Source organism: Drosophila biarmipes, chromosome 3L (genome assembly GCF_025231255.1).
Source record: "Drosophila biarmipes strain raj3 chromosome 3L, RU_DBia_V1.1, whole genome shotgun sequence".
Taxonomy (NCBI): Eukaryota; Metazoa; Arthropoda; class Insecta; order Diptera; family Drosophilidae; genus Drosophila; species Drosophila biarmipes.
The window spans coordinates 12,687,183-13,798,576 of NC_066613.1; the positions used below are offsets into that span (position 1 = coordinate 12,687,183).

The 1,111,394-nt window shown below is 42.9% G+C and overlaps 129 protein-coding genes, 5 long non-coding RNA genes and 1 other non-coding gene across 222 annotated transcripts in view; 64 read left to right on the forward strand and 71 right to left on the reverse strand.

The window, feature by feature from the left end:
- The window catches only part of LOC108028545 (uncharacterized), a 14,799-nt gene extending 8,836 nt beyond the window's left edge, over positions 1-5,963 (reverse strand). Inside the window, exon 1 of one of the 2 annotated variants that reach the window (XM_017100443.3) lies at positions 5,776-5,963. The gene's annotated coding sequence lies outside the window, so the exon portion shown is untranslated. Of the gene's footprint in view, positions 1-5,426; positions 5,655-5,775 lie in introns of those variants that run through there. The other variant, XM_017100445.3, reaches the window with a different exon arrangement.
- A 1,555-nt stretch (positions 5,964-7,518) lies between these two features.
- On the forward strand, positions 7,519-11,989 carry LOC108028775 (ras-related and estrogen-regulated growth inhibitor). Of its 2 annotated transcripts, none has more exons than XM_017100753.3 (3): positions 7,519-8,242; positions 11,303-11,433; positions 11,511-11,989. In XM_017100753.3, exons 1-3 carry the CDS (start codon positions 8,155-8,157, stop codon positions 11,913-11,915), a joined length of 624 nt encoding a protein of 207 aa, XP_016956242.1. In that variant the 5' UTR covers positions 7,519-8,154; the 3' UTR covers positions 11,916-11,989. The 2 variants fall into 2 exon arrangements, with proteins under 2 accessions (XP_016956242.1, XP_050741966.1); XM_050886009.1 differs by lacking the exon at positions 7,519-8,242 and adding an exon at positions 10,405-10,510.
- Positions 11,990-17,244: 5,255 nt separating this feature from the next.
- On the reverse strand, positions 17,245-22,789 carry LOC108028622 (tyrosine 3-monooxygenase). Its single transcript, XM_017100542.3, has 7 exons — positions 22,258-22,789; positions 21,179-21,290; positions 20,784-20,906; positions 20,582-20,674; positions 19,400-20,219; positions 18,986-19,112; positions 17,245-18,521 (listed from the first exon to the last, which is right to left on the reverse strand). The coding sequence occupies exons 1-7, from the start codon at positions 22,324-22,326 to the stop codon at positions 18,123-18,125; spliced, it is 1,743 nt and encodes a 580-aa protein (XP_016956031.1). The 5' UTR covers positions 22,327-22,789; the 3' UTR covers positions 17,245-18,122.
- An 11,313-nt stretch (positions 22,790-34,102) lies between these two features.
- On the reverse strand, positions 34,103-48,879 carry LOC108028319 (mediator of RNA polymerase II transcription subunit 12). Of its 4 annotated transcripts, none has more exons than XM_017100050.3 (10): positions 48,754-48,879; positions 47,656-47,785; positions 46,936-47,024; positions 46,178-46,869; positions 45,857-46,084; positions 43,928-45,136; positions 42,667-42,804; positions 42,481-42,605; positions 38,261-42,418; positions 34,103-38,204 (listed from the first exon to the last, which is right to left on the reverse strand). In XM_017100050.3, the coding sequence occupies exons 2-10, from the start codon at positions 47,681-47,683 to the stop codon at positions 35,536-35,538; spliced, it is 9,336 nt and encodes a 3,111-aa protein (XP_016955539.1). In that variant the 5' UTR covers positions 47,684-47,785; positions 48,754-48,879; the 3' UTR covers positions 34,103-35,535. The 4 variants fall into 4 exon arrangements, 2 of the variants coding, with proteins under 2 accessions (XP_016955539.1, XP_016955537.1); XM_017100048.3 differs by having other exon boundaries at positions 42,667-43,251; XR_001768379.3 differs by lacking the exons at positions 34,103-38,204; positions 38,261-42,418; positions 42,481-42,605; positions 42,667-42,804 and having other exon boundaries at positions 44,957-45,040; positions 45,111-45,136; positions 45,523-46,084.
- Positions 48,880-50,142: 1,263 nt separating this feature from the next.
- On the reverse strand, positions 50,143-58,756 carry LOC108028326 (sentrin-specific protease 6). 4 transcript variants are annotated; one of them, XM_050886833.1, is made up of 9 exons: positions 58,176-58,756; positions 57,284-57,374; positions 56,523-57,227; positions 53,985-56,447; positions 53,809-53,920; positions 52,758-52,876; positions 52,453-52,669; positions 50,754-52,216; positions 50,143-50,695 (listed from the first exon to the last, which is right to left on the reverse strand). In XM_050886833.1, the coding sequence occupies exons 2-9, from the start codon at positions 57,362-57,364 to the stop codon at positions 50,369-50,371; spliced, it is 5,487 nt and encodes a 1,828-aa protein (XP_050742790.1). In that variant the 5' UTR covers positions 57,365-57,374; positions 58,176-58,756; the 3' UTR covers positions 50,143-50,368. The 4 variants fall into 4 exon arrangements, with proteins under 4 accessions (XP_050742790.1, XP_016955548.1, XP_016955547.1 ...); XM_017100059.3 differs by having other exon boundaries at positions 50,754-52,219; XM_017100058.3 differs by having other exon boundaries at positions 50,754-52,219; positions 57,879-58,756.
- A 370-nt stretch (positions 58,757-59,126) lies between these two features.
- On the forward strand, positions 59,127-60,142 carry LOC108028329 (ribosome maturation protein SBDS). Its single transcript, XM_017100069.3, has 2 exons — positions 59,127-59,307; positions 59,390-60,142. The coding sequence occupies exons 1-2, from the start codon at positions 59,177-59,179 to the stop codon at positions 60,015-60,017; spliced, it is 759 nt and encodes a 252-aa protein (XP_016955558.1). The 5' UTR covers positions 59,127-59,176; the 3' UTR covers positions 60,018-60,142.
- A 193-nt stretch (positions 60,143-60,335) lies between these two features.
- On the reverse strand, positions 60,336-62,799 carry LOC108028327 (IST1 homolog). Of its 7 annotated transcripts, XR_007763856.1 has the most exons (6): positions 62,518-62,798; positions 61,715-62,447; positions 61,289-61,339; positions 61,055-61,123; positions 60,929-60,991; positions 60,592-60,665 (listed from the first exon to the last, which is right to left on the reverse strand). XR_007763856.1 is itself a non-coding variant. In XM_017100064.3 (5 exons), the coding sequence occupies exons 1-5, from the start codon at positions 62,697-62,699 to the stop codon at positions 60,447-60,449; spliced, it is 1,248 nt and encodes a 415-aa protein (XP_016955553.1). In that variant the 5' UTR covers positions 62,700-62,798; the 3' UTR covers positions 60,336-60,446. The 7 variants fall into 7 exon arrangements, 5 of the variants coding, with proteins under 5 accessions (XP_016955553.1, XP_016955556.1, XP_016955555.1 ...); XM_017100064.3 differs by lacking the exon at positions 61,055-61,123 and having other exon boundaries at positions 60,336-60,665; XR_007763855.1 differs by having other exon boundaries at positions 60,587-60,665; positions 60,929-61,123.
- A 2,233-nt stretch (positions 62,800-65,032) lies between these two features.
- Positions 65,033-72,236, reverse strand: LOC108028814 (radial spoke head protein 3 homolog B). Of its 3 annotated transcripts, XM_050886274.1 has the most exons (5): positions 71,881-72,236; positions 66,418-66,508; positions 65,933-66,348; positions 65,301-65,825; positions 65,033-65,246 (listed from the first exon to the last, which is right to left on the reverse strand). In XM_050886274.1, the coding sequence occupies exons 1-4, from the start codon at positions 72,084-72,086 to the stop codon at positions 65,309-65,311; spliced, it is 1,230 nt and encodes a 409-aa protein (XP_050742231.1). In that variant the 5' UTR covers positions 72,087-72,236; the 3' UTR covers positions 65,033-65,246; positions 65,301-65,308. The 3 variants fall into 3 exon arrangements, with proteins under 3 accessions (XP_050742231.1, XP_016956289.1, XP_016956288.1); XM_017100800.3 differs by having other exon boundaries at positions 65,033-65,825; XM_017100799.3 differs by lacking the exon at positions 71,881-72,236 and adding an exon at positions 68,731-69,839 and having other exon boundaries at positions 65,033-65,825.
- A 401-nt stretch (positions 72,237-72,637) lies between these two features.
- LOC127010850 (uncharacterized) lies at positions 72,638-74,020 on the reverse strand. Its single transcript, XR_007763673.1, has 3 exons — positions 73,778-74,020; positions 73,137-73,717; positions 72,638-73,073 (listed from the first exon to the last, which is right to left on the reverse strand). It is a non-coding gene; the product is annotated as an uncharacterized LOC127010850 (long non-coding RNA).
- A 27,332-nt stretch (positions 74,021-101,352) lies between these two features.
- LOC108028549 (POU domain protein CF1A) lies at positions 101,353-106,184 on the forward strand. Its single transcript, XM_050886057.1, has one exon. The coding sequence runs from the start codon at positions 102,054-102,056 to the stop codon at positions 103,338-103,340; it is 1,287 nt and encodes a 428-aa protein (XP_050742014.1). The 5' UTR covers positions 101,353-102,053; the 3' UTR covers positions 103,341-106,184.
- Positions 106,185-221,648: 115,464 nt separating this feature from the next.
- LOC108028625 (amidophosphoribosyltransferase) lies at positions 221,649-225,092 on the reverse strand. The gene is made up of 3 exons (XM_017100546.3): positions 224,812-225,092; positions 224,579-224,748; positions 221,649-223,178 (listed from the first exon to the last, which is right to left on the reverse strand). Exons 1-3 carry the CDS (start codon positions 224,855-224,857, stop codon positions 221,751-221,753), a joined length of 1,644 nt encoding a protein of 547 aa, XP_016956035.1. The 5' UTR covers positions 224,858-225,092; the 3' UTR covers positions 221,649-221,750.
- Positions 225,093-242,665: 17,573 nt separating this feature from the next.
- Positions 242,666-243,368, reverse strand: LOC108028217 (uncharacterized). The gene has a single exon (XM_017099881.3). It carries the CDS (start codon positions 243,287-243,289, stop codon positions 242,843-242,845), a length of 447 nt encoding a protein of 148 aa, XP_016955370.1. The 5' UTR covers positions 243,290-243,368; the 3' UTR covers positions 242,666-242,842.
- Positions 243,369-244,462: 1,094 nt separating this feature from the next.
- Positions 244,463-246,191, forward strand: LOC108028053 (zinc carboxypeptidase). Its single transcript, XM_017099692.2, has 5 exons — positions 244,463-244,621; positions 244,679-245,194; positions 245,399-245,492; positions 245,584-245,880; positions 245,939-246,191. The coding sequence occupies exons 1-5, from the start codon at positions 244,472-244,474 to the stop codon at positions 246,130-246,132; spliced, it is 1,251 nt and encodes a 416-aa protein (XP_016955181.1). The 5' UTR covers positions 244,463-244,471; the 3' UTR covers positions 246,133-246,191.
- An 8,472-nt stretch (positions 246,192-254,663) lies between these two features.
- On the forward strand, positions 254,664-262,020 carry LOC108028331 (putative uncharacterized protein DDB_G0271606). 7 transcript variants are annotated; one of them, XM_017100074.3, is made up of 6 exons: positions 254,664-254,783; positions 256,490-256,804; positions 258,444-258,627; positions 258,680-258,737; positions 259,583-260,479; positions 260,966-262,020. In XM_017100074.3, exons 2-6 carry the CDS (start codon positions 256,726-256,728, stop codon positions 261,191-261,193), a joined length of 1,446 nt encoding a protein of 481 aa, XP_016955563.1. In that variant the 5' UTR covers positions 254,664-254,783; positions 256,490-256,725; the 3' UTR covers positions 261,194-262,020. The 7 variants fall into 7 exon arrangements, with proteins under 7 accessions (XP_016955563.1, XP_016955565.1, XP_016955561.1 ...); XM_017100076.3 differs by having other exon boundaries at positions 254,676-254,874; positions 258,695-258,737; XM_017100072.3 differs by having other exon boundaries at positions 254,677-254,937.
- A 39-nt stretch (positions 262,021-262,059) lies between these two features.
- Positions 262,060-268,533, reverse strand: LOC108028330 (uncharacterized). Its single transcript, XM_017100070.3, has 4 exons — positions 268,374-268,533; positions 266,755-268,151; positions 264,271-264,449; positions 262,060-263,745 (listed from the first exon to the last, which is right to left on the reverse strand). The coding sequence occupies exons 1-4, from the start codon at positions 268,379-268,381 to the stop codon at positions 262,879-262,881; spliced, it is 2,451 nt and encodes an 816-aa protein (XP_016955559.1). The 5' UTR covers positions 268,382-268,533; the 3' UTR covers positions 262,060-262,878.
- A 501-nt stretch (positions 268,534-269,034) lies between these two features.
- Positions 269,035-270,061, forward strand: LOC108028806 (uncharacterized). The gene is made up of 2 exons (XM_017100791.3): positions 269,035-269,442; positions 269,494-270,061. The coding sequence occupies exons 1-2, from the start codon at positions 269,280-269,282 to the stop codon at positions 269,997-269,999; spliced, it is 669 nt and encodes a 222-aa protein (XP_016956280.1). The 5' UTR covers positions 269,035-269,279; the 3' UTR covers positions 270,000-270,061.
- LOC108028805 (ubiquinol-cytochrome-c reductase complex assembly factor 1) lies at positions 270,001-271,204 on the reverse strand. The gene is made up of 4 exons (XM_017100790.3): positions 271,049-271,204; positions 270,748-270,936; positions 270,438-270,689; positions 270,001-270,331 (listed from the first exon to the last, which is right to left on the reverse strand). Exons 1-4 carry the CDS (start codon positions 271,103-271,105, stop codon positions 270,050-270,052), a joined length of 780 nt encoding a protein of 259 aa, XP_016956279.1. The 5' UTR covers positions 271,106-271,204; the 3' UTR covers positions 270,001-270,049.
- Positions 271,205-271,434: 230 nt separating this feature from the next.
- LOC108028541 (SURF1-like protein) lies at positions 271,435-272,684 on the forward strand. The gene is made up of 4 exons (XM_017100440.3): positions 271,435-271,742; positions 271,809-271,930; positions 271,989-272,183; positions 272,242-272,684. The coding sequence occupies exons 1-4, from the start codon at positions 271,539-271,541 to the stop codon at positions 272,621-272,623; spliced, it is 903 nt and encodes a 300-aa protein (XP_016955929.1). The 5' UTR covers positions 271,435-271,538; the 3' UTR covers positions 272,624-272,684.
- On the reverse strand, positions 272,648-278,060 carry LOC108028540 (UDP-glucose 6-dehydrogenase). The gene is made up of 3 exons (XM_017100439.3): positions 277,708-278,060; positions 275,081-275,219; positions 272,648-274,451 (listed from the first exon to the last, which is right to left on the reverse strand). Exons 1-3 carry the CDS (start codon positions 277,855-277,857, stop codon positions 273,310-273,312), a joined length of 1,431 nt encoding a protein of 476 aa, XP_016955928.1. The 5' UTR covers positions 277,858-278,060; the 3' UTR covers positions 272,648-273,309.
- A 467-nt stretch (positions 278,061-278,527) lies between these two features.
- On the reverse strand, positions 278,528-281,173 carry LOC108028838 (cilia- and flagella-associated protein 52). Its single transcript, XM_017100829.3, has 5 exons — positions 280,642-281,173; positions 279,878-280,582; positions 279,585-279,814; positions 279,306-279,522; positions 278,528-279,243 (listed from the first exon to the last, which is right to left on the reverse strand). Exons 1-5 carry the CDS (start codon positions 281,064-281,066, stop codon positions 278,592-278,594), a joined length of 2,229 nt encoding a protein of 742 aa, XP_016956318.1. The 5' UTR covers positions 281,067-281,173; the 3' UTR covers positions 278,528-278,591.
- A 73-nt stretch (positions 281,174-281,246) lies between these two features.
- On the reverse strand, positions 281,247-282,288 carry LOC108028160 (uncharacterized). The gene is made up of 3 exons (XM_017099819.3): positions 282,117-282,288; positions 281,768-282,060; positions 281,247-281,629 (listed from the first exon to the last, which is right to left on the reverse strand). The coding sequence occupies exons 1-3, from the start codon at positions 282,184-282,186 to the stop codon at positions 281,447-281,449; spliced, it is 546 nt and encodes a 181-aa protein (XP_016955308.1). The 5' UTR covers positions 282,187-282,288; the 3' UTR covers positions 281,247-281,446.
- A 368-nt stretch (positions 282,289-282,656) lies between these two features.
- Positions 282,657-284,717, forward strand: LOC108028518 (putative serine protease K12H4.7). Its single transcript, XM_017100401.3, has 4 exons — positions 282,657-283,634; positions 283,710-283,848; positions 283,908-284,379; positions 284,465-284,717. Exons 1-4 carry the CDS (start codon positions 282,847-282,849, stop codon positions 284,590-284,592), a joined length of 1,527 nt encoding a protein of 508 aa, XP_016955890.1. The 5' UTR covers positions 282,657-282,846; the 3' UTR covers positions 284,593-284,717.
- Positions 284,621-285,599, reverse strand: LOC108028520 (uncharacterized). Its single transcript, XM_017100403.3, has 2 exons — positions 285,391-285,599; positions 284,621-285,328 (listed from the first exon to the last, which is right to left on the reverse strand). The coding sequence occupies exons 1-2, from the start codon at positions 285,455-285,457 to the stop codon at positions 284,709-284,711; spliced, it is 687 nt and encodes a 228-aa protein (XP_016955892.1). The 5' UTR covers positions 285,458-285,599; the 3' UTR covers positions 284,621-284,708.
- A 67-nt stretch (positions 285,600-285,666) lies between these two features.
- On the reverse strand, positions 285,667-294,843 carry LOC108028519 (G protein alpha i subunit). The gene is made up of 5 exons (XM_017100402.3): positions 294,330-294,843; positions 287,272-287,743; positions 287,112-287,206; positions 286,524-286,712; positions 285,667-286,463 (listed from the first exon to the last, which is right to left on the reverse strand). Exons 1-5 carry the CDS (start codon positions 294,448-294,450, stop codon positions 286,273-286,275), a joined length of 1,068 nt encoding a protein of 355 aa, XP_016955891.1. The 5' UTR covers positions 294,451-294,843; the 3' UTR covers positions 285,667-286,272.
- A 4,013-nt stretch (positions 294,844-298,856) lies between these two features.
- On the reverse strand, positions 298,857-300,005 carry LOC108028158 (uncharacterized). 2 transcript variants are annotated; one of them, XM_050886422.1, is made up of 4 exons: positions 299,783-300,005; positions 299,561-299,723; positions 299,310-299,486; positions 298,857-299,237 (listed from the first exon to the last, which is right to left on the reverse strand). In XM_050886422.1, exon 3 carries the CDS (start codon positions 299,472-299,474, stop codon positions 299,310-299,312), a length of 165 nt encoding a protein of 54 aa, XP_050742379.1. In that variant the 5' UTR covers positions 299,475-299,486; positions 299,561-299,723; positions 299,783-300,005; the 3' UTR covers positions 298,857-299,237. The 2 variants fall into 2 exon arrangements, with proteins under 2 accessions (XP_050742379.1, XP_016955306.1); XM_017099817.3 differs by having other exon boundaries at positions 299,310-299,481; positions 299,783-300,003.
- A 7,574-nt stretch (positions 300,006-307,579) lies between these two features.
- On the forward strand, positions 307,580-311,966 carry LOC108028035 (forkhead box protein biniou). Its single transcript, XM_017099672.3, has 4 exons — positions 307,580-308,741; positions 309,872-310,157; positions 310,308-310,689; positions 311,494-311,966. Exons 1-4 carry the CDS (start codon positions 307,729-307,731, stop codon positions 311,802-311,804), a joined length of 1,992 nt encoding a protein of 663 aa, XP_016955161.1. The 5' UTR covers positions 307,580-307,728; the 3' UTR covers positions 311,805-311,966.
- Positions 311,967-319,962: 7,996 nt separating this feature from the next.
- LOC108028050 (fork head domain-containing protein crocodile) lies at positions 319,963-322,312 on the forward strand. The gene has a single exon (XM_017099689.3). It carries the CDS (start codon positions 320,204-320,206, stop codon positions 321,710-321,712), a length of 1,509 nt encoding a protein of 502 aa, XP_016955178.1. The 5' UTR covers positions 319,963-320,203; the 3' UTR covers positions 321,713-322,312.
- Positions 322,313-330,224: 7,912 nt separating this feature from the next.
- LOC108028233 (barrier-to-autointegration factor-like) lies at positions 330,225-330,632 on the reverse strand. Its single transcript, XM_017099897.3, has 2 exons — positions 330,598-330,632; positions 330,225-330,533 (listed from the first exon to the last, which is right to left on the reverse strand). Exons 1-2 carry the CDS (start codon positions 330,613-330,615, stop codon positions 330,270-330,272), a joined length of 282 nt encoding a protein of 93 aa, XP_016955386.1. The 5' UTR covers positions 330,616-330,632; the 3' UTR covers positions 330,225-330,269.
- A 20,221-nt stretch (positions 330,633-350,853) lies between these two features.
- LOC108028786 (syntaxin-7) lies at positions 350,854-353,367 on the reverse strand. The gene is made up of 6 exons (XM_017100766.3): positions 353,182-353,367; positions 352,803-353,010; positions 352,664-352,733; positions 351,953-352,097; positions 351,453-351,875; positions 350,854-351,394 (listed from the first exon to the last, which is right to left on the reverse strand). The coding sequence occupies exons 2-6, from the start codon at positions 352,951-352,953 to the stop codon at positions 351,299-351,301; spliced, it is 885 nt and encodes a 294-aa protein (XP_016956255.1). The 5' UTR covers positions 352,954-353,010; positions 353,182-353,367; the 3' UTR covers positions 350,854-351,298.
- Positions 353,368-354,486: 1,119 nt separating this feature from the next.
- Positions 354,487-357,433, forward strand: LOC108028075 (alkaline phosphatase). Its single transcript, XM_017099715.3, has 4 exons — positions 354,487-354,614; positions 355,246-355,505; positions 355,975-357,079; positions 357,145-357,433. The coding sequence occupies exons 1-4, from the start codon at positions 354,539-354,541 to the stop codon at positions 357,273-357,275; spliced, it is 1,572 nt and encodes a 523-aa protein (XP_016955204.1). The 5' UTR covers positions 354,487-354,538; the 3' UTR covers positions 357,276-357,433.
- A 635-nt stretch (positions 357,434-358,068) lies between these two features.
- Positions 358,069-366,452, forward strand: LOC108028001 (uncharacterized). Of its 2 annotated transcripts, none has more exons than XM_050886309.1 (3): positions 358,069-358,237; positions 363,794-364,546; positions 364,606-366,452. In XM_050886309.1, exons 2-3 carry the CDS (start codon positions 363,941-363,943, stop codon positions 366,106-366,108), a joined length of 2,109 nt encoding a protein of 702 aa, XP_050742266.1. In that variant the 5' UTR covers positions 358,069-358,237; positions 363,794-363,940; the 3' UTR covers positions 366,109-366,452. The 2 variants fall into 2 exon arrangements, with proteins under 2 accessions (XP_050742266.1, XP_050742267.1); XM_050886310.1 differs by having other exon boundaries at positions 358,088-358,111.
- Positions 366,453-367,129: 677 nt separating this feature from the next.
- LOC108028582 (adult enhancer factor 1) lies at positions 367,130-371,351 on the reverse strand. The gene is given in 3 exon segments (XM_050886311.1): positions 367,130-368,979; positions 369,044-370,098; positions 371,230-371,351. Coding segments are annotated over 2 exon segments (1,461 nt in total). The 5' UTR covers positions 369,918-370,098; positions 371,230-371,351; the 3' UTR covers positions 367,130-368,392.
- A 1,190-nt stretch (positions 371,352-372,541) lies between these two features.
- LOC108028377 (uncharacterized) lies at positions 372,542-377,750 on the reverse strand. The gene is made up of 5 exons (XM_017100170.3): positions 377,375-377,750; positions 376,074-376,286; positions 375,438-375,653; positions 372,751-375,375; positions 372,542-372,672 (listed from the first exon to the last, which is right to left on the reverse strand). The coding sequence occupies exons 1-5, from the start codon at positions 377,511-377,513 to the stop codon at positions 372,542-372,544; spliced, it is 3,324 nt and encodes a 1,107-aa protein (XP_016955659.1). The 5' UTR covers positions 377,514-377,750.
- Positions 372,554-385,275, forward strand: LOC108028379 (HIV Tat-specific factor 1). The gene is made up of 7 exons (XM_017100175.3): positions 372,554-372,700; positions 380,212-381,011; positions 381,075-381,277; positions 384,119-384,285; positions 384,353-384,539; positions 384,594-384,730; positions 384,790-385,275. Exons 2-7 carry the CDS (start codon positions 380,222-380,224, stop codon positions 384,953-384,955), a joined length of 1,650 nt encoding a protein of 549 aa, XP_016955664.1. The 5' UTR covers positions 372,554-372,700; positions 380,212-380,221; the 3' UTR covers positions 384,956-385,275.
- Positions 381,311-427,284, reverse strand: LOC108028378 (trichohyalin). 2 transcript variants are annotated; one of them, XM_017100172.3, is made up of 7 exons: positions 426,665-427,284; positions 395,442-395,489; positions 385,901-386,083; positions 385,528-385,839; positions 385,293-385,404; positions 384,966-385,190; positions 381,311-384,073 (listed from the first exon to the last, which is right to left on the reverse strand). In XM_017100172.3, exons 3-7 carry the CDS (start codon positions 385,950-385,952, stop codon positions 382,435-382,437), a joined length of 2,340 nt encoding a protein of 779 aa, XP_016955661.1. In that variant the 5' UTR covers positions 385,953-386,083; positions 395,442-395,489; positions 426,665-427,284; the 3' UTR covers positions 381,311-382,434. The 2 variants fall into 2 exon arrangements, with proteins under 2 accessions (XP_016955661.1, XP_016955660.1); XM_017100171.3 differs by having other exon boundaries at positions 384,966-385,214.
- On the forward strand, positions 400,227-401,680 carry LOC108028161 (transcription initiation factor TFIID subunit 8). The gene is made up of 3 exons (XM_017099820.2): positions 400,227-400,341; positions 400,404-400,982; positions 401,279-401,680. The coding sequence occupies exons 1-3, from the start codon at positions 400,227-400,229 to the stop codon at positions 401,482-401,484; spliced, it is 900 nt and encodes a 299-aa protein (XP_016955309.1). The 3' UTR covers positions 401,485-401,680.
- Positions 427,285-436,051: 8,767 nt separating the features above from the next.
- On the reverse strand, positions 436,052-437,570 carry LOC108028813 (uncharacterized). Its single transcript, XM_017100798.3, has 2 exons — positions 437,195-437,570; positions 436,052-436,722 (listed from the first exon to the last, which is right to left on the reverse strand). Exons 1-2 carry the CDS (start codon positions 437,359-437,361, stop codon positions 436,632-436,634), a joined length of 258 nt encoding a protein of 85 aa, XP_016956287.1. The 5' UTR covers positions 437,362-437,570; the 3' UTR covers positions 436,052-436,631.
- A 307-nt stretch (positions 437,571-437,877) lies between these two features.
- LOC108028812 (uncharacterized) lies at positions 437,878-440,479 on the reverse strand. Its single transcript, XM_017100797.3, has one exon. It carries the CDS (start codon positions 440,322-440,324, stop codon positions 437,970-437,972), a length of 2,355 nt encoding a protein of 784 aa, XP_016956286.1. The 5' UTR covers positions 440,325-440,479; the 3' UTR covers positions 437,878-437,969.
- Positions 440,480-441,026: 547 nt separating this feature from the next.
- On the forward strand, positions 441,027-442,889 carry LOC108028002 (putative uncharacterized protein DDB_G0294196). Its single transcript, XM_017099630.2, has 3 exons — positions 441,027-441,103; positions 441,787-441,874; positions 442,173-442,889. The coding sequence occupies exons 1-3, from the start codon at positions 441,027-441,029 to the stop codon at positions 442,887-442,889; spliced, it is 882 nt and encodes a 293-aa protein (XP_016955119.1).
- A 679-nt stretch (positions 442,890-443,568) lies between these two features.
- On the reverse strand, positions 443,569-455,839 carry LOC108028675 (uncharacterized). Of its 2 annotated transcripts, XM_017100609.3 has the most exons (5): positions 455,184-455,839; positions 448,625-448,871; positions 448,426-448,549; positions 445,861-448,325; positions 443,569-445,498 (listed from the first exon to the last, which is right to left on the reverse strand). In XM_017100609.3, the coding sequence occupies exons 1-5, from the start codon at positions 455,736-455,738 to the stop codon at positions 443,664-443,666; spliced, it is 5,226 nt and encodes a 1,741-aa protein (XP_016956098.1). In that variant the 5' UTR covers positions 455,739-455,839; the 3' UTR covers positions 443,569-443,663. The 2 variants fall into 2 exon arrangements, with proteins under 2 accessions (XP_016956098.1, XP_050742018.1); XM_050886061.1 differs by lacking the exon at positions 455,184-455,839 and having other exon boundaries at positions 448,426-448,568; positions 448,625-448,824.
- Positions 449,767-455,119, forward strand: LOC108028676 (uncharacterized). 4 transcript variants are annotated; one of them, XM_017100611.3, is made up of 3 exons: positions 449,767-450,011; positions 452,699-452,960; positions 453,894-455,119. In XM_017100611.3, exons 2-3 carry the CDS (start codon positions 452,901-452,903, stop codon positions 454,935-454,937), a joined length of 1,104 nt encoding a protein of 367 aa, XP_016956100.1. In that variant the 5' UTR covers positions 449,767-450,011; positions 452,699-452,900; the 3' UTR covers positions 454,938-455,119. The 4 variants fall into 4 exon arrangements, with proteins under 4 accessions (XP_016956100.1, XP_016956101.1, XP_050742019.1 ...); XM_017100612.3 differs by having other exon boundaries at positions 449,767-450,002; XM_050886062.1 differs by lacking the exon at positions 449,767-450,011 and adding an exon at positions 452,475-452,521.
- A 680-nt stretch (positions 455,840-456,519) lies between the features above and the next one.
- Positions 456,520-462,187, forward strand: LOC108028455 (TBC1 domain family member 9). Of its 2 annotated transcripts, XM_017100303.3 has the most exons (11): positions 456,520-456,660; positions 457,120-457,286; positions 457,882-458,140; positions 458,200-458,761; positions 458,818-458,966; positions 459,019-460,414; positions 460,477-460,694; positions 460,755-460,984; positions 461,090-461,434; positions 461,491-461,579; positions 461,641-462,187. In XM_017100303.3, exons 1-11 carry the CDS (start codon positions 456,617-456,619, stop codon positions 461,950-461,952), a joined length of 3,771 nt encoding a protein of 1,256 aa, XP_016955792.1. In that variant the 5' UTR covers positions 456,520-456,616; the 3' UTR covers positions 461,953-462,187. The 2 variants fall into 2 exon arrangements, with proteins under 2 accessions (XP_016955792.1, XP_016955790.1); XM_017100301.3 differs by having other exon boundaries at positions 460,755-461,434.
- Positions 462,076-465,014, reverse strand: LOC108028456 (pre-rRNA-processing protein TSR1 homolog). Its single transcript, XM_017100304.3, has 4 exons — positions 464,821-465,014; positions 463,188-464,749; positions 462,859-463,125; positions 462,076-462,800 (listed from the first exon to the last, which is right to left on the reverse strand). The coding sequence occupies exons 1-4, from the start codon at positions 464,924-464,926 to the stop codon at positions 462,291-462,293; spliced, it is 2,445 nt and encodes an 814-aa protein (XP_016955793.1). The 5' UTR covers positions 464,927-465,014; the 3' UTR covers positions 462,076-462,290.
- A 290-nt stretch (positions 465,015-465,304) lies between these two features.
- LOC108028314 (ras-related protein Rab-26) lies at positions 465,305-494,334 on the reverse strand. Of its 4 annotated transcripts, XM_017100037.3 has the most exons (7): positions 489,683-489,764; positions 483,596-484,335; positions 481,245-481,355; positions 468,098-468,206; positions 467,166-467,276; positions 466,937-467,081; positions 465,305-466,440 (listed from the first exon to the last, which is right to left on the reverse strand). In XM_017100037.3, the coding sequence occupies exons 2-7, from the start codon at positions 484,286-484,288 to the stop codon at positions 466,326-466,328; spliced, it is 1,284 nt and encodes a 427-aa protein (XP_016955526.1). In that variant the 5' UTR covers positions 484,289-484,335; positions 489,683-489,764; the 3' UTR covers positions 465,305-466,325. The 4 variants fall into 4 exon arrangements, with proteins under 4 accessions (XP_016955526.1, XP_016955527.2, XP_016955532.1 ...); XM_017100038.3 differs by lacking the exon at positions 489,683-489,764 and having other exon boundaries at positions 483,596-484,480; XM_017100043.3 differs by lacking the exons at positions 481,245-481,355; positions 483,596-484,335; positions 489,683-489,764 and adding an exon at positions 492,425-494,334.
- A 953-nt stretch (positions 494,335-495,287) lies between these two features.
- On the forward strand, positions 495,288-498,123 carry LOC108028315 (polycomb group protein Pc). The gene is made up of 2 exons (XM_017100044.3): positions 495,288-495,500; positions 495,829-498,123. The coding sequence occupies exons 1-2, from the start codon at positions 495,384-495,386 to the stop codon at positions 496,897-496,899; spliced, it is 1,188 nt and encodes a 395-aa protein (XP_016955533.1). The 5' UTR covers positions 495,288-495,383; the 3' UTR covers positions 496,900-498,123.
- LOC108028317 (probable serine hydrolase) lies at positions 498,037-499,835 on the reverse strand. Its single transcript, XM_017100046.3, has 2 exons — positions 499,237-499,835; positions 498,037-499,178 (listed from the first exon to the last, which is right to left on the reverse strand). Exons 1-2 carry the CDS (start codon positions 499,333-499,335, stop codon positions 498,285-498,287), a joined length of 993 nt encoding a protein of 330 aa, XP_016955535.1. The 5' UTR covers positions 499,336-499,835; the 3' UTR covers positions 498,037-498,284.
- A 360-nt stretch (positions 499,836-500,195) lies between these two features.
- Positions 500,196-501,803, forward strand: LOC108028316 (probable serine hydrolase). Its single transcript, XM_017100045.3, has 2 exons — positions 500,196-500,335; positions 500,727-501,803. Exons 1-2 carry the CDS (start codon positions 500,237-500,239, stop codon positions 501,669-501,671), a joined length of 1,044 nt encoding a protein of 347 aa, XP_016955534.1. The 5' UTR covers positions 500,196-500,236; the 3' UTR covers positions 501,672-501,803.
- A 1,102-nt stretch (positions 501,804-502,905) lies between these two features.
- Positions 502,906-503,549, reverse strand: LOC108028318 (pupal cuticle protein Edg-78E). The gene is made up of 2 exons (XM_017100047.2): positions 503,474-503,549; positions 502,906-503,416 (listed from the first exon to the last, which is right to left on the reverse strand). Exons 1-2 carry the CDS (start codon positions 503,483-503,485, stop codon positions 503,069-503,071), a joined length of 360 nt encoding a protein of 119 aa, XP_016955536.1. The 5' UTR covers positions 503,486-503,549; the 3' UTR covers positions 502,906-503,068.
- A 1,403-nt stretch (positions 503,550-504,952) lies between these two features.
- On the reverse strand, positions 504,953-505,805 carry LOC108028225 (uncharacterized). Its single transcript, XM_017099891.3, has 2 exons — positions 505,385-505,805; positions 504,953-505,332 (listed from the first exon to the last, which is right to left on the reverse strand). Exons 1-2 carry the CDS (start codon positions 505,405-505,407, stop codon positions 505,107-505,109), a joined length of 249 nt encoding a protein of 82 aa, XP_016955380.1. The 5' UTR covers positions 505,408-505,805; the 3' UTR covers positions 504,953-505,106.
- Positions 505,806-506,243: 438 nt separating this feature from the next.
- LOC108028186 (pupal cuticle protein Edg-78E) lies at positions 506,244-506,833 on the forward strand. The gene is made up of 2 exons (XM_017099848.3): positions 506,244-506,335; positions 506,403-506,833. Exons 1-2 carry the CDS (start codon positions 506,324-506,326, stop codon positions 506,757-506,759), a joined length of 369 nt encoding a protein of 122 aa, XP_016955337.1. The 5' UTR covers positions 506,244-506,323; the 3' UTR covers positions 506,760-506,833.
- Positions 506,834-506,998: 165 nt separating this feature from the next.
- Positions 506,999-508,582, reverse strand: LOC108028221 (uncharacterized). The gene is made up of 3 exons (XM_017099887.2): positions 508,368-508,582; positions 507,415-508,031; positions 506,999-507,353 (listed from the first exon to the last, which is right to left on the reverse strand). The coding sequence occupies exons 1-3, from the start codon at positions 508,543-508,545 to the stop codon at positions 507,225-507,227; spliced, it is 924 nt and encodes a 307-aa protein (XP_016955376.1). The 5' UTR covers positions 508,546-508,582; the 3' UTR covers positions 506,999-507,224.
- A 530-nt stretch (positions 508,583-509,112) lies between these two features.
- LOC127010870 (uncharacterized) lies at positions 509,113-510,268 on the reverse strand. The gene is made up of 3 exons (XM_050886241.1): positions 510,070-510,268; positions 509,323-509,894; positions 509,113-509,256 (listed from the first exon to the last, which is right to left on the reverse strand). The coding sequence occupies exons 1-3, from the start codon at positions 510,233-510,235 to the stop codon at positions 509,125-509,127; spliced, it is 870 nt and encodes a 289-aa protein (XP_050742198.1). The 5' UTR covers positions 510,236-510,268; the 3' UTR covers positions 509,113-509,124.
- Positions 510,269-510,663: 395 nt separating this feature from the next.
- Positions 510,664-511,950, reverse strand: LOC108028065 (pupal cuticle protein Edg-78E). The gene is made up of 2 exons (XM_017099705.2): positions 511,804-511,950; positions 510,664-511,715 (listed from the first exon to the last, which is right to left on the reverse strand). Exons 1-2 carry the CDS (start codon positions 511,813-511,815, stop codon positions 511,305-511,307), a joined length of 423 nt encoding a protein of 140 aa, XP_016955194.1. The 5' UTR covers positions 511,816-511,950; the 3' UTR covers positions 510,664-511,304.
- Positions 511,951-514,433: 2,483 nt separating this feature from the next.
- On the forward strand, positions 514,434-515,819 carry LOC108028171 (pupal cuticle protein Edg-78E). Its single transcript, XM_017099832.3, has 2 exons — positions 514,434-514,601; positions 514,667-515,819. Exons 1-2 carry the CDS (start codon positions 514,587-514,589, stop codon positions 515,024-515,026), a joined length of 375 nt encoding a protein of 124 aa, XP_016955321.1. The 5' UTR covers positions 514,434-514,586; the 3' UTR covers positions 515,027-515,819.
- Positions 515,820-517,257: 1,438 nt separating this feature from the next.
- LOC108028568 (zinc finger protein 628) lies at positions 517,258-521,316 on the reverse strand. Its single transcript, XM_017100475.3, has 3 exons — positions 520,289-521,316; positions 517,803-520,227; positions 517,258-517,742 (listed from the first exon to the last, which is right to left on the reverse strand). The coding sequence occupies exons 1-2, from the start codon at positions 520,929-520,931 to the stop codon at positions 517,862-517,864; spliced, it is 3,009 nt and encodes a 1,002-aa protein (XP_016955964.1). The 5' UTR covers positions 520,932-521,316; the 3' UTR covers positions 517,258-517,742; positions 517,803-517,861.
- Positions 521,317-521,977: 661 nt separating this feature from the next.
- On the forward strand, positions 521,978-525,472 carry LOC108028816 (uncharacterized). The gene is made up of 5 exons (XM_017100803.3): positions 521,978-522,353; positions 522,797-523,085; positions 523,865-524,196; positions 524,809-524,888; positions 524,945-525,472. The coding sequence occupies exons 1-5, from the start codon at positions 522,273-522,275 to the stop codon at positions 525,261-525,263; spliced, it is 1,101 nt and encodes a 366-aa protein (XP_016956292.1). The 5' UTR covers positions 521,978-522,272; the 3' UTR covers positions 525,264-525,472.
- A 394-nt stretch (positions 525,473-525,866) lies between these two features.
- On the forward strand, positions 525,867-526,889 carry LOC108028522 (glycine cleavage system H protein, mitochondrial). Its single transcript, XM_017100405.3, has 3 exons — positions 525,867-526,196; positions 526,251-526,529; positions 526,589-526,889. Exons 1-3 carry the CDS (start codon positions 526,079-526,081, stop codon positions 526,687-526,689), a joined length of 498 nt encoding a protein of 165 aa, XP_016955894.1. The 5' UTR covers positions 525,867-526,078; the 3' UTR covers positions 526,690-526,889.
- A 503-nt stretch (positions 526,890-527,392) lies between these two features.
- Positions 527,393-536,414, forward strand: LOC108028521 (acetyl-coenzyme A synthetase). Its single transcript, XM_017100404.3, has 6 exons — positions 527,393-527,915; positions 533,792-534,530; positions 534,597-534,751; positions 534,956-535,124; positions 535,186-535,375; positions 535,466-536,414. Exons 1-6 carry the CDS (start codon positions 527,605-527,607, stop codon positions 535,912-535,914), a joined length of 2,013 nt encoding a protein of 670 aa, XP_016955893.1. The 5' UTR covers positions 527,393-527,604; the 3' UTR covers positions 535,915-536,414.
- Positions 536,415-537,243: 829 nt separating this feature from the next.
- LOC108028754 (uncharacterized) lies at positions 537,244-539,366 on the forward strand. Its single transcript, XM_017100725.3, has 3 exons — positions 537,244-538,385; positions 538,468-538,839; positions 538,889-539,366. The coding sequence occupies exons 1-3, from the start codon at positions 537,358-537,360 to the stop codon at positions 539,295-539,297; spliced, it is 1,809 nt and encodes a 602-aa protein (XP_016956214.1). The 5' UTR covers positions 537,244-537,357; the 3' UTR covers positions 539,298-539,366.
- Positions 539,367-539,417: 51 nt separating this feature from the next.
- LOC108028755 (inositol monophosphatase 1) lies at positions 539,418-541,311 on the forward strand. Of its 2 annotated transcripts, XM_017100726.3 has the most exons (5): positions 539,418-539,565; positions 539,934-540,048; positions 540,127-540,260; positions 540,312-540,680; positions 540,859-541,311. In XM_017100726.3, exons 1-5 carry the CDS (start codon positions 539,432-539,434, stop codon positions 541,121-541,123), a joined length of 1,017 nt encoding a protein of 338 aa, XP_016956215.2. In that variant the 5' UTR covers positions 539,418-539,431; the 3' UTR covers positions 541,124-541,311. The 2 variants fall into 2 exon arrangements, with proteins under 2 accessions (XP_016956215.2, XP_016956216.1); XM_017100727.3 differs by lacking the exon at positions 539,418-539,565 and having other exon boundaries at positions 539,877-540,048.
- A 1,542-nt stretch (positions 541,312-542,853) lies between these two features.
- On the reverse strand, positions 542,854-584,733 carry LOC108028554 (ecdysone-induced protein 78C). Of its 4 annotated transcripts, none has more exons than XM_050886072.1 (7): positions 584,281-584,733; positions 582,027-582,229; positions 572,824-573,092; positions 572,626-572,767; positions 544,501-545,123; positions 544,107-544,382; positions 542,854-543,973 (listed from the first exon to the last, which is right to left on the reverse strand). In XM_050886072.1, the coding sequence occupies exons 1-7, from the start codon at positions 584,355-584,357 to the stop codon at positions 543,596-543,598; spliced, it is 1,968 nt and encodes a 655-aa protein (XP_050742029.1). In that variant the 5' UTR covers positions 584,358-584,733; the 3' UTR covers positions 542,854-543,595. The 4 variants fall into 4 exon arrangements, with proteins under 4 accessions (XP_050742029.1, XP_050742027.1, XP_050742028.1 ...); XM_050886070.1 differs by lacking the exons at positions 582,027-582,229; positions 584,281-584,733 and adding exons at positions 576,089-577,303; positions 577,891-578,074; XM_050886071.1 differs by lacking the exons at positions 582,027-582,229; positions 584,281-584,733 and adding exons at positions 576,089-577,303; positions 577,386-577,498.
- Positions 550,916-552,275, reverse strand: LOC108028555 (chitin-binding domain protein cbd-1). The gene has a single exon (XM_050886073.1). The coding sequence runs from the start codon at positions 551,507-551,509 to the stop codon at positions 550,916-550,918; it is 594 nt and encodes a 197-aa protein (XP_050742030.1). The 5' UTR covers positions 551,510-552,275.
- Positions 584,734-585,771: 1,038 nt separating the features above from the next.
- Positions 585,772-588,374, reverse strand: LOC108028738 (integrin-linked protein kinase). The gene is made up of 4 exons (XM_017100704.3): positions 588,124-588,374; positions 587,301-587,466; positions 586,696-587,241; positions 585,772-586,629 (listed from the first exon to the last, which is right to left on the reverse strand). The coding sequence occupies exons 1-4, from the start codon at positions 588,210-588,212 to the stop codon at positions 586,084-586,086; spliced, it is 1,347 nt and encodes a 448-aa protein (XP_016956193.1). The 5' UTR covers positions 588,213-588,374; the 3' UTR covers positions 585,772-586,083.
- A 62-nt stretch (positions 588,375-588,436) lies between these two features.
- On the forward strand, positions 588,437-589,367 carry LOC108028704 (multifunctional methyltransferase subunit TRM112-like protein). Its single transcript, XM_017100653.3, has 3 exons — positions 588,437-588,632; positions 588,699-588,800; positions 589,051-589,367. Exons 1-3 carry the CDS (start codon positions 588,555-588,557, stop codon positions 589,243-589,245), a joined length of 375 nt encoding a protein of 124 aa, XP_016956142.1. The 5' UTR covers positions 588,437-588,554; the 3' UTR covers positions 589,246-589,367.
- On the reverse strand, positions 589,307-595,193 carry LOC108028701 (uncharacterized). 5 transcript variants are annotated; one of them, XM_017100649.3, is made up of 10 exons: positions 594,666-595,193; positions 593,173-593,281; positions 592,917-593,075; positions 592,442-592,617; positions 591,887-592,258; positions 591,287-591,540; positions 591,005-591,230; positions 590,263-590,760; positions 589,890-590,024; positions 589,307-589,774 (listed from the first exon to the last, which is right to left on the reverse strand). In XM_017100649.3, exons 1-10 carry the CDS (start codon positions 594,737-594,739, stop codon positions 589,567-589,569), a joined length of 2,211 nt encoding a protein of 736 aa, XP_016956138.1. In that variant the 5' UTR covers positions 594,740-595,193; the 3' UTR covers positions 589,307-589,566. The 5 variants fall into 5 exon arrangements, with proteins under 5 accessions (XP_016956138.1, XP_016956137.1, XP_050742538.1 ...); XM_017100648.3 differs by having other exon boundaries at positions 592,917-593,078; XM_050886581.1 differs by lacking the exon at positions 591,887-592,258 and having other exon boundaries at positions 592,917-593,078.
- A 146-nt stretch (positions 595,194-595,339) lies between these two features.
- On the forward strand, positions 595,340-600,974 carry LOC108028250 (myosin-9). 2 transcript variants are annotated; one of them, XM_050886582.1, is made up of 3 exons: positions 595,340-595,610; positions 599,422-600,297; positions 600,370-600,974. In XM_050886582.1, exons 1-3 carry the CDS (start codon positions 595,443-595,445, stop codon positions 600,892-600,894), a joined length of 1,569 nt encoding a protein of 522 aa, XP_050742539.1. In that variant the 5' UTR covers positions 595,340-595,442; the 3' UTR covers positions 600,895-600,974. The 2 variants fall into 2 exon arrangements, with proteins under 2 accessions (XP_050742539.1, XP_016955421.1); XM_017099932.3 differs by lacking the exon at positions 595,340-595,610 and adding an exon at positions 598,608-598,890.
- LOC108028003 (uncharacterized oxidoreductase YjmC-like) lies at positions 596,129-598,172 on the reverse strand. The gene is made up of 2 exons (XM_044094909.2): positions 597,096-598,172; positions 596,129-596,751 (listed from the first exon to the last, which is right to left on the reverse strand). Exons 1-2 carry the CDS (start codon positions 598,053-598,055, stop codon positions 596,593-596,595), a joined length of 1,119 nt encoding a protein of 372 aa, XP_043950844.1. The 5' UTR covers positions 598,056-598,172; the 3' UTR covers positions 596,129-596,592.
- An 86-nt stretch (positions 600,975-601,060) lies between the features above and the next one.
- Positions 601,061-606,027, reverse strand: LOC108028252 (uncharacterized oxidoreductase YjmC). Its single transcript, XM_017099935.3, has 3 exons — positions 605,624-606,027; positions 602,016-602,965; positions 601,061-601,680 (listed from the first exon to the last, which is right to left on the reverse strand). Exons 1-3 carry the CDS (start codon positions 605,853-605,855, stop codon positions 601,522-601,524), a joined length of 1,341 nt encoding a protein of 446 aa, XP_016955424.2. The 5' UTR covers positions 605,856-606,027; the 3' UTR covers positions 601,061-601,521.
- Positions 606,028-606,082: 55 nt separating this feature from the next.
- LOC108028253 (uncharacterized) lies at positions 606,083-611,141 on the forward strand. Of its 2 annotated transcripts, none has more exons than XM_017099937.2 (6): positions 606,083-606,212; positions 608,783-608,885; positions 608,970-609,289; positions 610,077-610,235; positions 610,292-610,594; positions 610,661-611,141. In XM_017099937.2, exons 3-6 carry the CDS (start codon positions 608,990-608,992, stop codon positions 610,928-610,930), a joined length of 1,032 nt encoding a protein of 343 aa, XP_016955426.1. In that variant the 5' UTR covers positions 606,083-606,212; positions 608,783-608,885; positions 608,970-608,989; the 3' UTR covers positions 610,931-611,141. The 2 variants fall into 2 exon arrangements, with proteins under 2 accessions (XP_016955426.1, XP_043950845.1); XM_044094910.2 differs by having other exon boundaries at positions 606,113-606,217.
- A 115-nt stretch (positions 611,142-611,256) lies between these two features.
- On the forward strand, positions 611,257-612,074 carry LOC108028254 (ADP-ribose glycohydrolase OARD1). Its single transcript, XM_017099939.2, has 2 exons — positions 611,257-611,622; positions 611,837-612,074. The coding sequence occupies exons 1-2, from the start codon at positions 611,257-611,259 to the stop codon at positions 611,990-611,992; spliced, it is 522 nt and encodes a 173-aa protein (XP_016955428.1). The 3' UTR covers positions 611,993-612,074.
- LOC108028255 (ADP-ribose glycohydrolase OARD1) lies at positions 612,016-612,611 on the reverse strand. Of its 2 annotated transcripts, none has more exons than XM_050886583.1 (3): positions 612,462-612,610; positions 612,225-612,399; positions 612,016-612,157 (listed from the first exon to the last, which is right to left on the reverse strand). In XM_050886583.1, exons 1-3 carry the CDS (start codon positions 612,581-612,583, stop codon positions 612,086-612,088), a joined length of 369 nt encoding a protein of 122 aa, XP_050742540.1. In that variant the 5' UTR covers positions 612,584-612,610; the 3' UTR covers positions 612,016-612,085. The 2 variants fall into 2 exon arrangements, with proteins under 2 accessions (XP_050742540.1, XP_016955430.1); XM_017099941.3 differs by having other exon boundaries at positions 612,021-612,170; positions 612,462-612,611.
- On the forward strand, positions 612,577-614,831 carry LOC108028251 (E3 ubiquitin-protein ligase parkin). The gene is made up of 7 exons (XM_017099933.3): positions 612,577-612,705; positions 612,761-613,028; positions 613,088-613,280; positions 613,341-613,686; positions 613,950-614,394; positions 614,456-614,552; positions 614,626-614,831. The coding sequence occupies exons 2-7, from the start codon at positions 612,771-612,773 to the stop codon at positions 614,733-614,735; spliced, it is 1,449 nt and encodes a 482-aa protein (XP_016955422.1). The 5' UTR covers positions 612,577-612,705; positions 612,761-612,770; the 3' UTR covers positions 614,736-614,831.
- Positions 614,832-616,178: 1,347 nt separating this feature from the next.
- Positions 616,179-627,600, forward strand: LOC108028248 (uncharacterized). Of its 2 annotated transcripts, XR_001768375.3 has the most exons (6): positions 616,180-616,779; positions 620,069-621,255; positions 624,050-624,276; positions 625,019-625,375; positions 625,838-626,246; positions 627,206-627,600. XR_001768375.3 is itself a non-coding variant. In XM_017099931.3 (5 exons), the coding sequence occupies exons 2-5, from the start codon at positions 620,325-620,327 to the stop codon at positions 626,192-626,194; spliced, it is 1,872 nt and encodes a 623-aa protein (XP_016955420.1). In that variant the 5' UTR covers positions 616,179-616,779; positions 620,069-620,324; the 3' UTR covers positions 626,195-627,600. The 2 variants fall into 2 exon arrangements, 1 of the variants encoding a protein (XP_016955420.1); XM_017099931.3 differs by having other exon boundaries at positions 616,179-616,779; positions 625,838-627,600.
- A 21-nt stretch (positions 627,601-627,621) lies between these two features.
- LOC108028247 (CLIP-associating protein) lies at positions 627,622-635,267 on the reverse strand. 2 transcript variants are annotated; one of them, XM_017099930.3, is made up of 2 exons: positions 634,595-635,267; positions 627,622-632,733 (listed from the first exon to the last, which is right to left on the reverse strand). In XM_017099930.3, the coding sequence occupies exon 2, from the start codon at positions 632,694-632,696 to the stop codon at positions 628,221-628,223; it is 4,476 nt and encodes a 1,491-aa protein (XP_016955419.1). In that variant the 5' UTR covers positions 632,697-632,733; positions 634,595-635,267; the 3' UTR covers positions 627,622-628,220. The 2 variants fall into 2 exon arrangements, with proteins under 2 accessions (XP_016955419.1, XP_050741703.1); XM_050885746.1 differs by lacking the exon at positions 634,595-635,267 and adding an exon at positions 632,837-632,952.
- A 1,129-nt stretch (positions 635,268-636,396) lies between these two features.
- Positions 636,397-638,408, reverse strand: LOC108028764 (probable asparagine synthetase [glutamine-hydrolyzing]). Its single transcript, XM_017100739.3, has one exon. The coding sequence runs from the start codon at positions 638,319-638,321 to the stop codon at positions 636,645-636,647; it is 1,677 nt and encodes a 558-aa protein (XP_016956228.1). The 5' UTR covers positions 638,322-638,408; the 3' UTR covers positions 636,397-636,644.
- A 1,594-nt stretch (positions 638,409-640,002) lies between these two features.
- On the forward strand, positions 640,003-672,942 carry LOC108028492 (adenylyl cyclase 78C). 6 transcript variants are annotated; one of them, XM_050885965.1, is made up of 24 exons: positions 640,003-640,192; positions 652,415-652,758; positions 660,653-661,145; positions 661,210-661,516; positions 661,917-662,221; positions 662,680-662,821; positions 662,955-663,136; positions 663,208-663,409; positions 664,036-664,169; positions 664,249-664,338; positions 664,757-664,918; positions 666,356-666,492; positions 667,660-667,800; positions 668,065-668,611; positions 668,763-668,858; positions 668,917-669,056; positions 669,180-669,334; positions 669,614-670,260; positions 670,337-670,432; positions 670,814-670,994; positions 671,071-671,474; positions 671,538-671,766; positions 671,824-671,969; positions 672,149-672,942. In XM_050885965.1, the coding sequence occupies exons 2-24, from the start codon at positions 652,715-652,717 to the stop codon at positions 672,260-672,262; spliced, it is 5,094 nt and encodes a 1,697-aa protein (XP_050741922.1). In that variant the 5' UTR covers positions 640,003-640,192; positions 652,415-652,714; the 3' UTR covers positions 672,263-672,942. The 6 variants fall into 6 exon arrangements, with proteins under 6 accessions (XP_050741922.1, XP_050741924.1, XP_050741923.1 ...); XM_050885967.1 differs by having other exon boundaries at positions 661,213-661,516; XM_050885966.1 differs by having other exon boundaries at positions 640,007-640,066.
- Positions 672,943-673,415: 473 nt separating this feature from the next.
- LOC108028493 (dnaJ homolog subfamily C member 2) lies at positions 673,416-676,271 on the forward strand. The gene is made up of 3 exons (XM_017100369.3): positions 673,416-673,847; positions 673,953-674,098; positions 674,604-676,271. The coding sequence occupies exons 1-3, from the start codon at positions 673,588-673,590 to the stop codon at positions 676,145-676,147; spliced, it is 1,950 nt and encodes a 649-aa protein (XP_016955858.1). The 5' UTR covers positions 673,416-673,587; the 3' UTR covers positions 676,148-676,271.
- On the reverse strand, positions 676,203-678,042 carry LOC108028494 (islet cell autoantigen 1). Its single transcript, XM_017100370.3, has 4 exons — positions 677,632-678,042; positions 677,176-677,566; positions 676,840-677,079; positions 676,203-676,777 (listed from the first exon to the last, which is right to left on the reverse strand). The coding sequence occupies exons 1-4, from the start codon at positions 677,820-677,822 to the stop codon at positions 676,361-676,363; spliced, it is 1,239 nt and encodes a 412-aa protein (XP_016955859.1). The 5' UTR covers positions 677,823-678,042; the 3' UTR covers positions 676,203-676,360.
- A 490-nt stretch (positions 678,043-678,532) lies between these two features.
- Positions 678,533-740,496, forward strand: LOC108028268 (uncharacterized). The gene is made up of 9 exons (XM_017099965.3): positions 678,533-678,885; positions 699,555-699,616; positions 712,944-713,694; positions 725,037-725,232; positions 736,360-736,618; positions 736,886-737,130; positions 737,196-737,423; positions 737,490-737,641; positions 737,941-740,496. Exons 3-9 carry the CDS (start codon positions 713,560-713,562, stop codon positions 739,867-739,869), a joined length of 3,144 nt encoding a protein of 1,047 aa, XP_016955454.1. The 5' UTR covers positions 678,533-678,885; positions 699,555-699,616; positions 712,944-713,559; the 3' UTR covers positions 739,870-740,496.
- LOC108028004 (uncharacterized) lies at positions 686,019-687,016 on the reverse strand. Its single transcript, XM_044094748.1, is given in 5 exon segments — positions 686,019-686,261; positions 686,263-686,330; positions 686,333-686,395; positions 686,398-686,519; positions 686,929-687,016. Coding segments are annotated over 5 exon segments (432 nt in total). The 3' UTR covers positions 686,019-686,170.
- Positions 688,285-688,524, reverse strand: LOC108028239 (uncharacterized). The gene is given in 3 exon segments (XM_017099903.1): positions 688,285-688,313; positions 688,316-688,419; positions 688,421-688,524. Coding segments are annotated over 3 exon segments (237 nt in total).
- LOC127010903 (uncharacterized) lies at positions 692,709-694,883 on the reverse strand. 2 transcript variants are annotated; one of them, XR_007763775.1, is made up of 4 exons: positions 694,806-694,883; positions 694,581-694,741; positions 693,411-693,614; positions 692,709-693,357 (listed from the first exon to the last, which is right to left on the reverse strand). It is a non-coding gene; the product is annotated as an uncharacterized LOC127010903 (long non-coding RNA). The 2 variants fall into 2 exon arrangements; XR_007763774.1 differs by having other exon boundaries at positions 692,709-693,614.
- LOC108028269 (uncharacterized) lies at positions 725,252-726,288 on the forward strand. Its single transcript, XM_017099966.3, has one exon. The coding sequence runs from the start codon at positions 725,333-725,335 to the stop codon at positions 726,083-726,085; it is 753 nt and encodes a 250-aa protein (XP_016955455.1). The 5' UTR covers positions 725,252-725,332; the 3' UTR covers positions 726,086-726,288.
- Positions 740,497-740,623: 127 nt separating the features above from the next.
- On the reverse strand, positions 740,624-783,032 carry LOC108028266 (IQ motif and SEC7 domain-containing protein 1). 8 transcript variants are annotated; one of them, XM_050886517.1, is made up of 7 exons: positions 756,879-756,992; positions 751,222-751,908; positions 746,865-747,440; positions 744,973-745,430; positions 742,870-744,167; positions 741,972-742,809; positions 740,624-741,847 (listed from the first exon to the last, which is right to left on the reverse strand). In XM_050886517.1, the coding sequence occupies exons 2-7, from the start codon at positions 751,551-751,553 to the stop codon at positions 741,387-741,389; spliced, it is 3,963 nt and encodes a 1,320-aa protein (XP_050742474.1). In that variant the 5' UTR covers positions 751,554-751,908; positions 756,879-756,992; the 3' UTR covers positions 740,624-741,386. The 8 variants fall into 8 exon arrangements, with proteins under 8 accessions (XP_050742474.1, XP_016955451.1, XP_016955450.1 ...); XM_017099962.3 differs by having other exon boundaries at positions 756,762-756,992; XM_017099961.3 differs by having other exon boundaries at positions 756,758-756,992.
- On the reverse strand, positions 749,953-750,340 carry LOC108028270 (uncharacterized). Its single transcript, XM_017099967.3, has one exon. The coding sequence runs from the start codon at positions 750,252-750,254 to the stop codon at positions 750,009-750,011; it is 246 nt and encodes an 81-aa protein (XP_016955456.1). The 5' UTR covers positions 750,255-750,340; the 3' UTR covers positions 749,953-750,008.
- Positions 783,033-783,324: 292 nt separating the features above from the next.
- LOC108028768 (cancer-related nucleoside-triphosphatase) lies at positions 783,325-784,060 on the forward strand. Its single transcript, XM_017100743.3, has 2 exons — positions 783,325-783,437; positions 783,501-784,060. Exons 1-2 carry the CDS (start codon positions 783,392-783,394, stop codon positions 784,031-784,033), a joined length of 579 nt encoding a protein of 192 aa, XP_016956232.1. The 5' UTR covers positions 783,325-783,391; the 3' UTR covers positions 784,034-784,060.
- LOC108028767 (DNA-directed RNA polymerase III subunit RPC5) lies at positions 784,020-785,778 on the reverse strand. The gene is made up of 3 exons (XM_017100742.3): positions 785,659-785,778; positions 784,526-785,599; positions 784,020-784,463 (listed from the first exon to the last, which is right to left on the reverse strand). The coding sequence occupies exons 1-3, from the start codon at positions 785,689-785,691 to the stop codon at positions 784,113-784,115; spliced, it is 1,458 nt and encodes a 485-aa protein (XP_016956231.1). The 5' UTR covers positions 785,692-785,778; the 3' UTR covers positions 784,020-784,112.
- A 510-nt stretch (positions 785,779-786,288) lies between these two features.
- On the forward strand, positions 786,289-787,387 carry LOC108028669 (methyltransferase-like protein 22). Its single transcript, XM_017100602.3, has one exon. It carries the CDS (start codon positions 786,416-786,418, stop codon positions 787,238-787,240), a length of 825 nt encoding a protein of 274 aa, XP_016956091.1. The 5' UTR covers positions 786,289-786,415; the 3' UTR covers positions 787,241-787,387.
- An 11-nt stretch (positions 787,388-787,398) lies between these two features.
- Positions 787,399-789,726, reverse strand: LOC108028668 (all trans-polyprenyl-diphosphate synthase PDSS2). Its single transcript, XM_017100601.3, has 3 exons — positions 788,999-789,726; positions 788,727-788,916; positions 787,399-788,429 (listed from the first exon to the last, which is right to left on the reverse strand). The coding sequence occupies exons 1-3, from the start codon at positions 789,370-789,372 to the stop codon at positions 787,623-787,625; spliced, it is 1,371 nt and encodes a 456-aa protein (XP_016956090.1). The 5' UTR covers positions 789,373-789,726; the 3' UTR covers positions 787,399-787,622.
- Positions 789,727-790,431: 705 nt separating this feature from the next.
- LOC108028273 (mediator of RNA polymerase II transcription subunit 13) lies at positions 790,432-817,843 on the forward strand. Of its 7 annotated transcripts, none has more exons than XR_006368503.1 (15): positions 790,432-790,580; positions 792,388-793,008; positions 797,070-797,385; positions 803,440-803,533; positions 803,598-803,681; positions 804,306-804,754; positions 804,825-805,494; positions 806,364-806,825; positions 808,441-808,621; positions 808,711-809,294; positions 809,365-814,177; positions 814,243-814,357; positions 814,420-814,535; positions 814,603-815,373; positions 817,760-817,843. XR_006368503.1 is itself a non-coding variant. In XM_017099973.3 (14 exons), the coding sequence occupies exons 2-14, from the start codon at positions 792,940-792,942 to the stop codon at positions 814,984-814,986; spliced, it is 8,337 nt and encodes a 2,778-aa protein (XP_016955462.1). In that variant the 5' UTR covers positions 790,432-790,580; positions 792,388-792,939; the 3' UTR covers positions 814,987-816,975. The 7 variants fall into 7 exon arrangements, 5 of the variants coding, with proteins under 5 accessions (XP_016955462.1, XP_016955464.1, XP_016955467.1 ...); XR_007763689.1 differs by lacking the exon at positions 817,760-817,843 and adding an exon at positions 815,433-816,975; XM_017099973.3 differs by lacking the exon at positions 817,760-817,843 and having other exon boundaries at positions 814,603-816,975.
- On the forward strand, positions 803,721-803,862 carry LOC122819093 (small Cajal body-specific RNA PsiU6-40). Its single transcript, XR_006368544.1, has one exon. It is a non-coding gene; the product is annotated as a small Cajal body-specific RNA PsiU6-40 (non-coding RNA).
- LOC108028275 (uncharacterized) lies at positions 817,751-818,720 on the reverse strand. The gene is made up of 2 exons (XM_017099979.3): positions 818,199-818,720; positions 817,751-818,063 (listed from the first exon to the last, which is right to left on the reverse strand). Exons 1-2 carry the CDS (start codon positions 818,641-818,643, stop codon positions 817,930-817,932), a joined length of 579 nt encoding a protein of 192 aa, XP_016955468.1. The 5' UTR covers positions 818,644-818,720; the 3' UTR covers positions 817,751-817,929.
- Positions 818,721-832,753: 14,033 nt separating this feature from the next.
- LOC108028005 (carboxypeptidase B) lies at positions 832,754-833,981 on the reverse strand. The gene is made up of 2 exons (XM_017099633.2): positions 833,236-833,981; positions 832,754-833,167 (listed from the first exon to the last, which is right to left on the reverse strand). Exons 1-2 carry the CDS (start codon positions 833,979-833,981, stop codon positions 832,813-832,815), a joined length of 1,101 nt encoding a protein of 366 aa, XP_016955122.1. The 3' UTR covers positions 832,754-832,812.
- Positions 833,982-838,379: 4,398 nt separating this feature from the next.
- On the forward strand, positions 838,380-842,351 carry LOC108028047 (uncharacterized). 2 transcript variants are annotated; one of them, XM_017099685.3, is made up of 9 exons: positions 838,380-838,618; positions 838,672-839,060; positions 839,115-839,200; positions 839,264-839,365; positions 839,424-839,940; positions 840,185-841,479; positions 841,533-841,704; positions 841,753-842,097; positions 842,154-842,351. In XM_017099685.3, exons 1-9 carry the CDS (start codon positions 838,468-838,470, stop codon positions 842,283-842,285), a joined length of 3,189 nt encoding a protein of 1,062 aa, XP_016955174.1. In that variant the 5' UTR covers positions 838,380-838,467; the 3' UTR covers positions 842,286-842,351. The 2 variants fall into 2 exon arrangements, with proteins under 2 accessions (XP_016955174.1, XP_050742153.1); XM_050886196.1 differs by lacking the exons at positions 838,380-838,618; positions 838,672-839,060; positions 839,115-839,200; positions 839,264-839,365 and having other exon boundaries at positions 839,772-839,940; positions 840,196-841,479.
- A 229-nt stretch (positions 842,352-842,580) lies between these two features.
- LOC108028683 (uncharacterized) lies at positions 842,581-846,502 on the forward strand. Of its 2 annotated transcripts, XM_017100623.3 has the most exons (10): positions 842,581-842,820; positions 842,880-843,271; positions 843,321-843,406; positions 843,469-843,570; positions 843,629-844,154; positions 844,238-845,324; positions 845,378-845,672; positions 845,730-845,901; positions 845,956-846,300; positions 846,359-846,502. In XM_017100623.3, the coding sequence occupies exons 1-10, from the start codon at positions 842,685-842,687 to the stop codon at positions 846,488-846,490; spliced, it is 3,273 nt and encodes a 1,090-aa protein (XP_016956112.1). In that variant the 5' UTR covers positions 842,581-842,684; the 3' UTR covers positions 846,491-846,502. The 2 variants fall into 2 exon arrangements, with proteins under 2 accessions (XP_016956112.1, XP_050742152.1); XM_050886195.1 differs by lacking the exon at positions 846,359-846,502 and having other exon boundaries at positions 845,730-845,896; positions 845,956-846,189.
- Positions 846,503-846,637: 135 nt separating this feature from the next.
- LOC108028685 (uncharacterized) lies at positions 846,638-850,594 on the forward strand. 5 transcript variants are annotated; one of them, XM_017100625.3, is made up of 10 exons: positions 846,638-846,783; positions 846,847-847,235; positions 847,282-847,367; positions 847,426-847,527; positions 847,580-847,867; positions 847,931-848,147; positions 848,210-849,678; positions 849,733-849,904; positions 849,959-850,303; positions 850,362-850,594. In XM_017100625.3, exons 1-10 carry the CDS (start codon positions 846,645-846,647, stop codon positions 850,491-850,493), a joined length of 3,339 nt encoding a protein of 1,112 aa, XP_016956114.2. In that variant the 5' UTR covers positions 846,638-846,644; the 3' UTR covers positions 850,494-850,594. The 5 variants fall into 5 exon arrangements, with proteins under 5 accessions (XP_016956114.2, XP_050742150.1, XP_050742151.1 ...); XM_050886191.1 differs by lacking the exon at positions 846,638-846,783 and having other exon boundaries at positions 847,188-847,235; positions 847,292-847,367; XM_050886193.1 differs by lacking the exons at positions 848,210-849,678; positions 849,733-849,904; positions 849,959-850,303; positions 850,362-850,594 and having other exon boundaries at positions 847,942-848,087.
- A 25-nt stretch (positions 850,595-850,619) lies between these two features.
- LOC108028684 (seminase) lies at positions 850,620-851,930 on the forward strand. Its single transcript, XM_017100624.3, has 2 exons — positions 850,620-851,318; positions 851,693-851,930. The coding sequence occupies exons 1-2, from the start codon at positions 850,703-850,705 to the stop codon at positions 851,905-851,907; spliced, it is 831 nt and encodes a 276-aa protein (XP_016956113.1). The 5' UTR covers positions 850,620-850,702; the 3' UTR covers positions 851,908-851,930.
- A 104-nt stretch (positions 851,931-852,034) lies between these two features.
- Positions 852,035-853,001, forward strand: LOC108028809 (seminase-like). The gene is made up of 2 exons (XM_017100795.3): positions 852,035-852,676; positions 852,745-853,001. Exons 1-2 carry the CDS (start codon positions 852,064-852,066, stop codon positions 852,963-852,965), a joined length of 834 nt encoding a protein of 277 aa, XP_016956284.1. The 5' UTR covers positions 852,035-852,063; the 3' UTR covers positions 852,966-853,001.
- Positions 853,002-853,074: 73 nt separating this feature from the next.
- On the reverse strand, positions 853,075-856,564 carry LOC108028808 (nardilysin). 2 transcript variants are annotated; one of them, XM_050886197.1, is made up of 2 exons: positions 853,892-856,564; positions 853,075-853,837 (listed from the first exon to the last, which is right to left on the reverse strand). In XM_050886197.1, the coding sequence occupies exons 1-2, from the start codon at positions 856,456-856,458 to the stop codon at positions 853,273-853,275; spliced, it is 3,132 nt and encodes a 1,043-aa protein (XP_050742154.1). In that variant the 5' UTR covers positions 856,459-856,564; the 3' UTR covers positions 853,075-853,272. The 2 variants fall into 2 exon arrangements, with proteins under 2 accessions (XP_050742154.1, XP_016956282.1); XM_017100793.3 differs by having other exon boundaries at positions 853,075-856,564.
- A 165-nt stretch (positions 856,565-856,729) lies between these two features.
- LOC108028163 (seminase) lies at positions 856,730-857,809 on the forward strand. The gene is made up of 2 exons (XM_017099823.2): positions 856,730-857,381; positions 857,556-857,809. The coding sequence occupies exons 1-2, from the start codon at positions 856,769-856,771 to the stop codon at positions 857,804-857,806; spliced, it is 864 nt and encodes a 287-aa protein (XP_016955312.1). The 5' UTR covers positions 856,730-856,768; the 3' UTR covers positions 857,807-857,809.
- A 2,138-nt stretch (positions 857,810-859,947) lies between these two features.
- On the reverse strand, positions 859,948-860,543 carry LOC127010858 (uncharacterized). Its single transcript, XR_007763690.1, has 2 exons — positions 860,404-860,543; positions 859,948-860,340 (listed from the first exon to the last, which is right to left on the reverse strand). It is a non-coding gene; the product is annotated as an uncharacterized LOC127010858 (long non-coding RNA).
- A 4,724-nt stretch (positions 860,544-865,267) lies between these two features.
- Positions 865,268-890,227, forward strand: LOC108028658 (fringe glycosyltransferase). The gene is made up of 7 exons (XM_017100585.3): positions 865,268-865,590; positions 871,404-871,808; positions 879,481-879,529; positions 880,607-880,709; positions 888,260-888,398; positions 889,226-889,400; positions 889,465-890,227. The coding sequence occupies exons 1-7, from the start codon at positions 865,459-865,461 to the stop codon at positions 889,698-889,700; spliced, it is 1,239 nt and encodes a 412-aa protein (XP_016956074.1). The 5' UTR covers positions 865,268-865,458; the 3' UTR covers positions 889,701-890,227.
- Positions 886,905-888,269, reverse strand: LOC108028659 (uncharacterized). The gene has a single exon (XM_017100587.3). It carries the CDS (start codon positions 888,159-888,161, stop codon positions 887,019-887,021), a length of 1,143 nt encoding a protein of 380 aa, XP_016956076.1. The 5' UTR covers positions 888,162-888,269; the 3' UTR covers positions 886,905-887,018.
- A 26,036-nt stretch (positions 890,228-916,263) lies between the features above and the next one.
- On the reverse strand, positions 916,264-917,269 carry LOC108028212 (uncharacterized). The gene has a single exon (XM_017099875.2). The coding sequence runs from the start codon at positions 916,892-916,894 to the stop codon at positions 916,574-916,576; it is 321 nt and encodes a 106-aa protein (XP_016955364.1). The 5' UTR covers positions 916,895-917,269; the 3' UTR covers positions 916,264-916,573.
- A 6,955-nt stretch (positions 917,270-924,224) lies between these two features.
- On the reverse strand, positions 924,225-924,964 carry LOC108028006 (uncharacterized; the record flags this gene model as incomplete). The annotated part of the gene is given in 2 exon segments (XM_050886749.1): positions 924,225-924,824; positions 924,827-924,964. Coding segments are annotated over 2 exon segments (237 nt in total), but the record flags the coding sequence as incomplete, so codon positions are not given.
- A 377-nt stretch (positions 924,965-925,341) lies between these two features.
- Positions 925,342-925,748, forward strand: LOC108028226 (uncharacterized). Its single transcript, XM_017099892.2, has 2 exons — positions 925,342-925,429; positions 925,487-925,748. Exons 1-2 carry the CDS (start codon positions 925,351-925,353, stop codon positions 925,675-925,677), a joined length of 270 nt encoding a protein of 89 aa, XP_016955381.1. The 5' UTR covers positions 925,342-925,350; the 3' UTR covers positions 925,678-925,748.
- A 1,421-nt stretch (positions 925,749-927,169) lies between these two features.
- On the forward strand, positions 927,170-927,731 carry LOC122819057 (probable G-protein coupled receptor Mth-like 7). Its single transcript, XM_044095256.2, has 3 exons — positions 927,170-927,301; positions 927,362-927,556; positions 927,612-927,731. The coding sequence occupies exons 1-3, from the start codon at positions 927,270-927,272 to the stop codon at positions 927,640-927,642; spliced, it is 258 nt and encodes an 85-aa protein (XP_043951191.1). The 5' UTR covers positions 927,170-927,269; the 3' UTR covers positions 927,643-927,731.
- An 11,882-nt stretch (positions 927,732-939,613) lies between these two features.
- On the forward strand, positions 939,614-984,851 carry LOC108028465 (uncharacterized). 4 transcript variants are annotated; one of them, XR_001768393.2, is made up of 20 exons: positions 939,614-939,821; positions 943,370-943,554; positions 968,228-969,010; positions 972,263-972,399; positions 973,651-973,838; positions 973,924-974,027; positions 974,101-974,340; positions 974,809-974,939; positions 976,155-976,337; positions 977,433-977,462; positions 980,546-980,737; positions 980,802-981,211; positions 981,271-981,486; positions 981,544-981,877; positions 981,937-982,203; positions 982,263-982,446; positions 982,502-982,708; positions 982,765-982,966; positions 983,099-984,093; positions 984,629-984,851. XR_001768393.2 is itself a non-coding variant. In XM_017100323.3 (20 exons), exons 2-20 carry the CDS (start codon positions 943,551-943,553, stop codon positions 984,656-984,658), a joined length of 3,936 nt encoding a protein of 1,311 aa, XP_016955812.1. In that variant the 5' UTR covers positions 939,614-939,821; positions 943,370-943,550; the 3' UTR covers positions 984,659-984,851. The 4 variants fall into 4 exon arrangements, 3 of the variants coding, with proteins under 3 accessions (XP_016955812.1, XP_016955814.1, XP_016955813.1); XM_017100323.3 differs by having other exon boundaries at positions 983,099-983,192; XM_017100325.3 differs by lacking the exon at positions 977,433-977,462 and having other exon boundaries at positions 983,099-983,192.
- Positions 983,775-987,240, reverse strand: LOC108028467 (zinc finger protein 425). Of its 2 annotated transcripts, none has more exons than XM_044094698.2 (5): positions 986,850-987,240; positions 986,271-986,793; positions 985,833-986,210; positions 985,592-985,777; positions 983,775-984,807 (listed from the first exon to the last, which is right to left on the reverse strand). In XM_044094698.2, the coding sequence occupies exons 1-4, from the start codon at positions 987,146-987,148 to the stop codon at positions 985,643-985,645; spliced, it is 1,335 nt and encodes a 444-aa protein (XP_043950633.1). In that variant the 5' UTR covers positions 987,149-987,240; the 3' UTR covers positions 983,775-984,807; positions 985,592-985,642. The 2 variants fall into 2 exon arrangements, with proteins under 2 accessions (XP_043950633.1, XP_043950635.1); XM_044094700.2 differs by lacking the exon at positions 983,775-984,807 and adding an exon at positions 985,471-985,531.
- Positions 987,241-987,557: 317 nt separating this feature from the next.
- On the forward strand, positions 987,558-990,083 carry LOC108028285 (COP9 signalosome complex subunit 3). The gene is made up of 9 exons (XM_050885764.1): positions 987,558-987,706; positions 987,810-988,058; positions 988,120-988,382; positions 988,439-988,633; positions 988,702-988,882; positions 989,276-989,403; positions 989,466-989,648; positions 989,711-989,778; positions 989,844-990,083. Exons 1-9 carry the CDS (start codon positions 987,652-987,654, stop codon positions 989,857-989,859), a joined length of 1,338 nt encoding a protein of 445 aa, XP_050741721.1. The 5' UTR covers positions 987,558-987,651; the 3' UTR covers positions 989,860-990,083.
- Positions 990,084-990,258: 175 nt separating this feature from the next.
- Positions 990,259-991,435, reverse strand: LOC108028291 (uncharacterized). Its single transcript, XM_044095363.2, has one exon. The coding sequence runs from the start codon at positions 990,852-990,854 to the stop codon at positions 990,618-990,620; it is 237 nt and encodes a 78-aa protein (XP_043951298.1). The 5' UTR covers positions 990,855-991,435; the 3' UTR covers positions 990,259-990,617.
- A 556-nt stretch (positions 991,436-991,991) lies between these two features.
- On the reverse strand, positions 991,992-994,257 carry LOC108028287 (uncharacterized). Its single transcript, XM_017099998.3, has 2 exons — positions 992,896-994,257; positions 991,992-992,828 (listed from the first exon to the last, which is right to left on the reverse strand). Exons 1-2 carry the CDS (start codon positions 993,266-993,268, stop codon positions 992,458-992,460), a joined length of 744 nt encoding a protein of 247 aa, XP_016955487.2. The 5' UTR covers positions 993,269-994,257; the 3' UTR covers positions 991,992-992,457.
- A 148-nt stretch (positions 994,258-994,405) lies between these two features.
- LOC108028286 (cAMP-dependent protein kinase type I regulatory subunit) lies at positions 994,406-1,011,598 on the reverse strand. 3 transcript variants are annotated; one of them, XM_017099995.3, is made up of 6 exons: positions 1,001,691-1,001,827; positions 1,000,531-1,000,681; positions 996,496-996,855; positions 996,053-996,427; positions 995,848-995,987; positions 994,406-995,432 (listed from the first exon to the last, which is right to left on the reverse strand). In XM_017099995.3, exons 2-6 carry the CDS (start codon positions 1,000,537-1,000,539, stop codon positions 995,348-995,350), a joined length of 969 nt encoding a protein of 322 aa, XP_016955484.1. In that variant the 5' UTR covers positions 1,000,540-1,000,681; positions 1,001,691-1,001,827; the 3' UTR covers positions 994,406-995,347. The 3 variants fall into 3 exon arrangements, with proteins under 3 accessions (XP_016955484.1, XP_016955486.1, XP_016955485.1); XM_017099997.3 differs by lacking the exons at positions 1,000,531-1,000,681; positions 1,001,691-1,001,827 and adding an exon at positions 1,010,876-1,011,598; XM_017099996.2 differs by lacking the exon at positions 1,000,531-1,000,681 and having other exon boundaries at positions 1,001,691-1,001,826.
- Positions 1,009,476-1,010,743, forward strand: LOC108028289 (histone-like protein 18C). Its single transcript, XM_017099999.3, has 2 exons — positions 1,009,476-1,009,939; positions 1,010,064-1,010,743. Exons 1-2 carry the CDS (start codon positions 1,009,649-1,009,651, stop codon positions 1,010,442-1,010,444), a joined length of 672 nt encoding a protein of 223 aa, XP_016955488.1. The 5' UTR covers positions 1,009,476-1,009,648; the 3' UTR covers positions 1,010,445-1,010,743.
- An 86-nt stretch (positions 1,011,599-1,011,684) lies between the features above and the next one.
- Positions 1,011,685-1,014,404, forward strand: LOC108028484 (uncharacterized). The gene is made up of 2 exons (XM_017100347.3): positions 1,011,685-1,011,841; positions 1,011,944-1,014,404. Exon 2 carries the CDS (start codon positions 1,011,949-1,011,951, stop codon positions 1,014,220-1,014,222), a length of 2,274 nt encoding a protein of 757 aa, XP_016955836.1. The 5' UTR covers positions 1,011,685-1,011,841; positions 1,011,944-1,011,948; the 3' UTR covers positions 1,014,223-1,014,404.
- Positions 1,014,405-1,014,448: 44 nt separating this feature from the next.
- Positions 1,014,449-1,018,246, reverse strand: LOC108028482 (nucleolar protein dao-5). 2 transcript variants are annotated; one of them, XM_017100346.3, is made up of 6 exons: positions 1,016,975-1,018,246; positions 1,016,442-1,016,923; positions 1,015,695-1,016,374; positions 1,015,420-1,015,630; positions 1,015,211-1,015,357; positions 1,014,449-1,015,154 (listed from the first exon to the last, which is right to left on the reverse strand). In XM_017100346.3, exons 1-6 carry the CDS (start codon positions 1,018,122-1,018,124, stop codon positions 1,015,002-1,015,004), a joined length of 2,823 nt encoding a protein of 940 aa, XP_016955835.1. In that variant the 5' UTR covers positions 1,018,125-1,018,246; the 3' UTR covers positions 1,014,449-1,015,001. The 2 variants fall into 2 exon arrangements, with proteins under 2 accessions (XP_016955835.1, XP_016955834.1); XM_017100345.3 differs by having other exon boundaries at positions 1,015,695-1,016,377.
- Positions 1,018,247-1,018,807: 561 nt separating this feature from the next.
- Positions 1,018,808-1,021,211, forward strand: LOC108028501 (protein ST7 homolog). Its single transcript, XM_017100377.3, has 2 exons — positions 1,018,808-1,019,233; positions 1,019,297-1,021,211. Exons 1-2 carry the CDS (start codon positions 1,019,095-1,019,097, stop codon positions 1,020,769-1,020,771), a joined length of 1,614 nt encoding a protein of 537 aa, XP_016955866.1. The 5' UTR covers positions 1,018,808-1,019,094; the 3' UTR covers positions 1,020,772-1,021,211.
- A 144-nt stretch (positions 1,021,212-1,021,355) lies between these two features.
- LOC108028500 (uncharacterized) lies at positions 1,021,356-1,028,014 on the reverse strand. Its single transcript, XM_017100376.3, has 6 exons — positions 1,027,936-1,028,014; positions 1,027,769-1,027,872; positions 1,026,916-1,027,712; positions 1,022,315-1,026,764; positions 1,021,798-1,022,253; positions 1,021,356-1,021,670 (listed from the first exon to the last, which is right to left on the reverse strand). The coding sequence occupies exons 1-6, from the start codon at positions 1,027,996-1,027,998 to the stop codon at positions 1,021,433-1,021,435; spliced, it is 6,108 nt and encodes a 2,035-aa protein (XP_016955865.1). The 5' UTR covers positions 1,027,999-1,028,014; the 3' UTR covers positions 1,021,356-1,021,432.
- Positions 1,028,015-1,028,361: 347 nt separating this feature from the next.
- LOC108028833 (hydroxyacylglutathione hydrolase, mitochondrial) lies at positions 1,028,362-1,029,758 on the reverse strand. Of its 4 annotated transcripts, none has more exons than XM_017100823.1 (2): positions 1,029,695-1,029,758; positions 1,028,362-1,029,302 (listed from the first exon to the last, which is right to left on the reverse strand). In XM_017100823.1, the coding sequence occupies exon 2, from the start codon at positions 1,029,268-1,029,270 to the stop codon at positions 1,028,452-1,028,454; it is 819 nt and encodes a 272-aa protein (XP_016956312.1). In that variant the 5' UTR covers positions 1,029,271-1,029,302; positions 1,029,695-1,029,758; the 3' UTR covers positions 1,028,362-1,028,451. The 4 variants fall into 4 exon arrangements, with proteins under 4 accessions (XP_016956312.1, XP_016956310.1, XP_016956311.1 ...); XM_017100821.2 differs by having other exon boundaries at positions 1,029,445-1,029,744; XM_017100822.2 differs by having other exon boundaries at positions 1,029,556-1,029,741.
- Positions 1,029,759-1,030,198: 440 nt separating this feature from the next.
- LOC108028176 (uncharacterized) lies at positions 1,030,199-1,031,383 on the forward strand. The gene has a single exon (XM_017099838.3). It carries the CDS (start codon positions 1,030,279-1,030,281, stop codon positions 1,031,290-1,031,292), a length of 1,014 nt encoding a protein of 337 aa, XP_016955327.1. The 5' UTR covers positions 1,030,199-1,030,278; the 3' UTR covers positions 1,031,293-1,031,383.
- A 4,706-nt stretch (positions 1,031,384-1,036,089) lies between these two features.
- On the forward strand, positions 1,036,090-1,040,591 carry LOC108028771 (homeobox protein SIX6). The gene is made up of 4 exons (XM_017100748.2): positions 1,036,090-1,036,775; positions 1,038,077-1,038,474; positions 1,038,588-1,039,105; positions 1,040,293-1,040,591. The coding sequence occupies exons 1-4, from the start codon at positions 1,036,616-1,036,618 to the stop codon at positions 1,040,396-1,040,398; spliced, it is 1,182 nt and encodes a 393-aa protein (XP_016956237.1). The 5' UTR covers positions 1,036,090-1,036,615; the 3' UTR covers positions 1,040,399-1,040,591.
- On the reverse strand, positions 1,040,592-1,042,154 carry LOC108028772 (uncharacterized). 2 transcript variants are annotated; one of them, XM_050885766.1, is made up of 5 exons: positions 1,042,063-1,042,154; positions 1,041,909-1,042,000; positions 1,041,668-1,041,836; positions 1,040,984-1,041,396; positions 1,040,592-1,040,774 (listed from the first exon to the last, which is right to left on the reverse strand). In XM_050885766.1, the coding sequence occupies exons 1-5, from the start codon at positions 1,042,076-1,042,078 to the stop codon at positions 1,040,769-1,040,771; spliced, it is 696 nt and encodes a 231-aa protein (XP_050741723.1). In that variant the 5' UTR covers positions 1,042,079-1,042,154; the 3' UTR covers positions 1,040,592-1,040,768. The 2 variants fall into 2 exon arrangements, with proteins under 2 accessions (XP_050741723.1, XP_050741724.1); XM_050885767.1 differs by having other exon boundaries at positions 1,041,909-1,042,136.
- A 481-nt stretch (positions 1,042,155-1,042,635) lies between these two features.
- LOC108028836 (trafficking protein particle complex subunit 12) lies at positions 1,042,636-1,044,380 on the forward strand. The gene is made up of 4 exons (XM_017100827.3): positions 1,042,636-1,043,027; positions 1,043,091-1,043,675; positions 1,043,733-1,043,908; positions 1,043,967-1,044,380. Exons 1-4 carry the CDS (start codon positions 1,042,716-1,042,718, stop codon positions 1,044,346-1,044,348), a joined length of 1,455 nt encoding a protein of 484 aa, XP_016956316.1. The 5' UTR covers positions 1,042,636-1,042,715; the 3' UTR covers positions 1,044,349-1,044,380.
- Positions 1,044,381-1,044,614: 234 nt separating this feature from the next.
- LOC108028527 (mRNA (2'-O-methyladenosine-N(6)-)-methyltransferase) lies at positions 1,044,615-1,050,461 on the forward strand. The gene is made up of 5 exons (XM_017100418.3): positions 1,044,615-1,044,776; positions 1,046,225-1,048,080; positions 1,048,143-1,048,268; positions 1,048,329-1,048,457; positions 1,048,517-1,050,461. The coding sequence occupies exons 2-5, from the start codon at positions 1,046,240-1,046,242 to the stop codon at positions 1,049,187-1,049,189; spliced, it is 2,769 nt and encodes a 922-aa protein (XP_016955907.1). The 5' UTR covers positions 1,044,615-1,044,776; positions 1,046,225-1,046,239; the 3' UTR covers positions 1,049,190-1,050,461.
- LOC108028528 (peroxisomal membrane protein PEX14) lies at positions 1,050,402-1,052,288 on the reverse strand. Its single transcript, XM_017100419.3, has 3 exons — positions 1,052,075-1,052,288; positions 1,051,715-1,052,017; positions 1,050,402-1,051,081 (listed from the first exon to the last, which is right to left on the reverse strand). The coding sequence occupies exons 1-3, from the start codon at positions 1,052,168-1,052,170 to the stop codon at positions 1,050,653-1,050,655; spliced, it is 828 nt and encodes a 275-aa protein (XP_016955908.1). The 5' UTR covers positions 1,052,171-1,052,288; the 3' UTR covers positions 1,050,402-1,050,652.
- A 589-nt stretch (positions 1,052,289-1,052,877) lies between these two features.
- On the forward strand, positions 1,052,878-1,054,507 carry LOC108028321 (peroxisomal membrane protein PEX16). Its single transcript, XM_017100054.3, has 2 exons — positions 1,052,878-1,053,088; positions 1,053,148-1,054,507. The coding sequence occupies exons 1-2, from the start codon at positions 1,052,977-1,052,979 to the stop codon at positions 1,054,071-1,054,073; spliced, it is 1,038 nt and encodes a 345-aa protein (XP_016955543.1). The 5' UTR covers positions 1,052,878-1,052,976; the 3' UTR covers positions 1,054,074-1,054,507.
- On the reverse strand, positions 1,054,298-1,059,934 carry LOC108028320 (serine/threonine-protein kinase PITSLRE). Of its 4 annotated transcripts, none has more exons than XM_017100052.3 (4): positions 1,059,835-1,059,934; positions 1,059,575-1,059,774; positions 1,055,172-1,057,440; positions 1,054,298-1,055,110 (listed from the first exon to the last, which is right to left on the reverse strand). In XM_017100052.3, the coding sequence occupies exons 2-4, from the start codon at positions 1,059,637-1,059,639 to the stop codon at positions 1,054,577-1,054,579; spliced, it is 2,868 nt and encodes a 955-aa protein (XP_016955541.1). In that variant the 5' UTR covers positions 1,059,640-1,059,774; positions 1,059,835-1,059,934; the 3' UTR covers positions 1,054,298-1,054,576. The 4 variants fall into 4 exon arrangements, 3 of the variants coding, with proteins under 3 accessions (XP_016955541.1, XP_016955542.1, XP_050741720.1); XM_017100053.3 differs by adding an exon at positions 1,058,295-1,058,685 and having other exon boundaries at positions 1,059,575-1,059,925; XM_050885763.1 differs by having other exon boundaries at positions 1,059,575-1,059,925.
- A 413-nt stretch (positions 1,059,935-1,060,347) lies between these two features.
- LOC108028324 (distal membrane-arm assembly complex protein 2) lies at positions 1,060,348-1,061,305 on the forward strand. Its single transcript, XM_017100056.3, has one exon. It carries the CDS (start codon positions 1,060,384-1,060,386, stop codon positions 1,061,239-1,061,241), a length of 858 nt encoding a protein of 285 aa, XP_016955545.1. The 5' UTR covers positions 1,060,348-1,060,383; the 3' UTR covers positions 1,061,242-1,061,305.
- Positions 1,061,306-1,061,398: 93 nt separating this feature from the next.
- LOC108028325 (coiled-coil-helix-coiled-coil-helix domain-containing protein 7) lies at positions 1,061,399-1,061,955 on the reverse strand. Its single transcript, XM_017100057.3, has 3 exons — positions 1,061,797-1,061,955; positions 1,061,637-1,061,735; positions 1,061,399-1,061,581 (listed from the first exon to the last, which is right to left on the reverse strand). The coding sequence occupies exons 1-3, from the start codon at positions 1,061,839-1,061,841 to the stop codon at positions 1,061,468-1,061,470; spliced, it is 258 nt and encodes an 85-aa protein (XP_016955546.1). The 5' UTR covers positions 1,061,842-1,061,955; the 3' UTR covers positions 1,061,399-1,061,467.
- LOC108028322 (vacuolar protein sorting-associated protein 26C) lies at positions 1,061,944-1,063,368 on the forward strand. Its single transcript, XM_017100055.3, has 3 exons — positions 1,061,944-1,062,061; positions 1,062,116-1,062,884; positions 1,063,054-1,063,368. The coding sequence occupies exons 1-3, from the start codon at positions 1,062,002-1,062,004 to the stop codon at positions 1,063,173-1,063,175; spliced, it is 951 nt and encodes a 316-aa protein (XP_016955544.1). The 5' UTR covers positions 1,061,944-1,062,001; the 3' UTR covers positions 1,063,176-1,063,368.
- Positions 1,063,369-1,072,005: 8,637 nt separating this feature from the next.
- Positions 1,072,006-1,077,325, forward strand: LOC127010788 (uncharacterized). 2 transcript variants are annotated; one of them, XR_007763588.1, is made up of 4 exons: positions 1,072,006-1,072,197; positions 1,072,257-1,072,383; positions 1,076,806-1,076,954; positions 1,077,005-1,077,325. It is a non-coding gene; the product is annotated as an uncharacterized LOC127010788 (long non-coding RNA). The 2 variants fall into 2 exon arrangements; XR_007763587.1 differs by having other exon boundaries at positions 1,072,006-1,072,383.
- A 6,301-nt stretch (positions 1,077,326-1,083,626) lies between these two features.
- LOC108028641 (kielin/chordin-like protein) lies at positions 1,083,627-1,098,677 on the reverse strand. Its single transcript, XM_017100566.3, has 3 exons — positions 1,098,424-1,098,677; positions 1,091,199-1,091,516; positions 1,083,627-1,085,524 (listed from the first exon to the last, which is right to left on the reverse strand). The coding sequence occupies exons 2-3, from the start codon at positions 1,091,281-1,091,283 to the stop codon at positions 1,084,476-1,084,478; spliced, it is 1,134 nt and encodes a 377-aa protein (XP_016956055.1). The 5' UTR covers positions 1,091,284-1,091,516; positions 1,098,424-1,098,677; the 3' UTR covers positions 1,083,627-1,084,475.
- LOC108028643 (putative gustatory receptor 77a) lies at positions 1,089,215-1,091,169 on the forward strand. Its single transcript, XM_017100567.3, is given in 3 exon segments — positions 1,089,215-1,089,254; positions 1,089,257-1,090,392; positions 1,090,923-1,091,169. Coding segments are annotated over 3 exon segments (1,338 nt in total). The 3' UTR covers positions 1,091,085-1,091,169.
- An 11,140-nt stretch (positions 1,098,678-1,109,817) lies between the features above and the next one.
- On the reverse strand, positions 1,109,818-1,110,373 carry LOC127010787 (uncharacterized). Its single transcript, XR_007763586.1, has 2 exons — positions 1,110,227-1,110,373; positions 1,109,818-1,110,060 (listed from the first exon to the last, which is right to left on the reverse strand). It is a non-coding gene; the product is annotated as an uncharacterized LOC127010787 (long non-coding RNA).
- A 629-nt stretch (positions 1,110,374-1,111,002) lies between these two features.
- LOC108028787 (cysteine-rich motor neuron 1 protein) overlaps positions 1,111,003-1,111,394 on the forward strand; it is a 7,180-nt gene continuing 6,788 nt past the window's right edge. The window contains exon 1 of the mRNA XM_017100767.2: positions 1,111,003-1,111,166. The gene's annotated coding sequence lies outside the window, so the exon portion shown is untranslated. The remainder of the gene's footprint in view (positions 1,111,167-1,111,394) is intronic.

A 1,111,394-nucleotide genomic window follows, 5' to 3' on the forward strand; every position in this document is an offset into this window, starting at 1 on the left:
CAGTGCCCCGGGCGGAGGGGGGAAACTAGACGAGTTCCTGAGGTTAAGTTATGCAGATGAACAAATCCAGTGGAGAAATAATTTCCAAATAGTTTATGGCGAAAATTCTCTCAATTAGTGGGAGACACAAAAATAGAAAATCTGTCTTCGCCGCCGGGCAGAAAAATAAATTCATAAATATTTCGGCCTAGCATGAATTTATTGTTGTTTGTATATGAATAGAGCATCTAGTTTCAATATGGACCACAAGCCCCAATTTAATGGCAAAAATGTCTAAACAAGAGCAGATTGCGCAAATAAAAATGTTTCATATTCGAATTAAATTCTGGTCAAATTTCGTCAATATCAAATATCTTTAAGGATTTCCCACAATTGTTTGCCTCTAATTTGGGCTTTTTATACACAGCATATAAATACACCGAAAAAGGGAGACTTGCTATTTTTGGGCCACACAACAAGGGGAATCCGGGGCATGTGTACATTTTCAGGTAAGCCAATGGAGGAATTAAATTCTTGTTTGGATTTTCGTGGTGAGTGCTGGAGGCCAGCCAGGCACTTGAATGCAAATGGGCCGGCCGGCAGCACTTGCAACTTGTTGCCTGCTCATGCACTTTTGTTTACATCACTCGCTTCTTGTCAGTCTGCCCCGTCTGCGCAGTCAGCTGTCTGCCAAACTGGTCATCGAGGTGGGTGGATAAATTGCAAAAAATATTCTCGTTTCATTCCGGTGGCTTTTCATTGCCCTCGGCGCTGTAGCAAGACCCATTAAGCTGTCCAAAACTTATTTCAGCTTCAATTTGCTGGTGTCATGACCCCGCGACAACGAAAACAGCGATCTCGCGTCTGCGTTTGTCTAGAGATATTTGGAGCAAGCCTCGATGACATCATCTGGCTGTTTTGACGCAATATTTTTCGGGCGATCTATATTTAAAAGACTTTTTCGCACTCGGATTGTGGAATCACAGGGGGGGAGAGAAAATAATGTCAAAGCTTTATATCACTTTCGAAGCGTTCTAATGAATACATTTACTTATCAAAGAGAACGTGACAGATTAGTTTGCACTAATATAAAGATATATTTGTTTACCTACAAAAGTCCTATTGTAAAAGCGATAAGTTTCATTATTGAGTTCCTTTTTGTGAGCAAATGTTCCACTTGACGAGAACTTAATGAAACCGCAAGTGATGATATCATACCAAAATATTTTGATAAGCTTATTTACAAAGTCACGAAGGACGCCCATGGCTTTCAGATTTTCTAAATCAATTTTCCGCCGTTAGACAAATTATGATATCATGCCCCATAGATTGCTGACTCAATCTATGAGATATTTGCATTTAACCTCGTATTTTCCCATGCATTCGGAACGCGCCAGTGCGGCGTGAAAATATGTGAGGCAGGCCTCCCCTCACCCACTTTCCAACAGTTTTGGAATAGTTTAGCAAGTATTTATTGCGACATGGAATCGGAATTTAATTGAATTGTAATTGCAATGCTTTCGGCTTGGCTCTCAATTAATTATTTAGTGCGCTAATTGCCGTTATCCGAAAAGAGAATTAAAGTGACGGCGCCGGCAATTGAGACATCAGTTGCGCAGGCGCAGTGTGGGGTCGCCATAAACGTATGGTAACCTGCGACTTGCCCAATTTGGAGTTGGGAATCAAAGTCCGGGGGAGCCCAGTGGCACTGACACGACCTGGAGTCGAGGATCTTTGGCCAACCAAGTCACGCATTGCAGACATTTCCTCAAAACTCGATTTCCAATTCAATGGCAGCAGCAATGCGATTCTGCAAACCGGCCCCCAAGAGAGCCAGTCAGCGGGCCACAAAAGGAGATACATAGATACATTTGTAGCTACAAGTTGGCTTTGACGTTGGCCTGTCATTCAAGCGCCAGATACTCGTAAACAGGAAAACATTTCCTCGAATGCAGCATTAAGTCGAACATGTTCTCGATTGGTTCGCAACATTTCCTTTGTCTGTTGTCGTCGTCCGAAAAATAAAAGCCACAGCAAATCCCTTTTTATTCGGCGTGGGCTGTTCTCAAGTTGCTCGACAATGGCGCCGTCTGACATTGAAATTTCCTGGCATTTAACTGCCTCACTTAGTGGTAATGTTCGCAGGACCCAAGCTCGCAGTCTTGGTCGCCAAAAACCAAAACAGAACCCACAAATGTTTGCCCTAGTTTCGTCGGGTCCGCCAAAATAGTGGTGCGTCATAAATAAAAACAAACAGAACGGCTACTGTGAGTGCTTGGGGGTCCATGACAGTTGCCGAAATAGCCTGAAAGTATCTTGCGCTGTGTGAATATATATACTTATATATTTTTAGGTATGTATCTTCGAGGCAGCCTAAAGGAGGCGACGACGTCGCTGAGTCATCCGAATGTTGCAAAAGCTTTGACACACATAAAGGAAAAGTGTTTGGGGCAAGTAGAAAGATATAACACAAAGTACATACGGAGCACGCTTAATAAAAGGAAAAAACAATAAGTAATAATATTCAAAACAATTTGTAAGGATCTTATGAATACGAATAAAATTCGATGTTCAACTAGAATCGGAAGTTGAAGGCCAGTGAACCAATTTCAAATATTTATTTGTGTCCCGTTGTGCGACATAGTCTCTGTACATAAACCAACTTCTCCAACGAAAACATTTACTGATCCCAGGAAAAACAATTCAAATTTTAATTCCCATTCGCCCCCTATTATTTGCATTACTTTTTATTTATGCTTGGGGATTTATTTTGGTCACCAGGGATTCGTTTATTTGCCCACATGCCATGTCGCTTATATAAAACACAACACATTGGAAAGATCCTCACCAGATGTGCGAATGGATGAGCTCAAAATGTCGACAATATAACCCACAACATAGACACATAAATTCCGGAAAAATCAGCACAGAATTTGAGTTTCGCTAAGATAATTTCGATACGAGGGCAAATAAACTGACAGACCGGCACAGAGATCAGTGAAAGATCGTGATGAGGTTATCGCTGATGACGCCAAAATGATGTCATATGCGGCGGACACACTCGAATGCCTTATATCTAAAGCTTGTTTTGGGTTTTGTGTTTCAAATTAAACCCATACCACCAAACGTAGGTACCGCCTATATATATATATTTTATGTGCCTTTGGCCCGCCCCCTCTGGCCCATTAATGGGCTTTTTGTGTTGGTATAGCTCCATTGTTTGCCATTAGAATGTCTTGTCTGCCGGTTTCAAGCTCCGAAGTTGTTTGTCGGGTTTTTGTCCGCCAAGATCGGCACACTACCTCGTCGACTGCTTTGCTTTCTGCAAAATTCAAGTTCAAGACACTGCCGATGCGGGTGTTTTTTTGTGTTATTTATTGTATATTCGAAAACAGCCAGAACTCGCATGGAAAGTAAGGCAAAAACACAATGGCAAGGTGGAGATATCTTGAAGTTTCTACGCTTTCTTAGGGTGGTTCTCATTGTCTAACATTTTCTAAGGGTGGTTCCCGACACTTTCCACCTTTCGGGGTGGTTTCCTGCCTCTTCTAACAGCGCTTCTTGGCCTTCTCCGGCGTAGATTTCATTTTTGGCTTGATTGACGGCAACGCCTGGCGTGTTTTAATGCCTTTTTCCTACTTTTATTGAAAAGGGGTGGTTGTTATTATTTACGTTTTAGCGTACCGGCATTTGTTCCACCCTATCGGCATTTTTTCCAAATCCCACTCGCATAACTTCGTTACTTTTTGGCTACTTTATGGTAGCTTAGGGTGATGATAAATTGCTTAATTTATTGATAGATAATGAAAAACGTGAATGTATAAGGGTTAATGGTGCAGGGAAGGGTGCAAACCAAAGGAAATGCCTTCCTACTCTCATTTTTCATTCTTAGGAAATTTGTTCAAGCTACTTAAAAATTCGGCAGAAAGGGCAAGGGCATGATTTTGAAATTGGATATGTCACCTTTGTCTATAATAGAAAATATAATATATCGATGGTTTTGTTTATAAGGGGGATATTTTAAATTCTTTGCAACTTTTCAATGTTGTTTTTGTATAACTATTATTGACGAAATAAGGCACATAATTCTAATATAATACACCCGTTAAACTAATTTAATTTAAGAATCAATTAGATAATTGCCTTTTTAAGACCATTTTGGGAGATACCTTCCCACTTTTATTTTGTCGCTGAACTCATAAACCTATTTAGCCACTATTAGGTCATTCCCGTAAAAAGAGAACTCAAAAGGGGCCCGTCTGCCACTGGCAAACTTCATAAATGGGCTGAAAAAGTGCAATTGAGCTTCGCTTAAAAGGAAACGCAACAGTTGCAACATGGTAAGTGGAAACGATGTCGACGTCATGGGTGGAAAATAAAAATGTCAATAAAAATTACAGCAAATTGCTGCCTGCCCCGCCCACAGCCCAACAGTTTGGCATGAGGGGGCGGCAAATGGTCACACGCAGGGTCCTTTGTGGGCCCTTTAATTGCAGTTGCCAAGGTTACTATCCTATCCCCGGTGTCCTGGCGTCGATTGAGCGCTCGGCTGATTAAATTACCCGAGTGCATAGTGTGGGTAACGAGCAGGGGATCGGGATTGGGATTGCATATTGGGATGGCCATGTCGCCAGGCAGTCTCAGCGTCAGCGAGTCGCCGCGAAAATTGCACTTTTCAGTGCGTTAACACAAGAACACTGTCCCTACAATTTCATTGATTTTCTCCTCTCCTAGCTGATGACTTCATGTTCAGACCCTAACACACAGGAGAGGCGAGAATCCCGCGAGGCAAGTGCAACACGTGACCGAAGGCGAACGAGGTCCTTGATGGAAACGAAGTCTCCTTCAGTATGTCACATCATTTTCGCTTTTAATTTCGCCTTTTGGCTGCCACCGATGACCGCAGAAGCGACCAAACCAGATGACATCACAGCTTGTGAGTGGGTTTGATTGCGTGTCAGTGTGTTTTGCGTTCGAAATGATTGATGAGTAAGCTTTAAGAATGGTTTTTTGGAGAATACGGGAAGGATATCTGCAGAAAATATTATTCACAACTTGGGTTATAATTAAATTCTGTTTTTTTAAGGGATAAGAAGTTGAAATGCTAAAAAAGAATATAGGGCTCTCCAAACTCACTAAAATGGTTTAGATTTATTAATATACATACTCGAGAGTTTTTTAAATATTTGATATAGCTCTTAAGTTTTTTAAAAGAATGATTATATGATTTGAATTATTTAAATAATTTCTCAATAAACCCTTTCCACTTCCAACTGTTATTTACATATAAATTCCTATTTAATTGCCAACAGTTCCTTTACGAAATGCAAATAAAATGTATAATATTTGTATTTGATTTGCCCGGTTGCCCATAAACGTTTCCGAAATCGCTCAATAATGTTTCCGTTCTTATGGCACTTGCTTAGGCTAATTATTCAGTTAATCACCGATTCGTAGCTTCTTGTTTGTTGTGGGTTCATTATTTTGCCTACTTATACGTTCTCCATTAACCAAAAGCACACACGGCCACTCGCATATCTATAAATTAACAACACAAGCACTTGTTCGTCTGTGGCCAACTGTCACCAGGGAATTCGAAATCGTATTTAATTGTATTTTTATTTCTCTCGGCTTTTTTCAAATTAAGTGAAAATATTTTAAATTCAACACTGGCTGGGACACAAGAATAACGCGCAGCGATTTCTAAAAGCGAAGAGTGACTACGAAAATAAGTTTTTCAAAAACAGAAGCCAAAGGAAACACCATTATATATAAGTAGCTGAAGGAGAAACACACCGAAAAACGCGCGTCGCGCGGCTGCTTCAAATAAAAACGACTTTGTTTTTATTGTATATAGTATCTTTTTGGCGGCAGCTGGCAGAAGTCAAAGAAGCCCCGGCGTGGGTGACTCGATACACGATTTCGATTTTTTTTTGCTTCTGGTCTGGCAATCCGCGTGCCGTCCAAACGCCTCGCCGTTCGAAAGAAAACTGAACCAGCGACCACTACCAGAGAGTACTCAGCCAGCTGTTCCGCGCCGCCAGTCCTCCTATTTGCGGGGACGCGACTGTGACTTAGGCCGGTTGAGAAATAGCATTGCATACTTTTGTGTGCCGGCGCTAGTGCTTAGCCCTTGTATATGCCACGATTTTTGTTAGCGCCTGTCTTTTGCCAAGATTTTTCCGGCTAACGAATTTTTTCGGCTGTCTGGAGTTTTCAACCCTTAGCTGCACACATTCGCACGGAAACAACCCCACGGAGGAAAAACCTCGGGGACCCGGCACGGAGTGCGGATAGACACACGTGCATTGTAGCCGAGGGTGTTTTGTCTGGCCGACATGCATATGGGACATGCTAGACCATTTCCTTAATGAACTAGAAAATATTGACCTAATATGCATAACTAAAAGGACTTTAATAAGTTGTCAACGTGGGGTGGAACGCTAAATAAATACTAATATTATGTTCATGATTGCTTTGGTGGATTTTAATTGACTTTTACTGCCTGCTAAGCAAACAGTATTTGATATTACATTTTATTTATTGGGTACACAATATCCTCTCTGCTTAAAACATAATTTATTCATAGTGCTAGTCGAATCGGAATTGCTTTTTTAGAATTAATTTCCTTTAACTCCAGAGATTTGAGATTCACATTGTATTATGTTATGTTATGTTGCGTTATTCATTATAATAAATTTATTTAGGACATTATTTTTTTGAATTAGTTTTGGACTATTATATTAAGGGGTTAAGTCGTAATATCATGATTAAATAATTGTATTTTCTTTTCGAACAACTTTAAAATTTTGATAACGGTTACATCTTACAAGAGCTCATGTCTTAATTTGCAACTTTAAATGCTCTACTTTTATTTTAAACAATTTAAATAGTAAGTACAAGTTTATTTGTAATGCTCACTGAATTGTTCGATTACAGTTGAATGTTATTAATAGACTATTTAATCTTTAATGTCCTGCACTAACCTCCCCCATATGCTAATTACCTAATGCCCAGGCCAGGTGCAACTGCCTTGAGTAACCAGACAAACTCTCCCTAACTGTCTTCCGAAACAGCTGCAATGGTTTCAGCGAGTCAGTGGGCATTCAACTATGGGAAGGAGGATTTAGCCATACAGTGCAGCCCCACAGCTGCTTTCGCCAGGCCCCAGCAAGCCAATTAAATTTAATTTAAGGCGACATTTGCCGCCGAGGAATAATGATGATGGTGCTTCACCCTCGAAACGATCCCCAAGTCGCCGCAGATACAGCGATCGGATGTGGCACATCGACGGGGCTATTTTCGATGGCAGCGATTAGCCTATTGGCCAAGTGAGAAACATTTAACTTTAACCCTTTGCAGGGCGCGTGTCTGGGAATTGGAACTGAAATTGGAATTGGAATTGCTCTGGCTCTGCTCTCGCCACTGTCTATTTTCGGTTGGTGCCCGCTCGCACACTCGCGAAAAGCTAAAGACATCGGGTCGATGGGACGATCCCCGATCTACACTCCGGCGTAGCACAGATCCGCCGCTCTTGCTTTTTTCAGTTGAAAACCGTGGGCCGCGCAAATCGCACGGATGCGGGCGTGCTGAGATCCAAGAGATACCAAGCAAACAGATCAGTCGGAGAACAAGAGAAAAGGTGGAAAAGACATACTCCAATCAGATCGGATCGGATCGGATCGGCGGACTGAGAAAAATACGCAAAATTGATGGTTTAAATAAATAAATAAATGAGTTTTCGGTGCGCGTCGAAAGTGCAGTGCGCGTCTCACAGCCGGATTGCGATTCATGTATCCATAATAAAAATGCCCAAAAGCATAAGACACAAATCGGCAAAAATATTTCGAAAATAACCTGCAGCAACAGCAGAAAACTCATTAATTTTCCAAATACCCCGTGAAAAACAAAAATCTGAAAAAGAAACCAACAAATGAACGTATCTCACGGATGCGAAATTCGGTGTGCGGCTGTAATTTTAAACGCATTTCTTGCGCTTGTTTTGACATTGAAATGAAACAACAATAACAATCGGATAATTAAAGCGGAGAAAACACACGCCAGCAACAGATATACAGGTATACACCTGCCGTCTGCCCAACCTAAAAACAAGAATCGATCTCTGCGAACAGCAAGGAATTCAGGGAACTTGGAGAACTCAGGGAGCACGAGAAGATGACCACGCGCGGCATACGGCGTAAGAAGTCCACGCTGACGGAGTTGAAGATAGCCGTGATCGGGGCGCCCAGTGTTGGAAAGAGCGGTAAGAGTCGAAATACCGCGATGCCAAGTGTTTCCACAACAACAACAACAGCAGCAGCAGCAGCACAAAACAATCCGAGCAATAGCAGACGTATCCGATAGATACTTCTGTAGCATGGATGCCGAGCAACAACAGCAAATTAGTTGAGCAATCGCCGATTCGTGTATATTTAGACATTTGTTTGTTTTGTTTATAAAGTGGCAGCATCAGCATACATATACGAATGCAGATATCCCCAATACACACCAGCACACTCTCGCCGCCGGGAGTATCTGTGTGCGGCGGCTGCTGGCACTTTGGCATTGCCTGCCGCTTTAATCGCTTTCCACCGTTTGATTTGACAAGCGGCTCTGGCCAAAAGACCAGGCCATGCTCTAATTTATGACGACCTATGAGCACATCGCACGGTACACTGAAAAAATGGGTTACGGTTTGGGAAATTCATGTAAAAGATTTACTAATATTTAGTTTATTAAAGCTTTAGTTAAAGCTTGACTAAATTGTAAGAATTTAATGAAAAACATTACAGAAAAAATGTAGATTTTTTTTTATATCATCATAAGATAGATTTTTTTTTATATAGTTAAAAATGTGCAGTTTTTAAACAGCAGATGTTTTAAAAAAAAATAATGCTTATTTTTGTTTTTCTATGTAGGCTTTTCACAATTCAGTTCAAGGTTTGTTTTGTCCAAATGTAAATACAAATTTTCTGGAATAAACAGGTTTCTATTAATTTTTCTAGTGTATGGGTTCAGGTCGTATGTATATATATGCCCAAGAGATCACAGATCATTGGCAGCAGGGACGTTGCATATTTCTTCGATGCAAGCGACTTAGCATAAATTGATGTTCCCTGTCAGGCATCACGTATGCCAGGAAGCCCTGAAATATATTTAATTTGTAACACTTTGCTGGGTCCCATGCCTGGGATAATACTAATGATGATGATGGCTTTAGTGGGAAAATTTATTTTCCCGGCTGTCAACTTTGGGTTAGCCCTTCGAGGTTTATGTTCGAATTATGTGTCGAATAGATTTTCTGTGTATTTAAAAATACAATTTGACCTAAACACTACATTTTAGTAAGAGAAAAATACATGCCAAAAAGCCTCATAAAAGTCATCCCGAATTCGAGTTTCCTCTGCAAAAACTTTGGTTTTCACTCTGTGAAAGTCCGAAGCAGTTTAAATTTGTTTAATTTTGTTAGGCGCCAGCCATGGGGCGATGATGGCTTTGGCCGGGAAATTTATTCCGGCTGTCAACTTCGGGTTACACCTGCGTGCTATATGTCCCCGGTCACAAATAATTTTGAGTGCAAATAGCAAGGAAAAACCGGCGGGGCCGGCCGAAGATCGTGAGCAGTGGAGCCGCATGAAATATGACTAGAAAATATGCTCCACTAATAAATATAATGTGGATGAAAAACAAAGAAAGAGGAAAACGTGTCAGGCAGTCTGCAACTGGGCTTGGCTTTTGTGACAAACGAATGAGTTACGTCTGCCTTTGTTATTGATGGTAACAAAATAATGGAGTGTTTGGATTTTGAAAGTTTTAATTGAAACAATTTTAAGACCTTTTAACTTTACCTTATTTTCCCTTATTTTAAAATTTGTTTTATTGCATTATCGTACTATATTTTTATTGTTTTAAATTATTATTTATCGTGTCTTATCACGTGCCATAAATATTTGATTTAAAAGGTGTCACCTAACTTCGATACACTATAGTTAACGTAACCCTCAAAATATACAGCCAATTCATATCAAACTGCAATTGCCCAAAGCAATTCAAAATCTCTTATTTTTCTGGGCCATAAAAACAAAACAGCCCAAAGCAAATGGAATTCCGCCTCCTATATCAACCAACATATAATGGCAAATGCATATATGTTTAATAAATTTATTGCCACATATTTTAATGTCACTCCGCCACATTCTCTGGCCAAAGACCGGGGAAATATTTAATTCAACTGTGTGTCTATGTCTGTGGATGCGGTGGGGCAATTAAATCGCCCACAACCACCTCCGCGCCCACCACCCACCGCCCGCCGAAAAATTCACCGTGCACCCGCACATACGCACTTGTCTATATGGATGAGATGAGATATACGTATAGACGCAGACGCGATCGGTGCCCAGCAGGCGGAGAAGACGCCATCACCATTGCCATTCCGGCGTCGTGCGTCGAAGAATTTAAACGTTGACCTCGCGGAAAATAAAAAAGAAAATTCGGAAAACATAAATTTTGAGGAAAAAAGCACGGGCCGAATGTATGCGGTGTTGGGAAAATAAATGATGAAAATGTCATTAAAAAGTCGCGAGGCAACCAAGGCAACCACTAGCCACACAAAAAACGCACACGCGAGCGCAAAAAGCCATAAACACAGTCAGGCTTCAATAACTCAATTTATGAAATTCGAAATTAGCTAGTAATCATTTAATGGGTTCTTAAATGTAAGGTATTGTTAGGAATGGCCTTTATTAATAGGATTTTCGAATACCTTACTCTTTTAAATCTGATTGGAGTTCTCCTCGCGTGAGCTCCACTGTATATTCTAAACATTGTCATCCTCGCTTGAAGTGGCACCTGAGGTTCTAGTTCCCAGCGCTACTGCGTTGTTTTTGCCCAGCCGCGAGTTCAAAGGACTTGCATAGGAAATGACCAAAGACCAGGCCGGGCCCGGATGAACTTCACCCTCTTCGAGGGGACACGAGGCCTACGAAGGACGAGGTTTGTTGGCCCGAGACACGCAACTTTAGGGCTCAGCGTTTTGTTGCCGGGCAGCCGAATCGGGTTTATTAACCCCACAAGGCGCACTTTTCACCTGCCCCGGTCGCTCCCGGTAGTCCTGCCTTTGTCCCTGCAAGCCGTTTTGGCAGGACTCACAGGACTACTCGCACTTCACGCTCGCTTAAGTGCTGACCCACATATCCTGGATTAGGGGTTGCTCGGCTTGTGGAGGGCGTTACCCTGGTTTACACCTGATCCCGCTGATAGCGGGCCTGACAATAAATTAAATTCACGTTACGTAAATGGTTTTGGTTATTTAATTTGATTGCAGCTCTAATTGTGCGTTTCTTGACAAAGCGCTACATCGGGGAGTACGATCATCAGACTGAGAATCGCTACAAGCACGAGGCGATGGTGGATGGCGAGCCGGTGCTGTTCGAAATACTCGACACATGCCCCAAGGTGGGTGAATCAATATTATATAAAAATATAAAATATGAAAAATTATTCTGTAATATTGAAAATATACTTCTTTCCAGGCCGAGGACGAATACCCCAATGCAGCCGAGCTCGTCCAGTGGGCCGATGGCCTGCTGCTGGTCTACTCCATCACAGATCGCAAGAGCTTCAACTACATACGCCGCGCCAAATCCGATCTGCAGTCCGACACTCCCGTCCAACTGTGCGCCAACAAGGTGGACATGGTGCACTTGCGCCAGGTGAGCCGCGACGAGGGCGAAATCCTGGCCAAGGACTTCGAGTGCAAGTTCAGCGAGGTCTCCGCCGCCGACCATGTGGACCAGGTGGCCGAGGTCTTCAACGAGCTGTGCAAGGAGGTGCTGGCCTCCAAGCGCAAGTCCAAGCAGAGTCTGCTCGAGAGGATGCTCGGCGGAGCACGGCCCTACAGCCGAGGGAAGAGCGACAGCAATTTGCCAAAAGACTGACAGCGGTGATGGTTGACGATCTTAATGTAAATAAATGTAAATTTTTATTAAACCAAAGTAAATTTTTAAATTTATTAATGGTCTTTTTCTTATGTATGAAGAAAGCTTCTTGAGCTTTGATCGTTTTCTCTCAAACATCAATGAACTGACTTTTTAAAAAATAACAATATTTTTTAATGCGCTTTTTAGTTATTTTTCGAATAAAAGGAAATGCATTTAACAACACTTAGCTTTTGACAGTGATCAAGTAACTGTACAAGCTTTGAAAATCATTAGTTCAATGAGTGGCGCCCCCAATGTATATGTAAAATATGTGTAAATTGTATGTCAAAATAAAATATGAGTCTATATTATAAGTAAAATAAAGAGAGATTGTAAGTAAAAAAAAAAAGAGGGAATTGAAAGTCGGAAGTACAGTTCCGCGTCTTTTCCGGTGACTTTCCGGAAAAGCACTGCACAACACTTGGGAATACAAGGGCAAGGTTGAAGGACAGCCCCATATGTTTAAGATACTACAAAAGATAAGTGTCCCCAAAAACATTTGAAACACATTTTTCTGGCAAAACAAAAAATGTTTTATTAAAATTAAGGCAATAAAATATAACATCTTTATAAGTATATATATCAGCTAATGTTTTCATTCATAAACAGATATATTTGTAAATTTTAACATTTAATGACTCGATAAAAATTTGATAAAAATTTATAAGTGATTATAAACTAAAATAAATAAATGAAACAAGAATAAACTTTAAATCCCTTGCAAATAAAGCTACTTTTTGAAGTTCATGCTTTAGAAGGGGAACTGTACTTCAAGAGACACAAGTTTGAAATAACTTGAACTGCAATTTAACTAGATAAAACCCACTATTAACTAAGAATGTGCCACATCACTACTTACTAGATGATCCCTATCCCAGTAGCGACCTTTGGTGCCTCCACCAACTTTGGGCAAACTTCCGCTTTCATGGCGCGTGTTTTTAATTAGCCAAAGTCAACAAGTGGTCCAGTGGAGCGTGTAAACCTACTTAAGACTTTCGGCTCCAGACTCCATATGCAGCTCCAGATGAGGCTGGCAAACAGATCACTTTGTATTCACTTGTTGACATTGCGTCAGCTCTCTATCTGCGTGCCCCACTGTCACCCGCTTTGTTTGCCCAGCTAAAATCACAATATTGACACCACTCGTCAATGGGAGCCGTGGTGACGATGATGCGCAGAATCAGGCCCAAATCAAGTCGATTCCAATCGCGTGCCGCTGGCTGGTGTGCAATCATTATCGCTCATACGCCCCGTCGACCAGCTGGCTGAATGCCTTTAGAGCCAGACAGGGCGGCTGCTTGGCAACCTGCTAATGGGAAATTATATGCACGATTTTCTTGCAATTGTTTAACAACATTGACGGCTTCGGGCATGAAATCTCACAGGTTTTCTCCACTTACTTTTAGTACTCATGTATCTCCGCTGCCTGGTTTTTTCTCCCTGCAGTTTGGCTTAACAAGCTTCGCATTTAAAATTCTAATTTTAATTTATGATCGAAAGTGGTCTTGGTATCTGGCCCTTAGCTACCGATTCAGCACTTATCTGGGCCGCCAGGTGTCGTAATTCATATTCCGAGTGGCCTGAACTATTTAGCAGTCGCGCAGCTGGCCAACGTGGTCGTAATTGTCTGGCCAATTGGTGCTGTAACCGTTTTTAATTATGGACCCCGTGACATTACTAGCTCTGGAGGAAGGCTTTGCATGCCCCGGGGAAACGAGATGGATTATATATTAGTGGGCCTTAGAGCTTTTTATAAGAGCAATTTGTTCGAACAGGTTCATAAAACATTTAAACATATTGATTAAGATTCCAGATCAATGAACAGCATCTTGGGATATTTTATATAAATAAAGCTTGGAAGTAAGAGATACTTCTTGAAGATCACTCCCTTATGAGTAGAAACTGTGCCAATTCCTAGGGAACCCCCCATATAAACCCACAAATCTAATATTTCCCACCGGGGAAAATCTATCTAGTACCACGAATACCTCATCTATAAGTATCGCAGTTATTTATGGATGCATCTCTCACGCCCCTAAATATTCATAAGACCAGCTGTTCCAGCATGGATATGCAAATGCGGGCTTGGAGGAGGAAAAAACACCCTCCCAACCCCTGGAGATCGACGGGGTGGAAACCTGTTCGCACTCTAATTAGCCCGAGAGCTATTGCGATCATAAATGCTCGATCATTTAAATTAAAACCGGCCAACAGGTGCGCCTCTGGCCAAAGACCCGCGTAGTTGGCAGTGGGCTGGCTAACGGTTTGGCTGCAGATATTCACACCTCCAGCAAAGAGCCGGGGCTCCAGCTAAGTATGAGAAAGACCAGATTTAGTATCTCTGAAAAGTTCAAGACTCGCGTTTCGGTTGCAATTAATTGGCACGAAATGGCGGCCAGAATGCCAAAGCCAAATGCAGAATTTGGCCATGCCAGCTGTAAGTCATTGACTTTGATACTCGATTAGCCAAAGCCAAATATCAAATACCAAATACTGGTGCCAGCAATAATGGCCGTAGACATGTTCTAGTTAATTCCTTTGGCTACTGTCAAAGCCAAGCTCCAGCTAACCTTGGCTTTTGTATTTTGGGTTTTGGTTTTTAGTTTTCTCGGTGTGTGTGCTTTTTTTATGCGGCTTTAATTAGCCAAATTTGAAATGTTGGCGGCGGCGGCGGCGGCTGTAAATGAAACGTGTTTCGCTCTGCCACTGGCTTTAGTCTTGGTTTTTATCGTCTTATTTTCTTCTCGGCAGTGTAAAAAACTTAAACAATTAATGAAAAGTGTTTAATTGCAAAGTGCATTGGGCTTCCGGCAATTATCGCGCCGTTGCCGGTTCAACAAACCCGTGCCAGCCCCGCGTTTCCTGCAACCCTAACCCATTTGCTCAGTGGCCTTGACAGAAGACCATAAGAACCTTATGTGCCGACCGGGCCCAAACTGACCAGCGGCACGTAGTCCGCCGCGTCCGAGTCGGAGTCCGAGTCGCTCTTGGCAATCGAATCAAGTGCAAATGTTTGCCCACGCCAAACTCAACGCTAAGCATTTAGCCAGCCTTTAAACCTGACCCAAATCAGTCGGACAATTACCCGATTACAGCTCCAACAAAAGCCGACTAAAGTTGATAAATGCCCAGCCTTAGCTCCAGCTGAGCTCCGCCGCCAATTCATATTTTTTAGTATCAAGTAATGGCCATAATGGAGATATATCAGCAATTGTCATTAACTATGGAATACCAAGTGCCTAATGGGTATATCGAAGCAGGCCGTTTGTTAGGCATATTAATACATTTTTTTCGATATTAAATTTTTCCTCAAATACATTAATTCAATTCAATTTATAAAGGATTCATTATGAACATGGTTGTTATATATAGGTGTTATGCATATTGTTATATCTAGGTTAATTAGCCAGTTAAAAATTAAATTAAATTAAAACCTATAACAAGCCTAGTGGTTACATTTACTCACTAAGCTTAAGTGCAAGTTTAGAACGAAACTATTATACAATTTTTAATTTCCTATGAGATTCTAGTAATTACAATTTTAATTATAAATTAGCTACATATCCCACATAAGTTCTATGACATTAACCCGTGGGAATTCCCAAGACTTGGCTAAAATATTAGCTCAAACCAAGTGTAGAATGGCTTACATTGGCACCATTGAACCGGGAATAAGTAATTCAAATCAGTTGCATATCAATGCATTAATTTTTTAATACCAATAGGTCTTCAATAATAATATACCATGAGACTAGTAAATAAACTTCTTTTCAGCGCACCTGCAAAAGATTGTAGGTATTACACTGCCAGACAATGATTAGCTAATATATATCACTCGAGGGAAATCCCGAGCCCTAATTCGCATGAGAGATCGCCCCATTTCGATGATCGACACACCTGCGAGGGCATTTTAGCTTCGATACATCTGTCCCTCATCGTTCTGACTTCTGATTTCATATTAATATCATTATAATTGGACGACAACGTGGGCGTTCCCACGAGTCCACTCCATATCGCCTACATCCGATCGCTGTTGCTGTGCCGCCGCAATCCGAAACTATTAGCACATTCAATTTAAATTCACACAGCCAATTATTATATCACAATAAACCCATACTCGCAGTCGCAAACGTATTGTAATTGGCATATGATAAATCCGCTCAGGTGTTATTTATTTATCAGATTTTTTCCTTTCCACAATTAATATGCTGAGGTAGGTCATGTTTTTAAAACAGCTGTCGCTTTTGATAGTCGGCAAAATATTAATTTAAATACTCTGCAAGCCAGCGAGATGTCAATCACAGTCGCAAGCACCGAAAGTTGGACAGATTAAAAATAGTTAGGAAAGAAAAGTTCTACTGTAGTAATTATAGCATGCTCGTGTGCAATTAAAGACTAATTACTGGAGCCCGCTAATTAAAATAAATTGGCATAGGTTGAGAATAGAATAAAATATTTCCATCAGAGGCCCCTTTCCAATTGCCAATCATGACTCCAGGATCTTTGGCAAGTCAAGGTGTGCAATAAAGCCAGTGTCAATAGCTAGGGGCGTTTTCTAAGTGCCACAGCCCCTCCCAGAAATTCAGTTCCTTTTCGAGTTAAACGGTTTCAACTTTATTCATGTTATAGCGAATATACACACATATAAGAGAGAAAGACATATTTACTTCTGATATCAGCACGATTTTTTCACTAGTAATAATTTGTTCGTTTATTGTTATTTTTCAGAACCAACGAAGCCTGGCTTGGGGACCAACTGCGCTTTAAGTTGTTTATATGTATATTTGTATGCGAATATAATTAGTTATTAGTTTGGCTAATTGCTTGCAGAAATGTTAACACTTGGTTGGCTTTCGATCCAATTGCAACTACATCGAACAATAACAATAAAACTCCACGCTACGTTAACTTCAAATATGTAATATTCTTGATCCCAATGTCGAATTCACTTGCAAATGTTTTAATTACTTTATAATGGTACATATTGTGGTCCAAGGGTTTTTGATTATTGATGCACATCAATCATATTTCTTAGGTATTTTGTATATAGATCGACTTTGCGATTTCTTAAATATTTTTACTCTATTTCTTATTCATTCACTTTTTCTCACCCGTAAATACATTTTTCTAAACTCACAATGTCCTTCCCTCAATTTAACTTTTTCAACGATACAAGTTTTTCAATAAATATTCCCTTTCGCGGTCATAAATTGTTCCCTAAACAGAATCAGACTTTAGAGTTGCTAGTTGCCAAAGAAGATAATCAAATGAGGAAACCAAAGAGTAATTATTTTTCAATTGCATTTTAATTTTATTAATACACAAAACTTAAATAAAATAATAATGTTTAAACTCTACATACCTACAATACAATACGTAATAGTCATAAGCATAATAATAGATAATAATAATAATAGTACACAATAGTAATATTGTCGTTTACAGTTATTGTACATTGTAAGAAAATTCTGGTTTGTTTTCCATTTCATTTCGATCTTTTCCGTTTCTTTTTGCGTTTGCTTGATTGTTGTATTTTTTCGCCATTTTTGTTTAGAAATACTATCTCCGATTGAAGCTTAAGTACCGGGAATACTATATCGCGTGTCTATATAGTCTAGGTAAATATTGTGAGAGACAAAGAGAAGATAATAATAATACAAAAACATTTTGTGTCTGAGTATACAATCGGTTTTGTGTGGTACTTTGCCTACTAAGTGCGGATGTATCTGAACTTTGCTTTCCCAGCTCTCTTCACTTCACTTAATTCGCTTGGCTTGGCTTTGTTTTCACATCACTTAAACGTCTAACGATTTTTTGGTCCAATAATAGTTGCGGTGATAAATATGCGGGTCGGGTGTGTAAATCTGAGGTGATCAACAAATAAATATGCTGGATTTTTACCATGTGCGCGATTCGACAAAATTAGAGCTTTCGATGAAAATAAAACAAAAATTAAAAAAACAATAAACAAAAAATAAAAGTAATGCGCGATAATGCCTTAATTTTGGTTCAAGGATTACGTGTACGAGGGATTGTGCGGTATGTCAATTTAAAATTAATTTGTAAAAATGAGACCGTTGCACCTATATGTGAATGTGTGGTGGGGGTGGGGCTGTGGTGTTGGGGCGGTGTTCGGGTGCTTCTACATATTCTCCCCGCATCCACTTAGAAGGGGCGTCGCAGCTTGGCGATGGCGTTGGTCAGGTGCAAGATCTCCGTGTTCATCTGGTGCACCAGGGTCTCCAACTTGTCGACGGAGTCCAGGACCTCGACGCGCTCGGTGTGCGGGTTGAAGCGCACCTCGAAGGGACGCGACATGGTGCTGACCCAGCGGCGGAACTTGTCCTTGGCGTCCTCGAAGCTCTCGGCCACGTAGTAGATGGGCTGGTACTCCTGGTCCTGGTAGGGCTGCACGGCCGTGGAGGCGGGCTCGAAGGCGCGGTGCTCGCACTTGTCGCTGATGGCGTGCAGCAGCTCGCCGTAGGAGCTCAGGAGTCCGGCGCCGTAGGCCTTGATCTGGCCGTGTTCCTTGCAGAGACCGAACTCAACAGTGAACCAGTAGACCTGGAAATGGCAAGAATAGGAATACTCATTAGTTTAGGAAGTACTTAAAAATAATAATAAAAAATAAAGTATAAAATCATCACGGTATCAATTACAAAGAGTTTTCATGATCAAGAATTGAGAGTCTTACAAAAGTTGGTGGATCGAAAAATTAGAATCATGTATATAGATTTTAAAAAATTTTAGGACTTTTTAAGACTTGAGAAATTTAGCTACATTTATAAAATATTTTTGGGGCTAAAATGCATTTTAAAAAAATTTAGAAAAGTCATCTACTATTAAAAGAAAATATCTGATTGCACTTTTCAAAGCCCAGTTTTTTCGGTTTGAAAAATCATTGAATCTCACTTTTTCTGTGCGACTTTGACAGTGACTAAACAATGATCTTGGCTGCGAGCAAAACGAGCCGCGTCATAGCTGCACTTGAGGCTAAGGTCGTTGGTTGCAACTCAATTAAAACTCACCGTGGACAGCTTCTCGATTTCTTCGTCGGAGGCACCCAGCGAGGCCAGTCCAATCTCCTGCGAGAACTGGGCGAAGCTGGGATCGGCCAGCAGGGGCATGTGACCCAGCAGCTCGTGAATGGAGTCGCTGTAATGGTAATGACGGGGAAAAACGCTTGTTAAAAGTGTGGAAAATGTGCTGGCATAAAGCAATTAGCCTGGTTAAATGAGCTGGGCAGCCTGTTCCAGCGCAGTTCCTGTAGCCAATTTGCCTGTGTTCCGAGGCACAGAAAGTTGGCTCGGCAGGCGGAAAAGGAAGCCCCGGCACACGCAGGCAGCAAATGCAATTAGGCTAGGACAAAGAGCCTTTTCTCCCCTTTTGAAGTGATTTTAACCCCCTGGCAAAATGTATATATATAGATAATAGATACTTACGGCTCGGGGGTGTGGTAGGGCGAGTTGACGTGGCGCACGTACTGGGTGCTCTGGAAGATGCGGAAGGCCAAGGAGGCGAGGAAGTCCCTGGCGGTCAGGAGACCGGCGGCAGGACGCAGCGAGAATCCGGTGTTCTTGCGCAGGAAGTCGGACATCTCCTGCAGCTGGGGCAGACGGTTGTCCACGAAGATCTGCTCGTCCTGGAGCTTCTGGAAGGCGGCCCGGTACTCGGCACATGCGTGCTTGGGGGCCAGATCCTGGACGGTCTTGAAGACCGAGCGCCAGGTCTTGACCTCCACGTCGGAGTATTCGATGTATGGGATCGGGTCTCCGTACTTGTAGGCGAAGGCAATCTCGGCGATCTCCTTGCGGCGCTGCCTGTACACCTTGTCGGCGAATCCGGGATGGTTCATGTCCAAGTCGGGCTCGTACTTGGTCATCAGATGGTTGCAGTTGTCCAGCTCGGAGGCGTGCTTGGGGAACCAGGGGGCCTTCACATTGATGTTGTTGTCGGCCATCAGATTCATGCTGCTGAAGGAGCCCGACTGCCTGAGGGAGCGGATCAGCTGCAGCAGGTTGCCGCGGGTCATGTCCAGCTTGATCAGGACATCGTGATCCACGCCCTCGACACGCGACTGGCGGGACTCCACGTGCTGCACGGCGCCGTGGAAGGTCTCGATGGCCTTGAGGATGCGGCCCAGGGAGGAGATTCCCTCCTTGAGGCGCACCACCAGGGCGGCACTCTGCATGGCGGCCTCGGCTTCCGGGGACTCGGATGCGGCATTGGCCAAGAGGATCTCGTCCTCGGTGAGACCGTAATCTGCAAAAAGGCCGGGAAGGCGAACGAAAAAAATATTATATTATGGTAAGGATGCAATCATCTGGGGCTTAGGGTCACGTAAACGATAAGCGGGCTACGTGGGCGGTGGCTGTGGCTGTGGCTGTGGCGGTGGTGCGTTGCCAGGCAAACGCATTTCATACTTTTACTAAGTCGAGCGTAACAAATGAAAAAGGGAAATGCGACATTTCAACGTCGCACCCACTCAATTGTCCGTGTGTTGAGTGCTTTTCCTCCTCTGCCGCCGCCACTTTATCATATTAAGCACTTAAATCAATGTCGCACGCTTTTCAAAAGCCCCTCAGAAGTTAAGTACTACTTATGGCAGAGAACCCCCGGCTCACCGTTCTTGGTCGGCTGGCGCTCGCCCTCTGGCTCCTGCGACTGGGACTGGGACTGCTCCTGCTCAGCGCTCTCGAACTCAACATCCTCCTCAACTAAAGGGGAGTCAAATAAAAAGAAATAATAGGAACCATGAAAATCATAATCCAAATCAAATCAAATGATAATAGGGATGAATAAGGGGGAAAAAAAGTGGATATTAACCTGCAACATATTCTTCGTCCAGCGGCAGGTTCTCCAGATTGGCGTGCTCGTCCTGGAGCTCCACATTCTGCTCGGCAGGAATGTGCTCCTGAGCCTGCAAAATGCAATCCTCCAGAGAATCGTCTTTAAAATTAAAAAATAAAAGAAGGGATAACAATAAATAAGGGAAGAATAAATAATAAACTAAGGTAAAAACAAGTTAAATACAAAAAAAATATAAAAATCAAACAAAAGTTATAAGATCAAGCATAAGTACGCGATTTAAGCCCCCTTTAAAGGTTTTTCTACAATTTCTAAGCACCCACTTGTTGAGTTTTCAAAGCCCAATTTATTCCCCCTCTACAGATACTTTGCTGGAGTTTTTAGCACCGACTTGTTGGACCCGGGACACCTACCATTTGCCTTGCTGCGGGCCTCCTCGAGGACGGTTTGTTTGGTCTGCTTGACCACCAGGGTCTCGAAACGGGCGTCGTCCACCAGGCTGCGACGGCGGGATGGATAGCCATTCTGGAAGAGATAGAGACGAAACCCTGTTAGTGACATCTTCAGGATGTGCAGCGGAAATTGCACGGTCGCCTTGACCTTCAGGCCCGGGTGGTTTCTTCGCCACGCCCGGGTGGTGATTTTGAGCAGACTATTGCGCAATTTTCAAGCTTATGTAAAATGCCCGTGAAAGCGACGTCTTCAGATCTTTTCTTTGGGTTTCTTGAATAGACCCGGGCTATTCATGGCGCTGTATTGATTGTGATTCAAAGCCCCGAATGGTAATTTAATGCGATGTCACCGATTCACAGCAGGCAGGTGCGAAGATGAATGTTATATGGCCGAAAGCCATCAAAAGTCTCCATGCGATTCTGGGGGGAAAAATGCAACTGGCAACTGGCAACCGTTAAAGGTTTTTTCTGAGGGGGAAAAAGGTTTCCCTCAGTTGCAGTTTTCACTGTCAGCTTGTTTTTGTTTTTTTGTTTTTCGGAGGGCCTTTTTCTGAGATTTTTTTTGGGCCACCGCTTTGGCTGATGAAAGATGCCCAACTCATTGAATCATTTTTATTGATTTCATATTTTGTTTTGGTCGGCCGCAGCATAAACATAAACAGAAACAGAGACGAGTCAACAATGAGGCGCGACTGTTTCGGCCAGGCTAAGTGCAGGGGCAGAAAGGCAGCCACTTTCACTTATTTGTTAAATAATAACTTAACACACGACTCGTTGGGTCCGCGCTGGCGATTTGGGCCTTTCGATTCGGGCCGCCTGTTCTTAGAGGTGTGACTTATTGGCCAACTGCAGGTTGGATTTGGTTTTTCAGCTGCGTTTGCGAAAAGAAAGAAATGCGGGATCACATAAATGGCCGGGACTGCCGGGCCAACTGGTTTTCGAAACACACAAAACCTTTGGATAGTCACGTATACCAAATCTAGTCACTCTGTTTTTCTCTTTCGATGCGAATTGGAAAATGTTTCGGTTTTGGGACTCACCTCAATACTGTAGGATTTCTTGATGGCGAACATCTCGCGGTTCTTTTGGGCTGCTGCAACGGCCATCATTTTGTTTTGTGTGTGGTTTGGTTTTTGTTTAGGGTAATTAACAAAAATTTACGCAAAGTGTTGGCAAAAACACTTAGAATACTATTTGCTTAGGTGCTTGGTTACGCTTTTCTTGTTTGATTTGCAATAAGCACTCGAAATGTGTTGACACTTTCACTGCTTATTGGCGGTCTGGCTGGGTTATTGGAAAATTCGCTCCTGGTACTGAACTGTTTGCGTCTAGAATTGAGCTGGACAAGAACTCTCGACTCTCGACTCTCGGATTCACGACGGGATATCTGGCTACTGTGGTGGCTATAACTTCACTGGATCCTTTCGCGAACTCGAATCGGATGATCTCTCGATGGCGATGTTATCCTTGTCAGCTAATTGTATTACAACAAACAGAGTCAGCAAACTACTTGAGGCTGGGCGCACAAGTCTTTAGGGCGGATGATAGCGAATCAATGCATGCTCCAGGTCGAGTTGCCGCCGCTTAAATACCCCCAGATTCCGACGGCCAAGTTAACGAACGTTTCCCCCGACTCGGCCGTCGCCGGTTCGGTTGGCTCGAACGAGCGGCCAACGACGACGATGACTGGTTTTCGCATGACGCGGCTGTGACGTAGTTGCCCAGCTGGAGCTGGGTTAAAGCCGCGGTATGCCCATGCCGTGGGGTTTCCTCTCACCAGCAGCGCGCAGCCAGCAGCCAGCAGCCGGAGTGGGTCGAGAATCGACCAAGTTCAAGTGCGGCAACAGGCTAGAACGTCGCATTGGCCATGTTGTTGCTGCTTTCGTTGCTCTGCCGCTCTTGTCTCTTGGCTAAAAGCGGGGTTAACCATTAGCGCGTGCGCGTCAGCCGGGCTGGTAGAATACCCAAAAGCATTTGGAATTGGCGTTGGCCAGCTGGAGCGTCATTTGAAAAGCCTCAGCAGGTCATGTATGTAGAAAAAAACCAAAACAAAACAAAACAAAGCTAGCCCAAGCCAAAAGTTAAGTACACGCCGTGTGCACGGAGGAAAATAATAAAATATGACATTGTCCAAGCCGTTTGCTTGGTGTGAGAACTGTTTTCATTTGACAGAATAATGTTTGCTTGTGAGATTTGCAAAATATTCCTCTTTAAAATCTTTATTAACTGGTAAATAATTCAATAATCCGTTGGTTGATGAGAGTTTTTGCTTGTGTGAAATTAAAAATATTTCTCTCATGAAGTCAACAACATTTAGAAAGTAGATTTTGTAACATCTTTATACTTGTTTATTTATTTAATTAAACTTGTGCTTGGTAGTTCCCTTAATTCTCAAGAATAAGAAAAATTATATAAGGACAACAAGTTAAGAAAGAAAATTTGTAAAACGTCAATATGAAAGTATATTTTATTATTCATTTCTGGTATTATGGTATTTTATCTTACAAAACTAAAAATACTATAATTTTCAACATGAAAGAACATTATGTTTTCGATGATTGAGATCATACAGAACCATTTTTCTGGGTGTAATTACAGTCAAAGATCTATGGCTGTCAAAGACCGGAGACACTCTAGATCCTGAATGACTCAACCAAAACTCCGGCGAACTAGGGCGGATGCAGAAGCGGATCATATAGGGACAAAGTGAAAGTTAGCTGGAAACCGAACTAATGATAAACAGGAAGTGCCGATCACACGGTTACGTGCGTGCCCGAGCGGCCAGTGGGCGGCACCCGGCCGTATCGATTAAATTTAAAAGCACATTTAACAACTAATTTGCATGCGTAAATGTAGCACATTAAACTAAGCCGTGGCGTTAAGTACAGTCGCATTATAATATCTATGGCATAATTGAAAGCCCCGTCAAAACATCTGGCGATCGGAATTTGCATATGGCAGCTGACGGATTACGAGCGCGCATATTGAAAACATCTAGATAGATAGATACATATATTCCTGTCCTGTAAGCTGATAACGCTGGCAAGGCTGCGGCCGCTTCTCAAATTGGTTGCGGGCCGCCAGTTCGAATGACATTTTCAGTGGCAGTGGCAGCTTTATTTTTTAACCAAATTCAGTTAGCGCCGCTCGAGATCGACGCGATTTGCCATTGATCTACATATGTGCACTTGTACTTGCCAGCAATCCGGTCATCCTTGCAGCCTGCCTCTAGCGACTAACTATCTAAGCATATAGCGCCGATGCTAATGCGGACCGATCAAATTAGTAGATCGAATCGAGTGATTGAGCTAACGAGCCCGATAATGAGCTAACACATCGTATACACGTCTATCTAATCCGATCCGCATTAAGTTATTAAGTCCCCGGGCTGTACAACATCTGGAGTAGCAAAAACATAATTATGGCACTGATAGATCCATTATACAAATTGGATCGATCGAGTGGGCTTTATGATTCAGGTTGCCGGCGGTTGTGGGAGCTAGGAAATACATTTAACTGCATTTATAAGGCATTAGGGGTAATATGGGTTTTAAATCATATTTAAGAACTAAGAGCTTGAATATTTGATTGCAAACTTGGAGCTAAGAGTTTTAAATATTATATTATAATATTATAAATTCGGCTACTTGAATTCAGGAATTTGTAAATATAGAAATTTATATATTCTTTGTAAAGATTTTATATAACATTTAATATGTATAAGTCATATGTTAGTCAGAAATTATAAGTAATATGCAAATTCGTATATTCTTTGTAAATATTTTTTATAACATTAAATATATATACACAATATATTATACAAAAGATTTGCGGTTTTGCTGAAGTACCTCAACATCGAATTTTTATTCCTTGTTTATAATGAGGGAGGTGACTAAAGCAATTAAACAAATTTACAAAAAACCCAAAAATATTCCAAATAGCATTTGCCCTATAAAATAAACTGCGCACTTATCACCTATTAGTCACTTGCTAAAAGTACCCACATTAGCCACCAAACCATTCACATTCGGCTCAACATTTACTTCCGATTTTCGTGCTCTATTTTAGGAAGCCAATCAAACTATAATTTCAGTTTAAGGTTTTTGTGGTTTTAAGTGCTTACAGATTCGAGCCAGTATATATCTTAATCTTATACACATTCGAATGCCTTGAGGGGCCAACTTTCCTTCCGACATTAGTTTTCTACTATTGTTCTTTGCGCGGGACTGCATAATTAAGGCACAGCCTCTATTTTCGCAGTTTAATTCTCTCTCTTATTTTTTTGTTTAATATTTAAATTTAATTGTGCACGGCGCATACGCTTCGCTCATTCTAAAGGTATTAGATTTAAGACGGCGAACAATATGCAAACGAATATACGAGCACAGGCCCAAGGTTTCAGAAGTCACAAAATTGTTTCAGATACACGGAGTCTGAGCTTCAGTCGTGATTCATGGAGGCGGTGGCCGTTCACTGGGATTTCCTTGTCCTTGGCCGTGAACCTTTTAACGGTTGACTAGCTCCTAAGCGGTCTCCCCATCGAAAACTCTTTCCCCTCGCACTCGGCCAACCAGTTTGTTTGTTTTATTGAAGTCTCATGATCAAACCATAATCAGAGAAACAGTCTAAATAGGCGATGCCCGCCTCCCTTGATGTTTGTATCTCCAGCTCCCGCCCGTTAAATAATGTTTAATTGTTTGCCACAAAAAATTTGAAATGGCTCCTTTGAGAACTGAATTTGGCTCGCGCTGAAGGTCGATGATTTGGCTTTTGCAATTTTTTAGTTTTGTTACATAAGACGGATTTACTTTTTTCGTTTCGTTTATTTTATGCTTGGTTTTTTCATAGACCTAATGATCAATCATCAAGATAAAAGAGTGTTCAAACAAATTAGATTCTATAATTAAAATTTCACAGGCGGCAAGCGCTGGAAACGACCTTTTCGGACTGTAGTCAGTTTTTACTGTGCCACACACATTCATTGTTCTATCAAAATAATGTGTTTATGTTTGCCTCGGTCACGTAGTCCACTTTTTGCCTTAAATGGGAATAGCGAAGTACAGTTTCCTTTTGTGCCCATTCCATCAATCATAATTGTCAGCATGAAATGCCAAAAACTTTTCGAAAAATCCGGGGAAAGCAGTTCCTGTTGGGCATTTGCGTGAAACTAAGAACAAGAGTGGAAACATTCGAAAATAAGAATTAGTTGATATGTTAATAGTATGGTTTTGGCTAAAATGCTTTGAATTATGCATGACTGCGGTAAAAACTTGGGTAAACAGGGGGATTCATTTTGAAGTGGAAAGATACATTTATGACTTTCAAAAAAAAAAGATAATGAGAAAAATAAAAAAAAGTTACTGACCACAAATGAATTAAAAAAATACATTAATCAGAACAAAGGTATAAAAAACCGATGTCAATACATTTTAAATGGAAAAATTTGACTAAAGAAGTATTATAATTTTATAATCATATTTGAAATAAAATTAATATAAATTACATTTTACTAAAAAATAAACTAATGTTCTAAAGTTGGAACGTTAGTAAGCCTTTCATGTTCAATTTTAATGAAAAATATAAGCTGATACTCAATAAATGTCCAAGTTAGTCCTAAGAAATCTTCATAACAGTATTATATAATCAGCATGTTGAATAAATTTAACAAAGTTTGAAGCGAAAAAAGTGGGTTAACAAAGATTGAAAGCATGATTTTAGATTCAGGTAAAAAAAATATTTAAATATTGAGGACAGCAATTAAGGACTATAAAATTTTCATAAAAGTATTATATAATCAAAACTTAACAAAGTTAGAATAGATAATGAAGTAATACAGCAAAGAAAAAAAGCCAGAAACCGCATCTATATTTTTTCTTAACTTTCCGCTTTGGATCACTTTATTTCCCCGTCTCCAAATCGCACTATCTTACAGCCTTGGCGCCATTCATTTGGAAGTGAATATCCCATTCCTCGCTGGACATTTGTAAGAATTTGAGAACAAGAATGGAGATACGAATATAAAAACAAATTTATATGGTAATTGTAAATTGAATTATGCACCCAGGCGATATAAACTCGGGTACACCAGGGGGATTCTCTTAAAAGTGAAAAGATCCAAGCAAAGCATAATTGATTGATTAGAAGTATTATTGAATAAAGGTAAGATCAAATTTCTAAATAATGTTTGATAACCTTTTAGAAAATATATTCAAAATAAAAACAAGGCTTCCCATAAAGTAAAATAACATTTCACTAAGTAAGAATGTTGGTAAGCCTTTCAGTTTAAATTTTGATTAAAAAATAAATATAAAAATTCACAAGAAAGTAAATTTAGTTGATTTTTGCTTTAGAGTTAAAATGACAATTTAGATTAATTTTTACTATAGAAAAGGCGTTAGAAAATATAAAAGTATATTACTACAGAATAAACGACTTAAATAGCCTTACTAAATCTTCGCCATCATATAATACAAGTTTCGATCAACTTTAATAAAGTTTCTAGAGAACGAAGTAGTGAAAAGAATAAAAACCAGAAACCGCATCTAGAGTTTTCCCAACCTTCCGCTCTGGATCGCTTTATTTCCCGACTCCGAATCGCACGATCTTGCAGCCTTGCCGCGATCCACTTGGAAGTGAATTTCCCAGCCCTCGCCGGGTGCCCTTGCCGGGGACTTCCGAGAATGCGAATCTGTGCGAGGACTGTACCAGCGCACTTCCTACGGGCAAGTAAATATTATTCATAATTCAATTAAGCGCAATTAATAATACAATTACGAGTCCATTTCAAAAATGCTTAAATTTTTTTCCATTTTTATTCCATTCCACTGAGCCACATTCTACGGCACCAATCTGGCCCAGCAATTATGTGCATTAATTACGAATGGCAATCATTTTTGTAGCTAATTATTGTATAATATTGAGGTTTTGCTTTCCCAAATCGATCGTATGGCTGCGTGTCGTATTAGCCAAGTCGATGAGCTGTCGGAAAGGGGGAGTCCACCGCGCTGGCGATGATATGTCAATCACGTGCTGGCGACCGAAGTTCGGAGGCGGGGGATCTCTCCGCTTTCTAAGATCAACTCGTTTGCGGCTCTGATTCACCTGGGGGCCAAAGATGACGCCGGCTGGTGCGGCTGTGCTGATGCTGGTGCTGTGTTTTTATCGCCCGCATTTGGCAGTAAAATTGTTCATTTGAATATGCAAAATAGCCGCGCGCCTCGTTCGCATTTCGTTTTTGTGTTTGTTTTGGTTTGTTTTAAGCCACTTTTGTTGTTGCCTGTTTTTCTGTTCGCTTTGCGTCACGTGCGGCAAACAAAAAACATGTTCAGAAAAATCCCAGACGCACTGCAGCGCAGCATAAGGCCGAATCAGGGGATTTTCCTGGCCAGGACGCCTTACTCTCCACTAATAAAGTGGCTAAAAAATTGAGCCACCTTTATAATCAAGATTATAAGGGGTTTTCGAGGGAATCGAAACTATCTGGGGGCTTGGGGCTTTCCTTCGATCAATTATGGAAGATTGAGTGCGCTTTTAAAATAATTTTCCAGATGAGTGAGGCATACTAAGCTACTCATTAAATTAAGTCACTTAGCACGGCCTGCAATTTGATGATGAATGCTTTTACTGGACAGTTTGAGAATGGTATTTTCTGTTTTTCCACGTCAGAGGCGGGGATGCACGAATTCTGGCCAGGACCACGGCTCGTGTTCCCTGCTGCCAATCACAGGTTTATATTTAGCTTACCGCCGTTGATTTTAACGACTTTGCCTTACTTAACCGTGAATGTGTTCCAAAACATTCCCAAGGCGTGTTCCGCGCAGTCCGGCAAAAATAAACACCAACTTAATCACCAGACGTATCGAACGAGCCCCCAAAATAATCGGTAAAAAGTAGCTTTTCTCAGGTACGTATATTTTCATTATTATCAGTGTCGTAAAAATTCGGCTAAAGTTGAACAAAGCGGCGCGTTGAACTAAACCAGTTTGTGGCACCTTGTCAACTATACTGTACCACACAAAGAAAGTTAAAATTAAAGTGGCCAAGAAGCGCGGAAGATTTTGGCACTTCGATACACAAGGTATTTAAATTAATATATACCTACACAGTATACGCATGTGATTGTTTAATGCAGCGATTAAGTGGTGCCATTGACAATGACGGGCCCTTTTGGCCACTCGAAAATGTTTTTCTCCGGCCAAGCACTTGACCCGCTTAGCAGGGGGATGGCCAGCTCAAAAATCAATAGGCACCTGCCGCTGACAGGTAGGCTGCGAACAAAAACCGAAAACGGAAGCCCACCACCACCACCACCTTTGGCTTTTCAGCACTTCACAAGTGCCTGTCTCTGGCTGTGATTCGCTTTCCAAAATGTAAATCACAATCACACAAAATTCTGCCTAAAGAGAGGTGGATTCCCTCGGCCTCGGCCAGGTGCTGCCATTAAAGCCAGAAGGAGTGACCTGCTAATTGATGGCTTGTCTGTGCCACAAAAGCCAGTCTGCTGACTCGACTTGGTCTTCCCCAAACGCACTTGCGTCAAGATCGGGTGTTCATACTGCACGGCTGCTATCTGAGTCACGGCCGATCAGATACTTTCAAAAAGTGGATAATTTTCCCAGTTACAAGGGGTTTTTTGCGCGAGAGATCAACATTCTGTTTTGGTTCTCGCACTTTTTTATTTCGTGCTAATTTCCAAATCGGAAATGCTGCGGTTGAGCTAGCGCAGAAGATCTGGACTTTCTGGGGGATTTGCATAAGATCTTCTTCGCGGGTTATTTCCTAGGAAATGTTCTATTGACGGCTGTTTTCACAATGGTAGGCAGTCGGCGATCGCATGATTTGACAGTTTTTACGGCCTGGGCTTCTCGCCACCAAACTGGTTTTCCCCAAACGCTAGTTAGCATAATTCGCTTAATATGCTCCACTTAACGCCCAGTTTTGTTTGGCTACCGTTTGTGTTTTCGTTGAGAATGTCATGCTATGGAAATCCAAGCCGAAAAATTCTCGCCCCAAGCTGTCAAGGCGAGCTATACGAAATTCTTGGCCAATTACTTGGGAGACCCAGCACGAAGGTCAGGCACTTTCTAAGGCCTTTTTGTGCTCGAATCGGAGGTGTTTGCCAGTGGGCTCCTGTATATTAACATAAATTACGATGCAGTCGAGCAGCTGGCCAGTAAACAACTAGTAACAATTTCATTGGACCAGCTGCGATGATGTTTAGCAGGCGGTTAGGCCAAGATACTAAGATACTAAGATACTTTCAATGCTTAAACGAGGGTGAAAAGCGGCGACTAATTAGCGTCAAGTGTCATGAGTCGCCGGCGGGGTGAGCTCATTTGTTAGCTTTGCATTTTATGTAATGCAATATTTAATCAGCTGCCATTGCATTCTAAATTTAAATTTAAATTCCCCGCTTCGCTGTGCGGCGCGTGCACGAAAATTCCATTGAACTTGAATGCTGGGCAGGTTGGCTTGCTTTGGGTTTGGGTTTCGGATTTGGTTTTGCGTACGGTCGCCACCTGAGTGTGCAGGAAGTCGCGTTCGGCGCTTAAGTCTTTTGATTATGTCGGAAACGCTCAAATATGAGTTAATGTGCGACGCTGGCATTATCTTGTAAGCGGCAATGTAAATTCCAGCGACTACGTGATCGCGACCCCAGCAGCCACATAATCCTCTTCTAATGATCCATTAATCATCAAAGTATGGCCCAACAAAGTTGCGATCGGCGATTATCCAATACGTGTCTCAGAGATGACAGGCGAGATCTGTATTACATTAACTAAGTAACTAACTACCGGCCATCTAGCATGGGCAAATACACAGGCCATTTGGATAATCGCTCATTCAAAGGCCAAGTTCAAACCGCACCCTCTACAAGGCATTGTCTTAATGGCAAACCACAAACATATATTGACAACTAAGGCCGGCAGCTCCGAAAAAAGAGAAAAAATCCAGAGGCACAGGTTCAACGAACGGCGGCCAAGGGAACGCTATTTTTAAGTTCGATTTAATTTGATTTGTTCGCATTAATTGCGCGGATATCTCTCCCCCAGTTGATTCACAAACGGAAGTCCAAGCAGCCCACTGACTAACCGACTAAGGAGATTCTTGCAACCTGAATGGTGACCGGGGATCGCTGCAAGGCTTGCCATTTAAATTTAGAAAGTAAAAGGCGCATTATGTGTGACAAACAAATGCCGAGCACTGGGCGCTGAATGCTGGCTTGCTGACTAAGCCAATCGCCAATCTGATTGCATGTTGTTTGCACATTTTCCTTGATTTGCACCGAAGCCAACTGCACACGAAATCAATAAAAGTCAATTTTAACGTGCCCATTACACAAATGTAATGTAATAATTACACTAGCCAAGAACCATTTGTGACGGTGATTACACAATGCCCTAAAGAGGCGATCGTGAAAAGATATTTAATTGTCTTTTGATTGCCAGTGCTTCCATAGGAATTGTCAAGAGGAGAAAATTAATTGGACACAATAATATAGGGGGCCAGGGATATTCCTGAGTAATGGGTTTTATAAGTTTTCTAATCATATTTTATAAGTCTATATATCAAAATGTGTTATAAATTTTTTTAATTCGGTTTTAGGAACCATTAGAAGACATCGAAAGTGCCAAAAATAAGGAGAATTTGGGTTTTCAATATCAAATAGTTGTGTTTTTATCCAAAAATTGTTAAATAAAATAAATAAAATATCTGCCGAGGATTTTGTAAAAAATTGCATAATTATATATAATTAGACTATAAATCAATGAAAATTATATGGCAATGTTCCCTCATTACGGGTAACATTTTAGGATCTATTAGAAATCATCAGAGGGGTATAAAATAATGACGAATTTTATAGTTACAAGATTAAATCTTTTTTATCTAAAAATATTTGTATTCAATTATGATTCGTTTATATGAATTATAGCCTTATAAAATACCTATCTTCCGATCTAAAATACCTTCCTAACAACATGGAATACCTCGACCACCTTCGCCCAGCTGATACACCCAATTAAATAGCACGTTCTATTCGATCGCAGTGCAACAAAATTGCGGCGAGAACTGAAAATATCTATATAGTGTGCACCTTGCTTATAGAGTGGAATATCAAGCCTCAACGCCATAGCAACAATTACGGCTGCGACTGCATAAATTGAGTGACCTTTTTGGTCACCAACGTAACGACGACGCACAATATTGTTTCAGTTTTTCCTTTTTTTCTGCTACTCTTCCAACATGATTATTATGTATTATTTGCTTAGTTTCAGCTCCAGCGGCGAGCTCGTAAATTATGCAATAATGCGGCACATAAATCTCGAGCCGGAGGCTGTTTTAGAATGCCCCCGCCTGCCGGCAGGTGAATTCGCAGCGTGACTACACACAATGAGGGACCATGTACGGATGCCACGCCTTCTTCGGCCAATTAGAATACCTCAATAACTGAATCCGAATCTGAATATCTGAAATTCTCAGGTTAATCGACAAAGGCAGAGCCGCCGAATGATTGCGTGTCAATAACATCGCAAGAATTTCGCGCACAGAACGTTAACAATCGTTACGCAACTGCCGGCATTTAATTAACAAATTGCAATTTAAATATTCTCGAATTTATTATGCACGCTTGCAGTTCGTTATAATTTTAAATGTTTGCCCGCCGGTTTGACTTGATTTTTTCCATTTTTTGGTGCTGTGTTTGCTTTAATTTCCATACATTTTCAAACCGTTTCGACCGCTGGTGCCTGGTGAATAAACCAATTAGCATGCGCAGTAATTGTTATAAATATAAAGATCAATTCAACAGGCTCCAACCGGATGGAAATTTCGCTTACCGCCGGCCAGCAAAGTGGCTCAGAGATCATTAATCACAAGAACTTTGCGTGGTTCATAAATAGACTCAATGACTCAAAGCCATATCTTTGATATAGATTACGACGTATTAATGGGTGTTGAAAACCCGGCTAATTGCCGGAAAACCCCAAGGAAGAGGGCATTGGATCCGAACTGGGGCTGCGGGCTGCGTTAGTCACGCATTTTATATTTCATTAGCGGCATGTTCGGGGTAATTGGGTGTTTTTCCTTAACCTGCTTCGCAACACGTCATCGCCGGAGTTTTGACCTCTCACCCCGGCGCTGATTTGCCCTCTCGAAAAGTCAAGACTCCCGGGTTAACCCCGCCGCCGCATGTCATTCCACTGCACTCCGGCTCAAGAAAATGCTGTAATCGCCGGTGCGCCGACAATTAAATCCGATCAATTGCTCTCAGCAATGCGCGATTCGAAAGCCTGCTTCCCGACTTCGTGCCGTTCTAGAAGACCTGCGCACAGATGATCGATGGAGGTGTTCCATAAGCCGTGTGGCGTACCTAGTATAGCCTTAATCAAGCACAGCTGTCTGCAATTGCAGTCTGGGAATTGGGAACTGGCAACTGGGAACAGCAGCTGGTGAAGGGCAGTAATTGTATGCAAATGAACGCGTGCCGCGAGTCGAGAGTCGAGAGCCTCAAATTGCATAATAATTGTTGGGCGAAATTATCGCCTTGGACTTCTGTTTTTTTCGTACAATATGCAATAGAATTCTTTATTGTAATTTACTCTTGTTGCTGCTGCCGTGGCCTATACATACAGATTTATGTATAATGTGCTCTCGCTGCATTTACTGCATATAATATATATGTTTGTGTATATATATATATAATTTATTCATTATTAATATAATATTTAGCTTGTGGTTCTTTAAATATGTTTGTTGCTGCTCTGTTATGCTCTAGGTACCGTCTCTTCGCAACCTCGTATCGCTGCTCGTCCACTTGTGGTTTATCAACTATGTTATCGTAATTAAATTTAAAATTTACGTTTGCAAAACGAAAGCTTTAACAACTTAACTGAATACGGGTTCTCTTGTTTATTGTTTTCACTATATAGTATATATATTAAATATTATTACGGGCGCTCGGTTAATGCCTTTCCATCTCGTTTCATCTGCTCTGTTCGCCTTTGATGGCGACTAAGACACTTTTTTATTCATATTTCATAATGTTTAATTGTTTGCTTTTCGTCAAATCTATATCGATTTTTACATCGTTTAAAGCTACAATTTGAGATGTGTAAAAACGAGAAAAGTCTTTACATGTCTGTTTTAGTTCTTCCTGTATGTACAGCAAATGTTTTATTGGGATTTGGGCGGGGATGAGGGACTAGGCGGAATGTTGCACATATGTGAGCTCTGTGGGTGGACATGGGTCTACTTTACTTGATGGGTGGAGCTTAATGATTAAACCGTACTGTTTCCTTAGCATATTTAACAAAAATTTATACATCTGCTTGGCGTTCTACAAACTAAAAGTGCTTCGTTTTTAGCTTTAGTTGTGTTGCGAATCTCTTTGTTTAGCTGGATTAATAAATATTTCAACAAATCGCCCGCATCACGAATCGATAATAGTCATAATAGTCATAGTTATAAAATTAATAATCGTAGTTAATTTACACGAGTTCTATAGTTACGAGTTAAATTCTGGAAAAAACTAAAATCTAATTATAGTCAGGAGGGGGCTTTAGAGTAATTCTTTGAATTTTTGCATTATTTCTCTTTCGCTTTTCTGCTTAGTTTCTTTGTTAAGCATTTAAAACAAATTAAGTTCAATTAAAATAGATTACAGGCCTAATTAGCTACACCGATTAAAATTAATTGTCATTAACAAAAGACTTAAAACCTAAAAACTACCAAGAGTTACAAACTACAGACCAACAAACTTGCTAATTAGGCGTGGCCAAAGTCCAGGGCGCAACTGCAGTCAAAAGGAAACATTGCACAAAAAAAGATGTTCATAGAATACAAAAAATAAAATCGCGGCAAAGCCAGAGGGTGCGGGCAGTGGAATTCGAGTCTCGCAAATGAATATCAAACAGCAGTAAAAAACAATCATGCCTCCAGAAGATTACCTCACTTGTACATACAAATTCAGCTTCTTGCTAGAATACAAGTTGGTTCTCCAACTTTTGGTTTCTCTAATGAAATATTTTAAAAACTGCCAATTAAGAATTTCTTTAAGCGTGAAATCGAGATAAACTTTTAAACTTAAAAAAATAGAATAGTTCCTAAAATTCCGCCGAATAAACTCTGGTGCTTGTTAACCTCTTTGGAACCAATTTGTGTGTGAGTTTGAAACCTTTCTAAGCCTGTGTGCTCCTTTGATCTCATCGCTGAGTGGCTGCTGAGGAAGCTGAAGCTGCCGCTGATCCCGACGCTGTTCCAGTTGCCGCCCCCGTCAGGTCGTCTCCTTGGAGATCCACGTTGGCGGCACTGGCGTACTGCTAAAACCATGACTGCCGGTTAATGTCGTACGGCTTGGGCATGCCCAGTGCGGCGCGCTGATAGGCGGATGGCGGCGGTGGCGGTTGCCCGTATCCGGCTGCCGCCGCCGCCGCTGCCGGCCCACCCAGCAGACTTTGGTTGAAGATCATTCGAGTGTGGAAGTCATCACGCCGCAGGTACTGCTGATACAGCTGCGAGTTGGGATCCGCAAACGGATAGGTAGCCGCTGCCCGCGAGGAAGGATGTGCCGCCGCCAGGAAGGGATACGATCCGGCTGCCGAGTTCAGTGGATTTTGACTCTTGTCCGCCGCATTCCCACTTGGATTCGCGGACGCTCCACTGTGTGCCGGCGCTGGTGGCATATAGTATGGATTGGGGGCGTCTCTGAACTGATCCAAATAGCTGCTAGCTGCCGCTGCTTGATCGCCGTACAAGCCCAGAGCTCCTGGTGTAGGCGCAAAGTTGAAGGCACTCCCTGGAACCATGCCACCTGTAGATGTCTTCAATGAAATGGCTGCCGCATCGGCCGCCGTCTGATTGCTGGTGGTTCCACTGGTGGCCGGCGTTGCTGCTGAGCTGCCCACTGGCGAGGAGACTCCTCCGGACTTTAGACCGGCATACAATTGGAAGCCTTGGTGCAGCGCCTGCGCATGCGCCTGCAGCTGGTTATTGGTGGCAACGGCGGCGGAAACGGAGGCCACCGACTGAGGCATATTGTATTGCGGCATGGCTTGGTGCTGCTGCTGTTGGGCGGCCACTTGTTGCTGTTGCTGCTGCTGCTGCTGGGCCGCCACTTGTTGCTGCTGTTGATGCTGCTGCTGGGCGGCAGCCTGTTGCTGGTGTTGCGCCTGTTGCTGCTGTTGTTGCTGCTGCTTGGCCGCTGCAGCTGCTGCTTCTGCTGCAATTGTGGCTGCCTTCTTCTTCCTTCCCCTTTTCGCTGGAGCCTTGACTTCTGCAGGGGCAACTGCAGGAGCTTGCTGCTGTTGTGGCGGCTGCTGCTGCTGCTGTTGGTGAGCGGGATTGTTGTTGCCGGGAACATAATTACCCGGCAGTTGCTGCGCAGGATTCCCATAGGCGGTGGCTGCTGAACTTGAAGCACTGTACATGTGAGCTGCCGGCGGCATGGTCTTGTCGAAATAGTTTCCCGCATAGCCCAGCATGGATTGCATTAAGGGATTGCTGTAGGTTTGGGGAGGAGGCGGCGTGGGTTTGTTGTAGGCAGCCAGGTGGTGCGTCTGGCTGAGATGATGCTGGTGGGCAGTCGAGGGCAGGTTGATCATATTGCTGGTCATGTCGCCGGTCACAGCAGCAGAAACAGTTGACTGCGATGCGGTTGGTTTGTCCGGCACTGCAGCTTGCTGTTGCTGAGCTGTATAGTTGTGGTTTAGCTGTGTCTGCTGCTGCTGGTAGTTTAGTTGTTGCGACTGTTGCTGTTGTTGCTGCTGCTGCGGTAACTTCTGAGCCTGCGCTTGCTGCTGCTGCTGCTGTGGCTGTTGGTAGTTTTGAGTAAGCGCCGCCTGCAGCTGCGTTAGATGTGGCTGCGTCTGCTGGGATTGCTGCTGAGCCTGAGGCTGCGACTGTTGACTTGTCTGCTGCTTGCTTGCGGTCACTTGTGGCGACTGCTGCTGTTGCTGTTGCAGCTGACAACTGTTGTCCTTGGCAAAGTCCTTGGGAAAACCCATGGCCGCCGCTCGGTTGTACATCTCGAATGCCTTATCAGGTGCAATGTTTCCTAGTGGTTTTCCAAAAGCCATGGAACCCAGGAAACTATTAAACATTTGCTGTTGTTTGTTAAGCAGCGATTGCGTTTGGTTCTGGGTTTGTTGCTGCTGCTGCTGTTGTTGTTGCTGCAACTGCGGCTGCTGAGCAGGAGTTTCGTCTATTTTTGCCATTTTATTCGCCGCATTACCACTGTAATCCATACCAAGTTCCTCTCCAGGACGTTTTAGTGGATTTATCAGGGTATCTGTTTTGGGAGGCTGTTGCATTTGATGCTGCATAAATGTGGCCATATCACTGCCGTACGTGGGCGGCACAATTTTTTGCTGTTGCTGCTGCTGCTGTTGTTGTTGTTGTTGCAAAGTATCCACTGCATCTGCTGCGGCTGCTGCATTAGCTGCGGCATTTGTCGACTGGTATTGCGCATAGGTTGGATATTTCGGCTTATGCTGCTGCTGATGGGCCAGCACCTGTTGCTGTTGTTGTTGCTGTTGCTGTGTCTGCTGTTGCTGAGGAGTCTGCAACTGTTGCTGCTGTTGTTGCGGTGCCTGTAACTGTTGCTGTTGTTGCTGAGGTGTTTGCAATTGTTGCTGTGGTGCTTGCAACTGTTGCTGCTGTTGAGGCGAGTTTGCTTGTAATTGCTGCTGCTGTTGATTTGTTGCTTGCAATTGCTGCTGTGTTGCTTGTTGCATTTGTGGCTGCTGCTGTAATTGCCCTGCTTGTTGCTGCTGCTGTTGCTGTGTGGCCTGGTTTACAGTATTGGTTATACTCGGCGGCAACAGGCTGCGGTTCAGACTCCAGTCATTATTGGGCTTGGTTATTGAGGCGGTTGAGGAAGCAGAAGTCGGCAGAGGATTAATCAGAGTAGCTGGATTATACAAGGATCGCTGTTGCTGTTGAAGTTGCTGGTAGCTATCGTGAGTGGGCGCATAACCATTATTGCTCAGAGCTGGAATAAAGATGCCTTTAATATGGGTATGAACTGCAAAAGATATAAGCACTTACGCGTTGAAGACACGGCACCTGTTGCAGGTTGCACTGGTGGAACCACGGGCGGCTGCACCTGTTGCTGCGGTTGCTGGTATGGTGACAGCACGGGCTGCTGGTACGGCGAGTGCTGCTGCTCCGCCGGTGACTGAGCCAGCGGAGTGGGTGGTTGCGTGGCCGCCGAGGATGCAGGCGATTCCACACTATGCATGGGACTGAGACCCTGCTGATGGGCCGCCGGACTGTGAGAGGGCTGCGAGGTTTGCTGTTGCTGCTGCTGCTGAGTGGCGGGTGGATGATATGGTGAGTGCTGCTGCTGGTGGTACGGCGACTGGCCATGATATGGCGACGGGTGCGTCGATTGCGATTGCTGCGGGGTGGTGTACGGAGAACTCTGCGGCTGTTGGTAGGGCGAATGTGGGTTCGGGGTGCTCGGACTCATCGATGAGTTGTAATCCGATTCCTGGGAGCGTGGCTGCTTGTATTGATCGTATATAGGAAGCGGGGATGTGGAAGAGTAGGCCGGAGTCTTGGACGCCTCAGAGCCCGAAGGATTGTAGCTGTTCCCACCTCCATAGGGTGACGTTCCACTCATATCCGGAGTGGAGACATTAGGCGACGAGGCGGAGGAGTAGATGTGCTGGGAGTACTGGGGATACGGAGAATTCATCTCCCTGGGACTGCAGCTCTTGTCCGGACTGCTTTTGGTCGTGGTGTCCTGGTAGAAACCCACTTTGATGGCTCCATTGAGGGGATAGGGCGAGGCTGGCTTCCCCATATCATCATTGGGCTTGGGAGAAACCATGATGGGAGATGCTCCAATGGGTGAGGCACCAATTGGGGAAGTATAAGAGCCAGCCGCATAGGATCCGTAGCGCTCATCGATGGCTATTCTTGGGGAATCAGGATCCTGGCTAAAGGAACTTCTCTCTGAATTCGTGCTGCCAGTGCTAGGCTTCCTTTGGCGCATCACCGTTGGCAGCGAGAAGTTATCCCCGGCAGGCGAATGCGCTGGTGGAGCCACCTTTGCGTCACCTTGAAGATCCTGCGAGGGCGCCTGTTGCTTGTCCTCCTCCTCGGACTTTTTGCTAACCTTTGGACCACCGAAAGCCTTTAGCCAGGCGCTGAGATTGGGCTTCTCCTTCTGGCTTGCTTCGGTTTTTGACGTTTCGGAGGATTTTCCAATTTTGCTGAGTTCAAGAAGAGCTTCAAATGGCTTCGGAGGCTCTTTGTTTGGGGTCGTGGGTGTCGAGGTGTTCTCCGACTTGGTTTCCTCGTTCGGACTATCACCTTCATCTGTGGCCTTCTTCCCAGACATTTCCTCAAGACTTTTACCCAATGAAAAATCTTGCGTCTTCAGAACCGTACCCAAACTTAGTTTGGGCGCTCCTTCGCATGTTTCGGTGATGAGAGCATTCTTCAGCTCCTTGACCTTCGTGGCAACTGGATTAGCGCCTGAGTGCGAGTCTGCACTCTCCTCCGTAGATTTGCCGGCTACATTCTGTAAGAGATTTCCCTTTGCCTTGCCTGGTTGGAGCCGTTCGATTGTCCTCATCACATTCGTCTTGGCTTTCACCTGCTGAGCTTGGGCAGCTTGAGCCGCCTGTTTTTCTTTCAGCGACTTGCGCTTGGCCTCCTTGGCCAGCTGCTGTTTGATGTGAGGCGGCGGTGGTGGATTGAGGATGAGCTGGGTGGTGCTCGGCTCCTTTGGTTTGGGAAGCGGGAGCAGTGGCGGAGGAGCAGGCGTCGGCGTCGGAGCAGCTGCCACAGGTAAGGGAGTAGCCATCGAATTATTAGAGCAATTCGAACTGGAGGCCGCAGTGGCGGACGTGCTGCCAATGGAGTTCCCAGAGTGCATCGAATGCGGTGGAGTTCCACAACTGCTGCTCACACTGCTCGGCGTGGGAGCCACGGATTCCAATTCCGACTTGCTAGCTGGCTCCTTTGGTTCGCTCACCAGATCATTGAGTGCCTCTGCCAATTTGGTTGGCACCAGCTCCGCTTTTGGAGCAGCCAATGGCACTGGTCGTCGAAAATCTGCCGCGTCTAGTTTACTACCTATTCCCGAGTCAAAATCATCCAAGAGATTATACCGGGATGGTGAATTGCTAGCCGAACTGAACTCTGTAAACCGGGGAGTGTGCTCCAGCCAGCGATTTATGTCTTTGAGAGTCTGTTCGGTTTCCACGTCCAATGCTTCGAGGTTTGTGTTATTGTTGGTCTGCGGTTGGCCCGCTGCCTTTTGGGCTGCCTTTTTGCTGGAAGCCTTCTTGCCAGACCCCTTTTCACTTGGCTTGTCGGCTGGTTTTGGAGGCGGCGGCATTTGTTTGTCGGGTCTTTTCTTGGCTGCCGCTTTTCCTGGCGCTTCCTTGGTCTTACTGGGCGCTGGTGTGGGAGTGGCGGGAGTTGGAACAGGAGGTTCTTTTATGGTTTCCGAAGGAGCTACCGGTGCAGGCGATTTTTCTCTTGGAGGTTTTTCCGCTACTTTCGGTTGCTCCTCCTTTTTCTTAGACTTTTCGGTCTGTTTCTCGGAGTCGACTTTCGAGGATTTTTCATGTTTTTCCGGCTTATCTGACTCCTTTGATCGCTTTTGGTCTTTGCTCTTGCGCCCGCGCTTGTGTTCCACAGGTTCGGGGGACTTTTCTCGCTTTGGTGCGGGCTTTTTGCTTTCCCTACTGCTCTTGGTGCTTACTGGCTTGGAGTCCTCGGAGGGAGCTATCGAGTTGGAGGCGCTGGAACCACTCAGGGCAGCACGACTGCGTCGGTACTTAATCACATCGTACTTGTCCATGAAAGGCAGCAGCATCTCCAGTTCAGCCTGCTCAGCTGCGGCTGCAGCGGCGGCTGCCGAGATTGGGGAATCCTCCTTGCCCTTTTTGTGCTTGTTGCGGGATTTGTCTTTGTCCTTCTCCTTATCTTTCTCCTTGTCTCTACTCTTCTTTTCCTTTTTCGAGTTCTCCGCCTTTTTTCCTTTCTTTGCTACCGGCGGACGCTCCTCGGAGCTGGCCCGGCTGCTGCTCAGAGATTTAAAGTCGCCGTCAGAGTCTCGGGAGGATTTCGCCCCATCCGCTTCATCCTGGTGCCGGGCACTTAGTTTAGTGGTTTCCGCTGTGGAAACCTTTTTTACGGTGGTCAGCAGCTCGGAGAGATCATCGTTAAGGGCACTTTTTGAGTATTTCTTGTGGAGATCAACCTTGAAGGGGGACATGCTGCGAGACCGCGAGCTGTCCTCATCATCGTCTTCTCCCGCAGGCTGATCATCCGCATCTTCCTCCAGGTCGGCGGCGGATTCGGCTAGCGCAGCAGCTGCCGTCGGAGGCAGCTGTTTCTTGACATCCATATCAGACAGCTCGCTGTCCATCGAGTCGTCCTTTGCCTTGCGTCCACCCTTGCCCTTGCCTTTCACCTGACGTTTGACTGGCGTGGGCATCTTTACTTTGGACTCAGCGGGCACTGATTTCTTCTTCTGTGCCGCTATCGTTCGCGCTGTGGGCTTAATTAGGGACTTGGCTTTGGCCAACGATAAGTGGTCATCATCGCTGTAGTTCTCGCTCTCGCGGCTGTCGCTTGGATCCGATTCCAGGTCCGACTCGGGGGCCAACTTCTTGGCACCCTTTTTGGTCTTTTGCTGCTGTTTGCTGGGTTTCGAAGCGGACTTCTCTCCCTTGGTCTTACGTCCCCGCTTGGATGAAGTTGACTCCTTGTCCTTCTCCTTATCTTTCTCTCGTTCCTTATCTTTCTCCTTTTCCTTGGCCACCTTGCCCGTTTTGCTTTTCTTGCTCGCTGGCGGCGGAGGAGGTGGAGGTGGTGGCGTTGGTTCCCGCTCGGTCTCCAAGTCCTCATCATCCGTTTCCAGATCCGCCTTACTCTTGGTCTTCTTTTTGCGCCTTTTGTCTTTTTCCTTACGCTTGCGTTTTAGGGCTTTTTGCGGGGCCTCCGCTTCGATCTCGCTGAGATCCTCGTCGGCGCTGCTCTCCACACGACCTGGCGCATCCTTCTCCGTTTCCTCCTTGGCCTTCTTGCTGAAGTACTTCTCGCGAAACACGTTCATTTTGGAGTCGGCGGCGGGATAGCTCAGATTGGGATCGTCGTCCTCGTCGTCGGAGAGATTATCAAAGTATTTTTTGGTGGCCTTCTCGAAAGCATCCTGCAGATTGTTAACCATCTCAGTATATTCTGTGGAAGAAGGTGATTATATTATATTTTAATACGATTGTTGTTGAAAAAGTTAATTATACCATTATTGTGCCCATTGTATAATCTGCAGTTGTTGACAATCAAGCGAAAGTCGTTTCGGAATTCACTGAACTTGTGATATTCGCCGCTGTCCAGCTTGTCCTCCATCTTCAAAAGGTCCATGGGTCTGCAAAATAATTTTTTTTCAATTAAAGACATTTTCTTTGTAAGGGATTAATACCACCCACCTCCTGATGATCGAGTAGTAGCGCGGTGCTATATCCTCCTCGACGGGATCCACAAATGGCCAGGCATCCCGATGGTTCTTCACGTAGACGAGCACCTTGTGCATTCCGATCTGCAGGACCTCCTCCGTTTCGGTGAAGCTAAGAATATTCGCATGATTGGAGGAGTTGTACGTTGAATTGTTGTTTGTGGTTGTTACTGGGTGGTGTTGTTGTGGTGTGCTTGTTGCATTTGTTGTGTGAGGATGATTATTATTATTGTTGTTGTTGTTGTTGATATGGGTTAGGGAGTGGTGCGATTTGGATTTGTGTTTGCTGTTGTTACTGTAAATATTAGTGGTATGGTGATAGTGGTGGGTGTGGTGTGAGTGGGAGTTTTGGTTGCTGTGGTTATTCTGATTATGATTGTAATTCGAATTGTTTTGATATCCCTGCGACGTTGTCGTTGTTGCTGTTGTTGTAGCCGATGCCGTCGTTGTTGAGTGGCTGTTGTTGTTGTTGTGACTGTGGTGCGGCGCGTGCTTATGGTTGTTGTTGTTAAGGCTGCTGTTGTTGTTGGTGGTGCTACGGTTGCTACTATTTACATGGCTACATTTTATCGGGGTTTTTTGGGTTTTTGATGAACAACAGTCGGAATGTTTTTTCGTTTGTTTTGCGGGTGGGTACAAAAGTTTACAATAACAATGATAAATATGTTAATCAATTGATCATATTATATACAATTTGATGGGTGAATGAATGAAAAGAGCCGACAACATGCAAAGCCTTATAGATAAACTCAATAGTTGTTACGAATTTCGTGTGATAACTTAGGAAAGAGAAAATGTTATAGAAATAAAACCGAGACCACAGCAAAGGGCCCAAACTCAATAATCAAAATCAACAACAATACAGAGTTGAGCATCATGAACACTTATGCATGAGAGATACAATTATACCTTGATTAAGTTTTTTCCAAATTGTGTTTAGTGTCTTGTTAATGTTTTATTGGCCAATTTTGCAATTTAGATTTTTAGAATTAAAATAATCTGATTTGTAAGACCTGTAGTATGTTGTTAGTATGTATTTTCAGGGAAATTTTTTGCTTAAAAAGGAAAATGATTTGTGATGTATGCTTAATCAAGATGTACGTATATCTATGACATGATGCCCACACCTCCAACAGCAAGCAGAAGCATAAGGAATGGTCAAAGAATATGCAGACAGTAAACGGATAGTACGAATGTGTTGTGTCTGGGGATCGAAACTCTCCACCCTCACTTACTCATCGCCACTCTTGTCCGAGTAGGCACCGCTGTTCCGCTCCGCCTTGCTGGACGACGAGGAAGCCGATGAGCCCGCCGCCGACTTCTTGGACTTGCCCGCCTCCGCCTTGCTCAGGTTCCGGTCCGCCTTGTCCGCCACTTTGCTGGCGCTGCTGCTCCCGCTGCTGTTCAGCACAGCCTTCTGTTTTTTGGAGCGCACCGTGCTGGCGGTGGTGGTGGTGCCGCTGTGGCTGCTGCTACCGCTGCTCTGCGGCTCCTGCGATGGCTGCTGCGGCGACGTTTGCTGCTGTGTTTGTTGGGAGCTTCCTCCCGGTATGAATATGTTCCCAGTCAGCGAACTCAGCGAATTGTTTGTCTGCCTGCCGGGCAACTTCACATTTGCCGCTGGCGCCATTGAAGAAGCTATTATTGGTGGCTCTGGGACCACTGCTGCCGGCTGCTCGTCCTGCTCCGATTCGCTGTCATGTGCCACCGGCGAGGGCAGACTGAGATCGGCAATGCTCGTGGCCACCGCAATGGCCGCCGAATTGGTGTCCAGGAGCTGCAGCTGTCGGCAGAAGTTCTCCTTGTCCTCGGGACTTAGAGAAGTAGTTTGCTGGGCACTTTCTGGCTGCTGCTGCTGATGGTGCTGCTGGCCACTTCGTCGTCGCTTGGGCTGGGCACTATTGTTGCTGCTGGTGCTATTGGTGTTGCTGTTGCTATTGCTGTTGCTGTTGTGGTTATTGTTGTCGTCCTCGCCCTCCTCTGCCTCTGAAGCATGCTTGTGTCGCCGCCGATGATGATGATGGTGCTCGCGATCCCGCTCACGATCTCTATCTCGATGGTGTCGCTTCTTCTGCTTCTTTCCCGACTTTTTCTTCTTGTGGTGATGATGATGGTGGTGGTGGTGACTGCTCTTGCTCTTCAATTCCGCCGGCGTTTGCGAATTCGGCGCTTCTGGGGAGCGAAAATCGTCGCCACTTGCTGAGACAGCTAATAATTCCTCCGGTTCCTGCCGCTGCTCCTCCTCCGGCTGCTGCTGTATTGGTTGCTGCTCCGCGTCGACGGCCGCCTGGTCGTCGTCGTTGTCGTCGTCGTCTTCGTCGATTTCTGGCGAGAGGCAGAAGGTTTCCCTGTGGCACAGAAATTCGCTCGAATTAGTTGTGGTTGTTCGTCTGAGGGAGCTTGCGTAGGTTGAAATACCACTAGCCGTCGAAGTTGATTGGGATCTAAAAGATAGTGGGCACAAGAGAAACAAAAACAATGTGATAAATAAGCAAGTAGCAATATTTTTCTATCAACTAAATTCTGAATTATTGTCTGAAGATGTGATGATAATGCACTGAAATCGTATATAAATGTGATTCAATAATATTATTTATTTATTTTAATAAATAGCCAAACAAAATGCGACGCTAACAAATTGTCGGGCTAAGCTGATTTAAAGGCAATTTAATGAGAATTCTATTGAATCATTTTTTTCGCGCTATAATAATCTGATAATAAATGGATATTTGACTTGATTCTGTCAATGTCTGTGGCTCGTGAATGGGATGAAACTGAGAACTCGACTTTAAATAAACTTAGGTACAAATATATCAAAAAGCATGCTTACAGAGTTTTTTTGAAAACGAAATCCAACCAATTCTTCCATATACAAAATTAAATGATGGTCAAAACTCAAATTAAGTGCTGATCCTCGTTCCGCTTATCCTGGTCCTGGGTTAATCGTAGATGTTGACGGTGATTTGATTTGATTTGGCAACACAAATTCACTCAGCAAATCATAAAGTTACGGCAACTCAAAAGATCAATTGAAAACATAAATCAAAGATGCTTTTGGTATGCAAATGTGTTGGATGTTTCTGTTTCGGTGTTGGTTCCTGTTTGTGGATGTGGGATGTGGCCGTCGCTTCTGTCGACCCTCTTAGGAGCATTGGCGTGCTAACCGTCTGCGTGTTCGCTGCTGAGATTGCTGCTGCTGCTGTTGTTGTTGCTGTTGCTGCTGCTGCTGTTGGTGCGGCGGTGCCAGCCAGTGAGCGTTTTGCCGCTCCTGGTAGAGATTCTCCCGCTCCCGACGCTGGCGCTCCTCCTCACGACGCTGGCGTTCCTCCTCCTGCCGCGCCTTCAGCTCCGCGATGTTACGAATGCGACTGGAGTTGCGCACTTGCAGAAGTCTGAGAAGGAAATGAACGAAAACCATTAGTAATGTGATTTTGTAAAACCATTACCTGTATAAAATCCCAATTAATTTTAACTACTGCACTCACTTTCTCCGCCTCAAACGCTCACGCTCGCGGAAAAGCTGCGGCAACTTGGGCAGAAAGTTGTCATCGAGTATGTGAAAGAGTTCGCGCTCCTTGGCGTTCGTCGAGGTCTTGAACTTGGCGGCCAAGTTCTGCCAGTCCTCCTCGGTGAAGCAGATGACCTGCCAGACGGTGCCGTTGCTGCCGATTCCCTTGCTGCCCGACGCTCCGCCAGATGAGGCTCCGTCGCCTCCCGAACCCGAGCCGGACGAACCCGAACTGGAGGCTGCCGCTCCGCCGGTGGCCTTGTCCTCGCGATAGAGCCGCGTGCCGTAGAAGTACCAGTAGCCGGAGTTCTTGGCGTCGTAGCCCAGGGGCTCCACGCGCAGACTGTCCGCCTCTAGATTGCTGAGGATGACCTGCACATCGGCCGAGTCCAGGCGGAAGTGGCACAGATCGTGCAGGATGTGCAGGCGCTTGCGCACGGGCAGCGACTGGAAGTCAATGTCCGTGTCGAAGTGGTTCTCGGTCTGGTGCAGGCGACACTGTTGGCGCAGGAAGCGACGCAAGAACATCTGATAGTTGCTGTGTGTGATTTCCTTGGCTACCGACTGTAGCGCATCGCAGCCCTTGAGAAGGCGCACAATTAACTCGGGCACTAGGGCGACCTGATCCTCATCGCTGGTACCATCGGAGAGCAGCGCCGATTCGAGGTCCTGCGGGAGGGATTTCAGGGGCTTATCAGTTGGATTCTCTGTGGTTTGGTTTAGGCATTTACTTACCTCGATGTCTATGTCGGGCAGATCAAAGGCGGAACTAAACAATGAACAGAAATGCGAAATACACGGTATCTCCCACCATGATTGAATGTCTGTGGAGTAAAGAAGGATTTTATTATAGATTTCGTGTGCTTAATTAAGAGAAGATTTTATATCGAAAGTGTCCATATGTCTAGTATGATTAAAGCCTTTTATAAATCCTGTTAAAATAAGGGTACAGGTTAAAGTTCAGATCCCAATATATATAATTCGAAAATGAAATGAATTGTTTAAAATTAAGATGAGAAATAGTCTTATTTGAAGTTAATGTGCGCTTAGATGAACTTTAATCAATATTATCTATATTTATTCAAGTCGGCAAATCAACTTTAATTTCCCTTGAGGTGTAATATTATATAATATAAATATATATAAATAAATACATATAAATAAATATATATAAATAAATATATATATAAATAAATATATATAAATAAATATATATAAATAAATATATATAAATAAATATATATAAATAAATATATATAAATAAATATATATAAATAAATATGTATAAATAAATATATATAAATAAATATATTAATAAATAAATAAACAAAATAAAGTTGTGGTTTTTATAACTATTATTGATAATATCTAAAAGTGAGCAACTTGAGCAGTAATTTGGATTTATTGGTTACCATCTTAGAAGTTGGTGTACCACTACCCCCGCTTCGAACTCACCTAATAGACCAATAAAAGTAGAAACCATTTATGTATGCTTGCTTATTGGAAACGTTGCTCCTCTGCGGGATGTGAGATGTGACCGAACAATTCCTGGGCCTCTTTGGTGGCTCTCGGTGTGCAAGTCGGGCTGTGTATTATGTACAAAGAAGGTTGTCGGGCGTTAACAAATTAGGCTCAAGTTACGCGGCCCGCGGCCGAAAGTCAAAAGGCGGCAAAAGGGCGAGCGACGAGCAAGCGAAATGTGTGCAACATGTATGTGCGTGTGATGCGGGGACATTTGGCGGCGAGATATACACAAACATCTGGCTTTATCGCTTATCACGCGAGGTGGCGCCCCCGGGGCACGGGGGCCGAGTGGGTGGGCGGTGGGTCAAAGAAAGTACACGAGCACCCCTTTCGCGCGCTTATTTTCACGAAGAGAAAACCAAAACAGACGGCCGACAAGCGGCGGAGGCGTGCGCCAGAGCGGGACGGCAGCAGTGCGGCGGGCCAATAGCCGAACCGCTCACTTTTTCACGTTTGCCTGCCGTCTCGCTCGCGCACGCGGCCACTACTATTTTGACTGCACTGCACTCGCTTATTTTGCAATTATAATGTGCAATTTACACGGCTGCTGGCCAGTTGGCGGATCCCCGCTTTTGGCCACAAACGCACGCGATCTTGGGGACTAGCATCTGGACTCGGCTGGGGAGTGCGGGAACTAAAGGCTGCGACTCAACTCCCAGTTTTTGGGGCATGCGCGCGGCGGCCGACGACCGACGACTTTTCTCCGCCTCTGGTTTTTGCCTGCTGGCCAGTGTGTATTTATTTTTATTAATACACGTATATATACATTTCAGTTACGTGCGAAAATGTCATTTAACTTTCGGGACGCCCATTTCCCAGCGTTTCTTCCTTTCTTTCTGCTTTCCCCCCGTCAATTTCTTTTTTCACACACACACACACACACACACACGCGCGCGCGAGTGCGAAGGCACGCACACAGTCGCAGGCGGAGGGGCTCCATCTGCCCGAAAATATTATTAATTATTTCACAACAACAGCGGTGGGCAGTGGACAAACCACTGCCGCCAGTTTATTGGTCACTCTGCTAACCCTTTTCGATGCCGTGGGCCTGGCTAGCTGCGCGGATAACTAAGATTCGCGTTTTTTGCGCTCCTGGTTAATTTTATTTTCTTCAGCGAGCGAGCAGCAAACGCGGTAGAGGTGGGAGGTGGAGAGTGGAGATGGGCACATCGGTTATCTGGGGAGCTATCGACTATCGATGTTTGCCGCAGCACTAAAATTTCACGCGACACCTATCGGTAATCATGTTTAAATTTAAATTAAAAATAATATGTTAGAAACGTTAATCATAAAATACTTATTTTAAATTAGGTAAAGCACAGTATATTTTACCGACGTCTGCCATTAAAAACAATGGCTTGAAATTTGTAGAGACGGAGGTGGTCTTAGCGATAGTTGTCAGTAAGTTTTTTATTTAGGCAACTATAAATTAGATAAAAATATTTTAAGAAAGTTTACCACAAAAGTTTGGTGCAAATTAACAAAAGTTCAACTGGTTAAGCTTAGATTTGCTTATCTCATCCACTTAATTTTTCCAGTGGGCATTAATATATATATATTCATATATATATATGTATATAATATATTCAAAATAATTGTATTAATGTTTAATATTTAAACTTCATTCGAGTTCCCGCCCATTTGTGAATTTTCTTCTATCCTTCATTCGATACATCGATTACTTTCTGCCGTCTGCTTTCCGCTCGCCATTCGCCTCTACCCCACACTCCACCCCTTACTCAATGCTCTTTTTTTCTTCCCCTTCCCCCACCCCTGCGCGACCAGCTGTGAGCCTAACCTAACTTTTTGGCCCGTTAACTACATGGCGGCGTGCTAGTGTGTGTTGTTGTCTCGCATGCACGTGTGCGTGTGTGTGCGTCAAGTCGCCATGTAGCTCGCCATGTATGTTCTAGAGTAGCTACATGGCATAAATCGCGGGTGGAGGGGCTATCAATTAAAGATTAACCAAAATAATGCAAAACTATCAGCGGCAGCACACCAAACTTTGGCTTGGTTGGATACTCGCGACTTTCTACAGAATATTCATTGGTTATTGTAGCCGAAATTAATTGCATCCATCCGTCTGCCCCGAGGAGTCCCACCATGTAGGCCGCATCTACATGGCGATTCTAGCCTACATGGCGAGACATGCGAAACTGGTTTGGGCAAGGGCGGACTCTCGAAATCGGTTGTGTTACGAAATGGTACCGAAAAGCCTCCCCAAGAACAACAAATAACCCATTTTGACCCCATAAAACCTATTACGAGCCATTAATTTTTCAAAGATGAGAAAAAATAAAAACAACAATGCTTTTAGTTCTCCAATTGACTTGACAATTTTAGAGCACAAACGTGACATCGCTTAATATAAGCAAACCCTCTCCCCACATCAGTACCTCAAGAACCCTCGACAGTGGCTTGTATTTCATACATAGTATTGTAGTCTTTATTTTAAATCGTAGTTTAGCGTAATAGTTTCATTAGGTTTTAGGGGCAAATGTTTAGATACACAGAATTAATAACCGATGTAAATGTAATGACGTATTTACAGGTGGTGCCGCAGCTGTGGCAGCTGGAGCAGCGCAGGCAGGTGGGGCGTATGCGCATCTGGGTCGCGGGCTCGCAGGGCGAGGATCTGCTGGTGCTACGGCTCGATCTTGCGAATCTTCAGGCCTCCGCTGGGGCCACGCGGCGCCAGGTGGGCGACTCCGGGCGAAACGCCTGCCGATCCGGCCGCCGTGCTCACCAGCTGGGGCATCAGGATGCCCCCATTGCTGCTGGCCTCGCCGTTGCCATTGCTGGGACTCGACACGGATCCATTTTGCAGGCGTCGTTTCAGCACGAACCTCTTGCCAGTCGTGGCCGTCGCCGTCGTGGTCACAGTGGCCACAGCGGCGGGTTTGCCTCCCTGCGCTGGCTCCTCGTTGACGGGATCCACCTCCATGTCGGTGCCGGTGTTGTTATCATCATGCTGGAATGGATAATACAATTAGTGGCCACTACATAACCATTGTTCGTCTGAAACCCACCAATTCGCTGTTGGGGTCATCGTCGTCGTGGCCCTCCTCCTCCTCAAACTCCGCACTCTCCGTGTCTTCCGGATACTCCACCAACTGCCCGTTCAGCGTGGGGAATTCAATCACTGGCAGAATATGCCTTTGCTGCTGGTTGCCCTCGTCCATTAGCTGCTGGATCAGATTGGCGATATCCTCGCGCTTTTTCGTCACGGTGAGGAAGTCGAACCAGTTGGTCAGCTGCTTGATGGGCAGCCTGTAGTCTCTGATGGGCTCGCTGAAGAACTGCTCCACATACTGGAGCAAATACAGGCCGCAGTCGGTGAAGTTGTTCTGCTGCGGCACCTTGACGCAGTGGCCCGGCATGTTGTCCTTGTTGAAGACGTGCGCCTGCGCATCCGGCTTCTTCACCCGGTACTCGCAGGTGAGATAGTCTCGCAATGTGGCCACCACGCGACTGCGCGAAGCGCCTGCCAGGGAATCAAAGATGAGGATCAGGGGCTGCTTGACGGCTGGAACATCATCGGAGGCAATGTTCCGCGCTGGGCCGCTGGGCGTGGACTGCGAATTGGAGTTTGACTGACTGGGGTTGCTGGGAGTGGTGGTGGATGTTGGCGTGGCGGCTGGTTCCTTGGCCGAGTTCGAGTTTTCGCTGTCCTCCGAGGCCATGTCGCTGTCATCGCCCTCCGCCTCATCCCTTTCGCTCTCATCGTCTGCTATCCGGCAAACGTTATCCGCCGTCAGAGCGGCTGGGAGTTGTCCGCCCTCCCCCCGCTTTGTGAGCGGGGTGATGGTAGTGTTGCCAATCTGCAGCGACACCTTCTTGCCCCTGGCCCGCTTCAAGTGCTGCGGCTCCACCGGCTGATTCGTGTCGAACGTCACGGGACCCTTCAGGTTGGGGAAGCAGATGATGGCCAGGAACCAATGCGACTGCTCGTTGATGGGCACTATGATAAAGTCCTTATCGAATATGTCCACCACCTTGGTCCATTTCTGCACCCTGGCGTGGCGCTTCTGTGCTGCCGTCTGCTTCATGTCCGCCGGGCGCGTTAGTGTAGTCAGCCTCTTGTAGAAAAAGGTGCTGAATATGTGCGTGCGTTCGCGTTGCGGCTCCGGAATCAGCGTGTTCCTCAGCCAGAGCAGGTAGAAGTCGATGATGATGTCGTTGAGGTAGGACTCCTTGGTGAGGCACACGTAGTCCTCCATGCGGATGCACAGGCTGCCGGTTCCCTTGGGCGGGTACATCAGCAGGCTGACCTGCTCGTCTGCTCTCAGCTGGCGGGGCGGCGGCTGCGAGCTCTTGTCCTGCGTCTTGCGGTCGGAGTCCGCGATCCTCTCTAGAATCTCGGCGGCATCTGTGGAGGATATCTCGTCCACGCAGCTGAACATTGACTTGATAATGCCGCGGGCTGACATGGTGACGCTGTCGAAGAGCAGGATCAGGCGGCGCGTGTGGAAGCTGTGCGTCTTGAAGCCCACTTCTGGAAATAAAGTAATCGTATGGAATGTTGTTTTATTAAGACAAAAAAGGCTACATTAAGGAATCTATCTGTATCTATTTCCATTTGGCAAACAATTCCATAACAAAGGGAAATTATTCTTTGGATATAATCCCCTGTCTGGAACCCATATTGGTCATATTTTCATGAAAAATGAAACCAGGGATGGCCTAGGGATGCCCCACAGCTGGGGATCAAAGGTTGCGATTACTCACGATCGTGGGGCTGATCGTCGGGCAGCTTCAGCTGGGTCTTGACGTATTCGGCGCAGGTCTTGAGGAGGTAAAGCGTGACCAGCGGCTGGGCGGGCTCCACGTTGCCGAAGTGGGCTATGACCTTGATCACCTCCTGCTTGTGGATGTGCAGCTCGAACTTCTCGTCCTTGTCCTGCAGCACGCCCGAGATGCGGACGCCCTTCGAGGTGAAGCACACCTGGGGAGGAGGTGAGTTTGCGATTAGGTAAACGTATTATACACATTCCGAGGGGCGGGGGAGGGGGCACGGGGCGACGCCTTCTTACCGGCTCCGTAATCTCGAATCTGTAGGGCACCAGGCGCACGCAGCTGCACCGCAGGGACACGGAGAACTGCTCCGTTTCGGCGACGTCCGTCAGATCCGTAACATCGCCGCGGGTAAAATCTGCAAGAGTAGAAAATCCGTGGATGTAATTGCACCATTATACCATTTTCCTCGTGGCTGCCAGTCACATTTTTCATTCACTCGCTGGTACACGATCTCCCCGCCGCTTACCTTCATCGTTCATGGTCGCTAGTATATTGCAGCTAGTCTCTGTCGCTTAAGTTGCTTATTAAAAACTATTAAAACCCTGCGAGTCCGAGGAAAATTGCAAAGAATGGGGAAAACTGTGTGTTTTCACGCATTCGCTTTGCGCTTCTTCTTCTCTTTGGACGGACCGTAAAAATGGCGTGCTCTGGCTGGCGGTGGCGCCCTCTGGCGGTCCACCGCCGCGGCGCTTGGCCAAGGGCATTGCCAACACGAAATTCTTGCACACACAACATTGCTATACAGCAGTGTTGCTGCCAGCTAGTAAGTAGCCAAATCTGGCGAAAACAAACAGGTAACGAAAATAGCTAAATGCAAATTAAATACTTGTAATTTGGAATTAAATCAAATTGTGTGTTAATAAAAGTGTTTCAAAGGGATATATATACCATATATTCCCACAATATTCTACAAAAACAAATAGCTGATAATATTAGTCTTCAGACACCTTAAACAAATATAATCGCTGATTCGCTGACAATAAAAAAAAACCTGTTACCATTTTTTAGAAAACAAAAAAAATGTTTCCAAAATTGTTTTTAAATACCTTCAATTTAAGCTCCTTTTGCAATGAAAACGTATAATAAACTGCCTTTACAGAAAAAAAGTGATTTCTATAAATAAAGTATCTTAAGAATTTACTAAAAATGTATATTATAAATAGCTCGACTACCTATAGAACTGCAATATTTCGTAAACAAAAACTAACTTATGGTTCGGGATACATATATAAATGAAGAAATCAAATAAAACCCAAAATGTATCTCAACTCTATAATTAGATCTTACCTTTATATAAAGGTTCCTCATCGATCTCCGGTAGATTGGGTTCGCAGGCAAAAGCGGCGGGCAGTTCATGGAGATTGCCGTTGGAGTTCAATTTCGAATTGTTTGAGGGTTGCTGGAGATATAATAGAAATTTTAGCATGGCAAGAGAACACTAACAAGGAGTGCATGGAACCTACATTTCCAGTGTCCGCGTTGCCCTCGCCCTCATCGGCTTCATCTTCACTGCTCAGCAGCACGACGGGATCCACTTCGGCCACCCGCCTGCCACCTCGGGCTCTTCCGCCCCTCATGGCCATGGGTCCGCGACCCCGTGCTCCCACTCCGACTCCCGTGGCCGAGTAGGCCACTCCGGCCAGCTGTTTGCTGAAGCGAGCTGCTGCCAATTCTCGTTTCTTCTCCGCCGCCGACGTAGCTGCAGTCACAGCCTCGCTGGAGGATGACGAAGCTGGCGAGGAGGCAGCGCTGTTCTTGGGCATGTAGGATTTGCGCTTGGGCGGCTCCGGAAAGACTCGTTTGCACCGCTCGCAGCGGGCGTGATCCATGCCAGTGAAGCCGCACAGCTGGCAGACGGCCAGAAAGCCATCGATCAGCTTCCTGCCCTCCGAGGGAGCAGATCCAGCAGAGCCGGCCGATGAGACTGCCCCAGCGGAAGTGTTTCCACTGGCCGAACTGGCCGCTTCGCGTTTCGCCTGCTCGGCAGCGGCACTCGCTTGGGCGTAGGCCGGCGAGGCACTCGGGGTGGCAGGATTGGTGTTGGCAGCTGCTCCAGCCACCGGCGCCTGATTCTCCTGCGAGCGGTTCATCTGCAAACTCTCCTCCGCCCGGGAAATCAACTCGCTGGCCGATTCGTGCACAGTGAAGCCCACGGTGACCACAAAGTCCACATTGGCACCGCGATGCTCGACGCACTGGATGGTGGTGTTGTGGTCAAATGGGACGCCGACCTGTTCGAGCAGATCCTGCACCGTGCAGGACTCACGTGGAAGCGTAAATGTAATCAGACGTTGCTCGCCGCTGGCCAGAATCACCAGCATCTTGGCACTATTCTTGTCGCGTTCGGCTATCTCCTGGCCGGCTCGGTTGTTCAGTACGTGTTGCGAGTGAATCTCGTAGTTGTTGTGCGATGTCTTCATCACGGATGACCCCTGGGTAACGGCGGCCGGCGCAGGAAGCGGAGCCACCACAGCCGCTGGAATTGGTCTTTGCGGTTGCGTGATCCTCGTGCCAGTGGGCAAGGGTCCAGTAGGTTGAGAGGGTGTTATCTTGGCCGTCGGACGAACCAGTGTTCCAGGAGTTGTGGCTCTTATGGGTGCCAGGCCGGGATTTGGTGGCGGAACAGGAGCTGGCGAGGCCGACAGCGTTTGCCTCTTCTTGTACTCCGCCAAAGTCATGCTGGCTCCACTGGCCGGACGGATGCCTTGTGCCTGGCTCTGCACCACTTGCTGCTGCTGCTGCTGCTGTTGGTTCTCCTCCTCTTGCGAGGCAGTGCCCCCGGGATAGTAGGTGGTCAGCGTGGTGCCCGCTCCTATCTGCATGGGTTGCATTTGGTTCTGGGCCACCGGCTGTGCAGCTGGCGGCGGTTTCTGCGGATCTTTCTTCACCACCGCTGCCTGAATCCTCTCTTCCAAGTCCATGCCTATGTTACTTGACTGAACCACTGCACCGGCGGGAGCAGGAGCAGGGGCCGGAACCGGCGCCGAAACTGCAGAAGTCAGGGTCACAGGAGCTCTGTAGCGAATAGGACCATGCCGCATCATTAGCATGTGCTGGTGCTGCTGCGGTTGCTGTGGTTGTTGCTGCTGCTGCTGCTGAGGGCTTCCGTCGGTGACCATGTGTGTGCGATAGATGTGTCGCGGCTGCTGCTGCAGCTGCTGCTGTTGTTGTGGCTGCTGCTGCGGCTGGCCGAGATTCGTGCTAATGGTGATGTGCTTCATTTGGGCTGGTGTCACTATTTGCATGGTCTGACCGTCGCCGCCGGCACTGGTCTGGACCACCAATTGAGCTCGAGTGGGTCGTACGCCAGCAGGGCGCATGTTCCTAACCAGTCCGCCGGGCACTGCAGCTCCCACAGCTCCTCCTCGCGGCCGAACTTGCCGCACAATGGTCGTAGGCGCGAGTGTGGGCCTGGTGGTGATAAGCGTTCCTGGTCGGGTCAAGACAGCACCTCCTCGAGCGGATTTTCTGAAGGAAGTCCTCACAAGCTGCGTGCCTCCAGGCGAAGAGGTGGTCACCAGCTGTGGCTGCTGTTGAGCCACCAACTGTGGCTGCTGCTGCTGCTGAGGCGCCTGTGGCTGCTGCTGTTGCTGCTGCGGTTGTACCTTTTGCACCTGCAGCTGCTGGTAGACAACGTTCTGCGTTTGCTGGGGAACCACACGGGCCTGGACCAAATGGGCTGTCTGGGCCGTGGCCTGCAGTTGCATCTGCTGTTGCTGCTGGACTTGTTGCTGCTGCACTTGCTGCTGCTGTACGTGTTGCTGGATGACGTGCTGTTGCTGCTGCTGCTGTTGCGGCGAGGTGGCATAGACGACGCGATTGTTGTACGGATGGATGGCTGCCTGGCGCATAATTAGCTCCTGGTGCTGCGGCGCTTGGATCAATACTGGTTGTTGCTGAACGATCACGTGGGTATTGTTGAGCATCTAAGCGGAAGGGAAATATTTGATTATGTTAGTCTGTGATGGGAAAAAACATGTCTACAGTGATCTGTAACTTACCCCCAAGGGTCTTTGTTGCTGCGGCGTGGTGGTCATGCGGTAGACGATCTGCTGGTGCTGCTGTGGCTGCTGCTGGGGTGCCGATGTCTGCAGCTGCAGCGTTTGCGGCTGCTGCGCTTGCTGCTGATGCTGCTGCTGGGGGCTCTGAAGCAACTGGGGCTGCCCCTGGGGTGAAGCCTGCACTTGGTAGGTGGGGGCATGTTGCTGGTACTGCTGCTGCTGCTGTTGTTGTTGCTGCTGCAGCACTTGCTGCTGCTTTTTCTGCTGCTGCATGTGCTGTACGATGGCATTTGGTTGCAGCACCTGCTCGGAGGTGTAGTAAATCTGCTGTGTGTGCTGGATGGCGGGTTGCTGCTGCTGGTGCTGGACATACTGCTGCTGCTGCTGTTGCTCCAGGTGCAATTGCTGCTGCTGTTGCTGCTGGGCATCCTGTTGCTGCTGCTGGTAGTGAACCTGCTGCACTTGGTGCTGCTGGTGATGCATCACAACTTGCTGTTGCTGCTGCTGTTGTTGCTGCTGCTGTTGTTGCTGCTGCTGTTGCTGGTGTTGCTGCTGGTGCTGGGCGAGCTCGTCGCCTCCGATTATGTGGTAAGTGGGTGCAGCCGACTGCTGGGGCTGCTGATACTGCGCAGGAGCTGCCGTCTGGTAGACCACTTGCTGCTGCTCGTTGAACACCAACTGCTGGTCATCCTGAAGCACCAGGGACTGCAAGGAATGGCGGATTAGCTGGGCGTTTACCGGGCCTTCTTGAGACTACTCACCCCCACCTCATCTTGGGGCACTTGCACTACCTGCAAATCCGAGTAGACGGGCTCTTCCAGGGGCACTATGTACTGCTCCATTTTTGGGCACCTAAAAGGGGTCAAAAATGATTAGAGATCTTGAATATACATTTTTTAATGCATTTTATGGTGCAAAAATGTAGCTAACCACTTTTAAAATCCTAAAAAAAATTCTGATTTAAATACAACTAATAAAATAAACGAATATTTTAAAGGTGAACAGAAAATCTGATACATTTTTAACCATATTTAAATGTTTTAAGAACACTTTAAACTTATTTTGAATGCAAATTCCTCTCTATTTTCTAGCTATAAATGAAATTAAGCTTGTGAATTCATTTGTATAATACAAAAAGGTATTTTCTTTAAAAATATAATACAAAACCTGTTTGTTTAAAAACCATATTTAGCATTATAAGAACACTTTAAACATATTTGGGGTGCGAATTACAGGTTATATTCTGCGCCTCAGTTGGCGACGCCTGCCGAATTCCTCAACTTGCACCAGGTCAAGCAAAGAACAATCACATAGTTATTTAGGGCTTAAAACAAAAAACAAGTGTATAAACAATACCTGACACGTATTTATGCCATCTAAAACACATTAAACAATACCGATTTTTTGCCCCTTTGCAGGCGTCTCACTTCCGAGACATTTTCGCAGACCCCAAACACACACACAAGAACGCACTTGGGCAGCCAAAGATGCAGCCAATCCTGGGTAGAAAACTAAAGTTTATGCAGTTGGCCCACGAATAAACAAAGTGCTGGGGAATTTCGCTGCATTTTTAACCTTTTTGGGCAAATTTATTATACAATTAGGGGGCATTTCTGGTGCCTCATTTTCTCGGTCGTTTCCACACACACACACCTCCTTCGACTTTCCAAAAAGGGCAACTTTGAGCGCCGCTCGCTGTGCTCGCACACGGAAACTATTGGTCGCCGATTAAATCATATTCGCGCTGGCTTTTCGCAGGATTTACACGCTAATTACTCGCGTTTTTGCTTGAAAATTCGGGCTTTCTTTCTTGCAATAAAAATGGCGTTCACAATGCAGGGCAGCATTTGGTGGATTTCTTGCGTCTGGCAATGCCTGCTCCGGCAGCGCCACCTGGCGGCGCGGTCAGCTGTTTACAAACATTTTGCAGCGTTGCTTTGGGCCGCTCGTTTATCGATGTCCGCTTGTGCCGTCCTCTTCGCCTAATATTTAGAGGTCCCTCTGTTTGGCATGTAGCCCGTTTAAGGGGACCACTAAACAATCGGGCCACTGGAGTTGGCTTAAAATCCTCGGATTTTCGCGTTGAACGCGGCTTTCGACCGTCTGCCTTTATTTCGGGCCACATGACGGAGTTACTTGGCGAAAGTCGAGGGATAACGTTTTTTACGACACTCTGTACCGCGGTTTTGAGCACCGTGTGTTTTGTTGTTTGCTGCGCGCTCTGGCGAATTGGGCGAAGAAGAAGCAGCGGGGCAACAACAACAGCGGGAGGAGGAGATGGCAGAACGCCGATAGGCGGGAAAGCGATAGGTTTGGCAATGTCGGGTGGAAATTTGTGAAATCCCCTACAGTATTTATAAATTATTAATTATAATGCAATATTTCCGAAAATATCGTAGTTGAAAAATATATTAAAATAATTTTTGTTTTTAATCACAAAATACATATTTTAAGACTAATTTTGTGATGCAGTACGAAGTAACAAATGTATTATAAAATCACTTTTACTATTGAACTAGATTAAAACATCCTGTTTTCAAAATATTTATATTTGAAAATAAACAAATTAGTTTTTTAAAGCCACCTATCGGTTTTTTCTATCGAAAGAGTTCTGTTATTCGACCATCCCTAATTCCGCAGCTTTTTTAACAACAATGTCCAAAATATTTACGCCTACAAACCAAATACGCCTCACAAACGTCGCCATTGTGAGGCTAAAAAAGGGAGGCAAGCGTTTCGAGATCGCCTGCTATAAGAACAAGGTCCTGTCCTGGAGGAGCAACAGGTAGAACCCGCTGGGGGCAACACGTGCCAATGGTGAAATATGTTTTCCCTACATCTAATAAATTATACTCTGTATTTTATAGCGAAAAGGACATTGATGAAGTGCTGCAAACCCACACGGTGTTCACCAATGTCTCCAAAGGACAGGCGGCCAAGAAGGACGAGTTGCAAAAGGCCTTCAACAAAACGGACGAGACGGAGATTTGCAAGGAGATCCTCAGCAAGGGAGAGCTCCAGGTGTCGGAGAAGGAGCGCCAAAGCTGCCTGGACACCCAGCTGAACAGCATAGTCAACTCAGTGGCCGCTTTGTGTGTAAATCCCGAGACCCGTCGCCCCTATCCCGCCTCCATCATTGAGAAATCCCTGAAGGATGCCCACTTCTCGGTGAAGATGAACAGGAACACCAAGCAGAACACACTGGAGGCCATCAAGATGCTCAAGGAGCACATGCCCATCGAGAGGTCGCGCATGAAGCTGCGGGTTAGCTTCGCGGGCAAGGAGGGCGGTGGCAAGCTCAAGGAATCGGTGGTCAAGCTGGCCAACGCCGTGGAGCACGAGGAATGGGACGAGGCCACCCTGCACCTCACGCTGCTGATAGATCCTGGCCAGTATCGCGTCATTGATGAGCTGGTGCGGAATGAGACGAAGGGCAAGGGACTGCTGGAGCTGCTCGAACTCAAGGAAGTGGTCGAGAACGAGGAGGTTTTCTAGAAAACGCAGTCCCCTTAGTAATCATCTGTTTTCCTTGTACCTTTGTTGATATTTATGTGAAACATAAAAGAGGAAGATGTGGAAATTATAAAAACCCATATTTCTCGAAAAACGTTTTATTTCTATTGCTTAGACTTATCATTTCTTGTATTTTTTGCTTTGTTTAAACAAAGTGCTATTTTTGTGAGGGCCTTCATTAGGGTGATAAAAAAGGATTGGGTGGACTGCTATAGACAAGACTTCAAAGCTTTTCTTGGATTATTAGAAAGATTAGTGATGGGGATATAAAAACTTAAACTACCCATCTACTTAATGTAAATAAGAGAAATGAACAAAGTTTTTTAAATACATATATGATTATTATTATAGAACTGGACCGAGATTATAACAAATATACTGTAGTATTAAAAGGTGATCTGCTGCCCAGCTTTATTTCCGCTTCTTGAGGTTCTCAAACCGCCGTGACAGGTCGTCAAAGTCAATCTCCTCCTCGTCGTCCTTCTTTTCGGCACCTGCGCCCGGAACATCTGGCAGATCGTTGGGCACGTTGGGCAGCGATGGGAAATCCAACGCCGGCGGGGCACTTGGCAACGTCGGATTGCCTGGCGGCAGCTTGGATCGGGGTTGGGGTTTGGGTTTGTTGGCATTCTGAGAAGGGAAAACAAAATGCACAAATTAATTTAACAATTTCTTGAAACCAACAGCCAGTAAATGTAAGAAACCTTCTTTTTCTGATGTTTAAAAATATTTCAAATAAGAAGAAACCAATATAAATAGTTATCAGCCAAACATAGTTAAAAAATTAATTTGTTAAATTGAATAATAATAATCATTTTCAGAAAAGACAGGCTTGGTACCATAGAACTTTTAAGAAAATAAGTGCTTTATTGGGTCAAATCCAATGTCCTGACCTGGAGATTTACGGGATTAATGGAGGTGTAACGCGGCGGCGGATCATTTTCGGGTTTGGGGCGCTGTCAAGCAAAATCAAAGAAAACATAAGGCAAATAATAACAAATAAAAATAAGTAAAGGTACATCGAGACAAGCGAAATGATAGCAATTGGGCAGACAGAGTGGGCAGCAAGCTATGAATCATTTGGATGACTGGACTTACACGCACAGTGGGCATAGACAGGCCAAAGACGTCACACACAGATAAGGATTGGAGATCACAACCCATGGAAGCGTTTTCATTTGTTTAGTAATGTGGCAGAGAGATAAGCAAGTTAGTTGTTTGTTTTACTGGCAATCTACACAGGGTTCACCTACCAAAATATTCTCATCCGGGCTGCCCGAGCCATCCGTATTGTTTGATTCACGCTGCAATGGCCCAAATTTCATGCAAAACATGCCAAAATCTTAACTATGAACTATTTCTTTGTAGAGACGTTTGCATTCGTTGCAGTTGCAATCAGAAGTTTAAGTTACTTTGGAGGTAATAGCTATAAAACCTTAAGTCCGATGAAGAATAATATTTTTAATTTTAAACATACCTTTATATATAAGTATTAGGATCAAAAATCAATACTACGATCTTGGGGTAGATGGTATAACTACAAGCTCTACAGCATTCTATCTTTATGAAGAATGCCATACTTTAAAACTGCTGGTAAATTATTCTGATTGCAACTGTATGAAACGAGGAAATCTCTTGTTTCTATGATAATAGAAGAAGGCTCAAAGCACTATATTTACATTGATGAAGTTGGTGTTCAGATCCTTCTCCTCTGCGCATTTGGCAGGCAGAACTGCGGGCGGTGCCGGCTGATTGGGCGGTATGTTGTAGGCGAACGGCGGCGGAGGCTGCACGGGATGTGGAGCAGCGTATGCACCGGCTGGAGCACCACCTCCTCCTCCGCCACCAGGTCCACCGAAGGGTGGGTAGTTGAAGGGCTTGACGGTTGGTGGCTCCGGCATATTGGGCAGTGGGGGCACTGCTGGATAGCCAATGAAGCCCATTTGCGGCGGAGCCGGGCCACCAGCACCTCCGCTTCCGCTCAGGTTGTTCCTATCGGACAGGTCAATCAGATGCGGCTGCTGTGGCTGCTCCTCCTGCATGACCTGCGGATCAGGCTCGTACTCGATGTTGTAGTTCTTGGCAATGGCAATGAGGTACTTCTCCACCAGCAGCTTTGGAGGCGCCTGCAGCGTGAGCTTGTGCATCAGCTTCTCGGACACATAGTGCTCTCCCGTGGCCGTTCGCGACTGCTCGGCGAACTGGGGTCCGTACTTGGTCACAAAAATGTCCGAGATGACCTTTAGTTCGGCTATGTCGCTCTGCAGGCGGGGACACACCCACACCAGACTGGCCACGGGCTCGGCGATCCCGGTGTCCAGTTCCTTCATCTGGGTGATGAGGCCAAACCTGGCGAGCAACAGGTCACAGTACATCTCCACCATTTCCATGGCCTCCACCAGGTAGTCCTCCCTGTTTGAGAAATACAAATGTGTATGCATATATGATATGGTTCTTATCGGTGATATAAACCTGCACCCACCTTATTATGTGCTCCACACGAATCCGTGCCCGCTCCGTTTTTCCCGTGGCCAAGTAGTCGGCTATCTCCTTCCTGGACTTCTGCGTCAGCTCCGCCTTCTTCTTCTCCAGCAACTTCAGCCGGTTCAGAGCCAATCGAAGATTGGTCTTCAGCTTGTTGTAGTTGGGGCCGCTGGAAAACATCCTAACCTCGCCCTGTGCAGTCGGTTAATTGATGAAAACAAGGAACTTGGTTCGGAGGTGATTCACTAAATTAGTAGGGAAAAACAATGTGACGTCACAAGGAGTGTGGCCGTGCAGCGTTGTGGAGGAAATATGTATTCATTGCACGACGGCCACACAAAATATTGAAAGCGTTAAAATTTGAAATAAAGTTGAGACTAGATTTCCGCTTATGAATATTATTTGCGATTACGAATTGTTTTCAACAGTGGATCAGAAAGATCAAAATTGTTTAAAAATGTAGAAATATTAAAAACACAAAATTGTTTCCCACTTTGAAATTCATTGAAAATACAAAAAAATTGAACATGAAAATGGGCTTAGATTTCCGCCCTCTTTAAAAAAACACTCTATTTGAATGTATTTGGGCATTCAACTACGAACTCATAAAGGTATCCCACGTCAAAATCGGATATGAATAACTCCAGTTATGGGATCTACAAGTGCTGTTTTTACTGAAACCCATTGAAAAGCCGGAAAAATCCAACATGAAAATGGGCTAAAATTTCGAACCTCTTAAAAACAAAATATTTGAATGTATAATATTTGCAAATTCAACCACAAACTCAAAAAGGTATCCCACATCAAAATCGGATTAGAATTACTCAAGTTATGGGATCTAGAAGAGCTGTTTTGGGTCCCCATACTGAAACCCATTGTAAAGACGGAAAATTTCAACATAAAAACTTGCTAAAATTTCGACCCTCTTAAAAACGAAATATTTAAATGTAAATTAATTGGGAATGCAACCACAAACTCATAGAGGTATCCCACTTTAAAATCGGAATATAATTACTCAAGTTATGGGATCTTGGAGTCTTGGAGTTTTGGGTCCTCATATTGAAACCCATTAAAAGACGGAAAAATCCAACATAACATTGGGCTAAATTTTTGACCCTCTTAAAATTTTTATATTTGCCTGTAGAATATTAGGAAATGTAACTACGAACTCATAGAGGTATCCCACGTCAAAATCGGATATGAATAACTCAAGTTATGGGATCTAGAAGTGCTGTTCTGGGCCTCTATACTGAAACCCATGGAAAACACCTAAAAATCCAACATAAAAATGGGCTAAAATTTCGACCCTCTTAAAAACGAAATATTTAAATGTAGATTAATTGGAAATTCAACCACAAACTCATAGAGGTATCCCACATTAAAATCGGAATATAATTACTCAAGTTATGGGATCTTGGAGTCTTGGAGTTTTGGGTCCTCATATTGAAACCCATTAAAAGACGGAAAAATCCAACATAACATTGAGCTAAATTTTTGACCCTCTTAAAATTTTTATATTTGCCTGTAGAATATTAGGAAATGTAACTACGAACTCATAGAGGTATCCCACGTCAAAATCGGATATGAATAACTCAAGTTATGGGATCTAGAAGTGCTGTTCTGGGCCTCTATACTGAAACCCATGGAAAACACCTAAAAATAAAAATAAAAATGGGCTAAAATTTCGACCCTCTTAAAAACGAAATATTTAAATGTAGATTAATTGGGAATTCAACCACAAACTCATAGAGGTCGGAATATAATTACTCAAGTTATGGGATCTTGGAGTCTTGGAGTTTTGGGTCCTCATATTGAAACCTATTAAAAGACGGAAAAATCCAACATAACATTGGGCTAAATTTTTGACCCTCTTAAAATTTTTATATTTGCCTGTAGAATATTAGGAAATGTAACTACGAACTCATAAAGGTATCCCACATCAAAATCGGATTAGAATTACTCAAGTTATGGGATCTAGAAGAGCTGTTTTGGGTCCCCATACTGAAACCCATTGTAAAGACGGAAAATTTCAACATAAAAACTTGCTAAAATTTCGACCCTCTTAAAAACGAAATATTTAAATGTAAATTAATTGGGATTAATTGGGCTAAATTTTTGACCCTCTTAAAATTTTTATATTTGCCTGTAGAATATTAGGAAATGTAACTACGAACTCATAGAGGTATCCCACGTCAAAATCGGATTCGAATCACTCAGGTTATGGAAACATAAAATCCAGATTATGGTTCCCATACTGAAACTTATTGGACAGAGGGAAAAGTCCAACATGAAAATGGGGTAAATTTTCGACCCTCTAAATATTTTAAATTAGAACTTTGAGAACCAGAAACTCACAGAGGTACCCACGACAATATCGGTCTACAATAACTGATGCTCTGACACCCTTAATATGTGTAGTTTTAGGTAGATAGGAATATTATTCATACAAATATTGTCGTAGGTATCCCTTGTAACCCCTACATTTGTTATTTATAAGAAATATATTGTTGTTCGGTTTTTTTTTGTCGAGCTTTATTCGTAGAATTTTAGGTAACACAAAAACCTTTAACAATTATCCAGTTTACCTATGCCATTCGATTCCGTTTCCCGCCGCCGCTGTGCAGTTGTGTTTGGCGCCCGATTGCGAGTCCTGCGGCGAATCGAGTCCTTCGCCAGACACAACAACAAAGTTGCAGCCATTCAGGTGTGAGAGGTGTGAGTGTGTGTCTGTGTGGAGTCTAGAATCACCATCAAAGGACTCGAAATATTAACTAAACTAACGAAATCATTTAGAGATGCGGTGGCGGGGGCGGCGGTTCGGGGCACTCCTCCGTTTCCGTTTCGCAGGGACACGCCTCCATCTCGTCAATGGCGCAGCCCTCCTCCTCGCAAATGCCCGCATCCGGAGCGGATGGTTCCGATTCGGGGTCCCTGTAGCCGGCATAGACCTCCGCGCGCTGCTTGATGATCTCCTGAATGATGGCCGTGAGGATCTCGCGCGAGTCCACAATGTGGCCCACTTCCTCGGCCACCTCGGCGGACAGCCACGGGCAGATGCTCTTCATCAGCTGCTCCTTCTTCACGGCATCGCTGGCCGGCTCAATGTTCTCCAGGACCTCGGGCACCAGACTGGCGATGTGCCCTTGGAGCAGCTTGGCCGCCGTCACGCTCTTCTGCATCTCAGCGTCCAGCTCCTTGGCAATCGCATCCTGGCGCAGGCGGCGCTCCTTCTCCGCCTGCAAGCGCATCTCCTCCGCCTCCAAGCGACGCAGCTCGGCCAGCTCAGCCTCCCTCTGGGCAAGGAATCTGTGGGTGGCCACAGAACATTATTGGGTGTCATAAACAGAAAATATCGTTATATGTTGTATATATATATATTGTATGTAGGAATGCTGGTTCCCTGGACCACTTACTCTTCCTGCTTGCGGCGCAAATTGGCCAGCTCCATCTCGTGAGCCACCTCCAGCATGCTCTGCTCGATGCACGCGTCCACCAGGACATCGATGATGGGCTGGGCCTCGGCATCGAAGTGGAAGAGTTCGCCCTCGCCGATTTCGGTGCCCACATCCACGCCCACCTTGGCCGGGACAAAGGGAGGCGTTGGCGGCTTCTCCAGGAACAGATCCGTCTGCGTGTCGATGGAGAACTCCGGCGGGCGCTGCACCAACTTCTCCAGGTACTTCTCCGTCTGAATGGTCTCGTGCTTTCGCCCCTTGACCGGGGGCGGAGTTCCCAGGACGTTCCTCTGGTTGCGGCACTGCACCGTCCGTTTGCGCAACATATTGCGGCGCCTCAATTCGGCGGCCTTGTCGAAGGGATCCACATCCGTCTGGAGCGGAAAACAAAGTGGATTAGTCGCGGGTCAGGGCTGGCAGAGAACTGAGCTACTGGGACCTACCACCAGCGAGGAGTTGCCGAAGTTGCTGCCCTTTATGACGCGACGGTCGTACATGACGTTCTTGTAGGGCTCCGGCGGCGGGACGATGGGTCTGCAAGAGGAGCAAGTGGAAGGCAAGGAGGCGTGGCAGGTGGGAGCCATCAATTAGTAAACCTCGACCCAGTTCAACAAACTCCACATTTAGAAAAATAAGTGCATCCCTTTAAGGGTCTCTTAAAAATGTGCTTTTAAAAGAAGCTCCAACATCTACTTAAAATACTTATCTATTGAATTTCTATAAATTCAGAATTTCTGCTCCTATAATATAACCATTAATATGATATATCGAAATATTTTATTTGAAGTGCTTCCTTAGAGTTTTTTCTTTAGGATTAAAAGACCCTTATAAGGAAAAATGTTGTGTAAAGTTAAAGTAAAACATTAAATATAAAGGTTAATAAATAAGATAATAATACCTAAATAGGTAATGATTGATACACTCCCATTAACTTTATAGGCCCTTATTTATAAACCTATTAAATTCTTAATTAGGCCTTATGCTCAGTGCACTTGTGTTCCTTTCCTAGGGCCCAAATCTGTTGCACTATCAAGGCGATAAACATCAAATTTGTGCATTTCCCAACGCCCTCGCAGGCCGCTTGTCAAGTCATCTCCGATTCGAATCAATTTCCCCAAAGTTCAGTACACTTTTGGGTCAGATGGGAGGGCACCGATTCGGATTTAAAGCCTTAAAGTTACGCGAGTCCAGTCCGCAGTTGGTGAGTAATTTATGACTTGCTAATTTATATGTAAAGCCCCTGGCAAGTAAATGGGGAAACAAACATTTTTTACCGCATATGCACATACGCGCGGGGTTCTCTTGGTACATAACACTGCCAGACATTGCACTAGGAGAACTTGGCACCTGAACTCGTGACCTATGCAAATTTTCTACTACTTTTGGCCCACAAACAGGAAGTCACATTGAAGTTGCTGGCGAATGTCTAACAACATTTCTCTGGGTCTGGGTCTGAAGACCAAAGGAATCGTCTAATGGTACGGGGGCCTCTGTCCGGCTTTCTTATGACTATTACTTGGGAGATACCCTGCAGAGAAAGCCACGTTGACAAAATTGAATGATATTATCATTTTCGATAGGATTTTTGATATTTTGGGAAATGCCAACAAATTTGAATTTACGGGTTTCTGATTATATATTTATATTGCTTAGTAAAATATATATTCGTTCTAAAAAAAATAGCATGCATTCAGTCAGTTTTTCTTCGACCCCCTTACATCCACGTTGAATGATATTTCATAATAATCCGTAACCCAAAAACGAGGGCCCATTTACCAGAATAACATCCATTTAGGGAGGACACCCGTTAGAACCCATTTTGGCTTTTTGTCATCCCATAGGTGTCCTTCCGGCCCTTTGGTGTGGTAATTGAACTTAATTTCCCTCCATTTGTGGCACTATTTTTTCGCTGTTTTGTACCCATTGTTGTTGTTTACGAAATCTTGATTTAAATTATTTAAGCCCCGCGCTGGGAATATGGGATATTCTCCGCTGGCACGACACATTCGAGGTCCTTTGCCATGGGTTCGCATGTTCCTTTATGCAAGGCAAACGAATTTACCATTCGAGAATGCGCTAAATAAATTAATCAAACCGTTCAGGGAATTTACAATGTCCAAATGCTATTGGAAAAGCATTTCTAATTGAATTGTTCGAAGTCAATACGGGGTTAGGAGTGGGGGTATGTATGTGAAGACCATTTCAAATAGCCCGGCTATTGAGGAACACTCTCATTTTTGACCGCCTCACTTTAGGGAGTAGTTTTGGATGATATAAGCCTGTTTAGGGTTATCCCTAGGATGCCCTAGTTATATGACAATTTTTTTTAGTAAGTCAAAGTTAAGAACCACCATTTCTTTATCCTCAATACCGTATATCGAATACCCTCACTTTGATTCAAAATAATATACGTTGTTTCGGATTGATACCCCCAAGTTCTTCAACGATTCTAAAGGATATTTCTTATTATTATCCAATTAAATACCAACTCTTTCCGGTTCTTTAAACGCCATATTTGTAATTGAATTGTTTAGGTGTCAATCGATAAAGGCAGTAAGCAAGTTGGGGCCCAGAAGGGGAGTTCGGTTCCGTTTCCATTCCCATTTCATCGCAGCTGTATATTACTCATTTGAATTTATGGTAATATATTTTGGCCCACTTTGCCTTGGTCAGTGGTCGGACCTTCCCACCTCTTTCAGTTCGAAGTTCGCCCCCCCATACCATTTTGGGGGTTGGTCAGCTTGTTCTTTTATTACCTCTTGTCGCCGTTGTTGCTGCGACGCTGCTGCAATTGCTGTTGGAACTGGGCCTTGGTGATGTGGAGACCGCCGGCGAGGGATTGCGAATCGTTATGGGAGGCTTTGGAGGCCGCGGCGGTGGCAGCGGCCACTGCCGCCGTGGCACGCACTCCGTTCAACCGGGTGGCGGTCACCTTCTGCTCCTTGTGCTCACCCGCCGGCTCCTTGCTGTAGTAGCCCTGCAGGATCATGGGGTACGAGGAGTAGGCGTAGACATGCCGCCGCAGCATGGTGGCCGGTATCATCTGGACCTCATGCGGCGGCGGCAGGAAGATGCCCTGCGGCACCGTGGTCTCGAAACGAGGTCGCTGGGCCATCGCTGGATCCATCCAGGCGCCGGAACTGGCACTCTGGCGACCGCCGTAGTTCTGCTCCTCCGGCGCCAGGAAGCGCAGCTTCTGGCTCAGCTCATCGGCGAAGCTGCGCACCTCCTGGGTGCTGCGGGAGAAGAAGGATCTCGGAGGTGGATTCCCCGCGGGCTCCACTACATGGCGATCCTGGTGATCCGCGGTGCCTTCCTCACGTCTTATGGGACGCACGATGGCCTGTTGCGGTCGCGAAGGATAAGAATCGAGCTCCTGCTCCTCGGAGGGCTGATGACGTAGCACCGAAAATGCGTTGGTCACCACGTGCTGGAAATTATAGGGACTCTGATACCGCTGGACGTTGAAACTGGACGAGTTGTAGTTATAGTTTTGGTTGTAGTTGGAGTTCAAGATGGAGTTCGAGTTCGCATTCGAGCTGGAGGATAGTCGTCCTGGTGCGTAGGGATAGCTGCTGGCGAAGGAGAAGTTCTGCACGCGATCCGGTCTATTGTCGGGGAAGTGTTCTGGATCTGGATCTGCCTTGGGTTCAGTAGGGTGTGTGAGTGCTGGGTGCTGCTGCTGCCTCGTCTCTGGCATGGTCTCCGCTTCCTCCTCGGTTATCCCTGCTCCCGGCCACCGGTCACTTCGTTCATTATAAATAGCCACCACACGGTTCTCTCACCCGCCGCACCGAAAAAGTTAATCAATATTTCTCCTATACTTTTTGTGGTTCAGGTGTTGCTTTTGCTTGATTTGCTTGCTTGATTTCACCGCGGAACACGGACCGCACGGCTCGAATGGCAAACGCCAAATGACCAAAGGACTCGCAGGACTCGCGCTCGGACCCGGTTTCGACTGTCCATTCGGCCCGTGGTCAGCAGTCGGTCGTGCAGGTGGAAAAATCTACGAAACTACGGAACTACTTCTAGGAAATTCAGCTTTTATTGCCCTTGAATTTACTTTGTAAAAGCTTTTCTCAAAACAATGGTTTCTTAAAAAAGTCGTTCTCAAAAATATGATTTGAAGTTTAGAAAATTAAAATGTTATAAAGTATGCGGCAATTCATGATATGAAAATACCGCAGCATTTTGAAATCCTCTAAAAAGGCGTCTAAAAGTATGCTTCAAAAAACAATTCAAATTTTTAGTGCACACATTTTCCGGAAATTTCGATTTTGAAGGAATGCTTTCAAGGGATTTTGGAACATCTAAAATTGTCTAATATAATAATTATTTCTAAGTGAATTTAAGCCCCATTTCTCTCAGTCCTAGGGTTCGCGTTGTAGTTTAAGGCACCTGATGGGCAGGTGTTGCAATAATAATGCGAACTGTTAACAGTCGTTCGCGTTGGCATAGCCAAATCCGCGTTCCCAGGAATTCTACTTTGCATAAGAGCTTTTTCCACCCAAGTCGTTGGGTCTCCAATTAAAGGTCTTGCCCGGTAGAGGACCTTGAATTTCACTCGATGGTGTCCACATTTCCTGTCACATTGTTGGAGATGACTTCACGCATTTGGTTGGCTGACATTGAAATTGGAGGTGGGTGGTTCTATTACTTGGAACACCTCCCGGCTAATGTCAATGGCCAAGGTCAATTGTTTGGTCTGCCTGATAAGCGGAATTCAACAGCATAATTAAGTGGATTTCTTGGCACTCGAAGGAGGTGCCCAGGTAGGAGCGGTTATAAGGAAAGGTCAGTGAGTAGATGGTAGATTACAGTTACTAGGATTAGGAGGCACAAATAAAAAAAACCAATAGCTCCTCTATATGATGGAAGTAGGAATTGGCTAGTTATTCCTAAGGTTTACTCATTCGTTTCTTGATATGATTGGAATATTTTCTTGAGCTTAGACTTTAAACATAAATAATACTACCATGTATACTTAGACGTAAGTACTTCTGATAAACAATATCCCTAATTAAGGTAACTCATAATTAACTTCCTCAAATTCTTGCCTAGTCAACTTCAATTCGATTTGTGGTTTAACTGATTGCCGATACAGTAAGGTGTACTGGCCTTTTTTCATATTTTGGGATCATCCTTTTCCCTGTTTGACCTTAATCCGACCCAAGTCCAGCCCCTGTCATTATCTGTAGTCGGATATATGTATATTTGTGTTTTATGATAGTGCGTCAGTTTCTAGTTTTAAGCACCCAACGACTTGCACACTCCTCATAATTTCCCCCCGTTCGCCCATCCATTGTTCCCTCTCGGGACACGAAGGTTTCCATTCAGAATGGTAGCCGAGCTTGCGTGTCCTTTAGTTGGGCCTTTGTATTGACCATCACCCGAACACGGCCAGAGTTTAATAATTTATTTACGCAAGTTATGACTTTCGTTTTTGGACTCGGATTTCATTGACCCCAGTGGGGAGACATAAAGGAAATCCCTACCACAAGGCGTTGAGTAAGACACTTTGATTGGGGCCACATTTTGCAAGTTTAAGATGCCCATTGATGTCAACTATTCATTATGTAAGTTATTATTACATCATAGTTAAATACTATTCAAGTGATCCTAACGTTAATCTCTTTGTGTGCGACCTTGGACAACAGATTTGTTATACCTTAGGATTATAAAAGGATTTTAGTGAAATATAGATCATATTTAAAAGTAAGAAATTGTCGTGTAATGATAATGTATTAGAAAAATCACCAACCTAAAAATTTCAAATACATGCATCTCTTCATACATTGATTTAATACATATCTAATAAATGTGGTGCTCAGTATACCCCAATTCCCTGACCCAAACTCCAGGGTATGTATAGTAAATCCCTTGGGAGTTTTCTGTTTGCTACTCACTTGGGACAGCCTTTGATTTTGATCGGCTTGGGTTGGCTGGCCCACCAGAAGGCCTGTTTGCACGGTGGCGCTGGGCAAGGATTCTCGTGCCACTTGAGCTGCATCTCAGTGACCTCGGTTCCCTTGACGCCGGAACTGAGGAAGTCCATTCCCGAGCCTTTGCCCCCGCCATTCGGCTTGTACTCCCTCTTCGGGATCGTCGGCATTGTTCACTGTGGCTATGTTACGTTTTCAAGGTTTTGAAGAAGTTACAATATTTATCGGGTGAAATTCTACCGCTTGCCGAAATTATGTGTAAAAAAGTGATTTACTAGAGTGACACATTATCACAGGGCCTCTTTGCTTTCCACTTCTTTGCTGGCTTGCTTTGTAAACACTTTTTAAAATTATATTTCGGGTTTTGTTGTGTTTTGCCATTGGTTTGAATTTGTATCCAAAATAAACAACAACGGCGGAATTTCCTCAGTTGCCATGGGAATTCAATGTCGGCATTGTTAAACTGTTGCTGTGTGGGGATGGGTTTCTGGCATGGGTACAGGATGGGGTTCTATAGCAATGCTGCTAACTGGTATTAGCACTCGATAAATTTGGTAAATACTCATATGAAAATCTATAGAAATATTGGGAATAAGGAACTCTCCCTACGCCGTTCAGACCGCCTAATTTATGGTCACTGAACCAAACCATATATTATTCACTACTGACTGTCTTTCAGTATGAGTAATCTATTCTTATATCTCCTAATCAAAAGGAGCTCAACTGTCCACAAGTTTTTGAAAAGAGCTTTTTTAGCTTAAAGCTGGGAGTCCGTCGGTTGTATTTCATCGTCTGCAAAATATTTATTGTCCACATAAGGCAGTTAAATTTTAATTTTAAAATAATACATAGTTTGTTTCTTAACTCATCCCTCTGATCTTGGAGTGTCATAGTTAATGCCCTTTCACGCAGTTGCATGTCAAATTCATAAAATATTTTTGTAATTCTCTCCTTTTTTGTTCCATTTAAATGTAATTTCCTAGCGATAATAGGTTTGTGTAATATCTTCAAGACAAATTTTCATATTATTGGAAGTTAAGCAGTTCCTTCAGCTCTGACGTCTCCACCGAGTCCGATTGCTTAAATTGCAATAACTTTTTGAAAACAGATTTCAATGGTTGTGGATTTTGTAACTTTAGAATTACTTTTGGTAAAACCTGGAAAGTATTTAATGTTTAGCAATGACAATAAGAATTTTCCTCGTAACGAAATAAATTTACCTTTAACAAAGTTTCGCCAGCGTTTGGTGCTGCTACAAAGTCAACTGAATCCAAAATCTCACCTAAAACTGGGATTGACAAAGATGAATACAAATTCAGTTGTATCATTACAGTGTGTATGGTCGCGTGAATGCTTCTAACTTGTTTCTGTTTGTCAGTCTTCTTGTTTTCCATAAATAAAGTATCCATCGATATGAATGGCGTAGGAATGTTGGGAAAATACAATTCTAGAAGAAATCTATACTCAAATTCCACATTTTCCATTGCGGAATCCCAAGCTGCAATCTCGAAAGTGTAATACGTGTTTATACAACAGGTAAGGCGGAAGGATTTTCCACTTTTGCTTTGCACCTGCGCATTTTGGTTGATAACTTTCATTAAATCCGAATAAAACAAAGTGATCAGTAGTTCGCCGTTTAAATATCCATTTTTCACTGCTGGATGACTAGCCGTCGTTTTCAGATTGACAACCCATAGGCCGCCATCATCAATGAAAACTCGCTGAGATGTTATATCAAATGGCATTTTAAGATGAAGGAGGAAACTCGCAGGTTTAGGGTAAGAATTATTGTAAAATAAAGCTGTAAAAAGATTGAGTAAGTGCCGCGGATTGCTACATACATACATTAAATTTGATATACCTGTCTCGCCCCAGTTACTAATGAAGCCCTTGAAAATAGAATTGATTTTGGTGAATCCCCCGCTTATGTGCTCAGCTACTTCGGTTGCATCCAGCATTTGTTTTTGTTGCTAAGGCGTTGGATTCTTGGATAGGTTTTCCATGAGCAATTTAAGTGCCTCGTTGAAATTGAGCGACATGGCGGAAGTACGTAATTTTATTCGGATTTAAGGGGCAAATCAAAATTAGTATAAGTTCCGCGCCAGCACAGATTTCCTAAATTAGTGATGAACGAAAATACGTAGTTATGGTGGTAAACTATCGACACTAGAAATAGAAAAGCCCACAGTTATCGAATTCAAGTTTCAATTTTGAAAGGAATATACTGAAAGGAATATAAGGAACATCGCAAAGTAGTATGCTCTTTATGTGGATCAATATACATTTTAAGAAAGCCTTTTCACTTTTTTTACGTTTCGTTTGTATTTAAAACTTTGAATTTTGACTGTCATATTTATTTTTCAAACAATCTGGCAACAATTTCATTATGCATCTTTACATCTTACATGTAAATAGGATTGTTCTACATAAACGTAAAAGAGGCTGGTGCTACCAGATCGCGCAACGGATGGCGCTTTTTTCAAAAACTTGAGAACTTATGAATTTGATTTTAGCTTTATATTAGAAGAAGAACAGTACGAGACGGAACAAAAGAAGAATTTGGAGAAAAGAAGGGAGAGAAGGTATATTATTAATTTAAATAATAAGGTTCGCCTAGTGTTAACTCATTTCAGGTTTTTAATATTTAAATTAAGTAATTAGGTTTGCAGATAATCAAACTGCTTAACAATCACAATAGTAATCCATCTTAAAAAATATCTAAAATTCCTTGAAATTAGGAGTTTTATTGATTTTTCTGAATAAATCAGTTAAGCCATTTTGACGAACATAGCCCCGTCTGAATCGAGTTACCCTGAAACGTGTCGTTTAATTAGGTTTCCGTATCTCGGACTTTCGAATGGTTGTCATTTGTATTAACCCCCTTTCTGCTGTTCGAATTATGTACATCCTTTGTATTGCCTTCGGGAGGTTTTTGAACGCACTACAATGACTTGGCTGTCAGCGATGACGTTTCGCTTTATGCGGGGGTGATAATTGTGTCCGAGCCCCTTGAATATCCCGAAAATGCCTAATAAGATCACTGGGGGAATGGGACATTGAATCAACATTCGATAAGTGGCCATGACGCTTGACACTCGCAGGGCCCGCCGACCATTTAGTAAGGTTAGAGGTTAATGATGGCCACACAGGCGTCAACTGGCGACTGAGATCTTGTCCAGCAATTCCCCGATCATTTGCACAGATACCATATTCGAGTGCCCGGATTCTGCGAAGTCCCCGGAAAAAGTGTCCCACTGAGTGTGTTGGCTTGTTGTCAAACAAATCATTTACTACGCAACCTCGTACCCCTGCCAGAGATCCAGAAATCCCTTCCTGCGTAGGTGTGAGCTGCAGTTTTCCCAGAAAAAAGTACGACCAGCTCGGGATTTGATTAATTTATTACCCCTTGTCGAAGGGAAAGTGATATTCGGGTACCTAACGGTAGGGTATCGTAAAAACATTCGGTACACACAATTGTTGAACTATCTGCGGGCTGCTGTTGTGGGCACTTTTTTATGAGTTATTTATGTGCTGCCCTGGCGCCAACAGGAAAATAAAATAAGTGTGGGTAACTCTGGGAAAATAGATGTCAGCATAATCTAAAAATATTGGGTAGCCTAGCTTTGAAAACTTTAAAAATGTGCTGCATGTATTCAAGTCAAATATATATTTATTATTATTTATATAATACATGTATACATAAATCAATGGCTTTGAAAAAAGTGTTTATAATACTGAAATTTATCATTATTTTATTTTAAGATTGCTTTACATTAAAAAGATTTATGTAGGCTTTCAAAATATTGGTGACAAATCTGGATTTTGAATAACTGAACTTTTGAATAAATAATTTCGAATAAGCAATCCGATTGAATTTATAAATAAGTATAATAAATAATGGGGTAAACACTTTTTATGTGTATATATATTCTTTTTTAAGAAAGTATTTATGAAAATAATTACTGTAATTACTGTTCAAAATTGCAATACTATTGCCGAATATTACCGGCATCAAAATGATATTTAATAAGAACCCTGTAATCCGAGTTAATTTAAACTATTATTTATTGGCATGCCAATTTTTATTGATTAATTGCTGGCTATACTGGCAGGGCATAAATAAATACATTTCGCTACAAAACGGATAATATATTTACAAAGAAGCTTCGCTTAGGCGCCCGTCCAAACTTTGGCCGATAAACAAACTCGCCCAAATTAAAATAAATATAACAATTTTTCTCCTAATGACAAGCCCCATGTATAAAGAATGCAAAACACGCGAGCATTTTGTGGCTTTTCGGGGGTACAAGTTTGCATGACTGAAATATTTCCAAGTATTATTGATTGCCGACATTTGGAGCATAAATGGCTCTTTAACTCCTCCTCGGCTCGCCTGACAAATGTGCGAGGTAAGTGAAAATGTCGCTTTATGTGGCTTCAGTCAGACATTAGACATGGCCGCCCCTCCCATTGCACCACTCGGTTGACTTTTGTGCGTCTAATTTGCATTTGGTTCGGGACTTGATAACAGCAAAATCCGTTTGTCGATCGCTTCCAAACTACACGGCGGAATATTTTAAAAATCCAGCGAGTTTTTGTTACTTTACTTACAGATACACGGCACACACACACACTTGGGGGAAATAGAAAATGAAATAAAAATAAAAACGCGATCGTCTGATCGTCAACAACAATGAGAATGAACAATATAAATGGTCGCATCGGAATTGCTAATTTGCTTTTCAGTTGGCCCGGGGTTTTGGCTTGGGCTTGCCATTGGGTTTTTGTTTTTATTTCTTATCCAGGGTTCCTGGTACGTCTGACCCTCCCTTTTGGACCCCCAGTGGACCCCGGAGTCGCCGGCCGATTGATTTTTGTGCGACATTTTTGACATGCGGATGTGCCATGTTAACGAGAAGACAACTGTTCCCCTTTTTCGCCCCGAGTACAGCTGCATTTTGGGGCTCGCACACTCGGCTCTGTGCCCCGCAACAAATCCTTTTGCACATTTACAATAAATTGAATTTGACCAATGCTGTTGCGGTCGAGGAGGATTTCCCCCCACTCCACACCCTTTCGGGGCAAGTGAAACGCTTGAAAACCGCAGGAAATTCGTCGAATTTGCCATGCGGTGAGCTGGGCTGTTGGGCCGAGCCAAGTTTCGGTTCCAGCTAGCAAGGATTTCAGGAGCTGCTGGCCGAGTCCTTTGTGTGCGTCGGCGTATGCATAATTGATGCGAATGTTTGCGGCAGTGCTCGGGCTTAGGAGCCCAAAACCAAAAACCATCCTCATAATTGAGTCGCCCTCTCGAACGAAGGAATAGTTTCCTTTCCGAAAAAACCGTAGACTTCATTGGCTGCAGCTGAGATTTTTTGTCTGCCAGTTGCAAAATGAAATGCAGTTGCAGAAGCCGCAATTTTTCAATTACATGCTGAGAAGTTGCCCTGCCGGGGGTGTGAGTCCCCTGGGGCGAGTAGATATGCAGATGACGGGAGTTTCCACTCTGTAAAATCCTACAAATCAAGATATTAGTGTTCTAAGTAATTAGAATATAAAATATCTTGGTAAAAGTTTTTTTATACACATTTTACATATCCGATTTGAACATCACAATTTTTTCTTGTAGTCCCGAATATAATTTAATATTTTTGTTTAAATTCCGCTACGATTTTTCAATTGCTTCAGACCTTAGCAATTATACAAAATATACAAAATACTTTGTATATATTTTTCAATGTAATATAATATTTCAGTAAATTGCCAAATTGAAATGGTTTTGATTTTCATCAAAGTATTGCTTAAATCACAGATCTAATAATCCAAATATTTTTTTAAACCTTTGATATATTGTACAAGGGTTTCGGAACTCTACTTTTCCTCGCTATTGTAGCCGTGATGATTGCAACATTCTTTATCCTTTTGTACGGCCCCAAAAGTAAATCCCACCAAAGGCTCACCTGTCCTTCGAGAATTTCACACATCCATAAAAAAAAACAAGAGATATTATGACTCGCAACACCGTTAGGCGCCACCTGTGGCAGCCTTATCCCGTTTCAAGGATAACGAGATGCCCAGGATAACAACCTTCCTGCTGGGCACACTTTCACTCTCCTTGCTTTCCAGACAGATTTCCCCAGAACTTACCTGTTACCCACGTGCAAAACTCTCCGTGTTTACCTAGAAAATTGTAAATAATATTGTTTGGGCATCGATCGTAATCGATCTCCGGGGTGCTGCCTTGTTTTGGCTCATAACTCAATTAGCCAGAAAACGTCCAAGGACTACGTGTGCTGTTAAAATAGTGAAGATGTTTATTGGCCAAGGGCTGTCTGTTGTGGCCACACTACAAGACAATTGGGAGATGACTTCCGTTTTCCCTGGAAGCGATCCAAAAGGTGTGGAAAATGATCTTCCTGTTGGGACTCGTTTGGAAACAAGTGTTAAGGATGCGCGTGACCGGGACCCGGAAATTGAGTCACGTAGCGGGTTAAGAATTATATGGATTTTAGAAACGTGATAGGGTGTTTTTACAGTTAGAGGTTAAAAAGGTGTTGGAATTTCTTTTAATTTGAGGGCGGGTAAAATATATCTGATATGCGTTTGTAAAATCATAAATATTTAGGTTTTTGTATAGATATAAATAAATATCTGTTAAATTTGTATAGACATAAATATAAAAGCTATTGAGTAAAATTGGCAAGACAAAACATCTACTACGTTTCCCAAACACATTTTATAGGTTGTTAAATTTGATGTAAAAATTAATGGAATTTTATTTATTTATTTTTTCCAATCTATGAATGCCTATGAAATATTTTGATAAAAGATAGTGGAATTCTGTTTTAGTCAATACTTTTGAAATCCTTTCCAAACTACTACAAATCTAGAAAGATATTCGATTGTTTTACTTTCTCTGCAATCCCTTAAACCATGACTGCCATAAACGTAATTTTCTAAACAAACCACCATCAAATCACATATTCATAGAACTGTCTCAGGCGATTCGCCAGTGATGCCAACCCTCCGTCTCATTTATCCTCTTACGGCTTTACGATTGCCTACAAATTGGTGTTTAATGGTGCCTAACCCCCTCGTCCTACGGGCAATACTTCTCCGATATCGGGCGATACGATCTCACTTCATCAAACTTTCAACAGTCATCCACTTCACTCGCAATCTTTTGTTTATTGTCAACATATTCGGCCCGCCGTTGAAGGAGCATATGCCACAAAAGACATTTTGTGGGCCCATAAAAACCGAGGAAACTATGAAGGAAATTAACCAATCAATGGAATTTTACGGACTTTGTTCTCCATTTCATGGGTGGCGCTGCGTGGGGCTCTCAACGAATCAGACCTGGTTAATAATATTTTACAACTTTTGGCTTTCCTTGTAGGGCTTTATTGCTCTTATTTATTATTTGTTATGGGGGCTACAAATCGATAAAAACAACTCGTTTTTAATTATTGAAAATACTTCTTATACACTTTTTATGGCTGGTAGCTGGGTGCGCTCGAAAATGGTTAGACAAGTTCATAAAACGAACCCCCTATCGCCGGAACAAAATTCGAGAATATTTATTACACTTTTTCGGTGGCCGTTTGCTGGCAAACAAAAGACCCGCACACAGGAAGTTGGGATGGGTCTAAAAAAGGAGGAAAAACAAACCATATATCAATGAAGTTGTCCTCGAACGTGTGTCCAGGATGCGTTTAAAAAAGAAATCCCTTCCGCTCGCGCCGCATTTTTCGACCTCTTTCGCTGGCCAAATGAGCTGGACTTCCGTTGCAACGCGTGCGACGGTGCCACGCCCCCCGGGCCGCCCCAATTGCAGTTGATATATCTATCGCAAGATACGCTGAGTGTACATGTGTATATATATCTGGCAACTAGGCAGCAACTATGCTAATCGACGGTATGCCAAATCGAGTCAAGAACTCGTCTAACCAAGGCGACGCCATTTGCAGTTTCACACTTTTTTATCCGAACCAATTTTTATGGCCAGGCGTGCCAAATTTGTAAAAATGCGCCAAAGAGACAAGTGTAAAGCTATACCAACGGCTGGCTCCTCTCATCGTGGTTATACATAGTTATAGTTGTCGCTTGCCACCGCTTCAGGTGGCTCCGTCCGTCCGCCTTGCATAATGGCCAATGGACCTGGCTGAAACGACAGCCAGTCGCTGTCTCCATAATTTGTGCAATAAATCAAATGAATTTCACTCAGAAAAACAATCGAGAGACTGAGAAACTATCGGGGAGGATGGGTGAGGTGGCGGTGGAGTGACTTCAAGGCAAGTTAGCCAATAATTATTTACCAAAATGCCTTGGCAACAATCAAAAGACCAAAAGCATATCAATAAAAGTCGCGCACGCAAACAAGCGATTGACACGCAAAAACACATTTAAAATTGATTAGCCCGGTCAAGCCGAAACCGAAATCGAAAGATACAAAATCCGAAATCCCAAATTCCTAATACAAAGGCCGAGCTCTAATCCCGGGCTCTAGAAGACGTCTAGACGAGTTGAGCCCCCTGCTTATCGCGTGGTGTGACATTTGCCCGCGGCCCCATCTTCTCCCATATCCAAAGTTCCAACTTTATAATTTTATCTGCGTGTGTGACGCGTGCTGTATAAGCCAGCAATCACAGAATTATATTTTGGCCAATCATTTGGAACATTAGTTAAAGGGAAAATATTAGCCGCTGTTTGGTTTCGGAAGTAAAATATGTAATACCCTACAAATACTACTTTGTACATGAGAAAAGAAAGCGAAGCACATAATTTGTTCGTTAATCATAACCTTTATGAAGAATTTTAAGAATTCTTTTTATTAATTTGGCTGTGGTTGTAAAAATAGAACAAAGAACAAAAAGGGAACTAAATTTATTGAATATGGAAACAAATATTATATGTTGGATGCCTTAAAGGATTTTTTTAAATATTAAACTTCTTTTAATTGCATTTTTTCGGGCAGGTAATTTTTTGGCTGAATTAAGCAGACATCTTTATAAAAAACATAAATTAAGCATTTTTAAAAAAATATTTTATAAATTTCGTTTATAACGGCAAAGTTTTTTAGGTCTTGAAATACTATATCTTTCAATGGCTCAATATGTACATTTCTTTTGACAGGATAATTTACATTTTTGAATATACCAAAAGTGTTACCAATTTTATTTTTTATTGTATCAAATTTTAAAGTTGCCCATGCCATTTGTAGAGTATCCGTGACATGGAAAACCTGAGGCAACCTCTCACTGATAAGCCAAATTGTTCAACCCGCCGCGGGCTCCCCGAAAACAACGAAATAAATGTATCGGATAGAATGTCTGCGCCTGCGTTTCACTCTCAATTTCTCGAGAGGATGGACGGATGCTGCAGTGGACCGATGGATGGATGGATGGCTAGGTGTGGATTGGGGAGGGGGCATAATTATTGGGTCAGCGTGCGTCGTCATAACGGACGCGTCAGGCAAGCGAAGAAGGCAAGGGCAAAACTAATTTCGGCCTGCCAGGCCTTCTTGCGGGCAATTTCCAGTAAAAGCGAGTCAAACTCCTATACATAATACTCGCCGTGGCATCCGCATTTGATTTATGAGCATTGATCACTTTGATGGATATTTTTGGCAAAAGCCCGGCGATCGATCGGATCGATGTACCACCTTAAGGGCTTTCCAAAAAATGCTTAAACCAATTTTTACTAAAAACAAAGGGAAAAATAACGAAAAGAATCAGCGAGCTTAATTAAACGGAATCTCTTCCTGGGCCCCAGCTCTTCCGATCTTCGAGGCTGCCTGCCCGCAGACACTGCCCTCCACTGCCTCTTCTGCTCCACTCTGCGGCACTCCGAGGCTCCTCCGACGAGTCTTCAATGGTGGTCGTCGCCCCAGAGACACGATAAACGCGTACAATTGTTTGCACTTAAGATTTTTACACATGATTCAGTAGCCGAGAAGACCCGTGAGTCCCGAGATCCTGGCAGTCATGTCTGCATATGTTGCACTGCCACTCGAAATCGAAATCAGGGAGACCCGGGCTCGGGTTCGGGCTCGGGTTCAGGCCCAGGAAGACCCACTAAGACCCAGCCTCGAGGTCCCTTCTATCAGATGCAATATTTGCTAACGAATAAATTGGCATTTCACAAGTTGCCCCTGACAGACAGACGGTCGGTCTGTGCCACCAAACTGGTTGCCCCACACATCTCGTCTCGCATCGCCTCCCGTCCCCACAATGCCCAATCCATCCAGGACGGAATCCGGGCCCAACATGCATTGCAATCATTTTTGTTGAATCTAAAATTGACGCATCTCGGCTATGACTTCGTCATTCTTCCCCAGATTCAGCCACAGCTTCGGCTTCAGCTGCATGCCACTGGAATCGGAATCAGAAACAGAATCAGGGACTGAAACCGAAACAGAGACAGGGGGCAGCCGAAGAGCCCTAAGTCGGCCCAACTACCGTGTTACGCGATGCTGGCTAAAATGGCCAGCGCGTCGCGCATTTTTCGACGACATCTGAATCTGATTAGAGGCAGAAGGCAGCTCGTCTTCGTCCTCGTCCTCGTCCGTCCATCGCTTCAACTTGACGTCGGCTGACGGGCGGCCTCCACACAACCACTGCACCAAGGCACCACCACTGCAGCCAGTGAGCCACCGAGCCACCGGAGGCTCCGCTGCAAACGCAATTCGCAGGAACAGACAACCAGGGATCCTCCACTACGAACAGTGGGGCTCGATATCCTTAATCATCTGAACTCCGTTAATAATAGAAGAAATGTTCGATTTTTGTTTAATTTTTATTTTATTTGCTTAAGAAACTAAAGCTAGTATTTACTATAACACTAACAAGAGGTATCAGTACCAGAAATGTATTTTATTTATTATTTTTTTGAGACATTTAAAAACTATTTACAATTTTTGAGTCATTCTTATATATATATCTTGACATTTATTTCTTATAATTAACTTTTAATATAATCTTCAGTCATAGAGATGTTTTTTAATTTATTTGTATTAGCTTTATACTAAAATCATCTTAAATAGATTTATTAAGCCTTTGTAATGAATGTAAGTCGGTAAAAAAAAAACCAAAAAGTAAAAATTTATTTCAATAAAGTTAAAAATTTAAACCGATTCTTTTAATACCACAATAATTACCTTTCGTAATCGGCTCCACTGTGCCGTTTGCTCAAATTTTGTGTGGGGGTTGTTGGCTTCTTTTACCGAGAACTCAAAATCTTCTGTCCCCTGCAAAAGTACACTTCCTTCGCTGGTTATGCTTTAAACAATATTTTTTGAGCCATAAATTGAATTTCATTGTCATCTCTATGTTTCGGCGTTGCCTTGAATCGGTCAGTGATTTTTTGCGCGCTTTTTGGCCAAAAAATTATTTATAAAGAGAGGAAAACACAAGGCGAAAGACAAAAGAAAAATGCAGAAATCTACTTGTGGCTGCTACGTTTTGCACTTTGCATAAATTGTGTGAAGTCGAAGCTTTTGAGAGTCCAAAGCCGAAACCAAAGCCCAGCTGAATTCGTATCCTGGCCGGCCCATAATCGTGTCCTTGTACAACAAAAGCAATTGCTACTGTTCGCCGCATCGTGGGCCACATCATGTGGCATATATCATGTCGTCGTAGACATGGCGATTGCCACGCCCCAACGCCCGCTCGAAAAGTGCCTCGAATCTGCGCCTGCGCACCGCCGATCGTCGCGCAGCGTAAATTTGCATAAAATTATGCAAAATCATGCAATGCGCTTAGTGTTTGTTGTCTGTCTGCGGACCTGAGTGCGCTTCGTTTTATGAATGGAATCGCCTGCAGATTTCAGTCGAGGACGGGATGGGGACGCGCATTCGGATGAGGATCGGATCATCGAGCGATTCTGCCTGCCTGCAACTCTGCAACTTGTTGCCGCTGTTGAACATTAATGAAATTTGTTAGTATCACGACTTTTTGTGCCTGTTGCCTGCCAAGTCCGCTTTTGTTTCTCGGCTTGATTTTGATTTTCCCCGCTGCGAGTTTTCGGCTTGCGTCATTTGCATTACAATTCAAATATCTGCACATGTTTATGAAGCGTTTATGATGCGATTATTCCATTTTGAGCAGTGCTTAGATTTGGTTGAAAAACGGTTGCAATGGTCAAGGCAAACGTAGGCTTTGGGGATTTTTATCTGTGTTACAAAGATACATTTTACCAAGAAAGGTAAGATTTTATTTTTTAGAAATATATCGATGCTTTTTTGTATTTTCAATTTTCTTAAGTTACAATTAGTAAGTAAGCCACAGTACATTTTTGACTACTAAATTATTTCAACATACTACTAATCAAGTTATATTTTATTATTTTTATACACTTCTACGAGTAATCAGATCCAATAAAGTTACCTAGCATATACAATTTTGTCGACATATTTATTTTGTTAATTGTATAAATACAAATTCTAGTTTTTAGGCTCAGCACTTAAAGATTATTAAATGTACGTAAATATTTCTTGTAGATGAATTAAAACATTGCTATATTTTCCTAGAGCCCCAAACTGATACCAATCGTCCGTTCGTTAACCCTGGAAGACCCTCTGTCCTGGCATTCCTTCATCCTTAAGGATCGTTCACAATAGCCATTTGAGAACTCCCACCAGTCCTTTTATCACTCCCTGTCTTTCCCCACAATCCAATTCCTGAACAAAGACCGTGTCAATCAAAGTTTTTGTCACAATGTCTTGGCTCGACGCATTTAATCGCGATTTTTAACATATCGATCTACGTTTCGAGGGGCACATCGAGGGGGTAGGATAAGGCCAAACTGGGTAAGCATTTAGCCAAACGATGATGCGTATCTGGTTAGCGCTCTGGGATGTGCCCGATGTGTTGGATCTGTCTTTGGGGTGTTCCATCAGCCGGAGTGGCGAAAAAGACTCTTTTTGGTTTAAATGCTGACTTTTTCGGGCCTTATCGCATTACAAAACAGCAGAGCGCCTATCTCTGTTACGATCATACCCACACAATGCGTGGAGTTTCGGGCCTGGGATTTGGGATTGCGATGGGGATGGGGATTGGGTCTGAGATTGGGCCTGGGATTGGGACTGGGATTGGGCCTGGGTTTCGGTTTCTATCTCAACTCGCAGTCGGTTCGATGTAATTTATGACAATTTATGCAGCGTTAATGTCGCTGGTCGCCTCGTTGATCGATGTCTGTCACTTCGATCGCGTTCTACGGATGCTGGCTGCTTATATAAACTGGCGGGGCCAGAGCCGAGATTCTTATCGACCGGCTGCCTGGGTATAGCCTATGCCCCGCAGTCTGTCTTTGGGGATCTCCACTGTATTTGGCACCGCCGGGTCCGAGTTATGTTTATCAACGGCGGCTGTTGCATTTATAATTGATCTCGACCCAAGCGATTTGCATGATCTGCGAGCTACCCGCCTAAAGAGGCCAATCGATCGCATGTTTTATGGATGTCAAATACAATTGCTACAATATTCTAAGTGGTTCGCCCCAAGTTGCGCAAGTCCTTCCACGTTTCCCCCTTCTTGGGGCACTGGTATATATAAAATATGTAGAATCAAAAGTGTTGTTGTACCCCGCGCTTACATGCGAAAGAAAACTGAAAAAACTGTCAGTCAGTCAGGCCCAAATCAAAAAACAGCCAATGCCAAAATGAAAATCAAGTTGCTTCGTCGTTGGGAGAAGGCTTTCATCAAGGTATCGAATCGAAGCGGGGATGCCCTTGTCGTCGATTTCGATTTTGCATCCACTGAAACAGATTCGCTGAATAAAGATCCCATTTAATAAACATGAAACACTCTGCAGGTAGTCTGGGAATTTGTTTCAGCTTTGGAGGGCAAATAGAGAATTGGATTCAACCGCTTCCGCAAAAATATATTTTCCAACAAATGTTCGGAGGTTGGGCTATGGGAACAAATCATTTGAATTTATAAAGCTCAGCTGGAACTTAATTTAAATCTAAAACATTTTAGCCATTAAAAAATTTGAAATATCAATTAACAGGCTTTGGCTTAATGCTAAATAAATCAAAAATTTCGTTGAGTAAAGTAGAAAAGTTTAATTTAAAAAATAGGTCTGTAGAGCCAAAGGGAAATTTAGTAAATTTAAAATTATTTATATTATTATATATTTTACCAATACCTCATGGTCTCTTACGAACACTATTTATTAATTAAATACTGGAAATCGATTTTGAAAAGTGATTATTTTTCTTAAAACCCCTCAAAATGTGGTCGTAACCAAATACCAAGGGTATTTAGTGAAAAATTTGTGCTGCTGGCATATATAATTTATGCACTGGACGTTTTGGCCGGCAGCGCAAATAAGGGCATGTCTGGCCAGCGGCCATCAGCTGCAAGGCGGCGACAACTGCAGTAGCAGCAGCAGCAGCAGCAGCAGCAGCAACAGCGGCAACGGCAGCAGCAACAACAGCAACCAGGACATGTTTGCCATGCATGCAGCAATGCGGCAGCTCTTGGCCTTCAATTAAACAGCAACAACAGCAAGCGCATAAAATACAATAAATAACTGGCCGGTCCGCTCAAATGAAGAGATATAAACCAAGTGCAGCCCCCGCGGCCGCCCCACTGCATACGCAAAACTTACAAAAAGGCCGAAAGGAAAATAAAAGATGGCCAAGAAAAGAATGAAAACCGTGGCCAGAAAACGCCCTAAAACGTACAATCAGTGGACTGTTTTCTTCTTTTTTAAATATATTTTTTTTTGCTGCGTTTTCGCACGCACTGGCAAAAATGGGGGCTGCGGTGAAAGAGGGTCGGTGGGCGTGGCAGCAAGGGCGAGGAACAGGCGTTCGAAACGATCCGATTGCTGGTGAAAAATTCCGTTTGTGACAATGATAAAATAGTTTAACCTCGGCAAAAATCGCGTTTTGAATTTGAAATGCGATTTTTGTGGTTGCGTTTAGGTTTGGTTTTGTATTTTGTTTTTTTTTGGTTTTATTTTTGGTGTTTCGCTTCAAAAATTTATTTGTTGCTGACAATTGACGGACTGCCGTGTGCTGGGGGCTACTGTTGGTCCCAGGAATCGAGGCTGCTGAAAGAGGAAGCGGTGGTGGGTTGGCAATATTTGGCGTCGCCTTGACTTTGCTGACGTCTCTGGGCTTCTGTTGCATACGTTCTGTTGAGGTGGCAGGGAAAGGGTATAGCTTAAGGTACATATTTAGCATAAAAAATACAATAATTCCCTAATAATAAATGTAAGTATATTATTTTTTGAGATTTATTAATAATTCTTTGTTATCCCTATTTTATATTTTAAAATCCGTAGTCATATTTACACTTACTAATATTATTATTTATAGAATTTATTGTTATTGTAGGTAAAAAAATGTATTATTAAATTCATATTTTTAACAACTATGTACGAATAATAAAAAATATTTTTAAATTAATTATATTTTGAATAACTTTTAATTTTTATACCCACATTTTGCAGGTTTATATGATTACAATATGTTTTTTCAAGAAAGATGTTGAATAATTAGTAAAATACCAAAAACTTTATGGGAGTTTAGATATTTTGTGTAAATTTTATTAGGAAGTATATACCGTCTTCATAGTTCCGCCAAAAGCAATCATTCTATTAAGCAAGCCTCCCTCGCTTTTTCCACGTGATATACGTGCCTTGATCGTGTTTTTCTGCATCTGTACAACGGCCCTCCGTCCGCGATTGTCACCAGAAAACCAGTAGCCCCGAAGGCAACCGCAGCAGAAGCGGTCGAAACGCTGAAAACGGGTAGCAAATCATAAGCTGCAAACATATTTTGACTACGAAATCAGAATGGCGAGGCGGACAATGCAAAGAGACAGTGTGTGCTTGTGTGCAATGACAATATAAATAAAATAATTGCCGACATAAATAAATTCAAAACTCTTGTAGACAGTTTTTATGCGATTTCGTTTTTGTTTTTTTGGGCTTTTGAGTGGTGCGTGGAACAGATTTTTTGTGTGTGTTGTGTGGGGCTGCCTTGGCATTATGTGCGCAAATTGTTAATGGCATTTTGCATGCTCGTGGCGAGACAGCGGCGGAACCGAAAATGCAGGCGGCTATCCTAGGCTTTCATTGTCGCCGTGGCCAAAACGAAAGACTTAAGGCACGAACTTGCCAGTCAGCCAGGGTGAGCTGCATTTTTCGGCTGCGGTGTGCGCGAGTGTGACGCGTGTTTTGGGACATATTCTATTTTTATAAACAATTTAAATTCAGCCAATTGTCAGGGTGTGTTCGAGGCTCAACGACAGCAACGACAGCAACAACAGAATTATGTCTGCATTTTTCGCGCCTGCTTTTGTGGCAAATTGACAACAATTGCTGTTATTAGGCAGCTCGGATCGCGGAGCTCTGATTTATGCAGCTGGAATGTCTGTCAAGGGCGTGGACATTCGCTATCTCGAGTGAGACGCGAAAAACTTCCGCTTTTTAATTGACTTCTAAGCGAGTGACGCCCTTTACCAACGCCACAGAAGGTAAAAAAAGGAGATGATCATAAGAATTCCAACAATCACGAATTTCGCCCAAGACCCTGCCACCCTTGAGTTCATGAATATTAATCGGAGGAGGGCAATCATTAAAAATTAAGCGATAGCTGCGGCAAAATTGAAAATAAAACAGAGATAATTTCAACCTACAATGTTTGCACACTTTTCGCACATTAGGCAGGAGATTAACACTCGGGAAGAGCGGAAAATGGGGCTGGCAGTAAAGTCTTATCTAGTTGAAATCTTCTGGGATAAGACTGCGACTGCCAACTTACTTCTTTATCAGCCCGCTTAATTTCTTGATCTTTGCCTAATCAGCAAATCAGCGTCAAATGTTGTGAGCTTGATGGCGGTCGTTAAAATTTGTTGCTGTTGGAATAGCGCTGGAGTACAGCACCTTATAGAGGAAGCCTCCTTCATTTTAATGGCGATCGTAAAATGGCAACAAGCTCTGTCCAAATTAATTGCCGTGTGTGGGTTATTGTCATGGGATCAAGGGAGCTGAGGGCTTGCCAAAGGAAGTAATGAATCAATTAGGTAGCTAGCAGTCACAGAATCAGGGAAAGATATTAAAGTAAAGGAAGAAAGACTCACAGATGTCTTAATCTTTGATTGAAAGTTCCTTCAACCTGCTCCATATATAGTTTCTTTAAATGTCTGTCCAAAAGTAATTCCCCCGTGCCCATTGAGCATTCGAAATTGCCTTCGTTATATGCGCCAATTAGACAATAACTAATGAATTTATTGTGTGAGCCCCGCATTGTTTTGGCTTAATCCGCACACAAACGTACATATAAATATATAGATTATAATTGCATGTCAGCTAGCCAAGTTGATGGGTTTTCTCACCACAATGGGTTTCCTCCCCCACCTCCTACACTTGCATGTGCCTTGGCAATTAAACAGCAATGGAAGCTTCTCTCCTTTTCCAGCTTTAGTTTTTCCTCTAGTTGATTACTATATTTAAAGGTAGCGGACATTACAAGAAGTTGAACAAATTAAAAGGAATGCAAAATATTTATTGTTCACAAAACCCGATATAAAAAGAGCCGACCATAAATATTTGCTGATATGATTGAGTGTTGACAGCCGACAAATTGCCGAAAAAAATGAAGAAAAAACACATATTGTTATTATTGACCTGACCAATTAGCAGGCCCGAAGCTTGGAAATTTTTACTATAATTCTCCGGTTCGCCCTGCTGTGGTCTGTAGCTTGTTGTTTGTTGTGTTCTTGTAGCTGGCTTTGATCGTGAGCGGGTTTTCTAATTTGCCCCCGAAAAAGCCAACGCAATTTTTCAGTGTTTTTGTTTGTGGTTTTCCTCCTCCGATTCGATTCAATCACGTGCAGTACTCGACAATAGATTCTCTGTCGTTAAACTGGTGAGCAGTTAACGATACTTTGCCTCTCCGTCCGCCCCTCCTTAGCTGCAGGTGCAAACTGTACTCTAAGCCATGTTAATATGGCCGCCATGGTGAGGAGCCCACTGTGATTGTAGCCGTTGTTATTTGTTATAGCCACGAATGCGGCGAAGAGCAATAAAAACAAAGCGAACGGCAAATGGCCAACAACATTGTACAATGTGTTTTTGTACAGTCAGGCGAATGGAAAGGAATTTGTTATATATTTGTTGGGGTACTGGGGTGTTATGTCAAAAAATAAAAAACAAAATAGAGTAATAAATATTTACAAAACATTATGGTATACTATCTAGAAAGCCGAAAGAAGAGCAGATTTATATTGTTTTACAATTTATGGTAATTTTTAAAGATCCTAGGTAAATAAAATTAAACAAAATGTTTTTAGTTAATTAAATTCCGAATCTCATATTTAACTAAAATAAACTATATTTTAAATAGACTTAAAGGGTAGTTCCTATTTTATTAAAATCTAAATTTCTACAAGAGATGCTGCTTTCTAAAACCATTATTTTTTAAATTTCCGACTCAAACATTTTTGTAATTTTTTCTTTGTTTATTTCTGGTATCCTTTTGTTACTCCCCGTAACTCCTGTTGCTTGGCCACCTTCTCGAGGCCTTACTGTATGTGAAAAGCACCAAAAGCTACTCACACTCGCGCAGTGCGGGGAGGCAGTGAACCCGCATGGCCGCCGCACGAATAACGTTTCGTGACAACCGCCAACAACAATTGAAGGTTGAAGTTACATTGCCAGTGCGTGTGTATCCATCTATCCATGTGTGCGTGCAACGCCATTCGGGCGTACCAACAAACAAAATTATATACCCACGAGTGTGTATATGGATAAAAATGAAACGGAGGCCACGCAGCAATCGCAATTGGCCCCATCCACCCATCCGTTCACCCACCCCAAAACCACCTGCATCACGATGGCCCTCTTTGTTGTTGGTTTCTGTGGCTGGTGCAACTCTCTGACTTCGTCTATATATGCCTGATTATAAGCATTATTAAGGGCGGGGGACTTCATTTTCAATGCCTTCGTTTTGATTGAGGAAATCGGTTGTCGCATTGAAAATTCAGTGAAATTTTCGTTTTGGTTAAGGCCAAATGGGCGTCATTTGTATGCAGGGAGGGCATTTTCTGAGCGGTGGTCGCTCTCATATACTTAGGCTTTAATTGAAGTGGGAAAAGGTGGAGACTTGATCTACAAACTTTTGACAGGTAGCCATAGAGGTAAGTCTTTAAACTTTAATTTTCAGTTTTTAGTCCAAAATTCCAAGGAAGTCAATAAAAACAAAAATATTTATGTTTTTTGTACCATTTTTTAACTAAAATATTGATAAAATTAACCTATCCTACTACTAAGAAAGATCTTCACACAATAGCTAAAATATTCTTAAATATTCAGGCACATTTTCAGTAATTAATTTAAATTGAAACAAAAGACTTAGGCAACGAACTTGTTATTGAAAAAGGTTTTCGATGTTTGCGCTCCACCTAGATGAATATTTAGAGCAATGGCGTTGGGCAACGAACTTGTTTGTCAGCAGGCTGAAATTGTTGATCAACTGCGTTTGGGGCCTGATTAGCCAGGTGGTAAACCGGAGGGGATCCGATCCCGCCGAGATGTCTGTCAACGCAGACGCAAAATGCGGGGGCCATAAAATTAGTTGATGCTGTTGGGCTGCCGTTTTTTATGGGGTTTCTTCTACGATTTTATAACGCAGCCTCTTTTGTCTGATTTCGAGAGCCTCGTTTTGTGCGAGTGTGTTGGTATGTCAGGTCGTTTCCTTCGACAATATTTTCAAATTAACAGCATTAACAGAGACCTTTTAATTAAGTTTCTTCTGTGTCTCCCTGGCATTGGGAAACTTTATCGATTTCTGTCGTTGATTGGTCACCGGGGCTTGGTTCGCTTTGGTTTGGTTTCTTGTATTTTCGTTTTTGGTTTCCTAGTTTTTTTTTAGTTTTTGGAGACACATGTGAAAGCTTTCTGTTACAAATCGGCTAAAACGACCATCAGGTGCCAGACCGTCTTAACTGCCTTTTTAGCTTTCGCTCGTTATCGGCCTGACCTCTTCTTTGGGTTTGGTCATTTTAATGGTCCCATCCAGCGACGCACACAAATCCAAAAACGCGTTCCCATGATTGTCGCCAAAGTGTTTTCGTATCATACATCGAATACGTGATAGTTGTTGTACTCCTAGCTCTTTTTTGTGCTCTGAAAGTCGCCAGCAGAAAGAGAAAAACTCTTCTGATACCCATCGAGTTATCCATCAAGTATTGCCTCCACTGTTTGTCTCTGCTACCCTCGCCGTACAGGTGAATAGTTGCCAGTGTGTGTGTGTCTTAGGCGCTTAAAGCTTTTTAAGGGTTTTTAAGATTTTTATCTAACAAACTCACTGTGCATACTTAATTATGTATTTTGAAATGTGAGACAGGTTGGCAAGGCATCGCGGCCGGTATCTGAACGTATGTATATTTAGGCTTGGAACGGCCACAGCTATTTCTGAAGACTGGGTCCCGAGCTACTGGCGTTGACAACTGGGGGATAGCAGGTGCAGTACTGTTCCGAGATGAAGATACAGATGGGCTCTGGCTGTTTTCTGAAAGGTTGGAGAATGTCAGAAGGTGGAGGGTAAAGGGCGACATATATTGCCTGATTTCTCTGAGTTAACTGATTAGTTTACAATACTTAATCAATTCGTATACTTTCTATATTTTAAAAAATATTTTAACTTTAAAACATTAAAGTCTTAGAAATTCCTCAACAAATTTTTTCATATTTTAAAACTTTTATTTTAAAATTGTTAATTTAATTTATAATAATTTAATTTAAAATGTTTTCTTTTACCTGACTCGCACATACATTGCAGTTGTACACATCAAAGTGGCACAATACCAATATAAATGGGATTAAAACCTTCGGTAATTCCGCTTACTTATCGCACTCATCGCTGCAGCCCGTTTTTCTGGGCTCCACTTATAAGTTAATTTGCAAAACGTAAGCCACTGCAGTTGGGGCAGGAGCACTTCCCTGCTGCGTATGCGTAATGCATATAATTTGCAACCTTACCGCAGTATAAAAAGAAGAAAAACCCAACAAACCGAGGGCTCAGAGAGCAAACCTTGGGGCATTCAAATAAAGTTGTGAAGTAGCGCTGGCGTATAAACAACGGGCGATTCTATGGATTAAAATCAAACCAGAAATTTATACATCTCCATGTAACATATGAATGCTAGCCAGAAGCGAGGGAGATGCCGGGCCGATATCGGGGCATAACTATGTGCCAGGCCATTTCATTTTTCAACAATTGGCCAAAACTACGCCTCAATAACCAAAACGGGGCGTGTGCTGCCACAAAAGTAATGAGCAGTTGGCCACGCGCGCTCCCAGAAAAAAGAAACGGGGGAAAAAACATTACCCGCAGGCAAAAAATGGCAGAAGGATGCAGCGCGAAGCGGAGTCTCTGCCTCGGCCTGCACTCGAGCCTATAATTATAATTGAAATAAATTGATTTATTTGCTCAATATCGAACTCTCCTTCGACTCCGGCTCGAACTCTATGCCAAAACGCATAAAACCATAAAGAAAAATGGCAACAATACAATTCATGGCAACTCTGCGCACTTTGTTGTTGTGCATGGTCGTGTATATGTGCTTAATTGTTGTTATTGGTTTTTCGTTTAGGTCTGGCCAAAACACAAAACTAAAAAAATATGTGTGCCGCTGGCCAAAGTTGTGGCCAAAGTCCGGGCCCAACTGCAATGACGATGACGACGTCGATAAGGTCATGAGCAAGTGTCATTGCAGCGCATAAATTATTCCAGGGGGTAAGGACTGGAAAATAAATAAGCGTTTTACAGGTTGCCCACAACCGAGTCAGAAATTTGAAAAAGAGGATAATAGATGGTTTTTGTAAGGGGAGGCTAGGAGTAAGCAATGACTTACATAAATCTCAAGCTATTTTTCGTAACCAAAATCCATAGAAACTATATGGCCTAACATATTCATTAACTTGGTAAACTAATATAATATTTTAGTATATTCTTTGACTCCCTCTTCATATTATAAAGTGGATTTAACAGAAACTAATATAATAAATATTTCGAAATACAATTACATTTATTATTGATAATGAGTAGGTAAGTTGAGCATTTCCTGCTTGAATATATTATAATTTTATTTTCCCTAATTTCTCGCACCTTGAAGTATGCTAGATATTTGAATAGGAGGAACCATGGCATGTAAATGTCATATCATATTGCAAAGTTTCAGTAGTTATTTTCTCCTTATTATGCTATTACCCAAAGCCGGAGTTAAAATTCCTAGCCCGCGCCAGTCTTCAGTTTTAAAAGCCCTGGCAAACGGTTTGTTTGACTTGGGCCGAGGCGAAGCGCCTCCGCCAGCTGAGCGGCTATTATATCTTATCATTAAAATATTTTTACGCCGCTTTAAATTATTATACAAAGAGGTACAAACAACAGGGAAATGTGGACGTTTGCCGGCTACTGTTAAATGAGCACGTTGGGCCTGGTCAGCCGTGTCCGGGGCACTCCTCTTTGGGGCTGCCTTCTAACAACACTTACAAGTGCTGGAACTACATAATCTAAACGCAGCCCAGCAAAGGCAGAAGCAGAAGCGACCGCAGCAGCTATAGCAGCAATAATAAAATTGAAACTGATCGCATTTCAGAATGCGCGGCACGTCGCGCAGTTTATTAAAATAACTTGGCTAGAGGGACGCGGAGGAATGGCGGGATCCCGGGAGAGCTCGGGGACCATCACCTGCTATGGGGAAAGAAAAATTAGTTTAATCATAAAAATGCTCGACATCGAAGGCAGCGCAGAAGACAACTCTTTGGGGGCAGCTACCTGTTTTGAGCAAGAAGATGACTTCAATTAAAAGCTTTTAACAATATCACGTACGGCAAATCGCAGGGGCAGGGGGCTCAGAGTCTGATTACATCACAGTCCTGTGGCGGCCTCAATGGAGGCTTCTCGAGTTTTTTGCTTATTCCATTTTTTTTTGGCCAGTTATCAGGTGTAAAGCATCGCGCTCAAAGCGGTTTCACTGAAAACGCGTTTGTGTCCGAAGTCTTTTGATTTTCGCCACATCTCTGGAGGATAGTGGGTCTGTAGATAGCATCGCCGGCCGAGATTTTCTGCACGTGCTATTTACACCCCCTTCGGCCGCCCGCAGATCAAAGATCCTCTGACCAGCGCTCCTGACCGAAAAATAAAGGTAAAAAATAAATAAAAGTTGACCATGTCACGTCAGGGCGTCAGGTCTTTGTCGGCACAAAGTTGTATTTTTTCTTTTTCGCTCCTGTCACTGTCAGCAAAAGTTAATAACAATAACAGTAACAGTATAAGCAATTTCGACGGCGGCAGCAAAACCCAGTATGCGGCACATGCGCAACTTTCGGGCGTTTTTCGGCAATCGTTTCGATTATAAAAATTTCATTTATGCCTTATGGGCGATTTGCAATTTCTGCGCAATTTGCGCCGTAAACTTTTTGCACTCGGTAAGTAAGTGCCCCACTCGCTTGGCGCGTGCGACTTACGCAATAAAAATGGCGTTTATGCTTCAATTAAAATTCATTTAACCAAGCTTATAAGTAAATACAAAATTATATAATAAGGAAGGAGGGTTTTCAGGGTTTTATTTGTAAATATATTACTTACCTGGACGAAAAAGCAAGGAATAATATGCTTTTTATTTTTAAATACATTTATGTAAACATTTTATTGTATAATTTAAAAAAACATTTAACAAATATTATAAATATAAGTTAAAAAAACTGGTTCATTATTCTATACTATTGTAGAATACTCTTGAAATGATGGTATATGTCTAAAGTTGAAATCAGATTTGAAAAATAAATATATTTGGCTATATATTAATTAAAAAAAATAATTTTATACTTAATCTGTTTAAAAACTTTCCAATTCGCAATTTTTATGGCAAGGTCAAAGGAAACTCACCACGCTCTGCCCGGAAACCCACCCCTGGGGCAGATGGTTCGTGGAAAGGCTAAGTAGGGGGTTAGAAGGGTTCACTTCCGCTTCCTATAAGACTCGAGAACACTCAGAACTCGGGGCACAAAAACAATTGGAAGAGTTGATTGGCCTTTGATGTGCCAGGAGGCATTTGGTAGCGGGGAAAAGAGTGTCAGTCGGAAAATGTGTGCCACTGTTTTTGTCGCTAATGATATGCACCCCTGGGCCCGAAAGGCCACGACCCCTCGAATGCGATGGATATCGCTTGACGCAATCGTCGTATTTTTTCTGTTTTTCTGCTTTTCGAAGGAAACCAACATGCGTGCCGTAGTTGTGCCATAGTTTGCAAGTTTGGGTTCTGTTTGAAGTCCCAGTCACCTGGGCACAGGAAGAGCCAGGGCCGGAGAACGCGTTGCCCTTTTGACTGCATTATGCAAATGTGGCATGAAAAGAGATTTTTATTGACATATGTTTTTCCCTTTGCCCGGGCCTGTATGTGTTTCGTTTGGTTTCCTGTCGCCACTTCGGTGGGTGTGAACAGAGTTTTAATTTTCATACATTTTCCATTTTCCGAACTTCTTGGGTTGGGTTTCTCAGTGACAGAGTGCTTTGGATTGCATTTCGAACCGATTGAAAGTGAGAGGACAGCACACAAAAGTGAAGTTTATGGAGATTTTACGCCTTAATGAATTATTTATTTTTCTAGTTTTCCTCTTGGTGGGATTTTTCCCGAAATTGAAATCAAAACCGGAGCCATTAAGCGCGGATCATGAAAGTGAGTTAAGCAAATGCAAGTTTTGTAACTTTAAATGAAGCCAAAGTTTGATTTTATGATATATTTATGATGGGTAATATTGTTTATAACTGATATTTTTTGTGAACAAGTTTTGGATTATAAAACCACGGCTTTGGGATTATGAAAGCTTTACTTTGAAACTCGTAGGATAGTAAAAAATTTAAGAAAATGTAAGAATATATTTTAATGATCCCTAATTTTGTTGATTGCTAGAACAAATATAAAAAACTTTTTCGATTTTAAGTTTATAAATTTGTATCTAAAACTTCCCCTTTCTGACGATCTCAGGTTTATTAAAACCTAATATTTACAATTGTTTTTGGAATATAACTTGTAATGCCTTAACTAAACAGGAATAAGTTGTGACTGTTTTTCCCCTCTGATAATCCGCTTTACCATAACCTACTTAACTACTTAACGAGCGTCGAAAGCGACGCTTACCCCACGAAAGAAGTGAGAAAAAAATTGTGTCCAGGTGTTGCAACGCTTTTTTCGAACCTCCTCTATGGCGTTCGCCAATAATTCACGGCCCTGGCGGGTTCGCTCTGCCTATGGGACGTGTCACAGCGCCGCAGAGATAAATTAGTTAATAAATAAAAGGGAAAAATGCTAACTAATTTGCATATTTGCCCTTTGCGCGGTCTCATTGACAGTTGGGCGTCGGGCTTCAATGCCAAAAGCCAATGAGGCGCACCGAAAATGCATTTAAACCGAAAACGGGGCGATGGGTCGTCGGTCCTCTACCCTTTTGGACTACAATTGCCATTTTGTGCTCCGCTCGCATTTCTGTTTTCCTTTTTTTCCACTCCGCTCTGTATTTTTTGGCGGGACGCAGAAATTTTCTATTTTTGGCTGGCCTAATTTGCATATGACAGCAAGGATGTGTGTCTGTGCGTCGTGTGTGTGCCGGAATTTTGGCAAACTCACTTCTGGGCCGCCCTGCCAGCTTGTCTCGGCTCGTAGGTAGCGAAAGTGAAAGGATTCGGGCCGCAGGACCCAGAGGATAAGCGCCCTGATTGCATACCAGAGACTTTTTTAACGGCCGCTGCATGCAAAATCGCAAAAATTGAAATTGCAGGGGGTCTACAACAGCAAAAAAATGATAAATGGCTGGGTTGCATCCGTGGGGAAGATTCGCATTTGCCTATGTGCAATTTGCCTACACGGATAGTTGACCTTGCCGAAAGAAGCGTAATAAAGGGTTGCTCAAGGGTTGTCTTCTGCGGCGGCCTCGTCTTCAGGACTTCCTCCCATCCTGTTGTTTTCTTAAGTGTTTGTGTTTTTTTGGCGCGCAAAAAATAACCTAGAGTCGGGCATATGGTAACGAGTTGTCCGAGGCTTCTTTTTCACGCAAATGGATTGCAGCTGAGGAGGACGATGATGATGATGCCTTCGATGTGTCTCTCTAATGAAACGTTTGTTTGCAAATGAGCAAATATATAGATAGGAAAAGGGCTGGGGCAGAGGGTAGGGCTGAAAGGGGTTGGGAGGAAGACGATGCAAGGATTATTTGCATGAAATTTACTTAGAAGATGATGTAGGTAGGACAGACAGGAGGGATTAATTGTTTGCGAGATTTTTAATCGATTCTCCTTGGGTTGCCTTCAGAAGCAGCTAGGGTTCTCTAGGCCTTATTTATAAAGCAGATCATGAAATATCATCTCAGCATAACTGAAATTGCGAAAGTAAAGAAGTTGTATTAAATTATATATATTTATACCAAATATTTTATTTAATTTTTTTTAAATCATTGCACTTTAAGTAAGACCTCCTTTAAAATACGTGTTCCTTTTATAGAGTTGTTATTGCTGCGAAGATAATTCAAATCGGTTTGGCTAATGATGAGTTACGATGGGCTGACACTTAAATAAAACTACTCCCACTGGCCGACTTAATTCCGCTTCTGGCCAGCCCCATAAAATACAGATTTTCGTGCTTAAAATCCTGTTCAAATGCATTAAACACAGCTTAAACAAATAAAATTGCTTTGCCACAAATTAGTTGCCCCTACAAATATAGAGATATTCGCATATTGAGCGAGTGTGTGTGCATTAATTGTATTGCGCGATAAACAAAGCGATCAAAAGCAGACCAGTTTATATGTCTTGATTCGGAAATTATGGCACTTTAATTACCAAAGCAGACGCTGAGGTTTTCGGGGTCTCTGGCTCGCTCGCTCTCGCTGGTCAGACGGCCCATTAATGCAAAATAAGAGGGGAAATTATGCTAATAATTATAAACAAGTGCGCCCGAAAACGGGCTCTCGAAACGAGGTGTGAGATAGAGACGAATCGGAGTCGCAGCGGGTAGATGGCCATATAAAAATGCAGCCAAAATGCTAATCGAGCTCATTATCATCCAAATCAACGGCGCCGTGGTCGCGGCCGCCACGAGAGATCTTCCATTCATAAACGCAGCGCTTAGTGATTTTTTCCTTTTCATTTTTTACCATCTTTTTTTATTTACTCGCATGCGGCGCATAATTATGCAACAAGTCCTTTCCTGGCCACAAAAACCAAAAACGCGGCGCGTGCGCATTTAGCTTATGGAAAACGGAAAAAACAGACAGCGTAACCGAGGGAGGATGGCCGGCAGAAACAGGATTTTTTCCTTCGACATTTGAAATTTAAATACCTCATTTTTTACTCACTCGCTCGCTGTTGTTATTTAGCGCCGCCACCTAATTATCATGTAAATTTTTGTCTAAGGACGAACAATGGGTGGACGAGAGTGACTGTGACTTTATTTTGTCACTGGGTTTTTGGGATGGAAACGGTTGGCTTATTAATTATGCCCAAGTGCGTGGCCAAAGGATGTGGTCATGGAAAAAACGTAAACAAATTCATGCAAATACGGCTGAACTTGTCTGGCTTGCGTCTGCTCGGTTGGATGACCTTAGTTTGCATAATTTTTGATTGAGCTCTTGACCTGCCCCAAAAGAGGTCTAGCACTATGTTAAGAATCTTATGGTGAGCGGGGGTGCGGTGGTGTTTTATGTGGGAAAAAGGCTTAGGAAGGAATTTTTTGGGGCAGGAAATCATTTTAGTTAAATTAAATCCAAAAACATTCTCTACAAAATGATTATTAAACATATAGTATTAGAAAGGGCATTTCTATCAACAAACTTAATAGTTAATTATACAAATTGTATAGAATAGCGCGAAAAATTTGCCTGACAATAAACATAATACCGAAATATCCATAGATTGTCTTGAGCTCCATTCACTCATTGTTTCAGAGAATATAAACTTTTTGAGATGTTTGCCGTTCGATTCTTCCCATTGTCATCCATTGCTCCACTAAATTAAAAAACCTAAAAAACTGCACACTGATAACTATAAAGGTGGCATTTCCTTTAGCTATGCAAATTGGTGGCGAGTTTTGCGGCAATTTCGCAAACTGCCCATAGAATCAGGGAAGCTGACAGATAAAGTAAATCAGAGCCTTTTGTCAGGGGACCATAATTTAACTGTAAAATAGTCAAAACACAGCCACTCTCACAAAGGAAAAAAGAAAGAAGCCAGAGTGCAAAGAAAGGCTTTTTTAGGGAAAACAAATGAAACTGATATGCATAACAAATACCAAAAACGATAAGAGTTTTACGGCAATATTGCTTCTTTTTTCTGTGATCATTTAAAGGTTCAGGGAGGAGATATTACAATCTAGATTAAATAAGTTTTGAATGTCGACTAACCATTTTTAGTTTTGTAAGATACAACGTTTTTAAAAATAGGAATATTATATATAACTTTATTATAACACAATTTATGGTTTATTAACTTAAGACACAGTATAAAATTGCATGAAAATATTTAATAGAATTAAGTTTAATCCTTGAACAATGCAAATTTTGATTAAGGCACAGAGCAGCATACCAAGATTTATTAAGTAAATAATATCACTGACTTAAATGTATTGTTATTTTGAAAATGGTTAGCTTATGTACACATTTTAGGGGTCTTGTCAAGAAGCTGGGGCTCCAATTGGTCAGCTTGAAGGCACAGTGATAGAAAGTTAAATATTTGTACGGCTTATTTGGGCAACTCTTTATAAACGATGTGTTGCTAATATGTTCTTAGAATCGCAACGGCAACCTCTCCGGATTTTCCCTCCCCCACGGAAAACACTCACTCACACCCACAAAAACGAAAGGAAAAGTTGTCTGGCCAAGGAGCTGCAAGGAACTGAAGCAAAGCTCCCGCAGGGAGAGAGAAGTCCTGGCCGGAAAAGCTCCGGCCGGGAGACGGTGCTGGGTACCACTGGGTATCATTCCCGATAGCTGGAGTCCACGGCAATCGGGCGATGCGCAGGCGCTCGCCCTCTCTCGCTCGCACTGGGGGCAATTAAAAATGTCACTCTGCATGGGAATGCAGGGGACCGAAGACACTCCGCGGAGCCGGCTCTACGTGTGTCTCTTTTCCCGACTCTTTTTCCTTTTTGGGGGCGTAACGCTGGAACGAACCGAACCCAATAGAGCGCAAGTCTGCCTTCCAGTTGCTCGTGGGACAGAGGCCGTCTCGCTCGCCGCACCGCTGGCCGTGCTGCTCGCACCCGCAGGCCGCTGGAAGGCCAGGCGGCCAAACTGGTTCCGCTCGCCGGGGTGTGTGTGCGCCACCCGGCGACGGGTGTGTGCGTGCGCGTATCTGTGTGAGGCAGCGACGAGCGTCGAGAGCGCTCTACGTAGCGCTGCCGTGCGAGACATGACGTTAGTTCACTTCGATAGCTCTACGAGTCTGCACGTGAATTTTCCCTGGGCTCTCGGCTGTCTTGACTTCTCACATCTCAAAACACACAGTCTCAAGCTCAAGCCTGAAGCTCAATCTGTATCTCAATCTCAATCACAATCTCAATCCCAATCGGCATCGCAGCGAATCGCCTCGAAACGGTCAACCCAGTAAAACACACACTCGACACCGAAGTCGCAATCTCTTTCGCGTTTTGACCACTGCGTTGTATTTATGATCTAAGCCGAAGTTTCGCTCGAATGGTGGAATTTCCCTCACACAACAAGAGAATAAAAAGTGCCAAGTGTTCAAGAGTGCTAAACAGAAAATTCTAAAGAAAAATCAAACAACCAAATAAAACGAAGTTAGCCAAACGCTAGTCAAGCTAATAAGCAAACCGTGAAATACCAAGCGAATTGCCGTCGGACTTTCGGATCAGGCTGACGCAAAAAACTTGTTGAGCGCGCCGAGGGCCACGCCCCCTCCAGAGAATCCGAAAGATATATAGAATATTTTTGCGCCTGCCACGTTGCCCGTAAAAGACGTCAAGACGGTTGCCTCACGGTTCGAGTGGAATGAGCATAGGGACCCTGGTCTTCCTTTCGATCGATCGGTGTACAAAGTCGTTAAACTGAGCCCCAACTTGGAGCCCTACCCCGCCAGCGTGGAGGGCCTGAACAGCCCCAGAGCGGTGGGGATGGCCGCGACCTCGTACATGACCCCGCCGAGCGGTGACCTGGACATGGCCCTCGGAGGCGGCGGCTATCACACCTCGTCGCCGCGATCGGCGGCCGATGCCGGTGAGATGAAGTACATGCAGCACCATCATCACCACCACGCCGCCGCCGCGGCAGCCGCCCATCATCAGTTGCCCTCGTCGCCCTCGCCCAATGGCCAGGGCAATGGCACCGGACTCGGCCTGGGTCCCGGCTCGGGGCTGGGCTCGTGGAGTGCCCTGCATCCGGATCCGTGGTCCCTGCCCACCCATCACACGCACCATCATCCCGCCGCCGCTGCCGTTGCCCAGGCGGCGGACACCGTCAAGCAGGAGATGTCGCATATCTCGCAGCAGACGCGCATCCAGCAGGGCATGGCCTCGCCCCACGCCGCCTGGCACGCCCCCCACGCGGGCCACTATGCGCCCACGGGCGGCTCGCCGCTGCAGTACCACCATGCCATGAACGGGATGCTCCATCATCCCGCACATGCGGCCGCGGCGGCCCATCACCAGAGCGTGGCGCCACTGCATCATGCGTTGCGCGGCGAGTCGCCGCAGTTGCACATACACCATCACATGGGCGGCGGCGACCGGGATGCCATAAGCGGCGGCGAGGAGGACACCCCCACGTCCGACGATCTGGAGGCCTTTGCCAAGCAGTTCAAGCAGCGCCGGATCAAGCTGGGCTTCACCCAGGCCGATGTGGGTCTCGCCCTGGGCACCCTCTACGGGAACGTGTTCTCCCAGACGACCATATGCCGCTTCGAGGCCCTGCAGCTGAGCTTCAAGAACATGTGCAAGCTGAAGCCGCTGCTGCAGAAATGGCTGGAGGAAGCGGACTCGACGACGGGCTCACCCACGTCCATTGACAAGATCGCCGCCCAGGGGAGGAAGCGCAAGAAACGCACCAGCATCGAGGTGAGCGTGAAGGGGGCGTTGGAGCAGCACTTCCACAAGCAGCCGAAGCCCTCGGCGCAGGAGATCACCTCGCTGGCCGACTCCTTGCAGCTGGAGAAGGAGGTGGTGCGCGTGTGGTTCTGCAATCGGCGGCAGAAGGAGAAGCGCATGACGCCGCCGAACACGCTCGGCGGTGATATGATGGACGGCATGCCGCCGGGTCACATGCATCACGGTGGCTACCATCCGCACCACGAAATGCACGGCAGTCCCATGGGCACCCATTCCCACTCCCACAGTCCGCCCATGCTGAGTCCACAGAACATGCAATCCTCGGCGGTAGCGGCGCACCAGTTGGCGGCCCACTAGCAATCAGAAATCCAGGAGTCGAACTCAGCTGCAGCTGCGTCCACTCCTGCATCCCTCAATAGTCTAAGCCAGCAGCAACAGCAGCAGCAGCAGCAGCAACAACAACAGCAGCAGCAGCAGCAGCAACACCAGCAGCAACAGCAGCAGCAACATCAGCAGCAGCAGCAGCAGCACACACCGAACACACCATCCTCCAGCGCGGGATCATCGGCCACGATGACCAGCCAGGTGATGTCGCCGCAGAGTCCGCTGGGCAGCTCCTCCGCTGGCAACCAGGCTAACAACAACAACAACAATAGCAGCACCAACAACAATAACAATAATAACAACAACAATAACAACGAGGAGCAAGTGAAGCACCACCAGCAACAACAGCAACAACAGCAGGCCTCCAGCATTGCAGCCGCTGCAGCAGCCGCCATGTACATGGATCCCATGCGCTACCAGCACCCGCACCACCCGCACCCGCATCCGCACCAGCATCCGCACCTGAATCCCGCCCACCATCCGCACCTGTTCCACACAAGCGACCAACTGTCGCAGCACTCGCAGCAGCAGCCCGTCGGCGGTGCCAGCAGCAACTCGCAGTTGTCACCCGGAGCCGGTAGCAACAGTGGCCTGCCGCTCCAGCCGCCCAGCTCCGCCTCGCCGGCGGGCTCGGCCTCCTCGGTGCTCGGCGGCCACCTCAATCTGAATCCGCTGCACCAGCACCACCACTACCAGCACCACCATCACCAGCAGCACCACCACCACCAGCAGCAGCAGCAGCAGCTGCACGCCCGCCGCCTCTTCGAGCTGAGCCTGCAGTTTGGCGCTGCGGCGGCCCCGGGAGCGGTACGGCACTTCAACACCTTCGGCGGGGCGGGCGGAGCGGGCGGGGAATAGCATTCGTCGGCCGCCTGGTTCGGCTATGAGTCCTCCTAGGACTCGGCGTCGAACGGGTGGCCGCAGTTCAAGCGGGAGCAGCCCTAGAGCCGCACAGTCGAACTTCTCTAACGCGAACTCAGTGGGCTCGAGTTATGTGTCCCTAGAAACAGCTACCCAAAGTTAAGGTAACTCAGAGAATTTAATTTTAAACGGTTCGTAAGGCTAGAGATCATTTTTGGACTTCCTATAATCACTGACTTCCAATATTTCTGTCGTGAGAGATATTTCTTTAATATAAAAAAATATTCTAAAGTTCTTAGACTCCTTATTCCAAATGTAATATTACGAACCACCTGCCAGTTTCCGTTAGGCAAGTTCGACTGTACGCAGATCTAAAGAAATAGAAGTAAGATGAGGTCCGTTGATGAGGTTGAGAGATCGATCTTTTTTACCAGTGCATTAATCTGTGTTAAACTTCAGCTTAAAATAGGAGCAGGGAGTGGAGTGGAGGAGATGGAGATGGACATGGGGAGGCTGCCATCCACCAGTTTAGTTTGTTTTAAAGTTTGAAAAACTTGCTTAAATTAAATCAAATTAACTAAATTAAATGTAAACGATAAATTTCCTTTGTATAAAGCGAAAGAAACACGCAATTCAAATCAAACGTGAAACCAAGTGATGTTGTTTTAACCTAAAAACTAAATGCTAAAAATTAAACTAAATGAATGAGAAGAAAACTAGTTAAAAGTGCGACCCAAGTGTTAAAGAAACCAAAAAAGACAAGCAAAGAAAACACATTCCTCAGCTGCTCTCCACAAGCAAGGTAAATGTTTCCATGCCCAAAAGTCCACAGAATATTTTTTCGTTCAACACTTTGTCGCCGTCTAGATCAAGTTAAAAAAAAGGCTCAATGAAAATGGCAGCAGTAAGACAACTCGGTCGGTTCTAGCTAGGGTTTAGGTTCTTAAGCAAGCCGTGTTTATATATATTATATATATATAGCCAGTAGATTGTACTCTAAAAAATTCATAAACAAAAAAACGTAAGACAAGATGGAAAAACGAAAATCGAAAACGTAGAATTTAACGCGCGGCGAAGTAAACAAGAATGCGAGTTGAGAAGAGGATTAAGTAAAATATGAAAGACACTCCAAAACATCTGTAAATAAAAACTTACAGTTAAGTCATATTTTTTAGCTTTAAATGCAATTGTAGATTTTTTAATAAACCCCTAAGAAAAAAACAGAAAAATACAACCACAGCCGAAAAAAAAGATAAACAACATTTACAAAATATAAATTGTAATTTCTAGGCGGTAATTTTTAACGAATAGGCACGTGAAGTTTAGTTACTTAGTACTGTACTTTCTATGTAAGCAAGGAAATCGAATGGAAAACAAACAAGAATATAGCTAAATCTTAAAATTTAAACAAACCAATAATAATCAAATACCACAAATGCTAAATTGTAATATATTAATTGATGTACATTAAAAACAAAAGGCAACTAAATGCTAAAAACAAACTTGAAATTATTTCAACAACAAGAATAAACGAAAATTGTGTAAAAAAATCCTCTTTGTGTTTTTTGATATACGTTTACATATTAGTGTACCTACTTTTCTACTTTCTTATTTACGACAAGCAAACAAAAAACGAAAAGTTAATCAAACTTTATCTTTTGGGTGTATCTTTATGATGTAGAATTAAACGAAATTTTTGTTTAGTGTACTTTGTTTTGGTATGTTGAAAACTATGCTATAAGAGCGAGAGAAGTGAAGCCGAATATTTAAGATTAAGCCATGCCCTCAACTGTATAATAAATTATATAGCCGTACATATATATGCAACAGCAAAGTCAACAAAGCGGTGCATTTCCACCCACACACACATCCACACAGAGGAAAACCAAGAAGAAAAAATTGAAAAGAAAAAAAAAACTCTTAAAAAACAAATAAAAAAGAATATTATTCGAAAAACACCGTCCTTTTATTATTATTTAATTAGCGGCTCAATTTGTTTGCCTTTATTTTCGCCTGTTTTGGTTCGGCAGTTTATGAGTCGTTGGTTTTGACAGTTTTACAGGAATTTAACGGCCACCTTTTGCAGATGCTGGTTACGATAGGGCGTTTATATCGATGGAACCGCGATAATTGCGCGTATTATTAATTTCGTTTGTTTGCTTAAAGTGTTCGGGAAGCCATTAAACAATTAAGTGGGCATATTATAATGCGATTGCCTACGTCAGAGAGCGGCCAGTTGGCAATTAACTAACAACACCCCTCGCCGATCGAGTTATTGGGCTCGTTAATGAAAGTTGCCATTAAAAAGCGTGGCATTTCGTGAAATTACCCTTTTATAAGGCCTTAAGTGCTGCTGGAAGCACTTGATGGATCTCTGTTTGTCCTGGTCAATGCACAATCGTCAAAAAAAACCGATGTCAATCGACCGGCGATAAAAGTGGCAATTCACCAGATTTACGCGGTCAGCAGCGATTTATTTAATTCGAGAAAACGAGGAAAGCTTTGCATGAGTTCGATTTTTAATTTTCTGCGATTGAGTTAAAGACTGGATTTCTTAAATTTATTTTCTTTTATTATATTTACTTTTCACTACATTTTTAGTGCACTGCTCTCTGGTAGCTTGAAATTTTCTCCCCCAACTTATTCCACGAGCCCCGAAAATTTAAAACAAATTCATAAAACATCATTAAATCGGTCTGCACATTGCCCCCTGCCACCTCATTGCCTCCTAATGTACCGCACGCTTTTAGCATTTAATTCATAATTTAAATGCATATTTCATTGGATGTTGATTAAGAATTTCGTACCGAAATGATATTGGTTAGTAATTCTGCATAAAAATTGCATCAGCCTGTAAATATATCCCGAGCCCTCACCCGCTGTTGTGTGCGAAATAAATTGGCATAATTGAAAGCCAGTTTTAGGCTTAAATATACAAACAACAGCCGCGAAAACAATAACAAACAACAAATAATAACAATAATATATATAATACAGAAGCGCAAGTGCAATGATTTTTATTTATGCGACGGCATTAATGCCTAAACAAAACAAAAATGTCTGTTGTTATTTTCGTTGGAATTGAACTTTTGGCGCGTGGTTTATAATGTTTCAATAAAGCGTACAGAAAATGGGAAATAAAAATGAAAATTATATTTTCTACGTCAATCGGAAAATCCACCCACGCGATGCGCTCCATGCACTTGAACAATTCATAGACAGTATTATATATCCACCCATATAATTATTCTCTATGCTCTCTTAATTATTTTCTAACAACGAAAAAAAGTTGACGGCGAAACGAAATGAAATTTAATGGGGAAACAACATGGCTGCCCACAAGCCTATTTATACGTTTATCTATTGCCACCTGCCATTTTTGGGGTAGCTGAGGCACACACACAAAAACGCACACCCACTCGGGTAGACGAAACCTGCCCCTCGGGCTATATAAACTTTTATATGGAAAACGGAAAGGAAAGGTTTTTAATGGTCATGTGCTAGTTGAAATACGCTTTAAGAATTTATGGGATTTTCGGGGGATTGTCCAAAAGAAATTGGGGAAATTCCTGGCTGATTACGCACAGCTAATGGATTTGATTGGATATGAAGTGTGTTACTGTGCTATAGCTTAAGATTTTATTTTATTGGATTAAAATATTGGTTTTTGATTATAAATGTTATATATTATATATATATTATTAATGTAAAATACAATTTATCTAAGGGCTAGTTATTATAATCTTTTATTTTACCTTTCCATATATTATAAACTTTTTATAGTTCACAGAAAATACTGATTAATCCACTTTAATGGTTCGCCTTTAATACGCTTGTTATGGTTCCATATCTTTATTGGTTCCTCTGCCTAATGAAAGTTATACTACCCTTTTATAGAGCCACAGCTAAAACACATTCCACATTATTTGATGATAAAAGAAACCAGTAATATACGAGGGCAAATTGTAGTTTTCATTGGTTTTAATGTTACCGTGCGTGCCAAGTGCGACAGCGGCAACACCCCCTACAGGCCAGCACACCCTCCCCTGTTCGCGTATAATGTATCCCCGACTATACCATATAGATGTATAGTGAAACAGAAACGCAGACCCCCTGCTCGAGGCAAATACCGACATTTTCATTATTATTTCGAGTGGAGTTGGTTTTTTATTATTTCGCGTGGCAAAGCAACACGCCGCCTGCCTTTGTACATTTCACTGTGTGTGCTTTTTGGGCTGCGTGCATACAACCGTGTCAATAATTACCCGTGGGACTGACACGACCAACGAGAATCATTCAAATGTTGCAAAGGCAGCAGAGGCCGCGGCAGCAGCAGAGCCACCAGCACCACCAGCGATCCACTAACAATGGCTAAAACAAAAGCTACGTCGGCGGCCGAGAGACACAGAGGCTGGCGAGCTGGCACTCCGGCAGCAGAAGTTGGTAACGGAGAGCCGGGCCACAATGGCCGGGCATATTGCCATTGTGGCAATAGTGGCACTCCAGCCAAAGCCCCGGCAAAATGGCTGACACTAGTCAACGTCACCGAAAGCGGGCTGACGGACTGGCCGGCTGACCACCTTCCAGGAGCGGACTATAGGAAGATTAAGAGTTGATTTTAAAATATTAAAAAAAACATTGCATAGCATAAGCATACTTTTTAACGTACATTTTAATAATACAAACCTGTGCATCCTTCAAAAAAGGGCTAACAGTAATTTTGCTCTATGAAAAAAAGTACAATATTTTAGGAACTAACCTAAGACAGAAAATGTATGTTATAATGATCTAGGATACGAAAAATTAAGCTATCCTTTAATAAACATTTAAGATTGTATTCCCTTTTGTCTTAATTTACGAATACTTGAATTGCAAATTATTTTTTCTACATTATTTTATTTATTTTACACTTAATATTTATATCTGGATATTAAACTAATATAAAGATATTTTCTCTTAGGCCTGGACAATCCGCCCCTGAGATTGGGCCGCACATTTGGCCTGTGTGACTTGGCTTTTGGCTTCGCCTGGGCGACTTTTCACTGCCATTCGGAGTGCCGGGGACTCTGTGCTCATTATCTATGCTTCCTTTGGGAATTTTCATTTTCTTTTTCCGCGCTGCTCTTTATTTTTTTCAGTTCTGGCCGTGTGCGTTCGTGTGCGACAGTTCTGCAAGCAAAACAAAAGAAAAGACAGATGAACAACACTTTCGAGATGGGAAATACGTATATAAGGCTGTACAGGTAGGTTCCGGGGTAAATCAGTGCGTTTGCTATTGTACATCTGGGCGCTAATTACAAAATTTATTGCCTCTTAACAGAGCCCTCGCGTACGTAAGTCGAATGCAGTCAAAAGCGTTGGAAATTCTTTTTAACTACCCACAAAAAAGATATATAGATATATAGAAAGAGATATACTCCCACCAGCGAATTAAGCTGTGACTGTGTGTAAAGTGCAAGCGAAACAAGTCACAAATTGGGATGGGGCAGGTGGAGGTGGTGCTGGTTGTGCTGAAGGTGGTTCGGCGGTGCGGGGGCTGCCATCCGACACCTTCGACAGTGGAGGCACTTACAGATCAGCAGACACCTAGACAAATAATGCGGGCAGCTATATATGGATGATCATTGTGATATATACATGCGAGCTTTAGGGAACATCAAGGGGACGTTTGAAATGTTCGGAAAAAGCTTGAGGAAATTTATTAAGCAGTCTATTAGCACCTATCCTTATCGTTGCTTGCAGTAATGATGGGGCAACTGTTTTAAGGATTCAATGAGTAATGATATTGATGCTAAGTATATATTTTTCAGAAGAAAGGACTCCTTTATCGACTTGCAAAGCAGGCTTAAATCTATATTAACAAAAAATAGCAAATAAAATTATAATTTTCCTCGTTGGTTAGCATCTGAAGTGCTAAGTGGAAAATGGAAGTATCTAAAATCAAGTCTACGAATGGATGTACAGTACGTTTGATGTATGTTTGTCCCTTTGGCGTACTGCTAAATACTACAAACAAATTATTTATTTATTCATTAATTTCATTTTTCGAAGCGGTTACTTATGTACAATGAATTTAATAATTTAAATTTATTTCTAGAAAAAAACATAGCTTCAAATGCTAGATAAATAAAATTAAATGTAAGAAGAGTTATCAACTAATACGTATAATGTTTTTATAGACTTAAAAAAAATGGTAATGTTAAAAATTGATAAATTCCCACTGAGCCTTGATCCGGAATCACTATTATTTTTCCTAAATCATGTAAAATATATTTATTAATTCCAATCTAGGTCTTCCCTGCAGTAGGTTGCAACTTCATATGCCACTCTCGCAGCCATCTACAACTGCAATCGGCTTCGCAGCAAACATCTCTCTAATAAGCAAACGCAATTGATGGCTGAACCATGACATTGTCGCCGATCTCCGGTCGCCGCGAGTCGCCATTTACGTCTCGTGTGCAGTCCCGGCCAAAAGCGAGACTGTTGAAAATGCGCGGGTTATTAATGGCTTTATAAGCTGCTGCCGTTGCTACACCTCGATCCGCACCTCCGGGGAGGCTTTGGCAAGCAAATTGGCAGCAGTGGCCGGTGGTTCACTTGTTGGCCAAGAGAGAAGTCCAATCCGGAGTCCGAGCTCGAGTCCGCGATCGAGCGGCGCAGTGTCAAAGCCAACCACTTTGCGATGTGTTTTTTTCTGCCGCTTTTATTGGCAATGTGCTGCTGCTCTTTTCGCTGCTGTTTGCACACATTTTTAACGTATAAATAAAAAGGCTAATGGGTGGGGTGGCGCGCAGATAGAGTCAGGCTGTGGGCCACCCTGGCCCTGGTTTCGAATCCACTTCGAACTACAAAAATGATATGGGAAAAAAACTATGTTCTCACACACAATTTGCAGACAGTCGCAGACGTTGCTTGACATTTGGCCAAACGTCTGTCGGCCAAAAGCGGCAACAAGGTCGCCCAGCGTTCAAGATAGCTATCTAAACGCAAATAGGAGGCAGGTGCACTGGGAGAAACGTTGGTGTTATCAATGCACATTACTTACAATGAAATATTTTGCATATTTTAAAAAGAATTTTTAAATTTGAGTTAATGTTGATATTACACACATTCCTTTATATTTCATTTTAAATTAGAAAAACAACAAAATTAAATTTTTTTAATACAATAAACTAAAAAGTACTTAAGCCTTCTCCAAAAAAAGTTTGACTTTATTAAATTATTTTGTAGTTTCCGATACTATACTAATTTTTAGACTTTTTACTTTGCGACACAAAAATTATGTTTGTAAGCGAAATTTTCAAGCTTTGTGATTTTTATGCATAATCCGTTCCGGTTTTTAATGTGCAAATTTTTCCAGTGCATCTCAGGTGCAGCATAGAATTTGAAAATTTAAATTTGAAACCGGCAAAAGGCCGTGAACGAATGCCATCGGCATCCAGCGGCGGTCAAGTGCATGGGGAGCAGCTGATTCCGACGCCGATGCCGCAAAACGATGCGATGCAGTCTGCTCGCTGGCTGCCATAAATCTCTTAATGAAAACCGGCAATAATCTTTTTGCCGGCGGCCAAACCGAACCGAACCGTTCCGGGCCGAACTGAAGCGAACCGAACAGCATCCCGGAGTCAAGCGCGAAAAAATGCGCAAAAGAATTAATAAACAAAGTAGCCGGGCATGTTGGCATGCCCCCAACTCAATGGGGGATGAACAATCCAACTTGCAACTTGCCAGCGCCGAGTTGCAGTAGGAGTTTCAGTTTGAGGAGGAATAAAAGTGGAAGATGGGCGAGTTATTTGCTGCGCATGCGCGCACGTGCTGGCTGCCTTCTTAATGCGCTTTTCAGGAGGAGATGTCGATGCCACGCAGTCGTCGACGTTTTCCGTGGCCGCACGTTTTTGCACTCGGCCAACGCTGCGCATGCGCATCATCAAAAGGCAAACAACAGCGACTGCGACCGGCGACCGCCGGACGACGAGCGACTCATCAAAGCGCCAGCATCGACTGCATTTGCATTTCTAATTTTTCCAGCATTTTTTGCATTTGCAATGCATCGCGAATGACGCCGCTGTGGCTGCTCGGGGCGGCGTGGAAATGGCAGAGGTGGAAAATGTCGAGGCGCCGCTTCACAGTCTCCTCCTGCTCTCACTGCGAGCCCGATAGGCACTGGTTCTAACCTCTCAAGAAACGCCATTACGGAACTGTATGCATTGTAATGCATTTTAAAGTTATTGTATGAAAATATAAAAAATAAAACATTTCTGGTCAGATTTGTACCCCAAACACAATATACATAATTAAATTCGTTGAATTTCTGCGATATTACCTGGCTTTCAGTAAGATTTCTATAATTCTCATATTTTTTGAAAAAATTAAATAATTTCAAAACAATGCTCAAAAATTTTTAAATCTATTTATTTAGTGTCAAGTAAAAAAAATGTTAAAAGTTTGTTTACACTTCAATTTTAAAACAGTGTTTTCAGAAACTTTTCATGAGTAAATAAAATAAATAGAACAAGTAATATACTAATTTTTCTAGTATGTAAAAAGTTTAAAAATATTTTATTCTTTGATATTAACTAATAATTATTTCGTGGTGATAAAAGTGGAAAAATTTTATAACTTTTCCATTCCATTTCGTTTTTAGATTAGCGACCTCTCTCTGCGCTTCTCAATAGCCGCACCTTAGCCATACCTATACTTTGATCAGATGCAAATCTTCGGTAACGAAAATAAACAGTAGAGACCGAATAGACCTCCCAGCTGTGAGTATTGTCGTCGGGTTGTCTAGACTTTCAAAATCTGACAGATCATCATCCGAAAATTCAAAAATATGAGTTGATTCAGCTGTAACCGAGAAATCCGTAGCAGCAGCGACAACAACGGCAAAAGGCAGAAAAAAACAAAAGTTAAGTTTCGTAAACGCATTGGGTTTTTGTTGGTGTTGCCCTTATTGTTGTTGGTTCAACGTTGTTAGTGTCGGGGGCAATTTGACTACCGAAAAGTATTAAACAAAAAGCCCTCTCAGCGTGGCTGAAAATCAATACAAACAGCCCGGCAAACGGTGGCCAGAAAAAGATTGGAAAAAATAAATGCTTAAATATTTGCAAAAGAAATCGCTGGAACTGGTAAAAAGGAGGGAAAAATATATAGGTATACAAAAATAAAACAAAAACAACCTTTGGCAACGCGGTAGCCATAAATCAAAGTCGCGTTAATGAAAGCGCAATTAAAACGGGCTTCCAGAGTTTCGGGAGGCTTTCGAGGGGCGGGCGGGCAGCATATTTGGGCCAACTTAAAGCGCAGGAAATTAAATTTTATGATGCCGAGTCGCATTGGCAGCTAAGTTGGCCATTTGGCCAGACCCAGACCCCAAACGCAGGCCAATGCAATTGTTGTAGTTGTCGCGCCACCGCCGCCGCCGTCGTCGTCGACTGCAGTTAAATTTTTGCAGTATTCAGTTTTCAATTTTGCCGTTTGCAGTTTGCAGTCGTCGAGCTTGTAGTTTCTTTTGCTGTCTGAAAAGTTGCACAAGGTTGGCCACCGCCGCCGTTGACGGCTGCGAAAAGTTTTATGCAGCGCCACTGACACCTACACCCACACTCGTCGAGCCCGCGTCTAAAGTCAGGCGAGAGCGGCAGTAAGCCATAAGCCATAAGCCGGCCAGACTTGACCTACAAAACGCCGCGACGTCTGTGATTATGGCGCCCAGGGCGTACCGCAGACTTCTTGGTTCTTGGGCTCTTTACTGACCGTCCTGATTATTGTGACAATTTGCAGGCAATTGGCCATGGCGTCATAGCCCGGATCTAGACGGATTACTCGGTCTTGCCGAAAATACAAAGCCAATTTGGTAGTCTTGATAAGGGCAATAGAAAAAATTAGCAATAGTGGTATCCAAGTGTGCACCTAGTTTTCATTAACAACCTTATTTACTTCCATTCAATTTGAGGGCAATTTAGGCCCTCTCTCTGCGCTTCTCAATAGTCGCAGCTTAGCAACTGTTATACTTCAATAAGATGTACTTGCAAGAATTATAATTGTACCTATGAAGCGCGAGTACACAATTTTTGGTTATGCTGCATTAAATTGAGGTAAATATTAAAAAAAAAAATAAAATTTAATCAATGAAATTTACAAAAAGGAAACTAGGCCCCATAAATGATGGAAAACATTCTCTATGTGCTAAGTAGTTAGTTATTTCCCTTAAAAGCTGGGCGCCTTCAAGTTTCCCGATGAGAATTCATGGGAAACCAAGCTGATATCGATTCGGGCCACTCATACCCCAGCCAAGGCTATAAACATTTCAGCAATTCACACAAAGCTGCTTAATTGAAATCAAAAAGTAAAAAAAATCAAGGGGAAAAAAGGCAAAGTCCGAACGCTGGCCGCTTGGTAGGCCGGTCGTCGCCTGTTTGGCTTACTGACCATCAGCTTCATTACCATTAACCAACTGTGGCCACAAATCATGCATTTAACGCCTTCTTAACAGGCCAGCAGGCAGTGCAGTGGAGTTGGGAACTGAGTTGGGAACTGGGCACTGGGCACTGGGAATCTGGGATGTGGTTGTGGATGTGGCTGTGTAGCGCCTGCAATCAAAACTGGCAATAAGCATGCAAAACAGCCGCAGCAAACGAAACGAAATGAAATCAAACAGGCTTGCGAGGATTGAGGGGCACCGGCGGAGGAGGGAAGTGACCCTGGCAATGGTGTTTTTTTTTGTTTTTTTGCTTTTTCTGGTCAGGTGTAAGTCCCAAGCCTCGTTTATTGAGTTGTCCGAGGAGCTGAAGCTCGAGCCCGAGGAGCAGCCTGATGAGCTGTTGATGCTGCTGATCGTGCCAGTTGACAATTACACAACGAATAAAAGGCGGAGAGGGGGATGGGCACTTCATTCTGGCCTAATGGAGCGATCGCTGGCCAATTTTATGGGTCTTCGGCAGCAGGCAATTGGCTACCGCTACCAGTTTGCATGAATGAATGAATGGAGCCCAGTTGGAAACCGAAGTTGGGGCTTCATCTCTGGCCGCAGACGACTCATTCGGACAACTGAGAGCCATAAAGATAAAAAAGGATTTGCTAAGTGACTGTCCTCGGGTGCCGGTGTGTTTGCTGCCTTATGTCTGGGTTCTGTCAGCTTGTAAATCAATAGGAAGTCACATCATCATCAGCTCTCTGACCACAAAACGAGTTAATTCGTAGTGAAGACAAATCAATCCATCAGATTATTTGGCATTAGCAATTTGACTGAAATACGAGAGGGAGTGTCGGGTTTGTCCCTGTTTTTAGAGGGAGTTGGGGTGTTTTGACTTGAGTAAAAAGGTTGGGATAAAAATGGAGCATTGCAGAAAAGATGGTTTTTTAAAAAAACATGTTCCGTAATGATACTTAGAGAATATTTTGGTTAATGTTAAATAAATCTTCTTACATGGGCTTTAAAGACATTTTATAATTTATTAGTTCTATTGAATTTAAAGATTTTTCGCTACACAGAATATACTAGAGTTTAATTAATATTTTATTTAAGAAACCGAAACTTCCAGAGAATCCAATCTTCGTCTTCGCTTAGCCACCTAGTTTCCCTTCTTGTCAATGGCAAAACGACTCAATCACAGCTTCGGCAGATCAATCCATCAGATATTTTAGCATTAACAATTCAAACTAGACTCCACAAAAAACTTTATAGAGTCGCTGTTGTATTTTTTATGGATTTGGCTTTGACCAAGCTTATCGATTCCGCCATATGCTTATATCCCAATAGTCGTAGTCACTTAATTTCTACAAAGGAAACTAAGTCCCAGATCAGCGGAGTGTCTCTTTGGCCAAGAGCTAAAGACCAAAACCGACCGGGCCACAAAATTAGCCGCTCGTAAAAAACCTGACACAGGCGCACGTGCCGTTTTCGAAATACCCGTACTCCGAAAAAACGCTGAAAAAACTACAAAAATCTGAAACGCCTCACTACACAAACAACAGGCTAAACGGCTGAGGCCAAAAACAACTTGGCGGAGACAACAATAATTTCACTACAACAACAGCGGCCACATCGTCATAAATACCTTGTCTTCTGGCCGTTGACAATTTTGCGCAAAATTTATTAACCAGAAATTGATTGGCCAAACGGCAATCATCTATGGACGAATTTTTTGTCTCGTTTTCGCCCCAGCGACTTCATAACTTACTATTAGCCAAAACACAAAAAAATATTGAAAAAACAAACTCAACTTTTATCTGTTTGATTTTTTTTTGGGGCTTTGATAACGTTTTGGTCCGTCGAAATTTCGCATAATTATGATGCCTATAAATTTGTTTTCTTTCATTAGTTAAAGTTTAAGTTTTCTTGTTTTGCTCCGGCTTTTGTTGTTGCTGCTCCTCTTATTAGACGAAGGTCAACGACGACATAAAAAGTCAAATTTTATTTCAGTTGCCAACAATCCGAACGGCAAGACAATATGGGCCTCATGTGTGAGTGCCGAGTTTTATTTTACGGACATTTTAAAATCGATTAAAATATATGATTGCCATCTTATGGGGGCTAATGCTGAGTTTGTTTTGATTTAAAGTTGTCTTTAAGCAAAGGTTGAAACTGGGATAGATTGAGTAACACTAAGTGGATATTTTAAAAGCAGGCAAACCATTTTAAGACTAATATTTTTGGGAGTATGCGTCAGAAATCAGGATTTAAAATACATTTTGCTCTGGTTTATCGTTATACAAATAGTTAAGTTAGAATACTATTCCATTTTGAGGTGCAATTAGCACAATAGGTCGTTATAAATAAAAGAAGTTATCAGTTTTTTACTTAGGTTTTAATGAACTATTTAAACAGCTTTGTAACTCATTTGTTTTATGGCTGAAAAATTTAATTATAATCTATGGCTTAACACTTTGCGTTTTTTTCCTCATCACACATCTGAGATAAATTTTCTCAGGAATGAAAGAAAATTTGAATAACTAGTCACAATTTGCATTTACTCTTTTCAGTGCTCTGCTTTTTATAGCTACTTAAGGCGGTTTTTATTAGTTTCCATTTTACCATTGTTTCGACTCGATTTAGGTTTTATAACTGCTATTTGTGCAATTGCACGGAATTGTTTTTGGTGCTTTTTATGGATCCATTAGTCGATACTAATTTCGGAGCGGCACACGCTCTAAGTAGATCTCGGCCCACTCCTCGAGCTGATAAGTAAATGAGCTCAGCTGGGGGCTCTTAAACCCAAATCGATGACAATTTTGGGTGAAAGTTTCCGTATCGTTCGGAATAAGAAACCGCTTAGAGATAGAAAGTAGGGCGTGGCACTGGGCCCCCACCAATATCCCTTTGCCAAGACCACCGACTCTCCATTTGATTGCAATTTATATGCCACGGAGAGACGATCTTCTGCCGCGAATCCCCCCTGTTTTCGGCGAGGTGTTGGTGTTGTGTTGGCTACATCAAATGTGCAAACAAGCCACATAAATCTCATATAAGGCGAAATTATTTTTTACTACTCAATTGCAACAGCAGCCCCGGCAGCAGCGCCTTGAGTCGCTGGAGTTTCCGCGACCGGACAAAAGGGTCCTGGCCAAGTACATAAATCTCGCACTGCTCCTCCGACTTTTTGGCCCGGCCCAATTCAACTAAACTGAACCGAACCGAACTGAACTCAACTCATCTCAAGTGCCCAGTCTCGATAGTTTGTTACGGGTCCGGGTCCGGTAAATAATTGCGTACATTTGAACAAATCGTGTTTGATGTTTGCTGTTTGCTCTTGTTGTGTCGACCTGTGTTGTGTTGTCTTGTGTTGTTTTTCCCCCTCGCAGTGTTGCCTTTTATTGGCCTGGCTGTATATTTCGGTTTTGGTTTTGTAGAATTTTTTGGCTTGGTCAATGCTTTTATTGCTACACATGTTGTGCGGGAACAACAAAATATAAAGCAAGTGAGAGGTGGGCTTCAAGAACACAGCTCGACGGATGTGCTGCCCTACAGGAAGTTAAGAAGAAGGTAGAAAACTATCTATACATTCAGTACTTTCCTTCTTAATGTACAATATTTTATAACAATGATCTGTAGTTTTAAAATTTAATTAAATTTATATAAAGTGATATCCCAAAACCATCATTTGACTTGATAGCCCTGGGTATCAAACAAGCAATCTATTTCTCTCCCGCCTTACATTGATTTGTTTTTAGTACGTTTTCATTGAAATTTATTGCGCTTAACAAAATTAGCTAAGCAAATTTATTAAGCACTCTGCCCGAGCATTTTGTTTATGAACCCTTCTATCCAAAAAATAAGTTTCCTCGCATCTTGACCATTGATGTATCTCTCCACTCCACTTGGCTTGGCTTTTGCCCACGTGTAAAGCATTTCGAATCAAGCCAATCAATGAACCCATTAAAGTTTAATCACAATCACGTAAATAAAATGTAGAACTTGTCGCATAAATTAGGTGATTGCCAGCAGAAAAAACAAAACCAAAATCGCTGGAAAAAATTAGGCAAAAATTTAAGTTTTAATGAATTGCAAATTTATGCAAAATTTGGAGGAGCGCCGAAAAAGAACTTGACTTCTAGTTCATTTAAGCATATACATTTATATATATATGTTTCTCATTTGACCACAGTCGTAAAACCAAAAATGTATTAAATTAAAAAATGGGCCCGGGAGAAGACCACAAGAGTTTAATGAGAAAGAAACCTGATGGCCGCTCTACCAATTTCCAAAAATGTAACTTTCGAATTTAGCGGTACGCCTTTTTATTGAAATCCAACAACGCATAGATTTCTGGGTCTGTTGTTGGTGCCGACGTTGTTGTAGGTAGCCCATTCTTTAGGTTGTCAACTCGATGAGACATAAATTTACAGAAAGGCCAAAACGAAAAGCTGAAACTGAGCTCAGTCTCAGCCAAATGGCGGCAAATGGTTTTTGGACACAAAGGCCCCACCGGCCCCCAACCACCTAGTCATTCCGGGTTCCATCTCCATCTCCATCGCCCAGCGATTGCGACTGCGCCATGCTGTGTCACTTGTGCCCCCGACTAACTTGCTTTTTCCTTTCCGTTTATTTATTTGTATTTGTTCCCCAGCATTTTTTTATTCATTTTCATTTTTGGACTAATCAACGCCATGACCAACCGACTCTGAAACTTCGGGGTAGCCGTCTGCCATAAATTTCCGTCTTAGCCCACATGTAAAAAATCTATGCTGCTAGAGAGTTCGATCTGAAAATGTTTGAACCCGCTTCGAAGCTTCGCCTTAATTACGGAGTCTCGATAAGGCGTCGATGGCTCGGAACAAATATCGCTCTCCCCCGGTAACAAGTGTCTTGGCGGCTCTTTGATTAGCCACGATCGCTTATCGGTGGGATTGATCGGCCTGGCCGCGGCCTCCTCTTCCTCCATGCATTTGTAGGTTTTAATTTGGCGCTTGTTTTAGTTTTTATTATCGATCATGAGGATGGGAAGGTTAGTATGGCCAATCAGGGGACTTGGGTAGGTTTTTATTAAATTTTTAAAAATATAAAAAAAATGGAAAACGTTTTATGACATTTAAAATAAATATTTCTCCAAGAAAATAGTATTAAAAATGTGCAAAACTGTTTGCTGAACCTTACACTTGTTATAAAAATGATATCATAAATATTATAGTAATTTAAGGTAAGCTAAGATAATGTTTGTTTATTTTTGTTTTAATTTACTATACAGTAATCGAGCTTAAATATTTTTTATAGGTGTGCAATACAATATATTTTAATTGTTTGCTGTACCTCATTAAAATCGGTATATTTATAAATATATAATTTTTATTTCAGCAAAAATACTATATTATACCATTGCATTTTCTTTATTATATATTTTGGAGTGTTCCTTCTATAGAGTATTCTCTGTTCTTCCAAACGCTCAACCAGAAACTTTTCCATTTTGATTATTGCTCGCCTCATTTTTTATTGCTGATCAAATTTGTTGTGGGAAAAACTCAAGCAGATTGAGCCGAGGCATCGAGGTTGACGCGCTGGCCAGCCAGACGACGAGGCTGACTCAGAGGCGGGCCCACGCCCATTTTCAGCCAGAGATACGGCTACAGATCTCGCAATCAGAGACCCTACAGGTTGCCATTTGGCGGCAAATGCAACTGTGAGCTTAAAACTGTGTGCATTACTCAGCGGCCGGGCGGCTGAGCAGCATTTTTAATTGAAATAATTGCGGGTTGAGTTAATTAAACGATAAATAATGTAATTGTGTATAAGAAGGCGATTCACAGAGACGCTGCGGCGAGTCACGGCAAACAATGGTAGCCACGAAAAACGAAAATATTGCACATAGGCTGGGTTGCATAATGCACATAATGCACACGATGTCTTGGCATTCTTAACCGCAATCGCTGACTGGCACTGTAATTAGTGGCATATTTGTTTCAGCCCAGTCACAACAACAACGGCCAGGCTGTTGTTTGGCTTTGATTGATTATGGCCAACTTCGATTTGCCTGGCTTAATGATGCCGCGACACCCCCTCGTGAGTCAAAAGAGGGAGCGTGGGTATTTTCAATTTGAAAGAGGAAAAAATGAATTGCCCCGTAATCGAAGGCGCGTGCGCAGCGCACCCGATCCTCCGGTATCCATAATCGATTCGAAACAGTTTAATGATATCGAATCTTGTAGCTGTCACATAAAATGTATAAAACGCTTGAAATTATCTTCTCGCCCGATTTTCGATGCTGCTGAACCGCAGTTCAGACATGTCGTATACTTAACATTTGCACGCGGTAATATTCTGCGGTTCGCCAGGCATTATATGCATATCTTTTTTATAGATATAGGTACTAACTTGTTATAGGGCTGCAATAAGTGCTAAATGTTGTGCTAATTAATCAAGCAACTAATTGACTGGAAAAACCCGACGATAGATCGGCTTAGCATCCATTTTCCCCAGATCAGTTTGTATCGCATACAACGATCTACAAAAGCCGTACATCTAGAAATATCTGATCATAAATGGGAATTACCTTGGCCTACGATATCTGTACATTTTTGAGGAGCGCCTGATGTACTTAGATTTATAGTGTGGTTTTTGTAGTTCCCATTTAAAAATAGCACTGTTTCAATTAAATTATTAAATTAATTGTGACCGACCTTTCTAAAAGCTGGGCCACTTTTTCCTCGGTTCTCATTCATTGTTAGCTTATTTTCCTTTTTAATTTTTTATATCATATTAATTGGCTCCATTAGAAGTGCTGAAGTCATTTCGTTGACCTTGATTTTCCTACATAATTTAAAGTCGTTCCCGTCATTTATCACTGTGATTTTCACTTTGTAAGCTCGGATTCACTTACTACATCTACCCACACATGACGGCCTCCTACACTCCGAACCCGGCGAATGCCAAACCCAAAACAGCAGACCGAGATATGGAAACAGAAATAATTATTTCTGCGGCGTTTCTGCCCAGTCTCTGGGGGCGCCCGCGACCGCCCTGCCGAGGTCCTTTCGTCCAGTTTTTGCCCTTCAGGACCCGAGTCAAAGTGCAGACAGAAGGCGAACGAGCAAGGAAACGGGAAGGGATACAACACCAAAAAAATATAAGTACACAGGGAAACATTATGCCACGAAATCAATATATATGGATATAGTTTTCAATTTTATCCAGATCTTACTGGAAGATCTTGCATGAATATCCACAAATATTTAAGGTAGAAAATTCAATGGATTATATTATATTACTTTAAAAATTCTTCTGTCATTCTGTGAAATCCCATATACTTTTTTATTTTTCCCCTTATCAAAGGAGCTTTGAAATTATGGAATGAATTCCTGTTTTGGTATCCAATTTTGTTCCCAGTGCAGACCGCGGCACAACATATTTGCGCTGTGGTCCCGTGGTCAACCAGGGCACTTACGCAGTGCCGGCCTCAACCATGCCCCAGAGCCATGATGCGGATGCTGTTGCGGATGATGGAGCTGCTCCTCCAGCCTCGATGACGATGACGAGCTGTCCCGGCTCCTTTGCCAACTGATTTCGATTTCAATTTGCAATGGCTGCGCTTCATCGTTCATGGAATGCAAAAAGCCAAAGTCAACCGACCGACCGACGGGCAGACAGACCAACCAACCGACTGGCTGGCTGGCTGAGGAACAAACAAACAAATGTCTTTTAATGGCCACATAGAGAAGTGGCTTGTGGTTGCTGTTGTTGTGGGCGCAACAAGGCTTGCAACGCTTCCTGTCAAGTGATTTATGCCACAGGCAAGGCAGGGCTCGAGCTCAAAGCCCAACTGAGATCCCAGCTGAAACTGGGCTCCAGACTCAGACTCAGACCCAGACTCAGACCCCGACTCAGGCTCAGACTTATACTCAGCGGACCTAGCAACTAATTTTCCTGTGTGCGTTTGGTGCAGAAAAATTGACTGTCTTTTGTCTGTGCCGGATTCTTTTTCGCATTCGTCTTGCTCTTGTCTCTGCCGTGCACTTACAGATTTTTATTTTACTAATAAAGTATATTTCATATTTTAAAATAATTCAGAAAACAAAAAAAAGGTGTACCCTAAGCCCTGAATTTCTTTTACGTTTTTAAAAATATATATTTTAATCCCTTCAATAAGAAAAGTTTGTTTCTTAGTTTGCTTATTTTTATTACATTTAAATAGATTTTATAGAGCTTTAATAGATTTTAAAATAAAGTGTTAATAGAAATGGACCAAATAATAAATATAGAAAAATGAATAAATATAATTACTTTCTAAAAATGATATAAAAAAATACGTTTCATTTAAGAAGAACCTAATTTTGTTCATTAGTTTGTAAAGCAAAAATAAAGATCTAGCTCATACTATTAACATGTTACTACCCTTTAGAGTGTAATAAAGTTGTTAGAATAATAACAATTCGAATTCAGTGTTTAGATAAGAGTTAATGATTATTTAATTGCATAATTTGAGACACCTAAATATTTTACGTATCAATTTCATTTGCGAAACATTAAAATGCCTTTTTTTTATTAGATACTTAAAATTTAAATTTTCACAACGCAAGCAGTATTTCGTTCGTGCCTTAAGTATAGGTTTAATATTGATGATTATCAAATTTTCTATTCATTCAAATTGTCGTACCTTTTCTCCGTGTGCACTTCTTGCCTCGCGATCTGTGATGAATGTTGGCAAGTACCACGCACTTTTTGCCGCTTGTGTAGGTGCAATTTGCACAATCATCGGATGTCTGCGATCCTCGCTTTGGGCTCGGCGCGTGCTCGGCTTAATGGAGGAATGCTTCCCCCAATTGCACTTAAAAAACAATTCAATTTGCCATTGCCGGGTCGGCTCGGGGGCCGGGCGATTTATGAATGAACCGCAAATCAGTTTAGGCTTGGCCAAAACACGCACTCACACTCTCGCGCCCAGTCACTCGGATGGCAGGCGGCTTATACAGAAAATTAATTAATGACAATCAGTCAAAAAAAGTGGGGAAAAAATACGCAAACGAAATAATTAAACGGCAAACAGGTATTCAATTTCCATTTCAACCAGCCCATTCTACACACATTAGTCAGTCAGTCAAAGTCCGTCATCTCTTGGGGTCTTGGACGGACGGCAGCCGCAGCTTCTCGGGGCTCTCTGTTTGTTTTGGTAATGAAGCTCATTTCCGTTGGGCATACGAAAATATGCATACACGCCTTGGATAGTTGAAAATATACTTAGTAGACGGCGAGTGATTTCAAATTATGGTTAGATCTCTGCCAATACAAGCTAAGTTCATGACCATCTCTAAAACATTATTGGACTTCCTCGCCCGTAAGTCCATGTACTCGTTCGAAGAACCTCTCTGGCACAATATTTTGATGTGTGGATTATCTTTCTGGCCGCTAATTTCCATTCGGACAACAACTCGTCCGACAGTTTAGCATTTCAATCAATTTGGGACCGCGTAGCATCGACAAGCGCGACAACATCTCCCTGCCTAATCCAATTCAAAGCAATTATGCCTTATTCGCCTTAATTTATTATAATAAATGTAAAATACAATGCAGGCGTTCGTTTGCCTGTGCTTTTTTCCCCTGGTTTTTCGGCGTTTTGTGAAAAATTAAAATTTTTGCCAAGTGTTAAAATATTAATTATTTAAGCGATACACGCAGCAATTTTGGCGCGCGACTCTTGTATATTTTATTTTTTATTTGTTATTTTTTCGAGTTCCGTTCCATGCGGCGTCTACACATGTTTGCTGCTTGTTTGTTTGTTTTAAAAATTGTATTTTGTGTTGTTTAATGAATGATTTCTCGGTTCAAGAGCTGCGAGGGCCGGCGAGAGCAAGTGAATAATTATCATGGATTTTTGGGGTGTTGTTTTACTGTTTTATCTCGCTTTTTGATTGACAAATTAACTGTCACGATTCTGCGATGATTTTTGTTTTTAATATTTGCATATGTATTGAATACATTTTTTCCAGTAACTTATTGTATTTAATGTTTAATTGTTCTCACTTGTTTGGTGGTTAATTAATGGTTGACTTAGTGTGCGGATAAGGTAGCCATTTGTTCAGTTTTGTAAATGATAAAAAGATTAATGGGTGTTTGGGTTTTTGACTCGTGCTGCAGTAATTGAAATTTTATAAAAAAATAAAAAGAAAATTAAATATTTCAGAGATACTTCGGGATTATTGGGAAGTTAAATAATAATATATTTTATATAAGCCTCTCCATCTTTGGGCGCAGTTTAGAAGATAGCTGGCCAGCCCCTTGGCGACCATAAACACTTAAAATTCCATCTACTGAAAGCCCAGTAAACAGTCTCTCTAATAGATCCAATTACAGTTTATGTCACGTACTTAATTCCACTTAGACGGTGTCCAAACGCTTGACGTTTCGCTGCTGCCGTTGTTGTTTTACCTGCCGGTGTTTTGCACCTGCAATTAGCCAGTCCAGCCTCATAACAACTCATTTTTTATGAGCTTGGTATTGTTGATGTTTTATTTTTCTATTTCAGTTTTTTGTTGTGCGCCCGGGTGTGTGTGTTTGTTCGGCTGGTGGCACAACTGATTACGATTTAAACGCTTTTGTCTAATTGCATCTAATCATGAAATTTGTGCGACCAGCTCTGGCCGGCCCGCAGTCAATTAAACGATGCCCCGATCGATGGGGTAATCGATTCCTCGACTTTGTCACACGATCCACATTCGTGTCTCCCCCACTTTTCCTCAGCTCCGGCTGATTGGGCAACCTGTAAGCAGGCGATATATCAGCCAGATATCGTCTTAAGATGCCACAGCTTTCACTCCAGCCCTAAGAAGGTAACCCAAGCACAAACACTCTGCGATATCAGTGAGCTAGTCCCAATCCAATAACTTAAAACAAGTTTTTCTCTCTTGTTTTTTCTGAGTTTGGATTTTGGAGGCAAAGAAAAGACCCAAAAACTAAAAACGAATCTAAGCACGATGGTGTCCCACAAATAAATTATTACCCAAAGGGCATTCAATGCCTTTTAACAACAGGTCAACCTTATCATTATTTTTATTATTATTATTATTATTTCCACTCGCAAAGGGCCCCAAACCCAAATCGATACCCAAGCCAAAACTAAAGGAAAAAAAATCAAAAATGATCTTGGCTACCCCCTTCTCTTACCAACAATTTTCAACTGGGTCTTAGACTTTTGTGCGTGCGTTTTAAATTTTGGTTCGTCTTCGATTTCGTCTCGCCCTCTGCAGTGAAAATCAGGCAAAAGTGGCTCAGACTCTTCGAGTTCGACTTTGCCTTCGGCTTGGCCGGGGTTTTTTCTTAGCCGTTGTTGCTGTAAATTTAATACAAGCGCGACACAAAAGACGCACAAAAATGTCATAAATTACAAAGCGACCATGATATCAGGGATGGGCAGGGCAGTCGAAAAAGAGCTCTCTATGGTTCGATTTAAGCGTATATCTCTAACCGGGTAACATTCGATACAAGTCCGCGGCTCGGGCTCGGGGAATAGAGCTTGATTAGTGGAATGTGCGTCACAAGATTGGGCAAAAAGCAAAGCCATTTAGGGAATGAGGTAATCCAGTAGGGCCCTGGAGGTCGAACAAATTACAAAAAATTCCGGTCCTTAGTGGGAATAAATTTAAAAAATAATATTTTATATATATTTTTTTTAGTGGGGAATATTAATTTTTATGTGAGCCGAAGAGAGCTGGAATTTTACTTCGAATTGTCTTATCGAATATAAATTCATGAAACGGTTGGGGACAAAGTAGCTAGCGAGCATAACACCTCATAATACATTTATGTTTTTTCGAGAGATCCAACATTTTCCCACAGATCCCTTTCCTGCTCAATCAGCAACAGTTATAGGGAAATGGTGATTTATCAGCTTCACATGGGTATCACTCACAGGTTTTCCGCACCTCAAAGGGCACAACTAACTGTTTTCCCACTTATCAATGCAATCCGCTAACGGTAAAGGACTCATTGTTGCCTACTTTTCTTGCAATTATGCAAAGGTATTGCAAAACATTCCCACTTGACTGCGTGAGAATTTCAATTTCAAGTCGAGACGACACTTCAGCCGCTCGAGCTCTTTGTGGCCCGCTGTGCCCTTTGACCTGTCGTTCGAAACCCTCGAGATTCGTATCTCTATGGGCGCAACACGACGCAGGTGTCTCTCTCACGGCCTGCATCATTAGGATCTGTGGCAAGTGTCGTTAACCCCTTTTTTCTGTTCTTCTTGTCTCCTGGGCGTCGGGGAGCAGGGGAAACCCCTGACTGAAATGTAGTTTAATCATATGCTCAGATGCACAAACACGCAACACCTACACAGGATAACAAACAAGGACGAGACAGTGCAGTGGCAAGCAAAAAAAGTGAGGGGGGGACAAATAAAACAGGACTCGCTCTCTGTTGAACCCCACAAAACCCTCTCCTTCGTCCTGAATTTCGCTCTCTTTTATCCTTTTTTCTGCCTCGCTCGCTCCAGTTTTGTAACGAGGTCGTTGGCTGCTCTGTCTCCGCGTGTCTGTGTGTGGGGAACGCATCCTGCATACCAAACAGCTACCGGAAATTCCTGCCCGGGAAACTCCCCCCTCCCCCGTTTCAACCAGCTCAATCCTCTCTACCTTTATCAATAAAGTTGCGCAACTATTTCAAAGTCGAGACAAAATGCAGTGCACTGTTTTCTTTTTTTTAATTGCCCACAAATGCGTCTCGATTTGACAACTGAGCAACATGTGGAAGGACATCCCCAGGATACGAAATCTGGGATTTCCCCTGCCAAAAGCTGCCACACACACACCCACCTTCGCCTTGGCTTGTTTGGCATTCAGATTGCATCGCATCGCGTGTGTGTTTTGAATGTCCTGCCAGCGAGTGGCGATATGAATTATTCAAAAAAGCAGCAACAAAAATGCAGGAAGGGGTGGCATTTCGTGACAAGGGGGCGGGTAAGTGGGCAAGGGGTAAACAATTTTTCGCCGCCGCCAAGGACGAATATTTTGAAACGCTGCGCGGCATACAAAAGAGGCCAGCGGAGCTTTCGATTTAGCCAGTTAGAGCGAGAGCTAGAGCCACATGTGGTTGTAAGTGTGTAAGGGCCCCCTTCTACGCCCCTGTTTCTGCCCCCTTCTGAATGTGTCGCATACAAATGTCCCGAGTCTGAGTTTCAGTCTGAGTCTGGGTCTGGTTCTGGTCTGGTTACATTTGCGGTTACATTTGTATTGCGAGCTGTCGCGCCACTCAAAGTTATATCCTTTGACAGGACGCAGTGCACCAGCCCCAGCCACAGCAGCTTTCCTCCGGCGAAAGTGAAAGTCAAGGTTAATCCGTCTGCAAAAATTCAATATTTTATGCATTAAACTTTATGGTCGCCGCTCACACTCTCTTCCTTTTTTTATTTGGGGCGAACGGAGGTTGGGAGGCTGCCGGAATGCATAAAATATTTCTTGTTGTGTGCTTTTGGGCGCCATTTTGAAGCTGCCGGGAAAATGAGGTTGGGCGGAAAAAGGTGGGTGGTGCATGGCATGGCGGGTTTCCCGTTGCGTGATGCACTTTCGGTGAAGTTGGCTGATTAATGAGGCCAAGCCAAGGCTGCCCAAGGGTCCATAAATCATGTACACCCGACGCAGTAATTCTTATAAAAAAGAGTTATAAAACATTAGTTTTTCAGGGCCAACTGAAGTGCTTAATTTGCATGGGCTATCAAAAAATCTACAGCTTTTTAGTTTAGAACAAACAAAATGTTGGAGTTTCTCACAGAATAAAATATAGGACCTATAGTTGATATTCCTTACTATTTTATATAGTCGAGATGTGATTTTTCTCCCTGTGACCGTAGAAAACTCTGTGATCATGCAAATTTCGGCTCATTTTCCATCAATTCCCCAGATTACTCAGGCGTCATCTAAGCGCAGTGAGAATCGAGCCGGAGCACTGAGCTCATTGACCCACACGTTTCGTCTTCACAGTTGTCACATCGAATTGAAAGCCGCGACCAGGGCCAATGAAATTGAACTTTAAATTGAGGCAAACAAAGGCAAGCGTAGCAGAGGCAGTGCAGTATCAACGGCAGGGAAACGGGGCTGGGTAACTGGGTTAATGGGTCTGTTTTGGCTGAGGACAGGTTACATGACATGACGCACTGGTGGCCGACACACGCCGCGGATACGCAACGGCCTTTCACTGCAATCGGCACTCGAACGCACACATTCTGTGCCGCTGCCTCCGTTTAATTGAATAATAAGCCCGCTGCAAATCTCAGCCAGAAAATGCAGGTCAACCTGCAGCGATCTGCGGCATGTGAGTGAATTAAATGCCGGACAGCTGCACGTGCACAGTTCGCTGATTGTTGCGCAAATTTCGCTGAAATTTGATACTACTACTCGCCTCGATTCGATGCCACTCGACTCGACTCGCTCCCCTCCATCTCTGTTGCCCCGGCTTTGTTTTCGTTTCTTGGCTGATCTGTTACAATATTTGTAGCCCCTGGGAGCCGCGAGGTCAATTGATTGAAACAACTTTGAACTTGTTGATCTTGTCACAAATTAAAAGAAGATTTATAAACACACACAGGCAGTGGACATTAGGCGATACAGGGGACAGTGGGCAGTAGATAGGAGGGAAATCAGACTAGATTTTGGTGTTTATAAATGAAAATCTTTAACTTTAATGCATTGAAAAAATTTGTTCACATTTATAATTTGATTAAAATCAAAGAACTTCCCTATTATACGGTAAAAAAAAGTATTCTTAACATATTTTAAAATTTTTAGGTATTTTTTCATATTTATTTGAATTTATAAAAAAAATTGCCAAACAGTCCACATATTTGAAACTTTTATCGAGTACTTTGTTGAATGTATATATAGTACAAAAACATTAACAAATATTTTTATTTTTGTTAAAAAATGTTTTCTAAATAAATTTCTTGAAAATCCTATTGAAAAAACTATTTATCGATGGATTACTGTGATTTTTGTATACATTTTGGTCAGCTTTTAGTACCCTTTGCTCGGGGCGTTAAAAGCGATCAGAGCTCCGTCTTTCGCAGCTTCTTCCTCATTCAACCCATCGACGTCGACTGGCGGTCTTTGTCTCCATGAAATCTTCTCTTCTTCAGCAGACTTTGGATCTCAGTTTTTTCCCTTTTTTTGTTTAAACATGATTTATAGTGCTCCGAACCCTAGGTTTTTCTTCACTTTTCAGCTGTAAAGCTCTTGGTTTTCAGTTAGTGGCGCCAGTTGGGTCAAGTGGCTGTGGGCCATGCCACAGAACGTGCTAACACTTGGTTGAGAGAAGCTAGTGGCTCGTACAAAACTGTTTTCTGTCCGCTTCACACGCAAATGTCTCGCAGTCAATTTTGTTGATGTTTTTATACCGCATTTTATTTGGCATCTAATGAGCAGCGGATCGATCGATGGCGCGACCTTCGCGTTGTAATCGATCGCTGGCCATAAACCCACCACGAAGTGGAATGTCTTTGGCCGGATTTTAATGATCATGATCCGATGTTCGAGCGGTTGCAGCTGAAATCGGTGTTTGTTTTTCAAACTAGATGCACGGAAAGAAATTTTAGGAAGATCTATGGTGCTTGTATGAGCCATAAATTGTTTACTAATACGATTTATTATTGAGAATTTTTTAATATATTTTATATAGAGAGAAAAAAGTGTTAATGGCTTATAGAATTTTTGTTTAACAGTATTGTAATAATGATTGGTGTGCTACAGTTCTTATAATTTTATCAGACTTTAATTTTCACGCACCAATATTTGTTTCTCTGCATCCAATCAAATTGAGTTCGGTCTCCCAGAGGAGTGAAAAGAATTTCATCTGCCTTTTTTGACGAGCGAACAATAGAAATCCTTCAAGCCCTGAAATGTAACTTCTCCTTTTTCCGTTTTTTGAGGAATTTCGCTTTTTATTTTAGAAACAATAAGGAGGCAGACGACAAGTTTAGCCTTTGGCCACGCCACATAAAGGGCTGTTTTTTCGGGTTCGTGGAAGTCTCGTGTTTAGCACACGCGTAAATTTTAGTAGCCCCCTGGCAGCCCCTTCTGGCCCCCTTCTCAGCCAACTTCGGTGGAAGGTTCTTCGGCGGCATTCGCTTTGAGCCGCGTCCGCCATTCGCAACGCATGCGCACAAAACGGTACCGCTAGCGGGTATGATATAGGGGTATGCTATATGTCCAGGGCCCGGGCGAGTTGGGGGCAGGTCTCTTCTGGCTTTTTGTCGCCGCATTTCATTGTTGCATTTTGGCTGGTTTCCTCTCTGTTTTTTTCTTTTTGTTAACTTTGGTTGCTTGTCGCTAAGCGCACGTTTAAGAATGAATCTTCGTCGGAAACGATGATAAAATGCTTCAAGACACATCCAAGCTGCGGCTTCAAGGTCAGAAAGAGTTTGGTCTCTGTCTGCGATTTAGTTGCGTTTGGTTTGTCCTCAGCTTTACTTTTTTTTGACCAGCTTTATAAACACGTCAGTATGTCAAATTGCCAGTGAGTTACGTTCAACTGGCTTAAGAAGTTTCAATAAAACAAAGGAAGTGGTCAAAGGTAATGCTTTGTGTGTTGAATGCTCTTTATTTAAAGTCCACATTAAATTATATTTATTTATCATAACCCTGTCCTTCTTTGTATCTTGACACTATAAATATTTTGATCTGTATCTTCTTGTTTTATATTGATAATTTAAAGAGGTCAATTATTTTAAGAACTAGAATAACCATTTCTTTACTTTAAGGGTATTTAGGGCTTCGATTTCCCCAAGAGGGGTCTTCTTAATTTTTCGGTAGTTCCAATCAAAGTGCCAAACTACCTTCTCGACCTGACTCCTTTTCCGCCTCTCTCATCCTCCAGATACAAAAAATAAACGCAGCCCCGCACTCAGGCCTGGTTATTTCCATTGTTTGCTCTTTTGGCCCTTTTCTTCGGATGTGTGGTTGTTTGGATTTGTTGTATTTGTATTTGCTTATGAAGTGCGCACAACTTGACTAAAAAGGGGCAAACAATTGCATTGATCTGGTCAACCCGCGGGCTCTCGAGCATTTTGGGCATAAAGTATGAGTAAAGTATTTTGTTGGTTCTCCAGAGGCTGCTGACTTTGCTTCTGGGATGGGATCGGATGGGATCTCTTTGGGCTGCGCTGTGTGCATTGTTTTGGGTCATGTCGCTGGTCTTCGGGCCATCGTTTGCATTGGCGTTGGCGTCGTTGTTGGCAACGGTAGCATCCTCCTCCTCTCTCGGCCCAATCCCATCCCAATCCAAAAACCCAAATCCCCAGCCTAAGCCTCATCCTGTGCCCCCACACTTTTTGTTTTTGGGTCTTTGGTTTTTGTTCTTGATCGTGTCGAACGGCGAGCGCCCCTTTTAACAGCGCATAACAGCGAAATCATGACTTGCCATTTACATTGTTCGCTCGTTTTGGACTTTATTGTTTTTGACGGCCCAGGAGAAGAAGGCCAGGCTTCTGCTCTCCGTTCTCCGGTCTTCCAGGCCGTCGATGGCCAGGCTCTGTCTGCGGATTCGGCCGCTGCTACTGCTGCCTCTCAATTCAAATGAAAAATAATGAAAAATTATTCAATAAAAATTATTTCGGGGGAAAGAACAGGACAGCGAGGAAGAAAGAGTGCAGGTGCACTGAGGAAAAAGGCTGGTTATACATTTAAAATACAAGGAAACTTTAAATTTCACTTTTGTGATCTTAATAAGTCCATCCTATGCACGTCTTTTTAATGATATTCCTAAAAAATGATATAGTTAAACCTTTAATAAATGGATTAAATCTATCCATATTTTTACACCTTAATAAATGTTTTAATGCCTGCCACTTGGCCTAAGCTTGGCTCACTAAATTCATTGAAATTCTACTACCAGTCGTCAAAAGTTACATTACAATGTCTTTTTAATAAGTGGCCAAGATATTTAAAATTTAAGTGGCTGCTTGTGTTTCAAATTTTAAAACATTTACATGCGATATGCTATTAAATTTTATTAATAATTTATAAGAAAATAGTTTTATTATTTTTTTAAAACTTTGTTCTATGTTCAGCAACCTGTTCCATATTTTTCACTGTGTGACTTCGTGCGTTTCCATGGTCCGAGGCAACTTCCGTTGCCAGTAGCTGGATAATCTCAATGCCCCCAACTGATCGCGATCGTGAGTTAAGTGATCGCGCTATAATTTTCCCTTTGGCCCTGGATGGCAGTGGAGATGGAGCCCTGGCTGCAGCAGGCCCATGAAAATGATTGTTAAACGATTTTGTGATTTGTTGTTGGCTACTGTGCGCTGGTTCTGACCGGCTCTATTATTATTAGCCCTGGATCGGATCAGATCAGATCGGATGGGATGGCATGGGCTGGCATGGGTTGGCATAGAATGGGATCGAAGGGTGGTGGGATCTGGGCTTGGGGACTAAACAAGCACCAAGTGGCTGGCAATGCCAAAGATCTGGCGGACGCACGACTCGCTTAAGTGCGGCCTGACCCAGTTTGCGATTTTCCAGCGCTCCCTTGATCTCTGACTATGACTATGACTGTGACTACGAGCAGCGACTTGATAAAGTGCAGTGTGTCTCAGATTTGTGCGCTTTGCACGCCAAATGACAAATAGCTGGAGATGCAACAACTGCTGCAACAACATGGGCAACAATTGACACAACAATGAGACTCGGAATCAAACCGGCAACGGATGCGCCCAATGAGCAAACAAAGCTCAGCGGGAAATTGCCTGAAAAGCCTAGGGAAACCTCCAGAGAACCCTGGGTGGCGGGGGCCTGGATTTATGCGATTGCCGCTCGCCAAGTGGCATAGTGACTGCCACTTGAGGAAACACGCGAGCCAAATTAGCGTGCCGCCTTTCTGCTAGATACTTTATGCACATATCTTGCGGATACACTTGCACTGATTCGCTTTTCTTTCGTTTTCATTTTTCTATTCTCTTTCTTTGTGCTCCCTCCGATTAAATGGCACTTCCCCTTGGCACGGGTCAAACGTGGAGATCCAACTCTTTCTTTGCCCAACTATGGACAATCAATTTCAATTGGGAGCAAACAAAACAAAAGCCCCGAAATAGACGGCCGAGCATCGAAGATGTCTCGACCTGAAAGTGAATCATGAGAAAATTTGGTTCTGGGAAATTATAGATGAATTTTGGGAAGTCCAAGAAACCTGTTCCACTTCTATAATGCCCCCACTTAATGGCTAAGAAAATGTTAGGTAAATTCAAGATCTCGAGAGCTTGATATGGGCTACACAGAGAAAAGGGTTAGGGAAAAGGTTTGGAAAAGGTTGAAAATTATAGCAATGCTTAAAAAAATGTTCGTATAATTATAAAATTATGAAATATAAGTGTTGCTACAAAGGAAGTTTACAAGCCAAAGTAAAGTTTTTTATTTATATATAATTTGCTGATATTATTAAAAGTATATAAGTATCTTGAAGACCAATATTACAGTTTAAAATCCTACAGCTTGCGTTATGTGATCTCAAATTAATTCAAGGTTAAAGAACGCTCTATCCGTAACCGTAAATTTTCCCATATTATCAACCCATTTGTCACACTCGCCAGCCGAATGACTGACTGACTGATTGGCTGAATGAGCGGCCGATGCCTCAGCTACTGCGAAAGTGAACCCAGGCCCAAGTAAACCGCATAATTGACACATTAGCTCGTTTGTGGCTTCGGTCTTCGGTCATGCCCGCTTAATTGGCACCGAGAGTCTGACTCAGAGCCTCTTCTTGGGCATTTTCTTCACGGCCGGGTAATGCGTTTAAGAGGCGTGATCTTGTCTTTTGGACGCCCTCCTGCGGTGACTGAGGAGTCCGGTGTCCTTCCGTTCTGTCCCGTACGATGCCACACCATCCCGTCCCGGCTGATTGATCATTGTGAGTGGTCCTACCTAGGAGTCGCTTCGAGGTGTCCAAGTGCTAATGTTAATTCCCGGTGTTTTGGTAGCAAAACTGTCGGGATTATGGCTTGCGACAACAAAAGTGTTGAGCCAGAAAATTAGCCAGTCTCATGCTGGGAAGTAGGCTGCCTGCGGAGGAAGATGGGTTATAGCCAAAGATCGGTTAATTGCTAATCTGGGTCTTGAGATGGTTAAGAAAGGGTTAGTCCTGGGTTCAGCAGGGGTTTTATGGGAAATTTTTGGCTTAGTCCTATAATTAGTACTTCTTTGTTTGGTGATTTTGGAATGGTTTTACAGGAATTAAATCATTGATTTATTGGAAAAATGTTAAGCAAATATACTGATTAATTTTTCGATAATTTTTTATAGCTCAACCACCCTATAAATATTTAAAATTAGTTTTTTAGTTTTGTAATGGGGCTAATGGAAGAATTTTTCAAATGGAGATTTTCTACCACATTTTAAATGAACTGTCTTCTGCTTCCAATTTAGTTATTTTATAAAATACCGCCCATACCTTAGCGTGCCTTCTAAACCCCCGAAAACAGTAGCAATCTGAGCCTGTTATTTGCCCTCGAATCGTTTTATCTTTCGCCATGCGATACCAAATTTTATTTTATTTATTTTGGCTATCTGTCCGACTGTCCGTCCATTTCCACCGCTGTCTGTTGCTGCTGCTGCAACTGTTGATTTTATTTCATGCCGTTTATGCAAATGAAGTTCAAAAGGATAAGGCCAAAACAGCAGCGGCATCGGCATCGGCAGCAGCAGCAGCAGCAGCAGCAGCAGCATCCGACTCCCAGCATTTGGACATAAAAATTATTTCTGAATGAAATTCGTATGTCCCGAAATTCGTATCGATGTCTGGCCGGAGTCCAGGGTGTCCCTGTGCTGCCTGTCCAAATGCAAATGGCATGCCGCAAAAAAATCAAGACCGGTAGCCGGCAAAAAAATTGTTGTGATATCGAATTAATTAAAAAGGAGCCGAGCCGAGTCGAGTCGAGTTGAGTTGAGCCGGGCCGAAGGGAATTCGATGCGGGAACAGACTCTGGCGCCAAATGTAAATGAGGCAACAGTTTCGGAAATTAGACCTGGGCGAGGATGTTGGCCAGCACCTTGTGAGGCCCGCTTCAATTTGGCGCTGATTTGGCGGTCGTGTTAGCCTTTTTCTGTGTTTTTCTTCTTTTTTTGGGGGAAGCTGAGTGCGCATGCGTGTTGTCGTTGTTCCAGCCTCTCGCCGGGGAGACGTGCAACAAGTTAATTAAGCCGCATTTGCATGATATTGTCAATGGAGTGGGGGCAGACCATGGTATAGGAGATCCCCTGACAACCCACACTTCCTGTGGAGGCGCAAAGCGAAAATCGAAGGAAAAAATACGTGTCGCAGGCGGCGTCTAGAGCTGTGCCATTACCCCACCCACTTTTCCCACTCGTTTGGCTGGGCCAAAAACTAGCAACGATCGATCACATGCTGCGAGCTGCGGTAATCCGCACTTCCACGCCTTAGTCGCATTTTCATTTCCATTTTCATTTTCATGCGCGCCCCTTTTGTCCAGACCCAAAATACAGGACACAGACAGGCAGTTTATTTTATGATTGATTGCAAATAAAAATCGCAAATATGAGACACTCACACTCACACATGAGGATGGTATGTTTACTTTTTGGTTTTTTCCCCCGTCGCGATGGCATGGGATATGGGACATAGGACCCATGTGGTTGGCTTTGGGTGTGGGTTCGGTGGTGGTTTCATGCCCAGATTGGACATATGTCGTTGACGTGACTGCTACTGTAAGCGAGAACGATTTGGGCTAAGTAGCCAGGGCGTTACTTTCCTATTTTCCTCGCCGTTCATTCAATATTTTTGCTTCTTTTTGGCAAGACTAATTATTGTCAGCGCGGGCAGCGCATATGTTCAGAAAATCTGGGGGTGCTGTCCGGAGGATGCGAATATGTGAGTTGGGAAGGGAGGTAGAAGGGTTAAAATTCTGAGGGATATTGTCAACATTTTTTTCTAAAGTTAATGGTCTGCTTTGGCAACCTATCATTAGCTAAGAAGTAAGTAAAAACAGAAACAAATCAGAAATAAATGGGACCCATCTTAACCCATCTTTTCTGATATGTACAAGAAAATAATATAATCTTAAGTATCTTTAAAATTACAAATCAATTTAAATTTTACTTTTTTATTTACATTTGTTGTCATATTTTTCCAAATTTAAAACGCAAACTAATATGCTAAAGCCTACAACTCTTAAATTAAAATATTCCTCCACATAAGCCATGCTCATACGTTTACTTTGAGCTTAAAGCCGCCTAAACCAACAAACAACGTCAGCGATGGGTCATAAATTAATATTTACAACCAATCCGTATAATTCATCCTGCCCCAAAGCGATGCGAATATATCTTTAATCATTCATCATGCGGCTCAAGTTCCCTGCTGCACTTATCGCTCATCCTTGATCATTGATTGACCGCCTCACTTTGAGCCAAACCAGTAACTTGGCCACAATCGCCGGGCCATCACGGAAGCCAATTCAAATTGACTTTAATCAGCGGCTATTGTAAATGTGGAAAAAACTGCAGGCGAGCGGGCTAAAAGCTGTTGACGATGAGCAATCGGCACCGCCGCAGCCACCTGAACCACTCAGCCACTTGGCCCGGCAGCGGCGCCTGTCAAAAAGTTGTCATTCGCCGTTTTCCTATCAAGAATTTATTTCAGACATAGCATTGAAATTGTTTAGACAACAGCGCAAGCACAAATACAAAATGAAAAAAAAAACCAAAAACTTTTATTTCATTTCAAAAGTTTCAAATGCGTTGCACATGCGCAGCGGGCACAGCAGCAACAACAAAGCTGATGTCGATCGCGGCGTGCACTTAAATAAAATGGTATAATAAATAATAAAAATATATTTATTAGAACAAAATACAAACAAGTTTTAGTTTCTTAAAACAAAGTTGTAAATTCTAAATTAATAAATTTTTCTTTTTTAGGAATAAAGTTAATTCTCTTAACTAAGATGCAACCCTCAGAGGAATCTACTTCATGAAGTCTTGTAAATAGTAATAAAAGTCAAAAAATAAAATTATAAACTTTTAAAAACCGCTCAAAATGACAATGTTACTCAAATTTATTGTTACATTAAAAATGTATCAGTGGGATATTTGATTTTTCATTTTTCCCGTTAAGTTTAATCACAATTGAAGTATTTTTGAGGTGTTAAATATTATTTTCATAAGTAGCTAAAAAGGCAGTACAATTTTTTCCTCTGTGGTTTCAGTTGCCATCGACGCTGGCTTGTTTTATGCCGCTCCATAGATAAAAAATACACCTGTCGCATTACAGCTAAATTTATGTCCACCGGTAGACCTTTACTTCGCTGCGGCTAGAAACGCGCCCCGCACTGCGTTTGTGTTTAGTATCTGTGTGCGAGTCGATTGCACGCTTCGATCGGGGCGATCGGTGGATCGGCGGATCGGTGGTTAGGTGGTTAGGTGGTTAGGTGGTTAGTCGGTTAGGTGTATAGGTGGATCGGTGGCCGTCTCGATTGCCTGAGATGTTCGGTGGGGGTCCGAGTGTTGAGGCATTTCAGGTTTCCAGTCGGCCAGCCAGCCAGCCAGCCAGCTAGCCAGCTCGTTGTTGATGCGTTGCCGCTGGCCGCTGTCTGGGCCGCTTGGTTTTTTGTGTTTTTTTCTTATTTTGCGTCGTTTGCCCGCTTTTTTCTTTGGCTTTTCGAAATAAATACATAAAATTCGATCGAAAGTTTTGTGCTTGACAACGACGGGTCCGGCATTTGATTTCGCACAGATAGCCCGGCTGGAGATGACGTCAAGAGAGAAACAAGCCAGTCTTGTAGCCGCGGAACTTGGACAAATACTTTACGGTACTCGGACCGCCGAAACGAACCCAACTGCTAACTGTTCGGAGCCCAGCTATGTGATCTCCGATTAGCAAACAAGCTGCCGGTAGAATCTCCCCTCGATCACGGCTCGCCGTGCTGTGCCCTATCATTAGCTACAAGATCCGAAACAGACACTGCGCACTTTTGATCTAGCCAACTAAAATAAACACTTTGGTGGGGTTAGGGTATGCACCAAAACATCTAGGGTATCCACCTAAAACACCATTTACCTATACGGTAAATGCTCACAGGACAATCCTAAACATATTAACAAAATGTTCCTTTTCTATGATAGCGAAATATATATATATTTTTGTATGATGAGTTGTGATGTTAAAAGTTCCTGTTTTTTTTTAGAAAACGGTCCTTATTTTATCTTTATTTTTATTTAAACACGTGCTTTACTTCCTTATTAACTTTAGAGAGCATTGGAGTGGAGAAAACATCCTTATTTTTCGTTTATAATTATTTTAATGCCAGTTGTACTTCCTTATTAACTTTAGACATATTAAAAGGTTTTGAGGCATCTACCTTTTCCTAAAATATATTGCAGGCATTAACTAAATGTAATTAATTTATTGCTTTCCCCAATTAAAACATGCAAATAAATAATTATTGCTTTCAAAGGGTTTTACATATCCGTAAGAATATAATTACATGTAATTTATCACTCTAATTAAATATGTTTAAAAATATATTCCTGAGATTATAACATTCCGGTTTCTGATCCAACAATTATTTAACGTGATATATAAATTTAAGAAATAGAGAAAATGGTAATTTATTGTTGTGTAAGACAATATGGTTTACCAATTTACCTGAAAATGTTTAAGCTAAGGGGTCAAAGAATATTTTTAAAATTTGTTAAAATAAAATTTAGCAATACTTAATTGCTTTTTTTGCAGAGCATCTGAGCCTCGCATTAGGCCAAGTCAGCTTTTGGTTTTAGCTTAAGTCTTGTATTTGCTTGGCCCATAGCTGGCGGCGTATTTAAGTCGACACTCGGGGAATTTTCAGTATGTTGTTGGTCCCTGTTTATTTTTTTGCTTCTAAGACAACGCATCGCCAGCAAAAGCTCATTTATCAAAACGTCGATTGATAGCCCAAGCTAAGCGCTTAAGTTTTTGCACTCACTGTGGCGAATGGCCCTGCGATGATTCACAGGTGAGTCAACTAATTGCAAGTGCGACGACTCACTCGTAGTTACAACAGAATGTCAGCATCACCTGTCCCCAAAGAGCCAAATGCCGAGGGATTCGGTACACCGAAATGGAAACCGAAAACCCGACTTCCCAAATGAACCAAATACATAATTAACCCGAGTCGGCAGCATCCCTTAGATGTTACACGCCGAGATCGGGAAAGGTCATTGCTATCTGGGGCTGGTCTAAACGCTATTATTAAGGGTCACAAATCAATGAAGACTTTATCGAAGGGACAAGCAAATGGGCTGGAGAGCCTCTAACTGCGACAGCGACAGCGACTCATTACTACAAATCTGGGATCTGGTGATTACAATAAAAAAAGCCGCGCTGGGAAGCTGTGACCCCAAAGAATAGGAGAAAAACAACACGGCTCGGAAAATACATACAAAACCGAAACTAAAATTTATTGACAATTCGGCTGGAGAACATATAATGGGTCCGAGCGATACAAAAAGTGTCCAGCTGGGGAGAAAGGTCCCATGAAAGGTGGAAGAAAGTCGGCCAGCAAGTGCGGCCGGGAGATTCGTTAGGGCAACAAGACTAACGAAAAAGGGCAGACCATAAATTTCCGGAGATCTCTTGGGGTCTCTACAGACAAAATCGAACACCAAATCCCATCCCCAGTTCAGGACTGCCGATCAAACGGATCGTTAGACGCCGCCGTCGCCAGCGATACTTTGGACCCGATATTTTGCCTTGGGTGCCAGACAGGCTTAGACCACTGAAATTGAGGCCCAATAATTATGCAAATTTGCCAGTTTAACGCAGCCCAGGATTATCCAGCCGTCGATCGCATAGAAGCTGTGCCGGAACTAACCCGATTTGCATATTTCGCCGGCACTCGAGGAACACGCGTCGTCGATTCGGCCGGGACAAGGACCTTCATAATTTAAATAATTGTGCCACTTGCCGGCTTCCCTTCTGCTTAGAGATTTTTTGTTCGACGCCCGGTATTTTGTATACACATATATATATTTTTTTTACTTCGCAGCACGGCATTTGGCATAATTATGTAGGTCAAAAATTGTTTATTGACACGCAAGGCAGCCGAAAACAACAAAGAAATTTGCATAATTTTACGCTGCTGCAGCCCCCGCCCCCGCCCCCTCTTTGACTGCCCTGCCCAACAGCTGTTAATTATAGTGGGGCAGTGGGTGTGGGGCGGAGAGGTCAAGTGGCAAGGGGCAAATTGTTCGAAGGGTTTTCGCCTCACAGCAAGGGTTAAGGCTTCGCCGCATTTTTTTGCACCTGCTGTTCGGGAATTGAGACATAAAAAAGTAAATTGTCGACAAAAATTCAGGAATTTGGGGAAAAAATGGAAAAGTATTATGGAAGAAAATGTCAGCCTAACATGTTCGCCTCTTAATTTATGTTTTTAATTAAGTTTCGAAATGGATTTCGCTGATCTTACCCTGCTTAGAAATTGCCCAAGCGGAGTTTTCCACGTTTAAGTTTTTTCCCTTTCTGTGTTTCAGTATTTTGCGCACAATTTGAATCGAGTGGCGAGTGCTGGCGGAACGGGTCAAACTCGTTTCGAAAACAGAAACAGAATTTTCCATTTGCCATGTGCGGGTCCAAGATTTAGTTGAGGAATGCCCAGGCAGTGGGAAAAAGTTGTACCGGGTGTAAATTAGATTAATTTATAAGTCGACTTGCCACGCTGACAGACAGAGGCACCGGCACCTGTCCCCGGGAAAGAAGAGGCCCACAAAAGGATATCGACTTCCGTTCTGGAGTCACCATAACCCTTGGACTGGCGGTCGGTCGGGGAATCGTGATAAACATCTAAGCCGTGGCGCATTCGTATATCCTCACGCCGTCTTTTGTTTTGTGACAGTGTCGATTCCGAAGCGGATTACACTGGGAATAAATATTGCGTATTAGGAAGAATATATATTGGGACCTACCAGTAACCGATTTTCAACGTTAAGGTACATTAATAAAAAAGTTTCCTTCAACTAAATTTGTTAAAAAGGAGTAATTTTGAATTTTGAAATTTAAGTATTAACTAAAAAATATTTGAAACATTTAAATAAGAATTGGTTTTTCAGCTTGTGACCTTCTGGTGTATTCTATTTCATAAAATAGTAATGTTCTAATTATAAATTTGGTCATAAAGTTTAATTAAAATTTCGAAGGCCTTCGAGAATAACAAACTTTGAATTCAGAATTCCAGAATTTAAGGTTTTTTTACCAGTTTTTTTTATAATACACTTATAAACGGAAAATATAGTTCTTTAGCCCAAATTTCAATATTTCAATAACCTTTATCTTCTATGTTTTTCAAGTGTAAAGCCTAAACTATCCAGACTGGAATGGCAATGTCGAACTCCTGACAACAGCGGTCACCATGGAACAGCAGCCGTCTGTCAGATGTGCGTTGTCTGCCGTTGTTGGTGTCATAAATCGTTATCGACCACGAACATCAGGTGGCACTCGGGCGCACTCATTTCACACGGGCGGGGAAAAACCCCCGGCAGGGAAACCTCCACCTCCACTGCCACCGCCACTGCTGCTGCATTTTCCTGGCCATAATCCGTGGGACAGGGGATTGTCGTAAATTAACGCTGCTCCGGCCAACCAGCAAAAACAAAGGCGGGTTGTTGGTGGGCTCGGCGGTTGCAAGTTGCAACATTAGCGTCAGCCTGTGCCACTCGAAGCAAACATGCAAAACAGACCAAAACAAAGGTTCTGCAGTTTATGGCTCTGGATTAGATTAAAGCGCTGCATGAAGAGGTTTAAGTCCCCATAATTAGCCATGGTCTAGCGGGAAACTCTTTTTCTGAAAGTGCCAGCACACGGAAAGAAATTACAGAACAATTTGGTAACTTTCGGGGCTACATATTAGGAAGGAATCCTAATTTCCTGGGAAGAAGCTACCCAGCTCAGTCAAGATTCTTATGTATCTTAAAAAGGCTCATTTGATATTATGCTCAAAACGTTCGTAATCATTTTTATGAAGCCTTCTTATGTGCATTTAAATTAAATGTTAAAAATGTTTATAGATGGAAATTAAAATTTATTTCCTGATCAACTAATTCATTTTCATCTCTTCAATTTACCCCCAAAAATTCAATCTAATAGAAAGGCAAGATTGGCACAGTTCAGTTACCCTTTGGATTGTTTAGAAAATCCCAGTCCAACCAGCATCCATTAACTAGCGAAACTCGTGTCGGAGCGTGGTTAACTGACTTTCCCCGCAGAACAGCAGCAGCGAAACAGCTGTAAATGACATTCGGACAAAATCAAACATTTTAACACGCTTCAAAGTTGAGAAAAAAGTATGCGAACAGGGGAAAATGTCAAAAAAGTACGGCGCGGCGTGCAAAAGCTGCCAGAGGAAAACTCAATCAAAGGCAACACGGGCCGGCGTCGCATAATGCGGAAAATTCTACAACGACGGTGGCAGCAACATCAGCAGCAGCAGCGGCAGCAACATCGACGCGTGTGTCCTGCCACATCGTCTGGGGGTCAGAAACGAGGACTCCGGCCCGTCAGCCTGTCCGCTCGTCCTTCTGTTTTCCTGTCTGGAAACATTGAATACGCATTACAAGACCGCGGACCGAAAAGCAAAACCAAAACCGCGTTACCACATGTCAGCGGCCCCGGCTCGGGGCATATGGGAATTACCAACAACACGCTGAATGTGCAACACATGTTGTTGCTGTTGCTGTTGCCGCTGTGGATGTTGGCCGTGTTGCTGTCTGATTTTGGCCCGCTTGATTGGTTGAAAATGTTGGGAGTCGGTGGCCCGGCCTGTCAGAACTTTTGTTTTGCCATAATTTTTGCTCCTGTCATTGGAGAGCTTTGATTTGTGGGTTAGTAATGGGGGAAAAAGGAAGCTTTTCTATGATTAAGGGACAGGACATGTCACCCTTGTATAAAATATGAAACCTATTTTGTTACACGTCAAACAAATTCAAAAACTTAAAGGATATTGAGATGTTTTTTTTTTAAAGAAAATATTCAAGAAAAATGAACGAGTTTTGGGTTAAAAGATGGCTGTCTCTTGTAAAATAAATATATTATTTAAAGGCTAAATGCTTGTCATCTTTTTTAAAATAATAGATTAATAAGAAAGCAGCAAGTATCTTAAAATAATGTAAGATTTAATATGTATTTATTAAGTTCTCAATTCACTGATTCGTCATGTTAGCCTTCAACATACAACTTTTTCTAAATATCAAACGATATCACTAAAAGGAAAAATACTTAGCTGATTAAGGCTCACTTTTCATGGTTAAAATTGTCTTTTAAACAAAAAGTATGATCAACCAAATGAGCATCGCTTAAGTTGACACAAGTGAAAGGTGAAAGGAGCTGTTAGCACTCCCCAGTTAGCCCCCAAAAATCCCGCCAGCTTGTCTACACATGTCCCAGCATTTCTTTGCCGAAGCTTTTCTCAGCCCCTTGACATTCTGCGCTGGCCCACAGAATTCCGTGAATTCTTGAGCACACAAGCTCCGGCCTTTCGGGCGAGTGGGCCAGGTCCATTAGCAGGCCAACGAGGGTTTTTTCGAGCGCACTAATCTTCACACCTTTCGATACAAAAGGAACCCAGGAACGATGACCACTGGGATGGGGGGGCTTCCTCGAATTGTCGGACAAACGCGAGCCGAACAGCTTCCGAAGAAATGCACACCGGCCTCAGTTGGCCAATGGCGCTGGCAATAATGCTATTGGCCCAAGCAATTAGTGGTGCAGTCGAAGAGTTGGCCAGAATTTCGGGCCCTGGCAAGTGCAATGTGTGCCAAGCGGTTAATGAACAATTTCATGGAAATATTGTCACACTTTTGTTGGCGTTGGATTCCTCAGCTGTCAGTTGGCCAGTTGACCAGTTGACCAGTTGGGCTCCTCCAGGTCCAGTCCATTCACTTGGCCAGTGCTTGCCTAATTGATTTATTGATGTTTACATGTGCGTGCCTGGCCAGGCTGCTGCAACTCTTCGAGCCCGGACCTGGTCGAACTTACAACATTGCCCACAATTTGCTCTAAACGCTCGTCGAGAGCATTGACAATTGTTTGGGCCATGTTTGTCATCATCATCGAAGTGGTCGTCTGTGCACTGGAAGAAATGCCACATCTCACGACCTAAAAATTTAATTTTATTGAAAATTGAAGTATATGTGTTTATAGTTTAGGAAATGTGGTATTAAATGAAACATTTTTACAGGACAGGTTTACGGCCAATTTTTCTATGTCATGTTAAGGTTCTAGTTTATTTCCTGTCAGAAAAAATAAGGTTTTGTACTCCTTTAAAACTCAGTATAACATTAAAGAACTAGGTTTTACCAGCCCATCATGTTAGCTCAACTACAAAAGCTAAGACGATGCATTGTATCTAAAATTTGGAAAATCGAAAACACATTTTTCAGTGTACTCCTGGTGCTGCTGTTGTGCTGTCCCGGACAAAACATCTTCGAGTCTGGCCGAGCTAGACTCTTTGGTAGCCAAAGTTTAGACAGACCAAACAATTCGTCAAACCCAAAGACGGACGGACCAAGTAATTGTTGACCTTTTACGTCGTCGCAGCCGTACTGTTGGCCACGTTTGAGTTTGGCTTTCGGCCTCCTCTCCCTGGCCCGCTGCTTGTTGGCCGTTGTCGTCATGTTTTTATTACTGTTTGCCCGCCCTGGCCGGAGGCCTCTGGTCTGCTGCTCTGCCGGACTGCCAGTCCATGTTGGCCGGTGCCTCCTATTTGCTCTTCATAAATAGCATGAAATCTTTGGCGCTGCACGTCGAGATGCCTGAAAGTCTAACACGACAATTTCCAGTCTCCCGTAACCAAAACCCATAGATATATTGCCCCCATCTGCCCGACGCGTTTTCGATTTTCATTGGAATTTTAAGACGGCGCGGGAGTGGGCTTGGTATGGGGATTGGTATTGGTACTGCGTTTGGGATGGGGAGTGAGAGGCCCCACTGGAGATTTCACAGCTTTTGGCTTTGTTTGATTTGTCAAAATGTTAAATGGATCCCCGAGGAAGGTCCATGTGCTGAGCATAGCTGGAAATTGGTCAGCGTGTTTGCAAGTGGCAAACGAAAGTGGTTCCAGCCTGTTTGTGGCGACTGGAGATTACTGGGTGAGTTGCAAAGGTGCAGTGATTTTTTAATAATAAATAAACCATATTTAAATTGTTTTCAGAATTTTAATTGATGGGGAAGAGTTGAGTAATTGAACCACATTGTTTATATCAAAATATTCTCAACACCATTACTACCGTAACATAGTTCTTGAGCCAAGAATTTCTTCACCCAGTCCCAGCTCATTTGTATTCCCACACAAGCATTCTAAACACTTGTGCTTTTCCAATATATATTCCCAATATCTCTCAATAATTTCTGTGCTGTTATGATTTGTTGCTATCGCTGCCGTGTGCGTTGTTTGTTGTGCGGCTGCATTTTGAAAAACCACTTTGATCGCCAGGTGCGCGCCGAAGTTGTTCTGGTTCTCCTTGTTGTTAAACTCTGGCGGCTGGTGTTTATTACTTTTGCTGCCGCCACTGCTGGCGATTAGGCCAACAGCGAAATATGTTTAGAACCTTGTTAAATGTCACCATTTCGGTATGCGACCTGAAATTGATAAATCGCCCAAGTGCGTGTTGGCTAATTTCATTGCGATATCTTTTCGGTTGCCAACTGCCGTCCTTGGGCAATGACAAACTGGAGCGAATCGAACTGGTGCGCTTTTTTTGTAATCAGATTAATGCCTTCGAAACCGGTTCACTAAATCCAAGCCCACCGCAGGTCTAGGTGCAATTTCTCTGATTTGACAAAATGTTATTAATTGAACGGCCGCAGACAATCCTCACTCAATTTGGCGAGATTTCTCGTACCTCAAGTGCTAATAATTGGCAACAGAAGCCGGAGACAATGGCCTGGCCCCGAAGATGCCTATCAGCCGCAACGAGGGCCGCCAGAAAACTCTGGGCCAAGACCAGAGGAAGCCACTGCAACCGAAACAGAAACTGATAGCCGAAAGAGCCCAGGAGCGACGCACCTTGACTTCGCCTCGTTTTGGTAACAAAATAATTTGTGTACCTGTGCAGCGCACAAAAGGTGTCTGTGTCCGAGTTCGGTAAAAAAAATATATAAAAAGGGCTCACAGAAAAACGAAGAAGCAACGATCGCGCTCAACTGAGCGCATAAATGCCATAAAAATTGTTCCAGGCACGGTAATTAGTTGTTGTCCTGGGCGAAGCGATCGACAAGGACCCCGTCGCTCCGGCAAGGTGTTCCACTGTAGCCCTCGGGCCCGGGTCCTCGGTGGACCATTGTCTTTCGCCTTTTGCCTCGTCATGGTAGTCAGCGGCTCGCATTCGCGGCTATAATTCATTAACGCTTCGCTGGATGGTCGCGACGTCTGGCAAACGGCAGCGAGAAAGTATGCGACTTTTTCCCGTCCCGTCCTCCATTCCAGGCCACCTTTTCCTTATCGCCGAGTGGGAATGGAGGGGCGAGCAGCTGCCAAGTGGTGCAGTTGGTGGTGCATTCTGGCAAAGGTGAACAAGGTGGCCGGGGCAAGTGGTCGGGGCAAGTGTCGCCGCTCTGACCGCAGGTTCAAGGCTCAACTAGGCCACTTATCTCACAGGGTCTAAATGGCGCTTCGGTCTTTGAACCTTTACTCTAAACTCATTAGCTTAAGGAAATATTTTTAAATTACCTTAGTCATAGTGCGAGTAAGGGAATAAGATAATTTTTATCATTTTTTTTAATCCTAATACTGTTAAATTTTATTCAAATAAAAAAATGAAATGAATAAATGAATATATTCTTAGGTTGGTCCTAATTTGTAAAACCGAAATAGGAAAAAGTAAATATAAGAAACTTAAAAATTGATTTGTTAGTTGTTATTTTAAATTAATTACAAGTAAATATGACTTAATAATATACTACCCTTTCACCTTTCAGAATATCAAAACTTTTAGATGTATTTATTTAATAAAATCATTGACCTCTTTCTTTCCTTGTAATAAACCCTTTTTATAGAATGAACTGGTTGCTTTTCAAGCCTTGGCTATCCGAATTCCTGCCCCCTTGGATATCCCACCTGCCAGTCCCCGGCTATTTTTGGCCGAAATAGTGCCACTTCGAATGTGGCTTAATGGGCCAGCGAACTATGCAAAACTGTGGCAGCAACTTTGGCTGCGGACTCGGGCCTCCGCGAAAGACAAACTCCCCGAGCTGGTTGCACAAATGGCCAACTCCCCGCCCCCGCGTCGCTCCTTGCAGCGTCGCCAGTTGGCCAAATGCTAATGTATGCAGCACCCGCCGACGACTGACGACGACCTTGAAAAATTATGCAAAATCGATGTAAAGTAAAGTGAAAATGAAAAAAACCAGCCAGCACACACTCGCACAAACAAACAAAATGCGAAAATAAGTTCAGCAGCGGCGGCAAAAAAAAAGAAATGTAAAATGTAAATGTGGCACGGGGCGATGGGTGGCGCAAATGGGGGTGGCGCAAGGGGGTCTCTTTTTTCGCCGCTACTGTTATTGTATTTTTATGTAAAAAATTGGCGCAAATGAGCCAGACAATGTCGGTGCTCATGCGCGCTGGCGAGGGCGGCAGCGGCTCTTCCCCGAAAAGGGGGCGTGGCCGGTGGAAAGTTAAGCGTACGCTGAACTTTTGCCTGCCAGCTGATTTGCATACGATTTTGTCTGGGAGAGAACTTCATTTTCGGCCGAGAGCGGAAGTTGCCGCCGCTGTCGTCACATTATGGTTTGTTTGCCATTTCCGTTTGGCATTTGCATGCGCTTTGCTTGCCAAAAAAAAAATAAAAAAAAACGAATGAAAAGTGAAAAAAACGAGAGCAGTCTCCTGTTGAGTTTTTGGCCGCCTCTCGGCTCCTTCAGCAATTTAAATAATTTTGCATAATTTCTGGAAATTGACTTATGGATTTCTCAACGTTGTCTGCTCTTCATTTTTATGGTGCTGCCACTTGTTGAGCTGCCGCTTTTTCGGCAGCCAAAACTTGCTGTAGGTCATGTCTGCCTCTGCCTTTTTCCGAAACGAGAAAAATTATGCAAAAATTATTTTCACCAAAGTGTTTTTTATTTATTTTCCCCCGCGCCCGACCGCCTGCTCGCTTGTGCATAAATTTTCCCTTAAAGTTTTCGCACAACATGATAAATGAGACTTTAAGTTGTTTGACACGCCGCCCAGGCATTTGCACTGATTTCTTTTGTCTAAGTTGTTAAATGTTGTTGACTCTGTGCTCTGTTATTTTTTCTTGGTTTGTGGGAGTTTTCTGGTTGTCTTATCAGGCTTTGAAGTTTGAATTTGAGTTTGTGGGTTTGTTTTTTTGCATTTTTTGTTTGGTTTGTGGACTGGCCGATAAGAGTGGATAGCCGAAACCCTGTTTTTGGTAGGAAGGCGTGCAGTTGCAGGCCCATAAAAGACCGAAAACGCAACGGTGGGCAATTGAAGCCTTACATAATTTATGACTTCCCCCTGCGTGCTCGTTTCCCCCTGGCAACACGGGGCAGCCGGAGAGAGAAATAGGCAGAAGAATACAATAAATAAATTGAGGATCGCTGTGACAACGTTCGCCGGCTTGCCAAACACGTAGCTCCGATCCGGCTTGGTCCGGTCCCGTCCCACCAGCCCATCCCCATCCCCATACCCATCCCATCTCGGCCAAACAAAGTCCAAGTTGGGAACGTTTTAATTTCTTACACTTGGCAGCAGTGGCAACAGCAACAGCAACAGCAATGGCAACAGCAACACACAACGTCAGCAGGAGAGACGCGCGTGCGTTGCGATCCATCAACGTGCGCGGGCGTCGCCGTCGTATGACCATAGTGATAAGGTCCGCGCTCCGTAACAGAGACAGAACGGCTATATGGGTATGTATGAGTGCAGAGAAAGAAATTATAATTTAAAGTAGAATAAAGAATATTCAGCATCTTGAATATTAGCTTTCAAATATTTGTTTTGGCAAGGCTATCAATGGTATCCAGGATTATACATTAAAATATTTATTTATTTTAGTACCATCCATACTTTTATTATAGCAATACCATGGTGTCCCACCTTTTACAAGCTAATACTTAAATAATTTGTTTGAACAAGGATAATCAAAGTCAACGTCCTTTGATGACTAAAAATTTAACACTTTTCACTTTCAATATAATTAAAAAAAAAACCCCTCAGCTCCAAAAATATTAGTACGAATTTTAAACCTAATTAAATTCTTAATTTCTTAACAATATATATGTTCTCATTTAAAAAATAAATATTACATCGTGGTAATTTCTTAAATTATTTTGTAAAATTTTATAAAATGTGATGCTTAACGCCTTTAGGTAGACATTTGACATAATTTGTACACTTCCTTAGCCATCTTTAGACCTCATTTCTTTCAGTGCACCTGTAGCTCCTATGGCTAGCTCGTCTCTGGCATTAACCGGAAGCCTGCGCCAAACGTGATCAACGGTTCGCTTTGCGGCTGTACAGCGAGTCAGACGCTCCACCCCCGCCACTGGCAGCACCTCCTCCCCTCCCGCTCCTCATCCCCCACGACAGTGGAACCAGCCCCTCCCCCTACGCCACTGCGGCCATTCATTCGTGCGTCGCCGCTTCTGCCGCTTCTGCCGCTTCTGCCGCTGGTGCCGCTCTTTCTGCTATCTGGCGTTGTCAACGATGAGCGCTGATACGTAAAATGAAAGACGGAAAAAATCCAGAAAAAATCCAGAGACTGCGACTGAGTCCATCCATGTCATACGTTTGAATGAAAAACGTGCGTGCTGCCACAGAAGGAACTCTGACTTTGGAACGTTGGCGTTGAAGGTACGAGGGTTCCAAATGCGGGGCGAAAAGGGAGTTATGGTCATGGCATTATTCCCCGCTCATTTCTCAACATATTTAGTGCCACTCAATACAATTCGTCTCGTCTTCAGCCCCTGTCTGTTCCCCCACAAAAAGTTAAAAGAATGGAAAAAAATGGGCAGCAGCAGCAGATTATAAGCAAAATGCAATACACAATGCTGACTGCTGAATTGTTGGATGGATGGTTGGGATTCATACAGAGAAATACGAAAGACGCGTTGGTGTTTTAATTTTACGTGTTGCCCGAGAAGATTTCTTTCCGTTTGCTAAAAAAAATGGGAAAAAACGAGGGGACAGAACAAAAAAAAGATAGTAGAAAACTTGTAAAGATGAGTGAGCTGCGTACGTGCGTAAGTCAGAGTTATAGCAGGAACAGTTGGGGCTCAGATAAAGAATTCTGATCCACCGGTCGGCCGGGGCTTTGATGTGGCTGAAAAAAGCCTAATGCTCCATTACATTTGTAAATTGAATTGGCCATGATAAATTCAGCAGATTTCTGCAGGAATTACTGTCTACATGCTAATTTCCTTGACTGGCGTCTGGACGAATGCAATCAGTATTTTTCGCAGTCTATTGTGCACTTTGTCTAGATATAACATTTGTACACTGAAAGCTGTGGAAATGTACCATTATTAAATAGTGAAAATGTTTTTTAATTTCTTAAAAAGATAATTACTACAAGATTACAAAGACACAAATGCAAAGTATTTTTAAAATAACATAATAGCCTTAAAAATAGCTCAAATTGCCATGTAGTACTTATCTCTGGAACCCATTGGAACCCATTGTATTCCAAGTAAATTTTCCAGAATCAGCCCCAATTGCTCTGTAATACTTAGTTTTCAGTGAAAACTACCGCCTATGTCTTTAATGTTGGAACCCATTATATTTCAAGCTCCTTTTCCAGCGCCTGTGCGTAGGCAACATTAATTTTTCGCAGTCGATTGTCCACCACATTCACACTCCCTCACACACACTCTGCTAAATGTTTTATGCCCTGTTGATGGCTGTCGAGTATTTAAACTTAACCGCACTGAAAACCTCAAGAATCACAGCCCTGAAACCCCCACAAAATAAAGAGTAACCCACCGCACACCCACTCACACACACATGTCCACAGTCAATTAAATTTATATAAGTGTGTGTCCGTGTGGCGGCCATATAATCAGTGCGTTGTGTGCGGTGTATGGATGGATGTGCGTACCATATACACCCAGTCGTATATGCAAAAATGGCAAACGGTCTGTTAAGCACACATGTGAGTGCCACGCCCCCGTCCACCACCCAGAAAACCGCCCCCAGTCAACAATCAGCCGCCCAGCAACTGGCAACAATTTGAAAGATACGAAGCGGAACGAAGCGGAGGTCTGGGCGCGGGGTCCTGAAGAGCTGGGGATCCTGGCAAGCCAGAAGAGCCAGGAGGCAGGAGGCAGGAACCGGGAACCAGAACCAAAACCAGAAACCTGCTCATGTTTGAGTTGCGTCTGCAGTTTTATCAACGCAACGACATCAACTTAAAAGCACTCAGGGGGCTCTTTCCACCCCCCACCGCCGGATCTTGGGCCCGAAAAGGGTTAAGGGTGGCACGACATGAAAAGAGTAAAGAGACCGAGCCCAGACGACAATCAACGCAGTTTATTTATGGAAAAATAAAATGAAATAAAATGACGATGATGAGCAACAACAGCAATCGACGCTGCTATCTGGCGAATGCCGGCAGTCAAGGTTTAAGGGTTGCCTCTGCCCCATGCACAAATTAATTTCTGGCAACACTTGAAATTCAAATTCAAAACTCTCCCCCACCCACCGCCAGTCATTAAGCCCAATTCAGATGTTGTTGCCGATAAAAACATACCGATAAGAGTGTGGCAAATTATTAATTTTAATGGCTCTCGAGAAAATAAGATATCGACTGGAATGCGCTGGGAGCGTCGCTGCAGCAATTAGCGGAGCTTTGTCTATCGTCGCTTGGGCCTGACTAATGGCGAGTGATGGTTCCTAACTATCCAGAACTGGGAACAAAGTTGGCCCTGTGGCTCGGCGGGCGCCCCAGAAAGCCACAAATGTAATAACAATAAAGGCGGCCACATAAATTACCCAGTCAAGTGCCGCAGTCGCATTCGAAGTTAGCCAAGCGAGACCAGCCGCTGATGGTGGCCAAGTCTTATCAAACTGAGGTAACTTTCGACTTCCTAGCCATGACATCTCCCGTGTGTGCGAGTGCCGGTGCGTGCTCCTGCCGCCTTTTGCGGTCCAATAAACCATAAAAGGCTCATTAATTATGCGCATATCGCGCCTGCAGGGGCGGAAAATGTGTCACTATCCGCTCCGCTGTAGAAATGGAACTCTTCGAGCCGCTTCTGCCTTGTTACAACGTGGCTAAGATCACTTGCAGGGGTATAACACCCTTTTTGGATTTTTAAACTGAACGAAAAATAGTTTAAATACATTTTCTAATGGTAAAACCATAAATAATAATTTACAACGTAAAAATAGGAATAATAGAAGTAAATTAGATTTGAAGGTAATTTCAAATTCGTAATATTTGCAACATTTGAAACATTATTACCATTAAATACATTTATAAATAAAATGTAATCTTTAATGTGAAATGTTACTTACCATTAAATACGTTTATAAATAAAATGTAATCCTTAATGTGAAAAAATTTCGCACCTACAATATTATTTTATAATTTATAGTTTTATAGTTTATTCAACTAATTTAAGTATCCTTTTTAAGTAATTTAGTTTTAGATTTTTAAAACTGCCAGTTTTATGTAAATCTGATGATCTAGAAGACATTTTTAAAACTGCCTTTTTAATACTTTTTTTTTCTGAATATTTTTCTTCTACATTTCTATATTTTCCATTTTTTCAGGGCATTATACCTTCGCCTATTGTTAGACCGCGCACTTTTCCTCCAGCTTGTTATCAACCTCTCGATTTCTGTGCTCTAGTGGAACCATCCACATGTCAGCGGTTGGCAATTAATTAAAACCGAAAAAAGAACACAAAAAGCCAACGAATTAAGCGGGCCTGAAATGCTTGACATACTTTTGACATACCCAGCCGAAATAAATTTGATACGTGAAAAAAAGGCGAAAACTGGGCCTAGGTGTTGGCCTAACCAGCTGAGAGCGACCTTTGCCGCTGGTTGCATTTGGCATGCAACAGTTTTGCATTAAACGCAGAAATAATAATTAATTTAATTGACAGCATTTGGGGCTGGGCTCCAGCGGAGACGCAGACTTCGACAGCCCCAGACTTTTGCTGACTGACTGACTGACTGCCACGCAGGAAAAGCTATGGCTATATGGCATGGCCATACAACAGCGACAACAACGACGACGACAGCGAGAGACGACGAGATCATGGCAACACACCTCGAAAGCTGTCAAAAAGCAAAACTTCAAAGCAGCAACACAGCCGCACAGCCAACACAATACAAAGGCCCCAAAACAAGCCAATAAAAAGAATCAAGCCGGGCTGACAAACATTTTTTTATTGCGTGGACTGATTACAGCCACACACAGGCACCGAACTGGGACCCAAAGCCAAAACCAGGGCGAGCTTCATGAATGGATCTCGCAGTCATGATCATTACAACTTCTTCGCCGTCTGGCATTCATTCACAAAAAAAGATACAAGAAACCAACAGGCAGGAGAGTCCCTACACAGAAAGAAAAAGGTTGATTATGATAAGGACCTTCCAGGAGAATTGTTATCATCTTATTTGAAAAACTCACAAATATTATTATCAATTTATTTTAGTATTTTTGGTACCTGAAGGGAAAATACGAATATAAGTAATTTTAACTTTTTTCAAATATTAACAAAATATATTTTTTTTTGGTCCGAAAACATCTTTCAACTTCTTAGTCTATTTTAAGTAACATTTTCCAAGATAACTCGTTAACATAAAAAAAATACAAATCATTCTTTAATCTAAAATCTTTTTTTCTGTGTACCAGCCCACGAGCCTTTGGCTCGACGGATATCATTAAGCCAGGCTTTGTTTTCTTTTTGGCTCAAAACGATCGCATTTCGTGGCCGTCTGGTTTCATCTTCGTCTTCAAGTAGGCGCGACAATTGCAACAGTTTTTTCTCCTTTTACTTGCCTGTTTCTGGGTACCCTTTAAATGATGAATGAAAAGTGAATTTCTGTGCGGATCGAGGTGTGCGCTATAAGGATTGGCCGATCCGCTGATTGACATGATCATGATTTACACCTTTCTGGGTGCGTACGGGAGACACCCACTTGTGGCGGCCAGACAGAGAAGGATGATGTGCTGGCTGGTTCCTGCCGAAGGCAATGCCCTCCAACTACCCAACACTGAGCAGCAGAAAATTGGCCATAAATATGTTATTATTGCCGTGCAGAAAGTACTATATACTAAAAAGTATAGGATTTGCTTGTGATTATTTAACCTATGTGATGATGGGGAAATAAAAGCAAAGTATCCTTAAATATCTGTTTAAAAATAGTGTTTAATATTATTTTTGTAATTAAAATGCGCATAAAATTTTGGTTAAATGCTTTAAGATTAAAAAATTATTTAAATTACCTCAATATGATGATTCTTTAAAATATATCTCAGGAGAATGTCTTATTGACGTTTCTGAGTTTTTAAATCAATACGGCTCAGTTACTTTTTTGAACCAGATGGCTGGGCAAAGCAGATATAGTTACCGAGGCTTATGGGAATCTATTCATATTTCTCATAAATATAGGCAGAACCTTACAATAATTCTAGCAAATGTTTAGAGAATATTATTAATCATAGCCTTTAAAGGATGTAATATGATACACATTATTTAAAACTTCCAATATGATAAATCATAGTGGGTTTAGCTTCAAGTAGACCATTAGACCCTTAGTTTGCTATTTTAAGCCTGCTGGCTAGTGTAGGCCTGCTAATTGTCGCAGGGGCCATCAAAGCAACACCCGCACATCGCGGATCCGTTTGTGGCACTCCGTATCTGAACCTCGCAGATAGCCATCTGCGTGTGCCAACAACACGTCGTCGTCGTTAAATTACTACGCGACTCTTAACGCGCTAAGCACTCGGTACTGCCGGGGATCTGGTGCTGCGGATCTGGATCTGAGTCTGAGTCTCAGTCCGATTCCGAATCTCACTGGGGATGTGGATGCGGATGAGTCTGCTGGTCAGGCCGCGAGATCTGTGAGTCACTTGCCAGCAGCGGGGTTCATGACCCCACGAAGACACTAAGCTGTGTCGCTGTTTATTTGGCTAAATAAATCAAATGAAAGGTTAATCAACAAAGGGCTTTGGCACAAAACTTTTCGCCTAATTTTAATCCTTTCCGCATCCAATAAGAGCGCCGCAAAATTTCACCGCAAATAATCATAATGAATGGAGTGGAGTGGAGTGGAGTGGAGTGGAGTGCACACTTGCTGCCGTTTGTTTGCCCTTTTTGGTGGTGGCCTCCGACCTGCGACCCGAGCCGCCACCTCCAGCTTCCTGCTCTCATCCTCGGAAAATCAGCCTCAACCACTTGCAGTTTGAGTTTTGTCTGCTGTTTGATTTCTGAGTTGAGTTGAGTTCTGTTGCTGTTTTGTTCGCGCGCGGCAAAAGTCAACAACGGTTCGAAACGTCAACAAAACCTTTTAAATTATTATTTGCCTTTGTGTTGCTCTGTTTGACTTGGCAGGCGGGGGCGTCTACAAGTTGCAGGGGTTGCTAGCAAACCCTTTCCTCGGAACTGGAACTTCAGATCTGAGCGTGAGAATCAGCCGACGAAAAGTACGTTACAGAATATTACCCATCGTTCTCCAAAAATCCGCAACTGATCATTGAGTTTGCGAAAGTATCTATCAGCATCCCTATGCCTCCTCGATCATCTCAACTGTCTCCTCGGAATTTGCACATTCAAATTTCACATTAATTTGAATTTTTTATGGCATGCAAAAAGGGTTTCGCATCGCCTTTTTACATAGTTGATTGCATCTTCAATAGACGATCAATATTGTCTTTTGTGCTTAGGAGACGAGCATTTCCATGGGAAAGAAAAATCCTCCTCGGCTCGGACTTAACCCCTTGGCGGGCCTGGGAAAATTAAATAGTATGCAAAAAGCGAACGCACCCTTTGGCGAGCACACAGCACACAGATGTCATCCCATTAGATGCCGACTTGCCCTATCTTCTTGCGCTGCCACATAGGCAAATTACCTCCGAGGAACCGGGGAATCAACCCCTCGGCACCCGGGAAGACGCCTCAGCCCATTTGAATACTCATCTTCTTCCGCTTGCGCAAAAAGGTTCCCTCATCTGCATAATTTTCACAATGTGCCAGATCGCGATCGCAGAAGGAGCAACCCTTACAGATCCGCACCCCTTTTTCCCCCTTTTTTTCTGGTCGGGACAACACGTGCGTCCTGTTCTCGGGTTGGAAAAATGAAGAAGACGCTGGCTAGACAACCGGAGGAGACCAAATATCAATTTTCTTCATTCTCATGCAAATCAAATGCCGCCTCAAATAAATAACACAGAATGTGACATCAAAGACGAGCTCGACCCCAGATCGAGGTTGAGATCGAGGGTCGTGATCTCGGGTTCGTCGCTAATCTGTGGACTGGGCGTCTTAGGGGTTGCTCCCTCTGGTTTCTCCGGTTGCTCTGTTTTGCCAGGCAACGTCAACAGCCGAGACTCCGGAACTTGCTCCTTTCGCCCCTAATGGATGACCTATTATTATGTATAGCCGAGCCGAAGAAAACTCGCGTCTTTTTCGCCAACCTTTTCGTTTTCTTGCTATTTTCCTATTTTGGCAAAGGTCCCGGCGCCTTTTGTAATGCAAATTTTCCCTGCAAAAGGAGTAGGCTCGCGGTATTGATCCCTAATTTATGCATAAATGCGTCACCTTTGACTGCCCGAGGTAGCGAAAAGAGGGTGCACTCGGGGTGCTCCTTACTCCCCGTTCCTTGCTAATTTTTAATTTATGCAAAACGCATTTCCCTACCTTCGGACCAATCCTTTATCGCGATTATTGCGTAATTCGAGACACAGTGCAGGCAAGTATGAAAGCAGAAAAATGGGAAAGTGAAAAGAAAGTTTCCTTTTCCCTGCATGTGTCGGTCTGTCGCGTATTTCGCGTATGCAAATCCCAATCCCATTGTGAACCTGCCAGGACATCGAACTCGGATGAATGTGTTGTTATTTCGGGTTCTGCCTTGGGTGCTCCGCAACACAATCGTTTAGAAAATTTAATTTACTTCCCTCGCCCCATACCATTGTAGCGAATTTTCTATTTTTCCCAAATTCTATTTTCGTCTTGCTTTTTTCAATTTTTCATTATTTAACCGGGGGCAGTTCGAACATTTTTTGGCTTGGCTGCTACTGTGTCGCGATGCGAAGGGTATGCAAAATAGGTTTCTGAAAGAGTTTTCTCCAGGGAAGAATGTAAGTTATAATTTAGGTGTTTTGTTACAGGCTGTACTTAAAGTAGAAAGAGTATTTGAGGTTATGAAAACAGTATTTTGAAGGTTAAAAGTGTTTCAATTATTTACTCACTATAAAATTGTAAAAAGGACATGTAATTTACTTTGGGGTACATTTAAAAATTCCTTAATAAGTTAAGCATGATAAAAAATATGAAAAACAACTTTTAGATCTTTTAAATTTCCCTCTGAAAACTTTACTCACAGTTTTCTACCTTTTATTGTGGACTAATTCCGTTTTAACCATCGCCAGTTATTGTTTTTCCTATTCTCTTATCGAATTCAATTTCAAACATTTTTCTACCGCACGCTTTGGTTCAATATTTTTGCTTCCCTCTTTTTCCCCGATATGGAGTGGAGTTTTCCACCTGAAACTCACCCAATTGGAGGCTCATTCCCTTTTACGATTGTGCTGGCTGTGCGGCAATTTTCCTTCACTGTTTTATCAATTTGTGTGGAGCTCGTTACTTATTTTTATTTATGCCGGCACAGCCCCACTCCATTCACCCTTTTGCAAATTTTTGCATAGCCCGCGAGCAAAGTTCCTAACAGAAATAAATTCTTTTTATTTTGCAGTTGATAAGCTCGGGCCAAGAGAAGGCGAGCGTTTTTCCCGGGGACCCAAACAAGGTCTCCAGCTCGCCGTAGCTCATGCATTTTCGGGACTGCTGTCATATATCGCATCTCGATAGCGAGAGGTCCTGTCCCCCGAGTGTGAGTGTGTGTGTGCGGAGTATCTGTGTCTTTGTGGCTGTGCTTTAAGTGTTATGTTGTCTCGTTATTTATGACTTTACACATGCAAATGCCGCCGTGTGCGACAAGCGCTCGAGCTTAGTTCCATTTCAATGGAGAAGCGGAACGCCCGAGTGGATCGGGGATGGGTTTGGGGTCTGGCCCCCTTTTACCTGGCGGCATAGTTTATGGATGACATTTCCCGCACTTTCATTCAAAAATTGCATAGAAATCGAATCAGTGGCGCGGCAGCAGCAGCAGCCCCCGCCAATGAATGTTGATTCGATTTTCTGGTTTAGCCGGAGGGGGAACTCGGGGTCTTGGAATTTGATGGGGAGATACTTAAATCATTTCGTTGGATCTTATCTGGCTTGGGGAGGATGAAACACTTTAATGTAGGCAATGCCTTTCAATATACCTTGAATTCATTTTAAATTATATGTATGAATCAAATTAGTTATTATATTAATACTTACCTAAACTAATAAAGGTGCCTTTAAAGGAATATTAAGAAGCATTTATTTTCCATATAAAAAAGTTACGAAACCTCTAACAAAAAATTATGAAATTTATTCAATATTTGAAGAAGTGTTAAAATAAATTTAAAAATAAATTAATTTTAATACATTTATTTAGATAAATTTAAATGCAGAAGATTTTAAAAATAATTTTAAATATATTTCCAAATGAAATGTTTAGTTACATTTAGAAACAAAGTGACTTAAATACATGTTATAATTATAAACTAAATAAATATTTAAGCACGTAAACCATAAAAAATGTTATATAAAAAAATCAGCTCAAAAAGCTTAAAAATATAAATTTATGAGAATAAATAAAAAAATCATGCTGATCCAAATCCTTTTTGGAATTCTCCCTTTTCCCTTGGAATCTCGCGGGATACTCAAGATCTTTATGGTTTTAATTATCATCCGTGCGGGGCAACCTGCTCGCGATGACTCTCCTCACAAATTGCCATGACTTAATTATTGTCCCTCGGTCTCATCCTCACGCCTGTCATAACAGAGGGCTTACATAAAAAAACAGAACGCAGAGCGCAGCTCTGGCCCAAAAATTATGCGCATAATCAAAAAGTCAACACGCCAAAAAGGCTGTGCGCAGTGCCATTTGAATAATTCAAAAGCTGGGCGCGTTGTCCTTTTGCGCAGGCGCTTCCTTGTTTGCCACATGGAACTCACGGACTGTCTAGCCGAGGTTGCATTTTAATTAAGCGGCGCATGCCACAGGGGCAGGGAGTCTCGTGGAATCTCCGGCAGGGAATCTCCGGCACCGGGCTCGGCATCCCCGAACCTCCCATTTCCAGCCTGTTGCGCCGCCGCAATTACAAATTCTAATTTTATGCTAATGCTCCCGTTTTTTCCGACTGTTTGTATAATTTTCATTTTGATCCTTGGTCCGACGGGCGGCATATTAGCGCCAGTCGAGCGGTGTGTCGGCTAATTATTATGCACCATAAACGCAGAGACGTCATTTGTATGTATTAATTTGAATGTTAATAAACTGGATTTCTTGACCCACTAAACTAGAGAGACCACCGATATCGATGCCGATGCTGGGGCGCATTTGGTCAAGCTCTTTTTTATACACATATGTAGACCTACTCGCAGCACACCGGCTGTGTGTTTCTTTTTTTAATGTGCAAATCTCGTACAAAATAATGAATAATTAGTTGGTGTTTTTGCCGCTGGTCGCCCGTGTTTCTTATAATTTATTTCGGTTTTTATTTGTTAGGTGTATGAATTATTCAGTTGGGTTGCGCCTTTGTTGGCCGCACTGTTGGTGGGTGAAAAGCCGTAAAATTCATATCGATATAAATATTAATATCAAATGGCTGGAAAAAAGACATTGTCTTCAATGGAAAACAGTATCATGGATATTTGCAATTACATGCGGACGAGAAAATCAACTGTTGACATGCGAGCTTGTCCGTTGATTTACTCCGCAATTGTTTGTTCAATTAGCAAAAGAAACTTCAGTTTTGTTAGCCTAGCGAATTAATGAAGCATGGGGAAACGTTATAAAGTTTTAACAAAAAAAGGTAGAAAAACTGTTAAAACTTTTTTGGCGCCCCCGGGGGGATTTCAATAAATTCTTCTAATTTCAGGGAATTTTTTATCTCACAGATAATGATTATATTGCTCTGGTTCTATTTCTTTTATAACATTCTTGTTATCTTTACCATTAACCCATTTGAGCCTTTCCTATTTGACCCTGCGGAAATCACTTTAATTTCACTCAATGCACGATTCTTATCAAGCGCTTGTCCTTTAACCCATTCACCCACCCAGCAATCAAGCCAAGCCCTGCCTTTATTTTTTGCCTTAACCCTCTCCCTTAACCCACGCAATCAGCATAGACAACAACAATAATAGGGGGCGGGGAGAAGCTGTAAAAAATCCGTTGAGCATAGCAAAACCATAAAAATCACACCTACGAGTACGTTGTAATAAAATGTTATCAAAAGTGTTGCTTGCCGGCTGTCCTTGCTGTCGCCCTTAACCCTCTACGTCCACCAATTCCACCCACTCTACTTTCCATTTCCCGATTCCCGTGCTTTTTTTTTTGCATATGACAGCACAAGAGGCAGCCGCATCAGCAGCAAATGGCTGTGGAAGAGCTGGACGGAGGAGCGCCATTGTTAACCCTTCGATTCGATCCATTCGCCCAGGGCCACCCACTCATAAAATATCCACAGTGCCTCGTAATGTGGGTGCGTCCTTTGCCTCCTGCTTGTGGCTGTGTGATTTTTATACCTGATACTTATGGATGGCAGGGGTATACCAGTTTTAGCATGATTTAAGATTTAAGAAAAGAAACAAATTTTTATATTTTATAATTTTTAATAATAAGTGATTTTGAAAAACGCGTTTCATACCTTTTAAATGTTTATTAAAAACAATAACATTTTACCAATTGTTTAAAATTACCCAACATAAGCCCTAGAAATATGAAAACCTTATATCATACCTTAAATGCTTTATAAATAGTAATGAAAAATTACAACTTGGTTTATATTAAACAACACAACGCCTAGATGTAGGCAACATATTTTGAGAGAAGAGACAAACACCGGGTATCTACAATTTTATACCCTTTTTACCATTTTTGTGTTATATTTTTTTACTTTTTATGCCGCCGCTGACTCTTTCTTTCTGCCCTCCGCTATATTGACAATTTTTGTGGCGTTCGCCGCTTTTGCCTCGTCAGCGAAATAAACAAAAATCGAGCAATGTAAAGCCCGGGAAAAAAATGCAAAGACAAATACAGTTGAGAACACAACAAAACAAACATTTCGGTCTGACAAGACGCTGGGGTGCTGTAAAAAAGGAGCGTCAACCAGGAGTATCCCAGGGAGCAGCCCAAGTGAAGAGGTGAAAATTTTCTGCTGACTACAAGCAACTTGCTTTAAAAAACCCCGACTTTGGAAGTACATTTTTATTGGTTCAGCGTTCAGCGTTCAGCGCGCAGAGTTCTCGAGATGAGAGAGGATATGTGGCACAGCCCCCGGGGTTGCACTTAAGACGGTTTCCGAGAGGCAGAAGAGGATCCTGCTTAAGTGCAACTGCCAAAGGAGTGCACAAGTATTTGTAAATCTTTTGAATTCCAACCGAAATCAGACACAGATACGCCAGACCCGCACACACACGCACACCCAGCGCACGGGGGTGCATTTTGCAACCCCTCGCAGTGTTGCACACACATAGGATGCCACATGCACGGTAGCTGCAATCACAGCCCGGCGACATCTATTGTTCAGCTGGCGAACTACGATAGAGCCGGGGCTGCGAGAATGCATAGATATTTATGTTGGGATTTTCTAATTTGAATTTGTTAGCCCTCGCCGGCAGCCCAGGGCAAAGCGGAAATTGTTGCAGGAAGAGCATTCGATGCACCCTTGTGTTCCGTGTTCTGTGTTTCGTGTACGGGTATTCTTGTTGGCAGCGGAAGTGCCGAGATTTTATGGGAAATGCCAGCAAAGGGTTAGGTCTCGAGTGCGGCGAACGTGTGGTGAGGTTGTGTGATTAGGAAATGCATTTAAATGGCCTGTGATGTCTTTGCGGAACGAAGGGGAAGGGCTTCAAGGTTGAGGAGGTGCCATAAATGTCTTGCCGAACAGGCAGCTGAGAAACGGTTTGCAAGTCGGAAATTAAGGAAATTCTGGGAGACTCCGATTTACCAAGGGAAAATCTTCTTTTGAAAAAGCATTTTTAAAGGTGTTAAGAAAAAATAGGTAATATTATAACATCTAATTTAATAAAAGTCATAAAAATAACGTATTTACTACTCAATTAAAAGTTTTTTTAAAGAGAGAAAAATATAAAATAAAAAATCATAAAATTTACAGGGTCATAGCAACGTATAAAAATACCTAAAGAAAAAAGAGGCGAATTCTTCAATTTAAAATCTGTTGGTTTGTAATAAAATAAGGTTAATTCTTTAATTTAAAAATTGTAAATTTATTTAACATTTGCTTATACACTTTTAACAGATGCCCAAATAGTTTTTCTTAACGTCCTACCTTTTCCTCAATGCGATCTGTCACCCCAGAACCTACCAGAGCACCGTTCTTCATTACCTATTCCACATTCTAAGCAGAAATCACCACACCTACCCGTATTCTTCTGGCCGCAAAATCAAAGCGCCACAGAGCTTGGCTCGAGAACTCGTAAAAAATCGCGCTACAAAGGAATTCACTTAACAAATTGCGCAAATTTATTCATTACCCGCAAAACACAGCAGCATCTCGGGCCGCGAAGGAGAGAAACACCAGCAGGCGGCTACAAAACGTAGCAAAATGAAATAATCCACACTTTTCGGGGGGCTTTATCATGCCGGGAGCGGCAGCCCCTCCGACTGGGGGCTCCGACCATAAGGACCACGGTCCGCTGGTCCGCTTATCAGTGCGCACATCAGCCAACTTGTGCGCAGGCCGGGCCAAAAGGCAGCCACCAACTTCATCTCATCACCTTGGCTTACCTGCGCAGCAGCAACTGCATCCTACAAATTAAAACCTCAGCACAAGGTAGGAGCCCCTGGTGCCCCAAAACCCCTCGGAATCTGCGGATGCAGATTGGCACTGGCCGATATCATCGGGCTGCAGGAGCGCCCCTGCATTCTGGACTCGCCAGTCTCCATTCTTCCCATTCTGAAGTCCGGATTCTGGGCTCTGAATTCTGCACTCAGGGGCCGTGTGTGCCCAGTAGCAGTTGCGTTGTCGATACACCTCGCCAAATCGACAATAAATTCCCCTCGGCCCCTTCGATTCTGCGCCCTGCTCTTCTGACCAAGTTGTTGGCGTCGTGTCTTTCGGAAGACCGAAGACCAGGCTTCGGAAGAGAGTCTGCGGAGACGGGGCTGTGGAGTACGAGCACTCGTATCGCTGCGTGGTTATCACATTTGTCTCAGAGTCGTTCGCTGAGCAGGCCTCTCACAAGAATACTCTAAAAAAAATGTTCAAGGCATTTGTCATCGCTAATGAGTTCTTAATTATTAGAAATAATCCTTAATGGGATGCGTTGGTTTCATTTACATTACATTAAATCAAAAAAATGTTTCGATTTTTAAAGGAATTAAATAATTCATTCATGTTTCATTTATATATTATATTATATAATTTCTTAAGGTACTTACATTATTTAAAAGATTTTTTTACATTAATAACATTTAATTTTTAATAGCTGATAATATCGGCTAATACTTTATTATAATTTATTTTTATAACTTCTTACATTTAATTTTTATAGTAATATGTTCTAATTACACAAAAGGTAATTTTCACTCCCTGATCTTTCTGAATAAAGTTAAAATCATATAAGCAAAAGAGAACGGTTCTTAAACTAACTTTAAGGAGGAAAATTTCTATTTCGGTTTTTGTTAACCTTAGATGTACCACTTTGATCAACTGAATTTAACAGAGATGTATGTTACAATCGAGTTTGTGTATAACTATAGAACATTTTCATATTTAAGATCTCGACGAATTAGACTAAGAATTGATTTATGAATGATGTTCCCTCAAATAAGGGCATTTATGTTTTGGCAAATTTAGCAGACTCCCCGGGGCAGCCGGCACATCCAATTGCTTGGTTCGACTCTCCAGCTCCATCTGCAGCCAACTGAAAGCCAAAAGCGAGACCAAAACCGAAGCCCGGTGCCGTCGCGCTTTTTCGTCGCGGTGCACCGTTCGGCGTCCTCCAGGTTCCAGCTCATCACCTCCGGTTGTTGATCGTTGCTTCGATTTGCTACATTTTTATCTCCTACCGTGAATTTCGTTACCGCTCGTAGCTACTTCAGCAGCAGGAGTAGCAGGCGCAGCGAAGCCCCGCCAGCCAAAGGGCAACCCGGGCAGTTGGGAGTTTGTTTTTCGGGATTTTTACCACAACCTACTAAAAAATGAATGAAACACACAACATTTTTGGAATGGTGGCTGACCGGCTGGCTGGCTGGGGGCGGCGCCATGGAATCGTCTCAGTTGCGCAATGACATCATAAAAATCATTTAAATTAATTCGCAGTTGTCCCAACTTCGAGTCCATATGCTTTTATTTGTTTCTTTTTTATTTTTATGTGGCCTCGTCGATGCCTGTTTCCTTTTTCGCCCCGGCATTCGGCTGGCGAATGACAAACGCGGCTGTTAATTTAACAAACGTAGCGCAAAGGACACGCGGCTGGCCATTACAAGGACTAAGTCCGCGTCATTAAATTAAAATTGTCGCGGCAGCTAAGCACCGTACTCCCCCATTTTCCATGCTCGTTCCTCGCTTTTTTACGTTTTTCCTATGCAAAGTTTTTTATTTTTCTGTTGCTTTTTTACGCTTTATTAAAAATGCGCTTCAATTTAATGAAAGCCATTGTACAAATCGCCTTATGACAATTTAGCCCGGGAGCAGGGGCTACAATTTTTATGGCCGTATAATGTCGCTGGAATGGATTTCTTTTTATTGTGCCTCTGCCCGTGGGGGGCTCATGCAAATCTCGGCGGCCACATCAGCCAATTGACTGGGCCAAGATCCTGCTGGGTGTTCCCGAAGATCGCCTGTTAGCCGGCTCCGCCGATGAACGATTTCCAGCTGAGTAATTAAGCCTTGTTGCAGCGAGCTTCGAGTTTCAGTTGGAGTTCGAGTCTGGCCGGCTACCGTTCGTTGTCTAGTGTCACGCCATTAAAAAGAAATCACAGTTAAGGCTCTCGGCCTGGTCAGCTGGCATATGGCCAAGACCGCTCGCTCGGGGACTTTGATTTCCACGTAAGACGGGCTCTCCGCTTATCAGCGATGCTGGCCAGAACGGCGGCAGGGAAAAAATGGTATGAAAAAAAGTGTACAACGAAAACTTTTGCTTAACGCCCAAACGAACAAAATTCATTCGTAGAATTTGAACGGTTCGCTGAAATCGATTTTGGTCTCTGGTGGGCCATAACCATCCAAATTGCGCCTAAGTAGTGGGGATTTCGGGCGATGCCACGCACACACACGCTATCGATTAGGAATACGTTTTCTTATTTTTTCAAAATTCGTTATTCGGTACGCTTTAAAATGCTTCCGCCTGGCACTTTTGCCGCTTTTGTTTTGGTTTCGCCGGCAAAAGTCCATTTGCCAACCCCCTGGAGAAGCCGAAGCCTCGTCCTCATCCGCAGGATCTCTGGCAAACTCGACAACCCCGATGCGGTCGGTCACGTACAAGATTTTCTCGTTTATTACATTTCCCTTTAGGTTTATTGCTTCTTAGTGTCGTGGCAGAAGCTCTACGAGCGAGTGGAGAAATGACTTGGCCAAGTTGACTTGCCACTGACAGGCATCGACCTGGGTTTTCGTCATGCCCCCGCCGACATGTGCAGTTTTCCCTATATTATTTTCCAGCATTTTTTTTCGCTCCCGGCTGCCCAGAATTTTTCACGCTTTTCAAACTCGGAAACGTTTAACATTTCATTTGCCTATGCCCTCGTCTCGGGGTTTATGGTCAGGCAAGTGGCTGGCTAAGTCTAAGTCTGGGGGGTGGGGAACCCGAAACCCATAGAAAAGAGTGCTCTATGATATATGGACTGCGGAGGGATCTCGAACAAAGCCCGGCACGACGTCTCCAGCTCGTCTCGTAAAATTGAAATTACCGGAAGTTATTATATCTTCCATATATTAAGTTCCATTGTCTCGCAATGGCCGCCCATCCTGGCCATTGTCCAGTGTGTCCTGAGTCCCGTGTCCGTTTCGGTCTCCAGTCGTGCATCCTTGGAGCGTTTAACTTTAATTTCGAGCTTTTTCCGCTTCGCCTCGCTCTTATTGTGTGGCCATGTCCTGTTTTGCCCGGTTTGTGGCTTTGTTTCCATATTTCTGGGCAATTCAGATTTGTGTACTCACAGCGACAAATTGACCCAGCATCATGTCCAGCGCCGTGGTTTTGCGGCTGCTTCAAAGACAACTTCCCAGCCATCTGCATAACTCATTATTTAAAGTATTTTAGCAGATTTGAGGGGGTACATTTGGGCGGGTGGGATTAGATAAGCTGGTGAAATGCTTACAGAATTAAGGTTACATTTTAAATTGCGTTTATTTCCCTTTCCTGTGAAGTGTGTATTACAATTTGACCAGTAGCTTTTCTAGAAATACCTAAATTTTTATAAACATAAACGTATTTTTTCTTTTATAAACAACATATTAAAAACCCTTTAAAAATAACCTTTGAATTATGTTAATTCCAAAACTATACCAGTATAAGATTTATAGCTAACTCTCCCGGAGTATTTATTAAGTGCCCATAAACTGTGTCTTATCCCACTTAAGACTTTCCCGAGGTAATGTAGCACAAGAACCCAATTTAATGTTGCCCCCGGCGAGCGAGTCAATGCCTCAGACAATTTTCTATGCATGCCTCAACTTTGTGCCAATGCAAAGTGGGCTAAACATGGCCGGGCTCCATCGCATATCTATATTCATGGTCATTGCCAGACAAAATCAAGGTGACGTGGAAAAAAGTGAAACAAAAAGCGGGGAGGGGCGGCACAGAAAGGATAACAGGCGGCTGCAGACTGCCAACTACCGGCTGCCGACTGCCGACTCCGACTATACCAACTACCGACTGGGAAAGTCCGTGTACCGGGAGCGGCCAGCGACCTTTCCACACATGCAGAATATTAAAATCCATCTTTGAAATGCAAGCGGCGTTCAACCGTCGACGTCATCATCGCAGCCCAGCTGCCGTCTCGCTCGTGCACGCCATTTGGAATTTCGGTCAGGTTGGCAGCCTGCCCCCCAGGGGTCGGTGGGCGGCGGTAGGCGTGGCCAGGGGGTGGCCGGGTGGCTTAGGTCAGGGGGCGGGACCAAAGAGTTGAATGGAGGACAATGTGTCGTGCGGCTGTTTCCGTATGCAAAGGATGTTGCGCCAGCCAACAAAGTTTCGCCTTTAGCCTGCAAAACTGACGGCCCAAGTGAAAGTGAAAATTTGTGCTGAGCCACCCGAAAGGGGGTGGTGGCTAGCCCCGTTTTCGAGGCGGATCCGGACTCGGATTCGGATGCGGACTCGGATCCGGGGACCGGGACAGTGACCAAATGGCAAACAAATGCCAGACAGACGCGGACTTGAACTCATTTTAGCTGCAATTGCATTTCTGCAGTTTAAGCGCCCGAGGGCGGGCCACCCCAGTGAGAAAACACTGGGAGAAAGTCTTTACACTTCCTAAATATTTCATCAAGCATCTTAGTTTTTCTTAATTAACTCTAAAGTGGGTTAAAGAAATAATAAATAGGAAGAACTTATATTATAGTTCCAAATTGCAAGCATTTTTCGATTTAGTTGTTTTTATTTTGACGAATTTAATACTCTTTATTTATTATTTATTTTTTTTAGGGAAATGAATAGCTATATTTTTGAAAATTATTTAAATAAGATATTAAAATGCAAAACTGCTTAAGAAGTAAAGTTGAAAGGACATCCCATTTACTGAGATTTAAAATAAATTGTTCCTTATTTGTTCTTAGATCGCAGAATTTTTTATTTAAAAAACCTTTCTCTTAGTGCAGAAGAAAAGCAAAGTCTCGGCTCTCCTCGCCGGGCAAATTTGTTATGCAAATGGATCCAAGCGATTTAATTATCGCGCTAGACAACTGAAATATCGCCACATGAAACATAAACTGAAGCGCATTTAATTAGCGTTAATTGCTGCAATCTCTTCTCCATCGTCTGTGGCGACGACGACAACGACGACATCGACAAGGTTCTAGTGATTCTATCTGGATGTTTAGTGCTGTTGTGGGCCCATCCTAGAGATGCTGCAGCCGATGCAGCGGCAGCAGGAGCAGCAGCAGCGACAAAATTGCTGCCCGCCGGCCAAAACTTGTTTGCCATAATTTACTTTGGCTTTTCTAGGCCTTCCCCCACCCTTCCCGCACTCACTCATTGGTCATACCGACTTTGTCTTCTTGTATTCCTTTGGCGAATTTCGATCAATTTCGTTTGCGTTTGGCCATTTGTTAATCAAATGGCCTACAACGTTGCAGGTTGCCGATGTTGCTGCTGTCGCCGCTGCAGTTGCTGTTGCAGTTGCTGCTTCAGTTGCTGCTGTTGTGTTGCTGTTGTCGTCGTCATTTCGCTTTTCGAATTGCCTGACAAAAGCCTGAGGGACTTTGCTGGTAACAGTCTTGCTCTTGTCTGGAGCTCCTGGCAGGTTCTACAAGGCCGGGTAATCGGGGCTTCCAGTGGCAGGAAGTCGAGAATTTAAGAAAAACATTGGGAACTTCCTGAGATCGAATGTGGGAAGTTTTAGAAGTTATAAGATAATGAAGACATGGTAATAAATCTTTTATTTTGTGACCATTTACTTAAGTAAGAGATGTGAAATTATTATTTTCACTTAATAATAATAATAAATAAAATATATTTTTAAAAAGATCTCTAAAGTTTGTTTTTTTTTTTAAGCAAAATTAAGCGTTTTTAAAGGAAAAGGTCTTGAGATTCAATTATATAAAAAATGTTATTCAAGCTTTCGGAGTTTAAATTAGAGTACATAAAATCTATAACAACACTAAAGTTTTGGCAAAACCGCTGAGGGCTTTTTGAGGCAACAAAGGATATTAAAGTACATGAAAAATTCACCAGCTTAAGTGACGATTCACTCTCACTTTCGTCAACAAAAATCGCTTGGTACTTAAGCTTATTTCGCTGATTAAAGGCAGTGATAAATACATCACAAAACCGATCATCTCGAAATCCATTGACAAATGCTTAGCCAGAAATCTCCACAAAGGCCCGGCGTACATATATCAAAAGCTTCCTGCTTTCCCGCAGCAACACCAACAGCACTCCCAGCAGCAACATCGGCAGCCCAGCAGCAACAGCAACGGAAGGCAAACAAATTGCAAGTCAGGGGCTCTGAAGGCAACTGACTACATTCGACTGGCAACTGGCAACAGGCAACTGCCGACCGGCGGCAACAACCGCCGCCGACCGAGTGGCGAAGGCCCGGCAGCGGAAAGCGCCTAAAAATCTGCATAAAAATCAAACGAAAAGGAATAATAATTTATTATAATTTTGCGGGGCTGCCCCGCTTGCCACGTCCCCGGAATCGACAGTCCGAAGACCGAGTGCAACAGTCTGCCCCGAGTGTGTGTGTGGCATTATTATGTTACGTTGAACTTGAACTTGAACAATTAACTTTAAGTGAAATTTCGTACGCGAGCAGAAATTGTAAAGGGAACTGGGACTGTGACTTGGGGACCAGAGAATACACTGGGAATTAAAAGGTGCCTTAGGGTTCAGGAAGACTCTCTCTCACTCTGTAAATACTGTAGAGTATCAGCAAAAAAGTGGTAATTCTGAAGAGTGTTTTGAGACTTTAAGTGTCTTGTGTAAATAACAAATACTTTTTTAGGAACTAAAAATTAAACAATTTTGTAATTTTTTATTATTTAAGGAAGTATAAGATAGGATCTCATGGAAATAACTTATAGATTTTCCAACTTATAGGTAAATAAATTAGTATTTCTTTTAACCAAAATGAAAGAATAATTTTTATCTAATAAAAGCAACTTAATGAAAAATAAGTTCTGGATTTTTTACACTTATAGGAAACTGAGTTGTTTTAAAACTAATACAACAGGCGGGTCCCTTAATCAACCAGAATTAAGTGCACCTATTTTTTCCTTGTGTATAGACCGTAGACTAGAGACTGGTCGATGGTAAGAGCGAGATGCCGGCGACTGCGCTTTACAAACGCGTACGTAATACGCATAATTGAATTAATTTGTATAAATGAATAGTTTAAGTGGCCAGTTGTCGTTGCCGTCGCTCTGTGCGAGCGGGACGGCACTACGCGGTACGAAATGGCCGAGTGGCAAGTCGCGAAAAATGTTTTCATCTCTGCATGTTTCTGGGTGTGTGTGTGGGGCGCATTTAAATTTTTCCATTTTCCACGCGGAGCTCTTTTTTCCGTGCCGGCAACTGAGCAACTGCTGCTCGCAGCCGAGCAGCTGAAATTTGAATTTCAATTCCATTTTCCCGCTTTCAGCGACGTCGTGCATCAAAATTAAATTATGCTGAGCGGTAGCTGCTGTGCCAGCCGTTTTCTGCTGACCCAGACAGCGCGCAGACACAAAATTAATAATTTGCAATGCGAGCGAGCGAGAGGGCCGCGTACTACATGGCGTATAATTAACGTGCATGTGCCTTTGGTTATTATGCTAGTGACGTCACACGACGCCGGCCTCTGAATATGTATCTCCATCTGAATATGCAAAGTGTGAGCGCAGATACACACACACACACACACGGCGACATTTAAAATTCTAATTTCAAGACAAATTAAAAGCAAAGCTTAAGCTGCAGGCGCTGATTAAATGGCGCTTAAAATCAGTTTTACTTTGGTCAATTTGAATGTCGTGGGTGTTGCGCGGTGTGACTTGCTGTTTTAAATATATTCGTGTATTGTTATTGCTAATGCTAGTGCCACTGCTACCGGCGGTTCGTTGACCCGGCAATTGTCTCTGACAAATGATTTTCGAGGCGAGTCAAGTTGACGGAGTCAGAGGGTAAATAATTTGAATGCGATCTTGGCGATTGCGGTAGGTTGTTGACTAAAATCAATTAAGCGGGGGAATTTGAAGTAGTTAAATTTAAATTAAATAAGGACTTGTATGACCAAGAGAATAAGAATTCGATTTTAATTGAACGACTTACTATTTACTACAAAAATATGAACTTTAAAACCTCCTTAACTTTATTGGGAAGCAGTTTTTTTAACTTTTGTATTTTGTAGTTTAAGTGGTTTGAACAATAATTTTTTAGCAATAGAAATTTGTGGAATTTTTAATTATTTTTAATTTATTTATAGTTTTAGTTTTTTTTCCAGCACTTAGTGCATTTCCTCTGCCTTCTCAAGCACTTTGCCTTCCCATTCGTGATACCAATCGCAAAGGCAAAACAGAATTTATGTGCATTCTCGCCTTCAACCGTCTCATTCAATTTCCTTTTAACTCCTGGCTCCTTCCTCAGCGGTAATGCTAAAAAGAATTTATTACTAAAAATATTTTGACAGCGCGCTAAGCTTAAAAAGCAGTCCGGGCAACTAATCAAGTGTGCCAGAGTCCTGGGCAGCCGTTCATCAAATCCATCGGCCACACGTCGCCGCAGGACTCTTGCGCTAAGCTAATCAAATAAAAATGCTGCCCCAACCCAGCCGAAAAAACGAGGGAAGGAGGCAGCTAAAAAGGAGAATCTCCCGCCTGGCAGACACAATGCGGCAATTTAATGCTGCATCATGTGCCCGGAGGGCACTCCGTCCTCTAATCCCAGAGCCACCTCGGAAAAGGGCCCGGAATTAGTGGGAAGCGCTCGCTGCAAATCAAAACACACGTGGCCGCAATTGTGGCGCGTAACACGTGCAACAGCAGCAGTGGCAACAATTTCAGCAGCCACTGCCTTTAAATGCCACTCGCCAAAGTTGCAAGTCAAAAGCGCACTTCAGATGTGCGAGTCAACTTTAAAATATTGCGACCCATATAGCAATCGTCTGTGCGAGGACAGTGGAGGCCCAAGGGATAAACATCATAAATCTTATGTTTATTTTTCTCAATATATCTAATATAAATACATTTCTTATGTTTAAACAAGATTTGAAGAACTTACTTCCCTTTTTTGTATTTGTTTTGTGATTAAGTTTGTATTATTTCTTTAAAAAAATGTTTTAAATTATTAAAAATTCTTAAAGATATAAAATTTATACTTGAATTTTTTATAAAATAGTTATTGTAAAAATAAGTATATCGTACAAGTTATATTACAGACAATCGGATTCAGTCGTCGTCCTTATCCCCTAAGAAGCTTCACTGTAGGCAATATAAATTACGGAAACCTTCGCGGGCGGTGGAGGAGGACTTTCCTCATCACTTCCTCAATAAGGGGTGTCGCGTAAATTGAATGAATGAATTGCCCGAAACGAGAAAGTACCCCGAGGCCCATTGGAGTTTCCAATGGTTCGGGTTTTTTTTAACGTTCGAGGGTGGGCACCCCGACGGAGGCACGACTGTGGTCGTTTATTTACACAAAAGCTTAAGCTAAACCTTAAAAAAATAACTGTTACTGTTATTCTAAAAAAAAGGAGACGAACGAGCGGGCGAGCGATTCGTATCCTTGTGGGGTTGTGCCTCGAAACTCGAGGGTGAAAGACTTTGGGGGACGTTCTAGACCGAACTTAAGTCAAGTTCTGGCAGTAAATTGCGTCACGTTTCGGCACGCTATGGTATGAGTGTGAGTTTGAGTGTGTGCGTGTGTTTGTGGCAGTGCGTGTGTAGTGGTGGCTCCGCGTACGTGTGCGTTTTGCACGCATTGATTTATCATGATCAACTGAGCTGAGCCGGCAACCCCTTGGCCATCACCTCCTCGGATGGCCATAAAACTTAAACTTTAAACTGCTTTTCCAATCTCGAGACCCATTTTACTCCGCTCCACTCCCACTCTGGCATCTCGTTTGCCTAAATTCGAAAAGAAAAAGGGAAATCAATACAACTGCAGTGCCCTGGCCTTGTGCTCCTGCACCCGCCCCGCAATTTCCCTCAGTTTTCCTCACGGGCCACGACGCCTGCTCATCAGCTAAAGCAATAGCCCGCGGTCAAAGTTGACTTACACCACACTCTGGCACTGGAAAAAATATCATTCCACGTTCTTGGCAAATTTTACAAAATACTCCTAGTACTTAAGGTTACTTAAAATCTCTAATTATAGAATAATATATTAAACCATCTTAATTATATTTAAGCACTCTAAGGACTGTTAAAAATTATTACTATCAGCCACAATCGCCCTTAAGCTATCTGTATCATCTTTGTAGTTCCATCAGGAATTAATGATACTTAATCAATTCTTAACCAAAATACATGTATAATTTTTTAAAGGCAGTTTTGACCAAAATAAATGTAATAGGGTTAAGGGATAACAATTTTTCCCAGTGTAGTCCAGGCTGACGTCTCGTTACAGCCGCCTCCGGGCAGAGTCTCTCAGCCAACTCCACATGGCAGCATCCGAACATCCGAGCATCCCAGTTCGGCTGGATGGTCCACGCTCCACTTGCTCCGTTCTCTGGGCCTACGTCTCTTCTTCGGGGCCTTTTGACTCTGGGGCTTTTGACTCTGGTGGCAGCTACGTGATCTTATTTTGCGCTACGTTTTCCCTCTTGCCAGCCAGAGGTACTGCCGTTTCATGCCCAATTTTTTCTCCTTTTCTCCTTCGATATCCATTCATTCATTTGCCGCATCTTTTTGTTGGCCCGCCTTATTTATCCTTACGCCTGTCGTGAATTAAAAGGATTCCCAGTCGTTATACGCGTTCTGGCCAAAAAGATAGTAGAATGTTTTTTCAACTTGCGGTTTACCCTTTGCGACACCCTCATCACAGCGATCCAGTTAGGGTGAGTAAGTGAATGTCTGCGTGTTGTTCCTGTGGGTTATTACTTTTCAATATTGTCCTTGCGGATTAGAGTGACATGTGCCCGAGGTCGAAAAAGGGCAGGCGGCTGTTTTTTCTTTTCGCTGATAACAGGAATTCTTTCTGGAGTTCCAAAGTCCGCTTCTTTATCTCGCCCAAAAAACTCCCAACTATCGATTTCCGCTTAAAACCTTCCTATGCGCTTCTCACACTCCTTACTTGATGGCCACTTAAAGCGCCTGTAACCCCTTTCAGATCTCATTTGCAAGTGTGAATATGAATAAATTCGTAAGTAAATTGCAGCTTTAAGTTTCCCTTTTCCAGGCCAGGCTCAATCAGGCCACGCAGTTGAAAGTTTCACATACAAGGCGGCGAATATTATCCTTTCAAGTTGATTTGATCACGTACGCAAAGGGGAATTCCGGGACGCACAGCCGTACAAAATATGAGCTTGCCAGTGTCTCGCTTTCTCGAGGCTTTCAGGCAAATCAAAAACAGCAACAATGGGAGTTGCTCATGGCGTTACGAGCCGAAGAAAAAAAGCGAGGAAAATAAGCAGAAAAGCAGGCACGAGCGCGGGTTTTGTCGAGTTGCCAGCCTAAAGGGACGCACTGCCACTTAAACATTAATAGAGAACTGGGATATGTGAAGCGGGCGGCGGCAACGCACGATATGCGTAATAAATGTCGGAGGAAAAACGAAAAAAAAACCGACACAAACTGCTCGCCAAATCCTAAAATATTAAAGTCGGCAAGGCGCAATAAGCGAAATTAAAACAATTGTGCGCTAGTCTGAGGCCCGAACTTGAGCCCCGTTTAACTGCCAAAAGAAATATGGCACTTGAGGGGTCTCGCAGCCAAATGAGCCTTAGCCTTGCGACTTACCACGGCCTTTACCCCCTTTTGGGGGCAATTTATGGCTCGTCGAAGACATGCCCGCTAAGCCCGAAAGAAACGCGGCCAATTCATTTGCCCAAAGCCGCGTTCGACTTCATTTAACCCCGAGTGAAAGGGCGGGCCGCAACCCTTTTTCCCTGGCTGCCCCCAGAAATGTCTTCATTACAAAACGAAAGTCCCGCCATTGGTCACGCAACTGTTGGCTGGCTGGCTGACTCGGTAAAATTAACAGGGCTAGGGCCCATAAAAATCGCGTTTATTGATGCTGCCAAATGGTCGCGAAATGAAAACTCCCTTTGTCTCAAGTACACGTAATACACAATGAAAGTGAAAATCCTGCGAGGACTTAGCGACAGCATCTGAGATTTTTAATGGCAAATGAAGTCGACAAAGCCCCGTGCTTAAGGAGGAGTTACTCTGCACTGCTGGAAATGTATCTGCCAGATACTTTCTTCCTCCGGCCACCTTGCATTCCACTCCAGCCACCGGAGCATGGGGCATAGAAATTCTACAACTTTTAATTACGAATGCGCACGTGTTCCATCATCGTGGCCAACCAGACATTCTACCAACTATCTCCAGCAACAATCTACGGATCTTTGCAGCCATCATTTATCTCCGGCCAGTGCTATCTATCTATCGCATAATTAGACTCACTTTGGATCACTGAAAATTGCCATTGACAGGTAAATGACAAACGCTTTTGATTGCTCGATTAAATCGCGGCAATTGTTAATTGCAATCTGCGGCTTCCAAAGTGAAAGAGCGAGAGCGCAGCCAGCTTTGATATGTGGCCATAATGCGTGCCTTTTGTTGTGTGGTTGTGTGGAAAACATTCTAAACTTTAAACGAGCGCCGAGAGGGAGACTAACCCCCCTCATTTTGAGCCAGGTGCCACCTTGGTTTTATTGATTTCTGCGGCTGGCTTTTATGAGTTTCGTTCGGTTTACGTTTGCTAACCAACCCGCTACCCCAAGGCTTATGCAATTAAGCGCACATGTGTGTGCTCCACGGCTAAGGGGCGGCGAAGAGGGGCGCTGGGAAGGGGCGTGGGCACCTGTGTTTCTTCGGGGGCCATGTAAAATTTTACAACTTTCGTGGCGCGTAGCAAGTTTGACGCCTCATTGACTCGTGCGGAGGATTCGCGCTGCCTGGGTCCTTGTTCCTTGTATTTTACTCTTCGAAATAAGGGGTATTTTAGGGGTATATTTACGACAAGAAAATAGTTCGAAAATGTTCATCATTTCTATTAGTAAAGTGTCGTGACAGTAATACAAAAACACACAACATTTTATATTTTTGGATTTTCATATTAATTTTTAAAATATTGACTATTGACTTGATCATGCGTTTCCAATATAGCTACTTTTAAATTAAGTTAGTTAAGAAAAATCAAATTTTATTGAATATAATAGTTGAATTTAAAATATTATTTTTAAAAGTCTGTTTAGTTTCAAGCGGAAATTTTTCAAAGGGTAAATTGGTATGACTTTTTTATAAATTTTTAATATGCCTTAGGAAAACAAAATACTAATTTTTTCTTAAACTATTCTTACCCTAAAATAAAAAGAAATATTTATAAATCATATTGTAAAACTTTATTAATAGAACTTCAAATTTCACACAGGACCTTAAAGAGATTTACTTAAAGTAGGCAATGCAATTTTTAAAAAATAATTCAATCTTTTAGCTTGCATTTCAGGTTTTAGAAAGTATCTTATAGTCGACTCTCCCGATTACATCCTTCCTACTTGTGGGTATTTTTTCTGTGGCTTTGTTTTGGCGTGTCACATGCATTTGGGTCGACTTGAGCGTTACTTTATGTGTCCTACCGCTGTTGTTGTTTGTGTTTTCGAAAATGACGCCCTATATGTGCACATTGTACACGCTTTTCTGTCGTTTTGTCGAGTGGCTGTTGTTGTTGTTCTTGTGCCCTAGCTGCTTTTTGTTGGCGGTCTTATTTTTGGCAATTAAATGCATGCGGCGATGGCGAGGACGACGATGATGGCTCGTGCCTGGTCGGATGTTACGTTGCATGCCGCATACTAAGTGTCATTATTAGCCCGCGTTCCTCCGACTCCTCTCGGGATTTTTTTCTTACCTCACCCTACTCCTTAAAGTGCTGAAAAAAGAATCTGAAACTCTGGAGGGGCTGTCATTATTGAGCGACATCCACCCACACACAAATGTCGCAATTACGCTGGTCAAAAGGAGAGAACGACGAATGAACGGAAGAAAATTTGCCTACAGGATAATCCAATTTAAAGTGTTTAAATCAAATTTTTAAACATCAGAATGATGTGGCATTGTTGTCTCCCCTGAATGGGTCGTGTTGGTGTCGGTGGTTGCTTGCTCGGTGCTGTCGAAATTTTGAATTATGTTTTAATAAATGTGGTGGTGGTTGTTGTACCTACGCGCCACTAAACCATGAAATGCAATCAAATTTGCGGTCGTCAAATGGCAAATATTGCGTATACCCCCAGACCAGACTCGTCCTCGGCACTCCTCCTCCACCCCCGCAGGACACTTTAAAGCGGGCGACAGGATCGGGGGTGGAGCTGTCAGTGGGCATCAGTTCGCCAGCTCGAGCTGACAGCTCTCGACGACTCGTCCTCAGAACAACTGGCTAAAACTCGCCCTGTTACAACTCAATTTTAGATGTTTCGGTCTTGGGATTTTTACAAACGAGTGGGAGTCAACTGAAGGGTATGCTGGGTGGCATGACATTCTTGCACATTTGTAAACAATTTTATTTTATTCTAGATTTAATATTTAAGAAGCTTTGGAGACAACTTTATATAACAACATTATAAATAATTAAATCAATAAATAATATTTCTTAAACTAATTTTGAGTGTAACTAGCCTAGAGATTTCCAAACAAAGTACAATTTTTCAAACATTTTTATAATATTCCCTTACATCTTTTTTAAGTTTAATATATATATAAAACACATTTAACATTTACTTAAATATCGCAGCTGTTTTAAAATTAAAGTGAAAATCCTTTGAACTTTAGAAAACTTGCACTCCTTAGAGGGTAATAAAAAGTTGTAACTGCCTTAAACCCCCTCAGACTTGTTGAAAGTTGCCTTTTTAGAAGGCATTTGGACGGGATAGGCCGCAGGACCACACAGCCTGTCGGCGATGGCGTCGCGAGTTAATGAAAAGGATACACATGTCAACTCCAATTTCTGTTTCAGCCTTGGCTTTGTTCGATCTGCTGCGCTGAGGTGTTTGCCCGGCCACAAGGGTTGCTCAAATTAGTCGCTTCCTGCCACCGGAGCCATAGCCATTGGAGTTCTGCCCCGGGGGTTGACTCGGCGGAACAGCCTCCTTCGCTTTCGATTTTATATTTTTCCCGTAGGTGTGGCCCAGTGCAATCTGTTACATTTTTGATTCGGCTTGGGCTTCAAGCTCATTTCGGGCCCATACAAATATTTGCACTTGTGCCCCGAGCGCAGAACCCAAACCCAAGCTGAGACGCTAATTCACCCACAATTTGTCCGCAATTGTTGGCGAGCGGGCTTTGTTTGGGCCGAATATTTGCTTGTTTGGCCAGCAGTTTAATGCACAATCAATGTTTGATCAGAGGAAGCTTTCGTTTAATTAGCCAACTGTTTTGATTGTGGGAGTGGGGGTGCGAGTACCATCACCAGCTGGGTCCCAGGGTCAACTAGTGGCTAGCGAATGCATTACGCGAAACGGGAAACTCACTGGAGAAACTATCTGGCGGCAATCAATTAATTATGGCATCGAGAAATTGCGATGCAGAATGGGTTTTACTAGGCGTTCGCCGTAGGTGTGCTAATAACTAAATGTATAAAGCTCTCAAGTCTAGGCTGGTAATATTGTATTATATATATTTCCATTAGTATCGCCATTATGACATCTGAAAGTATCATATGTCAGATTAGCACTTGGCTCTCACGTAAACCGTTTGAGAAGCGCCGAGAAGAGCTCTAAGCCGCACAATTTAATTTCCATTGAATTTAGAACTCGTTTTCACACAGATCACAAGCTAATACAATAAAAAGCCGTAACATGCAACGATGATTTATAGTATGATTAAACAGGAAGATACTTTGCGATTTTCGCAGCGTGACTGGCGAACATGTTTTGGATCCCGCCAATACACACAATACCTGTTAATTGTTTGCAGGGCTTTTATTTATATCGCGAAATGCGCTTTCTATTCTAAATTATAGAATTGCATTATAAGTATTATTAAATAGCTATAAATAACACGAGAAATACCAGCAACAACGGAGGCTTGTAACTGGTTTTGATTTTTTTTATTTTAGTTTTCCTTTTTTTGCCCCGCACAGTGAGAGCCAAATGTAAGCGCCCCGGCGATTACATGCCGCAGATATAGTTAAATAATATATAACGTGCTATAAATCAATGGCTACCCTGGGCCGTGGGGCGGTGGCATTGATAAGTTTTATCGCACGGGCGCGTTCGGTAATTAAGACCCCGACCAGCCCCCCAAACTAACATTAATCTAGTCGGACTACTCGGAATCCATATCCTAATCAGTGGGTTATGCCCCTGCGTATCCGTATCTCATGCTCATTAGGCACAGCCTGTACTCGATGCCACTGGACGCCTTCACCGCCAACGCAAAGTTCAAAATAATTAATGACCTTTTGCCTGGCCAAAACTTAATGAAAGACGTAATTTTTCCTTGGCCCAGGCAGTGGGGCGAATTCCTGTGGCAGGGGGTCGGAAATATTATGAATGCAGTAGGGGTGAGCCTTGATTTATTTATGGGTCAGGCGAGGGCAGCTGGCTGATTAGCCACAGATTTGACCTCTCACTGTCCACCGAGGTGATTGAGAGGCACTCTAAGGGCAAATGTCTTGTCTAATTCACACAGCAGGAAAAGCGACAGCCACAAGTGGTTGGGGAGGAGTCAAATGTTGGTAATAAACTGGGAAGTTATCACCTGAATGGGTAATTGGATTCTTCTAGCATGAACATTTTTATCTTGCCCAAAAATGTATGCAGTTTTATAGTTAGTACTTACATTTCATTTAGAAGAGTGGAGAAAATAATATATCTACAGAGTTATAATTGAAACATTCGGAAATTTATTAAAAATGTAAAGGGTTCGAAAATGTTTTTGGTTTACAGATTTTATTTTTGTATTTACTATTTGAACAGAATGAAAATATTTATTATGATTATAAATATCGTAATTAGGCAATAATTTACTTGAATGTTTTTTTTTTTAACAATTTTATTGGTTCTTTTAAAAAATAATGAAGGTTATAAAATCCCTTTAGATTTATTATCCAATTAAATTATTTAAAATACCATAATGCTACCCATAAATTCATCTATTATCCTTCCACTAATTGAGAGTCCTTTGGCCCAAAAACTGCGATATTTTGAGCCAGCAATTTGTGGTCCTTGACTTTGGGCCCGCCTAATGGATGGAAACCAGCTCAAACCGAGTCGTGGAATGCTTAACGATATAAATCTCGTAATTGTTGCAGCTGAGCAGCAACTTCCATAACCGCTGGCAGCAACAATGTCACGTTCAAAGTCAAATGTTTAGCTTGGATAAATTTGCAAAGGAAGCGTGTAAAAACGTTTAAAATATTTTCTCATTAGACAACTATCAGTGGGTCTCTGATTTTTCTACATTTTTGTACTTTTGTTTTTGTTTGCACAAGTTTATAATATGAAATGTCAAACGGCGACGACAATTTGACCTTCATTTCTCGCGGCAGCAGCAGCAGCAACAACTGCACTGCAGTTACAGCAACAACTGGAGAATCAACCCACGGCTGGATGTTTTATCTCAATGGCTGATGTCTGAGACTAGACCTGTGGGTCCAGGGGGGCCTCGGTCTCAGGAGGTGATTTTGGAGAACAAGGCTTGACAGCAACATTGAATTGCTGCTGTTGCAGTTGCTGTTGCTGTTGTTGCTGTTTTCAGATACTGCTGCTGCTTTAGCCGGCTGTCCGCTTACGTAAGCTGCTTTAGCCCTGCTGCCCGGCGACTTCCACGCTTGTTGAGCAACATTCGCACACACTCGCTCCCCCCTGCCAACTATCGACAGTTATCGCCATAAATTTGGACACCCATCGCATTGGCAAATGCAAAAAAGTGTCGTCAGCCCGGGACGTCAGCGAAATGGACAAATTGTCTGTCTATTGAAATAGTAGCGGACAGCGAGGCCCCTCACTTATTCCACTTGGAGATGAACAAGAAACGTGAAAACGATTTGAAGCCCTCTCTTCATTATTAAATAAAAAAATTTTATTACAAATAAAAAAAGTTTAAAAACTGTAACCATACGAATGTTATTTAAATTAAATTATTGAGATTTTAAAAATAGTTTTATTCGAATTTAAGTCATGACCCACACATTAAACAGCATTTATTCTTCAAGTTCTTGGTCGTTAAATGGAACATATAGAAGTATAGTAAATTGCTATAAACAAGATAAGCACAATAATCGCATTGGAATATCACATATATATATATACACTACCCACTTTAAATATTGAACAAATCTGGCAAAAGAAAGAACTTATATTCCTTATAAATTACTTTTAATGCATTCCATTCTGAATTATTTTTCAATGATTTTTTTAAACATCAAAAAATTTTTTCTCATTTAATTTATTAAAGTAATGTCCTAAATCTCGCCTTGCTTGACCCATCACTAGCCCCTCTCTTATTGCCATTCCATTGTTGCCATTTTTTCGGCTAATTTTTTTGTTTTTGGCAAATCCTTTCAATGTTTGCGCTGTCACGCAGCAAATATATTCACAACCCTCCATCCAAACACCACTTTCCACCCCAACCCCAGCCCCAATCCAAACGCCCCGCTGTCTTTGTCCAGTGGAGTGGCCAAACTTAAGCTAAGTAAATATTTTTAAGGCATATTAAAAATAAATCACCAAATATTTGAAGGCAGGCGTCCCTTTGATTTGCCAGGGCACTAAATATCCCCCGAAAATCGGGCCAACCGTCGCAAAACACAGTCGCGTGCTCTGAGCAAACAGAATGCCGGAGAAGCGGAACTTTTGACGTTGGGAAATTAGAAAACAGTGCAACAATTATTTCCATCCAAACTTGAAAACACGAGGCAAACTAGGAGCGATGGAATCACCCCACTCTATCTGCCAATCAGCCAAAGTTAAGGGGAAAGTGGCAAGAAAAGATGGTGGGGGCTGTGGCTGAGGAGGGGGCAATGTGGGGGACTGTGCCCGCGAGCCTCAATTTTGAGGCAGCCCCTCGTCACTTCTCCGCCTCCTCCATCAACAACTAACGCAATCATCGACTGCCAGAGTCTGAAAGCAACCACCAACGAAACGACAGGCGACAAATGCCTCATCAACTCGCTCCTCTGCCGCCAGAAAACAACGACGCCATTGCTTTGAGCCAGCGCCACGGCTGTATGGCTATAGCAACAGACCCAGAACCAGAGCCAGACCCGACCCGACCCGCAGACCAGACCCATCCTCAGCCCCGCATACCGTCCACATCCACGTCACAAAACCCAAAAGTGTCAATCCAATTACCTGTTCGAGCGCTGGAATCTTTTGCGACATGTTTCATAACTGTGGCAGCGTAGAAAGACTTTCATTTTCCGGGGCGGACAGCGCCGGGAAGGGAGGCCAGGGATGCAGAGCTACCGAACTCTAAATAGGATAACTTAGTTTGGGTTACTCTTAAAAAGTCGGAAAATGTTAAGGGATTACCTTATGCGGCCTAGCCTGGATATTAAAAAACATTCACTCTTGAACAGTCACTTTAACATTTATAAAACCTTTGTTCCGTTAAAGAATAATTTAACTTTATTACTAATTTTACTATAATGCATATATACAGAAGTTATTACCAAGAGCAAAATACATTTTCCAAAACTTACATAATTAATTTATTGGGTTTTTTAATCAACTAAAGCCAGCGATGACCATAAAACACTTTCTGAATAACAGACTACATTTAATTTTAAAATGAATGTTTTGAATTCTTGTTTACAAATAAAATTCTTTATACACTTTTTTGGAGCTGTACCAATGATAGTGAGTTTGACAAATTTGAGCAAGTGTCATAAGGCCATAAGAAGAAATCTATCTTTGGTTTTGCATACCTTCTTTAATTTTTCAATAAAACTTAAAAACAAAATACTATGCAAACAGTTTTTTGATTATTTAATATACTATTCATGCTTTCCAAAAGTTGTTCTTTCCCTCCCAGTCCCCAATAAAGACTTATCCGTCTCTGCATCCCTGGCTCGCCGACCTCCTCCTAAACTCATTCCATTTGCCATTCCCATTGTGAGAGCACCGAGCATGCTTCGTTGGCCAGGCGGGCCATTGGATGGGGAATACTGGGGGATACTGTTGCCAATGGCGTTTATCAATTTGCCGGTCCTAGACTTCCGCTGCGCAAGGGAGATGGACAGAGGCCGCCGTCGGAGGACGGAGCACGGCCCACCCACAAAGAAGGCCACCGAGGAAACACACACACCATTTCCATTGAGAGTCGCCGTGGCCCACTCATTAACACGTGTTTACGTAGCCAGTCCTTTCGATCTCGACGCGACGCCAATAACAACCGATAACTGCCCGATCATGGAGCGAAGAGTACGGGAGTGATCTACCCGAATACCGCCGTATATGTGGAGTCCCTAGCCAGGTTCATTCACCAACGATTCGAGTATTATTATTTTCATTGTTAATATTTGTTACACGCCTTTTGTTCAGCTGGCATCCCTGCCATCCCATCTGAAACTGCACTCGAGAACGGGCTCGTTGATTGCCGATGATGAGGATGATGATGACTCAATGTGCGGCTCCCGATCTCCAGGCGGCGGCCGAGTGCTTATTTAGTGACTGGACGGGATCGGAGCTCGAAACTCGAATCTCCAAACTCAAAACTCGAGACATGAGACACTTCTGGCTGCCGTTTTGGTTGTTTGGGCTGTTTGCTCAGCCACTACAGAACCGAAACCTGGAGCCAGCGTCCCGAGATTGGGACCGCGAAATGGGCCCTGAAGTGGCGCAGACAATTCCCGGCTCCACCGCACTCGAGTGCAGCAAGATGACCAAGTTAATTTCGAGACGGTAGGCCCGCGGAGAGGTTATCAATGGGGTCTAGGGCGCAGCCCTTCTCGGCCGCAGAGCCCAACTGGTAGCCCTCTAATTGATATGGCTAAATGGCCGTCTATGTTGCAGGTTGCAAGCTGCTGCTTGTGCCCACATCCCAGAGCGGGAGGATGAGGATGAGAAGGAGGCCTAGAGACATGTTTCATGTCGCCAGCGTGTACGTGGCAATGCGTAGAATTCCATATAAAATAATTAATGAATGTCACAGCCAAATGTTTCGAGCGAGTCCTCGGCGCAGTACCTGCTCCTGGCCTCAGCCTCGACTGGTGCCGTTCTTGCTGACGACGAAGATGAGGCCTCCACCTCCATCTCCATCTCCTCCTGGTGGACCAGGCTCCTCCTCCCTCCACTCTCGTATCGTTTTGCCAGCATTGCGCGCATATTTGGCGTCAATATTAAGTGAAACTGATGGATGCTTGAAGGCCCTACAGGCCTCCTAGATACACAACAAGAAAACGGGGGTGGATATTGGTGAAATGTAATACATATTATGGAAATATGTTAAGTATATTTTCCAAAAGGTATATTTTAGAAAGCAAATAATCATTTGTCCCAACTTTCTTCAGAGTAAAATCCTAACAAAAGCCAAAAGCCCTTCAAAATCCCTAACATAGCGTAAAAAATTGTAATTCACTTAAAAATATTGTAACCAAAGAATTCTACTATTTTTTTCAATTATTATAAAATTAAAATTACCATTACAATTTTAAGTTAGGTATTTGACCACAAAAATTGTTGTGTCATTCATATGATTTGTGGATTTCCCATCAAAAATAACCGCTGATATTACAATGATATATGACATGATGATATGTGTAATGATAAGATCTCTATCTAGATTCGATCAGTTTACTGTCCTTTGTGCGCACTGTATCCGTATCGCGTCTGGCAGTCGTCCAGGTAGGGCCCATCCACGTCTGCTGGCCCCTGGTAAAATGCGAAAAAATAATTTTGAAGCACACTGTGGCATGCAGCAAATGACAGAGAATGAAATCGTGAAAATATTTGCGTGTGTGTCGTATGGTTACTGTGACACTTGCACACACAAAACCCGGACACGGAGCCAGTCTACGTGGATGAGGTGGCCTGGCTCCTTGGCTCTTCGGGCCGTTCGATTGGAGTCCCAGTCTGAGTCAGTCAGGTAACCCGGCCCATTCAACATGCCCTAAATGGATGCAAAGGAGGATGGGGCAGGCTGCACCGAGAGAGGGGGAGCTGGAAAAAATGCTTTACACTGCTTGTTGTCTGTTGTCTGCGTAGCAAATTTGTAAAATTAAACAGTCAACAGAATGATGGAGGGGATGGGGGCCACAATCAAGTGAGGGCGAAAGACCGAGCCATACTTCAATTAAACCAACTTCATTAAATTTCAGCTAACAAAGGCGTTGGCCAAAGGGGGTTGGAGCCCGGCATCGGGAACCTGGAGCCCGGCAACCTGGCAGAACTCGTCATCATCAAGGCTGTTGTTGCACGTATATATGGCGTAGACTGAATTCGCTTAGATTGGAGCCAAGAGCCGAGAGTGCTTGGAAATTGTCAGTAAATTGGCTCAGACAACAGCAATAACAACAACTACAATGGCAACAAAGATGCCATCAGCAACAACAACCAGGGCCAGAACAAAAGGGAAATTCTCGTAGCAACATTTTACTTCGATTTCTGCATGTTTTGTGTTTTGTCAGCAGAAATTTGCTTACGCCAGGGATGGGGCAAGATGTGAGTGTTGGCTGAGGTGAACCAACAATAAGAACAACACAAGTTCAGCTAGGTGAAAGCCAAATTAAGGGAGGAGAATGGACCACCAGGCAAGATGAAAGGAGGAAATCCCCCAAGCAAAAGTGGACTTTTAGGGTAATACACATATGAGCTTATGTTGCGGAATATAATAATGAAATTCTCTTACAAATGGCACACAAACATTCTTAGTAAGTCAAGAAGCTGATTATATTTTCTACTTCTTTATATAATATCATTAGAATTTGTGTTCGTTAAATTAAATTAAATTAATTAATCTTGTTTAATCATCTTTGACTTTATTTTATGAACTACAAATCATACTTACATTGTACTTGATGATTTCTTTTTATGACCCTTAGACTTCCCTCGAGGTCATCTGTTTCTGGCCACCATTATCAATTGCCCGGGAGTTCCCCTCGAGGACAAGCAAGCCCCACAAATTATCCCAGTTACTGCCCCATATCACTCACTTAACACCTAACAGCTTCCAGCTATCAAATGCCGACCAATCGAAGAGACAAATCACATAAACGGGAAGCCACCCAAAAGAACCAATTTTCCCTGAACTCTGATTTGCCCGAGAAAAGGAAACTTTTCCGTCCAAATTATGCTGTTATCTTCATTAGGCCGACATAAGTGCAGCACAAATGCTCTACCCAAAGGAATTGGCCCCCAGGACCCCCGAAAACCATCGATAGGACAGTGAAAATTGTTTATAGAGAACGGCAGGCGGACAATGGTCAAGATGGGGTCACTTTGGTGTTGTTTTTTCCGGCCTTGTTTTTTGTCTCGCTGCCATTCTTAACGCCTAAAATATCAAGAGTGTCAACTACTTTATGTGGGGGGCGTTTGTCCTTCGGTTCAGAGAAAGGAAATCCTTGAGTGGGGGATAGAATTTTCCTGCTACTTACATATGTGCAGTGTCAGCGATTTCGGGCTTTTGGTGGGTGTAAGAGTGTGGTTGCTTTGTTGACTCAAAGAGGAAATCACAGCAATGTTTTATTGGCTCCCACTGTTGTTGCCGCCTTTGCTGGTGCTTTTAGCTGTAATGCGTATTTGACAAATAAACAGTTGATTTGCCCGGGCCACGATAGCAATCGATAGAGTATGGAGCAGGAGCCGAGCCACCGAGTAGTTAAGTTGTTTGGTGCTGGTAAACAAGTAATCGCCAGGAGCGGCGAACAAATCGCAGTCCGAGATCCGATATCTGCTTAACTCCGGTTAAGCTCTCCCCGATGTGCAAACAGGTCAAAGTTGAGTTGTCCATGCATAGTTTTCCCCCATTTCGGGGCGGGCGGGGGTGCCAGCTGGCATCTCGGGCATTTTAAATTTACAAATTCCAGGCGTGCACATAAAATCAACAGACAACACTCAGGAATGGCCAGGGGGGAGTGGATCCCAGTGGATGCGTAGGGAATCTGGGCACGGCAAGAAAAGGGGTTAAGTCTGGTAGTTGGAAATACCTAAACTGGGGTCTAAATGTTACTAATTCGACAAAACACCAATCATCATGTCTTATGCATACAAACCATCACTTTAAATAGGGCAAAAAACTAAATAATATTGTAAAAATTAATTTATTTATTACATCCTTACTATATATCTTTAACAACATATTTTTTGGCATCAGAAAGGTTCAGTAATTGAGAAACCCATGTTTCATAATATAATCTACAGATATTGATAATAAAATTCATGTAATTAGGGGAGATTTAAGATTTCTTAAAGTACGTTATATTTATATAAAAAAGTTTTTAAATCAAGCTTTTACCCCTTTATTGAAATGTTTATATAATCTGAAATTATGTACGTATAATAAATTACATATTTCACTTTAAAGGCTTATATATTAATTTGGGAAATATTTGTACATGCCTTACAAGAAAATAGTTATTAAACTATTATAATTATATTGTTATACTTTTAATTTTATAATTCTTAAGCTTATATTAGAACTACATATTATTTTTTTCAGTGCATCAGCGGAACAGGGACACCCCTACACATGCTTGTCTGACCTAACCTACAACACGGGCACCAGGGATTCCCGCAAGATCCGCACTCGAGGACTTTCCATTTTGTCCTGGTCCAGTATCGATTGGCTGCTAGATGCCGGGAGCCCGAAGCCGAGCCCTCGACTTGGCCATTAGCATGCAGGTCGCATCCCGGGGAACGCAGCAACTTATTGATTGACACAACTTCCAGTGCGCTGGCATTTCATTTCGGGGTCTTCACATTTTTTCGCCGAACGCCGGAAGCGCTGCTTAAGTTTTTTCCTCCTTTCTTGACTTTTTGTTATTTCCTCTTATTTCTACGTATATTTGTTGTGTTTTTGAGGGGTTTCGTCTTTCGTTTTTTGCTTTTTGGGGGTCCAGTGACCGAAAATCTTTCTTCAACTCTGGTCTGTTTCGGTTCTCTGATTGCGGGGCCAAAAACAATGAAGCTGCTTTGTTGCAAATTTAATGAGCATAACGGTAAAGGCTTTTGATGAAACAATACCAACTGAAGGCTGGAAGGCTGAAAGGCTGCATTTAACAAGCAGTCGTAGATCTTATCGTCCCGTCGTCATATTTGCGGCGACAGTTGAGCCTCAGAGCCCGAGAAGCTCTCAACTTTTTGGCGACGCAGCCAGAAGATGTCAGCGAAAAAGGTGCAGACAAGGCTCGTCTATAAGACCGAGGACTGGGGACTTCGGATCGCGGAGGACCCCGCCGATATACCTCGGGCACTCACATCCCCGGCAGGCACATAAATCGTCAGCTGTCAAATGGCGAAAAATGTCTGATCGGGCAATTCGAATGGCGTGCTGGTCAAGATCGGAAGTGCGTAACATCAGCAATTCCAAGGAGGTGAATGGTGGGGGTATCGCAGTGCTGGGTCTCGAGCGGGAGGTACGCGGTGGGCTGGGAAGGCCAAGACACTTATCTTGGTCATATAATGCTTACACTTAGTCCTCGCTTCTCGCTTTTGGTGTGAGGACTAGGGATGGCAGTGTGACTGTCATTAACTGTGATATAGTCATCTATAGTTTCTAGAAGAAGAGTATTTTTTTGTTTTATAAAAAGAGTTTATACACATTTAATCCTCTTAGATTTTCAGAATTTTAACTGATGTTATGTCCATACATGTTATATGTTTTCAATATTTGTAATCATTTCTATGAAAACCACATGAGACTTTTTTGACTTTGATATTTACAATTTATTTATTTATTAAATTTAATGGATTTGTTCTTTAATTTGTTGTTTATCTTTTAGAGTCTAACCCAATTTTAAGTCCGTCTAAAATCTGTTTTTCTAATGCAGTTGAACTTCTATAGTTTGAAAAACCACTAAAAGACAGATTTATGGAAAAACTAGGTTATAGAAAACTTTTAAAAGTATGGGATTCTAGTTCGATAATAGGGAAAATAATAGAAACTTTTAGTCATGGAAGTTCAAAAGTTTTCTGGTGTACACATTGAATAGTCTTACCAAATGCGTTTAAAAGTTGTTTTGATATTCCTGTACAATATGTGCACTTAAAGATCGTGATCGCCGTGAGTCATTTGCATCACGACCCCATCCCCAGCTGCGATTTAGTGCGACTCGCCGGCTTGGTGTCAAGACATGCGCCGCCGCTGGGAGTACTGCGCGTGATTTAGTCGAATTCACGAACTTAATGAAGCCCTTTAAATCACGCAAACTTTTGCGCTACTTAGAAGGCAGGCCGAGCGGTGGACCGGGTGACCCGATTGAGCCACAACAACTAGTCAGAGAGCAGGAGGGATTGGCGGCTCTGGAGGAGGAGGAGCAGGAGGAGGCCAAGATCTCATTAACACCACGCGGGCATAATTAAAGCCGACGGGGTCCCACAAAAGCCCAATCGCGATTGCAGTGCCAGCAGCAGGCGGCATGCAAAAGCCCAAAACCAAAGCGTGCACAAGGCCCAGAGAATCCCCCGAAAAAAATAAGAAAAAGGCTGGAAAAAAGGCCAAGGAGATGCAATCGAGCCAACGACCAAGTTTCCAGCAGGCCAACTGGCGCTAAGTGTTGGCCGGGCTTATAATGAGCAGGATATGCTCGCCTCCAAATAGTCGTTGTCCCTTGTTTCGCTGCAATCTTAATAGCTTATAACCATGTTTGCCAGGGCCTCTGCTGTTTCTTTTCGGCCGATGATGATCTCCCTCGGCCAGGAGGAGAACAATGAGCCCCAGAACCTCAAAAATATCCGCTGCTAACTTTTCAAACTGGCCAAACAACTGCGATTTCAAGTCGAATCGAAACAATACGAATCGAATCGTTCGATCCGCATTTGTGGTTGACGTTTCTTGCCAGTTGACGTACGCATTGATTGATCGATGAGTGGAAGGATGCCCGAGTTGGGGGAATTGGGTAGAGAGATTCTGGCCTTTCCTCAGAAAAACCAAGGACAACATTCGTGTGCAGAGTCAAGAACTTTTTATTAAAGATAAAGCGTTGGTATATACTTATTCATAAAAAAATATCTATTATTTGAACATTAAAAAAATGGTGGTAATTAAGACCCTTTTTCCCCTTCAAAATCGGGGAATTATAACGTTTAAAATGGGAAAATATAATCAAGATATCAAAGTATATAAAGGTTCCATTGAATCTTTCTATATTATCGATACATTCACAATATCTTATCGATAATATCGATGTTTTCTAGGAAACTTAAAATTAAAAATATTATTTTTATCACTCGTATTTGTTTATCGTTATTCGTATGGTACTAATAATAATACTACAATTGTTAGTATTCAAATTGTATGTTTTATTTTTAAATACATTTATTTTTTGTATTATTAATAATTATTGCTAATTTAAGTCTAAATCTTTAAGGCCTAGCCATTTCTTTCAATTTCATAAGATGCTGAATAAATGGTATTCTTTGTGCCAAACTAGAATCCCTTTGAGAAATCTCCTCGATAAGACAGTCACATAAACAAGAAATCCGTATCTCCCAGGCAGGGCAAACTCCCTCCGCACTCCCCAATTACCCCCGTTAACCTGGTTACCCCGAACCCTCTAAGATTGCTTAACCAAAGCCAACTACTCGTTGTATCAGTTGGCCATTAATTTCGATTACCGCGTGGCAAGACACACGACCTGGCGGAAGTGCTGCTCATCGCCCGGCAAACACCGAAGCCAGGATCCAGGAATCGCTAGGACCAGCCAGGACCTACTAATAAACGGACATTTGTAGCGCAATCAATTGTTTCGAAATTGTTGTACACCATTATGCTCATTGTGCCCGGGCTGCTAAATGGTTATGGCCTGTCATAAGTTGGCCAGGGGTGTGTGCTCCTTACTCCCCGCATTTTAGGACTTCAGGGTACAGGCCTCAGGACTCAGGACAACGGGCTCTGAACTCCACCCCCTCGTCCAGGGCAATTCCCAAATGAATATGCAAAAGCCGAGCAGGATATCTCATGGCCGTTTCCGTTTGCACAATTATGTTTATTAAGAGAAAAGCAAGCGGAGGCAACGGAAGGCCACGCCAATGGAAACGGAGGGCACCGGCAGTGCCGGCAATCGTCAAAGATGATTTAGTTACTTCCGTTGGACCCAGGAGCGTGGGCAGGAGCAATAAAAATATATTAGTGCAATTACAGCCAGCCAACTGGGATGTGCCCGGATCCCATATAGACAGCGGTTATTTAGGCGCCTTTTCTGACTCCTGGACCAGATAAGACCATTATGATATAGAATACAATCTATTTGCTTATGCATAGAAAAATATATTACGAGAAAATATTAATTACAGTAAGTGCTGTATTCGCTGCTTCACCTTTGCGAGGCAAAATTATATTAGCCTTATACCTAAGAAAAATAACATTGTCAAAAGATTAAATGCTTAAGTTAAATGTTTTCTCTTTCCTTAAAATATAAAAAATTATTACATTTATTTGTTGTGTTCTTTTATAATAATATCTTTTAACTTTCATATACTTCTTTACTTTCCTCCGCCGAACAGTGTTCAAGGACTACGCACATTACCATTTCTTTGTAAGTATGTTTCATTTGTTTTTAAGCATTTCAATTTCCCTATAGGGATTTGCGAGCTCTGCGAGCCGCCTTTTGGCCTACAAATGTCTATTTATGCCGGCTAGGCCTGATTAGGCCAGAAATTTGGCTGTCGATTTACGAGACGTGCTACGTATTACACTACTTACTTAGTTTAGTTTACAAGTTTCGCCCATCGCGAAGACAAAACAAACAAAAGGGGCTTAAGTCGGAGCTGGAGATGCCCGATGCCTGCCAAAGATAGACAGAGGCAGCCGTTCAATTTGCCTAAATTGGCTCGTGTTAATCAGAGTCTGGGAAAAGGACTCACTGGCGGGCAGGACCTTAAAGCGCTGGGTTTAAATTGGCCGGAGCCGGAGGCTGTGACGGGGCACGCAATAACCCCGCCGAACTCCAGACAATCAATCTTACTTTGCGCTTTAATTCAATTTCGATTGTGACATCTGCCTTTGGTCCTTACGCAGGAGCGCCGGAGAATCGGGCGAATCAGCAGCGGCAAGGACACTGCAGCCTTGTGTGCTCTGCCCTGCACTTTCGGCAATGCGCTCCGCTCAGGCGTGCCACTTGCAGGATTAACGACTGCGGCTGCAATCCGTTTGCCATGTCCTTTGCCTTCGCCCCCGCCCTCGGAAAGTCCCTTCTTTTCGGAGAACACTGTAAGAAAAACTATTTAAGAAATGGGAATATATAAAATATTTTGCAATATGTTAAGTATTGACGTACAAAACTAGGTATGTTTTTTTCTTCTTTGATAGTTATCAAAATATATAGTCTAAAAGAATGTTAAGTTTGCACATAAAACTTTGTAGGCCATTTCAAAAATTATGAACTATTTTTTTAAATTTTAAAAGGTGGAAAATTGATACGAATGATAATATTAAAAATTTTGATATTTCCAGGTTCCCAACTATACCATAATATTTTCTCGCAGTGCCCTCAACTCCTCCTTTCGGTGGCATTTTTTGCGTTGTTTTGTCCTGGATGTCCTCGGAGTCCTCGGTGTCATGCGTGAGGGCAGCGACTGCTACTCAATTTCGGCGTAGTAGCGGAGGCAGCAAAAAATTGACAGTCGCCCAAAGGATATTGTGACAGGCGTGCTCGGCATTGCTCCGGTGACAGGCGCAGGACAAAAGGCGGAAAGGCGGACAAGACCTCCGAAAAAGGGGTGGCCGGCGAAAGGATTTCAGCTGCGGGGGAGCCGAACCCCGAGTATGTGTGTGTCAGTTATTAGAAAGTCCACTAAACGATTTTGCCAATCGAATTTCGCCAATCTCACAAGCTGCCAACGGGGCGAAGGATATATGTAGGGCTACGTATGCGTTCCAGTCGAGTCGAGTAGAGCCGAGTCCCAAAAGGGGTTCACTTGACCGGAGCCAAAGTTAATCGGAAGTTAATACGCCCTGACTTGCCAGATTTGTTTGTGCCGACTCACAATCGAAACTATTCCAGCTGGAATTTTCATTAAAATCAGCTCATGACCGGGACACTTTTGGGGGATTCGCGTAGGTGGTTGGGCGGAAATATTTCTCGAACTAATGAGAAATTCATAAGTTGTCCGCCAGCCACCCCGGGCGGAATGTCCCTCCCCCGCCCACGAAACACAGAGCGCGCTTTGTGATCGATCACAATTTCTGTGTACTTAATAAATAATTGCAAAATAATTATGCGTGTTGAAGGCGACAGAGAATAGCCCAAAAAATGTATTCTAGTCCAAGGCGAACGGGCGCAAACATCTGTCGCAAAAAAGTTGGACGAAAAAGGAGGAGAGTTGAGGCTAGCTGGGCAGTGACCGAAGTTTTGGTACTCTCGGGGAGGAGATTTGGTGTGAAGGGATTTAATTCAAGAAGAAATATGGATGATTTTTGGGGAAGCCTTGAATATGTTTAAAACACATTTAGGAGTTTGAAGTTTTATTCAGTTAAAAGGAATACTAGCTTTAAAGATAGGATATAATTTTAGAAATTGCCTTGTTTTTACTTTAGAACCAATAACTAAGTGTAATTTTCCTATGTGATCCTAAAAGTGTGTCCGACAAGATAAATGATTCTTAAGCCTATAAAAATGTATCATAAATGTATTTATTTTCTGCTTCAAGTTGTATACAAAACTTGTCAATTTTATTGCAAGTGTAATGTCTTTTAGCAGACAATATTTTGGTTTCCTATTAAATCATCATTATCATATATAATAAAAATCGAATCCCTCAAACCATTCTTGTTAATTCATTCCCTGTCGACTCCCAGCTGTATCCAAACAGACTAATCAGCTTCCCGGATGATCTCATCTCATCTGGCCCGTCATGTAATTAGGATTCCGTATCGACTGGGCCATCTATGCGACCGGTCGGTCCATTGTCGTAGTTATCATACCCTCTGGGTAGGGCATAATGAGCCGGCTCCCGATGCTGCTCTCCACTCGAGCACACACGGTAAGTTGCGCAAAATTTATTTGATAGCCCCGGGCAGGGTAGAGTAGAGCCCAGGACCTCTGGAGAGGCCGGGATCTGAGCTGCGCTGGGCACTCCTGGTAATTGCCACACACACAGCTCCCGGGGAGTGTGGAGTGGTGGCAATTGTGAGAGGATTGCCTGCATCTTGCGACGATTGCCGCAGCACTAGTTTGACAAAATTACCAACACTTGTGGGTCGATGTCGATGTGGATGCGATTGCCGAATTTCAATTCTCGTCAAGAGAGAGCATCTGTGCGGGATTCTTGGCCCGCGGCTAAGTACGGCCAATGAGCCGTGTGTCTCTCCTGTTGACAAAAGCCCTTGATGGATTCCATATCCACGGCTAGTGGCCGGCATTCTCGCAATTATGGTCGCAGAAGTTTGAGTACGCCTCTGATTTCGATTCTGATTATGAGCCCCGGACTGGGGACCCGCAATTGAATATTTATGAATGGCCATGGCACCGGGACACGGACTGGTTTTGGGGATACAGCTGTCGCTGGTTCTGTTCCTGATCAAACGGCAAGTGTAATCAGTCGGTTTTTTCTTCTCCGGGTTGGCAGTGGAACGTCGACTAGGCCCTCCACCGTCGAACATTTTATTTGCTGCGAAATTCGATTGTCGCTGATCAAAGGCGAACGCACTTAAAAATGCTAAATTGAATTTGCCGCTACGACGCCTCCCACAGCAGGTCCTGTCCAGCAAACAGCATGTCCTGTTTTTGGGTCGCTCCGGCGAGCCTTGCTATGAAATTTGCTGAAAATTTTCAAATTGGCCGATGGTTTCGCTGGTTTTTTGTTTCCGCCTTTTTGTCGGTGTGAAAAACACATTAAGACTCATTTGGGCGTCAAAATGTGTGAGGATATCAGGGGAAATCCCGCAGGATTTTCAATTTCGAAGTGCATAAAAAATGTGTGAAGAGGAACGGAGACTGCACTGTTACTAAAAATATTTTAAAGTCATATTTAATGCGCTCAAAAGAATTAGTTTTAAATCAGTACACTTTTTGAAAATCCAACAGTACCTGAATTTTAGTAATAATCATTACTCATGTTATAATCATATGTATACATACATATAAAGAAAATGCAAATTTCTTGTAGAATTCATTGAAAAATTGTTTTGTAAACTTATCTAAGGATTCTACAAAATGGTAAATCATTTATGTTCGTGTCGGAGTGTTAAATATTTTAGATAAACTTGTTTAGAATTTATTCAAGAATGATTAAGTATGTAAGGATCCAAAACATTTATTTTAAATATTATAATTATTAATGTTTGTGTCGAAGTTTTAAATATTTTAAACAATTTATTTATGTCTTTTTAGTTATCAATTACCTAACTAATTCCCTTTTCTCCCAGTGCAAACAGTCTCGTCTTTTTCGACATACCGCTGACAATGGTTGATTTTTCAGTGCACTCGCTGTTGTGCAATTTGTGCTTTTTTGAAGTGCCGCACACAAAACTGCGTAACTTATAGCCCCGGGTCAAATTACACACTCTCACTTGCTTCGAGTGCCCATTAACAGGTACTTCAGAGTCCTGCCGCACAATGCAACCCTCTGCCTACAATATATGTACACACAAACTCGGGCAGTGGAAACCCTTTGGCTGGTCCATGAATGGCAAATACCAGCATTTGGCATGGAACATCTACAAGATTTAACGCCGCCGTTTTCATTATTAATGATTAATGATAAGCACACCCAGAGTCACCGGGCTTATGGAGCGGGGAAGGGAAAAGCAACCCTTCTGCACGCGCTGAAGCTTTTGGCAAACACTAAGCGCCGCTTTTCGCGCCTTTCCACGTGATTAAAGGCAAACGAGGTACAAGGATGCCGGGATCAGGATACACACGGGACGCGGGATGTTGGCGACATCGGCGGAAAGGAACCCACTGCAGCAAATATCGGCACTTTCACACGCAAATGTACTTCGGGCACCAAGGGGTTAGCGTTAACCCGCTCGCAAAAGGCGTTGCCCAAAATATTTTCGCCCTGGTGGGTGGCTGTGGGTGGGCTCTATGTTCCTACATTCGGATGAGTTCCGGGTGGTTGGTCGGTTGGTTGTGGCGCGGAGCGTGCGTTTGGTCCGGTTTGGTTCATTAGAGCGCGATGATTGCCCTCATTTGGGTTAATCAAGTGTTGATATTAGTTTTATTGTATTACTGCAATTGAAAATGAAAACGAAAATGGAAGAACGCGGAAGTGTTGGTTGGCAACAGCAGCCAGTTGCGATTATCAAGAGCTTTGCAATGAAAACATTTTTGATTGCATTGGAACATCCAAGCTTTTGGTAAATTTGTTTGGATCCTAAGTTGCATTAGAATGCATTATTTTTTCTGTATTTTTGAGGTCCTCATGGATAAAATACAACGTTATTTATAGGTACATTACTATAGTTTATATATTTGTTTATGTGATGGTAGGTTTGTAATTTAAACTTTGGAGAAAAGGTATACGGGAGTGCATCAATACAATAAGGCAGGTTTATTGTATTGATGCACTCCCGTATACCTTTTCTCCAGAAATCCTTTCCACTCAGCCGCCCACATCAGAGACGCTTGCCATTTGTAGCGCTTTTTGCCACTTACGCAGTTTCCATGCCATTAAGACCACCTTGGGCTCCCTTACCCCGAATACCTATCTACCCCTACGACCACGAACCCCCCTCACAGCCGGCATGTGCTCCCCTGGCAATGCCAACTGATAAAAATTGATGCAAAATACGCAAAAAGTCGCGAAAATCCTCGTGGAAAAATTTCAAAATTTTCACAGCTGATTTCGCTATAGTGACAGATAGGTAGCGAGTGTGGGAATGGAAAGAGGATTCGGGCTGGTGGCTGCCTCACGCTTTTGCATATGCCTTAAACCCCCTTTTCGGAATCCCCTGCCACGCCCCCAAATGGCACTCAATGCGCACGGCATTATGTCCTCTCCGCTTTGTTCCACCCCACTCCTTGCCGCCTCCTTGTTTGTTTGCATTTGCGTATCATCGACGCATGTCGCGACGCCATCCTTGGACCTGCGATGTCCTGGTGCTCATTTTTGGTGCCCGGGCGGCCCGGGCTCGAGCTCAGGAACTGGCCAACCCAGCCCGATGCCATGGCCCCTGGTTTGTTGCCCGTTTCTGGTTGCTGGTTGTTGGGCTTCTGACAACAATAATTCAGGCGAATTGCGTGCTGGATGGGAAATGCCTTTAATCTGTTGGAGTTGCCAACTGTCACGAAGCGAAATGAAATGGAAATCACACGCACTAATGGCAGAGATGCTCTCGCCCGGAGGAAGGGGGTCCTGTGGGTCCACCGCACCACTCCACGCCACTCCCCTCCCATTCCGCCCAGTGGCCCCTTGGACCCGCTGTTTTACCCTTGTTAATGGCGGATTTTTTCGACTTTTTTGGCAGCTACAGCCAGAGATGGTTGAAAACAAGAAAAGCCGATTCGAAATATGAATTAAAGTATGTGACCGACATATTACATATTCAAGTATTCACTGGAATTTTCTTGTATCATCCAGGCCACTTTCCTGTTCCTCACTTAAAATTTAAATCAAACAAAACAGAAAAATTACTAACAGAATTGAAACATTGTTAAAGCACATAGATACGAATACTTAATGTGTTTTTAAAACCCCTAAAATCCAATATAAAATTCTTTTTACAATGTAGATTCAAAGCACAAAAAAACTTTATTAAACTACATACAAACAAATATTTTATGGTATTTCATAAATAATACTTTTTTCACTTCCAGTTCGTAACTTTAACCAGTAAAACACAACTTAACAAACAAAGCCGAAGAAGATTTAAAATCTTTATTCTTCTCTAAGAAATGCTGGCAACAATCTCGATTTTTTAAAGCTGATAAACAAACTAGTAAAAATAAATTTATTTTTTTACTCAACTAACAAAAGTATTTATAATTTCTTAAAAAGCTGCAAATATGCCAACAGCACTTTGTATCATTTCCGATCAAAAGACCCGCAACCCGAGTCCTGGAAACCATCCCTAGCTGGGCATGACATCAACTTTCACGCGATGTCTAATTCGATTTGTTCTACGCCAACACTTTCATAATTCTGCTGTCTATTACGGATACTAGCTTTGCAGCTCGACCTCATCCCGTCCTTATCCCGGACCCCATCCCGCCCTGCTCTCTGTCTTATCTGCCATCTTTTTACGCTGTTGGTAACCTCAAGCGCTGGGCTCACCCTCTTTCCAGCGGCGGAGTGTTCCTCTTTTTTCATACACTTGCCTGTCCGGGCTTTTGGCCCTTATCAGTCGCAATCAATCTGGCCCGGGCCGTTCGTATCTCAACTTTTGCGTTTTTCAATCTGAGCATTTTTACGGGGGCTAAGTAAGTTCCAGCGCTGGTCGCCGCCCTCAACTCTCAGTTTTCTGCTGGATGTCTTTTCGAAGTCGCTGTCACTTTCGCTGGCAACGGGCTTTAAAGGTGATACATTGTCAAAAAAGGATTCAACTTTTTTAAAACCCTATCCATAATATTATTTTCAGTAAAATAAGTTTTGTAAAAATTCTTATTGGTTAAATAAAAATAGCTTAGTGAATGTAAAATAAAAACCTTTAATTTGTTTCATAATACATTAAAATAGCTACGTACATTAAAGTCATAATTTAAAATTGAAACCTTCTTCATCTAATTTTTAGCCTATTTGTTGACAGGCAGATTTTTAAAGATGTTGCCAAAATTCCTACAATTATATTTCTGTTAATTATTTAATTATATCATCATTACTCTTTTATATATTTAATTGTTTTATTTTCGATTTTTTTATCCGTAATATTTTAAGTTTCTTAGAGCTTTAACTAAGAATAAGGTCCGGGGTATACTACAGCTAGTAGAGAGTACTCCAACATCATAGATTGGTTCTAAGAACCCTTTATTCTTCTCCGTGTACTGCCTCCAGAACCCAGAGCTACAGAAAAAGGAGCGAGAGGACTGACCCCAGAGCTGGCCCAGCGGGAGGCCTTTTTTCCCGATGTCACAAAAGGATTCACTTGATATTCATCAACATCAGTGTCTGTCAAACAGTCAGTCAGAGAGCAGTCATTCAATACCCACCGAACCCAGTCGAAACCCATGCCAAAACTCGAATCCGCAGCCCAAACTACAACGTCCGTTACATACCGAAGTGTGCATGTCAAGTTTGACTGTGGGCTGTGGCTTTTCTGCCAGCTTTTCCTTTTTCCCCAGCCCCGCCGCACCGCCCACCGCCTTTTCTGAGTGTAGCCGTGTAGCCGTGTGGGTGGCTTGCAATTTGATGCAACAAGAATGGAGGTACGGAACACAAGAATTATACGAGTACGTATGCATAATGCCATTGGCGTTGGCGATACTAATCTGATTAGTGTCAGAACGGAAAAAAGAGAAAACTTGCAGACGGAACAGGCATTGACAGGCTTAGGCCAGTCGGATATATATTTATGAGCGATAGAGTTGCTCTGCTGGCTGTCACTGGAGTGCCGCATAAATTTGCAGAACTAGTTCGCAGGGATTGCGATTGCGAGGGCGAATCAAAACGTGGACAATGGAACTTAAGCACTAGTGGGTATTGAAATAGATCAGGAAGTTTCAATGATTTTTTACAAGTTGTTTATAGAAAAGAGGGACCTTTTACGACTCACTTTTAAATGTTTAATTTTATTTTTAATATCTTCATATATTGATAAAACTATCAGAAATCTTATAGCTTAAAACCGGTTTCGTCGTAATTTTTAAGCTAAGACCAAGTTAATGGCCAACCTGTATTTGCGAATGATAAAAAGCCCCATGCTGGGTTCAATTAAAAGGCATTTAAATCGGGCATTGGTTCCACCTTGGCCGAGCCGCACCTCCCCCGCCTCCCCCAAAGACGATTCCCGCTGGGCCGGGCCACCCCTGCGACAATCGTCTGGCCAACTCCCACAACTCATTTCGCTTTGAGCGTCGTTTTAATTTAAAGGTATTTAAGGCGATCCATCATACGTATCAGTGAGAGGCGAGCAGGGAGTGCGACCTCAGCACGGTTGCAACCTGATATGAGTGCGGCAATCTGTTGTGCAATCGCCGGGCCTCGCAGCACCCCGCCCCCACCCACGGCCACCCCCTTTTTGGACAACCCATCACCCCGTGGCGCATTATATTGGTCTGTCACAAGGGAGCAATTCGACGTCTCTGATGGTAAGGAGGCCGCTCCTTCCACCGCCGCCGCCGATCCTGGCACTGCACTGCGATTTGCAGGATGCCAAAGTAGCAAAGACGCCGAGGCGGACGCATTAGTGGCGGGTCGGTTGCGTTTGACTTCCAACACTTTTGGGCAATTGTCTCGCCCCGACGGGAACGGGAAGTGAAACAGGAACAGAAGGCGGAACAAACGCCGGAACATAAAAATGACAGAAGAGGAAAAAGGGATGTTCAAAAACGCCGGCACAGGCGGAGGGGTGGGAGTGTAGTGCACGGAGAAAAAATAGGGGTGAGTTCGAAAGTAGAGAAGAAGTGAAAAAATATCACCACTAAATTTATCACAGAAATAAATTTATATTGTCTTGATAATAATAAATTATTTAAAAGGTAAAATGTTATAAGTAGAACATTCATAATCATAAGCTAAGGTACTTCGTAATAGTTTTAGTACTGAAATAAGGTAAAACTTCAAGAAATATTATGAGACATATAAGAGATATTTGTACAGTACACACTCTTTTTAATAAATTTAGTGCGTCTCAAAAATAAAATATATTATTTAAGGTAACATAAAAGATAAGGTATTAAACTTAGGTACTTTAAGCTAGTAATAAGTCGGTTTTATAATAGTTTGCAAAAAGTTAAATAATTTTAAGAATTTAAAAATGTACAATAATTGTAAGTCTTTTTTATGTGGATCACTCTTTATCATTCATACCCTTAACCCTAGTTTCCCTCAGTGCAGCGTTGACAAAAAGGCCTTTGCGTTTCATTTAGCAGCGCTGCAGTGCAGCCACCCAAAAGCGCGGCGGTCCAGGATGAGCCACCCTTGTGCTCGGATTCTCGTGTCGCCTTTTTCTCGCGGTCTTAAAACGATGATTAGGTTGTTATTTTAATTTGCCCATTGATATAGCCTGCCCGCCTGACTTCGCCCTTTGTGGGGTGGCTGGTGGCTGGGCTTGTTGTTGCCTTTGTCTTCTCGAGGGTGAGGGTACGGCATTGTCAGCGTATTTAGCAGTCACGCCAAACCCAAACTCAGGCCCGTACCCGGGGATCCGCAACGAGCTCAACTCGTCTTGGGCTCAACTACGCGTAACGTGTCCGCAATTTGTCATCGATTTTGTATTGCCGCATTTTAGGCGTTTTACTTTTATTTTCCGCCACGGGGGTTGTTGCTGTTGGCATTGCCGTTTGAAGAGGATGGGTGAGTTTTAAATTATACTAATTAATTAATTGACTTGCCAGTCAAATCATTGGGCACAAATGGTTAAATTATTTGCAACAACTTTTTAAAATGGGTCCTTAAAAAAGTTGTGGGTTTCATTTATTTTAAGCTCAATATTCTTTTACAAATGTCTCATTAATTTTTCTGCTGATTGATAGGTTTAAATAGATTTAAAAATGTATTTTATTTTGTATTTTTTATATTTTGTTTTAAAGGTTATATTGTTGTATAAAACTTACTGAAAAGACTTCTCCAAAAGAGTCCATAATTTGTTTTAAATTGTTGAGCAAGAAACAATTTCAAATTATACTAATTACCAATTTGGGTAGCCAGTCTTATCGTTTAGACAAATGCCGAAATGGTTTCACCAACTTTTCCGCCAGCGACCTTGAAGAAGTCCTTTCGTGCTGTGCTGCTTAAGCAAAAGTTTCCCGGTTTATGCCACTCTCATAATCAGCGTAGTTTATTTAAATTTATTTTAATGAAGCAACAACGGACGAAGGGAGTCAGGGAAGGGCTCCTTTTTGTGGGGGCTACGCACGCGGAAATTTCATGCCCGAGCGAATTAAACACGGCAAAGACACGAAAGGGTTGCAAGGACACGTGAATGGGATTCACCGGGAAGTGAAAGGAGCGGGAGCAAAAGCCGTGGAAGGACAGCGGTGTTAATGCTCTCGCCGACAAGTGCCCCCGGGAGCGGAAAGTCCTGCGGCCGTGCAATGTCTGCGCCGTGAAAAGGAGTAAATTAAATGATTAATACGCTTCGACTGTTGCCGGGACTGTTTAATTACCCCGGCTCCGGATTTTCTGGCCGAGCATTCGTTACGGTTTTACGCTTATCAAGCACAACTGTCAGCGCTCACCGCTCATTAGAAGAAGAAGGGACCCTAACTGGCCGCAACCAGGACTATTCAAAAATCAGCCTGGATCATCTTTTCCCCGTAGGATATAAGCAAACAAAGGGAAATTCTCCACAACTGCAAATCAAGAGGCATTCTGGGTGGCCTGCTAAAAAAAGGAAAAGGACAGCTGCACACACATAGACATACAAACAGGAAACGGAAGCCGACCAAGCTGGCCATCGAGTGGGAGCTTTTTGCGGACGACCAGCGCAAACGTTGGGCCTGACCAGCCGAAAAGAGGACTGTGTGTGTAATTTAGTGGAACAAGTTGTTGCCATTGAAATGGCATAGAAGGTGGTAGAGCTAGCGAGCTAGATAATAGGGAGCTTTATTTTAAAATAAAAATATATTTAAAATATATAAATATTTAGTGATACAAATTTTAATATTTTAATTATAATAAGTAAAAATTTGTACCCCTAGACTTTCAGAATGCATAAATATCGTTGCATACTTTTCGACACAGCATTAAGAGGTTTGAAATCTCTTGCTTATAATATTCTGTTTGTATTTATATGATTTAGTAAACTACTTTACACTTTAAATTCATGAATTTCAGTTTGATCTCTTATATAACTATAGATCCCCTACGGTTCTGGCCAGGCAAAACCAGACACAGAAATCAGGCAGCACAAAAAGCCGAAACACGAGCCAGGCACGAGCAAAAACAAATACTAAAAATAAGCGAACCTTGTGTCCTGCCCGCCAGCCAATCCTTGTAGGTGTGTGTGTGTGTAGTTTTTTGTTGGGAGTGTAGTTGTGTGTGTTTTTACGAGTGTGTGTGTATTACAACACTGGCTGTCAATGGCGGATGCTGCGGACTGACGACTGCCGGCTACCAAATACCGCTGATGATGACGAGAAACGAGAAACAGGACGAAAACGAGAATGAGCACGGCAACGAGGACGAAAGCGATCCTCATTTGTATTCCAGACGCGTGTTGCAATGCGAGCACAGCACGGAATACTAACGAATCCCGACCGACCAGCCACCCCACCAAGCCCCCTCGTTGATGATGAAAGTGGGTGTTCCTGCGAGTGGGTGTGCGTGTGTAGGTCGGATATATGGAGGACGAAGCTCGACAAAGTTTTGTTTTTGTATACAAAATTAAAGTCCCAGATAGAAGCAGCTTTAAGTGGCAGCCGGGGGAAAAGGTGGAGAGACACAAGAAAAAAGTTAAATAAACAGTAACTAAACTTATAAACATTTTAAAATATAAAGAATAAATGTAAAAAATTACCTAATTTTAATTTATTTAACATTTTATTCCAAATTTATAGATTTAATATTAATATAAATGATTTTAATTTATTTTCGAATATTTTTTATTCATTTCTTATTTTTAAAATTATTTTTTTTTAATGAAAGTAGTCCTTAAATTAGTTGTTTTTCTTTGGCAAAAAATATTCCCCAGTATTTTTCTCTGTAAAATTTGGTTAGCGCAAGGGTCCCAGCTCAGAAAAACAGAGAGTCCTGGCCCCGAAGGACCTCCAGCTAATTGAAAACAGTTATGTGCGTCATATTTCTTGAGAACCAAAGAGCTCGTTGCCTGCTTTTGACAGCCAAAAGACTTTCGCCAAGCTCCAGAGGTCTTTTTTTGTAGAACCCATTCTCCTATCAGCCTTTTCTTTTGTTTTGCTACTTTATGGCCAAGACGGCCATTTTGTGCGGCTCTTTCTTTTTTCCGGTTTCCCCTTAAAGACTTTCGCGCGGAGTCTGCGCAGACTGACGGGATTTTTACGAGCCTTATCGGGGCGAATGGATCTCCTGAAGCCCGCGCCAAAACAAAAGTCAGCTGTTCCGCACACTCACCCACAACATTCTCAGCTCGTAACTCACATTCAAATGCAAAACTCGTGCGAAAATTGTGTGCCACTCGCTCTCGCGTTGTCCTTGCTGCACATCCTTGCTGGGGTGACGTCATGCCGATGTCGATTTGTAATTCAAAATTTGTTTTCGAATAGATTTGCAATGGGCGCCTGACGTTGCCCGGAATTTCAAATTTGCCTTCGAACCCCTCTCGGTGGCGCACGCGGCGGATACTTGATATGTTTATCTCGCTTTGCCATTTTTATGCAGCAGCGGCAGTAAAAATTCAACAGTGTGCTGGCAAATAAAAAAGAGAGACAAGAAATGTACCTAAAAAATAAAAAACTTTCTTTCGGAAGGGCAAGGTTACGCGACACGCGATGACGCTGCTCCGCCGGCTCATAAACTAATTTATGATTATTACACGAGAGCTGATTTTTATGCCCCCGAAGTACAGTGAGTCCTCCGTAAAAGGGGAGCAAACGAGTTGCCTCCACTTTCCATTTTTCACGTCTGCAAAGGGACTTTTATCCTGCGTTGAGGTAGATCACGAAAAAGTTTTTATTACACCAAATTCCCAGCTTTTCTTTCTTTTTTGCCCCAGCTCATTTGTTACTTTTTCTTTTCACACTCGCATACACATACGCTTCTGGGCTTTTGTTTATTGTGCAATTTTATGAGCTGGATGCCATAATTTGTTGTTAATATCGGAACATCGGCGGAGGCTCGTCTGCCGGCGCCGTCGCCCCAGTCGAGCTCATCAGTGATGCAGACGAGCATGTGACCCAGTGATACTGAAAGTTTTTATGCATTTTGCTCAACGAGGATGCCGATGGGGTGGAGTGGCGGAGCGGCGGAGAGGTGGAGCGCCGGAGCGGAGGATGTGCAGCCTTGCTCTTGACCTTAGACATTTGCATGAGGCGGGAGTGGGGAAAGCAGGCTTGATTTTGATGGTGGCAAAATTCAGGGGAATTTGAATTTATGAAAATAGGTAGAAAGCAGAGGAACAGGAATATTTTGTGGTCCAAATCAACATTTTGCCATTACTTTAATTTTGTTTGTTGCAGAATTGTGAATTAACATACAAATTAAAACTATTTGTAAGATTGATATGAGAAAATTCTAGGAATCAAATGACAAATAATGTATCTTATGTACTATAAAAAGTTGCGCATGCATTATTAGCATAATATCATTTTTCTCCAAAATATTTTAGAACAATGTTTAAGGAAATTGTATTTTTTTATTTTTTTATGTAGCTCTTTCAGTAAACACATTCAACACACCCCTTCTCATTTGTTCTTTTAAAAGAAAAAACCAACCAAAGCAAAGCAATCAGCAAACTTAACAAATTTTCCAACAAACCAGCGCATAACTTTTCGCCAACCATGAAGCGACTGCTGCTCGCAGGACCTCATCGATCATAATTTCCAACTGGCTGTGATTTGTACCAAGTCCTTGAAGCAAGATGGAGAGACTGGAGCGAAGGAATCGCAGCTGAAGAGAGAGAAAGCGTGAAAAAGGCGACAGCCGCGGCAGCAGCAAAGCGGAAAATGTTAAAATAACGCGCTAACTTGGTTACCAAGTTTGCGCATTTTTCACTCGGTTCGCTTTTCCTGCGCTTTCCCCGCCGCTTTCCCTGCGCTTTCCCCGCTCTTACACTTCAGTTTCAGTGCCAGCGATTCGACTCGCATCTCACAAACTGGGAACTAGAGGGAAATCCAGGGGGCTGCTTGGTTTTTCCTTACCCGCCTTTCCATTTTTTTTGCGTTTTTTGTGCAATGTGAGCTAAAGTTTGCCGCTGCTGGCAGAGCGTTTATGCAAATTAGGTGCAAACGCATGCACAGACAGCGGGAGCGAAGGAGATGGCCATAGACAAACGGGCAGACATTATCCTGGCACAACTTTCACTGCAGACAAGGTCTGCCAGGAGTTCTGTTCGGTTCGGTGTGATTTGTACCACTAACTGCGGAGAGATCAGAAGGCGGCGGCTTGATTCACTTGGCCCTGCGAATATGGAATCAACTGCTGTCAAATCGCTGGGTATATCAAAGGAATCTATTACCCACTCCCCATTGCTTTGAGCTATTTCAATCAAAGCCAACCACAAATCAGACACCAATTGGAGTTGAAATAATAGTCAAGGAAATATGCATATTCATATATTTAAAGCAGTTGCAGGAAAAGTAATTGTGCCAAAAAAAAATGTTACAAAATGATCAAATATTTCTTTAAACCTAACGTTATACGCTGAAGTACTCGTATTTTTAAATAAGTACCACAATAAAGAACTTATGACTCTTTTCATGTTAGCACAAAGAGCATTAAAGTTTGCTCATTAAGTATACTTTAAAACTTAAATATTTTATGAGACTTTTCTAAAGCTATGTTTTTACCAATCTGTCAATAGTACAAGAATTTTGTTAGTACAACCGTTTTTATATAAATATTATGAGTAGCATTTTTGCTATTGACTCTTTAAATATTCCCTATTGCTTTGCTTACAATTGTAAATATTTGCGCTGTTTTTGTGTGGGTGGCTCGATTGCATTTCGCTCACTTTATGTCGCATATCAATTCATCATAAAATGAGATTTATGGCAAAAACAAAGGCCTTATCGCAGACAGTATTTATGTAGACAGGTTGCAGTGACCCCTCGCGCCCCGTGCCACGCCGAAGGAGACATCCTGATAGACAGGCACGCCATTCACCCAAAATGACAAAACCCCAGGACACACTCACACACAGCCGCATTCGATGGCTTTAAAACAGGCGCAAATCGATGTGGGTTTAAATTCTGCAGCTATTTTGCCTAGCCGGGGAATATGAAGCATACGCCCCCTTGTCGTGCAAAAGCTTTAATTAACTAATAGAAGAAGAGGCAAATTATCAAAAGAAAGGTAATGGTAGGGGGTGGGGGACTGTATGGTAAAAGGGGGTGGCTTTACATGCCTCTGGAGCTCAATGCCAACTAGCAATTATTTATTATTTCGGCGTTGCTTTTGTTTCCACCAAAAACGAACGTGCCACAGAGATGTTGGACAAGGGGGGTTGAAGGTGGAAAGGGGGCTAGCACAAACAAGAAAGAAAGGAAAAACTGTGAAAGGGGGGCGAAACGGGCAATACGCATGCGTCCGACTTCCTGTTGCTGTGGCAACCCCCACATGGACACACTTTTATCTGCACACACATCCACACACATATATTTATATGTGGAGAGCACCCAACGCAATATTTGAATATTCACGCATACCATAAACTAAACAGAAAACGGGGGATGGGGCTCAAATACGCGATGGGAGCTCCCTTTTCTGCCGGGACTCCGGTTTGTATTTGTTTGTTATTTGTCCCTGCCTGCCGCAGTGTGCGTGTATCTCTGCCCGAGTGTGCGTCTGTGTGATGTCCTTTCAACCCCAAAGCAGCCAACGCACGTTCGTCTGGGCTCCACTTTCTCCCCCAGTCCCCATCTCCCCCAGAAGGTATATTTAGAGTCCGGGCAAGGTGGCTCTGATGTTGCCATTTTGTGCCGGATTCCTTGGACATTGTCGCCAAATAGAAAAAGCCTGTGCGTGTGAAGGATACACAAATGCCGAGGCTCTGATTATAAGCACACGGAGATTGAATATTTAGTGCATTGCACATTGAACTGTACAACAAAATATTAAATATTTTATAGCCTTGAATAGTTAATAATAATATTTATAACACTTTTTTAAAATGGGTTCTTATTATTATTAATAATTTAAAATAATAATATCAAGTATAAAAATCTGCATTGCTTTTTTGTTTTTCTCTCAGTGGTTAAACGTGTATATGAGAAAACATATGCAAATAAAGTTTTAGAATTTATTTTAGTTTCAAAAAAATACTAAATAACTGGTATATAAAAATTGCGTATTAGGGCTTCAACGAAACGGAAGGAACTCAAAACGAAGTGGAGAACATGGCAGCATCTTTGTAAAGACCAAATATATTTTAATCGTCCCTTTCAATCTCCATTTCCATATGCCATTTCTATTAATCGCTGCTACATTGATTAGAGTACTTGATTTCTTGTTGTTGTCGCCCATCAATCTGGCAATTGTAAATCATTTCTTTTTTGTTCGCCGCTCGCCACGCATTTTTATCGATTTGTGCAAAAAATGAATCAGAAAACATGCAAATAAGTCGATAGATAGGCCACCGGGGAGATGGGCGCTGTGCGACCCCTTGCCTGCGAAAGGGTTAGGACTGACGGTGCTGCCACACGGACGCACAGACACACGCACACACTGACAGCGGGCGACACATGCAAACACAGACGGACACGGATAGGCCGAAATGTGTGCAGATTTCTATCTGCATATGTATATTCATATGCAGTGTCTGCCCGTCCGTGTGGGTGAGGAATGTGTGTTGGTGGGCAGGACGCAGAGGCACAGAGGCTGCCGGGCGGGGGGATTTTTAGCATTTGATAAGGACGTGAAATAGGAGAATTTATTCGAAAGTAGCTTTAATGATAAGCCATTTAAACAAGTGCTATGTTTTAGATACTAAAGAGTGTGAAAGACTCCCTGACTTTAGTAGAAATAAGATAATTTAGAGGTAGAAAATTTGATAATATAGGACCACATTAACCGTCAAAAATAATCCAAAAACTTAAATAACCAAGTAAATTGAATATGATTTGATTATACCATTAAAATTAATGATAATAATAATATCACTTGGTACTAAAAAAAGTCTAAAGAAAAAGAAAAATAAATATAAAACACTTTTAGATCACTTTCCAAACATTGATAAAGCAATGTGATAGTATAACTAAAATAGAGTGGAAAAGAAGCATTACTTTGTAATGCATACGGAACACATTCCCCAATATAAGCTAATTCCTTAATAACTAATGATAAAATCCAAGCTCGTTAGTCTGAAACCTCAAGGCATTCCGTTCTTATCGAGCCCCTATCCTAACCCCATTCCTCGCTAATTTCCCCGCCTTTGCCTTCAACCAATCGCTTATAAACTCGCATATTTCAAGTGCCGGGCATGCATAACCACATCAGCACACACGCAATCCATAACCGTTTGCCGCCACACCCCCTTCGAGAGCCCCTGGAAATCCGAGGACCTAGCAGGACCTGGACCCCCACCCCCCTCAGCCCTGCGCCCTTCGTGCTACCTTGTATTTCGTTATCAATAAAGCGAAATTTAGTTTTGATTTCGTGTTTGTTGTTGTTATTGAAATTCATTGAACCAATTTTAATATTTTATTTGTTGCAGCACGCACACAGGACGCAGGGCCCAGAAGAGGGCGTTCGGCAGGGGCGGGGTGGAAGGACACCAGCCAACGGCATGTGCAACCCTTTGTGTGTGGGCAGGCAAGTATTTGCATGCGTATGTTCATTTATTCGTGTGCGAGGATGTGTGTGTGTGACTATTTCCGGTGGACGCCATTGTCGTTGCTCTTCTTCTTTTTCGGAGCCTCCGTTTCCCTCCTTTTCCCCTATCTGGGTGCAAGTTTGTGCGTGTGTGTGTTGTTTCTTGTGGCTTTTGTTTTTGCCCACTGTTCGTTGTTGTTTTTGCGCATCGTAACCAAATTTGAATATCTTTTTTTGCACCCTGCAAATGGATTTTTTTCCACAGATTTTCGATGCCTTTTTTTCGCCTCTCCCCCGGCGTTCTTTATCTTTTTGTGTGTATCGCTTTGTTCGCCTCGCTTATGATACCGTTATGATGTATTTTATTGCCACAACAAAACCAAAGCAACGCCACCCCCCGCCCGCTTTTCCACGCCTCCCCCCGCCGCGCCGCTCCACCCCATCGAAACGGAAACCGGCGACATTGTAAATTTTCTGTTGCCTTTTTTCCCATTTCCCTGGCCGCACTCTTTTTTTGCAGCGGGCCATTATAGAAATTCTGTTATTCCTATTCGGTTTTTGTATTTTTTCGGGTCCGAGGTAGAGCCTGTTGGTAATTGTTGTTGTCTTTGTGATTTGATTTAATGTTGATAACAATAACAGCAACAGCAAACAAATACGTGTATAAATAACCCCAAAACTTTGGAAAAAAAAGGAAGAAAACGCGGGGAAACAAAAAATGGGAAAAGGAAAATGGAAATGGAAAGGAGGAAACGCAAAACTTTCTTTCCAGTTCATTGGCGAAAGTTGCGGGCAAGGGTTGACTTTTATAGTTCTGTCCTGATTCACTTTGATGGCCCTAATAACCGAAGCTTAATGAGCATAACAAGTGGCTTGTCGGCAAGGATTAGGCCACGCAGGACATGTTCCCACTGGCGTTGAGTGGGTTTTCTTTTATATTTCATCGTTTTCTTTCCTACTTGGTGGTGCGTGTTGTACATTTTTATTATTTATTATTTGACATTCAGAGTTTTTTGTGAGCCCAGCTAAGGCTTCCCCGCTTTCTCGCCAACACGCAAATAGCTTGGTTTACAAAAGTAAACAAAACCATTGTTATGGGAAATCTGACTTAATGTCTAACACAATAATTAGAGTACTTAATCAATGCCACAAAACTTCACTTGATTTATTTCAAACTTATGGGAAATGATTGTTTACTGGAGTGTGTACACATTAGTTCTTGGCCCAGAACATAGACTTCCTTTTGGGCTAGCAACAAAGTTGTAATCACTGTTTAAGATCTATAGAACCATATTTTTGTTTTTTAATTTCGTACTCTTTAATCATATTATATATTTTCTTATACAAATAATCCGCTAACCTAAAGGATTAAAGTCGCCTTAAAGCAGCCATATCCTGCTGCATTTCGCCCACTGAAAGAGCCTCATTTATTTGCCTGTGTATGTGTTTATGAGTGTGTTCGTGTTTCTGTGTGTGCAACATAGCAGTAGACAATGCGTAAGGATGCCCGAAAAGGATATGCGAGACTTGCACAGACAGCCGAGAGACAGACACCAACAACAACAGCAAGCACAACAACAGCACGCGCACACATACATTTAAAATTATGCAAATTTTATTACGCAAACTGCTGCGTCCGTTGCCGCCCCCTCAGCCCCCGACCCAAAGCGCCCTTCGTCCTTGCAACAGGAAGCTTGTCTTACACTCGCAGTTGGACGGCGCACAAAAAAGGACCTTACACCCCGAGTCAGAATGCAATAAGCAATTGCAGGACACTACAGCTCGGAGCCCCAAAAGGACGTATTTGCAGGATCAAGGCTGGGTGTTGGTGGGGGTGGAGGGGCGCAGGAGTGGAGGAGCGGGAGGACAACAAAGCCTGGTCCCGTTTTTTCTTGCCTTTAAATGAAGAGCAAAGCTTTCATTACGGGCAACAATGTTAAAATTATTGAGCACAAGCCAGAGAGAAGAAGTGGAACAAAACGATTTTACACACAGTACAGTGAGAAAAATAAACTTAAGCCTTTGCCAAATCAAGGATCCTATCTTACAGAATATGTAAAAACGAAACAAATAAACTGTAGATATCATATTTTAAAAACTTTAAATTCTTTTCAAATACTTTTGCATTTGTTTTTAGTACCCTTTACATTTTTTTAGATTTTTTAATAATGCGCTTGAAAAAACCTCTTTAATCAGTTTTTCTAACAATTATCTATGCAAACATGTACAAATTTCACCGAGCACTTTTGAAAGATGACTAATCAAACTAAATAGACGGTTCATCTACAGTTTTAAGGGTTACATTGGTTACTTTTATAAAAAGCTAGCCAGTTTGAACTTGTAAAATTTGTATTCCTATTGAATGATTGATTGCATGTTGATTGATACATGTATCATTACTTCTTTGCAAACAAGCTAATCTTTAAGAAATAAAAACTGATATTTTGATGTATAGGCTCAGTTATTTTATCAGCTTTTTCTTTCTGTGTACCAAACAAATGCACTTATTGGCCAAAAGCGACGCAGTCAGCGTGAAAATCGTCAAGGCGGCCTTTCCTTTCCTTTCGCTTCTTTCGTTTCGTTTAGTTGCTCCTCTCCACCCGTTGTTGTTGTTGTTTATTGTGTGTTCGTTGTTGTTTTTGCCGTGCTCTCGCAGTGAAAAATTACCAAACGGAAATGCGCCTACAAGGCCGGAGTGCCCAAGGAGGTTTTTCCGATTTTCCGACTGTTTTTGGGAAGAGCGAGTCCTGCGGAGCGGAGCTTCCGACAAACCGACTAACCCAAAAATCAAATCGTTTTGCAAAGCGCGCCAAACACTTTGTGGAAATCGAGAGAGCAGCTGGGCGAAGGAGAGCGTCTCGGAGAGCGGCCCCAAGAGCCGTGGAGCATGAGTGGCGCCACCTATCGGCCAACGGTGCATGATAGCAGCCATTTTGTTTAGTGTCGTCTCGCTCTGCCCAACGGCGACTGTATAGCGCCGTTCTGCTCCTTCCAGGCACCTGCTTGCTGCGACTGCGTTGCACTCTGGCAACGCCCACTCTCTGAGAGGCGAGCGTGCGCACTGGAAGCGGCTGAGCGAAGGCGCCGGGCTACGCCCACTGGACGGACGGCGGTGCGAGGGAGAAATTTCCACTGGAAGCGCGGACTCTCACTCTCTCTTTCGCTCTCTCGCTGGCCCCAAGATTTTCAACATTTTCGAAGCTTTTGCGAATGTGTTGGGGTTTTGCGTTTGAATGAAGCGCCAAAGAAATTTGGAACAGGCGTTCTATCCAAAAATGTAGATCTATAAAAAAGGGGCTACGAAATACCAGAACTCTTTCTGGAAATATGTATATTGAAACTAAAAGAAGAAGTCCCATGAAATAAACAATGGAAATGCCCTAAGAAATGTAATAGACAGGAAAAATGTTTATACTTAGATTTACTTTTAAAGTTGTAGCGGTTTATCATATAACAGTAAACAAGCTGTATTTCCACTTAAAATAACAAATTGTATCCATTAGGTAAACACTTTTAAAATCTTTTAACAGCATTTTTGGAATTTATTTTCTACCAACAAAAGTCCCACGCAAATGGGTTAATCCGCTGGCTTAACCACCGCGATCTAATTAGCATGTGTCTGCCTTAATGAGCACTTTGCATGCCATTGAAAAGTTATCTAAGCATAACTCGGGACACAAATACTCGTAAGGTAGTCAGCTGGTAACGCTCCGCACCTTATAACGCTCGGCTGTCGATCGCAGGTATTCTCTTTCTTCGCCGGGAGAGTGTTTCTTATGCAAATTACGAGTGTTTCACTCTCGACCACCGCTTATTATTCATTATTTGTTTGTTTTAATTTAATACATTTTTGCGCGCAATGTTTATGGCGGAGTTAAGGAAAGAGGCCCGAAGAATTACCATAAAAATGCATCGAGCAACTTTTACTTTCAAGGTGATCAGCTCCGCCGAAGACGGAGAATAAAACCGCGCAGTCATTCCTTAATTACCAGAAACAGGAGCTGCAACGCGGGGCAGAACGAGGGTCAAGGATCCTAGGCAGGTGCGTTTTTTGTGGCCGTGTCCTTTGGCCGTGGCATATCAATAAACCACTTAGCGGGAAAGAGCGATGGGAGAGACTAGTTTAAGGGCGATCCTTATCGCGGATCCTGCCCCTGCGATCCGTTACATTTTCAATTTCGCCGACGTTACACGCTAATGAAACGCTGTGAACTTGACCGTGGCTATCTGGGCCCGAAGATCTTAGAGTCATTTCGGTATCTCCCGCTCTAAGCGTGGACTCGTCCATTAATAAAAGGCCCCCTGCGCGGCCCTGCGTCCCTTAAAACGCTCCAGTAAGCCTGCACACTGCACTCGGGGGTTCACGATCTCCGCTCCAAAGCGATCCGGTTATGATACGCTCCTCTGCATATCCAATTCCCGACTTTCCGACTTCCCAACTCCAACTCCAACTCCGACTCCAATCCCAGGCCGACTCTTCAGCCGGTGCTCAGTGCAGCGTGCATCCATGGATGGCACTCGAAGTGGCCCAGAATACAGAGACAGGGCCCGGCTAATGGATAGAGTTGTAGGCGACGGCCAGACCCCGCAGATAAGGAAAGTTATCCAATTAAGGCCGGGAGGGATTTGTGCCAATCTCCAGACATGCAAGGTGTTTGACCCGAAATTCCGAAATATATAACAATGGGGCTGTTAAGCTAGTAGAGGTTTCCCATTTAATTTCCGATGTGTTTCGGAAATGTCTTATATACATATGTAGTATGAAATGGAACTATTCATTTTGATAACTAATAAAATAATACAAGAAATAATACTTCTTGTTATTTGATTCATTTGTATTAACAGAGTTTTAAGTTAATGATGTGTTAAACTTATGTACAGAAGCCGAAATATTATACACACTTTTGTAAAAATAGAACTGACATAGTATTTTTCCTGCTATTTTTCTGGCACACCTCTGGGAGAACGAAAGCCCATTTTCAGAGGCCTAAAATCCATTCTATTCCCAATTTCACTTCCCAGGCAAACAGCTAAAAACAAAAACTAAGGGCACGGAAAAAATAATAATGAATTCAGCAGACAAAATCTCATTTTCTAAGAATTATTCACTCGAATCCATTACTCATTTCCCATCCGCAATCTGTCGCTCGAGTGCAGCCAGCTGCAAGACGTGACGGCGGCTGCCAAAAAGCGGCAAACACACAAATCTCGAGACCCCAAACAGAAGACGACTCCTCCGAGCTTAAAAACGCACCCACGACGAGCGAATAATGCAGGGAAACCCGCAAAGGCCCGGCCGAACGATACCAGTTCACATTATAATCCGCAAGACATGTGTGAATTTGCCGCCCTATCAGGCGGTTGAGATCTCTAGGCCGGGCTCCCATCTCGCCCCCGGAGCCCCAAGGTCCCCCGATCACCCACGGCACGGCCGATTCAAAGCTCTCTCGCCGAGTTTTCCCACAGTCGATCAACATGAAATGAGATATGATGAGATATTTGACAGTTACGTGATTTCTTTCTCGGCTCACATTTTGGCATGTTCGCCGGATGGTGCTACTTCACCTGGGTTTCTGATTTTAAAATTCATCATTTGGGGCGGTGCGGACCTCAAACAGGCCGCCAGAGGGCGCCACCCGGGGCTAGTGAGGTCACAAACCCAAAAACAAGGCCGAGCGGGCTCCACTCGCCAAGGACATGCGTGAATTGGAGTCCCTTTTCGAGCTGAACAAAATCATCGAAGCACTTGTGGAGTTCGCCGGAGTTTTCGGAACTTAGTCAGCTTCGATTGCTTTCCGGGGGCGGACACAGCGAAGCGGTTGAAACGAGGGTTGAAGGGGATGTTGCACCCGTATCTTTTATTTTTTGAAAATCCAATTTTTAAAAACTCTTCTTTTGAATTTTCAATAATGAATAAACGTTATAAGATTAGAATTTAAAACACAAACTCTTCTCCTTTAATATTAAAACTTGCAAAACAATACTTAAACTTAAACAGTTCTCAGTTTTTGAATATTTTTTAAAGTAGCTTAAGTTTGAATTTTAAAAAAATGATTGTGTAATAACAGAATTATATTACAATTTTTTAGACATTAATCGACCAAAATACAATTTTGTACCTAAGTACCAATTTATTGACACTCTGCAAATCTAAAATTATCCAAAAATAACACTATCATGAAGACATTGCATATTTTAAATCAATAATTAAATTTTTATTTATTAAAATGTATTTTATATAACTGTAGTGTAAACTTTTCCTTTTGTTTTTACAAAATTGTTCAAAAAATGATTACCTGCGACGAGCGCAGTCGTTCAACCAGCTTATCGCAACATTTATTACCACTTCAATAAGTTTACATTAATTAATGAGCTGTAATTAAATTAACCACTTCACTTGATAAGCCTCGGGTGATGGATTAAAATAAATTAATTAAAATAATAAATAATCTGGCAGCAGGCAGCAGCGACAGAAACAACAACAATAAAAGGCAACGGGAAATTGCAATTTACAACAGGCAACCGAAAACAACAACACCATCCACGTGAATAAAAACGAGTATAAAAAATAAAACTGCACAAACAATTTTCAGTTGAGCGGCCATGTAGAAATTTGCAATGGTGGCCAGACAACTGCGACTGCGGATGTTGTTGCTGCCGTTGTTGTTTGCCATAGTTGTTGCCTTTGTTGTTTTCGCTGTTGTTGTTGGGCGTATCAGGCACACAACGAACAAGAGCAACAACAACTGTTGGCAACATAATGAACTTACACGCAATGGGAAGCACAACAGATGCAAGTCGCCCAGGTGCTCAATTGCTGCCCCACCGCATCAGCAAGAGAAAAATCATAAAAAAAGGTTTAAAAAAAGAATAACCTGCCTACACCCCAACAATCATCAGAAAAATCAGCCCAGCCAATTGAACATTCCATGCAGAGAGGGAAAACAGGTGTAATGCATCAATTAGGGACTTCGTAATGATGGAGTTAAACGTGCAATGAGGCATTGATTTGATCATAAGTTAATAGGTAAAAATATGTATTTTTAAAGGACCCCATTTGCTACAGTACAGATTGTTATATATAAAATATAGCTACTATTTCTAGGCCTTTTCATGACAGACCAGTTATATTGTATATAGCTTATACAACTTATATTTTCCACCATTTTTTAGTTAAATTTTATTGCACTCTTATAAAGTAGCTTACTTCTAATAATATTTTAATAAATTTTAATTAAAGGAAGATAGTGGGACTTCCTGCCCAATTTAATTATATAAATATTTGTATTTATAATATTTTATCCAGAACTATTATAACCATATTTCCCCTGCCCGACCATATAATCCCCAACTTAAAATTACATCCCCCCATCTCTCCACCCAATTTCTCGAAGTGCATCCAAATCTCAGCCAGCTTTCATCATGCATTGTCGCACACTGTGACAATGATGGCCGGAAGTGTAGCACCCCCAAAATGGCGGCTCCATTCTGGCTCACACACACTTCGACGCACTGGCTGTGAATTATTTTGTTGTTGCATGTCACTCAAATCAGAGATTTGGTTTGCAGCTTGCCTTAATTATCGTTATTATCTTAGCTGGCTCTTCAGAATTGGCCAATGCAGCGGGAAAATCGCCGCGAAGCACGCGATGTCAAGTGAAGGCCCCTCCGCCCCCTTTTTTGATCCGAGGGAAATTGCATTCTTTGGTGCACAAACACAGGCTTCATACATATTTATTACCTCGACGCGCTTTTGTTGTATTTGCTGTTGTGCACAATAACCAGCATTATACATATATATAAAGGTATAATGCACTTAATTTCCTGCCCGTGTCCGAACAGAAAATCCCCACCCCTACACCCTCTTGGCTTTCCATCATCGCTGGAGCTCTGCGTGCAAGCCACTAAAATTAAATTATATTAGTTCATAATTTTGAATTATAAAACTCAACTTGTTCGCTTGATGTTGTGGGTGCTGGGGATGGGTAGTGGGTTTTCAGATAAAATGAGCCGCAGCACGGCAACCTGGCTTCTTGGGATTGCCCTGCGGCATCTCCATTTCCATTTCCAGCGTGGCTGCTCCAAATGCAATTTGGAAATTTTAGAAAATATTTAGAAAATTAACGCAAAGTTGTGGAAATGTTGTTCAGTCGTCTGGTTCGTCCGCTCGCAAAACTTTGTTGCGTTGCGTCTAAAAATATTATGCAAATTCTTTTTGAAGCTAACCTGGGGACGGACATTTGATTAGATTCCATTTTGGGAATGGAAAATTAGCTGGGAAATGCTTTAAGAGGACATTAAATCAGCTTTGCTTTGGTTTTAAAAAGGAATTGAAAGGGTCCTTGCTGTGTTACTGTAGAGATTTTGTCTTGGTAAAATATTGTATTATTTATTCAGTAGATTATATTTTTACGATATGGAGAAATAGGTTGAAGCTATTGCTTTTTAGATTTTATTTCATCCATTAAGAGGAATGAATAGCGAACTTTGTCATGACTAAAACCATAAAAAGATAAATAAATATAATTTATTCTCAAATGCATTAAAAAATACCAGCACTTCCAACAATGTAAAGGTTGTAAAAGTAAATAAAACAAATTTATTAAATAAGCCATTTATGAAATAAACTCAATGTTTATCAAAACATTAATAGGAATTATAACTACATTTTTCCCTGCTGACCACTTACCCCTTTCTGTTTATCTGGTCAAGCCAAAGACCTTAAATCAAATTACCAGCTGACAAGAAGTTTTCTAGTCCCCCGGATCAAGAGTTCAAGGAATGCAAATTTCGATGGACAGGAATTTCGAGCCTCTTTGTGTCGGACACATGCCAGAAATGTCTTGAGGCCGGAAAAAGACGGAAGTTTGATTTGCTAATGAACTGGAGAAAGGATGTGCAGGCCGACCTGGGAATCCACAAAGTGTTCTATTGGCCAGAAAATTACATTTGATACGATGTCGTTTTGGCCATCGCATGTCTTGCATGCCGGGCACGTTTTGCGTGCCTATCGGTTGAGGGAAAAGTGGGAAATGGAAAAGCCAAGGACCCAGGAGCCCTTTGTTTGCCTTCTGACGATTCGTGTGGCTTTCTCCCCGCCTTTTCCACCCACTTGTTGCATGTGTCAAGTGGCAGAAAGGATATGCCTTCGATGCCTCCGGCGCTGATGTTTAAATTAAATTTCTGCGGCGAAAATTTCCATCAAGTGTTTGGATAATGGCTTCATAATCTCCATCTCCGGCCGTTTCATTTGCATGCCATTGCCATAATTTTGGCTCATATATTTACTCAGCCATTTGACTCAATAATAAGCTTGATTGTTTATACTACAGCGGACTCTTCCCCGCTTTCAAAAAGCTTTTATTAAATTGCAGAAACGGCTGCCAAATTTATTGCAATTTTTTATTTTTCCCTGCCAACCTTCAATCCCCTCAGCACTTTTAGAACCGCTGTCTGCCTTTGATTTTGAAGTAGGAAACATTGTGAAAGTGCAAGGCGAAAAAAAAGAATGCGAGGAAGAAATAACATGGGGAACTTAAGTAAACATTAATTTACATAACTTCTGTGCAAATGACGACGGTGGGCGGAGGGCGGGGCCGGCTGTCGTCATCGGGCACGAAAGCCAAGCCGGATCCGGATCCCAGGTCCGGACGTGGGCGTCAGCGCTCTTGTAGCCCGGCGTTATTAAAAAATTTAAAGCATGTTTTGCGGCGCAGAGTTGGGGGTTTTCACTGGGTGTTTCTCGGGGTTTCTGGGGTTCTCAGTGGCGTTCAGGGGGTGTGTATCTGGGTCCTGGCATTATGGCTCTGCTTAGTTGTCACTGTCTGCGGCAGTGGGCCCAGGATGTTTGTGTTTGTGATCGACGGCGCACATAAGCGAGCGCTTCTCTCCCTATATATTTTTTTTCCACGGATATCTTGGTCCTTCCTTCGAATCCTTGTAGCAGCAAACGGTGCTGGTGTGTTGGAGAAAAGTGCCAGCGTCTGTTTTCAATGTTGCCGGGAGTCGTTTCTTTTATGTAGCCACTTGGTGCTCAGATGGAGTGGCAAAGGAGAACCGCTGTGAAAAGGAAGCTGCCAGGACAACGAGGATGCTCTATAAGTTAGGCAAAATTTTGAAATTTATTGTGTTAGTCGTAATAAAAAAAATGTTTAAAGTTTAAACAAATTTTTAAAAAATTGGTATCAAGACAGTTTGTATTATATTTTTTAGCATACTTTTATACACTTTTAGAATATTAATATTACATTCATTATATTCAAAAATAAATATAAAATGGTCTAAAATAAAAAAAAAATAATTGTAGAAAATTGTTTCCCTTTCTAAAAAACCCGCCAAACCCAACTTCATACCCTACACAAGAATTAATCAAGCGAGTTACAATGACAGTGCATATTATTTTCTTCTCTTATGTCCTCGCCACACTTCAGCCAAAGGACACTCGCTCCCACCCCCTAGGCTGCCACCCCCTTTTCCGGCTTTGCCAATGCCGCGCAGCTTAGCGAAATTGTTTGCGAAAATACAACACAATATTCAAGAATAATGATGACATTGTTGACTCCAGTACCCGGCGCGAGTCATAAAAAGAAGAAAAAAAAGTTATATACCATGAGAGAGGCTACGGATGGCCCCCCTCTGCATAACCGCAAGGACATCTTCCGCAGGATTAAACGCCCTAAACGCCCCGCTTTAGACATTGCAACGCCCCAAATGGGGAGTCCCCCGCGAGAGAAAGGGACGGAAGCGCCAGGATATGGGGGCAGGACACAGCCGGAAAGAGACAGGGCGAAAAAAGCAAACACGATTACCATATTGTATGATATGAGGCTATATCTGAGCTCGGCTATAACCGGAAGCGGGCGACTTTACTTCCCCCCTCGGCAAACAAAGCTTGGAAATATAAATTGAAATGAATTGAAGTTATGGCATTAGACAGTTTTGGAAATAATCAGACGTTGATGTGGCCCATTAGCATTTAGAGTATGTGTTTCTTACCCGCGAGAAAGGCAAATAAAGTCAAGAATTAAATGCTTACAGTGAAGGGAAGGGAAGGTAATATAAAAAGTAAAAAAAATGTTTTTGGTATCATCGAAGCACTTATACTGTACGAGAAATGACTCAAAGTTTATAATGTTTCTGAATAAGATCATATTTAAACACCTTCTAAAAAATCTGCCTTTTCATGTCTTGTTTTTTTTAACCTACTTATTTGCTTATTCTTCAAACATCAGCTTTAAATAATAAAGATAATTACGTATTATTCCTTATCTCTGCAAAAATTCCCCCCATGATCGTTAAAAAACAATGCTTTTGTGCTGGGTCAAAGACCCGAAGTTAAAATATGTATTCGTATATATACACTCAAGCTAGGAACTACCTTAATCCTAAGAGAGAATTGAAAGCTGCGAGTCTACCAGCTGAGCTCCTCGGGCAACCCGCCAGGATACTCGCCCGTTAGACAGGCGGTGCAGTAGCCAGCTTTCAGGGGATTCACATGGGCCTTGTTCATCTGGACGGCCTTCACCAGACCCTCCACACTCAGGTAGGCCAGACTATCCGCACCCACGTGATCGGCCAGCTGATCCGCGTTCAGTTTGTTGGCTATGAGCTCCTCCCGAGTGGGAATATTGATGCCCATGTAGCAGGGATACTGCAGCGGTGGGCTGGCAATGCGAATGTGCACCTCGGTGGCTCCGGCATCTCGCAGGAGCTTGATAATGGGTCCAATGGTGTTACCTCTTACTATGGAGTCATCTATCAGGACGATCCGCTTGCCTTCCACGTTTTGAGCCAGGGCACCGAACTTCTTGGCGACGCCCAGTTGGCGCAATCTTGTCGAGGGTTGGATGAAGGTGCGGCCCACATAGCGATTCTTGCACAGGACCTCTCCGAAGGGCAGTCCCGACTCCCTGGCATAACCGTGGGCAGCTGCAGTGCCCGATTCCGGAACCGAGCTGACCAAGTCCGCATCCAGGGGGAACTCCCTGGCCAACTGGCGGCCACACTGCAGCCTGGCTGAGTAGACCATCTGGCCCTCGAACATGGAATCGCTGCGGGCAAAGTAGACGTACTCAAAGATGCAGAATGCCATGCGTTTGTAGTCCGGTCGCTCGACGATATCCACGGTTCTATAGCCATTCCTGGACAGCTCGATGATCTCGCCCGGCTCCACTTCGCGGACATATCGTGCGCCAATGGAGAGGAAGCCACAACTCTCGCTGCTGACCACCCAACCTTCGGCCAGTTGGTCATTGATATTCGCATGTCCTGCGTCCACAGGGACTATTTTGCCCAGGCAAAGAGGTCGATTTCCGTAGGAATCTCGCACGGCGTAGATCTTGTCCTTGTGCATCACCACCAGGGAGTATGAGAGGGGAGCGAGGGTCATGAAGTGGCGAATCCTGGCCGGCCAGTTGGGTCCATCGTGCTCGGACACATCCTCGGGAGCACAGCACAGGGACTGGGCAATCAGCTCGCTGTCGCTGTGCGTGGACAGGCCCACTCCTCGCTCCAGGACCTCCCGCCGCAAGGACTCGCAGTTCACCAGCTCTCCATTGTGGGCGATCGCCAGGGCTCCATGGGCCGTGTGGACCACAAAGGGCTGGCAGTTTACCACCTCCGAGGCTGCTGCCGTGGAGTATCGAGTGTGTCCTATGCCCAGGTTGCCCTTCAACTTCCGGATGGCCTCGTCGTTGAACAGATTGTTGATCATGCCCATGCCCTTGTGCACGCTGAAGTTCTTGGAGCTCTTCCCCAGGCTGGTCACTATTCCCGCCGACTCCTGGCCCCGATGCTGCAGGGCCACCAGACCCAGGCAGATCATTTGTGCTATGTCCAGCTGGAAGCAGAAAAATCCCATTTAGCTAAGGCTTTTCTGTGAGTTGATTTTATTTAATATATTAAGTTGAGTACTGATTAAGTCTGAATGTAAACAGCGAAAATAACCAAAAAGAACAAAAAAAAAATTTGTATTCATGGTAAATTAAAAAAATGTATATTTTTAAGTACAAATTTAAAAATCAACATTCAAATTAGTAAAAAAATACAATACCAAGATGGTAAAATATTTTTTTAAAAAATTTACATAATTCAAAATACAAAAAAATATTTTACCAATTTGCAAGTTAAATTATTAGAGTCTGTTTTAAGGAGTCTTATTTCTAGGTTGGTCCACCCTAAAACAATGTTTGTCAAAACACCCAAAAATAAACAAGATTTTAAATAATTTCTTTAGGTAGGCTTGTTTTGGCTACATTTACTTGGAGTCACATGACGAGAACCGATAACGGAATGTGGGTTTCCGATCGCGAATACGCTAGTACTGTCTGTTATTTTCCATTTCATTACAGTCGGCAATAAAGACACGAACAACAGAGATTACAACCGCAAACCAAACCGCCTGATAGATTCGATTCGATTCGATCTCATTGACGTCACCACAGCCTCTGGGCAATGGCCACAGACACAGAAGAAGAATCGTTAGAGGATCGGCAGGGGGTATTCTTGATGGATCTAGTGGATCTGTGGGACGAGGCTTACCATTGACCCACTTGCCAGCGATTTGCATACGTCTGACGTACGAGCGTGCATCGCAGCATGGAATTTGGTTAGGCGAGTGATCTGCCTGTGACAGGCTCAATGATCGTTTTCAGATTTTGATCCCCCGTGATCGGAATTTCATGGGGTAAGCCAATGCATAGGTGGGGATCGCAGGCGGTTGACTGGGTTATCTACTTTTGCCTGGTAATGTTATTATTATGTTATTATTTATTAGCTGGCAACTGATTCTGATTTTTTGAAATTGGATTATTTAACAGGAACTCACATTTTATTGTTTTGAAAAACATTTGAAAATATGAAATTATGAGGTAAGTAATTTTTTTTTGTGTAATAATATAAAGATTGACTAATAAAAACTATGCTCTTCCAACGTTCCATTTACTTTCAAACAAATTATTTATTTCTTATTTATCAGTCTATTATTTTATCCATTAATTCCTTAAAAAAATCAAAATTTTTTCTTTTTCACTTGTAATTACGTTAATGAATGTTTTAACTTATACAATTAGGAATTATAGATCATCAAAGGATTTTAAGCTCTGATTTTAATTTAATTTTTTTTATATTTGGCACTCTAAGTCTTTGGAATTTGTAGATAAACTATTATTTATTTATTTTTTTTAATATAATATTTCTTATTGCAATTTTAAGCTTCTCCCGCATTAACTTAGTGCTCACCTGGGTTGGATAATCCCCGCATGCGATGGCTCCAAAAACTCCGCACTCGCAGGTCATGCCCGTGGCATCCTCTCCTTTTGGCTGAACGGACTTGTAGATTTTGTCGGGAAATACTTTTGGCGATATGTCCTTCGAAGACACATCCTTTGCCTTCTGACAGCAACCCCCATCTATGGCAGAGATCCCATAATTTATTAACTCAATCACTGGTTATTACTATAATTTATTCTTACCATTATTGAGCTTGGCACAGCAGCTTCCGGAATCACTTTGCGCCATGGTTTTCCTGGACTTTAATTACTTATACGCTCTGAGTATCTATTTTCTTGTGTGGCACCTTTTGTGGGAATCGGTGTTGAGTGGGATTGAGACACTGTTCACTTTGCACGAGATCGCCGCCTAAGTCGATCACTTGATCACTGGAATCGTTCACGTCTGCATTGATTGAATGCCAGCGGAATTATGAATGTTCATGTTACAGCCTCGCCTAATTAAACCTCCGATCATCATCATCGCGATCGGCGATACATATATGGGCGGGCAGCTGATATACTCGTACTTATCAGTTGAGCCGGGAATGCAATCAGCTTGGCGACGGGGCGGGAAGGTTCTGGGGGCTCCGCAACCGCATCGAGAAGCGCATGTCGCGCGAAATTCGATACCCCTTCGATTTGTGCCAAATGTGCCAAATAAACATTGGACTCGGCTCTCACGTTTGGCTTTGGTCGTCACGCAGATTCAGTGACCGCATTATGTCCGTCTAGTCCTCAAATCACGCATCTCACTGCGGCATTGATCTCGTCTCATGTTCGCCTTTAATCGGGCCCGACATTACTCTCTTATCGCCTAATAATGCGCTGGCACATGCATTTCAAGATCAAAGTTTAATTATTTATTTAGGGCCCCCCTTGGAGACAGAGTCAGCGAAAATTTCCGCCTCACGGTTTGCTCTCCGGGATTTTACATAGCCCCCTGGGCTATGCTGACACTTTGTTGCTTATCTGGGGCGACTCGAAGGAAAATGCGTTCATTGACGCATTTTAGAAGTGTTTTCCATCCACTTTTGGCGTAAACAATAACAGATTAAAACATGTTTTTCTTTTGCAATTTTAATGGGCTGTGCTATCGCGAGAATACCGCTTTTTGCAGGCCCCCAGTGGAGCGCTATCGGCGAGGGTTGATCGATCCGCTCTCGATCGCACGACTGCCGATCGTAAACAATAAACAAATTCCACCCCAGTCGCCAACTAATCACTTGTGCTAATTATAGCCGCTTGTCCATCTAGTACTTGCCAGCAACTTGTTTATAGGTTCGGAAAAACTTTTGCCATGTGATCAACGGATTTTCAATTTGTTTTTATTTTTTTAGCACTGATCTTGTTTCCGATTGTGATTTCGATTGCGATTTCGCACCTCATCTGATGCAATCGAAGCGACCGCAGGCATAAGCGTCTGCTGCGGTTGTCTACCTGATAAGTTGGGGCTCTCTTGGGTCCCTCCCCTACAAAACCGATTCGAATAAGTGCTGAGCCAAACTGAGGGATCCAGACAAAACACCGCCGTATTTATAAACGTATTGTATAAGGTCGACGAGACCTGGAAATTTTTAATTACCACTCGTCGCACTGGTGGAATAAATATTTTAGTAACGGAAAAATTGCAGAATACAGAGGTGAAAAATTAGAAAATATTATATTCTCAACTTTCAACTTTAATGTTTAACGTCCGAAAAGATATTGTAGTTGAATTTTAGAACAGTGTCAATGCATCTAAAACAGTTTTAAAAAATTCTAAAAAGATCCTTTAATTTAACTATAAAATTTCCAAGTTCCTGAGGAAACATTTTTTTAAGTGTACAATTGACAAAAATAAATTCAATACTTTCCTAATCTTTGAGAAATCACAATTAGCATCCCCATGACAATTGCTTTATCAAAACTTAAAGTTTCCATTTACAATTCCGACGAGTCATAGCTGCCCTTTAACAAAGAGATAACCCATATAGGTAGCCCCCCATCATTACCTTTTATTATCAGTATATTTTTCGGCAAAAAAAACAAACAATCGAGCAAACAAACGAAATATACAAAAGAAGCTGAGCAAACAAACAACAAACCGGAGATAATCAGATGCGGCATATAATGTGGAAATGACCACGACTTGGGAGGAAGTTTCTAGAACGGATTGGGGTGAGATGCCATATAGGGGGTGTCCAAGAAAAATGACCAAACCGAAAATCGCCGCTATGGGATGGTGGCTGGGAGACATGTGTAACCACTTGAATTTCATTTGGTGAAAAGCTTTATCGGAAATTATGCGAATGTTGGTTGACTTTTGGCCAAGCGCCACCGAGCAGGCCGAACTGCTCCGCGGGACACTCCTAGCGCCACCTCCTCTCAAGCGCTATCTCCACCGAAAAAATAGAAGTGGAACCCGGCTTGTGCACTGAAAAAAATGTTGTCTCAAAAATATAAATAAATATTTTTCAGAATTTTAAAAAAATTTTTCTTCAACTCAATAATAATGGTACCAAAAGGTTGTTTGTTACGTCCTTGACACTCAAATTTGTAGACTGCACAGAAATATTTCGTATAAAATTATCATGATTTAAATAGATTTCCCAAGTATATTGTATATTTTATTTTTCCAAAAGATTAGATTAATTTTAGATAAGAATATTTTAAAATACGTATATAATAAGTTACTTTTTGTAAATGTAAAAAATATGATTTAAAATTAAATTCAATTAAGAAATAAACTATGAAGTACTTCTACTCATTTTTTGATTTAAAAATATACTACATTTGAAAACTATCAATCCATTTATTTTATTTAAGGCCCCATTTTCTCTCAGTGCCCAGCTAACTGCTTAGAAGGCTGATAAAAATCCAGCACACACTCGAAGCTAAACAAACAGATAATAAAGAGGAAAATGATGCTTCAGCGAGTGGGTTGGGGAGTGGGTGGGGGTTTCCAGGAGGGGCTTTTCGCATATGTGAGTGCCAGCGCCACACCCCCTGCTGCTCCTTGGACTGCCCCCGCCTCTCGAGTGGCGTCCAGTTTGCTGCTCCTGGACGATGGACCGTGGAGCAATGGACCAATGGACCACGGACCGTCTGCCTCATGCATAATTCAGCAGAATTCTGAATGATTATTCTTTATGGGACTGTTTATTTCTTTTGACCATTTATTTCAAGTTGCTTTCGTTGCCACGCTGCGTTCCTCTCGCTCCCTTTTTCATTATTTTTATACAGTTTCCAGTTGCTTGCGCTCGAAATGATTTTGACCAACGGTGACGCAAAAATCATCAAATGGCCCCAGAACCCATGGCCATGTATCTATTGAGCCAAAAACGTTATACCCAACTCACCCAACCCAACCCCGAGGACCTGGCATACGAATCATCCTCTGGCAACCACACATGGATTGGCGCCGCCCCCTTTTTAGAGGAAAGTAGCCAAGGGCTCCCTGTTTGCTTTCAACGCATCATTTCATTTTATTTTATTCCCTCTCCCAAAAGTGACCACCAAAAGGGGAAAATAAATTTTATTTGTTTTTCTCCGCTAGCCGCAATTGAATAAAATGTTCTCCTTAAGCCAACCGAAGGGGGCAATTACTCAGGCTAGATATCGCCCAAAAGTAACTTATTGGGAATCCATTTCCACCATTTCACAAAGAGTCATTTAATAAAGATTTAAATTAAAATATATAATATACCTGTTTCTAATATGACCATTTTTATTAAATTTGTATATTAAATTGTTGACAGCCACAAACAGCCAAAGTACTTATTTATTAAAATTAATCAAACATTAAACATTTTCAAATTGTTTAATTATTTTATCTTTTTTAATCTTTCTTTTCTTATCTTAACTCTTGCCAAGTCAATCGCAATCAGCATTGCTTGGAAAAACTTTAATTAAACGCAAAAGTGCGATTGCTTCTTCTTGGCCAATGGGAATTTCAATTAAAACTAATTGAAAGCCGCATAAACTTGGTTCAGTAAACAAAAACCAAAGCCAAGTCAGAGGAGAACTTTGATGGTTTCTCCCTGCCACAGCGAAAATATCGAAAGGACAGCTTCGAGGACCTTCCTCTCGTTTTTCGGCCAGCGTTTTTAATTCGTTTACGTTTATTATTTATTCCAAGGAAGCGGGGGCAAAAAACAAAGAGGGCTGCCAAAGAAATCCGTCGTTTAAATTTGCTGTCGTCCGACCATGTTATTTGTCTTTTCCGGCATTTCTTTATATACAATTTGCATTTGCTTTATATAAATGTGTTTGCTATATAGCTCAAAATTTTCATTTCTGTCTTTTGTTTTCACGATGGCATTTTTTCCTCTTCAGCTCCGTGGGAAATTTGCATAACGAAGCAGTCACAACAACAAGTAGTCCCCCTGAAAAAGTGGGCGTGTAGACCTGACTGGCTGGACCTGCTCCGTCAGCTTTCAAGTTTACTTAGTTGCCAATTTGAGGAGCGCTCGAAATTGTCCAGCCAAGTGAACCAGCTCCACGCCCGCCCAATATTTCTCTAATTAGTTTTGCCTATTCCGAGCACCGAATACCTCATCTTTAAGAACTAGACCAAACGCGCTGTTGGCGCTTTCTTAAAGCCAACTTGCGCATTTGTAATGAGCCGCTGATGGATGGCTGTCGAAGGGGGCAGGAACGTGTCTACAGTTGGGGGCCTCGTAAAATCTTAATGCCTTTCAATTTGTGGCACATTAGGCTGAGATCCCCAAACAACAGCCGCAGAACATGTGTAACACCCAGAAATAACCCCCTTCTTGGCCGGGTTAATTAGCATTTCGGGAACGTTAATTGAATTGCCAAACGCAAAGTGTAACCGAGAGCACACAGAGCCACCGAAAAGAAGAACTGATCCAGTTACGCGTGAGAATTTCAGGCCACTTCTGGACTGGTTTTCGAAAGGGACCTGTGTGGCACTTGTGCGCATAAAATTTCAATTTTCACAATCGAAATGGGTGGAGTGCTGGCCGGCGACACCGCATTCCCAGGGCAAGCTGCTCAATTGCCGGCCAATAATCATAAAATTTAATAAACACATTTTCGAGTCGCCGTTGGTCAACTGCTGACCGTTACGTGGCGGACTATTCTCCAGTCACCCCGCGGACACAGTGGGCAACAGTGGGTTAATGTATGCAAAACGCATTCAAATTTTATGTATCGCCCCGCAACGATCTCTGGGATAGTCGGCTCCTCAACCCCTTTGAAAGGCCCCAGTACAACATAATTCGCCCGGGACTGGCTTTTTGGTTGGTGGCTATAGTCTGTCTCCAGTTTGAGTTCCAGTTCCGCTGTTATCTTCCACGGTCTATTGGCCCTCGTGGGTTCTATCTCCGAGGGGCTTCTGTGCATGTAAATTGCATAGTTTCGGACACTTTGGGTCACCTAATGAGGCCGACTCGTCGACGTCTGGGTTTTGTATCTGTATCTGCCGCTTGGCATGGGAAATGAGCAGATCTCCCGCGGAAGACAAACAACAGACCAGCGTTTCGCAGTGACACAGTTCGGGTTGGAGAAGGGCGATCCGAAAGGTGATCTGATCTAGTTTCAGCTGGGTTTGACTAAATACATACATTTCCAACTTTTCTACAGAGTTAATAAAATATTTTACGAGTCTATAAAATGGGTGAAATTAGCTTTATTTCAAGTGTGAGTATATGTTCTACTCTGCCGAAGAACGCAATTTTTTAGTAAGTGATGAAGATATGATCTTTGTGTATTGTGAAGAAAATATAAGAATGCCCAAATGACTTTAACAAAAAGGCATTATTGGGCATGTTTCGAGGATTGAAAAAATCTTTGGCATACCTGTGTTTTTTGAAGAGGCGATTACTTTAAAAGAGATACATTTTTGCACAAAATCTTATACTTACTTAAATATTATACTTAATTATCTTTAAACTTGAATATAAAAAATATGTTGTTGTAAGTAACAGTTGTTTAGTGAATGCTAATAAAGGATAGACATATCTACCAAGTGAAAACCATTCTTGTGAGGCCACAAAAATATCCTCCCATGTGTGCTAGAGCATTTGTCTTGCGTGGCTTTTGTCACTTTACAGGCAATTGCACTTTATGAACCGCAAATCGCATCAATTATATGATGAACTCTCCTCCAAAAAAAACTTTGCACAACTTTAGCTCAAGTTCTGTCAATAAATCAAATTTGCTGCAAGCCATAAAAACGCCAAACATTAGCACAACAAAAAGGACACCCAGCCAAAGGACGAACCATCCCCAAAAAGTCGTAAATCTCGGAATCACTTGTCGCGATTGGAGTAGAGTGAAGCGCTTGTTTGCCTAGCGAGACCTCAGAATGGTGCATTAAATTTTACGCATTATTAGGAGACCTCCACTCCGAAGGACAGGCGAATCGAGGACAGTGGCCACAAAGGATAACAACGAAAAATTAGGCACATTTGCGGTTAAGGGTTGGGGTAAATGAGGGAGGGTGACCCGTCGGACCGAGGGAGGGTGTCGGGGTGGAGTTTAACGCTCTACGCATCATTCCACTTCATTGGCGACTTTTGTAACATTTGTTTGTGACGTTAATTTATACAATAATTGTGACAAGGACCAAGCCGACTTCAAAAAGGGACAACGAGTGCGACTGACAACGGTTAAAATAACCAGATCCTGACAAGGATCGGAAAAGTGCACAAATTTGTTTTGCTTACTATGTTCTTGAGAAAGAAATGCACTGACGATCGATTAGCGTTTTAATAATTTTAAATAATATTAATATTGAAAAATACATAAATCGGACATTGTTTCCTAAGCATTTTTTTAAAAACTTTTATTACTGCACCACCTTAAAACGAAATGTTTTTATCTGGTCAAGATGATCTTTACTAGCTAAAATATTTTTATATTTTATTTTTTACTTGAGTTCCTTTTTGTTAATCTATATTTCCTTGTGTATTCTCTCCTTGTCACAAACCATAAATCTGTGAACATTTTTCGTATGCTCGCCTTTTTAATGGAATTTTAATATGTTTGTGTTGCCTTTTTCTGGACACACTGCTGGCAAATATGTTTTTTGTATTTATTCTAAATTATATTCATACAAATGTTAAAAGTTTCACAGCCACATTTACATCCCACACTCGCACAGTGGCGCATGAATATTGAAAATGCTCCCCCGACTTTTCCCGCAGCCCAACTTTCATTACGAAACGCATCCTCGTGTGGAAAAAGTTTTCCCCACCCACCGCCTCTTTGGAATATGAGTGTTAAAAGCCAGGCCCTGCATATATTAATATCCGAAAAGTGTGTGAGTCTGTGAGTGGGGCCAGGTTCCGTACCTGTCCTAAGCGACAGCAAAAAAATAAAAGTAAAACACATTAAAATTTTCATGAAAAATGTCATCAACAAAAGTTGGAAATGCAAATAATTCGCAAGTTGCTGCCTTGCTGTACCGTATCTGAGTGCTCTCCAGGACCAGACAAAGACTTTGGCAGGACATACAGGACACATGACACATCATTTGATATGCTCAGCAGACCCAGCCCAAACCCGAATCCATAGCTCACTTTTTTGGGCCGTCCCGCATTAGAATGCATTTAAAAAGGCATCCATCAGGACGACGGAAGGATTCCGGACAATCATCATCAGGCAAATCCCAGCTGATCGATTATGATTGATGTTCGTGGACGGCTGCATGGGAAAAAGCTATTTTGTGGGCAATTAAAATTCAAATAGATTTGAAATATCAAAGGCAATGTGTGGAATATTTATTCAGGGCGTGGCCGAAATGGAATCTGGACGTGATTTCATTAGCGGGATGAAATCAAAGCAATGGCAGGATATCCTTCCAGATATCCTTCAACTTGGCCTGCACTCGAGTGTCGCGACGTTCGCCATTAAAACATTTGCCACGCTCACTTGGCAGCATGGACAGAGCCACAAAGGCGGCAGCAGATTCGGAATCAGGAGTGGAATAAGAGTCCTTCGAGTGGCAGCAGAAACCAGAGGACAATTGCGATAAAAATGGCGTCTTAAGTCGAACCCCCAGCAGCGCCTGGAAGTCATTAACTCAGCTCGAGGGCTTTTATCTCGCCACTTGAGCGCATCTCGGCTCTCAACATGCAAGATTTCTTCCCTTTTCCTTCTCGATTTGTCTCCTTTTTCCCATTGGCAGCGCCATTTTCCTCCGGCTCTTGTTAATTTCTCTGCGACAATTACACACGCAGCTGATAAGCAGCGAAATCCACTCGCTCGCAGCTGGAGAAGATTAAAAAGCCGGGCGGAAAAAGTTTTATGGCTCCGACCGAGCGGAGCCAACATAAAACTGAAGCTCTTAGTGAACCAGCAAAAATTTGTGAAATTTATCCAACTAGAAATGGCAAGATGGACTGTCTTGAAAAAGTCTTTGAATCTGCATAAGATCTTTGGAAAACGCAATCGCATTTAGTGCTAGAACAAGTAATTTACAAATAATAACAAAGTTAAAAATAATTTTCCATTATCTTTGGATTTTTTTTTATTTTTGGACAACAACTCCGCTTACAAGTTACACAAAATGCTTACAGTACAAAAATTAAAATGAATTTTTAGCATATATTTTATTTGTTATATTACCTTTTACATTTTTTTACCAGGCACTTTAAACTATGTTCTTATGGAACAACCTCTTTTGTGCCTATAAAGTCGATGTCAAAAAAAAATAGTTCTAAGCTGTTTCCCACTTATAAATCGTCACATAACAAATGGTCTGTTTAAACCTATTTCAGTTAGATAAGGAACAGATTATAAATATGATATTATAAAAAAACAAATTGAATTTTTGTTAATTTTTTATTTAGTAAATCCTTTTAGCAATGCTAATTTTTCCATGGATTTTTTCGATTTCACTTATTTCATCATGAGATTCCCCACTTTCAAGTGCATCTATAAGTCGGCACTTGTTCACTCTCGTCATCCATGCGCATCAATGTATTTTCTTCAGCTCCCCCGACCACACCTCTACTCCCTGTCATTTATCTCGAAATTAATTGCTGACTTGTCAACAAATTTGGCAAGCATTTTACGAGCGCCCATAAACTACAATAACTACCCCTGTACACATTTTAGAGAAGCCCCCGCCTCGCCACCGGCGAAAATAAAGAAAATCGAATCTTTTAACTAATTAAGAGGGACAAACGGGGGAGCAATAAAATTAAATCACGCACACACTTTTCTCCCAGGAACAGCTATCAATTAAATTGGTGTAAAGGCGTTGTTCGAACAAGCGTATCAATTATTTTAATGACACGCATTTTGGGGTTCGGGGGTGATGGCTGATGAGATGGTCACTGGCCAGTGGTCACATTAGAATGCACCCTTCTCTGAAGGCAGGGCTCGATTCTCGATCGGGGTGTGCGATGAGGCGTGGAGGTGGCGATGCAATTTTAAACAATTTGAACCATTTGTTCGGCAATTTGCGGTTGATTTCGGACACACGACAAATGAAAACAATAAATTTGGCTGACCAAGGGCAATTAAATGGTGTTGGCCTCTAATGACAGCCACATATGTGGCCGACTCAAAGGGGGGAGGCTACACTCCATCAGCTATCAAGTTTTAATTGCTTATTAAAAGTGCACAGCGAGTTGGGCGAACATTCTGCATTTTGCTTAGCATATAAATGGAAAATTTCAGCAACAATGCAAATTTTCGCTTAGTTTTTGGCCAAAGGAGAACTTTAAGTTCGAGGCGGTGAGAGCAGCTTAAGACCTGGACAAAGCCTTTCAGGAATTAATGCAGCTCTATCTCGCCCGCTCAGCCGATTTGCATAATCGCTGTCAACTCGACAACACAGGACCAGGAGTGAGTTGTAGTAGTTTGGGAGTCGGGAGTCGGCTGGAAAGGATGTGGAAAATGCCGTGGCATTCATGCAATTGACACACATCATTTCACGCACTGACGCCTTTCAATAAACCAAATTCATCACCCCGCCACAAAGGAGCAAGGGAGTCAACGACAATTTAAAATCCTTCATATCCCTCAGCATATTGAGCCCTGTACACAAAACAGATACAAGTGTAATCAGTCAAGCGTTTTGTCAGCCACCGAATGACATCATCATCGGTCCCCTTTCTTTTTTTCGGAATTTCCAAATCTGCATATCAAAAAAAAAGATGGAGATGGAAATAAAATAAAACCAACCCAATTTCGGGGCGAGTGCTGGCACAAAAGGGTTGCTGATTAGAGCCCGGTTCACGGTTTCGTGAACCATGAATGAATCTGCGGTCGTCGTCGTTTATCAAGCCATCAGCACAAAGGTGTGACTGGGGGTTTGCCACCCACAGACCCGCCGTATAAGCCCACAAGCCCACTCGAAAACCGAAATACCCGAGCCCAGGCCCCGTTTTCCAGCCAGGAAACCATCATCTGAACTAATTCCAGCAGCCCAAGGAGACATTTGTAAATCTCGACGCGTTCTGTTGATGTTTTTAATTAATTTTTGTTTTCCAGGGGTTTGTGGCCCGCAACTCCGAGAGGGTTCACTTTCAGGGTCTTCTCTTAACCCCACCCTGCTTCGCTGATATGATTAACATGTTGAGGTGTTGATTTGTGATCCGCATTAATTTGTCAATCACAAGTCGTGCGTTGCGGATAAAAAAGTTGCGTGATTTGTGGTTTTTCGAAGGCGGATTCAATTCCAGAGATAAAGAGCTAAAGAAAATTATGAATATATTACGGAAGCACTTTTTGTGTGATAGTTAAAGACTGTTTTTAACAGAATAAATATTTTCAATTATTTTATTATCGCCTCCATTATCATTATTTTTCTAAAATCCCATTAAAATTAATTACTTTTAGAATAATTTAAACACAAATAAACAATTTGAATAAAATTGAAAAATATGAATACAATAAATGAAGAAAAATATTTTTAAAAACAAGTTTTATCTCTCTTCTTGGATAGAACAGTACTAAAAACATTTAGATTTAAAAAAAATTACGCTGTTCTGAATTTTTGAAAGTGTAAACTATTAAAAAAACACACGTTAATTTGTCACTTAAAAGGTAGGAAAATCTAGGTTTCTTTAAATAAATGTTTCGATATTAGAATAGGTTCTGAAAGGTTCTGACTGGCAGACTGTCAGAGCCTTGCGGCAATATGGCTAATAAGGCAAACACATTGGCAGCTGCCCTGGGCCTGGGGCCGCAGAACCAGACCGACTCAATCAACATTGCATTGATTCATAAGTCTCATTACAACACCCAACTGGAGATATTCATGCCCCAAGTCGTACTCACAACTATGTATGTTCGCCGTCCGTCCTTCGCTTCCTGGGATGTTTCCATCGTGCGCTGGCATTGTTTTTGCCATTCTGCACATTCACAAAATTGATTTCATTCACAACATGCCACGTTTGCCTCATTAAATCATCACTCAGTAACTATCAATGTTCGATTGCCGGCGAGCTCATGTAAAAATCAGTCGGAGTGCTCAGAAAAATGCGGTCTGCTCGAGTAGAGAACAGATCAAATTAATTATGAATCAGAAAACAATGTAATTACATGAAATCCGATCGATGGCCAGAGCAACAGAGGACGGAGAGCTGAAAAAAAGGGGCAGAAAATGCAATTGACATTTTTACAACGTTTTGCAGGCCAGAACAGCAGGGAAAGTTTGGCCAGAGAAACATGACAAATATCTGTGAAAATCGACTGATTGTTGTTGGGTGCTCCCAGCTTGCATTCATCCTGCTTGGTCGTTCCCCCGCCTCAGATCGTGTTTATATATATATTACTATATAAGTAGAGCCCCCTATAACCCGTTTGCGCACGCGTGAATGCCGCTGAGCCAGCGGGAATTGTCTGCTGGCGCTAAACGGCCTGTTGGGCATCGATGCCATCGATACCTTTGAGTTCACTCACTGGGCCTCCAGACCTGACTTTTGTACTAATAGCCAGAGGGATCTAACGCAGCAGGAGACCTGGCCACATTTTCTGGGACTTTGCTGCCGTGGGCTTAACCCCAAAGGGGCGGCGAAAACCAAATGACAGGCAATGAGCTCCGCCTTTTCCGCATTAGTTTGAAAAGCCAAAAAAAAAGGTTTCTAAATGGGGGAAGGGGATAAACATGGTAAAAGGCTTTAAAAAGGTTGGGTATTAAATTTTAAGTGAATTGTATGTAAGGAAAAGGAAAAGGTTCTTAAAAAAGATACATTTAATGATACGATCTCAATTAAATAATACCCAACTTGAACTTTAACAGAAAACTTATCTTTATAAACCTAACACAATTTAAAACAACACAAACCAACACAATTAACACAAACAAAATAATAACTTGAACCCTTACTTTTTATTTTATGTAGTAGATATTATCTACTCTAATTATTAAAAAGTATATTTTAATTAAAATTGGAATTTTGAGTATTAGTATGTAATGTTTTGTAAATATAATAATTTTCCCCTTTTAAAAGCAAAAAAGTAGACTTAAAATGCATGCCGTTCGAATGCGTAATTTATATTTCGCGTAAAATGCAAATGTTCCGCTTTCAGCAATTGAAAAGTTCTTTAAATAAGCTGCGTAAATTTCATAGAGTTTTGCCCAAGTAGTTTTTCGGTTATTTTCCAATATTTAAGCGCATTTTTCCCAGCCATATTTGGTAGCTGGCACTTTGAACTGCGCATGGAAAGTTTTTCTCAGCTCCTCCTATTTTCAACGCGCGAATGGCGAATGGCACACCACACAGATACACACACACACACACACAAAGCACAGGCACAGCACACACACAGGCGTAGGGGCCTCTCACATACGGCAGCCGGGGAAGAAGAAGCAGCAGCAGCTTCGTCTGTTTTCGTAGCATACTTTTAGGTGGTGGCTGCATCTTCGTACCCAAAATACATGGCCGAGTGTCGCCTCGCCTTTTCCCTATATACCCCTACTATATATATGTTAGGATATACATATTTATTTACCCAACTGTCACTGCAGCACCACGCCCAGCCCCCACCACCCACCGCCCCCTTGAGCAGCACCTGCTCCTTGCGTACATTTCAATTTGTCTGCAGCTCGAAATTGCTTTTTTGTGCATTTTGTCAAATGAATTTTCCACGTCGCTCACGGGAATTATTTGGAATTTGTTTGCAGCTGCTTCCCCTATTTCGTTGATTTATACGCATTACTCCCTATGACACCCCCTATATCCCTCCCCATTTATATATGTATAATATTTTTATGTCGCAGAGCACTAAAATTCTTATCTCGTCGTCAACTAATTTTGTGATTGCATGCTGCGTCTGCCGAGAAGAGGGAAAATGCTCTGAATTTAAATTGGATTTTTGCGCACATTAAAATGCATTTTCCATCGGGTTAGTTATGAATGCATATGAGGTGACTTGGCCAGTTCGGCGGGGGTGGGCTAGGAAAACTGCACAATGGGGGGAATGGGTTTTCTCCGGCAGAGTGGGCGAACCTACACCGACTACACTAAATGTTTACGTTTCCTGAGCGTCAGGCAAACATGGCAAACATTTAGCAATGTTTTTCCAGCATTTCGGAAATAATTGCTGACATTCCGGGCCGAATGGAGCCATAAAAAGCCTGCCTGCCTGACGTGACGGTTAGCCACAAAACCAGCGAAATCAGAAAAAATATTGAAGTAGGGGTGAAACGGGTTAAAATAAATACAAAATGTAACGAAATACTCGCGACGTGGCCAGAACATAGAACATGGCTAATTCTTGCATGACAATTTCACATTCATAACCCTTTTTGTCCGCGCTGTCCGTTGGTCGGCACGGTTTGCAGTCTTCCGCCTCATAATTATGCTCTTTATAAGAATGAGCTTGATATGGGGTACATGAACAATGCAAGATGTTGGAATAAGGCCAAATATAATTTTAATTTTTATGTGTTTCATTGTCTAAAGGTATAATTTTTGTCGGAATAGTCCTAAGACAATTACTATTTTAAAATCATAAGTTTGGTAGAATAAATTTAAATGAAATAACGTTTAATTTTAATTTAAATTGAAAACATGGATAAGTTTAAATATTTCTAATGCTATGATATCATATCATAACATTTATGCGAGTAAAAAATTTTATTATTAAATTATAGAGCATTTCCAAATTCACAACCTCCAATTTTCACATGTTCCTCTGCCCCATTTTCCCCCTCTGCGACACGCCATTTTTTCAATTTTATAGCATGGCATTTCCACGGCTATTTTGTAAGCCGCGATTTGAGATTGTTCATTCCGAGCGCTCTGTTAATTGTTAATTTTTATGGTCTGGCAATTGCGGCAACAACAAGAGCAGCGAGATAGCAACCGACAGAACGGAAAAAACCAGGAAAAAATACAGTGGAAATAAAGAAATTAAAGTGGCCCGGAAGAAGAGCTTCTGGCTGGTTGCGGAGGGCCTATAAAAACAATTTAGCAAGCAATAAAAATGCCGAAAACGGCCTAAAATTGAATTTCACCAACGCACACAACGTTTCTTATTGATGGGCTAAGATAGAGCCTCAAATCTATTGATGTGTGGACTTGGGGGAGTTGGCCAATTGCCTGCCAACACCCAGGGCTCAGGAAACATCAAAAAGCGAGGCCATTAAAGGATTCTTTTCCCACATTTATTTTTTTAAGCCTGCCAACCCTTTCACGCACTTACGCAGCTCGAGCAAGCAGGGAAAAATGCGAGTGGGTTGAGGGGTTTCAATTTTAAAGTAAATATTTGCCTCCAGGGTGCTTTTGATATTTATTACCTTTCGAAAGGGGGGAGATCTTTGGTCAGTAAATAGTGAGGACATTAGCCTCGAGTGCTGACCAGTCGAAAGCAATTTGCTACTTTTGTTAATGGTCCAGGGACTGGCCATAAATTTGGGCATTTTTAAGTGGCGAGGCCTGGCTGTCAATGACTAGATCTGCCATTGGTTAATTCAAACAAATTACAATTATGCCCACCATGGAAAGGAAAATACCTCACCCAAAACCCCCTGAAAAGTCACAACAGACAGCTGACAAATGACTCAAAAGGCTGGGGAGGAGCGACATTAAGCGATTAACTCGTTGAGGCCGAGGAAATGTATCTGCAGTTTGCGAGGCTGTCTTAGGCCAACTTAACATATTGTTAACGTGGGCAAACGAATGTCTTCGGGGGATTTCAGTGTCCTTGCCCGATGGGGCGATCCACCAGTGTCCAATGACATGCAAATGTATGCAGATCTGCGCCTTTTGTCATGTCAACGCAGGCAAATCGACAAGCGAACCGAAAAATGTGTCTAACCAACTCAACTCCACTCTCAACTCGTTGCCCTTTGCTTTTCAGCCTGCGATTTTTGCTTAAATCTGCGCGCATGTTTGCTGCGGTAAATAAAAAATGCAAAATAAATGCGTAAATCTCTAACGGACAGGGGGAATGGGACTCGGAATGGGGCATCAGAATGGGGCAAATGGCAACGGCAAAGGGTCCAAATGTGTCTGCAAAGTTTTTTGCAGGTGCCATGTCTTTTGTGTGTGCGTCTGCCCGATTTTCAACCGAGGACAGCTCCGCAGCGACAGTTCATCAACTTGACTTGTGATTTCCGGTTTGCGTTTTATTTTCTCTACTTTGTTACTTACTTTAAAAGCGGATTAGGCGGAGACAAACGCCCACGGTGGCATCAGCATATCCACATTTACATCCACATCCATAGCCGCAGATACATCCACATCGAGGTGAAGGGCTTAGTTAGCATGTCTGAGATCGCTGATGTGGGTTCTCAGCTGCAAGTCGAAAGAATGTCAAGGTGGACTTAAGTCAATGATGTGAGCAGGAAGGAGTTGGGGTGCGTGGTGCCCATGATAAATGGTCCCTGGAGGAAACCTATTCAAAAAATTGTCCAAAAGGGTGCGATTTTAAAGAAATTACGCATTTTGACCTTTCCTTTATAATGTGTTTTATATAAATACTACTTTAACAAGATTTCTAATTTTTGTCAAGCAGTTAAACTTAGTGAGAAGCGCAGAGAAGGGCTACAAAAACGCCTTTCCCTAAATCTAGAGGAATCCCTAACCATGTTTTATTCAGCTTCAAAAAAAGCTGTAGAAAAATGGTAACAATTTTTTTTTATTTCTCCAACTCTGCCTTGATGTTTAACAGCTGCCGCAGCTTGTTTGGAATTCACACATCGACAACGGCGCTTAGAATTCGCTCCAACCACTTACCGCTTAACCCTCATCCCAGCCACGCACAACCACCTGAGCCACCGACGATGTGCCAAAAAATCCCAACCACTTCAACCCGGGGCTATTGCTACCATATTCCACTGTTCTATCGCCTCACACCCACTCCCAAATTTCTCGCTTTGCGGCAGTGCAAAAACAATTTTTCGAGAGTAGAAAAAATAAAGCGAAAATGTTTTAACGCTTCGACGCATAATGACAACAAACAAATCGCTTCATTTAACAATAAATAGCTGCGAGCGACGACGTTCCCAATAAAAACACACGAAATAAAAACAATTCGCGCCGAAGAAATGCTCAACTGAAAAAATAATCGCTTACTGAACACGGCACATCGTCATCATCATCACATCGCATTGGCATGTGCCACGCCCCCAGCGAAAAGTCAAGGTGGCACTTGTTGCAGAGGCTGTCACGTCTCTGGAATGGGGGTTATTTGGGATATGGGCTTGGGATGACTACCATGTATCGGGATCGGACAACGAGATGATCACACAAGCGTGCCCGTCCGGCAATTAGATAGCGATGCCTCAGCGTTAATTATTCCCGGGTAATTGCCGCTCCAGTTGGGCGTGTCAACGCATGGAACCACTTAGCCGCAATTGTTCCTGGTATTTTCCACCTGGAAATGGAGTCAAATTAACAATAGAGCGGCCTGCTCAAGGCAGAAAATTATAATTGCCATGATAACGATCGGCAGTTCGTACTCACAGATGTAGCGTTTAATGGGCGAGCAACATGCAGAATAGATTTAGGTGAGAATGGTCTGTTTTAATTTTAATAAAGTAGGTATTCGCCTGCTTGACTGGTTTACAGCATTTTCAGGAACTCATTTTGGTTTAAGACTTGGTTATGATGTTACACAAACATTCGTGCTTTTTAATGCAAATTTAATGCAATTTTTCTATTCCCCTAAAAGTCAGTAATTAAAGTTATTAAATTATATATTTATGTATGCATTTTTAATATAAGCTTAAAGAATAATTTTTGTTTTTAGAAAAATAAAATCTCTTTCTTGGTAGCAATTTAAAAAACCTACTGGACATTTTTTTAACTGACATTCCTATGAATTAAGAAACTTAAAAAGGTGAGGTATGATATTTCAATTTTCTTGGATTACAAAATGATAAAACTGCTTTTATATCAACCAGGTTCTTGTCTAGAAAACTTCCACTATGAATCAGGTTCCCATCTCTCATCTAAATTTTTTCCTCTCCCAGCTTTTTCCCACCCAAAACCTTCGCTGGCTGTCCAAAAATGTGGCTGAAACCAGCAAATTGAACTTGAGGCCGAACATGCAACTTCCTTCCTTGGCCGGGGCCACTTCCTTGGCTTATCCTGACTGACCCTCCGGCTGAAAAGCGAGGACACTTGCCATGTGGCATGCCAGGCTGCCATTTTCCGGGGACGTTTTGAGGCTAATTAAATCCACGGCGAACAGAGAAAAAAGTGAATGCTAAACGCTTTCCGGCATTGACATTTTTTCGCGAGTGAGTGAAAAATATTAAGCATACGACATGTGCGCCCGGCCAGGCACTGAGATTTATGTTATGGTCGCCTTACACTTTTTGTCACCCCAGCCAACCGCGAGACAATTAAAAGTGCTGCAGGAAATGTTAGCACCGCGATATTTATGACACTTTAAAGGTTGCTTTAAGCGAGTCCCTTGGGCCGCCACAAGTTCCAAGGACTTTGGCAATTAAAAATGCGAGGCGGGCTTATCGCACGCGCCACGACAAGTGTTGTGTTCGCCTTTGGTTAAAAAGTTTTCCGCAATTTCCACGCCGCCAAGAGGTGTCGAAAGTTTCGGCGCAAGTTTTCGCCGCAGGACTTGTAATCCTGCGCCACCCAGTCGGCTTTAATCCCGCTTGGCTCGCCTTTATGGCCGCTGATAAGAGGTAAGTGTTCACAAAATTTATTTGGTGCGGTGTTGAGGACAAGGCAATTAGCGAGCTAATCAAATAATCCGCTGCTAATTGCTGAAAGGAGTTGGCTAGGCAGCAGAAGCTTTAATTCCATCTTATAGCTACTGTTGGATCTCCTTCTTCTTCATTCTGCTTTTTCTTCATTCATTTCGCCACCGGCTGGAGTTCCTTTTTCAGGCTGTAGAATAGAACGAAACCAATTTCTATCATTCCCAGTAGCTGCAATCCCAGAATCGCGATCATTTTCAGGTGAGCTGGTAGATAATCCTTGACGGTCAGCAACTCCGGCTCGGTCAGCATATCCTTGATATTTTGTGCCGTGCTCCACAAACAAGTGAAGTACTGCAACATGTAGGGCAGTACGAAGAGGAACTTGAAGTTGCGTCCTTTATGGGTTGTAAACATGGGCGAGGGCATCTGTAGTATCAGTATCGTGAAGGCAGTATATAGATTGGCCTCCAGAAAGGACCGGGTAATGTTGCAGATCTGCAGACGCAGAACCGAATACCCCGAAGGTACATAGAGTCGTGGACGAAGGCGCACTCCCCAGGAAGCCAGCATCAGTGCAATATAAGTAGCGAAGTGTCCCATTATTCTTTAGTTATTCACAGATTAGGAGAAATATATGGATTGCCTAGGTTTTTGTCTGATTCTATGACAGGAAACTCCTTTCAAGTTTGTTAAACTTAAATTTCGTACAACATATTTTATGGGTGAAACCTATTGGGCTCATCCTTAAGAGCTCAGAAAGTTTTAATACACAATTTATGTAATATCAAAGAATATTTTAATGAAATAAAAATTCTATAAAGGTGTACGAGTTTTGGGAGCAAGACTTCTCCATGCTAAACATAAAAAACATCCTAAAATTAATATGAAAATTTGGCACACCCTTCAGATACTTTATGGCTGCCTTTAGAGACTTGTAAATGCTTGTTAAATCCCTGATTTAATGAAGAGGCAGTAATTCTTCACCCTTCTGTGGTGGGCAGTCGAAAGTTAAACAGATTGAATCCTGCTGAAAGTTTAGCATTTTCCACCGATATTTCACACAGCCATTAACATTTTTGCGAAATATTTTGTGCCACCCCTGTAGTTGCAGGCTCGCCGCTTTCCCGGTTGGAAATCCACTTTGATGCGCCTTTCATGTCCAGGTCACTTAAGGAGTCCTCACACCTCTCCCTGCCACACAGGACACACGTTGACGCACCTCATGCGGTGACAACGACCAGGTCGTGTTCCTCTAATACCCGCGCAAAATATGACCAAAGCCCAGGACGAAGTCCTTTAAGCACTCGCCACAGGACATAAAAAAAGCAACTGAAACTGGGAATGTGACTGAAGGCGAAACCCCGGCCGAAACAGGCCTAAACAAAATGTTCGCACTAAGCGCCGCAAGTCAAACAGAAGACAGCGAACAGAAAGCGGGCTGAAATCTCCTCGAGCTCGGGGGAAATTTATGTGCCTCGGGGCGGTAACTTCATTATGCAATGACCTACAATGAAATGGGCTGCCGTTGCACAAAATTTATGTGCAAAGTTGAGAGACAGCCTAAGTACCAAGTGCTCGCTCGCCTGCCCAGACAACTCGAACTGCTTCAAGTCTTCGCCCTTTATTTGGGTTTTTTGCCCGGCCCAAAATAGTTCTTTTATAGCTGATAAAAGAGTAAAAAAATACGTTTCTCAATGGGCAGTCGTTGCGATAATGCCAGCCTAATCAGACTGCAATTCTTCGGGCTTCGACAGTTCACCCGTGGCTTTTCAATAAAGCGGTATGTTGCTTAAAGTTCTCCTATTTGTTGGACTTTTCAGTCTGGCTTGGGGCGTGGAGCAGGTGCGGTATGATAATTACAAGGTCTACAATGTGAGGATTGACGATCTGGAGCAGTTCAAGCTGCTGAATGCCCAGGAGAAGGCTCTCAAGGTGGGTTTAACCTACTTAAACTAAGGTTATCCTTATTAAAAGTCTCCTTTCCTACAGCTCAGCAGTTGGCGTGAGGCTCGACACTTAGGTGAATCCTCGGACCTAATGCTGCCTCCTCAATATCAGGAGACCTTTGAAAGCCTTTTGAGCACCCACAATTTTACATACAACCTCAAGATCGACAATGTCCAGACCCACATTGATGCTCAGAGACCCAAACAGCGAATAACTTCCATGGAGTGGACTCAGTTTCACACTCTTGAAGAAATCTACGCCTGGTTGGATGTGATCGAGTCTCGTTATCCGCATATAGTCACTCCTTTCAGCATCGGAAACTCCTATGAGGGCAGACCTATTAGGGGTGTTAAGATTTCCTATAAAGAGGGAAATCCCGCTGTTTTTATAGAGTCTAACATTCATGCCCGCGAGTGGATTACCTCATCGACGATCACCTACTTCATCGATGAGCTGCTGGTCCCCCGCAATCCAGCAGTTAGGGATATTGCTCAGAATGTCGACTGGTATATTATCCCAGTGCTGAATGTAGACGGTTTTACTTATTCGCACGAAGTGGTGAGTGTAAATTGTTTAACTATTTACGTAATTAAATAATGAATGGAATTGAAGGAGCCGCCAACGCCAAGCGATTAGATTTCTGATGGGATCAAAAGCGTGCCGATATCATTATAGCGCCGGCTATCTTATCGCCTACTACTTACCAAGTAGTAATCAATTAGCTCTATTAATCAGCGATAATCTATTTTCCATGACTTGTAGGAACGTCTGTGGCGAAAGTCCCGACTGCCCTCGGATCCCACGGGCGAGTGCATCGGAACCGATTTGAATCGTAACTTTGATTACCTCTGGATGTGTAAGTTGGCTATAAAGATAAAGATATTTGATAATTATTATTTAAGCATATTATTTTATAACTGCTTACATTTAATAAATTCCACACTCAGTGACTGGAGCTGATTCGGATCCTTGTTCGCAGCTGTATGGAGGACCTTCGGCGGAATCGGACCCCGAGATCAGTCAGCTAACTTCCTATATAAACAACTCAATACCCGATGGCAGCATTAAGATCTACATATCGCTGCATTCCTATGGCCAGTACGTTCTCTCGCCCTGGGGACATACCGCTCTCGAGTTCCCCGAACACTATCCCCAAATGATGCACGTGGCCAAGGGCTTTTCGGACGCCCTTTACAGGAGATACGGAACTGTGTTCACCTATGGTTCCAGTGCTACAACATTATGTGGGTTTTATAGTATTTAAGTTTAAATTTTCTAAATTGAATGTTTGAAATCTTTTAGATGAGGTCTCTGGATCGGGCAAGGAATGGGCCTATGCGGTGAAGAACATCAAAATACCCTATACCATCGAGCTACGTGATAAAGGCGCTCTAGGTTTTTTACTTCCCCCTGAGGATATAATCCCGGTGGCCCGCGAGGTGACCGAAGGGTTTGTTGGCATGATAGCCGCTGCCCGGGAAATTGATATTTTGTAAGCCACCAATAAAAGTAAAGTATATTAAAATCTAATAAAAAATTACTACATTTTACTGAATACCAACTATAAAATATATTAACAAAAAATCCCTCATAAAATTTTGATTTAATAATTTCTAATTTGTATAAAGTCAAACCCCCTTTTGAATGGAAAACGTACCCCCATTTGGCGGCGCCACTGCGACGAGAGCTTTTGCTCCGCCCCAAAAACGAGCCGGTTGCCGAAGCTTCCAATCAGCGACGTCGCATCGTTTTTGGGGGAAAGCGGAAAAGTCGGAAAAGTGGGGAAAGTGGGGAAAGTGCGGATAGGCGAGGGCTGCCGAACCGAGTGCGTTGACAAGGAAGAGGTCCCCGGGCTGCATTCAGTGCTTTCTTTGGCTTTTTCTCTGTGTTTCCGCCGTGCTCCTCGCAGCTCCAAAGTGTTGTTTTATTTTTTCCGTTTGGGCAGCGAGTCTCCGCCTCTTTTCAACGCGCGCGCAGCATCCTGTTGGAAAAGGACGAGGATGCTCCACGTCTCTGTATATACACTCCACTCCGCTCCTACATGTATGTGCGGGGGAAAAACAATCGTAACGAATGGCAAACGACCAGCGAAAAACTTCAGATTGTCCGCAATATGGCGTCAGTCTTCTGGATACATAGGTTAGCCTAGGTACATGAAAGGATATATATGCTATATAGGATGTACATGGGAAGCTGGCACATAGCCTTTGGCTCTTGTTGTTGTGTACGCTTGCACTTATTTTTTTCAATTTGTCTAATGAAATTGCGTTTTCCACTTGCGTCGCTGGCATCCAAAAATAAAAAGAAAATGACAGCAAGGAAGGGAAATAAAATGGCACGAAAAATCTTGGAAAATTCGAGAAAATATAACGTTGACACTTTTTGCGCTGGCTCCTTGACTGTGCGTTCTGTGTGTGCCTGTCCTGTCCCGGTCCTCATCCTCGTCCTCATCCTCTAGAATCCCATGTCCTGTGTCCTGTGTCTGCCTTTTCACTCACTGTTCTCTCTGCATATAAATTGAAATTTACTAACCTCGCTGTCTCCTCTTCTGCTGTTGTCAGTTGCACCTTTATGACAATTTTCCTGCCACTGCCACAGCCACTTCTTTTTTCCCCAGTTTTCTTCATTTTTTAGCAGTGTGTGTTGCGCATATTGCGGTGATGAATTTTTCTCTTTGAGTTATATGAAAAGAAAGCTGCAGAGTGGAGGGAAATGGAAGCCTCGGGCGAAGCCAAACCGGTAGCAATAAAAACTTACTTAGCCAAATTGCAGTAAGCCAGGAGTTAGGGACTTCGAGAGAGCACTTCTTATTTGTATAATTGAATTGTTCAAAGGATTTACTGCTATGTAAAATATGTTCAGGGATTTTCTACAATACCTTTGACAAGCATAACTATTTTAACAAGAGTATTAAAGCACCTAGACTTGTGCAGATTTAATGTAATAATCCTAATTGCATTAAAAGGCAATAAATTGAACCCACAAACACCCAGTGACTCATTCAAACTTCCCGCTGAATAACAATTATTTATCCAAACACCAACTCTAATTTGATAATTCAATTATGCATTTCAATTCCCCCGACAGCCAATCAAGAAATCAAATCAAAGTGGATTGATTTTGGTCGCATGGAGCCGAGCCCAAAACTAAGCAAAAAATGGCTTTAATTGCTGCCAAGGCAATAAACTTCAACGGCAATTGACGCTTGACACTTAGAGCGCTTGAGAACCAGCTGGCGAGCTGGGGCTCTCGGAAAAGAAAGGAAATATATATGGTCTGGGGAGACCGGGTCTTTGGGCAGGGAAAGTATGACCACGGTGCTTGGATATTCCCAACGCGCGTCATGAAGCTGCGGCGTCTGCGCCTTTTTTGGACGTTTGGCAATGCGATGATGGTATGGAATCGCATTGGAACCGCTGGTTCCGAGATCATCGCATAGTGCTGCGATGGCGCTCGAATGGAGATCCCCGGCATGGTACGCCTACCAGGAGTTATGACAGTCCGCAGAGCCGCGATCCTTAAATGGTGGCTGGTCAAACTCCGTTTATGGACCGACGACACAGAGACGATGACGCTGGCGTGTTGACAATGATGTTGGATGATTGGTGTTTTGTGCCCGTTTCGCAGGAAAGCCAAGGGTTCCCGTTTTCCCGAGAATCAAACCGAGGAGACAAGAAGGCTCTCTGCATTGCATAGCGTCTTGTGGCTCGGTTCTCCGGTCTTCAGTCTTCAGTCTTCCGTCTCCAGTCTTCGGTCTCCAGTCGCCGCTGCCTTATATGCAGCGTCTAGACAGGCTGGAAAAAATCACAGCCCAGCACAGCAGAGACGAGCTCAGCAGAATCAGAATCGGAATCATTCAGGTAATGCCAAGTTTGGCGCTGGGGCCTTCCTTCAATGATTGCCCCCATGAATGAATGAATCCCAGAGCCCGCAGTCGCCGGGCCGAGCAATTAGTATGCGCAGATTGCGATCACTCGGAAGTAATGCTAATTTCTGTTGTCTACCCGGCTACCCAAATGGGTACGAGGGTACGAGTCGGAGGAGTGGGTATATCGGTTGCCAGAGGAGCGTACCATCTGGTACTATCTTTGTACTATCTTCATCCAAAAATATTCCTCAAATTATGGAAAAACAAGTTGAATAAAAATATGACAAAGAAATACCATCATCACGATCATAAAGGAATTTTAGAAACTTCATTGAGGTGTTGAGGATAGAATAAAATAATATAGTTTTAAAATAAATGGAAATTAAAATTATATAATGTTATAAAAATAAAAGTATGTAAGAACAAGTCATTTTAAAACATTTTTAAATGGTTATTTTCGCGGTTTTTTAAGTATTATAGTAAATAATATTTGATAATCCGCTAATAAAGACGTTTTATTGATTTTATACATCATAAAAAAGTTGAATGCCAACCTATATACTGTCCTATATACTGTCTCAATAATTTCATAATTAACAAATTCTTCAGAAGGGAATACATTCCTAGCTCGTTATCCCCAAAGTGTAGAGTCTGGCTTACCTCTCCCATTTCTAGTTCGGCTTCCTTCTCGAATCCTTTGTCATCGACTGGCCGCTGAGCTAGTTTTTCTAAGGTCCCCGGCACTCACTCAAAAAGGCCTGATGCATTGGCCCAGGAGATGCCATTAACATTAGACGGGAGCAGGTGAATGAATGCAGCTGACAGATGAAGACAGTTGTGGGTTGGCAAAAAAACGGAGGAGGATGCCAAGTCCAAGGAGGATCTGGAGGGGGGGCGGTGCAGGGGGAGGACTCCATTATGCAGGCAGCTTGTCTGTGCCATTAAGAGCGTTAACAGGGGGACATTAGTATCCTGTAGGCAACACCTGACGCAGCGGCAACTTCAACAGGACGAGGTCAACTTCAGACAAAGACATGCAAATGCGATTTAGCCTGGAAGAATGGGGGGCAAGGAAATCGCGGGGCTGGAGCCACTTGGGTCGCCTTGGAAAATAAGAAAACAACTTTTTGCGCTAAGCAGATGAAGGCCATTTGCATACACGCCTTGGATGGGACGGCGGACCTCACGCAGGCAGGCGAAATCAAAAGCTTTTTAAAGGATATTCTCTATAATTTCACGCTTAAAAGGCGCAGGCCAAGTCCGAATATCCCGGAACCAGGATGTTTGCTTAGCGGCCCAGGGAAATGGAAAATGGGGGAGAAAAGTGAAGAAGGTACACCCCATTGCGAAAGCAGCCGCTGTTTTACCCACGTGCCAAGCGGCTTAAACCGTGGAAGACGCGAGTCTCGTCCTTCGGGACATTTGCATGCGACTTTTAAATCAATTATTGTTAAATATTTATTTCTTGGCAGTCCATTTCGGCGGCAGGCTGGATCAGGAATTGTCTGTTGGCGGGCATATTATGCTAACATAAATTACATGATTGATTTCATTCGAAGGGCAACATTGCTCACACACTTTTGGCCTGGCCAAACAATGGGGAAAAATGTAAACAAAATGCAAATTCTCAGCGGGTTTTGGCTTGATTAAAAAGCTTAGAAATTAGCATATCATTTGTGCAGCTATTTGTTGGCATTTATAAAAATATTGATTGGCTGCAAAGGGGATGTTTCGTATTCGGAATTTATGGCATTAAATTTAAGAGATAAAAAGGGGACTAGATCTTTTTTTTAGAATATTTATTAAATTAAGGAAATAATACATAAAATATAAGCAAAAATTTAGCTAATTTTTCAATTATTATTTATATGAAAACAAATTTCCAATGATTGGCTTTGAGTACAATCTTTTACAAATTTGATTTGGCCTTAAAGGGGAGATATAGAATTATTTGTCACTGTTTTTGTTAATTTGTTCTTGTTTCATAACTCCTATCTATTTTATTAAAAAGTTTTCTATGTTCTTATTTGGAACCTTCACCTTTAGTAGAGCCTCTTACCCAACTAAATGTTTAGCTACCTTGGGGTCTTTATTTGTTTTATTTTCTCTTATTTTATTTTTTACGCTCCTCGAAGAACGCTCCTCTGCGAGGCATCGTCGTGTGTTTTGCTCACTGGCGCGTTGACATCGCCATCAAAATGCTTTGACGTGATTTTTGATTGACAGGAAACTCATAAATAATTCATGTCATTAAATCATGTTACATTTTTTCTTCTCTCTGGGACGAGCTCCTCTGCTTTCGGTCCTCTTATGCTGCGGCAGCGGTTCCAGCATCTTCAGGACAGGCCATTGAAACGAGTTTCTCCAAGTGGAGTGGTGGGCATTTGGGCGCAGCTCTTCGCCGATTCTCCGTTTCTCAGTTTCTCCACCGCCGCTCGGCGACCCTTCCCCGCTGCAGTTCTCTAGCAATTAAATGTCAAAAACTGTTTCTCTTCTCGCCATCTTCTGCGATGTAACTCAATTCAGTTCTCGGATTTTCCTCCTTTTTTTTTAATATTTTCCCTGCTGCGGAAAACTTGAAGAAAATAAGTTTTCAATGAATATAATTATGCAAAGCAGCCGGCAAGTCGCACTCCACTTGGCCGGACCTTAAGAGGCTCTGGAAAAAAGGACATTAAAATTATATAAAAGCAGCTTGGCGAAATTTAAATATTTCAGCGACTTCTCCCTCATTTCCGCACTGCCATAATATTTATTATTGCTTGTTTTAATTCCTTGTTTCATCATTTCACAATTTCTGATGTTTTATTTTCGTTTCTTTTCTCTCATCTTTTTTTCCGCCTTGTCAATTGTCCTTCAGCGCAAAGTTTTTAATTCTTATCAAAAGATTTCTTGCGCTGCTGCTGCTGTTTTAATGAAATTTTGTCGCTGTCCTGTAAAGGATTGGCCCTGAAATTTGCATAATTTTTTGTCAGCCATTTTTAATTTGTGAATTGCGGCAGTCGAGTGAGTGTCCTTAAAACTCTTCTTGGATTTTTTTAGGTTTCCCTATAATTAAAGACTTCTAGGAGGGTCTGGGTCTTTTAAGGATGATATAGAAATAATAACCCTTGTAATTTATTGTGATATTTTCACAGACATTTTAACTAATTCTTTTTACTCACTTTAATTACACTGATTTATGACTTTATGGTTGCAAAATAAAAATGTATACAGGTAAAATTCTCAATTAAAATATACCATTTATCTAAAAGTGTACTATAATTAAAGACTAATAGGAAGATCTAGGTTTAAGATAGATGAAATAGAAAAATGTAGCCTTGTAATTTATTTAGTATAAATATGTCTGGCTATAGATTACCCTCATTTTAATTAAAGTGATTTATGACTTTAGGACTTTAGGTATCTTTTAAGCAGAAAATACATATATAAAACTCGTTTAGTCATTCTCATTTATACTAAGTGCTTCTATAATATATCATTTTCTAAGTCTAGAACCAGCTTCTTTCAGGCTAGATTCCCATCCCCGCCTCATTGGTCCTTTACCAGCTGAGATTGGTAGGATCTTCTGGCTGGTTTCAATCTGGCAAATCATTTTAATTGCTTTGCCAAGGGCCCCGGAATCGAGGGCTTAGCCTTTGTGGCTGGCGATTGTGTGCGGCGATAATAATTACACGTCACGCTGCCACGCAATCAAAACATTATTTGTGCAAAATCACGGAACTGAACTGAAGCGGAAGTGATGAAGGACTTATTGGCTGCACGCGTCCGTCGTCGCTGTCCTCCGCCGGGGCATAAAGTTTAAAAAATATATTTCGGCCGGGACCGCACCCCATTTGCATTGCACCCAAGTCTCGGGATCGCAAGGACTGCGTCCCGTGTTAAATTCAACACAGCGCGTGCGGTCACGTGGCTGGCGGACACGCCCACTTTCATGATAGTCACAATCGACAGCCGAGATTTAAACAAAACGTTGCCACCGCACATCAAACGTCATTCGGGGAGCTCTTCTGCCTTGCCCTTCATCGGAAATCATCAGCACCACCACCACCAGTCCGCCGAAAGACTGGGAAATCAGGAAAGAGCTGCGGAAAATCGCTGGAAATTATGTAAATTGTTTTTTTGGGGGGGCGCGAGATCGAAAGGAGTGCGAAAATTTGCCTAAATGCTGGCAGGACTCCCCAGCAGGTTCAAACTGTTGCAGACAGCGGCAAAAATGCCAAACAATGTGACAGAAACATATGTCGCCATTATCAGCAGTTAACCAAAGGACAATCCTTTCACGGGGATTCCCATAATGCGGGGCAGTCTTTGTGGAGTTGCTTTTCGATAGTGAGGTTCAGTTTGAGGGAAAATACATATTTGGATAAGGAAATATTTCAAATATTCTAATTTGGAATTACATTTTATTTTTATATAAAGAAAATTGTACCCTATACCACATTTTTTCTGACAATTATAAAATTTCTGACAATAATTTAAGGACACCTACTTAGCTTTTATTTTCAACTTTTAATTTTTAATATTGTAAAAAAGATAGTTATTTAAATTCTTTTCCAAGTATAATATTTACAAGCTATTTGTGTTATTGGAATTATATTGATATTTTCGAAGGAGAAACACAGATCGGGCCTCTTTAATAATGTTTTATGAAACAATTAGCACACATTCTATTTATTTCCATCGGGATATATATATTATTGTGAGCAAATATAAATATAAAAACCCAGCATTTATCACCATTTTAATAAGCTTACCCATTTCCAGTCAATTCAGATCTTTAGCGAAAACGATTCCCTGAGTTCCACCTAAAACCATTAATAAAAGCCGGCAAGTCCAACCCCGTTTTGGCCCAATCGAAAGATCAATGGGAAGATATCATTTCGCATTTGTTGTATATTACTTCCTGTCCGCCATGGCCATATACATTTCATATTTTCCCACCAGTCCGAGATGTCCTAGATGTCCACCCCTTGAGAACGACATAGTCGCAATTTCTGCCCCCCGACGACACACGTCCATGGCAATAAAAGCGCAAACGTTTCAATTCCGATGCGGCTGACAAATGCACGGAAAAAATGCCAACGTTTCTGCCCCAAAAATATATTATAATGATAAAAAAAATCGAGGGAATGGAAACGGACCTAAGTTTATCTCGATGCTGTCGAGTGTTTTGATTTGTAACGTTTCTCACTTCATTATTATGCAATAAATAATGCCATCTACATGTCCCATCTAATGCTGTGCAGAAGGGCGGGTTCGCAGGGGGTAGTTGACTGGTCCTGGTCCTGGTTTTCTGGCCAGCGGAAGTGGAGCGGAGCGGTGGTCAGAAAATCACTGCTGTGGAAATTAATGAGGCCTAACATGACGGGGCGCAACTTTTTTGCGAATATCTTTTTGCAAAATGTGAAAAAAATGTAGCTTGAACTCAAACAAAATTGCCGAGAAGCGATCAATCAAATTATCCTTTTTTTGTGTTGTTCAAAATGTAAAAAAACCCTCAGTTAATTAAAAAAAAAGTATTAATCAATAATACCTATCCTTTTTTTGTGGTGTCAAAAATTCGAAAACCTTTAAAAAAACCTTTAGTAAGCTTAAAATAATATTAATCAATAGGCACAGGTACAATAAAATTAGGATATAAAATAAAATTAATAGTTTCAACTTAAGCTACGTAAAAATTAAAAAAAAATAACAAGTTTAAAAAATTGAAAATAAAAGTAAATATAAGTTATTTTTCTTTTCTTCTAACATGTTGTTTCTGTAAAAAAATATAATAAATATTTTTTACACCAAAAATGTTTAAGGAGTTAATGTAATTCATTTTTTCTTGTCTAGTTCCAATAACAGCCTTCGGGTTCACGAGTTCAACTGTATAATACAAAAATATTCAAATAGGGGTTAGTGTATAACACTCCGAAAATAGGGGCTGACCTCTGCAGGAGCTTTTTGGAGATGCTGGAGCAGCTTTTGCGTTGCCAACCGTGTGGAAAAGCTTGCAGCGCCAATCTTGCCCTTTCGAAAGCTCCAGCTCCGCGCGTTGAACCCCTGTGCGAAAGCTCCGCCGGAAAACCCACCCCATTGCGCTGAGCGCTCGCCTCCGTCATGGTGTGTGTTGGCATGCCGCTCTCCCCAAGGCAGACTCGCTCCGCTCCGCTCTTCTTTTTTGTGACACAAAGAGGAGTGTCAGGCAGCATAAATTTCAGCATACAAAATTCCACACGCTCGCAGCGCGTCGCAGATACTTTTCGGCAAAGTTTTCCGCAGGAGAAAGCCAGTGTAAATAATTGGAAAACCCCCGAGTCGAATGGCCAACAGTTCCTCTTAGTTTTTAGCGGATCGGTGTAAATAAACTGGCGTTCGTCTAGCGGTAAATGATAGTGTATCTGTGTCTGTGCCTTTCCGCGACGGCCAAATGCGCCCAAGTGGTCAAGTGAGATAAATCAAACAAGTTTCTTTTGGGGCGAAAGAAAACGGCGGCCACCCGAAAGTCGCCACGGGAATGGAAATAAAACGAGAATCCGGCAATCATAAATAAAACATAAATTATGTTTCGCTGCCAGTTGGCGGCAACTAAAATAAAATGATCAAAAAAGAGGAAAATGTGAAAGAAGAGGATATATTTTGATTTTTTTTTTATAAATAGAAAAATCAATTTCGCACGCGAGGAGAGAGCCGAAACTCTCACCCACACACACACACGCTGGCGCTCTCTCTCTAGCGCCCGCTCTCTCTGCCACTCTCTCTTTTTTGGCGCGCGCCTGTCTGTGTCCGCCTTCCCCCAAAAGTGGAGCCTGTGTGTGTGCGTGAGCTTCGCGTCGGTGTCTATTAGAATATCCAGTGAGCGAAAGAGCGAGCCAGCGAGTGGCCGAGTGCTCGGGGCTCTCACTCTTTCTGCGAATAATTGAATATAATTCAAGTGTTTTTGCTGCACACTATTTGTTGTGCTTATTATTGTTATTATTTGTTTAAATTACCAGCGACAACATAAACAACAACACGCGCGCGATTATAGCGCACGGGCCCACCTTCAGAGGCAAGGGAACCCCATCATCAACACACAACATAGTGAAGTTCTCCTGGTTCTCCTTGAGAGCGAGTCGCGGCGTGCGGTGCAGCCCTGGTCAGAGGAACCCTTTTATGGGTTTGTCCTGTTTACAAATTGACGCTGCAAATTGAATTTATAGCACGGCTGAAACAAGTGGTTGAGTGCCAGCCAGGGACCCACTTAATTTCCGATTCGGTCCCCAAAAATACTGAGGACAAATAAATACGGGAAATGACACTACAGTGCAGCGTCTATAAGTGAAAAACCGAACTCACGATAAACTGTGGTGGTTAAAATCAATCCCCTTTGCCTGAGAAAGAAATGCCCCAAAACTCCTTAATAAAATAGTACTTATTTATGATTGCGATCTTTAAAAACAGTGTCCCATATATTTTATATAATAAAAAATCTTTTTTAAGAAGTCATTTACAATTAAGCTATTTTGTTGCCTACGTCTAGGCTCCTTTTCAAAAGTTTTAAAATCATATATAAAATTTTGTGGCATGTTTTGTTTAAATAAAACCTTAAATATCCTAATATATATTTTTTACCCATACTAAAAATATATTTATAGAAAATTTATCTTCGAATAGGTTTGCAAAATTCAATTTTTTATAAATGCCATTTACATTGATTTTATAAATTAGTTACCATTTAAACAGGTGTTTCGAACACCTTGCTCTCTCATCGAAGCATTTCACTCGACTTAGCCAAGTTGGCCTGTAATTGGTTTCAACTGGAAATAGGTGGCTGGTTGAGTGGGTGGCTTGGGTGGTATTTTTTATTTTGCCTGAGGAAAACTCACGCACAAATGTGTTTCCCCCGAGGAGCATTTGTTGCTGCCGCCCGAATCTTTCGAAATTGACAACGGAATAGACGCAGCAGCAGCAGCAAGAGCAACAACATCAAATCAAATAAATTAAATTTACACACATAGTTAAATTAGTGAAAATTGAATAAAACAGAAGAAAGAATAGACGGCAAACGTAAATAAAAGACAGCCAGAACGAGAGGTGCAGAGTGACGAGCGGCAGACAGAGCGCGAGAGCAACGTGTCGAGCAACAAATTAATAATAAAAAACACACAAAAAACGAAACACAAATTGAAAACAACAACAACAGGCAGAAGCAGCAGCGATTCTGGATTTCTAGAGGCAGCGGCACATTCAAAAGATGGGCTGTGGACAGAGCAAGATACACTTGTATCCCAGGAAATCGAAGAGTAAAGCGAACGGCAAGAAAGGAGGACATGGTGAGTACACAAAAAGAGAGTGTATCCTGTGGGGCCTGACTTCATAAGATCCATTCATGGTGCACAGAAAGAAAAATGACCTAGGAAACCATAGGTTACCAATCAATAGATTCAATTATAGTGAAAAAAAACTTTGTTTTAGTTAATATGCTTAAAAATAATATATTATAAAATTAGTTATTAAATATTCCAACGCTATCCTAATATTATTTGATTGGCAAACGAATAATAAATCAATCATCAACCCATCTATATTATTTTTGTTCGATTTCTCTACCCATGTATAGATATTTGGTTCCTCTTTTTGCGTGTTAAATATTGATATTGTTTTGATACTGTTTTACCGATCATTTGGATGATAAATATGGATGCGATCGGTGGAAACATCAACATTTTCTTCACTGTAGGAAAAGGGAAATGGGGGAAATGGCGAGGAAACAGTATTGCCTCGCACAACAAAAGCTTACACGCATGACGACATCAATTTGCCTCCGGCTGTGTGCAAGTGTCTGTGTGTGCGTGTTCCTGTGTGTGTGAGCCACCTGTTTCCACACAATGAGGACATCATTGATTAATATGTCACCAGCAGTGAAAAAACAGGGGCTAGAGGAGGTGCGGAGAGGAGAGGCCCAGTTTAAGGCCATGCATTCACCAAAGTAATAATAAAGGCCTACATTTTAAAGCCCAGAGAATTGTCTATATATAAACCAAAAACATACACACGTGCTCGAACTCACCAACACCAGCGTGTGCTTGCTCCTAAGTTTATAAAAATGTAAAAACCTAGCCTACATGGCGAACTTTTGACTATGCCCCATGGCCCAACCCTCTCTTTGTGTCTGTCGGTGTGTGCGTGTTTCTTGTTTTTTTCTCCGTTATTTTTGTGTGTGTATAATTAACTGCTAAAAAGGCAACTTGTTGTTGCAGTGGGCGCCGCTTCAAGGGGTGTGGCCAGCCCCCGGAGCCCCCAATTGTGTGCTTGTGTGCGCAAAAGGGTTAAAGCTAAAAAGTATAGCATACACAAAGGCGCCATTGTGCCATAAACGACCCAAATTTTTCGGAGGCGCCTAGGCTTTAGTCTCGGTCCCAGATTACTTATTCATAATACACGGCTCGCTTTGAATTTGCATTAAAATGCATAACAGTTTTTAATTAAATTTATGGGTAGCAGGGCCACTTCAAAGAAGGCCCAAGGAAATATTAAGTATACGCAGGTCAAGCCGAACGTTGCGGATGATGGATTAGCAGAGGAAGGGCGAAGAAGTAAATAAAGGGTGTTGAGTGTTAGGAGCTATGATAAGGAACTTTTAGAAAAATAGTCACCTCTTGTTTTGAAAAAATATTTATTTTGAGATTTAAAATTTCCACATTTGGGTTGAAAAAATATTTAAATTAAATATTTATTGCTCAACTAATATTTTAGGACCCTTTTTTGTTGCTACATATGTTTTTACATATGTCCTCCTATGATTTCTACAAGTGTTTTCTAAGCATTTTTCTCGAACACCCCACGCCCCTAAGAAGTTGCCCCACTTGGCTTATTGCAAAACTTTTGCCACTCAGTGGCACTCGCGAAATTGCCCACTCATCTTGACTAATGCTCGAAACTCTTCTTTGGCATTATCCATTTGCTTGGCAGCCGACTCGGATGCCGAAACGGACGAGGACGAAGGCCACATCGAGGATGCCGAGAAGGCACAGCAGCGCGACCGCGAGAAGCACGACGAGAGCGAGGAGCTAAGCAATAAGGACATCCAGGACAGCGACGAGGACGTGGCCGTCTCCCTGCTGCGCGCCAAGAACCTGTCGCTGCTCCAAAGCCAGTAAGTCATCCCCCCGCCCGCCCAAACGAAAATAAACACCTCACTTTTCCAGGGAAATATCATCTAGCCAACAGAACTTCTTCCGCATGCTGGACAAGAAGATCGACGAGGTGAGAGCCCACTTAGAAATAAGAAAACACCTGGGATTAAGCGGTCTATAAATATAGGGTATTTCCGATATTTATGGGCGATGAACGTTTAAACTATTAAGTGTTTCCATGCTTTATGGGACAGAAGAAATATTTGTTTGCCTGTTTCCCTAAACAGAAAAACATTTTAAACAAGAAATTCATTGACGCAAAGAAGCGAGTCTGCTCTTAAGTCCCACAAATTAGTGTTTTAAACATGAAAATATATTTATAAAACCTATTCAATTGAGTAGCAACTGAAAATACCCCCTATTAAAAGCATTTGTTGATTTTTCAAAAAGAAAACCACTCCATTAATCTCATTTGGAGCAAATAAAATGGTTTAAATAGTCATAATATTTATATGTAATACGCTGTTCCACGATAATAAACAAATGGCTCGCTGCCCAATGTTCAAAATTTAAATGTACTAAGTATTTGGTTGCGCTCAATCGGAACAACCAAACAATTGGTTTTATGGCCGCTAATTTGTTTTTTTTTTTTTTCGAACAACATGCGAGAAACCTTTAAAATTCGCTTCTTACCTGAAAATTAGAGATCAAAGAGATGAGAAAAATACACACAAGAAAACGAAAAAAAATAATGAAATATTTTGTTTTGTTTAAATATTTAATTTTTGTGTCGAGAATTTGTCACATGTTTTTATATGAAAAAGTCTCAAATATAAAGTTTTTAAAATTAAATTAATATTTTTTTTTGATCAGAGAATTATAATTTTTTTCCTGTGTATTCGAAAATTGTTTTGTTAGCAACACCTTTTTATGCTATTGCTTTGTGAACCTGTCTAACCTCAACTTTACTTTCAGGGTCCCGACTACGACTCGGCCAGCGAGACGGAGATCGCTCTGGAGGAGGCCCGACTGAACGCCCTGCGTCAACACTGGGAGTCCGCCAGCATCACGGCCTCCATATGCTCCTCGGCCAGTCGCTCGCTGCAGACGACGCCCATCCGCCAGGTGCAGGTGCCGCTCAAGCAGCCTCCACGCGGAGCTGGCCTGCTGCTACAGCCTTCCAGTGCGGCGACGGTCACCGCCTCCTCCTCTACGATAGTCACGCTGCCCACGACGGAGTATCTACCTCAACATGTGTTGGCAGGGCGGCAGCAACAGCAGCAGCAGCAACAGGCGGCGGTGCTCTACCAGCAACAGCAGCAGCAACTAATACTGTTGCCCCAGTTGGATCCTAATGTTGTCAACACGTCCACGGCGGCAGCAGCGGCACAGCTCGTCCAGTTGCAGCAGCAACATCAGCAGCAGCAGCAACAGCAACTCAGTCAGCAGCAGCAGCAGCTCTACCAGCAGCAACAGCAATATATGTTGTCCCTTCCCGCCGGAACCAAGCCGCAGAGCGTGAGTCCAAAACGCCTCATCTATGGCAGCACCGCTACAGCCGGTCCACCGGGCAGTACCGCTTGTCCACCGCCGGCACCGCCTCCTTCCGTTCAGTATATTGCCACCGGGTCCAGCGGTGGCTTCCTCAATGGCGCCGGCGCCATTTCCGGAATTGCAGCGGGTCGAGGGCCCCTGCAGCTGGCCTACTACGGTGCAGCCCCCACGAGCACTGCCCCCCCGACGGCGACAGCCCTTTCCAACGCCCCCGAAACGTACGAACCGCCAACCGCTCCACACAGCCAAATGCAGCAGCAACAGCCACCGCCTCCTCCGCCGGGAGCCTACTACGGCGAGATGATGCACGGCGTACAGGTGAGCTATCATGAGAAAGTAATGGCAATGTAACCGATGACAGTGAAACACATGACAATGTCACCCATTACAATGTCAAAATTTGTTGCCATCGTTTGAATAGGGTCAATAGTTGGACTGCTTTTATCCTAAAGATAAATCATAAAGTGTTTAAACAATAAATATTGGACCTATTGGTCTTCCCCCAGAGAATGTCACCAATAACTCCAATGGCATTGTCATTGACATATTTCAAAATTCATGATCGTTTCATTAATTAGATTTTTTTGTCTCTCTAAACTAAATATCAAACTATAAAAAATTCACATTTTTGTGCTACCTTACAAAATTTTGTCCCTGACATTGTCACCCTTGACATTATCACCCCTGACATTGTCACCCCTGAAAACATTACCCGGAAATTGACACCTTATCGGTTGATTTTTACGTTATTAATAACTACAGCTAAAATCAAAACTTAATTTACCTAACCCGTTTACATTTCAGCCCGCTCCGGCGGCGGAATACAAGTTCCCGCCCGCCATCAGCGTGCAGCGACTGGCTCCGCAGGTGCAGCGGCAACTGCGTGAGACGCAGGAACTCATAAAAGACTCGTGCCCGCAGCTGTATGCGGCAGGATATGGCAGCCCTGGACCACCGATACGCAATCCCAGCAGGAACCCCACTAGAACTAGACCCACCCTGGAGACTCAGTTCTCGCAGGAACTCTCGTGATATCTATATATGTAAACAGCCAGCAGACGGAGGATGCACCCACGTTCAGAGACACAGTTGGAGAGAACTGCAGCCAAAGATGAAATTAACCAAAAGTATATAAAACGAACCCATGACAAAAATCCAAGAAAAGCCAAAAACAAAAAAATTCGAAGAACATCAATTAAGAAATTGTAAAACTGCACTCAATGTTTCAGAACCTCAGAACCCCCGGCGGGCAGATCGAGCCCCCTATATGCGTACTACTTACAACAAACACGATGAGCAACTACTAAACCTATGCGGAGCAACAAATAAGCATTAAACTACAAAAATATTCAAGAGGCAGCCAAAGAACCGGTGAGATGAGAGTACGAGTAGGACAGGGATTGTAGCGAGTTGGATCAGAAAGCGCAAGGTACATAGATTTAGGAGTCGAGCAAACGTTATAAAGCGATATATATGCAAATGCCACAAGGAGGATGCGGAGGAGGAGTTTGGATCCCGAACAAAGCAAACACAAATCATACAAAGTAAATAATATAAAGTGTAACAAACAAATGACTTCTACATTCTCACGCAATTTTGTTAGTCATAAATCTCATGGTGTAATTTTTTAACAAATATTTTCCGTCAAATTCTCGAAATGGTGTAACGTTGAGTATGGAGACGATAGTGTTCGTTGGATATGCAATTAACGGATGAAGCTGTCTAGTAATATTTGTATAATTTAGTTCTATTTATTATTATGATAATTTTGGATGTATGATAGTTTTTCTTATATGGAAATATATATATATATATTTAAAATGGAAAATAAAAGCAAATCAATTAAGTTTAAAGACTCACCGCCTTGTTTTACAGAGGGAGTATTGAAATACACACAGTTGAACTTCTAATTAATTCCTTTATTTATATCTTGTTATCAATTCATACTTATGGGCTCACATAAAATGGAATTACATTTTATTTTTGAAAGTATTTAGACGTTTTGTTTTATTTGTATGTTTAATTTTGTTACTGTGTGAAAGTATCCAGCTAAGCAATTCATTAGACTAGTCACATAATATGGTTTAAGATGACATAATAATACGCATTTGATTCTAAGAAATTGACATTGTTTCTTATGTGTACGTGTGTGTCCGATAGTGTGAAAGGTGTGCGCGGGAGTGTTTTCCCCTTCTAGTGTTTCCTAGTAAACCGATTGAATCCAATCTCTTTTGGCTTGGGTTTGTTTGGAGCATTGCAAACATTTCTTTTGCAGTGTATGAATGATAGGTACAATATTCGAGAATTGTATAAAGAAATCAAATACGCCCAGGGCTGTGGAAATATAAATGCCAACAACATCGATGATCGGCACTCGAATGCCCTAACAATTTGACTAAACCAAAAGCTTATCAACTAAATTGGGGTTTTGTTTTGGGGGAAACGAAGAGATTTATCAAATTAAAAGCGTATTTGATTCCAGATTAAACCATATTATATAGCTACGACGTGGGCGGAGGAGATCTACACGAAACGTACATCAACGACGCTCATCTAACATCTTCCCCATGAAGTCCCTGGACTTGTAATCGTAATCGTGACTTGTGTACATTGATACGGGTGGGTGTATGGATGTGCGTGTAATGTTCGTGTGGGGAAAGGAAATTACAGTAGAGCAGGATCTACAATTTGGTAGCCTCTTTTGAACTATAGAGCCTCTAGTTCTGCACGGGCAGCGGGGGCGGCGGGTAGGCAAAGATGTCGCCGCCGTTCGCCATCATATAGGGAGCCGCCTGCGTGGGCACTGCATACTGGGCGCGGTAAGAGTTGGCCACCGCCGTTGCTCCTCCGTTCAGCGACACGGTTGCCATGCTGGAGGACATCGACGAGTACTGGCCGTAAGCCTGTGGTTGCTGCTGCTGCTGGGGTGTCTGCAACTGTTGCTGCTGGGCCGCCGCCGCAGCTGCCTGCTGCTGGTTCATCGGTGGCGGGGGCATGTTGGCGAAGTTCATGTTGTACGGCGAGAAACGGGAGCGCTTCTGATCGACTCCGTAGTTGGCCGCTGCCATCGCCGCCTGAACGGAGGCATCGGGCAGCAGGTGTTGCTGCTGGGCAGCCTGTGCCTGCTGCTGCTGCTGTTGCTGCTGCTGCTGCTGATGTTGCGCCTGTGGCGGCACAGATCCCGGAGCGTTCTGTGCCTTGTTGGGCTCGAAGCAAGCGGCATTGGGATTGAAGCGGGAGAAGGGCACTCCGCCGTTCTGCTGCTGCTGCTGCTGCTGGCCCTGGTAGCCACTGCCTCCCTGGCCGCGGTATCCGCCCTGACCGCCCTGGTTTGGCGGCGAGGTGCGTGGCTTCTGGTCGAAACGAGGTGGTCCACCAGCTCCGCCTCCGTTGAAGGCATTGCGATTCATGTTGCCTCCGGGACCGTTGTTGTTACGATAGTTGTTGCCGCCGTTGTAGCCACCACCCATTTGCTGGTTGCGACCCTGGTAGCCGTTGCCGCCACGGTAGCCACCACCCATGCCGCCGCCGCGCTTGTTGTAGCCCCCGCTCATGGCCATGTTCATCAGTTTGGGGTTGATGGTCTGTTGGGGGAGGGAAAACATAGAGTAAGTACATGGAAGTATTTAGTAAGTTGAGAAGGGATGCGGTTCAATGGACTGGACTACTTTTGATGTTCTTTATTCTGAACAAAACAACTTGCCTGCGGGAAATTTGTTAGTTAAGCTTCTATAATTGTTCTTTTGGTGTTCTATCTAGAAGTTTCCTTATATTTAATTGATTTATATCAGACACAAATTTAAGAAACGGTTGGTATTTAAAAGAAATCTCACATTGTTTTAACTTGATCTTTTAAAATGCATTATAAAAATGTAAATAATTTAGATTTTACTAGGATACAACCATATTAAGTAGTTAAGGTAGTTTAAAATTCGGATCCCTGGGGTATAAAATATTAAAATCGGATATTAAGGAGAATTCTTATGTTACATAATTTTTTCCTTCTAAAATTCATACAATTTTACATTTTATTGTGTGCTATTATTTTAAGTAGCTGAGGTAGTTCAGAACCCCGCTTCCTAGATCACACAGCTCCTCAGATAACTCACCTGGTTGGCCTCGCGCAGCACCTGGATCAGGTCATTGGCCTTGTTGGCGTTGGAGTGCGTGAACAAGGTGTAGGCGGTGCCGGTGTTGTTGGAGCGTCCGGTGCGTCCAATGCGGTGCACGTAGTCCTCCGAGTTCGAAGGATAATCATAGTTGATCACAAACTTGACATCGTCAACGTCTGTTTGATTTCATTTATATTTTTCATTTCGAGTTTGAAATTGAAGAATGGTGAAAAGAAGCGTTAAAAATATCGAATCGAAGCAGTACGTCGAAAATAGGAATCTTTCTCAATACTCAAGAAACTATTCAACAAAAACGAAAACTTATTTGTGTGTGTGGGGGTTATGTTAGTGTGTGTCCGTGTCTGTCGTGGTGTGGGTGTTCGTGTGGTGGTGTGCGTGTCGGTGCGATCATTTGGTTTGGGTACGTTTGTTAATAGAACTTAAAATATACTTGATCGAATCGTTGAATGGATTTGTCGGTTGGTAATTCAGTTTAGATTTCTTTTGGTATGTTTGTACTTTGAACAAAAATTTCGCCATCAATACTATTTAGCGTATATTAATAACTATACATCTTTGGCAAACAGATATATGTTCTTTCTATACTGCAGAAATGTGGACCTCGACCTTTTCTTCTCATCATACTTTCATATCTTATACTTTTTTTCTCAATACACAAATCGTAATATAAATGTTTAAGCTTAATGCATACAAGAGACGGCTTGATTAAATTAATATTATAAATAGGTAGTATAAAAGTAAATGAATGAGCAAAGCTTATGATAGGGGTGCTGGTCTTTCAAAGGTAAATATGGTTAGATACTTCGGTGGGAGGGAGGGAGGAGGGGGGTGCGGACATATCGCTATGATTAGGAAGAAGTAAATTAGCCTAGTACTTACCCCGACGACCTAGGGTTAGAATGGATTAGAGTTAGTCTTACGCGCAAGAGTCCCTGGAGATCCTGTCCTCGCAAGTGGGTCGTGATGAGGGAGATCCCACGGATCTCGGCAATGCTAGAAACTTATAACTCAACCCTCAACTTGTATATATAGCTTTTCTCTTTAACTGCTTTGTGTATATAACTTTTAAACATTAAACTTTAAACTTTTTTTGTTCTGTTTTGCCATTTGAAAAATCGAAGTCCATTTCATATAAGGTGCTGATGATATTTTTGTTCACACACAAATTTAGGTTTATACATAGAGTAAGGAGCGACGTAATATAGTATAAGATACTTTATGATACATAAATAAGCTACAGAAAGTTATCATCAGTCAAAAAATTCTTGGTCCGCAAAATCTTGCAATTACTCAACACATTAGTTACTTCGCATTATTCTATAAACTAAAAAAAAAAATTAAAAAATACATATGGTTTTTAGGCGCTGTTTAATCGGTTCGCCTTGGATTAAAGGGTTATATTTTTAGGGAGCACTGAGATTATTTACTTTTGATTTATACTTTTAGATTATTTTGCTGGGCCATTGACTCCTTGACTGACAGTAAGTTGCTTTATACGGTAAGGTTACTCAAAATGTGATTGACGAGACACAACTAAAAACTATGAGCAAGAGAGCAACAAACAAACTAAAGGTAAACAACATCGTATAACCAGCAATGCATGGAGAACAAACACATTCCCCTCATTATTTGAGACCACACCATTTCCTCGTACTCGGAGAATAGTTGAGCAGAAACTAAAGGGATCGAGAGGAGCTTGGCGGTCCACCAGGAATCGAACCACTCGAAAATCATTGAACTAAGGCCCAAACGTTCCCGAAAAATTATAAGTAGCAGATCTTCGGCTGGATGAGTTCGAACATGCAAAAGTATTAACAATCGGTCCTTTTCCGGTTTTCACTTTCACGAAATTACACAGTTTGATAGACGATTAACCAGTGAAGAGCCCAGTAAATTTCGCTCAGCTGCCCACCAAGAAATTTCCTAATTTTCAACTCAATATCCTGGAATTGAAAAAAGTTTAAACACAGGCAAGCCGAAATACAGCCTGGCGAAACGTACTGGCAGAGCTTTTTTACAAAACATATTTAGATTAATGCAATATAAACAAAAATTTCGTTCTACGATGATTATTTACAGACTAGAAAAGAATAATAAACCGCAGAACGGTTCCATATATGAAACCCAAGAATCTTTCCGCTACCAGGGAAAAGTTCGATTTCGCATTGAGCTCAAATCGAAAATGAAATGTGAAATCCGGAACTGACCCGAACCAAAAAACCTCCAAAGTTCTGGAAACAGAGCGGAAGAAAGAGCGAAGAGGCTGGGCGGTGTTGGCCGATTCATCGCTGACGGATCGCTGAGACCAGACGAACCAGGAAGGCGTCGACGACGAATCACAAAATAATGATTGAAAACCCCACGGGATGCTGATTGATCCACAGGCAACAATTGCTTGGTTACGGAGAGAAAAACGGAAGGCGGCCCCGTTGGAGGCCCACAAAGGCTACGTTTACTCACCGAGTCCGCGGGCAGCCACATCGGTGGCCACCAGGATCGAGTGCCGGCCATTGCGGAAGCTCGAGAGCACAAAGTCGCGCTCCTGCTGCGACTTATCGCCGTGAATGGCGCAAGCGCGCCAGCCCTGACGGGAGATATTGCGCGTGATCTCGTCCACACGCTTCTTGGTCTCGACGAAGATGATCGTCTTGGTCTCGTTCTCCGCCGAGATGTCCGTCAGCAACTTGATCAGCTTCATCAGCTTCTCGTTCTCATCGCACACGTCCACGATCTGAAGGATGTTGTGGTTGGCGCTCAGCGACAGCGACCCAATGTTCACCTGAATATAGTTATTAAGGAACTCTTCGGCCAGCTGGCGCACCTCCTTGGGCCAGGTGGCGGACCACATCAGAACCTGACGGTCCGGGCGAATCTGTTGCATGATCTTCCTGATCTGGGGCTCGAAGCCCATGTCCAGCATACGATCGGCCTCGTCCAGCACCAGATAGGTGCATCTCTTCAGCGAGGTGGTGCCCCGCTCGAGGAAATCGATCAGTCGTCCCGGTGTGGCAATCACAATCTCCACGCCGCGCTCCAGATCGCGCGCCTGCTGACCCTTGGGGGCCCCTCCAAAGATGCAGGTGTTGCGCACATGCGTGTTGCTGCCAAACTCGATGGCCACCTGCTGAATCTGCTGGGCCAGCTCCCGAGTGGGAGCCAGCACCAGGGCGATGGGTCCATCGCCACGCTCCAGGCGTGGCTGGTTGTTGATATGCACCACCGCTGGCAATACGTAGGCCAGGGTCTTGCCCGATCCGGTCTGGGCCACGCCCACCAGATCGCGTCCGCTCAAAGCGATGGGCCAACCCTGTGCCTGAATGGCCGTTGGCTTGGCGAAGCCCTGCTTGCGGATCTCGTTCATCACGTAGTCGGGGAAGCCGCCCTCCTCGAACTCAATACTGGGTGTGGGCACCTGGTCCCCCTTAATGGTGATCTCATTGCTGGTGAGGAAGGTCTCGGTCTCGCCGGGAGTGCGGGCTAGCACCGATTCGCAGGGCTTGTAGAAGTTCTTGCGGAATGGCGTGAGGTTGACCTCGGACCAAACGATCTTGGGCAAGTGGGCGCCGTGGTTGGAAGAGCGCTGGCCACCGTTCTGGCCGCCGAAGCCCTCTTGGCCGCGGGGTCCTCCGGGTCCCATGCCAGGACCGCCGCCGTTCATGCGGCGCTGTCCTCCGTTGGCGGGTCCGTGCCCATTGAATCCCGGATAGGGAGCCGAGCGGTTGCGCTGGAACATGCCCGCTCCGCCGGGTCCGCCCCCGGGAGCTCCTCCGCCCATGCGATTTGGCACCATGCCACCGGGAAGGCCGCCGCCCGCTCCTCCACCACCACCGCCGTAGGCGTTCACCTGTCCGTTGTACCTGCAACGAGCGTTTTGTGCCATGAAATTAGAATTTTGAGCCTTTCGATGCGGAGCCAAAATGTTGAAAGTTACACCAAGCGATCTTTTTTTATGTAATTTTCATTTTTTACTGCCATTTTGAATTTATTGATTTTCGACACTCGGCCCCTGGCCGCATGGTCAACTGGATTTCAGCCCCAAGGGGGGCCTCTCCCGTGTGTGTGAGTGTGTTTAGACTTACATGTTCATTGCTGGTGTGCTGAAAGTGGTAAGATTGCTGGCCAAATTATAGTTTTTCGGGCACTTTTTCAATTTTTCACTCCACAATTTTTTCAGCTCCTACGTCGTCAAATAAAAGTAGCAGTGTGACCGCGCAGTGAGCCAGCAAATAATACCGTCCGGCGTTGGGTTGGAGATGGCTGCTCCACTATCGCGTAAAATATCGGCCTCTAGTCGCGAGGGAAATTCAAATTTCCAAGTTTCTGAACTGCTTCCACAGATGATTTCCATTTTCCAATAGAGAGTATACAATCTTTCCCAGCTTCCAATTAATGGATTGCGCCCTTCTTCGTGGCCATCAACAAAGTCCACGTCAGCGACTTCAGGAGCCTCATTTTCCTGCCCACCAAGGGGCCCCTCCGCGGTCAACATGGACCCGCTGGAGGCCATGAAGGAGAAGTGGTGGGAAGTGTTCCGCAACCTGCCGGAAAGTGCTTATCCGGCGGACAAGAGGAAGCTGGGGCTGATCCTGAACTTGATGGCTTTTCTACACAACTAACGACGAACCATGGCGTGTCGGATCCACCAATTCGCGCACTGGCCTAGGAACAGCCTACGTGCTACCTAGTCTCCATTCGCGCACCGGGGATCCACAATATTGAGATGTGCTAGGGCTGGCGAAACCATCGCTACGTGAAATGTGGCCGTACGCCGTACAGCGGAACGCGGAGCATGGTCACCCAAGACCACCCACCATGGAGGCCCACGCATCTCTAACGTCTACATTGTCTCCAACAAAAGGAAGGATTTTTAAACCTAATTTAAAAAACGCAAAACGCAATGAATAAGATTTTGTCAAGTGGAACTCTTGGCCGATCTCAGTACCAAGCTATAAAATAAAATAAAAATAATTTTTAAACTATTGACAATGCGCACCAGCTACAAGAAGAACAGACCCTTCGACTTCAAGTTGATCGACCTGGTGGAACCGAATCCCGTGCTCTACAAAAGGTCCGGGCTCTCGAACTACGATGCCATGAAGGCGAAAACGGACGTTTGGGCCAGGATAGCCGAGCGGATGGGTTGCGATGGTAAGTTATTGCGAATCCCTTTGAATCCCTCTAAAGAAGTACCGCCCTCAGTGGACTTCTGCCTGATGCGCTGGAACAACCTGCACTACCAGTTCCGCAAGGAGTTCCGCCGGGCGGACACCAGCGGCTCCACCTGGCCGTACTTGGAGCGCCTTCGGTTTCTGGCCGAGAACCAGCCGCCATCGAGAAGCAAAAGCAAATCCAAGGCCAGGGACTCCCCCGGCAAACAGGAGGAGGCCATCCAGGAGGGGATTCCCGTGCAGTTCCTCTGGGAGACCTACGAAAATGGGGAGGTCCCTCAACAGCCCAGCACCTTCATCATTGAGGAGGTCATCGAGGAGCCCGGCGAGCAGATCATTCACGAGGAAATCATCTACGAGGAACAGGAGCCGGCGGAGATACTCTCCCCCAGGAGCAGCTTCCTGCAGATGGACCAGGTGCTGGCACAACTCAAAGATCCCCAGCGAAAACGCGCGGAGCGCAGGATCACAGCCTTCCTGCTCAAGTGCCAGCTGCGTGCCTTGAGTAATCAGTCCGTTGAGGACCTCACGATTTAGCTTTTACTTTACATACTCTCAACTTTATTAAAAAACAGAATAAACTTAGATTACACCTTGCACTTGTCCAGATCCAGCCAGGCCACCTTGGGCTTGATGATGAACTGTTCGCGCGGCAAACTGTCCAGCATGGCGGCCTGCTGGCGGACGTACTTGACCAGCCGCTCAATCTGCGCGTAGTCATCGCAGTTCATCTCGAAGAAGCGACGCCACAGGGCGCAGGCCAGGACCCGGTCGTCGGACATGATGCCCTCGTCGTAGGCGATGAGCGCTGCTTGGAACTGCTCGGACAACGTCTCGATCTGCTGACGGGTACGCGAGGGATTGTGCGCCTGTGCGGGGATGACAGAGGGTTGGCACATGAGTATCAGATTAGGAGGGTAGAGATCATATCTTCTCAGAAAAAGAAGAAGAAAGGTTTACTAGATCGAAACCTACTCCCAGCTTCTTGGCGCGTGTGTTGACGTCCCCCCACATGGCCTCCACGATGCAGTTGCGCAGGAAGCGGCCATCCTCGCCCGTTTCGGAACCCTCGGCCATGGAGCGCATCAGCAGCAGCCAGACGTGCAGTTCGGTGACCAGGAACCAGGAGTTGAACGTATTTGGCAGATTGAAGTCGCGGAAGAAGGCCACATAGTTGATCTTATCGGCCACGCTCTCGTACAACAGGTGACTGGTGACCTTGAGGCGCTGATATGGGATAACTCTGATAAATTTGAGACATATTTAATTCAAAAATAGAACCCACCGCCTTTGTGTTCGGTGTGAAGCCCACTTTGGTGAGCACTCTCTTCAGGATTCCGCCTTCAGTGGGTGCTGCCGTGCCGGGTTTGGTTTTATTCGGGCTATCCACCACGCCGGCGGATGAGCACAGGCGGCAGGATTGCTCCAATACACCCAACACCGCTGGAGTCTGTCTATAGGGCTGTTGTGTCACCTAAATAATGGTAAATTTAAAAATTGTACACCGTTTATATAAGAGTTGCAGGCGGTGCATTGAAGCGGCTGATTTGCCAACAAATGGCGCCTTTTAATGGGATCAATCCTACCCATGGTGTCCTCGCAATGCCACTGGCCAGCCTGGCAACTGCACGAGTGCACTGCATTTTTAAAGTGGTCTAAATTCAGTAAAACAAAATCGTTAAAATAAAAAACCAATTGCACGCGACAACAGTCCAAAACAGCTGATCCCAACCGGGCTGCCAACTCGGGTGTTAGCTATCACTGTTAACTGGTTAACATTGGAATTTACATAGGTTCGTAAAATGCACGGTTAGGGTATTATAAAGAGAACAAATTATATTTCCTTGTGATAAATTTAAAATAAAATGATGGAAAACCTGTACCGCCTATATTTTATTTGTTTTTCATTCAGAAATTTTGAAAAATTCTTAAGTGGAGACCTAGTGTGACCGCATCTTAAGCCGGGCCCTTCGTAACAGTTGGCAAACGGTCCTACCAACACCCACTACTTCCAGTCCAATTGGAAATGTAAATAAATAACAAAAATTAGCAAATAAGGATAAAATCACACGAAACATGCTGCGTTTTGGATCTCAAGTGAGCCGGCAAGTGTGTCTCCACCTGCAGACGCTATCTCGCATCCCATGCAGCAGGAACACCAAGCAAATGATCACCAGGGAGATGACACAACAGCGATCGCCGGTGGACTGGAACACAAGTATTCCCACTAAGGCGGCGAAGGACAAGGAGAAGATCTCCCCATTGGGATGGTTCCTCTTGGTGGGTAAAAACTCGAACCTTAATCTACCTAAAAACCAAATCTTTATGGTAAATCCCATTCCCCAGCTCATTCCCGCCACCACTTTTGGTCTGGGCTGCTGGCAGGTGAAGCGGAAGATTTGGAAGGAGCAGTTGATCAAGGATCTTAACAAGCAGCTGAGCACGGCTCCGGTGGCCTTACCAGAAGAGTAGGATTCTTAATCCATTTCATAATCTTTCCCCCTACTAAAACTACACTTCCTGCAGTCTCAATGAGCTGTCCCAAATGGAGTACCGCCTGGTGAAAATTCGAGGACGTTTCCTCCACGAAAAGGAGATGAGAATGGGACCAAGATCACTCATCCGCCCGGATGGTGTGGAAACCCAAGGAGGACTCTTCTCGCAGAGGGACTCGGGCAATGGCTACTTGATAGTGACCCCTTTTCAGCTGGCAGACAGGGAGTAAGTTCATGTCAAGCAAAACCATTAGGATTTCTTATTAAACTACCACTTCCTCCAGCGACATAGTGCTCGTTAATCGGGGATGGGTGTCCCGCAAGCAAGTGGATCCGGAAACGCGTCCTTTGGGTCAGCAGCCTGCGGAGGTGGAGCTCACCGCCGTGGTGAGGAAAGGAGAAGCCCGTCCCCAGTTCACACCTGACCACAAAGGCAACATCTACCTCTACCGCGATCTGCCACGCATGTGTGCCTCCACAGGAGCTGCCCCAGTGTTCCTCGATGCCGTCTACGATGCCCAGGCAGCCAAAAGTGGTCCCATTGGTGGCCAGACTCGCGTCACCCTGCGCAACGATCATCTCTCGTACCTGGTCACCTGGTTCAGCTTATCGGCGGCCACCTCCTTCCTCTGGTACAGGCAAATAGTCAGGAGGATACCCTTCTAGGAGGTCGTTCAATCAAACGCACTGTTGTTATTTATATAAAATTTACATGCTCTCGTGTAAATGCTTTATTTTTATTGACTCGCCGCAGGAGAAGATTGGCCTGCTGGAGCTTATATTGCAACCGCCGATCCTCGAGTGGCGGATCGGCAGGGGAATAGGAATATGAATACAAATACGGTTCGGGGTTTCCGCTTCGGGAGTGTCTAGCTGAATACTTTTGCTATTTAAAAACACGTTTGCCAGACTGGGTCGATGTTAGGAAATCTTTAAAAGAGCCAGATTAATTAATCTTAATGTGCTAAATTCATTGATTGATTGAATTTTCATTGTGATTTCTAATTATTTACAAGAAATGTAGTTAAAAATGTCCGGTTAAGTATCTTGTAAGCTTGTTTTCTTAGAAATGCATATAAAGGATGTATTATTATTCTACTTTATAGGAAATGACCAAGTCAATTGATAGTTAATTTCTTAAAAATAATAAGCTTTTACTATTTATACTTTAATCTATGCAGGGCCATACTGATAGTCAAAGATTTGATGTTCTAGCCGCTCTTTATCCCGTGAATCGACCCACTCTAACTCAGATACAGAAACAGACAGGATATTTACAATTTAGTCTCGCAAATACTGGAAATTTCGCCAACTTTAAGTGTAAATGCCACCACCTCCGCCGCCCGCCGCACCTAAAGCTGGGGCACAATGCCCCAGGAGCGGAGCAGACCAGCTCGCTGGTACTTCTTGCCGATGGTCTGGACGTGGAAGCCGATCTGCTGCAGACGCTCGTGGTCGAGGATCTTGCGGCCGTCGAAGATGTAGGCCGGCTTCATCATTGATTGGTATATGCGCTTGAAGTCCAGGTCCACAAACTCATCCCATTCCGTGCAGATGACCAAGGCATGGGTGGCTCGAACAGCACTGTAGGGATCACTGTGGATCTGCACCGCCTTCTTCACCTTCTCCGGCGATTCCGTGACACTAGGATGCGTGAGGTCGTCGATGATTTGCTCGGGCTCCACTTTCGGATCGTAGATGTCCAGCGCGGCGCCCTCCTCCAGAAGAGTTTGGCACACGGTTATGGCAGCCGTTTCGCGGGTATCGCCCGTGTTCTTCTTGAAGGCGAAGCCCAAGATGGCTATCCTCTTTTCCGACACCGTGTTGAACAAGCTCTCGATGATCTTCTGCGAGAATCGCCTCTTCTGGTACTCGTTCATGTCGATCACCTGCTGCCAGTAGGCGGCCACCTCCGGCAGATTGAGGTTCTCACAGATGTAGATCAGGTTGAGGATGTCCTTCTGGAAGCAGCTGCCACCGAAGCCCACGGAGGCCTGCAGGAACTTGGAACCGATGCGGGAGTCCAGACCGACGGCTCTCGCCACCTCGGAGACATCGGCTCCGGTGGCTTCGCACACAGCCGACAGCGAATTGATGCTCGAGATGCGCTGGGCCAGAAAGGCGTTGGCCGCCAGCTTGGACAGTTCACTGCTCCATGTGTTGGTGGTGAGGATGTTCTGCTTGGGTATCCAGTGCTCGTAAATCCACGACAGCTTCTCTACCGCCTGGTGACCCTCGGGCGTCTCCTCGCCACCGATCAGCACGCGATCCGCGTTCAGGAGGTCGTTGATGGCAGTGCCCTCGGCCAGGAACTCCGGGTTGGACAGAATGTCGTAGTGGATGCCGGGCTTCTGGTTGGCCCGCAGTATGTGCATGATGCTTTCCGCCGCCCGCACGGGCACAGTGCTCTTCTCCACCACGATCTTGTTGGACTGTGCGATCTCGGCGATCATTCGGGCTGCGCTCTCCACGTACTTGAGATCCGCCGCGCGACCTGGAGATGGAAAAGGGGATTAGTAAGTGATATAAGGTATTACAACGTATCTCCGAAAGAGGAAGTCCTTTAATGTGAGCCTTAAACGACTTAGATTATTTATTTAGATTTATTTTTAAGTAATCTACCTCTTGAAAGGTATTTTTTTACTAAGCCTCTACACTTTTACTTTTTATTAGAGGGAGGAACTAATTAAAGGTAGATCGAAATGGCTTTTTAATTATTTGAAATCAAATCTATGATTGGCAAACGATTTCTGATTAAACTGGCACTTTACTTTACATTTCCCAGAAATAAAAAGGACGCTTTGCATTATTTTGACCTTTTTTCTGGGTAATAACAAACAAAATTCTATAATCTTCTAATAAGTATGAAAGCAAAAGCTATTATTTCAATGCTAACAACAATAACCAGGTGCTAACTCTGGTTTATTAGTTGGCAGACTTCTACTTAGTGTCACGCCCAACATTTTTATGGGACACTTTGTATAGCCAGCTTTTACGATCAACATGTTTTGTCCACTCTACGCAAACAGTTCTAGGCACTGAAATATTCCCACATAAAGCCAGGCTTCCATTACCGAGGTTCCCTCCTTCGGACTGGTTGATATTTGCATAAGAGGCACTTACCCTTGCCGTTGCCGCAGGTTTTTGTGGGCGTGTTCACCGAGATGAAGATGAGGTCGGCCTCCTTGATGGCCGTCTCGATGTCCGTGGAGAAGAAGAGGTTCACGTTGCGGCACTTCTTCACCACCTCGTCCAGGCCGGGCTGAAGAGCAGCAGACATGGCTCATTAAAATACTTACAAATTATTCCACAAGTTGTTGGCCTAGTTCTCTGCTCTTCTATTGCAATGCCAATCACGACCCACTCCCAAAGCAGCTGGTGACGTTCCTACCTCGTCGGTCGATAAGATTAAAGCCTTCCCCACACATGCTTGTACGTGGCCTTATCCGATTCCGTTTCCTACGAAAGCTATCTCCCAATTAACCCCGCTGCGGCTCTGTTTACGTGCTGAAATAGCACTTTGAGTGGTCCGCTCTTAAACGTTTAGTGATTAATTTATAAATTATAGGACAGGGGTCTTCCCATGACCACCCACGCTTATGCAACACTCACACGAACCCTCCGTGTTCCCCCATTCAACGCTTTCGGCCAGACTTATTTCCGCTTCTGATTCGATTTGAATGTTCATTGAACTCGTTTCGAGAGCTCCCCGAATTTGCATACGTATTTATATGGACTTCTCGGAGGCAGGTGTTAATAACTGTCTTTCCCCTGGGGCTTTTTGTGTGAGATAAGAGTTCGCTATAAAAACAAAGGCTGATCTATGTAACTTTGAATTTGATTAGTCAGCGGAGGGGGAGAAGAACAAAAGAGATGTTGGACACATTTTCTAAAAATACACGACTCGTGCCACTATCATATGTCTGCGACTGATAGGTCCCCGAGTTGTACTGAAAAGTGGAGAAAACGTTAATGAGCGGAGCGAGTAGGAAATGTTGGAAAGAGCGTCAATAGCCAATTGTGCAAATGCCAAACAAGAGGATGTTGTCTACAAGGCCGCCTTGATACTGCCAGCAAATTGCAAGTTATGACCATGGTGTTTGCTGGTGGTGATGCAATCTAGGTAAGTGAATATCAATAGTAAGAATGGAATGCCCGCCGCTCAGCCTCTGTGGGTACAAGTGCACTTAGGGCCGTGTTTTTGTCCATTATTTGTTAATAGCCGCTATTACTGGGGAGCTTAAGTAAGGGAAACCTATCTTGGCTTACTTCTAACTCTCTGGTCTAAACATCAGGGAAATGTTAATGTGTTCTTCTACAATATATATAATTTTACATATGATAACGAGTTTCTCTTGACAAACTCAGATTACCAATGGAAAACTCCATTTAATGGGTATACAACAAAGCATAGTAACCAAAATTCCGACTGATAGCGTTGGCTTCTAATGTGTTTGGGTGATTGCATACATTTTTCGCGTTCCTTCCCCTCAGACACTGTTTGTTTGCCCAGAACGTGGGTAATTGGACAATTTCCAACTAATGTGCTCCCACTAAAACCCAAAGCACTCTGCCCAGCGGGCTTATCTCGCGCCGAGACTGTGCTGCGGCGCAGACCCGATAAGAGCTACTTAGTGGGGAATGGGGGCAGGCGGAAGCCGGGACGGAAATGCGCCAGTAACAATGGACGAGGAGACATACTTTGTGACGTGTGGATGTGAGATCTGCCTGGGCCGGCAATCCGCTTACACCTCATGGCTTCGTGGCGCATTTGGTGTCTGGATTCGAGGCCTGCTGGGCACTATGGTCACGCAGTCTGGAAAGTAAAATCGATTCCCACGCTTGTTTTCCGTCCCGAATCATATTTCAGCAATCATTTGGCTCTGCGAGCTTTTATGGTTTGTTTTGAATGACTAATGGCCGTAACACGAGGACTGACCATTGACCTTGTTGTGGGCCAAGTGCGTTAAACACCTGAGTGTCTAGTAGAATGCCGAACACGCACCGATGGCTCAAGTGAGGACTGGCTGCAGAGAGAGAAAATACTGGGTTGTAAGCCAAAAATCTTAAGATTCAGTGATTAAAACCTTATCTGAAATATTTTCGCTAATTTCAAAATATACATTCCAATTTTTCGGGATATTCTAGACTGGCCTACTGATTAAATTGTAATGGTTCTCCATAAAGTGTTTCAGAAGTGAGGTTTTTAACCAACTGAAAGAGAACTGAAAAAGAACCAAGCAATACTATAATTATTCTTAAAGTTTACAACTAAGCTCATTAAAAAAGACTAACAGAACCTTATATTACACTTTGGCATCTATAAGATATATGAAAATAACCCATTTCTCTATATATTTCTGACTTTAAAATAGAGTTCCGCTGTACTAACAACTCCTTTAGATGGTAATCGAATCCCCTGGAATTCAGACTACAAATCTCTGAATAGATCTCGCACTTTCTGTGTGCACGGGAACTGGTTTCTCTGCGAGAGGGCGGAGGGGTGCCCACCGCCCCGGGCCTGAGCGGTCATCGACGTTTTGGTCTCCTCTCGATGGATCTCGGGACTGATTGATGTTTTGTTTGCTTGGGATTAGAGGAAGCCCCGAAAATAAAAGAACTGCAAGGCCGAGGCGTGAGCACGCAGAAGCCGCCGTCTCCCTCTTGCCCACTGGCACGGCGCACACACAGGGCACATACCGAGGGAGGCACTTCCTATGTACATACAAACGCGCGAGTCGAAAACCCACCTCGTAAATGGGCAGTTTATCCGAGTTCCACTGGGCAATCCGCTCGGAGCTCTTGTCCACCAGGGTTATCACGATGTCGGAGCACTTGAGCGCCATCACCGCGCAGGTCGGACCCCCGACGTAGCCAGCGCCAATGCAGCAGACCTTCATGATTGCAGCGCTTTTCCCCGCTTCTCCTGGTTTGTTTTGCTGTCGCCGTCCGGCTTTCCCTTCCGATTTTCCCTTTTCCGGCGAGTGTCGAGTCGCGTGCTTTCCAGTCGAGCGGTCCGCGGAATCTGACTTTGCGCGGCAGCGGAGCGAACAACAATAACTACTTCTGCCGCCCAGATTAAACAAAAAACCAGCCAATGGAAGTGCCGTGTGACCGCCGCGCGACTCGCGCCAATATACCACTTCCCGAAACGGTCTTACTTTTCCAGTCACCGTTCGTAATTCAAAAAAGTTTTAAAAATCACTTAAAGTTTTCCGAACTTATAATTTTTTATAATTCTCCTCAGTTTTAAAAGTATTTCAAAATTAAAGAATGTTATGAATGTATGATATAAAAATTGAGAAGTTTTGTAAATATTATTTTTGAATAATTAGACATTTAGCTTGGACTTGGTGCCAGAGAAATGTAAAAGCTTTTTCAACAGAGTGTTTTGAGGAGTAATCCTCATAAAATAATGCAATCTAGGCGACGAAAATACTACAATTGTTTAATGACTAAAAGTAAAAGTGACTAATGACAAAAGTATGTTCTTTCTATGGTTAAAGAATCTGGACTTTAAATTGTAGTCTTAGTTTATAAATTCCTTGAAATATTTCTGAAAGGTTCTCCTAATTTTTCGGGAGCAGAAAGCAACTAGATTTATTTCACGACTTAAAACTCAAACGAACAAGACTCAGCACTTCCTCACGTCCGGAACGATTCCACACTCGGCGTAGGGATCGGGGACCTTGACCTCCTTTTTGGCGCAAGGCGGACACTCCACGCAGCAGAGATCGTCCTTGGGCGTGGCCTTCAGCAGCCCGTCAATATTCTCGCCCCTTGGAGTCTTCAGATTTGTGCCGGAATTGACCCTGGCCGGCACTTCACTCATTCTGGCTTTCGACGACGTCTTGGGCAGCGAGTACTTGGTGGCATCCGGCGGATTGGGCCTGCCCCAGAAGTCTCGCGGAACGTCCCAAATGATGAGCGATCCGTCGGTGCTGCCAGTCACAAACATGGTCATGCAGGGACTGTAGGCGCAACTGATCACTGAGGAGGCGTGCTCGGACCCCAAGCCCACCACAGCACCACTGTTGTAGTCCCAGAGCTTCACCTGCAGATCGCTGCCCACGGTGATGAAGTAGTCGCCAGTTTCGTTGATGGCCAGGCAGTTGACCGAGGACTTCTTGGAGGCAGTCAGCTCCCTGATCAAGGCTCCGTTGTACACCATCCAGTAGATGATCCTGCCGTCCGAGCCGCAGGTGATCACTTGGACTCCAGTTGGGAAATAGGAAGCGGACATGAACTGCGTGTTGGCAGTCACCACTTGCTTCCGGGTCATGCGTCTGTCAAGGATGTGTTATAATGAAATAAGTGGCTGAAATAATGGCGGGCTTTCTTGACTCACTTTATATCCCAGATCACACAGGAGCCATCCGTGCACGCCGATATCACTTCAGTATCCAGATAGTTGATGTCCAACGAGGTTATGGGACCTGAGTGATCCTTCAGAACGCCCAGCAGGTCCTGGCGATAAGGATCGATCTTCCACACCCTCACCTGTCCCTCAATGCCGCCAGTGACAATTAGCCGGCCAGTGGAGGCCACAGCTAAAGCACTGCATCCTAGTAATAAATAATAGGATTTGAATAAGGATAACACACATAATTCCCTTCTAGATATTCACCCTTGTTGTGTGCATTGGGAATAGCATAGATGAGTCTTCCTGTGATGGGAGTGAAGGCCCTGATGATGCCATCGTTCCACACGGAGACAATACTGGTGCCGTCATGGGTAAAGCGAACACAGGCGCAGTTAAAGTTATAAACCATGATGCGGAGCAGCTCCTGTTTGCGCGCAGAGGACCAAATGCGGATGCACTCCTTGCCGGAGGTGGCAAATACACCGGAGTAGTTTCTTAAAAATAAATAATTAAAATATACTTAAAAATGTTAAAATCAGACTATCCTATAAACTCACTTGGGGAACGTGATGCAGTAGACCGACTTGGTGTGACATGTTCGCAGCAATTTCAGCACCCAGGTCTTGATATTAAGCCCATAAATCTCGTTGGTGTCTGTGCAGATGTAGAACAATTCCGGTTTCGAGCGAACAAAAGATGAGATCCTCCCCGAAACATGCGTTTTCTTCAGGGTGCGCAGATACGGCCACGTGGGACCGGGGTAGTCCCTGAAGTTAATAAGCGGCACATCGGTTCGCTCCTCCACCAGCTCTATGTCGCCATTTCCAGCTCCAATTAGTAAACGTCCTCCCTCCAGGACGTACAAAGCGCGCACTCCATTCACATAGCGATTACAGTCTCTGCCTGATGGCTTCCTGGGGTTGTGGGTGCCAAAGGCTCCCAGGATGCAGCTGGTGGATCCCTGCTTGCTCACGTGATCGCGATCGCAGCAGTTCAGAACGATCTTCACGATATCACCAGTTCCAGTGCCCAGATAGGCGAACTCATCAGTCTTATCGATGCGGGCACAGTAGAAAACCCGAGTCTTGCTGGCCATTAGGACATCCTGGACGTACAGTTTCTTCTCCTCGCGCAGAATGCTCCAAAGACGCAGGTGGCGATCCCCGGCGGTCACAAAGAAGTAAGGATTGTTGTGCATCGGTCGCACTGTCAGGGCATTTCCGGATATGGCCCTCGAAGCGGGCGTCTGGCAGATGGGGGAGCTAGAACAGCGAAATTGAGTTGATCTAGTATATTATTAATTTTAGATGTAGACACTCACAATGCCTCCATATCGAAGACGATTACGGAACCGTCATCCACGCCGCCAATGGACACCACGCAGCGATCTTGAGCAGTGAAGCAGATGGCCTGAACCGAAACCTTGTGGAGATCGTGTCGCGAGATCTCCTTGCGCTGGTCGTAGTCCCAGATGATGACATATCCCCGGAACCCCATGTGGTTGATCTGACCCGACGCCATGTACTTGCCGCTCTTGCTGAGATCCAGGCATGATATGGTGTTCGTATGTCCGGCTACGAACTCCTGGGTGTTCTTCTTGTAGTCAGCGATGCCTATTTTGTTGCCGAGCGCGAATATAATGGATCCGGTCACCGGATGCTGACGCACTCCGTTCTCCACTTTTCCGTTGATCCCGAAGATCGCGCGCGGAAGCAGCTGCCTGCAGGTGTCCTGGGAGTCTCCCATTTTATACAGGATTATAGCAAAATATACTTTTGAATATGTAACATATAAGGGGGTTTGTGTTGCCTTTTACGCCTAGTACTTTGAAGGTTTTAAGACGGCTTTGTTTTCTGTTTGAAAACAAGGCAGGTGAGACGTCAAACAGCGACCGTTGCTGGGTTTCCGTTGCTAGCGAAGATCGAATTTTAGGTATAGGCTGATATAATTTTTATTTTTTTATTTTTATGTCAGATTTAATTAGAAACTAATTTAACAAAAATTAAGAAAACGTTTTTTAACTTCGAATGTATAAAGATCGAACATTAATCGTTTTCTATTCGAAAGTAGATTTTAAATGTTGTTTAAACGTCAACTATTTCTAAAAATTGGGGTAACATATTCGTTTAATTATCCAAGTCTTCTATTTTAATGTTGACTTGGCTGCAATATTGCTTCAGCTTGCCCACATTGAGGGAGGAGCAGTCCTTTTGGACGCGATTCTGCATTTCAACCTCTTTCTGGCAGAGATCATCTATGGCGGCGTATTTTTCCTCTTCGACTTTTAGGTGGGCCAGCATCGCCATGTTCTAGAATTAAGATTGTCCAAGAAAATGGGAATTTAGGCTTACAAATCATTAAAAATTCCTATAGAAATGTAATATTTTCATGAAATCTATATAGTTTACAGTTCTGTAACCACTTAGGACTAAATCTCCCATAGTTACCTCTCGGTATTTGGCCTTCAGCTCCTCCAGCTCGGCCGTCTTCTGCTCCTCCTCCTCGCTGGTGAACTGATTCTCGAAGAACATGTGTTCCGGGAGAAGTACGTGCGGTGGCACATGGAACACCTTGCTGTCCAGTTCTCGCAGGGCTTTCAGACCCTTGGAGGCGGAGGCCAGGAAACGACGTTCCACGGCTTCCTTCTGGGCCTCCAATAAGTCCGCTGTTGCGGGGGTCTTTATCTTATCAATGATCCTTCCAGCGCCTTTCTTGATGATATCCTGTATAATGTGTTCGCCTATTTTAAGGAATAAGTTGGGACGCTATCCATGAAGCTGAGGAAACAACACTTACGCTCTGCCGAAAGCTGTGCTGGTGTGAAGTTGAAGTACTTCTGGTCGTAGGTACTACTATTGAAGTCCATATCGAGGGGTTGTAGCAATGTTATTTGGGAAAAACTAAATTAAAGTCGAACAAAATATAAACAAAAATCGCGCAATTTCAAGTTAGTAATACCGTTCGTGGTTTTGCACAATATGCCACCTCATTACAATGCAGCTAAATCTAGCTAGGAAATATAGCTAGAAAATAAACATTTAAAAATCAGCAAAAGAGTTTTATAATAAAAGTTAACAAAAAAAATTTGATATTACATTTTTTAAAACATAAAAAACATGTTAACATGACTGATTCCGTCATAATTACCAAACATGAAAATATTATTTCTTAAAGTTACACGCTATTTTTTATGAAATATATTTTATATTAGTGCAAACTTAACTTAATTAAACATAATAATAATTATATATTGTAAATATGTATTCTATTTGTGATTGAATTTTATTGTAATAGAAGACTACCCCTAATATTTGTTGTTTTGCTTTAGCCGGCTTTGCGAATATAATGTAGCGAGAACTGAATAATCAGGAAAGTGCGACACACATAACGGTGTCTATATAAATAGCTGGCACCACTCTTCAGTCGCTATTTACAGTTGCACGGCGTTGGAAGCATTCGATCTAATTCACAGTGCACTGCAATTACTGGAACTTCCACTTGACCCGAGCAAACAAAGGAGACAAATATGCTTTTCATTGGGGGCGTTTCGCGGCCCCTGGGACTGGGGCTCGTGCTCCTGGGACTGATAGCGCCCATCTGCGGGCTTGGTTTTCGTCGCGGCAGGCTGAGTAACGGGTTCCTTGGGGAGCCCAGCAAGATTCCAACGCTCCAGAGATCGCTGCAGTCCGAGGACCTGTGGTTCCAACAGAAATTGGACCACTTCAAGGGCAGCGATACGCGCACTTGGCAGCAGCGATACTTCGTCAATGCCGACTACTACCGCAATGACAGCTCCGCGCCCGTTTTCCTGATGATTGGCGGCGAGGGCGAGGCCTCGGCCAAGTGGATGCGGGAAGGAGCCTGGGTCCATTACGCCGAACACTTTGGTGCCCTCTGCCTGCAGCTGGAGCACCGTTTCTACGGCAAGAGTCATCCCACCGCGGATCTGTCAACCGAAAACCTGTACTATCTGAGTTCCGAGCAGGCTCTCGAGGATTTGGCCAGCTTTGTGACCGCCATGAAGGCGAAGTTCAACCTGGCCGATGGTCAGAAGTGGATCGCTTTCGGCGGCTCCTATCCGGGATCACTGGCAGCCTGGGCCAGGGAGAAGTATCCTGAACTCATCTACGGATCCATCAGCTCTAGTGGGCCTCTGTTGGCCAAAGTGGACTTCAAGGAGTACTTCGAGGTGGTCAAAGCCTCGCTGGCTGCCTACAAACCCGAATGCGTGGAGGCAGTGACTCGCAGCTTTGCCCAGGTGGAGATCCTTCTGAGGCATATGATTGGTCAGCGCAGTCTGGATGAAAAATTTAAGTTAGTATACTGATGGGACCTTCGTTTATGACCCTTCAGAGATTCATATTAATTGTTATTTCTGGTTCCCTTTAGGACCTGCACTCCAATCAAGGATTCCATTGAAAACGAGTTGGACATAGCCAGTTTCTTTGAGAATCTGGCGGGAAACTTTGCAGGAGTGGTGCAGTACAACAAGGATAACAGCCCCCACGCCACCGTTACCATTGATGATGTGCGTCAATCCCCCTTTATAACTCCTTAACAATATAATAACATATGAAATATCCGCAGATCTGCGATGTAATGCTGAATACCACCGCCGGGCCACCTGTGACCCGTTTGGGCCTGGTAAATGACATGCTATTAAAGGAGTCGAACACCACCTGCCTGGACTACAAGTACGAGAAGATGGTAGCCGATATGAAGCAGGTATCCTGGGACTCCGAAACTGCGAAGGGATCGAGACAGTGGACCTACCAGACCTGCCACGAATTTGGCTTCTATCAGACCTCCGAGAACAAGGAAGACATCTTTGGAGATCGTTTTGGAGTCGACTTCTTCATTCGCCAGTGCATGGATGTGTTCTCCAAAAACATGGACGCAAAGTTCTTGGATCTGGTGGTGTCCGGTACCAATGATAACTATGGGGCACTGAAGCCAAATACCACAAATGTCTTGTACGTTCACGGTTCCATTGATCCCTGGCATGCTTTGGGATTGGTGAAGTCTCCCAACTCCGCACTTCCAACAATTTTCATAGAAGGTACATTGGGTGGATATGAATGAAATCCAACCCATTGAGTTATTTTTTACCGAGTTGAATAATATAAATATCTTTTTCCCCCTAGGAACTGCCCACTGCGCCAATATGTACGAGCCGGTGAAAACCGATCCGCCCCAACTGGTGGCCGCTCGAAATAAGATCACCAAGTTCTTGGCCAAGCTTCTGGAAGGCTACACCTCAACCCTAATCTGAAACCAAAAGCAAAGTGAAATTAGCGAAGTCAAGTGTAATTTTGGATTCGTCAGCGATCTGTTTTATTTTTTTAATTCGCATGAGTTGTATAATATATATTTTTGCTCCGCTGGGAGTTAATCCTTCTTGGCCTGTTCCATTTTCTCGTGGAATCGCTTCCAGTAGTGCTGCACCGTGGCATTTCGGACGACATTGTGCTCGACAAAGTTCAGTAGCCAGGTGCCGGTGAGGTAGCTCAGGTCATAGATGAAGGCCACCACGCGAAAGAAGTATTTCTCTGTCTGCTGCTTGCTGGGCATGTTGGCCATGATGTCCTGCAGCTGCTTGGCAGCCGCCTCCTTGGCCTCTGCTGCCTTCTTCTGGGCCTCGGTCTTCTTGTCCTCGTTTGAGCACCCCTTTTCGGTGCCCTTGGTGCGGACAATGGAGTTGGAGTTGGTGTCCAGGGGATCGGCTCGGCCCAGCTTTCCGCCGGAGGTGACTATGGAAACGGGAGGCGTATGTACCTCAGAAATGGTCACGCCCTTCCCAGTGGTATTCTCGGGGTCACTTCCCAACGAGCTGCTTCCTAGAATGCCAGCGTTGATGGAGGAGGGGGACCCAGGAGCCACGAAGCCAGGCGGCATGTTCTTGGGCTTGTCCTCATTGCCACCATCAACAGAGAAGCAGCGAATTGGGTTCAGGATCTGAGCACGTGGGTGCACTGCACTGCCATTCATCAGCTTCAAAGTCGAGTAGTCTGCACGGTAAAAATGGGATTTTTGTGTTGCCTCTAGAAATATCCACGTGATCCGAACTTACCCCAGGTTGCGACCAATGATCCTGCCACCGATCTATTCCATTTCGACAATAAGGTTGTGCGAATCATGTTCCAAGTCTTTGCGGCGGACGCAGATTTAAAATTCCTCACTGAAGCAGGTGAAAATTTCAACAAACGAATCAATTCCAAAATGCCTGACGGCGTTGAGCAGAAAATGGGAAGGCCAACTTTTTTCTACCGACAGCCAGAGTTGCATTGAAAAAGTTGTCATTGAATGAGTTGGCAGTCCGGAAAATGTTTTAGAATGGAGAAAATACTTGCTTTTTTATAAATTGTCTTTTATTTAGGCTATTACTAAACATATTAGTAAGTTTACTAGTTACATTTTAGGGCTTACAACTCCAGGCCTAGTTTCACCTTAAATAACGCTGTCAAGCTCTTGGCAAAAAATAAACGTCCGGCCAATGGCGAGGCCCAAAAGGGCATTCCTACACGACACGATCTCGAGAGGTTTCCCTTTGGGATTCGCCATTAGCCCGCGAAACTTAAAGATACATCCCAAAGAGGGCCGATCGGATTCAGAGGGTAGGATGTACAAAACCCATCGGCTGTCCTTTGGCGAACTTCACATTGTGTTAGGCTAATCTTTAAATTAGTTAACTTACAGGTGCAATTTAATGGACACGGGTAACTAAATTGCAGTTGGTTATTTGTTCCGCGACTACTGGCAACCAAATCGGTTATTAAAATTACGTGTGTCAAGCATGTAACGCATTTAAAACATATATGGAGCATACGATTACGTATATGCAGAGCGTAAATGTATCGAGTTCTTAGCGTTTAATGGAAATGTTGATGCGCGCGCGTTTTCCTTTAATACTGCGCGCAAGCTAAATAATGATGATCTTGTGATCCGCCGTCCCTTAGAATAAGCCAATTTGTTTCAGATTGTTCTTGATGATCACATCGGTGACGGCATCGAAGACGAACTTGACGTTGTTCGTGTCCGTGGCGCAGGTGAGATGCGTGTAGATCTCCTTTTGGTCTTTCCGCTTGTTCAGATTTTCAAACTTCATGCGAATGTAGTTGGCCGCCTCCTCGAAGGTGTTGGTTCCTGAAAAGGATTTGTGTTTAGCAAATCATATAATTCCAAATTATAATTTTATCATTTTACCTGTGTACTCCGGGAAGCATATCGTCAGGGGAGATCGCTTAATCTTCTCCTCGAACAGATCCTTCTTGTTGAGGAAAAGTATGATGGAGGTTTCCACGAACCACTTGGAGTTGCAGATGGAGTCAAACAGCTTCAGGGATTCGATCATGCGATTCATCTCTTCGTCCTCGGCCAAGACTAAATCGTAACCTTTAAAAATGAATAATTTTTATATAATCGTTTTCGAATATTGGATTAATAACAAAAATGCTATATTATATGAAAAATTGGAATTAAAAAGTTTTAAAAATGGTGTAATGATTTTTTTTTTATTTTAATGTTTTGGTCGGGACGGAATTTTTTAATACATAAATTTATTTGTCATAAAGATAGTTTCTTATCAATCCGTCATACAATACAATGACCTTTGAAACTCTTGGTGAGGGTATATTTTCATTATTTAGTATAAGAGATTGTGAGGGACACAATTCTGAATAATAATTGAAGCAAAATTTCCTAAATGTTATTTATGACAATCAAAAACTTTAAACCATGCTGTGCCTTAAGTCCCTTCTAAAATGTTGTACTAAGGTCTGTTCTAAGTCTTACCTGACAATGCTACGCAGAAGATAATGGCCGTGACGCCCTCAAAGCAATGGATCCACTTCTTGCGCTCCGATCGCTGGCCGCCCACGTCAAAAAGCCTGCAACATTGAAAATTAATAGGCAATCAGTAAGTATAATTTATGGGAAAGCCATCCCAACTCACTTGAAGTGCAGCTGCTTGCAGGAGAAGTGTGTCTCGATGATGCCGGTGGTCTTGACTCGGGTGCGGAGCACATCCTGCTGGGTGGGTATATAGTTCGGTTGCGCGATGCGATCCAGCGAGTTGAGGTAGTAGCCCGCCGAGTCGTTCAGCTGATATTCGCGGGATCGGGCGAAACTCTGCTGCACGCCGCCGTCCGCCCAGAGCTTCTTCATCAGCAGGACAATCTCCGGCAGCAGGATTCCCTCGTCCGCGGCGGAGGCATGTGTGAAGAACTGGCGGGCTATGTCCGTCCTGCCCGGGTCGGCGAACTCTATCTTCAGGCGACCCATAGCCCGGATGATCACCATCAGGCTCTGCACCGTGTTGCTGAACACCACACGGCGGTACTCCTCGCACTCCTCCTGCGAGTAGCCCGTGTCGTGGATGATCTTCATCTGCTTCACTATCGTGGACTTGCCCGACTCTCCAGCTCCTGGAAAATGAAATACCAAATATTTATTAGTAAAGTAAGCATACGAAAAGAGTACATATCTAGCGGTTGTGGGATTTCCCCACCTTATAAAAAAAGCACCTATCTTTTAAATTATTCATTTTGTTCTGCATAAACTGAGTAAGCTTGTGCACAATTTTGCCAGTGGGCGTGGGTTGAACTTTTAAATAACAAGTTCAGGGCGTAGATCTGAATGAATCAATGAGTTTACGACACCCGGAATAAAGAGGCGGGGTAGAACCATAAATGGAGAGCGGAAGAGGAATTTGTGAATGAATTATCAAGAAAAGTTGCTCAATTGCGGGTTCAAAAGGCCAAAAAGCTGCCGGTTTACGCTTAATTGCGCTGGTCATGTAAGAAAATGAATGAATGTGCTATATTGGATCTCAACAGATGAACAAAAACACATTAAATAGGGGTTAAAAATGTGTTATAGCACTTAAATTAAAAGACAATAAATTTCTATAATTATTTTTCCAGTCCCATTAAAATATTTACTAATACTAATCTGTCTACGAAGCTAATTTTTGGTATAATTTTCTTTGCCTTCCCAGTTCCCAAGCCCCTTCAAATCAAATAGCCAAGCCCTCAAGTTCATTGAACCACCCAGCGGTTCTCAAAAGTTATCAAAAGCCGGGGAACTGGCAGGGAGAAAATTAACTCGACATAATTTTATTTGCCGAGAGCTCTCAATTGTAAAATGAGACCTGACCCGCGAGCGTTAATAAACAAACAGAGGCGTCTGGGCTGACCACACGGGTTTATTATCTGCTTCGAATGATAAAAATAAAAATATAATCACATTACGTGCTCGCCGGTTTCCCTTTTCGATGAAGGCAGCACTGAAATAATAGAGAAATGGGCAAATAAAAAATTGCCAACTCTGCCGTCGAGCTACCGGTCTAAGCTTTATTTTCATTTCGGTTATCATGCGCCATACGAAAGATGTCGGGGTATTGCAACAATGGCGCATTAAGCCGACTTTTTGCTGCAGTCGGGTTTGGGTCCATTCCCAGCCCACCGGATGATTAGGTAATTGCCGAACCGAAGCCACCCGTCTGGAGGTATAACTGCGACTATACTTTCACTTCTCCTCCTTTCAGGGCTTGGTACTTGCACTGCAACTATGATTGTTTTTAACTCTTCGTACATTAATCACCTACGGTTAAAACTCCTCTGGGCAGACAGTCCCCTAAAGTGGGAACCTCGAGCATTTCATGTTTTTCAAGAAAAGTGATTTGGTAAAACCTCTTCCTTACACCAAAATGTTTATAATAATATTTTTTGGATCATAAAATTTGGTATGTGGAGAGATATTAGGGTAATAAAAAGTTGTGTATAGGTCAAATCCCAAACTGTGACCCAGTATGCATTTTTTTAATAATTATAAATATTATTGTCCGACAGTTTAATTTTAGTAAAATAAATCTCCAATTATTAATGGTATTTCTTGGATCATTATAAAAATTTGTATGTAGACAGATATGAAATAATAGGAAGTGACCTGTGGCTGCCATATTACATCTTTATAAGTTTAACTCTTAAAAATACTATAGTTTTAAATCGCTACACAGCCAATCTTCAGTGTACTTGCACTTATTTACCATTGTTAAATAATTATATATTTTATAATGCATCCAATTCCAGCCAATTCCAACAATGCGTACTAATTTTGCCATAAAAAATGTCGTTATAGGGGCCCGCGGGAAGGAGCGACAGAGACGCACAGAGATAATGGCCAAACAACGGTCGCCACATAATGATGAAATTGACGGATCTGAATACGAATATGGACATTAGGCGATGTTCCAACCTGCCACCGTGTGGAAACAAAAAAATTCACGAATAAACGGCGGAAAAAGGTCAATTTAATAATAGTATTAATAACAAAATGAGCAAGTGAGTGTGTGTGAGTGTCTGGGCATTCATTTATCAATGCACCGTTAGCTGTGCCATAACAAGGGAGAAAGACCGCGAGTGCGAGCGAGAGGCGCACAATAGGGATAAAGCGAGACGGGCTCAGAACAACGGCGGTACGCACAAAGCGATCCAAAGCCGCGCTTACAAGCTCATTATCATCGCCATCGTCATGACCACCATCGCGCTGGCAACGGTATTATAATTAACATCATTAGACAGTGGATATCGGCGAGAAGAGAATCTTCGGAGAATCTATGCAGACAGTGAGCTTTATCAAGAAGTCCATTCCAAATGCAAAAGAAAAACATAGTTTTGATTGATAGAGATTCAGTGTCAGTATCAGATGATCTTTAATTAATTTAAGTAGAACTCATCTTGAAATCAAGAAGTAGTTGTTCTTGAAATTAATTGCTGTGATGAAGTGATTTTAAAATAGAGATGAAAGCTACTCTTATGCAGAAGTCAATTCCAAATACAAAAGTAATCAGCATTTTGATTAATAATTTCTTAATTAATTTAAGAAGAACCCATCTTGAAATCAAGAAGTTGTTCTTGAAATTATTTGCTGTGATATAGTGATTTTAGAATAGAGATGAAAGCTACTCTTACGCAAAAGTCAATTCCGAATACAAAAGAAAATCAATATTTTGACTGATAAAGAAGAACCCATCCTGAAATCAAGAAGAAAGTGTTCTTGAAATAAATTGCTGTGATAAAGTGATTTTAAAATAGAGATAAAAGTAACCGGAAAGACAAAAATTGTCGTTCAATCAAAGAACACTTCATCTCGATTTTTAGAATTTAAACAAATTTTTCAGACATTTTTTTTTTACTTATAGAAGGTGGTTTCAGGTTTTAGCTTTTATTCCACTTGAACTTTAGTAACTGCTTCCTGATTGTTATGGGCGTTAAATTAAAAAAAAATGTATATATATTTACACATTATTTTTAAGTTTCTTGATTCAAAAGTAACAATAAATATAGAAACAGATTTCCACTGTATTGCCCTCTGGGTGGGGGCACTTTCCTCGGCGTGTGCAACGTAGTGCACCAACTAATTGCCTGTATGATTACTGGGCGCCAGTGGAATCATCATTAGAAGTGGTGACTAAAGCCTCTCCAGGCAAATACAACCATGCGATGAGTTAAAAAATATACAATAGCTAAGACAGCGAGAGGAGAAGCGTAAGAAAGTGCTTGCGCCATGAGTAATCAAGTTAAATGGCGCCTGAGCCCGGTTATCGAAGTGGGAAATGTGTTAATCAGCGGGGAGTGTGAAATTGTGCGGACCCACTAAAAAGTAAACAATTAAATCAGATGAAATGAAGCCCTGAAACGGAAACCCCCACCCAACCACCGATCGAACCCCCAATGACTTTCACGCAAATGTGGATTATCACTCCATTTCCATGCATTTCTTATATAAATTACGATTCCGTCCATTATTTAACCGCATATATGGAGCGGAGAGCTGTTCGAAATTGACGTATAAGGTCACCTAGCGATAATTTTGATAAGCCCAATGATACTTTCAGCGTGCTCTAGAGTGTGTTTGTATGAGAATTCTTAAAAATTCTAGATTAGGTCGCTGTGTTGACAGTCTGGGGTGTCGATTTTGATATTGGTGCGGCAGAAGCATGACATTACTTTGTTTATATACTACTTTTTATACAGATATGCGAGTTGCTTACTCATGCCCCAAATGCGAGTCTTTCTCTCCCTGGTTCTCCCGATGCAAATATCGCAAAACAATACTACAACTCGCATTTCTTTCCCTTAAACACGAAGCGTTTGGGCTTGTAGATGGGCGAAAAAAGAAATTCAGCTGAAAGTTGTACTTTTCAATTGAAAGGCGTGCCGAGAAGGGAATAGGAGGGCGGCAGAGTGTAATATAAATTGAGTGTCAGCGGAGGAGCTTTATTAAATCTACACAATAAGCCCAGCGTTGGGGGCTGACAATTCCGAGTCCAATTTGAGCGAGCAGTCGCGGTGCACATGGAAAAATTATAAGCTAAAAGAAAGTAACAATTATTTGTAGGTATTTTTAATGACCGTCATAGTCTGTTTGTGGAATAAGTAAGCCCGTAATGTAAGGATACATTATTTGTGGCTTTTAGAATTATCCAAAAAGTAGTTTTATACACAAAAATTATTAATCACGTGATGTAAAGATACATTATTTGGCGGAAATATCAATACAAAAAAAAATTTGTAGGAGACTGCTCTGGACACGAACTCTTTGGAGACTTCAGGGTCTACAACCATTGATAAAAATCTTCAAACTCTTGTAAATTGTAAAATTTGCCTTATATATCTTATATCTTTGAGTATTAGGGAGTATGGATTTGACAGTAATATATTTTAAAGGTTTAAAGATTTTTTCGTAAACGCTTTTTCCCGTGTAGCAACAGCAGCTGCATTTGGTGGCGGGGCCATTTATTTGCGCTAATATCGTTCACCCCACTTGAAATGTCAGCGAACAAATAACAAAGCAGCAGCAAAACACGGCCAATTACTCAGCCTGGAGATTGAAGAGGCTGGCTGGGATCCGGAGAGATCTGAGAGCAGAGCGCAGGCGCAACAAACGAGATCAGAGATCGCTTTTCACTGCGGTCCAGAAATGACAGAAATTACGGCACACAAAGTGCAAACACAGCCCACAACAACAATGGCCACAATTAAATCAAACGCGGCAGCGGCGGGAAAGTTAGCCTGAGATTCTGAAATGCAACTGGTGCAAGGTGTTTTCTTGTCTAGGTACACCTGAAGCATTTACACTGGTCAACCAGGGTTTTTGCTCAAATACAGCTGGGAAACTAAGAGCAAATAGGGGTTCGGAGGGTGTACAATGGGGATGAAATTTCCAGATACTCGCTTTCTTTTGATACTTTTCAAACCGGTTTCACATGTTTTTTAGGCCGGGAAAACAGTTTTCCTTAATTTTTTGAGCCAAATATACTGTAGGTATTTAAAAAACTGGAAGGTGCGCTGGATTTTGAATTTACTGAAATAGGTTTTAGGTTTTTTCTAAGGATTGTCTTCTATTTGAAGTTACATTTTATAATTATATATATATTTTATTTTACAATTTAAATAAAAAATGAGTTACTTTTTTCTGCTAAAAGCGTTAAGAATTTATATAAAATCATTATAAAAATTGTTTTTTTTTTTAGAAAATTAATAATTATCGCAGTATGGCACATAGCCAGGCCTTACTGCACCTCTTCAGCCTGCCACTTGTTGCCTTAGTCATCTTGGCTCGCTTCATTAGCAAATCAGCAGTGCTGCCAGCGAAAAGCCGGAGAAAAACCTCAACCTGCATTGTTTTCGAAAATGAATGGCAATGAAAACGAAAAGCACACGCAGACAGCGAAATACGATCGCTCCCATGCCGCACAAGACACATCGGTGTGTGGAAATTTAATTGCAGAAGGTTGCAACTGGCAGCGCGGCGCCCTGCCGCAGAGGTCGGGTCACCATAAATGCGATACGATGGCGCCTCGCCGCTCGAATGGTTTTTCCAGCCAAGTGAAAACCGCTGCACTATCAGAACCACCAGGCAACTACACATCAAGCATGTTTCCATTGCGGCGATCCACTTGTTGGGGCCGCGAGCGATCTAGAAGATCTCCAAAGTGCGTGCCACAAGACGAGAACCGAGAACGGAGCACTCGGAGTCGAGAACCGACATTCGGTTTCAATTTACGTTCAATTCCCTTATCGCCAACGGATTATTGGACGCAGACATTGCATAATGCAAACAGACGAACTTGCTTGGCTTGCACCAACCATATCGAGAATTTATTTTGGGATTGCACTACATATATGTAGAGATAAACCTACTTCCAGTAAAATGGTTTTCAATTGCTCATGGAAACGACCATAAAAAATTGGTTTTTATGAAAACAGTTTTTAATCCAACATATAACGCTGAGTATAACAATATAAAGGAAGCAATTAAAGTGCATTATTAACATATTGGTGATTAAACATTTTTTTAACAACTGAACAAGAACAATAATTTTAAAAAATGCTTATTAACTACTAGTCAAACACGTGTTAATTCTGGTGATCTAAGAGTTAGCTAATTTAAATTTCAGAATATATAGATTATTATATAAGTCCTTTTTAATCTTTTTCAAACTTCTAAAGCATGGATCTGTAAACTTTATAAACAATATTCTTAAAAAAAAAAGTTACCTGAAAACCCCAACCTAAAATAATTAAAAAGGTTTTTTTTTTAAAGCAAGACGATTTGAAAAAGCCAAACAAGAATATTTGTGTCATAAGACTTTGCATATTTTGAGCTCAAGTTATTGAAAAAAGATAAGCATTCATTATTCAAATAAAAAAAGGACCCTCTAGTCAAGTTTCAGTGTATCTTGCAAGATCGTCGCCGTAGGGATTTCCTAGGGAAAAGCCGGCAAAAATCATGCGCGAAACTCACCACAGTCGAAAAACGGAACCGAAATCCCACCCCGCCCAAGCAAAATAAATGAGGTCAGAGCGCTGAAGTGCTCGCAAATTTATATCTCTCTCGAAAAGGAAGGGAAATTCGCAATGGGGGAATACCGGAATTCTGGACGGCGGATGGCGGATGTGAGACATGGAGGTAAATGGGAAAAGTAAAATGTGCAGGGAGACGCACCCAGTAGCAGCAGCTTCACCTCCGAGGCGGCGCGCTCGCCCTCCGCCCTCAAGGCGCGATCGATGTTCTTGGACCGTTCGATGGCCTCTTTATCGCGTGCTGTACTCACGGCACAACCCATATTCGCTGTATGTCTTTATCGCGCTTCGGTACCGGGGTCTTGGCAACAGGGCTTTTCCGCTTTTCCGCCGATTTCCGCACTTTTCACTCGCGATTTTCGACGCTTTTCGGTTTTCGAGATGCGTCTGCGCGTCGTCGGCTGTACACTCTCTTTTGTGTGTTTCCACCTCTCCTTCTTTCACACAAACACACCACACATGCGCGGGGGCACGCACACACGCACTCTCTTGGCGGTCGGCAGGCGAGACGGGGTTTTGCAAAGGAAGCCCAAAGCACCGCTATTTTGGGTATGTTTTCCAGCGGCAAAGCCGATTTAACTCGTTTTATCGTTTTATTTCGCTTTCCGCCGATTTTGCTGTGCGCAATATGAATCACTGATCACTTTTGATCTAGGGATGTGAGAACTATAAAAATATCGAAGTAGCGATATTTTGGCATAAGAATAAATATCGTGATCGTGAATATCGCTTGTTGGCGAACGTAAGCGCCAAAAACGTAATGTCACACAACGTAGGAACAGGTAAAAGTCAATGAAAGTGGAATGTGGATTAATATCAAATATTAAATATTTTTCAAAAAAGATAAATATAATTCTCTGCTTTGGAAAATTATTCTATTGTGCTTTTAACTGTGGGTTATATCTGTGATATAACCATCGGGGAGTTTAGAGTGACCGTCTTCGAACATTTAAAATACTTCCCGGGCATTTGATTTCAAAAAATATTTAAATTATGCAATGCTTAAAATGTTTTAAAGTAGCTTGAAAGCCCTATAAGGTTATCCTATTCATTTTGTTTTATATAAGCACTTATATAGCCATAGAAGACTATAAATTAACACGGTAGCTTTGATCGAAAACTACATCATATTTCAAATTAACTGAACTTTTTTCAACACTGGCTAGGTGCGAAACTCCACTAAGCGCCTGGTCGGAAACCAGGCTAGCCATGTAACCTCGCTAAATATGTGTGGTGTAAAACTTCGCTAATTCCTCCATAGGCAACTGTGACGTCATCAACGGTGACTTAGAGCTGCCAACTCTTTTATTCTCCCCTTCTTGGGCGGCAAATTTAAAATCCATTTCATTAAGCGACAAACATTTTAATTGCCTTTACTTTGTATGCCTTCAATAACGAAGCCACTCAAACGATCTTGTTCGCCTGGTCAGCCATCTGCCATAATTTCATTATGCCCAACTTGCCCTTTGCCTTTTGGCTCTTGTTTGTTGTTATAGCGCTTTAAGTGTAAATAAACATAGCCGAAAATATGATGTTGTTCGGAAATGCAGGCGATCGTTATCCCCAGTCGTTCGCTTTCCTTTCTCCCCCGCAATGTGCACGCAGGCCGGGCTGAAAAAGTTCTCAGGGCACTGGCATAAATAATATTTGCCTTCGGGACAATACTAATTCGATTTGGATTCCAAATGCTTGCAGTTGCATTTGGTGCGGCTACAGTCGAACTTCTCTAAGGTGAACTATATCTATCCTTTAATATTATAATTGAGATATGATTTGTTAGACGTATATTTTGGGTTTTAAAAATATGAAATGCCTGTTCTTTATAGAAACAACAAAGAATACCAAATCTTAAAACAAAAACGTATTAAATCATTTTACTATGATTATTATATTATATTTAGTTAGTTAAGTAAAGTTAAATATTTTTAATTCTATCTAAAAATTGCAATAACATGAAAATGTGACTTATGGAAGTTCTCCTGCCTTCCCGAATCGAGGATATTGAAAGAAATTTGTGAACCGAGTGGGGCTTTCCTTTCCGCAGCTAATGTATCTAAACAAAAAGATGCAAAGGAGAGGCAGGAAGAAGGGGTCGCAGTGCAAAAGTTTTGCCGCCGCCGGAGGACGTCACATGTGGCCCCAACCCCCTTCGAAAACCTGCCCCTCCCGCGTGCGCCCCTGCACATAAAGGCCATCAACGGGTCATGATTTACACATGTTTACACGAAACGTGCGGCATTTGTGGAGGGGCGTAGAAGGGGGGGGGGGGGATGGGAGCAAGGGGGATCCCGGGATTGATATCGTGATCCCGCTGCCTTATGAATGAATGATTGTGCTCCCCCCTGCAATTTATCGTAAAAAGCGCAGGCTAGAGAAATATGGATTTCTGCGGTTCTCCATGGGTGTGCGAGAAGGGGGCGATGCTGCACTTTGGGTGGTCCCTCTCCCATCTCCGTCGCACTCATTGTCTTTAGGCGAGGCGCAGCGCATGCCGTCCGCATTGTTATACCTCGTAAAGTCAAGGGGTATGCTGTTTTCGTTGCAAGTATGCAACAGGTAGAAGGAAGTGTTTCAGATTATATGAAGTATATAAATTCTGACCAGGATCAGCAGCCGAGTCTTGTAAAACGGTTCTTTGGAACATGAAATGCAATAGATCTTACATTTTCATTAAATTTTAAAAATTTATGTTGAATTTAAACAAAAATCAATACCCATTATAATCTTTAAACATAAGAAATGGTTTTACATCATGTACGGTGAAATTTTTATTGATACGCATCGAAATTTTTAACAGAGTAAAGAGTATCAGGTAGTTGAGAGACTCTAGTATAACGATTCTTCTTGTTATTGTAGTTGTTGGTGCATTCGGAATCGGAATCCCAAACTGTTTGCTGATGCCAACAGATTTGACGAATGTCGGCACATTTCATCCAAAACTTCAATCGCCATCGGGCAGAAGGAGAAGCCTAGGCATCGGAAACCAAAAACAACAAGCTGCCAAGAAAACAGCAGCCAGAGGAAGATGAAGGAGCAATTACAAGGATGGGCAAGGCCTTGAAATAGATACGCCGTTAGCAAACCCACACATACGGTACACAGAGAGAAAAATCTGAAAAAAATCTCATTATACATAAGAATTGTGGCCCGATCGATATGAAATTTGGGAAGCGGGTGGGAACTTTAATTATCTATGGATCTAAATTTTTAAATTTGATAAAGAGGCTCAACAAAAAATATATTTATGATCATAACATATTAATTATCATCCTAAACATGGGAAAGAGTTCGGAACCACACATTTAGATCTTAAAAAATGTTGCATGTATTCAATATTTCTTTCAGTGTCCGACAAAGAGTTTGGCACATGTGTTGTGGCACTGGGCAAACTCATGATTGGGAAGATTAATTTCCCCGATAATTCGGGAAGCTGGAAAATGTAGTTTCGGCTGAAATCTTTTGCTGGCCGTTGAAAGGTGCAACAGACAGGCGGGAATACCCCTCATTTCCCGCCCATAATCACCCGTATAAGACTCCCCTTTCGATCCCCAGACGCAGTCAAGTGAAGTTGCAGTCTGCAGACGCGAAGCGTTAAATGAGTACTGATGGATTTTCCAGGCGTCGATCGTCGGAAAGTCCAATTGATTTTCGGCACTTTTTCAAAAGGGCGCAAGAGGCCGACAAGTAGAGAAAATAAATCGATTGAGAAAGTGGCAAAGAGTAACAGATGATTTAATTTCAATTCAATCCTTGTTAAGTGGGAAATAACATATTTAAGTTTTTCTTTGATTTTCCTTTTGTCTTTCAAAGCGGTGTGGAAATTTCCAACAGTTTGCAACGCCTGCAAATCTATTGTCCGGTGTCTTTCCTCCAAAAGTTCCCATCCATAAATTGTCCTGTGAAAAACAGAGCAATAAAATTGATTTATGTGTTATAGATGTTTCCTTTGCCAGGCCAACATAAAAGACAGCCCAGACCCCGAGTAACCCCATCAATGCAATAAATTCCAACGATTTGCCAACGAAATCAGGCCGCAGAATCGTAAAAGCAGAGCGAATAATCTCTTCAACTAAAATTAGCCGCCTCCAAATGTTTACAGTGCGCTAAAGTAATAATTACCCCAAAAAAACAGCGGAAAATCGAACATATATTACACCGATCCATGCGATCAATCGCAGCCCAAGGCAACAAAAAATATAAAAATAAAAGAATCGGATGGGAAAAAGTATTCCAACTATTGGGTCGTCTTGGGCCGACAAGTGTGACGATGGTCGGGGGCCTTCCGTATTTATATTCTGTTTACATCTCGCAAAGGAAAACCCGAAAATATAGATCTAACACGGCCATACGGTTGCAACCTGCATGCGGAGGAAAAGCGGAAAATCGCTTCGCGGCAGGAAGCGAAAGTCGCTGGCACTGCAATTGAATTGCCATAAAAATGTAAGGAACCGAAGAAGGGGCCGGCGATCGAAGCATTTAGTACCATCCACCCACTCTCGGAAGTGGGATTTAGTAGCTCCCAGGGGATCTGGATTCGGGGCATCTTGTCATGCATCTGGGATCCGAAAACTGCAGTTCAAAGACTGCAACTGGTGGGCCTTGCGTGGGAGCTTTTAAGCACCTGCCAGCTGATGCTTTGCAGTTTTCCCCCGAGTAATAACGCCCGTAATTCATCCAAGACGATCGCTTTTATCTATCAATATTATTCGCTGAAAATTTTAATACTTTTGCCTGGTCAGTCTCGCCTTTCCTCACTTCTATTCGCCGCCTGTTTTGGCGTCTGGGATTTTAGACATCGATTTCAGACATCGTAAACGGCCCATGGAAACCATGTTATATCACTTGTCTGAGTCTGTGCATTGCCTGTGGGCCTGAAGCTATTTCTGCCAGATTTTAGTTGATGCTTTATGGCTTTATAATGTCTGTGCACGTTCCGTTTTATGATCTGCCCGTAAAATGGACCCGATTCATGTTGGGCCCCCGGCAACAATGTGGCAATTGGCTGTCCATTATATGAGCTCGACGGGGAGGGGCCGACTTCTGGGGCAGCCTGAAAGGGTTTTGAAGGAAGATGTTAAATATGTTCGAAGTTAGAGTACTGAAATTGGCTCGCATGCCGCACCTAAGACCTCTTCGATTCCTGTTCCTCGGCCACATCCTTTTCTTGCTTGCGGAGGGACTGGCACTTCTCCAGGAGCTTGCTGAAGAGTCCTTTCTCGTTTTGCACGGCTGCCTGGTGGCGAAGGATCAGCAGAGTGCTGCGGCACTGTAACAAAAGTCGGGACATTTCTGCTCTGCCCTCAGATTGACGAGTGAAAATGGAAAATTTAGTATGAGGTCTGTAAGAAGTTTAAAATTTTCCTCAGGGCTCACTATGATTTCTCAAACGCTGTTGTTAAGTTTGTGGAAAACGAGATAAATACTGGTAGTTTGAAGAACCTCTCCTACTTTTTCTTGCAGTCCTCTCCGGACTTACCGGATTTACCATCCGCACCACCTGGTTTATTTTTGCAGCGAGGAGCGGTCGGAACTACAGCTTTATAAGGAAATAAGGCTTTGCAATGGTAATGTATAATATAAAGATGGTTAACCTACGTCTTCCACACATATCGGTCTTCTTATTTTCTCCCTTTTTAGAGTCCTTGCAAGAGTCCTTGCTTGAATCGCCCTTATTTGCCAGTAGTCGCGGGCTCATTAGCCCTTTGCTAAATTTTATAAGGGCTTTATTCCGGATTTTAAACATGTTTTAGCTGATTTGCCGAAAGATTTGCCTAATAGTTTTGGTAAATATTAAAAGAGAAGTGGAATAAGGAAAGTATTCTGTATGTTTAATTCAAAAGTTGCTGTGATCGCTAAGGTCATTTCTATAAGAAATGTGAAAAAAGTGCTATGAAATAGGTTGATTTATTTTTCCTTTAGATATTAAATTTATCCGGAATTCATCCTGAATTCATCCTTAATCAAAACGTTTTGCTAGCCAGATTTTTGTTCTATGCTGAAGGACTTCCTCGAGTAGAGTGACACATGGGTGATCCGCTTCTCAAGTCCCAACTGCTTGGCTTGCGTTTTCTGGCATCGGTTTTCGGTTTCAGTTGCAGTTACAAGCCGGGTTTTCAGTTCCCCGTGGCTACCGCTTCCAAAATCGATCTCAAGTGGCGACCACACATTAACCACGGTCCGTGGCCTAGGGAAAGGGAGCTGGAAAAGCGGGGAAATCGTCGTGGCGGCGCCACGTCAAAATATTTGTCGTCAGCGCCTCAATTGGCCCGATTTATGGTGCGGATAATTAGTTGACGGCTGCGTCTGGATGTCGCCGTCGATTAAACAAGTTTACATTTATTTTTGGGCTCGGCTGAAACCACTTGAACTCGACACTGGTCCACGGTTCTGGTGTTTGATTTTTACTAATGATCTGGTGATGATAGCTTGTCAAAAAATTGAGCCGGTTAAAGGTACTAAGGGGTAGACAATTCGAAGGAAAGAATAGGATATGTGAAGAATAGATCTCGAAGAATTTAAAACCATTAGTTAACATAAAGTTAAAATGTGATACGTTTTTATGAAAATACATTTTATGGAATTCTTGCAGGAACCGGAAAGATATACATTTCTTAAAGTCAAAAAATATTATTCATATGTTTAATAAAAAATAAAAATGAAACGAAAAAACTTGAACTCTTTGAACCGGTCCCTCAAGACCCATGCAAAATGGTTAGTTAGGAGACCTAACCTTCAGACCTCGGAAACCATTTAAGCTAATAGCTCCAGCATTCGACTGTCAGGCTGTGGAACACCACCCATGACATTTCAATGTTGGGCAAGCGGTTTTTTCCCCGGATCCGGGTATTTTTAGGCCGCACAGGTGCGCTGCCCTCGAAGGCCACGGACTGGGGCCCGTAAAAAACGCGTCTACAAAAGCCCTGGAAGAACAAAGCGAACGACACGGAAGAATCGCTGGGCGGAGAAGACTCGCGAAGAGCGGAGGACCAATGACGACAATGAGCGTCAGATGAAACGAAACAGATGCCATCCCGCCCCACGAAATGGAGGCTATGCGATCGGAGATATAGAACCAGATCGAGATCTTCGATTGCGGACTGCAGGAGAAAGAGCCGAGGACTGGGGACTGGGGATGGTGGATCGTAGGTCGTTGTGTGTGATCAGCCGTTTTGGCAAGGGTGCTTAAGCGCGAAGATTAATTACTGCCAGCGTTGCGGAATCGATCGGGCGATGAAAAGCGAGTAAATCGCCGGCGAGCGGATGGTCAATTTCAGTTTCCTGTTCCCCAGTTGGCTGTGAGTCAACGCATTTAAGTACCGGCCATTAAACTAAAAGCTAAACAACAAGAGCCCAAGTGGAGGATCGGATGCGATCGGGTTTTTCGGGCATCCGAAGTGATTCTGCTTTCTGGCTCTTTCTTCCAAGTAATTCGTAGAGCGCTCTTGCCGAAGCGTCGGCCTGTCTTCTGGCCCGTTTCTTTTTTCTTAATTCCTGTATATTTGGCGCAATTATTGCGCACCAAATGGATCGCAAGTCTATAAATTGTTCGATTTTATTGCGCCAGCTTCGACAGTTGAATGGCGCAGAGCGCCAAAGGGGCGGGGGCCCGCCCTCCGAAGGCGTCTCTGAGCTCTTACTGCGCCTGCCCCGCCGTTTGCATAGTTTGGCAATGGCATCGACAGGCCGGCGGCCGCCTCTCTTGGCCATCTTGCGCAAGGCGCCCATCTTGGATTCACGTTCGCACACCCGTGCGTCCCACAGCGGCCAAGGTGTTTACGGCCGAGCGAAGTGCCAAAGTGTGGCAATCGTTGGTCACAACAGGAGGCGGGATTCGAAGGTGCCATTACCCGAATTGCACAGCATAAATTTCAGCCAAAAGAACAAAGGAGTTTTTATTTTTATCCACGCCAAAGCTAATTTATTTCGCCATGCGCGTTTTTTAATTCTTCTTAAATAAATACATACATTTTCGCACTGGTCAGCCAAGTATCTAAAAGATACATTCTAAACTTACTAAGTAGACTCGCTAAATAAATTTTTTAATTTCACAAATTTATTTTAAATGGGGTTTGGTCAATAATGATTTAATTACAAAACATACATTTTTAATTTAATTCTTCTTAAATAAATACATTTATTTTCGCATTCTTCATCCAAGTATCTAATAGATACTTTCTTTGTTAACTATGAAGAATCTTTAAATAAATTCTAAACATTTTCTACAATATTCCTATATTTATTTTAAAAAGATATTTGTGAATAATAATTTAATTTCGCATTCTTTAATAAAGTATCTAATAGATACTTTCTAGAATCTTTTAATAAATTCTAAAAATTTTCTATAAGTTCCTTAATATATTTTGAATAGGTTTTGGTCAATAATCATTTTATTAAAAAACTTACATTTTAAATTGTATTCTTCTTAAATAAATAAAGTTATTTGCGAAATCTTCAACGAAGTATCTAATAGTGTCTATTAGATCAATCAATACTAACTACGTAAAATCTTTGAATAAATTCTAAACATTTTCTACCACATCCGAAATATATTTTTATAATGTGCTTTGTTCAATAAATATTTTATTAAATAAAATTAAATTTGATTAACTAATTTTGTCGTCCATTTCATTTAAAAAAAAAAATACCAAGAATAGGTGATATCTTTATCTTAATGATTTTCAGGAGAAAAAACCTTGAGTATATATTTTCCTTGTTAGTATTAAGTTCCGAATACCATGTTTGTTAAACGCGAATAGCTTAACTTAATTTAATATGATATTTATTAATAAATTCCCCTTCTTTCATCTTGCCTTTCCTGAGCTCATTAACCATTTTTCCGCAATTATTTTAGCCGATTCTGTTCAAATTCAGGTGCCATTATTTATAAGGCGTGGCCAATATTTCCCCTTCCCCTGAATTTAACTTTTGAACTTTCGGCAACCATGCCAGTGTTTATGCCACTCAAGTTTGTCAACCGCATTAGCCCAAACAAGATCGAATCCACTTGGCCAGAAATGCTCGCATTTAATGGGAAATAAAACGTGGAAATTCATAAATATTTACAAACACATAATTACAGTCGTGGGAAAGAACAATAACAACTTAAACGGGCTGGCTGGCTAAAAAGAGCAAACAGAGCGCTGTTTGTGTACTTCATGTTGGCTTTTTGGCCACAACAACGCAACACGTGATCCTAATCAGGACTGCGATAAACAAAAATGGGATCAGATCGGAGTGGGAATCGAAATCGAATCGTTCGGAGTGAGATCTAAGCAGCAAATTGCACACGGCAGAGTGTAAATATTTAAACGAAGTCTTGGCCAACCGGGCTGGGCGAGGGGCAGTGAAGTTTAACTAGACGGCACAATTTTCGGGTTGAAAGCTCGATGTAAATATTTTGGAATTTGGTTCGGCTTCTTCCACCGTCTGCCCGGGATCTATTTGGTTATTTATTGGAAGACCGTTTAATATGGCGGCTGAGGGATGGATCGGAGATCGGTTTAGGTGCAACTGTTTGCTTTCGCCCGTTGTTGTAGGTCAGTGTGCAAAAACAAATCCGAATGCGGCTTCTTCTTGTATACAACAGTCGCCGGTGGTTGCTGCGATCGCGATCGCGTTGTGTTTAGAGTACAGCGTTTAATTGTTAAATGTTTATTAAAACTACAGTTTAAACAATGCCTGAGATGCGGTGCCCATCCAGGAGCAGCGGACCGGGCATCAATGGGATCGCCCGGGATAGAATCGAGCAAGATCAGCCGGCTCAACGCGTCGTATACATAATTTTGTTTACAAACAGCCATGATAGTAAACAATTTTCGGCCATTTAATAACATTAACATTAAAATTAAAAGCAAAACAAGAAGCACGCCCGCCTCTCGTCTATGCCAACTTATCTTTATTATGATTATCTGAACTTGAAAGCGGAACAACAATGTGAAACGATGACGACTTTTGTTTGGGAATTCCCTTGCCACTGTGTTTATGGATCTGTGTTGTGGCCCCAAGAGGAGCTCACTCACTATGGTGGCTAGATAGGTGGATAGTCCGTTGGCCAAGTCTATCTACTTAGATGCAGGATGGCTGGATCATCCTCTGGGGGAGCTGCTGACCCGGTTAAGATCACTCCTTAGCCAGCTGGGTGGCCCGTACTGGCTATAAATATTCGGCCGTAAAGACAAGATGTCGTACCGGGAAATGTAAAAATAAAATCGACGGAGGGAAACCATATTGGAAATTTCTTGGCAAACATTTTCCTGAAACGGAAACTGTCAAAATATGGCCTAGGAATCTTTGATCACTTTTGCAGTAAATATTCAGTGGGCAGTAAATGTAATCCCTCCTCCATAAATCAATTTGTGGAGGAAAAATGTGTACGGCTTTTACTATTTAAGGAAGGAGGAGATATTCTAAATGAAAACAGCTACAAAAGATACAATTCTGACGATGATACCCACATTACTTGAACTAAATAAACCTGATGCGAAGACAGTAAATCATTACTGATTTCTTAAACTTTTTGTAAATCCCTGCCTGGTCTAAACGAACATAATTTTCCCGATTCTGGGAATCCATCGGCGGGCAGGGCAATTAATTAATTTGCCGCCATTTCAGGGTCTGTGAGCTATTGGTGGGGCCTGCTTAATTTATTCCTCACTCGCAGAAAAATTCCTCAATGTGCACAAACCAAAAACAGCGGGCAAAACGGCAAAAAAGTAGGAAAAATCGAATAAGGAGAAGTAATAATAATCAAAAGTAAAATTAATTTATGGCCTCCAAACCGCAGAAGCCGCAAGAAAAATGGGCAAAAGTGAAAAAAATATCTGAATGCCCGATGGAAATTACTAAAGACGGAGGAATTCTGAAATTCGGAAAACCCGAATGGGGTTCTGGGAAATTCGCAGAAAATGGCGAGTGGCTTGATATACGGGCGGAAAAAGTGGCGGATGGAATTAAAATATCTTTCAGGCCGCCGCGTCCGCAAGACAGCCAGAAAGACAGAAAGTAGCGTAGCGAACGGAATTTTCTCTCCTTCGATTTTCTCAATCAGTGCCCGACGCCGTCGACAAATAGAATTTCGTGAAATGTAAACAAAACTCCGCCCCCGTGTGCTCCCCCCACAGAATGTATCTGTATCTTTGTGCGCGCCCCTGTGTATCTCTGCCAGCCGCTTTTGGGGAACCGAATTGAATCGTTGCCCCGGCGACAGCGAAGGCGAGAGCGGGCCAGCGATATCGCCAGCGGGAGAGGGAGCAGTGGAGAGCGTCGTCGCCATAGTCTCCGCTCAGGGGCGCAGCAAATGGGGGCCCTTTGGGCAGGGTCTTAAAAATATTTTATAGTTGGATAATAACAAACATTTTCGAATACTTACTTTAATAGACTGAAATTTTATTTATTTACGAATTTACAGTTTAAATATTTGATTTTAAATCTTTAAAAAATAACAAAGAATAAAAAATAGTCAGTTCACTCAACTTAAAAAGTTCCTCTCCCCAATTAAAAATGTTTGTTTGAAAATCATTTGTATATTAATTACAAATATTATGCACTACTTTTTCGAGTTGAAATCGCTTCTATTTCTTTCACTTCAGTAAATTATTTGAAAATAAATATTGGAAATATTAAAATCCTTAGAATTATTTTGAATATGCTTAGATATTTCCTTTAACTCTGTAAATTATTTAAAATAAATATTGGTAGATTCTTAACTCCCCGAAAAAGGTTGAGATAGTTAATATAGTTCGTATGTTTAAATCGGTTTGTTTTAACTAAAGACAAATTTAGATTAATTTTACAATAGTACATATATTAAAATTAATCATATATTAAAGTATTCTATATTGATACCCCCTTTCCACACCCATGTCTCCGTCTCCGTCACGGTCGCCCTGCTGCCAACGAGTCGGCGTAGTGCTGACAGCAATGGCGGCACTCAGGGGCTGCTGTACGGGTCGCTCTCCTCTCCGGCGGTGTACGGCTACCACTCCCCCGGGCACCCAGTACCATTTCCATCCCCATCCCCATCCCCAGTGCCGATCTCCGTACGGATCCGTGCCAGGCAACGACTAAATCAATTAACAGCTCGTTTCGAAATTCGAATGCCGCCTCCAGCGCGCGGCAGTTTCCTTTTTCCACCGAATCCGCTGGCACCGCTAAACGTTATTCATTCGGGCTAATTGCGGGGTTCGATCTTCGAGTCTCGAGGATCTCCTTCTGCCCCACGACTATTTATTAACTGTTGACTGGCCAAGCGGCAGAGGGGCCTCCTGGCGGGGCAATGGATGCACAAAGGTTGCCAATGGTTTGACTCAACCCCAATCCGAATTCGCGTCGGAAATAATAACCATAATGAGTCAGTAATGAGTGGGTTCCGATCGCAGTCTCTGGGGTCACGGGGGTCTGCCTGCAGGATAGATTTAAAAACTCTTTGAACCAATTATTGCAGTCAAACACAAACGTCGTGTTTACAAAATAAGCAGTTCAGGGTGCAAATGTTGTGTAAACACTGGGTTAGGTTATTTATTCCAAATATCTTGTTAATAATCGCGAATTTTGATTAAAAGGCTAGCATCAGATGAAGAAAGACCCAACTATATTAGAAAAAATTGTTGTTCATAGGATATCTTCTTAGTTCTGAAGATTTAGAATTAAACACTGTCTATAACCTTAAATGTAACGTTTTACCTTTATTTTTAAATACCATTTCAAAGCGTTAAAGTTAGCAGCCACCAAGAAGGCAACTACTATATACCAACTCTTAACGTGGAAAGTACAAAGATTCTGTTACCCACTTTTGTGACGACAAATGCTTCTACATTCTACTAAATAAAAAAACTTGTTTTCAAAACTTTTGTTTGTTGAAGGTGGATTGTTACAAGATTTTTACCACGTCAAGAGGTGTTTTTGTTTTATTTTTGCTACTTAAGATTTGATTTATTGGAGTCTTGTAAAATACTAGATGGTATTTCCTTTGATACTGATATTACTAAGCCGAGGTAATAGTAACCCCCAGAGAATCGACTTTCTCTCGATTCCCATTTAAGTTTTCCGAGATACCTGGCATACCGAAGTTCCCTGTCTACACGTACTCCAATAACCGCAGTCCCCAAGTCAGGGACCTACAATGGGAGAGAACAATATGTATCTTTGGCATTTTCTCGGAGCGAAAAACCCTGGACGACGAGCCAATTGGCGGCGTCAGAAAAGAGAGCTACTCGAACATATACACTGCTGGAAAGCCGTGGAAGAGAGAATATCGAGCGATTTGCGTAAGGCGTGGGCGTACTAAAAAAAGATTTCCGACCGATGGCAACTCAAGTGGATCGCATCGGATGGGATCGTGGTATCGCCTGCGCTCCAGGACCGATGGGCCATCAGTCGAGTGAGAATAGCCAAGCGGAGCGGTCTTCCAGCGGTTAGAAAAATAGAATTCCGCCGGAGAATTGCGCGTGTAAAAAGAAGAGATTGTTGAAAAATAGAATTTTGGAAAACAAATATTTGGCAAATATTTTCGAACGTCGTGTTGTCAAACAACTGAAGTGAAAATGATCAAGAGTGAGGAGGTGTCGGATCGTTCGGTCTCGATGATGGATCAGCTGGGCTACTACCACGATCCGCGCGCACACCCGCATTTTAGCCACCATACGCCACTGACCCACACCCACACCCACTCCCATCCGCACAGTCACACCCATAACGGGCATTTATACCGCTCGGGGAATCTGCTGCCCGGCGGCAATTACCAGACCATGGGTGGCGGAGAATCACCCACGGAGATGGTGGACGAGAAGCCGAATATCAGCTATATGGAGGTCACGCCCACGGGCACGCCCGTTTCGGCAGCCCAGTACTACAGTCTGAGTGCCCTGCACAGCATGGGCACGCCGCCGGCCTCCTCGAGCCCCATACCACCCTATGGCGTCCTGATGTCGACCCACTCCGCGGGATCCGCCTCCCCGCAGTCGAACTCTAAGACGCCCACGGATCTGCGGCAGGACCTGCAGTACGTGAGCTCCACCTCGAAGGAACAGCCACTGCAGGTGCAGCTGCAGCCGATGAACCACCAGTACGCGTCCACCATCAAGTACTGCTCGAACAACACCATCCTCAGTGCGGCAGACTACCCGCTGCTGACCAGTCACGGGGTGGAGCAGCAGCAGGCTCCGCAGCAGGTGCAACAGCCTGCCCAGCAGCTCCAGCACTCACCAGGCGGCGCTTACCTGCCGCAGATCTCCACCTCACCCTCGCAGGTGATCAGCAATGCCCATGGCATGCATGCCTTGAACTACTCCGGCTCGAGCTCCTCGCCTGCCAAGTCCTTGAACGGCTCCGACTCCTCGCCGCCCAGTCAGAGTGCCCAGGGAAGCAAGGGATCGGGTGGTGGCGGTGGGTCCAGCAACCAGGATGCGCCCAGCACTCCGGACACCACCAAGAAGTCCGGCACCAGGCGGCCCGAGAAACCCGCCCTCAGCTATATCAATATGATCGGCCATGCGATCAAGGAGTCGCCCACGGGAAAGCTGACTCTCGCCGAGATCTATGCTTATCTGCAGAAGAGGTAATTAAAAAATAGAGGATGGGAGGATCAGTGTGGCAAGGGTTCTTCATACCACTTCCCAATAAGATCCTGAAACAAGGTAGATAAGCGTTCTTAAAATAATTATTGTCAGGGATATTTTGTATAGTAATTAGCTTTATAGGGTTCAGAAACATGTGTACCAAATGACATCTAAAAAAGACATAAATTAATATATTTAAAAAAATATATTTATACATATATATTTAACAATTAAATTATTTATATACTTTTAACAACTAAAAAAGTTGTCTGAAAGGTTATGTTATTCATTTTGTAGTCCACTTCTCATTGGTAGACCTCAGAGTTTTGTTATTTTTCGGAAGAGTAGCCTACATTTTCAGTTGAGACCATTTTTAATCACAGTCATAAAACATCATCAACAAAACCTTAAATTCCCAACCATTCTCCCCTTCTACAAACCCAATTTAAACTATGGTGGCCGCATCTCAGACGGAGCCAATTGGCGATATCGACACTCCGGCAGATACGGATATTAATACCCATATACCGACCCGTGTAGGGCCACAACAAAAATGTGTCGCTTGGGTTTATTTACTTGCGTCCGATTTTATTTGGCCAACTCGACTTGCCACATGCGCATCCTTCAGATAGCTCGTATTTCGCGTCGCTTGTTTGGATTTCGATTTCGGCGACGAGACGGAGATCCACTTGAGCTTTAAAAGGGCAGAGCCGGCGAAAGGGGGCTCCTCCACATGCGTGAGAGGCTTTTCAGCTGACATCGTTTGTTTTTTTACGCCGAGCTCCCATGGTCCCAAAAAAGTTTTAATTGGGTTTCGCCAGCGAAGTAAAATAAATAACTCCTCGATTATCAATTTTCTCCTTATGTCGCTTGTCTTTAAGCACAAAGAGAAAGAACAACATCATTTTAGGCCCTAATGGTCCCTCAAATTCTTCAAAGGGATATATATCATTTTCAATATTAAAATTCAGATTTTATACTAAATTCGAACTGGATGTTCATAAATTTAAAACATGCTGTCAAATAGATCCTGTAAAAGTTATTTGGTAATCATGTGCTATATCCATTAAAATGGTTTTTAAAATTAAATAGAGTCGAATCATAATTTTTATATATTTTCCTTCTGCAGCTACGAATTCTTCCGAGGACCTTATGTGGGCTGGAAAAACTCGGTGCGCCACAATCTCAGCCTGAACGAGTGCTTCAAGAAACTGCCCAAAGGCATGGGCGTGGGCAAGCCGGGAAAGGGGAACTACTGGACCATCGACGAGAACTCCGCGCATCTGTTCGAGGATGAGGGCAGCCTGCGGCGTCGTCCAAGGGGCTACCGCTCCAAGATCAAGGTCAAGGGCATCCCAGGCTATCCCAATCATGCAAATGGATACTATATTGGCAGTTATGCCGATGCGGGAATGGTAAGGCCGAAATATTTCTTTAAACATACTCTAAATAAATTATTAAGCATAAAGAATAATCAATTATTAAAATTGTTTGTTCCTTAAGTGTTTTCGATCTCTTACAAATTTTACTTTCCCTTTAATAATAAAATTTTCTTCTTCCACCAGGACAATGCCAATTGTTACGCATCGCCCGCCTTCGCCAGCTACGAGTACGGTTCAGCAGGAGCTAATGGTGTCTCTCCGGCTGGTGGTCAAGGATTCGGGGATCCCTGGAACGCCCACGCCGCCCACAGCGGCGCCTCCTCGGTGGGCATGGGCGTGGGTCCGCTGCCCCAGTACTCCTGCCTGGCGTCTGGGGCAAATCTGAATGGATCCTCCTCCACGCCCCCGCTGGCCCACTCCGCCCTGGGATCTTTGGCCCCCTCGGCTCCGACCTCCAGTTCGCCCCTGGGATCGGCGGCGGCGCTTCAAAGCGATTATGCGCCAACCGCGAGTATCGTGGCCGCTGGCTATTCCTATGCAACAAGTGCCGGCAGCATGGAAAACGGTAAGTGAGCAGCCCCAGGGGGCGATGAGGGTCCAGCTACACTGCGAGAAACAGTCGGTCGAGGACTGGAGTACATTGAAATTTGATCTAGATTAAAGGAACTAGTTTTCAAAGAATATCAGTCAGAGATGTTGATTGGTTTGAGTATTTAACTGGCCTATACTTATTGTATCTTTCATTCATAAAGTATTTAGCCTGAGATAATGTAATTTACTTTTTAATTTAAGAAAGAAACACTTCTTTTATTTGAGCGATTGGGAGTAGATAACTTGTTAAGTAGTTGATTAAACAAAAATAGGTGAATAACATTGAGTACTCCGAATACAAATATTATTTATAAAAGCATCCGTGTTCTTTGAGTAAAGTAGTACTTTTTACTATCTAACCAAAAAAATATATTTCAAAGATGCCCTTTGTAAACGTTATAACGTTATTTTGCCATTATAAAAAGTGAAATTTAAGCACTAAAACTTAGACTGAAAGGCATATAGTTCCTATCATTTTTCCCAGTGCAGCCACTTGAAGGGCGCAGGGCAGCTCTGTGAAGGGGGTTCGGAATGTTCCTGGGTGTTCGCGTCAATCAGGGTAATTTAATTGCTGACGGTTCGCATCTCGAGTTACGCAGCCCGGGGCGGGGGAGAGCGGAGGGCCAACAACATATGGTAATCTATGCCGCCTCGATCGACTCCCTTTCTTTTTTTATAGTTTGCCGCCGACGCAGCGGCGCAGTGTGACTTTTAGCGCTTGTCCATAAAAAGAGAACTGCAAGTTTAATCGCTTCCCCCTCTGTGTACTTTTCATCAGGTATGCGCTCGATGTCCCTGGAGCAGTTGCCCGGACTATCCAGCATCCAGCAGGCCCAGGCCCAGGCCCAAGCTCAGGCGCACCACCACCACCACCACCACCAGCATCACCACCCCAGCCACGGATCATCCATGCACCAAAATCACGCGTCCATGACACCGCCGCCATCGCAGTCCGGAGGCAACCATGTGATCGACCATTCGCCCATCGATCGCAAACCGGTTTACCTGCCGCCCATCACTCCGCCCCCCACCTCGGTCGCTCTGAATGGCGGCGGGGGCTATTACGAGAGCCTCAAGTACTCCAATTAGCCCCTCCCGCTGGCCCAGCATTCATCATTATTACCTCAAAGGATACGATAATCAATAGTAATTAGGCCTAAAGTAGTTGCATAGTGCTTAGATGGGAAACTATAAATAAATAATGTATTGTACGCGTAGCAATGAAAACAAACTATTTATAAACAAGACATGCATCGCAGCGAAATTAACACAAAATAAATAATACATTTTTAAAATTACTGGCCTTTTTGTGTAATTGATTTCCAAATGCTACTATCAGTGCTTATATACAAGCATTCTACACTCCTGATCAGGAATATATATGGTTTATAGGATTGGGTTAAAGAATTATATATTTATACGGACATGGATCGAGTTTGATTTTCATGTTGATCAAGAGTACATATAGTACATATTGGATTGGATGCTCATAATACATGGTTTAAGTTGAGAAGTAAATGCAAAATAGTCATAGTAGTTAATCAATTAATTAATTTTTTGCCTTACATGTGACATTTATGGGCAGCATTGGATGAGCAGTGTCACATTTTGGCATCATTTCTTTACTTTCATGTAAACTTTTTGTAATTCTGTGGCGCCATCTGGTGCAGGCACGCCGTCGGCCGTTGTAGGGCGCCACCTTTCATTACAAACATAAACCATTTTTTGACTCGCGTTCCAAAAAAATACACGTTCCACACAAGGTTTTTCCTTGTCCATATGTGGACAGTGATTTCGTTCTGTCGGGAGTGTGTATCGGCTTTCTTGTTGGAGACTGTTAGCAAGGACTTTCACTGAGGACTGAAAATTTCCCTTGCAGAGTGTTCAAAAAGTATGCTATGAAAAATTCGTTTCAGAATTTTTACTTGGCTGGGATTTTATATTAATTAATAACCTTTAGTATATTTTATTTTGTTGATAATGAAGTTATAGCTCAATTATTTTATTTTCATGGGGATAGTAAACTGCTTAGAGTAAATCACGTTGATATTGAAGCCCAATCCGAGGACGAATAACTCCCTTCATGTCAGTATGGTATTATAAACCTTTAAATAAAAGTGTTTGTTAAATAACATAAAAAGTCCCAAGCCAACCTAAAAAATAACGCACGTAGCTGAAATATTTCTTAAAAACATAAACAAAATTGGTACAACTAAAAGATTTTATTACATTCAGGAGTCTATACCTCAATTTTGCTTGTATCTGATAGAGTATGGAGTAATGGAAGTTTGAATTCATTTTTAATATTTTTATCCTAATACCTATTAATTTGGATTTCTGTTTAATAATCTTATAGAATGTTCAAAAAAATCCCAGGTAAGCATCAGATAACGACAAGTTAATTGGGCCACAGCCATGGATAAGAGTGCAGCACCATTGACGAACTAATCAGCTTATCGGATGACCAAAGCGCCTCAGATTTCGGGCACAAGCCGCACCGACCGCATTGTCCTGCAGATGAACAATCCAATTATTCTGTTAATTGTCTCACCTTTATGAGCAAATTAAAATCCAGCCCAGAGTCAAATGGACCTGGGCCCAAGTCGCTGGGCAGGCCGAGGTGGCCGTTGGCCATTGTCCTGCGAGGCGAAAAGGCAGCGGCAATCGCATCAAGAAGTCGTCGCCGCTGATCATTATCTCGCAGGACGAGACGCAGGACCATCCCGAGGGATATGCAGAGACAAAGCTGGCTGTCCGGGCGACTGGCAAGGGGAAAAATGGGAAAATGGGATTGCAGATTGCGGATTGCGGCTGAGACTCAGCCGAAAAGCCAAAGACAAACACAAGGCTGGAAACGCAGAGAAGTTTTGAGTGAAAAATTTCACAGTCAAAGGATAATCGGGATTAAATCTTCTTGAAAAGTTAATGTTTACACACGCACCTACCGTTGGCGATGAGCGAAAAAAAGATGCAAAAATTATGAAAATATTGTCACAAGTGCACAGCAGCCAGCCAGCGACCGGCGAACCGGCAATCCAGAAAACCGGCGTGCAGGACCGCAAGGATCGCCGGGACGAGGAGGCCGGGCCGGAGCGAACGGGACAATTGCAGGCGGCAATCAAAACATGCAATTGTCCGTTTCGTTCCGCCTCGAATCGAACTGCAAACGAACCCAAAAACCACACAAAAAGGACGAAGGACCCTGAACACTGGACGCAGGACTCTGAGGCCGAGCCGTCGTAAGAGGATTTGCGCGTCAAGTAAACACACGATTGGTAGGAGCCCGATTGCCAGTGCAGTCCCGGCCAAAAAGGATACATCTATCTGTATGCGATTGAGCACAGCCTGCAGGACGAACGAAAAACCAAATCGAAGATGCACAGCCTGCATAAATAAATAAATAAATAAAATGATTTGAACATTTTTATTTTCGCATCCACGCACACACACAGAGCGTTTCTCACTCACAGAGAGCCGAAACATTTTTCTTTGCGTTAAAACAAACAATTTTTTAAAAACCGTTTGTTGCACTCGTATTTACTTTAAATTTATGCGAAAATTAAAAACGTTTTTCGCAAGGATTTCCAGCTGCCCGAATGTTTTCATAGACGAGCCATACCAAATTGTCCGGACACCGGAGCGAAGCGAACAAAAATATAGGTTTCCCCATAAACAGGGGCCATTCACAGCGTTTTCCCACTGCGAATCTACCGATTCCACTCTAAAATCAAACCGCCTTTCCCCCCTTAGAATCCCACAAACGTCTCGAGTATGTCGCGTATTTCTCTTACAAATAAACAAAAGTCTTGTTGCAATAACATGGCATGGAATATTTATTAAATAAACATTAGACCAGCAGCCCGAGCAACAGATACGCCAGGCAGTTACAACTTTGAATGGGAAAGACGATGGAGGCTAGGTGTTTTATGAATGAATTCAACGGCGGCCTGCGGAGGAAGTGCTGCATGCTAAGTGGCAAAGGGCTTTGGCCAAATCAGGTAGAACACGAATGTGGGCTGCGATCCAGCATGAGGTCCGCAATGATGGGTGTATTGAGTCCTTCGAGCATAAATTTCTGTTAACTGGTTGAGCCTGCCAAGTTTACAAAATCTCAGCAAGTTTACTTTTTTATATGGGAAAATGATAACTTTTACGCTCAATATAACATTTTTAGTATGGTATTTAAATTAGAAAATATAAATAATATAAAAAATTGAAGTTCATTTTGTTGAAACTCAATGTCATGATTAATTACGGTATAGTATTTATATGAAAGATTTTAAGCATTTTATGAGGTTGGCACATCTGAAGATTTGCAAGCTGTGACTGTTTCTTATCAGCTAAGCTTATAGCTTATTCAAGCTTATATTAAATATAAAAAATTACCTAAAATATAAAGCCTAAAAATAAAAGATTTTTATTGGATCTTAGAGAATTTAAAACTTACCTAATTGCTGTGCATATTTTTAAAAATCTATAAACTACTTAGAAGTTCTTCACGCCAATATTCCCAGAAATGTCGAAAAACATAATGGATTCAACCAAAACATAATTATTTGAAGAAAATAATAAAATCTTTATTTGAATGTTTATAAAAGTGGTAAAAACCTTTACTTATGTTTATTCGCTGTTACACAGATGTCGTTGACAAATATTATCAATATATTAAGAGGCAAATATGAAAGCAATCCACTATTAACACTAAGCCTCCACCACCCTCATTAGCATTCCCAGCAAGCCACTTCCTGGAAGCCCAGCGAGCATCCCATTACTTAGGCAAAAGATCCACACCTCGGCCACGCTCCCAACTCATCGCGGACCAGCCCAGTCCCATCCAGAGCCCAGCAGCATTTGGTAGCCAGAAACACCCACTTCGCAGCGGGTTGCGGCTTGTGAGCCGTAAAAATGGAAACCACAAATAAGCCACAAGAACCGCAGGACACGCGTGGAATCATCATCATCATCATAATCATCATTACGGGAACGAGGGGGAAAACCGGACACATTGAGCGGCAGCGGTCAGGTAGTCTTCCCTGCGAGGTCTGTAAATCTTAAGCATCTGGGGGAAAACCGGGCGAAAACTCGAGATTTCATTAAGAATTCCCGCGGCGCGCATTAAAGTCTAAACATGCCTAAAAAGTTTCCCCTCTTTTGGGCCGATCAACGCCTAAGCGTCGATGATTAGCCCCTGGCATCCGGTGTTGGCCAGGTAGCAATAGCGATTTTAGATACTAGACTGCAGATTCCAGATACCAGATACCAGATTGCGTATTCCGGACTTAGCGCCGTCTGCTGAATTTCCGCTGCTTATGACCGGAAGATTTTCGCCATGATTACGCTTATGATTAAGCTAATGGCGGATATTTCCCAACCCCTTACGGGGAACGCGTGCGTTTGTTTGTCTGCAGCTAATCTGCTAAATTGTCTGGGCAAAAAGAGCAGCGAAATCGGAAAAAGTTGCTGAATGTATGCATAATAAGCCCGCAATCGTGTACAAATCATAAATTTTAATGAGTGGCCAATATAGACTCCCCTATGCGAGCCATAACTCCGGAACCACCCCGAAGAACTCTCTGTTGAGAGCCCAAAAAAGAGAAAATACGAGGGGGTGGGGGAAAGTATCTACGTCTTTTGAGGGTATGGGAAACTGCAGTGTGCGAGGGAGAGAGGCTAGTGGCCACCGCCATCGCTGCATCTCTCTCTGGGGCTCGGCCACGCCCCCTTCTCAGTGCTGCGCAGTCGTTTCTGCGAGTGTGTGTGTGGGTGCCCCCTTTCATATTGGCAGAGAAAATGTTGCATATTCATGAGAGAGCATTCAGGCGTGCGTTTGTGTGCGTGTATCTGTGTGCTCCGAGCGTATCTGTGTGAGTGGCTCTGGCGCGGTGTGGGTGCGAGTGCGCATATTTCAAAGATTGAAACCGCTTTATCAGCATTTCCTTTCGTTTCCCTTTTCCAAAAACCCAGAAAGAATCGTATTTTTTTTGTCTGCTTAAGTCCTTCGCTCAAGTGTCTGATTAGGTGCACTCCCCTGCACTTTAAAATCAATATTATTCTTGGATTACTCGGCCGAGAGAAAAAAGTATTCTGCCCAAAAAGGGCATTGCTAAAATTTAATAATGGGCCATGCCAAAGAGCGGCCACATGTTCGAACTCATCATTTTTCCTACATGTGCTGGATGAGCTCCTCACTTCTCGAAGCCCCTCCGTCATCAACGAGGCGATGTCAACGTTCCGTTGACTGCATCAAATTGAGCGTGGCGAATGGGCGAGACAGCTATCCCCAACTGGGTTTGCCACCTCCCAAAATTATTGCGGGGGATGTCATTTGAATATGGCGAATACGGTTGCCAAATTGACAAGTTCTGTGCGGCGGCAATGTGTCCACAAGAGGCGCCTCCATCAAGGCCTAAAGTTCAAGGAACTCTGATTAAAGTGATGATATTTTAATGGGCAATTTTTATAACAACCAAATAACCAATTATAAAGGGTTGTTTTTGGCTTGAAGAGGACTTAAATTAATTTTGTAGTAAACTTTATCATGACTTTATAAGGTTTTTAATGTTTCAATAATTGTTTATTATTAAAATGTTGAAAAAAAATATTTCTGAATTAAATATGAATTACAAGCAGAAAGAAAATAGCCCAAATGTATATTGGTTTTTAAAATGTCAAACGAATAGGAGAAAATCAAAGGTAATAAAATAAGGGTAATAATCCCGGGAAATTGGAGTCAAGATATATTTTAAATAGAAGGTAATGGTTGCACACATCGGTGATCATTTTCCATCAAAACTGTATCACTACCGGAACATGGTAAACCTTCCTGATTCCGCGCCCGATCCAAGCAGCTTCGACTTTCACTGCATTTGTGGAGAAAATGTTAAGTTGCAGTTTTGGGAAACTAAAACAATATTTGGATAGGTCAAATGCAGTGGGATGGCTGCAGATATAGATACAGATACGAATGCGAATGGCCGGATCCGCTGGAGTGGTCGAGTAGTAGGGCACTACGGATAGGGACAGCTGCGTGGGATGGGGGAATCGGACAGACAGGCAATGGCAACTACGTAAAAACAACATGAACTGTGCAGAAATGCACAATCGTACCCAGACAGTTACTCACAAAAAACCGCTCACACCCACCGGAGTAGCCCATGCAGTCGCAATCTCGGCGCCGATGTCGAAGACGAAAATTTGTTAAATCAGCAGCAGCAATCCTGAAACTCCACAAAAGAAATGAAAAGAAAATGGAGAGGGGCCAGAAGGAAGCCAAATAAAATGCGCAAAATGGAGCACATGGAACCGGAGTCGCCTCATTCGAATTTCAAATACAGGACTCTCCTTTTCGCATCCTGCTGGAGGACATGGAGCGACTGGACACACACATGTCGATGATTCATCATCCGACAGATCGCATGCGAAAAATTATGTTAAAACAATACAAATATTTGTCAAAATAATGCGATTGCGTTAATAGAGCCAAATATTATTCTTGTATCAATTACCCAGACGAGTGGGGTTTTAAAGTGCGAACGGGATGGGTCGGCGCTCTCATGCAAAGCGCTCGGTTTTTGCAGACCGCCAAGCCAAGGGAAAATAATAATAAAAAATAGTGAGCACACTTTTAAATTATCCAAATATAAAACATACATTTGTTTGTTTTCCCTGTGTCTAATAACCAGCCAAACACGCAGACCAACTCATTCTGCCGCTCACGCACGGCCCCTACACACGCACACTTGCCCTTGCCCAAATAAACATATAAAATTTACTTTAAAGCTGACAAAGTCAATAAAAAATATTGTTTCAATAAGCAGAAAAAAGAAATAAAGTCGGCGAAAAAACGGCAGTGCAAGAACAACAGGGGAAGGACCAGGGGAAGGACTTTTTTATGTAGTATGTGCGGCCGTATCTTTATTTGTCTTGTATATGGGTTAGCAAGCCCATCGAATGTTTGGGAAAGAAGTGTGAATGGGTGTCAAGTCAATAAGCAGCCGCTATGTTTTTATTGATACAAATTTTAAATTAAATATTTATATTAAACTTGCAATTCCAAGCTGTCATATGTATTTAAAAATACATTTTATTAGTCTCAATATTGGCTATAATACAACAATAACTGTGTATTTTCTAAGTTTAGGGAACCAAAGAAAATTCTATTAAATTCAAGACCAATAATATTATGGAGGAAGTCTAAATCGTTTTACATTTAAATCATATTCAGTTCTTAAAAGTTTATTAAACCTATCAATCTAAGAAGATATGTATTTTCATTGAAAGTATTTAAACATTTAGATTATAAAGATACAATTTTTAGTTTATCCATAAAATCTCCGAAATTTATAAGACTCAATATTAGGTATGATAAAATGACAGCGTCCTAAGATTTATATAAGCTCCTAAAATTTAAAGAGCAGTTGCTAGTTTCTCTCTCTTCCTATCCCAAAAAAGGTTCCCCAGTTTAAGCGCCCGAAGAGGGCACCTCTTAAAATACTTAACGCCCGGTCCTTAATGAAAACAACCTTCAAACGTGGCCCCAAACTTGGGCGTCTTGGCGCAAAACCCATCAAACTGCAAATTAGCAGACAACTTTTTGGTCTCTGCCCCCCACAAGCTGAACTTTAAGCTGGAATCGAAAAAACTTGCCCACTAATTTATGCGAAAGTCGGCAGGGGGAGTTAAGTGGGTTGTTTGGGGGGTGTCAGCCCTGCTTTCACCCCCACCACCACCGCCACCGCCACCCACTTGTTCGGTTGGCTTTCCCAGGTGTCTCATCTATGTGTGGCCCTCTCGCTCTTACTCCTATGGTAACCTGCAGGCGAGAGTGAGAGGGAGCGAGAGAGAGGCCTAGGCGGTATTTTAAGCATTAGTTTGAACAACAAAAACAAGGGGTTGGAAGAGGGAGGGGGCTCGAAAGGACACACACCGCAGAGCTAACTAACTATTTTCCCCTGGGAAAAAAAACCATGAATGGCGTCCGCTCTCTCTCTCTCTCTCCCTCTTTCTCCCGCGCGCTACCTCTCAGATACTTTCCGAGTATCTGTATCTGTATTCACTTACTGACTGCGAGTGGCAGCCATCGTTGGTTGGCTACAGACACACCGAAGCGGATACATTGTGCGGACGCACACAGATACTGGCCGCCGCTCGCCTTCAGATACTTTTCTGCCGACGCAAACGCTTCTGCTCGATGCGAGCTGTGTGTTATTTCAGTTACACAGATTCAGTATCAGACGTGTTACTATACCGAACGGTTCTGTTCTGTTCTGCGCTCGCTCTGCGCTCCCATTTCCCCCATTAACCAGATATATATGTCTAGATATATATCTGCAGCGCCGTACTTATGTGCCCGACTTGTTTAAGCAAATATTATCGCTAGAAATAATAAGAAGCAGCCAGTGGTGAAGTGATTAAAAAACGAGAAAGAGAAATAAAACAAAGAAAGTAGCGTAGCTCGAAAATCCGCCGGAATCGGAAGCGGCACCGCCATGCATACGTTATTCAGCGACCAGAACTCCTTTACGCGGCACTACGCCCAGACCGCCGCCGGTTACGGATCGGCATCGGCGGTGGCGGCGGCCAGCAGCGCCTCGGCGGCAGCGGCGGCCCATTACGCATACGACCAGTACTCCCGCTACCCGTACTCGGCCAGTGCCTACGGCCTGGGCGCCCCGCACCAGAACAAGGAGATCGTGAAGCCCCCGTACTCCTACATCGCCCTCATAGCCATGGCCATCCAGAACGCGGCCGACAAGAAGGTCACCCTGAACGGCATCTATCAGTACATCATGGAGCGGTTTCCCTACTACCGGGACAACAAGCAGGGCTGGCAGAACTCCATCCGGCACAATCTCAGCCTGAACGAGTGCTTCGTCAAGGTGGCCCGCGACGACAAGAAGCCGGGCAAGGGCTCGTACTGGACGTTGGATCCCGATTCCTACAACATGTTCGACAACGGCTCCTTCTTGCGGCGGCGACGTCGCTTCAAGAAGAAGGATGTGATGCGGGAGAAGGAGGAGGCCATCAAGCGGCAGGCCATGATGAACGAGAAGCTGGCCGAGATGAAGCCCCTCAAGCTGATGACCAACGGCATTCTGGAGGCCAAGCACATGGCCGCCCATGCGGCCCACTTCAAGAAGGAGCCGCTGATGGACCTGGGCTGTCTGAGCGGCAAGGATGTGTCCCACGCCGCCATGCTGAACTCCTGCCACGACAGCCTGGCCCAGATGAACCATCTGGCCGGCGGCGGGGTGGAGCATCCCGGCTTCACCGTGGACTCGCTGATGAATGTGTACAACCCGCGGATCCATCACAGCGCCTATCCGTACCATCTGAACGAGGATAACCTGGCCTCGGTGGCCAGCAGTCAGATGCACCACGTCCACCATGCGGCGGCCGCACATCATGCCCAGCAACTGCAGCGCCATGTGGCGCATGTGGCCCATCCCCTGACGCCCGGCGGCCAGGGAGCTGGGGTTCAGTCCTCGGGTCACTCGCCCACCACGATCTCAACGCCCCATGGACCTGCGCACGGGGGTTGGTACACCCCGGAGACCCCGCCATCCGAGCCCATTCCCCACAATGGCCAGCAGGGAACACCCACCCATCCGGGCAACAATAACAACAACAACAGCAGCAGCGTACTCAGCCACAACGGAGTGGGCAATGGTGGAGGAGCAACTGGAGGAGGAGGAGGATCCTCCAGTGTGCTCACCAGCAGTCCCACCTCGGCCCTGGGTTTCCGCGACATGATCTTCGAGCAGAACCAATCCTGCCAACTGGACACGGGCAGTCCCACCGGCAGCCTGCAGTCCGCCAGTCCACCCGCCTCCGCATCCGTGGCAGCGGCCTCGGCGGCAGCGGCGGCGGCGGTGATCAGTAGCCACCACCACCATCACCACCATCATGCGGCCCTCAGCGGGAACCTGGGCCAGCTGGGCCACTACCGGCCACACGTGGGTCACTACCAGGAGTACGGCATCAAGTACGGGGTCTAAGAGCACCGGACTCCAACAGCTGGGCTCTCTTGTATATTCCTGTAAATATACCACCTATAGCCAAGAACGAGCCACAGCTCCAGGATCCTGCGAGACCCGGACTCTTGTATCTCAGATCTTGTATTGTTTTCCATCTTGTTTTTGATTGCACTGTATACTGTATACGAAGAAAGGGGGGTCTAGTTGTTAAGCCACCGCATTATTGTATTATCTGTAATTTGTAACTGTAGCCCGTAATTGTTATCGAGTTTAGGCTTAGTCCCAATTGTCTGCTATGCAATTTGTGATGAGATGAGGTTTTGCTACACACACCCACACGCATTATAAACATAACTTAGCGCATTTTGTCAATAACTAAACTATCGCCTAGTACAGTAGCCTAGCCCACGTAAGCAATAATAAATTATACAACTAAATCGTAGCTATAACATAATTATCACAACTAGCGTACAACCAATATGAGCCGAACAAAAGTGTATTGAAAATATGTTAAAATATCTCAACAAATCGTGTGTTTTACTTTCTATGCACCTCGGAGGCTTTTTACGATTTTGCGAATGGAAATGGCCATTCCATCTGGCCATTGGGCGCTGGCAAAACAGACTTTTTGCCCCGAAACTGGATAGCACACACACGCAGAATTCCCAGATAAACAATTATTCAAGCCGTGTCCGTTTCGAGGTCTCAATGGGTGAGTCAGCCGGCTAATGGCTACCGGAAGATGGCTTTCTCGGTAGCAGTATCACATTGGATATGATATGATATTCAGCCGATCAAGTGGCCGCGATTCTGGTGGATTTGCCAGAGGAGTAGGAGTGTCTGATTGAGGGATCCTCTTCGACAATTCATGGGAAGTATTTATGAATTCGATCTTTTCAAGTAACTAGTAATTATTTCACCCCCTACACTTACCAGAACTCAATTATTTACCTTAAAGTGTTTATTCTGCTAATCTTTACCAGTCAAAAAAAGATTAAGAAAAGATTCTCTCAAGACCAGTTTAAAAGTGAAATTGGTAATATGAAATATATTTCTTTTATCACAATCACAAACTAAAACTACAATTAAAGAGTAATCTATAACCAATCATATTTTGTACCCCATTCACATACTCAAAAATGAACTGTCCTAATTTAGTAATCCAGAATGTGGTACATTTTCAAATACCCAAAATATTTATTTTCAGAACATATGACCTAAAGACGCAAAATGTTACCAACTTCTTCGTTTTAAATGAAGGATACTTTAAACTAAATTTTAGTACTTAAAGGCTCACACAGAAATACAAATATATTCGATTTCATTATTAGAAAGAGAACAGATTTTTTATTGTTTCTTTCTTTAAGTGGTGTTTATAAAAGAAACTGATAGCTTTCACTAAAGCTGTCTCCCAATAATAATGGCCAGCAAATTAACAATCTTTAGTTAAGAAAACTGTGTCCTCAGTTTTTCCTTAAGCCTGCTCCTAATTGCCAAACAATCGCAGCAAATTGGTAGAAAGTAAAGAGCAACCTGGGCAACATTAACGATGCGTGCAAAGCGAAATATTTTCAGCTTATTAGCCAAAAACCAGTTACCCAACCAGAGATCGATTGATCGAACAGGCCCGAAGATCGATAGATGGAGCGCCACTGATTGATGGCCAAAACGCTGCTGATTTGGGCGATGACTTACGATCACAACGATGGTGATGATGGGAAGCTTGTCATGGTCTCGTCTTGAGTTTCGGCTTTAATAAAGGTTGTACGACGCCATTGTCACTTGAGCAAGCTCCGCTTGGCGCCACCGCGGCATTGAGATCGCACTCGGGGAACATTCGTAGCCCTCGATTTGTGGGCTAAACTGCGCTCAGGTGTTTCGCAGCTTGACCCACGGAGCCATGGGCGGCGGGAATGGGGGCCCTCAGCTGTCGTTTTCAATGGCGGACACGGCTTGAAAGCCAGTCGATTGCTAGGCTTTCTGGCCGAAGCCACAACAATAAGTTACCTGGCTGGGTGGCATGTGAATGGCGCTCGAGAGCCAGCCAAAAGTGTGCCAAAGACTGTAGGCCTGAAAGTGAGCTTCAAATGGGGCTACACTGAGCACAGATTTATGTTGGCTTTCAAGACATTTGCTAAGTCTAAAATAAGAAAAATGGTCTGCACCGTGGAGCATAAAAAGGGGTTGTTACCACAACTTTAAAGATTTGTAATCAAATTTAATGAATAAGGTAAAGAAAAGGTAGAAGATGGTAGTTTCCTTACTAGGTATAACGTTGAAAATAATGAATACTTGTAGAAATACTTCAATTGTTTATAGGTTTTAAACTATTTTTGATGTTATTCTCCAAGAGGAATTCTTTATATATAAAAAAGACTAGAAATCATTAAAAAGTTATACCCGAATTTTCTTTTTTATATTTTTAACATTTTTTGACTTTGTAGAACTAGAATTTAATTTAACTATTAATGAAAATCATATAAAATAAGATAAATAGTCATTAAAAAATTATATCAGAATTTTCTTTTTAATATTTGTAACTCGTTTTAACTTGGTAGAATTAAAAATTAATTTTGAAGTGGTTAAGTTTATTATTAATTTTGATTCACTATTAATGAAAATCATATAAAATAAGATCATTAATCATTAGAAAATAATTTCAGAATATACATTTTTAGATTTTAACATTTATTTAACTTTGCAGAAAAATTGGTATTTGGTTTTAAAGTGGTTAAGTTGAGTTGATTAAAAGCTACTTGAATATAAACTACTGATATTAAGTTTATCTTTACATTCTGTAGTCTGCCAAAAAAAAATATTTAGCTGGCCAGTATCAGAGCGAGTTTGGTATGCAAATTCAGCAGTTTCGGCACCAAATTGTCGGCTGCCTGGTTGACAACGAAAATGCGAAGCCATCCGGACCCCATTCGGTGTCAAAAGCAACAAAATTAAATGCGAAAACAACAAGAGTGGTTCGGGAAAATAGAGGACATGGCGGGATGGTATGGGATATGTGTTTGCTTGGAGTGCAGCTCGGCCGCCGCTGATTGCGCGGGTGGTCCAGAATTTACAATCCCGAATCCGGGAATCCTCTGGTTCGCAGGCGGAGGACAAGAAAAACAAATGCGATGGCGACAAAATGTTGCAGTGTTTGCTTAGCGATAAGGACGCGCCCACACACAGGGAAACTGGCAGGACAACAACGCCAACTGCCCAGCAATCAAGGGGGTTTCGATATGTACGCCGTACGTACCGCTCACAAATATTGACAGCTGTCTCTGTGGCTCATCGCGCAACCAGCCCGATTTACATAAATATTATTGCAAGCCTAATTAAATGCAAGTATTAGCCCGGCCAGCTGCCAAATGTGTTGTGCACAAGGATTTCGCTGTCCACCGGATGCATTGTATCTATTCTCTGACTATGACTTGGCCCCCGGGAGATCCTTTGTAATTAACGCTGCTTATTTTTCGCGCTTTTCATGGCAAGCCCAACCCCCTGCCCCAAAAGCACCCCATCACCCCCACCCCTTGATATTTATTTACCTGGCCAGTTGTGTTGATGACCTGTTATCATTGCCCCGTTATAACAATAAATTCAGCGGTCGCCGCTCAACGGCGGTGACAACAACACGCTTTTTCCTCGATGATGATGTTGTTGTTCTTGCACGGTTTGGCGTTGTTTTGGCAGCTGTCGTTGCAATTAACCAGGCCATAATAGACAATGGCTCTAAAGTAAATTCATATCGCTGGTTTAATAACCACACTCACTTGCGCCCAGGTCGCCGGGATGACATTTGTAATTGGGTGTGGGAAAAAATTCTCACAAATTAACGAACACAAATTTGAAAAAGCTGAAATCACAATGGGAAAAATATGACCAAAATAAATGTAACTTAAAGGAGGGAAAAGGTAAATAAATTAGGGAGAAAATTAGAACATTTAAAGTAGGAGAAAGATTTAATTTTATTTTATGATATATAAAAAATAGTACATTTTAAGGAATAATTACTAAAGAAACTAATGATTCAAATAAAACTCTTATCCCAAAAACCAATGAAAAGTTTAGGACTTTATGGTTTCGGGGAAATTGAACTTCATATTTCACGATCAACTTCAGATTGATTGTTTTCCCTCCGCCGAATCAATTGAACTTTCTTTGGTGGCAGCTCCTTTTACGCCACGGACCCATGGAGTAAACTTCCGCTTCCCTTTGCGGCCCTTTGGCTCTGTAAAGGCCATAAAGCCATGGCCGGGTTTTAGTGCCCGGCCGATGTCTGCTAATACACAATAAGAACGACAAAAGCAACAATAAAGGCAACTGCATTTTTATGGCATTAAACAAACTTTGAGAGCGTATGTTTTCGAACACTTTTGAAGTTTTATTGAGTTATAAATACGCAGAAATGGCTTTGGAGTTGGCCAGCGTCGGCCTAAGGCAGCAATTTTCAAATTAAATTTATGATCGATTTATGCAAAAACGCGAGGCCCAACACAAAAATCGCGAAAATCAGCGCCAGGCGTCGACATTTGAGTAAATTATCCATCTAGGGAAAAGTAGGAAAATCGAAGGGGGAAAATGTTCGGCGAGGAGTGCAGAATTTATAGGCCGTCTAGGTTGCTCCACGGTTTCCCAGGGGGAAACTTTGATTGACTGTTGGGCCTGAAATGCTTTGATCTGCGATGTCTGATGGGTGGATCGATGGGTCACGATGGTGACGCCAGGAAAAGCCGCTCAGCGAACCATAAAATGGGATCCACTAAATGGGAACTAAATTCAGGGATCATCTTCTAAATTGCTTTTAATTTTAAACATGAAATCTTTTGGATTTAAATGACATATGTTTTAGCTCCATTATAAAACTTGCAAGTTATTTATTTCCAGGCTAAACATTTTCCAATAATAGTATAATTAATTAAGACTGAACCTAAATAAAATGTATTAGTAGTTTCATCAACATTTGAATGCAGAAGACATTTGCGCAAATATGAAGACCAATATCGAAATAGTTTTCCTTCGTATTTTCCCTAGCAAAAATAAAAATAGAATTAAGGTTAATTGCATTCTTCGAAATTTTGTGTTATTTTCGCACTAAAATTGTCTGGAACCGGCCATAAAAAGGCTGAGCAGGCAGCTCTGATCCTTCCCCCTAGTGAATAAAGTCATCGCCGGGATGATTATCTATGCTGATGCGTGGTTTATTTGGCTTATCAGGCTTTTTTGGCTTTGATGTCACTCGGGGTTCATCATCGTCGTCACTCGGATTCGGATTCGTATTCAGATCGATCGATGCGACTGTGAGCGATGTTTATGCGTCAGTCGGGCTTGAATGTTCTTTTTATTTGTGCCTTGTTTTTGGGCCATTTGATGCTGCCGCCGAAGTTGCCAACCAGTTGACGCGACATAGGAAAATAAATAAAATGGGAAATAACGAGAATTGCGAATAGTTTATTAGGAGCCCCCTCCGCCGATTTTTCGCGCACATTCAGCACTATCAAAGTGCCCGGGCCGACATCGTCTTAGGCCGAAAGTCAAATAATCAAATTCAGCCTGAAATCCGCATCATGCGTCCCGGCCAGAAATACTAAAATCCATTGTTTATTTTCTAATTTCGTTGGCGTGTAAATCACGGAAACGACTTCTTCCCAACAACTCCTCGTTTCGGCTGGCATTCCTTGAGAAAAATCCGAGGAATACAGCACCCACCCCTCGTTAACCGATTCGATCTGCTGCCCGGCCAGACATTTTGTCGACAATTTCCAGGGAAGTGGCCGTAAATCAATTGCAAAAGCTTTCCAATGGTTTTCTTTCCGGAATTTCGTGTAATTATGCTGAGTGAAAACATTGGGGGAAAATGTGCCGTAAGTGATCGCAATGAGGTTATATAATTGGGCCGGGGCATATTTTATACCGGCCCGTGTAGGTCTATTGACTATTTTCCGTGAATCGAATCATTCACACCCACGCCCTTCTCCAAATCCATGAATGAACAGAGACCATTCAACGAACTCGATCGTGGGGTTGTGTTTTCCAATTCCGATGCCATTTCGAAACCCAAAACCCCCACCCCGAGCAGACACACGTTAAACAATCGGGCTGCAAGAGGTGTATTGTTTAAACAATTAACAATAACATAAATGCATGCATAATTACCGCCCGATATCGTGTGTAATTTCAAGAGCTTTCGACGGAAGCCCGCTCCACACGACAGCCGCCAGAGCGTCGTCACAAAACCCCATCGCTTTATGGTCCGCAGTCAGTGCTGATCAGGTTAGAAAATATAAAAAGTATTTCCAATAAATCGGGATTTTAGAAACCCATATGTACCCAGAAAAAAATCTTATAAAACATTAAATATTTATAACCTAAGGTGTCCGTTTTTCATGAATCTAGTGAGAAGTATTTATAATAAATATGTAATTTTCCATATAGATTTACTAAATTCTATAAAAAAATATTACATTTAAATATTATTTATTTTTTTGATTGTCTGGCACCACTGATCCGCATAAAATTATAATAATGCAATGGCATTTTAATTGGGCAACAGGTGCACTTGGTTCGAAATGAGGAGGAAGCTGGTCCACTTGACCAGCTGAAAGGCTTAATGAGTCGATCTCAAGTGGACCTCGAGCATTGTCAAAGGGTCGCCATGGAAAGGACCCAAACGGGGGTGATATCACCGCTCTTTCCACTGGCGCCAAGGTGTTTATGGTCGCAGGCGAGCTAAACAAACCGCAGCGACTGAAATTGAAGGGAGGAGGAGTGGGTGGATTCCACTGGAGTGGCGGAGTGGAGGAGTTGCCGAGGAGGCGAGTTCATTGCGCCACGGGCGCACTGCAGATTTATCGCCCACGGAGGTGGTAAATGCGCCGAACAACGGAGATCGTGGGCTATAAAACAGACACCCGAACTGGACTGCCTAGCGCCAGCTCGTGCTGCGACTGCAGCCGGCTCCGGGTCCATTCCGGGCCACATCTAATCCGTAATCCCTCACACATGGCAGGCCCTGATTGCCGCTGAAATCTCCCTCCTCCAGAAGCGAGGGCGTGGCCGCCCGCTACTGGCCAAATAACTTTGCCCACAACCAGCTGGTGGTAGTGGCGTTCGAGAAAAACCACAGCACGATCTAAAGATACAACTTAACATTTTTTTTATATATATATCAGTAGTGTTATTTTATATCTTATCTTAAAATATATACATAGAATCAGTTAAGAGATAAACAAAATAGTATATTAAACCCTTTAATTTTATGCTCCTATAATTGCATATCTGTAAAATGCCAAATGGTTTTTTAAGACCTTCGAATGTGGAAAACGGAAGTCTGGAATCGCTTATACTCCGATTCCCAATCGATCATCGTCAAGGGCATGATTCGGGACTCGGGACTCTTGTTTACGGAAGCCAGCCCCATCCATTGTAAATATATCGTAATAATAATCGCAAGTGGGAGAGAGCCGGCGATAAACTTGGGCAAAGCAACTCATTTAGAAATGGATTGGCAGATAAATCTTTCGGGCGCAGAATGCAGTTTACATGGAAACCATATGGTGGAGTCCCAAGGAGGTGCTAATTTATGGTTACGACAGCTTTTTGGCGTTCGAATGTCTGGCCAGGCCGGTGCAATGGTAAACAAAGTGGGATGGGATTGGTATTGGGATTGGGAGTGAGAGTGGGGCTGCAGCGGTCGGAGAGGCCCTCGCAAAAATGCCAAAACCACCTAGAGATCGGTAAAATATTAGCCACTCATGGCCAATTCTGCACCACTCATTCGGCATATATATTTACGGGCCTGTTTGTGTAACCCAGATTATAAAAACAGAAGCCTAATCGTTCATCATTTGGCCGAGCGATCTGGCATCTTGGGCAGTTTCAGATCGATTGTTATTAATTTGTTTGCAAACATATTTCATGCGCTTTGCCCAATTTCATTCAGCGGGGTCTCTGCCCACTGCTCCCCGAGCCCCACAGATACGCCACATCCAGCAGATGTATCTCTATCTGAATTTTCTGTTGCACTCATGCTGCGCGTCGAAAAGTCTACGATTTCCGTTCCTCGTATAAATCAACTGGGTGGGGAGGAAAGAATTGGAAACTCAGAAAAACGCCGGAGCAACTACGAATTTTTCTTCATTTTTATCTATTTGGGGAAAATTGTGGCTGGCCCCAGTATTTATTTGTGCATAATAAGATTTTTTAAGGCCGCCAGAGGGGTGCAAAAATGTGCTGAAAAGGGCTTGGCAACCAATACTTGAATGCTGGGACCGTAATGTTCTAGGGGGATTTTCTGGGACACAATGATTGAGGTGGGGGTCCCAAGATGACCCCCATTGAGCACGCCTCTGCCTGCTTAGGGTTTGGTGTTGTGGCTGTCTGTGGATATCAAAATACCATACAAATCGTCAGCTCGTCATTTTTCAGACAGTTTTCTCTTCGATTTATTATTGTGCCTGCGTGTGTGTGAGGAAGTAAAAGTCAGACAGTGCTTGAAGATAGTATGCAGACTAGTGTCTAAATATATGAAAATATATAGAAGGGTTCTCATACATTTTATTAATAAATAGGGCACAAGAGGTTACAGAAAGATGTTGCACCATTTGCGGAGACATTCCCAGCAATCCTCGCACTGCTTGCTATTCGCCTCACAGGTCAAGAACATCCAATCGCAGAACAACTCCTTGTCCATCTTAAAGAGGAGGAACTGACCCAGGATGGTGCTAGCCTTTTCGAATCCCGCAGCGGTCAGTTTTGACCCCGCTGTGTCGCCTATTCCTGGCAGCTCGGTCGCAGGCTTGTCACGAATCGGCTCGGAGATAAAGATCTTATGTTTCATATATTTCTGAAAATCGCAAAGTATCTTCTACAGCAATTCCAATTCGCTTTATATTAAAAATGCTTCTTACTTCGTAAAAACGCGGCATGTCTTTTTTAGAAAATATATTCCTTGGAGTTTTGTGAGCAAGTGATGTGCAGACCAAGTAACTTGTGATGTCATTGGAGCTTCAAACTATCGATGAACTTTTAGGGTCATCGCCTCTCCCGAGAGAGGGCTTAAAGGTTAATCAACACTTACACAAGTATACCTTTATTGACCTCACCTAAATTTGTTAATGTTTCTTTAGCTTGTTTCTTAAAATCGCAATACCTTATGTAGTTTATTATTATTATTGAAATCTTTACTTTAAGCTTTTAACAAATAAAATTAAACAGATAGCTTTTCTTTAGGGGACTTCATATTTTTATGGATAACAAAATACTCTAACTTAATTCTTAAAATCAAAAGGTATATTTCGATAGTGAGAAATATTTACAGTTAACTTTTTTAAGCCACACCATTTTTAGGACACCGACATATGGCAGGCACTGTGCCTTTTTGGCCAACCTGCTCCCCCGATCCCACACTTTCAGAGACCTGGGGGCGCGCATGAGGGGATTGCTTATTTATGTACATAGTTCTTGGTGCGTGGTGTACGTGTGTTTGAGAAGCCATTCATTAATGAATTTTAAAATGTTGCTAATCGATCGTTTGCGCCACAATTAATGTCAGCCGGTGGCAATTGGTATGTGTTATGTGAAATTCCAGCCGCTGCGTCGTGATTCATTCGACCGGGGAAATAAAATAGGAGAGTGGACCGCCTGTCGGGTCTTTTTCTTCTCCCTCTTCTTGACCTTTTGACGGCTCACTTGAATGGCGGATAAAAAATGGGATAAGCCCGGGAGGACAGGGATGAAGATGAAGTTCTCAGCATTTTGACCACAATGCAAATTGGGCCAAAGTAGAGCACCACAGAAAATCTATTTTCTTTGTTCCATATTTGATTCTATTCTCTTCGCTTGGGGTTCGTATTTTTCATTTTTTTTGCCTTTGGGATGTGAAACACTTGGTGCCGCGCTGTCTGCACAAGCGGCTCTGGCAATTATAACAACAACAGAATTACAGCAACAACAATGGGCAACGGCCACAATAATTGTGGCAACAACAAACACGGACATCCAGTGCATATTTGTGCACCGCCAGATGCAAATTGGATATAATTCACCAAAAAAAGAAATCAAAAATCAATCCACTAAGAAAAATTATAGAAAACTTAATGAAAATGTTGTACAAAAAACCAAAACTAGAGATTAGGCAGTTGAATAATATAATAAATACAAAATAAAATGAATATTTAAACGACTAGTTATAAAATGCAAAAAGCAAACAAATTAGAAAAATCTATAAATTATTATCTTAGGCCAAATTATTTTTGTAAGCGATGCTTGTAATGGCTTAAAACATCTTCATGTTTTTATAATTACCCAAAAACTTACTGCTGTAAGACGATTTAATTAATATGCAGTTAAAATGAATTTATTTTTGAAGTGCATGCAGACTTTGGTCTGAGCTTGTGGCCTGTTTGCTGTTTTTCTACGCCTAGAGGGAAAGTGTTGAGAAAATTAATAAAACAAATGCCAAAGTCAGCGGCAGACACGGCGACGGCGAAGGGGAATTGTTGTAATTTTTAACCAGTTTGCTGAGCAAATATTTTATCAACATATTTTCAGAGACAACACGCAAATGTTTGTCTTGAAAATATTTAAATATTTACATTGGGAAAACAACTGCAGCGAGGCGAGCGAGCAGAATGAGTCTACCACGACGAAGACGTTGACAAATATGTAAGACACTGGTCTCCGGGGCTTCTGGGTGGTGCAGGGGGTGGTTCCTCCAAGGACTGGTAATCCCCCAGCATGGGCGTGGCTTTGACAGTATATCAAAAGCTATCATTAAGTTGGGTTTAAGGTATTTAAATTATTTGTAGATACTTTTCTTACTTCTGACTTAAATAAGTGTAAGTATCTTAACTTGTACGTTTATTTATTATTTTAATTATTCACCAGATTTAGTCTTATTTAACAAATGTAAATTTTAATGTGTTACTAGAAATAAATAAAAAAAAAAAACTAAGACTTAAACTTATATTTTTTTAGTCTTATTTAAATTGATCTTTTAACATATTTATATTATTAGACACCTTTAATTAAGTGCAGCAATACATATTTTTAAGCACAATCATTTATTCTATCATTCATCAAATTATGTAGGTACTTATGAAACTATAGTTTCAGCATTAATTGACAAATCTTCGACAAATGGCAGCCACTCGAGCGCGATACTTATCTGCATCCACAAGTAGCCATCAGCGAGATTATTAAAAACGTATCTGACAGATACTTGCGATGCCATGGCAGCACGGCCATTAATTATGCCGCTGATAAGCAATGAAAACACATCCGAAAATCAACAAGAGTGGATGTATCGGTAGCCGACGCCGAATTTGAATTTGTATCTGTAGATGTATCTGCAACCGCAGATTAACGAAATTAGTTGAGCGATGCACGGGCAGCTGGGAAGCTGGGAAGTTGAATGGGCAAACGTGTCGTCAATGGCGCGCGGCTAAGCAAACAAGGCCCAAAAAGAGGCAGTTGGTAAAAAGCCGAGCGGAAAGATGCAGTCAAGGTTGATCTACGGGGGAGTGCTGCTACAGGGGATCCGGGGATGGAGGGCACTCCCCACCAAGGCAAGCACATGTCGACAACTCGGAAGATTTCGCAGTCAATTTGACGAGTAACGCCCATGAAAGTGATTATACTCTGTTCCCCAACCGAGGCATATTAATTGGTAAGCCATTTTGAGGCTGGGCTAGGGTTTTAACAAGGTACGCAGACGTATAACCCTCGGCCGCCCTGCAATGAGCAATTTCCTGCTGCCTACACTCACCGCCGAGCCAAGACAATTTGTCCTAAATAAACATTTCATCTCTCTTGAACAGCCACAGCACCACAGCAACCACAGCACGGCAGCAACATCGCAGCGACAGCAGCAACATTTTATGAAAGTGGCGGCCAACGAGGCGGCTGCACTGGGAAAAACCAACCAGAACAGCAGTCAATTACGGCTCCTTTCCCTTGGCACTTCTCAGATTCAATGAGCTTTCTTTTTAATATTTTGTCGTCATCGAATTCTTTAATGATAAGTACTCACCGTTTATGAGAATAAAGTATACATTAAGTTAAATCTGTAAAAAATATTAAAGAAATGAATTTAATTGGTAAAATATTTACAAAACTATAACATAACAATACTTTTGGAAACAATTATCTGCCCAGGGTTCCATAAAATATCTTTTACTTAATTAGTATGGATTGCATATGTTTGGAAGGTTTTTCAAGAACCCTTGAAAGGCTCATTAATTCCAGGGGCCTCTAGACTTTCTTATTTGTTATCTGTTTCGACTATTGAAGTATATGTTAGCTCTTGTCTTTATAGTTTCTGTATTACATGGATGTTTGGAATGAACTAATGATTGGCTGATTTTTGAATTAAATAACATTTTATAGTACAATTTTTCCAGCGTGTACCGCTGCTGATGGCACTGGTGATGGGTCGAGCAAATTGTCTGCCTGAAATATACCACCGTTTAAAGGCAGACGCGGAGCACTCTCCCTGCAGCGCAGACCGAGTCCCTTCGCGCACTTCCGCAGCAGCTATATGGCTATGTCTCTTCCCCTACACATCCACACCCTTACCCAACCTATGGCTATAGCCACTTCCCTTGGAAGTCCCCTTGCCGCCGACTTCCCCGATCCAGTCGAGCGTCGCTCATTCGCCCGTCGCTATATGCTAAATAAACATTTGGGCACGTCATGGCTTATTGAATTGTCACTTATGCCCGAATTCGAAATTCGAGTTTCAGTTTTTGTTGCCATTGCCACAGCCAGAGTCTTCCTCTGGCAGGGAGTCCCCTGAACCATCCACTCTTGGCTGCGTTTTGTCGCCTTTTCAATTGGCATTCGTAATGGCGACTATCTGCCTCGTTTGTAGCCATCCCATTCCATCCTCCTGCGACTCCTTCGGCGGCTGTGGCCACTAAAGTGCTTCCATTTAATTAGTTTTGCTCCCTGGAAATTCAATTTCAGCAGAATGCCGCTTTAAATGCATTCGGAAAGAGCGGAGAGCCGCTTCAAGTAATCAATAATCGATTTATGGTGTTTACTCTTCGGCAGAGCCAGTGGGAAATGGAAAAAAGGATAATAAATGGGTTTGATATAAGTGAATAAGGAAGGTCTCGAATTCCTTACTTGATTCTTATACCAGAAAAGTTTTAAGAAAAGTAAAAACATTTTAGCTATAATTACTTATAAGGTATGAAATTAAATTGTAAGTTAAAGTGTTATTCGAAAATAACGATCAAATATCTAATTGATATTATTTCAAATAAATTTTGTCTTAAAAATATCTAAAAACATAAAATATCTATCTATAAAACATGGTTAAATGGCTTTAAAGTTTCTACAAAATACTTACTTGGTACATTAAAAGTGCGTCTCAATTACTTGCTAACTTTACCAATTAAACAAGTCGCACAAGTTGGCAAGACACCTGCATCTTAGCTTGAAGTCCATATTTTCGTATCAAATTAGCAGCCAAACAAAGCCACTAAAAAAGTTAAATCCATCTATGCAAACATTTTCATTTCATAAAAGTTAATTAACCTGAGAGCAGCACACACACACTTTCGGCCCACGTATTTATCCAAATGATTCCATTGACTATTTAATTGAAATATTACACAAATCTATGCATCATAAAATTTTAGAACAAATCATTCAATAACAAACAAAAATCGGCAATCAGAGCCGTTTCGGAATGGAGATGGAAATTGAAATGTTTCAGGCTTCATTAAAAAATATGCCAGTGCATGTGCGCGCTGTGTGCACAATTTATCCGCCGGATACATTTCAAATAAATAACAACAATAGACGCACAGACGGACGGTCCGACGAAAACAATAATACAAAATTGGTAAATTACAATCGAAATTACAATTTTCAATTTCATTTTCATGACTTCCGTTTAATAACAAATAAATCGCATAATCCCTGGCATAATATTTTCACAATTAAAATTTCAAATAAATTTTTAGCCAAAGCAGACAAAAATCAAAGCAATTACAAAGCTCGCCCGCTCACAGACACCCACATTTGCACAATGCAATAAAATAAATTAGCACAATCGTTGTAAAAAAAATAAATAGAAAAAGGCGAGGCAAAAACGATTATTGACACAAACACAAAGCCAATAAATGCGGGGCTAAAAACCAGAGGGAGAAGGCAAATCGAATGCGAAAATAAACAATGAAAATTAGCAAAATTATGCAAAATAGATGAATGCGAGGAAGACAACCTGACCAGGTTGTGGTGGCTTGTAAAAAATCAGAAATCGCTAACCAAATAAATAGAAGGCGGGCCTCGCGCGGATCCGTTGCAGAAATTTCCACGTTTCGGCCATTTTAGATATATGTACCTACGTTCTTTTCCTGCTCATTGGCTTCCGTCGTTTAGCGAAACTTTTTCATAATCGGTGTGTTTTTGGTCGTCGGAGGTTCTTCTCTCTGGCTGAGTCCCGAGTTCACACCTTGGCAGAAAACCCTAGCGAAAAGTATCTAAAGTTTATAAATATTTATGTATCTAACTGGGGCGTGCCGTTCGCAGCAGCAGGGGCAAAAATTCAAATTGAGCGACGAGACACACAGAAAGTATTTTGGCAAAATGTTGTGCTGGCCAGGCCACGCCCACAGCGTTGACTGCGCAGCACAGATACAAAAGTATCTCACCGATGCAAAAGTATCTCACCAACACATTCGCAGCGCGGCTGCGGCAGAGAGCACGAGCGTCGACGTCTCTGCCAGCGAGGGGGTGGGCTGCCGGGGGAGGGGGTGCCAGGGGCTAAGGGGTGAGAGGGGTGAGAGGGGGATAGAGCAACTACAACAATTGGCAATTGAACAGTACAACTCGTTCGGGCCTCGCAGTCTGCCTCTCGATGCCCAGATCTCCAGGTCTCCTACCGCCGTCAACAACTATATTCCGTATCCCATCCACATCGGAGGTAAACCCCCCTTCACCCCCACGCCCCTGGTGGACTTGTTTTGACCAGTCGGTCAACGGTGTGGCCATTTGCCTCACCTCCACAGCCAAAAACCTGAACCATCGATGGCCGCACATAAATTACTGGCAACAAGACCCCCGAGACCCCTGCCCCTTCCTTCTGCGGCTCCAACCTGTCCATCTTGGTTGCTTTTACCTGTCGGCCCACATAGATACAAGTTTGTGAGGCGGTGTGTGTGAGTCGACCCCGCTGTGCTGGTGTGAGTGAACTGTGCATCTTTCAGGTTTTGCCGTCGCTGTATGCATATTTTGCGGTGAGTTCGGTTTAAAAGACATTGCAACTTTACTTAACAACCTTTAGGCCAATAAAAAATATATCAAATTAATTTATTTAAATTGTTTGTTAAATTAATATATTTATTAAATTGAATATTTGACAAGTACATTTTTATAAGACTAATATTAAATTCAAATTAATTTAAAAAACTTAAAAGCATAAATATTTAAGTAGTCACCAAGCTTTTGAATTTTAAATATTATTTTAATAAATGAAAACCTAACTTTAATTATAAATAATAATTAAATACTAAATTCGCATTCTCTTCAATGTTATTTACATGAACTTTCATTCTAGAAATGAAAATATTAATAAACTTTCTTATATTTTATTTTTTCATAAGGTTATATCAATAGCCAAATAAATTCACTTTGCAGGATATAGTTCAGTTATAGGAAACACTCGAATCAATAGGTATTATTCTTGACATTTATTAAAAAGATTTTAACTAAATTTGTATGATAGTAGATAGCTTTAACAATTTTGTAGTACTTAAAATGTAAGTCCTTAATTCGTATAAACGGAATACAATGCCATTTTATTATTTATTTATTTATATTATAAATTAATTTTTGATAAACCAAACTGCTTTATCAATTCTATAATACACTTTACGTAAATACTTAGTTGTTATAAGCGGAATGCAATTTAAACTAGTTAATATAACTAGTATCTTAATAAAACCCCTGTTCGATATGTCTAGCAAACCCAAGTAAATCCCTCCAACGTTATCCAACATACTTCGGCTTACAGGGCAACATTATTTCAGAGATTCCAATTAGCAGCCCAAAATAATAAATTTACCCAATCAATTTAGAGGATTTGTGAATCCATCTTCGAAATACAAGCTATTTGCTTTCGCAACGACTTGTCCAGCACTAAGCCTGCACTTGGGCAAGCAAAACATTTGCTAAAATCCAATAAAACTAATTGATGGCCACTTGAGCCGTCTCACATCAATACACAGAGTGCAGCCATTAGCCCTGCAGAAGACATGACCTCCCACTGCAAGTGGCCAACTCGAAATGCAAATCGGAAGCCGAGCCACTGTGGCCCATTAAACCTCAGACCACTGCGGGCCAAATTGGCGTTGGCGGCCCAATTGAAGTGCATTGGAAATTTTAAACCAATTAAAACAGCTGCTGTCAACGCTGCGGATGCGTAATGAAAAGAAAATATTAATAAATCATACGTGACCAATCAATTTCATGCTGTTCTGGCGCTTGGCAAAAATTCAAGACTGCAATGGGGAATTGGAAAATGGGGGAAAATGGGGTACTGGGAAAACCGAGAGAGCCCGTCGCACGCACAGAATCAATATTTAATTTATAATTAACTTTACAACATGAAAAACAAGCTGGGGCAAACACCAAAGGAGGACTCGACTCCGGGATCGGCTTGCTTTATCTTTTGCGCACACAAAATAAAAAAGACGAGGGGAGGAGGAGGAGTTCCAGTTCCAGTTCCCGAGGTAATACAACACGTGGCGAGGGGCGACATGACATTTCGTCGGTGGGGATTTGTGGCGGCTTTAAACGCTCGCCACTATGGGCAATTAACGCGGCCGTACGCAAACAAAAGCCTGATCCTTTAGACAAACACTACCGCTCCGCTCCCGAGCCCGTGCCCAAAAACGGAAAGGTGAAAGAGACGGCACGATGGCGGCCGAATGAGACGGGACGAACAGCCAAGTAAGGGTAAGTTTGCCTTTTTTGGCAGACCAGACCAGACAAAAAGGGGCGGCTAAAGGCCGAGCGGAGAGACAACTTTTCGGGGTGCTAATTGAAAAACTCAATATTTGTCTAGTCTGTGCTCTCGGGGTGGCTCCGAACTTGCACTCCACGTCCCCATCCACATCCACATCCATCCTCTCCATGGCGGTTACCACTGTGGCGGCCATTTTGGCCGGCGATCGCTGGGAAAACTTGTTGGGAAAGGTGGCCGAAAGACATGGCCCCTCGGAAAAAGAGGAACGAAATCAGTTAAGCAAACAGGAAGTGCTCAGAGTACTGGGGTCTGGAGAAAGGTAAAAGGCAAATGTCAAGGGCACTTTCCACCGCAGAAATGACAGGCAAGTAGATTGTATTTACAGAGTGTTGAGCTTGGCTGAAATCGTTTCACATATCAGAGTTCGGTTGTCGAGTTTTCATTCATTTTTAAAAAAGTAGATGGGTTTAAAGGGTGGATAATTTGAGCAGGTGGTACTGCTTATTTAAGCTACATTTTTGAGAAAATATCGATTATTATTCGAATTTTAAAGTCGATGATGATTTTACAAAATAGTGTGGTAAATAAGTGTATTGCTTGACTAATAAGGAAGAAGTAGCTGTTTCCACACTGGTGGTAAAAGGTTACCATCCTGATTTAAATATTAAAAAAAAAACATTCTTAAGAAATTATTTCTAAACATTGTGATTTATGATATTTTGAATTTTGATTGTACGTAAAAATATGGTTTTAGTTTTTGTCACTTTACAATGGAATGTGTTTTAGGAGCAACCAAAAAACCAATTAATTATCATTTTTAGATATTTTTTAAGATGTTTAAACAAAATATTCCTAAATTTTGGTATGGTTGCTCCTAAACATTTTCCAAGCTTTTCAATGTCGGGTTTCCCTACCATTGCGATATTTAGTTTAACCCTAAAACCCCGCAAATGTCTCGATTGCCCACACCTAGCTGGCATCGTTCCGAATGTATCTGGGCTATATATCTGAACGATGTGGCCATAAACATCAACAGCGTTCTGCACCTTTTTTAATGGGCATTGCCATTATGCGCTCGCCTGCTTTTTATGGACTTGCTGCAGCACCGTAGACGTTGCGTCGACAGTTTTTCCCAGAAAAAAACACAATCGGTCCGCTTCCCAAACGAGGCATGTGCCCAACCGGATTCCCGACTCCCAGTTCCCGATCCCCCACCTCCCCACCCCTCTGCACTCAGCACTTATTACAGATTTGATATACAGCCCAGGACGGAGGATTTGGTGTGGGGGAAGCCCTACGACAACGGGGTTTCGGAATCGCAGGGCATTAAATGTTTGTATTATTGTTGGAAATAAACTCTGATTTTATATTGTCGAGGATTAATGATATTGCTTCCCCTAAATTTGTTAATTACTAGCAAACAAATTTGTGTATACAAACCATGCTTGAGTTTTTATGCATTTTCTATAGAATTCTTGAGTGATTGCAGCGGATGAAGGAGTCTGGGGAATGTGGAAGCTGGGAGTTTCGCCGGATAAACTGGGAAAATGTGTAAAAATGTCAAGTCCGAAAGGGAAAAATACTTAATAAAAAAGTTCGTATGTACCTTTTTAAAATATTTGAAATATTAATTTGCATCGTAATTTACAATCTACATATGCAAGTATATTACTCATATGTATATCATCCTAAGTAATCATTTTTTTGCTAAACATTTCGCAAAATAAAGTTTCTTATTTAAATAAAAGTCATCTTCGTTAGCAGCACAATACAAAAAATTAAGATATATTTACTTTACCCATCATCAGACTCAAAACACGTCCTATACAACACCTTTCACGACTCTTAATTGCTTTCCAATATCCAACCAATTAAGAATTTCCCCTCCTAGCATATGGAAACCGCCGCGGATCGGCTCAGATGCAAACTCCGACAATCCCAGACCGAAGCATCAGCATTAGTTTAAAAACAATACTAAGTAAACAAACATTAGCATGCAAAACATCTGTTTAGTGGGGGGAAATGGGGATACCGAGCTGGAGAGTGGGTGGATCGCTGGCGGAGCGCCTGCATCCAATATATCAATTACATGTCGATGTCGAACATAATGCAACGAGGCGAACGAATACCGGAAAACCCCAGTCCACAGCCCAGGCAAAGAGCCTGAAACTGGAACTGCAACTGGCAGTCAGCCCGTCTGTCAGCCCAAGTCAATCAAAGTCGAATCACGTCCCTCTCAGCGCTGAAAAGCTACAAATGCCTTATTGTCAAAACAACAATAACAGCGGCAGGAGCTACAATTAGTTTACCAAATTACATGAAAATATTTCTTAAATGCTCCACAAACATTTAACGCGCTGATTTGACACATGTCCGGGTCGCGGGACTTTCTGCCGGGAGTTTTGGGGTCTTCTGCTGTCACTATCTATCGGGAGGAACACGAATTGGATGGACGGATCGGTTGGACTGGGGAGGTGAGATCCCCGGGGAGGGAGTCCACAGTCCATTTGTGGCATGTCGCTGGCATCTGTGGATGCCACAGGGCTGGGGATCTCGGGATCTTACATGGCCTCGTCAGATGCCACAGGGACGTGGCACTTAAATGGTGATAAGGGGACTATGGAGGCTTATAAAAGAGGAGTCTTACATAAATTAAAAAAAATATTATAGTTTAATAAAATAAGCAAATTGATTGGTTTCAAAGCTTAAATTCATAAATTTAGGTATATCAATCTATAGTGGTTGAAAGTGCGATTCCTTACAAAAATTTAGTATTATATCCATTTCTTAAGATCGAGAATAGTATAATGAAAGTACTTATTCTAAAAATGGTCGGATTCATGTTTGCTGTTAAGATAAAAGAGGTAATAGTTAAAAAATTACTGTTTTTAAATGTAAATTTAAGATTACTCTTGATGATATACCTGTATATTCTAAAACGTAGTAAACTGCATCTTAAAATCGTTCAAATGTAACTGTTGGTGTAGTATCTAGAGGATATCCCCCAAGTAATTAGCAATTAAGGAATTCGGGCCATCAAGCTCAAGAAGTTATGGGAATGGCCAACCTCCCTACCCGCCCCTGGGCACTTGGCCGCCTTCCCCTTTCCGCCGATGACTTCCACTAGGTGCAGTGTGTTTTATTTCAAATTCACACGAATGGAAGTCCCGGATCCGTTGCTGCGATCTCTGCACTCGCCGGATTTGTATACACAAAATGGACCGAATAGAACCGAAAAACCATGGGGAGTACATCTCGTAAATTAACGGCGTTCCATTCCGCTGGTAGTTTCTCTACTCTACTCTATTTTTCCCTCTGACTGCTCGTTTTCGTTTTGGCCATTGTTGGCACAGCCATAAAATAAAGTTTCAAGAAGCGTATAAAATTTATAGCGATTCGTTTTGGAGAAAATCTGACAGCGAACACCTTACACTCACTCCCCCACCCCGAGCTCGATCCCTAAGCGATCTGCTGTGATTGACAGGACTGCCGGGGCGTCGATCTGTTGTTGCTGTTTCCACAGTCGACGTTGCTACTGTGCCGTGTTGGCCCTAATGCATAATGCAATTCGCATTTCAAAGCAATTTCACAGGCAATTGCAGGCAACACTGCACAATAACCTAAGCAGCTCAGCCGGAGAACGATCATATCCCCGCCCTTACTCACGCACGATTAGGCCCCTGGGATAATGGCAGAATAGTTACAGTTGCCCGATATCTGTACACCGAGAGAAAAAAGGGCATTTCGGGCGCTTTCCTAATTTTTTGACAAGTAGATACTTTATAAAATTTATTAAAATAACAATTAAAATACTGGAAATATAATAGGTTTACAAATTTTATTTAAGCAAGTCTCATTCAAGAAGTACTTAGAGGTGATGTAAATATATCTAAAATACTTTTTAAATAATATAATAAAATTAAATACGTAAGAAGCTCTTAAACATGAAAAAAGTAAATCTTTAATATAAATTATTCTAATCTAAAATACTACAGATAGGTCAAAATAAATTGTATTTCAAATCAGTCGGATTTACAAAAATTTAGCTTAGTAAAATAATTTAATCGATTACTAAAAACTATACTGCATCGGAATGTCATAAAATGATTTATTTCTTTTAACTTCTTTTAATTTTCAAATTTATTCCTCAAGCCAAAACTATTTTCCCCAGTGTTTATCTATAAAAAGAGCGCAGGTCTCAGGGCGCTACGGCCTCTATATTTAAGGTGCTTACACGGGTTGCTCCTTTTTCCATTATCCGCCTCCTGCTTGGCCGGGATTCCACGAAAGACATTTGTGCAACAATTTGGTTTGGTGGTGAGCTTATCCTCTCTGGGCCTCTGGCTAGCAAAAATTGTTAGCGGATTCCCACTCGAGCCCGGTGGTCTGTTTTTCCCAGCCCCTGGACCCCCGATATTTGAGGCCAAAACTTGCAACCCCTTTCGCAATTCGCAGAGCGAACTTTAGCATAACAATGGCGTTGCGACTTCTTCGTCTCTGCGGAAAAGAAGGGGGGTTTATGGAAATTAGCCCGGTACACAATGCCTGCAGCCCGGAGGGGATGGGTTGCCAGTCTGCTGATACGGAGGACAGGACAAAGACCGGAGTCAGAGCCACAGGAGCTGCGAGGATGCGTCGGCAGAAAATTAATTCATTTATATGCAGAAAATTCAATGTTACAATGTTATCAATTTTGGCCCAGCGGCAATTCAGTTTGCCGAGCTGGCCGAAAGGGGGTGGGCTTAAAGGTGTGGCAAGACGTCTTGAGGGTGGGTCGACATTCTAATTGATTGTGGGAAGGATTGACTCCCAGCATACGCTTGGCGATGCCAGATTAGAGTCCTCAAAAGGAACTTGTTTATTTGCCCGCCCATTGAGGATTAGGCTGGAAGCCCTAATGCGATGCATCTATAATTAGGTTACGCACCGAATTAAATCCGTAATAGACGGAAACCGATCCTATGTTCTGCCACACCCACTTCCCATTCTCGAGGAGCGCAGCCAAAGAAAGAGCCAAAACAAATACAGGCCCGAATGACCCATTCAGGATCGATGGCACCCAAGTACGGTCATTTCCGACCGGAATAAGTGTTGAGTCCAAGGCGACAAATAATTTCCATGCAATTTCAAGTGCATATTCAAATTACACTCGATATGTTTTACGAACTCTTGCCTTCGATTGGAAATCGCCGAGCGCAGGGAGCCCGTTAATGAAATGCGACACGTATTTCCCCTGACCCAAAACGGGACACTGCATGTGTGGATGCAGGGATGGACGTGGATGTGGATGGGGATGTGGACGTGGATGACTTTGCCCGTGCCGTCCGTCCGTCTGGCCGCTGTGTAATAAATATGAGACTCATTAAGAAAACCATAAATAAATGCAGCGTCAGTGCATGACCAACAATTAAGTGCGAGGAGCAGGCCCAAGATCATCCAATCTGGTCTGGACTCGAGCTCGAGCGATAAAAGAAGCGACCAGGGACTGTTAAGTACAGTGGATTGGGATCAAGGAAGTCAGGAAATGGCACTTTTTAAATTTTTTTAAAGTATAAATGCTAAGTCTTCATTAATTTAAGATATATAAATACCTTAACCATACTATTTTGGTAATGAATACATAACAAAATATAGGTCAAATATAAAAAATACAACATTTTTTATTTTCTTTAAAAAAAAAGAATGGTTTATAAATAGCAACATTAAGTTTACAATACTCTTTGCCATTTGCCGATATTTAATATTATTACATAAGCATTTTTACACAAATATACTAAATTATTTAGAAATATATTTGGTGTAATTTATTTGCAAATATAAGGATTATTATAATGCCTTTGGAAGTACTTTATATATATATTTCCAGTGAGTTTGACAATGTTACTTACCAGATATTTATAATATTTTGTAATATCCCACTCTTTTATAGCCCGAACCACTGTTCGCCATCCCCAGACAATGTTAGGGCCTTGGTCCCGACTCGATCGGGCTGCAGAAGATGTAACATGAGCAAATAGTTTGATGAGGGCTAGGGCATGACGTCCACAAAAGTGTCGCCCGGCAGTCTGGCCCGACTTGGGCTGGGTTTTCGATTCGAAATTGAAATGGGAATTGGGTCTTTGGTCTTGGGCATGGGTCTTGGTCTGGTGGCCACTTGAGGCAACTGGGCGACAAATTTGTGTGTGTGTGTTTGCCCGAAAATAGCATGACACTTGAATTCGAATCGGTCTCTAAGTCCGGACTGGGACAGGTTTTATTGTATAATTTACTGGATGCAGATGGGGCAGTAGCCGTAGAGCAGCCCCGCACCGTTTTGGGAATGCCCGTTCCGTTTCGGAATTCCATTGAATTTCCAGAGAAATACCAAAGACCGTTGTTGGCCTGTGAACTCCGGCACCTGTGTGCCATAGATACTCAGATACGATACCAAAACACACACTCCTGCGCACATGTCGGAGTCTATTATGAATTGTGGCCCCTGGCTTGTTATGGATAAAAAACAATCAGGATGTATATACACAGAGTGGGAGAAATCCCCTCCTGATTTCGTTTTTGATTTAACATTTGCCCGGCACATCCAGATCCAATCTTTTTGGTCTTGGCCCTCGCCTGGCTCCCTCCAATCGATTGCACAATTTTTCGCATTGTCGCCCTTTTTGGCCAAGCAACCGCCGGCTACTTGGCCGCGCCCATTCCGTGTCCGAGCTGCGCCCACGGCTTGCATGCGAAATGCGAAGTACGAAATTGCGAAATGATGTGCGACACAGACCAGGCCCGCACACAGGCCCCACGTCCCCCACCTCGCCCACATCCGCTGGAAATCCCTCCGGATCCCGCCCCGGCAATATTTACTCTGAAAATATTATTCGCGCATATGGACTTGAGGACGTAATCCATAATTGGTTTGACCGTTTGCCATTTCACTCGATAAGTGAAAAATATTCCAAGGATTGTGCCGCGCACAAATTCGATTAATCAGAAAGAGAGAGGGATGGATTTTATTGGGTGATGGAAAGTCGATTGAGATTGGTGGACGCATATTTAAATTCATCGGTGACTTCATACAAATAATCAAGGAATACACATTTTAAGAGAGGAAGATGTGTATAAAATGTATACAGACAGAGTTCTGAAGTTCTCATTTGAGTGGAAAAGGTTCTTAAAAATTTAATTTAATTTAATACTTTTTTTAAAAATGTTATCTCAAAATGTTCTTGAATTAAGGCCAACATCAACTTAAAAATGGCACAAAATCAACTCAATCAACTATTAATTTTTCTATCATTTCGTTCTTGAATTAAGAACATGCAGCTGAAAATAAGAACGTTCTTACTTTTAGTTTTTTAAGAACCAATTTTCTTAATTCAAGAACAAAGTACCTGGAATAATCCTATTATTGGTCTTGGTCTAATGTTATAGCTTATTTCATATACATCCATAAAACACTATCTCAAGATATTGTAAAGTTAAAATTTTAATATGATCCCTAATTCAATACAAGTATTTTAAACCAATTGCTGAGACATTAATCAAAGGCGGTTCATAAATTATCTTAATCAACTTACAACATGCCAGCCTAATTCCCACCCATCCATATTATTGATGAAGCCCAACTAACCGCAAGTCGAAGCCCTAAATCACTTGGTCTAATGCTCTTCAAATTAGCCTGCCATTTGTCAGATCACTTCCACTTCCATGATCTTGCCACCCCCCTTCGAATATGAATCACTCGGCCTAATGAATGTGTCTGTCACTTGCTGTCAACACGTTGCTAAGGCGAAGGCCCCCCGATCCTCCGATCCCGTATAGATATAGATGTGGATGGGGTCCCCTCAGTCGCGGCCCTTACTCCCAAATATGAAATGGAGCGGGCGAAAGGAGGCCTCCAAATCGGCGCTGGGCTATATTTAATACAGAGTGACATTAATGTCAGGCACAATTAGTCGGGGTGGAAGACGGCCGGCGGAAAAGCGAAAAGGAAGAAAAACAAGGCGTTTTGGAAAAAGAAACAATCAAAAAACGATAAACGAGGCAACCAGAAATAATTTGACAGCCATGGGGTCCCGAAAAAAATTGAGATATATGCTGTGGATGAGGCTGATCATCCGATGATCATCATTTTGTTATTGCAGCTTTCGATCCATTCGATTTGATTCATTTTCTCCCGGTGCTCTCTCTTTTTTTTTGGTACGTGTGTGAACCCAATGAACTACGAAATTCGCCCTGGCCGTGGCCTTTTGTCTGGCTTTTGTTGCCAACTCGTAAACAAACAATTACACAACAAAGAATCGGCAAATGGGCCACCAAAAAATAGATACTCCATCCACGTCGCATTAGACACCTTCCCGGAGAATACTCGGACTGCACACAATGGGATGTCAGAACTCGAGCACGGTGGCATCGGCCTCCACACATAGCCCTATACCGACTATATCTCGTGCAGCCCCTCCTCAATTGTCCGACCGACTTTAATCCCGGCCTGCGGCTTCGGCAGACATCTCAATACTCCGTTACAGTTGCGATTGCGATTTGGGATGCGCTCGAATTGAGCGCCGATCTCTTTGTAGTCGTAATCCCACTGCAGCCTGGGGGACCGGCCCTCCGAGATCCCTGCCAATTTATAAAAAACAGCCTCAGCGCCCCTGGCTCGGAAAATTGTTCTTTTCGCTATCTTTTTGCTGCGTTGACGCTTTTTTCACACAGTTCGACGGGCGCGTGGTATATGTGTATAAGGAGAATCAGATAAAAGATATAGCCGAGCGTGTTTATATTGAGCGAAGAGCAGAGTAGCTAGGATGTTACAGTGGGTGTGGGTGGCACAGTAACCGAGGTCCTTAGTAAGGGATTATGTTTTTATAAATGGTGAAAAGCAAGCCTTCACTAGATTTTCATTTTGTTTAAATGGATCATATAATGAACTTTTTAATAACAAGTTTTGACAGATTTTTAGAGAGGCTTCGATATACACATCATATTTTAAAAGGATTAGATACAGATAAAACAACCTGTATCATTACAATGATGAAATATTTATTTATATTAATAGAAATTGAACTATCTTTTCAATTTATGATATCGAAATATAATCTCTTAAGATGCCATAAACTTCAAAACCTATATTTCTTATAGACATCGTTCGTAAACACTACTTTAATCTGACTATTAACCAATAAAAGTGTCTAGTACTTGGAGTGCTTTGGGTTCTTTCCCATTTCTATTTGCCATAAACTGCTTTTGGGCCCACACCCACTGTGCCTTCGGTGGGGCACTTGCCACTGAGCGGCAGCAGCAGGCTCCACTGTGCTGCCACAGTGGCAACCACATAAACGGGCACTGGCGGCGTCTGCCGTTGGGGCGGCAAAGATCAAAGACCAGCGAGCGGTGCCTGCAAAACGGTTAAATCTTTTGAAATGTGCGCACTTTTTGACACCCAATTTGTTTAGAAGTGTGCGCACCAGCTGGGCAGAAGGGGGGTAACGGGGTCCCAGAGGGTTAAGGGGAGCTATCAAGGGGAAGGCCTTGCCAAGCAGTCCATAAAATCGCAGCTACACAGAGAACATATACAATATTGTGTTTAGCTAACTAATATTTATTTATTTTGAATATAAAAATTATGTAGTAAACTAAGTTTATCATTATAAAAAAATAGTAATAGATCATAATAAAAATACTTACCAACCTTTGTTGATTATAAAAAAGTTGTTATAATAAATGTTGTAATATGAGCCTTTTTTTTCAAAAATTAAAATATATTTTTTTTAATTTGGTTAGGATCTCTTGATAGTTTTTTGTTCCCTGTATGGCTTTCTACTTTGTGGAGAAAAAAGTGAGTGAACGAGTGGGCAACTTTTTCTGCGAATTTCATTAATAAAACTGTCGAAAGTGTTGGGCATCAAGTGCTCTGCGATGCCACCCCCTCAACAGGTGAAAACGGAACAATCAAACGAAACTTTTGATTTGGCATTTTTGTTTTTAACAAAAATTCAAAAGATTTACAGCACTTCCAGGCAAGTAATTCCACTTAAATGCTGTAAGAGCAGCAGAATCGAGGGAGGGAGGGCACTACGCGTGGGCACTACGTCTTCCATTCATAAAAACGCTTAATTAAGAATTTTTCCGAATAAAAATGAAAGACTTGGGGAAAATGGGATAATAATAAGTTTATTGGTTTGGGAAAGGCCACAAGCCGGATGTTTATCCACTGCACTACGCACAACGCGATCATGATGATCATCAGAGTTATGGAAGGGAACCAACCGATCGTAAAGCAACGTGTGAAATGCGAAGGGATTATCGGGGTCTAGAAACCGGAAGATAGCCGATTGCCATTTCGCAGTTTTCCCCCGCTTTCCACGGCAATTTTCCCAGGACCGAAAATTCCGAAATCCTGGCCAGCAAGTTGGTAAGTCAATCCACCGCTTAGCAAGTTACGGAATTTCCCATTGGCCATCCTGCGCCAAAGTCAAAACATGCGGTTTATGTTCGCGCATTAAGTTGGGAAAATCACAAATCACCAGAGACACGGAGGTTGGATTTATTTGGACAAAATGACTTTGCAAATGAGATTCCGGTGGCTGCAGCCCGACCACCGAAGATGTCAATATTATCATGGGCCGGGATGGAAACCCTGGCCTATGCAAACAGCAGCCTTTTGGCCAAGATCAAGACCAAGACTACCTGCTGTGCCGAGGGCCTTGTAGGTGTGCATAGTTTCTGTTAATTTCCAACACCTCCGGCACTCGAGTTCTGGCCAGCGCACAACGTGACCCATGGCCCCGGGTCGGGATTTGGGCACGGATTTGTCCACCGGGCCGAGCTGCCAAGTGCCGCATGTAGTGATAATCGATGTGATTAGGCCGTGATGTCTGCGAAACGATCGGTGCCTAACCCCTGGCCCCCACGGACGATTAATCAATAATGCCCAACTCGGTGACGTATTTGGACAGCCACTGACAGCCAAGCAGGCCCAAAGGAAACAACCAGAAAAGGGGCAGGAAAGGTCCAAGGTAACGCACAGATACTCTGCTCACTCAAATTTATATATCTTGAATTTACTTACTCAAGGCTCATTCATAACACAATCATATATCTTTTACTATTAAAAACTTATCTGCCTTTTTTAGTTTTTTCATCAATCTACAAAACGCAAACTATAATAAAAAAAAGAGCAGCGCAAAGGTAAACATTTTTTAAAACCTTTTCATTTTAATTATAAAAATGGTTAATAAAAGGTTTTTTCAAATAAGTTTATTTTTAATATTTTTAAAACCTATTTAATACGACAAAAAATTCAAGAAAAAGTAATTGTAATGATTGTCTTAAAGAATCATAATAAAGGTGATGCTAACTCAAAGATGTCATAAATTTCTTAAATAAAAACAAATACCATTGTTTCTATATGTTAGCGATTACAATGAACAATATCCTTTCCTACCACCCTAAATATCCATATCATTTGTTAATAACACATTTTGTATTTCAATAAAATTCCACTTCTTTAGATTACTCAATATACCCCGTCTATCAAAGGGCAGAGAACCGAATCGTCTTGGGCCAGAAATAACTGGATGACTCGGCGGGAAATGATTGTTGGCGAGCCCCGGGGCGAGTTAGAGAAGGAAATGAGCTGCACTTAAATGCATGCGAGAAAACCACTCGATGCCAACAAGTGGATAAGAAGCCACCACACAAATGATGCCCAAACGAACTATCAATGTCAGTGAATTGGCAAAAAATTTAAACTCAATTTGTATGCAGGCCAGCGGAGCTGGAATCCGAAGTGTGGAAGATGGAGTCCGGCCACGAGGAAACCCTTTTGGCCGCGGCTGTGCTGACACACCTCAACGATGCAGCGCGCTGAAGTGGGTCCAGGTCTGCTGCGGCATTAATGTGCCCGAGTGTGCGCTGAACACCCAGTCGGATTGGTTTTGGAATTGGGATCTCGAGATCGGGACCAAAGTCGGAGTCAGGGTCGGGGGTCCAGCTCCTAAGCCGCTAAAGCATGCGTAACAATGGCCAACACGAAATCTTAATGATCGCCAAGCCAAGGAGGAGTCGATGACCAGGCACATTTGCCCGTGCCCAAAAGAGCTGGCGAGTTCCATTCATTGATTCATTCAGGTCGGGCCCTAAATGAAGTGCTCCAAGTGTTTTCAACGCACGCAGGATCGCTGCGATGATACACATATCGATTTTCATGTTTATTATTTCGTTTTTCGTACATGTGTGTATGCCATCGTATATGCCTTCCACTGCCTCTTAAGTCTACAATACAATACAAAGCGCTGGCAAATGAGTTTCGGAACATAATTAGAATTTGCAGCCAACAGTTGTTAATCATAATCAATATACAGGGTGCGTAATAATAAAAGTAGTACATATAAAATAGAAGATAATTTTTAAAGCGAATATAACATATGCGCGTGCTGGTGAATACTCCTGGAAACACCCAATCTTTGCCTTCGAGTTCCTCGATTTCAAGCCAGTATGGGAAGTTGGTTTAAGGATTGAAGCCACAATCTCGCCTAAGGTCCAAAGGAGTGGGTGGGGAACGGGGGTTAGGGGCCTGCATGCGGCAACTCTTGTCTTTTCACAACAATTTACTAGTTTGGTTTGAATGATTCGAAATCGGCTTAGTTATTGAACTGAAAGACGAGTATCAAGATGATGGCCAACAGCACGGCGCTCAGGATGCCCACCAGGATCAACTTCTTCTTGCGCACTTTGTTCTGAAATATGTTGTCAATTATTTAATGAACTCCTTGAAGGTAGTACTGAAGTACCCACCCTGTATGAGCTGGCCTTGCGCAGATTATCCGTTCCCTGTGATACGAAAATGCTTGTCTGCTCCACCTGCGACTCTATGGAGTCCACCGTCAGTCCCTGCTCGTAGACCAGGGCGCCCAGCTTCTTGTAGATCTCGTTCACGCCCACAATATTGCTCTCCAGCTCCCGGATGACCTGCTCCTGCTCCTCCAGTGCCTGCAGGTCCACCTGCTCCTGCATCTGAGCCTGCTGCTGTTGTTGCTGTTGGTTTGATTTGCGGTTGAAGAAGTTGTCCTCGAAGAAGGAGTTGTTATCCTGCTGACTGGCGCTGCTGTTGGAGCTGCCGGTGCGCGAGGAGCCGGGTGGACGGGCGATGTTGTAGCTATCTCCGCGCGCCTGCCGCAACGCCGTCTTCTCTATGTCCGCCGTCTTGCGCTGGACAGCCTAAAAATACCAATCGATAAACATTCGAGAGCGTGAGTCACAAAGGCTTTTGCTTATCTGCGAAAAGAAAAACAAACCTGGAAGGCGGTCAGTGCCGCCGTGAACTCGTCGACCAGCCTGTCCCGCTGGATCTTCAGGTGGCGCTCCTTGCACTTGTCCACCTCGTTGATTTGATTGTTTGTGTCGGTCACCAGCTGGTTGGTGTAGGTCATTATTTGGTGGCTGATGGGGGAAGGGATTGTTTTGTTAAGCATACTCTATGAATAGATTTGATGGGTGAATCATAGTAGGGTGTTCGAGCTTTGATTGAATTTGATTTGCGATAAATTTAATTAATTATGCTTTCGCAAAAACGCAATAGGTCGACTTTTCTTGGCCTTTCTTTAATTGACGAAGACTTCTTTATGACTTTTGCATGGATTTATATTACCTATTATCTTGCCATCAAAAGAAATATTATGAATTGAACAAATATGACAAAAATCCGAAGCTTGTTATCTTCTACATATTTTCTTTCTGCATTTAATAAATAGGAAATGATCAAAGAATGCTCATTTTCTTTCAATAGAGAAGATATACGGAATAATTAATAATCTGTTTGATCTTTAAGGTGATATTCGTGGAAATATAACCTTGGTAATCAGTGAAACGTGATTGTTTTAAAGGTATTAAGTTGAAGATTATAAAAGAAATTATTTCCCCGACTGATGTTATTATGAACCATGTATGGGAATTTGAAAGAATGCCAAGGCAAAAGATCAAAAGCAGATCGGTATGCCATATCTTACAGCTGCTTCTTGAGTTCCGGGGAATCCTGGGGCGTGTTCAGTTGATTGACCATGCGCTGCATTGTTGACACTGCGGAGCAGCAAAGGCACAGATAAGATTAGTCATAGGCGAAAGTTGGCAAGTGTGGGGAGCACTCACCGTTCTGCTGGACCTTCTGGATGCTGGTGGCTATGATCTGGGCCAGTCTTTGGAAATCTATTTCGCTGAGGCCACCTCCTCCTCCGCCTCCGCCGCCCCCTCCTCCGCCACCATGGCCATTCAGGCCATTCTCCATATGCTGCAAGTCCATGCTTTCGTAGGCAGACACTTTGCTGACCTTCAAGTTATAGCTGACGACAAGTTATTCCTGGAAAGGGGCAGACAATCGAATTAGCTGGCCCACTTATATCACATTCGCTTTTTATGCGTCTCAGCCAGGTTCTGTTTGCCCGTTTGTTTGTTAGCCCGTCTGTCTGTTTGTCGAGATGTTTGTGATCCAGTTTGCGATGATTCCCTTTGTTTGCTGCCCACCACCCACCTTTGTGCTTGCCCTTGCTGCCCCTTCGGTGACCTTCGCTATTGGCCTTGACCCAATAGCATCTCCTTTGCACTTTTATACGCGTTGCACTGCTCTTAATTTGTGGAATTTAGGCCGTTGAAAGTTCGCCAAACTGCAATTTTATTTAGTTTTTTACAACAATTGGAAAGGAACTGCCAACTCGGGGGAAAGCCACTGGGGATTAGCACCTAAAACTGCCAAAACGCGTTTGTGGTGAGTGGTGACTTTGCAATACTTCCTTGGTGCACCTAACAGCACTGAAAAACATATCGATATATGGCGCGGGATTTGAAAAACTAACGTTTAATTATCTGTGTAGAATCCAAAAAATATGAATATTTTTAAGTTATATCTAAACCTAAATATTTATTCTAGGCCTTAATATTCCAAACCAGTTTTTTCTAAAAAGACTTTCTGACAGTACTCTTAAAGTCTATTTTACATATGAATTTACAAGTTAATTAAGAAGGAAATTTACGAGTTCAATAAAAAACCGTTTCGAATTCATAAAAACCAAAATATGATTATTTGTTGAACTGGCTTCTATATTTAAACCTTCCACGGACACACATATATTTATTTATGCGTATATATACATTAAAAGTAGCACCAATTATTTAAAATTCACAATAAAAACTTTTTTTAAAATGACTATGCACATTTTGTTATGTCTACTCTATATTGATTAAAACCGGGATAAGATCTTTTTGGCCCAACCTGTTTTGCTAAATAAAAAGTTAATGTGGTTTTTTTTCTATAAGAAAGTCAAAACATCCATTAAACAACTTCGACTCAAAATTGTACTAACTTTTCTCACTTACAAACCAGTCGATACCAAAACTGGTAGACCAATTAGGTGCAACCTGTTTATAATAACAAAAGAAGGAGACATTTGCCATAAATGTTTGTATTCAGCTAAATAAAATATTAATTGTTCAAAGTCAGAATAAGTATCCGGTGTTAGAGGGGGTTAATGAACCTTCGAAATATTTAAATGAATTCGGGAGCCCCTGCATTCACTAATTACATCACCTCCAACAGCGATGGACGAAATTATGCAAATGACATGTGCAGCAAACCTGATTTTAAAGAGAGAAAATTAAGAAAAGGGCATTTAGCTCTTTAAGCCCGAAATTCCAGCTGATAAGTTCATAAGAAGCTTTCTAATACAGGGGCGGGTTTTAATTTATTGTCCCAGCGCTTCGGTAATTTGTCTCGCCTTTTTGGAGCCCCGTTTTTCGGGGACCGTATAAATACGACTTCAGTTCCGAAATGCGGCTTAGTCGATCCGTAGACCTCCGATCGGTCGAAAGTTAGTTCATCAAAATTCCGTGCGATGCCTGCTCTCCGGTTCTTTCTGGTTCTCGCCCTCCAGCTCACGGCGTGTAGCAGTCAGTACAAATATGGGCCAGGTGCGTGACGACAAGATCGAGATCAAGATCGGGCCCAAAATATACAAAAAAAGAGTGAGAGTGCGCCGAGCAAACTCAAAACATATGCAGAATTGATTAATCAAGTGCTAAACGGCATATAAAGGCGTCAGCGAAATAAATTAAGTGCAATATTTGACACACTCCGACAGAGATATCAAATACCAATTTTGGGAACACCACGGAATATTTAGAATAAGCTCAAAGTATAATATTTAAAACATTATTTGAATTGGTTTTTATTCACGTAGATGCATGTTTTAATCAATTCCCAATTAAAAGAAAGTGATTTCCCTTTTTAATGATCCATTCGAAAGTGGAGTTCAAAACAATGGCTATTGTGCTCAGGTCTTTTTTGTAAAACAACAGATGTGCTCGGAATTGATAAATTCTTGGGGTTGTACTTGAAAGTACTTGGATATCAGCTTAATCTCGTAACAAAAAATGTTTCAGCCGGTATACCAGTTTTATGTTTCATTAATATTTAATTTAAATATTTTTATATAAATTCAAATATGTCTTAATAAAAATGGAAAGATAAAAGTTGAATTTATAAAGGGGGGTCCCAAAACGGAAGCTTTATGGTATCAATCCTAATGTTTTCCCATTTCAGAGCAAACTTGGGACCTAGACTCCATCTCCGAGTTGAAAAGCAAGGAGTTCTGGTTCCACGATGCCCAACGCACGCTCTACGAGAAGCTGTCCACGCCTCCAAATCAGTACCGGGCCAAGAATGTGATCTTCTTCCTGGGCGACGGAATGTCCGTGCCCACCGTAACCGCCGGAAGGATCTTCGATGGACAGCTGCGTGGCGTGGTGGGCGAAAGGAATCGTCTGGAATTCGAGAAGTTCAACTACGTGGGTCTCTCAAAGGTGGGTGTTCCTAGTTTGCAAATAATAGAAAGCCGCTTGCAATTAAAAGTGGCACACACCTCCTCGTAAATTATAGGCAAAAACCGAAAGAAGAGCGCTAATTATTTTGTTTTGCTTAGCTATATATTTTTAGAAATATATTGTCAAAAAATGATAATGATAAAGCCACATACCACACCGTTAAATACATATTAATACGTAATACTTGTTTGGATACAATTTATTATTATTTTCGACCCTTAACTTTTTCGATTCTGGCAACTTTTTTTAAGTTTATTTAAGTTATTAAGAAAGTTAAGTTATTATAAAAGTAATTAGAAAATAAAAAAGTTGACGTAGGATAAAAAGTGTCTTATCAACAGTCAGAAAATCATGTGTTAAACTAACAAATTGCTAATTAATTTAGTATATCTGTGAATGAACGTGCCAAAACTATTAGTGACTGATTAATCTCCTACCTCCATTCCAGACCTATTGCGTCAATAAACAGGTGGCCGACTCTGCCTGCACAGCCTCGGCTTATCTATCCGGGATTAAGGCGAACTACCTGACCATCGGAGTGACCGCCGATGTGGAGTTGAACGACTGCAGGGCATCCAGATTGCCGCAGAACCGCCTGTCCTCCATTGCCGCCTGGGCGATCAAGGGGAGAAAGTCCGCGGGGTTGGTGACCACCACGCGGGTGACCCATGCCAGTCCCGCCGGAGTTTATGCACACACCTCAAACCGGGACTTCGAGAGCGACTTGGATGTCACCAAGTTTGGCCAGAACCCCGGAAATTGTCCGGACATAGCCCAGCAGTTGATAGACGGAGAGGTGGGCAAGCGACTGCGGGTGGTGATGGGTGGCGGAACCATCAAGTTCCTGCCCAACACAACGGCGGATGTGTACGGCAACAGGGGTCAGCGGTTGGATGGCAGGAACCTCATCGAGGAGTGGCAGCAGACCAAGCCCGGCAATGCCCGGGTGGTATTCAATAGAACTGAGCTCCTACAGAATGATCCCGAGAGTACGGACTTCCTTCTGGGACTTTTCAATGCCTCCCACTTGGCCTATCACATGGACGACAGTGTGGACACGCCCACTCTGCCGGAGATGACAGCGGCGGCCATCAAAGTGCTCTCACGGGATCCCAATGGATATTTCCTGTTCGTGGAAGGCGGCCGGATCGATCATGCCCACCACGAGACCAAGGCCAAGAAGGCTCTGGACGAAACGGTCCAGTTTGCGGATGCTGTGCGGGAGGCGCGGCAGCTGACGAATCCTTGGGACACCCTGATCGTGGTGAGTGCGGATCACGGACACACGGTGACCATCAGTGGCTATCCGGATGTGAACAACAGCATTGTGGGTCTGAACTCGGAGCTGAGCAATGTGGACCAGTTGCCCTACACGACCATATCCTACGCGAATGGTCCGGCCTACGAGAGGTTCTACAAGTCGACGGATGGAAAGGTGGAGCGCGTAGACCTCAGGACCCTGGACTTCTCCAATGCGAATGCTGTGTATCCGCATGGAGCGCCCATGACCGAGGAGACCCATGGCGGTGGCGATGTGGCAGTCTATGCCCATGGTAGGTTAAAGGTTTAGTTTTGGAAATAAATTTAATCTGTATATTTTATGTAATATCCTTCACAGGACCATGGTCTCACCTCTTTACTGGAGTTTACGAGCAGAACACCTTGCCGCATTTAATGGGCTTCGCCTCTTGTCTCGGTCCTGGAATTACTTATTGCGACTTACAGCCCAAGGCGAGATACAATCCTTAGGCAATTATTTAAGGACACAAAACATTAACTAACATTAGTTTAAATTGAAAAACTGTTTAGCAAAAATACAAACCTAAAAGTTAGAATGTAGTTGTATTCGGTTATATTGTATTTTCTTTCTAGAATAAATTATATTTTAAATTTATAGAGTCAAGCAATTTTCAACAAGCAACATTTGTATTATTAGCATTTTATATATTAGCTGGAGGGGTTTTTTTTAGTACAACATATAACTATTTATTAACGTTGATCAACCAACTTAATGGTTATAAAACGTTGAGTATAACAATATGGAGCGAACAATTAACATGCATACATAATTGATTGGTGTGTAACAATTTTTGTAACAATTTACCAAAAATAATTTTATAACTTTAGGACTCGAGTGACTCTTATAGCTGGTGGGTAGATGGTGGCTGGTAAATTTAAAATGTCATCAGTGTCATGTCACGTAACGAGTTTTGAGGAAGAATACAAATTTCATAAAATAATTTAAATAACACCTGTTGGAAATTTTAAATCGAGTGCTTTGATCGACTTCATTTCTTTTTTACTTGGTTTTAGCACGTTTTTAAGTTAACTTGTTGCATTCTAAAAATATTCTATATTTTTTTATTTAAAAAAACGTATTTTGAATCGAAATCGAATCGTCACTCGAGGAGGGTGTCTCCGCTTGTCTGGTGGGTGTATCCGCTATTTCTGCAATTCCGCGGTGAGGTCAATTTAGGCGGTCCTCGTACGGTAATACTAATATCCGCACCGGTAAAACAAACTGAAACAAAGTGCGTATTGCTTTTCGCGTGCTGACTGTTGCATGCAACGGAGGTGTTTGAGCAGTGTGTGATACCGATTTTTACTTATTCTGTTTTTTTTCAAAACAAAAATATAACGTAATATATACGTTTAATACCTTTTATAAATATTTGTCTGTTGTTATTGGTTAAATAAACAATCAATTACGGGTAAAGTTACTCCAAGAAAAATGGCCTCCTCCGAGGCCAAGGGTAAAAACCCTTATTCGGAGCTGAGCAACGTTAAAAGGCCGAAATTATCGCCCTTAAATAAAAAGAAAAAACCTACGGATAACAATTTAGTAGAATCGGAAAGCGAAGAAGTTGTGATGAAAGAAGTCATTGACCCTGTAAGTCATCCGAGTCCAACCAGCCAAGTAAGTGGTAAAGCTATAACGGATCCTGCTAGCAAAGAAGAGAAGAGAGAAAGTGGAAATTTGGAAAACAACGGATACTCGTACAGCAGCGCTCACAAGGGACCCTTTGTGGTCTACATAGACAAAATTGGTGAAACCAATGGCGAAAACCGACCTAGAAGAGTTCCTATAAATCCTCTTGAACTAAATGCTGTCCTGCTAAAATTAAATATTAAAGATATAATTTCAGTAAATAAGATTGGTTATGGGCGCTGCAAGGCTGAGTGCAAGTCAGCAACGGCAGCTAATAGCATCCTGTCCTCAAATCTTAAAAGTAATGGTTACGAACCTAAAATTCTTAAGCATTTCATTTTTAAAATGGGTATTATTTTTAATATTCCGACAAAATTTTCCGACTCTGAACTTAAGGAGTACATTTCTTCTCCAGTACCTATTCAAGAAATAATTCGTGTGAAGACTAAGGACCGAGACAATAAAGATATTTTTATTAACACTCCTAGGGTTAAGATTCTTTTTAAAGGTACTCAAATTCCCAACGAGATTGTCTTCCTGTACACCAAAATTAATGTTAGTCCATATGTTCCTTTTAGTCAATGTTTTCGTTGTTTTAGATTTAATCACTTTGCTCAGCATTGTAAACAAACTGAACAAAAATGCAGTAAATGTTCTCTTTCGCATTCAAGAGAACAACAATGTAATCAACTCGTTTGTGCCAACTGCAAACAAAATCACCCAGCCACCTCTCTTGAGTGCCCTGCTCGTAAGAGAGCGTACGCTATCCAGAAATGTATGACTATTGAGAATTTATCACGAAATGAAACGAAGATTAGGTACCCCTCTCTCTTCCAAATTTTAGATGAAGTCGACACCAACGACTTAACCCACTTCCCCCAGCCAACATGGCAAAGAAAATCTGCCAATCCAGTGTTACAAAATAATACCAAAATAGCTACCCAACAAATATTTGCACAAAACCCTTTTAATAAGGTTGTTAAGAACTCTCTTAACAAGAAAAACGAAGATAAAAATTCACGCGACACTATGATCAGCTGGAAAGCTGCTCTTTATGAACATGAGTACACTCCAAACGAAAAGTTTTCTCTCATTCATTCTAATCCACCTAGTTCCTCACCCTCTAGTCAACCTTTTTTAGACAATCCAGCTCTTGAAGCTGCGGAGAATAGCTTAAATCAATTAGCTTCTGAAATATCCTCATTTCTAGTCAACGAAACAACCAATTTAGTACCTGAATCAAGAAACTTTTTAGAGAATTTAAGAAACAGAATAGCACTTACAAACTCAAAAATTGATTTGTTCAAAATTAATCAACTTGTTTAATTTTGAATAATAACTTTTTTATTTATTTATTTATCTATTTACTTATTTTTCTGATTTTTTTTTTTTTTTTTTTTTTTTTTTTTTTCTGTTAAATTAATTGTTTTTTATTTATTCGTTTTTCTTTTCTCTTTCATTTGTCTATCTGTTTTCATTTGAAAATAAAACATAAAGTTATATTATTTAAATGACAATAAAAATCCTACAGTATAATATTCAGAGCTTAACTGCTAATAATAACAAACAATTACTAGAATTATTCTTAGTAAACAATAACATAGACATAGCAATTTTATCAGAGATATGGATTTCCAATAATTCCATGTGTAGCTTGGCAAATTATAATTTTGTATGTAAGCCGCGTAACGATGGTTATGGAGGCGTTGGAATTTACTTAAAAAAACACATACGCTTTAAACAAATCAACTGTGATATTAGCTTAGAAGTCATTGGTATCCGTACAATTAACCTAAGAAATAATATTAATATTTTCAGTGTCTATGCTGCTCCCAGCACAGACATTAATTCTTTTCAACAAGGCTGCGATGATCTATTTACTATTGCTGCTCAATCGAGTGGTCTAACTGTCATAGGTGGTGACTTCAATGCCAAATCCAGCATTTGGGGTAATAATACTCAAGATGTCAGAGGCGGTATTTTAGAAAATTCCCTCTTACACTCCGGTTTCTTTTGCCTTAACAACGGCTCTCCAACTTACTCCCATAACCCATCCTATACTTCAACACTCGATCTCACTTTCATTAATAGTAGCAATCTTTGTTCTAACTGGTCCTCAATAAATTCTAAAATATCAAATAGCAATCATTTCCCAATCTTAATTGAAATAGACCAAATTTCTGCTTCGACTAATATTATTAAATTTAACCATAATAAAATAATCAAAGACTTTTCCAAAATTCAAATTACAACGTTAGATAGCATTTCCAACTTATCCCAAACAATACACTGTAATAATTCAATTAAAATAAATACAAACAATAGATATGTTCCAAAAAAGTATTGGGACGAGGTATGTGAAAAATTGTTTAGATTAAGAAACGCGTGCAGACAAAAATATTTTAAATCCAAACTACAATCTGATGCTATTGCCTATATTAACAGTAATAAAAAACTTAACAACTATTATTATAAAATGAGAAAAGAAAACCTCAATAAGCTAGCAGAAGACATTTCTAACCCCTCTTCTCTGAAAGATATGTGGAACAAAATCAAAAATCTTAAACTTTTTAAACAAATTAAACCGTCAAACAGTGCAATATCTGACTCAGAACATAGAGATTTTCTCAATCAAATAGCCACAGCTCCCAACACTGCGATGTGTCCTGACGTATCTTTTTCTCCTGATCTGCTTTATAGATATACCAACTCTAATTTCTCAGCGCGTGAACTTCTTGACTTCCTTAACTCTCGTAACCCAGACTCGGCTAAGGGTCTTGACAACATTTCATACAGAATGCTTCTATCTCTACCCTTAAGTCAAATAGAAAAACTGGTATCCCTGCTAAACATTACTTTAGACAATGGGTTTATTCCAGATCAGTGGCGGAAAATAAGGGTTATACCTGTTCCCAAAAAAAATCTAGACTCTTCAATTATTACCAACAACAGACCTATCTGCCTTCTAAGTGTGACTTTTAAGTGCTTAGAAGGTTTGATTAAATTGCGGATGGAAGAGTACATTAATAAAAATAAAATTCTGCCACCAAGATCCTATGCGTTCAGAAAAAACCATTCTACTGCCCAATGCATCAACGATGTAATAAATAACATAGCCAACCTAAAAGCTCGTGGTTTCCACGTTACCGCAGCGGTTTTAGACTTAAGTAAAGCCTTTGATGCCGTCAATATCCCTATTCTGGGTAGCAAATTAGTTAGTTTGGGTTTCGACCACAATCATATTTATTTCATTATAAACTTCCTTAGTAAAAGAGTTCTCACTATGGGTACTGCAGAGATAACTGTAAACAAAGGAGTTAGTCAAGGTAGTTGTCTGAGTCCAATCCTCTTTAATTTATATACAGCTGAGCTTCACAGCTTAAGTAATGACCATGACAGTATTCTGTTCCAGTACGCTGACGACTTCTTTCTAGTCTGTTATGACAAAGTCTTTTCGATGGCTGAAGAGAAATTAGAACAAAAAGTAAATAGGTTTATGGAACTGTGCAATATTAATAATCTTACTTTTAATCCAGACAAATCAGCCACCATTCATTTTAATCTAAGAAAAAAACCTTTAAGTATCTTGTGCAATAATATTATTTTAAAAAATGTAAATAGTATAAATTATTTAGGTAGAGTCATAAGTTCAAACAACTCGTCTGTTCAGCATGTAAATAAAACGATCTCTAAATCGAATCAAACGAATATGTTTATTCAAATGCTCAGTGGTTGCCGCTTCGGAGTACATCCAAGCAAGTCACTACTCTTTTATAAAGCATTTATTAGAACTAGATATGAATACGCCTGCTCCTCTTTTTCAAACATATCAAAATCAGTACAAAACAATATAAATAAGCATGCTAATTTCCACCTTAGAAAGGCCTTAGGACTTATTAAATCGACTCCAATTAATATTATTTATAATCTTGCAGCTGAACTTCCTCCAGCTTATAGGATTAAATTCGCTACAGCGAAGGAGTTGGCCAAAACGTTCGCTCATGGACTACCATCTGCGTCGCTTCTGTCAAACTCCTTTGTAGCCAAAAATACTAGTTACAGTAGAATTTATGCTGAATTTAAAAATATCCTGGATAGTATTGCTCCTATTTGTCCTTACTCTCTGTCCACACGCAAGATTTCAGTTGACACAAATTTCTTTAAAGGTACTTGTACAAATAAAAAAATGGCAAACGAGACTATAATTCTCTCTTTATTTAAAGAAAAAATAAGAAGTTTAACCTCAAAAAATATGGAAATCATCTTCACGGATGGTTCTGTGTCGGAAAATTTTACAGGAGGTGCCTTTGTCCACTTAAATTCCAATTCGATAAAAAGTTTCTACACCGACAAAAAACTATCGTCGCTGACTGCTGAACTCACAGCCCTAGAAAAAGCCATTGACTTCGGTATTTCAAAAAAGTTCTCCAAAATAGCAATTTTAACTGACAGTCTTGGTGCCATCCAGACAATAAAGAACACGAACTCCAAAAACTGCATCTCTCAATGCATTCTGAAAAAAGTCATAAACAACCCAACCCTGCTATCCATAGAATTTCACCACATTCCAAGCCATTCCAATATTTGGGAAAACGATCTCGCAGATACAGCGGCTAAAAATGCTAAAATTAACGGCTCTTTCGCACCCGTCAGATGGACCCTTAAGGACGCAATCAATCATATGTTCGCGCAAATAAAACAAGACTGGGAGCGTGAATACAGTCTGTTCTCATTAGAGCGTAACAAGGGTTACTCTCTCCTCTCACCATATACCACTTCCAAGCCTTGGTTTAAAAACAAAGAACACCTATTCAACCGTATAGAAACGAAGACTCTAAACAGAATCTTAAGCGGACATGCTTTTGACAAATACACACTTTCCAAAATGAAAGTCTACGATAACGCCCTATGCGATTCGTGTAACGTTAATGAAGACATTTCGCATATTTTGTTAAATTGCTCAAAATATACACCAACAAGACAAAATTATCCAACACTACTTAAATATAACGATATCTATCGTTTACTTGGAAATGAACCAATTGAAAATTGGACATCGATTACCAGTTTCATTCGAGCTGCTAATATTAATATCTAATACAACACACTCCACACTGCTCATTTAACACACTATAACACCATCCACGCTTATACCAACTCACAAAATCTCAAAATTAAAATTTCTCACACATATTGATAACATTTTCATCGCTTATCGTTCATCGTCATCGCTCATCGTTCATTGTCATCATAACATCACCAGAAACTACTGCACGATATTTACATAGCTGTCCATTAAATTTTGTTTTTCTTGAAATTTAATTTCATACATTGGCAGTGGCGTTAACCCGTTCCAACGGGGCGGCCAAATAATTCTTCCCTCTTCACGGAAGGAAGTAACTTAATATTTAAAAAAAAAAAAAAAAAAAGTGCGTATTGAATAATTGCGAAATCGTAGCGTAATTTCATAAGTTTACGCGATTGGATGTCAACCACGAGAGCCGAGAGTTTCCCGCCAAAAGCCGAACCGTCTTCTGGAGTACCTGTTCCAACAGTATCGGACATTGAAATGGAAGATCCGGATTCGAATGAAGGAAACAAAGCACTACCGGAAATGGCAATAAATACGAATACGGATGCTAAGCCAGCCTCCAAATCTGATGCTAGGTCAGTTGCCAAATCGGCTAGCAAGGCGTCGTCAAGATCCTCCCCAGAGCCGGAGCAACATGTTCCGGAGAGGAGGGAGCGCCGCAGAAAGTCCAAGGAACGGCCCGCTCCGCCGACAGCGCCTCCCCAGAAACTGAACTGGAAGTTTAACCTGCGCATCCTGATCTCAAACCTGTACATGAAGAGCGAGGATCGTCTGCCGGGAGCCTGTGTGCCCAAGTGTCTGCACAATGCCACACAGTGTACGGAAAGGCACCGCTGCTCCATGCTCCCGGATGCCCCTAATTTTACGGCAGTGCAGGCCCTGCGGACCACATTGCATGGCCAGCACTACGATACCTTCCTTGACATCCTGGAGATGATGGTGCTGCAGTGCGTCTACCCGGGCGAAGGTGTCCTTGACAGACTTATAGACATGGCCATGGTTGGATATTCATATTCCTGTTTTTTATATTCAATAATCAACTAATGCTCCCTTTGCAGATCCTAATTGCCAAGGAGATGAGCGTCAAGGAGCTGGGCGACACCTACAACAAGCTGATACGCACCTTCTTCCTGCTGGTCGACGCCTTTCCTCCCTGCTGGACGGCCCTACGTCCCTACTACCTGAATTTCCTGGGCGTCAGGAATCCCGCCCTGCGTGATGTGCGTTCCAAAGATTCCCCGCAGAAGCTGCAGTTCTACTTGAATCTCCTAGAGGAGACCCTTGCCCAATGCACCGATGAGGAGATACAAGAAAACACCAAGTTCTACGAGAAGTTCGTGTTCAATTTTTCGGAGGAGGAGGATGCCAATATGTCGCAGGAGACCGTCTTTTTGCGGCATGTCCAGGAGTACGACTGGCTTAGTGGCAAGCTCTGCCTGGACGACTTTAACAGAATGTCACCTGCAGTCCGTCTGGCTCGGGTGTGTGATGTGCTGAACATGCTGACCTGGGTGCTGGAAATGGAGTTTCTCTCCTGGCTAGATCACAATAGGCTGCGGCAGTCGGAGTCCGAGATGTTCCAGGAAGACTCCCAGCCATTTGCAGCGATTGTGTTTGGGATGTCTGCTAGTACGCGGCTCACGGACATCGTCAAGCAAGTCATGAAGCTGTATGGGCAGGCTGCGGCCAAATCCATGTACCCAGAACGCCAGAGGATTCTCCAGCGCCTTATTTCCCTCGTCATAGAAGTTAGCAACACAGCAGAGCTGAAGTACGTGGACAATGCTGTGATTTATCCGAATCTGGGCGTCCAGACCCGCCAGCTCATTGCAGACTTCTTCAACATCTTCAAGTCTCAGAATGCTAAGCACATTGACACCTACTTGAAGACCATTCCGCAGCTGGATCTCACATACCTTCGCTACGAGTTTACCGACCACTTTCTGCAGCTCTTCCACTTTCCCAAAAAGCTACCCTTTGGCCCGGAGAAGGTGGTCAAAGAGTTCACCGACTGTCATTGGCTAAATTATAAACCAAAAAGCGAGATTGGGAATAACAGCGACACTCAATTGTGCCGCGAGGATTACTTGGGATTACTACTCAACGCCCTTAAGGACTTTGACAAGTGGCTAAACCTCGGTGGATTCTGGAAATTCCTGAAGAGAAAGGAGCATGTGCAGCCGTTGACCACGAGGACCAGTAGTCCACTAGCCACCCCAGTGGGGGTGAGAACAGGTGACACAGGCGTGGTCTTTATGCTGGACGAGATGGACGAGGAGAAGCTTACCTGGAAAAAGCGAATGAATGAGAAGGTGGTCAAAGGTCGGCCCAAGGTGAATCTGCCAGTGGCCAGGATCAATGTGGCCAAGATGTGCGTTCGCTATGGGGAGGATGTGCGACAGCTGAGATTCCTGCGACGACTGCTGCAGAGCCAGGACCAAAAGGAGGTCGACGTATCCGATTGGCTGATCTATCTGAACAGTTTCCTGGGCGATGACGAGCCCATATCGCAACCGGACTGTGCATCTGCCTCTGCATCCACAGCATCAAGTGATGACTAGGTTCCCCAGTATTATAAGCCTATATCCTAAGCTCAACGATGATTTAAGTCCTACTAATCCGAAAGTTTAATTTATTTTTGATTTTCCTAAGCTCATCGAGAACGCGCTCAGCGTTTGGAATGAATTCCATTTGAGATTATGTTATCTAATATTTAATGAGGTTTCAAATAAGAATGCATTTGATTCATTGCCATTTGTCATAGTTTTCGTTTCTGTATTTCTCCATTGCAAATATATATTTATGCTGTAACTAAATACACAATTACGTACACATTTACATATAAATACAGCTACTGCGCATGTACATACATAATTAATAAATATATATGTGTATAATTATACAATATTATCGCGATTTGTTTTTAAGCCTTTTGCTTGCTTGTTTTTTATGCAGTTCCTCATCCATCTGCCACCTCGATTTGCCTAACGTTTCTGTCTTTGTTCATTGTATGTCTAAATTCTTTGCAGTTTTACATTTTACACACTCAACTATCATTAATTTAGGCTCTTAAATGCTAATCTCACTACGTCACTTATGTGTAAAGTGTATGCATACGCGCGGGAGGATTGGGGAAGCTGGGGCGCAGAGCTTGGAGTCGGATCTGTTATGTTCCAATGCTTTCAATCCACTTTTCAAGGGATCTCAGATCCTATGGAACCACCGCTCAAATCATCACTCTGCTAGGTTGGGGTTGGGTTTTCGTTTCTGCTGCCGGCTTTCAATTCGTTAACACTACACATTTATCAACATTTATTTATTATTTATTCCATAGAGGCTAGGTTTCGTCTAATGTATCGCCACTTCCCGGCTTGCCGTTGATTCGTATACATTTTGGGGATCTGGTTTTTGTTGCGCTTGAAATCTATAGGAACTTGACGCCCGAGTCTCTGAAGCTTGACCCTTGCTGCAGTTTTTAAAGGTATTTAAAGGCGACCGTGGGGGACTGGAAACAAAGGTCAGTCGGGCTGTGAGGAAACCAGGGGTAACATAGAATAAGGGGATAACAGAAAAAGTCGCATGTTGTATTTTTAGAAAATATTATTTTCTCTTTTAAAAAGGGGTTTTGTTTTACAATTAGGTAAACTCTCTCCTTAACGCCGCTGCTTTCGCTTTATACATACAAATTGGAGTTGGGCTTTGTACAGAACTTGTTGCTTTCCTACCGCATAATCGTAATTAACTTCATTAACTAATATTTAAACGAAGGCCAGCATAACAGCTTTTGTGTTTCCAAATTGCGCCAATGCAGAAATTAAAACTACTAAGACTAATCAATTAAAATTAACAAAACGCTGCATTTAAAACTATGGCTCTCTAGGGACTACGAAGTTAGATAGTTTCGACCACTTAACGCTATTAGAATTTTTTTGTTTGCCGTTTTCTGTAGGGTATTGTTTATGGTTTGTTGATAGGTTCAGGAAATTAAATAATTAAGCTAGGAATTTTTAAAACAAATTGTATTTGTGTTAACCCAGACCAAAACACGCCCTCACAAGATGGCGCGCAAAAACGTCGGCAACCTGACTAAGTCAGGGTGCGTACAATTTATAGTAAACGTTAAATGCTAAGTTAAACAATTTGAAAGTGAGTGGGGTCAACAAATTTACATCTTGAAATGGGTTCGCACTTTGAGAAGCACTTTAGTTCTGTTTCCTTACACGCAATGACTTTTTGCTTATTACGGGTTTAGTTATCTTTTTTCTATCAGCAATTTAGCTTTCTTCTAGTTATGGTTAGGATTATTTAAGTGAGTAGAGAGTGGTTTAATCTATTTCCGGGAGCTGAGAATGTGAGTTGGGGTGCGTTGTTATGTGGACAACTCTCCGCTAAGGTCTTTCTTCTTCTGGTTTTTAAGTATTACTTTTAGCTTTTCTATTTGTGTTAGAATTTCTGTTTCTGGTTTCGGATTTATGTTTACGGTTTTGCGGTTTTTTCGGGGAGCTCTGGGTGCTGGTGTTGGCGCCTTTCGGTTAGCTACTTTTGAAGCGTTTGCTATACATTCATCTTGGTAAGTTCTTAGTCACACATTTAAACCTTAACAACAACAACAATGTTCGCTACAATTAAACAACTAACAACAACGTAAGCGTACACACCAAACATGGCTCACTTCTGGCTCGATCGCTGCTCCTCCTCCTGCTCCTGATCCTGCTGCTGCTCCTGGTTCTCCACTACATCCGTTTCCGCTTCAATTTCCATTTCCGGCTCCTGCTCCTGTTCATCCTCCTCAGCCTCATCCACATTCTCCTCCTTGAGCATGTACTCGAGGAGCAGCTCATCGACTCATCCCTCGCGCTGCGTTGCCGCCGCCGCTGACGTCGTGGCTGAGCCACCATTCGATGGTGACTCCACCTTGATTACTCCCAGCTGCTGCAGCTCCTCGCGCGTATGCTGTATGCGGCCCACCACCACGCCGCCCATGGTCACAAAGCTGCCGTCCGCCGTGACGGCGCCCAGTTGCATGGCGCTGGACAGGTCGCCCAGAGCGGCCACATTGAAGTGGTGGTGCGGCGAGCCGTCCTGAATGTGCTGCTGCTGCTGCTGATGCTGGGCCACTGTCGTGGCGGAGGGAAGCGTGGTAATGGTGACTCCTCGCTGCTCGATGTGCTGCTGCTGCTGGGACGGAGGCGGAGGATGGTGCTGATGCTGCTGCTGTTGGTGATGGTGCTGCTGGTGTTGCTGCTGCTGCTGCTGGTGCTGATGGTGGTGTGCCGCCAACGCCATGCGTCCTAGTCACCCCTCCTCCTCCTCCGTTTTGATCTTAACAGGAACGTAGACCTTGTCCATGACGTGGATCTTTATGTGGTTGTTGAGTGTGCTGGACTGCCGGAACTGCTTCTTGCAGATGACGCACTCAAACGGCTTTTCACCTGCAAAAGAGATGAGGCTTACGTTTCGGAAAATCTTCGGGATAACACAGTGACTTTCACTCACCCGTGTGGATCTTCACATGGTTGGCCAGAGTGCTCAGCTGACGGAAATGCTTGGGACAGTAGTTGCAGTTGTAGGGCTTCTCGCCCGTATGGATCTTCAGATGGTTCGTCAGCGTCGACGATTGACGGAAGGTCTTATCACAAACGTTGCATTTGTAGGGCTTCTCGCCAGTGTGGATCTTTACGTGGTTGGTCAGTGTGCTCAGCTGCCGGAAGCGACGATCGCAGACGGTGCAGTGGAAGGGTTTCTCCGGCTCGCGGACTCCTCCACCTCCTGCGCCACCGCCTCCCGCGTTGGCACTGGCCTCGCCGGGATGTTCGCCATGTCCGTTGGCCAGGTAATGATCGCTGGGGATCGTCGTCGGACTGTGCGTGGTCAGGTGCGTCAGGTGTGGCGGCGGTGGAGGCGGCACTGCCGGCTGTTGTTGCTCCGCCGCTGCGGCCTGAGCTGCTGCAGCCTGGGCAGCTGCCATGGCCGCTGCTTGGGCGGCACTGTGCGCCTCCGCCGAGATCCCGCTCAAGTGCATCTGCAGGGGAAAGGGGATTTCCGTGGGCGGGGGCGGCACGGAGGGAGGTCCGCTCGGCTGCTGCTGCTGTTGTTGCTGCTGCTGATGATGTTGTTGCTGCTGCTGTTGTGCCTGCTGCTGCTGCTGTTGTGCCTGCTGCTGCTGCTGTTGTTGTTGCTGCTGTTGCTGCTGCTGCTGGACCGCCGCCATGTGAGCGGGATGGGGATGGGTGGCCTGGGTGACCGTCTCGTTGTTGTTATTATTCGCTATGGTGGTTTGGGGCTGGGCGGCCACTATGACGATGTCGCAGTTGCTGCTCATCGCCGTGGCAGCGGCATGGGCATGGGGCAGGCTCTTGATATGCATCATGGACTGCTCGCTGGGATCTCGGGGGACTCGGGTGCGGACTTGGAGCTGCTGGAACTTGGGGGGAGACTCTGGTACCTCGGTGACTTGAACAGAAAGCTGGCTAACAAACTAAGATCGATGCTTCAAAAATGCCACGACATGCTCATCTTGGTCGCTTCTCTGGTGTTGTTGTTGCTAGTGCCTGGTTGGGAGAAGGGAGAATGGAGATTGGGATTAGTCGAGGCGGCGGCTTGGCTTTTTGGTATGCAAAAATATGTGAGGAATTCCCAAAAACACACGAAATACCTAACTGCGAAATTATAAATCTAAATTATTCAATGGCTGACACACTTCGCTGACTGACTGAGCTGCCCTTTCCACACCTTCCCGGCGTTCTTTTTGCACCACTATAATGAAAATGCATTGAAACGCACAACGGAGCCCCTGGGGAGGGGGTTTATAAAGATTGTAAATATATGTTTACCTGCCTTCGTGAAGCATAATGTAGATTTAACACTGCCGATCTTTGAACCTTTTAAATAACATTTACACTTTTCGAAGTGCAGAATAATAATATAATAATGTAAGAATGAAGAATTGCAATGAAATCTATTATCAATTTTAAAAGGGACTGGAGATGTTATAAAAATGGTACGATTGTAACCTAAAGCTGTCTTGAAAACGATCATCACAAAAAGGGTTTATATTATTAAAATAGGAGCAACTTGAGGTATATTATAAAGGCCACAATAGATCTTACTTGCCCTACATTCTTGGCTCCTAAAGATGGGGTTCGTAACACTACACTTGAAATGGAAATCCAGAAACCCATTTTGATGTTTTGAAACTTAAAATACATCAAAGGAGCTGGGTCTACATAGATCGTAGCGAAAATAGGCATCATGGGTAGCTCGAAGAGGTTGTCTATCCTAGAAGGGCATGACGACTTCGACTGGCTCGCGATAGAGGGCATAAACTATAAAACATACGATTATGCATTTTAAAACAAAGTAAATACGCGCGCTGCCTGCATGCATGTAACTCTTTTCGATCGCTGGTTTTTACGTCCGCCGGACAGGTTACCTGGCACGCCCCCCGCCCGCCACCCCAGCTCCCCACCACCCCGCCACTCACACACGCACACTCAGGCCCGCACAACACAGCACACACACATGGAGCACTCAGGTATCTCTCGCTTCTTGTGTTGAACTGACAGCGTGTTACTTTCTCGCAAATTACATGTGTTTTCCAGGCGGCCGAAGAAGTGGCCGATAGGTCTGCCAATTGGAAATCAATCGAGTCCCGGCGGAGATCGCCTGGCCGACGAACTGACCTTTTTTGGGCGGGCTTTTCGGGGGAGATTTTCCCTTTTTCAAAAGCAGTTTTTCCACTAACACGTTGCCTTCGGATCGCCCCCCGCGCTGCCCCCCTTCGCCCAGAAGTCACAACCACTTTCGGTCGCACACACACACTGGCACACTCACACACACGCACACCCGTGCACCCGTACTGTGTAAAAGCTCTTTTGAGGTTAGGAGACTTTTAATTTTGGAGCCCTCCTCTGGAAAGTGTCCATTGTTTTGCCACACTCCTGTGCATGCCAGGACCACCAGGTGATTACGCTTCGCATGGGGCTGCTGCGGGGCACACACTCCAGCCCTTTTGGGGCGCCCACACATTGACCTACCTTTCCATTTTGTGGCTGTGCTGTGTGGGGCCTTTCAGGTTTAGATTTCCCCCCGTTTTACATCATTTTCCGCACTCGACTCGGTTTTCTGGGGGACACAGGCCGTCGGCAGGGGGTTCGCGCTTTGCTATCGCCAATCGAAATCGGGGCCTCACAGCATTATCTGCGGCTGGGTCTTCATTTATAAAAAGCGTATAAACGTTAGAAAAATAGTACAAATATTTCTTTTCTTTTTTTACTGTTTCGCGTACAAAATAGACGCGAATGAACTAGTGGGGATGGGCGATAGTTTTGGGGGACCTGTTACTGGTCACGAGTGCCACGGAGGAGTCACGATCGGTGGTCGTGACTTGGAGGGAAAGGTGTGTTTTTAAAATTACAAAAATGTTGGAGTTTAACTCATTGTAGGTTTAAATTATGATTAAAAATTGTTAACAAAATATAATTATAAGAGCAACAACTATGAGTATACATGAACTTTAAGTAATGTTTCTAAAATTAAATAATTAAAATTGTGTACAACAGAGTCTGGCCAATAAGCAAAGCTTTCAAAATAGAGTTAAGCAAGTGCAGCAAATCGCAGACACCAATAAAAAAAACAATATTCTATTTCCCTTTTTTATTTTCCGAAATATGAAGATATAAAAACAACTTTAAATTTGACCTTAATTTAGAAGTCGGACTTTGATTTAAAATCACTTTTCAACTGTAACCGGTCGTGACTATCGAATGCGGCATCACCAAGGGAAATGAACTAGTTCCCGTAGTGACATTCACCCGTTAACGTGCAAAGTTTTCTCTTGTTTTATTTTGGTTTTTTTCTCCCGCCACAGTACGGTCACACTGCCCGGTGCAGAACTTTTTTATGGTCATTTCGTTTGCTTTATTTTATTTTTATTAAATTGTACTTCAAGACCAAATGCAATTGCTTAGAAAAGTGCTGGCGCTGGTGCGAGTTTTATAAAATCGTGCAGACCCGCGACGCCTGCGCTTGATCGCCATGCGCCTGACCATTGGTTAAACTCAGCTCGCTGTTCACCTTGTTTGTGTTCTTGCCGTGAATTCCTGCAGCCGGCGGACGCACTTCATCTGTTTGCGGGAGGAAAATAGTATTCAGGTGAGTCTGGAGAATGGAGTTAATTGCTTCGCACAATCATTAATAAGTACCTTCAATCCTGACCGCCTTTTCGTTGCGGCACGAGAGCCTGTCTATCACCTGCTGCATGAATCCCTTGGCGTCCTCCTCCTTCTGCTGGGCCACCGCCTGGACATGGGAATTGGCACGCAGTTGCATGGCCCGGATGTCCTCCTGCATGGCCTTCTTGCTGCGCTCCACCACCGCGTCCAGCGGATCTTCAAAGGGATTGCTGCTGGGCTCGAAAATATTCCCATTGCCATTGCCATGTCCCGCAGAATTGTGGTTGGAGTTCACCGAGGCCGTTGTTCGCTCATCCTCTTCGTTGGAACCCAAAGTGGTGGTCGTTTTGGGTGCCCCCTCCTTGGAGGACAAGTCGTCCTCCCCGTTAGGTGTCGACACTGGCGTGGTTTGCGGATCCGCTTCCCTGGCCGCTTTTATTTGAAACAACGACGAGATATTCTCCTTGGCGCCCTGCACTTCACTGGAGATCTTGCTGGTCACAGAGTCCATGGCCCTGCCCATTGAATCCTTTGTTTCGGAGGCTGCTTTCACCGCATTGCTGCCCGCCTGCTCCACTGCGTGCATGGCATCGCTAGCCATACGCTGGGCACCTTTTCCCGCCGCCCCTACTGCACCGCCAACGGCATCCACTGCTCCTCGAGCTCCGGTGGCCATTCGCTCGCCGGCTGCTTCCATGGCATCACGTGCTCCATTTGCTGCATTTCTCACCGCCGTTTGTATGGAGTTTCGTGTTGAGTCCATGGACTCGATCGCTTCTCCTCCGGCTTTGGCCACCGCCTCTTCGGTATTCGTCACGATTTTGTCCACCTGCTCCTCCACATGCTGTAGCATTTGCTCTCCATCCGATTCCAGCTCCTCCACAGAGCTCTCCAGCGGGGTGTCCGGCATTTGTTCCTCCACCTTGGCCGTCACATCCACGCCATTGTTAATAAAGCGTATTTCGTTGATCACTTTGCTGCTGTCCTTCGAGTCGTTTGTCGTGGTTATCTCCACGGCCAACTGCTCGTCCTCCTCCGTGGGGGGCGTGGGCGTGCTCACCTGGATTGTGGCAGGAGGCACCTCCGCAACCGTCTCCAGACTAGACACCAATTCGGGGGAGGTCCTTTCGAGGTGATCATGATCCATAGCCGCCTCGTAGGAAAAGTTCCGTATGGGAGTCTTCTTTATCGTTTGCGGTGTGCCGGAGTCACTGCTCTCAGGGTAAGGAGTACGGGGACGCAAGAGCTTCTCCTGGCTGCCTGGCATTTTCTGCTGCGGATTAAATGATTGCAAAGAGTGAATCGATTTTTCGGATCTTAGTGATTCTGTGGGGGATTTGGGCGGTGTGGGTGTGTGAGAAGGAGGTGTGGGTAGGTTCTGCATTGACTCCATGGGTTTGATTGGGGACTCCATAGATTTCTTTGGAGATTCCTTGGTTTCTTCTGGTAGATCTGGTGGTTTCACATTGGACTCCATGGGTTTTACTGGTGATTCCTTGGATTCCGCTGGTTTTATGGGGGATTCGACAGGTGCCGTGGGTTCCATCTCTTTGTACTCATCCGTTGTTTTCATAACATCACTTGGGGGTGATGTGTTTGGGTGATTCTCAATTTCCCGCTGATCTTTCGTGCTTTGATCTACATCTTTAGGCGTTTTTGCAACTTGATCGGCCATTTGATTTGGTTCCTTCTTTGAGACACTGCTTGGAGGTGGATCATTTTCTTCGTTGCCATTTACCTCTTTATGTTCTTCAGGCCTAGACTCGGCGCTTTCTGTATTTGCATTCACATCCTTGGGTTCATCTGTCTCGTCTGGTTTCTCCCCACTGGTTAAATGCTTCACTGCCTCCATGGCCGCGACTGTTCCAGCACCTGCCGCAGCTGCCAATCCTCCCACAGTGGCCGCCATTGATCGTTCCTCAGTCTCCTCCACGCCTTCTTGCTTGGTGAGACTTCTGCCGCTGTGACTCCTGACTCCTTGCTCTCCGTTTCCATTTGCATCCGTCGGCTGCAGCACGAAACTGCGGCTCATATAGCGATGCGGCTCAGCTGAGCCACTTACAGAAGCCGACGACATCGAGGAGCGCGGGATGCCCTGCACCAGGACGTGCTGATCCCCCACCGCGATGTCCAGCAGCCGGAGGTTCTTGAACTTGGAGATCTCGCGAAAGGTCTTCAGATGATGGCCGCTCTCCGAGAAGGTAGTGAAGAACTTGTTGGCCTTGCTGAGGACCGCGTAGAAGGAGAAACCCTTGAGGAGCTTCCAGATGGGTCCGTTCTCCTCGCTGTCGTAGTCGTAGAAGCGCTGGAAGACCAGGCTCTTGTTCCGCACCGACTCGAAACTGCGATAGATGCTGCCCGCATTGGTCACGATATACACCTCGCTGGTCTTTGATATGTGCATGAAGATGATGGCCTCGGTGGGCGGCAGGTTCTTCTGCAGCTCGGTGAAGCGCGGAAAGACGAACTCGTTGAGGTGGCCGGTGAGAAAGAGGTTCCCGCTTGCGGTCAGCACCAGCGTGGACTCTGGTCCGCAGGCAAACTGCTGCACTGGAGCATCCAGGCGAATCTCCACCGGATGACCGTCGTAGTCCGCCTCCAGTTCGCCCAGCTGCTGCTGGGCATTCGAACCGCATCCTATCAACCGACCAGTACCTTTTCAAGACAAATCACTGAATTAACCATAAGTCTGTTTGCGATTTCCTGCGATAACTTACTAGTCAGCACGGCAAAGTGTTCATTTCCCGCCTGGATTGCCATGAAGTTGTCCGTCTCTTCGCTCTTCGAGAGGTAGTCGTCGAACTCCTCCAGGCGAAATGGTTTCCGGATAATGGCGCATGGCTGCTGATCCACTTGGGCGCTGGTAAAGTGCTGGGCCACATGGGTGTCCTCGGGAAAGATGTTGCGACCCGTGAAAAATATTTCGTTGGAATCTGTGGGTGTTATTTTTTGCAGGGCCTTTCATACATTTCTTACAAATTTTAATTATAACCAATCTGCTACTTATAGGAATGGCATTTTGAAAATTCTGATAGCTTCCGACCGATTAATTTCAATGTATTTCGGACGCTGCACCTTTCATAGTGACATTTTATTAAAAAATACTTGTTGAACCTAAAGTTACATCCTTTTCCATTGGCTAGTTATTTAATAGCATATTTTTTATGGATAAGGTTCTTGAAACTAATAAATAATAAACACAAAACCAGCAGAGCTGAGGCTGCGACACAATTGCCAAATTGCTACCATTCACTAAACTTTCTTCCGTAACTAAAACTTTCTGCCGGAGCAGTTTCCTCGGTGACACATTGTCCGAGTTAGCCAACTGGCAGCGTATTTGTTGATTCACTCACGTGTCAGCATCACGGCCCAGTGATTGCCGAAGGCGGCGTCGCAAATCTTTAATCCCAGCGTTTTCAAGGCCTTCACGCAGGTGGGCTTGGTGACGATGTCTCCGTTGTGGCCGCCGCCGCCCTTCTTGCCGGTGGCTCCTCCGCCTCCTCCATGACCGCCAATCCCGAGCTGCCCGTAGTGGTTCTCGCCCCAAACAAATAGTCGACCAGATTCTGTAATTGATAAGCACGGTTTGACATTTGCTTTGGCTTTCACCTGCCGCCGCTGGCTTTTGTTTTTGTTTTTTGTTTTGTTTTATTATGTTTGGCGGTGGGGTTGTTCCCTTTTCTTGACTTTTATTGATTGAGAAAGCGAGTGGGAGTGCGGTGGGTGGGCCAATCCCTCGCTTCCTCAATCCCTTTCACGTTTCAGCTGCTTAACTGCTCCCCCGCAAAAGTTAACGCCTCAATTACGTGGGCTTCGGCTTTAGTTTCAGTTTCAGTTTAGGATTCGTGAGTTTGCTCCATATTTCAGGTATTTTAACGCCGCGTCTGACCCCATTAGTTGTCGAAGTTGCCGTGATTCGGAGTGCTTGGTCAGCTCTACTCGCTCTATCGGGGATTTAAAGCTTATGCAATGCGGGTTAAATGTGGGACAAAAATAGTACATTGGAAAAGTATCATTAGGAATTAATGATTGGCTCTTAATTGATTAAAAAATGATTTATACATTTGTATTGAAAGGCTTGCAATAGGCCATGAAAGTCAGAGTCCTTTGACTTTAACAAAAAGGTCTATATGTACATTTCTGATAAAGACAGTGTTTAAGCTAAGGTTGCCCCTTCAATGAAATAAGTTCGATTATTGATACATTTCGCTATTAAAGTATATTAAAAATGTGGTATTCCAACTTTTCCAATAGTTTAAATTTATAATTTTTCTCTTCATGTATGATTCTCACGGGGAAGGAGGAGCGTTATTCAATTTCGGTGTGGATTGACTGCATGAAAAATTAAAATCACCCCTGTAATGTGTGCACCTAATCCCGGCTACAAATTTGTCGGGCTGCAAAAGCCGGTTGTAATTTAGTAATTCAATAGACCCCGCAGAAGACACGGATAGCTTGGCCGGGCACCACGCGGAGCGGAGCACCGGACTGGGCCAACAAGAAAGTGAAAGTAAGCCGAACCCGGGCCCAGCTTATTATTTTTTCAAGAAAATTGCACTCAACATGCAACGAAAAGCGGCGACCAATGGATTTTCACTTGACCACTTGACTTGGCAGGTTGACCCATCGAAAGGATTTGGGGTCATGTAGTTACCACAAATGACAGCGCTCTGGTTGGGACCGGAAATCAGGCGCTTGACGGGATCGTTCTTGATGTAGAAATAGCTCTGGGTGTTCTCCGCCAGGTGCGATTTGCCCAGCGTGAATATGGCTCCACTGGCTGGTATATCCATTTCGAGTTTGCTGTCTATGTGGTATGTCTCTCTTTTGCGTTCTAAACTTTATGGTTTATATTTATTGATTTTGGTATCAGTGAGTAGTGAGTCTTGCATATTTTTTGCCGGCTGCATTTATATATATGTTTGTACACAACAAAGCCATTTGGAGTTGCGTGCTCCCGACTCCCGATTCCCCGAGGAGTCTATTTCCGTGGCCAGAGTGGTTCTGGCCGGCACTTGCGGTCAGTCGGACGATTCAGCGCGTACTGGTCAGCGAGGACTGGCAGGGCTAGCCTCTAGCAGGCTTATTGGCTAGCCACTAGCCACTAGCTCACTCTCACCACCCACAAAGTGGGCCATCAATATTGGGCCATTTTGGCCGGGCCCTTATAAGTGTGCTACGGAAAAGTGACCGAGTGAGTTTTCCCCTGGCAGCAGAGTGAGTCACCCTACTCCGTCCGTTTTTCCGAGTTAAGTTATTCCGTGCGCCAAAGAGCGAGTATGGGAATTCGGGTTTTTCGGCCCGCAGTTTCGTTTCAACCAACCAACCCGCCCCCATCGTATTTATGGCATTTGTGAGTAATGTTTGCAAATCTCTCGGAATACGAGCCACGTTAAAAATAACATTATTATATATGTGAGTGGGGCGTTTTTCGAGCTTTTTCCTTTCATTGCGCATATGTAATCCAGGTTTCTTGGACTCCAGAACCCCCTTTTCCTCCCCTGACCTGTTGACATTTGTGGCAAGCAGGACGAGAGTCCTGCGAATTCGCGACATTTCTGAAAAGTTAATTAATTCGTTTTCGGCCGTTTTTATCCGGTTTTTGGTAATGGTGCTAGAACGGCGCCTAGACGAAATTGGCCAACTATTTTATGACCTCCAAGGCGCCGCCATAAAACAGAGTCAACTGGCCAGCGGCCCGTCCCACATTTGCTGACTTTCGCAGACAATTTGCGTCAATTAATTGATTTCTGGCGGCATCCGAAGAGGGTTTCTTTGATTCCCGTACTAAGTTATGCAATAAGTGCGTTGCCAGTCGTCTGGGAAAGGCCAAAGGTGTCCAGAGACAGGGAGAATAATTACCTGGCAGTGCAGTTCCCGTCCAGAATGGAGTATCCTTAACTTATGTGTTTATATACAGTATTAAATATAACGAAAAAACCAAATAAAAAATAAAAAAGAGTAGCATTTTTCACTTTAAAATAAAAGGTAGAAAAGGTAAAAAAATTTAAAAATAAAATACATATAATTCTTAAAGTAGCTTGATGATTCATGTGGAATTTGTGTGAGATCTATGGTGTCCAAGAGAGAATTAACAGATCTATAATCATGGTCTTAAAAATATCAGTACACAAGTAATGTTCTATTTAATTATATTTCTAACAACGTCTATTAGAACTAGCCTATATATTTAATGCCAAAATTGTTATCCGTTTTCTGAAATTACATATGGATAAATAACCCCGAATTCGGCTTAGACAATCCCGACTGTTAGCACTCGTTCCCCTATTTTTCCATTGGCTTCTGAATTCTATTCTGCATTGCAAAGTATAGCCCTAGTTTGCAGTCTAAACTTTCCATATTATATGCCAGCACTTTGCCCTATTCATGCGGAAGCCGTGAGCCTTTCGAGTATGTGCTCGAATGTCTATGTAATTTATGAATCCCCTAACAAAGTTGTTTGGCCTGCAAACTGCAACGGCCCTCCGCCTCCTTTCAGCTTTTCCTGGTCGAGCTGAGTGGGCATGGTCTGTTGCATGTGCCAGTTTGCCAGGAGGGCAGGGCGGACTCCCCTGGTGGCTACGCCTTCATCCGCCGACGTGGCCAAGGGAGAATCTTGTGCGAGTGCATGCAAATGCTGCCCACTCGCTGAGCGTTGAACTCGGGACCTCTGTGGTTTTTGCGCCTATTTTTAGTGGCCTTAAGTTGTGACAATTAGCCGGCCGAGTCCATTGAACCCACTTCGATTGGGTTAAGTTAAGATGTTACCGGATGACGTAAGGGGAGTCGGTCAAAAACCCGCCGCGGGTCAGCTGCCGGAACTCTCAAGCGATGTGTCAATAGGTTGACAAATCTATTTGGCTTCCGTATTGTACTTGGCCGGGTGAAAGGTTGATTGAACCTGCCGTTTGGCCAGTTCAAAGGAATCGATTCGAAGGGTTCCCTACTCCGAAAATAACACGAAATTAGTTGACCTTCAGAGCGTTTGGTGGCAGTAGGTGGTCTCCAAGTCCAAGTCCTGTTTTCGCCCCCTTTTTTATTTGTGTTCTTTCTGGGGATTTGTGTTGGTCTTTTCTTGGACCGCCCAGAAAGTGGCGTGCGCTTTTCATTTCATTTTATTACCTGCCTCAAAGCTTGACCCACACACACCTATAGGTATGTATGTGCGGGGAAAAATGGCAATCATTGTGTAAATTGTTTACCCCGCCTGGCCAAAGGTGCAAAAAGGAAAACTTGTTATTTTGCCAGGGGCTGCTTCTCGGAATGCTCTCCCATTCCTCACCCCTGATTTTCCGATCCTTTTGCCTCAATGTCAAGCGCTATGGGCACGTTCCTGCAATTTAGTTTTGTTGTTTCACGCGGTGATTATTTGTTGGCCAGGGGGAAAAAATATGAAATTAGCTGGGAATTAGACGAGTGTCACGCCCACACGGCAGTAAAGGAAAGGAAGGAACTAAATGTAGTCTACTTCTCGACTTACTTTAATTACAGAAACCCAGAAATGAGCGACGAAGGTGAAAGCAAATCGGAGCAGGCGGCGAAACCTGAAGCAGAGGAGGAAAGTGAGGAGAAGGTAAAAGAGCAAAGCGTTTCGGCCCCAGAAGTTGATGACAAACCGGTGGAAAGTGAAACCCAACCGGACAATCGGGCAGCCAAAACGGAGGAGGACACGCCATCGCAGGACTTTGCCGCCTACGAGGAGCACATGACCTACGCAGCAGATGGTGGAGCCATCTACACGGATCCCAGCACCAAGCAGAAATACAAGTGGTGTACCACGCAAAACAATTGGCAACCCCTGAGCGCCGACGAGGCAGCCAGTGCAGGAGATCTCTACGAGAACGAGCACTACAAATGGTGCTCCAAGACGCAGCAGTGGCTGCCCAAGAAGCAGGAAACCGAAACGGAGCACTACAAGTGGGATGATGAGCAGAAAAAGTGGATACCCAAGCAACCGAATCCCGGTCAGGAGGGGGTCTACGGAGTGGATGAGCAGGGCGAGCGTACTTACACGGACAAGGATGGAGCCGAGTTCTTCTGGGATGCCGCCAAGAGCGCCTGGTTCCCCAAGATCGATGATGATTTCATGGCCCGCTACCAAATGAACTACGGATTCATCGACAACACCTCGGCGGGGGAGAAGGAGAAGGCTGAAAAGGAGGCGGCCGAGGCCAAGAGGAAGGAGGAGGAGCTGAAGAGGATGACGGCCGAGGCGGAGGCAGCCATGTCCAGGGATAGCACGACAGCCACAGCAGCCCCCACCGGCAAGCGAAAGGTCCAGGAGCCACCAAGTGAGTAGATAAGATAAAGATATTGATAACATAATCCGTTATTAACACCTTTTACTGTTTCAGAATGGTTCGAAATGGATCCCTCGCAGAACACCAAGGTGTACGTCTCCAACTTGCCCCTGGACATCACCATGGATGAGTTCGCCGAGCTGATGGGCAAGTGTGGCATGGTCATGCGGGATCCCCAGACCCAGAAGTTCAAGCTGAAGCTCTATGCCGAAAAGGATGGCCAAATCAAGGGCGACGGCCTCTGCGATTATATCAAGGTGGGTAGACTTAAAAAACAATTTCTTTCTTCCTTTGTTTTGTGTTTTTTCAAACTTTATTCATTAATTTACTTTGCCTCTCAACTAGAAATTATCTTGCATAAATATTATATGGTAATTTTATCATATGTTTTCGTATTTCATTTGTGTTCTGCTTTCTCATGATCTCTTTGCTTACGTTTCTCGCTGACTATTTAGTTTTATTCGCTTTTCATTTCTCCGTGTGTAGATTAATAATATTTAAAATTGGTTAGTTTACTATTAAAATGCATTTACTTGGCTATAAAATTGCTTTCCCTTTCGATTTCATGCCCGTCCTTGCCGGCTTTCAATTTCCATTTTAAACGAAACGAAAAGTACTGAAAGTTGCCTTCGGGGTTTCCCATTTTCATTTTCTCCTTTCATTTTTTTTGCTTTTCGCCTTTGAGGTATTAAAAAATACATAAAAATTTACATTTAAACATACTTTAGTTATTACATACATATCTTCGTAAAGTATAGTTGTGTAACCTAGGAAGTTAGGAGATGGTCCGCGACCATCGGATGATGTTATCAAAAGATTATTAGTAAATTATTGCTTCGCTGACCGAGTGTGGGGAGGCATGGGATTCGGATTAGGACTCTGACCCAAAGGAGTTCTCCGTTCAATCTTACGTTTTCTTCACTATAATTATGCCGTGGTTCTGTGCTGAGTTTAAAAATTCCCGTGATTTGCGTGTTGGGGGCTTATGGGCTTTAAAATTGGTGGCTACTTCTAGTTCGGTTATTAAGGAAACATGCGTGACTGGTTGCCGTGTGCGTGGTGTGTGCAGTGTGTGTGGTGTGTCTAAATCCTAGACCTATATATAGTATATCTTTACTGTACAGTACTAAAAGAGCTAGCGAAGTGCGTGGAGATTGGGTTCCTGCTCGATCGAAATGCAATTGAAATTTGATTCCCCCCAAATCGCATCCTTATATCGTCTCTTCTCTGGTAAATAATACTTTTGCGTGTGTTCATCTTGTGTTTTGTTTTTAGTTAAAGCACAAAGAAAACAATCGAAAAGGGATCGACTGGGCGACGGTGCGTATGTGGAACCAATTTGATCGATATGTCTCGGTTAGTATTGGTTAGTTGGGTTGGTTGGTGATCCTGCCCACTGGACTTCTTAGGACTCCTACTCGTCATCGTCCAACCGCATGGCCTGCTGTATCCGCTTGAGCTCCTTCGCCCGCTGTTCACGCTCCTTCTTCTCCTTGAGCTGCTTGCGCCGCTTGCGCATCTCGATGAACTTCTTCTGGTCCTCGGGACTCAGAGCGGAGATTCGACTGGCATACTCGCGCCGCTTCTCCTCCAGCTTGGCCTTGACCTCCTCGTCGGCCAGCTTCTTGGCAACCTCCAGGCGTCGCTTCTGTTCGGCGGCCTTGGCCTCCTCGGCAGCCCGCTCTTCCGCCTCCTTAGCCTTGCGCGCCTCCTCTTCCTGGCGCATCTCGTCCTCCAGGCGCTGCTTTACCGCCCGCTCCTCCTCGCTCAATTCCTTGCGCAGAAGCTCCTCTTCCTCGGCCAGCTTCTGTTCGACGGCCTTGCGCTGTGCTATCTCCCGCTCGCGCTGGAGCTTCTGCTGCTCGCGCCGCAGGTTGTCCTCGTGCAAGCGCTTCAGCTCCTTCTCTTCAAAGCGTCGCGCTTCCTCGAGCCTCTGCAGTTCCTGACGCTTCTCTTCCTCCTCCTGTTCGCGGCGAATCTGCTCCTGGCGTTCGGCCTCCTGCTGCTTCAGCTGCTCCTGCAGCCTTAGTTCTTCCAGACGCTTGGCTTCGTGGGCCTGTGCCAGTTGCTTCTCCCGCTCCGTGTTGGCCTCCTTTAGTCGCTGCTCGTACAGCTCCTGCATGCGCTTCTCCTCGGCCAACCGCTTGGCATGATTCTGACGATCCAGTTCCTCCTGCTCCTCGCGCTGCTTGCGGCGCTGCTCCTCGCGTTCCCTTCGCTGTTCCGCCTCCAGTTCGCGCTGTTTCTGGATGCGCTCCTGGCGCTGTTTCTCAGCCTCCTCATCGGCGGCGTGCTGGCGATCGGCTTCCAACTGGCGTTGCTTCAGGATCTCCAGTTCGCGGTTGCGCTTCTGCTGCTGGTACTCCTGCTCCTGCTGCTGGCGCTGCTGCTTGGCCTTCAGTTCGCGGAGCTGCTGCTGCTGGTTCTCCTGGAGCTGTTGCTGGTGGTTCCTGGCCTGCTGCTCCTCCTCAGCCTGTTTGATCTTTTCCTGCTCATCCTTCTGGCTCTTTTCTTGGTCCTCCCTTATTTTCTTTTCCTGCTCAGCCTTTTGCTTCTTTTCCTGCTCCTCTCCGGAACGCTGACGCAACTCATCGATCTCCTGAGGCTTGGGCTCGTCCTGCTGCTGACGCTGCCGGCGCTGCTGCTCCTCCCGCTGCAATCGCTGTCGCTCCTCCTTTTGGAGGCGTTGCTTTTCCTGTTTTTGCTTCCTAGCCAACTTCCGGCGCTCCTCGCGGCGCAACTGACGGCGACGTTCCCTCTCCCGCTGACGTTGCAACTTGCGATCATACTGTGTCATCTGCTGAGGCGTGGGTGAGGCAGACAGGACATCATTGGATGGGTTTACCGAATGCGTAGTGGGTGGTGCCACGGTGGAGGCACGAGGACGACTCCTCTGACGCTGCTCAGTCGGCTGGTAGTTCACATCGTTGGGATGCTGATTCTGGTTTGGGATGGGACGGTTCCTCTGGTTGTTGCGGCGAATATTATTGCGACGGCGGTTGGGGATGATCATCTCCTCGTTACTGCCCTCGGCCTTAACACGACGGTGGAATCTGGCGAAAAGGCAGAAAATAATTAGTTTATTTTGTATGTTTTAGGTGGAGAGTGTCAATCTGGCGCTGAAAATCCTGGACGAGTATAACCTGCGGGGACACAAAATTCGCGTCCAAAGAGCTCAATTCCAAATGCGTGGAGAATACAATCCCGCTTTGAAACCCAAGCGAAAGAAGAAGGACAAGGAGAAGTTGCAGAAAATGAAGGAAAAGTAAGTCATCCCAGATTTTAAATGAAATTTAAGAACATTTTATAACATGTTTTACTTCTGTCCTCAGATTATTCGACTGGCGTCCTGATAAAATGCGTGGCGAGCGCTCAAAGAATGAGAAAACAGTCATTATCAAAAACCTTTTTACCCCAGAGCTGTTTGAAAAGGAGGTGGAGCTCATCTTGGAGTACCAGAATAATCTGCGCGAGGAGTGCAGCAAGTGCGGGATGGTTCGCAAAGTGGTCATCTATGATGTAAGTAGCATAAAGATTTGAAAAACCTGTATCTAAAATGAACCCCATTTTTAGCGCCATCCTGAGGGCGTAGCCCAGATCAACATGTCCTCGCCGGAGGAGGCTGACCAGGTCATTCAAATGATGCAGGGACGATATTTTGGCCAGCGGCAACTAAGTGCCGAGTCCTGGGATGGCAAGACCAAATATAAGTAAGTTGTGAAGCAGGATATCAACCAATTTAGTTGCTAATTTTTTTTTAATTTTCTAGAATTGATGAATCAGCCGTGGAGGCTAGCGAGCGCCTCTCGAAATGGGATGAGTTCTTGGCCGAAGAGGAGGCCGATAAGAAGGAAGCCGAGGAGGTGGAGAAGAAGGAGGAGCAAGATGACAACTCACCGGAAAGCCAGCTGTTGCCAGGAGATGCCACCCCTTAGCTTAACTTACCTGCGATCGTTCTCACGCGGTTCCAGAATCTCCAGCACCACCTCGTTGGCCAGCTGGTTCGGATAGGTGGCGTTCCAGCGGGTGTAGATCTTGTGGCGATTCGGCCCGCTCACCTTGGGCATCTTGTGCTGGCAGATGAAGCGCAACTTATCCGAGCAGGGACGCGCCGACCAGCGGTACTTGAGATTCGGATCGTAGATGGCGCAGTTATTATCCATAGGTTGGCTGTTGGAGATAAGTTGCACATAGCTAGAATTGTTGCTTAAGCGTTAAATCAATCTACGGAAATAAAGAAGGAAAGGAAAGAGCATCGAAGGGATCACTTACGTGGGATCAGTGCGGCTGAAGGAGTCGGTGGTCAGGCTGCGTCCGCTCATGCTCCACTGCCATTGTTTGTTGTGGTGATCATAGGTGGCTCCCAGCCAAATGGGAACTTTTTCTGCAGGTCGGAAGTGGGATTAAGCTTGGTTCTTAATAATAAGGATATACAATAGAACTCCCAGTAAGATGTAAATAATTTTGGGTCAATTGGGAGAGTTCATTAAAGAAAGGTTTTACTCACCGCCTGAGAGGGCATCCTGTTTTTGAAGGAACTGCCTCAGCTTGCGGTCGGCGTGCTTGCCCGGCTCCGTGAGATTGGCGTTCTTGTCCTTGCAGAAGAAGTGCGCCTCCAGCCAGCTGCTGCGCTGCTCCACCAGCGAGTAGCAATCGGTGCCCACGCGATGGAACTGCGGCGGACACAAGGCGTACACGCGACGCCTTGGCCTGGAAGTGGGAGTCACTGCCTCCGGACTCTGGGCCGGCGATGGCCCATCGAAACTGACTCCGGCCTGAGCTACGCTGGTATGGAACTCCGCCGAAATTGTGTGGGCAACTGTGGGCAAACAAATCATATTCAATAAATCATCGCGGTAGCTGCATGTGCAAGCACTCACATAAAGCTAAGATAAATACTTGACAGCACCACATTTTATGGCTGCCACTCATCCTGATGCCTGCTTCTTGACGCTTGATGATGCGGGACTTTGTTCCTGTTTTTCCTGGCCAAGATGGATCTTTGGTTGCTCAGTATTTTATTCGTTCTGGCCACTGCTTACATCGCTCAACCGGAGGACGGGCTGGAAAAAGGGGAAATGAAACGAAAACAAACGATGAACATTCGTTAATCTCTCAACTCGACTGCTTATCATAATTTCATTTCAGCAAATGTTTGTTTTATGCAAATACATGCCGGAGGAGCAGCCTCTAACAAGTGTTTCCGTTGATGGATGGACACACAAACGCCTCCACACCAGCCAAGACAAATTGAGCCGGCGGGAATGTATTCGAACAGATTTATTTTATTTATTGGCCCCCATTCATAAACAGCTTTTGGCCACGAAACTGGTCATCATCTCTTCGGTTTGGCTGGCCAGTGTCCACTCAGCGAGTGGCTCATTTGGCCGGTCATTGTGTGGCGTTTCAATTAGCACTTTCATAACTTTAGCCACCTCGTCAAGTGGCAGTCAGCCTGGTCAAAAGCCGTCACTGTGGCTGCCACTGCCACTGGGGCTTGTTATTGCATTCTATTTTCAATTTGTTGACACACCGAGTGCCTCCTAGTGTGTGAACTCCGTGTGTGTGCCGTACCGGCTGCAGTGACCCACTTTTGCCATATAAATGACACGAAATGCCGCGGGTTAATCCGCTAACTGTTTCACAGTGATGGGTTATTCTGGGAACAACTGCCACTTAAGGGTCATAGTTTTGGCTTAAATAAATTGTGTGGCGTTATATAAGTGACTATTCTATAAAACAATATACCTTTCCTAGGATATAACGCATGCATTGACTTAAATATTATTTTTAAAATAATTCTAAATTACATTTTATTTTCTAACGTCAAATGTAGACCATGGCAAACTCCTATAGTAAATGCTATTTTGTTTTAAACAGTACTGAAAAAAAGAAAATAGTATTTTATAATTTCATGATACATTTTTCTAACTAAATATAAATTCCTTTAAAATCAGTTATTAATCCATATTTCCAAGGCAAGTATTTGCAAAGCCGAGTCCTAAATTAGGCCCAGTTTGTTTATATCCAATAAAATATTAAATTAAAAACTAAATAAACCTTTTGGACTGCTAAATAAGAAACACACAATTTTTTTTATTTTTAGACAGCTGCTAAAAACCTTAATTCCCAAGACAATATCAGATTTCGCTTTGAAACTAAGCCAAAAGTGAAAGTAAAGAAGATCTAATGATAAACCGAAATGTAATTAAAAGTTAGGCCTTCTCTGCAAGCTCGACCGCAACACGTCTTTCACCTTTGACATTCCAGCAGACTTAATTAAATGATCTATCATTTAAAGCTCTTAGCGGCGGAATACCTGTTTCAATTGCACTCTGTGAGCAAATTATGGGCTAGATTGTGTCATTTTAATTGAGCCATTGAGCGTGCGGCTAATTCGTCGCCGCCCCTTTCATTTCCCCAAAGACCGACGCACACGTATGCGCACGGCTAATCATATATAATTCCTGTAAAATAATTCATGCCCACGAAAGCAAACAAATTAAGGGGGGAAGAAAGGAAAAGAGTTAAAGAAGTAAACACACGCCGGCCAACTGGATTGACAGCTTCGCCAGACAGGCCGGAGTTGTTGGGTTTCGCCGTCTTGGCCCAGAGCCACTGGTGGCTTGTGCCTCTTGGCTTTTCTTGGCCAACGGCAATCGACAACAAATTCCTCAACGGTGACGACTTGACATTCATTATCAGCCGCGTACACGGAAAAATCATTTTCATAATATAAAAAAAGCAATAAACTTCAATTCAATGATATGGCATGGGTGTGTCTTGAATAGTACGTTTTATAAACTAAAATTCGTAATTAAGAATGTTCTCATCTTAATGCATTCAATAGTTAAATTTTTCTTTGAGATATTAAAAAATATTTTTATCTTTAAACATTTTTTTTATGTGCTAGTAATATTTATATATGATCTCAGTACATATTAAGATCTTTATCTGTTTTTTTTGTAAAATTTTCATTTTTCTTAACTTAAAAGAAAATATTATTTAATACAACTTATCATAAAAAATGTTTTCTATATGGCAATTGTTTCTAGATATATATATTTTTTTAATTTATTGTTAAGAAAGTAATTATATTGAAAGTATAAATTATTTGTGACCTTAACAAAAAATGGTATATGAGAAACTAATGGGAACAATATACTTTATAATCTGAAGGACCTGTATGCACAATATTAATGCATAATAATTAATACTGCATAAGAGAGACAACTATTAATATGATAAAAAATACAATTTCTTCAAGATTAACCAAAGATTGCATTATTTTTCCGTGCACCGATCTTGGTAAAGGTTCAGTGGCTGACTCTGCTGCCTGTGCAGTTTGTTTACCTGCTTTCTGGTTTGTTTGCTCGACCCGATGACGCGATGACGCGAGAGTTCCCTGTAGATACAGGCCTTCAAGACACCGCCAATCCACGATTCTGTCAACATTATTACAACTCGACATTCGTTTAAGTGGCTAATAAAAAGAGAGACGGCACCCACACACAAGTAGGCGCAGGGAAGCTGTCTGCGAGTGGGCGGAATTTGACTGATTTATGACCCACTTCCAATGCAGTTGACTGTGGGAGCCCAGACGACATTCAAATGCCGCGGAAAACGATGGAGGGGAAATCGTAAGACCTTGATCTTGAACTTGGGCGCGTCGGCAATAATTTAGGTTCGGGCATTACGACATCAAAATGTGCTTTTAATTGGATCGTATCAACAAGTTTCGGGGAAACGAAGTCATAAAAAAGGTGAAATAACATGAAAAGACAGGGGAATCAATCAGGCAGCTGCTGAAACCCAAAAAGTATAAAAATGTGTGTTTTATCATTTTTATAAGCTGAAACCCCTCTCTAGAACTAATCCGACCCTTTCCCGTGGCCTTGTCCAGGCACTCGAGGTTGCAGATAAGCTCATCAGCACTTTGGGTCTAAGCCTCAGATTTGAAATACGCAATGAGAATGGGTATCGAATTTTTGAAAAACACACGTGTGGCCCCCATCCCAGAGATGCTGATAAATGAGCAAGGGGCGTGCGATTGCTGTTCAAGGGGGTTACCTCTGTTTGGGAACCCAATTTACATATACGAGGTGCTATTTCGGTTCTATTGCGGTGCCTCGCTGGGAATTAGCATAAATTATGCTCTTCCACTAAGTGTTTATGCCTATGCGATGATATATGATATGTAATTTAGTGGTAATTAGAATCGCATCAAAAGCAGCGCTGAAAATTTAAGAACTGCGAACCGGGGAATTGGAATTGGAAATAATTGAGATCTCTTGAGCCGATCATCAGCACCCACTCGCAGAGCTCGTCAGCCATCAATCAAATCCCCAAAACCGAATTCCAGTTAAAAGCAAAAGTTGAACGTCTGCTTCAATGGCAAAAATATTTATGAAAAACACATTTGGACTTAACCTCTTCACGTCGGGTTCAATGCAAACGGCTGCCAAATAAATTTGAGAAGAACATAAACAGCGGCTTAGAGACCGGCATGCGGCTTGGGAAGTGGACAAATTGGTAACATTAATCTTGACCATGTCATATCTGTGTTGCGGGAGTTCCTGGCCAGCCGGCAGATGCCGTAATCAATTACGGCGGAATCAACCCGTTCTTGGCATAATTAAGTTGCCAAACGAATTTGCATAGATTTCGTTCGGCCGGCCAAGTAAACAAACACTGAAAATCGATAGCAAATTGCTGGCCAAAATACCAGTTTGCGGCTTAATTAAAGGAAAATGTTTTTGTGCGGTTAATTTGTAGCCATAGGAAGTTAAACATTTATAAATACAACAAATGGGGTTTCTTTTCGTTCGCTTTCGATTCGCTCTGCCTTAATTAATTTATGCGCATTTCATTGATTTAAATGCAATCACACTGCGCGTCACACGAAATAGTTCGGATCCAGTAGTGAAAACCGGGTGTAAGTGGTGGCTATAAATTGCAGAGCAGAGCTTTTCATTGCCGTGCCACGGGGATAAAGGTGGAAAATCGTGGACGAGCAATATAATTTATACGCATCTCTGCCAGATTCCAACCAATCACTTGCTGCGCTCCTCCGTCTGCCCCTCGATTGCATCGCAAAGTAGCCGAGAAACGTTTTCACAGCTGCCATTTCAACCATTTTAGCCACTTGCCTCCCCTTCCTGGAAGTTTCTACCTGTGTGCAATTGCCAGCATTTTCATGCTTCACCTGTGCGGAATCTGTCGGTGAGGAGCCAACACGTACTGGCTGTGGCTGGAGCTGCTATCTCCGCATCTGTCATGCCTTTTGACTGGAGTTCTCCTTCTTTATTCCGGCCCGGCCGAGGGTCTTTGCCGTCTTCGCCATCGTCAGCTGGCAACTTTGTCCTCTTGGAATTTCCGAGCTGTCCACTGATACACATCTCAACACCCAGCTAAGCGTGCACGTAGAAAAATGTATGTCCCTCAAGTAAGAACTTACAGAAATTGATAGAAAACTAATAGTCACACTGCAGATTATAAGTATTTCATCCATTCGTCTTAGAAAAATGTATTTCTATAATTCAATAGCTTTAATTTATTTTTATATTAGGGATCAAAAATAGTTTGATTTGTTTTTAATATAATAACATATATATCCTTTCCTATATTCTTATCCTTTCCAGTGTTGACTACGGAAAGAATATTTGGTAAAAATTTGTAAGCCGTATTTTGAACTTTATTATAAACAATATATAGGAGATGATAAGTCTCTATAGACCTTTTTTAAATATTTACTAATCTAAAATATAAAATACCATTTTAATAATTATTATAATAATAATTCTCTTTATTGTTACATACTTTAGTAACAAAATAAATTTGCTTTCCTGTGCACAACTAACTCTACCCTTCACTGGCGAGCGGGCAAAGTGAAAGTCATTTAGTTGCTGACAAGTCATCGAGTCTGTTGTGTGTTTGCTGCCTTGACAGGACGATGGCATTGCAGAGCAACTCAGCACCACAGGTCCCATGCGGCGTATGCGCGATATCAAGTATACGCAGAGCCAGACTGAGGCCATGAGGCCGCACTTTTCAATTGAATTTGAGTGCATTTAAAGTTTCGTCTCTGTTTTTCTGCTGCTGCGGTCCAAGTTGAAATTAATTTATAGTTTCGCCGCCGAAAAAAAGGAAACTTTTTTAATGAGTTTAGATGAATTTTAAATGGATTCCTTCCGGTTGGATTTCTGCCACTCAATGGAGCAAAAGGAGAACACTTTTGCCAATTGTGATGGAGTTCCAGGGGAGTTGGCATTATAAATTAAAGCCAAAAATCTCCCTTCCGCTGCGCACGAAGTCATAAATTTAATTTCCAGATTCAGGCGAGAGCCAAAGGCAATTCATCAGAACTCATCACAAATCAACTCGGCTGCAATTTGGAGCCCACAGAGCAACCTTTCAATCATTTCTACCTGCTTGGCGTGCGCACCTCTTGGGTCCTACCCCAAAAGAAATGACATAACTCAGCCGAGAGCTCTTGGGTCCCCCAATAAATATCAGCCAGCGCAATCGCCTTTGACTCGCCGCACGTAGCCGCAATTCCGATATTTTCCAACCACTCTGCGCTCGAATGTATGTGCACACGCGATAGGTGCACTTCGATGTGGAAGACGACGTCATCGACGGAATAAACTCCGAGATTTGCATTGGGCGCAGGCGCCAGCGGCTACGTCAGCATCCAAAGCACGTACTCGCAGCCGGCAATTGGAACTCAGTCAGTAGACTGAAGTGATGTCATGCCCCTCGAATTTATTTCACTTCAGCCGACGGCGGGGTGTCCCAGCCTATCTGACACTATCAGTTGGTACACGCGGAGAAAATACGATGGCCGCTATTTTTAAATCATGAATGGTTAGACGATAACACATGTTCACAAAAAGTAATACAATTATTGTTTCCATTTTTTTCTTATCAATCATTTCAGTTGTATTCTTATATAAAAAACAATGACGAGATGATTATAATTCTAGTATGACAAATTTGACTCTAAATCTTAGAATACAAAAAAAACATTAACAGAAAGAGTTTATTTCTAATTCCTAAATAAATGTCGCTTGCCAAAGCGATTTCAATTATCCTTTTTTTTTAATCGTAGAATTAATTTTATGATCGTTATGATGCTTATAAAAACCAGTCAAAAACAATGTAATTTTTCCAGTGCACGAATGGATGTGATCAACCGATGATGTAAATTCTGCTAAGTCGATTCTCACTTATAGGATAGTTTTTTTCCACGATATGCTTGTTGTCTTGTGTGCCTTTTTCATTGACATAAAAATGTCACTCGTAGTATTTTTGTTGTGGCGCTCAAATATTTTGTATTAATTTTTTTTCAAGTTCAGGCCATTCCCCAAAAGTGAGCAAGCGCTAAGAATGCGAGTGTCTAAATATTTGTGGAAATGAAGGCTGGCAGAGCAAACACATTTTGCGGAACTTTGCGTTCAGAGTTTTGTTTTCGGTTTCTGGTTTGGGGCAAATTGTTTTGGCGATGTTATCCGAGAGTCCGGCCAGCAAGTTGACCATTTGGCTGCCCATTGTTGTCTGTGCCTCTTGTTTCCTTGTACTCCACCCCAGCCCCCAAAACCGCCTCATTTGCCTGGTGTAGCAGAAGCTGCAGAGTTTATGCTTGTTTGCCGCTTTCGGGCGGGGGAGCCCACAAATTTGTCGGCGCGTGTCGTGACACACACTTGACACTGCCTCCCACGTACAGCACCCTTAGTACTCCTCATTCATACCGGGTAATTGCCTTCAATGCAGGCACACTTCGCGAAAGAATCCAAACGTGTTCAAAGATTGTATTTATTATATTATAATTATAAAAATGTTTCATTCTAACTAATAGGGTTTCAGTATCCTGTGTAACTTCCTTCAAGGTAGACAACCCCAGAGATAATAAAAAAATGTGTTATTTTCCTAAACCAAAACAATTGACATTATAGATACATTTTAGAAATTGTATTGTATTACAAAGTTTACTTTTTTCCTGAAGCTAATAATGTTTTTTAATAGAAGTCAATTTTTTTTGTGACTATTAAGTTCTTCCATAATTTCATGAAATATATCAGTCTTAAGCAGTCAATAAATAATAATTAATAATTCTTTTAAATTGCCTTTGCTAAACAATTTTTTAATATTATATCATTTAAATGATAATAATTATTAACTGGTACATTTTTTGATATAAAAATTGTTTATTTGAACACAGAGGCTTATTTATTTTAAAGATGGTTTAAAATTCAATTGATTTTAAAAATAAGGAAAAACCTTTTTCTGAGTGAGCAGGATCTGTCTTTCGTTATCGACGCACGCAATTGTGAGCCAAGTTAGTTTCCAGTTGCCGCCCACTGGCCAAAAAATTCAGCAGGACCTGGGACTTGGGTCCTGGAGCTGGTTTTGGTTATGCTTCTGGTTCTGGTTCCCTTGTCCTGCCTGCTCCTTCTATTCTTGGCGTTCGTGTCAACGATAAATCAAAAGTTTTATCTTGTTTGCTAGCCACCCCCAGCCCCAAGCCCAGCCACCCACACATGAGTTGCTTTGAAATCATTTTCAGGCTGGAAATTTGTTGCTTCTCCTCTGGTTTTTGTGCGTGTGCTGCAGAAATTCTTTGGTTTCTTGCAGACGGCTGGTAAGGGGATGAAACTGCATTGTGCCGGGGTTAATCGCATTACGAAATGTTAGTTTATGACCCGGCTAATGCCGGACCCATCACGTATACGCAGTGTTGACAACGGCAGGCCAAGTGGAAATTTTGCCGCCTGTTTACTGAAATGTTGAAATTGCGCTGGCACAAGCAGAGCCAGGGGGGTTTATTCTTTTTGCACCAGTCGGGGGCCAGGACATGCATGCAAAATGATTTCCGTTTGAATGTAATTTATAGGCAACCGGACTGCTGCACTCGTTTTTCCCACCGCCTGGCACCACCCACAAAACCCCCTTAAAATACCCCATTTAACCATCATCCTGACATCCCTCCGCCAGCTGCTGCATCATCATATCCCCGACCATTTTGCGGATGCCTTTTGTTGACTTTACGGCTATGCAAAGTCTGGCATATTTATAGATTGAGTGGCACCGGCTAGTGGGCGTGTGGGCGAGTGGGCGTGGCATTAGCTTTTTCCACTAATGGCCCGCCAGATGATGCTCCGCCGTTCGACACTCTTGCCAGCCGCATTTGGCGTTTTTTAATCTATATTTAAATTTTTTCCAGCACGAAATGTCAAGGCGAGTCATTTAGAATCGCCACAAAAATCACAAATCAAACTCGATATCTAAAAATCAAATTACGTTCACATAGGCAGCGCTACGTATTTGGTCAAAAGTGAAAAAATACAGAAAACTTTGACATAGCAAATGGCATGCAAATTGATTCTGGTCATGTATACGAAAAAAATAAGTTATGAGCTAAAATCTTAGCTGACTAAGCCGAAAGCTGCAGGGGGAAAACTGAATCATCTGCAATTTGAGTCACTCAGGTTTCTCTACCAACCCGCTTCATGGAAAATGTGTGTCAGTGACTTTGAAACAAATTGTACAAATATTGGCCAAGTATCAATATTGATCGGGGGGTATTAAGTAAATTGTGGCCGTGAGGCCAGGGAAATACCATTGGCAACTATTACGTATGCGCCACGTGCGACGACATAAACTTTGCCGTTTGTATGCGCACTCTTATTAATTTATATGCCACTCCAATGCCTTATCGCTAACTTATTGTAGTAAACGCCGCAATTCCCTTTTTCCATAAAAAGTGCACATGGCGATAGTGCTCAAAGGAATCAGCATAAATAAATACTGGAAAAGCGGGAATCGAATCGCCATGGAGACCATGCGGGGAAATAAATATAAATAGGTAAGTGTAAATAGAAACCGAGTACTGAGAGCGACAAAAAACCGAATCCAAAAGATGAAAACCAAAGTCGCCGCTTGGCGTTGCGCAAAATGTGCGGTAAATATTGACGAGAGGGTCCGGAGGTGTAACCACATTCGAGTGGGCGGTTTTTGGTGGCTCAAATTGCATTAGCCAAATGAACTGCAGCAATGGCATCCGTAGCGAACAGGCAGTTGAAATATATGCTTGTGCTCGCCGAGTGAAATTTATAACACAATTTCATTGCATATTTGTAAGGGGAAATTTATTGAACACGCAAAGGGCATTTGTGATGGTGAAAATTGAAACATTTATTGTATGAAATGTAACTTTATGACAAGGCTTAAAGGTTTATTTCTTACACAATATTAGTATAGTATTATTAACTTGTTTAAAATGATGACCCCCTTTTTTGAGAGGTATTTTATATTAAATGTTCAGAAAATCACAATTATCTATTTCTATTTATTTTTAAGGAAAGGTATACGACTTCAAGATAATTATCCCACCAATCAATAAAAAACTTGCAATTTAATTACCTTTTGGTTAGGCTTCTTCGAGGGTCCTTCAGCTCAGAATTGGCGAATCTGCAATACAAAGACACAGCCATAATCAATAAAAACTCCAGAGGCAAAGGAAAATATGCAGATTAAGTTCTAGACAGATCCGCTGCCATAAATACAGTCGCAATCGAGGCCAAAAAGCATTTTGACATATCGAGGGGCGTGGAAAAATGCGAACCCCTCGATTCCAGCCACTCGGCGTCAGCGAAATGCGGTCGAAAATAATAATAATTGCAGCGGGATTCGCGGCGAATCACAGGCACTTGAAAATGTCAGGATTTCCCCACATTTCCCCCACCCAAGTAGTTGCCCATCCCTTTGATCTGGCGTTTCTTTCATAATTTAAGCAACTGCATTCTGTTGCCTCGTTTGTTTATCTTGTTGGCTTCGACGTCTGTCAGCTGGAAATGTTTATTTTGCCCATATATTTGTAGGAAACAGCAGCAAGTTGGAAGAAACTTCCCCATCCCCGCCAGAATTCCTCCGGCTTACCCAAATTTTTGACGATGCCGGGCTCTTTCCTAATGTTGTTTCTGCTTATGCACGCTGAACTGCGTAATTATGCTTAGAAGGTTTCTAGTTTTTAGCACAAATTTTGCATTTCTGTGTTGCTGGAACAAAGGGAGTTCGCTGGGAACCTGATATTGCATAAATTTGCTGCCAGCTTTTAAAAGTTGATTTGAATTTAAATCGAATCGAAATCGGGGCAGACTTCGCATGCCTCTGCCTCCGGGGAGAGAGAATTGAATTATTAAATGTGCCCGAGCTTGGCAGTCCCCTTTTAATACCCAATTTGGCACACGAAGCCTCACTTGAATTGATAATTTATTAAATTCCGCTCGACATAATTCTCGCTCTGTTTCGGCAATAAATTTCAATTTGGTCAAACCTCAAAATTGTGTCAATTGGAAGTAATAAAGTCATTTAGATTGCTATCTTCGTTTTCCCTTTCAGATACTGTGAAAACGCCACCTGGCCTGTGATTAGATAGGCGTTTCCAAGCACGCCGTTCAGTTTGAAAAGGCAAATGCAAATAGAAAGTAAGTCTCGGTGCAGAATTACTTTGTCAACTTCATAAAAGGCTAAATTGCAACATTGTCTGTTTGCCTATCTCAATCTTTTCTATTCGATTTGCATAACCGAAGTACAAAGAAGCTGGGCGAAAAATGCAAACAACTTCCATGGGGGAAAACTTTTCAGAGCAGACAAATGTCGAAGTGCAAAGAAGTCAACAACAGAACTTGCAAAGTGCAAGTGCCCTAATAATATCTGAAAAACAAACAAAACACGAGGAAGAGTTCTTTGTGAAGTGGTTTCAAGATACATTTGAATGTGAATATAAAGCTCCAGTCTTGAAAAATGTCTGTCTATATAGATTTGAAGTAAGATTTATCTGGGAAAACATAAAATAAATAGAACCTAAGCCCGCCCGAACGAAAACCAATTATTTTCCCGTACGCAATCAGTACTTGAAGAATTCCTGAAACCCAGCCATGTGTAAAAACTTTTATGGTTTTCACAAAACGAAATAAAAATCTGTGAGTGGCTCGTGTAAATAAGTGCATAACCCATTTCAACCGTTTTTTTTGAGCTGATAAGATAAGAGGTCGACATATCAAATTTTGCTCACCGATTCCGTCACTATTTGCACATGGCCCATTGGTAGGAACTCGAAGATTGGAGGCACATGATTTCCCCACTCCCATGAGGTGCTCCGAATATTGAAAATTCACCTGCTGTTCGCCGGCCAAGCAAACCCGTTTCCCCCGCCACACAATAACTTACAATAATTGTTATTGTTACTGTTAGTGCTGTTGTCATTTTACAATTTAACACAATCTGACGGGTTGACGAACGCGCTTGGAGCCTCTCGGTAAATTGGCTTCCGTGGGTTGACGGGCCATTGATCAAACGTGGCCCAAACCGTTGGCCATCTGGCTTTAATTACGCAATTTTGCATTGATTGTGTCATTAGCGATTTGTTTAAGCGGCAAAAAGTCGTGCAATCGCTTGTTTTCGATTGTCTGGAATTCTGGAGTTTGAAATGAGGCCTTAACTAAGTGATCAAAAGTGATTGCCAACCTGCGATTATTCGAATTTTTGGCCATGGGACTGAAAATTTTACTGCAAATGGGGAAATTTACCTAACAAACATATCATAACAAACTGTTTAAATTTTTCTAAAAGCTTTTTTTTACAAATCATTAACTCTTTTCTTTTTCTTTCTTTTCATACCTATTCATAAATTTAATATTTTGCTCTTAATAAAACAACAGAATTTTTTAAGAATTTATTAATACTGGTTTGACTACTTAAAAAATGTTATAAAAAATCTTCATAAAAATATCAATGAATTCCAAAGCTGTAGAGTCTTTTTTAAGGATACTCTCTAAGAGAGGGGCAAATTTAATGATCTATTTCCAGCAAAGGTCACTAGTTCAACTGGCTCCGTTGGGCAATCCCCACCTTCAACCTGTCGGCGTGTTCCGGCAGAGGTCTGTCATAAAGATTATGCCGCCCTCGGTCGAGTGATTGCTTCCAGGGACCAGGAACCGATCTGCCAGAACAGCGCCCCGAAGATCGTGCCACAGACTCTGGCCAAAATGCATGCGGCCTGCGTGGGCTTAACGGTCCAGCGGGAAAAGACAGCTGCGCTGAGGACGGGGAGAAAGTCGGGGGATATCTCAATGGACTTATCTGCGCCTCTCGGAAACTGGAACAATTTGTGGTGCCTTGTGCCCCGACCAAGCCGACTTGGGCAATTTGCACCGGCAACGGGCTCTCGGCTTCCAAGACTTCCCCGGTAATCGCAATCGGCTGCTCAATCAATTGGCTGCCAGTTTGTCCAACTGTCGTCCGTCTTGCAGTTGCCGATTGGAGCTGCAAGCTTATCGAATTAATCGTTCGAATTAGCCGGGACAGCTCAATTTGCACTGCACTGCACTTCCCCCGACAGGCGAGCATTGGACACACATAGATACTCGTTTGTTCGGCGCTTTGCTGGTGGCTAAATTGCAGCAATTATTTTGTTTGTCGTCTGGGCAAACAACTCGCGAATCGCTCATCGGGATGTCGGGATGTGCTCTGCATTCTGGTTAATTATGAATGAATTTATGCGACAATGGGCGCAACCGCAAATGCGAGTGCATAAATTTGCATGACAAGAGAGCGAATTCCATTTCATTACTGAGGGCACTGGGGAAAATTAGCAGAACGGAGAAAAAATTTAAAAACAAAATTTAAAAGTGCAATTGAACACATTATTAGAGATGCCTTTTTGACTGGGAAAATTAAAAACTTATCTTTAAAAAATTGTAAAGTATAAACAACTGAGTTCAAACATATCACAAAGAAAAGCAAAACTAGTTCCCTAGCTAGATTTATAAAGCACAGATTTTATTACCTATTAGTATACAAAAAACACATAACAAAATGTTTATCAGGAGTTATATTCCGTGTCGAGTTAAAAGGAATTATATAAACAATGAATGCATTATTATAATTAACGTATGCAGTGCATAAACTTGATCTCTGTTTAAAAATCAGACAGCATCAATAACATATTAATGTGCTTCTTAAGAATATGACTTCGCATTTCATTATTCTCTGTGCTTTGATAGACAAATAGGTGGCCGGCATTAAAAGTCTTTGATGAATTATTCAGCAGCTGAGATTTTTTACTCTGTACGCCTTAAACGGTAGCGCTTAGGGGCAAAAACATGAGATCTTAGATACGGGCGAGTTCTTTGTACAAATGTCAGCCATGCAACGCCCACAATGCACGACCGCCAACATAATCCCCATCATCTACATCATCATCGTGGAGGTCGTAAAAAATAAAGAGTGGCGGGGTATATGGGGACCGTGGGGACTGTGGGGGGCGGTACAATTTGTTCAATTGCAGCAGCCTCTTGGGCGTCACACAAGCGAATCTGTCTGCATCTAAAGTACTTTTTCCACTCTGACACAGTGACCTCGTGAGTCGCCTGGGTTTTCCCATTTTCCCCCTTTTTTCCACTCATTTTCCGTTCTCCATTCTCTTTTCGCGCCGCTTGCTGGCTTATGACTGATTATGCCCCACGTTTCGGCTAATCTATGACGGAGTCTGGAGAATTTGTCATCGGGCAAACAATGGCTCCCACTTTGGTTTTCTTGGAACCCATTCGTCTGCAAATATTTGCATATCTCATTAGGAGAGATGTTCAAGATACGCGCCTATGCTAAGTGGTTTGCAGTTGGTCGCGATCGCAAAAGGCGAAAATATTGTAATTACTTTTCGGGGAGTGGAGGTGGCAGTTCCCAATCGGTAGTTAGCTAGCTGCTGGTCTTTAGTGCTCAGCCTTTGGAAAGATTGTGTAAATTTGTTAAGACCGTGGGGGTTTGTTATGAACTACAAAATGTTGTTAAATAGCTGGATGACTAGTCAACATTTTAAATAAATTCTATACTGAATAAAAAGTATAAATGTTTTAAAATAAAATTTAAACTTAAAATAACAAACTATTATTTTAACAAATTAATGCTAGTATATAATACTAAAGAAATAACAAACTAGTCAACTTAAGTGTTAATAAATTTCAAATTCAATAATGCGCTGGTTCACCTAAATTAAGAGCTGCAATCTTTCTATATCGGTAGCAAGTGTTTGCAACACTGTACTTATAAAGCGTTATACAACAATTTTTTCCTGTCAATTTAATTTATTTTGAGACTTAGGTCAGGTCTTGTCAATTTAATATTTTTCAGTAATTTTTCCCAAAAATGAATGCCTACGACGAGGCCCTGTCCAAAGTGCTAGACCATTTGCTGGCCATGAAAAACTGCGAGGTGGTGGACGAAGTTCTGCGTCAGTCCATGCTGGCACTTTTGCGGGACAGTAAGTACACAATGAAAAGCGATTCCAGGCCAGGAAAAATGTTAATCATTGGTTCCCTGGAGGATTCCGTGAGATTGCCAATCGGACCACCAACTGGTCCAATCACGCGGGCCGCACCGAGCCCTGCTACTTTGATGTGGAGGCAACCTTTGACCGGATGGACATCAAGGTGAGCGACCTCAAGGCCATTTGCCAGGCTGACTCGGAGGCGGAGGACGTGGTCGAATGTCCAGAGCCGGAGACCTGCGACCAGGACTTCCACAGGGGGCCACAGCCCATGCTGTGCGCCACGAAGCCCCGGGAAATGGCCTGCACCTCGCACATTCCCGACTATTTGCCACCATTTCCCGCGCCGCACACCTACAGGAACACGGTCATGGAGCAGGTTACCAAGAGAAGCTATTTGACAGCCAGGGAACGGCATGCCGAGAACCAGTTGAACACCCAAAGGGCCCTCAACGGATTCTACTTGAGGTGCAATCCCAAGCTGTCGCTGTTCGAAAGTAACCAAAACAACGAAGTCGGCAATGTTTTGGCAGTGCTTCCGCCCAAGAAGCCTTCCTTTTTGGATGCCCTGATGCCACGCAGCCAGGTCTTTGAGACGGACATCTACGAGAACAAGGAGGAGATCACCCACGCAGGTATTTTTAACTGCTTATAAATATGTTAAATCCCCCAAATACTTATCGGAAACCAGAAACCCCTTATTATTATTTCATACTTAAGTAATTCCCATTTCATAACAAAAGAACGCATAAAATCCCTGAACTAAATCGCGGGTCATTTTGTGAAATAACCTCGAAATTAAAAATCCGCAAAGGCACTGAAGCGAGGCACTCAACGCTTTTGATCGTTTTCGGCAGACCGAGTTTATTTCACAGCCACCATCCTCATCATCATCATCTGCTCAACGTCATAACAACTTTGACCCCGACAGTCCTGCGCTGCCGCTTTTTGAAGGAGCCCAAGGAGCCCAGGGAGCAGAGCTCACACCGGCCGGTCGAACATTGCCAAGCCGAAGACGTGGAGATGCAGGAGCTGGACTCGGATTCCGATGAGGAGGACTTCGTCTCCGTGGACGAGGGAGAGGCGATGGAGGAGTCGGACGGTCTGCAGGAGATTAACTGGTCGCAGCCGGACTGAATGCTGAAATACCGAAAACCGAATTAAACTGCAGCTCAGGAAAAGAGCTGAAAAGCACACGAAATGTTTCCATTACCGACCGGGTCCATCGTAAAGTGTGAGAAAAATTAATTTATTTCAATTACATTTCATTAAGGACTGCCACACGTTGCCCTGATGCTCCGATGCCCTGATGTTCGCAGGAGCAGAGGTCCTGGCCTGCCCGGCATCCCCAGGGCCAGCACAGATGCTCCTGCTGGCCGGGTTCTGCTGCGCCATTCGAAAGTATTAAATAACTTTGTAATTTAATTAACTTTGACGTCGGCATCGTCTGCTCGGCGCCGCTTAACTTTGATTAACGTTTTGCGATTTTTCAACAAGTTTCGACCGAACTTCAGCACCGGGCGGCGACACTCCTGAGTGGCAGACCGGATCCAAAGGATTGTGACTGTGATTTCTTCGCCGAGCTCGGATTACAGGGGATTAGGACCAGGGCAGGGTGGATGCCCTCCCCTCTCATCTTCCACTCGAGTATCCCCAGCTATTTGAAATTTTATCTGGCGAATGAAGGGGGTTTTTAAGGTGGGAATATTGAATGCAATTAGAGACTGGGGAGGTGGAGCAGAATCCCCCTGGATGACAAGCTAATAATGCCGGGGAACGAGCATAATCACTTGGAAAACTAATTACTCCGGAAGAGTCGTGGCAGTAATCAATAGAGCCATTGCCAAAGCCATTTGTCTTCTGCCAGTTTTACTTATCCTCTGAATAGTACACATTTATCTCGCAAGTTTAATGCACCAATTCACTTTAACTACTGGTCTTTAAACCTCGTTTATGGCTCACAAATAACCATCGTTGGCAGCTATTGTTCCATCGTTTTTTTTTAATTTTTTGTTATTATTTAAATGGCTAGTAAAACGATGTGTTTTTTTCAATTATTTTAATAAATAGTTGCACTAAAAAAGCAATTAGTAATGACATACATTTTATTCCAATCCTTTTTCGACAATGTTTTTTTTCAGCATTATTTATTCCTATTCACATTATTTTAGTTTAGTTTTATTTTCTCGTGTGAGTAAATGCTTTTGCACAATCGAAAATTCTTGAGAAATACTTGCGACAGCTGTGAGACCTGCATAATTCAGAGCTCTCAAGTATTTGCCTGTTGAATTTTGCTGGCAAAGTTGATTCAATAAATAAGTCTAATGACCTGGAAACAAGACGCATTCGCTCCACATTCCCGAGATGCTGGCCCTTTTGCGCCCATCACTTGGCTCATCATTTAGTCATCAGCTTTGAATTGGTTTCAACATTTTCCGCCGATGATGATTTTATTTGGCACAGGCAACATCAGAATTTTACGCACAATTTGACTTTGATATTGTGCCAGGGTCGGGGCGGGTCGGCTTTTTCAGGGGGTCCAAAGGGGATTTGGGGGCCGGGGGCCAAAGATCAGACAGCTGGCAAGCGCCGGCTGCTTGCAGGCCGCTTCAGTTGCCAAATTTTCCGACTTTCCTTGGCTGCCGTTGTTACTGTGCCATTAAAATGCATAAACATCGAAATAAACACAAACAACAACGGTACACAAATTTGTGAAAGACCTATAAAAATGAAATTACATTTAGGCCTGTACATATGTGGGAAAACATGGCTAAAACGAGCCAGAGAGAAAAAGAAGCCACGTGAAGAAAGGCCAGCGAATGTTTAACAAAAATGTGTTGTTTTTATTGTTGCTGTGCCCAATTGCGTTTGTCATTTTAACCCAGTTAACCCATGTTAGCCAATGTGCATCTATCTTTGCATAAAAACCAACACTAAGCTTGTTGTTGTTTCCGTTGGCCACAAAATTGCTTTGGCGTCTTTGTTTATTTTGCGGTCGACAGATAAAATTCAATTGAACATGAAAACGAGGATGAAAATTATGGCTGCTTTGATTAGTATCTGGGTTTTTTATGCTTACCAACTTTTTCCCCCCGTTTGCGATTGCAAAAAACTTACTTTTATTAGTATAATTGCAGAAAGTGAAAGAAAAACATTGTCATAGAAAAATAAATAAATATTACATTTCAAATATGGAAAATACTTATCGATAGTCAAACGAATTTATTATATTTTGATGATCATTTTCAGTATATATAGGGGGACAGTATATATATTTTTCTGACATTTTTATGTGTTTTTTTATTTATGGGAAAATGTAAACTATGTTTTCATATTTATTTTCTTTTTTTAATAACCTTGGCTTTTTGCTGACAAACCTTGTTGACCTCAGGGTATATAGTTTGTGATTTATTTATTCTAGTTGATAAAAATGCGGCCGGGTAAAAAAGCGGATATCCTAGCGAACAGCGGGGGGAGTAGGTCGTGTGTGGCAGTGGTAAAAAAGGCGAGTTCTGTCATAAAGTTCACATTTTTATTTCCGTTCACGGAATTTCCCCGTGTGTGAGTGTAAGTTTCGCTACGGGCTGCGATTGTGTGTGTTTCGACCATGTTATCTTGTTTACTTGCGAAGCCCCTCGACGCACAGGAACCACAACAACAACGGCCCAACAGCCATAACAACAAAAGCCAATTTTTCATAAATCTTTTTTCCCCAGCCCTACCACCCGTCGCTGAATTTTTACAGCTGCATTTAACCTTTTTCTCTTGACATTCACTTTAAATTTGATGCCCGTGAGTGCCATAAAAAAGTTCCTTGCTTCCACGCATTGCGCATACGCCTCGTTGTCTGCGTGGAGCCATACAAATTGCTACCTCGTTATAATTACGATGTTTTTGCGCCCAACAAGTGGGGGAGTTCCGCTGGGCTCTCCTTAGCAAATCAATTCAAGTTCACGCTTCTCATTTATTTACGTGTTTTTCCTGGCTTTTTGCAATTGCTTCTCCTGGGCGGCGCGTGTGTGAAATTTACTTTCCATTGCCTTTTCACAGCCTCACTTTCTTTCCAGTTGCGGTTTCAGTCATTTCTTCGTTTTGGCCCGGCTTTATTTGATTTTTATTATCAAGCAGCTGCCTTGAAGAAAAAGAAAACACAAAGCCAGCCTCTTTTTTGCTCATGTTTTATTTTTCGCCCTTGCTGGGCATCTTTTCTTCTTTTTGACACACATACTCGGGAATATGGAGTTGAGACGGGAAAAAGTAAGGAAAAAGTGCCAGTAAATCGCTCTTGGTTCGTGTTTAGCATGAGAATGCGCCGCTGCCTCGTTTGGGAATTACAAATTTCTGTGGCCCACAGCAACTGCAGAGCATCATCCACCGTCAGGGACCTTCCCGAGAACTTCAACTTGGCATATATGTTGGTGGGCACAAGAAGTACTCATATTTCGTACTAGGTAAGTCAAGATAAGTTGCTTCTTTGCGAAAAAATTGTATGGGTTTTGGGTCAGGAGAGGCTTTTACACATTTTATTTGAGTGAAATAGGGGTTCCAGTTAAGAATTTTTAGAATTGAGCTGTGAAAACAAATTATGGTGCCATTTAAAAATAACACTTATATATTAGGAACTATTTAGTTAAACCTTTGACATTTAGGGTAAGTTTCCTGGGCTTGTGTCATAACAAAGAACTAACCAATTTGGCAAAAAGTAGTATAAATAATAAATTTTGAAACCTACATACTGCCTCAACTTTACCCATTTCCCTTATCTTTTTGCCCAATTTTTCCCGTATGACTTTTCCGAGAAATAGTTTGGCCAAGAGCAGCAGAAACAGAAAAACCGGGCGGACTGGGGCCACATCCCTTTTGGCCCATTTGTACGTGTTGTTAGCACGTTCTGTTGCTTTATGGCCGCTTTATTATGTAGCCGAGGGACCGGGGAAACTGCCGTTCCGTTTCCTCCCGGCCTTTTCCAGCTTTTCCAGCGTGTGTGTGCCGCCGCGCTTGTTACTCGATATTATGGCTGCTATATAAAGACAAGTGTATACGCGATTATATTTTTAGCATCGCTCTACGTGCGTAACGTGTTAAAAATAAAGCAAATTGCGTATACGCCGGGTTGGCTCTTCTACTGCGAGGTGCTGCCGACACGCCCTTCCCAGTTTTCGGCCTAATTAAATTGATTGAATTTGATTGCCGGCAGTGCCAACTTGCCGAAGAGGATGCAATTACAGCTTCCCTCGGCTCACCTGTCGATTTTGCCTCTGACAACACCCAATTATGCAAATTTTTGCAGCCTCACTCACTCGGTGCACCAGCAAAAGGCAGCAATTTCCCCGAAAATGCATTTCGAATTGAATTATTAAACCTGGCAGAGCAGCACCAGGAGATGGGGGAAAACTCCTTTGCATCTCTTTCTCAATCATTTGGCAAATGAAAATGTTTTGCGAATACCTGATGTGTTTATAATGCCAGAAACGTGCCAGCGTGCAGAAATTTTAGCATGTCAAAGTAACAGCGGCGAATGCAAGCCAGTCTCGCACAGATACAGCTGGGCTCGACTTCCGTCAGAAGGCCTGTCTCATTAGCTTGTCTTGCCAATCTATGCATTCTAAGCAGTTCCCCCATCTCGACAATGAAAGCCCACCTCGTTTGCCAGGCAAAAGGGGAATTTCATCTCATAATCACAACAAATGCGGCTGAAAAGCGCGCGGCAAGATGTCTGGCACAATGTGGGGACTGCCGAACAATGCTGCCATGCCAAAGGCACATGTATAATGGATACCCAAAACAGCCGTGAATGAGGCATGCACCAAGGGCAGGCGGCGCATGCGCAGCATCTCGAGTTTCCCGCTGCAAGGCGACTCGACTGCTCCACTTGCAAGGTGGCAAGCCGAATTTCCGCAATCTTTCAAATCGGTTTTTATTGTGTCAGGAGGATTTGGCAGAGTTGGCCTTTGCCAGCCACAAATCATTGGCTAAGATCTATGGGGGAAAAAAGTAGGAGCAGATATCAGGGGCGTAGAAAATATATTTTAAAAGGGTTTTAAAGGTCTTTTCTTCACTTTTTGTAAATACCATTTATTTATAATTTAAAATCTGATTTATTATTTTCTCAATAGCCTAGAAACTTCAGCCATTAATTCATTTCCGCATTTTTTTTTATATTAAATATTACTGTTAATAAATAAAAAAATATTTGGATTATTATCCACAAGGGTAACATAAAGTTACTTAAATGTGAAAGAAATTGAAGCCAAAGATTGTTTAAGATTAAAGCAAAAGAAGTACAACATCGTATAGTGTTTCTTAGAATAATACAAACAATTTAAATTCTTAAGGACAAAATATTTTTTTATGTCCCTAGGGGCTTTAAATATAATTAAAATTGGCTTAGAGCGACACCAGTCGAATTTGATAATGCCTTTCGCCATAAAAGATAATTTCTTTGGGGAATTGGGTGATTTGCGAGCCCCCTCTGAGTTGGCCTCTGCGATCTGTGTCTCTAATGGGCTCGATGCTATCTAAAATGTTTATCGCCGACGATGCTCCGCCGGCTCCGTCTCCCTCTGCCGCTCTCCGCCGCCATCGCCCCCTCCTGCTCTAATCAATTTCAAATGGTTTTCGGGGAGTTCGTGCCGGTCGCATTCAGGCCTGCTTATCAGCACTTGGCAATCTTTCTTTGAAATATTTTTCCATATGGCTGCCGCTTCATCTTGTCGAGATTAGGCCACCAGCGTTGTTGTTGCTGGTGGCCTAAAACAATAATAATAATGGCAACAACAATAACCAGAATCTAAAACAACAACGAAGTCGCTGCCTGTCAGCGGCAGCTAAATGTTGCCAGCAGCATGTTGCTAAGCTGTCACAGCAGCATGTTGCTGGCCACATTTCTCGGTTTATTGCTGCAGGTCATGAAGCAGCCCATAAATTTAAAATATTGCAAAATATCCGCAGACACACACAGCCATCCATCGAACGGACCGTTTCCAAGTGGAAAATGCATTCGGCTCTAGCACAAATTTTCATTTCTATAATGGGGAGAAATGGGAAAACAGATGGGGACGCGGACAAGTCGTTGCAGTTCATTGACGAAGCGATCGAATGATTGTAGAGTGCCCCGGGGCACTCTGACGTTCTGTTTTATATATTTCTCATATGATACTTTACTTTTCGTGTTAAACTTGGGGATGGAAATTAAAAAATATGATTTTTTAGGCTAACATAATATTTAAGTTCGTTAAAGAACAAGAAATTTACCTTCTTATGATATTCTTGATATATAGGAAATCAAAATAGAATATAAAAACAAAAAGAATTATATTTTTAAAAGTACTGAATTTATATTAAAAGTATACAATTATATTTCACTATATTTATTTTTATATAAATATTATAAATATGTAATCAACGTTTTGTTATATTCATTTCTCAAATGACATTTTTCTGTTCCATTAAACTTGGTGTTAAAAATTGGAGTATAAAATTTCTTAAAAAATTCATTTAATATTTAAAGCCGTTAAGGAATGTGAAATAGGAATTTAGTTTTGTAAAAATTTTGATATTCTTATTCTACGACATATTAAAATTAAATATTTTCACAAAAATGCATTTCCACAAATATAAAATAATAAAAATCTATTTAAAAGGTTTATTTTGTACACAACCTATTTTTAAAAGACAGAATATAAAGCAATACATACTTTTATCTCAATATTTAATACACTTTAATACACAAAATGGGATATGGCTATTATTTTTATCTGTGTCAGAAGCATCTTTTTTGGCTTTCAACTGCCGCTGCATCGGGACACTTTTGTGCGGCGCTCAGAACAATTCCCCAAGTCCCCCAGACAGTTGACTAGCTGCACAGCCACTCCCACGTCCACCCACCACCCAGCACCGCCCATTTGTTGCGCCCCGAAAAACCACCGCTCAGCTGCTTGCCACACATGAGATGGCACGTTTACGAATTTGAATTCAATTTGCGGTGCACTCCAAGGGGACTTCTGTCGGGGGGCCAGCGATGAACAGCTGAACACGACCTCCCAATCCACCCACTCCGTGGCCAACCCCCCATCGGGCTGCCCCATGACCTTTGGCCATTTCTATTTTCGAGACGATTTCGTTGGCCTGAACTTGAAAATGTATTTCAGGCACTTTGCCCGCCCTTACCAGCCCCACTTACCGGGAATGGATTTTATTCTCGAATATTATTTATTTATACGCCCTGTGGCACATCTCTGGCGGATATGTCACGGCATCTGTCCCTGAATTGGATATACGTGTTTGTTTATAGCCTGGCTAATTGCACTTTTGACCTTTGTTGCGGTCGGATTGTGGTGCATATTTCAGGGATTTCCCATTTGCGCCGAGTGTATAAATGAATCATGAATGCATTTTTCATGCAGATTAATTGAATCATTTTCGAGCCGGCTTATTTAATTCGGTTAATGCATTAAAATTGCACCGAGCCTGGTAATGGCACAAAGTAAACGTCGGATAGCATCAATATTGCATATTAAACGCGGCCAAATCCAATTGTTCTACAATGTATGAAAATCCCGCTCACGGCGGGTCATAAAATCCATGAATGTGCTCTTAAAATGGGAAATGTTCTTCTCCCTGTGTCTATGTCGTCCGGCAAAAAACATCAATCACCCTGGCCAATTCATAGGCACCAACATTCAGACCGCCCCGCACATTCAGTTGACATATTTTCCAACTTATTTGACAGCTGCTGGAATGCCAGTGACAATTTATCCGCTTTAATCTCAGGTGTCGCATGATTTTGAAACAAATATGAAAAGCAAAAACAGTACAGGGAAATATTGGCCATGATTTACACAACAGAGAAATGCTATTCGGGCTTCTCATTTCGTTGTAGTTCATGTTTCAGCAACCGCTCAATCATCAATCATTCAGTCCATATAATGTATCAATGCTGCCCAATAAAATCGAAAATAAAATTCTGCGGAAAAAGTACAACAGGGGCATAAAATAGAGGCACAACATTGTTTAACCCAAATTCGACAAACAGCAAACAAGCTGCAAATAAATCAAAAAACTTGTGATATATAAAATATATATACCTTTGAAAAGAGAAAGAGAAACTGTGTGACATAAACGAAGGCCTAATGATGGCCAGTTGGCATAAATTTTGAATAATCCCCAGCATTCTTGGAAACGTCATCTAAATAACCTCGAGAGCACCCCGAGTGGCCGAGGAAACAATTAATTGTCAATTAGGTTCGAGGGAAGCCTGTCGCAACAAGTGTTTGCTTTGCCCTTCTGTCTCTTTTAAATATTTTCAAATGGAAAGCCTGAGTCTCGAATTGCGTTGGGTATGACTAATTTCCGTCTAAAAATAAGGAGGAAAATTGCTGAGAAAATTGGCACGCTTCTCGTTTCGTACAAAGAGCCGAAAAACGAATACAAATGTTTACCCCAAAATTGAGGCAAACTACGGCGAAAAAAAGTGTGAGCCAATTAGCCCACTAAGTTATGGTGAAAAGCCTTAAGGCTTATCTGAGATATATATAATAAATAGTGGCTAAGATGTTTGCGGTTTGTAGTGGCAGTAGTATAAATACACATACTGTAAGTATGCGGTTATTTGGTGCTTTTTGCAAAATCAGCGGGGGAATTATCAGGCAGAAAATTATAATGGCAGCTGATGAAATAGGAAAACAAATAATAAAAATATTATAAATTGCATCTCTGGTCACTTGAAATATTATTATTAAATAATATAAATATAGCATAACTAGTTGGTAAGAGGTTTGGTAGTGCCAAAAAAGAAAGAATGTTTGTTCTGAAAGTATGTCATTGTTATATAGAGGAAAATCATTAAATAGAAACTGAAAATTTTAACTGGCGAAAAAGGAAAATACAACATTTTAATAATACATATTATAATAAATTCTTTCCCTAAAAAATTAATGTAAATACTGAAAATATGGGATTATATAGAGTTTTTGTTTAATATCATCATGGAAATCATTAAGCAGAAACTTAAAATAGAAACTGACAAAGTGGGAAAAGAAATAATTTAAATAATATGTAGTATATCTTTGGACGATTTAAATGTTACTCATCTGAAAACAGGCAAAACGTATAAACAGATTTATTGGCCGTGTCTTTGTGTCAGCAGAGGCATTAATGAACATCAGTTTGCTTTCCGTCTTTAAGTGTTTTTCGCCTTTCAGTTTTTAATGCCTGCCAAGAAGTGTCAGCGAAATCATCTCCACCACACGAACCGTTTTTAATGCCCCCGCCATGAGCTTTAATCATAAATGCTAGAAATTATTCACGGCCAGCTGGGGCGAGTATATCCTGCCCATTTGCCTAAGTGAAGCCCCGGGCCTTGGGTTTTTCGGGGTTCGCGGTTGCGAAGCCCCATGTATACACCCGTAAATAAGAGAAGTTTGCGGCTGGCCTTTGGCTGATTTTATGATCATCCAGCTATCCGGCGACTGACATGCGAACTTCCGTTTCTCGGGGCAGGAAATGCAAATAAACAAAGGGAACGGCAGAGCGGCCAGAATGGCCCCCTCGATGTTGTAGGGGAATTGATTTTTATGGGCTCTAAGTTTGGGTTATTTATGCAGCAGCCTTGCAAGGAACACTCTGGATTTGTTTATGGAACTGGCAAATGGCAAGCCCCACACTCGCCGACCATGCGAAGTTTTGCGGCATCTTTAATGGAACATTAGCATTGCAGACGGGGGCAGGCACAAAAAAGAGAAAAGGGAAAAATTATAACTTAAGCAGCAAGTTGATTATGCCCGATGGCCAAAGGCAGCCCGTGGGCGTGGCACGTCACTTCAACGGCCTCCCCTTCGCTTTTTGTGCGATTTATTCCACTTGCCTCCGGTGGCTGGATTCTGGATTCTGGACGCTGGAATCCCTCTTTTTATTTCGCCTTTTCGGGGTTTTTATTTTAATGCGCCCGCATTAACAGCCCAAGAGTTTTGGCTTTTATTATTGCTCATTTGCACAGTCGTCCGTTGTCCTTGTGCAGAAAAAAGGAGGAGGGAAAAGTGTGGAAAAGCGGGACGATTGGGGTAACGACATTATGTTTATTTCACTCACAATGAGCGATGGCACTTTGGCCAAGCGGAAATTCCCGGGGTGGAGCAACGATGTGAAACTTCTTTTCTGGGATTAAATAGCTGGGACAAGTTGGCATTTCTGGGACTCACTTTAAAAGTTCACGAAATTAAAATATTTTCCAAACGAAAGCGCAAGTTACCGTTTAATTAATACCGCAAACTCTTTAAATTCACCATTAATGGTTTAACCTTCCTTTATAAGCTTTAATCTTGAAAAATGTTTGAAATTATTATAATTTGTGTAGTTCCTTTTAACAATTATAATTGCTTAATTTTTATTTTTATTTTATAAATAACCGCTTTTATCTCTTCAAATCGGATATACCCTCTATGTGATTATTACTAGATCCAAAAATTTTTCCATTTGCCTGCCGAATGAAGAAGCTCTTCCGCTCTCATGGGCCTAAAAGTTCATGAAAATTCAATAAGTTTTTCTTCAAATAAAGTTGGTTTTCTCATTTTTTACTTTCCCTTTTTTCCTTGGCACTTTTCCAGCGGATTTCTGCGTTAACCGTTTTCCGTTTTTTTTCGGCCTCCTCATAAGTTTTAATTAGCCGCATTTTATGCAAACGCATTTAAGTCAACAAAAGAGTGTGGCGAACGAGGCCCACGCGATATGGCGAGGCAGAACTTAAAAGGGTCGGTGTGGCCGCGAAAATATGGAACATTTTGTTTAAGTGATGCAACTTCGAGAGGGCGAGAAAATCAATTAGCCTTCGGCTGAGTGGCCTGAACTCTTTCCTAATCGACATGTGGGCGCTGATGGAGGGCGTGGCACACTGCAGGTGGCAGGTGACACAGGAGCAGGAGTAGCAAGTGGCTCTCACATCTGCAGAGCACTGCGCTGTTTCCGTTGTTCTTCGCCACTCGTTTCCGTTTCCTGCCTGCTGCAATGCAGGTTCCACTTCCTCCCTTGCCGCTCCCCACTTCATCCATTGCTGATGACTTTTGTCCTTGTTCGCCTTCGGGCAAATATTGAAACAACTGATTAGTTTGAGTGAGCTCAACTTGTTCTGCATGCATGTGCGGGGGGATTACCAAGTGCACGGCAATAAATACTCAAGTAACTTTGCACTTTAAATGGAAAGAACTAATAAGATATTGGAACTTCAATTTTTAAAAATAAAACACTAATTGTAAATCCCTTTAAAAATATTTAACTAAAGAATTGTTTTTTTTTTAAATTAAAAAAATAGATTTTCCTAATATAATGAAAAGTTAATTATGTAAAGTCTTTAAGTTATATTTTACTATTAAGTTTTCTAACATTTTTTAAGATACGCGGCTTCGAAAACGTCAGAAAAGTTATCCGTCCCTTGGATGCACATTTCATGAATTGTTTCTCTCAGTGCACGCATACAAATGTGCGTTTGGGTGCCAGCCTGTGGCAAATCCGTTCTGAAAGGATCAATTTGCTTATAATTATATGGCTTTATATTGGGACGAAATCGAAATTGTGAAATATTTATTTGCCACTCTAATTGATGTAAACGAGCTGCCAGCTGCCCCAAAATCGATGACTAAATTATTCATATCTGCTCCCTAAAACTTGAAAACGAAATTCGTACGAGTATGTGGGCTTCCTGCTAGATGGCCCAGAAGTATGCAGTGGAAAATTGCATTTTCTGATTCTTTGCAATTATATTTGCCATGCAAATGCTGTGTGTCTCGGTTTCCTCGGCTCCGGAACTCTTCCGCATCCAATCCCAAGCCCAGATCCCGGGGGTTCGGCCGCATCCACCCTCCACCATCGCCAAAACAGCCCTTTTAGACAAACTTAAATGACATTTGAGTTGCAGACTTTTCCTAATGGAATCACAATTTCCCAGCCGCCCACACACACACGAATGGAAAGTTGGGCAAATACATTTTTGTTGTCTTATTTAGCTGCAAAGTTGAGCGCAAATAAACCGATCTGCTCGCAGGGGGGCGGTGGGTAGGTTGGTGGGTGGGCGTGGCAGCCAAAAACGTCGCACAAATTGGACTTAATCAAATTGCCAAAATGTTGACAACCGAAGGAACGAGAAGAATAAGAAATATTTTGCACGCTTCGCTGTTGTTTTCGCCAACAACTTTTCACAAAAGTACGGAAAAAGAAAAGTTGTAGGCTCGGAAAATTGAAAAGTCTGCTTCCAGTTGGGCTTACTTTTTGGCGGGTGCCTAAGAAAGAAAGGGAATTCAAATTTCCTAAATTGTATGAGGGTTTTTGTTGTAGAATTCTATTCCTGAAATGTGTTAATACATATACATTTGTTTAAAGAATTTTCTTAGTGTAGCTTGTTTTTCCCTTAAAGAAGCCTCGCATTATTCTTATTTCCATTCAAGGGCTAAATTAATTAAATGCTTAGCGTTTAGCTGACCAATAAGTGGGCCATCTTGGTCTGGAGTAGGCCACACAAATGCGAGGGAAAACTCCAAACTACTTGGCCGAACAAAATCCTTTGGCAATTCCATTTAACTGCAATTTATTGTTCGAGAGGCTTTTGTGCCAAAGCCAGCCAGCTGACCTACAAATTATGCAGACTGCGAAAGTTGTGCAAGAACTTTGCCACTCGGCTAATTGAGTTGTGCTGCAGGTGGAACACTGCGAACAACAATGAAAGTCAATTAAGTGGCTAAGCCTGGGAAAACATCTTCATTATGCCCGGCGATTTGAATAAGCGCTAAAAATTCACTTCGAGTGACCCACTTAACAGAGCGGCAGTTGGGAAAACAGCAGCAAGTGAAATCGCATTAAGCGTTTAATTACAGTGTCCCTGGCAACAATGGTGTCCCTGTGCTCGCCTATCTCTTTCTGATTGCGTGCGGCTGTCTCTGTCTTATCCCGGGTGCCACTTCCGCTCCTAACAAGCGTATCCTTTCCGGCCAGTGGCGCCGCTCGGTCTGAAAAGGACTTAGGCAATTTGCCTTTGCTTCCTTCTCACAGGCTTCTGTTCTTTCCTAAAAAGCCTTTCTTAGCCACCCCCACATTTTGCAGATTGTTGGCTGTGCAAGTCTTTGTTGCCACTGTTGTTTGCATTCATCGGCGGATGGCGGTGTTTTTGTATATTGAGTGGCACTCCATTGTTGACCTGCTTGGGCACAAGCTGGGCAGCACCACCGACATATATATGGGAACGCACGGCACCACTCAACTGGGTCAGCCCAGCGAATTAGGGTGGCTCCACTTAAGGCGTCTGCGAGATATGACATCGCCAGGGTGAAGCTTATCTGTCGATAATTCCCAAGGCTCTTAAAGTACTTTTTTTTAACCCAGATAATAATAATCCTTATTTGTATGATTTTTGATAATTCATATACTTTGCTTTGATTAAACAATACTGACCCAAAAAATAGTTATCATACAAATTTCTTATTTACTTCAGTTTAAGTTATACTGCATTTCGAATGTCTTTTGTTTTATTTCTCTCAACATAAGTAAAATTATAAACGAAAAAACAAAACATTATAAATTAACAGTATTTTAAGATACTAATTTATTGACTTATTTATTAAAAACATCATCCTAACTTTGCTAATTTAATAAAAAATATTTTAAAATTGTGTGGAAACAAGGCACATTTTAAAAATGCAGAAAACATTTATCCGCATTCTTTAAGAAATTTTATTTTTTCTCTTTGACGACACATTGACCCACCCTACCCTCATGGATATATGAATGAAAACAAGTGCAAATGAAAGGGGTTTCGCAGTGAAAACTCGAATCGCGATGGTTACTCAGAACTGAAAGTGCGTAGTTGTTCCGACTGCGATAAGCGAATGGAAGGGGGACCTGGGACCCCATAGGGGATAGATTTAATTGAGAATTGAGCAATTGCGGAACTGGTCACCCCCAGGGAGACACAAGAGGCAACTCCGGCGCAACTCCGCCCCAAAATCTGCATTGGAAATGACCCCAAAGTGTCTGATTAGCCATTTGACATGTGGCTCGTGTCGGCCGCTTTTCACTTCAATAAACAAGCAAAGCGGGCCAAATTGATGCGCCTAATTGGCCTGCATCGACACCATTGCCAGCGGCAATTGCAGTCATGTCAGCCGCTGTGTCTCTGTGTCGCTATATCAGCATAAAGGCATATATCGCCATATAGCGCTGAATGTGTCCATAGATTCGCACATATTTATATGCGTGGGCTGGCGCAGGCAAACACAACAACTTCATTAATGGGTGAAACAACAACGTCCCCGTTTTGCCGGCTGATTGACTGATTATGGTCAAGTGGTTGACGGCGCAGTGCTGTTGGCCAGCACCAGAAGCCCCCCTCGCTGCCCGGCTAAATGTTTATTAATTACAGTGCACATTTCAAATATATTTATCATGCACACGCCGTCGTTAAATTGGGAATACTTTATGCTCGGTGTTAATTTTTATTTCGCGTTTTTCGCATCTCGCTTTTTGCACCCTTTTTGTTGCTATTTTTCTGATATTGGATTTTATTTTATTTTTATGAACGCTTCACGATCGCATTTTGTTTGGCTTAATTGCGCGTGGCGTGCATACGCGGCGTATGCGTTATGCGCCTCGTGCCCGCCGCCATGCATTACACATACGCACTGGTGTACGGCCCGCCGTTCGCTCGTTTGCGCGAAAATCAACATGCCAAAAGCTGAAATATTTCTGCCAACTGAACACAATTTGTTGTGTGTTTGCATATCGAATGTTGCATTCCATTCTTATGTCTTATTTTTGGTTTCAAGGAAAAGTTGCATGAAACTGGAGGAGCATTCAGGGCGTTTGGTCAGTGGAAATAGTTACCAAGACTGTTCGGATGCGATGAGGGCTTACCTGGAAAGAGAAAAAAAGGGTTTAAAATAAATTACAATATTATGATATGGAGAAAAGGGGCTTAAGCATATGGAAGAGTTTCAATGTCAAAGGAATGTACTATATTTATACGGCTAAATTACGAAATTGAGAAAACTCGAAGCTAAAATGTAATAAGTCATTAAAAAAAGGAAAGTAATTGTTTATAATTATGTACTTTCTATAAGACTCATACTATATAGCTTTTCTTCAAGATTAATTTAATTTCAATAATGAAAAACAATAGATATTAAATGAAATATTTTCAAACACACATCTTTAACTCTAATATCAACAGTATTAGTTTTTTGTGCATCCAAAAATATATTTCCATCGAAGTTGTTTGCTGGTTTTTCCCCACCATCAGCTCCTTGTTTGCCCAACTATTTTTCCCGTCACATTTCAGCTAAACAAACTCAAATTAAGCGCATCATAAGATGCCGTCTTCGCGCTAAAGATCTATTCTTCTCCCAGCTCGCCAGTTGGCAAGTGCAACAAATGACTTTTTGTCAGCCGAACAATGCTCGAGAAAAATCTATGGCAGCAGCGGGAAAATATCTCGCACTGGATTAGCGATGCGAAGCAGCTAGGCAAGCCGGCAACAGGGGGTTAAGGGGTTTCCCAGGGGCGGCGGAGTTAAATTGCAAAGCAGCTGCACAAAGCAAATGCAACTAACAAAAATAAATGCACAACAAAAAGGGGTTGGGGGTGTGAGCAAGTAACTGAGTGTGTGCGAGGAAAACACATTTTTTGCTTAGCGCACATATTTCAATATTTTTTTTTTCTTTTTCCTCCGCATTTTCGCGTTTCCTTCTGCTACAGAATTTTCCGCCAACTTTTTCTACATGCATGGAGCTTGCTTGGGGAAATTACATTTTAAGCGGAAGTGCAAACCCCGTTTAGCAGTCGACTGTCCCTCTTTAATATCTAATTGACAAAAATAAAATAAATACATTTCAGAGGGGAGGACAAGGTAAATTTATTTATAATGTGCCCTGAGCCGAAATCAATTTTCCATTAAATTGTCTAACAAATCATTGACCTAACTCTAATTGAAAAAAGAACAAACAGGCCACAAATATGAATTCCATTTGCCACAATCATTTGGGGAAGCTGGATTGTTTGCAATTTGCATAAATAGCGGACAGCCCTCGGGGTCGATTGTGAGTTTTGAAAGTCGAGGGACGCGGAGGAGCAGCATCCTGTCCTGGCTGGAAAAGATTTATGGGCCCCATCCAAAGCGGCGCCAATTTATGCCGGAAAATTTTCGGCGCATTTTGGTATTTTCATTGAAATTGAAAACATATTAAATGCACATTATTTTCATATGTCATAAGTCTGAGGGCGACGAAGAGGAAGTCGGCAGCAGGCCGGAAATATGATGGATGGAGTGGTGACGGAAGTGTTTTCAATATTAAAAGAGTTTTATTTCAGTGGCGTTGGGTGTGTACAATTCTGATCAAAAATCATAATAATATAATACGAAAAAAAATATAGGACAAGCTCTTAGAAGTTCTAATATAGATTTCCATTTTAATAACAAAGATTATCATACTTATAGTATATTTAAGGGACTATTCATACTCCAACTTTCAAACGCGCTTTTCTTGAAACCACTTTTTTTATCTGGCTTTCAAGATATCTATAAAACAACTTTACCGATCTCCATGAAATTTATAGGGCCGATAGTAAAATAGTTGAAAATGTCATGTTGTTTTAGAATAACAAATTCAACATCCTGTAAAAACTTTAGTTTCAATACTTTTCAACAGGCACAGCCACTGACTCACAAATTAAAATGCTTTTTGATTTCCTTAAATCGGATAACCCGTTCAGAGGACATATTGATAGCCCGCGGAAAATTTTCTTTTTACAACCCCTACTTCACCGTGTTTTACCTTCTAAAGTTTTTATTGTTTGTACGCATAAAAATTCATGAATATATGCACATAAACATATCCCAAATATATGTTAAAAAATTTTAAAATCTTCTAACCGCTCGTTGAAAGAAATTTACGCCGCTTTCCACACCTTCGTGGTAATTAAATATTTTACGTATTATTGGATATTTTTCTTAAGTCTCGCACTTTACGCAAGATAAGATTTTTAGATAAGCCAGAGACCGAGCTATCTTATCTGACTCTAATGGGCACACAACTACCTTAAACCCTTCTTCCTATCTTTTCTAGTTTAGCGGGTTAAGATCCCACCTAACCATCCCAGGTTTCGCGCACAGGTTCACCTTATCAGCTGGCTCCTCATCGACTGTGTCAACACCATCTTGGCCATCATTTCGCATATTTATGGTGTTTTCATTTGCCGGCGCAATAGAATTCGTAATGAGGCGCAGGCTGGCTTGAGAAACTGGCCTAATGTATTACATCATTAATTCCGCGCAGCCAAATTCATCAGGGGAGCAGCAATAAATAAGCCAAGTTGATTAATTTCGCTGAACTTTAGGACTGACTTTACGACTACTCCCACCCGATTGGTTTAATTAGAAATATAGTTTAACACCTTGTAGACCCGAAAAAAACGTGTCTGTGTTTTTTTATTAGTTTATTCGCCCAAAGCGAAATCAAAGCAAATTCCGCCATAAAAAATATCTACAGCCATCAATTGTTTCGCCCCGACGACAACATTGTCTCCGAGTTCTGGCGTCAGAAATTAATCCACCACGAAAGCCTATATTTTTTTGGGATTTGTTTTCTTCGCCGCTGACCAAATAATTTATTTGATTTCCTGAGCACGATCGTTTATGATAAGGGGTCTCGAGAAAGGCCGGTTCTGGGTCCCTTGTTATAGTTCTGTTGTGTTTGCTTGATTTTTTCCCCGCCAGCATGATCTTGTTTATTTCGCATTCCAGACGCACAATAAACTTGAGAGTTTTTTATGAAGTTTGGGACATTTTTTGCTGTAGTTCTTATGTGGCTTTCGAGAGGTTGGCTTCAGCCTAATTGGCATTTTCAGCGCGTCTCCATCTCTGCTCGCCTGATGAACTGCCCCAACGCACCCAAAACATATTTTATATGGCTTCGCCTTATTGTTCTTGACAATTTTGCATGTCGAAGCCGAAACTTTTTCACCGCTTTCTTTTGGCATAAAAAAAGAGAGAAAAAACGATGAGTGCCTGGGCCTGTGCAATCATAATGGTGCCATATCTCACCAATTTGAGTCGGGTATATTCCGTAGTCGGCGCTGGGTGAAGCCATAACAACTGATTTTACGAGTATGTTCGCAATTTGAAAGTTTTTCAATTTGTTATGGGCAAAGCGACGCGTTTAATGCTCTTAAAGGTGTGCGAACGAGCAGATTATGATGTAATTCATGCAAAGTCGAAACTTGGGTGTTGGCAATTCCGATGAGTGCGAATTGGGAATGTTCGGAAAGGAATATTATAAATTCAGCGGGATAAAGTCATCGGGGACCTTTTAAAGCACACACTTTATGCGCTCAAAAGTTGGGCTTTTTGTAGCAGCCATTTGAATTCTGTGGAAACACAAAAATCCCTAAAAGTGGTATTAAATAAAATGCAAGGGCTGGGTTTTATGATTTCTATGGATTTTCTTAGAAGACAAAAATAAAATGTTTAAGGTAATACAATTTTTTAGCAAATTTTAAACCCACAAATCACTTATTTTTATTTATTTCCTACCCGATTATTGCCCCTCAATTTGCTAGGGTCGGCTGGAAAAGAGTTCTCGAAATTCGTTAAATCATGCCTTTCATTGCCATTACAACACATTCTTACAACTCTGTACTTTGCTCCGTTACCGTGAAAGACATAAAAGAAAGGCAGGGAAACGTTCGCAGAATGACACTTCAGTTTAATGAACTGGCGATTCGCGACAGTCTGGGCAGCAAAAAAACGAAAAGTAAAGTAAAGAGAGCCAAGCTGAACTCAAATGTCAAAGTCAGCGAATCCCAACAAGCGAAGAACCCGGGGTCCCATTACCAGTACCCAAATCGTGGTAATTCCCGAGTCAACTCCACCTAACTGCGCATAATTAAGAGTAAAAACCGCAGAAAAGAAAACAATTTGTTGCCCGATGGAAGCCGTCGAGCGGTGGACCTGTGGTCGGGTTTGCTGGGGATTTCGGTGGCCTTTGGCCGCCAGTTTGCCAAATTATCGGGATGTGCGTGCCCTTTTGGCCATTACCAACATCATCGTCACACAGCCACTGCAGTGCCAGTTCCCTGTTCTTAGTTCCCCATGGCCAGGATTTCGCTTTGAATTCGGGAACATGGCAGACCCAAATCTAGGGGCTCGAGCTGGCCATCAAAAGCGCAGCTGGAAAGCCAAACATCGACTTAATTAGGACCCGGCCTCTGTTGCAGCTTCAAAAGGAAAATATTTAATGAAAAGAGGAAAACTCCCGCTGCTGCTTCTATCGAGCTTAACCCTGCTAGGGGAAAATTTCAAGCGCTTGTGTTTTGTCTATGTAAGTTTGTGCATTAGATAAAAACAATATAAATATATTGTTACCATCTTTTTTATAAGAGATTATATATTTAAACTACAAAAGTGTTAAGTAATTGCGTTTACTTTATAAATATTATATTTACTTTACTTGAGCTTGAGTCTTCAAATATTTAAACATGAAATATACTAGTAATATACTTTAAAATGTGTAAATACTGTTTTGTATTATTTTGTAGGTTATCTATTTAAAGGATGCATAATTACTTTTATTTAATAAATCAAATATAAAATTGTTTTTAATTGAGTTTGGTTTTACAAAAATGTAAATTAAATATATATATTTCTTATACAGAATATAACAATTAAGCAAACTAAATACAATTATTTATTATTTACTACTTAGTATGTTTTTTGCCTAACAAATTCTTTTCTTTCTAAGAGCTTCAAGGCCCTGCGAAGGGTTAAAAGGAGTCTGGCAACGGGGCGTATGCGCAATGGCGCAGCACCAGGCACAAAGGCTAAGAGTGAAACTTTTGGGTGGGCGAGCCTTATAATAGGCCGCCTTTCTGAATGGCGCCCGGGTCAAGGCCGAGCCACCGAATCACCACCCGCCAGCGGATTTTTTTCGCCCCTGGCAGACAGGAAGTCGAACTACAGCACTTAGCCGCTAACCCCACGGGCATCAAAATGCCAAGCCATCCGATCGATTAGATTGCCGGCGACTTATACACGAAATGCGAAATGCTAGAATGCGCCCATAAAACACTCGTAGTCGATGGAGGAGCTGCTTGGTGCTCCGATTCGATTCGATGCTGCTCAATCAACGAAATTAAACCCATCGCCCGACGCCGTCTGGTCGTCGATTTGCCAGCTAATGTCAACAATTTATAATGCATCGACATGACAGCCGCCGGTTCTCAAGCGCCATCGCCTCATCGCCAAGATCATCATCACAGAGCCAAGAAAAGCAGTGACGAGCCGAGCCGGGCTGAACTGAGCCCACTTGGGGCATGTTTCCTTCCTAATGGCGGCCGTTTGCTCACAAATTGATTTTTATTACAAAATATATGGCCTATAATTTGCCTCAAAATAAATATTCAAATTTGTGAATTCGCCATGTAATGGTTTGGCATTAAAAATTCCTAATGAATGAGTGCCGTCATCAAGTGAGATAAATGAAGTGGAAGCAGGGTAAATAAATGTTGTGGGTTGAACTGGGATTAAAGGAAATGTAAGCTGGAAAATACTCCAGCCTTAGGTTCTTCTGAAATTTCGATTAATTATTTGGAGCTATACTATGCGTTTTTATATTGATTTATTTTTCCCCCGCCCAGTAATATATTTTAATAATCATTAATCATTTAATTGATTTGAATAAGGCAAGATGCCTCCAAAAACCCCAACTAATTGCTACAGCAATGAGATTAATTCCACCAGTTCGAGGCATTTTGTACACTTTCGCTTGGCTCAGCAACTCAAAGTCAAGTGGCCAGCCTTAAAATTCCAAACTATTCGCGGATCCCATTAGGCAATTAGAATTCCCCACAAAGCACGCATCGGTGGGGGACTCAAAGGGAAAGCATAATATGTTTTCCATGTGCTCCAGTGACCGCTAATCTAATCTGGGCTTATCTATTTGCACAGCAGTAGCGTGGTGGAATGCGCCTCGGTTAGCTAGACATGAAAATAAGTTTTTAAGCGATCGCTTAGTTGGCTTAAGAAACACCTGGGGGCCAAGAGCAGGCGAGTGGGCGGTGGCTGGGTGGTGGTGGGTGGCTGAAGCTCATGCAATTAGCAGGAATTGCAAATTAATAATCATGTCTCGTGTGGATAACAAGGACAAAAGCTAACACACGGCACTCACTTAGTACGAGGTGGATACACACACACCCACATGGGGGGGTTTTCCGGGTGGTTGTGCAGTGGGAGGTCCAAAAGCCATAACAATTTGCAAGCGTATGAAAAATGTATGCGGAGCAAACTTTAAATTCATTACACACACGCAAAGTCAGCAGCAGTTGAAAGGAGGTGGTGCACACACAAAAAATGGAGTCCACAATGTATTCTTAGCTAAAGATGTTCGTTGAAAGCATCATTATATTATTATAACCATATGTTTTTAGCGTTTTTTTTATTTAAAAATTATGCTGCTTATATTTCTTGGAGGTCGAACTTTATAAGAGGAAGAATCGTAAATAAATACATTAGGGACAACAAATATATACATTCTTCTTTATTTCTAATAACCATGGTAAAAACTCTTTTTAAATAAATATTAGTTTAAGTTGTTTTTCTCAAGTTATTAATTAAAATATTTTTATTAACAGCACTAAAAACAAACTTTATAATTTCTAATAGAAAAAGGTTACTATTTTTTTCGGTGCAGAGGGGGAGGGGATAAAGATGAGTAAATGGGGCAGGAGAAAGGTGACAACTTTCCCGCATGGTTGTGCTAGTGGTGGTATATGGAACATGGACACGGCCAGGCCAAGCAGTTTGTTTAAACTGCGGTCGCTTGCCAGGATGTGGAGGCACCACACCCACACGGCTGCATAAGCAGTTTCACTTGCGTGTGTGTTGGCACTTTCAATAAGTTCTCACACACAAGCACACTCGCTTTCCTCCCAAAATAGGGGGCGGTGGGTGGCCCTGCCTCAACCTCTTTGCTGGTAATTTGAAAAAATTTTCGTGCCTCGGTTCTATCTACGCTTTTATCTCTGTGCCACATTTACGGAAACCCCCTCCTGCTTTTTTATACAATTTGTATTTCTTCATTTCTATTTGCTAGCATTATCCGCCTTTTCTTCATTATGTGAGAGTGTCTGTATTTCTTTTTGTGTAAGTGCACTGTAAAAAAAATTCATTAAGAAGGGGTTTGTTTTAGGGCTTTACCAAACATACAAAAACGTAAAAGATATGTGAACAGGTCAATCTCCAACTGATTAAACTAATATAATAAATACGAGATAAATAAATACCTATCTTTTATTCTGAGGTCAAAGATTTAAAAAAAAATTAATGATGGTATAAGTACTTTTCTCATGATTGTTGTAATTAAAAATTGACTTCTTTATATTATTTTATAGAATATTTTTTCCAAATCTGAAATAAAACTTTATTAAGATTTTAAAATGATTTTTTAGTCAAAGGTAAGGTTTTTTGAAGAGGGTACTTGTCTTTTTGTTGCTGTCTGGATTTAGTTGAATACTTTCTTTTAAATCTCCACCTTTGTTTCTTTCAGTGTGTTCGTGCTAACCTTGGGCAGGGCATTAAAACCGTGCCAAGTGTCGAAGGCAGGCCCCGGAGTTGGCCGAAAGCTGAGGAGCCGGACAACTGGACATTTATTGAAGGATCCACCTCCCTCGAGGGGTCCCTCTTCCGCCCCGTCACGCCCCCATTTGGCCACCTGAATCGCCGGCTGACTCATTTAAAATTCGGCAAGGTGTGTCCATGTGTGAGTGGGCTTGAAATCCAAGCTACTGGCCCATTTGGTGTCCCTTCATTCTTTCTTTCGGTCAAATGCTCCAGCTTCCTCTTCTTTCTTAGCCGCTTCCCTACGCTTTCGGCCAACTTCCCCCGTTTCATATCTCTTTCTACCTTGGCTTTTTCGTGTTTATCTCACTGAACTGTTGCATTTTTTATGCCATTTTATTTCATTTTTATTTTTATGCTCTGCCAAATGTTTTTTCTGTCCTTTTTTCGGTCTTCTGGCTTTTTTGTTATGTTTTTTTTGTCCCGTCTCACATTCTCACATCCCCATGCACACACTAACACACAAAAGTATATCATTTTTGTCTCAGTGGAGAAAAAATGATGTTCTATGGAACTTTGATAGATCCGATGGGAGTTGTACTGTAGAACGAAATAACATATTTTTTGAAACAACAAAATGAGAAATATTTAGAAAGAAAAACTCCTTAAATTTAAATGTTATATTACGAAGTCTGTTTATCAACTAATTTGTATTTAGTATAGTTAACTATCCATTTACAAGATACCTAAAAAGCTGTCAATAAATCTATGCTAATAAGTTTTGGGTGTCAGTTTGGCTGCATAAATTATTACTACCAAAAACCAATTACTGAATAGTAGTATTGTATATTCAATACTTCGGTTCCCCAGGGTAATCCCTCATCGACTAATCCCAACTAAGAACTCCTCAATCCTCTGCCTCAGACTCGCCTTTTGTGCTGGCTAATGTCTATTTTCTCGTATTTTGGTTTCTTTTTCTGCATTTCGGCATTTTATGATATCCCAGCGCGCATTCTGTCGGTTCTGAGTGCAGGGCTTTGTTTTCCCTTTGCTGCGGGATATCTCCTTTTTATTTTTGCTGAAGAAAGCAATGTATTTTTAGTGGGTTCTGCTAAACGTCTAAAAATATGCGCCATGTCGAGCACCTGAGTGGCACAGAGAGGGGATCCATTTCGCTTTTTTATTTATGACCCTCGAAAAGCGATTCGTGCATTTGGCTCAAATCTCCCAGGAGCAAGCTGCTCCGCTGAAGGTCATCGTTGGTCACGTACCCAGCTCCTCCTCCTACTCCACCAAAAAAAAAAAATGAAAACCAAATCGATTTTAACGATTTTATTATTTCTTGGCTTGTGGAAGTTGTCGGCTTAGTCACACTCACTACCTCGAGCCGACAGCTTATGAATATGAAATGCACTCGCACGGCTGGCGAAAAATAAAACAAATTGCGAAAAATACTTGTGATTGACAAAAGTGTGGCAAGGACACTTGGCGAGTGAGCAGCGCTGACGACACTGCCACATTAATGTTAATTGATGGCCAAGACTTGACCACCGCCCCCCATCCAGTGGCCAAGTTCCATTGCCCGTTGCCCATTGCCCTGTGACAGCTCATTAATAAGCGGATTTGGACCTTCCCGTCGCGGATGTCCTTTGGCCTTCGCTTTGTGTTGATGAGCTAATCTACTGCATAAATCTACAGTTTTGTTAACAATTCCAACAAGAGCTCAGATACCAAAAAAAGCAATAAAAACAGAGCTCGAGTAGAAGCCGAAATGCACGCCGCAAAAAAAATACAGAAAATATTTGGTAATCAAACAAATTAGCACTATCTCCGTCTTATCACTGTGCTGTGTCATAATGCCGGTAAAAGTATTTTTAGCCTATCAAAACTTTAACTGTTACTACACAAGTTTATTAGGAAGTTAGCTTTGGCTCTTAACATTTTTAATTACGTTATCTTGTTATGGCCTTCTTGACCGTATACAAAGTTATTTCTAAATTTGCACTCCTGAGAAAACAGTAAAATTATCTAATTTGTAAATAGTAAACATTTTAAATATCAAAACACAAAATAATAATTTTATTTTTAGGAACATTTAACTATAGTACATTCAGTGTTCTTTAGGAACAACAGTGCGTATGAGTATTGTAAATTATTAAAGAACATAATTATGTTATGTTACTTTAAATTGGTTATTTGATTTCTGTGAAAATAAAATCTTAGTCAAATCAAGATATATTATGCTGTCCCATTAATATTTAGCAATTAAAATCTGATTTAAAATCACCGAATATTATTCATGTTGCCAAGCGATAAAGAAATCGTATTACTTTTTTACGATTGATGACATGGGTTGGCACTGATAAGCCCGAATTTGGCAAAAGACAGTGATAAGAAAGCCACATATCTTGCGACACTGACATGCTTTCTTTCCGTGTAGCAATCAAGGGGTCAGGGGGGGCCAAAGGTCGTGGGAGTGGCAACATCATTGGGGCAGGTCCCGGCACTTAATTAGAACTGCGACCGAATAGAATAGAAGAGCCCGCGCGTGAGGGTGGGATAATTTATGCAGCCGAGAGGAAGTGGACAAGCACAAGAATGTATATTTTCCCATCGGGTTATGCAAATGCCCCCCGAATATCCAGAAATCGAATCGAAAATCGTTCGAGTTAATTGCACCACTTCTTGTTTGATTTTCACTTAGCCAGTCCTCTGCGCCGGCGAGCCACTTACCTTTCTTAGATCTTCGCAAACGATTTGAAATGCAAATGGGCTGAACTCCCTGCTTTCCAAGCTCACTCGCTGACGATGGCCGGGTGCCAAAAATAATATATCACATATATGTATGTGGGGTAGAGAGACTTCTTTCGGTTTCCGCAAGTGACAGACTGTCCGATTTCGCGGGCACACGGTAAATATTGAAACTGATATTTGGTTTTGGGCCGAATATCAAGCCAATTAGCGCGGGAACTAACACACGGAGTCGGTTTCGGTTTGGGTATCGGTTTCGGAGTGGCAATAGGAATCGGTGTGGGAATCGGATTCGTCGAAGGTGTCAGGCTAATCTAACCGGCACGACCGAAATTTCACCTGCAGCAACACCTGCCAAATAAGCCAAGAAGCCAAGAAGCCAAGTGGCCAAGTTGCACTTGCAGCTAATTGTAAGTGGCACTGGCCAATCGCACTTGTTGGGTTGTTCTCGATCGGAAGTTTCTGGCCCGATGAGAGATGCTTTTCGCTTTTAGCCAACTACTTCTAACGGCCAAGAGATTCGAAATGCCGGCAGTTCCAAACGCTGCTTTCGCTGGGAAACGCGTGTGTTCGCCACGAGCGGAAAATTGCGACTGGCAGTCGCGAAAGCGGCCGAGAAGGCAAAGCTCGCACTCTGCTGCCGGCTTGCCAGAAACCAAAGCGAAACATTAACTCACCGAGTCTTGCCGCTCAGTGTTGTGACGTCGCTGCCGTGATGCTGTTGTTGCCAAAAGAGCGGCAGCGAGAGAGCGGTACACTGAGAAGTAATTTGGCTTAAAGGTGAAACTTAAAAGTATAGTATATATATACCACTATAGGTAGTACAAAATTAAAAAAAAAAATGAACTTTGATGCTAAGTTCATGTTCACTTATAAAAATCAAATTACAAGTTTTTTTGTTTTATAGCTTCTTATTTTTTTTTACATTAAAAGTAGATATTTAGATTTTTAAAATCATTTTTTTTAAATCTTTTATAAATATATTTTTTTCAGAAAACTAAAATCCATGAACTTTAAATAAAGAACTATTTCATTAGTTGCAGTTTTAAAATTATATATATTCCTATAAACTTCTTATATACTATTTCATATATTATAAATTGTAAATTAATTTAGTTTACAAAATAAATTTATTATAAATTAAATCAAATACATGTAACCAGCTTTAAAATGATGGGTGCTTAGCCTGTAATGTCACGATTTGTAACCAAATTTATGGTTCTTTTAAATTCTTTATTTAATGTCTTTTTTATGGGTTACTTTAAAATAAGAAAGTGAATTAAACAATTTTTTTGTCTACATACTTTAACTAACTTTAATCCCATTAAAGTTCCCATACATCTGTGCCTGTCACAATTAATTTTAAAACTTTCAACGTTTTTATGTTTCACCTAAAGTTTTAATGGATTTCCTGTATAAAAGTAATCATTAAGCCCTGTTTTCAATTAGTTTCCCAATGATTTTCGTTGAGTGAAGAGAGCTTCAGCCGTAGGGCCTACTCTTCTCGGAGCCTCCAAAAGTTGAAAGAGCAAGCAATTCGCTCTTTTGCGAAATTGCCGGCTCCAGTGTTTATGTTGCTCCCCCGCACTCAAGCAACATGTTGCCGAGCGAAGTTTGGCGCGCTTTTATTCATTTGAAGTCTGCTCCCTAATTTGAGTTGTTTTCGCCCGATGCCTGGGCCCCTTTTAATTGCTGATGCCTGATTTTTAATTTACACAGTTGATTTTGTTTTAGTTTCGCCTTAGATTTCCATTTCGCGACGGCTGCCGCTCGCCTTTGCTTATTTATAAAGACATTTAGATTTATGGGCGCCGGCTTTTTGCATGAGATCAGAGTGCTGTGCTTGGCCCAGTTAAATTTATGGGCGCAGCGGGTGCGTCTTGTCTCCTCGGCAAAACTAAAAATGTATGTTTCTGTTTCAAATAACGAAGCGATTAACCGAATTCTTTGCGTTACCCAACACAGACAGTGTTGCCAGCGCATTTTGTGTTTACCTTCTGCGGCTTAGTCGAAATATACGGAAAAAAAGAATTCTAGTACTAAAATTCCTGACCACATTCAATGCAAACAAATGACGCCATCTGTCTGCCGGTGCCGCCCATATTTATAAACAATTACGTAGGGGCAGAGCTAATGAATCATACAAGATCTTGCGAAATTTGCATACTGACTCAGAAATATGTTGTTTCTTTAATTTCCGAAAATTGTAATACTGTAATCCCATTAATTAGTGCTTGCAGAGGCTGCCAAAGTTTCAGGAACTTTTCGTAGGACTTTAACAATGTGAAAGCAAAAAGCTCTCAAGCTTCAGCAACTTGTTGCTCGTGAGTTGAATTAAGTGGGGCAAATAAAAAAGTGTTGCAAAACAACAGAAACTGCAAAAACATTTAAGTATTAAGTATCCGAATATTTTATTTCATATTTAATGGCGGTCCCAAAGCATAACTCCATCGCTTGAAAATGTACAATGAACACAATAGCATCCAGAGCAACATCAACACCAACTATGTATTCAAGGAGCAACATTAACATTTTGATTGCTTGTGCGAGCCTGACCCATTTAAGAAAAATGCTGTTACGTTGAATATGAAATACCCTCGCTAGTAAGATGAAGAATGATATACTGCAACAGCTGCAAGATAAAACTTTATCACATGTAATCCGTAAATAAAGACAGTAAATATCACGTTCTTAATAGTGAATATCACGTTATTAAAACTTATCTGTAAATAACTTTAGAGTAAATCACAGCCTCATTTAAATACTATATAAAAATGGTCGTGAAAAGTTCTTACCCTTATGTGTCTTGGACATGTAAAAATATATGAATGTTCCTTTCCTGGACTTATTACACCCCTTTCAAGTGTATAAAGCAGTGAAACTCCGGGGTATGTTGGATGGAGGAGGGTCACCCAATCACCCAATAAAGTGGTCAAATTGACGGGCCAGTTTATTATTAATCTGTTGCACTTTGTGAGCTGATAAACAAAATGGAATGTTTACAGAACGAGCAAAAAATTGAGCGCACTTGAGGAAAAAATATTCGAAAAGGCGAGCAAGCAAAATGTAAACAAAAAAGTGATTCAAAAAATTATGAGAGCCCCACACGAAGACAAATGGATCATAATTCTGCGATGGGGAATAGTTTCCCGGACGGAAAATGGGTAATCGCGAATCGAAATAGATTAATTTATGGTACGTGAAAGAGTTACCATGCTTGGCCACACAGGATGATCCATGCTGGCTAAAAATAGGGATGACTTCCAAAATCGAAATAGAATCGCCAGTCGGGTGGGGGCAGGGGTGGTGAGTGTGGGTGGGGCCGGTCTGGGTGTGGATGTGGGCAGTGGGTGGGGTTGGGTCGGGTGAGCGCGCGCCATCTGCTCTGGACATTGGCATTGAGTGGGTGGCGTGGCGTGGCGCCTCGCTGCCAACATGTGCGGCGGCTGCCCCCAAAAAATCCGTGCATAAACATCAGCACTCGTGTAATGTTACGAGCGTACACCCGCAAAAAAAATTGATTGCAATCTATTATATTATAAGATCAAACTTTCATTGCTGGAACTTTCCAAACTACATGAGTTCCATAAGCCGAATCTCGACCGAAAAATCTATTTATTACTTTTGTCGCAGAAGTAGAAATAAATTGTGGGTATACTCAATTATAGTAATCGATTTTTAATAAATAATTTATGGGGCAAAAATGTAAGCAATGAAAATAAATTCTAAAAAATTAATAATTTCTTATTAAATTTTAAAATGTAATTTTAAAATAAAAGTTATCTTTATTTAGAACACAAAATATGTATTTTAAATTATGTTTTAAGTTGTATTTAACATTTATCTACAAAGAACAATAAATAACAAATTTATCAATCACATATATCAACTGAAATTCCTTCTGGTGAATAAAACTAGATAATTTTATTTATGGTGCATGTCTAATAAAATCAGGCTTTTTTAATGGCCAAATAGTTACGATATTAAATTCCCAAGAGAAACCGTGTGTCTAAATTTTTGTTTTGCCGGCCATTAACACCCGGAAAATTGGAATAAAAACTACATTGACGATCTTCAATGGGGAAGGTCGCCCATGATTTATGCGAGAGCTCAACTCTTTTGGGGCCATCAAAGGCCAGACCCATTAATTCCGTCTCATTTGGACCCGCATACGCCTCCGTTTCGATCTCGATCTATTTCGTCCATCGACACTCTGCACTTGACTCCGGCAAATGTTTGCGTTCTGCCCCGTATTCCTGTAATTTATGGCAATTTAAAGATTTTCCCAGCTGCTTTCAGGGGAGAGCCTAAACAAACACATGAAACGATGATTCTGTCGAAGAGGTCGTGGACAATAGCGCGTTTATGTCATAGAAAACGTACAATTAAAGTTACTGAAACATACAAACGCCAACCATTAATAAAGTAACGAAATATTTAAAAAATGGGACTCTATCAAACAATATCTGACTAGCTTGAAAAAAAAGAAACTTGGCTAAAAAGGGTTAAGTAATGAACTCCTGATAAAAAAAGAAATAAATTAATGTCTCCAGGGAAACATATTTTTTGCATACCATTCTTGTTTAAGAATTGATTACAAATTCCGAACTTGGGTTTTTTGGACACTAGGGTTATACATTTCTCAGATTGTTTATTTCCTATTTATATACGGAACCGGAAGCAGTGTTCTTAAAATTTTTATTATGTTTACGGGATAACTTTGCTTGTGTTTTCGGCACTGGTGTTTAAATCTCACCGAAACTAATCCAACCTATTAATACGAAGAATACAATTATTTTTGAAGAGTGCGAAATATATTCCTTTGGTAGACGAATCGTTTGAAGTCTTCAAGCTCGAAGGAAACTATAATAAAAGTAATCTCACTAAAACTTTCGACAAGTTTTAAACAAATTAACCCAGACAAATAATCCCCGAATCAACCCCACAGTTTCCTGCCCATTACAATCGCCAGATGTAGCAAATGTCTAAAAATTTTCGCACATTTCGACTGTATTCAAATATAAATGTTCGGAAAAAGACCGGCAGGCGCAACATGTGTCGGTGCTCGAGGCTCTGCGTCTGGGTATGCTCCACTAATAAGAGCAAAAATTTGGTCCAGAATGATCGCCACATTTCTGAACCGCACCACCGAGACCGCAAATCAGCAAAATCGAAATCGAGAAAACACAGCGATCATAAAATGCGAATAAACATGCTGAAACTTAAATTCGAAAATATGCAAACTTGCACTTGCTCGAAGACAATTACTCAATAAAGGCAGCGGACTCCAACCATATTTTCCGATATATAGTTAGGGTCTATATGATGGTTCCATAAGCAATAAGCAATTGAAGGTTACAACTCTGAGTCAGCTGCTGAGTAATGCTCTATGCAAATCTGAAATCCAGGTGGAGATATGCACTGATGAATACCTTAAAACCAGCCGGCTAACGTGTTTCCAATTATGCAAATCTCTCCATAACATAACTTAACTTACTCGGCTGATAACCAAGTTTGGGATAGTTGCAGTAATAAGTTTTCAATTAAAAAATATATTTGATAAGGGGCGCAGAACACCCAAGTTGGTGAGCGCTGCGTGACTTAATTGCTTTTCGTTGTTGTGCTGCGATTGGCGCTAATTGAAGACAACTTGTTGGGCAGGCGGCGATGGAGATGGAGATGGTGGTCACTGGGTTGCTGGTGGCTGGTAAATGGTGCCCGGTGGTCAGCGAGTGGAGCCAACTGCAACCTGTCCCCAGGCATCGGGCTTACTTTGTCATTGATGATTACTGTGCACGGGGAAAAACAATACCAAGAAAAGTTCCTCTTAACTGATGTTTCCTTAAAAATATCAGATTATATTTTGTATAATTTTTTAATATTTTTATTATTATTGGACTCTTAGGACCATTACCTTATGTCCATTTTACGTTATTCAAATGATACCTTAATATTAACCGAATATGTCCTTTAACAAGTTAATCCTGTCTCTTTACTTTCTGTGTAAAATAAACGCAAATAAATAGTTTTAAAAATGTTTATTTTACACCAAAACTACGTTAGTGAAACTAGCATATGTTATTATATTTGTTTTGAATATTACCATGCTATCAGTATATTAAATATGTTATGAAATAAACAACAACAATTTACTTCATTGAAAGCCTAAACCTATTTAATTTTTTTAAACCTTTTTCCCTGTGCATCCTCAAAGCCAGCAGCTCAAGAATTATGCGTGGCCAACATTTCCCAGAGCCACGTTGTCTGGCGATGTCATTTCCATTTTGTTGATTTTCCTGTTCACTTTGCACTAATCGATTTTCAATATATTTACGCTTAGACGGCATTCACATGCCATAGAGCACAACATTGTTTTTGCCACTGGGGCAGAGCTTTTGTTTCTGGTTTTATGAATATTCAAAATTATTCAAAAAGTTGCGCAACTTTTGATAAATTGTTTTCTGCACAATTTTTGGCCTAGGTCTTTACAGTATTAAGCGAGTAATTAATAGTAAAGGAATTATTCACTTGCTTGCATTCCAAGAATTTCGGCTGAATTGACCCAAATTTCGGGTACAAAATTAAGACATTTCAATTGCTGTCACTTAACATCAAGTTCAAGTTCAATTAGGGAGCGTCATTTGAGAAGTTTGATTAAAACAAGTACAAGAGATCAATGACACGTTCCATGTTTTATTTTATTCTTCGGCAACTTGTGAATCATCTTCACAAAATAAGCCACAGATCTCTGAATCACCTTAGAATTTCTTATCGATGTGAATAATCCCGATCCGCCACCTGAATCACCTGTATATTTCCTCCAGCCATGAGTAATGGTTTTCCCATGTGCGTTTAGAATATTGTTTTGGTTTTCGTGGAGAACATAACTCGTAAATAATTGACAGAGCTAACGACAGATATGGACCATAAACCTTTTCCCCGGCATCATCAGTAATTGATTAAGCATATTTTATGCGCACTTGCTAAGGCTAATTAATCAATTTCCCTCTAATTGGCAGAAAGTAATTGCATAGAAATTGATCAAAATTGTTCGCGCTCTTCGAATTTGCAAATAACACGTATGCGACGCATGGGAAATGGAAAATCTCTTTCCACCCCATCGATGTTCAACGAAGAGTGAAATTCAATTTGTTCCAAAAACCGAACCGAAAAAAAGGAAGGGAAATACGCCAAATAGTTTCGGTCACAAAATCGCAACCCGTAATTGCATTTGGCTTTAAAGAGGCTTTAAAATTATGCAAAACGCATTCGAGCTGCAGGCACGAACCACGACGACCATCCATGCCAATGACAGATACCAATCCTCTGCCAGCCACCCACCGTCCACCTCCCACCGCCCCTTCTGGCCCCTCGAAAACGGCAGCAATTACAGCCACAACAAGTGAAGCGACATTTTGGCCAGAGCAAGGAAAACCCCTGCAATATACCCTCCTTAACCAATAGAGCTGCACTGGAAAAAAAGGGCTGTGAAACCGAATAAGGGTTTTATGGTGTTAAAATAAAATAAAAAATAACCAAAAAAAGTTATGTTGGCGTATTTTCGAACTGCTCTTTACATATGAATAAAATATTTATCGTTAATCTTACACAAAAAATATTAAGAAATTATTATTTTTATTTGAAAAACTGATTAACAATACTGAAATTGTCTTAAACTGAATATAGAAATTTATTTTAATATAATCAAATAGATTACTCTGAAAATGTAAATTTTGAATTTTTAAATAAATAAATAAATTAAGTAATCCAAGATTTTTGTAAATATATATACATATTCAGATAAATTCTAAAAGCAAGTAGATTTATACCTAGGTTCTAGCTGCAAGATACTATGCCCTTTTCTTTAAGTGCACTGCTCAGATTGTGGCAACTTGCAAGTGCAGTTGTCGTTGCTTCGATGGCTCTGCCAATTCTTGTGCATATATAATTTTATGCTTATGCTCATGTTTGCCTTATGGAAATGTGAGATTTTACCACATACGAAAAAAACCCGAGCCGTACAAAAAAGGGGGAAATGAAAACACAGGCTACTTTGGCACTTTGGACTTTGAGCTTGCCCATATTTTTTATGCAAATTATGCAAAATGTATGGAAAGAATTTTGTGGGGACACACGACAAAGTTCAATTGTATCAATTTGGTGAAGAGAGCGAAAGACAAGCAACTTTAAGGCGGCCAGAAAAATAAACGAAAATCGAGTGCGACTCCATCAATCATAAGCATCAATCAGAAGCGGCGAGAGCTGGACGAAACTTTGAAGTTTGCGGCATGCCGCATTTAGTATAGAACAATTTTGTGGTCCATTTCAATTAGAACATGGCAGCAAAGAGGCCACAAAATGTGGCGAGCAAATAGCCGAGGGTATATATTATTTACAAAGGGAGCTCTTGGTGTGAACGCAACTAACTGTTTTCCCGGGACTTTTGGCCAAATAAATTCTGCTAAGTTCAGCACTTTCACATGCCAAATCAGACCAATAAACTCGCTCTTTTTATAGACCAGGTCTGATCTCACTTCGCACTCGAATGGTATTAATTGTATTTCTTGTTATAGCTGGGTGCCAGCTGATGTCACTTCCACTTTCAGCTCATTTATAAACTGCAGTTGCAATCGCGAAAATATGCAGCGAACAAACACAGAAATGCACAGCGGAAATGAGACATTTCTTTGGTCTATTGTAAACTTTTTGACTGACGGCCAAGGTTTGGGGAAACTTTAGTATTGCAAGATCGGTAGCTATAAATAAAAATTACACATGTGTCTCATCGCACCTGATAAGATAAATCTCCTAATGCAGTGGTAAGCCCTAACCCAATTAACCCCCCTTTCCAAAACTAAATATATAAATAAATAAATTATAATAAAGTATACAAAATATAAGATCTAGGTCAGGCACTGTGCATGGATTTAAAGCTGACATGTGGCTAAGAACCTTTGAACTCACCCATCTGCAGCTAGTGCCAAGTCTTCAGTATGCAGATTTGCTAACGAGCAGACAAACAGATTTTGGCATGCTTGGAAGAAAGCTATTTTCGGAGCTAAAAGCAGACAGACCATAAATTTATGGAGGGGGAATCACAAAAGGTCGGCTAAGCATGGTGCCGAAACTCAAACTTAGGTTTAAAAATTCTACCACATATTATTTATTACTAATAACAAAAACAAAAGAATTGTCATGCAAAATATTTCGAATTTTCTCAACTTTCATGTGTGCCTCTTTATCTAAGAGCTTTTTAAATAAATTTTTTTCCAATCAAGCAATTTTTGTGTTGTTGTGGGACTCCCCTACATAATGTATTAGCACTTTCTAAAATTGGCCCTAGATCATCCTTTAAAAGATTAGCATTTCGCGCAAAGAATTTAATTCGCAAATTAATCACATCTGACACGACGATGGCAAAAATTGGGCATCAATTCCATGGAATTCACACGTCTCTGGATACTGTCAGAAGTGTCAGAGTCGCGTCATTTGTCTCATTAAGCCATTATTTCCGCTTTTGATAGAAACGCTCGCTTGACACTTCTCAAGAGCAATGGCAATCTTGGCGCAATGTGTCGGCTGGCCTGGGTATGATGTCATATCATGGGTCTGATCGTTATAGTACTATAGTCTGAGGCGCCGCAGATCGCGCTCAATGGCGCTGTCTCCATTAATCACAATCTTTCGTATCAGAATCGTCGGAGACAACATCATCAATTGCAGCCACACCGAAACCCACACAAAAAGATCAAATATGCACTGGCACGCGTGCGAATTTCAATTTTATATAACATTTCGCGACATCTGATGGATGACTGGTGGCTGGATGTGGTGGCGAAGGAGTCAATCAGTGGGCCAGGCGGTTGCAGACACTCGGTTTAAATTGGTGCTAGTACGGCATGCTGTGATGGGGGACGGGTCATCTGTCTGGTCTGCGGCTTCGAAGCCTCTACTTAAAAGCCCTGTCCTTCCCGGCGCTGAAGTACAGCACGGACCAGGACTTGTCCGGCATATCGAACACTCCATCCCGCTGGTAAACACTGGAGGAAAAAAAAAGTTAATACAATTACTTCTTTAAGAGATAGGGTATTATATTCTATTCTGCGAAATGACAAAATGATTAATAATTTTTTTATAAAAAGGGTTTTCTTCGATTAGGTGCTAGGATGATCCTTACTAAGCTAAGCAAAATTAATTTAAGTTTATTTTTTAAATTACATATAAATGTTTCCTGGATTAATATTCTTTGTTTTTTGGTGATCGTTCAGCAAATCAAAAACAGAATAAATTAATAGAATTAAAATTTCTTCATTAAAGTTTCTTAAATTGCCATTACTTATTAATCAAAACATTTGGTCTATAAATTCTGATTTTGTACCACTTATTTCCATTATTATCATCAAATTTAAATGGTTGGCAATGGCTAGTATTATCTAAATAGTTTCATTCGAACACTAAGTTATTCTTAACATTCTAACTGAAGACAATCATAATAAGCCAATCAAACCTCACCTGGTGTCCGAGCTGACCAGTCGCTGGCGTTGGTGCTCCGGAATGCAGGTCTGCTTGGGGGTGGGCTTGAGCTCCAGGGCGAAGTCGCTCTCGGTGGGATCCATGGTGGCCAGTTCCTCGTTGCCACTGCCGACCGCACCGCGCTTTTTATCCACCTGAGACGACATGATCTTCACTAATCTTGGATGTGGGCCGAAATAGAGGCAATCGGTTAATTTAACGGCTAACTTAAAATAATTTTGTTTTTGAAAAGCTAAAATTTACGTCGCCTAATATCGAAAAAAAAATTAAAAAACAAACGAGAAAATAGCTTTTGCGTATTATTTGTGACTTTCAACCGAGTTGGTGCTATCTTTTAAATAAGTTGTACGAGACAGAAAAGTCAAGGAGTAAAAAATGTAACAAAAAATTTTAAAGGTATGTATATTCTGCTCTTTACATTAATTTATTGGTAAACTAGCTGAACCAATTTTCATAAGAATATTCCTATAGGAAGTCAGTAAATGCTTTTAAAGTTTAAAGATCGATCGGGTTCCCAAAAAAGTAGGCAATCTAATTCAGGGACTATTTTGAGGAGACCCATCATAAAGCCTATAAGTATGCAACGCGTTTGTATAGATGCCCATTCATAAAGTTAAATTAGAAGATATTTCTCACTCCCGAATATTAACAATTCAAACAAATTGTTATAAAACAGAGATCCTTAGAATGTTTTATTTGATAAAAATCTATCCAATCAGTACTGTAAAATTTAGCTTTCGTTCTTGATCGGTCTTCAGTAGACCTGCACCTGAACGGCCAGGAATCTGCGTGCATTGTTGGTCATCTGGGCGATCATCCTCATGGGCAGCACCATGGAGCACCGACTCCGACAGATTTGGCCCACATCGTTGGGAGCCCGGATGTCGTAGATATAGCCAGTATTAACACCGACGCAGCCGGCCATCTTGGGACCCAGGGTGGACCACAGGGAAATGGTGGCCAAGGGCCTCATGTTGCGCGGCACCAGCCCGGTCAGCCATAGGACGAAGAGCTCCACATCGGAGCTACGTCTTGCCTTGCTGATGATCCTTGCAGCCCGTGATCCCGGGAGACTCAAGGCCTTGGTCAGATAAGTGCGGCTACTCATCACCAGAACTGGCAGTAGATCGTGCAGCTCCTCAGCCTGGCTGTCGATGACCTTATCCCGCACCATATAAACCATATGGCACCTGGGCCTATCAATCATAGTCATGTTGGTGTCCAGAAAAAAGGTCTTGGTCTCCCTGGCCTTTATGCGCTCCATGGTCAGGCATCGATGATCCAGCAGGAGGTGGTTATTCAAGTCGGAGACGAAGCACAGCCGCCGGCAATCGGAATCGGGACAACGGACCGGCGATCGGGAGACATCCAGTTCTTTGGCCTTTTGCATCTTGGTCACCTGCGGTTTCTTCTCGGTCAGACGGATTACTTCCTTCTCCGCACAGGCTATTGTGGAGAACTGGGCTCTGGGCGCATTCAAGGTCACCTCCGTTGATTCATCGAGACTCCGGATCAGCTTTACTATGTCCAGGGGATCGTTGACGATCCGCTGGAATAAGGCACGCTGCGCCGACGACAACAGGATACAGATCCTGCGGGATTCTCCCAAGGGCTGGGTTCGCTGAAAGAGGTCTTTGGGACGAAAGGCGCTGGGCATGTAAAATCCCACCCTACCCGGTTTTGCAAAGGGATTTCTCAGCTGATCGGCCAGGGGTACATAGACCCCCTTCTTCTTTTTCACAACTATACTTTCAGTTTGGGTGGATGATGGGGCACTTTCTATGCTGGTTCCCACCGTGGACATACAATCCCCTCCAGTCACGGTTTCCGTGTCCGTTTCGGTTTCAGTTCCTGGAGGTGCAACCGATGGCTCATAGCTTTTCAGGCTTGATTGGTCCGAGTCCATTTCCTTTATTTTTATATTTGATTTATTCTGTTCGCTTAGGGCATTCATCATGGCCTCTAGACTACTCTCTGTCTGGAGCGACTTCTTGCCTTCCCGTATCTGCTTCTCAATTTGCATTCTATTGAACAGGTGTTGTAATGTCATGTGGGCTCCTCCACTCTGCCTCTTACTCCACCTTGATGACGAGCGAAGATTACTCCTCTCCAGGACATCCAGTTCCGTTTGGGCTGTCTCACACTCCACGTCTAGTCGGTTTCGAATGGAGGCCAACTTCCTCATTTGCCGCCGCTTCTCTAGCAGCTTCCGCTGAAGCTCAATGTTGCTGGAACTTTTCACTTGACTCCCGGAGGCCATCATCCTTCGATCTCTTGCCTGCTTGGAGGTCCCCGCTTCTGAGGATTCTTCGGCAGCGAAGCGGCGCTGCATCTTCTTTATATCCTTGAGAGTAAAACCAGGGAGAACAGAATTGACATCGGAACTCTTTATACGCTTGGTAGAGGTATGGGACTTTTGATTCTGCTCATCGCGATGCTTGTAGGACTTTGCATAAGGATTAACAGGGGACAAGCGACGATCTGACTCAAGCGGTAATCCTGGATTTAGGTGCTTGGGAGGCGTGGCTCTCAACAGTTCGATGCCCGTGTCTTTTTCATGTCTTGTACTTCGTCCAGACGATGGAGCCATTTTCGACAGTCTCTCAGGACCTGATTTACGTACAGTTTTTTCACCGCTCTGCGAAGGAGCACTCGTAGTTGAAGTAACGTTAAGAGGAGTCACTGGTGGTGTGACAGCCTCATCTTCGCTATGACGATTCCGAATCAAGTAGCCATGCCTATTGGGCAGTACACTGAAGGATCCACCGGTTTTGGGCGGATCCACGGCCTCGACGGCCCAGTTGCTCAGATGGTTAGCCAGACTGGCGGCCTGCTGGTTCTGGATATCCGTGCGCGAATGGAGGGCACCTCCGAGCAAGCCGGTCGATACTTTGCTGGGAACCGAATCGATGGAATCCAAGCTGTTGCTGAAGAGTTCCTGCACCGAATCACCGCCGGTGGAGCACTTCATAAAGAAGGTCAGTTCGCTGCACAGGTTGCACCAACTGGAAGCACCCTCTATGCAATCCTCCCTTGCGCTATCGAACTTGTCGGCGGCGCGAGGACTCAGTTTGCTCCTTCGATTACCACAGCGACTGCACTCGTACATGCTCTATCCGAAGTGGTGGTCCAATCCAATAAAGACACGTATAAGACAATTTAAAAAAGCGTTACCGAAAAATATACAAGTAACAGGTTACAGTTTTTGGTTCGGTTCCCATGAAATGGGAATGTAAATAATGTGAGTGGAATTGCAAAAGTGTGTTTGAGTTTTTGCAACCTGATAACTGGGTGGAAAAATGTGTAGAACAAAACTTGTTAAACACGATACAATTAAGATTTTATAAACCAAACAAAAATTTAATATTTTCTTTACAAATATTTTACTAAGTAATTGTTAAAAAACATAAAATATTAATGAATTTCTTTGATTAAATAAAATACAAATTTACTAAAATATATAATATCTTTTTAGGCAGCACAAAAAAATGTGTATTGTATATACATTTCTAGTTTATACACAAAAAGACTTGAACATTTATTTTTGGAATCTTTGACCTTCTTTTATGCAAATTCTGGAAATGCAAACATCGCAAATAAAACATATTTTTCTCAAGAGGCTTATATGGGATTTTTTGCTCGATTGGTTATTTGCTTTTCCGGTCCGGCCCCTTGGAGATACGGAGACATCTGCGGTCAGGTGCTGGACCCATCCATTGACCGTGAAATCCGACGACGAAGGTCAGGAGGGGACGTGCAAAATCACAGAGTGAAAAGCGAATTCGGGGAACCTTGGATTCCCAGACCAGCCATGCTCCAGTTTATACGCCTCGAGCCGGAGCTCTCGAGCGCAATTGAGATTGTCAAACGCCCCGTCAAGTGGCACCTGTCAGCAGGTGAAGACCGAAATAAAGAGAGGAGAAGCGCTGAAAATGGATAAACGTGCGTTTTTTAATGCTGAAGATTAAATACACTGATTCTGGAAATATTGAAATGTTTACTTTAACAACATATATTAAGTAAGGTGAAATTTAAATGTTAAGATTTTAAACATACTTTGATTTGAAATCAAATAAGAAACTTTATGGTAAAACGAATATAAACAATATTGCGGAATAAATATTATTAGTAAATAAATTTAAATTAATAATGAAGGAAATGAAGGAAAAAAACTTATGATAGCTATTTATGCATTGTTTATTAAAATGTCTAGCTAAGTCTTGTTTATTTATTTATATAGGTTGTCTTCCTAGTGACCATTAAAAATCGTATTGGCCTTCTGCAAGGGTACGAAAGTGGCCAAAAGCGGCTTACACTGCGTCCAATTGAAGCTTTACTCGGATCGGATGGGATCGAATTGCTTCGGTTTGCTTGGCGGCCAGTGGCGATGATTCAGCTTGAATATTTGGGCATTCGAATGTTTGTCCGACGATTGTTTGCCGAGATGCGCCAAAATCAAAACCAAAAGCAAAGTACAAATCCGAAAACCGACGACAAATCGATGGTCTGGGCAAATAACGGAACCCGCCCCGAAGACCACTGCTTGAACTTTTTGACTGGGCCAACTGAAGGTCCGCCATGGAGCTGAACTCGTATAAATATCTTTACCTCCAGCTGTTCGGACATCAGATGCCTCACAGCCAAACATCCAACAAGATGGTAAGTATTCACGAAGAGAACTATTAGCTCCAACAAGGATAACAAAGGATATAAGGATAACTGACAAATACATATTAAAATAATACATTTAACTAAACACAATATAACAACTAATTTATAAAATAACCCAAAAAATACTATCAAAAACTTCCTTATGTTTTATAAAAAAGAGGGATGATACAGTTATAAGTTATGCATTTTTTTATTTTCCTTTTTATATTATTCCGAAATAGATATTAACTATTATAATTAATTGTATTAAAATTAATTTTAACTAAATATATTGTATCCCGCTTAGAAAACCTTCTGCCTGACCCTCGCTTTGTGCGCCTGCCTGGCCGCCGCGGATGTGTCCCACCTGCAGCCCGGCAGCAGCTACCTTCCCCCTCCTCGTCCGGAGCACGCGGTGTCCATGAGCATCGAGCCGCAGGAGCTGCGAGAGCTGCCCGAACAGGTGGAGTACATGCGTCCGAATGAGCAGGGTCAGATGGAGGCCATGCCCAGCAGCCTGCTTACTCCCCCAGCTCCAGTGGATCAGGAAGAAGTCCTGCCATCCACTCGTTACCTGCCACCTGCACCTGCACCTGCTCCAGTTCCACTTCCAGTCCAGATGGATGCTGAGCCCATGATGATGCCCCAGATGGAGATGATGGCTCCCGAGGAGGCCGTTATGGAGAAGCTCCAGCAGCATCCAGATCCCGCCAATCGTTACCTGCCCCCCGCACCCGTTCCCGAGCAGCAGTTGACCTACCAGCAGTACCAGGAGCAGATGCAGCAGTTCCAGATGCAGGAGCAGCAGCAGCAGGATCAGCCCCAGGAGCAGCAGCCCCAGCAGTTCCAGGATCAGCCAGCGGAGCAGGAGCAGCAGATGCCCTACGTTCTGGATGTCCAGCAGCCCATGGCTCCATCCGATGTGGAGACCCAGGAGCAACTGGAACCAGAGCCCGCCCACGAGCTCCGTGCCGATGGCTATCACTACAAACAGGCCGAGGAACAGCGTCGTCTGCGTCATTAAATCGCCAGATTTGAGTCACCGAATGACGACATCGAGTCATCTGAACATGCGTCATCCGATTGTTGTTAAATGTTTAGCTTAGTTCTTAGAGAACCGATTAAATTTCGACTTTGAAGAGTATCTGCTTTTGATGTATTCTGGTTGGATTTTATTAGTCACGAAGTGGTCAAAACGTGAAAAAATGTAAATTCCTTATAAAGAAAACTTTGAGAAAGAATGATCAATCAGCTTTCAGAGATTGGAAACTTCATTGCGAGGTTTGAAACTATACAAAATACAATACAATCTCTGGCACAACTTTTATCAAAAAATGTAAATTCCTTATAAAGAAAACTTTAAGAAAGAATGATCAATCAGCTTTTAGAGATTGCAAACTTCATTGCAAGGTTTGAAACGATAAAAAATACAATACAATCTCTGGCATTTTTATCAAATATCAGAATATTAATATTTTTTAACTTTAAACAATGAATTCCCATGATTTCGGTTTGAGTTCAATCCAGTTTTGAAAACTGGAAAATTTGGATAACATCTTAATTAAGTGTCAAGGGACTTCTCTTTGATTTAATTTTAAGTAATAATTTATAGAAATCCTGAAATTAAATGAAATTGATTTATGATTAGAATTAGAATTTATTACCCTTAGGACCACATGTTAGCAATCCTGAAAACGATCCAATTAAAAAGTGATTTAAAGCTTTATTTATGTTCCTAAATCCATACATAATATCCAAACAATTAGTGACCAACCCTACGAATACCAAAGAAATCTCCTCAATCGCCGCCCTCCTCGGCGTCCCCCTCCTCCTCCTCGTTCTCGACGGTGGCTCCTTCGCGCAGCATCTCCACCTTGTGGATGCTGAAGTCGATGTTGTAGAAGGGCACGTTCAGGGTGACCACCACGCAGTAGAGGAGCACCTGGAGGTGGCGGGTGCGCAGCATGTAGGAGGCGCCCTGCTGCTTGGGGAACAGCGGATGGTCCTTCTCCTGGCAATCGTACATGAAGTATCCGCCATCGTGGCCAGGACAGAACCCGATGGCCAGGGAACGCTTTCGCACACTCACTATGCCAAACTGGTAGTGACTGAAGAAGTAGATCAGAGCCTCGGAGAGATTCATCCGGTTGAAGGTGGGCACTCGATAGAGTTTGCCATAGCACACATGCTCGATGTGGACCACAAAGTTGATGGTGTCCATGGAGCAGTCAATGTTGAGGTTCTCCAGCGAGAACTCGTAGTCCTCCTTGCTGATCTGATCGATGCTCTCCTTGAAGTAGGTGGTGCCGCTGACCACAATGGTGTCCAGCAGATGGGGACTCCAATCCATCAGCCGGTAGACACTGGCGGCACAGCAAGCCATCACATAGCAGCCCAGATACTGACGACCCCTCACATCGTCCTCGAAGACCGGGGCCTCCGGGTGGAGGTTGCCCCACAAGGACCACAGCCGTCCCTCGATCTCGATGTCGAACTTCTTGATCTTGCTGATGGGCAGGTTGCGGTACTTGCCCGCCGTATTGCGGCGATTCAACCTGCTCCACACGGGCAGACAGTTCTCCAGTTCCAGCCAACCAAGGGATTCGTTGGTGGCACAGATCTCGTACTCGGGTCTGCCGTACTGCTTGTTGGTGCAGGTCATGGGTATCGAGAGATCCGTAAGCAGTTGCAGGATTCGGGCGTTCGGAGCCGCCTTCTTGTGCGACAGGACATCCACCAGGAAGAACTTGTACAGGTTCTTCTCCTTCCAGTTCTTCACTGCACTGCGATCGTCTATGTACTTAATCACCGAATCCACGTCGTAGAGCAGAACCCACGAGGCGGTGTTCCTTTCGGGCCAACGCTTGGGTCCTTTAGGACAACGTTTCTTTTTCTTCCCACCTCCACCCTCCTCGTCGCCCTCGTCCGTCTGCTCCTCATCCCCGCCAGGTTTCTCCATACTGCCATAAGGATCGAACACGTGGAAGAACTCGTCGTGGTAGATGGCATAGCTTCCGTTGGGCGTGAAGATAATCATGTATTTACGCAGGTTTAGCAGCTTGCCGAACTTCTTCTTGAAAAGCATGAGACCCACTTCCGGAGAACCCGGTTTCTTCACCGGGGTTGGGGTCCACATGCCCGCCGGCTCGAAGCAGCGAATCCAGATGTCAAACTCGTAGTCATCGATGGTAACGTGGCGAACCACCCTCTCGAAGACCGATTCCAATTCACAAACTCCCGTGGCTATGGCCTTGGCATTGTTGATGACCCTGTCGATGCGGTAGGAGTTCCATTGGTTCAGGGGGCGCAGGGAGCAACTGATAATGGCCAGGGCGGAGGCGAAGTAGCACGGCTTGATCGTCTTGAAGGAGCCCTCCTCACGGCCCTCGAGCGCCAGGCTGCCTTGGATCTTGAAGTTGCAGTCCTTCTCGCGCATCCTGTAGCCGAACATGATGGGACGCGGCTTGTAGGCACGGCGCAGTTCCTTGGGCAGCTTCTTGCCCGGTCGGTGCTTCAGCTCCACCTCCTCCTCGCCCTCGCCTTCCTCCTCGCCCTCCTCCTCGCCGACCATGTCCTCCTCCTCGTCGCCCTCCTCGCCCTCGCCCTCGTCGATGCCAATGTCCCTGTACTCGGCTGCAAAATGGAAGAAAAGCATTTTAAACAAATAACTAGTAATTGATTCTGATGAGATAATAATTGAAAAAACATTTTTAACTCCATAAAAAATAGTTAAACATACCAGATAATCACAAATATAGGTTTCAAAATATATTGACAAGTGTTCAAAGTTATATTGTTAAAGGTTAAAAGTTGTATTAGACTCTGAAAACTCTGAAATATTTATATTTAACTTTGTACTAGCTTTTGCGTCAATCCTGTTAAATTATAAATATTTAATATATATTTATATTATATTACTAAATACTTTTCTGTTAGAAATACTTAGTCGGAATTCTTTGGACGAATACTATTACCACGTAATCAATCCTACTTACGTTTCTTTCCCGCCTTGCGGTCCAAGTGTTCCTGCTTTGCCTTCAAGAACATCTGGATGCGCTCGTTCTCCTTGCGGAGCTCCTCGTCGATGTAGCGCATCTTCTCCAGCCGCTGATCGCGCAGCTTCTTCTGCCTCGCAGTCTCCTGCTTGACCTCCTTATCATCATCCTCCTTGCGCCAGGGTCGGAAGCGCCCATGGATATTATTGTCCACCATTTGGACACAGGCCACGATGAAGTTCATCACCGAACAGCCCTGGGGATTGCAGCCGAACTCAATGCGCTTGATCAGGGCATCCAGTTCCACAAATCGGAGGAGACAAGCTGGTCCGGAGCCACCTTTTCTATACCCAATGGCATTACACGGGAATCCAATGAACATGTACACAAAGTTATAGCGCTTGAAGATCACGCAGGAGAAGCGTTGGCAAACGAGGAGCAACCTATTGTTATCAACCAGCAGATCCACCAGGACCTGGCGGAGAGGCACCATGATCGAGGACTTCACCACCTTCTTCACCTCCAGACTGAAGTTACTCTCTCCGATGGCAATATCCGGCAGTTTCTTGGCCAAAAGGCAGGCCAAAATGTACTCGTAGTTCTGGTAATCATCTCCAAAGCTATTGGCTGATTCAAGGGAGAATTCAATGAGGTCTGCATTCCAGGTGGAAAGCTTGTACTTGGAGGAAACAGCCATGGCAACCAAACCAGCCAGGAGACCTCCCAGCTTAGCCATCTCCTCATCCAACTGAGGAAGCTGCGTGGTGCCCATGATGATCCAGGAACCATCTGGTAACGCTTTAAAGTTGCTCTTGAGAGCCACTTCCTCCTCCACCGTGAGAACCCTCTTCAGATCCTCCTCTTCCTCCTGGCCTAGCTCATAGCCTCGCTTGATCTTCAGCCGCAGGGCCTTAAGATTCTCCTGGTCAGTGCGCAAAAGAACCTTCTGCGCTGGCTTATAGAGATAAGGTCTCTTAGGCTGCGGTTCTGGCAGTTCCTTGATGATGCTATTTATGATCATGTTAATCAGTTCCTCCACCATCTCCTTCTCATCGACCGTGGGGAAGCGATCCTCCTCCGGAATACTCTCGATGCTCTTCTTCTGCTTCAACTCCGGCATAGGTGGCTCATCCGTGAAGGTGGGCAGCCCCATTTGCAGACCTGGAAACTTGTTCGTCTGCGGTGTCATCACCTGCAAGGGGCGAATGCAACCCGTCCTGATCCCATGGATAAAGAACTTGCCACCACGTCGCATCTTCAAGGCATTCATGTAGATCACCCGGACGAAGGAGTCAAAGGTGGCGTGCATTTGCAGTACGGCTAGACCCTTAATGGTATAGTCGTCGGGATCTACCACAAGACCAGTTCGATTTCGCCGGAAGGGATCGAAGACATAGAAGAACTCCCTGTCCCGCCACACAGCCATCACCGAATTATCGATCTGGAGCAGCGCCGAAGGCCACTGGGGCATGTTGAACAACTGATGCAGAGCCATCGTTAGCTGGGATTCCAAGTAGCTCTTGCAGTCCGCCACATGACCGTTGATCATAAAGGGATGCTTGCGAACCGTGGCCTTAAAAGCACCCATAAGAAACATCTCCGGCAGATCCACCACATTCAAATGGGGCTTCTTGTTCTTCCAGCGTTTGCCATCCAGGCGGAACTTCTTGCGCAGGGTCTTATAGTACGCAACGCCGTACCTTATGATATCATCCACAGTGCCAGGTTTCCAGAGTTTAGCAAGCTCGAATTCCGAGTAAATAAGAGCTATCAAGGATACAACCAGCGAGGCATTCTTCTCATTGCCGGAGATGGGCTGGTGAATGCCACCAGTGGCCGCTGTTTTCACCGCGAAGTTCTCGTTGACCACGGCCCAGAGCTTGTGGTACTCCTCATTCTCCGCCGCCTTAATGGGCGGCTCCTTCAGTTTTCCGTACTGGGTCAAGGATATCTCGAAGATATTGAACTCATCCTGCGGCTGCAGATCACTGAACTTGGTGATCAGGTGCACCAAATGCTCCGTATAGCGAGTGGCCATGAGTGAGCACTTGCCTTCCTCGAAATCCCGCTCACAGTCCTCGTTGCGTCCATTGGGATCGAAGATATAGTACGAGTTCAGGCAACGCTTCCAGATGAGCAGGAAGAGATCGCGGGATGTGAAGATACACGCATTGTATTTGGAAAAGAATAGTGAAAGGGCCTTGAACATATTCGGTTCGTTCTTAAGAAGTCCTGAGAAGTGGATCTTTATCTCCACGGCAGCATCTCGTTCCACCACTTGTTGAATTATGTCAAAGTCATTCGTCTCCGACTTGTAGTTCAGATCGGCGCTCTTTTTGGTCAACTTCACGCCGCGCTTCAGGATACCATCCATGGTAGCTGCTGTCCAGAAATCTGGGTTCAAGCGAAAGCTCTCCACGAAGGCTACTATAATGGCGCCGATCTCACTGGGTCGATTATAGTATCTGGATAAGATGTTATTTTCGAAAAGGAAAAATATAATGTAAGCAATATTTTAATAGGAAATCATTCATAAAAGTAAAATAACTATCTTTAAACACTTACTGCAATCGGTAAGACTCCTGCTTTGGCTCCGGATAGATATTTCTATTGCCGAACACAATCTCAGCGGTGAAAGTCTTCTCCAGCTGCTGGGGTATATTATAGAGCGTAAGTTCGCCGTCGTTTTCTGCAAAGTTTCGATGAAGCTAGATAAAAATAGGAAAGTTCTGAGGGATGGGGTAGCCCCTTGCCAAGTACTTACCATATTTGGGCAGAGAGGCTGCGATGAACTCCTGGTCCAAGTTCTCCTCGCGCTTCTGATAGCCAACATTCCAGGTCCACAGATCCTGGGGACTGCAGCCCTCGATGATGTCGTATGTCTTAAGGTTCTCTCCCTCTAAGCCCTCTTGCAGGACACGCGGATTGTAGGAGGGGAAAGGCAACTCCTCCAGGGGGCCAACTTCAGTCTCGTTCAAGTAGATACGGCTCTTGGGACGCTTTAGCTCCAACTGCGCGAGGAAATTATATCATTACTTATTTAAGGTAAAATACATTTTAAATAAGCAATTACAGAGAAAAAAGCTTTCGAAGCGAAGTATATATTTAAGGATATTTATAATCTGGCAATCTTAAATATAAACTATGAATATTATATTAGCATATTATTTTCAAAAATTAGAATGAACTGAATGAATACTTTTTTATTCCTTTCCTTCATGATCAACCTATTCATAAATTATTACAACCTTATTGTGTGTTCAAAGGCTTGTAAATGATAGTTTATTAATAAACAATGCTTTTCCTTGTACAAAAGGTGTAGCTTAACCCTAATAAAGCTAGGACATGACCGGGCCAATTGAATTATTCAGAGACCCAGTAGTCTTGGCGATTGGATAGCATATGGCCAGTTATCGGCGCTTGGCTCTGCGAAGCTCTGTGCTTTCACTCGGCGACTCTGTTTTCCTGGCCATGGCCATAAGCTTTTAATGCGGCTGAAAATAGCACGCATACGCCACCGATGCCCGATGCCCGACGCCCCGTATATAGGAGGCGTTTGTGCTTCTCTGGGTCTTGGTCTTGGTACAATATGGTTTTGTGTTGTATGGCATGGAATGGCGTGTTATGGTATTTACGGGAGGCCTGTTTTTTCTTCCTCCTCTGCGTTATGTCTCGGCGCTCGTCAAGAAGCTAGTAAGCGGCATAAGGTAAGCACGAAATGCCAACTAGACTGACTATAACGACCTGATGTCGCCGCGCTATGTGCGGTATATGGCATTACGGGGCTCGTGTGTATGGGTTCGGGGTGCGTCCGTATAAGTGAGTGTGCCTCTATGGCTGGCTGGCCACGATGACGGCCACCAAACAACAGAGGCGTCCCATGCACAGAGCAGTAAACAACGAACAGCGCTTAGTGCCACATCACGGAATCTTATCGCTCTCGTTCGCTTCGACCAAAGCCAAAAACCCAGCCAAACCGAAACCGACTAGCCCGAGACCTGAAAACCCGGACCCCACGACCAAATACGAAGCTGCCTCGGCTGTAGAACAAACAAGTCATCTGCTGGCGTGCTGTTGCTGCAGCAACAATAACAAGAGCAACAGCAACAGAAACCGAGACATATAGCACAGCGACGGACCAGGTGAGCCAGGTGAGCGGCGCAGTATCGCGCAGTTATAGCATACGACCACCACGTCAATACCAACACCAAGGCGCACTCGCCAGCAGTACAAGTTGGTTCCAATTCCGACTACGCAACCCTCTTGAATAGGCGCGCTGGCAAAATGTCAAACTAGGTAGGGTTACGATGGGGCCGGAGACGGGGAGCTGGGGCACTGGCGGGGCCTGCAGACGGCGAGATCTTGCCCAAGACAGGTGTGCTGATGGGATGTCCACTTAATTATTGCGTTGGCTCGGCAGAGCATGTGCTTTTTGCCATATATCTCTTATTATAAACGATACTTTGGGATGGTATGTTTATTTTAATTGCATTTTTATTGACTTCTTTATAAGTAAAGAAATAAAAATAAATATGCAGCCAAGATTACACTAAAGAACACTCTCTTATATAGCATAAAATGTAAAATAAATTTGTAAACGGTATCCTTAATTATCCTTAATTCCAAGGTCATGAGGCTAACTAGTGAATAAGCGATAAAGATAACCCTTAGAGAAGAACCCCCTGCTTATAAGACCACTTGGCCTTGGAAAAACACTAAAAGGAACCGATGAACTAATCAACTTAAGGCAGCTGTTTCCATCAAATATGCTGAGGCTGCAACAGCAATCCCGGTGATGGCTTTGAATTCGAATTAAAATTGGTATTTGCCAGGTGCAGCTGCCCAACGAAAACTCAGGTACACATATACGGATGCCAAGCCAAAGTGTACAGCAAACAAGCGACTGCAGGCGGCGCCCCTGAGAAAAGGGAAAGGCTGCACAAAAGAGGCGTTTCCAAAGGGGGGTCTCTGAACTAATAAAAATAAGTTAGGTTATTACTAAAACGATATTTCTGGGATACAGAACAAGGATACGTTGTTTGCTTATTACTAATACTATAAAATTAATAACACTAGAAAGCCGGATAGATTATCTTGTTGGTATTAAAACTATTTTTTGGTTATTCCATTTATAACCAGATTTAAACCAAAAGATCATGTGTAAATCAGTATTGCTTCGTGTCTATTGATAAGACCCCAGCTATGAACAGCCATAAAACATACGAGAGCGATTATATCACTTCGGGTAGCAAACGAATCGTTCAAAGAGCAGAAAGGCTCTTATCTCCGCCGCAAAGTTAATTAGCCAAGATAGGGAGAGGTTTCTGCAGCGAGCCAAGCGAATAGGAATCGGATTTTAGTCGGTAACCCAGCATGTAGCCTTGCCACCCCCTCCGGCGTCGCCCACGCCCCCTCACTGCCACAATTGAGACATAGCGAACAGCATACGCGGAAAACGCAACGCAAATGAAACAAAAGCGAGGCGACTGCAACCGCACTGCCTTTGCATATGGCCACTGCACAATGCACTAGACCAACAACGCTCACAGCCGCGGTTAAGAGCGTAGTGGTTTGGATAAGAGAGATAAAAAGATAGTAGAGGCAGTCTAACAGTACTTCATAATAATTTTATTACTAACAACAATTGGATGGTAAACAAGATATTTTTTAAATTTATTATATGATTTAGAGTTTAAAAAAATTGTTTTCAACACTTAAATATAAATTTAATATTATTAAAACATATACGATATTGTTTCCCTAAGTCTTTTAATTGTTTTTAAAATTATAAAAAAAATATATATTCTTGTAACGCTAAATATTTAAAAAGAACTTGCAAAATTCCATCGTTTAAAAGATCCTTAAAAAGTATGCAACGTTTTATTTGTTCTTTATTTTTTTATTCCACAACAGCTTTTAAAAATTCGAAACTTCTTTAGACTTGATAACAATCATTGAAAAATATATATAGTTTTTTGTTAACAGATTTTGTTCAACATGCGATACTGTTTTCGTGCAAGTTATAGTCACTTAAGGTACTCCAAATATTCTATTGCATGCTTTTGTGTACCCAAGACTTACTTCTTATCTGCCTCAAGCCAAACCCGGAATCAGGTGAACTAAGACCTTTAACAAGTATCTTATTTAATTACTGCCGTTGTTTTTTTTTTGGTGAGTACTATAAGTAAAAGTATATTAACTTTGCAATAGGAAAAAAGGAGAACTAAAGGCAAGTTAAAATATACTAAGTACCATACAAATGATGTGTTCATAATATGAAACTTCTATTATTATGACCGGCAATGTCCAATAGGACAAAAAGGAAGCAGTTTCACCTTGTTTTTAGGGAAACCTACTAACATTTTGGCCTTCACTGTGCAATATAGTACAGACAAATAGAGCAAATATGTATGTACGGCATCATGACTGGCACCGTCCAATAGGATAAAGAGAAAGTCATTTCTTCCTCTATAAGCCACTAATATTTTGTCGCGCATTGTGCACAGTAACAGCTGCAAGTGTCGTTTGTGTTGCTACAACAACAAACACCACGCAAAAGGGACTGAGCATAGTGAACCGTTTTTATTTCATACGGAGCGCGCAAAGAACCCACACACACATTGGCAGGGGCGAAGAGCGGAGCCGAGAAACAGGCACACAAGTGTGTTATTACTCAGTAATTGTAAAAATGTCAGAGCCGCAACAACAAAAGCTAACGTAGAGGCGAAGCGAATTCGAGAACGTGCCGTGCCAACACTCACAAAAAGTGACTAATAAACGTTTTTCCATTTGCATGAACGGTATTATAAATGCTTTTATTTCTATTTTATTGTGCCAGCTTCAAAGGAGTCACTCTCTCACACACACACACTTACTCGTCCTCTGACGCATGATCTTTGCGCCGAGAGAGCGGAGCAACAACAACAGCGCAAGAAGCTGCTGCGCACTTAGCGGCGAAGAGGAGGAGAGACAAAGGAGGACAGGAGGAGAGAGAGAAGGAGCGGATAACTAGTTGGAATTTAGTTAAAACTACTACCGAAATGGCAGCTATTGCGGCATTGCCAACAGCCCCGTTGCGGCGCAACAACACCAGCAAAGGGGTAAGTAGACCCGGGGGAAGCCAGATAGGTTGGTTAACTTGGCCTTTAAGCGGCCCGCCGAGGGTGGATTTCACAACATGCCTCGAGTGGACACGCGGCCGTCAGACAAGCACGCGCCTAAACTGCATGTACTACATACATACGCAGATACTTATGTATCTATATACAGCACTTTTATTTACCCTTAAGCATTGTGCTTTGGAACTAAGGACGTAGATATGCGTGGAACAGAAGTCCTTGGTTCTAGTGTCTTACGATATTACATACATATATGCAGGACCTTTTTCAGGACCTGATCATTCAAGTTGGTGTTCTTCTCCAAAAGGGAATTTTCTTAATCTTCAAGGACTAATAATAGTTTAACCTCTTTCCTAGCATTTTATATCTGAAAACAGGGCGCTGAAAGCCATTAACTGCCATGGGGAAGCTTTTATAAAAAGTAGACTTATCCTTTTCAAGGATTTAAACATCACAGTAATATTTATAATAATAATAACACTAATTTAAACACAAAAAATAAGAAAAATATTAATTTCTTAGATTTATATTCTTTTAAAGTTGAAAAATTAAAACCCTAATACAAATTCTAAGATGTATATGATCTTTGTTTTATTTACTAAATTAAGTAACTGGAAAATATTACTATTTTCGATATCTTAAAATAAAAAATTTAAAATATTTTTAATTGGATGTTAAGAAAAGAGAAAGACTAAAAATCATAATTATACAAAATTTAAAAAATTTATCTTGAATTCAACATTTATTTTATTCAAAAAGGATTTTTTTTTTAAGGATCTTTTAAGGGATATATAAATCCTCTTTTTACGCACTTCCACCACTTAAGTGTGCTACTTTAAGTGCTAATTAAATTCGACTGAACAGGATATGACAATTATTAATAAAGCTCAATTGGCTTTCTCTCCCCCTCCGTAGATCAAATCCCGGCGAAATGAGCGTAATATCCTCACTTTCTACGAAAAGATCGCCGTGATCCGGTACTATGAGGAGACCAATATTTCGAGAAACAGTCTGGCCAAGATGTTCCACTGCTGCGCCACCCAAATTCGCCGAATCCTGGACAAGAAAAAGGAGCTGCTCCAACAATTGGCCACCTTGAGCGAAGCCGATGCCTCTATCATAATCGAGGAGATGACGCGCAAGCGCCGTAAGTTCGAGATGAGTGCCATCAGTTTCCTCCTACACGAATGGGTGGAAAGATGCACCCAACTCCACCTGAACATAAGCATTCGGAACCAAAAGCTCAAGGAAACAGCTATCAGAATGGCAGCAGTTTTGAACTTGCCATCCTTTAGACCCTCCTATCGGTGGCTGAACCGATTCCGCGGAAAGTACAAGTACGAGGCCGATGAGTTGGGCTACCAGGGAGAGAATCCCGTGAGCCAGGATCTGCCTGTCGAGGACATTATTGTGGAGTTCAAACATGCTCTGCCCAACTTTATGCAACGCGAGTTGGCTGAGCCCTCTGGGGCTGTGTCTACAGTACCTCTTGCCCCAGATTTCGTAAATCTCTCTAGTGAGAACAGCCTGATGTCAGATCACCTCGAGGAGGATGATGGAGTGGAGATGGTTACCTGTGAGCCCACCATGATGGCGTCGCCAGCCAGCCCGCCTGAAGAGGAGGAGCAGGAGGAAGTAATCCCTCCCCCGGAAGGCCTGGAAAACGCCGATGATCAAATGAACGCCGGCACCAGCACTCTTCTAAATGGCGTTTTCCCGCACCTGGCCATCATCCACCAGTTCGCTCTGATGAACTCGGATGTCCAGGCGTTGGAGCTCATCTCCCAGCTGGGCGTGCATATGCAGCAGCAGGCTGTTTCTGGAGCATATCGCGGCCTGTCGCTGGCGACGACCGGTGGAGCTGGCGATGGACAAACGGATTTGGGAACCAACTCCCTGCCGGAACTGCCCCCGGGCAGCATATACGCAGATATCGATGACATTGAGTTGATCGAGTAGGAACGCCAAAAGGAAACCAATGCCATTATATAGTCATCTAGTATTTATGATCTACACACTTAAAGGTGTTTGATTTATTTCATTACGAAGTATTAGTGAAGTAATATCGCTTTAAAATAGAGCATACTTTTAATTAGTTTTAAATCAAATGGGATTTGATTTATCAAGAAATCAATAAACAAGCACTGCTTATGATGTAAACGTTTATATGGGGTGATTCCAAGATCTTACTGTTTCGAGGCTTACCATGCGCTTATCCGGAATTATGATCATATCCGAGCTGCACTCTGGAGTGGCTAGTTGTGGCCTTACCTCCCCCTCCTCCTCCTCCTCACCTTCCTCCGCTTGCTGCTCTTCCTCGCCCATGACCATGGGACTGTTGAGCACCACAAGGTCCTTCGGACACGTCCTTTCCACTCTGGCATCGTGCTCTACTAGGCCAAAATCCTTGCGGGCTGCTAGCAGGCGCTCTCGCATCTCTGCGTGCGTTTTCAGCTCCGCCGGCGTCCTTTGTGGAATGATGCACATGGTGTACTCGTCGTATAGGGCACATTGCTTTTTGTAGGGCCTAATGAAGCGGGACTCCTCCGCCTTCTGGTGGATGCGACGCAGCTCATCCTCGATGGTCAGCACTTGGGAGATCGTGGAGTTGGGCGGCTTCTTCTGACAAACACGATCGCGGGGCGGACAGTTCTCCGCCTTCCATTCCGGCGATGTCTCGTTGCCCAGAAACGTACGCACTTCATACGGATTTGCGGATGGACTGCACTCCGCGTTCACCTCCACGAATTTTTTCAACATTTTTGCAAAACACTAACGATTTTGCAGGAGTTGGGAATAAAACTAGTAATTTTGTAGCACAACACGTTCGTTATGTTTCGAATAAGTCATACAAATAAATAATTTGTGTTTGGTTGGGTGTCAAAGAAAGGCATGGTTTACTATAAACTTTTTTGAGGATTTTATATAAAAATCTTGAAAACCAAACCTTAAGATTGGCTTTAAAACTTTTATCCGTTCAAAAATGTAGTATGGTATAAATTATGGATTGAAGATAAAAGTTCCAGCTTTTCAGAAAATAAAGATTAAGGTAAAGTTTTTCTAAGTTTCCTTTTTTAAACACACTATTAAGACAAAAGTTAATTTTGTGGTGCTAAAAATTGAAAATGCTGCTAAAATTCTGTTGCTATAGTATCGTTTAAAATATTTTACTTTACCACGAAACTCATAGATAAACCCCTTTATAGAAATTGCTAAAATAACGTAATCCTAACTTTTAAAACAGCGGTCGGCTCGTAATATTTTAAACATATTTCACATGAGTGGGTAATATACAATGTTTGTGTGGTGGCAGAGAACAAGTAGACCCATTCCCTATGTCTGCTTAATATAAAGCAAGCACCTCTGGTTTGAAATAAACCTTAAACTGTGCAACTGAATATTTTATATATTGTTTTCTAAATAGTTTAACCTTATCACTAAATAAAGGTGCTTCAAATAGACATTCAAAAATCCCGCCCTCAGCATCCGTTCACAATAGACCGCTTCGTTCTTATTGGATTGCACCGCTAACCAACAAACGGCCACACTAGCAGCAAAAAAACAATCAGCGCTCGATGCAGTATTAAACAAAGAATATTCTTCGATTTTCTGCCTCGCACGGGCCGAAACCTACCAAGATGTGGATTCAGCCCAAGGAGCTGCTCCTGCCCTCGGCATTCTGGTGAGTGGTGCCCCCGCTCCGGGGTCAAATCGAAGCAAAGCCAAAAACACAAATTAAACATGCCCGCTTGCGTGTGTGGGTGGGACAAATGTGGATGGCATGTGTGTATGCATATGCAGTGTTGTTGTTGTGTCCATGGAAGGTGTCTCATGGAATGCGTTTATCACGCAGTGCAGGCCGCCAGGAGAGCCCCCGGTCTGGAACGGCGAGCACGCATAAGCCCCTCACTTGCCTCTGTTGATAACTAATTGAGCCAAAAGTTCAAGACCTCCTTGGACCGACGGTTCTGATTTCGCAACGTAAAAGAGGCAGCTGTGCAAAGTCAGCAGCCGCAGCCGCAGCTTGAAAATTGATTTCCAACTGTTCCCTGCTGCGTAGTAAAAGAAAAACCCCCACTCCGCCCCCTAGAAAACGCAACCTCCCTGCTAAACCGATTGTAAAAACCCTTTCCGCCCACAGGATTGCCGAGATGCACTCGCGATACTTTGTCCTGCAGAAGCGACGTGGTCACGGGGAATCCCGCGGCTTCGGATCCATGCTGGTGGGCACCTACGACAGCGTGATGAACACCAAGCCGGCTCCCTATCGCATCCTCCACCAGACGCCCTCGTCGGAGGTGTCTTACGGTAGGTTCAGGCACTCGTACTCATCCGCTTTATCAGTTCCAGTTCCTCGAGTCTAGGCCCAGCTATATGTGACCGTGAATCATCGGGCTTCGCCTCGCTTTTATGGGAGTATGCCAATATTTCTTTCATCTACGGTTCCCTCGCAGCGCTTACGTAAACGGAGAACGAGGCTGATTACAAAAGCTGCGGAGGCTGGCTCGTTTCTTTTGTTACTTAATTTGCTTTATATTAAGAAAGGAAGCTTGAAGTAGGAGACTGGGAATATCAGAAACCTCGGGGTACTCTTACAAAGCATATAGAACTTTTAAGTTTCGGTTCCTTTTCCATGTTAAAAATCCCCGCAGGCTTAAAAATATTTCCACTGTCCTACAATCTTACTTTGATTTCATAATGTGTAAAACTACAAAGCTTTACTGATATGGGGTTTTGAGCAGTGAGGGTATATAGTGTAATATCAAGCGATAAGACGAAAATAAGAAACATTTTGGACATTTAATTACCACACACGGTTTTGATTTAATGTGTACATATAACCCTTTATCTTATCTACTTTATTTGATAAAATAATTGATCATTTACCGCCCGTTCCCCGCAGAAATCGCCATTGGCATCACCCAGGATGAGATAGTCAAAGACTGGGAATGGCTGCAGGCCAATCTCTTCAAAGTGCTGGACGAGATGGAGAACGAGGACGAGGTGACCAACTTCACCATATGCAAGATCCAATCTCTGTACACGCAAAACAATCAAGATGACTCCGGCGAATCAGCCGACTTCAAGGTGATGAAATCGAAGTTCAGGCAGATTTTCAAAATGCCCGAGGAAGAGCGACTAGTTAACTCCTACTCGGCCACGTAAGTTTCGAAATTCTTTTAACAGTCGTAAAGAAAGCTCACTCGATATTTGATTTTAGATATGTGAAGAACAAGATCCCGAGACAGGGTCAGCTGTACATTTCTCTGAACCACGTCTGCTTCTACTCGTACATGCTGGGTCAGGAGATAAAGCGCATTATACGCTTTGCGGAGCTGGAGGACATCAGCCGAAATGCGAATACCATCTATCTGAAGACCACCAACAACATGACTTACAACTTTACAATGCTCTTCAACGCCAGCGAGGCGCACCAGTTGATCGAGCAGCTCAACAAAATGGCCATTCAGCAACTGATCCATGATCCCGACAGCCCAGTGGTGGACCACGACACTTCGAATTTTGCACGATTGGGTGCCAAGACATCCAAGAAGCCCGTGCTGCTGAGGGATCTAACAGCTCGACAGAAATCCGAGGAGTTTCGCATCTATTTTCGACTGCCACAGTCGGAGATAATCGATGGCAAGATTAAGGCAAACATCTGGACGCCATACTCAAAGCGGTTCAATTCCGGCTTTATCTATCTATCGCCGAATTTCTTTTGCTTTCGTAGCGATGTCAAGGATTTGGTCAGCGTGGTCATACCCATGAAGACCATTAAGGTGAGCAGTGGGCCTCTTTTTCATTAGGAAATTTCATTTTAATATCTTTATTGTAGAGTGTGGAGAAGAAGGATGATGGACAACAGCGGTTCGAAAACCAAATTGTCATCATTACATCAGAGAATGTGCCTTTCATGTTTGCTCATATCGTAGACAGAGATGTGCTGATCTCCAAGATCACAGATCTTCTCGCACGGATTCATGTGTATGTATAGTGGTTTAAACATAAGATCAGTAATTACAATTATTTCCCTTAGTCCTGTGAGTCGCGAACGGGCCAAGTATGATATTTCGTGGAGCAAGCAGACCGCTCTGATGAACACATTTAAGACCCAGTTCAGCTCGGAGATCATTCAGAAACAGGAGGAAAAGATGGTGCGCTGGGAGGCGCATTTCCGGGACTTTGGACGCGGCATCGGGATGTTCCGCACCACGGACGTGATAAATCTAATAGTGGAGGGCATTCCCGACAAGCTGCGTCAGGAGATCTGGCTGATCTTCTCCGGGGCGATTCACGACAAGGAGATGAATCCCGGACTGTACGAGGATTTGGTAGAGAAGGCGGCATGCATTAAGAATTGCTTTGCCCATGACGAAATCGACCGGGATTTGCCAAGATCACTTCCCGAGCATCCGGCATTCCAAAGCACCGATGGCATTGGAGCCCTGAGAAGAGTCCTGCAGGCCTATGCGCTGCGCAACCCGCAGGTGGGCTACTGCCAGGCCATGAACATTGTGTCGTCCGTGTTCCTGCTGTTCTGCGACGAGGAGAATGCCTTCTGGATGCTGGCCAGCCTGTGCGAGAACCTACTGCCGGACTACTACAAGGACAAGGTGGTGGGTGCCCAGATCGACCAGGGCGTGCTCAACGAGTTGGTGGAGACGCATCTAGCCGACTTGCATGGCCACCTGGAGCAGCTCGGTGTGATCAAGATGATCTCCATCTCCTGGTTCCTTACCATCTTCATGAGCGTGATCAGCTACGAGAGCTCTCTGCACATCCTGGACTGCTTCTTCTACGAGGGCGCCAAGATCATCTTCATGATCTCGCTGCAGATCATCGAGTGGAACAGGGATAAGCTGTTGCAGTGCCAGGATGATGGCGAAGCCATGCTAGTACTACAGAACTACCTGGAGGGGATCTACAACCCAGAGTACCAGGTTCCGCCCACGACGGACAAGCGGAAGCAGGAGCGTAAAGTCCAAACTCAAACGGTACAGACTCTGATTCACGAGGCGTACACCAAGTTCGGCGAGGAGATAACCCAGCAACGCATCGAGGAACTGCGCAATAAGCATCGTCGGTTGACTATGCGGCAATTCGATATTGACAACGAGAAGACCATTGTAAAGGCCTACGTCCAGAATCCCTATTTCAGTCGCAGTGAGCTGCACATGCTGCTTACCATTATCCGGGAAGAAAAGCATGCCCTGAAATCCCTGCAGCAACAGCAGCAGAAAGTGCAATGTCCCCTGTCGGAGATGCCACAGCTGGTGCCGCAGTCGCCCAACAGAGCTATCCACGATGCGGGCACCTCTGGCAGCAGGTACGAGGCGTACAGTGTTAACTACGAGGTGTTCCACACACTTTTTACGGAGCTAACACCATGGCGGAAGTGCGTCAGCGTAGACATTGGCGAGAAGTTGTTCAGGGTGAGTTATTGGTCGGAGTTTGATTTGGAATGGCTCAATAAGTTTTTATGTTCTTCCTCCAGCTCACAGATAAGAGAGGCACTGGTTTTCTTGACTTTGGCCAGCTCATCAATGCCTTGGGCCTGGTCTGCTCCAACAAGAACATGGAGAAGCTGAAGCTGCTGTTTGTGCTGCACCTGCCGCCTCTCTTGTCCAAGGCGGAGATTGAACGATCTCGTCGCCCGCGTCCTCGCACCAAAGACGATGCCGAGGAGGCCTTTGAGGCGGAGGATTTCTTTGAGTGAGTGCTTTACTCGATGGAAAACCAATCAACAGCAAGTTGAGCCTCGTGTATTTGCAGCAACGATGCCTCAGAGTCGATGGAGGCGCTGCCCTCGCCCTCGGATCACAACTTTGATGCCGACGACTTTGCCCTGATCAGTGCCACCCAGCACCTACACAACCTGGCCGGAATCTCGGGCAACACGTTCATGGACCTGTCGCGCACGCCCAATCTATCGCTGAACTCCAACACCTCATCGTTGGCGCAGCCCAGCTCAACCTTCTACGTGGACCTGCCGGCTCTCCAGGGTACTGCACCATCCACAGATGCTGGGCGGGACGAAGACGGGCTCCAGAGAGAGCTTCGCCAGCAGGGCCGTTACGAATCGATTGACACCTTTTCGGATATTTCAGATCTGGGAGCGGCTCGCATGACGCCGCCCGGAGCGGGAGCGGATGCGGCAGCTGGAGCAGCCTCGGCTGCGGCCGCCGATCACATGCTTCTGAATGTCGAGACTATATCGAATTTCTCACAGATCAGCGACCTGGTTGCGGCCACGCGGCTAGAGCGCGCCGACTCGAATGCCACGGACTCGCGGAGCCTTGGCAGTCTTGGCTATCTGCTGGACCAGCCGGACGAGGGTGCGTCCAGCTCGCAGCACAGCATTCCGCACATGCGCAAGGAGAATTTCCAGCTGTTGTGGCGCAGCATCATAGAGATAATGGGTCTAGTCCAGGATGAAGAGATGCAGAGGGCTTGTAAGTAAACGTTAAGATAGTGAGGGTTCCTAATTAAAGCTTTCTTTGCTTTGCAGATGAGAATCTCTTGGAGCTGGGTAACAGCAACATTAAGAAGGAGCCCAGCCTGGAAAGTTTTACCCAGCTGAATATGGGAGGCGATGAGGTAAGTCGTGCTTTTTTTTTTAAAAGGCTATAAATGACCCTGAAAAACTTACGTCCCCCAGCAACCGGATAGCAATGGCAATCCCACCACACCCGCAGCAGAACCCATTGGCACCACCCGCCTCTTTGTGGCCCTGGAGGAGGAGCTGCGCCAGGCGAGCGGCAAGGCCAGGACCACAACGACCAGCAGCGGCGACAGCAGCAGCAGTAGCACAAACATTTCCGAGTCCTGGCACATATCCATCAGCCAGTTTATCGCCACGGTCCTGACCGTAAACAGCATTGTCAGAGGTTTCCAAACACCCATCCAAATAAGCGAACAGATCGAGCAGCTGCAAAAGAAGCGGCGCAAGTGTCTGTCCACCAACTACTGAATACCCTTAGTCCCTATGGTGTACCCCACCCTAACCCCGCTCCCAACCCTAGCCACAAAACTGTATTAGCCATATATGAGAGCCCGACCCATCCTCGTGCAATGCGGCAAGCTTTCAAACGTATCCATGTTTTATGTATGTATATTGTATTGCCTCTACCTTTAAGTTAAGACAATTGTTTGTGAATATAATTCTATTATTCCTATTATACAACGCAGTCATATATAAATAACGATGGATGCCGGTTTTTTGTACATACGTGATGTACTTTTCGGATGGGTCATCAAGAATATAAAATATTTTCAAAGGGATTGCGATCCACCTATTTACATGAAACCCTACTCTTCCATGGCTACCTGCTGCGAGGCCCTTCTGTTCGCCGACGCGTGTTGTCGCTCGTGCTCTGCCGTTCGCACCAGACACTCCTCGTACGTCCACTTGGGGAAAACGCGCTTGTACAGGTACATGAAAGCAGTGTCATAGGACCGCAGCTGGCCATCAAAGTAGCACTTCATGTGGCCGTGCGTGCCCAGCGACTCCTTGATGTGTCCCAGCCGACCGCACTTGGTCCTTAGTTTCACCGGCTTGAAGTACTCTACATCCTCCTTGTAGAAGAACATGTATCGGATTGTGGCCGACTTGCGGTTAATCCGCATGGGGTGACCGCTGAGGACAACGCGCTTCAGCACAATGCGATCCGGATTGCAGGAAAGCAGGCGGCCACGGGCCACCAGCGCCAGTGTAGAGTCGGGATTCACCTTGAAGGCCAGCACGGCTGCCGGCGGGAACTGGATGGGGGCGTAGAACGTGGCGCAGACGGTCTCGTACGGACGGAAGTAGCGTTCAAACTGGATAAAGATACTTTATTAATATTGACTTAGTTGAGAATCAAGGTAAATATCATACCTTGTGCTTGTCTCCATTAGTGTGCTGGCTGTAAATTGGATTCACCACAAAGCGGCGGTAGCCGCACTGGATAATCAGCTGCTCCTTGGACTTGAGCGGCACCTCTGAGTCGGGCATCCGCTGCAGGACGACGTTCATGATGCACATTTGGTGCTCATGGGGCAGCATTCCGTAGACAATAATGTTGTCCGTGAGCTGGCCGGACTTGAAGGCGTTCCAACGGCTTTCGGGCACATTGATCACATGGAGAGTGATGTAAAGGCCAGGCTAGAAATATTTAAGAACTGGATAGTATGACTTCTCAAACCAAAGTTGTGAAGAACCCTTACCAGTACACCCTCAAACTCCTTGGCTTCGTTCAGAATCCTCCGCTTGGTGCGGTCAAAGTTCTGGAACTGATAGATGCGCGCATAGTCAGCGGGCAGATTCTCCTTCGCATCCCAGGGCGAAGTCCTGAAGGACTCCAAGCCACGATACTTCTGGAACCTCTCGTGGGCAGGCACATCCAAGGGAGTGTCAATCTCATCAGGCCAGAGCTGATCCGTGCGAGCCTGCTGCAGCTTCTTAAGGGTCTCCCGCTCCTCCTGGAAGTCCATCTGCTGATCGTACTTCTCGTCGTTGACGGCAGCTTCCGAAGTCACGGAAACACTGTCCTGAAACTCCTCTGTGTCCGAGTCTCGCTTCTCGTACTCATCCTCGAAGGATTTGTTGTCGCACGACATGAAGTCCTCATCATCCTCCTCATCGTCATCATCATCATCGTCGCTCATGTCTTCGTCTTCCTTGCTGTCCGGGTCTTCCACTTCCTCGACATCGGGTATCCAGGCGGCCTGGTACTCGCTGTAGCCCTTGGGCACACGCTTCACCAGCTTCATCTTTTTGGTCTCCTGCTGCGCGGCGGCGATCTCCTCCTCGGTGGGCCACGTCTGCTCCGCGTCCATGGGATCGGGTATGTTCTCGCTTTGCAGGGAAGTGCGCTTCGCGGGATCACTGCGGTCCAGAAGACGCACCTCGGCATTCTCGCCATCACGCGACTTGTCCAGTTTGTACGGATCTGGCGGAGCCACCACCTGACTCAACTGGAAGTCACCCAGGCCGGGAATGTGCACCAAGCCATTAACATTGAGAGATTGACCACGAAGGAAGCCAGTGACTTCTAAGGTGCCCATGTCGTCACTGGGATCGGAACTTGGTTTGAACTCCACCACATCGCCGAAGAGATGCGGACGATTGGCCACGTTGTGCAGAATGCGCTTCTTCTGGCCGCCAATGCGCCGCATCACATTCAAGCCCTCGCTGGCAGTGTCCAATTGCATGATCTTCTCCTCGGGCAGCAGCTTGGAGATGATCTTCTGGGCAGCCTGCTTGGCAGCGGGTCGTCGCTTGGGATTGATCGACTCCAGATCCATGAGGGCCACCACGGGAGTGGGTATTCCCTGGGCGGACATCATGTTAAAGATCCTCTGGCCCCAGCGATCGAAGATCTCGTCATCTCCAAATGCGGCGGAGGTCAGGAGCAGGGTGGTATCGCACACCTTGAGGTAATCCAGGGCGATCAGCTCATTTCCACGACCCACAGGCGGGGTGACAAAGGCGAAGCGCTGCTTGAATCGCGGGAGATTCATGTAAACAATGCCACTGGGCGAGTTCTCCACCACTAGTTCGCTGTCGCAGCTCTGGAGGATGGCCAGCGCGGACTTGGGGTCGATCTGCTCGTGCATGGGCAGCAGGCAGACGAGGAAGGGAGCGGTGTTCTGACCACCCAGTTTCCTCTTCTGCTCCAGCACCTCCTCCCTTTTGTTCTTCCGCAGCTGGTTCATCTGGTTGCGACGCTGCTCCTTGCGCTGCTGCTGCTTGTGCTTGTGGGAGATGGCCTTGAGACCAATCTTTCCTGCGGGAAAGAACCACCAGGTGGATTAGATGACTTCAGGAGACCAAAATCTTGAAGAGATTTGCACTTACCCTTCTGGGCATTGTCGATGGCTCCCTTGGAGCGATGACGGCCCGTTTTGTGGGCCTTGTTCGTTTGCTTCAGCGGCCCGGGCCGATGAAACGCATGATCCGCCATGATTGCAGGTGATTTATTGAAGAAATTCCAACCAATTTACGCTGTTTTGTTTCTTCGACAACCAAGAGCACATGTTCTAGCGACAGAGATGTTCGATTATTTCTTAGCTATAATTATCGATTACATACCACAGACACACTCCCGCAATATCGTGTGCAGCCACCCAGAACTAGCGAATACACCAACCTAACAATATAGGCGCCAAATTTTGAAATGAATTGTACAATGTACTTCAGGGACCCCTTAAAGATAGTTTCATCATTATATAAAACAGAAAGATGGTTTAAAAAACATTCCTACCAGAGGTAGGACCTTCACATAATATTCTATCATCTATTCGACCTCCTCTGCAATGCGCCCAAAATAAAACACTGCTGGTTCGTTTTTTTAAACCACATTCACTGTAAATATGTATTTGCTGTTTATGGTATAGACTTGACGTCTGCTTGAATATAACGCTGTTTAGTAGCTAGTTTACATGATATATGCATGCGTCGGATTCTTTTTCCTCAGCTGTAGTAGCCCAGTATAGTAATAGGTTCAACTGCCTCCGATTATTCGCCACCTTCGCCTGGGCGCGCTCCTCAAAATAGATTCGAATGGGTTTTTTGTCTAGGGCTTACAATAGGTAGACGTAAGTAGTAGTAATTAACTTAGTTGCGTAGGGTATTCATAAGTGGGGTGTGTAAATAATTTTCCAGGGGCCTCGAGTGACTAAAACTCGACTAAAACTTAACGATAGGCCATAACACTTAACAATTAGGAGTAAAACAATAGAACTAATCGTAGGTAAATTGAGTGATTGTTTCTCATTATTTGGGCTTTGTACTTCTCGAGATCTCCTCTGGGCTGTAGTTGTGGGTTTGTCGGTAGGTACAATTGAAGACGATCCTCAGCGAAGTCCAACGGCGTGCTGGATAAATCTCAATGTTGCATGATTTTGCTGCGTTTCCTCTCTCACGTCCCCTCGTTAAAGTAATTTATGCAGTTGTATATGGATATTTGTATATATATAATTCAATATTTATGCATTGGATTGGCCTACTTATGCCTTACGCATTGCCAATGGCCTGCCCTAAAAAAATTATGCGTATCGCGTCCCGTTCCGCCCCGAAAATCCCATTTACATACAAAACATACCGAGTACTCTACCCTCTCGCTAGGTTCTTACAAAATTGGTGCCATCTTGTCGAGTGTCTTTGTGTTTAATTTGTTGTTCAATAAATGCAGAAGTTCGACTCTGCCCTACGTACATCCTTCAGTAATCCGTATCTATACGCCCACCTCTCACTTCACTTCCCCTTCCCTTCGATCTGACTGCCGGTTTATTGTTGTCTTTGTGCGCGGGATCGGGAGCATTTGGCTTTGTTAGTCGCGACCTGGCCAATGGCAAGTGCAATTACATATTTCTGCATTGGGCGCAAACCGAGCGCGCCTTTGTATTGTCACGCACAAAATCATGCACATTGAACTTTCCATCATCGCCGTGCTCGTAGCCGCGACTCTTCAGCTGCCTGAAAAGCAAGAGATTGGGGAGATTGGTTGGGGCAAGTCAAGTAAGGAGCTGCATATTCGGCAAGAAATCAAAAGTGATGTAAAACAGAAGGTTATTTTAATGTTCTAGAAATCAAGATGAAAATACTCTTAAATGTCGATCCAAGATCTTGATATCAAGTTTAGGAAACCAACTGTGATGTAATATAGCGATTCATTTATCCGTTCTTAATATCAAGAGATATCAAGACTCTCGAATTTGTTGCTCAAGATAAAGAGTTCTTGAAATTAAGATCAACAAACAAGTGAGATGAAGATGTTCAGATGTTCAAGAATAATTTTAATAATTAGGCTTATTAAAAATAAATTTCTAAAAAAAAGACTAAAAACTTTATAAATTTCCAAAAATTAAGTTGCTAGAACTTCGCAGAGACACTGTTGTTGCCCTTTTGAATAACCACCTCTGAAGGCCATTGTTTTGGCCAATTATGGATGCATTTCAAGAGGAGCACCTACCTGGCCACCGCTGTGAAGGACAGCTCCACGTTGAGTCCCGTCTTGGCCGAGGTCTCCATGAAGGGCACGTTGTGCTCCCGGCCCAAGCGCTCCCCATCCTCCCGCTTCACCTGCCGCTCGCTGCCGCTGCAGTCGGCCTTGTTTCCTGCGAAACGAAAAGTGGATTCGATTTTTCCGAAGCTCGTAAGTTGATGAAGCTTAATCAAAGCCTTTTAACTGCATCTCCCACCTATTAAAACGATGACCACGTCCTCCTGCGCGTACTCCCGGATCTCGCCCAGCCAGGCGCGGATGTTGTCGTAGGTGGTCTTGTTGGTCACGTCGTACAGCAGCAGCAGAGCTTCGGTTCAAAAATTAAATTAGGATCAAAGGACAGGCGGTCGAAAGGAGCCGCAGTGAAGGGCACCCGGAAAAAGAGTGAAATTGAAATTGTATTATAAAATTAAAAGAAATATTTTAAGCTTTACATGTGCAAGGGATTTAAAGCTATCATTTAAAACTATTTTTATTTTTAAAATGTCTAGGAAGTAAATTCCCTAAGATATATATAAGCGATCAAGAAGATTATTAGAAAATGCTGCGCGCAAGGATTTTTTCATTTCGAAGAAATTATTTGTCTTTTTATTTTCTGCAGCAGAAATCCTCTAAAAAGTATTATGTACAGCGTTGCAATGAAAATGCTTGCTGTACTTCCTAGAAGTGACACAGAACTTGTTTTCCTTTGCCCCTTAAATTGATAGGGCTCTGGAAAAATTCCACGAAAGGCAAACTTCAAGACCCTTGGAGAAAAAAAATACTTTGCAACTAAAGAGGAGTTAAGTCGAATTCTAGGAAGTATACATTTATCTATTGAGAATTGCGAATAAATATTATTAACACACAAATAAATAAACTGTTTGAGAATTTAGTCCTTTAAGTTGGCTAAAAGTTAGGATACCTGACAAGTTTAAAGGGATAACCGTAATACTTTATGGGTATATCAAAAAATAATTTTTAATCACCAGCTACAGGTTAACAGAGTTATTTTCTTAATTTATTGGCTATAATAAAAGGGTTTTAATATTTATTATTCTTATTTAAAAAATCTTAAAAATCCTTAAAATCAATAAAATGTATATATTTTATGTCTATATATAAATGAGGGCTAGGGGGCTATCTCACCATGGGCGTCGCGGTAGTAGGCGTGGGTGACGCTCCGGAATCGCTCCTGACCGGCCGTGTCCCAGATCTGCAGCTTGACGCGTGTCCCGTCGACGACCACCACTTTGTTCTGTTGATATTTTTGTAATTGAACGAAATGTAATTTATTATTTTATAAATGCCCGACACAAAACTGGAACGTGGAAATGCAATTGTTATGTAAAATGCAATTAATACACGAAACAGTCATGCACAAAGGCCGTGCCACCGAATTACACATACAGAGAGGGAGAAGAGGGGGAAAAAGAGTTCAAGTGGGATAACGTTGCGAATGCGTAATGCATATCACTTATACGCAGCGTGCCCCCAAAACACATGCAGACTTGTTGAAAGCAAGAGAATCGGGGCGGGGGAATATTCATAAGTACAGGCAGACGGCCATTTCCATGATGAAAGCCCTGGGTCGAGGGATCCGGCATAATGATGAGCCGCCTCCTCTTCCGTCTTCCTCCTTGCCCGGATAATGAGCAGCAGACGTTGCAAGTTCGTCCGGTCATTGGCATTACGATGGCCCCATGTCGTGCCCCTCCAACTACTCAGACAGTCAGTCAATAGCATAAAAATGTACGGGGGCAGGAGAACACAGAAAAATAAAGAAAATACAGAACATACAGCGAAAGGTACAAGTACGGGGTTAGGTTCTAATGTGTTTGTGCGGCAATGTGCCTTGATTTGATTTCCATTTCGGGGAAAGTAACATGACTAAACAGATAAACCAAGAATTTCGGGCTCAGCACACACTAGGCTGAAGCACTGTCGCACTTTTCAGGGTCAAAATAAAAATTAAAAGGATAAAATAGGGATTTACAACTATACACCTTGTTTTTTATTTAATATATTTTTGGGTTAACTTAAATAACTTTAACAAGTATTTAGTCTTATGGAAATATTATAAGGAGTATCTATGCATGTGATGTAAAGATCATAATAAAACATGTAAAAGGCCGTTTTTATTGTATTTATTTAAGTTTGTTCGATTAATTATTAATTTGTAACTCCTTAACAATTATTATTAAAAAATGCTGAAATGTAGAATGTTTTAGTTCCAAGCCTTCTGTTTAATATTAGTCCAGCTTCGTTTGAATAAATACGTAGGGGAGTAAATAAGTGGGTGCATATCTTACAACATTCAAATGGAAAACTTTTCCTACATCTAGGGAGTTCAAACATTTAATTATCCATAAATTGGCAGGCACTCGTACACAGTATTCGCTTACTTTATACTTTGGCCAAGAATCAGCCAAGCTGAAAAATCAACATGAACAACTCCCCAGCGAATTACATTTCAGGTCATTCCCCGGAGGCCCCCTGAAGTAAGCAGCGGGCTCAGGGGGAGGTGGTGCATCCCCGAGGCACCACCAAAGTTAGACAATGCCACAGTCGACATATTTAATACGGCTAACATGGCAACAATTTAAAGTCAAGGAAACGCCAAACGAAACGGCACAGAGACAGATAGTAATAGAAAGAGATAGATAGTGATAGCGAGATAGAGACGGGGATACGTAACACGGGTAGTTTAATAAATTTATGAGCCATGAACCACAGAGGCAAAGAGGATAGGGATGCGCCTTCGGCCAGGACAACTAAGTCCCTAAATGTTCAACCGCACAATAATAAGCACAATAAAAGCAACAACAACAGCGAGGGAGGGTAAACAGCACACACACATAGATACACACACAGACACGGGCAGGAACATCAACAAGTCCTTTTCAAGTTCACATGCTTTTTAATAAATAGTCCCCCAAGGATCCTTATCTCCATCAACAGAGTGGGAGCTTGGGAGGCTTTCGCTGGGTTTTGAACAAGAACTAAACGTAAAGAGGCAACCGCAGGCAACTACGAAATCATGCACCACAACCCATAGACGGGTCGCAGAGGGGGTGAGAGAGACAGAGACAGGCGGGGAGAAAGAGACGCACACAGAAGGTTGGAAAGAGACAGAAACAGAGAGAAAGTGAGTGAACGGTGGAGTTGAGAGGGCAGTAGGTGAAAATCGCATTCAAAACCTTGACAACTGTTGACAGGACACACAGATTGGCGAAGTAGATAGCAGGAGTGGTGGCGGTACACAGAGAGAAATATGTATAAACATGTATATAAAGATGTATTTAATTTCTAACTCCTTATCAATGAAAGTCATCTAAGAAGATCCCAAACAAATTTGTATTTGAAATTAGGTATTTTCCTTTGTAAGCAACATTTTGTGGAATAAAAAGTAACTTAAAAATTAAGCTTAAAGCATAAAAATTGCTCAAACAGTATTGGGACTGTAGTGTTTTTTTTTAATAGAAAATACTGACATACATTTCTCTCCCTATGTACCCCCATGATGGACAGTTCAAATAGATAGATAAATGATGTAGATTTAGTAGACAGACAGAGTCAAAGATGTAGTGGCGACTGAATCGGCCGTTTTAGTTCATCCTAGAAGTATGCTTCTCTTCAGTATATGTAAGCCGAGCTTCGTTGCATATCCGAAATTTTGGTGCAATGCTATCGGGGTAATACCAATGAGAATGGTAATTCATCGAAGGTCAGCCGGCGCAGGGAGTCTTTGGAAAGCTCGACTCAGCTGTGAAACATTTCCGCCGATGGCCCCAATTACCCCACGCTAATTTTGATTCGGTCTTTTCAAATCAAGTCGTCATTGAGTGCAGATGCACTCACTCTCTATTCCGGTAAAATTGGTAACATCCCACGTGTATCTCAGGCAGGAGATGTAAGAAAGCCCCTGAGATAGGGCCCCAAGTCCGATCACGAATTTATTTTTTTTAAATCTGTGGAACATTTTTTTTTTGGGGCATAAGAACCCCAAAACCACCAGGTGGGTAAACCTTGTGCTCGATTTTCCCGCACTTAAAAATTTACAGTAGCCACACAAATTTCGCAGAGCTGCAGAAAGGCAGCCAAATCGCACCGCGCACGCCAGAGGAGCACCCTGCCGCACCGCGCACGCCAGAGGAGCACCCCGTCGCAAAGCATCCGCCAGAGGAGCACCTTGCCGCACCGCGCACGCCAGAGGAGCACCCCGCCGCACCGCGCACGCCAGAGGAGCACCCCGCCGCAAAGCATCCGCCAGAGGAGCACCCTGCCGCACCGCGCACGCCAGAGGAGCACCCCGCCGCAAAGCATCCGCCAGAGGAGCACCCTGCCGCACCGCGCACGCCAGAGGAGCACCCCGCCGCAAAGCATCCGCCAGAGGAGCACCCTGCCGCACCGCGCACGCCAGAGGAGCACCCCGCCGCAAAGCATCCGCCAGAGGAGCACCCTGCCGCACCGCGCACGCCAGAGGAGCACCCCGCCGCAGAGCATACGCCAGAGGAGCACCCTGCCGCATCGGAGAAGCATCCGCCAGAGGAGCGCCCTGTCGAGGAGCGCACCGGAGTAGCCCCGCCGTAAGAGGAAGCCCTACCGGAGGACCAGCCACATCGGAGAAGCACAAGCCGGAGAAGTGGCCAAGAGACCGCTGACTGAGGCGCGCGCATCGCTAGTTCGCTTAGCCGTCAGAGGAGCCGATTAGATTCCCCGGTTGGCGTTGTCATTGCGTGAGCCACAGGGGCTTGGCCCATTGGTGCCAGCGACGTTCGACTAGCCCCAGACAACTAGTGTAGAAGAGGAGCGACCTCCGACATTTAACCAAGGGCACAAGACAGAAAGATCTAGGCCATAAATTTTTTTTTATTTGAGAGAGATATTCGCGATGTAAAATGCCGGGTTTATGATCAGAAAAGTTTCCTTCCAATCGTTTGCACTCGCCAAGAAAAGTGAAAGTATTTTAACCCATAGGGCGGTATGAATCGCCTGATTTTTTTCCAGCCTGTACGTTGAACGGAAGATCGATCTTTCGCCGATGGAAATCTGAGTGAGTTGTCTTTGTTTAATTTATATTCACATTCGAATGGTATCGGAATCTATGGGTGAAACTTTTGTTTATTCTTGGGCGAGAATTAATAGACACCAATTACAAGAAAACAAATAAATAAGGAAAAGGAAAAAATATTAATTATAATATATTTTACTAGATATTTCAATATTAAATTAATACTAGTAGTTCATCAATTCTATGCCTTGAAAACAAATTAACTCGGGTCAGTTAAACCAATCTAATTAACTTATAAAAAAAATTGTTGTGGAAATTGTGGTAAAGATTATACGTGGAAAAGGAAAAAAAAAAAAAACCCCCGATAATGAAGTTGATACCTAAACATATTCTTAGGTTTTAAATACGCTCACCAAAATTATATAAATACGAAATTTATGCCTATACCTGAACATATTTTTTTTTCTGAAAAATATTATAATGAATTATTCTTTGGTTTATATTATTTACTATATCTTCTTTGATAATATTAAGATCTTTTGAATTTTGTCATTAAAAAATGGAAACTTAAAAGAAACGTATTGCTGAACTGAGCTGATGATTCCACGGTCGTAGGGAAAAAGGGGTCACCAGAGCCATGCTCTAGCGGAAGGCGACCTAGGTAGGGTGGGCGATAAGCGGGCGCAATTACACCAGCAGCCACGCAAATAGTTACATTCTTCTTTCTTTGATCTTTACTTTATATGCTGTTTTTCCCTTCCTTTCTTTTTTTTTTCTTTTTGAATTTGGTTTATCGTTCTTCCGATTTATATGACTAGCTCCTTTCAATGTCGCAAGCACGCTCAATTTCTTGAGATGTTAATAATAATGTGTGCATCGTAACTGAATCTGTGAGAGCAAGACCTCCACCCCAAAGCCACGAGCTAGCGCCGGACCTACAGCGTGCCACGCCATCACAGATTCTTTCGAAAATTAGTCCCTCAGTCGAACGTTACACGTTACAGTTATAATTAATTATTATTAATAGCAAAGGTGGCGCCCAACGTTAGGGCCTTAGTGAGTTTACTCATTAAGACTCATGGATAAACCAATTCGACTCTTTTTCATTTTTTTTTATTTCCTTCCTCTCATCTCAAGGATTTTTTGTAAATTTTAAATTTTTCTCGGAAATCAAAACTGTATAATTATTAACATTATTTTTTTTTGACCGAAAATCAAGAATTATCAAAGAAACCTTCCTAAATTTGGCACTTAACAAGCTGAGGAAAACGGGAAGAAAACAAACGCACTTAGGTCGATTTCTGTCCCGGTTTGAAATGCCATTACTTACTTACTTAAATAAAATCACAAACTAATCTAAACGGAAAATGCTGGCGTTGCTTGAGAGAAGCGTCACATCCAGAAGTAGTTTATGACAATTATTATTATTTCACAGGGGCACTATAATTTATTCGGGATCTGGAATACATGTGAGATGTTTTCCGAAAAATCACTGTCCGATACCGGAGTAAAGTAAATTAGCGTCTCCCTCCTTTAGTCCAGGTCATTGCGCCTTTCTATATCTTTTCTCATTTCTAAGGATGGTAACAAGAAAATACCCTTCGATTCGTGTGACATCAAGCAATCAGTTCAGTAAACAATTTTTTTATTTTTTTTTATCTTATCGCAAAGTTACGATCGTTGTAAATTTTTTTTTCGTTTTAATTTTATTACTGCGGTTAGTTAACTGTGGTCGGATTATTTTTGGGATACATTTGTTCGGATAAGGAGATAGTCTCGCTAGAAAATGGGGTTAGATCGATCTCCGGAAAAGGACGCTGAGAACAGCTCAAATTCACTCTGTCCTATATGCAAAGGCGAGATTAGCGGTGTCGATGTTTATAGAACATCGTGTCAACATGAATTTCATAAGAGATGCATAGAGGGTCACTGGAAGAAAAGTATACAGTGTCCGGTGTGCAAAAGTTCCTGTAGGCCCAAAGTTCCAAAGGTCTCCGATAATGCGGAGCGGGAAACGCGTAGTCAATCAAGGAACCGTCCACTCGTCGAGAATATTGAAAGAGAAGTTGCGGACAACACAGCCTCTACGTCAGGACTTAATGCAAGTACCAACAGCAGCGGCAACATCAATACAAGTGTTATTAATGCTAATGCCATCACCTTATTGGCAATGGAACGCAGATTACTAGCGACTCTATCGGAAAGGATGGCAGAATTAATCCAAAGTTCTGTATCTGATATCATAACCAGGGTGAGAGCAACTCAAAGTCCGGAGGCTAATAATAGCCAGGGTGAGCAGTCTTCTCAACAGACTATTAGAGACGTTAGTAATAGGACCAACGCGAGTAGGGGAACTGATGATAATCTACAGGACGTAAGAATGACTTCGGTTTCAACTGCTTCGCATCAAAGTTCCACATCCGATTTATTGAGCCGTCCTGATAAAGTGGTACATATTCTGAACGGATGGAAGATTAAATATTCCGGAGGAGGAGTACCAGTGGACAATTTTATTTACCGAGTTGAAGCACTGACTAGGGAAACGTTAGGAAATAATTTTTCCGTGCTCTGTAAGAACGCATCTGTTCTGTTTGAAGGAAAAGCCAACGAGTTCTATTGGCGATATCATAAAGCACATGGTGAAGTCCGTTGGGATAATTTCTGTTCAGCTCTACGTCTGCAGTTTAGACAAAATAGAGATGATGGGGATATCGAGGAGTTAATCAGGAATACAAAACAAAAGCCGAATGAAACTTTCGATTGCTTTTACGACAAAATATCTGATTTAATCGATCAGCTAGAGCAGCCGTGGGCGCCGAACAAACTGGTAAGAGTCCTTAAGAACAACTTACGAACGGAAATTAGGCATGAGCTTCTGAATCTGGATATTAAAACAGTTTCAGACTTGAGAGAAATTTGTCTAAGGCGCGAAGATTTTTTGGCTGATGCTAAGCGATACCAGGGGTACATAAGAAACACGCCATTTAAGCGCGACGTTTCAGAGTTTGCTGAAACCTCAGAAAGTCTTCAGGAAACGGAATCTGAAAATGAAGGGGATATCTCTGCGCTTGCACTGGCATGCTGGAATTGCCGCAAAGAAGGGCACCGGTATCAGGACTGCGTGACCGAGAGAAGAATATTTTGTTACGGCTGTGGAGCCGCCAATACATATAAACCTAGTTGCAGCAAGTGCTCAAAAAACTCAAAACCCGGCACTTCGAGGTCGCTTGTCAAACAGAAATCCTCGAGTGCCGTTCGAAGCCAAGCAACGATGACCGACTAATAGAGGAGGCTGCTATGGTAGCAGCACTCCCAAACCCAGACGAACAAAGACCGGCTATTAATTCGTTACTTCATAGTAAAATACCTGACTTAAAGAAGCTAGATATCTCGGAATGCAACTTTCAATCAGACTCAAAGATACGTCTATCCCGAAGCTCTCGTCGGATAAAGGCGTATTGGGAGAACATAAAGATATGCAACGTTGGGGTCCAGTACATTAATTCAATTCCGTCTGGGCAGAAGGATCCTCGCCCATTTTTACCAGTTCAAGTGTTCAATCGTACTGTCTATGGCTTATTGGACTCGGGAGCTTCGATTAGTTGTGTTGGTGGGAGGCTAGCGGAGGAGATAAAAACTAGCGGTAACTATAAAAAGATAAAAGGTCATGCTACCACGGCAGATGGAAGATCGCAGCAGATACTGGGCCATGTGAAAGTCGAAGTAGAATACATCGATAAGAAAAGTACCATAAAGCTTTATGTGGTACCATCGCTGAAGCAAGATTTATATCTGGGTATAGATTTCTGGAGGCTGTATGACTTGCTTCCTAAAAATATAAGCATATCTGAATTAGAATCGTCGCAAAGTAACGCTAAACCGGAGGTTGATCAGCATAAATTGTCTGATAGCGATCGAGCCAAGCTAGCGAATGTAATAAATTGTTTCCCGTCATTTAAACAAGAAGGGCTCGGTAAGACCAACCTGATATCGCATTCGATTGATGTGGGAACGGCAAAACCAATTAAACAACGCCATTTCCCCGTCTCCCCAGCGGTCGAAAAGGCCATGTACACCGAAATCGACCGAATGATAGCATTGGGAGTAATAGAAGAATCCGAAAGTTCATGGTCATCCCCTATCGTAATGGTAACCAAACCTGGCAAAGTAAGAATTTGTTTGGACTGTAGGAAGGTGAACAGTTTCACCGAGAAAGATGCTTACCCACTTCCTCAAATCAGTGGAATCTTAAGTCGGTTACCAAGAGCTGAGTATATTTCAAGCCTGGATCTAAAGGACGCTTATTGGCAGGTGCCTCTAGAGGAATCATCCCGCGACAAAACAGCATTCACAGTCCCAGGCAGACCTCTCTACCAATTTAAGGTAATGCCGTTCGGGCTTTGTAACGCCACAAGCACAATGTCCCGACTAATGGATAAGGTGGTACCAGCCCATCTCCGCAATGAGGTGTTTATTTATCTTGACGATTTATTAGTAGTTTCTTCCACATTTGAACGGCACCTCGAAGTACTGAGAGAATTGGCCTTGCAAATTAAACGGGCAGGTTTGACTCTAAATATTGGTAAAAGTCATTTCTGTATGCTACGCGTTCGATATTTAGGGCACATCATAGGCGACGGTGGAATCCGAACGGATCCCGAAAAGGTGGCAGCAATAAAAAATTTTCCTGTCCCTAAAAGTCTGCGAAGCTTGAGAAGTTTCATGGGCCTGTGTGGATGGTATCGAAAGTTTGTGCCAAATTTTGCTTCACTCGCTACTCCTTTGACCGACCTAATGACCACAAAACGAAAGTTTAGTCTAACTGACGAAGCTATAAAAGCCTTCGAGGAGCTGAAGCAACGTCTAAGCGAAGCTCCAGTTTTGTGTAGCCCCGATTTCTCGAAACCGTTCGCAATACACTGCGATGCGAGTAAAACAGGGGTAGGCGCTGTGCTTGTACAAATATCCGAAGAAGGAGATGAACGTCCGATTGCCTTCATCTCCAAGAAGCTTAACAAGGCCCAACGCAACTATACTGTAACCGAGCAAGAATGTTTAGCGGCCATCGTAGCTCTCAAAAGTTTCAGGGCATATGTTGAAGGAATGGAATTCACAATCATAACGGATCACGCCTCATTGAAGTGGTTAATGTCCAACCATGACCTGAATTCCCGGTTGGCACGATGGGCGTTGGCTTTGCAAAGGTACAACTTTAAGATTGAGCATCGCAAAGGCTCCCTTAACGTTGTTCCCGATTCGTTGTCTCGCGTCAACGAAGACGTGATAGCCGCTGTAGATTTACGGGAAGGACTTCTAGTGGACTTGGATTCTGAAGAGTTTAAGAAAGCAGAATATGTGGATCTAGTAGAAAAAGTAAAAGCAAATCAAGCTAACTTTCCTGACCTCAAAGCTGATAATGGCTATGTGTATCGGAAATCAGAGCATTCTACAGGGGAACAAGTCCACGATGATTACGCATGGAAACTCTGGATACCGAAGGAACTAGTGCCAGAAATCCTTAAGAGAGCACACGATGGTTCTATGTCTTGCCACGGTGGCATACATAAGACCATAGAGAGAGTGAGGCGTTATTATTTTTGGCCTGGCCTGGTGCCAGATGTAAAGGCATACATTAACGCGTGCGAAGTGTGCAAAACGACAAAAGCGCCGAATTATACACTGCGACCGCCATTAGGAAAAGCACCGGAAAGTCAACGGTTTTTCCAAAGATTGTTCGTAGACTTTCTTGGGCCATACCCTAGATCAAGAAGCGGGAACGTGGGAATTTTTATCGTTCTAGACCATTTTTCCAAATATGTATTCCTTAAACCAGTTAGGAAGATTGACACCAGTGCGGTCACAAAATACTTGGAAGGAGAACTGATCATGGCATATGGAGCTCCGGAAACCGTGGTATCAGACAACGGATCACAATTTCGTTCTCACGCTTTTCGGAAATTGATGCAGCAGTATGGCATCACACATACATTAACGGCGGTGCATTCACCGCAAGCTAACGCTTCCGAACGCGTTAATCGCTCCGTGATTGCTGCGATCCGAGCATATGTGCGACCAGACCAGAAGGACTGGGACGAACACCTAAACAGAATATGTTGTGCATTGAGGTCCTCCGTTCATGCTAGTTTGGGAACTTCTCCATATTACATGGTTTTTGGACAGCATATGATAACATCCGGTTCTACCTACTCACTGTTAAGGAAATTAAATTTACTTGATGATCGTTCACTAAAATTCAATCGCCAGGACTCATTTGAGATTGTTCGAGATAAAGCATGTAAGCGTATGTTGGAACAACACGCCGAAAACGAGAAGCGCTATAACCTTCGGTCTCGAAACGTCTCATTCGTGGAAGGACAAGAGGTGTATCGCCGGAACTTCAAACAAAGCTGCTTCCAGACGGGATACACTGCCAAATTCGGACCTTCCTTTGTAAAGGCAAGAGTTCGCAAGAAGCTGGGAAGCGCGTATTATGAACTGGAAGACTTACAAGGCACACTTGTAGGTACCTATCACGCCAAGGATATTCGGCATTAATGCCTCTTCCGTCGGTATCAGTCTAGGGTACCAGGGATAGTATACCCTAGCCTGATTGTTTGGGGGGGCTTTGTAGTGGCGACTGAATCGGCCGTTTTAGTTCATCCTAGAAGTATGCTTCTCTTCAGTATATGTAAGCCGAGCTTCGTTGCATATCCGAAATTTTGGTGCAATGCTATCGGGGTAATACCAATGAGAATGGTAATTCATCGAAGGTCAGCCGGCGCAGGGAGTCTTTGGAAAGCTCGACTCAGCTGTGAAACATTTCCGCCGATGGCCCCAATTACCCCACGCTAATTTTGATTCGGTCTTTTCAAATCAAGTCGTCATTGAGTGCAGATGCACTCACTCTCTATTCCGGTAAAATTGGTAACATCCCACGTGTATCTCAGGCAGGAGATGTAAGAAAGCCCCTGAGATAGGGCCCCAAGTCCGATCACGAATTTATTTTTTTTAAATCTGTGGAACATTTTTTTTTTGGGGCATAAGAACCCCAAAACCACCAGGTGGGTAAACCTTGTGCTCGATTTTCCCGCACTTAAAAATTTACAGTAGCCACACAAATTTCGCAGAGCTGCAGAAAGGCAGCCAAATCGCACCGCGCACGCCAGAGGAGCACCCTGCCGCACCGCGCACGCCAGAGGAGCACCCCGTCGCAAAGCATCCGCCAGAGGAGCACCTTGCCGCACCGCGCACGCCAGAGGAGCACCCCGCCGCACCGCGCACGCCAGAGGAGCACCCCGCCGCAAAGCATCCGCCAGAGGAGCACCCTGCCGCACCGCGCACGCCAGAGGAGCACCCCGCCGCAAAGCATCCGCCAGAGGAGCACCCTGCCGCACCGCGCACGCCAGAGGAGCACCCCGCCGCAAAGCATCCGCCAGAGGAGCACCCTGCCGCACCGCGCACGCCAGAGGAGCACCCCGCCGCAAAGCATCCGCCAGAGGAGCACCCTGCCGCACCGCGCACGCCAGAGGAGCACCCCGCCGCAGAGCATACGCCAGAGGAGCACCCTGCCGCATCGGAGAAGCATCCGCCAGAGGAGCGCCCTGTCGAGGAGCGCACCGGAGTAGCCCCGCCGTAAGAGGAAGCCCTACCGGAGGACCAGCCACATCGGAGAAGCACAAGCCGGAGAAGTGGCCAAGAGACCGCTGACTGAGGCGCGCGCATCGCTAGTTCGCTTAGCCGTCAGAGGAGCCGATTAGATTCCCCGGTTGGCGTTGTCATTGCGTGAGCCACAGGGGCTTGGCCCATTGGTGCCAGCGACGTTCGACTAGCCCCAGACAACTAGTGTAGAAGAGGAGCGACCTCCGACATTTAACCAAGGGCACAAGACAGAAAGATCTAGGCCATAAATTTTTTTTTATTTGAGAGAGATATTCGCGATGTAAAATGCCGGGTTTATGATCAGAAAAGTTTCCTTCCAATCGTTTGCACTCGCCAAGAAAAGTGAAAGTATTTTAACCCATAGGGCGGTATGAATCGCCTGATTTTTTTCCAGCCTGTACGTTGAACGGAAGATCGATCTTTCGCCGATGGAAATCTGAGTGAGTTGTCTTTGTTTAATTTATATTCACATTCGAATGGTATCGGAATCTATGGGTGAAACTTTTGTTTATTCTTGGGCGAGAATTAATAGACACCAATTACAAGAAAACAAATAAATAAGGAAAAGGAAAAAATATTAATTATAATATATTTTACTAGATATTTCAATATTAAATTAATACTAGTAGTTCATCAATTCTATGCCTTGAAAACAAATTAACTCGGGTCAGTTAAACCAATCTAATTAACTTATAAAAAAAATTGTTGTGGAAATTGTGGTAAAGATTATACGTGGAAAAGGAAAAAAAAAAAAAAACCCCCGATAATGAAGTTGATACCTAAACATATTCTTAGGTTTTAAATACGCTCACCAAAATTATATAAATACGAAATTTATGCCTATACCTGAACATATTTTTTTTTCTGAAAAATATTATAATGAATTATTCTTTGGTTTATATTATTTACTATATCTTCTTTGATAATATTAAGATCTTTTGAATTTTGTCATTAAAAAATGGAAACTTAAAAGAAACGTATTGCTGAACTGAGCTGATGATTCCACGGTCGTAGGGAAAAAGGGGTCACCAGAGCCATGCTCTAGCGGAAGGCGACCTAGGTAGGGTGGGCGATAAGCGGGCGCAATTACACCAGCAGCCACGCAAATAGTTACATTCTTCTTTCTTTGATCTTTACTTTATATGCTGTTTTTCCCTTCCTTTCTTTTTTTTTTCTTTTTGAATTTGGTTTATCGTTCTTCCGATTTATATGACTAGCTCCTTTCAATGTCGCAAGCACGCTCAATTTCTTGAGATGTTAATAATAATGTGTGCATCGTAACTGAATCTGTGAGAGCAAGACCTCCACCCCAAAGCCACGAGCTAGCGCCGGACCTACAGCGTGCCACGCCATCACAGATTCTTTCGAAAATTAGTCCCTCAGTCGAACGTTACACGTTACAAAGATGCGAGTTAAGCCATGAGAGACGGAAGAACACTTAGGCGGAAAGAACAACAATGATAGGAGCAGTAGCCACAACAACAAGAACAACAACATCAACAACACAATAAGGATACTGACAATGACAATGACAACAATATACAGAAAGAGGGAACTGAACACACACAGATTTGAACGGAGTAGCATGGAACAGAACAAACTTGGCGGGAATAAAGCGCTTACCCTAAAATCAATGCCGACCGTGCTGAGGAAGTAGCTCGGCACATAGCGACCATCGCGGAATCGGATCAAAAGTGAGGTCTTGCCCACTCCCGAGTCGCCCAGCATTATGACCTATATTCGGGATGTGGGGCGGGCCGTCGGGAAAGCCAAGAAAAGCCAGAGAAAACCAGGTGATACGTAAGTGGGGTAATTGGTTATGTACATTCTTTTTTTCGGGTGCGAAGGCATTGTCATGGTTAGATTTTTCTGCATAATAATTTATGCCGTTCCCTAATGTCCCAGCTAAATATTTAATGAGCTGCCTATGAATTTTACATGCCATCTCGTTTTCAGCCTCCAGCAAGGCGGAATACTCCCCCCTTATACCCTTTATATACAGTTTACAGCTGAATCCTTTCGAAAAGGTCCTGCTGCTGGCTGCTATTGACTCTGCTGGGATACGCAAAGTTGGCTGGGTTATGCAAACATTGCAATTTCTGATTTTCCAGGGAACACCTTGTTTGCCATCTGCTAACTAGGCGAAAATTTAACATGAAAAGCATTCGGAAACCCTATTCAAACACAGAACATAAAAACTCGCAGAAAGTTGGATATTAAATTATGTTTGTCCATATTCAATGTAGTATTTCGAACTGATAGATAGGTTGTATTCGTTTATAAAATGCTTTGGAACTGAAGATTGGTATATATTAATTATCAAAAAACTTGTTTAAATTTTTAAAGTTACAAGAAGATCATTTATTAAATAACTTTATAAGTATTAGATACTTATTCAGTATTTATTAGACTTAATTTGTAATTGAAATAAATATATTTGGAAAAACAATTAAAGGAGACTAAAATAGCATGGAGCTGTTTCCCTTTAGCAACGAAAGCGAATTTTTCCCTGCTCTGAAAAGTTATACCTGCTCTATGCAGCGCCAAAATGAAAATGTAGATTGCTTAAACAATTGCTGTCATCGGAGCCAACTAATTTTCACATTTAAAATGGCTTAAAGCTTCCTCGGGGGATTTATGCAAATGCCTGGGGGCCCCTGCTTCTTCAGCATTTAACGAGCGCGACAAATAAATGAAATTTTTATGCAGCTCCTGTTTTATATATTTTTCATTTTTACTTCTTGGCCTGGCAGCTGGCTGACAGGAAGTCGCCGCCAGGAGTCCTGTCATAATTCACCAGAATTATTCTAATCAACAGCAGCTGCAGCAGCCGTGGAATATCACAAAACCTTGCTCTCCAACTTTCTGATTTTCCCTTTGTGTCTGCCCATTTAATTCCCTTTGTCGCCCTGCACTTTATTGAATTTTATGACTGTGTTTTCGACTGCTTATGTAAATCGCATTGTAAATCAGGCCAAAAGCCGATCAGGGACGCAGCGAATAAAAGCCGGCTCGTAAAAGTCGCAGGCTGTCAAACGAAAAGGTATAATACATAAATCAAATTGCGGCCTCACGAACAACTGGCTGGGAGAAGCACACCTCCCAGACTCCCCAACTTGCAAATAAATATACCCATAAGAGTGTGTATACAATATATATTTTACTTTGGCACTCCCTTTTTGTCGCCCTTTGAAAATGCAAATTGGCAGTTGACAAGTTCAATCGAAAAAGGGAGCTTTTTTCCTTATTTTTGGAGCAAGTGCAGTGATGTGGGAGGTATTCTTTATAACTGGCTGGAGCTCAAGGTCGATGACAATAGGTTTTTTGGTGTTTTATCTGACACACCTGTGAACCTGATAATTTATCTTTGATACAACAAATTCTAAATAAAAAAAAATACTTCAACACCCATTTGAACAAAACTTATTATTAAAGTTTGTTAGCACTATACACCCATTGAAAAACAACTCTATGCGTTTCATTTTTAAAATACTTTAAGAAAGCAATGTTTAAAATGCTTACTTATATTTTAGGTGGAATTTGATTTCCTTTGCTATTTAATTATTAAAGAGTCCACTTACTAGTTTTTAAATTGCCATACTTTATATAGATTTAAGCCAAGCTAACTTATAATGATTTTCCTATTTTACTGTAAAAAAATATTTTTGAAATAAGAATTTCTAGATTACGTTTTCTCAGCTACCATTACTTGCATCTATTTCATTTTCTTAATTACCCACTTGACAAAAGGACACTGACTAGTTTATATGTTTTTTCCCTGCCCAACTTTGACTGCCCTGCTGAAAAATGTTTCTAATGCTCACTTCTAGTTCAAGGTAAAAGGTACTAACAACTTTTTAAAGCTCTTCAGCCACTTCTCTCTACTGGCTTTATTTTGTTTTCTAATTTATCTAATTGACAAGAAGGACACTGAGTAGTTTTTTAATCTTTTCCCAACCCCCCGTTCTATTCACCTTGCCCATAATATCAAAGTCGTCCTCCTCCTCCGGCGCATTGTTGGATGAAATCATGCGGATGAGTGCTCGTCCGGCGTTCTTGCAGAGCGTGGCGCTGGCTCCCTCGTTGCCCGGGCCTGGAGCAGGTGCAGCAGGTGCAACAGATGGCCTGGCCACAGCAGTTCCGCCTCCAGCTCCTCCGCCACCACCTCCTCCGCCTGCTCCTCCGGTTCCCTTGGAATCCAAGAGTGGCTGCTGTTCTGCTCCAGCGGCCAATCGCACGCTATTCAAACGGGCCATGAAACCATTGCCAGATGGCAGATGATGCGATTGAGACTGCGACTGCGACTGGGATGCGTGTGGAGCCTGATCCCGGAAAATGGAGGCCGAGGTCATGTATTCGGGCAGCAGGGGCTGCTGGGAGATGGACTGCTGGCGCTGGTGGACAATCACGCTGGGTCGCCTCTTCGGATAGCCGTCGTCGTCCGAATCATCGGAGGCAATGCCGTTGATCTTGTCCAGCGTTTTGGGTGGCAACTGACCCGGCGTAATGTGCTGCCAGGTGGGCTTCACCAGGGACTCGCGACGAGTGGGCGATCCGGTGGATCCACTGGCCAGCGGCGACGGGCTGGCCACCGAGATGGAGGGCTTCCGGCTGCCCGATGGACTGGCAATGGAGTCGCTCCGGTATCTTGTCTGCTGACGACGCATCTTTGAAACCTTACTCTTTTCCTCACTTCCTGCTGATTGGCCTGATTCTATATTTAACACACACAGGCACATAAATCAATAATCTCGACTCGGATGTCGGTGGTGTCTTCATTATTGATGGGCGAAAAAACCCACCCCCTCGGGGAAAAGTAAGTACCCCAAAAATAAAGTTTGCTCGGATCTCAGATACACACGCACTCAGCATTCTTCCTCCCACAGAAAGTCATTAAAACTCATTAAAAAGCATAAACAAGATGGCAACTTTCATATTATCCTGTTTTAATAAATACCCACAGTACTGTGCAGGAGAAAGTCGGGAAAGTAATGGAATGTGGACGTAAAACAATGAACGACCAGGTGCAAATTGAATGTAATTTCGTCGCTTTCCCTTTTTGGCGAAATGAAATGAAAACCGAAACCCACAAATGCTCCGGGGCCACAAAACAACAACTGTCGTTGACAACAGGGTGAAAGTGTGGGGGGAGGGGTGAAATGGGAGGTGGTGAAAGGAGAGAGGCGTGTTTTGGTGGGCGGCTGCGGTTGCTGTCGCTAAATCAACAGTTGGCAAGCAAACCGCAAGGCCACCAAAAGCGAAAGCAAAATCAGCGGACCGAAGCTGTGGCTAACTAAATTTTTGGCTAATTATGCACTGGCTCGCCCCGCAGGAGAAAGTTGGCCAAGAAATGGGGGGAGGGGGAGGTTATGGGTGGGGGTGTAGTATGGATACAGCCCTGTGATTAACTAGCACTCATTAGCAACCTCGAAAAGCCCTAACGGCTGTTTCCTAAGTGATTACAAATCGCCCGTACATACCTATCTTTGGCCATTTTCTTAGCCTATTTTTTGGGGCCAAAAAGAGTACAAGTGAAAGAGTGGCGTTCCCAGTTTCATTTTCTCTATTTACTTCTTATATCGTGTATGTATTTTGTCGAAAAATAAGGAAATGTTTTTTTTATATTTTAAAACATTTTAAGCCATTCCAAAATTAATTTTTAAAATAAACGAGCTCATAAAACAAAAAGATAAATATTATATTATATTTAAATAAAAACGTTGAGTTGCTTATCAAGTGCAATCAAAGGCAACCAAATATTTCAATAAATTTAAATCAAATGCCAACCTAGCAAAAACGCTAAAAATTATCCAAGCATACAGCAAAATCGATTTTCAAGCTTTAGATAATAGGGGAAAAATAAATTTCCCAAATTGACTGCACAACTTAAAAAAACGCATGAAATAGTGGAGTATCTAGCAACCTCAATAAACCCGCGATTAAAATTGAATTTGAATCGATAAGTGGAATAAAAAACAGTGAATAAATTTTCAACCATCGGAAATCCACCAACTACAAATCACGTTTCATGCACGAAAAGTTGCTGAACTCTTATTTACTTTGACGTTTTTGGGGTTGCCAGCAGCGAGCCAAAATTCACCCCAACTTTAATTTAATTTGCAGCTCAACAAATTGCCAAATGCCAATACATATATCAATATGGCTGTACGGCTTTCAATTTCCAGACAAAACCCCATTGACGTGGGTGGCTTTGGGTTTATTTCGGGTGGGGATGTGGGACTAAAGGGTTGGGGAATTGGGACTATTGAAGCTGCGGGCCCGCAGAACCGTGCGAACTCAGCCGTCCATCCTGCACAGCTGTCTGCAACCTGTCGTTTCACCTTTACGTCTTCTTTCTCCTTTTGCGAAAGGAACCCGCCTTAAAGCGTTCTTTTATGGCGGCTTTCGGCGTGGGTCCTTAAATGCAGGTCAACAGCAGCGGGCACGTGCGAATTGTTAACTACTTTCTGAAGGCGGCTAAGACGGGGGCCAAGTGCCCGAGCTGGAATGGCAATGAAATCGGATAACCCTTGAGCCCGGACAAATTGTTTGTGTATTGTATACACGACTTTGAGGCTTGATGGAGAGAAACCAGTCACCAAAAGGCATTTAGCTTGATAATGGTCTCTTAATTTAAATCTAGCAAAATACTTTAAATGTTAGGCTTTAGAAAATAACATAGAAAACCATCAACAACCTTTTAACATCTAACATTAAGCTCACTAACAAATCTATCAGCTGAACATCTATACCAAAAGCTCAAATGGATTCCAGGAAATCACTCGAAATTAAAAAACAATGAATAGGTAAAATTTCGTATGAAACGAAAAGGTCGTTGAAATCGGATATCCTTTGGGCCAAGGACAATTCGTTAAAGCCGGCAAATGTATAATTTTACCAATTACCCGACCATTCGTAGCAACGCTCTCAAGGGTAGACCTTCAATTATGCCCCAATTTCAATGTAACCCTGTACAAAAATGTATAAGGCCTGTGGACAATTCGTTTCCTTTATGCAAATATGGCAAATGATATTCCAAAAGGTCTACCCTTTTTCTCTGGCTTGGGGGCCAATGAGGTGTCAATCCATGAAACAACCTTTCGAGCGGCCATCGAGCAATTTGCTTTAATCAACTTAAAACGCAATGCCTGATAACAAAAGTTTTTAATTGGGTTGTCGCTGTTTTCTGCCCAGCTGATGCCCCCGCTTTCCGTCTTTTATCCCACACAGAAAGTATTCGGTAGCTATATTACGTAAAATAGTTAAATATAAAAATGAAAAAGGTATAAATAAAGAAGGAACATTAATAGAACATTACATGCAATTTTTTATCTCATAATAAAAAATTTAGGTTTTTAAATAAACAACAAAAAAGGCAATTGGCTTTCCATATATATAATATAAAAACTTAAATTTTACATAAAGATATATTTTGTATAAAAGGAGATCGTTTTTCGCAGTGCATCCTTCCGTACTGTTTGTGACAACAACCAAGAGGCGAGGAGACAAAAAGGAAAAGAGAAATTTCCTTTCTCTGAGTATACGAAATTTGTTCAAAGTTAAAAGTTAAGCAGCATTTTTCAGTTCCTTTCATAAATTGGGCGGAATGGAGGGGGATTCACCAACCCCCTTGGCAGCACTCCCCGTGTAATTATACAAAGCGAAAGGAGAAAGTGGGCGACCCTGGGGCGAGGGGCTGGAGAAAGGCCAGTCGGTGTGGCTGGTTCACTGCACAGCCAACGGAACACCCACGCAGGACACAATGCTCATGTAAGCGTACAAGTGTGTCCTGCCCACGCACACACACAACCGCAAGGCAAGCAGAAGATGCTGCTCACACAGATACTGGGGACACACTGACTTACATTCAATTTAGCGCTCAATCACGCCGCTTAAACGACAGCAACAAGGAGCAGACAGGAGCGCCAGACAATAGTTTCCTGATTGCACGGACATGGACAGCTTTAAGGAAATGACGAGCCAGATGGATGGACCGCCGTCCACGCAAAGGATATTCACTGGGGCTCGGATTAACAGCACTTTTGTGGGTCTTTTCTAAAGTAAAGTTTGATTAGAGTTTTGGCAACATAGTTAAAGTTTTTTATCGAGAATTTGTTGGTACTATAATATTTAAATATATTATATTCGTTTGAAGTCAGGTCTTTAAGATTGTTACACTATATATTATTTTTCGTTAGCTTTAAGGCTCTCTTAATTTGGAGCTGTTCAATTATTCTTTTTATATTTTTCTGTATTTTTAAAAACAAAAATATTCTAACTAGTACTGTTAAAAGCAGATGGATAGAGGCTTTTTGATTTACTTATTTTATTTCAAGTTTGGAATCCCAAAAATGAAACAACATTTTATTTTACCAGTCTCATTTGATCTAAAAATGGTTCCATCACTATTATTATTTCGAGCAGTTCTGTGGATACACCCTCTAAAAATGGCATGTGGTCGTCGGAGATTTTGAAGGGAAGCTTCAAATTGACGAGAGAGCCAATTGACAGGACAAAAGGCAAAGCGATTTCATAAAACTTTCAAGGCAGCCAGACAACAATTTAGTGCTGGTGCATCTGGGGGTCTTACAGAGAGGGGCGCCCGAAGAGGGGGCTCTGTCGGAGGGGGAAACGACCCCCCAGGAGATTTGTGCCAGTAATCGGCTTAAATGACGATTCAAGTGACTTCCAACCCAAGGGGATGCTCCGGGAAATTTCGGGACGACAAGAAACAGGACACCTGTGGCAGTGAAAGAAAAGTTTTGGGGGTTTCGTAGGCCTATTTTCCTCGGCAAACCCACCTTTGGGGTTTTTGCAAATCGCAGGGTGAGACAAAACCAATTTTAATTGCGAAAATCGATGGCTCGTTTATCGCTCTCTTGAAGACCTCGAAAACCACAAGCTGCTTAAAAAATTTCTCAAGTTCCAGCTCAGTGGAAAATAAAATAAGTTGGCCGTTAGATAAGAGGATTTAGTGGGGAAAATCGGGAGGCGGAGATACCACTAACCATGACCTTCGGCACTTTGCATTCATGCGCAATTATTGGCTCTCGCATAATTAATGCGCATTTGAAAGAAACCCGAGTCCAAGTAAACAACAATAGAACCTGGCCAAGACATGGCAGACACGTCCGGCTCGAGAATAAATGGGATTATATTCAATTGCATTGATCGAGTTCCAATTAGAGGCAGACAATTAAGTTCGGGGAAGCGGAGGAGAACATTTCTGAAAATAACCGACGGTCCATTTCGCACTTAATCAGAATTCCAGGAATCGTTAAAGGCCAGCACTGATATCTTTTGCTGCTTTGCGTGATTAGACATAGAATATTTATATTAACTCAAATCAATTACATACGTTAAACCTATAAACTAAATTTAACGTACTACGATGTTGTTGGTTGATAGAATGGTTTCTACCTGTCTAGCATTTAGAATCTTTAACTTAATATCATATTGCCGAACACAGAGCAAATACAAATAATATCATTTTTAAGCTAACATAAAGTTAATATAAGCCCAAAAAAACATAATACAAAATTACCAAAATAAACTATATACAAAAAATCAAAGAAAGTTAGAGATTAATATTAGTGATACGCAATGCTTAGGTTGGTTAAAAAGCCCTTACTGCGCCTGGTGAAAATGTTAGATAATTTATATTTATTTGTACAGATTAAAATGCAACCCACTTCCCTGAAAATGTGGCTTTTGTGCGAACTCCACGTCATTTCGCATGCCGTTTCAAGGAATGTTTCAAACAGATTATCCAATTAGAAGGCAACCGAAATTCCCAAATCCTCTCAGCGCCACAAAAACCAACGAACGTTGGCCCACAGCATTTTCCGCTACACTTAAATTATTTAATGCCCAACGAGACTCAGTCTGGCCTAATTGTTTTCATTTATTTTTAAACTCGCGCAGGACCTTGTCAGGTTACCCAGACAGCACAAAACAGGAGCCCTCACAAGCACACTCACAGTCGCGCAGGATGGGCAAAGGATTTAAAGCGCCAAAAATAGAAAACGAAAGGGGCTGCATTTTCGAATGCAAGTGCTTACAGAGTGTTTACATATGTCTACCAAATGCACCAAATGTTTAATGAGCGCACAGAAAGTCAAACATAAATTCAAAAGCACTTCACTTAATCCTTGGCTCGGAGTTTCGCGACGAATCTTTTATTTTTCGGCTGAGGCTGAAGCTGAAGCTGAAGCAGCTGGCGCAGCTTTCCACCTGGCTGGGAAATTCGGAAAAGCTGCGAGGAGTGCGCGTGCGATGCTTATCGAGGCGTCAGTGTTCAGGCCCACAGCTAGACTGACTGGCGGACCCAGGAGAACTCGCATCACTCCCATATCACTCGCAGCAGCCGAGTCCTTCGGCTCCGCTCCGATGTAAGTTCGAGTTGCAGCTCGTGCGGCTTCGGGCTTTTCCGCTTTGGCTTTGGCTTTGAAATCAGCAGGAGCAGCAGCCCTGGCCTAGAAACGTGGAAGGTGGCGCAGGGGCTGGGTTAGAGGCTGCAGGTTCGGGGTCCCAGGACTCAGGTGTCTGTCCCATAGGGTGCACCGATTTGCTGCCAGAGTGTTTCCCCATCTGCATCCCAAGTTTCATGTCCCTATTTTTCTTGGTTCTTGGGTTACAAAGTGTTGTTCAATAAAGTAAAGTATTTCAGTTATTTGAAAGGTGTTTTTTTCATATCTCAATAATTAGCGTAAGAATTCAGGAGATTCAGGAGACATAGGCATGGTATAGTATCAAAACTAAGTGTTAGAATTATACACTCAGGAATCCTATAAAAATAGTACAGAACATTTGAAGGATCAAATGGGTATTATTAAATAAAAAGATCCGAATCAACAGTTTTTCTTTAATTGTAAAATTGTAACATCTGTTAATTTTAGGATACCTGTTAACTTTATAATTATTTTTATAACATACTTCATATTATAAACAGTTTTTACCCTAAGGATTTGAAATATTTTCTTGTTGTATTACATATATTTATACAAAATAGGCATCGATCTCTAGCTTATTGAAAAAACGTATTGATAAACTTAAATGTTTGAAATAAAGATGGTCCCTAAAACATAGATTCGTTTTGCATTTCAACAGCTTTCTCTACCCTTGACCCACCCTAGTGACATGCCTATGCCCCGGAGTCGAGCACGCGCCAGTTGTGCAACGTGGAAAATGGGGAAAGCGGGCTGGCCAGAGGAAGAGCGGCAGCATTCAAGGCAACTGAAAACCGTTGCACTTGAACTTCACTGGCGGCCATTGCGGTGGCTGTCTGTCTGTCTGTGTGGCGGTGCTGGTGTGCTGGTGCGCTGGCGTCTTGGTGTCTGTGTCTCTGGCTCTGCCACAACGCGTGTGTGTGCGGTGAGTGAAAGTGAAAGGCAACAGCAACAGGTCGCGTGTGTGGGTGAGTGAGTGAGTGCTGCACACGCTCGCACCCGCCCTTCCACTCCCAGCCCGCCATCAATGTCAACATCAACAACGTGTAAAAGGTCGAACGCAGCGGCTTATATTTATCCTGCGGGAAAAAATCAATTTGGGGGATTTCAGCATGCCCGCCAAAAATAGAAAATCTCCGGCGATTACCCAACAATATGTTGCCTATTTAGCGGGGCAACAACGGTGCACGGTGAGAAAGGGTTTGAAGAGGTGTTTTTTTATACTATTATATTTATATTTCAATCATTTTTGTGTTAGGATTAAAAGGGGAAATACATAGTTATAATAATTAAATGGAGATCCTCGCAGTAATATATTTTAAGATTGGTAATGGCTGTACTTTATAATGTTAAGTAAAATATAGAAGTTTCAATTACCATGTAGTTAATATATTAAATTTAAAAATCTTTTGTTGGGTAATTTATTACGAGCTTCAATTGTTAAACACTCGCAGTTATTAACTCCGCATACACTAAATTAAATTCTAGTCTAAATACCTCTACTTTTCTCTCAGTGTCAAGCCGAAGACTTGTATTACCAAAAGGCACTGGGCAGCTGTTCCCCAATTACACACTCAGCAAGCTAATGCACACAGACATACTCCTACTACATAAGCGAACCCATTCGATTGTGCGTCAGTACATGGGCGGGGGTCGCAGGGGGTCGGCCAAGGGGCAGGCGGGGCGGGTCGGGGTCGGGTCGGGCTACTGTGCGGGTTTCATGCAGCAGGCAGCGCTACGGATTCGCCCGCAATCGCAAGACTTAGGCTATGCGAGTTCCGGGAATTAGGGTAACACGCTCGAACTTCTGTAACTCGAACCAGCATATGTCAGCTTTCAAAATTTATTACGTTCTATATTTAAATAAAAGTTTTTTATATTAATGGGCCCAACCGCAAATTAAAAGGACTTGAATTATATTATTATATGTATAAGAATGTGCATTATACTTTATAATATAATGTGTAAAAAGCACTCTGTAAATATTTTTTAAATAATGTTATACATATCTACTTTAATGTTAAACACTTATTATGAGAATAACACAATATTTTAATATTATAATCAAAGTTTTAGATCGTTAAATAACCTTAAAGTTTTAAATTGAAAACTTCTATATTTAAAGTTGATTTAATTTAAATTTATTTCATTAGAAAGAGCACAATAAACATACATATATGTTCAAACGTGTGTTACTTTCACGATCTGGTTGTTGATTTACATTTATTTTATTAGAAAGAACGTAACAAACATATATGTTTAATTGGCTTACTTTCACGACCTGGTTCGAGCTACAGAAGGAGGCTTGGGGTCTTTTCCTTAACTTATGGGTGCTGTAAGGTCTGAGGAACTCACCGTCAGCGCGATGCCCACTGTGGCGGAGAAGGAGCCCAGCCGGAACTCGCCCGTGTTGTATTTGACCAGGAAGGATGTCTTGCCCACTCCCGAGTCGCCCAGCAGGATCGTCTTGTGGTTGACCGTATCGTCGAAGGGCTGCTGATGGGCGGTGGGCGGTGCTGGGTGCATGTCCACCTCGTCGTAGCGATACGATCGCCAGCCGTCGTTGTAGTCGTCCTCGTAGTCCTCGGCTCCGTACGCGTACATCTGCATGGCCTCGCGGGAGGGTCGGTAGCCCGGATATCCGGTGGCCGAGCGCTGAACGGGGGCCATGATGGCATCGTCGTGGTAGTGATGGCTTCCGGTCAGGCTCAGCTGGCTGTGATGGTGGTGCTGGTGGTGCTGGTAGTGTGGATTGTGGTCGTGGTGTTGCTGCTGCGTCGTTGTGGTCGTTATCGAGGCGGAAACGGAGGCGGGTGCTGCGGGGGGATTGTAGCAGCCGTCGCCGAAGGGCCGACGACGCAGCTCCTCGATCCTGGCCTGGGTGGTCTCCGCGTCCTCAAAGACGTCGTCGCTCATGCTGCTTGCGTCGTCGGGATGCGCTGATCCCGCTGGCGCTCCTGGGCCTCCTCCTCCTCCCGCTCCCACCGCTGTGCTGGCCATTGGTCTGGAAATATATTGGCTTGTGTCCTGGCCAAAAGCTGTGCTTGAGCTTTTATCCTGTGCATCCACTTAAGGCTTTCGCATTGGTCTAGTTTTAGGAAGATTCACTGAGCTTTTACTCTTCCTTTCTTTGGGCTTTTCTTCCTTTATCCCCAGCTTTTCTCTTGAGTTTTGACAGAAACTATGTCAAGTTAACATGGGCTTCTCTTGAGTAAAGCTATTCTAAGGATTTTGTGTGACCTATTAAATCTCTTTGATGTTAACCAATAAATTTTAACCGACAGATAACAGAGACATTATCCATTTAAGCATGCTATCCTTTCTAGTTAAGATTTTGGCAAAATATTATTTGTTGATGCATAAATTTTGTATTTCTTGCTCTTGGAGTTTTACAGTTATGGCTTTATTACTCAAAAGCTCCGGTTAACTGTTTAACCGAGGGTTATCCCCTTGGTATTGAGCTTCTCTTTCCGGCACTTTTGCCTGCTCTGTCTTTAGGCTTTTGACACTTGACGTTGCTTCTTCCAAAAGCTCCTTATGATTTTGACATTTGGGTCGAGCTTTCTCTCATCGGCGTTTCTCCGCTTTCTCTTTATGACTTTGACATTTACCGTTGTCCGTTGTCCGTCGCTGCCGCGGTCGACGTCGCTGCCGTCCGGTTGTGTGGCACGTTTTCTGAATGAACTCGCTTTTCGGGGCTTTCGGCGCGGATGGGGGGGTAGTTGCTATTATTATTTCCTATTCGCAATAAGCTTAATATTTTCGCCAGCCTTATCAGTTGGCCAGTTTTCCTAATCGCTATTCGTTTGTTTTGCGTTCCGTACAATTGAACTAGGTATTGGTTTTTCCCCTTTTGCTGGTTGTGTTGTTGGTTTTCCTTTGGTGTTTTGTTTGAAGCCACTAATTAAATGTTATCTACGTAAATTGGAACTAGCTAAACATATTGACTAATATTTTATAGGTTATGCGCTAATTGGTGCTGTTTTCACTATGCATTAAGTAGTTATTTACTTATTTATACGGTTTGCAACGACTTGCTTGGTGTTTTTTTATTTATGGTTAAAGCTTTTGGTTAATTTCCCGTTTTTAACGCCTAATGTAATGACTATCCATTGGTTCTGCGGTTCTTGTCGAAAATATTGCGATTGATTTTCGGGGGCTGAGTGTTGTGGTTCTTGGTGTTGTTGTTGTTGTTGTGGTTGTTATTTCACTATCACAGCATAAATAAAATAATGTCATCGTCGTTGCCGCCCCCGCCACGCGAACCCTCGGCCGACATACAACTGGTAAAAAATATCTGCAGTCGCCACTTCCTTTCGACATCCTTTTCGAGCTTTTGTGGCTCTCGTGCTTTCACTCTCTCGCTTTCTCTCTTTGTGAAAGTGACATGTGATGAGTCCTAAGCGAGGGAACTAGCTCAATACTAATTGAATTCATTAAACGTATAACTTAATCGAAATATGGAGCACGGAATCTGTGTCAATTAGGCTTTTGGTATACGACAGAAGCCTATTTTATTTATCGAGCCTTAAAACTTGATTGTGCAGTCAAAAGATTTAATTAAATGAACACAATTTGATTATATTTGTTATATATTTTATTAATCTTAATATTTAATCTACTATATTTGATATATTTGATTATATTTGTTATATATTTTATTAATCTTAATATTTAATTTACTATAATATATAGGATTTAAATTTTCTTTCTTTTCTTTTGTTAAACATTCAACAAATAAACTTTTGTTTCTGACTTTCTGCTGGCATTGGATCTTTGAATGTATCCGAATATATTTCACACCGCCTCGCATATACTTTTCAGAGCCAAAATGTAAATATTATTTACCCATAATTGTTCAAATTTTAATTCAAATAAAAATTCACATGGTTTGATTCTTAACTAAGTCCATTAGGCATACGGTTCATGTCTACGCTGTATGTCAAGATAACAGCTCTGATGACCACAGGTCACCCTATAGATCGATATCATAAACTTTTTATGAAAACCATCAAATCTGATAAATAAAGACGTTTGCTCGACTTAAATAAACTAAATTGTAAACAATTAAAATTCAATACAGTTTATTTCATTTTTAATACAACTTAATTAGACTTTAAAATAATCGGTATTATCCCGAGTGAAAATATCGATAGAATTGAACTATTTTTGAAAAAGTATTTTTTAGGGTATAGTGTAATACGCAGTTCCACGGTCACACTGAACAGAACAGAATTTGTAAAGTAAACCAAACCCGAAGTTAATTGCAAATAACGCGAATAATCAAACGATCCGCGCAGATAATTAATTAAAAATGACTGGTCGTGGCAAGGGGGGCAAGGGGAAGGTGGTGCGCGAGAATGCGACCGACGATCGGGACGATTTTCTCGTGTACGCGGCCGAGAAAATCATCCAAAAGCGCGTTAGAAAGGTGAGCGAGCGTAAACAAATGCGAAAAAAGCGATGAAAACGCGTCGGAAGACGGGAAATGCAGAACGCAATATGCGCAGCACACGCAGGATATATGTATATTCCACAAGGTCACATGTCCTTCGACATTTTTTGGCCAGAGGACATCTGCTGCAGCAACCACCATTTGCACGCTGCATGAGTGTGTGTGTGCGTGGTGCGTGCGCTTGTGTGTGGTGTGCGTGTACGTGTGGCGTGTGTTTTTGTTGTTATTGCGCTTGATGGAAAATCAATTAGTTGTCTAAGAAAATGCAATCACCAACCCCCTGATCATTTCCTTAATTTTCCAGGGCACCGTCGAGTACCGCGTCAAGTGGAAGGGCTGGAACCAGCGCTACAACACCTGGGAACCGGAGGTAAACATCCTCGATCGGCGCCTGATCGACATCTACGAACAGAGCATCAAGTCCTCGGGCACGCCCTCCAAGCGAGGCCTCAAGAAGAAGGAGAAGGAGCCCGATCCGGAGCCGGAATCCGAGGAGGATGAGTACACCTTCACCGGCGACGATGTGGACACCAATCAGGCCACCACCTCCGCGGCCGGGCAGGATCAGGAGGCCAAGAAGGAGAAGAAACACCATCAGCATCATCACCACCACCATCATCATCACATCAAGTCCGAGCGCAGCATGGGACGGCGCTCGGAGTCCCCGCTGACGCACCATCATCATCATCACCACCACGATTCCAAGCGGCAGCGCATGGATCACAGCTCCTCCTCGAACAGCAGCTCCACGCACAACTCCTTTGTCCCCGAGGCGGACACCAACTCGTCCAGCTCCGAGGACCAGCCACTGATTGGCACCAAGCGCAAGGCCGAAGTGCTCAAGGAGTCGGGCAAGATAGGAGTGACGATCAAAACCTCGCCAGACGGTCCCACACTAAAGCCCCAGCCGGCACAGCAGTTAACGCCCATCCAGCAGCAGCAACAGCCCTCCCAAGATCAACAGCAGGCGGAGAAGGTCGCCAACGAAGCGGCCACGCCACTGAAGTCCGAGTTGCAGGTCACCCCGCTAGCCATTGAAGCCACAACGGCCACGCCCGCTGAATCCGGAGCCGAGGAGGAGGAGGTAGCCAGCGAGGAGGGCAACCAGCAGCCGCCACAGGTTTCGGCCGAGAACAACAACATACCAAAGCCGTGCAACAACCTGGCCCTCAACCAGAAACAGCCGCTTACTCCTCTTTCTCCGCGCGCCCTGCCTCCGCGCTTCTGGCTGCCGGCCAAGTGCAACATATCGAACCGAGTGGTCATCACCGATGTCACCGTGAACCTGGAAACCGTCACTATTCGCGAGTGCAAAACGGAGCGGGGATTTTTTCGCGAGCGCGACATGAAGGGCGACTCGTCGCCAGTAGCTTGAGCTGCGGCCCACACGAAACCCGGCAAAACGAAACGGAAACCTGAAACAATTGTAAATAGACAAACCAAAATGGAGGAAAGTTGAGTGGAGCACTAACAAATCGACACTAGATGTTGCTAAGCATTTTCTCTTTAGAACGTAACTTATTTATTGTATTTATTTATAGCGTAGTTATTAGTTTGTTGTTTTATTACAATGTTTAAAGTGCAAGAGTAGCTTTGGCAATCGCAAATCGCTCATTTACTAAAACTTTTAATTATTTTGCTTAATATTTTACACACAAATTTAATTAATTTATTTTATCATCTGCAATACTTTTCAAATAATTTTATTTTTATATTTGAACTTCTCTGCAATATTTTTCCATCTAAATTAAGAATTTTTTGTTTACTGTCCCTTCAGCAATATCGCTTTTTTGAGCTCTAACTTCTTTTAGTAAGTGAACGAAATGCTGCGACTGCTTAACTTGCCACTGCTTTAGATTGTAAAACCTGCAGCATAGATATGTATGTAGTACATATATTTATTTACCACATATTGTATATTTTTCTACAACTCTTTGAATCTGATTGAGAACAACACAAGACACTCATATGCTACATAACTCCATGCGAAACCGAAGCAATTGTTGATTACGCTTGATATACAATTATATACAACTGAAGAAGCATATATTCGAGTATATCACCAAGTTGGCTATCCCAATGTTGTAATTGTTTAATATTATATTTCCTCGCGCCGACTGATTTTACAAAAGAAACCCCCAAAAAGATATATATGTAGTTTGAGAAATATTTTTAGTACTTAGCTAACCACAATCTCCACTTAATATTTATTTTAAAATGTTCTACTTTTAGCAGTCATACAAGGCTCAAGTGCTGACTTTATGGGCTCGGATCGGTGCAGTGCACAGAATATTCCAAATCGAGCCCATAGACTCAATACTTAACTCCTATGATTATTACACTATTTTTTAACGCTTTACAAAAGGAATATTTGTGGGAGCTGTGGGGAGTCCTCAAACTATTGTTTATTTCTCATGGTTCCTGTGAGGTGAGTTCCATTTGTGTTAGCTTTTTATTGGCTAATTTTAGTTACGGCGCTAATTCCACACAAAAAACAAATCAACTCAAAATGTATGTTTTGAAGTCTGTATTGTAGTGTTTAACTTTAATGTTATTGCCGGTATCGATTGTACATAATAAATTAAATAGAAGCAACCAATTGTTCCTTGTTTGGGTATTTTCTACTTCTGAGATTGGTTTGCGTCTAATATCCAGTCAATATCATCAATCCGCGTCAGGGGGAAATTTATCACTAGGAGTAGTCTTCCAATCAACTAGTTTGTACACTTCCTATACGTCCAGGCCGATGGTAGGCCGATCTCATAAAGGCCTGTACTTGTTGATAAATGAGTTGATGATGGGCGCCACCTTCTCCGGCTCATTAAGATGCACATGGTGGGTTCCTTCAACCTCGTGGAACTCGAACAGGGGATTCTTTTGCAGCTCCGCCAAAGTTTCGTCGAAGTACTCCTTGCGTTCGTAGTAGGGAGCCTGCAGGGCCTTGATGAACAAATGCGGGCACTTGATCCTGCGCGCCATCTCCATGGGAACCTCCTGGTGCAGCGTGTAGAACAGCGAAGACTTGAGTCGGTTGTCGCGTGAGAAGTAATACTTGTGCGGCTCGTGCGTCGAAGGTCGGCAGTTCCGCTGCAGCAGATACTTGCAGGCGTCCAGAGATACGGATTTATTTGACCCCTCGTGCAGCCGCATCACCAACTGATCCCATTCGTAGGAGGGTGGCTCAGAGCCACTCTTAAGGCGTCGTTCCAGCTTCAAGGTGGACTCAATTCGTTCGGCCAGGGCATCCACAATACTGCGGGAGCTCCGAACTGGCGGTTTAAGTACATCTAGGCCCACAAACAGATCCACTTTATCGGGAAACAGGGCACTGAACACGAAGCCATTGATGGAGCTCATCGAGTGCGCCAGTATGGAGATCTTGTCCCAGTTGTACTCGTCCATTAAGCGGCGGGTGATCAGCACCAGGTCGATGGAGTGGTAGGAAGTGCCAGCTGGCAGCCACGAGGAGAGTCCATGTCCGGGGGCATCGATTGAGAGGAAGGAGAGATGCGAAGGCAGGAGCGGAGCCAAGGTGTCGAAGGTGCCGGCATTGTCCTGCCAACCGTGCATGCCCACAATGGGTCGCACATGCTTAGGTCCATACCATTTCCCGGCTATGTGTCCCCATGGAACGGGTATGGTGATTTCGTCGAACTGCCAGGCGAGAGTCAAGGTCATAATGGGCAAAATGCAGAAGGAGAGTGGAACCTACATGCTTGGTGACAATCTTCAGCGGTCTGGTGGGTCCACTGCTGGCATTCCGGACATTTGGGAGCAGCTTCAGCATGCGGAGACTCCTGGACACCTTCATTTTGACGTAAGATTGAGTTTTTTGTTGGATAATATCAAGTACTTCTACCGCGACTTATGCGCGACTAATGTTCTGGCCGTGATTTCACCACACATGGATGGCGATGAGGCAGCTCTGCCAGATGAACTTTGATCTATGTACGTAATATCTGAGAAAACTATGTTTCAGCAAGGTTTTAATCTGGTCGTCATCCGCTGGCGGCTGCTGGCAACCAACAACACTGGTCGAAAACTTGTAGCGCGCGTTTTCCAGCACTAAGCTATCGTTTATGCGGAGGAAGTTTAGGAAGTTTTAGATACCAAAGAAGAAGTCGATTAAATGTATCTATTCTGAATGCAAAATTGTATAATCTGTATGTTATACAGCCTAGGTATGAAGTAGTGCCTATACATACCATAAAACTTTATCAATTAGTTTGAAAAAACCGTAATCTTCGCTATATTATCGCCGCATAAACGTTGCCGCCCATTCTCAAGTTTTATGAACAGCTGTAGATAAGTGTTTATTTCTCATTAGCTCGCTGTTTTCGCCTGTTTTGTTGCGCGATTCATAAACAATTAATACTTTTTTATCTAAATGCGGTAAAAGAAATTTGGCAAAACACAAATATAAGTAAAAACCACTGCTTTAAGCCTCGACCAGAAGGAAACGTGAGGTATAATTCGCCAAGAAGATCACCTTGACCTTTGACTCCTTTATTGAGACGCCGGCATCGATTCGGATATTATAATACACTTATATACTTATTTTTAACGATTTCTCTTCAATGTTTACTTTCGGATTTTCTGTCTTTCTGCGCCTTTGTTAACTAATCGCCCTGCTAATCTCCACAGGTCGCTACTGATAAGCGCCGAAATTGGCTAAACTTTGGAATTGGAGCTCATTCGGTTTTCAGGCAGAAATGGACTCGGACGACAACTCAAGTGGCACAACCGGTAGTGATCTCGGCCAGCGCTATCGACATGCAGGGGACTTAACTGGCGAAGCCCCAACCAGACCCGTGAGTGTACTTTGAACCACTCCGCTGCAACTTGTATTGCGAGGGGTTAAATATCATAGTTCCAGGGAACTTGCAAAATAATGTAACAGATGCCATTCCAAAAATAGATACCTTTTTTAGCAGCATTGATAAAGTTGTATATGCATCTGACAGATTTCATTGTAATTACATACCTTATATGCAGGTGCTCTCAGAGTCTTGAAAGATTTTTGGAGCACTACCTGTAAGAAACAAGGGTACAGAATGTTTTGATTTTAATAACGATTCCCTAAGGTTTATATGGAACAATCTTAGGGAATCTGTTTTTGGGATCATACAATAAATGATAAAGTTAGATTTCACAGCAACCATTCATAAATTTCTCGTCTCACATGTTCTTCTACCTTCTCAGTTCTCAGAGATCAGCATTACGGTTCCGTGGGGACACATATCTGGCAAATGGTACGGCCCGCAGAATGTTCAACCGATTCTGGGACTTCACGGCTGGCAGGACAACGCGGGCACCTTTGATCGACTAATGCCGCTGCTGTCGCCGGACGTGGCCTTCCTCGCAATCGATCTGCCTGGCCACGGGCTTTCCTCCCGGCTGCCCGATGGCTGCTACTACAACTCAGTGGACAATCTATATGTTATCCGGCTGATCATGAAGCAGTACAAGTGGGAGAAGGTGTCCCTGGTTGGACACTCCATGTCGTCCATTATATGCTTTGTGTTCGCCGCTGTCTTTCCCGACAAGGTGGACATGATTATTGGCATCGACGCCCTGAAGCCACATCAGCGACCATATCCCTCGGTTATAAGGACCATGGAGACCCGACTGGATGAGTTCCTGCGCGAGGACGAGAGGAATAGGAGCAAGAACGAGCCGCCCAGCTACACCTACGATGAACTTATCGAAAGGGTCTATATGGGCACCTTCCATTCGGTGAACAAGGAGCACTGCAAGCATTTGATGGCCCGCAACATTGGCAAGTCGGAGAAGTACCCGGACAAGTACTTCTTCTGCCGCGATCGGCGCCTCAAGTTCTACAACTATGCCATTGGCTCGCAGGAGCTGTGCGTGGAGATGGCCAATCGGATCACATGCCCTTACTTGTTCATCAAGGCCGCCCAGTCTTCTTACTTCGAGGACAAGAAGTACTACGACGAGGTGCTGGATGTGCTGCTGAAGAAGTCCAACTTCGAGTACCTGGAGGTTAATGGCTCGCACCATGTGCACATAAACGACCCGGAGGCCATTATCGGACCGGTCAACCACTTCATCCAGCGCTTCGGACCGGCGGCCGTGGCTGCATCCCGGCAGAAAGCCAAGGAAGCGAAGGAGAGCAAGCTCTAGTCGGCGCATACAATGGCAAATGGAGCTTATTTATTGTGCACATATTGCACAGGTTTTTATACTTAATTGTTGATTATGTGATCGTGGCAGAGGACTCGGCTCTGCTATAAATACACAATGTACAAATGCCGAGAGGTTGTTCGACTCCGATTAATGGGGAAGTCGTGAAGGATACCGGGAAACTGGTTTTGCGTACAGCTTAACCCTTTTGGAAGCACGCTTAGTATGGATTTCAAAACATCAATGTAATTTTAAAAGCAAAGCTTAATTTGTTCTTAAATATTTAACAAGAAGGTACAAGAAAGTGCAGAGGAAAACAATTTCAAAGGTTACAAGATGTTAGATAATTGTTTGAAAAACCTTTTTGTAAATTGTATTATAACGATTTCGTTATGATTGCCTGTAATTAGGCTCACTCTTTCCAGTTCCCATCAACAAAAGGAACTTGTCTTGTAGTTGACCTACATCCTCTCCAAGTAGAATACACGCAGCGAAAGTGTTAATAACCCGCAAACCAGTTTTCCGAATCGCAGCCGGCTGTTGCATCATTTTCTAGACTCTTTCTTGGCAACATCGTGGTTTTCTGCGGCCAGTCCGCTCTGGAGGTCAGCCCCCGTCGGATTTACATGGAAATGGGTTTTTAAAATATATATTTTTAAAAATAAATGAACTGAGGCAACGGGTAAAAGAAGACAAGTAAGTTGATGGCCCTGCGGCTTCCACATTTGTCTGCACTCGTGTTGCTTCTGCCGAGTTTTTTCCTTGCCTTGGTCAATTCCTGGGTCTGGTTCGCGGTGTGATAAATGATCTTGGACAGCCGCTTAATTTGTCTTTAAATGGTAACACATTCAATATGCAAGAGGTATTGATTTAACTTAGAAAAACACCAAATAACAAGATGAATTTATGTTCCTGAATCAGAGGTTGTTTTAATGAATGAACTGATGTGGCGAACATAGTTTATAAGACTTTGAAGAATGTCTTTGAAAAAAAGACATTCTGACACAATCTGACAGCGGTTTTTAATTCATTCATTAGCGCCTTTGAATATAAACCCTACTTTTAAATTAATTATAGCTCAAATGTGTGACGCTCCAAAAACATATGAGATAATATAAATTTTATGCAAGTTGAGGGTAAATATTATGAACTCGGATGGAGGCGGCGGGACTTTCAAGTTTGCAATCTAGTACACCGCATTTTTGCCGATTTCCATAATTAAAACCAACTTGGCTCTGTTCCAATGATCAGCATGGCTGTGACTATATTTGATGGAATTTTTCAAAGTATTGTTTGTTTTTTGTTTTATGGGTTTATGTACAGACTTGTAAGAACTAGGTATAACTCATTTTAGCGAAAGCACTGACTAGGCTTTAAATGGGGTATCCAACTGGGAATTAAGATTGTTGCGGGTGGGAGGCAATGTATTCCAGGGCGCGGAGGATGGCCTCTGGAATTGGGGGAGGGGTGGGCAGGTGAGCGCCCTGGGGCTGGAAGCCATTCTCGTCGGCGGTGTAGGTCAGCGAGATGGGAATGCCTTCGGGGCTGATGTAGCTGTGGCTTCCTGAGGCTCCATTGGCGTTACCGGCCTCCTGGGTCTGGATGCCATTGCTGGTCTCATAGGCGTAACTATAGTTGCCCTCGGGATCGGCAGGGTCGACGTCCTGGCGGGTGATCACGGCATCCTTGTTGATGTTGTCCGCCTGGACATTGGCCAGCATCAAGGCGGCGAGCAGGCAGAGCGTCTGAAATGGTTACACTATCACGATCTGGATCCTTCCGGGCCGACGAAGTCTACTCACAAGCTTGAACATCTTGCTGGTTTCTGGGCTGGTATATGGTATAATCCACACTGGTTGGGTGATCTTCGCAGGCGGGGGCTTTTATAGCCAGCCAACGCCAGCGACGACTTTGGCGTTGGCGTCGCCACTGCTGACGTCTCTAATCTGGCTCTGAGCCCCAAACAGCCGCTCCAAACTAAATATCAAACTTAATACGTTTGTGTGTTTTCGGCAAAGAGCAGCATACCGATCGAATTTAATAAAATTCAGCGCAGACGCCGAAAAAAAAACTAGAAAGGAGGTCTGGCTTTGGTCACCGGAACGCGAAATACCCTCGCCGGATGATGCAATATGGAAGGATTTACCAAGAAGCATCTTCATTTTGCCAAGCTCGATTTAATTGTCTTCTTGGTTGTCTTGATTCATTTCAGTCGGTACTTCCCGCGACTTATGAATAACGCCGGAAATTATTTTCTTTATGATTGATCGATTTTACGATGCGATTCGCGCCAAACTTCACTTGACATTGTGGTTTTATCTGTGTACTAGAATATTTGGGTAATAAATATTTTTGAGTAAGTTTGAACAACATGTTAAGGTACATTGTATCGTTATATTAAAACCTACGAGTTTTCTACGAGCTATAATGAATAATAATATAATACCTTAAGGAAGGAACCTAGAGTAATTCCCCAAAAAGATATGAATCGTATAGCCTTTATAGTTACTTAAAAGCGATCTCATCGATCTATCGAGTGGTAATACCATGATCAAACCTCTGATCGAAATAATGAAACCCTTTGCAAGGGTATCGTGAAGCATCTGAACCCATTCCGAGTGGTTGTTGCTGATGGATCAACATCTGCCTCGGCTGCGGTAATCACCAATCTGACTTTGCACTTAATGGCTAATAGTTTCAGTTGGCTTTTGGGGGCTTGGGGTTTTCGCGATGCCAATGGCACATGTGACTGTGACATTCGCCCATCGAGGGTTACCTCAGAGACGGACCTGGACCTGGAATTGGAAGGGGGCAGCCGCCACTCGTGCCCGAGTTAATTTAATGCAATCCAATTTATCATTCGTTTCAATTTCGATTTCATTGGCCATTTGGCCGGGGTGAGCGCAGGCGGAGAACCTGTTTGCTCATCAAGGAATTCTTAAGTTCCCCAAAAATCTCAGCGAGCCCGGCGCATTAGCATACAAATTTGCTGGCCACTAATAAATTGCCTAGGCCTAAACGCACTTAGCACTCTGGCTAATAAAATGCCCATCAATCGTCGCTCCACCTGATCTGGCAAACTAGTTCAGCCAGCCCATCCGTACCCAGCCCTAGCCATGTTGTGTCTTATTCAGCAGCGGTCAACATTCACTAACATTTGAATGGATAAGTAGACAAAAATTTAAATATTCAAATTCACATACAAATTAGGAGTTGATGAGCTAAAAATGCTTTCGCAAAGTCACTGGACTTTAGAAGCAGTTCTATAACGGTCTCGAGGCAACTTTTGAACCAAGACTCGCGTATGGTTCCATTTATTTTTCAAATCTAAAATACAAATTGGACTCGTTGAAGTACGATACAACTGGTTTCCATTTATAGGTGCAGTTGGGACTGCATCTCAGTAACACTCTCAAGAAGGCATTTCAAATTTCATCACAGGGTTTCCGTATAGAATCCGTACCTATCCACGTGGTATATCACCCGTATTTGACCTCCACCGGGCAGGCTGAAAACAATGTCTCCAGGTCTCGTTTCCTCGATCAGAGTTTGCTCTTCAGCGATGGCAACATTCTGGATATTGGTCTCAGTTCGGAAATAGTTTTGCGGAATCGGCAGAGGCTCAACATGCAGAAAAATCACAACAAGAAGGAAAATCCACCTAAGGATTATCCCGAAAGATTAATATGCTACCACAACGCTGGTTATTCTACCTGAGTTGTGAAAAATATATCATTTTCTGACGTCTATTTCCTGGAGGCCTACGGATGGGCGGTGAGAACTATATCTAAGAAACCAGTGCACACAGATTTTTGCTAACTTCCCTGTCGACCAAAATCATTCTGAACAATTAACACAAATTTCCTAAGATGTTTGCTACGCGTGCGGTTCTGAGGTATAAATAAATTTGTTCGAACTTATCGCTTCGTCCACGGGCAATTAATCAATTCGCCGAACATCAAAGTGAACAATTAATTATAGTCATAAATGTAGGGTATCAGGAGATCACACATTGGATTCGTTTAGCTGGACGATCTTCGGCGGCGCTCCGGGTGACATGCTGCCAGGTGACCTTGTCCACACACATCTCCGAGCCGATTTCAACAGCTCTCCAGGGGCACGGGGCAGTCCGCACCTGCCACTCCACTTGGAAGCCACTCCGAGCCCAGGGCGCATCTCCAATTGAAAGGTGTAACAAGCCAGCTTCAGCTCGTGGGGGGAATTTCCAACGGTTTGTGAATGGGCCGAGACCGCATTAAGCAGCAATTTTTATTTGTTTGTAATTTAACATTTAGTGGTATCTCGTGCGAAACCAAAACCGAGACTGAAACTGAAACCGAATTAAAGCATACAATATAAATTGTTGGCAAATGACTCATGTATTTTAACTATAGTTCGGCCGAGCATTGGTTGTTATTGTTACTGTTCCCATTATTGGATATGGCGGTATGATAAGACAAGTTTTTGGCAATTATAGCCAGCTCTCGGGTCCTCGGGTGCCGAAAAACCCGTTTGATGGCCTGCAACTAAAGACAAGGGTCTCATCTCATCCATATAAAAGACGCACTTGAGCTGATCGAATTAAACAGTTGCACTGCAAGCAGCATCACCACAGCATCAGCATCAAGAGACCCAACAAAGTGCCCAGCAAGATGTACAAATATGTAAGTGCAGGGACTCGCTCCTCATCCTCCGGATGATCCCTACTGAATGGCAATTATTTTCCCGAAGCTGTTCTGCCTCGCTCTCATCGGCTGCGCCTGCGCCGACAACATCAACAAGGATGCCCAGATCCGCAGCTTCCAGAACGATGCCACCGACGCCGAGGGCAACTATCAGTTCGCCTACGAGACCAGCAATGGCATCCAGGTCCAGGAGGCGGGCAATCCCAACGGCGCCCGCGGTGCCGTGGCCTATGTGTCGCCGGAGGGCGAGCACATCTCGCTGACCTACACGGCCGACGAGGAGGGCTACCATCCGGTGGGCGACCACCTGCCCACTCCGCCCCCCGTCCCAGCCTACATCCTGCGCGCCCTGGAGTACATTCGCACCCATCCCCCGGCGCCCGCCCTGAAGGATCAGCAGTAATCCGGAGCAGCAACAGCTCTCCAGTGCCAGCAGCACGAGATCAAGAACGGCAGCCAGTCATTGTTATAAAGGGACGTTATTCCAATAGTTATCGTTAATAAAGAACGTCCGTACAGATAAGTTGCATTATTACTCTACTGCTGGGCAAGGAAAAGGTTTATGAAGACATTTTAAATATTTTATTAATGTTTATTAAGAACAAAAATGCAAAATTATTTTAAAAAAAGAGAGTGGTTGGGTTGTTAATTAATTAACACTCAAAATTTAAACGGTTTCCGATTTCAAAAGCACTTTTCGTGATGCCAAAGTGATTATTTATTTGTAAATACATAATAGGTTTCTCTCTGTTGCTACTAAATTGCATTTCTGTTACGATATTTTCAATAGTAAGGCAAGGGAATACATCTCTTCACCTTGTCCTTATTTAACCACTTCTGAACATGTTATGGAAATTGTTGGAGGTCATTACAGACCAAAAAGGGCCATGATCTCTGACATTTGAACCGAGCCCGATTGTTTGAACTGCAGTAGTTTCCCAAAGACACAAAGCAGGGATCCGGAATTTTCGCTCAGCGGTATAAAACCTGCAATGGCCTGATAATAAGGAGGGATTTCTAGTAAGTTACTGATCGTTTTCAAAGCTCTTTGCACTCACCGAAAGCAAAACATCGGCAGTATTTGAAGCTACGCGCAAATCAACACAATTATCAAGAAGATACTTTATAGCTGGAACCGTCAGCGATATATCTGCAACTTGTAATTGGAGCAGCAATTTTTGTGCATCTGTCAGCAATTTGATGCTCTTCCTTCCACTCTCCTCAACCTTGGATTTTTCGACTTGGTGGAAGAAGTCATTCGTGTATGAATACAGGACAGAGTCATTGGAGAAGTTGAAGTCGAGCCAAAACTCATAACTTATTATGGGATCTTCCTCCAAGCCATTTTGGCCATATTCCTTGACAACAATCCGGAATTTTGAAGCTCGTGATTTCAAGTAGTAAGCGCATATGTTATACATTTTTCCGCTCTTGCAAATGGAAATGTGCATTCTGTCCACTGCTCTTTTCAAATCCAAATAGAACAGACCCAGCAGTCTATCTCCGCTCACATATCCATTCTCAACGACTGGATGGTTTACAACCGTCTTTAGATTAAACAATCTGCATTCTGGATCGTCGTGAACGTAAACTTTCTGAGGTTCTATCGCAAATGGCATATCAATCCACAAAATTGGCACACTCGTTTTGGGATAAGGCTTATAGTTGAATACATCTAAGTTGTCGAAATTTTTACATTACTAATCGTGTTAGCTTAAAATTCTTAAAATCTATTTTAAAAAGGATGCCTAGAGAATGTAACAACAAAAAAATTTTTTTCTGAAGTTAAAGATTATTATTTCAACTTGATTCTAGTACTAAATAGAAGTACACAAGAAAATATCAAACAAATTTGCATGTCGTGTTACGTTTTTGTTATGTGCAGAGAATATTTCTTTTGATCGGAGATCGAATGGATCAAAGGCTTTTGCTGATTACTTAGAGTACAAAAAATGAGTAAAGCGCCGAAAAACAAAGCTGATTTCTTTTTTTCCTAGGAAATATGACTTACATGTTTGATCCCACTTATAAACTGAACCCTTGAAAACTGAGTTAATATTGACGAGCTCATCATTTATTTTCTGGGATATTTCGGCTGCATCTTGCATATACGATTGCTGTTCAGGTTTCATGGATTTTGAAAGATTTTCCACCAGCACTTCAAGTGCCTCGTTGAGTTCCATAGACATTTTTCACTTCTAATCCGCCTTCGTCTTGATTGCGGGGAACTACACAATTAAATGGAAGTTTTGTTCAGCTATCGCACTTCTCTGTCGAATTAGGGATGTGACTTTCTATGCAGATCGTCCCTATCGAAATCACTGTCTATGCTCTTTATTCAATTGTAATGTATTATGAATTTAGCTTTCTAGAAATTTGCATTTACATAAAACAATAAACAACAAAACAAATGCTTTTCTACGTATTATATATATCAGGATCGCTAGCCGCTGAGTTGGAGTTAGGATTAGGCTTATTTTTTAGAGAAGCACCAGTCTATTTGGCGCGCATAAATATTTTCTTTCACTGATTGATTGAAATTGATTGTATTATTTAAGTAAGCAGAGTTTCATATATTTTTATTTAAACTTAAAACTAAAGTAAAATGTAAAAGAAAACCGCTTGAATGCATGTAGTTCTTCTTTATTTGCAGTTTTTTGCTTGCATCATTAATAAAGGTAAGTAAAATTGATGAGAAGAACAGTACTCTTGGTCATCCGTTGCCAATTGTTTTCTTTAGTAACGTAAAATACATTGTGCCATTTATGTTAATGCAATCCAAAAATGTCCTTTAGCTCTGACACTTCAACCGAGTCTGATTGTTTGAACTGCAAAAGTTTTCCAAAAGCACGTCTCAAGGGTCCAGGACATGTTGTTAGTGGAATCAGCAACTTTATAGCCTGAAAACAATTTAGGTGTGTTATAAAAAGTAACAATTTTTGTACTCTGAAATAGAAAAACGTTACCATAAACAAAAAATCACTGATATTATTAAATCGAAGATCCGCAAGCGAATTAATTATTTCATAAACTGGGAACCCAAGGGATATATCAGGTATTTTCATCAACAATAAAGTCGCTATCTTGGCCTTGCGACTTATTTCTTCTTCTTCCTCAGAGTCATTTCTACGAAAGAACAAATTGTCTTTGGAGGCATAAAAGACAGAATCGTCGGAGAAACTGAATTCTAGAGCGAAGGAATACCAAATTCCATTTATATGGTTATCTTCATTGACTTGAATTGTAAACATCTCTTTGTCCATGTCGTAACAAAGCTTGTACGATTTTCCACTTTTACAAGCTATTTTAGATAGCCGGTCCATAACTCTGTTCATATCCGAGTGGAATAGGTTGACTAGAACGTCGCCCATCACAAATCCATTACGAACTGCAGGATGATTTACAGAAGTCATTAGATAGAAAGCATTGCCTTCTTCACAGTCGGGAAGGTGGACTTGCTGTGGCTCGGTCTTAAATGGCACCTTAAGCCACAAAAATGGGTGACATTTTTTCGATAAAGGATTATCGGTAGAGAGCCCTGTTCGAACGTATAAAATATTTAAAAGGTTTATCAATCTGTGGGCACTTTTATACGAAAAATAAAATTACATAATAAATATATATTAATATACATATATTGTATATATCGGATAATTTGGATTCTATCTCGTTCCTCCACATATATATGTCGAGGTAGGGCATGCTAAACTCACAAGTCTTGTCCAAGTTGATGATTGTACCCTTGAAAATGGAATTAATCTCGGTGAACTCCTGATTTATTTTCGCGGATATTTCGGCTGCATCGTTTGCGTAAGGTTGCTCTGCAGGAGGCGAATCCTCGAGAAGGAATTCAAGTGCCTCGTTGAATTTTAGTGGCATTGCTAAAGTAAAGATCTTGATTCGGGGAAGAACAAACTTAGATTGAAATTAGGGATGCTCCGTTGGGACTTCCTTGTGATGTGTAAAGTCTTATCGAATATACTCACGACATTTGACGACATTTCAGTGTGATTTGAAGCGTTATTTATATATACTTGGGTTATTCCATTAATGTTCCTTCAAATTGGGCTCATCCGCTGAACAAATTCCATTTCAAAATTGTCAGCACTTCTGAAATTTCGTCTGCTAAGCAGATTAAAATAGTCTAATAAAATATAGTGTTTACTTTTTCCTGAGCCCATCCAATTGTGGGGGTCAACACATTTCCCAAAACTTAGTTAACCCAAACACACGTTAGGAACTATACTTTTAGGCTACCAGCTGATAGACAAACACACGGTTTTAACAAATGTTTTCGCAATTCGCTTGGTTTAATTCGCTTAAGAAAGATGTTAGGTCGTATTAAATTCGTGCGCGCCGAACTTGTTTCGAAACTTGGCAAATGCTCCCCGGCGCCTTTTCGGAGTTGGGTGGCTACCCGGAAAGAAAATGGCGTTTTTATCAAGTCATCGAAAGGTCGCCCAACAGAGCCGCGACTCATTTCCATCCAGTTTTCAAATTTCCATATCTGAGAATAGACGTAAATATTAATCAGACGCGCAGACAAATAAAGCTGTTAGCAGTTAATGGGATAACGAGCTATGTAGAATTCGCTGGGGTCACCCGATACTTTGTGCTTGGGCGTGCCTTTCTTTGCTCTTTATGGGCGCAGAGGCCATAAATTAGCACCGCGGAGGAACCGATGGATCGATTGATTTATAGCCCAAGCAGAACGCTGCCAGGGCTTGGCGGTGGTCGGAGAACATTTGCGCGTTTCCTGAACTTAAAACAACTAGCAACAACTTAGTCTAGGTCTCTGGTCTTAGGATACTAAAGTTAGTTGGTTGGTTGGCGATTAGTACATGCTACGGGTGTGTTCAGCCTTCTTCTTGGACACTTGCATCCAAATCGATGTGGATGGTGGACTTGATGGACAGGTGGATAGGTGGATAGGATCCGCTCCGGAACTTCAGAAGAACTGCGGCTTCTTCAGCCTGCCGTCCTCGGTGTGGGTGCGAATGTACTCCAGGGACCGCAGGATGTAGTCGGGTGTGGGCGGTGGCTGCGGCAGATGTCGGCCCACCACATGGAAGCCCAGCTCGTCGGCTATGTAGCGCGTCTCGATGGCCACGCCCTCGGGCGAGGTGTAGCTATAGATCCCGATGGTTTCCAGGGGAGATCCGGCCGCCTGGACATCGATGCCGTTGCTGGTCTTGAAGGCGTACTTGAACACGCCCTCGTCGTCCGAGGGCGAAACCCGGAAGTCCGTTATCTGGGCATCCCGCTCGCCGCCACCCACCAACCTCCGGATGCGGCGAACCCGCACCAGGCGGGCATCCACCTCCAGCCAAACGAGGGCCAGCCACACCAGGCCAATGAGCTGAAACCGAAAGAGGTCTTATCAGCCATCGAGATCACGGATCGGACGGGTCACACATATGTCTACGGGCTCAGGGCCGAATGCTTACAAAATATCGCATATTTCTCGGTTAAACCTGAGTTTATATTTTCGCACAGGCACTGAAAGCACGACGGGCACGCGGGGATTTATGATCGATTTTGTAATATCCGCCGATCCGGTGTAATCCGCTGCGGAATTTCGACGTCTGCGAGGTTCAAAGTTAGCCAGCGTACTGCCAATCCGGCCAGCTGGTCTCCTCAAATTTATATGAGGTAAACAGCGGGGCAAAACGCAGGCCACGACAATCTAATAAGCATAACCAAACGCCAATAATCGCTGGCTCCGTCTTCTGAAGCGCCTCTCAGACAGACGCTGCCCACCAATTCTAGCTCTCGATAGCGGGTCACATCGGATCGACTATATAATTCATTTCCGTTTATCATGTTTGCTTATTCATATTTTACGATTTCATATAGTGGACGCTAATAAAAGTGCTAAGTAGCCCGAGTTCTTGAAGATTGCTGCCAGTTTTATTTGGAAATTTATGATGGCAGAGTTTCCGAATTTGGTTTCACCATTGTTATTCGACTCAATGACTCCTAAAATACTAGTTTCGATTTGGCTTCACTGCATCTCTCCAACTGTTTTGCCAAAGAAATTGTTGCCCTGCCTAAAGAATTGGTTATATCTATTAATACAAATGATTTCACTTGAAGCTTTGTCTAAAACCGTTTGGTAAAAGCGTGTTCCTTTTGATCTTATCCATAATAGATGTGGTAACCTGGGGAGCCAAACACGGAAGCATTTTGGCGCCCAGCATGAGCACATAAAAAAATATTAAATTAATTTAGAGCCTTTTCTTGTTCGGATGCAAATTATGGTCGTAAAATCACAGCAAACGCGATAAAATCGTAGAAAATAGGCCATCAAATTATAAGAAGTCGGTGGTGGGCATGGAGTTTGGATTAACAGAAGTCTTTTCAACTATTTCGGATTTGTTAATCAGGCGAAGAAACCTAATTAAGCAACTCAGTTCCGTGTGGAGAATAATGGCAAGCGGGGTTGTATAGCTTTACAGGTTCACCGGCAGACTGATTCTCGGTCTTCAGTTGAGTCGCAGCAAGTTCGTTGCCTGAGTCTTTTGATTCTGGGCCCACGGCGAGAGCGAGGCATAAATTATGATAATTTCGGAAGAACATCCAGCACAAACAGCCGTTGTTTATGCTCCTATTTTTATTCTCAAAAGTGTCAGCTGTGCGCTGGGGTCACCCGCAGCGTCATCGCAGCAACTATCTAATAGTTCGCACACGGTGAGCAGATGATTTCTGGCCAGCAGGAGAACTGGAAAGGGCAGTTCGTTTGTAGTTTTCGACTGCGGCTTTCTTGTTTTTCGTGTTTGCGCTTCGCAATCGGTTCTAAGGCTAAACTATTTGGCGTCGATTTGTGTTACTTAATTAATGTTGTCCGCGAAAAAGGCTTCGACTTGTTTGACTCGAAGATTTATGTCCGAGAATTAGCCGAAGATTATTTTCGCATCATGCCTTCAGCTCCCTCGACTGCCCCCTTTGCTATGTAAATGCTCGGCGGCACAGGCGTTGTTGCTTAATTGGCAAACAGTGTGTTTAAGACGAACAAACACCATGCGTGTATCATTAGGCTAACACACTGGGGTTCTGATTGATGGGCTGATTGATTCCCCGCTCCGACACCTTGACGGGCGGCGAGTTGTAAGGCCTGGGCTATGCAAATCAGCGGGGCGCGGGCCTAAGTCATACAAGTCGTGCAAGGTCTAGGTCTGCATAGCTCCATATTCAGCACAGTGGGGCGAAGCAGTGTCCGTACTGTATAGGAAAGAAAACAAGCCTTGAGTACAGTTCTCTAGTTAAATAATACATTTTAATTTAAGAATTCTTTACAAAGTATATTTATTTTCGGCTCTCTGAGCAACCGGCTTCGAGCACTCGGCAAACAGAAGTTATCCGCTTGAGTTAATAACTCAATCAAGCCGAAAAAGACCCCAGCCATGATCAATGGTTGTGCAGTAGAAACCTTTAGCATTTCCAGTTTCGCTTAAAATCGCAAAACAGTTAAGCGAATAATTAAGGCTGACATATTGTATGCATGTTTAGCACGGCTCATTAACTCAAATTAATATATTTGGTATTGGCTTTTTAGTTGGAGCTCCACTTCAACCATGACCTTTTACAGCCGAAAGTAGAATTCAATTATCATAAATGAATAAATAGATGGCACACTTTGTCAGAGCCGGGATGTCCGCAAGTCGCAGCTGTGAATCATATCATCGCAGTCGAACCACTGTGCATAACTTTCGATTTCTGACCGGCCCGATGTGCAGACACACCTACAAATGGACCCCGAAAAATCCAAAACAACTTCATTGTCAGGCGTTAATGGCGGGGCATTAGCACAAAATCAATATAAATCAATTCCCGGGCCTCAAACTCGTATTTTCTTTGGGTGACAATGCGTATGGGTCTGCTTTTCGGTTGCACCGACTCCCGGTTTATGCTGCTTAGCTTCCTCGTCTGACGATCCGAGAACAGTTCCCAGCGAGCTGAATTGATTAGGCGAAGCTTCCTCCATGCAAATCGAAAGCTTCCTTTTCGGCCTCGTCAAACGTTTTTTGGCCAGTTTCAGTTTAACTTTCGAGCGCAGCAGACCGCGCCGCCCCAACTCTGCTGCCTCCCCACGGCTTCAACTCGCATACTGACTTTGCTTCAGGTTCGGAATCGGATTCGGATTCGGACTCGGACTCGCCATCAGAAGTCTATCAGGTTCAAGATCCACAACGTAAAAACAAACGTTTGGAATAATTTTAATTAGGCGACAATGTCGTTTGGCAAGGTTGGTGCTGTGATTTGTGACTGGTATATAGGCTCCGCTAAACCCTCCCCCAAACACCCGACCAGATTGTGGTGCTCCTGGTCCTAGTCCACCTCAGCCAGTGTCTCGGAGACGCGGCCCCGTTTTTGGCCAGAGCCATTTACTACCGGAGTACCCCGCCCGACGCCTTCGGCCACTACAACTTCGAGTTCCAGACCACCAATGGCATAACCACCAAGGGGGCTGGAAACGAAAACGGGGCCGTCGGAGTGGTGCAGTTCGTGTCCCTTGAGGGCATTCCCGTGACCTTCTCGTACGTGGCCGACGCCAACGGCTATCAGCCCACCGGGGACCAGATTCCGGCCATCCCGCTGCACGTAGTCCGCCAGCTGGAGTACATCCGCACGCATCCGCCGGTGGATGAGCGTCGCTCGAGACGCTGGTAGTGCGCTCCGATTCAAAAACAATTCTATATTGACGCTTAAAAAGCCGTCGATTGTCTGGCCGAACACCGTTACAGTTGCAGAATATTATTATTTCGTATTTATGTTTATTGTTTTCCCATGCAAATGGGACGTACGAAGGCACAACAACAGGGCCAGCAACAGAGTCATGCCAAAATACAAAGCAAGCCAATAAATATTCTAGAAATATAAATAAAGTACTAGAGCTAATTGAACTGAGTTCTGGAAGCCCGGAAAGCCTGCCTTCAGGAAGGAAGTTTATCCAATCAACAACAATTTAAATTCGAAAAATACGTGGACGGTACTTTTAGGGAGTGCATTTATAAACATACGTATTTATATTTACTTGAACTTATTAAAAAATGCGGGCGATTGCAACATGTATATATTCAAATCATCATTTCATGGCATACAAAATGTATATATTAAAATTACCTAAATTAACATAATAATTTAGTAGTTTTTATTTGACCCATTTCTCACAGTGTAGTAATCGGCATGAAATATGTGAAGAATCCTATATTAAAACCAAAAGATTTATGGACTGCATGACTAACTAATCGGAATCATGTTTTCTATGCTAATCAAGCGCACTGAAATGTCAGCTTTCATCAGTTCAACTTTGCTTTGGGTTTTTTGGGGTGCAAAAATGTTAAGCCTGTGGTTACCATGTGGTTCTATCGGTGTTTCATATTTCGTATACCATTTTTCGCAGTGTAGAAACCGGCAACTATTATTATGAAATAGAATGGAAATAACAATGCTCATTCCAAAATTCCAGAATTTATGCACTGCATAACTCCTGGGAATCATGTTTTCTATGCAAATGACTTGTGAAATAAGCGCACTAAAGTGTCAGCTTTCCTCGGCTCACTCTTGCTCTGCCTTCTTTGTTATAGAAATCCCATGCCATTCCGATGCGATCCGATCTCCGACCTTGTCTTCAAGAACGACTTTCACTTTTGCGGCAATCAGCGAGAAGATTGCGCCTGTCGCCGCTCATTTGCATGTGGGCGCCTAATTAAGGCCGCTGCATACTATTGACCGAGTCTCCGCGAGCGACCTAATGTAACCAGCCTAGTAAACCAATTTGAGCTGACACCGTTTAATGTCACCGAAACAAGTTGCTGATTGATGCTCGCCTCAGACTAATCCCCAATTTAGTTCCGGCCTTGGGACACACGAATATCTCTTGGAGATTACCGCGGGCCCCTCCAAAAGTTCACCGTGTAAATAACTGAGTGGATGCAGCTGCAGCAACTGGTTGGTTCTACCAATTCCGTCCGAAACATATTCGAAAATGAATTATTCACACCGGGTTTCCCATCTGATCATCCTCTCAACAGATCCATTAGTTTGCTAAATATACATGAGTATTCGGATTAATGACAAACAACCCGCAGGCGAAGATCGGCAATTTGTGCACGTCCTATTTTTGGATCCGAAACTATCAAACAATCATTAGTTCGTTCCATCCCAGCATCTTCGCAGTACGATTTATCTGAAACTCTATCCACGTGCCAATCCGCTTTCAGAACACCAACAGTCGCTGATTTATGAATCGGAACGGGGCATTCATAAGGCTTTAATTACCGTCTGAATGGCTTTAATGCCACCGCCTGGCTGTTTAGTATCCAACTTAGTATTAAATCTTATTAATCAACTACTGAAAATTTAAATACACGAACATCAAGAGGCAGGTGTTCGCCAATACAGAACGAGTCGAAAGTTTCGGCATTAAATATGAATTTCTCGGGTGTTTATTATTCATAACTGAATGGTCCAGTTTATAAGGTCAACGCCCCTGCGGACTTGAGAAACGAATGCTTGAATCGATGTTGACAATGTGTAAGCGCTGGGGTTAGTGCCTGACTTATGGACCCATCCGTGTTCACTGGAACAAAGTTGCCATCGGCTTGTTTAATTATCTTATCTGAATCGATTTACATGCATACCAAACTCCACAGATCGCACACAATGTAAACAGAAACGTGGAATCGATGTTCGCTTCTTTACAATAATATATTTCAAGTTGCTTGATATATACGTGTGTTTATTTCTGGTCGTGTTCGTGGCTGGTGTTTGGGGTTATTCGAAGTGGGTTACGGGTACCATATGCCTAAAATTATCATTTTACGGGGATCACTGGTTTTTGGGAAGCGGCGTCAATTCTGAACTAGGTTGGACCGGTCCCAGACCTCCATTTCTATCCGTTTTGTGTTTAAATCGATTTTATTTAGTGTAATTGTTGTGTTGGCGTGTAAATACATATTTTTAACATATTCCAAGTACTTCACATAAACTTTTTGCTTACACAGTTTTTGTTTGTTGTCGCATTAATCTTGCAGTTTTGTCTATACTATTACTAAACCTAGACACGATTTTTTTGGGGCGGCCAGAGCGATCTGGGTTGAGATCCCTGGCAGCCGAGTGCGAAACGGACCGCATGAACAATTTGATTGATTGATTTTATGTTATCTTCTGGCTCGTGAATAAGAAATCGTTAGTTTAGTTTACTGGAGTGTTTAATACATATGCTAAATGTAAATATATATTGAATAGTTTCGTGTGTATCTCTGTCTTCGTGTTCAGTTGTCTGTAGGTTGGGTATCGGTTTTGGGTGTGTCCGGGTGGTTGGTTGCAATTCGGGGTGTGCAAAAGTCCTCCAGAGATCTTGAGCGCGCCCCACAGCTAAAACCTGCAAGAGCCGTTCCAGTTTTAGTATTGCTCCTCAGGGGAAGGTTTCTTAACAACTCACCAGTCCTCTTCGCATGCCAGTATGGTATAGTGGTCACGGCCCCGCCCCTAGGGCCAATCCTAGTCGGCCTTCGTCTCCGTAAACTCCTCTAGGGCAAAGAAGCTGCCGCCCGAGGCGCCGCCACTGCTGCTGGCTGTGCTGGTGGCCACCACAGTGGTGGATGCCGTGGCACTGGTTGCTTCCGACACTTGCACTTCCTCGCCGGCCGAGGCGGCAGCCGCCTCCTTGTCATCGGCACTGCCGGAGGCGCTGGCTGCCGCCTGCTGAGCGGCCTCCAAGACCTGTTGTTGAACCTGGACGATGGGCTGGCCATCTTCCGTGTACGATACGGAAACTGGGATGCGGGTGCCATCCTCGCTGATAACATGGGCGCCTTCCTCACCATCTTGTCCTTGCTGGATAATTAACTGCCCCTCGGAGTTCAATAGGGAAGCATCGATCAGCTGCTGCTCATTGTTGTCGCCGTGGACAAGTACCATTTGGCCACTGCCGTCGGTCATCATCTGGAGGGTTTCGCCCTCGAGTCCCTCGCCAGATTGCAGCACTCCCACACTTTGCAGCAGCTGCTGGATCTGCTCGGGATCTTGCACAATAATCTGGTTGCCTTCGGCGTCGGTCAGGATGTGGTTATCCAGCTGGAGGAGATGGCCGTTCTCGTTGACAATAAACTTTATCTGTCCGCCGTCCACCTGCGCCTGCATGGCTTCGTCCAGTTCCATGGCCACATGCTCACCAGCGGCAGCCTCTCCAGCCTCACCCTCAGCCCCGGTGCCGGCGGTCACCTCGCCCTCTCCCGATTCAGCTCCTTCTGCGGTCGCGGCAGCTGCCTCCGACTCGGTTGTGGGCGTATCCGTGGCCTCACGCTTTGACCCAGCATCCGCTTCGTCCGAGGGTTGGGGTTCCTCTGCAGCAACGGCCTCCTTCGCCTTGGCACTGTCTCCTGCTTTGGCCTTGGGTTTCTCTTGACCCGCTTTACTGGTCGTCTTGGGTTCCTCTGTAGCCTCAGTTTCTGCAGCTGCAGCCTCATTGTCATCATCTAAACTGGGCATGGACACGGGAGCGGCAGTGGACTTGCTGTCGGCGGAAGAGGCGTCGCCGCTTTCGCCCTTGGCGTCGATGCTGCCCTGAGACTGGGATTCGTCTTCGGCTTGATCCAGATTTGGCATGTCAATGCTAACGGAGACGGGAGCTGTGGCATTGGGCGAATCCTTCTGCGACTGGTCACCGTCCGGCTGTGGGATGGTTATGTTGAAGGTGATACCTCCGCTGCCCTCCTGCGAGGTGATGACCATCTCGCCGCCTTTGCTGCCCGCCTTGGGCGCCTCGCCGCTCTCATTCTTGTCGGAGTGGAGCTTCTCGAACAGGCTCTCAATGTCGGCCTCGGCATTCTGCTCGCCGCCCTCGTCTCCAGCCTTTCCAGATGCCTCTCCAGGCTCGTCGCTCAGCAGGGCCGTGGCTGCCGAATTTAGGGCAGTGGCTCCGGCCGAGGCGCCCTTCTTGTCACGCCTGTGGGTCTCCATGTGGTGGTTGTAGTACGTCTCCTGGATGAACGTCAGCGAGCAAATGCTGCACGAGAAGAAACGGATGTTGTTCTCCGCTTCGGTGGTGGCCACAGTAGCTGTCGAGGCTGAAGTAGGCACACTGTCACTGAGTGCCTCGTCAATGGTCTCCTGGAGCAGCTTCTGGGTATTCAGATTCTGAGTGACCGGCTGTTTGGGCGACACAGCTGATGCCGCCGGATTCTGGTGCACTTCGAAGTGCTTGACAAGCAGCTCCCGCTTGGGGAAGGTCATCGAGCAAGTGCCACACTTGAAGAAATTGGTCTGATGCTGCTTGGCGTGCACTGTGGCAGCTTCGCGCGTCTCGAAGCGCTGCGAGCACAGGCGGCACTTGAATGGCTTGGGTTTGCCAGCAGAATGCTTGCGCATATGCTCATCGAAGACGCCCTTGTCCGTGGACTTGAACTGGCAATGGTTGCATGTGTACAGCGAGGCTCCGACCACGTTAAGATTCTCAGTGGCGGCGGCAGCAGCGGCGGCCGCAGCGGCAGCCACCGGAGCAGCCGCTGCCGGGATGGTGGTGGTGCTGGTCACCAGCACATTGGTGGCGTGGTTGGACTCCATGTGCTTGCGCAGGCTCGCCTCGTTCACGAAGTTAATGTGGCACATGGCACAAGTGTTGTCCATGGCGGTGCTGTGGTCACGCACCATGTGCTGCTTCATGGCCCCGAAGTGCGGGAAGATCTTGCGGCAGGTCTTGCACTGGAAGGTCTGCTGCTTGCAGGTCTCATAATGCGTGTTGAAGAGCCGCATGTCGGAGGTCTTGTAGTCGCACGAGGTGCACTTGTAGATCTTGGTGGCCTTGCGCTGCACCGTCTGTGTTCCCTGAACGCCGGCGGCTCCCGCGGCGATCTTGGCCTGACCCACTGTTTAAGAGAAGAAATAGCCTTAAGATATGCTTGGATATGTTTGAAACTAAGTGCTCACCTGGTGTACCCTGCAGGACCTTGCGGGGACGCAGCAATTCCCCACTAGGACTTTCCTCCAACGAGCGATTGGCCGCTCCGGTGACCATCTTCTGCATCTTGAGCGGCGGACTGCCCTCCAGGCCGGCGTCCTCGTTAATGGCATACTTCTTGTTCAGCAAACTGATGAGGTTTGTCTTCACCCGCTCCACATCGTTCTCCAGGCGGTCGTAGTAGTTGACCAGGTTGGTGCAGCGCGTGCACACGTAATCCTCGCCGCAGACGATGACCAGGAAGCCCTCGCCCACGAGCTGCGCCAGTTTGTTGGGGAACTTGGTGGACGTGTGGGTGGTGCACATCTCGGTGAGCGAGGTCTGAGGCTCGCAGCGATCATCGCAGATGTAGCATCGCGTGGCCAGGCCGCCGACACCTAGGTTTCCCGCCTCCGCATCGCTGACCGCCTGCTGTTGGGCGATGCTAACGGCGGAAGAGGCACCGCCGGCAGAGGCGCCACCGGACGAGGCGCCTCCTCCGCCGCCACCGGGAACCACTAGGCGCGTCGTCTTGAGGATGCGCGGCTGACTGGGACCGGTCACGGTGACCGCTCCGCTACTGAGCAGATTGTTGAACTTGCGGTAGGTTGCCGGGTTCAGTTGGTTGTTCATCGCGTGGCCGTTCGGATCCGGATGGGCACGCCGTGATGGTGAATGGCGGTGTTGTGTTGTCGCTCGGTTTTTGCGGGCGCCACACGCGCAACTGCAAGCCGCTTCTTTTCAATATTAATCGGCCGATTACGACAAATTGCACTTTTGCACTGCGGCTGTGGGCACTGACTGTGGCGCTTTTCTTCTATCGGGATCGAGTCGGCTTCGCCACGCACACGGAACGCTCTCTTTTTCGTGGACACTGCACACTGGACACCAGGAACAACAATCGTCCTCCGCTTTTAATTATCCGTTTTGTTCTGGGTTGTCGCGGCGTCACTTTGACTGTACTAAACACTCGGTGCTGTATTTTTTAGGGTTAAAAATGCGTATGTTGCTGCAGCGGTGCTCGTCGCCCGCCTATGGTCGTCTCGCTCTGCAGCACGCTCGCTGCCCTGGCACGGCGTGAGGGCACAGGCTGGTCGTCTCGCTCGCACGCCACGGAAATGGCGGCTGCTGGGCGGCCTAGGCACGGTCAGACGGAGAAAAAATAGACAGCGTTGCCGTTTTGCATGATGGATGGTGCATTAAATGCGGAAAATAACACAGTTAATCAATCCTTACAGTGAAATTAGTGTTTTATTGATGGTACATATTTTTTTGCTGCCTTTTTCGCCCTAAAAACTTTGTTTACGACTGTTTTATTGAAATAAACGGTGACGTGTCTTGCGTGTCATGCAACGTCATGCAGTTTCAGTTGCCTACTCCACCGCCAGAGGGCGCCTTTGCCCGCGCAATTTGAATACTCGAAAATGCTTACCAAGAAATTATTTAAATGCTTTAGCCATGAGGTCAGCAGTAAATACTAGCGTTTTGGCCGCGATAAGGGCCGACATCACTAATGTGTTAATACAGAAGGCCGATAAGATCCCGGAGTTCCACTCTTAGCCATTCGATTCCAGGCAGGTAAAATAAAAAGTGAGGCTTTCTTATCAGCAGCGATAATATAATATTTACCATCACCAAAGCAGAACATAACTTCACCCCGATAATGGTTTCGACCAAAACACAGTGTTCAGTTAACGAACGAAACGAATACCGAGCGGATATAAACTCGGAATCGAAGCGAAATAAATAAAAAGTAAAAATAAAAGCCCCTGGCCATTATCGCTGGGTTATCGTACAATAAACGAATTGAAGCCCCGTCGAAATTTCAATTGTCCGGCCCGATCGTTCAGTTGGCCAACGGACATCGCGAACGCCGAAAGCGCACTCAACCCGAAAATTAGACCGATTTAACTGCCGCATACAGGGGGTGTGAGAATCTAGCAATTCACCTGTGCATCCAACAGTCACTGCAAAATGTATCCACCGCCGGCTGCGAAGATCAAGCACTTTGGCTCCCTCAGAACGGCCGCCGTCTGGGCCGGAATTCTCGGAGTGGTAAGTCAGCAGTGGGAGTCACTGCCACAGTCACTACCACTCGACCGCGACCCCATTCCACACCCATTGATAAGAGACGAGGAGAGATACTGGAGCTGACATTGCGGGCACTCACTCAAATTGGATGCCCTCTCTCTCAATACTCCACCTGATCGTCTGCTAATCGTGGTATAGTGGGAACTGACTCACGTGGGACGGTTCCCAAACTGAAGAGCAATTGATAACCAACGCTTGACGTGTGTAAACAACTGAAAGAATCTAGATACGAGCAGTTCCCTTTAAGAAAATTATAATAGGGAAATGTATTCTGAATGCCCTTGGATATTAGCTATAAAAATGATTGACGTTAAACAGGAGTTTTAGAGAATTCACAAAATCAAAATAGTATCCTATTATTATATTTTTGGTAAACTCCCACGCTAATACAAATGTTCTTGCCACAGGCCCAGTCTATCATCTGGATGGGGCTGACCATCACAGCGATCTGTGCCTTCAACTGTGTGCTGTACATCACGAACGACCTGTCCTATGGCACCATGATCAAGACGGTCTTCTTCGACCTGTACTTCAAGGGCGGCTGCAAGATGAGCCCCGCCGATTACCAGAACTACGATCAAACTATCCTAAACGGAGTGAAGACAGTCTTCGATCCCAGTCAGATTTTGATCTGGGATTCCGTGTACTTGGGCGTTTCTGTCTGCTGGCTCATCGTCTCCGTTGTGCTGCTACTGTGTGAGTAACTTAAGAGCCGGAAATTAGTTGCATACTCAGTTAAGATACCGCCAACTTTTATGACTCACGCGGAGAATCTATGAATTTATTTTATCGGGCAACCGACGATGATAAAATCAAAAGACCCTCGCATGCCAAAAAGCCATAAAGCCCAAATAAACAATACTTTATGATAGGTTTGCTGAAAACTTATATGAGGGTTGTATAATGGGTTCATTGATGGGTATTCCCCACAATATCACTTTCTTTATATTTGAAAAAGGGTTAGATTGATGCTTGATATTTGGTATTATTAGAACTCAAAACAAGGACTAAGCAGACATTTTAAAGGAATTTCCATTTATAAGCCAGTTCTTTTGTTTGAATTTCAAGGGTTTTCGGACAACGGATTGGTACATGACTCAATTTATTACCCAGTAGAAACACAATTTAATATCTTATCGTATCAAATAAATATTTCACAATGTAAAATGTAGATAACTGCTCACTTTTTATTGTACCTGATAAATAAGATCTTATCCGCCCTTGTGATACGCTTTAAAAATGCAGTTATGCTAACTTTGTGTAATAAACTTTTAAAAATCTGCAAAACTAGTAGGTAAGGTTTTTAAAATGTGTTATTTAATGACTTGATTATAGGTTCTATTGATGTATCGCCAATAAGTAGACCCATTTAAGTATCACATGTTTAGGGCGATACTATTTTGGTGACAGGCATTTAACCCTCCCATGATGGATTACACTTTTATTAATAATAGGTTTTATTTTCGCCTTTTCAGGGGTGCGCAAGGACAACCCCAAGCAGACACTGACTGCCATATACAGCTGGGCCTTCTTCGTGGCCGCCATCTGCTGCATGGATGTAGCCTCCGGAGTGATCTTTGGGGTCGATTACGGACGCTTCAACGATGCGGCTCTGAAGTACAATGCCAATAGCATCAATGCTGGCGAAATCGACCCCATGGCCGCCACTTTGATGGCCGGCGGCGTGGCTGCCATTTCCATGATGATCATCTCCTTCAAGGGATTCGTGCTGTGGTTCATCAACTTCGGACTGCTGGTGTACCTTCTCATGAGAGCCACTCGCATTGCCACCGATAAGGATGGTCTGGTAAGTGGTGGTGGGGGTCAGTGGGTGAGCTCATCGCCCCCTTATGCTGCCTGGCGTTGTCTTGTCCGATTCCATAAATTTCCGCCACTGTCTGTGAAAATATTCGAGCAACGCAGAAACGACTACGACATGGCTAAACTTAGCATTTTGCCGCAATTAACTCAATGTGGTGGTGGTAACTGATGATAAGCTGGCTCGTGAAGGCGGCCGCTAATTGGCCTCAGGTTTCCCTGATAGGAGGTTCCCCGGTTTTCGTGCTTTTTTCGCCGAACACCGTCGAAGAAGTATTACTAAATGGGCGCTGGGTGCAAGAGTTCTCAAATCAATGGCGAATTGGAACTTTTCAGCATTTGCAGGGGGAAAATTTTACATTACCTCAGATTAATACACATGTGTAAATCACTAGAAGTAATGCCATTGATGAGTTTGCCAATCAGTTAAAAATCAGTAAAAATCTAAAGGCTTTTATGTAAGTCCTTTTGTTAATAAAATAGTTAAATACAAGTACAAGCAATTTAAAAAATGTATCTAGGTTTTAAAATTCCTTGTTGATAACCACCTTTTTAATTTACATGTTTTTTTCTTTAATTTTGTATTGATTTATTTTCACAGGATACTTTGTTCAATCCTCGCAAGGATTCCAATGATATTCTGACCACCAGGGCGCCCATTCGCGCCTACGAGGAAGAGAAGTGAGTAGCATCGATTAGCCTACAATAACCACCTAATTCCTGATCCGTATTGATAGGGTGGAGATCCAGGCATACAACAACAACGCCTACCTTCCGGACACCCGCTCCGTGGCGGAGACCATCGAGGTGAACGAGGGCGCCATTGTCCGGGCGGCGCACATGTCGATGGATGCGAATCTGATGGATCGCCGCTTCCGGGACATCAACGCCTTCCAGCAGTACCCGGCGCCCAATCCGCAGAACAGTCGCCCGTTGCGCCAGCAGTCGCAGGTTCCGGTGCAGGAGACCATTGTGGTGGCCACCGCGGGATTCCCCCAACCCGACTACTCGCCACAGCCCAGTCCCAATGGCATTCTGCGCCCCCACCAGTACTAGGCCCTAGTAAGCCCACTGGCGCCCCTCCGAAAGCCCTCTTCCATAAATTAATTCTCAAATAATCCCCCAAGTGACAGCTAAAGTTTAGTTCAAATTTTATCAGAATGAGCAATTGCTCGGCCTGGTTATTCTTATTTATTTGCATGTTTATAACAAAATAGGTGTACAGTTGTAAATAAATGGAAACGTTATAGTTATTTGCACCACCAGTGGATGGTATTTGTTTATATGGTAATTTGATTATCTCGCAGAGCTGATAAGGCGTGGGTCGCCGATTAAGACGGAAAGCGGCCCCCAGCAACGAATTAATTGGAAGGAGATAAGGAATACAGGAGGAGCATCGTGTTCTTTTATTGAGCTGGGTACTATAAGCTTTAAGGGAAATTAAAAATTAAAAAATATATTTGAATTCTTTAAAGACATTTAATCTAAATAGAAGCAAATATTTGTTTTAAATTAAGTTCATTTTTATTTTTATATAAAATAGCTTGAACACAATTTGAATTCACCAAATGACCCGCCAACAGCAGGGTAGTGCGATAGTCCGATAGGCTGTTATCGTTATCGAAAAGAACGCGCTTTGGCATTTTCTAGCCCCTTCTACAAGTTGCCGCTGTTTCCTCGGGTCAACAAAAGTTCACAAAATATTCTCTGATTTCTGATAAGCCGGGGCAATATTCGACTTTCATCTCGAAAGCCGGGCATTAAACGTAGCGTGTGTGTTTTGAATCCGATCATTTGTCACCGAAACACCCCCGGGAGCGGTTGGAAAATTCACTTCGCCGGCAGTTGCCTTTGTATTAGACTGTGGAAATATGGTTTTCATCACGAAGTTCGCGAGGATTGGGCTGCAGGCCGCCCGCCAGCTGAGTGCGGCTCCCCTGGGGGTCGTTCAGGGGCGCGCCTTTCACCTGACAAGCCTCCTCGCCAAAGGTAATCCATTGTTTATGCAATACCCACTGCATCTCAAACTGTAATCCCCGCCAGAACGTCGCTACACAAACAAACACGAGTGGGTGGAACTGGTCTCCGGGAACAACGCCATCGTGGGCATCTCCAGCTACGCCCAGGAGGCTCTCGGGGATGTCGTCTTCGCCCAGCTACCGGACCCGGGCACGGAACTCAAGCAGGATGACGAATGTGGGGCCCTGGAGAGCGTGAAGGCGGCCAGCGAGGTGTACTCTCCAGTTACTGGCAAGGTGACGGAGAAGAATGCCCAGGTGGAGGACACACCAGCCCTAGTCAACAGCAGCTGCTATGAGAAGGGTAAGATCTAATATATCCCCCTATGGAGAACATTATTGTCACTTATTTCCCTTTCCCAGGCTGGCTCTTCAAGGTGGACCTCAAGAATCCCCAGGAACTCGATGCCCTCATGACAGAGGAGCAGTACAAAACCTTCGTGAGCAGCAGTGACGATCACTAGAACAACCGCCAGCAGCAGCTAAACCCAGCATCTTGACTGTAGCCTTTAAACAATACGATCTAGCATTTGTTATCAGCTCGAAAACTCCACACGCTTACCCGAAAATCACCAACCAAACTCATCGCCATACACACGTTGTTTTAGCTCTTGAAATTTGTTACGAATAAGAATCAACAGTAAAGCCAAATATTATATTTAAATTGGGCATCTTGACCTACGGGTGGCAGACGCCGTCTGCTCCCCCATGGAATTCTCCTAGACGATAAGAAGCACCACGTTTGAGTTAAGAGAAAACGTGCTGAGAGTTGATCAAAGATAACAACTCACTCGACAAAAGATTAAGAGAGACGCCGAGCGCGGAAAACACTCAATTTCATAATACTGCGGATCAGCTTGGACCGGCGTGCTTGGGCGGATTTGGAAAACAACATTCAACACTGTTGCCGGGACACGCGATGGCGCACGCCGCGGCATCCAGCCATCACCTGATTGATGATGGACCGATGACACACCTACCTCTCTGGAAAGTTACGCCGTGCTTGGGCGATAAGGATGTACCAAGTCGCGCCTTGAAAGTATGCCCGATCAAGACGATAAGCCCTCCAGAAAGCGCCGCCCATGTCCCATTGAACTTGAAGAGCGTGTTCGTCTGAGCTTTTCCACCCGAAAGCTATGGCGACGGAGGCGAAAAGCTTGGCCATGGCTCACTCGAATGGTCAGTGCTCAAAAAGAACTCATTCCGTGCGGTGCGAGAAGCGCGTGCTGCTCGAAAACAACCCCAAAAATAATAAAAACAATCACACACCATTACACTAAGCTAAGGATATTTGCAAAACAGGATAATTGCAGACCTCGAACAAGGGAAAGTAATTCAAGGAGCTATACAGATACCTAAGACCACAAATCAAAAACAAAATGCCAGCGGAAAAATCAATATACGATCCTAATCCGGCCATCAGCCAAAATGCCTACATATCCAGCTTCGAGGAGTACCAGAAGTTCTACCAGGAGTCGCTGGACAACCCGGCCGAGTTCTGGTCCCGTGTGGCCAAGCAGTTCCACTGGGAGACGCCCGCCGATCCGGAGAAGTTCCTACAGTACAACTTCAACATCTCGAAGGGACCCATTTCGATCAAATGGATGGAGGGTGCCTCCACCAATCTGTGCTACAATCTCCTGGATCGCAATGTTAGGAATGGTCTGGGTGACCAAATCGCCTACTACTGGTGAGTCTGGCTGGCAGTCCTCGCCCACTTTCCCTGTGGGTGGCGTAGGTCGCATGAAAACAAAAGTTTTGGGTGGCAGGATTATTGATTTTTCGTGTGGTTACGAAACTCTCGCCTTGTGACGTACCAAGGTGGCTCTTCTTGGACAGGATTCACTGCGCAGGCACCGCATTCGAAACAGATGATAGCACTCCTTTTGAATATTATATACGAGTATAAGGATGCCACTCAAGGGCACAATCCTACCTCTTGGCATCGATTTTGGGAAGGGGCTAATGCTTTCCTTTCACTGCGCCCAGCTAATTGAAGCTATTATTTTTGTTTTGATTGCTTACAATTGCTTTAATCGTCTGCATGGTAAATGTGACAGTGAGTCTAACGACTCGCGATTAATTCCATTTCGGGCGCTTTTTGGATTTCTTACTACGTATTGGCTAAACACTCTGGGTCAATGTCAGGGTCAGTCTTCGGTCCTCGAGACGACCCTCATAACAGGGTGACCCGGCCAAGTTTACGCTGGCTATTTCTTTGTTTATTTATTCAGTTGAAATCGATTAACATTAACCGGTTAGAGGAAAAGTTTGTTCAAAGCCTGGGATTTTCGTTGAATGTGGACAAAAACACTATTTTAACGATGTGCTATTCAATTTTATACAATTTGGAGTACTTTTTTTTAATAAAATCTTAAATTCCTTTTTGTCAACATTTCTTAATGTCGTTTTAATTTTTCTTAAACCTCCTTTGTTCTTAATTATAAAACGAAGTAATTTCAGAAAGTCACTTTATTTTCTTAAGGCTGCTTGTTTGTTTTGCATTTTGTAAGGTACAGATTTTCAACTGCCTCGAAAGTTCAATATAACCTTTTCCAGCTGCCTTATCTAAAGTCTGTTCCTAACTCATCTCCTCAGCACTTGTTTGTTTCTCCACACGAGACACTTTTACCCAGCAAAAAGTTAACAATCAAAGCAAATATTAAATAATGACTTCACCCACTATGTAGGTTCTTCCCACTATAAAACTACGGACTTCGTTGGTTACGATTAATCAACAGACACTCCTTTCCACTGATTAGCTACCGCGAAAAGCAGTACTATATATCACCTTATGGGACTCTCAAGTGCCCACTCGGAACGCAATTCAATTGAGTTCCCTAGATGAAATAAGTATTTTGTTTTGGTTGCGCTAAAAGATTCGCTTTATTTTGAGACCCAAAGTTCACCGAGCCATGCGTCAGGGCGAAAAAGCACAATGTTAAACAAATGTTAATGCTAATGAGCTTATCTCGGGGTTATCACTTAAAGGGCGGGTTAGAGGGCGGGACGCGTTTTGCGGAGGAAATGCAAATGAAAGTCAGGTAATTGAAAGGCGATTACAAGGTCATCACAAGTTGGTTCCCACTCGGCCTGAGAGTTACGAGGGCCCATAGCCAGTCTGGGCTATTTTCCGTTTTTGTGAGAATTATTTAATCCCAGCGCACAATCTGTCCTCACTTTCCTTAGATAAGATATAGAGCGGGACACAAACCAAAAAGACAGACAAAACCGTGCACGTAATGAGTAATAATTAACGCTTTTCGAACGGCCGTTTCAGATAATTTTATTGCAAGCCAAAGCAAAACAAAATCTTAAAAATTATACGCCCCAGTTTTATGGCATAGATAGGGTTGCGAAACGGCAAAGTTGTTGAAAAAATCATTAATTTGTTTTTAGATTTTCAAACATCTGGCTAATACCTTGCAATTCAAAGGAAAGCTTTCAAATCGTATTGTTCTTTTGAATTTAATGGTTTGCCACTAGCATTTTGTTAAATCCTCGAAACGGTTAAGAAAACTTTTAACAATTTTTTAAAATTCAATATCAAACCTATACAAACTTAGGTGATTTGTACCTTGATACCAAAATAACCGTTTCGAACTCATTTTTTTTTTAAATTGTATCTCAAACCGATTCGAACAATTTTTTTAAATTCAATATCAAACCTATACAAACTTAGGTGATTTGTACCTTGATACCAAAATAACCGTTTCGAACTCATTTTTTTTAAATTGTATCTCAAACCGATTCGAACTACAGGGTCTCGTACCTTGCTACCGAAATAACCGTTTCGAGCCCAACCGATTTACGCAAACGGTTTTTAATTTCGAGACTCGTTAGCAACAAAATTAAAGCGAATTAAGCGCACGAAAGCCGGAGCGAAAGCCGAGCAATATTATGTAAGCGAATTGACAATGCGCGCAAATTGTTTATTCAAATTGATGGAAGCGCGTCTTTGCGTTAAGCATTTTGCTATTTTTTCGACCGTTTCTTTTTTCGGTTTCTGTGTCAGCGTGACGGCGTCTGGGCAAAAGGTGGAGGAGAAGGTAGAAAAGAATAGGCGGATATAGAGAATTTAAGTAAAAGTGCCTGAAACATAATATTGCTTAAATCCCAGTAACAGGCAACAGTTTTGGCTGCACTGGGCCTCTAGAAAATCACGCGATCACATCGTCTGATTCACTCACAACCAATTAGAGAGCCACTCCGCTCCACTCACGCACCCGCAGACAGACAGGGACAGAGATAATAGAGAGAGGTGCAAACAAAAAGAACGGTCTTACCTGCGAAAGAAAGAGCGGAAAGAACCAACATATCATAATGCTGCCTGGGCATTTCTTCAGTTTTTTCGCCCCTCTTATCAGTTTTTCCACTGGAACAGGTTGCCAAGCCCTTCTCTATAAATTATGCAAACAGCTGCCTTTACAAAAATCAAAGATCCACCAAACGGTTAAAAACAAATAAACGATCTTAAGATAAACATTGGAGATCAGCACATCGTACGATAATGTCTCTCAAACTGTAGGGCCCGGCTAGACACAGAGACGCGAAGGAAAGGGAGGGAAGAAGCACTGTAAAAAATGTGGATTTGTTTTTTAAATATTTAAAGTTAAGTTAGTCTACAATCATAAAAAATGTATATGCATCCGTTCTTTTTATCACAAATTTAAAGTTCAAATAAAGTACAATGGAATTTTTTCATACCCAAAAATTCCAAATCTTTTTGGAGATCTTTTGGGTAGATAGAACTTACACTATTATAAAAGTCTTAATTTGGTTCTTGAAAGGTCAAACTATTTATAAAGGGACCAATATTTTTGTTCAGTGCTGGGAGGAACCAAAAACATTCGATGCGATTTACACGACACGCGAGTCAACAGCTGATGTTATTGTTATTAAGATAAGTTGCTTGGTGCTGATTGTTTTTGCTGTAGTTTTTAGTGCCATAGCTCATAATTTTTTTCGGCACACTCGTGCGCTGTTTTGTGGCTGTTTTTAGCATATTTTCTGATTTCTGATAAGCCGGAGACGGCCACGCGTCTTCCCGTGGTCAAGAGGTGAATGGTGAATGGCCCGGCGGGACGGACGGTGCATGAGGTGTTTCCAAGGCGGCATGGAAAATTTCTTGTCTGGCGATCCGGCGGCGAGATTAGGCGGCAAGTGGCCCGATTACGTCTCCAAATTGGAAATTAATACACCCGGCCGGACTCGTCGCGCCACATTTTTCCCACCAATTTCGATTAGTCATGCGGAGGCGGAGGAGCAACTAGTGCTCACAATGTTGATAAGTGGAGAGGACGTCCGCAAACACAAGCACTTGGCCTTGACTGTGAGCTGTCGCCGGCTGATTAGGATTCCGGCACAGTTTGGCATTCACCTTTCTTTAGCAAAGATTCCATGCCCAAAACGGAACCTCCCTATCTCAGATTTTTTATTTTAGAAATCGAAACTACTCCTAATAAGGCAGAGAGAGAATTGTGACGTTCTCACCTAAGTGGAAAATGTTCATAAAACAGAGCGACAGTAATGTAATGTATAATTATCAAAAAGTTGTTAAATAAACTCAATTGAATTTTTCTCTTACCATTTCGTTCTTATATTGGACACTTTGATACCAAAATGTACCTACAAGGTTTTTAAGAAAAAATGTTCTCAATTCAAGAACAACAAAGATACATATCTTCGTGTAGCAGACTACAAAGTTAATCAAATTCATTTACAAATTTGTCTATAAAATTAAAATTTGTTAATAGTAATAATAATATTATAAAGCATTTTAATTAAGCAAATCAGAAAAAGTTTGGACTTGCTTTAGACATTTATTTAGAATTCCACTAGTTGTGAGCCACAATTATTTAAGAAAGATTTTGGGCATTTTTGAATTGAGGAGGGCACCAGTTTTAGTATGGGATCAACAATAATGATGAGTAAGCCCAGTGGGTAGAATGAATGTTGCATAAAACAGCTCGAGTCACAAACGGTTTATTTCCAATGCGTATTTATTTATTTTTACCATCTTACTAATTGACAAGTACGAGTACAAACAGGTATTTCGCTCAAGTGGAATAACATTTCACGAGTGTTGATGGCCCCGTCGAATCACCCCAATTGGCCCAAAACAACCCCACTCGACACCGTCACCCCTTCCGGCGTGAACTTTGAACACTGCGGCCTAGTCAGCGGTACCAAAATACACCCGAAAACGTCACGATGAGAGCTTTGTTCTGGCGGCTTCCTGCATTTCTGTTCGGGAATATTTTGGCGGGCACCGATATAAAAGCCGCTTTATTGCCGGCTAATTCAAGTTCTTATCGCAGGCGACGGACAATAGCCCATGATTTACACCCCATTTTTCCCCACTGATTGCATTGTCTATCTAGCCAGCCCACCTGTCTCTTTTTTTGCTGTTTTGTCGTCCAGTTAGTTTATTATTAATTTTTCCGTTGCTAATCTGCCTTGACCTCCAAAAGTGCCATGGAAAATTGCTTTCCCCATTACTTTTCCAGGTTTCGTGTCTGCCCATCGACGATCGCGAGTGTTTATATCCGTTTTGGGTGCTGAAATCATTCACGATTTGGCTCAGTCACGATTTTGTTTACCCATTCAAAGCTTTCAAAGCTCTGACAAGATTTACATACTGTTTCGTGTTAAATTCTAAATTCATTCACTTAATGGCAACAATTAGGGAAGCGTTGACAGTGCCTTAGAACTGTATACCTTTTGGAAATAGTTCCTAAATTCTTTATTAATTTTTCCGTATTTTCTAATCATGAAATTGTTGGATTGATTTCCTCTAGTATTAATTTTGGTACTTACCTTTTGGTAATTTATTTTCCCAAAGTTCCCATATTGTTAGTGGCTAGTGTAGTCAGTCCAAGTCTTTTTGCAGCTGTTGTATGTAGAATTATGTCGGTTATTGGCTTTGGCTTCTGTTGCCAAGTTCAGAACAAAAAGGGAAAGGCATACCAAGTATCCACACAAGCATACACTTCTACAATGCGAAAATATATAGCATTAAGTAAAAACAACAGCGGTTAAAGTAATAGCACTGGTATTACATTAAATATCTATGATGTAGGGCCATGTATTTATGATATTTAAAAAGTAAATGCCTTTAAAAGATACAATCAAAGCCTAGTATTCTCCTGTTACACCTTTTTATTTGAATGAAACATTACACGCGGAAAAATTTCCTATGAAAATCCTTAAAAAATTGTTGTGCTATCAAATTACCACATTTAAAATGTGACATATTTTACAATTTCAAAGTTGCTACTATTTTTACCGCAGCTATGAGAGATAAGTTCGAAATTAGGTGACCATTTGAATGCAGAGAATCGAATTAAGTCTCCTCGGGCAATTAGGAAGCCTCGCATTACTGTAAGTGATCCAATTGTGGTCGGGGTAATTAGCCCAATTGTGGGACACCCGGTACGTGGCCACCCATTTGAGAACGCCACCGGCGCGTGCTCGATGTAAATACTATAGAAATAATACTAAGTACATACATAATGCAATGTGTTTCCTCATGGTCGTTTTCTGTTTTTTTTGTCATTGTTCCAGGGAGGGCAACCACCCCGACGATTATTCCCGTGGCCTCACCTATCGCAAGTTGCTGGAGGAGGTGTGCCGCTTCGCCAACGTGCTGAAGGACCATGGAATCCGCAAGGGCGACCGTGTGTCCATCTACATGCCGATGATTCTGGAGCTGCCCATCGCCATGTTGGCCTGTGCCCGCATTGGAGCCGTGCACTCGATCGTCTTCGCAGGATTCTCGCCGGATTCGCTGTCGGAGCGGATGTTCGACTGCAAGGCTAAGCTGCTGATCACGGCCGACGGAGCCTGGCGTGGTGAGAAGCCTTTGTACCTGAAGGCACTGTGCGACACGGCACTGGAGAAGGTCGAGGAGATGGGCCACTCGGTGGAGAAGTGCATAGTGGTGTCGCACTTGAAGCGGGTGACTCCCTGCCAGCCGGACCATGTCGAGGAGGAGATCCCGTGGACCGATGACCGCGACTACTGGTGGCACGAGGAGATGGAGGACAAGGAGCCGGCCTGCTATCCCGAGTGGATGGACGCCGAGGATCCGCTGTTCATGCTCTACACCAGTGGTTCCACTGGCAAGCCCAAGGGCGTGCTCCACACCACCGCCGGATATCTGCTGTATGCGGCCACCACCTTCAAGATCGTCTTTGACTACAAGCCAGGAGACATCTACTGGTGCACCGCCGATGTGGGCTGGATCACGGGACACACCTACGTGGTGTACGGACCACTGGCCAATGGTGCTACTTCAGTGATTGTGAGTGTCTGATTAGAACAAACAAAGAATGCATTTATGACTAATTGTCTTTAATACCTCTTCCAGTTTGAGGGCACCCCATTCTTCCCTGGAAACGATCGGTACTGGAGCGTCATTGACAAATACAAGGTCACCCAGTTCTACACAGCCCCCACGGCCATCCGTGCCCTCATGAAGTACGGCGAGGGACCAGTGCTCAAGCACAACCTGAGTGGACTCAAGTAAGTTTCTAAAAATAATGAGTAACAGTTAGTCATACCCAGTAACTTGTTATCAGTAGACCGCGTTGTGAAAGTTGTGAAAGTGTTGACCATCAAAATATTTCCATAAATATTATTAGAAAAATTTATTTCTAATATTTAAAAAACAAACATTCCTTTTTACTATATTATTTTTCTTATAATATGACACATATTTTCTTGCAGGGTTTTGGGCAGCGTAGGTGAGCCCATCAACCCCGAGGCCTGGCTGTGGTTCTACCGCTTAATTGGAAAGGAGCAGTGCTCCATTGTGGACACCTTCTGGCAGACGGAAACCGGTGGTCATGTCATCACACCCCTGCCCGGAGCCACTCCCATGAAGCCCGGATCTGCTGTGAGTATAAATATCAAGTCTTAAAACTAAACCAAAATTATAATTTGTCATGTTTTTTCAGTCATTCCCCTTCTTTGGCGTCAAGCCCACTTTGCTGGATGAGTGTGGCATCGAAGTTAAGGGAGAAGGCGAGGGATACTTGGTCTTCTCGCAACCCTGGCCCGGAATGATGCGCACCTTGTACAACAACCATGAGCGCTTTGAGGACACTTACTTCTCAAAGTTCCCTGGTTTCTACTGCACTGGCGATGGTGAGTTCAAGAATTTTTAACCTTTTATTATCGAACTTTAAATTGGGAAGACCTTATAACTAACTCTTTTATTTATTATTTTTCTAACAGGTGCCCGTCGCGATGCTGATGGCTATCTGTGGATCACTGGCCGTGTGGACGACATGTTGAACGTGTCCGGACATCTGATGTCCACCGCCGAGGTGGAGTCGGTCCTAACTGAGCATCCCCGTGTGGCTGAGTCCGCCGTGGTCTCCCGTCCGCATCCCGTGAAGGGCGAGTGCCTCTACTGCTTCATCACGCCCAACGAGAACGAGGTGTTTGACCAGAAGTTGATTTCCGACCTGAAGAAGATGGTGCGCGAGCGTATCGGACCTTTTGCCATGCCGGATGTCATCCAGAACGCTCCCGGATTGCCCAAAACGCGCTCCGGCAAAATCATGCGCCGTGTGCTGCGCAAGATCGCGGTCAACGACCGCAATGTGGGCGACACCTCAACCCTGGCCGACGAGCAGATTGTGGAGCAGCTCTTCGCCAACCGGCCAGTGGAGGCAAAGTAGACGGTAGCAGATGGTCCAACTGGCGGCGGCTAGGATCCCTTTCCCAAGGCTTTCTCCGGCTTGCACTGACCACTCCACTCTGCCACCGCATTTCTACCACTTACGTATCCCGATTACGTATCCTGTAAATCTCCCCCTACACATATGAAATACCTATTGCTTAATGTTGGTCCCGTTCCGGGCTGCGGCGTGGCTAGCACCTTCTGAATTCTACCTAGTTCGTAAGCCTAAGCGTGTGCGTAAGTAAGTCGGCTGGATGGTGTACGATCCCAGTTACTATCCATCGTCTGTATCTTCTTGTGTATTTGCCTGTTCACCGTAGTTAACATGCTCAGCACGCACACATTTTCCAGTTCTTTTGTTTCTTCGTTGTAGTCGTAGTTTAAGTTCTCGCTAATTCGTTGTGATAAAAATTTAATTATATCTTACTTATGTATGTATTTTTAGTAGAATTGATATGAGACAAAATATATACACGATTCCAGTTGTAGCCACAATTACACAGCTCACACTTTTCAGTTGTATCCTTATGTTTTGTAGTCTCTCCTCACGCACCTTTTCAGATCTGAGGGGTCACGCACGTAAGTCCGGAACCGATCGGGGAAATCGGTTTCCTTCCCCTCCCATTAGTCCGTAAGCTTGAGAACGATACATATCAGTGTGGCATAATGCTCGACACATTCCTACATTCGATCTACATGTTAAAGAGAACCGCTCGGATATACTATATACTATATACACCATATATATGTGTTATACGGTCAGAAGACTTACTGCAACGAAACATATCATTGAAGTTACTGCTGCAAACCTATGAATATTATAGAGGATTTTATTGTTAGAGCTCGTTATTTTGGGGGATCGAAATAGACTATTCGGTATCATGGATTGGCTGATAAGGGGCACGGCGCCCAGTCTGATTGTAAAAAGATTGTTAGATTTACAGCGATGGCGGACGGAAGAATGCAATTTACATATCAATATATATATTTCTGTATATGAACGTATGTGTATAATAAAGTTTATTGTTTTAATGTGTTTGAACCTGCAAATCCCAAAAAGTTCGTCTTGGTTTTGATTAATGCCTCAATTTTACTGAAAAACAAGAAAGGAAGGAAGCGAGGTTTGGCAAGCCTATGGGTGCAATTTATATGTGAAACATTCAGAGTTTCACAAAATTATTGGATAATCACGGAATTAGTATTGCAGCTATATGATAATAGATTTTAAAATATTAAATCTCTTCAATATTCTCTTTTCTGCAATGGAAAAGTTGACCAGCTTTAAGATTCAGAGTATACCCTATAATCACACTGGCCATGCTGTAGACTTCCGGCTGGGGCAGTCCATTCTAAACCTTTAACAAACCCGCTTAGTTGATTTTCGGCTAGGCCTTTCAACACCTTGGTGGCAGTGGAAGAGCTAAGGACGATCTCCGTCAGAATGGCCGACGAACAGCATCCGCCCAGCAAGGGGACAGGGCAGGATCCCGCCGAGGACAGAAACGCTGCCACGCGATTCGGGTTGGAGGACCACGAGGCCACTCAGCAGGATGCCAGGGTGACCACTCTGCGGCACGCCGAGGAGCGACGTGGCTCCATGGCGCCACCCCACGATAAGCGTTCGCTTACCGTCAAAGTATCGCAATCGCGAATGGCGACCGAAAGTGAATCTAAGCGAACTAGTGTCTCCAAGCCCGCTCCGGCACCGGCTAGGCCTTTGGATGACATTTCGTCCCGGAACTCCTTGGTGCCAGGAGCCGCTGTGGCTCCTGATCTTCCACCAAAACCGCAACGCAGCTCTGCCGACGCCGATGGCGAATCCTCTGAAGTGGACAAAAAACCGGCAGCAAGGAAGTCGGAAAAAAGATTATCGGACTCATCATCATCCTCATCGGAGGAGCAGCCGAAAAAGGAGGAAGCCAAACCAGCGCCACCTGCTGAGGAACCATCACCACCACCACCTCCACCACAACCTGAACCTCAGCCGCAGCGAAAATCCATCGATTTCGCGGAGACAGAAGCTGCACCCATTCCCCCGCCGGCGGAGAGGCAGGAGGATGTACCAATGCCGCCGCCGATGATGTCATCCCTGCCGACGGACGATAGCAAGGATGATGTGCAGAGCCTGAACAGCAAGTTGACCAACACGGACATCACCTTCCATCCATCGAAGAAGTTCGCCTCCAAGGGAACCAACACCTCCGGCATGATATACTCAGACGACGAGGAGGAGCAGGTGGAGGAGGATCTTCCCAAGCTGCCTGCAGAGTTCCCCGACAGCGATCTGGACACTCTGTTCCTGCTGGCCTGTCGCGAGGTGAAGAAGGCCGGCACCATTGCCCTGGCGGAGAACGAAAAGCAGCAGGAGTACACCACCAAGAAGCACACCAACGACCTCGTCACTCCCACTGACAACATAGTGGAGGAGACCTTCATCAAGGCCATCAGTTTGCGGTATCCCGACCACAAGTAAGTTGCGGTTACCCAAACGTTATAAGGTCGGATTAAATGGGGCAGTTTCCTTATTGTATATTTTCCCTTTCCTCTAAAGTTTCATCGCCGAGGAGCGAGTTTCAAAGTCGGAGACGGGAATGGTGACCCTGACAGATGACCCAACCTGGATCATCGACCCCATCGATGGCACCATGAACTATGTCCACCACTTTCCGTACTATTGCATCTCGGTGGCCTATTTGGTTAATCAGGAGACTCAGTTTGGCATCATCTACAATCCGCCGATGAAGAACATGTACACGGCTCAGAAGGGAAAGGGGGCTCAGCTGAATGGCGAGATGATTAGGACGACTGGCCAGATCAACCTCTCCTCGGCCATGGTCCTGCAGGATTACAGCTCGGGCGCCAATGAGACGCGCAACCAGATTGCCCAGGAGAATGCCCACAGGCTGTTGAAAAAGGCCCATGCGTGAGTACATGGTATCACCTGACGACCGAGCCAACTTATCCCATTCCAGAATGCGTTCTATTGGATCTTCCGCCATGGGACTGGCCATGGTGGCCTCCGGAGTGGCGGATGCCTATTACAACTTCGGGCTGCACGTTTGGGACATGGCAGCTGGTGCCATTATAGTCACCGAGGCCGGCGGAGTGGTGATGGATCCGGCTGGAGAAGAGCTGGATATAATGTCGCGACGATGCCTGGCTGCCTCCACCGAGCACCTTGCCTTGGAGTTGGGCAGCAACCTGGAGCAGAACTATCCCTCGCCCCGCGACGACGAACCGCGGTCCGTGAATCCCAATGAGTACGGACCCGCTGCTGAGACCAGGGACTTCACGGGCCAGACGGACTTCCCCGATTCGGATACCCCGGACACCACGGACACAGAACAGTCCAACGAGAAGCCTGCGGCGGTGGCCAACTGACCAGCAGAAAGGCCAGCTGAAATTCATTTTAGTTTAATAAAATGACCATGCAAGGGTATTGTAATTTTATATCAATATAGTTTTTTTCGGATTACAAAAATCGTATTTTAAGTAACCTATTTCTTTTAATTCATATGCCTGTTGTAACATATTTAAATATAGTACATACATATATCAGTATGATTTCGAATTCCTATTTGGTCTTTTCAAAAATGGTTACTTCCTTTTTTTCGATATATGGAAGTCATGTAGTGCAAGCTCCGCAAAGGTAAGGTTTTGAAATCCAACGAATTCCTTATATTTAAATTTACAATTCATTTGGCGCCCAAATGTGTAAGGGTTTGAGTCTCCGATAAGCAAAGTTCTTTACCTTATACAGAATTATTTCTTGGTTGATTTTAATAAACATTTTTATATTAAGAAACTCTAAAATTGTTAAAAAATTATTCCAGCTTTTTTTTTTAATTTCTTTAGAGGAAACCCTTTTCCTCTAGCCAAACCCAATCAGAGAATTATTCTGGTATTTTATTTGCGTTTTCCCCGAGCTTATTGGAACAATTTAACAGTAGTGGGCGTCGGTCACTTTGTTGATTGTAGTATAATTAAATTAAAACTTTACATATTCGGTTTTGTTAGCGGTTCATTGCAGAACCAGAAAACGCGAAGATCACACCACTGCAAAATGGGCGACAATGTGGACCTGGAGAAGTGCTTCGAGGTGGTCAGCAATCTGGTCTCCGAGGCTGGTCGGGTAATTAGATGAGGTGGAAAAACACTTGAGTGCTGCAGAGGCTAATGGAATTTTCCTTTTCCCCGGTAACTTTCCCAGCTGATCGCTCGCAACAATGAGACGCGACAGGAATTTGTGACCAAGAGCAACGACATTGACCTGGTGACCCAGACGGACAAGGATGTGGAGCTGCTGCTGATGGACGGCATTCGCCGGCACTTTCCGGATCACAAGTAGGATTCATAGAGATGTTCCAGGAAGTTTTTTAAACTCATGGATTTCAGGTTCATAGGAGAGGAAGAAAGCAGCGGGGAGGAGGGCGTCAAGAACCTGACCGATGATCCCACCTGGATCATCGATCCTGTAGATGGAACCATGAACTTTGTCCACGCCTTTCCCCACTCCTGCATATCCGTGGGTCTGAAGGTGAACAAGGTCACCGAGTTGGGTCTGGTCTACAATCCCATCTTGGAGCAGCGCTTCACGGCGAGGCGCGGACATGGAGCCTTCTACAATGGGCGTAGGATCCATGTGAGTGGCCAGAAGGAACTGGGCAAGTCTCTGATAACCAGTGAGTTCGGAACCACCCGGGACGAGGCCAAGATGAAGGTCGTCAACGAGAACTTCGAGAAGATGGCCAAAAGGGCGCATGGGTGAGTCATAGACTTTTGCAGGAAGAACATATGTATATAAAGTAATTCAAAATGTACTATTTTACCCTATCCCCATAATTTCTTAACTTATGTTATCTATTCCCATTTTTGACCTACTATACCTAAGCATTTATGTTATGTTTACAAATCAATATTTAAATATCACTATATATTTCAGTTTACGCGTCCTGGGCTCGGCGGCCCTGAATATGTCGATGGTTGCTCTGGGAGCGGCCGATGCCAACTATGAGTTCGGTATCCATGCCTGGGATGTCTGTGCCGGGGACTTGATTGTTCGCGAGGCCGGAGGAGTGGTCATCGATCCCGCTGGCGGGGAGTTCGACATTATGTCGCGAAGGGTCCTGGCAGCAGCCACTCCCGAGCTGGCGCAGGAAATCACCAAGGTGCTGACTCAGTTCTATCCCCTACCTCGCGATGATTAAGCTTAAAAAATCCTAAGTAATGGCATTTGATGTACCTTGAGCGACCTATAAAATGGAACTATCTAACTCCATTCCGACTTAACCAAATAAAAGCATTTCTAGCAACCGACCATGTACCTAACAAATAAGCAGAATACGCCTAGTCATGGATATTCCAAATAAAGCGTTTTGCGTAAACAAATAATGGATTTTATCTGTTTAAATTCATAAATCGTCTTACCATCATCTTGCTTATTGCATTACTGGCGAAATAGTTTCTCGGCCCTGATAAACCCCCATGTTTTTCCAGTTATCAAATCATTCAAAGACGTTTGTTTGTTTTTCTGTAATTTTATTACAATCTGCGTATGTATGTCGCTTTCTAATTAGTTTTCGCAGTGTTCTTATCGTCTTTTGTTTATTTGTTGTATTTTGTTTTCCGGCTTAGTGTTATGTATACGGCTTTTGTGTCTATTTCATAGTAAGTTGGTAAAGCGAGCTGGCCTCATATCTGATACTTGTGAGTGCCCGGCACTGTGGAGCGGAGTGAAAGGGGTTGGATTCACCACAGACCACAGGTCATCTATCGGGGGATCTACTCAAAAGTAGACCTTCCGATAGATAGTACGGGGCATTCCAAGGTCGAAACTACCGACTCATCTGCGAGTTCTGTTATGGGTATGGATCAGTAAACAGCTAAGCAATGTCTTGCATATTGATAGACGATTATTCTATATATCTGGTTGGATCTTTGCGCTGCATTCGAGTAGAGCGATTAGTGGACATGTGCGAAGCCATGATCGTAGGAAGTCGGCCTCCTCAATGCGCTGCAACTTGTTCTGCTGTAGTTGTTGAGTATTTTGGACTATCGGTAATACCATTTAAAATTTGACACATCATTGAAAAATGTAATCAAAGCTACAGTAGGTAAAAAATTGTATCTATATATTTATTACATATCTGTATGTATAATAGTTAGGTATAAGTTAATAATGTAATTAAAAATCTGTTGATCATTTCGTCGTTTTAATGCTACATTCACAAGGTTCCATTATGCGCACTGGTTTACAAAATTAACACAGAGATTTGTTGGGTTTGTGCTTGGATCGAAAAAATATAGTGGTGAGGGGGCGCTTTGAGGATCGGATCGGGAGAAAGAATTGCTAGCATTGTAAGTTGCGTGTCTGCTAAGATATTGCGAATCGTAGTCTATAAATTTGTGTATATAGATCTATGCTGATTTCGATATTCTAGTTCAATAAGCGAAAGGTACACATGGAGCATAAAACGGCAGCCGCGGCTACCTCTACATTTAATATTTTCCTTTGTCACACTAATAAAATTTACAAAATTTTCTATATAAATTCAACAATCAATGAAGAGCTTTAGAGAAGAGTCCTTTTGATTTTTACATGCACGTATTTGATATATAGATAGGTTTAAATATATAGGTATATATATATTTTGTTCGTCTGTCGCTTGTTTCCATGTAAACTTAACACACAAATTTAGCACCAATCTATTCAAAAATTGATCAAACAATTTGATTGTTCCGAGTTATACAAATGAAGCCTTAAAGCACTTAAAATAGCTGGTCTCTAACCCAAGGATCTTAGTCGTAAGATGTCAAGTGTCTGGTCTTAAGTGAGAAACTGAACACTTTCAATGGAGGTGGTGGTCGCCGAGGATCTGGACAGGATCATCGGGTAACTCAGTGGGTGGGGGGCTTTAAAATAATCAAGTCGCAGCGATTTAATGGTAAGAATTAATTTAAATTTATTTACACGCAGATACAATAAACGCATCGGTCTTCAATTCGAAACGATTTAAACTAGGCATAGATTTATCATTTATCATTTTGAATATGTATATGGTTTTATATCGTATGGGACGTCCAACTTTTGCAAGCAAACGATGTGGGTCTCTCTTTTTTGCTTCTCGACTACGCTAGGTCCGTATCTCTAGGTGTAACGTACACATATATCCGATATCGTTTAAAGTAGTTAATATTATATAAAAAAACCAGTATTTATCGAACTTTAACGCTCGCTCTTCAGTCGAGTTCTGGATAGATGCCTTGGATAGCTGGCCAATGGTGAATTTTCTTTTGAAATTTCGATTGGGTGTGCGGGATGAAGTGATGTGGTGGTCGGAGTGGAGCTGATGAGTCAACAATGAAATAAATAATTTATGTTTGCGCATGGATATGTTCAGCGGGTAGTCGGGATAGTCGGGATAGTCGCTCTAACACTGCTAGTAATATGCATATAGGCTTAGTGAACTATCTCCAGTAATGCTGAGTAGACGTGTAACTGATCTCCGGCCCTCCCAATTCTCTCTATAGCTACGTATAGCTACTTTGCTTAAGCCTACAAGTGGTAGAATATTTTTGTTGCGGTTTGCTTTGCACGGCCCTGGAATCTCGCGGGGATCCATCCGCCGATCCATCCGCCGACCCATCCGCCGACCCATCCGCCGATCCATCCGTCCATCCTACAGCTCGTCGTCGGCCTTGGGGATGTCGAAGATCTCGGCGAAGAGGGGCGGCAGGCGCAGCTTGGTCCAGTTCATCCGCAGCCAGTCTAGGTGTGAGAAGTGCTTGGCCCCCAGGGACCGCAGCTCGGGTATCTTGGCCTCCAGCGCCGGCATCAGCTGCAGGGCCTGCGGGGATCCTGCCCGGGAGCGCAGGATCTGGACGCGCAGTGCCTCGGCCACCAGTTCCCGGGCCCGGCCGATCACCTTGGGCTCGCTGAGGCCGGCCCGGTCGGAGGCCAGCAGCACCATGGCCGAGAAGAGTCCGATCTCGGTGTCACTCAGCCCGTAGGCGTTCAGTGTGTTGGCAAAGTTCAGCAAGGCGTTGACAAAGTCAGACTGCAACAAAGGATATACATGTAAAATGGTGTAGGGAATCATATCTATATATATATATATATATATATCAAATCTCCATCTATATTATCATTACGTATACGTAATTTCCTGATGAACCCCTTGAACTACTCACATCGTAGAGTATCTCGAGCTGCTGGCGCGTCAGGTAGGCTCCGTCGTCCAGGGTCAGGGTCGCCTCGTTGATCAGGCGGGCCACGTGCGTCAACCAGACCTCGAAGAAGCCCAGCTTGATGAGTATGAGCTGGTCGTCTTGGGTGAAATCACAGAAGCCAGGTACGCGTTTCGCAAACTCCACAATCCGCTGCACGCCGGGCGTCACCTTGGCGGAGAACTGCTGCCATAGCCAGATCTTCTGGAACTCCAGGCTCTCCGCCACTGTGCTGGCAATCTGCGTAAGGGATAATATTAATTAGAGGTTTTCAAGTGGGAATTAAGGCCCTATTATACAGGTTTTTTTTTTTAACGATCTTGTTATTATTTTCTTTATTTTCTATTTAAAAGCTTACCCCATTTTGTGGCACCGTCACGGGGCGGCGCATGAGCTCCCTGGTCAGCTCCTCCGTGTAGGAGCAGTTGAGGCGGTGCGCCTGCGACACGCACATGATGACATCGTAGACGGTCAGCTCGTTGGCCGTGCCGGCCAGCCCGTCGTGGCACATGCCCACCTGGTGGTGGGTCCCGCCCAGGTCCGTGCCCATGCCCACGCCCACCAGCTGCTGGTGACCGCCCACAACAACGACGCCGACGCTTACGCCGCTGCCGCCGCTGGCATTGCCGCTGCTGCTGTTGTTGTTGTTGTTATTGTTATTGGCACTATTGCAACCGCCCAGCTCCGATGGCGAGGAGGCGATCGAACACATTTGTGGCGTTTGTGGAGTACTCGGGGTCTTCACTCGGACGCCGCTGACATGCGGTTGCTGTTGGAGTTGTTGGTGCTGTTGCTGCTGTTGGTGTTGCTGCTGTTGCAGGAGATGTTGCTGCTGTTGCTGCTGCTGCTGTAGATTCGGGTGCAGAGAGCTGCTGGTTGACTCATCCACATTAAGGGAGGAGGGAGCGCCTGCGGCGGCGGAGGCGGCGGCTGCTCCGTTCAGCTCACGGGAACGCTTGGGAACGCGACCATAACGTACAGCTGAAAGGGTGGCAAAGTGGGTGGAAAAGGGCTAGTTAGTTACTTAGTTAATTGCAGTCCAACCAGCCAATCACCCCTGCAGTAAGTTGCATGTTTAACTGGACAAGCGAGGTATTTGAATGTAGTTTTCATTACTTTCCTATTGATACTTCCTATTGATGATTCAAGTACTTGTAAATTAAGGGGGAAATGGGTATTTAAAATGTATTGTTTTAAAACCTCATATCTAATGGGAGTCTTACTGATATAAATTAGAGTATACAAGTAGATTTTCCCCAGCATAATAATTTCAATAATTCTTGGCAGACTTTCCTCAATTTAATTGTATGTAATATTCCTCAAAGCCAATCATTTTATATAATAATCCAAAAAAACGTTTATCTGAATTTGAAAGATAACTTTCATTAAAATGATAATTGTTTAATAAGTTATATATATTTGTACATCATTTTTTATGATTAAGAAACATTTTGAAGAGAAATTGAAAGCTCTGCACTTTTTAATGCTCCACCCCAAAAGTATGCTACGGAAAATCTCATTGAAATTTTACATTACCTCTTGATTTTCCCAAAGAAAACTGATGCGCACTGTTCGGCCAATAAAATAGTGCGTATTTTCCTTATAGTTCGTATCTATTAGTCACCTGACTTTTTAAATTCGAAAATTCGCTCCCTACAAAACACACAATTAACGTATTCTAGCAGCCGCTGATGATGATATATACTTTGTATTTAGTTGGTGGAAAGGAAAACTGGCACACGCATAAATCTTACAAGTGCGTCACACACTTGTGGATACTTTCGAGCAGCCGAATTTCTATCTAGCAAATTGCCAACATTTCTGTGCTATCAACTAGAAAATTTGCGTGTCCTACAAGTTGTCGGTCTGTCGAAATGCGATACATTCTGTCGGGGGAAAATAATTAATTTCAATTCTGGTACTCGCTTAGCGTTTGAAGTGTTCATTAGCCGGGCAGTCAGGCAGTTTTCGGCATTTCTCTGTTTTGTTTGTCTGCAAAAATTGCACAATGTGAAATGGGCTCGCTTTGTGCAACCGAAGACAGCACATATTTTATTAATTAAAATCGCATTTGGCTGCCCGAAAACCAGCAGACAGACGGGTTAAAAACAGAAGAAACAGACGCAGCTGCTCCAGTTGCCGGCTTTCGGCTTTCGGTTTTCAGTCTGCAGTGCTCACTTTATCAGTGGGACATTGACCCACTGCGCTCAATATGAAAACGGAGGCAAGTGATTTCGTTGCCGCTGTTTTTGTTTTCCTCTCGCCTTATATGAGTTTATGTGCGGCTATTTCTTCGGCTCTGCCGGCGACTGGTGTGCCGTGTTTTCTTGTTAATGTGTTGTTATTGTGGTCTGGCGGTGGCAGCCGCCGGCGGTTTCCAAACAAACGGTCGCAGCCTAACAACACTAATGACGAAAGCCCCCATGCTCCTATGCGTCAGCATTTAGGCCCGGCCACAACGTGTAATCCCATCGAATAAAATCACACAAAATACGGCTAAGGCAAAGGCAAAGGCAGGGGCAGGGGCAGGGGCAACGGCGGCGGTGAAAGAAACCTCGCATGCATTGCGCATACGCAGCGTGGACGGCAGAATCCGGAAAAACGCTGCGGCACGCAAGGCAGCGCCGCCGAAGGAAGGTCTGAAAGCAATCTGGCCGAGTGAAAGATGGCCAACACACTGACCCATTTATGGCACACCGAAACATGGCAGCTGTGCGGTGTTGTCGAGGGTCGAAAAGGTCGTTTGCACTGCACAAGGAGAAATAAATGGGCTTGAATAGCCAAGTGGTAAATGGTATCAATAAATATAATTTAGGAAAGGGTCTGAGAAAATAGGTTGTAAGCTTAGCAAAAGCATGACAATAATTGATTATCAAATATTCAGAGGTAAACACACACTTCAAATCTATCTTTAGATGTTTGTAAGTTTTTCTTATCAAAGCCATTGAACATTCTTAAACACTTCTAGTTTACTTTTTAAAGGATAATTTTTTAGACTCTTTTATTATTTGTTTTATTTTCAACAATTGGGCCTTTTCACCTTTAGTTAATGGTTATTAAGATAATAAAACTAACGATCAATAATATGCTAGAACATTTAGGATTGGGCTTTAAATTGAGTGCTTGTTCAAAATAACATAGATACTATTTTTCATATATTGGGTTACTATTTATAATAATGATATATTGGAGTATTTATTAAATGTATAATTAGATTTAAAATTCTAAAAAAAATGTTTTTTCGACTTGCCACATTCTAATAATTTTAGGATACTTTTTAATGGACGGTTTTAATCATATATTGGGATATCATTTATAGCACTATCAGAATATTTATTATCAGTATGATTCTATTTAATTAATGCTAAATTCATATTCCATGAATTTTGGAAGTCATGCTGCTTTGCCAGCCATAAGAGCTAACTTGATAAGGTAAACACCCAAATGAGTGACCTATTTAGCGATAGTTTTAGCACCTTGGCTGACCTTAGTTTGGCGGCAACATGATCCCATTACGACCGCAGCCAGACGAGGTTTCGGCTCCAGCCTTGTCACGCTCGTAACTCTGGGTTCTCTAGGTTCTCGTTGTGCTCGAGTCACGCTTTTCACCGCCCACCGAAGAGCGCCGATCATAAATCGTCTCGTTGGCGTTAAATGTCACAGCTCGTAAATTAATTATGGCATAATTCGCCACACAGAGCAGCACCCCCGTACACATGGTCTTGAATAACACTTGGACACTGGGCTTTTGAGGCTGCTCCGTGCATGTGCCGCCTTCGATGCGCCGCTAATTGCTCGTGGCGGGCACTTGGCGTTCTTGCTCTGTTTGTTCTAAGGTGTTTTCAATTAGCGACCGAGGGCCCCGGCCTATTGATTTTGCAGATTTCACCGCAAGTGGAGCAGTGGATCGATGGCTGCTTCAGCCGCCGAGTGCCCGTAATGGAATCGGAGTATCTATCATTGCGGAATCGGGAGCACACAGGTCCCCCACCCCACGTACATAATCCCCATCATTACTTATTCAATCGACCTGGCACCGGACCCTCTCACTTCCCGCCTGTCACCTGTCACCACCCACGGAGCGGTTCCCATTCGGACCAGGTCAACACCAGCCAGCCATCCATTACACATGCTCCGGGCCACGTTGGGGAGCCCGAGCCCGGGCCCACATAAATAAGCGGAGCGTTGCTGGCCTAAGCTCAAACTTTTTCCCAGCTAAAAGCATCTTAAGTGATTTAGTGCAGTCGAATGAAGAGCAGGAGGAAAGGGGGCAGTGTGGAGCAGAGGGGCGAGAGGCGGCGGAAAAACTCGTTTAGGCCAGATTCACAGGCAGAAGTGCACAGGGAAAAATATTCGATTGAAAAATATTTTCAAGACCCCAATAGCTAAAAATTATTATTAATTTATTTATTTATTTGAAAACATAAAACATAAAATCATATACTTTTAAAAACTTAGAGAAGTTAAAAAAAAATTAGGGTTTAGAACCCATTTTTTGAGTGGGTTTTTATAAAGCCAAAAAAAAGAATTATATAATTTTTTTACAACTTTAAATATTTTATTAAACAAAAAAAATGATTATTAAAATGTTAAATAATTAATATTTAATGGGTCGAGAGCTCCCAATTTTTTAGAGTGCACAAAGCGGGGGAGGGGTTGCTCGCTAGGCTGAGCTCCCACTTCTGGCAGGGAAAAAAGGATTTAGGTCACCGAAATCTGAGGCAGCAGAAGTGCGAGCGGCAGTAGCATCGCCCCGTAAAGTGGCCAAATGTTGCCCACATTTAGCCGGATTTTTTGCCCCAACTTTGGGTCGCAGCGCAGTCTTTCGTCGCATTTCGGAGCGAACCGGGCCATTAGCATGCGAAGAGGGCCAAAATGCCAAAATGCCAAAATGCCAACTGCCAGCAGGCAGAGGCAGGGGCAGGGGCAAAGGCAACATCCAACTGCCACAGCTCCGTGCCGTAGTAACACATGCACAGACACGGATGTATGCATTATATATAGTTGATATTTTTTCGGCTTTATCGTGCGCATGAATGGCCGCCCCCTGCCCCCTTTTAGCCATAGCCCCGGGCCCCCGCCCCGCCCAGCCGGTGACCTCGTTTGAGGTCGTTCGTTCACCTGTCGCTGCTGGCTGCACTTTATGCACTCTACATTTGCATGACTGCCCGATATGTGTGTGTTTACCCAGTTACGAAATTGTCCAAAAAGCTGCGGCTTACTGCCGGGTGAAAGTTGCTTGTTTGTTTGCAGAGCCGCAGAGGAAAGTTGGCTAAGATTGATATTTAAATACCCTAACAGCTCTTTAAAAAAACATATATTACTTTTCATAAAAATGTTAAATTGACAAGTAGGTAATTTTTTTATACAATGTAGAAAATGCAGTTCGGAAATATATTTCAACTTCCTATATTACATAGTTTTAAATGATTTTATATGCAAAAATAAATTTATATTATCCATAATTATTATGATTAAATTTTTAAAAATAAAAAAAACTTTGTAAAAGTGTAAATCATGCAAAAAATAATATGGAAATATATCAAAATAACTTATTGTGTTATAAAATGGAGTTGGTAAAGAGTCTTTTAATAAGCTGTTATAGCGTGTTAAAATATTTTCTTATGAAATTATTATACCATTTCATCTAACACCTTTTCCCTTTTTGGAAAATTCTTAAAGAACTTAAAGTCGGCAACTCCCTTTGACTTACCCAAGCCAATGGACCCCACTGGAGCTATCAGAATTAAACTCCAATTTCCCGGAATTGAGGTGGAAAAGTGTGTGCCTTTTTCGTGGCGTGTAGAAAACTAAACATTACTTTGGAAGCTTCTTTTGTTTGTTTTCATATGCACCTGGGTGTGCCAGTCAGCGAGTGTCGCTCTATCTGGAACAGCTAAAATTGTTAGTTGCGTGCTAAATATGTAGCTTTTTCTTCTTTTTTTCAGCCGGCGGTGGCAGCAGCAACAACAGTTCGCACGCAGCCACCGCCCACACGCCCCGGGCAGCAACAACAACTTAAGCGGTAGCAACAACAACAAAACTGGAAAATTGTGTCAAGCAATTTGCGTAAATTATCGCCATGTTGCTGGGCGCGCTCGTTGGATTTTGCCTATTCGGATCCGCTGCCTATTCATGAGGACAATTGCACTTTAATGACCGTTCGAATTAACTTTGCCTCACTTCGATTTGCCATGACACATATTTATTTGATTTGATTTTGCCCCGATTGCAGTTGGTCCTCGAGTAATTTGCTTTTCATCGAGCAAAGTATCTTGGGGAAGCATCGAAAGCAGTGATGGGTATGGTATAAGTACTTTTGCGCCGAACTCTGATTTCAAATTGATTGCTTTCTAAGCTGCTTATAGAGTAAAATGCCAATAAATATTTAAATGTATTACGGTTCGATTTTTAATAAAATAATTAAAATCACTAAATGTTGTTTATGCATATAATAAATGTGTGTTAAACAAAACAAAAAACATAAAAAAGCTGATGCATATAATAATAAAGTTTATTTAAATCAGAAAGTAATCTGTTTTAAACGTCATATATCTTTGAAGGTATTCCGTTCTTATAGCTTGAAATACAGATTTTAATTTTGAGTACTAGAACTAAATTCTGGAAATTGTGTTCTTTTATAACTAAGATAAGTAGTAATGGCAAATGATATTGGTAAATTAGGATTCATTAAAATCCAGAAAGAATAAAGTTAATGTGGGTCTTATTAAGCCCCTTGAAAACAGTTTACAATAAAGTATTTCGTCCACGTCCTACTCCTTATTGGAGGGACAGTTGTGGACATTGAAGGGGTAGTCACACACAAATTTCTCGCGATCGAACCACTTGCCCAGCTCACAGAATCCCAAGGAAGGACACTTCCCCACGCAGGTGTAGAATAGCCGACAGTGCTCAGGGTGGGCGATGATCTGTCCGTGGAAGCTGCATACCACATCACTGGCACACTGTCCTGGTCCTGGAGGGGTTTGAGTTCCTGGAGATGTGGGCGGAGTGACGGTAGTGAGAGTCGCACAAGTGCCATCCAATCTGGGACACTGACCGGGCACACAGGCCTTCAAGTCGACGTTAAAGATCAGACCAGGAGGGCACTTTACCTTCTGGTAAGAGCCAGTGCCACAAAGGATGTAACCTGAGCAGTCATCGCAATCCGGAACCAACTCCCCAGCCTGGTGACCCGAGCACACGCAAACAGCATCCGTAGGACTGCAGGGATAGTACTGTCCATAAGTAGGATAGTGTCCCAGGGCGAGCAGTCCTCCAAGGATTACCAGAACTGCAAGGGACGAGTGTGTCCTCAGGAACAGGTTGTATAAACCGTATCGAGGCCGGTGCTTACCCAACTTCATGCTTTCAGCGATATGCTAGAATCCTAACTAATTCTTTGTGGAAAGTGGAAGCCATTTTATAGGCATTTCAATGTTTAATCAATAGCTAGACAAACTGTTGCAATCTATTGACTCTGCAATTGACCCAACTATCCCGGGGGGACACCCCATGGCACTTAGATAGATACAGATAGTGCACAGCCCATGTTTATTTTATAGCCCATCATCGCTAATCACATTAGGCCGAGTAGAAGTCAGCCAAGGAGATGGGAAATCATCATATGTATAGCACGTGTTCGCACATTTACGCTTTTGGGGCAGGGCAAACAGTCAGAATATGAATAAAAAATCGAGCGCGAAATCAAAGGCAGCCATATATGCAAATTTTGAACTGACCTACTCCCATAAGAAAATCAAATAAAGCCAAGCGAATCGAAACGAAACGAGACGAGGCGAAAAGAAACCAAACGAAACTAAACCAAAGCCGCAACGAGCCGGATAGAGAACGGCAATAATATCAAAATTCCAAAGAGCTGGAAAATATTTATGCAAATCCCCCAGCGGAGGGCGTCGATCTCGGGACCGGGGCAATCAATCAGATTTCAGATACTGTGATTTCTCGAGCAGCGGGAGGGTGACAGATTCCAATGGCAAATTGCGGGCAATTAGCGGGCACTTGGAGAAAGGCTTTCCGTGAAGTGTAAATGGAAGCCCCCTTCTGCAAGAGAGGGGATACAGCGGCCAAAGGTAAAGGTTCTCCGACTGCCTCCATCCACATGCTCATCTAAGCTGCTGACCCGCCTTCAAACACAAATACTCCAGACCCCCGGCTCACCATTCCCCAGCCCAGATCCCCCGGTTCCGGCCACTCACATATCTCTACGTATACATAATTCACTTAAGCGCGCTCAACGAAGCGAGATGAATGACCTCAATTTGAATAGTTGTCCGTATGGCCAAAGTTGGCCCCCTCTTTCGGACTTTCGGGTGCCATTTAAATCAACAAAAGCCGCCGCCCACTTTTTGACAATCTCTCGCTCTTGCTTCCCAACGTTCTCGTTCTGTTTTCATGTTGATTGCATTCTTGTAAACCCATTCAAATGCTCCACAATTTCGGGGCCAGTCCCCTCCCAGAGAGCTGGCAATCGGGGTTATAATTATGGTGCTGAAAAGGAGTGGCTGCCCCGACGCCTTCTTCCATCTCCATCCATCTCTGCAGCCATCGTTATAACGATATAACCATCATCAGCACCACCGTCATCATCGTCGCTGTCGCAGTCGTTGCCGCTGGCATCGTTTTTCTTTTTTATCTATTTGACACAATTCCCTGGGCAAAGTTGAGCTCTCCTCGCCTTCGCCCCCTGCCATCCCGGATTTTTGTTTAGTGACACAGTTTATGTGGCGTTCTCTTTTTCCCCACGTTTTTTTGTTGTTTTTAGACTACCTAATTAGATAAAAAACGAAAAATCTTGGGTGGTTGGACGCTCGCGCTGATAGAGGGGCTAGATCGAAGCCAGAAAATAACCGGGTAATGGGTAGAAATTTAGATAAATGGCCCGCGACAAGGCTTCATCAGAAATCTGTAATAACTGGCGCGCTTCACGTCCGGCCATAAACATTTCAATTAGCCAGCAGCTTAGCGCAGATTATCGTCAGCGAACTGCCAGCCACCAAAAGTATATGGATACACTGAAAAAATGCAGCTACCTATGAGATAAATATTTTTTCTTTAATTTTAAATTCGAAGTTATGAGGTTTTTCAATAATATAAATCATCATATCAATAAAATGCGATATTTAAGGTTTGCTTAGCATGAAAATTGCACATCAATAACCTGACAAGAAAGAGCTGTAGTTGAGTGCAAAAACTTAACTAAATTTTTTCAGTGTGTAATTGGTGTATTTATATATCATTAAAAGTATTTTGAACCTGGTCGAAAAATAATTTGGACAAACCGCAGTTAAAAAGCGTACTATAGAATCGAGAGTACGACCACGAAAATTAAAAAAGTTGAAAAAAGAAAAGCGCCAAACTGCAGTAATAACAATATATATTTTTTCCTCTGTGGATTCAGTGGAATTACCACATCGTTAAACGTATTTTGAACCTGCTCGAAAAGGCATTTTCCTGAGCCGCATTATGGGCTGCTGCGTCAGAATCGAAAATTAATTCCAGACTCGCATTAGGCATGCGAAATTAAAATTTAAGGCGGCCAGAATTAAAAGCGTTTAACTGCCGGAAGCAGTGCTAACTGTAAACCGCGAGCGGGCAAACAAGTCGAGGGCAACGCGGCGGATGAGTAATGCCGACGAGTTATCGCCGCGAGACGTGCGACTTCGAGTGGCCTTATCAAATATTTGTACTAAAATGTGCGGCTAAATTAAAAACAGGGCAAAACAACAAACAAAGGGCAGACGGGACGGCCGAAAAAAAGAAGCCTGAGAAAACCTAAAACAAAAACATCAAATAGAAGAGGAAAAATAGGTTTTGATGCTCCAATTTGATAAGCGGCGAGCGCATTAGCAATTAGCGAATTAAATGCCAGCCCAGCGAACGCGCGTTTGTGCTATAAATGTTTCAATGAACTAAAAAGCCTTCGGATCCCATCTATCTGGTCGAGGGAGCCTTAATGAAAAAACAAACAATTAAATTAGCCAAGAGGCAAAACGACGGGCCGAAGACAAAAATGCGAATCGACAGGGCAAAACTAGAACGCCGCCACATTTGTGAAATGCCAAAGACACACGCATCCACATCCACAGATACTTCACTGCGGACGCGCCACGGATACGGACACGGATACAGATGCAGATACACCCCGTAGATGAGATCAACGCTCCCGACAGATTCGTCGATCGAGCGACGATCGCCGGGTGATCGATCGTTAGGGCAGCTGCTGCCAGCCCGCCGGTCCGAGCCCATCCGATCCAATCCGATCCCACCCGTGATTGATTGAATTAATAATACGAATTAACAGCGCCAAGTAGGTAAGATCAATGATCGCGGGCCAAGTGGAACGGCGTCCGGTCGTGGGCGCTCTCCTCCGCAGAAGCCGTCCGAAGCCATCAAAACAGCGAAGATACGGATCACAATAGTGGATCATATCAGCTATGTTCGGTAGTTGCGATCCCTAATCGAGCGAAACGCCCTCCCCAACTCACTGGAATTATTTCTAAGAACATCATAATTTCTAAAAAATGTATTTCTATGGCAGGTTCTTCATTATAAAAATTTTAAAATAAATTTTTAAACTTGTAAACTAATTGATATGGTACTTTTAGTAATTCAGTCATTACATTATTTCTTTATAAATGATAATGATACCTTAATTTGCTTTCTTTTTGAGATCTCAAAATGAGTTTTTCAAGCATCAATTATCACACACTCTTGGTTGATAATTAAATAAAATATATTCTCCATTAATCATCATTATATATATATTTTTGAAATACTCAGTAAAGACAAACTCCGGGAATTGTTTATTTGGGAGTAAAACATTATTTTAATTAAGTTTAATGTTTGATTGATAATCGAAATGTGGTTGATTGATCATCCTCTCTTATACACTTCCTTTACAGTAAGCTCAAAATAAGAATTTAATGGTGATACTGGACCCTGATTATATAATCGCATTATCAATCTGTGGACTTAAGTTTCTCCCCTCGATTTGCTGATCCCTTGTAAGACCCGTCGCCTTTCCCCCAATCAAATCTCTGCATAATCAGATCCCGCCGAGCGGCTTCGATATCAGTATCAGCAGAGCAGCTTCCTGTCGGACAGCCCCTGCTGCCTCAGCATAATAAGATCAACATCAGATCCGTCACCATATTGTCAATGAAAGTCAACAAGAGTCGTTGTCTTCATTATGAGGAGCACTCTCGCACAGATACTCCACACAGGCGGAGAAGCAGACGATCATTGACCGGGACGCAGAGTTGCAGGCGCGTGAGTGACTTCCCCGGTCGGTTCCCCAGGTTCCTCAGGTTCCCGGTGTTCCCTTCTTCCCCAGATCCCCCGATCCTTCCAGGGCACGGTCCATCGGCCACCGATGGGAAATGGGGACCAGTGCGTTGAACTATAAACGTCGTTCTTCCCTCCTCTGGCCGGGCATTTCATTCTTGACTTTTTGCCGTGCGTTGTTTGGCAACGTCATCGTCATCAGCAGGCGATTACGATCGTCATCATTATGAGAGTCTGGCCTGGAGTTCGCCTGCTTGTTTTGCAATATCATAATCAGTAGCCCCACTCCGCTCCTCTTCCTCTTGCTTCTCTGCTCATTTAGCAATTCGGATTCGGTGCAACGAACGCGAATTTCGGTTTTTTCTTCTTTTTCGGGTGTATTTTGGCGAGTTGTTCTCACTCCGTATCTGTATCTGCCCCTCGAGTTCCTCACTTCTGCACGGTAAATAAATTTGTATGGTTTCTCAGGGGTGTTTTGACGATCATATCGTTTTAAAAACCAGGCTGCTTGTCTTAATCTCAATAAGATTAAAACTTTATATTTTTTATGATTTTTTGAACTGATATCTGATAATAAATTATATTTATCTTTTAAAAATGTTTTCTAAAAATTTCCTTTAAATATGGTATTTTTTCAAAGAAAACCCTTTTAATGCTATTGATATTATGTTGTAAGTAGTCCATTTAATTTAGTGTTTACATTTTTTTCTGAGTGTCAATCGATCAGCTGTAGTTGGTTGGTGTTGCTGTTGTGCTCGCTGATGTTGCTGGTGTGCTGATGTTGCTGTTGCTGCTGTTGCTGCTGCCGCCTTGAGGTCGATCCCTTTGTGGGCTTTGCTCTGCTTGCGGATTGCTATCAAAATGCAGCGCTGTCGGTGCTTCACCCTATGCAGTCGCCTTGCCGCCGTCTGTCCGCTCCCCCTCCCCATCACCCCCTGCCACCGCCGCCCCTGTCGCCCGTCCGTAAAGTGTCAATGCACTTGTTCTTGTTTCAACCAGCAGCGCATTGGTGTGTGCGCGTGTGTGCCTTTGTGTTTCTCTGTTTGTGCGACTGCGAGATTGTGTGATTGTGTTTGCCGGCGTGGTGCGTGTGTGCTCGACTGCGTCGTCTTCACGTGCGTCGCCTTCGCCTCCTGCTGTTTGGGCTGACCCCCTCCCCCTCCCCTTCCGTTCCCTTTCCCTTACCACCCCCCTCAGCATGAGCCCCTGGCCAAACCCCTCCTCGCCTCGGGGCACCCAGGTTGCTCAATCCTTTTTGCTTTCCGTTTTTCAAGCACTGTTTCGCCAGCAACCTCTGCACTCAAAAAAATAATGCTATTAAACTCGGGCATAAGCTTTTTTTAATTTTAAACATTTTTTTCTTTCTGAGAACTAATTTAAAGCGGGTAGTTTTGATTAAAATGCCGACATTATTAGAAATTAAAAAAAAAGATTCATTGAAAGTAATTTTTAAAAACAAATTCTTGCAATTATATTAAAAATCAAAAGTTAAATATCATTAAATAAAAGTAGGGCCATTAAGACATAAAATAATCTTAAACTAAAACCGAAGTTTCAAAAACTGTATAAACAAACCATATCGTTTTCAAACAAATTTTTAAAAACGTTCAAATATTTCCCAAATGGAAATTTTTTTTACATAATTATATTTGTTAACATGATTTAAGATCATAACGTATAGAGGTCACAATTCAAGTATGGTTGGAAAAAGATCCCAAAGGAACAAACATTTAATTTGGATTACTTGTTTATTTGGTAACGATTCTAAATTTCTTTCGGTGTGCTCAATCCCTTTCCTTGCAACGTCGCCTGCTCGTCGTCTGCTTCGAGTGCCTGCCCCGGCCGGCGGCCCCTCCCCTGCCTGCCCCTGCTCCCTGGTGCCTTGCTCCACGCCCCGAGCACCCCTTAAACCCCCCGCATGCGACGCCCCTGCAGCTGGGTCGTTGCTTCGCTTGTTCGCTGGCTGCCTTTGCACTTTGGTGCATCCTTGTCTGGCGTTTGAACTTTTTGTGCTGCGTTGTTTGGCGTGCAATCTTTGTTCGGCAGACGTCTGGCTCTCGCTGGTATTGGTGCGTATCTGTGTGAGTGCGTGTGTGTGCACTGGCATTTGACTCCATTTAAAGTTTGTTTCGCTTTATTTTGCAAATAAAATTAACTCCAGCGATTGCCACAGCATGGAAGTGCAAGTGAAAATTGCTGAAGATGGAGTTGCCAAGTGCTATCGCTCTCTCTTTCTGGATGTGTGTCTGTACTCCCCCCTCCTTCCCGCCCCCTGCTGATTGCTTTTTGTGGCACCTACCATGAGGAGATGCCCCCAATGCACGATCCCCAACACCCATAGCATAAGCCATCCAACGTCTGGCGTTTGCTAATGAGCTGAGCTGGCTACGCATAAATATGAAATGGGCACACATTAGCTCAAGGGTTAGGAGTTTCCAAGGGGCAGAGATACGGCGGCGGAGGAGGAGTACTAAGTACTTAGGAGGATCTGGGAGTGCAGTGGATGGCCGACCCTACTGGTAAGTGCCTTAAATGGACCGCAGCAGGGGGATTTACTATGCAAAGTGCGGCTGGAACTAAGATTTTACTTGCATAAATTATGGGCATTCCTTAAAAAGTTGTTACTGTCAGTCCCCAGATAAGAATAGAAGCTTTTAAGAACTGCATACATATGAGATTTACTAAGATTATATCATATATTATATTTTATTATATCATATAATTTCTAACAGGTTTAGGTTAAATGTTTGTCAGCTCATATTCACTTGAAACTCGGCATTTTCCCACATAAAAAGAGCCCCAATTTAACACAGCTTAATCAAGGCAATTTGCCAAGTTAATAGCAGCGCCTACTTTAACCCAAATCCCCCCCTCGAAACCATGTTAGGCGTGTTAGACATTTCCCAGCGACCCCGATCCACGCGTTTAACCCACTTTAAACTTGTCTGTTTTCGGGGCACACAGTCACAGTCATTAGCCAGCCGACAAAACCTCCATCTTTATCTGCAGATCCATCGCATGTCTCATCGGCTGCAGAGACGGCGGCTCGGAAACAGCCTCTGTTTCTTGCTTTTATTTTGTTTCTCTGTACTGCCCCTGGCTCCGCCGAAAGCCATCAACAGCATTTAATAGGCTCATCAACACACGGAGTCGTCGCTGCAGCTCCACCCAAGCAAGACCCCCTCTCGCCCTCCTAACCACCCCCTCGGATCCCCTTTTCCTTCGCCTAGGCAACAGACAAAAACCACCTGTACAACATTTTAATACATTTTGTAATAAAAACAGACGTCATTAAATGCCGGCTCGCAAGTAACTGACGAGATACGCTTCTGTGACTCCAGCACCTTCTAGCCTCCCCCCGGGTGTTAGAGCCACCCCCACTGCGCCCCTGCGAAACAGTTACTGCCGACGCCCCTGCCCGGCGCAGTTCACTTCGGTTTGGCTTAGTTCTCCGGGGCTCGAATCGACTCGGTTCTTCGGTGCCAGCTTACGTTCTCGGTTCTGTTCTGTTTAGCGCCCTGAATGGAGCAGCCGACCCGTCTCCATTTGTGGCAGGCCCCAGTCATACATAGTTGTGCGGCTATAGCCTCAGTCTGTCAATCACATGTTGTCAGTGCACAGGGGGAAATTAGTATTACTACTGGATAATAGGAATATCATTTATTGGTAGGTCCCATGTTCATATTATGCCTTTTTCTAAACGTCTTTAATTAGCTCAGTTAATCTTTATAAATTATGTTACTCTATCTATGTCTCGATCTAGTTACTTCTATACCAGAAATGTTAATACAATTTTGATTTGGATTGAAAAAAACTATTCATAAGGTATTTATGCATGGAGCTGAGAAATGGATCCTTCTTGAAATTTGCTAATAATTGATATGATTTATGAGAATGATATGAAATATCGAATTTATTTTTAAGATCCAATCAAAAAATTAAATAAGTACCATTTCTATAAATAATAATAAAGGTGCTAGGAAACGGATCCTTTAAAAATGTCTCATAATTAACATGTTATGTTGGGCAATTTCCATATTTTACCACAATGGCATACCTTTTGTCTCAGTGCTTGGTGTAAACACGGCATTAAATGCACTTTTTAAACGGATATTTAGCGTGCTTCTGTTTCTTCGTCAACATCATTATAATGATTTGTGGTTGAGCTAGCCACCTTGCCACAATTGTGGTCGGATCTAGGGTTTTCGAGTGTACGAGTATATGCTATCCATGGAGACTGAATACCAGAGATTCGAGAGCCGCGAGTGAGGGCGTCTGGGGCTTTTGAGCTCTTAGTTCTTAGAATTTAAAGGTCACTCTTGCTCGGCTGGCAACTGCAGCTCGACTGGGTATCAGTTTGTGTATCTTTTTTACTGTATCTCGACCTGCCAATGCAGCCAAGCGGATCATTCTGCGGCGGCTGCCAGTCCAAATCAAAACTAAAACAGTTTGCGGTATATTCTTGGCACAAAACTGTCAATTATGACGAGGGCTAACCAAACAAGCACACAATCCACTGGCCCACAAAATGGCTTTGAAAGTTCTCTACCCGAGTGGCGAAACAATCGGAACTCGGCTCTCACCCTGCGATATTTGGCCATTCGGATGGCCACAACCAATCCGTATAAGTTCATTAATGTCAACGGACAATGCGAACCCACCCAGTCGTTTGCTAATGACACACAAAGCAGACGAAATAAAATTATAATGAATAAATAACAAGAAGCACGGGCACAGGCACAGGCACAGCACAGAGATACCCAGATACCGAGAGATACAAATGTATCTGCTACTCTTCTGGCTGCCAGAGTGCAGATATGTAGGTCAATTTTGTAATAAACTAGATGGCAGAAGGCAGAAGTTTGCGAGAGACTCCCATTTCCCAGATTCCCAGCCAGAATCCGTGGAATTAGAGCTGCAAATGATTTTAGCTGATGCCGGGCGGCACCCGGAGTTATGAACCCCTCTTTTTGCCGTCTTTTTCTAAATTTTTTTCTGCTCTTTTGGCCAAGTCAATTACCCTGAGTTGGGTAATTGGCCCCGGCGCAGCTCGCAGCTTAACTGTTAATGGGCGCTTGACTTGGTTTTGGCTTAACGGTAACAGAAGCCACCGCTCGGCGACTTTTTGGTCAATGAGCTTCGCGGATGAGTATCTGGGTATCGCGGTATCTGCCTATCTCATGGATACCCACATACTTTAGTCGCTGTGCTAGTTTAGCCCCGCTCGGCAGATGATTTCATGCTTTTGAGATTTAATTGTTATTCATTCGGTCTGTCGTCTGTGTGTTCGTGATTTTTTTCTGCTTTTTGTTTTCTGCCTCTCTGCCTTACGTTGTAGTTTCATTTTTGGCTTTGGCCAAACCTTGAACCGCACGCGTTCAGTTTATTGGCCGCTTTTTACTACAAATACCGTTCGTTCGCTTCGCTTGGCTTCGACTGACTTTTCGATGATGACGCCGGCGAACGTTGATTATGACGATAAAGATCATCATCGGCGTTCTGTCGGTTATTCGATGGGTAGGCATATATTTACCCAGGCCATAAAATGTATATATATCTACAGCTGGGCCTTCCTACTCCTGCTCCTGCTGCCGCCTTTGATAAAGGTGAAACCTGGCCGAAAAGTTGCTGCCTACTTAACCCAGTTGTTGTAGCATATCATTTATTTACCAGTGCTTTGGTTACCCTTTCGAGTTTGCACGTCTAAGCTCTGGGGGTATACACTACTTAAGGGTAAATGTGGACTAAGCACCATTAACAGCATAAATATGGTAACTAGCACTCGCTTTAATAATACCTTTAAAATGTTCCCATGATGTTCAAGTGATTAAATACTTCAACTTCCCCTTTATAGGGTATTCCCCAGTCGCCTTTCGCCAGCCTGTGCATTTGATTCGCTTAGCAAAAAGCTGAAAACGCACAAGGACAACACTTAATGTTAATGAACTCGGCAAACAAGTGCACGAGTGTGAGTTCGAGTATCTCCATCTGTATCTGTGTGGCCCCGTATCTATGTATCTCGGGGCATTGTTTGTATAGTTGCGAATTTGTCAACTATTTTATGCGAGGCCCCGGCCATATGTATGTAGATAGGCGTAGATAGCCCCGCAGCCGTGTGGCAAACATAATGGATACATATGCACAGGCCGAGATTCGACGAGATCCAACGAAACCCGAGCCCGAGTCACAGAAGCAGCTGCCATTAGCCCTATTAGGAGCCGGCTCTATGCACCTGTTCGTTCTGGCCGGGCTCTTTATGTTTCCGGTTCTGATTAGAAGGCAACGAGAGTCTCGGGCCCAAGGAATGCAAATCAATTGCCCCACGGGCCAAAGGAGTCAAATCAAAACAGAGCGCACAGGCACACACGAAAATGCTCTCAACCAGTTTCGCAATTGCAAACCAGTTTTCTTTTCGGAGCAGGGGGAGGTGCCCGGCTGTGGAGTAGAGTTAAATGCGAAGGAAAATGGCAATTGGCCAGCGAATAGGAAGTGAAATTGGCCCACCACAAAGACAGGAAGTGCGCTGACCCCGCGATGCGGATGATTAATCAGCGATTGTCGAGTGATAACTCGATGTTGCGTATACGCCGTGTATGCTAAGTACACACACACACACAGCCTCCGGCCCCACTCCCCGGATTTTCCCCCCGGAAGTGAAGCGAAAAAAATCAGGCATTTACCATTCAGCTCCTGCCGCGGAGGTTATCCAAAAATAGGCTCTCCTTCTGCTTTTCGATTTCGGAAACTTCACTTAAGCTGGTTTTCTTTCTTATTCTTTGCTTTTTACTTTTTTTGCTTTAATTTCACTGCTCTGCTTTTTTGGTTAAATTTTATTTTTTTGCGGGCCAAGGAAGAGGAGTTCTTCTGCTCTTGGGGGTTTTGAAATTCAAATCACACAATGCCCCGAAATCAATTTATGCAACCGCAGGCGGGTGCGATTGCTGGGTTCTATATGTGTGTAAATATATTTTTCGTATTGAACGCACTTTTGGGTGAAGTTTTGGGCCGGGATTGATACACAAAACGGTGTTTGTTTGCTTGTTTGCCAGCCAGTGTTGCTGCTGCTGGGTGGGGTGTTGCTGCTGTTGCTGCTTGGCGCTGCTGCTGTTGCTGCTAGGTGTTGCTGCTGAGACTTGGGGGTTTTCGGAGCGTTCGCGTGCCGCGCGCTTTGAGCAACGAGAGACAACTGAAAACGACAGCGAAACGAAGGCAACGAAAAGTGGCCAGCGCCGCTGCCTCAGCCGCTGCCCCTGCCTCGGCCGGCGTCGCTGCCGCAGTCGACGCCGACGACGGCAAAGCTTTTACTGCACGCCAGCAGCAACAACAAGGCAGCAGCAGCACCAGCTGAAGAATACACCAAGCAAAACAAAGAAGCGAAAAGAGCAGGCGGCTTGAAAAAAACGAAAGAGAGGGCGATAAGAAACAGACAGAGAGGGCTATCTGGTGGCAGAAAGAGATGGCCAGAAAGAGAGCCTGGAGAGAGCTTTTTCGCCGAGCAGCAGAACTTTCGACTGCAGCAGAAAGCATTGCAGCTGCAGCGACGCCGGCAGAGTACCAATTGAAATTGAGTAACAAGATTTGTTGATGTTGCTGCTGCGTCGTCTTGCCGTTGCCGTTGCTGTTGCTGTTGCTGCTGCTGCTGTGTATGTTGCATGCAACGGCTGCTGCTGCAAAAAAGCTGACTAACCGGTGTTAGGTGCATTTGCATCTTTTTTCACGTTTTTCCTCAGCAGTTTGGCAACTTAGCCGCTGGCACAAAAAGTCAAAATGAAAAACGAGCCAAGGAAAAGGCAGCCTCAGCTTTAGCCGAAGTTACATAAGCCTTGATATAGATGACGGCTTAAATGTGCATGTATGCGTGAGCTTTGCAATAAGGAAGTGACTTTTCATGTCACTGCTGCAGTTGTTGCTGCAGATGTTGTTGCTGCTGTTGCAATTGCAATTGCTTGGCTTTTTCTTGGATCTGGTTGCCCGGGGACAACAGGACGCATCGCTTGACAATTTCCTGCTTTTCAGACAGTTTTCGATAGGTTTCCCACACAAAAGCCGAATGACATCCGCTGGTTATTTGAAAATCGAGGCGATTTGCAATGAAAGTATCGCCTTTGAACGGCCAAACGAGGCTGCGAAAGTGGTTCACAGATACTCATGGGAAAATAAGTAATATTTTACGATAAATTAAACTATTTGATTAGTTTTATTTAAAACTAGAACGTTCTTTATCGATAACCCTTTATGTTACAAATTAAATTTTAATATATGGTATAGTAGTATAGTAGTAGTATAGTAGTATATTGTTCTCCCTTAACTAAAAGAAAGGTTTCTTAAGGGGCTTACATTTTAGGGATTTTTAATAAATTCTGTGTAAATTATTCTTTAAAGGGAGGTTTTAAAAATATTGCAGTATCCCATTTTCACCTGACTTAGCTGACAAATTGGGGCTTTTAACCAGCCGTAAGCATGAGTGCAAATGCACTCCCTTAATTGGGGTGAACCTCATTCTGGTTGCAAGTCCGTTATAGGAGTTCCGGCTAATTTGCAGCACGCAACACGCGGCGTCTAAGTGTGTTTTTAAAATCGTATTATAACCTCCCCGCCCATCCGTACGCCCCGTACTTCCCCGTGGAAGTTGCACGCGTCTCAAGTGCCGACTTCCTCCAGAGAGCAACTGGAACTACCCCTTTTTGCCCTTTTTGGCATGTCAGGCACGTCTTAACACGCTGCCAGTTTTGATTTAATTTAGTAGCAACTCCAAGATGAGGCGCAGAGCCGGGCAACTCGAGTACTTGGAACAGGGAGCCACCATCGATCACGCTTCTCCGGCAACATCGCCATCATCTTTATCGTTTTCATAAGGTTGTGCATTGAGATCAGCCGCAGATCAGCAGCTCAAGCAATTTACCATGCAACCTCAACCTCCAACCATCCATCCATCCATCCATCCTCGTCTTCGGCTTGATTAAGCAGTTAAGTCTGAGCCGGAGGAGCGGTGAAGGTGTTCCCAACAAGCCGTCAAAGTGGCCGCCACCATGATGATCATCATCGTCATCTGTGGCCACACTCGAGAGCACACATCACTGCACCCCTCGCCGCGAACCCCACTCCACTCCGCCTTTTTCCTTGGCCCCTTTTTCCCCGGCAAAAAGGTCAACGCATTCTGCAAATCGTAAAGGGAAATGCCACACAACAGCAACAACAGAGGCAGCAGCAACAACACCAGCAACAGCAACATGGAAGCGGCGTGTTAATTGAAGACAGGCACCCCGCCAAAAGGGGTTTTTAAGCGGAGCGAAAGGGGGGCTCTATAGCTGTAGCTATATAGCAATGGCCAGCCTGTTCGAAATCCAAAACGCTTCACTGATTTCTGCGTTGGCAGTGGCAACTCGATGTAATGCAATGGTTGCTACTGCCACCGCAGCGCATTTGAAGTTGCTTCCTCATTTCTGTGGCATGCACAAGCTCATAACAATACACAGCAGGAAAATATGGCCAATTAAGTTAGCAATTTGTTTAAAAATGAATAAATAACAAAACAATAACACTTTACCTCCTATTGCTTGCAGGGTTCATAATAATCAGAGAAATGAGTAAGCTAAGCTCTTGAAAATCCCAGTAGACCTCTTAAAGAAATAATCTGAAATTCTCTTGCTTGTGGTTCCTGATAAAATTATTTAAGTATTTAAGAAAATTAAAAATACGTTGAAAAGTTGTACTTTTAGATTAAAATATATATGCTGAATTTGTATTGTTAATATTAACCAACATTGAAGTAAAGAATGTATTATTAATATGGGGGCTTAAAACACGCTTTAGAAGGCGATAATGTTATTAGTTTTTGAAAAATATATAATCATTTCAAACTCATTAATATTAGAGCTTACATTAGATAGAAGTTGTTCCTTGTGTAGACTTTGATCTGTGTCCGATTTCCCGTCCCTGGCCAATGCAATTATAGTAAAGAAGGTTTCTCCTGGCTTTGCATAGAACCAGCAGCTGCAATCCACCCATGAAGCCGCTCCAAATTGGTCAAGTTTCGGCGTCTTCCGGGTGGCAGTTGGCCATTAACGACGCGTGAAGTTGCAGATGCAGCAGCAACATCGTCCAAGGCGGCAGCAACCCAAACAGCTGCTCGTGTTATTGGCAGCTTAATCAAGGCACTTAGATCCCCCGAATCCCCTCCCCACTTGGCTGATAATGCCCTGTTGACGTCGATGGCCAGAATCGCGGAAGCGCCAAGAAAAATGCGTGTTGCTGCTGCTGAGGCGATGATGTTGTTGCTGCTGCTGTTGCTGCTGCTGCTGCTGCTGCTGCTGGGCGTTGAACCCAAGGGCGGGTGCAATTGCCGCTGCCTCGGGCGATGCGTTGTCAACTATTTGTGGCGATTTGTGGGGGAGAGGGGGAATTCTGGGGAATCGGGAATGGCGGCGCATCATAATCATTTATTTTCGCACTAGACAACAACACCAAGTGCGCTGGCTAATTTTATAAACTTCTTTTCTTCTGCATCGCCAGTGATTTGTTTTTTGCCTCCCTTTTATTTTCACTTTGCATATACATACGTTTTTTTATGATATTTACTAAGACATTCTTATGCCGGGCACGTTGGCTGAGGGGGAAAAACACACAGAGGGGAGTCCGCAGTGATTGACATTTAGAAGTCAACGTTCGGGTGGCTTTGTTGCTGCTGCTGCGGTGGCTTTGCCGTCATTGTCTCTGTCAACCACCCACCCAAAGTCCCCCTACATTGCCCCCATATCACCCCCAGTATCACCCCCTGTAAGTGTGCGACATTTCTCGGCAATTTGTCGATGGTTTATGACATTAATTGTGTGTCGAGGGCGGGGGTCCATAATTGCACTCTGATATCAATCAGGGAGGAGTGGTATCGCATCGACTGCAACTATAATTGCTAATGAGCTCTATTACCTACTTGTTCATATAATGGGTAGGGGGCATCCCCACAAACAATGGCAGTTTTTGTACTTTACTTGCAAATTTGTTCACCTGTGATCCTCTCATCTCGGGCAAATAGAACCAAATTACGCATAAACTCTCTGGAAAGTTACTGAGTCACAAAGAACGTAAATTTCCTTAGTTGCAAGTGATGCAGAAATGTGTCAATTGCACGACAAGCTGTGAATAAGCATTTTTTGTTAAGGGTCATAGGGTTCAATAAACTGGGAAAAGGAAGGAATGTGATTATTCACAAAATGTTTTATAAAGATTGTTAAAGTAAAGCTAAAAGTAAAGTAATTATTTTAAATATTTATTAATTAGATAGCAAAACTATATCAACTATAGCTAGAGAGGGAAAAATCTTTCTAGTGCTATCTAAGGTGCAAAGCCTAAAAAAATCTTAAATTCAATCACTAGGATTAGGGCGCCCATTCACGAAGACAAAAAGCCTCATAAAGCTTGCTTTTATTTTAATTATACGTTTAGGTTTGTCTCTAGTTTTGCTCTTTTGCAGGCCTAGCAAGGCGACAAGGTGTTAATTGAACTCTAAATAGAGGGACAACTGCAGCAACAATCGGCGGCAAGATCTAGCGAGCGGATACAAACGAGTTTCGCTGTAATTGGCGGACAGATTGCTCGCGTCGCCAGCGATGTTGCTGCGGGGCACGCATGCGTAACACGGCAGCAACGTGCGACACACACGAGAACAATGAGCCGCAGCAAAAGGCGATTGCATAAATTAACATTAGCAATTAGTCAAAGAGAACATGCTGCAACACCCGAGGGCAACGACAGGAGCGACAACCCACAGCCAGCTGCAACAGCAACAACCGGCTGTCCAACAGCAACATCGCGAGATTGACTCATTCGCCTGCAACAGGTGCGAGTGCAATCCGCTTTTGTTATAATATTAAATGGTTTAACGATCGATTTTTCATTTCTGGCTGAATTACTGAATTGTTTACTCAACTTTTTAGCTTATGCAGCCAGCCTGGCGGATTGTTTACAAACGAGTCGCGCGGCAATAACAGCACTTTAAATACGTAATTAAAAAATTAAATGATGTTTCAGCGGCTACAAATTTTTTGGCAATATTTTACTTACTTTTCGCCGTTGTTGTTTGTGTTCTTGTTTTTATTGCATTTTGTGTTTGCTGTTGTGGCTGATTTGTTTCGCGAAAAGTCATAAACATTGCGAGCATTGGACTTTGGTTTTTTTTTTGAGAAAAAGGAGGGGGTTTCGGGGGGAGGTTGGGCAATGGCAGCGGAAGCAGCACACCAGCAAGACCAACAACAACCACAGCAAGAGCAGCAGCAACAACGACATCGACAACGGCGACGACAACTGAAAGTGAAAGGCGCTGAGGGAATTTCAAAGGAAGCGGAAGGCTGGCGCTTGGGGAGTTCAGTTCGAAAACGGAATCGAAATCCAGAGGTTTGGTGAACTTCACGAGGCAATCGATAAAAAGTTGAATGAAATCCAGAGAGATAATCGTGAACTGTACGCCCTGAGGTGGTGTTTCCAGGCAAATAAACAAGTATTTACAGTTCATTTACGTCTTTAAATTCGGGCTGAATCCGGAAAATATTAAGAATATTTGAACTTATTAACATCTGGATTTAATATGGCTTTATCTACCAATGTTACAGAACGAGTTAAATTTTTTGTTGAATATATACAATTATTTAATTTTTTTTCTAATTTAAAAAGTATTTCTTATATGTAAGCCTTATTTTAGACCTATTGATTAGAAAAGATTTGTAGAGTAAGTAATAATAACAGATTATAGTACTCATCAACCAAATTCCAGAAGATATGACATAAAAATGTAATTATAAAATAATTATAATAAATATTTATGATTTATCGATATAAATATTTGTGGACCAATAAAGTAAAGTAATAAAATATAAAAATATGGTGAATGTTTTTTTTAACTAGGAAATAACCATTAAATTTGTAACCAAAGGCGGACATCAAAAACCATGCAATGTTCCAGAACCTTTTTTTAGCATTCTCGGCCGCTTTGCCTATTGCCAAATAATAATAAAATTTCGCGAGTAAGACAATGGCAAAATAAAGCTGTGGCTGTGACCGAACTTTAATGTAACCGACGGCCAAACAAAAGACAATTGTCAGAAGCGCAGAAACAGAGCGAGCAGCCACAATGGGCCGCCAGTCAAAGAACCAACAACCCAACAACCGAACAACGCGAAACAACGAACATTCGCACTCCGGTACAACGGGCAACGGGGTCTGGCTTTTGGATTTGGATTGGCCTGGCCAACTCAGTTGGCAACTGACCCAGTTTACGCCACAATTATAAGCCTGTCTTGCTCTCTGGCTTTGTTGTTGCCGTTGTTGTTGCAGTTGTTGCTGCTGTCACTGCGCAGGCGCAGCAGCAACACGAAGTTTTTGGCAGCAACAGTTTCGTTTTGCACTCGATTTTGGGCGTCTAGAAGAGTCGTGGCAGCGATTCTCGGATCTTTGTAGCTGACATTTGATAGTTGGCTTTCAAATTGACTACAATTGAGTCGAGAGCAGTTTGATTCTGTGTTACTATGTCGCCTTGGTGGTGGCTGATGTTGCTGTTGCTGTTGCTGTTGTATCTGCTGCTGATGTTGCCGCCGGCAGCGACAGCAATGTGCCCATTCCCAAGCAGACAGTAAACAGCCAGCAGCAGACAACCAGAACTTTGTCCAAAAAGTTCTGTGGCCCGCTTGGCGCTTTAATTGCATTTTGATTTGCGGCCAATTTGATTGACGGCAGCATTAGAAACATCGAACACACTAGGAATAGGAAAGCAGAGAAAGGGAGCAGGCCGGAAACTTTTCAATTAGCCAACTCAGACAAATCTTCTCGCATAAATTTGATTACTGCCGGCAACTCCGGATCAGAGTTCAGTGTATTTGCAGGGCGGAAAAAAGAAGAAGGCCCAAGAGAAAAAGAAAAAAATGTTATTTTAAGATTTGTGAGATGAGATTTTTAACGAACTTTGGAATAAGAAACGAACATTTAAGGTCAAATGCATGTATAATCAATATACATTTAATTTCTTATTGAGTATTTAAATCTCTGCTTACATTTCTTAATCACAAATTATAATTTAATGATGATACCAAGATGTTAAATAATTTTTTAACCACCGATTTTCAGTGTTCAATGGTCTTAAACAAACCTCAATTTTATTTGCATTGATACAAATAATTTATATAATTTTTATAGAATCGCTTTTAAATGAAATCTGATATTCGCTTGCTTTAAAATGTAAATAAATATATCCCATCACCCTTTATGACTATGACAAAACCTCCTATATTTATTTTTAAACAAGTAAGTGATTTTGCATTTTAAAAGTGAACTTTAAGAGGTCGAGAATGCCAGACAGTAATTATGGAAAAGTTATTCGCTGGGCCATGTTGCCATATACTTTAGCCATTTTTGTACAGTGTTTCCTCAGCTCTCCTCTCAGTTTTACCCTTAATGTGAATAAATGTAACTAAAAGTTTATCAAATTGTTTGGGAAATAATTGGCTTAGTCAAAGGAAGGCAGATGTTGCTGACGGCATGGCACAGTTGTTGCTGCTGTTGCCGCTGCTGCTGGCAGTGATGCTGATATTGCCACAAAATGCCGCATGCCGGCATGAAAACTTTTGGGCGGCTGTGTGTGAGTGTTATGTGCTTTATGTTTGACCCAAATTCCTGTAGAGCCATGCAAAGTGTTGGTGTTTTACGTCGACGGTGTTGCTGCTGCTGCTGTTGTTGCTGTTGCTGCTGCAACATCCGAAATGCAATTTCAGCTTGGCAAGCATCGCGCTATTTTCCTTTTTTCATTGTACTTTGTGCCACTGCCAACAAAAGCTTTGCAAATAAAATAAAAGTCATGCCACGCCCACTCATATACACACAGGCAGCATAATTGCATTTGTTTTTCTCTACCTTTTTTTTGCTGGCTACGAGGGGCGGGGTAATCATGGTTTGACCCATTAAAATCCTAAAACTCCAACATTTGCACAGGGAAACGTAAAAATTAAAGTTAGTTTTAGGCTTTCGCAGCTCTCCAGGCCAACTTAATTGGAAAATCTCTCACGGCAACTGCATCAGCGATCGGGAATCAGCCATCGCCAGCTGCAACATTGCCACAAACCATAAGCCATACTCGTAATAGCCCCATCCGATTCGACAAAGGCTGAGGCAAAGTCTAATTAAAGCGAGCAAGCAAAAATCAAAAGGCGCCTGGAAAGTTGCAACCGCCCACCGAATGCAGCAGCATCCCATTCAGGCCCAGGCTAAACTTGCCTCAAAAGCAATTTAAGTAAATTATTGAACTTTCCATATGCATTGGGGCAAAGGAAAAGTCGCAAGTAAAAGCCAACAGGGACGCAGAATCACTAAAGTGATGCGGGGGGAAAATATGAAAAATGGAAAACTTTTTAGCCCCGAAACGAAGCTGCTATGCTCTGCGGAAAAACATCATTAATCTGGGCAAATAAAATATGGCAATAACGATGGGTTATAAATGGTGATGCAACTTTTAGGGCCTTTTCCCCATAAAAGTGTTTTATTACTTCTTCAATCTCTTTAGAGTTGAGGAGTCGCTTAAACCGATTTTAAATCTGGGAAAGTATAAGGGACTTTGATGGGCAGTAAATAGTGCACATAACTTGGTTATTTACAAGTTAATACTTAAGTCTCTTCACCATTATGTGTTTTATTCAGACAAAATATTTATCGATAGAGAAACTATTTATTAATTGAAAATAATACTCAATCAATAATCCATTTTTAATTTTAAGAGCTTTTGGATAAATATAATTTTAAATCCAGAAAACCATTTTATTTTGAGCAAATAAAGTCGGTAACAGCGAAAATCTGTGCAGTGCAAGCCTATTAAACGTGGTAAAAGCCAGCTCCACGATTTTTGGTGTGGGTCGATGGGATTTCCTTGCGGCTCGCTTTGCGTGGGCGTCGAGGAAAATTAAGGAAATGTTTGCTCAACACCGTGGGCCCCGACTCTCTGCGAGACAAATGCCATAAAAAATTGCAACAAATGTTGCAGCCAATAGACCCAGCTAATAAATGTTGCTCGCGTGCAGCAACAGCCACGGCGACAGTGACAGCGGCAACAACACACTCGCCCGTCGCCTGATTTTATGTGCCGCTCTCTTGTTTCCGATCTTTTTGGGCAATTAATTGCGCAACATCCAATAAATTGCATTTGAAAGCCAAGGGATTCCCGGAGCAATTGTTGTTGCAGCCTCAGCCGATGTTGCTGCTGTGTTCCTGGTGTCGCTCGTGTTGCTGCCGCTGACAACAGTCATAAAAACTAATTTCGCTCTTGGCTTGGACCGTGGGTGGATTTTGGCTTAGCAGGAAGTATTTTCCAGGCCGGCGAGGGGAAAATTTGTGGCTCACCCGACTTCAACTGCATTTAAGCCGTGGTTTCCGCCCGCCTCACATTTCTGCGGCGAGTCTGGAGTTGTTTATGGGTGCTCAGCTAAAAGGCTGGGCGGATTGTAAACCCGTTTAAGGCCTCTGTCCGCGAATTGAGTTTTTAAATGGGCGAATTATCTTAAGTAAAGGTTTTACAAACGTTTTAGGAGCATTAGCTAACTAGTTAAGCGATGTTCGCTGATTCAATTATGGGGAATAGACTTATCGAGGCTGCATGGGGAAAATATAAGAAGAGGGCACTCCAAACCAAGAGTTGGAGAATTATTTATGGGTTCTATGTTAAAAGTTTGAACCTTAAACTAAATTTTACTTGTATTTTGAAGGAATATATCTTTATCTTTATATATATTTATCCTGCTATAAGACCTTCAAAAGAAATCTATTCTGTAAGTCTAAGTATGCAAGTGTCATAAGCCAATTTTAATATCAATAAGTATCTTAATTCAGCATTAAAATTCTCATTTGAAATACTAATTTCTCTATACTTATTAACCCCAGCTTGTTTTTAGTGTACCATAAATTGGTCTTCCAAGGCTTTATCTTGGAGTTGCCAATTTCCACTGACAGCCAACTGACACAATCTGCGATCTGTTGGCAGAAATCTGCCAGTGGATTCGCAGCTAATAAAGTTATCAAGGGGCACAAAAACCAAGCCGAGAAGGTGCAGCCTCCCCTTCACTTTGGCCCCAAACGGCTGGCATTTGGGACCTGGCCTAATCATATTTCTCGGCTACAGAAGGGGCAAAGTTAGGGTTTCGGTACTTACAATCGCGGCTCATGCCAGCGGAGAGGCATTTCTTGAAGCGGCAGTACTGGCAGCGATTGCGGTTCAGCCGAATGACCAGGCACTTTCCGTCCCTCAGGCAGCGGTATTCGATTTGCTTCTGGATGCTGCGACGAAAGAAACCCTGCCGGAAAAGCAATCGCAATTAGGGGATATCCCTTAGGGCCCGGCAAAACTCACCTTGCAACCCTCGCAGGAGGTTACGCCGTAGTGGTAGCCCGATGCCTTGTCGCCACAGACTTTGCAGGGCACAAATGACTTCGAGGAGACCCCGTTGGTGTTGTTGCTGTTGCTGTTGCTGTTGCTGCCGTTGCTGTTGTTGTTGCTGCTGTCGGCTAGGCCAAAAGATTGCTGCTGCGGGTGTTGCAACTGCTGCTGGTGTTGCTGCTGCTGCTGCTGCTGTTGCAGCTGTGACGTCGTCTGCGGCTGCTGTTGCTGCTGCTGTTGCTCTGCAAGGGAAAAATGCATCGGTTTACACATTTCCTCCGCTGGAAAGTTGTCCAGCTGGTCGCTTATGCAATGGCACATTGCTCATACGCCACATACGCCACATACGCCACATACGCCGCATGTGCAACAGCAGTCTGCGCAATTTGGCAAATGAGTTTGCTGTCACTGCCGCCGTATCACCCACTCGCCATCTCGCCGCACACACACGTCACCTGGTTGCAACACTCGGGGGCAGCCGCAATCAATCGACAACTGTCACAACCCATTGAGCTTGCCCACCTAATGGCTAAATTCAATTTTTCCGGCAGCCTTAAGAGTGCTTATCTTAATCATTCTTAAGCCGGCCGGCAATCAAAGTCGAATGCAATGCCCAGGGAGTGCATTCAACTCCCAGGCGATGTGCGATAAGAAGAAATGCCAAAAAATCACGTATACGCCACCGCCTACAATAAAATGCCTGTAAAAACGGCAGTCACGAGGAAAAACTGCAGCCGCACAATTTTCACTGTGCGAGAGCCGAAAAAAATTTGCATTGCAAATTAGAAAAGTACAAAAAAAAACGTGTTAAAGAAACGAAAAGGAAAAACAGAAAAGCAGGCAAGGAAAAACTGGAGCCAGACAGCAGTGTTTGCTTCTTGGCATTTCATTTCGAATTCAATTTGACTGCATTTCTGCTTTTATTTTTCGCTTTTCTAATGCAGGAGGAAGAGGCAAATGAACTAAGCGCGGAGTTTGAACTGTCGTTGTTGTTGGTGTTGCTGTTGCTGTTGCTGCTTGTTGGTGTTGCTAGTTGCTGCTGTGCCAATTGGCGTTGCCACACCTCAAAAATGCGAAACAAAATGAAATTAATGTGCAACTTGCACGCGCCGAAAAGCAGGGGGGAGAAAAGAAAAGGAAAAGATTGGAATACACCTAAAGAAGTTTTAACAGGTTTTACCTTTGTAGTAATCTTTGAAGTTGAACTCTGCTTCATAAGGAATAATCCTAATTCTTCAAACTAGTATTATCTTTAGTTAAATACCTAGAATATGAGCTATCACTTAGTTGTCATAAGGATAGGAAGTCTAACTTCTTTAAAAGAAATTTTTTGTTAATATAAAACTTTACTTTTTTCCATATGTTGAAACCTTTTCTTACTTTTTATTTCCTATTTAATATTTATATTAAAAACTATTGAAAATTAATTTGGATTATTTAACCTTGATTAATAAGTTGGCTTTAAGGTCAGCAGTTGGTTGTTTGTATTAAAGACTTTATCTATTTATGTTTACATTTAAAAATGTCTTTGTCGCAGAAATATCATTTTAATATTTTTTATTAGTATCCCTATCTATATATATTTTTTCAGTGCGTGGCGCGTTACGCGCTTGTGCAATTGCAAATTGAATTTTCACCATTGGAGTGCCGGCAACAACGGACACAACGCTGTCTGGAAAATGTCGTCGGCCCGGGCAGGAATGAAAAAGAAAAACCCAAAGGAAACTCAAGTGCCTGCTTTTCATTTTCGCGCCGCGTTCAAATGCAAATCATTTGGTGGCTTTTGTAAGTTGACAATTTGAGACGCCATTGTTTACCCAGCCGAAGAAAAAGGGGTGCGGGCCGAGGGCTGGCGGAAAACTGCCTGGCATTTCCGCGTTGTCAGACAAGTCAGAGGCATGGACGATAGACGACAAAGACTTCATATTTTCCTCGATTTTTTCCATTTTCATTTCCATTCCATGCATTTATCTGGGCGAAGACAACTGATTGAAGGCAACGAGCGAATGGCAGACATTTGGCCGCAGAAAAAATATCAATAGAAGTGCCGGGGAAAGGCAGTCGAGTTTTCGACGTCTCCTTGATGAATTCCTATTTGCTTTTCCCCTCCGTCCCCCGATGCACTGATTTAATTTGCCTGCAATTTACATTTGCCTGCAACTGCCCGCACTAATTGCCGCAATTAAATGTTGCCGTTGCGGGCCGCAGAATGAAATCCTTGCCGGCGAATCCGGGCAATTAGCCAGTCCGGCCAAGACAAATCTGCCCAAGTGCTTATGGTTTTTATGGTCGAAGGAGTGGGCACAGTAAAAGTGGTACATCAAAAAAAAGATTTTGAGGTTTTGGATAAGAAATAAGAAATGTCAACAAAATTTACGTTAAAATATTTAAAAATGTTTAAATATTTGACAAGATGTAAGTATCTGAAACCTTTTATACTGATTTATACATTTTTCAAATAAAAGAAATAATTAACTAAAAAAAACTATGAAATATTTTATATTTTTTAATATTACTTAGTTGCTATAATATAGTTGGAATTTATGTAAATGGTATATTATTAGGTGTATTAAAAAGGAGCAAAAGAAAAACGCTCTTAAATTTAAACACAAATTTTAGTTTATTGTTTATTTCTTGTATAAAAAATGATTGAATTCTGATTTTTTTTTCAAAAATACAACATACATTTCTTCTCTGTGTAGCCCTCAGCTGACCGTAATGGTTATTAAACTCAATTTTGGTTGCATTTTCCGGCCCAGTTCCTAGTGCCCGTTCCGTTGGAGCGACCCACAACTCCCGAAGTCTATTCAAATTGGCAAGGAAATCCCATAACCGAGACCAATTCAAGGCGATTTATGAAAATGAAAACATTTTCTCCATGCCTTTCAATTGCACCCAATGCAACCACATTGACAGACCTGCAACATGGCAAGCAATTTCCTCGCCGAGCACAAGGAAAGGAGGAACGGCAACAGCCAATGGCCAATAACAGGGAATTATATTCATTTTCACATTTTTCATGCTGCGCTTTAATAGTTTCCTCAAAAGGAGAAGAAACCGAAGCCCCAACGACTTTCAATTGCTGCTGCTGCCGCTGCCGCAGTTGCTGTTGCTGTTGCTGTTGCTGTTATGCAATGAATGCAAATTTATTGAACATAATTTCCAGCAGCGACAACAATGGTCCGCCGAGGAGTCGACAACGCGGAAGAGTCAGTTGCAAGTTGCACGTACCACGTACCTTTGTTTAGATGCGCAACAGATGAAGATGTTGCTGCGGGGTTGTTGCTGGTGTTGCCGTTGCTGCCGCCGCTGGCGTTGTTGTTGCAGTTGCTGCTGTTGACCGCTGACGAGGATGTACGACCGCTGACATTGACAACTGTACTCGGGCCGCGGGCAAAGTGCTCCGAGCAGCTGGACGACGACGAGGAGGAGACCGTGTGGGCGGAGGACCCTGAGGAGGAGCCGGAGGAGGAGGCCGACGAGCAGCCGCTGTCCGGCGAGGAGTGGGCGCCGCTGGAGGAGGGGGAGCTGCTGCTGTTGTGGTTGCTGGCCGGACCGAACTGATGCACACTGCTGATGGTGTACAGAGCACCTCCACCATTGCTCAGCGTGCAGTTGAGCTGGTGGTTTTGCTGCTGGCCAGGAAGGTGTCCCTGGTGTTGCTGCTGTTGATGTGGGTGGTTGAGTTGCTGTTCCAGGGGACGCAGACTATTTGCAACACTCTCCACTGGCGCTGCTGTCCTGTAGAAATCGTCACACTGCAGCAGCTGCAAGGGATCGGCTTCAATGGCACTTAGGCAATCCTGCAATTCCCGGTGATGCTGCTCCTCCGCCTCTTCCTCTTCCTGCTCGGAGTCCAAGCTATTGGCCTCGCTGTAGGCCCCTTGGGTGGACGAGTCCTCCGGTGAGTCAAAGAAATGCAAATTAAAGTCGGAATTTGCATTAAAATTGACCGCCGGCAGCAGGGCTCCTTCCGCTCCTTCGTCCTCCTCCTCCTCTGCCCCGTCTACCTCTTCTTCGTCCTCTTCCCCGTCCCCGTCCTCGTCCTCGTCTTCCTCCCCCTCCTCCTCGCTTAGCTGTTCCTCGTCCCGAGCGAAATCCTTGATGAGATCCTCCTCCTTCACCTGGAGCTGCTGCTGCTGCTCCGCCGAGTGCTTCACACAGGTTTCGACCAGAAGATTGGAGCGGATTTGTGCCTGTGCCTCCAGCTCTATTTGGTATACATCCATGTTGCTAGGATCGGATCGGTCAGAAGGCCATCCATCATCTTCATCATCGTCCTGCTGGCGGAAATCGATGTTGGCAACCCGCGATGGCGCCCGCTCAGCATGTTTGTGGGAAATCTTTGCGATCCTATACCATCCGGCACTTTATGGGGAATTCGGTAAGAGGAGGGTTTTCAAAGGGATTCAGAGTCTTTGGGATATTTATGTATAATTTTTTTCAGCTGCGGCTTAATTAAAAAAAATTTTAGAATTTATTTTCTTTCAGAAAGTCGATTTTTTGTTTTAACTTTGATTATAAATTTGATTTACCTAACTAGGGATCATCCTTTTTCGAAATCTATTTAAAGACCCATGATATCAAATAAATGCTCTTTAATAATCAATTTTTTCCATCATAATAAACTGTCATTTAAAAAGAAATTCATTGGTTTTTTTTTTTTTAAACTGAAATCATATGGTAAATAATTATTGTGAAAAAAATATGTTTCACAAAGACAAATTTATTTTTTAGTAGTTATAATTTTTTTATAATAATTAATTATTTCTGGATAATATTTGACTGTAAACATTTTGCATTATTTCTGATTTTATAGAAACATATTTTTGTACTAGCCGATTTCCAAATCCATAACATTTTAGTGCAAGCCCAGTGTACAATATATCATGACAAATGGCCCTGTCTAATTCCTGTGCACAATTTCGCATGAAAGGTTTAATTAAATTATCACTATCATCCCCCAATCCCCCTGCACTTTTATTTGTCACTGGCACTTAGCATTCGTAATGGCTTATATTGCATAAATTTTCAATTCACTTCCGTGTTGTTTTCGCAGTCCTTCGTTCCCAAGTTCAGGCGGTCGATCGATACGACTCGATGAGATATTATATGATATGATATTAGTTCGTTGTGGGGCGGCACTCGCGACTCGATATTTTCGGGGAGAAATGGTGATCGCGCGTACGAAACTCTCGCCTCGCCGAGATCCAAGCGCCAACTTCGCAGCGCTCCAAATGCGCCAGGGAAAATCCAAGCCAAACTGCAGAACTGTAGAACTGCAGAACCGCAGAACCTACGACAACACACAAGAGTCCAAGACGACGGCGGCAGCGACGCAGAAGAATTGCGGCAAGAACGTGTCCCTCCGGGCGAGTGTGAGTGAGTGTGCGGCGGTGTGAGTGTGGAAAGAGCAGGAAAATAGAATGCAGTGCGGCTGTGTGGCCCAATGGAGTGGGAAAACTGCGAAGCGCCGCCGCCGCCGCAGCACGAGGCGGAATTGGAATCGGATTCTCTGGAGGAGATCCAGGGGGACGGGGGCACGGCGGGCGCACGGAGAGAGAGTCAATGTGCTGTGGCTTCTATCTTTCTAATCTCCACCAGCGGCAGCAGCAACAACACGAGCTGCAACAGCAACAACCAGGGAAATAACAGCGACAACACACTCGCCAACGAAAAGAACCACAGCAACAACAGTCACATCGATAGCAGCAGCAGCGACACAAGCTGCAACAGCAACAACCAGGAAAGCAACAGCGGCAACAGCACAAGCTGCAACAGCAACAACCAGGGAAATAACAGCAGTCACATCGATAGCAGCAACAGCAACAGCAACAGCAGCAACACCAGCTGCAACAACAACAACAACACGAGCAGCATTAGCAACAACCAGGGAAGTAACAGCGACAACAACACATGCTGCAACAGCAACAACATTAGAATCTGTTCCAGCTGCAGCACTAGCAGCTGCAACACTAACAGCAGCTGCAACAACAGCAAAAGAAGCAACAACTATTGCTCCTACAGCGACAACAACTCGACTTGCAACAGCAACATGCATTGCCACTCTCGCTGTCTGCGTGTTGTTGCTGCACTTTTCCATTTGCAAACTCTTTTCCTGGTTGCTATTTTCAATTTCTATTGCCTCTGCCGCCGTCGCTGCCGACGCCGCTGCCAGCATTTCCAAGTGCAACAACACTCCACTCAAGATCAATTTCACACACACTACGGCAGTAGAAAGAGAGAGAGAGCGCGAACCGTTACTTAGTTTGCACTATCCTCGAGGGAGAGGGCAATAGAATATGGGCGATTCGGTATATGTGTGCGTGTGCGAGCGAAAGAGAGGGCAGAAGTGGGGGCGCCTTACAGGGGGGTCAAGAACCTTCAGTCGACTGGGCGAGAAAGAGAAAGGGAGTGCCGCAGTGGGCTCTCCGAGTGGGAGAGAAAATTCTGCAATGCGGAAGTTAGAATGTTGCATGTTGCTGCTGCGCTTCTTTATTTTTGATCTTTTCTGCTCAAAAGAAAGTGGTAAACTTTAGGTTCTGGCACTAGAATACTTTCTCAAAAATTATATTTGAAGATCACTAGAAAAATGTGGCGGGGAAGTAAATGGTTGGTTAGAAATCTATAAAGTTGCTAGGGTGTTCTTTTGGTTCAAAGACTACCTATGAATTATATTTAAAAACGTATTAATGGAATTCAAAAATCAATACAAACTGTTAATTTTACATGTTAGGGAAAATATAAAAAGGCACCTATAAAATGATCTTATTTAAATATATTCAAAAAAGATATGTACATACTATATAGATTCAGAACTAAGGATTCCAAGTATTTGTGTTTAGAAAACCTTAATTAAGTATGAGTTGACAATTTAACATTTTTATTGAAAAGTTTTATAAAAGTCCGAATTTTCCGAATACTGATTTACTTTTTTTCCCCATTTTCCCCAACGCATTGCACAATTTCCCTGACGAACGCCTGGCCCAAAAGGGAAGCAACGAGAGTCAATGATCAGCGGCAGCGGCGACGTCGACGTCGACTGCATGCTGGCTTGCCATTTTTCCAACGGGCAGCGAAAGCAACCAGAAACTGTAAATAACAAGAAAACGGCAACTGGGCGATCGGCGGAGCTCTATATCCACGATCCTCCGCGAAAGCGAAAAACCAGCGAAAAGCCGAAGCTCGGCGACCAATCGAAGCGATAACTCCGCCGCCCCCACCGGTCCGCCCAGGCTACGCCGCACTACACCACGCCATGGTGCACCCCTGCTATAAGTCCGATTGCGTCGGGCGATAAAACCTGATCTCCACTGGCACACGGACGCGGGACGCACACTCCTCCGAGACGCTCACCCATACAGGGACGCGCGATGACGACGAACCAGGAAGAGAAAAATGAAAATGCCGCCTCGCGAAGATTGTGTAATCGAACTGAGTGTGTCTGCGTGCGTGTGTGCGAGTGAGAGTTGTGCAGGCATGGACGGGCGCAGGGGGCTCTATTCTTATTATTACTGCATTTCACTTATCATCAGCGGGGGGAGCGGGCGGTCGCCTTGGCTTCTTCGCTATTTCGCGTTTTATTTATTTTGCCATTGTCGGCTCTACGCGGCCGCTATATAGTAAGTTCAATGACTTGTGGGCAACGTCATGGGCAACATCTGAGGCAGCAACAACAGCAACAGCAGCCGCAACTAGGCGCGGGCAGCAACAAAGTGGCGCAAAATGCGTTTAGTTTTATTTATTTGCTTATTATTATGCCACTGCCGACAGCCCCTAGATTCTACACAGAACCAAAATGATCAGAAAGACTGAGGATCGATCACGGGAGGAAAACAATTTATTGAAACAAAAAAAGGATGTAAGCAATAGAATAGAATATTAGAATATTTTAATAATAAAGCCCCCATTATAAATAAAAAATAATTACAAATCCATTATATATTGGAAAAACCATAAATGAAATACAATAAAAAAGGTCATTAATTTAAGCAGCCTTAACAATGTCAAATTTAGATACTATTAAGATACACCGGTAAAATGTAGTTTAAAATTGTTTAATCAAGTACAGACACATTTTATTAAATATTTAAGAATTTTGTTATACTAACAAATTGTTAGATTTTTATTCCCTAAGACTAGCAGTCTTACTTTTCAGTGCCGGTGCTAGATTTTAGCCGCTTGAGTGCTGGCTCTTGTTTACCCTGCGCATTTTTCCTTCGCCACCATTTGTTGCTATTGTTGCTGAGGCCTGACTGATTTTGATAGCACTCAACTGGTAAACAAAGTTTGCCTCAGTGAGCGTTAGAAATTATCACTGGACGGGCAAGCGAGTGGAAGGAAAAATTGCGCACAGCCGAAGATCAAACAATGGCCGAATTTAAGCGGAACAGCAAACAACTGGAATTCGCAGCTCAAGCTCAAAACTATTATATTTCCGATCCCATGACGCCGTGCCGGTGTCAGAATGCCAGAAAATGCGGATTGTAAACCGAAGAGATGCCCATGCAAACGTCAGGGCAGGAAAAACATTTTATACACTGTAAAATATAGTTTCCAGAAAGCGAAAACCGATTTGTGCTATAGATATTACAATTTTAACTCACCATTTTATACAAAATCGCAACTGTCTGTTTAGAATACTTATTAATTTCATCAAATAATCAGGTTATTGGTTATTGGATTTACTATAGTATAGATATATCTATCGGAAAATCTATTGTTTTTATAGAACATGAGAAAAATAGTAATTGAAAAATTAAATGAATTAAATTAGTTAATTTAGGTCCTACGTATTTTTAGTATTATTTTAATTTGCATATAATTTAAATAGACAACTCTGTAATCATGAAGAATCTTGAATTTCTGTTGATACACAAACCAATATTTCCCCCAGTGAGCAGTAGCAATGTGGCACAGTTTGTGGCAGGACGGGCTGGTATTTGTGGCCAACACTTTTCACTGGGTGCTGGTGGCATGTAGAGTAAACTAAGCCAAAAGTGGCGCAGAGCAGGGGTGTCGAGGGAGCAACTAGAGACGGCGAGTGTCAGCAACCTCAATAAAATGTTGCCATTCGCCGGCGTTTCTTAGCTCCCTAGGTCATGATCTGTTTCGTGGGCAGCTATAAACAGCGGCCACCGGGAAAAGTCGGGGTTCAAAGGCCGGAAGGAACTTACCTATCAGGACGTCACTGCATCCCGATCCGGAGTGCGAGCTCAGCGAGGAGATGTGTCCGTCCGACGGACTCTGGGGCGCTTCCCGCAGCGGACTGCTGGGCGTGGTCGGGGGCGTATTGAGGCAACGCTGGCTGCCCAAAGCTATCGACTGCGATCCAGGCGGCGATTCAATCTTGATGTAGCAGTTCCCGAGCACAGACAGTCTGCGGAATTTGGTAAAAAAACAATGATGAACTTGATTAATTTGATTATAAAAGGGGTTCCATTAAAATTATAATCTAATATATAAGAAATGCTTCAAATTTTTTAAAATAACATATCCCATGTTACATAAGTATCAGTCTCTAATATCATAAAACCTTTAACCTCAATTTATAAAATAACATTTACATTAATGGTAACATATCTTCTGAGTGTATGGTTTCCAAATAACTTATCATTGTTTATTTTACAGGTTTTCTGAGTATATTTTCGGCTGCCCAGAGAAAGAAAGTGTTATAAATATATAATTTAATAAGCGAGCAAGGCAGCTTACAAAAAATGCATTCTATACAATTGAGTTCAATCGCAATCATTTCCCTGCAGAAATGTTTTACCGCGGGGGTGATGGGCTATTTTCCTGCTCAAGTTTCCACAATGTCAATGCCAAAGGTAATTGCGGCGAACGAAAAGCCGCAAACTGGCTTAAAAATTCAAATAATTATCGTTAGCTCGAGGGGGCCGCCCTGGAGTCCCATCCCTTGTTTATTTGCCTTGCACGTTCCCAACTCTTTTCTCTATTTTCCGGTGCCATTCGACCCCTCCTAGTCCTCCTTCTGCGCCGCCCATCTCCATTGTACGTAATTGATTGGAAAAATGGCCATTCATGTTAAGTGCAGGCGGCTATGGCCGTTTATTCGAGCAGATATATAGGCGGGCGGGGCAAGACGGAGGACCTCTGTATCGGCCATATCTCTCTCCTGGCACAATTCTTAGCTCGTTTTGCCCCGTAATTGGCCATTTTCCCTAGTCCAGGCCGGGCGAAGAATTTATTGAACATCAGCGTTTTGTGGGTGGCTGGCGGAGACCACTTGAGAACATGCAGTTTTCCACCCACTTTGATCGATTGTTTGCTTGGTGCTGTTTTCGGAATTTAAGAGGACTTAAAGTCGCCGCTGAGCTACCTGAGATTTATTGCACTCGCATCCGTCAGGAGCAACAAATCTAGCTGGCCGTATAAATCAAGTATACGCAATCTGCATTACTCATACGCCCTGTGGCTCAAGCCAAACCAAACCTAAGCCAGTGGCTGCGGCGAAGGGGATAAAAATCAATAAGTGCTTTGCATGTGCCATCTTCTCGCATCCTGCGGCTGCTTTTCGCATTTCCACATGTCCTTTTTGTGTATTTTTCCCCCATTTTCTTGCCTTTTCCGCTCCGTGGCTGCTGATGCTGTTGCCTGTCAGTGCATTTAGTTGCCTTTTTTTCCGAGATGTGTGTTTCTGTGTAGTTTTCCTTACAATATTTCCACGTTGTTATGCACTTCACACAAGTGGAAGACACTTGGGTCTGCTGATGCTCCTGCTGCTTATATTGTCACAATATTTTCGCTTTTCAATGCGCCGCTCGAAAGCACAAGTGAAATATATGCCCATGCGGTGGCATTTTGAGTTTGGCAAGCGGCCTTTTTGTGCCATTTTCTATGGCTTTGTGTGTCGAAATCTGCAGAATGGAACTCTTGATTTATTCAGCCATCCGACATCGATCGGTTTAAAGGACAAGAGCCGCCTGCTGCGAAGTAAATCTCATCATTTGCCATGCCCTGTCGTCGTTTGTTTCCATCTGCCTGCCATGTAATTTTCACATTTTTACTCATCAACGCCAACGTCATATCCGAGGGATGGCTTGGCCCGCGGACCACCCACCGCCCCGTGCCCATTGTGTGGGCGTGGCAAGCCGGCAAAGGAGGCACCACCAGCAGCAGCAACAATAACCACCGCTGCAACACAGCAGATGCTGCAACTGCTGCGGCTTTTGTGTGTAAGGGAAGTAGGTTAGTGGCTCACTCGTCAGCCAAATGAATGATGGAGTAACTGCGGCAAACTGTGCCTGAAAAGTTCCCTTTTCCCCCTTTTTTTTGCATCCCGGGCAATTGTATGGTTAATTGAAATAAGAGATGATACAAAAAAGAAGGAAAGGAAAGTGAAAGCCTGTGAGGGGGCAGGTGTTGTCATTAAATGGGGCACACATGTGCGCAGTATTTACAGGCACTAACCTGGTTCTGGTGGGCTGCTCCGGCTCCTCCTTCTCCTCGATGATGTGACTCAAACCCGTGGTGTTTGAATACTCCATGGATTGCCGGCCCTCCAAGGGGCTGGCTGTTTTTCCGAGCTGTCACTAAAATACATTTAAGCAGCTGCACCACCGATTCCAGGCCAAACAAAAGTGATGGCAAGCCTGCAAAGTGAAAGTACTGCGCTGCGCCCAAAAGATGCCACTAAATCTAGCACTTTCACTGCATAACTTCAATGTTTAAATTTATAATAATTCCACTTTTGCACTGCACTCTACCGAATTTATTGGGGATTCTTATATTTTTAAAAGGGAAATCCCTGCGGAAGTGCTCTTGCCGTTCGGCTGGCTGCCGTCATAACTGGCGTGGAATACTGTAAATCGGCTTTTGGCCACTGCAGTTTGCCGTTTTTCCGTTTTGGCCCGTGCGGAGACCGAGCGACCAGCCTCTGGGCCCGAAAAGCGCCGACGACTACGACAGCGACAGGACGACGGCGACAACAAAATGCAGCAAAAAGTTTTTAAAGCTGCAGCAGCGAAAAAAGTAGCTTAGCTGCCACAGGATGTGAGGCAGGAGCCAGAGCGAGCCAGCAAAACAATCACATGGCTCGTTGCAAGCTTGCCGCAGCAACAACATTCTGGCCCGAACGAAGTGTTGCCGCAAAAACATAAACAGAGAGCCGCCAGCCGGTGAGAGCCGGGCCCAAAGAGAGCGCCGAGAAAGTTTTCAAATTTTAGGAAAATATACGTTTTAATCCTTTTTATGAAATGGATTAGCCATTAATTTTTAAGACCAACTCATATTTCTATCTGCGCCTTTTACTAACTACCAAGCATTACATTTATTTAAAGCTCAAAGGAACAAATAATTTAGTTATTCTAAATATTTAAAAAAAATATGTAGTATTTATAATCTACTTCCTTTTTTGATATATCATTTAAGAAAAAATAAAGAAAGTGATAAGAAACTCAAATTAAAGTTCAGAGTATTAAATTTGTTACTTTAAAAAATAGACGTTTAAAATTATATTACACAAAAAATGCAAAAAGCTAAAACACTCGACTTCTAAATTAATATTTAATGAAACATATTTTTTTGCTGAAGAATAATATTATTAACGAATTGCAATGCAAATAAAATTTAGTTTTTAATCCCACAGAGTAAACCTACTAAACCAAATTTATTTTTAAACAAATACAATAATTTATCTTCGCTCTCGTAGCGAATTTCCCACGCCGGCGCGCTCTCCTCTTGAATCGCCGAGTTTGCTCTGCCCACGCGAGCTGCACAAAATCGCGTGCATGAGATGGAAACCAGGTCAGGGCCGCCGTGCTCGCGCTGCCCCAACCGCTGCGCTCCTGCACCGCCACCCACTCCGGCGGAAAGCTCTCTGCTCGTTTTGCTTCTCAGCGAATAAGCTCTCTCCTTCGTAGCCCCATAGGTTGTACCGCCTCCACTCGGGTACACAATCGGTTTAATTAATTAGTAACAAATATATTTCTGTATAAATACGATCCTAAAGGTTATCGAACTTAAAATGTACGACAAAATCGAGCACCCGCACTAAACATCGACGGAAAATCATAAGTAGAGAACAGTGACACACAGAAACATAAATTCTAGGCAGAGCAGTTGCACTTGCTTCGCCCTTTCGGTACGGATTTCGTTTTCGGTTAGGCTCAGTTAGACAAAGATAACACAAAGTAGTAATTACAATTAGTTGGCAAAACGAAGGTTTCTCAAGGCACATTTTGGCTTGGCATCTATTGATTTTGCTCCCTACTCTCAGCGCCGCATCTTCTCCAGAATGGGCACCACCATGTCGAACTTGGGCCGCTTGCCGGGGTCCTCGTTCATGCAGATTCCGATAAGCTTGGACATGTGCGACGAGGTGCCTGGCGGAATCTTGACACGCAGTCCCTCCAGCGCAATCTTCATGCCGCACTCCATGGGCGACCACTCGGCGAAGGGCACCTCGCGTGTGGTCAGCTCCCAAATGAGTATAGCAAAGCTCCACATGTCGCAGGCCTCCCAGTTTCGGTCAGCCTGCTTGCGCTGCAGTGCTTCCGGCGACATCCAGGCCGGCTGGTAGATGCGACCCTTCTCCTGGAACGAGAATTTGGCATCGCCCATGTTGATCCTCGCCGTCAGATCGTCGTCGATCATCACATGATGACTGTTCAGGTGATATGTGGGAATGATGCGCTCCAGCGAGTGCAGGAAGGCCATTCCGCGGGCAACATCCAGGGCAAAGCTCACCGCCTGGCTGGTGTCCACCACCACACCAGTGGCTCCATGTAGCAGGCTAAACAGCGAGGAGCGTGGCATGAACTGTATGAGAGGAATCATTTGTAGAGTTTACAAAACGATCATTATAGTTATTTCAGTCCAACCCACCTGACTAATGGTCACCAGATTAGGCGGCGAATTGCAAGCCCCTATAATGGGCAAGATGTTGGGGTGAGAGAAGATACGCAGCTTGGGGAACTCCTCGTTGAAGTCCCTCGAGATGCGAGGCGTGCACTGGCGCACGGCCAGGATCTTGGCCACTACATCGTTCTTTTGCCAGCGACCCCGCCATGTTTCTCCCGACGGCGTCACCGAGAGCTTGGTGTGCAGATCCAGGTCTCCCATGCTAATTCCCTTAAAGCGGGACAAAGTGGCATCCCTCGACCGCGTCTTCATGCCCTGCCAGCTCTGCTCTTTGAAGCTGATCACCTTCACCTCCCTGCCGCTCCTCTCGACTAGATCCTGCAGCCTCTTGGCCAAACTGGGCTTGGCCTTCTCGATCGGCGTGTGCCCGTCCTTGTTGGCGATTCCCACCTGTGCTCCCGCATTCAGCAAGTCCTCGCAGATCATGTCGTAGCCCCAGAAGCAGGCGTAGTGCAGGGGCGTGTTTCCATGTTCGTTTACTGCATTCACATCGCTGCGCTCTTTTATTAACTGAAATGCGAGATATGAGTTTTAAGAAAGATAACTGATGGCTTTCTGCCTTATCTCACCATCTGGACCACATCGCGGTGGCCATGGGCTGCCGCCAAATGGAGTGGGATGTCGTCGCCCATGTTGGTGGCATTTACGCGGGCTCCTCGCTGCAGCAAAGTCTCCACCAGCTTGGCATGTCCCTCCTTGGCCACCCAGTGCAATGGACTGAAGCCATGGTCGTCACTAAAAAATTTAATTATATATAAGTCGTGTCAGAATATACTACATTTTTTTTAAATTGCTTAGTGATTGTAGTATTAAAACCTTTAGATACAAATTTATATTGGTCCATAAAACACATCACTATCTAATAGATCCCAAAGCGGTTTTAATATTTATAATTGGGATTCTTCTTTAAAAGCATTATTTATAGATCAAGGTAAAAAAACAGTTCCTTATCAGAGTAGTTTATCTGATCTTTAAAATGTATTTTCTAGTTAGTATCTACACAGGTCTTAATCAAAGAAGGATCCGAATAGGACTGTATATGCCTCTAGGAACAAAATTGTGCCTTAAAATTCAAGTTTATAAGGGGTAAAAACATCTGTGGAGCACAAAAAAAATTCATTGTGTGGGAAGCGGGTTTTATGCTCGCGATATGCACACATGCAAATACATACATATATATTTTTGATTCGTCTGTTTACACAACACAAGAATAAATCATGACGTCACTGAGACATGAAAGACCCTCGAAATCTTGGGCGTATTTGGTCGATGACTAAATGATGATTCTTGGGATGGGAGGCATCTACTCATAGGGTCTTGCTTTCCCAGTACCTCTCCACAAGCAACTAGAAAGTGCCCGACTAGCTAGTTAGTTACTTGTTTTAGTTTTACCCCAAATTGTTGTCGTGCTCCGTTTCGTCCAGCCACAGGCGCACTTGAATCGAGTTGCCCTCGCGACACCAGTGGAATATGTCCTCCATTTTTGCTCCTCACGCCTTTGTTCCGCTCTAGGTCACTGTTTTTAAAGGTTTTCCAACCCAAATTACATCTAGAAACGGCTAAAAACTGTTTAAAGACGACAGTTGTGAGAATTTCTAAATAAAAAATTAGAGGTGTGACCCTTGCAAGTATTTAACAATCAGCCCGCGTTGCCAACTACCTCAGAGCATCGATAGCTGCATATCGATACAGCGAAAGTTGCGTGAAGGGAATGCCCAAACCAGAAAGAAGAAGAAGGAACACAACGTGCACCGCACATAATTTTAAAAACATTCTTAAAAACTTGAATTATTGCAAAAGGAACAATATTGGAAAGCTAGACAATGAAGCTCAGCACCTACAACTTCCTTACCTCCATGGCCATTAAGGGTGTAAAGGTGGGGTTCCCCCTTAAACTAACGGTGAGTTGTAGAACTCCAAACACTTGCTATTGATTGTTTCATGGAACATTTGTTTTTTCGAAACAGATAAGCAAAAAAGAAGTGGTGGAGAGCGAGTTCAATCCTACTTTCGTGGAGCGAATCCTACCCAAGCTGGACTGGTCAGCGGTGTATGGGGCTGCACAGGTGGTGAGTGTTAAAGGGTATATTTAGAATATGCAGTGGGTAGTGGATACTGTACAGTTTTCAAATAGTTTTCAACACTTTTTAAAGCTAAGAAGATTTGAACACAATCTTAAAGTTACAACTAGCGACATTTTCAAACTTAAATAACTAATTTATCCAAGTCTAAACTAAATATAAAAAATGTCTGAACGGATGTATACATTTTTGTTTCCAAGAACTCCTAATAACTACCTCCCAAAATCATATCTTCCAGGCGGAACTCACAGAAGACATACCGGCTGTGCAACCGGAAAACATTGGCGAGAACGAGCTGCTCCTGCAGAAGCTGCACCACCTGCTCTTCGAGATCGACGTGCTCGAGGGTCAGCTGGAGTGCCCGGAAACAGGGCGGGTATTCCCCATCACCGATGGCATACCCAACATGCTCCTCAACGAGGACGAGGTCTAGATCCACCCAACCAATGCTTTTTGTACCATAATCCCCTCTCCAGAAACGCAGTACTATTAAGTAAGTTTGTTAGTTTTAAAGTCTGTTTATTTACGAGTTACTAAAAATAATTGGAGCTTGGATGGAATGTCTTTATTTTTGGGTCTTGAGATCTACGTACTCGTGGAGTGTTTGGGAGGGTTTCGGGGGAAGAGCAAAAACACTTTACGACACAAATAACTGGTAAGTCTGAACTTTTGAAGGGTGGTGCTTATCCATGTACTAAGATTAATCCCCTGTAGTTTGGCACTCTGGGGGAGATTCGAGTTGGGGAACTCCCGCCTAGTTGCATTTGATGTTGGGACTCTTGTTGCTGCCTTGGGCGTAAATGCTGCCCTTAGCCAACCCCGACTGGGCTCCTTTGCAAAGTTCCGAGTTTCCGCCCCTGGGCTTGTAGCTCCTTTCGGTCAAGAGACTTGCGTCTGGTCCTTGAGTGGCCTGCTTTTGGAGCAGCTTCGTATTGGGTCCATTCCAGGTGACGTAGTCAGCTCTGCAAGGAAAAATATGGTTTAAAAAAGTTATATTAAATCGTATTTTAAAAAGGATTACATTTAAAGATATTTTTGAAGATATTTAGAAATTTTCATATTTAAGAAGGTACTTACAGTAGAAGATTTTCATCTGCGCCCTTGCTTAGCTGAGAATTGGGTCCCAAACTAGCCATTCTTTCGATGATTGATTGAAACTCTGCCGATTCCGAACTGTTCGAGTTTCCAAAACCCGAGGAGTGTTGACGATGCCTGTGAGGGAAAGTTGATATGTACTTGAATATAATAAATTTAGAACCAGATTCAAAGATAGTATAAGCTTTAGGCATGCCAAAAAGAAAAACGAGTAAATAGGTTGTAAAGATTAGTTCAAAACTGGATTCCCTGCTACAGACCATGCGAAATCCCTGAAAAACGCATGCGCAAACGACTCAATCAGATTCAGATTCTACTTAGCGAAACGGTAACGGTATCGGGTTAGCGGGCATACTTCAGTGAATCGGTTTTGGTGCGAGCGCGACTTTCGAATGCTGCTGGCCTCCTCGCGATGGATGAGGAGTTGGACTGGGCCGACGAGGCCAGCGATGAAGACGTCATTGATGCGGAGTAGGAGGAGTAGGAGCTAGCATTCGAGGAGCCATGCAGGTAGCCGCCGATGCTGTAGTTATTGGTATCGCTGTGGCCATAATGGGTATAGCCGCTCTTGGCCAGGATGCCCTTGGTGGTCAGGCGCTCGTAGCTTTTCTGCCCGATGCGGGGTGATTGTGCGGGTGAGGCATATGAATGCGATGAGGATGCGCTCGATATGGATGACAGATGGGTCTCCAGCTTCTCCTCCACTGTGGGCGTTGGTGTGGGCGTGGCCTGGGCCAAAATGATCTGGGTGGTGAACGTCGATGGTGTGGTGACATTGATCGATGGCAGTATGTGGCGCTTGTGCGGTGGCTTCGGTTTGGATGAGGTGGTGGGCTCCACCACGGTGGGCAGGCTGGTTGATCGAGTGGCGCAAAGCAAGCGGACAGTGTGGATTTGATTTTTTTTCAATGTATTTTTTGGTTCGGGGATTTAGTCAGAGGCGGAGGCAGCAACAAAAGTTCACATAGAAAATAGGCAGTCGATTAACAAACGGATAAAGCAGCGGGCCAAAGAGAGAGAAGTGGTTGGGAAAAGCAGGTGGCAACGACCTTGATGGGTCGCATTTTCGAGGGGGTAAAGGTAAAGTCAAGGGGTACCTGTCTCCGGTGGCACCATCCACCTGCTCGGTTCCCGTCGTGGTCTTGGTCAGCTCCAGATGTTTGGTTTTCGAAGTTGCCGGCTTCTGGGCCCTCTGCTCATCCTCGTCCTGGACAATCTGCAGGATCTGGGTGGCCCGATCCTCGGCATAGTTAACCGACTCCAGGGCCATCAGAATAATGCGTTCGGCAATTTGTGGGTACTTCTCCTTGAGCAAAGTTTGCACTGAAAATATTATGTAATTGTTAGATGGTAGTCACTGAATCACTTGATCCACTTACTTTTTTTCTTTTCCTCCTCTGTGTACTCCTTGGGTCTCAGAGGAATGTGTACTGCACCCTGATCCGCGGGAGCCTGCTGCTCCTGGTTGAGTTCCGGGGGTCGATTGTTGGGCCTGTGCGGCTGCTGCATCTCGCGTTTTGTGTAGCCCAAGGAAATCAACTTCTCCGAGGCGAACTGCACATTATTATCCGCGTTTGCCAGGATATCCAAGAGCAGCTCTTCATCCGCCTTGGGAAATATATTCTTCATGTATCTATGGGGAATAGTGGGGTATTAATTCACAGTTACTCTTAGTATTAGTTACAAGCTTTAGTTTACAACATTTAGAGACATAGGTCTTTAAATGGGATATACATATATATATATACATATATACGTTTTGTACATAATGGTACATAAATATATTTAAATTCTAAAAAATAACCCCTTAACGAGATTGGATTTTTGTAAATGAAATGAAAGAAATAAATGGATTTTTTGTTGAGCGGACAACTCGCGGACAAATGAATAGAGGTGAAACTAAATAATTCTTCTTAAAAGATGGAATTGATAATAACAAAATCGAAGTGATTTTTCACTAAAAGGAAATCCCTGCGAACCTCAGTTTCATCTTGGGCGAGGAATGCGGCCTGGGCGAGCTGCGCCACAGGGGCGATCCGTGCAGAGCCGGCGGAACAGCCGAGCCCGGGGGCAGGACCCCCTGGTGGCCCCCCGAACCGCCTGGACCACCAGGACCGCTCTGCACGCTCACGAGACTACCGAAGCGTCCGCCGGGCAAGGGACTGGCCGTGCGCGAGGTGCGCCGACTAGCCACCGTGTCCGGACGACGTGCCGGTGGCGTCATGTAGAAGGCGGAGCTGCTGTGGAACAGATGCCTCTGCGAGGGCGGCGTCACGAAGGGACCGGGCATGGTCACCGGATGCTTCTCCACCTGCAGGGCACTGATGACGACCGCCTCGCTGTTATAGTAGCTGTGGGTTTTTGTGGGTTAGTAAGCGTGGTATTAGCGTTTAATCGTGTGGTTAGACGGTTAGGCGGGTGCAGTAAGCGGCGTAAGGCAGCGTGTGAGAAGACAGAGAGGTAAGTACGCAGATTAGTGGGGATTAGCTGAGTTGGCACAAAAGCTGGTCTGGAGTCCGCCGACAATGGCTTACCGCTTCAGCAGAAGGCGAATGTGATTCTCGCCCGCGGTGGGGAACATGTTCTGGATCTTGGTAACAACCGCATCCGTTTCCGCTTGGGTGGTGAACGAGGTCTCCTGGATGGTGGAGCGCCTTGAAAGGTTCGCACCCAAGCGAGCACGTTGGAAAGGCAAAGGTGAAGACATTTCCTGGGGGTGGAAAAGGAAAATATTAGGTGGGCTCTCATAAAACAAATATAATAAAAAATACTAAATACAATAATTAATTTTTTTATTATACTCTACACAGGATATTCACTATATTATACGTATGATGCATAAACATTTCATGTATCATTTTCAAAAAATACCATTGGGAAAATAATTAAAATAAATAAATTTTCTATTTCTGCTCTGGATATTAAAATCTATACTTGATTGACAGTTATGGTTTATTGTTCAACGTTTCTAGTAGTTTCTCCCCTTGAATCAATCTGCGACAAACTCACCAACTGTCCCCTGGAGGAGGCCGACAACAGTGGACTGGTGGAGACGTTGTGTAGCGTGGGATGCTGGCGCTCTTGGAAGGCCCGAATCGCGGTCAGATTGTTGCTGGGATGGACGTGGTACGGCGAGCTGTTGTGCGAGGTCTGCGGCTGACTGACCAACTGCTGCAAAGAACGGGGAATGCCAGGTGTCGTGTGCCATTATAAAATCAATAAAATGCAAAGTGCCGCAATCGGAATAATCGGCGGCGGAGGTTACCTGCAAGGCTATCGACTCCGTGGAGCAGCGCTCGTCCTGCAACTGCCTGTAACTGCGTCCGCGCGGATCCTCCAGCTGCATGGCCTTGGTCAGGTAGTTTATGTAATAGCTGGAAGGGTAGGAAGCATAAGTGGGGTGGCCAAATGGAAGATGAGCTTGCACGAAATCAAAGGCCATCAAATGACCTCCCATCCAGGGCCAATCGAAAGCTCCGGGATTCAGGCCAAGGGTGGGCTTATTTTAGCCGGCCGGTTGGTGGTGGATTGGATTCGCTTGGTTTGGGACTCTGGCCACATGTTGATGGTCCTCTGGGGAAGGCAGACAGGTAAAGGGTGCAGGGTGAGGGAGGAAGAGGAACCGCCTAAACCGAGACACGTGCCAAGTAGCTGCCAAAAGGCGGACGCACAGTCGTCATTTTCATCTCCGTTTGGCAGGCCATCGTGGCCCTTATTTTGGGATTGGGAATGGGGATGTACGGGGATGTGCATGGAAAGCTCGTCTCCGGCTGAGTGGCCTCTTGAATTAACGTATGACAGTCGTTGGGCTTGTTGCTTAATTGCACAAACCCTTTAAAACTGGGGGTTGGGCTATGCATATATGCTGGGTGTACATATATCAAAGACTAAGGAGAAGTTAAAGACCCCGCTGGCATCCGACGACGCGGAAGTGACACAATTTATGAAGCTGAAACGAGGCCAATTGGAGTGGTTAAGGAACCCCAAGTAGTCCGTGGAGAAATGGCTTCGTCCCATGAGGACTTTGGAATTTAAAGCAAGCCAAAGAATTTTATAAAAAAACGAATTTTTTTATGTGAAACTTTGTTATCTGGAGACTTAAGGTAATGGAATGGCTTTGAATTCTCTGGGTGGTAACTTTCAAGAAATAGGAATGTGATAACTTACTTAAGCCAACATGAATTATAATTTATAACTATAGTTTTTATGCATACTCTTTTGAATTTCACAAGTTATTACAAAAGGTTTAATTAACAAACCATTAAATTTACTTTGTCTCTTAGCAGAAGTCACATTTTCCATTAGAAAATATTAAATAATTAATTATATGTTAACTTATCTCTTTTTTAATTTACTTATTAAAAAATGTAAGAAAATCAAGTAATTGTATCAATTTTTTTATAGCGTACCAGGAGGCTGTTTAAAAATAACCATCAGCAAACCTTCAGAGAATTTCCCACCGTTAAAGCAGACATCGTGAACCTTCGCTGTACTTAAACTGGACACCCACCACCCACTTGGCATTTTAAACTCGTCGTGGCACCCACCACCCACTATCCTCCGCCCACCGAAGAGCCTCCCAAGGCAACGGTGGCACGCAAATTAATCAGTTGCCTCCCGTGGCAACCTATCAAACTTCTCCCCCTTTTAAGCGGCACATCTCTCAGTACAGTCCGCTTTTCACGACTTTGTGGTTAATGAATGCATAAATATTTATGACATCGGGCTATATTACACATGTATGCACAGGCAGCTCACCAATTTCCAGTTGTCTGATCGTATTTGCAGTCCCAGCCGGGCGGCATTTTCTGATATCCACCGGACTCGCTCATTTTCACCGCTCAAAAGCAGATACAGATACAGTTGCACTTGGCGATGCAAGATACTCCGAACGACTGTTGGTTTATGCTATTATTTTTACTGGCCGAATGTTTATGGACATTTAAAGTCGCATTCGCAGCTTGTTTGCCGACTGTCTGCAACCCCGAAAAAATTGGCAGCCAGGCAGTCAGGCAGCCAGGAGTGCCCTTGCTTATCCTGCGGAGCTTTGTAGTTGCCTTTGTCGGATGGTTCGGATTTGGGGGTTGTAACCACCCCCGGCGGCCAGGCAGCGGAGCTATTTTTGTTTACAAGGCAGTGCCAGCCGGGAAAAAGGAAAAGGGACCACAACACACATGAGGTGGCGTGCCTTCAGTGGAGGGCTTAACTACCCGGAACGGAATCGAATCGAACAGAGATGTCCAAGGGTTTCCCGGAATCGCGGAGCTATAGACAACCTCGCGAGCCAAGCTTTGAGCGTCAACTGAGGAAATCAGTGTCGGGCGTTGGAGCTTCAGATGCTGCGCCAAAAACCAAAGAGAGTCGCTTCAGAAAGCTGGAAGCCAGTGTTGCAAGCTACCCTTTGAAAGCTCTAAGCAACACTTTGATTCAGCTTTCAAATAAACCCGACTCACACAATTCAAATTCAGTTGCCAACCAATTATACTCTATATTTTGTCGCCTTGAAATAAACGTTCTATAAGATACACTAGCGATATGGCGGACGTTTTGGCGCGCATTACGCGCATTTCGGCCAACTACCTCGAGGAGATGGCGGAGGAGGTGCCACAGGGACCGCCCAAGCTGACCAGGGCCCAGAAGAAGGCCATGAAGAAGGAGGCCAAGCGACAGGCGAAGTTCGAGGAGACCCGCCTCATCATGCGTGTGGGCTTATAAATGTTTTCAGTACCATAGCAGGAAACAATGTTAACGTTTTTAAACAATTTAAATTACATAAATTAAAAATACGATTCGTGTCCATTATCAATTCCCATATATATGCCAAAAATTGATTAACTCAGATCACTCATTAAGTCCATGAGCGTCACCGAGGATCCCGAGGAGCTGCGAACTGCCATGCACGTGTCCAGCCCGAGTCAGCCCATGCCGCCCAAGCTCTTCGACACCAAGTGCCAGGAGTTCAGATCCAGGAAGGTCTTGAGATCGCCGACGGCGCACAAAGAAGCCAAATTCGAATCCCAAGCCATTTTAAACGAAGTCATCTTGGACATCTAAGAGCATAAGAGGTCACTTGTTTGTTTGCAGTGTATAAATATTATTTTAGATGATATTAAATTTTAAAATTATGTGCTCAACTCTAAAATCCTATCAGTAATTAATTACTCATACTTGTTGTTCCCAAAATATAGTGATATCAATCCCCCAAAAACAATCTTAAACCCAAATTTATCATCGAGCATTTTTCACTTTAATATTTAGGTATTTGATGAACACAACATGGATAAATTTGAGTGCCAAAAGCATATGTATATAGTATAACAGATAGTTTTCTAAAAATAAATTTAGACGTCCCTTTACTTATATTAAAAGTGCAAGCTGCAAGGCTTTACTCTACTTTATATTGCTAATTTACTAGAAGAATGTCATAAATCGTAAGAAATGTTTTTAGTTAATTATTTCAGACCTAGGACAGCCTTCTAGTAAACTAGAAATATTCTTTAAGTGCACTAGGATATGTAACAAACTATAAATCAGCACCAGCGTGAATCGAACTGTTGCGAATATCAATATTTCTTGCAGTGTAGCGTAACTTAGTGCTTTGGTCCGTCGAAATGCAGAAGCTTCTCCAGCATATGGCCTCGGGTGAGCTTGGCTCCTTAGTTTAGATCCTCCAGCACTTTCAAGTTTAGACAAAGCTCAGGGGCTTGATTTTGAGTTTCTCGGCCAGGTTAGCACAGGTCTTGAGCTGATTCTCCAGGTACTGGATGCCGCCGGCAGCATCGACATCGGCCATTCCGTTCCGCTCCTTGTCGCCGGCCAACAAGACGGGCTTGCTGGGATCGGTCTGTGAAAAGAAGTTATTAAATCCATTCGAATTAATTGCAAACATTATATTTAAGATTTAAAAATATATGAAATAACAATTATAGTAGTCTAAAAACGTTTAATAATAAGAAACATCTATGTAAAAGTATTAAACTTGGTTAGTAAACATATTATTGTATTAGATTATCTTGAGGTGAGTATTTTGATAAGATAACCAAGAGCGTGAGTTCCAAATGAAAGAAAACGTTGATCAAAATAAAGGGAGTTAAGATATGTTTGATACGATTAGGATATATTAAAAATAGTCGTTTCTTTAAGCTAAACTTCTTAATAAAATAAGAAATAAAATATATATATTCTCACCGGCGTAGCGCACCTCAAGCGGGCGTTGAAGTCAGTCATGCGCTCCTCGAAATTGGGGGCGAAGCGGTTGGGGTCCACGGCGATGAAGATCTGGCCGAGATCAGCGGCGGAGTCGGCGCCATCGTGGGTCCATTTGCGCACCTGTGTGGAGTAGTTGGCGCCGGACATGACGCCGGACAGGATGTCCACCATGGCGCCCAGGCCGTAGCCCTTGTAGCCCGAGGTCAGCTCGGACCCTCCCAGGGGCATCAGGCAGCCAGTGCTGAAGCCCAGCTCCGCATCGTTGGTCACAGCTCCGCTGGGATCCTGGGCCCAGCCGTCGGGCAGGGGAGCTCCCTTCCTGCGCTGGATCTCGATCTTGCCAACGGCCACGGCGGTGGTGGCCATGTCCAGCAGGAACTTGTCGCCATTGGTGGCGTTGGCGCCCAGGGACAAGGGGTTGGTGCCCAGGGCAGCCTCCTTGGCGCGCGTGGGAGCCATCAGGGGCGAGGTGTTGGTCATGGACATGCCCACCAGGCCCTGCTCCATGGCCCTGATGGCGTACCAGCCGGCCATGCCATAGTGATTGGACCCCTTGGCACACACCCAGCCAACGCCCACATTCTTGGCCTTCTTGATGGCCAGATCCATGCAGTAGTTGCCCACTACGGCGCCCAGGCCATTGAGACCATCCACCCAGGCGGTGGCCGGGGTTTCCTTCAGGATCTTGGGCACAGCGCCTCCGTCCGTGGAGTTGATGGCCAGGTCGTTGATGTACATCTCCAGGCGGTTCATGCCGTGGCTGAAGTGTCCCCGGTGGTCGGCGGCGACCAGGAGGTCCGCCTGGGCCTCGGCATGGGCCTGGGGCACCTTCACGGCCTTGAAGCAGTCGATCATGAAGCGGCGCGACTCGGCAACGGCCACGAGTTTCGGGGCGGCGAAGGACATGGTGTGGATCGCAATGGAATGGCTTCGTCCCATGAGGACTTTGGAATTTAAAGCAAGCCAAAGAAGAAGAAATCTTTTCGGTACCTAAAACGAATGTTTGTTATGTAAAATTTTGTTATCTGGAGACTTAAGTTTATGGAATGGCTTTGAATTCTCTGGTTGGTAACTTTTAAAGGAATAAAGGAATAACTTACTTAAGCCAACATGAATTATAATTTATAACTATAGTTTTTATGCATACTCTTTTGAATTTCACAAGTTATTACAAAAGGTTTAATTACCAAATGATTACATTTTACTTTGTCTCTTAGCAGAAGTCGCATTTTCCATTAAAAAATATAAAATAATTAACTATATGTTAACTTATCTCTTCTTTAATTTACTTCTTAAAAAATGTAAGAAAATCAATTAAACTATAATTTTCTTATCAATTTTTTTATAGTGTACCAAGAGGCTGTTTAAAAATAACCATCAGCAAACCTTCAGAGAATTTCCCCACCGTTAAAGCAGACATCATGAACCTTCGCTGTACTTAAACTGGACACCCACCACCCACTTGGCATTTTAAACTCGCCGTGTCAACACTTTGATTCAGCTTTCAAATAAACCCGACTCACACAATTCAAATTCAGTTGCCAACCAATTATACTCTATATTTTGTCGCCTTTGAATTAAACGTTCTATAAGATACACTAGCGATATGGCGGACGTTTTGGCGCGCATTACGCGCATTTCGGCCAACTACCTCGAGGAGATGGCGGAGGAGGTGCCACAGGGACCGCCCAAGCTGACCAGGGCCCAGAAGAAGGCCATGAAGAAGGAGGCCAAGCGACAGGCGAAGTTCGAGGAGACCCGCCTCATCATGCGTGTGGGTTTATAAATGTTTTCAGTACCATAGCAGGAAACAATCTTAACGTTTTTAAACAATTTAAATTACATAAATTAAAAATACGATTCGTGTCCGATATCAATTCCGATCTATATGCCAAAAATTGATTAAATCAGACCACTCATAAAAAAGTTATAAGCAAATAAAGATTTCCATCTGACAAAAACAGCCGATTTGCTGCATGCATATTTCCATCTCCCTTGCACTCCTAGCGGGGTTTAGCTTTATTCATTTTATTTTGCACTTTTTTAATATTCGAGGTACGAGGTCTATGTATATAAAAAAATATAGTTTGAAAACTTAAAACGGGGTTAAGAAATATTTATAAAGGTGTATTGTAAACCTATAAAGGACCTTTACTCGCTTTTCTCGTTATATTGGCCGCCAACTTATAAGGCCTACCCGTTATTCAAACCAATTTTTACAAAAGAAACTTTTAATATAAATGTATTATGCAGTCTGGTTAACCCAACACATTTTTTCCCAATCTTGATCTCCTGATCCTTTCAGGATGCCCTCATGCGCGAACTGGAGATGGGCAAGCGCATGGAGGACAAGGGCAACGAGGAGTGGCACGAGATGTGCCGCGAGATCAAGATCAAGGAGCTGAACGAGGAGATGACGGCGTGGGGCGAGCGCTCCGAGCGGAACATCCAGGCGAAGAACGACCACATCAAGATGCTGCTGGATGACATGGCGCAGACGCAGGACCAGCACGTGCGTTGCTACAGCAAGACTGTGGAGCTGATCGACCACATCCGCGACTGCTTCCACGTGATGTTGAACGGGGCGAGGAGCATGTACGACCAGCAGGCGGACGAGATGCTGCGCGACTACTACGAGGAAGTGCGCAGACGCACCGAGGAGGTGGATGCCATGAAACTGCACGCCGAGAACATCATCCATGCCACCAACATCACCACCAGGGACCAGATCAAGGAGGACTACAAAATCTATCTGGAGCAGCGCGACGACCGGGTGAACACCGAGATTGAGAACCGGTTTAAGATCCGGGATCAGATCGTCCGCCGGATGACGCACATGCAGCAGCAGCTCAACGACTTCGTGGAGTCGCTAAGGAGCACGGAATTGGATGCCCACAAGTACGAGAAGATCCACTGGCTGACGGAGCGCCAGGCGGCCTTCATGGAGGAGTCCCGGAAGCTGAACGCCGAGGAGTCCAAGTACATCAACATGCAGGCCGAGCTGCAGCGCGAAATGGTTCGCATGGATGTGGAGAACAACTCCACGCTGAATGACCTCCGCCTGGAGTTCCAGTACTTCACCAACGTGCGGAAGAAGATCGAGCTCAACCAGGAGATGGACCGCGAGATCACCCACGAGAAGCTGCGCATCCTCACCGGCGAGTGCTACGAACTGACCAAGGTGGGTCAAAATGGAGTTTCTTAAATTTAGATCCTACTTCACCAAAAATTAAAATCCTTATCTGATCCAAAGCAAATGGAAAAACATGTGAAGAGCGGGGAGCTACTTTTGGCCCTGTCGATCACCTGCAGGAAACTCCAGACCGAGGCGGAGAAGGTAATCCTGGGCGGCGAGGTCTTCGACGACACCCAGGTGGAGGTGGACGAGAGCTTCAAGCTGCAGACGCTCAACCTAAAGGACCACGTGGACATAAGCGAGGAGGAACTGGTGGAGCTGAACAAGAGCCTGAAGAACTTCTGGCGCCGCCAGGCGATGGCCGAGGCCCAGAACCTACTGATGCTGGAGGAGAAGCGTCGCCTCACCGAGGACAACCAACGCCTGATCAACTTCATTAAGTCCATGAGCGTCACCGAGGATCCCGAGGAGCTGCGAACTGCCATGCACGTGTCCAGCCCGAGTCAGCCCATGCCGCCCAAGCTCTTCGACACCAAGTGCCAGGAGTTCAGATCCAGGAAGGTCTTGAGATCGCCGACGGCGCACAAAGAAGCCAAATTCGAATCCCAAGCCATTTTAAACGAAGTCATCTTGGACATCTAAGAGCATAAGAGGTCACTTGTTTGTTTGCAGTGTATAAATATTATTTTAGATGATATTAAATTTGAAAATTATGTGCTCAACTCTAAAATCTTATCAGTAATTAATTACTCATGTTGTTCCCAAAATATAGTGATATCAATCCCCCAAAAACAATCTTAAACCCAAATTTGTCATCGAGCATTTTTCACTTTAATATTTAGGTATTTGATGAACACAACATGGATAAATTTGAGTGCCAAAAGCATATGTATATAGTATAACAGATAGTTTTCTAAAAAGAAATTTAGACGTCCCTTTACTTATATTAAAAGTGCAAGCTGCAAGTCTTTACTCTACTTTATATTGCTAATTTACTAGAAGAATGTCATAAATCGTAAGAAATGTTTTTAGTTAATTATTTCAGACCTAGGACAGCCTTCTAGTAAACTAGAAATATTCTTTAAGTGCACGGGGATATGTAACAAACTATAAATCAGCACCAGCGTGAATCGAACTGTTGCGAATATCAATATTTCTTGCAGTGTAGCGTAACTTAGTGCTTTGGTCCGTCGAAATGCAGAAGCTTCTCCAGCATATGGCCTCGGGTGAGCTTGGCTCCGTAGTTTAGATCCTCCAGTACTTTCCAGTTTAGACAAAGCTCAGGGGCTTGATTTTGAGTTTCTCGGCCAGGTTGGCACAGGTCTTGAGCTGATTCTCCAGGTACTGGATGCCGCCGGCAGCATCGACATCGGCCATTCCATTCCGCTCCTTGTCGCCGGCCAACAAGACGGGCTTGCTGGGATCGGTCTGTGAAAAGAAGTTATTAAATCCATTACAATTAATTGCAAACATTATATTTAAGATTTAAAAATACATGAAATAACAATTATATTAGTCTAAAATAGTTTAACAAGTTCTTTAAAGAGACATCTATGTAAAAGTATTAAACTTGGTTAGTAAACATATTATTTTCATAGATTATCTTGGGGTGAGTATTTTGAGTTCCAAATGAAAGAAAACGTTGAACAAAATAAAGGGAGTTAAGATATGTTTGATACGATTAGGATATATTAAAAATACTCGTATGTTTCTTTAAGCTAAACTTCTTAACAAAATAAAAAATAAAATGTATATATTCTCACCGGCGTAGCGCCCCTCAGGCGGGAGTTGAAGTCAGTCATGCGCTCCTCGAAGTTGGGGGCGAAGCAGTTGGGGTCCACGGCGATGAAGACCTGGCCGAGATCGGCGGCGGAGTCGGCGCCAGCGTGGGTCCACTTGCGCACCTGGGTGGAGTAGTTGGCGCCGGACATGACGCCGGACAGGATGTCCACCATGGCGCCCAGGCCGTAGCCCTTGTAGCCCGAGGTCAGCTCGGACCCTCCCAGGGGCATCAGGCAGCCAGTGCTGAAGCCCAGCTCCGCATCGTTGGTCACAGCTCCGCTGGGATCCTGGGCCCAGCCGTCGGGCAGGGGAGCTCCCTTCCTGCGCTGGATCTCGATCTTGCCAACGGCCACGGCGGTGGTGGCCATGTCCAGCAGGAACTTGTCGCCATTGGTGGCGTTGGCGCCCAGGGACAAGGGGTTGGTGCCCAGGGCAGCCTCCTTGGCGCGCGTGGGAGCCATCAGGGGCGAGGTGTTGGTCATGGACATGCCCACCAGGCCCTGCTCCATGGCCCTGATGGCGTACCAGCCGGCCATGCCATAGTGATTGGACCCCTTGGCACACACCCAGCCAACGCCCACATTCTTGGCCTTCTTGATGGCCAGATCCATGCAGTAGTTGCCCACTACGGCGCCCAGGCCATTGAGACCATCCACCCAGGCGGTGGCCGGGGTTTCCTTCAGGATCTTGGGCACAGCGCCTCCGTCCGTGGAGTTGATGGCCAGGTCGTTGATGTACATCTCCAGGCGGTTCATGCCGTGGCTGAAGTGTCCTCGGTGGTCGGCGGCGACCAGGAGGTCCGCCTGGGCCTCGGCATGGGCCTGGGGCACCTTCACGGCCTTGAAGCAGTCGATCATGAAGCGGCGCGACTCGGCAACGGCCACGAGTTTCGGGGCGGCGGAGGACATGGTGCGGATCGCAGTGGAAAAGTCTGAAAGGGGTGGTGGCTTCACTTTAGAACTTGGAGGTGTCTATTCCTATTCCGGTTCCCAGAGCGGAACGTGTGCTTGCGGGTACGCGGCGTATGAGCGACTGGAGGCGAGAGCCATTCCAATGGTCTCAGGCGACCGAGGCGAACTTCTAATTGTTCTGGCAATCTCTCACCCATACCAAAAAACAGAAACCCTAAGCGGTTGGAAACAGCCCGAAGGGGCTCTATATGCCCGCTCTATCTGCCATTGTTTATTCGTTCTTTTTGGCAAACCCGAAATTCTCGAGGCGAGTATGCTTATCAGCATTATGTTAGTCGGGTTTCGGTTTCTACTGGCTTTTCGGGGGTTTCTCTACCTGATATTATACAAAGTATATGCTATATAGTGGGATCGCAATCTCTCAGAACTGTCTAGCGCGTGTAACGTGTTTATATTTCTCAGTTCTTATTTTTCGGTTCTGCCTCTTTATTTTTGCTATTATAGGGGGCTCGCAAGTCTATATACAAGCATTATTTATTCGTTCGCTGCTTATTTATTATTTGTGCGCGAGTATTTCAAGTTATTTGCGTTGAGTGTGTGTGGGCAGAGTATCTGTGTGTGCCTGGTAATGACCTTGAACTTGTGGAAATCGTTTCTGTGCTGTGAAATTTATGCGTTGAATGAGAGGCAAGTGATCGAGTTGAAGGAAAAGTGGGGGTCTAGGGCATTTCAATTTGAGTTCATTTACTTGGTGGGTGGTGGGGAGAGTGGCAGGGGGCTGATGGGCGTGTTTCCATCTGAGCCCTGTAATTTTGTTGACCTTACACAACGAAAGCGAGGGTGACAGATGGGCACATGGCACTCACATAAGCCCACTGCTAACACCCAATTAAGTTGATGGGTTTACGGGCTTTATCTTATCGGACACAGTCAGACCACTCGAAAAAATTGAAGTGGGGGAAGAATGAAGTATGGGATACAGAATACAAATTCATTTTCAAGGGAATTATGCTTTAGTTTTTGTATTTATTAGGTTGTTAGGGAGCACAATTACAAAATTGATTTGCCTACCAAACCACTCGTAAAAATAATCAGCTGTGAGATATTAGTTGTTTAATTAGGCAAGGAAATTTTAATAAACAATTGAAAAAATACTATTCAAATTAATTAAAAATGTATTGCCCAATGTTTATTTCATTTAAACTAAGCACCCTCAAACGTACGCTTCCTTCTTATTAACCCCCTTCTAGAACATTTCAAGGTCTATTTCTCAACAAAGCCTGACTCAGTTTTGCGTTTTAAATTGATCGAAAACGACTTTGTTGACTATGATGATGAAATAAAAATAGCCAACGCCCCATCTGTTAATTGTTAAATATTTTGACAGATCTTAGAGGGTTTCTCTCTGCTCTACCCACTTATCTTATCAGGCTTAGCCCCTAGTCCAAAATGTATTTGTAGAGCCTCGGGGGTCTGGCACCTAATCAATCTGGAGTGGACGAGTGCATTAAGTAATAACAACAAACAACAACTGTTGGACTTAGGTAAACAAGTTTTATGACCGATTCGCTGCGCTCATTAACACCTTTTTTGAGTAATGGCAGAAAAATGATCGATCCGCGCTTTAGCAGCGGGTGTTAGAGCGATGAAAAGGCAATTGAAATGAAACCAGTTCTTAAATTGCTTTTAATTTTGCAACAGAAGGAAGAGTAAGTGCTTAATGACCTTTCAATGAGGCAATCAAAATGTGATTAGTAAGAATTGCAAGGCAGACCAAGGGACGCCTCCAATCTCATTTATTTGTTTGTTTTTATCGTTAGACCGTCCCCCTTTCTTATAAAATCGCCACTTTTTCGCCAGACTGTGTTTTTATTTGGGCTTTGCTTGGTTGTCAAAAGCGATACATTTGTTTTAATTATAAACGTCTATAGAAATTCGTTAGCGCGGCGTGTGGGAGTCATTATGAGAAAATTTTGCCAAAAACCTGCTGTATTATCGAAAGAGTGAGGAAGGGGAAAAGTAGCAGACGAAATTTTAAAAAGGCCAAGTATTAGCAGTTTAAGAAGATTAAAAAGCGGACTACCTCTACCGAGAAAGATCTTTAATAAGATATTAAAACTGTGTGATTTGCAAATTAATCATTATTAGTTTGTTTCCTGTGCGATTTTCTGGAAAATTTGTATCATTGTTTACTTTTTTATAAATTCAAAGGTGCAATTTAGTGGGCTTTTTATAGTCTTTGGGTATGATACGATTTCCAAATATAATATAAGCCATCTGCATCTATAGTCATATTTAATAATTTCAATTTCCTTGAAAGTGATGGGAAGAAAGTTTTAAGTAAGAGCTAAGATTTTAGTTTAAATGAAAAAAGTCAGGTTTTTTGGCTTAAAAGATACGATTAATGCTGAGTTTTGGTATGAGTTCTGAACTTTTGTTGGTACTTAAAAAAGAATTGATTAACGATTTTCTTGTCATTAACATTAGGATTATTATTGTTTGGCCAGCTGAGAACTATTTATTTTTCTGTAATTACTAAAGTCCTTTTGTCTTCTATTAACTTTATTTGGAGTTGTATCTGATGTCTTCTAGTGCGTGATTCAGATTCAAGAATCTGCTGCCGCTTCATATATCAACAATTGCACGCGCAATTTGCATAAATCGTGTTTTGAACTCACCGCTGATGGCATTAGCATGCGCGTTTGGCGCCTGCGCAGCTGCTGTGGCCTGTGTTGCTGTTGCTTTGCCGGCCAAAAGTGCAGCATGTCGCCCACCAGTGTGGCAGTGCAGTTGGCGCCTTTGAAGTGGCGGCGCAAACCTCCAATTGGCCGAGCGAGGGGGGGCGTGGGCATCGCGAGCAGCGCAGCTGACCGACGCAAGAGATCGCCGGAGCAATGTCAACGCAGTCATGTCGGCAAATAAGGTGAGGTAGCGCAAAAAAGGGTAACCAAAACAGAAGCGAAGAGAAGGGGAGAGCGAGAACCCGCGAAGCGCGACCACAAGTCTGCTACGTAATATATCACGTATACGTAAGCGAGCGCGCGAGAGAGCGAGAGCGGGGAGCGGACTCAGAATCCAATCAGCTGATGGCACTGCCGTGAGCTTTGCTTTTCGCCTGCACTTTTTAGTTATTCTCTAATTCTCAAGTGACTCACAACGCTTCTCTTATTTCTCGGGGAGATTTACTCGCGCGCGGGATTAATTGCCCAGATAAATAGAACAGAACCAAAACACTGGCGGCCAGTCAACTAACCAAATCACTACTACGTAAAGTATTTAAATCAACTAACAATCAGACACGCAATTTACGTAATTAGCACAACAAACAAAACAACAGCAACAACAACAACAGCCACCAGCGCCAATTGGCACGCCAACTTCCAATCAGAGCTATGCTACGGAGCTATATAGTAGTATGCTGTAGCTCTGCGGATCGGGCGTCTTTATCGTGCGAGGCGACAGTCTGAACTGCCGTGAACTGGCATCGCTCGCAGCTATCGCTTTTCCACACAAGGTGCCCCATCGGGTGGAAAAGCGAAATCGGAATTTAAATATATAACAATTCGGTTCAAAGCTGCCGCGTGACATGCGTATTAAAAGAGTAAGGAAGGGGGAAAGTGGTCTGCTTTATAAGGCAAAAGTTTCATAATTCAGTTCCTATAAATCCGAGTTTTCGTTGTGAAATACGTGTATTTTAAAGCATCAACAATTGGTTTTTTGTGGCTGCTTTTCTTTGATTTTTCTCTTTTGCGAAAAGCTGCAAAAACATAGGTGGGTGTCTTGGATGACGTAGTGACCCTAAGCCAAGACATACACCCACGCAGTTCACAATGTTTTTCAAATTCCAATATTGTTTAATATTATTATTATTATTATTGGCATTTACAAATAATGGTGCTATCAGCTTAGATATTTAATTAATTCGTCATTTTCAACACGTTTTGGGAATCAACATTCCCAGCGACACTAAACATTAGTATTTATTAAACCATTTCCGAATAAATCAAATATATTTATGGTCATAAAAAACTTGAAGATATCTTTAAGGAAAAAATTCCAGACCAATCTAAATCAAACGTTTTTTTATGTGAATAAATAACCTTGTTGAATGATCCACTTCAAAATAAACCTGATATTGAAACGTAAAAGGCATTTTAAACCTCACAGTGATTAAACAAAATTATTTTTAAATATATTGCTACAATAACATGATCTAAGTAGTAAGCACAGGGGAATTTCGCATAACCACATTTTGCGTAAATTGAAATGCAAATATTTTGTATGGAATAACTGAAAAAAGGGATACTAAATAAGTCATTGGCTTATTTTAGCCACCTCTGCGTTCCTTTATAAGTGCTATTTTATTAACTAGAAAAGCAAATATTTTCCTTTCGATACGAGTAAACAATCGCGAAAATGTAAATTCGTTATCTCATACTGAATCGAAGCTGTTGTTGCTCTGCTGCCTGTTTTGTTTGTTTTAGAATACAACTTGTCACTTAATATGGGTATTTGTTTGGTGTTTGTACCTGTGTTTATATTTCATTTCACCTGCCGCTCAATTATCGAATAATTTAAGTCATATTTATATATTTATACATGCAAACGCTAGTCGGTCGACTGCCCCTATTTAGCACTTGGGCGCCGATTACCTTTGACAGCGGCCCACGCACCTACCTTTCGCATAGGGTAATGCCTATACAGGTGCTCCGATCAATAACGATCCGTCGTCATTAATCTATAGAGCGCTATCAAAGGCTGCACAGGTTCTTAATTGGCTGTTACAGCGGCTTCGACGATTTTGGGCGATGCCAAGTCGACTTGTCGCCGAAAACAAACAAACAACGCGGTATCAGCTAACACTTACTAGCACATGTATGTCATCATCACCGCCATCATCATCGTCATTATGACTCAGTGGATCGTCATGCCTGGTGGTGGATTTTACACTGGAAAAATAAATTCCCCTTTGAGAAGTTCTCGTTTAAATAAAAAGATTAACAGGAGTAGTATGAAACCTATACGATGTCTATTTTTGATTTATTTAAAAAAAAATTCTGTCTTATAAAATCAGCTTTGAAAATCTTTTTTGCAACTTTAAAGTGTTTGTTAAAAATCTAATTAAATTATTAAAACCGTATGGATTCTATAAAAATATATCACTTTAATATATTTTTTAATCAGAAATATTTAAAATTGTATTTTTAAAACATTTTGAACGTTCACGTTTTTTGTAAGTTGTCCGATACTTATTAAAAAAAATTATCCATAAAAATAAGGTAAAGATAACTTAAAGCTACAATATTTTTTTTTCTATTTGTTTTTATTTTAAGATCAAATAAAAATCTAAACCGCTTAGAGTCTACACTAGGAACTGTCCAATTTGGCAATAAAGACCGCACAAGAGAGATAAGATAATTTTTCTAATATCGCAAATGAGGCAATCAGATGTAAATTGGTTTGAATTCTACTCATTATTAAGTGGAAAATTATGGTATTTTTTCACGTGCAATCATTAATTTTTGGAGCCCCTGCGGCGGCGCCTCTGGGCGAAATGTTGTCACTGGGGCTCGAAGATTCTCGCTGGGCTTTCGCCCGGCACGTCGCTTCGCCCAATACCATCCCAACCCAATCCCCGAGAGCCCACAGCGCGCATTCCGCTGCAGACCGCCGGCCGAGGCAGTCGATTCATTAATAACCTCCACGGAATTGGGAGTGGGAAATCCGCGAGTCCGGCCAAAACAAACAAGCTACCAACTAGCCGCTAACTGTTTGGAAGTCCCGAGCCAAATCGCGTCCGCTAATTGCTTTGTTTTCATTCTGGTTTTACTGTGCAGTCCGAGGGCAAGCCTGAAACCAGAGTCAAAACCGTTCCGAAGCCGAAAAAGTTTTTATCGCGAGTTTCGACCTCGACGTGAAAGTTTCCACCGCTGCGTGCACGTAAGTACGAAAATCATTTTTGGCATTGGGGCGTCTGCGCTTCGGTCTCGGTTGGCAATCAGAATAATTTCCGCCTAATTGCAGTTGATATACACAGCGCACACATGGCGAATGTGAGGATAGTGGAGTCCAAGCTGGACATATTCCAGGCCCCGCAGAGCCATGCCCTGGCCCATGCCGTGGAGTCGTCCTTTGTGGCGGAGCGGGGATCGCTGGCGTGGCAGTTCGCCCTGATCTACGGGGATGTGGACGAGCTCAGGCAGCGGAGGGTGGCCCGGGGAAACTGCGCTGTGCTGGAGCACAACTCCCGGTTCATATACTATCTGGTCACCAAAGCGAATCTCTACGAGGCCAGCACTTACGACGACGTCCAGGCAGCTCTGATCTGTATGCGGGAACATATGGTGAGTTTTTTTGGTTGGGTAGTAGTGAAGGTCTTCGAGGCGGGGTGGGGGTTTCCCCGAAAAAAACAAGTGACATTTCCCCCAAAGAGTAACCGCACTTCCACGCTCGGGAAACTGGTTTCTTGGCCACTGCCTTCGTCAATTTACAGTTAATTTATTTGTACTTTGAGATACAGTGAATATCTCAAAACAGTTTCCCCCCTTTGTGATCAGAATCTTAAACATTTTATTTGAATTAAAATGTTGAGTCGCAAAGTGATTCAAGGAAATTTGCATACAGTTAATTTATTTGAACTTTGGGGTACAGTAGCCATCAGTAAATCGGTGCTCCCATCCTAATTGTAATTTTTTTGAAGAGAAATATTTATCTTGGCTTATGGTAATTGGCAGAGGAGAAAGTAAAGTCAGTTCCCTGATCTTTGTTCATTATTTTTTTGTTGGACTTTATTTGTGACACAGTTTGTAAGTAAGCAGAAAAGGTAAAATGTTTAATTACATATTAAATCATTCTTATCTATTTTAATGAGTTTGCATTAAATAATAACCCGTTTTTAAATACTTTTGACTCAGATAGAATTAAAATCTCTACATTGTTCAAAAGTTTATTCGGATTGCTATTCTTATAAAGACAAGGAGATTTAAATAATAATTTTTGGGCTAACTTATCAGTTAGCATATGTATAAAATATCTAATGAATTCTTAGAATTCTGTTTCAATAAGATAATTTCGATAAGGCCAATTTGTTAAAATTCGTGTTAGCCAATACTCACTGTTCTGTCTTTCCAGCGCAACCACGAGATCACCAAAGTGGCCATGCCCCGGATCTGCTGCGACAAAGACGGCCTCGAGTGGCGGCAAGTGAAGCGTCTGGTGCAGCAAACCTTCTCCCAGAGCGAGTACCCCATTGAGATACTCATCTGTGAGCACGAAGACATGTCCAAGGAGGTGAGTCATCTACGATGCGCACAAGAACATTTAAAACCCATCCAGTTGATACGCAGCTGGCTGCTCCCAAGTGTCAGATTACGGAGGCCAGGGGAAATCTATTCAGTGCCCCGGAAAACTACGCTTTGGTGCACTCTGTCAGTGCGGATTTCGCCATGTGCGCGGGACTGAATCTGCAGTTCCGCTGCAAGTTCGGCCATGTGGATGAGCTGAAGCGCCAGAATAGGCACACCGGAAACGTGGCAGTCCTGGAGCAGGATGGTCGCTTTATCTACAATCTGATAACCAAGGAGCGGAGCCATGAGAAGTGCACCTACACTGCTCTTTACTATGCCCTGCTGGCCATGCGGGAACATATGGTGAGGAGGATCAGCTTTACGCATATAAGAAATCTTTTTAAATCCCTTTGGAATCCACCTTTGCAGAGGGAGCATGGCGTGTCCAAGTTGGCCATTCCCCGACTTGGCTGCGGCATCGATCGCCTGGATTGGCTGCGCGTGCGCAGTCTCCTGGATCTGGTCTTTGCCGAGGATACCGTGGACATCATAGCCTTCTTCTACACTCCACCCCAAATGGTCAAGGACACGCTGAACGTGGTTTGTCCCACCTGCAGGCACATGAAGACCATCCAATTGCCATCGAGGTCCGTCAGCGGATCAAGGCAATCGCTTCATCGCGAAAAGACTCCATTCTAAATGTTCTAAATCCAATGAGGAAACACTGTACATAGCACCCGAAACGGTTTACTTGGGACTTGTGGCACCGAATGCACCAAATACTTATATAGCTGTTAAGAACATACACCTAAGAGCTTTCATGGCACGCAAGATTTATATTTTTGGGGTATTTATACTATATTTAATGTTTTAATAAACGAAATAAACCCTTAGATAGGGTATTAACCAATGATGGGAGTTTTAAATGATAAAATAGAGTGGAGATTTTTGTGGGACTCCGTAGTATATGTAATCTAGTGATTGTGATCCAACTCTCACTTCCTTAAACAAACATTCTAATCAAAATGTATTCTCCCAAACTTCTAGAACTACGCGGAGCGTTTCGGCGGGCTTTTGTGGTCGGAATGTCATCAAAACCCCAGTACAGTCTTAGCGAGGTGGACGGGGATCTCTTCTCCGCCCCCAAAACATACTCCTTGGCCCATTGTGTGGGCGCCGATCTTGCCATGGGTGCTGGAATCGCAGTGCAGTTCAAGAAGGTCTACGGCAAGGTGGACGAGCTGCGGGCCCAGAACGCGAGCAGTGGAGAGGTTGCGGTGCTGAAGGATGACCAGCGGTACATATACTATCTGGTGACCAAGCCCCAGAGCTGGGGAAAGCCCACCTACGAATCTTTGCAGGCATCTCTAGAGCAGATGCGCGAACACATGGTAAGCCTATAATGTTTTTTCTTAGCTTTATATAAAACTTTAACAAGTTATGGTATTTAATCTCAAAGAACACTCAATAAGATGTTTTGCTTTTTCACTTATAACTTAAAATACATATCTCAACGGTTCTGATTTTTAACTAAGGACAATCTTATAGTACATGATCCATTCTTCGATCCTGTCCTAATGATTATCTTTCTCTCTTATGTTACAGCGCAAAAACAACGTGGATAAGCTGGCTATCCCGAAGATTGGTTGCGGCATTGATGGCTTGGAGTGGGAAAAGGTCAGCGGTGTGCTGGAGTACGTTTTTGGCCAGGAACCGCTGGAGATTGTGGTCTACAACTTTGTGCCACCGCAGGGCAAATAATGGAATCCTTTAGTTTAATTTGTGCCATTTACTTCTGAGCTACATAATTATAAACGACCAGTTCTACAGGATCAGATTGGAACACCTGGCATATTATTTCCTTAACTTTGGGCCACTTGAGGCCATCCAAGCCGCATCCAATGCGAGGCATGGCCAACTTGGTGACTTGGTGGGAGATCTGGGGGTGGTTTATGGTGAACTACACTTTATAGGGGGGGCTAGATCCACTTACCATGTGCTGCCGCATGGCAATCAAGGACCTTTCGAGGAGTTCATATGTGGGCTTTCCCCAGCTGGACTTCTTGGTCACCAGGTTGTAGACATAACGCTGCTGGTCCTGGAGAATGGCCACGCCCCCGGGCTGGACATTCTGCTTCTGCAGGGTCAGCAACTGGCCAAATTTGTTGCTAAGGAATAGAAAATATATCACCAAACTATCATTAATGTGCATTACCCTGCTTTATCTTACCGAAACTTTACAGCTATTCCCTTGCCCATTCGCAGATCGGCAGCCACACAATGGCACATGGAATAATCACTTCTGCAGCTGAACAAGTCGCCGCTGACTTCTCTGTAGGTGAAACCTGACATTTTCAATTGTTTTTAGCCTTATATATTTCTAACTTTTCCACAAAGCAAACTTTTTTCAATTGTGCGCATTTCTCGTGACCGCGCTTCCCTGCGAATGGCTGCCAGCTGGTGTTTGGCAACGCGTAAGTAGTTTACGACTTGCGCATACGGTCACACTAAGCGGGGCCCACCAATCAGCTGATAACAAATGAGTTTTATTTTTAAATTTATTGCCACTTTTGTACGCAAAATGTTGGAGCTGTTGCAATTTGGGGGGAAGACTCTAACGCACACACTGAGTATCTATGTGAAGACGAACACGGGCAAAACGCTGACGGTGAACCTGGAGCCCCAGTGGGATATAAAGAACGTCAAAGAACTGGTAGCTCCGCAATTGGGACTTCAGCCGGATGACCTGAAGATCATATTTGCCGGCAAGGAACTCAGCGACGCCACAACCATAGAGGTAGGATGTTTCTAAATAGAATACCCTAACTCCCGCTGATATATTCCATCTTCCAGTAGCAATGTGACCTGGGTCAGCAGAGCATTTTGCATGCCATCCGCTTGCGACCGCCTGTGCAGCGCCAGAAAATCCAGTCGGCCACCTTGGAGGAAGAGGAGCCTTCTCTGGGTGAAGAACCCTCCAAGCCCCTCAATGAAACATTGTTGGATTTGCAGCTGGAGAGCGAGGAAAGGTTTAACATCACCGAAGAGGGTAGGTAACATGCTGTTTTCGGTAGTAAACCCTAAAAACCCTCTGCCTAATCATCTACAGAAAGAGTCCGTGCCAAGGCCCACTTCTTCGTCCACTGCGGCCAATGTGATAAGCTCTGCAATGGAAAGCTGCGTGTGCGCTGCTCCCTGTGCAAAGGTGGCGCCTTCACTGTCCACCGAGATCCAGAGTGCTGGGATGATGTTTTGAAATCGCGCCGAATTCCCGGACACTGCGAAAGTCTGGAGGTGGCCTGCGTGGACAATGAGGCTGGGGATCCGCCTTTCGCCGAGTTCTTTTTCAAGTGTGCGGAGCATGTTTCCGGCGGCGAGAAGGACTTTGCAGCTCCCCTAAACCTTATCAAAAACAATATCAAAGATGTGCCTTGCCTAGCCTGCACCGATGTCAGGTGATTATGCAACCGAAACCTTTAGTATGATTACGTTATATGCTTCAAATTCTTTGCAAATTATTACAATCTTATAATTTTAAAATATTTCACGCATAATATGTATTACAATATGTAAACAATAGAATTCACAATATCGCAGTTTATCTGTGTTGTCATCAGTACACATTTAGATTAGCTATAAAAATCAAATTCTTTGCGACTAATGATTGGAAATTGTATGCATATAATTCCCGACTTAATCCTTCTTTTTTTTTTTGCAGTGAAACAGTTTTGGTCTTCCCCTGCGCCTCGCAGCACGTTACCTGCATCGACTGCTTCCGCCACTATTGCCGCTCCCGCCTGGGCGAGCGCCAGTTTATGCCGCATCCGGACTATGGCTACACCCTGCCCTGCCCCGCCGGCTGCGAGCACTCGTTCATCGAGGAGATCCACCACTTCAAGTTGCTCACACGCGAGGAGTATGATCGCTACCAGCGGTTCGCCACCGAAGAGTATGTCCTGCAGGCGGGGGGTGTACTCTGCCCACAACCTGGTTGTGGCATGGGTCTTCTGGTGGAGCCCGACTGCCGCAAGGTGACCTGCCAGAATGGCTGTGGCTACGTGTTTTGCCGCAACTGCCTGCAAGGCTACCACATCGGGGAGTGTTTGCCCGAGGGGACGGGCGCCAGTGCCCAAAACTCATGCGAATACACCGTGGATCCGAATGTAAGTTGTTTTTTATGCCCCACCTATTATTCCCGCTTGTGTAATCATGTGCTATTCCTAGCGAGCTGCCGAGGCGCGTTGGGATGAGGCCAGCAATGTCACCATCAAAGTCAGCACCAAGCCCTGTCCAAAATGTCGAACGCCCACGGAGCGAGATGGTGAGTTGGTTGAGAGGGGGATGTGAAAGACGCAGTTTAACATATCCTAAAACACTCCTTCTCCTCCTTCCAGGCGGCTGCATGCACATGGTCTGCACACGCGCTGGCTGCGGATTCGAGTGGTGCTGGGTCTGCCAGACCGAGTGGACACGCGACTGCATGGGTGCCCATTGGTTCGGCTAGTCGGTCGTCATTTGTCGTCGGCCCGAAGTGTCCGTTTTGTTTGTTGACTACTTTTAAATTGTATACCATAGTAAAGACTGCTCGAGCAACACCCTGTTTGCCGTCTACGCAATCAATAGCAGAAACACCCCCGACTAGGAACGCGGAGCTCACATCCTACCCCACTCTGTTCCCGCGTTGCGTGCGCACAAAACTTTGTTTACGTTTTTCCCAAGCTCGCCCACAAATATTTTGAGGACTTTCCTCTTTGGGCTGGCATGCGAAAACCGCAATAAACACGTGCACTTGGCCAAAAGAGTCGGAGCGCCGGAGAGAGAGTGCGGCGGATGCGCAGTGGGTGGCCAACGGCTCAGCGCTCATGTAACCAGGCGCGTAGCCGCAAGGGGACTCCCCAATAATTGATTAGGGGACGGCTAAGGCATTTCAAATATTTTGTTCCAGAGTTCTTTGAAATTGCAACTTTAGGGATAGTTTTTCCTTTGAACAGGGAAAACCTCTAATCTAAGAAGGCAACTTTGAAGTTGAGGATAGCATTCTTAGGGAGCCTACAAGGCTATCGTAGCCTTTTTCAACTATTTTTTTGCATTCTTGGAATTAAAAGTAACGAATATTGTATGAAACTCTTGGAAAACGGTAGATCTATTATACTACAACAACTTCGTTTAACTATTTTAGGAGATAAGAGTAGTAAGGCATTTTATTTTTCTGAAAATAGGTATCTTAAAAAAGATTAAAAGATTTCGATTCTAGTCTTAAAATATGTTTTGAATCCAAGCTCTGCAAGTCCGCCCGTGCTTTTGAAAGTTCACCTGCCCGGTTATCAGTCCGCCTGGCGGCTTATCGGTCATCTCAAGTTGGGCTGGTCAAATGCCACAGGTTCACGGGAGGCCAATGGGCGGAAACAACCCTTGACGGAGGGGACTACGGATACGCCAGAAAGCGTGCTACGGTTTTTCGCATAATGGTGAAAATTTGTGGCCCGGACATCGATAAATCGAGCCTATACATATCTCCTTCACACACAGCGAACGTGGGAAACCCCCAAGCGGGACTCTGGCGGAAAATTCGCTGCGCACTCACGGCTTTCTCTGGCACTCTCTATCTCTCTCAGGGAATTTCCCGTTTCCCGAACACTTAGAAGTAACACCACGTTCTAGATTCCTTTCGGCTTGCCGCTCTGTTTTGGTTGGCTTTCTGTTTTGTGCTCTAATTCGTAAGCAAAGCGAATAGTTTCGCCTGCCGTTTCCCAGAGAGCGGAAAATGGCGAGTGGGAGAGCGAGCGAAATGCAGCGCATTTTCCGCCCTCGAGTGGCCAGAAGGAAAAGCTCGCTCGCGCATGTGGGCAGGTTGCCCATCGAATCGGGTCACAAAGTTCCCAGTGCAGCAGCCTCTGTGTGCTGTGTGTGTTCGCTTCTTTTTTCTATTTATTTTTTCCGCCTGCTCCTTGCCGCGGTGCTTGTGTCTTTTGCCAGCTTTTCTTCTTCTGCTTGGGGGCCTTCGGTGTATAAATGGCAGCGCGCCCGCGTATCGCATTTCAGTCTACGTCGGACTTTAGCGCGCGCCGCACACGCTGCGTATACGTAACGCTTACCGAGCTACGGCGGATACTCCGCACCGAACCGAGGAGGCCTCCGTCCGAGTGACGCCGCCGTGCTCCGCCGATCATTCTGGCGTTCTGGGCCGGGCGCTCTTCGATTTTTCCGCTCGAGCCTCGAAGAGAAAATCCGGTGAAAAGTCGGTGGAAAAGTGCCTCTCACCATCGCACTCGAACCATTGTGAACTGTTTGGCGTGGGCACTAGAAATTCAAATTTAACGGCCTTTCGTGGTGCCGAGAGTTTTCGAAATCGGAGGCGAGGTTTTTAATCGAATCAAATTAGTGAAAATTTAATATTCCACGGAAAAAGTTAATGGGATTTTAAGCAGAAACACTTTAACTAGAGGAAGTATTTAATCAACGAAAAATAACTTAAAGTAAATGGAAGTGCTTCGTCAATATTGAAGTGTAAAGTTGAACAAATTAAGAAAAGAAAACTGGAAGATAAGGTAACTAAACCTAATTTCTGAAAATAAAATAAGTAAATGGTGTCCTTACACGCATTTTTTTAGTTATACAACTTTTTTAAGGTATATCCCTTGCTTCACTTAAAAGTAAAAATAATTAAAAGAACGAAGAGACGAAGCTGTGATATTTTTTAGAATACTTATTATTTTATTTATTTACTCTATTATAATAAATATAATTTAAGAACCTTATTACAATACACAATACAATACAACAATACACAGTACCGTCATGGACTTCTGCTGCAGAGTCGTTTGTTGCACCTTTCAACTGCCCCCCGCACTTGAAGCACTGCCCTATTTATTTATTGGAAATGCTCCTTCGAGCAGAGACTCAATTAAAATCGCCATATTCCGCTGCATACATTCGGGCGCTCGTTCGGGCCACATTGCACATACGCAGCGTGTGACGCGCGCGGGTCCATGTAATGATTGTGTACACCAGCAGCTCCTCCGCTCCTCGCTGGCAACTACTGCCGCTGGACGCAGAAGAGGAATACAACTGGAAATGGAGGGGGAACAAAAAGTACAGAAACAGTGCAAGAGCTGAGGCGAAAACCCGTCTCGGGCTGCTGTTTTTATTGATTTATATATACACGGGGCGGCGAGTGGGAGGCTGAGCCTGTGCTGTTGCTGCTCCTGCTGTGCTGCTGTTGTGTCGCACTGTCCCAAAAAGAGGCACCACCAGCACACACTCACACTCGCAGCATCCATCCATCCACTTACACCACTGCCGTCGTGCTCAACTTCCGTTTCCTGTCGCAGGATCCAAAGAGCGAGTGCGAGAGAGAGCGAGCGGGTTAGGGAGAGAGGCAGACTTGCCTCCTTCTCGGCACTCCAGCGACTGCAGTTGCTTAACCTGACTTATTTCGAGGCTCATTTCATTTACGTTGGCTGGCCGTTTTGTTTCAGCCAGCATAACCCTTTGGCCAGCCCCGAAAGCTCTCTCTCTCGTTCAGCCAAGGAAGCTCTCGCGAGCTCTCTTCGCCGGCTAATGGCTCGCTTTCTCCGCTCCCGCTCTCTTGGCCAACTTGTGTTTACATTGATTATGTTATCCACTCCGCCCCCGTGTTTGACTTTGCTAATAGAGTTGTCCTGCCCCCGCCCCCTCCGCCGCCTGACTTGCTAATTTGCTGCCAGGACATCATCATCATCGTCAGCCAGCTCATCTGGAACGTCAGTCGCTCAGGCTCTCCAATCAATAAAGGCTGCCCCGCCAACGCCTTCACCCCCCGCCTTTCACCACGACTGCCTTCAATTATTATTTTTCGCCTTTTTCTGGTGTTTTTGTGCAAAAAAAGTTTATTAATCAATAAACGCACACGTCAAGCTGGAGCTTACGGTCGCACACAAGTTACTGCGATGTACTGGAAAAAACGTTACTATGAAGTTAATTCTGAACCTCGGAAAATATAGAATCCCTTTTATAATAACAATGAGAAATTATTTTACAATATCATCTTTAAAAACCATATTTTAAAGATCAAAATAAGATATGTAGGCAGAATTCTTAAAGGAATAAATAAATTAATTAATTGAAAAATATAACAAATAAAATAATCCATTAGAACAATAGATACTATGTCAATACTTAAATGATCAAAATAAAATTTTCTAAATTTTTATAAAGGAATAAAATTCACCTCAAATGAAGCTTTAAAAATATTTCCTCATGCAAAATATATTTTTAAAATGTAACTTATATTTCAAATAATATAACTGAAATCTGAAAAACAATTCTTATTAAGGTTTAAGCAATTATAAATTTTAAACTGAAGAATATTATTTTAATACATTCAATATATTTCGTATCGTAAAAAGCCATATTCCTCACCACTTCTTTTATTTTTAATAAAGTAATCATTGTTTTTCGCAGTGTACATTATTTGTGTTTGCTGATGTGTAATGTCCTGTGCGGCTGGTGGGTGGTTGTGTGGCCAAGAGAAGCTGCTGGAAGACGCTCGGGGTTGCCTGACGTCGACTTTGGGCCGCCCACATGTCCACCCACTGGTCCTTATCAATCCCACTCCCGATGTGTGCACTTCTGCGGCTCATTAACGGTTTGCATGCGGCCAAAATGCATGCGGTTATTCATTGAATGCGAGTGGTTAGAGGGTGTGAGTGGGCGGTGCAAGAACGTGTGTTTGTCTGGGTGTGTGTGGGAGATGCGCTCGATAAGCTGAGTGGCTGTTTGTTGTCGTTGTTGTGGTGCCTCAGCTGCCTGTGCGTGAGTGCAAAACAAACGCAATTTTGCGCATGGCCCATCAAGAGATGCAGGCACCCATTGCCACCTCCCAGCCATTCGTCAGCGTCCTTCGTTCCGCCGCGTTCAACCGCCATCTCCCCAATTACCAGAGCCCGCCATCCATTTTCCATTTCCCAGGCATCTTCAGGCGGCAACCGCATTTCGTGCATCATAACATGGCGAGCTGGGATATTCGGCGAGTGGCTGGCTCTCATTAGCATGTGTGGAATGCCAGGATTGCACTCAGTTGAACTCAAGGATCCACAATTGAGGCATTTGCGGATGCCGCATTCTCATGCAGAACGATGGGGGATTTAGGGAGGAAAAGGGTAGAAATACGTGAAGTTTATTATTTAAAGGTCGCACAATTTACTATAGGGAAAGTGTAATAATTAAGTGGAAGAGTTGAAATCTTATTTAGTTGCTTAATTGTTATTTAAACTTTTATTTAGGAAGGTAGGTTAACCCCTCTCGATCTCTCTCGATCTTTAAACGTCCTCTATTAGAATATACAGTAATTAAAATTAATTAATAATTTGAACAATTATAAAAGCCTAATTTTAATTTTAAGCACTCTTACGTTTGTAGTCATAACATTTTGGTCCTGTGTAGATCCTACAATTAAAAACATATATTCAACTAGGTTATCTATGTACAAGATAAGCAGGCCGGGTGTAGTGAGAAAACATCTTGTGGAGGCGATGATAATGTCCCTACTTATCTGTTAGTTCTGCTCATATAAGTACTGTGCAAGCCACACAACTTCCCATCCTAACTCCGCTTACAAGGCCCCACAGCCATGTACCTTACATAAAATGTTATTGGCCCGATGTTAATTGAATTGTCTGCGGCCCTTCGTACGCAATTGTCTCGTTATTGCCAGGCTTGGGCGACTGTTTAACGATCTCGCCATTGGCATTCCCATTTCCGTTGCGCCATCAAATGTCCTGGCAACACTCCACGCAGCACACTACTTTCGTACGATAATAAAGCCACCCACGTTGCTCTCTTATTTTCCATTCACAGGAGGACAATAAGAAACTGCAAGTGTGGCGAAAATTGATTCGAACATAAATAAAGGGCAGCCAAGCGTGGCCAGACAAGGACAACAAAGGCAGGAGAAGCCGAGGGACTTGCGATTGGCCGAAGAGGCAAAAATCAATAGGAGGGCATAGGCGATATCGATATGTTGGCCACTCGGGAGGGCATGGGGCAGACGACTCCTGGCTGTCTCCTCCAGTTCCAGTTCCCGTGGAATAAGTAACGCCCTCGAGGGACTAACATGTCGGACCGGTATCCAGCCAGCTTCTACGATCATCATCACCAGCTCCAGCTTCAGCTACAGCACCACCATCCCCATCAGACGACCACGATGTCGCACTATCCGCCGCAGCCCTACCGATCGGGCTACCATCCCGCCGGCTACCATCCCTACGGCTATGGCTATGGGTCCTCCAGTGCTTCTTACATGCCCAACTACTATCGCTATGCCCCGTACGCCTCGCCGCACTACAGCCAGCACCACCAGGGCATGTTCACGCCGGCTGGCCAGCAGCTAATCCCCTCCAGCGTGCTCCACTACCCGCCCAGGTCGCATCCCTACCAGCCGCAGCAGCAGCAGCCATCTCAGCCTGGCTACGAGCCACCTGCTCCCTTGCCATACAGTTCTTCCGCTTCCTATCAATCCCGTGGTTTTGGAGCCTTTGCGGGTCCAACTCCCCACTATGCTCCACCTGGCAGATCCTCCACGCCGGCTCCGAATCGCACTGTGCTGCCACCCAGCTACTTGGAACCACTTCGCGGCTACAGCGCCGAGCAGCAACATCTCGGCCAGCAGCAACATCTGGGCCAACAGCAGATGCCACACATCCCGCTGGCCGGCACACCAAAGCTCGAGGATCCGGATGTGGAGGTGGAGGCGGTGGCCGAGTCCCCCGCCCAGCGGCTGACCACATCGCCGCCCATGATCAGTGCCACCGGAACGGACAGCGGCATCAGCAACTGCAGCACGCGGGCCAGGAGCGACAGCAGCCAGAGCACTCCGGTCTACAGCGGCGAGTATCCGGTCAACATGTCGGTGGAGTCCGCCTCCTGCGTTCCGTATCATTGTCCGGCGGACGGAAGGGACTTCGAGGAGGAGGAGGTGCTGGTCCAGCCACCAGCGACAGCGGCGGAGGAGACCAGGAGGGCGGACACTCCGCTCAATATTCCCGGTAAGTTGTCAGCTTTTTTATCGCATTGCCTTGCATCGCCTGTCGCTCCTTCTTTACACTCTATTTAATTCGCAATTATGCACGGCCGCGGGGGGGATTTCGAAAATTTATGCAAACATATGTCAGGCGGGATTATGTAACGAGTATGGAAGTCAGGGAGGGGCGACAGCAGTCGGGCAGTTGCTTCAGCTGAAATCAACGATTGAAGGCACGGTGGGAGGATTTGTGATCGATCGGGTTGAATGTGGACACATCTTAAAGTAGTTGGAAAATAAAAGAATTATAAAATGATTTGAAGACTTAATAAACTTACTATAAGTTGAAAATCGCTTTATGAATTGTGAAATATATTGGTGCATACTTTTAGACACCAAGAATTACAATAAAGAGGGATTTTAAAACTGTAGTGATTGGATAGTAGTAGTAGTAGTCAGTAAGGAATAGTATAATTGCCTTTAAAATTTTTAAAAGATAAACCTAAACTATCAGTCCCACTGTGCCAATATAGCCTTTTGCTTGATTCCTCATGCAAATTAATGCATGAACTGTCCGTTCGTGTTGCCGTCATCGTTGTCAGCGTGTCCAGGGTGCCCGGAGTGTCGTCCGCAAAACTCCTCACCGGCAGCGCTGTCCGTCAGGTTTTTCCACCAGCTCCTCGGGCTGCGATTCCCCGCTAGCCCTCCAATCACCCGCATATTTCACAAGCCTGACAAGCCGACGTTTTGCAAACACTCAACCAATCAGCGTTGGTTAACTGCTGAAATACTTCCGTTTCTCGACAGGAGGGGGTGGCTTATGGGTGGGTGGTTGGTCTGTCGCTGGGTGCAGGGGCACCTACGTCATGGCGCTTCAGAGGACTTCAAAATTAGCTGTCTATTTAGGCACGCGAATACGAATGCCTGAGCCGAGACTCCCCGACTTGTCCTGTGATGTGTGGCTTTTTAATTTTTTTGTCGTGTGTGCAAATCAATAAGTCAACGGTGTACGTGGATGACCCACCAGGTGCGAAGTCAGCCCACAGTTTTTTTCTAAATATTTTCCAGTGCAAACGAGCTTCTAACACTTAAAAAAATAGCAAACTACATGGGAGATTAAAAAAGTTTTGCTGAAGCTCCAAACATTTAAGAAAATATTATAATAGAGTTCGAGGATACAGCAATAAATGACCATTTTAAAATATTATATTTTAAAAGTTTAAACATTTTTGCATTTTAGTCAATATATATTTTATTTTTAAAAATCATCTACAATTTACAATTTTGAATTTTTTTATGTGACAAAAGGAAGTAACTATTTTTTAGCTTAAATTTTAGTTTAGACGACTTGCTGAACTTGATATGGTATAATTTTTCTCAGTGTGGTGGAGTGTTTGCCTGTGTTTGTGGGTGTTTTTGTGTAGAGCTGCGTCGTTATCAATGGGCGTTTGACTTTCACACACAAGCACACACACAGCCCTATCTAAGGGTGTCTTTCTGGCCATCGGTGTGTGCGTGAAATGTCATCACAGCCAGCATGTAAATGAACTTTTCAGCGTAATGCGGTGGTTGCCGCCGCTTCACTACCGTTAGTCAAACCACCCACACAGACAGCAAACACGCCCGAACACCCACGAACACGTGCACAGAGGGAAAAGTATTAATCATTTAATTATTTTTATGACGAGATCAACATAAATATATTAAATAGAATAACTAGTTGTATACATTTTTTGTTTTGCTACTTTGGCTGATTTAGTTTAAAACCTAGGCGAAATTGTTTCCAGTGTACTAATCAAGGGAGGAACCAACGACACCCTGAAACACGAAGAGGAACAGGAATAGGAACAGCTCCCTGGTGCAATAGCCAGGGCTCAAATTCAACTTCAACCTCAACCTCCGGTTGTAGCCACCATATGGAGGCGAAAATCAATGTCCGTTATGTGAAATGAAGTGCAGCTCAAAAAAAACAGGAATGCAATTAGGGGATACTTCCCTTAGAAGAAATAGTGAATATTCAGTAGACTATGAAATTCAAATCAGGCAAATTTCCTAAAGTTTTCAAACCATTGAAAGAATTACTTAAAAGATTTCTAAAATATGTTAATACGTTTAAGGAGAGCTTTAAAATTAAATATCAAGTGTAGTTAACAACAGAATATAACCATGATATTTAAGCGTATAATTCCTAATTATTTGTAAGCGGATTTCTTACAAGTATTACATTTGATTACATTTGATGGGGTATTAAAAACAAAGCCAACCCTTCTCGAATTACTTACCTATATTCATTTCCCTTTGCTAAAATAATTGATTTATCGACGCAACTGATTGCAGCTGCAAATGCATGGCAGTTACTGCCAACAGTGGCAACAACAAGTCCGAAAATATAGCCAAGCCTGATGGAAATACGTAAACATTGCAGGCCGAGTCGCATGCGCCGAGAAGTGCGCTACACATTTTGTTGATTTTTCTCCGCCCCTGCGCTTGTGTGTGTGTCCTGCTATGTGTGTGCTGGCCACGTTCAACAAGTGCAGGGCGCTCTCCCGAGTTTCCCACCTCTCTCTCTCACCCACTCTCTCTTGGCTTTCCTCGGAATCTGATTTGATAAGCGCGTGCGAAAAAGCCCTTCGATTCCACGCCGAATGGTCAATGTTCTGGGCCTGGTTTTAACCCTTGATTGCCGCGTGCACGCATGACAAAATAATTAGAGTCCCGAAAATCGCAAGTTCCTCGCCAGGTAGTCTAACATATTAGAGCCCTGCCTATTGATTTTTTACGCCAACCTCCTACAACTTATTTCCCAACTTGTTTTCCAGATGACATAAGCGCCACGTCGCCAGTGGCCAGTGATAAGGTGAAAGCAGCACCGCCCACGCCCACTCCGCCGGAAGTTGCCAAGCTTGCGGAAATCAATTTGCAGCCGGAGACGGGAGCATCCTCGGATGCGCCGACGACGCCGCAGGAAACTACTGGTGGTGATCCAATAATCGAGGCGGCCGACGAGCCACGACAGCCAGGACAGCCAGGACAGCCAGGACATGCGGTAAGCGGTGTACGAAATCGAATTAGCTTCGTCGGGGCGGGAAAATTGGCAAATTAAAGCTGCAGGTGCAGCGCAGCACTAATCAAGATGGAATCAGGTGGGTGGGGGGTAAGTCCCACCATCCTGCCGGGATAAATTAGGCCAACAATCGGGGCCTGATAATGACAGCCGCCCACAAGAGGAGCACTCATCACCAGCCCTCCTGGCCAAAAAAGAGAAGGCCAAAGCAAAATGCGTTTAGCTCCATCGACCGGCTTCGCTCGTCGCGGAAACTCAGAGGGTTCTCCGTCGCGAACCCTGAGAGAAAGCACGGGAAAAGCTCTCGGAGAGAGAGTAGCCACGGCCGGAAGCCTTCTTACAGGGTGTCCCAGCCGTACACAAAAAAAGGGGCGCCTATTGATTTTTGGGGCGCTACGTTGAACTTCACCCGGCTGGCTGCTTGGATGGATGGCTGGCTGGATGGGATTGGAGCTGCTTGGGCGGAGGGGAGAAGGTGGCTCTTTGGGGGTTGCCTGGTAACACGAGCTGCCAGCAGCGAGCACGCGCCGGCCAGCTGGCGGGGAATGGAGATGGAAGTGGGACTGGGACTGGGACTGGCAGTGGGGTTAGAGAATCCAAGGGGACTGGCAGCTCAGAGTTGTTCAAGTGCCCGCCACTTGAGCGTAGCAACTTTGCCGCTGCAAAACGGCTTGGAAAAAAACTATATCGATTTTGTGTTGTTTTTGCTTACCACTTGCAACAGCAACAGCAGCAACATCCTGTGGCGAATACGAATGGCTGGAGCCCCACGCCGCGACGGCCGCGCACTCCGCCGGCGCCCCAGAACTCGCCAATTGGCTTTGGCCAGAATGCCAATGTGCCACCTGCCCTGGCTCCTCTGCTCCAGCAGCAGCAGCAGCAACAACAGCAGCTGCAACAGCAGCAGGCGAGCAACATCAAGCGGTGTGCAGCGACGGCCAGAAATCGCAGCAGCAACAACCGCATCATCGAGTGCGATCTCATTCCGAGCAAGAAATCAAAACGGAAGGCGGCCAAAAAGGAAGCCGGCGGCAGCGAGGCCATGGAGGCTGTGGAGCCCATCATAAGGGAACAAATAAGGGTGAGTTCTGGCACCTCTTCTGTTCTGGTTTGAGTAATATGGGATTATGATCAATATACAATACTTATGTATGTACTTTAAAGATATATTTTCTTCTGAGTGAAGATTTATTGGTTCATTCGTTAATACAACTTAAAATGTTTGCTTTTAAAGTAAAAATATGTTAATTACTATAATTTGATCAAATTAATATAGATAAAAACAAATTAAAAGACTTTAAAATTCTTTAATTTGTATTAAAAAACCTTAAAACTTAATTTAATAATGGACTGTTTTATTTCAATGAATTTAATGTAAATAAAAATAAAGAACAATTTTCTAGCTAGATTATTAGATTAAGCTTATAAAATGCAATAAAAAATATAGTCCAGTGTTAAAATTCGATAAAAAATATAATCCAAATATTAAAACTAGAATTTACAATTTCAAAACCGCCACTAAACATCCCTTACATCCCCGCAGGACATCAAGCCCTTGCCGGGCTTCCTGCAGGCCTTCGGCTCCACCGAAATCGGGCGCTTTTCCGAGCGATTCCTGCAGACGCCCGAGTCGCTGGTGGAACGACTGGCTGAGGAGTGCGCAGCCAGTGCGCCCAGCAACTTCGCATCTCACCCGGCTGGAGGCTACATCGATGCCCCGGCCACGCCCACACCCAGCCACTATGCCTACGAGGAGCAGAACCAGGGCGGCCATGCCAGGAACCGGATGCGCGGCTACGGCTACGAGACGCCGGACTACCTGGCGTATGAGCGATATGCGGCCTACGGAGCCGGCAGACCAAGAGCTCGCTACGGGGAAATCCGCTGCAACGGCTATTAGCAAGCGGTCTAGATACGGACACCGACGGCGAGCGGATCAGATGTAGCTTAGGGTTAGTGTTGTTGTAGTCGTGCATAGTCGTTGTCATTCGATATTCTCTGTGTGTGCCTTTTTCGGTCAAAATTGGACAATGGTTCCCCCGAAGAGTTGTTGTTGTCGGGGGCCTTGTTAGCGATGAGTGCGTTCAAAATTTACCACAAGAAAGAAAGAAAAACAAAAGAAACGGAAGCCAAAATATTGTTAGCAAACCATCTACATGTAAATGAATAATAATCAATTAAGTAGTTCAATGTATTTTAAATCGAAGTCGTTTTAATCGATTCAGAGTGTAAGTTGAAATCGTGTCCCACTGTACATAAGTATGCATTTCGTATGTGTAACACTAGATTTTAGTCAAACTACTTGGGCAGTTGGTAATGGGATCTAAAAAGTTTTCGAGGTCCCCGGGCGTTGGGAGACGTTTTTTCTTAACTTCAACGTAAATGTAGTGAACACTCAAAATTGTTTACAGCACCGTTTCCGAGCGGAAACCATTTTTTTGGGGCACTAAGCACCGAGATCACCCCGAGTAAAGATCAAATAAAACAGAGCGAAAATCTTACATTTAGCAAAGACATGTGCCATTGAAAAATATATTTAATTGAAAACACAATTTAGGAATTACGTTTATGTACAATACAGATACAAATTAAAGTTTAGCTACGGTAATCTAAAGCCAGATAGTTAATGTTAAAGCAATGCACTACGTTTTAGTCTAGGACACAGATACACACATACACACAGAGACGCAGATACAGATACAGACACAGGTACACCCACACAGAGACACACTCGAACCACCGCACTAATTTGTACTTGGCAAAATTGATTAATTTTCTATCGACTTACTAACAACCCATTCATTTTCGGATCGATTTCTTTGTTGTATTGAGTGCCTTAATTTACTGAATTCATTTCCAATATCTGTGCGTGAACAACTGAGCGTAACGAATTTGTATGATTTACTTGTAGAGAGACAACCAAGTTCAGGTTTCAAAGGGGCCCAACAAAATTTCAAACGCAAATCGAACAAATCAATGAAGACAAAGAGACAACCGAATATTACCAAAAACGGAAAAAATCCAAACACATCGAGCGACATTCAAAAATGTTTAATAGCGATTAAAAAACTAGTTAATATGTAAAGAAACTACTCACCAACAAAAAACACAGAGGAAGAAAACCCTGTAGCGTTGACATTTTATGCCAACTAAGTATTTGGAAGTCTTCGGTGGTGAAATGAAGGAACAACAACCGAGGACGAAAGAAAGCAAACCAAGTATTTAGTATAATTAAGTCCGTGTGTAAATAAATATTTGAAAGTTTGAATTTTACGAAATAAATCACGCAAAACGATTAGCAAAGGATGTTGGCAAACAAAACGCTGATTTGTTGTTTACATGTTGGGACTTTTGTTTTTAACTGTTTTATTCGTTTAATTAATTTATAAATATTATAACATAACCTAGAAGTTGTTTATTGTTTTTATCATTTTGTGTGGGTTTGTGTTTTTAAATTAATTACAAAAATAGTTCAGTTGTAAGAAGAGCAGAATCGTAGTAATAATAATAGTGATTAGAATTTAGTTGAGCGGAAACGAAATAGGGATACAAAGGCTCCTGGGCTCCCAAATCGGCGGAGCGAAATATAGGCTTACAAACTAAACAGAAGCATAGTAGGTAATTAGGAGCTGGTGAAAACACATACAACTGAGCGACTGAGGGATTAATAGTATACGGGTGAGGGTGAGGATTGCGGAGTTGGCTACACTTTTAGTACAATTAGCTGGTTTTATCGCTTTGCGTCTGCTTTATATACGCATCGATCGTTGGATCGTCGGTAATAATTAGTTATAAATAATTAGTTTATGTATTATATATCATTAAATGTCCGCCGCTCCTCACTTCCTTCGTAGGCCGAGGGACGCAACTCCGTCCGTGTCTTGTTTAAGGTGCTGGTGCAGGAATCCTGGCGAAGACCCCCGCAATCATGACGAGGATGCCGCCGATGAGTTCTTCGTCGAGCCTCCACCGCCGCCGCCGATGCAGTTGCGCTGCTTCTCAATGTACACGTTGAGCAGCCTCACCTTGCTGGGATTCAGCACAGACAGCTTCGGCTTGACCTTCTCCTCACCCAGGACAAAGTACAGCTTAACGATGCAGAAGACCGCCGCCTTACGCACCATCGATTGCATGTCGTCCGCCGATCGCGCCAGATTGGGGAACACAATATCCAGGTGGGCGTCCGTGATCTCCGTGCCATGGTGCTCGGTCACCTCCAGCAGGATCTTGATGGCGCACAGATTGGTGGGGAACTCGCCCGTCGCAATCACCGGATTGACAATGTTGATAGACAGGTCCAGCGGCAGGGATGGTGCTATCCTTGGTATCATCGAGTCGATTTCCCGCAAGGCCTCCTTGCTGTGCTGATAGCACTGGATGATCTTCAGCAGGATCAGCTCCAGGAAGTGCATCCAGTTGTGGCGCATCTTGTTGCTGCGCATGATCTTGCTGAGCACGTGCAGGCCGGCAATCACCACGTCCGTGTGGTCCGCCTCCAGAATGTTGAGCAGCATTCGCATGATAGATCTGAAGTGTTTGTTCGGCAGCTCACAGTTGCCGCCCTTGATGCAGATCCCGAGGTTTGTCAGCGACGTCTGCAGCAGCTCCACGGGCTGGTCCTTCGTTAAGGTCAAGGCCACACGCACCACTTCGCTCTCCATCAGATCGCTGGGCAGGATGAGCTCTCCATTCTCCGCCATACTGAGCGAGACCACGTGCACCTTGGCATCGCCAGTTGGCTGCGGCGACTTGGCATTTTGAGTGGTTCTATCCCGGTCCAGGTTATCTAGACGCATGGTAGCCGACTCCGGAGTGTTCGACTGCGTGGTGTTGGCCGACGACTGCGTCTTGGAGTTGGAAGACAGGGAGGCACACGAGTCCTGCTGGCCCTGATCGTGATACTGCAGGTGTCCATTGAAGCCATTGGGCGCCAGCGCCGTCTGGTACTGACCGCCAAAGCAGTGCCGGATCTCCTCCGACGTCTTCTGAATGTTGTGCTGAATGTCCAACTCCGAGGAGAAGAGCAGCTCCTGCTCCACGGAGGACTGCCGCGAGCGGGGACTAGTGGAGCTCAGGCTGAGCTGATGGTGGCTCTGCAGCGACGCAAACGGGCCCACAGAGGGACTTTGCAGGGGTTTGGGACTGCTACTGCTCAATGGAGAGCTACTAGGCGAGTTGGCACCCGAATTGCCACTTTGGCTTTGCCGCCGCATGTGCGACTGGATGCAGGAGCGGGCCGAGTCCTGGTATCCTTTTGGCAGATTGGCCAATAGCCGGGTCATTTGCGGCGTGTTAAGGTTATACAGGGCAACCAGGCAGCTCCTGGCCTGGGAGCGCAGTTCCATCGACTTCTGGTCCGCTGCCAGCTGGGCCAACTTAAGGACCGTCCGCTCGCATGCCTGGCTCTGGTCGCTGGGGAAATCGCTGCCCTTGCAGTATGTGTTGGCCAAATCCGTGAGGAAGCGCAGGATGGCGATACGCGTCTTGGTTGTCGGCGTCTGCGTGGAGTCCGAGATAATCCTGAATAGCTCCTTGAGCTGCAACTGCGTGGGGAAGTACTCGTGCACCACCTGTAGCGTCTTCCAGATCTTGCTGTGCATCGAGTTGAGGAGATCGGTGCCCAGTTTGTTGAACAGTCGCGTCAGCAGGATGAAGAGCCAGTCGTGCAGCTCGGGCGCATGGACCAGTATCAGCTCAGTGACCGTATCCAGGAACAGCGAGTACACCTTGGTGTGCGTGTCCATGAACATCTTGCGGAACATGTCCAGAACGCATTGCAACTGCTGCTGAGTGAGCTCCTTTCCATCGGCTAGATACTGGGTGAGGCTTATGAGCCCATCTTTTCTTTCAGACCAATGCGTTGAGGCGCAGAACTGAATTATAGTCTCGATGTCGTCAAAAGGCGCCCGCTGCGTGCTCCAGTCCAATCGGGTGTGGCTCCCGCTGAGCGAGTAGTTGGATTTATTGCCTCTAGTGTAGCTCGAATCGAAAGATCGCTCCGAGCACACAGAACTGGCTTCGGAATCGATGTCATCGGACTCATCGCGACCCAGGAGCTTCCTGCCCATCCGCATTCCACCGCTGCGCATGTAGTCCCCGGACACATAGTCCGGTTGTCCATCCTCTGCACCGCCAAGTGTGTGCTCTGCTTCTCGGGACTGCGCCAGAAGTCGAGCTGCCGCCGATGGTCTCACAGGGTTATTCCTCTCAGGCGTGCGTCGAGATCCCGCTCCTGTGGAGTACATACTGCGCTTCATCAGGCCACCTCCTGACCTAGTTGGACTCGTTTCTCTGGAGCTGGCTGTGCTGCGTGGAATTCCAGAGGCCTTTTTGGGTATGGCGCCAGTGGCTCCACGATAGTAGTTACTAATTCCGCCGTATTGATCCCGCAGCTTAGTGCTTGGCGAGGTAGAACGTGATCCTGGCTGCGATTGAGACACACCTGCTCGTCCACGGGGGCGTGGCGTTACCGATCCCGGCGTGGTGGCCGGCGTGCTACCGCTATTGGAATTTAGACGTGGCCTGGGGAGGGACCCACTGGCCGCTGCTCCAGTCATAGGTGCCTGCTGGGAATTGCTGGGACCCAGTGGCTTCCTCTGCCTCGAATAGAGCGTATATTGCGCCCTGGCTTTGGCTCTTTGGGCAGCAGCAGTGTCCACCGCCGAAATGGATCTCATACTGGGCGTTGGCTTCTGCAGAGTTCCAGGGGTTCGGCCAATGCGGGATACAGTTCGTCTTGTTTCCGGTGGAGCCACAATTCCTCCTCCTCCTCCGCCCTCTCGCTCTTTTTCCAATGCTCGCTGAGCAGCTATGTCTAGAGTACCATAAATCTGATCTGCCAGTTCTGGAAAGTGCCGTCTGAAAGCCCAGTAAGCACATCTGGAATGGCGGCGAGCATCGCTGTCCGCATCGCCAATGGACTTCTTCAAGGTGTCCCTTAGAACAGTGGCATGCCTCTCCAGCGCTTTGGTCTGCCACTCCTCGAAGAGCAGCACCATCAGCTCGCAGAGAGTGGATCTTATGTCCTTTGACTTTGACTGATTTAGCGTGTCCGTGTAGATCTTGAGCAGCTTCGGCGCGTGGGTATACTTGATTATGTACTTCAGAGCCAAAGTGGACGCTGACGCTATGACCTTTGCGCTGTTCTGTATAAGATTGATCAGGTGCTCCAAAATGCTCCAGCTGAAGGCGTCCAACTTGTTCCTTAACGTCTTGGACATATAGGCGATGGTGATACACGCCTCGCGGATCACCTGTGAGCGCAACTCTTCCTTGAGGATATCCACAAAGCTCAGCGACAGCTCCTTTAGCTGCACCGCCACAAATTGCGGCTGGGTGTGATAGCTGAGTATAAGCAACGCCCGGATCTTCTTTAACGCATCCACGCGTTTCTCCCAGTCGGCGTTTTTATCGCTGATGATCACTAGTACTTGCTTGTAGATGTCGTCCATGTCCTTGGCGTGGAATATGTTCAACTGTGGGACCGTCTCAAAGCTGGCCTCGAAGGTCTCCATGGTCACGGCGCCGGCATCACCACTCACATCGTTCGTACTGGGTTTGGAGCGCAGTGAAGACGAGACAGCCGAGTGCAGTGGCCGCTTGATCATTCGGGTGGGTCGCTCCCTCAACCCAATGTTGTCAGCCTCATCCAAGCCAACTCCATTGCCATTGCCGTTGGTGTTTTTCAGGGCTGAAGGCAACAGTAGGCCCTCTTGCTTGACCTGGTCAAACTTCTGCTCCAACATGGCCAGTTTGGAGGCAGGTACGTCATCCATGCGACGCAGATCTGGTCGAAGGCGGTCCCCCACGTGTTTGTAGATCTCGACCAGCGTCTGAATGGCAGCTTCCCTCACATTGACCGTGGGATCCCCGAGCAGGGCACAAACTGGTGGAATATAGACGCGCACGCTCAACTGCTGGGTGCCGTACTCATGAAGCGCATTCACAATTGTCTGCAGGAACTCCTCGCGTACCTTGGCGTTCTTGTGCTTGAAGCAGCTGGTGGCCAGCTTGTCTATCAGCGCCTGGGGCGGAAGCACTCGGTGCTCCATGAGGTCGCGCAGCAGAAGTTGCGCCTTCTCGCGCACTGTGTCCCTACTGTCGCCCAACCGATCGATCACATGTGGCAGAACGGTGGCTGTGTATGCGTTGAAATCGCTGCCCAGTCGCTTAATGAGCTCCGAGAACGCCTCCAGGGACTTTTGTGCAATCTTGAAGTGGCTGCCGGTCAGCCAGGGCATCAAGCCGTCGATGAGGAAGCCCATGTCCGTGCAGACAATCGAGTTTGTGTCGTCGCTCAGGAATGTCACCAGATCCTCGGCGAGCTGCACCTTCACGCGCATATCCGCCTTGGGCATCTGCTGGATGAAGCCATCCAGATCGCTGGGCTTGCGGTAGGCCATCGTTCCGGGTGTCTATCCGTCCTCCGTGCAGCGGCAACTGAAATAAACCAGGCAGTTGTGTTAGTCTTGCTGCAGTCTTTGCCAAATTAAATTAAAATTGCATGAGACTGGGTCAAATTTTGGTGCAAGGATGCTGGTACCATAAAACTGAAGGGCTATTAAATACGAAATTGATGGCAAGAACAGGAACGATTTCAGAGGAGTGAAAAAAGTGTGTTGTTTGTATACGACAGACTGTTTACAAGTGTACAGTATAAAGCGAACTGAAGTTTTGTGGTAGGAATGCCATTCTACGTTTTGAAAACTTGTGTATGTCTGACTTGATAATTCTTTTTTGGAGTTTGGGTTATAAACATTTCAACGCTTTATTTGTAAGGATAGTGATACCAAGGAAGTCTAATTGTTTCACTACAACAAGCCTTTTCAATGGAAATTTAATGTTTATTAATCCGCACTCTGTAAACTTTCAATAACACTATAACACAAATAATAGCTCCAAAGATGATGATGGTATGTAGGGCTTACTGAGGAAATGGTATGATACGAGTTGTGCATGGTGTTTGTATTGAAAATCGTACTAGCTCTTTAGTTTCTACATAAAAAACAAGGAGATCCAAGGTATCTGTTGTCTAGAATTCAAAAGCAGTGACTAATATGATGTCCTATCCTCCCTGATAAAATGTTCCCGCCAATTCCTGCACATGCCCATGGGTCGCCCTTTAATTGTGGTCTGCTCGTGCGCAATGGAGACCCAAGAAGCAGCAACAGCCAGTTAGTTGGCCAACAATTTGCGTGTGAGGTGAAGTCACAGAGCCAGAATAGCGATAAATCGAGAGAGAGGAGTACGTTGGCGGAGTGGAGAGGAGAGCTGGAAATGTAGGTGAACGGCTGTGCGGGTGGCGATAGGCTTGGATACATGGCTATGTGGCTACATGGATGTGCGGCTGCACGGATACTTGGATACTTGACTGCCAGAGTCGCCGGAGGGGGTTCCGGGGGCTACGGACACCCAGATGGTGGGGCGTTGTTACGTGCACGAAACGTGAATCATCTCAGGGGCGCCGAGAGCGTGACGAAGTCAGGGGATGGTGGGTGGTGGACAGGAAGCAACGTGCTCTGTCTATGGATTTATATATGGGGAGATTCGGATTTGGATTTGGGATTCGAACAGCAACATTTTTGGCATTGTTCGCTGCCGTCACAAAACCACAACTTGCGTGCGGAGAGTATTATTATTTATATGCACTGCACAGCAAAGTTGGATTTTTTTCTACGAATAATCTGCCCATAACTATAAGTGTAGATCTTTTGCTGTTCGTTTAAAACCAATAAGTTATGGCCAAACTAAGGCCACAGCCACAAATATTAATAAATCAAGTGCTGGCATTTGGTGGAAAACTGCCGCTAGTAAGTTTTTCTTTCAGTGCCACAATGGACTGGGCAGAATGAGATAATATATCTAAATTGCTAAGCAACAACAGCGACTTGTTGAGAGCGAACGAGAGCGAGAATGCGGAGAGAATCGGTTTCTCATTCCACTAAAAATTAGCATTTGCATACGCAATTTTCTATTTATAAAAAACATCAACAAAACTTGCTTTCGTAACTATTTTTCAGGGTTTTTCGCGGCGATAAGATATGAACTTGCTAATCAAAGTGCTGGTATTCGAGGTTAAAACGAGCCTAACAAAATGTTTGCCAGCAGCTGGTCGTCCGATATTTTTGGTTAATTAATTGTTGAAGAATCGCCGGCGAAGGCGACGTCATTCAGCGGCTAAATGTCACGAGGAGAGAGAGTAAGTGAGCGGAGAAAGAGCGGAAAAGTGTCTTATTTTAACACAATTTGTTGTTGTATCTTCGTGATACGCACTCTCACACACTCACACACACACACATACCTATTTGCAAATCCGGCTGCGCTGCTTCTTCTCTTTAATATTTCTCCTCCTCCTCTTCTTCTTGGCTTTTTTGTTTTGGGCTGGGCCGCAGCAGCAGAAAAAAACTTCAACAACTGCTAGTTGTTGTTGCCCTTTGGCAAGCCGAAGAATTGATTTTCCAGTCGTCGGTTGGAAAAAGCGTTGCCAAACACCGCAAATACGCGTTACGAGTTGACTAAATTTACTTTCGAGCACAGCCAAATTGAACAATTGCCCCGCGAAATAAAAATTTAAAGCAGAGATCACAGTTTTGTTTTGTTTGCTCTTGTTGTTTGTGGGGCAGCGCAGTCGGTTTCACTTTGTCATTGGTATTTGTTGTTGCTGCTGTCTCTACCGTTATTGCTGGGCTGCAACAACAAACCGTTCACGAAATTCCAACGTCTTCGGGGCAGCGCTAGTTTTTCTCCCTCCCACTCTCGCTCTCTCCCTCTTTCGGGTGACGCGCTTGGGGTCAGGTCAGAGGCTCTGTTTTTGCACTGTGTTTGCGGTCGCCGAGCGTTTGCTGTGCCCGGCAAACATCACATTTTGCTCCTATTAGGCATCGATTTGCTGTTTGGCCACGGCTTGCGGGTATATTACACGGTTTTCAGCTTAATTTCAGCAGCGTTTCGCCACCCCGTTGCGTTGCAAAAAAAACTATCGATAGTTTGGATAGAGCGCCCCATGAAATCGAAGAGGAAGAGGACTATCGATAAAATACTAGCTGGCCCAAAAATAAATACCATTTCAGTGCTTTTAAAATACCTTTTAAATACCATTTCTTTCAAAAATAATCTCAAGGGTTTCTTCTACCTATATAATTTTTTTTCAAATTTTTTTTTTTTTTATGATCGTGATAATAAATTTTTACAATACAAATTTTATATTGCAGAATAAACATAAACGAGAATATTAAATTATGTATTTACGAAACTGTCTGGCACATCAGCGGCGAATGCTTGTGACAGCAAAAACCACATCTACAGCACGCTATACTCATGGTAACCTCAAATTCTTGCAAAGATTCGCTTAAATAAAAAATATCTTTATAAGGTAGTGAAATTTACTAAACAGATTTTGATTACTTTAAAAAAGGTATCAATAGGAAAAATATATTTATTTATAATTATATTTTTTAAATATAGTAAAGTATTTAATATACCACAAGCGACCACGATGTCTGCGGTCACACTTCCACGTCGCGTTGCCAACTGTTTGACTGTTATCTTTAAATGTTTGAAAACTTATGTTTAAAAAATAACCTGGGGCTCATTGCCGGCTTGTATCGCCAGCGTGACGTAATTTCATGCAAGTTCGTAGTGCTTGTGGAATTTTATCAGTTTTTATATCAACGTGAAGGTCTCCATATGGAGAACTCAAGTAAAATTCGTTGAGAATAGTAAAACAACTGTTGCTTTTGTTTTTATATAATTTTATTAAACATCGACTCTTTTTGTCCGACTAATAAAATATATTATTACATATAAAACATTTGTTAATTTTTTTTATTTTAATTTCGCAAAATTTTAGTAAGAATGTTTCCCAAAATTTTTAATCTGGTTATTTTTCTTCAGTTATTATTAAAAATAATAATTTCTTTAGAGTAAACGATTAATCAAAGCTTAAATTTATAAAATGTGTAATTGCTATCAGCGATGCAAATATAGAATGCTTAATCAAGCCCCACTTAACGCTTAAGTAATATATGCATATCTACAGATAGCAGCGAGCACACATCCCAATTGGCTTGATTGACGGTTTTGTTTAGTAAATAACAATATTCATTACTGTGCACATTAATTGTAATTGACGCCAGCTGGTTCCCTACTTAGTTGCCAAGTGGAGCGCACGTGTCGGTGATCAACATATGGCAGTATCTGTAATGGCTGCGTTATCAAGTGACAGAATAAATGCATATATAAACATTTCGAACACCTCTCGGGTTGCCTACCAATTAAAGATATTTACTGTACATTTCTCGGCAGATGCTGATTGGAATTCCCTAGACTAGACTAGCTTAATTAAGGTTCTATCAGTCTTTGTTGACCTGGTGGACGGCCTGCGCCCGTCCGGATGGATCCTCCGGACAGCCCCAATCGAGGCGTGGCACCCATCTTGTTACGGTCCGGGCGGCTGATTCCCCGGGAAATTGCTCGGCGAAAATGCAACGATAGTAGAAGGCCTCCTTGGTGGTGGGCGTGTTGAAGGGGAACCGCAGGGCGGCTCCGGCGAATTCCTCGTCGCTTACGTGGCTGGTGGCCACCCGGCGGATGTTGTCGATCCAATCATAGCCCACTCCGTCGGAGAACTGCTCCTTCTGCCGCCACAGGACATCGTTGGGCAGATAGTTATCCGCAAAGGCGGCTCGCAGGATGTACTTCTCCAATCGCTTTTGCTGTTCTCCACCGAATTTGTTGAGAGCTCCCGGTATCTTGTCCTCCGGCCGGATCTGCATCACATGGTTAACGAACCCGGTGTCCAGGAAGGGCACTCGCAGCTCCACTCCCTTGGCCATGGCCACTTTGTTGGCCCTCAAACAGTCGGATAAATGCAGCTGGCGCACTCTCTTCACCAGCTCCTCGTGGAAATCCTGGTAGTTGGGAGCCTTGTGGAAGTACAAGTAGCCGCCGAAGATCTCATCGGCTCCCTCGCCGGAGAGGATCATCTTAATGCCCGTGCTCTTGATATATCTGGCCAGCAGCAGCATGGGTAAGCTGCATCGCACGGTGGTCACGTCGTACGTTTCCAGGTGGTAAACTATATCACGAATGCCATCCAGAGCCTCATCGATCCCGAAGATGATCTCCTTGTGGTCGCTGTCTATATACTTGGCCACATTTCGGGCAGCCTGGAAGTCGGGGGCATCCTTCAGGCCCACCGAGAAGGTCTTCAGCCTGAAGTTGGGATCCCTTTCGCGCATTATCTTCGTGGCAATGGAGGCTATGAGGCTGGAATCCACTCCGCCGGAGAGAAGAGCTCCCAGGTGGACGTCGCATTGCAGATGACTGCGCACCGCCGACTCCAAGTTGGCTCGGAGCAGAGCCAAATCGCAGGGTTGGGTGGGCACCTCCTTGATCCAGGGCTGCTCGAACTGCCAGCAGGTTTTCAGCTGACCAACTTTACCAAATCGAGCCTCGCCAGGCGTGAAGGTCTCCACCTTGGAGCAGGCATCCACCAGGCACTTCATCTCGGAGGCCACCCAAAGGTTACCCGCCGGATCCTCTCCCACGTACAGGGGTATTATGCCAAAGGGATCGCGAGCGATAAGAACTTCCTTGGTTCTACGATCGTACAAGGCAAAGGCGAACATTCCCGTGATGAACTGCAGCAGATCCTTGCCATAATCCTGGTACAGTTCCAGTATCACATGACAATCGCTTTTGGGCTTGTAAGTGCCACGTTTCTTCGCAATCTCCGCCGCAAGTTCCAGATAGTTGTAGATCTCTCCGTTGGCCACCAGGACGAGGTTGCCATCCTCAGAGACGAATGGCTGGTCGCCCATTTCCACGCCCACGATTCGCAGGCGCTCGTGCACCATGGCCACTCCCTCCGAGGGAATCACGTAGACCCCGGTGGAGTCCGGACCACGATGCCGCTGTTTTCCACTCTGGCGATAGGCCAGTTCCCTTAGACTGTGCTTGCTGCCGTAGAGAACTTGCGGGGGAACAGGTTCCCCATCCCTCGAAAATATTGAAAATATGCCGCACATTGTTGGTTTTCTACAGTTTATTTTTTTAGTATTCTTCCAAGCGAGGTCCGCACTTAGCAAAGTCCGAAAACTGAATGAAGGCAATTCCTGGGGAGCGCTCTTATTTATTGCCGCAGCTCTCTGGCTCCGGCACTCTTTGCATGGTGTATACCTCGGCATTTCTCGTTTATGCTCTCAACTAATCAGTATGTTTTCACGTGCTTCTAGGTTCGTCACCCTGCTTCTAGATTCTCGCCCCTCTTAAAATAAAATCTGCAGAGGAAAATTTTAGTCTGTCAATCGAAAGCACTATAAACGATTTTATTGCAGTCTTAAAGGCTTAACAAAGCCTTATCACAAGTGGTTCAGGTTTTAGTGGGCCAAGACCTGATAAAGAATATGCCGGAAAGTCTGTTTACTGTTTGCCGCGCTCTTTTTTATGCTCTGTGGATACTCTCCGATTCACAGCTGATTTTTCTTTATCAGCGATTTCGTCATCCACTTCACTCTTTGTAGGGGTATACCTATTTATATGTATGAGTGAATAACACTTTCTAAAAACGATTCTTATTTAATTAGTAACTACTACAATTATTTTGTTTAAGAAATACCTTGTAATTTCTTTTGAGACTCAAAAAAAAAAATGTTATATTATTTTTAACAAGATTCAAATGAATAAAGGTTACTATAGGTACTAGAGTTTCATCTGTAATAAATATATGATTAAATATGTAACCGTTTTTCATCAAAACATCGAGGTTCTGTACTTCTCTCATTGTTACTCGTATTACCTGAGTGCCAGGCACATGAAAAAGTGTGAATAAAATCAAAAACTGAGAGGGATACCGGTTTATTTTATTTCAGTCTCCGTAGCAGTTTTGCTCTTTTGCTCTGACTATGTTAATAATACATTAATGTACCTTAGTTCGAAAAATGTTGCCCATACATTAAATTAAAAATGAACCCTTATTGGATTTACTACATATAACATTTTGTTTAGGCCAATAATACATTTATTTTAGAAATACTATTTGATAATGGTTTTATATAATAACTAAGTGTTAGCTATAGGCAAATATTGGATAATTATTTAAGAAAATATAGGCCAGGAAAAAATGAAATTGAATGTATAAAAGGTATTTCAAATTAAGTCAGTTACTTAAGGAATTTACCTGAAACTATGAAGTACAAATATCTGAGTCTGTGACATCTCAGGACATGTTAATAAAAGCTCCCTTGACCATCCTAATACAATAACATTCTGTTATCCAAAAGCTCCCGCAAACAGCGCGCTGTTATCAACATGGCGCCAAGCTAACAGGTGGTTGCCAGTGGTCCACGTCGCCGCCTTTCGACTGCGACTCCGGCCCATGCGATAAATATGTCAAGTGGCCGCAGATAAACACAAATCTGCCGTGTTTAATTATGCAGACGTTTTAATTACGCATCTAACACTGGCTGACGAATTTGTACAGTGATGTCATAACGCATGGTGCGAGCCACGGCAAGCGTACCCCAAGATTTACAGCCCCCGGGGCCCAAGATGCGCTCCTGGGCTTTTGGCGTGCGCGCTTGTTGCTTCCAAAGTCGTTTGGTCGGCGACGAGCGGCCTTTCAATTCAGTTGCCGATGGAACGCGACACTGTGCGGCAGGAAGTTGCGTATACGACGCATTGTCACTCGGCAGGCGACGCGGATCGGAAGTCCTTTGTGCGCCCGCTACGGTGATTTGAATTTCCCTTTGGAAACACGCCGTCAAGGTGCTAAGTGCGTGTAATTAGTCGAAATTGAATTAATTGAAAAGAATTTTAAATTGAGTTAGGCTGCCGAAATGGAGGCTGCAGAGCTGAGAAGTGAAAAGTGACTCCGGGCGGGGAATCACCGCCGGAAATTGTGCGTAAAAATAAAACGGCTCCAGGCAGACGCTTGAAAGGTTCAAAGGCGTTTTGAGAAAGTTTATAATAAGAGTGTCGACACAAAAGGCACTCTTCCTACTTTGTAACGTATAAAGATTCATGTAAACCAGAACTTTATTTTATAGTGCTATGAATTCATTAACATTGTGTTATCAATACAGTAAAGTGGCAAATTCTATTGACTCATAAATTAGAATAACAATATAAAAAGTGAAAAAGCATAACTGATTTTTTTTTCATATAAAAATGATTGTCAATTTTGTGACTCGATTAAAATGCTCCCTTGAAATGGAAAATAAATTGAAGACATGTCAATCTTGAATTCCGAATCTCATCAGAAAAGTTTGCCCCGCTTCGCTGGCCGAAAACCATAAAACGGGCACAACTTCCAGCGCGAAAAGTGAAGGTAAATTTGCGGGCTGCTCCAAAATATCAAATCAAAATCAAATAAAGCAAACTTTTTATTGGCGCCCAGCCCGAAAATCGAAGGGAATCGAGCATGACCTATTACTGTCACGTCCGTTTCCGGAGTTCCAGGGAGATGGGCCAAGCACGGGCCACCAACTTTTGGGTCACGTTTGCTGTTTTGTACGAATTCAAATGGCCCAAGACCCATTTACCAGATCGAGATGCAGTACATTGCCATAAAATCGTGGGCAAATAGAGCAACTGCCAAGTCGGGGGCCAATTAATTAAAAAGTTTTCGCGCGCCCAAAATCAAATCAACAATTTCCCCAAGTATTTGGGCGTAAAATTCGAATTGGAAGTTTTTCACAGCGAGTGGGATGAAGGGAGATGAATGTACTGCATTTAGAAAAAATATTTTTGAAATCAATATGTTTTTAACATTTTCTTTTGAATTCTTAAGAAGTAGGAATCCGACGAATTCAAGTGACTGTGAATAAGAATGTCGACGCTTTGGCTTAGGTTATTCATATTCGTCACTTTGTTGATAACATATTTTATAAACATGCTTAAGACGAGAGTAAAATTAGAGCTAAACAGTCTGGCCTCTGATTTAAAATAACTTTTTTATTATACACATTTTTGCTTAAAAATATATATATCTCTTACTTAAGCATAACTTAATGCATTTATATTAAGAACAAAAATTCTGAATCTTTTCTCGTGACTATTTCCCCAGTGCATTGTTGTGGCTTGTTGTTGTGTGATGTGCCGCAAGGATACGGATTCGGATCCGGATGCGGCAGAAATGGATAACCGTGTTGTCTGCAGCCGGCGGAAATCAATTCGCATTACTGCAGCCTCAGTGAGCTGCCCAAAAAACTTTGTGCGCAGCGGGCAAAACGCAAATAAATTGGTGGTTTCGAAACCCCGTTCGAATGCGGGGGTTGATTAGGAAGCCACCGCCTCCCGAACAAGACCTGCCGCCCACCTGGTGTCTAGCCGGGCGGAGTGCCTGACCCGAGGTGACCCTAAAAATAGGCGTGTGCAGCCTCCACAAGGACTATTTTTAATAGCCCTTTCGCCCACAGTCGCTATCTTTAAGCTCTTAATTAGTTTTATTTTTTGCCCCACCCCCTTGTGACGTGACACAAATTCGGCTTTTGGCGCAAATAGTTGAATGACCAGTAGCGAAACACAATAAAACTATATGTGTAGTCTACTTTTCAGCCCAAAAGGACACGCCCTCGGCTAATTGGTATGTGTGTGTGTGAGCGAGCGACCGTGTGTGTGGCTGTTTGTCATAATCAAATATCTTAACACGCAAGCTCAGACCTTTTTCGCTTCTTTTTGGCCGGGCTGCGACCCCCTTTCCCGGACCTGAACCCGGCCCTAATGACATGGCCACTAATCGGGGCAAAAAGTTGTCTCTGCTGCAGTTCTTAATTAGCAATTTGACGCATTATGCCGCCGAGCTTGTCGGCATGTGCGGGCATTAAGCCCGATCCCGTCTGCAGGATTAGTTCCTGAAAGGTGAAATTAACTGGCCCTCTCGGGCTGATGAGAATGGTGCATAACAAGCGGCGAGTTCCTGTCCGGGACGAAAAGAGGTGGCTTAAAAAAGATACACCTGGCCGGGAGGTTGAAGGGCGGGTCAGAGGCTAATAGGTAGTTAATTTAATCCCCTCTGTAAGCTGGGACTTCTTAAATAAAAGCTGAATGAAAGCCGAAAGCTGTGTGCTTAAATTGAAAAAGTATAAAAGTGAATGGGGACAAAAGGGGTTTATAAAAAATGACAAGCTTGTCCATTGAAATATTTTATTGTTCTTGGGTTTTTTAATTCTTTTGTTTTTACACTTGCAACGCAATAAAGAATTAAAGTAAAAACATTCATAGGCGTCAAAAATGGACTTGAATTATTCGAAACAGTTTCGGTAGAATTCCCCTTATATTTTAATTTGTAGACTTTGTTCTGGACTAAAATCGTAATTTTCTCAGAGTGCAACACCAGGATCTTTGGTATTTTTATTTAAAAATCCAACCTGCATTCATTGAACGTTCCATAAGCTACCGCCCATTGCAGTTGGCTTCATTGTCAATCCGTCAGTCCAATTGAAATTCATCCATAATGAGGCAGCTGCGAGACAGCCTTGACATTGAGATACAAGATACGAGATACACGGCACAAGATGCAATGAGTAGCCCAAGCCAGGGGCAGATACAAATACAAATACAAATACGAATATATATACATGCACAGGCACAAAAGCGAATTACAAACATTCTGCAGTTATTTTTATGATTGAATCAATAAGACGCATTGAGAAGGTCAAGTTGAATCTAGGACTTGGGTCCTTTATCCACACTAAGGTTGCCGTCGGCGACCTGTTGAACGGCTGAGAACTGGGGAAATCCGATCGAACGCCTTAAATATTAGCTGGGAAAAATACTCGGCCGCTTTATGGCATCTCGGCAAAGTATTTAATGAATTTATTTATGCTTCAATCACGCAATTTAATTCAATTCGCGCAGCGCCCCAGGAAGGTAATTCAATGGAAATGGGGCCTTGAGAACAACATTCATTCAACTTTGGGGCGATGGAGTGGCGATGGAAATTTAATATGCCCAGCGACAAGTAAATAAAAGTAAAGTATCCGCCGGGGAGGAGGGATACCATGGCGCATACTTAATATACTTTGCACCGCATCTAGGCTGAAAAGTTCACCCCAGGAGCCAGTGGGCCACGTGTCGCTAAGCAGCTCAAAGCGAGTTCAAAACAGCCAACTTTTTGTAACTTTATGCCATATGAGAGATAAATGGCAGAATAATTGTCTCCTCAGCCGCATTTAATTTAGTTTCATCTCGACTAGACTCTTGGCAAGTTTCGCTTGGCCCGAAAACAAAGACGGGGATTGGGGATTGGGAACAGAAAGAGGTACTTGACACACCGCTCCCCAGACGACAGGAGGCTTGTTGTGTTGCCAACGGAAACTTATGGCTCAGCAGTTTCGGCAGCGCTAATTGTCCTGGTTGCCGTTGCTGCTCGGTTACTTTTCCCTTGGCTGCGGCTCAAACATTGCAGCCCAGTTTTTGGCCAGGCTCGAAACTTGTGGCTGCACCGGCCACAAAACTAACAATTGCATTTAATCCTGACTGGAGGATACTCTTGAGATACAAAGTAAACGTAAGTCTGGCAGGATGAGCGGACAAAATGTTGACTTTAATTACGATATTGGCAAGCGCAGTCGATTAGAGCAATGTGGGTTAAAAATACCTCAAAAATGTATAGGGAAATGTAGATAATTATTGTACTGGTTCCTTTTTTAATGATGATATTCTACTACCAAAAATGTTTTCAAAATTAACGATTTAAAAATATTATATGTTCCTAGATTTTTTCAGGTTTTTTTTTGGGAATTTAATTATAAGTCATCATCTATGTAAATCTCTATATTATTTTATGTCTATAAAATCCATTTAAAAACTCTAACTATCTTTAAAAATATAATATTTTGCTAATTGGTTTGAATTTTACAGATATACAAGAACTATATTTCTGAAGACTGTGCCCCAAATATGTCTTAAGATCACTGAGAAAATCGAAACATTTGATCTTTGTTTTGGATATACAACTTGCAAACATTAAATTTATAACGAGCCTATTTTAAATCATTGAAAAGGGCATAAAAAATTCCATCTGTGATAATTTCACCTGGATTTGTACCACTGTGTTCGCAGTTGCCTTTTGTTTATGTCTGTCAAATTGCTGCCAAGGCTGCGCTGCAATCGAAAACGAGGAGGAGGAAAGCCAAACCAAAACAAAGCAAAACACCCGGAAAAATTGCAACAACTGGGGGAAAACTTTCTCCCAACAATTTTGGCTGGCGGTTTTGGCAGACACAGTTTTTCCCCTCACACAGATTCGGGCCGTTTAGTAAATCAGACAAAAATCTGCCCCAGAAATCACTTAAGCTGCCTGGGAATAGATAAAAATTCCAAAAACCCATGAACAGTACATAAACAAATTGTAAAAATAAATGTATAGCTGGCTTGTCCATCACATGAGGTGTCCGAAATATTGATATTTAAATACAAATATTGGGCCAACACAATTTAATCCCAAGACTCTGAGGCTTTAAACTGCATTCTCCCCTGGCTGATGCCAATTCTGGCGGATTGCAATGGCTTTGGCCGCCTTAAAAGGCACCGAACATAAAATCCATTTAAGCGGAGTGTCATAATATAAAACCTCCGAATGACTCACTGTTCGCCAGCCAAGCAGAAAACTACAAAAAAGTGATAAAACGAATTCTCGCTTGCGAATTGTTCAAAGCACTGAGATACAGATACGGATACACAATTAAATGCATACATTTTTAGTTGGCTGACTTTGCTTTCTTCTCAGTTTTGTTTAACCCCCTCTCCCACCACTTTTTTCAGTTTTAATGGGCAACAACAAGAGCGAAATCCATTCATATGCGGAACATTAAAATGTACAATTTCCAAACACAGTAAACGAGCACAAACGTTCCGAAAAATACAACAAAAACAGCCAAGGAAAGAAAGAAATCAGTAGTGAACGTTCGGGGGCGTTTGCCAAGAATATCTTGTTGTCTATTTACTTGTGAAGCTGATAAAAATTCACTTTATTCACTCTGGCTGTTTATTTGCCTTAGAACAAAGTGGGGACATCGCAGTCTGCATTCGGGTTAAAAGGGGGTCAAAAAGGGGGGTGAGCTCGCTGAAGTGGCAAACAATAAAACGCAAACTAGTAGACAAATATGAAACTTTAACTGCATTGGCAAGAGCACATGGCACATGTGTGGGAAAATCAGGGGGGATTATGCGGAGAGCTCCTAATCAAGCTGGAAAATAAACGACAAAGTTGCAGAATTCAAGTGCAAACTCTTGAATTCAAGTGCACACTCTAAGGGGAGCAAACTGGGATATTAAAAAATCAATTTGAAAGTTCCCTTGGGTGTGAATTTGAAGCACTTATGCTGGAAATGAGATGGATAAAAATCAATTTAATTAATCAATTTAAAAATTAAAAACAGTATTTTATGAAAGGCTGATATTCGGTCGGATTTTATGTAAAATGAAACTATTAAGATTTTATGAATAAAAGGTACATTTTTATAAAAATCATAATATTATGAGTTAACATAACTGTTATGTTTGTAAACATAAATAAAGTTAAAGATAAAATTATAAATAATAATCTTGTTTACGAAATAAACAGAAATTTTAGTCACTAGTTGAAAATGCCTTACACCCAACTTAAATACGGAATCTGAAGCCATTCCCTCGGGACAACTTTGTGTGGAAGTGCATACCTTGTTTCCCCACTTTCTGTCAGTTCTGGAAAGTTGGTAACTTTTCTGTCCAACCTTGTTGCAATCCAAGTTCCCAGAGTCCTCCAACAAGTTATGGCTGCCATTCGATGATTGTTTGCCTCCTTGTAACAATTGTGAGCTCAGCACACGCATTCTCGTGTTTCTCGGTAAACACCGGCGAAGAAAGGAAATTTGTTGTCTTTTATCGCATTTGGAACATCTTCGCAGTTTGCCCGTTTGTTTGCTCACTCGGCCGATAAATGTTTTTGGCTGCGGCTTTGATAAAACATGGCCAGAATGAGTTCGAGCCATAAATATATATAAATGAGCCGAAAAAAATGGGCAACGGCTGCCAAGACAAACAGCCGTAAAGTCATAATAATTGAATAATTAAAAACACACAATGAGTTAATTTTTTGATTACGTTTTTTTCGCTGCCGAGCGTACGAAATATTAATGGGAAGATAATAATTTTCAGAGCCGAGAGAAAAGTAAACAAAGGCACACACATGCAAGTAGTTTGTCATTGTCCGAAAAGGGGAAAATGAGAAAGCGGGGGCGATGGCCAGAAAGGAAAACATAATTGAAACTCGCAACAGTTTTCATTAATTTTCCAGCTGGTGGGGGATTTTCTCGCCGGGAGGAGGCGGCTTAATGGCAATGTAGACATTAGGGCTAAACACAAACCATTTAATTCCCCTGCTTAATCATAATTTAAGACACGCTTCAACGTCACTCAAAGTCAGAGTCAAGGCAATGGCTGATGGTCCATGGAAAACCCCAAGCCTCCAAGCCCCCCTTTCCAAATACCCACTCTTTGCCAATTTTCCAGCATTTGTTCTCCGCTTAATTTATGCAACATTTTTGCGAGTTTGTCGTTGGCCATGCTTGCCGTCTCATATTGGCTCTTGGCCCGGCCAAAACGAAGAGCATATTTTATTTTCAAATATTTTACATTGCAAAGCGGCGTTTTCGGAGGGCAAGGGGTTATCACACACAATTACAGAGAGAAAAATGGTAGTTATATAATTACTTTTTTTATGTTTCGCAATCTTTAGGTTCTTTTTGAAAACCATTTTTGTATACATCTTTTCAATGTATTGCATGTATTTTGAAAATTATGATTGATGTATATTTCATTTTCAAATATGTTATTTAAATAAAGAGTTGTTTGTAAATTAAAAGAGCTATTAAAATAATCAAAAAATATTTTCTGTGTTAATATACATTTTTAAGGTCCGAATATTGGTTATTTATTTTAATAGAGGTATTTAAATTGAAGTGCCACAATTGTATTTCCTATCATTTGACTACCTTACTTACATTTTTCTCTCGGTGCACAGACGGGAGACAAAGTGAGCCGTCCGGCTTAGTGCAATGCGTTTGATGTGGCCTGGGGGCTATACGTTTCCTGTTTCATTTTTACGGCTTTGTTGTGGAATTAAAGTTTAATATGCTTCATTCCTGCCCCTTGCCCATTCGTCCCGCCAGGTGTTACCCCTTTTTTAACCAGTGGCTCATAAAAGGCAAGCTCTTCCCTTTGTGTAAACAATTTGGCTGGATATGAATTTTATTTCCGCTCTGTTTATTGTGTCGTTTGCCAGTCAAGTTACGGCAAATACAAACATTTTATGTTTATATACGAATATTAAAAGCATGATTGGACGATGCTAAAGCAGATGATTTATTTAGCTACCCACTGATGAGGGTTGGTCATTAATGTTGCCGCTTTATCAGGCAGCAGGAATCTTTGGCTTTCAGTGGCGGTGACTAGCATAAAACGCTGAATCCCAAAGTGCAGTGGTGAAAGCATTCCTGCGGCAACTCATGTAATATGCAGCTGCAACTAATGCATGCAACTAAAACTGCATGCACGTTCTGCAAAAACTGAAAGGGAAAACCAACCGCATAATGTAAACGGACGAATGCCATGATTAGCACACATTTTGTGGGAAATTAAAATAAATTGCCACGGCGGTGGATGTAAAATGTGTTTGGCAAAGGCATAAACACACCCCGTTTTGGTCGACACCTGTCCGCAGTCACGCCTTTACGCAAAAACTTACTCAATTCCAGGGCACTGATTCAATTTATGCGCGTGCAACATTCATTTTTCGATTCAATTAAATACACCGCTGCGGCGCCGACGGCGGACGCATGAAATTAAAACTGAAAAGCATTAAATAATAAATTATGTTTGCCCCGTTCCATATTTATTCGGCAATTTAAAAAGGCCATTAATATGGCCGCTAGAAAAAGGCACCGCCCGAAAGTAGGCAACGATTTTGGACGGCCATCGAATCAAATTGCGCATACGCCACGTGTGCCCGGAGTCAAAAGTTGATTTTGATTCGTTTGCATGCCATTAAAATAAATCAAAATGCAACGCAGAGAAAATCTGAATATAGCTTAAAAATACAAAATGTATTTTTGAGTTTCCAATTATTTTTAAATGAGAGAAAAAGCAATGAAGCTTTAATTTACCTTTCTGTGGGGGGTTTAACGTAGAATTTGATTGATATGAGATATGTGGCGAAGAGCGGGAATAGCGGACAGTCAAAATTGTGATTTGTCCGAATTAAATAGAGAATATGTTGTTGAACGATCTAATAAATGGATAAAAAATGTAATAGCACACATTGGTAAATACTGCATAAGCATTATTTAATACTATAAAATTCCTCCAATTGGGTAGCAGTGTGCTATTCTTAAGAACAAAATCTCCACATTTATAAAAGTTAAAAAAAAAACTATTTTTCTAAAAAAGTATACTTTATTTTATTCCCTTTATTTAAAGCCTACAAAATTACAACCGAAACATTTTATTAGATGATATAATAAATGAATAAAACAAATGTAGCAGGAGAACGAGTAAATAATAATAATAAAATTAAAAAAAAAATCATCACGAACATATTTTTTTTTGCAAACCCGTTTATTAAAAGCCTACAGAATAATATGATGTAATGGCTACTAATCGCTCTAATTAAAACTCAACAAATATTTTACAATCCGTCCCGCGGCGATCGTAAAAACTTAGTCCATGTTAGCTGGGGCTTATCAAAGACTCCTTGCTGGCGACCCGTGCCGAGTAATTAATTAAAAAGGTCCGCTGGAGTTCACCTGCGGGAGTGTCCGTTGCCGTAGTCGCCGCTGCCTTTCTGCCCGCTGCCTTTCTCTCCGGTTTCCCACTATTGCCAGTTGGCCATTAATTTATTTTTAAGAAGCGCATAATTGTCCAGTATCTGGGCCAGTAACTGGAACTGCAAGCCGGCTAACCGGTCGGGAGAATGCTTATTCATGAGCGTGCTTGGCGAGGATGTGCACCCCTGGCTGCTGGACAAACAAAGGAAGGGGCCACTCGGATTGCAGGATCTGTGGTCCGTTTGTTTGTTCATCGCTCCGTTCATGCAACATAAATCGCTGGCTTAATGCGCGAGTGTGGCAGGCGGCCAAGGAAGCAAAGGAACAAAGGACCCGTGGAAGCGATTGCAAGCTGCATGTCCTTGCCAGAACCTCGCTGACCCTTTAGCAAGATGAGTAGTTGAGTCGCCTTTGTCCCTCTGGTGTCGACATGAATCAGAAACTTAATTATTTTCAGCCGCGCGATGGCGCAAACTGTTTTGCCCAAGCAAACAGGATAGCATCGACGATAAATACACTTGGCAAAAATACACAAACAGAAAAAATAAAACCGAAATGAGATTGCCGTATATTTTATATCTTCAATTCGAAGACTATTAAAATACTCTCTCCTTGTATTTCAATTGTTAATCTTAATGTTTTAACGGAATTACCCTCTTACTAGTAAAAAATGTAACGATTATTGCGATTAAAAATCATAGCCAGAAAAAATGCTTTTAAATTGGTAGTCCCATAATGCCAACAGTGATTTTGAAAACTCGTTATGTAAGCACTTTCGTTTAACTAAATTTAATATAGGCCATGTTTAGGGTATTTTCTAGGTGGCTTGGCAGCCCTTGCAAAAACTACGAAGTGCTAGCAGAATGCGACATAAATCGATGTGCCTGACATTTTGACGCAGCTCGCAAAATTTTTTTACAACTCAGCTGCAGCAACAGTGGCAACAAAACAATCGTAGGAATATTTACACTCAATTTACTGCCACTGGTGATGAGTCCTTCCCCGGCCCCAAAAACCCATACACACTCGGCCATTCGAGTGTCGTAAACCCCGGTGTTTTCTTTTTTGTGGCCTCCACACACACAGGAGATATAGGGACGCATAGCCAAGCGGATTTGGGCAGAGCTCCGTAGGGATGGGAAATGGGGATTGGACACTCACCTGCTGATGACTGTCACACACAGAATCCGCCTTTGAGAGTAGGTTTTTAAAACTCATTTTTAGGCAGGACTCAGAAACACTCGACTTTAAGTCGTCGTCTCCTCGGATGTTACCGTGCCCGGTGGTGAGGGCAATTGAAAACGAGGAACCCCCACCTCATCCAGCCACATGTTAGACAGACCAGAAACTCGGCGAGCAGTGTCGTAAACTGGTTACATTGTCAGGCGCAGGAAGGGAAAAACGCAAAACGAAAAAAAGAAACAAGAAATCAAATGAAAGGAGAGGAAATTGCTGGAATATCCTCACGCAACAGGATGTATATAAATCATAGCCAGAGCCGTAAAACATATATATAGTATATCATCGCTATCCGATAAATATTCTAGGGGGGCAATAAAACATACTCTGCATAAGGGGATCAGGCGCATAGCTGACATACATTTACAATGACGAATTGCCGACTTAACGCCACTTTATCGGACTAATAGACACCGTGTACTCGGTGGCGATGGCGGTTAAGTGCCTCCTGTTCAATGACATTAAATTGTGTTTTATGGCTCAATAATAAACGGACGGTTCGAGGATCCCACTGCATCGCATCGTCCGCCCATCTCATCCAATTGCGGAACAGGCGAACCGCAGACAGTATCGCCAAGTGGCCGCGAGTTGCACGCACTGATTGAATCTGACTGGGTGTTGCATGCTCCGAGTGGCTTTCAGGGCCAATAATGGTGCACAGGAAAAAACAAGGGTTTTAGAAAAATATTTACAAAAATGTTTTAGCCTTTTTAAGGTTTCTAAGAGTTTAGCCTGTTTAGACTACTCACGTCGTTGTCGAATGTTATATTAATGATGAAGGCGTTCACACTACAGATGCGCCATCATCTTCACGGAATGTTTTTACCTTAAGCAAGAGTTTCTAAGGCAAATATTCGAATATACCTTAAAGGAACTGGTCTCTTCTTCTGTTTACAGATAGATACGTTCATATTATTATGAACGTTCTACGTACAACAATTCTATAAATTAGCTGGGATTTTGTATTATTTCGCATATATCTTTAAAAAATTTAGATAATTTTAAAAACCAAAGCTTACACGATTTCCATTTAAATACAATAATACAATTTGATATATTATGTAAACTTTTGTTGAAAATATATATCTAGGTACTTTTTTCTGTGTACCATTTGCTATGGAAATGGGCAGGACATAAAAAACAGCCAACAGCTCGACAAATGTCCCTGACTGCTGCTCCTGTCCTGCCCCTATCCTGCTCCTCCTCCGCATCCGGTTCCTACTGGACAGGGCGCACATGTTGAGGCAAAACATTTGACATTTCTAGTGTTTGCCTTATGTGGAGGAGCACCAAAAGCAGACACTCCCACTCCCATCCCCACTCACACCAAGGGGCGACAGTTTAAATGGCAAAGTAAGAGTGACTAACATACACAAACCAATATGACTGAGTGCACTGATTCTACCATCCCCTGGCTTATTTTCTTTGTCAAGATTCTGGCATTGCTATTTTAGTTTAATTTGCCCAGGAATGTAAGTCTGATATATTAGGGAAAAGAATTTCATTTCCCATTATTTTTTTCAGGAGGAAATATGTTTTATTTCGAAGTACTACATACCTACCTTCTAATAAGAAATATGATAAATGTCTTTAAACCCTTGAATAGGCATTGCTTATAACAGTGTAAACTTCTTTAAAGGCTGTTAATGTTTTTTAATTTTTTGTTATAACTTTTAGGTTGCAGATCTAACTATCTTGGATGAGAGCATACGATTTTCGGTTCTATCGGGTACTTGCAGACACTTCCTTTGTTTCCTTTGGCTTCTTTTTTATGCCACTTACTGTGCACACTTTTGCACTTGTCACCATCCCTATAGCAATACGTATACACATATATGTTGCCTTATAGACCCGATGACGTGTAGTGTTCGCCGCTCTGTCGCACCCACACCCACTTGAAATCTGTCAACTGCAACTATTTATTAAATTATATACTGCCATTGTTAAATGTGAACGACTCGAGGAGAAAGTGTCTGAAGGCGAAGTGGGTTTTTCCTTTCTTTTCCGCGAAGTTTAAAGAGATTCTTGAGTTTATTAAGAAGGCTAAATGTGATTTTCCGCTTATCTGCTTGCAGATTTTGGCGGTCGAACTGAGGAGCGGATTCCTTGGCAGGATGAAACACACGTTCATCGTCAACGGACATTGGATCCTGTCTCGTTTTGCCTTTTGTATGGCGGCATTAGGCAAATTGACAACAGCTTAAATCACTTTGAGGTGGCTTAAAGCCTCGACAGCGCAGAAAAGAACCTCTTGTCAAGCTCAAGGATTCGTAGTGCCGCTGCCGTTGGCAGTTAAAACTCTTACTTGACGAGCGCCGTCGAGCGGCAAAAAAGGAGAATCTCGGGGGTAGCAATAGACAGAATCCTCTGGCACAATGGACGTGGAACTCGAGGAGGAGGAGGAGCGCATTTGCCTCAGGTGAGTGTTGACAGTTTGGCCAAGAGTGCGGCACAATGTTGGGGCTTTAGAGCTGTCGACGGTATCGATGCCACCCACATTCGGAATTCGTGGTAAATTTTGAGACATCTAAGGGCCAGCAACAGAACCTGATTAAAGCTAACAGGAAGCACAGAAAGAATTTACTATAGAATTTTGCTAATTTAAAGGCAAAAATTTTGGGTAAAAAGAGCTAAATATTTCAATATAAAGATTCTTTAAGTACCACGAATTTTTAAATACCATATGTGGGAAATTATATTTATACTTAATTTTATCTTCTACAACAATTTTGAAAAGATATCTTACAAACTATTTAAAAAATTTTTTTTTAAATATTTTTAAGACATATTATAAAAGCAAAGATTATTGGCTATGTGCAGCTTCAGTATTTAAAATTTAAGAGTCTAGCTTATAGAAGCCTGACTGTAGCTTGAGAGAGGCGCCAATTCCGCTCCACTTCTATTTACAATAATCAATTAAATAGGTCCCCCAACAATATGAAAGCCGGGGAACAAAAGGCGACTAGAGCAACAAAGCCACTGGTATTCAATGTCAATCTCATATTTCAATTATGCTTTATAAATGGCAACAGACGACGCGTCTGACAAAGATGCTGTCTCCACTCCAATCCCGAGCTCAATGGACTTGTTTCGGGGGGAAGAACCTTTAAGTGACTGCAAATGAGTGTGTGAAAAATTCCAGGAAAGATCAAAACAATGTTTTGCCACATTTGGTTCACTGGCCAATCAGGTGCCTGGGAAATTGCGCATACGCCGCGTGGCCACTGATGTCACTTCGGAGTAAACAGCAAGGACCACAAAGGACTCGTGACTTAATCGAATTATGCAGTTTTAATTACATAATAACGGACAGGAAAACAACTTTTCGACCCAGTTTTAAATAGATTTCGCAAGGAAGGGTGGAACTTCCTCAACCATTGAGGCGAATAATAGCAGGCTTGGCAATAAAAAGGGAAAATAATGAAGTAATAAAATCTAAGGCCAGGGCGCTTAGCTGTATGCGATTAAACTGCTTTAATTGCTGTGAGTAAGTTCGCTCTCTTAGAAGCACTTAGGAAGGACTGTCTCTCCCCAGGAATAAACATAACTTACTGGCCGTAAATTTAATATTTCGCATCCTGCCGAACTCGATGGTTCAAGCTATCAACCCCAACCTCATGGAAAAGCAGCTGTAGATGTCAGGGCAAGTTGAAGCGTCTGCTTAATGCCATGCAAATTTCTTTTTCTATGCAAATTTTCTTTTTACCCGTGGTAAACAAACGCCCGAATCGGTGGGGTGCGGGAAATTCTGTCGCAGAAACTAGGTAAAAGCCAACCGAATCTGCTATAAAATGTGAATTTTAATGACAAACAACAATGGAGCAAGGAAAAGGTCCCCGAAGGGGAAAAGAGTATGTAGCCAGAGCAAAGTGGAAAATACATAGCGCGACTTTTAATGCGAGCAAAACTTTTGCTGCAGCGACTAAAGCTAATTAGTAAGCCATAAACATAAATAGCCGTGTCCCGGCGAGTCTGCGAGACTTCTTTGGCAAATGTCAAGAGTACTTGGCATACCATTTTGCGGGGATTTGAGGTTTGGGTTTCGGGGTACGAGCCCAGCGATTTGTCAAATTTAATGGCCTTCGAATACTGGCTAACTTGATTGCCGGCTTTAAAAGTGGCCACTTACACGGCTTATTGCCTTTTTCTTCTGCCACTGAGGCTGCGTCCTGATTGCTTTTGATTTTAAATGTGTTTACCCAAATCAGAGGCAGCCGTCAAATAAGAAATACTTTGATTCGAGCCACAAAGCGGCGAAAGGACATCAAAGCCGTGGTCCGGGCTAAGCGCATTTTCTGCATAATAATGCGTAACAGGGACGAACACGAGAAAATCTAATAATAATGGTATTTTAAAGAACCGCCACGAAGTGCCAGCTGAGGTTTCGAGCCCACAATGACAGAATTTATTTGTTCAACTCTGATTGATACCCAAACAAGTTCGATTTCCTTTTCTCCCGGAGGATTTAAAGTGCACTCGAGAAAAATAGATTGCACAAATACAAATTTACAAAAAACAACTTTACAAAAAAAAAACTATGGTTATAAAAATGGTTAAAATATGCTTCATAATAAACCTAATTTTAAATTTACCTAATTTGTGTATTTTTTTCCTGGGATTCCAATGTATTTTCCCAGTGTAAGGAACAACTTGTTCTTACCAAGTCCTTTGTCCTTTTTTATGGGTTCCTTTACTCCTTTTTCTGACCCAAACTGAGCCGCTGAGTAATTTTTCTATTTTCTGCTTTGTTGCTCGCTTTCAATTGCACACCCATGTTGACCAATGTCGACATTAACCCAAATCCCGCACACTCACATACCCACGGGCGAGTGGGTATACATATATATGGAATGCTTTGCTATAAGGTGTCTCTCTGCCTGCCCGAAGGGTCCTTTATCGGCCAGGACTCTTAGCCAAATGAAGTTGCCGAAGACATGGCCATATCCATAACAGAGATGGCCGTTGGCTGATTCCCGTTGCGGCGAATTGGCCACCTGCTGCGTTGGCTTTGGCCTGCTCCGCTGTCATTCTGATGGCTGCCATTTCCTGACCTGCGCCGGAAATTAATTACCAATAAAATTATGCTGATGGCTTGTATTAATTGATTTTATGGCCGGGGTTCGGAGACAGTTATGAGGGTAATGGCAATGTCATCAATTTCCCTTATTTGTATCCCTAGCTTAGAAGTAGTTCGGTTTCTGTGCTACAAATATTTATCCCTTTTAAAATTAGCCTTAACAGTTAGACTTTACCTTTAACTTGTGTTTTTAAACGTGTTATTTATATCTTACAAATAGAAAATGTTCGTAAATAATCAAATAACATGTTTTATTTAATTAATATTTGAATCTTTTGACCAATAAATCTTGAATCTCGGTATCTAATTAACCCCTTTATTAGTTTAGGCTTCCTTTGACCACCCGACAAATCAGTTAGTTAAAGCTGCATCCTCCTGAGATATTTTCTCCTGCCAAGCTTTAACTAATTATCTTTAAATATTAGCCATAATCACACACTGGCCTGAAACCATAGGAAACGCTTGGCGAAAGCCACGCCCCTCCGGCAATATGGCCTCGCCCCTTTCGGAAGGGCTTAAACGCTTAATAAATAAACTAAGCAGCTTGCCAGACATCCCAGAAGCAGTCGTTGTAGTTGTGGCCATATCGATGGCTCAACCTTGCCAAGTGGTTGGTCTGGTTGTTGTTGTTGCTGGTGGCAGCGGGGCATGACAATAATGCATGGGAACCGCCCGTTGCGGCCCCGGGTTAAGCATAAATATGTCAAGTGTTAATTGCTGCCACTTAACGCAGAGCACAAACTCAAATACAACCGCAGAGACCCACGTACACAGAAAAATATTAATGAAATTATAACTATAAGCCCTAAAAATAATTAGGACATTTTTCGTAATTAACCACAGAACTCTAAATAAAAATACTTTAAGAACCTACTCACCTATAATGGAAAGCGTAATTGTCTAGAGCCATTTCAAGGTAAAGCCTTTTTGATTCTTATAATTAGGCATTTGATAAAGAAGTTATGGGGCTGAACTTTCCTCTTAATTATAGAACTTATTTATATCAAGGATGTCAATGTAACTTAAGTATTTTTTCCGGTGCACACACATAGAGCAAAGACGTGTAAATATGACTTTAATCTACTTAGCTTAGCAGCTGCCGCCCTAAGACCCCCTTTTCCACCGCCCCCTTTTTCTGAGTCTGCAACTCGAAAGTCGCAGCACCAAAAGCAAACAAACCCACACACCAGCACACACACACACACACTTGTTACACACCCAATAATGTGCTTTAACAAGTTTCTTATGGCCATAAATTCAACAAGCCAACAAAAGCTCATAAAAAGGACTGACTACTGCCCCCGCCCCACTGTTTCTTGGCCCACCTTTCGGCCTTGGCTCCCCAGCCCTTTGGGCCAAAAGTGGGTGGCTGAAACGGCTGATTGGCGGCTTGAAACTATCCCCACTGTTTGTCTATATAAATAAGAGCCGGCATTGCAGACGTGCCTTTGACATTCCATATCTGAGCATTGGCACAAACACTCCCCTAAAGCCCAACAGGAAATTGGCAAAAGCAAGGGCATAGGTATCTTTAAAATGAAACTTGAATAGCTATAAGCAATAGGCCTTGTTCCTTTTTTCTTAACGAAATAAGCTTTTAAGTGTTAGCACGGAAATATCTGAAAATTTGAAATATGCTCATGCTGGGGACACTTCAATTAAAATGGTTGTACTTGCCCCAAGCTACAAACGGAATTCTGCGTAAATGTGGCAAAATATGATAAAAATTAAAAATTCCAAAGGGGAAGCTTTTCTTGTTTTTTTCTACTTCTGGCTAAATGTGTCAGAAAAATGTTATTGGAAAACAAAATTCATTAAGCTGCCAATGAATGAACAAGATTTTTTAGTCATATGAAAAATATAGCATTACTTATTTAAGACAAAAACTTACTTACAGTGTTACGATATTGCTAATAAAGGGCTTTAATATTTAATAAGTCAGACGAACTAACCTAAGTCCACCCGCACTGCTGCGTCCAAAGATATTACCATCAACTGTGATTATCATTTAGGAACCCATCATAATTATCATTACCATTCCCAACCGGGCGGACTGGAGTCAATTACCATATCAGCAACATTGTTGACCAAACTGATTTCACTTGGCGTCACCGCGAGAGGAAGAGCAATGTGCGGAGAATTCGGAGAGAAGCCAGTGCCCAAACCAAAATAACGCTCGACAGTATCACATTATATCCCGGCGATGGCGATTTTTTCTCGCTCAGTTGTCAAACGCCAGTCCGATGTGAAAGACGCGAAAAATACTATTTAACCAAGGCAAGCCGCTGGCGGCAGCAATATAATAATAATAATAATAATAAATAAAACCTGTTGAGCAGTCGCACCTAACATATGTCTATATAGGCTAACAATGTATGGATCAACATTGGCATAGTACATGACGGCGGGTCTAAAGCGGTGAAAAGTGCAAAGTTCCTGGGGTGAATCACTGGCTACCTTCCGTATTTGCATATTCGAAACTGAGAATGAAGGGAGCGGAGCCCCTGACGCTGCGTTCGATTTATCGATTTTGTATTTTGAATATTGTTGCGCCATTATCAACACATTTGCATACGCGATAATTATATTAGAAGTTTATCTCGACCCGTCGCTGGCGATAAACTCCACTCGAATCGCCTTGATTCGGATTGGTTAACTGAGCCCGATTTTCCCTCTGCCGAATTACTCATCCCGCAACTCCAGTCGGAAAAAGTAGTGCAGGCGCGGACAATGTGTTAATCAGTGAAACGGAACATAATCCGTGGCGATCGATCGGGCATGTGATACCGTCTTGTTTGACCAAACTAAAGCTTACAGGTGCGTATCTAGACGAACCGCCGCATCTGCGGAGATGTTAAATGCTATATGGCCGACTGGCTCTGCGCTGAGGTGCTAAAATCCGCATCTTTACAGCCTGACAATTACACTTGAACTGCGATCTCGCGCTGCAAATTGATGTGAAAATTGATTGTTTTTTACGCATGGCGGAAAATTCCATCTAGAGTGGGAGTTATCGGGTACACATCAGGTTCTGCACCAAATAAATCGGAGTTTGAATTTGGCTAATAACGCATTTACTTCCCATAAACGATAAGGTCTGCTCTGCAGAGAGAGAGTGTGAATGTGGGTGGGGGTTGGCAGATAGAGATACCGATGCACACTGATTAGGCGAGTAAATGAGGTAAATATAATCCAAGTTGTCTGGCGCAAGCAGTCCAAAAATACACTGGGATCCTTCGGGCTGATAATACTCGACATCAATTTGATAATGAGGGCCATGCAAGCAAGGAATGGATCATATTGAGATAGCACTAAATATGGATATCATATAATAGAAGATGGGTTACTCATAAACTCATATCTTACAGATCAATGGTTACATAAATGCATAATTATGTTTTAATAGGGATAATTTAAAAATTCAATAGAGCTTTAAATATGGATTTGATGTGATGCAAGATAGGTATATAAAATTGCAGTGTTAAGCTGATATTTCACATATCATTGGTAATAAAATTATAAAGAAAGTACTAAAGGTCAGATAAATGCATAAATATGTTTTTATAGGAATCGCTACTCTTTAGCACAGATTCAACACCATGTAATAGCGTTAAAGTATAATAAAGAGGAAAGTTTGCTTTCTCCATCAGTGACACCTAATCGATATGTGTGCGCCATGATATGTATATCCATAGACATCCCGACACGGCTTGGCTGACCCCCCGACTTATTGGTATTTCCTTTTTTTGTGATGTCCCCTTAGCTAGATTTAAATTCACTTTCCCTGAAAAGTGTGCTACGTTTGCCGGGCAATGCGTGTGTGTTTGTGCACATTTAGATGCGCGTGCCTGCACGTGTGTGTGTGCAGTCGTGTGTGTGAGTGTCTCACTGCTAATTTGAATAATGACAACGACATCAACGCGCCATTTTCCTCTCTCGCCGAGCTGATTTTCCTGGCCATTCTGCGTTTCCGCTGCGGCATCGGGAATTTAACATCAAATAAGCTGCTATACGGCATACACACATACACATCCGGTCTGTTATCAGCTGAAAACAACAACAACTCAATAAACACGAAATAATTCAGGGGCTCTTATAATCCGAAACCCCCGCTTTGTCAACGAAATTTGAAGGCTCTTACTGACAGATTGTCGAGACATAAATCACCGAAATCAAAGAATTATTCAAATGCCACAAATCGTGTAATTTCGTTTCAAGAATTTCGATTTCGGTTTGCGCCTTAATGGCATTGCAATAAATAATAATCAAATAAAGCAGCCTTCAGCTTGAAATTTAAGCACATAAATTACAATATTGGGACTGACAGTAAATTGTGTCATAACTAAGGAAGAGGAAAAGCAGCCACAAAATAATGCTCGCTCTGAAATATTAAACAAGAACACTTATTTTAAATACCACCATGTAATGTAATTAAATTTACGCGATTTCAATATCGATTTTGACCTTCCAAGGAAACAATAACCCAATAAATAGGAATTAATACATAGACATTCATTGAAGGTTTGGCGATTTTACAAAGACAGTTTAATGCTGTGTTAAGAAATATTGAAAGAGCCAAAAGAGACCACCCATAGAGATGCAAATTAATTTCAATTCAACATAATGCCTATTACTTTTATTGGGGAAATAAGAAAATATTTAATAGCGTGTTACAACACAAACTTATTTGAGTGGTCTTTAATACTTCAGCATAAAGAGGCGAAGAAAATGTAAGGGTTTTTCCTAGAATATTTCGTTCTCACTTCTTGCAAATTAATTTACACTTCTCAACATTTTAAATTTCAATTTCCGCCACCAAGATGTTTACATTCATTAGGCGGCGTTTTAACTTCAAAGGGAAAATAGAAATTGAAAACTGGCTGATTTAAACAATTTAAGTACACTGTGAAAAATTATTAGAAGACTTAAATTTGATTCGATTCAAAATAACAATGTGTATTATTACAAATACTCGTATGATATTCACATAATTGCACTGAAATTCGAGTGAACTTGTGACAATTTAAAACATTTAAATTTTTAACAACTATTCAGACAATTTAAAACATTTTAATTTAAAAAATATATAAAAATTCTAAAGTGGGAAGTTTTATCTTTTTATTAGTAATTTACTCAAAATATTTTAAATTCAGTGTCCATATTAATTTTTAAAATGCTGAGAAACACTTGATATAAATTTTAAAATACTTTTTCTGGGTATTTTTTCTCTGTTCAGGACCGCGGAGGAGGGGCAGTTGGCCAACATGGACGACGACAAGTTGGTTTCGGACGAGGTGCACATGCGGCAGCTGAGTGCGACGCCCTCGTCGGCGTTCTCGCTGCAGCAGCGCCGGCAAAGCAACAGTGTGACCCACTCCGCGCCGCCCGACCTCCCACAGGGGGTGGGCGACACGAAAGAGGAGGCGCCACCAGGGGGTGGTGCTCCGGGGAAGAAGGCGGACGCAGATCCCGACGAGAGGGTGGTCCTTCGGCGGGCGGTGGAAAGGGGCGCCATTGCCTTGGCTCAAATCGACGACCTGAAACTGGAGGGGGACGATGATGACGATGAGGATGAGGTCGATGGTCTGGGTCTAAGTAATCCCGCAGCGCAGACCTCGGATGATGAGCAGATTACGGTCAAAGGAAAAGGAACAGGAACGGGAACAGAAACAGCGGCGGCCACATCCTCGACAGCCACGGCTACAGCCACAGCTGCCGCATCCTGCGAGGTAAGTTAATATGTGTGCCCACGCACTTAGGACTAATTAAAGCCGAGCTAAAACCAAAAAACAGCAGGATGCAGCCGCAGCCGCAGTCGCCACAACGATAGCCACTCCGGACATGTCGAAAATCCCCCGACTTCCCGGCGACGGGGCCCAGATGGAGGAGGACACTGGCGAGCTGCCGCCATCGCTGCGTGCCTCCACCACATCAATTTTGTCCAATTTGCGCAAGAAACAGCAGGGCGGCCCCCTGCGCGGGGGCGTGGCCAAGCAGACGCCGCTGCGGGTGCAGTCCGTACGGATTGTGGAGGCCAAGCGGGCCTACGGACCCAAGCGCCGCACGGAGAGCTGCAGCATCTTTGGCAACAGCAATTTCGGTAAGCGGGGACTCCAAATCCCGGAAATGGAATGGGGGGTCTAAGTGTGGTCACCACCCCAAGGAGCTCTGACCCACAAAACTGTTTATAGCATTTAGTATTGGGGGAGCTAAGACCGCGTAAAGCCCCTAAGCCTATTGGTTCCATAGAACTTACCAGGGCGTTCCACTAAGAACCCACTAAGATATTTATAGCTTCAAAAGCTTTGTTATTAAAAGCATAATATATTTTCCACCAGCTTTTATAATTAATTTCAGGATATCATTTAGAAATTTAATATTCAATTAAGACATTTTCTTTATTAACCTTCCAAATACCACAAAATACTATAACATTTTGTTAAAGATTTTATAGCATGGTTTATTAAAATAATAAATATATTTTTCAATATCATCTTAAGAACACGATATGGAATCGGGTAACTCCCTAGCCAGCATCGGTGGCCAATCGCAACGTCCCCTCAACAACGAGATGTATTCCGCCTTCAAGAGTGGCAACGTGGTCAAGGGAATCCTTTGTCCCTCATTAACGAACTCCTTCAAGCAGAGTTCCCTGGAACGATCCTACCTGACCTACACGCATCGCCAGCGCCAGAAATCGCTGATCATTGTGAACGTGGTGGACTTTGTGCTCAAGATCGTATTGGCCTTCGTCTGGATGATGCGGAGGAGTGAACTTGGTCCCCTTGAAAGCGAGGGAGGAACGGTGAGTGGAAATATCCTCTTACTAAACGGTGTATTTTGTAATACTATTCAATCAAACGTCGACAAAACAATTAACTAATATACTTTATTACGGAAAGATTAATTTATGTTGATTATTATTATCGCTAGGACATAATTCATGATATAGAGTGAAGTGTCACATCTTTTGAACGAATGAGCTTAGTGCCGATTTATTTTAAATGAGTTAAATTTTAGTTATTCCTTTTACATTTATTGGTTTACAATTATTGAATTTTGGGTTGCTTATATCAATTAGAAACTGTATAAAAATAAAATCATATACTATAGAGCGTTCCTTGAACAAATTGGGAATTATTTAAGTATAAATAAGTTATAAATTATTTTCCCAATTTCATTTATTGGTAAACATTTTTCAAATGTCAGCTTTCTGCCCTGAGGAAGTTTAATAACGAACTGTTTTTCTTTATTTCCCTGCAGAGCATGGCGACGGCCATCACATGGTCGGTCTGCTGCGGGATTGCCAACATGGCCATCTGCTTTTTGGGCTACTGGCGCTGCTTCGCCAACAACTATTTGCACTGGGCGGCGGTCTGCACATGGGTGCTCTTCAACATCCAGGGTGAGTGGGTCGTAAATCATGCGTCACCTGCACGGACCGTCAAATGGCTAATCCTTTTTGGGTCCCCTGCGGGATGAGTCGTAAACGTTGCGCATCTAGCACCGATTTTCCGTTTTCCCATCTTGCCGCACAGGATTCGTTGGCCAGGGCGTGGGATTCGCCGATCGGGAGTACCTGGTGTGGTACATCCTGTTCGTCATCTTCGTGCCCTACGCCATGCTGCCCCTGCCCCTGAAGTGGTGCGTGGTGGGCGGGACCATCACGGCCAGCTGTCATTTGGCCGTGATTACCATCATCAAACTGCAGCACACCGAGGTAATTGGCCTGCCGGCGAGAATCGTTTTGTGACTTTTGCCTACATTTTCGGGATCTACCATTGTCCGCAGGCCACCATCAATGCCGAGTGCGTTCTGTTCCAGATCTGTGCCAACTTCATTCTTTACACGGCCATCAACGTGGCTGGTATGTACACGAAGTATCTCACGGATCGCGGCCAACGATTAGCATTCATCGAGACCCACAAGGCCATGGAGCACAAGAAGGAGTCCGAAAAGGAGCTTCAGAGAACGCAGAAACTATTGGATTCTAGTGAGTACAAATTCCTGGATCACATTATACGATCTCAAGTGCCTTTGGCCTAAAAACAACATTTTTCGTAGAGTTTACCATAACATTTCAGCATTTATTTGTTTTTTATGTTAAATTTCATATGCATTTTTTAAATTTTTATTCATTAAAACTACGCAAAATAAAATTATTCAAGCCCTTAAATTACTACTACTATTTTAGAATTTAGCTACCTGTAAAACTTCATAAAAAGTTTATTAAACATATTTGTTGTAATCAAAATGCCTTCAATTTGTAATATCTGTTGCTGTACTTTTTTGTTGCTCTAAGGAGCTCTTGGCTGTTGTTAGCGGAATTTCCTTCAAGACCTTATTAATGTTTGCTTAAGAAGAAACTACAAATGCGCAATGCCCCGCTTATTAAGTTGTTGGCTCTGTTGAGGGACTCCTAAGTGGCCCTTTCCTATAAGGAGCAGGTAGAAGAAACCTCCGCCGTTCCTGGTAATTTCGCGTTGCCTGACAACTGCAGGCCGTCGGAGGTTCCTTTTGCCTCCAGTTCGCGGGCCCTTGAGCGAATGTATATTGCCTGTGGCTCGTGTTCAAGTCGCCGCTAACCCCACTCCGCGGATTTCCGCTCCCTTTTCGCAGTTCTGCCCAACATCGTGAACAATCAAATTCGCAGCGAAATGTACAAGGGCACGGATCCCACGGTGGAGACGCAGTTCAACAAATTGTACGTTTATCCCATGGACAATGTGAGCATTTTGTTCGCCGACATTAAGGTAGGTGGTGTGCTGTACAACGAAGCCCGAGAGGTTTATAGTGTGAACTTGGACACCTTTTCCTTTTGGCCACCCCCAGGGCTTCACCGAGTTGGCCAGCAAGACCTCGGCCCAGCAGCTGGTGAAAATCTTGAACGACCTCTTCGCCCGGTTCGATCGCATTGCGGAGGTAAGTTGCCAGAAAAGCACAAATTATCTACTTGATCCACTGAAAATAAACTTGTAATCAGTCGAGAATCAATATAAATATTGATAAAGTCATATTATTGTCACTAAAATCGTGTCTAACAAAAATAATTTACATTAGTTGTGGACAATGTGTTAATAATGCTATTATCTTTGTCAGTAAAAGAAATGTATATCAAGAATGAATAAAAATTCTGTTAAATCGAAATAATAATAACTTAAAATATTTTAACTTGTGCAATTTTATACATTTTATAATTTTGATTTTGAGTCCATAAAATATATTTTATTTAATTCTTGCTAACTGAATAGTTTTCTGTGTGCTTTAGTTTTCTGGGTGAATGCTTTATTGAGCAGTTTTCCCGCCGATTCTCACCGCTTTCCCGCTTTTCCGCCCCCAGGACAACCACTGTCTGCGCGTGAAGCTGCTGGGCGATTGTTACTACTGTGTGTCCCAATTCGAGAGCGACAACTGGAAGACGCGGCCGGATCACGCGGTGTGCAGCGTGGAAACTGGCCTGCACATGATAAAGGCCATTAAGGATGTGCGCCTGCACACGCACGTAAGTGGAATCGAATCGAACCGAATCGAATCGACTCGACACTACTCGAATCGAGGCAAACACCCTGAAAGGTGGCCCTTAAACATTTATTTAAATTTTGTGAAATTCAACCTGGCAGGGAAAAAGGGACGGCATTTAAAACGTAGCATACTTTTGAGGGCAGGGGCTGAAACAATTTTTTCGGGTTTAAAGTGTTCATCTATAAACTTAGAATCCATCAATATCAAGCCGGAAATATCTAAAAATATATATTTTTAAAAAGAAGCATAATAATAATTTTTTGATATATAAGTCTAGAGAAGTAATGGTATGAATAATTAAGTATAAGAAGGTTTTAAAAGAAAGCTTTCCGATTTATGTAAATATATCAGGAAGAATTTTATTAAATTGTTTTGTTAAAAATTAGGATTCGCTTAAAGCCTAGTATTACAAGCTGCGATGGGATTCAATTCTACCTTTTATTTATATAAAAAAGACAACTTCATATATTGTTGCAATGATCTGCATTTTAATAAAACCCACTGACATATGTTGAGGTCTTCTGGCCTTTTCTGTTTGTGCGGCACATTTGAAATATTTAATGCCCATTTTTCAGTTTTCAGCTGTTTGGCATTCCTTTATTTGTCAGGAAGTTTTCAATTATTTTTTATTGCACAATCCAGTGCCCCGTTTTCGACCCTGGCCAGAGGCACTAGTAGTATATGCTATATATAGGAGGAGCAGGAGCTGCAGAGCAGAGCCAGTGGACGTGTTGACAATTCATTTGTATGCAAATCTCAACAGAGCAAAAGGCAACGACAACAGCCGGCCGAAAAGCAGCAGCGAGAGTTAAATTTTCATACGCAAAGTGCCACTGGAATTTAATTGATTTTTTTCGGTGGGGGCAGCCTCGGGGCCTGCCGCAGAAAAACGGGGGAATCCCATATTCGTTTACGGGGATTTATGCCGCCTGCAGTCGCATAATTGGGCCGCCGACTTAATTGCTGCGGCAGTTTGACGATTGACTGGGTAACTCACTCCGCCAACCGACTGACAGCTCGGGGGAAAGTACGAGAAAGCGGTAGGAGATCTGGGGTGGAAAGGATAAAGGATGGTATATTTGACCACCTCTAAGATATATAAATACATAGACATGTTTGTTTTATATACTTTTGAGAGTATGGCTTTATTTTGACGGCACTATTTAATAATCAGATTCTTCAATAAAGAACTTGCTTTAAATGATACAAAAATATGTATCTTAGAAAAATAAAAACAAAATGAAAAAATTTTTAGTGTACCCTAGACATATTTTTGCCCTAGAAAATTGTACGTTGTTTTCTGATGAAGCTATCTTTCTCTGACTGTATCTCGTATTTAGTGGATACTTTCCAGCGGTCTAGTTAGAAATTCCCCTGTGCCGCGCATATTTTAAGAAGTGCGCTTTGCGTATTGCAGGTGGACCTCAATATGCGAATCGGCATCCACAGCGGTTCCGTGATGTGCGGCGTTCTGGGCAACAAGAAATGGCATTTCGACGTCTGGTCTAATGATGTTATCATTGCGAACCACATGGAATCCGGCGGTATTCCCGGGTAAGTAATCCAGTCACGTAGAGCTCCAACTACACAGCTGCGTGTGGGTGCAATCGTAATGAGTTGACAAATTCAGGTACGCACGGGGTGGGGAAATCCTGAAATGCTGGCCGGATAATTTCCCTAATAAAGCGACTCATTAGTCATTAGAAACGGAATTGCATACATAAATGATTCTGTTAATAACCGTGCCAGTGATTTGAAGGCCAGAGCACCTTAATTAAGTTGCGTAGTCAGCACTTACAGCTTCCACTTATTAATTCAGGATGTCATTTTGGATCTGCACTTAAAGTAAAATATTTGTTAAGAAAACGGGAAATAAGAAATTTATTTGAAATGTCAAAATATAAATTCTTAAAATAATACAGACCGAGTGACAAATATTTTCTAATTACTTAAAATGGTTTTGAATAAAAGGATTTAATTTTTTAGTTTTATATTTATTGAATTTTAGTTATATTTGTACTGCTCCAATTGTTGCAACTTAGTTGGTTTAGTTTCTTGGAGTTCAGCATAGCTTCTTAGTTTTAAATTAAATTGTAAAACTATCCGTAAGTCGAATAACTTTGACTTTGGTGGTAGATCTCAGACCGGCCACAGTTTTAATTGGCCAATTTGCGGGTCCTGTGGCTCAGCTCCTGCTCTTTATTTTGCTCCTGCTCCTGCTGCTGTGCAGCTCACAACAATTGCTTGGCAATTTTGCAAGCTTGGCGTGTTTAGACACAAGAAACCAAATAATAGAAAGAAACGGCCCAGCAAGCAGTGGGAAACGGAGAAAATCCGAGCGACCGCAGAACCCGAAACAAAATGAAAAGCCCCAGAAATGAAAAGCTCAATTTAATGCAAAATGCTTTGATGTGATGGTGGCCAGGGCGGCAACCAGAAACCAGCAACCGGTGGAGCTGGAGCTCTAAGGAACCCAGTGGAGACCCAATTATGAAGGGCCCGCCGCCCACACGAAAACACAAAGAGCTGGGCGGGAAAAATGGGAAATGAAATGGTCGGTGGTCCTGGGCAAATCACCACGCACATTCATAGAAAACGTATGCAAATATTTGAATTTAATTTGAGCCAACTACATTTCCGAACTTCCGACCTCAAGTCGGGCCTATTGCTAATGCTCTCACCTCGGAATCTGTTCTACCTATATCCTATTTTCCCCCGCAGGAGAGTCCACATTTCGGAGGCGACGCTCAAGTGCCTAAACGATGCCTACGAGGTGGAGCCGGGAAATGGCGGCAGTCGGGACAATCACCTCAAAATGCTGAACGTTAAGACCTTCCTCATCAAGCGTACGGAGCCATTGAGGTAAGTGAAAAGTACACGCGGCTGAAAAATTGCAAACGGGAAAAGGTCAAAATAAAATTGTTTCAAGTATGAAACTCTACAACTCACTATTTGAGAAAAACCGATCTTGAAAGCAAGACGGAAGTATTCTTGAAATATATATACAAATTTAAGTTTTATTTTATATGGGAATATTCCTACATAAGTTTTTGTTAATTTTTTTCGAGTGCATTTAAATGTAAAATGAAAACCTCTAACCCATTTCTTTTCTCACCACGCCCCCAGACCCAAACGGCGTTTTGGCACGCGCAGCAGCGCCCACTTGGCGGGAAGCGTGGCCACTGCCCCCTCCGCCACGCCCACCGCTTTGCCCAAGTCGATCTCGGCCAGCGGCAGCGGAAGCATCGGTGGGGCCACCACGACGGGCTGCGATGGCGCCAGCATAGATGGACGGAGTCTGGAGTACGCGGCCACCATCACCGTGCCCGCCCAGCAGCCGGCGCAACTTCTGCAGCAGCAGCAGAAGAAGAACATATCCCTTAACTCGCTGCCCAATGTGGTGGAGGGTGTGGCCATGGATAGTCGAAGGATGCGCAACGGCTGTGGCGGAATGGGTGGAGCTGGTGGCGCTGGAGTAGCCGGAACGGGTCCTTCCGGAATGTCCACCGTGTCCTCGCCCACGGCCATGATGTCGGCGCCGCTGGAGGTGCAGCTGCGACCCAGGAACGGAGCCACCAGCATACAAAACCTGGCGGAGGCCATCGACTCCAAGGGCTTGATCATCGAGGATGAGTCCACCACCGACTGGATACCCGAGATTCCATTCAAGAACGTAAGATTTGTTTTTTTTTAACACAAAGGATGTTAGGTACTATGAATGATTTTATTGCACTTTTGAGCTTTAACTATCTGGTTGCATACTTTTAGACACCTTAAAATTTAAACCAAAAAATAGTATTGTTGTCATATATGTTTGCTTTTAGCTTAACAGCCCCGAAGAAGGTCTCAATCGTGCGGATTCCATACTGGTCGATACCAAGGAGGATCATAGAGTGTCGGTGGCAGTTCTGGATGAGGAGGTAAGCGCAATGAGCCCTGGTAGCCCCCTTTGCTATAACCTCTCCCACTTAAAACCAGATCGACGAGTTCATCGAGCAGAACATCCAAATCAATTCGAATAAGGAAATCCGACGCGAGTACCTCAATCCGTGGACCCTGAAGTTCAAAGACAAGAGTCAGGAGCAGAAGTTCTGCCAGCTGCGGGAAGACATGTTCCGGTGCGTATGCCAGCCTGCTAATGGAAAGCAAACAAAGGGCAGGACTCTCCTAATTAATGAACTGTTGCTAATTGATTTTTGCCCCTGCCAATGTTTCCGCCCTCCCCGCCCCTTTCTATTCAGATCCAATATGCTGTGTGTGTTTGTCATCTGGATATTTATGGTGCTGTGCCAGGTCATCATCATTCCGCGGTGCACGCGTCTCATTATTTGTCTTTCGGTGGGCACCATAGTTCTCACTTTTTGTTGCGTTTTGGTGATGGCCGAGGAGTTCCCAGGTGAGCATAGGGGACATGGGGTAAATGGAAAGATGTAGCAGAAAATAAGAATACACATTTGAAATTCATTTAAAAATGACAACTGCCAAAAATCTTTACTTAGAGATTTGAAATCTCTTATAAACATGTCATGAAGTATGCTACAAAATGTTGTATAACTGTATATCTTTTGCAGCATACTTTTAGGTACCACTTTCTGGTGTTTTAAAATTTCGATCGATTTTTTTTTACATTTTAATCAATTTACCAAAAATCCTAAACTCTCCTGTTCTCCCTTAGGACTTCCTCGCTGCCTGAAGACGAACTCCGCCAAGTTGGTGCATCAACGGCAGCGTAGAACTCTCTTCATTTGCGGTGTCATCGTGTCCATGTGCATGCTGAGTGCCATTGGACTGATCCTGTGTCCATCTTCCTCCTACACTGGCACCGTTGACGAGCACGCCCGATATCTGCCAATGACTTTGCCGTACAGCAACACCACCATGGCGGACAAGGAGTTCAAGCTGAATCTAGTTTTGAATCTGTCGACCACCGTTAAGATCTCCAGAAACCCAGATCAGGATATCACACTCACCACCACTGGACACAGTGTATCCATCAGCAATCTTAGCTACGTAGATCCCTATGGAATGCGGAGTTCAGTGGACCTGGCGGGGCCCTGCGCCCATCCGGAGTATTTGGTGTTCACCTGGGTGCTCTGCCTCGTCTCCTTGGCCACCGCCCTGAAGCTTTATTACCTCGTCAAGGCCGTAATGGCCCTGGGAATGGTGGCATTCTACACCACGCTGATCCTGTTCAAGTTCAGCACGGGCGATAGCTTTAGCTTGGTGCAGCTCTCTACGCTGGGCGTGCCCCTTGGAGTCCAAATGCTGATACTTCTGATATCGTTCCTGGTGATGGTCTGCTACCATGCGAGGCTGGTGGAGGTAAGCGATACAAATGGGGGAATGCGCACAACCTGACCTCCAGGCTCATTACTCATCCTGATTCCCGATTCCCCAGGTAACCTCCCGCTTGGACTTCATATGGAAGGAACAGGCCGAGCGTGAACTGACCAACATGAAATCCAATCGTGCGCTTAATGACACATTAATTAAGGTAAGAGATTTGGACTGACACACTGAAAGAAATGTGGCCATAACATAACAGAAAATGGATACATTCTAATCATAAATTATAATGATTTCACACAATCCACTAGAAAAAAATACAAGATTGTAGGAGTAAAGAATCATGGTAGTTGGATTTTATAAAAAAGAGTTGCCTATTAAAATCGAAATATAAATTCCCTAAGCTAGTAATTATTAATTGTAATATTTCTGTATATAAATTTTAATAACACCACTGGGTGAATTCAAAGCGAATGCTTAAATTGATTTTCAAATTGATAAAAAATATAGTCGACCCTTTTTTTTAGTGTACGTTACCATTTCTGCCCTTTTTCCTCCATTTGCCATTAATTAAACTTTTTGGTTGCAGAACATCCTGCCGGATCATGTGGCCACCTACTACCTGTCCGACGAGCACACGGACGAGCTCTACTCCAAGATGCACAATCTGTGCGGCGTGATGTTCGCCTCGATTCCGAACTTCCAGGACTTTTACTCCGAGGACATCGACAACGGAAAGGCCTGCATCCGCATCCTCAACGAGATTATCTGTGAGTTGATTGATTAAGCAGTAATCCGTGATCTAATCTAATGATTCCGCAACCCCATGCACACGAATCAAACCAGGCGACTTTGATGAATTACTGGAGGAGCCGCGTTTCGCATCGGTGGAGAAAATCAAGACGGTGGGAGCCACCTACATGGCGGCGGCGGGTTTGAATCACGAGCACCTAAGACTGCGCGGCGAGACCTCCGAGGATAGTGTGTGTGACCTGGTGGAGTTCGCCTTCGCCATGAAGCAGAAGTTGGAGGAGATCAACGGCGATGCCTTTAACAATTTCCAGCTGCGAGTGGGCATCTGCAGTGGTCCCTTGGTGAGTGGAGTGATTGGAGCCCGGAAGCCCGTCTACGACATCTGGGGCAATACGGTCAATGTGGCCTCGCGAATGGACTCCACCGGCGAGAACTGGCGGGTTCAGGTTCCGGAGAACACGGCGGAGTTGCTCTGCTCCCGGGGTTATACCTGTGTGGTATGTTTGATATCTATTCGTTGTCCATCTAGATAGTATTTTATAATGTATTTTAATCCACAGAAACGCGGGGAAATCGCTGTGAAGGGCAAGGGCATGATGACCACTTTCTATGTGCATCCCAAGGGTATTACGGAGAGCCAGCTGATCTCGCCGGTTCGCATGCCAGCTGGGATACCCCTGGCCCAGACCCCGAACCTGCAGCGACAGACCTCCCATCATGGATCCTTCAGTGCCGTGGTTTTCGGAATGCTGCAGGCCAGCAAACGCAGCACTGCCATCGCCGGAACTCGTGAGTCCTAGCCAGTTTAATTAGTGAAAAGGGAATAACTGTTGACTTTTTTGTTAGCCACTGGCACTCCATCGCCGCAAATCCGTCGAGGACACCGAGGAAGCACCTTCAGCTCGGTACGGTTATCACAGAAGTCTACAACGGTCAATCCAGTGCGCCGGAATACTACCCGAGTACGGGGACGTTCCTATCGCCAGAAAAAGGTATTGTGAACTTCAAATACTTAATAAATCCATGGTCTCACATATTTAAAAATAAAATGTTGAATATCCATTTTGAAAATATTTTCAAAAAGTATACAACACATTTAGGTTGTTGAATATATATATATATCTTTTTTATCTTACTTTATAAAATCCAATTTACCCTTCGAATATTTCAGAGTTCCTCGAACAATTCCATCGTCACGCAGGCCAGCTCCAGCTATATGCCATCGTTTCGTCGGATCGATCAGATCGAGACGACGATATCGAAGAGCCACAACGATGCGTTATAGCCGACTACGCGCACTCACTGGGTCTAAGTCGATCTCAAGCGGTTAAAGTGTCTGATGAATTTATTTTTGGAACGATTTTATTCAACGCGAAGCAGCAGTGCCACAAGCTTGTTGACTTAACCTTAAGAATAACTAGTAGAGATCGGCACTGAAGCTACTTAGTAGAATTTTTAAATCAAAATCCTTGAACTTGTAGATCAAAATATATAATTCTTGCATTATCTCAGCACAGTTCTAGTCGTTAAACCTAAGATTTGCCGTTTGTATGTGTGTGTTTAAAATCTGTTAGAGTAAGAAATTTGGATCTTCCCTCAAAGCCCAACCGAACGAAATGCCAATGAACTATCTTTGTTCAATTCTACCAAAATGTTTACAAGTTGTAGGGTAATTTTCTAGCATTAGTAGTCAGTTTAAAAATCCGGTAATCAAAAAGAAATTCAAATATACGTTGTACAAATATTTTCTTCTTTAATGTGTAGATAGGGTAAGAATCCTAAGTGTAAAATATTTGAACAGTATCAATTTGTGTGTAAAGAGACGGACGTGTGTTACTGAAATGCGAAATCGATTATGGATAAAATAATAAAAAGTGTACAATTATTATAGCCAACAAAGTTTAAGCACATTATATGTAATAACAAAAAAAAGATAAAAATAAATGTGATAAATAAAAAAGTCAACCAACTAGTTTTTACCATGCAGATTGACTGAGTTAACTTTCAGAATATAAATTGCTCTACCCATTTTCCGTATTTTTTACGGAATATTATTTAATATAAATATATGCTGCAAAATCTATTGTTACAATGTGCGCGCGTAAATATTAAAATATTTGGAAAAAATTTGATATGGCAATATCCGATTTTTATTTCGGTAAGACCATGGTCACACCAGAAAGCGCAACTTGGCGCCAAGCGAGAAACCCGATAAATTGCACCTCCAAATATCGATGACTATCGTAGCGAACTACTTGCTAACCTCATTATTTCTATGAAATCTTTGACAATTTCTAAGTTTTCTGCCACCGTTTCTCCGAGTCTTGTCTATTTTTATTCGATTTACAGTGAGCAAGCACTGGATTAAACTATCGATAAGAAATACTCCCGATAGCTTAACTTTTAGCGTGACCGTTTGGTATTCTTGGCATATTGACGGACGGTATCTTCTATCGATAGCTCCGGTCGGAACACATGCGTTGCTGCGGAAAAGTGTGATTTACATTATCTCGTTTTTGACGATTTGAAGGCATTGCTCGCCAAATTCAGAGTAAACCACAGGGTGGCGGTGAATGCCAACAGCCAAAGGACGAACGGGACGCACTTGAGATGACGAGCGGTACGGTAACGACGGCGGTGGAGGTGCAGCTGCCGCTCAAGGTCGCCCGTCGCAGAATCGAGCGCGTTGGCTTCGCGTACTTTTCGCAGCGGCGCCAATTCCTAGCGCCCGGCGGCGTGGAGCGCAGCGACAGCGATGAGAAGCTGGAGGGCGTCGGCGAGGAGGTGGACGTCAGCTACCTGAAGTCCCTGGATCCCAAGGAGTGGAAGGATCAGGACCACTACGCCATTCTAGGTCTCGGCAAAATCCGGTGAGTAGACAAGCACGTGTTAGCCAACCCCCATATGCAAAGTTTCCATCGTTCGATTGATCATTCCGTATTACTAATTGTGTACTTCTAAATCCAACCCTATAGTTACGAGGCCAGCGAGGATGACATTCGACGGGCATACAGGCGCATGGTCCTGCTGCATCATCCCGATAAGCGGAAAGCCAAGGGAGAGGAAGTCATCCAGGACGACGACTATTTCACATGCATAACCAAAGCCTACGAGATACTGGGTGGGTGTCAGGGTCATGTCCTTGTTAAGTCCTTGTGGGAATCCATATACAATGGTTTTAGAATTGAGCTACGTTGTCTTGAAATAGGAAAGGATGTCTTAGCAATATAAAAGACTTAAATTTTATATTAGAGCAGTTTATATTTTTAGATATTTAAAAGTTCTTATCTTGCTACAATCAAAACTAGGTCAATGTTACTTTAAACTTTATTAACAACATAATTTCGTTTATAAGAAACTAATAGAACATATTTACTCCATAAGATAAGAGCGCCAACATAGTTTTTTGTGGCTCTCTTTTTGTACTCCTAAAAATAGGACTAGATTTTTTGTTTCTTAACACCAATTTAAACTAAAATGGCAGACCTTTAGTTAGTGCGATTATATAATCACATTGTGTATTTCTTTTGATAGAGAATTGTCTTATAACAAACATTATCTTTGCTAAGCTAACATCGTGTATTACAATTACTTTGCAACCTACTTATAATCCCCTTGTTTTCCAGGTACATCCAAGCCGCGTCGCAGCTTTGACTCCGTGGATCCTGAGTTTGACGACTCGCTGCCCTCACAGAACGACATTGATAGCGATTACTTTGGTGTGTTTAACAAATTCTTTACACTTAACGGGCGCTGGAGCGAGAAGCCGAATGTTCCTGCCTTTGGGCAGGTGGACGCCAAGCGCGAGGAAGTTGAGCGCTTCTACAACTTCTGGTACGATTTTAAGTCGTGGCGAGAGTTCAGCTACCTGGACGAGGAAGACAAGGAGAAGGGACAGGACCGCGACGAACGTCGCTGGATCGAGAAAGAGAACAGGGCGGCGCGAATTAAGCGCAAGAAGGAGGAGATGTCCCGCATCAGGGCACTTGTTGATTTGGCCTACAACAATGACAAGCGCATTCAGCGCTTCAAGCAGGAAGAGAAGGACCGCAAGGCTGCGGCCAAGCGGGCCAAGATGGATGCCGTCCAGGCCCAGAAGGCTGAGGCGGATCGGGCCATCCGGGAAGCTGCCCTGGCCAAGGAGAAGGCTGAGAAGGCCGAGCAGAAACGCATCGAGCAGATCCGCATCGAACGCGAGCAGCAAAAGAAGCTGCTTAAGAAGGAGCGCAAAACGTTGCGCGACAAGGTCAAGGACTGCAAGTATTATGCCAAGAACGACAAGGATCAACTTAAGCACATGGAGGGCACCGAGAAGATATGCGAAACCTTTAGTCTAGCAGAGCTGCAAGCTCTTAACAAGGCCATGGAGTCTAAAGGCCGTGAATCGTTTGTGGCGGCCCTGCAAACAGCTGAGCAGAAGATAGCCGCAGAGCTGGAAGAGATTAACCAGACCCAGGCAAAGAAGTTGGCCCCTGCAGCGCCAAAAGGGGTCAAGGAGGTCAAGAAGAATGAGCTCTGGAGCAATGAGAACGTGCAGCTGCTTATCAAGGCGGTTAATCTGTTTCCCGCTGGCACTGCCCAGCGCTGGGATGTTATAGCCACGTTTATCAATCAGCACAGTCCGGGAAACACTGTGCTGGTTAATGCCAGGGATGTGCTGAACAAAGCCAAGGCGCTTCAGAATACAGATCATTCGAAGAGCTCCCTCAAGACCCAAGCAAACGATGCGGCCTTTGCCAGTTTCGAGAAGTCGAAGAAAGAGGTTCAGACCTGTAAGGATATAACCCTGGGCGAGGAGACACCGGCCCAGGCCAGCAAGGAAAACGTGAAACAAAACGGAGTAGATCATAAGGTTAACAATCAGCCGGCCAAGCAGAATGGCACGGCACCAGCTCCTGCTCCGGCAGCTGCCGCTCCACCCGCACCAGCAGCCCCTTCTCCTGCCACAAATGGATCCTCGGGTGGCGGCGGTGGCTCGAAAACCTGGACCAAGGAGGAGCAAGCCCTGCTCGAGCAGGCCATTAAAACCTATCCGACGACGACACCGGATCGCTGGGATCGCATTGCCTCGTGCATACCGAATCGCAGTAAAAAGGATTGCCTACGCCGTGTCAAGGAGCTGGTCGAGCTGGTTAACTCCAAGAAGGAGGCACAGGCGGCGGTAAAATGAGTGGGGCTTATTACCCCGCTTCCCCCGCCACTTGTCCGCCTCAACCTCTTCTAGCTGCTGTGTCCCCATATAAATTTTATTTAAATAAAACATAAAAAGTTTTTGAACGTTTAGCGAAAAGTTACATCCAAAGTTGCTCCATTTTGACTAGCTAGTTGCCACAGGTATATCAAGACCAAGATATATATAAAGATACTGAACAGAAGGACAATCTTATGTTTGCTCAGCCACACTGCGTCCGCCGCTTAGCTTCAGATCGAAGGCTTGTGGATTGGCCAGGGGATCAAGGTCGGCGAAGAGGTCAAGCCAGGGATTGTTGGTGGACTGGGATTTGCTGGCTGCCGGGGCGGTGGCACCTCCGCTTGCCTTGGACTCCTTGGGCACTTGGCTCGGTAAGGGTTGTGGTTGGTTCTGCTGGCTAAACAAGCGCGACCATAGCTTGTTACTGCTATTTTGGGCAGGTAATTCCTCTTCCAGGGGCGCATCAATCAGCGGACTGTCCTCCAGCTGCTTGGAAAGCTCAATCAGCAAGGACTCATTGTCGCCGCAGGCAGTGGCAGGTTCGCTAGGCTTCTCCTCTTCGGACTCCTTGCTCTCTGGCTGGCTCTCCAGCTTGTCCTGGTACTCGTTCTGAAAGAATTGTAGGATTCTTAGCAAGGGTTATAAAAGGAGAGCATGATATCCTTAGTTACAGCAAAGAACAACGACTGATCCGAGTCCACAGCTTCAATGGGTGGCACTTCCTCGCTGGGTCCTTCATTTTGGGACAGCTCCTTCAGCACACAAAAATCGTACTTGGGTTTTACGGTCAAGGCCTTGGATATGGTCTGAAAAGTGGACGCCGCCTTTTGGGCAAAGCTCTTCAACTCGCTAACATAGGCCACCAGGGCGTGGGAATACATGTTGCAGCGGGCAGCGGCCAGTAAATCAATCTGGAAAGGATCATTGAAGGATTAACAAATCCATATTATGTCATTATGACCCATAAGATTGTATGGTATGTAAGGAATCCTTGAGTTCCACTTTACCTTCTGAATGGAATCCATGGAGTAGCCATCGAAATTATGCTTGGCCACTCGCACATGGGTCTGTGCTGTGCGGAACTTGTCCAGACCCTTTCCCGTGTCTGGATCCAGCTCCTGGCTGGCGGACTTCATCCAGGAGAGAGCGGCGCGATATTCCGTGCGCTCCTTCTCCATCGCCTGGAGGGTCTGCTCCGTATCCTTGACAGCCCGACACCGGAAAACATCCACTTCGTGCTGGAGCCTTAGGAGCGGCACTCGAACACACATCCTTTGCTGTCCGGCAAAGGAGACCGCCTTGCCCGTATGGGCAATACTACCCCCCGTGGTCCTGCTCCGCTTTCCGGCTTCCTTAAGGAACCTCCCGAACACGCATTCCTCCTGCGAGAGGATGCACCTGTAATAATTCCATAAAAACCATGAAAAGAAAAGACTTTTTAACACTTGACTAGGTTATATTACAGGCGCTCCTGGTATTGGTCGATGATTTTGCACAGGTTCAAGCTGGTGTCCGATATCGATTTGAACACCTCGATCTTGGAGTCCAGCTCGGCGTCCGAGGATATTACGTGCTTGTCCTCCTTCGTGCCGAATTTCCGCTGCACCACCTTCTTGGTGACCCAGAACTGGTGCTGAACCTCCGACTTGAGCATATTTTCGCCGTTTTGCGTTCCAGTTTTCAGCTGCTGGTGATTTTTCGCCTCTCGGTGGTTGGGGGCGGGTTGGGTTCTGTTTGGGGGTGCGCAGTATCGTTATTTTTCACTGCCTATCGGGCTTCCGATTCCAACTGGAGCTTTCCAGCACTATCAGATAAGGTATTTTTCGACCTTTATATTTCTACTTCGTATTAAGTAAAATTGTTTTGAAAGAAGAAAATAAACTAAATAACATGGATAAACTGATATGAATTTTAAGGTAAAAAATTTGTAGAAAATAATTCATTTTGCAATTTCCTCCATTCAAAATATTCAAGCGTAGAAAGACACATTTATTGCAAAGATATTTTTTAAAACCTTTTGTATTTCACTATAAATTCTGAAATTATTGGAGCACTGAATTCCAAACCCGTATCAAAAAAAGGAGCGAATAATTTAAAGTCAATAATCTTGCTTTTATTTGTTTAGTAGCATAACAACAAGTTTAAAACAGGATGGCTTCAATATTTTTGGCATAATTCTAGTATTTAACAACACTGCGGTCCCACTCTGTTAGCAAACTTAACATTGCTCTGCACAAAGTGCAGAGAGTTAACAGAATGCGGGTCATACACGTTCGAATCGAGCACTGACGTCAAACGAAGCTGGCAGAGAAAACGCTGCATGGGAAAAGTGAAGTTCAGATATAGTATCTCGTTCGCGATTCAGATCGACTTTGGACTTCGCAGCGGACGAGACGAGACGAGACTCTATATAGTTACTTTTTCCGCGGCAGAACTCGAGACGCGTTTCTTGGCCTTTCCCCTCTCGCTTTTCCACAACGAACCATCCAATATTTATATTTACGCAAGTGCTTTTCCTCCGCGTCGTGAGTTTCCCTCGTTTGTTTACCTCCGATTATCGCCGTGTGTGTGCATGGATCTTTATGAAATGGCCATGTGTGTGTTAGCCGGTGGCTGAAGTTCGAGTTTTGAGTTTTTATTTTTGGGACTGCAATATTGCAATTGCAAAACTGAAAGCGACACATTTTCCTATGCGGCATTGCTAATTTGCTGGACAGGTACGTATGTACAGGGTTAAAGATGTGTATTTGCGAGATACAGTTACTTTCTGATGCTGCACACTCATACGCACAAGAAGAAAGTGAAGAAGTGTGTGCAAAGTTTAGTAGTTTTCTTGTCTCTAAAAACGGGTTGTGAGGTGCAGTTTTTGCCACCTGCATTTGTGGGCGTGTGTGTTTTTTCCAAGTGTCTGTGTGAGTGATCCAGCTTAATTGATTAAGGCAAAACTAAAAGAGAGATAATGCCCTTTAAGATTCCTTTAAAGCAACAACACCAACAGCCCGTGACATGGCGGCTTCATTATTATGGTTTTCTTTTGGGATCCCCAAAATTACACTTGGAAAAGTGGGTTTATATTATTGTACACCCGAAAAAAAATCAGATACATTTCAATATGTTAATCTTAAAACAAATAGGATTTAAAAAGGAATAAGGGTTTTTGTAGAGAAGTTTATTGAAAATATAGGAAAATTGTTGAGCATATAGACATTGTTAGTCATTAAAAAAGAAAATTCAGAATAGTTTAAAAGCCTTTTGAGAATGAAAAGTTCTGTTCAGTATTCTAAGGCTAACATGTAAAGTGCGAATTTTTTAAGCTCATTGTATTTTTCATACAGTAATCTTACAAAGGTTTTACAATTACATTACAATATTGGAAAGGTTGAACTATACCCTACAACCTTTACTTAACTTCCAAAAAATATAATATTTTAAATAATATTTGTGGGAGTTCATAAGAACTTCTTGATATGAAGAAACTTTTCATCATTAATTTCTTTTCTGTGCACTGAAGATCTTAAGCCGCGGTGCAATTAGATTCGGTTGCGGCCACTGAGCACAACAAAAAAGCCAAACAAAAAAGCCAGCAGCTACAATGAAATCATCGAAACAAAAAATAAATACAAAGGGAGGCAGTCGAAAGAACTCGACGTTGAGGGAAAAAGGTCACGGCACTTGCTGCTTGCTAAGCTTTAATGGGCCGCCTTGGGCAGAGCAAGCAACAACAGCAAAGCAACAATTGTTTAATGCAAGCGGGCACCTTGTTAACCCTCTGAGTCCCCGTCTCTCACTACCACCTCGTTGGGAGCCAACCGAGATTTCTCTGCATCTGCAACCTGACACAGATGGTGTTGCCGTAGTGGGTACTGTCATCGGTCGGCATTAATCAATAATACTCGAAATCAGAACAGCGCCAGGCTGTCTGTCTCTGTCTTCAAGCAGCTCCTGCTCCCACACTATTACGTATCCCCCCATAACAAGAACAGGCAACTACGGGTTAATCTCTTTAAAAGCAACTAGCCAATATCAATTCGAATAGTTGTGCTATTGGAATGATTATCCAAATTGTATGTAAAATTACTTAATATTTAAAACATAATTTAAATTGTTAGAAACAGTATTTACATTTTAAGTAATGTTTTACATTTGACAATGGGTATTAAATACCATTTAAAGATAACCCAACTGGAAGATTGTTAATTGTCTATTATCTATTGTCTAACAATTCAAGACGTGTTATAACAATTTTTGTGAAGTTATTTTTAAAGAGGTATGAATATAGTTATAAATTTCCAAAGGTAACCCATTTAATGTTTTTCCTAGGGATACATATTTTTGTTAGTTTAAGACAGGCTGCAAACTCGAATGGCTTGTCGAAGCAAATGAGTCAAAGTGAACTGGATTTGATTCCATGAAAAATCTACACTTGTTTGATGTGTACCGAAGATACCATAATTAAACATATAAAGATAAATATTTTCAGTAATTTTACTTTCCTTAAAATCCATACTTTTAGACTCTGATTAAGCTCTTCAAATAGGTGCTATAATCTGCTAACATTTAAATCCAGTTTCAAAGTAAGTTGCCATCTTGAGATAGTCCTAACTTGAATTTGATTGCCCTTAGGGATGGTTCACTGTCTCAAAGTTTTCTGTTTCGGCTGCCTTTTGCATATTTTCTCACAGTTCCCGCGGTGCAGAAAAAAATGTGAAAATTTCTTGCAAATACCTGCACATACATAATTTTTGCCCGTTGCTGCCGCCGCTGCCTTTGCAAAATTTGTATCGAGTTACTTTGGTCGCTGCTCTCATTTGCATGCTGCGATATTGTTGGTGCTCCGGTGGCTGTTTTTCCACTGATTATTTCTTGTGTCGCTGCCGCTTGGCGTTGCAGCAACTAAATTGGCCTTAATTGGTTGCCTTTTTGTTGCCAATTTTGTTGTTAGCCCGCTGCAGTTGCAGTTGATGTTTTTGTTTTCTTGCAGCCGCTGTGACCATAATATGTTGTTGTCTTGGGGTTGCCTGTTGCACAGTTGTTGCTCTCTTATCGGTCGTTGCCGGCCGGCTGGAAGCACTTTTGACCACTTTCGGCTTTAAGCCACTTGTGGCATGCGGCCGAGTGTAATTTTTTATTTGCCGTCTTGTTTCGCTGCCCTTTTTGGCCGGGTCTAATTGCTGCGGAAATGAGTTTGCCTTGGGACTGACTGAAATCTCTGGAAAACCAAGAAGCCATAATAGAAATTGGTGATAGGATAATACATTATTGGGTCTTTTAGTATTAGTATTAATTTATCATACAAATAACCATTCAGCATAAAGTAATATTGTAAATTTAAAGTCAATGTCCCTTAAAAATTGATTAAAGATACGAAAATTCATCCCGAATTATATTAGTCTATAAGTAAACTTATTTTAAAAATTATTTACAGGTTGTTTAAAGTATTGTTAAAAGGTATAATTTTTGAAAAAGTTTAACATGCTTTCCATCTTTTAAAACGTATATATTTTGTTTATACAATAAATGTAATAATGTCAAAAATAGTAATAATTTAAAATAGCAGTTTAGTTCACCAAGAAAACGGCTATTAAACTGAGAACCAAGCTAAATATCAAGAAAGCTAGACACAAACTAAAAGTGGGTGGGGTCATCTCTAAATATCTAAACACTAATGTTTTTATTTATTTTTTAATGAGACTTCGTGTGGGCTCCTAAAATCCCGTAGCGAGAGCATTAACCGTTCGACGCGTTATATGGCTCATATGATATTTCCCAATTTTATTTGTTTTGCCTGTCTGCTCGCGTTTTTTCAGCTGCCTGCATTTTTAATGCGCTTGCATGGCTTATTTGATTTAATTAGCCAGGTAGCCAGGCAGCCTGTTGGCCCGCCAGCAGCCGGCGAGCTGGCTTTTCATTATTGTTTGCAAATTGTGGGAAAAAATGCACGGATCCCCCGCCACTTCCACTACCGCCCCATTGCGTTTTATAGTCGCAAAAGTTTTTGGTGGCGATTATGCAATCGAAGCTCTGGAACCAGCCAATAAATCAAAATGCCATTCTCAAGACTCCGCCGGCTGCTGCAAGTGCCACATGCAGCAGCGGCAGCAACAACAATGAGCTGGGGCCCAGTATTCAGAGCATGTCAATGTGGGCCTCCGGTAATGTTAGCCCAACTCCAACTCCCCCTGCTTCCGCCCAAGTTGCCCTCTTAAAAAGCCCACACATTTCCTAATGCACTCGGGGAAAAGAAGGTAGTGTTCTGTTTTTTTTACAACATTTATAATGAGTTGGTTAATAAGTTTACAAAAACTAGAGGATAAAATGGTTTTAGAGGTAGAACTTATTTATGGACATACAAATATAGGTGATATTTTGCGAATTTTATCTAACTTTAGAGAGTTAGATAAAATTCGCAAAATATCACCCCAAAAAGTATGCTATTCCTAGACGACTCCTACAAAAGGATTTTACTGCTTTACTTTAAATGTATCCAATAATTTATTTTGTCTTTAAAGGATTAGTACCAATAAAACATTTATTTAAAAAGTTTATAGTAAATTCTTTCATTCTTAAAAGAAATTTACAATGGGGTTTTATGTTATAATCTTATACTACTTTTTAAACTTAATAAAAAATAAATAAGTGGAGTATGGTATCTTATAGATTTCTGATTGTAGACTCCTATTTTTATTTTAAGATACATTTTCTTAAGATATAATTTTGAATTGTTTGCTGTGTACGACATTTACCGTTTCGGCAAGGTCTGCCGGCCAGCTGCCAGTTGGTCTCGATCTCCCAGATTCTTGCGATTTGCCACTTGCCACGAATCCGAATCCGAGTCCGAGTCCAAGTATGTGCCACATGTGCCACCCATTGCACAATCGCAGAATGTGCGGCTGTCCTGCTGTCCCGCTGTCAATAAGCCAACAAAAAGCTAGTTTATTGAGTCGTCGTCGCCGTCGCATGTTCTCTGCACTCAGTTAACCCAACCTGTCATGCCCACGCGTCGAGGCCAAGTGGCCTGGGCCAAAAAAGCATCCGAGTGGCCACTCATTCGGTTTGTCACACTATACCCATGACCATTTAATGTGGTGCATATGGGCACTCGAAAGGAAAGTGTTCTTCTAGTTACCAAAGGTGTGAGAAGCGAAAAAAGGTATCAGTTGACCACTTTAAGTCAAGCCAATTGTAGTTCAAGTTTTAAGAATACACTTTTCAACTTTGCGAGTAAATCTGACATCATTTCGTATGTAGCTCAAGATGGTAGCTCTTCAAGATAAACTAGAAGTAAATTTAAATCAAATTTGGCATTGCTTTTTGCTAATTGCTTTTGGCCTTGCCATTAAAAAATATGGTAGGCCTTTTGCTGAAAGGTTATATTTTTATACTTCCATAAAAAGAGCTTATTGCAGTTGCCAAAGTACAGGTCTAAAAACTTGATTAACTTGAATTAAGCGAAATATTTCATTAAAAAGTATTTCTTAATCACTTCAATTTAATATTTATTTTATGTAAAGTACAAAATATTTTTTAATACATTTTTCAGTTTTGTTCTGAAATTAAGAACTTAATTTATTAAGTTAACTTATTGCTTTCAATGTATATCAGTTTTCAAGACATTTTCAAGCTTTAAGATTCTAAAATGTAACCTTTTTTACTCACATTTCTGACGGAAGAAACTTAAAGTCTGAAAAGCCTTCTCGGGCAGGCTTTTAATGAATGGACTTCGCTATTCTCTTGTCATGGGTAATTCCATGGTCGAGCACTAACGTTTTCCTGTCATTTCCTGCCGACGTTTTGCCAGCGTTTTGCTGATTAAGTTTCAATTTGAATTCGAGTTCTGGGCGGGAAGTGTGTGGGGTCAGTGCAGGTGGGGCAACAACCCATGGGCTGATGACCCAATTGCCGCCAGTCCGAGACCACTTCAGATGGGCCTTTAGAAGCCTCCTACATGGAGGTTTCCTACTCGAGTTGCGCCTGATCGACTGACCCACAAAGAGCCTTCGGCGGCTAAAAGGGGGGCCACGGGGGATATGGACTTAAATATAGCTATCAGGCTTTAAGTGGCAGCCACTGCCGCCTGAGCAAATTTATTGAATCTCATTGAGCAGCTTTCTTTCTATACTTTCTCGCTCGCACTTGGCAGGGGAAAAATCGCCGGCGATTTGTTTATTGCGGAAGAAGTGAAAAGTGCGCGGCCAAATCACCCCGTCTTTATGCTCGTGCAAATTAATTTGTCTTAGACATTTCAAAGGCATCTCACGGATGCGTACCTTGCGGTTTTTGTGGTCACTGGGATATTTACATTTCGATATACCACCGATATGTGTGGCTCTATCTACAGATATCCGATGATGAGTTGGCTTGAAAGAGCGCTGCTTCATCTCTTTTTCCTTTGGCCACAAAGTGCGTTTTAATTAACCCACGAGGCGACCTGGCCAATTACTTTCTGCCTGCTTCTGCATTTTTTCTGTTACTTATTTTTTTCGTCGAGGATTTGCAATGACTTTCACTTTCTCGCCCGGCCCGGCAACGTAGGGGTTAAGGGGAAGAGCACAGGCGGCGGCGGAGGGTTAATGAGGATGCCGCATTGCTGCACATTTCGTGCCGCTTCATTGTGATTATCTTGTTGAAGAGATTCAAACTGTGGCAGCCGCTTTCGTGTAATTTATTTGTTTATTGTCTTGGCCAGGGCCAGGCCAGAAACACACACTCCCACTACCCAGCACACACGTTACACATCGAACCATCCAACAATACATTATCCACAATGTACAAGCCACCCACCCGGGGAGGCAGCCAACCTGAGCCTTCAATTTCGGATGGGCGGCCTGCGTGACTCTTCGTGAGTCCATATTTTGGGATAAGTTGAAATTTAAATGGGGTTTCAAACAATTTCAAATTCTTTAATATTATAAATCGATAGATAGTCATATATAGTATAGTATTATTTATAAGGGACGAATAAGATTATAAATAAAATCTTTAAATACAAATACTCAATTGTACACTACAAGGGAAATTAGAAGAGGTATCCCACATCAAAATCTGGCTACAATAGTTCAAGTTATGGAATATGAAAGATCAGTTTTGTGGTCCTATTCGGAAAGCTATTGAAATACGAAAAAATTGAACATAAAAATGGTCTAAAATTTGTAGCCTCTGTAAAAAGCAATGTTTTAATGTACAACTTTAGAAAATTCGATCACGAACTCATAATGGTATCCCACATCAAAATCGGACTACAATAGCTCAAGTTATGGAATCTGAAGAATCAGTTTTGGGGTCCTATGTGGAAAGCTATTGAAAATACGGAAAAATGGAACATGAAAATGGGCAAAAATTTTCACCCTCTTTAAAAGGCTATATTTGAATGTAGAACATTAGAGAATTCGACCACAAACTCAAAAAGGTATCCCACATCAAAATCTGACTAGAATAGCTCAAGTTATGGAATATGAAAGATCAGTTTTGGGGTCCTATTCGGAAAGCTTGGAAATAGAAAAAAATCGAACATGAAAATGGGCAAAAAGTTTTACCCTCCTTAAAAGGCAATATTTGAATGTAGAACATTCAAAAATTCGATCACAATCTCATAAAGGTATCCCACATCGAAATCGGACTTCAGAAGCTCAAGTTATGGAATCTGAAAGATCAGTTTTCGGGTCCTATTCGGAAAGCTATTGGAAATACGAAAAAATCAAATATGAAAATCGGCTAAAATTTAGACCCTCTTTAAAAGGTTATATTTTAATGTATAACACTAGATAATTCGATCACAAAACAAAAGTTATGGAATCTGGAAGTGCAGTTTTGGGTACCCATTCTAAAAATCAATTGGAATTACGAAAAAAAATAGGGGAGAATCAATTTATTTATTTGTTGTCATTAATTTATAGGTTGTTGAAAACCTCGTGATCACGCGGCCATCTCGAAAAAAGTACAGGAGTCCGCTGCTGTTACACTTGCACTTGCCACTTGCTACTTGTACCGCTGCCTGCTTGTTGTTTACCTATCGTCTCGTTTTGTGTGGAATCGCTCAGAGTTGTCCGTCCAACGGAGCGTCCGTCTGTCCAACTGTTCGCCAGTCCGCCCATCAGGTCGGTTGGTCCGCTTGTCGCTCCGTTAGCTCGTTAGAGCTGAAGATGAACAAGTTTTTCCTCAACTGAACTGGCACTCTAGACTTATTTCTTCATGAAGCCAGGAAGCCAGCGATTTCTCATCTTTGTTGTTGCTTTCCGCCTGATGTTGCTCTGGTTGTGGATGTTGATGTTGCAGTTAGTGCTTTCCCTTGATGCAGAGCCACCCGCAACCTCTGGCCCCTGGAAAACCACACACACAGATACTATACACACCACTCATGCGAGGCGGCTTAATTAGCTCCATGGGCTTTTCTGGCCTTTCTGGCGTTTCTGGCATCTGTGCTGTGGCATCTTCGGATTGGGATTGTTTCGCTTTCGTTCTCACATCCCGCCGCTAATGCTATTTTTTCCGAGTGAGTGAGCTTTTCCAACTGGCGTTTTTCGCACACCAATTTTTCACTTGATCAAAAGAAAGTTCCTAGCGATTGGGTCCTCAAAATTTCGCTTAGCATGAGAGGTAAACCAAAAAAACAAAACGAGACGGAGTGAAAGAGCTAAGTGCATTTCCTGGAAATAACGTTTCCTCTGCCGCTGCCAGCAGAAAAGCCAGTTCGCTTTTCCTCACTTTTCCGCACTTCGGCGGCTTTCAACTTGTTTTGGGTTTCGGTAACTTTGGAGTTGTACAGATTGGTAGTTCTAGCCTCGAAAGAAGTTCATTGATTTCGGTTTGCTGTTGGTAGATGCTTAGCAGATCAGATGTGGGTTGCAGCATGATGAGTTCGGGTTTTCAGCTTAGAGATAATAAATATTAAACATCTTTTCTTTTTTGGAAAAATTTTAGTTTTATGCTTATACTTTTGATTATTCCAAATAATTGTTTTGTGTTTTTATAAGCTGACAGTAAAAGGAAATAAAACTTTTCTTGCTGAGTTTGCTAAGTCAGGAAGATTTTGCTTCTGGTTGTAATTAAACAAAAAAATTTATGCAAAAAAAAATTAGCATTTATTTATTGGTTCATATAAAAGTATAAAATAATTTAAGATAATATTGTTTGCCTAACCTTTTGAGAGCATTAAAATAGTAAAAGGAACATATTAATTTGATCTTATGATGCAATTTACTGTCTTTATAAAAGAGCCAGTGGCATCGAATTTCCGTTTATAAGAAGCAACCGATATTCCTTTCCTTTTTATGATTGCCATTAATTTGATTAGAAAATATTAAAATACATTTTAATAAAGCAAACAAGCAAAGTCTGTGAATCAAATTCCCAACGAAGCCATCTTCTGTTTGAATGCGTTTGTCTCTCCACTTGGCTGCATCTTCCACCTTCTCCGGTTGAGTCATGCGATCTGCCAGAGAAACAGTAGAACGCACCAGAGAACTTGATCCGATGCGGAGTTGGGGCCTGGCTTTTGGCCAAGAGAGTCAAGTTGAGTTACGCGGGCACTAAGTAGAGCCAAACTCGATTTCAGTTGGCTTTTTCTGCCGCAGCAAGTTAGCAAGTTAGCCAGTTTCTTCGTTTTCGTTTGTTTTCGGTGCCACATTCCCTGCTCGTTGGCCTGGTCGCTTCTCACATGATTAAGCCAGATTGCTTTCAGCTGCCAGCCGGATCGCAGTCTCCTCAGCAAATCTGCAAAGACCCTGCTTCTCGGTTTCTTCTGTTGCAGACTGCAGTTGTTTGCCTATTTATAGCGCGGCGCTTTGGACTTTGACCAGATCTTCGATCCGATGACGCAGCGTCTTCGGTCTTACAGGGGAAAAAAGAAAGAATACTTACAGATCCAAGTATTACAATTTTGCACATTTTTTTTTGCTATATAAAAACAATATTTTATACAACAATAACAATATTTTTATACTTTACCCTTACTTCAAATATTTTACTTATAATCGATAATACAATTTCTTTCCAAAATACTGACAATCTTAAGCCTATCAGATTCTGTAACTTATATTATTTCCAAAGTCGTTAGAGCCTTAAATTAATTTTTTACGAACTTGAAGAATTTATTTATGTGCAGGGATTTGTGCTTTGATTTACATCATCGCCATCCAGCGGGGAGTACACACATGTGGTTGCCTCGAGTGGAGTTCAAGCCCCGAGAGGTCGTAGAAATCGCAGCGTCCATTGCGAAATCTTTAGCACACTCGAGATCTGCATTCTTATGGGGAGGCAACGGCAGACTTCTTCTGCCCCAAAGACCATTGCGAAATGCAAATATCAACAAATGAGCAAATCGTTTCGTTATTTGTTTGACAGCAACACAAACGTTGCATCAAAGTGGGTAAATAAAGGCTGGCGGAGGAGATGTCGATGGGGATGGAGATGCCACATGGAGGAGGAAAGTATGGGAGGCGATATGATGTTACCTTGGAAGCCCCGTCGTTCGCCTGATCAGCGGTTGACCCAGTCGAGTGGTTTTGGGCCAGCAAACGCATTCGGCCCGGCGACTTGGTCTCGAACTCAATTGATGCTAATTGCTAATTGCATAATAGGTTCATTTGGTCTCGGGCTTCCGCATTGTGCCATCTGCTGGGCACCGGCATGCAAATCCCTCGCAGATCTTTAATTAAAGCCATCACAAACACTTTTACGAGTGCAAAGGGAAGGCGTTTGTATTATGAGCACCGCGTGTGGATTACTCATACGCCCCATCGTCCACGCCTAGACACGCCCCCTTCGCGAATCAATGGCAACGCCCCCCGACGCTTTCGCGTGGCTTTTTCCTGCGTCATGGCGAATGAGTCGGAAAACTCCCAAGGAGGCCAACTCAAATGCAGAGATATTTATGGCCCAGCATTGATTTCAGCCATTCGATTCGGCTCTTAACTGCGTTCTGTGTGAAGCTGTGCTTGATTTACCAGTTGATTGGGCGGGGAGAATGTAATTTAAAGCGACAACCCCTTCGATTAATCGTAAAAATCGAATCGCTAGGAGTTCGATTACCATTGCAAATAACAATTTGTATACCGAACAGGCAACTAGTGGAATTCTAAACTGATGTTTTGTGTGTAAACATAGAAGCGTGGGTACTTAAAATTTTTTTTGAAATCTTTACTTTAAGACTATTAATATAGGATTTTTGATTATTTTATGTATCTATATTATATATATTTATTTAAAAATCCAAAATTATTAAAGGTACTTGATGCATACCTACAGTATTAAGACAAGCGACATTTATCATATTTCTACTGAAATAGTAAATAATTTTTAAAATTCCTTAATTATAAAACTACTCAACACAAGCGAGTATGGAATACAACAAAATAAAATCCATGTTCTAATTTATTTTGAAAAAGTGCATTTAATATTCACTTCTGCAAGTGTGAATTTTTGTCTGGCATTCCTTTTCCATGGCTTGTTAATTTCACTTTGCCCGGCCAACGAAAAAAACCAGGCAAAAAGAATCGGAAAGCCTTTTTCAAGTTCAGGGCTAGAAGCAGGAGGGCAACAACCAGTACAACAACGCCCCACAAGAGCTGCAATTTTTGAATTAGCCAAATTACTATTATTTGCCGCAGCACATAGATACAAAAGCCGAAAACACACATGCAGAAAAACAAACGCATGGATACAGATACAGCCTTGTCTGTCTGGCGTTTCGCCTTGGCTCTCAAATTTTTGGCCCTGCAAACGTGGCTGAATGATTTAATGTCCTTTTTGGCAGCCACACCCCGAAAATCCCACCCCGCAAACCCTATGCAGTTGTTGTCTAGACTGCGGCAAACTAACTTTATTTCGGCTTTCCTCTGTTCACCATTCTCATTTCTATATTTCTCATTTATTTCACTATTTTTCGGCGAAAAAGTGAGTTTATTCCCCAGGAGCTTAAGGACCTTCCCCCAGTTCAATTTATAATGACGCGACATTTTGCACTTTGCTCTGGCTTCACGTTTGCGTGACTCTACGTCTTTGCCATATATACACAATACCAGAAAAAAAAGGAATTAGCAAATGATAAATTTTTCCTTCGCTTTTATTTCACTTTTAATTCAAAGCGGATTTTGGCATTACCTTGGCGGGGGTCTCTCTTTGTTTTGGCTCTTGGAAAATGGCAGTCGGAGGGGTTCAATGGAGTTCAGTTTTGATATTTGCGTGCCTGGCCACAAAAAGTTTCGCAAACGGTTTTTAATGCTGCACACAACGATGCGCATTGCCGATAAGGTCGCTCTCCCTCTCAGAAAGGGTTTTGCCTTGCATAACACCATCAATCTTTTGACCAGGCCAACAGCAAGGAGGATAGGCTTTGCCGCAGGCCATATATCATTCACAGTGTCTGCGCGGGCTAACAACATGCAACAACAGCAATTAAAGCCAATGAATTGACAAGAAAACGCCGGCCAGGCCAAAATCTAAAATCGGAAACTATTGTTATCTCCCAGAGACAATTGCCGCCTTTGTCTTTTGGCAAACTCAGTTTCAGATACAGATTCAGGGTGAGGCCGCCAGCGAAATGTTGGCCAAATTGTGGGGTACTTTTCTGCAATGATTTGCAATTATTTGTTGGGTGGTTAAAAACAGAAATTTGCATATTACCTTAAGTAAGGGAATGAATGGAATTGTTACTATGACTGAATGTGATGAATGAATATCATTCAAGCAAGTATTTATAAACCTTGCAATGTGTTTATATAATCGCCATAAGAACTTAAAAATTGTATGTTTTTGGCTTGTAAAAAACCTACCTAAAGTTCTTACAAATATTTTAAAGATTTCTAAAAATCAGACCCTCTAACAACCAACTATTTATGAACATTTTACGATATAAATAATAATATCCCCATTATAACAAAAAAGTTTTTTTGGTTGTACCTTTGGGTCTTAAAAATATTTTAGAGATTTCTACCAATCAGTGTTCCTTCCTCAATTTCTAATTCCCCATCGCTGATTGAAGGCGAACAGCTAAGCAAACAAACCGAATTAAAATATGTATAAATTATAAATTGTGCACAAATTGCAATTAGGGTCAAGTTTGAGTCGTCGGCTGCTTGACCTGCTTAGAGTGGAAGTACCCTCGCCTCGGGTTCCCAAATTAAATTACAAAAACGGAAACAGATTAATTTCGAGCAATTGAGCCACGTAATTAACGAGATGAGATGATGACGATGCTGTAAGATTGCGTTTTGCAGCGCCAGCAAATGATTCTCGACTCTGCAACTTCCATCTCCACACGAAATCTGCAACTGAGTTGCGGGCCCATAAATTTTGCGGTTTGTTTGGGGCCTTGGCCATAACGGTTTTGCTGTTTGCTGTTTTGGATTTCGGTCTCTTATTTTTGCCAACTCAATGTTTGTGAATGAAATATTTGAATCGGCAGTGGCAAAAGGTTACGAATTCGACAGGGCCTGCGGTTGAAATGCTCTGGCTAAGTGCGGTAAATCATGTGGCACGAAGATTGAATTTTAATTTTACGGTTATTGAAATTTAAAGTTCGGATTTTTAGGAATTTTAAATGAAGAATTGGGCTTAAAAATATTGCGGATTTCAAGCGAAATGAACTTAATTTTTACTGATATAAGATGAATGAAATGAGACACTCATTCCCCCTTCTCTAGTAGTAATCAAATCCGGCAGTAGAATTTCTAGTAATAACCCTACCATATCCGTATCTAAAGTGTAAACTTCTTGCATAATTTCCATGGAAATGATAGACCAAACACAAATTCATTTTCCACTATCGCTTACACTTCTCTCTGGGTTGTTTTGCTCACTTTCGCTGGCGAGAAAAACGAGCAAAACAAACGAAATAAATAAGGCGGCAATAGAAGCGATAAAATAAAATAAAAAATGTTAAAACGCTTGGGGGCCCAAGGTACTGGACCTGAGTTCCCATTGCCACCCGCCCCTTTAGCCTGGCCACGCCCACGCAGCGTTTTGGCGATTTCATCAAAATGCGCATAAATTTGTGGCCTGCACTGTGGCATTTGTGTGAGTTTCTGTCGAGTGAGACGTCCGCGGCGCCCACTGTCCATGTGGGTGGTCGACGGTGAAAAATTGGAGAAAAGACCATTTGCATCTTTCTCTCCGGTTTGCAAGTGTGTAGATCTTTGGACACTGAGAAAAATGTGGATAATTTTATACGCTTTTTTTAAGCCAGTCGAAAAAATAGAAAAATAATTTACATTAATATTTGCATGGTAAAAATATTTTTATTTTTGTATTATATTAATGCACAAATTAATTATTAATTTTTAATATTAGTAAACTACAAAATATTATTACTAAAATAATATTTCAAAATATATTTACAAGCAAGGATAATTTCCTTCTTGTCTTTATTTTGAAATTAAATTTATTTTCAACATAAACAAATATAATATCATGTCTATAATTTTAGTAAAACAAATTATTATTATTTAAACCTAATTAACAAAGTATTATTAATTTTAAAAATATTTAATGTATATATACATATATGTATGTATATTTAAATATGATTAGCTTTTTCATTTCATTTGTATTATTGTTCTACCATTGATTTTACTAGCATTGCTTACATTAAATCCATAAAAAAAACATAAATTTTTCTCAGTGCACCTGAGTGCTTGGCTTCGATTTCTAAAACAAGAAAATTTGCATTTAATTGGGCAAGTCTGCTCTAAACACGCGGTGGGGAATGTGCGGCGAGTGAGGTGCTACAAAGTGTATTTATTCTGCTTTGAAGTGACAACCGCTGACCGGATGGAAACCCCTTTTCCTTTGAGCCTGGGAAAAACGCAGCTGATGAGATTTGGCTGACATCAATCAGCCGGAGATCTTTGCATTTGTCTGTTTTCCTTTTTTTGGGGGCCGGGGTTTGTTTGTTATTTTATCTGCGACACGATGACGTTTTCAAAAGACCAAAAAACTAAAACCAAAAAAAAACCGATGAGTGAAAGTACATTTTCGTATGTGGCGCTGCAGTTGTTGTCATTTCATTTCATTTCTTTTGGCCGGGCCGTAATGTGTGTAAAGTTTGCAACCGTCGACAGACGACTTCTCATGGCTGTTTGTCTCTTCGGCTTTTGATTGTCTGGCGATAGCCAATTGAGATTTTCATTTGTCAGTCAAAACAGCCACGGCGAAACAAAAGCCGCGACCGACCAGAGACGAAAGACGAGACGCGTCTGTCAATGACACAGAAAGAGAGTTTAAATCTTCCAAGCCTGAGCATATGTACTTGTTACTGGGATCTGTTGTTGCTGTTTTTGGTGTTTCTTTAAGCCATTGCACCGGGTCTGATTAGACTTTTGTTGATGTTCGAGTATCTGCTTTTCACTTTCCCTCTCGCCGGGGTCTCGTTTCTCGGTTTCTTCTGCGTCATCGACAGATTTCCAATTCTTCTATCGGGGGGCACGTGCTCAGCCACTGGATGCAGAGGTGTCTGCGGGAGAATTCAAAAAAGGTTGGTCGAGGGCTAGATTACGAGCTCAGTTTTTGACCGGAAGTGCACTTGTACCGCGAGCGTGCATCACTCCCGCTGAGAATATAATAGGGGAACTATTTGGTACCTATTGAATCTTGGGTATTCCAGGCTTTCAAGAACTTAAAAATCTATAAGAATTGCGAGGTATTTGGTATTGCTTTGGTATAGTGTGGATTTAAGAAACTAGTTTTTTTTTTGATCGAATTTCATTTCATTCCTTAAGGCAACCTAGAACTATATCCTTCAATATGCAATGAGTTAATGCCAAAATTAAAATACATTACTGGCTTTATGAAACACCAACTTTTGGGTAACAAATATTCGGTAATTCACCTGTAGAGTTCTAGTCACCTTCCTCTTACCTTTTGTGTTGGATAGTTTTTCTCTTTTGCCCAAGAGTAGTCAAGCTCCGTTGAACCTTTGGCATGAAACAGTGACCTCAGTAAATTCGTTTTTAATGATTCCGAAACTTGTCCTTCAAAATTAATTACGCCCTTTACTTTACCACGACTATATATATATATAGTGTACCTTGCCCAAGTAAGCCTCACTTTGAATGTTTGAACTTTACACTCTGCACATAAATCTTAGCTAGGCTCAGCTGAGCCGGCTAATTACGTTGGCAATCTTTTAATTATGGTCCAACAATTTCGGAAAATGAAACAAAAGCGACCCACAAAAAATTTGTTCGTCTTTCCTACAGTTTTCTACCACTCATTACCAACGATTCTTGTCACTAATCACACTGAAGAACTAAATTAAAAAGAGACACAAATGCTAAATAAAAAAAACATCAACAAATGTAACTGGGTCAAGTTGTTGTTGCCTGTGCTGCCGTTGAAAAATACAAAATAATTGTGGAAAATCTCAAGATCTTTTTATCTGCGGTTTTATTTTGCCTCTCGTTTTTGTTTGTTTACGTACGTTTAATGCGCTGGCGGTTGGCCGGATCGACGAACTGGGGAACTGGGCCGAGTTTCAATTAAGTTTCCAGCCCAGAGCCAAAAACTCACGCCCCCAAGTCTGGATTCTGCCGTCCCGCGCACACCTTACGCACTTGAGAAGCGCGGAGAAAGGCTTGAGAACTGTGGGAATGCCCAATTAGGGTGTATTAGGCAATTAGAGGTAATCAGCTTTTCTGGTAGTTACCTTTTCACAATTATTCTAATGAATTCGAGGCTGTGTTTCCGCTTTTGGCTATGATGATTGATAAATCCTGACTGATGGATCTGTACCTCAATTATAGAAAGTACTTTACAGTAGAATAAAAATCATATGTTCGTCGTATTAATATAATTCCTGTATATAAATATTTGGACAAATAAAACAAAATCTTATAGTTTGAAGATTTTTAATGGATCAATATTATTAAATCAAAGTTACCATACATTTTTATACACAGATTACTAAAGATAAATGAATAGTTTCTATTATTGTAGTGTAGTTATAAATGCAATGCCTTAATGTTCGTGTTACTATGCACAAATGAAATAGTTAATCAAGATGGCGTTAATTTATTGAATTACAGATTGCTTATTTAGAGATACGGAAACCATTTCCAAAAGCATTCGATTGATAGCCCCCTTGTAATTATCAGCCGCCGAAATAGTCGGGGAAAATGGGGAAAGGTGAATTCGTGCGATTTTCGCATCGGACATCCCAAGCGGTCCATTGTCCAACTGGACGGGAGTCAATAAAAATTATTTCGCGAAAGTTGTCGCACAATATGGCAGCGCAGAGTGTTTACCTCATTTTCATTAAGTTGTATTTTTAAGTTTTATTTTCTCCGACTTTTTATTAGATTGTAATGTTTAATGCTGCCGTTGCGGGCTGCAGTGCCGCGAGTTGCCAGTCGCCACATTTCGCAGCCATAATTCAACTAATTAAATGCACATGAAAAATTCAGCACTCGAAAGGCAAACTTGACAAATGGTACCAAGTCTTTAGCCGCGGGGAGGGACCTCATAAATGCCAAAGCCAAAAACTAGCGATGAAACGCACTGAGAAACGTTTCATTTTGAAATGTGCAACGAATTACTGAATTTTTCAGTAGGTGAAAGAGTTTGGAGATTGGAAATAGTTTGAATTAGTCATGGGAAAAAAACAAGACGAGAGAGTTGTGGTAGGTCGTTGGGTAATATTTACGTACTATAATCTACTTATTTATTTCTTTTACAATTAAAACTGATCAAATCGCCCCCAGGTCACTTAACACTCAGTTCATTAGGTGTGCATACATTAAACTTTAACTGCCTGAAGACTCTAAAATTTCTCTTAACTGCGGATTGAGATTTCCCCCAAATATCTACCGCCTTACCTAATCCCAACCAATTACCCGATTATTGTTAAATCTCTGGATCTTCGCTGGGCCACTTAATGGAATTAACCAGATTAGCCATGGCAGGGCTCATATGTTTTCGACGCTTGTTAATGGCGGCCAAAGCCGGCGAATCGAGGAATGGTTTTCCCAATCAATTAGCTCTGACCTCCAGCTGCCCTTCGGACCTGCACTCGCCGCGGGAGGTTTTCCCTCATTTTTTCCTTTCTTTCTCCCCCCCAAACCCATTGATCATTGGCTATCGATTGGCCGCGATCGCCGACACGATATTGCCCTAGGTTTTCGGCTACCGTTCCGACTGTCCACCACCAACGACCCAAGAAACCAAAACAAAGCGCATAGCAAACCCAAACCCATACCCAAACCCAAAACAACCCAGCCAACACCAGGCCACTTACACTTACAACTGGGCGCAACTTTCACTAATTTTCAATGCGAGCAAACTTGATTGGTAAATTGCGGCAGCAGGACGCACTCCGTTTAATATTTCTCACCCATTCTCGGTCCCACCTGAGTTGCTTTTCCACCTCGCCCAATGCCCAATCAATTGGACACTTTTCCACTTTATTTTCCACACTAATTGGAATGGACACGCGGGATTTCAGCATTCTTCCCGATCCGTATGGGCCCAATTTTAATACTCTTTATGGGCTTTAAGGGAGAACTATGGGAGTAAAATGTGCATTCCTTTAAATATTTCATTAAATAATTGGCTTATAATAATGGCCTATTAAATCTTTATTTGATTGCCAATAATTATTATTTATTTTTATAATGTATTTAAAAGTGATATTTAAAAAGGTTTTGTTTAATTTTAAAGGCTTTATTTATAGAATCTTAAGCTTATGAGTGTTTCAGGTTCCCCAAGAGAATTCACTGTACTTCAGAAACCACAATCATCCACTTATTTTTGGCAAATATACAAATCCACTTCCCAAAAGTATAAAGCCCCCATATCTCGCACAGAAACAATGGGAGGCCCGAGAGTTAGGGTAATTAAAACTTCCATCTGATGAAAACCAGACCGAGCCACTTCCTCTGTGGCCTTCCGCTAGTGTCGCAGCTTTATCGTTTTATTATGACACGCAAATGGCAAAATTAGTAAAAATATCTGGAAATTGTCGGCTGCTGTTATAATTATAATATAAAATGCGCCCATAATAGACTTGTTTTTCGCCCCTGGCCAATTTGCAATGTTGGCCAAATCTTTTGGCGTTTTATTTTCATTTAATTACTGCTGCCGCCGCCGCCGTCGCAACAGTTGCTGTTGCATTAATTGGCTTGTTTTGCTTAATAATGATTATTGGTTTTTATGACTCTTTGATTATGCGATGATGCATCGAAAAAAGCCAGTCGGCGAGGAAAGTCTCGGAGCGTTGTTTTTTATTTTCTTACTTTGTTTTTCCACCGGCTCTTTGGCGAGGTGTTGAGCATTTTGTTGGAGTTGATGGCCTGTCAGTCAGTCAGGCAACTCAACTGCCGGACGGACATTGTCGGTCTGTTTTAAAGCGCCGGACCGCTTCTATGCTCGTATCTGCCTATGCTGGTAGTGCCGCTGCTGTCTTAATTATGTAATGTGCGCTTTGGAAGACAATTTAAATGGCCGCCAGTTGTGGAAAACAAACACGAACTTTGGTGGCCCAGAAACGCCAGGAAGACGATGGAAAGCCCAGAGATAAGTCGACCGCTGAGGTGCTCTTAAAAGAGGCTTTCAAGAATTAAAAGTTAAGAACTTTTTTGAAAAATAATGAGATGTTGTCAATAAATAATTCTTAAAAGATTAGAAACTGCGACTATAATATAAAAAATTAAAAATTACTATATTAAATACTTCACAATACCTATAAGAAAATAAAAATCAAAATAGCGTGGATGAAAAAAAATGGAAAATAGCTTTATATAGACAACTACATTTTTACAAGAATCACATTTTCAGAACAATAGAATCATTTTTGTAAAAGGAATTGAATATAGCAATAGATATTTCAAGAAGAACTGTATATTCAGCATATTCCCAACCATTTTCCATTTATCGAAAAACCCCCAGATTTAATAAGTAAAGACCATTATGGTAAAACGCTCCCTAGCTTTATAGGGTATAGGTCATAATTATATGCACTTGATCGGCGGAGAGCGTGTGAGCGAGATGGAGCGGTAAAATGTGCAACTCAAGTGGACAGCCAAGTGGACAGCGAATTATGACTGATGACGCAATGCGGACTCATCGATGGGGCCGGTGGAAAAACCGTTGCAATGATCGCGGACCCAACCTGCCAGTTGCTCCTGGTTGAAGCTCTTGACCCCGTTCCACGCCAGCATGACTGCAGATGGAAGACCAAAAACCAAAAATAAAAACAACCGAAAAATCCGAATCTCGAAACGCTTCAGAAACTTTAGACGCCCCCGAAACTTGTGTTGCATTTTAATTGCTCTGTGATTAAGCGGCAATTACATAAAATTAAAAACAAAAGTTGATTTCGAACTAAATGATTACGGCAGAGGCAGTCCACAAAAAGACCGAAAAAAGAGGAGCACTACGCAAGAAGAAAGTGAGGAGAGCGAAGAAAGCTGGAGAAGAAAACGATTAGTTTCGTTCGCTTAGCAAAATGTTGAATAATTGCTTATAATTATGATAATTCAACTAAATACCTGCGCGGGCGGTTGCATCAGCGCAATTTGCACCACTAACCCACCGAGGAGCCGCCGGGGAGCCGCACCACTTTAGCACGCAAGTCGCTGCACACTTGGCTGGTTAATTTATGTCATGATTCCGCACATAAATTCCAAAGGAATTTTCCTATAAATTACGGGGGCTTTTCCCCGACGCCCAGCGATTCGCTTTTCTTATACATATGTAGTGTGTAGTCTGGGTTTCTTTTAGTTAGCAAAGATGTCAGCGATTTTGTTTTTATTTCAGCCTCTTTGGCTGTGCGTTTTCCTCCTTCTTCTAATTTCCCTGTGCCACAACATTATTACGAAATGAGACTTTTCTTCGGTCTTGTTTTTCTTTCTTTCTTCCCGTTGCACATGGGATTTCCCTTCCCCCGTGTTGGAAAATCGGGGGCCGAAGATCCCAGTGACATTTCCACAGGCAAGGAGGCCTCTTCAGGAAAATACTTTTTGGCATGCGCTGACACGAAGAAAACATTAAACATTCTCTTTGGGGGCCACGAAGAAATGGTGAGGGCACCGCCGGGCTGCATCAATAAATTTAGCTCATAACGCTGAGTGACAGTAATGTGTCATCAGCCGGTGGAAATAGTTTCTAACGAAGTGGGAGTTGCTCTACGGGCGGGTATTTCTGTTGCATGAGAAATGAGTTTGGCTCGCCAACGGGGTGGCGCATCCATGTGATCCGATTTACACGGAATTTACGATGGATTTGTGGCGGCTAACCACGCTGATTCATTTGGCGTAAATATTTATCCAGGGAGAGGCGCCAATCAATTATTGAGGTATTTTATCTAGCTGGCGGGGTATTGTTTTAAACTTAGATTTCAAAATTAATCATGATTGCCTAAAATATATTTAATACTTATATACCTTTTATAATGTTCCAGATAACGACGCATAAATAACGATGGGAAATAGACAATTCGATGCCCTTTAGGAATTGCCCACTGTAAGTATCTAAACCTATATTAAGATTCGGTTAGTAGAAAAGCTTTGTAGAAAAAGCTTATTTTTAAGAGTTTACAATAAAGATATCTCTAAATTTTAAATTTATTTAACACTCTACATTTAAGTTACTTTTATAACTTAATATAATCTATAAGATCATTAAAATTTGTAGATGCATTTAAAACATGTGTATCTTTAAGATACTGCTGAATCATTGATTTTGGTCCTTTGAGAAACTTTTATATCTTTCCACTTTATAGTTTTATGAAATTGGTAATCTCAAGGTCATGCTTCGTTAAGATACTCATATCACACTGAATTGCATTTGTAATACCAAAGTTACTCAATTTAAATTGAAAACTCCCACTCCCTCCACATTTTGGGAATGCATCCCTCGGATACCCATGAAAATGATTTTCATTTCACCTCGTTATAGCCGTAACTTAAGATCTCGCCCGTTCACCTGCTCGGGTTGTCCGCCAACTAATGAAATCATCAACCTGTGGCCACACAATCCATCAAATTTAAGTCCAGAAAGAGACAGGGGCCAAAAGTGTTAAACAATTTTCCGCACACACAGACGCAGAGTCCCCCCAGAGTTGAGATGCAAATGAAGTTTTCGACTTATGCCGAGTCTCGTTTTTGAAGTTTTTTCGTTAGCGGCCGTTAGCAGCCTTTGAGTATGAGTTTCGCTCGTGTGCATAATTTAAAATAATGACGGCACATGAAACTTAATGCGTCTGCCCCGAAAGAGATCGATCCTATGGAAACGGAGGAGGAGGAGGCCAGCCCGGGATGCCCCGGCGGCAGGTGGATCAAATGGAACCCGAAGCTCTCAAGCGCCCAAGCTGATGATGCTTGATGGCTGGCTGATGGCCGGGAAAAAAGCACCCCGGCACGCATCTTTTGGTCACGCACCAAAGGTGTAACAGGTGTCACTCTCACTCTCACTTTTCCTCCGCTGGTTGGCCTACATACATAACAATTAGCTAACCAAACGAATGGCCGAATACACACGCAATTATCGCATCCTTGCCGTATCTGTGATTTGTGATCTGCGATCGCTGATCACTGATCGCCGCTGTCACCGTCTCCATATATATGCCTTTTTTTCACCTTTTTGTCACTTTCCTTTTGCAATGCAAATTTCTCGTGCCGACTATTAATTGCTAATGGCAGTCAACGGCCAAAAAGAAGAAAAACCAAACTGAAAATAAAGGAGAAATAACCGTTAAGACAAACGCCAAGAAAAAACCAGCCATAAAAATCGTCAACCAAATGCGGCAGCCCGGCTTTAAGGCCCCCTCATCCTTCCTCCAGTCACCTGAATTTTCCTCCTGCTGCCCACGATCGCGGCTCATTCACAGTAGGCTGCTACCGCGGCTTATATGCAGATTTCGAGAAAAGTTTCTCTGGCGGAAAATAGCGCCAGGGTTTCGCAAAATCCTGTTTTAGGATTTTTGTTTAGCCACGGCTTTGTGCGCGACTGAATTTATGAATATTTATAGACCTTAAAATTTAATGCGCTGATCGCCAATCACACAAATTAGCTTGCATAAAGACGTTCAAATGGATTTGACACAATTTTCTGGAAACTATTTTGCTAAAAATCAAGTGGGAGAGAGGGTTTTCTACTTTTGTTTTTCTTTTTTCAGCTAAAAGATTTCAGAAATATTAAATGCTTAAAATAAAGTTCCATAAAAGGGAGCAGTTCAACAAAAGCATACATAAATTACTAATATCCCTTTGAAAGCATATATTTAGTTTATTATAAACTACTTACTTAAAAAAATTTCCAAAAATGGCTATCACCTAGATAGGTAGGAAATCTAAAGTTACTAAATACCTAATATAATGATACTAAATACTATCTTAAGGATATTTAGAATATAAAAACCGATTTTTATGTGAAAATGATTAAATATTTAAACAAAATAAGGATCTCTGTATAAATGAAATAATTTTTTTACACGCAATAAACTTCAGAAAGAGTTAAGTACAAGTCCTTAATTTAATTTGAACTATAATTTTCTTGAGCGTAAATGATCTGGAGGTTGAAGTGGACTCCGAACACCTTGGTCCTGGGGCTCTAAAAATAAAACTTTCTTTGCTAGCCTGGCCCCCGCCTCCCCTGACTTGGATCCACCAACCCCAGAGTGGCTATAACTCCCTCTTTTTGGGCTTATCGACGATCTTTAGACGTTGGCACGTTTCGTTCATTGCCTTGGCTTCAGTGGTTGTTGTTGCCGTTGACGTGTTGCCAAATGGCCATATTCGAGCTTTTATTGTGGCTCGTATTAGATTGCCATGGCCAATGCATAAATCTGTTATTGAATGCGAGCCCGAATTGGAATCGGAATCCGATCAAGAGCGTTTCCAAGAAAGCCAGTGGAAGGCCAAGAGGGAGAGATATTCGGCCCGGGGCAAGCGGTTCGGTCATATCCATTCTTAATCGCAAATATTTGGAATATTTCATGGAGGAATTCGACTTTGTGTAAGGGCAGTTCCATAATATTCCCTCTAAGATTTGTGTAATAAAGACTTTTAGTAGCAGATACAAAGCAGTAAAGCTAATAACTTGCTTGGTGAAACTGCCCCATTAATGAGCACTTTGTTAGACCAGACAAGCAAATAATGATCCATTACCAAGCAATGGCTGATCAGTATTTAAATAACAATGGAACCATCCGCATGTGTGAAATATCAACCGCGTAACAAGTCTCTGGTCAAGTAAGGACCATCGCGAAACGCCAACTAATGGAACTCGAAGTGCCCCCAATTACCAGGTGAAGTGTATGTGCTAAAAAGTACCCACTTACATATTTCATTTTGGCATACCTCAGAGTGGAAAGTTCTGGCCTGCGGTGAGTCACTAAGCTCCAATGAGACACGGGAACAGTGCTTAAAAGTCAACAGCATAAATCCAGGCATGAAAGCGATCTCCTATCGCAGTTCTGCCTCTCGTTCTAATAAGCCAAACAATAAATCATCATCGGAGCTTATATTTTTAGCAGATTTCTTAGCCAAAACTCTGCTGACTCACGATCCCCGAAGAGCTCCAGGCTCCATACATGTGTACCCTGCCATGGGTTCCCATTCCCAGACCCCGAGTGGAACGGCGCTTCGCTTTGAGACTTCAGCGTGTCTTATACCATGCTCCCCGTACTTCTTGGATGCCCACTTTCCTGTTGTTCTTCTTAAACTAACAAATTCTGGCATGGTCCAAAAAAGAGAAGGGGTTCTGGAGGGTCCAAGGGGGTGGCATGGCGGAAAACAGGCTTGGGCACATTGCTGGACATCACGCAAGGAGGACCGAACCGCCGCAGAATCGGTGGCATCGGAATCGGAGGAAGGAGAAAGTCTCCACGAAGGGCGGCAGGAATCTCCAAATCTGTTTCCACGTTCTCAAAGGCACTCGGAGAAATGTATCTTAAAAGTGCATTGGTACATATATTACAATAATATAGATATTTAAAAAAAGAAAAAGCATTGTATTATAATCCACAACATTTTGAGTATTTGAAAATGTGTTATGTTTTATTTAAATATAATTAAAGTTTTTTTTTCAAATCATCCTAATTCAACAAATTTGCATTTAAAAAGAAAGCCAAAAACTAAAAAAAAACTTGCAACAAATTGTCATAAAATATTATATCCGAGGACCTGTAGCCAAATATTATGGCATACTGTTGAAGTGTGCTCTTCGGCCAGCAGCCAAGACACACGGAATTCTGTTTTCCAAGTAGCCCAACAACGAAATTTGTTATATGAGTTACATTAGTGGGTGCCTGTCCCCCTTTCCACACCCTCTCCATCTAGTTTTTAGGGTTTTTTTCTATTTGGCCAGCATTGTTTGGCAAGCGGGCAGCCACATTTGCAGCAGCAGCAGAATTGACATTTCCTTTTACAACATCCAACAAGCTCTGCAAAATGAAAACGATAAATCAGCAACAACAGCGGCGAGTTTTCCATGTGATTGTCACGCTTGAAGGACTTTTCTCGTGGAAAGCGCCAACAAAAATCAAAGCAACAAAGGCGAAAATGAATTTGTTGCTTTTCTTGTTGGCCGCTGCTGTTAACAGCATTTGTTGCAGTTGCTTTTTATGAACTAGGTTACTATGTTTGTTGAGTAATTGAGCTTGGTTTTTTCGCACACACGAATGTGTCCATTGTCTGTTGTTGTTGTCGATTAGGAAGCTGCCACACATGCAACTCGGTTTTTTTTCTTGGCAGGAAGTGAGATTTTGGGGGCGGTGGGGGTGGTTTTTTGCTATCTCTGAGTTACGCTGCCAAATAGTTGTATCCCTATAAGGCAATATCCTTCACGGAACTAATTTGTTTTGTGTTAAAGTTGAATTAGGCGATTATATAACTATTTGGCATTAAAAATGGCTAATTAATGTACGGATATGAGCAAAGCCAACATCACGTATGAGCAATATATGGTTCATATTTAAGCCAAATTGTGGGCATTAAACACAAAATTATTTTAATTATTATAAGCAATGTCAAATTTAATTAAACAAATTACTTTTCGGGATTGGTAATAATGACTAACCATTTAGCTTTTATTAAAAAAGCGAGCGGTTTTTAATACCCTTTATTTTCATATAGTAACGAGCACAAGAACTAGTAACTTTCTTATAAAATTAATCACAAAATATGTGCTCTTAGTTTAATACATTCTGAAAACGTATATATTTTTCGTTACTAACTGAGCTGAAAAAATATAAATTAATTGCAGGCCAACAGCTTGACCCACCTTGCTTCCTAGTCCACTTCTCACTTGGTTTTATTTTTATCCACTCGGATTTTCCACTCCTGGCTGCCTTCTCTGCAGTCACGTTCCAGCTTCTCGTTTTATTCGTCACTAGCCCCGCTGCCCCCACTCTCTCTGGCTGTCTGTTTTGTGATCTAATTACTGTATTTGCTGTCCGTTTTGACTGCTGCTTTTCCGGCCGCCCCCTGGCCTTTGAAAAGCCTGTTTAAATTCGTCGTGCTCTGCTAGTGACTCCTTTTCTCCAGCCTCCCCATCAGCTTCCCCTCCGCATCAACATCATCATCATCATCCCAACTAACCAGATCCCACTGTTTTTTGCTCTCTTTGGGAGTTTGTGTATCACTTTGGCGCATTTGCTTTTACTTTGGGGCTAATAAAAAAAATATTTTACTCTAGTGACAAAAGTTCTATTTAGGAAAATTTTACTTTAGTGACGAAAGTCTTAAAAATCATTTTAACTTAAATGTTTCGTTTGAAACAGTAACTATAAGAAAGTCAATGCTGATTTGTTTAAATGAAGATACGTAGTGCCTTTCGTCACTATGTCACAATGCCATTCACCGTGATTCCTTCGAAGGTGCACTGATTTGACTTTGGAGATACCCACTGCTACCCTTTTCCATTTGCTTTGGTCTGATATTTGATTATGACATCACTTGGAATTGCAGGAGCACTTTGACATTTCTGTTTGCCAAGAGAACCCTCCGCACGGAATACATTATTATCGTGGGGAACTCTCTCTCCCATCGCCGTGGATTCCATTAAACGGATTTCCGTGACTGGATTATAAAAATATTGGAATCCATAAGGAAGCCGATTCCGATGGTGATGACGATGCATGCATCAATTTTCACTTTCCACGATACAAGATACCTAAATACTTACTTATATAAGTGGTGTAGGTTGGCCCAGTCAACGGAAAAAAAGAAATCCTTGTACGTGAGGTTTGTCTTCGAGGTCACTTGGGAAACATCAGCCACATCTTAACTGCCAGAAATTTCACCTCAGCTGCTGTAAGCCAAAGATTGAGATCCCAGGCAAGACAGAAATAATACACAATTATGAGGTAAACAAAACGAAGTAAAATTCGGGGTTTATATAAAGCTTACCATTGCGAATCGAGTATTATTTATTAATTATTATTCAAACAGTGTAAGCCAATCTTTGCGATCTTTTGTTTCGTATTGCGTGGATTTTGCAATTCGAGATGAAAGTTTGTCGCATGCATTACCGAGATTACATCACAGGCGGCGAAAGAGACGGCTATAGGGGGTGGAGAAAGAGAGGGAGGCGGACTTTGAGGGGGAGTCGCAGGCATTCCCAACTGAGGCAGTCAGTCATTCAGTCAGTTCAGTTGGTCAAACATGTTTACATAAACCTAATATAGGCACGGACAAATGTACAAACAGGACGAACAAACATTTGGCACTAGAGCAGGACGGCAGGCTGCAGCCGGGGAGCGAAAGAGACGGCCTGAGAGAAAGAGCCCGACTTAGATGGACAGCCAGTCAAATGGTCTTGTTAATTTCCATTTTTCTATGCAAATTCCAACTTCCTCGACTCACTACGAAAATGGCAATAAATGCAGCGGGTTGCAGCCGAAAAAAAAAATGGAAAATATAAAAAATTTGACTTGCCATAAAAATTGAAATCCAAAATGTGGCAACAGCAAAGGGGGCTTGTGCCACGGGGGGCGGCGTGGCGATGGGACAGTGGGCGTCTGTTAGGCAACCTCTGTGGGGGCACGGAAAATGGGGAAAATGGAAAATATGCCACAGCCACATGACACACAGACGCAGACGGAGACGGAGAAAAGTCAACGTGCAAAAATAACAAACAACTGTCAAATGTCTGACAAACGAGACAAGGAAAAAGACAAAACTTGCGCACAACCACCGGCAGCAATAAAAACACGAGGAAGACTGCATTGGGGCCCAGGATTAATGGGAAGCCAACCGAATCCAAAACGCCGATCAAGTTGCACACACAGAGTGTGGCAGTTATCAAATATCAGTCACTCAGTCAGCCGGTGTTTAATTAGTTGCAATTTCACGGAATCCAAAACGTTGTCGTGGTTTTTGCAAGCTCAAAAAGTTACTCACTTACCTAAATCTATTTATAAATTAAATAAATTAATTTATAGTACAATAAATGTGGGTACCTATAATAAAAATTATCATCAATTTTAAATAGATAAATGTTTTTTTTTTATGTTTGCAAAAAGAATATAATATAAGAATATATATATCCCCTATAAAGTTCCTTTAAAATTTTAAAATACTCGGTTTAAAAATTGAATTTAAAATTTTATGGAAAGTAACTTTTACGAGTATTTAAAATATAATTTACTAAGTGATGATAGGGAAAATAGCAATAATAAACAAAATATTCAAAAATAAATATAAAAAATATTAGTATGAATGTAGGATCCTTTATCTTCCTTCTATAAAATTATTGTTCAATTTGTTTAAATATTTTCCTAAATTTGAAAGGGTCACAACAATATTTTATTAAATTTGAATTTGTAAAAAATACTTTTATTCTTGTTTAAGTATGTTTCAATAAAAAATTACGAAATATTCGCAGAATAATTTTTTTTAACCAAAAAACCAATATTGTTTTATGTTAAAGTCAAAATAATGGCAACACCTTTTAATGAAACGACTTTTGATAAACGCTTCCCGTAAATGTTGTCAGGAGAGCCTTTAAATCGGGTTTGATATCCCCAGCAGCGAGCAAATAAATAAATCCAGCCATTATCACTTTACGCCGGGTGTTAAGCAATTTCAGTTGATTTTATTACTTTTTTGCGCTTTTCCTTTCTGTTTTATTTGCTGGATGTTGTCTCCCTGTGTTGGCTTTCACGCAGCAAACTTAAGCCCCAAAACCGAACCGAAGCTCCAACCAGGCGGAGCAATCAATGTGAATGCTCCTGGGGCTTGCGGGGTGGAGGGGATGCGAGGGGGGGCGGCACGGGGAGCGGTACGGCAAGTATGCAGACGCAGACTGGCGAAAGAATGCTGAAATTGAAGATGCGCTGCACTGGATGCTTGCATAACGAACCTCGGTGGTGTGTGTGGATTGCTTATTGTGCTGTGGTGTTATCAATGGTTATTGTTAGCGGCTTCTGTTGACAACTGCATCTGGAAAATCGGGCATGTCAGCTGAGTCCTAGAAGTGGAATATATAAAATATACTTGAGTTTATAATGATTACAATCCATGGTCCCTGCCTATCTATAGATACATTTTTCTTCAGTGTTATTATAATTTTAAGTTTTTTATTAAGTTTAAACATTCTTACAAAAATCAACTTTACAAGAAAAATGCTTTCAAATTATTTTTTTTTCCATTTTACCTTTAAACAGACTTTTAATATTTAAGTTCACTATAACAAACATATTCCTTGTTCCCCCAAAATTTTATACCGAATCAGTAATACCTACATCCAAAGCAACTTTTATAATAGTTTCCAAAAAAGGTCTGCAATTTCCCAGTTTTATTTAGACATTTACCTAAAAAGTTTACTTTTAACAGAATTAATGATATTTTTTCATATATATATCTCATTGATCGTTTCTTTAATAGATTTACCATGTTTTAAATTTATAAGCATATCAAATTTTTATGTTACCCACTGAATATTTATGATCATCTCACTGATTTAGTTTTTATGACTTCATGTCCGAACAGTTTTCGTACACCTGCTCTTTAAAGCAATTTGATATTCATGTTGTTAGGAAAAACATTAAATTTAATGGCTAATTAAAATTAATCAAATTAAAATAAAGTGATTTCTTATATAACACTTTTATAATATGTACTAACAATACATTTAAATAGTTGGCAATAAATGATGCTCAAAACCTAATGGGTGTTTGTTAATCTCCGGAATGAGTATTGTAAATAGTACCATTGATAAGGGAAAACTTTATTCAAGCAACTATTTAAAAATATTTATGAAAGAGTATTCGAAGTAGTAGAGATCTGTAGGATCCGAATTCCTGGTGTTATTGCATCGTCTGCCGCAATGTCTCCGCCTGGCAGACATTTCTCCGGCTGTGACTCTGACTCCGTCTCCATTTCCACTCCCCATCTCTGCGAGCAATATGCTTCTTCCGTAGTGGTCTGGAGCAGCGTTCCACGTCTATGAGATGCCATCCCGAGAGGAGCACATGGGCATGTCATTCCTTGGCTTCGCCGAGCATCTTTGGCATTTCTCAAATTTGCTTTTGTGTTTGGATTGCTATTTCCCCACAATCCCAACTCGAGTTTGTATTCCTCATTTTACTTTTCGCTGCAGATTTATAATTATTCATTGGTTTCTGCAGCCGCCATCAGTTCAAATGCAAATTCGTATTCACATCACGTATACGAGTAGTGGGCTCGATGAGAATGGCCATGTAATTATGTCTCTGTTTGGGGGAGGAAAATCCTTATTATGAGGTGGGAAAACAATAAATTACTTTAATGGTCTTGAAGTATATTCGCCCTAAGTTGCATTCTGTTATTAAGCAGATCCTAAGGGAACTCGCAAATAATTGAGTTTGATTGGCGGAGAAGAAACCTTATTAGGCGTTCGGAAGTCCCAACATTATTTGTAGGCCTTAAGTTATTTCACTTATTTTCCTCCTCACAATTGCAGCTCATTATTTTGATAAAAGCGCGCCTGTCAAAATTGAATAGGGAAAAGCCTCGTTGGCAAAGAAAATATATAAACCAGGCAAAGAAAACACAATGGCAGTTGGTCTATTAGCAGAGCGCAAGCTGCCGCCGCATAATGAAAGCGAAAATTTAAATTTTTGATACAATTTGCAATTTTTCCGCGCCACTTTTTCCCCCACCTCCACCCACTCCCAGCTCCACTCCATCATTCAGCGATCTCCTCCAGTTTTCAGTTGCCAGTTGGCAGCTTTTTCAGTTTTTTTCAGTTTTCTGCCTCAGTTTTCAGTTTCCAAGTTGCCCACAAGCGGCGCAACAGTCGACAAGTCGACAAAGAAAACAATTCATCATGTTGTACATGGAGGAACCTTTTGGTTTTCCTCGAAGTCGCAGTCCAAGTCGGAGCCCCGGCTTCAATTTATGCGGCGCTTAAATCGATTGCTTTGCCACATTGCGGCAATTGGATCGGTACTCCTCCTCGTCTGGCCCCCTTTTCCCCCGAAAAGCCCCCTTCTACGCCTCTGAGAAGGCTGCGCAAAGTCGTTGTCGTTGAACCGTAAAACTGAAATATGAAGCGGTGCGGAGGGGCTCTTGGGTGATGCTTTGCGGGTGGATCGGATCGAGTGCCAAGAGCCTGGCATCGCGTTGAGTGACCACGGACCACGAACCGCGGACCGCGGAACAGGCTCTTGCTTCATTAAGCTATTCATCCATCCATCCAGCCGGCCATTTACTCAGCCAAGCAGCGATACCCAGTTCGATCCACTCGGTGGATCGGTTCGATCGTGTTGCTTTATTTCTCTCTTAAATTTGCGCTAACTAGATGTCGCAATTGAAAGTAAGCTGTCAAATATTATCGTCGGGGGTGTAGGAGTGGGTGAGCGGCGGCCTAAGCCTCATTATAATGAAGAAAAGGATTCCAATCGAACGCTGCGATGATGTCGGCTCAGAGTGGTAGAAACGTATCGGGAATTTCATTTATAGAAAAATGAAACGACATGTGGAAATGTGGAAAGAAAGGTATAAACTGATGGGTACCATAGCCCATTTCATCATTAAACCTTTCAATTAGTAAAGAGGAAATTCATAAAAATATATTTTTGTAGAACTATTTGCAGAGCTGAACAAACTTCAATGCATATTCCATATAATCTTCCTAATAAAACCTACAATTTTCAAAAATGTAGTTAGGAAAGAGTATGTGCAAACTGAAGAATAATTCGATACAAATTCCTTTAAAAATTCCTAATAATTAAAAATAATTTCCGAAAACTATAATTACTATATTACTATAGATAAAAAATAAAATATTCATTTAAAAATATATTTCGGAACGCAATTTTCATGATGATCACACAATTCAAACAGCTCAAGTAAAGATCAGGATATCTTCAGAAACGTTTTCCAAGAAATAACAATTGGCTAATTCCAAAGTTCAACAGTCTGACCTTGGCAAAAATGAAGATCTACCACCTAACATTTGAGGTTTTTGATTTGTCAATGTCATCGGACTTGAAAGGCGTTAATTTAGCTCGAGTTGCTAAGAGCATTCATAAGATTGCGTAAGAACTCGAGTTCACCACTAGAGAATGCTGGCCATTTCATAATTGATCGATTCGTTTTTCGTGCAATTCTAAAAACATAATGACGCTCCTCAATTGAAGTTCAAGGCTGAGTCTCAAGGACTTGTTCAATTGTTTTGAGCATTCGCAAACGGCCTCTTGACCAAAAAGACCCTTGAAATGTTTCTTCAACATAGTTATTTGCAAATTAAATTACCGAATCAGAGCCAAAGCCTTCAAAGTATATGTACGGCCCGCGGCTAGACAAAAAATCGAAAAGCAGAAAAGAAAGGCTGTCCGAAGTTTCAAATACCCTTGTCAAATTTTTTGTGCACCAAAACATTCCAGTTCCAGGTGACAGGTATATTTTCGTTGGTAAATTCTTCAAACCCGCAAATTACTTTAGAAAAACCCCGGCTGACATATTTTTCTGGCTGGCTTAAATAAAAGAGCCCGGGGCCAAGTCACAAAGAACATGGTAAATCTGTCGGATTGCTTGGGAGCTCAACTGCCTGTCTATAATTGTTAATAATAATTTATGCTAATTTTTTTTAGCACCTTTTGAGCTCGGCGACCAGCGTTTCACCAATTCATAATGTTTGTGATTTGTAAGACAAACAATAGACGGCCAGCGGAGTCGAGAGCTGCTGGCGAATTCTCTCTGGGATTTTTTCCACTTTTTGGGAATGTGGCCAGAAGAAACGTGTTTTCTAACAAAGGCCGCGGCTTAATGGGTCGACAAATACAAGCCGCAATAAATAAATAATAAAAAGAAAATGCCCAAAAGGGAGGGGGTTACACACTTGATCTGCGCCGTGCGGCTGGGAATCGTAAAGGTAGAGTCGCATATATGTGGGCGATGATCTCACCATTTAATTGGCCCCGAAAGCAAACGAATCTCGCTTTTGGCCCTAAACTTTCTTGTTATGGATGTGGCGCGCGCTCTGACCGAATTCGGAAGATGAATGGTGCCACAAGTGCCCCGTCTACGGGTGGTGCTCGTGGAAATTAAAATAAATCTCTCACTCGGGCACCACCAGCCTTATCGCGTAATTTCGTTAAATCGTAATTTTTTATGCAAATTCCGACTGGCTGACGCACCGAAAAAGACAGTCAGGCTAATGCATTTCCACTTAATGCATTTGGACAGTGCGGAAAGCGAACGAATTTGCATTAGAATTGTGATTGACAGTCGGCGCACATGGCGTATACGCAATTATGGATGCGAACGGGCACTCTGACATTTCCTAGATTTCGCTTGGGCGCGAGCTCCATTTCTGAAATGCGGATGGATGGCTGCCCTAGGGTTCTAAGCGAGGAGATCTGCCAATGGAATTGAGAACGACTTTTTTGGGACCCACGACTTTACATCATCCCAAACAAAATCACTGCTAGATGGTTTTTAATTAACCCATTTTTAGTCATTTGCACATCCGGCAATTCGGGCAGGAAATGACTTCCAAGCGCCAGCCAAGATTGAAAGGCACGTTAAAAATCCAAAAGTAACTCGTCAATGCAAAAAAAATTATTATACAGTGGGGGCTCAAAAGATGGAGTTTCTTTCCTCATGTTACAAAGTAGATTTATGTATATGTTACTTTTTCAAAATTACCTACCATTATAAATGATTAAACATTGTGAATATTTGGTGTTCGATTGTGTAAAAATATGATAATCACAGCTATCCATAATAAATCAATATCCATAATAAATTAAAATCAAGAAAACTTAAAGTTCGTCAAATATAATAATTATAATTGTAGTCTATTATTATACAACTTTCTGTCAAGTATTTTTAGAAGTTATTTTAGATTGCCGATATTTTTATCCAAACCCAAACTTTTTTAATATTTTTCTTTTTCTTTTTTTGTTATTTTAAATAATCAACAAAATTAAAATTAAAAAACCCAAATCAATCTTAAATATTATAGAAAAAATAAAATCACTAAATTACTTTGTTTAAGAAAACATAGATCAAAGAATTCAGACTGATAATTTTTTAGTCAATATAATTTAGAGGATTTTTAAACCTTTTCTAAAATGGATTAAGAATGTTAGAGGCCCCACTGTCTGGCCAAAACAGTTGCCAAACACGGCTTACAGTTAACGATAATGATACGACTGCGATGATGATGTGATGATGTTATTAGGAGCAGGCCCGTTTGTCTCTCAGACAGAACGACGGCAAGATTGCGATCTCAACGGCCTAACTCCAGTTTATGAATTTTGTAGTTATTTTTGTATTTTTTGTTGGCTTTCGTACACCTAATTGATTTAATAATCAAGGTTTTACAGCGGCCTCTCCGAATTTTCGTATCGTTTCAGGTCTCCAAAGAGCTTGGCGAGTGGAGACTGCGCTCACCGCCACCACGAGTGCCGAACGCCGGGAGAAACCACTTTTTCTTGGCGCCGCGACTTCAGTTTGAATTCGTCGCTCGGTCGGTGTGGTTCGGTTCGGTTCGCTGTCGCTGTCGCATTCGAGGGTGAGTGTGAGTACTCACTGAGTGCCATGACTACCGAGTAGTGAGTGCCGAGCACTGAGTACTGAGTGATTTAGTGCGCAGGCGTCGCGTTCGAGATGCTGGGATAATGCAATGCTGATGTGAAAAGTTCATTCCCCAAATAAAAGTCCGGTCTAAAAGTGTGCAAGAAGTAAAATGTAGCCTGGCCCAGAGCAAAACAAAAGGAGCCACAAAAGAGATAAAACTCTGCGAATACGGGTTTCGTTCTTATCGCGCGTTCTTCTCGGTGTTGTATTTTATTTTTTTGCTGCCCAAGTGCTTGACCATCAAAAGAACCTTTGCACACACTCACACGAACACAGTGCCAGATCCTTAGGCCTCAGCTTGGCGTTATTTTTAGACGGCTAACACAAAAATCTGGGAAAGCCAGGCCAGAGCGGCCAAGAAACCGAGAAACCGCCAGCAGAAAGGCAACCGAAATGGGCACCAAGTCACCCGGTGGTCCACAGCGCTGCCGTCTGATCTTGCAGCGCTGCCTGGCCATTCAGCTGACCAAGCCCGGCCACACGCCCGAGGACTTTTGGATGTACGACTCGGGATATATGATATTTCAGGTGAGTTTCGATTGGTGCACAAAGAGAAAATGTAGGGAAAATATTATAAACTAAATGGAGAGTTGATAAGTGCTTCATAACTCAAGAGCTCCCAATAGTTTAGATTAAAGTATCAACGCTTTCAAGGAACACCCACAGTTGAATAGAACATTTTACAAATTAGGATCTTTGTCACAAAAATTCCCCAACTCATTGCAATTTCAACAGAAAAATGTTCTTGTCAACTTCTAAATCTTCAGAGATTTATGTGACACCGCCACATGCAAATGCCTCAGAAATAAGTTGTGCTTTGTGTATAATTACAGACCATAAAATACTCAACATTGTATTTGTGGTTTTAAAAAACTAAAATGCAACCTGAAGAAAGGGGTTTTTTAAGAAAGTGCAAATATTTTGCCAGAGGATTAATTATCAGGTTGTTACAGAAAGAATTTTTATAAGTCTTGAAGATTCTTCTGCAACACCTTTAGCGAAATTATACAACAATGATCTCAATATAGTGTTAAATTAAAGTGCTCTAATCGAGTTTTAAATGGTTAAATATGTGGGAGTATCTTGGAAATTCTTTTCAAATTCTTTTAAATTCTCAAGCCCTTCCTAGGGTATTTCTCTGAGTGTGGCCCCCGCGTTGCTTTCAGCTTCTTCTGCTTTTAATGTGCAAGGAACTGGTTTGCGAACTGGTTGTCCAGTTTGAACTGCAAAAAGTGCGTGAGGCCGAGCGAGGGAGAGGGCGACAGCAGGCCAGAAAGAGACAGCCCGTGGAGGCGAGGTGACGATGGACTGATACTCCCGCTCAAGGTCGCCGTGGTGGGGTTTCGGGTGGCAGGGCGGTGGCGGTGCGGTGGCGGTGCCGTTTCCCTTTATTCGCGACCACTTCCCATGAAAATAAATGGCCCGAAACGAGCCGGGGGAACGAATCCCCCTAACAGGTTGCCCGGTTCCGTTCTGCAGGGCGTCATCTAGACTAGACCCAGACTGCCACAAATATTGCGCTGCACTTGCCACAGCCGTATTGCACTTGCAACATTTGCCATTTTCGTGGCCCTTTCTTTATTACCCGCCGCCCTTGTTATTGATGACATTCGAAAAGAAGCCAAAGTCTCCGAAACTTTTGGCCAGGAAGCCGTTTGCGTCCCCTAGATAATACCCCGAAATACTTGTGTGTGGGTATAAATAACTTATGAGTTCATGGAACCCTTAGGCAGCCGATCGAAGTTGTTCATTTGGTAGCATTTCGATGATATTTCAACTCGTTCCGCAGCGGCTGAAAGAGAATTTAAATTTTAAATCAATCCTTTTGTTGCGGCCGCTGCTTCCGATGTTTTCTGAGCTTTTTCGGTTGCTGATTTTTATTGTTGTTCTTTCCATTGTTTATTGCACAAATTGCCCCTCGAGGTGACGTCACTGCCGGCCTGACAAGTTCAAGTTTGAAGTGTTAATTGCTGTTGTGCCACATGATGAGTAAAAATGGGGAAACTTCGAATGGTTTAGCTAATGGTTTTGCATACCTTTATGACGCCAGTGCCTTTGATATTTTTACAGACTTATAGCTGGAATTTAAAGTGAGAGAACTATAAACAAATTTTGTTATATAGAAATATAATTATTATAGAAGATAAAGAACGTTTCAAAATTAAACTAGCAAGATTGGAATATATTAAAATACATTTAATGCTATCCTCCAGGAATTTTAAAAGGGATATTTTATTATTAAAACAACTCCTTTAGATGCCAATCAAGAGAACTCCATTTTCTTACTAGTCCAATATACCCATTTGGTATTTACAAGATATATTTTTGGTTTTTAGGGGACATAATCCACCAACACCTCTCTGTGAATCACTTAATTTACTCACAATGCAGGCTAATTTCAATTTAATTGCTGGGCTGCCAAAAGTGAGGAACATGAAAAGGCAGCGCCGCTTTTTGTCTTTTATATTTTTGTCAAGCTCAATTTCAGTTGTTCTCGTTTGTGTTGTTTAGTGCTGTTTTTCTTTTCCCTTTTTTTTGCAAAGCTATTGGGTTTGCATTTTGCATACTAAAAAGTGTCGCATAAACATTCCCTTGAGTCGATTTTTCAGTTTTTGTTTGTTGTATATGTGGAAGGCACAACATAACAATCGCTGGGCACTCAGTTGCGGGCTTTTCGAATGAGTTTCTGAGTCTCGAGCTGGGCTAATTAATATTACGTGCCTCTGGTCGGTCTGTAAAGTTTAGCCGAAGATAAGAACCAATGCGGAGCGTGCCCTGAATAGAACTATGAACTACATAAACGAGGGGCAGGCACACGATGATTTAGGGGCCAAAAGCATTTAGGGCAGAGCAGGCATGAAAAGTGCGTGAACTGATGGAGAAAATGCGGAGATCATGAATGGGGAAATGCTCAGTGATGAATGGGGAAGCCGAAAGAATTCGACCCGGGCTACGATAATGCAGCCGAGTATTTTATCGTAAATTTCCGCGCTCAATGAAGTGTGAATTATGTAGATTGAGGTGCCGGCGCCTCGAGTTGAGGAAGGGAAATGTACGCCCTAGGGCGGGTCTTCGGCACAACCATCGACCATATCGGATGGGCAAGAGTTTCCGGTGTGGTTGCTCAAGTTTTAGGGCGTGCCATAATTTAAAAACTTTTTGTAGCCACTGAGAATCGCTTACGAGACAATTCGGGAAGGTTAAAGATTCAGAATGGAGGTACAGCTCTTCTTATTACTAAATGAGCCTAGGAAAAAAGATATTTATTAAGCCCATAAAAAGAGCACAGTAGCACATTATATAAATTGCTAAAAACCTTGAGGGCCTCACCGAATTACGTGTAAAATCAGATATGCGACTTCTGGAGTTCTAAATGGCAGTGTCAATGCTAAGAGCGTTTTTATGATCTCTAAAAACATATTTATCTCTCGGACAATTTAATTTCTTTTCGTTTTGGATGAATGTATTTAGAACATTTTGAAGCTCATTAAAGCTATACCATTCCACAACGAGCAACTACCAGTTTTGCCTGGCTTTCAAATAAGCCATATTAATTTGTAAGCAAAAACAAACATTTTGACACTAACTAAAATTTTACAGTCGCACGTAAACATAAAAACATCGATAAATCATAAGGAAGTCTTTGTTATTTGTGCCATACATTTGTTACTTTCCTAACGACCATATGAAGAAACGCAATGAATATAATTAAAGCGGCGAAAAGCATATATTTTTAGCAATAATAAATGCGCTGAAAACAGACAAAGCCCATAAAGTTTCTCCTATTTGAGCGCTGAGTTCGGGCCCTCGTCGCCGTTTTCCCAGTAAAGCTCTAAATGTCAGTTCCACCGGGGAGGAAACTGATTTAAGGCCGCAATGGCAGACTCAATTTCCAGGCATTTAAAATCTGTTTTTATTATTTGCGCAAATTTGTCAGGCGTGCGGCGTGGTTTGGAGCTTGGACTTTGGCAAAAAAAACCGCAGAAAAACTAAAAAATTAAGAAAAAACTAAGGTAACGAACAACAAACAGGCGAAGACCGACTTGACTCCAAACTCTGATCTCCTGAATGCCCCGAGCTGATCTCTGAACTGTTTCGTTGTTTCGCTGTTGTTTTATTTGGCTGTTGCTATTTGCTGTTTTTCTGTCTTTCTGTGCCGTGTTTAGTGTTCGGTTTCAGTGTTTAGTGTCTCGCTGCACGCAAATGACTTCACCTAAATCAACTTGTTTTAGTTGTGCTTTCGGTGCTCCGAGCCAAATTAATAAGCCTGCAACAAGTTTTGAAATAGCTCAACGGATGCGAACCGATTGCGTCATGTCTAGAGCGCGGGAGTTTCTTTCTGCCAACCTGAGAACCGCCCGAGCCTGAGATTTGCAAGGCAGGTCCATAAAATCGCATACAAAACTATAAAACCCAAATGAACTGCGGGCAAAACTGGCTCTGGTAGTATCACCGAGAAATGGAAAGTCTGGGAACGGAATTGCTTGATCGGGCTAGAATGAAGGCGAACCTGTGATCGTTAGGAAACAAAGTCGGTTGGGAAAGGAAGGTTGAGTCGGACACGTTGAGGTTGAGATGGTGATATGGCCTACAATGTGATATCCTTCACAAGCTTATGGGATTTGACTGGCGAATCATTAATCTCATAGCATCTGTCATATTTTGTTTTTCATGTTTTACAATGTGATATCACCATGCAAAATAATAAATGATGATCAAAAATATTTTTAAAGTTGTTATTAAGTTATTGTCTCAATTCTGTTTTTAAAACAGAAAAATTCCATAACAAAGACTTATTAGGTACAATAAAAGTTAAATATAATTTTCAAAGTAAGCTTCATAATTTCAATATAATTATAATATTAATAATATAATATTAAGAGTTATACCACTTTTCTTAATCAAGATTATTTTCAATACCAACTGACTTGACTGAGTGCAATTAAAAAGCAATTATTTATTTGTCATCTTATTAAGTGGCACATTTTATAGCCTATTGATTACGGGCACTTCCTCTCGTAATTTAAAAATCTTTTTGCTGCAGAACTCCATCTCCAGAATCAATTTACTCGGGCTGCACAGTAACATTCACCGGTTAGGATGGTAGGCACAAGACTTGCGAGCTTGGGAACTCCGAGACTCCGATACTGTTCAAATACAATTTCATGCAATCACAGGGAAAATAAAGAGGGAAAAAAGAGCCAAGCAAATTGATTTATCGGCACGCGGCTCCTACAGTCGCGGAGAAAGAAAGCAGATTTGAATTGTTATTAACCCCCTTGCCCGTGCCACAACTTCGATGGGTTTGATTGGGCTTAATGAAATTGAATCGATGGTGCAATCGTTTAAGCGCAAATTTACTTTTTGTCGTCAGTGGGTTTAATTGGCTGGCGTGCGCCTTATGATTGCTTTCCATTAATTTCGATTGCAATCATCGCCGACTAATTTGATTGACAAACATTGAGCTGAGTCGGCTTGCCCCTCCACCTGCCGCCTTTGGTTGCCCCTTCGATTGCATAATTTCTTCGACAAGGTCGCCCGGGGCCATTGGTGTCCAGTGGCAAGCAACTTCAGTTCAAGTTGAAGCTCTCGTTTCTCCTTTATTTATTTATTTGTCTTCGGTCACGCCAGGGGACTGAGATTGCAGCACCAGCCAAAAAACATGAAAAGCCAAACACTGGCCCACGTACTTGTAGTTCAATCTTCATGCTTCTCGCCGCGTCTGTGAGATCATGTTTATTTGGGAGCTGAAGCTATATTTTTGGAAGTCGTAAATAAAGAAGGCAAACGAATATGAAATTATTGTAATTTTACTTTAATGGATTCAAAACAAGTGCGAGGAAATCGATCATGAGGTGATAAGAAATGATTGACTAAAAAGTGATATTAATCCTTTATAAAACTAAAATATTGTAAAGAAAATTGAGGTTCCCCTGTAAATTATTCTTTTTGGATTATAGAACAAAATTGATTTACTATTTAAGATAGTATGTCATCTTAATTAATCTAGAAATCGATGTAATTAATGAAGATCTGGCTGATTCACCAAGATACATTCTCTGTTGTGAGCTTCCGCGTGAAAACTGAATTTCTCAACCTATTACAACTGAAACTGGCTAAGTTAAATTGAATAACCTACCCAAAAGTAATTACTCCATAATGATCCTATCCTCAAGCAGGGCTTAAATTGAGCTGTACTAAGGCAGTAATTAAAGCCCAGCTTAAAGCATTTTCACAATACACTCAGGCCCCTTGGGCAATCCGATTCTCATTAGTAACTTTGACAGCCATTTCGCGAAACTTGGTGGGCAATCTCTTGGATGAATACCCCCTGATCGCATGATTTGCCAGATTGATTGAATGACAAGGTTTGTACAGTACAGTATGGGTAGTATGCTGCATTTAAAGCGAGTTGCGTGCTAAATGCTAGACACACTCATAGATACGGCGTTTAACTACCTGCAAGTGAATGACAGACACCGCAGTCGCAGTACAAAGGCCCCAAATAGACCCCGATGCCCCCTGTGTTCATTTTGGCCAGACATTTCAGCAAGTGCCAGCGAAGCTTCAACGCCGAAATACAAAAGGCAGCAACAATAACAATAAATGCACTAACAATGAAAGCAAAGCACACAAAAAATACGAAAAAAACTGCAGAACCGACTACAGGTGCAGTGGTAAATCCAGATATTGGATGGCACGGGGGGCCCTGGGGTAGAATTGGAGCTGACTGCAGCCGGATTGTTCCCACAGTGCTCCCAGACGCCTTCGTCACCAGCGTCGCCGCCCGTCAACCTCTAATAGACTTTTCACGCTTCGGTTTTAAATTGAGGTGCTGATTTTTACAGCCGATACCTTTATATTCATCTATGTATATGGTATAGTATGTAACTGCAGAGCGTATGGATATGCATGCCCACTGTTTGTGGTGCCAAGAAGTATTTGTGTTTATGTAAATAGAACGTTTCTTGATTCAAGAACTAGAACTGAAAAGAGTTGTATTTATGCTGTGCGCATGTGCCTTGCCGATCTTGTTTATCTTACACGACTAACAGGTTCACTTTGCTTTCGTATTTGGGCCTACTGGTGGGTTTTCTTTAAGTAAGTAAACCTTAACTTCTTTAAAACATGTTTAATATTTATAAATGAACCTATTAACATGTTCTTTTAGAGCCACAATCAATGTTTTAGGGGTAACACATCGGATAACATATGACATTGATTGGGAAAGCCCCGCGTTGGGCGCCAAATATTCTTATTCTTATGAATCTCTAAAAATAATGTATTATTTCCTATATTTTTACAACTATTTAAAGAGCATTTTCCCCAATTGCAGTCAAAATATCAGGTATCCTAAGGTCTATAGCATCTCATATGTTTTCCTCCATTTCCCTTTTAGGTTTTACTTTTTAGAAGTTTTAGCAATTGCAAAACTTTTTCCCACAAAACGGGCATATTTATAGGAAAGAGTTTTAGAGAGTTTTTTAGCCTTTCCAGTTGAAAGTTTTTATTATTAATTGCAACAAAAATAGCGACCGCAATGGGCTGCCAAAAAGTTGAAATAGTTGCAGATGCGATGCCTTGCTAGATATCCAGGCCGCAATCCATGGGATCTGTTTTTGTTTGGCAGGCAGAAAGGCTTGCCGTCGTGACAGGACTTTTGCCAACAGCTGTTCGTACATACTACTTGTGTGTATTTTGCCCGGGGAAAACTAATAAAACAAATCGCATGTTTAGCCAAGAGTAGTAGATATCTTGGTCATTGAACCTGGCATCCTGGCAACCCTCGAAAGCTGACCAAAGTCAATGCCTGGGGGTGGCGCGCCCCCCAAATCCGATTTGGAATTTTAAGTGCAGTGCAAATCGAGTTCGAGTCCGAGAAAAACGCAGTCAGTCAGCCGTACACATCATATTCAGAGCGAAGGGATGGGCCTTGGTAATTCAGCCGAGGAAGTGGGCGTCACTCGGACATGGCCGTGCAATTTGTATCCTTATCAGGACTAGCCGCATTGATTGGAACGCTGTTCGTCCCGTAAGTACAGGACGCCGGGGCTTCCGACAGGCACTACGGTTTATGGACTCAACCCCCGGCTTTGTCTGGCACTTGACCAGAGCCAAATAAACAATGATGACAGGGATAAGGCACAAACAAAGGAGCTGCAGCTGTCCTGGGGCGCTCATGTACAAGTTATGGACGTGAGAAATCCTCAAATAATTGGAAACGAGCTGGAAGTGTAGAGGAATACGAAGCGTAATCCTAAAAGTAATCAACGGGGAATAAAAGATTAAATAAATTGCATGGCCAGACACTGTAATAATTAACTCAGTTAGTCTTCGCCTGGCTTTGAACTCCCAAAGTTATCATTAACTCCTAGCACAAATGGGAAATAAAATATTAAATTATTAAATAATGAGCTATTAAACTAATTAGCAACCTATAATTTGCTCGTTGCGGAACGGTTTAACACGAACTTTGACGATGAAAAATAATCAAAGCAATATTTTAAGACCATTAAGAAGCCATAAATTACGGTATAAATGCTATCGTAATAAAAAGCAAGCTGAAATTTCTTCAACGAAGAACATTTTGAACTTTGAGGAAGAAAAACCATTATGATGGTTTTGTACAACCATTAATATTATGAATTATGTAATTATTGGTCATCAATCGTCATCTTGAATGCCCCTGCAAAACTGGAAAAAGTCTTGCCATAAAAATGATTAGATAAGTTGCCCTTTAAAGACTAATTTTTCCCATGATAGATATCAAATCGTTTAATATAAAATTAACGATTTTACTGCGCTTTAAACCGATTCCCAGGCAATAGAGGCGTTTCCAAAAAACATAAACAACCGAATATTTAATACGACCTCGACCTGGGCATCATTTTAAAATATAGCTATGGTAGATATTTATAGTTCCAATTAAGTTTATCTGTAACTAAAATACTCACCCCTAGTCATGGATTATGTCCCATATTAACGTTTTAAATCCCTGTTTTGCATGATCTTGGAGAAATGCAAAACATTTTCATTTTTAAACCCGGTTGCTTGCTGAATTAAATGGCGCCTTTTAAAGTCAAATGAAGGGTCCGCCAAACGAAAACGGCAAAATATGTGGTAGGGGCAGAAAAAAATCACAAAGAGCCCAAAAACGTTTTGACTTGTGCCTAAGAGCTGCGGTCTTGACTCGTAGCTGCAACTTGATGTTGGCTGGTGGAAAGGTCAAGGATTATTATACTTCATCATAACTCTATTAAGCCCCAAGTCCGCAGCGGTTGGCAATCTCCGGCTTACGGGCTGCCTGACTGCGCATTTGTTTGTATATTGTTATTATCTTTTTATGCGGCACACACGAGAGATCTACAACGGCAGCAACTGTTGCAGCACAGCAGCAACATCAGTGGTACGGCAGCAGCATCGGCAGTTCAGCGGCAACCTCCCCACATGAGGCCGCCTGCCAACTCGCGGCTCGATTCACAAACTCCACTCCAACTCCCGGTGATAGTTTTGTCTTTGAGCATTACTTTTGTGGGAGTTTTGTTGTTTAGTTTTCTATTACATGAAATTAAGTAAAAGTCCCAAAACGAAAGCCGCCACCCGAAACAACGAAAAAACCAAGCCAAACCAAAAAAAATATAATAATAAAAGACATGAAACGACATCAAGAGCAGCCAAAAAGCGAAACTTCAACTTCAAATTCAGCCCGCGGTGAAAATGACTTTCATACGCGCGACTCACAGGTCGGCGTGAGCATTTGATTTGATTATTAAAAGTTTTGCATTACTTCCGAGAAACGAGAGACGCAGACACCTCGCAGCGCAGGTCCCAAACCAGATCCCTTTGATCGATGGAAAGCCTCCATAAGTAGGCTGTTGCTGACTGTCTCTGGCATTTTGTCTCGTGTCTTACAGTGATGCAGCACTATAATTATGGTCTTGGTTGCGGGATGAGCTGCACTCTGGGAAAAGGTCTTGTAAATAGCAAAGCAGTGCTTACAATTTTCGAAAAGATTAGATCTTGGGTAATCGAACTCTGAGTTCCTGAGATATAAGCATCGTATTCGTCTTCATTCGCATTACACTTTTATATGTTTCTATTTAAATTATAGTATTACCTAGCCAACACTAATTTGTAGTGTTGTGCAGTAAACCATTTTTAAATCAGCAGTCCACAAGTTTCTAAGCTGTGTGTATAGCATCTTGTTTTGCGTATACTCTGCCGTCACACGCACAGAATGCAATCGTGAAAATCACATATTTTTGTTAGAAAACACATTGGTGGTGTTCCAAAAGCTAATTTTTTAAATGTAAAAGTTTATTATTTTGTATAAATCTCATTTTCTTATATTGATTTAAGTATGAGTATTCCGCTTAGAAACATAAATTGTGATAATCCAAAAATGTAAGCAAAAATTTAAAAATTCATTTCACCGCTATCGCTTTTATTATATCAACTAGAAAATTATCTCGAAATATCACCAAATTCCTAGAAACTTTTTTTTTAACTCATAGTTTCTCCCAGTGCACGTTGAGCGCCATCTGGCGGCGCGTGACAGCCGAAGCCAAAGCAAAAGCCTGACGGGCAGGCAATGACGAGTTAATTTCTTCGCCTTCTCATGCATTAATTGAGCGGCCCCGGGCGGAAGGTTGGTCTGGGCATGGATGGGCATCTTAGCCATCGAGATGGAGGCGGAGATGCAGGGAGGGCGAGAGTCATCCATCTTATATAAGCGGCATACCAGAGCCAGGCGACATTAAAGCCCAAGAGGAGTGACCACAAGAAATGGCAATACCTGGGGGAGATGGGAGATGCCCACCCCGGGATTCCCTCGATGGCCCATCGACACAAAAGGTCAAATCGCTCAAACTGGATGATGTTCATTAGCGACACAGAAAGCCACAGAGCGTGAAACTCCGGCGGCTACATCGATCTCTTGGCCTTTCTTTGCCCATCGTCCCAGTCCTCCCTCATCCTCGATCCCTTTGGCTCCATTGTCCATGGCTCTCTGCTGTGACTCTCGACCCTTTTTGTCCGTGTTTACATCAAAAACGTGCCTCAAGTGTTCCTGTCACTGCACAAATTGGACATTTATTTGCTGCCCCAGTCACCACTTTTCCGCACCCCTCCCACTTTTCTCTTATTTCTTTCTGCCTGTGCAGCCTTTCCATGGAAACCTCTTGGCCAGAACGTGTTAAGGATTTCGTTTCGTTGCGATTCGATTCGGTTTTGGTAGCCCCAAAATAAATTCCCAGCAATGAGACAGCGGCTTTGGGTTTTTGGTTTAACTTTTTTTCGGCTTTTATTTTCGTGGCGCCACCCCATCCCTGGCCTCTTTATGCAGGGGCGTGGCAGCGATCCGCTTTAGCTAATTGACGGTTGGCAGCCATCAGGTTAAAGCCGCTGCAGCAGCGGTTGCCGCTTGCAACGCCCACAGATGGATAGCTCTTTAAGCCAGACAGCACCACACCAATTATGCCACGCGGTGCTCTGCAATTTGTCAATTAGCTGATGAGATGCAGACTCCCACTGGAAATGGATGTAAGGACCAGTAGAGACACCCCCTTTGTCTGCTCTGTTGGGTTTCCTCAAAGGGTTGTTCACTCTTAAGGTATTTCCAGGTTTAATGCATTTCGGTTATTGTGTTAAAAAATGGGAAAATATTAAGAAGAAAATGGGTTTCTTTTATTAAAAGTAATTTTAGATTTATTTGTTGTTATGAATTTTTATTATATCAGTACGCGATTATTTATTGGAGAGTCCTTCCTATCATCGTTTTTATATATATTTTTTTTTCTTTAAAGGCACTTTTCTTTTTTATTAGTAACCATTTACTGACCTTTGTTTTTTGTTTTCCATTTTTTTTGCAGAACTTCCTGGCTGCAAATGCGCAATGCTGGTGGAACGGGCCTTTGACTGCTGCCACGAGGGCGTTAAAGTACGCAGGACATGTGGCGCCCGGAATGCTGCTGGTTACGGCCGAGCCCTGTGCCCTGGAGGTCCTGCGTGGAGCCTTCGCCCGCAGTGTCCTGAAACCGCCAGCCACTTATGTAATCAGCTCAGTGGGTAAGTTTCCCCCCAGATCATAGCAAACATAGAAATTTTTTAATTTCGGGAAGGTTAGTCAAAATTCACAAATGTTTTGAGGGGAGAAAGGGGCAGTGCAATGGATGATTCAGGCCAAGAGAAGTTCGTTTCTGGTTCGCGATACGATCGCCAAAGGGAATTGACCAAAAGGCGGCTACTTTTCTGGGCGAGACGTCTTCAGTTGATGCCTCATGAGGTGGAAAAGATGTCGGATGGGGAGCTCAATCAGAGATGGCAAATCATTAAAAGGGAGGAAGACACTTTTGACAATAGACAGGCCTTGTTTGATCGCTGGAAACAGCTGCATGAGCTGAGATACCTTATGTACGAGGAGCAGAAAAAGTACAACGAGCGCTATGGTCTCGATGGAGCCTCCATCTGGTGTATTCTGGCCATGGCCCAGCAGGACCTGGAAAGGAAACTCCAAATAGATCGTTTACGCGGCAGTTGCCAGCGTTTTCCCTCGCCCATGTGCCTCATGGAGGAGGAACGACAGAGCGGAGGCAAGCAACTTCGACTGGAACCCCTAAAGTCCATCCTCATTGGTTATGAGTCCGATTCAGAGGATGAGCTTAAACTGAAGAAGGTCACTCGCTATATACCTACAAGGTGGTCAAAACAGGGAAACTATGAGCACCTGAATTCCAAACCAGAAATCCACGATTACTGTAAAGAACCCATTGAGGAATGTGAAGTAAATTTGTCAAAGAAAAAATGCAATCTTTTTGGTAAAAGTGAAGACTCCTTTAAAAGCCTTCGGGAGCCTCCTACAAATCTGGGCTTCTGCCCTCTTTGCGCCGAAAGACACCTGCGATTGCCGCCTCGCTTCTGACCAGGTGAAAATAAATCAAAGAGCCCAAGACCTGTATTGAGCCCTGTCCACTTTGTTTTCAATATATTAAAATACACAGAGGGAAAAGAGTTGTTTCCAGGAATTTAATATACCCCCAAAGATAAACACATAACATTTCTGTTCTTTACTATAAAATCAAGAATACTTTCCTCAAGTCCATAAATACAAAGCATTTTTCCTGCCCAGACCGTTGTTTTTCATATTTTTCCTGTGCAATCGCAGCGACATGCACTTCATCAAATATTGATGTGTCTGGCCTGGGTTTATGGTCTCTGGTGTGCTCCTCTGTGCCTCGTTAGCTGTCAATTAAGTGGACACCTGTGCAGTTAATGCGATGCTGCCGTTGCCCATTTCCCATTTTCCACCTTTTTTCACCATCTCCCCTCCAGTTTTTCACACTTACCACTGGAAGGGGGGAGGGGCCAAAAAGTCCATTGAATTGATAAATGACCGGCCAGCCGGAGATCGTCGAAGTTGTGGAAACTCTGCGGCCTTTGGCGAACTCTGTTTGGGAATTAATAAGCTGCGATTTGTGGCCACAACTCGTTGCAATATATTTATTTTCTTGGACCAGGGGGCAGTTGTGGGCTGTCGGCTTATCTCTGTGAAATTCAATTGAGGAAATATCGCTGCACAAACAAAGAGCTGCCTTCAAACACACGCAAAGAACTGCAGACTGAGTGCAACATGTGGTGTGTGGCCTGCAGAATCCGCTCCATGTTTGCTAATTAACAACTGCAATGGCGTAGAACCCATTAACTGTTAATTACCATAAACACGACAATTCCATTGGCAAACAAGGAGACCGGACAATGCGAACCCATTAGATACATTCTCGAAGTCCTCGGGATGCGCAGGAAAATGCAATGCCAAAGGTGTTGAAAATATCACAAGAGCACTCTAATAAAATTTGTTTTTATTTTATATTAGACAATTTGGGAACTATTAATGATACCAAGTAGCTATATAATTGTGTTTTGTTTCAAATGGTTAAAAATATGTCACATAAAATATTTGTTCCATTTTTATAATATTTCTTAAGAGTTAAGCGTGTTCTATTTTTTCTGAATTTTGTTTATGATTTATAAAAATCCAATTAGCTATGATTAGAATTATGTTTGGGATTTTCAAATGGTTAAAAATATGTGATAAAGAATATTTTTTGATGAATTTTTTAGGAGTTAGATTAATTAGAGTTTAGTGTGTTCTATTTTTTCTGCATTTTGCTTATGATTTATATAAATCATGAATAAATTCCAAACGATGTATTTATTGAAACAGACATCAACTATACCCATAAATATTGCCTTTATTTCTGCCAAATTCATTTCAAGAGGCACTTCACCAGTGATTTATTATATATGTTGTGACCACACATTGTCGGCCAGTTTTATGGGCAATGTTTCACAATTAACCAGTCTTTTAAAATGTATTCGCTTTAAATAAAAATAATATAAGAGACTGGCAGCTGGGGAATTGCCAATATGCATTAAATTCAAGCGCAGTCATAAATAATTGCCGCTTGTTTGGTCGCCACTTAATATACTTTAACATTTTACAACTCTTTGGAGTTTAACCAACTGTAAAGTTTTGACAAGGAGTCAGTTTTAATGCTTTAAAGACTCTTCGGGAGTTTTCTATCGTCAGTCATTTCTGCAAGAAGTAGCTGACATTTATGCCATAGAGGAAGAGATTTATTACTTGCCGTTGCAAATTGTTGGCAAACAATTACAGAACGTTGGTTAAATCGCATTTAACCGTTGCGAAGTGGGAAATAAAAGCAGCCATTGAAATGGCAGTAACAATAACAATATAACAAACAACACATTGCATGCAAAACAATCAATCAACGGCAATTTCTCGCTCAATTAGACAGCAAACATGCCAAATAAATGCAAAAGAAACGAAGAAAAGCGAATTAAATTCAGCTTCGTGTTAAAGAGCCAACTTCGAGGCTGCAGTTTTAGTGGGTGGGAAAAGCAGGGGGCAGCGGGGCGGGGTCGGGGGAAAATTGTTGGAAAATCAGAGGAAAATGCCGTCGCTTGCCGCTTGGCAATTTGACAGCGGAATATCGGTGGAAGCGCCAGAGAAGCAAAACTAGACAAATGGCAAATGCAAAATAGCTGGAAAGCGAGAAAATTATGCAGTTTCCCAGATGCCGAGAAAAGTAAGGAGACATCGGCGAGGAGGGACCGATGGACGGCCGGACAGATAGAGAGCTGTCGGTAACTATGATGGCGAATAGAAAAAAAAATAGTAAAGAGCCGCAAATCAATTTCATCACGATTTCTCGTCGCTCGGATCTTGCTGAAAGTGAAATGTGGCCATGACAGTGGGGACGGAGAGGAGCCACAGTCATCGATGGCCGTCCATCAGATAATTGTAACTTAATATTCGAGCCATTAACAAATCGCAAATCGGTAGAAATCAGCCAAGTCAACAGCAGCCGAGCGAGCACATTGCGAAAATCGAGTGTCAGTCAAATGTTGCTGGTGGCAACCACATGCAGATGGGATCCAAACATGAGATCCACGGTTGCACTCGCACAGGGGAAAACCTTTGAAAGCTTGTAATCGAATGGAAACCTATACTTGTGGTCATTTGGTAACTTTTATACAAATTTTCATTTCATTCTGATCATGTTGTTTGCTATGCGCCGATTTCTCAATGTGATGTTAACTTCAGAGACTCTGATAAATCTTATTTTTCGAAAACAATTTAGTTTTTGAATTATGAGTAAACAGTATTTTTTATTTTAATTTATTTATTTTAAATTTATTTGTCGGATGGCAGTTTGACAGTCCAAATTTCCAACTAAAAATTTTCGACATATAATAAAATAAAACTTTGATTTTAAAATTTGAATTTCAGTTATAAGACAACTTAATCAAATTCTTTTAACTAAGGGAAATTTAAGCAATAAAAAAAATGGACCAGTCTGAAAAAGAATTGTTTAACATTTATAACTTTGTAGTTTAAAATCGTATCAATATTTATGATTACAAAAAGACCACTTTTAGATGAGAAATATTAAATATTAAAAAAAATCGAATTCAGATCTTATTTTTGTCTGTGCATTAATTTATTATTCACCGTTAAGCTCTTGGCCAATTTCTTGATAAGTTTGTTAACCTTTGTGTGGAGGGGGAGAAATTCTCCAGAGCGTAACCAAGTTTGCCAAAAAAACGATATAGAAGAGCGGGCGATACGAGAGTCATTGTCATCGGGAGTTGTCTTTGCAAGTTCATCATCATCATGGTCGCTTGAGCACCGCCCCTTTCGCCCCCTCGAGGAGCATTACCCCAGCGATTATTGTAATTTTATTGTTCTCTTTCTTCCGAGGCCTGGTCTTCTCCGCCGATTCCCCATAACCCTTTGGCTAATGAGGTCAACCCATTTGATTTCAGCTCTTGGTTACGCTCGGCGGACTTTTCCCCCATTTGTCGGGAAAGTGTTCTGCGGAAAAGCTTTCGGTTCCACCATTGTTTTTCCCTTCAACGCACCAAAAACGGCTGGCAATTTAGCCAAATGCGACACGATTCTTGGGCTGACATTATCCCATCATCTGGGATGTGGGACTCCCAATTGGAGGTTGCACAACGAAACTCTTGGCAGGCTCCCAGGTTCAGGTCCACTAACCCCAAACTCATTGACCTTTAACACACACACTCACTGTGCAACACAGCACAGGAACGGCCAAAAGTGTCGCCAACAATTTTTTGTCTTTCCTCAGTCTGGGCTTTATTTATTTTCTATTAAGTTTTTTTTTCGTTTTGTGGCCAAATCGTGTTGCTCCTTATTTGCCAGGCTATAAAGCCGGCGGTGGTGGCCCAATGTCCGACTGTCTGGCATTTTGTTGGTGTTGCAACCACGTAAATGTCAATTTGCATTTCGTGAGGCGTTGCATAAACAGCAACTACCAACTCCCCTTAGTGTCCCCACAGCCATGTTTTCAATTTGTTACTGATCTGAAATATTTTTATTAACAGACGGAAACAATTAGCGTCGCCTCAACGAACGCAACAAGCGCCGGCCAAAAAGTTAAAGCCATATAGCTCTCTTTCTATTTATTTTTTCCCCTTTTTTGCGATCTGTGGACAGGCGTATCTGTTTCCTCCTGCCAGCGACTGCGTGGCCTCCACCGCCCCCAAGCGAAACGAGAAGAAAACCCAAAATGGGAAATTGAAAACGCGCAAAAAACGTTTCAGACACAAAATCGTGATTGCCTTCGTTTGGCCGCCAGGCTTTTTTGTTTTTTTTTCTGTTGCAATGCTCTACATGTGGAGGAAAGGGGTGGAAAGGGGAGGCTATGAGGTGGGTGTAGGTCAACATTGGGGCGAATTTAGGGGGTGGTGATCCTGACTACTTATGTAAAACTGCCTATCAGGAAGAGCTGTTCGGATTTGTGTGAAATGTATGTCAGGTCAGAGAAAATCAATCGAAACCAATATCTGATTTGGATAATTACTTAGATTACTTTTTGAAAAACTGTAACCCCTATACATTTATTTCTAGTGACTCAGAACGAACCGATCCAAAACCAACCAGGGCTGAATAAAAAAAAATATTTTTCAAAAATTGAGATGATAAATCAAAATTTTGATGATTTGTTGCTTCGATGATTCGATTATTTCGTGCTTCGATAAATCTATGATTGATTTGATCAAAATCTTTTTTACGTATAACTTTTGAACGGAGTTTAGCATTCAAGCAAATAATGTATCATTCATTTCTTATTTTCATTAAAAATATAACTATTATGATATCGTAATATCTTAAGTTTGTACTTTAACACTTTAACTGATCTATCTCCGAATTATAATTTTTAAAGCTTTGGTAGTCAGTTTTTTGATGTCTTTTAATTGGTATATAACTCGTTACAATCTGATCATCACAGTAGATTTTATTTTCTCTCCTGGTGGGCTTCGTCTCTACGAAACTACCTCCTTAATTTTAGGAAACAAAAGCTAGCCCTGACCAATTGCCATGACTAATGCCTTGCTGACGACTTTCCTAATTGTAAAATCTCAATAAAATACTCTCACTGATTTACTGATTTTTAACTTGGTGGCCCCTCGCCGCTTTTCCGAAAACCCTGTCGCGCTGGAGTGATTGATTAATTGCCAAGTGAAAACGAAAGACACAGTCTCTGTGTCCCAGATGACAAACTCCTGCCTGCAGCTGGAAAAGCTCTTTTTTCTCCTTCGGCTGCATCTGCATTTTTACGCTCGGGCCGAAAACGCTGAAAACCAAAAGACCGAACCGAAGCAAAACGAGACTTGCAAATGATAATAAATATGAAAAAGACGTGAAAACGATTGCCGCGATTTTCCCACCAACGCTTTATAGATGGTGTCTCAAAGGCAACCTGCCGTCCACCCCCTCCGCCTGTTTTCCAACCCCCTGCGATTCCCCACCCTTTCCGCCTCCTGGAGCCGCCTCCTTTTTGCCGCAGCTTCATCCGTCTTAAGTAGAGTGAAAGTGTTGCGTTTTGGTTTCAAATTGTGGCCACAGTTGCAATTGTTGTTGCCTAGGCCTGTGTTATTGTTGCTTTATTTTTTCTAGTTTTTTTTGGGTTTTGTTTTTTAAGTTTATTGCTAGTTTTGTGGCTGCTATTTTGGCCGGCGGACACATATCCTTGTGTTCAATCAAACCAAAGCGCCGTCAACGCGACGGAGTCTACATTTTTTTGGATCCCGGATTGTTGCCGTGGCTTTCGGAGTCAAGTGTTTTGTAGCTTGAAGGTTGTTTTCCACAGCCTCCCACTGAATGCAGGCCCACCCCCTTGGCCCCCCTTGCCCCCCTTGGCCGCCTTTAGCCCCCCTCCACCCCATGGGGCTCAAACATGCGGCAAACATTTTTAGCGCTTGTAGTTGCCATGAATTTTTATGCAAATGAAAAATGTTTCTTGCGATTTCCATTTTTTTGTTTTTGTCTTCAGCTGCTTTGTTTTTATTTTTTTCTTCGTTGGCCATTACTGTGATGCAATTGCCGCGAGTAACAATAATCTTGATGTATGATTTTTTTTCCTCCGTGGCTGTCTCTTATTATTAGAAAAGGAAAAAACGTTAAAAAATAAAGAGGAAATCTTGTGCGCCTATCGTGTTGTTGGCACATTTTCGCTTATGCGAAGGGGGGCTGCATTTTCTGTTTGATCTCATAACCGCCAGCGATGCCACGGCAGCATCATAAACTTTTAACGCTGTCCATTTCGAAATAATCAATAATTTTTGGCTATCGATGGCAATTTATTACTATTTTCCCCCCATCAGCCAGCTTTGTTTTCGTTTTGTTTTCTATGTGCTTTTTTTTCTGGCCGCCGGCCAGTGGCCGAAAGAGAGGAGCAAATAAATTAACACTTCCTTAAACGATAAACACCGAAATCCCCGGCGATACACTCGGTCGGCGGCGGAGAAATGCATTGGGAAATCAAAATGAAATGCCAATTGATAATGCCAGTGTCGCTGGTTCGGTTTTTCTTCTTTCCAGTTTGTGGGGGCGTCACGAGTTTGCCTTTCGATTCGTTTATTAATTTTAATTGCGGCGGGGTGGCAACGCCTGCCGGCTAATATCCAGCCCACGGATAAGCCGAACAAATTGCGAACCACACTCCCCCATCGGAGGATATATACCTATACAGAGTGTATTATACGCCGAACCATCCAACGAAAGTGGGTTGCGCGTGCTCGAGGGGCAGTTGGGTTTTCAGGGGAGCCGAGACTGCCTCGAAAGCCTTGATCTTGGCCAGGTTTTTCGGTGTGGGCAGAGTGCGGTGTGAGTTCATTAATATGCAACATCTTTTGTGCTGCATTTGTGGAACTGCAACTGCTGTGGGGGAAAAATGGAAATTTGAGGCCCCCAAGAAGAGCCCGCTGGAACATGTAATAGCATTTCTAGGGCAGATAATTTAAAAGACCTAAATCCATTAATTCACTAACATGAAATTGAATTCATTTCTTTGTATCATATTTTAATTCACGTTTTTATAAAATATTTTTAAAAAACAGTTGATATAATTTTTATACGAAAATAAGATAATCAGACCGCTTAAAATTATTTTCAATGCATATATAAACCCATCGTTATTAACGCTTCTTTGATTATTGTTATCCAATTTAATTTATTACATTTTCATAAGAAAATTGCCAGGGCGCTTTATTCTATTTTAACTTCAAAGAGTTAATATTTACATTTTTCCTATTTTTTTTTTTTCACTTTACAAAAAACTTATTTATAAATATAATTTATTAGAATATAAATTATTATAGCACTTAGAAATTACACGTATTTAGAACATAAGTAAGCCATTAATTTATTCAACTCAACTGCTGTCAAGCAATCAAAAAGGTGTTCATAAAGATAAAAATTTATAATTAGAATCAGTAAATACCCAAAAACATGCATTATTTAATAAACCTAATTAGTAATCAGCAGCTTCAATGATTTAACATCCGAAATATATGAAGGCATAAAAATGTTTACTTAAATAAACTTACGCTCCACGAGTTACAGACTTAAGTTCGGAAAATCCCCGAAGCCATAAGTTCAGCTTTAATAAATATTTGTATTACACGAAACATTTCCTCGACACATTTTTATTGGTTTGACTTTCCCATTTATGGCCTTTTGCCGATATTAAATTTCGCTTTAAAGCCCTGACCTTCCCGCAGCCAAAGCCATAGCCTTCGAATATGTAACTAACTGCGCCCAGTGCCAAATGGCATTTCGAACTCTGCCCCTCGGGCCACAAAAGCATTTCGGATGACTCGCAGCATCTGGCGGCCGCAAGAGCCCCCATATACGTAGATATATTACTTGTGTTTGCCCGGCCATCTCTCATATTTGTTTATCTAGCCCCAATTTGGCTACTGCACTGGCAAATTTATGAGCAGGGCGTTGCTGCCAAGCAGCGCCGAATGGCAAATTGCGGAGTGGCGAAATCAAATGGCAAATGTATAATAAAGAGGCGAGTGTGCCAGATGATAAGCGCTGGCAAATAAATCGCCGAACCGATCCCAGCTCGCGGCCAAGAAGGGAGTGCAGCACCGCAGTTGCATCCATGCAACCGGCGGACAGCAAATGCTCCGGGCTGCGGCGAGATGGAGATTGAGTGCAGCTCCAAGTGACGCCGCCACAAATGCGGCCCAAAGATTAATCGCTTAGCAAATTCGCGATGTGAAAGTGCGAGAGAGAGGGAAAGGCGGATTTCTGGCGACGGTTTTCTGCAAGACCTACCAGCTGCCAACATCCCCGCGACTGCAAACTCAAAATTGCAAGCTGCTAACTCACATGAAAAACGAAGGAAAACCAACTGCAAGCTGCGTTGGATATTGCCGCTAATTGTCCTTGACGACAGAGCATCCCACATGGCGTTTTATTTTGTCTCTGGCCGATGGCGCAAATTGCTGCCGGGTTTTGCTGCACTGAGAGAAATATATTAAAGTGGTTGAAAACAGCGGCAGAAGAGGGGAGCTTACAAAAATAACAGATATTGAGGAATTTATACCTGTTTGCCTAATTTAAATATAACCATTATCATTAAATATCGTAAGCGTACTCCTTCCTTGTATTAAGTATAAATAATTAATGTTACCAAAACTTTTACATGAATTAAATCTACTTAAAAATACCTCTTTTTCCTTTTTTATCTACTAATATCTAAACCTTACATTATGGTCCATACTCTCTAGTTTTTTGAAATTTTGGTCTTTGTATCTAACAATACAATAAATGTTTCAAATCAATACTAGCAATTCTGTATATTACTAATGTGAGTCCTAGCATCTTTAAGATACAAATCTGTTGTGATGTTCGTACTAAAAACTAATTTAAAGGGAATAATGGCAATCTGAATGCATATTTCCGAGTAATTGAATATTTCAGTAGGTCACTAAGGTATAAATATAAAAATGGCGACAGCAAATATCTTAGGTTACCTTGATTTTCTACAAGACCAAATATGTATAAAAATACTGGATCGATTTGATTTATGTTCGATTTAATATATATTCTTATTTGATCCTTGGAAAATCTAATTTTAGTAAAACAACAAACCCATTATCCTACATATGCATGTAGGTGACATTATTCACTGTGTAATTTTACAGCCGCAGGCTGCAACGGAAAGTGAAAACTTGAAAAATTGATTATGCAACTGCCGCAAGGACGTTTGTGGCCAAGAGGCTTGCCTGTGACTGTGCCTCTGCCTGCATACGTCTTGGCCGGGCCAAAACGGAGGTCGTCACACACTTGGTCTGATTTTGCAGTCATCGCACACCTCCCTCCCCCCTGTCTTATGTCATTGCCTGCGTCTCTGTCCGCCCCTCTGTTTTATTATTGCAATTTTGAGGCATGCCACTAGACACTTGCCTCGGGGGCGTTGCTTGTCGTTGGTTTTTTGCCACTTTTTTAGAGGTTAAGTTGCAAGTAGGAAGCGTTCGTGGAGGCGCATTTAATTTACGGGCACGATGCGGCACCAGCAGGTAAAAATAATAAAACGCCACCAAGGTGTGCAGCGCTCTTCGCTTTGTTTTGGTTTTTCTGGCCGATGGGAGCGTGTTTTAATTAAGTATACGCCGCGTGAACGATGCGACTCGCCGTATAAGGTGATGCCAGCAGATGATGCTGCAATCACAGGGAGAAAAATGTTGTCTGCAGGGGTTACTAGAGGTTCGTCTAAAGCCAAAACCGTCTTAATGAAGAATTTTAAATATTATTTATCATATTAAATTTGCTAATGTGTTATTCGAATGCAACATTCCCATTATTATCAAATATTTTCGTCTGTATAGAAAAGTAAGTAATTAAAATTGTAAGTAAAATTTTACTGCTACTCTGAGATTGCAAAAAAAAATGACTACTCTTTAGACTTTTAAAGATTTTAAACCACCATTTTATTTCGAAATCCATGGCATCAGCAGTCATCTCATGCATTATCCAGCAGACTCCGCTTGACCTCCGGGCATCGGAGAGGTCAAACTGAAAATCCAAACTCAATTCGGCCAGGTTTAATTACCCCGTCACTCGAACGTGGCCAAAATGCCAAGCGAGCCAAGGCAAGTCTCCCAGGTGGCCACCCAAAATGCCAGCGAAAAGTCGAGTTCGTTGGAAAAAATGCGAGCAAGTTTAGGTGACCAAATGGGGCAGTCGTCCGGCCAGTGATTAGCCATATAAGCGGGCCAGTTGCACATGTTGTCTTGTTTTCATTCACTTTTTCTGACCACACCATTTTCCCTCCCCTTGACATTTTCCAGGTGACATTGACGATTGCATTGTGACGCCAACGGTTCAGGGACAGTTCACGCCGCTTCCAGAGGCACTGTGCGATGTGATCATGGACCTCACCGCCGAGGGCCAGTCGGCCACCATCGAGCATGTGCGCGGCAAGCTGGGCTCCCGCTTCCCCCACATGACCACGCCCGCCACCGAGGTCATCTACGACTCCCTCGCCCAGCTGATGCAGGAGCAGAAGATCTACCAGACCTCCAAGGGATACTTTATCTTCACGCCAGAGTGAGTTTTACTTATAAAACAGAAGAGAATTCAATAGACGTCGGTTTTATGGGATCATCTTTACGAAATTTGATTAAAAGTTCACGTTATTATTAAAAATCGATCGATAATCTTATAATATATTATATTATATATCATTATGATATATTGCTGACTAAAAAATCAAGGCTAGATGCAATTCCCACATATATTTAACAGCCTATTTATAGATTTTTGAGATAACTATAACCTTAACATGACATTGAGATAACTTCCAATCTTCTTCAGACGCCGACGCAGTCGATCAAGGCCGCGCAGCAATCACCACCAGCTAAATGGGAGCCTGGCCTATGGCCATTTGGCTGAGGAGGAGCAGCAGCACGGCGACGATGTGGTTCCCCAGGAGGCTCGCACTATGCTGATGTCGAATTCGGAGGCTCTCCACTCGCTGTACGGCGAAATATCAACGGAGCGGGACGGCGACCTCACCCACCAGTGCATCCAAACGAATCTGGCGGATGTGATCTGCGGCGGTGAGTGAAGCATCTCAATTAAATCAATCAATGTAATCTGCAATCGATCAATAAATAACCAACAGGCAATCCCAATGACAAAATCATCTATCCAAGAGCGGCGAAGCGACGCAGTGCATCGTTTCCGACGCCGCGCAGCTTGGAACGCCGGCACAGTTTGCGGCTCTTTGGCTCGTCGAAACGCCTGCAACGCTGCGCCTCCACGCGAAGTCTGTCCAAGACCTACGCCCAAACGCTCAATACCACGGACAGCAGCAGCTCGGAATACCAAAGCACAGATTCGTCATCACCCAGTGAGTTGAGGCGTCTTTAATATGTGTAGTTACTGTTCTTATCAATGTTTTCTTTTTAAAATTTAGAAAAAGGATCTTTGCTCTCACGCCTGTTCCGACGCAGCGGTCGAGCCAAGCAGCGACAGATTGAAACGTATTCGGCCCAATTCCCGCCAGCCGAATGGTTCAACACCAGAGCCGTTCACCTCCACAGCGTGGGCACCCAAACGGCAGAGCACGTAAGCAGTTTTCTTAACTTAACCTTAAACATTTTACCGGCATGAACTCGTCGTATGCGGGCGGTTTCTAGGAAACTCTTTACAAAATAAAACAATCTATATCTTTAACACAATTGAACTTTTAAAATATTGTTCTATATCAGTTTTCTAAAGAAAGTAATAAAACTTGAACATAAATCTTAATATACCGATAATTACTTTTAAAAAAATTAAGTTGAGCTTAAACTCAGGCTCATCCTTTTAACCTACAATCTTCAACGAAATCAAATGCACTAACTTTTTTTAATCTCTCTCCACAGGACATGCCCGTGGCCCACACGCTGTCCAACTCGACGTTCTACGACGGCTCGGAGCTGAGCCAGCGCTCCTCGACGTTGCCCCGTCGCCATCGACGCCACATGTCCAGCGAGTCGACGTTTCTGATTTCCTCCAGGGACTGCTCGCCCATCCGCCGCCGATCGCCGGTGTACTGCAGCAGTTCGCTACCTCGTTCCACGCAGTCGATACCGGCCACCACGGCCAAGACGAATCACTCGTCCCGCTTGAGTCATGGCCACGGAGGATCGGTGACGCCAACGCCGCCAAAGACGGCACAGAAGTCGGTGATCGGGAAGCACATCTTCGAGAGCTCGCCATCGCGATCCGCCACGCTGAAAGCGACGGCGGCCAAGCGCCACACGGACGGACTGATCATCAACAGTTGTCAGGACAATAAGGCCACTTACCGGAGCAGCCTGCAGAGCAGTGGTCCCTCGAGCCTGGAGTCCTGCAAGACCACGTCGATGCTTGCCAGCGGTCCATCGAGCATCGACAGCGGCAAGGTGTCCTTTAGCCAAAAGACCAGCGGCCACTCTAGTCTGGACTCGCAGTGCTCCACCAACACGGCAGTGATAGCGCCATCTACGAGCAGTAATGGTGGGAGTTCTCGTTCGATCCTCCTGCTAAATGGTTCCCCTCGGGGGACACCACGTCATCAGGCCATGAGGGCACGCGTAGCCGAGGCACAGGCGCAACGACAGAGAGCCAGCACACCCAGTCGCATTCTGGAGGAGATGGTCTATCCCGCAGGCAGCATCAATGGTGTGCCCACCTCCAGCAGCAATAACTCCATCACCCTGCAGGTGACCACTTCGAACGGGAATCAGAGCATTCCCAGCACCAAGATCTTTGTGCAGAACTCACCCGTAAGAAGTGTTATTACCCTGGAGAATGGCAAGATGCTGGAGAACTCTAATGTTTTCATTATAAACAATGAAACAATGACCAATGAGCGGGGCGAGATTATCAAGAAAACCTTGTCCAAGCAGACTTCAGCGGCACCAGTGGCCACTTCAACGCCGGTGAAGCCGGAAACGGTTTCCGAGCAGCCACTCAGCGAAACGGAGGCCAACTCCGAGACCTGCGACTCCATATCCTTTATAAGCGAGAGTTCCCCGGAGAACACTTGTGCAGTGGAGGCTGAAGCTCCAATTTACGATGGGGGGAAGTACGCGAAGAATACGAATAACGATGCCACCATGAACAACAGCCGGAAACTGTGCCTCCAGCTGGCCAATGGCATTGCCTACAAGAACAACGTGCTGAAGAATGAATCCCAGCCCAATTCACCAAGTGCAGATGGTCCTCTCAAACTGGCGGCCCTGGCCAAGCAGGATTTTGAGATTGCCGGCTCGGTGGGCAACCTGCATTTCTACGAGAAGAGTTCCAAGGATGTGGGTGCCTCGCAGAGCAACAACATGATGATGAACAGCAGCACGGACCTCAAGAATCTGTGCTACGAGTCCGTGAAGTGCTCCATGAATGGGGACGAGCTGGCGCTGGCCCATTTGCTGCAGAAGTCCAGCAATCCCCTGGGTAGTGAGCCCAATTTGGCTCTCAAGGATCTGGCCAATGACAAGTCCATTGACAAGGAAGCCATCGACAGGCGTCTGAGCTTGACCAAGGAATCCTTGGAGCAGGGCATGGGCAGCGTGTTGGCCAATGGCGGCGAGGAGCTGTACAACTTCCCCAGTCTGACCGACCTGTCCTTCAACTTTACATCCCTGGCGGCGAGAAAGATTCTCCAGGGTGTGAGCCTGAACAGCATTGATACCCTGGTGGAACTCAATATGGCAGCAGCGGCGGCGGCGGCAGCAGCGGTCAACAATGCGCAGGAAAAGCAGCAGAACAACCAGCCGGCTGCGACAGGACCAACTGCATCCGTTTGCACCGATTTCGGCATGGTCTAAAGCAAGACCCAGGGACCTAATCTATGAAAAGGCATCACCTCCGCCCCAACAGAGATCATCGCTGTGGGTATGCCGGAGCATCTTCGCCTCTTAGTTTAATCAAACGAAAAACCATAGGGTCAAGATAGGAGTTATCTACTCTACGCATTTGGCAAGCAATCTTGTGTGTAATTTATTACAATTTAATTTCCCCATTCGATAGCAGCAATTTGTATGTATTTTCTTTAGGGTCTTATCGGAAGCAAACTTTTATTTACAGTGCCAAAATACGTTTAGATTAATTTTAATACTTATTATTTCATATGCCAGTTCGTATTTCGCTTTCCACCACAGAGACACCGCCAAGCGGCTTCTGTTTAAGCAATCCGATTTATGTAAAAATCCACAACAAAATACTATGCGTTATCCTTACTTTTGTGTACATTATTCAAAATAATTTTTTATACACTAACAACGCCCAAAATGCAATCCTATCTATGCAGACGCGAGCCGTAACAGAGATGTACTACGAACATAGAATTTAGCACTTAAACAGAAATACAATAATTTTGTACAAGGCCTTAATTAGTAAAGTCAGCAATAATACAAAATAAGTTGAATCACTAATAAAAACGATATAAACGAAAAGCTATGACGTGTTTTCAGGGGATAAAAATCATTTGGAGTCTTTAATAAAAATGATGAAAATTTCGAATCTATGTTCAGTCTTAACAACATCCCACCAAAGAAGTAAAATCGATCAACTGATCATTGGTATTATTTCCTTTCATTTATTGAAATTTTTAAGTCTTTTGCTTTTTCATATACATATTGTTTTGTTTTCATATACTTCGTGTTTGTTATACTCGTATTTAATATTTTAGGTTTTGGGTAGTTTTGGCTCTATAAATATGAATAATTATAGCTAATTGCTTTTAAATTAATATTCAGGGTATATACACACACACGCGGTATACACGAACTTCATTTTTAGTTACACAAACATAATGTCGGGTAAAGAAAATATATAATATACATAGCGCGCACTTAACGTGGGGAGGGTGTTATTATATGCTAGTAGAACTATATTCATAAATCGCCTTTGTAATTCGTAAAGGATTAGATCGAAAAGGGGATGGGCAAAGAAGTTGCCCAGGGGGAAATTGGTGTTTTCAAGAGTCTGGACAAAGATTAGAATTACACAATCGATACATACGCATAATTAGAGAATAGTTATCATAGATCGTGGGCGTATAATATTATGCGGTTGTATATACAATTAGTTTTAGAAACTTATTTTTAGTGTGTAGATAGCGTGAAACAGACAAATGTTTAATTTATGTACATTATAATATTAGCAGAGAACGAAGGAACATTTAAGAATTCACTATATACTCGTAAGCTGTGTGTGGGTTAGGTGTTGAAGAAAATGGCGTTCGGTTCGTTTCGATTCGGATTATACAGATATTCCATTCTATATGCTATATAGATTTAATAATTATCGCTTTGCTCAATAACTAAAATGTACGGTAGATGACTTAGACCTCCGTCGACCGTCCGTTCTCATCCGTGCGCGAGGCCTTTCGCTCGCGTCCCGGTATTCGGCCAGTAAGTGGCTGCGCCTGAGCCTGGGCTTGGGCCTGAGCTTGGGCCTGGGCTTGGGCCTGCGCCTGGGCCTGTGCCTGAGCTTGCATTTGTGCCTGCTGCTGGAGCATTTGCTGCTGCTGCATAATGTAAGCGGCCTGCGATTGCTGAACGAAGTTGGCATGGGTATATGCCTGCATTCCCGGAGCTGCGTACACATTGCTGGGCGTGGCGATCGCCGCCGTTGGCGGCATGTTAAACCGCATCTTGGCTGCAGCTGCAGCATTTGCTGCGGCCGCAATTGCAGCGGCATTTTCCCTCGAGGCGCTGGAGGTGGTGGTGGACTGGAACGAAATGCTCATGCCGCTGTCCAGGGAGCCAACGCTGCCTCGCCGCTGGGGTTTCTCATTGCCAACTGGAAGGGGAGACAAGATGGAGTCAGTAAGGTCTACCACGACTAGTTAGAAATAATAAACTAAACGTGCTATTCTATTTAACATATCACTTTATTTAGCAGTTTAAATATGAGGTGAACTCACATTGCTCGTGCATGTCGAGAAGGCTGTTGCTGAGCGCACTGCGCTTCAGCTGTTGCGAGGAATCAGCGGAATTGGGAGCCTGCTCGCCAGCTGATTGGGATCCTGGCTGATAGGGACACGAGCAGACCTCCACATCGGCCACGCCACTGTCACGATTCTCCGCATTGCCGGGTGCCCGATTGCGCGCCGACTTCTGGCGCTCCAGCTCGGCCTCAATGCGCAGCGACTCCATCTCGTCCATCTCGCTGATGGACTCCTTGAGATCCTCGGCAAACTTGCAGCGATCGTGTTCGTTGCGGGCATTGAAGGTGATCAGGATCTTGCCGTCCACCTTCTGGGAGAGCTGAATGCAGAACGGATAGTTGGGCATGTCCAGAAGGGTGACAACGGTGCCGCACAGCGGAAAACTGTTGCGGAATGTGTACGTCACGGAGGTTTTCTTTTTGCTAAAGATTTTGGTAATGACCAGCAGATCGTTGAACAGGAACACCTCGCGCTGATGCACACCAGGTCGCTCCTTCTTGTTCACGTCGGGAATCTCGTACAGGCGGCAATAGCAGACGAGGCGGCGATGGGGCAGGGCTAGATTGGGTTTCTTGCCCACAATGGTGGCCTGGACCTTCATGACCTGGGTGACATGATCGCTGCCGGGCTTGAATTCGTCGGACTTGACGCGATCGTAAATGCCCATCAGCATGTCCTTGTCGATGTCATGACAGTCGTCGATTCCCCGCAAATTCTTGATAAAGTCCTCGACGCGCATGCGACGTTCTGGCTTAAGATTGGGCGTGTGCAGATCCGTGTTCAGCATGATGATGGCAAAGGCCAGGACAAAGATCTGTAAATAGGTTAACGAGGATTAGAAAGGAACCAAAATATAATTAACTGATGGACCTACCGTATCGGATGATCTCAGTCGCCCCACGATGTCCGCGTTGCATTCACAGTAGCGCTGCGAGAAGATCTCCATCAGGCGCTCAATCTTCTGAGCCTCTCCAGGCATGCGGAAGTAGGCCTGAAACTTTCGCAGGGCCACATCCACCTGGCGACCAGACAGATCCAGCTCCATGGCAAAGCAACTGAGCACAGCCATGTTGAACTGGTTCTGCAGATTGCCGAGATACTCGCCGATCATTTGCCGGGACAAACCCTTGCGAGTGATGAGGAAACGGGCCACGCCCTGCGGTGTGTTCTCGAGGAATCCCCGCCTGATCAGATAGGTGATGCCCTTCTCCGGCTTTTTGTTGAACAGATTGAGTCCGACGCGATACTGCCGCTTGCGTATCGTCTCCGACATCTTGTAGTTCTGCGCCACTCCGGCGGCAGCCGCAGCCGCCTGCAGTTGCTGCTGCTCGTGCTGCTGCTGTTCATGCTGCTCATACTGAGCGGCACTCGTGTGCGAGGAGATAGCATGGTCGTCGGCTGGGGGCAATCCTCCCGCTGCCGTGGCTGCTGCGACGGCAGCCTGCATTTGTGCGGCATAAACGCCGGCTCCTCCTGCCACTCCCATGCCGGCTGAAATCGCACCCGCTGAATCCGCCGAGTGCGTGGAGAACTGTTGGGAGCTGTTTAGCGCTGTTCCCCGCTTCCAGGTATGTGGTGAGTTGCTGCGATCCGAACCCAGATCGCTGTTGAGGTTGCGTTCCGCCGAGGTCACACTCGAATCCGATCCGGAACTCTGCACTGAGGTCAGGCTGCCGTTCTCAGCGGTCTTGCACAGGCCATTGGTCCTCAGCAGGGAAGGAGGTGGCGGCGTCTGGCGTTGCAGCAACAGAAGCTGTGTCTGCTGCTGGGCCGTGATGGAGCTAGTGCGCTTGGGCACCTCTGGCGGCACCTTCTTGCTGCTGCCACTGCCGCTGCCACCGCTACCGCTGCCTGTGCTGCCACTGCAACTGGGCGTGGGCGTGGTGCTGCCGCCCTTGGGTCGCATGTATATTTGGGCCGCCGAGTAGTAGGGCGTGTGCGGGGAGTGGCCGCTGGTGTTCACCCACGAGGCATTTAGCGAGGTGTCCGCCGAACTGGCATAGCTCAAATCGTGCGGCGATCCATGGTAACTAGTGTAGTAGGCCGCCGCCGTGGGCAGTGCCTGGGCATTATAGTAATGCGGCTCGGCCGCGTGCAGAAGATTCACATGCGGATGGGAGGCCAGAGCGGATGTGCTGACGGTCGAGCTGGATATGGAGGCGGGAGAGGCTCCTGTAAATAGGGAATCGGTTAGTCAAATGCTACAAAATTTAGTTGGGATCTGTTGCCCTCAAGCACAATAGTGTTCCGAAAAGAGTGCATCCTGTCCTAGCCTTTTTAAAATTTCAAAATTCATTATATTACTTTCCTAATTGAGATACAGAACATGTTTATCGTCACTGCTTTGATAAGAGAAAACACACTTCTTGATAAGAGATCAAAGACCCTTCTTCGAAGCCTAAAGTATTGTTTGATAAAACAAACCTGAGACGCAAATTTTGTCAGTGTCTGGTAAATTTGACCATTAAGAATGCAAGCAAGTATTCGTTTCGTTAATGAAGTTCTTTAAATTTTATATATATTGCAAAGTTAAGTAACAGATTGTTTGTAAATGATTGCCTTGTTTTTATTTGTATTTCAAATTAACCTTGGTTCTTCCCTGGGATCATTAAACTCACATTTGCTTGGAAAAGTCACCAAAAGGGTCACCCCAAACAGATAAAGAAAGCCAATAACATAAAGTTAATTCGTGGAATTTTTAAGTATTTTGGGGTACTTTATAAAAAAAAAAGGTAACAAAAAAAACATTAATGAATATTTTTTAAAGGCACCCGCTTTTATTTAATTTAAGAAGGTTTGCTTTTAATCCATGAGTAAGTAAGGCTGATCTGAGAACTTTAATCTTTATTACCTGAGCTAATACAACAATTTAACAAGGAATTTTATCCTTATCTTTCAAAAAACACGCTTAGACGTTGCAATTTTCGTCACACTATTTGACATCCGGTGGCAGACACTCTTTATCTTTACAACTCACCTGACTGGCTACGCGGTATGGGACTGCAATCCAGCTGACGTCGCTCCCGCATGGAAAGCGATCGTGTGGGAGGGGTCCGGGACAGACCCGGAGAGGCTGCTCCCGCCGGACCCGCCATGATGGTGACACGTGGCTGCTGCTGTTGCTGCTGCTGCTGCTGTGCCGCCAACTGTTGCTGCTGCTGCTCGGTGAGCTGAGATTCCGTGGCGCTGCCGTAGGCCGACGAGGAGGAGGCACCCTCCTCCGCCAATCCCAGGCTACTGGCCGTCACCACCATCCGTCGACTCAGACGCTTCTCGGCCTTGGCCATTGCCGTGATCGAGGCGAACTTCTTGACCATCATGTAGTGACGGAAGGCCCGCTGAATAGTGACCGCTGCGTTGCGGGCTCGAACTCCGCCGTACTTGCGCTCCAGAAGCTCGATCTGTTTCTCCAGCAGATCTTGGGAGAGTTCGTAGCTAAGAGATGAAAAGGTAAAAGATATATCCGATAAGTATCTTCAGGTATCCGGTGTGGTGGAATGGTAAGAGCGCGCTCGGCTTGGTTGGCTGGAAATTTGCGAATAACTGACAAAAGTCTACGCCGGAGACCGAATGTTTTGCCCCTGCCCCGATAAGATAGCGCACGAGTGTATCTTTGAAATACAATTCTCTGGCGTCGTCACTGTCGCCCCTCCGGGCTATCGACCTGATTAACATTCGCCTCTCGAGAGGCGGCAATATTACTGCTTATTGTTGTGCGCCTCGCGCCACATTCAATCGCTTATTTCGATCGATACTCCATCTCCAGACAGTCGAAATTAGTCAGCATGGCCCTATATAGAGTTACTATTCGGGGAAATTCCTCTATTTGCAAACTTATGATTCCCTCCCAAGAATTTTCAAAGGCAGCTGCCCACCCATCTGATTTATATTTGCCAGCCCCACAGATGATGTACTGCAGTAGGACAAATATTTACCCGAACGTCGCTATCTCAGGACGGCGCCAAATCTAAGATACCACCTGTGTATCCACACCCCAGCTAGCTAATGACTTTTCAAGTCCCCAACGAGCGGACAAAGTCCGAACTCATTCAGCTGACGAATAGTCAATCCCAGCAGGCACACTTTTACTTTTACAGATAACTAATTAGATAAGCGATGAGCTTCTGTTGCCACCCCTCAGCTTGATGGATTGTTTGCGCAAAAGATGGTGAAATTAAATGGCTTAAGTAGGCAATTAATGCTCACCCAAAATCTGTCACTGTTATGAGGCATATCACTCCTAAGTTCAATGTTAGGCAAATTCCAAAACTAAGCATTGCCATACGTTTTTTGTTTGTATACAACACAATCTTTAGATAATGGAATTTTAATCAGAAGAATTCTTCGCCAACTGATAAGGATTTGACTGTGAATAAGCTCCGACCATAAATAATTCATTGCAGATTTTTTTAGACATATCTCTAAGAACTGATTACTGGTGATATGATTAAATAAATTGAAATAGCTAATCAATTCGGCAGACACTTTCTAGAAAAATATTGCTAAATATAAGCAGTATACGACTATAAATAAAATGTACATCTTTGAATATATTGTATGGTGGTGTTAGGTAAAATATATTAAATTCTTAAAGGAATGATAAATCTATGAGTTATCTAAATTTTATTCGCTTAGGGCTGCCCATCTAATTACCATTTTAAAACCATCTGTTTGTCATTACTTTATAGTGCCGATGCCTTCCATATCTCCTTCTAAAGAAACTTCCCCTCAGAACTGCACATTTTGATAACGAATGCTTCCCGGAAATCTTTCTTGTGCCCCCCTTATGCACTTATGACGGAACATAATTCCCTGATCACTCCCCCAAATCCACATATAAAGTCAACATCCCCCAGGACAAACACTTACGCTGACTGAGCCCGCGTTCGCTTGAGGACATCTCCGCCATTCCGGATGGAGTTCTTCTTGTGCATGTTCTGTTGCTGCTGCTGTTGCGCCTGGTGCTGCATGATCACACTGGTGGCTCCGGATCCCAGGCCGGTGCCCACTCCACTGCCGGCGATGACCACTGCCCCGCCGTGACCATGATGATGGGCATGATGCCCGTGGCCGTGGAGCATGTGATGGTGATGATACTGACCACCACCACCGCCAGCCGTCGCCGTGACCTGCATGTAGTGACCTGCGCTGGTCTGGTGCAAGTGCTGCTGGTGCTGCTGCTGCTGGAGGTGCTGTTGTTGCTGCTGCTGATGGCACGTGGGATACTGCTGGATTTGGTAGACCATCTGGGGATGCTGTTGCGCAGGATAGTTGATGGCGGCCGAGGAGCTGTGGGCGCCGGGGGCGTAGTGATTCTGCAGGTAGACATAGCCGCCGACGCTGCCGCCATCTGTGCAGGAGGAGGCATTGGCTGAACCCGGCTGTTGCGCTCCAGCCAGCTCGTACTGGGTGGAACCGCTCCGCTCCAGGCTCTTCTGGGGAAAGCTGCAAGTGGAAGGGAAAAAGTGTCTGGTTAAAAAGCTGTTGCTATCATCATTTCTCAAGGGGCTATTATATAGCTTAAGCTCTTGTTTCCTGCTAATATAATCATTATCAAAATTGATAATCAAACATTTGCAACACAAGTGTTCCCTCTTGGATTACCAATGATTGGTTTTTAATTTTGTGTATTTTAAATGAGTATAGAAACACTATTCCATATATTAAAATTGTTCATTGTCGTAATTTAAAGTAAGTTCTCCAATTTATTAAATGGTTCTTATGACACATGCACATTATCATAATTTAAAGTAGGTAATCCAGGCCGCCCAAATTCCCCATAAATAATGGCTCCACTTTGGAATTTCCAATACTGATATCAATACCAAGCCTTGTTTTTTGTTTATCTAAGCCAGAAGATAAGGGAACTTTCGTTTTCTGGGTCAGGCAATGGGTTCCTACCTTTCGCCAATTATAAAACCCGATATGCAAATGATCATGGTGAAGAGAATATCACAAAACGCTCAAGATTTATGCACTAGGCGGTGGTGTGGTCTTTCAGACACATTGGGGCACAGTTATGAGATGGAAGAACCACAAGATCGCCGCTAGATCGTTAATTAATACGCGGCTCGCGATCGCTTTACAATGATATTTAAATTAAAAGTCGGGCGGTCAGAGGAAGCACTTAAAACCGGCGGAAGGGAAGAACTTTATTGAGGTTGGTATATATGTTATGGGCCAGGGTAACGTCCGATCCCGGCGATGTTTGCGTTTGAACTAAACCGAGCATTCGACGACCGCTCGACAAGGTGATCGACGATCCACAAGAGTAGAGGAAGAACTGAACTGCGCAAGCGCGTCGGCGACGGATCCTCTCTCCCTCTCACTCTCTAGCCGTCTCACTTCCTCCCAAAACGTGTTTCGCATGGCTCATTAAATTGGTGTGCGTGTGGGTTATCATCCTACACGTATATAGCAGGAATCCCACACAAAATGCATCTGTTTTGTTTTGCCCTCGTCGGGTTACCCAAAAAGAACAATTGTACAACCCCTAACACAAGGAAAGCGTATAAAGTGTATAGAAATCCTAAGCGTAAAAGGATCCATTATTAGAAAGAGACAGTTGGGCAGGTAGAGAAGGAAAGAGACAGTGAGCACTGCCATATGTTGAGAGGAAAGTGAAGGAAATGATTAGCCCACGATGACAAACTTATTGATCGGCGCAGGGACCCTCGACCATTGGGGGTTAATAACAGAGATTTTTGGCACTGATATATTTAGGATACATCTTTTTTAGGGATAGATTGCAGAAAGATCAACAGATGAAAGCAGGAAAAGGAAAAAAAAGAAGAATTTTTAAAATCAGTATTGCTTTTGTAAACTTTCTGGAACTGCCTAGATTTTTTTAAAACAAGGAATGACTCTGGAGTTATATATTTGAGTTTTGTTTGGAACCTTAGTATTAAGTACAAGTACTTGTAATAATATATTCCCCATATTGTTTACGTGATTTTCACGGATTTGTTATGCTTCAAAATGAGATTTATAAAATCTTTACCAACCGCGTAGAGCATTACTCTCCCGTTAATCTATGCACCTTAGCACTTAATTGATTTTCCCTTAGCTAAGAGACTAGATAGATTACCCTGAAATCATAATTCGATTTGCCAGAAAGACCCAGATAATTCATTATCCACGTATGCCCTACGAATGACTACTAGAAATCTCTTCGCAGCGGGACCTGACCAGAAGATCGACATACGAAATTCGAGGGCAGCTGCACATTTGCACCTACCGGGAGTTGGACAAAAACAGGATCAGCAGGATTGCCGAAGGATAACGAAAACAGAAAATTGAAAGGGGCATCCTTGTAGTCCTCTCCCTTTTCCACTCTTTTTGCCAGTTTTCCAGCTGCACCTGGCTCGGCTTTCTATGGGTTTCTTCCACATGTATACATATTCCATCTCCTTTTTTCAATTTCTGAAAGGACAACAACGGCAGGTAGTTGTGCCTGTTGAACTGGCCTGTTATTGTAGCCACTTCACCGCGCATCCCTCTGATTTTTTAAGAGTCCTGCTTGCGAGAAGGAAAAACATCTGCCACACGTCGCCCTAATTGTTTGCCGTTGCACGTTGCACATGTTGGGGCTAAGTTTTCAAGAGCCGTCCCCGCCTGTCTGTTTGACCATCCCAAATAAGAGGCTAGTAGCTGTGTATCTGTATCTGAGTATCTGAGTATCTCGTATCCCGTATCTTGTATCTCAGCTGACACTCGGCCGTCGACGCTCGCGAGCCAAAACTGCAGCGGACTTCCTCCTGCTTTCGTATGCAACAAGTGTCCGAATCGGTTGACGTGACCCAACCGCCGATGGCCTACTCGCCGTAATTATTATTGATTTTACATTAGATTTCTCGGGTTTTTTGTATGTGCATTTTGAAAGGGGGCTTAGCGCTTATGGAGTGTGCCACAAGCGGGCCAGACACCTGGGGTTGGGGAAAAACTACAAACAGACCGCTGCTGCATCGCATTCAATGTATTTCCATGAATATCAACATCAATATTAAAAGCTTATTAGGCACTCGAATCCCGGATTCGTCGCCGGGCTTCTCCTCCCCTCGGTGTGTCCTCCACCGGACGGTTGGCCTCCAGTCGAAAACGATTTCTTTCGAAGGGCGATCCCTTGTTTTGCAGTAGGAACGCCAGAGGAACACCCAGGACCATCAGGACAACGATGGCGTAGATAATCAGGAAATACCTCAGATCGAAGGATTTGAACTCCTCAACCTTTTGCAGGTTGTGTAGTATAGTTGGTTCCATACTGATTTTCTCTTCGCTCAGCGTTGCAAGTGACAACAAACTTTTTAAAATTTAGACAAAACAATACGAAATTGACAGATGGGTTTGGGAAAAGGTGATTGTAAAAGGTTATTTATTTTAAAATTAAATTAATTATTTTAGTTATTTATTATAAAAATAATTATTAATTACGAATTACCGATTTTATATTTCCTACTTGTGGGTTGCATGTATTTTACATGTTCCACTTTACATTAAGTTTTAAGCCTAGGGATAGGCAACAATATTTGTTTCGCTAAATGCTAGTTTCTGATCCTAACATCCACACGAAATCCACAACAATACTAGCCAAGTTTCAAACCAATTAGGCTAACTAAATAGAAGTATTCAATTTAAAGGTTTTCCAATACGTATAACCCTAATTTGTTTAAATAATCTTTTGTAGATTCAACTGTAATCCAATTCCATTTTCTTGAAAGTGAACATGAACAAAAGTAATCAATAAAATTCCACGAAGCAAGCATCCCATAATAAATATTTACAGTACACTCAGATACCGTGCGTATTAATAAATAAGTGAGTGCGGTTTATCTCGGCCGATACTCGCTGGCTTGGCCAAGAATAGTCAGCCCATAAAGTAGCTGCAAACCCAAGAACAATGTCGGGGTTCCATAAAGATAGCCGATAATAACAAATGGGGGCGATAGGCACAGCACTCGAAACAATTTATAATTCATTTAGCAAATGAATATCTTAAATAATATAATATAATACAAATTTATAATAATAAGAAAAATTCAAAATTTTATTGTGAAATAAAATACGTCACTATTAAGGTTTCCTAAGATGGGTCTTTTCGTATTTTAAAATTATGTACTTAATTTTAGCAACCCTTTCTTATAGATTTTCTCTATGTGCCCGCCCAGCTGGATCGAATTTGCTATTTGTATCCGGTGCCCGGGATCGCGGTGGGTGATCGCTTGCTTACCTGACGGCCGTCACATGGTGCGAGGTGTGCGTCTGGGTCTCCTTGTGCCGGGTGGACAGGCTGACCACGGTGACGTGCCTGGTGGCGGTGCGCACCACCCGGCGCACCCGGCTCCGCCCATCGCCCACGACCACCACGATGGGCGGTGGCCGCTTCTCGCTGTCGCTGCAGTACTGCAGGAAGGACTCACTGCCACCCAGATCCGAGTTGCTCGAGTGGAGGTGGTGGTGGTGGTGTCCTTGCGAGCGGGACGAGGAGGCGGAGGAGGAGGACAGGGGCGCCGGAACAGGCAGCTGCTGGCGGCGGGACTTGTGGTTGTCGCACCTGGACATTGTGGTTTCAGGTATTCTTCATACGGTTCGGGGGGTGAATGGGGGCGTTGGCGGCTTTTACTTTCGCCTTCACCGTCATGCAATCGTATTTTTATTATTACTATTGCAATTTCCCCTTTGTGTTAGCTATTCTTTCGCTTCGTTTGGTTACTACTTTCGTTTATTCATTTGCAAATTGATTTGTTTTTTCGTCGATGTCGATGTTGTTTTCATTGATTGGGTTTATTAATTTATTTACGAACAGCTTCGCATCATTCTTTGCCATTTTATCTTTGGTTTAGTGTTGAAATTCCATGTGTCGGCGTTGCGCGGCTACATTCTTTTTGTTTTCTAGTATTTTCTATTTTGCTGGAGCCTAAGATAAAGCATTTTGTTCGATAATTGTTGCAATTTGTTCACCATGACATTTCCCACAGCCAAAGCCACAATTTTGTATTACTGTTCACGTATTGCGTATACGCCCCGTGGAGAACGAGCGTTTCGGAACGTCAGCGATTGAGAATGCCCTTCAAAGCGCGGTTGTCGTAAAAACAATTCATAGAACACGGTTTATGACTGGCAATTGCCGGGGTTAGAAAGTCAGTATGACAGAGAAAATGAGAAAAAGAGAGCAGCAGAGAATTCACAGATCATTCGGGAAACGACTGACTGTTATATACCCCAGATAAAGAACATGTTCGAAAAAATATCATAATTTTCGTTCAAAAAATAATGTTTTTGCTCTTAAAATTGGTATAGCACAGCATACACCTTATTCCACTGCACTGATTCACCTTCTCCCATGAATCACTTGTCAAATAAGGATAGAGTTATGGATTTAATTAAGTTCACATATATGGGTCGTTGGGGATTTTAGTTAGCTGTCGAAACATTTTAATTGGAAGCAATTTCGCATTCCAACTGAGTCAGCAGCTCTTTAAATGTTCAATTTCGCAAATAACTATTAATCATTGTGTACTTATAACATCAATTAGGATCGCAATTAGAAGATTTTCGAGTACTTCAATAGTATAGATTATATTTAGATACAAAACCCATGATTTCGGAACTTGTTTGGGGAATCCGATACTACGATCATGGAAAACTTTCTGTAGCCCATCATAGCCCACATTTTGATGCACCTACAGTATGCAAAATGACACTTGCAAAAACAGAATGGTTTTTGTTTACTAAAGCCCCAATGGGAGAGTTGCAGCCTGCAATCGCATTCAATCAACTGTGCGGCTGTTCCGCTTTTTGGGTCAGCGTCGATTGCTGATCGCTGATCGTCGATCGCAAGTAAAAGTCGCAACTTGTCAACTGCAGACTAGAAAAATAAAAATAAAAAATAAAGAAGAAAAAAGCGAAACAGCAGGCCGGAGAGAGTGGAAGCGGGACTGGCGAATAAACAATATTCAAATTGAATATGTCAGACACGCAGACATGGGGCATAACAACATCGATTTGGCACCGAAGTAGACAGTTGCACAAATACGAGTACGTTTACAAACCGATAGGTTCCGCGGCGATCCAGACACTCGGGGGACCTCGAAAACGTGCCTTGGGAAAGTGCGATCTGGCAGCGGGCCTAGGCTCTACTTTATTTTTCGAGAAGCGATCACCCACGATCTGATTAGCTGATTAGCAGTCTAGTGACCTGATCCACTTTGCACACAAAGGCAAAGGCCGCGTGATCATAAATCATATGAAAATTTATGTGCGAAGTGCGTGAGAATTCGCAATGAAAACAATGAATAGAAAGGGAAATACACACGCATGTATAAAAAGTGTTATTGTCCCAAGATCAAGATCTCTTATATGGCCATGAATATGTATGTATGGAAATCGCGGCTTAAAGCCCCCACACTTTCTTTCGTAAGGTGGTTTTTGCTGTTCATATATCTCGTCGTAAAGTTCAAGAACCTTTTTCGAAAGCCTGAAGAGCTCGAAAACGATCCCGAGACATCTCTGTTACAATTGTGACAACACTTGCCACTGTCTCTGGTTTTCGTTTCGTCACAACCATATGTACGCTCTATAAGTATGCCATCCATAAGAACCGAGTGAATCGAGTAAAAAGCTGTTCAAACAAACGAATTTCGCTTAATCTCACGACTGGGGAGCCCAGCCTTGGAACAAGTCATGGAATTATTGGCCAAAACGAGTCGCCTACTGCCGATATGTGAGTATAAACGCTTCAGGGGAGTTCTCAATCACAATCGCTTAGAATGCTGCCGGGGCCCACTCACAAAATACAAAAACACCGAACAAAAAAACTAAAACATACGACTCACAGGCGCACAAAAAGACCAACAACTAAGAGCTGAATATTTGTGTTATTTAGCAACTATTAGTGTTTGTGGCTTTTCTAGTTGTTTCTGCTGCCAGAACAGTTCCAACTTGTTTTCCCCCCCTTTTTTTGTGTGTTTCATTCGCTTCTGAGAAACTTTGGTTTGTAATTGCAATTTTGTCGAACAAGTTTTTCGTTGTTTTAAGGTTTATAAGAAAATTGTGTTGTTTTTCTGGTTCACTTCAGATCACAGTGGGTTTTCGGTTAATTAGCAAATTACGGGTAGTTTTTGTTCAAGGAACTTACTAGTGCAGTTCTAGATTTTCTAGTTTTTTGGAAGTACCTTTGAAGGTCAAAAATATTAATTATTATTGGAATTATGAAGATATATTTATGCACACTTTAGTAATTTCTGGCTGAAATCATTATATAAACTTTTTTTGTTTTCTTAATATTAGTCGTAGCACTCTATTTTAAATAAAATTATATAAAAAACACATTTTAGGATGAACTTTAATCTTTTGCACGCGCTAAGTCACTGAAATTGATAGAACTAATTGAGTGCTAAAAAGTGTACTTGCTTGAACCTTTAAACCTACATTTTACAATTGTCATTCAGAAATGCTCAATGTTATTTGAAATTCAGGTCCCATTATAAGCGATGTCTCGTAGACCAATAAAACCTAATAAAGAATATCAAAAACGTTCTGCTGACTTTGTTTTTGGTTTATTGTCGCCATTAATTTTAATTGTATTCCGAAGTTGAGTTTGGACAGAGCTTTGGGGCTCTGGGGCTATATCTAAGGCTGCATCCGCTCTGGAGCACGACATGAGCAGCGGCTTGGGTTGCTTAGTTGCAGCTTTTGTTGCAGATAGAGCTGCCTTTGTTTTACAGGTGTTCCACTGCTCGAGCGGCAAAAGCAGCACAGGCAGCGGCGAATGCAGGTAGGAGAAAAAGCAGCGACGGCGGCCAACTGATTGTGGCAAAGCTGTTTTCCAGCTTGTGTTGTGTTGTATAATTATTTAATTTATAACTATTTGTTGTGCGCTCTCACACAAATACTTGGAAACAATCGACGGAGTTTGTGCAGATAAAAGAAATATTGGTTTACTATTTTAATTTAAGTATTCTTAAATAGCATTGTAATTTACTATAAGAGAATTAATTTTATTAAGCTCTAAATAAAAAATAAACAAACCACTAATTAATTTGTTAAAGTCAAATATTTTTATTTTAAAGTGATGCAATAATAAATTTGGTAAACATTTTTCAAGATAAATATTTTTTCCCAGTTTTAAAAATTCAAAAAGTAAAAAAATGTAAATCAAGGCATTCTATAATTATTGAATTTATAATGATTGATAATTTCTCAGTGTGTTAGGGATGGGCTGGGGGAAGTGGGCGGAGTGGGGGGCGGAAGAAGAGGAAGGGGGACAGCCCGTGCTCAATGCTTTATTCACATTCGTGTCATTAGTAACGGCGCACGTAACGCAAAGCACGAAAACACTCCCTCTCTCTCGTTCCAGTCGTTCTCTCACTCTCCTCCTCTTCCTATCTGTCTCCGTTTTCTCTCCCAGCGGAAGAGGAAGTGGAAGTGGAAAGGCAATGTGCAACAAACATCGAATGCGGCGACGCAGCGTAATTGGGTGCAAGCGATTATACAAGCCTGGCCGAAAGGCAAACCAAAAGCCAACAAACGCAGCTAAAGAGCAAACGTCACACAGCAAACTCAAAGGCAAAAGCAAAGTGATTCAAAAATCGAAGCAAAAGCAGCGAAAACGCACTGGAAAATGCATCACCATTTTTTTGAACGGGAGAAGAGGTGAGCAGGAGAGAGCTCAGAGATTGACTCCACTTTTTTTTTTGGATCAATGGCTTTTGGCTTTCCAAGCTTTGTTTACCTTTCTGAATCAGCTGACTGAGAAAATAAAGCATCAAAAACAGTTTGATATTAGGAAAACACCTGGCAAATCTTTAAAGGTATCTGAAAGATACATTAGTCAAATAGGGTTACTGCTATCTGTAGAATTTTGGAGATCCATAACTAAAAAAAATGATTTATTTTGTTAAAAAAACTCTAACTAACTAATCTCTGGGAATCCTTGGTACAAAATTAGGACGTGTGAGTTTTATTGGTCCTAAACAAAAACATATTCATAGTTCTCAAATGTGAAGTGCGCTACGATGAGAAGTTTTGAATGCTTTTAAAGTATCTTTATGAACCATTTAAATCACTGGAAGTGTTTACGGGCGTTGCATTTTAAGTGCCAGCAAAAGGTGATTCAAAAAGTAAGACCCCTTTATGCTAAATCGGTGAATCAGCAATTTTGGCGGTCAACTGGGGGAGATTTTTCCAGGGAATGCCTGGAAATTTTTTCGACTTTGAAGAACAGAGCGCCCAGACAATTGCTACGAGTTCAATTACAAAATAATAGAAATTTCCAGTTGGATCCACACATGAAAATACAAAACACACACGCGATTTATGTGTTGTTTGTTTCGAGTTTTTTGTAGTTTTTTTTTTTTGTGTTTGCCGAAACGTAACGGGGCAGTGGCCGTGGATGCCGCTCTTGCCACCGATCCCGCTCTCTGCTCCCGTCGCGCTCGCTCCCGCCACTGTGTTTTATTTTATTTAATGTTTTTTTGCTGTCGGCGGCACTATTGTTTTTGTGAAATACTCGACGCTGGGAGAAAGGCGATTTTCTCTTTAATTATATTTTATTTTTTACATCAAAAAATTGTGGCTTGTTTCCGTTTGGTTTTATTGTGCTTTATTTGATTTATTTCTGTGGCTTGGCTGTGACACAATGATGTCAAATTAATAAACAAATAGCAACACAAAATGCTCGTGCGTGTAGGAAATTTGGCAATTTTCGGGTTTTTTGTTTAAACCACTTTTTTTATTTGTTTTCTCTCCATTTAGCACTCACATACACACTTTAATTTGCATTGAATTCATAAAAATGCAATTTCGAAACTTGTATATTTTTCGATATTTTTTGGTTTGCCACAAAGCGTTAATTAAACAATATATTCGGAATATATTGAAACACACACGATCGGCGACTGCGACGCGGGCAGCGCTGCGAACGGCGACTGCGAAAGGTGTAGCCAGCGAAAAACAACAAACAGCGCGGCAGAGCGACGTGTGTGCGGCCTCCACGGAGCTTTGAATGAAACTGAGCCACAGACCGCTGCGAGAGCCTCCGAATGGAGAGCGGAAGGTGTGCAGGTGTATGGGTGAGAGCAGCAACAATAGCCGCTGTGCTTGTATTTGTTGCTGCCTATTGGCCAAGTTTGTGGGCCACTCAAAAGACTGGCTAATACTGTTGTTATTTTTAGGACTGAGGGTACTAAGCTGTTATTTTCCACTTGATCTACTTCAAAGATCACAGCCTGGAAGCGATACACTGACAACAGGATCAAGTTTAGCTGCAAATGCAAAATTCTGGCCTGTTATTATGGCCAAGCTACGAATTTGCACTTGATCCGTTTCCAAGATGAATATACCTTAAAATAAAAAGGTATAAAAAACCCTTTCCGAATTATTGACAAGCTTGCTTATACCACGATTATTTTTAGTAGTTATAATTTTTTCTATGTCTGATTTTATAATCAATTTTGAAATTGATAAAATACATACATACATTTAAGCGTTATAAATATAACGGTTATTGTAATATATGTACGAAATAATTTCCATTTTTTAGCAGTGATATAAAATATGAAAAACAACACGTCCACCAGAAAACTGCTGAAACAATGTACGTTTACAACGTATCTAAATAAAAACGTTAACCATTCGCACACCTGCAGCTAGCTCTCTCACAAATTTATAAGCGTTGACGTGTGCTGTCACAGTGGGTCTAATTGTCATTATATAACCCAGCGTTCAACCTGCCATATAACTCGCCTTGTAACTGGCCGTGTAAGCCACCATGTAACCCACCGTCGAAGTGCAGCAGCCACTAGAAAGTAAACCGCTCAATTATGCCCATTATTTGCATTTTAAAGCGAACGAAAATGAACCCGATTCAAATTTAAAACGCTTCGAAAAGACTCCAGCGCGGGAGCTCCAGCGCCGTGTGTTTTCCCACTTGACTCCATTGTCAAATTGGGTAATTGCAAAACAGATCCGAAAATACGCACACACATAAATCGACAAACCGTCGTAAAGAGGTGTAAATTTGTATGCAAACGACCGTATCTCACAGATACAAATCCGCTCGCAGGCCAAACTCAAAATTGGAAAGAAATACAAAGAGCGCCAAGCTCGGCTCTCGGAGAATCGAGGCAAAAACAGCTGCTGCAGCTTGCAGGTGAGCGAGAAAACGAGAGGGAGAGCGAGTGGGAGACCCTGCATTAAAAGCGTGTGCTGTGCCAAAAGCAAAACATGAAAGATGGTCTTCGGACTGGAGGATCGAAGATATAGTACCCTAAAACTACAATCAGTTCGGTTTGTTTAAAGGCTTACTATGGTTAAAGTAAACCTATTTTTTATATAATAGGTCATGATGATACTTTCTCTAAGAACATGTTGCAACCCCTTATGATCTTTTCCTTTTTGAGATTAGTTGTTAAATGTGGTAATAAGGTAACTTTCATCAATTATTTTATATTAAATCCACTAATTTAGCTTTTATTTTAGGAAGGGGTTCACAGTGAAGACACCTTTTCTAATAATGTATAGAGATACATATAATAGTCACATAAAGATGTGAATTTTTTGGTTAGACCACCAAAAACAGACTGTTAAATATGAGTGTAGATCTAAATAAAGTCCCTATACCATTTTCAGATAGGCTGCATTATAAAAGGATAGCAGTAACTAATTGCTTTGGAAGTGCAACCACAGAACGTGGCACAATTTCGACCAAAGAACCATAATACCCCCGCGTGGAGGGTATATCGACTGGGGCTGCGCTCGTAGTCGAACAATAAGCTGGGCTTACGTTACGCTCAGGTGACTCACGAACCGAGCGAACCGCACTAAACGAGCGCTGAAGGGCGAGCGGGGGCGCTTTACTGGCGATGTGTTTTTCCTATATTTTTATTGTTTTTACTGCTGACGTCTACATGTGCCATATGGAGAGGCATGTGCGCGAGTGTGCGGCATTACGGCCTGGTAGTTCACTTGGTAGTTGGTAGTTAGTCGCTTGCGGCGGCCCGCTAACAAAATGGGCAGCGTAATGCCTCACTGGCTTCACTCCGCTCCGCTCAGCGGCTGAGCCAAGCGTTAAGCCCGATGACTGTATGGCTATCCAAGTATCCGAGCGTTCGAGTATCCGAGTATCTGGGTATCCGAGTGCTGTGTGTGTTTCAGCCAACAAACCATTTATATCCGGACCTGCGGCCTGTTTTGACTTTTCATTGAAACCTGCTGCTCCACAGAAAACAATCAGTGTATGTTTTTAATGACCCATTTTAAAGCTTTTTATTTTGGGAAAAACCTAGACCTCAAAAGTTAACCTGGTTGGTTAATAACTATGAACTACATTTTACTAAAAATTATCTGCGAATATTCATTTATATATAAAAAGAAAACTGATATCTAGACTATATTTTATTGAGCAATATTTTAATCTATACAAATATACCCAAAAGTGGAAATATAAAGTTAAGTTATAAAGTCAGTTAAAATAATAACCAGCTTTTAAATAAGTGATCGATCTTGAATACATTTTTATCAGATATTCGCTAACCCAACAAAAATCATAGGAGTTTGTTTCCGGTTTCCTGTTTTTAATATCAAACATATACTTATTAAATGTTGCACTTTCAAATTTTGGCAATAAATGTATGCCGTGTGTAAACAAAAGGAAAGTTGTATTGATTTGAAATTCAATTTGTATTTGATTATATCAAAACAAGGGTGACCCCGTTTTTATCTCTCTGTAATGCGGACTTCGTCATAGCTGCGGCATCGTTAAGGCCCAGGTCGTAAACGTATGCACACATAAAACCAAAACTTTGGCCACAGTTGTTCCCTGTACACAGGCCCCCTTCTGGGTCCAAAAGCTGGCTGATATTAACGCATTAGGTACAAGGTACACAAACCCATTTGCCATACTTGTCTGGGCCGAGTCTCAGCTGTTATGAAACAATAAACAGCCGTCAACGATGATGACAGCCCCCAAGGAACAACAAAGGCCCGGTGCGGCGAGGGTTGGCCAAGGTATTTTAATTAATCCGAAGCCCTCGGCAGGGGTTGCAATTCGCGATAGAAGGAATCTTTATAGAAGGTAATTTATTTTCTTTGTGAAGCCATCTAATAAAGAGAAGCTCACGAACACAATGGGGCATACGCAGCCAACAGGTGACTGTGAAGGAAATTATTTGATTTAATTTGTTCTCAGGGTTAATGAAAACCCTGGTAGTAATCATCATTAAATGCATCACAATAATTCAAGGTAAAATTAAATTAAATGGATTTAAATTTTCCAGAGTACGTATACAACAGTCACCGTGCTTACAAATGGTTTTCAACCAATCCTTACCTTTTAAAATGAAAATTGTCCACATTTATCTTCCGACCAACTCCTAAAACTCCCCTCTGCTGAGTGTATCTCACATGTGAAACGCATTTTATATTTCATTAGTAAACATCGCGAAAGCTCTGTCGTGTGTAGTTACTAACTATGCGATTACCTCGTTTGCCCCCCACCACAACCCCCATTTCCCACCCGTTGTCTTCGCTCGCCTGACCTTAGGCATTTTGAACCCAATTTGTAAACAGACGAAGGGCGGGCAGATGGGCAAGAGGAACCCCTGAACAACACTATTCAACAGCAGACCTTCAGACCGCCCCAAAACAGAAAACCCAGCAAAACGATTGCAAGAGCTTAGGGCCCCGTCTCGATCTCCAAAGCCCCGGACCCAACCCCCTATATAGTATGGCCAACCGATTCCTACCTTCAACTTGCTGCTGGCGGGGCCATTGAGTTGCTCATTCGGTCATGGCTACAAGGCTTACCTACTGCCTATATAGCCGTAGTATGGAACTACTACTGTACTGCCTACTGAGTCGCCGGCCGTCGGGCTCATTAGAAAGTGAACGCCGCTGAGACTGAGAGACAAATGCGAGACAATGCGCTTGGGTCTCTGGAGCGCGGCTAATGAAGCCCGGCAGGGCCGATATCGGGCACGAGATCGGATCACGATCACGATCATGATCACATCACAATCGAGGTTCCCTCGCCCCTGTCATTAGGGCTTTTCTCCATACACTTGCAAACCGTACTTTAAGTTAAGACCTATCACTATTGGTTTCACTTTCACAGACTTTGGCTATAATTCGCTTCCAGGAAATCTTATAGTTTGACCAAATGTACTTATTTTTAAATTTGCTGTCTTGCTTTATCAGCCAAATCAATGAAAGTGTTATACAGAAGAAATAACGAAACTGTATAATTCAATTACAGGCGATAAAATCAAAGCACTGTGCCTTATTCTTCAGGAATATTAATAAGTTTTAACAAATTTCTTGGTTCAAAATAAGTATAATAACAGAAAACGCTCCCCTTAACTTTATTTTTGAATTTTAAAGGATCATACTAATTAGCTAAGATCAAGCCCCCAAGTTGAAAGTAAAGTCTACATACTGCTAAGACCAAATTGTATGTCAGATAGTGCTAAAAAGCTTTCTCATTACTTTTTTAAATGATCCCTATATCCAATTAAATCTATTTATATTAAATGATCCCCAAATCATTTAATTAAAATCGAAATACGTATTAAACCACACCTTCCAAAGACACATGATCGATCTACAAGGGTATACCTATCTTCGATGTCCGAATTTACCAACGCTTTTTTGTGTTTTCATTCAATTAAATCAAAAGTATAGCGCACGAAGATGAGCCAGTGACGGATGATGAGATACAAATGAAAATGTCGAAAGAAAGAAAACATGAAAGAGCTACGGCTGAGGAAGAAGGGGGTGCTGTGCGATTCAAAAGATACAACAAAATTATGTTAGTGGGAAATTTTTGTGGTTTCATGAAGTACAAGTACGAGTAGTACTCACACTCATTGGAATCGGAATCGCACCGACTTCACTTTCACTTGCACTTCGCCTTGCCCACCGCGCTTTACTTGCTGTGTGGTGCTGGCCATGAATGAAAAAAAATACAAAAATCCCCTACCCTCTGCACTACCACCCCCTTTTCCCCTTTCGCTGGACAGCCCAGTGGTTAAGTTTTTCGTTTTTTCTGTATTATATTTTTGTGGAGCTGCTTCCATACCGCCACTGGCGCCTTCATCAATCAACGAGCGCCGGCTCTGAATCGCTCGATGCTCAAGTGGCACATTGGGAAAGTTCGCCCACAAGGGTTCTGCGCTGCTCGTTAGGCTCTAAATCACGTATCACACGCCCACTGAAAACAACCACCCTCACACTGGATCAGCAGAGAGAAAATAATATAGCTCACATAAGCTCATATTCCATATGAATAGAATCATATTTAATCAGAAAATACAAAGTAATATGAAGCATAACAGAATTACTTTTTGATTATATGATAAGTGTGACCATGCTACGAAAAATGCGGTGAAAATTAGGGTATTTAACTAATAAGGTTTTCAATAAAGAAATATTTTAAAGATACGAGCTTTCAATTTATTTATTTCGTGTTCAATTTTTGTATTAACCACAGAGTTGTATATTTTCCTGAGTGTAGGTGTCTGTTTATGATTACAGCTCTCGTGGTTTTTCCATTGATTTTAATTTTTGAATTTTTCGGTGGAAAATTCATGTTTACAAGCGATTAGCAGCTTATTATTATTACTTTTCGTCTGCCTCTCTGCCAATTGAATTTCAATTTCTCAATTTTTTCTTTGTTTTCTCGCAATCTTCTCCATACCGCCCTTCTGTTGGCTCATCTTGATGTTGTTTGGCGCTGAAATCGCTTGGAGAAAGACAAATCTCGAGAGCTTTACATAATCCAAACTCACACAAATGGTCATCATTATGCGAAATTCATTTATTCATTTACTATTTTTGGATGGTTAGTGAATGTTTCGCGGCCTTTCTTCGAATTCTCTTGTATTCTATTTGATTTAATTGTGTGTTGCCTTTTTTGAACAGAAGCTAATGAACTTGAAAGAGTCTTCAAATAGTGAAAACACTGGTGTTGAGCAACTCAGGTAGAAGACGAGATACATAATTGTTGGGGATGGTTGATAGTAGTTATATAATTTGTCTTTTGATGAGTCTATTAAAATGTCAGTAGGGTAAAAAGCTATCAACCGGAATGCGAATTATTACTTATAATAAACGATAGGGTGTTTCGTATTATATTTTTCGTTTTTTTTTTATTTTAGTTGCCAATACTTTACTAAAAACCTTTTGTTATCCACTTTTTATGACTTGATAGTCTGTTAAACTCCTCAATGGTTACATAAGTGATCACTTGATATGTTTTTTTCTTATAACTCAATCCTTCAACCAAAGATCTCATTTCTCACATGTATAACAAGTAATTGTGTACACATTGGTATATTTCTGATTCATGGGTCAATGGCTTCCTACCGATCGCTCCACTTCACCAGGTAGCTACGTACACCGCCTTTTTAAACCCTTGTAAGGTCTGATTAATTCTATAGAAATTGCATTGCCAGGCTGCATTTCGTCAGCTTCGATTCAATGCAAATTACAGAGCCAACTGAAAACAACAATGCGTCTGCGTCCGAGTCTGAAATTGCTGCTGAATTGGGCAACAACAGCAAAACAACAAAACGAAACAAAAGAAACAACTGGGGAAATCTATGCAAGACAAAAAACACTTTTCAGTTGGTTCTTAGCCTAGCTTGCACAGCAAAAAAAATGTTTTCATTTATAAATTTCATCATTCATTAAAAAAAAACAGTTAATATCCAAGGATATAAATATAACCACACTTTAAATGATGAAATATAATACCAACATTATAAATGTTTTAAGAACTTGTTAAATTGATAGTGAAAAGGTGTATCTCATTGTGCATGTATTCCCCGATAAATTGGGAGTGCCTGGGCAGTGAGGGGCGTGGCGGGGGCGGTAGGTGGGCATTCAAGAAGCGAGTAGCGACTGACTAAAAAGCCGGCTCCAAGAAATTTGGCTCATACATAACTAGGACGACGACGACGCCATCAGAAACAACAGCAACTGCTGCAAGAACTGGTTAACTTGGCTGCTTGGTGTGTGCCAACCGGCAACCGGCAACTTTCCGCCCCTCCCCCCGGCCCCCCGGCAGTGGCCCCTCCCCCTCTGCCGCCCACATGCATGACGTCAACTTCCCCAACTGGTTTCGCACTTTAATTTAGATGCTTTCATGCGGCGATGCTCACCGGGTTTTTGATTTCGGGCATGCAGCACACCTCATCTGAATTTATTTGCTTGTTTGCATTAGGCCTACAAACCCAGAAGCCTATAAAGCAGCACTGGCCCCAGGGGGGTGAGGTGCTGAAGATCCAGTCGAAACGGGAAGTAATCGATTTAGCTTCACATCAACATATGGAGAAATGCAAATCGCTTTTAACATGGGAAAAATTTCACAACCAATTTGCATTGCATTTATGAATTGATATCGCAAATATTAAGGTGATGCCTCATTTGCATATCTAGCTTCCATCAGCTAATGAAAATGTATCTTAAGATCTTCGGTTATAACAGCACAATATTCGATGGAATCTTCTTTGTACAAAACAACACGTGTTGGGACTTATTTCCCCAAAAAGAAATCGTTTTAATTGGTTTACCGAAATACTTAAAGCCTCCGAAGGTATTACCAAACATTTTTACCGTGTACCTGGAATATCAGACTGCTTTCAACGTCCACATTTCGTTTGGGCATATCAATCCACGAAAGTCTGGCATTCAATTAGCGCTGGACCAAAGTAAACTAAGGCGTCCAATGAACGTCGGAAAATGTGAAAACGTCGGTGCTGTGGGTCACGTGGTCGGAGTAATCACTGTCCGGAGTAATCACCTTACGGAATAGGGCAGCAAGACCACAGCTCGGCGACAATCCAACAATGGAGGCAGTAAAAGTGAGAAAGTCATTAAATAATCCCACGACTTTCAACTACTGGAAAAGTCTGTTGCAACTCCGACGACCGTCGACCGACGGTAATGAGGGGCACGGGGTAAGAGATTTGAGAATAATGAGCAGCGGAGAGACTGGGAAACAGAGAAATGGGCAAAAAACACTTCCCATCGCGTGGAGGGGAAATGTCAAACAGTTGATGCTATCCAGTAATCGGAATAATTCCGGGCTTCGTATTGAATAACACGCGCTTACAAGGAAAACCAAAACAAACAAAAGGGAGAAATGCAATTATTTTTAATTGTCTTTTTCCACAGTTACCCATTCGAATATATCTACAATTTAAAAAGCTAGTTCGAGTGCCGCATTTGCATATTTTTACATGTGCAATTCGGTGAGTCAGCATCGCGTTAATCTATATTTTACAGGAAGAGAAATGCTAAACCAAGACGAATAATTTTTAGGCATTCAATTTTCGTTATCCGAGTTTATTTCTATACAAATCGCTTTGCCTTCTTATTAATCACATTTTTGTTATTCACGTTTACTTTATATAGACGATTATATAATTAGCAGTACTAATGCATATCCGTATATCAAAATGTTTACCAAGTTTCGACGGTCGCGATCGGAATATTGATCGTAAACAAAAATGATAAAACTTTATATAACTGGTTAAATGTTTATAATTATTGTGTATTATCTTTGTTTACGCTCCTTATTTAAAATGGTCATGAAAAATATATACAACTTCCATTTACAACCATGCAGTAAAGAATAAACAAAGTATAAATCGATTATAAAATCACTGGAGCAAAGAATAATTTGTGTTATTCCCCACAATTGTTATTATAAAAACACGAAAGTGAATTGTAACACCTGTGCTTATCTGCTATCAGCAATAAAAGTAACCCGGATATTGTAAACCCAGTTGGTCACTAACTACAAATGTTATTCTTTGGAGGGCTCCATCATTGGATTAGATAATGGTGTCTGTGCCGCAGAGACCCATTGGCAGTTATGTACATATAATCACGTGTTTATCGCTGGAATTTCCATGAGCGTGCCTTCATTCTGAGAGTTCTGCTGTTATATCGTACCATCCACCGTCTATATAACACCAACCACCCGCTTGTATCCACTGCTCATGCAAAACAACATTATGTATTCATTCTGTATGTATTTTATGCACGAAAAATGCCAGAGTTCAAGGTTTATGTGTTGCACAGACCGTGCCACAAAAATATATATTTTGGATATCGTGGTATTTGGCTGTATGCACATGGCATGTCTTAATTATACAACTTTAACTTGCTTCTTTTTGTGGTAGAGAATAAGTTCAATTTGGTATTGGCTTGGTATCTGGTTTGTTTAAAAGCACAGTACTAAATATAATTTCACTTCGTGTACCTTAGGTCGTGTTTTCTCAGCTTGAACTAATTTTTGGTGAAGTTTTTGTTATCTTCAACTTTTGTTTGGTTGAAAACTTCAACCACTACTGGCAAAACCACCATCACCATGCGCCACCTATGCAGCCAACTGAGGAACTTAGCCGCATTTGTTGCCAAACTTTATTGCATACTTTTCGGCATTTTTGGACAATTTCCTTAGCATAACGCTGAGCAAAATATTTCTTTTATTTAAAAACAAAAATTCCAACTTCTTTTGTTGAAAAATAAATCCATAAAATATTCAGAGGTACAGTGGCTGCGCGAGGTTTTCTCATATAAAATGCAAGCGGGGGAATTGTTTGAAAATCACTTGCATACTTCAGTGCGGCAAATTAACGAACTCGTGGCAACTTTTTGTGAGTGACAGAGAGGGCTAGCGAGGGGAGAACGAGAGAGATGGACGCCCACAATTCGGAAAACTCGGATGAGCCGTGTGGGCGTGGACGTGGGCGTTGGAAGGCGGCTTCGACCTTTTGTTGTTATCAAAAGCCATGGATATGCTGGGGTTTTTTTTGTTCACGTTCGAGTGTGAGGCAAGCATCGTGTGTGGGCATTAGCCATCAAAAGTGCACTATTGATGGGGCCGAAAAAAGGGGGGCGGAAACGGAGGGGGCATGGGCGTGGGCGGGGGCGTGGCTGGGAAGCTGCAGAGCGGACCGAAACACCATTGATTTTCGCTGAGCGAGGCGGAGAGCGAGAGGGAGAGCAATTGCGTCACAATTGTCCTCGGGCAAAACTAATCGAACCTTGAACTCTGGCACTTCAGTTGCGAAAATCTGTGGGAGTGAAAAGGGGGTGGCGTGGGCAGACAGAGCTCTTACAAGTGCAAAAAGGATAATACACTCTGGAAACTTCCTAAAGGAACAGTATAAAAAAGGAGTGGGAACAACTTAGCAGCCCAAGAAGCCGAAACAGTTGCTTAAAAACCATAACTTTTAATTCAAAATTGAAAAAAAAGAAAGAAGTTATAAACTTTGCTATGATAATCCTTTACATACAAAACAAATTTGAATTAAAGCATATATGAAGTGTTAAAATACTTTAGTTATCCGTATTCAAATAATAATATTAATACGATCTTAAATTTAACATATTGTAATACTTCAAAATATATGTTAGTTGTACTAAAACAAATTCAATAAGAATGAAAACTATGGCCAAGTTGCAAGATGTTTACTGAATAAACCATGTTGGACCCATCTATTTATAATCGAGGCTTCCAGCGCCTAAACCCATAATTTCCACCCTGTCCCCATCGTTCAAAGAGGGACGAGTTCCACCAGCCAAAGCAACTTACCAGTAAATCTCGTTGGAGGTAATCATATTGGTGGTCTTGTAATACTGGGCGGCGGTGTAGCTGCTCATTCTGCCGAAGTGTTGTTACTTTCTGGGGGTGGCGATATGGGGGTTCTCAACCAGGTCCCACTAACTAAGTCCCTAGTTAGCCGCTCCTCTTCATTTATGTATTAGGTAAATATAGTTAAGGCAGAATGTTCAGTGAAACGGAATCGTTTTTTATTTTGCTTTTTGTTTGGAACTAGGTTCTTGTATGTGAGTGTGTTTTGTTTTTGGACGGTATACAAACACTTTGGCACCGATAAATATGAAGATGACGAAAAAAATCAATACGTCGAGGGTGAGGAATTTCAAAATTCACTTTGAAGTCCGTGTTTCTTTTTTTCGCGATATATTTTTAATCGCAGTTGTGTGTAGATGGCTATATAAAATATATATATTTAGATGTATATATGATTTTAAGGGACGTTTTTGGGGATATTTAAGCGGTGGCCGCGACGTCGACTGCGGCAGCGGCGGCAGACAGGCGAATACATACACGTACGCGAGGGGCGGGGGGCGTGGCGACGGTTGGTAAATTTGCGAAATTCTGCGGCACTTGTTTGTGTATTTCTGAGTTATCTAATTAACTCGACTAGTCTGGGGTCACTCCCTGCTAATTAGGTAATTTTTGACATTTTTTTCTTTTGGTTTGGAGAAATACTGCTAGGCGGAAAAGCGTCTGCGAAAAACTAACGTCGGCTAACTGACTGAAATGGAGTACTGAACTGGGTAAAATATTTCCATTACTGAAGGCGTCGACGGCAGCCAAAGCGGCTCCTTCGCTCTCCGCTCGGGAAAAGTGAGAGAGAGCTGAGAGGAAATGCGGAGAAAATAGAGAGCGAGAGTTTTCCAGACAGATGTCTCTGGTGCGGGTTGTTTTTTTTCTTCCTTCTCTTTGGAGGGGGTTGCAAAAATCACAAAATGCAGTTGGGTGGGGGGAAGTGCAGCGGAAAATGTGCCTCCAAAAAGTAACTGGCGTCCAACGTGGGGAAATTCACCACCAACTCCCCCTCAATTTTAATAGGCCTGAGAAAAGCTGGCGGGAAAACGCTTCGCAAATAGTTTTATGACGCAATTTAGTGAACATTAAAAATCGTTCTAAAAGCGACCATTAAAAGCAATTTCCGGAGAGCACAAGAGAGAGGGAGAGATTAAATTGGGGGCAGAAAAAGAGAGAGAAAGAGAGAGTCGCGTGCGAGAGGGTTGCAATTTATTAGCTGCTTTTGTTTAAATCATAATACAAGAAGGTAAACAAAACAAAACATCGTGCAGAAAGAAGTTCAAAAAATATGTTTTATGCAAAAGCAACCGCCAGGATATCCTCGAATATTCCCCTTCTTAAATATCCTTGCAAAATGCAAATAACAACGGAAATTTACCGACAGGCAGTCAACCCTTATTTGCCAGGAAGAGGACGAAAGAGAGCCCAAGAGAGGGAGAGCGCGGCATTGCCATCGCGAATGCTAAAGAATATACACTGTTAAAAATAAAGAGTTGGAGTAAACTACATTTAGTACAACTTAAAATTTTAAAAAAAAAAATTTTATTTTAAAATGATTTCTTTGATTGTTAAGCTCTAAAAGGAACCAGACTCCCCAAATAGCAACATAAATTAAAATATTTTTACACCAACTTCTGATAAGATAAACTCGAATACCGAACTTTGATTTGTATGCTAATAAAGCATTCCAGGCTGTGGGAAACTTTTCCCTAACCCAGTTCATCAACTCTTATTGAGTTATTTAGTGGGTAATCGCACCGAGCAAAATAATTGAGGTGATTACCATAGTTACCATAGTTTGGATGGTTCGACAATGGGTAGTCTCACCCCGAGGTCGCTCGACATCGTTACCAATGAAACTCAAAGACCCACCGAGGAATCCCAGGCGCAGACACAGTTCCCATATGGTTTGTGCCCATGATTGGAGAAGTGCAGCATGAAAACCCAGAAAAGTGATAGCTTCCAAATGCACCACCCTCCACTGTCTTGAACTGGAAATACCCGGCCACACATCCCATATAAATATATATTGCGTGTCTGGTGCGTGCTCAAGTCTTGCTGGCTGCTCCATGGGGAAGATCCCAGTGGGTTCAGTGGGTTCGGCGGCTATGTGGCACTTTCTATGGCCCCGTTGCATGCAACCTAATGCAGTCTAACCCACACAAAGGTCTCTTTCTCCGGCTCTTCCCGCAACCCCTGCTTCCCGCCATTTCCTGAGCGCTTCCACAAAAGAAGCAGCGCCCTCAACTTTAATTCTTGGGCGCGCTTTTCAAATGCAAGCCGAGCAATAAAGTATTTAATAATCAACAACAGCAGCAACACCAGCAACATCGACAACGGGTAATTGCAAACTGCAATTGTGAGATGCACTGAGGAAAAATGGTGTGACTAACACACCATTATTATTATTATTATTAAAAACATCTATATTTTTAAAATGAACATGACTAAGTTACGGTTAGGAATATATTTATACAGCATGCGAATAATATCATGAGTATTAAAAGGTTATTCTAAAATATATTTTCCACAACAGATTTCTCTAAATAATTTAAATATTCTGAAAATTTAACTGCCACTTCTCACACAAAGGAGAATCCCAACTAATGCGGATGGCATTTTATCTTAGTGTAGCCACCCAGCAAGCCCACTTCGTGCATTTTATTGTGTGAACAGAAATCAACTTGGAAAGAAGTTCAAAACTCTGAATGGCTTCTCAAGACATGAATATTTCAGCGAGCTGCAATGAGGGGCTCCAAGGGAGTGGCAGCGAGTGAGGCGTTTTGGGGCACAAACGGGACAGAAGACGGGGAGTTAGTGTGGGAGCTATTTGCCCCGGGGTCCACGCCCATCGAATTGGGTCAACTGACAATGTAGCGCATCAAAAATGCAACTGCCAACGAGGATACCAAAACAGAAAAAGAAATGAATAAAAGACAATTTTCCGTCAGATAAGAAGGAAAAGTTTTAATCTCGCCTCCACCTAAGACCAACGAAAACAAACAAAAGCTGAAAGATCTCAGGATGAAGAGGGATCCAACTTATGAAGAATAAACAGAAAAGAGCAGCCACAATATTTTCACATTCTTTTTTATCATTCTCCAAATGGAAATGAAACGCGGAAAAGATGATGATGATGATGATGCTATGATGAAGATGAAGAGGGACTGCTGCGCGAAAGGAAAGACCAACTTCGAGATGCTCGAGATGAATTAAGCGCAATGGCAACAAAAGATTTTCCCTCTTGGCTGTCATAATATTGAGAGAACGCCCAAGGCTGTGGGTGGGGTGTGAGGTGGACATATATCATATCGAGCGCATGGAACTGGGAACTTGGGGAACGAACTAGTCAGATGAAGTTCCAGGGAGATGACAAGTTATTAGCGGGGCGTGTGTTTACTCCTCAAACTGCACAGTGCATTTCGTGGCCCTAGGGCTTATTGGCTTCCTGTCAGATTCATCGGATAGTTAATGGTGCCTCAAATTGATGATCGTCGCGAAGAAAATGGAGAGGATCAAAATAAGTCTGGTTTTTGGGAGATCTAGAAATTATTTTTCTTAGATTTCAAGAAAATATGTATATCAGTAACTTAACAATAAATTAATTAAATTTAAAGATATACTATCCATGTACATACTAACTAAATTTTCAAAATGAAAACTATCCTCATTAATAATCCTATAAATATAGAATCAAGAATGCACCGGTGAACACAAGTTCACATACCACCCGGCCAAGAGCCAAACATCTAAAAACAAATTATTAAAATGCATAGGAGCATTTTAGACGAATTGGAGCAGTGACCGTCCCCCATCTGAATATTTATATATACAACATGTGCAGCACACTACATCATTGTACATATTTTCCCCTCATTTCGTTGTTTCATTTCGTTTGCAAAAAGAAAAAATCCCTCAAAAAGAAGAGAAAATGTCAGCAAACGCTAAAGAGCACTTCATGTACCCACGACACCATCATGCAGATGAACTGGAGGAGAGAAAATGAGACTTGTTGGGTGGGAAAAGGAGGAGCGCCAGAGGAACATGGTGAGGAACACGATGCAGAACATTGGGCTGGCGCATGGTAACACATAAAGTCAGCGAGCAAAAAATTAATGAACATCGAGTTAATGAATTCGGGAATACCCTAACTAAGATGGGGAGATTGGGTTCTATTAAAAACTAAAAAAAAAAATTATGATACGGTTTATTTAATTGGATCACAAATCCTTACTGAATGTCAAAAAACTATTGTAATTTTACAATGTTACAAAAAATGTGCGATTCATGCAATCATATACATTTCCCTGATTCACACTGGTCTCAAATTTCACAAAGAAAACGACATCGTGAGGCATATAATGAAACTCTTCAGAGGGTTGATCCCTTGATAAGGACACGGAAATGATTTGACTAATTCTTGAGCAGGAAGTTTAGCTCATTGGCATTTATAAAAGGGAATCACTTTCGATATCATTTGTAATGGGATTAGTTATAAGTTTCAGACCCAGTAATTTGTTATGTTACATTTAACTTGTTTATTTTGAAACATTATTTTGTTTGTTTTTAAAACACCGACTGACCTCCTGTTAGTCTTGTTTTCTGTCTGGGCTCTATTTGTTTGGGATCACATACTGAGCTCCCGAATCCACATACCCCACCAGAGATCTTGACATGGAGAAAAGGGAACGCGGGTGCTTAGCCTTAGAAGATGAACAAAAACAAACAGAAATGCTGTTACACAAGTGCCCGAGTGGCAGGCGCTGGCATCCTCCATGGAGCTTGCAACATTCAGGACGCCACCCCTCCAGACACCCACTTCATGCGCCACCCCCTCGTCCTCCTTGAGGACAAAGAATGCATGCCAGCGAACTCGCTCGTCAGTCACTCGGTGAAAACTCCCTTTGCTCCCCAGGGGTGGTTCATTGCAGTGCAGTTGTCTTTTTTTTACAGGAGGGGTTTCGAAAAAATGTCTTTTGAAATACCTTCTCAAAAATGTATATAACAATCCAAATTTATTAGTTGTTGTAGCGATGCAATATATTTTAAAAACTTTTGAATGTTAAATAATAACAAATATGACACAATTTTAGATTCATTTATTATTGCGAATTGAAACTATTTGTGCAAACATTGTTTTCTATTTTATTGTGTTGGAGTACTAATTAGTATAAGTGTGACCCTTTTCGCATTGTACTCAAATTGTAGAAATAAGAAGTGTGACCATTTCCTTGCTTTTTCATCGTCATACTTATTAAATTCGGGATCGTAGTAGCTAACTTCTCTTTAATTTTGTCAAACAATTTTAATTTCCGCTTCTTATTTTTAATAGGTCTTAAACTTTTTTCATTAAATTAATCTTTCCCTTCTAAAAAGTGTAAAGGTGACCTAAAACTCCCCAAAAACGAACCCCTCCCGAGAACACCCCTGACTTTTGATGCTAAAGAACTGCGACGAATCGCAGGACAAAGGCTGAGGATAAGGTATGAGGCTGTTGACTGCACAGGACGATGACGTAGGGACAAACGCGGAAAAAAACTGCGTTGAGATTTGCTCCCTTTTGGCATGCCCGCACATCGTCCCACGGATTGCGGATTGCAGGGCGGAGGTTCTGAGGATGCATCTGAATGCGAGATGAGAATGAGAGTTGAGAAATGAGAGGCGTGTGTGTATGTGTGTTTTGTAAAATTGAAATGTGAAAATGGGACCAGAGAATTTCCCCGCCATACCCCTCGGCCCAGCCCCCAATTTTCAATTTTGTCAGCGTGTGCGTGTCTTTGTATGTGGTGGAATACTTTTTCAGTTTGTTAAACTCTATTTTTAGAGCTCTCAGCGGCCATGAGAAGGAAAATTCAGCCTCACGAGTGTGTGTGGGGGCGCTGGCTGGCTTAGTTTTCCCGCAGTTTCCACTGTTTTTGTTTCCAATTTATTTTTTTTTTTGAGCACTGCGCTGCATGTTAATGCGCTAAACACGAATTTGTAATTCCAAGTTGGAGTTATCGAAACATTCAAAAGAGTGGCAGAGGGAGTGATATTTCCCAAGATACAAAGTGTAAAAAAATCAATTCTGCAATTTGTCATGGGATGGGTTGGGTGTTAATTAAGTGTGGCAATTAAGGGGGTGGGTGGATCCTATATATACATATTTCCAGCCCTTCAGGTCGCAGACGCCGTGGCAATTAACGGTAACTCAATTTTCACCTGTCGGATCCCCCAGCCATCTATTTTATTTATATATATTTGCCTCCAGGTGTAGGTGAAAACCTGTAGCCAATATATGTAACGAACATTTGTTTGCCTTCCCACGGAAAAAGCGGAGGATAATAATGACCATCGATTATGATGGCAATGATGATTGCCAGTTGCCTGGTCTCAAATGGGTAATGCAATCCGCTAATGCAACTCTCCAAGCGTTTAACACTAAGCAGAAATCGAATACGAGAGCAACTTATCAAACAGTAACAGACGCAAAATGCAAGTCGGTAATCAATACACAGGTGGAACTGGGAAATCGAACTGGATATGCTCTATCCATAACTAACGAACTCGTCTATTGTTTTACTAATTTTATTAAGTAATTACTTAAATTTCTGACACAGTAACAACCAATCTTTTGGTCAAGGAGGTAACCTGAGATTTCTTTGTTCCACTGTCATTTTAAAAGCCGAAGAAGTAATAAGATCTCCTCTAGCCTTCTCACAAAGTGTCAAAGCTTCTTGGCCATTTCAGGGTATCTGGCAACAGGTAACTGGTTGTCAGTCAACACACCTGCCCCTCCGGCTCCCCTCCCCCCTTCCTCCCCACCAATCAATCCACACTCTCCGCAATGGCGATCGCGGGCCATGACGGGGCTGCTGACAATCGATTAATGGCACATATAAATGGCTATCTTCTGGTTGGCTAGTTGCTAACCAGCTCAGCATCAACGGTTGCTTGTAAGTTACACAGAAAAAAATGTATATTGGATGTTAGCATTCATCTAATTTATTTTTATTTAATTTAAACAAAATTAGGCAACGTTTACTATTAAAGCATTGTTTACTATTAACATTCTAGCAGTTTAAAGAAATTTAAAGAATTTATTTGTGTCTTTAAGTGATAGCCAAGGAAGAAAATTATTAAATTAAATTAATTAAAAAATAATAATACTTTTTGGTTACTTTTTAAACTGAATTATTGGTTATTAGACAACTGAAAATGTCAAAAAGCACTAAAAATTTCTCTATTGAGAACAACATTTAGTTTATTTAAGTAGATTCTTTGTTTGCACAATTATTGTCTTTCTTTTCAGTGCAAAACCGGTGGCCAACTCTCTTGTGGTCAGCTCACTTCGAAAATATACATTCAATTTGCATGTGTCTCTCATTTTCGACTCGTTTTCATTTTCGTTTTACGTTTTTGGCTCACTACTACGCTTTTTCTCCTGGTCGATGAATGAAATCCACATAAACAGCATTTAAAAACACGAAATTATTATATATTGTGGGCGTTTGGCCGAGTGCGTTCAGCGGCGCCGCTGTGACGCTCCATTGGGTCACCAATAAAAATAAAAAATACTATAAAAGTAATAAAAAACAAAAGCAGCGCCAGTCTTCTGGCGTCTGCGCAACTGCGTCCATTGACGTTGGCGATCGAGCCGCTCAGACAATCTTAAGGTCAAGATATGGCAGCAATGCTAATTCGGGGTACAGAAGGGCCCCGGGGGCATTGGTTTCCAGATGACTGATGAGCAAGACAAAAGTGAGTTCGGAAAAAACGCACGAGAAAAACCCACAAAAATTCATATAAATCGCAATATATTTGTGTGATGGCTTTTTCGTTGGTCGTTCTGCAGGCGCCTGCCTACACAAGCGAATGCAGCGCAACAGTTCGGACAAATTGGGTTATTAAAAGCCATGATTAATAGCCGGAAGTTTTGGACACGTTTTAAGTACATCCAAAAACTTAAAATCTTAATACCAAGCCGAAAAAAGGCATTTAAAAATATTTTACTATTCCAAAAAGGACTTAAAAAATGTATTATTTGTTTTGTTACAATATCTAAAAGCATACTTTTTTCAAGACAGTTGCCAAAAACTTTATATAAGCTCCTATATTTTAACATTAGTATATTTACATAAAATTATAAAATATTTTTTTAATACAGTATATTACCCTTATAAATATTATTTAATTTTTTTTTAAATTTTTAGCCCCAACATTTTGACAACACTATGCGCAACGCTCACACGCATCAGCCCACAGCTGTTGAATATTTTGAGCTTTTAATTTTCGAAAAAGCAACAAATAAAAATTTGAATATTAAGCCCGAGGAAGAGGAAGAGAGGGCGCTGCACTCTGACAAAGAGCGAGGGAAAGCCGAGGAAATTGAGCAACAACGCATTTTCTTGGCACTCGCCTTTTGGGGCGTGCCTGAAAGGGGGTCGCAGGGGGCCCAAGTACTCTACTCAACCATGGCGATGAAAAATAACCAAAAGAACAGGGATCCCCACAGAATTTGGGTCAATGTACACAAAATACACATTCACGCCCCGCAAGCGAGGGAAAATAATAATTTTTCACGTTCTTTGTTGATGGTTTTTTAATTTTACAACATTAATATGTCAAAAATCGGAGGGTGCATTTTGTTGCTCTTATTTCCAAATAAATGCCCCTCATTTGTTTTCCCCACCCATTTCGCCGATTTCTTTACGACTCCAGGCGGTGTTAATTGATTGAAGGGGGCCACGATTTGCGACCCCAAAGTGGGTGGATGGGTTGTTACCCTGGGGATGCAACCACAACCGGAAGTTGTCAGTCAGTCGGGCAGGCGAAATTTATTTCACATATAAGATAAGTGAGTCAAAGCACTAAAACCAGAGCGCAGATAAGTTGAGTGGAGTGAACAGATAAACAGATGAAAGATGTCGCCCCAGACATTTTGAAAGACTGTGTCATAGGCGAGAGCGACCACCCAGTCCCATCCTCATAGATAAGACAAAGGCCTCGAGAGCCCACAAGATGGTGATGGAAGTTTATTGGGGTGGAAAATATAAAGTGATTACATAGTAAAAGGCTCTAATGGTTTGTTTTATCCCCTGCTGAAACTAATAAAGATGTGAATTATTAAAACCTTTCAAACCAATAGTTTAATATTAGTTCCACTTACCAAAATAGTGATTCATTTAACAACAAACCATTAGATATTCATGATTTTTGAGTATATAATAACATTTATGAATGAGGGTTATATTACAAAATCATGCTGCATATATTACTTTTTATGGTTTTCTCTGTTAGCCTTTAAAGGAAATCCGCTCGATTTCTTAATGGCCTTCAGTGGATTTCAAGCATGTTCTTAATGAGGTTTTGTATTTTTTTCTTTGCAACGATAAGTAACAGAAACAATTGAATTTACTTTAAAAATGGAAATTAGTCATAGGCTATAAAACTTACGCAAACAGCTGCTGGCATCAATCATCATGATTTCACTGGGTAAAACTATTTTAACGAAGCATTTATTGATTTTCGAACGGTTGACAAATTTTAATGGAAAGGTGCATTAGGCATTAGGTGTGTAAAAGTTTCTTAATAAGGCAAGCTGCAATTGATTAAACGCAACTTCTGTTAGCAATTAAATTGTTTATTCTAATTTGTATTTAAGGCATGGAAACTACAAAGTAGCCCCGATAAGTTGTTCAAATAACCACAATGCAAATAAGACATCAAATGCTTCCCATGCAATCGTTTGCTCCCACCGAAATCAGCCATGTGGAACCCTTCCCAAAACTAGAGCTCTTCCCCATGGACACGATTTCAGTAGCTGATCATTATTTCCAGCCCATCGCCCATCAGCAGCGCCACTTCCTTGGGCCAGAGACAAAAGCGAATCCCACAGTTTTTGGCCATTATACATAGTTGGCTAGCTCGAAGTCTCTAGCACACGATGGCCATTTTTGGGGCGCATGCGCAGCCGTCAGAACCGAGCAAAAATTACCAGAAGATGGCCAAGACCGGGACTTATGGCCATGTAAAGCGTACTGGGCTGCTGTCAATGCCAAACACGATTGACAAGCCACTGGAGCAACGAGAGTTCGACTTGGCATTTGGCTTGGCTCGGCTTCGATTTGGTAGCGAGTTCCGCTGAACGGGGGAAAATCGACTCGGAAGTTGTCACTTTGGGCAGGGACAACATGAACGCATGTCTCATCAATCACTGTATCTTGGTATCTGCGTAACGAGCTGCACGAGTTGGATCCCAATAAAAAATAAGAAGGGAAACAAGCAAAGTACCCTCATAACATATGCAAACGGCTAAATCCGTAGCGGGACGCCCTCTAATTGATTACATTGTTCGCCTGCAAACTAATCCCCCAAAGACTCTAAGCCAACTGGAATTTTTCGCAAGCTTTTTTTTCTATGACTTGACAGTTCAGTTCGAGCGCATGAAAGTCGGTCTGGCAGTGACATTGTTTATTAAACATTTCATATAAATGATTTTAATTATTATTCTTCGGCTGGCCAGCGCGCGACGATGATCTCACTTTTCGATTGAATACTGAAAATTTCATTTTCGTTTATTGCATGCATAATAAATGGTCTAGTCCGAAGCACCGACACATGGTTCGCCCAAAACCCAGATGTGCTCGGATCACTGGAATAACCCAGAAAAGCGATCAACTTAATTGTGTTAATTTGCAATAGAGAACTTTGGGAGGGAAATTGTGGCATCGAAGCACTTCCTCAACTGAAATAATTGAGAGAAATTACTGGAGATGGATAAGTACTTTGTCATAATAATGGACACAACTGGGGGAACTACATCAATTGGGTATACTATTTGAATAAAAATATTAATTGTTTGCCCTTAAATAAAAAACAATAAAACTGTATTGTTTCTTTTATTGCTTTTATACATAAATGATTTGTAACCAAAATCGGAAATACAATAAGGAAATGAGAAACCGCTACAATATAACAAAAATGGTGATGAAAGATTTATAGCCAGTTAATGTTTAAGCCATGAAATAGTCCCAACAATCTCAACTTCCCACAAAAGGACTTAAAAAGCCACAGCATAAACCTAAGGACTGTTCTCTAAACAATCATGAAACCATCTAGTTATCAAAGATATAAAAACAAAACCTCAAAAAATCTTACGGAACCACAAAAATAACACCGTAAAAAATCAAGCCAAGCCTTTACTAAAATTGTTTTATGGTTTAAGAACCAAAAACTACTTGTGGTTGTGCAGAAACCACATGGGTTGTGTTAAAAACGAAAGACCGCAATGGGATTCACTTGAAAATCAGCATGTTATTACGGCAATTACTATCTCATTTTCAACTCCGCCCCCTATAAAAAGTTTTTCCCATCTGCTGGTGCATTTAGATCATCCAACCCACCCTTGACCCCCAACTTGCATGTCCGTTTGGCATATCTTTTAATTAAAACAAAGGCTTCTGCTCAAACCTCAAAGATATTTGCAGCACGCATGGCTTCCACTTTGACCACCAAACTCCGACCGCCAAACCCCCATCATCTACGCCCCCTTTATAATGGGACGACCGCAATCTCCAGTCCAAATGTTGCATGCAAATGGAATGAAAGAGTAGTGGCACGGAGGGCAGAGAACTACTTCACCTACTAAAGTCACAGAATACAGTACACACTCATTAAGAAGTCTGAAAACGTTATCCCATCCCCCCCTCGTGACCCCCTCGAAAACGCCGGCCCTGAGCATTTTAAAGAGGGGCGTACGAAATTAATAGACTCTCCACTACATTCGCTTAATTATCACAAAGGGGCCCAGTACAACAACAAAAACACTTTTCAAATGGGCAAGTGTTTTCCACCGCCCACACCCCCTTTCCCATTTTCCTGCGGTGCGTGTGCCTGCTTTATTAGATGATGATAACTGGCTAATGAGCTGAACTCTGCGGCAAGCCAAGCACAGCCATTATGGCAGCACGGTTGAAAATTTCGCAACTGATTTTATAAGGTAAATATCGTACCAAAAAATGCAAACCTATTTCTATATAAATAAATTAATATTTACAAATTTTATTTTATGTTTAAGATACAATTTGACTAATTCCTTATACACAAAACTCACAAAGAATTAGCTTATTATTTTTGTACCATTCATTTTAACTTCATTAAAATATGAAGTAATATATCTCCTACTCATCAACTTTATAAATGTATCTCAGATTGTTTACTGTGTAGTTTCTTAGTGTGAGAGCTTAATAGTGGAGTGTGGAGTGACCAAATGCAGAAGTTTACCCAGAGAAAAACAGCAACCATAAGCAGGGGAACCTCACTCATAAGTCAGAAAGCTGCCCGCACATTTTCAACAACATCTTTGATCTTGAGTTTTATGTCTCATCGTGACATACTCTTTCCCACAATGGAAGATAAACGTACTAAGTGCGTGTGGCTTATCGTGTACAATTTATCTAAGAGTGGATCTAAGCTATGGTAAACATTTGCACATTACATTTAGTTATGCTAATTGAAAGGTAACAAATTGTGGCGAGCTAGGAAGGAAATGGACTCCCGAGGGCACACATTTACCTCATAGATAAATAATACTTGGCAAAACAATTAAAAATCATATTTTGTTTATATTTCATATTCTTTTCAGAATCTGTATATACAAATTGGAACTAATAAGTATTCAAAGATTCATTTAAACGTGGAAAAAATAGGGAAGAATTAGTGTTTATAAACTTATTTATTGTATTATGCGAATAATACCTTTACCAGTCCAATGTTATAGCTCCGTTTTATAAAAACAAGATGTTTTCAAATATTCTCAAACTAATTTGGTTCTCTAATAAGGTTGAGAGATTTTTCCGACCTGATATCATAAATTCAATATTTAATTAATTTCGTCTCCTAATCACTTGATAAGCTTCATATACAAATGCGCATTAATTTAAAATTTAAATATAACTCTTAAAGAGTATAAATAACTTCGATGATCTTAAAGTTGATGTTGTTTTTGCTGTTTATGTTTGAATGCTTTGGCGAAGGTGAGCTGCGCGCAAAAACAAAAAGACGTAAAAAACAACAGAAACGCAAAGCGAATAATTGGAAGAGCCCACGATTCTTCTAGCAGACCTTAGAGGCCAAGAAGCCCCGAAATAAAGAAAACGGTTAAAGATAACTGCGCTTTATTTGCGCCCCTTTGGGTATATATATCTCTTTTTACAGATTGTCTGCGGTGGGGCATGACCGCATGCAAAACAAAGTCAGGTACGAAAATTGAGATATTTCCACCTTTATTCGGCTGCCAATGGCAAAGGCCAGGCGTATCGTTATTAATTTTCCCTGCCTGTTTACCTATGCATTTGTCGGGTTAATCTCCCCCGAAAGTGATCGAAACGCGGTCTTAACATTGACTTCCCAGGAGACGGTTCTTATCGCCCCAAGTAGCTCTATTGGTTATCAGCAAAGGAAAACAGAGCGATAGAGCCAAGCAAATAGAGAACTCTAGTTCGGGCCGATCGATAAGCGGAGGGCAACTGTAGTTCTAACAGAGCTTATGACTCACTCAATTTGGCAAACAGCAAATACACCAGTATCTAATGTTCTGGCAACGATAAGCGTTGTGAGTGCTTTTATGTGCGGAAATTCCTATTGCGCACCCAATATTGCGGCCACGACTGTGTCGATTAGCCCACAGGTAGCCGGGAGTGCAAAAGGGGTTGCAAAAACCAGTAAGTCGGACTTGGACTTGTCAGCCTGCAGCTGCCAAGGTGGCAAGGACAAGGGGCCGAATGTGACTCAACCAGAAGTTGAGTCAACGACAACGCTCGGGGCAAGGAAACGCCGGGGTTGGGGTTCAAGGAAATGCAGCCGAAAATGGCGATCCCAACCAAAAAACCAAGGGTTCATTACTACATTTCAAGATTCTTGCACTTCTAAAGTACTTGATTACCAAACGATCTTTAGTTTTTTTACTAAAACAATGTCGGTAGATCTAATGAAAAGAGGGTAAATACAAGGTTTGCCACAAATACGTGCTAAAAATATCTCACTTTACATAAAAGTGCTTATCAGAATAAGGCAATCTAGAAATCAATGTCTTATAAACTTGTTGCACCTAGACAATAAATAAAAATGAAAAAAATGTGCAAATTAATAATGATAAAAATAATCGAATATATACATAGGCCTTGACATGAATCTGGAAAGCTAAATGCCGCCTTGATAAGAAACACTAGGGAAGAGATTAATGGATGTACAGATGTATTTGTGTTTTTATGACAAAATATAAAAAGTTCCTGAGGAAAACACAAAAATGATGATTACAGCCTCTGAACTGATAATTTAAATTGATGGAAATTTTCGTTTCGCTTGGCTAAAAACATAAACAGAATTCACTCTGTAATAATTATTATAATAGTATAATTAAATATATATTTTCCCAAAATGTATAGTTTTACTTATCAAAATGTATTGTTCTAATAGGAAATCCTTTTTAGAACCAAAATGCCTAATAAGATCTGCTGGAGAACCCTTAAGACACCCTTATCAGTAGGTATAACCATTAACACATTTGTAAATACACACAAATATCTTTCAGTCTTAGCTAGGCACTTACTTCTCGTCGAGATCAATGGGCAGCCTCTTGAGCTCCGACATGTCCAGCTCGAGGCGCAGGTTGGAGACCTCGCACAGGAGGCGATCGCGTTCCAGGCTCAGCTCCTTGATCTTGGCGTGTAGGGCATTGTTCTCCCTCAGCAGCTCATCCACGTTGTAGGGGATCTGTATGGCCTGATGGTGGGGCAAGCCGATCGAGAGGGGCAGGGAAACGGGTCCTGGCACAGGTACACCTGCACCCACACCCCCACCCCCGCCGCCAACTGGCCCGCCCACCGGGTTCTCCACGAACATCATGGAGCTGGCCATCAGCAGGGATTGGGTCGTCTGGTGGAGCAGCAGCTCCTGATCGCCATCCGAGTTCTGCGACAGATTCTTCAGATCGGCCTCGGACATGGTTCTGCGGCCTTTGTTTCTAGCTTTTAGCGGGGATCGGTTGCACTCTGCGGATCTTTATGGCCAAAACATTATAGCCCGGCCACGCACACGCACTCGCGCGAATGAGGGAGGCGGCGGAGAGGGCGATAAAGCGGTGGAAACAGGCAGGGCAACTTTGAATCTCACAATAAAGAACTGAAAATGCAGCTTGCTGCGAGCCAAAAATCTCGCTTGTACTTGGTAATGCCCTTGGACTGGCACTCGGATTCGGATTGGGATTCTCAGCGCTTCCCTGCTCTCTTTGGGCACGCACAAAGCGGAGCGCGAGCAACAATTGGATCTGGGGATTACGGATTCGCGGAATTCTACGGATTTTCAATTCACGCGCGACGACAACGCGACGCACTTTTTCGTTCGACGTTTGGAAACAGTGTGGCCGTGCGGGGGGCGCCGCAACATACCAGCAGTGGGGCCGCGGCTTAGATCGGCGAAAATACTCTTTGGTATTTAGAAATACCACGAGTGGTATTTAGCCCGCCAATTTGAATATTGAAACCGCCTTGCATATTCACTTTTGTTGATCTCAATATAGTAGCTCCCTTGAGAGCTATTTAAATTAATTTAGAAAATTTAATAAAAATAAAGCTATTTTCTGAAATGTATAAGAATAAAATATTTTTAATAACTAAATTAATTTGTAATTATAGTCAAATTCTTATTTTCCATTCCTGGTTGATCTAGTTCACTCTCAAAATATTCCTTATATTAGTAACCAAAATAAACCGGCATGGAAAGTTCAGTTCTAACGATTGTTCTTATTACAGGACCCCCAGGTGACACTATAGTCCACCAAAAGTATTTGCTTAACCTTCTTTAACTGGGATTACGCTTTTCAGGAGTGGGCAAAACGACTCTAGTCCGCAAGATTTGCTCGTTTCTGCGGGACAAGGAACACCTGCTCCAAGGCTTCTACACAGAAGAAGTGCGAGGCAAGGGAACAAGCCAAAGAATCGGTTTCGATGTGGTAACTTTGGCAGGAAAACGGGGATTCCTGGCTCGAGAGCAGCCAGGAGACCACCTGCGACGCCCCAAAGTGGGCAAGTATTCCGTGTTTGTCCAAGATTTTGAGGATCTTGCATTGCCGCTGTTGAACATCAAGGACTCGCAGTCAGAACCAGCGCTCCTAGTCATCGATGAAGTGGGCAAAATGGAGCTGTTTAGCAGGCGTTTCGAGTCGGCTGTGGTTGATCTTCTAAAGAAAAAGAGACCCTTGTTGGTAACCATACCCGAAAAATCCAGCTTACCTTTGGTGGAACAGCTGAGGAAAACCCCAAACTCAGTTCTTTACCAAGTGACCAAATCCAATAGGAATACTTTGGCAGGCGAAATCACAGATCTCATTGCAAAGTCTCTGCTTGTAACAAAATAAACTTGTTGGTCTTTTTATTAGTGGCTAGGTGTATAAGACTTGTGCTCCCGTTCCTCCGCCGATGGGAGGTCTTCATATGCTACGCCTCCCCGGAGGACATGGAATTCATAGCAGGTGGCGGCATGGATGAGGACAGTGACTGGGACTCGCTCTTCCGGGTGGATCGCTTGCGTACTCGCTTCGTTTCCCTGGCCCAGTCCATTTCGTTGTAGTGCTGCTCGGAGGCGGTCCAGTGGTACTCCTGTCGGCTCACCAGTTCCGGGTACTTCTGCTCGAACTCCTTGTCCGGTGGCAGCAGCAGCTCCCAGCGTTTTGTGGTGTTCACCCGGGCCACGGTCTTCAGAACGTCTAGCGTTTCCGCCGGCGGCAACTGGGTGGCGGCCATAACTTGGGTTCGGAATAAGTAGGGCGTGCGGGAGAATCGGAACAGCTGGGTAGGAAATGTAAGCCATTAGTAAGGAATGAATGGTTCTACTAATCACAGGCACTCACTATATAATCTCTGGCGCGGATCATCTGCTCGGCGGACACTCCGTTGGCATGGGAAAGCACATTCTCGGGGAAGACCACCTCGGAGCGTGGCACCCAATTGCCGTGCAGCAGGATGCCCACCTGGGGCAGCAAGGCCACCACCTTGTCGGCCGCCACATGCGGATCCACGTGCTCCGTGAGTATGTCCATCAGGTCGCTGAAGGAGAGCATTCGGGCGTCCCGCAAGAGCACGGTGAGCTGCTCCAGCAGCGGCATAGTTTTGAGCATGGCCTTGTTGTAGACAGGAAGGACCTGGGCAGCAGCCGTAGCAGCAGCCGAGGGCGAAACTGGCTGCACATGGTCATCGTAGGGCAAAAGCTTGCGCAGATAGTCGGCAGGACCCAGGGCCAAGGACGAAGTACCCTGATGACTGGTGGCGAAGAGTTTCTGGCGCTCCAGCTCGGCGGTGGGCGTGCCCCTCGAGTGCCAGTAGGCCTCGCACCAAGGTTCATCCGCGATCCTTTGAACGAAGCCATCATAGGTGCCGACACGTTGCTCCTTGCCGCTGTTCTTGGAACTACCACGGGCGAACTTGACCGTGACCTGTTGCAGCACCTCATCCTCGTCCGTGTCCTCCGTCTGCGCCTTCTGTTCCGCCTTCTTGCGCTTGTCATCCTTATCGAAATGGCTGAGAGCAGGCCGCATTTGGACTATGGAAGTAAGGGGTGACAAGTGGACCTCGCGATCCGTAAAGATGCCCACTATGTACTTGGACACGTCGGTAATGGATCGCGAGCTGGTGAAGGCCTGTTTGTCCATGATGCCACGTTTGTATGTGGGTCGCTCCTGACCTTTTGGGGGCACGGCTCCGTAGGTGTTTTTGCCATCGGCGGCCACCGCGAACTGTTCGCCCTTGAAGCGATCGAAGTGCGAGGAATCAATGTCCAGGCCGAAGTCCACCTTCACCTCCTGGGCGATGGGTTTTACACAGCAATTGACAATCACGGAGTCATCGTGGTTCGGCAGCTCCGTTTTCGTGGGGTACTGGAACAGGTACAAGCTGTCCTGCAAGTTCTTCGACAGGAACACGGGTATCTGGCGGGGAACGGAGGTGGTTTTAAGGATGCTGCTGATGATGCCACACCCGTACTCACCTCCTCCACCACGGGGTCGTCCTCGTCGTCCATGATTATTTTAAATTCGGATGGATTTGTCTGCCTCACGGTGCACGCCTAACTAGCGTCGGGCACTTTGCAGCACTGCGCATTCGCCTGTCGCCGCTTACCAACACTTTAACAGCTGATTGGTACAGTGGGATAAAAGGCCACGCGGTGCACCCAATTCTTATTGGAAATGAAGTGAGGTTCGTAATAAAATTTTAATGCGAAATATTTCATTTTTTACTTTTTATCATGAGTAATAAAAAAAACACTTAAGTATTGGATGTATTTCAAACAAGGTTTTCATTATGTCAAAAAAGTCCCTGTCTTTATCAATAATGTATGCAATCTATACGTATCTTCCTATGTTAACAATTTTCAAAAACAATTTTTTGCGCAAAAAAAAAATATATATATAAAATATTTTAAATGTTGTTCACCAAATCATTATTTTTGTAATTTTTTATAAACCTAGAATGAACTTACATTAAAAACAAACATTAAACACATTATTGTTTAAAAGAAAAGACCACACTTTGATTAAAAAAAAAAAAACACGAAATGTGTATTTCCCTTATCTGTCCTACTGTGCAAACCCAGAGTGCAAATCAATTTTCCCTAAACCGATTGGCGATACCGATTTTTAATCGCCCGCGACGCCCGGGGAAAATGTCTCGTCCCACCGCAACATTAAACATATGTAGTATATATAGTCTATGTGCTCTTGGCCCGATGCATACATAACCCGATCATGTTCACGGTCACGTCGGAGATCTACGGCGAGAACAACTACCAGACGACCCGCGATGGCGGCAAGGTGGTCTCCAAGTTCCGGTTCGTCTATCCGGTGGAGAAGCTGGCGAGGATCACGGCGGATAAGGATGGCGACCTTGAGGTGCCGAGGCCACGACGTGGCGTGATCGAATTGGAACATTCCGAGGCCACGGAGCTGCGCTTGGTGGGCTTGCAGGTGTGGCGTGGAGCCCTCCTGCTGGCGGATTACCTTTTCTCGAAGAAGGATGAGTTCTCTGGGAAAACCCTCATGGAACTGGGAGCTGGCGTGGGCCTAACCAGCATAGCAGCGGGCATACACAATCCCGGAAGGATCTTCTGCACGGATGTGGATCTCGGCTGCATACTGAAGCTGATCCGCGGCAATGTCCAGAGGAACTCCAAGCTGCTCAGTGGAAAAATCTCAGTTCTGGAGTTTGATTTTCTGGCCCCAAAGGAAGAGCAATCCCAGGATCTGGTAGAAGCCATAGACAGCAGTGATATCATACTAGCTGCCGATGTCATCTACAGTGATACCCTGACCGATGCCTTCGTCTCCGTGGTGGATAATCTCCTGGAGCGAGGTCGCCAAACAGGGAGACCCAAAACCATTTACATGGCTCTCGAGAAGCGGTATGTGTTCACCCTGGCGGATTTCGACTCGGTGGCTCCCATGTACGAGTACCTCATCCGGCAGACGGTCAATAAGCCCTGGATCATGGAGCACCTGCCTCTGGATTTTCCTCAGTATTTTGAGTACGACCGGTGCAAGGAGCTGGTCCTCATCAAGATCACCAGTCGTTAGTGGACTGTAAGCACATAAAAGACGTTTCTCGTTCTAGATTCAATTGATACCCTACAGTACCTTACTAACTTAGTTAATTTGTAACGTTATGTTGAGATATTCTTTGAATTAAAATGCTAAAAAGATTATACCCTCTATAAACCCAAACCAACAGCATATCTTGGTATTATAAGAACGCTTTTATTTGTGATAGTTTTTGTACTTGCACCAAGTAATTAGGAGACTAACAAAAGTAAGTACAAAAACCTTGTCTTTCAGAAGTACACGATCTCCCATCTAAGATTAGTCAACAATGTCTGCTCGAATGAAGAATGACCCAATGGAATAAATACAACTAAACTAAGCCCTGAACCCGTGAAAAATCGGAAGCGACTGCTCGGGATCAGAGATCCTGCATGGCCAGAATGATGTTCTCCAGCGCCTGTCGAGCGTCGGTGGCCGGGAAGTGCTGGAGAACAGCCAGAGCGGCAGCCGTGTGCTTCCGCTGCAGCTCCTTGGTTTTGGCCAGCGCCGGACCGGCCAGGATGGCCTTGTGGATCTTGTCGTAGTCGATGTTATCCACCGACTGCTTGCCAGCCTCCAGTTGGGCATACATCCCGGGGTCGTGCTCCAAATGGAAGAGAACCGGAGCGCTGACTAGGCTGAAGGTCACATCCAACGGGAGCTGGGGACACTGGAAGGGCTCGGCATCCAAGCAAGCCTGCCAAGCGAGCGCCAAATGCTTGCCAAAGCGGTACGCATGCCGCTGCAGTTCCTCACTCTGGCCGGCCAGCTTCAAGGAAGCCTGACAGGACTTGCCCAGCAGACTGCCGGCGTTCAGTATGTTGCGGCACTCCCATTCCTCCTCGGGGTTACCCAGAACCTGGGCAATCGGCATGGGGGTCATCACGTCGTGCTCGTTGAAGTCCACTCCAACGCTGAGGGAAGGCCGCTGGAAGGTTCCTGGCTTGTAGGGCAGAGGGTTGTTCTGCTCATCGCGCTCGCCAATGAATTCCGATTCGGAAAAGTCGCGCACTGCCGACGAAATCAGCTCCACCACCTCCTGGTTGCGCAGGTTGGCCAGCTCCGCGCTGGAATGGCCCAGCAGGTAGTCGCCGGTCAGCAGGCCGATCTTGTTGCCAAAGGACATGTCGTCGTAGGTGGCCACATCCTGGCCAGCCTGTGTGCTCGACTGCAGGTTGACCACGCTCTAGAGGAGGGAGTAAAGAGGTGTTATAAGTGATATGGGTACTTTAGGAGTTCTTAGTAGTTTTTAAAGTGCCCCTTATCGATTATGTTTAAACCGCAAACAACTCATCAACAATTTATGATAATTTGGCCAGCTCCGTCAAGTAAATTGATGGAAAGTTAGATGCCTCTGCTCAGCTTGTAAGCCGTGAAACTAATTTGCATAAAAAGACGCTGACAGCGAAACACTAGCAAGGGGCCGAGTGGTTTCTTCATGAGTCACTTTCGAATCTAGTCTGCCATCCGAACTCCAGCTTACATTGTGCACCAGATGCGAGATCCTGATCATCTCGGTGACCTCGGCCAGAGCTCTTTGTGAGTGCAGCACTCCGGCGCTCTTGTCCTGCTCCACATCCGGGACACTGGGAGCATGTCCCGCCGCCTTGGACACCAGCAGCACTATCAATCCCCAGGCTTGCATCGTGTTCTTGCCATTGTAGAGCAGGTGCCTGAACGGGAGACATTTCGGTTAATAATATGTACCAGTTATTAATCTGTAGATCCCAGAACCTGGTCAGCAAGACCACTTACTTGGCCGTCTTCATCAGCGGATGGGCGCTGCCCACCAGCTTGCGCAGGTGCAGCGCCACATTGGCGATCTCGTCGCTGAGCAGCCAGCGCAAGCTGAGGAAGGACGTGGGATAGCCGACGATGCGCTCCGCCTCGCTGACCGCCCTGTTCCAGTCGTGGCGCGGGGGCGGGGTCGCCACCTGCTGGCTGGAATGCTTTCCACTGGCCGTCGACGTTGAAGTCCAGCGAAGCTGCTGCTGCTGCTGTTGCTGCCGTCGCTGGAAAGTGAAAGCTGGCAGCGCAGGCGCAGCTTGGGCGCCCTGGAGTCCCTGAATCTCGGCGGGAGTCCTGCGGCGCAGCTGTTGCATAATCCTTAACCCACTGGCGCGGTACATGGCTGTCTCCTGTTTGCTGGTACGCCTACGAAGCACAATTATTTGCTGCTGCTGCTGGGAAAATGGCGTTTTTGGCTCCGCTCCGTTGGGTCGACCGTCGAAAAGTGAAATCTTCGAGGTTCGCTCCGCCGCTGCTGGCGTCGCAGTCGGCTTCACCTGCCGCCGCCTCGTCTTCTTCTTCGCGGGCGTCCCACTTTTACAGTTGGTCGCTCCGCCGCTCTCAGTTGGCCGCCAAGCGCTCTGTTGTTTGTTTTTATTGCCGCACGCAGCCTCATGGAACCTCCAGGGGGGCGGGTGTCTGTTTTTCGTACGGCCTTTAGCGGGAACAGGTTTTCGCCCGCCTGGGCGACAGAGGTGGCCAGCCGTCGATACAGTCATCGATAAGTCGATGCACTAACCTTTTGGAAATATCGATGTTATATTCGATTGGCTCGATTTATTTTTAAACTTACGCGGGCTTATAATAGATAAATGGTTCGAACTTACACTTATTGGTTAGAGTCTTAACTACAACTATACACCTTTGGAGAATTATTTTATTTAGTCTTAAGCCATGGTTTGTGTTCAGGGTTTTATGGTTCGAACCATAAAACTTAACTTATAAAATAAAACACAAAAACATTTATTTTTATAAATATTTATTTTACCTCGATCAACCAACTTAACTGCTATAAAAGCGTTGAGAACTTAAAATTTGTATAAGAACTAAACGAAGAGCAATTTTGCAGCTTCATGACTTCAAAATATAGCAAAACCTATAAAAGTGGAGACTTGTCTATTTATCTTTAAGCGAAGGTTATGAACTTTGTTTTATGAGAAGACACACACCATGGGTCGAAAATAAATAAGTAATTGTCCGAACCATTCGATTAGATATATGGCGCTATCAAGTAGTTATCGGTATTAAATATATACATCAATCGAATTACAACAATCGATACTTTAATATCGGTACTTATAGACCCCGCATAAAATATATTCGATTAACACGAAAGCTCTTCCTCTTCGATTTGAAGGGAAAACATCGAAGCATCGATGTTATCATCGATCTTTCCCACCTCTAGGTCACATCGCAATTTGTTGTTGTCGCGGAAAAGTGCACGGTCGGTCGTCGGTTGCGTCGATTTTCCGTTAAATACAGCATAGTAAATTCCGAATGCGAAAGAGAAAGTGGCCCAAAATGTAAAACACCAGCGAAAACTAGATCGGTAACCTCAAAGAACGCCGAAATGATAGAATCAAACGTGAATTTAATAGGGTGATCGAAAAATGCAAATGCAAAAGCGAATGCCCGAGAAGTGAAGAGGTGTGCGTGCGCTGTGTGTGTGTGTGTGAAAGAAGAGCTGCAACAAATGAAATACAAATAATAGTGCACAAGTGCCGTTGTATGACCGATAATTGTGGCGCAAATGGATTAATGGCATTTAAGCCGTGTTTAAACATTCGCAGGCGGAAATGTTTAATAGTTTTTAATTGCTCTAGCGGTCGCTGCCCCGACGCTGAGCGTGTGTGTGTGCGAGTGTGTATGTGCATTGGTGAAAGAGGTGGTGGTGAGGAGAGGAGGAGAGTGTAGGAAGAGGAATATGCAACAACTGTGCGATTTTGGTTAGCGGTGGCATTTTTTCGGCTATTTCGAGGGCCGCAAGTCAAAATCAGAAAAACTGATGTGTACACACACATTACTGCCCAGAAACCGAGAAAACGGGGCGAAAGGAAAACTACGAAAGTGGTTGCTCTGCCATGTAGGTGTGTGTTTGTGAGCCTGTGTGTGCCCCTGTGCCGTGCCGTGCGAGAGGAATGCTGCTGCCTGTCTATGTATCACGTTTCGCACAGAGTGTCTGTCGGTGTGTGCGTGAGTGTCTGCTCCGCTGTGCAGTGTTGTATAGTGCATAAATTATGGAATTTCGGATTTCTTTCGAGTCTCGTCTTGGTTTTAGTTTCTGATTTTTCCCTTAATCGATCTGTGCGCTCCCTCTCGCTCGCTCTCTCCTTTTCTCTCCCCCTCGAAAAGGTTGCATCCCCAAGAGATGCACAAAGAGCGAGAGAGATAAACAGACGCCGCCGCCGCCACTAATGCACACGCACACCAGCGCAAATGCAGTTAGCTGGTAAAACTTGTTTTCTCCCTCGCTCTCTCGCCGCGCTCTCGGCAAAAAGAGCAAAAGCCGCTATTCGTATTCGACCGCCGCTGCCGCTACTCGCACTCGCTCCTCTCCCCAGCTCTCTCCCGCTGCTGCCTCTGCTGCTCTCTCGCCACTCGCCAGCTGCCTATATACCATATATATGGCCGATTCAAAGCTAGGCGAGCAAAATTTCCATTGTGTGTGGCGGCCAGCGTTCGCAGTCGGTTCGAAAATTTCTGACTCGTCATTCGTGCGCAAAAAACACAAAATACAACGCAAGGCGTACAAGCCTGAGTAATAGATTAAATATAAACGTATCTTAAAGTACTGTTATTTTTCGAAAAACAAAAAAAACTGCTAGGAACCGCTAATTCTCGGGGTTTCGTGTGTTTGTGTGCGCGCCAGTGTATGTGCCTGTGTCTGCCTATTACTCATCTCTTTTTGCGCTGTAAAAATGCAATTTCGTTTTGAAAAATCGTAAATTGGCTGGGCTTAGGTTCTCGAATACAGCCGAAAAACTCTTACCTATTTTACTTTTTGTCTACATCAACGATTAACGAAAAATCCAACGACTTTCATCGTCGTTTGTGTGTTTCTAGAAGTAAATGTGTGTGTGCGTGTGTGTGTATACTCGCTGCCTTCGGCTGAAAAAAGTCAATTTCTGAGTCGCTCTGCCTCTCGCGGCGGCTCTCTTCAGCATGAATGAAACAGCGAATGAACGAACCCTTGTGAATGTGTGTGAGTGTGTGTGTGTGTGCATGAGTGTAGCAACAAATAAGCAGGGGAAAAACAATAAGAAAATTAACTAATAAATGCAGTTATTTCGAGACCATAAGCAAGTTTAAATAGAGCGCAAGAAGAGTGAATTGTCCTAATGGCGTTTGTATTCCAGCCTTAACCAACAACAACAGCAGCATGCATAATTCAACAGTATGTGTGTTTCATTGCCAAAGCAACGTTTACGTTTAAAACCTCTCGCCAGAGAGCAAATAAATACAAAATACACATAAATAAATAAATCAAATCAACACCAAACAAGCAAACATCAAATAGCAAATTACAAACAAAATTCAGCAACAGCAGCAGCAACAACAACAGCAAAATATCGAAAGCAAAGAAACGAGCCGAAAGAGAGAGCTCTTCAATATTTGTGTATCCGTGTGTGTCGTCCCTCTCGCGCTCTCTCTCTCTCGCGTGTGTCTCCGTGCCTATACCCCTGTGTGTCTGTGTGCGTGCAGCAGAATCAATAATAAAAAATACAAAAAATCCAAATCCAAAGTAAAGAAAATAAGCGAATGTGCAAAATACTGGAGTATATCGAAGAAGTCAACAAAAAATAACAACACATCACACCGGATAAATAACAATAACAGCAATACACTGTGGCCAACTAAGTTGAGAAAATGAGGTGCTGCTGCTGTGCGAAGAAAACAAGCCAAGAACTATGACGCATCAAAATCATCAGACAAACGGCGCAAGTTTGGAGGATTGCCACACAAACTTTTATGCCTTGGTGAGTAGTAGTGGTAGTAGTTGTGCTCCCCCTGCTCTCTTGCAATTGTTTTTATTCTTCGCAGTGAGGTTGTCCATCCTTCTCCCTGCAAGATCTAGGTCAGTGAGGACTCGGGGGGGTGCTCTGCGGAGGGGGGTGGGGGCCTTGTTGGCTTGCGGGGGTGTGTCACCCACACAGCGGCGAAACGGAACCACCGATCATGGGATCCGACCCCGCTCTCGCCATCTCCCTCTCTTCGCCTTATCGATTGGCAGCCACGGCGAAGACGCCGCCGGCAGCCACAGCTGTTTATCGTTATCGCCGCAGATGCTTCGCGAAGCACCGAAAACAGTTTTGATAACTAACCATAGACGTGGGAAGTTAATCTTTTAAATACGCTTGGTGTTGAGATACAGGCAATAAGTCTTCCAGGGGTTAACTTAGGTTTCATAGCAGTACATTACCTTTTTAGGCTTATTCGTAATAATTTGTAATAAATAATTTCAATCGGTTGCATAGACTATTATTTTTTTTAAATACATTTTTTTAAGATGTTCCCCGTTCTGGTTATGGATTGATATTTATTATTTTAATGAGAGTTAAAATTCCGAGAGTTCGAGTGGATCGTTGAGTCAATAAGATTTTAGTCACAGTACTATGTTTTCAAAAATGAATTTGTCATCTTTGAAGTTAACGTTCTTATATGGACATAAAGATACAATATTGTTTTGAATGAATGGGTTTTTTTAAATAATTAATTAGTCACAAATAAAGATATAAAAGAACATTGTTTTCATTAAGAGTAATATAAAATTATGCATATTAATTTTATTATATACTATTATTGGTGCAAAACAGATAAAAAAAAAATGCAAAAATTTGGGATGGTTTTTTTTTTAACTCTGTGAACTGATACTAACATTTTCTTTATTTTAAAGGTACTTATTAGGCGTGAATAGTTAAAAGATAATTTTTTCTTTGATGTTTTCATTTCTGTAAATAGATTCTAAGATACCATCACCATCTGGATGTTTCGGTATTACAGTTATCCGATATAGAGTGAAAGATACTTATTAGCATCTGAATGTCCCGTTACCTATTTCAAGGAACTAAGAGAGAAAGATACTTATAGAGTTAGTGCCCCTGTAAATAGAGGTGATCGTTTTCGGGTGTCCACTGTAGTGCAGTAGTGAAAACGGGTGGCTTTGTGGCAACCTGGCGACTGTTGCTCTGTGACTTTGTGGGCATTGTGACTGCGGCTCGGTGACTTTGTGGCCCATAACAGGTTCTCCTGCTCCCCGAGTCTCAAAAGTCGAGACTAAAACTCAAGACCGCGACTGAGGACTACGTACGACTAGTTTGTTGGCCCCGCTAGTGATTGTTGCTATTGTCTCCTCTCTCTGGCATATTTCTTTAATGAATCTCCCGGCGGCGGGAGGGGGAGACGGGAGAAATGCGAGACGACACAGAAGCCGAAAAAAAGACACGGAAAAGCCGAACGAAATAGTCAAAAAGAAGAGGCGATGACGACGACAATGCGTACAAGTCAACGTGCTCCACTTCCCCCGCTCTCTTCGGCCCGCTCGCCACTTACAACTCTCTTGGAGAGTTTGGAGCAGAGCTGCCGATGGGTGTTGGATGGGAGGAGGGGAGAGGCGGTGGAGCGGGTCGACGCCAGCGAAATAACGAAACAATAACAAACGCGCCAAACTTTCTCTGAGCGCGCGAGAGCGGGCAAGGCGACAGAGCGAGACGGCGAACGCGGGAGAGAGAGCAGTTTGAACTTGAGAGGCACGCGCGCGTGAACAAATACAAATGCAAACACAAGCAAAAAGCATGTCGGAATGATAACAGCCAAAGAGCGGGAGAGGGACACACGCTCTCCTGCTCTCTCGTTGAAGGATTGCAAAAAGTGAGAGGGAGAAAGATAGACAGTGGGCAGATAAAAGATAGAAAAAATCAACCTACGAGATAGCTGCTCGCCCAAAAATAAAAGCCAAACCGAAACGAAGCGAAGAAAAAGCAGCGAGACGAAATGAGAGCGAAAATGAAAACACACACAAAAATGGCAAACACGAAGAGCCGAGCAGCGGCAGCGGAAGAATGTGGAACATTTTTGTCGTCAAGACAAGACGGTGGAAGCAAGAGAGGACTTGTGAAATGGGGAGAATGGCCGGTTTGGGGGAATACCTTTCGGTGCGCCTGTGTGCGTAAGCGACCGCCGCCCGTGTGTGTGTGTGTGCCCGAAGGTGCAGTTATTTATTTTGGCCCCATCTCGCTTTGCCCCATTGATTTAGCACCGCTCGCTTGCCGTTGCCTTCCCACTCGCCACTTGCCACACCAGCAACTTGTTTCCATTTTCCACAATTGTTACCATCTCAAAACCCCCATAAGACGAGTTTCCCTGCCTGTAAAGGTGTGCAAACTGGAGGGGAGATATAATATGTTGAAATACAAAAGTTTATGAATTTTAATAACATTTAGAGAATATTTTTTTTTCTTATCCCAATTGGACGGTTCTTAGGCTAAATAAAAGTGGTCATGGTTATGGAAATACCAGCTTGAGGTTTTGGTTGCGGCTAAATTCCTTAGTATGTAAATTTGATAAAGATAAAGTATTTGTGGCTGGGAAAGTATTTAAAGTAAGTGCTTGGGTTGTCCCATGTAACAGATGCCGTATTTCGGTGGAACTTTCGAGTTTTATGTGGAAGTTTCGAGTTTTTCTTGTGGCTCTGGGGAGTGTTGTATAAAAGCAACGCACCTCTGCAACGGAAGCCGCCAATGACGACCCCAAATGGCTAAAAAAGCTAAAAAGCCAACGGGCCCAGTTAGTCAGTCACTCATTCTGCTTTTTCTCCGTGCTTCTCTCTCATTTTCGCTTTTGTTTCTTCTTCGGTGCCCCCAAGTTTTTCTTGTCTCTGCTGCAGCTCCTCTTCCGCTCCACCCATCCCCCTGCCCCTCGTTCCGCCCACCCTCTGCCGTTTTTTTCGTGCTTTTGTTTTGAGTTGCGAGGCAGCGGAAGATTTTTCGAGCTTCGCTTTGGTCGTTTTTATGCTTTGCTTGTTGTTTTTACTGTTTTTGCTGCTGCCAAGTGCAACGAGGAATGTATTTTTACATGTGTCTGCGTGCGATTCGCAAGATTTCGCAACACTGGTAAATTAGTGGGCAACAATTCAAGATGATTATCGTTTTGCATAGATTGGAATGCACTCAGGAAAAAACGTTGTCCCAAGTCACCAGTACTTGAAACACAAAGATGAAAATTTACCCGCTTAATATTCAGTACTAATTCCCAAGATCGTGACAAAATCAGATATTAGTAATTCAACCTAACGTCATCGTTAGATTTTATACCTAATGCGATGCATTTTATATCGGAATCTCAGTGAGTCAAGAGGTGATGTGTACTTTATTTTTACATTTGAAAGGAATCTATCCAAGTATAACTGCAAAGTTAGGATTTCGCAAACTATTGCGAATTATTGTGAAAGACAAGAGCTTACCTTGCATTCCATCTATTACTGTATATCATAATGGGACCGGTTTAATAGGTCAATGAATTCTACTTTAATTTGATATATTATTAAATGCGGGGATTTTTTAATCTGACATTTTAAAAGTACTTTGCAGGAAATAAACGGTTTTTTATAAACAAAAATTAAATAAGTTTGAATTATGTTAGTTTGAAGGAAATTTATTAAGCACAGTTAGATCTTAGAATAACAATTTCCCAAAGAAGATGTATGCCTATCTTCGGAAGCGAATCCATGACCGTATGTGTTTAAATATAAGTTCATTTAAACTTACTATAAGATGCTTACCTTCAACAACTGAAATAACATTTCTTGAATTAAGACTGCTATTTCCCGTACGTCATTTATAAAAAGAACGTGTAGACATGGAACATTCGTCACGGCGGGGTAAACAAATGATAGGAACTTCCTTATAGATAAAGATAGTGTAGTAGTACTAAGTAGTTATCAGTTGAGTGTGTTACAGAGCCTATTTGGCATTAAGTCTGGCCACCATTACCTCTTAAATACGCATTAGTGACTAATTCTCTACTTACTCTCGCCTTACAGACTGATTTATGTGGAATAAAGTGGCGGAAGTTCGTTAACGGGGAGCGACCGAACGCATCCAGCGATCCTTTGGCGGATCCGATCCTGCGCTCCTATTCGCGATGCATCCAGGCGGACATGCTGTGCGTGTGGAGGAGGGTCCAATCCACGAAGACGGACAACGCCGACCCGAATGCCTTAACCTTCGAGATCACCACCTCGACCAAGGTCCACCCGCCCCTTTCGCTGGCCGCCGCCAAGGAGCTGTGGATCTTCTGGTACGGCGAGGAACCCGATCTCAGTGAACTGGTCGACGCCGAGCTGCTCCGAGTAGCAGGTGAGTTTCTAATGTCTATAAGATCTACGGGGGCAAAATATCTTCGTGCCCTGTGGTTGAACTTTTCCCAAAACGCTGGTTTTTTAGTTACATATATGCAAATATCTGCAAAGACATCCTTTTACTGAAAGCAACATTTTAATTTCACAAAATTTATTTTTTTTTTTTTAGTTTTCAACTTTTTTTAAGTATTTCGAAAGTATCAACCTGAAAAAATACCTATCTTCACCAATTGTTCATAATTAAAACTCAAAAATACTGAATTTCTTATCAGGAGGATATCTTTAGCTGTAGAGATACATTTGCATCTTAAAATTAGCACTTCATAGAAACTAAAAGCCAAAAAAAGCGGTTCGCTGGAAAATGTTAAATTGGTAAACAGTTTAAGCACAAAGTGTTACATTTAAGATCGATTGTAGTAATTTCTCCCCCTCTCTTTCACTCCCACACACACTTTCATGCTCACGCACACTTGCAACTGGGTGATGAATTTAATAAAGCTTCAAGGCCGCATCGCATGCAAGTGCAACAACAAATTTTCGCCATCTCTTTGGCGTGTGGTTGTGCACGCGTTTGTGTGGGTGTATCTGTGTGAGAAAAGCCAAAACAAATGCGACACACAAACAAACAAACAAACAGAGAAACACGCGAAATACATTTCGATTGCGGCTGATGATGATTATTATTATTATGGCTCTCCTTGTTTTCCTCCATCTCCTGCTGTTCCGCTCTCTCCTCCCTCTCCCTCTGCTGCTTTATTTTCCTTTGGCGTCACTCAACTCACATGGCGTCGTTTCGAACCGTCAGCAACAGAGAAGAGAAGAAATTAAGAAAAAACAGCAACAACTGTCAATCGTAGGCGGCTATGTCCTCTCTCCCACCCACCCACACGCAGGGAAAAGCAACGCGAAATAAAATATTAATTTATTTTATACTGATAACTGGATGGAAATTAAAGTTTTTAAGTCATTTTAAAGATATAAAGATATAAACTTGTAATCGTATTTCCTTAAATATTTTTAAACTTTTTTTTTAATTTCACCTAATATTATTTAAAATTTGTTGAAGTAAAAAGCATTAACCTTATAAAATTTGTTTCCCGTGCACCTAAGAAGGAGGAAGAGGAAGCAGTGCTAAAACGTCACCTGTCATTTGCAATGTTTTTCGCTCGCTCTCTCTTTCTCTCTCCCGCTCTCCGGTAATTATGCAAACGAAGAAGAAGGGTGCTCTCGGCGTCTCCCCTTTCTCCACTTCCCTCTCGCTTGCTCTTTCGAGGGTTGTTCAATACACACTGGCCTTCGAAAGACGCTCGCTCTCTTTCGCTCGCCCACCCGCCCCCTCTCTCGCACCCTATCTCCCCTTCTTTCCTTTCTTATCAGCGCATTGCGTGTGGCTACTATTTATTCAATATTTTTGTTATTGCCTCATTATCTCTGACCACTAACTACGTACTACATTGTTCATGGTAGAATTTGAATTTCTCATATTCGGCTTTTCCGTGGCAAATTCCATTACCCAACCACCAATCTCGGGTTGTTCGAGATCCGTAACGCAGCTTTCTATCTTTTTACTGAAATATAATTAAGTTTTATTTAAAACTATATTAAACGGCACATCACACAATGTTGCTCATGTTGTAATCGGTTTTGATTAGTAATTCTCCCCAATGAAATAAAAAAGTATTTTTCAAACACCAAATTACCCAAATCTCACGATTTTGAGATCCTACAGATCGAAATTCGATAACTATAAATTTCCAGAAAAAATTTCCGAAAAATTCTTTTGCTGCATATTGAAAGTTCAAAATATTTTCTATATCTTATTGCGAATTTCAATTTATATACTAGTTTAAAGTAAAACCTTTCATCTGACAGATGCCTTCGGAGTTACAGATTCTTTTTGAAGTGCCCGACTGAGAGATACGAGATACGGAAGTTCGACTGTATCTTTCGTTATCTGCCTACGTCATTGTGGCCCACCGATTTTACAGTTAGCTTTTGCTGCCTGTTGGCTGCGTTAACCTTTTCTTTACTTTTTAGGCGCGCTTTTTGCCGTCTGGAATTGAGAGTTGAATGCACGTCGCTTTTTCCGCTGATGAAATTATCGCCTGGTTTTTGTTTCAGCCTTTGTCATTGTTGCAACGCACTGATGTTGTTTTTGCATTTTTTAATGACAAGGACATTGACTAATTGCATTGACATTACTTTGTCTCCGTCTTTTGGGAGAATTTTCGTTGTCTTTTTATAGCCTTTTCGGCCATAAACAACAAAAGTGGCAAAAAACTGTCGTCCCCCATCTTGTTGTTGGTGTGTGTGTGCGTGCGTGCGAGTGCGTGTGAATGAAATTTGGAAAGAGAGAGAAGAGAGGCGAAGAGAGAGCGCGTATTTGTTACTGTTAGTGCTCCTCTGATTTGCGTGAAAAAGGCAACGCCGCAAATCTCAGCCAGTCAGCACAGTGGAACCAAAACTACCCACAGTGGGCTTTATTGAGATTGACGATGCACTTATCCAAGGGAATTTAGGTTACGTAAAGAAATGAAGTTCTGTTAACATAGCTTGAAAGATATATCACTAAGGGATTTACCTATAACATAATTGACAGACTTAAAAATGTATACTCTAACTAATCTTTATATAATTATTTAAAATTACCCATTTTGGAGTTTGAAAAGTTATAGTTTTTAAATGACAGTTGCCAATTTGAGTGTTATTCAATGTACTTTTATTGTGACTCCACTGTGAACTAATTTACATTCCACTGTGTAGGGCTTTGAGGTTCTCTCTTCCTTCTTGCTGTTCACTTTTGTCGGACACTTTTGGCGATTTTTCGGACAGCAGGCGTCATGGGCAGACACGCCTACACGCTGGAGAATTCTAGTAGCCCCCAATCTCCGTATATACTAGCCTCACTTGCCTCCCCCTCCATCTCCACCCATAAAAAACACTTCACACACGCTACTTGTTGTCATTGTACTTAGAGCTTGTTGTTGTCCTCCGATGCCATACGATTTTTACCTTAAACAGCTGTCATTTTGTACGGGTGTGTGCGTGAGCGTGTTGGGTTCGCTGTGTGCGTGTGCTCCACAATTGGAGCCAATAATTACGTGCTGCTCTCTGCACAAAAGAGACTGGGAGAGACCCTCTCTTCTTGCGATTCTTCGCTCTCAATGAGCTTAAACTGGTTTGCAAGCTTGGGCTTAATTACAATGCGCTTTCTTGTTCGTTTTGTTGTTGTTGCTGTTGTATTTGCCTTTTGCATTCGTGTTTTTACCTGCTTTTTGGTTTTGGCTTTGTTATTGCGCTTACTAAACAATTTTGCTGTGTGTGTGCGCGCAGATTATTGACCTTGATTAAACATTTGTTGCTGCCTGTTGTTCTGGGTGATGTGCTTCTTTTATTTTTTGTGTGTCACGCAAATGCAAAAATGCTAAATAACGCTCTCTTAATTAGACGTTACAATTGTTGTGAAATTCTCACAGGCGGTGGGTGAGAGAGAGTGTTGGGTGTAGAGAGAGGGGGGATCTGCTGCGTTAGCGAAATGTTAACCTAAAATAGCATTGTTTTTTGGGCCACAAACAAAAAGAGCAGCGAAGAGAGTGTGCGTGTGTGGGTGAACGAGAACGAGTGCACGCCTAGCGGCACTTTGTCTCCCAAACAACCACTCTCTCTTACTCGCTACTTTCCACAGACCGACTTGCTGCTGCCACCTCTCTCTTTGCCAGCGAGTGAAAGAGAGGAGCAGCAACATGTGCACAAACCACACGTGCTAAAAAAATACACCCACACAGACAGGCCCTACGTGTTTGCGTGTGTTTGTGGAATTTGCATTGAGCAGTCGCCGTCGATTCCGATTCCCCGATTCCCGATTCCGATTCACCCGATTACGATTCCTGTTTCGAAGCTTTGAAGTTGGAAAAAACAAGGGGGAAGATGCGGATATACAGCAGCTGTGATGGGACGGTGGAAAGCATGAGAAGTGGAATGACCAGTATCTTTTACTCGAAAACCAATGTAAAGTTTAAAATGCGATCGAGGAATTTTTGTATTAGACCCCCTAGAATCAACATAGATGATTCGATGTGTTCTACGGTGTTTCATTATTTCCCAATTTGTTTTTTAAGCTTAAAATTATAAAGAAAAAGTTTAGTAAAATGACTAAATTTTTTTTTCAAATTCTTTGAAATCTTTATTATTAGTAATAATCATGACATCAATAGAACTGGTGTGAACATTGTATTTTGTTTGCTTAGCTTGAAGTCATTATTGGTTCTTTATTTTTTAATTGTTTGTTTGACGTCCCGTTTTGTTACGCTTCGCCTCTCGATTTCCATTTGTTTGTTTGCTGAGAGAGCGGCTGAAGCTGCAGTTGTTGTTGCTTTTGTTTTTGCTGGCCTACCCTTGTGGGCTTTTTAATTTTTTTGTTTTTGGCGAGCTTTGAACTTTTTGACGTTGGGTAGTGTGTCAATGTGTGTGTGTGTGACCTCAGAGAAGAAGAGAAACGAAGAAGAGCCGGCTTGCAGGATGGAAATTGGAAGTGGAAGCGTGGGGATGGGATGGGAAATATGGAGATGGTGGGATAATAATAGTGGTGAGGAAGAGAGAGCAGGAGGAGGAGGCAGACTCTCTCACGCACTCACTCACACACACACTGGCATAATCGTACATTGCCCTTTTATGTCTATGTATGCGTGTGAGTTTTTAAGCGTCGTTGTAAAAAAAAATTCACGCTGATCTCATTGAAGAGAAAAACAATCAAATTGGTTATTAAACGGATTCCTTTCCTGGCTTCGCATGTTACCTATCCGTGTTGTTTACCTTTACGTAATTATATTTGCAACATTTGCTGACCAAAAAGACAAACAAAAAGCAGGAGCAATCAGTGCAGGCGTGGGAATCGAGGGAGAAGAGAATAAGAGAGAGTTCAGACACAAGTGTGTGTGTATGAATGTGTGGGTGGTGGATGCTTGGAATTTTCCAAAAATTTCTAGAATGCCCTTTTTGTTTGTCAAGTCCTTTGCTTCCTCTCCCTCTTCTTCCCCTATCCCACTCTCTCCTTTCGCTTGCTCACTGCCCTTTTCCTTTTGTTTTCACGTGTTTGAACTTCCGCTTGGGATTTGTTTTTTGTTGCCTGGCGGCTTTTTGTCGACCCCTCTTTTTCTTTTCTTCTCACGTTGCATTTTTACATATTCCGCTCCACACATATTTGTATCGTAATCCACCGTTTTTCCTCTTCATCAATACCGCTCTTCGCCCCTCTCTTGTTGGCATTCTACCCGTCTCGCTCTAAGTTTGTTTGTCATCTTTAAAAAAAAACAACACAAATACTGGCACAAACGAAAACAAAACAATAACAAAAATGAATAGCCTTAAACAATTTGTTTTTTAGGCGTGCGCGCGTCGTTGACTTCTCTGTTGCGTGGAAGAGAGAGGGTGAATAGTTGGCGGGGGAAGAAAGAGAGGGATGGGGAGAGAAAGAGAGGTTGATTGTTTTGCGTTGTAGACGTCTCTTCTCCTTGTTTTTCATACTGTTAATTCAATTTCACTTCCCCTCCACTTGTTTTTGTTTTTTGGGTATTTTCCACTTTTGCATTTCAATGAAACCCCGAACTCTATTAGAAACTACAGTGCCAGATAATGCCCAAATATTGTAATACACCCGGTTCTCAGAGATCCATTGATATCTGGAAACTGGATAACTTTGTACATGTGGACATTTAGGAACGGATTTTCACACGCCCACATATATTGAGAGGACGTAAATAGTTAGAACGATGCTATGTTAGACATTCCCCTACTTATCTTAAACATTTTATTACTATCTAATGAGTTTACTATGCGCCAGAATGACAAATGGCTATTAACACTTTCCCTAGGGCTTGTTAATCTGTTGCTTAAACATTATTTTCTTTGAGCTATAAATATTATACATTGAACATTGTTATACATACTTAAAAATGTAATATTCTACCAACCAACCAAATGGCAAGGGGTAACATAGTATTATTATTTAATTAATTATTTAATAACTCTAATAAAATAAATATTTTATTTTTAGCCAACCAAGCGCTTTGGAATGGCACATGGAAAGGAGCCCTCACCTACGAGTGCCGATCGCTGCTCTTCAAGGCGCTGCACAATCTCATGGAGAGGTGAATACTATAAAGAGCTTTAAAACTAATTGAAGTTAACACCTTAATCCAATTCTTATTACAGGTTCGTGCTCACCAAGGACATTGTTCGATTTGGCAAATGGTTCGTGCAGCCCTGCACCTCCAGCGATCGTCTCTTTGGACGAAGGTATGTGACTTACTACATGTTTGGGAAACGAATAACCCCTTAGGATAAAGGCCAAACATTTTGTGAAAATGATGAAAAGCTTCCCATTCGCAAATAGGCCATATCCTAGAGCAATGATTTCAGGAACTCTGTGCAATGGCATTGAAGCTTGTGACGTTGCATCGTTCTTCCTGCGACATTTATAAACAAGTGCTTTATTTTCGAAAGCCCCCAGAAACAATAGTGCTTATGCAGTTTGGTTTCCACATTATGAAATTGATAGTAAACCACTTTTATCAAGCTCATTTTTATAGTGAAAGTCATAAAAGACCCATAAATTGATATCATTATTTGGTTTTTTATGTTTATAGACTTGTTATACCAGTAAATGAATGAATTTGGAAAATAATAATAAAATTATTTAATGATTTTAATAACTAAAAACCTAACTTTAAATATTATATTATGACTAAGTGACAATAATTTTTTTTTAATTTTTTTTAAAGATAATCACTTCTTAAAATTGATTAGTTAGTGGTACTATGAAGTTTTTCGGTTTAAAAAGCATCTAGTATAAAGCAAAAATAGAATTCCTGCTCTTAAAATATCCTTGGCTAATTTCCCCTACGTCTTTTTTTTTTGCAGCTCCCAGCACTTGTCCTTCTCATTCACGTTCTTCGTACATGGCGACACAGTTTGCGCCTCCATAGACTTGCGCGAACATCCCGCAGTGCGTCCGCTGACCAAGGAGCATTTGGCCGAGGCGGCGGCCGCCTTTGCAGCGTCCAGTTCTCCGCCAGGATCGACAGGATCTGCGGCGACAGCGGGCGGAGCAGTGCCTAATTCTGGTCAGGACCCAAATGGCGCCGGAATAGAGCCACTCGATGGCGGCGAGGGGGCGGCCAAGGCAGCGCCACCGGCGCATGCGCGCAAGGTGATGCTGGCCCCCTTCGGAATCGCGGCCATACTCACCGGCAATAGCTATAAGGCCAGCGATCCCATAGCCGAGAAGATCCTCGAGGACTGGGCCTCGTTTTTTCCGCTGTGCAATAAGGACAACTCGGATGTGCCACCCGTGGTGGAAGTGGTGTCGGGTGAGTAACCACCTAAAGATACGTTCCCTCAATGTTTTCTAATCTACTTCGTTAAAATCGTAAACCACAGGTGGTCATAAGATGTATCATCCCACGAACTACGTACTAGTCACCGACCTGGACGACATGGAGCACATGGAGTTCGTCGAGATGCAGAAGATGCAGAGCTCAGTGGGTGGAGCGGCGGCCGAGGCGGCTGTCCTGGCCTCGCTCTCCTGCCCGCCGGGCTCAGCGTCTGCCCCTTCTTCCCTGGGAGCAGCTCCTTCTGCCACAGCGATTCCCGTGGGTCCGGCTTCTCACAATGCTCCAGGAGCAGGAGCCACCGCGTCATCCGCCGCCAAAGAGGTATCCCGCAAGGCGGCGCCCCAAGCCGTCAGCGCCCTGGAGCGTCTCGCCTTCCAGCCCTACTACGATCAACGGCCCACCTCGGGCTTCACCTTCAATACCAACAATACTCACATACCCGCCTCGGCTGCCGTGGAAATGCCGGAGCGCACCTGGCAGGATTGCGTGATGAACACGCTTCATGTGGATGCAGCAGCAGCAGCGGCATCTACCACACCCGCCTCGGGAGCTGGAACAGCTGGCGATGGCGACGAAAATGAGCAGAATAAACCGCCGCAGCAGGACTCCAAGCAACTGGTGCAGCAGCAGATCCAACAGCAGCAGCAGCAGCAGCAACGTCAGAAGCTCTGGAACTTTGTGGATCCCATGCAAAAGGCGCCCTGCATATGCACCAAGTGAGTTTCGTCCTTTTAGTCCTCCGTAGAGTAATTTCCTGCTCTGTTACTTACTCCCTGTATGCAAGGGTAATTATCCAATCTCTAGAGGTCTCAAAACTGTAGCTTAAGTGTATGAAGTTATACAAAAACATTATTTTTGGAAAGCTTGTGAGTGTTGCAACTTTTGTCGAGGTTTTTAAAATCCCATGGGGGGTCTAAAATAAATAAAAATATACTTTATATTTAAGTTTTTCATAATTTGATTTTATGAGAATAATTGAGAATATTTATGAACATCTAAACTAGCCAATTTTTAAAGTTTTTCGAGGAAAACTAAAGTTCCTTATGCTTTTGCAAATATCCTTTTTGTTTTCTTTGTAACTTCGAGGTTTATTTTTATAAAGCTTTTCTTTCTAGAGAATTTTGGAAATACCCCTTTTTATGCGCGTGTTTTTTCTAATTATGACCCTTTTGCTGCCTTTATTAGAATAACCATTGTTTACATTATGCATATAAGATTGATATGAAATTGATGTAGTGGAGATGATGTTGTGCTCCCTCCAAGAACCTAAAAAACCCAAAAACACCAAAAGAACCCGCTTTGATGGCATGCCTAAAAGTATCTTTACCTTAGCAAACATTAGGCAATTAAAGGCGGTAGCTGACCTTCTTTTGACTGTTATCTGTGCATGCGATAGGCAATAGACTTTTTCCGTTCCTCTTTTTTTTCTATACAATTTTTCCTTGAGTTACCTAACCCACACAGCAGCAAGAGCAGCAAAAATAAAATTAAAACTTCAGCCAAGAGACAGAGCTACGAAAGCGAAACGTTGAAACTGTGTTGCTAGTGTCTAAAACCGAAAACAAAAACCAAAAACAAATTTCAGCGCCCAAAGCAGCAGCCACAGCATCAGCAACAGTAGCAACATTAGCAATATCAGCAACAACAAGCGGCAACAGCAGCCGCTGGGATCGCCGGCACTGCGGGCAGCAGTCACCGGCGCCAGTGGCAATAAGTCGTCGTCGTCGTCATCATCATCGTCGTCTTCGTCGTCGTCGTCGTTGTCCTACCAGCAGCATTACCACCAGCAACATCTGCAGCAGCAGCAGCAACAGCGACCGGGAACACCTGTGCCGCCGGCAGCAGCAGCAGCAACATCGCATCATTCCAGTTCCCTGGGCAACACTTCCGCCTCCAATTCTTCCGCGACCGCCCTCCGGCGGCACAATGTGCCGTTCCACAAGCGGTTGCTGCACTCGCTGGCGTCCACCGCCTCCTCCACGGCCTCCACCTTTAGAGCCAAAAACCACAGCAACACCACAACAGACACCAATATACCAAAACAAAGGTTTGTGTGTTGAGTGGAGTGAAGTGAAGTGGCGTCTGTCCATTATAGCCAGTGCTGCCTCTGTTTTAGTTTAACGCTATTGAGTTTTCTCTTTTTCATATACTAAGGCGGTCAAAGTAAAAGCACGGGGGATTATGAAGGGATTTATAAATGTATTAATAAGATAGGATTGATAAAATATTTTTGGGACTTCCTTTGGTAAATAATATAAATAACAGATACATAAATGAATTCACTTTTATGATCAATAAAGTCAATAATTTTGAAAAACAACTTTTGTTATAAAAAACCACAAATGACAGAATAATACTTCAAAACTATGTTTATAAAGAAAATGTGATCCTTAAATGTTGTTTATTAAAATCTTATATTGTATGAGCAGTGTAAGTTTTTAGTTATCCATGATGATGAGTAATCATTTTTCATAATAGGTACTACTGTTTAGAGAAAGGTATATATTGGGTGCTATTATGTTGACCGCTGCTGTATAGACCACCCGACCTCTTACTTTCGCTCTTTCTCCACATTTATATATTTTCCTATCCACTCTCTTCACACGCTCTGTTAACCTTATGATTTCTTATGTTTTATAATTTTGTTGGTTGGTTTTGATGGTTTTGAGCATATTATTTCCGACCCCTAACCAAGTACACTGGAATCTAAACAAGGGGCGCACATAAATTCACCAAGCCCCCTCCCCAAATAAAGGAGTTAGCACACACACACAAACATTTGCGCGTGGCCATCTTGCAATAAACATTTCTAATTCTAGTTCACTTAATCGTTCTTGGTAAATGGTAACTTAGCAAACATTAAAACTGAAAAGAAAACAAAAGACTGCCAGCAATGATATAACAACGAATTGTATAATATTTTCCATTTCGAGGACACACAACACGTTTTGTAGCATTTAACTAGCTTAGTATCTACTGCCCCCACTCTCGTCCAACCCGAAATCCACTCCATTGCCGTTCTCATTTTCTCATGGCCCGTTTTGAAAATACTTGATACTGGATTTTGAGTATGAGTATCTGGTAGATACTCGGTTTATAGTTATTTGGTTTTGGTGCCGCATGCATCTTCGTTTTATTCCTCTAGGTTTTATGCATTTTGTGGAATGATTTTGATTTCTATTGCTGGACCTCTTATTTGTAAATAACAATGTCACATATAACATAAATAATATTGGTGTTTAGACATCTCTAAAGTTTATAAAGAAATTGATTTGAGCGTCTTTAAAGAATGTATTAAAAAATTGTATTATCTTTTCTTTAAGACATCAAAATATTTCGTTTTTCTTATACATTTTGTAAAGATCTTATGAGCACATCTTTATAAATCTTTTATTTTGAAGCTGTGAAGGTTTTGTTTAATATATTTAATCCCCAAACAATGGATGTGGTTTTTGTTTAATTTTGCTTATGGTTATTTTTGGGACACTTTTTTGCTGGAGTATCCCTAGCAATATAATACATATAATACCTGTGAATCCATAGCTACATTATCCGTAGTTTGAGCATTGTACATAACCTATCTAAAAAAAGAGACACCACTTTAGCTTGTCATGTTTTAACTAATTGCTAATTATTTTATTTCTACTTTCATTTTTTCACAGACATCTGGGGAACACACCTCATGGAACGCCACATGGTGGGGCCTCGACGTACTCCAGGAATTCCTTGGGTGGCGACTCCTCGATGCCGGTGGCCTCCGTGGAATCCCCGGCCACGCCGGCCCCTTCTCCGCATCCAAACTCGGCGCATTCGCAACCGACATCCGTGCCTCCCGCTGAGCAAGTGAGTGCAAGTGACGACCCCCAAAATAAATACCAAAGACTTTAGCCAGCTTATTCCATTAACACTGTATTCACCCTTCCCCCTCACAGCTACTCAACATGAGTCCACATGCACCCACTTCCGTTTCCAATCTGCAACAGCCGCCAACGCCCATTGACCATCTTCTGGACAAGAACACACCGGCGCCAACGCCAACGGATCAGCATGACAACAAGAGCATTACGGCCTCGCCTTATGTTCATCAGACGCCCAGCGTAGAGCCGCCTTCCTACACGGATCATGCGGCAGGCGGAGGAGCAGCTGGTGGTCAATCTCTGGGCACTGGGCCGGGTAGTGTGCCCGCCCAGCAACCGGCCACGCCCACAGCGGCAACGTCAGCTGCCGGAGCAGGACCTGGAGGAGCTTCCAACGCAGTTGGAGGATCTACGGTGGGAACAATAAGCGTCAAGAAGCTTGAGATGCAACAGCAGACTCCGTCGGCAGCAATGGCCATCAAACAGGAACCGGGAGCTCAGGGCCGGGGGGCAGGAGGCGTGACTTCGACCACGGAGGCCATGAACAACTTGAGGCGTCTGTACAACCCGCCGAAGCTGACGTTGAAGGATCCGGACAGCTTCTACGACGACGAGTGGCTGAAGGAGGTCATTTACGACTTTCAGTACCAGGAGAACTGGTAAGGATTACAGATATCCTTTTGATTATTGGTTAAAACATCACTCAATATCTTAATTTCTAAATCACAGGGACTATCTGACGGTGAAGCGTCCCAAACTGGATAAGCAACGTCGGCCAAGGTACGCCAAGAACCTGTACGAGGGACACACGCACGTGAAGCCCCTGATGCCATCGCCGGGATCCGTTTATGGCTCGCAGCTGCTCTCCTTGGATGTCTCAGCGACGTCAGCGGCAGGAGGCGTCGGAGGATCAGCGGCGGGCAGTTCCAGCGGAGGATTGGTCGGCATCGCCAACAGCACAGCCAATGGCAGTGATGCGGAGGCCGAAAGCGGGAGCAGCTTCTTCCAGGGCTTGGACATTAAGACAGAGCCCGGATTGCATTCCCCCTCGTGCAAGGAGACCTCGAAATCCTCTGGCGGGGGCAACAGCAGCGGTGGCGGAAGCGGTGGTAATCTGTTTACCGCCGAAGGTCTGAACCCCTCGCTCAACGATTTGGAGCAGTTGTTTGAGACGAGCTCAAACGATGAGTGCAGCAGCGTGCAGATCCATACGCCACCCGATTCCAACAATCCCTCGAATGGCGGCTGCAGTGCTGTGACCAATACGATCGAAGACCTCAAGAGGAGCACGGCAGTGACCAGTGCGGTGGTGGCTGCGGCAGCGGCGGCAGCAGCGGCCTCGGGAGCGGGCAATATCCAGGCGGAGGATCTCACCAAAATGTTCCCCACACCGCCGTCGCACGAGCAGCAGCACCCGAACTCCAGTCCCTGTCAAACGGACGTGGTCATGACGGATCTCAGTGTGGACACCACCACAACCAGTATAACCAGCAGTAGTATCGCCACTACCTGCAACACCACCATTACGAGTAGTATCAACAACACCACCACCACAGGCTGTAGCAACACCAGCAGCAGTATTATCCTGGCAGCCGTACAAGCTCCCGTCACCGTGGTGGCAATCCAGACTGTTTCCAAGCTGGTGAAGCAGGAATACAACCTGGAGTTGGGTAGCCCCGTGGAAGAGCCCATCGATGACTGGAACTACGTCTACCGACCACCGCAGCAGGAAAAGTTTGTGGGTTCCACGCGCTACGCTCCACTGACCAACCTGCCCAGCCAGACGCAACCGCCTTTAAGTTTGCCTCCGGGATGTTTTTACCAACCCACCTGGAGTAGTCACAAGTCCAGAGCAGCCACACTAGCCAAAGCTGCGGCAGCTCAGCAGCAGCAGCATCAGAAGCATCAGGCCCTTCAGCAGCGCATCCAATTGCATCAGCAGAAGTTGCAGCAGCTCCAGCACCAGCATCATCAGCAGCAACAAGCGGCGGCCGCAGCAGCAGCAGCGGCGGCGGGAGGAGTTGGCCACCAGAAGCACCAGCATCAGCATCTTCATGATCTTCTGTCAGCGGCACCAAGGACACCTCTAACGCCTTCGACTGTGCCCCAACCCTTAAGCAGCGGTGGCAGTCAGCTGTTGCTGAATCAATTGAACTGCCCACAGGCGCCGCCGGGCAGCTCCATGCAGCAACTAATGCACCGAGCGGGAATGTCACCCATTTCACCGGGACCCGGTATGGGTCCCTATGCCGCCCGAAGTAGTCCCATGTCGAGGGCGACTCCCACGCATCCGCCGCCGCCATATCCCTACGACTTGGCTGTGGCCAGTCCAGCTACCTCTACATCGTCATACTTGAACCGGCCACTACACTCGCAAGAGCATCCGCACATGCATGGAATGGGCGGCGGAGGAGCAGGTGGCGTCGGAGGTCCCGGACAAGGAGCTGGCGGGCACATGGGCATGATGCCCTACACTGGCGATGCGGGCATTGCCAGTGGTGGAACAGCGATGACAGCCGGGCCCTCGAGTCTGCTCCAAGAGCTGCCAGAAGTGAATTCTGTGCTTGTAAACATCCTGCTGTACGATACCGCTTTGAATGTCTTCCGGGATCACAACTTCGATAGCAGCAGTGTCTGCGTGTGCAATGCGGATACGCAAAAGATAGGCAATATTCGGGGAGCGGATTCCGGAGTGTATGTACCGCTGCCCGGCGTTAGCTTCAATCCATTTCCGACTGGTGGAGGAGGAGGTGGACCGGGAGGAGCAGGAGGAACTGCGGCTGGACAGCGAATGCTTAATGGACCCAGTTCCGCTGGTTTTGGCGGCATGCGGATGATCAATGCCTTTGGGGGTTCGCCGGCCTCTGTTTCTATGCCTGGAGCTGGCTCCGGACATGGTCACGGCCCGAACGGCGGCTCCAACTCGTCATCCTGCACGCCGCCCAGCAGCAATGCCCACATCACCGGCTATGTGGACGATGATCCCGTGGAGTGTACGTGTGGTTTTAGCGCTGTGGTCAACCGAAGACTCTCCCACCGCGCTGGACTCTTCTACGAGGATGAGGTGGAGATCACGGGCATAGCGGATGATCCGGGTAGAAATAAGCAGCCCACGTTACTCAGTATCATCCAGAGTCTCAGCCGGAAGAACCAGATTAAGCCGGGCCCGGGAGAAACGAGTTCTGCGTTGGAGAAAATCGGAGCGGGAGGAGTGGCAAATGGACAACTGGAGCAACTTACTCATGCTGTCTTTGATCTGCTGCTGGATCAGTGCTCCATTATCCAGACCTCCAGTAGTTCGGTGCACAGAGCTCTTCAATCGCATCGGAGACGAATGTCTCGTCAGCGAAGGATCTTTGGCACCAATGGAGCTCCCACCGCCTCATTGGCATCTATTGCAAATGTTCTAGAGTTTATGGATGCGCACGACGTGATCAGCCTGGCCCTGGAGCAAGCGAGATTGGCCTTTGAGAATCAGCGGATGGACAACATGATGGACTTTCATGGCAATGGCAGCAGTAGCTCCCATCAGCAGCAACAACTCACAGCCTTTCACACGCCGCCACCGGCGTTGCGTCACAAGCTGGCGGGAATTGGTGCTGGTCGGTTGACAGTCCACAAGTGGCCATATCTACCCGTCGGCTTCACGCGGAGCAACAAGGAGATTGTGCGCACGATGAACGCTATACAGCCGATGCTGCAGAATGCCTTCCACTGCAAGTCAAGGGGCGGATCAGGTTCCAAGGATGCCAGTTCGTATAACACGGTGAGTGGACCGCTCACCTGGCGGCAGTTCCATCGCCTGGCAGGCCGCGCCTCCGGACAGTGTGAGCCGCAACCCATACCCTCGGTGGTAGTGGGTTACGAGAAGGATTGGATCTCAGTGGCACCGCACTCCATCCACTACTGGGATAAGTTTCTCTTGGAACCGTACTCCTATGCCAGGGATGTGGTCTACGTGGTGGTGTGTCCGGACAACGAGCATGTGACCAGTTGTACGCGCAGCTATTTCCGCGAACTGAGCAGCACCTACGAGATGTGCAAGCTGGGCAAGCACACGCCCATCCGCGGTTGGGAAGGTATCCTGCAGGTTGGCGCTGCCCGCAACAACGTGCCCGCGGAACGGGAGATCACTCCGTTAGATGACTGGCTGCGTACTTTGGAGCATACGGCTCTGGCGGAGCAAATCCGTCGTTATGCAGTGGCTTTCATTCACCAATTGGCTCCATATCTGAGTCGAGTGCCTAATGATAAGACGCTGCTGAATCCACCCGATGGCTCTGGAAACTCTAGCTCCAAGGGAGGCAGCTCTTCAACCTCGAACAGCTCTTCTGTCACTGGATTGCCTGGCGGGGATTTACCCACGGATAATATAAAGCTTGAACCAGGAACAGAAGCTCCAGTTCAGCCGATGGAAACCAATGAAATAAAACAGGAACCAGGGGCAGGGAAGGGAGCCTCTGCAGCAGGAGACACCAAACCCGCTCTGATCCTAGGCGATCCGTTGGGCATGGGCGAGACTTTGGAGGACATCAACCCATCTGCCATTGTCCTCTATGTGGTCAATCCATTTACCTTCGCCTCGGATAGCTGCGAACTGGAGCGACTGGCTTTGATTGCTCTGCTTCGGTGCTATGCGGAACTCTTGAAAGCTGTTCCCGATTCAGTGCGATCGCAGATGAACATACAGATTATATCGCTGGAATCCGTCATGGAACTGGGACCCTGTGGCAATAGGAAGCGCTTCTCCGATGAGATTAGGTGCCTGGCTTTGAACATTTTTTCGCAGTGCCGGCGGCACTTGGTGCATGCACAATCCGTAAAAAGTCTTACAGGCTTCGGAACGGCCGCCAATATGGAGGCCTTCCTCAAGACCAAGGACGAACCCAATCGCCGGGCCTACAAGATGTACACCGCTCCGTTTGTCCTGGCACCGATGCACGAGAGGAATGACAAAACGGACTTCTCCAGATCGGCGGGCAGTATGCATGGACAGAATGAACATCGTTATTCGGTGATGTACTGCAACTACTGCCTGAGCGAGGATCAGGCTTGGCTTCTGGCCACCGCCACGGATGAACGCGGCGAGTTGCTGGAGAAGATCTGCATTAATATCGATGTGCCGAATCGGGCGAGAAGAAGGAAAGCTCCCGCCCGCTATGTGGCACTGAAGAAACTGATGGACTTCATCATGGGAATCATCTCTCAGACGTCGCAGATGTGGCGATTGGTCATCGGCCGCATTGGCAGGATAGGACACAGTGAACTCAAGTCGTGGAGTTACTTGCTCAGCAAGCAACAGCTCCAGAAGGCCTCCAAGCAATTCAAGGACATGTGCAAGCAATGTACACTGATGTATCCACCCACTATCCTCAGTGCCTGCCTGGTGACCCTGGAACCGGATGCCAAGCTGCGCGTGATGCCCGATCAGTTTACGCCGGATGAGCGCTTCTCACAAATCTCCATGCAGAATCCGCTGGCTACGCCGCAGGACGTGACCTGCACCCACATCCTGGTATTTCCCACCAGCGCGGTCTGTGCGGTAAGTTATAACAAATCTATATTATATGATCGATTTCTAAATTTATGAGTTTTCTTCGTTTGCAGCCCTTTACACGCCAGTTCCAGAACGAGCCGCAGGTAGATGACGACTTCCTCACCTTCGAAGAGGAGGGCAACGACGACTTTGACGATGAAATTGGCGATCTCTTCTGGGGGGACAGTAAGTACATAGCTTTAAGACCTGGCCTTCATTTACTAACGACATATGTTTTCCTTAACCAGCTCACATAGACAGGGTTTCCAATCACGGTAGTCCGGGACGCATGGATGACAACCGCAGCTGGCAGAGCGCCGGTGGAAATAACTTCAAGTGTACTCCGCCACAGGAAGTGGAAGAGGTGGGTGATCTATTAGCTAGAGATCTTAGTGGAACTTTTCTTAACTCTCCTTGTGATTTAATTCCAGGTTGGTTCACTCAACCAGCAGCCAATATCGGTGGGCTACATGGTGTCCACGGCGCCGACGGGTCGCATGCCCGCTTGGTTCTGGTCCGCCTGTCCGCATCTAGAGGATGTGTGTCCCGTGTTCCTGAAGACGGCCTTACACCTCCACGTGCCGAGTATACAGTCAGCCGACGATATTCTCAACTCGACCAATGCCCATCAGTCGGCCAACGACCATCCGCTGGACTCGACCCTCACGGCGGATGTGTTGCGCTTCGTCCTCGAGGGATACAATGCCCTCTCCTGGCTAGCCCTCGACTCCAACACACACGATCGTCTCTCCTGTCTGCCCATCAATGTCCAGACGCTGATGGATCTGTACTATCTGACGGCTGCCATAGCCTAAGGTCCGGGATCTCAGATTTCCGGTCTACGGATCCCTTCAAAACTGAATCAATCAAACGCAGTCGCATGCTTCCGTTTGCAGAACTTCCACTAGCTATACCAACCTCAAAGAACAGCAAAATAGAGAACCGAAACCGGATCGAAAGCAGAATCAACACCAAGAGAACCTTGAATCGAAGTTAACAGAATCCAAAAACACCAACAGAACAAGAAGAGCAATAGCAGCAGTTAACGCAACGCACAGATTACTTATCATAATCAACCAGAAAACAAAAACATACATACAAATACAAAGATCACCGATGAGAGCGGCGGATGTATAACATTATCGTCTACCGATAAGTCTTGAACAGCAGCAGCATTACTATTTATTAATCGTCGAGAATTTGTAAGTGTCAAGTGCAAGAATTGTTTGTTTAATTTTATTTTTTTATACCATATACATAGGCTGGCGTTCGATTAGTGTTTAATATTTATAAATATACAACAACAAACCGAGGAGCGAATGAGAAAATAGCGAAAAGCAACAAACAACCACACACATGTAGGCATATAGGTCATATATATACAATAGCGAAGTGGAGTTGAAGTAACATATTTAGCTTAAGTAACAAAGTTTGTACATATTTACAACAGAAGCAACAACAAAGCAAAACAGAAGTGTAATTATACAATTAGTAATTAGTTTACAACAAATTGAACGAGAGGAGGAGGAGACCGTATTTAAATCTAATAAATTAAATCAATAAACTGTGTAAATTTTTGTGCAAAGCGAGAATTAGTTTAAATTTAAATTATACAAGATGAAAGTGTAAAAACCAACCCCAAAACACACGCATTAAACGCCCCACACGATGGAAACAAACAAAACATATATAATTAACTGAAACGGTATACTGTAAATTGCATATATAAAACTATATATATCTGGACGCCAAGCGCAGATGATGAAGGTCGACGAGTTAGGAGTAAGAGGAGGACGAGGACAGGATTAGAGTAAGGATGAGCGTTAGAAAGAGTTTTATTTCGCGTATTTCGTGTGTTTTTTTTTGTGTTGTCTCTTGTATTCGTATAATCCTAGGGAAACATTTGTACTTCACACAGATACTGAACACAACCCACAAACAAACAAACAAAACACACACACCACTCACATAGCCAATTTTCTAATATTGAAATACTTAAACGAAAATGTGTACAAATTAATAATAATGCTTGTAAAGAACGGGAAAGCTTTCTACACTCACCAACAAAAAACAAGAAACACAAGAACCACAATTGATTTTGCACGTTGAAACGATTTTCGCCTAGGCTTAAGTTTAAAACAAAATCAATTAAGTGAAAAAAATGGAAAACAATTATTAAAGAATGAAATTATTTTTACCTGTGTATTTTAATTAGCATAAATTGTGTAAACAACAAAACCTACGATTACAAAGACGTTTTCTAGTAATTATCAAACACCAACATAAAAACCACACACCCTACACCCCCACATGCATATCTTTTAAGTAGTTTCGATTTCATTTAGTATTCTATTATTTGTGTAATAAACCGAACTTATTTGCAAACCAGATTTTTCATTATTTCATTTCATTCCAACCCGTATTTCTATCGCTCAGACACCCGATTTCCCCGATCCCACGTAGAGCATCCATATCTATATATCACGCAAGTGCACGCTGTAAATACGGAACCGCTTACAATCATTTTCTAGAAATCGATATTATCGTGCTTGCCGAGTTTTTCCTAGCTAAGGTTTCAGTTGCCACACACACTCTCTCATTCATTTCCCGGGAAATTCAGAGTCCCCGGGCGCCAATAAAAGCAAATAATTATAGCAATAATTAAGTGTAAAGCACAACAAATGTTTAATGATTAATGGAAAACAACCACTCGAAACATTTACCGCAACAATTGACAACAAGCATTCATAGCAAACCAAAAACCAAGTAAGAAAAAGGAAAAATATATGGATTAAAAACCAAAATGGGAACAGTTTTTTAATAAACCAAACTCAGTTTACGAGTTGAAAATTTTCTAATTAACGATTAGCTTAAACTAAGGACAAAACACAATTCACTTGGAAACGGAGTTGAGGAAAGCGAGCGACTAGAAGTTATACACGTTCATTGTAAAGTTAATTTAGGGCAAGTTCAAGGCTTGGTAACTAATTAAAGATTAAACAAAACAAAAAACCGAAAAACCACAAAACGCAAAGGAAAATACAAACAAAAAAGTGCATTAAGCGTTGAGGAGGAAAACCATTTACTAGCCTAGCCTAAAAAGTATGCAATTATTAAGTTAAATTAGTTTCGAAGGCATCCAGTCGATGAGACCCCAAAGAGGACAGACAAGCGATGAAAGAGGAGCAATTTAAAAAGAGGACAGATATTTGTTTATAAAACAAATGAGCGCATGTTATAGACACCACACACACTATATATATACAAGTATATATGGGTATATATCGAGATTGGGTACGAGAACATGAATGTCAAAATCTAGCTACAGAATTGCATATTATATATATTATATACAATTAAATATTATATAATGGGCAAAAACAAAATGTTGTTGTAGTAAAATTACAATTAAGTTTTGTTTTGCTACCAAGTCAGAAACGAAACAAGAGCAAAATTGATGAGCAAATAGCAAAGGTCAAAAATGGGTCAAATTTTAAATGTGCAAAGCAAACACGACAAAATAAGAAAAAAAAACAAAAACAAGAACAAATTAAAACCGAAATGCAATTTTTTGTAATTTCTTTACAGATTATTGATTTGTTTGGCAAGCAGGCGATAACAAATACAAACTAAAAAACCATTTTTCAAATAAAACTAACATCAAATTCAAAACTCAACGTGCCTTTCTTATTGGTCTATTGGCGATGGGATACTTCGTTTTCAGTGCCTTTGGAATGGAATTTGTTGGTAAGTGAAGGTTACGAGCGCCCAACGATCCTGTAATGATTGCGCACCGTCTTGGCGAACTCCGGACCTCCCGCATGCCTGCAAATGTCCCAACCATCCACCAAAAACTCCAGCTCGTAGGAGCTGTTTATGTGCTCCAAGTCATCTGAAAGATGCAATATTTTAATTGAATTTTTTTTTAATGGTAACATTATATTTTAAGTTAAAATATGTATTAGTAAATTGGTATTTAAATTAGCCCGCATTTAAAAGCACATCCTTAGCCCTTTTCCGTACTTACTGACAACCATCTCCTTGACCTCCCACTCTGCATCGTAACGTTGCCTTAGGAACTGCAGCACCGTCAAGAGTTCGGAACTCTTTAGATTGGGTTGGATCCTGTGCTCCGACACTATTTCGTCGTCCATCCAGAGGGTCAGTCGGTTCAACATCCGGGCAGTGTTGTCCCTAACCTCGGTCAGCGATTCTAAAATCTTGGTCATCGTGGCCAGAGGACGCTGGAGGCGTACATACAAATTATTGATCCGCTTCTCAGTGGCCTGGAGACCCTTCCTTGAGTCCGCGTTGTTCAGGAGTTCCTCGGTGGCGAAGAGCCGGCTGTATATAGTCTTGATAAGCTTCATGGTCTCCTGGCCATTCTTGATGCTCAATTGCCAGTGGTCCGCATCCTTGCACAGCTGCTCGGACATGGATAGCATCTCTTTTTTAGCTTTCGAAATGTTCATTTTCGGAAAATGAAAAGTTAAAGCAATAAATTAGAAACATGCGAATTAAAAGTTTCAGGGTTGCCTAGACATTGTTTCAAGTGACTTTTCCAGGGCTGCCAGGGAGAGGTACATAAGCAGAGTTGCATTTTGTTACTAGACGAAATTCTGCATGTTGCAAGGCTAGCTTTTCTACTTATTGATAAGTTTGTAGTGTATAAAAACAGAAATATAATTTTAAAAATAATTAGTCTTTAATATAATAGTTGATATTTTCTTTTTGTGTCTAAGTTTTATTCTAGTTCTTGTTTTATTTTTTAAAGCCACGCTCGTTCCTTCCAATCTCCTTAATTTCTCCCCTTTTTCGATTGCATTGCGTGCTAAATTGATCAAGTGGCCACGATTAAGCAGCCGACTAACTTTAGCCCCATTAATTGCGATCATGTTGGCCCTCCTCCCACTGCGCCACCCCTTTTTCCACTATTTGCAATTAGCTGCGTGACGAAGGCGAAGAAAAAAACTAGGAAACAATTTTCACTCGGTTTACTTTTGGTTGAGCTGGGGGGACTGAGGTCTGGAATCTGGAGATGGGGTCCCAGCGTCTGGAGAATGGAGCTGGTGCTGTCAGGCGGCATGAATTACTGTGCGTTGATTGCCTTTAAGGCCTGATTGCAATGGCAACAACAACTTTGGCACAAATTGCTGGCTGCTTCTTTATATATACTTCTTTTTTTTAGCGGCATGCGGCAAACGAGTTTTCGGGAGGTTTGTCCCCCGGTTTTTCCCCCCAAACGACTGCATTAATTATCAACAAATCATTTTTGCAGCACCGAAAGCCACATTTATCAGCGATTATGCATGGACAAAGGAGTCGGGCTCATTGGACGGCGCACTTCGGATGCTCCACAACTCGCGGGTTGCAAGTGTCGCCCGACATATGTTGCTGCTCCTCGCGGTCGCATCTGTGGATGCCATGTGGATCGAGATGGTGATCTTGACGTGGAGCCGCACAAATTTGTCAGAAAGAAGCAGAATGCACTCAGAGAAAACTTAAAAAAAAGAGCTAAACTTTTTTTTGAAGCTTGTAAACTTAAAAACGTCATAGATTAATTGATTTTATTTATAGTGTTAATGTTAGATTTTTATATTTTTTTCAAGATAATAATTCGGTTTCACTTCCTGTTTATTTCATTCTTGATTTAAAATATATTTATTTTAATAGGTTATCGGTTGAATTATTAACATTATTAACATTAACATTCGCTTTTCAGGGATACTTTATGAATTATAATAATTGTATATAAAAACTGAAACTTAATAAAATTATGAATATCCAGGGATCTGGATCATATCATCATACAAGATGTTATTCTTCCTTAATTATTTTTTTAGCTTATTTGCTTTATAGAGAAAGAGCTTCACCAGTCTAATTGATTTATTATAAAAATGCCAGCTCCTTATGCCATTTTTTTGCAGTGCCGAATAATTTATGTATAACCGATATTCCTGTTTTTCCCTCTGTATTCGGATGGCTCTGAGCTCAGGGCGTCGGCGACATGACATGGCATTGATAAGCGCAAAAAAGTCGAATCGAATCGCCGCCGTCGCGGGCTCGCAATTAAGATATTTTTATGTAAATTAATGGAAACTCTGAAAGGAGCAGTCGCTGCTCCTTGTGGATTTGGAATGGGTCGCGTAGGAGCCAAAGAAGCTGGAGCATGCGTGCAACTTACAAATAAGTACAGCGATTGGGTCTCCCAATTGCGCATTTTTAATTGGAAAGCTCAGAGAAGAACCCAAAGCGCCTGCCTGCCTGCCAACTGGCGAACTGCAGAGGCAAACAAAAAGTGACGCACCGAAAATTTATTGTTCCAAGGCATTTCAAGCGGATCCAAGGCGAACCGATTCGAGGATCCGAGGAGCCGCATGTCGAATGGCGAGTGCAAACAGCAAAAAGGCCGCGGGCCATGAAAATGAAACAAAGCAGGGAGATCCAGCGGCATGGTATTGTTCCCGCACCTCGAGGTCCGTTCTTTATGCTCCTCGGAGCTCTCTTACTTAGGCATTTATGTCTGGCACTTGACACATTTTGTTATGGCATTTTTCAGCTACCGCGCGGACTCCTCCGGCTCGGTTGACCCAATCAAAATTCCTGGATCTTGCACTTGAATGCGTTTAATTTGTAAGATTCGCTTTGGGTCGACCGCTGGCCAAGTGTTGAACTTTATGTTCTCTGATGCTCTGGACAGAACATTAACCTTAAGTGTTTTTTTTTGAGCCTCTGGGATAAGGCTTACTGGAAGGGATGTGGTGTAAGGTTGGTAATGAGTGTGGAAAGTTTTCCTGGTCTTTGATTATAATTATTTTAAGACTTTTTAAAACAAGGTTTATTAAGCGTGTAAGAGTACTCCATTTAAAAATACAATTACCCTAAGTCTTCCGATAATATCGTTTTAAAAATTATACGGAAGATAAAAAAATTTGATCATTAATTACACATACTTCTTCATGGGAAAAATAAAGGAGTGATGAAAATAGTAAGGTTATGGTCAAAGATAGGATTGAAGTTATAGTTTACTCGAGTCGTCTATATATAGCTTTTATTTTATTTATCTGTACTTTATAACGCCTGTACGTTAAATATTCCTGTTAAACCTTTTTTATTGAAGGCGAATCCTTCAAATAATACCCATCAATCACTTGTCTATAAGCTCTATTTCTTATAGCCCAAACATCAAATTTTAATGACCATGGGTAAATAAAACTTTAATGACCGAAGAGTGATATAAAGCATAGCCGCCCAACCAACTCGCAGCTCCAGGAACTACAACAAACCGCACAAGTGAGTGAGTAGTGAATCCATTTTGCGATTTCCTCTGAAGATCATTTGGATGTTGTTTTCATCCATTTTCCATTATCCGGTTTCGCATTTCCGATCCTCGTCGTCCGGTCCTCTTGCAACTTGCAACCTGCAACCCAAAGAGCAGCCCATCATTTCTGCATTATTAATTCCTTTTCTAGCGTAAGCCAACTTATTTGCCTGCTTATCTCCGCCAACATCCTTTTGGTCTGTGCGCACTTAATGGGGATCCGTGGCCAACTATCTGGGGAGTAGGGTGGTCAGTCCAGGTTCTAGATTCCAGATCTTACACTGACAAAAAAAAATATTAACACATATAGTAGCAATTACCAGCGCATATTTATAAATACTTCCATTAATACTTTAACGACAACAAATTAATTATCAAAACTTTAAAACTTTATATTATATTTTAAACAAATTTGATTATTTATTTCGCTTATTTTGAGTTAACATAGACTCAAACCCGCATTTCACTACTACCCACTACCTGACTAGTCATATAGATGATATTTATTTTAATTAGCAACCAAACATTTAAACACTTTTTATGAATTTCTTCCACTGCAGACCGCACTGCAGCTGCAAACTCCAACTGACCAGTTGAGATTGTTGTTGCCGGTAGCGTTTTCCGATCGCCGGACAAGCAAAACGAGAGCAGAACGAGTCTAGTCTGCGCGGGGGGACAAGTTGATTTATTCTAATCTGTATAAGCGTTGCTATAATAAAGCAAAAAGGCCCTCGGAGAGTGGACAATGCTCGCCAGCGGCTTTCGGCCATGTCCGAAGTTAAGGCCAAATTGCCGATCGAAATGGGGAGAGAGCGAGGGAAGTGGGATTCAGGTTCCGCGTTTTAGGCCCCAACAATCCCTAACCATTGTGTGCCTGCTGATTCTGCATTGTAATTGGATTTGAGCCGCCGGTGCAGTCGCAGCTGCAGATTCTAATAATGACTCAGCAGCAGCAGCAGCGGCCGAAAGGAAAAAGGAACGTTGTGGAGTTGTGGGTATCCTGTCCCCATTGTTCTTGATTTGGCCCCGAGGCATCTGGCTAAAGTCGAAGCCTTTCACCGGGACTAATGCACTCCAGGCCACCGAAATGAAGATGCATGCGCAAATTTATCGACTCTCGACGCGAAGGTAGCTCCAGACATGCAAAATGTCGCCGGCCAGGAATGTTATCTACGCCCAGAGTCTCAGGAAAGTGTCGCCCCAAAGACAAGGGACATTGGGTAAGGAAATGGCTGGTGGGCTTGGAGGACCCTGGCGGAGAATGGCGATGATAGCCAGCAAGAGGCTAATGCAAAGGCAGAGGCGTCAATGGGTTCGAGTGGTAGCAGCCGCCAGCAACACCCACTTCGATGCGATGTTCTTATCGCTGGTATACTTTTCCCGACACAGGGTAGCTTCACTTTCATGAAGAACCTAGCAAATAAATAACTTTAAAATTAACAAAAATTTTAATTCAGTGAAATTAACAATTAGGACTAACAAAACGGAATCGATTTTAATATGTTATATAATTAAACAATGTATGTACAATAAAAGTAAAACTAATTGATTGGTATCTAACTAACTTTAAGTAGCCTAACCTAACCTTACTTTAAGTAAAAAAGGACTACTTGAAAGATACAGCATATTTAATAAGTTTTTTTCAAGCATTAATATAAAATAAAATTCTTTCGAAAAGAGCATTTTTTTTGTAAGCAGTATTTTAAATAGAGGGGTTTAAATGTTATGCATTTATAGTCCCTCAAAAGGACGTATAACCCTATAAAATCCTTAATTGCACTGATTCCCTTCCCAATTAAAGTGTATTCGAGATTCATCTGATCTCGTAAGTTGGCCGCGCATTGTTTTCGCTGTCTTCGCATTGCGTTTTATTCAAATTTGAACATGGTGCTAACACGCAAGGAGCAGCCGAGTGGGAGGATTGGGATGAGGATGAGCCGGCGGAGGATCTGGGGAGGAGCGGGTTGTGGGCGGTGGCCAAATCACGTAATGCGCCATGCAAACATTGTTAAAAACACTTGTGGCCCGAACTCCAAGCCACTTCACTTCACTCCACTCCAGTCTTCAGCCTCTTGCCTCTTGCCTCTTGCCACTTCACTTGATTTTATTTTCGCGCAAATTTGCATTTTCAATTCTTATTCGCTATCGCTGCGTCCTCTGGGAAGGAATATAAAAATAACAGGAAGGGGAAAACAGCAGCGGCGAGAGGACTCTGCGTTTATTTAAATTTATTTTCCTAGAATGCCACAAGTCGCCATCTCAGTCGCATCGAAGTGCAATTTGTTTGTCGCCCCGGCTGCGAAGGCTCCTAAAGCTGTATCCGCTCCCTGCTAGCCAGTCTGACTTCTGTGGGTCCGTCTACAAGTCTGGGGATCAGACTTCCAGTCCTGCCAGAATGGCCTCAGCCCCACAGCCACGCCGTCCAACTGCGTCTGCGTATGAAAATTAATTGTTGCCACTCGTGACGACGTCGACATCAGCAAAAGCAGAGGCAGTAGTGGCAGCAGCCAAACAACACACTCGAAAAGTGGGTTTCCACATATTTTAGAATTTTGTCATGGAGTGGAAAAGTCGTTCAATATCCGTTTTCATAATTGAGAAAACGATTGAGATAAAAAAAACTATTTTGTCCTTCAAATTGAATGCCTTTTTAAAGTACTATTGTACTTTTAGTATATGTTTTGTTTGCAAACTAAAGCTGATTTTCTTTCTGTGCAGAGGACAAACAGCAATATGAACAGCAGCAGCTCTGCAAATCGCAAGTTGCGAGTTGCAAGTGGGCGGCAATGGGGCGCATATCGTTTAGATTTATGGACCGCTCTCGTCGGACCGTCGCGTGATAAGTCTATAAAATGTACGTTACATTTGTACGTGCAAATGGCAGTGGGCCGATTTGCATATTTGCGAAAGTTTTTCACCCATGGCATCGCATTGGCGTAGGACTTTCATTATGCCATCGTCGCTGTGCCAAGAAAACGGCATTAAACTCACTTCTGTTGGTGAAAGGTGGTCGCAGGTTCCCAGTTTGCTGGACAAGGTGGGGACACTTACTTCCCTGGGCTTTTCGACTCTTTTCTGGTGGACGTGGAGTGGTGCCATCATGTGGGCTGACCCAGAGGCACATTAACTGTGTTAATTGTATTTCATATACCCGGCTCCCTGGTGAAAGGTTGGAAAGTTTTGTCACTGCCCGAAGGGATGGGTTTCGAGTGGCACATGTTGGTCTAAAGGAGATTTATGGATTTATTGGATAACTGAGCACTTATTGATTGATTTCCTTTTCTCATACATGATACTCGAAAAAACAAAATACAACCAAAAAGTAAAATCAGAAAGTTAAGATTTAGTACCGGTTGCATAAAAGAAAACAAGAGATAGTTTTAAAAATGTTAGTCTATACTTTACTGCTGTGTTTCTATTTTAAAAAGTTTGGCATTAGGACTTGTATTTTTTTTTTTTAATTAATAAATATTAATTTAATATTTTGGCATATATAATTGTAAAAATTATCTTATCAACGTTTAATCAACAGTCAATAGTATAGAAATAATGTAACAACAGTTGCACTTCTATGTCTACTTTTCTTTAGTATTTCTTCAAATTAATGAAAGTAAACAATTTATATAAGAAGATCTAAAGACAGATAGTTGGTTACATTATTGAATTAAAAATCTAGTGGGTACGCGTATATGCAAAATCACTCCCCCTTTGTGAGCAAACATTGGCGCCCCCGGGTGGACCAACTGGATCTTAGAAGTCATGTGTTAGATACATTTTGTTACTGATAATAATGAATGTCCAGAAATATAATATTTACCACGACCTGAACTATAACTAAATAATTATTTTTCCATTAAAAATATAATAACAAAAATTTAAATGTTTACATTTGCCTATTGACTGACATTTCCAGATTGAACTTCGACTGCCAAACGATTAATTCCCCTGCCAGCGCTGAAATGCACTACAAAGCCTCGATTTCTCATCCCCAGATGTTTTCCATCCTCAAGGTGGAAGTGCATAATCTGTGCACAAATCTATTCAACAGATTGTCAGGGCCTCTTCCCCCCCATTTGCTCCCCGCAGATCCCATTCCCTCGGCCTTTAACTTCATTGTTCAGTTCTTTGGGCTCCTCAAGCGCAGCGCTTTGTTCAATCAATTTTTGCTTGATTTACAATTTCAAGTTGATGACATTTCACCAGCAGGAACAGAAGGAGCAGTATCACTCGGTTTGTCAGTCCGAAGTGCCGGAAGGGGGAGTCCAAGTGAGGGTTCAGCTCCAGAGTGCTCCTCGTGACACATTGCTCCATTAATTTGATGGATTGTAAAGTTTTTCGCTTCACTGACTCGGAGAGCATGAGCGACGACAAAAAAATCAAAAAAATCGCTAGGAAAAACTGAAGAAAAAGGAAAATTAAAGCACATATCGGCGAGGGAGAGTTACCCGTGGTGAATGTTGTAAATTTATGCCTGCCCAAGTTGACGCTTCAGTGAATTTCTGTGTTAAATTGTCACCAGCGACGACGAGGATGATGAGGCCTCTGATGGAGATGGAATCGTCGGAGGCACCAATGTCCAGGATCGCTGAAAGGACCTCATTTGCATTGTGGACACGGCCAGTGAATTTTTTCCACGCCTCAGTTCATCTGAAGTTTTTTTTTTTTACCAAATTGGGGCAACCGCTGGGATCCAGCTTGTTTTTTGTTTTTTTTTTTACGGAACGAGGGGCTGGTTGAGCAATTTTTGGTCCATCCCAAGCCAAAAGGGTTTATGGCGTCACCAAATGAAATGATGGAAATCGGGGGTTGACAGCTGTTTTGGGATCATTTATGGGGGCCAAAGATTTTATAGCTTCTGCAAAGATTTCGGGGAAAGTTGATGAATTTGCAATACTTTCCAGGATTTTGCAAGGGGTTTTAATCCAATTATAATGTTTTTAATTTGTTTTGTAAAATATATCACACTTTGTTGGTTAAATGAGATGAACTTACTCAATCACTCAGTGAAAAAAATGTTGATTTATAATATTGGCTTAAAATGGGAACCACTCTTTCTTAATAAAATAAATTTTTCATGATATTCGATTTTTTATTTATTAAAAAAAGAAAACAAAAAAAAGAATATGGAAAGTAAGTTGATAACTGAAAAGAGATCAGGTTCTCTCTAGACTCTATTGCAAAATACCTCGAATAAATGCAAATACCCTTCCCTTTTAAAGTATTTATGCCTTTACGGAATCGCTCCGTTTTGTTAGCGTTTAAAAACGCTTTAAAATGCAACAAAGCGTTTCCCCAGCGATTTGCTGGCGATTTGCAAGCGTTTATGGCGAACGCTTTATTCTGCCAACTGAATATGACAAGCCCACATTTGGCCAGTGGAACAGGAGATGAAAACGGAGTCGGAGATGGAGGTGGTCTCCACCCAAAGTCAAAACCAGATCGCCCCGATAGGCGATTTTGCATAAAATGCAAAATGCGACGTCGTTGGCGGAAATGCGTTTAGAGTCGTCCTTTGAGGCGGTGCTGCTGTTGCCGTTGCCGTGGCTGCCGTAGATGTTGCTGCTGCACTAGCAACATGCAATGCCAACACGTTGCCACCGGGCTGCGCTGTTTTTGCAGCAAGGGCTTTGTTTAATTGCAAGTTTTGCAGTTTGCCCGGACTGGCTTCCTTTTACGATGCCCTTAAACCCAACTGAGTAGCCCCCTGCTTCCCCCTCTCCCGCTTGTCAGCTGCATGAATTGTCCCTGGAGGCATATGCACCATACCGACTGCAATTGAGAATCGGAGCACGCTTCAAGTTTTTGGCCCTGGCCGGGCCACAGAAATTCCTATGCCCATGTGCAATGGCCAGTTCCTGTTGCCTTTCCACGCACAATGCGCGCATAATAATGAGGCGATGGGCAGGAGCCGGAGCAGGATGAGGGGCAGGAGCTTCGGATGGAGGAAGGGAGGATGCGAAGCGATGGAGCATGGCCACTAAACCGGTTTGACCTGTCTAACACCCCAGACAGCCCTTGCTTTTACCACTTCCAGCCCCTCTGAAAACCCTCAAAGGATTCGATCCATTTCTTTGGTTTGCATTTTGTCATATCAAGTGATTAATGGCTGATTTTCCTGATTTTCCTCTACCTCGATTTGTCCAGAATGACCCCCATTGGGAGGCATTAGAATGGCATTTGTCTAGTTTTGACTGGGGGCGGAGGCTTTTTGCCTCGGTTAATCAAATAAAAGGAAACCCATGTTTGTCGTGGGCCGCAGGCTTAAAAATTGTCATCAATTTGTTGGGATAAGTTGATTTATAGGTTTAAAATTTACTATAAAATGAAAATATGTTTCATTTACAGCTTAATATTTTATTAAAATATTAATATTAAATAATTATTTTTTATTCAACAAATGTATTTTAATTTTAGGATTTGGATTTCCTTCACTAACTCTGTGTCCTAATGATTCGTCCTTACCTAAGCGCTTTCCCTGAGCAACCGCACATGGTGACTCTTGATTTAAGCGGATTTTTTTTCGGTTGGCCCAAACTTTGTCCCAGTTATCCAACGACACCCCGCACCCCTCTCCGCCCCCCTTGAGTGTTGGCCAACTGTTTACCACAACAAAGGCCGAGCAGGCAAACGAACTGAAAGTCCCGGCAAGAAGTTCTTTTAAAATCGCGCACGAGTGAGCAGAGGTAGGAACCCTCTTTTAGCCTCCATTTGGCCCTCCGCCTTTTGGGTTGCACATGCAACCGCGCCCGCTTTCTAAGGCACTAAAAAAAAATAAAATATTTTAAAAATATAAATTATTATTATGCACAATTTTGTTATTCATATTAAAAAGATTTACAACATAACTTAATACATTTTTTTAAAAGATATTCTTTAAAGATATATTTAAATTACATTATGAATAAAATGGTTTCTGCTCTATACTAAAACGAAAAAAAAGGCTTTTTATCAGGGAAATTCTTACTCCAAGTTGGGGAATTTCTTCCTGTGCATGTCAACGGTTCTGCGTTAGCCGCAGGTTTTTCGGGCCTTAACTCCAGCATCAGCTCTCTCTTTCTTGGCCCGCTCTCTCCTGGCGGCTTTCGTGCAATGCATTTCTATTGTTCTTGGCAGTGGAGAGGCAAACTGCCAACGGGATAAAGAAATTACAAAGGCAAAAACAATAGGGGAAGGCCGAAGACTTCGGTGGGGTTTCAGGGGGGTTTTGGGCCAAAACAAAGGCCGCACTCCTGTTGGCCACTCCTCGAAATCGTAACGAAGTCGCCGCTGTCGTCGTCGCTGCAGCTTGCTGTTGTTGCCACAAAATGAGCGCTTTATACCTACTTAGATCGCTATAAATTTGGCTTAAGGCAAGAAAAGTGTTGCCGCTGCATTGTGGCACAGTGGGCCAGGCCGTGCGAGTACAATGGGCCAGTTGTCAACGTGGATTAGCGCTGCCCTTCTGAGCATCTAGCTCGAGATTTTCCAAAATCACTGAGCCGACTACATAAATTAAGGTCTTTATGGGTTGGAAACTTGTTCTGCAAGCAGTTAAAGATGTGTGGATCGAGGGAAAAATATATGTATAACATTACATAAATACTTGGGTTGAACAAATTAATTAAAAAACTATTGAAATAATGTTATTATCTAGTAATAACTATATACATAACACAAAATAATATAAAAATAGTTTGAATTACTATTTATTTTTTTACCATTATATTTTGATCCAGAGCTTTATTTTATTATAGGATTCATCATTGCCTTCTTGAAATCAGGTGTATTTCAATATTGCCACATCGTGGAATATGAACTCTTGTTTAATAAAAATGGCAAGAGCCCTACTTTACACACCAAACCTTCTGAATATTTGAAGAGTTTTTTTCTAGACCACCCCCGCCACTTTATATGCATGTCCTGGTTGAACACAATCTCGGTATTTCATCATGGTAGCAGCTTGTAAAAACGGTTAGCAGTAAAAACAAGCCATCGCGTAATAAAAGTGCTCCGCAATAATAGTATTTTTTATTAGCCACATAATCTCAGTGATATCACAGAGAATATTTACAATCCAATCACTTGTTGGCCACTGTGCCGGCCAACTCCTTGCAGAGCTCCGGAGACTTAGCCTCGTTGCCGTTAGTGGAGTTTAGACGCCGCCGCGAGTCCGCATGATTTATGCGATTATTCTTTTGCGCAGCGCCCAACTTTATTGTTTTATGCTTTTGTGGCCAGCGACGGTCCGTCCGTCGCACCGGCAATCCGCTGGATCGCCGGAGCTCTTGCAACTTGCAACTGCAACTGCACTCGTATCTGGCCGAATCGCCGACGGCTCTGATTCCAGCTTCCCGCTCCCAAAAAGATTGTGTGCAAGTGCACTCAGCAAATATGACGGGAATTCGTTCTGAAATATTGAAAAATTAAGCGAATTTTCGGCTAAAAGAAAAATATTTGTTGAAAAATAGCTTAATTGCAATCTCGGTTTAAAAAAATTACATATGTATCTAAGGCTTTAAACTAAATGAGTAATCTTTTCGTTTTTATAATAATTTAAATTTATAATAATTAAATAAACGTTAAATGTAAAGACCTTTTGTAAAATATTTCAAAATTCAAAATATATATATTTGTTCAATACCCTTAAATTTAAGACAAATACATTTTTTTAAAATCAAATTTGGTTTGGCAGAAACATTGTTTTAAACATCTTTCATATGTAAGCTTTTAAATTGAACCCCATTAAATTTGTGTAATTTTCTTGACTGTAGGGAGGGGAGCATATTCCTTGCTGGCAATTATTGGGCGATGGAGCATATGCGGCCAGAACGCAGTGCAGCTGGGGCAACATTGAGGCATTGAGGAACCGGGGCATCGAGGTATCGGGCATCGGAGTTATGGGGGCATCGGAGGTACCGGAGGTATCGAGGCATGCGCCGCGACTCGCCGCTTCGGGTTAATGTCTTGTTGGTTATTGCCACGTCTGTTTTGCACTTGGCTGCCATGGGCCCATTTGTAATTTGGCACTAACGGGTCTGTTGATCCCATAAATTGCACTGCCACATGCAGCCGCGATTGCCCACCGACCAGGTCCGAGCAATCGGCCAAATGGCTTATCACTATCTGGCCATGTGGCCGAGTGCGTCCTAGACGAGCGGGTTCATTAAGGGGCGTGGCCTTGTAATAACTGTCAGATCCGCTTAACGAAGCGGCGTTCGGAAACGCATAAAACCTGCAATTTGATGCACCGCCCAGCGAACTTCTATGCCTGCAATTAGAGGCGTCAACCTTGGGCATGCAAATTATCGCAAAGCGCATTTCGAACTACGTTTTCAATTATCGAAGTTCTTTTTTCGGCCCGGTTTTTGCCATCACCGTAAATGTCCAACGCCAATTGCACTCCAGCTATTTTCTATATATATGAATTACTCTCGACCATAAAACCACAGCAATTATCGGCAGTTTCCGACTAACCACCGCCGACTTGCTCATAACATTTTGCCTTAGCTGCAAACCCATTCGAGTTGGCTCGGTTTCACCGGCTTTGGTCTATTTTTGGTAACTTGTCCAAGCGGGCGGCTATTGTTGCCATTGCTTTTGGGGCGTGGACCGAGACAAAAACTATAAAATCCATAACCGAACGGAGACAAGGATCGACCCGATCGGCCGAGATACCGTGGGATAGATAAAACAAATTTGTATGGGGTTCTTAATGGAGTTAAAAGAATTATAAAAATATATAATGATATCAGGGTGTTTGAAGTTATATAAAACAAAAGAACTTGCTTGCTCCCTAAGCTAAGACCGAATATAAGAGTTTTTAAACAACCAAATTCTTATTGGAAAGTATAAAATATTTCAAAGCTAACAGTTTCTACTCATTCTTGTATAACAAATTTATTTAAGTGCAGCATCTTAAATTATTGTTCAAGTTTTTCTGTGGTAACAATAAAAAACATGTTATTTATTATTTTTACACTTATGAGTATCAAAAGAGTTTTTACTTTTACTTTTATGAAATTTTGATCTTCATCTTAGATCTTTTTCCCTAGCATTATATCTTCTTTATTATTATCTGAAAACAATGATTAAATTATTGGTTTCCCATAAGAACATCTTTTATTCAACGAATATTTAATAACTTTTTTCAAATAGAATTTTAATACATTTTTTAAAGTTCCGATAATATGCTTATCTTAATGAAAACTAATCGACTAATTTGCCTATCTGCGTAGTTATATTATAGACTGACTACATTCCTTTCTCATAAGCTGTTAAGGTACTGAAAACGATTGTGTTTGCCTTCGAAATCTAGTTTGAACACATCTTGACCCCCCAACGATAGCACTTGGTCTATTATACCCCATTCGAGAGCCGAGTTATTAGCGTGTCTTATACAAAGTTGTGACTTGCCTTCTTTGCTGCAGCTGCACTAAAATTGCTGCAGTTGTTGCAGTTGCTGTTGCTGTTGCAGCCTTTGCCGTTGTTAATGCGAATTTGATTAAAACGAACTGGCTGCGAAATGCAGCCCAAATGGGGGCGACGACTGTCGGCAGGCTCGCGCCCGGGGTTTTCTGCATTTTTTTTTGGGATCAGAGAGCAGATATCATTGCTCGTACCACTCACTTCCAAGCTGCAACGCCACTCCAGCGCCAATTCAATTGCTTATTTACAATGTGCTAAAATTGTGTGCCCCGACAATTGTTCATTAAAAACTCGGCACGAAGTGATATTGATTTTGCTTGCCGTTCGCCGGCGTTACATTTTTTGTTGGCCTCTTTGCTGTCCGGTTTGTGGCATAATTAAATGTGGGCACAGCCGCAAAAACACGCCAACTTATCGAAATAATAACATTTATTTTAAACCAATCCGGCCACGTCATTGCGATCTCCATTCCCCGCTGGACGCCAGCGTCCACCTCCACCGGCAACCCCACGCCCAAGTCCAGTTTTTCAGTATTGAGCTCGATATCCAGTTCGATATTCGAGTTTCGACTGCACTTCCAGCTGCACGGGGCACTTAAAATTTACATTTCATTCGGCTTGGCCTGGTGCGGGGTGGGAGTGCAGCTGCGGCAGTGTCTTGCCGCTATAATGATGACCTGACATTACTCATACGCCCCGCAAATCGAAAAAGTATCTCTTCGAGGCGAGTGGCATAAGTTTGCCAATTAGACTGCGGCAGATACTCCAAATGCCGATTGTAAACTTGTTGCAGCTGGAAAAGTCTGCACTTAAAAAAGTTATTGGCATCTGAAATAATCTTGGGTAATGCTAACATGGTTTGTTAAAAGCCTTTCTCGAACATTTGTTGTATGTCTCTGAACGTTTTACTATTATTATTACAATTTGTTTTTTACCAATCCAATAGACTTCTTACGATTGGGATACTTTTGAATGACTTTCTTTGCCATGGCGCGCATTGCAATCCAGGTTTCATCAACAAGTTCCTTAATAAGTTTCGTTGGCGGATGAAATTCAAATTTTAAATTTCCTCTTTTGGCCGGAAGCTCCCAAATTAGTGATAGAGGAAATCCAATCTTGTAAGCATAGTCACTTGTGCTTCCTCCGGTAAGATATAGTTTATGTGCAGGAAGAACTTTGTAATTTGAAGAGGACTTTAATTTTGCATTTCTTATGGCGTCTACGCCAGCTTGAGCCACTTCTTTATGCTCCTTGTAGTTTTTGGCATTGATTCTGGAATGAAAACAATTACAATCGGTAAGTGTACATGGTACACACAAAAATAAGTTATTTTACCATACCTTTTCGAACTCCATGGATACAAAATCTCGGCCAAAGCGGAATGAAGCGTTAGGTACAATATGCCACGTCGGGAGCTTACCAGATCAAGGAGTACTTTTTGTAAGGCCTGAGATTCGGGCTCCGAGAATTTGTAAGGACCCTTATAGGTAATGGAGCATGAATAAGGCGATGAGTCTCCTTTGCCCCATGCATACCCAAAATTTCGGTTGATATCAGTGCCCACGCAACCGTTTCTCCTGGGTCTTAGGTTCTTCCGCCAGCACTTAATATCATGATCTTTAGAGTTCAATGCTCCGCAATTGATTGCTTCATCTGTGAACACCTTTCCTGATCGGGAATATGTGTATCCATCTGCATTCACCAGCGGTAAAATGACCCAATCGTAGTCCTTTAGTAGTTCCTTGTTCGCCTCAAAGTTCACAACCAGCTGATCGATGATATTCAAAGCTGAGGTGTGGGTGATCCATTCCCTGCCATGAATTCCCGCATCTATGAAGATCACGTTCTTTCCTCTCCGTCCATCTCCATTCGATATGGTAATGGTGGTAAGGTTCCGGTCCTGGTGGGTCTTTCCAATGTCTGTCAACTTCACCCGGTTACCATAACTGCCAGCCAGGCCTTTGAGATACTCCTGTATCTCCTCATAGGTGTAATAGTCATCAGTCTGGTACTGCGGCCGCGACCAGAATGGATTCCCCAAGGATCCAGATATAAAGAGTGTCACCAAAAAGAGTTTTAAAGACATTTTGTTGGGTTACCAAAAGAAGGTAGCTCTTTATAAAGGGTTTCGAAAAGTTATGCCGCTTGTAATGCGAAGTATTTTCTTTGGCATTGGGTTAGTTAGCAATTAAAGATAAGAAGTGCAAAGAAGCGCGTGCATTTAATGACGGTAAATTTTATATTTTTAGAAATTTATCTACCTATTGTATAGGAATGTTTATGAGAATGAAGAAAATTTTTCCTCACCACATAATTATAAATTATAACAGGTTTGACTGATTTATTTACCTACTACAGATTACTTTAATATTAGTAAATAACCAACTCCAGCTGGATAATTAAAAGCTTTATTTTTGTATATTTTATATGAAGTGAAAAATGTAACTCAGTTTTTAATATTGAAATTTTACAGTTAAATTAGGCGACCATTTTTTCTTTGAGTGTACAACATTGGTAACGCAAAGGCGCAACTTGCAACCGGCAACCGGCGATTGTCGCATTCGTAATGAGTGTTCTGTGATCCCCTGGTCGCCATGCAAATTGTCGCCTGTCAGCGTCGCCTGTCGAGTGATAAGCCAAGGCGAGTGCTGATTTCTCGCCACCGGCGTTGGCCATCAGTACCTATAGAAGCCATATGTACACCAGATACCATTGACCGGCTACCCGGACTGCAAGCTGCGGACTGCCGGCTGTCAGGCGATATCTCTGCTCCCTGGGTGTGGCATGCAACAGTCGACACGAGAAGTCAATTTGGCGGCCGCAACTGTTTCAATCCAATTCGAATTCGAGTTTCAGCCGGAGCTGGCTCTGGAGTTTTAGGTTCCCACCAAAAAGCGCCCTTCGCTGACACAGAGACCTAAAAAGGCAGAAAAAAATCATCATAAATGGATATGTTTCCACTTTCCACGCTCACTTTCCTTTGACGGTAGCTGCCCCCTCCGCCCAGCAAAGCTCGCATATTATGGAAATGCCACAATTAAGCAGAGCTTATGAAGGCAGCCAATCAACTGGGAGCCAGCGCAGCCAAGAATTTGGCTTATTTGCATATCTAAGGCATTAACCGAATGGCCGTTTGGGCTTTGATGTCGCTTTGCATAGATTTTCGAGAACTCAACTATTTATTTTCAGCTGCTCCGCTGTTGTTATTTTCCACATGATGGCAGTGCATTGTTTAACCATTCATCCACCGTTAGGACGGACCAAGGGATATCATCGAAATTGGTGATTAGTCGCTTTTAGAATACTCTTTTAAGAGTGTACATAATTTTAAACCATTCATTACTAAACTAAGACCGTAAAAATACATGTTCATCAAATTTATGATAAATAATTATTCATTTTAGACTAGGTAAGTATCGAAATATATACATCCAAAATTTAAAACACACAAAAGCATTAATTAAAAAAATAATATATTCCTTAAATTGTTAATACTATATAAAATGATAGTGATCAAAAATATATTTTATTTTTCTATGTATTTTGAATAATTTTTATATTTTTAGGATAGGTTGGGTTCTAAAAATGATATCAGCTATGGAGCATGTTGCTAAAAACACGTATGTTTAATAGTATTACATATTTCCTTAATCTTATATAAAATAAAATGGTTTGTGGGTTATACAGTACCTTTTTTCGGTTAGAGCATGTATCTTAGAAAGCCTTTCTCGACCATTGACCACGCTAATTAGCCCCGAGTTGGCTAGGGTATGAAGGGGAGACAATGTATTCAGTCTTTGCAGTTTGCTGAAAATTAATTAGACTCAATTTGTTGCTCAACCATCAAGACGGACAACAATGGCAACGGCAGCGGCAGCTGCATCTTGTTTTTGCCGGACAAATTCTATGCTCATATTGTGTATGGCTAGGAGGAAAAGATACGGGTAAAAAACCCCGAATGTTTGCGCTTACAATTCTCATGTAAATGCCAAAAGTTTCCACATTGTTAAAACGCGATTTGGGGGGCGGAGGAGCAGGGTGTTTTACAAAGTTAAACAGAGGCAAACGGTAAACATGTTGCTGTCAACATCTATAAGCCAACATGTGGCGCGGCCACCATTTGGCGGCGATTAGAAAGCGCCGCCTAAGTTTTCAAGGGGCTGGTCCACCAATGGAGCATTGGGGCACATCATTAAGTGACACTTTCCCGCAGAGACTATCCCAAAGATAGCGATGTCCAGAGAAATAAAGTGTACCAATACAGAAATATAGTGTACCAATGGTTTTTCTTATTTGAATAATTCAATCATAGTATTTTTAAATGGAAACAAAAAGATTTACATTAATATCAAACAATATTATTAAAAATAAATATCTATAACTTCTGCATCATAATTTATGTATTTTTAAAATTAAATGTCATTTTGAATTCCAGAATTTTCCAGTACTTGATTTGTATTTTCTAAATGGTTTTAAGGACCTAATAAGGTTTTAAATCAGTATTTAATATATAACATAGACCAAGGACTATACGATTTGCGTCTTTCATCATCTATATAAAATTAACTTTATAAGAAATTGTTTAAAAATTTTTAAGATCATTTAAATTCATCAACATTTTAAATGTAAGTTACAAGCCCTATTTGCTAATCAAAAGCTAAAATGAATTATGAAATAACATTCTTGTGTAATAATAAGGCCCAGTTATCTATAAATTACTTGCACTATTTGTAATGAAAAGCCAAAAACATTGTGAAATAACATTCCTTTGTTATAATAAGGCCCAGTTATGTGAACACGTTTTTCTCTGAGTGGGTTTGCTTCAGTTTTGGCGTAATTTATCAGAGCTGAAATGCAATCGGAGTGCAGGTGAAAAATAGACAGACAGCCAGACAACGACGAAGTCGCGGACAACACAACTTGGCCACTTGTTATCCAGTTATCCACTGCCAGCTCCCCGACTGCAGAGCTCAAATAGCAGACTTATACAGATGTCAATTATTTTTGCCCGGAGCGGGAAGCTTGGCTAGCTCTTCTATTTCTACTTCGATTTCGATTTAGTTGCGCGCTAGCAATTTCGGATCACCGCGGATTGGATTCGATTGGGGACGAAAATTGCTGGCCGAACTCGTTAGCTGGCCAGGTTGCAAGTTGCAAGTCGCTAGTTGCCAGTTGCAACAATCCATCCATCCAGCTACGTGGCAAGTCATCCAATTGCTGGCTACGAAATCGTTATTATTTGCAGACTCCGGGACTGCGGATCTCGCTCCTTGTTCGCCAGGTTGCAAATTATAATTGAATGATTGCATGGCAGCCAAGCGATTTGTTCGTCATTTTCCCCAGGAAAAAGGGGGATCAATTGATATTGATTGGGCCCCTACTTAAAGGCAAAGGTGTCAAAACCATTGGCTCCTAATGGGGTATAAAATGTAAAGCAATTTTGGCCGGGCCAGGCATGTTCATTAAATTGAAGGCAAACATGGTGATGGCCATGCCAAAGGGGATCAGCAACGAATTTATTTAAAAGACAACTTGCAACAAATAAATAAAGCCAGACATCCAGGTCTTCGGCCATGGAATGCGAATGTGCTGCCTGTGTAGGAGAGACCACGTCGTTGTCCTTCTCCTTTGACGTCCAGTAATGCCAATGGCTTGTTGAAATTCATTCATCAATGTAATCGATCAGACATGGACGACGGGCTTTGACATGCCACATAACATGCTCTTCGTATGTAAATGGAGCCTGGGAGAGAGATATGTAGCTGCAGCTATGCCCCACAATGCAACATAAAATTTAATCAATTTATTGGAAACGAGCTATTGTCTCTGGTCTTTTGCCTTTTGCATTTCCAGCTTTTGACTCGGCTTTGACTCGACTCGACTTGGGGCTTATCCCCGGCTTTGCATCTACACTTTCTCCTCTCTCAGGTTGATATGCTATTTTCTTGGCACGAATGCAGGCAAAAGGCCAAGATAAATCTCCCGGATTCGTGTGGGGAGTTGCGTTTTTCTGGGGCGGAACCACCGCACCCACGTCCACCTAGTTGACTGAGTTGTGGCCACAGTTTGGCATTAGATTATGCCTTTTCCATTTTCTGGATCTCAGCCAGGGGAGAAAATCTTGAATAAGTTTACTAAAGTTTTCTTACTGCCAGTGCAGACAAACTAATATCAACTGCATCTTATTAAAATGTTTATTCAGTGAAGTTCTTTATTGAAATTGTCTTAAGTTAAAATAAAATTTAATAAAAAATACTGGGATTCATTTTGTAAAAATAAGCATTGAATAAGGTTTACTCAATACAAATATTTAATTTAAACAAAAACAAATAGAAGGTAATTTATCCATTTATTTATAATACTTCTTCCGATTTATTTATGCCTTAATTTAAGATTTATTTAATAAAACTAATAAAAAAATAATTTTTCCTTTGTTTTTCTATAAAAACAAGTTGGCTTACTTAATGTTTGAGCTCATGTCAACCCAGTAAGTCCACATTTTGTACTTGTCACACGATAATTTCCCCCAAGAATACTACATAACGAAGAGAATAGCCAAATAAACTATTATAATGAAGAAGAGAAAAAGTGCACCCAAAGTCAAGCCCGTTGCGGAGGCCATTCTGAGGTTTCCCCTGGTGCCCGAAAGTGAAATATTGGATCGCGAGGCTAAGTATGTGAGTCGCCTTAATGATTTCAGCGTCAGTTCGGAACTAGTAAAGCGTAAGTAATAAGGTTCTCAATTAAAATTAATAATCAAAATGATACGGATGCAGATGCTCATACCGACTTCTACGATCTGGAGGTTGAGCGGATGTTCAGGGAGCACTGGGAGCATCATCTGCGTTGCGATGGCCTTCCGCGTCCCTATCTACCCGTCGAGGTGCGCGAGTTTATATCCAAAATGCGGTTCTACGATGACTACGAAACCAAAAACTCTATGGACTGGACTTTGTCGGTGGACGAACGCTCTATATTGAATCAGAACATATTCCGGGTGGACAAAACGAGAACAACGATGAAGCTAACGAAGGATAATCCGGGCGAACACTACGACAAGAACGTACAGATGTGTCTGGACACCTTGAAGGAGATGGATGTTATGCTGGACAACCAGGCTGAGATGGTGCGAATGTCCGCCAAAAGACAGTCTGATGTCATGGAAGTCGGTTTATATATACAGAATATGGGCCACATTTTATTTATTTACCTTCTATAGGTTTATACCGAAGTCGAGTTGGAAATCGATGATATCTTCGATCGCCTTACATATCGAATATTGAATACGCAAGATGCTTATATGGAGTTAGTACATCGATAGATCAATTATATTATACATAGGTAACATAGGTAACTTTATTTGTTTAGCTCTGAAGATGGAAGAGTTGCCAAGTGGAGCTACGAATGTAAGCCCTGGAAAATAGATTTGTGGGGCCTGCGCAATGTCCCAATAATATTTGAGATGTTGGAGTAAGTTAATCAGATGAAAATGCTATTAAAGAAGAACTAGTGACTGAAAATTTCCTAGATTGCCAGTTATGTTGGCCGAGCTGCCGGCCACGGGAGTCGAGGTTCAGATACCGAAAAGTGTCCTGAAAGATTGCATAACTCTGCGCAGTTTGCACACCGATTTCGATAACATCTCCCAGAATGCCAAGAGCTTCGAGACATCGGTTTCTGCCTCGGTCAATTATCCGACCGCCGGCATAGTTGATATAGAGGAATCGGTGATTAATGAATGGGTCATGCAGCAGGAAATTCAGGAGGAGACCATGAATCTAATGCTGAGCAGGCGAAAGGAGTACGAGGAAATGATGGAGCTCATTGCCGAGAGAACGGAGGCAGCTGCCAAAGCGGCCAAGAATTCTGATCCCGATAAAGTAGTAAAAATAGTAATACCAAAGGCCCCGAAAGAACCTCCAGCCGTTCCCCCCGGCATGTTCCCCGACATATACACCGATTTTCTTAGAATGGAGGATAGCCAGTATTCGGGATACCTCGATGAGGTATATCACCCAAGGCATCTGGACATGCAGCCATTCGAGGTGGGTTTATGATTATCTGAACAATATCACCGCGAATTCTTCAGAGCCCGATCAACCAGCTTTAATAACACAACTAATCAGTGTTTAACTAAAACCTAAGAATACTTCAGAAGTACTTTATTTAAATTAGCATAATCATTAACTACAAACTTTAATATTAGTTAGTCTGTTATAACACAATTCTTGTCAACAATATGAAGACTCTATTATAATTATACCTGAGTAATATACTAATACCCCTCAGATAAATCTTAGGGAGCGAATCATGCTGGGTGGCATCTATGCGATCATGTTTGTGCGACGTCCTGAGCAAACGCAATTTGAGAAGTTCAACATTGTTTTGCACGAGGATGGACGGGTTCTTCACACCATGCCTGAAATGAAGGCCGAAATAGAGGGGGAACAGATACGTAACTCCAATATTGCCAGAAGGACCAGGGAGACCTACCGTGGTACCAAGATCAAGTTGGAAGACGACGAGTTGCCCTATTTCATCGTAACCCTGCAATTGCCCAAGGATCTATGTAAGTGGAGTGAGCCCGTGCTTTGTCATTTCTTAACGGAGCAAGAGATCATTTCGCCCGATTCCATACGCGAATCCGTCTGGTTACCCACCATGCAAAGTACAATAAGGCATTCGGAATATAATGAAAGGTTAGATGGCACCTTCAACCTTGGTAGTCGAGTTTCAGTGGATTCCGCAAATATATTTCGACCCACAATTCGGTCCTTTCTCAGACAAAGTAAAGTAGACGTGGCTCAGCCAAACGAAGTTCCGTTGGAGGACTTCCAATTGGATAAGGAGTTAAGTCACTTGGAGACGAGAAACCTGGAGAGATACTGCGTACCCCGCATTATTTCGTCGTTTAAGTTCCCTGCAGATTTTGGCGACGACAAGCGAGAAGGTGGCAGGCCGGGCTTGAAGGCTTTGCTCAAGCGTCAAGAAGTCGAGGAAGTCGTTACTCAGGTTAAGAAGTTAGATTTCAATTATGATGCCCAGGCGGTTAACCCGGAGAGAATGTTTCCTCATTTTCCCACCGTTGATCCTATGCAATATCCCACACTGGCCGATGATCAGGAACCACAGCCTCTTAATGTCGCCACTGCACTGGGACTTTTAAGAACCTTTGACAGCATCAAAACGAAATATAAGGAAAAGCCCGTTGAGCTATTGAGTCAGCCGGATGAGCAAGATAAAAAGTCAAAGATTAAGAAATTAGGCTTGAAGGAGGATGACGAGGTGCCAGAGGGAGGAAAACGAAAACCATCTAAGATTAATGAAAAATTACGCGCAAGCGTTAGGATGGAGAAGCTGGAACGGGGTAGTGGTTCGTCGGATAAATCCAAAACTGGAACGGACTCGACGATTGAGCAGGACGTGACACATTGGACTACGAAGTACATTAAAGACGCGACGCTAGATAAAGAAACCAGCAGAATCACCTTCAAGACGGATCGTCTGGGGTATTTGGGTCTGGCCTTCAAGCGGTACGAGCATTTTCCCTTTCGCGAATGGTCATTGCAGCCAAATGAGGAAAAGTAAGTGTTAGAATACCCAAAGAGATCCAATGAAGATACCATTCCATATATAGCCCGGATGAGATCATTCTAAGCGTCGATACATTCCATGTTCGTATATTTTTCTATATCACATCCAAGGGCGTTCGGGGTTATGTGACCGATTTAACTAAGGGTTATACGGCCAAGCCAGTTAAATATTTAGAGATTTTAGAGCCGATATCAGATTTTCGCCAAATGCGCCAGGTAAGTCCGAAGTAGCATTGTTCTTTTCTAACCTGCATCTTTTTTCAGATGTTTGTCAGCAAGAACATTAACATATTCGCCGAAAACGATGCTAGTTTCTATATAGACAACGGCTACTTTTCTATGAAGCACGTGGCACTTGAGCTGCACACCTATAGCATCATGGCTCTGCATTGCAAATTGATGAAGTTCTATCGATCAAATTGGAATCGACTGGCCTCGCGAAGAGATATCATCATGGGCATGAAGATCGCCAAGGATAACTCGGATTATTCCGAGGTAACAATGCGAATTACTCCCGAGAAGACCACTTTCGTTCAGATCTCAGAGAATTGTTCTGACAAAGTGAATGTCATTGTGCTCACATATAATGAGACTTGGCGAAACATAAGCGTAAGTAGTAAATTTGACGCTTAAATCGAGATAGTATTTAAAAAGATGCGTTGCAGAACTTCACGGATCTTCATCAGGCCATAAACTCGATGGTCCCCAATGCCACTGAAGTGCGCAATAAGGATTCCATTCTTCTGCATTATGTGATGCGCATGCTGAAAGAGATAAGGCTATTAAGCTTTTCGTAAAATTTCTCTATATTTTGTAAATCCATACTTGCTAATCTTCAATACAATAAGAAGTTTAAAAAAAGATTGGCTGTAGCATGTTGGTGTCTTACAGATTTGATCTTAGTTTTTGATATATTCTCAATATTAACTTATATATATAAGTTATGTGTTTTTATTTTTTTTTTAACTCTCTGATTAAATCTCTAATTTTAATTAAATCGCGGTCAGTATTCTAATCATATAATCTAATTTAAGATATCAAACTTCATTACCTACACAATCCTGGTTTCATCTTTCAGACGTATACAAATACTCAACCAAGAAATAACCAAAAAAATAAACACAAACATAAACATAAAAAATAAAACAAAATACAATAACTATTTAGGAGGACATTAACACTATTATTTTGGCAAAATGGTTAAGATGGTAAAGGGTGCTGCTGTTAATAAGGAAACAGTAAGTCTGATAAGCGAATCGGAAATGTTGGAACGGCAAAAGAATTACACTATTAGACTGCACGACATTGCGGCCGCCTGTTCGAGTTTCAAGAGTAAAATGGATCAATTTATTTAATGATACATAAGGCTCTAATTAGGTTACTATTCCTAGACGCACTCGCTCAGCTCAAGGAGCTGCAGGAAGAACGGACGTATCAAGACCGCTGGGATCAGTTTACTCGGTGTGATGGCCTGCCGAAGGTCCGATCTCCAGTCGAGATCAGAACATTTTTGGCCAAGATACGTCACTTTGAAGAGATCGAAATCAACGACTCCATAGACTGGACTCTGGGAGTGGACGAGCGTAGTATTCTGACACAGAATATTTTCCACAAGGACCTAACCAGAGCAACGTTGCAAAAAACGTCTTCCGACAACCCTGGCACTTATTTTGAGACCAATTTAAAGAATTGCCTAGAAGTATTGCGACAGGTGGACGTTTTGATGGACAATGAGGTGGAAATGGAGCGCATGAGTTTGAAAGTACAGATTGATCTCATGGAGGTAAGGGTATACGAATAAAGGAGTGGCAACTACAGAGAACTGCTAATAGGTTTACAAAGACGTCCAACGGGAGATAGAAAGTCTCTTTGATCGCCTTACTTATAGGATATTACGGATGCAAAAGGTCTACATGGAGTAAGTTATTTCTTTGCATAATTAATTTGTTTAATTTATATATTATAATGACTTTTACCAAGATCTGTAAATGGCATAGTGGCTAAATGGAGCCACTCGTGCGATTCATGGCGCATGGATCTTTGGGGTCTTTACAATGTTCCCATAATCTTTCAGCAACTGGAGTAAGCTTGCGGGGCTAGCTTTAAATATAGTCGAAATATTCACCCATGTATCTTACAGAGTTCCATTGATGATAGCGGAATTCAAAGCCTCTGAAGTAACGATCCAATTACCATTGAGTGTCCTAGGGGATTGCGTGACCCTACGCTGTGTTCACACCAGTTTTGACCATAGGTCGGAGGACGCGAAAAGCTTCGAACCACCGACAGTCGATGTGTCTGTAGTTCCCATTTCTGGAATAACAGAAATGGAGGAGTCGGTGGTTGGTGAGTGGTTGATGCAGCATGACATACAGGAGGAGACTTTGGACAGCATGAATAAAAAGCGAGAGGAGTACGAAGAACTAATGCAGCTCATTGCCGAGCGGACCGAACAGGCTGCCAAGGAGGCGAAGTTTGGTAAAGCCGCCGATGGTGCTAAGCGCCCTAAGATAGTCATTCCGAAAACACCGAAGTTGGTGCCCCTCGTACCGCAAGGAATGTTTCCCGAAGTATACACCGAGTTTCTTCATCGTGAAGATAACCAATACAAGACGTTTCTGGACAGCTATTTTCATCCAAGACTGCTAAACCTGTCGCTCGAGGAGGTAAGTATTAAATTAATATAAAGGTAATAGTCTGAGAAAATATACGACTTGTGTTGGTTGAGGAACTAATAAACCATTCTTAGATAAATCTTAGACAGTCTATTATCATTGGCGGAGTCTATAACATTACGTTTGTTCGGCGACCTGAACAAACGCAATTCGAGAAGTTCAATATTATTTTGCACGAGGATGGACGCGTTCTGCATGTCATAGCCGATGTGGTGGCCCGAGTAGAAGGCAACTTTCGAAGCTCTCATGTTTCGGACTTCACCAGAATGACCTTTGCTACCAGCCAGTTTAGGCTGGATGATAATGAGTTGCCATTCTTCGTTGTTACCGTGAAGTTGCCCCCAGATCTCTGCAGATGGGGCACACCCGAGGTTTGTCATTATTTGAGAGAGGTGGAGGCACCTCCACGGACACCGGATAGGAGTACCCTCGTCACGCTAAACATAGTTGAGCCTCAACGGATCTCATCTCAATTAACCCAACGAGAGGAGAGCGCCATTCGATCAACATTGGGCAATCAGTTTTATCCAACTCTCAGATCAATCCTGAAGCAAAGTATTTCGCATGGATATAACCTGGAAAAAGGGACATCTATACAGGATTTTCATTTGAACAAGACTTTAACCAAGCTTGAAATTATGAAGTTATCAAAAATATGCCTGCCACGCATAATTTCCTCTTTTAAGCTCCCAAGTGAATTTACTGAAGACAGTCAAACGTCAGAAGCCCAAAAGACAAGGCCGAATCGCCTATTAAAAAGAACTGAAACTGAGTTGGCTGTGGAGACTAAACTTGCACCAACGGAAGACTTTGATTATGCAATGCAACAGCAGCCGGAAAGAATGTTTCCCGTTTTTGAAAAGACAGTTCCTGTTGAATTCATTCCTGCTGACCATTCGATCTCCATCGATCCAAATGATACATCTACAGCCTGTGGGTTGGTGTCCACACTGGAAACCATCAGAGGAAAGTACTTGCACAAGCCCTTACAATTGTTGGAACAAGTCGAAGTCGTATCCAAGAAGTCCGAGAAAAGGGCGGAAGTAAAAAATGTAGAGGTCGTTAAAAGTGTTTCCAGTCTCAAGGATAAAATGTCTAATGCGAATGTAAGTGATAGAAAAAGTTTAACAGATGCAATTGAGAGAAAGAGTGTATTAGAAGGTAATATAAAAATGACAGTTAATCAAATCAAAAGATAACAAATATATTATTAGATGTAGGCAGAGCTTCAGTGCATAAAGGAGCCAGAAGAAATGGCTCTGTCATCAAGCGGCGATCGATGCGAAAGTCTGCCAAGGTGGAAGACACTACGAAGTTTCGCTACGAAGAAAGGGATCCACCAGTATTGCTAGATCACTGGACCAAGGAGCACATTATCGAATCGACTATTGATCACCAGGCTCATACGCTTACCTTTAGAACCACACGTTTGGGCATTTTCGGACTGGCCTTCAAACGATACGAGCACTTTCCCTTTCGTGATTGGTGTCTGCAGCCCAATGAGAACAAGTGAGTGTTTAACGTCCTTTGAAGACTTTATTATCATCTCATTCCTATCTCATTCAGTCCGGATGAGATCATTCTCAGCTTGGACACATTCCATGTACGAATGTTTTTCTACATCACATCCCAAGGAGTACGTGGCTATGTGACTGATCTGACCAAGGGCTATACAGCTAAGCCAGTTAAGTACCTGGAGATTGTGGAGCCAATCTCGGACTTTCGTGTATTGCGTAAGGTAGGTTTATCTTGAGATACTTGACCTAGCTAACCTTGCGAACTTCCTTTACAGTTACTCGTGGAAAAGAACTTAAATATTTTCGCAGAGAACGATGCCAGCTACTACATCACAAATGGTTACTTCTCCGTCAAGCATGTGGCCACTGAGCTACACACCTACAATACCATGGCTCTGCAATGCAAAATGATGAAATTTTATAGGTCCAGCTGGAATCGACTGGCCACACGACGCGATGTTATTTTGGACATGAAGATAGCAAAGGACAACTCGGACTTCTCGGAGGTCACAATGCGTATAACACCCGAGAAGACAACATTTGTCAAAATCTCCGAAATGTGTTCGGATGATATAAAAGTGGTCAAGCTTCGTTACGAGGAAACTTGGCGAAACGTCAATGTGAGTAGATATTATCCAGATTCATGAACAGTATCACACAATCCCAAGGGAATCGCAGAACTACAATGACTTCGGCCAGGCCATTCAATCGTTGAACCCCCATTCCCAGGAGGGCAGTAACAAAGAAGCTATGCTTTTCATCTACATTAAAAGGCTCCTGAATGAGATTCGTCCCTTGAGTTACTCTTAGGAACTTCGGCACTTCTGTATAAATTTTACAATAATTCATATCTTAAAACGAAAGTGACTTTTACAAAATGCCATTGCTGTCAATTACATGAACAAACTGACACTACACACAAAATACACAAAAAAAAAAAAAATACTCAAAAATAAAAAAAAAAATGGTAAAGAGAAAAAGCAAGACCGTGGCACCCCACAAACCCAACGTGGAACTCCTTTCGGAGGACGAGTGGATGGCCCGGAGAAACACATATATGCAGCGTTTGGCGGACCTTCGGACAAGTGTTGCCCTCATTGAGGGTAAATTATATTAACTGAGCTTCTTTGTAAGGAAAAAGTAGTGTTAGCAATGCTTACCATCAGATGCCATCGACGAGCACAATGAACTGCAGAAACAGCAGTTGCAGGATGAAAAATGGAACAGTTACATGGCTTGTGACGGTCTTCCAAGTCCCAAAAGTCCTGCCGAAATTCGAAAATTCGTCTTCCAGCTGAATGTTTTAGAAAAGGAATCCTGCGCTAATGATATCAGCTGGCTTCTTCCGGTGGACGAGCGGAGTTTACTCTCGCAAGCACTGGACCGCAAGGACATGACCCGGAGGAACTTGGAAAAAAATAGACCAAATATCGGACAGTTCTACGATGATACTGTGCAACGTATCCTGTTAACCATCACACGTGTGGGAAGAGTACTACGCAACGATAACGAGCTCCTTCGCTTACCAGCTTTTCAAATTATTGAGCTGGATAAGGTATTAGCTTCTTATACATAAAGATTCTCTATAGTTTTTCTTATAGATACCATCAGAACTGAATGCGGTCATAGAGAACTTCTTCGATAAACTTGCATATCGCGTAATCTCTTCCCCCGAAGCCTATATGACGTAAGGTCTTAGGATTTTCCACATGATTAACACTTCTTAATTTTTATTTATTTTCTAGAAACCAGGGTAGTATCTTAACGCACTACTGCTATAACTCCAAAAACTTTGATTTCCAAATATGGGGACTGCAGGATGTGCCAATTCGTTTCAACTATATGAAGTAATTAAAAGCTTTACTGGGATTCTGTGATGTTATAAATATTTATTTTAAGGCTACCGATTATGTGCTCGGATCTCAACTGCGTTGGAGTAACTCTTCAGCTGCCCCTTAGTGTGCTCCGTGACAATCTGACCCTCCGGTGCGTACACACATTTTTTGACCCTTACTCCCCTTTGGCCAAGAGCTATGAGCTAGTCATTGATGGTTATATGAGCCCAAATTGCGGACTTATGGATATCGGGGACAGTGTGATGACCGAATGGATGACCCAGATGGATATTCAGGAGGACCTTATGACGAAAATGAACTCGGAAATGCAGATTTACAACGAGACGATTGCGTAAAAATAGTTTTGATTTGGGTTGAAAACCTTTAGCTGTATATATCTCTCTTTTTTTTAAAGCACAATTGCAGCAGCAGAAGCTAAGCAAAAAAAAAAGTCCGATAATAATGAATCTAAAAGGAAATCCATTCCAAAAACCCCAAACATGCCGCAAGAACTACCAGTAGGCATGTTTCCAGACCCTTACAAGATATTCCTCGAACACGATAAACGAGATTGCATTGACTTTTTTCAAAGAAATTTTCATCCCGACCAAATAAACCTGCTGCCTTATGAGGTAATATATAAACAATGTTTATTTGATATATTTAGTGTATCTCACAATATCTAAACTTCTAGGTCAACCTGCGCCGTTTTATCATTATGGGAGGCGTTATTTCGATCGTCTTTGTGAGAAAGCCGAAACATACCGCCTTTGAAAAATTCAATATAACGCTTCACGAAGATGGACGTGCTTTGCGAAAGCAAGTGGATGCTTTGGATGACATTAATGACGTATCAACACGCAGGTCCACTAAACCAAGCATTCTGCAAAAACCAAGTCGTATGGAAATGAGGCGCGATCTTGACCAGGGGGAAAACTCTGAATTTCATTTGCACTTGGAGCCGGACGAGCTGCCGTTTTACTTTCTCACTTTCAAGGTGCCCGACCATTTATGCCTGTGGGGCGAACCCATGGTCTGTCAATTTGTTGAGGACGAAATCGAAAGATTGCAGGAAGCTGAAATAGAAAAAGTAGTCGAAAAGACGGATAAAAAGAAAAAAGTAAACAAAAAGCCTTCACAGAAACTATCCGTACAAAAAATTGGTACTCCCTCAAAAGGAATAATTGTGAAGGCAGAGAATCCGGAAGAAAAGGGCAAGCCGAATTATCACAAGCCAACAAGAGAAAGTTCAATCAACATTTATAGACCCTCGGCCTTGGCAATGGTGCGACAGGGAAGTTTGGATCCGGAGCAGGTTAATCAGGGTCCATTGAAAAACTTTCAGCTGCAAGGCGAACCTCTATCAAGACGCAAGACTCGTCTCCTTCAGGAGCACTGCCTACCACGAATCATATCCTCGTTCAAATTCCCGCAGGAGTTCAAAGATGGCGAGCTCGAAGAAAAGGCCGTCAAAACCGTAACGGGCCCGAGTCTTTACAGGAGGCGGGAGGTCAGTTCCGTCGAATATGCGAAAACTGAAGATTACTTCTTCAACTACGAGGATCAGTCCAATCCGGAGCGAGTGTATCCAAAGTTTCCTGCGGTAAAGGACCTACAGCTAGAGCTTGGCAGGGCGCACGCAACCAATAAGGATACTTCGATGTATGGCCTTGTACTGACACTGGACGACATCAAGGAGAAGTACATGGATGCGCCCAAAAAGATAACTGATCAACTGGTCACTCAAGCCGTTAGAATGAGCAGACGTACTTTTCAGGAACCACTTAGTACGAGTCGATCTCGCCGACAGAGTTCCTTCGTGAGACGGTCTTTTAGGCAGTTGGGATTGGAAGCGAGCACCGTGAGCGTTGGCGACTTGCGATCGGCTGAAATGGAGTATGAACTCAGCGAGGCCAGTGAGTCCAGCGAGCCCGTGAGAAAGACTAGAAAAGAAAATCGTTTTCCATCTGAAAGTGTTTCTCGGAGTTATGAAATCGTAAAGGTCTTCTACTGGACCACTAAGTTCATCATGGACTCGAAGTTCGATAAGGCAAGTAAGGTCCTCACCATCAAGACAGATCGTTTGGGGAACTTTGGATTCGCCTTCCAGCGATACACGCATTTTCCCTTTAATCACTGGGAACTGGAGAAGAACGAGGAGAAGTAACGAAGATTTTCTGAATCATAATTTAATAATGATTAATTAACCCTTTGCAGCCCCGATGAGATCATCTTCACCTTGGACACCCAACACGTGCGTGTTGTCTTCTTTATCACCAGGGATGGCATTCGGTGTCATGCGCTTGACATACCCAAGGAATACATTGCCAGGCCCATTAAATATATAGATATCGATAAACCCATCTCAGATTTCGTCGAGCTTCGCAAGGTACACCTCTCTGGATCTAAAATGAATCTATAATTTACTGTACCCCTATAACAGCGCCTCCAGGACATGAACCTGAATGTGTTTGCGGAGCTGGACGCTTTTTTCTACATCGATAAAGGCTATTTTTCACAGAAGCACCTGGCAGCGGAGTTGCATGTCTACGACGCCATCGCTGTGCATAGCAAGCTGATGAAGTTCAGCCGCAGCCAGTGGAATCGCCTGGCCACGGATAGGGATCTGTTGCTCTGTCTAAAGAATACCAAGGATGTGCATGACAGTGCAGAGGTCACGGTCCGCGTAACGCCCGAAATCTCGACCTTCGTGGAAGTTTCGGAGCTCTGCACTGAAGATCTGAGCGCCATAAAACTGAACTACAAGAATACCTGGCGTAATATTGGGGTAAGATTTATAAAAGCCTTAAAATATTTAAAAATAATTAACATGGCTTCCTTTTTAGACCTACTCGGATCTGCATCAGGTGATCAACTCAATGTATTCGTATGCCACGGATGTGCGTAATCGGGATGCCAACCAGATGTACTATCTTCGCCAGCTTCTTCAGGAGATCCGACCCCTGAGCTTCTCCTAAAGCCCCAAACGCTGCTCAGCCGACAACTGCCAAACAAAAACACAGACCACAGCGTACACTTTTAAATTACCAGCAATTAAATGCAATTGCCTTACAACAAAGTCTTCAATCATTTCCATTATTTTGACTTAAGTGGGTTCGCCACGCTTAAGTACTGGAGTCAGTTGGTAATCAGCTAGTTTTTTTGTGATCAACTTTCCGCGAATGAAATGCAACGCCTGCTGGCTTGCTTCTTACTGGCCACCACTCTACCCGGGCTTGATGTACTTGCCCAGAACCTGAACCTGAGTCAAACCATCGATCTGGACAAGTTGGCCAAAATAGTAGTGCCTTCGAAACTCCAAACTCGTGTTGTCGGCGGTCGTGTCACTACAAATGAAAAACTAGGCGGCTATCTAATTGCTTTGCGCTACGACAAGGAGTTCATTTGCGGTGGCACTCTGATCCACGACCTCATCGTCCTCACGGCTGCGCATTGCTTTTTGGGGCGAGAGAACATCAAGGAATGGGAGGCGGTTGGCGCCACCTCGAAGCTTCGAGATAAAGGCATTATACGCAAATTTAAGGAAGTCATCAAGTCCGCCCAGTTTCGAGAAGATGACATGAACATGGATGTGGCCGTAGTGCGGCTAAAAAGCCCCATGAAGGGCAAAAACATCGGAAAACTATCACTGTGCACTGCGCACCTCAGGCCGGGTCTGGAACTAGTGGTTTCTGGCTGGGGAATGACCGATCCCAGTGGCACTCGCCCGCAGCTCTTATTGCGGACGGTTACAGTGCCCATTTTAGATAAGAGTGTATGTCGTTCTTCCTACTGGCCAGCGGGTGAGTGGGATGTATAATATGAGTGGGTAATGGATATCAGTGGATTCGACTAGCCGATAATTTTATGAATTAATATGTTTCCAATATGTGTCCAATTACCGAAGTTATGAAATCTATGAGGTTTTTGGGCCCTATTTTAAAATCCATTGGATTTACGGAAAATCAAACATAAAATTGGACCATGTATTTGACACTCTTTTTAAGGGATTTACATCATAAAATCATTGAGGTTTACTAGAAAAATCGGGAAACGTAATTTACTTTATTTGCAGCCAACTTTTAAAACACTTTAGATCCGCATTTACATACTACATAAAACACCTTAGAGGTGTGAGATAGCATTTATTTTTTATCTTTATTGCTTTCTATTGCAGTTAATATAACAGACAGCATGTTTTGCGCCGGAGTTCTGGGGAAGAAGGATTCCTGTACATTTGACTCCGGTGGTCCGCTGGTATACAAGAAGCAAGTATGTGGGATCGTGTCCTTTGGAATCGGGTGTGCCAGCAGACGCTATTCCGGCGTCTACACAGACATTACTTACGTAAAGCCCTTTATAGAGAAGAGCATTAAGGTATTGCTGGCGTAAACTTGAATAAATTGTACAAACTATGGAATGTGTAATTTGATTATGTCATATGTAACCAATATTAGACTCGCATGATTGGATTTCTCAACGCTTAAATTTTTCATTGTGTAGAAGATCATTTCCACACTAGCTATTCCGTTCCATTCCCTGTTTGCAATGCAAGGTCTTCTGAAATGCTGCGTGCTGGCTGCAGCTCTAATTTCGGTTCACATTCTTGGACAGGAGATCGCCAATCACACTATCAATGTGGATAAGCTGGCCAAGTTGGTGCTTCCCAATGAACATGACAATCGCGTTATCGGCGGCGAAGTTACCACGAACTCTAAGTTGGGAGGATACCTTATGGCGTTGACATATGCCGGAGACTTTGTCTGCGGTGGCACTCTTATCCATGATCTAATTGTTCTGACAGCGGCCCACTGCTTTTTGGGCCGAATGACGGTTTCGGATTGGACTGTGGTTGGCGGTATTTCGAAGCTCGGTCAAAAAGGTATACGGCGCAAAATAAAGGACTTTATCTTATCTGAAAAGTTTAAAGAGGAAGATATGAATATGGATGTGGCCGTGATGCTGCTGAAAGCTCCTTTAAGGGCCAAGGGTATTGGAAAACTATCGTTGTGCTCGGCAACTCTTAAGCCAGGTGTTCAACTTACTGTTTCCGGATGGGGTATGACAGTTGCCAGAGGACGTGGACCACAGACATTACTACGTACAGTGACAGTGCCAATTATTCACAAGAATAACTGCCGTGCCGCCTATCAGCCAATGGGTAAGTATTTTGCTTGGGCACAGAGGTAATATATAAATTATAATTTTGTACCACTATTTATTGTGCAGCTAAAATAACGGACAGTATGATATGCGCCTCAGTATTAGGAAAAAAGGACGCCTGCACCTACGACTCAGGAGGACCATTGGTTTACAAAAAGCAGGTTTGTGGTATTGTGTCCTTTGGAATTGGATGTGCTAGCAAACGTTATCCCGGCGTGTACACGGATGTCATTTACGTTAAGCCCTTTATCACAAAGAGCGTAAGAATCTTGCTTCAAAAGCGCTGAATAAAGGTGTTGTTCTTGAGAAATTTTTTAAAAGAATTAAGTGTTTGATCTTGTTAATAGGCTTCGTCTAGCTTACCTAACGGGTTAAGTAAAGGAATTAATTTCTGGATTTATTTTAGAAAAGACAAAGATTCTTTATTTAATTGAAAATGCTGTTTTTAGTAATGTCAGCATCATGGTCGTTTTTCTCTCTATAAATACTCAAGAGACAAAACAAAGAAGATACTGAACAGCGTATTGAAGTTTTTTAAAAAGAAAATGTTATTCAAATCACATTTATTAATAATGCACGGTAAAAATATTAAGATTAGTTCGCAAGGTTTGGATTTGTATTGAACAGTGGGTAGACATAGAGGGATTTTTTAAAGTTCGAAATATCCTTTATACTTGCGGGGTCATCATCACCCAAAAACTCAATCTTGATTTTGTCGGCCATTGGCTTAGTAGTAGCTTGTTCTCTTCCCGTATCTTGTTGATCATCATCTAGTACGTCTGATACAGATCCTGAACGAGTGACTGCTTGAGAATTACCTTGTGTTGTTGTTTCTGAGGATGAGGTATGATTTCCCACAACTTGGACCGAAAGTTTTCTTAAATTATTCTGGTCATAGTCATACAAGAAATTCAAAACATCCTGCTTCGTTAAGTTGTTCAGCGTTTGTATTTGCATTTCCAGACGGTTGAAGAAGTATTCCTTGGTGACTATTTCACTCCAATTCCGCATTACTTCCTCATCCAAACTCGTGTCTCCCAGTCTTTTTCCACTGATTAGAGTCTCTCGCACATTGTTAAACTCCGTATCACTCATCTGCGAGACTAGCTCAGACATTTGAGACCTAAACGCCTCAATCCGTTGCTCAACATATTCAGCCCTGTGTTTTGTCTCTTGGGTATTTATAGTGATTACAAAAGCCATGATACCATACCCAATTCGTTGATGTATGCCCAAGCTGTAGCCCAACTGCTCTTGAGTCCTCAATTGATTAAAGAACGGCTCCTCTACAATCAACTCTATAAGATCCATTAAACATTCCAATTTAAGATCGCTCGGTCCTATTTGATAGTAGTTTGTTATAATGGTATTAGAGTCGTCCTCGTTCAGTGTTTTGGCTTTCAAATAATGTGATCCCAGAGGTATTTGAAGTAGGTTGTTGTCCAATGCCGATAGATTCTCAACTCTTTCGCTGTTATATGTGAGAAGAATTTTTTGCATTAGCTCCCTGGCTTGATCTTCGGTGAAATTCCCTTGCATTAAGCCCTTTATATACATTTTTTTATGAAAATTATCTTTAAAGTTTTTAATGTCGTCTAAGGTTATTGGATCAATGGCCTCGTATTTTGAAATCATACTGAAACGCTGATTTTCCAATACGCTAAGACGCAGGTCAAGATTTAGAGTTCGTCCATTTATTAGAGCATTATAAATTTGCCGCTTTTTGAGGTCCTTAAATGAATTCACCTGATCCATATCCAGTTCTATGGTTCGCATCACGTTAAGTATTATTTCCACCAAGAGAGGAAGCTTTTCATTGTAGCCACTCACCCGCATAACCAATCCTTTATCACCTATGTAAAGACCATACGTTAGTCCTGCCTCTAAGGCTGGGTATAATTGTTCGGCTATTGTGAATTCTACTAAGTAGGTGTAAAGAACACCGAGCATATAATGCTTAACACTTTCCCGAACCATTGGAGTTATAAAATATAGGTTAATGTATCCGTCGGGAAGCAGAAAAATGTTATCCTGCCGAAACCAGAGCTCGCATAACTCATTTCTGATCAGAGCTTTAGGACTTCTCGAGACATGTGGCTTTCCTGCTTCTACCCAATGGAGTGTGAAATCAGTGGTTACAAACTGATTCGGTTGTGGAAAGTGCAATTCCTTTAATGTTGCAGGTTCTTGCCACATTGTAAGCCACTTTGATGGCATAGGAATGGTTTTGTATTGGGTACCAAACCATGGTTCCTTCTGGTCGTACTCATTATCTTCATATGACATGTATGAAGAGATCATTATATTAAAATTGAATTTATTAAGATGCTGTCTAAGAAGCTCTAGATCAGACTCATCGTATTGAAAGTAAAGCCGAGGTCCTGTAAGGACATCTTTTGATGGCAGGTAACTCAAGCCCTCAACAATACTTTGAACATTATCAATAGAGGGAAGTTCAATTTGAAATCGAAAATTATTGTTGGCAATTTGTTGTACTTCCTTATAGGAAGCCTGAAGTTGATCGCTATTAATTACAAGCTTGATCCAAGCGAACGTGGCTTCCAATACCTCGTCCAAGTGGTCAAACCCATCGTCAGTAAGATAAATACATATATTGAACAGGGAGTATATCGAGTTAGAGTCAAAACTACTTCCGCTAACTCCAGCAACCACGCTAATGCACCAAAGACGCCGACGTAGATAGGAACATAGACTACCAACTCCCTCATAGCCAAGGAGGTTTGAGATCAAATAATCCGGCTTGCTGCGGTATAAGTTCTTCATCGGAGGCACAACCCAAGTTAACTCCACTTTGCAGACATCTTCAACCGGCTGAACCAGAAACACTTCCTTAAAGAACTGTTCCCGAAAGGCTGATTGGTAATTAAGCTTGGTGAAGTCCACTGAGTCCTCCTGGCTTTTAGGTATGTCTGCACAATGCCGCACTAGCAGTTCCTCCAACTCATCTAGGGAAAGTTGAGCCTGGATTGCCACTATCATTCGATTGGAACCGTAATGATTTCGGCAAAACCTGTGAAGTTCCTGGTGCAGCATGCTATCGTCAATGCCCTCTTGAAGGGACTTAAAGTTACCCCAGCTGAAAGTACCCTGTGGGTACTCATCACTCGCCAAGCTTGCCAAAATCTGATCTCGTCGGACCTCATCCCTCATATAAGTCTGCTCAAATTCGGACTGCACTGCAGAGCGTTCGCGATTCATGGCATCGGGAAGCATTAGTGGAGCCTTTATCAAGTTCATAAAAAGATCCATGCTCCTATCGAGGTGGGCTTCATCCACCTCAAAGTAGAAGCAGGTCTCCTCGTTCTCAGTATGCGCATTACTGAAACCTCCGCTTTTAGTCACAAACGAGTCAAATTCATTCTCAACGGGAAATTTCTCCGATCCCATAAATATCATGTGTTCCACAAAATGAGCTAGTCCCTGGTATTGTCGCGGTTCACTAAACGATCCCACGCCAACTAGAACAGCACATGCCGCTAATCTACCATGAAAGTGTTCAATCGAAGAGTTCATACTTTCGCTGGAGGCCCGTTGGATTGGCGGATCTTCAACGTACGGATCTGATATGAGCATGGCGCGCAATCCATTCGATAGGCTCAAGGCACGGTAAAGCTTCCTGTCGCCCTCCGATTTGTCCGGCTCATCGTGGTACTGGACCACAACTGCGGCCGTACTTATAGCCGTGTACTGCTGACGATTTAACCATTTTTGCACTTGTTTACCAATTCTGTGTAGGCCAAGGCGTGGCTTGAAACACATCCTCAGTCCAAAACGAATAATTTTAAAAATATATATTTTTCGTACATTATTTTATTTTATTTTTGACAGATATTACTAAGTTTTGAAAATGGCATATGGTCGAGAAATGAGAAATGATTAATTTATGTTTTTAAATATATATTAGAGCTCTTCGTATTATTTATTAATAATTATTAACAAGAGTATTGGGTCGTTGAGTTATCCCAACGGAACAGCTTAAAGATATCAATTGGATTCACTAAACCGATTATTTTAACGATTGGGTGTTGATTTGGTTATAGATCATAATGGAAAACATTCTGAGCTCGAAATGGCACGTATCCTCGTTTGTTGCCTGCTGGTTGGCTTACTGATTTGGACAGATGACATCCAAGCTCTAAAAACCAATCTCACGATTGACTGGGCAAAGTTGGCCAAGATACTACGGCGTCCTGCTCTCCAGACCCGTGTTATTGGTGGTCATGTGACCACTATTGAAAAGTTGGGCGGTTACCTTGTGGCAATGCGATATTATAACAATTTCATCTGCGGTGGCACTTTGATACGGGATGTCATTGTCCTGACGGCGGCCCACTGCTTCGAGAATCGAAATATTAAGGAAGGCTGGACCGTGGATGGTGGCATCTCGAGGCTCACCGATCGCGGAGTTCGCCGAGGGATGAAGGATATTATCAAGTCCGCCGAGTTCCGGATGTCTACGATGAACATGGATGTGGCCGTGGTGCTGCTGAACAGACCCATGGTGGGGAGAAACATCGGCACGCTAGCGTTGTGCTCGACGCCCTTGACTACTGGGAAAAAGCTGGTCGTTTCTGGATGGGGAATGACCCATCCGGATAACAATGGTCCGGATCAGCTGCTGCGAACTGTCACGGTGCCCGTGGTCGAAAAGAGGTTCTGCCGGGATGTGTATCGGCTTTCAGGTGAGTTCATTTTAGTTGGTATATATTCTACAGATTCGGATAGAAGCACCCAAAGCTTAAAAGGGCTCTAGAATTATTGCACCATCTAGCAACTTTTCATGTCAGCAGGTTCTTTGTCTCCTATTTTTATAAATTTTAAATTTTCTACTGGCTAAACCCATTAAATTTATGCAGCTGCTATAACGGACAGCATGTTCTGCGCGGCAGTTATGGGAAAAAAGGATGCCTGCACCTACGACTCCGGAGGTCCTTTGGTTTACGACAGACAGGTCTGCGGTATCGTGTCGTTCGGAATCGGATGTGCCAGCAGACGATATCCTGGCGTCTATACGGATGTCCATTACGTGAAGCCCTTCATCGAAAAAGGTATTAAATCGTTATTATCGCGAAAGAGCGGTCGCACCAAAATAAAGGCCCCTAAATAAACATTGCTTGTTTTTATATACTTCTTTAACAGTTGTTAAAGTATTCACCACCCTAGAATACATTGTTAGATACTTATTCTCTCATCTTAAGATTATAAGTACTAAAGAAAGTTAAACTTTTTAAAAAACGATAACTCCAAGTATTGAGTTGGAGGAAACTTGTATTATAGTAAAATGTTTAGCCAATTTGAATATGAGTAAACGAGCTTCTAAAATAAATGTGCTGATAAGTCAAAGGTGTGTGAACTGGCCAATTAACTTTGAAATATCAATTTAAAACGGTCTACTCAAAAAACAGCATGTTTTAATAAATATATTTGAATGCTTTAATTTTTTAAGATCGATGTTTTTCTGTGCGACAGTATGTATACCTTGTGTTTTCTTTTCTTTCCTTCCCGACTTTCCCTCCTCCAGTCAACTGTGTTCAATACTAAACGGCACAACAGCTTGGGCGTTAATTGTTGTCATTATGGGTAAGTTTCTGGGACTTTCGCGCCCAGACCCGACGGTCCATGGTCCACTGGCCATCGCGGTACCATCGACTCCTTGGGGCCATTGCGTGCAGGCGGGAGTCGGCAGCTCCTTGCTGATCAGTGACTGATTCCATAATTGATTGGTCCCAGGGATGCCGGGTCCCAAAAACTGAGGACCGAGGTCTGCGGGTCTCCTGCTCTTCTGGCCGTGGGGCACAATTTTTTAGAAACGACGTTCAACGGCTTGAGTACTTTTACTTTTGCCCCGGCCAAAAACGCAACGAAATGTAAATTAGCCCGACCGAGTTCGCTAAAAAGCGGGGCTACCAAAAATTTATGTGGCAGGTTTCTTTTGAGCTCGCATGACTGACGGCCTTTCGTCCTACGGAGCAGCGTATTCGAATTAGTTTAATAATACAATTAATTGTTATTTATAGCTTCCTTTGCGCATCGCAAACGCAGCATTTAAGGGCTAAGATCCACTGGCCAGACGCTATTTTGTGGCACGCAAGGGCCAATTTGGTGGAGCCACAGGTAGAACTGTCTTAACGGTTCTCAGCTGGGCCTAATAATAGAGTTGGCCAAGTTATGTGGCTCTTGTGATGTGGGTGAGGGATAGCCATCCAAGGGGGCTCCTGGAGTAGCTCCTTCTATCTGCGCCACAGGATATGCCATATTCTCCAGCGGACTCTGCTTATGGCCAACATAAATATCCACAGAAATGACACTTTCCATCCCTTCCCGCGGCGCTGGTTCGCATTAAGTTTATTTATCTGCTTTTAAATGGCATTTTCACTTGCATATAATTCTCCGCGTTTTCCCTTGTAATGCGCAGTGGAAACAAAGGCAACATAATGTAACAGCCGCCATAACAGCACGAAGATGCCCAGATACCCCGGATGCTCCAGACTCTCTGCACTCCATGACTACCATTTACCACTACTATTTTTAGTAGTGTCATAAATTTATGGCACATTGTGGCAGTGGCACTGGACTAGGCCTCTCGACCGGGCTCACGTGGAGCGGCCTGGAGCAAAAGGAGCTGCAATCGACATGCAAAACAACATGCTAGCTGGCACCTACTTGGCCCATCCAAAGACTTACCGATGAAGTCGTGAAGGAGCATGCAAACCGTCCTACCACTGAAACCAAACCGAACCGAACGTATCCATGCCATTCGCCAATCAAACAAATCAAATAGGTAGAGCGGATTCAGTTACATCGGTTTTATAGATCCCATTTCGGATCTGTTAATTAAAAGATACACACGTACCCCCAATAGAACGGAGAGGCAAACAAATCTTCGGGGCTGTGCAAACACACTGGATCAATAGCGGCACTCTGTGAGAGATACTGCATAGGAGTATATTCTGGGTTTTTACGATGCGCTCACTGTTTCGAGTGTTTGACTGGCTTAAAAGCCAATAAAATTTGTTGTTAATTGTTTTGGTAAATTGAAAATTAGGTTTTGGGAAAACTCATCGCTCAAGTATGCATGGAACGAGTTCAGGTTTCAGAGTTTCGTATCGGGGCCTCTACAGTTTTATGTCTGTTTGCCCAGCGCATTAACTTGGTCACTTTTAATGAACTTTGTGAGTGGAACCATCTGCCGCCTTGCGATCGAGCGGTCATCGGCGCTCTTAGCCCTTCCAAACGAGACAAATCGAATCGTTTTGCCGAAACCGAGCTGAACTTTAATCGGCTTAAGTGTAATTTAACTTATTTCTATGACTTTTACCACCATTCCGCCGTTGGGCCGGCAGAAATCGGTTAATTAAAGTTGTACAAAGTTCCAAGCCGATTTCATGCCGCGTTGAATCAACAAATTGTAAACTTTTCCGTACTATCCAACTAACCGTGGGTTGGAGGGCAGGGCAGGAGCCACGGGGCGGATTGTTCAAAAAGGGGCCATCATTTGTACTTACTTAAGTGCTTGATCATGCTGATATCATCACCTGGAAACTTTCCTTTGTGCCCTACGTACCCACAATGCAATTAGCGGGGTCTGCAGACGCCAGGTGGTCTCCAGTCTCTGGCATCTCCACTCTCATCGCCCGCAATCTTAAATCGAAAATCACCAAGAATCGGTAAAGAAATAAATACAAGGAATGTAATTTGTATTACATTATGGGTGCAGCGAAATTCGTGGAGGCGAAGAGTCGAAAACGGAGTGCCCTTCCTTGTGATTCTTTAATTTCGGTGCCCTTCTATGCGATTCTCAAAATTTTCAGTTAGGGATAGGGGTTATCAAATACAAAAGTATTAAAATTTCATTTTGTGATATAGTTTCTGAGTTACTGTAGTCTTTATTATTTATTTTTGTTTACCTATATCATATCCTATTCAACTTCCTTTCCAAACTGAAATACCCCGACTTAGGGCACCTGAGCCACGAAAAATCGAACCGCTGTGTTGACAGTTATTGATCGATGATATCGTAAACACAATGTTGAAATTAATTTTTATTTTGCTCTCTGTTTTCGGGCTTTTCTCTTGCCTCAGCTGATCTGTTGCCTTCAATTGTACGAACTCATTGTGTTGATTTGTAATTGACTTTTATTTTGACTTCAGCGGTTGGACTAATGAGTCCGCTTAAGCTGCTTCTAATGCAGTGGACTCTCCTTTTCCATTTCATTTTCTACGTTTTTCCTTCATATGTACCCTGTGTCAGACGGATGGAGGGGGAGCTGAACGTTCCAATAAGTGACACTGACTAATTCGGAACCATTAATCTCGGAGCTGCTTAGCGTCAGTCATGCTGGCCGCGCGGCCATCAATACGCATCAAAATCGAATGCGAATTGTGCATGTTTACACGGACGGTGATGCAGGCACAGCAGAGGTCAAAATACTAGATATGCTGTTAATAGATAAGGTATTAGTTTAACAATCTGGAGATATTTGTGGAATATCCATTACTTCTAACAAGAAACCTATAGTATATGTTATATTTTGGTGAAATATATAGTATCTTTCTGGCACAAAAAAAAAAACTATATGTAATCTATGGTTGCAGCCATAAGAGCTATTATTATGACTGCAGCTGTGGTCTTACAGTCCGCATGACGAATGTGTGACCGCTGCGTCTCGGCGGGGTGTCGGTCGTTTGGTGTCCCTGATTTGCGTCCATTTCTAAGCCCAGTGCGATGTACTCCGTACCCGTTCCGATTCTCATGGACGGGTCCAACCCATTGCCGTTTCCCATTTCCGCGGACATTCGAGGCGAGTGCGGTTGTGGACGTGGTCGTGGACGTGGCTGTGAATCTGGACGCAGACGTGGACAAGGCGTGCAATCAAGCCGCGTGTCTGGCAGTCAACTAGTCACTCACTTTGGCCGGAGAGACTGCGTCAGTCCGTCAGTCAAATGCTCGCTTTAATTTCGCTCTTCTCGCGATTTGCAAAGGCACAGGAGGAAATCACAGTTTTTAGATAGAAATGAGTGTTTGGGGATCTAATATATTTAAGATATATTTATGGATTGCAATTAATAAATGCTCATATATTTTAACTTCCATGATATATTTTGGATGGCCAAAAATAATTATCCATTGTTTAGAAGACCCATTGTCTATAGTTGAAATGGTATGGGACCATTTTATTTCAAGTAGAAATATATTTACGCAAATTTTAGAGAACGTAACAATTTTATTTAAAAATTGAATTGTATAGAAATATTTTTCAGTGCATGGCTGCATGAGTTGCTGGAGCTGCATGACTACCGGGCATAATTTCTGCCCGACCGAAGGAAATATGGGACCAAAATGAACACATTGCCAGGTTGGCGGCTCTGCGCACGCGCACAGTCGTTGCCCGGGCTTAAAGGCCCCTTCGTGGATCCCCCTTCCCATTCTCCACTGCCATAGCCACTCCCACTCCCTTCTGCATCCTCCGCTCCAATCTGCGGTTCGTTTTGGCCTGGCGACACTCGTAACCGCAGGGCGACGGCGCAGCCCGTTTTCGATTAACGATGACCATGGATGAGGACGAAGACGAGGGCGCGGATGGAGGCAACTTGAGCGTGTGCCAGCCAAGCGAAGTGCAGTCGGATGCCCAGTCGATCAGTTGGGGAGCTAGAGCTAGGCTACACTTAAAAGTATAATGATGGGATTCGATCAAGGAGTAAAATCCAGGGTTTTTATAAAACGGATTGAAGTTTGGAAAATAGTAGTTATTATAATCTTCTAAAAACAAAATGATTATAATTTTTTCATGCGGTTATATATTTGAACACCTTTTTTTTAACTACCAGTTTGAAACTTTGCAAATCAAAATTGTATTATTCGTTATAAAAAGCTATTTAATATTATAAAAGTACCCCCAAATCTAATATCATAAAATGCTTAAGATGCAATTAGTATTAGATCTATTGAATATTTCCTAATACTCTTTAGATACATTTCACACATTTTCGGCTTTTCGGACAGTGTAAGTCCGAGTTGAGGACTGAGTCCGCGGCAACGCCTTCGGTTTACATTTTACAATCCTAACAAGGTTAGGCCGGCCGATAAACGGAGCTGCACTCGTTTGGCTATAAGGCTAGGCTGTGATCTGGGCTCTCCAGCTGGAGTTGCAGCCGAAGCCGGGAGCTGGGGGCTGTGGGCTGGGGATCGGAACTCGGAGCTTGGAGCTGGAGGTGGCACATGCCTAACCAGCGACCACGCTGCTATGCAAACACACACACCACGAACGGAATGGTGGCCCTGGCTACGAGCTGTACATACGGAATTGCACATTAAAAATGAGCAATGGGAGTGGGCGGTGGGCGGTGGGGAGCGGGAGGAGTGGGGGAGAGGGTCTTGTGGGTTTCGTGGGGAGCAAGCGGTTGATTCGAGGCGAGCGATGTCTTTTTCTGTGGCAGAACAAGGTTGGCCTGGCCTGCGTCGCCGCTACCAACGTAGCTGCACTGAAAGAAACTACTGGTGGAAAAAACAAGGAACGATATATTTAAAAAAATATATATTTTTGCGGAGTTGATTTAATAGTTTGATTAAATAAATTTAATAAGAGTTGACACAGAAATGAGCTCGTAAAATTTTAAGATAATTTCTCTATAAAGACTTTTTTTTCAAATATTACTAATATTATTTTTCATTTCTTGGCCTAGATCTTCAGTAAAACCCAAGCCATTTTGAATGAATAATGTGGGGCTTTTAGCCTTAATTTTATAAAGTTTTGGGCTTTAAACTTTCTGGGTTTAGCGCTAAAATAACAATTTTCAATTTCGTTTATTAATTTTACCGCTTTTGTTAATTGAATTATAGGTTAACTCCAGAGCTGTATGTACATCCCATACTTTAAAGTACCTTTTTGTGGAATCCACTCGATTTTTCTCGCTGTGCACCGCCGACTCTGTTAATGCAATTCAGGCGAAAGGCGCACAAAGGGACAGCGAACAAGATGCCGAGTTGCTGATTGTGCGGGCAGCGCAGTCGACGCGCGCAGAGGCAGCCGCAAGAGCTTTTGTCGCCGCCACAAACATGGAATATGACAAGCTGGTGAGGAGCAGGATGGGCTTGGGATGGAGATGGAATGGGCTGGACCGGGATGGGATGGTATCGGGATGAATGGGTCGGGAGGAGGAGGAGGAGGAGGACGAGATACTGGATGGTCGGCCGGCATGCAAAGCATTGTCAAGTGGGGAGCAGGCCAAGTGCTACACAAAACCAAGCGACAAAGAAACGTCGCAGAACGCTGCCGACGCACGTGAGATGTGGATGCATTTGACACACTGAGGGACACAAGGGGTTAAATAATTTGTATTGGAATTTATATTTCAAAGATCAATGTAAATAATGTTAAAACCATTTCAGTATCTCAGTATTTCGTTTTAAGCCTCTAACATGTTCTAATTTAATAGTCATTTACAGGGAATAAATTGAGTTTTATAGTTGTAATTCAAAATAGGACGAGTAAAGTATGAGTAAATACTTTTAAAAAAAGCTAGGAAGTGTGCTATCATCTTGATACCATTTTTGGTTATTTTAACTGAGACTAAATTTCCTTTAAACTTGTAGCCTTTTACTCGAAATAATATCTTTGGACAACATTAGAATATATTTTATTTAACGTCTCTGGCAAATTTTTTTTATAAATTTATAAAATGTAAGAATGGTGGAGTTTTCAACTATAAGTATTTTTTAAACAACATTTTATAGTTAGTAACATTAAATGACTGTAGTTCTTCTCATCCTTTTTCTATGCTATAAGTTATTTCCTTAAATATTTTTCCGAGTGTAAGACTTAAGTGTATGTTGGCTACCCTGTGTGGGCAGGGTAAAAAGGCAGGAGAAAGAGAGACGGAGAGAGCCGGAGACAATGGCGACAATAAAAATGCGATCGCACAACATGCTCCACAGATAAGTTAACGCAAAGTGACAACGTACAACTTTTAATGGAATTGTCGTCGCCGAGGGGCGGCGGGCGTGGCAGGGGCAAGTACAAAAGGGGAGGGAGGGAGGTTGGATATATGGCATTGCCAAGGAATCACCGGATTTGGAGCGCTGCCAAGTTGCTTGAGCTATGTTTACTTAAAGGATACGTAGGCCACAACCGGAAAAAGGGACCTTCAAAGGCGGGCGAATTGGACTCCCATTCCGATTCTGATCAGAAAGTGGGCGGAGCGGGAGGAGACACACACACACAGGCCCCAGCTACTGTGGCACAAGCTAAGAATGGAGAGAGCAGAGCAAGAGAGCTGGCGAGCCCCACAGAGAGAGAGAGAGAGAGCTTGAGAAAGAGAGAGAGAGCGGCGATCGAAAAGATAGCGCCTGCGTGTGCTCCCATTGGAATATTGCAGTTGCAGCGGCCCACGCTTCCAATTCGAGCAGGTCTATCTCGCTCGATCTCTCTCTCCTCGTCTCTCTTCTCACTCTCACCCCTAGTGGTCTTTCTGGTTTTTGTTTTGTTTACGATTTTCGCTGGAACGGAGAGCCGAGCCGCCGAGCCAACTCGAAACGCGCTTCCACAATCAGTTACTTTCCAAGCTTGCAACCAGCAAGACGTCAGTGCGCGCGTGTTGGAAAACGGTATCTGAAAGATTCAAAACTTCGAAAAATCTCAAAGTTCGTAAAACTAAGACCCCCTGCGGAAAAGAACCGAAAAGTTGAAAATATCGAGATATAGCCAAAACCTAGTGATCGAACCGAGGGGCTTCGATGTGCGCGTAGTGGCCCGTAATCGTATGATGAGCCTGACTGTGCTCTCGCTGCCGCAACGTTTCAAGCGAATCCTGCAAGCCATGATGTTAGCCGTCGCCGTCGTCTACATGACCCTGCTGCTCTACCAGAGCGCCTACGGATATCCGGGCATCCAAGTGAGTTCTGGGCTCTGAGCTCTCCAGAGTGGGCGAAATACCGATTGCGTGGGTGCTCTGAGCCCCGCGAAACTGTCATACGTGTGTGTACTTGGTGATCTGCATAAGTTCTGCCCAGAAAGGCCAGACAATTTGCATTAGCCCCCCTTATTCCGATCCCGATCCCTATTCCGATCCGATCGTCGACGACGATTCGTGCACTTTCATAAATCAACGCCGGCGATTTGAGTTTTGCAGCTGCGCATGCGTCCGACGTCCGGCTTTGGCCGTTAAAAAACCTTTTACGCCCTTGCCTTGCATATAAAACAGTTTCGGTTCTTGGCTTTTGCGCTTTTATACCCTTATAGGGGGTATCATAATTCAGTTCAAATGTTTGCACAGAAGTCTCTTAAAAGGACATACTCTTTATGTAGAGTGTAATACTAATGGGTATGTGAGGTTTTAAGGCTGCCTTTATCACAATCCATGAAATGTTTCAAAGAGTTGGAATGTCATAAGAATTATACCTCTTTCTCATACCTCTGTGCATCCTTAAGTACTAGAATTTAGGCAATCTATCCCAGGTGTTCCTAAAACCAGTATTAAAACTCTTAGCTTTGGTTAGATCTATCAATATCATATCTAATTGACCGTAATACTTTTTCCAAGTTGTCTTATTAATTGGTATAAGCAGATGATCCTTTGAATCTTTTAAAAGTACCTAAAATCTCTATATCATACAGCTTTTTAAGGACTGTTAAGCCCACAAGAGTATTCCCAGTTTCGATCCCCAAAGCCACTTTTTCCTCAATTTTTTTGCCGTCGGCAGAGCGTCGCCAAAGCTTTCAGATGCCCGTTTCCAGGGCCTGTCAGGGCTCTGAGCCCTGTCTTCTCTCCCCATTTATTATTGTTCTCCTTTTTTACTTCGGTTTTTGCATAAATTTTTGTGTAATAAAATATTGTGTGCTAATATTACGAACGTGCGGCTGAGGGAGGGGCAATTCCAAGGAGGTGGAGCCAAACGGATTCGTCCAGTGCAGAATCTTGCCAGTCGCATCGCAGATAACAAATAGTTGGGGTCCGTGGGAATTGGCTTACAGCGCCTCGTATTGCATTCCTTTCTAGATCTAGAAACCTTTTCCTGAGATATCTGTATCTAGAGTATATTTTTAGAGTTCTTGAAATTAGAGCTGGTCTAGATGTTTTGACAAGCTCTGGGAAGAATCTATAAAAACAATGCATAAATGCTTTTAGTGGCTTTTAAAATGTTAATCCAATTTAAAAGTCTGTATTTTGTACCGAGAAGTGCTCTTCTATGACCCAACTTTGCCTGCCTTGAAGGTTGCACCCCCTTTCTTCGATCAGTAATCCAGGCTTTGCCAACTTTCACAGTACGCCCCTGGCAACAGAGTTTTGAGCTCATAATTGAATCAGCTCCTGCATCCTCGAGAGTATCCATGTAATCCCAACCCATTCACCACCTTCCGGTTCCTCAATTTGCAACTCAATTGCTCCACTCTGGGGCTTCTGCGAGTTTGTGGCCCTTCCTCTGTAATGTTTTCGCTTGCTGCTTCTAGTGTAATTAAAAACTTTATGTTGTTTTAATTCGGACAATGTTGCTGATGTTGTTGTTGTAGTTGCTGCCGTTGTGGATCTTCCAGTTGCTATATGTGTGTTCTTTTCTGGTCCGGAGTCTAACCGGAAACTCGACAGAAATTAGTGCTACACACATCGCACTACTAAATGCTGAGCCGGATTAAAAAAGAAATAACAAAAAAACTGTCGACAACTGCTGTGGGTCGTTGTTGGTCTTTTCAATTGAAGTTCCTCCATCGGAGGTCTGTGACTTGTCCCAGTTAAAAAACTGCATGCCATGTACAATTTGCTTAATTCTTTTTTGTATTTTATTTTTTTATTTATGAGTGTTCTTTTCTGTTTCTAAATGTTGCGCAAAAACGGCTGTTTGTTGACTTGACTTGACTTGGCTCGATTCTTCGAAATGTTGAACAGTTGACTGGACACATACTCGTACTAAACTGGGTTCGGCATTCGGCTGATAAAGCAATAATTTCGAAATTAGGTGGGGGTCCAACCCCACCCTGTCCAGTTCCCAGCTCCAAGTTCCCAGTACCATGTCCCATGTCCACGTCCAGTTTGCAACTCACGTCGCCAGGTCGCCATGTCGCGTGTTGCTGACGCATAAATCATAAACGAAATGAATAATAATCGTCAAACGATTTGGTTGTTTATGAATTTGTTTAAAGTGGCGCGCCGAATGGCCATCAGTCGCTGATTGATTCGAGTAGTTTGGCAGTGGCTGCACTGAGAATTAAAGTGTCACATTCGAATGGAACGTTTAAATAATTAAACATTTGGTAGAAAATTAGAGACTGAAATATTTTATTTAATTTTATGGACTTGTTTACTTGGTGATGCTTACTCACTAGACTAAGAAGAATCACATTGGGTAACAAAATAAGTACAAATATTCTTAAAGATTTTAAATGCAGCAGGGAAAGATGCAATGTAGGTATAAAATGAATTACACTGAGCCATAAGGTGATTTATTCAAAAGGGATATTAAAGGAAAAATCAATAAAGTGCATTCATAAAGTTCATTCACAATACATAAGAACACTCATACAAAGTAATTTTAATACTGTACATTTCTAGGATTAGTTTATTTAAGATCATATTTAAAAAGAGTTAAAAAGTAGGTAATTCAATTACAAATCTTTTTTCTGTCGAGATAAATAGTAAATTGATGATGGAAAATGAAATCCTATAGAGTAAGAAAAAATTGCATATTTAATTTGTTTTTCGCAGTGCAGGGTAAATACATAATAACATTAACAAACTCTTCAGCTGAGGAGCATGCAAATCAGCTTCAGGAAAGCAGTGGCCTCAGAAGCCTTCCAGGCAGCCAGAGACACAAAGATACTGTGATGTGATGATGTGATTCCTGTTTTTGGCCAGGCCAAAAGCAGGTGCCTGCTCTGCTCTTCCCATGGCCAACTCGATGCAGCTGGCTGGAGCTCAGATACCTTTCCCGGCCCCACAATGCCTTCCCGCTCACATAATCAGCCCGAAAAAGTTGACGACATTAAGCTGCGGAAGGCGCCTGATAAAAGAGGAGTATCTGCAGCTGGGCAACCGAGTGTACGAGTATCTGGGTATCTTTTGGTGGTCGCTTAATTGAGCCTGGGCTGCCTGGCTGCTTGGCGGCCTGACTGCCTGGCGGCCTGGCTGCTGTTGTGTGTATCTTATCTTAGATTCGTATCTTACGGATAATATTGTTAAACAGCATTTAATGAAGATTTTCCCGCTCGCCCAGCTGGAGGCGAATGGTTCTGATTGCATTTTTTCGGCTGGGGAATGCCTTTGATTTTCGATTTCGCTGATTTATGTTTTCCGTTATGAGACCAGAGTTTAACTCAATTAATCTTCGCACAGGTCGATCGGGGGTAGATTCCATTTGGCGCCCTTTCATATCATTCACTCGCACCTCGCCGCCCGATTCTTTTGGCCTGCTCGTTATTAATTGACATGGAAATGTTTATAAACATATTAATCACTCGGCTAATGAAGCATTAGTCATTCGAGTGGGCGTGGTGGGGGGCAGCGATTGTGCGGACCGTGTTAAATTTGTTTTGGGATTGGCTCTGGCTTTACATCTATTGGATCGCCTTTCGCTTGGTACTTGTATGCTGTGCACCTAGAGAAATAATTGATATGATTGGAGATAATTAAAGTGTTGGAACTTATGAAGTGTCTTACATTACTTGGGCTTACAAATTAAATTAGAAAATAAGTCTAAAATCGGAGACCTAAAACACTGTTTGTAGTTTTGTGTAGTCAAATATTATTCCTACTATTTATGGCATATCCATTTGAATTTCAAACCTTTTTTTAGTGTACTTTTAATGTTTTTTTTGTATTTTGTATCTTGTATCTGACGGAGTGCGCAGGCGGCCTGCATATATGGGCACACGCGTCGGACTCGCATTTGTATCTGTATCTCGAACTGAATCTGAATCAGAATCCGCAACTGTAGTTATATGTATATGTATCTGCGCTTGTTCAGTTTCATCACGTTCGAGTAATTCGCAAATCCCACAAAAGTGTCACAAAGCATTGCTGTTTTGTAGTCCGCAGTCCGTGTACTTGATTTGCATACATGCACGTGCATCATATCGGATCGGGGACTGGAACTGGCTCACATTCTAATCCAATCCAAACCTTGAATTTACGGAACCCGCTTAATTGAAAGAGGCGTTCTCCGCGTTATATAACCCACTCGGTGGCTTTCACTGTTTTTAAAAGTCTCGAATCCCTCACTCAAGTCACGACTTCTTTGCTATCTCTCTTGGGCACAGAAATCTCTGCAACGATTTCCCATACTCGCAATTTTTCTGCCACTATCAAATTAATATTTCAACATTTTAATTGCTTTGGCTTTTCGGGCTCGTGGGCTTGGGGTTCCCATCGGCAGTTTACACCTGCCACTGTCATCGTCTCACTCACAGGCCATTTCCTCATCAGGGAGCTGCCATTATATTGAACACCGTTTGGCTGTCGATCGTGCGGCAATAAAATTCTATGAGCCCAACTTGTGGCCGCGCTATCAACGAGACAATATCGTGTGAAGCAATATAAGCCAGCGGGGCCCGAAAAGAGAAATCTCTTTCGGGACAAAGGCGGGGAAGCCGGAGCTAGATTTATAGCGGAAGTTGCTTTCCGATTTGCATAGAGTGCTAGAACTGGGCTGTCGCCTCTCACCCGAGGTATTACCCAGTCGAGCAGTGAACTTCCCACCTTTATCGCCGCCTCAATCAGGGCGAAACTCCACGCCCCACCTGTCCCCGATTCCGTGGCGGGGCCCATTAAAACGAGCACTGGGGGAAATCTCGAGGAAGAGCAATTGAAGAATCGCCGACAACAAAAGCAAATGAACCTGTTATCAGTGGAAATTAATCAAGCAGTTCACTCCGACTCACAGCAATCTCAGGGGGTTTCTGCTCTGCTCTGGCCCTCACCATGCCGATCCCGAACCCAAATCCCGATCCAGAACCCTATAGCAATCCCAATCCCAATCCCGATCCCGGTTTGTTTGCTCTTACTCAGCATTTATGGTGGTGTTGCTGTTGTTTATTCTGCCTGCTGCCGCTCATTTGTTTGCCATTGTTGTTTGCCATTGAAGTTCGCCTTTGTTTGCCAGGTGAAAATGCCCGAAGTTGAGTCGGGGAGTGGGAGTTCCAGTCCCCGGACTCCAGACCCGGTGCCCAGTGCGCAGTCCCAGTTCGAGCTGAGTGTCTCTGATAGAGCGGGGGCGTCTTCATCTTTTTATTGCCCTACGTGCGATTTACACAACAAATTTACATTAGCCCCCCGCCACTTTCTGTACTTCTTCCGGCGCACACTGGGAAAAATTGGAGTCCTTTCAATATTATCAAACATAAATTGCATATATTTTGTATCTAAAAAGATCCATAATTGGGAATTGAAATAATTTCTATAACTACCTTTTGGTTACTGAACACTATTTGTATTTTCCAAATAGTTTTAAAAATATTTTTCCAAATACCAAAGTCTTGCCAGATTACAAAAAGTACACACTACATTTCTGACTTTTACATTCTTTTAGGAACAAGAAATAAATAGTTTTCCACTCTTCAATTTATTTGTTTATTCCAAATGGAAAAAAATCATTATTTATTTTGGAAACACACTTCTAAACTCCGTTTTGTCTAAGTGTAAAAGTTAGAGAAAATTCCCAATAATGAACTTCTTAAAGATTATTCATCCCATGTCTAACGAAATTTCTCTCTCTGCAGGTGCCGCACAGCCAGGTGGATGGCCTGGCCAGTGAACCCATGACCACACATCGCGACCAGCTGCTCCAGGAATACGTGCAGTCCTCCACGCCCACCCAGCCGGGGGCGGGAGCTCCGGCCGCCTCCCCCACCACCGTCATCATCCGCAAGGACATACGCAGCTTCAACTTCAGCGACATCGAGGTCAGCGAGCGACCCACGGCCACCCTGCTGACGGAACTGGCCCGAAGGAGCCGGAACGGGGAGCTGCTCCACGATCTGTCCCAGAGAGCGGTGACTGCGACGCCGCAGCCGCCGGTGACCGAACTGGATGACATTTTCATCAGCGTGAAGACGACGAAGAACTATCACGACACCCGGCTGGCGTTGATCATCAAGACCTGGTTCCAATTGGCCCGCGATCAGGTGAGTCTGTCTATCGATCGGCGATTAGCTCGGAGCTAATTTCCTGGCAGGTCGCTTGTAGGTGGGTGGGCGACAATTGGCTAAGTGGGGTGAGCTCGAAAGGTTGGCCAAAATCGAGGGATCGAGATGGAGATCTTTGGCAACTCTGGCCGGGGTTTGGCCAATTTGCATAATGAGTTTTTAAGCTGGCGGGAATTGATTTGATTTCGCTGGCTAATTTTATGTCTGGCTATTTATGATTATTTTTTTGGCGGTCTCTTAATTGGCCATAAAAATGTCTTCATTCATTTGGGGCTTACTGGCCACGAAAATGGCTAATAGCATTTGGGGATTTAGGCAAAAACGATCGCTTTTGTTTATGATTTCATTAAGTGCTAAACTGTCCAACTGCCAAACCGAAATATAATCGAATTCTGCTCGGTCAATGGGGTTTTCATGTGGTGAAAGGATATATTTATTGTGGGCATTGTTCGAGTGCTGCTGCCACAACGGCAATATCGTCTGGAAACGGAGTGCCAACTTATGCAAAATCACGCGTCACAAATGTGTTTTGTTATTGTTTACACAAAACTGCACTCGTCCCCTCGGTTGACGTTGCTGACTGGCATTGCAGGCGAGTCGGTCGGAAAACAAAACACGAACCGAAAACACAAATAAATAACCCCCAGAGGAGGGTATTGTACCTTTTGGAAAATTGTAAAAATGCTTGACGAGCACGTTTCCACAGGCATTTTGACATCAGCAGCAGCAACAGCAATAAAAGGGGTTTTCTCTCGTATTTGCAAGCCTCTTAGGAACGGAAAGGGGTTTAAAAAGTACACTGATTGAATATAATAATAAAAAATATACATTTTTAAATATTGTATTTAAAATGTTGAATTGAATATTGAAACCTAATATAAAAAGGTTGAAAACAAAGCATTATAAATGGCGTGATTTAAGTTGAGAATATTTAAACCAAGGCATAATTTTTGATATTTTTGATCAATTTCATAAATTAAATTTTTAAAATGTTTAAATTAACTATATCTGTTCAATTAGGTAAAAGCCACAATGGGTAAAAAACATAGCAACAAATATTAAAATTGGTCGTGAAATTCTTGAGTATACTATGTTTCTTAGGAGTGTACTTAAAAAATAAAGTTAGATAGGGTTATCGCTATCGGGAGAATTTCCGAACCAAGCGTTCGAACCACATTGAACCAGCAACATGCCAAGCAGCAACTAAAGTTGCACCCGTTGCACTTGCAACATTTTACAGCTGCAGCAGCAACATGTCGCCCCTGCTTTTCTCTCTCACATCTTTTCCTCTCGATTTTCCTTTGCTTTTGGCCAATTATTTTGATGGAAAATCTGTGGCTCTTGTTGTTGCACGTCATTTGCTCTGTGGTTAACAGCAATGTGGAGCAGCGACAGGCAGCTACTCAAAAGTTGCGTTCGATTTGATTGGCTGCGCAGCATCGTTTGAAAACAATTTGTTGTAATTGTTGGTTGTTGCTAGTTGGCTGTGGCTTGTGATGTTGCTGTTGTTGTTGCTGTTGACGGCTTGTTGCTGCCTTTGTTATTGTTGCTGTTGATTAATGTTTTGTTTGTTGTTGTCAAGACAGCGCCCATAAAAGGGCAAAATGCCTGACTTGGCGAACCCGATGTTCAATCGATGCTGAGCTTGTTTTTTCGGATGCCTCGGAATGGGGATCGCAAGATGTGGCTATTCTTCTGCCTTTGTTGGGAACACAGAAATGGCTGCAATTGGGTAAATTAACAAATTTAGAAACCCAGGGGAGCAGGTATTACAGGGGACTTTGGACAGCCTTTCTATATTGACTTTCATAGGGTTTTCAAGAGATTATTAATTCATTTTTAATATACTTGTAGTTATTTCTCCAGTAGAGGTACCTTTTACTTTTTAATGTGGTTAATTAATTAATTAAATTGGTCACATTTATTTCGGAATCAGTTTAACTAAGAGCTGTTTTTGATTAAGTACTTCTTTGATAGACGGATATATTTTAGGTCTCAATACATTTCCTTTGAACTTCCTAATGAATTAAACACTTTTATAACGAATAATACTTGTAAGAACTCAAAGTATAAACAGTTTTTAAAGTGGTGGAACGTTTACAATAACCTTTCGAAGCTGATCATGTCTTTATAAATCAAAGTAAAAACCATTTACACGCAATGTAAAGTGTACTATTTGGAGGTCAGAACACCACTCGAACCCCGGCAACTTTGTACTTTTTCGGATCAAGAGATCTGGTACTTGACAACCCATGAGCACGGACCCCCTTCCACTCCTTGTTTGTCGGTCGTTTGATGAATGATTCAAATTTTTCATGCTTACAAATGAGCATAAATTACTGTAAACAGTTTTGGCCAAAACCGGAGAGCCGTAGCTGCAGCTCGACTTTGATTGAATGCCCGTTGCGGCTCAGACAGGGGGAAATCGCTTTGCATTTTCGTTTTTATTTCCACTTGGTTATTTTCCGGCGAACTGCCGACTGGCAGGCCTGCCACTGGCTTTTCCTCGACCTGGACCGCCTGACTTTGGCTACCAGGTCTCTGGTTTTCCCTCTGTTTTTCCAAAGCAGCCCGATTTGCATGCACTTTTGCAGCCAAACAGTGGCAAGCCAGAGTCTCTGCCTCATTTGTTGGGCCAGCGGACGTATGTCAAATGTCAGCACTGGATCTCTGGATCTTTGAATCTCTGAATCCCCTGAATGGATCAGCAAACACAGAGTGACAGCTTGTCCACGGAGTGTTCCTGTGGGTGGTTGTCATTGTCTCGATTTGCTTGTCTTGATTTACTATTTAGTTTTAATGAAGCTTCAGTTTGTTCGGTTTCGGCTAGGCCTGACTTATTGTTTGATTGATTCGCATGGAACCAGTCTTGCTTTTTATTCACCTGGGTTCTGGGGAAAAACCAGATTTCTTGAAAGCCCTCGTCGCACACTTTTATTAGGCCCACATGTACTTGGCCAACGGCTCCCTGGAAAAACAGTGTCGTAAAACTCTGTTAGACCATTCGGTGCTGATTTTCTGTTTCGTTTTATTTTCGGTGTCGCCGGTCCCCAGTTGAGGCCATTAAATTCATAACGCGCCATGTCCCACAGCCGCGGCTTAAATCTCATTAACTCGGCTCCTTTGCTGGCATTTTTGCGCTTTAATATCGCTGCTGTGGGCTTGAGCACGGCTGAATCACTGCGCTGTCTGGGCCCTGGACTCTGGGTTCCTAGTTCTTGGCCGTTGACAGCCATTCCCGTCCAGAGCCCCATGATGAATCACCAAAACAGCCCCTAGTATGTGCCATGCATGGTACTATGTACCATGTGTATCTGGTTGCGTCAGCTGCTCATAAATAAGGAAATGGACCTGCCATCTCGATCTCGTTGTTCAAGTTTTTGAGCTTTTCAGCTTTTTAGCTGCCCGCTTTGATTTGCCTCGGATTCGGATGCGGATTCATGTGTATGAGCATGCAATGCCAATTAGAGGCCAATTAATGACAATGGTCGGTAGTGGGTACCGAAAGTGTGCCGCCAACGCATAGAATATAAAACCAGAAATATAAAACCAACAGATGTCTATATAGTACTTGCCCCATACAGTGCGGTTCGAAAATGTGGGAACAATTAAATCAATTTTGGAAAGGGTTAAAATAATGAGTTACAAATGGTTACAAGACACACGAATTTATACAACCTACACTCAAAGAAATAGTTGGACTGAATTTGAAAAGTTTCTCTCTTAACTATCTTTTAATATTGTAGAAAAAATTGAAAAAATTTGCTTATCTCCTTGAGGAGGAGATCATTTTTTCCAGATTATACATTTTATTATAATTAGTATAATCTATAAATTAAAAAACTTAAGATAATTGCTGGTTTTATATTTAAATTGTAGCTTCCTTAGTAATAATACAAAATTCGTTAAAAACTAAGTTATATTAAGGTTTGCTATTCGTAAGTTTTTTAGTGATTACTCTGTTGAAACCCACTGCACATGAAGCGCATTCGCATCCATTCAGAATTTATCGTATAGTAACAGCCCGTGCCTGAACTTTTGCGGGCCTTTGCTCTGTTTGAGTTCTGCTCTCAATGCTCTTCAATTGAATTCAATTCGCAATAAATTGGAATTTCAATTGTTGCTACTTTTTCCTCCGCTGGCGGCGACACAATTTCGTCAGATGTCCAACCTACCCATCTCATCCCATCCCATCCCCGCCCACTCTTTAACCCTCAAAAGCCCGCATGCAACTTCCTTTTTAATGGTTCTCGTTGTCAGTTCATATTTGCGCTGTGAACATATCTGAATACACGTGCTTTTGAATACCTACATATATGTAGTGCATGATGGCCTCTGCTGTTTATCCACAGAAACAGCACAGAATTCGATTTCAGAATATCCCGGTTGATTGGCTCTTAATCACTTTGCCATCGCATTAATTGAATGCTGAGTGGAATACCTCTCTGAATGCCTCCTCTATTCGATGTCGGAGCGTTGCTTTGACTCACAACAAATCACGTAATTGATTCATTTGCCTGTTTCTGTTTCTGGTTCGGTTTTTCTGCAGAGCATTTAACACTTTTGTGCCTCGGTTGCCCCAGGGGCTTACTCTTCGGATCTCGAGGCCCGGGGTAAGCAGGTGCTCCGAAGGGAGGGTCGTGTCCCAGGCCCACAAAGAAAACCCGAAAAACCCATAATTAAAATCTCAGCCTTTGTGGTTTTGTAGCTGGAGAAGATTACGCAAAATGCGAAACGCCCAGAACTTGTGGTCGCTTCCTGAATTGAGCGATGCGTGTGCGTTGCCAGGTGCTGATGAGCCTATAGTTATGGGAAACACTTGGGTCTACGAAGGGTATGACTTCTTGGAGAGTAATTTATGGTTTTTAAAGTGATTTCTTTTTTTCGAAAGGCAAGATAAATTATTGTTGAGATTTAATAGGTCTTTAGGTTCAAGATTGGTTATTATCGCGTTATGGGACTCCGAACTACATGTGATATCATCTTAATCATCCTTTAATTATGACATAAAAACTAAAGTTTTGATATATCCGATGCCTAATAATAATAAATTTAATGGATAGTATGTAAAAGAGTACTAAAATCGGACAACCGCAACAAAATCACATTGTATCTGGTTTTTATAACCCCAATAAGCGGAGTGGTAAAACAAATACCGTTCGAAATTTCGCCATCTAACTTTGATGGGTTTTTTATTAGTTCAGCGACGGCCAACTTGCCAAAGTCGATCAATAAAACCATTTGCCCCCCGACCAGCGGCAATCTTATTGGAAGTCTTGACGAAATTAGTCACATCCTGAGACCGTTCATTTTGGCGCAACTTTCACTTGGTCTCCGAGCTGCACTGGACAATTTCGGGAAAGCATATCCATTGTCCACGCCCCCCGCTCATAGATAATAATTTCGGCCACTTTTCGTTTTGGGCCAGGCCAATGCAGAAAAATGCAGACAGCAAAAGCGGTGGTGTTCGGCTTCGGTTTTTCAGGCATTCGGAGTGCTGCGGAGTTGTTTAGTTTGGGCCTGGTCTAGATGGAAGGCCAGCTGCAGCCGCAGACAAAATGCGCGGCTAGCTGACCGCACCCCACGTGCTTTTCCAGGTGGGGACTTCGGGTGAGGATGGGGGGAGATCGAGGGGTTTTTGCAAGGGTGGGCATTAAATTTTAGCGCGACCAAGAAGGAAAAACAAAGCACATTGGTAGGGGGAAAACAACAGCAACAACCGCTAGCGGCCAAAAATGCTTCAATGGTTTGTCCAAATGGTTGGCCACAGTTGCCTTTGGCCCGCAGCTGCAGTTTGGAGCCGCAGACGCAGACGCCATTGAAAATGCATTGCTTGTTGCGGCTGTTTCCATGCTGGCCAAGTTGGCCGTCGACTTGGCCAGCTGGTGTTTGGCTTGTGCTTTTCCTGGGCCGCCTTTTTAGCGGTTGGCTTTTTCCCTCTTGGGCGCCGAAAACATAACGAATTGTTGTGGCAATCGCTTCGTTCCAATTGAGTGCATGCCACGCCATGAAAATCCAGCAGAAACCGAACAGATTTCCACCAAGTGTTGGCCAAATTTATGAACTTTAAATCCTTTGACTGGATTTCATTTGCTTTTAGGGAGGTAGGTTGTAAAGCAGAAAATGTGATCAGAAATCAATGAAAGTTGAGATAGGGAATTTTATAGGAACCATTTTTTAATGAAACTCTTAAAAGAGAAATTTTAATATAGAAATTAGAAATCCTTTAAACTTTAAATATTTCCTAAACTAGAGATTGTTATCATACAAGTATTGACCAGTTTACCGTGTTTTTTAGATGTTTATGCTATCATCTCTCAGTTCACTTGAGTCTGGTGTTCAGCCATTGATAGCTTACGATTTCTCCCCTGCAATTCTTTCTCCCGGGGAGCCTCTTCCTCCCTGATTTCTCCAGTCTCGCATTTCCAATCGCTGCTTTCAATTAACTCGGCCTTCTAAAGAACTCTATTTATGGGACACTTCCATCAGAGCGGCCAAGTTTCGCCATAAATTTGCGAAACACGTTGTAATGCTGTTTGTCAACAGTTGGAACAGTCACATAAATTAAAAGCTAGTCAAGTGCGGACTGCAACTGCAGCAGCAGCATCTGCAGCACCAGCGACACAGGCAGCACGGGCAACACCAGCAACAATAGGAGCACACCAGCAACAACAAGCCGGCAACATGGTGTTAACATTTTTCGCCCCAAAGCGGGGAACCATCCCGACGACTCTTCAAAGAAAAGAGTGGAAAAAGCAGACTAAAAGCAAAAAAACAAGGGGGAAAATCTGGTAAAAATCCATGAAAATTCAGCAGACGACTTGGTTTGGTGTGGCTGCTGGTATACTGGAGTACTGGAGCAGGGGCCAACGTGTGTGTGCCTTTGCCAATGTTGTGGATAAAGAACTCCAACTGGAGGCGAACTGGCAAACTGGCAAACGTTGACTTTCTAACTGTTACAAGTCGTTGCTCAAAATGCTTGTGGAGCGGGCGTATTGTTTGCCCAAGTTGTTGCCGTACCTCTTACTTCCCAAACGAAACGACGACAGCAACATGGCCAACAGCAACATGGATAGCAACAACATCGCCTATATAGCTGTTCGTGTAGTTGTCAAAGCCTTAAAACGATTTTCGCCTGATTTGACACAAGGGCACAGGCACTGGCACAGGCACAGGCACAGGCAAAAAGTTATTAAGGGAAAAACCCCCAGCCAATTGAGTTGTTCGACTAACAAATTTATTAGGCCCAGAAAAGGTGGTAGAGAGCCCTCGCGAAATAGATTATGCGACTTGGTGGTTGGTGAAAGCCACTAATGAGCGGGAAAGACACTCACCTCCTGGGAATTCAGAACCCTACCGGAGTCAGCGGTGCATAAAAAAGACGCTTCTTCTGGGGGCCTTTTTGCTTGAGTTATTTCTCGAACCGCTTTTGAAGACACAGGGTGTGTGGGAATCTTCTTATCTGATCGCTGGACGCTTTCTTGTAAGCTGCTGACCGAACGCGTTTTTTGTGTCTGAATAATTATGCCGTCTGAAGAGTGGAAGTAGGCCCTCCGAAGTTCCCATGCTACGATTTCTTGTAATTTACATGAACCACATTATGCAAATATCGATCGACTTACGCTTATTTTCTTCTTTCCCGTATTTGCAGACCTGGTTCTTCACGGACACGGATGATCACTACTACCAGGAGAAGACAAGTGAGTAGAGGAAGCCATTAGTTATTTAACCCCCTCTCCCCGATCATCTTTGGCCGAAAAATTATATTTCCAAGCGAGGAAGAAAAACGAATTTATCACAAAAGAACAACAGCCTTTTATGCCTGACCAAACGCCGACCTCTTACCTTTCGATCCCGATTCGGATGCGGATCCCGAACCCGATCCCTTGCCTTTCATTTCGCTGCCTTCGTTAGCCCCGTTCTCAATTTAGTTTCACATCAGCCAAGTGCCACGCCCCCAGCTCCGCCTAATATTGGCCACTGTCTGGACCGGCCGAAAACCGATTAAAGTTTATAAATTCCATACGCCACATAGAGGGCCAGAGCGAGTGAGGAAGCTTCATCACTCACCCGCATTTTAATTGAATTGCAGCTCGGGCTGCGCTTCGATTTTCTTGGGGTTTAATTAAAAAAAAGTTCAAATTTCAATTTCGCTTCAGAAAAAATTGTATTTCATTTTTGCATACCCCAGCGGACAGGGAACGAGGAATGAAGACTGAAGAGCGCAGAACTCAGAACTCAGAACAGAGAACCCAAAACCCCAAGACGATCTCAAGTTTCGCAGACAAACACACTCACAGACTCCTTTGGTATTTTGATTAGGCCAAAAGGATTCGGCTAAACACGCTCGGGGATTTTGAGTTATGTGCAGAAGCTGGCCGGACAAAGGATAAGTTCCAGTCGCCGTTGTCTTGTGTTTAAAAATTTCAACAATTTTCATCCAATTAAGGCGCAAAACTTTTTGTGCGTTGCTCTGCTTTTCGCCTTTTTATCCCTTTTTTTGTTGTGCTTCCCTGGCATCTTTATCTGCGGCGGCGGCGGCGGCTGTCAAACGATACAAAATGTATCCGCTGGATATGAGCGGCATTCTCGACTAACAAGCTACTGTTCGTTCTCGAGCTGCGAAGCCTGACCTTTTAGTTAATTAACATAGATGTGGGGCCCATCGGCCATCGGCCACCGGCCACCGGCTCCTTCTGTTTCTTGTTGGCCCGCTTAATTACCAATCTTTATCAGACTTTTCACCTCGCCTCTCCTCTCATCTGGCTTCCTTTCAGAGGGCCATCTCATCAACACGAAGTGCTCGCAGGGACATTTTCGCAAGGCGCTCTGCTGCAAAATGTCCGCCGAACTGGATGTCTTCCTGGAGAGCGGCAAAAAGTGAGTAGAACTACATGCCCATAAAAGATAAATCTAAAATTGCAATTTTTATTATCACGCTAACATTACCCTATATACGTGTTAATTTGCCTTTACTTTACTGAAAAAGCTAAAAATGCTCTGCTTTATCGAAACCAACATCGATGCTTATATAAACGCTACGATTTTGGCACATCCATAACGAATCAAGAAGATATAAGTCCCAACTTTGTAATTTCCCCTTGATTGGATATCCATACGTGTGCTGAGCTGCAATTTCATGCAGAATTATGGCGTTAGCTGGAGAGTTAAGGGGTCAGGTTGCACGTTGCCGCAGCCACAGCAGCAGCAACATCATCAGCATCTCATCCGGTGGAACCCTAAAATGTTGTCATATTTACAGGGCCCAATGCTCGTTCGATGCATTTCTGCTCAACAACTTGAGAGGGAGAGCAATGACTCCTTGTGGTCTCGCAGTTGCTGGCCGTAATAATAGACTTTAATGCTTTTAATAAGCGACCGCAGGAGAAGCCCATCATTCTATCCACGGGCAATACAAACACCCAGTTCTCGGCGCTGGGCTCTCGTTTCCCAGTTCTTGTGCTGCAGCTGCCATGCGTTCTAATTTGCGCAATTAAGACGCAGCAGCAACAGCAACATCCACTCAAAACTTGTCCAGCGACCGCAGAGCCGAGCCCGAGATGGGGGAAGAAAAGGAGCAGACCAGAAAAGACACTTCAACCAGCGCCCAAAGGAGCAGCCTAGAAATTCTTCTCCTCTTTTATTTCTTATAATTTTTTTTCCTCCTATTTGTAATTACACCGAGGAGCTGCAAAAGCAGCAGCAACAACCTCAAGAAATCTAGAACAACTTGGACATGCTTGGACTTCGGATGATGACGATGACGAGACGAGCTGGGATGGCTAGCTGGCTGGATGGCTGGCTGGCTTTCATCTTAAGTTGACTTGCCGTTTTGGCTTAGAACTTGAAACTGTCATTATGGGAGCGCGGAGCATGCAATCAATAGCCACGGCAACAGGCACTACAACAAATTGTTGAAACAAAATAAATGGCCAGCAATGAAAATGTGCAGTTATGAGCAAGATGAGGCAGTTGTTGCTGCTGTTTATGTTGCTCCTGCTGCTGGTGGGTCCACTGCGACTTGGAAAAGGCAAAAATGAGAGTACACGAGATATGAAATGGTATCAGGTGGCACAGGAAACCGGGCCGGGCATCCTTCTGGCTGATTGGCGGCGTTTAAGACCGGCAGGCAGCCAGCAACATCGCAGTCCCTGGCCAAAAGAAAACCCGGGCACAACATGAAAAAGAGGTTAATTAACGTGCATTCGAACTGGCAATTATGCCACGCTGCCTGGCTGCTTTTGCTGTGCTGCTGCTTTGCTGCCCCCATGCTTTTTACAACCGAATGTTGCTGCTGTTGCTGCTGAACGACTCTTACGCACGGCAGCAACATGTTGCTCGCAATTGGTTTCGGCAACCGTGGGGCGTCCCGCGCAAAGAAGCAATATTAAATGCAAATCCAGGCATCTCTTTTAATTGCGTTTTATGTGAATTTATTTGCCATAAAACCTGAGTTATTCGCCCCACTGTGCAGCGGTTGGGGGAACGCCTTTCGCTCGCCTTGAATGGCTAATTGCAGTTGTTGCTGCTGCTGCTGTTGCTGCTGCTGCTGTTGCTGTTGCCTGTCGGTGTTGGGTATCCATTATAATACCAAACAATTAGTGCAATTTAATTAAAATTACAGCAGCCACAATAGCAACTGCAAGTCATAGAGGGAGACAACTAGGCGATGACCTGGCCCGTCACTCAAGACTCCATCGGAACTCCCACAAAAAGCGATAAAAAAAACCAATCATCAATTATGAACGTGTATGTGTGGAAATTCCAGGCCACGGAGGCGCCAAAGGTTCGATGTGCCCCACTGTGCGCGACATTTGCCTTTGGCTTAGGGCCAAAAAACACTCGGCTCTTTATTAATTAGTTTTGTGTGTTTTCTCGACTCTAAATTCCATTCTCCCAGCTGCCTGGCCTAATCTCTTTCGATTTATCCGTTTCAAGTTCTAATTTATCTCCTCGCCGTGTGCTCGTTTTGATTTGGGTGTGTGCCTTTTGGAGGCCACACCTAATGTGGCTGGCGAAACTTGTCAGGCAATTGTATAAACGGCCACTTATCTGATTGCAATGCGAGGCTTCGCATCTCACGGATACTCTGCCGACCGGGCACGTTTCGTAATCAACATTTTGACATAATAAGAGCGCCTCTCCTTTTTCGGCAAGACCCGAAAACCCGAGACCCACGGTGTAATTACAACACGTAATATGCGTAATATTCACAGCAAACAGTTTGTGCGGGGCAAAAGAAATGGTGTCGAAGGACTGGTGCATCAATCAAAGTTTGCTGATGATGATGTTAATACTGCTGCATGTTACTTCAGAGCCTGTGGGTGCGTGGGAATCGGTTTCGCCCGGCTCTTCGATACGGTTCATCAAGGAAATTTCCCAGGGCACCGAAACCGACTTGGGGTTAATCCCACATTGAGCCATAAAATAATAGAGTCGCTCGCACTCGCACTCGACTCGAACCACATTTTCTTCGTTCATCCATCTATGGCTGCGACACTTTTAATCGGTGGTTTCGATGTTGCTAATGCACTTTCTTGGCTGGAGCGGGGGAGCCACCCTATGTGGAAATGCCATGTGGAAAGCCATATGCTTGCCGCTCGATGTGTGAGAAAATGATCCCTCTTTTCCACGGTTTTTGCGGCCAGGGGCAGCTATTTATAGGGAGCGCTCAGAGATGCGTGTGAAGCTGGCAGTTTTTCCTTTAGGGGACGCGACTTCCCCACTTGCCGCCTTTGCCGCTTAGAAAGGCATCAATTTCATTTATTTGCCACTTGTGGCAGCACCACAACAATCCCAATTATTCAATTGATTCCCTGGTGAAAGGGAGAACAGCATGCATTTGTTGACATTGTCGCCGCATGTACCACAAACGGAAAAAATCAAATCTTTGTCGGAATTGTGGCAGCGGAAACAGGCAATTTCACTGCAACTGCAATTGCCACAGCAACAGATCATATATGTGTATATGCATATGCATATTGGAGTTGGACTAGGAAATGCAATTGCTACTCCACATCCGGGAAGTGGAGTGGATTTGCTTTGCTCTACATTTCAATTAGCGCCTCTCGCCAACACACCAGCACACCCACGGAAATTCGCATAATCGCCGGCAATTGCCTTCAATTTGCGGGCTCAAGTGCGCGCATCCACGGGATACAGATACAAAGATACACTGTCTCAGAGTTAATGATTTGCTTTGTCAACCGCGGACGACGCCAGTTGACAAATGCGTTTCAATTGTTTGACCAACCGCCCAAGAGAAATGCTTTTGTGGATGCGCAGGCGCACAGCCTCGTTGATATCTGACTCATTTGGATGCACAGAAAACAATTATGATATAAAAAGGTTTTTAAAAAAAGGATTTAAAATGAATACAAAATATTTTTTTTGTTAATTACTGTGCTTAGAAGAGGTGTTTTTTCTTTTTTTTTAAACTTACACTTCTACATCAAATTCGTTTTTACGCCCAGCAGAAAGCGTTTATTGCTTTACCGCTGAATAAAATATAAGATTTAGTATTTCCATTAAATATTTTATATTACTTTGCCGTGAAGAATCAGTATCTTTTCCTGTGCACTCCCAATGGAAAGCATCGAAAGACTGCATTCGAAGTGGGAAGATTAATTTCCCTTTCAGCTCTCGCTGCAGTCCGTTAATGAGGCAAACATTTTGGTTGATTTAAGTGGTCGGACTGCCGCTTAATGTAAATATCTTGTATGTCTGTCCCCACGGACATAATGACACATTGATTTGTATCAATCCGCGAAACTCGAAACTCAAGGCTCGAGATCCGGGGACCCGAGATACTTTCCGCTGCTCGGGCAGATGACAGCTGACTTATGGCTAATTGCAGGAGAGCCCGGCTTGTCTCATTGGGAAAGGAATGGAAAAACAACACCGAAACCACAGCCAGAACCCCGAACCGAATGAAATCAGTTCGTCATCGTCGTCTGTCGAGGTTTTTGGCGATCGCTTATCTTTGGCCGGCTGTCAAAATACTTTTAGCGCGGCCTGTTCGCTCGTTACTAAGTTGCCTCGGCCTGCCGCTCTTAATGCGAAATCTATTAAGCCCCGGTCTTGAAACGCCTGCAACTCCAGATATATCTCCTTCGGCCGACTTGAAGTGCCCCGTCAATCATTTTTTATTGTGGCTCCAGACATAAACTCATTTCGCCTGCAATGTGGAATGACGACGCAGCCGCCAACGCCCCGCCAGCGATTTTTGTTTTTTATCCCTTTTTTTAGTGGGTGAAAGGGGGTTAAGTGTGGGTCGGGGCGGGGCTCGAAGAAAGAGCCAGAGCCCAGCTGGCAAACTGATCGAAATCTGCCCACATCAGCGGCAGCAGCAACATGGGTTAAAGCTACGGCCATGTAGGAACCAACAGCTGCTGCAGCAGCGCAAATAATTGGAAAAACGGCTATGGAAATAAACTAAAGTTTGCACTCGTTTCGCATTTCAATTTTTCTCGGCCAGCGGCCACACACTCGCATGCACTGGGAGGAATTTCTAAACTTTCTAGATATATAAAAGAATTACACTTCTTAAAAATATATGAAGTATGATGGCAACATTTATATATATTTAAATGTATTTTAAAACCGATTAAACAGATAATTATGCTGGTGTTTTCTGAAATACGTTAACTTTTTTTCATTTAATAAATATACCGTATATATATTTTTCCGAGTGCATTCTAGTGCAATCCGATGCACAGATAAACAAAGAAACAGAAAACCGGCAAACCCAAAACAAACAAACAATTTTCGAAGCGGAGAAACAAAGGAAAGCCACCATCAGCGATCCCCGAATCGATAACCCAAATCGAAAGAACCGCCGAATGAAAACATTTTCATAAATGCCAAAGAAATCGAAGAGTGGGCCGGGGTGGGGGATAGCGTTAATTAAACGACAACGAACATAAACTAGCGTCTAGATTTCAATTTGGAAAACGAAGAGGGAAAGCAGCTGCCTACGATTTAAGTCTTCGAAGAGGGGGACTGGGTTATGCTCTGTGCATAATTAAGCAAATTAAACGCGCATTTTTATGCGTCACGAAGCAAGCAAGGGCCGGGAGTCGGAGTTAGGGAGGGATAGATACGTATGGGCGGGATATAAAGAGGGAGTTAGGCTGGGGAGTCGCGGCCTTTTCGCACAGGTATCGCATGTGGCAGCCACAACAGCAGCAGCCAAAGCCAAAGTCGTAGACAGCAGCGGCAACATCATCCAGGCAGGCAATTTATGAATGCCAGGCTTTAGGAGTTGCTTCCACAATCTGAGCAGCAGCCACACACACTGGCCCCCTCCACCTCCATCTATTCGAGGCTTATGCAATAAAAATTATATTAAATTACCCAACAGACGCAGCGACAAGCAAAGACAAGACAAGCCAATCCTCCAAGATTCGATTCGATTTTATTGAATACTTACGAGCTCAACGAAAGTCGCGAGGAGCCAGGAAAGATGCTTGGCTGGTCGAAGTGAAGATACTCTTGGCTGAAATTTAAGTGAAATAAAATGCACTATCAATTTACACTATCTACCAGTCATATTTCTGTAAATACTTTTATGAAATCCACCACGATCTCTTAACGGTTTTGTCCATGCCTTAATGGATAGTCACTCACCTAAAAGCTTTATTCAAATAGATATTATCTCTGAGATAGACGTTCACAGCTTCAACAAAATGTTCGGTTTAAACAAGCTGCTGATTAAGATAAACATAGACCTGATTACCCAGAACTCTGTAGAGTATGACTTGCAAATTTCTCTGCATCGAGCTCCCCCCATTTGGAGTCCAATGTCTCCCCAAAGGCCGCGGATCCCCGTGGACGAACAGGGAGAACTGGGAACTGGAACTGCACCCAAACCCCACGATAATGATGGCCAGCGCGGACCTTTCAGCTGCCGCTTAGTGCCATCATTAGTCCACCGTGGGCTACCGGATATGGCTGATCGTTTGTCACTATAAAAACTGCAGCTGCACTCGTGGACTTGACTGGGATCTTTATCGGGGTCTATATATACACCTATATGTACCTCCAACCCGGTAATTGCAATCTAAATTAGTGCACTTTTTATGCGGCTTAACGGAAACAGTCTTGAGGGGGGGTCCGCACACTCATAACTTTATGCTTTATTGCTTAAACGCATCGATTTGGATTGGGACTAGTAAAACGGAGTGGTAACTAACCGGAAACACAGGAATTGCGAACGCCGTAGATGGCGTCATTGGCTTCGGGCAATTTGCAGACCTTGCCCTTGGCAGGACGATTGAGTCGATGGGCGAGGACACTCAGGTCGAGATTGTTAACCCGCACCATCAGAGTGGGTTCCTTCTCCACGGATCGGCAGACCACGGTCTTTTGACAATTGATCGGCGGTGCAGTGGGCAAAAGGGGCATATTCCTCACAGGGGCATCGGGGAAAACGCCCATGGTCTGGGGACCCACATCGACACCCACATTGGGATTATTACAGGATAGGCAGCACAAGCCATTGTTGATGAAGCCAGCAGCCCTGGGACAGGCATCCTTCTCCTCAATCAATCTCAAACGCCGATCGATGTCATCAAAACGATCGCGTATATACTTCTTCAAAGCCGGCATGTGGACTTTATCCAACTTGCTGTCCAGCATGTCCTGAAGTTCCTCCATGGTGCCCAGGAAAGTGAGATTGTACTCCTGAACCAAAGACCTTAGGTTTTCGATCTCCACCACACACTGTTTGACTATTTCCAAGCGCTTGAAGAGATCCTCGGTTTGCTTGAGGAAGTTCTTGAGAGTGATGTAGAATCTTTCCAGCTTCTGGCTGACCTCCTCCATTTGGTTCAGGATCGGAGTGGCTATGCGGCGCATTAGTTTCTTCATGAAGTCCATGTTGGCGAGCAGGCTGCAGGCAATCTTGTTGTCCTCATCGCAAACGGTGCACAGATCCTCGCAGGGGGATGCATACTGTTCGGCCAGGTGGATCTTGTACTTCTTGTCCTTGGCCTTGTTGCAAATGCGAATCTGCTGGAAGTGGCACTCCAACTTGCACTCCAACTGCTTGATGCGCTGCTCCAGCTCTTGGACCTTGTCCAGCTGCTCGGAAATGGGCACCACTGCCTCCACGTCGAAGGGCAGTGGCGAGATCTTAGACTGCTCGAGGATGCGCTCCATGCACTTGCCCTCGAAGCCACTGATCCTGACCACATCATTCTGGCAGTTGAGCTTCTTGAGCAGCACATTCAAGAGGCTGTGGAGGACAGCTACGTTTACATGGGTCAGCTCGGGAACACCCAGGGCAATCCTGGTCATCTCCTCCAGGGTTAGGTCCACGTGAGCGGGCATTGTTGTTGAAAAGTTTAGAAATATTTCAAAATATATATAACTTTAAGACTTTCTGTATGAACTGTGTGTTCTAATGTGGATCTCTCTTTGTTTTCCAGGTGGTTCTGTCACTTTGACGATGACAACTATGTCAATGTGCCCCGGCTGGTGAAACTGCTGGACGAGTACAGTCCCAGTGTGGATTGGTATCTGGGCAAGCCGAGCATCTCGTCGCCGCTGGAGATCCACTTGGACAGCGTAAGTGCAAATGCCAGTTATTTCTGCATATTTTCCTATATAGTTCGTAATTACAAGACAGCCCGCGATCGCCTTTCTCCATCTACCGACTGGCCCGGCCCAAAAGCGAGCCGTGGCCGTTATTTATGTGGCCACCATGGCCATTTGTCTATGCCGCCATTTGGCTTCCAGCTGCCAGCGCAGGCTATCATTAATAACCGATATGATCTGGCGCGGCAAAAGCAATAGCCTAAGCACAAGCAAAAGCAGCAGCAGCCTGGATCCGAGTCCCAGTTTGAGTTCGAATTTGAACCCGTTTTCCCGACCGAAAACCAAGCCAGGCCACTTGAAATATCGCCAGCTGATCCCGTAATGAATGTGCAGGCCATGGTTTTATCTGAGCTTAGCTTAGCCAGGGATGGCGGCCAGGTAGACTGGCGGACCAAACCCATTCAATGGCACAGCAGTCCAACCCTGATCGCAGCAGCGTGCATAATTAAAAAACCCCAAACTTTACGCTTCATTTGCGGGAGAAAGATCCTGTCAAGTCTCGGCTTACGCTTTGGCCAGACCCATGTATTAAGTTTCCAGCTCGCACATGTCCATTTACATGGTCAATTAATCAAGCCACGTTTCGGGTTTTCGCTTAGCCTGGGCTCTTGTTTTCGTTTAATTTCGAGTCAATTTTCTCTGGGCCAATGCCAAAAACCAGAAATGGGACCGAAATGGATATTTATTTGAGTTTATCCTTTGGTCCAGCCATCCTCTTTAGGTTGGCAAAGGGGCCCATTCATAAGCCAGTTCTTCCGTTAATCTTAACTCTTTCTTCTCTCTCCTTGGACCCGCAGAAGAACACCACGACCAACAAGAAGATAACCTTCTGGTTCGCCACTGGTGGCGCTGGCTTCTGTCTTAGTCGGGCCCTGACTTTAAAAATGCTGCCCATAGCAGGTGGCGGCAAGTTTATCAGCATCGGCGACAAGATACGTTTTCCGGATGATGTCACCATGGGTTTTATAATAGGTGAGTTTCGTCTGGAGACTGTAGAAGACCCTGAACCCATACTAACCTCTCTTGTTTTTTATAGAACACCTACTGAAAGTCCCTCTAACAGTGGTGGACAACTTCCACTCGCATTTGGAGCCCATGGAGTTCATTCGCCAGGACACGTTCCAGGACCAGGTGTCCTTCAGCTATGCCCACATGAAGAACCAGTGGAATGTGATCAAGGTGGATGGGTTCGATCTCAAGACCGATCCCAAGCGTTTCTACTCCCTGCACTGCCAGCTCTTCCCCTACTTCAGCTTCTGCCCGCCCAGATGAACTGGAACTGGGTGATCTAGGATCCCAGAATCCCGGGATCCCAATAGGCTGTTGCAGGCGTACGTCTGCGCTGGATCGGTTGTGAACCGATGGGGCAGGCGTCAAAAACAAATCTCGCCACTGTGATCTAAGTTTAAGTTTATGGTATACGAGCAACGAGAAAGGTTCTTTGTATATACAATATATTGAGCAGCTTCCAGCTGGACAGATGTGCTTCCTAATGGTATAAGTTATACTTTAGCTCTAGTTCTGCAATTTCAACACACTTCCAAGTGCTTCCCTATAGCGTTACGCGGATTCTTCCAATCGACTTAGTGCGTAGTTAAATTAATGGTCTAGTCTACGTTTAAGTTATCTTAGCTTCAGAGAGACCGCTTGACCCTCTGCTGTGTAATACTGTAATGCAGTCTAATATTGGCCTAAACTAGCAATATGCGTGTATATAGTAGATCTAACTAACTAAGGAATGTTTTAACCATTTTGTTAATTTTTAGTTTGCCTAAATAAAAACTGAATATTTTATTAAATTTGGTTTTGTTGGCTGTTTTCAATAGCAAGGTGAATTCTTCTTCTCCATAGAGAAGGGTAAGTTAACAGAGCTCTTCTGCGCGCTTCTCAATGATATAAGTTATGCCACAAACTTTAGTTTTTTAGAAAAATTGAGAGTGAAATAATTCAGAGAGCAGCTTACCGCGCTGTGGAAACCATATTTTCACAAACTCCAAATGAAATTGAGCAACTGGATCAATAAATGGCAAATATACTGGCGCACAATAGGCGTATAATGGTTCTTAAATCCCCTTCATATAAATAATGCTGGCCATTAAAATTGCAAAAAAAATCTGCATGGCAGATAGCATTTGGGAATGTAAATCTCCCTCGAGGGTCCTTGAACTTGGATGTTTTCGACTTGTTGGCCCATCGATGTTTGCTGCGGTTGGCCGGCTTATCGGTTTCGTGTCACCGAACATTCTGTCTACTTGTTGTTCGGCCTCAGCTTCCTGTTGCTCTGGGCATTTTGCATTTTTGGCGAAAATTCGTTGTTAATTAACGCTAAAAGCCATGTTTAAGCCGCTAAAGCGTTAACTTTCAGGCGATATGGATCAGAGACGGTACGGCGACAGGACAGCGAGTGAGCCAGAGGCAAAAAGATAGACATTGACATGTCCACGTCGATGCCCGACGATGTCCATGTCCATGTCCTGAGCAGAGACAATGTGCTCTCCGTCGCACGGAGTTGAGGGTGCCTCACGATACGGCATCTCGGCATCTCCACTCCAATGACATGTTGCGAATTTTTATAAAAGACTCACTCGACCGCAGCTTCCCCCTCCTGGCCGCAGGAACTCTCGTGATATGTTAAACAGTTCTGGGCAATTATTTTTTCCGCTGCCTTTGCGCCGGTGAAGGCCCCAGTGGCTGTATCCAGTTTTTAGTTGGCTTATATGCAGATAATCAGTTTTTAGTCCATGTCGGGGCTCAGTTTGGGGCGCGCTTTAATGAATGAAAGCTGCCTGCCTGTCTGCCAGGAGAACAAGGAGCTGGGCTCAGGCTCTGGATGTGGAACTCAAACTGCAACTTTGGTGCCTTGTTCGTTTTAATTGCAAGTGAAGTCCTTGTCAGCGCTGTCGGGCTGCCCGTCTGGGCCCGTCTGGAGTCCCAGCATCGATAATGAATTAATTATCATATATTAAAAGTCAGTTTGCAGCAGTTGCCCCCTGATAATCTGCTTTGCTCGGGCACGCCTTTGCATATTTTACGGATTTCAGAATTTAATGAACTTCAGTCTGGAAACTCTCAGAGCCCAAAATCTTGATCACCATCCTCCCAATTTTAGTTTTACGGCACACGCATTTTTATTTGTTTTCTTTGGATTTTCATTCATCACTTCTAACCGCAAATGAGAGATAAAGTCGTAACCGAAAATCCAGTGGCAATAACAAAGGCAGCCGAGCATTTTTCATTTCGGCTTGGCGCCGCCCACGAATCAGAGTTAACAGCGGATGGGTTTCTTTGTCCAACAGTATTTAATTTGCGGTTAGCTGCGGCCAAGTGATTCATTAGATACAAATTGTGGCGACTCCCCCGACGAACTCGAATCCGTTCCCATGCTTTCTCGATTTATGCAAAATCATAATTTTAATTGAATCTCTTTCTTGGCCGGGGATTTGGGTAAGGGATTTGGCTGTCGAACAGCAAGTGCTCTGTATTTTTAAGGGTCTTTTCCTCGGCTGTAAGCCTCATTTGTATGCAGAGCAGGCGACCAGGCGCAAATTACATGAGAAAATGTCCGAAACAAGCTGATCGGCGATAAGGAACGCAAAGTATCTCGTAGATGCGCAGGCCTCACTGCGTGCCCAGTGTATCTGAGCGATTGTTATCGTCCGGCCAGCCCTGTCAACCTCGGGGTTTGCATTCAATTTTGGCCTGCCCGCGAAATGCCATGGTCGCAGCATCTATCTGCCTCGGCATTGAATCTCTGCGAGCCTCCATCGAACCGGTAGCAGCCTTTTTTGGCCACGAAGGCAAGCAAATAATTTGTCCGTCTGTCGCAGCGTCCTTTTGGCCTGCCAGTCTCTCGGCCTGCCTGACTGCCTGCCTGTCAGTCACTCAGCTAGTCCGCAAACTATAAATTAGTGCAGCAGCAGGAGCTCCCGGAGAGATTTAGATGGAGATGGAGCTGGAGTTCGGGTTTGGAACCCAGCGCAACACCCAAGTGTGCCAGCCCCTGAATTTATGTTGTGCATGCCAGAGATCGGGGCGTGGATGCGGAATGGGGTTCGCTATTCCAGGCACCATCGCCAGCAGTACGGCTTCGGCAACAGGTGAAACGAGCAGCAGACTAGATCAACTGCGAGGCGGTGGAGAGTGCCATAATGGCACATACCCTGTAGTTAAGGGGTATACGGAGCTTAGATCCTCTTTTTGGGATTCAATTAAATATCAGAATACAGAATATGTCTGTTTTATAATAAGTAATGGTTTATACTAAATCAGATTTTCCTAGCTGAATTTAAAGCCCTTCTCTGTGCTTCTCACATTCGGTAAATAAGTAGAAAGAGACTAGAAAAAATAGTAAGTGACACAGCCCTTCTCTGCACTTCTCACTGTTCGTAGGTAAGTAAGTAGAGAGTGCAAACGTATACTTCAAACTAAATATTTAGTGCATTGCAGGGTATTTCGTACTTCTCGCACTTACATCTTCAAGTGAAATATGCTTCCCTGTCTATAATTGGAAATGTGAGGCAGCGAAATGAACTGCAGTTGCTGCTGCCAACCCGCTCATAATTTAAAGCTGCCGTTGCAGTTTATGGCCCCAACTTGGCTAAATTATGTATAGTCGGGCGGCTCTCTTCCAGGGGTTTTCCATCGAGTTTAAGGAGAGAGGTAGAGGGATTTCGTTAGCGATCTCAGATTGCCAACAGATAGTTGCAGAGCACAGCTGCAAGCTATTAGAGTTTGCCAAACATACTTAACGGTCAGCAGAAGTTGCATACAGGAACAGCCGAGCCAGCAGAGAAAAAGCAACAGCAACATTGGTGAACAACTTTATTAGGGCTTATCGGAGGAATCTCCGATCTGCAGTGTACAGCCCAACTCCCGATCACCGATCCTTGGCAGATTCCGTCAGCGAGTGTACGCCGAATTCACAACGGACTGCGGACAAGCGGACCGATGTTGCCGCTTGCCAGTTGTCAAAAGTCGCCGCTGGGCGTTTTTTGGTTGCTTTTGCTAGTGGCGTTGTTGTTGACGATGCGGTAAAACCTTTTCTCGATGCTTATCGGCCCTATCCTTCCTTTCATTCCCTCTGCGTTTGCTTTGTGGGGTAATTGTTTTCGAACGTGGCCGGCGGTAAGACAACAACAACAATGGCAACATCATTGCTCATGTTTCACTCAAAATGCGATAAAGATAAAGGGAACGCTCTGTTGTCGGTCGTATGACCTGGAAAATGTGTTGCGCCTGCGCAACGTTTCTTCGGCCCACACTCGTCATCAAACGGGGCAGCCACAAAAGCAAATGACGGCCTTATCAGTTCAAATTAATCAGGCGTTGCCTCTTGTTCCTTTGGCACGCACTTGAAACAAGCCCAGCAGAAGGAGAGGGCTATATGGGCACAGAGAGAGATGGCTGTAGACCGCGGGAGTGAGAGGGCGCGACAGGGGTACACCTTTCAGCGCCAGTGTTTATTGTCTCATTTCAATTGTTTGCTCTGTCAAAATGTACATCACTTCGAGTGAAGCGGAGTAAGTAGAGAAAAAGTGGCGGGAAAAGGGAAGGAAGAAGCAAATCCCATTCTCCATCTGAATTCTTTTGGGTACAGTGAAGTTTCTTAGCCTAAAAAAAACATTTTTTAAGAAGTATTAAATGGTTAAAGTTTAACTTAATCTTAAATGGTTAAAACCAATGTGGAATTTGAATACCCAAAAAACTTTTGCATGCTATTTTTTTGTATTTTAATCTGTTGAATATCCAAAAATAACATTTTAATAAATATAAATAATAAAAAATCAAAAATAAAAATATGCATAATTTACTTTAAATGAGTAATTTATCATTTTAGGTAAACTAAATAAGTACCAAAATTATATTATGTCCTTAGAAATGTTCATTTGCCCCAATTTTTACTGTACCTCGGGCTCAACTAAAAGTGCCACTTGTGGGGCTTCAACACTCGTGTTTTGGATTTTGTTTTTTTTTCTGTGCCCCTTGTTCGTCTTATCAGCGGCTTTTGGCCCATCTGAAGTGGCCCTGAGTAGTTAGTCATTCCGGGCCATTCGTAGTTCATTTGCCGTTTTCATGTTTCACTGGAAATCAGAAAAACAAAGGCCGCCAGAGTACTTAAATTGTTAAATTCGAGTCGCGGGTAGAAAGGTGGACTATCTCCCGGGTTCCATCATGTTCTGGAGAGGTGAAGAGTTCCTCGCCCCGTGGGCGTTGGCGTTGGTGTGGCCAGTGGCGATTATTGCCAACTCATTTTCGTACGTTCTCCCACAGAATCCGTGGGGCTATGGCCCACTTCGGAAGCCATAACTTCTGACATTCAAACACACTGGCTCGCAGACCCACACTCCTGCGACCACTGGCACACGAACAGCGCCTATAATTATGAACCATAATGCAAACATGTGCGAAAATAACGAAAAAGAGTGCTAAATGGGAGAGTCTTGTATGGGGCATACCCTATATGCCAAATTTGGCGGTGAGCCAATGGAGGTTGGTGTCATGCACTGTAATAAAAAATATTATTTATATTTCATTAGATTGAAATTAAAAAGTTTTAGGAATAATAAACCAAGTTCATTTTTACTTTGAGATTAGATTTTAAAAACAATTTTAAAAAATAACAGGTTTATTATTCAGTAATAGTTACTTTCATTAAAACCTTATTTTTTTAGGGGTAGCCAAAACCTTTGTTAATATTCAGTTTTAGCTATATGATAAAGGTTTATGATATAATAATATAAAATATAAATATACAGAATATATTTTTTCGATAACTTTTATAAAATATTTAAAATTATATTTCTTATCTATTAGTTTTCATGCTATACAAGTTTTTTTCCAGTTTGCCTGGTTCTAAGTTTTCGAGTATCCTCGGTTAATTTAATGGGTATAAAAAGCAGAACCCAAATGCGGATCCTATTGCCCTTCCTCTTGGACCACGGCCAAGTCCATTTCAAGTGTTTAATTACGGAATGCTGCTGAAAATAGCCTCGAGCTGTATAGAGAAGCATGCTCTTCGGCCCGACTCTTCGCTCCGCTTTGGCCTGATCTGAAGATTGGCTCGAAACCATCTTCACTCTGGACCGGCTGCTGGATAATTACAATGTTTTGTTGGATCACTTTGTTAATGAGTTTCGTGTAGATCTCGTTCTGACGCCTCTTGGATTATTATGATTCCCAAAACCAACTCGAAATTGATGTCTTTTTTATGAGGCGGACACTTGAAACAACTCCAGATGTCCGTCCCTCCGCTTCGCTCGGGTGTTTTGTTTGTTTACAATGCCCGCCTGGTAGTTCATAAACTTCACACATTTTAGACAGAAGTCTGAATCGCTCACATAATCAACCATATTATAACATTTTTGGCTCGGGTTGGTGTCATTATTATGAGCATAAAATGAAATATTTCCATTCGTTTCGTTCCGTTTTCATACCCCATACATATTGTTATTCAACGATCCCATCCCCATCCATATAGAGCGGGGTTCTCATCGCTGTCTGCCCTTCGTCTCAGCGTATTTCATCCGATTTCGTCTCGAGTCTGCCACATGTGTGTTTTGCTCTTTTGTATTGTGTAGCTCATAAATTTTCGCAATGTCGCTGTTTTGATCTAACCGCCATTTGAAAAGTAACCGAGCGGATAGGTCCTCGCTGGGCCCCCGGTATTTGCGCAGGAAGACAAAGGACTCCATATATACAGTACTTTCATCTGCATAAACTTCTTCTTTTCCAAAACTCACAGACTACACGATGCTCAGCATGTTTTTGCGAAATATTTTGTGCAACTATGCAGGCAACTCTTCGCCGACCAAGAGTTCAAAATGTTTCGATTACAACCGAAAATTGTTGGCCAAAGTTTAGCGAGTCATGTGGACGAAAGTTGGGATATGCTTAGTCTGCAAATCATCACAAGTAGTGGGGATTTTGGTACGGGTTCAGGGCGTGTCTTCATGCCCCATTGCAAGATAACAATGGTTGGCAGGGGGCACAAGTTGTCCAGTGGACGTTAATTAAGCGAAATTCGCTGGCGAATTTAAATGCAATTGCTGGACAATAAATTCGAGAGGAAAGAGCGGGGGCTTTGAAAATAAACCCAGTACAATTGTCACGCGCCATAAAATCAAGCAGCTGGAAAAGCGCAAAAAAGCCATAGGCAAAGTTGCCTTTTGTCCGGTGGCGTATGCTTAGTGCGGTTGAAGGGGGGTCGAAAAGGGGTGGCCAAGGGTATGACAAAAGGGGGTTGTGTTCGTATATATGTACGACATGTGTCGGTCGTGCCGCTGCTTGTGATGCCTTTTCAGCTGCAGCTGCCCCATCGGAAACAGTTTGCCTCACATTCTCCTCTGCTAATTGAAATAAATTAACAAAAACCCAGTTGAACGAGAAATATGCCCCAAAAACGTTAACGGCTGCTCAGTTAGGGGTGACTGACCACAACAAGGCAGAAAATTTGCTCAAATCTACTCACCACCCGGCTCCGACTGCATTTCCCCCATCTTTCCGGAGACCGCAGCAAAAACGCTTTTCCTACTTTCGGCAGCTCGACAACTTTTCCTGGTTTCGGTTTAGTTTCTGTTTCAGTTTACGAATAAAAGTCATCTAACCACCGCAGGCAGCAGGAGTTAAGCGGCAAGGAGTCCGGAGTGGGTTGTACACTGGGGGAAAAGTGCCAAGCTTAACAAGGGAAACAAGTTTCTCATTTGGAAGTGCTTTGCATTTGAAACGGATGGCTTACAATACCATGAAATTTGTGGCTAACAACATAAATGTAAATCTCCCAAGTTATATTTCAAGCTTTACGAACTTATGTCAACTTTATCAATGGAGTTATTTTCAGTTGGTTAACAAAGATTGGAAGTTATAGTTGTTTTTTTTTTGTATAGAAAATATAGAAAAATATATATATATATATGTATAGAAAAATATTGATTGATGCTCTGGTTCGGTGAAAGTTACAAGGTAACTTAAACAATTTTCTTATTATCATTATCATTACATATTCTTTTATTATCATATTTTTTATATAGTTCAGGGCTTGTATTACTTCTTTCTAATTTTTATTCTATCGCCTAACAAATATTTGGTTCAGTGCAGTCCTACAGAGGGTGTGGACCCTGGTTAGCTGTAGTCCTGTGTCCATTACCGAACGGACAGCTGTTGCTAGGCCCCGAGTCGGGGGATTCGGGGCGTGCTTGTAGCGCAGAGAATTAATGTAAATATTGACAGGAGTTCGATGATGCCAGGACGAAACCAGACAGGCGCTGTGTGTGTGTCCCATTTGATTTTGTGCGTGCTCTGGGGCAAGCAGAGGGGCAGTGAGGGAGGTCCTGCGACTAATGGCATTGCGGTTGGATTGTAGTTTCCCACCTCTTGCAAACGGATTCCAATTAGAAATAAAGTTGACAAAGAACCGAGGCTCGGAATTCGAGCCCAATCAGTGGGAATCGGACGGGTAATAAACCCGAATTGAGAATGCGCGCTGCCAACGTAAAAACCGAAATCGAAACTGCATTTCGGTGGAAATAGAGCCAGAGAAAGAGCTATGAATCGAGTTGAGTATCTGTTGAATGATGTCACAACGTAAAGAAAGCAGCGCCCAATTAAGCGAAATCTATTAAAAGTGAGTGGGGAGAGTGGAGTAAAGGAGACTGAGTGCTTACCTACTGCGTGGGGCCGGCCTTAAAAACAGATTCATTTTTATTCGAATTGATAAATGACACTTTTATGGCCCAAATAAACGGAGTATCCCCCGCCATCGCCAGCGGCTTAAATGCTTGCCTCTGATTAATCAGCCGCAATCATCTGATGTTTTAAGCGGCTTAAACGGACACAGATCCAGTTTGGGTTCGGATTCTCGACTCGGGGATTTCGGTCTCCTCCCTGACAGGCACTCTCGAGTGCAAATGAATTTTGATGGCCAATACTTGACGTTCATTTCATGGATTTTGAGTTCATTAAAGTGCCATTTAAGATTCTTTATTTGTTTTGTGTGTGTGCTTTGGCGTTTTGTGTTTTTTTGGGGGGATTTGGGCGAGAACACCTCATAAACAGAACGTAAAACTCGTTAGGATAGAAATTTTTATGTAAATTCCACAAATTGCTGGTATTTTTAGGCGCCTCTGCGGGCTAATAAAGGATCAAGGCTGGGTCTGTCCTTGTTTATTGTCTGTTTCGCTATACCCCCTATTTCGTTTCGTTCTTTTTTCGTTTTTTCGTTTTTAATTTAAAATCGAATAAATTTTCATGAAATTCCAGTTAAAAATGTCAAAAGCTGATTGATAGCTGGCAGACAGAAGCGAGACGCGGCGAAGAAGGGATGCTATATGCTATATGGGTACTCACGAAGAAGGCGAGGTGAGGACCCCATAGGAGTATCCTGTTTCGGTCTGGGGTCTCTCTAACTCGTTCCAGCGGCACCTGCAGTCGTTCTTCCCCTGTCCCTGTCCCTGTCCCTCAGTCTCGTTTGCTCTCCTTTTAACTCCCCACCTTATAGGCAATCTCTTCAACAATATCAAAAATTAATCACTTTTTCCTTTGCGTTACAGCTACGCACTGGAAGGAAGCGAAGAATGGAAGAAGAACCCAAGGGGAATGGCAGTGCATGGGGTGAAAAGAGTAGAAGAATGGAAGAGAAGAAAGGGGACCGAGGAGGGGACTGCAAGGTGGTTCAGCACTTACTTCGGTAGTTTCTTTGGGGCGTTGAAGGGGGCGTGGCGCAGTCTGATGTGCAACGAAATTGGATTTCTGCCGCTGACTTATCCCCTGCTGAATCTACACTTAGAAAAAACGCTCATAAAAACCTTGCGATTATAAGATCAGTTTAGTGGGATATGTTACCTCACTTATGGTCCATGAAAAGAGAACGCTAAACACATAATTTGATAATGAAATCTCTAATAATAAATAATTAAATAATTACGTTTTAAGAACAGAACCATCAGCATTTAATCGAAATATTAACCGTTAAAAAATTATAAGTCTATTGAAGATATATATAAGCTGGAGTCAGCTCTGTCAAAAATATTTTAAAAATATATATTTCTTGTAATGGGCTTAAAAATTAAGTATTTGTTTTAAACATTTGATTTATTTGCTACATTTTTTGCAGTATAAGCATAAATCCTTTCTACACCCTTTAAGGTACTTCAAAGTACGAGCTTTCCCTTTCCCAACTTGTATCTCATCAAATGTGTTGATAATTAGCAAGTTTTCGGTCCTTCGCCTCGAGGGCGTTAAATTGTTTACTTTCCCTCCCCAGCGGATGACCTAGTGGCCGTCTCTTTGTGGGTCACTCCGGGATGATTAATGCCCGGCACCTAATGAGCAATTGTGGGGCATTCACGGACACAGACAGGGACATCGGGGAATCGGTAACATCAATAAATTATAAATTAAAGAAATCCATTTCGGCCTCTGCCGTCCTTTTTGTTGTACTTCGCTGGACGAGTGGACCAAAAGTCGGCTTAAGAATTCCTGGCCGGCAGTCATTAAGCTGCAACTGGGCTATCGAGGGGATCGGGATCCGCGTTGGGGATATGGGTTCCACGGAGGATGGCAGTCAACTGGGTGCCCAAAGTGGAGTCGGCAAACAAGAGCTGATGACTTTTGGAATTTTGATTAGGAGCACAGACATGTTCAAAAGGATTTTTGTTAACGCGCTTCGGACTTTGAAAAATGCTCCCGCGGAAGGGGTTCCACTCGCATCGGATTGGCCATTGTATTGATGAGTTGCTGATGCCCCTGCCCCATCCGCGTTGTTTTTGGCATTGAAATATCCAAGCAATTCGATGCCAATTAAGCGAGAAACAGAACACACCGCAGACTCCGAGGTGCAGAGACCAACAGAACTTTTAACCTGACGTTTGAATGGAGTTAGAGTACCCTCGGTGATTTAACACAAGTCTTTCATTTAAAATATTGTCAGTAATCTAAAAATAATATATTTAGTATTATGAGTATGGGATTTTTATGCTTAGAGGTGTATTTGTTTCTGAAGTCTAATCTAAAACCAAGAAATTAATTCTAGTTGCAATTTGTAATTCCTTGATACATACTAGCTGTATGTTTGTATGCATTTTACATTTTATAGTGAATTTTATTAACAACAAAACATTGTAGAGAGCTTTGGTTAAGGCTGCAACTTTGTTGGCCTGCACAATATATATGGAAAAAGGGAGTGGACCAATTTCTTAATTCCAATAACCCAAGCTATAATAATTTCAACTAATGGCTTGAAAATATCTTAAGCAAGTAACACTGACCGGCTTTTTCTACTAAATATGTCACGTGCTTCTGGAAAATGCATTTGGCCGAACTTGATTTGTGTGGCTCTGGAGCGGCCTATCTCCCGGCTAGAATCTTTCTGCATCTGCCAATTGGAATATGTTGCGCATTTTTATGGCGGTTTGCAATTAGCGCAGCTGTCATGGGCGAACCCAGGGCAGATTGGCCGCGACGTCACCTTCCAGACCGGCCATTTTCAACACCTCGACTGGTGGCCACCTCGCCGTCTAATTCCACTTTCAGGCAGAACCATTTCCGCTATTTTGCATTTCCCCTAAGAGGCGGCAAAGGGGCGGAGTGGCCATAAAACTTGCAAGCGGCCTTTGCAGTTTATTGCAGCTGCAGCCGCAATGCCAAAGGCACAGCAGCAACATTGGCAGGAACGGCAGCAACATCGAGGCGAACGCAGCGAAACGAGTTCAAGTTTATGGCCTGGAGGCGCGCCAGCTTGGGCCCAAGGGAACTAAAGGAACTGGCCAAGTCGGAGGTCTAAGAGTCGTCAAACGTCAATTATCCAAAATCGTGTCCCTGGCCGGCAGTTGCGTTCCCAATTCGTCCCGCCACCACTAATTAAAATTGCTTTAGTCATGGACCTCTTGACCAAATGGATTTTGGCCCTAGAAGTTCGGTTTGGATTCTGCACTGATTGATTCCCAATGAACTTCGCATTTATTGTAACCATACCAGTGGCCATATATCTTCTGAAGGTAGTTTATCGCTTAAAGACGTTATAAAAAGAGGCAAATGTTGTCAGGGTTACGTAAATTTTATTATTTGGAAGTAGTAATTTCGGTTTGTCATGTCTTATTGGGAATCAAATGGGGTGGTAACGACTCCCTTTTGACTTTCCTACCCATATTTGTTGACTTTCGTATACAAACATTTTAACCCTCTTTCAGAAAATAGCTGCATAAACAAATATCCCATATTTCCTCTACACTTGCTGGAAATTCTCCAGCTGACATTCATCCTCGACTGCTTTGTTGGGCACTTGGATTGGAGTTATAGCTGCAGAAATTGCAAAACTCGTACTTATCAGAAGGCAAATTGACTACGGCTTAGGAAAAGCTTAGAAGATGATCACTTGGGGGCATTTCCTGTACTTTCCGTCCTTCCGCTGACCAAAGCTTCCTTTTCCACTCGAGTGCCACCGCTCCTGCTCCTCATCTTTCAGTCATTTGTGGCCTGTTTCTGTACCCCCAGACCAATAATCACATTTGCTTATATGAGCACATGCAAAGCAGTTGCTGGCGAGCAATTGCCGGTGTGCAGTTGCCGGTGTGCAGTTGCCGGTTTGCAGTTGCCGGTGTGCTGTTGCTGTGTGCAGTTGCTGCTGTGCGTGCTGGTGGCCACCACAACAACTACAACAGCAGCAACAACTGGCCGTATCTGCGGTCTGAATCTAGTACAGGAGCTAGAAGCTACACAGAACAAAAATTAACATTAAAATGGATTAAAAACTCAATAACTCAAGTTAGTCATTAGAAGTCCAGTTTTTTGTTCCTACTCAGAGATCATAGAACTTTCGAAAAATTGCACATGGAAATTATTTAAAAATGTGACCTCGTTCTAAAAGAAATATTTAAATGTAGAATTTTAGAGAATTCCACCACAAGCTCAAAGAGGTATCCCACATCAAAATCGGAATAAGATAACTCAAGTTATGGAATATAGAAGAGCAGTTTTGGGTTCCCTTTCTGAAAGTCATCGAAATTCGAAAAAATCGCACATGAAAATTGGTTAAAAATGTGACCCCGTTCTAAAAGAAATATTTAAATATAGAATATTAGAGAATTTGACCACAAGCTCAAAGAGGTATCCCACATCAAAATCGGAATAAAATAACTCAAGTTATGGATTATAGAAGGGCAATTTTGGGCTCCCTTTCTGAAAGACATCGAAATTACGAAAAAATCGCACATGAAAATTGGTGAAAAATGTGACCTCGTTCTAAAAGAAATATTTAAATGTAGAATTTTAGAGAATTCCACCACAAGCTCAAAGAGGTATCCCACATCAAAATCGGAATAAGATAACTCAAGTTATGGAATATAGAAGAGCAGTTTTGGGTTCCCTTTCTGAAAGTCATCGAAATTCGAAAAAATCGCACATGAAAATTGGTTAAAAATGTGACCCCGTTCTAAAAGAAATATTTAAATATAGAATATTAGAGAATTTGACCACAAGCTCAAAGAGGTATCCCACATCAAAATCGGAATAAAATAACTCAAGTTATGGATTATAGAAGGGCAATTTTGGGCTCCCTTTCTGAAAGACATCGAAATTACGAAAAAATCGCACATGAAAATTGGTCAAAAATGTGACCTCGTTCTAAAAGAAATATTTAAATGTAGAATTTTAGACAATTCCACCACAAGCTCAACAAGGTATCCCACATCAAAATCGGAAGAAAATAACTCAAGTTATGGATTATAGAAGGGCAATTTTGGGCTCCCTTTCTGAAAGACATCGAAATTACGAAAAAATCGCACATGAAAATTGGTGAAAAATGTGACCTCGTTCTAAAAGAAATATTTAAATGTAGAATTTTAGAGAATTCCACCACAAGCTCAACAAGGTATCCCACATCAAAATCGGAATAAAATAACTCAAGTTATGGATTATAGAAGGGCAATTTTGGGCTCCCTTTCTGAAAGACATCGAAATTACGAAAAAATCGCACATGAAAATTGGTGAAAAATGTGACCTCGTTCTAAAAGAAATATTTAAATGTAGAATTTTAGAGAATTCCACCACAAGCTCAACAAGGTATCCCACATCAAAATCGGAATAAAATAACTCAAGTTATGGATTATAGAAGGGCAATTTTGGGCTCCCTTTCTGAAAGACATCGAAATTACGAAAAAATCGCACATGAAAATTGGTCAAAAATGTGACCTCGTTCTAAAAGAAATATTTAAATGTAGAATTTTAGAGAATTCCACCACAAGCTCAACAAGGTATCCCACATCAAAATCGGAATAAAATAACTCAAGTTATGGATTATAGAAGGGCAATTTTGGGCTCCCTTTCTGAAAGACATCGAAATTACGAAAAAATCGCACATGAAAATTGGTCAAAAATGTGACCTCGTTCTAAAAGAAATATTTAAATGTAGAATTTTAGAGAATTCCACCACAAGCTCAACAAGGTATCCCACATCAAAATCGGAATAAAATAACTCAAGTTATGGATTATAGAAGGGCAATTTTGGGCTCCCTTTCTGAAAGACATCGAAATTACGAAAAAATCGCACATGAAAATTGGTCAAAAATGTGACCTCGTTCTAAAAGAAATATTTAAATGTAGAATTTTAGAGAATTCCACCACAAGCTCAACAAGGTATCCCACATCAAAATCGCAATAAAATAACTCAAGTTATGGATTATAGAAGGGCAATTTTGGGCTCCCTTACTGAAAGACATCGAAATTACGAAAAAATCGCACATGAAAATTTGTTAAAAATGTGACCTCGTTCTAAAAGAAATATTTAAATGTAGAATTTTAGAGAATTCCACCACAAGCTCAACAAGGTATCCCACATCAAAATCGGAATAAAATAACTCAAGTTATGGATTATAGAAGGGCAATTTTGGGCTCCCTTTCTGAAAGACATCGAAATTACGAAAAAATCGCACATGAAAATTGGTCAAAAATGTGACCTCGTTCTAAAAGAAATATTTAAATGTAGAATTTTAGAGAATTCCACCACAAGCTCAACAAGGTATCCCACATCAAAATCGGAATAAAATAACTCAAGTTATGGATTATAGAAGGGCAATTTTGGGCTCCCTTTCTGAAAGACATCGAAATTACGAAAAAATCGCACATGAAAATTGGTCAAAAATGTGACCTCGTTCTAAAAGAAATATTTAAATGTAGAATTTTAGAGAATTCCACCACAAGCTCAACAAGGTATCCCACATCAAAATCGCAATAAAATAACTCAAGTTATGGATTATAGAAGGGCAATTTTGGGCTCCCTTACTGAAAGACATCGAAATTACGAAAAAATCGCACATGAAAATTTGTTAAAAATGTGACCTCGTTCTAAAAGAAATATTTAAATGTAGAATTTTAGAGAATTCCACCACAAGCTCAACAAGGTATCCCACATCAAAATCGGAATAAAATAACTCAAGTTATGGATTATAGAAGGGCAATTTTGGGCTCCCTTTCTGAAAGACATCGAAATTACGAAAAAATCGCACATGAAAATTGGTCAAAAATGTGACCTCGTTCTAAAAGAAATATTTAAATGTAGAATTTTAGAGAATTCCACCACAAGCTCAACAAGGTATCCCACATCAAAATCGGAATAAAATAACTCAAGTTATGGATTATAGAAGGGCAATTTTGGGCTCCCTTTCTGAAAGACATCGAAATTACGAAAAAATCGCACATGAAAATTGGTCAAAAATGTGACCTCGTTCTAAAAGAAATATTTAAATGTAGAATTTTAGAGAATTCCACCACAAGCTCAACAAGGTATCCCACATCAAAATCGCAATAAAATAACTCAAGTTATGGATTATAGAAGGGCAATTTTGGGCTCCCTTACTGAAAGACATCGAAATTACGAAAAAATCGCACATGAAAATTTGTTAAAAATGTGACCTCGTTCTAAAAGAAATATTTAAATGTAGAATTTTAGAGAATTCCACCACAAGCTCAACAAGGTATCCCACATCAAAATCGGAATAAAATAACTCAAGTTATGGATTATAGAAGGGCAATTTTGGGCTCCCTTTCTGAAAGACATCGAAATTACGAAAAAATCGCACATGAAAATTTGTTAAAAATGTGACCTCGTTCTAAAAGAAATATTTAAATGTAGAATTTTAGAGAATTCCACCACAAGCTCAACAAGGTATCCCACATCAAAATCGCAATAAAATAACTCAAGTTATGGATTATAGAAGGGCAATTTTGGGCTCCCTTACTGAAAGACATCGAAATTACGAAAAAATCGCACATGAAAATTTGTTAAAAATGTGACCTCGTTCTAAAAGAAATATTTAAATGTAGAATTTTAGAGAATTCCACCACAAGCTCAACAAGGTATCCCACATCAAAATCGGAATAAAATAACTCAAGTTATGGATTATAGAAGGGCAATTTTGGGCTCCCTTTCTGAAAGACATCGAAATTACGAAAAAATCGCACATGAAAATTGGTCAAAAATGTGACCTCGTTCTAAAAGAAATATTTAAATGTAGAATTTTAGAGAATTCCACCACAAGCTCAACAAGGTATCCCACATCAAAATCGGAATAAAATAACTCAAGTTATGGATTATAGAAGGGCAATTTTGGGCTCCCTTTCTGAAAGACATCGAAATTACGAAAAAATCGCACATGAAAATTGGTCAAAAATGTGACCTCGTTCTAAAAGAAATATTTAAATGTAGAATTTTAGAGAATTCCACCACAAGCTCAACAAGGTATCCCACATCAAAATCGCAATAAAATAACTCAAGTTATGGATTATAGAAGGGCAATTTTGGGCTCCCTTACTGAAAGACATCGAAATTACGAAAAAATCGCACATGAAAATTTGTTAAAAATGTGACCTCGTTCTAAAAGAAATATTTAAATGTAGAATTTTAGAGAATTCCACCACAAGCTCAACAAGGTATCCCACATCAAAATCGGAATAAAATAACTCAAGTTATGGATTATAGAAGGGCAATTTTGGGCTCCCTTTCTGAAAGACATCGAAATTACGAAAAAATCGCACATGAAAATTTGTTAAAAATGTGACCTCGTTCTAAAAGAAATATTTAAATGTAGAATTTTAGAGAATTCCACCACAAGCTCAACAAGGTATCCCACATCAAAATCGCAATAAAATAACTCAAGTTATGGATTATAGAAGGGCAATTTTGGGCTCCCTTACTGAAAGACATCGAAATTACGAAAAAATCGCACATGAAAATTTGTTAAAAAGTGACCCTTATTTAAAAGAAGAATTTTAATGTAGAACTTTAAAAAATTCCACCACAAGCTATTATAGTTATCCCGCATTAAAATCGGAATAAAATAAATCAAGTTATGGAATTTAGAAGATCAGTTTAGTGTGGAAAAAATCGCTCATGAAAATTTGAACAAAATGTGAACCTGTTTTTAAAGAAAGAGTTAAATTCGAAATATTTTGAACATTCCACCACGAACTTTTAGAGGTATTTCACATCAAAATTGGGATCCAATAAGTTATGGAAGTTTGAAGCGAAAATTTGGGTTCCCATTCTGATTGACGGCAAAGACCTGTTTACCGTAAGTTATTAGTTAGTCCACGAATTTTCTCCCTCTGTAGGCGAGTGGCCAGGGCTGCTCAGTTGGCTGTCCGGTGTGGCGCGCTAATTTGATTTCCTACTGGCAACACTTGCGGTCGCCCCGGCGAAGGCGACGTCGATGTGTGGCCGGTGGACTAAGCCTCGAACTGGACCTAGAGTTGCGGATGAAAATGGAGTTGGAGATGGGGCTATATGGCTGGGTAACCGCCTGACAGCCGTTGCCTGTCGCTGCACTCGCTCCATTTTGCAATTTGCATAATTACCGTTGTTTGACTTTAATGCAGCGCCGCATCCGCCGAATGCGACGAGTCCGACGAATCCAGAGCTCCGCAGATGGAGATGGAGCTGCGACTGACGATGTGGCAATGGGCGTCGGGAGGTTGTGCCACTTTTTGTTGCCCTGCACACAACTTTTCATTACTTTTAATTGCTGTGGCCAATGAGGAAGCAATTTGTAGGGCCACACTCTACCATGGGGGAGTTGCTGTCGTTCGGTGCTGTAAGTTGCAAGTGGCAAGTGGCAAAAGGCACGTTGTCGGGGGAGCGAGGGACTGGGCGCAACAGTTGGCCAGGTGCTTGGGGTTGCTCCTCCTGGCTCAGCTGTTTGGCAAAAATGAGAAATGTATTAGGTAACCCAAACATGATGCATGGGAGTTTTGTTTGTTCCACGGTTGGTATCGATGTTGCAGCTCTTGTGGCCACAAGCAACCGCAACTGCAATGGCTGCAATCCGCAACTACCAACCAGCAACTGGCAACCGGCAACCAGCAACATGTAAGCGCAGCTTCATAAAAACTGATAGCTTAAATGCGATATTTGTGTGAGTCGTATTGGCAGATAAGATAAGTTCCAAAGTATTTGCTTTGGGATCGGGAAAAAACTAAAGAAATATAAAACCTATCGATAGCCTCATCGAGTTGTGACCCAGACCTTCTACTTTTTTGTCCTTGCTTAACATGAAGAATTTCCTCAAATTAGCAGATTTGGTATTTTTTGAAGAATTGTATATGCCGTCTACGGATTTTCTTTTGATTTTATATTTATTTTTAGGGTATCTTAAATACAAAAATATATATTTAATTGCTTAGGATTTAAAATTGTTTTATGACTGGCGGATATCTTTCTTTCTCTTTTAGAAAATCACACAACAAAATAGTTATTTACATATGTATATGTAATGTATATATTTTTAACAAATAGTACAATAATTTACATTACATTAGGTGTATATTTTTAAAAGTTCAACAAAGAAAATTTCAATAATTTTCAAAATTTCTGGGAAAATATACGGAAATTATTCTTCCCTTCAGCCGGCCAGTATAAAAATCCATAAGGACATTGGATGAATACGAACAAAATAAATAGCTTTAAAGTATCCGTAAAGGTCCTATCCCACCGATGGCAAAGATTAATTAAGTGTTTTCGTTTATTAAGCATATTTTACACCCTCCCGAGCCCCATGCCAAAGTGCAATTCATCTGGATAAAAATCTGCTGTTGCCGAGCCCCAGATTCCAGATTTCCATGCTCTGTCAGTTTCCGTTCCCCAGTCCCCAATCCCCAGCTCATCTCAGCCGATGGTCAGCGGACCCAGATGCAGAGACAAATTTATAGGAATCATTCTAAGAATTAATAAATCTCAAGTTTCCAGTCGGGCCGAACCCTTGCGAACGAATATTGAGAAGGGTACCGAGGGATGCGCTGATCTGGCTGGCAATTTTGCCTTGCTTCTCGTCTGCTATTTACTTTGCTTTTGTGCTTGTTATGCTTTTTGGTTTTTATTTTTCGGTCTTCAGGGCTCCGAGGAGAGGTTGACATTAAATGCTTAGTCGCTGGCCGCCTAATGTTCATGTTGCGGTTCACGTTCGATTTGATTTTCAATTTATTTTAGTAAAAGTGCGGAATACTGGAACTGGAACTCTTTCGGCTGGCCTAATCGGATTTGTCGCTTAAATGAAGCGCAAAGTAAGTTGCAAGAAATGCGCCGAAATTCGCGCTAATGAAACATACTTCTTCGGCTCCACTTTTTTCGGGCGTGGGCTTAAAAATGAGGGGATTCCAAGGCACACCGGTAGCTGTCATGTTCTGATTATTTTAATTTGACACTTCGTGCGGCGGCAAACAGAAACAACCAAAGCGAGGCAAAGCGAAGGGAATGGGACTTCATTAAAAATATTGTCAACGTAGAAAAGGGAAAACTCATATGCGAGCGGCGATAAAAATGCCAGAAAGCGACCGAAATGCGAAGCATTTGGCAGCTGACAGTGGGCTGGATGATATCCGACTGCTGATTCCGATCCAGATCGGGAGTGTCAGGTCCCGGCCAGCCCACAACATCTGGCTGACAGCCGAAACTTGAATATTTCATGGGACCCGCGCGATGAGTGCGAATTTGATTAAAAACGGCAAATAAAATATGGAATATCCATTGCGGGTAAATAAAACGGAATTTTAAATATGCCAAAGGCAATGAGTCAAAGGGCTGCATCTGCCTATCGTCCACTGGCCATGACCATGTCCATGTCCTGGACATAAAAACCCAATGAAGTGTTAAATTTGGTAATCTACTTTGGGCCTTTTTTGGCTGGCTGCGGAGTGGAGCAGGAGGATGTGCCCCCGGAACATGGCTAGTTAATCTGTCTTCTGTGTAGGCGTCACTCGTTGCTAAATGGACTTTGCATCCTGATCCCCGGACATGTCCTGCCCTCCCACATCCTGCTCCCCTGCCTCCCCCGACGTCTGTGGCCATTGGCCAAAATAATTAGCCAGCTCAGTCAGCCGTAAACCGTCCGAGAGAACCCAAGGCTTTGGTTTTGAAATTGATTTGATTTTCCGGCAAATCAAATTGTTGCTCTGCCCCCCGTCCCGAACTCTGGCATTTTCCCCTCTGGTTTTCACACAATAACTCTCCGCCCCTTTTGTTTTCATGACTCTTCCCTGGGACTTCCGCTCACGTCAGCAATCGCCTTAAATTTAAGTTCATAAACCCGATTTTTGCCAATCATTGAATGGACCAATTAAGTAGTGTTTTGGCTGCCTTCGACAAATCAATCAAAGGGAAACAAATTTCAGATCTTTTTTCGGGGTCTTAGGGACCAGAGGCGACAATAGCGGCAGCGTAGCACGTATTCAATAGATTCGTTTTCATTAATCATCATCATCGTTGCAAGATCAAAGCAGGTAAGTCGCATGCGGTACGCTATATATACAAATAAACGTGGACTGATGTGTCGTACGTGATTCGCTGAATGTATACAGGATTAGCCGTTGAGCCGGTTACCGCAAGTAAACGGAAGTGAAACAGTGCGCTTTGGGGGAAATTCGTTACTATGGTCTTAGGGAAATATAACTGATTCAAGCTTAATGAACTCACTGTACAGTAATCCCAGAATTAAATTATAGGGCTTTTCTTTTCTTATATATCTTATAAAATATCTATGACTTCACAAAATATGACACAAATGTTTAACAGTTCCATCCAGATTCTTATCGTATATTTTCTTATTTACTAAGCCGTTAATGATATATCTTCCTCTTCTTATATCCATTTTATGTACCCAAAATAGTTTTTCACTCTTCACACTTCAAACAAAATGTATTAACACTCTGTTCTGGCTAATCATATTACCCATGGTATTTGTGCATCCATAAGAGCTATATAAAATTTAGTTAGCTCGAAGCACACAACACTAATGCTAAGCAAATTAAAATCCAAATAGTTTAACAATTAAGCCATGTCCCCGCACACGCACACATGGGCAGAGTGCAACTTCCGCTCCCGTGGACCTGGAGCCATCCCAGCTGAACCGGAGGACTCCTGTCCGCGGGGAGCTACGGATTCTCTGACATCCCTGGACCGAGTGCAATGTCCTGTGCTCGTTGTCCCGGCTTAAACACGCTTTATTCAATTAGCTGCATCCGGTTATTACCTGCAGTGCGCCCGCCCGCCACCCCCAATCCGCCGCATTATCCCTTTGCGGGAACACAGGAATGCTCGTCCTGGAATGTTTATTTATGCGCATTTGTGCCATGCGTTCAGCTATTTCCAGCTGAGCGCTCCGCTTGTGTGCAATATTACAAAATCATTTTCAAACCGCACTCGGAATCCCGAAATCCACGAATCCCCCAGACCCCGACCCCGAGGGCTTAGCAGTCCATAGTTTAGTAGCGAGAGCAAATTAAATTTCGTGCCAAACTCAAAAGCACCAATTCCCCGTCTCCCCGCTGGTTTGACTCATTAAAAGTTTGTCTGTGCAGCGTTTAGGAATAACCATAAACAATATTTGCTTACATTTGTTGGTTGAATTTTCACAGCTTCTGGTATTTCCGATTTTCGTTTTTTTCCTGCCTGCGATATTTCCATTTTGGAGTCTGAAAACTTGTTTCTCGATTTGTTAACATTATTTTAACGCATTTAAGAGCTCTGTTAAATGCATGTAATATTTTATAGAGAATACTTTTAGGCTATACTTTTTAAGGAAATGTAGAGAAATATGTTTATAAAAATGAGTAAAACTACATTATTACATTATTATTATGTTTAAAGTTAAGGGGGTAACTGTATGACAAAGTGTATATTAATCCTCTATAAATCTTAGTTTGGATGCTCCATTTAAATTGACAAGCTGGCAAAACTTAAAGGCAACATTGCATTAAATGAATCGGATAAAGCTTTTGATAAATAAGATATTGGTCTCTTTTTCAGCACCTTTATAACATGCCCATTAAAATTATTCAAAAGGATGCCTTTCACCAATAAAAAGATACATAGTAAGCCGTAAGCTTACAAGTTACATACAAAAAGCTGTTAAATATTCTCTTCATAGCAGCTCGCAAAGTGAGTAATATATCCGGTGTCATATAAAAACATATTTATGTTCGACAGACCACCGGAAAAAGTTGTATTAAATATAGAGCATACATCATGTAGGAAATCGCGTTGTAAACCATTAAAGAAATATTTCGTTTTAAAGAGATGTCAGCATGTCTGCAGTGCAATATTTATTTATTGCATTTTCCATCTCGTTTATTAAATCTCAAATAAAAAAACACTGAATAATATATTCGCCTTCTGTTAATTTATGTGTGACAAGCAATTTAATTCAGACCAGTTGAAATAACTGGGTAAAAAGCGGATCGAAAATGGGACTGCAGCCATGTGGCACATGTAGTTAGCGTATCCTGTTACCACATCCTTTTTGTAACGACAATAATCACAGTAATGCGCCAGATAACAGTCAAAATATCGAGAGAATGAGAAAAAACCGCTCCGGGGACTTCAATGACAAATCCTGAAAGGAAATGCGAAAATAAAGTTGGCAATAAAGTTTATCCAGCCACGATGGCAGGCCAAGGAGGCAGCTAAGGGGAAAATAGGAAAAGTTTGGCCAAATAAGCTGTAATAACTGCTGCCACCGACCGACCTCCCAAGGGCCGCCCACAATTAGCGAAAGCAGCTTACTCAATAATTTAATAGAATTGATTATTATTTAAGTGCGGACAAGCCAATTTCTGGCCAAGGCGAAAGGGCTGCGAAGTCCCAAAAGGGTCGCAAGATAAATGCCTGGCCATTGAGGTTCACGGGACTCGAAGCTGTAGCCATGGCCATTTTATATATCTGTAGCTATACATATATCTAAAGGCTGGATCTGAAGCTGGCTGTCTGTTTGTGGCGGCTCTGGCACAATGGATGCGAGAAATCAATTTAAAAACCATCGACCATCGAGGATGGGGGGAGTGGCCGGCCCTGTGCCCGCCCACCGGACAATGCCGGCAATATTATACGTCCGGGTATAAATATTTATAACACCGCCACTCCCCTCTTTTGACTGCCTGTCTGCCGAAGAATTCAATAAAAACATGTGCAATAAATAAGGGGCCAGCAAACCGTAAATACCCGGCACGTAGGCGTATACGCAATATGAGACTGTGGGTGTCCCGAAATCATCTTCGATTCTTCAATATCCATTCGGCAATTTCTGCATTTTGGACTAGTGCGCCCACCTATCAGAAACGAGTTCACACAATTAAGTAACGCATTTATCGCACACACCCCAAGAACACACATTCAGCTTGGTGTTCCTGGGTGGGGGCAAAAGTAATTCCGGGTGGGCGTGGCAGTCGGTTCAAGTTGCCAGCTCCTTAAAATTCATGAGGCGTCGCCTGCAACTGTAAATTGCATTTATACGCAAGTCAAACAGCACTCAAACCAACTGCTGTCGGCGGGGGGGAGGGGCAGGGGAGACGACACATCCGGTGCTCTGTTATTTTTCACCGTGCAACATTTGGCCCGAACCCATTTTGCCCCCGCCTCTAAGAAGCTGCTGTGGCTAACGAGGCGGGCGACCGACCAGAAGCATCAGCACCAGAGTCATCAACACACTGGGATAAATTATTAGCCACATTTGTCATAAGGTCGCTGCAATTCTTTAAGACAGTAGAATGCTTTAATAATATAAAATGTATTTTAGGCGATGACTTATGATATTTTTAGGAACGTATTTTAAAGTCTCGTGAAATAGATACTGCTTTAAAGGGTTGAACAAAAATAAACAGGCTTTCAAGTCAATATGTTCTATATTTCATTTAAAACACGAAAGTCATTTGAATCATTTCAATAAAAAATGTTACAATTTTTCTTTCATACTTTAAGAAGACACCTATTTGATATTGTAGAGGTGCTAAATCTAGCAGTTTTTTTTTTTAATTTGAAATTGGTAAATTTGTAGCATATCTAATGCTTATGCCCTAGGCCTTAAATTCACTTGCTAAGATGTCTAAAAGTATGCCACAACATATTTCAATCGAAGATGATTATATGTTCGCTGCATTCTTTAAAGGTGACTTACTGACAGAGGGACTCAACATTACATTGAGTCTCGAATATTTTAAGGTTTAAGTAATTTATTATTGAACCCTATATTTAATGGTTGATTTATTAGTGAACTTAAGTCACTAACCTTTGTCTTTACATTCCATAAATGTAATATTAATTGAAATACTTCTCTCAGTGCTGGAGCTGCTGCTCTGGTCAGCAGTTGAAAAATGCATTTGGCGTGGTCACACAGAAAAACTGGAGGCGGTCGCCGCAGGACGAGCTCGGTACAAGTGTAAGGCCGAGCCAGCCAAACAGCCATATAGCCAGACACAGACAGCCGGGCAAACGGCAGAAGGACTCTGCTCCGGATGCAGCAACATTTGTTTTGTCTCGGGCAAATGGCCAAAAGCCCAAGAAATGGTCAACAAACATGGCCAGGATGTGAATGAGCTGACCAAGCATCCTATCATTTATTTCCAAGAGCAGGGCAAAGTCAACAGCAAAACGCTGTGGCATAATTAGCAAAGGACTTTGGGCTTCTTTCGCACATCAGCCACACGAGCAGAAACACCACACACACAAAAATAATCATTCAAGCCATGGCAAAAACATAACAACTGAGGCTATCGCTCCTTATGCCCTGGGAAATAGTATTGCAATTCGGGGTAGGAAAGGCGAAATTTAATAGAGTTAAGGGGAAAAATATTCAAAAAAGAAAGGCAAGGTAAAATATTTTTAAATTACGTAACAGCATCAAATGACTGCAGGACAAATCTTATGCACATCCCATCCATTCATTAAAATCAACAGGGGTAAGTTTCATCTGCTGCAGACAGCTTACGCCACGAATCGATTGACGGATACGAATACGTTTACATAGATATACACAGCTTATGTAAGCCATTGGTCACGATAATTGACGCATCCTTCGGGGTATTCAATCCTTCGGACCACAAAGCTGGCCTTCGTTACGTGTTTTTTACTTGCTCGGTCTACCCACGAAATCGGAGACAAGTCGCGACCGAAATTCCTTGAGGATTGCGATGGGACAAGATAGCGAAAAAGTAGACGGCGTGGCAAAGTCGATTATTTTCGTCTCGAGTGACAGCAAACAAGTCTCAAATTACGGAATAGTTAACTGCCAAAGACGAGGGCTGGCGGCGTTTGGGGGATCCAGGGGGTTGGCCCTGAATGAATGAATAAAATGAATGGCTTATCTCTTGTTGACATTCGTCTGTGACAACATTGACCAGTTGACGACTGGCACACGCACACAAAGGCCCCACATGTCCCTCGCCTTTGTGGATTCGTTATCGCCTTCGCTTTTTACACGGGGAATATAGTTAATGCACTGTTAATTATTTTGTTAAGCTTCAATAAAAAATCAAACTTATAAATTATAAATAAACAAATATTATTGTTAAATAAATGTATCTATTAAAGGTTTATATTGCAGTGCACTTCAGATAAAAAAGTATATTAGACAACGAATCCTGAAACATTTAAATTGGTGAGATCAATATTTTATCACATTACTAACCTTTAAATGAATATTATTTTAAAATTATATTCCAAATAAAATATATTTAAATATAAAAATAGCTTCAATAAATAAAAACAATATCTTTGCTAAATTTATATTTTTAGCCTTGTATATAACTATTCGTAACCTAAAAAAAGCACAAAGTTTTAAATGGCAAAATACCATATTTCATATTTTTCCCAGTGCTAGGGAGGAAAACTTCTCGGAGCTGAGTCAGCATCTGAAGACCGAGGGGACTTTTCTTCGCCTGGCCAGCCTCATAATTTGTGTGCATGTGTGGTGGTGTATGGTTGGGGGGTTGGGCTCGTGTTTATTGTGCAATAAGCTGCTCTCACTTCCTTCTCGCTCCTTCGCCCGCTCCTTCGTCCCATGTCCTTCGTCTTTCCCCACCTTTCTCCACTTTGTGTGTGTGCGTAAATCCGCTTTTAATGAAAAGAAAACCCATCTGAGTTTTATGTGCTGGCTCCTTCGGCACACACTGGCACACACATGAATACAAAGTCGTTATAGAAGAGTTCCTGTCGGTTAAGGATGGGGCATCTTGGCCATAACAAAAGGGCAACAGTTAATGCCGGGGCCAACTAAATAAATCTTGTTTTACTTTCCGAGGCATGTGAAGCTGCAAGCAGCTGTGAGCTGCCCAGGCCATTCTATTTTAGTGCCTTCCCCCTTTCGCCTCGAGACTGTCCCCTGGCTGTCTTTAGAAATCCTCCGAAATCACTAAATAATCGAATTGTTGGAGTTTCTCCACGAAATTATCGCATAAACAAGTCAATTTGTGCAGCTTTATGCAGGTTCCCTTGAGTGGCCGGCAAAGTCTTGATAATGGTTTTTATCTTGGCTCAGCAGGGAGCTCAGGTCGCAAGGTACATATTGAAAAAGAGTGTTTTCTGGACATCTAAGGCTGGGACTGGCATTTCTTTAATTTATTTACCGAACTTTCAGACAATAGCCTAGTAGTTGTCTTCCCATTTTTAATTGATTTTAACATTAAAATGTCTTATATGAAATTGCAGGAAATAATATTTATTTTGGTTTGACAATTAGAAAACTATAATTTTTGATTATTTCAAATGAGTATAGGAAAAAGACGAGACAGTTTTAGCTGTTAGGAGATCAGCATGGCCAAGAAATTTGGTGGGCACACTGCATCAGATCGTAAGGCTTTGTGGGTGGGTCTTCAGTGGTTCTTTCGGGAGTCTTCTGTGTTTACCAGCCGCCGCCTCCGTGCTTGCCGCCACCGCCTCCGCCGCCGCCTCCGTGCTTACCACCACCGCCATTTCCGCCGCCGTGCTTGCCACCACCGCCGCCGCCTCCCTTCTGCCAGCCGCCTCCACCGCCGCCTCCATGCTTCTGGCCACCGCCTCCACCTCCTCCCTGCTGCCAGCCTCCCTGGCCGCCGCCGCCTCCTCCGCCGCCCTTCTGCCAGCCTCCTTGGCCACCTCCTCCACCGCCACCACCGTTTCCACCGGCGGAGACAACGGCCAAGATCACTCCGAAGAGGAAGACAGCGAGCAGAGTGAAGCGCATGATGAACTGGATATCCGTAACTGGTAGTGACTTCCAAGTAACTGATGCTCTAAGCCCAACCAGAGCCCAGTTTATATAGTCACTGGCTTGGTTATAGCCAAGTCATGTTGCAGCCATGGCATAGGAATAGCAGTCCAATGATCTTGATCTTGAGCTTGCAACCCACTAGTGAACCACTTGCTTACTGCCAAATCATTAATCATGGAAAAGGTAGCGGGTGTTGAGAGTCTCATTAAGTTTCATTGTTGGCACAGAACTTATTTGCATATTAGAATGTACTCTCAAGTACCAAAAAGATTTCAAAGAGTAATCATTAATTTATGTAGTTTTAAATCTAAAAAAAATATTTTAAAAAAGTGTTCTAAGCAATTTTTATTTAATACTTGGTGTTATAAAATAGGGTTCTGAATTTCTAATCTTGGCTTGAACGATTGTTACTTCAATAAAATTCCATAAAATCTAGAAGACCAGGAAGTAGATTAACTTATATTAAATTAAATAGAAAGTTCATCGTAGGATTATTAGACCAGTCTATTCTTGTTTGCCATAAAAAAGTTTATTTTTCTTGTTTAATAAATAAGTAAATGGAACCATTCAAAGATATATTTAAAGTTTATATTAATGAAAATATAATAGTTACTGCCCTTTTCCGTAAAATGCCTTTTACTCTCTCCCTCGGTCAGCTGGAATGAAATTGAAGCAATTTTCACTTTTCATTTTCGGCAACTTTCGCCGTGATTTATACGGCCCTTCAGCGTGGGCTCCTCCGCGTCTGACCCATTTGCCTTTGACCCAGAAACAGGAAAACTGAAAGCAGAAAACCGAAAAGTGAGCAGCGCATCCTGCTCCCTTGGAGCGCTCGTTTTGGCCAGAAGTCGGCAGCCAATTCAATTGAGCTGCTTGGCCGCAGTGGAGCTGTAACTCCCGCCCAACTGCCGACTTACTGGCCCCCTCTTTCAGCATTATCAGCTGCAGTGCAGCATCTGATTTACGACCGGCAACTGCGGCTGGGATGGCGGCCATTCAAATGAGTTTTGACGTGATTGTAATAAATTGTCGGTCAACCAAGAGGCGCCCTGGCCCCTCCACTTTTGCTGACCACAACCGGCTACTTCGTTGGTGTTTCAAATTTATATTTTTCATAACTTTGCCATGAAGCGCAGCCTGGATAAGCTGGCAGAACTTAACTTACGAGATGCAAATAAACTAGGCAAAGTAAGAAAGAAATTTATATGAAAATCTGAAGGCCAGTGAATTTCTTGTGAAAATGCAGTAATGGTAAATGCACTTAAAAAAAGAGAAAATAGATTAAATGAACTATAACTTATTTGGAGATATTTTTTCTTCCTAGCAAACTTTTTAAATATTTTTTAATTGGCTCTGAGGTAGATCCTCTCCGCATTACGTATACGCCGCATGTGTGCATTAATTAAAAAATGCCCTGGGCATTAACGCAGGTCCTGGACAAGTCCTAAGCAAACAGGTTGATTAGCAAGCTGGGGAAAAAAGTTGAGACCGCAGCAGAATCCTTGTTTGCCCTCCTAGTCGCAAATGTGACCAAAGAAAAAGGGCAGTGGACAAGGAGCAAGCCGGAAATGGATAGAAGCGGAAATAGTAATTTGCATAAAAAGGTTAGCAGCATTTAATGTATCCTAATTTTCAGGGACAGCAGCTCCTGCCTGGCATTCGGTCGTTAAGAGCGCTCGCAAAATGACAAACTAGTCGAAAGGACCCAGGGATGCTTTGTCTGTTGAGTCAGCTGAAAAAGAATTTCACTTAAGTGTTTGGCACACTCTCTCTCTTTCGCTGCTTTTTGGCACACCAAAAATCCCCTTTCTCCTGTTGGCCGTTATTCAAAAGTTAAATCACAAAGTTTGGCTGGCCAAAAAACAATTCGCGCGCATTTAACCTGAACGAAACAAAAAGTTGCTACGGCCAGGGCAGGGGGGAAATGCTGGGAAAATGCCATGGAAAATGAAGAAAACAGGGAAAGCAGAGCCGGAGGAATCTGGTTCCAAATGTTTTGCAACATTTCTATTTCGCAAAAGTTTTCCTTTTGCGGTTGCAGTTTCGGAGTCTGCCGCTGACACGGCTCCTTGTTAAATGGAGAAACCAGGGGCCACCACCTCCTCCCGTCTCCCCAGGACATGGCTCTAATTAGGAGGAGGGCCAAAGACAATCCTCGCTCATAAAAGTCAACGAAGCATGTCAGAAGCAATTTATGTGTGTGCCTGCCACACTGCACACGACTCGAACTGGGGAACTTCGGGTTGCACAACAAATGCTCAAAAGGCATAAATAAGTGGATGAGTGGGTGAATGGCTGAGGCAGCCGCTGCGCCCCATGTTTGTCACTTTGACAGTTGCAAATCCAGCGAACATCCTGTTGCCTCGACAATTAAATTGTAATTCAATGCATTGGCAGTTGTGAGCCCAGTGCGGGGTGAAAGTGGGGGAAATGCCGCAATTACCTCGACAGCTGCTGCGGCTGTGTCTCAGTTAATCAGCTTTCATCGACACCTGAGTCTGAGTCTGGGCAACAGAGTACGCCAAGTAATAGGCATAATAATCATGGTAACTCAGGGCTCGGAAAATGCCGCCCCAAAGAGAAATTAAATTTCCATTAGTTTTTACAATGCCAGGGAGGCTCTAACTACATAAATTGGATATTTATATACAAAAAGGTTTGTATACAGGCCCAACTGCTTACACGTGACGCACACAAACGCACAGTGGGCCACGCGCTCTCTTGTTTCACAGGCAATGCAAAAGCCTGCTCAAGGTCACTGCTGTCAGGCTGTGTGTGTGTTTGTGCCCTTAACACAGATGTTTGGAGAAATACACCCCCCTTTGGAGAGGGCGCGAGGGGTCACAACCCCAACCTCGACAACGTGCGACCAACGCCTAAAAAGCACCCTGGAAGCCCAGTCCCCAGTCTCGGAATATCCCGAGTTTTTGGCCCTTTATGCATCGCAGAGGCTGGCAAATATTTATTTTGGTTTATCAATCATACGCACCGTGGCCAGAACACTGGGAACAGTTCGCAGAGAGGTGAACCCCGGCACTGCGCAGAATCGCCAACTTGCAGGAAAGCACGTGGTTACTAACAGACCTCTGTTAGCCATGGCTTATTTGGGGGGCCAAGGCTAAGGCTGGTCTTGGTGCCTAGTCCCTTCGGGTTGGAAAATGCAGACTGCAGGCGAATCCAGTACAATGGGTCGAAAAGTTCGATGGTGACAAGGAAATGCTTTTCGGAAACTTCAAGCCAAGAGTTTGCTCGCCTTCAATGCACTTCTGTTGTTGTGCCCCCCGCCCAAAGCCAAGCACTCTGGTCGGATGGCCAATGCCCATGTCCAATGGAGCTTAGGGCCAATGTTCCACATGGTATGCAAACACCAACTTACATACACGACCAGCTTGGCCATCAATGAAGTCAAGTCGAGTTCAAAATTCTTGTCTGTGACCCAAAAGATGTCTGCAAGTTGTAAAGTTTCTATTGCCTCTGATGGCTCTCTACCAAGGCCATAAAAAAGGCGATTGGTAAGCAGACAGCTGAAATAGGATGATATATCGCTTATATATTGGTGATGGTATTGGCCAGGGATAGTCGCCCGGTTGATTGCCCTGCAGTTAGGCCCACGCCAATTACTTGGCCAGCTGTTTGTCGTCTGGCCTAGCCGACGGATTGCCTCCAGTTCGCCTGTGTAGGCCCGGCCTTGACCTCCAGCCACCTTTGAACTGTAAACTGGGCGTTGCCTGGGCGGAATATGCGCGAGACGAAGGACTGTTTGCCCACCTGTCTGGGTAAGAATAGCATTTTCCATGGCGCAGACTGCTTAACGGCCAATTACAGGGGTCTAAAAAAAATGAGAATATTTGGAAGAATTATTGATGGCAATCGTGTCAACCAAAGTGTTTTTAGTTAGCAAAAATGTTCAGGTTTTGAGGGAAAGGAATTTTGGTAGGGATTGTAATAAATTGCAGAATTAAAGCAATTTTTGCATTGATAAATGATTAATTTATTAAACGTCGAGCTCAAATTCTTTCGAGAGAGCCACACAATTCTCCAAAAATCTTGAATTCTTTTTTCGGATGTCTAAAAGTATGCAACAACATAATTTTCAGACAGAAGTGAATTTTTAAGTAACCACAGCATACTTTTAGACTCCTATTAAAGCATTTTTTAAAGATTTTTTCCATATAAATGTTTTTAATGCAATTCCTAAAAATGAACCACCATATGAGCTCTTGATCTATAATCTTCTTGTTCACTCTTGAACTTATTCTAGCCTTTAGCATTCTAAAGTTTCTGGCACAAGTCGTTTTCCCAAGGTAAACACATTTCGGAAGTGCCTCAGCGCGACTTCAAATTAAAAGTTAAATAAGCGCAGCTGGCAAAAGGCGGTGCGGCGTGGGTGGGCAAATGAGATGGGGAAAACGAGCTGCGTTTAATGAAAAGCAATTAATCGCTTTATGTTAAACACACACTGAATCGTAGGCCGAGGGGCGGGATGTGGGATGTGGGCCGTCTGCTGTGCAAACAGATAAAAGCGCAAAATTGTTGACATTGCCAAGAGCTGGAATAATAACAGAAATAATAACAAAATGCCGCTGTTGTTGTCGTGCGCTTGTCAAACAGAATTTCCAACAGCTTTTCCAACAGCTCGCTGCTAGTATACATATACGCTTTTTCAATCAGCATCCACAGAAAAGTGCAATTATTCACAGAAATTAAACGCTTTCATAATCAGATTTGCGAGTCGTGAATGTGACAAAAGCACTGACTTATATCTCTATTTATAACCCGTTCGCTCGCCCTCTGACTGCCTGTCTGAATCTATGACGTTTACGCAAAAAGTTGATGAATGCCACGAACGAAAACCGAAAAGTTGGCATCAAGTCAAAGGCAAAAGTCGCAAGGACAAAGTTTCGCAAGCCATAAATAATACATATAACAAGGACAACAACAGCGGGTACAAACAACATTGCAGACAGCGCGTAATTTTAATTATTATGAACTCTGAAATGCGCCAAATTAGAGATTCATTGGGCTCGACGGGGGGCTGTCGGGGTCGCAGCCAATTAGGAGGGAGGGCAGCGAATCAGACAATGCCAAAAGTTTTCCCCTCGCAATGAACTTTCGCAACAGTTCATTTGCGTCAGTACGTTGTCTCACTTTCATACGTACGGCACATGCAAGGTACAGCTGACTTTGAAGTGGTAAAATGAAAAAAACTTAGAAATTAATAAATTATTCTTTTAAATCTAAATTATTTTATTACGATTTTACAGAATCTCTTAGAAATTGCCTTAAAGCATGCCAAAAACTTTTTTTTTATTTTAAAGGAAGACATTGATTATATCACAGTATACTTTTAGACACGTTTGCTTGTCCCAAAACTTGATTCCTAATAAAAGTAATTAACATTAAATTGACTTCTTGAGAGATCTAGTAATTGTTTAATTAATAGTATTATTCTCTTGAACTCTTAATGCTATTTAAATGCCTCTGAGTGTAAGAGTGTGTTACGCATTCAAATGCTACAATTGTATTCCAAGCCAAGCGCTCGAAAGCAGGCAATGAAATTCGAGCTTCCTGCTTTCTGCGCTCGCAAGTAGGCAATGCTAATTGCAGGCCGCGCGATTCACCCATGCGTGCGTGTGTGTGCGTGGGTGTGCGATGGTGTGTGTGCCGTGTGCTCAATATCAAATTCATGTAAATTTAATTACGCTCGCCTGCGTCGTGTTTAGATATGTACAGGACCTATTGGTACACGGGCTCTGGGGCGGGGTGCCGCAATCTTGTAGCTGATGTTTACGCATATTTGATTTCACTCGCAGTCACACATGGCCGTACCGCCTAATTAAATTGTTTATTTCCCCAGCAGAACTACTTAACAGCTGAGGGATTATGCAAAAGGCGGGCGTGGCCCTGGGGGCGGCATGAAATGAAGTCGTAGTTGTAGCTGTACTTGTAGTTGCACTTGTAGCATCAAAGTTGCATGTTAATTTCCAACAGCGCTTCGTCATTAGCAAACTTTCCGGGTGAACCTATTAAATCGCATATTTCGGCGAACGCTGCATTTAAGCTGGACGAGTTTTCCGGACTTAGACTCGGCATTAACTTTTAATGCAACGCAAATTGCTTGCAATTAACGGCACACGGCAATTTCTGCTCTTGTATGTATGTCTGGCATTTTGTTCGGAAATCGTAAAAGTAATTTGCAAAGTTTCACTCGGGGATTTTTCGAAAAAATAAAGCCAAACGCAAAGTTTATGCAAAGTTTTCGACAAAGTGTTGCCAGCTAAACAAACTGCAGACGAGGGCCAAGCTGAAATCTGCCACGCCCCCTGCCAACACCCGCCCTGCTCCCTTTAAGGTCCTGCAAGATTTCTGTTTTCCTTTTTCGCCCCGTGCCTTTGTTTATTGTCAGCAGCGAAAAACTTGGAACTCCACTCCCGCAGAAAGTTTGCAAAGGGAAATGAAATGGAATTCGGGAATATGGATTCGCTGTATGGCACTTCAATACAATGCATATATGTAGGGCATCAGTGCGGGATCAGGGGGCAGGAGAGCCCCCCTGGAGCTGCCCTTTAAAGTGTTGGCATAAATTGCTGCAGACGTTTTAATTTCATCCGGTCCCCGAATGCAGTCCCCCTATATTTCGAGCTTCCTTTTCCTTTCGTGTCCCCCACAGTCGCGAAACTTTACGCATAAACAAAAGCCGGCTTTTGGCCCTTTGGCTCTTCAGCTCCTCAGTACTTTGGCTCTTCCATCTTGGCTCCCAGCTCTTCTGGTCCTGGCAGCCAGCAACCCTTCACTTGCTTTTAGCTTCAAAATGAAGCGATGAAAGCCAAAACTCGTTATCGTTTAATTCAGGCGAACGGCGAGCCGGAGAATTCCTGGACACGAATCCCGCCAAGTCGAACTATCGGCAGCTATCTTGCCTTGGCTTTCTCCATCTTTATTTTCCTCCACTTTTGTATACTTGGAAAATTGAAAATATCAAGAAAAAGCGTTTTAAACTTATTAAAATGGGATGCATTGCATGAGTGGTCAATAATAATTAAAGAAATTGGGAAATTAAAGAATAATATATGTATTTTTCCGTTTCGATTTTAGAAACAAATTGGGAACAAAGATAAGATGATACACTGAAGTGCTTGGGATGTTTTTATTTTTAAATGTTAAAATGTTAAAAACCAAATAAATAACTAATCGTTATTAACCTTTAAAATCAAATAAAATAAACATTTTATTAATGATAACTTAAGGACATATATCCTTTGAAAGCAAATATATTAGATTTTCATTAATTTCTTTTTTTATTCACATTTAAGAATCGTTTAGGAAACAATCAGAGCCTTGGTTTTCGTTCCCATTCAGTATTTCATTGAAGTGTAACTGATGAACCCTCCTCTTGTTGTCTTAGTAATGCAACTGACAGCGGCGATGGATGATGGTCTATGGGAGGCGGTGAAACGGATAGCAACTGCTTTTTGACGTCTGACAGGCTGCTCTCCAATCACTAGTCCACCAATCCCGAACCCGAACCCGAACCCAAGCCCCAGTCCAAACCCAAACCCATTTCCGATTTCCCATTTGTCGTCTTTCACTTCTCCCCAAACCCGATGCGCTTTTGTTGCAACTTTCAAGCGAATATTTGCATAATGCAGCTTGATTGATGTTTGCATTTTGGGCCAGCGAAGGGGTGCAGGGGCGCTGCAATTGGTAATGAAAAGCGGGCTGAGACTGAGCACCGAGTGCTGGCCAAGATTGAGGGGAGCCACAGCCAGCTGAAGCCCGGCCAGCTGACGACAATGACAACAATTCACAAACTTGTAAACACATCACCAGGCGCCTCCATATTTGCACAGCTCGGCATCGAGGAATACTTTGGGTTCCTGTCCTGGCAAGGATGTTGGATGTTACGGGGCAAAAACATCGACATCGCCATCAAATGGCAGCCGTAAGTAGCACAAGGCAACACCGCAGCAACATTTGTTGCCGCCGTTGAGTGCAAATAGTTTTGGGTTTTTGCTGCTGCTCCAGATGTTGCTGTTGCCTTCGTCACTTCCTCGGTCCTGGTTTATTGCGGATTCCCCTGCCCAATCCCATTGCCACCCATCCAAACAAGCAGCTGGCAGCCAGCCAGAGCAGTCGGAAAATCCGAAAGGACCTGGTTTAGGTGGAGCACTGGCAGCCTGGATGTGGATTCCCTTTGTTTACCAACGTTCGCAAACAACATTTTTCTTTTGTATTCCGTTCGCACTTGCCTCACCGAGTAAACCCGGCAGGAATCCAATAGATTGCATAACAAATCGAAGGGCATATAAATTATGGAGCTCACAGGAATGCCTTAAACAAGCTGGCATAACTAAATATATTACATTCTCACCGCTTGGCTAATTAAAGTGTACAGCAAGTATACACTTTCTTGACTTAGTTCCCTCACAATGATCCTACACATCGCTTTGATGTTCCTACTTTTGCCATTCAGCATCGTTATATCACAACGAAAATACAAGCCGATGCGTAAGTTGCAAGCCTTGTTTAGAGTTGGAGATATAATAGAACTCTTATACCTTTCAGATTGTGACGAAACCAATCATTGCATAACCAGGCCATCGCTCTTAGCCTCTTGTGTGCACAAAGATGACTGCTATATTACCAGACCAGTGGGTTTTTGTCACAAAAAGAATCAGGTCTGTTGTGTGAAGAAACGCGGATTTAACATTGATGAGAATGAATTTTTCAACTCCATGGAGTCGCCAGACAAATAAAATGCTATCTACACGATGAAATATAAGGCATAATAAACAGTTGGCTGAAATATAAGAATGCCCAACTCGAATATGGTAGAGTATGTCCCAAAGATGAAGGTGCTCTGAGCTCGGCTTCTTGCTTAATGTTCCTAGAATTCCCCAAGGCGGCCTCATTGACTTGGAGTCAAAGGACCTGGCCACGCCCCCAGCTGTTCCTGCGCCCCGCTCTGGCGTTCAAGCAGCTTATTAAATGCAACCGAGCGAAACATCAAAAGCTCCTCCGACCGCAGCCAAAATGAGTGAAGGAGCGAAGGGGCTTGCAGCAGCAGAAGGACATCCCCTGCTGATGTTTATTAAATAGTTGCACGACGGCGTGTGTTGGCCCTGCCCATTTGCCCATTTTGCACTGGGAGCTGCAAAGTTGGGGCCCGGTGGTTACTTCATGGCTTAGTGCATTCCTGCAATTCATGCAATATTTCAATTTTGCATTCACCAGTTGCGACGGCAGCAAGTGTTTCGGTCCACCCTGAGTGCGGAATACTTCATCGGCCGCTGGGCTGGGGGAGGTGAAAATGCGAAATGGGAATTGGGAGTCTGGCTGCCATGGCAACCTTTGAACCGAAATTAAAACCAAACAAATGTCACGCCAGCAACGCAGCAAATGTCTCGCTTTTCCCGCTTTTCCCTCTGGCTCCCTGGAAAACACCCGTCCGCCCTGTTGACTTAATGCAGAAATTGCAAATTTCGCGTTTCAGAACTGCGTAGGCAGCCAATACGAAGTCGGTTAACTTATTTTTACGCAGCATTTGTATGTAAGCCAATGCTGTTGGCATTAAGTTGTTAAGCTGAAGTTGATGGTGTTTTCGAATAGGAAATCGATTGGCATAAATTAAAAATGGATATAAGGAGGGGGCAGAAATGTCAGGGAGTGCATCTACCTAGAGGAATGTAAATTTCTGGAATTTCACGAAAATAAGTTCAGTTCAACCGTCCTTGTTGGTATCCTTAACTGCGATAAGGGGCTTGTGCTCTTCTTGAGTTAAAATAAATACGTAAAAATAAAATTAAAAATGTTTTTTGGTAATGCATACACTGCAAAAACTTTAGAAAATATATTTTCTCGTTACCATTCCCTGGGTTTTTTTTCGTTTTATTAATTTTTTGTTCGTTATGGTCATATATTGGAATTTCCGAATGGGTTTATTACCATTTGTAAAAGCGAACTCCCTCATGAAATAAATCAAATAACAAGAGAGAACAATAACAAGTCGATCGCGACTAACAGCTACCCATTACTCTGATTCATAATTAGAACAATAATATAATAAAATAGCTATGCGATTGGTAACATTTTTTTATGGATAATATAAGTAAAAAAATACAATCGATTTCCATTTACGCTAAACAAAAAAGCTAGATTCCTTCTTTTAAATATATAAAAATTTCTGCCTATATAAATCTATTTCCAGCAAATCTGTTTCCAGCAAATCATTGGAGTATACTTATATATTTCATTGGACCGATACTGATTCTAACCGTTGTCAACTGGATTATGTTTGCCTTGACCACTATTGAATTAACTGAAGTGCGTCGAAAATGTGAAGAGATTTATGACTTTGAAGTTAAAATTGGAAAGAAACACGTAAATATACTAATCTATATGTAATTCAATAATATTACCCATTTCCTCTCCATATCACAGACACCTTAGCTTTGTGCAAATCTGTGTTATGATGGGCATGTCTTGGGTTCTGGATCTGTTTCCCTACTTTATTCGAGGCAACGTTTTCTGCGAATGGATCTTTTGGTTAGCCTACTACTACCATTTGACCTCGGGTGTCATAATTTTTGCCCTCTTTGTACTAAAACGCAGTACAATCCTGCTCGTTCTAGAACGGTAAGATCTTTAAAGTATTTCCAGGAGTTTAAGTAATTTTTTCTCTTTTTACCAGAATTCAGTGCAAAAGACAGGATCCACTTTAAAGGAGTTTAAACATAGTTTCGTTAACTATTTACACAATATTCATTCTGCTCTTTTTATAAGAATTAAGGACCCAAATATATAAAAAAGAAGATTAATAAACAAACAATTAATAAATAAAAGAATGAGATAAGGTCAGCAAGTCGGACCAAGGGTCAACTTTAAAACAAAAAAATCAGGGTCGACTATGTACTACTACTACTAAGTATTCTGGAGATTATGTTCTGTGGGGAATAACAGTGCCTGGGACTTAATAATTATGAAATTTATAATGAGATTTGAATGTCTGCGGTATCGGATATATGCCTTGTAGATTTCATTCTATAGAATCTGTACAGATGGAAAACATTTCTTGACCAAAACTTTTTTTTATATTTCTGCTCTCAGACTTCGAAATCTTTATCAACCGAAAAGCACAAGGAAAATATAACCACAATATTCCATCTTTGCATGGCATATAAAATATCTAAGGATAACAAATAGGTTGCTCACACTAACTGGTTCATTAAGCTAAATTTTCTACACGTTTTTAATAAATTATTTATAAAAATATATTAACTAAAAAGCACTACCGAATAAAAATATTATTTATAAGTATCTAATACGTGACTTTCAACTTGCCTTGCTGTTTCCACGATCCTCCCGCGTTTCTCGTTCGTGTCGCTAATGTTTGCTGTTTGTCTTGTGCATAATTTGGTATGTCTGCCGGGGCTCCCCTTGAGTTTTCCGCATTTCCTTCGCCGCCGCCTCGGAAAACACATTAACGGAACTCACTTTAGCATAATGAAATTTTTGAACGCGGAGAGCGGGTCGGAAATTTATGATGCCTTGCCACGTTAAACAGGCCACAAAGGCCAAAAATCATTTTTCATTTCGGGGCAAACATTGAAATTGTTTGCTTGGCGGCTGTTAATTATGGCGTAGGCTATTAACTAAGCGCAGCCCAAGGACGCAGGACCTTGGCTAATAGATGTCGACATAGTGCGCAGAGTGTTCTGAACATGAGCCTGACTTGGGGCACAATTGCATGTGACACTTTTGGCGCAACAATTTCTGCCACAAATTGCTGCAGTTTCGAGTCAAAATTTCTAGGCCGTTTACCACGAGATCCCTACCACCAACCGCCCCGACCTTCCCAATCCATTTTCCATCTGGCGCCATTTACAAGTCACATTAATCAATTTCCCCGGCGCCTGTCAGCAGCAGCAGCCTCCAAATAGCCCTGTTCTCGTCCTCAGACTCGGCGAAGATCCCGCCAGGCCAAGCGAAACCGAAAGCTGAAAGCCGCCTCATGGGCAAGGTTTCGGTTTCCACTGTGTGCTTCCCAGGCTTTTACACTGAAAGATATCAGAGCTTTCTAAGGGAAAACTGTTATAGTACCATTAACTTTTCAGAAAATACAGATCATCTCTCAATGGCAGGTTAATGTCAGATAAAGTTGACACGAAGAATAAGTTTGCAGAGCCACTCTGTTTTCTTAAAGTGATGTAAATTTTACAAGCTGTAGAAAAAAGTGTCCCCCAAAACTACAAATTTTTAATTGAAAAACTAGAGTTTTATTTTTATACTGCACAGTTAAATTTTTCCGAAGCAGAAATTTAAAGTAAAACTAAACAAGTAGGTAAACAACAAATATATTTCTCTCCGTGTTGTATGTGAGTTATAACAACTCCAGGAGCACAGAGCTACGATCTGGTGCGGTGCATTTTTGGTCTAGCGCCAGTTAAAACTTAATTAAAACCATAACAAAACAAATGCTACCAAACAAGAAGCCAAAAAAGAGGAAATACCGGCTGCGAGGAGGAAAACATTTCACTGGGAAGAGCCCGGAATAGAGTTTATGGCCAGAAACTTGGCGTTGGTCCGACTAAATCTTTGCCGCCGAAGCTCGGCCACTTCTCCTGGTTGTTGCTGCAATTTCAGTTGCTTAAATGCAAAGTGCAAAAATGCCAGAGCAGAGGGGCGAGTGGCAAAATATGAGGCAGAGCACAGCAAACATTTTCATTTACACACATGGATGCAATTAAAGCGAGAATGGGTTGGCCATTATTCGACCGCCATCCATCCCGTTCCCCTGGACTTTACACCCCTCAACGTGTCGTTAGTTCTTTTGTGCATTTGAAATTTAATTAACACGCACACAAAAAAATAAACCCATACACACAAATACACACGGAGCGCAGAGGAAGATAGGAAACAACAAGTGACAGCAAAAAATGGCAGCAACAAAAACTAATAAAAACTCATTTCAAACAGTTTTTGATGAGCCAGGGGCACCCAAGGAGGCCAGAGGAGCGGCGGAGCAGCGGAGTTCCAGGATCGGACAGGACACTCCCCAGTGTTGCCATTGTCCTGCGTTGAAACGGCGGAAATGGAAGAAAATGGCGAGCCAAGCAGCTTCCGCTTTTGTCTCGCTCTCCTCCCCCTTTCGCCCGCCATAATGAATGTCAACTTTGCTGTTAGCTGTATTCCATTGGGGAGCTAAGAAACCGGCAACTATGTTGGCCCTCCCTTTAAACTTGAAAGCGAATCACTTACATTTAACGACCAAGTTTTATTAGCAATTAAGGTGGCCCTAAAACACGGCATTTAGTCATATTTGTAAGCAGTTCAGGGCATCGTACGATTCAATCAACTGGGGCATTAAATTAAAATATGAAAAGGTGAAAATTACATAATGGCCAAACTTTCGTTTATGACCCAGACATTAAGCCCGTAAAAGCCAGCTTACAACTGTTGGGAATATGTTAGAAGACATTAGCAAGCGTGCTGGGGGAATCGTAACCACGTTTCAAAGGTCGTAAAAAGTCAAAGAGTTTGACAAGAAGTTCCTGGGAGGCAGTAGCCTTAAATATTACATACAGAGCACCGACCATTGTTTAAGCATTTTAAATAAAACTGTCTCTTTAATTGAGACAAAGTTTGTTTTTATAATAAATGCACATTCATCTTCTTTCATTTTAAGCGTCCATAAAAAACGTTAATTAGTTTTCCCACCCCACTGTTTTCCTTGATGAAAAAGTTTTGTTAATTAAAAAATGTTTGTTAAACTCAAATTACGGATTATCATACAGCAGTCAAATGATATGTTTGAGAGTAGACAAACGGGTAAAGTTTTTATATTAAAATATATTAAAATAATCACTGTAGCGGCACACAGCAAAAACAAAATTAATTCAAAATATTTATTCAAATGCATAATGTGCCAGAAAAAATATAAGTTTTCACAGCTTAATTTGAAGTAATTCAATAATGTCGACAAAAACAACACAAATAATACAAAAATGTCACTGAATTGTATAGTGTTACAGTTTCAGCCGCAGCATAGTTTTTAGATATTTTCTTTATTAAAATCCCCAATGTGAAAATAATCAATGAAGCCTCATACATTTGATTTGCTGGCCACAAACCGCAACCACCTGTGAGTGTCCATAATTGATGGCCCCAAATTTCATCAGCGAAACCCCGTACAAATCCTCCCAAATCCGTGAACCCAGCCATGGCGGCAAGTCGTGCCCAAATGAAGTGTGAAATTTGAGCATTTAAGTCGTTCCGGGATGGTTACTACCCAGAATTTTGGTATTGAATGGGGTCCGGAGAGATGGGATGGTCAGCGAGCGACGACAGGAGAGCCCAAGTCGAGCCAAACACGCGATGCCATCCCCACGCTAGTCCGCAACACACAAACTGCAGCTGTTAAAAATTAAATCGCTTTCATTATTTATACGCTGTGATTTTCAGCAAGCTGAAGTCAGAAGGGAAAAGGAGTGGGTCGCCTGGCTGCCGGTCAAAGTTGCCATGGTCATGCACTTCCACATCCGCAGGACCCGGTCGAAAAACCCCGAATAGAGTGGGATGAAGAGTCATGTCTGCTGCGCAGAGCCAAATATTTGCTGCTCTGAACGGTTTCCATTGGACTTTTATGAACATTTTGACGATTTCGATTTTCAAAAGTCAATATTTACACATCCTCCCTGCCCCCCGCGCCCTTTCCCCGGTTAACCCCTCCCCTGGCTGCGATTTTCTGTAGTTTATTGGATGTGCAGTTAACCAAAATAAATCGTATATCGGATTTTGCATTGAACCCCAGTCGGTCGGACAGAAACTGAAAATACTGCGGACTGGACCGTGCACTGTAAACCGCTTAGAGAAAATTGCACATACGCCGAGTGGACCGCTGAAAATTGAGATTTACCAATATATATATTTTTCCTGTTTATTTGTTCGTCGTTTTTTATTTTCTTGTTTTTCCCTCGACCCCACAATGCGCCCTTATTGGCAGCCACTCGCTAAGCAGTTGACCCACTTCCCGGTGGTTTTTCATCCACAGCCCCCACTGCATCATCTTCACTGCATCGTAATAAGCTGCTCCCCGGCCCAGTTCCGGGCGCTTCTTTTCGCTCCCAGCTTGTCATTTTCAATTTGGCTAATCGACACACTCGCCCCACATTGTTGCCGTGGGTTCTGCCCAGTTATTCCCGGGACACCGCCCCCTGCAATTGTTCCAAATAGTCACGTGGCTTGGCAGCCTCTCTGAGCAGCAGCCAAATTCCGCACTGACCCACATAAAAAGCCAGAGCCAAAAATAATGGCGGGGCAGGAGCGCCAGATGCTTTGGCCCCTGCAAAATGCTGAAAAGGTAACATCCCAAAGAGATCGCACTATAAAATGGTAAAGTAAATTGTTGCAAAATTGTATAAAAAGGGTTAGAACAAAATAGAGAAAACGGTAATTAAATGACCTAGGTAAAGCTTAAAATACTCTTATAAGTTCCACTAAAATCCAAAACAAATTTAATTAAATAGAAATTACCTTTACGAAATATTAAAAAAAATAAATAATTTTTTACATAAAAGCCGTACGTATCAAGCACTAAAACATCAGCTTAAGAAATATTCTTCACGTCTGAAAAAGTACAATAATTGAGAAACTCCTTTTCAATAATTGCCCCTAAGAACCTGTAAAAATTATTGCTTGATTTCTAACTCAGCCAACCAACCCATTTGGCCGACCTCAGGGTATTGAAATGGCAACCGGGGAGCGCTTACATAAAATACCACAACGCGGCCGCCACAAGAATTAATTGAAAAGTGAAAGCCGAGCGGAGAGCCCAATTCAGATGGTTCGTTCGTTCGAGTTGTGTTGAGGCAAGCCGCCAAATTGAAAAGCGCTTTTCACCGGGGCGAGAGACAGCAACGGCTACAGTTTCACTTTCCCCCGACGCCATCTTTTCGGATCTCGTTTCGGCGGGATAAAGGACTGCAGTGAAATGAACAGGCAGACAAAGGAGGAGCAGCTGCAGAGGCATCTGCATCTGCATAATTCATCCGACGAGCAGCAGGAGATACATGTAGGTGTGTGCGAGTATCTGTAGTGCATGGAAAGCGTAATTATATTTGCGAGAGCAGCCGAGGGATCTGCTGCTCCTGCAGCTGTCCGCATTCAATTAGGAGAACCACTTGCTGCTGAAATCTAGCGCAAGGCTGAGTCCTGATTTAGAACCTGCCCCTGCCCCCTTGCGGATTTTCCCCTAATTCGACAAGCCAATTTGTAGCCAATTGCGAGTGCAACATCAACGGCAATGGGAAAAAGCTGCTGGAAGAAAAAAATCAAACTTTCAACAACTCGACAACTATGTAAGTGACTGGCCAGCAGCAACAACGCCGGCAAACGGCAACAACGACGAAATTGCCTCACATTGCAATTGAATTATTCGTCGGGGCGACTGAAATTGCAGTGCAAAATGCGCTCGCAAACCTCGCTTGGTGCACTGGAAAAAAAGGGTTGTTTATTTGTTATTAAGTGAGTTAGGTAAGATAGAAAGATAGTAAGATAGTGAGATAGTAAGATGGTAAGATAGTCAGATAGTGAGATAGTCAGATAGTCAGATATTAAGATAGTAAAGTAGTAAGGTAGTAAAATAGTAAGATAGTAAGATAGAAGATAGTAAGGTAGTAAGATAGTAAGATAGTAAGATAGTAAGATAGTAAGATGGTAAGATAGTAAGATAGTAAGATAGTAAGATAGTATGATAGTATGATAGTAAGATAGTAAGATAGTAAGATAGTAAGATAGTAAGATAGTAAGATAGTAAGATAGTAAGATAGTAAGATAGTAAGATAGTAAGATAGTAAGATAGTAAGATAGTAAGATAGTAAGATAGTAAGATAGTAAGATAGTAAGATAGTAAGATAGTAAGATAGTAAGATAGTAAGATAGTAAGATAGTAAGATAGTAAGATAGTAAGATAGTAAAATGGTAAGATAGTAAGATAGTCAGATAGTAAGATAGTAAGATAGTAAGATAGTAAGATAGTAAGATAGTAAGATAGTAAGATAGTAAGATAGTAAGATAGTAAGATAGTAAGATAGTAAGATAGTAAGATAGTAAGATAGTAAGATAGTAAGATAGTAAGATAGTAAGATAGTAAGATAGTAAGATAGTAAGATAGTAAGATAGTAAGATAGTAAGATAGTAAGATAGTAAGATAGTAAGATAGTAAGATAGTAAGATAGTAAGATAGTAAGATAGTAAGATATTAAGATAGTAAGATAGTAAGATAGTAAGATAGTAAGATAGTAAGATAGTAAGATAGTAAGATAGTAAGATAGTAAGATAGTAAGATAGTAAGATAGTAAGATAGTAAGATAGTAAGATAGTAAGATAGTAAGATAGTAAGATAGTAAGATAGTAAGATAGTAAGATAGTAAGATAGTAAGATAGTAGGATAGTAAGATAGTCAGATAGTAAGATAGTAAGATAGTCAGATAGTCAGATAGTAAGATAATAAGATAGTAGGATAGTAAGGTAGTAAGATAGTAAGATAGTAAGATAGTAAGATAGTAAGATAGTAAGATAGTAAGATAGTCAGATAGTAAGATAGTAAGATAGTAAGATAGTAGGATAGTAAGATAGTAAGATAGTCAGATAGTAAGATAGTAAGATAGTCAGATAGTCAGATAGTAAGATAATAAGATAGTAGGATAGTAAGGTAGTAAGATAGTAAGATAGTTAGATAGTAAGATAAGTATATAGTAAGATAGTAAGATGGTAGGTAGTAAGGTAGTAAATATACATAAACTATTTTATTTAATTGGTGAATGTAAAACGTTGTAAAATGTATACTTTGTTAAATTTTGAAGTTTCCTACAAAAATACACTTTTTTAAAAAGCCAAGTAAGTCCATATTTTTGGTAGAGCATAGACTAAAAATAAATTTCTCTAAGTGTAGGTCATGGGTGATGGAAATACAGCTGCAACAGCAAACAGCACTTCAAAAGCTTTTGTTAGGCTGCATGCGTGTGAGTGGGTGGTGATTGGGTGCTTGGGCGGCTCTTTGGGCGGGGTCGTGCATATTTCAAAACTAACAATTGTTACTGTTGTTGTTACTTTTGAAACTACCGCTTTTGTTGGGCCGCTGCGACTAGAGGGCCGAACTTTTTGCCGCCCAGCGATGGGCCACTGAAATTGATTACCGATAACGCCGAAAAGGATAATGGACTTTTGTAGCTGCAGCTGCTGGAAAAAAAAGTGGTGCAGGGAAAAAATGGTCTGAAGCCTTAACTGAAACCAAACTTAATGTGTGAAAAGCAAAAAGGAAAATTCGGCAGAAAATACCAGCAAAGGGCAAACGGATTGGGGAATCGGTATCCAGTTTGCTGGTCCTGCGACCCAGGCAATTCGGCCAGGATATCCAGCTAACGATGAGCATATGCCGGCCACTGGCAAGAAAAGGCGATTATAGTCAGCCTCGCAGGGTGGGAAATGTGTGAAAGGAAGGAAAAGCCAGCACCACCGTCACCAAAACCACCAGACGCTTGTTAATCTCCATAGATATTGGAGTGGAAGATGAAGCACTGGCGAAAGTTTCCCCATTTTCCTCGCCGCCCTTTCTGACCAAACACAATTCACTCAAAAAACATTTGCGGAACAAAGCGAATAATTTGCTCGGGTTATTTGTGCATAAATTAAACGTAGGTAAGACTGTGGCCGGCCATTCCACACATAGCTCATAATTATCCTGGAAGGGGCAATTGGGCCCGCACATTTGGTCAGTGACCAGAGTGAACAAGATTTTCCCGTGCATTATCTGCAAACCAAACAGGGGAACAAAACCGCTGAGAACAAAGAAAAGCTCAGGAAGTGAAGGGAGCCAGCTCCAAAGCGGACTTTTGGCAATTTATAACATTTTGCTCATTTGCTCATTGCTCATTTTGCCACATTATATGTATAGCTGTGTGGCTCCTGGTGTAACTGTGTGTGTGGCAGCTTCCGGTGGCACGAAAACGGCGCCAGCTAGCGAAAAAATGTAATAAAACATGTTTAAAAAACGAGCAAACACAAGTGAAGTGGCATTAAGCAGGAGGACAAAACCCAACGCCAGGAGACGGGAAGCGCAGCCAAATGCTGAATGTAAAGTAATACACTTGGAGAAGACTGACAAAATTTTTTTTATCTAAAAAATAACATTTAAACTTTAAATTAATATCTATATATATATACAAAATTTAAAATGAATTTCATGCAACTGAGAAATGGTGTTATTCTTAAAATATTATAAATATATTTATCTTTGGCATATAATAAATTAAATTTTTAAACATTTTTCAGGCTATTAAGTACCTACTTAAATCGAAAAAAAAAATCCTTATAATAATAAATCTAACAGATTTATGTACCACTTTATCAAATGAAGATGAAATATATCTTCTTCACAACTTGATTACAAAATCTTTAACTATAATGAAATATGGGAAATATTTAAATGCTGTTCTCATACACCAATAAAATTTAAGTTATTTTAAGAGTTCCCTCTTCTCTTGACTGTGGAAACTAGAAAACTTATTATATCCCACTTTATCAGATGGATATATTATTAAACAATTTTTAAGTATAATGAAAAATGGAAAATTTATAAATGTGGTTTTCAAACTCCAATAAAACATAAGTACTTTGAAACAGTTTCCTCTTCCTTAGGTATGGAAACGAGATAGCTTCGAGATTTAAGATGGACTTTCCAAGTTGATTATAAGTATTTTTCGAGTGCATCAAAGGAAGGGTAAAGTGCGGGGATTGGGGGCTGCGGGGGCAACAAAAACACAGCGTGTTTAACGAGCCATTTGCCGCTCTGGCGCTGAACTTGCTAATTGAATTAGAGCCGCTCGCTTCCTCGCTCAGTGGCTCCTTCTTCCCTGGTTCACTGGATGACGAGGATGAGGATGGCATGGGATGTGCATGTGAATGCCGATGAAAACGAGATTGAGGATGAGAATGAGGATGCGCCGGCGGCAGGATGTGAGCTCCAACAACAACAAAGGCAGGGGAAAATCGGGAGCAAAGCGTATTTGGTTGCTAAACGCTTTGGCATGCCTCATGCCTCAGGGGCTCACCACCAGCCGCCAAGCTACCCACCAACTAGAAGCCCACCACCCAACCATCCACCACGCCCGCAGGATTCAATTAAGTGTAAGTGCGCCGGGCACACACACACCCCCGATCCCCAATCCCCTCCATAAAGAGCAACTTCCCCAGGACTAAAAGTCTTGCAACAGTTTCGCCCTAATGAGCAGCAAACGCTCGACACCAGCCCAAAAAAAAACTTGCCAACTGCCGGATAGATAGTTGAATGCACGAAAATCCGCCCCTGGCCATTATCGGTTATGATTAGCCGGGTACTCGATGCCGATGTCGTAAAAGTTCGAACACCGTCAGTATCTCCACTCGATTGGCCCTCAATGGAGGACGACATGGCCGCCAGCTGAGTGGCAGACGGGCCAGATATGACCAGATGTGAGTTAGCTCTAAAAGGAGGGGAAGTTAAAACCATCCAATCCTCGCTGAATGGTTTCCATTGCCTGATTTTGAGTCAAAATTTTCTATACCTTTGACTTTGGATTAGGCTCAGCAACTGTAAAGATTATTATTATACTCATAACTTAATCTATGCAAATTATATTTTGTATAAGCAAAGATTATATATTATATTATGATCTTTTAAAAAAAAATCAATGGTCGTTGGTACTGCTAATTAAAAAGTTAACAGAGAGATTAACTTATTAGGCACTTCTTCTGAAAGTATTTAATCTTTCTGGTCTCCCAAGTCTCAAGGAACCCATCCTATATTATCTGCCAAATGAAACCCTCTACCACGAGAGCAGCAACAATCTTCCCACGCAAGGACAATCGAGGATAGGCCGCCCACTGGCTTCGCATAATAACTGTGTGCCGTCGCCCATTGTTCATTGATAAAAATCGCAGCCAGGCCCCCGGCTCGATATCCCTCGCATCCTTTCCCAGCTTCCGACTTTGTCTCAGCCATTTCCCTAACTTTTCCACCCCGCCCTGACAACCCACAACCCTTGGGACTTGAGCCGCAACGCCCACACAACATGCCACGCCCCTAATAGGGAAAGTGCCTAACTTGTTGTTATTTATGGCCTACATACCACTTCTGGGATGGAAGGGAAAGTGGGGGCGGGAAAAGTCGTAATCGATTGCGACAGAAAAAAGTTAGCAGCGAAATGAAATTATCCGCACGGGAAAACTTTTAATTAGTTATTGCAAATGCTTATTTGATGCAGTAATTGCCACTACTGTAGCTGCGTGGTTCAAAAATAAGGTTTGACCTGTTTCGATTTCGTTGGAAAATTTATCAAACGCATTTTCGCCCGAAGGCCAAACGCCAAAAGCCGAAAGTGGAAAATTGAAAATGGGAAATTGTTCGCAGGCCAAGGACGGGGCTATTTCATTATTAAATTCCGAAAGTCCTTGGAGCGGTACGGGTGTATGAAAGTGCGGCGCTGAGGGGTGGTTGACATTTGGCTTTGGCTCGTTGACTTTTTGTGTGCTGGCCAAAGAACAAAATAAATGAAAGGCGAAAGCGAGGCAACAACGAAAAATGACTGGAAACCAATCAGCGTGAAAATTGCTAACCCAAAAACACACATACACCGGAATACCGACAAAAGAAAACGTGTTCGAGTTATTCTTTGGGGCATTTGCGGCCTTCAAATTGAGTTGTGGAAAGTAATTTGCTCGACACGTGGACAACTAGTAATTTGCGGTCCAGCAGCCATTTCTTCAGGGAGCCAAAATTACTAGTAAAATAAAAAATGATTAGGTGCCATACCGCCAAGGAGTAATTTATTAAAATTGATTTTTGATCTTAAATAATTTGATTAAAATATATTCGTATTATATAGAAAAATTGCAGAATATCCAAACATTTGAGGTCCTAAAAAAATTCCTTTGGGGAGGTGAACTTAAGGAGAAAAATAAAAATACTTGGATACAAAACATTTTTTAAGCTTAGGCAATAAATTTATATTTTTATTAAAATAATTTGGTTAAATTAAATTTTTAATTTACATGTTCTAGTAGATAGTTTCAAATAGTTTGAGGTTCTGTAGTATTTTCTTTTCATAGCTAAACGTACTCAGCAAAATAAAAGCAATTGGATCAGCTATACAAATTGTATATTTTTGATAAGAACAAAATAATAACAAAAAAGATTTGTTTAAAACTTAATTTTCGCAGGATATTGTGCTCAAAAAGTGTCCAGCTAATAATACCACCTTCAAATAAAATTCTCGTTAACGCCTACTATAGATATCCGCAATCAATCACGCGATTGATGGATTCTCACCTTGCTCGGGCCCACGTGGCGTATGCGTAACTTTATTTATAGATGCCAGCACGAGAATAGGAAAGTGCTCCAAACAGGCCAAGCAGTCGAACAATGTAAACAAAGCTGCCAGGAGAGTGAAAAGCAGGACGCAACAGTGTGATGCGAGCTGTGACGAAAAAAGGGGGAAAAGCGGGCAGGGAAAGTCGAAGGGGGGCACTGCGCCTGCGCCGCCAACTGCGAAACTGTTACCAGTATTTCGAAGCCAGTTTTCAGCGTGGAAATGCTGCTGCTGCTGCTTTGGCCATGGCAACGCTTTGGGCCGAAGCTCAGTTCAGTTTTGGCAGCGAGCGCAGTTCGACGTGGAAAATTGCGGGCTGCCCCTCTTAGCGGACCAATGATGCCACGCAAAGGAGACACGCGACCGAGAAAAACCAGAGAAAGTGTTCAGTAAAAATATAAAAAATAAAATATATATATATATTTCCCGTAAAAAGTAAGCCAATCGAGCGCGTGAAATAAAAGTGAAAGATGTGCTTTTAATCCCTAGAAATTACAGTGAGTTGTGGCGAACAGCATTTGTTGCGATGCTTGAAAATCAATGAAAGTGAAAGTGAAAGTGAAAACAGCACGCACACACAGACACACACACAGCTGCTGCTGACACGCACACACACACAGTCACACAGAGGAGCTGACCGAAGAGAGAGAGCGAGAGTTATATTTTTGACGTCATTAATTGCAAGTGTGTGCGCTCGCTGAGGTGTCAAATTTAGCAAATTAGCCAGACAAATTGCCAGCAATTAAAGCCAGAGTTTGGGCCAACTCAAAGGCACTCTCTTTCGCACACACACGCACGCATAGTGGCGAAACGGCCAAACACAAAAGTGTTGCATAACCTGCAGGCGCCACTTTGAGAGCCCCGCACCAACACACACACGGGTGCAGCGGTGTCCTTGAACGTTTGCATAAGCTGCGCTATCTGCTTGTGGTTATGTCGTTGTCAGTCGTCAGTCAGGACACGGGTGTGTGCGTGTGTGTGGTGGGCACCCCACGTTATGCTCTGGCATTGGCACATATTACGCGACCCCGTATGGGTGTGCTGGTGTGTGCGAGAGTGTGCCAGTGTTTATCTTCTGCCCGCAAGCATAAACAAAAATTCACGGCACGCTAGCTTTGTGCAGAAAAGGATACCCCGCATGGCGAGGCGAAAGCGACCAAACACACATTTCTAGGTCGGGTCGCATTTTTAGGGTTAAAGGTTGCCAGGGCAGGTGGGATGCCATTTATGTTACCCCCCACACAGGGGAAAACCCCTTAAAGTGTCCTTAGGAACTTTATAATGTGCTCTCTATACTTTACAATTTATATGTTACAATCATTCTATGGTTATCAACATGTTTTAAAGACATTTAAATCATAATTTTTATGCGCATTAAAAATAAAAATTAAAGATTCTATTTTAATTGATATAAACATTTTTCAATGATATTTTCCACTTTCAAATAAGGGACATTATAATTAAAGGCATTAAAATGTCACCAAAATAAAAAATACAAATTATTGATTTATGTTATAAACACTTTTTAATGATATTTAACACTTTAAAATTATATCACTAACTACCATTATAAAAGAAAAATAAAATTAAAATGAATTAAATTGTTTATTAAATTTAAAACAAGTGTTTTCACAATTTATATACGAGTAGTAATAGTTACCAAGACCATTGATGTTACCTTAAAAAAATTCGTTATCTTAATTTTACTTTAATTTCAATTTAATAATTTTAATATTTTTCCTGTGTACCGGTATGTGTTTGGCTTTTGCGTAATTGGGTTGGAGCGAGTTGCACGAGTCCTTGAACTAGTGCGGCATATATAAGAGCTTTTGCAGGGACCTGCGTCACATGTCCTTAAAGCTGCTGGACTCTTTAAGCCAGGTTTTTATGCGGTCTGCTTATCCCTTTGGCCGGATTTATCTGGTAGTGCACATTAGGCAGCTGAGACAGCCCAATCGTTATCGTTCGCTTGGCGTTATTTACGAGCTCGTTTGGGGACTCTGGGCACATAACCCTTTGGCAGGCACAGGCCATTAACCAAATTGCCCCAAAACGTTCAGATGTTTTAAATTATTTAAATGCCACAACCCGTAGATGAGAACAAATGGTCAGGGGGCAGGGAAAGGAGGCCTGCCCGAAAAGAGCAAGGCCAGTTGAAAAGTTCTCGGAGGCCGCAAAGATGGCAAACAAAGCAAAAGACCTTGGCAAATACCAAAAAAATAAATAACCAGTGCACAGGCCATGGCAATGCCAATGCCACGCCCCCTCTGGCGGCTCATAAATCTTGCTTAGCCACGCTCCAGTGCTCCAAAATTTTGGGGAACAAGAAAATCGGTTCGGGATCGGGGGCACATTATAATATTTGCGGTTGAAAAAGGTTCGGCATCTCAGAAAGGATTTGCGCCTGGGCTTAAAGGCGGTATTTTAATTATTTTAAATTGAACAAACCCCAAACTGGGCACCGGTTCACTGGAACGTGTCCAACCCGAATGCCGCAGCCCGACCTTAATATAATTACTCCTACTGTCATTTTTATTGACAAATCGGCAGTTGTTCAAGCGAAAATTTTTGTTTTAATTAAAATGACATTTTAACTTCTACTGGGTAATCGAGAACGGAGGGAATATCGGTAAAAAGGACAACAATGAATAAAATCTAAAAATTTAATTTTTTAGGTTACGGATTTTCTAAAGAAAGAAACTAATAATATATTTAAAATTAAATTTTAAGAATCTTTATCTTCCTGCATTTTTATAACAAACAATTAAAAATATTTTAGGTAATATTTTACTAATCATTTTTCTTTAACAATTCTCTTTTGAGAAAGTTATCTGAAATCCAATGTCCACAAAATAACTTAAAACATTGTAAAATCATTAATTATAATGGAAAGAAGTAAACACATTTTTTCTCTAATAACTTTAGCCAAGTTTGGCAGAGAAAAGAGGATAATTAGAAGTCGAGAACCTCGTATCATGCTTACTTGTTCCTTAATTGCCTTTTCTTTCTCGCCGGCAAGAGTAGTTAATAACTAGTGGAAAATGATATTGCCGCAACAGTGGATAAATAAACTGCAGTCATGAAAATTTAATCAACCGTTTTGTTTTAATCTCATTGTTGTGATGGCGGCGTAACGAGAATTACACGCTCCAGCGTTAATATTAATTTTGCGATGCATAAATTCCACAAGAAACGAGACAACAATTTATTAATTGCATACGAATTCCGTTCACAAAATTAAAGGGTAGGGAGAAAATCCTTTACCTCAAAGGCAGATAAATACAATGCAAGAATTATTATGCGGGTGGGAGACCATAGTTTAAATTTTCAGGCGGCTACGAGTTAAATACTCAAATAGGTTATTTAAAACTATTTTAAAATAGCTTAGGAGAAGTTTTTTTTTGTGTGTTTTACCTCCTACCATAATTCGTCTATCTAATATCTAACATCGAACATTTTCCCTTCAATTATATTTCAATGCCTCAAAAGTTGTAACAGTTAAGCAACACGAATTATCATTGAAATTTAATTCAATTTCAGTCGATTGATCTGAGCTCAGTCGAAGTTTATACATTCGGCACAACTTCTGCCAATCAATAATGAATTATTGGAATGGCAGCCAGAGGTAAATGCCGAGTTGCCCCATTGAGCAGAGCAGGCTGGGAAAATTCGAAAATAATTTGCATAAATTATCACAACAAAAGCCAAGCTTTCGTTCAAATAAAAATGGTTTACGGCAAATATTTTTGGAAGAATTTAAGTAAATGGCCATAAATAAATTAAAATTAAAACCCAAATTGCATTTCAGCTGCGTGTTTTTCTCCTTTTGAGGCCTTGCTCCATCCGATAAATAAACAAATTAAATATGCACATTTAAATGGCAATCAAAAGCAGCGACAAATTTCTAGGACTAGCGTGGGAATACAAAAACACAACTACACCTAAAACAGCAGCTGTCCTTTTTGTGAGGTTGTGTGTGTGTGCGTGTCCTGGCTGTTATAACTATTTTATTTTACCCATTTTGTCTGTTTTGTGTGTAATTCAGCATTCGAAGCGCGAAACGAAACGCAAACTTCAAATTAAACTGTGAATTATATTACCATTAAGTTCATCTATTTTTGGTGCTAACCAACAATGCGCAACTAGGCGTATACGTGATAAAATTTAACCAAAGCCAATACACCAAGGCAGCCAATTCAATAGCCAGCATTGTTGCCTCTGACAAAATGAGTAAGTAAATGATTGCATTGTATTTACAAATTATTATTCGAGAGCGAATAAAAATGTAGCCCTGTTTTAATACAAAATCTGTTTTAATACAAAATATAATATATATTTTAATTCATTAACTACTTTGTATTGGAATTACAAGGATTTCAATCCCAATTTACTTAGTTCTAGACCCATTCAAGGTTCCATTTGTCTGTGTAAATGCATAATCAATGAGTAGTTGAGAGATCTTAATTGAAGCCCATTGTTTGCCAAAGTCTTCCTGCCCGTACATTTGATTTCTATGCAAATCTGTAAGAGGGAACTTTCGAATTAAAGTACATGCTGATTATTGAGTCATTGCCACTAAGTATTTAACTGCAATTTTCGCTTTATCAGCACAGAAGATGGCCATTTAATTATGGTCTAATGGGCTTGTTGTACCATTCACACTGAGTACATTTCCAGTGTTTTGGGCCTCGACCACACAGACTGAATTAGGAGGCAACGATTTTTAGCTAAATTTAGCAAAATACATTGTAATTCAATTTTGTTAAACGTTACACAATGGCCAGCAGGCGCAGCATTCGGGGAAACAAAGTAAGACAGTAAGAGCCAGATGGAGTCGGAGCCACTAAGCGCATTAAACTTGGATGCTTGACAGGCAAAAGACAAGAGCGGCAGCAGGGAAAGCGGAAACGGAAACGGGAGCGTCGGAAAGGAAACAAAACAGAAGCTGAGAAAGTGGCAAGTGCGGGCCGAAATGGAGTCGTGCCGGATTTACTTGTCGGAGTTGTGCCAGCTTTTGTCTGTCAGTCAAGCATCCAGATCCTCCATCGATTCGCCTGCCCTTCTGCCGCCCTGCCTTCCGTCCTCTGTCTGCCGCTCCAATGTGGCCAATGTTTTTTGCATATCAATTAAGAGCCTGCCCAGGAGCAGCAGTCATTTGCTGCCCTGCCATTTGCAAGTTAGACACTTATTGCCACACGCAGAAAAATACATTTCACTAATTGGAAAATATATCTAGAATGTCTTGCTTTGATATGACTTACTGAATATGAAAATGAAATAGGACCTTTATTTGAATTTTTTAAGAGTTTAAAGTTCTATAGCCTAATACAAGTTATTATATATTTTTATAAGAAATATTTTGCTAACCACTTAAGATACATATAACATCTCGTAGTGAAAAAAAAAACTTATTAACTCTTTCAGAAAAAAATGTTGATGCATACAATTTAGATTACTTTAACATAAAATAGGAATACGAATAGTATTTAATAGTTGTTACATCATTAATGACGATCGATTTTAATCATGGTTTAAGTTTTTATTTTTTTTTAAATATTAAAAAATTAAAAAAAAAATTTAATGGTCTGCAAAATATTTTATACATTTTTTTTTGTGCATCTGGAGAAGATCAGGACCCTGCGGTCTAGGCAGAGGCCACCAAACGTGCCGAACATTTTGCAAAACTTTTCTAGGATTCAAGGATGCGTGTGGTAGTATGTGTGTTTGAGTTTGAGCTCTGTGCTGGGAATACTTGCGCCTCCTGCCTGTCAAAATCAACTTGAGCGTGCCATAATTTCCACGCCGAATGAGTTCAAGTAGAGCTGCCACATCCTCCGGGCGGCTTTCCCAGATGCTTCCCTCCAACCTCCCCCCTACTCAGTTTTCCTCCCCCTCTTGAATTTTCCTGGGGCTGCTGCTTCGCACGTGTGCGCAATTAAAAATGCAGCTTGCGGTTGTCGGGCAAACAAGCCACCGCAACGCCACCCATCCCTCCTGGCCAGCCCAGAACCCGCTTTTAGCCAGCTGCCAACTGACTGCTCCAGTGACACACAAAGCATAAAGAGACTTGAATGTGTGACGCACTCATTTGGCCGGCTTTTCAGTTCAATTTGTTGTTTGCCGTCTGCCGGCTGTAATTAAATTAATTCTTGCATCGGGACCACCGCGGCGTATACGTAATTTCAATTTCACTTTTTCCTAGGGCCGCCAAAAAGTCAAAAGAAAACGAAACAAAGCAACACCAAAAAAGAGCAAAAAAAGGAGGGAAATGGGAAAAACGGGGAAAACTGCAGGGCGAAGCATTCCGCATTCGGCAAGCAAATCCCTGACCTGATTTAGGGACTCCTCCCCATCCTCCAGCTGCATTTACTGGCTTTTCCTTCGTTTTTGCAGCATTGGCTTTTGCTTTCCTTTTAGTTACCTCCAGCCGCTCGGCCCGGCTAACAATCTGCTGTTTACTTTTTATGCCAACTTTCCATTTTTATTTCGTACCGAAAAAGAAAATGTCGCCCGTCTGTCTGCAAGCCGAAAAGCCAACATGCAGCCTGTGAAAATGCCCACCACTCCGGCATTTTCCCTTCCGTTCCACTTGCAAATGGCATTAGAACGTTTCATTGCTCGGCAGCACCAGGGAAACGTGCCCAAGACCAGGTCCTGACTTCGGAGAAGGAGTCTGGGCGGGAGTCTGGGCAGGAGCAGGATCCTGATTCCACTGCTGGTTGGGGGTCTGGCCTGCAAAATGCCAAGCGAAATCTATTTTTAACAGCTTGCAGCATCGTGAAAGTCGCTGCGACGTCATGTGCCAACGATTAGGGTCAGCGGGAGAAAGTTCCCGAGGCAAAAGGGTATTAGCTGGATTTTCTATCAGACTGAAAGGTTTAGAAAGCTGTGGAATCTCTATAGTCAAAGAGAGAACAATGTAATGTAATATAATATAATTTTCACTATGACTCAGCTGAAATAGTGAACAATCATATTTATAAATTATACAATCAATAATATAAACTATTTTTGTATGATTAAAATTGTATTTAATTATATCTCTCTTCAAAACGCAGTTGAAAAATAGTTAAATATATTTCACTTTAAATAATATCTTGCAATCTTAGCATACAAAATGTGGCTTAAAAAATACATAAACTGGAATGTTAAAATTATTAAATTTAACTTAATTTTTTAAATCTTTTTCCATATAAATGAATAAAATACTACATTTAACTAAATTTTTTAAGTCTCTTTGCAAAATTTTATTGCAGAACTTTAGGCTAAGCCTTGCTTGGTAATGATCAAATATGCTATAAAATTAGAAAACTAAACATAAAATAATTAAATAAATGTATTTTTGATATCAAATACTTAAATTTGAATTCTTCGTTTCTAATTTCCTGAATAGATTTTCAGGGTAAACCAGATTTTACTCTAGAAAAATCGCAGCCATTGCCCCATTTATTGTTTTTCGCCTAGCTTTGTGTTTTGTGTGTTTTCCGCTTAGTCGAGTGCAAGATCAGCTAACTTCAATGGCCAAAGTCAGGGGCTCCTGCAGCTGGGAAGCTGGAGAGCCCGAGCAGGGCCATAAACATAAACTTGCATTATGGCCAACCAAATAAAACTGCAGCCCAATGACACGTACAACTGCCACAGATTCGAGGATGGGCGAACTCTGTGCAATTTACTGCGACTTTGCTTTCGGTTTTTATTTTGCTTTATTCTCGCCCCGGCTTTTTCAGGCCATCGATTTTGCTAGTCGACAGTTTCCCTTGTTTTTCCGCCGGAGAAGAAATGGGGAAAAGTGTGTCAATGGAATTGTTGTTGCGCCGCTGCTATCTCTGCATTGTCAACAGTTTTCTTTAAAGCTTCGCCAGCTGATGATTATTTGTGGCTGCCAAATGGGGAAAACGGAAAATCGTTTGTGGCCAAAATGAAAATGGAATCAAGTTGGTAGCACCCATGCACACACGAATATAAGGCACAACTCATATCTGGCATATATATGTATCTTGTTTATAATTGAACGTATTGATCAGCCGAGAGGCCTTTGTCTTAGCAACAATATTTGGTCAATTTCTCGTGCCGATTGCATTGATTTGGCCATTTGCCACGTTGCGTATACGCAACCAGCCATAAAGACGCACATTATGTATGCCGAACGCACACATATGCAAATATTATGACTCACAGGACGGGCCAATAAAATGCAATTGCAAATTTATACAAATTTTCTCGAATTATTATTGTGGCATAAACGAGTTCTGGATACGACTCCCCGTCTTGTCGTTCGTCTCATTGTCGTTGTTTTCTGCGCGTGTGGGTCTGCCTAACAATTTCAATTTAATTGTTCTATCAAAGAATGAGGCTCGTTTTGGGTGCACTAACAAAAAATATGACTTCTTAATAAATTTTCTAAAACAACTTTCAAAAGAAGTAGTATTTTTGGCCTTACTAACTATTCAAGATGTAAATTGTTATATATCTTATTAATTTAATAAAAGCCTTTAAGAACGCACACTTAATGTATATCTATATAATTTTTAAACTTTCGATAAAACTTTCGACTTTAAAACCACAAAAATAAATAAAATGTAAAAATACCTTAAAACCTCACAAATAAATACAATGTGCTGCAAGTTTCTGAGTAACAATTTTAATCCCACCCATGACTATGTAAAAATGATTATTGATTTTCATTTACTATCTCCTAAAAAAACAAAATGAAACATTTTTATAGAAACTTAATTCAGCAAAAAGGCTTACATAAGCCCAAAGTTTTGTTTGAAGACTAAGGCCTGTCCAGAGATTAGGGCTTAAAATCACAAGTAAAGAAGTGCAAATATTTTTCCTCGTGTATCCGTGTGTGTTGTTCTATTTCGTTTGGCCTGTTGGGTATAAATTATGGCAGGCATACGCAAATGCCGTCTCTGCCGACTTCATCGGCCGCCTTTGTCCTCTGTTTATGCGTTATGTGTTTATTTTTATTTGCCGGAGGATTTGCCTCAAAAGACGTTGTGTTAATGGCGCGAGCGTATCCTTATTACGTATATCCTGTCGGATTGCCCCGGCACGCTCCGCTCAGGATCCGCAGCCGGTTGGCTCTAATAAAGCTCCAGGACCTGCTCCGTCCGCAAATCCCCGGCACCAGCTGCCCCATTACGCACCACAAAGAGGCGAAAAAACAACAAACTGGCAATGGGAGAAATTTTCTTTTAAACACAAAACAAACAAGCACACATACACAGAGGGTCCTGCAAATAAACAAGTTTTTCTCCGGCAGATATCTGCCAGTGGTTTTATGGCCACAAAACAATTTGCTTTTATTTATGATTACACGCAGCCCCCAACAGAAACCGAAACAGAAGCAGAAGCTACAGAAATATTTATTTATTCGGTTATAAAATAAGCTCCACTGAATTTACAATTGAATAGCGGAAATTTTTTCAAATGAATTCAATAAAAAGAGCACAACTGCATTTAAATCGAAATCAGCAAGCGGAAATGTGCGTTATGCAAAGTAATGCCGGAGGAGCACTGCGAGTGTGTGGGTACATCATTTGCATCCGGTTGCCAGTTGTTCGCCTGCTTGTGTGTAAACATGTGTGTTGATATTTTGCTCGGTCAGAGGACTCTTGTGCAAACATCATTGCCTCAACTTGAGCCTCTGCACTCCTGTTGAACTCATTCCGGAGTCATAAAGTTGGTCACATTTAAATTAAAATTCAACTTTCGCACGCCTCGAGTGGCAGGCGGTCGGGCAGGAGAAGGGGTTGGCTCCCCAGGGAAGGTCTCAGTGGGCGGCCTGTGCTAATGAGGCACTGCACTGCCGGGAAAACTCTTCGGACACCACTGCCAAATTGTGTTTGCCCTGCTGATTGCCCTTAAACGCTGGCCAAAATGCTGGAATGGGGGTCGGAACATGAGCTAATAATGGTCTAATTACTTTTTATGCCAACTATCTGGGACTTAAAGAGGTTTTTCAAGATAAACATTGAATTTATCAAAGATGCTGACGTCCATAACTAAAAAAAATTGTATGAATCCCAGCCAAAGACAATTTAAACCCTTTATGTTGTGAGTTTAAATAAATATATAAGTTCTAAAATATCTTTAAAAATACTAAAGAAATCATTCTTATATATAAAAAAAGGAATATTCTAATAATAAATATATGTAGGGTACTCAGAGATCATTACCTTTCTTAAAGAAAGAGCAACCCATAAACGTGTAATTTCCAAGCGAATTTAATCACCCAACTAATTTTTTAAGCACCCCCTAAGGATTACCCTCCAGATTCCCGATTGCACTTGCGAAAATGTCGTGCCAGCAAGCCCTGGTAGTGCTGCGCCATTATCACCGACCGAATTACTTAACCACCTATAAGTCGCATCGATTGGGGTGGCCCACTTCCCCTAGCGCCGCCATAGGCGCCACACCAGCAAATAGGCCCCTCGAGTGTGCGGCCTGTGCAATATGTGCCTTAATAGCCTATCCAAAATCGATTTGGGGCAGCACTCGGATCGTCTAAAAGCCGCCTCTCGAAATGCAACTAAAGCTGGCAGCCCAACTGCCAGCACACCAGCCTGCCACGCCCACAATTTCATTTAATGCATGCTTAAAAGTATGCAACGCTTATTTCTGGCCACATTTTTGCATATGCGTGTGGGGCTCTGAGGGTGTGTGTGTGAGTCTTAAATCTGTGTCAACGGCAGCTGCAAACTACTGCACTACATGGAGCCCCTGCCACACCCCCTTTTCCCGCCCACCTGCCCTGCCACTCCCCCCGCCCCCACCAGTTGCACATTTTGCCCCATTGTTGCTGCAGTTTCAGTTGTTGCGGTCCATGTTGTTGCATGTCGTGTTGACATTTTTGCGCGCCTGACATTTTCCCCCTTTTTCCCAGTAATTCATACTCCACGCCCACCACCCCCCGCATTTTCTACTGCAACAAATGCAGTCACCCGGCACGTCAACAGTAAAAAACACAAATTATGCGCAATTAAATTAAATACAACTCCCAACTAAGGAGAGTGCAAATGAAATGCGAATGCGGAAGCCCGCCAATGCAATATGATAATTTTTATGCCCGCAATTTTCAATTTGCATTATTGAAATTACAGGAGCGTAAAAAAGAAATGCAATTCCCTGAGCTCAGGGGTATTTTGTTTAACTTTTATATGAACTTTAAACAATCATTCGGCAAGTCTCATTGAGCTGGCAGTTTAAAAAAGGCAATCATAAATCCCTGACTCTTGTATTGTTTGTCATTTTAAGCGACTTGTTAAATCCGAACATTTATTTCAATTTATTTTCTCTCGCTTAAGTGTTTTGTTGAATTTATCACTTTTCGTTAGCCTAGATTATCTTAGATAAAATAATAATAAATATTTTAGGCTACAATGCTTAGTTTCAAATAACACTATTCATTAATTGGCTTTAAAATGGAACTGGAACTGAGTTGGGGATAAGATTCTTGGCCTGAGAGCTCGTAAACTTTATTTGGTCTGTTTCGCAGAGCACTTCCCAAAGTTTCCATTTGTGGAAACATCGGCAAAGGCAACCCAAATCGATGGCATAATTCGCAAAGTGCGGCAACAAAGAGCAAGGAGAACAAAACGAGAGTGGGGAAAATAGCAATCAGCATATGCAGAATGAATGGAACATAAATCCACCTCCACCGCCGCCCCCACATTCCTGGCCAGTACCTTTTGCATTTATCCAGCTTCTCGCATGCCTCAGCACCTTCCCAATCCTTCGAGCGGGGAAACAAAAGGATCTGAAAAAAGAACTCAAGGATACGCTCTCATCAGATCGCACAAAAAAAAAGGACGGAGTAAAGTGGCGGAGTACTTGAGCAGGAGTCTCGCATCGAAATGCAGTGTGTGGGGCTTACAGCAAAGGTTGAAAAAGTAGTAACGCTCTTAAGAAATAAAAAAAATAGATTTTAGTACTTCATGACTTTGCAAAGGAGGATGTATTTAACCACAAGTTAAGGATTAAGTTATATAATTTATTAAAATTTGGTTTGTTTTATTGCATTGACCTCGAGTGTTCGAGTGTATGTGAAGAACCTGCGAAGGATGCGGAACCGCAAAGCAAACATATTTTCATTTTAAGCGCTTCGGCACAAGGGAAAACTCATTAGAGCGCTGCGAAAATGCCCAGGAGCCCAAGACGCCGACTAAAAGGCTGAGAGGCAGAAATCCAGAAAGCCAAGAGCAAGGATATGAAATTGATAATTTATAATATCCGCTCGCTGGAGTGGGAGCTTCAATTGCTGTTGATGTTTTCATGCGGCAACTTATCTATGGCCAGATGAAGTGCAGCCTCTCGAAGTGGCGGCTAAGAGGAGGAGGGGCCGGGAAATGAGGAATCTCTTATTTTATTAAAAACTTAACAAGCTAAAAGTTGCCAAGTGCCAAGGAGGCTAGGAGTCAGCCATTAGCCCGTTCGTTAAGTGTGTGTGTGTGCGAGTTGTCTCGTCGGCAGTTTCCGTTTCCTTCCCATTGCAGCGGCATTAGCAGCACTCAAGGACACTTTTGCCAAGCGGAAGCAGACAAGCAAACTTACCAGGATGCCTCCTGCTTCCCCGGCTGCTCCTGCAGCTCCTCCTGCCCCCTAGAAAAATCCAGCATTAAGTTAATTTGCAACGTGCGCAGCTGAGGACGCAGAAAAGTATGCTATAGTCTTCTCGACTGCCAATCCCCCTGCCGCTGCAGCCCCATCAATGAGGTAATTCCGCGCTGATTTGCAGCGATTGGCAGTGCAGTCACGGCACAGGACCACCCGTCTCCAGATGGCTGCCCTGGGCCCCAGCCAGCTGTCCTTGATTAGGCCATCACACACAATGAGCATCCTGCGAGGCGCCCTCATTGTGACATTATGTTGCAAATTGCATTGCTACTTTGTCACCCGAAGGTCGTGCAGGGAAGTTTGGCTGTAGTTTATTGGGACATTCCCGAAAAATACCTTAAAATACTAAAGATGAAAGTGGTTCGGATTCTTTTTTAAAAGGATAGACTAGTCTTATCATATGAGATAGTCCAAAAAAATATTTTTAAATGCAAATGTATCCTAAAATTATAAAACAAAACGATCTTACATAAGGTATGCCATTGAGATAGGAAATAAACCTTTCATCTCATATAAATAAAGTTTTCTATCTTAAGAAAATATTATTCAATGCTAACGGGCATGCAACTTTGGCTGCAGTTCATTAGTTAATATCGGAAAATACCTTATTGACAAGTGTGTGAATGGATATACATTGCCATTTATATGCTTTAAGTTTCATAAGTCTTCCTAAAGAAAATGTTATTTAATGCAATGCTGCAATGAACTTTGGCTTGAGTTCTGTGGCAAACAACTTCCCAATATCAAGAAATTTGTAAGATAACTCAATTCCACAGGAAGTAAGCTTCCCCCTCATATGCATAAAGAAAACAACTAAAAGCAAACGTGCATTGAAGTTTGACTTTAGTTCTTTGGAATTACAAAATGTTAAGAGTCTTAAAACTTCAACTCCTAGGAACTAAACCTGTTTCTTCATATGCATATCCTTAAAGTCTCATAAAAGCTTTCGAAGAAATTCTTATTGAATGCATCAGCAGCAGAAACCAAAATCCCCTCAGAGAGACAAAGGAGCGCAATCCATTTGCAGATTGATGGCAATAAATACAAGGACCTCCTTGCCTTGCTCCAGATTCGTTTCGCTGACTTTCGGGTAATGCTCGCTGACAGTTATGAGTGACAGTTGCAGTTGCACAATTACGACTTCCGCTGGATATTATCCATTAGGTTGATTACGGCGATTAAGGGGTCACCATTGCGCTGCCTGTTTATCCAGCTCTGGGCCAATTGGGCAACGGAACGTGGCCAAATTAGGACAAGACGATGGATGGAGCACGGTGGATTGGGGCTAGGACTCTCCATGGCCACAACAACGGCGCTCGTGATGCGGAAGTGGCAACGCAAACGAACTAACCAAGAGCCACTTACTTACGGCCAAAAGCCACAGGAGTGGGCGCAAGGAAGGATCGGGGGTCCTTACGCGCCTTTTGCTATTTACTCAGTGGGAAAAACCGGGTTAGGGGAAGTCGTGGGGCGACAAATGGCAGCCCGCGGGGCTAAAATGCAACTTCGCTGCTCCCAAAACAGCAGAAACTGCACACACAGACAGCCAGACTTGGAGGCTGCTGCTCCATTTTGTTATGCACGCCGCTTCACACTTCCTGCTCGGCAGGATGGCTCCTCGTCCTGCGTCCGTCCATGCTCCTACTCCTGGTGGAGGAGTGCCACACCCTCGGGCACCTTATCAAGTGCCATTTTTCATGCCATGCTGACGTCGTCCTCTTCGTCGTCGTCGCTTTGTCAAACCACGAAGTTATCCACGGAGCCGTGAGCATATTGTCTTGGCTTCGGCGGCGGATGGTGTCCCAGTGTTGTGGCGTTCTGGTGTCCTGATGTTGGGTGGGCGTGCCAAAGTTCCCTCTTATCCTTTTTTATCACACATGCAGTGCCTGTGGATCCCGGGCCGCACAAAAGCCAGTCGGAGCAGCGGGCGCCGTCCCAGCTGGATGCTGGATCCCGAATCCCCGCTGCGGTGGCTTTGTCTTTGTCTTGGGCGCACGCAAAAGTGGCTTTGTCTCGTATGAGCAGAGCGAAAATATAGATTTAAATAGAGCCCAACTGGACAATAAGAATAAGTTTGGAAGTTTTTTAGGTTGGTAGTAACTCCCTCTCTCATTTAAATAATAATATTACTTGCAAACAGCCGGAGACCCTACCATTCCATTCGATTTAGGACTCAAACTATATTTTATTTTAAGTTAACAAAAATGTGCACTTTAGAACAATGGTTTTTAGTGTAATTAATATTAGTTTAAATTTGTTTTTTTATGTTACAACAATTAAATTTACAAGTTCTTAAAAATGAAAACATTTTGGCAGTTGGCTTTTATTACATATATTTTCTTATATTAAAAGAGGCTTCATTAAATGAACATTTAAATATGAAGTAGCAAAGAAAATTGGGAATAGCAAGTGATAAGGATAAACATAAAATATTATATATTATTATTATATCATTATTTATATTTGATTAGAAAATTAATTTGGAAATTAATGTTATTAAATAATAATAATTGCTCACAATGCTCCTAATTCTCCTAACTGCATATAGGATTCTATCATTTTTCCCGGTGATTGCGATTTCCAATGCCCAATGCCCCCTGACAATTCCGCTTGCCCAGGGAGTTAACAAAAATCGATGAAATAATCTCTGGCTAATTGGTTGAATGGGCAACTTTTGCTGGTGACTCCCGCTCCACCGACTCTCGCTTCCCGGCCAGAAAGCGAATGCCCAGCTGGGTCCGTTTTAAGCATTGTTCAGCCGGCTGACCTCTTTAAACCTGTCGCAGCAGTGCAATAGCCGTTCCGTTCGCTCCCCGGAGACCCATTGCATCCACTCGGATGTGCTTTGCATGCTCCAGTTACTCCAGTGGCTCCTGCTTCTTCTGCTCCTCCAGTTCCTCCCGCTCCCCCAGCTGCACTCCGCGTGCTCCTGCCCCCCTGCAACTTTTCCTGCAACTCGAATGAGTTCTATCAGCACCTGCTGGCCTCGTCCGCTTGGCAGTTCAACTTGCAGCATTAAATATGTGGCCAGAACTCCCAACTCCTCGGCTTTTATGGAAAAATATTACACGGAGATTTAAGTTTTAGAGTTCTGGCGCTTAGCCGCCATTTACCTGGCCACCAAGGGTTGAAGTGGGTTGAGAGTTGAGCGGGGCACGGGGGCGTGGCTGGGGGCATGCCCCCTCTTTCAGCCATTGTTGTTGCTGTTTTGTTGCGGCTGACACAGATATTATTGTCTGAAATCGTGCGGCTCTGCCTCCCAGACGGGGACTTCCTCTGAGTTATTTTTCCGGCATTTTCGCTTCTAATTTAAGTGAAATGTTGTTTCGCCATTGTGGTTTTGTTTGTTTATACATATTTATGTGTGCTTTGCGGTCTCCGCATCTCCATATACTTTCATATTGTGATGCTCTCTTTTTTATTTTTCGGATGGCTTCCCATATTGTAATTCCTGCTGCCAGCCTGTGCATTGTAATTATTTGAAGTGGTTTTGTCTTGCGCTAATGTTGCAAGCGATTAAAACTGTTTAAAATAGTGTGAACGCACCCAAATTAAAAATGAAAAATTATTAAATAAATAAGGGAGAATTTAATCAAATATTTTCAAACTGAAACTCAATGCTGTAGTGCAATAACGTACTCTATAAAAACATAAGTGTTCAAGAAAATAGTTGTGACAAAATACGTATTTTAGACGGCGATTTCGGATTTGTTCGGCTTAGAACATTCGTATTGGTATCAATTTGATATTCGTGATGGAGAATTCACAGAATGCAGTTACCGAAATCCTGAAAGACAGCCAGCGTGGGAAGTCGCACAGGTGATGTCAACGAAAGTCTTAGGGATTTATTCAGCTGACACATCTCGTTTATCTGGCAGAACGAGCGCCGGAAATTGTTTGCTACTTCAGGGCAAAGTGAATTTACTTGCCATCTTATTTGTCACATTTCTCTTGTAGGGATGTGAAGTTATTGGACTAAACATTAAATTAATATATATTTTAGAAATTGTTCTTTGCGTTGCTTTGCTTTTTTACAATTCTTTAAATCACATTTAAGACTACTTGGAATATTTGTTGCCATTTATTACTTATTTCTTATTTATATTTCTCCACTAATAGCTTTTTTATCTTGATGTCACCTTCGTTATTATTAACATTTTTCCACTTTATTTATTATTTTCCAATCCATTTATTTCTCTTCACTTAAGCAACTATAAATTTGATTTCAATTTTTCATGAATCATGATAATGTTTTCAATACCAAATTAAACTAGCAAGGCGACATTTAATTTATTTTCAACTTACCCAGACCATTAATCTGAAAAGAGTGAAATTTAGTGATAGTTCAATATCAATGGCATGACCATTTTATTGTTGAGAGAGTGCAATTTGCTGCCAAAAATTTTCTTTCAGTTGCTGCAAAGAAATTCATGGTTTGGCATTTCCGCAATTTTGAATGCCATTTTATGGCCATAACTCAAGCGGCAGAAAGTGCAGTTTGCAGGCTTTGTTGTTGTCCACAAACTGCCAGGGAGCGTCAAGCTGAGTTATGGTCAACGATCGCATCTAGAAAGCCCCGGGAAAAGCCCTGGAAAAGCCCCACACTCCCAGCCTAATTCGCAATGATTGCGTGCGTGCGTGCGAGAGTGTGTTTCCCTGATTGATGGCTCCACTTGGCGCTAACTAAACGGATTCAAACGCCTCTCCCGCACCCCTGTAATTCCCATTTTACCACTTCGCCACTTGGCCAAAAGAAGAAGAAGATGCGCCACAGCCGCTGGTAAATTGCTTTAGCCATTTTCCTCATGCTCTTCCGGGGTGCCTCACTTTTTTGCTCGTCCATTTCGGTGCTTAAATTTAATTTCCCCTGCGCTGCGGGCCAGAGCTTTTGAATTCGGTATTTGCATTTTCCGGTGCGAGACGAGGCCCAGTTTCCTTTTGGCTCAGTTAATGAGCTGAGTGAGTACTTACACAAAATTAAGTGTTGTCCCACTTCAGTCTTCGGCTGACTTGAGGGGAAACTCACACACGGACACAAAGGAAATGGAAATGGAAAAAGAAAAGCAGCATCGCACAACACAAACAAGAAGTCGGCAGCGACAACTTGAAGAAGGAAAACTTGCTCCCGTCCTTATTCTCATTCTCAGTCTGAAGTTGGAGCTTGAAGTCTTTTTTCCATTCCATCCCAGCCCTTCCCCTCGGTCTGCCCTTTGTGGAAATCATCATAAAGTTGGAGATAAGTTTTCTCTTTTCATTATAAAAAATAAAAATATAAAATAATGCAAGGAGATACCCTTATCAAAAGTATTTTATATTTGTATTTTATTTACAAAGTTTAAATTGACTTATTTATTTATTTTCATATTTTTTTGTTTAATATAAAGATAAACTGTTTATTTTATAAATCCCCATTTAAGTTTGTTAAATACTAAATTAAAAATATTTCAATATGATGACAATGATATAAACTGTTTTATTTCTTATTTAATTTTCATAGAAAAAAAAAATATATACTAAAAAATAATGCCTTAGCTAAAATACTTATTTATTTCATTTATTTATAAAGTAAATTACTACTTACTTTTTATTTTATTTTATTTTTATATATTAAAAAAATATAATTTATATAGCATCTACAGCAATATAAACACTTAAGATACTTTCAGTGCAATTTAATATAATCATTTCATTATTAGTAACAAATTTAGGTTTTGATTTACCTATGGCTTACCTTTACCAAGGAAATATACCTCTGTTACCGCCAAGTTACAGGGTATTTGGGAAAATATGGGGAAAATGGGCAGTGGTTGGTCACAAGAGAGGGGAGGGGGAAGGAGAGCTGGGGAATAGGTCGCAGCGCGACAGGAAACAGGATTCAGCGACAGGCGACATCGGCAACAACAATTGCGAATGTTTGTTGTCGTACATGCGTGTGTGGGTGGAGGGTGGTGGGTGGATTGTTTGCTGGGTGTTGGGTGGTGGCAAGGAGGCCTCCTTCTGAGTAGGGCACAGGCAACTTTTCCTTGTTTGCCCGACAGTTGGGCCCGTGTGCCCTGCGTATTTGCCTGGCCCGCCCCCGGTTTTCCACCCGGTGTCAGGACAAGCTGATGCCCCGAAAAATTTACAACATTTTAGAGCAGTTTACAACACTGGGTGGCAGGCTCACCGGCACACAGTAATTCAATAAGTGCACGTGGCCAGGATGCAGGACACGTAGCCCAAAAAGTTGACATAAATCTACATAAAATATTCGCATATGCAAAAACTTCCATCACCAACGCCACCGAAGGAGCAGCTTAACTGGCATGTTTGCCAGCCCGGAAAAAAGAGGACCAGGAACAGCAGGATGAGGTTGGAGGACTAACCAAGGATGCCGGGCTCCAGGCCAGGTCCTGGGCTATCATTGCAAATGCAGGGCCTTTGCCGAGCATTATGCATGACAGCCATTGAGAAATCTGTAAAAATTATGCAAATACATTTCACCAATCACTTAACTGCGGAATGCGGGGGCGAAGCTGGGTGCTGGATGAGTTGAGGGATCCAGGATGACGAAGTGGACGACCTGTGTGTGTGTCTAAGGACATGCATTGAACACTTCACCGGAACAAATGCGTGCGCTGACAGAAAGATGCAGACATCACCGAAATAGACGTAAAGGGGATGAGTTGGCAAGAAGACATCAGCGAGAAACTGATGATTTTGTTGAACTTTCTGCGAGCGTCGTTAACCTGCAAAATGTTTGCCCTCCCCTTCGCCATTAGTTGTGTGAGTGGAATATATATTTGGACAAAATGAAGTTTCCATTTAACAAAGCTATTTTAAAATCTATTTTGAAGTTGCTTACTGTGGCAACATGTGAGGGAGATATAGGGAAGGGGAGGTATTTATACAGATAAACATTCCTGCTTATAATAGGCAAGCTTCGTATTTATTAATAAAGTTCGATTTATCAAAGGTCAAATATAAATTCTTAAATTTCTTAAATATTCTAGGATACTAACATTTATTTCTTTTTTCTACAATTCTGAAAATTTATACGTTATATTTTCTGAAATATTCTAGGATATTTTTTTATTTAATGCTTTTATCTGTATTTAAACACCCATCATCCAAGCAGATTAAATAAAAACTGTTGGCATTGAGGATTTTATTTTTCTGCTCCAGTTCAATTTCCCTGAGAAATACCTCTTTCTCCTTGACGCCAAACGCCCTAATTAGCGATAGACAAGCACATTTTGCCGTAAACGGCTTGTCCCAAAATTACGGCAAATAGCCACCTCGACTCCGAGCATTTTCCTCGCATTTTCCCCGGTTTTCCCCCCTGCTCACCGACCACCTCGCAGGAATGACAGTCAGCAGGCCAAGCGGGTAAACAAATTCAAGGCGAAATTGATGACATGGCAGGCCAAGCAAACAGCACACACCCACATAATGAAATGTCCTTTCACACACACTGGCACTCACACACACACACACGTCAGCCGGTTGACATTGCCGTCCTTATCGCCGGGAAAGTCAACGTTGAAGGAAAAGCAGCTACCCATTTCCCATTTCCCAGCGCTGACAATTTTTACAGAATTTGGATTAAGTGGACTTTGCTGTCGACATGCTAGCGCAGTTTTGACGAGCAGGCTGCCAGTTTTCCGGAGGAAAGTTCTTGGTTGGAAAGTTCTTTGCCCACTTTTCCCCGCTGCTTTGCATGCCGACGTGTTTGCCCGGGAAAAGGTGGAAAAGCGGGTGGTGGAAACTCGGTCGATGGGAACAAGTTGACATTTCCTTGGTGGCTGCAAATATTTGCTTACGTGTCAATAACCCGACCAGTGATTTATTTCATATTTGGCCTGAGTCCTGGACGTCCTGCGGAATAGTTTGCACGCTGCGGCTGTCATTGACATTTGATATTCATTGTCAGTCCGGCTCGGTGTGTAGTTCTCCAAGGGGTATTCCTTTATGCCCGCCTCCTTTTTATGCGCGCCGCCATACATTTTTCATGGCATACTTATGAGGGCAAAGGCCCATCGGCAGACGCTTTTGTCCTTAAAGCCACATAAATTGTCCCCATAGGCGGGGAGGGCTGCGAGGCCGGCGATATGGAAAGGTACTTTGCAGCTGTTCCAGGCGAAAAATGTTCAATCAAGCGTTAGGGACCTTATCGCATACACCGGGAAAATGGCTTAAGTTGCAAAAGTAAGCAAAGGAAATGTTTGAACACGATTAATGCTCCGCGAAAATATCAGTTTTTAAGAAAAACTTGCTTTTACTAGAAGCTCCAACTATTGGGTTAAGTATTTCTGTGTACCTTGTTGTATTTTGAACTTTCAAAGCTTTTCAAATCAATTTATTTCACTCAAATTGTAAGTCCTTTTCTCTCCGTATGGGCTTAGGGATATATATGTGGGCATCATCATAACCTCTGCTGTCTGCAGCTTTGGCTGGGATAAAAAACATTCCTTGCCTGATTTGATTTAAACGTTTTACTTCCACAGACAGTGTGGAATGAAGAGGGAAAAGCCGGAAAAATTGAGAAAATGGCGGGGGCCGCAGTGGAAACACCGCGGATTGGGAGAGCCTGGTTCGACATGGTTTATTCATGCAGCAGTCGCATTATGCAAATAGCTCAAGAGCTAGCACTTGAATTTCGAATTTTTTTCTCAGTTTTTTTCCCAATACCTATTTCGATTTTTCTTTGCCATTTGTTGCAAATTCCAAACGGCAAGCCACTTCGCGCTGGGAAAGTTGAGTGCTGCCACTTGGAGTACTTGCTGGGTGCGGCAACGAAAAAATAAAAAAGGCCGCTTTCCGGGTGGGCCATTCATCTGCCTTGGGGCCAAAAGTGACTAACGTTCAGCGGCTCCCTTTGGTCATTGATTTTCGGCACTTAAAGGGAATTACAGCAGGCCTGAGTCCCTCAAATCCACACCTTAACCCACACTGAATGAGTTTGAATTGAAAACAAATTACTGTGGCAAAAACAATTTTCCCTTTAAATAAAACCATGCGAATCCTTATTTTGCACGCACTCACACTCGTCGGGAATAATGCGCCATTGCCAAGTTGCTGGGAAAATGTTTTCCTTCCCATTTGCCAGCTCCGGCAGATACGAGCAGGCATTGTGACAAATGTTTAGCAGCTTCGCAATACAAAATACAAAATATGACAACGCCTCGGTCTTCATTCTGATTTGAATATTTAGCATTGGGGGAATTCTCTCAGCCACCACGCCATTTGCTAGGCCTTGTCTTGGATGTTTTTGCAGATGCACAAGGAAAAGACTTGACAGTTTTCAGTTTCCAATTATCGTTGCTGTAATTTGTGTTAATAAAAGGAATACTTTTTTTGGAAACTTAAAAAAACATGACCTCATATAATAGCTAAAAAATAGATTTACTTTAATATTTGATTGTGATAAAAACATAAATTTTCTTTAGCCGAATGTTAAAAAAAGCTGGCTTAAAATTAAGAGAGTAAAAATATATATTGTTTATTATTTTTTATATTTATTTAAATTATACATTATTATTAACAGCTTACTTGCAATCAATTTAACCATTACTTTTGATATACATTTTTAAAATAATAATTTTAAAATGACGGCATGATTGTGTACCCATACCATTCTTAGACTTGTCTACAGCGGCTGTAAAATAAAATTTATTTGCAAGAGAATATGGTTCACAAAGTGCAAACAAATCTGTAAAATTATGGAAAAAATGTTTAGAAATCAGATTAGAACTTCCGAATAAAAATCATATTATTATTTGCAGTCCCTGTTTTTTCGGTGCACATATATGTGGGTCGCGCATCCTTGAATGCCTCACAGCTCACAAATCCTTGGCACGCACATCAGCATCAGCTCAGCGTCAGGCGCCCATCATCAGCTTAGGCATTGTGTTTGCTCTCAACAAAGGCAAAAGTAATTCATGCAATGCGCCCGAAGAAGAATCAACGCACACATTCTGAATATTTGCTAAGCAAAATAATGGCGAAAACATCGGCGGCATGAAGCGGAATCAAGCGGAGAGGAAAAGGACGAAGGACGAAGTTGGGCGGGAATGACAGGCGGCAGTCGACAGGCCTGACAGTTATGTCGGGCGCTGTCCCACCCTCTTGGCATAGCCGGGCATTTGAAATTAATGACACATGCACAAGAAGCCGAGATTGGAGGCACCCACCCCAATCGATTTAAACGCATATCAATCAAAGGTTGCCGAGTTTGCCAAGGGCACTGCCAATATTTACTCGTCATGCATGCGAAATATGGGAATTCATTCAAAAGTAATCACCGAATTCAAGTGGAACCACACGGCGTATGCTCAATATTTCACATTTGAACTCTTGCTACATTTTTAATTAAAAAGCCAACGGGCGAGTGGTCCTATTTTTCTGTTATCAAGTTTTTATTTGAACACAAATAGCTATTTTGATTTTTTTAGCTACAACTGTTGGACATATGGGTCATGCAATATTGAGTTGAATGCGGTGATTTTGTGGGGTCAAATTAAATATTTAACAGAGTTACCTTGATTACCTTTCTTTTGGCTTCCAAAAAAAAAAGGCAGTGACTACATTTCGTTTCACTTTAATTATTCACTCCATGCGTGGCTCATTAGGTTGGCGCACCCTGCCTAAAATCATGCACTTAAAGCCCCCATTTAATACCCCACAGCTTTTGTGCGCAGCTCTCAAATGAAAATCAAATTTCCCACTTCCTGTCCTGCGTCTGTCATATTAATTAGCCATCCCATTGCGAATGGCAGTCCGCCCGAAACTAAAAACTAATTAAAAAGCCGTGTCATTGGGAAAGGCCCGACATTCGGGCCATCAAGTTTTCCTGAATTTCGGTGCTAATCGAATTGTTGAAACGAATGTCATTGGAGACCGAAAGAGTCCACAGACCACCCAGACCACCCGGAAAATCCCCCCTCGCAGCCAATTCAATTCATATTCATTCCGGCCATCAAATGACGGCAAATGACAGCGAACAATGAAATCAAATTAAAATACACTTTAACGCCGCGCCGAGTGAATGACAATCAAAGGCTAAACAATGGAATGCCACCGAATCGATTCGGAAAACGGGTGGCCCCAATGGCTGAAACGATTTTGAGTGCTCGCTTTTTTTATTGCCGAGCGACAGCCGAAACGAAAATGCCATCAATTTTGGCCGAAAATCCCCATGAAGGCTTCAAGTGCTGCGTGTCGTTCGAGTAATTAAATCCTGACATCTCAAATGTCCGTTAAAGTGAGCTTAATTTGCTCATGTGCCGGCTTTATGACCTCCCAGAAAAGTGAAAAGTAAATGGAAAAGCCGGAAGGAGTTAAACTTTTGAAGCTGAGGGTGTTAAGTAAAATAAAATGGAAGCAAAAAGAATCAAAAGGAATTGAGGATGTTTATGGAAAGTGTGTAAGCTAGCAAGATTTCCCCTAAGACTATAAGTACAAATTCTACTTTTCATTCCAATGTTGAAATAATGATTGACATAATACTTAATCCCTTTTTAATATTCAAATACCTCCAAAAAGTATGGCACTCCTAAACTTATTCTTTGCATTGGAAGTCCTGGGGTTTGCCCAAATAAATGCATTTACCAAGGGTATTAAAACAATCATATCTTCGTACCCTTTTCAATCGGATTTTTTCCACTTATAACAAACAGCTCTTCCAACTCGCTCTCGAGTTTCATTAGCCATGTTAGGCAAACAAGCACGCCCGCAAACAGAGGCTCCCAGCCAGGATTGCGGATTCCGAATTCGGGATCTGCAGCCTGCGTGCCACTAAGCGGCTTAGTGAAAGTCCTCGGCGAAGAAAGCAGAGAGGGGCGGCCAGGAGTGTCTACATTCATGTGAGGGCCTCTTTTTGCCAGGGAACTCGAGATGATGAAAGTCGCTCTGGTGTTTAAATAACTTTGACGCGCTTTCTGCACTGACACACACATGTGATACAAAACTCACAGACACGCGAACTCCTGTGTGGCATTTCCGGTCGTAATGGCGCACACATTGCCAAAAGAAAACTTTGATGACGGGAGCTTGAGTTTGACGTGCCGAAAAGAAATTTGACTTCTTGCAAAGGGGCAAAGGGGAATACTTGGCAATATGCGGCGTGTGTGTGTGCCGGCGCTTAGCTCGTTACAATTTGGCTTCGTTGCCAACTTCGAAGTAACCCCAAAACGCGATCCTCCGCTGGCTCCAATTTGCGTCGAGCAACTTTTCAAGATTCGTGCGCTACAATTTGTCTCGCCTTATTTTTCGGGGCCAAATTGCTGTAATTATCATTTGGCGTTTTGGCTGCGAATCGCAGCGCTAATGAGGCGTCTGGGCCGGCATTAAATGCATTGGATGCATTGAACCACGGAGGCCAGAACGCCCCCGCATATGCAACAAAAACTAAAGTCACACACCACAAATGCAGGCGCTATGCGTGTGTGCGTGCGTGTCTGTGTCTGCACTTCCCTTTCCGCTGCGCCATTGAGGAAAAATCCGTGAAGGGAAAACCAGAAGAAGGGGGCGAGAGGGATAATAAATGACATGAACAGAGAAAACAGTTTTAAGTGGATCAGATAAGATTAGAAAACGTAGTTATAGGAATGTGTTAAGATGGTATAATATGTGATGGTGATTATAAAATATACGTCCGGAAAATGTGTGTGTAAAATATTAAAAAATGCAGTTGAATACATATGTATAAAGTACACCAATGGCACGTTTTCTTTAAGTTTTAATAGGGATATAAACATTTTATTTTTTACTTTACATTTTTAACAATCTGTATCTTAACTTATTTTATATAAAATAATGAGTAATGGCAAAAGTCTGTGTTAATTACAAGAAATTTTAATAAGGCCATGCTATCATTCTGGACTATTTAATTTTAGTTTCAAGAAAAAAATCTTTGTATTGAGGGGCGATGCCAAACAGCACACCATTTCTCCCCATGTACCGTGAGTTAAATTCCATTCCGGTTTCCCACAGAAAGTTCCATCGGATGAGCAGGAGCCAGTGCTCGAGTCATGATGATAAAGACGATGATGACTACCGACAGTCCCAACACAGCGGCAACAGTAACGACAACTGACACCAGCCGTTGGCTGCAAGGATTCTCAAGTCCTTCGGCACTTTTTATGTGCAACTATTTTGCATATGTGGGGCGGGGGGTACTGGCTGGCAATATAGCCCCGCCAAACATGGGGTTACGAAAGTCAACGCGGGCTGCCAAAGGGGGCGGCACATTCGCACATCCTCAGTGCTTGACGAAAGTTGATATCGACGCCATCCCTTTGAGATCCATTAAAGCGGCAGCAGCTCCATATCCATCTTCTGGCTCGTAAACAGATACGGGGATGGCTATATCTGGCTGTGTGGCTGCCGCCTGATAAGCCACTGCAGCGATGGGATGAGTGAAAAATAGAAAATACCAAAGAAAAACAGCTTCCGTTTACCCACTCGCTTCGTGGAGAATCGCGGCAAATAGCTTTGACATTGAGTTAAGGGGCAGCCATTTGAATGAGAGTGTTTTGCTTTAAGACAGCCCATTTGGCTGAGACAAAGTTGGCCACATTAAAACTTATTAGCAATTTAATGCACGACTAGACAGCGTCCAGTTTGCGTCTCCTCCCCGGGTGATTATATTAGCACTCCACGATTTCGTGGCGAGTTTCACTGACGCCAGACTTTGTAATGGCCGGAATGCAGGGCGGACTCGGGAGGAGTGGCTGCCCGACCATAAAAATGCTAAGAACAACATGCTGGCTCCGCTACAATCGCCACAGGCATATTGGTTACAAGAGTCCTTAAAAACCCCATAAAGCCTTGCAGATGAACCACTTGGCTTCTTGTAATAGGGAAATTCTATACGTTTTTTATTGAGAAAATAAAATCAAGAAAGGTGGAAATTTAAGAGTTGAACTAATCAAATGTGATAGTTAAAACCCACTTTTTATTATATTATACATATATAGATATATATTGGATGCATAACATGTAATTTTTCACAATTTAATTATTAATTCTTTTAAGCTCATCCAAATACCTAACTTACTTTAAACCTTTTATCGAACTTAATGGAATATATCTTAAAAATTATGCTATATATATTCCTTAACGGTTATTTAAAATATTAAAATCTATAAAAATCGTTCTTTAAGGAAAACATCCATTTTATTTTAACTCTAACTCTCTCTAAATATATTACCGTTTCCTCTTTACTTTGTGATTTTATTTTCAATGTACAAAGCCACCTTACATTTTTACAATGGCAAAAGTTTTGTAACTAAATCAAAATATAAACCTAACATTTTTACACATGATTGTAACTCTAATAAATCACTTATCCGTTTATAACCACATAAACCAGCTCATTTATCTTGATGCGACACCGCTTCCAAAGCCAATTTGTAGAAAAAGTTTATTGCAACTGACTTAACTGCACTTGTCGGGAGTTTACCAAAAAGCGTCCTCAACTGCCAGGGGGCTCCCAGCTCCAACTCCATTGCCAGCTCCCTCGAACCCAAATGAACCTCTGGTATTTTCGTGTTCCCTGGTGCAACAAGCTGGCTGGAAAAAACATGGGCATCAGTTTCCGTCTGGTTGCCGGCGTCATCTGCTGTCTGCTGACGCCGCCGAATTTCTGAATCTGTCCCCGAGAATCAGTGGCCACATAAACCTCCATTCGCCCAGCCCATTAGCTCGTCTGTTCCATGTCTGAGCGTCTAATTTAAAATTATGCAACCGCTACCGTTTTTTTTCCGTCGCCTGCTTTTCCGCGATTTTCGCTCTATAATTTCCCCGTGGCACTCATTGACTTGCTGTTGGACCGTGTTTTGGGGTCATGCGTTTGCAAGGCCCCCCGAACAACATTCATAAATCATTTGCAGGGGCGGCGGAGGGCTGAGCCAGAGCTGTTGTTTTTCTACTCATCGTTATCACTGGCAAGCTGCAATCGACAGCCCCGAACAGGCCCCAGAAAAACCCCTTTTTCGCTGCACCGAAAACACATTAATCAATTCCGACCGACTGGCGGGCCAGACCTCCATGCATACGTATAGTACATATAGCCATTGTGTAGAGTGGATCGTGGAAAAGTCGGAAAAGTCGGAAAACAAGGACAAAATGAAACCGTTACACGCCCAGCGAGCGCAACAACAAGAGCCGAAAGAAAAAAAGGAAAACGCCACAAAAAAATACTCGTAACTTTCCATAATGTGCAACGCGCGTGAAAATTCGTCCTTAGCTCGGCGTGAAAAATATGCGAGAGAGTCGCAGTAAACCAAAAAATAAAACGGAAAATCACAAAAATAAAAAATATACTGGGGGGTAAAAAACCAAAAACACGAGGAGAAATTGTTTACGCTGCAAATATTTATGATTTTCATTGGTCGTCGGCTTGGCCGCTTCGGGAGAATTTATACCAATGTTCGAATGCGAATACTTTACATGCGCAGCGATAAATCTTTGCCCATAAATTTGGCGTGTAATCGGTCAGCGAGGCATGTGGAAATTTGTTGCCCCAGGCATTTGAATATTTTAAATTATTTGCCAGAAGAAAGAGGAACATGCTCCTGTAAACTGTGATTGTGAATCATTAGGCCGCAATTCAATTATAATTTTAATGCTTCAAATACGACCAAGGCTTGGCGTGTAATTAGTGTGCTAATAGATGTGAAATTAAAAACAGCATAGCACTTGTGAACTGACCATGATTAAAATTATAGATAAAAAGCAACGATTTTGTGAAACTGAAATAAGTTTGAAATTGTAATTACACACATGTTTTTGTGTAGGAGATGGTAAATTTTTATTTCAAACCTAATTTAAGCAATCTAAACTAAACAAAAACCTCAAAATTAGTTGGACAATGTGTCAAAAGTTCTAATTATTATTAAAGAATTTATTAAAAAATTCATTTAACTGAATAAAATGAATTTTCAATCAAAATACCAACCAAATAAGTAGCAAAAAATAAAAATATATATTGTTGTAATGAATGAGTTCTATTCTGAAAAATATATGCTATACAAAATATTACAGCAACATAAGTTTATTATAAAAAATATAATTCAAAAGGATTAACTTAAAAATTAAAATAAGATAGGTGCAAAAATAACAAATATTTGAGTAATATAAAATACCTAGCAAACTTTAAACAATATATCTTTTGGGCAAAGCAGATATTTTTAAAAAAATAAACAATACCAATATCTTTTATCAACAAATTGTTTAAGACTGGCTAAGAGCACCTTTATTTAAAGATTTAAATATCTAAAACGTTTTTAACCTTTTTCAGACACAACAGTGATGACATTGAAATGGCGCCAGAAATACAAAAGCAGAAAAAGGCCAAAGAAACTGAAACAACGAATAATTGCAACAAACACTGCCCCAGCAACAGCAGCAGCAACTGCAACAGCAACAACACCAACACATAAAGCAACAAAAGCAACCAGCAGACTGAGAGATACGAGGTGCGAACTGAGGCGGCACAGAAAATGGCTGCCAAATGAGCGACACAGAAGTGTGACTAAAATGCAGCTAAAAGTGGCGACAAATCCAACACAATGTCGTGCAATTAAAGCGACAGGAACACCAGAAACATCCACAATGACTTCCAGCTGCAGCAACCATTGTCAGTCGCAGCAGCAGCAGCGGCGACGGCAACAGCAGTTGCAGCAACCGAAACAGCAGCAACATCAGCAGTTGCAACATCAACAGCGGCGACATCCTCTTCCGGCAACGCTGACGCTGCTCCTCTGCCTGGGCATCGGCTTGGGCATGGCGGCCACAGCAGCTGCCGCCGGAGGAGGCGGTGGAGGAGGAGCTGCGCCCGGTTCCGCATCCGGAACAGCTGGCTCTGGCTTCCCCTCCAGTTACGGCTCTGGCTCCAGCTCCGCCAGCTCCTTGGGACCCGGCAAACCGGCCAATTTGCAACTGGCACCCGGATCCTCCGCCTCCACGGGCTGCTCCCTCGCCGAGTTCAGCTGCAACAACGGAAGGTGCGTGCCGCTCAGCAAGTACTGCAACAATCTGAACGACTGCGGCGACGGCAGCGATGAGCCGCGATTCTGCACACGTAAGTAAAGCTCAATGTTTGCACTGAGAATATTATCATTGAATAAGTCTTTGATAAAGAGATTTATAGAATTCTAAATTAAGTAAATTTATATTATAACAACATTGTTGATTACTTTCAAAATTATTTTGTTTGATAATTCAAACTTAATATACGTATCAAGTATAATATAGCAAAAATAAAATGTACTTTTTCTGAAAGTGTTGTAATGGCGAAAAGCTCACAACAGCAACACAACAATGTGTCGAAGGCCATTATGTAAAGCGGAGCATAATGAGAAACAACCTGAAATGGCCTGCGAAAGTATTGTTGGTCCAATTTACCAGGCAATTGATGGGCAAAGAGGTGCTAATTAAAGCAGGCGGGTACATTGACTATGGAATACGGCAAAGATTACTTTTTATGAAAGGAAATAATAATATTGCTTTATATAACAAACATATATTTTTGAATATTAATACATTGCGTATACGCAATGTTGTCTGGTATTATATTACTAACAAAAACACAGCTTTACAAATATAGCGAAATTTTAGCACTCATAAGTTGTTTGACTAAATATTTTTCCGAAAAATACTTAATTCTCCATCAAATTAATATATTTTTTAAAAATTACATTGAATCAAACCCATTGGCTTAGCAGATATACCCCAATAATGGATGCATAAAGCGCATCGAGGCCAAAGGTCTCCCGCCAAATCGATTTGTGAGGTCCTCGATGGCTTCCAGCACCTCCTCCCAGTGGAGGACAGGCAGGTAGGAACCTGGAAGCAATCAAGCTTGTCAAACCCCATAACCGACCGGCAATCATCTCCCGCCGCTGCATCCATTCAGTGGCCGCCCTTGTAAACACGGCCTCCATGTGTAAATGTAATTAAGCACTGCCCACTCGCACATGGATCAGCACCCAGATTGGACCACCCGTCCACTCCCTCTTGGCCCCCAGTGGATCCTCATAATGGCGACAAAGTGAACTTCTCACTTTTGCCAATTGGCTGCCAGTAAGCCCCACCACTTTACCACTCCCCCACTTGACTCCCCCACATCCTTTGGCCAGGATGCCCTGCTTCTGCTCCTGTTTCTGCGCTGCCGGGCGCGTCATGTCAAGCGTTGATGAATTTAATTAAGTATTTTTCAATGACATTCAATGAGACGGCCGCCCAAAGGGGGGAGGCAATTGCCGTGATGAATAAGGACAGCGACAACTCGTGGGGTTTTTAATTGAACAACGAGCTTATCGAGGGGGCAAATGTGTGTGCTTGTTTGGGGGCCACGGTGACGAAAAAAAGATAGTGGCAAGCCACTTATATTTATATTAGCGATTGTTTATATGAGCAAAGAGAATGAAAAGAGTCCTTGGCAACCGTGCGATGAATAGCCAAAATAAATCGTACAATTATTTAATAGTACTTTTATCTTTTTTTAATTTAAATATAAATTAAATATAAATATTTGCTTTCAGGACAAGAACGAACTTGATCCATAGATAATATGTTTTTCTTACTAAATCGTATCTTGCAAATATCAATAATACCCCATTCCCACACAAAGCACCATCACCCATATTTTTTGGAGCTGTTCGGAATATGAAACCACCTAAACTCAAAATGAAATTTAATCAACAGCGAAAAATTAAATGTTGTTTATCAGAGTATAAAGCATTAGGATTTCTATTTGAAAAGTTGCCATCTAATTAAACAAAATTAGTTTATCGAAAATTCCAACGCAATAAAACAAATGTTTTTGTGCCGCCTAAAAAGTATAATTAAATGGTCAATGCCTATGATTAGTTATTATCGCATTGGCAATTAGAGATACACCCCGCCAAATGGAAAATGGCTTTCAGGCATGGCAGACACACTGACAGACTGTTAGAATGATAGACAGACACACTGACAGGCTGGCAATCAAATTGGAAATACGCCCACGGCGGGCGCAATTGATTTTGCCTGCAATCCCATAATTATCTAATTGACTATTGATGGCTGAGCGCATAATAAATTTGATTGGATGCACAGAAAGCAATTAGAGCAGCACAACTAGCAACACTTGAGCCATTTATTTCGAATTGAATTATTTTATCCGGGGGCTTACTCGGTCTGATTTCCATGCATTTTTAATAAAAATAATTGAAACGCCAGAGGAGCATGGCTTTGGGTTCCTGGAGGGAAACCAGAAGAAATTGCCAATTTCCATGCAAACTACTTTTGTTTTGGGGACAACTGCAAAGGGCAGGACTTACTTCCATAAATGCAAATCGCACGAGCATAAATCATTTTTAGTTTTGTGGTAATTCAATTAGGAAAGGGAGGTCCGAGTCCGAATACATACGTAATCGAGTGAAAGCTGGGGAGAAGGGTTAGTGGATTTGACTTTTTTATTCATCCGCTCAGCGTAAACAACTCAATTGGAAAATTCTTGGAAAATCCATTACAAGCACAAGGAAAACAACAATAAGTATTGGCATTTTAATAAAATGGGGAAAACAAAAACAAGAAGGGGAAACTAATAAATAAAGTTGTGATGAAGCTTGAATTTAATAATAAAACGAAATTTAATTAAGGAAAGCATCCTGTACGGCTTTATTTACTTTGCCTCGAGAGACAGTCTTATATTGAGTTCAACAAAATGAAATAAAAGAAACTCAATACACAACAAATTAAAAATGGTAAAATGATTTTCTTAAAGCACTCAACGTGACTTTTACTCTCAGTTTGCAAACTTTACTTAAAATAATTAAAAACAACTTAATTAATACTTAAATTTCCTGCTGAACTAACTACACAAATTTAATTGCACTCAAAATCATGAAAAAAAATCAATCTAAAACCAAATCAGTGTAGTACAAACCATTTGTCAAGCTTAATCTTTAAGATAAACTTGAATAAATTTACCACAAACTGTGTGGAATACATTTTCCACCCTCTTCCGAAAGTGAATACATTAAAAGTTAAGTACCTTAAATTATTCACGTAAATGGATTAGTTTACTTTGCGTTCCAATCAGTTTGCATATGAAGTTAATGTTATGTTAATTTGATACTTTGCGTTAGCATCTGCCAGGCTCTGGCGATGATTTATGGTGTGACAATTGCCATTCCTGCCGGGCGAACTCGTGGGGTGTGTTCGAGGGGTTCCCCTTTTGGGGTTTCCTAAAGGTGGAGGTGTATTCCTCGGCGGTTGCCTAGCTGCGCGTGGGGCAAACAAACTAATTGCCGAACTAACGCTAATTGCGTTTAATATATATTTGCAGGCTGTAATCGCACCTACTACGGGGACATCGGACAGACCTACGCCCTGGAGCTGCACCGCCCCAAACAGGATCGCGTGCCCTTCGTGTGTGTGCTCACCTTTACGGCGGCAGGTGGCCAGCACGGCGATGTGGTGCAGGTGAGTCGGGTCAGGGGTCGTATCGAGCTACACTCAAAAATATTATAAAATGTGAAAGGTAGTTATTGAAAATTACATTTTGTTGGGAGTATTTTGTATTTTTAAGAAATATTAAACATAAATCGAAGTTTGTTTGGAAATTGGATTTTATGGCTTTACTTCTCTCAGTGCACATTTCACTGCAGAAGCTCTCCCCTTCTGCTGCTGCCATTGCCTTTCACATTTCATTTTGTAACGGGATAAACTACGCCATTAAAAGATAAGCAACAACAATGGCGCTGGCAGATGGTGGGAGGGGTGGATTGGGTGAAAGCGGGTGGTGGGCGGTAGTGGGTGGCAGAAGCAATATTGATTTCAAAGCCACTCGCCGTAGCGTGGCAAATCCTGCCCCACCAGCCCATTTTGGGGTGGCAGGAAGCAAGTGCCGGCGCCTGTTAGTTATTACGCCACTTCACACCTCCAATTGGAACGAAGGATGCAGCAGGGGCAGAAGGAGGTGGAGGAGCACTCGGAGGAGCACTCGGAGGAGCACTCGGAGGAGCACTCGGAGGAGCACTCGGAGGAGCAGCTGGAGCAAACAGGAGGAGTGCCAGGCAGCCAGCCAAAGCCTTTGCCATGCTCGAGTGCGTCCCAAGAGCATTCGGCACTGATATCCACTGAGCTACGAGCACTGACCGAAACTTTATTACTGACACCCCCCTTCGGCACATCCTGCAAATATTTTATGCCCAGCCGGGAAAGGGACTTCACTAGATTCGGGCAGATTTATGCAACTGGGAGAGATGGAAAACGATTCCTCTTACCAGATGGCTGAGCCAACAATAAATGGTTATGTAATTGAAAAGTGAACCAAGAATTTTAGTTTACATTCTCCTTGATTTCACGGAAACAATTTTAGAAACAATTCAAAGTGGAGATTAAAAAGAAAGAATAAAAGTAATTTACCAGAAATGCACTAATACCAAAAGTGTAATATTTAAATTTAGAATAATAATTACTAATTAATTTAGGAATATGCATTATAATAGATGATAGAAACAAAAAATCATATAAAAGATGAAAATAAGATCTTTATAATTCCAGAAAAGAGGATAGCTTTAAGCAACTTATCCCTGCTTTCTAGGTGAATTCCTTCGGTTACTTAATTCCACAAATATGTTCTTATCAAGGCAATTGAGGTGTTAATATTATTTTTATGGGCACAGAGAGTCCTTATCATATCTCACGTGTTCATTGTGCGAATCGCCCTAGGTGACCCTGGACAGCTTCACGATTGGCAGGTTCACCTCGTACGTTCACGAGGGTTGTCCGGATGGATACATGCAGATAGCGGAGTCGGCCCGAACTCCAATCGGAGGCATGTGGTGCGGCACCTCCTGGGGACCAGTGCTCTTCTACAGCGAAACCCGCTCCCTTATATTTACCATCCGACTGAACAGGTGCGTCCAGAGACCCAACTCCAGAGTGCCAACCCCCGACATAATTAACTGACCCGATTAATGTTTAAATATATATCACCCGCAGACTGGCGAGGGATCAGAGTGGCTACAACTTCGACTTCCGCATCAGATACAAGGTTCTGTCCAGGGACAGTTCGGTGACCCGCTACGGGGGCATTAAGCTGGCAGGTGCGTGCGACCGCAGGGATTGAGGTGGATTGAGTCCCTAATCCGCTCAACCAATTCCCCGTTTCCCTTTCAGAGCTGGCCCAGTGGCACAACCGCAGCAGCTTCCTCAATCAGCAGCAGCAACAGCAGCAGCAGCAGCAAGGCAGCGGCATCGTGGAGGACTTCACCAACTCCACTGTGGCCCGGTCGGATCGCTATGGCCAGGACTTCAGTCTCTTCAGCGCCTATGCCAACAACAAGACCTTCATGGCCGCGCTGGAGAAGTCACTGGCCAAGGACGAGCAGAACTACACGGAGCCCAAATACTACCTGGGTGAGTTGGTGGTGTAAATAATTGAGTTTTTTTAATTATAATGGGCTTAAACATGACTGGTTGGGATTGATGAGAGTTTACCAAATGCCTTGGCTTAAATGTTTTTTCACAAAATTGAATATCTAAATAAACTAAAAATATTTGATTTATAGTTTTAAGAATAAGGTATCTCTATAAACGTTTAACAAGTTCAAATCAAGCTTATATTAGGAAATACATTTAAGCCCTTTTAACGATACTATTATGTACAAGTTTTATATAATCTATAATAAATATATAAATATTTCCAATAAATAGAAGGACAGTTTTCAAAGAAACCACTACCTTAAAAGAAAATCTACTTTTTAACGCATTTAAATTAATATCCAATCATTTTGGTTTAATATTTCCACTTCCCATGCCTATACATGCCTTAATGACTCATTAAATATAAGTTCTGGCTGTGACATCTGCTTCTCGCATTCGCAGGTGACCTCATCCCCGGAACGTACTGCTCCAGGATTTTCAGCGACTGCGACAAGAAGCCGTGTCGCCTGCAGTCTCCCAACTTCCCCGGGATCTATCCGCGCAACCTCACCTGCTACTACGCAGTGCGACAGGTGAGCAAAGAGCAATTAAAACGAAATTAAACTCCGGCCAGCTAGTCTGATGTGCCGGGTTGCAAGCCGAGTCGGGCCAAAAAGGTTAGACACCTCTTGCCAACGCAGGATTTTGCGGCATCCTTGCTGCCGGGTCATAAAAATACAGCCTCTGCCTTATTTTTATTCATGCCCCAACAAAGTTGAAAAATCAGGAGAGCAGGGAGAAAAATTAAATGGCAATTTACATTCCAAAATAGAATGGCCTTTTATTATAATTAACTGGAGGAGCAGAGAAGCGTTCTTTGGCATTTTTAATATGTCTGCTCCTGCTCGACGGGGATTCCCCTCGAAGGACCCGTTGCCATTGGCAATCAACTGTTAGAGGTCTCACATGCTGTGAACGTCCTTTTAAAATTACAAATTGTTTACTGCCTCCTCAGCTCGCACGCCATAGAACTTAATGGGGCTATCTTTGGAAGGCACGTAGTTCAAAGTCAGGGGCAACGCCGGCTTATACGGGGATAGCTGAGCGCTCTTGGAGTGCTATAATAGGAACAGGAAATAAGACTGCCTTTTAAGTCAGCCCTGGCTTCATAAAAAGAGACTTTTATAGACTCGTGTTTGACAGGACATTGAAGAATACAAAGATTAAGATATAAAATGATAAGGTTCACAAGTGGGTGACAAAAATATTTTGTTAAATATATAAATATTACATTTGGGGGCACTTGGTGGTCGACCATTTTAAGTTCAAACAATAGTACTCATGTTTGAAATTTTTCCGAAGTTCTGTTTGTCATTTTGATTTTTATTTCACACCGTTTTTGCTAACGATTGCTTTTTTCGTTTTCTAAAGCTCCGTTTTTATTTAGTAGTAATTTTTTCTTTCGTTTTACCATTTGCTACACAAAAGTGTATATATTAAATTAAAATCCAAATAAATGTTACCCCTCTCTAAGCTTTGTATAAGTTGTGCTCCCCATTTGTATTCAAACAAATTCAATGTAAAACACAAAGATCAATCACCATTTACAAAAGCGGCCAGCAAATTCCGCAGCACGAAGCTTGCGTAATTTAAATGCTCCAATTAATCCTCGCATTTCCATTTCCATTCCCCAACCCCTTGCCATTTCTATTCCTATTCCTGATTCCACAAAAGGAATGGGACTGTCAAACAAAACATTCTGTGCGCTGCGGCTCATTAATTTGCATTTAATTCTCCTGTCCACACAGCACGACGTGCCCCATGGCAAACACGCCCTGATTCTAGTCAAACAGCCCAAGGGCAATCTGGTCTGGATTTCCACCCAGGAAACGGCCACGGCGAACAAAATGGCCCCTCCGCCGAGTGCCAGCGACAAGGATAAGAAGTTCGAGCCGAGGCTGAAAACATGGAATGACTGCGATTACATTCAGGTAATTAAATCTGCCTTCAAATGCACTCTCCTCCGATCTCCCCTCTTCTCTATCTCTCTGTATCTGTATCTGTATCTCTGTATCTGCATCTGTATCCGAGTATCCCCCGCCTTTATCTGTACCCGAATCTGTAAATGTCCCTGCGTTGAGCTCCACTGTGTTTGCATTTGCCAGCTTTAACGAGAGATCCAGCACAAAAATTACTTCCTCTGTTGGCCAGTGGCCGGCAGAAACAAGGCCAGCGGGAAAATTCGGTGGGGGCTGTGGAAAACTGGTGGAAAAACTGCGCAAAAAACGACAAATTGAAAAAGAAATGAGCAAAAATCTGAAATCAGTTGTTTGCACTCCCCTTTTCCCACAGCCTCCCGCCGCCCGAATTTCCCCACGGTTTTCCACTGTCATTGCCCCGGCATTGTGTGTGCGCCTCCACTTCCGATGTCCATGTCCATGTCCTCGTCCGAGTGCCGGGACGAAGTCCGCCGTCCTCCGTCCGACACCGCCTTGAGCACTCGATAGGCTTCTCTCCGGCCAGTCGCGGGAAGTGTTAATTTCGTAGCCTTCCTTTTTGTTTGCCATCGGGCAGCGGAGCGAACCCGTCCTGGCAGTGGACTGCATCCATAAAGCCCCCCAACTTAAAAGGGGCAACTTTCGGATGAGCTCTTAATGAGCGTTGTGTATGCAGAATGGAGCATAAATGGGGGATAAGCTGGCGTGGGATACGAGTTGTGGAAATAAGCTGGCGAAAGGGATATGCTTGAGAGCAACTGCTCCAGAAAGTAGTTTTTAATGATGGTACCTTAATTGGATTAAAAGTAAAAGAGGAACTAAAATGATTCAAGAAGAGTACATATTTATCAGAGACAAAAAATGTGATAATTAATTCGTTTTCTTTTTTGGAATTGCAAGGTTTGTGGTTTAAGATTTTATAGGGTGCTCAGGAATCTTAAAAACGTAGTGTTACTATTCATCGAAAACCTTAAGCTACTTTCTTTTTGAAAACCACCTAATTTCAAAAACTGCACCAAACTAGAACTCGCTATACAACTAGTAAATACCGAAGTATCTATAAATGTATGTATATATTCTCTCCACTAGGAAAATGTAAAGCCCAAATGGAAATCCACGGTAATGCAAAACTAAAGAAAACTTCTCGCTCAGTTCAGTTCACTGCGATTCAATTCAGTTCAAAACTCATGTTGCCACAAATCAATTCTTTTCGTAGCAATAGTCAGCACTTGACCTCTGACACCTGCGCAACCACCAACCACCCACCATAACCCAGTTTTTAGTATCTTCCCCCCACTATTAGCAACAATTATTTGCCATCTTTCGCTGTTCGAAGACAATTAATCCAGATAAATGTATGCACTGCCCCCTAGAACCCCAGCAAATCGACAACAAATCAAAATGATCTGGGTAAATCGACATCTATGGGATATCTATGGACTGTATAATATATTCATTAGCACACACGCGAGGGGAAGGATCTGTCATTGGACTTATATTAATGAACACTTTGCACGCACATCATAAATCGCACACAAAGGGAGGGCCTTCGAGGACCGGGGGTTGCGAGGACATCAAGGACATTAGTGGACGCAGAACGTGCCAGGGTCCCAAGTAAATAATTGCCCTGGGCATTCATCATACAAAAGCAGACGAGCCGAGGATGCGAGGATGCCACTCCTGATGGATTTCCCACTTCCGGGCTTCCATTCAGAGCGCTTTAAGCTGATCTGCCACAGCGGTCAAAGACATTACACCCCCATACCATCCCCTATGCCATCTGCAGCCCCCAAAAGAACGGGGCAGGGGTGATGAGAAATCTGCACTAAAACGTTCTGACGATTTCCGTGTCGAGGAATGTTGCTTTTAGTTGCCCATTTAGTCATCAGCAACTATTCAATTTCGCTCCGCAACAAAATGCCAGCGAAGGAGGGAGGATGACCCCGGTGCTCCGGCTCCCAGTAATTCCCCCATTAAATGCTCGTTGTGGCAGCAAGGCGTGCAAATCCCCTCCTCCTTTGCAGACCCTCCTAACCCGGAGATATGGCCCCTGCTAACCCCTTTACTTTTTGCTTATTCAGTTGGAAAGCAATCCGCTCTCGGACGTTAGCACCATTTGCAAGGATTGCAGGATCCTGGGCTTCTGGGCCTGCACTCTGCCTACAAATTGTCCTGTGTTCGCCATTTCCCACCTCCTTTTTTCCAACTTTTTGTCCCGCGCTCTTAAGCCAAAATGTCCAAAAGTGCTGGCCATTTTGGTGCGGCATGTGTGAATAATCGCCGGATGGCGAGAGCCCGCAGCCCGAGATCCACCAAAGGATTGGGAAACTGGGCAGGGGAAAAGTAGTACAAGCATGGGAGAAACCATTGAAATTCATTAAAATAAACTGACCATTTGAAAAATGCATATACGCTTTTATTACATATAATATAGCGCTATATTGAACACTTTTTTTATTTAAAAAAAGCGTATGTTATGTTGCTAAAATACTAAGCTTTTTTCTTATTTTATAACTTTATTTTTTTTATGTATTTAGTTTTCATATATTTTATTTTTTCATTTCTTTTTTAATATTTCACCGTTATTTGCGTATATATTATGGCCCCCATCTGTGTCTCCACTAATTTGTACAAATGCCGCGCTTTCAATAAATTTGCGGTCACAAATTACCTGAGCCACACTCACGGGTGTGCGGAGTGCGGCCGCCGGAATACCGGAATCTGGTCTGCGGTCCCTGGCATAGTTTAAATTTGCGGCCAGCTGCACAAACAAGGGTGACCCGGAAACAGAAACCTCAGCTAAATTAATGCAAAAAGTCGCTGGCCACAAAACTAATTTGTCATGCGTTGGCCAAAGGTAGGCAATGCCCTATGGACAAGGACTCGCTCCGAATGCCAACGCCTCCCACTTCTCGCAGGGGCAACTCAATTAAAAAGCGCACAATTATGCGCCGAATGCCAAAGCCAGCAGAAACCGCACATAAATGAGTATTTTACGTTTATGGAGCCCGAGAATACGGGTATTGCAACGATACCTACGATTGCGAAAACCGCAAAAAGCCATAGAATACCAATTATTTATGTAATTTCCAGATCATAAAAGGTTATATCTGCCACATTTCCATAAGTAGAAAGCCTTTCCCACAACGAAATACCCTCAATAAACACTTGACTATGCATATATAAAACGTAAACCGCATAAACATGCTTCTTTCATTTAAAATAAACTTTAAACGAGCTTAAAATGTTCGACATTTAGTGGGCATCAAGTGGCCGACACATCAAAGCCATTGTGCTCAACTACTTAGACCTCTTCGAAGTCCTTATAAGCCCCCTTCTTCCCTTGGCTAACACACCGCACCATCGCTCTCCGCCGTCCCGGGGAAAAGCGGAAAGTAACCAAAAATCACGTATACGTACAGTGGCCATTAAGTAATATGAGAGCCAGCTGCACTTTGGGTCCACTTCTTTACGGCAATTACCGTTCTTTGGCACTCAGTTCGACTCGGCCCGCCCACCAAGCCAGCCTCCTCTTTTTTAACCACACTCGGCCTTTGGCTTCAATTACTACACTTGGAAAATATGTCAATACTCATTAGTATACTGATTAAAAAAACCAAACCAAGCAAGGTTCACAACTACAATTTAAAAATCAAACCAATAAAAAAGGAGGTTCTAAGAAAACGTAATTTTAATAAAATAAATAAAAAAATATAAACATTTCGAATAGGTTTATATTATCAAAAAGCTCCTATTGGAGAATTAATAGTTATGTATTTATTAAAATTTTCGGAAGACCAATAAAAAAGAAATACCTTTAATTAAAGATTTTGCACTGCCTTTAATCAATTTTTGATAAAGTCCTAGTTAAATATTTATCCCTTTACAAACTTAAAGAAAATCTATTTAAAAAAAATTCACTTATTCTGCAATATACTATAAAAACCAAGTCTTAAAATAGTCCCTATTATAATACAAACTACCCTGCATTCCATACTTTAAGTAACCCCTATACAGAGTCTCTGTTTGAGCTAGGACCGTTCTCCACCGTGTAGTTAGTTAGTGCCACCCACATGGTGAAATCAACAAGCACCACCCACACTTGTCGCCCGACTCACTCATTTCGCTCGCTCCTCACCCACTCTGTTCTCCGTCTTCTCTCTCTTTCTCTCCCCCACCCGATGTCCTTTCGCTACCCGCAGGACTACGTGACCGTATACGATGGTTACACCATACGTGACCCCATCATATTGAAGTTCTGCGGCGGAGGTCAGGCGGTGCCGGCGGCCGTTTCCAGCGGCCCGGAGCTTTTGGTCGAGTTCAGCACGTCGCCGTTTGGCACCTTCACCGGCACCTCGTCGCAGGTCCTGCCGCTCTACGGATTCCAGCTGGAGGTGAGTGTTGTGGATGGCCGCCAGAGGATAAGCCAGCAAACCATTTTGTTGCCTCCATCCACAGGTCGAAGTTCAGTTCGTGGATATCCAGAGTCCCACGTACTCGAAGAACAAGAAGCCCTGCGAGTTCTGGATCCGCGGAGCAGGTCGCGGCATCCTGGAGAGCCCCAAGCACTCGCTGTCTCCGAACTCCACGTGCCTGTACCACCTGCAGGGCTTGGGTGTCTTCAAGACCTTTGACCACCTGAGTTTGTCGCGCCGGACGAGCAGTCAGTCGGGGATGCATCAGCCACTCTCTCGTTTCAAGGTGTGGATTTCGGTGCTGAAGTTCAACCTGGACCCGGAGTTTGGCCAGATGGACGAGACGTCGGTGGGGGCCATTGGTGTGCTGCAGACGCAGGAGGATTGCAGTGGAATGCTGCGCATTTGGGATGGCACTCTGAGGGATGCACCCGTTTGCAAGGATTTAAATTGGTAGGTTGTACATAGGACTAAGGGCACAGTATTGTATAATACTAATGAAATCATTTTAGTGCCAGCGAGACGAGTAGCTACAATACCCTGGGCCACTATGCCCACAACTCCACCAATGTGATCGCCAGATTTTGTCGGGGCACCATACCACGCACCTGTGATCGGTCCAATATCAATGAGACCTACGCCAGACCCTGTACGATCTCCGAGAGCTATGTTTCTACCAGCGATGCCATCACTCTCGAGCTGCGCAACACAGAATCAACAGTTTTAAGGTAGGCTTGTCTTTAATCATAAAATATATAAAATTTAAATATAACCTCCCCTTTTAGACCACTGGATTTCAAGCTGAAGTACGAGTTCATTGACCTGCACCAGGACGGCTTGCCCTGGGGTGGTGGCGAGCACGATTGCAACCGAAAGTTTCTCAGCAACATGATGGATCGCAAGGATCCAGCCATATTCCGCAGTGTGCGCAATATCTTCCTGTTCGGAAGAGGAGGCACTAGGAACCTCAAGTGTATCTACAAGTTCGAGGCTCAGCGAGGGGAAAGGGTCAGGATCAAGATGAGGAAAGTGACAACCACCAACAGAGCTTGCTACTCCCGAGTGGATGAGGACATCAACAGATCCTTTTGCTACGGTGACACCAATGTTAGAATTGAGGTGAGCACAAAGCACTCTTAAATAAACTCTTTCTAATCCTTTTCAACATTATACCTAAGATCTTTGAGCGGCCCTACCACGATTCCATTCTGCTCCATCGAGGCTGCATGTGCAACTCCTCCAACCAATCCCACCTGCCTGTGGAGTACACTTCCACGAGTCGCGATGTGGAGGTTCACTTCATCGCCCAGAACATGACCACCTTGGACGATCCGGATACGGTCAATTTCGAGGGCATGTTCGAGTTCGTCAAGGCCCCAACTAGTTGTAAGGATGGTCGCCGCAAATTCGGACCCAGTGGCACCATAGACATGACCTTTGGAGATGTAAGGAGCTCTAGAAGTCTAATATTACATGAAACTACATCATAATATTATTTTTTCAGGTGGAGTGCCGTTCAAGACCTTGGCTGATAGAGCCCTCGAATGGCAACAAGTTCTTGTACGTCCGGCTGAAGGCCATATTCCTGAGCAAACACAATCCCGCGAAGACTTTGAACACGACCTATGTTCAAACCGATACCTGGAGGTGTGAGACCAAGTCGAGGGCTGTGCTGACCACTTCAGAGGGTAGGTTACTAACTCATTTACAATGGTTCCTTAATATAATCCTTACCCCTCTTAGGTCTAACCATTGTGGCCTGTCCCCTGAGTCCCGACTCGAGTGCCTACGAATTTGTGGAGATCTTCAGTTCCGGTTGGAATGAAAGGCCCAACTTTGCCATTGTCAATCGATCGCGAGCCATCAGCGTGGAGTTCCTGCGACCTGGCAATGGAGAGTACTCTTTTAATTGGATGGAACTGATTCCCAGGCCCACGCTCAGCATGGCAGGTGAGTTTACTAGGTAATCGGATTGAAATGGGGTCTCATTTGATACCATCTCGCAGAGGACTGCCAGTTTAAGTGCGCCGAGCTGGGGGCCTGTGTGAATGCCAGTGTCTGGTGCGATGGCGTGGTCCACTGCCCTTCCGGCGACGATGAGACCTTCCTGCAGTGCTCGGCTTTGATGAAACTGCCCGCCGAGATCCTGGCCACCCTCTGCCTGATCTTTGTGCTCTCGTGTTGTGCTTTTGCTGCCTTTGCCTACAAGTAAGTGGTATTACTCTATACGCCGTGGTCACCAAAGGAATTCTTCTTTTGGTTATGTATACTGCTTCTGCTTGCCAAGAAATTGATGGATATATTCATATTCATAACTATTATTCTTTTATAATCCACCAGAAAAATCAAACGCAAGCTGCGCGGCTCCTCGGTGCTGCAGACGCGACTCAAATCGCTCAGCTCGATGGACACGGCTGTTCTGGATGAAAAGGAGGTGATTTGCTGACAAAGCGACAATTCTGTGCGTTACGTGGAGATCGACCGTGTGACCACGGTCTGATGCTCGACGGCCAGTAACGTGCAGAATTGTGCCCCGGAACAGAAACCGAATCAGAATCAAATACTGAAACCAGAATCGCCACCACAAGCCAACCAAGAAAGACAGAGACCACAATTACAACTGACGCGAATGCGAAACGCAACAATGAAACGATCAAAAGAAAAGGCAACTCTTTTTCGAAATCAAAACCAGAAAACCAGAATCAAAATCAAAATCGTTCACCTGTTTTTTAAACTGCATTTATATGGGAGCGAAGCGCAGGATTTTGTTGATTCTTTTTGCATTGTCCTCTATTTTATAGATCGCAAGACTCGTGTTCTCCTCTTTTTTAACTTAGTGTGTCGCGCAATTTTATAAGCAATTTTCTAGGCCTAGGGTTTTTCGTATGTATTTTCGATATGATTTCCCAAACTCGACCCGAAAAACACACAAATCACACACTGTACATACTAAAGATTGCGTAACACGGAAGGACGAGGACCAGAAACCGGACAGATCTGACCAGTTAAACTTCCACTAGGTTCGTGTGTTTGGTTCTTACAGAGTACTCATAGACCTATGTAGATACAACTGTTTCCTAATAGCCTTTAAGAGTATCGTACTATGCTAATCAAAACCGACTAAATGGAGAGGATGAAATGATGGAAATGAGTTCAGAAGGGTTAGTTTTTTGGGGAATGTTTCAGAAACTCCCACAGCATTTATTATGCGGCGCACAAAAAATAAGGAAACAGATTGAGAAGATTAATCAAACCAAAATAAAATAAATAGTAAAAATCCAAAGGAGTAAGCGGATGGAAGGGCGATGATTGATCGACAATTCCGAGAGTAGATCGTAAGTGAACATGTTTTACATTTTAAGATTGATGGATGCATCGTAAACGTAACTTAGTCGACCGAGGGACGCGGTGGTTAGTCGAATATGTCAATACACATAGAAGCTAGATGAATTCGTTAGTTGTTTAATAGACGTTGTAGTGATCATGGATAATATCAGCATAATCAAAGCTAAATCAAGCCAACAACTTAGAGGTATCTCGTCGTAATCAAAGTACTCAAAAACCCAGTCAAATTGAAGCGATTCGCGTCGAATCGCAGTCATTCAGTCAGCTCACGCCCATTGTTGTTAGTGTTGTTGTCTCCAAAGTGCACAGTTCGCTTCATGCCACTTCATCTAGCGCCTGCTCCCTCACCACCAAACCAACCAACCAACTCAAATCCAACCAAATCAGTTCAGATAATCAAATCAAAACCAAACCAATCTTTGCATGGTAATCCTCGTTTGTTGGCTCTGGGCTCAATGGCAGCTGACTTAATCGAATCCTTTTCTATTTTGTATTCTCTCTTTGCACATCCCTTTTGTGTCGAAGAAAAAACCCGTCGTTGAGACCAAGATCTAAGGCTCGGGGATCAGAGCAAAGCAAAATGCCCGGCCTGGCCAAAGAGGAGGGAGCAGGGATCAGGGACTCCGAACAGACAACACAGCACACGGCAGTGTGTGAATCAGTCGAAATGATATTTTTGTTGATGCTCTTCTTCCATTTAAGAACTGTAAATAAAACAAATAGAAGCTGTATGATATTAACAATTTTACATTGAGCGTTTTATTTTCCATTACGATGTACTACTCCTCAGTTGCACTCTCAAATAGTGAACATGTTTTGATATTTGAATCAAACTCAGACAATAAACGTTAAAATCTATTCTTTTGTAACACGGTGGTAACTTATTTCCAGTACTATAGCGAACAGGAGGTGCATAATTTTTAGGAACCGCCAGATCACTTGATCTGCGCTCTCCGGCAGCTGATTGCACTCGAGCGTAAAGTAAATAGAAATATTAAACCAAACGTAAAGCTCAACTACTAAACTAATTAAATCAAATTAAACATTAAACAACTTAACAAGTTATTAGCGAAACTGCCCAAATGAATAAAAATGAGAACATTTCTGTCGTAACATAGATTAAAGAGCGCTGATCTTGAAACCGAACTGAAACCGGATGATTGTCGCCAGCAGAGTAGATTTTTAAATTTTAAATTAGTTTAAAGAAAAACGTAACTGATAATTAAATCGGAACATGGTAAACCAGCATGACTAAATAATTCGAATGTTGAAAAAAAATCATATCAGATTCTAAAATGATATTAAAATTAAATGGAAAACTGAAACAACTTAATAAACAAGCATTTAAATCCCCAAAACAAACTGCATGAGAACATTATTTTATACAAAACTCTTTACAGCGCATTGGACATGACCACATTCAACAAACTAATTTGTAAATAAAAACATAGGTATATGAAATAAATATACACAACATAAATAACTTACTATGAATCCATGAAATAAAAGATCGATCGAATAATTTCATGTTCTATAATATTAGTCCTTTAAATACGTGGGGAATTGAGTGTCCTCGGATGGTGGGGCTGGTATGGTGACGCCACCCGTGTCCACAGCTGGCTCATGGGGCAGTGAATCCACGCTCTCCAGCGGCATAAAGCAGTCGGCTGATATCTTCAGAAATATTGATGTTCAACAGACTATTTTCTGAGTTGATAAGATAACTCACCTCCCCATTCTTGTCGCCCAGCTTGCGAGGATACTTAAAGCCGGCGGCACGCGAAGCATCCATGGAGTCCTCGCAGTTCGTGATTAAACCCTGCCGATGATCCTGCTTGTGGGCTTGTAAGCGCTCGGCATTTATGGAAGTAAAGCTACAGAGATCACAGCATAGGTCCTTATAAGCTTCGGCATGATTGAGGCGCATGTGACGCTTTAGAGCATTGGCCTGGATGCAATAGTACTCGCATTGGTTGCACTTTAGGCTGCTCTTGTCCTGGCCGTCGTGCCGCTGGCGGTGTTTGTGCAGGACACTGGGATCGCGAGTGGAGAACTTGCACTCGCCGCACTGCAGAGGCTTTTCGCCTGTGTGCTGACGCATGTGAATCTGGGAAAAGGTTTTGAATAGTATTATGGACTAAATAGACAGAATCTAACCATAACTCACTATCAAACTAGCCTTACGAGCCGTCTTCTTGCCACAAACATTGCAGATGAATGGTTTGATTTTGTTGTGCACCGTTTTAATATGCTTGGAAAGCGTTTTGCCATTGACGAAATTGCGTTGGCAAATCTCGCAGGTCTTCTCCGCATAGTATTTGTTCTTCTTGGGGGCGGGAGGAGCTGCTGGCTGAGTGGTCATCTCCCCAGACTGCTTCTTGAGTTTCCTTCTCCGCTGAACGGCGGCCAGTGAGCGAAGAACACGAGGACGCCACTTCTTGTGGACCTGCATGTGCCGCCACACGAGCGCGGAGATGGGTGACTTGTAGTGGCAATCGAAGGCCGGACACTCTAGAAGATCCACATCCACCTGGTGGACTTTCCACAGATGAGCCGAGCAACGTCGCCAATTGGGCAGCTCTAGACCGCATTCGCAGCAGGAGAAGCTGCCGCCTTTGTGGCACTTCGAGTGGAGCTCCATTTTGGCAGCATCCTGAAACTTGAAGGGGCATTCTCTGCCGAAGGAGCACCTTTGGAAAATTGAGATTTGGTTTAGGTTTTCTCGTGATTTAATGGTTTTACCTACGGCTCTAGCATATTGGCCCTCAGAACCAGTCGAAAGTCCTTAAACGGCATGGGCTGCAGCTCGCTTGGCAATGTCTTCGAGTCCTCCAGTTGCTGCTCCAAAGTTAGTTTATCCTGGACAATCATGCCGGCTGGAGTTTGTTGTTTAGTTGATGTCTTTGCGGTTTTCCTTTTGGCATTGGGCACAGTAATGGGCTCGTAGGCATGGAAGCATATCAAATGTCCCCGGAGATCCTCCTGAAGATCATATTGGCGAAGGCACAGGCTGCACACATATACGATTCGCGGTGAACTATCCATTTTACGTAGAATTTTTTATTTTGAAGTAAAACAGAACAGCAACAACATGTGGTTATCGACTTGTAATCGAGACTAGAGATGTCAGTTCCACTTCTAAGACTATCGGAATTTGAACCCATGTCTAAACTTAGAACAATTTCAGTACTACTATCTTAGAATGTATTTTATAAAAATAACTAAATATAATTATTCGAAATAAAGAATACAAATCTTAATTAAATAAGGCTATATTTAATTTAAAAGCAAAAGCGCGATTTGAAAACTCATGCATCAAATCGCGCGCCTGATCTAAATTTATTTAGTACTAATAAACAGTAATGGGTAATGGACGGTCTATCAACCAGAGTTGGAAAACGCAGGTCGGCAGGAAAAACAAGAGCTATCGATGAAAAATCGTTTTTTGGTGCAGCTCTAATTCGTCGTCAATTTTGTTATTTCGCGAAGTTAATTTTTCGCATTTTCGCAAATTAATAGGCCAAAAAATAGTCTCGGAGTTAGCTAAAATGGGCAGCGCGCTGGAAAATTACGTGAATCAGGTGCGCACGCTGAGTGCATCCGGTAAGTTGGGCAACCGGCGATCTGAGAGCCCCCCAAAGACCGGGGTCTCGCCGCCGCCTTTGTTTTGATATTTATGCGAATTTCGCCGGGCTTTTGAACGCAGGGAGCTTCCGGGAGTTGGCCGAGGAGCTGCCGGAGTCGCTGTCGCTGCTGGCCCGCAACTGGAGCATCCTGGATAACGTGCTGGAGACGCTCGACATGCAGCAGCACTCGCTGGGCGTGCTCTATGTGCTCCTGGCCAAGCTGCACAGTGCATCCACCGCGAATCCGGAGCCGGTGCAGCTCATCCAGCTGATGCGGGACTTTGTGCAGCGCAACACGCCGGAGCAGCTGCGGTTTGCCGTCTGCGCCTGTGGGTTACCATTCGATCTTTCCAATAAGAACCCCAAGCTAACTCTATGATCTCCACACAGTCTATGAAACATGCCATCTGTTCACCGAGTTTGTGGTGCAAAAGAACCTCAGCATCCTGGGCATACGCATTCTTTCGCGCGCCATCGACCAGATTCGACAACTGGACACCCAGCTAACGCCCATCCACGCCGATCTCTGCCTGCTCAGCCTGAAGGCGAAAAACTTCAGTGTAGTGCTGCCCTATCTGGACGCAGACATCACGGACATCTCCACCGTGGCCGCCGAGTGCAAGACGCAGCAACAGCAGTCGTCCCAGCACACGGTAGTTGGCTTGGAAATCTAGTCTAGAACTTTGTTAACAAATGGATCCCTTTTTAGGATGCCAACAACGATGCCAAGTACTTCTTGCTGTACTACTACTACGGCGGCATGATCTACACGGCGTTCAAGAACTACGAGCGTGCTCTGTACTTCTTTGAGGTATGCATCACCACGCCGGCCATGGCCATGTCGCACATCATGCTGGAGGCATACAAAAAGTTTCTCATGGTTTCACTCATCGTAGAGGGCAAGGTGACTTAGCTAGCAGTTTATATCCGTCCATATATCAGCCTACTAATCTTGTAATCCTCTTGCTGCAGATAGCGTATATACCAAAAAACTCACAGGTCATTGGCCGTTTTATGAAGCCGATGGCCAATCACTATCACGACCTGGTCAATGTGTACGCGAATTCGTCCAGCGAAGAGCTGCGCATCATCATACTCAAGTACAGTGAAGCATTTACGCGTGATAACAATATGGGACTGGCGAAGCAGGCAAGTATTTCGAGGGGGATATATGATTTTAAAAAAAATGGGGGATCTTATATTACTTGAAGGTTGAAAAACTCATTTTTTAAAACATTTAATAAACCTTTTAAGTATGAAAAATCAAAGAAAAGCAAAGGAATATACAACATCAAAAAGAAAATTATAAATATATAGATTTTTTCAAGGTGAAACAGTGTCATAAACCATACTCTTAATGCCTTGTCGTTTCAAATAAAGAGAATATGTAAATTAAGGCGGAAGTTCCCGCAAAATTAATTCGGCTAACATCAAATAATTTCCGGTCGCTCTTAAAAATTCAGGGTTTTGCTAAACACAATAACACATTTCTGTTTATACGCAAAACTAAATTATTACATTTTTATATTTTGTAATTTTTAGGTAGCTACCTCCTTGTACAAGCGGAACATCCAGCGACTAACGAAAACCTTCTTGACCCTCTCCCTGAGCGATGTGGCCAGTCGTGTTCAGCTGTCCAGCGCAGTCGAAGCAGAGCGCTACATCCTCAACATGGTAAGGAATTTAATGTATTTTTCATTTCATCACTATATTAATTTTTTTATAATCAACTGCAGATCAAGTCGGGTGAAATCTATGCCAGCATCAATCAAAAGGACGGCATGGTGCTGTTCAAAGACGATCCAGAGAAATACAACTCACCGGATATGTTCCTCAACGTGCAAAATAACATAACCCATGTTTTGGATCAGGTTAGGCAGATCAACAAAATGGAGGAGGAGATTATACTAAATCCCATGGTAGGTTTTACTACTAAAATGCATTTTATTACCTAATCGTTTGTAATAATCCCCTTTTGTAGTATGTGAAAAAGGCTCTTGGCAGCCAGGATGATGACCTAACGTCGCAGCATCCAAAGACTTTCTCGGGGTGAGTTGTTAAATAATAATTTAATCAGCATCTGGGCATTGTTTATAACAATCTCTCCCCTGCAGCGATCCCACAGATTGATGATAACACCGCCGCAGATCCACCAGCAGTCCGCTGCTATCATTTCTACGCTCATCCAATCCCCAACACCGTTCAACTCATCTTGTCGCAGCTGCGAGGCCCAGGGCCCGAAGGCTGAGGACTCCCGCAGTCCGAACTCATCCAGCTACCACAACAACAAACTGCGCTCTAATTGCAAATTTATAGATGAACATGCTATTTTAAATAAACTATGTATAAATCTATGACTAAGTCAGGGGTTCCTTATCACGCTCGCCATTGACTCACGATTTATACGTCTCGATACTGCAACGATAAGGCTGTTGTGCCTTTTCTGCGCATCGATCAGGCCACATTTACCGTCTCGACCGGTTAAGTGTTTTGTACTTGCCCCCAATCTACCTTAATTGCTGTTTCAGCTATCGTTCAAGTCACTTTATTTACAATATCAATGTACATCATGTAACCTAACCTTAGGACAAAAAACGAACAATTAATTGACTAGAGGACCAGCGCGTTAAATGTAGGTATTAATTTCTACTCGTAAGCCTAGTTTCGTGTATTTAGGTCTAATTGCTTTTATGTTTTTTCTATACTATGTGTGTGTATCAACAGGCGTCTAGATTTTGTGGCTCGTGCGAGTGGGTGGTTCGCAGCTGGCGTTGCTCGTGCTCCGCTCCAATCGCCCGACTTAAAACCGGAGCTCCGACATCTGACTGAGATTCTCGCCGCCAGTCTTCTCTCGCTGCCAGCTGCGCTGCACCCCACATCCATCCATCCTAACCGGTTTTCATGGCGTCTAGCTCCATGATGGAGGTCTTCAGCGGCTGAGCGGCGGCGGAGGCGATAGGAACCGATGATAACTCGCTGCTGCTGGAGCTGCGGTAGAACAGCTTGTGGACCACATTGACCAGTATGAAGCACAAGATCAGCACTAGCAGCGACATAAAGACGTAGGCCAAGACCAGTGGTGTGTCCGAAATGGGATCCAGCATGATGGTGATCGGTTTTTGCATATATGTACGATATATGTTTCAAAATTTGTTTGTTACTTTTGACTTTGTACTCGCTTCCCCGTCCAGAAATGTGGATGAGTGTACTAGGTCCAAAACCGACAGACAGCTCAGGTTCAGGTAAAGAGACGACGGGTGGCGGTGCGTTCAGTATGTTAATTAGCCACACGATAGCATATACAGCATTTATATGATATTCTGGAATTGTGACCGCGTCGGCGTTTCGTGTGTGTGTCGCTTGACACCTGCCCGAGAACTGAATCGAGCCGAGAGCGTTAAATGAATGGAACTTTGCCTGGCATTACGTATACGCTTCGTTGCCAGACCGCCGCTCGTTACTTGTTCTGCGTCCAGTTTTTATTTCAGCTCTCTTCGCTTTTGGTCGTCTTGATAAGCGCCTTGTGCAACAGAGTCTGTAACCCGGGCCGAGATTAGAAAAGTTTTCCAGTTTGGAGTTCCAATTCGCTTGGTAGCCGCCATTCACATCTGGCAACTTCTCGAGCAGCAGCTATATTTATAACTCGTGGAGGGAGGAATTCCAGCCGCATCCACAGTCGCCTTGCAATCAAATCAACGGCGCTGCCTTCTTAATTGGCCGCGTCAATAAAGAATGAAATGGCGTCAAGCGAATTACTTGGGGTCTCTCGTGGCGGCGCGCTCTGGTTGGGGGCTAGTGATTTCGGCAATTAGGCCCGATAGCTCGGTTAACGGCCGGTCTGGAGTGCCGTTTATCTGCTGATAAGGAATACCCCAGTCGAAATGATAAGCCCCAAAAACACGGGCCTCACAAATTTAGATTGCGGGTCATGGACGTGGGCCCAAATTAGTTTCTTTCCTTTGGTGTAGAGAAAATTAGCATCAAAAAAAGTAAAAACTAATTAAACATACCAAGATTCTAATAAAGTTAACTGTTTTTGAATAATAATTTAAGGGTTTATATAGGTACTTTATTTAGTATTTGGTTTATGCCAATTACCACTAACTTCCACAATTTTTAACAATATCTACCCTTTTATAGTTAAACTCCGAAAATGTTAATGTAACGTGACTAACTTTATCACCATTTCCAGCAAATACCTAATCAGTTGTAGACTATAAATTTGTTCTGGCTATGGATTTATATAAATTGGATCCGGGAAATGCTGTTGGGAATGTTGATTTGTTTATTATGCCATCAAATGCGCAATAATAAATTAAAAATACAACCAATTTTGGTTTATGCAAAATCTCTTAATCTAAAAAAATTATAAAAGCATTAAAATAGTTTAAAAATACGTGAGGGGTCTGAAATGTATTTTTTAAACAAATAATTATGGAAAATTGATCCCCTCCTTTTTAGAAAACTTAAAAACAATAAAGAAGAACCCCTAAACCCCTGCTGGAGTACGTACGCACGCCCCTGTTCCATTGACTTTCACCTTCGTAGTCACGCGATTTCCATAAGCTGGCGTGAGCTCAGTGCTCGGCCCACTGACCCAACCGACGACCCTGGCGCCTCCACCCCATTGATCTTTGTATACAATTTAATAAAACGAGTTATACCACATGAGAGCAGTCTGTGGCTTAGGGCTGCCCAACACCCGTATCATACATTGGCCACACCTTCTTAATCCGGCAGGCGGGAGTTCCGACGCGAGCCAACAGGTCGACAGGCGGCGGCGCTGTCCGTGCACTGGGCATCCTGGCTCTCCTTGGCCTCCTGGATCACATCGTCGAGGGTCAACTGTGTCCGGCTGTCCAGCCGCGGCTCCGGCCGCCTTTGGTTGCACTTGAGCATGACCTTGAGGCGCGGGATCTTGGAGAGGTGGTCGAAGAAGCGGACTATGTGCACGGACCCCGTCGGCCTCGGCTCTGTGGCAGCACACACGGGCCCATCCCGGCAGTTGCACAGAAAGCTGATGGCCTTGCGGCTGGAACTCACATCGAACTCGGCGCTGACCAGGTAGCAGGGCTCCAGGGAGAGCACTATGCGCAGGACTAGAGGGGGAAGAGAACCCGGAAGGAAGAGCTGGCCAAGCAGGTGTGGCACTGGCACAAGGCTTACCCGACGATGACTCCAGGAGCTGGGAGCGGTTCTGGATCCAAACGGAGCGCAGGCTGGGCTGGTTGGAGCGCGGATTGCGTAGCGAGTTGTCCAGGTACTCCCGCATGGTCATCGCATGGTTGGAGCGTCGCAGTCCCAGCAGCTGTTGCCGTGAGGTTCCGGGCAGGGCGGCCAGCGGCAGGTTGTCGTACACGGACACATAGATCTTGTGGCTGATGTAGACCACCACGAAGCACAGGATGACGATGAGCAGTCCGATGAGCAGGTAGGTGAACAGTGTCGGTATAAAGAAGATGGCGTCCAGAAACATAACCAGAGGTGCTAGCTCACTGACAGGATACGCAAATCTACAGAGAGGGTTTCGGGAATCCATGGGAGGAGCTTCGGTTCTCTTGATTTTTGCAACATCTATGTAAATGTATTTATTTCTCAGTTTCTTTTTTGTATTTTTTTGTTCATTTTTTCTGGGTGGTTTTCTTGTCAGTTTTTATAGATTTCTGCCTTGTGTTTTTGTTTTTTACATACGATTTTACATTGATAATATTAGGCTTTTAATTTAATTGTATTCCACTCGACCTCCTGCATTTCGCTTTAAAGTTAATCTTCGCATGCCCTTTTTCTTACTTGCCATTTTATTTTACTTATTTTCATTTCCAACCCGCCGGCGGGTTCCTTCGACGCCCACAAATGGGCGTGGTCTGCACACGGCGCAGACCCCTCACAAATTTCCTAGGCTCAACCTTTTGCATTTTGCTCATTTACTAACAATGTGTCATAGCTCAAAAAATCAATGCAGCTTTATACTACTGGGTATTCTGTAAACTTGTCAAAACTTTAGGTTTTTATCTTCGCTGCAATGCGGTTTGAAAATCGCTTTTTTGAGTTATGACTCTCTCTTCAAGTAAATTGGCGACTTGCGTGTGAAAGTGGGTGGGTGAGTGTGTGTCTGTGTGTGATGTAGCAACAGCTAGGATAATGATCTATCGAGCAGATATAAGCTTTACAAATATATACACACAAATTGTTTGTTGGCTGCTTTTTTCTGAGTGTTGTAAATGCAACTTCTCGTTTGGGTAGTATAGTTCACAAGATACACACGCACACTCACCCAGCACACACGCACACACTCAGACCCTGCGATTTAACAAAGATTTTAAATTCTTGTAAAGTTATCTTCTCGTTAGCTGGCAGTTCTTGAAAATGCCTAGTACATCAGTTTCAAAACTATGGAGGTATTCCAAAAATGTTTTTTGAAATGATTAAATTGAATTTTTAAATTTTATGATACAATTCTTGAAACTAATGACCGCAAAATGTTGATCTTAAAATGAAAATCTAAAATCTTACAAATCCGAAAACATTTTCGGAAAACAAATTCCAAAACTGGAATACCCCTTGCATAACAGTTCAAACCAGGCATTCGCTGTGCTCAAGCTTAAATTAGTCATTAAAGAAATCATAAAACTAGGTTAAGATTACGCATCACCGCTCGATGAAGAAACAAGAAACATGTGGAAAAATCATGAAACTCTCAATGACTTTAATATTTAATTAAATAGTTTCTGACTCGCTGACTTCATGTGCTACGCGTTTTACGTTTAAATATAATTTACTAAAATTAAAATTAAAATGGTAAATAATTGCTGCCGTTGTGTTTTTGTTCTAGACACAAAATAACGAATCAAACAAGCGAAATACAATTTTCTCATTCTTTCCTATTTTTGCCATGACTTCATGCGTCGTATGAGGGTGTGTGAGTTCGTGTGCCTGTGCTTTGTGCCTGTGTGTGTTGCCTTTTTGTATGATTTTATTTATTACACATATATTCATCTTCTTTATTTTTTGTTTTGTGTTAAAAAACATTCAGATGTCTGTTGGATATTTAATGAAACGTTTTTGTTTTGGGGAGGCAGCATGTTCCATAAGTTATACAAAGAGGTTTCTGTTTCTGTTTTTTTTTTCGAAAAAGAGCCAAGAACTTGATAGAAGTTGAGAGAAATGTATAGATAAAGCCTGGGGAAAACTATCTCCGGTATCGGGGGTTGCGGGGTGGGGAACATGCCGCCGCAACCTTTGCACAGAGACACACACATACACAATTATGTAACTTCAGCACAACATACAGAATCAGATAATTAACATTTTTTGGCCCTCAGCCCCACCGCGCATTCTGAATCTCGGCCAGAATCGGGAACTCCATGGCTTTGTGGCAATTAACATTACACACTTATATAGTTTTCGGTTTCTTGTTTATGCTGCTGAGCGTTTGTTGTTCTTCTTTCAATTTCTATCCACCTATTTTTCTCATCGTCTTCAATTGTTGATTTTGACGTTCGCTGCGTTGTTGTTTTGTTTGTTTTGTCGGTTGTCTGATGTAGTTCTGCTGCCGCTCTGCTTTCTTCTTTCTCCATGTTGTTGATTTGTTGTGGTGGTGGTTGTCGTTGTTGCTGACTTAGACGGACAACGAGACAAAACTATTATACTGCGTGATGTTGCGTTTGAGTATGTCGGCGCAGGGTCCCAAAACTCGTTCAAATCTGTAATAAGAAATTGTTTGTTTTTATATACAGCTTGGAAAAGTAGACAAATTTTGGTAGGTGGCAATTTCCGTTAATTTTCTTAAATTTTGCAGTATTTCCTATTACCAATTAATAACATTTACTTTAAATACCTTCTATTTGACATTTCACATACGTATTTCTAAATTTACATGAGTTTATTTGCATATTTTTATGAGAAAAAGGTTCAAATATGAATGAAAATACATTTATTTTTTATTACCAAAAACGTTAAAACTCTAGTTTAGAGCTTAGAATAAATTAGTACCTAATAAATATTGGAGTCAAAAGCTAGCAACTTATTTTCTCTAAGGCAAGCCATAAAAAAGTTAACTTTTTAATTTGCCCCAACTGAAATAGATGATTTTTCAGTCTACTCATTCACCCCACTCACCTCGCCCGGTCCAGTTTGACGCACTTGAGCGGCCCGCGGGCCACGACGGTCGCCGCTCGTGGTCGGTCCAAAAGCAGAGCAATCTCGCCAAAGTAATCGCTGCTACCCAGACGGCCCACCTCGGCGGGCTCCTCACCCTGCTGATAAGATAAACCATTTGATTATTATCTCTTCAGGTGTGACAGCTCTAGTCCCGGTCACTCACCTCGGAACGCTGCTGCAGAACCACCGCACATCCCTCGAGGATGATGTAGAAATCATCGCCAGCGGCGCCCTGCTTAACAATAGTCTCGCCATCATCGAAAGAGCAGGTCTCAAGGGAGTCAGCCACTGTCAAGCGCTCCCATTTGTCCAGGCTCTCCAGAATGGAGACGCGCGACAAGAACTCCTCGTACATCTTGCGCTTGCGGATGGTCGAGCCCATCAGGATGCGGCGGTAGGAGTCGCGGTCGATGCCCCACAGCTTCACATCGGTCTTGGCCCGCACGGTGGCGGCGCGTGGAGTGCCGTAGATGAGGGCCAGTTCGCCAAAGCTGCCGCCCTCGCTTATGGTGGTCACCAGTTCGGAGTTGACAAAGACCTAAAAAAGAGTTTAAGAAATTAGTAAACATTCAAAAACACTTAAGAGAAATCCCCTCAGGTACTCACATCCACCTCGCCCACATCGATCACGTAGAAATTGTCGCCCTCGTCGCCCTGCTGGATGATATTCTCGCCGGCAATGTGATTCACGGGGAACATGGCATCGAATATGTCGGAGCGCTCGCTCTCGTCCAAGTGGGCGAATAGGACGTTCTTGGCAATCGCCTTGGACAGGGCATTCATTGTCTTGTAGTCCTTGGGCACCACCTTCTTCACATAGTTGGCGGCGTCCTCCTCGGTGACAGGCTCGGCGGAGATTCCACCGCGCCGGCGAACCGGTGGAGCAGCTGTCTGTGGCATCGGACTGAGATCTTCGCAGTCGTCGGGGCTGATTACCTGCCTACTGGCATCCAGTTTGACTTGTTCCTGCGAATGATAAAAATAACCAATATGATGAGTATTTTGGGTTTGGTTTATGGCACGCAAATCACGGTTCATTATCATACGAGTTTATCATTTTATCAGAGTCTCAAAATAAAGACAAATATGATGTTGTATAGTTTGCAGACCAATAAAAAATATTACACCATGAATGCAACACGTTAAAGGTCGAAGGTTAATATTTTCCCTCCCTCACTTTGTGGAACTTTGGCAACAGGAATGATTGAACTGCCGCGGGAGTCAAGCTGCGTTCCAGGTGCGTCTAATAGCCAGATTAATGTGCGTCACTCTCGATGGGTCTGTGGGAACTGCAACCAGTGGTTGTTTTCTGCAGCATTTTGTGCATTTTTCCGGAGATGCGCCGCACCCGGGAAAGCTCCGCCCGCCCACGTCCGCCACTCATAAGCTCCATTACAGCGCCGGGAATCAACAGGGCCAAGCGGGGGAGCTAAAGAGCTTTACATCCTGACTTTTGCTGCGCATTCCTCTGCCCCGGGACTGCCTATGCAAATCCCGAGCTACTCCCACCCAAAAGCTGCACTGCACTGTCCAGCTGCCCAATTGCAGTCCGTTTCCCATCGTGACGTCAAGCCAGTCGAGCAGAAATGGCCAGCTGCCCCAAGACGCTGATTAAGTTGCATTAAATTGTCACTCAACGGACTGCAAGTGGCGGTTATGGCCGCAATTGAAATGCGTTAGGATCAGTGTCCTATAAATAGGCTGGTCCACCTCAAGATATCTCGGAGGTAACCTCACAGACTGGTGGATTAAATGTGCTGTTCACAATCTGCAAATGTAATGCCTTGGGGATTTCTAGAAACATACATTTTGTGGATTAAATGGGATTTTGGATATTGCATTGAGGATTTATAGATATTGATCTATTAAAGAAACCCATATATACGCAGGGTTATAAAGACTTTAAAATCATTCTTAGCTTAGAAACATTTGATTATTTTTAAAAATAGTTCCCAAACACCGAACATTCCTTATAGCCCCAACGTATTTCAATCAAAAGCCCCAGTCATATCGAAATATTCGCATTTAATATAAAAATAATTGCACTTGATTTGATTCCCCCAGAACCGACCGCAACCTCTTGAACGAAATTACTTTAGCAGCCAGCCATAAACACGGTCGTGCCCCGCAAAGAACTTCAAATGAACGACGCTGCTCATTAATTTTTATTGTCTAAACAATTGTGTATTATGGCAGGCCAAAAATCGCATCAAGTGCGCAGGAATAGGGTAAACAAAGCGCTGGGCGGAAAAAAGATTGGCAAAATAAATACAGAGAACCACAATTAATTGGTGAGCCAAGCAATTTGCCAGCCGATCATGGATCGTAGATGGCGATAGCGCACTACTCAATGAATTCCCCAGTTCCGAATGTCGCCTCCAGCGGCTGACGGAGCTCTTGGGTGGCTGCCAGTCAGCTGAAGGAACCTGAAGTCAGGTGTCAAAACAGAAGATAATCGAGTGCTGCCGCCCCGAAGTATCAGCGTTTGGCATGCAAATGTCTGTTAATTAAGCAGCGTAAAGTCAGGCTTATTCGCTGGGAATTTGCTCCATTTCCAAAAAAAGGGTGCAAAACGCAGACAATATTTAAAAACCCCTAGTTAATGGATCTGTAGTAACTGTCCTGTGATTTAAATATTCGTTTTTAAAGCAGTAATATAATTTATCTTAACAGACTGAAGCAAGTCGAATGAATAATTCCCAATACGCCAAGTTCAGAGCTGCCAAGTATGTAAATTGCATACTCTAGTTTATCATGCAGTCAGCTTACTGGGTGGCCGTATCAAAACATTTCCCCCTCGCTTTGCATTTGCAAAAGTTTGCAACTTTGTTTATGGCCATTTAGCCAGGGACAGGGCCCAGGACGGCGAACGGAGAACCGAGAACCCAGAACGGAGAACTGAAAGCCCAGAACCCAGAGCCCGGCACTTGGAGAGGCGCGTGTGGCAGCGATGTGACCGTGACCTTTGTGCAGACGCGGAGTCGGCGCCCAGTCGACTTATAGCCCTGGCCCTGGCCATGGACATGGCCATGAAGCACCCAACAACCAGCAAGCGAACAACCCACGACCAGCCCACCAAGCCCATCAAACCCCCCCCATAAGCCACTCTCATCTCACCCTTTGACCCCCCGATTTTCCTCGCGACTTTCCCGGGCGGAGCTGCGCGGCTCTCAGCTTTTGGTGACGTTCCCTGTGTCATATTAAACGGAAATCGATTTCGCATTGCAAATTGAATCCAATCCCCGCCCGGATGGGCTGACTCTGCGGTCTCGCCCCGCCTGATTGGATGGTGTTCGCTCAGTCGTTCATTCGGTTATTCGTTCGCCTTCCACGTCGAGGGGCCCTGACTTTAAAGTGGAGTCTTGTCACCAGTCCCGCCTTATCAACGAGCTCGCTAATAAAACAGCGAACTACATTTATGGGAATCATGACAAATGCAGGTTTTGATTAGATGACGACAATTGGCGGGACAAGGTGGGGCCCTGGGCGAAGGGTGGGCCAAGATGTGGTGACGGTTCGGTAATGAAGGCTGATTACCACTCATTTCCCCTGTTACGAAATCAATTATGTTTAATAATAGAGCCATATGCAAGGTATTCGAGGCCTGGTATATCTGAACCAACGTTAGAAAAATCCCATTTTTTAAAGTTTTCTTCAGATTTAATCATTTAAGGAACGTTATGATTGTTTACATGACCATAAGAGACGGTTTTGTTCCTTTTAAACAATCCACTTAATTGAAGCAATATAATTCCATCCACTGAACTATGATAATCAGACGTGAGGTATACAAAATCTAAAATGATGGGAAAGCCTTTACAAGTATGATTAAAATTTGCCGGCAATAACAAGGGAAACCCCTAGTATAGGTGAATACATTCCTCAAACTAACAAATGAGCCATAAATATTTTCATGATTATTCACATATGGGAATAGAGAAATTCTCAAAAATGTTTACAGTCGTACAGTTGTTTCTAAAATCATTTGAACGCCTGCACTTAAAAGAATGTCGCACTTAAACAGCTAACTATATACCATTTTCCAGGTGATGTAAAAAATGTAATGCCAATTCGTTTTATATAATAATGCATTAAACATTTAGCGGCACTGTTAACATTAACACAAACAACAGATAAACCCATAAAATGCCCAGAATAAAGGAGGTTTTAAACGCTAGTTTTATTGCCTTTATCTGGATGAGAAGATCAGGCGCGGGACGGAAAAGAAAGCGAATTACAAGAGCGACAATGGAGCTCTGATGAGGCGACAAATAGGGCCCATGCTGTGAGGTAGGACCCAGAACACATAGTAGAGCCCAGAGCATACGTACACCGGGTAGCGCTTACAATGGACATGGCGGCATTGTTGCATCATGAGCATGAATAAAGCCCAGCGGAGGCGTCGACTTCTGTGGGGGACAAGAACGCAGAACAAAAAATAAAAGCAAGCGCGAATGCACACAATTGTGCAATGGAATACTAAATGTTTGCCTCTGTGAGGTTGTTTTTTCTAAAATTATTATTTTTTGTTATTTTTCCGTTGTGCTGATGAATGAGCGCTTATTGAATAGACGTACAAACTAGACTTATGGTCTACAAACTATGACAGCCACTAAACAGACTCATTTATTTATGGCAAACCTTAGACATGCTTCTCCTGTGTTGGTGCTAGTGTGTATTGGTGTGTGTATCTGTGTGTGGTGTTCCTGTGTGTGAGGTTTTGTTCTTTAGCTATCCGTGTGTTGGTGCCTTGTGCTACTTATGTGCAACAAATTGTGAAAACGCCTCGCTTCTAATATGGACACAGAAAAACAAACAACAAACAGTAGTAGAAAAACGCGCAACGTGGGATTTTCTGTAGATCTCAGAAGATTTTCACTCTCGGATTTGTAATAATGTTGCTTTGCTGACAAGAAAAACAACAGCAGAAAGGAGGAAAAAACAAGAGCGGACAGAAATATATTATAAAAATATTACGTATACGCGGCGTGGACAGGCGAGCAAAAACAGCCGCCAGCAGCAATGACAAATCCAATGTCAAAGTTTGATAAAAATAAATATTCAAAAATGCTGCGAACGGCTCCGAAACAATTTTCGCTAAATTGGAAATACTTTGGGTTAGCCAGAAAACAGACTTTCGAATAAGTAAGCCACTTAAAAAATGGAAGTGCTAGGAATGAATATACTGTGGCTCCAACTGCGTTTATCAATATTTTGAAAACAAATTGTTAAAAATGTTTAAAAATTACGGAACAGTGGGGAACCAAATGCCATTTAAAGTGTGAAAACATAAAGTCAAACAAAACTTGGCCCTTACTTCGTATAATTATGTTTTCGTTTAAAAATATTTTGTAAAAATTGAAAAACCATTATCTGATTAGACTTCAGTTTCATTTAAAAAATGTATATAAGTAACGAAATTAGCTCAATTTAAGACTGTTCACCACTGCGTATGATTGATATTTACGCTATATGGGCTATAAAAAGAAATCGCTGCGAATTTAATTGGCATAAATGAGCGGGTACGGCTATAAGATATATAATTATATAAAAAAGCAATCCTAAAAATATATATTTATGAGATCGTGCGTCACTAGACCCCCGCATTATACACATAAATATTTGATTTAATTTTCCCGCTAGTGTCCAATTTAATTCAGTTCTCTTTGCTCCTTCGTTTTTCCGCCCAGTTTCTGCTGTTTTTCCTGCCATTTATAATTGCTTAATTAATCCAATTGCCAAGGAACACACTGTGTTCTTGTTCTTCTGGTTCAAATGGTTCTTGTTCGGTGTTTGTCTACCCGCTGTTTCCGTTTTAATTATTTAGTTGATGTAAGCTGTTGTCTGTGTTGCTTTTGTTGCAGCAGTCGCGACTTTCGACTCAGCGAATGTCTTTTTTCGCGTATTTACAAAACGGAGGCGCGACACAAACTGAAAACTCAATTCGAAATTCGCGTTCAACTTGCGACAATCGGCGTCAACGGCGCAGTCGGCGCTGGCGGAGGCGCCGCGTCGACGTCGGCGGAGGCAGCGACTGTGGCTTCATCTTTCCACACTAGTTGCCCTCACATGTGTATGTGCAAGTGTGTGTGTGTGTGTATGGTCGGGTGGGTGTATCTATGTGCGGCTGGCTGGGTCGGCGATACCGCTATGTGGCGTAGGGCTGGTGGCTGCCGACCATTTTGCGGTTTGTGGTAGGTTTTTAAGCGGCTAACAGGTCCAAGATACGCTGGACAGTAGCTCCGGTGTGCAATTACACAGAGAAAATTTCTTTGTTAAAATGAAAATACATTATTATTGCCAACATAAACTATAAAAAATTCATGATTTGCGGCATCAAAATAGGTTTTAAAATATTCAAAAAAATATGCGATATTTAAAACTATTTTTCATAAATAAAAAAAGAACCAACAATAAGACCGGATTACTTTTCCTTTCCACAATATTCAGGTAGCCCGGTCTTTTTTATATTTCAGTTGATGTACATTTTAAAATAAGTAAAATCATGTTTTATAAAAGTTTGCAATTTTTTTTAATAATTTTTTAACATTTCAATATATTATTTAAATTACCAATGACTGTAAAGTTTTACAGTATTTATTTCAGTGTATAAATAAAGGCATAACAAAACAACAATGTAAAAAAATAAGCAGGGAAAGAGGTAGGTGTAATGAGCAACAACTGGAGATTAATTAAGACCGAAGATGACATTGCAAAATTTCAATGCCAATCACACTTTAAACAAAAAAATCTATTTAAATTATTGTAATGCACTGAAGCTGTTTTTATTGCATACACACTTTTGAAGTGTAAAACTAAATTAAAAACGCCCAAAGCTTTGCAAAATCTAGACTCCAATAAAAGCATAAATACAAATAAGTTGTACGACATATTTTTAAAATTTGTATAATATTTATTTTCTCATTTCTCTTAGTGCACCCACAAATCGTACGATGGCAAACGACTTGGAAGAAAGTAAAAGTCGCCACAAGCCCACAAAAATATCAAAAGAACAATCCGGCAAATGGAAATCGTACTGAGCAAATACCAACCACAAAAGAGCAGCTAATGGCCGCCACAAAGTATGCGACCGAGAGAGATGTTTGCCAAAATATAGAACCAAAAGTGGGAGAATGGGAGGCCTTCTCAGTCGCTCAAGTCTCGCAGTGTACACAACACAAATCAATTTGAGCGGCGGTGCCAAGAGGACGGGAAAAAATCGCGAAATGGAAAACAAAAAGAAACCCAAAGATTGTAGGCGGCTTTTAAAAACATATATGTATGTTATATTTCTTATTATTTCCCCAAGGCGATACAAATTCGATTTGCTACACTGGCGATTCATAGTTTCACGAGACCATAAAACAAACAAGCAAATTCACTCGCCCTCAGTTTGATAAATTGTCAATAACAATTACAATAACCATTATGATGTGGGTATCTGAAGATCTGAAGACTTAATGCGCCACCGCCACACGGCGTATACGCAATGTGCACAGGCAAGGGCACAGATTTAGGCACTTGAAGCCAGGGGATGCTCTCGTTAGGCGATGCGAACTCAGGGGGCTAAGAGCCCTCGATGTCGCCTGGTTGGGATTGCCCCAGTGAGGCAGTTGTTGCATTGCGAGTGGGTGGCCATGGGTGACTCAGGGTAGGAACCTTGAGGCAGTGCAGGTGACACGACAGGTTAAGTATGCCAATTTGTGCAGCGCCTGGAGGGGAAAAGCCACTCAGGAGAGTCTAGTGCCGACTACAATTGGCTGCCTCATCCTCCGAGTCCACTGGGAATGCCGATTTTTCATTCTCATTTCAAGACATGGCGAATTGCATCTATGTCTCTGGTGAGTCAGAAGATATTCTCTTCCTAGCTGGCTGTCTGTAAATTAAAATGTCTATCAAAGAGACAACTGCATGACATTTTGATATCCCCTGAGCTTTCTTTTATTCGCTTTAGGAATTTGAAATGTATCATAAGTAGCTGGTGAGTCAGACGTCAAGGAGAATTATAAATTAAATGAAATGCCGATAGTCGAAATATGCGTTGTATAAAAATGAACTTTTTCTAAACCCTAGTTATTTTTTAATTATTAAAAAAAAGGAAAGGCAATTTAAGGCACGCCAGTGAAAGTACAAAATCTTCCTTTTGGTCACAAAACTTCGTAAAGAAGATTTTTGTCTAAATTATTAATTAAATTAATACAATACACATAATGTAAATATAATTTGTCTGCATTAAACACTCCTTTAAAACTCAGAATCGGGACTCCTCTGAATTAAATGTAAAACAAATGTTAAAAAATAAACCTTTTTTTCTTTAACTTTATTTTGCTCCCTCAACTCTAATTTAAAAATGCCTTTAATAAAAATGACAATGTCTTCTAAGTGATTTTTCTCTCTAAAAAAATTAATTATGCATAATGGTTGCCTTTAGAACTCTCTCCATTTTCCTTTTCCATTATCCTCTGCGGCGCGTTGGCAATTTAAATTCCTTTCAGGACACCAAGCAGAACTCATTAAATGTGGGGCAGGCAAAACATTGGCCATAGCTTTCTATCGCCTCACACTTGGCTTCACATTGTCAACGGGCAAAGTTTCCATGGAGAGGAGGAATCCTGCATGTGAACAGGATGCGGGGGACTAGGAACTGGGTGCACTAAAATGCGGAAAAGCTTTTGTCTGCTCGCTTCCTGTTGCTCTTTTCCCCCACCGCTTTTCCCACCAGGTGTGTGTGTGTGACTGCGTTTTATAATCGAATTAATTAAAATTTTGCGCCCTACTTGACGCAGAAATTATGCCTCTCTTTCGCACTGCCGTGTGCTTTGCTCTCGCTTTAAATTTTCCCACTTTATGGCTGAAAAGTCCTGTATAAAATAACCGTGCTGCATCCGCTTTTTCACCCGCATCCGCCCCTCCGGCGCCTCGAAAGTGGGTTCAGCAAAATTTCCAATTCAGTGAACTTTTTGTTTTGGCCCCGCCCTCGCTCGGAAGGCTCCTCCCCCACCTCGGCTGTTCGAGACCATCAGTTATGCCGGGCAAAAAATTCTTTTCGTTGGCCTGCATAAACATTATTTTTGGGGACATACAAAAGGGGTATATATGTCACCCGGCTCGATATTGGGTTATTCAGGGGTTATCCAGCTGCCCATTTGATGTCCGGCGAAAGGGGACACGCCACAATCGTCCTCACAGCTGTCACCAGAACTGGGCAGCCATCCAGCAAATTGACAGCCGAATCCTTCAATATAGCCCAATGACGTCAGTTGAACAAAAGGATTCGCAGGTTGTCCCGAAAGGTACTGCTGGGGAATTTTTAATTTGGCAACTGTTGCTCGTCGGCTCGGAGCCTTCTTTATTAGCCAAATTGTTCATGGACAGCCGGCGGAGGAGGTGCGTTCGTAAGCCGCTTTAATGGATCGGTACACACACAAAAGGTCGCCACTTCCGGCAGATACGGATACGCATTTTGCCAGAAACTTTTCCACAACACAATGGTCCCGGTTTCTCTTTTATACATTTTTCCGTGCGCATTATTTACATAAAAGTTTCGATTCCCGATAAATGAAGACCCCAACTCAAGCGTTAAATAAACGATAATTTATTTATGCGAAACAGGAGCAGCTGGAGGTGGAGAAAGGTTTTCTGGAGCGGTGATTATATTACCTCCACGCTACTCGATTACTCACAAAGTTCGATGGCAGGACGAAAATGAGCAGAGCTTTTGTGCCGGATTTCAATATCCAGAGTATCAAGAGCACAATCCCAGCGTATCCCATCATAAATCACTTTCTTCGGCTCCACTTAAAAATATCACAGAAATTGTTTCCGTGCGATGCGAAAGCATAAAAAGCAAATAAGTCCTAATAAAAATAACAATTTAATTCGAGGTCAAATTTCATGGAAGCATTTTCGCATCTGCATTGTTTGGGAGTTAACAGCCACTTAAAATTATAATGGCAAATGCTTTTGCGTCCTCGATTGGGAAAACAGATAGAATTTAATTTAATTGAATTTAAAACACATGTTGTTGAAAATTAATTGTAATAATGGCACGCATTTATTTCAACATATAAAACGTATATAAAAGTGAATTATTTTAATTTATTTTTTCAGATTGTTAAATATTTTAGGCCCTTTTTGTCACTTTTAAGTTAAAGCAATGATATTTAAAAATGCTTATTCTATATTTTTAAAACAAATATCTAGAAAATAAACATATAGGGAACAACAGACAGGGTTGATTTTATTAAATACTTATTGATTCTCGGGACCAAGACACACTATAAGGAATTCATATTACTTTAAAAATATGAATGGTGATGAAACTATTGTAATTAGAAGTATTATATCAATAGTTTTAAGCAATATATCTTTTCTCCAGTAGTAGGTACCATTAAATCAAGTCAAGTGGGCCCCTCAGATAGGAACAAAAAACCCGTGACAATACAAATTATTTACCCAGTTAACCGTATTTAACACTTGACGGTTTACCCACCATTTCGCTGGTCAACTTTGTTTTCCTTTTACTTCCGGTTTGTCACTTTTTCTGCCCTCGTTTGGCCTGCAATTGATTGTTGTTTGTTTTTACTCGGACTTTATGGCCCAATTCGTCGGCGGACGGACAAAGTCAACTGGCGACAAAGTATCCGGCGTAGTTTTTGGCACGATTCGGTTGTTAATCAGAAGCCGGCGAGGAACAGCGGAGGAGTGATGACAGCCGTAAAAGCGGCATTAACACGACCGTAAAACCGGACAATTCGATGATCGGAGCGCCGGAAATCGCGTGGCCATCAATCAGGCAAAACGGGCCGCAAAAAAGGTGAAATGGCAAATGGTAAATAGTAAATTGAGCAGTTAAACTGGCGAAAACTGGCGCAAAATGTGAAAGGGACGACGATGGGCAGCTGACGGTGGCCAAGAAGTGACTGAGGCAGACGAAAGGACGAACGCAAACTCTCGCAGCCACAGACACACAAATACAATCTCGACGACGACAGGATGACCTTCACCAACACGCACAGCAAAGGAGAAAGGTTTCCTCCGTGTACATGTACGTGTACGGATGGCCAAAAAGTAAAGTTTTTCGCACAACAACGCACACACACGTACAGTTGTGACGCAGCGGAAGGAAAAGCTTTTTGCCAAAAGGCAAAAGCAATGGGAGCAATCTGATTTCGCTGGCGTTCCCTCCGACTTTCAAGTGCAAATTCGACATTAACTGGCAAAAAGCTACCGCTGAGGCAGGTCACCTGGAATACCCTTCTTGTGGAGACTACCAGAACTTATGACTGATTATTTATTTATATGAAGATAATTCTTGGAGCTAACTACATATTAATTTTCAAATAATATGAACAACATTAACACATTTTTTTAAATTATAATTTCAAAATACAGAAATTAATCCCAAACAAATCGAAATTGGCAATGACACATATTTACACAAAGCAAACAATATTTCCTTCTATTACCTTTCTACAATAGCTGGCGAATAATACTTCTGATCACAAACAAATATAGATGGTGTAATAATTAATGCAAACAAATCTTTCATTTAAATATGTTTTACTCCTAAGCGTTTATTAGGATTCCGAAGTATGGGTAAAAACCATTTAGAGGCAAATTGAACCGATTTATAATATCTTCTTTCCTACTAATCATAGTTATTATAGCATACTTTTCGGCTCCTTAATAATCGATTTAAAATTTAACTTAGTAAAAAAAGGGTAGAAGTTTTACGGTAATATTCAATGATTTTTAAATATTATAAAGAGTATTAAGTCTTTCTGTAGGCAAACACATATTTATCTTTTTGTTTTTATTTTTGCCCAACTAACGACATCCTAATTTACAGCTTCAAACCGAATCAGCAAAACACACCGAAGCAAATTGAAATCAAAGCTTTTCCCACGCGCACACTCCCACACTTTGAACATTTTCCGCTAAAAGCTTTTCCGTGCGAAATCGCAAGTCACTGGTTAACCGATACCAGTTACCCGTTACCCGCTAACCGATTTCCGCTTTTCTGCATTTCACAACGTTTTATCTTACGTTTAAAATTTTGTTTTTAAGCATACTCGTTACCCACTAACCGATACATATTACCCGTCACCTGCCTTTCGATTTCACAACCTTCAAAATTACCTCAAGTTCTTTCTACCGTTTACACTCATTTCTTAACAGATACTTCTTACCCGTTTCCCGCTACCCGTTTTATGCCATTCTGCACAACTTTCCCACTTACCTCCCTTTCTCGTTCCCTTTCACGCTCTCGTTCATTTTCCCGCTCGCGGGCAAGCGTTGAGAGATGCAACTGCAGGCTGCGATCGCTGACAGCATCCTCCTCGGGAATCGTGGTGCAGGATGTGCGAACATGCCGCATCCGATGCACTGCATCCAAGCTGAGGCGATGCTCGTGATCATCCCGCAGCAGGGCATCGAACATGGCCACTCCACCGTCGATGCTGCTTTCTCGCAGGATGCGACCACCACGTCCACTGCAGTGGGGACTCTGATTTAGCTGCTGGTTCTGCACCTGCTGCTGATGATGATGGTGGGCGGTGGTCACCACGCCCTCCGAAAACGAACGGATGCGCATGGCGCCGTTGGCATCGGTGGTCAGAGCCACCGAGCGGAAGCGATCGATGACCGCATCCTGGATGCTATTCACACTCAACTGGTTGCCCATTGTGCGCGGGGGCATAGAAAAAAAAGAGTGAACGAGGAGAGGACCACGCAGGATGCTTCTGCACGGCGCCAGGATGCTAATCCAACTGACAGCGAGTCCGGCATTCAACAGGCAACGTGGTCCAGAGAGGCGCGCTCACATTCACACCCACAGCCAAACTCAAAAGTCCAGAGAGAAAGGGGTGGAGAATGTGGCCTCGTTGGTGGGTGGAGGACCTGGACACCGCCTCCACAGGTGCGCTGTTCTATTTACATTGCAGCATTGCAAGCTTTGGCTGCAACCTGCCAGCCAAAACAAACTTGAAAGCTTCCCGGCCCACAGAGAGGATGCAGTCCTGCGAACGTGTTCCCCACATTTCAAGCAAGTGGGTTTCGAAAATTGAGTTTTATTTAACACTCCGCTCAAAAATAGCCCACAGGTTGTATTGATTTTTGTTTAAGCGGCAGCCAAATAGCCAAGCAAGTGGCGCTTTTGCCCTCTGGGGTGGAAAACCCTCAATCTCATGTGATAATTGAAATATGCACCTTTCAACATTTTATAGATCCTTAGGATTTAAAAAAATTATATAGGTGCTGAAAAGTATGCAACTAAAAGTGTACAACTCAATTCAAAGCATAAGGATGTTTGTTTTTGACTCTTCTTTTAACAAAATCATTGATAATTGTAGTTTTAAGTGAATTGTTGGATCGTGGCTACTAAGATCTAAAATATGTATTTCGAAATAGTTTCAGTACACTACAATCGCAGTAACAGAGGAGCCTTCGCCAAATGTATCGGATCAAGGCTACCAAGATCTAAAATGTTTATGTGTTCCGAAAGGTTTCCCATAGACCCCAGTCGCAGTAACGTTAGACCCTTTATTCAACCCGAAATTTAAGATTGTCGAGCTAGGGCCCAGATACATTCAGTTTGTATTCTACTTTCCTACGAGACACAACTATTTTTTACTTAAAAAAAAAACCTGATCAAGTTCTATACTATCAGCTCAAACAACATTCTTACATTCTTCTTTGAAATTTTCGTGCGATAAACTTAAATTCCGATTCTTTTTCTTGCCTTAAGATACGTTACGAAATGAGCACTTTGGAACTGAACGCTAGTGAGCAGGGCGTTGGAAGCCCGAAGCCAAGGACCGCGTCTGAGGAATCGATCGGCGATGTCGGTTCGCCGTCTGATAATTTTGACGACTTCGATGGTTGCGATATATTGGCTGCCCAGGGCAAAGACACCACTTCCGGCTACATCAACTTTCTGAGGGATTTCATAAGCCGCTATGGCGATTTGTACACATGCCAGGCGTTGACAATTAAAGCTAAGGAGCGATGGAACAACATGTCCTTCCGCCACCGGTGTGATTACAGTGTGGTAAGTCCCTTCTATATTTGCACATTTTAAACTTAATAAAGGAGGGAATTTCGAAGCTAAACAAAGTGATCCAAATATCTAACATAAAAGTTTTCAAACACTTAAGATCTCGCGTTTTCCACAGGACCCAGTTAAAATTGTATGTAGACGCGATGACGATGGCAGTGAGAGCAGCATTTCCAACTATCTGGACAGTGAGGAGAAAAGAGTGGAAGCCTTTGCTCCCGTGGACAATTTCTTCGGCGCCCGCAACGTAACCGGCGGCAGCGATAATATGTGTCCCAAAAAGCGGGCCCCTAAGTGCGGCAAACCCAAGAAGAGTTGCGCCAAGCCGAGGCGCATGAAGAGCTGCGCCAAACCGAAGCCAAAGTGCAGGGCCGCCTGTCCCAAGCGCAGAACGAAGGCTGCCTGTGCCAGGCCCAGGAAGAGTTGCCCCGCTGCGAAGCAGAGGTGCCCTAAGCCCAAGCCAAGATGCTCCAAGCCCAAGCAGACGTGCCCCATGTAATCGTGGATCCCAACGTCCCGCCCCATGACCCCCTCCCCCCTTTAGGCCATCTTTCCAAGACCAGAGATCAGACCAAAAATTAAGAATGCTTGTTGGCAGCGCTGGAGTCTTTGAAGTTGGATAACCTCCAGGGAACCAGGACCTCGAGGTAGCGGAGCCCCAGTGATTCCCCCCGCTAGGAGGCTTTCACAGAACGGAGGAACGTGGTTCTCGTGCCGGGAAGGCCCAAGTCTGGATTCTCAAGGCCATCACATCAAGCAAATGTATTTTCGGACAATAAAGGTGTAGTCTGATCGAAAGAGATGGGTCTTTGGGTGAAGGGTAGACTTTAGGGTAATGCAGCCACCGATATACTTGTATTGTTATTCTCCCAGAGTATCATGCCAACCTAATAAGGATTAGCTTAGGGTTAATGCTAACTACGAACTCACCCTCTCGAGCTTCTGGAAGTACTGGCGCAGGAACTGCACGGGATTCTCGGGCCTGCAGACGCACAGCTGGACGATGCAGTCCTTGAGGACCCGCTGGATGCCATGGGTCTGGATGTAGTGCTCGCACTCCCGCAGGCTCTGCTCCTCCAGCGTTTTGGCCATCATGTAGGACATGTGTGGGTGGAGTGGGTGGAGTGGGTGGACGAGGTGCGGAGCCGATGTGAGGTATGTGGATGTAGATGTGGAAAACTGCTGCTCGAGCGCCGCACTACGCAAAATAAATGTGTGTATGTGTGTGGTACACAAGAGTCGAGCGGAGTGCGTGTGTGGGTGTTGGCCAATGTTTCGCTAGCAAGTCGGCTGAAACCACGGATAACTTGGCTATATCTCCGATGCACGCGCTTGTCTACACCTGCTGCTTTGTCGCCCCGTTCGCTTTGCACCGCCTTCGCAGCTTTTCCTTGCGTTTTTGGCACCGTTTTCCGTTCCGTTTGCGACACACACACACAGCACCCGTTTTCACTTTCGCAAAATTCACGCTTCTGGACCTTTTTGGCCTGTCCTGCTGATGAAAGCCCTTTGCCCCGCACTCCCCCGCAGCATATGGATAGCTCGATGGCCCTCTAAAAGTCACTTAACCAAGTTTTTTTCATAAAAACTTAACTAATTTTCACGCACGTAGTTGTTGTTGTTTCTTATTGGCTGCATGTAGTGGTGGGCGTCTCAGTTGGTCACGCACTTATCGATATGCCTGGTAGGGAGGCCTTGCGGCGTTGGCCAACACTGTTATCGATAGCAGCCGGGCCGCTGCGAATGGCAGTTGAACGCAAATTTAAAAACGCTGAAAGCTTTTTCGAAGGGTGTTTTCGTACGCTGGAATTAATGTTTCGCCTAATCCAATAAAGATCAAAAGCAGTAGCTATGTGGATGTTAGATGCCAAAGCGTTTTTGAGCCAGTCAACAGAGGTGGGTTTACCAGGGATTTCCCACTATTTGTCGGCCTTTTTTCCTTTGCGTTGCGCCTGGAATGTATTGATTTTTCCGGATTTTTCACCTGGTTTCTTACAGCTAAAATGCTACACACCGAGTCCCTGCCCACCGCTGGCCACCAGGGCATCTATGCGCCTCTAAGTCAGGCAATGAGCGATTCCGAGTCCGACGAGGAGATCGAGATTCATAACGCCGCCAATCACCGCCACAAATTGCAGCAGAAACTTCAGTTGGCTCATCCGAATCCGCAGGAGCAGCTCCAGGCCCAAAGGATACGCATTCCACCGAACACGCTTGCCTTGAAGTCACCACACACCCGAGCCCCACCCACCGCCACCAGGATTGTGACGCGCAATCCGTCCGCGAATCCCCAGAAATTCCAACTGGAGGGCAGTAGCTACGCCACAAACATGCAGAATACCTTCCGTTCCGTCATGCTGAGCGACAATGGCGGGGTGGGTTCGGAGCTGTCACAGTTCAACAGCGAGTTCGACACGAATGCGGATAATGTGGCCATTTTGGGTGGCAATCAGACTGGCGAGGATTCAACAAAAAGGACACCCATGTCGCCGGCCAGGAAGAGCTGTTTCATCGGAAGCCTGCTGCTGTGCTTCCTGGCTGTGGTATCCTTTGTGTGGCTCATACCCTGCGGCAACCCCGACGGCACAGGATCCTGCCCAGCCGTAGTGGATCGCATCAAGACCCACAACTGGTTCAACAATTACACAAAGGCGGAGCTCAAGGGGGGAGTCAATGTTGTCGGCGGCCTGAGAGCCTGGGAGAATAACCTGATCTTCATGTACCGCGGCGATGCCTTCTTCCCGGAGTTCCGACCTGGCAATGAGCGGCGCAATGGCATCATCTGCTTGATTGGCTCCTCGGGAGCAGTGGCCTGGTTTGTGGAGATGGTGGATGAGCCCGTGGCCCTGGACTGCACCCTAATCGACGTGGATGGCAATGGAAAATCAGATTGCTTGGTACTCGATGAATACGGCGAACTGGGGGCCATACATCCCGTTTCAGGGGAATGGCTCTGGTGGTTCAAGGAGCGCTCAGCGCGCAAGGTTGATGCCTATGACTTTCCCGTCATCCTGCCCGATCTGGATGCCGATACAGTGCTGGACGTCCTGCTGGTGACCAGCTTGTCCCTGGAGGAGCGTACCAAGTCGCTGGCCCAACTGAAACACGATTCTCCCGGACAGCTAGAAGCTCGCAATGTGCTGCGCTTGCTCTCAGGCAGGAATGGAGCACCCATTGGCGATGGCTTCCCCATCCACGACTGCGACAGCTTGAACAACGTTAAGCTGGAGGCGGGAAATGTTAGCTTCACCTGCCAGAGGGTTAACGGAACGGAGCAGCAGCGTTCAAAGAGCCTGGCAGAGCTCTATGCCCTGATAACCAACAAATCCATTGTGGGCCAGAGGCTGGCCAGCTCGAAGATCTCTCAGCACAGGAATCACGGCCAGCGGCGGGAGCTGGATGCCCAGAGGAACATCTATTCCTTGAGCGGACGCGAACTGGTAGTGGAGAATCGTGGACGCTGTCCGGAGGACTGCAATGTCACCTTTGTCCTAAGCGAAGTTCGCGATGGCAAGCCCCATGTGGTGGAGAATTTCATCAAGAGCGGCATGTACGGCATGGTGCCTACTCAGTGGCACTTCAAAAACACCAAAAAGCAGATGTCCGGCTTCGTGATGAAGTTCTGGAAATGGCATGGCTTGGTTAAGCCCTCTAAACAGACCTCCGCCAGCAGCAATAGCAACAATGTTCAGAAAAGCAGCAGCAACAATCACACCAAGAACATGAATGCCATCAAGGATAAGGAGAAGGCACAGGCCAAGAAACAGCAGCAGCATCAACGGCTAAGAAGACAGACGAGCTTGACCAAGGCGGAGGATTACCTGTTCCCAGAACACCACGAGGAGTTCGATGTCTTTGAGCACCTAGTGCAGAAGAGGGAAACCTTTGGAGTACCCTCTAAGAACCAGAACAAATCCAGTGGAATCTCCCCCGGCGGTAGCTACAAAATGAACATGATCACGGAGAGCGTGCTGCTTGTGCTGTTCGTGGGCGCAGACACTCACATCGAGAACACCTCGCAGAGCAACATCATCCAGTTTTGCCGCCAGGACCGCAAGGAGATGGTGTGCCAGCCGGATCTGAACAACCAGGATCATTCTATGCTTATTGCCGATCTGGATCAGGATGGATCGCAGGAGCTGGTCACCTACATGTCCACGTTCGTGCATCCCGAGGATCAGCCGTTTAGCGACTGGAAATTGCTGACCTACGTGCGGCTGTTGCGTCTCCAGGCGGAGCTGCCAGCCTACTACGAGAAGGACGAGAGCCGCAACTAGACGGACATCCTCCGATCCGCATCGGGATCCGGAGTAGGGTTATAGTGCATTTAGCCAGCCGGAAGCAAGCTGTCGAACACGAGTAGCAATTTAACTAGTTGCATGCATTACATTGTACATTATTAAAACCTTTTCTAGGCTCCCATAAATAAATCAGTGAATAAACCATTAGTGAAAACGTTCCTGGGAGAATTTGAGACAATATGGGTGTTTAGTGTGCTCTTAGGTTGTTTTTATTGATTTTCAACAGTTTCCTTCATATTACACAAATTATATTGCAATGGAAATCTTAAAATTTATTTATTATTTAAAAAATAAATGATCCAGGAGTTCAGTATGATATATAACCAAAATTCAAGCTTTGGTTTAATGCATTTTCAAGCGCCCAAGGGAATGCTTTACACTTAAAGACACGCCGCAAAGGGTGCTGTTTTTGGGTATTTACTCAGGATTCGTATTTTTCCAACAGTCGTAAACTTCTCTGTGATTTAGAACAGTAGTTCCCGATCAATTTATTCCCGATCTATAACGAATTTAACATTCCTTTTGTTTTAATTTTCATTCAATTTACACAGCGCGTCTACTGTACAATACGATACAAAATATTACACTTGTGTTTTGTGGGTAAGTGTAAAAAAATTCTTAGGGTGATAGTCTAGCAGTTCAGAATAAAACTCCTAAAGGGACTCAACTAAATGTAGGTTTTTAATTGTTAAATGTTTGTTTACGTTAATTGCTCTACCATTGCTTATGGTATACAATATTTCTTAATCTAGGCTCTAGAAGTCAACGTCGCTAAGGTAGCTTTTGAAATTAGCCAAGCAATTGGCGGTCAACCACTGTTCGGATATAGCCTTTAGTTCCTCGTCCAGACGCGGGAAATTAGCCGCATTGGTGGCCGAGTGGTTGAGTTTTTTCAGCGAGCGATACATCTGAGGGGTATGGGATATTAGCATATGATTGGTAGTAACTCAAAGACGGGTCTTACCTCCGCTGAGCTAGTGGATATTTGTTTGGCAATGGCCAGAGCCTCGTTGTTAACGTTGCGAGCCTTGCAGATCTTGTCCACGAGGCTGTGCGGTCCCAAAATTTCCGGCGCGAAAAGTCTGTCACCCAGCAGAAACAAACGCGAATTCTGCAGGAAAATATAAAATGGTATCAAAAAGCTTTACCTTTTAGAAGTTATTGGACATTTACCACTTGGCTGGACACCTTTCCATGGCCATGCCACAGAGCATAGCCCTCGGGCAGCTGACCCAACTTGGCGTAGTTAGTCTCAAAACAGCAATCATCGGCGGCCACCACGTAGTCTACAAAGGGCAGCTGCATGACGCCAAGATTAATCAGGTTGCCAACAATGCCCGCCACCAAGGGCTTGGGAAATGTGGCCAGAGTGCGCAGATAGGTTCTGAAAATAAATGTAGCCATTAATAAAAGGTTAATCTGGTCTTAATCTAACTATATATACATACTTTAGGGCTAAGGACATTCGACTAGCGCCTTCCCTGCGCTTATCCAGAGGTCCCTGCACCAGTTCCTGGCAATCGATGCCCTGGCAAAACTGTGGACCCTCAACGGTTAGCAGCACTGTGTTGAACTCGTTTTTACGGGCAATGCTGGTGAGCGTGTCGTTCAATTGTTCCAACAGCTGGCTGCTGTACGTGTGGCCGGAGTTTCCGCGATGAGTGCGGATGACCAGGTGAGCCACCTTGTTCACTTTGTGCAGGACCACCAGCTCGCTTCCACTGTTCGCCTTCATGTCGTTGGCTAGCGTATGCGAGGAGGAATCCTCTCCACCCCTTTGGTTCGTCTTGTTATTGGGCTTCAGGAACTTGAACGAAGGATCAGAGACCTCGGCTGCATCATCCGACAGATTGGCTGCTCCCGGCTTGTTGTCCAGCGAATTGCGGCTAACTGAGGCATTGCTGGAGTAGGAGCTGTTGGAGCGCCGACGCATGATCATCGACTCCTCGCTGGCGCGCTGTTTGTACACATAGTCCCAGGAGTCTGAGGCGCGTGGCTTGCTGGCAGATGTGTTGGCGGTGGTCTTGGTAAAAACGGAGTCCGCAGCACCAGGAGTTCGTTTGGTGACCGGATGTGCCGCATCCTTTTTGGACGGCGTTGGTTCCGCTGCTGCTCGAAGTGCCTGGTTCTGCTGATAAATAAAGAAATATTAGATAATAATTCTTACTTAAAGAGTTTCCATTAGAAATACTCACCCTTCCGGTTATGGTCATGGCTCGTTTCCGCATCAGCGGCTTGTTAGACACCTCCCCGCCGCTCAACTCCCGCTGCTCGTGCTCCACTGCGTGAATCATGTTGGCCGCTCCCTCGTCGCCCATCAGGCGGTCGATCTCTGAGACCTTCTTTTTTTTCTGGACTCCCCCGTTGGCCAGACCTGCGTTCGGAGTTTGCGAGCGACGCTTCACAGGAGATGCACTCCGCGCTTTATCGCCAACTGGAGTGAGAACCTTAGAGATCCTTACAGTGGGTGTTGCTGCCCGTTTTTTCGGTGCAACCTCTTTCTTGATCGGCGCGTTGGGGGAAATGCTTTTGAGAGTCGTTTTTGGTAATGGGATTGCTGGAGAAGCCGCCTTAGCCGGTGCCTTCGTGCTGGCATACTGCGCAAAGGACTTTTTGGACTCGGGTACATCCGGATCCCATATAATCTTTCTCTTAATTACACGCATACGTTTGAAGCCTAAAAGAGAGTTTGTTAAATAAAGTTTACTTATAAATTGAGCGGTCTTACCTGTGGTGGGCTCTTCAGGTTCCTTGGGAGGTGACACAGTGATTGCTGGCTTGGGTTTCTCCATATTTGAACTCGTCGAGGCCGCTAGCTGTTTTTGACTCACGGTCTTTAGCATTACTTTAACCCCACTGATCTTGTTGTTAAGCAAAATGGGTGAGTTCAGACTGTTTTTGGTGGGGGATGTCACCTTTTTCAGGGGCAAAGGTGCAGGTGTCTTTTTGGGGACCAGTTGCATTGGTGGCAGGGCTATCACTTCCGTCACCAACCCAGACGTAGATGTAGGCTTATCCTCCTCAGAGTCATAGTCGTCCCAATCGTCGTTCAATGTGCTGACGATGTCCTTTGGCTTGAGCACAGGAGGCGGCTCCTTGCGTCGTGGCTTGGGCTTGAGGCCGGCCATCTGTTCCAGAGCCACGGCTCTGGCTTGCTCCGGGGAAAGCTTGTGTTTGGGCCTCTTCGGCTCCACGTCGGAGGAGGGTGCTGTAGGCTTGCTGGACTTAACCACAGGCACCTTTGGACTGCCTTTTCGTGTGGTTGACTCTCCCTCGTCGTCGTCTATTTCCATGATCTCAAACTGCCCTTCGCCCTCGATGGTCACACCCACATCCACATCTTCTTTAACGCCGTCTAGCTCGGAAAGAGCCTTCTCCAGAGCGCACTTGTCCTCCCCGGATGGCTGCTCATGACTGGTGTCTGTGCCCTTGAGCAGGGCAATCAGATCCACCTCCTCCAAGGGTGATTCGCTGACTTTGCCGTTGCCCGAGGGATCGTGGCCATCTTCGAGTATGGGCGACCCGCTGACCAGGTCCTCACCTCCCAAACCGGACTCCAAGCCACCGTTATCCGCTCCGCCACTTGGAGTGGCGGATTCAGCAGCTTCGGATACCGCATCCGGAGGTCGAATGTGGTGCAGCTTGGCTATCTCCTGCTCCAGCGAGCTCAGTTCGTCCAGGCCTGCGCCCTCGTCCGAACCGTTCAGATTTGCCAGCTCATCCTCCAAATCCAATTCAGTGGGACCCGCACTTTTTGGAAGCGTTTCCAACGCCGATGTTTTGGTGTCTGCGCTCTCTGATTTTTCGACTTCCCGAGCTGGCTCCTCCGTCTGGAGTGGCTCCGGGGTTTGCACTTTGGTGTCCGTCACCTGCTCCATGATTCCACTGCCCTCTAATGGCTTTCCGTTCAACAGGAGCTCCAACTTGGAGCTTTACGTGCTCGTTTGAATTGAATTACTCTATTACAAAAAAAAAGTGCACTTGCTGCAAAGCGGCCATTTTTTAGTGGTGCGCAGGTCAGGCAGCGTGTATCGATAGGACACTATCGGCACTGGAAAACTAGCTAGTTTGAAATATATTACTATAAATTTTTATATTATGGATGATCAAATACATTATATACAAACATAAAAGTGTTATTTTTTTGCATTTATAAAATTCATATATTTTTGCCTCTTTCCTTTTCTGCTATATACAAAAAATAGCTTTTAATCGTACTTAAAAAATAGCTGGATTTGACTCCTGGAAAAAATTAGAAATCAAATATTTCGGCTACTTGATAAATTCCATTAGATTTTATTTATAATATAGGCGCGACATACTAAGCCATTGAATAAAATACATATGTTAATGTTAATAATAAAAATCTATTTTAAATATTACTGGCATGTTCTGATCAAACTCTCTTGCCCACGTGTGAAATGCAACAAATTGATATTTCTTGGAAAAGTGTTTTCCCGCCAGTTCTTAAATGTGACCGTACAAAACGATGTATTTCCAGGGAGACGACACTTGCGCCGACTATTCCCCGCCGGACATCGGCGCTATCGATGTTGTGGAATCATCGATGACATCGATGCCAACATCGATGTTCCTCCACCCCCCTTTCGAATACTTGATGGAAAAAAGTCTCATCTGCAACAAGGATTCGCGCAAGGATAGCGCCAGGAAAGGCAACCGTTAATTGATCCAACCCCTCGGCGGTGGTCAGTGCGAGTGCACAGAGTATCCGCAAACCCGCAGGCACGAGCGCATCCCGGCGAGCGGCAAAATCCGGACGGAGCAGGGGCAGAAGCGAAACGAGCGTCGAATACAGAACTTCGCAGGCAGGGGGCAGCAGGCAGCAGGATGTGGGACTCGTCCATGTTTCTCAGCACGCTGACGCCCAAGTTCTACGTGGCGCTCACAGGCACCTCCAGCCTGATCTCGGGCCTGATCCTGATCTTCGAGTGGTGGTATTTCCGCAAGTACGGCACCTCCTTCATAGGTGAGTAGAGTCCGTCGTGCTTCTCTCCCACCCCCTGGGCTAATTCGGATTTCCCCTTGGCAGAGCAAGTCTCCATCAACCACATTAGTCCCTGGATTAACGGCAGCGATGGCCAGTCGGAGTCGAGCAATGGCAGCGGCAGCAGCAGCAGCAGTGGCTCCAGCAGCAGCAGCAACGGTGGAGCAGGCGGAGGAGGATCGGGCGGAGCTGGCGCATCGGCCGGTGGCAGTGCCACGACCAGCACGGGCACCCAAATGCCCGAGTGCAAGGTCTGGCGGAACCCCCTAAATCTCTTTCGCGGCGCCGAGTACCAGAGATTCTTCTGGGCCACCAGCAAGGAACCGTTGACCTACTACGACATGAACTTGAGTGCCCAGGACCACCAGACCTTCTTCACCTGCGAGGGCGATGCCCGCAAGGAGGAGTACGAGATCATGCAGACGGCCTGGCGCGAACGCAATCCCATGCAGCGCATCAAGTCGGCCCACAGTGCACTGGAAATCAATGCGGAATGTGCGCCAGCCTACATACTGCTGGCCGAAGAGGAGGCCATGACCATTATGGAGGCGGAGAAGATCCTGAAGACAGCACTGAAAGTGGCCGAGATCAACTACCGCAAGTCGCAGGCAACCCAGCACCAGGGCGCAATAGCGGATGGCATGCATCGGCGGGACACCAATGTGCTGATCTACATCAAGCGGCGGCTGGCCATGTGCGCCCGCAAGCTGGGCAAGCTGAAGGAGGCAACCAAGATGTTTCGCGATCTCACCAAGGAGATACCCTCGATCATGAGTGTACTCAACATACACGAGAACCTGATCGAGACGCTGCTGGAGATGCAGGCCTATGCCGATTGCCATGCCATTCTGGCCAAGTACGACGACATCTCGCTGCCGAAATCGGCGACCATCTGCTATACGGCTGCTCTGCTGAAGGCGCGTGCCGTGGCTGACAAGTTCTCGCCGGACATTGCCTCCAAGCGCGGCCTCAGTCCGGCGGAAATGAGCGCCGTGGAGGCCATTCATCGGGCGGTGGAGTTCAATCCGCATGTGCCCAAGTATCTGCTGGAGACAAAGCGCCTGATCCTGCCGCCAGAGCACATCTTGAAGCGTGGAGATTCAGAGGCGCTGGCCTACGCGTTCTTCCATCTTAAGCACTGGAAGCAGGTGGAGGGGGCCCTCAATCTGCTGCACTGCACCTGGGAGGGCACGTTTCGCATGCTGCCGTACCCGCTGGAGCGCGGCCATCTCTTCTATCCATATCCCACGTGCACCGAGTGCGCGGACCGCGAACTGCTGCCGGCGTTCCACGAGGTGTCTGTTTATCCCAAGAAGGAGCTGCCCTTCTTCATCCTGTTCACGGCGGGACTGTGCTCCATAACCGCCCTGCTGGCCTTGGCCACCCACCAGTATCCGGAGCCAATGGGCCACCTGGCACAGACCGTACTTACCTGGATTTCGTATCCATTTCAGTTGCTCAAGGAGCGCATCGAGGCGTTCTGGCCGTGCAATCTGCTGCAGCAGTTGTCGCGCGTCTAAACTGGAGGCCACATAGTCCTCCACTTTCCACCCTCGAATGACGTCTCACACACACAAACACACACTCACACAAAACAAGGAACACCACACATACTCACACGCATCCATCTCCATCTGGCTAAGGAACCAGCGGGCGGCGAGCCACAAAACCACTCAAAACACAAACCCTAAATACATAACATGAATATATATATATATATATAAAAACGTATATATATTTTGGATCTTAATATGTCTGTGTTGTCTTCGTGAAATAAACATAAACAAAGCAAAAGCAAACAAAAGCGCACTCAGCTAGTTCCAGCTTCCAAGTGATCCGGATGAACGAAACGAATTTTCAGCAGCCACGCAAGAGGAAACTAAATTATTCTTAAGTTTTATTATTATTTTAATTATTGTAAACGAGTACGAGGAGCCAGTAAACTAAAATGCAGAAATTATCCTTCATTTCTAATTATTTGCCTAATTTAAGTCAGTTATTTTTGGTGTATTTTGGGGTTTATTAAGGAAAATTCTTTCAAAGCACTAATTTATTTCCTGAGGTATTAAAAACCCAACAGTGCAGTTTAATATATTGGTATATATCTGGTAAAAAGAACGTGTTTATTTTTAATTTATACAAGTAGTACAAAAAGGTGCTCTAAATATAGATACTACATATTTATTTTTTAAGGTACTGCTCGGGGTCTGTAAGAAATGTCTCCAGGAAAGCAACTCCCTTCGGCAGATACTGAATGTTTTCGTTGAAGAGATGCAGTTCGGGGCGCAGGATATCCATGAAGGACACGTCCTCGATGTTTGAAAGCTCAATCACGAAACTGGTCTTCTCCAGACGCACAAGCGGCTCGTCCTCTATGCATTTTCGCACGATCTTCCTCACAACAGTGCGATTCGCTTCTCTGAAAAGGAATAGTTAAATAACCGATAAATACTAATTGCAATAAACTTATTATTTTTATAGTCTAGTAGTTGAATACCTAATAGGATTGAATTCCAATAGGTATTGAATTGAAAGAAGCAGCTTACCTCAGGAGCCTCGCCCTCTTCTCTGTAAGAACAGTCAGAAGACTATGAAACGTTTGCTTGATCTCCACAATTTTCTGATCAATATGATTGAGGAACTTCAGAAAAGCACCTTCATCGCTGCCTTCGATGGCGTCGGTAAGATTCAGGGGCAGCCTGAGACTCAGTTGAAAGTTCAAGAAGTGCTCGACCGATGTCCAGTGCTCCTTTCGAGTGGTCACCTCGTTGTCCACCTCAATGGAGCACACACTTATGGCCGACTCCTCCGCCAAGTCGTCGATTTTGTAGTTGACTACAATCCGGAATGTGGTCAGCAGGCGGTGGTAAAAAATCATTTGCTGGGACATCTTGCGTTGACAGTCGAAGATCCAGTTTGGCTGCTGCTCGACCAGTAAGCTTTTGAGGCGCTCAAAGAAGGATTCCGTGGGCTTTTCGACAGCCTTCGGTTGACCAATTCGTCTAATTTAAACACAAAACATTAGGAAATAGTTTTAAATTTTACATAATGATCAGTTCTTACATCTTGCACAAATCCAAAAGCCCCGCCTTGTCCCACGGTGTTGGCTCCTCCTCTACTCTGGTTTGATCCATGGAATCGTCTGTTTCGCGGTACTTCGACATCCGGGTCTGCTCCTCCAGCTCCCAGTACAGGTTGACCTCCTCCAAAGTGGGTTTCTGCCTTATGATGCGCAACCGCTGTTGTTGCCTTGAAAAGTCCCAAAGTTTCTTGTGAGGCAGGACGAAGGAGTCGTTACTGAGCTTTGTTTCGCTTAAGGTTTGGTTGCAATTGTTGCACTTTTTGCAGGAGCGGCTGCTGCCGGCGATTACCACTGGCTTCAGCTGATCCTCACAGAGTTCAGTTGTTGGTTGGTGCTCCTCCTGGCACTCCTCTTCCTCCACGCCCTCATCGTCCGTTTCCTCGGCCAGCGTGGAAACCAGACTGAGCCGTACGTTGTCTATCTCAATGGATGGCTCCTTCTGCTCCCCATCCGCATCCTTAACGCCCGCAAAGGTGGTGTTCCCGGTGAGATTGATGAACTTCAAGTTCGTGGCGGCATAACTCTTAAAGGTTCTGTCGTTGGAGCTGCCGCTCTCCCTTTCGCTGGACCTGCGCTGCTCCTCTCGCTGCTGCTGGAAGTAGTTTGTCACATCCGAGATGGTTATGGGTTTGTCATCCGGATCTGCGTTGTACTCCAACTTTCGTGGCAGCTCCAGCATATCTAGAGAGCTCTTTTTGTTCAACTCGGCCATGGCGGGATGATAATCCCTTACTGCCTGCACCGATGCGTCCATTGGATCTACCGTAAATGTCCTGCGGTAATTACCTAAGCCTCCCTCCAAATTTGGGTTTGTCGTCCCCCAAGCACCTTCCTGCTCCTCCTCCATCGTCATATCCATGTTGCTATCCGTCGACAGTTGTGTATGTCGTTTTTTTGACTCTGGAAGATTAGGTGTGAGATGTAAGGGCAGCCTCTTCAGCTGCGCGTGGCGGATTGGAGTTCCAATCCTGGAGACACCCGCCTGCAACTCTGATGGTTTCCTCTGCGAAGTAACCGGCTTTTTTTCGGGTATTGGTATCTTGCTCATCTCTTCCTGATCCTCGAACTCAGTCAGAGACATTCCCGGCGTGTAGGTGGTGAATTGGCTGATTCTGGACAATATCTTGGCATTATGCACTGGTGTGATTAGCATGGTTTGAAGGGCTTTAGCTGTGGAAGGAAGGGTTTCCTCTTCCCTTTCCTTGAGCGCATTCAGCACCCCTTTTTTTGGTTTTACAGAAAGTGGCTCCTCAGTTGCGGGGTAATTTTTTGCAGGTTCTTCCTCATCCTCTTCCATGGGTTCTGATAAATGCAAAGTATGTCTTTTGGAGGACTGGGCTGTAGGAATTGTATCCTTTTCCATTTCAATGGATTGGGCCAGAGCGAGAGTACTGCTCGCCTTCCTTGATTCATCCTCTGCGAAATCCTTTGAATTTACATGAGAAGGTGGGGCTAGATTTTCCTTTATATTTTCTGACTTGGTCGCATTTCTGGATTTCCGATGGTTACCCCATGACATATCGTCCTCCTCAATGGGTTCCGGAATAAGCAAAGTCTGTCTCGATTTGGTAGTGGTGTATGCACTGGTTTGGCTTCTATTTTTACCTTCCAAATTATACTGACTGCTATTGACCTTGTTCTTATTACAAAAACTAGTGTCTTCTTCGATGGGTTCTGCCATATAAAGCGTCTTTCTTAGCTTGGATATTTGCGGGCCAAGAGAAATTTCCTCCATTCCGTCTGCAAAGTCCTCCCGAATGGGTTCCTGAGTGATCAGAGTATTTCTTGGCTTCTGGTGATGCTGGTCTCTTTGATGATTTGTGGGTTTCAGGGACTCAGTATCTTCCTCAATTGTCTCCGCTATATGAAGGGTGTGTCTTGATTTCGAAGAGGGATGAATTCTTGATTTTAGCAATGACTGTTCCATTAAACTTTTCACTAGGCTAGGGAGCTCCAAATCTTCTTCTATAGGTTCAGCACTAATAATAGTCTGACGCTTCTTTTGGTCACGCGCTTTAGCAGTCACCTGCTGCATAGGTTCCTCGTTAGAATAAGTGTTCAAGTGATCTTTGGTCTTCGAATGCATTTCCACATCTTCCTCTATGGGTTCTGCCCCAAGGAGAGTTTGGCGCGATTTAGATGGCGGCAAAGGCTTTTCATATACATTTTCCATAATCGATTCTTCCATAAACATTGTGCAATTTGGCATTAACTTAGACGGATCTTTATTATTAGCCACAGACTTATACATTTCCTCATCTTCCTCTATGGGTTCTGCCGTAAGGATGGTTTGGCGAGATTTAGATGGCCGACTATCGGTTTTAATTGTCATTTCTTCAAAAGATTCTTCCATCAACTTAGTACAACTTGACTTGTAAAGAGACAGATTATTTTTGGGAGCTTTACACTTATGAGTTTCTTCTACGGGTTCCGACATCCGAAGAGTCGATTTCGATCTCAAGCACCTATTAGTAGTCTCGTTTTTATTTCCCACTTCGCTTAGGAGTTCCTTGGTTTTATCCACAGGTTTGAGCTCAACCCCATCTTCATCTTTTGGATCTGACATGAGTATAGAGCGATTTGCTTTGGAAGTCCTGGAATCCGCATTTTTGTTTGGCAACTTATCTTCACACTGACTATCCATGAATATGCTAAAGGGTTCAGGTCGGGGCTGTTCTACTTGCTCTTCCATGGGTTCTGACATGATGAGCGTTTCTTCAATGGGCTCGGACATTAATATAGTGTGCCTTGACTTTTGGCGCTGCGATGCCGTTGATTTATCAACAGCTTTTTGCGTAAGAATTGTCTTATTCTTCAGCTGCGGTACGCACTTATCCTCCTCTATGGGTTCTGCTGAAGTTAGAGTTTGCCTGGATTTTGTAAGAGCCTTTAAGTTCTCCGCTCCGAAAGGATCTTCTAAAACCGGTTCCTCTTCCATTGGTTCTTCTAACAGTAGAGTTTGCCTAGCTTTTGATTGTTTCACTTCATTCGACAAGATGTTCTTATCTGGGATGGATTTATCTTCCTCCAGAGGTTCAGACAAGTTAAGAGTTTTTCTTTTTGAATCGCAAACTGCAGGCTCTTTTTTATCGTTGAACTGTGCAAGAATCCTTGGGTTCTCCGCTGCAAAAAGATCTTCTAAAGCGGGTTCTTCCTCCATAGGCACCTCTAACAGTAGAGTTTGCCTCGCTTTGGATTTCGTTTCCTGATTCGAGAGGAGTTTGGTGGGTAAAAGCTTGTCAGGAAGTACTTCCTCCTCCTCCACAGGTTCCGCTAAGTGGAGCGTTTTTCTTCTTGAGTTAAAAACAGGCGGAATTATCATATTTTTGGTCTCATCCAAGGGTTCCTCTAGCAGCATAGTTTGCCTTGCTTTGGATTTAATTTCCTTCGGGGCAACATTTGTTAGAGCAAATACTTCGCTTCTGTTTATTTGCTCTTCCTCCAAAGGCTCTGCTAAAGAAAGAGTGCGATTAGTTTTGGATTGCGTGCTGACGACAGGAGCAGACATGGGTTCCAAATGTAGATCCTTGCAAGGACTAGTAATGTCCATGCTTTCCTGCAACAAAAGGGTCTCCCTGCGTTTGGTTTTAGTACAGGACCAAACAGTGCTATTCCGACTTGCGTTCGCCTGGTTAATTGTGGATTTTTCATAGACAGTCTCTTGCGTGGTTACAGCAATCTCCTTCCTCAGGTGCATAGAACTGGTGTTTCCCTGATCCATGGATTCATTGAGATGCAAAGTGCGACGCGGGGGGACAGCTTTCACTCTGGGAATACAAGGCAAATCCAACTGATCCTGCTGCATTTCCTCAGCCTTGCAAGTAGTCTGTCGCGGCTTGGAGCTCGGAATGGGATGAAAGCTCTGACTGTTAATGGGGTATTCCAAATTCAACTCGGAATTATCATAGGTGGTCTCCCTTCTCGTAGAGTTCTTGGAGGTATTTCTCGACTGAGTCTCATCGCCCAACTTCGCATGAGCCAAGAAATTTGTGTTGTCCAGCATCAGCTCATCCGCCTGGGAGAGTCGATATTTCCGCTTGTCATCGACCACCTTTTTTTTATCCTCTTCCTTTTGAACGGGACTCTTTGGCGCCGGCGACATGGTCATATTCTCGCTGAAATTCAACGTTGCCCTTGGCTTTATGCTTCTTATATCTTTCTGTGGGCTACTATGATCTCCCTCCAGACCTTGCCAAAAACGATTCTTCGTGGTCTTACGATCTGTTGTGGGCGTTTTTGGACCATTCGGAAACAGCTGAATCTTTCCCGCCTCCAGCTCATCGTTCAGTTGGCGAAAATTGAGTTTCCTGCTGATGTTTTTCCCCGTAATCATGTCGAATGGTATGAGCATGGACTCATCCTTGATGAAGTTGATTGTGCTATTGTTGCTCTCAACGGAGTTCGACGGCGAGCGATCGCGGTCCTCGGAAACTGAAAAACGAAGTGGTGCACGTTAATTGAAGGTTTTGAGTTGGTTTTTAAGCCTTCCTTTCTATATAGTCATGCTAATATATGTCAAAGTGGAATACGTTTCCTAGGAAAGAAATATAGGGGATTGGAAATGGGTGTACACAAAACTAACCGTTTAAAGGGCAGTCGAAGGATATGTCTACGGGTCCATGTTGGGTTTTGTTCTTGTTCTCCTTTGCCGCCTCCTCTATATCCATAAAGAGAGATTTCTGCACGGGAGTTTTCTTCTCCTTGGTGAACTCGCGCATTTCCCGCATCATGCTGTCGTCTTCCAGATCCATGAAACTCTGCTGAGCTGGAGGATTAACCGGAGCGGCAGCAGGAGCGGGAATAGGAGCAGGAACAGTGGGTACGGCAGCGGGAACAGCTGGTGGAGGACTAGGAGCGGGCGCAACGAATCCCAATGGCGTGATGTCCATGAAGGAGTCACTTATGCCCTTGGCAACTGGAGTATTCACACTTTTTCCCCTTTCGACGGGTTGCAGTTGTAGCGAGGAATCCTCGAAATTGCTGGTCTGGCTTTGGATGCGGGTAATCAGGGATTGCGACATGAGGTCATAGGTCTTGTCCATCGCCCGGTGATCGTAGAGGCTGGTCTGCAGCACCTTCCGCTCCTCGGAGGACAGACAGATGGAGGTGGCGTTGCTGGGGTTCCGGGATGCAGTGTTCCTTGGCTCCCCCGGCAACATTGTGACATCCACACTGGTCTGCAGATTCAGGGTCGAGTCGGTGACGCTGCGCTCATGATGACCAGGCAAGGGAACGTTCTCCTTGTCCGCATCTTGGGTAACTCTCGACAGAGATCCGGATCCTGCCACGGACCTGGACCCCGTGCTGTCCTCGGCATTGTGTTCGGACACCTCGTACGAGTCGTCCCAGTTGTTGGTCTCCTTGGTGTTGACAAACTCCCTGAACAAAGGGGGATGTACTATCTTTATAGCGACGGATTCCCATACTGTACTTACCTCACGAACTTCTTGCCACTGAAACTGATGCGTCGCTTGATTTGTTGCTTGACCGCTGATGCTGTGGCGGTCGCATCATCCTCGGCAGGCGGCACCCGGCGCAACTGCAAATGCGTTTAAAAAACTATTAGCGAGATCGTTTCGATGATTTGTTGGCAAAAACCCACGGAACTCCGGCGTTTGTTTGCATTCATGGCGCTGTTAAATTTGTTTTTAGTTTGAAATCCCATTGGACAGACGCCGCCATTTTTGTGTGAACGGCAAAATGGGGCTGCCAGACCGCTAAAAGATAATGGCCAAAAATACTGGAAAATAACATACTAACGCTTGCAACGATCTTTGCGGATAAGCTAAAACCGTTTGAATTTGAATTTATACATTTTATGTGAAGAAAATTTAAAACAAACATGTTTATTTTAAATAAAAATTAAAGGCCTAAAGGCTTAAAAAGGACTAAATAAAGAAAGCATGAAATATTAAGTTTTGAAATACTATTTAAAAATAATACATTTTATTTTTAAATCTTTCGCATTAAAATAAACCAGCTGTTCCAAGCTCCTTAGGTTCTTTAATTAATTAGAAAATCAACTAAGAACGAGTTCTGCACTTCACAAGTACCTTTAATTTTATAAACCATTAAATCCAATATTAAATCACAAGTTTAAAATCATAAAAGGAAAGGACTAGGCCTTGAAGTTGTCCTTCTCCTTGCGCAGCTTGCCCATGGTGACAATGGGATCGGTGGCTCCGCCGGCGTGCTTTTGCACCGTGGCCTCGTGGACGCGCATGAAGGGATTCCAGGACTTCTCCTCGCCAATTGTCGAGGGCACAGTGGGATCCTGCGAGGCGCGACGGTGCTTGGCCCACTCGATCCGCTGCTGGATGACCTCGTTGTCCGGCTCCACGTGCCGGGCAAAGCTCATGTTCTGCAGCGTGTACTCGTGGCCGCAGAACACCTTGGTGCCGTCCGGCAGGGCGGAGAGCTTAGTGCACAGGGCCTCGTACATTTCCTCGGGAGTGCCCTCGAAGAAGCGTCCGCATCCGCCCTGGAAAAGGGTGTCGCCGGTGAAGACTGCTCCCTCGCCGCCACCTCCGTCCTGCGCTGTGACATGGTAGCAAATGTGCCCCGTGGTGTGGCACGGCGTGGACAAACACTTGACCTTGAGGCTGCCAATGGTTAAGGTGTCGTCCTGCTTGACCTTGTGGTTCAAGGCGCCGATCCTGTCATCGCCGCCATACACATCCAGCTGCTTCTCCCACAACTTGACCAACTTCTCATTGCCGCCGGCATGATCCCAGTGATGGTGCGTGGTCAGCACCTTGTTGAGGGTCAGCTGCTCCTCCTGCACCGTCTTGATGACCAGCTCCGGCTCCACGGGATCCACGACGGCCGCCTCGCGCGTCTTTGTGTCCACAATCAGATACATGTAGTTGTCCTGCAGGGCCGGCAGGATCTTGATCTCCATGCCCTCCAGCTTGACGTCCTCCAGTGTGCTATGCATGCCTCTCAGTCCGACTTTTCGCAGTTTTTGCACTGAAACGAGATAGCAATTTCACATGTAGATTGACAACTATCTAAACAAGGCGGGCAACGGGCAACAGGCAACGATGAATGGAAATGCAGCGGGGGTAGAAGAGAAGAGATTAGATTAAACACATATGTACGGATAGATTACGGTTGACGAGACTTGGACGGACGGGCACAGCCAGAAATCGTCTTCGCATTGCTCCAAAACCGGGGGAATCCGCTTGAGGAATCTGCAGCGATCGCAGACTGCCGCACGAACCTCGGAAGTAGGTGGCGGTCAACTGGGTCTCCACCGAGGTGGCCACGCTGCGCCAGGCGGAGGCGAACATTCCGGCTGTTTTCGGTTTCTAGATTTGGCTAAAAGCGTGTAATATGAATTAATTATGGCCCCAAATTACAGTTGATTTTTTTTCCTATTTTCCGGATAGGCGGGAGTGACCGTTGGTGAACCGCTTAAAAATGCCACTGACAAGGGGGCTGAAATATACCAACAATATACTGGATTGGTTGAGAACTTTGGTGTGTTCTTAGCACAGCTTCGAACCAATAGGGTGTCCCTAATCTTGAGTTGCAGAATTTTTGAATTTGTTTTTAATTTAATTGCATTAATTTTTAATAGTCTAATTAATTAGGTATATTTTAAAGAGAATGTGGTTGTTCCCTTTCACTAAAAAGTAGAGTTTACATTTTCAAAGATTAAAGAAAAGTTCTCATTGCTACATATATACATTTCATTGGTGAGATAAGAGTAAAACATTCATAAATGAGTATCTTTCTTAATAGAATTCCCATAACTCCTAGTCCAACCAGTTCTTGCTTACTAAAATAAATAACTTTATTTGAGAAAAATAATACGATAATTATTCGGAACAACCTTTACACCAAATCTAATGTTTTTAATCACTCCCTGAGGAGACCTTCCAAAACAAATGTCAGTTGGATTTGACCGAGCTTCAACAATAGTTATAAACATACAACTGCCATGTCCGAGTCAACCGATCCCCACTGCTCCACCTCCAAGTCCAACCTGATCAAGGTGAGCCACGTGGGCGTCACGGCCAAGATGCAGTCCCCGCTGAAGAAGATCCTGCCCCGGATGAACTCCTCCAGCGACTCGGATGCGTACCAGAACAGTCGGACGCAGTACAACATGTTCAAGGATGTGAGGCGTGGTGAGGTGAGCGAGTCCACGGCTTCCGGCAGCTCCCCGCACACCCTGTACGAGATGCGCGCCGAGCCGGAGAAGAGCCTGCTCAATCAGTCGAAGGTCAAGCCCCATAGGATCGAGTTCCAGCGTTACTCCAAGAGGCGGCCCCATGTGATTGTGCCCACAAAATCGGCTCCTAAGGCCAAGAGGCGCTCCAAATCCCACAAACCCTCGCAGGTGAAGGAACCCAAGGGCGGTTTGCTGGCCCGTTTGGTGGAATCGCTGGACAAGATGTGCCAGTGCCAGGCGCCGAACCAGAAATCCATTATCGACGATCTCCCGGAGCCGCAGTGGAACCGCAAGGAGGCCAGCCGGCACACCTGCATCGGGATCTATCCCTTCGAGCACGGATGCGCCGACTATCTGAGCACCACGGACACTCATCCGAAGATCAACTCTATTGTGCTGGCGGATCGGGCCACCACCTACGCCACCCACTTCTGGGCGGAGCTCTTCGGGCTGCTGCACATCGCCGTGGCCTTTGTGGTGGCCTTCATCCTGCAGAGCTACCGGTTCGTCCTGTACTCCCTGGTGAACACCCTGCTCGTTGGACTGCTGCACATGACCTCGGACTACATGCTGAAGCCCTTTCTGACCATGCTCTTCAATGGCTTCCTCCAGCCGCCTTTGATTTTCCTGTACAACATCTTGTGCTCCGTGAGGGACATCCTCGAGCCGGTGGCCAATACGTTGAACAACTTCATGAAACCCCTGGCCACCGTGGGCAGCAGCTTACGAATGGTGGATGTCAACTACCGCCAGATCCAAAGGTTGGCCAAGGAGGTTTAGGTTTCGTTCCTGTAACTTTGTTAAATTTATATTGTTCGGTTTTTGTTGTGTTCCCTTGTTAAATTTAAATAAATTTCCCTTTGTTCTTTAAGCATCTTCATTTAGAAATGTATCCTGTAAACGTAATCGCTGCCTGGAATGTTTATTTATTTAATTTTTAGGTTATTAAAGATATATTGTTTTTTAAATTGTATTATTTTTTGTTTTGAATATTTAATTTAAATGAATTCCCTTATTAAAATTACTGTAAAATTTGTTGTTCCATTCCCATTGTATTTTTCCCCATTGTTTCCGTTCCACTCGTTTCTTGGGAGGGCGGAGCTATTACAACCCCTAAAATCTCAACAAGTTCTGCCACCAACTGCCCCTTCTCTTCCGCAGTCCCCGCACAACATTACGCACATTCCAAAAAGCAGCTCGGATTACATTGTTTTTCTTGTCTCACCGAAGTGTAGCCATGGTGACACACCCCTGTCCCCTGGACAACTTAGGGGTAAGTTCGGGCTCAATTACGTTGAATGCAACATTTATGATTTATTTGCTCATTTTGCGGCGAGGGGAAAGCATATGTCCGAAATGAAAAAGTAAAAAACACACTAATTGTGTCCCGCGGGAATTATGTTTCGTTGTGGTAAATTAGTTTACAATTCTGCGTTAAAGTGTTAGAAAAAAATTATTTTTGGGTATTGGGAAGAACTTTAAAGTATAAAAAATAAAAAAGGTTTATAAGATCTATAGACTTATTTTAAACCGTGTTTTAGAACCTTGATTGTATTAGGGTTAAATTTAAACTTTACTAAAAGTGTGGAAAAAATAAACAACAATTTAAATAAAATCACGATAAAATTTGTACATTTATATGTTTTTATAACCAGAAACACCCGTCGATATCAGGATTTTTTAAAAACCAAGTTTTGAATGGTTTCCCGATTTTATCTCATCAGCATCCTTTCGTCTTCTTCTTCCTTCTGACCAAGAAACTCCCCAGAACCCGACCCATTATATTTAGCAAATAGAAATCAATAAAACCGATCTGCAAGAATGATGGCTATCAGGGATCTGGTTGCCATTCCCGAGAAGTTCATCATTTTCTGCCGAACTCCCATTCAGAAGGCAAACACTGCCATCAATTATCGTATTCAAATCTTGGCAGGTACCTATTGTGTACAAATAGCTGGGGAGTATTAAGTGGAAAAGATGTAGTTTTCTTATTTATCGCTTCGGTGCAGAAAGGAAACGCCGGCGGAGCTTTCATTAATGAGAATAATGAGCTGGTTGCCAACTAAGGATCGTCTTACAGTGCACCCCTTTCTGAGTTCCGAGTGGGGAAGTGGCCTCACAGGCCTCTGGCCGCCCAATTAGCCGTGGAAATCGCTTGGGTGTTTCGAGTATCCCGGCATATGTTCGGAATTACCGAAGGAAACTCGCAAGGCGTTGATTGATTTGCGTTACTAGGTGGCAGGGGAAAAGGAAAATTGTTTTCCGCCTTTCGTGCTTCTGAAGAAGACTAATTTGGTTGTAGATGTCTGGCAAAATATATGTTCTTGTTGGTTCTTTCGAGCCAATGTTAAGCTTTTGAAGGTGAAAAATAATATATAGTATATTATAAAATAATACGTATTTATATAAATAAAATAAATGATATACTTAAAAGTATTTAAAAATTGTTATTGAGTAAAGCGACAAAAAACTTTCTGAAAAAAAATTAAATATTAAAGAAAAATATTTAATTTTTTTTTTATGTTTATCCATTTTTATTTTTTTTGTTTTTCAGAAATATATTAAATTATATTAATAAGTGTCTTTACTTTCTAAACCCGTTTTTTGGTTTTGGTTGAATTATTAAGTATTTATATTTAGTAATGTTATTTCACTATAAATTTAAATTAAATGTTAATTAACCTTTCCTTAATTTCTACAATTTTTGTATGCTCAATTCTTTTTTTTTTTGCTTTATACTTTTTTTATTCAGCCTAAAAAGAAATGTAAATTTTTTAAATATTTAGAATTACTTAATTTCCTTCATAAAATTTTTTTACATCAATTCTTTATATCTATTATAATATATTCATCTTGAAAAACACGCAATATTCCCTTATGTTATTAATTGGATTGTCCTTTTGATGTCCCTATAGACGCCTTTGTGTTCCTCGCTAATGCCCAAAACATTTTCGGGCTAAAGGTGCGAAAATCATTTGGCCTCGCCAGACAAAACTCTCCCACTCTCCCACACACAATCCCCGGTTGGCCCATTATTGAGTGATCGACAGGCGGATAAGGGAATCCTCCTCATGAATGGGAGCAGACGGACAAGGTGACACCTTACAAGCGCTTTGTTGGGAATTTCGGGATTACAGATGCTAAGCTGTTTCTGTTTTCGGGGCTGCCCTATTTTCTGGCCTGGAACTGGAGTCTCGGGATTAACCGAGCAGGTTTTCTGCTACTGGGCCGCAGGATGACGTTTGCTAAACACCCCAGAGTGTCCTGTCTCTTTTGCGAGAAGTTAAGCAATTTGTTGAACGTCGACAGGCTGACAATAGACTACGAGGGAAACCCATTGAAAATCGATGGGCTGGCCAGCCACAAATGGTTATGCAAGAAGTTACAAGTAAATGGAGAAATTTTAGGGAACTTGGTAGATCTCGGTATGAAAACTTGAGTAATAGTCAAGATTATCGCAAAGTGCTTCAAAATTCTGGGTATTTGTGGGGTATTATAATGCTGGATGATGCAAAAAAGGGAACTGAGATGAAATGCGAGAAGAGCTACTTAAAATGTATTAGGAAGTACTTGTGGCGCAGGAAGTGCAGATCAGGATACCTTATATAACTAGAAATTTAAAAGAATTCTTGAGCATAAGCTAACAGATAAATGTATTTTAACATAAATTACGTTTAAAAAAATTATATTTTGGATTGCTTTTATTATATTATAAATTATTTATATATATTCAATAAGATATTAGGTATATTCTCGAACTAATTCCTATCTTTACCCTATAATAAATGCTGTATTTCTGCTTATTATCTCATATTTTATATTATTTCTTATCTCCAACTGGGAGTATATTTAACTGGTCCAATGCATTCATGCGCTTGCAGTATTTAAGAAACAGACACCAGGGGCCGGAGGAGAATTCAGCTTGGCTCAGCTAAACACGATAGTGTGGGAACCAAAAGACGCGTTTGCACGAAGCTTCAAAAATCGGAAAATAAAGCTTCGTTTGATTCGGCCTGACAGCTTGCATGCGATCCCTAAGTCCTGCCACGTGATTTTAATAAGGGAATTAGTTCGGCTGAGATTACAATCCTTCCACTGCGGTCAATTAGAGGGCACACCCCTGCAAAGGGTGTTGCTACGCAACGGGGTGAGGAAAGATAAGTGGGTTAATAAGCCCCAGAAGTGTTTTATAAAATTAAAAAATTAAATGTAACATTACATAATCCCTAATGCCTAAAAATTAAAATAGAATTACTTACATAAATATTATCTCTCTAAAAACATTACACCTTTATTCTCCACACTATTTTATAGACTTCAAGGTAAGTAAAGACCCAATCAAAATTGAATAAACCCCAAGGAGGCAGCCCTAATCTGGAATAACCTTCGACACCTGTGCCTCTAAACGATCCCATGACGAGGACAGAGGGGATATAAAGTTGTAGTACTGTTCGGGGTGCTGATGATGTGCGCTGTGACAAATCTGGGTCTTTGGGACTGTGTTTCGAGGGGATTTGCGAGTGTGACGAAATCGTCAACCCTCCCAATTTGCCGCTTAATGAATTCCCATCGACAACAAACAGAATCCGAGGAGTGCTCCTGTTTCTGTTCCTAATTCTATTCCTGTTCCCGGGGCAACGCAATTGTTGGGCCTTTTTGTGGATTGTCACCTTTGTCGTGTCACTTTTATTCCATTTTATGCCATCACACCATCATTTCATCCGCGTTGAATGCAGTCGAGAGGAGCGTTTTGTAATTGAAATTTGACGCCATTAGATGAGCAGCAGAAGGAATTTTCCCGATCTCAGCCTCAGCCAGGCGTCAGATTGCACCTCGTCTGACTTTATACCTATTGCATACGTAGAGGAATGTTTGTAGCACAAAATTGCTGAAAGTTAAAAAATTTAATGTTATACAGATTCAAAATGTATTTAAAGATATTTTTATAAAAGTAAAAAAAGCATTATATATGTTATAAAACAATTGAATTTAAATATATTTTAGTTACAGATTAAAGCCACTGTTTGTTATCAATAGTAAACTTTAAAAAATATTTGATAATTTGTATTTTTAAAAGATGATTTATTTTTATACCCAAACAAAGCCCTATGTTTTTGTGTTTGCTTCAAAGTCTTTGCTTCCGATTGAATAAGCCATTCTGTGCAAAGAGAACTCCTAACGCCACGCCAAATTGGGCAATGCCATGGAAATCCGATGTAAATTCCACGAAACAGCACACGGGCATTCATTAGACACCCTCAAAATCGCTAATGAGGTCATGATGTGTCCAAATCCAAGACCCTATTCTGCCCCTAGATGGCACCTACGGAAACAAAGAGAGAACAAAGCGAAAAAGTTATCACAACTGGGAGATAATGGGACAAAATGGCCGCCGAGGGTCACGCCCACCGCCCGAGGGCGAGGAACGGAAACGGAACCACCCCTAAATTGGCCGGATTGCAGCCAGTTAACGGCGGCCGGCCCGCCCTTCCACGCGTTCCGCAGGCGAAACGGGAACGGAATGGAACGAAACACACCCCTGGAATGCAGTTTTCTTCGGCTTGCAGTCGAGTTTGAAGAGCGGACGCGTCAAGACGCGAGGAAGCAATCGGTCCCGAAATAAATACAAATAAATATAAAGTGGTCAAATAGAAATATCTACTTCTGTGAAAACAATTATGGAGTAACTAGAAATACCAAGTCACCAAAAAATAAATATCCCTACCAAATAGTTTACAAAATCTATAACAAATCTGTAACAAAATACCATAAAAATAAGTGCTAAAATAAAAATAACTAAGCTAAACAACTTTAGTCAAGCCTAAGTTCAGTGATCTAAAAAAAATTGTAAAGTGGCAAAGTTAAAAGAATCATTAACATAAAAAAGTAAAGGCGATGGTTTAACTTCGTCCAACTTTGCCAAATACTTTTATTTCAAAAAAGAGGAAACTCGTGAAATAAAACTTAGTAAATGATGCAAAATATTTAAGTAACATAAAAGAATGTTTAGTTAATATTGTAAAAACTGTGTTTGCAAGGAAGAAAGTAGACAAAATAAATACAATTAACCACTACACCAGCGCAAACCGACTTCAGCTGGATAATGTTTGAGAAGAACATGGATGCCAACAATCTGTCGGTCTCCATAAGCGGGGACCTGGACTCCACCAGCTCCGGCGGCACGTCCTCGGACCACTCGGCTGTCCAGCAGGACAACCTCAGTTCGCCGATGGCCTACGGATCGCTCTTCCTTCCAAACGCTGGTGAGTGCCACCAGAGCCATAGACACGGACATGGATACAGACTCGTATCCAACTAGGTCTAGCCTTATCGGTGCAAATGGTCTAGATACAAGACCGCGGGTATCGTGTTTCGGGACAGAGGCGTCAATGAGGCGCTGCATAAACAATTAAAGCCTGGGACTTTTATTCTGCTGAGGAGCACACATTTTTGAGGATTGCATGTACAGGGTGCATGATGGGGTTATGCAGTCTTATGGCATTATTTTCACTTTACATGCGAATTTGCAATGTGTCCAGGTTGATCCTTCCCTGCCTTTCCTGTCAAGTGAGAAATTGCTTCAGTCTTAGTTTAGAATTTAAATTGCCCTATCCATAAGTCAGTTAACTAATCTTTCATACTTATTTGTTTGATGTAATTAATATAATTTTTTAATAAGGGCTGAAATCCCATCTTTGATTACAGTTCCAAGAAGATTCCAGTTTTAATGTTAAAATAAGATATATTAGGAATATTTTTTGTAGTCTTAATAAAGGCTTTAAATGATAAATCAGTATGCAGGCATTTTTGTATAATATTATATTTTATTACTTGTTATACAAAGAAATAACAATTTTAGAGAAGTGCTTGTTTGAACTGATTTTATATATTTAGTTTCACAAACATTTTTTAATATTTGACTATTGCCTAAATAAAAAGGTAATTATTTTCCTTTTCTAATTCTAGAACTCTATATACCCCTTTAACATATTTTTTAAAAAATGCCCCATCCAAATAGAGGGCATCCGAAATTCGAAAAACCGTTTCCAGCAATGCACCATCAAATGAATTATGTTTTATAACATTTGCATACTCACAACTGCATAGCCACACACAAATGCTCGTGCAAACTTGTATGTAAGCATATCGCCTTTATTTATTTGCTCGATGTCTCTTTCGGGCCTCAATATGATCCACAGCCACGGTCCCCGTCTGAGGTGTCGAAAGACGACGAACGTTTCGGTCATGTCGGGCATTCGATTAGTCACATTCGGAATAGGGGACCCCCGAGGGAAGGTGGGGCCTTCATTGACCACCGAAATGGCACGTGAGAAAGAACCAGAGCGCAGCTAATCTGGGGTGTCAGATGGGTGTAATCAGATTGCGGAGACGTTGGCTTTGAGAATCTCCCAGAAGAGCTTCGATTCTCGAAATCTAACTATCTGATAAAATATTTTCGGTATATGATTACCATTAATAGAATTTAAACGCCAGCAAAACAAGAACTTTCAAATATAGGAACCTATTTTGACTTGCCCATCACTGTGCTTACTATAATCTGCAGGTTATCGTGGAAACCTGTCCTGCAAAACAGTTCTGCAACTGGATAAATTCGCACCCTATGAGGGGGCGGAGAAGGACCATCTGCTGGAGCGCCGGTTCCAGGACATCACCAACGACTATGACAAGTCGCCGCCGCCCACCGCCTCGACCACGCCCACCCACTATCCCAGCCTGAACAGCATCATATTCGAGAACGGCAGTGCTGGCAATCTGGGGGATCTCAATGGGAACACCAAGACGGACTCCCTGTGCGGGGGCCTGCAGAGGAGCGCAGGCGGTTTGGGCGGTAATCCCGGCAGTGGTGGTCACCTCATCTCCAACCTCACGGCCGTCCACAATATGTCTGCAGTGAGCAACTTCCCCACCGACGCCAAAATGCTGCTGTTCTCCACAGACCAGGTGAGGAGTGGTTTTTCGTATTTACTGAATGCCTAAAAATGGGGGAATACTTATCAAAAATATGGAATAAAATACAATTTAGCAACCCACTCTAATGATGGTCGCTTCCACAGATCCAGTGCATGTGCGAGGCGCTGCAGCAGAAGGGCGACATCGAAAAGCTGACCACGTTCCTCTGCAGCCTGCCGCCCAGCGAGTTCTTCAAGACCAACGAGAGCGTGCTGCGGGCCCGCGCCATGGTGGCCTACAACCTGGGCCAGTTCCACGAGCTCTACAACCTGCTGGAGACGCACTGCTTCTCGATGAAGTACCACGTCGACCTGCAGAACCTCTGGTTCAAGGCGCACTACAAGGAGGCGGAAAAGGTACGCGGCCGTCCCCTCGGAGCGGTGGACAAGTACCGGCTGCGCAAGAAGTACCCGCTGCCCAAGACGATCTGGGACGGCGAGGAGACGGTCTACTGCTTCAAGGAGAAGTCGCGGAACGCCCTGAAGGACTGCTATCTCACCAACCGGTATCCCACGCCCGACGAGAAGAAGACGCTGGCCAAGAAGACGGGCCTGACGCTCACCCAGGTCTCAAATTGGTTCAAGAACCGCCGGCAGAGGGATCGCACGCCCCAGCAGAGACCGTAAGTTGACCCAGACCCACAGATTTCACTCCTATGACAAAGTAAGCACTGAAATTAAACCAAATAATAGAATTAATATTCTAAAATTATAAGTACTTCGGGCAATAAGAGCTGCGTTTTGGGATACAACCATCAAAAGGATAATAATTGCAGTTTGTGATGCATCTATAAGATTCTACATTTTATCAAAACAATTTTTAAAGTCATATTAAACAAAAAGCAACTAATATCTCGATGGAAATGCACAGAACGTATATTTTTTTCAGGAGATTCTATACTCTTATATCAAGATGGACCATCAAATTTAGTTATGTTATACACCAAAATGGGATATTCGATCATTTTTAACTTCCAAATTCTCAGTTATTCCTATTCGAGTGTTAGATTTTCTTCAAATTTGGCCAAACTCCAGCAGGAAAGCAGAACCTAACCCGGCATCATTTCCATTTCCTCGTAACTCGTAAAACAATTCATTCAGCACTTGAGCGTTGCGCCCTAGAACCGAGCGAACGAACTTCGAAACCCGAACGAATATAATCAATTGTTTTGGAATTGGCATTAAAAATCGTTTGTAAGTGACCGTGAAGCACTTGTGCGTCCAGTCCGCCCACTTGAGCGTGTTTTATGTCCAATTTCGGCCGGCTCCTTGCACGGTCCTCTGCATATTTATAGAGCCCAGGGACTCGGGACGTGCCCGGCTCCTAACGCAGCGCATGCGTGCAGCATGTGCCCCTCATCGCACCCGAGTCCCGCTGTTCGATCGCACCCCTCTCCGCGGGCGTCGAGTTGCAGCACACACCATGCCGCACATACCACACCCGGACTCACAAGTGGAGTAAATGTGCTCTTTTGGCTGTTAAAAAACACACAGTCGCACTTCCATAACTAGAACCATCTCGAGACCTTAGGGGAGTCTATAAAATGGAGGATTTGAGTTACATCAATGGTTATTTGGATATTTGACGGATATTTAATGGTTCTTGAGTTGGAAATTATAGAACCACTTGTATTGCTTAGCTGTTAAAACATTACATAATATACGTTATATACATATCTCAATTTAGAAAGAACAGTAACAGATTTTATGTTAGGCCTTGCATACATTTAATATTTTGTTGGTAGTTGAGTTAGAGGTACCTTCTAAAAGAGTCCCACTGTAATTCCCTTTGTTATTTGTTCAATTTCAGTGATATTATGTCGGTGCTGCCTGTGGGCCAATTGGACGGCAATGGCTTCCCGCGCATGTTCAACGCCCCAAGCTATTATCCCGAAACGATTTTCAATGGGCAATAAACTGCGATCCATGCGAGGCTGTTTTTTCGTGTAAATAAAGCGTAATGCGTTTTTATGTTAGGACAAAAGCAAATGGAAAACTGGTCATCAAATGGCACATCTTCGTTAGCTTTAGAATAAACTAATTTTGCTTTATGTATTGTACAATACTAATAATAAACCAATGGTAGATCAATAAATTCGATTAACTAAATATGTTAAATGTTATTTTATTAAGGGAGTGAGCTGAGTAATGTTCGAAACCGATATCATTTTCTAAAGCTTATTATAAACTAGTGAATACAATATTTGTACTTTTGTAAAATGTAAGGTCTTTCGTGACAGGTGCAGTTCCAATTCGTTGCTTCTTTTTGGTAAGTCAAAGTTATTTTCAGTCCTGCAAGTATAGTCATAATATTAAACATGGATTAATATTTAATTAATTAATAACGAATATATAGGTTTAACATGTCATTTAATTGTACATTTTACTTTACTACTTTTTAAATATTCCTTTAATTGGAAAATAAATATAATAATAAATTTAATATATGCCTAAGTTGAGAACAGATTAGTGTGATAAGAGTTATTTATATAGGTTCGTACCTCTGGACTTTTATCAGGATTGTCCTTGCGTTTCATTTGAATCTTATACATGGCTATTTCTTTCTTGTGCTCGAGTTCTAATTTTTTCAAATATAACTCGTTTTCCACTTTCTTTTCTTTAATTTTCAACTCTCTGTACTCCTTCTCCTTGGCCCACTGAAATTTTTCGCCTTCGATTTGCAGTTTAGCAGCCTCTAGAGAGGCTTCTTTCCGTCGGATTTTCGGCTTAGACGCACCATTTCGATTCTTTCCTTTTTTAGCTTTTGCAGAAACACTGGGCTCTTCATTTTCATCGGACGACGAGGAAGTGTTTTCTTGATTGGCGTCACTACACAATTCCAAAGTCGAAAACTCTTGACCAAACAACTCCGCCAATTCATAATAAAATGGACAAAAGCGGTCACGTGCGTATTCTGAAATGTTATTTTATAAGGTTTATTAAAATTGAATTATGTAATAAATGTCTTTCAAGAAATGTTATTTGTAAATTAAATGTACTTAAAAATATGTTCAAAATAGTTTTGACTAATTAGTACACATGTTTAGGAATTGTTCACACTATAAACACGTCTAAACATGTCCAAACCGCCATTTCTAAAAATGATGCAACCAATGAACCCTTTATGCAAAGTTTTTTATGAATGTAAATATAAAGAAAATGCGTTTTGGGGCGGTATAACTTACCAATTGCCGATTTCTTGTCTTTCAGATTAAAGTCATTAGTGGACAGCCAGTTATTTGCTTTCGATAAGGTCATTTTAAGAAATCTCATTTGGCACCTCATATTCTGCCACGAGCCTTCGATTCCGGTCTCCTGCATCATGGCTTCGTAAAATAGTTTAGCAGAGGGTACCTTCAACACAATATAAATTGTACAAATTAATATAATTTAACTAAAACAGAGAACTAAGTTAAGCACACTTACCTCAAGTTTCCTATTCCGTTTTACAAAGTCGAGCATTTTCCTGATTTCATCATGGCTCCATCGCTTCTCGCATGATGAGTAACTATGACAGTCTACTTATATTGAAAGCGTGTTAAGTTGATTTAGTTTTTACATTTACTTAGGTTCCTCTTACTAATATTTGGGTACATTTCAAGGAATTTCGGCTTATTATAAGAACACGTGCTTTTTTTTACATAAACGCTTTTTTTTAGAGGAGATGGGAAAGATTTGTTAGCCATCTATCGGTTATCGATGGACAATTTAAGTGTGTCCCCTTTTTACAAATATGCAGTTATTTACTTCCTACTCACGCAAGCCAAAGTACCCTGTGTTTTTTTATCTCGTCGAAATTGTAAATATATTAACAAAAGCCAGTCAAAATTTAATTCTGTGCTTATTGCTTTTGCACAAAATGTATAATTTAAAGTATTATATGATTATTATTATTGTTAATTTTGAAAAATTAATTTTAAAAGACATTATTTTTTAACCAACTATTATAAAAAAAGCTAACTAAAATCATTCGGTCTAAAAGAAAATTTAAGTTAAATATATATTTTCTTTTCAATTTTAGAAGCACTTTAAACATTTCCGTTGTTGTAGTATAACACATTTTAAATAGCTAGTTTTTAAATTAGTTATATTAGCGTCAGATTCGAAATATATATTTTACCAGTCAACGGATTTTCAAAATTATTCCATTGGCGCCAGTCACTGTCACAGTCACAGTCAGGGCACCGATAGTGCCATCTCCAACAAGTTATCGGAAAACAATCTGCAAAAGACATGTCAAACAAAATAAGCGAATATTTTGCGAATGATCCGCCCAGTTTCTTCGATGAGCTGGCGAACAAACCCAAGCCCAAGGAGTTGCCAGCAGAAGGAGGTTCCACCAGCAGCAACACCAGCAGTTCCGGCGCAAACATGATGTCCAACACCTTCACCGGATTTTTCCAGCCACCTGAGTTCGTTGAGACACCTGAGACAGGCGAGGACGCCATAAAAGTCACGGACGAGGTGCGAAATCTGTGGGAGCTGCCGCGGGAAAACGAGTCGGCCAAACTAATAATGCCGGGCATCCATCTGCAAAATGACCTGGTAAGTAAAGCCACCATCCCCCACTGAAGTACTCATCCCCTTGCTTGCCATCTACCTCTCCAGGCGGATCCCATCGCTGTAGCAGTTACCCAACACCTCGGAGAGGCCGAGTTGTCCTATCGCAAAATCCTCCGCGTCGATGATGTCACACAGGACGAGCGCGGATTGAGGACGCTCATCCACGCCGGCTGCTATCGCACAGCTGTCAATCTGACTGGCCGCCTTTTGACCATCTACGGCCAGGGATATGGCAGGTCTGGTCAGCCGGCCAAGCACTCGCCGCACTCCCTGCAGCTGTGGTTCACCCGCCTCGCCCTCCTCGCAAAACTGGGCGAGTTCGAGCTGTTGAGCGCCGAAGCAGAACCCTTTGGCCAGCTCCGGAGCGCCGACGTCTTCTACGACTTCTATCCAGAGATGTACAATGGCAAGAGCGGATCCATTGCCTGCTTCTCGTTCCGGCTCCTGCTGGCCGAGCTGCCCATTTATCTGGGCAAACCGCACATCGCCCTGGACAGGCTTTCGGAACTCCATGTTACCAGCCGGGAGATCAAAGAGCACTATAGCAATCTGCGCAACAAGGCGGCCGAGGAGTTTTGGCAAAGGCGATGCGAGAGGGTGTTGCACTCGATCATCAACTGTGGATTGATGGTGAGTTTAGGAGGTGCTTTTTACTAATCAACATGTTAAGAAACTTGCCTTTTACAGATGAAGAAATTCAGTATGATAGACGACATAATGGAGGGAACCCTTCTAAAGCGATCTAACTTGAGCAAGGAGGACCAGCGTTCGTTGTACTCCGCTTGGGGACGCATTTACCTTCAAATTGGTGATATCTTCGGGGCAGAACAAAAGTTCGCCGTCTCAAGGAGACTGAGGGAAATGTAAGTTGCGCCTAAAAACTAAAAGCCCTCGATTTAATTTGTTTAATATCCTGTTAAGTAACTCCTCGCCTGACCTGAGGGACCTGGTGGATAAGGGCCTGATAGCTGTGGCCAAGAACGATTTCCCCGAGGCCTATGTGATATTCCAGAAGGCCTTGCACCTGGACAGCGGCAACACAATGATCCTCAACAACATGGGAGTATGCCTTCTGTATGCCGGCAAGCTCAAGGATGCTATAAACCTGTACGAACGCGCCATCAACCTGAATCCCCAGAAATCCCTTAACGAGAGTTTGCTGGTCAATCTCTCCACTTTATACGAACTGGAATCGAACAACTCCAAGGCGAAAAAGTATAACCTTTTGCGGCTAATTAACCGATACAAGCCAGATCTCAACATAAGCATAGAAATTTGTCTAAAACTCCAGACGATAAATTAGCAATAAACAATTGTTAAACATTCCAAAAAGAACAACAAGGCAATTTAAATGGATTTCTGATAGATGATTTTTTGTAATATATTGTTTTAAAAAAAATTTGAATCAAAATAATGTTGAAAGTAGATAGATGGTTCAAGCCATAGATAAGACCGCGGTGTGTGTCTCGGATATACCCGCCGATATGTTTAGAGTGACCCTTTTTCGAGCTATTTTATTCGATTACACTGTTCGATAGCGATGCACGATATACCAGATGAAGACCCCATCACGATAATTCGACTGCCCCGAGTTCGTCGCTGAAAAAGAATTTGAGAAGAACTTTTTTACGAATTTCCATAGAAAATCGCGGGAATATTTACGTCCAGAGCACGCCTAAATGTTTGCAAACACGTAGCGCGTGCCTTTCAGACTAGGATAGTTGGAACTAGGTGAGTTTTGTGGCGTTTCAGGGCGTTCCGAGCGAGCCACACGATGCCAGGCAGCAGCAGCAGGCGTATATAAAATGGAAAATATTGATGTGCCTGCCTGTGCCTCTGGTGGGTGCAAAAAGAAAGTGTAGAGAAATTTTCGTTGCACCCGAGAATGTTGTTTGTTTACCCCGCTGTCCAGCCGACACCACCGACCCCAAGCGATCTGATTAAACGTTGCGAAATCCCCAATTGATTTTGTTATTTTTTGACTTAATTTTAAGCGACTTCGTTGCGAGAGCTGTTGTTGTGGTGCACTAAAAAAAAGCGCGCCATTATTTTAGTGCTATGACGTAGCCGTCGGGGGCCACGAAACCAAGTGTGTTTTTCGCAATTGTTTATATGGCGTGCATAATATGCCTGCACCTAGCGCGGGTGTGTGTGTGTGCCAGCAGAGGTGTCTGTGTGCGTGCGAGTGCAGCAAATAATTTTGTATATTTTTTATTCTGCTGTGGCGGTGCGCATACGCTTGGTACACGCTCGTCAAAACATATACACATAACCCAGGCAGAAAATCTCTATTCTTTTGCAATTTGTTTTGATTTCTCATTCGCGCGAGAGAGCGAGAGCGTTAGCTCGCTCTCTCCGGCTCTCTCGCTCATGCGCGGCGCCTCTCTCTCGCTTTCTTGGTTTCCTTCCTTTGCGTGGGCGGTGAAACTACTGGTTTCTGGCTTTGGAATACTCCTTTCTGATTTTTGGGCATATTACAGGCCCAATTTTAGTGACATTTCCGCTACTCCCCACGACCCCCACGCCTCAGTTCGCCCGACTCGAGCGCACCCCCGATCTCGCTCCGTTGAGTGTCTGTTGTCGACTGGCCGACTAACGGCAGTTATAGCTCTCTGGTGGTGGTTTTCGGTTTCTTCGATTCCGACGCGCGCTCACTTCATTATCTGCTGCGATGGCAGTGCCCATGGCTATTTTTTGGCTAGAACTGGATTTATTTAAATCTGAGTTAGTTGGACAAAAAATGTGTTCTTTTATTATAATGTAGTGCAAGTTTTATATTTCTTATACTCGTAATATAAAATAATAATCATCAAAAAAACTAGTTTTCATACGCTAACATCATTCTAATTGATTTATATTTTTACTTTACCACTGCTTTTAGTTTCAGATGCAAAAGAGTTAAAGTTTTTTGAATATTTTAATGTTCTAAGTAGGAATATTTTTAGTTGTATAAATTTGAAACATAATTCATATCACATGTTTGCATTGTCAATGTAATTTCTCTAGAGATTTAGCCACTAGCTAAGATAAATCCAGCTGTGCATCACTGAACATCGATTATCGTTTTTTCTCGCTGCCTCGCTCTCTTCTCCACACACCTCCCCCTGCCAGCCCACTCAGCCGCTCTTCTCTCGCTCTCCGATTTTAAACATTTGTTTTTGTTTACCTCGCTCTTGCAGAAATATTCCCGCAGCATGGCAGCTAACAGCAACAACAGCAACATACACAACCTGGGCGCGGGCTCGGAGGGTCTGCTGTCCTCCGTGATTGCGTCGACGGGAACGCCGGGCATGGGATCCTTACCAGCGCCCGTCGTCACCAGATCTGCCGCCGCAGCCTCCGCCGCGCAGAGTGCCTGGGACCAGCTGACGGCAAGTGCCTCCAACAACATGGCTCCTTCGCCCACTGCAGGAGCTCCCACGGTCACGGGACCCATATTGTCGGACAATCCGGGTAGTGGGGCGGGTAGCTCACCGGTGGCCAGCTGTTCCTCGCCTTCGACGCCCACGAAGACACATGCTCCCTCGCCGCTGGAGAGCATGGGGCACACGCCACAGGGTCCACCCACCCTGGGGCCCGGCGGCTACGGCGAGGAACTCACCGCCGAGCTGGTGAACCAGGGATGGCGTAAGTTCTGGTCAAAGCGGGAAAACCGGCCGTACTACTGGAACAAGGTGACCGGCGAATCGCTGTGGGAGATGCCCGGGTCTAGACCCTTTGATCCGCTCACCGATCCTCTGGGCATCTGCCATGCCGGTGGCCCCACGCCGATGACGCCCAACATGCACCAGCAGCAACAGCATCAGCACCACCATCATCACCTGAAGCGGCGGCCGTCGGACGACATGCACATCCATCCCAATCAGCATCATGTGGGCGGTGGACCGCCGATGAAGAAGTTCGTTCTCGCCGGACCTTGGGATCTGGAGGTGTGCACCAATGCGGTGATTGTGGAGCGACCGCCCACACTCCTGCCGCAACCGCATCCCGAGGTGGAAGCTCTGCGGGCAGCCTTCAGCATGAAGCTGCTGAAAACCTACGAGGATCTGTGCATGCGCAGGGAGAATATAAAGGCACCCAGAGATTCCTTCAATCGCTGGCTGATGGAACGAAAGGTCATTGACACGGGCTGCGATCCGTTATTGCCCAGCAACTGCCTGCCGGAGATCTCTAGCTCCATGTACCGCGAGATCATGTCGGATATACCCATCAAGATAGTTAAGCCCAAGTTCACCGGGGATGCCAGGAAACAGCTTTCCCGCTATGCAGAGGCAGCCAAGCAGATCATAGAATCCCGATCGGCGCCGGCTGAATCCAAGAAGGTGGTGAAGTGGAATGTGGAGGACACGTTCCAGTGGCTGAGGCGCACAGTCGGCGCCAGTTACGAGGATTTTCAGGATCGTCTGGCACACTTGAAGCGGCAGTGTGAACCCCATTTGGTGGAGACCGTAAAGAGTTCTGTTGAAACCCTGTGCGTTAAGATCTACCATTTGTCGGCCGATCACGCCCGAAAGATTAGGGAGCGGCATTTGCAGCTGCTCAAGGAGCACGGAATACCGGAACCAACGCCTCCGCCGCCACCGCCGCACTTGAAAAAGGTGTGGTGCTATCCCATACAGTTTGCCGTCCCATCGCCACGGATGCCGACGATAGAGTATCTGCAGGACCGCGACCACATGATCATCAAGTACACGCCTGCCACGATAAACCAGCCGGATGCGCAGTACATCAACCTCACCTATCTGCAGAAGCTGGAGCAGCTGTACCGGCACAACTGTTTCGATGACAAGAAGTTCGATCTGTTCATCGGCCGGGTGTGGTGTCTGCTGAAAAGGTACCAGACCTTCCTGGGCAACGCCTTGAATTCCTCCCAGGAAGCAGAGCTAACCCAGGCGTCTCTGCCGGTGCCGGTGTTTGAGTGCCTGCATCGGCACTTCGGCGTAAGCTTCGAGTGCTTCGCCTCGCCATTTAATTCCTATTTCCGGCAGTACTGCTCGGCGTTCGCCGACACGGACGCCTACTTCGGTTCCAGGGGGTAAGTAGCCCATCAAATGCAGTGTAATAATTTAAAGCTAACTGGGATTGGTGTCCTTACAGCCCCTTTCTGGATTTCAAGCCCGTTTCCGGGTCCTTCCAAGTGAATCCTCCTCACTGCGAGGAGTTGATAGAGGCCTCTTTGCTGCACATTGACAAACTGCTCACCGACACCATGGAGCCATTAAGGTGAGTTACAAGTTTAACCAATCCAACAAACTAAATATATCTTAACATCTTAATCTACAGCTTTATTGTATTTCTGCCGGAGTGGAAGAGTATATCTAAGCTGGACGAAAGCATGTACAAGCGACGGTCCATGGTGGTTCTAGGCATGGCCCACGAATATAGGCACGGCTACCAGCACATGTTGCAAAAGTGTGTTTCGCTATGGTTCTTCCAAGCAGTTCAATTTACTAATTTTGATTTCCTGCTAGATCCGATGTCCTTATCAAGTGTATGCAGGGCACCCAGGTGGTGTGGCTGCAAAACAGCGCCGGATACGCACGCTGGGGACCCAACGAGATTCGCGTGGAGGCGCTGCGCGAGGCCTTCCGACCGCAACGGGATCGGGAGCGCGAAAGAGCTGCAGTTGCGGCGGCAGCAGCTGGCGTGAACTCCAGTCAGCAGTCGCCAGCGACCCCGCCATCCTCCGCCACTGCGGCAACAACAACGAACTCCAGCACGAACAGTGGAGTCAACAACAACAGCTCCTCTGCAGCCATTACAACGAGCGCAAGCAGCTGTCCATCGCCGGCCACAACATCGTCTTCGATGTCGCCCTTGTCTCCGCACACACCCACTGGGAATCCGCCTCCACAGTTCCCGATGACCATCAGCAACACGAGCAGCAGCAGCAACCTGGTGGCCGCTTCTCCCACGATGAGTGTGCAGAGCGATTGCTCCTCTCCATCGTCCTCGACGATGTCCCTATCACCGGCTCCTGCTTCGGGTGGCTATCCGGATGGGGGGACATCGGCCACAGCAGCAGCGGTGAGCATAACGGCCACGGCGAGCACATCGACGGCTGGAGCCGGATCTGCATTTGGCCAGGCCAATAGCATCAGTAGCTCAGCCTCAACGCAGGCTGTCATCAATTCAGCCGTCTAGAGGGGTTCCTTTCTGGAATTCTGCTAGCTATACATGGTTCTATTTTGTCCACACTATCTGTGCACTTTCTGTTAGCATAAACTAGGGATACAGTTGAGGAAGCGGAAAACAATTGGGGTTAAATGTCAATCGACCGGCCATGTTTCCAATTGCAAGGTTTTATTTTCTATTAATTCTAATCAAAAACGGATGCCGGAAAAATACCAACTTCTATTTTTATGAAAAGTACAATTTCTTAATTCCGTTTCTAACAAGTATAATTGAAAATAGGAAAATACGCAATATTTCGTTAGTTTTGTAATTTTTAAATGTACACATTGTTCAGTACAGCCGATTAAATTTGGCACAAAGGTTAATTTTATTGACTCCGATTGCTAAACATTTTGTTAGGCATTCTTTCAATTTTTTGTCAAAAGCTTTAATTTTCAAGTGTACACAGTGCTCGGGCTTTGGCAGCTGGAATTGCCCCAATCGCAAGGTATAATTAATTGTAAATATGTTATATTTAATTTGAAATAGTTGATAAATCCCGGCCTGGCCGCTGTTTATCGTGTATAACGAGTATACCCAACAAACAAGGGCCAAGCTACCCGAAAAGACTCTAATTGCATACTTAGTATGGGTAGGGGTGTGGTTCTCTATCCTTGTTTCGGGGTATTCCGCAATGGTTTTCCATTCATAAGCAAAAAGCAAAATAAAACACACATAGAATCGAACTATGAAGCCCTTAACAATCTTTTGTGAGACTATTAACTTACTAGAATACATTTACTTTTAAAGAAAATTACGGCAAAAAATATTTGAATACTAAATTATCATATGTACAAATCGATAACAATTAACGTAAGTAGTAAAGAAAATTAAATGAAGATTGAAGCGAAATACGGAAAGCGCAGAGAACCAAATTTGTAATTAAAACAAAATCATAACTACGCACCGCACAATAAATAAATAAATTAAAACCCATTTAGGATCTGGGTGTGGGTTCGTGAAAGAGGAGCTCCGCTCAGCATATTCTTAAATCAAACTAACGAGAATTTAGCCAATTTATAGAAAGTAGCACTCGGCAAAATTTTAAGAAACCAATTATCGTCTAAGTCGAAATTAATTATCTATACCGACATGCTACCCCCACCCGGTATATACCGATAAAAACAACTACACAAAAGCATTTTTGCGCTTAATTAAACAGTTTCTTTAAATTCAAACCTGTTATTATGTAAACATTTTTTATTATTACATTATATAGACATCGTATCGCATAAGTGTGTATATGTGAGTGTGTGTGTATGTACTTTTGGATATGGATTAGCTGTTGACTATAAAGAAAACTTAAATGCTATAAGCGCATAGCAAAAAACCGAAGAGTCTTACAGGCATTTAAGGGAAAACTCAATTTACAAACGCTCTGCAGTCTAACTATATACTACATCCTACATAGCCAGCCTCGAATTCTAAATGCATTACATGATCTCCAGGCTGGAGTCGCTATTCTTGGTGACCACCTCGGTCTCCGAGGATCCGGAACCGGAGCCAGCATCGTCGCCCTTCTCGTTGTCGTCGGACCCACTGTGCCGATGGTGATGGTGCGGAGAGCCGGCCAGCTGCCAGGCGGGTATGGATGGCACTGCAAGGGGGGCCACGGGGCCGGCGAACTGTTTCCTGTTCAGCAGCAGACCCTTGATGGCATCCAGATCGCTGCGGAAGTTGCTAAATTCGCGGTTCAGTTGCTGCGAATGCTCCCGCTGCTGGCTGGTGATCAGATCCCTGACCGCCGAGATCTCCTTGTTGAGGTCGCTGGTGCGCGTCTCCACCTTCTTATCAATGTCGTCCAGCACCTCATCCACCGGCTTCTTCTTGGGCTTGCCAAACAGGTAAGGCGCAATGTATTTCTGCAAAAATATTACAGCTTAGACATTAATTACGAGTTCTTTATTTCATATGCATATTTAGCAACTTCTTCATTTTGTGAGTCACAATGTATTAGTATTAGATCACCCAAAATGACCCTTGAACGTTTGCCATTAAACATCGTAAAACTTGTTTCAAGGTTAAAATGTATATTAGCCTTTTTCTAAAATCATATTTACTGAATATACTATAGTCGTAATAAATCTCAAGTGTCAATAACGCTTTATGTACGTTAAGCTGATCTTTGGACTGCCACTCCGGTTTATGATGTAATTAGGTACACTTAATCTTTTTTGAGGTTTACATATTCAAAGCTGGAAAACAGTTCAGATATACCTAATAATGTTTAATTCAAATGTGTATTATCTGTGGCCCAAATATATTGTGATATAAAAGTATAAGATTACCCATTATCAGCCGGTAGGGTATTCTGGATAGCTTCGTAAAAAAATGTATATAAATCGATGTGGTACTATTAAGAACTAACCTCTTAGAAATATGGGTATGGGTGGTAGTAGAAAAAAAAATTACGAAGATAGCAAGGGCTCTAATTAATTTGAATATCGTATATACCAGTAGTATCTCTGGCAGATAGAGATCCCCGGCTTGCTCACCTTCCAGAAGAGATAGACGGCGTACACCACTCCGCTGAACAGGGCTGCCGAATGGATCAACTCCCGGATCCTCCCGAGGACCGTTGGCTGCGGCTGCACCGCCTGCAGCTGGGATCCAATGCTGATCACCGTGTTGGGGCTGGGGTGCGGAGTGTTGGGGTCCAGGGTGAAGACGCCGGCTCGCTCGCAGGCCAACTGGATTTCGTGAGCGGTGAGACCTTTGGACCGCAGGAACTGCTGCTTCTGGATAAGCGTCGTGTGGCGCACTTTGGTGTTTAGTAGAAAGCTGACTGCAGTGGTTATCTGCGCTCATAAGGGTCCGATTATAGATTAGACAAACTCAAGGGGGTCACATTTTACCAGCGACTCGCGGGGCAGTTGCTCCTCTCCGCCGGCCTCCATGTCCGCCGTGGCCATGATGGTCGTGTCCCCGGTGTCCGTGTTGTTGCTGGACATCTGTATATCGACCCTTAATTCAATTTTGGCAAGCTAATCCACGCGAAAACGGAGCGACCCGATTTCAGTCGCAATTCGATCGTAAAAGTCTCGGACCAAACAAAAGTGTGGCCAAAGGTTGGGCTGCCACCAAAATCTTGACGCGGTAGGGATTTTCTTCAAAAGACGGTGTGAGGTGTGGAGTATTTGTGACGTCAAAGCTGGCGTTTGAGTGTATTCGTATTTAGTTTCGCCACAATTCGAGCACTAAATGTATTTATATTTTATATCTTAATTTGTATCCAATCAAATGCCTACGAAAAGTTGGTGGTAAAATACCCAAGCATAGTGCGTATGGTCGCTAGGATGGTGTCTGAATTTGAATTTGAATTTGAGGATTTTTTATATTTGAACCACCCACAGGTCGGATATCCTACAAGGCTGTGGTGACTGAGATTGCTTATATTCAGCTTATTGAGCATCACAATCGAGTCGTGCCTCGAAGGTTATTAACAAGGCAAAGCATCGGGTGCGGTTTAAACTGTGACTTCATTACATTGAAATGTGACATCGAAATCAATGCGTTTTAAAAAAACTATTAACTCTTTTAAGTGAACCGAATAAATGTTTTAAATTTTATTTGTTTTTAAGCTTTTTTAATTAAATAAACAAAAAACACCTTGCGCCACCTTCCCATTAATCGCATGAAATCACTAACGCCTCAAGAAGCCAGAAATCCACAGCTGCGCCGCCTGGATTTACCTGTAGGCAGACTTTCCTCACTTTTATTTGGTTTTCCGGGGAACGGGCGCTATTTTCCGGATATCATGGATACTCTAAAGGGCATGCTAAAGGCGTACGAGGCTTGGGTAGCCAAAAACCCGGACGTGGTGGGGGACTTCGAGACCACCGCCAAGTGGGTGTCCTACTTTATAGCAGGTAAAGTAAACTCGGTGTTTACATAGAGCCCAGAGAGCTAACCTTTGGCCGGAATCCAGGTCGCATATCCTCATCGAATGTCCTCAGCGAGCTGGTGTACACGCTGTCCAACATGCTGGTCTTCTACAACGATCGGATCATCGAGCGGGCACGTAATGCCCAGGAGAACTCGGTGATCCAGCTGCAATCGAAACTTTGCTACCGTCTAAAGGTCACGCTGACGACACTCGAGTACAGCGAGGTTTTCATCGAGATATCAGCCCGCCGGCTTTTCGGTCAATCCGGCAAGTGGCTGGTGATAGCGCTAATACAAGCCTTCAAGGCGGCCGGTCGATTCTTTATCTTGAAGCACTCCACCTCGGATATAATCACCTCGCCGCCCATTGCCTCCCTGAACCGCAGAGCTCTGGGCAAGCAGCGGAAATCGTCGTCGGCGGATGTGGTGGCCTCCTCCTCTGCGAACGATGTGCTGCAGTCCCAACACTCGATTACCTTCCAACTGAAGCGTTCCGGCCGTGTGATTCGCAAAGTTGAGGGTGCTCCTCCGCTGCAGTATCGCGACTTCAAGCTCCACATAGACAACAATGAGGCGGCAAAGACGCAGATACCAAGGAAACTGCTTCAAGCCGAGTACCTGTATATTTCAAAGCCCCTCATCCACCTGGCCGCCATGGGATTGTTTGGCCAGAGGAGCTGGAAGCAGTACATGGTGGCCCTATCCATCGATCTGTACAGCATACACCTGTACCGACAGCACCGCGACCTCATGTCCAAGCAGCAGAAGCTGGAGTTGAGCAGGCGTTGCATCAACATCCTGTACTTCCTGGTCCGATCGCCGTTCTACGACAGCTTCACTAAATCTCGACTGGAGCGCGTCCTGGACTTTGTGGCCACCAGTGTGCCCATTGCAAAGGTGGTGGCCGGACCCCTGAAAGACTACATTCCCACGTGGCAAAGCACTTACTTCTATCTGTGGTCCACTTAGCCAGTCCCCAGATAGAGCTGAAGTATTTACCCTAGGCTAAGTTGTAAAGTTACAGGTGTGGAAGGATTGGGAGTGTGCAGAGGGGGTTCCGATTTTTGCGGAGCGGAGAGTAATTCCTTGTGTAACTAAAGTATAAACGAGATTACTTGACACAAAATTGAAAAAATTTCCAAAATAAAATATTACTTTTTCTCTTAAAAACACGTTCAATTTTTGGGAAAATGTAAATTCTAAAGCTCTTTAAAACACAATATTTCTTTCCGCTCCCAAGAATTTCGAGTTGTTACACATTCCTTAAGTTGACCCATCCAATTTGTGGGACTGCCTCTATTTAAATGAAAAATTCCGTTCCATCACATTTGTTTTGTATGGCTTTTTAAATTATATATGGAACAATATTTTTACACATACAATTAAACGAAATTTTTGTCTTACGTCTCTAACTATACATAACAATTAATAGTAATCGTAATTGGCTAAAACACACAGAATCCGACTCCGAATCAGAACTTCAGACTGAATCCCGGTCCCATGGCCAGCTGACGTTGCGTTAGCCCAGCGTTTAGAACGAATCCCGTGCTGGCCGACGGTCCACCAGCTCCGTGGCTCTTCTTGTTCCCGGTGATAATCCCGGATGAAAGCTTGTTTCCCGGACCCACGGCGATGGGCTCGTCGCGGCCCAGTTGCTTGAACTGAGAGCCACCAGACGGCGGTTTGGGCGACGAGGCTTGAGCCTTTCGCGCTCCCAGTTCGCTCTTGGCTGGCCAGGTGGGAAACATGGAGGGATCGATGGGCAGTGGCAGCTCCTTGAAGTAGCCGTGCTTCAGGGCCGCGTCGGCCGTCAGTCTTTGTTTCGGATCGTACGTCAGAAGGCCCTGCAGCAAAGACAATCCCATGTCGGAGGTCTTCTCCTGGAAGTGCTTGCGCAGCTGGGATACGGGATACTCTGTAAACTGAGAGTTCTGCGACATCATGTTCTTCACGGCGGGAAGCTCGGTATAGCCGGGCCAGATCTTCTCGTTGGGGGTGCCCAATTCCTGAAAAAATTGAAAAGAATATGGTTAAAAAAGGTTTTTTTTAGTATAGATAACAGCATACCTTAAAGATCCTGTTGAGCTCATCAATCTCTGATTTGCCCGGAAACAGCGGCAACATCTGCAGGAATTCGGCAAAAATGCAGCCTACCGACCAGACATCGATAGGCGTGGAGTATACGGGCGAGCAGAGGAGCAGCTCGGGTGCCCGGTACCACAGAGTAACCACCAGCGAAGTGTACTTTTTGATTGGCGATCCGTACTCTCTGGCCAATCCAAAGTCGCCCACTTTGAGTATGCCCTTGTGGGACAACAGAAGGTTGGAGGTCTTCAGGTCACGATGCAATATCCAGTTGTCATGGAGGTGGGCCACCGCCTTCAGAAGCTGCTGCGTCAGGCACTTCACTTCTCCGGGAAAGAAGCTCTGCTTACGATTCTTCATCGTTTCCATCAGAGATTTAAGATCGTGCTCCACATAGTCCATAACAATAAAGATCTTGTCCATGTTGGAACCGACCACAATCTCGCGAACGGTTACAATATTGGGATGCTGGCCCTTGAGAAGAGTGTTGATCTCCCTGAGGGACGTGATGGGAAAGCCTTCCTTTTCCTTCTCCATCTTAAGCCGCTTGAGGGCCACAATCTCGTTGGTCCTTTTGTCCTTGGCACGATATACCACGCCGTAGGTGCCCTCTTCGATGCGATTGAGGCACTGGAATTCCTCAACGGAACGGCAGCCCTGCACGCCGGGATAGTAGTTGGGCAGGGGAACGCCCTTGTCGTCGCATGGAACCTGTTCCTCCAGCGACTTCTGTGCCTTTTCCTTAAGTTTCTCGTCCAGCTTCTCCTCCGCCTGCTGTTGCGTCATTCCACGTTCCTCGCTGCGTGTGCTGCTGCTGGGTGAGGCAGCTGCTGCGGCATCCCGCCTTTCCTCCTCATCCTCCAGACTGCTTTGACTCCGGGACCGAGATCTGGAGCGACTGCTACGGCTAGACTGGGAGCTGCTCTTGGAGCTGACAGAGCGAGATCGCTGGCGCTGCTTGGGGGACTTATAGAGTTCACCCACGCTCAGTGGACTGTCGGGCAAGGGCAAATCCTCGTCGTCATCCTCCTCTTGCGGCTTGGGTTTGATCTTGCTCTTCTTTTTGCTGGCGTAGCTTTCTTCGCTGCCCGATTCTGTGGCGCTCTCTGCGCTGTCTTCTTCTTGATCCTCCTCGTTGGAGTCGCTCTCTTCGCTTTCCTCATCCTCATCATCCCTGATGACCTCGATCTCCTCTTCCCGCCGCTTCTTGTGTTTGATCTCTTTCTCGTAGCTGTCTGGCTTGGACTTCCGCTTGACTTGAATGTTCAGGCCAGCTGTTACGCTTGCTGCCACTGCCGTTGGACTCAATGCACCACTGTGCTCGTTCCGCTCGCGCAGCAACTCCCGGCGAGCCTCTAGTTCCTCACGGGCCGTCTGCTTTCGCTGGCGACTGTCGCGTTCGGCGGCGAGTAGTTTGTCTCTGCGAGCCATCAACTCCAGGTCCTCGTTCATCTTTCTTCGGCTGACCTCCACCTCCTCGCGCCACTTGCTGCGATGCGACTTGTGCTGGTGCTGATGTTGGTGCTCCACCTCGGGACTGTCCAGCAGCTCAATGACGCGTTCGTGGCGGTTTTGCTTGTGGCTACTTCGGCCAGTTCGCTCCCGCTCCTTGCGACTGCCCTCGCGTCGCTCGCTCCGTTCTCCACGATGCTCGTAGTTCTCCTCCGTTTCGTAGTCCTTAACGTAGTTATGTCGCTTTTTTAGCAGCCTGGAACGCAGATCCTGCTCCAAGCTCTCCGCATCCTTGCTCTCCGCGTATTTACTACCGCGTCGCGGTGGCTCCTCCATGGGATAGTCGCCGTGCCGACTGCTCGAGTGATAGCCCGACGGATAGGAATGGTAATCGCCACGAGGAGCAGCCCTGGCTCCGGCTAAATGCTGGTGATGATGATGGTGGTGGGCAGCATAGCTGGGAGCCGGCGGCAGGGGCTGCTGCTGTTGTTGCGGCGGCTGCGGGTAGTGGTAGGCGTGGCCCAGGTGGTGCTTCTGATATGCCGCAGCCACATTGCTGGCCCTTTCGCGATGATGATGGTGGTAGTGCTCCTCTCGGTTCCGGTACTCATAGCGATGATCACGTTCCGGTCCTAGTCCGCCGGCACCGCCCACATCCTCCCGCTCCTTGTGGCGTCGACGTTCGCGGGAATGTTTCTTCTTTTCACGCCTGGAACCAGAACCCGATTCCCGACTGGCCTGCGGTGGTTGTATGTACAGAGCATCGGCGTCCGCCTCGTGCTCATCGTCCTCTCCTCGGCTAAAAGTAAGAGAGAAATTCAAAAATTATGGTGTCATGCTTTATGTGGTGTCCCATCTGCTGATGATTCTGGACCGATGCCTGACGATGGCCCAAGTTGACCCTCGACCCAGTTGACCAGGCGCTGCTCTGACCATGTTGCGTGTCGCTGGTAGCAGGTTGCACGTTGCTTCAGTCGGTGTTGCGGATTACATTTTACACTTGCCCTTGGAGGCCTTTGAAAACTCGAGTCCACGCTAGCTCTGGAATTCTTTCGAGATTAGATACAGAAACTTTGGTGCAGTACATATGCGAATTATTAGGTGTTTATTTGAGGCAATCGGTTCGGAGATGCTTCGATAGGTGGGTGGTACTCTTATCCCGTATCCAAGCAGCAACGAGGGCTATTAGGTGGGTCGATTTAGGGACTCATAAGCAAAGTTGGATGTCATGGAGACAATAGCATATCTACAAGTTTAAGGCTTAACTTAGGAATTTTAAGAATTAATTAAGAAGTACTCGTTTTACTTTATTTCACTTCACTAGAACTTATGAGTTCTTTTGATGAAGAGTATAAATTAGTTATCGGAAAATTAAAATAATCGTCCCACCATTGAGTGCTATCAAATGGAGTACTTACCTGATACCGGATCCCGTGATTATTCCATGGAGCTCGGAGCTCCGAAACTTCCAAGGGCTGTAAAATGCAAACACTTACACGACTGACTGCGCAACCTGCTGGGAATGGGAGTTATCTTTTGAGATACAGAGAGACACGAAAGACATTGAGACAGGACTTGGAAAGAGGCATTAGCAAAGATAGTACAATATTGAGTGTGTTTGAATCAATTGAGTTACAGATTATTACAATTTACCGCCAGCAGCACATGAGAGATCGGATCGATGGATCGATCTGTTCGGAGCTTAGCTTATCGGACCTCGTTTCCGATTCCGAATCCGATTATCGGGTGTTTGGTACACGGTTCTCGGTTCTCGGAACACATATTATTAGCCAGCGGCGGGTCAAGCGAGATTAGTGTGGGTTGGCTTGAGAAGATTCGGTCCCATCTGCCGTTGACACTGCAGGTGCACAGTTTTAAACTCGAATTTAGCACATTGCTTGCACATTTTTCTTTCGTTTTCATTTATGTTTTTTATAATAGATTTGTTGGTTTTTTTTTTTTTACTTTTTTATTATGATTATTATTAGGTATTGTTGTTGGCCATCGCGCGCCTCGGTCATGGGACAAGTACACACTTTTTGGCCTATTTGCAACGAAAAAATTCAAGTCAATTAAACGGTTCAATAAATTTAATAGGTTTTTTAATCGTCATAAATTGGTTTTGTTTTCTTTTGGTATTTTTGTTATTATTAACAAGGAGAGCAAAGAAGCGCGAAGGGATGTTGGGGATGATATAAATATGTATATTTTGGGGCGAATGTTCTTTGTACAAACGCAAATTTCGTTTCAAGATTTCAGAATTAGCATGTACGATTCGTTACAGTCAACAGATAAAGATGGTGGGGGGAAAATTGTCCACCCACTGCATACACACACAAATGCAACAGTTATTGGTACGAGTGCGCCGAAATCATTGACCGAAAATATTCATTACTTGTGAGTCATATTGGGTTTTTAAGCCTTCAAAAGAGCTCTTAAAAACGATTATTTTGGGACCCAGCTATCATCTTATTGTTGTTGAAGTAAATTATATATAGGAATTATTATCTTAATATGTAATGAACGCGAGATAAAAAAAAATCAAATTTTGTTTAGGAGTTTTTATTACATTTTCAAGGAATATGTTAAAAGGATAATAAAGAAGTTTTAGTTCTAAAAATCAGCTTTTAATTTATATAACTCATAAAAGTATTTTTTTAACGAACCTTAGAACTCAATTAAATTTACTTCTTAAAAAACACATCATTTTTTGACCCTATCACCACTATTTTTGCGAGCGCAGCTATATGTGTGGGGCGGGAAGCGTCAACGGCGGGTTTCCGCTAAAAATCTGTCTAGATTCCCGCCGCGATGCCAGCCCTCGTGTGTATATGTACGCCTCTTTGTGTGTGTATGCAGCAACAATTTTCCATGAATCGCATATTGAGAACCGAATGTCTGAGTTTTCCCAGGAGCCCAGGAACAATACACACCTGTGATAATGCCCATCGTTGGGGCTCCGCAGCTGTCCGTCCTCGCTGCCAGACGAATTGACCATTTTTCAGCCCGCCGTTCGCAGTTTTGTCGCCAATTAAAGAGCCAATTGCACGGGTTGCCCTTGCCCAGTGATTCACGTAATTTTCGGCAGGAAAGTGCGGCGCTCGCCTCGCTGCCGTGGGTTTCAATCGTTCGGCTGGCGGTTGATCAGCATTTAAGTGATTTAGCTTGGTTTTTTCGGTGGTATCTCACGCACTTCAGCCAAAGACGTCTGCGTTCTTTTTTTTCTCTTTTTGTGTGGTGGAAATGTGAAATTCAGCGTTTGACAGCACGCAAAAGCAAAATGGCGTCGCATCGGCTTGGGGCTGCCAACTCGGCGGGAAAGTCAGTTCTAACAGCTGGTGCGTCAGCTGTTGAGATGCCACCTGCGTATTAAATTTGAATCACGCACGAATTCGAATGTTTTTGAAAGTGCCCAAGGAATTGAAAGGATTTGACGATTAAATCACAGGAAGTTTCGGAAATGTGAGTAAAAAGCATTGAAAATTGATTATAAGTAAAATTCAATATATATCAATTCATAGCTTAGTACCGTTTTTGAAGTTATTAACAAACAAAAAAAGGTCCTGCCCAAGGAAAATAGCATTATTTTTTCAATCATGTTTCCAAAGCCCTGCTATAATTAAGTAATTTGGAAATTACAAATTTTAAAAATCACGTCGTGAGTCACGCGGTAGTTCATGTAACGTGCGCATCTCTAGCTCGACTGCCCTCAGAAATTTACTTTTAAAATCATATCTTAGGCATGTTGCAGAGCCTCTCGCGTGGATTTCGCTCCCTAGGGCGCTGTGGCAGCCGGATGGCCTCCACCCTGCCCACAAATCAGGCGCAGCCGGGCGAGGAGGTGGAGGTCAGTGCGACGGTGAAGAGGATTCGCGCGGAATTGGCCGCGGACAAGCAGAAACTTAAGTGGCGGACTCCCATTGGCGACCGACCGGAGGATTGGAGCAGCAAGCTAAAGCTGTTCGCCAACGCCGAGCAGACCTCCGATTTCATTGTGATGATGCAGAAGCCCATCGATCTGAGTCCCAGGAACCTAAGGCAGTGGTGGGACAATCGGGAGGAGCGGATCGAGCGGCACATGCAGCAGTTTGTCCCGGAAAGGCATAAGATTCTGGGCGCCGAACTGGCTGCGGCACATTTCATCCTCTACCGCGGTGGAGCCGCCAAGTTCCTCAACGATTCCCGCTGGCATCGAGCCACCGAGGACGGTGAATTCAACCTGCCCAATAAGTTTGATCCCCGCTACAAGGTGGAGGCCTTGAGGTGTGACAACATGGTCCTCTACTACGAGGGACTGGAGAATCTGCGCTGTCTGGATTCCCTCAAGTTTCTGTCCTTCCACAACGTCAAAACCTTCGACGACTGGTGTCTGGACAGGATCTCGGGTGGAGGCTTCCCGCATCTGGAAGTGCTCGACCTTTCGGGCACAGAAATCACCACCAATGGACTGTCCTGTTTGTATCGCCTGCCGCAGCTTAAGTTACTAATCCTCGATGATCCCAAGGAGACTCTGGAGTTGGAATTGGCGACGGCCATGCTGGAGGAGTCTATGCCGGCTCTAAAAATTGTGGGCGCTGATGTTATTCACAGCCAAGTCTAACTTTGTTAAATGCATATACGACATTTATAGGATTTTTAAATTAAATTATATAAAAATATTATCAGATTTTGAATATCTTGATATGTGGGATGTTAATAAAATCCAGTTGGTTTGTTTTTAAGAGCTTAAGAACTATTGCCTTTATAGAGGTTCTTAATCATTGTGAAAGTTCTGGCAATTTATGTATAACTAGTTTATATACAGAGTTTTTAAACAGGTGAATACATCAGCTTTGTTGAGGTTTTCCTTTCATGTATTCAGCTTTTATAGCGTCGCGTTCCTCCAAAGGCGGCAAATAAGGAGCTATTCCCTTGGCTCTCCTTTCGCTTTTTACTTTGTTCTAGTGTAAAACAAATGTTAGTTCACACCGAATCTACTTTAATTGAAGAACTCACCCAGAACTCCTTGCAATTATTATAATTGGCAAAATAAACTTCGCACTTGTCGCGATCAAAGTTGTTTTTGTTGAGGCATTTGAACGATAGCTCTTGTTCCTGTGATTTTTTAGAAACAAGCATTATCAAACATTATTTTTTTGTAAATAAATAAACAAACCTTTAGGCAGGGATTGTCCCGCTCTGCATTAAGATTGCGAGGCATTTGTAATTAAATAAAAATATTCAAATGGAACTTATATAAAAATGCTATTGTTTTCGTTTTTGGCATGGGGACTGTCCACTCGCTGGACAGCTGGGGCCAGGGCTGCCAGATCGGCCCAGGATAAATCAGCTGTTTGATTTGTTTTCGTTTGCTGATTAAAATGGGTTCGTTACTCTTTGATATTAAATTAAAGAGAGAGAACAAGGTTTACCATGAAAATGTAAGATGTCAAGACGGCTTAGAGTGTTTCTTAATGGTATCTAATATCCCCCAGGACATGCTGTTGGGCTGCGTGCAGTTTCAGTGCTCGCAGGAGACGAAACACGAAGGTATAACACTGTATCTGGAGGGAATTGTTAATCTGCAACTGAGTGCCAAGACGGTGGGCCTATTCGACGCCTTCTACAACTCGGTGAAACCCATTAATCTGCTGCAGAACAGCCTGGAGTTATCTGCCCCCGGAAAGCTGAGCGCCGGTCGCTCGGAGTTCCATTTCGAACTTCCCTTGGTGTGCAGAAAGGAACCGCGCATTCTTTATGAAACCTATCACGGTGTTTTCATCAACGTTAATTACCAGCTCAATTGCACTCTGAAGCGCAATTTTCTGGGCAAGTCCATGACCAGAGTCCAACAGTTCTGCGTTCAGTACAAGCCGGCGCCATTGGGTGAGGATTCCCTGAACGCTGTGCCCTTCAGCTTGAGCCCGGACTCGCTGCAGAAGAATGCCAGCGCCAAGGAGAGATTGTCGATGCCGAGGTTCCTGGTCACAGGACGTCTGGATCGAAGGGAATCCTGTGTGACCACCCCGATTACCGGCAGCATTACGGTTCAGCACACGGAGGCGGCCATCAAGTCCATTGAAATGCAACTGGTACGCGTGGAAACCTGCGGATGCGATGAGGGATATTCCAAGGATGCCACCGAAATCCAGACCATTCAAATAGCCGATGGCAATGTGCTGCCAAAGCTGGAGCTTCCCATCTATATGGTCCTGCCCAGGTTGTTCACCTGCCCCACGCTGCTCACCAAGAATTTCAAGATAGGTAAGAAATGCCAAATTATAAGCTTATAAGTGCACACATATCAAGATTTTATATTTTTCAATGTGCATTGTTACTGAGTTTTGAAATAGTCTTTAGCTTTTTCCTACATTTCTTTTAAGTTTTAAATTAGTTTTTTCCTTTTTATATCCCTTGCTTTTCTCTTTCGTAGAGTTTGAACTGAATCTGGTTGTGGTGTTTAAGGAGGACTACACTGTCAGTGAAAACTTCAAAATAGTCTTAAAACGCTCTGCGGGTCCCTTGCCAAGCAAAATGACTACTGCAGGACGTTAAACGAAAGATCTATCAAATATGGCAGCTATTTTTGAATATAAATAAATAAATAAAGCAACTCTTTTAGTTAAATATATAATTGTTAAGATGTATCTCAGAAATATTGTATAGTTTAACACCTTTAATTTTAAAAAATCTATTCAAAGGTAACTGTTTATACTTATAAAGAAATAAATAAATTTACTATACCCAATCCCAAAGCATTGTTGTCCCTTAGGAAAATGAATTCGAACATGTATTATATGATTAGTATGAGTTGAAAACCAACGTACAAAATATAAAAGGTCTCTCAACTTAAAAAATCCCACGTTGGGGTGTTTTTTTTCTGTTCTGGGTGAATTCCAATTTAGACTAGTTTTATCGCAAGCCACTTTTTAAGGACCCTTTACTAGAAATATTTAGTGTCCTGCTGTTTTATGTTGCGTGAAGCGTTTGATAAGTGTCGTAAAATAAAATTGCTTTTGTAATTTGAGGCATGCGGTGCGAAAGTTGTTCAAAATTTCGGTGACACTGCGGTTGTGAAATGTAAGTGGACAGCCGTACCACTTTTCAAGTGCGAAATTCAACCACCCACATGCACTTTCGTTTGGTTTTCGAGCGGAAAAAGAAATAATAATTGAAATAAATAAATTTCTAAACTAGAATAATGATTTTATGAATGGAAATAAAAAAAAATTGTATTTAATATAACAAGCTTATTAAAATGTATGAATAATTTCAGAAAAAAGTAATGTTTTATTTAAAATTTTCGTGTAGTTTTTTATTTGTCTGCGTATATTAAAATAAAAATAACGAATAAAGTATAATCGTCTTTATATGTGTATTTCGTTTTCTTTGAAAGTGATCGATTTGAAGCTGCTTAACTTGACAAATTTTAATCAACTTCTCGAAGGAGTCGTTACTGCTCGTAAACAAGCGTATCGATTACATTTTCCGTGCCTCATTATTTCCTTTGTTTACCTGCGATTTGCTTTCAATCAGAGTCCATGTGTGATTGATGCCAAGTGGGGGAAATCGATTTCCTCCACGAACTGGATATTTCTGCTGCGCTTCATCTTGGCCACTTCGCCCACCTGTTTTCCCGTATTCTGTTCCATCTTCGTTATTATCTTTCAATTTACCACACAGCTGGCTAAACAAAAAAAAGGGAACAGTAAAATGGGGAACCCCAGTATCTTTTTATTTTAATTCTGCTCCATATTGTCCTCTCTGATTCGATCCTTCTCTTCTATACCGAGACAAATACTAGTTGAGTAACATGGTCTTGACAGTTTGTAAGTAAGGGTATATACAAAATATAAAGAATAATAACGCAAATCTATAAAATATATAAATCTCTTTTTAAAATAGATATTCTCAGTGCTCACTTACCAATTAGCGAGCTGAATTTACTGTGATATCCCTAGCATACTTTACAGCTGCCTCGCTGCTTTTTCCCTTGAAGCTCCTCGTTGCCGCTTTCTTCTTATTTCACTTTGTTTTTACTTTCTCCTCCGACTTCCGTGTTGCCGGTAAGTGCATATCAATTTCCTGCTCTCCCCTGCAATGCATTGAATATTTTTTAAATCTTTAATAAGCTGATACGGCTTTTCTTGCCGCTGCTGCTGTCATACACACATAATGCACTTCTTTTTATGTGTGTTTTTCCTTCATATACATATGTATTCTCGAGTACGGTGGACTCTCACGAAAATACATTTTTAAAAATGCCTTTAAGCTGATTTTCTTTTGAATATATTATAGTAGATATTAAAATGTATCTTCTATAATATATTTATTCTAAAATAAATTAAAAAAATAAACAAATTTTGAAGCTTTGTACAATTTAAAGCGAGGATGTCTGTTTATTTTTCCAGCCGTTTATTGCCTTTTAAAGACTTAAAACGTTAAATGTTGATTTACAAAATTAATGAACGGGTTGTAAACAGTTTATTTAAAGCATTTCGGAGGCTTAAAATTCCTTTTATTTTGTTTTTTTTGCGTTAAATGTTTAATCTGTATTTGCTTGCAAATAACAATTAAAATTGCATTAAGTACACAACTTTTCGTATATACCCAGACTTTTGTTTATTTTATGAACAATTGTCGCTTTCCTAATTGATTGGACGCAATTTTTATTTGGCACCGAAACGAAGCCATTTATTTTAATTAAACAAAGTCAAAGGAAGCAAGATTTTTGGCAACCACTGTAGGTGCTGATATAAATTACTTAGCATGAAATTTCCCTACGCTCCTTCCTTGCTTTTCTCCTCTGTCTGCTTTTATTGGACGGGGGCTACGAATCGGCCAGCTCCTTAGCATCCGATATACAAATACATACATATATAAGCCACGGGAAGAACAGGAGGCAAGTTTCAAGTTCACTAAATTATGTACATACGTACTGGTGTGTGCGAGTGTGTCTAAACAAACACATATATTCACCCGACTCGACTCGACTTTTCCTTGACGGCCCGAACTTTTTACCATAAAGAACGTGGCACAGACACCCACCGCCATATTCACTTGAATGTATTTATTTAAGCCAAATAAAAAGGAATGGAATGGAAAGTGTCCCGGAAAATGTGGGCCTGTTGAATCTTATATGTGCACATTTATGTTGCTTATGTTGCTCCCACACTTTCAGGAAACTCGACGGGAAAATCAATGTAGCAAAAATAGTTTATAAAAGGGCGTATAATATAATGTTTAACATTACAATAATGTTCTTCCAGCTGACTTCGTTTCTTTTCGAGCATAAGAAAATTATCATTCAATTTTGTAAATGTGCAGATTTATTATTAGGAACTTTAGATAAATGCACTTCGAGTTTACTACATCACAGAATTATTTTATTTATTATTGCAGTTTTTGTTTAAGAAAGTTTCTATTTATTCTTGTAAATACCCTTGCTTTCCTATCTTGGGTGTTTCAACTTGATTTACTTTTTGAATAAAGTTGCCACAACATTCCCTGAGGCGTATTTTCCCCAACCTTGTGTTTTTCAAATTCCTAAGAAACTTTCACTAACAAATAGTGCTTGTTCTTGCTAAACAGCTTTCAATTTCGATCCCTTCCCCGCACGTTTCCTGATTTTTCCAGTGTGCTAAAAACTGTTGCTTTCCCAGTCTCGTTTTTCCTTTGCCTCCTTTGAAGCTTATGTGTGTGAAGGCTTCGAGGACTGACAACGTGGAGGCAAGAACACATTGAGCTAAGTCTACCTCATCTTCAAGGAAAAACCACCCAAACACCCGAAACCATCTGAAACCACCCAAAACCATCTGAAACCACCAAACCCAGCCAGCCACAGGCAGATGCCTTCAATTTGGCAGTTTGCCGTGTCGCCAAATGCAGGAAACTAGGAAAAGTTTTCCCCCAAGCCTATTTATTTCTACCCGATACTAGAAGAGTAAATGGGTATATTGTATCGTTGAAAAGTAAGTATGAGGTATTTGAAAGAGCGGAAAATACCGGGTATCTTAAGGTCGGTGAATATTTTCACAGCCCTCTTTCCAGCTCTTGGGTCTTCCTTTCCAAGAACCTTTTACATAGAGTGCAGAGAAAACAAGTATTTAAGTGTTTTGAAAGTTATTCTATCATTTGAATTTTAAAGTAAGGCACAAAAATAAATATATTTATGTTATATATTTTGTAATGAATTCCATCATAAATACTTTATTAAAATAAACATACGGTCAAGCTTAAATAATAATACTACAAAGTAAAAAAAAAGATGATTGGTATATGATTAAAGTTTAATTATTCTAATTATTTCTTAAATTATATGTATGTATATATATGTTCAGTAACAACTTTTTTTAAGTGTGGAAAAAATGGTTTGCAAAAGAGTAGAGGCCTTGATGTTTTCATATTCGTACTGGTATTGGTATTGGCTGCAACTTTTGGGCATTCGTAAATTCACTTTCGACAGGCACAAACTTTTCACGCCAACTGTTGCCAAACATTGCTGACTTGTACGCATTTTCGATTGCTATTCGCTTGCCTATTGTCCTGATGCCCAGAAAATTTCAATGCCACCATCTGGAGTTTTCAGCAGGAGATTTTAAGTTCTTGTTCTTGTTTTTTGAGAAAAGTGTAGCCGTCACGTCGTGTAATTGATTTAAAATTAGCACATTGCTTTGAAAATTTAGACTGTTTACATGTGCCTGGGGACAGCTGCTCTCGTGATGCTTCTGCTTCTTTGGATTCAGCTCTATCCACACACTTGAATTAATTTCTAGTTAAAATATGCGTAAAATATTAGTAAACTATTTTTTCAAAAAGCAAATCCCATTTTATAAAATATTAAGGTCTAATTATATCATTTTTTTAAAATATTGATAAATGCTTTACTAAATATGTTGAACTTTTTTTCATACTCCCAAAAATAGATTTTGTTGTTTAATGTTTTTTTGAAATTTTAAACATTTAATGGTTTTATTTGAATTATGTCATTACAAGACTAAATTCTAAGAACTACAGTTCCTGTAATTTAAGTAATTCGTATTCATACTCATGTTCAAGAATTTTTCTGAGTGTAAAGCTATTTGCTATCTCTATGTTTTCGCCATTTCCGTCTCACTTTCTCTCCCTATCCCTCGCTTGTGTAAGTGGGTGTTTCCCAGTGTGAGTTTATGCATGTTTAATGAACATGAATCCACGAGCCACCAGGGCAGCTCTGTAATCGCATTTCAATATGCTGCACCACCAGTGTAAACTGAAAAAAAAAAAAAGTGGGTTGAGCTCAGAGTTTACTATCCAAAAAACAAAAAAAACGGGGGAAGGGTCGAAAAAATATAAAAAATAGAAAGAAAGGAAGGGCTCAAACCGGTTACCGTGTCTTCCTTTCTCCAGTTGCAAGCGGCAATTTAGTTTGCAGGGCAAACTTTTCATAGCCGCTCTGACCCGTAAACGAGGTCAGTGCAAAAAACATTTTGAAAAATTCATACGCAAACGTATTTTCAGCTGCACCGGCGACTGGCAACACACAGGTGCCAATGGCAGCACCACGAGGATTTGAATCGGAATCAGGAGCAGTATCCCATCCAGCAACAGTAACCGACTCGCCGGGGCAGCGGGAAAGCCGGAAAAGCGGGAAAAGCGAGTGAACGGTCGTGCGAAAGGAAAACTTTTTAATGGCCAGCACAGTCACACCGTACCATGCACACTTAATGGCACTCTTGCAGGCCAGTGTAATTCTTAGTCGCCCATGGGGCTCAAAGTCTTTCCCAGTTCTCCCAGTTTCGGCGCAAAGTGAAACGTTTTGCTTTTTATTAGTTGGCAAACATGAAATATAATGGAAAAGAACTTGCTTTTTACACTAAATTAAATGTGAATCAACATGTCTTTGGGGATAACCAAATGAACTTTTTGCTGGGTGTGCAAGTTGGCCTGAAAACGGGGTTATGGTAATTAATTTTTTCACCTTTCTGGGTAAATTAAGTCTGTCATCAAGAGAAAATTTATATAGGTAATATCAGAACTTTTTAAACTCTTTGTAACAAATATTTGGAATAGCAAATTAAGATGATAATACGTATAGCAAAGAAAACGTTTGGTTTAAAGATAAATTGGATTTTTAAAGTAGGGTTAAAATATCAATACTAAAAGCCTTAAGCGATATCTAAAAATGTGTGTTTTCTAACGTTAGAAAAAAGTAGATCATGTTTATCAACCAAATTTATTAAGGCTTTTCCTACTTTTCTTTACCTAATGAGCACGACCAGCCTTAGCAGATTGTAATCGTTATGTTATCAACTTGACTTTAGCATTTCCACTTTTTAATCACTATGACGGGGCTAATTGCTTGCCCAAGAAACCAAAAAAACGGAAACTCTTCATCTTAACATAAAGTGAAACATTTTCCGGCCTTCCGTTTGAGCTTTTCCGGGGAATACAACTTAACACGGGCCCCGGGTGTAATTGTTGGACGATGTTCGTAACCCACGGGCTCTATGAGTAATTAGGGTCGGGGATTAGTTCAGTCGCCTCCGCTTCAATAAATTTTGGCCGTTGGCCGGCCAAAGGCAAAGTGAACCGGGCTCCGGGCGATGGTTATTTAAGGCTCAGCCCGGGTCACAAGGTGTTCCGCCTTAAAATGGCCCAAAAACGTGGGAATGCGAAGGAAAGGTACTGAAAGAAAAATGTAGATACAAAATGCAACATAACTTTATACTAATTAGAAGCGTTAAAATAGGCTATTTATAAATTGTTGTTTTAATAAAATATGCGTTAAGAGTATCAAAAGTAATCTTTTTAAAAAATATATTTTCACCAAATAAAGATTATTAAAAATATAATATTATTGTTTTGCATTTATCAATCAATCAACAAAATTAAAATATTTTAATTATAATAACGCAGGCCATCTATATTTAACATATTAGAACTAATAAGAAACATATTGATGTCGCTTAGTATTTATTCATAACGGATATCTGCTTGTAAGTAGAGGTATTAAATCTAGAAAATGTAAACTCAATTATAAAGCGTTGTTTGAAGTTCAATCGCTTCGAGCCTTGACTTTCGCGCAGTGCAGGATCAGGGGAAGTGCCCTCTCACATTATGCCATCTAGCGTCCGCTGACGGTGATGTATGTACGTGTTTCGGCTTTGCTTCCGTGATAATTTTCAAACTTTTTGCACCAATTATGTGCACGGCAGCGCGATATTCTCTTAGCCATCTCGGCCGTGTTGGTGTGCGGGTGTGTGGGTGCTGGCCTTTTTGTGCCTTTAGTTTATGCTCATTACGTGAGTGCTGAGCGCAGCAGACTCACAAATTGTTGTACAAGAAATTGCCGCCGCTGGCGTTACACGAAAATACCTACATACAAAAACAGAGGCGCATACATCTGCGCCAAAGGACCCCCGGTATATAGGTCTATACATAGATTGCTTGCTTGAATGCAAAATCCTCGAATTTAATTTTCACGCAAATTACCGGCCATCGAAAATGAGACGTGTCCATGGGGCGTATGCGCGTTATGCAGTTGACCAGTTTACAAAGGAGACGCTCGCCCACTTAAACTATAAGCGATTGAAGGCTGTTATTTAAATAAATACCATAAGTGGCAAGCGGCCATCATTAAAGCTGGGACTTTTTTAATTAAATGCAGGTTAAGAGGAAATTGCGCTCACGGGGCGTATGCGCAATATTTAATTGAGCGATTTGTAGCTCTTAAGCTAGAAGTTATTTAATTCTTAATTAAGTGGTACTTACCTGAAAAGCAGAAATATGCCTTGCAAATATGTATTTAAGCCTTAAGATTGAAGTCCCCCCAGGCGTATGCGCAATATTTAGTTGACAAATTTTCCACTCTATTAAATGTGCACGAATATGGTATAGCCATTTATTTATGATCACAGAAAAGCAATTAAATTGTAAGCAGTTGATTAAATTCAAATAAATTTGGCACACAAATTGAGGCGTGTCCCCGTGGCGTATGAGCGATATTTGAACGACCAAACTGTGGGCAATTTAAATCACAATTTTAAGTGCCTGATAAAAGCGATTTGACTACTGGCTAAATCTAACAATATTTATTCAACGTTTAGTATTCATAATTTCCCTCTTCACAACTCATAAATCAAGGCTTAAATCTGATTTTGAAGACTTAAGAACTTAAGCCTTAAAACCCAATTCCAACTAAAATGAGGGCCGGTGGGTCTGCCACGCCCACCGAATAAGTTATTTTCCACTGCAAGCGCACGGCTTTAGTTTGCCACACAGTTTTCCCTTTTGTTTGTTCCGATTCGGGGGCAAACAGAAAATAACAAAGAATATAAGAGAATATCAACTGCAGCTTTAAGGGGCTAAAACTTCTGGGCAAGCCTTCCAGCCTCCAGCTGTCTATTTTGGCAAAGGCGAAAAGTGGAAGAGGAATGGGTCTTTTTATTTTACTCAAGTACCGTGTCGTTAGTTTTAACCTCCACTTAAACAAAAAAATATTTTAAGAGAAGAATGTTCCTTTTTTAAATATTTAAATGGTAGCTACTGGTCTTCTCAGTGTTTTGTTTCTCTTTCCGTATAATTTTTATTTATAAATAAAATAGATAGTTATAATAAAATTATATTATTTTTAAATGATAATGTAATTTAACATACATTTTAAAATTATTATAAGGAATTAAGTTCAGTAATTGTTCAGTATTTTAGAAGAAGTTGTAAGAATTTTAAAATTTTATTTACTAACCCTTTTATTTCCAGTATCTTAAATTTTATTTTATGTTCTTATAGTTTTAGCTACAATAAATAAAAAACCCCAAAAACTATAAAATATATTATAAAATATTAATTTTTGATTTTTTGGTTCAATTTGAATACATTAGGTTTTTATTTTAAGTGTTGGAAAATTTGCTAAGGCCGAATTATTTTAATGAAAGTAAGTTTTCTTAGCTCTTAAAACTTTAGAACAGAACATTTGAACTTGCGTAAAATGTTCCGTATTTACAAAAATAATTGGGCAATACTCTTTGTTGATTTACTAGTTAGTGTTAGTTTTAGGGAAAATGCTCAACAATTTTCATTCGAGTGTGGGAAAAGTAGGCAGGGAAAAGTGCATAAAGTCTCGAGCGAAGCACGCTGGCTGTTGGCAGGAAAGTTTCCGCTGCATTTTCATTGGAAATCCCAGCGAAAATTCAAACTCAAATTCAGAGCCATGCCCAAAACCGGGGCTAAACGTCTCGTAGCCGATGCCGGAGTAGAGCTGCCCGGGCTGAGGATACATTTTGTTTGTTTACGTTTACTTTGAAATTGTAAATGGATTAGCCGCACTCCGAGGCGCGCCAAGCCTGACAAATTGAATTTGTTAGACTCGAGTGAAGTTTTTGGCAAACTTTTGCGTGCATGGTTGGATATTGGACGTGGCCGGAGTGTCGGAGTGCCGTGCCGCCGGCAGGCAGCCATTGCCCATAAACCTCGAAACAAAACTTTGCCCGGCCGTCGAGTGTTGCGAAATAAATGGCCCGCCGTAGGTGACGACCAGAGCTAAAGGTTTTCCTCCCCCGCCCCGAAACTATTTCCCCATTTCCGAGTCATCAATAAGGTGATACTTTAAAGGGGAATCGCCAGCAACAAATGTCGGATTAACCCTAAACTTAACAGCCATCGAAAGTGAACAAATGATCGGCAACCAGGGCTAGATGGGTATGCTGAAAGCCAGTTCAAGGAATTTCCTCTGGGAGGAATTTCCCAGACGGTAATCTATTCTCGACAGAGAGTCATCAATAAGGTAATAATTGAAGCATCATCGAGAACAACCGACTTAACCAGCTTAAAGAGCTCCACTTACTTAGTTAAACTTCTTAGCTTTCACAGCAGGTGTTTAATATTATGCTTACTACTAAAATAAGTAGCTCACTTGTCAGAATCTATCGAATTCCCCCTGAGGCTAACGAGTTAAGTACAATAAATTATATCCAACATTATCCGTTTTCAATTGTGCAACTTCAACTGTTGCTGCTGGCCAAATCCCAATTTAAGTACGAAAGTGGTTAGGCTAATTGAATCGGTTCGGCGCCGTCGAGCCAAAGTGAATGGGCCCCAGCGAAATGTAATGCATGTAATCCCGCCCTTAATAGAAAACCCTTTGGCCAGAACTTCTGCCGGGGCCAGCCTAAAATGTTGTCTACCCCTTGGCATTTCCCTCTGTTGGCCCTGCTCGTCATTTACATTATTATGATGAGATGCAAATCTCGTTAAAGGACACTTCAGGCCCGCCCCCCGCCTCCCATATAGACTACACTTCAATATGTGTGCCATATGCCCCTCTATATCTTGGCAGCCACATCCACATGGTTTTCGCCCCGATTTTGTCCCTCTTCCCCAATTTCCCCTTCCCCGTATCTGTGTGTTATTCTTATGCAAATTACATTTCCTGTGTTTGAGCTACAGCTTGTAGCTACATGTGTATGCGTGAGCCAAACACTTCCACCGAGAAAAATAGGATCCTTGAATTTTCTGCCAATCAGGAATCGATTTTAGATGGCTGCAGAAAGCCTTGAACTCTTTTTCAGCTAAATTAAAATCAAAAATTCTTTTAAAAACACGCTTTAAATATAATAGCATTTTTCTTGGCAACTAAAAAATTAGTTTGGTTTGCCATATGCCACTTTTTCGACTTTGTACTAATTAAATTAATTCAATTAATTAAAAAACGTACATTTATGTTTAAATCGCCAAAAAATTGTACAAAATTCATGTAGTCAAAAATTAGGCAAGTGTTTTTTTAATAAAATATATTCGAACAAAGTGCACTTTTTTTTTGAAATTTGTGAAAAATTCCTTGTGGTGTACATGGACGCCCTGGAATATTTTGCATACTCACATATAGCTAAAAAATATTCTACAATTCTTTTGTAAAAGTCAACAGCAGACGGACGGAGCGCTCATAAATGTTTTTGCTTGTCAGCTCGCCCCCTCCCTTTCACTCGCTGTCTGGCCGTCCCTTTCCCTCATTTGCATCTGTCTATCCGTTTTACATTTCCATCTCTGTCTGTCGCCTGTCGCTGTCTTCCTCCCTGGCCATATGACATATTTGTTGCTGCTGACTTTGCTTAGTATCTTATTTGCATTTGTAAACTTTAGTGTGCCATTTTGTTCATTTGTTTTTTTCGCTTTATTGTCCTACTGATTTTGCATTTTATATCCCCCGCATACGTGCACACATTTATTTTATTTATTTGAAACTCATTAGCTCTTAAGGGGATTTTTCCACCGAGGATTTTCCTCCGTTTTCGGGGGCACAAATCAAATGCAGCATCAGCACATTATTCACTGGCATGTGAAATGTTGCAAAGGTATAACGAACATTTGGTCGGGCTTGGTTTGTTAATTTTCCAAAGCTCAATCATATACAATTTACATTTTGGGAACTGGTGCAGAGAGGCTTTCGTACTGATTGATGTGCTGAATTGAAATCAGAAGTCGACAGCTTAATTTATGGATAATTAAAGTAGTGTTCGTTAGTCTACGGTTAAATGGTATTTGAATAGTTAACCCATGCATGAAGAGGTGATGGAAATTGCGTTGCATATATTTGGGGCCTAAATTAAATTGGGATTGATCTGTTTTGGCCTCTTAATGAATATTAAATGATGGGTGTCGTGTGGGAAATAAATATTTGTTTAAGTGCAATCTTGTTATTAATTTATAAATAAAAGAAGACCAAATAACAATAAATATTAGAAATTAGGCGGTTGTTCATCTTTTTAAGAAATAAAATCTTGAAATATTTTTCAAATATAACTAACGGATTGCCAATCTTTTCTAATCGCCCTAAAAGGGCACCAAAGATTCGCCTTCTCCTTAGTCTAACTACCCCTCTCTATTCGAAAGCACTTTCCATTGTGGTTCCTATTTTTTGGGTTTTGGTCCTGGTTATTGGCCACCAGACTGCACGTCTGACAATTGGAAAATTGGAAGTTAAAACCATTAAATAAATGAGTGTCACACGGCGGGGCGGGTGAAAGCGGGGAGTGCGACACAATCACATTTCAGTTGATGCTGGTGCCGAATGCTATTTGGGGTATTTTTATCTCTTTCGATTTACCCAGTCATTCAAGGGGCTGCCGAAGGGAAAGGGGCGGCGGCTAACCACTTTGATTCGCCCTCGATGGAAAGGCAAAACATCAGCAGACCGAGCAGACGGAGAGCCCTGTTTGAAAGTCAACAGTTTTAACCTAATCACAGAGGATTTTATTGCCGCCTCACACAAATCGATGCGAGCGGATTCGGATGTGGATGCGAGTACGGATGCGGATGCGGATGCGGAAGGAGTGGGAATGGGAATGGGAAACGGAAACGCAACGGAGCCGAAGGTCCTTGGCAACCGTTTTGAGGGCGGACCGCAGGATCTGCCGGGGAATCATTAGGTTGCTGCGTAAGAATTTTCCGGGTGCGTTAAGTGCCCCCTAAAAGGACCTTTTGGGCTTTTCGGGTCCACTATAAAAATAGGTATGCCACTATTTGGCCAATAAACTGTTCAGCTCCGGGGTATTCTTGGTTAAAGCTAGAATTAAACTACCAAAGACTTCTATATTGCTGAAATGTTATTAGACAATCTTTAAATCGGGAATAGACCTGAAGAGAAAGAGTTTTAAAGTAAACTTTGTTCTTTCACCACGGTACTTGATTGATGGTTTTTGTATCATCTTACCAGAGGAGATAAATAAAGATGCGTCATTAAATATATTTGTATCTTTTGATGGTCACTTTGTGTATAATTTCCCTTGTGTTAACGACATGCATTTTTCTCAGTGTGGGTATAGAGTCTCACATTCAGCGCGGGCGGGCCGTTGAGCCCGGCCCTAAATGTTATTTATCTCTAGATTAAATGGATTTGTGTGCAAAATTGTCTATTTAACTGGGGCCAGGAGGCAGCTTTAGCATTTGCCTCGTCATCAGCACTGGCATCGGCCTTTGGTATCGGAATCAACAGCACTTTCTATGCTCGACGGTGGCAGGAACTTCATTGTTTGAACTTTTCACCGAATACGTGGGCGTTTGATTGAGTTTCAACAAGGGTCGCCTTGTCCTTGTGCCCCGGGCGGAGATTTCTGAAAAGCCCGACCCACTCGGTCACTTTCCCTATTTTCTCTTACCCCTTTTCGCCCCTTATCGACCTATTCAGCTTCTATTGTCAATTAGAACTGACAAGTGGCTGTCTATATGGGTGAAAGTTTTCGAGAGTATTTCCTTTAACGGCCTTGGTTGACAAACGCATTCAATGGGTTAACCGGATGCCAGTATCCTTCTCCGTAGTGATGGTGTGCAGTACATGTGTAGCTATATTTAAATAAAAAGGATATTTTATCTTAAACACCATTTAGGTGTTGAAAAACATTACAATTCCTTAAACCATTGTTTTCCTTTTGATATCACTTGATATCGTTCTTCTTACCTTAAAAATACGTACAGCATATATGCCATCTCTGATGGCAAGCCACTTAATGTTTATTGGCCCAAAAATGGAAAAATATTGAACACGTCTTGTTGAATAGTTGTTTATTCATTCTTTTACATTCATAGCTTCTTGTTTTACAACTCTTTATTTATGTTCGTTAGCTGAAGAGTGGGTGAGGTAAATTTAGGTTTTTACTTAAAAATTCGAATTACTTTTCCGAAAACCCCAAAATCTTTTCCTGCAGACATATGTTCACGATTTCGCGGGTGCGCAAAGTATTTTTGGGGCATTTTTTATCGTCAAAGTTCAATGGTCTTCTTGGTAAATGTTGGCGCCTAGATACGTGAGTTTTTCTGGCAATTCTTGCGGGATTGTCCCACAAGAGGTCACAAATGCGATAAATTTTTCAGCGTACCGCCAGTTCCGCCATATGCGGACATTTTATGGGTCGGCTTCTTTCAGCATTTCTTTGCTTTGTTAGTCAACACTGGCAGAGTCCAGAATGAAGATTTGAAGATTCCATTCACCATTTCTTTTTTACACTAACAGAAAAAAGGAGTTTGTTTGTATTAACCCAATATATGTTTTCTCTAAAATTGGTTTGCAACATTGTCTACGTACTAGAAAATCAAAGATTTGTCCTTATTAGGAATACTATATTTTATTTCAAATTGATTTATAACTTTTCAATGATGATTGATCTCCAAAGTTTTTTTCCTTTATAAAATATTATACCATACTTTTTTTTAGTTTTATTTTACAGTTTAATCGAACTTTGGTTTTTCGCGAGTGCAATTTTCCCGCTCAATGCAGCAGCCAAACAATGGCTGCCTTAGGAAGAAGCTCAGCTTTCGGCCAGATGCAGTGGACCAGCAAACAGACAATGGCCCAAAAAAAAGGTCAGAAGAAGAAACCCAATTCAAAATAATAGTCTAATAAACTTACTTAGCGTGCGCGCAGCTGATTAGCCTGCCCGGCTTTCCCGGCTTTCCACTCTCTTATGGCAACTGCGTTGGAGATTTCCCCTCTTCTTCTCTTGTGATTGTTGTTGGTGCTGGCGTCCGCTTTCCACTGCTCATCTTAAAGCCAATTTCCCGCCCTCGCACTCCAGCTGCGGGAAAATTTTATTATTGCGCTTCTGCAGCTGGCCGGCAACAAAAACGTTCGCCGCGGTCGTTTGCTTAATGCGCCGCGTGCCTTGCGCCCCGGTCCGATCCGCCAGATACAAACGGCTATAGCTGGTAGATATAGCTATGGCTTTAGGATGAGGATGGCCGTGACGATGGCCTCTCTGTGCTTATGGCCGAGAAATGCTTTCTTTATGTATTAATAGTACTTTCACTCCCTTTAGCACTCGAAAGTCGGGCTAAGGATGGCAGCGTGATTGGAGCTTAATGCCTTATGAGCCCTGAAGTTTGACTTAATGGCTGATGGCAGCGACTCATAAACTATTAATTGAGGTGGCAAAATGTTGAAAGTTGTGCCTTCATTTAAAAGAAGCATGTAGCTCTAGTATTATAACTACATAACTAAAATGAGTAAACATATCTTAAGCATATAAAAATATTAAAAATACAATTGAATTAAAATTTAAGTTTCTTAACAATAAAAAACGATACGTTCTCCATTAAATTCGAATTTCTTGTTGCCTTAGGCTCATTGATATGAAATTATATTCGTGATTGTCAATCAATATGTCCGAAAGAAGCTTTTAATTAAATGCAAGTGTCATGCCAATAATGAAACCTTGCTTACGACGAATTCTGGGAAAAACATTGCGTTTTAAAAATATGCACAAATTGAGTTAAAACCTGAATTATTTACTCAAAGCAAAGGGGCTTTTCATTCGGCTGACAGTCTATTTAAAATCGATTTTAATCTGATTTAGAATAGCTCTAAAAGCAGAAATACTGTTAAAAGAGCTTTGAAATAAAATTCACACTATACTGACGAAAAATTCGCAATAAAATGCGATTGATTCAAACTAATCAAAGTGTCGTTAAAAATATTTGCATAGCCATGAGAGGAAGAAACTTGATTTTAGTAAATAAACAATTCATTGCGGCATGATGTGATTTATTTGTTTTTCTGTTTTATTTTGCCACGCAAAAATGTATCTTTGTGGAAATAGAAATAGAGTGAAAGAATGTTAAATGATTATAAAGTGTCTACCAAATTGGAATGTAAAATATAGACTTTTTGTATGCGCTGAAATGCAATACCTAATTACATTTTTTAGGAAATAAAAATTATTGAAATAGTTTAAAATAAGAATGCAATTTCAAACCAATTGGAATGTAAAATATAATTTATGTATATGCTGAAATAAAAAACATAGAAAACAGGGGTAAGGAGGGTTTAATATTTTTTGGCTTAATTAAAATGACAGGTCTGCAACATTTCGAGCGAATTATTTTGCAGCCACGCCGAAAGTCTTCCAACAAGGTAATAAATAACAAAATGAAATAAATTCATAATTACACGGTTTTATAAATTTAAGGTGGGGGAACGAGTGCATGAATAAATTATGAAGCACCCAATCCGCATCCCGCAGATGCGATCATCACGCAACCATCTCTGGGCTTGAAAGGAGCCATCAGCGAGGAACCGGCGGCGGGCAACTGAGCACCAGAGCACATTTATCCGGGAACGACTTCAGTGTTGTATCACGTAGTAAATAATTCCTTTGTGGCATTGTCTTGGTTGGCTTTGCAGCTTTCGGCTCTCGTCCTTTTGTTGCCCAATCTCTCCCTGAAATCCCCGAAATCCCAGAACTCCCCGAGCTGCCACGGTCTAGTGGGTGTTAACGTGCTTTGGGGGCGGTGGTTGGGAGGCGTGGTGGAAATTGGTCTAGGGGCTGAGTCCTTTATTGTTACGTGGCAAATACAACATAAAACGAACGTGTAAATGTTATTTCTTGATTTATTTCCGCGGTGCATGCAGATGCTTACGCCAACCGATTTTAGGGTTCCTACCCGTGCCACCGTTCTGTATCTGAATCCGAATCCGAGTCCGTATCCCCGTCCAGACAGGCATCCTCGATGGGTTACGTATACGTACGTATACGTAACGTGGCGGATTTTCGTTTCGTTTTCGCTTTGCTACATCGCGAGGCTTCGGCAAATATAAAATATTCCGCTTACCTTGCACAAATATTTATATATGGTTGGTACATAATATAAAATTACTGCATGTCTCTATACACGTTTGTGTGGATGTGTTGGTCTACGTGACACTGCCAGCGCGCGTGTGTGAGTGCTTATGTTTGAGATGGCAAATTTTTGTATCTGTGCCATTTATTGTGTTTTCCGCCCATGCACCCTGTAAAGCAGGACGTGGGATCAATGGGCTCCGTGGAACTACATTACATCAGAAACATCATTTTTAATTAGTTATTTGTAAGTGGCATTTTGCGAGAAAGATAATAATTTAAATAAAATATTTTTAAATATTTTTGCTTGGTTCAGTTGTATAAATTTTATTATATTCATTAAAAAATAACATATTTTTCTCACATTTATATATGTACATTTTTTAAGACCCTAAAGCTCAACAGCGTTTTAATTAAAAACTTTCTTGTTACTTAAGTAAACCGGGCACTCTTTGCATTTGTTATTTCTCTGGCTCACCATGTTTTATTAAAATATCTATAGGGTACTTCATCCACTCACCTGTTATTGCGCCAGCCTCTCCGTCCTGTGTTTGTTTCAGTATTTTGTAATTTTTGTCTCGCTTTTGTTCTTCTCTGGTTTTTACTTTCTGTTGCCTGTTGTGTGCCTGGCAGTTCGGCACAAAAGCAAACAGTTTTCTTGGGTGCAGGCGACTTTACATAGCCCGCTTTTGCCCTTCGCCAGTCCCCCGGGCCCCGAACCACAATCCCCATCACATTCCCCTTTATCTGGCCCGTCTAGGCAAATGCCCCCATGGCTTATATTTACCTCTCGGCTTAAGCCAAGGCGAGACGTTTGTCTCTTGGCCGCCAGTTCTGTTTTCTGGTTTTGGGGTTTGCAGGTGCACGGTCAAAAATATCCACAAAAAATTCAACAGTAACTATATATTTCCGCAGAATTTATTCTTATTAAAAGATACAAAGTGATCATTTATAATTATATATTTTCTAATAATTGGTTAATATCTATGAGTTTTCCAAATATTAAAAAAGGATTACACAATTATTATAACTTATTATATAGGTATCTACAATATTATATTATATACCAAAAATTTTAAGCTTTAAAATGTGTTAGCATTATATATAAAGATAGTATTTAATATGATGCTTGTTACCATATTTCAGTATTTTATTTTACCCTCCAGATCTAAGTGAATGGATTGTTTATTGGAAGTACAATTTTTAAGGTTTATTGTCTTTCATAAGATTTTTATTACTCTCAATCACTATGGTTATTCGTCTGAGTTCTACGAAAAGTTTTGGTCAAAGTTACTTTATAAAATATATAAAAAAAATGGTTATCCAATAAAGTAAGAAATATTTTGTTGTTATTTTTTCCACTGCAGGGGCTGAGCTTTTTTATTGTTGTTGGGTGAGGTTTTGGTTCCGTGTTTCGCCTGTTGACGCAAATTGCCAAAATTGCCTGCGGTTGTGTTTACATGGCGAATGTTACAGACAACAGACAAGTGACAGTCGCACGCACCGAATTCAAATAAAAGCCAATGCCAATGCCGTGTCTACAAGTGGGGGGTGGTGGGTGTTGGGCGGCGAAAAGTGGGTGGCACAGCGGGCGGAAGGCAATGGAAAATGCAGGACGAGTCGGCAATCGTGCGGTACATTATTTAATTTTGACATGTGCTTGGGGTTTTGTCATCTGTATGTACAGCGCGCCATGTAAATACCAATTGGCAATTCAAATTCGGGCTAATGTGCTTTTGATATATGGATTGAGGTTTGCGACCATGCGTCAGTAGGTTAGTATATACACATATCTATATGCAGTGGAATAGATTCCTGCCCAGACTCATTTGCGGCCATCAATGGTAAGGCGTCTTTGATGATTTTATTGGCTTTCGGTTGCCGTTTTCGATAAATCATTTGCATTTATGGCATGTGACAAGTCCTGCTGTCCTCTAGCCATCTCTGTCTCCATTTCTCTCTGCGTCCCTCTCTAATGACGGCCAGTTTTGATCCGGATTGATGGCACTTCCATTAAACATGGGCTCAAATCGAGTGCTTTCCGTTTCCTGTTTGGAATGCAGAACGGTTCACTTTAATGTTGAATGGATATGGGGCAACATTATTAAATGGTGGGTATTTTTGGCATTATGTTGAAGTGGTGCCTGCATTTGGGCAGCAGATTGGTATAATATAACATATTATTATTTAAAAATTTACAAGGATTTGTTTTTTTGGGTTTTTAACTAATTTGCATTCATAGGTTTCAAGCAACTGGTCTTCACTTTTCAGTTTTACTGTTTTCAGTTAGTTAAGGACCAATTAAAACGTTCGAGAAAACAATGACACTTTATTGTTTATTCGATATCACTTGCTTCTGTTGATAGTTTTTCCATTGCCCTTTGACTGTTGTAACTATTTTTCCCATTTCCCTTCAACTTTTTCTCCTGCTGCCCGGCTTTGTTGTCTGCACTTTCCAATCTCCTTTCGGTTTTCCTCTGTACTCTGCCTCGGTTTTGTGTATTTTTTGTGCAATGTTTGCCAATGGCCATTCACTTCTCGAGACATGGATTTGATTGCTCCGATGCTTTTCAGTGTCTATCCTCTCCATCTTAACCGATGGATTGCCAGTGGTCGAGAAATCGACCAGACATTGTTAAAATTAATAGTGGCAGGTGAAAATATTAAAGTTTGGCATCAAACTACGTATTTTTAAAATGAAGGAGCTATGAAAAAATGCTGTATTTTTTTTTGAAGAAAATTAAATTAGAATATATTTTTATTTCATGTTTTTAAGATAAGAAGTACTTTGTATAAGATACAGCTTTTAAACATTTTTTACACCTTTTCTTAAAGTAATTGAAAACCTGTTAGTTGAGTTTTAGGAACTATCAACTTGGTTTATTTTGTGCGAATCCTATTAAAGTGTGCAAATATATTTTTCTTCCCCAGCTATCGGTGGGTTAACACTGCCCTGACCCTGGCTCCTCGATTATTGCTCTGAATGGTGGTGCCGAGATATAAATTTCAACAGTATACTTTTTTCGCCCACTTTATACTTTCTATATTTCTTCGTTTTTTTGTGTGTGGCTCAAAAGCAAATCTGTGTAGTGGGCGCTTGTCCTTCCGCTTATCGGAGGCTCCTCAGATCCCAGATGCTTTTTGCCGCTGTTCCTGCCGAGCCTCAATAAATCTACCATCCCATATCTCTGGGCCTTGCTTTCGTGTTTTTACAGCATCAACAACAAAATAACTCAAAGTGTCATCCAAACTCTTGAAGTCTATTGTGTTGGGCCTTTGTTATATATTTCCCCCGATTCCTCGCCGGCTCTCGTTGTCCTTTGCCCCCTGGTTGTCCTTACAAATCGTTTGACGGTTGCAGTTGCTGTCGGGGGCTACACGTGTTTCCCGGGGAGTCATTATTTTGTCGTGCTTTCAGATGAATCGAAGCAATATGCAATAACCCCACTATCCCTCTTCGAGTGGCATTTTTATTAGGTGTATGACTCTGTAAATCACTGCGCCACCCACTCAACTACGTACTCATATAGAATGCCCAAACAAATACATGGGTGCACTGAAAAAAAATTCAAATAATACTTGGATAACATATGGCATTAGTGGGCTTTCGTTACCTAAAGAATTTTTTGTATTAAATATATTAGTTTTACTCATATAAAATACAAATTCAATTAAAAAATGTATGTTCAGTGTGTAAGAGAAATAAATATTTAAGGCCCTTCTTTGATAGACTTGATGTTTTACAGTAGTAAATTAATAATTTTAAATTAGCAATCATTTTTACTGCGAGTGTATCCTTACGTACATACCTTATTCATGGTATTTTAGTGTTTGATAACAATCTAAACAAAATGTATGGCATTGTGGGGCTCCTATTTGTGCGAAGTGGGTCGCCCACGTGACAAAGGCGAACGGGAAGGCTCAACAAGGCGCCGCCAAAGACCCAATTCCCATGCATATTCGTATTTTTTCCAGGGTCTCCCCAGACTTACCCACCCAACCATTCCCCCAACGTCCCTACCTTTATGTATTTTACGTTACCCACTTCAAGTTGTGCTGGAACTTATTACGTATTATAAATCATATCATGGCCTGACATTATGCTTAGCATACAATTTGCCAAGGAGCGACCTTTTCCCACTCTGTCTTCGTTCGGCTCTGAAGGTCAAATTTAAAATGTGTACAAAACTTTTGGGGCATGTTTTTGAACGCCGTTCGCAAACAAAGTTGATAAGTTGACAGCTTAACTGGTTTTGGGATTTTTGACCCATTTTATTTGCAGGATTTTTAATATCTAGTCATTATTAAGTCAGTCAGTCAGAAAAATTAATTGTTCTAAAAGATTGGTGTGCTCTTTAGCATGCTAGCAATTGTATTACTCGCATAAATTGCGGTCCCATTCATAATGAACAACAATCAATTTAATTGGTTTCATCGCTTTGCATACCAATTTTGGTTTATTATTAAACATAATTTTAAATAAAGATTTTATAGTATACATTTATGTGGCAACGTTATGACATTAGCTAAAGTTGAACCTCCTTCTGCGATTGCGGTGCCATGAGGTTCCGTTTCGTTCCGGGGCTTTTGGGTCTTGTGTTGCAAATACTGTTTTCCATATTTTTAAACAGCAGCGTGCCTTGGTTGACAAATTACATAGGCTAATTAGCATATTATCACATACTTCCTAAACTAGCAGCTAAAACTAAGAACTAAGACGTCTCTCGAGTGGTTTCGATACATTTTCTTACTCGCTCCTAAACATGATTTGGTATTATATTTCTCTTAAATCAAAGTTTATATTTAAAAAAGTAGACTTCCCGGGGAGTGGGAAAGCTTATAGTATGTACATACATCGATTGCGTTTGTTTAGTAATAGTAACTCTTGTTTCGTTTGTAGTTAAATATTTTTGCGTAATTTCATAAGAATACTTTTATTTTGTTGCTGCGGAAGTTCGTTGCTTATATTTTCATGTGATTTTCATTCGTTTCATGTTTTTTGTGTGTGTTGCAAGTGAAAAGTTAAAATGAGATCAATACCAAACAAAGGCAAAGGCATTAGAAAGGCTAAGGTATTTGGTATTCCTATCTAAGCGATTAAACTGATTAATTTAGAGTGACCAGGCTTGGCTTTCACGCATTATTAACACATGGCATGGTCACACTCAAAAAGCAAGCAACATAAAGTTGGAAAATACGGAATACTTAGGTCTAAATTGCTTTTCTCTTTTTAGTAGTATTGTTAGTAGTATTTCGAAAGATCTCTTGCTTAGATGCTGTGGTCCAGGATGGAGACAGGATCGTAGGAACGTTTCTTGGCACGCTGCACGTAAATATAGAAGCCCATGCCCACAGCGAGAAGGGTCATTATACCCGAATAGGCCATAAGAATAAAGGATACATTAAATTGGCTAGGCACCTCCTCCACTTTCGGTTGGTCAAATGCATTGGCGGCCAGCGGTGCGGCAGGGGTTGTGGTCGAGGTGGTGCTAGATTCCATTAGCTCTGCACTTTCCTGAGTGGTCAGTGGATCAGGCAGCAGTGGGGGCAGTGCTTCCTCCTCTGGTGCCTCCGATGCATCTGTCTCCGGGGTGTCAGGCGTACCGTCATAATCCGCGTAGGACTCATCCTCCTGCTTCTCATGCGGCATTGGGGCACACTTCGGCCAGCAGGCCGGACAACAGGAGTCCTTCAGCATGTACTGCCGCTCTGGGGGACAGCTCAGGACGCCGCAAAAGGCCATCGTGCACTTGGGCTCCCCCTTCACGCACTCGCACGTCTTGCAGCTCTCGGTCCAGGTCTCGCCGTCTTTGTAGAACCTCTCGGAATTCTTCGACTGGCACACACCCTCCGACCTCTCCTCGCAGTCCTTGTGGCAAATCTTCAGCCCCGAATCGCACTTGCACCGCTGGCACTGCTTACGCCACTCGTAGTCCGTGTCTCGCACCACCGTGCAATTCGGCTCCGTCCGGCACTCGTGGATGCCGCAACATTCTCCCGGCTGCTTGCTATTCTCCGGCTTCAGATCCACCACCACGAGCTCATTATCCGAGTCCGCATCGCAGTCCGGAATGTAACAGGTCTTGCACACGCATTTTCGGCTCACACAGCACTCGGAGACCAGACTGCTGTTGTAGGATATGGATGCGCCATCCCCCGACGATACGTCATCCAGGGGGGGCAACTCCACGGCATTCGATTTAATCAGGTCCACCGCATGCAGGTCCTGGCGCACGGCACTGTCCGGCGGGCATTGCATTTCGCCGTCCGGCGGGCATTTAACCGACTCACACAAATCCGGCAAAGGCTCCTGGTCAACTGTAACGAAATTATGGCGGGGAAATTTCAACCGTTAGTGGTGGTCAATAAAACATGAGGGTCTCAGTTGGGCAGCTTAGGTGGGCTCAAGTGGGCGTGGGCGGAAAGTGGGGGCTAATGGAGGTCACCTCAAAGGTAGAGCTGCCCTATTTATGGCAAAGTGCGGGATTTAAGTTCAACGACTATAAAATAACAATGATGTTGGGGGTAGCAAGTGCCTTACTGAGGTACAAATAAACTAAAAGGGCCCTCTGACAAAGGGGAATCTGCTGCTGGTAAGCAGACCTTCAGAAAAGAAAAATTAAAAAAGGACTTTAAAATGATATTCTTAAGTTTAAATTTCTTATTTTACAAAAGCAAAGTAAATCTCCAAGTTTAAAGGACTTATGACACTTTATTGATTTTTTAAGCAGATTAATTTAAACAAGTTATAGCAACAAGTTATAGTTGAACATCACTTTATAAAACTAAATATTACATCCAGTTTATATTTTTACTAAAAAACATAAATATCATATATAATTAGTTAAAAAAGAGAACGGAACTTTTATACTTTTATATATACTTCTTATATAACAAAAAAATGTTTTGAAAAGAACTTCGATTATTGAAGGCAATTATATTACATGTTCGTGCTTTAAAGAAAATTATTTAAAAATTAAAACTTTAATGGAATGTAATTTTCCGTATCACCTAAAAGCATTGGAATGGAAAATGGACTAACTCACATGAAAGCAAAATAAGAAATCATTTCTCAGCCCCAAACTAAAAACGCCCTCACATTCATAGCATTTCTGAAGTGGAACTTTTATCTTAAAAAATGAAATCTTCATTGAATTTATTATCCTCCCACCTCATAGCGCATTTTTCACAAGTTCTCTCCATATCTTTGCTATAATTAAACCCCCTTTACTTCACAGGGTCAACAGAACACAACTGGATGCATTAAGGTCAACTTATCGGATCGAATGTCCGCTGCTTATCTAGGTAAGTGATTCATTAGCCTGGAACACTGGGACCCTGCCGAGCGGAGAAGTAATGGAATAAAATTAAACCAATTAAAGTTTTTCCCACTCGCCATGGCTATTGATTGTTGACTGTGTGTTTGCCTTCCATTAATTTTATATTCTATACCTGCGACTAAATCCACTTCTGCAAATTTTCTCTTTTTATTCCCCTCTTACTCTTGTGCGGGTTCCTTTTTTATGGAGTTTTCTCCTTTCTTCGAATCGCATACGTCCCTTATTGTTCGAGTTAATTTGTCATTTTCACTCGTCCATATAATGGGAATTTTCCTCTCTCTCTGTGTTCCATGCCCTTTGACTTTTTGGCCCTCGGTTTTTCCTTTTTCCGGGTAAACAATCAAGTTCTGGCCGGGGACAAAAGTAAATATCTGGCTGGAGAAATCTACTTGATTTAAGCATAAGAACCTCCGCAGCCTGTCGAATATTAAAAACTAAACTTTTCGGTTTTTCCTTGGGCCTGCACTTTGATGTCGGGGGATCGGTGGGTCGCCGGATTTTTCGGTGGGTTGGCGGCGGCCGCTTTGAAGGAGCTCAACAAACTTCTTACATTTTATTTAATTAAAGTTTTACTTGTTCGTTGTTTTTCGCATTTGTTGGCTGACGCTGTCGTGTTATCAGTGGGACAGCTGGGACAGTTGTCAGCCGCCCTCGTATCCGCAGTTCGACTTTGAAGTTTGGCGGCGGGAGGTTAGGTTTAAACGAGGCATGTCCAAAAAATACAAACAATTTAAATGCTGCCTAACCTGATTTCGGTACTGAAATGTGCGCATAATCGGGATTAGGCGCAGGTTTTATGCTCTTTTTGGGATTAACTTGTAATTATTTGCGTTTTTAGACTTTACTCCAAATTTAGCAATTCAACCTTTTTGTTGTTTTCGTTTGTTCATAAAGTTTTTAAACAAAAAATTAATTACATTTTGAACATTTTCAAAGTTAAGATTTTCACCTGACAGTTTCCTAGAATCACGAATGAAGTTGTGCCAACTTTTTTAAATAATTATTCACTGCCAGAAAGCACACTATAATACTTTTCTGCAGGTGTCTTAAGAATAAATATCCTATGAGTACTCTTACTTCTTGGCAAACCGAAAGAAATGAAATCCGAAAAAAAACATTTATAAAATGTAATATTTATTTTGATTTACTGATGAAAGAGATATTGACAATGAACCCATAATGATATCTTTTTATATGTGTTTTACATTTTTACCTAAATACCACCTGCTCAGAACTGCCGGAGATGGAAAGATATCCGTACTGCAGTTGTAGAGTGCCCCAAAAAATGGGAATGAATTAGCCGTCAGACGAGGATGTTTCATTGCAATTTGCAGCGAGCTGTCAGACTAGTCGGCCACCTAACCTAGATAAAAACCAAACCGCACACTTGGCTGCCTATTCAGATAAAGTCGGTTGGTAGTCGGCGACAGAACCAGAAGCTATAGAATATCTGGAGCCCCCTGGTTTCAGCTAGAACCAGATACAAGATCCGAGGAGGAGGACAAAAGCGCATACACAGACCGGTAGATACATGGTTGGCTATTTTTTTAGTTTGCCCCCACTTTTGCTGCCACTTTGGCTCTTCGGTGAGAAACTTATAAACAGCCGTGGAAAGTTTTCATAAAGGATGAAAGTACGAACTCGCACTCACACATATAGACACTCGAGTGTTTTGCATTTTATGTAGCATGAATGCAAAGCAAAAAAAAAGGCGAGAGGGGAGAAAAACAAAAAAGGCTCTTTAAAAGCGAAAAACTTTTTTAATAATCCAGCGACAACGTCCTGACTTTTGTGGCCTCCAGATACAGATACAAAAACGAAGATACGAAGAGCACGGAACCTCCTCAGTCGAGTGGGCCAAACTGCTTTCAGGAATTTAAATTGTTAGCTTTATCAGTGTTCGGCACTGATTGGAAATCCAGTTTAACCCCAGCGCAATCCCATTCACGGGTGATGCAAACACCCGAAGCCACCTGCAAATTGAGTGATTCCGGTGGCAGGCATCTGTGAGATACATTCGGAATCCGATGGAAAGTAAGCCACAGACCATAAGCTCTCCCGAGTTACCTAATTTCCATCCGAGTATCTCGGCCCATGTGATTTTCCCCTGTCTTGGCGGCCAATCAGCCTTCCATCCATCCATACATTCATCCATCTATCCATGGGAGAAACCCTTTTGTTGTGGCACTTTTGGGCTGCTCACTGAGTGTGTTATCTGGCCAGATTATCTGGCTGAGTGAACGCCTTGGCTAAACGAAATTCAATCAGGCTAATAGCTGGCGTAACCACACTCGAAGAATATTTTTCACGAATGAAACTCGTTTCTGAACGGGAGGTGACCGTACACAAAGGCACATAGATTTTCAAACAAATTATTGTGTTTCACTTGTAGCAAGAATGTAGAACATAAAAGAAAATTCACTTGTTGGCAAAATTATTCGTTTTCTTGTACCTCAAATTGTTGTCTAGAGTCGCCTTATTCGTTTGATTGGCCAGGCATTTTGTTTAACCATTTATTTCTAATTTATCCTGATGTTATGACAAGTAAACCACATTTTGTTCTACTTCCCCAGGACATGAAGAACCCCCAAAAAATTCAGCTGGCAAGTGTGACTCAATTTTGTTCAGTGCACATCCTTGAGTGCTGTCTGTGGGCTGTGATTCGATTATGCCACTGCCTCTGGGAGACCCACTAGCAGTCTCGTTCGCTGGCACTTTCAAATCACATCGATGGCTCGCTGGCTCCTTCTCGTGGGCATGTCGGCCCTGTCTCTACTGTACAGGCTGACCAGGGTGTTTGGCCTAATGGCCACCGCCAACTCGAGTCCCCGGGGCATCGAGAGGGTCAGCCGGAGCCCCTACTTTCGCATCCACGGCTGGGTGATGATGATCTTTGTGGGCTGTTTCACCCCCTTCGCCATTTGGTGCATTTACGGGCGGATGGCCTTTCTGCGCCAAAATCAAATTCTCCTACTGATTGGCTTCAATCGATATGTCCTGCTGCTGGTCTGTGCCTTTGCCACCCTGTGGGAACACAGCTCGAAGCAGGTGGAGATCATCGGGTGTCTGAATCGATTGCTCAAATGCCGCAGGCAGCTGAGAAAACTGCTGCACACGCGCGAGCTCAGGGATTCGCTGGATTGTCTGGCCACCAGGAGACACCTGCTAGAGGTGGTAGTGCTACTCACTTCCATTATCCTCTCGTCGGCCCAGCCCATCCAGATCCTGAAGGACGATCCCGAGGTGCGAGAGAACTTCATGTATGCCTTCAGCTTGGTTTTCGTTTACCTCTGCCAACTCCTTCTGCAGCTCTCCCTGGGGATATACACCCTGGCGCTGCTCTTTGTGGGTCACCTCGTGCGGCACTCAAATCTGCTGCTGGCCAGGATTCTCGCGGATGCTGGCGTAATTCTGGAAAATTCCCAGAACGCCCGATTCGGTCCGAACCGCCAGCAGCTGTACAGAACACAACAAAAGTGGTTGGCCCTCGAATTATGGAGATTACTGCGTGTTCATCAGCGATTGCTGGAACTGCATCGCTCCATCTGCTCGCTGCATGGCGTGCAGGCAGTCTGCTTTGTGGCCTACGTGCCCTTGGAGTGCGTGGTACACCTGTTCTTCACGTACTTCATGAAGTACAGCAAGTTCATCTTGCGAAAGTACGGCAAATCCTTCCCGTTGAACTACTATGCCATTGCCTTTATGCTGGGACTCTTCACCAATCTTGTGCTGGTAATTCTGCCCACCTACTACTCCGAAAGGAGGTTTAACTCTACCAGGGAAACCCTGAGATGCGGAAGCTTGCACTTTGCACCGAGAGCCACTGTTAAGCAACTCAATCACACAGTAAGTGGTATTTTCAAAGTGTGCTTTGGTATATTAGAAAGTAAACCTTTACGTAGCATATATATACACTACAAGAAAAAGTATGCCATTATTGATTGCTATAATAGTTTAATATGCACATAGGAGACTGCTTATGAGTTGATTTTTAGGCGAAAAAGAATTATATTTAATCGCCGCATTTTGTATTCAGCGAGCGCGGTTTGTAATTCGCACCTCATAAAATAGTTATCAACAGTGATTGGAATTTTAATATCTTCTTGGCTTCGATCGGAAGAAACATAATTTTAAAAAATAGTCATCAAAGTAAGCCGCCGACATCGTTTCGTTGCTTATTCAAGACGGACTATTATAATACGTTTCATTAATCATAATAGATAAAGTATTATACCATTAAATCTCATGGAACTCTTGGATGACACTATCCTTATAAATGTACCATCCTAATGCACCATATGAAGTTTTGTCAAGTTATATACCCGTCTTTACACAGACTTAACCCGGACGGGATTATTAATTTATCTCTTCCTCAGATGCACTACTACGGCCTATATCTGAAGAATGTGGAGTACATATTTACTGTCAGCGCCTGTGGCCTGTTCAAGCTGAACAATGTCTTGCTTTTCTGCATCGTAGGTGCGATACTGGACTACCTGATGATACTGATACAATTCGACAAAGTCCTAAACCAATAGCTGACAAAATCCCCAGACAATGGCCATAAATAAATACAAATTAAATTGCTCCCTTTTGTTAAGGTTGGGTAAATATATAGATGTACGGGCATGTATATAGAAGACTTTACTTACGTGTCGTTGCACTGGAAACAAATATTAGTACGTATAGTATTAGCATCTGGTGCTGGAACCTTCTTGGCTTGTGCAAGCTTGGCATATTCGCTCTGTTTGCTTTTCCGTTGGGCGTTGGGTGGCTGGGAGTGGGTGGCGATGGGCGGTGTTGGGTGGCGTTGGGCGGTGGGGTGCCGACAGCAGCTGATGACAATCGATATGACCTTGCCTGGTCGCCGGGAATTGTTTGCGAATTTCTGGCCAGCTATCAAATCATATAAATGTCTCTTTATAATTTGCGAAAATCAAAATCAATTGGCATCTTCTCGGCGGAATTCACTGCAAAGAGAGCAACACGGAAACAAATGAAATCACTGCGAGTTTTACATATATATTTTAAAAAGTTTTCAAATAAATTTAGTTCTTGATACCTACAGTCTTAAAAATGTCAATAAATGGAAAACCAATATTCGAACATTTCAATTTTTTTAATCTTAAGACACTTTAAAATTTATATTTTATATTTTTAGGAGTGTTTTTAATAGTATTTCAAATTTCAAGCAAGTAAAAAAAATATTGAAAATTTGTATAAAAAAGTGTTCTAAAATTTGATTACAAAAACATTTTATTATAAAGAGCACTTGAGCAAAAAATATATATCAATTTAGTTGAAGGGCTTTAATTTCTAGGAAACAAAATAGTTCTTATAAAGTCAGGTGCAAAACACTCGAGTAATTTAAAAAATGGCGCTCCCATTTCGCCAGTCGTTTCTCACTGTGATCCACAAAATTCATTTGTTATTCTTCAGATCTGATGAAATGCGAATTCTAATTTGATTGCATTCGCCGAGGAGGAGGAAAGCAGAGCAAAAGGCAGTAAACACTCGAAGCGTTAATAAGAAGGTGCCTCCACATCGAAATGCCCCTCTCATTCTGCCGGGTTCTCGGATCGGTTTGGTTTGCTTTGGTTTGCCGGTTCGTCACTGCTAAAAATAGCAACCTTTTTTCGGCTCTGCGAGTAGTTTTAATGACCAAGTGCCAGTCTCTCGTTTTATGGACGGGTGCGGGGGTATCAGCGAGGGTCGGGGTCACCATTTCCCCGGCAACTGAAAAATGTTTGTGCATGTTTTCTGGCTTTGCCGAATGGACCTGGCACTGAAAAGGCACTGATAAAGGTACCCGGACCCCACAATGTCGTAAGAGGGGGGAATCGGGTGGGATAAGGGGGCGGACACTCCGACTTGTCCCAGGTACCATAAAAGACCTGTCCATATCCCATGTCCCAGGTCCGTGTCCGAATCGAACAAATTTTGCGTGTGTTCACTGGGCGAAAAATAACAGCTTATATACAACAAATAGGTAAGAGATTTAATAGTTTATCTTGAAAAATGTTAAACAAACAACATGAAAATTGGAATCAAAAAATTGTTTAAGCATAGGGATTTATTTACATTTTAATTAAATCTATTAAATGTTTTTACCTTATATTTGTTTTGGTTTTCTTCAGATAATTAAGGTTAAAACATATTCTAATAACAAAACTCGTACACTGACCCAAATATTTCGTCCCATTTGTTTCAGTGTTCTATTGGCATTGAAAACCGGACGATGATCTGCTGTTCATATGCATTCAATCAAACCCCAAACGAATCCATCCACTCTCCTTTACACGGGACAAAGGACTTTTAAGATACGAGCTGTGGTGCTCCATTCAGAAAATCTCCGTTTAATTTCTGGGGGCAACTGAGTTTCCTTTCATCAAATTGCAGGCGGGTGAAGAATGCCAGCTCGTCGCTGGCCTGTGCAAATGAGAGCCTTGGGGCTCTATCTTATCTTATCTGCTGCACATTTGCATTACTCAGACCAGGTAGACGAAATTCGGGGGAAAACGCCTTACTGGCGGGGTGTTGTTTTTCACTTAGCCGATAAACCCGAGCTGCCAGATTCCTGTTGCATGCACACATATCTCTCGGGTGAGCTCGCCTACAAGTCCACTCGTGATTACACATCCAACTGCGATGTACATGTGAAAACTGAGGGTTGGCGACCATAGAAATTTCCGGGAATTTGTTTGCTTTGGACGAGCCGCATACTGCGAACTAGAGTACGGGTGTTGTAGGTTCAGTAACCTATCGAGTATACCGACGCTCCGTAGAGAGCTCCCCCATAAGCACCGACTATTTGGCTAAATGGAGCAATAAACAATTCCGGTTTAATGAACCCAACAAACAGAAATGGAATATAAAAGGAAAATCGAGCGAACAAGTAGTCCGAAAATTGGTTATAAATGGCACCCAACTGAATGGGATATTCCGAGAAGTTGGCCTGACAACAATCAGCGCAGATATTGTTTGTATCTAGAGGAATTTTAATTATCGTCTCGTTGGCTTCACCAAACAGATCTTATCTTATTTGGGTCGGATTTTGTCGGATCTTTTAATCTCAGCTTCCTGTTGTCACTTGTGTTTTGGCTCTCTCACCTCCACACTTTCTTTTGTGGGTAGAACTTTCCCTCCAGCAATGCACCGAAATAAGGAAAACATGTCATCTCATCGAGGAACTCCAACTACGTAATCTAACAATCGTATTACTAGAAATGTCTTTGTAAACTCTGTAGAAAATGTAATTCTAAATTTTCTGATCAATGTATTACTGTTATAGGACTGTAAGCTATAAATTTATGTTTGAGAATGATGTATTATCAGGCGGAAAGTTTTACTTAGATATGTAGTTGATAGCGCCATAATGATTGATAATAAATTTATATCACAGCAACAATTGGCGGGGAATGTATGGCCGATTAGAAATGAAAAGGTATGGTGGAAATTTCCTTGGTTTTCAGACGTGATTTCTAGTGAAATCAAGTTTGTTAAGAAATACGAACCTAAACTTTTATTATATAATGTCATATTGCACTATATCTAACGACTATAAAAGCTGGGGTGGACTGTTACTGAACAATCTTTGGCTTAAATGCACATCTATCTAAAGGTACGCTTTTGATTGTTTAGTGTTTTCCCGTTGAAAGTTTCTATTTGCTTTGGAGAGTGGTGCTTACATATAGACTCGCTTAACTGAACGATCACCTTCGGGCATTCTTTCGAGCTTATATCTGCAGTATCCGACTCTATGTATCTGTATCTCGCGGACTGTCTGAGGTAATCGCATATTTGTGTAGATGAAACTGTGATAGCAGCTAAGTAACTTTTACCCGCACATAAAGTCAAGGGGTCTGAAAAGTGGGAGGGCTGGGGAGGTTCGTAAGTTGATTGTGAGATGCCAACAGCAAATGATCTATGAAACGCTGACGAATGCCCACTTACAGAGCGCCTGTGCTACTCGGTTCTGCATAGTTCATCATCTTTTTACCTCGAACGCAAGTTAAGCTTTATTATTGCCATAAATTTCACTTGAACGCGAAATCTGATGCATCTATGCGATGCTTCCATTTCGGCTTTAGCTGTAGCTTTGGCTTTTTCTTTTCCTTTTCAGCTGTTTATCTTGGAGCGGCAACACAGGCAGAGGCAGCGGCAACACATGCAAAACCCGACCGGCTCTGTGTGCATAAATACTTGCCAGCACACACATCTGCCTTGGTATTTGCTCGTGTTCGCGTACAATAATTTCACGTTCAACAACTTTTGGCTTTTTGATGAGCCAGCAGCAGCAGCAGCAGCAGCAGCAACAACACAGCGGCAGCAACAACACAGCGGCAGCAGCAGCACAGCAGCAGCAGCAACATCAGCAGCCCGCACTTGAGAGGTACCTTCAAGCCCCGCAGAAGGGGGTCTGCAGGGCGGGGCGATTACAAAGGGTACCAAGGGGCCAAGAGAGGGTTTTTGGGGGGCTTACGGGGCCAAGAGCGAACCTCATGTGCGGGCAGTTTGGCTCTTTCAGTTGCCATAGCCACCGCTACTGCCATAAAGCTCGTCATCTCTTTTTAGCGCACTGCAACTTGGAGTTGGCTCGCGAAACTTTAAGCGAAAATACACGGCTCGAAAAGGGGCAACAGCTTTAAAAAATTTAGATAACATTTTGAGATTTTTAAAGAAGTTAAAAAATATACAGTACTTTATAAAAGAAAATTAACCACTTTATTATCTCATAAGCACATTGCCAATTATTTTTGAAGTACGCCCTCCTAAGATAATGAATTCGAATTCCAATAATCAACGTCTAAAATCAATCTAAAATTTGCTCAACGTTTTATTTTGAACAGCTTTAAAGTGGTTTTACTCCTCTTAAAAATACCTATAAATGAATGCTATATAAGCTCAATGATTGGCTTGTAATGGCAAAGATAAATGCATTTTAAGTTAATTTTGTTCAGCATTGGCAGTAAGGGAAACACGCTAATTTGTAATTTAAAAATGGACTAAAGGTCCCCTATACAAGATCATGATATACATGGTGGCTTACTTAACACCCACCTAGTTCAAGTCAATTAAAATCTAATAAAGATTATTAAATCATCATATATGCTAGCGCTTGTGAGCCTGTAAACGGTCAAGTAAAATGTTCATGGCGATTACCTCAAATGATTATGCGAAATGCTAAATAAATCTGCCGCTGCTGTGGAATTTAGTGAACAATTTATAGTTTTTACGTCACAGTTTCTTCTTGAGTCAAATTCGCCTTTATGGACCATATGAAAAATATTAAGTGAATTTAATTACATGTAGGAATTTCTCTAGAACCATAAAATTTGGCTTGGTTTTTTCCTCCTAACCCGATGTCATAAAATTAAAAATGAAATATTATGGGATTATTATTCTTATTCGCATTTAATGCTTGATCTGAGTTTCGTTTGTTTATGCTTTATGCCGATGCTGGATTATTAATAGGAAAAAAGACACGGAAAATATATAACACACCACCACCTTGTTGGATGCGGTGATATATTATAATGTTAGCACACATTTTGTGTCAAATCTCGTGTAGTTTATGCAAGGTAGTATTTTCGCTGTGGCTTGTACAAATTATACGATTTTGGGAAGTTCATGGGACAGAATGTATACAAATTGTATGCAAAGTATTATTCAACATTTTATTCAACTTTTGTGGCGGAGACAGAAGCGTACATTTTTTTTGATGTATCTTATTGGCTTCTTATCGACGCGAGGTATGGTATCGGATTTCATCGCAGTGTAGTGCGCCCGGTTGGAGTCGTCGTCTCGTCTCGTTTCACGACGGTTTTGTTATGCTTTTGGTCGCTTTGCCTCGCTCTGACCTCTGAATCTGCTCGATGCCGCTCGCTTTTTGCCCGGCATACCCTTTCAAGGTGGAGTCTGTAAACTTTTCCAGGGCAATTGGACCCGCGGAGGAGCTGGCTTTGCCAATCAATGGCCGAACTTTCGTTTGCATATCGCTGAGCTGCTAATGGGAGTTGCTTTGCACTCCAAATGGCTTGCCAGCGGGGTTTATGAGGGTTTCGAGGAGTCCAAGCTTGATCTGATCCGCTCATGCGATTTGATTGGGGGGGTGGAACACATATTGCTTTAAAATGGAGTTTTGAATCGTTTAATATTTTGAGATAATACATTTTTAACTGTGCCTATCAATATGGGAATTTTTAAAAAATTCCTTTTTTTAATATCAAAATTATTTGAGTAGTATAAGTAGTAGTAGTAGAATAAAAAAATATAAATGTTATAAATTAAAGTGTTATCTTTTTTAAAGCAAAAATAAACTGGTCACAGCAGATCCTTAACTTTTCCGGACTTAAATATTTTGACCATTTTTTTAGAGCATTTAAGCTTCGACTTAATCTCTATAGTTTACACCCATTTCTGGCTTTTATTTATTTGCTCTGGTTTCTTATTTTCCGGCGTTGCTTATTTGTCTACTTAGGTTTTGTTTTTATTTTTAGGAATAGAACCTTTGTTTAAGAGTTATGGTAAACGCAGATGTATAGATAAGTTTGCAAACTCATTGTTTAATCGTGGAATTTATGAACAATAAATTGATATTAGCTCTTGGCTAAACATTAAACTGCGACAGAAAGATGAGTGATATTTTAAATTCTTAAATGCTACAGTTTAGTGAGAGATAAGCGGCCAAGAGTTTGGCAGAGAATATTTTGCTACCAGAAAACCCCACTGGTGCGTCATGAAAATCTGAAATATTCGGTAATAACTCTTGTCGAGCACATCTTAACCCATTTTCCCCAGGGCATTGAAACTTCGACTCCGTCACGTAAGCACTTCCCCCTGCGGCTTTTATTTATTTGCTCTGGTTTTTCGTATATTCGGCGTTGCTTTTTCGCTTTCGGCTCTTTAAAGCTGGCCCCGCTTCTTTACTTTTTCATCGAGCAGTTGGGCAGCGTTGTGCCGAGCTTAAATAAGTCTTTAATGGACTGTGCGTGTCGCCGGGGAGGGGGCATTAAATATAGTAAGGTACACTGCGGCATGGTCTGGCTAATGAAATCAAATTGTTCGATCATTGCGATAAATTCCCTACCACCTCTGCCCAATTTCTGGCCATTTACGCACGCCGCTTTGCGCTTTTAACCTTGATTTCTTAGTGTAAACAAAAATTAGAAAAAAGCCAACAAATAAATACGCGACACAGGCCAGCCAAATGACAGGCCAGTGCGAGTGGGAGTGAGATACATGATGAACGATGCCGCGATACAAAGATACAGATACAATACCTCGAGCATAGAGTAGTACGAAAAGCTTTCAGCATTTGACGATCTGTCAGTCGCGCTGACTATTTGTCCCTGTGTATTCGCATCTGGTGTTTGCCGATTTCATCTGTTTTCGCTATCGGGCTTTTTATTAAGTTACCTATTTATAATTTGTTTATTATTTAGCAAATGCCTGCGAATAATGTTTAAATATACGGCCAGCATCTGGAAATCGCTTAGGAAGCACAGAAGCCATAAAAAAAAACCTAAGAGAAACGGAAAAAAAACCGTACGCCAAATCCATAAATATTTTATAAATGACGTTATTGTACAGTTTTCCCCTGGTTATATTATTAGCTATGCTATCTTATCTATGTACGCTCAACGTGTCCCAATGTGCGTGTCGGTGTTTGTTTGTATAGCCATATTGGGTGTTTGTATGGGCCAACAACGCTACCGTCATTACCCTTCCACTTTTATGCTGGCTTATATAATCGGCGAAATGAAAAGAAGGTAATGCGAACGGAGCGCGGGGGGCGAAAATGACTTAGTCGCAGATTCCCCCCGAGCCGTATAGTATATAGATTATGTACAATCTGTGGAATGCGCTTCTACACACCTGCCACGTAAAAATTCGTGTTGTTTTTCTTGTCACTCGAGCATAAATTGTGGTTCTTCACATGATTTGCTCTTTGCTTTTCACACTGCACTTTTTTTGTATCTATATTCTTTTTTTTCGGGGCTTCTCGGGCTTGCTTGGCGCTGGTTTTTGGCCTTATAACACGGTTTCAGTTCACTTCACAGAACGAAAATTAATTGTTTGTGCATAAATCTAGTTTTTCTTTTTTGCTGACGAAGCTCACGCGATCACTGCTGAAAATCGACTAAGCTCAAGCTCGTTTCCCGCCGCTTTTATAGCTCTGTTCTCCGGGGAGCGTAAGAGTTTTGGGGTTTTGGGGAAGAGAATGGAGCGAAAAGCTCGCTCTCCCTCTCTCTTCTGGCCGCATTCTTCGCAGCCATGCATTAAATCTTTTTTGTTGATCTTTAGCCGGTAGCCGGCTTCTTGCCCAGCGGTCTTCTCTCTTCGGGTCTTCTCCCGCCCCAGAAGAGCCGTCTTCCGATGGGTCTCTGAAGATTGTATACAATCTCCCCGTCTGGCAAGCTCTCTCTCTCCGGGAGCTTTTTGAGTGGAGCAAAGAGCATAGATCAACGTCAGAAACAACAGGTCGTAAATTTTCAGAGCAGATGGAATTTCGGCGAGTGCATCACGTGCAAAAATTGCCTTATTCGCGAATTCGCAAAAAAACTGCAGCACCGATCGATCACACGCATATTAATTGGGGGAGGGGGTCTGGGAAACCGAAGAATCCGACGAAAACGGTGGAGATCGTTGCCACCATTCCGCATTTTCAGGCCAAGGCGTGTGCGCCATGCAAATGCAAAATGCGAAATGTTAAATGTGAAGTGCTAAATGCAAAATGCGAAATGGAATATCATGACCAACACCCGCGCACGCCCATCGGATCGGCGGCGTTGCGGTTTAATGTAAATGCTAAATATGCAAGAAAAGTATTAACATGCCAGTGCACTCGGAAATACATTTGTGGTGTTTTAAATAAAATAAAATAAATTAATTTATATTTTTTAAGATCTAATTATAATTATAATAAAATTAAAAAAGATTACAAAATGTATTATTTTTTTGTTTTCTAATTTCTTTTTGGCTACTGGATAGTCTAACTTATGAGTAATTTTTGTTAATTTTTAATAGTAACATTTATTAACATTTAAATGAACTATTAAATATACGTTGTTTGCAGTGCACGGCATGCGACTGCCGAGATCTCCGCTTGCATTTATTCGGCAGTCGGTATAATCCGCTTGTACTTGCAGATTGTTCAGGTGACTAATTGCCAAGTGAGGGGCGCGTTGGCGAATGAGTAATTTTTGATTCGCATTCGTAGGTTGGCTTCTGCTGCAAGTGTCGGGAATAAGATGAAACAATGTCAAGGGAATACTCTGGCGGCATTATCGCATTTGCATATTAACAGATCTGGCATAAATATTGATTTTACACGGCTGGGAGTCTTTGAGACTGAGGAGAATCTCGCAGTATGCGGAAATTGATGTGATCAAGGAGTTTCTATATATATAGATGCTTACGTCAGGAATAATTCTGCTTAATTATTCGACTTTAATTTTCAGTGTTCTGATAAATGATATTAAATATAAGTGTTATATGGGGATGCCTTTATATCATTAACAGGCTAAAACTTTTCAAGTTGACCCCAAAACATTAAACTCATTTTTGATTCCCTCGCCCATCAATTTGATGACACCATATCACCATTTAAATTGATCTGAAATTAATGATACACAATCATGGAACCTAAATAATTTTGGTTTAATTTGCAGTCCTCGCATTAACATTTTTAAGGTTTAAGGGGTACATTTTGCAAACAGATTGCATTAAGATAAAAGATTAAATTTTAAAGCATTGCACATACCCACACCGGTGACTTTTTTTGCTTTATTTATTTTTATTACTTCGTGTTCAAGGTATATTTTCAATTAACTTATTTTATCCTGTAATTTGAACTTCAAACTGCCGGAGTGCGATGTATTAACTCACTTTGACTGCATCTTCCGCCCCTCTCTTGGCAAAGGACATTAACGAAGCCAGAGGAGAAATCGGATACGTTTCCTTTATCTCGACGCCATTAGCTTTTCTCCGACATTGCAGCGAGTGCGGGTATATTTTACTTAAGTTTGCCGCTTCCCTGCCGCTCCTCCAGTTTTCCGCCTTTCCACTTTTCCACTCGCCGTGGCCGTTTTCATGGTCAGTTGCCAGGAGTGTTGTTGTCGCATAAACTGCCAGCAGATAACAGCAGAAAGGCAGACAAAATCCCTATAATGAAATAAAAATACATAGCTAAATAAGGCGGACGGACCGACGGACGGACGGAATCAAAATGAACAGCTACGAGCACGAGGACAACAACATTGATTTCACTTTAACGAGCTTGTAATGTCTTTGAGCCGGCTCAAAGGCGAAAGTATATAAAAAACGTTATGTATACGACATGTGGGCCACGCAGCCAAGAGCCACAGAGCCGCACAGCCACGCAGTTGGCATGGTGCTGTGTGTATTCCAGCGGATGAAAACTTTGCTGGGAGCCGTCACATCCTAATAGGATAATAACGAGCCCAGGATGGGCCAAAGTTGTTGCGCCTTGCAGCCGAGACTCCCAAAAATAAAATATGTAGCAACAATAAACGATGATAAGGGGCCAAAGAACGTGTTGGCTTCTGTCGCCATCGTCTCAGAATTATTCCGAGGCACAGTTTTCAGCCGCAGTTAGGACTTGAACTTGTTTCAAACTCGGAATTTCGGCATCAGCCTTTCACTGAGGGAAATTATTGGGAAAGTCCTAAGTCCAAATTAGCTCCTCAAATCCCCCTGAAACATGATGTATAACAGTCTTCTTCTTAAATAGCTGACTTTTCTTTTCCTGTTGCTTTAATATTTGTTATTGATGAATAGCTTGGATGAGTAACTTTAGAGTTCAAAATCGAAATTAAGTTCACCTTTTCAAAATTATTTTTCTCCTTTTTTTAGATACTACGAATTTGGAGTGGGAAAACATTCAACCAACTCATGAGATATCACCAAGCAAGAGCTGAGCCAAAAATCCCAAATTGGTTTTATCAACGGGGGTTCAAAGTCTTAATGTAGTTCCCATTTTAGGTCTTTCCATTAGAACTTAAAATCCAAAATATATACTGTAAATTGTGATATAGGTTTCGTGCTTTAAACATCAAATGTTCTACTGTTTATATAAAATACTTATTTCAGAGGGTACTTTTACAACTGATAACAAGCAAGACTGCTTATTTTACCCATTTCATTCAATGTTTTTCCAACAGTATAATAGTTAAAATAATAGTTATAATATTTACCCTCAGTGCAATGTCCAAGTTAACTGGGATCCATTTTAGCCGGCTGTCTTTGCTAAATCGGCCCGCAGGAAGCGCTGATAAGGGCCAACGACTTGCGGTAGTGAGCGGCATATAATGCCATGCATCCCCTACAATCCAACCCAACCGACTTGCCCTTTCCCTGGCCAAGAAAGTAGCATCCTTGGATCCTCCAGGATGTTTATGTAGGAGGCGTTGCCCTTCTGTTGTTGTTTGGAGCTGGTGTAGCTGCCAAATGATAATTTATGGGCGGAACTCCATGAAACTTCGAGGCGTCAAGAAATCTGTTAGCTAAAGTCCCAGTTTTTCTCTTTCACAGGGAGTTGCCTCGAAAGAAGAGGAGGGTGAAGTGTTCTCTGAAATAAATGCTCAGGTCGTGAACCTAAGTGGGCCGAGATGAATTTCCCTGCGTTAAGGTGGGCACAAATTAAAAGCAGCAAATCAACATGTTTTACTTAACTCGGTTAAGTGAAAGCGAGTAAAGACATAAAGGACGCAACGGAATCGTGGGGAAGGAACTTAAGTTGAGTGAGTTATGAAGCCAAGAGGGAAAAGTTGAACGAAAAGCTTTGTGAGGTGAAGCGAGTAAAAGGTTAAAAAAGGTAAAAAGAAAATGAGGGTAAGAAATATGTAACGCGTTGGTAGGGGAAAGCACAGAAATCAATATGAATACAAATGGGAGCACAGAAGATTTTTTGAAATCAATTCAGGTTTTGTTTTTCAACCGAAATGGTAACATTATATTCTACACTTCTTCTAAATAAAGCCAGAAATCAATAGTTAAGCCTTGGTAAGTATGTCAATAAGCCCGAACCTTTTTTCGCTTCCCATTTATTTAGTCATTTCGTATTAATTATATGCCATCTCATCAAATTTGTTCGCCTCTCTATGCGATGAATTATTAAGAAATCCATTATTATCAATTATTCGTTGGCACACTTCTTTCCCATGTGAGCCGACACCAAGGTCACAGGCCGAGGCTGGGAAGCCGCCCACCTTTTGCCGCCCAGCTGAACGCGGCGGGAAAGTCTCGGTGGATAACAGAAACACTTGACAGTGACAGTGTAAGGAGATGATGATGAAGGCGAAGTGCGGAAAACCGCTGGGGAAAATTTCAACATCATTTTGTGTGTGCATTTGAGCGATTACCCAAGTGATTACGGCTAGATGCACAAAGCAAGCACCTGACACCTACTAGACAAACAATTCATAATTTTCGAGTGAGCCCGTCTTCGTCGCAGTCCCTTTTTGGCCATTACCCACACCCACGCCCCTGCCCATCTTGGCCATCATTTAGGGCTAACGAGTTATTTCAGTGGTTCAGCGCGGATTTTCCCCCACGTCCTTCTACGCTCCTCATCAGCGCACGGAGCGTCGCTCATTTATTTTGATTACCTTTTCGCAGAAAGCCAAACCGATGCCAACAGCGGATTTTCCTCCGTTTTGCTGTTTGCTTTGTTTTCAGCATTTTTTGCACCACCATCTTTCAAAATAAATGTATCCCCATCTTATCTAAGAATGTTGGGGGAAAAACTCGGGAAAGTGAAAACTACGGCTGTGGGAATAACAGCAATTCCAGGATTTACAGTGGTTTTGTAATGCTTTATGGCTCTGCAAACCTTAATTAGTTGGCATAATAAAATGTACTATTTTATTGTAAGTTATGGCCAACTTTAAAGCAGGGCTGTGAACCATTTCTTTCATTAACGAGATCAGTGATTTATTTTAAGGAAAGGCAATGAAAACAAAAATCACATTATTGTTAAGCTTCAAAGCCCTGATTTAAAATACACTCTTCTATATTTCTTTTTTGCTAGATGTCCATTCCTTTTTAAATACTCATCTAGGTCTACTATTTAGCACTTAAGCTCACAGGACTGTCTGAAATTTATTTACCTAATTTCCGCTTGACCACTGTGCCTTATCGTCAGCTCTCTCGCAATTGGATGAGTTTTAGCTGCGGTCTTTCAATCCTGCTGGCGCATCAAGCGTTGATGAGCTTAATTCCCAGGCGACACTTTTGTCCGAACAAATTTAGTGTAGAAAAACCCCCTTTTTTGTGCCCACAGCCCGAACACCCATACACCCACCCACCCACAGACGCACACAGACTGCAGTGCAATAATAAAGTTGGCAGAAGGATGGATCTACATCTTTCCGCCGCTTGTCTAACCGTTTCCGGAACCTGCTTCCGCTTCGCCTTGACTTCGTTCCGCCTTTCGAAGACGACAACTGCGTGTCCGGACGGAAAAGGCGACCCCGAAGGCCCGTTACCACCAAATTCCATTATGGGAGTCCTGCGTCCTGAATCCCGGCTCATTGTTTTCCCAGTCCAGGGGGGCGGAAGAGCCCCGGTGAAAGCCCGGAAAAGTCGGGGCAAGGGTCTGCCATTGCCACTGCCACGGCGCCTTGGCCTTTTCCTTCTTGTTACGTTGTACAGAAAATTAATATTACAATTTTTGCTTTCAACCCGCCTGTCATATAAGAGCGAAATAATTTCAGAAAGCATATTTCAAAATGAAATTTTCTTGCGGCTGGCTGGTATGCGGTGAAAGGGCGGGGCATTTAGGCTAAAACAAATGTTTGTGCGGTCTGGTTGGGATGGCTTGGGTCTGGTCTGGTCTGGTCTGGCCTGGTCTACGGCTCCTGGGAAGTGGCCTGCTTTATAATGAAATAAATTTCATTTGCTCATTGACTCGATGACGATGTCGACTAACCAGAGGATCCTTCAAGAATGGGAGAGGTCGCACTGAGGGAAACCCGGCTTCTAAAAGTCTTTACTTATGGTTGGGTTACTTAAAATCCCATTGAAATGTAGTGTTGAATGGGGTCACCAAAAGTAAAATTTTAAAGAACCCATTATGACTTTGGATAACTAAATTGAGGCCATAAATCTTGTAAATTCTTGTAAAATATTTTATCAGGTAACTTTTGTTTGATGCTTTGGGGCTTAAAAAAATCTTTTACATATTTGTATTTAAAGAATGATGTATAAAGCAATTTATTTATTATGATATTGAAGGTTTTTCTATTTGTGGTCTATTATATTTGTAAATTAAATGCATTTAACTTCCATAATCGTTATTCTAGTATAAATTTGTTGTCTAGTTTTGTTCAATTTTTGCCATTGAAATTCTTAAATTAATGTAAATCCACTTACAAATTTGGAATATGGGGAAGTATAAGTTTCTTTCTTAATTTTGGATATATTAAACAGATCTAGGCAAATATTATTTTCTTTTTAATATCATGGACTTATTTTTCTCTCAGTGCAGAGGTGGGTGGTGGGCGGCCACGCGGAGTGGGCGGCTCCTGGCCGACATGTGTGGCCAGGCATGAAGGAGCTGGCCCGGAATTTGCATGCTCGAAACTGGAGCAAGCGTACAAATGCCGGAGATGCGGACGGATTCAGGGTGCGGGAACGCGGACGTGGACGCAGACGGGGATGTGGATGTGGGCTTTTGGCTGCATGTGCTCGCAAAATCAACGGAACGGGCTCGACATTAAGTGCTCCGGCCTGGTCGGTCGCCACTCTCCAATGCCTCCGCCGTGTGTGTTTGCATATCTAAGGTATTAAGACTTGTGCGAAATGAAATATGACATAGTTGACAAAGGAGCGGATGGGAGATGGCATCTATATTACACATTACATATTACGGTGCCTGCGGCAGACACCAGAAACATCAGGAGCAGCCGAGGCAGAGGAGGCAGTGGCAGCAGCCGGAAAAGCGGAATCAGGAGCCAAACCCTTTTGCAAATATTGATGCCACCTGGGCGTGGGCGTTCCTCCCGGGTAGATTGGTTCGCCTGGCCGGGACACCTGCATTTGATGGGCTACCGACCCCAAAGGATTTTCCAGCCAGCTGGCAAGCGTGTTATTTGGCCTTAAAGAACCGTAAAATCTTGATTTAATAGCCTGAATAGCTGTGTTTTATTCGGGGGAAAATTACATTTGCAGGACTGTCGTGAAAGAGCTTTTCCGCTAGCATAAGCGGATTTTCGGCTTAATTGTTGAATTTACTTTAAGTTTTCGGCAGCCTTAGTATGCAGTCAACGAAAATAACTAAAGTCCCATGGACTCGCAAGGATATCTTACACATTTTGCAATCTAGACTCTCAGGGGAATACTTATAAATGAATCCAAGGTATTCCCAAACGAAATATTTCGTTTATGACATCTAATTCCTCGAAAAATTTTAATTTGGGAGGCAACTCTTAAGTTCATCGATCTTGAATTGGTTATAGATTGGTGTTGAATAGCAGGCTCATCGGGCAGAAGGTTTTCATATTTTTTATGACAGGAAGAACGTATCTTAAGCAAGCGCAGCTGCACTGGTTTTGATGCGTGAAGTTCGAATACCGTGAACCCAAACCAAACAGTTCTCTTTGATAAGGTTTCAGTTTCGTAGCATGATTCATATGCTTTTTAATGTACTGTGAATATACCTCCTCACAATCACATTGATTTCTACCTAATTTCTCGATTTAAATCGAAATAAAAATATTTTGTATCCATATTTTTATTCCATATTTTTTATTCTTCTTTATCAAAGTCGTAGACAATCTTCCAGGACAATCTTCCAGGAAATTTCCAAGTCCTCAGCTGCCACTACGTTTGGTGCTCTTCTAAAATTTGTACAAAATCAATTTAGTTCGTCAGTTAATATTACTTAAAAATTCAAGCGATAATAAAAAAAAGCCAATGTGTTTTTAAATCTTTGTCAATTAAGCTTATATATCCCCCATACCCTACTATCCCCATTAAATCAACCATTTTGTAGGCATAGGGGCTTCGGAAGTACCAGAATAAAATTGCGAAATCATAATTTTTAATGAGACAACCTTCCAGGATATGTGCCAGTCCTAAGCTGCCATTCGAGGCCATGTGCAAAAGCCAAATTCCGCGTGTGCTGCCATTTCCTGTAGCTTTATCTCCGGCGGTCCCGACTTTGTGTCCTAGCTGTGCATTAAATGCCACTCAGCCAGCCGGCTTTAGTTTCACTCATTTTGCAGGGCTGGGTTATGTGACAGGGGGCGGGGCCTTTGGGGCGGAGAAGGGCGGGAAAAGCCGGGGGCAAGGCGGGGAAATGGAGCTGCATACTTTTCCAGCAGTGCGCTCCACTTGGCGTGCGGCATGCCACAGCGCTCGGGATCTGGATGGCAATGCAACGGAGCGGCGACGATGGTGATGATGATGACGATGCCACAGTGTTGCGTCATGTAAAAGATAAACAAGTCGACATTTTGACAACCTAAAAAAGTATAAAAAGAAAGCGAGAACAAAAAATCCCGTGCGGAATGAATGAAGACAGCAGCGGACGACGGCGGCGACTGCGATGGGCAAAAAACAAGATGGAACAATGGTTGATGATGGCGCAGCGAGGACCCCATGAAAGTCGCCCATCAAATAATCGAAACCAACTTTCAACTTCCAACTTTGGGTCCTGCAATTTATATGCAAATTTCATTAAGGAAAATGCGGATGTTTGGGGGTTAAAATATCCGCTAGTGCTGGCATCCGCCGCCAGCTCTTCTCCCTCCCCCCTCCCTGCAAGACTAATTGAAGCGAGAAATATGCATTTGACCGGAGTTCTCACGCCCCCAAAACGCCCCAACTCCTTGGGCGCGACTCAGCTAATGTAATTTAAAATGGACGAGTGGCAAATTACTCGGCCGTTGCGGGCATTCTGGACCCTCAATCCGCAACCCCAGCCCTCAAGAAGCGACGACAGTAGGGCCAGAGCGCAAAAAAACACGCAAATTACCCCGACGCAAATCCCCTAAAAAAATGGCTCAAAATAAATTGTGTGGGCGTTGCGTAAATTCGGTTTTTATTTTTTTACTTTCGCCGGCTAGGATTGGCTTGGTTTAATTTGTAATTCAAATTTATGGCGGAATAATGGTTAATTGGGTGGTCGTCGGCGATCTGGAAAGGCCGAGGATTGACGTTGATTAGTGGAACCAGTGAAAAATATTAAAAAAGTTTAATAAAGAGTTTGAAAACTTTAGAAAAGTTAGAAAATATTTTAATATTTAATCTTTCTCATGTTTTTTCACTTGCTATATTATACAAAACTCACTGAGGATTTGTTTTAGATAAAGTTTGTATTTAAAGCATACAAATATAAGCTACCTTGCCTGGCAATTTTCTCACTTTATTTTCTGAATTTCAAGTGCATGGAATACTTGCACTCAAAGTTTGCAATTAAAGATACATCTTTGCCTTTGAAGTAGGTATCATTAAATCAGTAGAAAAATCGAGCGTACATTTTATGCTGTACTTCAAGCGAGTATCTCAATTTGTTGCTGCCATAGAAATTTTTAGCTCTGTCTTGATTTCATCTCATCCTCTCGAAATTAACATTTATATATTTCTGAAGCGCACTCGGTTGGGCAACTTTATTTGAATCACATTTTTGTGTTTGTGCAGCAAAGTTTTTCCAACTTTGGCAGAGAGTGTTGCTTCTATCCGAATCTGAATGCCTCGATATAATTGCAGATTACAAGCCGCCACCCCGGCTAGATGGCAACATGGCAACCTTCCTAGCCTAGCAACCTCTTTTCCTCTCGACAACCATCGCCATTTTCCGCCCAGCTTTGATGGTCTCATTTTTCCAGCCGCAGCCTCTCAATCGTAGAAAACTTTTTGTGTGCGTTTTTCTCGTGTTTAATGTTTTATGACGTACTCGAAAAAAACGAGCAAAAAAAAGGAGGAACGAAAAAATGTGAAAAATATGTATGGCTGAGGAGAACACTTCAATTTTTGTTTAAATGCCAATAAAACTGTCATCAAAAAGTTGTTAAGTAATGAAACATTGAAAATAAATGTGTGCACCGACGGCGGGAAGTCTCTTTTTCCCTCCTCCAGTCGCTTTTTCTTTCAGCTTGTTTCCCCGCCCATCGAGGCAAACTTTTGCCTCTGGCAATTGTTCAAGAATTAATAGCCAAAATGCTGCGTTCTGTGGGGTGGGGCACTTACAATTTAAGCTGCTGCCGCCTCCCCGTCCACCACATTGTTGCACATTTACTTTTTGCAGCATATCAAGTGAGCGCATAAGTTTTCGATATTTTTCCCTGGCCACCCAATGGCAGAGAGAAAAAAATGCTGCTCCTATGTTTTCACATGATTTTTTGCATTAATTAGTGGGGAAATGCTTGCACATGTTCTCAGATTAAAAATCAAGTTAGCTTAAGGTATTCATGTATGCAAAATACTGCCTATTGTGCTGAAATAAGTTTTTCAATGCACAAATTGCAAGGCACTTTTTCACTTTAACGTGATTTTATAAAAATATTAATATGGCCAGTCAACATGTTACTATAAAAAATATAACCTTTTCATTTTTAGCGGATGTTTTGACTCCCTTTGGGACACCGCATGGATTATCTGTTTTTTCTCACTGCATTGATATTTTCATATTCTTGGTTGGGATATATTTTTTCCATTCGGTGGGTTGAGCGTTTTCTTTACGTTCCATTATTGTTGTTAAAAAAGTTTTGCCCGCCCATAATTCCCGATTGCTCTTTTGTTCGATTGTAAATCTGCGGGGTGTCGGGCTGCCGGGGGGTTTTCAGGGGTTATTTCAGGGGGTATTCAGCAGCAGTTGTTTTACGCAACATTTACTGTGCCACTGGACTCATCTTCGGTGGCAAATGGGGGCAGGGGCTACGTGTGCACCCACATCTCCGGAGCTCGGACTTGAACTCTCTCGTGTACTTTTGGACTTAAACGTCTGTTTTACGCTAATTGGAAAAGTTGCAAGTTTTTTGCCCCGCTTTTTACAGGGGGGAATTCAGCATCCCACTTGTTAGGCCCGTGCGGTGTGTGGCTTTTATTGGAGGCAAATTGCTTAGAGCGATGCTTATTAGCAGCTGACACGGTTGCCTCATCATCAAAGTTGCGGCCTAAACTGCTGGCAGATAAAAAAAAAATACAGCAAAATACGTATATAAAATAATCACAAGACAAACGAGCAGACTTTCATACTTTTAAATTGGCCATTAGCCCGAATTCGCGTTAGGCAACCTCTGGGAATCTCGGCAACGCCCAGCAAGGATCAGCTTAGGCTTAAGCCCCTGCATCCTGCTCTTTATTTGTAATTATAATAAACAAAAATGACTTTATATTTTGAAGGATGTTTCTGCATCCGCTGTTTGCTCTCGTCGCGCCATAATCATCAAGAGCTCTTCGCAACTGAGTTGTTCATGCGGCGGCGTGGATTGTGATTTTCGGAATAGTGGTTCTTAGAAGTTAGCTGAAAGGTTGCTGCTCGGTTCCCTATGGAATAAAAAGGTTTCTTTAATCTCTAAAATCAAGGGAATTCTATTTGCCAATTAGTAGTTATTTAATATATTTTAAATAATAATTAAAAAACTGAAATGTTATCTACTGCTGCTTGGAATTCTAAAAATGCGCTGCATTTTTACAGAAATAGTTTATTTACCGTTCTTAACATAGAAATATGTTGCTGGTTGATTATTGTGACTTCTTCCTCTTAGTATTACACAAAATATAAATGCCAGCAAGCTACAATTAAGAATGTAAATTCTATTCTAACGTCCACAAACCAGGTAAAACTATGGTGTCTATGGTTTTAAAGAAAAAATTATTTTATAGGAACGGGTTGCGTTATATATTATTTTCCAAACATTTTAATATTCTAAAATATTAGAAACAAGAAAATAAAGCTGTTTATTTTGACAAAAAAAATACATCAACCACTTTCCAAAATTTGTAAAAACTGCCTTTGCTAAACGTAATAATAGTAAGATAATAATTATTAAAACATTTTTTTTTATTTACATAGGTAAAATTTTGCATAAAATTAAAACATCTTATTTTATTTGCAAGACTTTGACACTCTAAAATCTGATTTCAACGGGCCAGAATTGAAAAACTTACGAAAAAGGCTTAATGAAAAATAGGGAAATTTCTCTCAAAATCTCACTATCTTTATCCCGAAATCTGGTCCTGCATAAACCCGAATTTGGCAAATACTACGAGAGTCCTTCGCGTGTTGTGTCTGATAACTCTGCCTTCCAGGCTCAGTGGCCTGGGCGCCTGCGCGGTGAGAGGAAATAGGGGGATATTTCTCTGGTAGGGAAAGAAAAACAGGCGAATGTCCCGAAATCGGAGCGATATGTGTCCGTTCTAACTGGCAAATGGTCTATGCAGCGACGGCGGCAGCAGGTTAGTTCAGTCTCTTGCCTTAAATGGCCGCGTGCGGCAGACAAAAGCGCATGAAAAATTCATAGGGATCCGTATCCGTCGGAAGCGAAAGTTTAACGTCAGGACAGCGACAACAACAACAAGGACTAGGGGCTCTGTAGCTTATATAGTATAGCCAGAGCTAGTCTTAAACGTCCGTCGTTAGGTGTAACGAGGTGTGTGCTCCTGTGTATTTCTGTGTGTTGCCGTGCGATGGCATTGTGACTGTGTCGGTGGTGTTGTTATAAAAACACAACAAAAATTGAATGGCACATTGAAAGTGGTTGACAGGCAACTGGAAAAACAACAGCATTGGCAATAATGTCGAGTGTCCTTTCGGCCAAGGCAAAGTGAAAGCAATACTCGCCCGAAAAATAGAGAAAATATATATTCAAGAGCGATAA

Bases quoted from the DNA above. Each gene is read 5' to 3' on its own strand.
- LOC108028775 (XM_017100753.3), top strand. From the start codon at position 8,155: ATGACCACGCGCGGCATACGGCGTAAGAAGTCCACGCTGACGGAGTTG. The intron at 8,243-11,302 runs GTAAGAGTCGAA...ATTTGATTGCAG, and splicing joins GCCCAGTGTTGGAAAGAGCG to CTCTAATTGTGCGTTTCTTG. The intron at 11,434-11,510 runs GTGGGTGAATCA...ACTTCTTTCCAG, and splicing joins TACTCGACACATGCCCCAAG to GCCGAGGACGAATACCCCAA.
- LOC108028622 (XM_017100542.3), bottom strand. From the start codon at position 22,326: ATGATGGCCGTTGCAGCAGCCCAAAAGAACCGCGAGATGTTCGCCATC. The intron at 20,907-21,178 runs GTAGGTGTCCCG...TTAATTTTAAAG, and splicing joins GGCCCGCAGCAAGGCAAATG to ACGATTCTCTGGAGGATTGC. The intron at 18,522-18,985 runs GTGAGTTTTAAT...TGCCATTTCCAG, and splicing joins AAATCGAGAAGCTGTCCACG to GTCTACTGGTTCACTGTTGA.
- LOC108028319 (XM_017100048.3), bottom strand. From the start codon at position 47,683: ATGGTTTCTACTTTTATTGGTCTATTAG. The intron at 46,870-46,935 runs GTAAGTAAATGC...TCCCTCCCGCAG, and splicing joins TGCCCGACATAGACATCGAG to GACCTCGAATCGGCGCTGCT. The intron at 43,252-43,927 runs GTAAGTGAGGGT...GATAAAATGTAG, and splicing joins TCGGACAAGAGTGGCGATGA to CCATGTAAATAGTAGCAACC.
- LOC108028326 (XM_017100059.3), bottom strand. From the start codon at position 57,364: ATGGAGCAGTACATAGTGCCCCTGGAAGAGCCCGTCTACTCGGATTTG. The intron at 56,448-56,522 runs GTAAGTTACAGA...CCTTCCGCTTAG, and splicing joins AGCAACAAAGACCCTTGGGG to ATGCTCAACAATACCCACGT. The intron at 53,921-53,984 runs GTAGGTTCCATG...TTATATCTCCAG, and splicing joins GCAACGCGGACACTGGAAAT to CAACCCTCAAACAATTCGAA.
- LOC108028329 (XM_017100069.3), top strand. From the start codon at position 59,177: ATGTCCAAAATATTTACGCCTACAAACCAAATACGCCTCACAAACGTC. The intron at 59,308-59,389 runs GTAGAACCCGCT...TGTATTTTATAG, and splicing joins CTGTCCTGGAGGAGCAACAG to CGAAAAGGACATTGATGAAG.
- LOC108028327 (XM_017100064.3), bottom strand. From the start codon at position 62,699: ATGTTTTCCAGCGGCCCCAACTACAACAAGCTGAAGACCAATCTTCGA. The intron at 62,448-62,517 runs GTGGGTGCAGGT...TTTCTCAAACAG, and splicing joins CGTGTGGAGCACATAATAAG to GGAGGACTACCTGGTGGAGG. The intron at 61,340-61,714 runs GTAAATATAGTG...GGGCCATTGCAG, and splicing joins TGAACACCAACTTCATCAAT to CGTGAATCAAACAATACGGA.
- LOC108028814 (XM_017100799.3), bottom strand. From the start codon at position 69,674: ATGCCAGAGACGAGGCAGCAGCAGCACCCAGCACTCACACACCCTACT. The intron at 66,349-66,417 runs GTAGGTCCCAGT...TTTCCGCTCCAG, and splicing joins TCGGCAACTCCTCGCTGGTG to ACGGATGTGGATCCCTTCGA. The intron at 65,826-65,932 runs GTAAGTGGTCCA...GGCCACCCACAG, and splicing joins TTGCGCCGCAAGCAGGAAGA to ATTCCTTGCCCAGAGGGAGG.
- LOC108028549 (XM_050886057.1), top strand. From the start codon at position 102,054: ATGGCCGCGACCTCGTACATGACCCCGCCGAGCGGTGACCTGGACATG.
- LOC108028625 (XM_017100546.3), bottom strand. From the start codon at position 224,857: ATGGCGCAAAGTGATTCCGGAAGCTGCTGTGCCAAGCTCAATAATG. The intron at 224,749-224,811 runs GTAAGAATAAAT...TCTCTGCCATAG, and splicing joins CTGTGCCAAGCTCAATAATG to ATGGGGGTTGCTGTCAGAAG. The intron at 223,179-224,578 runs GTGAGCACTAAG...TTCTGCTTCCAG, and splicing joins GCGGGGATTATCCAACCCAG to CTGGACATAGCACAAATGAT.
- LOC108028217 (XM_017099881.3), bottom strand. From the start codon at position 243,289: ATGGGACACTTCGCTACTTATATTGCACTGATGCTGGCTTCCTGGGGA.
- LOC108028053 (XM_017099692.2), top strand. From the start codon at position 244,472: ATGTTGCTTAAAGTTCTCCTATTTGTTGGACTTTTCAGTCTGGCTTGG. The intron at 245,195-245,398 runs GTGAGTGTAAAT...CATGACTTGTAG, and splicing joins TTACTTATTCGCACGAAGTG to GAACGTCTGTGGCGAAAGTC. The intron at 245,881-245,938 runs GTGGGTTTTATA...GAAATCTTTTAG, and splicing joins TTCCAGTGCTACAACATTAT to ATGAGGTCTCTGGATCGGGC.
- LOC108028331 (XM_017100074.3), top strand. From the start codon at position 256,726: ATGGGCTGTGGACAGAGCAAGATACACTTGTATCCCAGGAAATCGAAG. The intron at 256,805-258,443 runs GTGAGTACACAA...TTTGCTTGGCAG, and splicing joins CGGCAAGAAAGGAGGACATG to CCGACTCGGATGCCGAAACG. The intron at 258,738-259,582 runs GTGAGAGCCCAC...CTTTACTTTCAG, and splicing joins TGGACAAGAAGATCGACGAG to GGTCCCGACTACGACTCGGC.
- LOC108028330 (XM_017100070.3), bottom strand. The intron at 264,450-266,754 runs GTGAGTAAACGT...GAAATCAAACAG, and splicing joins TGTGGCTGCCCGCGGACTCG to ACGTTGACGATGTCAAGTTT. The intron at 263,746-264,270 runs GTGAGTTATCTG...CTCCCCCAACAG, and splicing joins TGCTGCGCGAGGCCAACCAG to ACCATCAACCCCAAACTGAT.
- LOC108028806 (XM_017100791.3), top strand. From the start codon at position 269,280: ATGCGCACCAGCTACAAGAAGAACAGACCCTTCGACTTCAAGTTGATC. The intron at 269,443-269,493 runs GTAAGTTATTGC...TACCGCCCTCAG, and splicing joins CGAGCGGATGGGTTGCGATG to TGGACTTCTGCCTGATGCGC.
- LOC108028805 (XM_017100790.3), bottom strand. From the start codon at position 271,105: ATGCAGTGCACTCGTGCAGTTGCCAGGCTGGCCAGTGGCATTGCGAGG. The intron at 270,937-271,048 runs GTAGGATTGATC...ACCATTATTTAG, and splicing joins GCATTGCGAGGACACCATGG to GTGACACAACAGCCCTATAG. The intron at 270,690-270,747 runs GTGGGTTCTATT...ATCCCATATCAG, and splicing joins TCACACCGAACACAAAGGCG to CGCCTCAAGGTCACCAGTCA.
- LOC108028541 (XM_017100440.3), top strand. From the start codon at position 271,539: ATGCTGCGTTTTGGATCTCAAGTGAGCCGGCAAGTGTGTCTCCACCTG. The intron at 271,743-271,808 runs GTGGGTAAAAAC...CCCATTCCCCAG, and splicing joins CATTGGGATGGTTCCTCTTG to CTCATTCCCGCCACCACTTT. The intron at 272,184-272,241 runs GTAAGTTCATGT...CACTTCCTCCAG, and splicing joins TTTCAGCTGGCAGACAGGGA to CGACATAGTGCTCGTTAATC.
- LOC108028540 (XM_017100439.3), bottom strand. From the start codon at position 277,857: ATGAAGGTCTGCTGCATTGGCGCTGGCTACGTCGGGGGTCCGACCTGC. The intron at 275,220-277,707 runs GTGGGTTTTCGA...GCTGCTCTTCAG, and splicing joins ATAAACTGCCCATTTACGAG to CCCGGCCTGGACGAGGTGGT. The intron at 274,452-275,080 runs GTAAGTGCCTCT...TTCCATCTCCAG, and splicing joins AACCTGCGGCAACGGCAAGG to GTCGCGCGGCGGATCTCAAG.
- LOC108028838 (XM_017100829.3), bottom strand. From the start codon at position 281,066: ATGGGAGACTCCCAGGACACCTGCAGGCAGCTGCTTCCGCGCGCGATC. The intron at 279,815-279,877 runs GTGAGTTTATAG...TTTATTTTTAAG, and splicing joins TACTGCATCACGTTCCCCAA to AAACTACTCCGGTGTATTTG. The intron at 279,244-279,305 runs GTGAGTCAAGAA...CATCCTTGACAG, and splicing joins TGTGTGATCTGGGATATAAA to ACGCATGACCCGGAAGCAAG.
- LOC108028160 (XM_017099819.3), bottom strand. From the start codon at position 282,186: ATGGACTTCAATAGTAGTACCTACGACCAGAAGTACTTCAACTTCACA. The intron at 282,061-282,116 runs GTAAGTGTTGTT...TCCTTAAAATAG, and splicing joins AGCACAGCTTTCGGCAGAGC to GCGAACACATTATACAGGAT. The intron at 281,630-281,767 runs GTAACTATGGGA...TCTTAATTCTAG, and splicing joins TGAAGGCCAAATACCGAGAG to AACATGGCGATGCTGGCCCA.
- LOC108028518 (XM_017100401.3), top strand. From the start codon at position 282,847: ATGCTTTTCATTGGGGGCGTTTCGCGGCCCCTGGGACTGGGGCTCGTG. The intron at 283,635-283,709 runs GTTAGTATACTG...GGTTCCCTTTAG, and splicing joins AGTCTGGATGAAAAATTTAA to GACCTGCACTCCAATCAAGG. The intron at 283,849-283,907 runs GTGCGTCAATCC...AAATATCCGCAG, and splicing joins CCACCGTTACCATTGATGAT to ATCTGCGATGTAATGCTGAA.
- LOC108028520 (XM_017100403.3), bottom strand. From the start codon at position 285,457: ATGATTCGCACAACCTTATTGTCGAAATGGAATAGATCGGTGGCAGGA. The intron at 285,329-285,390 runs GTAAGTTCGGAT...TTTACCGTGCAG, and splicing joins ATCATTGGTCGCAACCTGGG to ACTACTCGACTTTGAAGCTG.
- LOC108028519 (XM_017100402.3), bottom strand. From the start codon at position 294,450: ATGGGTTGTGCCGTGAGTACAGCACGCGATAAAGAGGCCATCGAACGG. The intron at 287,207-287,271 runs GTGAGTTGGGAT...TCAATGTTGCAG, and splicing joins TGCAAGCAGCTGCACTTCAA to GCTTTTTGACGTGGGCGGCC. The intron at 286,464-286,523 runs GTAAAATGATAA...AATCCTTTTCAG, and splicing joins ATGCTTCCCGGAGTACACAG to GAACCAACACCTTCGAGGAG.
- LOC108028158 (XM_050886422.1), bottom strand. From the start codon at position 299,474: ATGTCCCGACTTTTGTTACAGTGCCGCAGCACTCTGCTGATCCTTCGC.
- LOC108028035 (XM_017099672.3), top strand. From the start codon at position 307,729: ATGATCAAGAGTGAGGAGGTGTCGGATCGTTCGGTCTCGATGATGGAT. The intron at 308,742-309,871 runs GTAATTAAAAAA...TTCCTTCTGCAG, and splicing joins TATGCTTATCTGCAGAAGAG to CTACGAATTCTTCCGAGGAC. The intron at 310,690-311,493 runs GTAAGTGAGCAG...ACTTTTCATCAG, and splicing joins TGCCGGCAGCATGGAAAACG to GTATGCGCTCGATGTCCCTG.
- LOC108028050 (XM_017099689.3), top strand. From the start codon at position 320,204: ATGCATACGTTATTCAGCGACCAGAACTCCTTTACGCGGCACTACGCC.
- LOC108028786 (XM_017100766.3), bottom strand. From the start codon at position 352,953: ATGGACTTGCAGCATATGGAGAATGGCCTGAATGGCCATGGTGGCGGA. The intron at 352,098-352,663 runs GTAAGATATGGC...TTCCCCCATCAG, and splicing joins CCGGAACTCAAGAAGCAGCT to CCACCAAATAATGACCTACA. The intron at 351,876-351,952 runs GTTTGTTTTTCT...TGGTATTTTTAG, and splicing joins CGGCACTGACCGCCTTCCAG to GCTGTCCAGCGCAAGACGGC.
- LOC108028075 (XM_017099715.3), top strand. From the start codon at position 354,539: ATGCCTGCTCTCCGGTTCTTTCTGGTTCTCGCCCTCCAGCTCACGGCG. The intron at 355,506-355,974 runs GTGGGTGTTCCT...CCTCCATTCCAG, and splicing joins ACTACGTGGGTCTCTCAAAG to ACCTATTGCGTCAATAAACA. The intron at 357,080-357,144 runs GTAGGTTAAAGG...TATCCTTCACAG, and splicing joins TGTGGCAGTCTATGCCCATG to GACCATGGTCTCACCTCTTT.
- LOC108028001 (XM_050886309.1), top strand. From the start codon at position 363,941: ATGTCAACCACGAGAGCCGAGAGTTTCCCGCCAAAAGCCGAACCGTCT. The intron at 364,547-364,605 runs GTTGGATATTCA...CTCCCTTTGCAG, and splicing joins GACTTATAGACATGGCCATG to ATCCTAATTGCCAAGGAGAT.
- LOC108028377 (XM_017100170.3), bottom strand. From the start codon at position 377,513: ATGGATATACCAGCCAGTGGAGCCATATTCACGCTGGGCAAATCGCAC. The intron at 376,287-377,374 runs GTAACTACATGA...TATCAATTACAG, and splicing joins CCAGAGCGCTGTCATTTGTG to AATCTGGTCGACTATTTGTT. The intron at 375,654-376,073 runs GTGAGTGAATCA...TAACACCCACAG, and splicing joins CTGGGCCGTGATGCTGACAC to ATTCCAACGAAATATTTTTC.
- LOC108028379 (XM_017100175.3), top strand. From the start codon at position 380,222: ATGAGCGACGAAGGTGAAAGCAAATCGGAGCAGGCGGCGAAACCTGAA. The intron at 381,278-384,118 runs GTGGGTAGACTT...TGTATGTTTTAG, and splicing joins GCCTCTGCGATTATATCAAG to GTGGAGAGTGTCAATCTGGC. The intron at 384,731-384,789 runs GTAAGTTGTGAA...TTAATTTTCTAG, and splicing joins GATGGCAAGACCAAATATAA to AATTGATGAATCAGCCGTGG.
- LOC108028378 (XM_017100171.3), bottom strand. From the start codon at position 385,952: ATGAGTGGCAGCCATAAAATGTGGTGCTGTCAAGTATTTATCTTAGCT. The intron at 385,405-385,527 runs GTGAGTAAAACC...TCCGACCTGCAG, and splicing joins ACAGGATGCCCTCTCAGGCG to AAAAAGTTCCCATTTGGCTG. The intron at 385,215-385,292 runs GTAAGTGATCCC...CAACAATTCTAG, and splicing joins TTCAGCCGCACTGATCCCAC to CTATGTGCAACTTATCTCCA.
- LOC108028161 (XM_017099820.2), top strand. From the start codon at position 400,227: ATGAATGCCTACGACGAGGCCCTGTCCAAAGTGCTAGACCATTTGCTG. The intron at 400,342-400,403 runs GTAAGTACACAA...GGTTCCCTGGAG, and splicing joins GCTGGCACTTTTGCGGGACA to GATTCCGTGAGATTGCCAAT. The intron at 400,983-401,278 runs GTATTTTTAACT...TGACCCCGACAG, and splicing joins GGAGGAGATCACCCACGCAG to TCCTGCGCTGCCGCTTTTTG.
- LOC108028813 (XM_017100798.3), bottom strand. From the start codon at position 437,361: ATGTCGTCTCAGGTGGATAAAAAGCGCGGTGCGGTCGGCAGTGGCAAC. The intron at 436,723-437,194 runs GTGAGGTTTGAT...TTTTTCCTCCAG, and splicing joins CTGGTCAGCTCGGACACCAG to TGTTTACCAGCGGGATGGAG.
- LOC108028812 (XM_017100797.3), bottom strand. From the start codon at position 440,324: ATGTACGAGTGCAGTCGCTGTGGTAATCGAAGGAGCAAACTGAGTCCT.
- LOC108028002 (XM_017099630.2), top strand. From the start codon at position 441,027: ATGCTCCAGTTTATACGCCTCGAGCCGGAGCTCTCGAGCGCAATTGAG. The intron at 441,104-441,786 runs GTCAGCAGGTGA...GGCCAACTGAAG, and splicing joins CGCCCCGTCAAGTGGCACCT to GTCCGCCATGGAGCTGAACT. The intron at 441,875-442,172 runs GTAAGTATTCAC...TATCCCGCTTAG, and splicing joins GCCAAACATCCAACAAGATG to AAAACCTTCTGCCTGACCCT.
- LOC108028676 (XM_017100611.3), top strand. From the start codon at position 452,901: ATGGCAGCTATTGCGGCATTGCCAACAGCCCCGTTGCGGCGCAACAAC. The intron at 452,961-453,893 runs GTAAGTAGACCC...CCCCCTCCGTAG, and splicing joins GCAACAACACCAGCAAAGGG to ATCAAATCCCGGCGAAATGA.
- LOC108028675 (XM_017100609.3), bottom strand. From the start codon at position 455,738: ATGTTGAAAAAATTCGTGGAGGTGAACGCGGAGTGCAGTCCATCCGCA. The intron at 448,550-448,624 runs GTAAGTACTTGG...GAAACTTTGCAG, and splicing joins AGCCTCTCTGCCCAAATATG to AAAACGACGGCGAACTTACG. The intron at 448,326-448,425 runs GTAAGTGTTTAA...CATCTTATCCAG, and splicing joins CAGGAGTCTTACCGATTGCA to ATACTATAATCGACCCAGTG.
- LOC108028455 (XM_017100301.3), top strand. From the start codon at position 456,617: ATGTGGATTCAGCCCAAGGAGCTGCTCCTGCCCTCGGCATTCTG. The intron at 460,695-460,754 runs GTGAGTGCTTTA...GTGTATTTGCAG, and splicing joins GAGGCGGAGGATTTCTTTGA to CAACGATGCCTCAGAGTCGA. The intron at 461,435-461,490 runs GTAAGTAAACGT...TTTGCTTTGCAG, and splicing joins TGAAGAGATGCAGAGGGCTT to ATGAGAATCTCTTGGAGCTG.
- LOC108028456 (XM_017100304.3), bottom strand. From the start codon at position 464,926: ATGGCGGATCATGCGTTTCATCGGCCCGGGCCGCTGAAGCAAACGAAC. The intron at 464,750-464,820 runs GTAAGTGCAAAT...TCTTTCCCGCAG, and splicing joins CATCGACAATGCCCAGAAGG to GAAAGATTGGTCTCAAGGCC. The intron at 463,126-463,187 runs GTAAGGGTTCTT...AAATATTTCTAG, and splicing joins AGGAGTTTGAGGGTGTACTG to CCTGGCCTTTACATCACTCT.
- LOC108028314 (XM_017100038.3), bottom strand. From the start codon at position 484,360: ATGTGCCTGTGTGTGTTAAATATAGAATCAGGCCAATCAGCAGGAAGT. The intron at 481,356-483,595 runs GTGAATAGAACG...TCCCGAATATAG, and splicing joins ACTTTGATATTATGGGCAAG to GTCATAATGCTGGGCGACTC. The intron at 468,207-481,244 runs GTAAGCGCTTTA...AAATATCAACAG, and splicing joins CGGTCGGCATTGATTTTAGG to AACAAAGTGGTGGTCGTCGA.
- LOC108028315 (XM_017100044.3), top strand. From the start codon at position 495,384: ATGACTGGTCGTGGCAAGGGGGGCAAGGGGAAGGTGGTGCGCGAGAAT. The intron at 495,501-495,828 runs GTGAGCGAGCGT...TTAATTTTCCAG, and splicing joins TCCAAAAGCGCGTTAGAAAG to GGCACCGTCGAGTACCGCGT.
- LOC108028317 (XM_017100046.3), bottom strand. From the start codon at position 499,335: ATGAAGGTGTCCAGGAGTCTCCGCATGCTGAAGCTGCTCCCAAATGTC. The intron at 499,179-499,236 runs GTAGGTTCCACT...CTCGCCTGGCAG, and splicing joins TGAAGATTGTCACCAAGCAT to TTCGACGAAATCACCATACC.
- LOC108028316 (XM_017100045.3), top strand. From the start codon at position 500,237: ATGGACTCGGACGACAACTCAAGTGGCACAACCGGTAGTGATCTCGGC. The intron at 500,336-500,726 runs GTGAGTGTACTT...CTACCTTCTCAG, and splicing joins GCGAAGCCCCAACCAGACCC to TTCTCAGAGATCAGCATTAC.
- LOC108028225 (XM_017099891.3), bottom strand. From the start codon at position 505,407: ATGATATATTTTTCACAACTCAG. The intron at 505,333-505,384 runs GTAGAATAACCA...GATAATCCTTAG, and splicing joins ATATATTTTTCACAACTCAG to GTGGATTTTCCTTCTTGTTG.
- LOC108028221 (XM_017099887.2), bottom strand. From the start codon at position 508,545: ATGTCTATGGAACTCAACGAGGCACTTGAAGTGCTGGTGGAAAATCTT. The intron at 508,032-508,367 runs GTAAGTCATATT...TCGACAACTTAG, and splicing joins TTATAAGTGGGATCAAACAT to ATGTATTCAACTATAAGCCT. The intron at 507,354-507,414 runs GTGAGTGCAAAG...CCTTATTATCAG, and splicing joins CTGCCGATGTTTTGCTTTCG to GCCATTGCAGGTTTTATACC.
- LOC127010870 (XM_050886241.1), bottom strand. From the start codon at position 510,235: ATGCCACTAAAATTCAACGAGGCACTTGAATTCCTTCTCGAGGATTCG. The intron at 509,895-510,069 runs GTGAGTTTAGCA...ACGTTCGAACAG, and splicing joins CATCAACTTGGACAAGACTT to GGCTCTCTACCGATAATCCT. The intron at 509,257-509,322 runs GTAACGTTTTTC...AATTGTTTTCAG, and splicing joins TCAGTGATTTTTTGTTTATG to GCTATAAAGTTGCTGATTCC.
- LOC108028568 (XM_017100475.3), bottom strand. From the start codon at position 520,931: ATGAACAACCAACTGAACCCGGCAACCTACCGCAAGTTCAACAATCTG. The intron at 520,228-520,288 runs GTGAGCACTTAG...TCTCTTAAACAG, and splicing joins GGTCCTGCAGGGTACACCAG to TGGGTCAGGCCAAGATCGCC.
- LOC108028816 (XM_017100803.3), top strand. From the start codon at position 522,273: ATGTATCCACCGCCGGCTGCGAAGATCAAGCACTTTGGCTCCCTCAGA. The intron at 522,354-522,796 runs GTAAGTCAGCAG...TTCTTGCCACAG, and splicing joins GGGCCGGAATTCTCGGAGTG to GCCCAGTCTATCATCTGGAT. The intron at 524,889-524,944 runs GTGAGTAGCATC...CCGTATTGATAG, and splicing joins CGCGCCTACGAGGAAGAGAA to GGTGGAGATCCAGGCATACA.
- LOC108028522 (XM_017100405.3), top strand. From the start codon at position 526,079: ATGGTTTTCATCACGAAGTTCGCGAGGATTGGGCTGCAGGCCGCCCGC. The intron at 526,197-526,250 runs GTAATCCATTGT...AATCCCCGCCAG, and splicing joins GACAAGCCTCCTCGCCAAAG to AACGTCGCTACACAAACAAA. The intron at 526,530-526,588 runs GTAAGATCTAAT...TCCCTTTCCCAG, and splicing joins CAGCAGCTGCTATGAGAAGG to GCTGGCTCTTCAAGGTGGAC.
- LOC108028521 (XM_017100404.3), top strand. From the start codon at position 527,605: ATGCCAGCGGAAAAATCAATATACGATCCTAATCCGGCCATCAGCCAA. The intron at 535,125-535,185 runs GTGAGTATAAAT...ATGTTTTTTCAG, and splicing joins CCATGAAGCCCGGATCTGCT to TCATTCCCCTTCTTTGGCGT. The intron at 535,376-535,465 runs GTGAGTTCAAGA...TTTTTCTAACAG, and splicing joins TTTCTACTGCACTGGCGATG to GTGCCCGTCGCGATGCTGAT.
- LOC108028754 (XM_017100725.3), top strand. From the start codon at position 537,358: ATGGCCGACGAACAGCATCCGCCCAGCAAGGGGACAGGGCAGGATCCC. The intron at 538,386-538,467 runs GTAAGTTGCGGT...TTTCCTCTAAAG, and splicing joins TTGCGGTATCCCGACCACAA to TTTCATCGCCGAGGAGCGAG. The intron at 538,840-538,888 runs GTGAGTACATGG...ATCCCATTCCAG, and splicing joins CTGTTGAAAAAGGCCCATGC to AATGCGTTCTATTGGATCTT.
- LOC108028755 (XM_017100726.3), top strand. From the start codon at position 539,432: ATGCCTGTTGTAACATATTTAAATATAGTACATACATATATCAGTATG. The intron at 540,049-540,126 runs GTAATTAGATGA...TAACTTTCCCAG, and splicing joins TGGTCTCCGAGGCTGGTCGG to CTGATCGCTCGCAACAATGA. The intron at 540,261-540,311 runs GTAGGATTCATA...CATGGATTTCAG, and splicing joins CGGCACTTTCCGGATCACAA to GTTCATAGGAGAGGAAGAAA.
- LOC108028555 (XM_050886073.1), bottom strand. From the start codon at position 551,509: ATGAAGTTGGGTAAGCACCGGCCTCGATACGGTTTATACAACCTGTTC.
- LOC108028554 (XM_050886070.1), bottom strand. From the start codon at position 577,079: ATGGATGTATACCAAATAGAGCTGGAGGCACAGGCACAAATCCGCTCC. The intron at 572,768-572,823 runs GTGAGTTTTGCC...CTTTTCCGGCAG, and splicing joins CCTCCTGCGAGGGTTGCAAG to GGTTTCTTTCGTCGCAGCAT. The intron at 544,383-544,500 runs GTAAGCTTTTAA...TCCCTTACGCAG, and splicing joins TGACGGTGCCACAAAATGGG to ATTGCCAGCACAGTGGCGGA.
- LOC108028738 (XM_017100704.3), bottom strand. From the start codon at position 588,212: ATGGAGGACATATTCCACTGGTGTCGCGAGGGCAACTCGATTCAAGTG. The intron at 587,242-587,300 runs GTGAGATAAGGC...CTCGCATTTCAG, and splicing joins ACCGCGATGTGGTCCAGATG to TTAATAAAAGAGCGCAGCGA. The intron at 586,630-586,695 runs GTGGGTTGGACT...CCTCTCATACAG, and splicing joins ATCTGGTGACCATTAGTCAG to TTCATGCCACGCTCCTCGCT.
- LOC108028704 (XM_017100653.3), top strand. From the start codon at position 588,555: ATGAAGCTCAGCACCTACAACTTCCTTACCTCCATGGCCATTAAGGGT. The intron at 588,633-588,698 runs GTGAGTTGTAGA...TTTTCGAAACAG, and splicing joins GGTTCCCCCTTAAACTAACG to ATAAGCAAAAAAGAAGTGGT. The intron at 588,801-589,050 runs GTGAGTGTTAAA...CATATCTTCCAG, and splicing joins TGTATGGGGCTGCACAGGTG to GCGGAACTCACAGAAGACAT.
- LOC108028701 (XM_017100648.3), bottom strand. From the start codon at position 594,739: ATGAGCGAGTCCGGTGGATATCAGAAAATGCCGCCCGGCTGGGACTGC. The intron at 593,079-593,172 runs GTAACCTCCGCC...CGTTCTTTGCAG, and splicing joins CGGAGTCGATAGCCTTGCAG to CAGTTGGTCAGTCAGCCGCA. The intron at 590,761-591,004 runs GTACCCCTTGAC...TCGATCAACCAG, and splicing joins GATGGTGCCACCGGAGACAG to CCTGCCCACCGTGGTGGAGC.
- LOC108028250 (XM_050886582.1), top strand. From the start codon at position 595,443: ATGGCGGACGTTTTGGCGCGCATTACGCGCATTTCGGCCAACTACCTC. The intron at 595,611-599,421 runs GTGGGCTTATAA...TGATCCTTTCAG, and splicing joins AGACCCGCCTCATCATGCGT to GATGCCCTCATGCGCGAACT. The intron at 600,298-600,369 runs GTGGGTCAAAAT...TCTGATCCAAAG, and splicing joins AGTGCTACGAACTGACCAAG to CAAATGGAAAAACATGTGAA.
- LOC108028003 (XM_044094909.2), bottom strand. From the start codon at position 598,055: ATGGGACGAAGCCATTCCATTGCGATCCACACCATGTCCTTCGCCGCC. The intron at 596,752-597,095 runs GTGAGAATATAT...TTCTTTTCACAG, and splicing joins GCTTGAGGTGCGCTACGCCG to ACCGATCCCAGCAAGCCCGT.
- LOC108028252 (XM_017099935.3), bottom strand. From the start codon at position 605,855: ATGACTGCGTTGACATTGCTCCGGCGATCTCTTGCGTCGGTCAGCTGC. The intron at 602,966-605,623 runs GTGAGTTCAAAA...CACCCCTTTCAG, and splicing joins GCATGCTAATGCCATCAGCG to ACTTTTCCACTGCGATCCGC. The intron at 601,681-602,015 runs GTGAGAATATAT...TTCTTTTCACAG, and splicing joins GCCTGAGGGGCGCTACGCCG to ACCGATCCCAGCAAGCCCGT.
- LOC108028253 (XM_017099937.2), top strand. From the start codon at position 608,990: ATGGCGAATGTGAGGATAGTGGAGTCCAAGCTGGACATATTCCAGGCC. The intron at 610,236-610,291 runs GTGAGTCATCTA...GTTGATACGCAG, and splicing joins ACGAAGACATGTCCAAGGAG to CTGGCTGCTCCCAAGTGTCA. The intron at 610,595-610,660 runs GTGAGGAGGATC...CCACCTTTGCAG, and splicing joins TGGCCATGCGGGAACATATG to AGGGAGCATGGCGTGTCCAA.
- LOC108028254 (XM_017099939.2), top strand. From the start codon at position 611,257: ATGTATTCTCCCAAACTTCTAGAACTACGCGGAGCGTTTCGGCGGGCT. The intron at 611,623-611,836 runs GTAAGCCTATAA...CTTATGTTACAG, and splicing joins AGCAGATGCGCGAACACATG to CGCAAAAACAACGTGGATAA.
- LOC108028255 (XM_017099941.3), bottom strand. From the start codon at position 612,583: ATGTCAGGTTTCACCTACAGAGAAGTCAGCGGCGACTTGTTCAGCTGC. The intron at 612,400-612,461 runs GTAAGATAAAGC...TCTATTCCTTAG, and splicing joins GGAATAGCTGTAAAGTTTCG to CAACAAATTTGGCCAGTTGC. The intron at 612,171-612,224 runs GTAAGTGGATCT...AACCACCCCCAG, and splicing joins TTGCCATGCGGCAGCACATG to ATCTCCCACCAAGTCACCAA.
- LOC108028251 (XM_017099933.3), top strand. From the start codon at position 612,771: ATGAGTTTTATTTTTAAATTTATTGCCACTTTTGTACGCAAAATGTTG. The intron at 613,687-613,949 runs GTGATTATGCAA...TTTTTTTTGCAG, and splicing joins CTAGCCTGCACCGATGTCAG to TGAAACAGTTTTGGTCTTCC. The intron at 614,395-614,455 runs GTAAGTTGTTTT...TGCTATTCCTAG, and splicing joins AATACACCGTGGATCCGAAT to CGAGCTGCCGAGGCGCGTTG.
- LOC108028248 (XM_017099931.3), top strand. From the start codon at position 620,325: ATGTCGGACCGGTATCCAGCCAGCTTCTACGATCATCATCACCAGCTC. The intron at 621,256-624,049 runs GTAAGTTGTCAG...CTTGTTTTCCAG, and splicing joins CACTCCGCTCAATATTCCCG to ATGACATAAGCGCCACGTCG. The intron at 624,277-625,018 runs GTAAGCGGTGTA...CACTTGCAACAG, and splicing joins CAGGACAGCCAGGACATGCG to CAACAGCAGCAACATCCTGT.
- LOC108028247 (XM_017099930.3), bottom strand. From the start codon at position 632,696: ATGGCCTACCGCAAGCCCAGCGATCTGGATGGCTTCATCCAGCAGATG.
- LOC108028764 (XM_017100739.3), bottom strand. From the start codon at position 638,321: ATGTGCGGCATATTTTCAATATTTTCGAGGGATGGGGAACCTGTTCCC.
- LOC108028492 (XM_050885965.1), top strand. From the start codon at position 652,715: ATGGACGTGGAACTCGAGGAGGAGGAGGAGCGCATTTGCCTCAG. The intron at 661,146-661,209 runs GTAAGTTAATAT...ACCAAAAAACAG, and splicing joins CAGCTGCCGCATCCTGCGAG to CAGGATGCAGCCGCAGCCGC. The intron at 663,410-664,035 runs GTGAGTACAAAT...CCCTTTTCGCAG, and splicing joins GCAGAAACTATTGGATTCTA to TTCTGCCCAACATCGTGAAC.
- LOC108028493 (XM_017100369.3), top strand. From the start codon at position 673,588: ATGACGAGCGGTACGGTAACGACGGCGGTGGAGGTGCAGCTGCCGCTC. The intron at 673,848-673,952 runs GTGAGTAGACAA...CCAACCCTATAG, and splicing joins CTAGGTCTCGGCAAAATCCG to TTACGAGGCCAGCGAGGATG. The intron at 674,099-674,603 runs GTGGGTGTCAGG...CTTGTTTTCCAG, and splicing joins CAAAGCCTACGAGATACTGG to GTACATCCAAGCCGCGTCGC.
- LOC108028494 (XM_017100370.3), bottom strand. From the start codon at position 677,822: ATGCTCAAGTCGGAGGTTCAGCACCAGTTCTGGGTCACCAAGAAGGTG. The intron at 677,567-677,631 runs GTAATATAACCT...GAATTATTACAG, and splicing joins GACCAATACCAGGAGCGCCT to GTGCATCCTCTCGCAGGAGG. The intron at 677,080-677,175 runs GTAAAGTGGAAC...GATCCTTTCCAG, and splicing joins CCATGGATTCCATTCAGAAG to ATTGATTTACTGGCCGCTGC.
- LOC108028268 (XM_017099965.3), top strand. From the start codon at position 713,560: ATGGGCACCAAGTCACCCGGTGGTCCACAGCGCTGCCGTCTGATCTTG. The intron at 725,233-736,359 runs GTAAGTTTCCCC...GACATTTTCCAG, and splicing joins TTATGTAATCAGCTCAGTGG to GTGACATTGACGATTGCATT. The intron at 737,131-737,195 runs GTGAGTGAAGCA...AATAACCAACAG, and splicing joins GGCGGATGTGATCTGCGGCG to GCAATCCCAATGACAAAATC.
- LOC108028269 (XM_017099966.3), top strand. From the start codon at position 725,333: ATGGATGATTCAGGCCAAGAGAAGTTCGTTTCTGGTTCGCGATACGAT.
- LOC108028270 (XM_017099967.3), bottom strand. From the start codon at position 750,254: ATGGAACCAACTATACTACACAACCTGCAAAAGGTTGAGGAGTTCAAA.
- LOC108028266 (XM_017099959.3), bottom strand. From the start codon at position 782,622: ATGTCCGAGGCCGATCTGAAGAATCTGTCGCAGAACTCGGATGGCGAT. The intron at 744,168-744,972 runs GTGAGTTGTAAA...CCCTATTTACAG, and splicing joins CATACCGCGTAGCCAGTCAG to GAGCCTCTCCCGCCTCCATA. The intron at 742,810-742,869 runs GTAGGTCCATCA...ACCTATTTACAG, and splicing joins GACTGAGATCATCCGATACG to ATCTTTGTCCTGGCCTTTGC.
- LOC108028768 (XM_017100743.3), top strand. From the start codon at position 783,392: ATGGAAAGTTCAGTTCTAACGATTGTTCTTATTACAGGACCCCCAG. The intron at 783,438-783,500 runs GTGACACTATAG...TACGCTTTTCAG, and splicing joins TCTTATTACAGGACCCCCAG to GAGTGGGCAAAACGACTCTA.
- LOC108028767 (XM_017100742.3), bottom strand. From the start codon at position 785,691: ATGGACGACGAGGACGACCCCGTGGTGGAGGAG. The intron at 785,600-785,658 runs GTGAGTACGGGT...GTTCCCCGCCAG, and splicing joins ACGACCCCGTGGTGGAGGAG to ATACCCGTGTTCCTGTCGAA. The intron at 784,464-784,525 runs GTGAGTGCCTGT...TTTCCTACCCAG, and splicing joins TCCGCGCCAGAGATTATATA to CTGTTCCGATTCTCCCGCAC.
- LOC108028669 (XM_017100602.3), top strand. From the start codon at position 786,416: ATGTTCACGGTCACGTCGGAGATCTACGGCGAGAACAACTACCAGACG.
- LOC108028668 (XM_017100601.3), bottom strand. From the start codon at position 789,372: ATGTACCGCGCCAGTGGGTTAAGGATTATGCAACAGCTGCGCCGCAGG. The intron at 788,917-788,998 runs GTAAGTGGTCTT...TCTCCCGTTCAG, and splicing joins CCGCTGATGAAGACGGCCAA to GCACCTGCTCTACAATGGCA. The intron at 788,430-788,726 runs GTAAGCTGGAGT...TCCCTCCTCTAG, and splicing joins TCTCGCATCTGGTGCACAAT to AGCGTGGTCAACCTGCAGTC.
- LOC108028273 (XM_017099973.3), top strand. From the start codon at position 792,940: ATGACGCATCAAAATCATCAGACAAACGGCGCAAGTTTGGAGGATTGC. The intron at 803,534-803,597 runs GTGAATACTATA...TTCTTATTACAG, and splicing joins CTGCACAATCTCATGGAGAG to GTTCGTGCTCACCAAGGACA. The intron at 806,826-808,440 runs GTTTGTGTGTTG...ATTTTTTCACAG, and splicing joins ACCAATATACCAAAACAAAG to ACATCTGGGGAACACACCTC.
- LOC108028275 (XM_017099979.3), bottom strand. From the start codon at position 818,643: ATGAACATTTCGAAAGCTAAAAAAGAGATGCTATCCATGTCCGAGCAG. The intron at 818,064-818,198 runs GTAAGTACGGAA...TGCATCTTTCAG, and splicing joins GGTCAAGGAGATGGTTGTCA to ATGACTTGGAGCACATAAAC.
- LOC108028005 (XM_017099633.2), bottom strand. From the start codon at position 833,981: ATGTCTTTAAAACTCTTTTTGGTGACACTCTTTATATCTGGATCCTTG. The intron at 833,168-833,235 runs GTATGGTAAAAT...TTTTCATTCCAG, and splicing joins TATCCATGGAGTTCGAAAAG to AATCAATGCCAAAAACTACA.
- LOC108028047 (XM_017099685.3), top strand. From the start codon at position 838,468: ATGAAGAAGAGAAAAAGTGCACCCAAAGTCAAGCCCGTTGCGGAGGCC. The intron at 839,061-839,114 runs GTCGGTTTATAT...TACCTTCTATAG, and splicing joins GACAGTCTGATGTCATGGAA to GTTTATACCGAAGTCGAGTT. The intron at 841,480-841,532 runs GTAAGTGTTAGA...TTCCATATATAG, and splicing joins TTGCAGCCAAATGAGGAAAA to CCCGGATGAGATCATTCTAA.
- LOC108028683 (XM_017100623.3), top strand. From the start codon at position 842,685: ATGGTTAAGATGGTAAAGGGTGCTGCTGTTAATAAGGAAACAGTAAGT. The intron at 842,821-842,879 runs GTAAAATGGATC...TACTATTCCTAG, and splicing joins CGCCTGTTCGAGTTTCAAGA to ACGCACTCGCTCAGCTCAAG. The intron at 846,301-846,358 runs GTGAGTAGATAT...AGGGAATCGCAG, and splicing joins AAACTTGGCGAAACGTCAAT to AACTACAATGACTTCGGCCA.
- LOC108028685 (XM_017100625.3), top strand. From the start codon at position 846,645: ATGGTAAAGAGAAAAAGCAAGACCGTGGCACCCCACAAACCCAACGTG. The intron at 849,905-849,958 runs GTACACCTCTCT...CCCCTATAACAG, and splicing joins ATTTCGTCGAGCTTCGCAAG to CGCCTCCAGGACATGAACCT. The intron at 850,304-850,361 runs GTAAGATTTATA...CTTCCTTTTTAG, and splicing joins ATACCTGGCGTAATATTGGG to ACCTACTCGGATCTGCATCA.
- LOC108028684 (XM_017100624.3), top strand. From the start codon at position 850,703: ATGCAACGCCTGCTGGCTTGCTTCTTACTGGCCACCACTCTACCCGGG. The intron at 851,319-851,692 runs GTGAGTGGGATG...TTTCTATTGCAG, and splicing joins TTCTTCCTACTGGCCAGCGG to TTAATATAACAGACAGCATG.
- LOC108028809 (XM_017100795.3), top strand. From the start codon at position 852,064: ATGCAAGGTCTTCTGAAATGCTGCGTGCTGGCTGCAGCTCTAATTTCG. The intron at 852,677-852,744 runs GTAAGTATTTTG...TTTATTGTGCAG, and splicing joins TGCCGCCTATCAGCCAATGG to CTAAAATAACGGACAGTATG.
- LOC108028808 (XM_017100793.3), bottom strand. From the start codon at position 856,458: ATGTGTTTCAAGCCACGCCTTGGCCTACACAGAATTGGTAAACAAGTG.
- LOC108028163 (XM_017099823.2), top strand. From the start codon at position 856,769: ATGGCACGTATCCTCGTTTGTTGCCTGCTGGTTGGCTTACTGATTTGG. The intron at 857,382-857,555 runs GTGAGTTCATTT...AAATTTATGCAG, and splicing joins GGATGTGTATCGGCTTTCAG to CTGCTATAACGGACAGCATG.
- LOC108028658 (XM_017100585.3), top strand. From the start codon at position 865,459: ATGATGAGCCTGACTGTGCTCTCGCTGCCGCAACGTTTCAAGCGAATC. The intron at 880,710-888,259 runs GTGAGTAGAACT...TTTGTTTTCCAG, and splicing joins TTCCTGGAGAGCGGCAAAAA to GTGGTTCTGTCACTTTGACG. The intron at 889,401-889,464 runs GTGAGTTTCGTC...TGTTTTTTATAG, and splicing joins CACCATGGGTTTTATAATAG to AACACCTACTGAAAGTCCCT.
- LOC108028659 (XM_017100587.3), bottom strand. From the start codon at position 888,161: ATGCCCGCTCACGTGGACCTAACCCTGGAGGAGATGACCAGGATTGCC.
- LOC108028212 (XM_017099875.2), bottom strand. From the start codon at position 916,894: ATGCGCTTCACTCTGCTCGCTGTCTTCCTCTTCGGAGTGATCTTGGCC.
- LOC108028226 (XM_017099892.2), top strand. From the start codon at position 925,351: ATGATCCTACACATCGCTTTGATGTTCCTACTTTTGCCATTCAGCATC. The intron at 925,430-925,486 runs GTAAGTTGCAAG...TATACCTTTCAG, and splicing joins ACGAAAATACAAGCCGATGC to ATTGTGACGAAACCAATCAT.
- LOC122819057 (XM_044095256.2), top strand. From the start codon at position 927,270: ATGACTTTGAAGTTAAAATTGGAAAGAAACAC. The intron at 927,302-927,361 runs GTAAATATACTA...TCCATATCACAG, and splicing joins TTAAAATTGGAAAGAAACAC to ACACCTTAGCTTTGTGCAAA. The intron at 927,557-927,611 runs GTAAGATCTTTA...TCTTTTTACCAG, and splicing joins ATCCTGCTCGTTCTAGAACG to AATTCAGTGCAAAAGACAGG.
- LOC108028465 (XM_017100323.3), top strand. The intron at 974,028-974,100 runs GTGCGTGCGACC...TTTCCCTTTCAG, and splicing joins CGGGGGCATTAAGCTGGCAG to AGCTGGCCCAGTGGCACAAC. The intron at 974,940-976,154 runs GTGAGCAAAGAG...CTGTCCACACAG, and splicing joins GCTACTACGCAGTGCGACAG to CACGACGTGCCCCATGGCAA.
- LOC108028467 (XM_044094698.2), bottom strand. From the start codon at position 987,148: ATGGATAGTTCACCGCGAATCGTATATGTGTGCAGCCTGTGCCTTCGC. The intron at 986,794-986,849 runs GTAGGTAAAACC...AATTTTCCAAAG, and splicing joins AGGGCCAATATGCTAGAGCC to GTGCTCCTTCGGCAGAGAAT. The intron at 985,778-985,832 runs GTGAGTTATCTT...ATATTTCTGAAG, and splicing joins TGGGCGACAAGAATGGGGAG to ATATCAGCCGACTGCTTTAT.
- LOC108028285 (XM_050885764.1), top strand. From the start codon at position 987,652: ATGGGCAGCGCGCTGGAAAATTACGTGAATCAGGTGCGCACGCTGAGT. The intron at 987,707-987,809 runs GTAAGTTGGGCA...TTTTGAACGCAG, and splicing joins GCGCACGCTGAGTGCATCCG to GGAGCTTCCGGGAGTTGGCC. The intron at 988,383-988,438 runs GTAGTTGGCTTG...ATCCCTTTTTAG, and splicing joins AGCAGTCGTCCCAGCACACG to GATGCCAACAACGATGCCAA.
- LOC108028291 (XM_044095363.2), bottom strand. From the start codon at position 990,854: ATGCAAAAACCGATCACCATCATGCTGGATCCCATTTCGGACACACCA.
- LOC108028287 (XM_017099998.3), bottom strand. From the start codon at position 993,268: ATGGATTCCCGAAACCCTCTCTGTAGATTTGCGTATCCTGTCAGTGAG. The intron at 992,829-992,895 runs GTAAGCCTTGTG...TTCCCCCTCTAG, and splicing joins GCTCCTGGAGTCATCGTCGG to TCCTGCGCATAGTGCTCTCC.
- LOC108028289 (XM_017099999.3), top strand. From the start codon at position 1,009,649: ATGAGCACTTTGGAACTGAACGCTAGTGAGCAGGGCGTTGGAAGCCCG. The intron at 1,009,940-1,010,063 runs GTAAGTCCCTTC...CGTTTTCCACAG, and splicing joins ACCGGTGTGATTACAGTGTG to GACCCAGTTAAAATTGTATG.
- LOC108028286 (XM_017099997.3), bottom strand. From the start codon at position 1,011,049: ATGTCCTACATGATGGCCAAAACGCTGGAGGAGCAGAGCCTGCGGGAG. The intron at 996,856-1,010,875 runs GTGAGTTCGTAG...TATCATTCGCAG, and splicing joins ACTTCCAGAAGCTCGAGAGG to GAACAAGTCAAACTGGATGC. The intron at 995,433-995,847 runs GTGAGTGGGGTG...TTCTTATTACAG, and splicing joins GTCAAACTGGACCGGGCGAG to ATTTGAACGAGTTTTGGGAC.
- LOC108028484 (XM_017100347.3), top strand. From the start codon at position 1,011,949: ATGCTACACACCGAGTCCCTGCCCACCGCTGGCCACCAGGGCATCTAT.
- LOC108028482 (XM_017100345.3), bottom strand. From the start codon at position 1,018,124: ATGGAGCAGGTGACGGACACCAAAGTGCAAACCCCGGAGCCACTCCAG. The intron at 1,016,924-1,016,974 runs GTAAGACCGCTC...ACTCTCTTTTAG, and splicing joins ACCTGAAGAGCCCACCACAG to GCTTCAAACGTATGCGTGTA. The intron at 1,015,358-1,015,419 runs GTAAATGTCCAA...ATTTTCCTGCAG, and splicing joins GAAAGGTGTCCAGCCAAGTG to AATTCGCGTTTGTTTCTGCT.
- LOC108028501 (XM_017100377.3), top strand. From the start codon at position 1,019,095: ATGTGGGACTCGTCCATGTTTCTCAGCACGCTGACGCCCAAGTTCTAC. The intron at 1,019,234-1,019,296 runs GTGAGTAGAGTC...TCCCCTTGGCAG, and splicing joins GTACGGCACCTCCTTCATAG to AGCAAGTCTCCATCAACCAC.
- LOC108028500 (XM_017100376.3), bottom strand. From the start codon at position 1,027,998: ATGGGATTTCAAACTAAAAACAAATTTAACAGCGCCATGAATGCAAAC. The intron at 1,027,713-1,027,768 runs GTAAGTACAGTA...CCCTTTGTTCAG, and splicing joins AGTGGCAAGAAGTTCGTGAG to GGAGTTTGTCAACACCAAGG. The intron at 1,026,765-1,026,915 runs GTTAGTTTTGTG...TTCGTTTTTCAG, and splicing joins CTTCGACTGCCCTTTAAACG to TTTCCGAGGACCGCGATCGC.
- LOC108028833 (XM_017100821.2), bottom strand. From the start codon at position 1,029,625: ATGTTCGCCTCCGCCTGGCGCAGCGTGGCCACCTCGGTGGAGACCCAG. The intron at 1,029,303-1,029,444 runs GTAATCTATCCG...ATCTCGTTTCAG, and splicing joins CCGTCCAAGTCTCGTCAACC to TGCAAAAACTGCGAAAAGTC.
- LOC108028176 (XM_017099838.3), top strand. From the start codon at position 1,030,279: ATGTCCGAGTCAACCGATCCCCACTGCTCCACCTCCAAGTCCAACCTG.
- LOC108028771 (XM_017100748.2), top strand. From the start codon at position 1,036,616: ATGTTTGAGAAGAACATGGATGCCAACAATCTGTCGGTCTCCATAAGC. The intron at 1,038,475-1,038,587 runs GTGAGGAGTGGT...TCGCTTCCACAG, and splicing joins TGCTGTTCTCCACAGACCAG to ATCCAGTGCATGTGCGAGGC. The intron at 1,039,106-1,040,292 runs GTAAGTTGACCC...GTTCAATTTCAG, and splicing joins CGCACGCCCCAGCAGAGACC to TGATATTATGTCGGTGCTGC.
- LOC108028772 (XM_050885766.1), bottom strand. The intron at 1,041,837-1,041,908 runs GTAAGTGTGCTT...ATTGTGTTGAAG, and splicing joins AACGGAATAGGAAACTTGAG to GTACCCTCTGCTAAACTATT. The intron at 1,041,397-1,041,667 runs GTAAGTTATACC...ATAACATTTCAG, and splicing joins AGACAAGAAATCGGCAATTG to AATACGCACGTGACCGCTTT.
- LOC108028836 (XM_017100827.3), top strand. From the start codon at position 1,042,716: ATGTCAAACAAAATAAGCGAATATTTTGCGAATGATCCGCCCAGTTTC. The intron at 1,043,676-1,043,732 runs GTGAGTTTAGGA...TGCCTTTTACAG, and splicing joins TCATCAACTGTGGATTGATG to ATGAAGAAATTCAGTATGAT. The intron at 1,043,909-1,043,966 runs GTAAGTTGCGCC...TATCCTGTTAAG, and splicing joins TCAAGGAGACTGAGGGAAAT to TAACTCCTCGCCTGACCTGA.
- LOC108028527 (XM_017100418.3), top strand. From the start codon at position 1,046,240: ATGGCAGCTAACAGCAACAACAGCAACATACACAACCTGGGCGCGGGC. The intron at 1,048,081-1,048,142 runs GTAAGTAGCCCA...GTGTCCTTACAG, and splicing joins GCCTACTTCGGTTCCAGGGG to CCCCTTTCTGGATTTCAAGC. The intron at 1,048,269-1,048,328 runs GTGAGTTACAAG...CTTAATCTACAG, and splicing joins GACACCATGGAGCCATTAAG to CTTTATTGTATTTCTGCCGG.
- LOC108028528 (XM_017100419.3), bottom strand. From the start codon at position 1,052,170: ATGTCCAGCAACAACACGGACACCGGGGACACGACCATCATGGCCACG. The intron at 1,052,018-1,052,074 runs GTAAAATGTGAC...TTATGAGCGCAG, and splicing joins AACTGCCCCGCGAGTCGCTG to ATAACCACTGCAGTCAGCTT. The intron at 1,051,082-1,051,714 runs GTGAGCAAGCCG...ATATTTTTGCAG, and splicing joins CCGTCTATCTCTTCTGGAAG to AAATACATTGCGCCTTACCT.
- LOC108028321 (XM_017100054.3), top strand. From the start codon at position 1,052,977: ATGGATACTCTAAAGGGCATGCTAAAGGCGTACGAGGCTTGGGTAGCC. The intron at 1,053,089-1,053,147 runs GTAAAGTAAACT...GCCGGAATCCAG, and splicing joins GGTGTCCTACTTTATAGCAG to GTCGCATATCCTCATCGAAT.
- LOC108028320 (XM_017100052.3), bottom strand. From the start codon at position 1,059,639: ATGGTCAATTCGTCTGGCAGCGAGGACGGACAGCTGCGGAGCCCCAAC. The intron at 1,057,441-1,059,574 runs GTGTGTATTGTT...TCTTACTTTTAG, and splicing joins AACGATGGGCATTATCACAG to CCGAGGAGAGGACGATGAGC. The intron at 1,055,111-1,055,171 runs GTATGCTGTTAT...CAATTTTTTCAG, and splicing joins AGCTCAACAGGATCTTTAAG to GAATTGGGCACCCCCAACGA.
- LOC108028324 (XM_017100056.3), top strand. From the start codon at position 1,060,384: ATGTTGCAGAGCCTCTCGCGTGGATTTCGCTCCCTAGGGCGCTGTGGC.
- LOC108028325 (XM_017100057.3), bottom strand. From the start codon at position 1,061,841: ATGCCTCGCAATCTTAATGCAGAGCGGGACAATCCCTGCCTAAAG. The intron at 1,061,736-1,061,796 runs GTTTGTTTATTT...AAAAAATCACAG, and splicing joins GGGACAATCCCTGCCTAAAG to GAACAAGAGCTATCGTTCAA. The intron at 1,061,582-1,061,636 runs GTGAGTTCTTCA...GTTTTACACTAG, and splicing joins ATAATTGCAAGGAGTTCTGG to AACAAAGTAAAAAGCGAAAG.
- LOC108028322 (XM_017100055.3), top strand. From the start codon at position 1,062,002: ATGGGTTCGTTACTCTTTGATATTAAATTAAAGAGAGAGAACAAGGTT. The intron at 1,062,062-1,062,115 runs GTAAGATGTCAA...AATATCCCCCAG, and splicing joins ACAAGGTTTACCATGAAAAT to GACATGCTGTTGGGCTGCGT. The intron at 1,062,885-1,063,053 runs GTAAGAAATGCC...TCTCTTTCGTAG, and splicing joins CACCAAGAATTTCAAGATAG to AGTTTGAACTGAATCTGGTT.
- LOC108028641 (XM_017100566.3), bottom strand. From the start codon at position 1,091,283: ATGCCAAGCTTGCACAAGCCAAGAAGGTTCCAGCACCAGATGCTAATA. The intron at 1,085,525-1,091,198 runs GTAAGTAAAGTC...ATTTCGTTACAG, and splicing joins TGTTTCCAGTGCAACGACAC to TTGACCAGGAGCCTTTGCCG.